At 36.9% G+C, this 1,153,433-nt stretch overlaps 3 protein-coding genes, 1 long non-coding RNA gene and 1 pseudogene across 42 annotated transcripts; 3 read left to right on the top strand and 2 right to left on the bottom strand.

The window, feature by feature from the left end:
• Window positions 1-2,457: 2,457 nt before the first annotated feature.
• LIN7A (lin-7 homolog A, crumbs cell polarity complex component) lies at window positions 2,458-130,072 on the bottom strand. Of its 3 annotated transcripts, XM_017672249.3 has the most exons (7): window positions 129,769-130,072; window positions 129,524-129,614; window positions 86,757-86,875; window positions 41,054-41,125; window positions 38,575-38,784; window positions 9,290-9,508; window positions 2,458-2,585 (listed from the first exon to the last, which is right to left on the bottom strand). In XM_017672249.3, exons 2-6 carry the CDS (start codon window positions 129,603-129,605, stop codon window positions 9,290-9,292), a joined length of 702 nt encoding a protein of 233 aa, XP_017527738.1. In that variant the 5' UTR covers window positions 129,606-129,614; window positions 129,769-130,072; the 3' UTR covers window positions 2,458-2,585. The 3 variants fall into 3 exon arrangements, with proteins under 3 accessions (XP_017527738.1, XP_073070907.1, XP_017527739.1); XM_073214806.1 differs by lacking the exons at window positions 129,524-129,614; window positions 129,769-130,072 and adding an exon at window positions 104,301-104,477; XM_017672250.3 differs by lacking the exons at window positions 86,757-86,875; window positions 129,769-130,072 and having other exon boundaries at window positions 129,524-129,616.
• On the top strand, window positions 129,634-207,551 carry LOC108404598 (uncharacterized). 3 transcript variants are annotated; one of them, XR_001854964.3, is made up of 5 exons: window positions 129,634-129,795; window positions 163,418-163,479; window positions 179,712-179,757; window positions 195,215-195,369; window positions 207,398-207,551. It is a non-coding gene; the product is annotated as an uncharacterized lncRNA (long non-coding RNA). The 3 variants fall into 3 exon arrangements; XR_001854959.3 differs by lacking the exon at window positions 179,712-179,757 and having other exon boundaries at window positions 129,639-129,795; XR_005059167.2 differs by lacking the exons at window positions 163,418-163,479; window positions 179,712-179,757 and having other exon boundaries at window positions 129,647-129,795.
• A 45,178-nt stretch (window positions 207,552-252,729) lies between these two features.
• ACSS3 (acyl-CoA synthetase short chain family member 3) lies at window positions 252,730-411,920 on the top strand. Of its 7 annotated transcripts, XM_073214805.1 has the most exons (18): window positions 253,079-253,217; window positions 255,262-255,322; window positions 284,260-284,404; window positions 297,662-297,850; window positions 301,497-301,631; window positions 305,119-305,259; window positions 320,499-320,579; window positions 320,661-320,756; window positions 336,086-336,237; window positions 348,881-348,984; window positions 364,029-364,124; window positions 366,834-366,897; window positions 375,886-375,967; window positions 378,408-378,530; window positions 404,002-404,101; window positions 404,191-404,366; window positions 405,251-405,310; window positions 411,136-411,920. In XM_073214805.1, the coding sequence occupies exons 3-18, from the start codon at window positions 284,273-284,275 to the stop codon at window positions 411,151-411,153; spliced, it is 1,749 nt and encodes a 582-aa protein (XP_073070906.1). In that variant the 5' UTR covers window positions 253,079-253,217; window positions 255,262-255,322; window positions 284,260-284,272; the 3' UTR covers window positions 411,154-411,920. The 7 variants fall into 7 exon arrangements, 6 of the variants coding, with proteins under 6 accessions (XP_073070903.1, XP_073070905.1, XP_073070904.1 ...); XM_073214802.1 differs by lacking the exon at window positions 255,262-255,322 and having other exon boundaries at window positions 252,730-253,217; XM_073214800.1 differs by lacking the exons at window positions 253,079-253,217; window positions 255,262-255,322 and adding an exon at window positions 253,311-253,333.
• On the bottom strand, window positions 407,722-901,683 carry PPFIA2 (PTPRF interacting protein alpha 2). Of its 29 annotated transcripts, none has more exons than XM_073214786.1 (33): window positions 901,421-901,683; window positions 896,400-896,650; window positions 808,892-808,945; window positions 606,792-606,893; window positions 594,910-595,074; window positions 588,825-588,899; window positions 547,428-547,544; window positions 515,923-516,144; window positions 507,765-507,911; window positions 506,942-507,076; window positions 502,048-502,134; window positions 501,536-501,619; window positions 501,139-501,270; window positions 499,518-499,580; window positions 495,635-495,726; window positions 491,121-491,256; window positions 488,466-488,686; window positions 483,989-484,226; window positions 480,666-480,695; window positions 478,361-478,491; window positions 476,492-476,646; window positions 464,048-464,141; window positions 440,517-440,598; window positions 437,459-437,659; window positions 427,853-427,915; window positions 426,580-426,609; window positions 424,857-425,050; window positions 421,247-421,344; window positions 414,798-414,973; window positions 413,853-413,921; window positions 411,106-411,265; window positions 409,834-409,925; window positions 407,722-407,861 (listed from the first exon to the last, which is right to left on the bottom strand). In XM_073214786.1, exons 2-32 carry the CDS (start codon window positions 896,646-896,648, stop codon window positions 409,867-409,869), a joined length of 3,861 nt encoding a protein of 1,286 aa, XP_073070887.1. In that variant the 5' UTR covers window positions 896,649-896,650; window positions 901,421-901,683; the 3' UTR covers window positions 407,722-407,861; window positions 409,834-409,866. The 29 variants fall into 29 exon arrangements, with proteins under 29 accessions (XP_073070887.1, XP_073070886.1, XP_073070889.1 ...); XM_073214785.1 differs by lacking the exon at window positions 901,421-901,683 and adding an exon at window positions 900,770-901,007; XM_073214788.1 differs by lacking the exon at window positions 901,421-901,683 and adding an exon at window positions 900,770-901,007 and having other exon boundaries at window positions 424,857-425,032.
• LOC140843711 (deoxynucleotidyltransferase terminal-interacting protein 1 pseudogene) lies at window positions 578,111-579,890 on the top strand (annotated as a pseudogene).
• Window positions 901,684-1,153,433: the final 251,750 nt, after the last annotated feature.

The following is a 1,153,433-nucleotide window of genomic DNA, read 5'->3' as shown; positions in this document are numbered from 1 at the left end:
GTATAACTTGTGCTAATTTTCCTCCCCTTTCCCTCTGGCTTCAGTGAACCTTAGAGAGCCACCCAGGGACCCCTCTGTCTTAGCGATGTCTACTTCTGACGAAAATTTTTGGGGAAGGCTTACATTTAACAAATCAATTTTACTGAAGAAAACTGGCCGCTGGATTGGTTATTAGTATGTAGGAACACTGCCACAGGTCGGTCCTAGATGCCTAAGTTGTGATGGCACGCCCCTTCACTTTGACAAAGGACTTGGCATACATTTATTAACACTTAGCATTATGTAAAGGAAGCATAAAATGCAAAGATATCCAGAAAATGCAAATGTTAAGGTATCTGCTCATTTCATAACTGCTTCTGTAACACAATGACAATATTTATATTGATGTGAAACTATAGGATACTTCTAATATTGACCCAACACTTATTTATGGCTAAATGAAAACATACTCACTTTAAGCTCCAAATTTATACAATGTCTTGAAATGTGTTGAAATGACCATTTTCTCATTACAAGTGTGCAATGATTTCCCTTAATGAGAATCTGTGGCATCACTGAATTGTTTTAATATTTCTTTTTTAAATGATAACTAAAATATATGTTTCATTAATTTTTTCTTACAAAAATGAGAACTACGGCTTTCAAACTTAGTATCATGTAATATCCATTCATTCCCTTTAGTCATGTTTGCCTCTCATGTAAACCTATTTTACATAACATTCAGGGTCCTCACCCTAGCCCTCCCCTCCCACCCCCTGCCCACCCCAACCCCACCCTCCCATTCTCTAGTAAAAAATGATATGCTTTCAAGAATGAGAATCTATTAACACAGTGGGACACTGTGGAGGTTGGGCACCTCCTAGTTTCTTTGTTTGTCCTCTGTTGGGTGACAGACTATGAAAAGTAGGCAGAACTTGGTATTAACAATAATACCACCTGACAGGGTAAAATAAAAATGCTCTGGGTAGTTTGATTGGTTTTATTTTGTTATCAAGAAAGCAGTTTTGAAATGGAGCTTCATAAATTTCTAATTTAGGGGACTATTTGCAATGTGAAATTTATTTATCTTGGGGAATCAATATCTGTATTTGAGAAATGAGAAATTCAAATATCTGCCTCTGTTTTAATGATCTTTCTAGAACGTTTCAACTGAACATTTATTCTCTTTCCTGGTACATTTGTGTGCTTAAGGTATTTAAGTGTCCAAATAATTATTGCTTCCTACTCATTTCAGAGAATAAAATTAGACTTATGTGCCTAGATTTACCATAGCCAAAATTTATGATTTTTGTAAGTGGCTCCAACAGACCATTCTCCACTGCTACTTTCTGAAAGATGGTATCTCATTGCCTATTTACTTATGTGTAATGAAGTAGGTATCTTTCCCCTCTAGGAAAAACAACATCTTTTCATTCCCATTTTCAATATCACTGGTTTACGTATGTCTAATATTAAGAGGAATAACACTTTTGATCTCAGGCTGCCAAAAATATCCCATTTATATTTGAGGAAACTGATCTAAACTGTATATGACATACAAATTTGTGCATATATGGATATATAGTTTAGTTTTATAAAGTCCTAAGATTTAAAATATCAAATAGACCCCCATGACAGCACATTGGGGTAGGTAGAAAGAGTTTAGATTTCCCCAGAATTCATCAATCAAAAATATAAAACTTAATGAAAACATATCAAGAGCAGGGTTATATATAAATATCATATGAAGCTAGGTCCTTTGCTAGTGTTCTCTTACCGGATTTATAACACTTGGTAAGAGACCAAAGTTTGTAACAGATATACTCTGATAATATACATTTTTCAGAATAAATATACATTATATTCTGTTCAAATTAATAATGATAGATATAAGCAATACTTAAATTAAAAAAATACAGTACTGGAATTCTCTATCCTTGCTTCTAGGGAACTAAAATTGCCCCACTCTGTTCATGCATAATAAAATTCATGGAAACAGAAAAAAAAAAAAGGCCAACTGCTTCTAGAACCTGAATAGAGGATAAATACAGGATAACTTGCCATTTTCAAGAGGGGAATAGAGGTTGAATTTGCAGTAAATTAGGATTTTGTCAGACAATTTAGCAATGTGGGTGTGGCACAGGCCAGGGGGAGGGGCAACACGTCGGTTGTTTCTTAGTGGCCACAACCTCGAATGGATGCCATTTGAACTACAGCCTAATGAGGGATTTGTTAACCTCAAAAAGTGGTAGACCAAAGATTCTCTTAATCTTGGCCCTGGTGATCTATCTGAAAGTCATGGACTTCATTCTTCTTCCACTGTTTCAGTCTGCAGCCTGGAAACCTTCTCCTTACTCCCGGAGAACTCCCAGAGCGGGGTGGAGGGTCTGTGTATGTGAAGAGCCACGTGAGCTGCGGGGACTCAGCCCGAGAGAAAAAGAGTCGAGTTGCCTCGGTAAAGAATATACACACCACGTGTTCACAGCTTCTTGACAGGTATAATTATCAGTGTTGTTTTTCCCTTTTACTATGTGCTGGGGGTTCTGAAGCATGGTTTCAAACTCGTGACTATCCGGTGTTTGATCAAGTTGCTTTTCTTCAAGGACCTGAAAAGGAGAGAAGAGTGGAGAGAAATCAGCGATTAGTATTCATGTGTCAACGACAATATGCTAAAAATACTGAAAGAGCACGTGCTACGTGCGAACAGCAAAAGGGCTATTTTGGGCGCTATCATTCATGCACAATCTTCCACGTATGAAAAATGAAGATGTTTGTAAAGGAAGTAATTATCAAATGAGGATGGAAAAGACACAGTCATTCCTGCAAATGAAATAAGGAACATCCATTTGGAAACATTTCAAATGTAAAACATTTCTTTCTCCCAATTACAGATGACTCTATTTTTCTTCATGACAGCAAAGAACAGGTAACATTTCTAGTATGGCTCTGAGGGTGACTGTAGTGCTCTTGTTGAGGTAGAAGCCAGCAAAAACTCTCTGTCATGGGCTGCAAGCACCAGCAACCCTTCTCTGAAGCAGATGCGAGGCCTGTTTCTGCTGCTCCAAGGTCAGCCTGACACCAGGTAGAACACAGGAGGCTGCTGTCCACGTGGTCTGATTTGGGGGAGCAGCCTCCCTTATCCGAGAACTGCCCTCTGTCACCGTTATGGAGTCATTTCTTTCAGAGAGAACAATGGTTTTGCATCTTTGTTTTTAAAGCTGCAGATGTTTGTATTTCAGCAAATGCAGATGACATATACAAAACAGATTTTAACGAATTGTTCTGGTTGACCTGTAAGAAGGGGGGGCTTGCAATCTGCCTGTTTGGCAGCAACACTGTCCAGCTGCCAGGCCCTTCAGAGATGCACCCCAAAGCCCTGCGGCCCTCTAAGAGTGAACCTGAAAGCCGAGCCCAAGGCCACTGTACTCCTTCCCCTAACAACATACTACAAAAAAGCGTTATCTACCACTGACATTTTAACTACTACAGGACCACCAGTCCTACTATGCTATTGAGAGCTCACTAATTGCCACATATTTTGGTAAGTTTCGCATACTTTTTTCTTATTTAATCTCCATAGCAGCCCATTTAACTCAGTCCCATACTGAATAACTTCCTGCAGGTCCCCTAGCATCAAGTGACAAAGCCCTAGAGATTGAGCTTTTAATGAATTAATATATTATAGAGTTACATGTCCTAAAGGAATGGGACTCAGCAGGTGAATTTAGTGGGTCTTGGACCTCTTCATCTATCTGGAAGGGTGATATGCCAGCAACTGAGAGAGCACCGGGCATCCGAAATGTGGGTCACGGAAATGCCTGTTGGGAGAGGCCATCTGCACCAAATGTTCTTACTACTTCCCTCATTTGCATGATTTACAATTCAAGAGTTTAGAGATCTCTTAAATAGAAGCCTCTTCCATATCAGTGTAAATTTTATTGGACAATAAAACTGCTTTGTCAACTTTTAAATGAGTCTTTGAGGTAGGCAGAATAATGGACCACAGATACGTCCATGTCCTACTCCCCAGAACCGGTGAATATTTAGATTCCCTGGCAGAGGGAAATTAAAGTCGTAGATGGAAGTAAGGTTGTTCATCAGTTGATGCAAAACAGAGAGATTATCCTGGATTGTCCAGGTGGACCCAGTGGAATTAAAAGGGGAAGAGGGAGGGCGAAGAGCCCAGCATGGGGATGAGATGGTGGGAGAGGTCACAGCCCTGCCGCACGAGGGCCTGACAGCCGCTCCTGGTTGAGGAAGGAGAGTGGGGCTGTGGAGCAGGCAGCGCGGGCAGCCCCAGAAGCTGCAGCAGGCAAGAAAAGGAATGTTCCCCTGGAGCCTCCTAAGGCCCAGTGAGACAGCGTTGGACTTCGGTCTTACAGGAATGCAAGATAATAAATGTCTGTTCTTTTAAGACATTAAATGTGGGGTAAGTGCTAGGAGAGCCAGAGGAAACGAATTCAGCTGTGACGATGAAGTGCTCTGAAGCCTGGGGTAGTGTTTTGGGACTAAGTGGCGGCAAGGGTGAGCTGGGTATCTCCAACTCAGCGGCATGAGGGTGAATCCCTGGAGAGCTCACGTGAGTGTGTCTGTGAGGAGGGATGGGGGACAGCAAGGGTTGGGGGCCACTGGAAAAGGTCAGAGGGGCACAGGTCAGGAGGTAGAGCCCGTGAAGCCCGTGTTTCCGGGTGGGGGTCAAGGCCCTATCACTAAATGCAGCACAGATGTTAAAAAATCCCATAGGCTTCAGTTTCTTTCTTTAAAATGAGGTGAAAAATAGTACCTAATACTCAGAGGATTATTATGAAGATTCAGGAATTTAATATATATGAAGCAAGTAGAGGAGTTCTTGGCACATTGTAATTGCTTCATAAATGTTATCCAGCATTATGGCTGTTACCCCCCATCCAGTTTTCTGCTTGGTAACTCTGGAATCCTTGGACTCAGTTTTATCAGACATCCTCCGAGACGTGGCCCTCTCAGTTCTGGCTGTGGTTCCCTGGATCAGATCATCAGGACAGTGGCTGTGGCAGCCATCTCAACAATGTCATCCTCGTCCAACCTCCATCTCTCTTGCCTGGACAACTATTTAACAGCCTCCAAATCGGACTCTGTTTTCACTCTTTCCCTGCAATAATCTGTGTTCCCCACAGCAGCCACAGACTGTACAGAACAGTCAAGTAGTGGACACAGTAAGAGACACGGGGTCTGAACAGCAGGAGGAAAAGGAAGGTCAGTGAGTGAGGAAGACAGTGGAGTTTTAGTTCTGGAGAGTTTAAAATTAAAAGTAGGCATAAGAGATGTTCTCCACATACTACCTGCATCCCACCTGTTTTCCATTTGTACGTACCATTTACCATTGGTAGTTACTTTATAATCTACACCTCAGAAAAAAAAATATTTCTAATTTAGAGAATAGAAATTATCATGTGATAAATAATAACATAATGTCTGACAACTATTTTGCTTTACCTGGTCTTTGCTTGAGTTCTCAAACTTAAAAAAAAAAAAAGAACAGACATCTGTTCAAAGGAAGTATGTCAAATTTGCTTCAAATCTCTTCTCAAAAGCAACCATGGTGTGAGTTAGCAAGTGTAACAAATCCCATTTAATCCTTAAAAATATAATTAATTAAGAGTTGAACAAAAGCTAATGTAGGTCTCTTTGACTGAATTCACCATAAAATCCATGAATGGCATGACTTGGTTGTATTTTGCTGGTGCTTGAAATGGTCAGTACAGTTCATCTCAAGGCAACACGATCATGTGTATTGCAAGTGCTGCCTTGCCATAAGTATAAATAAGTATAAATTCTCCTTAAACAGAACTTTACCATATCCTGTGCAATAAAAATAGTTTATAAATGCTTGTTATTAAAAGGTTAGTCTTTGGTAATGAGACGGCAGGGGTTCTGAAATGATTTAATGAAAACTGATGGAACAGAGAAATGGAATTGAGTAGTACTGTACGTTGTCCGGCAAATATCTACAGCCAAATTGTATACTTCCAAAGATGACTGAATAAGTGTAATACTGGAAGCTTTCAGTAAGATTCTGGAGTCTGAATGGCAACATGTTTCTTTTGGGACATTTCAGAACGATTTTACTATGGATCAGTGTGGTAAATTAGTAGTTAAGAGAACTGGTACAAGACTACATTATGAGAATAAAAGAAAATAACAGTGTAAAGTGTCAACGTTTGACCTAAGAATAGTGGATTATTATGATTGGCAAAATGACTGTTGAAAGCATTCTGAAAGTGCAAATGTGGAGTATCTCTCCATTTGGAATGGATAAGCTAGAAGAAGGATATAGACAAAACGACTTGTCCCTGTGCATCCAGATCGCTCCGTCTCAACAATATCATCCTCGTCCAACCTCCGTCTCTCTTGCCTGGACAACTATTTAACAGCCTCCAAATCGGACTCTGTTTTCACTCTTTCCCTGCAATAATCTGTGTTTCCCACAGCAGCCACAGTTATCTTTTTTAACATATAAATTATTCCTTGTCACTCTCTTGCTTAAAATCCTTCAGTGGCTTGCACTGCAATGAAATCTCACTTCCCTGGGTGGTTTTAAAACCCTCAATTACCTCACTATCTTCTCACTCATTATTCCTTAACCTCCCTGGCTTCCTTTCTATTCCTCTAACATCAAACAGCTCTTACCTGCCTTAGAGCTACTGCACTGGTCATTTCCTCCTCTTTTTATGCTCACTTCCCGGCTTCTTCTTGTCCTCAGCTTAAATGTCATCCCCCTTGAGAAGGGTCTTCCCTGATCACCTAATGGAAAGTCATCACCAAGCCAGTCTCTATCAGAGCACCCTATTCTAACTCTGCAAAGTACTGGTCTCCATAGGATATTTTTCATTTACTTGTTAGTAACTATCTTCTCCAACAAAAATGTTAGCACCATGAGAGTAAGGACCTTACTTTATTTGTGCTGTTTCCATAGCCTATTGAACAAGTGCCTGGCCCATAGCAGTGCCAAATAAATATCTGTTGTTGAATAAATGTGGTTTTAAGAATGGAAAGTAATTTTAGATAAAGATGTGAATCTATGGTATATACAGTAAAACTAGCAGGCTATAAAAGAAAGATAGATTGTTGAACTCCCACGACTGTTTGAGGACAAATGCCAACATACTCTTTTTTACTTCTCCATGTACTTTCTTGTTTTTTGAGTGTCACAGAAAATAGAAAGTCTGTCATATGCAATGCCTCTGATTGTGCAAATAGCAATCTGATATGCAAAGAGTTAAAAACACCATTACCTATGTCGTTTTTCCAAGAATATTTGAGCTTCATTTCAAATACATGTTTGCAGACATCTTAGTGTAAAAGTACCTAATGATATTAACTGTCTCCTCTAAAGGATAGCAAGGAAAATTAGGTAACTCCAGAACATCTGATGTAGGCAAATGAACTATCTAGTAGAGTGAGAAGAAACACAATTCTATGCTACTTTTTAAGTGTGGTTGTGAGGAATCCACTGATGCTATCGCAGCTTCATATCATTCAGCTCAAAAATGGAGTTTCAGTGATACTTAAATTGGAGGGTTTTCTGAGGATTAGGAATAACATGTGGGAAGGGCCTGGCACAGAGCACACCCTTCAAAGATGGTGATTCTTACTCTTGACATTTTTTCTTGAGTTTTCTTAAAAATACATAGCAAAACATTATTTAGCATTCTTTGTCATAAAATGGAATTGGGAAAAAAGGCAGGCGCATCTCAGACACATTTTAAGTGAACACCCACAGAGAATTTCAAAATCTCAGAACAAACACACTAGCAGGTTTAGACTTCATTCTTTTCAGGGGAGCAGTTTTCTAATAAATTGAATGACAGTATTCTAAAGGGGATCTTCCCGGGATCAGCACAGTATGGTTGCTTAGTTTCCACATTCTTCAAAGGCAACCTGCTGAGGGGCTGAGTGGGGGCAGCAATCCAGCCTACACTCCTGTCAGCTAGCTCTGTGCCTGAGGATCAGGGTTTGCACAGAGGCTGCATTTTGCTAATTTGTATAGTCATCCTATAGCTGTATCTGCCCCCCTAAGTATGTTATTTTCCAAAATATCTTACATTTGCATGAAATATGGCTGAATGACATACAAAATAAGCACCTACCTTGCTTACATTTTCTGAGATCAGTGTTCTTTATTTGTTTGATTTTGGTAGGGGGATTATTAAATCTAATGATGTTGTTCTAGCAAGAAACTATATTAAAAAAAACAACTTCCGTATGTAAGGGACTACCCTGTATAGAAGAAGTGCTACTTGTCTTGCTTTATGTCAGGGGCTCCCCCATTGGAAGTGAGACAGGGACCCATAGATGTAGTCAGAATTGAGTGAGGGCCTCTGGAGGGGGCAGGGCAGGATATTCGCAGTCAGAACAATGTAACTACATGCAAGGAACCCCCCCCCCCCCTACTAAAACTCTGTGTTAAACATTGAGCTCTAGAATCATTCTTCAGTGACTGGGTTCCCCAGATAAAGAAGAGTAGCTCATGTTTATTATGCTAATCATTTGTAACCCTGTGTAAGATTCCCTTCAGCATACTAAAAGGCCCAGGCCTATGTGCTGTCTTTCTTCCTTCAGATCTAAGGAGGTGATTCTGCAAACTGAGCAGCTAACTTAGCTGCAGACCCAGCTGTAGACGGCATGGTTAAGGGCAGGAAGAATTCCATCTTAAAGATAAGTTTGCATTTTAACACCCAGGAAGTTCAAGAGGCAAGATTCTTTAGCAAGTAGACAATACCTCAGCCCACCTTGGGGGCCTAGGCAGGCAGCCTTTTGATGTGCTCCCAGACCAAGGCGCCCAGGTGTCCCAGAGAGAGAAATCAAGGCAGGAAATTCCTTACAGTTAAGTTAATTTTTAATATTCAGGGACCACTTAACAAGTCCCCACCTCTAAGTTTTTTCATGTTCTCGAAAAATCCTCAACTGCCTATAAACCCCCCTAGACAACGCACCACTACAGACTCTTGTCCCCTGCTGGCGTGAGCCGGGAGCTCTGTCCTTTCACTTTATTTCTAAATAAAAGCCTGTACCTTGCTCTCCTACCTTGACTGTTTGTGAAGCTCATTCTTCGGCTCCGCAAACAAGAAACCCGGCATCAGAAGGATGTGCTTCTCGCCTTAACTATATAAGGGGCTCCCCCATTGGAAGAACGTACATCTCGCCTTGCGTATGTAAGGGGTTCCCCCATTGGAAAAACTCTCTGCTCGTATGTTAGGAGTTCTCATCCTCATTGGAGGAATGAGCTTTTTGTCTGTAAGGGGCTCCCCAGCTGGAGGACCGCGCTTCTCACCTATGACATGTGGTTTTGCTGTGTGTGTTGCTGCTGTTGCTGTTGCTGCTGCTGAATTAGCAACTGCTGCTGCTGCCGACGCCGGGCCGTCCGGAGCTTTTCAAATCGAGCCTCCATTTCTTCCAGGACCTTAGGGGTGTATCGGACCACCAGCTTGACGCTGTCCTTGGCAGCCTTGAGTAATTCCACAGCTTTCTCATGGTGTTCCCCTTCCACGCTCTGAAAAAACAGAGACGTTCCTTAGAGGGGAGAGATTCCCTGTTCTGTTCCCTGACGGAAGAATCTGAAATTAGCATCATATTAATATCCCAGGTTGAACTATCATCAAGACGCAGCCAACGGAATCTACTCTCATCTTCATCAGTGTTTATCTCATTGGTAATTGAACTCTAAGCAGGTTAGGCTGCGCGAGGGAGCAGAATGAAGGGGCCCCAAGTTAGAAGGGTGGGAAACAATGAAGACCCAAGATTGGGAATGGAATTTGTAAATTTCTTCTGGAAGAGTAAATGCATTATCCAGCAAAATTTTGAAAAAAAATAGTAACGAAGGGGAACTTTTCCTGTCAGATATTAAAATTTGTTAAGAATCATGATGAAAAAAGCAATGTCTTACTATCATAATAGAAAGTAGGACATAGAGAGTTCAGGAGCAGATCCACCATATGTAAAACTTTATTATCTAATAAATGTGGGATTTAACTCAGAGAGGAAAATGACTAATGATGTTGGAACAAATAAATGATACAAAATAATGTAGACTCCAATCTCATTGTCTATGCTAAATATAACAGATTGACTAAAAATTTAAATGTAAAGATAAAGCCATAAAACTAGCTGAACATTCATTATCTTGAAATGGAAAAAGAATTCTTAAGTAAAAACACCAAGGGAAGAAAACTTACAAAGTCAGATTTACAAATTGTAAGTTTTTGTGTCTCGAATACCATAGAAAGTTCAAATAACGAACCAGAAAAAAATATTTCCAATATACTACAATTTGTTAATAATCTTCAGATGAATCACTCTTACAAGTCAATAAAGATCTACTCAAAATGGGCAAGTGAACTCATAGACAAATAATAATTTAAAAAAACAAAATAGTCAATAAGCATATGAAAGGATGTTTAAACTCCTAGTAAATATAGATACAATATTTATTTTAAAATGGTAAATATGTATTTTTAAATATGACATGTTTACAAGGATGTAGGGAAATGGGACTCTCATATGCTGATAATAATTGATAAAAACCAGTACATTTTTTATGGAAAGCACTGCTGTTATGCATTGAATAAACCCTTTACAATGAATAGTTTTACTTTCAGAGAAATTTACTAAGGATATAATAAGATGTGCACACATACCTATAAGGTAGGTATGTTTCAAAAGACTCTTGAACATCCTTGCATAAACAGTTGTTGGGGATACTATGTTTACTGTAAGTACTATCATACTAAGAGGCTTCTTCTCCCAAACCTTCTAAAGATTCTCTAGGTTGAGATTAGGCAGAAGTAAAAGAGCAGTAAATTGTAATCTGACATTCTGGAAACCTGAAAAAAGGAGACGATCTCCTTTCCTCTCAGCTGATCTCCAGGGCAGACAACACAACCCCTGTTTTATAGGATCAAAGTACAAAAGCTGTTCTTATTTACTTCCTGGATAAAGCTCAGAGAAGACATGTCTGTGTGATGTGACCAGTGGGGACTGGGATAGGCTTAATAACTGCCTAACGCTGGCACTGAAGCGGCAGAGGAGGCCACCCCAGATTGGCTGAGATTACATTTTCACAACCCAAGCAGAAGGGGGACTCAAATGGGACATTGTATTGTGTTATAAGAAAAAATTAAGTAAGTTGAATTTCAAGCACACTTCAGTTATCTTGAGATTCATAATCACTACTATCATCCAGATTTGGAGACTAAAGAGATTGTGTTCTATTCTATTATTTGCTTCAGAAAGGTGGATGTGGACTGAAAAAAAACTGATTTGGCAAACATGCAGTCATCAGTGGCCTGGAAGAGCTCTGCCTTCAATCATTTGTTGGACTACCAGGCAGATACTAAGGGTTTAAAATATGATCATGTGAGCCCAGTAGGCAACTTAGGTAACCACTCTTTCAAGTCTGGGCTAGACAGAGAAGGGTTATAAGTAGCTGCTGGGCAAGTGAATATTTCTCTGTGGCTGAAGCCTAGGAAAATAGGCTTACTCATTTATTAATTCATTCTTTTAATTATATTCAATCATTGACTTGGCCACTCAACAAATATTTATTAAGCATTTATTCTACCAGTCATATTCTACTAAGTTCTTTGGAAGAACATGAAGGACAAGGGAAAACTGTGACAACTTACAGTATAAACCCTATTTTCAGTGTGCTTGTAATTTTCTTTGTAATGTGCCCCAATATGAATTGTTAGTATATGGAATTCCCCTTTCAAATGAAAACTGGGTGGTTTTGGTTGTTCATACTCTTCTGAAATTTCTTTTTTAATATTAAAACTCACATATTTATATGTTTCAATGGCAATGGTTCACCCATTTTCTAGGCCAGATGATTAGTCTCTAATCTCTTTTTGCTTTCTGTTTGCTTTCATCTAATAGAGCTAGAAATTCTAGGCCAGTCCTTAGGAGGCCCATTATCCCAGTTTAGGCATGATGCCTGCAGTTTAGAGTTGCCACGGGAGGGCTGTGGTACTACCACATGGAGCCATCAAGCTCTCAGACAGGGATGAAGAGCAGAGAGAAATACTGGCTGGTACGCCTTAGCCAGCCCTGCGGAGCCGTCAGGGCCACCCTCTCCCATGCCCCAGCTCTGGTCTCCCCCATGCAGTTAGCAATTCATAAAAAGCAGACTCCATGGTCTTCGAGCCCAGAATTTCTGCCTTGATGCTCTGTCTCTGGCTTAGACAGTGGCTCAGATTCTTCTGGGCTCACCCGAGGTGACAGGTCTCCAGACCTGACTCCGCCTTCCCCACTGGAACACATCTAATGGCATCTGGGCTGAGCGCCAAACTTCTCTTCTGCTTCCAAAAGCGCTTTGTTAAAACAATACAAATTATATGATTGAACATGATAATAGAAACTAGGAGGTAACTCTTAGAGATTTGAAGAAATGTTAAGCATGTTTGTAGAATGTATTATTCCAAACACTCCTTAACTTTGGTTTTTTAAATTATTTTCAGACTGAACTCTTTTCTTAATGATTGTTCTGGATGGCTCTTTTTTTCCCAGTGTCTTTGTCGACTTTATGAATGCTTTCGAGTGCATATGTTTGCCTCCTTAACCTACTGTTTATCTCTTTGGCACTCTTAGTCCCTCTGGACAACTCTTTAAAAACTTAAGGGCAGTTTTCTCTCTTCTTTCTCTGTTAAGGTAAGAACAAAACAGCAGAGCATCTTCCCGTGGAGGTCTCGTTCAATGCGTAACAAGAGGCCACATCACCTCCTCAGTCAGAGTAAACATACTGATATGCAAACACTTGGTCGTAGGCATTCCTAGCGGCCTGGCAGTTTGCCATCTGTTTGTACTTTTGGCTTCGTCTATTTCTCACTCTTAAGGACGGTATGCCTTATTTCAGGCTCAGTATTTGAAACATGTTTTGAACTGTAAGAGTTTATCTGTAAATAATTAAGCTATTTCTATCAAAGCTGTACATACAAGAAAAGTCCTCTCAATTCAGGAATCGGCCTCTATAACAACTAGCTCAGTATGAGCAGACACTGACTCTCAACCTGCCACACCAGCTCTTCACACAGCATCAGAATTTGGCTCTTATGTGATTTGGGGAGACCTAGCGATGCGTCCAATTTTCAAGTGAAATCCCCTTCGGCACCCAAAACCTGAAATTCTATATTTTTAGATTTCATTATCTTGCTTTAAGGGTTTTGTTGTACCTATTGCTATTTTAGTAATTCATTAGTAAGAATTAATTTAACAAGGCTTCCCTCCAGACATCTGGTAAAAGTTGTGTTTTATTTAGGTAAGGGATGGGGAAAAAGTGGATATACTAGGTACCGAGGAATTATTGAGACCCAAGAGAAGTGTGGTTCTGCAAGAGAAAAGATAAACATTACCTACCCTACAGTTGTGCCTAGTCTTCACATGAGCATTCCCTGAAATGAATTACAATGCCGTATGAAGAATGGGCATTTTATTTATGAAATAAATTTATTTATGAAATAAAATGCCCATCCTGAAAATATTTCTGTCATTCTCCCGCTAAATCATTTAAAATTACACATAGAAACCAATATGAGGAGAATTCAAATCATTTCATTACCATTTCCAAATGTTTAAAACAAGCTGATAGTATATCAGACTGATATAAAACCACAAGAACCAGATCTCCTATAATGTTAATATATAAAAGATATATTTTTGTTCAGGAAGCTGGGGAGAAAAATAGCTCAGTCAATGACCAGATGCATACTTGTTTCATCAGCAATCTCATGCAACAGTAAGCTCTAGGATGTTTTCAAGTTAGTTAATTTGATAGAAGTTTAGCAAATCAGTGGCTGGTAAATGGACCAACTTTTAACATGGCTGCATTCTGGTCTCTCAATTGTTTTTCTATTATTTCCTAGGTGATTAAGAAACCTCCCCAATAAAAGAGAACTTTAGATTGCACTGTAGACATTAATTTGCTCATGACATGTGCTCTCCCCATTGAGACAGAGAAACTAGTTGTTAAATTTTGACCCTGGCTAGACCTCAGATGGAAGAGATGCCTGCCCTGGGATGGAATCTTGTTATCTTTGTATAATCAGCTGCCAAATAGTCCATGCCCAAGTCTTTATGCAGGACTTTCTCTGTGGGGATTACATGGAGACAGTCCTGACCCAATTTGCTGATAGATAAATGACTTAAAACACTTTGTCAGATAACCAAGAACTGGCTATACCATTCAGCTATTCTAGGCATCTCTAGAGTCACGTTTATGTATACACTCCTAAGTGATACCAGTCATTCCTTTGGACTAAGGGCTAACAGGTATTATCAGGGAATAAATGATATTGAGGATATTCAGTTATGATCCCTTGGTACAATTAAGTAGCTCAGAAACTCATTATGAAAACATTGTGGCTGTACAGACCTTTAGAAACAATCTCAGTTATATCCTTGTTTTTTTTTTTCAGTCTAGTTAACATCTGTCACCATACATAGTTAAATTTTTTTTCTTGTGATGAAAACTTAAAATTTACTCTCCTAACAACTTTCAGCTTCAATACAGTATTATTAACAACAGTCACCATGCTGTACATTTCCTTGATTTATTTATTTTACAGTTGGAAAGTTATACCTTTTGAGTACCACTAAAATCCACTAAGATTGTTTTTTGGGTGCTGTTAAAAGGATAGGAACTAACGGCAAGGATAAGATCTGTCAGCTCCAAGCTCTAAAGGGTGTGCCTTGGCTAATGAAGGAGGAGTATGAGGCTTTGTTGAAGGGCGCACTTAGTGGGTTAGGTTACATTCTCAACTTTGAAAAGGCCCAGTATAGCCAAAGACAGACCCACTCCTTTTCCACAAAGGTAATAATGATTGACCATTGTGTTATTATGATAGTTTTGCTTTTAGTCTGCTAAGATGTTTGATATTAGTTTACTTTAAGAGTGTCCATACATGTGTGTGTGTGTGTGTGTGTGTGTGTGTGTGTGTGTGTACTCTAACATTTTATTGAGCACTGTTAAGTGCAAGGCACGGCTAGCTGATTTGTATGTATCATATCTAATTCTGATAACAACTCGGTAAGACAGGTAACAGAGAGCGAAAGAAGTTTATCTCAAGTCCTCAGGTAGTAAAATGGAACAGATGAAATGACTGAAATCTGTTTCCACTAGGTTCTTACCTGCCAATCTATAACCTTAAACAAGGTAATAAAGAGAAAGTAATTATCATACGGACAGCTTGCCCAATTCATGGTGTTTTAGAGCAGTCGTTAAGCCAGGATGCAAAGAGATATCAACAGAGACACTTCAAAAAATATAGAGACCTATGCTGTGCCCCAGACTTGCCTTAAGCAGATCCCCAGCAATGTGACCTAGGAATATGTGACTTTGTACAACTCTGACACAGCCAGCCAGTCTGCCACTGCTGTCCAGGTTAGTGTTTGGAGACACAGTGCTGTCAACTACAACTGACCCAAATAGTAAATGCCATCTTAAGGGTTTCTCTACTGTGTAACTCCAGGAAAGAGGGTTAGGGGAGAGAATCGTAATTTTGCTTGGTGTAGCTCTGTAGTCAGCACTTCTTGGTCATTAAAAGAAATAAAGGCCTACACTGATTGGGTGTTTAATGACAAATGGAGTATCTCTGCACAAGCTTACAGTAGGTATCCAGAAAAAACCTCTATGACTCTTGGATCTTTTCCTTCTCACAAATATGTTAATTTCCCATTCTAAATGTATTCTCTTTTGCTGAAGAAAAGTGGCAAGTATATAAAAAGTATCACATTTATCCCTTGGAAAAATATGGTAATGCCCTTCCACAGTACTTTGTTCCTGGCTAAATGCTAATATCTATTTCAGTGCACTGTAATTTATCAGTTTACAATCATTCTGCTGTCACTAGACTGTCCAAGGGCAGGATGAGTCTTATTTATCTGTATGCCCAGCGTCTATTGTGTGCTCAATACTCAGTCAATGAATAAACCACCTCCCCTCCTCTCTCTCCTCTGCATATATGCATATATAGTTTTTTCTAATAAGCTAAGGAGCCAGGACTGCCACAATTTGAATCTGAGCTTCTACGCTTATCAGATTGGTGAGCTCAGACAAGCTGCTTATTATCTCCAAGCCTTAATTTCCTCTGTGTAAAATGGGTATCATAGAATATTAACTTAATAAGATCGCTGCTGGCATTAAATTTAATATATACAGAGCATGTGGAAAAGCATCTGACACTTAAAAAGGGTCCAACATATGTGAGCTGCTTGCTGAGCCATTTCCCCTATGATAATCTTGCTGTGGGGCTTCAGGTGCTTGAAGACAACAGCAAGAACAAAATAGAATTTGCCTTTGAGTAGGTGGAAGTTTCCTTTGTCTTGTCTGGGAAGCAAGAGTTTACTAAATAAATGAACTGTGTATGGAGTTTGTTGAATGAATGGGTAAAACTACTTAGGTAAATCAACTGCTTCTAATCACCACAAAGGAATTTAGAAGCATCATTTCCATACATACGATTGATATGCTAATTACAAAAGACCGTTATTTATTCATGAAAAACTGTTCCTCTCAGGCCCTCCTTGGTGTCATGCTTTGTTAAGGAAAGAAACAGGGAGCAGGAGATGAGCCTGATAGGAGCACGCATGATGTCAGTGCACCTGAGGGGGAAATCACCAAGCAACCCAACACTACAAAAGGGTAAGGAGGTCAACAGGAAGAAAAAAAAAGTGGATATAATTACACATATTTTTATCCGGGGAGAGCAGTTATAAATATGAACCATGACAGTGGAGTGTGCAGACAGGGCATTCGCAGCAGGCCCAGGGGTCAGAAAAACTAAAGGGAGCAAAAGATTGAGAAAAAAAAATCAGTGCCAGAGATTACAAATCTAACATTTGGTTGATCTCAGCCCACCTTTCAGATCTGGGGACTAAAACTGGAAACAAATGCAGCTACTACATCTCCTCTGTAACTCTGCCCAACCCTTAATGTTCTGGCACCACAAGGAGGGACAAATTCTCGATGGTTGCTGGGATGAAGATAACACACACACACACACACACACACACACACACACACACACACACACACGTATAAATGCACAATAACTGCAGATACACATACACACAATAAACACACACACACATGCACATATGCACACAACCATCTTCAGGAGTACGAACATGAGTGTTAGACATCTGAGAACAGAACAAAGCTGTGTGGACAATAGTCCTAGACCATGAGATCTTTAAATCTGTCTGCTAATTTTTGAGTGGTGGGTTTCATCCAGGAAGTCGAGATGCTAGCGAACACTTCCCAGTCATGAATCACACTCATCTGAGCTTCTAAAATGCATGCTTTGACTGCCTCACTCTTCCCAGCCGTGGCACTCAGGGACACTACACCTCCAAGGAGCAGAGCCTCTTGCAAAGGCTCTTACATAAATGCTGAAACCACCAATTCTCAACCTTTGTAACTGAGTCAGGTTGGACATACAGAAGTGGTTGTGGAGATGTGATAACCACTTCCCCACCCACATACCCACTGAGCACGACCTCCCCCACACTCACCACTATTATATCTCCACTGAAACATGTAAATATATCTTAGTCACTAAAATTTGGTGGGACTCTTTAATCAAATAATCCAACCGACTGTTAGGACAGCCAGTGTGACAAGGTAGAAAGGCCAGGGCTCAGGAGGTGCAAATAGTAGACTGATCACTGATTAAGAATGTGAACTTTAGAAAAGCACCCCTTGTCGTTGTGCCTCAGTTTCCAGATGCAGACAGTCCCCGTTTTAGCGCTGCAAGTCCCAGGATAGACCTCAGTCCCGGGCAAATGGAGACAGCTGGTCACCCGCTAAGATGCAGGATGATGTCACAAAGATCAAAGAGTGCATAGTAGTGCCTGAGACATGATATTTATTCAGTAAGTATTTCTTTTTAATTTTTTTAAATCAGCAGCCCTTGTGGAATTTGAATTTGCAGTGGACATGAAGGAAGCAACTTCATCAAAGAAGGAGGGGTCCGCTGAGCACCAGAGGGGCAGCACAAGGAAGGGGAGTGAAGGAGAGCCCTGAGTTAAGAGAAAGGTTTGAAAGAAGAGGTTCACAGTTACAAGAAAAGTTTGGAAGAGTAGGTCTGAGTGCACCAACATCATTTTTGCTCACCCTGCAATTCTGCCAAGACCCTACGGGCAGACCTAGAGCCCTAGAGCATCATCTCGCTCTGCCGCTGCAGAATCCCAAGGACGTGGAGGCTGGCTTCAAAACGGCAAGGCTGGTTTAGGAGGAGTGCCCAGATTCCGGCGGGGGCTTCTATGCTGATGAACCAGTGTTGCATAGCTGGCACTGCTTCAGACCCCCGAGGATGAACACCAGAAAGCTCACCTTCCAACAGTGTCTACTGGTTTTTATGGGAGGTGGGCTGTTACCATGATGGGGTCAAAGCTACGGTTCCCTGAAAGATTTTATGACTTAGAAAAAGGTTTAGTATACAGGAGGTTTTTGGAAATTCTTATTTCACTGAGGATAACATACATCATCCTAGCTCCTCTTCCTAGGAGACAGCATGTATTATGCTGCAATAACACCAGGATTCTGTCAACCAGAGAGTTTTTCTTTTTTCTTTCAGGATCTTACTCTAGCGACCTTACAGAGACCATAGTGTTCTAAGGGGTGTCATAGTGTCAACAAAAACTCCTGAACTAGTTCAACCAAGTGCTTCAGTGAATATACTTTATTATTTAGGCTGTTTTAGAATCTGAGATGCTCAGGCAATTAATACAAAACATAAGGGAGAAATACACCAAATCTGGGCAGCCGTTGTCCGGGCCAGAGCTGTCAAATGTGTTTTGTGAAGGGTAAAGCAGCAGGGACATTTATGTTTGCCATGTACCATGAATAATAAACAATAATAAAAGCTGTAACATTTAATTTAATTGCAGAGAGTCAACATTACAGATGCTGTCTTCCAGGAGAAGCGAAAATGTAATGGAGATTGCACATCTACTGTCCATATCTCTGGCTCTGCACTTGTGTCTTTTCCAATTAAAAGCACACCCACAAAATACCTTTTGGGTTTGTCACCAGTGACTTACACTAAGATTTTCCAGGTAGATCCACAAAACAAAACTTAACTTACTTTAAACTCTCTAACTGGCTCTAACCGTATAGAGTCTCTTCAGCCCTCCTGCCTGGTTCCTGCTGTCACTAGCCTTGCAGCCAGGTAAACTAGACACCTTGGGGCATCTTTAACTCTCCTCCCAACCCACATCCAATTAACCTCCGAGACTAGCTGATATTCGTTCCCCCTCTCCCACCCCATCTAACACTCTCTTATTTTTGTTTCGTATTTCTTGCCTGGGTTTTAAAATATTCTCCAGTTTCTCTCTTGCCTAAATGCTTCTCCAGAATCTCCCCTGAGTCACTCGGTCTTTCCACGCCTTTGCTTAAAATCTGGTGAGGAGCAGAAAGAGCCCAGCTCTGGTAGACTCTGTCCTGAGGGCAGCGGCTGTGTTACGCTGTTTCTCCCCAGTACCCCGCAGGGCGCACAGTACTTACCCAGCATCTACTTAACCAATCTAGGGAGAACTGGCTTGGAAGCTTGGGTCCCAAGATGACCACTGTATTCATTTAGGGCAAGTTACCTCATTTCCCTGAGTCTCAGTTCCCATACATGTGAAACAGCGTGAATAACATTTCCTTCAAAGATGTCATTTAAGATTTGGTGAATCACCCAGGTAAAAGGCCACACTCTAAAGCTGGCTCACAGAATGCACCCACGGAATGTGGGTTCCCTTATGCGATGAGTATTTCCCAATTATCTGGAAATAACAATAATAATGTCCTATAGCAAGGGAAGCACTTCCCTCAAACAGGCAGATCCAACTGTTTCCTTATATTCATCTTTAATATATGAGCAACATCATGCTTTTCATTTTACCATGTATTTTCATGTTTCTATAATTTGTGTTTCAGTTTTTTTCCTTCATCCTAGAATGTCCTTCCATCCCCGTCTTAGTAAACTTCTGTCCATCATTCCAAGTCCATTCCAAATAGCACTTATTCTTATAATATCATTTTCTTGCTCAAATAAAGTTCAAACACTCACAGTGGCCTACAAGGACCTTCACTCTCCACTCCCAGCTGGACTATTCTCCTTTATCTTCTGAGACTCTTCCCCTCATTCATACCCCAAATTATACTGGAGTCCTTTTTTGTATTATACATGCCTAGCTCATTCCTGCCAGAATTTTGTTTGACTAGCTCCACAAAGTTTTCAGGTAAAAGATTCTCCACTTTACTATTAGATAAGGAGATGCAGATGAAGTCCACAAGAGGTTAAAAATTATTCACTTATTTTTTTTAAAAATTGATAACATATGCCAGGGATTTGGTGAAATACATATTCTGATCCAGTGTGGAAGCATAAGCTGGAGGTCATTTTGGCAGTATTTATTAAAATAAAGTTTACCCATTGCCTCCTAACCTGGACTGTCACATAATCAGTATTCACCCTAGAAAAATAATCATTCACATACATAAAGATTTTCATCAAAGCAGTGTTCACAGTAATGAAACAGAATGCCAGTTGGGTAACAAATGTCCATCAATAGGGGAATGGTTAAATTAACTATGGTATCTACATAACATGGAATCCTACACAGGAGATTTAAAAAACGTAAGTATGCACTGACAAGGCAAAATGTCCAAGATGTACTTCTAACTGGGAAAGCAAGTCATAAAGGAATAAGTATATATCAAACTATCAGTGTGTTTTTAAAACAGAAGAATAATAACAGCGAAAACTAATATTCATTGAGTGTTTACAATCAGATACTGTTTTAAAGTGCTTTAAATTTATTAAAATAGTTACTTCTTTCTCACAACCTGGTGAGGAACATAATATTGTCATCTGAATTTTATATATGAGCCAATTGAGGTGCACAGCAAGCTCACAATGGTGCACCATCAATGGACAAAAAATATGTCTCCAAGCCTGGCCTCTTAATCACTGCTTGATAATGTCTCTTATGTTTACATCTAACAAGAAATAAATGAGTAAAAAAGTGTGTATACTTGAGTGCAAAGAAGAATGTTGGGACAAATACCCACTGTAACGTTTCTTCATGTGGGGAGAGGAAGGAACTGAAATGGAGTGAGGGAGAAGGAAATAGTTTAAAAAAAATCTGACTTTGAGTCTTTTCACACTGAATCATTTGGATATTTTATAAGGATGCATTCACATATTTCCTATATGATTTATTTTAATGTAATAGCCTAGCATCATCATAAGGAAAATGAGAAGAAAAGTCATTCTAGAACAAAATGAAGAAGGTGGGACATAGGGCAATTTGTTTAAAAAGTGCTTTGAGGCACAGTTTTGAAGTAATTTGAGCAAAAATGAATTATGACTGTAATTGCCTAAGTAATTTAGGCTAAATGAAGGGATTTTAGCTGCATTACCTCAAAAACTATGGATGTAGAAGTGTATTGTGTGTGAGCTTCAAAACCCCAACTTCAAGGGAATGCCTCAGAGAAACCGTTTGAACAATCATGACTGAATAAGGTTTTTCTGCTGGTCTCGTTAATTTGCTGAAACCTGAGTTTTGACTTCCTCCATTTCCTCTCTGTTGTCGCTCTGCCCATGTTAGCTTTTCAGTTATATGGCCCTGGCAGATCATTCATGTTTAAGTGTGAGTTCTATAAATCCAGGTTTTCAGGGAATGATGTTTGCCTGAGAAACAGTGAGGAAGAATTTTGAAATACTGCACGTTTAAATGTTGCTTTTCATCTAATGGCTCCTGGGATGAAACACTGCAATGATTTTCAGCTTGAGAGATGTGAGATCCCAGAGACAGTTACAAATCAGCCGACCTAGGACTGTTTTTGAAAACGAAATGAGTTGACTTTCTGTGTCTACTTTGGTACCATTATTATTGATCCTCTCCCTTCCTCCCCCCTCCAAATAACAATGCATTGTGACAAATAAACCTAGTTATTCCCTGCATAACAGAGTCATAATGAGATCTGTTTCCTCTCTCACCAAACGTTAAGTTGTTCTGGCCCCTTCCAAATGACTTCACATTGCAATCACAGTCACCACTCTGAAATGCAAATTTGATCATGTCACTCTCAGGCTTAAAATCCTTCTGAGTCCCCATATTGCTGAGATACAGCCCAGAGGCTTCAACTCAGTGTGCCTTATTACATTCTGGACCCTGCTTACATTCCCAGCCTCAGCTACCAACACTTGAGTCTCCAAACAGAAGAATTTGCAGTTTCTCTCGTGCCTAGACTCCAGTGTCGCTCCCTGTGTGTGTGGCTCGTTTACCTTCCTGGCTGCCCCCATTCACCTACCCAACACCCACTTGCCTATGAGTTTCCCCCACAGAAGGGACTGTCTCTGGCTCCCCCACACCTGGGTTAAGTGCCCCTTCCAGCATCTCCCATAGCTCCCCACACTTAACATCAGTTATAAAATAACCCCTGTTGCACAGATGATCTATTTCTTCCCCCTCCCTGTAAGTGTGAAATCAAGGGCACTCATTTTTTATTTCCCCTGTGACTAAGAGAACACCAGGCCCCATAATATTGCCAAATGACTGAATGAATAACATGGATGCAGCTAGAGGGTATTATGCTCAATATCTAAGTTTTATGGACTGGTTAATGTTCATCAATAAATTTGTAACATAATGATGTCTGAGGAAACATAATGATTTCTTATTTAAACCAATGGCTGCTGCCCTAATTATGAACTAGTAAAGATGACTACAGCTAGCATTTATTTGGTACAGTACTTCACTGGGTGTCAGGAGCTATGCGTGCCATCTGAACACCAAAACACAAAAACAGTGTCGCCACTATGACCATCATCTCTTAGCAACGAGGAAACTAAGGTTCAGAGAAGTTTCCCAAGTAGTCCTCCAGCTCCATACATTCGGCTGACTTACTCTGGGAGAATTTAAGGGCCCAGTGCATTGAGAGTGCTTAGCAAATGACTGGCCTGGAAGGCCCCCAAGGAAGCTTTTACTTTTCATGGTCCACTTTGTTACTACACTGGAAGGACTGCTGCTTTGTATCCAGTGTTTGGGGATTTTTCCAGTATCATTTTAATAGAGTGGCCTACATATTGAGTAGAAAATATAGTTTTTAAAAGTTGCATTTTTTTGCCAGCAAAAACTTTAAAATTTGCTTTAAATGGGAGCTACGACCATGGAACTCAACTGCAGTGTCCTCATGGCTTCTCCGACAGGCTGGTGCTCTGCCGTCTCAGGGGTCCAGCCCGACTCATCCTCTGGCTGTTCTTCCCTGGGCTCTCGTGGGGCCCACTGAGGCTGCTTGGGCCGCCCAGCGTCAGTCACGCCTTCACCTTCCATACCTTGGCACTCCCTGGCCTCTGGCACTGTACTGATTTATATTTCCTTATTACTTGCTACCATCTAACATGATATGTGTTTATTTGTTTATTGCATATCTGTCCTCCTGGAATACAAGCTCCATGAAAGAAAGAATTTTTCTCTCTTTTTTCACCAAAGAATCCCAACTGCCATGAAGAGGGCCTGGTACACAACGGATACTTAATAAATACTTTATAGATGCTAAATCAATGATGTATATTAAGACTATGTTCAGGCAATGTTATATAACCTTGTTTGGCCACGCATTTATGTATAGTTTGTCAAGTTATTACTCTGTTTAATGTCTCTCAAACTAAGGGTTTGGTGGAATTACTGAGCAGGAATCTATTAGAGAAAGCAAATGATCATATTTACATCTAGCCAGAATCACACAACAACGATAAAGTTAAAAGATTCACTCAGTCTCCCACATCCTACAAATAATTTGAAGTGCATAGGAGGGAATTTTAATGACTATATTTGATTTGTTCGATTCACAGAATAATCAAACATGTCTTTTAAAAGCTGCACTAATTAAGTTCTTGATGATTTTCTTAATAAATAAATTTATTAGAGCCAAGTAGGTTAGATGTGATTGGGTTTCTTTGTGGAACACCCCAAATATATCCAAAATTGTACTCCATACAACTGGAGGAAATCATATTTTTAACACCTACAAATATTAATAGCATAAATGATGTGTGATCTGATAACTAGCATCACACGGCTTTGCATTTTCCTTTCTGACAATTTCTTCTAATAAAGTAGGACCCACGTGAAGCAGGGTGTGTGTTGGGTGCTGCGGTAATTGGCTCTGTCCAAATGGCTATAACTTGGGCAGTGATAGATAAAGCTGCCTCTTACATTGCTTAAGAGTGAATCGCTACATAACGATGATTATTTTTTATCAACTTTTGAAAAAACTCAAACACAGACATGAAAAGTAAGAGAATTCCAGGATTAGCAGCTCTTCCCTTCATTGCTTGGTGACCAGCCTCATTTCAGATAAGCTCCATGAAAGAAAGAATTTTTCTCTCTTTTTTCACCAAAGAATCCCGACTGCCTTGAAGAGGGCCTGGTACACAACAGATGCTTAATAAATACTTTATAGATGCTAAATAAATGATCTAAATGTCTGTAAACGTCAGCGAGCACTCAGGATCCCTGGAGACGTCAGTTACAGACCAGTAGTACAAGAGATGCTGTGCCTTCTCAGTTAAGGCTGAAGAGAAAGGTGGTGAGGGTCTTCGCATGTTTATAACACATCGGCACAATATTTCTACACATCATCCAAAGCTAAAGTTAAGGCCATTTATGAGTAATACAACCATTTCCATTTATAAAAACCTTGATGTTTCTCAAAGAATTAGATAAAAATAATTCTCTTTTATTATCCTAATCTTTAGTGTATGATCTATGTTTTGCTTAAACTGTCCCTTTCCCAGTGCCAGGCACATGGCACATGGTTAATAATTCTTTTTTGGTAGTCTGACTGAAGCCTATAAAGTGATATTCTTAAGATACTATTTGCCTGTGGGGACAGATTTAGTGATGGTGAGCTGTCAGTCTCTGCCTGTGTCATACAGAGGTAAGCCAGTAATTTAGGTCAGCTGTAGGGCTTCTCTCACAGATCCCTCAATTTAGAGAAAGCCTGAGATGAAGTCTCTTTGCCAGAATGGCCCTCATTTGAGGAATCCCCACGTGCTATGATTTGGTAGAAGCTCATTCCATCCACTGTATAATGTATACAATTTAGATTTTAATAATGCAGCTACAATTTGGTTTGTCTCAGTCTCCATGACCTTGAGCTAATTTAGTTTAAGATAATGGTTTTTAACCTAGTGTGGTTCTGCCCCTTGCAGTGTCCGGACACATTTTTGATGGCCACCACCAGATTGGGGAGTGTTCCTGACCACGGATGCTGCTAAAACATCCTGCAGTGCACACAACAGCCTCCCCAACAAAGAAGGATCTGGGTCAAAATATCAACTGGCCCAAGGTCAGAAGACAAATGTAATTTAGTGAAAAGTTTATGTAGAAGAATTTTTAAAAAGTAAAATTTTCTACTTTGAAATGCTGTCAGTTCAATAGAACTCAATTAGTTGATGTTTAACATCCCCCAAAGGCAAAACTAAATTAAAACCTATGCCTTTCTCCAAAACTGGGTGAAATTATTGTACTTTGTACACATTCACATGGATGACCCCACCAATTGCTGAGGACTGAGCTCCTCACTTTCTCACCAAACCTTTTCTCCTATAGGAACAGGAGGTGGGATCCATGCCTGAAACTTAGGACTTTCTTTGTAATTACCTTTCCTTTATGCCTCACATCCAATGAATCACCAGGTCTCACTTATAGTTCCATTATCTCCAAAATAGTTCACAAATCTCTTTCTTTGGCTCCATTCTAATTACTCTTCTTACGGTTAAGACCTTATGATGTCTCTTCAAATCTCCTAAGAGTTTCCTAGTTGATGTCCCCACCTCTAGTTTTTCCTCTACCCCTTTACATACTCCCACTCCCACATGCTGGCAGTTGCCAGAACAACCTTTCTAAATGCAAATAAAACCATGTTATGTTAGCCATTTCCTGCCACCTTTAAACAGTAAGTCCAGGCTCTTTATCATTGTTCATGAGGCCCCCTGCAACATAGCCCCTGCCCAACCTCCAATCCCAGTTCCACGGCACTTTGCCTTACTGTAACTACGAACATCAGGCTGTTTCTTACACTTGTACATATGTTGTACCCTCTGCCTAATGTAACCTCCCCATCAACCTATACACTTTGACATTTCTGTACATAACCACTATTTATCCTTTTAGATCCTGCTTATATATCATCTCTACAAAGCCAGAAGGGGTTGTTTTTGTTTGTTAATTCTGAATTGTTTGCCAACACTGTCTACATTTGCTGGTGCATTTGGATGGAACTGTGATAGGGCATTTCCTCTCTAGACTGCCACTTGGTTATCCCCACTCATTCATCTCCTCCTGGATCTTGTAATAGTCAAATGTTTCACTCTTACTTCAAGGACAGCTCTTTGCAAAACCGAATCTAGTACAGCATTGCACTCTCTTGGCTTTCAGAGGCTGCCTAGCATCCTCAACTTTTCTAATTCACATTTTACTAGATTCCTGAATCTGTCATGACTGTGATATATATGGTGATGAGTTCAGAATGAAAAAACTGGGTTGCGATGCAGTTGCTGGGTGATAAGCTAGGCTCCGGCTGATGCTAGGAAATCAAATCTTGTACAGACTAGCCTTGCAGCAATTTAAATTCATGCTCCATCAAAAACATAATTACAGTATATGCACATTTTAACTCTAGGATATAAAGCCTCATGTCTTGGTTCACATTAAAAGTTACATTCTTAAGTCTCAAGCTATACAATACCTAATAGGCACACCTAATGAATAGAAACATGACTTCTCTGAGAAGAGTTTAAGTGCCATTAAAGGGCTGTAATTAATTTACATTTCAGAGTAAAGGCAGCAGTAATAAAAGTGCTCACTAATGATTTTTTATCTGAGAGAAGAGAAAGCTAACCAAGGAGGGAAGGCCTATGGTTCAATAAGACACACTCTGCATCCTCATTACAACTGGATGTGCCCAGGTCTGAACTTAGAAAGGTGTGGTTTGGGCAGCACAACTGCCAAGACCATCTCACTGCACTTCCCATATCTGAGGCTCAGCAACTAAAATTTGAGTTAGAGTTTAGCCATCTCACATGAACCCCCTAGTAATCACACGTAGCTTATGGTGTGTTATTTTTTCCATGCTTTCTTCCTTTGAAAATATAATCAAGAATAAGACAAAATGAAAATTCATTATAGAAAGCCAAGAAACTCTGAGACTTAACTTGGTTTGCATTTTATCAGGTATACCTATGGACTTGTGGTATATTAACAACATTTCAACTTTGAGTTAGGCCGGTGTCAGCAGTCTACAGACGAACATTTAAGAAATTAGAATAATGTTCCGTCTCGGACAAGTGAGGCTTAAGTTGAATCATAAAGCACAGCTTTAAGGCAATAGAAACTGGCTTGTTCACTAATGGGATAGCTGGTGACTGGGTTTGGTGAGTTCCATGAGCATATATGATGCCAGAAGTTGACCTAGCATAGAATTTGAAGACAAACACTGTATTTCTTAGTGATGAACCTCATACTTTTCAGCCAACACAAGGATATTGTTTACATTTTCTGCTTTTGTAATACAATTCAGACTTTGTTGCAATAGGAAATATGGAGAGATATCTAGTTACCATCTGTCACCATACAAAGTTATTACAGTATTATTGACTATATTCCCTATGCTGCACACTACATCCCCACGACCTATTAGTTTTATAACTAGAAGTTTATAGCTCTTAATGCCTTCATCTATTTTGCCCACTGGTAATCAATAATTTGTTTCCTGTATGTATAGTCTGCTTGTTTTTTTTGTTCATTCGTTTTGTTTTTTAGATTCCACATGTAAGTGAAATCACATGGTATTTGTCTTTCTCTGACTTATTTCACTTTATATAATACTCTAAAGGTCCAGCCATCCATGGTGTCACAAATGCCAAGATTTTATTCTTTTTTATGGATGATTAATATACCATTATGTATATATATTGTATATTAAATATATATATACATACCCCCTTATCCATTCAGTTATTGATGGACACTTCAGTTGCTTCCATATCTTGGTTATTGTAAATAATGCTGCAATGAATATAGGCATGTGTATATCTCTTTGAACCAGTGTTTTTGTTTGCTTCAGATAAATACCCAGAAGTGGAATTTCTAGGTCTATTTTTACTTTTTTGAAGGAAACTCTACACTGTTTTTCCATAGTAGTAGCTGCACCAATTTACATTTGCCTCAACAGTGCACAAGGGTTTCCTTTTCTCCACATCCTTGCCAACACTTGTTATTTTTTTTTGTCTTTTTGCTAATAGTCAATCTGACTGGTATGAGGTGATATCTCACTGTGGTTTTGATTTTGCATTTCCCTGATAATTAGTGATATTGAGCATCTTTTCACGTATCTACTGACCATCTGTACGTCTTTTTAGAAAAAACGTCTATTCAGGTTCTTAGCTCATTTTTAAATTTTTGTTTTACATTAAGGTTGTATAGGTTCTTGATATATTTTGGACATTAATCCCTTATCAGATGTGCGATTTGCAAATATCGTCTCCCATTCAGTAGGTTGCCTTTTCATTTTGTTAATGGTTTCCTTCACTGTGCGAAAGCTTTTTAGTTATATCTAATCCTGCTTGCTTATTTCAGTTTTTGGTGCCCTTGCCTGAGGAGACTGCTCAAAAAAATATTGCTATGAATGATGTCAAAGAGTTTACTGCCTGTTTTCTCCTAGCAGTTTCATGGTTTCAGGTCTTACATTAAGGACTGTAATCCATTTTGAGTTTATTTTTGTGTACGGTGTAAGATAGTGATCTAGTTTTACCCTTCTGCGTGTAGCTGTCCAGGTTTCCCAGCACAGTTATTGAAGAGACTGTCTTTCCTTCATTGTATGTTTTTGCTTCCTTTATCATAGATTCATTGACCATATGTGCATGTGTTTACTTCTGGGCTCTCTATTCTGTTCCACTGACCTAAGTATCTTTTTACATGCCAGTACCACTCTTTTTTGATTAGTATAGCTTTTTAGTATAGTTTGAAATCAGGAAGCATGGCACTTTTTTTTTTCTTTCTCAAGATTGCTTTGGCTATTTGAGGTTTTTTGTGGTTCCGTACAAATTTTAGGATTCTTTGTTCTAGTTCTGTGAGAAATACCATTGGTATTTTGATAGTGGGTGCATTGAATCTGTAGATGCCAAAACTGTATTTATTAATTCTCTCATTTACCCTCATTGCTATTAGGAAAAGTAGATAGGACAGATGTCATTGCATCAGTTTTGCAGATGTAATGATGTCAAAAATTCCAAAGATTTTTGAATATCAGCCGATGTATGGGATCCACCTGCTCTGGAATTAGAATATTCCATAGGAGACTTTTACTATCTCTTGAAGATAAACAGAGAGAACAGGAAATAACTTAGTCTGAGCCGAGAGCTTAAATCTATATGCAGGCAAAATTGTAAGATAGGAAGGAGACTGTTACCTGCTTTAAAGAAAATGAATTTACATTGACAGTTAATGATAATTAATAGTTAATGATAATTAACAATTATTAGGTTTTTACAAAATGTGGCAGATACTTTTGCACTCTTAGTCAATCTTCAGATCATCCCCATGAGGAAGCTATTATCATTTATGCTTTACAGATGATGAAATCAAGTCTCAAAGATTAAGTGATCATAGACGGACTATCCTTAAGCTCCTCAGAAACTATAAGAACTTGAAATTTAACATCTTGTTTGAAATACTGAAAATGCCAATTGATAATAAAGCAAAAATTTTCTAATTTCTGTTGAAAATAACAACAGAAAGACAGAAGATGGCTTTTAACCTTGTTATGAGATGCCAGATCTTAGTCAAGTGGTTTAAGAAAAATACCGGAAAACAAATACACTGAAATATAGAAAAAGTCATGCTTTTCCCTTCTTAGTGAATATCCATAGGTGGCATCAGAAATCCTTAGCATATCACTAGATTTCAGAAATGATGGATAACACCAATACTTCTATCGCACTTAAAAAAATATTAGATGAAACTTTCCGGTGGCACTGGTAAGAATCTGCCCCATCTGGCTCCCAACCAACACTTCGGCTCATCTGTTCTGACTCCATGCCCCAGTCACTCTGCTCTTCTTTCAGCCACTCCTGCGTAGCAAGTCATGGAGTTTCTTGCCACCATACCTTTGCACAAGCTCTTTCCTCTGATGATGACTGACTCTTCCTTGCCCTTGATCTCAGCTTAAACATCACCCCTTAAGGAGGCCGTCCTTAACACTATTAAAAGTAGCTCCCATTATTCTTTTACATGGAACTTTGTTTTCATTTTCTACTTGTTTCCATTTAACACCTGTCAGAGTATGTAACCGTGAGGCTGTTCCTTGTGTATTTCCCTCCCTTTTTGCTTCCTTCAGCTCACACTGAGGAAGCAAAAACCGTAGTTAGAACTAGCTAAAAACTTTCAGCAGTGAGGTGAGAAAAGAAGGTTGCACTGTTTTCCTCATCCAAAGACCTGATTAGGATTGGGGCTGGGGAAGGAGGAGGTGGAGGCTGAGGGGCTTCATTGACTATATAGGCAGAAGGAAAACATAGCAAAGTACCCAAAGTGAGAGGGGAAGAAGGAACTTGCATTACCAGAACCAGGAGAATGGTGGAAAATACTGGGCACATGCTCTCCTGGGAGAGGAAAACCAACACATCCACAGCCCATGGACAATGGTCCCATTCCATAATCCCAGAGACATGAAGGCCTCTGGATTTTAGGATATTAACACATTGCAGAGGGTTATATAATGGTCCTCAAAGACATCAGGTTTTATTCTGTGGAACCTGAAATTGTTGTTAAATGGAAAGAGGGTCTTTGCTGATGTGACTAAATCAAAGACCTTGAGATGAGATTTTCCGCCATTATCTTGGTGGGCCCTAAATGCAATCACAATGTCCTTTTAAGAAGGAAGTGGAGGAAGATCTGACACAGAAGGAAAGAAGGTAAGGTCACCATGGAGGCAGGTATTTGAGCGAGGTGACCACGAGTCGAGGAATGCTGGCAGCCACCAGAAACTGGCCAGAACACAAAAGGGATTGTCCTTGGTTTTGGGTCATTCAAAATGAGTTCAGACTTCTGGCTTCCAGAACTGTGAGAGAATAAAGTTCTACTGTTTATGCCACCAAATTTGTGGTGATTTGTTATTGCAGCCATAGGAAACTAATACACACATGGTGTGAATTTGGGGGATTTTCCATTAGGCTGGGATACCAAAATGCACCAAAAATGCACATACCTTTGTATGTACATATTTGCTGTTATCATCATCACTTTATTACTCTCCAAAACACTGGCAGAATGTTCCATGAAAGTTATAACCTTTTCTGTTTTGCTCATCATCTTTACCCAGGCCTTAGCTCAGCAGCTGCCACATAATAATTGTTGCAGAAATAACCATTGAATGAATGAAAAAGCACAGCTAAAACAATAGCACAGAATAGGGAAATCACCCACAACAAATGTAAAAATAACTTTGAGAAAGACTGCATTAGCCACTAAACTGAATGGTCAAATACCCATTTTCTGCAACCTAAACACAGATTCAGGTCAGTCTGACCCATGCATAGGATCACTTTCTAGCGTCTAGAGCTTTGTAGACTTTAACATGGGCTAAACTGCTGAGTGCATTTAGACATTAAGACATTTTCAGTCCACTTTATCATCACAATCTCATGCACACTCAAAGCTCAGCTTGGTCTATTAATGTCCTAGAGCGAATATACCTGGTGCCCATTCCTGCAGACTGAAATCACAGGGTGGGAATGTAGCCATTTGAGCCTATGAGCTCATATGAGCTCTTTTGACCTGTTCTGTTGGTATAGCACAGTATTTCCCTGCTTGACTTTTTAAATGAAAGATCCATTATATGATGAGCCAGTTCAGGAAGGGAACTAGGCCACCACCTGCTCAGGATTGCAGAATATACTGGATTCTGCTGCCTTGTTTGTGCCATTCCAAAGGTATCAGGGATCAAACAATATAACTGCAATTTTCCTGACTCCTTCACATTTGTGAGTGGAATATCACATGTCATTCAGCAAACAAAAATTTTCAGCACTTAACTGCAATTCCAGCTTGCATGCCTATTTAATTATCACCCAAACAATCTCCTACTCAGCTTCCGAGACACATAAAGACTCTGGAAATGGTAAGTAGGATGAGGAAAGGATGTGAAGAGAGCAGAGAATCCTTGAGTCCTTTTAGTCCAGAACTGAGGTGGGGATCCTCACGCCGGGCTTCTAAAGGAACCGAAGACCGAGCCTCTGCCTTCCCCCCTCCTGAGGTCTGCACTGCTCCCCTCTAACAGCCACGGGGGACACGGAGAGTGAGTGAGGCTGGGGGCTGGACCTGGTGGTACCTGGCTGTTCCGGCCACACTCTGGCCCCTGTAGTTTCTGAGCGCAGCACAAAGTGGAGTGAGGAGTTCCACAGATACGGGGCAATCCAAACACATTCAGACCAAACTCTTCAGGCCCCCTTAGTATTCTGAGCCATTTTAATTCAAGTAAATGCCTCCTTTTTTCAAAATGTTTTCAAAACATTATTTTTTAGGAATGGTTCTTAACTTTTTAAAGGAAGCCCCTTGTGAGAACGTGAGAAAAATGACAGACCCTCTCCCCCACAAAAATGCACTGAGACAAACCCATCAAGGTTAAGACACCTTGATGCTTCCTACATCTTATATGAAAATACCGATTTATTCATAGCTAAGATATTTACTTACCCTCAGTTATTATGAGCAAGGCCTAACGCCTGGGTCAGCATCTCCAGCTCTGTCAGTCACCAGCTGAATGACCTGGGACAAGTCACTTGGTCACTCGCTTCCTCACTTTCCCCATTTATAAAATGAGAGTGCAAATAATAGCATCTGCCACAAGAGATCATCATGGAGAAATAATAAATGCACTACACAAAGTGCTTTCAGTGGTGCCTGGAGTTCAACAAACACAGCTCCAGCTGGGTAGAGGGACTGTTCTAAGGAGACAAGGCAGCGAGCAGGAACTGCTGCTGTCAGCGGGCACACATTTTAACGTGGAGTTAAATTTTCCTAGAAATCTTACAGTGTATCTCACAGTTATTAAAAAGTTCTTTTTATTTGCTTTTTCAGATAACAGGTAAATAAGATTTTAATACAGATTTTTCCCTCTGGGATCCTGCAGCTTCACACAACTCAGATCTACAGAGGTCTCATTTTTGTTTTGTCCTTATTCTACACCTGACAGCCTTTCTACATAAGTAATTTGGGCTGTGAGTACTCACCCTTAACTTGGCATAGGTATTTATAAAATGGAAAAAAGCCAGATTCCAGGAAAACAATTTACTCTGTTCCATTTCTAAACTTCTCCTCATTCATTTGTTATGCTTAAAAATCAATTAGCACTGTGCATACACCAGATTGGCAGTTTTACTTAGGATTAACTACAGAGCTGGGTGAATGTAACTGCAATTTGTCCACCAGTGATGCTCTAAAATAATGTTTGGATTTCAGAAGTGAACGATGGCTTGCTCTTAAAGTTACCATGATCTAATCTTTCTGTCCTCCGCCTCCCAGTCCCCCTACCTGCCTTCTAGCCCATCAACATCAGCGCGACATTGGTTTTTGGTTGACTCTTTGGACTTTCTCCCTTTTTAAAAAGGTTTATTAGGAAAGAATTTTAGATTCACAGAAAGCTAAAAAGAAATATATGGGGATGTCCTGTGCATCCTTTATCCAGCCTCCTGCAATCTTAATATCTTGTAAAACTATTACACAATATTAAAACCAGGAAATTGACATTGACACAATTCACAGAGCTTACTAAGACTTCATTGGGACTGACCTTTTAAATTTTAACCAGTTATTACATTGGTAAGCATTGGTTATGATCACAATGAAGGTTGAATTAATTTCATGTGTGTGTTTGGGTATTGGACAGTGTATATCCATTTCTGTTTGTGTGTGTCTGTGTGTATGAAAGACAGAGAGAGAGAGAGAGAGAGAGAGAGAGAGAGAACTCTGTCCCTACCCATTTCATGAGAATGTTTAGAAGAACAAATGGGTGAATCTCATATAAATACTGTTCATAGACTGTAAAGTACTAAATAGGCAAAAAGTATTATATTGTAGTAGATTTCTAATCTTTCTGTTCAGAAAAATGTCTCACTAGCAATGCAGAGTAGTGGAACCTACTTACCCCTTACTTATGAGGAGGGGCATATGCGTGTGGAGGGGGGCGGGTATATAGCAGTCTCGGCAAAAATCCCATCTAAAGACAGAATCCCAGCATCACAGTTAGAAGGGGCCCTGGATCTAACTGTTCCAGCTCTCCACACAGTATCCATATTTTAAAATACTCTTGCCAGGTGGTCTTCTAATTTTTTATTAAAACTTCAAATGATGGGCACATGCTGTCATATGATTCAGTCTTTAAAAGCCCTTTATTATAATAAGCTCAAATCTGCCTTCCTTGTGACCTTTCCCCAGTGGTCTCGGCTCTGCCCCTGGCACCTCACACAATGGAGGACAACTGGAGACAACCATCTTTCCCCTAAATGTTCTCTTCTCCATCCCAAACAGCTCAAGTCTTCTGTAATATGTTCACCACTTAAGAGACTGCTCATCTCTGAACTGACTGACTGTTCTTCATAGTCAGGAGCCAGGACTGGGGCACATCGGCGTATGAGCCGAACGGCATCTTTAGGAGCTGAGCCAACCGCCTTCCACGTCTGTACATGATATTCACATTTATGACCCCTACGATCACATTAACATTTTTATTTCCCATTGCCTCATATTCATCTTGAAATCAACTGAAATCCCATTTTGTTTTGTTTTTTTCTTCAGGTATTATGTTCACCCATTCTTCCCTGATTCTGCACACAGTTAGCTAGCTTTCTGGCTTAGGAGCAGGACTTCATGTAGATTCTTAATAAATTTGCATATTGTATCATCCTATTGAGATTTTTTAATATCCAGATTCTATCACTAAATGTATTTAATATCTCTGTGTCTTCACACTGGCTGCAACCTTTATAAACAGACCTTGAGCTCCTTTCTCAAAATTGTTGATGAAACACATGGGCATAAAAGAGTGAAAAGGATCATTATAAAGCTATAAATTCTAACTAGCATTTTGATCTCCTGTTAGTGTAAAATTTTAACTGAGAACTCAGCTCGAAGTGCTTACTGAGAGTTGAGATAAGAAGTAGGCATACACAGAAGGCCTCTGTATTTTCTGTAAAATTGCATTAGGTGATTTAATGTCTCATTTGTAAAAACTCATGGGAAATTTCTCTGGAGCTCAAGAGTAGAAAAAAAAGTCTTGCCCTAATGATAGCTGAGTTGGGTTGAGTTTGCTCCTGTTTTGACTTCTAAGAAACTAAGAAAAAAAAAATCACTCACTCAACTGCTGTATCTTTTCTTCATTTCTATTTATTGATTTTCCCTCTTCCCATGCCACTTTGTTACTTAACATGCTGTATTAACATATTTTATTTTTTACCAGACATCATGACATATCCTTTGTAAAAGCAAGCAGGGAAAAACAAACAAACACATATATATAATCAAGACATCTTTTCAGATGTCTTTTCAGATGTTTAAAGAACAAAGAATAATTTCTTTACTTTTTAGTTAGGACATTAGGAAATTTTCCCCAGAGTACTTCTACAGAAGCAGTGAAGGTCTGTTTCAGCCTTCCAAATCACTTCCTTGCAAGATTTGTTCTCAGTTTAGAATGGCATGTTCTGAAATTTTTCCATATTAATCTTCCCAAATGATGCTTTAAAGTATAAACAGAAATAATCTGATCACTTGTTAATCTTTTATCTTTTCTGGCCCTTCCATTACAGAGTAATTTGCTTTTCATTAAATACTTCTATCTGACTGGTATTATTTACACCAAAAAGACTTGGGGATGTGGTCTTGGAGGCCCAGGGTTCTTGCCTGGGATGAACTCTTCTCTGTGTGACCATGGGAAACCCACTGGGTCACGACATTTTTCGTTTACAGAAGGAAAACTCTTGATAAACATCTGATAAATATTAGGCACTGTTAAAAGGCACATGACTTACTTCTAAATACTTTAAAATAGGCAGCTTACAATCTATAGTTTGGGTACATGGATGGGAAATGTTGTAAGCTCCAGCTGTAGCAGCTTAAGCCATACAAGGTGGTCATCAAGCATTACAGCAGGAAGGCAACACTAGAGGTGGGCCACTATAAAACCCTTTGTTGTGCCTTTGTCAATGAGCAAATGGTGCTCTGCCTATTAGCAAAAATATGTCAGAGATAGATTCTCATTGGTGAAATTAGTGACTCAACTAACATGATAAATGAAACTTAATTGGTAAAATTGAAGGTTTTAAATATATGTGAAAAATTAGAGACTTTGGAGACATTCCCTCTGCATGAACCGAGTACAAAAATCTTAAAAATACCCACAGCCTGTACCATAGGATTAGTTGCCTAAGTTTGATCAGGAAACCTTCCTATTTCCAACTGTGAGCTTAATAGCATCTCTGGTCATGTGATGCTAAATATAAGGGCAACATGCGCCAGCCCGGCAGTGTTTTCCCTCTGTCTCAAGTGACCCTTCTCCCGGGGTAATGACTGGAACATCTTAATGCACATAGAACTAGGATTTCATCAAACTTGTGGAAGAGGTTCTATGAGTCTTACTGCCATTTTGCTAATAAATTTTTGCAAAAATATGCCTATATATGTAGCAGAATTTGCTTTAATATTTCCTTTTAATGTAACTACCATTACCAATATCATAGGGTGACTGCCAACTGTCTTCAAGCTTCCTGAGTAACCAGCCTTACATTAAAGGTGTGTGTGACCAAATCACCACCAGAGAGTTCTCCACAGACATCTTGCCTCATCTTATTCTTCATCAGAGCCCTTCGATTCCTTAAGATTCCCCTTATTCAGGTTAGGAAATTCAGGTTCAGGAGATATTACTCCATAACCATATGGATGCTGAGTGGTACAGCCTGATGTGTCTGAAATCATTCTCCTGCTGGCCCTGCAGCCGCCCCCTTGACAGAGTCCTGTGGCCATTGCAAAAAATGGACGGGTGATTACAAGACACCTATAGCTGTGCTCCCTGCAAATATGTGGGCTAAACAAAGGCTCTTAACTCCCTTGATAGAGAGTTAAAAGGCAGTCACCTACTAAATTGATTTCATATATATGTATAGTTGCTTTATATAATTACAATTTCTAGTAATGTACTTTTGGTATTTTTTTTGTACTTTTCATGTTTTAAAACCTATACTTTTCTTTGACCTACCCGATACATTCGATGACACTGTAAATGCACACCCTGGGACTCAGGCTACTTTGTGACATAATTGCATGACCTGACTCTAGAGCCCTAGGCCAGAAAGTTTGACTCTGAAGTTATCAGTTGAAACATAGCTTGAAAACATCATAGTTATCTAAAGTTCAACAAAAAGCTCATTTCAAAGCATTGTTACATAGAAAAAAGTAAATGAAATGGTAATTTTAGAATTGGGATACTGAAGTGCCACAAAATATTCGTGGATTGATGTACTTAAGAGATCGGCAGAGTTGTATGAACGGTTTGAGTTTCTGTAAAACTACTAGTCAGGCTAAAAATAAAGAAACAAACAGCATGCAAGCTATGCATAAACAAGAATTTACTCCATCGTTACTGATAAAATACCACATTCCAAATGGATTTTACTCCGGATATTGTGTTCTAAGTAGAAATCAATGGCCACAAATAACCGAAGTCTAGTTTATCAAAACCTGAAGGTTTCAGGAGAAAGATTTTAGGTTAGAAGACAGTTAACTATTGATATGTTCTTATTCATACTTCTGAAATGAATGCTTTTAGGTAATTTATTCTGATGCAAGTAGAAGTTATGGGGGAGAAGTCATTTTGCATGAAGCTCTCTCTACTAATTTGCTATTACATGTGGAGGAGGCAGCATCCAAGACTAGGGAGGTTATGAAAATAAAAGTATATTCATACTTTTACTTTAAAATATTGTATGTTTTAATTTTCTTTAAGGTCATGTGAAAACTAATATATATAACATGAATAGATAATGTGATCAAATGTTTGAGTGAGAGACTAATGTATTTTTATTATATTTAGCTGTATACCTGGTTTAAGGAATTATCTGTGCATTAAAATTATCCCTCCTCTTTAGTTAAAATGAAAAAAAAATGGAGTGAGGAATTTTATCTTTATTTTTAGCTGTTTGCCTTTGCTTATAGTACCTTTGGATAATAAAGTGCCTTGAAATTATACGTTCTTCTAAACATTAATTCAATTGCGGTATTCTATGGGGGCAGTGCCACTAGTTGGGATAATTTTTTGGGATGATTTTTTCCAACTAGTTCCTACTTATCATACCTGAGCAAGACAAAATGAGGCACAAAAAGTATAAAATTACTGCTTTTGCAGGTTTACCATCCATTAATGCTTAGGATGTCTTGTAGGATTTCAACATTTGAATTTAGTTAACAGCAGGGACAGAAAGAATGTGCTTAGGGAGAAAACCTCTGGTTATTTTATGAACATACCACTCCATTCACTGACAGCAGCTGGTCTCCCCTTTTGAGGCCTCCGTGTCTTTCAGCCACCCCTCCGGGAATGATGCGAGAGATATAAATGGGGGAGTTTTGCTCCTTTCCTCCCATCACGTTAAAACCAAGGCCTTCATCAGTCTTTGGCAGTTCGACTACCCGCGGGTGGGAGTGGCCTTCACTAGCTGCAAAAGCTGCAACTGTTGCCTGAAAGAAAAGACGGGTCACTCGGTAATAACACGAGGGAAACGAGGCTCATCAGGTGCTCTGTGGGGGGTAGGTCAGGCATCTCCCCCTATTTTTTATAACATTGTCCTGTGAAAGAAAGAACACACAGGGAGGGGTTTTCTTCACTCGGATGTCATCTATGATTCCTTTCTTTTGAAGCTCTGTCCAGCTATTTCTGGCTTTTTAAAGTTTATCCATTATGATAAATATTCCGCTTCTTCATAAAAATATTTCCCAGTTATCTCAGTTAGATATAATTCCTCCTTTTCCTGGACTCCGAACTAAGATTGACTATATACTATCTACATAGTGTACATACGCTATTATCGTTATGTATACATGTTAACTATTAGCACCTAAAGAGCAGAGATTACAGCTTCCACTTCTTTTTATCCACACAATCTAACCAAGGGCTTGCATAGAAATGCTCATTAGGATTTATTCAATATTCTTATGAGTACTTGTATGTATATATACTGAATACATATGCAATCTTGCTATTGCCGTACCACTGCCTTAGGAAATTTCCGTTTTTTTCCCCATTGAGGACGCCTAAAAGGAAATAAAAACTAACATAAAATAAGAGATTCAAGCAGACTGTTATTATTTCACATCAATAGTCCATATTATGAGGGATCCCCTTCTCTTGCACGAATTTTTTTCCCTACATTTCACATTAATATTTCAGCTACTATAGCAACATCGGTAAAATGAGCAGCCTATGGTTCTATATCTAGATGCAAAAAATATTGTTCAATATGGGCATAATTTTATTTTAAAATTCATATGTTAATTTTTAAAAATAAGTTGAAGGAAACAACTTACCATTAGTTCCCACCACTCAAGGAAATAAATACAGCATTTAAGTAGTCTCTATCAAGAAAACATTCTCTACCTTATTCTCATTTTCCACTTCCATTAACCTGTCTTAACCACAGTTAAAGCCTACTATAAAGTGATTTACTCCACGTTGCCAATATTGATTCCCAACTACTATACGTTCTTTTCCACACACAGCATTACGACATCAATTCAGCATTATGCTACTGTCTGCATTTAGTGAAAGATAGTGAATGATATGGAAATAATGGCTTGTTTTTAGCTACATGCATTTGCTCATGCAAACCTTGTCATCATGCACAGATTTTAATGGCTGACATGGATGCAATGCAGACAGCCCAGAACAACCAGAAAATATTGTGCTATTGCAACATTATGCTGCTATCCTGCTGTTCTACATGAATAAGAAATGAGAATGGTAAAAGACTACATAATTCACTTTCCCCTTAATTAAACCATGTAGGGATCATTTTTCTGTGTGTATTCCACTTCAGTACAAGCAAAGCATGATGTAATGATAACAATATTCTCTTTTTGCCTGGGTTAAAACAAATTCTTATAAATCCACCTGGTGATTAGTTACAGAATGAAAACCAAAAAATATCAGGAGAGAAAACCAAACAGGAGGTGATGTAACACAAAATAGTTAAATGGAAAATTCTGATTATTTGAACCAGTTCTTATTTCTAAAAATTATTGGAAAGACAAAACCTTTAAAAAGCAAGTTATCTATTATAATATTTCTATATTTGTAAAGTAAGAATTGTATCAGTGATTTTAGTTTAAAATTATAGATTCCTAACGGTTTATTTTCTAGATGATTTCATGATTCTCTTGGTGCACCATTCCACTAGCAGAGTCTCTGCAACCTCTGGATTTGAGCTTTTAAAGAAAATGTGGTCACTGCCACAAAAGGTGACAGGCCTTCTCTGTAGGTGAACATATTTTTCCAGCAAGCTGCCCACTGCTCAGCTGTCCACGCTGAAGAACCCTGTGTCCACGGGTGTCAGGTGAGTTTTCTAGATGTCTACCTTAAGTCAAATCCTTAGACTTATGCAAGTAAATCTTCATGCAGTGAATAGGGAACAGGTTCTTGTAGATCAGAGGAAGGTGTCAGAAAGCCATATATTATTCCATACAGTGAACAAGTAGATTTGCTTGTGCCAAATGGACATCTAGTGAGTTTAATGAAATCATTCTCCTTTCTTAAGCTACAGAAGCAGCAGAAACGTTCAATTTTCCATTAGGATTTTTACCTGGGAAGTAGTACTGGTTCTAGACTCTGGGCTGCCAGTGATGTCTAAATTCTCTTACAGTGTACACACGAGAATACCTGAAACACACACGCGCACAATCAATTACTAGATCACTGGGGTCAAGTATATTTTTAAAGTTATTCAGGCCTTACCTTTGCTGTGGCTCTGGCACGGAATTCGGGACAGCCATTAACTGCTATTGTTTCGTGCATGTATTGATACACCTACAATGTTCAACGAAAGAAAAGGACGCATAAGAACGTTAGGAATATTAATTCTTTCATTGCAGAGAGGACAATAAATTTTCACCGTAAGACAGAAGTTCCCTATCACCACTTGAAATAGGCCCGAATCAATTAGCCAGGTGATTTGGATCCCCAAATCCTTCCTATTGGGAAAAGGTTGGGGCAGAGAAGGCAATCATTTTTATCGAGAAGTTTTTAATTTGGCTATCCATGTGTATCAAATAGAAATCCTTCTTTTACACTTGGTTTTATAAATACTACTATGTCGGTAAAAATGTTCACCATGACATATAGTTCTTTGTTTCAAATATGTGATAAAAACGATGTGTATAGTTTCTTCCTGAATCTAGGTAACACTTTAAAAATAGTCTTCTAAACTAACGTTCCACAAAGCTGGGAAAACAGTATCTTTCCTTTTCATGTTGGAAGGTATGCTACTCTTCATTACACACAACCATAATTTCTAAGTATAGAGATAAAGTGACATTCAGGAGCAAAGACAAGTAAGAGGTTCTTAGAACTAGTCACACAGAGCAGCATGCCAGCTATGAGTTCATGTTAACATTTAAATGAAGTAAAAAGAGTAGGGGTAAAATCTGGACGGAGAATGATACTGTAGAAAGCACACAGGCTTTGCTGACTAATGCACCCAAGTCTGAGCTTTAAAATACAACTGGGGAAATATTATGAGGTCTTGGTTGAACCACCTCATTGCTTTGACCCTTTTTCTGCCCATCTGAAAAAGGGCAAGGATGTTTCTTTAGTATGGCTGTTGTTTTTATTTGAAACAGTAATGCTTTCAATGCACCTGGCATCTACTAGGCATCCTTAAACAGAAGATATTATTACTAATTATGATTTTAGACACAGCCATGGAAATTGCTGGAACATTAGAAAAAACTGTTTCTTTCTAAACTGTCAGAGAAGGGATTAACAATATCTTTCTGTCAGTGGTGAAAGAAATTGCTTCATCATAAATAAACTGAAGTATAGAGAATGAATCTTAAAGGATGGTTTGACTTAGATATTTTGGGAAAAAATAAAATTAAATATTTTGGGCAGTATACTCCTTTTGAAGATTTAAATAATAAAGTTGTAAATATCAATTGCATAATGCATAGAAGTAAAAGTCCACTTGGTATTTTGCTGGAGTATTTTTAGAGAGTGACCCATGAGCTATTTTCAGTAAAATAGGACATAGAAAAGTGCAATTGAAGATTTTCATTCCCTTTCTGCTAATTTCATTTTACATGCATAAATCAGTTATCAAAGTGAATTCAAAATCTGATGGATTCACCCATTCAACAACCATACTTTGAGTGTCTGGGACCAATCTCTTCCCAACGTGTCTTAGCCAGTTCATCATTTCTCAAACACATTCGGCTGAATGTCCGTTAATGCTGACTCATCTTTCCCGGGTGGCACGTTTAGAGGAAAATAGACAAAGTGGTCTGGACTACAAAGGCAGGGGTACTATTCAGGATCTACTGTTTAGCCTTACACCTCACTAGATAACTGGGGTATTCAATTTCTGTGGGAAGCATAATGGGGAAGGGAACTGGTTTCTAGAAGAGCATTTATGGAATTTGTTAATAGGATTTGTTAATGCAAATTCTCCCGGTTACCAGAATAGCTGCTTAGCGTGTTTCCGTGTTATTTCCTTGAAAGTGCATCATTTTGTTTTGCACAGACAGCTCTTCTAAAAATAAATTCTTACTTGCTCTTACCGACCATCTAAGAGGAGGATTTTTCCTACTCTGCTTTTATTGTTAATAAACACTCTCAAATCTGACCCCTTCACCCAATCCTCATTATCTCTTAGCACTTACCATAAAGCATTGCATTAGTGTCTTAACTGGATCTCCCTAGCACCAAACACTACGGACTTTAGCCAGCATTGTCAAGTGCCTACCTGGCCGTGCCACTACTGTGCTCTTGGCTGGCTGGCTGGCTGCCCTTAGCGTGAAGGTTGCAAAGTCAAATATCTATAGGAGACAAGCAAGCCATAATAACATAGAACCCTGCCTTCTGTCTCGTCTTATTTCCCTACTTCCTTTTCTCCTCCTATTCCTCATACAGGCCCGGGTCTTTGCACAGTTTGCAGCATGTAGTAAGTTTCTCAAAAATTACTTATTATTATTATTACTATCACTATTATTGTTATTTAATGTTTCTGAGCTTTGACCCAGAAATCTTTTGGGAAGAATCTTCTAGGACTAGAAGTCCACAAACACTTTTTATAGAGAATTGATTGAAGACTATAGTTCTCAACTGGAGGCAATTTTGTCCCCAAGGGGATATTTAGCAATGTCAGGAGACATTTTGGGCTGCCCTAAATGACAGGGGGGATGGTGCTACTGGCAGCTAGTACTGGGGACCCAAGATGCTGCTAAAGACTTAACAGTCATCAGGGTAGCCTCCCTCTCCCCAACAAAGAACTAACTGCCAAAACGTCAATAGTGTTAAGACTGAGAAACTCCGGGCTAAAGAATCAAGCTGTATCATTCCTTCTTATATGTATTAATTAGTAAGCTCTAAAAACACATTTGTATAGCATTGAGCAAAGGGGCTTGCAAATGCTCAATAATTTTTGGAGTAAATTATCATGATTCTGGTGTGCATTGAATGAGGACTTACCCTAAGCCAAGTGCAATGCTAAGCATATGAGTTAATTCAAATGTCAAAATTTAAGAGTCAGGCACTGTGCACACAATGAAGCAGGCCCAGTGACGGGAATGTGCCTGTGATCACACAGCTATTAGTGGCATATTTGGTATGGAGAGACATAGCTAACTGCCTCCAAAATCTTTCCTCTTCCAATCACACCAGGCTTTCTTATATTAAAATGCCATTAGGCCACTACTATTTTGGCTGCATGTGTGGAAACAAAAACTTGGAAATGTCACAAGTATTTATGTATTGAATAAAAGCATCTAGGTTTCATACGGTGCCTATCACTACACAATTGGCTGCAAATGTACAACTCTGACAGCATAATATTCATCATTCAAGATTAAAATGAAATAGCATTTTAGTCATCTTTTTTTATTATAATATATGAAGATAAAGAAAAATAAGTCTAATATTAATGGAAATCTTTTCTTCCATAAAACTCAATAGATTCTGATTAGTTGGTTTTCACAAGTGGGCTAAAAAGGACATGGTCTAGTAATAGAGTCAAGTCAAAGCCTAGAGATATTTATTCTATTTTCATTAACTGTGCTACTTTTTGAGTTTCCTAGCCTCTCATTTCCTATGGACAAAACATATCCCTACCTATGTTACTTAGGGCAATTGTAGGAATGTTTGTAAAATTTTGAAGAAAGATATTATGGAACGCTAGAGTATTTTCCTAGACACCCTGAGATCATTCTTAAAGGGAAAACAGACAAGGGCTAGATGGGCTTGAGCAAGGGAGAGTGGGGCTTATAGCCTCCAGAATCTGTTGGCACTCCAAATTTCTGGAAGACTTCAGCTCTAGCATTTCTAAGCATGTTACAATGGGTAATATGGGTTTAATTCCTAGTGAAAATCAAGAATTTACAGAAACTCCTGTACAGAGCTTTAGCTTACATTGCAGCATCAGTAATTTCCTAACCTTGAATAAATCTCACCGATTCCACAGCATTTTGCAAACTTAGTACTTATTCTAAGATACTGAAAATTTACAAATATACATCAATTCAAAAAAGGCAATGGAATTGTACTGAGTTGATTCAGAAAGTTCACTTACTCAGTCACTCAGTCAACATTCATTTAGATGCTAATCTCTTTTTTTCTTTCTTGGTACTTTAATTTTAAGGTTTAAATATTTGATCCTTCTGCAGTTTTTAAATTTCATTTTTAAGAGTTTTCTTTTCATTGAGGGACATATAATAAAATGCACAAATCTGTGGACAGCTCAGTGCCTTTTGACATGTGTATACACTCATGTAATCTAGAAGCTATTCTATCAATGTATTAGGCACAAAACACGAAAGAAAAAATGTAATGGCTGCTTCTAAAACTTTGAATTAACATTACCTTTCACTATAGAAGACTTGTTTTAAATTTTTTTAATTCAAAATTTTAATTTTCTTCATTATTAAAAAGCAAACAAGACTACTTTTCCTGGGTGGAAATTTAATCACTGAGAGAATAGCAAGTACAAATGAAGTGGAGGCTTAAGCTTATCTATGAAGTTTACAACAGAATTCCTATTTAGATAGTTAAGCCAAACAGGTAAAATTCGAATGCAATAGGGTTTTTACTTTTGAGCTTTCATGTTAACATAGGCTGTGGAGACTGTCACAGTATGAACTTTATATTGAATCATTCTTCTTGATCTTGAAATCCCTGATTGGTACCGAGAGGTAAGTAAGGGATGACAAATCTATGTCAGGAGTTTCTCATCCTGGATCCCTGGATGACTTTAAACAAACCATCTATGTATCTTAGTTTCCCACTATGTAAAACCCCATCTTTATAAAAGAGCAGTCAAAGAAGATAAAGTATCTGGCTTCATAAACCACAATGCATTATTCCTATCATGCTTTTATCATAATAATTGTTGTATTTCTATTGTTACTATTATATGCATGCCTCAGACAAAGTTGGAACAACGCCTTCAGAATTTAGCTGCTTGGCTAGCAAGTGTGGAAAAAATCTTGAGTTCAAAGATGAATTTTGATCGTTCAGTCTTCAGCTCTTAGAGTTTACTGCCTTTTGTATTTTTATATTATTTTTAAGTTGCTGTGTGAGGCAGACACTAGGTAGGCTCATCTTAGCCGTCCCCCATTTTTAACCTCCTCTTCCAGCATGGCCTGGCCACGTGGACCCAGTTCTATCCAATGAGAATTCAACTGAAAGTCAGTAAGAAGCTTCAGGGAAGGTTTTCCCTTCTTTGCTTCTTGTCCTCGTGGATATAATCAGCCGTAGTAGTGACCTTTCACTGCAAGAGAAAGTCCAAGGAAACTAGAGGTACCAACTCCAATTACGTGGAGCTTCTGAATTGCAATAAGCAGCTGCCTTTTTCTCAACTTGTAATGAAGAAAAGCGATCTTATTTGTTTAAACCACTGAAGGTTGATTTTCTGCTTCTTTCAGCCAAGATAATTCCTGATTGCTATGTTATTCAAGTAAACGTTATGCAGAACTTTGCTATAGTTACAATTCTGTTTTCTTAGTTCACTTGTTAATATAGGGCTAAGAACCTGAGAGAGGAGAGAACTAGACTGCAGTTTTAAAAAAAGCAGAAACTAACTGTTTGAAAAACTTGAGAAAATGAAACAACTTGACTGGGAGAAAATGTTTGCACAACATGTATCTGATAAAGGCCCCATACCCAGAACTCAGAAATAACTCTCGAAAGTCAATAGTAAGAAAACAACCCAATTAAAAATTGGATAAATCTGAACAGGCATGTCATCAAGGTATGTGGGTGGCAAACATGAAAAGATACTCATCATCAGAGATATTCAATATCATTAGTAACTAGAGAAATTCGGATTAGTACCCTAATCATATACATCTACACACTCATTAGTGTGTCTAGATTTTTTTAAATATTGATAATACCTAGTATGGGCAAGAATATTGAACAACTAGAACTCTTGACATTGCTGGTGGGAATGCAAAATGGTGTGGCCACTTGAGGAAACAGGATAACAGCTTTCTATAAAGTTAAAACACTTACAATAAGATTCACCTACTTCTAGCTATTTATCCAAGATAAAAAAATGTATATTCATAAAAGACTGGAATACAAATGCTTATAATGGCTCTATTCACAACAGCCACAAACTGGAAACAGCTCAAATAGCCTTCAACTGTGAATGAATAATCAAATGAAGTTATATCCATACAGTCGAATATTGCTGGGTAATAAAAGGGAACAGAATACTCATACATATAAGAATGTGGATGAATGTCAAATGCATGTTGCTGAATGAAAGACATCAGACTCTATAATAATTTCATCTTCATGACACTCTGAAAAGGCAAAATAATAGGACCAAAAACTGATCAAAGGTTGCCAGGAGCTGAGGACATTGATGAGTTGACTACAAAGCATGAGGGAATATTTAGGGTGTTGGAACTGTTCTATATCTTCATAATGGTGATGATTACTTGCAATTATTAAAACTCTGAGAATTATAAATTGAAAAGGGGAAATACTGCTGTATGTCAATTTTACTTGAATAAATCTGACTTAAAAAAGCAGAAAATATTTTTTAAGAGATGAAAATATTCAGAAATGTAATCTTCATGACTTTGGAAACTGAAAGTAAGAGTTTTGAAACACAAAGGCCTACATATATTTAGCAAGCATTTAATATGACAGGAAACTGACAAGATAGTACAAATTAAATACTTCCTTCAAAGCTTGTAAATGTGGAAAGCAACAAATATACTTTAATGGATGTTAACAGTTCTTTCAAACTGGATGCTCCAGAGGTTTTGTAGTGCCTTATTAAGGATAGGCAGGCCACTAAAATGTCAACAAAATTACAATAGGATTAAATAAAGCCCTCCATATCAGTGATCAAAATTAAGAAATAAATCTTACAGCAACATTGTGAAAAATGAAAATGACATTAGATCAAGTTACCTTAGGAGGAGAAAAAGTGGAAAGACATCTGACCAGAAGTATTTCAGCAAATAAATAAGAAATAAAGTCCAAATGGGAAAATGATATGGTCCAAATCCTACCACATTATAGTGGTCATTAAGCCTCATTAAATATATGGCTTTTATTAAAAAAGAGTTAATAATGTACTTTTTAAAAGGCCCAATATAAGTATTAAGACTGATACTTACATCTACGGCTTTCTTCATTTCTCAGATTTGGAAACTCAGATCAGCGTTGAATAAAGAAAAAGTTGTTTGATGGGGTATATGATTTTAAAATATTTAAATATTTTTATAACATTAAAACTAATGATTGAGCCCCACCCCTGTAATCTTTTTATACCAAAGGCCACCTGCGTAGTTGGACAACAATGAATTTAGCCTAATATAATGAAAAACATGGCAGGTTTTCTGAAAGCAGATTTTAGGCCAAAGGAGGCATCTGAAAAAAGAACTTGTGGTTCTAAATTTAATTGCATTTTGCGGAATGCAGTACAAGCAAGCGAAAATTGAGTGCTCTGGCGAGGCCGTGCAGACGGCACTTCATTTGGCCAGAATAAAGCAGACAGAGGCCTTGAGTCACCAAACAGATGGTCCACTTATCCTAGGGGGTTTTGTAGAAATAATTCCACATCAATTGAAACTTGGCTCAATAGTATTACTAGTAATTACTATACAAAATAGTATTATGAGACTGAAGGAGAAGTGTTGTCTCGAATTGGGAGTGATCCCCCGTGCTTAGATTTCCAGGAAAATGAGAAATACTTCAGAAAAGATGACGCCTTTAAATACCTACCCATCGGCCTAGCTAAATTACAATGGAATATGGACTTCAGAAATGCTGTTCCTAGGTTAATTTTAGTGAGAAGGGTCCAGCAAGAACACCCCCTAGCACTCTCTTGATGTGGGAGGGAGGAGAGGACCCCAAGGAGGAGGGTATTCTGGAACCACTTGACAAAGAGCATTAAACGCCCCCTTGTGCCTGACAGTAAATGGCATATAGTTGATTTCTCTTTTTTTTCCTGCATTTTTTAGTTCTGTAGGAACTCGACAGAGAAGCAGCAGGACTATTGGTATCTTGTGTAAGAGTCCTCAGAATCTCTATCAATCCTGCAATTTCCAGAAGTTATTTGTATCACTTGTTTTAACTGAATTAAAATGACTATATCATATACTTAATTTTCCAAAGGAAATAGAAAATACCTTGTTCAATTTTAGAGTTTTGCAACTCATTATTCAGTTATATCAAAGAATAATTGTGAAACTATAAAACTGAAGGATGACTATAATTTTATAAACTATACTATTAGACATTATTTTCTCTACTTATTTTAATAATTGTTTCATATTTCCTAGTGGATACTGAACACATACAACTTTCATAAGATAGTACAAATTAAATACTTTGTACAAATCCTTTAATAACTGCAAGGAAAAATGAGATCACCAAAAACAGAGCATTTCCACAGGGTCCACATGGCAGCTGGTCAAGCCACCAGGGAGAAATCGCTTTCCTTATGGCTGTCTAAAAATGAATTCCCTTAAGGCATCTGTTCCCATCTTGTCCTTGTTATACAGCCAGAGTTCCCTGTGACAGGAAATGCCTGTGCAAAATTTGGGGAAGATGCCATTTCCAATTAGTACAACACCATTCAAAGGGACTGAATCATCTCTATTTGTTTATTTTGGGTAAAATTCAAATAACGTTCGGGGCTTAAAATCTCCCTCTTTTTACTGATTAGATTCTGATGATGTGAAATCTCATAAGGGATCCCAAAGTGCTAGGAAACTGGCTCAGCAGGGTTGAAATATACCACTGTACTTAAAAGCTGGCAAGGGCTGTAAAATCACTTTCTACTTTCTAAAATAGGTCCCTATCTGGAAAACAAATTAATCATTTTGGGTCAATTAGGCATACACTGCCACTGTAGTAGGAATCATACCAGCTAATTAAGGAACAACAAAGAAAAAATTTAACTCTAATAAAGAACCTACCCAATTATTCAGTTGCTGAATTAAAATTATTTAAGATAGCTATTAATAAGATTGCCCAGTTAAATTGAAATTTCAAACAATGAATAAAGTTTAAGTATGTCCCACACAATATTTGGAACATCACAAATGGATTACGGTTGAAAAAGAGACTTACAGTTTGGTAGGCAAGGAATGTTGGATACAGCTCAGAGTGGAAGAGTGGGTGCCAATGAGGAGTAAACTGGACAAAAATTGGTGAATGTAAGGCTCTGGCTGAGCAAAGATGGAAAGAGGTCCAGTTTGGTGGCATGGGCAGGGATGCAGGACAATGAATTTAACTTTGGATGATGTTTGTTGAGTTGTGGTGTGATCTCCAAGAGATGTGCTATAGATGCTAGACATGTAGTTCTGAAGATCAGAGGAAGAATACAGGCTATAAGGCATATTTTGGTAATTTGTGAGCTCTCTATTTAATTGGCAACTGAAGCCCTTTGTGTATATGTTATCCTCTAGGAGAAATTTAGAGCCAGACAATGGGAGTCTTGAGGGGCTCCAAAATCTATTTGTGTAATTTATAAGCTGGGCCTTAGTCTTATGCTTAACCTATGGAAGTAAAACATCTTTTAATTTAAATAACTTATATATACTGCTTTTCAAATGAAATATATTTAGGAGAAAGAGAATACAAAGAAATAAGTTGTTTAAAAATGATGTTGACCATAAAATGAATTCATATACAATATGGAACATCTGTACAACACAGAACTGTACAAGTAAGAAATTAAAATAACTTATAATTTCATATCAGGATACAGCCACTGTTAACATTTTGGGGGATTTATTTCTAGTCAGTTTATTGATTTTTAAACACCAATCTCTAGTCAGTTGTTATATACTTTTTATAATTTGATTTTCAATAAAAATACTGGGAATATTTTCCCTATATATTAAATATTCTTCCACATTATTTTAATAGTGCCATCACATTTAACTGTGCCTATATGTATAAATGTGTCTAATGTATTTATGAAAAGATGATTGAAAAATGTAAAGTGGTCTACCTATAGACCTGTTCATATTTCTGTGTGAAAAGTTTATCAATTATCCTTTTCACGGTAGCTTATATATTGATACTTAGTTACACCTACGTCTACTCCCTTTTGTTTGAATAGACTCAAAATAGGGGCCTATTTACGGGTAACTAGAAGTTTGTTAAAAATGAAAGACATGGGAGAGGGGTCAATAGAAAAGAGAAATAGACTATCATTATTTCCTGATCAATTTCAATGCCAAATTTACATTAGACTCGTCCTGATTTTCTGTAAGTTATAAGCATAAAAATACAGAGTATAAAACTTAAAATCAGTATTTGACCAATTAGATCATAGTCAGATCATTCAAACACAAAAACAGATTGTATATATAATCTTTACTCATCAGAATCCTAGTGGCACAGTATGTTAACTAGTGGGCTCCGATTTTCATAAGAAAATAAGAATTAGAAAATCCCATTGGAGATGCATAAGATTTTTAAGCCATAGAAATTTGTTCCTAATACAAAAATATTTTAAAAATTGGAATCAGATTGACTTATTTTTATTTTCATTTTGCTTTGCTTTGTTTTTTTTTAAAGTAAGGTTTTATTTATTTTATTTTATTATTAAGGTATTGATACACACTTCATGAAGCTTTCACATGAAAAAACGTGGTTACTACAGTCACCCATATTATTGAGTCCCCACCCATACCCCATTGCAGTCACTGTCCATCAGTGTAGTAAGATGCCACAGATTCACTATTTGCCTTCTCTGTGCTACACTCTCTTCCCCGTGACCTCACACATATCATGTGTACTAATTTAAATACCCTTCCATCCCCTTCTCCCTCCCTCCCTCCCCACAGGCCCTCCCAAACCCCTCCCCTTTGGTAACCACTAATTCCTTCTTGGAGTCTGTGAGTCTGCTGCTGTTTTATTCCTTCAGTTTTGCTTCGTTGTTACACTCCACAAATGAGGGAAATCATTTGGCACTTGTCTTCCTCCACCTGGCTCATTTCACTGGGCATAATATCTTCTGGCTCCATCGATGTTGTTGCAAATGGTAGGATTTGTTTCTTTCTTATGGCTGAATAGTATTTCATTGTGTAGATATACCACATCTTCTTTATCCATTCATCTACAGATGGACACTTAGGTTGCTTCCATATCTTGGCAATAGTAAATAGTGCTGTGATAAACATAGGGGTGCATATGTCTTTTTAAAACTGAGAACTTGTATTCTTTGGGTAAATTCCTAGGAGTGGAAATCCCAGGTCAAATGGCATTTCTATTTTCAGTTTTTTGAGAAACCTCCAAACTGCTTTCCACAATGGTTAAACTAGTTTACATTCACACCAACAGTGTAGGAGGGTTGCCCTTTCTCCGCATCCTCACCAGCATTTGTTGTTCTTAGTATTTTTGATGTTGGTCATCCTAATTGGTGTGAGGTGATACCTCATTGTGGTTTTAATTTGCATTTCCCTGATGATTAATGATGTAGGGCATCTTTTCATGTGCCTGCTGGCCATCTGAATTTTCTCTTTGGAGAATTGTCTCTTCATATCTGCTGCACATTTTTTAATCAGGTTATTTGCTTTTTGGTCATGTGAGTTCTTTATATATTTCGTATGTTAACACCTTGCTGGATATGTCATTTACAAACATATTCTCCCATACTGTAGGATGCCTTTCTGTTCTGTTGATGGTGTGATTTGCCATATAGAAGCTTTTTTAGTTTGATGTAGTACCATGTGTTCATTTATATTTTGTTTCCCTTGCTCAAGGAGATGCATTCAGAAAGAAGTTGCTCATTTATAATCAGGAGATTTTTGCCTATTTTGTCTTCTAAGAGTTTAATGGTTTCATGACTTAGATTCAGGTGTTTGATGCATTTTGAGTTTACTTTTGTGTATGGGGTTAAACAATAATCCAGTTTCATTCTCTTGCATGCAACTGTCCAGCTTTGCCAACAGCAGCTGTTGAAGAGGCTGTCATGTCCCCATTCTATATCCATGGTTCCTTTATCATATATTAGTTGACCATATATGGTTGGGTTTATATCAGGGCTCTCTAGTCTGTTCCATTGGTCTTTGGGTCTGTTCTTGTGCCAGTACCAAATTGTCTTGATTACTGTGGCTTTGTGTAGAGCCTGAAGTTGGGGAGCATAATTCCCCCAGCTTTATTCTTCCTTCTCAGAATTGCTTTGGCTATTTAGGGTCTTTTGTGGTTCCACATGAATTTTAGAATGATTTGCTCTAGTTCATTGAAGAATGCTGTTGGTATTTTGATAGGAATTGCATTGAATCTGGAGACTGCTTTAGGCAGGATGGCCATTTTGACAATATTAATTCTTCCTATCCACGAGCACGGGATGTGTTTCCATTTATTGGTATCTTCTTTAATTTTTCTCATGAGCGTCTTGTAGTTTTCCTAGTACAGGTCTTTCACTTTCTTGGTTAGGTTTTCTCCTAGGTATTTTATTCTTTTTGATGCAATTGTGAATGGAATTTTTTTCCTGATTTCTCTTTTTGCTAGTTCATTGTTAGTGTATAGGAATGCAACAAATTTCTGTGTATTAAATTTGTATCCTGCAACTTTGCTGAATTCAGATATTAGATCTAGAAGTTTTGGAGTGCATTCTTTAGGGTTTTTTAGTTTGATGTAGAATACCATGATGTACAATACCATGTCAGCTGCAAGCAATGACAGTTTGACTCCTTCTTTACCAAACTGGATGCTTTCTATTGCTTTATTTTGTCTGACTGCCATGGCAGGGACCTCCCGAACTATGTTGAATAAAAGTGGGGAGAGTGGGCATCCTTGTCTTGTTCCCTATCTTAAAGGAAAGGCTTTCAGCTTCTCACTACTAATATTAAGCATGATGTCGGCTGTGGGTTTGTCATATATGGCCTTTATTATGTTGAAGTACTTGTCCTCTATACCCATTCCATTGAGAGTTTTTATCATAAGTGGATGTCAAATTTTGTCAAATGCTTTTTCAGCATCTGTGGAGATGATCATGTGGTTTTTGTCCTTCTTTTTGTTGATGTGGTGGATGATGTTGATGGATTTTCGAATGTTGTACCATCCTTGCATCCCTGGAATAAATCCTTCTTGATCATGGTGGGTGGCCTTTTTGATATATTTTTGGCTTTGGCTTGCTAAAATTTTGTTGAGTGTTTTTGCATTTATGGTCATCAGGGATATTGGTAATTTTCTTTTTTTGTGGTGTTTTTGCCTGGTTTGGTATGCTGGCCTCACAGAATGAGTTTGGAAATATTCCCTCTTCTACTTTTTGGAAAACTTTAAGGAGGATGGGTATTAGGTCTTCACTAAATGTTTGATAAAATTCTGTGGTGAACCCATCTGGTCCAGGGATTTTGTTCTTAGGTAGTTTTTTGATTACCAATTCAATTTTGTTGCTGGTAATTGGTCTGTTCAGATTTTCTGTTTCCTCCTGGGCCAGCCTTGGAAGGTTGTATTATTCTAGAAAGTTGTCCATTTATTCTAAGGTATCCCATTTGTTAGCATATAACTTTACGCAGTATTCTCTAATAATTCTTTGTATTTCTGAGGTGTCCATTGTGATTTTTCCTTTCTCATTTCTGATTCTGTGTGTAGACTCTCTTTTTTTCTTGATAAGTCTGGCTAGGGGTTTATCTATTTTGTTTATTTTCTCAAAGAACCAGCTCTTGCTTTCATTTATTCTTTCAATTGTTTTATTATTCTTGGTTTTATTTATTTCTGCTCTGATCTTTATTATGTCCCTCCCTCTACTGACTTGGGGCCTCATTTTTTCTTCTTTTTCTAATTTTGTTATTTGTGAGTTTAGACTGTTCATATGGGATTGTTCTTCTTTCCTGAGGTAGGTCTGTATTGTAATATACTTCCCTCTTAGCATGGCCTTCACTGTGTCTCACAGATTTTGTGGTGTTGCATTATTGTTGTCATTTGTCTCCATATATTGCTTGATCTCTGTTTTTATTTGTTCATTGATCCATTAGTTATTTAGGAGCATGTAATGAAACCTCCATGTGTTTGTTGGATTTTTCATTTTCTTTGCATAATTTATTTCTAGTTTTATATGTTTGTGACCTGAGAACCTGGTTGGTAGAATTTCAGTCTTTTTGAATTTACAGAGGCTCTTTTTGTGGCCTAGTATAAGATCTATTCTTGAAAATATTCCATCTGTGCTTGAGAAGAATGTGTTTTATGTTGCTTTTGGGTGTAGAGTTCTGTTGATGTCTGTTAGGTCCATCTGTTCTAATGTGTTGTTCAGTGCTTCTGTCTCCTTACTTATTTTCTGTATGGTTGATATGTCCTTTGGAGTGTGTGGAGAGTTGAAGTCTTCTAGAATGACTGCATTGCATTCTATTTCCCCTTTTAATTCTGTTAGTATTTGTTTCACATATATGGGTGTTGCTGTGTTTGATGCACAGATATTTATAATGGTTATATCTTCTTGTTGGATTTACCCCTTTATCATTATGTAATGCCCTTGTCTCTTGTGATTTTTTGTTTTGAAGTCTATTTTGTCTGATACAAGTACTGCAACTCCTGCTTTTTTCTCCCTATTAGTTGCATGAAATATCTTTTACCATCCCTTCACTTTTAGTCTGTGTATGTCTTTGGGTTTGAAGTGAGTCTCTTGTATGCAGCGTATTATAGATGGGTCTTGCTGTTTTTTTCCATTCAGTGACTCTATGTCTTTTGATTGGTGCATTCATACCATTTACATTTTAGGTTGATTATCGATACGTGTGTACTTATTGCCATTGCAGGCTTTAGATTCGTGGTTACCAAAGGTTCAAGGCTAACTTCCTTGCTACTTAAGAGTCTAACTTAACTCACGTAGTGTGCTATTACAAACACAATCTAAAGGTTCTTTTTTTTTCTCCTCCTTTTTCTTCCTCCTCCATTCTTTATATATTAGGTATTATATTCTGTACTCTTAGTCTATCCCTTGACTGACTTTGGGGGTAGTTGATTTACTTTTGCATTTGCTTAGTAATTAATTGTTCTACCTTCTTTACTGTTGTTTTATTACTCCTGGTGACAGCTGTTTAGCCTTATGAACACTTTCTTCTATAGCAGTCAATCCAAAATACACTGTAGAGATGGTTTGTGGGAGGTAAATTCTCTCAGCTTTTGTGTATCTGGAAATTGTTTAGTCCCTCCTTCAAATTTAAATGATAATCTTGCCAGGTAGAATATTCCTGGTTCAAGGCCCTTCTGTTTCATTGTATTAAATATATCTTGCCACTCCTTTCTGGCCTGCAAAGTTTCTGCTGAGAAGTCTGATGATAGCCTGATGGGTTTTCCTTTGTATGTGATCTTATTTCGCTGTCCAGCTGCACTTCATAGTCTGTTCTTATCCCTGATCTTTGCCATTTTAATTACTATATGTCTTGGTGTTGTCTTCCTTGGGTCCCTTGTGTTAGGAGATCTGTGGATCTCCATGGCCTGAGAGACTATCTCCTTCCCCAGACTGTGGAAGTTTCAAGCAATTTCCTCCTCAAAGACACTTCGTATCTCTTTTTCTCTCTCTTCTTCTTCTGGTACCCCTATAATACAAGTATTGTTCTGTTTGGATTGGTCACACAGTTCTCTCAATATTCTTTCATTCTCAGAGATCCTTTTTTCTCTCTGTGCCTCATCTTCCTTGTATTCCTCTTCTCTAATTTCTATTTTATTTATCGTCTTCTCCCCCATATCTAATCTGCTTTTAGAACTCTCCATTTTATTCCTTAATGATTCGATCTCCAACCAGAATTCATTCCTGAGTTCTTGAATATTTTTCTATACCTCCATGAGCATGTTTATGATTTTTATTTTGAAATCTCTTACAGGAAGATTGATGAGATCAGTTTCATTTGAGTCTTTTTCTGCTGTTTGTACAACTTTGGTTTGAACTAGGTTCCTTTGATGTTTCATCTTTGTATGTGGTGCCTTCTAGTGCCCAGGTGCTCCACTTTTTGGAGCTGCTCAGCCCCTGGAGCATTGTCAGTGGTTGCTGGGGAGTGGTGTTGGTGCCTGGGGGGAGTAAAGAGCTGTTTTCTGCTTCCTGCCTGCTATGCCTGTCTCCACTGCCTGAACCAGTGGGCCAAACACACAGGTGTAAGCCTCTATCTTTTGTGATTGTAGTTGCTGTAGGTGGGCTTCCCTCTGCATGGCCTGATGCCAGGGCAGGGGCTGCTGGTTTGTGAGCCAGGGGCAGGCTGCCTGGGAAGAAGGCACAGAAGGCTGTGGTCATGGCGGGCGGCCTTGGAGCTGCGTGTCCAGCCAGGGGTATGGAGTGCCTGAAGCTCCTGAAAGTTCCCAACATGCTGGGCAGTGCATGCTCAGATAATTTTCTCTACCTATCCTTTTTCCTGAGCAGTAAGCTCTGTGCAATCCTTGTTCCTTTAGCAGACCTCTCACTGTTAGGAAGTCTCTCTGCCTGCCTGCCTTTCTTTTGTCCCAGAGCAACTGGATATGGATCCCTGTTTTCCACAATCAGCTGGTATCTCTGTCTCTCCAGGTATTCCACCTGTCTTAGCTTTCTCATCCCACTGATCACCAGAGCACCATGCAATGTAGGTTTGTTCTCCCAGAGAAGATCTCCAGAGCTAGGTGTTCAACAGTCCCAGGCCTCCACCCCCTCCCTGCTCTGTTTCTCTTATTCCTCTCCATGAGCTGGGGTGGGGGAAGGGCTTGGGTCCCGCCGGGCCACAGCTTTGGTATGTTACCTTATTCTGTGAGGTCTGCTCTTTTCTAGGTGCATGTACAGCCTTCTTTCCTGTTGCTCTTTCAGGATTCATTGTATTATATTTTCAGATTATATGTGGTTTTAAGACGAGGCCTCTGTCTCACCACTCACACTGCTATCTTTATTCCTAAAGTCTTCTTTGCTTTGTTTGCTTTCTATTTTGACGACTTGAGAATTAAGGCAGTTAAAATTTGGTTATGGACAGTTCAATAAAAAAAAGAAGATATTAATAAATTACAGTCCTAGCAATTTCCTACTTGAATCCCCTGACAACTTATGTGGTATATAGAAATAAAGGTTTCGTACACTTGCTGCAGAAAGCTATTCTTGCTTTAGATAAAATTTTCCATAGTAATTAAACATGAAAATTACTAAAACAGATGTTTCTGAAATTAGTTTATTACCAAGTAAGATTGTCTAATAAATGAAATTTCAGAGTGGAAGAGGTTATAGATACATGTTTTAAAATGAGTAAGGAAGAATCCTGAGTTCTGGCCTGGGTTTTGATAACAAATTATTGCATTATCACTTCAATTTTCTAAATGTTCTGTGGTTTCTCCTCCTATTCAGAAAACACATTTTCAAAATGTATGCTAACTTGCCATTTGAAAACTTTTATATAGTAGTTGTGCAGCCATCAAAATAAATGTTCAAAGCAGAGTAGATTTGGTCCCTTTCCAAAGAAGTTACCTGATAGCTGGTGTTTTAACTATCTCGGCTATGACCAAGCCCTTCAGCTTACATTAACCCTACAGTGAAGCCTATTTGGGTAATCTCTGTAAAATCTGTAAATACACTTTCATCATATTTCACAACTTCCAGGTATCCTAGAAAATTATGAATTATGATTGTTTATACTATATTAACCATATTCTTTGGCCCGATCTCTCTTCTTGAATTGATTACATTGAAAATAAGCACTATAATCAATGCCTGCTATTTGCAGGAGTTATGATCTATGAAATAGCCTCTACAAATGCTGAGTTAGGTTGGAAAATACTGGGTTAGGTTCCCATGAGCCTCTAGTCACATTTCCATCAACTGATCAAATTAATAACTTGTTTAATGTCTGTTTTTATTTGAAGATACCTTATTTAACAAATATTGTTGATCACTAACATTGAACTCAAGACCAACAGCACTATGGCTCATGCCTGAGTGGAATTAATCTAGCAAGAACATTCTCTTTAGAGGGCACAGCACAGCCTGCTTACACTTAGGAACACAGAAGCAGTTCAGCACTAGCTTGGGGGCCAACTGACACAATGAAATCACCAACAGAAAGCACACAAAAATGTGTCAAACATATCACTAAAGGGACCATGCAAAGAACATGTTTACCTTGTTACAGTTTACATGTCTCCTTGTTTACAGTAGGGGAGCTGAAACCATCAGGTGGAACATCGCATTGTTTATCCTCACCTGGATCCTGAGAATGCTCAGGGGGTGACTCAAATTTTTCACGACTGTACATATTAGAGAATGACCACAAACAAATTCTAGCAAGTAAGTGAATTCATTAAGTATGGACTCCATGAATGACTAAGATTGATTGTATCAGGGTAATTTATTCAAGAAGCTACAGAATAAAGAATATCAGGACAGGCTTGTCTTTCGAGACATTGTCCTGGCTCCTCACTACTGAAACCCCAGATGGCACACTATGTGGAAAGAAGTTTTGCATTTCATCTTTTCTCATGTGTTCTGTTAATTTCAACTTATGTTCAACTTATACCAGGCGTGGCTCTGTAGAATTAATCTCATTAAGTGCATGTTAAATATATAAAATAATCCCTAATATCTAATTTGTAATCAAAGATAACCCCTAGCTCTTAAGCACATGCAGGTTTGATAAAAAGAAAGAGGAAGAAAAGAAAGAGGATTTTAGAATTACTGGCTTAAGGCAGACTTCTGTCAGCCTGCTATCTCAAGCTCATTCATCCAAGGGCTAAATAGATATTCAGATATCAGATACAATGCTTTTTGTCACCATTTTCTTGTAGATTAAAAAGATAACTGAAGTAGAGCAATTAAGCAAAACATAATCAGACATATTTTGCTTATGAAAGTACAGCCTAAAAATGTTCTAAGTTTAGTCATATAAAAGGCCAGTCAATGTGTTCTTTCAAAGAGAAGAGAAATAGAGAACAAAATCATCTCCCTGTAGGTGCACATACTCTTAGCCAAGCTGCTGACAGATTTTATTTGGCTTTTATTATCCAGGTTTTTTCAGGTCCCTTCCCCCTCTGTTCTGATTAAGTTGTTTACTTATATGTCCAGAAATTATAATAGCCCAGTCACCCAAGAAAGAGAGAAAAGAGGCTCATCATAATTCCTCTAGTCGTTTAGTAAGTTTTGAAAATGAGAACATTTTGATGTGGCATTTTGAAATAGTCCTCATTTAACAGAGACAAGTACATTTAGAACACTATTTTTTTATGGCCAATCAATGGGTAGTAGACATCTCTGGTTCTCACCCTGCCCTGCGTCTCATCTGGTGGTATGGGTCACATCAGCAGTGAGGCGCAGGAATGAGGCTGTTGGGACTGTGAGGGCATGCGTGATGCTGAAGAAAAGAGTAGGTGCTAGTATCTTTTCAATATTCTGACTTTGAATAAATACCTGGAAGGGGGACTGCTGGATCAGATGGTAGTTCCATTTTTAATTTTTTGAGGAACCTGTTTTCCATAGCAGCTGTGCTAATTTGCATTACCACAAATAGCATGTAAGGGTTCCAATTTCTCCACAGCCTCACCAATACTTGTTGTCTTTTGCTCATGCTAAGTGAAATAAGCGAGTCACAGAAAGACAAATACTACATGATTCTACTTACATAAGGGATCTAAAATGATCAGATTAATAGAATCCAAGAGTGGAGCGGTGGTTGCTGTGGGTTGAGAGAATGAAGAAATGGAGAATTACTAAACAGTGGGCATGAAGTTTCAATAAAGCAAGATGAATAAATTCTAGAGTTCTGCTCTACAACATTGCACATATGGCCTGCGATACCATGTTGTACAGTTAGAAATTTGTTAAGAGGATATTATCATGTTAAATGTTCTACTCTGACAAAATAAAATTTTTAAAAAGAATAAGATAAAGATGTCTCTTGTGCATATCAACTCGAAATTCTTTTTTAAAAGTTGAGAGAAAGTCTGTTTTTTGGAAAACATTAAAATTTTCTTTTGAGGAAAGGACAGTAGCAAACATTCACATAAACCCCCAAATGTATCTAGAGTTTAGTTGTGCAAAAATATCAGCTGTATTTTTGCAAAATTCCATTTTTTTCAATGAAAAGATTTGTTAAATTATATGTCAATTATACTTCCACTGAAAAAAATTTGTTAGAGGACTTGCACAGATCTTTCATTATTTCCATCTATGTAAATCTCAAAAGACAAAGTTATATTCATAAGTTTTAAGGGCATTATACTTGCAGCAACTGTGTTTATTTCTTTGTTGAGCCAAATCAGCTTACCTAGACATAAGTTTTAAGATGATACGGCAAATAAATTTCAAGAGCAAATTCAAAAAGTTTGAACCCTGTGCTCTAATTATAACCCCACTGTTCTAAATACCCCCACTTCACTTGAAATCTGCATGAGATTTTGTAAAAGTTGGTTCCATATCAAGACCAGAAAAAAAAAGTACAAAAAAAAGAGAAAACTATCATTTTATTGCTGCAACAGAACACAGCAAAAATGATGTGGAGAAAGTAATGGAATGTTTACATTTACCATCTTAAGATAAAGGCATTTGAGGGTTGTTTTTTTTCTTTCCAAAATAAGTTGTTTTTTTATTTGTCAGAAAGTAAGCATGTGTTTTCATTAGGGATATTGTTGGAAGATCCCTACAAAGAAAAACATCTGCATCATTATCGCTACTGTCAGAAACATCCTCTGGCAGGCAGAGCAGTAAATGCCACTTGTCCCAGGCAGCAGAGATGCTAACTCATTATATAGTCCAGACCTGAAAAATGAACTAAACTTCATTTAACTTTTAAAAGTGATATGCCAGGTTTAATTATAGTGCATAAGATGAAAGACACCAAAATGAAACATTTTTAATGTGAAAATATTTCATAAGGCATTTTCTCTCTGAAAGAAAAAGTAGGTCATTTTTGTCAACATGGAAGAGGATGGGAATCTTCATGCATTATTAACCTGTCCACAGGCATGACAAAGTCAGCCACCAGCCTTTGTATTTCTATATCCTTCAAATTAAATCCTATAAAAATCTAACTTTAAAACGGGATAAACAAGCTCAGAAAGTTTCAATAAAGCTGAAGTGCATCATTACTACCCACCCTCAATCAGGTAGATATTATCAGATCAGACTGATGCAAAGATTCTCTGAGCCACTAATTATTCCTGTCACACTGCCCATTCACTTTTATCAGAGATAACTGTCGGCATAACTCAGCATTAAAGGAAAACAACCCTCTGATTTCCATGCTTGCTTCTAAGTCTAGAGTGTTCTGCTTATGTTCTTACTGCCTATGTCAAGGTATATTGTTAAAAGTGCTTTATTTAAAGAATAAGATTGGGTAGTCCCTTTTTTCATCTGTTAAGTAAAGTATTTCTCTGTATTGTAAAATTAAAGAAATTCTACACTGATATGACCAATAAAATACAAAGCTCATTTGTTTGTCAGCACATTAGGTTTGTTTTTCAAACCGAGTGGCCTCAGTGTGAGAGTAGGTATGCCTACCTGTGGAGTATCTATCCATTTTTATTATCTTACTCGAAGACAAGGCAGAAAAACAAGACCCCAGTCCAATGACTGAGCAGCAGAGAAGAGGAATAATATCAATGATAGCTATGTGATATTGAGAACATTTTTGCAAAAACTGGAAGGTTTTTTCTGGAAGCTTTCATATTAGATTATGCTGTAGTGTCATCACAAATATGGTCAGCATTTAGGGTACCAGAAATATCCATGCTTGGGAGAAAGGGGATGCTGAGATTCTCAGCAAGATCCGGAGTCCACTGCAGTGTTCTAGGGAAGTGTGAGAAGAGAAAGACCATTGTCCTCTGGCTCTTAGACAAGGGGATGAACTGAAGAGTTACTGCTCCGTGATGTCTACCCTCAAGTGGTACATGACAAGAAGCTCCCCTCCTCAAAATAAGAGAAACCCAACCTTCCAGAGAGCAGGAAATGTTTCTTCTGTAAATAGAATGAGTCATAGAATTGTTGCCACAATTCACGGTGAACCCCTAGGCTTGTTGCCTATGTCTCCCCATGTGGTGTTTAAGTCACTATCAACCATTTTTAGATGGTTTCCTAAATTTAATATTACAATAATCACAGGCCAGGTAAGATTTCAGAGGGCCTTAATCTAGGATTCAGTAGTGCTTAAAATAAAAATTGTGTGTGTGTTTGTGTGTGTTTGTATGTGCGGTTGGGGAATTTATAACTCTTCCTTTCTTGAAATGATATATAATAGAAACCAGTATTTGTTTCTATTGTGTGGACATTCTTCAAAGAGCAAATTTAATAAAGATGGAAGGATTACCTCACTTTTATTTATTTTACATAAATTAACCTTCAGGCTATTAAATAGATACAAACCTTTATGAAATATAATTAGTAAGACTACTCTATCAAGAGTAATAGATACTTGATTACACGAATATGGTCCAATTGGATGGATAGGTAACTAACTTAAGAGTTCTTTTTGAAAACTATTAAAGCATTTTTTGACTATTGTACTCTTCTTAATATTGTTTGTTTTCTTATCCAGTGTGGCTACTCATACAAATAATACTTTTAGTTTCAAGTTTTCAAAAATGTTTTTTAGTTTAAATTCTGTTTTTTCAGTTGGGAAGCACTCAGATGGAAATAACATAAGATATAATTCAACATAAGCTATAATTCAAAACAGCTCCAACCCAAATGTTGCCTCATAATCACCTGGGAATCCTGAAAATATACTGATATCTGGCTTTCATCCCACAATTCTCATCATAATGGAACGGGGTGAGGGCTCGGCATCAGGAGTTTTTTAAGTTCTTCAGGTGATTCTCACATGCTGTAAACTTTGGGAACTACTGGGCCAAACACTGAGAAAAGCTAGTAACAAGAAAATTCAAGGTAAGGCGAATCTAGAGAATTCATTCAGGGACTTAATCTTGTCATCAGGGACCCAAGTTTCCATTCCTCTGGAATGCTCAGAATGTCAGCTTTCTCTTTAGAGACTTGTTCTCCTTAGAGTCCTCAAAAGACTGTCATAGCTCCAAAAGTCACATCCAGACAGGACAATATCCAATAGAAAAGAGGGAATTGTCTGTTTCCATGTCTCTTTTTAATCGCTATGATATCGTTCTCAAAAACTTGTCATTGAAACTTCCACTCAGGCCACACTGGCTAGATCAAGGTCACTTTCCCACCTAGATCAAGGTCACTTTCCCCCCTAGCTAAACTAGTCACTCACAAGGGAAATGGCACCATGGCCCTAGCCTTATAGTGAATCAATCAGATTCACCCTCTTAGCTGAGACTAGGGTTCTCTTTCCTTGCATTATACTGAGGGCAGGGGTGAAAAGGCAGGGAGTGTGGACACCTGAATAAAATCATACTTCTGCCAGTTAGAGAGAAATGAGGGAAGCTGTTTGGTAGGCAACTTGGAGTATTTGATCTGTTCCTTTTTTCCATATTCTACTTCATAGCCTGTTGTCTACCTGAATAGGTTTCCCCTTATGCAAGGCTTCTGTGCATTTTTCTTACACTCTTCATCTGGACATTATGCTCCAGAAAAATGAAAAATCATGAAGATGTCAGGGCCCAAAGGAACATCAACTGGAAATAATCCCACTCTCAAAGCACAGTTCCATTGCAGTGAGGTCTTATAATAGTAAATTTCAATTCTTTTCAATTTACACTTTGCTAGTATTTGCAACTCATTCTCTTCAGTCCCAGAAATGTGCTAAAAAATTTCTGCTGCATGTGTTTCATATTGTCACCTTAACATATTAGTAGTATTTCCATTTTCATTTAAGTATACCTCAGAATTACAGTCCACACCAAAATTCTTATCCCTGAAGTGTTACTACACTGAGAACAGAGCCATGTGGAAGCTGGAAGCATCTACTTCAAGCCTCCCACAGTGAGATAATGGATGGTTAGCAGCCTGACTGCACCTGGTAGCACTTCTGCTCTTTGTTGATGCTGAAGTTGCCTCCCACGACAGGGTGCTGGTGACTACGGGAGGCCATCTGCCTCGCAGCAAGGTAGCCATTCACAAAGTTCTGCCAACATGTCAGTGTTTGCTCACTCAAGGTAAAGAGATGTTAGTCCTGCCGGGAAGGGAGGAAACAAACCACCAGGAGTTATGCCTTTCTTCACAGCTACGTGTTTTGTGTCTGTTGGTATCATTTAGATCAGAGTTACCAAGAACTAATCAGTTCAGTAAACAGGAAGTGACTAGAATCTCATTTAACTTCCCATTGACAAGACAGATCAGAAATGCCACCTGCCAAGCTGCTCAGGAGATCTATTATTCCTCAGCTTTAATTGATTTAAGTGAGCATATACAACCTGCTGGAAAAGATTACTGGAGGCCAGTACTTGCCTCTAAGCTGGTTTCCCAAGGGTTCCTATCAGTCATCATCACGATCGGGTAGCAGAACTGGCTCACCCTTGAGGAAATCCTAGGGCGGGGACTGTTCTCCGTGTCAGAGCCACACCCACTGCATCTCAAATGCTCTGCACTCGACACTTAAGGAAGATGGATAAGGATATGACACTCGGTCTAAACAATGACACAATCGCCAGCAAGAAGCCGCAAGGCGAAGCACAAGGTGAAATGAAGGTGGCCTGAGCTTGGCTTAGGTGGAGACGAGGCTCCGCCACATAGTGACTGTAAGCAAGGTTTCTAAAACTTCACCAGGAAAAAAAAAGCCTGTCATGTAGTTTATGAGACAAATGAGGGGAAGCCTGTGGAGCTCACATGAAAGTCTTCATGGGAAGTCACTCTGGTATTTAAGGTGCATATGTTTTCTGGTCACACAAATAGAGACAGCATTTCGATCTAAATTAGAGGATTCCTCCCCGGGGGGAGTTCTGTGGACACCTGGACAAGTCTTCTACTCAATTCAAACAGCGTGGGGGGGTGGATTATCTGGCTGACTGGGTGTGGAGTCACCTCCCGGCAGAGGACCTTGCCTTCCACCAGAGTGCTGTGGGATAAGTTTGGCAAAGTCCCCTGGAGGTTTGGTCTCAAAACCATGTCCATTGGCACCCTCTGATTTTTCTTTTCATCACATCTCAGGTGTCTTGGGAAGAGGCATACTCTTACTAAACTGTCATTCATTGAATGTGTATTTTTGAAGACTCTAAGACATAGATGGCCAAACAATAGTATACACATTACTATAAACTTAAATAACTATAGCTACTAAGAACATAACCCAAGTGAATTATATGTAGGGTAGTTTGTTTGTTTTTTGCAGTAAAATCACTACTTGTCTTCTCTGTGTTGCACAGCCCTCCCCGTGCACCCCCACACTGCTAATCATAATGCCCCCTTTCTTTTTTCCCCGCCCTTATCCCTCCCTTCCCACCCATCCTCCCCAGTCCTTATCTTCTGTTCAGTCTAAGAGAAGACCACACTTCAACCCTTTCAAATCTGGCCCATGGGGTACTGAGAGTAAATGGATATGGATTATATAACAGTGCTGTACATAAACCAAACATTAAAAATATGAACTATAGAATCAAATATTTCCAGTAAGTAAGCATTTTTTGTGAATTCTGCAGTTTATGGAGAAGGAGATAACCCGATGATTGAAAGGCTATGTGTGGAAAGTTAAAGGGTATAGAATTGTTTAACTTACAGAGAGGAAATTTGCTGGGTGTCGGTCTCTGGGAACTTCTGCAAACTCCTAATAGATTTGGGGTCTCTTATAATTTCAAAGTACAAAGTATTGCCCCTCTGTTTTAAATGTACAAAAGGACAAAGAATATGTTATGGGAAATTCCATCATGTGCTTAGCACAAATGGTGCCTCTGTGCATGTTAGAAAAACCTGACCTTCCTCAAGACACAGCCATCTGCCAGGCAATGGTAAGAACACATATTCAAGTCCAGGATGATCTCAGTAATGAATGGTGCCCCTAAAGTGTGCAGTGCACAACCTCACTTGGTGCCCATGAGAAATTCCAGAGGAATTACTAAAATAAAAATACTCTCCTCTTCAGTAAGAAGAAAAGTGAGTCCTGCTAGTCCAGGAAGATCAGAACACATGCTACACATAAATATTGGACAAGTCCTGGGCAGGAGGAGGAAGTGCAGCTGCTATAAACAAACAGAAGCAGGGAACACAGCAGCAGCAGGCATAGAGGACTGAAGAAACGTTCCAAGGATGCACTGAATCACAACTACCATCACAAGCACTTTCTAAGGCTTTGACACCATCATCGGTGTCTTACTGGGAGACCACAATAAGGCAAAGTCACTTGTCACTGCACATTATGAGCAGCAGGAAACCTGTTGAGCCAGACCATGGCCAGACTATGTATAGCAGAGCCATGCACTTCCCCAAGAGCTCCCCCAGGTGCTAGCTGTACACTGAAAGTCAGTATATCTTTGCATAGGGCAAAACATCTTTGCTGCACTATCATAGGTACCTTCAGATTCTGGGCCTCATTTACTATTGTACAGGAAAACTGTAAATGTGATATATTTGAATTATTTTTAACAGCAAATAAGACTCTAAGAAAATTACTGGTATACCTTAGGAAAGGTCAATGGAAAGTTCTGCTCTAAATGGAAAAAGCATTCACAGAGGAATGATCTAAGCCCCAAGGTCACACAACCAGCAACTGCCACATTTTGAAAAGAATCAGTATCACAATCAGAATTAAGAATCTTAGGCTGAAAGCAGGGTTGAGGAGGAGTGTGTCCCTCTCCTTCAGCTTGTTTTCTCTCTTCCAGACACACTGGATGATAAAGGCAGTGAGATAGGAGAAGACAAAGAGAGTATTTCAGTGGTTACTTGGCTTTTAGAGTGAAGTAAAAAGGAAGGTAATGGAGAAGAGTGGGAATGGTAAATGTCCCTCAGTGCACAACATAGAATGAATTTATTTCTTAAATAACTTGCTACATTAAAATAAAGTTATGGGTACTGAATTGCAGTGTCTCAAATGGTATCTTTGAAAGGTTATTTCTCTATTAGCAAAGCAAATCAACAAGCTTAATTACATTGTGACTGGTTTTAAATCCAATTATATCATTTTACATATTCAAATCAGCCATTGTTTTGAGGAAAACTCTCCCTTTACTTGTCAATTTCATTTTTAATTTGTGAAACAAAAATGGAAGCACAAATAGAAACAGTTTTTAAAGAGAAAGACCTTGAAGGAGTCTTTTACTACTTTTTTTTTTTTTTTTTACTATATATTTACTATATAAATAAAGCCTTTTGCACTCATGCTGTATTCTCTCGCTTGAGTTTCCAGGTCGCTCTTCCTTTTGTCATTGTAGTTTGAAAAATCCTGATTGGAATGGCAGCTCTCTGTTGCTATTGTTCTCACATGGATGCTTTTCACTTAATCATTACAACAATCACATGAGGAATGTTTGTTTCTCCTCACTTTTTAGCTGAGACTTGTGTATTCCTTCCTCTGCTTCTTAGAAAATAGAGAGGACACAGTTTCAAGATTAATTTTCTACCAAAGGCCTAACACTCTGCTTCTGCAAAGATCAGGGTGGCCCTGCTTCTGAGGGGTAAACTGAGTCAGTTCTGCCCTTGGATTTTTTTCTTCTGTTTGTATTTTTCTTTTCTCTGGGCTGATTACATTTTTATTCTTCAGAATTTCAGCTTTCACCTTCATTCTAATAACTCTGACAACTGAGTCTCCATTGGTGGGATCCAGAATACATTTGGTTGCAGTAGCAAATCCCAACCCAGAGAACTAAGAAAAAGGGTGCATCTGTGAACTCACATGGCTACAGAGAGTTGGGTTGGGTCCGTCCCAGGGTGGTGAGATCTTTCTCTCCATCCCTCTCTTCCTCGTGTTCTTTCTCCTATCTTTATCTCTTTTCATTTCTCTTTCCAACTTCACTAATCTCCCCTCCTCCCCCTTTACTCTAGCTTTAGCTGCCAATTTGTACACAAATACCAAATAAACTGAAATATAGTTCAGTAAGCATATGTTTTTCTAACATTTACAAATACTGCTTTCCTAGAAGGAAATGAATATTTTTAAACATCTGAATATTTGGCATTGAATAACAAAATGGCCAGATAGATGATTAACTTAAAATATTTTGCTTATAGACTTATGTTTAATTATGCATCCACTGTAAAACATCTTTCGAAATTAAATATAAGTATCTGATGGTCAAAAACTCTCTGGAGTCTTATAATAAATGAATAAATATAAACCTTTTTATCTCTAGTAATTCAATGAGAGGAAAATATTTTATTTTCTACAGAATGGAAATATTTTATGAAATATAATCACATTACCACTATTTATTTTTCTTACTATTAAATCATTACAACTCTTTAACTTACCAAATTAAAGACAGAATAAATGTTCTGAGATATTTTTTGAGCTATCGCTTAACAAATCCAGTTTCATTATATAGAAATTCAAGTTATGGAGAACTGATTGGTATAGTCATATGTTCACATATGTAGATATTTCACTCTGTCTTTGTGCTTGGCAATACAAATAATATAAAGTCATAATTATAAGCAGTCCTGAGAAGGAAGAATAAAGCTGTGGGGATTATGCTCCCCAACTTCAAGCCCTACTACAAAGCCACAGTAATCAAGACAATTTGGTACTGGCACAAGAACAGACCCATAGACCAATGGAACAGACTAGAGAGATATAAACCCAACCATATATGGTCAATTAATATATGATAAAGGAGCCATGGATATACAATGGGGAAATGACAGCATCTTAGATAACTGGTGTTGGCAAAACTGCACAGCTACATGCAAGAAAATGAAACTGGATTATTGTCTAACCCCATACACAAAAGTAAACTCAAAATGGATCAAAGACCTGAATGTAAGTCATGAAACCATAAAACTCGTAGAAGAAAACATAGGCAAAGATCTCTTGAATATAAACATGAGCAACTTTTTCAGGAATGCATCTCCTCAGGCAAGGGAAACAAAATAAAAAATGAACAAATTGGACTACATCATGCTAAAAAGCTTCTGTACAGAAAAGGACACCCTCATTAGAACAAAAAGAATGGGAGAATATATTTGTAAATTAAATATCTGACAAGGGGCTAACATCTAAAATATATAAACAGCTCACACGCCTCAACACCCAAAAAGCAAATAACCCAATTAAAAAATGGTCAGAGGATATGAACAGAAACTTCTCCAAAGAAGAAGTTCAGATGGCCAACAGGCACATGAAAAGATGCCCCACATCACTAATTATCAGGGAAATGCAAATTAAAACCACAATGAAATATCACCTCACACCAGTTAGGATGGCCAACATTCAAAAAGACTAAGAACAACAAATGCTGGCAAGGATGCATAGGAAGGGGAACCCTCCTACACTGCTGGTGGAAATGTAAACTAGTTCAACCATTGTGGAAAGCAATATGAAGGTTCCTCAAAAAACTAAAAATAGAAATACCATTTGACTTAGGAACTCCATTCCTAGGAATTTACCCAAAGAAAACAACTTCTCAGATTCAAAAAGACAGATGCACCCCTATGTTTATCACAGCATTATTTACAATAGCCAAGAAATGGAAGCAACCTAAGTGTCCATCAGTAGATGAATGGATAAAGAAGACATGGTACATCTACACAATGGAATACTATTCAGCCATAAGAAAGAAACAAATCGTACATTTGCAACAACATGGATGGAGTTAGAGGGTATTATGCTCAGTTAAGTAAGTCAGGCAGAAAAAGACAAATACCAGATGATTTCCCTCATTTGTGGAGTATAACAACAAAGTAAAACTGAAGGAACAAAATAGCAGCAGACTCACAGACTCCAAGAAGGGAATACTGGTTACCAAAGGGGAGGGGTGGGGAGGGAGGGAGAAGGGGATTTTGGGGTATCATGATTGGTGCACATGGTGTGTGTAGGGTCACAGGAAAAACTGTTAGCTCCGAGGAGACACATAGGGACTCTGTGGCATCTTACTACACTGATGGACAGTGACTGCAATGGGGTATGGGGGGGAGACTTGATAATAAGGGTGAGTGTAATAACCACATTGTTTTCTTGTGAAACCTTCGTAAGAGTGTATATCAATGATACCTTAATTTTTAAAAATGGAGATAAAAAGCCTAAGATAATTTAAGTATCCTAATTAAAAATTTTTAAAAGTCATAATTATAAAAATAGGCAGTTTCACTTGGTTTTATTAAATCAATATTTTAAATGGACTACTTATTACTCAAATTTATCCTTTCTAAAATGAAAATCTGACTGTCAGGTATAATTCAGTGATTCTATTACATTTAGTCTATAAGTTATGGAGATATTAAAAATTCCTCCCACAACTGTAATAATATGCCAAAATTAATTAAGGCAAATGAACATTCTAAATGAATTTCTTCCTCTTCACTACTGTTTGAGCAACTGCCTATGCTTGACAAGGTATTTTGCATGAAATATCAACAGTGTGATTTGAATCACACTCATAATGACAAACTCTTCAACCACAGTAACTAATAAATTATTGTCCTCTCATGGGACTATCTTCAAATATTTAAAATATTTATTATTAAGAAGTTGTGTTGAACTATTTTGGTGTCTTCAAAATTTTCTAAGACCTTGAATTTCTTCCAATCTTATTTGGCTATTTTAATTTTTAATTTTTACTGAAATATAATTGACACAAGTATTTGTCATATGTGCAGGAAGGACATATTTTGTAGCTTGTCTAGTAGTCTAATTTGCTTAGCTCATTTCCAGCAATTCCAGTTCTCTCAGTGTACAGTGGTAGATAGTTGGTTAGTCTCTATCCCGAACACAGAATTACTGTTCCATCTATAAGGAAAGTGAATGACTTTCACAGAAATTTTACTAGAATCTAGTTACAGTTCTGAAATAAAGAACTGAAAATATCTGGCTGTCAAGCAGATCATAGAGAAAATTTAATGGGATATCCTTTCAATCAGAAAGTCAGGAGGTATGATTCTTGGCCACCTTCCCCACATTGACTCCCTATGTGTTTACATTTGTCAGATTAGTTAGCTCTGACTGTTCTTTAGAAAGATGTGCATGACACTGTCAGCCTTGCGTGGCTGCATGCCTGCTGATGTCCCCATGTGGGTAGGACCTGAAAATGATTTAGGAAGGTGTACGAAGAAAATGTCAAGGAAATAAGTGAAAGAGAAATTATCTATTCCAGTGGGTGTCCCAGAAGGATTAATTTCCCTCTCCTTTCTTGATCTTAAAGAAGGAGGAACACTGTTGCATTTAACATGGAAAATACACGTCTGTCCACTGTCATCAAGGTAATGCAACTGTTTGCTCTCCTAACCTCCGGCACTTCCCTGTCACTGGTGTCCCTGGTCACTGGCCCTATCTTTCCAGCAGTGAGATTGAAGAGAGGAAGAGGATGTGCCTCTGCCTGGCTCAGATTTCCTCACTCAGTGACTTCAAGGTAAATGGTTTGTTACATTGTTTTTGTTGTTGCTTGGATGGATTTTTATTTATTTGATTTTTATATTTTCTTATTTCTTTACACAAGCCCTGAAATCCTTGGAAAGATGCCTTCCAAAATGACTGCAGTCTCTTGTCTATCAACCGGTAGGGCTGGGTGCTATGAATGGACAGCAAAATAATTTTAGGCTGTACTTAGGCACAGGTCAAGTCTGGGATGCACTACTTCTGACTTACGGAAACAGCATGAAAAAGTGCAGTTCAAAAAGTTTCCAAGTTAGCAGCCTTAATAAATATTTGTGGTCTCTTACACAGTCAACAGGTAGACATGAGAAGACAACTCAGGTTTAGAAGACAGTATTACCTGTAATAGATTTCTTTTCTCTTCACCTAGGAGAGCAGAGCAGGCCTCTTCCTAACCTGCCTATTGGTTTCCCTTGCTCTAGTGATAACTTAGTAAGAAAAGGAATACGGCAAATTTAAATTTGCATGCATATTTGGGAAAGATCCTGAAATACATTTGTTAAAGTTTGGTCCCCAAAACACTAATTTATTCCAGAAAGGGCTGAAATTTTCTGTAAGTGTCATAACTGTTTTGGCAACATAAAGCCAATTATACAATCATTAGTAACAAAATATTTTACAGTGCCTCCTGGAAATTTGGATAACAAATGTACGAGTGAATATATTACTAAAAAACAATACATTATCTTGTGCTAAATGAGGCAAAGAAAGAACTAGGAGGCAGCAATTTTAAATAATGCTGTTGGTACACATGGAACATTGACATCAATAGGAATTCTGGAAATGGGAATCATGATGCAATTTTCCAATTATTTTAGCTCATTACTGATAAGCAGTGAAATAAGGTTTCACTGTTTCCACATTTCAGAATGTTCTGTTTTAGCCACTGTCCAGAGCAAGTGCAAATAGAACTAGACTAGCATTCGGGAGACTGTGCTCTGGTACTAACTCAGGCACTAACCAGCTTGGAAGACCACTGAACTTTCTGGATCTTATTTTCTCATCTGTAAAGATGTTACAATAGATCAAGATGCCAAGTGGATCAGTTTCAGAGGATTTACCAACTCCCTGAATCTTTTAGAAAAATATTTGCACATACACATTTTCCTAGAAAAATAGTCCAGAGTTTCATCAGATTCATGAAAAAGCTCATGACTCTAAGGTTTGAAACCTTAGAAAGCACAGGATAAGGTGCTTTCTAACGTTCCTTTCTCACCTTGTCAGCATTAGTAAACTTTATGCCAGATGCACTATTTATACATTTACTACATGAAAATTCATGTGTTACGTATTCACAGATTCACAGCAATGGATATATTTATGCAAATGTATTTAAAAAACCTTGAAAATTTGATTCTGATTACAGTTCACTTTTCAAGGTTGGAAACAATTCTAAGTGTAAATAAAATATTGGTGATAATTACAGATCACCTTTCAAATTTGGAAGCCATTTCAACATCAGTGAGATCTTATTCTGAATGAGAGGTGTTATCATGTTTTATCTGGGATTTGTGTAAGTTCAGAGTCCCATCTGAAATTCAGGACTTATGAAAATCAAGTATATATTTATATTCTTATTAAAATGAGCCATTTTAATGGATTTCTTCATCTATCCTACAAATATATATTAAATGTTCATTATTTGGTGGACACTGTGCTAGGTGCTAATTTTGCTGTGATGATTTAAACATTCTCTGCCTTCCTTTGAGTAAGATAGATGACTTTACTGGAAACCTTAATTAACCTTGATGAAAGAAATTGAAAGAGGCCCACAAATCATGAATGTGAAACTATTCTGTTTGAAAACATTAGTCTATGTTCTTTTTTTTTTTTTCCTCCCCTGGACTGGACCTCAGGTGCAGCAGAATTGGAACAGAAAGAATCATAATCTTTAGTTTATGGCACATACTCATCATTGTCCATTGACCCACAGATGGCTTGCTTTTATTAATTTACTTTTATATACAAACACACAAAACCCTCACAAACTTCAAAATAAAACAAAAGCTAAGGGTCACAACTAGCTGGGATTAAAATTATGCTCCTCTTCCCCCAACTCCTGCCTTGATTCTCCTACATGAGGTAAGCAGGGTATGAATGAAGAGACAGATAAATTGACTGATTAATCAGAAACCCAGAAACAGACCCATGTGTACAGTCTTTGGTGTATATTAACATGACAGATCAGAGAGGAAATTATGGATTATTCAATAAACAGAGCTACAAATAATTACCCTTATAGGTAAAAGACAAAATTGGATCCCTACCTCACACTATATAGATATGGATTGAGGACATAAATTTTAAAGTTAAAATGTTACTTTTAATAGTGATATAGATGAATATATTTTAGACGTCGGAGTAGGGAACTATTTCTTGAGATACCAAAAAGGCATTGATTATTTTTAAAAATATCAATGTGGATACTTAAAATTAAGAATTGTATTCATGAAAGACATTTTAGAGACAAGTTACAAAGTAGGAGAATATATCTACTATATATACCATCAGTAAATAATTAATAACAAGATTATATAAAAAATTAATGTTTTAAAAAATAACATAAAAGCTCAAACCAGTAAAAAATACATAAACAGATGTCTCACAGGAAAATAAATATATATAGTCAATAATTACAAAGAGGGATATTCAACAATATAGTGATCAATTAAAAGCAAATAATGGCTACAGTGAGATAGTATTTTAGTATATTCATTGGTAAAGTTTTAAATGTGTCTATGCCAAGTGTTGAAGGTCATGTGGACACAGAATTCTTGCATTGTTTATTGGGGTATTAATAGGAGCAACCAAGCTTGAAAATTGTTCGGCGTTATCTTTTAAAGGTGAACATTGAAGACTTTTATACCTTATAACCCAGAAATTCCATATCTAGATTTATACCCAAAAGAAATCTTGGTCATCTAATAAGAAATATATCTAGGTTAACAGCAGCACCAGGGGTCATAGTGGAAACCTGTGAACAACTCAAATGCTCATCAGTGGGAGGGTTAATTAATAAACTGTGTTATATTCACACAATGGATTACCACACATGAGTCAAAACAAATGAACTACAGCAACACAAACATATGATTGAATCTTGGCAGTATGATATTATGTGAAAAAACCATCCACAAAAATTTCATCAGCATACCATTTTATAGTATTTAAAAAAATACAATTAAAATAAATATATTTGAGCAAAATACACAAGCACTGAGACTCTAGAAGAAGCAAGGACATGGTGAATACAAGATGTAATGGTCAGTTTTCAGCCCTAAATTTTGTATGAAAAGAAAAAATAAAGGAAGAAAGAAAGAAGGAAGGGAGGGCGGGAGAAAGTTAATAATTGCCGTGCATATATTTGAATTACAAGCGATATACTAATTTCATTTCCTTTTCTATGTGCAAATCATACTTAATTTAAAATGCTGATTTGTCACTTAACATTCATTTTAGGTGGCTTCTACAAATGGACTTGTTTCCACATATGTTGGCAATACTGAAGCAAAAGGTTAAATGTGTTGTTTACTGAAAAAAAAAGGTATCCATGGTGCCAAAAATAGACTGATTTCCAGTCCTGTGATCTCCAAAGACAGAATGTTGACTTTATCTGACTGATAAAAAATACAACTTCTCCAAGGACTCTATTATTTTGAACTACTGTGTAAGTACATGTAATTATAAGCTTTTGGAAATATGTACTGTTTATTTTATCATTTATAATAGCAAATAGAAAGGTTTGAGCTGAGTATTTACCAAACGATGATGTTAACAGCATTCAATTAGAGACTATTTGTGAACGTCTGTTTAAATATTTTTAAGATCAATGACCCATTAGTGCAATTACAGTCTAAGATGTTTCCTGCTACACAGACCCTGTTCTTGCTACCAGAAAGTGACATGTGGATGTTACTAACATTTTTCACATTGTTACAAATGTGACTTTTCTCTGAAAAAGCTGCAAATAGAACTATAACTTAGTTTAAAAATTCTGTTTCAGTGAGTTATGTAGTCATTCTGCTTTTTTCAATTTTCTATAATACAATTATAGATTATATTCTCCAAAAAATTCAATAAATGAGTGCATTTAGTTTTTATTATTTTTTCAGTTTAGAAATCTTTGCATTCATCTTCCTAATCCCATTCATAGAGTCACACATAGTCACATATTCCTACAATCCACACATGCTCAGCCTTGTAAGCTACATGAAGAAAACATAGGTTATCTGCTATGTAACTACAGATTTACAGAATTGAAGGACCTTAGAGATAGAGACCAATTAGCCAAGTAACGTAGTATTTCTCAACTGATCCCAGAATCCCTTATTAGGAAAGTAATGTTCATTTGAGGGTGGGTGGAAGGAGATATCATGTACCTTTTTGAGAACCTGATGAAGTTCTGGTGTTATCCCAAGAGAAACACACTCATCTGTGTAAATGTCTGTGCCTTTGACATTGAACTTTTTTCACATATTACAAAGGATTATGCAACTCTTTTTTTTTTTTTTGGCGAAAATTAATGGCATCTTCCTGGAAAAAAAACAATTCCATGTTGACCAAACCACATAAAAAAAAGAAAACGTTTTATCTGCTTAAAATATATTCCATGAGAAGACTGCTTTATTTGGCTTGGAAAAAATTAAAATTTGGAATGATCTTTTATGTGGAAATATTTGTTACTTTAAGTTATTCAATCCATTTTGAGTGTGTTTTAATAGCAGCAAGTTAGAGTTCACATCAATTGTAACGGCAAACAGAATCAAATTCCCAATTGTAGCGGAGCAGACCTGAGTCAAGACACCAGTTTCCCCAGGACACATCAAGGGGAATTCAGGTTCTACCACATCCTTTGTCCTCGAGTCAAATGAAGTTATTTCTGGAAAGGTTGGCATCAACAATGCGGCTTCTGTCAGCAAAGAAAGAGATTTGAATTCTTTTTTTTCAGTGTTAAATCATCCAAGCAGAATTAACCTTTCAAAGAGTTTTGCAGTCTTTCCAGGGACTGTAGCCCTTCCCCATGGATAGACTGAGAAGGTACTTTCTCATTTTCAACTCCCTTTCCTTCCCAGATGTCTCTCTTTCAATCTGGAAAGGTCTCATGTTTTTGGCTCTAATCTCTCCTTCCAAAAGAGCCGGTGTTTCGAGCAGCAACCACATAAGATAGCAAATCTCGAATCTAATGACTAGACTCTCTTATGTCCTAACATCCACGAAAAAGCCTAGCCGCAAATGAAACTCTCTTGCCAAACGGTTCAAAGATACAGCAATCTTTTACTTCAAATAAAAGAATAAAGTGAAATTTCTGACCCAAGTTCAACCAAATGCATTAACACTTTTCCTTGGGAAAGCCAAGAAACTTTCTATAGTAAAAAGAACACACTTTGCTCTATTTCTAAATAAAGCCTTGAAAATATAGATTCCAGGTTATGGCTGTGGAATTATTGGACCACTTTTCACAGAGCAGGCAAGTCATCTTTCAGGATAATTGTCAGTCTTTGACAGTAATGCGTGCCGACATTGAAAGTAATAAGTCTGAAATGTTGAACCTCCGTCTTCTTCACCTGAGTAATCAAGCCGGATGTTGGACCCAGAAACTCCATTATTTTCTCCACATGTACACACGGTATCAAAATTTTTGTTCCATCATTTGCTTAAAAATAAACTTTTCACTGTTAGAAGAAGATGACCTTTAAAGCATCCATGGGGTAACACACACACACACACACACACACACACGGACATCAGCATTCACAGGACAGATAAAAATCAGAGCTTTGCTGAAATAATCACAGTTTTCACCCAAATGCATGCCAAGTGGAATGGCACAACGGTTATTTTCACCATAATTGCCTTCAAAATATTAGCAAAATGTCAAGAGTTCAGAAGTAGGTTATACCAAGTGAACATAAGCGCTCTCTTCATTTTTGTTGTTGTTCGGAGCAACGCAGCAGTTCAAACATTTCTAGAGTACATGATTCCATCACGGTTTCTCCAGTTATTTATGGTTCCTCTTGTTCAGAAACATGTCAAGACATGCTGGGGCAAATCAAAGTTTTAGTACATTTCCACTCTGTTAAAATTGAACTTTTTCTCCAGAAAATGAAAATTATATATTGTGTGATGTATTTTCAGGGTGCTCGGAATTAAGCTTTCTTGACTCCATGCTTTTATTGGCAGGAAACTTATCACAGAAGAAACAGTCTGGCTTTTGTGTCCCATCACACTCAGCAATGCAAATAAAATCCAGGAAATGCAAGAGCCATCAAGAGCTCTTATTTTTCTTTTTGTCATCTGCCAAATTAAGCTAAATTCAATATGAACAGAGATACACATAATCCTAATGTCAGATACATTTTGTTAATTCTGTGCAATGCTATGCTAGATGTCTTTATATAACAAGGATGACCATATTACATAATAAATCCATGCCACTTTATCCATGTTTAAAGTAAAACATTAAAAACATACTTTGCCATAAACATGTTTTGTGCATAAGAGGAAGGAAACAAAAAATAAAGCAAATATATTTGTATATATTTGCTCTTACTTCATCTATAATATTAACCTTATATATGATCTTAAGTTAAAAACTCTCACATTAAAGTGTTTTGAAATATGACCATCTAACCTCTGCTGATATAGGAAGCTTCCTACATTACAAGTAAGCCCACTACTACCACTGCTGGGTATTGCTAGTTACCTTAGGTATCTTAATTCTTCTGTTTTTCATCCAGTTGTCTAGCATGGTTACCTTCCTTTCCCTTTATCCTACCAAATAGTAAATGACAAATACCACTTTACACATTATTTTTCTCTTTTTGCGGCTAAGTATCACCAATTCCTTAACGTCTCATCATATAACAAGGTTTCCAGATTCCTTACTATACTGGTTTATTTTAAAAACACTGCAGATTGTCAACATCATTCTTAAAATGTGGAGCTTCTGATAAAGAAAAAAATGTGTATACATTTGTTTGGATGTTTGGTTACTACAGACCTTATTCTCCATATTTGAAGCCAAATTCCTATTAGAACATATTAAAATCTTTTTGCATTTTCTCTTAATTTTTTTCACCAGCATAGTTACTATTCCTTAACTACTTACTCTTTTAGCTAGCCCTATATTAGTCAAGGAACTTTATACTTGTTATCTCATTCACTTTATCTTCCCAGAAGTCCCACGAAGTTGTTATAACATAAAAAGGATAAACAAAGGCAAGATCACAGAGCTTAAGTAACTTGCACAAGATCACATAATTAAGTGGCTAAGCAAGGATTTGAATCTGGGCTGTCTGAATCCACCTCCGGTGCCCATTCTGACTCCACAGTACGGTCACTCCATCTTCCCACCGCAGAAAGCCATGGTTCCACCCACAGCCCTTCAACCCTTCATTCTTTTTTCTGTATTTCTTCCTTCTCACCCTCTTCCTACCTTCCCTCCCTCTCCCTCTCTCTTCCTCCAACTCTTCCTTCCCCTTGTTTCATCTCATCTTGTCACTTTTCTTTCTTTTTTAAAGAATAGTTGACATGCAATATTGTATGAGTGACAGGTGTACCACATAGTGAGTTGACATTTACATACATTATAAAATGGTCACCACAATTAAGTCTGGTCACCATCTATGACCGTACATAGTTATTACAATATTATTGACTATATTCCCTATGCTGTACATTAAGTCCCCATGCCTTACTTATTTTACAGCTAGAAAATTGTACCAGTTAATCTCCTTCACCTAATAGGTCCATCCCACCACGTTTACCCCTCGGGCAACCTTCTGTTTGTTCTCCGTATCTATGAGTTTGTTTCTGTTTTGTTTTGTTTTGTTTTGTTTGTTCATTTGTTTTGTGTTTTAGATTCTACATATAAGTGACATCATATGGTATAGTCTTTCTCTGGCTTATTTCACTTAGCATAATACCCTCTAGGTCCACCCATGTTGTCACAAATGGCAAATTTTCATCCTTTTTTATGACTATTATTCCATTGTGTATATGTACCACATCTTTGTCCATTCACCTACTGATGGACACTTAGGTTGCTTCCTTATCTTGGCTACTGTAAAAAATGCTGCAATGAAAATAGTACATATGTCTTCTCAAATTAGTGTTTTCACTTTCTTTGGATAAACCTAGAAATGGAATTGTTGGATCATATATGGTAGTTCTATTTTAAATAGTTTGAGGAACCTCCATAAGGTTTTCCACAGTGGCTGCACCAATTTACATCCCCACCAACAACAGTCCACGAGGGTTCCCTTTTCATCACATCTCGTTGTTATTTTTTTCTTTTTGATAATAGCCGTTCTGACAAGTATAAGGTGATAGCTCACTACAGTTTTAATATATATTTCCCTGATGTTGAGGTCTTTTCTAGTGCCTGTTGGCCATCTGTATGTCTTCTGTAGAAAGATGTTTATTCAGGTCTCCTGCACATTTTTTAATTGGACTGGTTGTTTTTCAGTTTTATTTATTTTTTATATTGAGTTGCATGAATTTCTGTATGTATGTATGTTTTCTTAAGGTAATTCCAAATCTGTACTCTATCATAAGCCAATCATTAGTTTTCTCATAAAGCTGATGACATTTGCCATTTATGTTTTCATCCACACAGTAGTTTAAGATGTCGTACAGAACAGCATCAAGGACAAGCTCTCGCTTCATGTTATGGCCCATATACTTGTGGAATTTGGGTGCAATGGCTCAGTTAACTTTGCTTTAATGACTGATGGTTGGACAATGAGTATGTCTATTAGTCTCTTGGGTTTTCTTAGACCTAGTCTGTAGAAACTACTATTGCTCTTCCCATTTATTATCCACTTCCTGACTTACCAAAACACTACATCTAGTGGGATTTGGGACTATGTGCTTTAGTAATAATAGCATCCATTGACTGTAATTATTGGCTGCCAGCCTCTGTATTAGGTGGCTTTACATATAAGATCTATAATTACCAGAATCACCTCAAGACTAGTGATACTATTCATTAAACATTGACAAATAAAAATTTAGAGAGGTCAAAAATAAGTAGCCAAGTTGGGATTCAAACACTGGTCATCTCGACATCAACACTGCTCTGATGGCTTTGCTGTTCCCTCTGCTCTGGCCTAATGCCTCATGGTAGCATTGTGTATATTAACTGGTGGGAGGCATTGAGGTGATAATTCCCAATCTACAGATCACTCTAGGGAAAAGTAATCTCATTGGAGACTAAGAGCACTTGAACAGTAGAGCGATACAGCCTAACTATTCTATGCTGATTATGCCTTTAAGCCTGTAAAAGAAATCCTTTTATAAAGAAGATGTGATTTGGGGTGGGAGGTAGTGCTGGATGGTTAATGAGCTTCACCCTCAGGAAGAAAAAAGTGAGAGGAACAGCAAATGGGATACAGTCTAGAAGCAGACAAAAATCTATGACCCAAGGGTCTCAACATTTAAAAACTTAAGAACCACCTAATGGGCATGGGTACTTATACTGGTTCCAGTTTCATACAGTTTTTCAAAGATTGATCACAAATGACTATAAATACACCACAGTTCTTAAAAATCAGTTTTGCTTTATAGCAAAGAGGGGGTTGATGCCGCTTTATCCAAGGCAAGTTGCCTTACTGATTGTGATTTATCAGTCAGGATAGCTTGGGTTATGCTGCGGTATGATAACCCCAGTATCTTGGGGACTTAAACTAACAGAGGTTTATTTCTCGCTCAGGTTACATGTTCATACAGGGTGAGCTAAAAGCCTGTATTTCTTAGTTTCTCACTCTGCAACCCAGGCTGATTAGTCATTTGTCATATAAAGCATCACTAGTCAAATGGCAAAGGGAAAGGAATATAGCAAGTCATGCACTGACTTAAAGACTTCCACCAGGAAGTGGCACTCATCACTCCTGCTCATGGTTCCTTAGAGTGATTGTCATACTCGCATCTAGCTTTGGGGAGTATGGGAAAATCCAACTGTGACGTGCTAATAAAGAGGAGAGCACCATAGGAATATTATTCAACAATCCTACCAACTATCACAGAATGATAGATTCCATATAGGGTCGCTTTATTTTCCTATTCTACACTCTACTACATTAGAAAATAGGAACTTCCTTGGTGATTGGCCAAGAAAAGCAGTTTTTTTGGGACTATGTCTTTTGATTCTGCCTTTTTGGTGCAACCATGCATGTGACCCTAAGAAATGTGGGAGTAAGTACTGACCACAGGCCACTCTCAGACACACATCGCGCCCTGACCGACAGAGCACATCGCCCTGGAGAGCAGGGAGCCTGAACGTCTCTACACTTGTGCATAGTAAGTAGATTGCTAATTCGGTCTTTTATTATTTTCAGAAAGAATTTCTTTGTACTCTGTTACAGAAATTGAACATCCTCTTAAAACATGACCACTCAAAAACTACTGATTTCCTTCTCTGAGGCATGAAGAATATGAAGTGTCGGGAAAGAGTCCATGTCTTGCCAATCAAGCTATTTGAAGCATAATTCAATTCTTTTAGTAAATTCTCTCACCCAAAATTGTTATTTTATAATCCTTATATTTCAATCCTTATGGTTCTTTTTTTTCAGTTTGAAAGCTTAGGTCTTTCCAGCTAATTAATATGGTGGTGAACTAAAACTTGAGGAAGCCACTTAAAATCACAGAAATACTTTTTACTGAAAATATCAATACGGTACAATTTTTTATTTCATCTCTCATTCAAAAATTTGTGGGAACTTTCTCTTGTCAGCAAGACCTCTGACTGTGGAAAAGCAGCATTGTGTATCAGCTTATTTATCTGCCACGTCCCCCAAAATCACTTGCACAGATTAAGTGCAATTTAATTGTTCATCAGGCCCCTTTGAGATCCTTCAGCCATAAAACAGAATCAAGACAAGTATTGCCAACTACTATCTGTAGACTGTGAAAAAAGCTATATGTGGATTGGCACTCAAGTGCAAGATCTATTCACGATCAATTTATTACCAGATTGATGCCTTTCTTAGCTGTGTATGTAGCTGGTCTTGCTTCAGTACTGATCTCCAGAAAAACTTTTCAATCTTTATGAAAATTACAGAAAAATAGTTAAGTAGAGAAAACGTCTCATCTCTTTCAATCATCCGTTTTCCTTATAAAATAAATACAATTTCTAAACTAGTCTTTGCATGAACGTGCTACACCTATGCCCAGAGCTGATTCAGTGGTTTCATCGGAAGGTAAAGCAGAATACAAATTGCCTCAACAAATAACAGTGACTACAGTTAGACTTGTGTAAGGCAATTAAAAAAAGATATTGGCAATAGATTGCCCCACTTCCTTTTTAAGCCTGAGTTGGGTTTTACAGTCCTGCTGGCGATGATACGACCTGTCTCTGTTTTTGCTCTGGTGAATGAAGCTAAGAATGATGGCAGTGTGGTTCTTGTTCTTTTCTCCACCTGTCATGGCACAATCAGTGATTTTCACACCAGTTATTACTAACTAGCAAATATTTCTAAAACACTCAGATAGGTAACAGAGATTCTGGGCATTATTGAGTAAAAAACCAAAACTCCAAAAGTTTCATGCCAGCATATCAGTCAGTACCCAGAGAACAGGACTGAACAGATTCTTGACTCAATTAAATTTAACTTTCGGATATTCATTGTCATACATTCTTATACTTCCTAGTTGTGCTTTTCTTTATTGGTTTGTGGATTCACCTGTCTGGCAACATGTATTCAATTTTTATGTCTTTATTGAAGAACTGTAGATGGATTCATAATAATATTGTATGATACAAATTGTATGAACATTGCCATTTTCACCATTACTTCCCACAGTTAATATAAAGTGATACAAGAAGAATAATGAAGAAAATTTCAAACTTAACAAATATAAACAATAACACACACAGCTGGTGTGGAGGGGAGCCCAGAAAAGTGACCAAAAGAGCTTCTGTATAAAGTGCATTGCTTTTAAAAACAAAGCTATTATAAGAACATTATTAATGTAAAATTAATCTTATGAGTTTACATTTGTAAAATCTCAGGTATATAAATTATATCATCCTTTCCCCCCCTGACATTACTGGACTTCCTATGATTCAGTTATAGATGTTCACAAACCACAAATGACACACATGCCACGCTTTACCACAGACAAGGATCGTAATTTATCATCCCTACACCATGTCTACATATCTACTTCCTGTTTTAGTTTCATTCTCCTTTCCTTTAGAAGACTCTTTAAAGCACAAAGCCTGTGTTGTCATTGAAGCAGACATACAGCACATTCACACCTCTGGCTGGAACTTCTCCCCGGCCTTCAGATTTACTCACGTGCGGCACATGTCTACTTGAGTATCTGACCAGCATCGTCAATTCACTGCAACCACAAGTGCTCCTGGAGAGTCTTTCCTAACACGTCCACTCCCAAAGATGCCCGTATCAGTATTCCACCATTCATCCAATCGTTTGACCCCAAACCTAAGGATCATTGAGACTGCTCTCTCTCATCCACATACTCAATTCATCAACAATTCCTGTTGACTTTACTCTCAAAAAATATCTACGACTTCCCACCACATGCACGGCTGCCACCTTAGTCTGGTCGGCTGTCCTCTCTCCTCTCACCTCATCTGCTCATTACTCCATTACTGCGCCCTCTAGTTTCTATTCCTGCAAACACACTTGCATTCTCACAATGGCCAGAGAGACCTTTTAAAATCTAATTAGGCCATTAGCCCGTACAGACGGGCTTCCTACCATGCTTAGAATGAGATCCAATGTTCTTACCGTGGCCTGCGAGACCTTCTATGATCTGCCCTCAGCCTGCCTCAGGAAGCCTCCCTTGCTTATGTCCCTAGCGACACTGTGGCTTTTGGATGTTCCATGGGTTAAGGTCATTCTTGCCTCTACAATGTTGCGTGTGGGGCTTCTCCTGCCGGAAACGCTCTGACCCCCCTGGTATCTGTGACTTGTTCCATTACCCTGTCAGGTTATTTTCCACCCTAACTTAAAACAGCTTTTTACTCCCCTCATCCTGCTTTGTTTAACTCCATAGTTTAGCCACTCTCTGACCTTTATTTATCATCTTTTTTCTCACCAGTATGTAACTTCCATGAAGGTGGACTTTGCACGGATCACAAGCTAAATTTCCAGTAAAGAGATATATTTGATGTGTCCTATCCTTTAGTTAGTTCGGTGGAAAGTAGGAGATGATAGAATAGCTAAAAATGAAAAAGTCAGCCACCAGATCTTGGGGAGAAGCGCTATGTGAAGGAAGAAAAGAGTGTATAGGGGATTTAACCTTGATCTACAGAGTGACTACGGGAGTTTAACTGAGGGGAACCCGATGGAGTTTCCACACATCTTACACCTTTCCCACTGACCAGCCAGTGGCCAAGAATTCACGTACTTTGAGAGATTCCCTTTCAGCCTTTGGTCAAATTCAGAGGTTAGAACTTGGATACACAATTATGATTATTTACTTAAGCTGTGTTTATTATAAACAAAAGTTAATAACAACTCTGCTGGATAAAGATTTAGTATAACTTCACCTGATAAAGAATTAGCAGAAAAAATCTCAGCAAAATCCAAATTGTAAGCACATTGGGTAGACTACAGCTTAACTCCGAGCTGAGAGAGGTTTTGTATGGCTCTCCTTAGTCTTCCTTCCTTGGCCTTTCCTACCTAGTGACTACTCATAAACCAGCGTCGTTGAGGTAAAGGAATGCGCATTAGCCGCAAGTAGAATTGTCAAGAGGAACAAAGGTTCAAAAAGCACTCTGAGGGGTGTATGCTTCTGTTACAGTGAACTCTCCAGGTAGTCACTGGGTTCATCTGGCTTTGGAGAGGACGACAGTAGATAATTCATTATTGGGGCAAGGCAGAGAGGCTGGATTAATGGATTTTAGGTTCTAATTAGTGTATTATTACTTAGTAACTGATGGGGAGGAAGGGATGTGCTTACTGAATATTATTTTATTCAAAACACAATAGGTCATATATATATATCTCAAGTGAACTCTCTTGTAACGAATTAAATACATCAGTTGACCAGTCAATGCCACCGCAGTCCCTACAAAATTCAAAGAGTCATTTCTACACACTTGTTTCACCTTAGGCTTCTTGAAACCTTTAGCCAGGGAAGCACTATAGGATTTGTTAGAAGGGCATATCAGCCCATTTAGAGATTTCCCATTATTGCACTAAACAATTATGTCTGGAAAGTTCAGATTTTAGTCACTAGGAGGTTCCTTCTTCAGATTTACCTGTGAAAGACTCAACTGAGTGTTCATTTAGGAAGAGGTTCTCCCCCACTAATTATGACTACTTTGAACTGAATTTCAGGTAACTTCATGTGACCACTGAATAGTTGAGACTCCATCTAACAGTTTACCTGTGGAGGCAGTCACTCCATTAGTACCATAAGATCAACATTTGGTTTTATATGAATGTAAATCCTGACTGGATTTTTCTTAATTCACAAATTTAGCAAACTAAATTATATTTTATCATCTGTCCAAGGAGCTAAAAACAGAAAGCTAAGATGTAGTTCCAATCTTAACTATTTCAACTGTGTGGAAAAGACATGTTCTCTATTCAGAAGGCATACGGCTGAATATAGTTATTAAAATCTTCATGTCATACCTCTCGGATAGCCGTACAAAACTCACTCTGAAGCACTTTTTTGAGAGACTGTAGCTTGTGCACTGGTACTTCTCCTGATTCCTGTAGCTTTTCCAGTAATTCAATTGCTCTGGCAACATCTGAATAAAAAAAAATCAAAATGGAGAGATCTAGAATAAACTGTATCTCATCAGCAAAGTACCGTAATTCCAATTGAATGGTAACAGTGAAAAAAGTAAGTGGAATTATTGCAAAATTGGAATTTATAATTCATAGCTTGTTGATCTCATCTTTTGGTAAAAGGACATTTTAATCTGTTCCACACAATTTGTCACTGAATACATCTTCTTTGATGGCACTTCATGTATGTTACTTCTGTCACACAAATCATTTTGAATATTCTTTGAGAAAAGAAGAGCAGAAAACATGTTTTTCACTTATTCTGACACCCCAAAAACCAAATGAGTTCTGCCAACATTACCCATGAGATGGTGTTAGCAGTTTGGCTTTTTTTTTCCCATACCACATTTATCACAGCTGAAATTTTATGTTTATTAGTATTACGATTTGATTAATGTGCATCTCTTCCACTACTCTGTAAACTCTTAAAGGCTAGGAACTTATCTGGTTTGGTCACCATAGCATCCCAAGTCTCGTATATACAGTGAATCCATATTTCATTAATGAATCAACTAATTAAATGAACTCTCTCCATTTAGCAGCTACTGCATTATTCCTGGTGTCATTATCACCTGTCCACTGTCCAACTGGAATCATTTCTTCTCCAGCCTCTTCATATGATCCACAAAGTTATATCTTCCTAAAATAAATATCTGATTGTGTACTCACCCACCAGTTTCGTGTATAGTACCAAGCCAAAGACATTCAATAACAATTAATTTAAATGCTTCTTTCACTTGACAGAATCACAGATTAATGCATAAAGAAACATAATCTTTTTATAGTCACAGCTTTAAAACTCCCAGGTTGGTTTGGTATCACCAAGAGAAAAATGAAAGGCCATTTAAATATTACTTAAGAAGATCTCTTTGACCTCTTTTGCTGTAGTTATTAACTCACTGAAAAGTCACTTAAGCATTTATATACAGGGGAGAGGTTTTCAATTCCAAAGTAATTAGCTTCAGAAAGTATCCCACATCCCTGCCATCAGATTATAAACTCATCCATCCATCCATCCATCCATCCACCCATAAATTTCTGTTCCTATAAGACCTGGCATTAAGTTTAACAGGAAGAATAAGACACACTTCCTTCCTGAGTTCACAGCCAAATGACAAAGAAATATAACAGCATAGCTATTTATCATTACCACCTCCCAATTAGGGTGGGTTTGGCATAGGTGTATGTATCTAACCAAAGAAAATAACCAATAAATGATTTTAATGGGGACTCTCACTTGAAGCATAGCCAATTGATTGTCAATTGTGGCTCAAAGAAGCACAAATCATGAAATTAATATGGCAGTGCCAGCTTCTAAAGTTTGTCTCTTTGTACATAAGTGGAAGTCACTGCATTTAATTAGACAATATGCCACATTCACATAAGGTACCGACTAAGAGTTTTATGCATTTCTAACTGCACAAAAGACAACCTAGAGGCCCGTAGGTCCATGGAACTCTTGGTATTTTAAAAATTGAGCTCGTTTTTTTTCCCTGAAACTAGTTCTTTTCTTCCTCTATTCCATATTTCGATTAATAGCATCTCACCCAGCCAGTCCTCCAAGCTAGACGCCAGCATCATCCTTCACATTCACCACCACATTCAATTAGTCAGCAAAGGCTACAGATTTTGTCTCAAAAATGGAATGGAGCCCCTTTGCTTCCTTACTTCAGGGAAGCCTTTGTTATTTTTCAACCGTAGTAATAGAACACCTCCTAACTGTTCTTTAAATTTGTCTTTTTTTTTCAGTCCATTCTCTATGCTGCCTCCAGAGCAATTGTCCTGAATGATAAATACTGTCATGCTCTGCCACATAAAATCCTTTTCTGTCTCCCCATTGATGGCAGGGTGAAGCTCAGACCACTGTGAGTTACATGCAAGATCCTTAACAACCACTTTGGACTCATCTCTAGAAACCTCCTCCTGCCAGTCCTATACTTTGGCCATCTAATATTTTTGTTATTCTGAAATATGCCCCAGAATTCCATGCCTCTATGGCTTGGAATATAATCCCCTGTTTCTGGAATATAACTAGTTCATTCACCCAGTAGTGCCAGGCACTGACTGTGCGTGGGACACACAGTAGTAGTGGTGAAGGAGACAACTGGTTGCTCTTGCTTTCATGGAATTTACCGCTTTGTGGAGTCACAGGCACACAATAAAGTGGGTGTGTGCTATAAATGCTAGTGTATGGATGTATAGCAAAGATATTTATCATTTTCCAGGAGGTCAGAGAGTACTCTTTCTGGAAGTGACAGCTAAGCGAGTCCCAAGTAGTAGCTGCTGGGGGGGAAAAGGGAAATAAATAGCAATTAAAGTCTTTTCAAGAGAATATGGGGCATTCAGAGAACTGAAAGGAGTTCAGTACGGCTGAAGCTGAAAGCAGGCTAAGAGTAGCAAAAGATATAGTAGAAAGAAATCACATCACGGAGGGTGTTTTAGGTCATGTAGAGAAGACATGGTTTCTATAGCATCCCCTTAGACATGCTTTCCCTGATTCTCCAAGGCAGATTTCATTGCCATCATGTCTGTGTTCCCACAGTTATTTATTCACTCATCCATTGCAGTAATTTCTTCTCTCTGCTATACCTCTACTCGCATGTTTATCTCCTTTACATATGCCAAATCTATAAGCTTCTTGAGGTACCAGAACAATAACTTGTCATTGCATCCATAGTTCAATGTGGAATACTTGACAAATATTAGATGTTTGATACACATTTGTTGAATGAACAAGTTGTTAGCCTGGACGGAGCACTTGGTCTTTTGCTCGCCTTCCATCAGCTGTGTGAGGAGTGTTCCAGCAAGAAGGAAGCCTAGAATCCTTTCCTACTTGCACAGGCAGTGGATCGGATGATCTGCCTGCCCTCTATGTTCATCTGATCACAGGGAGAGAAGTGGAGAGCGGTGCACACTGGAGCCTCAACCGTCTTGCTGGAACCCACCCAAGGGGATCTAGCAGCATGAGATGATGGGATACACAGCAGTGAGTAAAAGCCAAAAGAGGTGTAAAACCCAAAGTGGGAGAGATCACGTCCCGCTAGCCTAGACGTGGCTGGCACTGCAAAGAAGTGGTAAGCGATAAATTGGTGTGCCTGCAGTTTTAAGTGAAATTATGATTCCTTTACCTCTGTGAGAATACCAGAAACTGCAAGGCCGGGATCTGGGAGGAAGTCAAAAGAGACTGAATCAGCGAAATATTTGTTCTTAAAACTGTTGCAATTAAGTGTGTGCCATTTACTCATGAGTCCCCTTAAGGATCTTATTCAGAACCTCCTGACACTTATTTGATGAAACTATGCTACCAAATTTGGTTGCCAATATGGAAGTTTGGATTTACTAGGATAGCTCAGATTAAGAGGAATATCAGATAAAGACTGGGGAGGCTAACAAACACAGTGAAAGCAAGATAATTTCCTGAAAGAGACTCCTCTTCTTGTCTACCAACTCTCCAGCCCACATCTCTACTGTTTGTCCCATTAACTAATCCAAATACTTGGCCCTTCATTCCCTTGCCCCCTCATTCTTTCTCACACCCCACATGCCATAATCCTGCCTTGCTAAAAGCAACAATACCAATAAACTTTCACTTAATGTCCATGAAGTAGGGGCCATCGTATGCTAAGAGCTTTACATCTTTTAACCCATTTTATCCTTGTAACAACTTTATGTGGTAAGGAAACATTTCACATTGAGAACACTGAGACTATTACAGAGTTCAATTATCTCATTAATAAACAGGAGGTCTGGGTTTGGAGTCCCGCTCTAATTGAGTCCAAACCCTGTACCTTTTCTTTTCATTGAAATCCTGGTTTTTCTTTTAGCAGCTTTTCCCTCTATCATAAAGTACTTTTTTTTAATAGTTCTGCACTCTGCAGGTTTTCTAGGCCGGAGGCTAAAGTCTTTCATCCCTGGGTAAACATCAACCCCTATTCCATTTACTAGTGTACCTCTCTCTCTTAGGTAGTATTTGCTGGTTATCAGTCACCTGGACAGCTTTTAAATGATAGGGAGGAGTGATTCTCAGCCTTGGCTACCCATAAGTATCACCTGGGAGCTCTGAAGAAACAAAAGATCCTCCCTGCATGTATTTCTGGTTTCCTTGTTCTGGGGTATGGTCTGTACATCAGGATCTTCAGTCACCGATATGGAGTCTTAACATACACCCTGGGGATTCTAGTAACAACGTACCTAAAATACTAATTGCTGACACGTACAGTGTTTAGTATGGCACTGATCTAAACATTTTATTTCTCTTACCAGGACTATAAGTTAGGTGTTATTATTATCCCCACTTAACAGTAAAGGAAACTGAGAACATAGGGTTAAAAATTACATCTCTCTGGAAAGAGCTAGTAAGTTATAGAGTTAGAATTTGAATCTTGGCAATGCAGCTCTAGAACCTGGGCTGCATCTGAGATGTGGCTCAGGAATCCATACTCTTAAAATCATCTTGTAAAATCTTCACAAATAAATAAAAGGATTACTATTGTTCCCATTGTATAAAGATAAAACTTTAAAAAACAATGAAGGCTCAGAAAGATATCTTGCTCAAGGCTATACAAATAGCAAATAGCCAAGATCCAAAACCAGATGGGTTTTCCTACAGTGCCCGTGCTCTTATTTCTCTATCCTGTCATAAATAAAGGGGTTAGAAACAAAACAATAAAGGTACAGCAAGCTTACATTTTATATGCAGGACCATGAGCCATTGTAAGCTGCAGCGAACAAACCACTGCCCCAAGCCCCAGAAAGTAAACCTTTACTACATTATGGTATAATCCATGTATTCATGTTGATAACATTTCAATCATCAAAATAATGATCAAATCATCAAAAATTGCCTGAAAACATATTTTGGAAAGACTTCCTTTAAAATAAGTTGAACATTAAAACCAAAAACAACAAAATACTGGAACTTAAGTGGAATGAGCTTCCAGGAACCTGGACAAGCCCAGTTAACCATCAACTATCCGTAATGATGAACTTTATTAACTAGACTGATACTGAGACTGCAGAATTTGACCCGTGATCCAACCGAATCTGGAACTTAGATGAAACTGGAGCTGGGTGGTTTAAATCATATTGTCCACCAATTTCATAAAAATGTAGTTGGTGCTATGACAAGCAATATGAATTACCTACCCCAGAGCCATCTAAACGGCATATCCCTTGCCTTCTTCTACTACAAAAGCTGGAAAGCAGACACGCTGCCCTTTCCAGACTCTGTCATTTGGCCAGGTTTAAGTATAAAATCACTGGGAATGGCTTCCAGGGTCTGTGCCTCCCTCTTTCCCCGTTCTCCTGCCAGCTACAATGACTTAAAATGCCTAGGGCTGAACCAGCCATTTTGTGATCATGAAAAAGACCATCACATGCAGAGGAAGGTGGAGCAGAAAGAAGGCAGGCGCCTGGCCCTTGATGTCATCCCTGAGCTGCTGTACCAGCCTCGACTTGTGCCCATGATTCCTGCCTAGGGGACAAACAGGCGGTTTGCTGTTTGGTTTTCTGTAGCTTGCAACCAAATACAAGCTAACTGATAAGAAACACCTGACTTTAAAGGCACTCTTCTCGTTGCAAGGATAGGGTTGATATTGCTGAGAGCCTGAAGTCACACTGATTAAGTGCTCTTTTGATAAAGTAGCCATGGAAAGCCTATGAGAGCAGGCAGCATTTGGACAGAGACTTGAATGTTGAGAAGGAGCCAGTCATATGAAAATCCAAGGAGCATCCAGACTAAAAGAATAGCAAAGACCCTAAAGTGAAGGGAGCAAGCCTACACATTTTAAATGTTCAAAAACCGATGTTGGTGGAACATGGCAAGTGAGGCAGAGAGGAATAGTAGCAGTGGTGTGCTGACAAACGATTTAACAACCAGTTCTCCGAAACAGACAGACAAAACAAAGCAAAGAAAGCCCTGACTTGTGGCATGTGCAGTTAGCTCCCTGTAGTGTAAAGAATGCTACCATGGCCAGCTTCAAGCTACAAACGTGAAACCACTGGCTTGCAAAAGTTTTGACTACTTAAAAATCAACTCTCGCAAGGCAGAAAGTTCCACTCCCAGCATGTTGTTGGATAGGAGATAAAAGTTTGAGAAGTGAATAGGGGCCAGATTTTGCGCAAAGAATTCATGAGGTTATATTTCAGGATATTTGCTAAAGAGAGCTACATTTTAAATAATGTACACGAAATACTGACTTATTACTAGTTTTTTGACGTATCTAAAGATTGAGCCAAAGAATGCCCAGTTTAAAGATAGAATGCTGTACAAAAGAACATGTGTACCAATAGAATAAAATGGTCAGCAATGCTTTGTACTCCACTGCTGTGGTATGAAAGGAAATTGTCAATTCACAAGCTACTGATGAGATGCGACAATCAATGAGTCCTTCTCATCTGACACTAATTTCTGCTTTGATCCACTAAAATCTTGCCATGTTCCTTAAATGGGATTGATTGGTAAAGCCTAGGAAGAACTGGTTCAATTTAAATGTGCTCAAATTAAAAACTCACGGTACTACTAAAAATCACTTTTCTTACTATGCTATTTTAAAAATCCCACTTAATGTTTATTATCAAAAGCTGAATGACTTCAAGGGATTTGGGATGATACTGAAGAGTATCACAAGCAAATAGTTTGAAAACACCAGAATTTTTAAATCACAAATTTACAGAAAGAGAAAATCCTGGCCGAGACTCTGCTCTGTTTGCCAAACCACAGCAACCAGGGGAATAATTTATGCTAGAAAATGAAAAGTTGTAATTGCTGAGAGATCCTTTGAAACGGAAGGTACCTAGTTCCTCTGAAAGTGATCACTTATCCAATAAACAAATCATATGTATACAAAGCTTAAGATATGACTTCCTTTATTAAACAATCCCTGTTATGTGGTAGGAATAAGTAATGTGTTCCCAGCGTTTCTAAGAACTGTTTAGCTTCTCATTCTTTTTCTCATCTTCTTCTTCCTTCCTTTTTTTAAAAAAATTTAACCTAATTTTCCCCAGCACCCAAAATTGAAGTTTGATTTGTGTACCATTACCTTAAAGCTCAGGAAATCTAAATTTTCACCTTCCTTTTTTGTTCGAGCTTTCTATTATCTCTATATTTGATGTCTTTCCTTTTCTTCTCTAGTTTCACCTCAGTTTTCTATTTAATCTTGCATCCACGTCTTTACATTATGACAGTCAAGGAAAACCTTATTCCTAATGACAGTGAAATTAGCTCATTCCATTTTTTCTTGTTAGTAGTCTCCATGGCTTCCATACAATGAACACCTGACTTGACTGTGTCTGGGGAGTCTATGAGGAATTAGAACTAAGCACAATGTAATCTGTTTCTGCATGTCTGAAAGAAGTTGAGCAATCTACTGTCTTTTTTTATGCTAAATACTAGAACACCTGTGTTTTACTAATTTTTGTACCCAGTACAGAATCATGACCATTATGAGCACTTCAAAATTGCTGAATAGAATTGATTATATGGATTTAATTTTTCTTATTATATTTATATAAATATTTGTATTCACTAGCTAATGATTATTATTGCATCAATCCCTATTTGACAAGATTTAGATTTCTTTAAAATTGTGAATTCTGAGAAAATGAGAATTTAAGGGACTGGACTCCATCTTTCCATACTGATCATATTTCATCTTTCTTCCTTAAGTGGGAGGAGTAAGAACCAATGGGTGTGACTTGAAAGTTTATCAGAGTTCATTTTAGCACCTGCAAAAATTTTAGGTAAGTCTTTTTTTTTAAGTTCTCTGAGAAGGTATTGTAAAGTTCATTGTCAAAACTACAATATTTTGTACTCAAATTGTTTCCAAAGTTTCATAGAAAATGAACATAAGGGGAGCACTTATTCACTAGCCCATTAAGTATGCTGGGAATATAGCTCTAGGAATACAATAAAACTACCACATACAGATTAGCATTATGATATCTCAGAAGTGCACCACCAGCTACCCTGCCTGTCCATCCACATTATTTTCTATTTACACTTATTTATGCCCTCAATTGATTTTAGATGCAGCTGGATGAAAGAACATCTTTCACAGAGCTTTACGTTTACTTTTAAACTGAAGTCTATGTATTTTACCTTTACTTCCATAACTCCTTATCTGTCTAATGATTTTCAATAAAAGTTAAATAATCATTACTTGGCACTTTAAAATACTAGGCTCTCTGAGTTGTAATATTTCCTTAGCACAGGACAGAAAAAACAACCAAGCTGTTATATTGGGAGTGATTCCATCTGTGTATATTGTAAAATTGGGAGCTTTTCCTTGCAATTATTATTAGTAAACCACAATTCCTTTTTTCATAGTGCTTAGGAAATTGGAAGGGGAAGACTTTATCAGGAAGCTCATGGAGAGATACCCAATCATGTTAGGTGTTTTCATAGAGCTTGCTATTACAAAATCCTTATAAATTTAACTTTTCCTGCCCTCCACTATCTCCTATACTAGAAAATTGATGAATGTTTTTATTTAAACTGACATTGTGATATATTATTCTGCTATCAGGCTACTTATATGTTTCCTCTTTTACCTTATCACTACTATATCATACTGTCATCCAGTTTCTTAGTTACTTTGGGAATTGTTTGGTAAGGTTAGTGTGGTGCAATCTTTATCTTTAAAAGATGATTAGAGGAAAAAGGAAAGATTGGTGTTTACACAAACTGTTATGGTGAACAGTTTACGTATTTTGTTGCAAACATGATTAGTATCAAGCTGTATAAAAGATGATTTAAGCTTCCAAGTAAAAATTGTGAGATAATGAGTTTCTCTTCATTATGTTGGGTTTCCTGGGACTACTTCTCTGACTTTTTATTGATGTATCTTTCAAAACCTAAACCTTGGGAATATAGAAAGAGGAAAAATAATTGTTGGATAACTTCCTGCATTTGCACAGCAAACTAATAGTATCTAACGAAGTGCTGTTCGGTCATAAGCACAGTTATCTGAAGTGCTGAATAAATTTAAAGACTATCAAAAACAAATTTGAGCACTTCCTTTCATAATTATAAAATAAATTCACGTTTAGTGGGAGTTTATAGGATATGTATGAATCCCAGTCATATAGATGTTTTTTTCCTTTGTTAAAAAAATCTTTAAAAATTTTTATCAATGTTATCAATACTATCACCAATCATTTTTTCAAAATTAAAAACTTTCAAAGATGATTCACAATAATTTAATGAAATGAATGTTGGCTGAAAGTTAAAATAGCTATTTAATTTGCTCAAAGCCCCAAAGTTCATCATTTTACTAAAAACTGTAATAATGGGTATACCACTGATACCACTCTTTAAAATTTTCTTTCTATGACAATCATTTTATCACCATATTGATCTTTATATTAGAATTAATAGGATTCTGACTAACATTTTATTTACTGAGTGTCTTGCCTGAGGGTTTCAGCCCCAGGCAAGTTTCACTATGGATTCAGAGAGACCAAGAAGTGACAATGGAACTTTCTTGGGGTGAAAGGGTTTATTGCCTGGCTTTATTCTCCTGGTGGTAAGTCAAGCACTAGAATCACATCTGCATCCAGAAGTCTGCAGGTCCGTAATCCACCTAGGTCTCTGCCTCTGCCCAGAGCACTGGGCAGAGCTCTTTATATAGTGACTCAGTCAGTAATAGTTCATTGCCTATGGATATGAAAGCACTAGCCTAGCAGGAGGCCAATCACATCAAGCAGTTTAGGGTCAGGTGAGGATCCTGGCCATAGGAACTTCCATTTTCCCCACACTGAGTTACCAAATGTTATTTTTCCATTAATTTTAACATATGCTCTGGAATGGTTAAATACTTAAAATAACAACTCTTTGTAAATTCATTTATACCTGGGACATTTCTTAGGGATAGGTTTTAGCTTTTTTTTTTTTTTCAATTTCTTCCCTTATTGGACTATTTCAATTCTTTACCACTTCATAGTTTTAAAAATGTTTATGGTCCTAGAATATACATTTCATCAGGATTTCCTTTTTTTGCTCTAAAATTGATGTAGTTCTTTATACATTTTTTAAACCTCTTCTATAACTGTAGCAATGCTCTATTTCTCATTTCAAAGTGATTTTATGTGTACAAGTGCTCTTTTTCTTGATCAAACATGAAAACTTTTATTCATTTTATTGACCTTTCCAAAGATCCAGCATTTGGTTTTATGAACTACATTTTGCTTCATTATAATTTATTTACTAACACCTGCTTTTATCTTATTACTTCTTTCCTTATAGTTTGCTTTGGTTTATGTGTATGTTAATGACCCCACATTTTCCTCAGAATCCCGCTACAAGATGTAGCAACATCTCGCTTCTTTTGACAGAATGGATCACTTCTTTCTAATTTACTATTTAATTTTGATTTCTTATTTAAAAGAAATGTTATTTAGAACAAAAAAGATTTTCAGGAGAATGGTTTTAAAAGGATTGTACTTTTCTTCTTTACTCTTTTATTTTGTTATATATTGATCAAAGAAAATTGTATGATTTCTCATTTTAGATTTTAATAACATTGTTGGAGTCATACATGGTAAATATGCAACAGATGTTTAAAAGTAATAGATAATACATATACAACAATATATAATATGTGTACACAAACTTAGGTGATTTATTAAAATCTCAAATAGTCTTACTTTATTTTGTCCACTTGAGCTGTTTATCTCTGAGAAAGTTGTGTGAACTGCTAATTTTTCCCACCATTGGGTTTTGTCTAATATACACATATATTTCAAAACTATGATGCTGGGTACAGAAAGGTTTAGAAGGCTAATAAATTCTTTGTAATTTTTGTCTGAATGATCACTCTTTGTCACATTTAATTTTGACTTGAATGAATTGTATTTTGATATTTTAGCATTATTCTGCCATATTTTTGTGCTTACTTTTCCCTGGTATTTCATCTTTCTTCTCTTTATTTTCATTCTTTCTCTGTAAGTGTCTCTTTTCATACCAGTTTATTATTTTCTTGATTTTCTCTGATATTTATTTTTCAAAGCATGCAATCTGTTTTCTCTGTTAATTTCATTTCCTCTGGGGTAGTTTATTATTTTTATAGAGGTGCCTTCATGAAGATGGTCATTCTCAGAGAGTCAGTGATTTTTATTTAATATGTATACTTAAGGAGTTAGATTAAACTCTGTGGTTTTTCATCTGTATATCCATGGATACAGTTCCTAATAAGAGCCTGTTTCCAGGACCAGGTACGCAAGTGGCTGAGGACTAGTCACTTCAGCAACGGGAAATAATGAGATGGTTTATCACTGGCTGTGATGGCTCAGTCATTCCTGACCTTTGAAAAAGTGTCTGGGGATATGTTTGTGCCTCTTTTCTCATCTCAGCTCCTACTCTAAAATTTGGATGTCTTCCTTCAGAGAGTAACGGAGGCTCTAACCTAGGAAGAAGTACTTCTGTTTCAAAATCCAAAAAGTAAGAAAAGATAAAGTGGATTCATTTTATCAATTCAGTTATTCAATCAACTAACAAATACTGAAACCAAAACTCTCTTCTGCCCTTTGCACTGGAATTGATACCTTTTTTCTGGCCTTCACTGGGAGAATTTGCCCATCCCCATGCAATTGCTTTCTCTGTCTCATGCTTTCAGTCTGAGTTTTCTCTGTTCTGTCAGCATTTCGCAGAGATTAGACAGGAAATAGGAACTAGAGAGGAAAGGAAGTTAAGGGGTTTGAGTCCCGGGGGTCAGGTGGGGTCTCAGCAGATCTGGGTTTCCTTTTCAATAAAACAAAGATCATAATAGAAGCTACCTCAGAGTGTGAGTATATGTGTTTTGTGGATTAAATAATATAAAAAATGAAATTTCTCAGTGCTGTGCCTGGTACATAGTAAATAATAAATCTTACTACTGATGATCATTCACATCATTTTCATTCATCAGTCTAATCCTGTCTGCTATCTTCCAGGAATTCTTCAAAAAAATTGTTTTGTCTTTTAATAACAAGTTTTCCCTCCATAACCCTTTTTAAATTTATGGTTTTGTTTTATATCTTTTTAATATCTATGCTATTTGGGACAGAGGAATAAAGATATACATGCTTAACCTACGATCTTGATCCAAACTCTCCTTTGAATGTCTTCTAAACTGTTAAAATGCATTGTGGCACTGCGGAAAGAACAAAGGACTGGGTAGTCAAGAACCCTGGTTTCTAGTCTTAAAATTGTTAAAACTTAATTTTTGGAAATTTGAGTGTTTTGGACAATTGATCTTTTTTGGTCTTAATGAGTAAGTGTTATGCCTAAAGGAATGGTCCATTTAGCAACAGTGTTATTAACTAATGGGACACAAGGAAAAAGTAGTGGGGAGAGGGCAGTTTGAGTCCCAGGAAGAATGAGTCCAGTACAATACTAGTTTGAGGAGGCTTTTTAGAGAAGAGTTCAAAAGGAAAAATGCTCAAAGAGTAGAATGTAATGGAAAACCCTATTGCAAGGTAAACTAACAGTAAATATAAGATGATAGAAGAAAATTAGTTACTTAAAAGTATTCTAGATTGACAGTCTAAATTAAATTATTGTGTGTGCCTGAAAGTAATAAATCTGTATAGAAGCAATAAATAAATAAAATGTAAGGCACCCTAATGGTAATCAGATTAGACCCTATAAATTTATAGATGAGTAAAACAAAATCAATTAAAATAAAATTATTGCTCAAGACCTAGAGGTTGATTATATCTTAATAGTCCGAAATGTTAGTCATGAAGCCAGAGATTGGACTAATATATGCTGACTCCCAAGCCAGATCTTTTTCCACTACACTATGCAATATTTAACTGAAATTATTCAGACTAGCTTTTGTCATTTAGTCCCAACTAAAAGTAGCTTGTTATAACCCTGTGTTTATTGCCACATTATTTACAATAGCCAAGGTATGGAACTAACAAAAGTGTTCATTAGTAGATGAATGGATAAAGAAGATATGGCACATATAAACAATGGAATATTATTCAGCCATAAAAAAAGAAATCCTGCCATTTGCAGCAACATGAATGGACCCACAGGATATTGTGCTCAGTGAAATAAGTCAGGTGGAGAAAGACAAATGCCATATGATTTCACTTTATTTTTGTGAAAATCTACAAATGAAATGAAACAAAAGAACAAAACAGCAGTAGACTCAGAGACCTTGAAAAAATGACTAGTGGCGACCATGGGGGAGAGATTGGGGTGGGTGGGTGGGGAAACTGAGGGAGATAAAGGAGCACAAATATCACAATCATAATATATAAATTGGTCATGGGATGGAAGTACAGCATGGAGAATATAGTCAATGATTCTGTAACATCTTTCAATGTTGACAGATAGTAACTGCACTAGTGGGGGTGAGGATTTAATAATGTATGTAACTGTTGAACCACTGTGTTGTATACTTGAAACTGATATAATATAGTATATCAACAATACTTCAATAAAAATAAATGAATGAATGAATAAATAAAATAGTTTGCTGCATACATATATGTGTACCAATGGTAAGAATGATTCCAAACATTTTCTAAACCAATACCAACATACCTACTATACCAATGCTTACTTTTTATAGTGAAATTCAGATATCTCGGTAATAAAAGTATGGCAAAAATTTGATTCAGGGAGAAGAGTAATGAAAATAAAATGCTATTGTTTTAATATGCATAATAGCATGAGGCATATGTCTTATCAGAATTAGATATCTATATGCATCTATTGATACCACAGACAGGTCAAATGTAAGTGAAAGATGCTAATTTTACTTGATTTTTATTTAAAACAATTACCAATTTTAGGAGAATGAACTACTAGCACAGAGTTGGAAGGGACTTTATGGTCCAAACTTTCCATTTTACTGCAGTGAAACTGAGGTGAAAGGACATTGTATGATTTGCCTGAGGTTTTGAACAGGGAAAGGGAAGATGACAGTTTATTACCAAATGAAAAATAATTACTGGAGAGAGAAGACTGAAGGTATTGAGACTAAGGTAAGAGACCCTGTATAAGAAAAGAGCCATTTCTATACCATTTTGTACTTGAGGCAATAATTATGCAGAGTAAAATTTAACTTTAAAAGAAAAAAGAAGTGAGGCCTTTAAAAATAAATTCTAGTAGGAATGTCTCAGTCTAGATTTAATTTGCTTTTCACTAAGTACTAATGGTATTGGGTATCTTTTCATTTGCTTGTTTGCCATCTGGCTGGAGTGCCTATTCAAATCATTTGTCTATTTTTTAAAATTGGGTCATTTATTTTCTTTTATTGCTGAGTTTTAAATGTACTTTATATTTCTGGATACAAATCCTTTATCAGATATGTTTTGCAAATTATTTCCGCCTAGTCCTTGGCTTGTTTTTTAATTTTCTTAACAATGCCTTCTGAACACCAATCATTTTAAATTTATCACCATTTGCTTTATGGTTCATACTTTTTACATTCAACCTAAAAAATTTTGGATTAGCCAAAGGTCTCAAATATTTTCTTCTATACTTCTGAACTAATATAGTTTTAGATCTTCCATTTAGCTTTATGGCCCATTCTGAGTTGATTTTTAAGTATAGTGTGAAGGGCTGAGCTTCAATTTTTTTAATATGTATATTCAGTTCTTACAGAACCATTTATTGAAAGAACTAGCCTTTCTCCATTGAGTTTCCCCTGCATAACTGTTAAATACAAAGAGGCTACATATTTATGGGCCTATTGCTGAACTCGATTTTATTTCATTGATCTTTACATCAATATTTACACTAATATCACTCTTTCTTGATTACTAACCACAACATCATACTAAGTATTGAAATGAAGTAGTATACAACCTCCAATTTTGTTCTTGTTTTCCAGTTTTGCTCTTCTATATCCTATGTATTTTCATATAAATTTTATAATTGGCTTGTAATTTTTATTTTAAAAGACTGCTGACATTTTCACTGGGGTTGAGTTAAATCTATTTAACAATTTGGGAAAAACTGACATCTTTACAATATTGAGTCTTCCAATCCCATGAACATAGTATACCACTCTATATTCATTTATTTATTCAAATCTCTAGTTTCTCTCAACAATCTTTTATAGTTTTTAGTATAGAATTTTTGCACGTATTTTGTTAAATTTGACTTTAAATACCTCATTATTTTGATGCAATTGTAATATTACTGATTAAATTTTAGTTTCCAATTGTTCACTACTATTATATAAAAATACAACTGATTTCTTCATGCTAGCCTTGTATCTTCCCACCTTACTAAAGTGACTTAGTTTTAGTAGCTTTTTTTGGTAGATCGTGTAGGATTTTCTATATAGACAATCATGCTGTTATGAATAAAAACCAACCACTCCAGCTTCTTCTGGCATCATATTCCATTTTAACTCTTATTACTGGCTCCATCTGTCATGTTCTACCTTGCCTTGTTTTTCCTTTCGTTTTAGATTCTCTTTCCTACACTCTTTACTAACTGAAATGCTTATTCATGCTTCAGATATCAGGTCACACATACCCTCCTCAGGGCAATTCTCCATGTTATCCCTTCCAGTCACTTACTTGTTCATAATTCAGCCAACAAATATCACCACCTACTAGTAAATGTCCACTATGTGCCATGGTCCTTTAACTGTGCCATCTATCTTTACTTCCTAATACTTATCATAATTGTACTTTTACATATGTATCTCCATGATTATTTGGCTACTGTCTCACTTGTACATCATAAGCTTCATGAGAACAAGAACCATGATTGTTTTTTTTTTGTTCTTTGAAATCTATGCCCTGTCTAAGTCCTGTAACATGATGGGCATTCAATATTTATTGGATAAATAAATAAGCCAAAAGAAAATACCCGCCCAGAGATGGAGGAAATATTTTGGAATAGGGTTGATTCGTTCAATGCTACTCTGCATATGCTGTATTCTGTATGTATACAAAAGACTGCATTCTGACTCTATAATCATAATTCAGTCTTTCCATACATGAAGATATATCAGAAACTTTTTTTATATGTAATCTTAAGGAAATTCTAGGAGATAAAATTTGGAGGTTGGGTTGTAGATGATAAGAATGAAGAATTAATTTTAAAATTCACAAGTAAAACATTTAACTGGGTAAAAATCAATGCTGCAACCTCGTATTAGATCACAAAATAATTTAATTATTTTCTTGTCAGATGAAAACAGTTCCATCCCATAGACCACTAGATGTCCTTAATATTATACTTGTACTTTTCCTAGTTCATAAGTCATTAGGATCTAATTGACTCAAAATAAACAGGCACATGCAATAAACTTGGAATGACTTATTTAACAAGGCATTGAATTTATAGTAAATAGCTTGGTTTTATTCCACTTGAAAGAATAGTAAATAAAATAAGCTTAGTTTTGTTTTATCTTTTGAACAAGATAAGCAAAATCCCAATTCTTTATTCTGAGTATGAATTCCCATTTCTTTTAATGCAAGATAAATTGCTCACTCATAAACAAGTTTAATTTGAAAGGCATTATTTTTTAAGTGATATTAACATAAACCACTCCTGCCATAATTTACTGAGCAGTTTTATCTTATCTCTAATTACAAATACAGTGAATACTTTAACTCATGCGCAAATACTTCATCACATTTTATTAACACCTTAAATATATTTATTCTTCTGCTACATTTATCAAGGGTATCTCTAACAGATAAAGAAAAAAATATATTATGTCTCTCTTAGCAATCCCTTTTCTCCCACATACATCTCAGTGTCAGTACTTATTAACATGTATAAACCATTCAAAGGAAAAAAGGAAACTATTGTGTTGGTTTACTGGGCACTGACAGAAGCAGCCTTCCTATCCTTATCTAACATTTCAGTAACAGAAAGGCAGTTCTAATGCCATAAAGTTTGAAAGCAATAACTGTGAGAAGCACATTCTTTACCTGAATATCATTGTTCATTTAAAGCCATTATATTCTTCTCATGTATGGGGGTAGATGATGAGCTTAACATGTGACAATCAACAAGGAATATTTTCAATTTAAATAGATATGAAACCAGGACGAGAGAATTAAAGATGGCAGTGTGAGAGGTGAGACAGAGACCTCCTAAATCTTCATATAATATGAAAATATAATTAATATAACTGATCCTGAAAGAGCAACAGGAAAGAAGGCTGCACCAGACTGCATACACCTGGAGGAAATAATCGACCTCACAGAACAGGTAATGTACCAAAGCCATGACCTGGCAGGACGCAAGCCCTTCCCCCACCCCAGCTCACTGGCAGGAGGAAGAGAAAGAGAGCAGGGAGGGAGCAGAGGCCTGGGACTGCTGAACACCTAGCTCTGGAGATCTGCTCTGGGAGCACAAACCTACATAGCATGGGGCTCTGGTGATTAGTGGGGGTTGGAAAGCTAAGACAGGTGGAATACCTAGAAACACTGAGATTCCAGTTGCTTGTTGAAAACAAGGGTCCATATCCAGCTGATCTGGGCAGGCAGTCTGAGAGACTTTCTAACAGCAACAGGACTACTAAAGGTGCAAGGATAGCACACAGCTTATTGCTCAGGAGAAAGGACAGGTAAACAGATTTGTCCATGTGCACTCTGCCCAGCAGGTTGGCAACTTTCAGAATCCTCAGGCACTCCAGCACCCTAGCTGATTATGCAGCTCCAAGGGCCCCCCACCGTGATATGCAGCCTGCTGCACCTTGCTCCTGGCCAGTCTGCACCTGACTCACAAACCAGCAAACCCTGCACTGGCTTCAGGCCAGCCAGAAGGAAGCTCCACCTACAGCAGCTACAAATGAAAAGCACAGAATCTTACACCTCCGTGTTTGGTCCAGTGGTTCTAGCAGTAGAGATAGCATAGTAGCCAGGAAGCAGGAAACAGCTCTTTCCTCCCCCCAGGCACCAATACCACTCCCCAGCAACACCCAACATCTCTCCAGGGGCTGAGCAGCTCCAGGGAATAGAGCTTTTTGGTACTAGGGGGCGCCACATACGAATATGACACGTGAAAGCAACCTGGTTCAAAGGAAAATCTCAACAACTCCAGAAAAAGGATCAATTGAAACTGAACTAATAAATCTTCCTGAAAGAGATTTCAAAATAAAATTTATGAACATGTTCCTGGAGGTACAGAAAAATATTTGAGAACTCAGGAACGAATTTAGGATGGAGATCCAATTGTTGAGGAACACAATGGAGGGTATTAAAAGCAGATTAGATATGGTGGAGGAGATAATAAATGAAATAGAAATTGGAGAAGAGGAATACAAAGAGGCTGAGGCACAGAGAGAAAAAGGATCTTAGGAATGAAAGAATACTGACAGAACTGTGTGACCAATCCAAACAGAACAATATTCATATTAGATGGGTACCAGAAAGAAGAAGAGAGAGACAAAGAGACAGAAAGTGTCTCTGAAGAGGTAATTGCTGAAAACTTCACCAATCTGGCAAAGGAGATTGTCTCTCAGGCCATGGAGATCCATAGATCTCCCAACACAAGGGACACAAGGACAACACCACCAAGACATATAATAACTAAAATAGCAAAGATCAGGGATGAGGACAGACTATTAAAAGCAGCAAGAGAGAGAAATAAGATCATATACAAAGGAAAACCCACCAGGCTATCATCAAACTTCTCAGAGAAACCTTACAGGCCAGAAGGGAGTGGCACAATGTATTTAATACAATGAAACAGAAGGGCCTTGAATCAAGAATACTCTACCCGTCAAGATTACCATTTAAATTTGAAGGAGAGATTAAACAATTTCCAGATAAGCAAAAGCTGAGAGAATTTACCTCCCACAAACCATCTCTACAGTGTGTTTTGGAGGGAATGCTATGAAGAAAGTGCTCCTAAGGCTAAACAGCTGTTAACTAGGAGTAATAAAACAACAGTAAAGAAAGTAGAACAATTAATTACTAAGCAAATGCAAAATTAAATCAACTACCCCCAAAGTAAGTCAAGGGATAGACTAAGAGTACAGAATATAATACGTAATAAGAGTACAGAATATAATACGTAATATATAAAGAATGGAGGAGGAAGAAAAAAAAGAAGAACCTTTATATTGTGTTTGTAATAGCATACTATGTGAGTTAAGTTAGACTCTTAGATAGTAAGAAAGTTACTCTTGAACCTTTGGTAACCACAAATCTAAAGCCTGCAATGGCAATAAATACACACATATCAATAATCAACCTAAATGTAAATGGTATGAATGCACCAATCAAAAGACATAGAGTCACTGAACGGATAAAAAAACAAGACCCATCTATATGCTGCCTACAAGAGACTCACTTCGAACCCAAAGATATACACAGACTAAAAGTGAAGGGATGGAAAAAGATATTCCACGCAACTAATATGGAGAAAAAAGCAGGAGTTGTAGTACTTGTATCACACAAAATAGACTTCAAAACAAATAAAGTAACAAGAGACAAAGAAGGACGACACATAATGATGAAGGGGTCAATCGAACAAGAGGGTATAACCATTATAAATATCTATGAACCACAGGAGCACCTATATATGTGCAAATACTGACAGAATTAAAAGGGGAAAAAAAATGCAATGTATTCATTCTAGAAGACTTCAACCCTCCACTCACTCCAAAGGACAGATCAACCCAACAGAAAATAAGTAAGGAGACAGAGGCACTGAACAACACATTCGAACAGATGGACTTAACAGACATCTACAGAACTCTTCTCAAGTGCACATGGAACATTTTCAAGAATAGATCATGTACTAGGCCACAAAAAGAGCATCAATAAATTCAAAAAGACTGAAATTCTACCATCCAGGTTCTCAGGTCACAAACGTATGAAACTAGAAATAAATGATGCAAAGAAAATGAAAAATCCCACAAACACATGGAGGTTTCATAACAGGCTCCTAAATAACCAATGGATCAATGACCAAAGAAAAACAGAGATCAAGGAGACAAATGACAACAATAATTCAACACTGCAAAATCTGTGGGACACAGTGAAGGCCGTGCCAGGAAGGAAGTATACTGCAATACAGGCCAACCTCAGGAAAGAAGAACAATCCCATATGGAAGGTTTAAACTCACAAATAACAAAATTAGAAAAAGAAGATCAAATGAGGGCCAAAGTCAGTAGAGGGAGGGACATAATAAAGATTAGAGCAGAAATAAATAGAATCGGGAAAAATAAAACAATAGAAAGAATCAATGAGAGCAATAACTGGTTCTTCAAGGAAAAAACAAAATAGATAAACCCCTAGCCAGATTTATCAAGAAAAAAAGAGTGTCTACACATAAAAACAGAATCAAAAATGAGAAAGGAAAAATCACTACGGACACCACAGAAATACAAAGAAGTATTAGAGAATACTATGAAAAATTATATGCCAACAAACTGGATAACCTAGAAGAAATGGACAACTTTCTAGAAAAATACAGCCTTCCAAGCTGACCCAGAAAGAAACAGAAAATCTGAACAGACCAATTACTAGCAATGAAATTGAATTGGTAATCAAAAAACTACCCAAGAACAAAACTCCTGGACCAGATGGATTCACCACTGAATTTTATCAAACATTTACTGAAGACCTAATAACCATTCTCCTTTAAGTTTTACAAAAAGTAGAAGAGGAGGGAATACTTCCAAACTCATTCGATGAGGCCAGCATCACTCTAATACCAAAACCAGGCAAAGACACTACAAAAAAAGAATATTACAGACCAAGATTCCTGATGAACATAGATGCAAAAAATTCTCAACAAAATATTAGCAAACTGAATACAAAAAAACATCAAAAAGATCATCCATCATGATCAAGAAGGATTTATTCCAGGGACGCAAGGATGGTACAATATCAGAAAATCCAGCAACATCATCCACCACATCAACATAAAGGACAAAAACCACATGATCATCTCCATAGATGCTGAAAAAGCATTCAACAAAATTCAACATCTATTCATGATAAAAAATCTCAACAAAATGGGTATAGAGGGCAAGTACCTCAACATAATAAAGGCCATATATGACAAACCCACAGTCAACATTGTCCTTAACAGTGAGAAGCTGAAAGCTTTTCACCTAAGATCAGGAACAAGACAAGGATGCCCACTCTCCCTGCTTTTATTCAACATAGTTCTGGAGGTCCTAGCCATGGCAATCAGAGAACACAAAGAAATAAAAGGCATCCAGATTGGCAAAGAAGAAGTTAAACTGTCACTGTTTGCAGATGACATGATATTGTACATAAAAAAACATAAAGAATCCACTCCAAAACTATTAGATCTAATATCTAAATTCAGCAAAGTTACAAGATACAAAATTAATACACAGACATCTGTTGTAATCCTAGACACTAATGATGAACTAGCAGAAAGAGAAATCAGGAAAACAATTCCATTCACAATTGCATCAAAAAGAATAAAATACCTAGGAGTAAACCTAACCAAAAAAGTGAAAGACCTGTACTTGGAAAACTACAAGACACTCAGAAGAGAAATTAAAGAAAATACCAAGAAATGGAAACACATCCCATGCTCATGGATAGGAAGAATTGATATTGTCAAAATGGCCATCCTGCCTAAAGCAATCTACAGATTCAGTGCAATCTCCATCAAAATACCAACAGCATTCCTCAATGAACTAGACCAAATAGTTCTAAAATTTGTATGGAACCACAAAAGACCCTGAATAGCCAAAGCAATCCTGAGAAGGAAGAATAAAGCTGGGAGGATTAAGCTCCCCAACTTCAAGCTCTACTACAAAGCCACAGTGATCAAGACAATTTGGTACTGGCACAGAACAGACCCATAGAAAAATGGAACAGACTAGAGAGACTAGATATAAACCCAAGCATATATGGTCAATTAATAATGGTAAAGGAGCCATGGACATACAATGGGGAAATGACAGCCTCTTCAACAACTGGTGTTGACAAAACTGGACAGCTTTTAGTCTATCCCCATACACAAAAGTAAACTTGAAATGCATCAAACACCTGAACGTAAGTCATGACACCATAAAACTCTTAGAAGACAATATAGGCAAAAATCTACTGAATATAAATGTGAGCAACTTTTTTCTTAATGCTTCTCTTCGAGCAAGGGAAACAAAAGCAAAAATGAACACATGAAACTACATCAAACTAAAAATCTTCTGTACAGCGAAGGACACCATCAACAGAACAAAAAGGCACCCTACAGTATGGGAGAATATATTTGTAAATGACATATCTGACAAGGGGTTAACATCCAAAATATATGAAGAAGTCACATGCCTCAACACCCAAAAAGCAAATAATCTGATTAAAAAATGGGTGGAGGATATGAAAAGACAATTCTCCAAAGAAGAAATTCAGGTCACCAACAGGCATATGAAAAGATGCTCCACACTACTAATTATCAGGGAAATGCAAATTAAAACCAGAATGAGATATCACCTCACACCAATTAGAATGGCCAACATCCAAAAGACAAGAAACAATAAATGCTGTCAAGGATGTGGAGAAAGGGGAACCCTCCTACACTACTGGTGGGAATGTAAACTAGTTTAACCATTGTGGAAAGCAGTATGGAGGTTTCTCAAAAACCTCAAAATAAAAATATCATTTGACCCCGGAATCCCACTGCTTGGAATATACCCAAAGAATACAACTTCTCAGATTCAAAAAGACATATGCACCCCTATGTTTATTGCAGCACTATTTACAATAGCCAAATATGGAAGCAACCTAAGTGTCCATCAGTAGATGAACGGATAAAGAAGATGTGGTACATATACACAATGGAATACTACTCAGCCATAAGAAAGAAACAAATCCTACCATCTGCAACAACATGGATGGAGCTGGAGGAAATGCTCAGTGAAATAAGCCAGGCAGAGAAAGACAAATACCCAATGATTTCCCTCGTTTGTGGAGTATAACAACAAAGCAAAACTGAAGGAACAAAACAGCAACAGAGTCACAGACTCCAGGAAGGGACTAGTGGTTACCAAAGGGGAGGGGTGAGGGAGGACCAGTGGGGAGGGAGGGAGAAGGGGATTGAGGGGTATTATGATTGGCACACATTGTGTGTTGGGGGGGAGGGTCATGGGGAAGACAGTGTAGCACAGAGAAGGCAAATAATGACTCTGTGGCATCTTACTATACTGATGGGTAGTGACTGCAATGGGGTATGGGGTGGGGGGCCTCGATAATATGGGTGAATGTAGTAACCACATTGTTTTTTTATGTGAAACCTTCATAACAGTGTATATCAATAATACCTTAATAAAATATATATATATAAAATAAAAATAATAAAAAATAGATATGAAACCAATATGGTATTATTATGAATCATAGATCTTCTTTAAAAATACCTTCCATGAGAAAAAACGTAACATATACTTTAAAATGGAATGGATATTAAAAGTTACTTAAACCTATCTCCTGAACAATGCAAAAAGAAATCCATTGAAGTTAAATCATTATATTTGCATTTCTATTGTCATACCAGCCAATAATTTGTAAAACTCAAATAAGTATTTTAAGAATTCCAGAATATGAATGTATTATGTCATTCAAAAAAAAAAGAATAAGAAACACGGGGAGTCTTGAGTGGAAAAAAAATCAGGATTTATTGTTTTTATTTGCAAATAAAATGTCAAATGCAAGAACTCATATGGCAAGAAGTAAGTTGAAGAAAACACAGGTGCCTAATTCACAAGCTACAAAAAAAAAAACAGTATAAAGGTGACCATCTGGGGAGAGCTGGCTGATTTATTTTTCCTATGAGCTTACCATCTGCTCCGTATTTTTCTTCCAAACTCCACATTCTGACCTTGAAGATGCCATTTACATGTTTTGCTCTATGCAATTCCTTCTAAACATAAATGCAGGTAGCCCTCGTTATGCAAAAGATGTTAATACAACAAAGGACATATTGTGTTTTACCTTATTTTATCTCAATTTTCTGATTTTTTAAAAATTTTCTTCCTGGGGTGATGCTTATTCAGTCTTCCAGCCATTCTACAAATGCCTACACTTTTCATGGTACCCCTGCAAGTACTGACAAGCAGTTCTGAGCAACAGATAAGTTCTTTGCAGATGGCAGTTCCCAGGAAGTCCCAGGAGACAGACCTCTGAGAACGTCAGGGAAAGATGTGGACACAATGGGTCATCATGAAATAATGCAGAGAGGATGGCAAAGCTAAAGCAGTTAGCAATTCCCGACTTGCCAGAAGACCCAGAGTGCCTAAGGGTCCTGAAGATGTCAGGATTTCTTCAGGAGGCAGCACACTTTCTTGCACGGTGAATATGCTGAACAGAAAACCATTTTTTACATTTAGGTTTCCTTTCTCTCTTTCAGTCTTAATACTGAAAGTGATGCTTCTCATAGTGAAAAAAAAGTGCCTACTCTCATGGATGAGCTGCTGAAACTTTTCGAAAGCTATTCTTCTGGTCTAGACTGCACTTTTTTCTGAAAAAAAATCTGTGCCTATTACTTTTCCAATATTCCTAATTCATGCTCTACTCATTTCAAGATTATTCTCCAGCACTATATGCTATATAATGTCCATGCGGCTGAAGCGTACTTCCAGTCTCAGACACTTTACCAGGTCAGAACTCCCGCACTTACTTAGTTGTCCTCCCAGCATCTTAAAGCCTGTGTAAGTGCTAAGCTAAGCTCATCGACTCTGTGGACCAACATGTTTCTCCTTTGCTGACTTTTTCTTTTCCCTATTTTCACCACCTGCTAGTCACTAAGGCATACCCATTATCATCCCTTTCTTCCTTTCCATTCCCATAAGTCCTCCTCAAATAAAACAGCCCCAAATTGTCAAATGTTCCCAAGAATTACAGGGCTTCTTCAACAAAGAGCTCCATGATCTTGACTATTCCATATGACTTGGAGATTCAGAAACTATATCATAGACTACAGTAAAGAAACAACTCTTTGCTTGTTTAACTTAGTGTTTTGGTAAAGCTGGTATTTACTAATTCATTTTACCATGGAACCTTTTTTTAAGGATCACACAATAAAATCTCCCAAAGTAATGTTTGTAAAGTACCGATCTTCCCCCTACATTCAATCCTGCAACCAATTTTCATACTAGTTAATAAATAAACAGCTCAGATCACTTCACTTCCCTGCTCAAAATTTTCAAACACTCTCTATTACCATCAAACAAGCTACCTGCCCCTATCTGCAGCATACATGTTTCATGACTTCATTCATCTCTGCAGCTCTCCAAATGGGAAGCTTAGGATCTTTAGAACAACTGCTCATCCTCATATCAGATAAATGTATTTCATCAAATATATGTGTACCATCTTTTAGCAATGAATCGACCTTTCACATGCAACTATTTTAAAGACTTAATGGTTTCTTGATGCTCCCCAAATTTAAATCAGTCTGTTTTTCTGAAGAAAAATATATTTACTTCATTTTTATCCATGGTTTAAAAAAAAACTCTGTAGAGATGATTAAAGATACCTGCACCAAATATTTTTAACAAATTACTATGTCACATTATTTTTTTTGTGTTTTTTGTATTTTTCTGAAATAAAGGCAGTATGTGGTTCTTTGTACAATTGAATCAGCTGGGGAATCGGTGAGCAGATGTGGAATGATAATATTATCTGTGACCATTTTTTACCAATGTCAAAATACAGATTCTGGTCCAATTTCAAAGGAAAAGCAACAACTACCAAAAATATTTCTAAACCACAATAAATTTGGGGTTATAATTTTAACTGAAACGGTACTTATTTGTGCCAGAAATACTCAACTGTCCAACTGCTTTGGGTCAAGCATTGTACTAACCACAAAGCAGTCAACAAGATGGACATAGTTGTTACCCCAGCATATAGTTCTTGCCATTCTTACAGACACAAGAGTTTCAAGGATGTTGAACACTGTATCTCCCTTTGGCTACTGTATTATTTCTCTGTTACCTTAGAAAGCAAAAGTTCTCCAAAAGCTGCTCATACTGTCTCTTAAATGTCTGTTCCCATCCCCTGCTGTACCTATTCATTCCAATGAAGCTTTCACCTGTTATTTCAACAAACTGCCAGAACCACCAGGGACCACCACACTGCTACACTCAGTGGAAGGTGCCCAGACATCTTACCTCACCATGAGCACTGCACCCAATAATCCTTGCCATCTTCTTCAAAGACATTGACGTGGCCTCTGATCACTACTCCTTTCGAATTTTCTTCCCTGGCTGTGCTTCCTCATCTTCTCAACCTCTAAATGTTGGAATTACCCAGAGCTGAGTCATCAGACTCTGTCTTTTCATCATCCAGATGGCTTTAAATACCACCTGTAGTTGATAATTCCCATATTTATATCTGTTTCTTGGACGTTTCCCTTGAGTTCCAGGCTTTCGTTTACAGCTGCCAACTTAAAACTCTTCATTTATGCACCTAATAAATATCTCACCATGTCCAAAAATCTGTATTTCTGCTGGACATCACCCCTTGCCCTGTGGTATTCCCAGCCTCAGTCAAGTGAAGCTTCATCTTTACAGATACTCAGTCCACAGGCCTGATCCATCATCCTCTGCTTTATTTCTCTCACACCTTATATTCAATCTTCCATCAAATCCTGCTAGCTTAATCTTCCAATGCATCTAGAATTTAACCACTTATCACCTTCCCAGCTATTGCTGGGACCCAACCACCAATCTCTGATCTGGAGTCTTATAATTACTGACTATCATGCGTGAACTCTAACGGGCTACGGTCAGCATAGCAGAGAGGGCCTGTTCAAACTAAAATCCCTTCTGTGGCGTTAGTATCTTGGAGTAAAGGCAAGTCCTTGAAAAAGCAAGCCTCAGCCTCGACTGGTCCATGGTCCCAGGGGCCTCCCTCCAGGGCTCAACTCGGTTCCACAAACACGCCTGGCAGGGCCGAGGTGGCTCAGCAGCCACAGGGGTAGCTGCTGGTGGCAGATTACACAGGGCTTCTGCGTGCTGACCTGTCTGCTGGGTGGGGGTCCTTCCTGTCGCTGCCCTGGGTGCTGGGTGCTGGCCTTCTGCAGAGCTGGCTGGGCTGGACAAGTCTCCAGGCTGTGACCATGGAACTGTGGAAGCCCGGGCCCCGAGGTTGGATCCCCGGACTGGGGTGGACCCTCCCCCTGGGGTGGACCCCCACCACCACCGAGCCTTGACAAAGGGGCTTCCAGGCCCAGCAGCCTTGCGAAGGGCTAGTTCCGGATATCCTGGAATCAGTGACAACCTCGCAGCTCCGGCCAGGGCGCACGTCCAGGGGTGGCCTGTGCAGGGCCTGGCGCCCCCTCCCGGCCGCCTGGGGGCTGCACCTTCAGTCATTTCAGTCACCTGCACCGCCAGGACTGGTGGTGGCAAGGCCAGAACCCGCACCCAGCCCCTTACCCGTTCGGCCTGCCCATCTAGTGGTAACTGCAAAGACTAAAATGGCATCACTTGTCAAAAAAATTAAAAGAAAAAGAGGAAGATCTGTCTGAATTCATCTGTTACTGCCCTTTCCCTTTTGTGCTATGCTCCAACCTCACTGGGCTCACTGCTGTTCCTAGATTCTTCTGGAACATTTTTTACTTAAGGCATTTACCCTGGCTCTTTTCTCTGATGGGGCCATTTTCCCCTAGTTATCCTGGGCACCAACTCTTTATTTATTTGTCAACCTCTTTAAAAACATCCAATACACGAGGACTGCCCTGCTCCCCTACATAAAAGTGCCTCCCCTCCCTCCTCAGTCCCGTCACCCCTGTCATTCTGTTCACGGGACCTCCGGTTCCTTACCAGTCTATGAACTGCACTGTGCCTATGTGTTTACTTACTTCTTGCCTGCCCTCCACCCCCAGCCCATTAGAAAATAAACTTCCCAAGATTTGAGATTTCGCCTGTAGTGTTCACTGCGGCATTCCCAGGGCTGAGAACAGGGGTTGGGATGTGCTGGGCACTCAGAAAACATTTGCTGAGTGAATTTACCAAAGGGCATCATAAAGGTGCTATACAAGCATAAAACAGAGTGACCTAAATGAGGCTGAGGGAACCAGAAAAGGCTTCTTGAGAATCTGAAAGCTGAATGCTAGGACAAGTAGTTTGCCAGGAAAGGGAAGAAGAGGGAGGGAACAGCTCTCCACAAAGAAAGCAATACTGCCCAGACTCTGACTTTATTTGTTCATTCAACAAAGATCTATTGAACACCTGCAATGTACCAAGCTGCTTTCTAGGCCTCTGGGACATGAAGAGTAAGGGGGAAAGGCCATATTCAAATAAATAATTGGCATATGGTCAGCTAATAAAATATGGAACATATTAAGATATATTATGAATGCTGGACAAGGGGAAGCCACTGAAGAGTTTAATGCAAGGATGATGTGATAAGATTAATATCTCAGAAAATCAAAACCGAACAAACAAGAAGTCCCCCTCCCCCTGGACCAACTTTTTAATACTTAACCAACAAGAGCTTCCTTTCAGGTTCAACAATCATTTCTAATTTAAGCCTATATCATCAGATAAAGTGAAAATGCTGGTATTTAAGTGATTCTTTTCCTTTTGTGAATACACAAAAATGTATTCTATTCTTATAAATTTTCAAGGATTTCAACATTTTAATGATTTAAATGTCATTTTATTTTTAAAGAAATCTTTCAGCGTTTTCTATTTTCCTAATCTTTTCCAAATTTGTCTATTATTTTTTTCAGTGTCATGTTCTTTCCTTATAGTATCTATTCCTTTAAAAAATTGTTTTTACATAATTATAAGTATGCTTATTTTATAGTTGCTTTCTGATTTCTTCTCTATCAAGATCTTTTCACTCTACAAACCTACCTTGTTTCTGAATTTCTGCTCCCTCCGCCTAAAACACAGGGCTCATTCACATGCTGGTTTGTTAGACACTGCCCCACTCCCATGCTCTCTCTCCTTCTCATGTTTCTTATGTTTAATTGTGAGCACACCTTTGGGAGGGATTGTTTGTTCTGTAAGAAACTGACGTAGCTAGATGTTTCTTAAGAGTGTTGTCTTTTCATTTCACTTCCTCTAGTCTGTCCTAGCCTTGGATTCATTTTATGTAAATTGTTTGGGAGAAGCTTTCCTGAACTAACTCTGTGGCATATGTACAGTCTCTAAGCTAAGCAATGAATTTTTAGATGTGGTTATAGTTCAGATCTAATGCCTCACCCCCAGTTCCTACTTTGCCCCCAGCCATGGGGTTTCTAAGTCTGGGACTGCACAGAACCCTGGCAGTGCCGTGCCACTCTCTACGTCTAAAAAGATGTCAGCTCAATACCACCACCGTGCCAGCCTTCACTGTCCTTTTCATTTCTGGTACCTGGAAATTATGCTTTCTCACTTGCAATCTAAGCTGTAGTTTTTTAATTGTGAGATTTTATCTGGCATGTCTTAATGTTTGTAATGGGAGAGGTTCTGTGTTAGCTCAGTCTGGCATATTACAGTTTCACTCAAATTAGTCTTTAAATTGGAATTTAATTTGAAATATGAGCAATAACATAAAGACAGTCTGTCTAACCAAATAACTGTTCAGATGTTCAAATAACTACCAAAAGTTAACCAGGCTTCAGAAATGCTTTCAAAGTCTGTTTTCCCAACTGAGAACACAATTTCCGACTCAACCAAGTTAATGTGAATTACAGCCCACACAGAATGAGTTAAATTTGCAAAACAGTAATAGTATAGGATATAGAAACCCCTCCAAGCAAAGAGGAGAAGCAAGCACATGTGGAAGAGACCCTGGGTGCCACCCAGGGGGATAAGAAGAACTCAGCTGCAGTTTCTAACAAATGGATGAAAATCCAAGTGCGAGCTTGCAAGAAAGTATAGGACCTCTGGGAGAGGCCAATTCCCACAGGCTGTTTCCCACAAACTTTCACTGCAAGCTCATAAGAAAGAAGGGACCAGAGCCAATATTAGAGGTAAAGACCCATAACAATGGGGAGAAGATAAAAGAGAAAAACCTTCTACCCCAAAGAGAGAGGGAGAAGAATGTGGAAATCAGCCCCAGTTCCAGGATCCTATGCAAACACTACTGAAGTCCCCTGCCCCTGGGGAAGGCAGAGAGCCAGAGACAGCCATCGGGGACACAGGGGAAAGAAGACCAAAAGTTGGCAGTGGAGGCCCTCAGCAGGTTAGACTGAAGGGAAATACAAGCTACTTTCTCTTCTTTATTTTTCTAATGCTTTAAAAGCAGAGGCCAGCAAGCATTTTCTGTGAAGAGCCAGATAACAAATAGTGCAGGCTTTACAAACCACAGGGTCTCTGTCACAGCTGCTCAGCTCTCAACTCTGCCCTTGTGAAAAAACAGCCGTAGACAGTACGTAAAGGAACGCACACCCCTGTGTTTCACTGAAACTTTACTATGGACATTGAAATTTGAAGGTAAATGGATTTTCATTGTGTCACATAATATTCTCCTTTTGAGTTTTGCCAACCATTAAAAAAAAAAAACATTTTTAGCTCACAGGCTGGATTTGATTTGGTGGCTATAGTTTGTGACCCCTGGTTTAAAGCAAAATGAGTAGTAATGAATTATGGGCTTATAGCATAGGTACAACAATAGCTCAAAGGATGGGTGGGAGCCATTGGAAGTACATTTGTTTGAAGGACAACTGTGATAAATTAAGTGAGTATACTGTCAGCCCTGGGACTCTCACAAACAACAAAAGAAAGACTCACAATAAGATAAGGACAGGCGTACATTCATCAGTAAAGATCAATAAAATATTATTTGACTATAAGACAGTTCATTAGAGCTCCCTTACACTTGGAAAATATATAATTTATAAATAGGAAATCTCCTCTTGAAAAGTACTCAGGAGAAACCTTTAAGAAAAAAAACAATGAAATGTATTCTCTTTTAAAGCTGTGAACATAATGGAGAGCAATCCAAGAGAAGAAGCTTTGAAAGCTTGTTAGTATATGTAAGAGAGAGTTTTCTAAACCCAGAGGAGCGAAAAATAAAACTAAGCAGGAAATTGCGCATACCCTAGCATATATCTATGTATAACCAATCTTGCCCGTGGCTAATTCGTTCCACTACTTAGGAGTGAGGATTGCTGATGCCAAGATCAGGCGATGAGCGCTCACTGTCTTAGCTCGGATTGCTAGAACAAAACACCAAAGAATGAAAAACAATTTATTTTTTTGACTGGGATGTTCAAAATCAAGGTGCCAGCACAGTCAGTTCCCTTCCTGGCTCACAGACATCTGCCTTCTGGATGTATATTTGTGTGGCCAAGACAGAGAGTATTCTTAGAATTCCTTCATGGGAGCCCCACCCTCATAACCTCATCTAAACCTAATTACCTTCCAATGGCCCCACCTGCAAACAGGATCCCCTTAGGGGCTGGGGCTTCAGTACATGTATGAGACGGGGAGTGACGCAAGCCTACAGTTCATGACGTACACCCATCTTAACACTTGGCTCTTCACAATTATCAATTGGCAAAGCTAGGAAAATGTGTGACATCAGAAGAAATAAGTGTCTCATGACGCAGAATACCTCATTTATCCAGAGGTATGTCTCTGTCAGCTTCAACTAACTAAAATAGGTCTCAGAAGCTGGAGTGATGCAGAATTTCCTTTTAAGCCATCCAAATAAATATATCATCTGTGGGGAAGTTGGGGCTCCTATGGCCAGGATCCTCACTGAATTTAAACCACCTGATGATGTAACTGGCCTGTTGCTGGGCTGCCACTTCCACACCTTTAGGCAATAAGCTATTGTTGGCTGTAGAGAGAGCTCGGCCCAGAGCTGTGCCCGGATGCTTGACCTACCGCCAGGAAAACAAGCCAGGTAATAAACCCTTTCACCCCAAAGAAGGTTTTGCTGTCAATTTCTTTGGTCATGCTGAATCCATAGCGAACATGCCTGGGGCTGAAACCCATTGGCAAGACATCATCCCTTCAGTAATATGTACTGTTTTACTGCCTTGTTTTATCTTCCACTCCTCCTTTACCAAACTCCCATTTCCTAGAGAACACACACTGTATCGAAGAAAGAAAATAAATGAATCCTGTATTTTTCGGTTAAAAATGGTTTAAAATTAACAAGTTTCGGGCTTCAGTTATTTATAAGTTTTACATAGGTGGAATATCTTTTCCACATTTAATCCTAGACATTTACACTTTACTTGGGCCATTGAAATTCATATTAAAATATCAGGGCATGTATTTATATGATGAATGGGTAAGAAGAGTGTGTTTATGTACTTCAGGACATTTGGAACTAATCTTAAAAAAATAAGTCACAGTTTTTTCTTCATACCTGAAATTCAGGTTCGGCTACATTCTGAGATCCTACTCACTTAAGCCACTTGGAGGCAAAGACTAAAGAAAGGAGGTTTGAGGTACTATTGTCAATTTTCACTCCTTCATATGAGCCTGTCAGTATTCCAGGTCTATAAAGTTTTGTCTGTCATTAACATCACTGGAAGGCAATCTGACTGTCACAGTCATTATCTCTGAGTTCACTGCCACAGCACTGGGAAGGGGAACAGACTGCTGCTAGTCCTTTCTTAGAATTCTCTCTATGGGTATTTTGATCTTTAGTGCTAAGAAATTAAAAACTATCCTTTATAATAAGCAGAACTATTTATTCAATGCCTGCTATTTCCAATAATTGTGCTAGACTTTTTAAATATATCACTGAGATTAATCTTTACCAACATTAGTATACATGCCTTGCAAGCACTGGACAAAGTTCTTTACCTTTTGTCCAGGGCAACATGCCCTCCCGGTGTGCCTCCGACCTGTCTGTGTGTTCTCTGAAACCGTCCCAAGCTCCTCTGTGTCTGCCGTCCCTAACAAGCTCCAGGTCCTCAAGGCTCGATACAGACTGACATGTGTGAGCTGTCGGTACAATACTCAAACTATGTTATCGGAAACTCTCTGTTTAATGTCTATCTTCTCTAGCCCTCCAGCTCTACCTCTTGCCCTTGACTTGGTTCGCAGCACAAAGAAGACTCTCATTCACATTTTCTTGAATAGCTAAGAGAAGATCAAAGGAATGTATCACCATACAAAGTGGGTGTTATTACTCCTACCTTCAGAGTGAAAGAACTCTAATGTGGTGAGAGCTAGCAATATTTTAAGCTTCCATAGATAGGAAGTGGCAAAACTGCAATTCAAATCCATATGGGTCTAAATCTGAAGCTTGCACACTCTTCATTTTTTTGCACCGGGAAAACACCTGCCCTGGGGAGAAGAGGTCGGGAAGAATCAGTATTGAGCACTTACGCTGGACCCAGCAGTGTTCTAAGCACATGCATCCTTTCTCAGTTCATTTTTACACCAACTTTAAGATGTAAAGGCTATTATTATTTTCAGTTTTACAGATGAAAACTAAACTACAGAGACAATAATAACAGGTCAAGGTTTCATAGCTAGGAAGAGGCAGGCATAGGTAGGATTTGAACCCGGACATGTGGATCCAGAGCTCATACCCCTGACGGGCCCATATATGCCCCTCTCAGCATCACATGAAGCTTTATAATGAAACAGCACTACAAAGGAGTCAGAAAGCCACTCTTGGTTATATTCTCCACAGTCCACTATTTGGTACACTTTTGATATCTGCATATAAGTAGAATGAAATAAAAACACCAAACATCTACATAATCTCTAATCCCCATTCTACACAGTTACTGAATTATAAAGTTCATCTGTAACATTTCCAATTTGTCATTTGACTTTGGCTTGTCCATTGCCAATAATCCAGTAATAGGATGTTCAGGAATTCCCAGAAGCTACCCTATCTAATTTTGAACAGAATAAATACAGGAAATTTTTCAAATAAAAATTTGTCATCCTGTGTATTCTGCTCACTTACCTACTTTTGCGTCCTTAACTATGCAATATGTGAAGACAAACCATTAGTTTATTCAGCACAGTTTTGAACAGTTATCTTTCAGGCACTGTGATAGATGATGGGTACATGTAGATGAATATAAATAATGTTGTAAGTGTAACTGCAGTGTAAAAGAAAAAAAAACCAACCTTGTGTGGTAAGTGCTCTAATAGAATTATGGAAAAGTATTATTGAAGCATCAAGAAAGAAGTGATTTGGGAAAAGAGTGGGTTGGCAAATTAGGTGTGTATACAGGAAACTTTTTGTTTTGACCTCCAGGCATCTTCAAATGCTTCCTAGTTCTAGAGAATACCAAAAAAAGCATGATACTTGCCTCTTAGTATACCTTACCTACCGCCCAGCAGTAGGGTGGGAGTACAAGACTTCCAGGACCAAGAAATAAATCAGATCATTGTCGAGTGGTTACTGTGTGTCAAGCCTGTTCTAAGTACTTTATATATATATCACTTCATTTAAACCGAACATTCTATGAAGTTAGTGCTATTTTTATCATTTACCAATTTACAGGTAAGAAAACTGTGACTCAAAATAGTGTAGTAACTTTGGAACTAGCAAACTGTTTTATGAATGGAAACTTTGCTAGTAAATGTGAAAGCTGGGATCCAGACCTGGGCAGGCTCACCCTGGAATGCCTGTTCACTGTTCTCAACCACCTCTGCCTGAGCCAAGACTGAGTCATGGTAGCCCAACCCAGGCATGGGGCTGTCTAAGGCTTTCAAGGTCGCTGAGTGGAGTCCAGTGGAGCAGTATTTACTGGGCAAGATAACCAGGAGCAGTATATAGCCTGGGCTGCCTTCCTTTTCCTGCTGAAGAAGTGAATGAATGAATGAAGACCATATTTATTTACATTTAAATTTTACCTTTTCTTATTGAAATTTGCCGTTCAAGCTGAGTATAATTTTACAACATTGATGTGACTGGCAAAATCATTTGCTATACCTCCTAGTTTTGTCACCTAATAAAAATCTTCTACGGTCCTCATCAAAAGATTGGTAATAATGTCGAATAGGACAGAAAACCAAACTGCCTTGGAATAGTGTTTCAAACACTGCAGTGTGATCATCCACTTCGCATAACTCGCTTTCCACCAGGCTTCTATGAAAGTCGTGAGGGGTGAGTATAGTATGGTCTCGGCGCACACTTGAAGTTGGATGAGACCTGTTCTTAGCGATACCATGCAGGCTCCGTGGGGTCACCACGTTCTTTCCTAAGTGCAAATATCCCATTCTTCTATTAATATGCCTTAGATTTTTCTGCCAGGAGGCAACAATGAGTTGATTGGGCTTGAGTTTTCTCAAACATTTTTCTTGGCTTTTTGGAAGACAAGATGTTTGTCTATCAGTAATTACTGCTCTTTTCTAATTATCCTCAGAAATAACTTACAGCAGTCTCTGCCACAATCCCCAATCCTCTCATTACTGTTAAACAGATTTAGTTCTAATCTGCTCCCCACCCCCAATTTAATTTAGGGGTTTAAATTGTATTGCTGTCCTACGAGTCCCGTTATTCTGTTATTTTTTGGTTAAAGATAATTATTTGATAGGGAAAAAACAGATTCTATACTGAAATATCGTAACCATCACCATACTGGGTAAATCTGGACCAAGTGGACTTGGAACAGCTACAGTGCTGCTAAGAGAAACTGACGCCAGTTCAAATTAGAAGCCTTAAATTTTCTGCTGAAGACAAATAAATACCTATCTGGGAATAACTTCAAAATAAATTTCAATTCAACATAATTTTCTTCAAGTCATCTTTGGGCACATTTACTTTTATTATCAAATTCAGCTGGCAGATTCCTTTAGAAAATCTCAGTCAACAAAAAAACTCTTATCACCTGGATCAGAAGTAAAGCATCAGTGTCATCGACATGACTCTTTCAGGTTATGTTCACATTTGCCAATCACAGAGGCACTTCAGGTTGAATCCATTTTAATTTACTTATCAGGAGATAGCTTTACTATTCTCCCATTTGTGGTTAAAAAACAAAACATGAGGCAGGGTAGCATGTGTATATATGTGTGTGTGAGTGTGTGTACGTGTGTGTGCATGAGTGCAAGCAGGAAATTCTGCCAGGCCCTCCTTCCCCTGACTTTTTTTTTAAACCTTTTCAGCTGTATTCTCGCATTACCTTACTTGGTTCAATTAACAAGTTGAGATACCAGGTGGATGCAAGCAATGGAAGTAGGGCTATGAATACCACACCAGCCCCTCAAATCCCATCTTGCCCCTGGGAGCATTCCAGTTTCAGGAGTATGGAACACACACACACACACACACACACACACACGCAAAGTGATAAAGTAAGGTATCCACCACTTTTACATTATTCTTAGCTGGGAGGCTTTTATTTTTGGCATTAAAAATGTTTCCACAATGGCTAAATCAATTCTACTCATTCATTCATTCATTCAATCAACCAATAAATATTGAGAGTGTGCCAACTCCATGTCAGACAATGGTTGGGCTACACATAGACAAATTCAACATGGCCTCTGACCAGATGAAGATTACATCCTAAGAGACTGATGACAAAACTAAGAAAAGAGCTCTCTACAAGAGGTATGAGGTATGGGCTAATAGCATAGCTAATACCCACTATACATCTTCTCATTTGAAGCTACTCTCTAAATGCTCCTTTTTCCCTACTAAATAACCCAGCCCTAGTTGCAATCCCTGAAAAAAACATTAATTTCATAAATGATCGGAGCACACTAAATACTTCTCAGGGCTTGGATGGCTGACACACCAAACTAAAAGGTATATGCCAGATCTATTTTCCTGTTTGTGGAAGCTCTGTCATTAATCTCTTAATTCCTTTTCAATTTTAAAACTGTATAAAACTCTTACCTAGTGCAAAGTGCCTCATAAATAATCAAAACTATGAAATGTGGCTCCTTCTCTTTGCAACTTTTCATTATCAAAGAGAAAAAGGTGGACGTGGCATAATTCTGACTCAAAGAAAACATTCTGTTACTATGTACTACAAAAAGACTGAAATATTGACTTTAAACAATTTAAATTTTTTTTGATGTTTAGCAAAGCCTACAGAAAACACAAGAAAACAAGCAAGCACTCAATGTTTGTAGACTAAACCATATCTGGCTGGTGATGTGAGAGGGCTTTAGGACAAGAGCCCTCTCCTCCCCAGTCACAATCCCAGGGCATGTATCTTTAAAACAACATAAGAACTAAGCTTAATTTTTATTTTCTCTCTTCTGTACTTTTTCCTCATGTTAAAAAAAAATGGCAAGGAGAGAGAGAGGGGTGAGCCCCTTTGGACTGTGAGCAAAAGCAATTTTCAGGCAAATATAGATTTTATAAAAACTGGTGAATGCAGCTGATTAGAAAAGCTGTAGGCTGCCTAAGGCCTGAATTGGGAGATACAGGAAGAAATAAGTTCTGCATGCCTTGAAAAGCAGAAAGGGAAGAAAGAAAAATTTTAGTGTTATCACAAATCCTAGGAAAAGTGTGGCACCCATGGGATTCTCATTTGCATTTAATTTTGCTCTCATGGTTTTTTTTCCACAAGATTGAAATCGACAGAAATAAAAGCTCTTGGCTTTATATTAGAATTTTTAATGAAATTTTATTTTTTTAAGGGAAAACACACTAAAATTTGTTTAATCAATATTTTAGATTAGGACTTGTTTGAGAAGCCAAGAAATCAAGATTTCCATTTATATTTTGGCAACTTATCCAAGCTGAATTTAACTCACAGAAAAGTTGGATGACTGTGACACCATCTTATTTTATAAAGCCCCCTAAATGCAGACTGTCAGCTATTGATCATGTCATAAGCGAAGTCTCAAATATTTCAAATTATACAATTTTAATTACTCCTACAAATTTTTGATTATCCATTTTTCTCTGAGTGAGTTCTGTATTACTTCTTTACAAGCCAGGATTTTAAAATAAAAAGTCATTCTGCTCAAAAATTAAGGGAGAAGGTAAGCAGAAGTGAAATTTTGAAGAATTCTGTTATATTATTTTTTCTGACCTTGAGCTGGGAAGTGAAGAACAATTGTAGCTCCTGTACTGAAGAAAAGTCCCTAAATCCATGAAGCCTTTAATATAGTGAAGTATCCCTAGGTTCTTTGTTAGAGAGGTAATAAGTATAATAGAGTGCACCGTGCTTTCTTAGACTGAAGGTCATTCTTGGTTTTAGAGATTAAAATCTGGGCAAACTGACCCGTGGTGTAGGGAAGAATTGCTGTGAACATGTTCAATTCCGGAAGAGAAGACTCCACACTAATCTCCTTTCCACATCTTCTCTTTGCCACAAGGGTAAATTATAGGTACCACTTTCTACATCACTGTCTGAAATAAAATGTTAGGCTGAGAGTAACATATCTCATATTATGACCACTTGGGAGCAACATGTAGATTTATGCATAGTGACATGAAAATTATAGCACAAGGTATTATCTTTGAAAACCTAATTACATGATGTTTGAGCCTAACAATAAAAGCAAAAAGCTGCTCTATAGATTTTCTTGGTATACTTACAACCAAATTTCTACTCCAGCATGCGTACTCAGATTGTTGCTATATCTTGGTAATTTTTCTTTTTGATCATTTGCTTGGTTATAGTTGTATTAACAGGACGGGAGCCAAGTCATATGTGGGAGCTGCTTTTATGTGTATTCTTCCTCTATCCAGAAAGCTTTTCCTAAAGATTCTTATAAATACCTCAGAATTCAGTTTACATTTTGCTTTCTCACTGAGCCTTCCTCAAGCAGCACTACCTAAACAGGCCCTTCCCATTTTCCTCTATCCTCATGCCTTGTGTCTTGTTTCCAGAGCACATCCTACTTTCACCTAACATCCTAATTATAAAGTACACCATCTCACCCCTGGCTACAAACTTTCCACTTTCCACCATGCTTCCCTGTGTTCATGCTTTCACAGTGACTTCCTTGATGTTCCCAGGATTCATGGGTGACGTCCTCCTCCAGAACACATTCCCCCAGAGAGTTGCAAAGTTTGTTTCTTCACTTTCTTCGGATCTCCTCTAAAAAGTCACTAATTCCAGAGGGAGGGACCTTCCTGGATTCTCATATCAAAAACAGCAGCCCATCACTTTCCTTGATCTGGGCTCATTTTTTCTCACTCCCACTTATATGTGTATATGCTCAGTGTGTGACTCTCAGTAGTGCATAAACTCCATTAGACTTTGTCTATTGGTCACTGGCACTTCTACATTGCTTAAAACAGTGCCTTCCAGCAGTATAGCACAGAGAAGACAGCATCTGACTACACTGATGGACAGTGATGCAATGCGAGGGGGGACTTGATAATACGGGTAAATGTAGTAACCACAATGTTGCTCATGTGAAACCTTCATAAGACTGTACATCAATGATACGTTAATAAATTTAAAAAAACAGTGCCTTCCATAACGTTGGCACTCAATCCTTATTTGTTGAATTAATTAATCCCTTAAATATTATTTGTTTCCCCCCATTAGATTCTTAAGGACCATAAAAGCAAAAACTTTGCTTCAGGTGTTCATTTGGCACCTTGTACATATGAATATTTATTGAGTGAATGAAGAGTATGTGTGTGTTTAATCTCTCTTTTGTGGTAGAGTCTAATTACCATGAAAACTAGAATTATGTCCATTTGGCTTCCAGCTGTACACGTTCCACTGTACGTTCTGGCTTACAGTACGTACTCAGTGAGTACATGAAGGATCAAGAACAGGGAGCACAATGAACAGGATCCTGCTCTGGCCATCGGCCTCCACAGGGTTAATCCAAGATTTGGGTGATTTACAGAAAAGAGTTTAGCACAGAGCAGTGAAAACCTGCTCATCCTTTCAGGGCCCAGCCCGGTTCTGGCAAAGGCTTGTTTCCCAGACAAAAATCCAAGCACTTTGCACAGACTTCTGAAGTTCTTGATTCAGATAACATCCTTTGAATTCTGAGAGGAGTAAAGCTTAATTTCAGTCCATAAGTTTGATTCCTTTGCTTAAAACCTTTGTCCTGAAGCTTCCAGATTAAGCTGTTTATAGTGCCAATGGGCATCAAATAAGATTTAGATTTTAGCACAAAATCTCCCACTAGTTAGTAGAGTCACTTTGAACATATTTATCATTGCTCCTTTCAAGGTTTTCATTCAAAAAATGGAGATGTTAGAACAGCCCAGAGCTCTCAAATTGTGGATTTTGTATTTAAGTCTGCTGGAATGCCCATGGGAGGCTTTGCCAGGCACCTCCCTCCCTTCCTCTCCATTGCCCACCTGACACAATCTGCTTCGGTTAATAATCACCGCCGGTGAGCTACGGGTACTGATAGCACCCCATCACGTGTGGAGGGAAGAAGAAAGGTTAACAGCCACTGCTGGCCTATGTCTCCCTGCCATCCTTCTCAGGGCCAAAGTGTTGTGAATCTACGAACTGTAGTTCAGTGCACCACTAAGTCCCTATATTTTAACATTGCTTAAGTTACCGAAGTCCTTGGTTTACTTACGCTAACTTCCATTAATTTTTCATCTTCTACTGTGAGTCAGGGACTGTGGCAGACACTGAGAATACAAAGGTGAATTTAGAAATGGTCCCTTTCTTGAAGGAACTCCATTCTATGAGACGGACGCCAGTGTGTGAGAAATGCTTGGATGGGGTCAAAGCAGAAGGTGGCCTCAGAGCACCAAAACAACCTGGGAGAGGGGGCCAACTGGGAAATCTTCCAGTGGGTTGCCAGAAACAGAGTCCTAATTCTAATTAATCAAATGTTAGACTGTCAAAGTTGCATAGTGCCAGACCCATCTAACCCAAATTTCTTATGGGGCACAAAAGAAAAAACGGACGCCTGGAGAGGCTAACCACCCCGTCCATGGTGAGGGGCAGAGTCACAGCTAGGACCCAGCTATGTATTATACTGGGCTGCCTCTTTTAAAAGGTTCTTCTTTGGTAGGAAATTTTTCAGAACCCCCTCTGTCATTGGTTTAATGCTGCAGTTAATTAATTAATCGTATTTTAATAGAAAAACATTTTTATGTATTGACTCCATGCACAGCAATGATGCCAAAAACCCACCATCCATAAATTACAGACTTCACAATGCTCTCCTGGAGAATTTATTCAAATGAGTCCAGTCTCACCCAGCTTGCCTCTTGAGCTGCTTATTATACAGCCCTAGTCAACACTGGGAGGGGACAGGTACAGTCTGGCAGCGAACACGAACAAACTTTTAGATCTTGGTCTGATTGCATCTCCTCTCCACAACCGAGGTATCTAAGGGCTAAGGTAAAGCCTCTAAAATGAAATATTTTTAGTAGGAGTAATATATAAAACTGCTCAGGCATGCAATTTTCATGGAGTTTTTTTTTTTCTCTCTTAATTGTAGTCGTTTTACTTGGGATGTTTAAAGATTGACTTAATAATGGGACAATATAAGAGCTCATTACATTAAAACAGAAATACGTGGGAAATCCATAATTTCTAATAGCTTGCCATCTGTTTGGCTCTCCGTGGCTGTGGATGTATCCCGCTTAGTGCAGATGATGACAGTGGAATGAAATCATGGATTATACAATGGATTTTCTGAGCTCTTTAACTCCTGTTATTAATTTACTAGCTTGAAAATCAACATTTCCTAGCATAAAATCAATTTCCTTTCAACTCTTACCCCAAGTAAGGTTGCTATGGGCACCGCATAATATCTGTCCTGGTGCCAACAAATCGCGTTAAAGTCACCCACAATCTTTCACGTCAAAAACCTCACTAGTTCACTGGCTTTTTCACTGAACTCGCAGCAGGATGCGCTTTTGCTTTGCCCCACAGTCCAGTTTAATCTGCTAGAAAGAATATTTTTAGAGGCACATCGGACTAAATCATCTTCGTTTGAGCACATCACATCCCAATGGCCGCCCAGGGTCCTAAATTCGGCCGCTGCGGACAGGGACGAGCAGGTGTCCTCCGCTGCAGAGTCGCGGGACCCGAGCGCGCCTGCACCGGAGGGGCCCGGTGGCAGCGCACGGGGCTATCCTTGTGCTGGGGAAGGTCCTGGGTAGGAAGCAGGGGCTGCTCCCCCATTCCACTCAGAGAGCAGGGCGCGGAAGGTCACAGGTCCCAAGTTGAATTTCCACCCAGCCTGACTGCGTCCGGGCGCCGTCCTCGTCCGGGGCTGGCCGAGCACCGGGCCGGCCGGGGGCAGGGGAAACTGAGTTTCCACTGCGGGAGGGCTGCCGGCTGCGGGGCACACGCGACCCCGCCGCCTTCGGAGCACCAAGCCGCGCGGTGCGGGCTCGGGGCCCTTTCGGCCGCGGGCAGCAGCCGCCGTGCGCCCGGCACAGGCCACCCGGCCGTGCGCCCTGCCCGCCGCCGGACCAGCATCCTCCCCCGGCGCCCGGACAAACTTCCTTCCTCCGGCGGGCGGCTCCCTCGCCGGGCTGCCCTCCCTGCTCGCCGGCTGCAGGCGCCCTCGCCCGGCCCGGCGAGCCTCCTCCTGCCCCGCTCTCCAGCCCGCAGCCCCGGGCGCCGGGCGGGCCCCGCGCAGCCGCTCCAACAAAGCCCGCGGCCGCGGAGGGGCAGGGAGCGGCGGCGGGGGCGCCACAGCCCGGCGGAGGCGCCCTCGGCCGGCGAGTGCCGCGTGCAAGGCCAGCCGGGACGCGGCGGGCAGAGAAAGGGGAGGAAAGTCCTGCTCTCGGCGCGAGCGCCTCGCCGCTCGCCCTCGCCCGCCCTGCTCCCCCTGCCCGAGCGCGCCCGGCTGTCCCGGGGGGGGGGGAGCTGACAGGAGCGGAGGGGAGGCCGGGGGTGCAGGGGCCCGGCGGCGAGCCGCTCCCTTACCTCTGTCCAGAGCGAGCGGCTGGACCGCTGTCAATGTCGCCATGTCTGCCGTGGGAGCAGAAGTGACGCTCGGCTTCAGCATCAGCAGCCGCTTGTAGTGAGAAAAAGAGGAGGAGATTGGGGGCGGGGGTGGGGAGGGACGAAGGCGGGGAGGGGAAGGACGGAAGGTGGTGGTGGTGAAGGAGAAGAAGGCTTCGGTGGGTTGGCTGCCAGATAGAGACGCAACTGCTCCGCGGCGGGCGAACCTTCAGATGCGGCGTAAAGCGGCGCAGGTACCGAGACGGCGTCGCCGCTCTGGGAAGGGAGCTCAGCCCAGAACTTCGCTGCTCCAGCCCAGGGAGCGCTGGGCGGGCGTAGCTGGCGTGTGGCTTCAACTTTGCTCTCAAATGAAATGGGCAGAGTATGCGTGCGTCTGAGGGAAGCGAGAAGGCTGCAGGGATGCAGGGGAGGGAGGATGAGGATGGGTTTCTTTCAGATGAAGAGAAATAGTCATCACCCCAGTCATCTCATCTCCAAAGAGAGAATGCTTTTTAGTTCAGAAATGTTGGGATTTAATGATAGTTGCTGTTAATTTCTGTTGACGTGTTTTTGGAACGTTGACTTATAACAGCATACAACTGACTTTAAGGATCAAGGTTCCATCACTAGGTCTCCATTAAGGGCCCTAGTATATTGCCTAGAAAATAATTTACCTTAAAAGCAAACTTCTTAAAAACGGCTTTAAATAATTTTTTTTTAAAAAACACACAAACGGAAGTTTCTATTACTAAGTTTGAAAAACGTGACCTAATCTTTTTCAGGTGGATCTACAGCCACTGTTTACTCAGAGTTGCCACTTAATTGATTAATTAACGTGTGACAGTCATTGTTAACACACCATGCATGGTTTAGGGGGGGCACCTGGCTAGTTCCGTCCTGTAGCCTGCAGTCTATGGGATATGATGTTACTGAAGGGTGACTTTAGAATCAGTTAATCAGTATTCAATTACTAGAAACTTCAAGTACTGGCTGTTATCCCTTCCCCCAATGGACAGCTTTCATAATCTTGTCACTGTAGGGACTCATTTCCTGATCAAGAAATTAAGCACCCAGAAGTTTCATGTAAACAGAATGGTCAAGACTGTGGGTTCAGGATTGAAAATGACAAAACTGCCTCCATCCGCTTCCCTGTGACAGATTATGATTTGTTTTGACTAATGGTGTACTCTTCAAGGCAGACACTATTTTACAACAAGAGTTGCTTATAATCAATGCCATTGCTTTCTAGTTACAATATGGATGGTTTCTAAAGATCTTTTCCACATTATGGTCTACACTTGGGGGAAAAAAAGCAAGATTTCACCAATCATTTGAGAAAATCAAATTCCTGACAGACCCTAAAGGCACAATGTGCTGGTGTTTTCAGAAAGAACACTGATTTTGAAATTTAGCTCTTAGCTTTGTGCCCTTCAGAAATCACATAAGCTCTCACTGATGCCATTTCCTTGTCTGTCAAACAAGGGAATTAAAAACCTTCAATTCCACTGAGACTCTGTAAAATGAAGGAATTCATGCTACCCCGCACTCTCACTAATTTTTGCAAGGATCTGATGAAAGCATACATGTTGATATGCTTTGAAAACAATGATGTATATATAAATTTATTCATACAAAAACATGCATCCCACCTGAACTGTGGCAAGCACTGCTAAATTCTGGCTATGCACAGATTAACAAGAGGTGGCCTCTCCCTGGACAGTGATCAGTCCAGGTTAGGAGACCAAGAGAGAGCGAGCTCTGAAACTTGCATGCAGTAAGTGCTCTAAGCACCATAGAAAGGAAGTACTGTGGGAGAGGAAGATGCAACAATTCTGGTTGATTATCATTATTCACATCCCTCAATCAAACAAAAGAAAGAAGCTGAATTGTGCACAGTAACAGCAGAGCATGTTCCAAGGTTTTGTACAAAATATCAAATGTCATTTAATACTTGAGGGTGGAAAGAACATGCAAATCCCTTGGCCTCTAATGTAGTTCTTTAAACAACACCCTTTATTATGAATATTGTCTTGCCAATGGGTTTCAGCCCCAGGCAAGTTCACTATGTATTCAATGAAACCAAAAAAATGACTGTAGAATGTTCTTGGGGTGAAAGGGTTATACCCAACTTTGTTCTCACAGTGGCAGGTCAATCACTAGAATACCATCCACTCGGAGCAAGTCTGCATGCAGCAAGCCGGTCTCTGCCTCTGGGCCTCTCTGCCCTTGGCCCTGCCACCACTCCAGCCTCTGCTTTCCTGCAGCCTTGCAGCTGTGCCACCGTGTCACACACAGCACTGGGTGGAGCTCTTTATATAGAGTCAATGCATATTGCCCACACTTGTGTAGTGACCTAGCTGACCAGGGCCAGGTGAGAATCCTGGCCATAGAAACTTTCACTTTATCCACAAATATGTATTTGAGTAGCTTGATTCATTAGTCTAAAAGCCATAATTGTACCTCTTTCAACCCAAATCCCAGATTATAGGGTCCATGAAGGTAGACTTTTTGTCTTTTTGTTTTCTGATATATCCTAACACCGAACATTTAATAGCATGTTTCTGGACTTATGCCATGAACTCTCTAATTGAAAATTTGGTCTATCATTCTCTCTCAGTTTAGACAGTGTAGGGTTTTTATAAGAATTAAAAGAGAAAGCAAGAGGGAGCACAAGTCACCATATTTTTATCAGTTATTATTTCTAGTAGTGGTAAGTTCAGCGCCTTTAACTTAACGTCTATACAGTTGTAGAAAATAAATAATAATTCATTACTGTTACAACTTTTTTTCAAATTATAAATGAATAACTACTGTCTAACCAAAGCATTTGTGATTTTCTATTTGAGACATACAGACCCATAAAATTTCCTTAACTTTTAGAAATATGTGTATATATCCTTTCCCCCCATGAACCCACCTTTTTTGTTGTGTGCCTGGGTTATTTTCAAAGAGAAGAATACAGGGAAGAGGTCAAAGGAGACATCTACGACGCTTGTTCCATTTTATATAAATACAGGTTAATATGAAAATGACTACCTACTTTGAAATATAAATTCTGCTCTTAAAAATTTCATTCAAATCTACATTAAGGTCTGTTTCACTTAAATGAATCTTTCTGAAAAAATTATATGACAAAATCAAGAGAAGGTTTGCACAAAGCATTAGCATACCAAGAAAATGTGTTTAGTTAGATTATAAATGGAGTATAATAACACAGTTTCATATGAGGAAAATAGCACCTTCAAGCTGGAATTCTTTCAACCTTAGGTGTTAGAAATTATTTTTGACTGATTCAAAATATCACTTTATCTTACTTTAATTCTCACAGCTTTGTCAAAATAGCACAAGATTAAGATGAAGTGCCAACCTATACTTTGGATTGGAATATAAATGTTTGTGGGTTTTTTTTTATCATGGTAAATAGAAAATCTTACTGCATTTATGTTATCCTTAGATTTGTTTTGATAACTACTTATTTGTCTGTTCATTCAAAAAATGTTCAATGTACTTAACTATATGCCAGGCATTGTTTTGGGCACTGAGATATTGCAGCGAATGAGAAAAAGCCCTGTTCTCACTTGGCTTATATCCTACAGGGGAGAGAAGATAATAAGCAAAGTAATAAGCACACAAGAAGGAGATCAGTGAGTGACTACATGCTGTGCACAGAATGAATACTTTGATAATTGAAGTGGGTTTAGAATAATGTCAGGGTTACAAAAGACAGAGACGGGGAGAAGGGCATTCCAAAGGGTAAGAAAGCAAAGCCAGAAATGGGAAAACATCATGGTGTGTGGGGGGGGTAAAATAGGCAGTTCAGTCTGGAATATAAGAAAAACAAGCCTAAAGAGAGCCATTGAGAGTCAGGTTGTGAAAGATAATATAATTAACAGAAATATAATGAACCTTTTCATGAATTACTTTGTGCCCATCATATAAGGTACAATATGAGCTAAGAAAAAATTTGCAGCATCTATATTAAAATTTACTAACATCAGCATGAGATGAAAAGTTACTAATTCAGAGTTGGATGTTAGGAAATTAAAGATGAAATAAAAATATAAAAAGTCAATTCTAATTATTTTTCATTTCTTTCAAAAGAAAAAAGAACTTAGAAGGAAATCTAAAATCTGAATAATTATTCCTGTTGGAGAATCTTATTTGCATTATTTTATATTACTAGTTATCATGCAAATCATAGTAATGAACTTTAACTCTGATTCTGTCATAACCAATAGCACATATAAGTGAAAAGACTTTCTGGCACCAGGATGTTTTATATTTGCCTATTTAACTCAATATATAAAATGATGTTTTTGTTTCATTTTGAAATGAACACTTTCTTATTTTCACAAATGGAAGTTATGATTGTTCTTTTTATAATGAAAGTTAAATTCAAAGCTTACAACTTTCTTTTTTTTTTCTTTATGCATCTCAACCTCATCTTTACACCATGGGGAAAGCCTAGGAGATAAAAGAGGCAAGATAAAATGATTTTTAAAAGTGACCCTGGACTCATGTCTTTCTCATATCCGCTCAGGAAGTATTTCCAAACTTTTGTGTATCAACCCACAATCTTTAATGATTTAAAAAAACAAAAATATTTTTTAACTGTTGCATCTTAAAAAATTTGATATATTCAATTTTGAGTAAAAAAATATGCTTTTGTCTAACACATTTTTATTATGGATCTGCTAAATGCTAGTCACTGTTTTATGCCTGGGGAGAGTCTGTGCTGAACATGGGAGAACTGCCTTTTCTTACGGAGCTTAGATTTTATGAAGGGAACAGAAAAAATACAAGTGAACTATAAACCAGACAATCTTAGGTAGTGGGAAGAACCACAAACAGTAATATGCTGCAGCTTGTCACACGGTTTGAGACCAAATTATGTGTGGCTTGTCCCAGCACCATTTGGAGTAGTATTAAGCTGGAATCTTTGGCCATGGTGGGGGCATTTATGCCATGGCTGTGGGCAAAGGTCACATACTGAAGTTTTCTTTTTTCCTCTGGAAAGCCAGTGGTTAAACATTTACCAGCACACCACAAAATCCACACAGAAAATAAAATAGGAAGTTGTGATGAAATGTCAGCAGAGGAAGAGGCTACTGTAGAATGGTCAGAAAGTAAGTCACACTGTACTTGGTACATAATGTTTTAAAATTCCAAATCCACCCTGTATTGATGGAGTCCTGACTGGGATGCTGGACCTGGAATGGAGTTAGATGTAGGAGACGTTCATGTTATCTTTGAGGAGTATATAAAATATTTGGAAAGGAAATAGAAGCATCGATGAAAAGGCATAAAATTAGTTACAAAATGATGTATCAACAAGAATAAATGTGTTGTGTGTTATACACACTATGATCTTATAAATGTGTATGTGTTAAAAGCCAAACAGAAGAAGGGAAACTGGATTCTCTGAAGGCTTCCTGGAAGCAGTTTACATTCACTTTCAGCAGAAACTTGATGATATTTTCTTTCCTGCGTGCAGATAATAAAATGTTATACCTTGAGCAGAAAGCTACTCTGAATTTTGAATAAAAAAATTGTAACCAAGTGCACCAGGATCTTCTAAGGGATTTCTTGGAAAACTAAAGAAAAAGGAGTGACATGATAATTAAAATTGGTGTCTATGTTGCTAGAGATTCTTACCATGGTGAAGAGAGAACACTGTTATCTTGATCCTTGAAATAGGTACTATCTATGGGCAAGATTTGTTTGTTCATTTGTTTGGGACTTTAGCTTCATTTAAAATTTACAGGCACAGAGAAGACATGTAGTAACTCTATGGCATCTTACTGCACAATGGACAGTGACTTCAATGGGGTATGGGAGGGGAATTGATAATATGGATGAACGTAGTAACCACTCTGTTTTCATGTGAAACCTTCATAAGAGTGTATATCAATGATACCTTAATTTAAAAAATGGGGCTCGAGAGGAGAGGGGTTCTTAAAAAATTTTACAGGCGCACCTCAGAGACATTGTGGGTTGGGTTCCAGGCCACCACAATAAAGTGAATCAAATGAATTTTTTGGTTTCCCAGTGCATATAAAAGCTATGTTTACATTAGACTGTGGTCTATTAAATGTGCAATAGCATTATGTCTAAAAATCCCCATAATGCACATACCTTAATTGAAAAATACTTTATTCTCAAAAATGCTAGCCACCATTTGAATTTTCAGTGATAATCACTGATCACAGATCACCATAATGAATAGAGTAATAATAAAAAAGTTGAAATATTGCCAGAATTGCCAAAATGTGACACAGAGACACGAAGTAAGCGAATACTTTTGGAAAAATGGTCCCAATACACTTGTTTGACACAGAGTTGCCGTAAACCTTCAATTTTTAGAAAGTGCGTTATCTGCAAAGTGCAATGAAATGAAGTGCAGTAAATAAGGCATCCCTCTATGGTTTAAATGGCTTTTTCTTGAAAAGCACCTCAATCATCTTCTAAAAATGCAGGTCAATTTATTTCTCTCTAATCCTGGTGCAATGGAATTAATTAAGGGTGTTAGGGAGAAACAGATAAAAGGGGCATCTTTGAATTCTTCCCAGCTTGTGACACAACACGGTAATTGAAGCTAGTAAAAGAATTCACTACAGGTGTGCTGAGGGACATACATGGCCATAATTAGCAAGTTAAGAGCAAAATGCAACATTAGCTTCAACATCACATTGAGAAGACAGTTCCAAACTCTCCTTTTAATTCTCAGCGCTCCAATTTAAAGCAACATTTATTACAATTTTAATTGGTTTGCGTCTTTCTAAGCCCAACCTGAAACATTTAGTATCTTTTTCTTAAAAATTAATCAGTGGGATCAAATTATGCTCCAGTTAAACTAAATTCCTCACTCTTACCTTCTCTGCGATCCCTGCCTTTCTGGTTCTGGAGGAACTCTCACCCCTTTGCTTGTGAAGGACATTTCTGATGCTTATAATCTTGATTTACCATTTCCTGAGTCTGCAGTTATTCAGGGTGGATCGGCTTCCTGAAATACAGTGTCTCTGAGAGGGTTCCTCTCTGAGAGATCTCTTATCTTCTTGCTACAAGCATTTATTTACATAATAAATCCAATTATGACTTTATGTTGACCTCTTGAGCACTTAACTAGAATGAGGAAAAATAAAGCAAATGCGGATGGTTTTAACTGTGAATATTGTCAGACTCTTGTCAGCTGGAATTTTGTAGATCAATAGAAGTAAATCAAGCTGAACAAATATTTTTGTCTAGACCTCAAATCAAAGCAATCACAAAAAAATGGGGAGAGTAAGCCAATCTCTGCCATTTTTATCTAGGAGTATACTACTATATTAAATCTTTTATATACTTTATACTCTTTTTAACAAGGATTTTGTTAAATGTAAGACTTAAATGTAAGACAATGCCCACAGAAAACAATTCTCAAAAGGTTATTACAAAAGTCCACTCACCACAAGTAACCAATGTTAACATTTTTTTGGTGTATTCTTTCAGAAAATATATATATGTCTATGTACACACACACACATATGCATATACATGTGAAGATATCTTTTTAAAAAAATCTCAGATAACATCATACTATAAACCATATTTTACCTATAATTTTATCCAGCGATATTTTCATATCAATACATGTAGATCTATATAATCTCTCTGAACTACTTCATAAAATTCCATTGAAATAGTCTCTTACAGGTGTCTTTTCAGGTTGTTTCAAGATTTTTGCTATCTCAAACAGTAAGCTGGTCTCTGCCTCTGGGCCGCTCTGTCTGCACAGCTGTCCTCTGGGTCCCTCTGTCCTCACAGCCATCCTCTGGGTCCCTCTGTCTGCACAGCCGTCCCACACAGCCATCCTCTGGGCCTCTCTGCACAGTCGTCCTGCAGAGCCATCCTCTGGGCCTCTCTCCTCAGCGCTGCCACCACTCCAGCCTCTGCTCTGCTCTGCAGCCTTGCAGCCCTGCCACCGTGTCGTGCTCAGAGCACTGGGTGGAGCTCTTTTTATAGAGTCAACAGCCATGTATTGCCCACAGGTGTGCAGTGAGCTAGTCAACCAGGGCCAGGTGAGAATCCTGGCCACAGGAACTCTCATTTTATCCACACACTCACTTAATGCCTTGTACTTTCATACAATCCAATGTTAATGTGGCCATTTTCAGTGACATGGTTCCAGATTATAATGTCTGTGACCGTCGTGTTCCCGCTTCATTGTGTACCTTCTGTCATATGTAAGTTGATACCCTTTGTCTTTACAGAAATGCTGTATTGTATTGAATTTCTCAAAGTTGAAATTCCAAAGTGAGTTTAAAAAAATAGTTGCTGTAGGCTGATGACCATTTTTCTGTTTAAAATAAGTGGCATGATGAACCACCAGCAATCCAGCAAGTCAACAATGATTACCATACTTTTCAACTAAGAAGCTAACAATGTATATGTCTAAAGCAAGTTAAAAACTAAAAACCTAAAAAATCCACTTCTAGATACTTGTTTTATTAGGTATTTTATTTCCACCAAATGAAATAAGACAGAAATAAAATGAAAACACAAGAAGATGTTTAAGTAAATTATTTTCAAATAAAATAACACATTGATTCACTAATTGAAGGAAAATCCAAATAAAATTTAAAAGGAGAAATAATATTTTCATTAAATGTTGTCACTAGATAGCATTTGAAGGAATATTTAAGAAGTGCTTGCACTGCTCTCTACTGGTCTTCTCTTTATTGCAACTACAATCAGTGTCAACTTAGTATTTACATAGGGTCGTGAATATTGTCTCTATCCCAAAGTCTACTAGTATTTTTATTCTAATTTCTATTTGGTTCCTACTTGAAGTGGTGTGTGTACACACACACTCATCCTTGAATTTTTATACTGCAGTCAGTTTTAAACTCCGCACATGAATTTGTTTCCCCACACATTAGCACAAATTTTATATTATAAAGGGATAACACAAAAAGATGGATGTGGAGCTTTAATGTAATGCATAATGTTTTTTAGTTCAGTTAGTAAGCAGTGGTGGCATCTAAGGTGCCCGCTTTCCCTCATCCCTGGGGAACACTGGGGAAGGCCCTGGGAAGGGCTCTTCTCCTCTCTTTCTCTCTCTTCCTCTCCTTCTTGCACCACTCTCCAAATGCTCAAAATACTGGGTCACTGGTGCTTCATTTAAAGCTTGGAAGGAAATTTTATTACACATAGTTATGAAAGCGTTGTTTCAGAAGAGAGAGAGAGAGAGAGAGAGAGAGAGAGAGAGAGAGAGAGTGAGTAGAGGGGGTGTAACAGAGAGAAAGAGAAAGAAACACATTCATTCACTATGGTTTCTTATCAGGTACTAAGTACTGGCTATGCATTAAAGATAAAGCAGTATTAAAGACTACCAGAAAGAACCCTATTGGAAGTATTGGATCTGTTGAATTATTTCTCCATTTAAAAAGCTATAAATGCTATTAAGGAAAGTGCCTGGGGCAATGAGAGTCTAAAACTAAAACCAACCTGGGATTCAGAAGAGACTTCTGCAAAGCTGGACATTCATGGCGTGACTTAACATGTTTAAACACTGTGAATAAGTAGCTAGCAGAGATGGAGAGTTGAAGATACAGGAGAGAAGCAAAACAGTGGCGTGTGGTTACCAAGAAGGCAGGAAGAGATGAGGGGGATCCTGGGAACAGGTGACAGTATAAGCCTTGATAAGAAGAGGACATGTCCTCAGTTGTAACCACAGGGTGAAAGAATGGACACTTTGCAGGTAGGTTTGTAGAATCTGTGAAGAAACTGAATGAGCTCCTGACTGAAGGAGACTGAATGAGTTCAGTGGTGTAAGAAGCAAGGCCACATGCTCAGGACAAAGTGGGCCTGAGAAAAGTAGAGAGTATTTGAAATAACTATTGAATGGAGTTGGTAAAAGTGAGTCAAGGTCCAGGTTTAGTCAGTCTGAGGAATTTTCTCCTCCTGAGTTGATTGATAACACCTCAGTCATGTAAATTCTGGGCTCAGATACCTTAAATGTCAAACTATGGACTCTGTGACTAGTTTTGTGGATTGCTCTCTAATATTCCTTTTTTCTTATTGAAGTGTCATTGATACACAATCTTATATTGGTCTCAAGTATACAACACAATGGTTCAACAGTTACCTGCATTATTAAGTCCTCACCCCCTCTAGTGTGGTTAGTATCTGTCAACATAGCAAGACGTTACAGAGTCATTGACTATATTCTCCACGCTGTTCTACCATCCCCATGACCAACTTATATTATGATTGAAGCATTTTGTGCTCCTTTATACTCATCACCCTCCCCACCCACCCACTGCAACCCCTCCCCCATGGTAACCACCAGTAATTTCTCCGTGTCTATGAATCTACTGCTATTTTGTTCATTTTGTTTTCCTTTTTTTTTTATTCCAAATAAGTGAAATCATATGGTATTTGTCTTTCTCCATATGGCTTATTTCACTAAGGATAATACCCCATAGGTCCAACCATGTTGCTGCAAAAAGGAGGATTTCTTTTTTTATGGCTGAATAATTTTCCACTGTGTATATGTACCACTTCTTCTTTACCCTTTCATCTACTGATGGACACTTTGGTTGCTTCCATAATTTTGCTATTATAAATAATGTGATGATAAACATAGGGGTGCATGTATCTTTTTTGAGTCATGGATTTTGTTTTCTTCAGGTGCATTCTTAGTAGTAGAATTACTGAGTCACATGGTATTTCTATTCATAGCTTTTTAAGAAACCTCCCTACTGCTTCCCACAGTGGATGCACCAATTCACGCGCCCATCAGCAGTGTAGAAGGGCTTCTCTTTCTCCACATCCTTGCCAACACTTGTTATTTCTTGTCCTTTGGATAGTGGTCATTCTAACTGGTGAGAGGTGATAGCTCGTTGTGTTCTGGATTCGCATTTCCCTGATGATTAGCAATGTGGAGCATCTTTTCATGTTCCTGTTTGCCATCTGTATTTCTTCTTTGGAAAAATGTCCAGGTCCTCCACCCATTTTTTAATCAGGTTATTTGTTTTTTGGGGGCTGTGGTCCTTAATATTGTACAAAGTAAATCATAGCATTCTATAGTTTAGCCAATTTTTAGTGCCCTCAATTCCTTCCTAGGGCTACTAAAGTGATTTGGGGAAAGTCATGTTTTCCATCATGGCTGCCTGGCTGAGTAATCATAGATAGAGGGAGCTCTCACAACTCTGGGGAATTTCCTGGCCAGGATTTTCCAATATGGCCATTGTTTGTGTAAAGCAATATATACTAATCTTGTATTTTTATTATTAACATTTAGTGATTTATATTAGGCCACTAAAATATTTGTTTGAAGCTGATTTCTATTTCTCTGTGTTTATTTGATATTACTTAGTAAATACCCATACATGCTGTGACTATATTTGGTCTGCACCTAGAGAAAACATTTTCATTATAAAACATAGGATAGCATTGATATTGATATGTATTATTGAACAAGTTGCATCCACCCAAATGTGTTTCTCTAGAGTCAAAATAAAATATAATAATATTTTTGAGTCATAAAAGGTGGTAAAGAACATTGAATTTAAATCAACAGTGGAAAATGAGTGCCCAATCTTTCCTAGCTAATAAGGAACAGAGTCAGGTCTAGTAGGTCTAGAGCTTTTATATTACACTGTGTTCTAACACTAGATTGTAAATTTCATGACCAGAGGGACAATGTTTGCTTTTCCACTATACACTCATCACTTGGCAAGAAAAGGATAAATAAAATATGGCCCCTGCCCTAAAGGAACTTAGAGTGGTCAAAATTATCTGGAAAATAGGATAAAGCATGGTAAATGTCACAACATATAAGGCATATGAACAAAGAATTATATGGAACATGGAAATCTTCTTGAAAAACATGGCATTTATGCTCGGTCTTTAAAAATAAGAGCATTTTGTTTCAGGTGGATCTAGGATTGACAGATATTTCAGACAGACTGAGCAGAATCCATAAATGTGTGGAGTCAGGAAAAAATGGCATTTATGTTATTATTGAAACAGCCACTGACTGGAACCTGAAGGAAGTAACAAAATATTAAGACTAGAAAGAAGCTGGCAGGAAAGGGAATGGCAGGTACTATAGGAGGAAATGGTATGTTAAAATTTAGTTTAGAAAAAAATGATTGTAAGTTCTAGATAGATATAATAATAAAAAGTCAAAATTATCCATATCAACCAGTGATGTTCTAGTCACATCTGAGGAGAACAGATCCATTCTGGAGGCATAGAGACAAGCCTTCATTCCAAACTACAGCTTGGTGCATTGGCTGAGGGCACTCAGTGTCCATCATGGCATACGTGAAAAACGTACTCCTTGTTTTTAAAGCTTTTGACTTTGGCTGTGGAAGAATTGGTAGTATACAAAGGAAAAGTATGCTGTGACTATGTTTGAAATTCAGAGGACTCAAGATTTCTTAATACCCCACGTTTTCCCCCAAATATCACTGTATATAGCCCAAAATACTCTTCTCTTTTGTGGACTCCTGCTAATTGTAATAGCTTATTTTACCTCCAAGTGGTATAAAAAGAACAACAATGAAATAATGAGTAAAGAAGAGGAGAGATTTTGATATGGATAGGACATAAGCAGACGACTGGTATCATACCAAAGATGTTCACTAGGGGAGGCTTTAGGGAATTACTGAGGAAACCTTTTCATTCCAACATGAGTTTTGAAATAACGATGATATGTTAATTCAGTCAAAACGTTTTGAAGAAAATGAACTAGGGGAGAGTGGGTATAGAGATTTAAATGATGGTTCATACACTGAGCCATTTGTGTCAGTTCTGTTGTAATTACCACTAATACCAATTTTAAAATTAGAGACAAAGCCTGAGAAAACAGTGAACCATGTCCCTGAGCCTGTAGCATTATACCGTCAGGCGAGGGCAGCCCCCTCTCCCCCGGCCTTCACATCCTTATGTGGGCAGCATTCTCACTACAGGTTTTTCAACATCACAATGTGTTAATACATAGTGATGGGCATTTTTATTCAAACTAGTAGTCGTGTGAGACAAAGATTCACGTGTGTGTAAGAGATTTTAAATGTAGACATGACATTTATCTTTCACTTTCATATGGAATGTATACAAATGTTATTGCTCTTAAGATATAATGTATCTGTCTTTGATGTCAGTGAAACTTTCATATTAGCAGATGAGATAAAATATTTAGGGAATAGGAGAGATGGTAAATGAGCGAGTTACCAATTTTTTGTTGTGTGCAGCTCGTAATTGTAGCTTTAGAGAGCTCTCACTGAGTCAATGGGAAGTGTGGGTGGAGGTTAGTGCCAGGTTAATTGTTGCATTCAAATTCATTCAGGAGAAAAAGTAGAGATAAAATTGCAGCATTTATATTTCTGCCCCTCAATTTTCCTTCATCTCTATACTTGTTATATTTTCTTCACTTGTGATTTATATCCCATGTCTGAATTTTTTTTCTCCCTTGACTCTTTGAGTTATTGAAGAGATATATTCCATAAATTGATATTTAGAAGACATTTTAATCTAAAGAAAATCCATTCATCTATTCATTTTCCATATAGATCTGAAATATAGTTCCATGGAAAATCTTACCAAGTAATCTGATTGAAAAATAGATTTTGTGAGGAAAGAGTTATTTTACGAGGCGTCTCCCTGGCATCCTAGGAATTACGGTACACCACCGCTGCTAAGCCTGTAGGTAATTTTAATTATCATATGACAGGTCATTTTTCTTTTTTAGTAGTTTTCTAGTCCTTTTGGGATCCACTTACTCAATGACGGTGGAAGTTTCTTCCATGTGAGAAAAGAACCTCTGACTTCAAATATGCAGCTTCAATAATTTGGCTTTCAGATTCTCTGAGTCCTCGTCTTTGCAATGATTCAGATCTGGATTACAGTATAATAATATGTCAAGGATACTCTTCCCTAACAATCATCAACTCCAGGCCGAAGTTTTCTTTAAGTTTGAGGCTTCAGGTTACTTTTGACATTGTTTCTCTATGCTAATTCAAAAAGTTAATATTCATGTAAATTAAAGAATGTTTGTATTTTCCTTCTTGTCTACTCGAGTATCTTGAGTATTCCGTTCTTCATGCTGTCACTCTTCAAATTTTCCTCTTCTGTGTCTGCTTTTATTTTTATCCCTTTTGCCAATATTAATATTGACTTTCCAAATTTTTATTTTTCAAGACACTCCGTTGCTAAATCTGGAAAGTATTTACATAAATCCCGACGGAACTGAAGGTAGCAAGAAGAAACGTAAAACAATCTTTTGTGGACTGTAAACAGTCATGTTTATTAACTGCAAAAATCAGTTTTAAGGAGGAATAAACAAAACTTACTTTTCTTTTGTGTCTTTATCTTTCAAAGAGAGCTCTGGAAAACAGTTTTCCATCATATTACAAATTTTATTGGATAGTTTAGTGAAACAAATATTCAAATTAAATTTGTAAGCTTTTGCCATCATATATACGTGCACAATTATCATTACCTTGGTTATGCACAATTTAAGTTTTTTGACAGAAAAGGACTATGTAGATAAAAAGTAATCACTTAAAATTGTCTTTTAAGTTTTACAAACCTGAGTGCATTCTATGTAGAAAGGCTTACGTAATTGTATTTGTAGGCTTACTGGTGATTTTGATTGATTTTTCTTTTGTCTGTATGGAAACCATGAGTTATATACTCATTTTCTTGGGTATACAAAATAATTTTATTATAAAGTTTACATTAAATATGTTGATGTTTTTCTAAAACTTGACAACATCTTTATCTCTATCATAGATCTTCTTAGATGGACGTTACCTTTTTGCATTCAGGGAATATAAATGTGTTTCCTTCTGAATGAGATGTAGGTTGAGTTTCCTCATCTTACTTACTGGCCTGGAATCTCTACTTCCTAAGGGATTAATTTAATAATATTCTGATGCTACTTATAACTCAAGTTTCATTTGGATGCAATAGCATTTGAGTATCAAACTATTGTCTAATTCTATTTGTATCACTGGAACATTTAGAAGTTAAAATCCAGGAATTCTTATTAAGAAAATTTAAAGGTAGAAATATAAATATAGAATACAGACACCTTCAACTGATTCTCCAAGTTGATAACAGATGGACACTTTTAGAGCTAAACAATTATTTCTGTTACCTAGCATTAAAGAAAATATGATGACATGCAAATGTACTTACCGAATTCAAATTTGACTTTTTTTATTATCTTCATCTTTTACCAGAATTTTACTGATTGAGGTTTTAAATATAAATCTCAAGATAAAATTCTATGCATCTTAAAATTTTCTGTGGTGTCAGGCAAAAGGCCTACTTCCACTGATTAATATTGGCCATGTTTCTAAAAGTTAAAATGCTACTGAGCAATGTGGACACTTACTCATTTAAAGAGCATGAGCTGAACGTGGACAAGACTGTGTTTGGTGTTAGTGGTAAATGAATAATGAATAAATGAAAGAAAGAAGAGAAAGATGATATGGAAAAATGAATGAATAAATGAATGAACAGTGATTAAGGCTTGTCTGAAAAGGCAACAATCTTAATAAAAATATATTTTAAGTATTTATCTTATATTTTATATTTTGTATATTAACTGTAATATAGCATGTAGATTAGTGCTGACTAAAAACGTCTGAGCCCTAATGAACAGATCAGTTATGTGTAACGGGCATATCCAAATACCCTGTTAGAAAGGCCTGGCCTCTACTTACATTGCTTTTGCTTCACAGGCTGTCTGTGACTTTGCAAATTATAGTGAGATTGCTTCTGCCTAGGGTTAAATTCTGCAGTTAGTCAGACAAAAATTGTCCTTGAAATCCTTCTATCACGCATAAAACTTCATTTGGGTCTATACGCTTACACAGATATTCTTAACTGTATTAAAATTTGAGGAGTACTGTGCTAAACTTAGGACAAAACAACGTTGGGACCCTCAGTAGTGAGTGACCAAGTGTTCAGTGACACCCGGCTTGGACGCTGAGTCCCTGCTTTGCTCTCAGTGTGCTGACTTGGAATCCTAGCTCCAGCACTTAGTATCTGTGTAAACTGGGCTAAATGATAGTATCTCTTGCTCTGTTTCCGCATCTGTAAACTCAGATTATAATTGTACCTAAGGAATGAAATAGGTAGCTGTGAAGATCAAATGAACAACTGTGCAAATGGTTTGAAATGGTCTGACATGCAGTGGGTGTGTCTGCTTTTCCTCCTGAGTTTATGATTACTATAAAATTCCTAATAAAGAACAAATGATGAATGAGAATTATAAAATGTTTCTGTTTGCCTGAAGGATTTACTCCATTCTGTTTTAATAAATCAACTTCTATATACTTAATGAACATAAATAAATTGTTTCCTGGGAGGAAGTAATGAAATAAAATGTCACCTGACACATACAGGTAATGCTTACTAGATTTTAATCGAAATCTTGCATGAGCAAATGGACATACATACTCTTCTTGAAAAGATATGGGGATGACCTTGACTGTGTGCATCTGTTTTTCCAGTCTGTCAGTACCTTTTGAGGCCCCACTGAACAGGAATCAGTCTCATGCCCTTAGGTATCACACACAAATTAAATTAAATAAGGGTTAGGTTCTAAATCCAGCTCAGAAGTTAAGTGAGCCTCTAATGTAACTCCATTGCACAAAGAGCTACTTGTTCACTCTGCCTACACATTGTTGAGGCTGCTTGGCCAAAAATCCTCCCCTATCATTATTCCTGGCTGTTTTAATAGCATATCCAGCCCCAATTAGAGTCCCCAAAGGAATGGTTTCTCTAGGTGCTTTGCCTTACAGCCTCTGGGTCCATTTGCTGTCCTGCTCTTCCCTGCCTTACACACACACACACACACACACACACACACACACACACACACACACGTGAACACACATGCTTACACACACCCACACAGGTGCACACATGTCCTTACACACCCAGGCACATCTTTCTGTAACTCCAGTGACTAAAACTTCCACCCCCTTTGTCACCAACACCTCCACTGAGCTTTCTGAGCTTTTGTCTGGAAAAGTCATCAGATATGGAGGCATCCTCGCCTCTGCTCACATAAGGGCAAACTCTATCCTTTCGTACCAAAAAGTGGTGGTAGGTGTGTTATTAGCATATCTAGTCTGAATATCTCATTTATTCAGCCAATGTTTGTTCAGCATTGTAGCATACCAGACATTGTGTGGTGCATTTAAGATACTAATAGGTGAATAAAGTACACTGATCTCATAATACAGAGAATGAAAATTATATTAATGAGAATTTGATGTAATAGATATCACCAATGCACCTCTAGCTGACTTTCCTTTGTAGAGAAGAGCAATACGAGAATACATCCTACATAAATATGAAATACTTCCCTGCACTCATGTGTATTTACCATTCATATTTGAGTGGCAAATATAGTCATTTGAAAAATAATCACTTTTCCTTGTTGTACTTTTCATCTGTAAATAAAAGAAGGCTCAAAAGAGTTTGAATTTTTTCATTGATTTTTCTCATTCTACCAATTGTTATATGATCTCATTAGAGGCAAGTCTTCTTTTTTTATTTTAAATAGGAAACTGAGGAAAACACTTTCTCAGACACAGTACCTTTGTCCCATTGTAAAAAGAAACAAGGTCTCACCCTGGACCGCATCAGCTTTTCATCCATGGTCAAAAACTAATTCACCTATTACCTTCCCAGTGTTCCTTGTTGATAGTTCTGATATTAATATTCAAGGTTGGCAATTGTTTAAATGCCAGCAGGTTAGCTGACCAAGAGGATTTGTATTGCTATGAATATTACTTTACGTAAGAGTGTAATGAAGATAAAGCCGACAGAAATGCAATAATTAAATAAGGCAATGAGGATCAAGGTCCTGGAGATTGATTTATTGTTGCTACAATGTGTGTCTTGTAAAAATCTATCGCACTCAAAATGCTTCTCTAAACTTCGTTATAGATGTATATAACTGGCCCCAAGAATTGAGTAGTAGTTTGAATGTACCACATTCATGGAATGTTTCTTTTTCATTTAAATCTGTTTTCTTTATCCATATAAATTGCACCCACCTCTAGGTTCTCTTGAAAAACCTCCAAGCATTCTCAAAGCACAGAACCAATCCATTAAATACACTTTTCATTTTGTATTTGGTTATTCAGTTACCGTGAATGGCTCCTTTCAGTTTTTGCCGTCTTTATGCTATGTTCTATTATCCACGTGCCTCTGAGAAGTTTAGAAGTTTGTGAAACAGCAAAGGACCATATGCTTTAATCTCCTTAGCTGGCTCCTTTATGTTAATGTTTCTTGCCTAGTTTCATAGTAATTTTTTATGTATTTGTGCTCTCTAACATGATAGCCTTAAACCAGTGTAAACCAGGGACATACATGTAATATCTCCAAGATGTTCTCTCTCATTTCCACATAGAGTCCCTGGAAACAATACTTCACCTACTTTGTATTTTATATTCTTTTTAAAAATCATATTCTGTCACATCATCATTGTCATGGCCTGAATGGGTCTCCCAACCTTCATGTGCTGAAATCCTAACCCCAATGGGATGGCATCTGGATGGTAGAGCCTTTGGGAAGCAATTAGGTCAGAAGAATAGCGCCCTCATGAATGAGATTAGCGCCCTTTGAGAAGAGACCCCAGAGAGCTCCCTTGGCCTTTCTGCCATCTGAAGACGCAGCAAGAAGAACCAGGAAGTGGACACTCACCAGATGTAGAATCTGCCAGTGCCTTCATCTTGGACTTCCCACACTCCAGGACTATAAGAAATATGTTTCTGCTGTTTATAAGTCAGCAGTCTGAGGTAATCTGTTAGAGCGCCTAAATGGACTAAGACAATTCTGAAACATTCTATTTATCAACACATTAAAGAGTTGACAGAAAACTTTCTAACTTGTATCCAAAGTTAGTACCTTTCCTGTAAATACCAAACTTTCAAATTTATCATCCCATCCTTTTTATTTTTGTAACAACTGTACTGAGCTATATAATTCACACACCATAAAATTCATCCATTTAAAGTGCACAATTAATATGTTCACCAAGTTGTACAGCCATTATATAATTTTAGAATATTTTATCACCCTAAAGGGGATGCCATACCCAGTAACAATCATCCCCCATTCACACTTGCCTTAGCCCCTAGCAACTGCTAATCTTCTCTCTCTCCATTCTGAACATTTAATATGAACAGAATCCTTACAATATGTGACCCTCTGTATCTGGTTTTGTTCATACCATAATGTTTCAAGATTTACCCATGTTGTAGGGTGAGTACTTCATTCCTTTTAATGAACAAACAATATTCCCTTGTATAGATACACTGTATTTTTTTAATCCATTCTTCGGTTGATGGATGTTTGGGAGGTTTCCACTTTTTTTGCTCTTATAAATAATGCTGCTATGAATATTCATGTATGAGTTTTTGCATGAAAAATAGGTTTTCCTTTCTCTTGGGCATGTATCTAGGAGTGGAATTGCTGGATCTTATAAATCTATGTTCAACAGTTTTAGAAACTGCCAAACTGTTGTCCAAAGTGGTGACACCATTTACAATCCATCGAACAAAGTTGTTTGTTTAGTGACTTTTGAACTAATTCAGTCTGTGTTCTTTGTTGTGTGCAGTCAATGAACTCTCTTCTCAGTTAACTTAGTGATCAACTAATGATTAGACAGATTTTCTTAAAGGCCTTGAACTAATAAATCTCCCAGTCTTTGCTGAGGGGTTCTGTTTGTCTGTTGGGCTATACCTTCAATGCCTCAGCACACCATGAAAATTCTGGTCTTTACTTCCTTTGTGGGTACAACATCGATGTCAGCCAAAGGTGAGAGATTAGAGCCTTCCCAGGTCATTCCTGGACATATGCACAGCCTTCTAGATTTCCAGGAATATGTTGGAGCTTTTCATACCCTTGATAGCTTATTATCCCGTTTCCATTTTCAGATTTTTGTGTGTAACCTTTTGATAGGTACAACTGGTGTCACTGTCTCAGGCAGCTGCAATGTGAAACAGTTACCACTAACTGGTTTCCACAATACCCTGATGTAGGACACACACAGAGGGAGTTCGAGTTAGGTCAATTAAAGGCAAGCCCTAAGAATAGAGCTTTACCTAGTTTCTGCTAGAAAGGTCAAATAGAAACATTCCTTTGGGAATAAGGCTTGAGGAAGTTCCAGACCCACTCTGCTCCTTCCAGTGGCCGTACAGTTGTGAGCCTGTGAGGTTTCAATGTTACCATGGAGGTGGGAAGAGGAAGGCAAGTTAAAATGCCACAGAGCTCATTGTTCTTACTGAGATTCACAATTTTTCTTTCATTACAGCTTCTGTACTTGTTGCAAGCCTTTGGTTAACTTCCAGAAATTTTTAAAAGTTGATTTTGACAATTATTGCCAAGGTTGTTGTTTTTTTTTATGGCGATAATATTTTCAGGGAGCCTTTCTCGGCCATCTGGAGGTGCCACTTGGGTCATCCATTCTTTTCTGTGTCCGTCATCATCCCCAGATGTGCTATTCCATATCATCTCCCCCATATTTTAATGATCTTTTGTACTTTGTCTCAATGAATAGCCCAAAACCCATCAGCCTGCACTAGCCAGAAATGTAGAGGCTAATCTTTACACCTGTTTCTTTTTCTCTCCTTTAACTGCCACCCCAAATTCAACCTAAGCCCAGTACATATTATTTCCCAAATGGCACTCAAACCCACCCACTTATTAGCCTTGCCCAGGAAAATATCACTGCTCAAGTTCTCAAAAACTGACTCCTAGATACTATAATAACCCTTTAACTAATCTACCCACACCCAGACCAGCCCCATCTCATCATTTATACACATAACAGACAATATGCCATTTTTCAAATGCAAAAATAGTTATATTACCTTTAGTTAAATCTCTTAAATTTTTTCCTGCTATCTTAGGATAAAGGCAAACATTCTTACTATGATCTTCACAGCTCACTCATGCTCCTAGCTATCTTCCACCACAGTGTAGTAGCAATCTTCCCACTACCTGGGAAATTTTCCTTTTTCTCTTGGTCTAGTGAACTTTTACTTAACTTTTTAAATCTCCTCTCAAGTGTGACTCTTGGAGAAAGTTTTTCCAGCTCTGTGACTAAATCACATAGTACCACACACTTGTCCTTCCTAGAAATTATTACAAGAGCAATTTCACATTTGTTTATGTGATTAATTAATCTCTGTATCTTCTGTCAGACTATAAGCTCCATGAAGACAGAGAGCCTTTGATTTTGCTTACAGTTGTATCCCAGGGTTTTAGCACAATGCCTGAAGTAGATTTTGTGATTAATAAACATTTGTTAAATAAATGAATTCTGACAAATGATCTGTGCTAAGGCTACAATGAGACAAACAAAATTAATTATTTACCCTTTTGACAAGAAGTTGAACAACATAACTATCAAGATGTCAGAGGAATCAGTCTGTCTGTCTTGCATTTACTATTTTCTTCATCACTGAAAGAAATACTAGTTGTTTTTTTTAAAATTATGCAAGAATGGATGTCAGACCAAAGGAAATGTGTAGAACTTGCATAATCAATTTGGTGTTAATCAGTATTATCATATTTTAAAAATTATTTTGAATAATTAAGTCCCTAATAGCACATTGTACTGATTTTCTATATTTAACTATTAACATGCAGTACCAGTAAGCTAATAAAAGTTTTCTATTTAACAGATATACTCTGATCTTGCAGAATGAAACTGATAAGTTGCTTTATTATCTTGAGTTGTTTGAGGACCATCTGTTTAAAAAATTATTTTCTAGGCAAATATAAGGTGATTCTAAAATTTTTTCTATTGTGTCAGGAAGGCCCTTGAAATTATAGACTTGTAGTTAACTACACTCACAATAATGTCTTTTGAAGGGTATTATCAATCTTCTAAAAGATTTCATTGTTTCCTTGTATTTGAATAGACTGAAAAAGATATTTCCTGAGGATTGAATTGGGGTCTATCACTTTGCTTCTAGAATCAGTGGCCCAGGACATCAGTCATACTTTATTACGAAAAGATCAGATACAGGCCTTATGAAAGATCAATTTCTCTTTCAGAAAGATTCTTGGTATGGTTTAGTTTGTCTTAGAACCATTATTTTTTAACTAAGCACATTGTCACAGATTATAAATGAGTCAGATGACAGCTTTGGATTTCTTTGCTTAATTTTTTAAAGCATCCAAACTTTAGCAATCTCTAGAATAAACTATGTGTCAATTTTAGACTTATTCTTGGCCTAGAATTGCCCTTGCATTATAAGGTGCATTACAGGCTCCATATTTTCTACCTGGAAATAGTTATTTCTTTGGGAATTATATTTACAGCTTATTTTTTTTCTTTACATGTATGAAAAACTTGTTTTCTTCCTTATTACACTGATTTTACCCTCCAAACATACAAATGAACTGCTATTCTATTGCATTTCTTATTCTAATTTCCCAGACTTTGTGCTCTCAGTGCTTTTCAGTAGTTTCTCAAAGATAATGCATGAATTAAAAATATCCCCCATAGATTTTAGCCTTTAACTGTATCCTTCTCTCACGTTCGTACTGCTCTGAATGATTTTATTATATTTCAGAGTATGATAGACATTTCCTACTATTTTTGTCTTTTCTACTTGAAGTGTAGTTTCTCATTTCTCCAGTATTTTTAGTACCAGAGCCCATTAGTTGCAAATGCAAAAGCTACAAAAATTTTCAAGTAAAACACTTTAGTGCAGTATATTACTGTAAGAGAATAAACGTATTTGGAACTCTTTCATTCATTTTATTCTGCTTTAGATCCATATGGTAAAATAATGTCTCTCTAAATATGCAAGATATGCCCATCCAAATACAAAAATCTTTCAGGTGTCTTCTGCCAAATCTTTAAATAAACTTTTTATTTCAGAATAGATTTAGACTTAGAGAAAAATTACAAAAATAGGAGAGTTTGTGTATAGCCCAAACCTATTTTCCCCTATCATTAACATTTTATATTAGTATGTTACATTCGTTACAATGAATGTGACAACAAGATTGATACATTATCATTAACTAAAGTTAACAGTTTATACAGATTTCCTTAATTTTTACCTAATGTCCTTTTTTTGTTCCAGAATTCCATCTGGGGAACCAAATTACATTTTGCAGTTGTCTTCTTAACCTCCTCTTGACTGGGACAGTTTCTCAAACTTTTTCCCCTGTTTTGATGACCTTGACAGTTTTGAGGAGTACTGGTCAGATATTTGTAGAACGCCCCTTTGTCTGTTGTTTTCCTTGCGATTATACCGGGGTTATATGGTGGAGGCTAAACTTGGGTTTCTAGGGAGGAAGACCACAGAGGCAAAGCGGCACTCTCCTCCCAGCATGCTCAGGGTGCGCAGCACGAACCTGACCCGTCGCTATTGACGCTGACCTTGACCGCCTGGCCGAGATGGTGTTTGTAGGGTCACTCCACTGTAAAGATACTATTTTCCCCCTTTTTCTGTTCTGTTCCATTTGAAGCACAGCCCAATGTAAGGAGCAGGCAGCTGTGTTCCCTCTCTTTAAGGTCAGAATAACTACATAAATTATTAGAAGTCTTCTGTACTGGTGATTTTTCTATTTTCCCCCCATTACTATTTTTTAATCCAATCAGTTCCTTTTATCAGTATGGATTCATGGAGATTTATTTTAGACTTTGAGTTATAATCCAATACAATTTTTTATTTGTTTATGTATTTATTTATTTACCTGATATGTTCCAGCATTAACAGTTGGGAACATCTTCACTGGCCCCTGGTGTCCCACTGACTACCACCATTATTAGTTTTGCTTCTTGTTTTTTAGCCTTTTACTTTCTGTCACTACAAGATGCTTCAGGCTCATCCAATACGTCTCCTGTTCTAGCCCTGGAATCAGCCATTGCTCCAAGAGAATGGTATTAGAATGGTATTAGAAAGGTCTGGGCCTTGGATATTCTTTTTTTTTTTTTAAGATAAAGGGATAGGACTAATATTTCTTGAGTTTCTATAATCTAAGCCAGAGATCAGCAAAGTCTTCTGCAAAGGACCAGAGAGTAAATATCTTAGGCTTTGCAACCATATGGTCTCTGTCACAACTACTAAACTGCCTTGGAGTGAAAAAGCAGTCTACACAGTATGTAAACAAGTGGGATGTTTTCCAATAAAACTTTATTTTAAAAAAACAGGTGACAGGCAAATCATAGCTGAGTGGCCCTTGATATAAGCCATCTGTGTAGTTAATGTGCGCACATGAGAGGGAGGAAGGATGGGAAGGAGAGATTAAGATAGAGAAAAAGAGTTGTGAGGAAGAGAGAGAGAGAGAGAGAGAGAGAGAGAGAGAGAGAGAGAGAGAGAGAGAGAGAGAAAGATGAAGCAAGAGAATTAATCCTTAAAATGAAAGAGTCAGGGATTAAGTTCAGTGGTCTGATTATAAAGACAGTGTTATTTTTATTTTGCCCTACTGTCTTCCAGTCAATGACTTCAAGTGGTATTCTAGCAGTTCTTTGTATTTTCTTTTTGTAGCTTATAGAAAGTATAGGCTATATAAACTAATCATATGTCATTAGTGGTTTAACTAACAGTGAGGCTGGTTCTATGTTGAACCTGAATATTGATCTGATTTACTTTTAGTCACATGTGGTATAGTTATAAATTCTAGGTTATCAATAAAGAGATCATCCTAACCAACAAAGTCATTTATCAAAATATGCTGTTGGAAAGAGTCATTTTAAGTAAAGATATTTTCCAGCTAACATGGTTTCTGTTCAGCTATATATATGCATGTAACTCTAATGCGGAGCTTCAGTTTGCCAGCAAAAATCAGCATACAGAGATGACATACTAAACAATCTTCTCCAGAGACTTATAGAGGAAGATAATGAGGAAAGATGGATATGACAACTTCAAGACAGAGCTAAACCCTTAAAGAAATGGAAGAATGAGAATCAAATAATACAAAGAGACCCTAATGAGAGTCAGACTGATTCCTTAGAACATTTTAAGTCTATCACTGAGCCAGATACTTTCTGTCTATACCAGTCCTCTTTTCCAGACCATTTTTCAAATTATTCCTGGTTTTAAACCCTGGCATTCACCAATACTTCTATGAATTTATCATTCCTGATGCTAAATTCATTGATCACTTCTTACCCTGGTCTGTCCAGCTATAGAAAATAAACTACATTTGCTTCAACTATGAAACAAGGTTACCTGTGTGGTGTATATTTTCTCCTTCAAATTGTTATAAGTCATGGGTAATCAATAGACAGATGGAGAAAGATAATATATCAGAGGTGAATCACAATAATTTTAGACACATTTGCCTTAGGTGGGACATAGGAACTCTCCTATTATTGATTATATGCTTTTTCTGATTGTTTAAGATTTGTTCTCAAAAACACCAATGATCTTCCTTAGACTGGTGTCAAATGAAATAAATCTCTCCCAAGTAGGCCATTAATCAGTAATAGATATGAAACCACAATGGCATTTTTAAATGAGACACCAGTTCATGCAAGTATTCATCATTCATTATATATACTTCTGAGTCAAGGATGTAATCTGTGAGAAAAGGACCATAGTGGTAGAGGCAGTGTTGGATCGGTAAGTTACATTGTTACATTTTTCGGCTTGTAGATAATGTTTCAAATGATACTAATAACAATATTAATATCATAATTGATATTAGTAATAGAAATAATTACAAAAATAAAGTAACTATAGCTCTGTCCATTATTCAGTAAAACAGACGCACCTCTAAGTATTTGAAGTTCAAAGATATTTAATACACAGAAATAGTTGAAAAGTTGTTGAAAAGACTGTGTGAGCAAAGGAGTTTATGCACCAATCTAGAGCTGGTACTACTCCTGGGCTGAGGCCCTGCCACTGCTCTGACGGAGGGTCTGTGCCTGGCGAGTGGGAACCTGGGAGCCACTCTCTCTTGCAAAGCCTGTATAATACCACTGCTACGTCCTCTGCTGACAGCATCTCCAAAGACAAGTAAAATGCCATCCCTCTTCCTTCTGCTTCCCAGTCTTCTGAACTCAACTAGCAAGGGAAATTAGTTTGCAGGCTACCACTCCTGCAGTTCAAAAGTGAGTGTAGAAAGACAAGAATAGAGCTTATGCTGAGACAACAATTACCAAAATGCATACAGTGTGATAGACACCACTAAAAATATTTTAAGATAGAAATGTAGGAAGGTAGGTAGGTAGGTAGGTGAGTAGGTAGGTAGGTAGATAGATAGATGATAGATAGATAGATAGATAGATAGATAGATAGATAGATAGATAGATAGATGATAGATAGATAGATAGATAGATAGATAGATAGATAGATAGATAGATATAGATAGATAGATAGTTTGATGATATATAGATGGATCAATATTCATTTAGTTCTCATAACAACCCTCTGCGGTAGGTATTCTTTGTAGCTATTTCAGCAATGAGGAAACAGGCATAAAGAAACTAGGTAATATCAAGTCTCATAGCTATTAAGAGGTGGAATTAGGATTTGAACCCAGGCAGCATGAGTTCATACCTGCAGTCATTGTACTATAATTCAACAAGCGCAGGTGCTCTGGGCCCTCATCGATTTGCCCGAAGGAGAAAGCTTCTAGTCTTTTCCAGGCCCCCTTCTAAGTACTTCTGATACACATCTGCCCAGACATTTCATGTGACCCGATCTTTGCTTGCCACTGGTATTGGCCAAGCTCAACCTATATAGCTCCTCCTCTTTGTATAACCAACAATTTTGGTATTAAGCAGTTTCAAATAGGTTCTCTTCCATGGTCCCTTCCCCTGAACCAGTGCCGCTACCACCCCACTGGCCTCAGCATGAGGAGAAGCACTGCGCCTCCCCCTTTCTCTCTATGCTCAGCATGAATACCATACCCAAATGTGATCACACCCTTTCTTTAATTTCCCACAACACAATTAAGGATGAGTTTATCACTTGGCAGGATTTTACTGAAGGTTGGAGATAAATAAAGATTATCAAACCACAGAATAAATTACGATTATGAAATGGACTTTTAGGAGTGAACCAGTCCAGGCCCATCCTTGAAGAGCTCCCATCACAGGGCACCTCCTGGCTTGATTTCTGACCTGCCTCTATGTGGCCGGGGCCAGGTTTTCACCACATAGCATGCTTTGGAGTCTATATTCAGCAGAGTCTGGGCCCACTGCCCAAGCTCCAGTTAAAGAAGGAGATCCTCTCTCAACCCAGTTTAAAACTGAATTTCACAGATTTTATTCCTTTCTCTTACTAATAAAAAGTACCAAAACTTGGCATATAAAAGGATGACTTTATGTCCTTCCTACAACATACCTGAGCACTAACAGGTCTGCTTAAGGCTCATCTAATTTTCTAAGAGGATTCCGCCTTATTTGATTTACTATTTGCTATTGATAAAGTTCCAGGTCCTGTGCAGTTAGATGTTAACGTTTAAAAGACTGTTTAATTGCAAATGATTTTTATCCAGTTGAGATACAAATTATTTCTGTTTGATAGAAAAGATAACACCGAAGGTTACATTTTATGTTCATAGTGGATATTAATCAGTTTTGTATTTAATTTAATAATGTCATTTCATCATTTTTTTCCCCTTTCTGGGCCTACACTGAACCTATACTCCATTGAATCAGTTTAACCTTTGGCTTCATCCCATATTAATGCTTTTGACATGAACTTACTTCATTTTTATGAATTATATTTTTAACTTTTCAAAAATTACACTTTGATATTCTGCTTGGCTTCTTCACAAAGTTAGTAAAAATAGAAATGTTCACTTCCTTCAGAGAAAGTCTCACCAACAGGTTTACACCTAATCTTTTTGGGACTTGGAAAACATTATAAATGTGGGTCCATATATAAGACTGAATATTTGAAAGTTGTAAATTAGGATTATAGACTATTAAATGAAATGTATTCTTCCCTTTTACCTTCATAAGTATTTTGTCATAATGAATGTATTAAAAAATACACATTAAGCTTTAGCAATTTTATTACAGAATGTCAACAAAATATCAGAAATGATCAAATTTAAATAATGTAACACATGTTTGGCTTTTCCACTGAAAGGAGGAAAGTATTTGGGTGAATAATAAAGTAAAACATAAATTATTATGTATTTATTTTATACAATTTATTTTTCTAGCCTCCATATCAGCAAAATGACTCATTAGCTGTTATTATCAAGGTTTTCACATAATTTGTACTCTGTGGACAGAAATGCCAAATGAGACCTTTATTGAATCATGACAGTGATTAAAGTAGAATTAGTTGCTTTAAGAACTTCAGTTTGGAAAATTTGTCTGGAATTGTTTATAAATTTACAATACTTGAAACTATTCTATGTTCAAAAGTTGTAATGGAGGTAATACTTGAAAATGAACACCACAGATATTTTTTAATATTTAATTTAATTATGTAACTTTATATTACTTACATCAAGATTTTTACCATTTCATAATGCAGCATCTAAAACCATACATGTTTATTTGATTTCTTTCAATGTTAGTATATTATAAAGAAAATATAAAGTAGGAATATATGCCTCAATCAATATGCTCAACTATATTCTATCAAAAACACACCTTGAATTTATAATATCCAGAAAATAGTATCTATAGAAAATAGTTTCAGTATTATTTGTATCTGAATCTTCCCCTTTATAATTATGCAACTATTTCCATTTCCTTAATTTCTTCATGTTTCATTAGAAACTCAGTTTTCCTGCATATTTTGCATGCAGTTTTTTTAATTTAGAAAAGTCATATTCTCTAAATTTTGAATTAGCATTATTTTAAACTTTCTAAAATTGAAGTATCCAACCTTAGGTTTGTTTACCTTTGTAAATGTTTGCTAACACTATCAACATCAAGCAAAAGTTCAGACCAGACAATTGTATATAGCACAAATTCAAAATTGATTACATTTCTGTCAAAGATCATAGCTCAGTTCTTCTTTGTTGTTGGTATTTAAAAGATTGTTTTAATATTTTAGCACAGTATCCAATTACATCAAGCCCAGTGGAGATTTACATACATTTATATGTAAAATAATATTATAAATGCTCATAATACATGTTGAAGATTTCCTGCAATGAATTTTGTGCACACATACACAACAATCTTGAACATCATCTATATAAATTACAGACAGATCCTAGAAATATCGATAAACATTGTAACCTCAAATTCCCATCATAAGAATATAAAAATTGTCAACTATTTCAGTGACACAATTCCATACTTATCCACATCCTACGAGATTCTCAGACCTATTATGGAATTGGTCAAAATAGAAAAATTTTGCTTAAGACAAATCTTTACTAATTTGGACTTTCTGATGCAATGCATGGACTAATTAACTTCACTTAACAAGATAATGGTTTGGTGTAATGTTTGGATAACACATGAAAAACACGAGTCACTAAAATCTTTCCCCAAACAGAGCAAGACCTTCAAGCATCCCCTTTTCTCAGCACTCCTTGAATTTTGGTTGTGGTTTCATTATTCACTCCTTTTTTGAGCTCCTTATTTTCCTTAGCTCCTTTAGTGTATCTTGTTTTAACAGCATATACTAAACATTTCCGTTATGAGCCTGAGAAATGTTTTCTACTTGCCACAGTTAAAGTTAAATTAGAAAGTGAAATTGATTTTAATAATATATTTTATTTTACCCAACATATCTGTAAAATGATAGCATTTCAACATATAATCAATATAAAATATTAAGATATGCTTCTTTGTTAAGTCTTCTAAATCCAATATTTTGACATTAGTGCTTTAGAACAGCCTCAGTTGAAGTGTTCAATGGCTACATTGGCTAGTGGCTAACAATATTGGACATTGTAGGTGTAGACCAACCCATACTCAAATTGAAAAGAAATATGAATTGTCTTATTTTGTAAAATGTTTTCCAGTCTTCATTAGTGACTGTCACAAATATTGCACAATTTGAAAGTATCTCTGAAACTACAAGTTGCAACAAGAAAATAGACTCAGTATGACTGAGAAAAAGTACTTTGTTAGGAAAGACTCTATTGTGTAACTAAGAGAAGGAATTTGCCATGTTAAATAATTTGTCCATTCTCTTACCTTTCCCCACCACCAGTCAAATTCTCTGTCCTCAGCAGCACAGTCTGTCTCAAACTTAAGCAGCAGCACAATGCAGAAACCCCCACACCTACTAAAAGCAGCTGTTTTGTTTCAAAGACATAGGACAAGAGATGTGAACAAGCCTTCCTTGAAACTGAGCAGCACTTCTGGCATGTGGATCCCTATAAAGTTCTGGGCCTACCACTTAATTCCTGGTTAAAGGTCAGATATTCACGGCTTTAAGTGACTGAGACTCAGCTCTTTTAATTTTATGAGTAGGCTCTCAAAGAAGAATGCACCACCTTTACATAGGCAAATACTTTGCCATTGCAAGGCATCCTGCTATAACCACATGTGAAAAAGAGAGAGAAAGGGAGAGAGATTTGGACAAAGGAAAAATAAGCATTTGGAAATACAGCTCAGATTAAAAAGGTGCGGACAATTGCCCCAGTTTCTCTCAAGACCAAAGAACAAGAGGCAGGACCCCTGCTTTGTTGGTGTAACTGAATAGCCCAGTGAGGCGTCCCCCTACCCCAAAGCATCTATGCTTTGAAGGACTGTTTGAATTCTACACAGTTTCTTCCAAATTCCTTTTCAAGCATCTTTTTCTAATTTTATCTGACCTCTGAATACAAGAATAACATTTTTTCAAACTGAGATCTAAAATGGTTAATGAGCATTTTTTCAAGTCATTCATTCATTCATGTAAATATATTTTCTACTACATCTGTTCCATCCCAGCTACTGTTCTAGTTGCTGGGGGTAAAATGCATGCTTTTGGTCTTTTAAAGGATTCATGCCATTGTCTGGCTTGTTTATTTGCTCAAGTGGAAATATTTCTGTATGCAAGGTGCCTGGGATGCTCAGAAGGCTCTGTATACAAGCAGGCAGAGCATCCATTACCAGTGCTATTTCTCCAGAGTAATAGCAATTAAATTCAATTCTCCATATTAATCTGCATTCACTTTATGACTGTTGATGACCTTGAAACCATGAATAGCCGCAATTTAACTGAGGCTGAAGAACCCAGCTGGGACTCCCCTCTGATAATATACTGAAGCTATAGAAAAAATTAATTCAACCTGGTTACGGCTATGTTTTACAATCCCCACAACTGTTCTCACTGCATATAACTGCCTATTCTGCTGAGGGGATCAATGGATTATCAGTTGTTTCTGATAATTTGCATCATTACATCTTTCTATTTATGAGTAAAATGGCAGATTGAAAACAGTATAATTAAGATGGAAGATAACAATACAACGGCTTTTAGAAATTAATGTGAAAATATAATTTATTAACTATATAGCCATTGACTTAACTGTTTGTAGTTGTAACACAAGATAGGAACATCTGGGTATATTTCTTATTTTAGGCTCAACATCCCTTAAGAAAATGTGAATGCTGGCCCATGAGGATTACTAGAGTGATCAAAGTAATGAAGTCAAGAGGAAAAAATCAATAGCATTTATTCTGAATCGTCTGACTCAAATGATGTGGTAAAGCATTGATTCCTTTTTTGAAAATGCTTTGAATATATATGAAATTTTTTCATTAAAGTCTAAAAATCTTAATAAATGTCCATTCTATATTTCCTCAACAATTGTTAGCCACATTTTAATTTACACACACACACACACACACACATATATATACATATATACAGTCTTTCAAGTCTCTATAGACAGAGCACACACACAGACACACACACACACACACACACACACACACATATATATATATATATATATATATATATATACTCTTTCAAGTAGACCAAAGCATGCTCACATTTATTACGGCATTTATCTTCATAATAACCCCTAGGAGAGACAGAGGGGCTATTATTATCACCTCCTTGGAAATAAGGAAGTGAGGGAACAATAGGTCACATTAATAAAGGCAAGCATGAATTGCTTTGTAGCTCCAAAGCCCTGCAAAATAAAATAATGCTTAGTTTAGTGTATTTTTAGAAATAATTGTTTCCCAGGTGCTTTAAAGGCAATATTTATCACCTTAGACTTAATCTGATAATTGTAAAGTGTAGTAGGATTTCAATTATCCTAGAGGCTCATATTTTATTTCTAGATATACACTACATATGAGAAAATAATGCCTGAATGATACGTATCTAAGTATTAAGAAGATTTTGGTCAATAATTAACATCTGAAGAAAATCCAACAATTTCTACTTATGCTTGAATACTTGAATAATTAATTTAAGATAAATGTCAAAAATGCAATTCACATTTCCTGGGATAGGTCTACTATTCTAAACATACCTCACATAATCATTCACTTTCAAATGTGTTATATTGAGAGATTTCATAAGAATGCAAAGTGGCTAATGTACAATTCAGATCAGTTTCATAACCTTGGTTCAGACGAAAATAAGGGGAAAAAAACATTCAATATGCTTTAGTTACAAAAAGAAACAACAAAAACCCAGACAATAAATAAGACAGCCTCTAAACCTTGCCTCGCTAGACAGTCTGCTCTGGGCAGGCAGCCCTTGGGGAACGGTTTAATTTATGTCCCAGCCGAAGGGCATATGCCTCAGGAGCTCTCAACGTGTGTTCCAGCGTTCGGCTCCTCATCTCCTCTCAGTATTGACATTAGCTTTTTCTTTGCTGATCCTACCACATAAAAAGCTTTTTCAAAAAATCAGAGGCAAAATGATAGAACCCTTTGTTTACTTTCTTCATTCTTTTTTCTTTTTTTATAAGAGTGATTATATACTTAATACTCTAACGTGGTTATAGCTTAGGATTCTCTGTGTCCTGAATTTAGTCCTAGAAGGGGATTCTGTAAATGTGCACCTTTAGCCCTTTAAGAGCTTGCATTTACTTGTCTTGTGGGGGCATGCACACCACCCTCCTGTACCTAGATACTCTAGCTACATCCACGGAGCCTCCATGTCTGTATCCCAATAAAAAACTACAGAAGACAAACATACCTGAAGAGCATATGTCAAAGGCAGAGGTTGGTGTCCTGCTGAAGTTTTCCAACTAGAAATGGAAGGGCACCTGGAATGAGGAATATGTGTCAAGTACCTAGCATGTTGCCTGAGGAGAACATAAAAAAGACTAAATAAACTAAATTGTAGGTATCAGTTAAACATTTATCCCATTTGTGGAGTGTCATCTTCTGCTTTAGATTGTGTGGAAAAGTTCAAAGGGGGCATTTTTAGCTTCACTGTGCACTGAGGCTCAATAACTGCCTTCTGAGGTGCCAAGAAAAGATTCAAACCCACTGTGCCGTCTCATTGCCCACTTAATCCCCGTGCTCTTAGTGTGTCTAAATGACTGTTTCATTTGCTGTGAACAGAGAACGAAGTATTTTTGGTACTACAAGGCACTTAAACTTCTCATTGGCTCTTTTTAAAATTTGGTTTTGATAAGAATAACTCTGGTTTTCATATCTGTAAACAAAAGATAGAGATGAGGGTGGTTAGTGAATATAATGCTGACGATATTTTCAGATTTGAAATGAATCGGCTTTCCATGTGTCCAGAGTTGCTCAGAGCCAAGTACCGAGAATCAGACGGCGGTGTGATTCCCCGCGTTCATAAACGGTCCTCATTCCGACAGAAACTTGTTTTGACAGGGTTCAGCCCAGGCCTGAGTATTGGAGGGGGGATGTGAGTGGCAGAACAGAGGAGCCGATCAAGCTCTCTGGAGTCAATTTGGTCATTGCTCTTCCCAAGTGTCCTAGTATCTTTGGAGAATTCTCTGCCTTCCATTGCTTTTGTTTTTGTTTTGCAGGGCACCCAGTGCCGTGTGAGCTAACCCAAAAGCACTAAAAGGTGCAAAATCATACCCGGAAGGTAAGGATTCTCCCCTGCCTACCTAATCTGAAGTGACCAACTCCCCAAGCCCACCACCCAGTTTCATTTTATTTTAGCCCTTGTCAATATTGGACATTTTCTAGTTCATATAGTTTCCTGTCTATAATCTGGTGACCCCAGCATGTAGAAAACTTCCTGAACTACTATCCTTATGCAATAAATATTCTTTCAGTTAATAATTGAAGGAGAAGGCTAAGGTTTTAAGATATCCTCTTTACCTCTTCTGTAAAGTAATGATTGTTGTCAGGCTGATGTGTTTTATTTAGTTTAGATCTGTAGAACCTAGGAAACCATAAAACCGTTGTGTTCTTATCACACTCTTGATTTCCCTGAAACAAGAAAAAAGGAAACTAGAACCACCCAGCCTCCTACATGTCTTAAAATCTGTAACTCCAGCTAATCCTTAGTACCAGGGAACAGAAACCGAGGAAACTCTGATGGACTGTTCCCCATTTTAGGAGTTAAACTGAAACTGAGTCAAATTAGCGATACAATAAACCAAACACAATTCAATTAGTAGCTATTACTTTGAAAGGTAGAACTTGTAAAAAGGGTGCTGACAAGGAAAGAATTCTTTGAGTCATTAGAATCCATATTTTATTAGGATAAGAGTTAAAAGAGATGAAATAGTGACTGTTCCACTTGCGGCAGTCGTTCATCGTACAGTAGAGACTTTTCTATATCATTGTTTCACCTGGGGCATGTGGCCTGGAAGCTCTCTCTTCCTTTTCATTCACAAGTTTAGACACTGATCAAGAGTTTCTGCCAAGGTACTGGAAGACTGACCAATAACACTGCGAGGTGAGGCTGAAACTCACCGTGCCAGTGACCTGTGAACCCGAGTGATCAGCCTTAGGAGAACGCCACTTAACGTCTGAAGTCCCCTTTTCTGTGGCCCAGGTGACTTAATGTGACCCTTTATTGGACTGAGAAGACTGATGTCGGTTTCAGGTCCATGTATATAAGGGAGATGTATATTTATATTATTCAGAATATGCAAGGTTATGTTGCAGTACTAAATGATGCCAAAATCTTAGTCACTTAAAACAATGTTTACTGCTTGTGTTCTACATGAACACAAGTTCGCCTAAAGCCGTGCACGGTGGCACACACCAGGGTCCAACTGAAAGGTGTTGTGCTAGCGCACAAGCAATGTCAGCACAGTGCTTCTACTTTTGCCTTGACAAGAAAGAAGAGTAGCAACGCCGGCTCTCCACTCTGGGATGCTGCTTTCGGAGAGACAAAGATACACGTGTTACTGCTGCTCACAACTAATGGACCTAAGTGAGTCACATGTGCATTCCTAACTTTAAGAGGACTATTTTCTTCTTGTCCATCTAGAAGAGCTTTAGTTATGTCTGCCGTAACAGCTCCGAGTATAAAAGAAGGTGTGTAATAGAAACTGCGCAAAGTAGCATAACACAGAAAGGTATTTTTTACAGGAAAAATAATGCAGAGCTACCAGAAGCAGGAAATGAAAAATGGGTATAATTTGCCAGTAAAAGGGAAAAAATGTGATCTAAAATTAGATAATAGTGAATATACTGAAAACTACTGAATTGCACACTTTGTGATTGAATTTTATGGTATGTGAGGTATATTTCAATAAAACTATAATTTAAAAATAAGAGCTGAAATCTGAAAAAAAAGCTAAGAACAAAATGCTAGCCATTTAACCTCTTATGTTAACAAATACTTGGAAGTATAATAAGTTATAAAATACAAACAAACTGTAAAACCAAGAAATGAGATTGAAAATTTTTATTTACAGTTTTATAAATGAGGAATTTGGCCTAGTTTATGAATTAATTATAAATTACCAGACAGCAACAAGCATTTATGCTCTGTACTATAGCCAACATTGTGTCAATGCTAATACATGGTGGATGCTTATTCCCTACTTTAAATGATGCTTCTCTCTCGATTCCATCCAGCACTGCAATATTAAAAATGTGCAGTGCTAATTCTTAGACTCAGTGAAATTAAAGAATCTGGAAATATATTCTGATTTCTAAAAGTATGTTAGATGTACATCCCCATAAAATATGGGTGATAAAATGTGAAATTCATAAAACTAAAAAATTTTAAAATAATGTTTAATATAAGATGAAATTTCTATAAACCCAGATGTTCATAATGCCAGTGAACCAACCGGCAACATTAACTTGGGAGAACTTTGGGGGAAAACATAAGTTTTTATATATATTATATTTCAGCTGAGGCAAAGAAAATTATGTCCTGAGCTAGTAATGTTGTTCTAATTTATAACAGTAGCATGAAGGTGACTTTTACCAGGACAGAATGATATTGAATTATTCAAAAGAAGAACTTGTTTTTTTCCCACAACAGTGGCAACTAAGAAACAAACAAATAATGAATTGGCATATTTGAGTTTTAAATTTCTACAGCAAGATGAACATTGGGCACATTTAAATTTCAAATAAAATCTATGATTGTACTGGCGTCAGCAATGTACTAAAGTTATTTTTCTTATCTTGCAGTCATAAATGCTTTCACCACTGGGGATATTTTCCCCTTTCATAACTGTTAATTGAAGAAGAAAAGTAATGATGGTAAAGAGAAGAGCTCAAGAACAGTAACCCTTGTGTTCCATGTGTAATCAGTGCTTTTTTCTCCCTTGTGTTCTCTGTCTTCCTGCCTATTTTCCTTCTCTCTCTAAAATTTATTTTTAAATTTTTATTTCTTTTACCCTGTGATCCTATCTTGCCACTCCCTCCATTTTACAAGATGACTTGCTCTTTTTACATAACGCTCCTATTCTTAGATATCACTTTTATTTATCTGCATTGTTTTATAAATATGCTTACTAGATATGAAAATATTGTCCTTTCCAATCAATTTTAAGTTTTCCTAAAGCATTATTTTACACAAATGAAAAACCAATAGCCAGTCTTTGAAGTTAAACCCATTGAAATTACTGGTAGCAGTTTTCTTTAACCTATCAGGGTTCTTTTAATTGTCTACCTGTTTGCAGGAATTCTCCACAGGTATCCTAATCGCTTCTCCAACCCACAGGGTTTTGGGTTTACTACAACTCTTTGGATCTGGTTGGTGAGAATCAACAAATATCCTACATGCCTTGGTGGGACACATTATGTGCCAGAAGTTGGGATGTAATCTCCATGAAAATTCCAGGGCCTGCTACCTCAGCAGAGTTTCCACAGTGCCAGTGGCCTGTGCCATGTTAATACACATGAATAACAAAGTGAAAAATAAGCTGCTATGCCCTGCACTCCCCTGCCACTGAGGAGGCCCAGTAGGTTCTTCTGGCAACAAGCATTGTCAGCTCTCCCCTGGCCTATACCTATGGCCTCATGAGTTTCTTATAATCAAGTGTATGAAAAAGAAGCATTTTAATCCAGAAAAAAAAAGATTTGCTAACTAGTCAGAACTATACAACTATAGCAAAACAATTCCACCCCTTTGGGGTACTGGAAGACAATGGTAGGAGAAATCTTCAGAGTCGGTGGAGTCTTGAGCGGTGTATTTAGTGCTTCACTTCCTTGGTAATGGAGGTGACCAGATAATGAATATATACCAATTAATAGATGATTTCAATAGACTGACTGAATAGTGATGAAAAGAGAACAACACGTCTGAAGCATTAGTGACCAGGGAGCCAGAGGAGGAGGTAAATGGGAGATCAGCAGAAAAGGACCTTCTTCCTAGCTAATCTGGCCGGGGACCAGCATTGCCGAGTACCCACTCTGTCAAGGGCTGAGATGAAAGCTGAGCCCAGGATGGCACTGTTCCCTAGGACCAGCCAGTCACCTGGAGGCAAGGTGATGCTCTGAACTCCTATATCTCATGAAGAGTAGCGAATCGGGCTTGTGGAATAGATGCTGTGGATATGGGTTTTCCTTGCTAGTCCCATAAACTTTTGCCCACAGCATCAACCTTGGACTTCCTGCCATAGGATCTCCAACATTGTTTCTGACCAAGAAATGTTCACTGTGTTGTAAAGAGAGGAAATAAACTAATATCCATGGGATTCATTGTTCTTACCAGCTACCTAATCAGCTAGAAGTATAACGAGGACTCATGGGTCTAGAACTAAGGGAATAAGTACAAGTTGCTCATGTCATTCCTAATGTACCAAATCCCATCAATGAAAAAATGAAATTTCTATGAACCCAGAAGTTCATATTGCTAGTGACCCAACAGGCAACGAAGGGGCTCACTGAATGGTTTAGAGTGAATGGTTTTCACGATTAAGGGAAAAGAAGGTCTCACAGCATGTGAAATCGAAGGGATTCTCTGGGAATCTGTTCTCCTCCCTTGGGTAGTAGGAGACATCAAGGAAGGGACCACAGCAGCCAAGTGCAGTTGGGGCCACTAAAGCTGTAGGGAGCCACACTATGTAAAGAGCTATAAGCAGCTGAAATGCCAAGTGAGGACAAAGGTGACGTAGAAAAAGAAAGTTATTAATTTCACTATTGGCTTCCATCCAGTTGCAGAAATCATGATAGTATCCATACTTTTTTGCTATTAATATATTTGCATTTATTAACTATATACTTTTTTTGTTTCTCCTACTATTTTATTTGGTGGCGGATAACTTTATAATTTACTGCTTAGGTTAAAGTTTATCAAGAAAGTGTTATGACCAAACTAGAAAGGTAAATGACATCACCTTGGTTTGGATAAAATAAGATATTTGAGATATTCCCTTTATAGGGAGAGAGTGAACACACCTGTATTTGAATAAGAAATAATCGCAATGTGTTAGATTTAATAGTGTTGTTACTTCTGTTTATAAATTTAAATGAGATAGAAGGGTCTGTATGGATGCTGAATGGCCAAAGGAATGATTGTGCTACTATTGATTTTTGCTAGCAGCCAGCATGGACCTTTATTGTTGTTGGTTTTTTCTTGCTGTCCTCATATCGCAGTGACAGGAGTCTAGGAAATACATTTTCCAGAATTCCCTGAAGCAGGTTTCAGGTTTAGACTCCACCAAGCAGAGGCCACAGAGTTTGAAAGAAGCAGAAACCATTATTCTTCATCCAGCCAGGAGTCCTCATGGGCTTCAACAGAGGGGATACTTTGTAGCTCCTTCAGCTCCCCTGAAAATTGTTCAGCCTTGGTGAGCTGAGATCATTAGTGGAGGCTTACTCTGATTCTAGAAACTTCCTAATCCTCTTCTGGCTGGTGATAAAACTGAGTAATAGTGCTTTCCTCAATCGCTGCTCCTCCAGTCCTTCCGTGTTATTTCTAAGTTCACTGTATTAAAGTTCTTCCTGCTTGAAATATCCCAGCATATCCTTTATTTTTCTGATTGATCTCTGATACCATGAAATTGTTTAAATCAATCCTGAAAATTTGAGATATGGTGATACTGCTTGTCTTAAACTTAACTTTTTCAATGAAAACTGGATCAATTCTTACCACTAAGAGCAAAGTCCTTTAACAGGCTCATAATATCAGAAGTAAAAGAACACTTGATTTTGGAGAAAGAACATAAATAATCTATGGTACTCTATAAGGTCATTGTATTTAGCTAACATTTCTTGAATGCTTACCTTGTGCTAGGCTCTGTTCTGAGATCATTACATATCTTACTTCATTTAATTCTCACAATACCTCTATGAGGTAGGCACTGTTTTAAAGCTGTAACAACAGAGGCTTAGAGAGGTAACTTGCCTTACATGGCACAGTTTACACTGCAGTAGAGACTGTATTTATATCAGGTATTTTGATTTGGTAAACACTGAAGTGTGCTGCTTTTAATACAATAAATAAAGACTAATCCAAAGATGCACAGTCAACAAAAGTGGGTAAAATGAATAATGTAGGTAAGCATATACTTTATAGAAATTAAAATGTTTTCAAAGGTTGCTTGCAGGGCATGAATATGTTCCTTTCCTTATCTCCCTTGGGCCCCAACTTCCACTGCTACTCTGGTTTTGTTTGTTTGTTAGAAATAATGATGATGGCTATGTTAACAGCTAACATTTATTGATCAGATATGGGCCAGGCACTGTATCAAGCACTTCACAAATGTATCTCATCCAATCCGCAGCAGAATCGTATTATTGCCCACATTTCACAGATGGGAGGGTTGAGGCTTAGGTGATCACGTGACTTTTCCCATGTAAGTGACAATATAAATAATGACTTAGTCCGCTTGCTCTGGAGCTTGGCACTCAGCTACCAGGTGACCATGTTCAGGAATCTGTCATCATGAGGGAAATGTATTCATGCTCCTTGGAAAGAGCCCTGATGTCTTGAAAACATTGGAGAAATTTCAAATTTAAACTTCTCTCTTTTCTTCTTTTCTCTATAAATACCTCTGTGAAGATAAACTCATGCCCAGGACCTAAATTAAACTAAAGTGGCAAAGAAAATGAGAATGCTAGCCTAAAAGAAAATCTACTTTCTATTTTGTGGATAGTGGGTTTATAGGACTCTTGTTTCTCAAGGAGAATTCTCAATTAATTTCCTGCAGGTGGAAACTTTTATTCTTTTAGTTTAAAAGAAAATGGAATTAACCAGAAGAAAGAAAGGTACATACATGTAAGACAGAGTTTTGCAGATATCTTGATGTTTGAAGGTTCAAGATGGCAATTTAGTTCCAAAGCTGAAATTAAAAGTTGTATTTTTATCAACATTGGAACCCTTTCCTAATTAGTGGAGGGCAATACCAAGTTCCATAAATCTACATCAGCAAGAGAGAACAATAAAAACAGACTCTGGCTTAACTTCAGGAGAAATGAAATTCACAGAATAATTTCAGGAATTCTGAAATAGAATCAGGATGAATTAGGTTTCAACTGGGTCAACCATGAGGCTGACTTCGGATGGAACTTCACTGGCTTTCTGACTGTAATAAATTCCCATCCTACAGGCAGACTGCCATGGCAATGTGGGATAGTGGGAACTAACTAGACTCAGTGTACCAATCCCTGAAAGGTCTAGGCAAGTTGTGAGGGTCACAAGCAACTTTGGGGAAGCAAATTCATTAGAGTCAGGTCCGCTGCCTGAACTAACACACTGATCGGGAGTCTCTGGGACGTGTGCTCATATTGACACCCTCATCCCAATGTGAAATGATATTACTCCCTGTTTTGTAGAGCACCCTTAAGAGTCTATTTTCACTCATGTTCCCACACAGTGAGAGACATAATTATCAAAGGCCTGAAATTCTTTGACTGTGTAGGATCCATGTTGACATATGGTTCTCATGGCGGCCTGGACGCTGTGAAAGATGGGCTGGTGGGTGTGAAGCTGGCTCGTCTGCCCAACACTCTCCTGCACAGGAGTTACCATGTTTTAAGCGAATGAGGAGTTGATTTGGCAGGAGAGGGTTAGAGGACTTAGAGAATAGGGTAGCTCAAGTCCTTCAGAATCTACCATATAACCATCTTTGCTGTGTCCTCACTCTTTCTAAACACGTATCGTAATTATGAACAAGATAGGCAAGTTTTATGTGATTTCAAGTTTTCTAGTAGCCATATTTTAAACAGTAAAAATGAACAGATGAAATTAATTTTTGCGTTTTATTTAACCCAATATACCTAAAACATTATATTTTAGCATATATAAATATAAAAATTAATAATGAGATGTACATATTTTAAGCACTCTATCTTTAATACCTAGAATTTATATAGCCATATGGGGCTAATGGCTACCATAATGGACAGCAAAGATTTTATTCTCTTTCGGTTTCTTTATTCTGTCCAGCACAATTACAAGCAGTCATTCTCACCCTACAGTCTTGAGTTCCTCACTTCTTGCATACATTCCTTGCCAGATTTCCCCCTGTTGAGAGTAACAGGGAGATTTTTACTACCCCTCAGCACTCTTGAGGCCATAAGCAATTCAAGAATTTCATTTCTCTAGAACATCTACTGTCTACAGTCTGTTTCCATATACCAATTTCTTCACCAGAGTTTTTCTTACAAACAACACCACCAACTCTGGAGAACTTGAGAAGAAGTTGTTGTCCTCAGTGGATAATGATTCATTCAAGACTGTATTGGAAAGCTGGGGAATCAGTCTCAGGAAAAAAGCAGGCACTAAGAGGTGAGAAATCAGGGAATACAGTTGAGTTCATGCTCTGGACACAACTTGTGGCACCTTAGCAAGATTCCCATAACTGCTACTCTAAAGTCATCAACTGCACCTGCATCTTTGCAGATTCAAGACCAAAGCTAAACAATTTCACTGGTCCAGCGTCATGAGCGGGCACGCCAAGGGGTCAGGGAGAGGTGATCTCTGGTTCTCTCAGCTTGTGTACGAGAAGACAGAACTCTCTTATCACTCAAATCAAGGGAATTCTTCCCAAATAAGATGAGCAGTAGGATAATGGGTGGTAGGATAATGGGCGGTAAGATAAAGAAGTCAATTATCCAGTCAAAAACACCCAAGGAATAAATACAGTGGAATAAGTGCATTTTCTTGTTAATGGCAACTGAATTTGTGGACTGTCATCAATACAATCAATAAAAACTAAGGGCTTGCTAAATTCCTTGAAGTGAGAGCTTATTTTTTTCAATCAAATTTATGTTGTTGAATATTTTACATTTCAAAAAATAATATTTTTGGTTTTAACAAGTCAAAAAAAAAAGTCTTAGTCCTTCCTGAGAGAACCAGTGTTAATAGTTTGGAGGATTTTTTTACTGTTTCAAGAATGAAATTTTAGAGGCTTCTCTGATCGAATTATTTTATATATATTATATATATATATTATTATATATATATATTTTATATATACATATATAATTTTGGTATCATTAATCTACAATTACATGAGGACTCCCTCCTTCACCAAGTCCTCCCCACATACCCCATTAGTCACTGTCCATCATGATCAAATTATTTTGAAGTGATGAAGAAAAGCTTCCAGCACCTCCTATACTTCTGATTTTGGTATTGTTAGAGTCTTAAAGTCCTTAAGAAAAGGAATCATTTGCTTCTGAGAAGTTTAAAAAAAAGCATGAAAAATTGTTGTTGTGGTATCAAGACAGTAGTTCTCAGCATTATATTTAATGGACGAGGAAGACCGTCACAGAAGTCACCATTTACATTCATTTCAGTGTCACTACACTACAATTTAAAATGCATTTTTATTGCCACTTGTCATCATCAGTTTCAAAGTGTAGAAAAATGATGGATACTATGCCCCAATCCCCCCCATGTTCCATTTTCTCTACGTAAGGAAATGTGAAAATGGCAAAATAGTGAACTCCATGGGATCAAGGGACTGTGTAAAATCCCAAAACCTCATCACAACCAACCAATAAAGCCTCTTAATCAAAAGGAATATACGCAGGATGCAGCACAGCTGAAATGTGACCCAGGAGCAGGCAGACACATAACAATAGACAACGAGGGAAATTTAAAAATGAGCTGTAATCTAATTTTGATTAACTTTCAAGGAAATTCAGGTGCTGAATGTGAGTGCTGCAGTCTATTTTCCCTAAGTTTCTTAGCTGATGCTTCAGTACAGATTTTAGGCTAATCAAAAACTTTAATTGATAACTAAAAGAGTTTATGACTAGGAAAATATTCCAGAGTCATAATGTAAAGATAAGTCTGTCATTATAAAGAAAAAAAATCAGCTATGATTTTATTAGTTCTATTTTTATCCTCCATATATAACAACATTTTTATTAAAAGCCTACTTTGAACACATACTAAACACATACTATTAAGCCATACAACTAGGTAATTAATTCAACTTCCTTATAATCATTTGAAATGCCAATTTGGTAAATGTGTCCCAGATGATTATATTGGAAGCAATTTGATGTAAATCAGCCTGCTAAGAGATTTATCTCCACCTGGCATATTGCTACTTCATCCTGTCTCAGGCCATAGTGCCATAATGAGCTATGATCCCAGCTGTTTTGGTCAAGGCCCTACCTACGCAGATATAGAACACTGTGTTTCATTAGACACTGAGGAATGGCTTAAATAGTGGAGGAACCATCCGTGCTGGGGGGTCTTTGTTTCCCAGAGTATTAGGCATGCCAAAGATAGGATAAACTCAATAGAGACAGAACTGTCTTATAGTTTTCAAGCAGAGTATTCTTGGCAGCGAGAGGCAAGTCCCAATGAGGATGACTGATGACTGAATGAGAGACAGCATCTGAGGGGTAAGGGAGAGGCAGTCTGTCACTAGCGTATCTAATTCCGTTTCCTAGCATCTACATTTCCATCCCTCAGAGTACATGCTTAGCACGTCATCTAATATCTTCACAGTAAATATGAATCCAGAGTACTGAGCACTTCATTCTTATTTTCTATCTCAGATTCTGCCAAATACCGTGATTCTATACTACTGTATACATGCGATGAGGAAGCACAGAAGCTCATACAAACCAACTTTTGTCGGCAAATCTTACCAAGAATATTGAATGCCATACTGCATACTGTAATAAAAATGTTATGATCAAAAAACATTCTCCATTACTTCCTATAATACACCTGACACTTTTCTATATATCTTCTTATAATGTTTGTAATATGCTGAGGTTTGTTTTTGTCTATTCAACAAATATTTATAAAGAACCTACCTACATTGCAGGACTATTCTAGTAGCAGTGCCTGAAGCATAAACAAGGGCATATAACATCCCTGACATCATAAAGCTTAAAGTCTAGAGAGGGAAGGCAGATTATAACAAATAAACAAGCAAACATAAAATATTAGAGGATGATAAATGCTATAGAGTGAAATAAACCAGACTGGGGGTAGGGAATATTGGAGATACATTTTTGAATAGGATGGCCAGGAAAGTCCTTGTTAAGAAGATAACCTTTAAGACCTGAAAGAAGAGAAGGATCAAACTTTGTAGATATCACAATTAAGTTATTATAAGGAAACAGGTTTGTGAAGTTGGAGGTGAAAAATGCATCAATGCATTTTATCATGGAAATGATTAATACAATAATCACAGTGCTGTTGTAGTTCTTTTGACAGAAATAATTCAGTTTACTCCTGGAAGCAGATTCCATACAGAGCCTGTAAGCTATATATCAAATAACAATGGAAGGTTTGAATTAAAACTGTGAAATAAGAGTGTAAAAAACACACAATATGCTGTGTTCAAAATTGTAGCCAAAATATAGACTTGAAAATTAATCAAGCAAAAGGTATCAACTTCTTGGTGTAATGATATACAATAGTTTGAAATATGCATGCAGTATAATATTATTAGACAGGTTAGTTCTCATTAATATAAATGTACCACTAGAAATTTTACAATTTTGTTAGCTGGAGAAGCTATGCAACTGTGATAAATAATATGCTTACATGTAGAAGGCTTGTATGTAGGTTAATAAGAATGGATCATGTATTGATCATTTATTTAGAGCCTATTACCAAAACAATGAAAATTAAAAACTTGGTAGTATTCTTCTTATGCAGAGATATTTCAAAACTTACATCAACAGATATTAATTTCCTTCCTCAATTTTGTTTTATTCCATTTTACATTTAAACGCTAGAGGAGTTCAAAACACAAATAGGTTTGGTATCATACATATAAATTAATCAGATCAAACTTATAAGAGAAGTTCACTAGGTCATATGAATAATTAATAAGTCCATGATAAGAAAACAGACTGGGTTTACTTGGTTTTTCTAAATATTGAAGACATTCAAATCGCTCACTGTTTTTCTTTGTACTCATTCTCTTTTTAGCATTATCTTACAAAACACCATGTAACTAACTCAGCTACCACTCATGATACAATTCCCTAGGTATAAACTCAATTTAGCTTTTAAAAATGTTAATCACACACTTTGAATAGGCACAGGATGCCTGAATATTAATTAACTTTAAGTTAGATTACATTATGAAAAAGTTTAATTTAACTTAACTTTAATAGTGATGAGATGCTATAAAAAGTATATTCAAATATTCAGTGAGCAGAGACTTTAGAAGAGAGAAAAAATCCTTTCTGCCATGGCAGATTTAAGTCACTATAAATATTTTACAAATTCAGTCTCCAAAAGTTGGATCAATGGCTTAGTTACTTACCTTCCCATTAGTCTCCTAGAAACCAAACAAAGCTGCAGGGAGAATGGAGGAGGACAACGGGAAATTCGCAAACTACCTTCTGCAAAACTAGGAAGCATGGAAATTCTGTAAGCTATATGTATGTATAACAAAAGCATATGAGACTTGTGAATCTGCAGGAGAAACGTCTGGGCTCAGTGTCAGAGAAGGATGAGGAGCTCCGAGTGGCAAATTTCAGACATTTGTAGGAAATATTGTCTCTTAGAAGGACAGAGCTCTACACAGAATTTAAAATATTAATATAAAAAATTCCTAAAGCAATGATATGTTCAAATAGAAAATAAAATCTGCATTAACAAAATTCTTAGATATGAAGAAGAACAATGAGACCTTGTAGGACATTGCCAAGTGTATATTCAGAGGTAAAATAACATGCTTTATGTTAAAAACATAAAAAATGGCATTATGTTAAAAAGAAAGAAGAAATTAATAAGTCATTTAAATAAGGAATACAGAAGGACTGAAAGTAGTTTGCACAAAGTATGAGAATGGAAGAAAATGGGATCTAAGTAGAAGATTGAACATTTGTAAAGTTTTAGGAAACATAATTCATAAACAAATTCAAAAACTGTGATTTCTGATATACCTGCTTTTGTTTTTGCATGTGTGTGGAGGGTGGACATGGGGAAGAGGAGTGTAAAATAGAGTATAAACTCCCTCACAAATGTTATAAGGAAAAAAATAATTTTAGACATAAAACAAAACAGGAGATACATTAGCAAATATGAATTAGTTTTAGTCTACTTTTCAAAGACTTACTACTTTGAAAATATTATTGAATTAAGTAATTTTCTGAAAAATTTCTAATTCTAACTACAGAAATAAAAAAATTCTGAGTAAATTAAAACCCATGGAGAAAATGAAAACCACTATTAAATTTATTAAATAATTCTTCACTTAATGGCTTTATTTGCAGATATAACTGATGTAATGTAAACTACCACAGCTTAGAAAAATGGAAAGTTTTTTCTATTATTTTCAAAGTTAACATACTTCTGAGATCAAAACATAGTAAAGATTTCTTTCTCACTTTATGCAAACCTGTTTATGAATATGTATAATAAAAAACTTTGGAATTGATTAAAAATCACAATAAACGAATTAACCCTTTTACAACCACATAGAGTTATTCATAGGAATTCAAGGATATATTAATACCAGGAAATATATCGTTATCGTATCACCGATGTATTTCAGAAATAATAAGCCATTTCAACAAATGACAAAATGATATATAGTAAAGTTACATACACAGAAGCTGATGAACTGGGAGGAAGATAAGGAAATGTGATACCATGGAAACCTGGAGAAAAAGGGGTTTTGATGTCAGGTTGAGTGTTATTGGTCTAAGAGTTGGGATATGATGAGGATAGAAAAAAACCATTGCCTTCAGGAAGAAGGAAATCACGGAGACTGTAACAAGTGGGGTTTCAGTGGTATGCAGGGAGCAGAAGAGAGAATAGGATAAAAGCCCAGAGAGAGAGGGAATATGTATGGCATTGGGCTATGATGAGGTCAACAACATATAAATAATTAGATTGTATGGCAAACAACCCAACTTCTTTAATATCTAACTTTGGAATAACTAGAATTGAGACCATTGTATACCCAACTAATGATTCCATTTTTTGCAAAATTCACTTTTTTCTTTCATTCCCCATTAGCTAAGCAGGTAGAAAGGTACCTAGATAGAAAGCACTGCACCAGAGGCATCCAAGAAGAATCAAATTCTGTTCTTTTTATGAGGAGTTTGTAATCTAGGTTTGGAAATTAAGATAATGAAAATAAAGAATAAAAGGCCGTAATAAATTTTTGTCCTGGCAGAAATGCACGCAGGTGCAAAGTATTTCCCATAATTCTTTCTTGTAGGTCATAGTTTAAAGCATATCCTAGCATAATGCATGTTAATACTTTTTAAATTGGAATGTGTCTAGAAAATAAAGGTAGGGATATTTAAATATGTTACACAATGATAATGTATAACATCTCTAAACAAATGGCAATTACTTGGGTGCTTCAGGCAGTAGTAAAACGAAACCATAAATCTTTCAAGGGAAATTGTTCATTATTCAGAATTTGTTTAGATGCTTCAAATTTCATTCCCTCTTAATTATTGACCTAAATTTAATACAATTTTTGGAGAGCTCATGTAAGTCAAATTCATCAAATAGCAGGAAAAACAGAACCACACTAGGAAAACAAAAATTGTAAAAGTTGGAGAATGATATAATGATAGTTCAGATAACTGGCCCAGGATTATTTTTTTTTTTGTTAATTAATTACAGACATGGAGTCTGAAAATTTATTTCTTGAGCACCTACCTTACATAGGTTCTGTGATATGCAATTGCAGAAAGACACAGGGGGCAAGAATAGTGTGCCCGGTCACCGTGTGTGACCTCAACTCTTCAGCATTCCTGGCAGTACAGATCTCTGGAATGAACTATCTCAGTTTGGGCTTATCTTTAGAACATCTTTTTATACTTACTGTTAAACTATTTCTTTGCTGGACATAGAATTTTGATTTATTTCAGCACATTAAGATGTCATTCCATTTTCTTCATTTTTTTCTAATGAGAACTTAATCCATCCAATTCATACTGCTGCTTCCCTGAATGTAATCTTTTTTCTCCCATCTTGCCACTTAAGACGCTCTCTTTGTCTTTGCTATTCATTTGTAGTTTGATTATGGTGTCCCTGTGCACTTTCTTTCTACTTACCCTATGGAGTTAACTGAGCTCCTTACTAGTCATCCAATTGGTGAAAAATTTCTCCAAATATTTTCTGCCCTTTTCTCTTTCTCTTTTTTGCATGTATGTTGACCAGTTCATATTTATTACAGGTCAGTGAGACTCTGTTCATTTTTTTTACACTGTTTTCCTTTATCTTCAGATTGGATAATTCAATTGATTTATGTTCAAGTTCACTGACACTTTCTTTTGTTGTCTCCAATCTGCTCTTGAGTCCATAGAACATTATTTAATATAGTTCCTTTAAAGCCCTTGTCTACTATTTCCAATACCTTAGCCATATCAAGGGTTTTCTATGGGATGCTTTAAAAAAACTTCCTGACAATGAATCACATTTCTTGCTTCTTTGAAGTCTAGTACTTTTTATTACATGTTAGACATGGTGGTGAAAGCTGTACAAAACTGCATTCTGTTATTTTCCTCTGAAAATGTTTATTTTTGTTTTAACAGTTAGATGGTCACTCTCTATAGTTGACTTTGCAGAGGCTTGATTTAATACTTCATTACATTGTTTTAATTTCTGAAACATTGTTTTAATGACTGGTATTTCACTAAACCTAGCTGAGATATAATTTGGGAGCAACTATACCAAAAAAAAAAAATTAATGAATCAACACACTTAAAAGGTAGATTCAAACAGAGAAAGAAGAAGAAAAAGCAAAGCTTGCTGCCTGCCCATCCCCCATAGGATTACATGCCACCTCCCAAGACTGAGATACAAAGTCCTTCACAGTTCCATCCCAGAGGCACTTTCCAGTTTTCTCATCTCTCTTATATTCTACTAACCCCAGTAGTGGAGCTGAACTAGTTCAAGACTCAGCACTTTAGCAAATGCTGTTTTCTACAACAGGAATACTCTTACAGCTAGTATCTTTTAAGCACTGCTCACATGTTACTCATAAACCTGTCCTAATTACATTAGGTAAGGTAAGGCTGCATTCTGAGACTTTCCACAGTACTTCTTTTTCATCTATCTATTAAATATTTTAACTCACCATCTCTAAAGGAATCTCACTTCTCTACAGAAATTCTCATTTATTTAACAGATTTTGGAACTAGACTGCATTGTTTGAAGCCCACCTCTACCTACCACTTACAAACTGTGTGGCCTTGAACAAGCTAACTTCTCTGTGTCTTATTTTCACCATTTATTAACTGTAGATAATATTTTGTAAGTTTCTTGTGAGTTAAAATGTGTAAAACATTTAGAACAGTGCCTAGTATGTAAGAGCTCCATGAATATTTGATGTTATTATTTTGGTCTTTGATGCCTATAATATGATGTCCAGAACATAATAGGTGCAAATTCCTATACTGTTGAACTAATGAATGAATGAATATGCTTCTGGATTAAAAAATACTTACTACATGTTGAAGAAATTCTATATTGCTTTTCTCTTTTCTAACTAGGTTTTATAGAAGAATCTCAAGCTTAGACCTGTTACAGCTGGATTTGGTAATATAATAACTGTGTTTACCCCTTCCCTACTGCTACCTTCATTTGCTCATTCATTGCTTCAACAAAAATTTTTTGTGCTCTTTAAGAAAAAACGAATGACAGTCCTTTTGCTCAAGAGTTTACAAGCTAGATGGGAAAACTGTATGTATTTAATTACATACAATAAAATTTAGTATATAATGAGTACATGAGGGAGTTAAATGAGTCACACATTTGAAAGCATGCTCAAATTGTTTAGAATATATTTATTTGAATTATATGAAGTTGCCAACATTTTAATGGTTTGGCCATTCCAAGTGACAATTTTTTATGACTCAAAATAATGACAGATAATAAAATATATATCCATGTATCAGCATAATATGTTGTTCAAAAGAGGGGAAAAGTTTCAGCCAGGATGACCAAATAATATTATAGAAATGCAATCAGTTTGAAGAAAAGGTAAAGTAGGATCAAGTGATTCAAAACTGTGGTTCTTAAAACATGTTTCCACAATTTTAGAAGGGAATCAGAAATGATGATCAAAAGACAGCTAACCTGAAAGAACAATGTGGTCAGGTATTTTTTAAATAGTTATTTCATTCCATTTACTTTATTTTTCCCATAGCATCCCATAGTATTCAACTTTCTGAAATTGGAAAGGGAGAGAAAATGGCTCAAGATAAAGTATCTCTAACCAATGAAGTAAAATTTTTTATAATTAGTTAAATGTTACAGGTCTAAAATTTTATAGATGTACGATTTCAAACTTCTAAGTCTAAATAATATATGATATTATTTCCCCCTGATAATTTTTACTTCATATAACTTCTAAATTCCAAGTGACTATGTGGCTTTTAGTTCCCTATTGTATAGAACTAAAATATTATCTGTTAAACCAGAAAAATTTAAATTAATTTTCTTTATCTACTTAGACATTCATTTGGTGAAATGCAACAACGTGCATTTCAAGGACTCAGCTCTTTGTTCAATGTAATTCATCCAATGTGTAGAAGGATCCCAGAACTGCAGGACAGTCAATACTGAAAGCATCATAAAATTAAGAACACTGTGAATTTAAAAGAATGACTTTCAGTTAAGTTTCATGCTTTAATTTGCAAATAAGTCAAACTCTAATTGAAGGTTGACTTTTTTTGGTATTTCTCACTGGAAGGCTGAGGTTTATGCTTTTTTAAAATGGAAATTTCAAGTGGTGTATGTTATTTATGATAACTACCTAGCCAAGGGACACTTTTGACTAGATTTCATATTAATTTGTAACTTTAATACTGATGTTATTTCAATATGTTCACATGACATGAAATTAATTAAGCAACACAGTTACTCATTTTTTAACAAATCGCATATTACTATTAAAATGATTTTTCATCCAAAGTTACTTTTCAGAAATTACTTCTGTTAGGATGCTAACTAATCCTAACATTTACAGATATCAGTTCCATTCCTGCCACAATGATAAATAAAAATGAATATGGAAGGAGATGATGGCTGCATAACCACCTTTGAACTGGGATTTAGGAGATGTTTGCTCTTTGCCTGGGAAATGAGGAGTGTGAATTAGATTGTCTTTATCAGCTAAAAAATTCCATGGTACTAGTATTAGATCCACAGGAATTCTGAAACTCCTGTAACAGCTTAAATGAAAATGCAAAGGGTTTGCCAGATATAAGCTGTGCCTCGTCTCTTTCTTTCCCATTGTTTAATCTCAGTCTGTATACATCTTTTGCATCTAGAAAAATGTTTTAGACACATAGAAGAGATATTTAACTGAAAACCCTTCCCAATACAGCAGCAGAAAGCAGATGTAACTCTTTTCTATATTTAAATAACTCACATAAAAATTAGTAGTATTGTATAATATTTTCTTAATAATTAAAAATGTATAATACTGGTATATTACTTATACTGTATGTTATAATATATTAATAATATAATATTAATAAAATTAATAATACAACCTTTCACTCTACCCAAAATTGTTTCCCAGTTGATCCCACTTGCAAAATGAATGTATTTTTACGGAACCAATGATTGGCAAATCTGTGAAGAAGCTAGAGGAAGCCGTCTTCCTAAATCCCAAACATTCACTCTTTGTGTTGGGCTCCTCCTTCCATTATCCTGATACCTTTTCTAACCTTGGCAGTTGTTTTTCTTCCCCACTAATACTGAAGCTCATTTCAACTGATTTGTCCCTAGACAACAAAGTGGCCAGTGCTATGTAAGGTCTGACCCTAACCAATCAGAAGTACATGGATTTAATACTGAGGACCCAAAGGAGTGATTGCCTGAGTGATGAAGTCTCAATACTAGAGCATATTTAAACAGAGGCCTTCGCCATCAGACCACTAAGGAAATACCAACAGGGAAAGCGGTCATGTATTTGCAGTGCTTACAGATCTATTTTCTTGGGTTTTAGGCACAAATTCACACTCACACTGGCATAAGAAGGTTTACAAGTTTAAAGTTAGGGATAATGAGGGGCTGGGATCTAGAGAGGCCATCAAATGGCTATTTGACAGTAAGAAAAGCATGTGTCGTGGCAATTTAGAATCAACAGGAACCCACCCAGGAAGAGAGAGGGGGAAAGCATCAAAATACACAAGTGGGGTAGCCTTCTGCTGAGCTTCAGAGAGAGCACTTTATATCTGCTGTACGAAACCCTGGTGACACTCATCAAGATGTCATATACATCTCAGAATGCTCACCTTATACTTAGGGAAGACCATCCTCATCTGAGCATGCATGCCCTCCATTTGATCCCTCACTAACTCCTCCAGTAACTTCCTACACTCTTCCAAGTATACCCAAAACAAACTTGGAAAGAAAATACCGATCAACCAGCAAACAAAATCAATTTTTATTTGCCTGATTTCTCCATCACTTTATAGAATTATGTAAAGTAAAAACCTTATTTCTTTATACTTGATAAAAATAAATAACTCTTTGGTTGATTAGACAAGAAGACATAGTATTTCTAAGGCTAGTTTCAAATAAGTAAGATCTTGGTATAATTGTAAGTATGAGTAATAGGTAAAAGCAATCTAAGACATAATAAAGAAATAAAAGCCCAAATTCCCAAATGTTTATTTAGTCTAGTGCTGCCATTTCAAAAATTCATGGTTTCCAATAACTTTTTAAAAGAATTGAACAGTTTGTGTATTTTATATAAGCATTGATTAACTATATTGTAACAAATTCCATATTTCCCAAAATTCAGATATATTTGCTAACATCTCAGTACCTGTATTGACATGTCTTCAGAATTACTTAAAAGCATATAGCCATGTGAACAGTAAAAAACTAGCTGTAACAGTAAAAAACTAGAATTTTTAGGTGTACATTAACAAAATCCAGATGGTTACTGTATTTTTCACATTACATAAAGATGCTTTGACATTATGAAGACATGGAAAAACTCATTTTAATTTTTGTTATGAAGCACATTCCAGAATATGCCATGTTTATGACTTACTGAGGAGATGTTTAGATGCCCAAATGGTGACTATATTGCAGTGGATGGAGTAATGTTCAAAAATTCTTCAATCCTTTCAAACTTTCTACTACTTCTTTCACTTCAGTTACTTCAGAGACTTCAACTAGCATCACTTTTAGAAACAAAACACATAGAAAAATGTATTTGAAAAGCAAAATACAGACAAATAGTCTGCTTAATTATTGGTTATGGTTGATGAGTTATGAGAAGGATATCGGTAATTATGAAAATATATCAATCATTCATAGTTAGTAAACTTACCTAACAGTTTCAAAAGAATTTATATCAATAACAAATTTGCTCTTCATTGGTCTATGAGTGGGGGTTGGAATTCTGGAAGCCTGGACTGAGAATACCATGCAATTAACACATAAGAAGGTGAAATAAATGACAAAAAAAAATTTTCTTAAGAATGACAATTTATCCAAAGTTATATAATAAAAAATTGTGTGAACAGTTCTATGTATTGAAGAAACTGAATCTGTAACTTAAAATCCTCACAAAAAAATAAAACTCCAGCCTTTATTAGTGAGCTCTTCTAAATATGTAAGCTGATAAGGACCACTTTAGGGAAAAACGTAATTTCCTTTACCCCTCAAGGTTCTTCTAGATAGTCTAAGAATCAAATTGACATGAGACACATTAACAGGAGGAAAAAACAGTTTAATTATGTACTTATGGGGAAGCCAGAGACTTCTGTTAGGATGCTAACTAATCTAGACAGTCTGGGGTTCCAAAGATAGTCTGAAAGAATGAGGTATTCATTCATCCTGAACTGAGGAGAAGAGGGTAGGGGTCTGAGACTTCAAAGAAAAAGGAAGTAATTCACAGAAGTATGAAAAGAGTAAATGTTTGATAAACAAATGTTTGATGGGTCACAAAGAAACAAGGTGGGGGCCACAGAGGAATTTTAACAGACTTAGCCACATCCCTCCCTGTCTACCACACCTACTTTATGTTATAAAACAGCTATGTAAGGTGATAGCTTTCCTTCTGGAGTAGTTCCTCTAAGTTATTTTTTGTAGTTGGAGGGTAGGAGGTCTGGTTTCTTTCTGATGGTTTTTAGCTAAAAATTGTCTGCATGTCACAGTGGAACATCCTGGAGCATCCTGTCCTTGGTCCCTATACCACCATGACACTCACTATGTTTAATTCAGAGGACAAGGTGAATCGCATCCCCCTCCCACGTGATCTGGGCCACAGTCACTTTCCAGATTATTCCTGCAGATAGTCCAGGAGATCCTAGAGTTCATCAAAACAATGTGGCTGATGACTGTGTCTGGTTCCACAGGTTGAGTGCTTTGACCCCTGCCCATCAGTGCCTCTGATGACCAGGACTTGGGCTACCAGATATTCTACCAGATCATGCATTCCATCTACCCAGTAGTCAATATTCTCTCCCAGGTCCTTGTATTGGCAACAGATAGCTAACGCTATGAGAACTTCACCTGTTCAACCCCACTCACCTCCAGCCTCAGGGCTTCAGTAGCATCCAAGGAATCAAAGAGAAAATCTCAGTGCAAGCCTGAGACCCAGTTGAAATTCATCTTGAGTTGCTCCATGTATGGAAAATCAAAGTTCCATGGCCAGGATCCTCACCTGATCCTAATCTACTCACCCACTGTGCACATGTAACCATGTAATACTCAGCCTACTGCACATACGCATGCTTGCACACATATTGGCAATAAGCCATTATTGCCTCTGTTGTTATATAAAGAGCTCTGCCCAGTGCTCAGTGCAGAGTCTGGATCAGAGGTAGAGATGGAGACAGGCCTGCTGCGCGCAGACTTGTTGGAGGCAGATATGATTCTAATGCTAGACCTGCCATTGTAAGAATAAAGCTTGGTATAAACCCTTTTATCAATATTCCATTGTTATTTGGTGTCACTGAATCCAGAGTGAACTTGCTCAGAGTTGGGAAGCCCCTCCAGCCTGGAGCTATGGTCCAGAATGCTAAGTGAGACCCAAAGCTAGTTTCTCACCTGCATTAACAGTGAGGTGAGAAGCCAGCTGGGTTAGGGGTGCCTGAACTTGCATCAGGACTAACCCAAGGGGGAAAGTCAATGTTGGTGAAATTTTGGTCAAGATTACATAATACATTGCCAACTGCCTTACTCACCCCTAAACTCACCCAAACACAAGGCCAGGAGATTAGGGGAAGGCCAGCAAGAATCCGGCTCTTCCTTTCTCCTGACATCTCCATCCCTGGATTGACCAACTGACCTGCATTTACTGCCTTCTGGCATCTCCTTTTCGAAGGTAGCTGGTTGGTTTGTCTGTCTTACGCTGATTATTTAACTTCTCCACCCTCTAGACTTGATTTAACAAATGCATATTTGAAAAATCTGAACCAGGTTTCACCAGCTAGAAGTGTTTAATTTAGGCACTCTAGCAGCATTGCCTTCTCCAGGGCTTATATATTTCTTCTGGCTGAAACTTCCTTCCCCCTTTTCCCCTCTCTCTCTTCATGGATTATTTGGTTGTCTCCTCATCTGTCCTGCATTGCATCCCTTCCCATAATATAGAATTTGTTTTACATCTGGGTCAGGACTTATTCAAACTGTGATGGGGCATAATCATCACAACAGTTAGTCAGATAAAGTGATCTATGAAGCAAAGAAAAAGAAAAAGGAACGAATACTTGGAAGAGGACCTTAGCCTGAGATCAGACCTCAGACCTCTCTAGCAGTCTGACTGTGAGCCTTAGTTCTGGGTAGAGAAGCCAGAGAAACCGTGTCCAGATTTTGGACTATAGAAAAATGAGATAATTAATGAATGTTGCTTTAATTCCCTAAATTTGTGGTAATTTGTTATGCAGCAATAGAAAACTAAAACACTGGAGGGAGAACGGGACTGAGGGGTATCATGTTTAGTACACATAGTGTGGGGGTTCACAGGGAAAACGGTGTATCACAGAGAAGGGACATGGTGGATCTCTGACAATGCTGCACTGATGGACAGTGACTGCATTGGGGTATGGGTGGGGACTTGATAATATGGGCAAATGTAGAAACTACATTGTTTTTTCATGTGAAACCTTCATAAGAGTGTATATCAATCATACCTTAATAAAAAATTAAAAAAAAAAAAGAAAACTAAAACACTGAAGATTTTAAACCCCATCCCAATTAATCCATAAACAACATTCCAAACAAAATTCCAGGGGCTTTTTTGAAAAATGAAAATTAACAAGCTAATTCTAACATTTATAGAAAATGCAAAGGATTTATGAGTTAAGGAAATCTTGAAGAAAAATACAGCTAAATTATTTGTACCGGCAGATATCAAGACTTCTTATAAAGCTTCAGTAATTGTGAATGTGTGAGATTGGCACAAGGATAGACACACAGATTTAGGAAACACAATAGAGAGCGCACAGACAGATTCACACATATATGTTCATAAATTTAGTGATAAGAATATGACTAGAATTTGTTGCCCAAAGATGGTCTTTTCCATAAATGGTGCTGGGTCAATTGGTTATTCATAAATAACAACATTAAACTTGACCTATAAAAACTAATTTGAGATGGATCATAAATATAAATTTTAAGGGTTGAGTGTGTTCTCCTTGGTTCTTGTCCCACTGTGACAAAGAACTGAAAGGCATAGACAGAGTAGTGAAGCAGAATGGAAGTTTTATTTGAATACACTCCAAGAGAGGAAAGGCCAGAGTCAAGGTAGACAAAGGCCTCGAGCTTTCAGGGGGTGTCTATTTATCCTGACCTTGCCAGAGTGGCACTTCTTTGATTGACAGGATTTGGTCATTTGATTGACAGCTTTAGTTATTACACCCATTCCTCTTGATGCACATGTCTATTCCCAAAATGCACACAGATGGGTGGGGGGAAAAAAATCAAAATTTTATTTTAATAAGACTTTGATGACGTGTGGTTTGGTCGGTTCTTGTTCAATTGCACCCCTTGGGACCAGTTTGGCCTGGTCCCAATAGGCAAGAAGTTATTTCTCTGCAAAACCTTTGTTGTCTTCACATGGGACTCCCTACCTGGGGAGTGCTTGGGCATTTTCCTTTCCTTGAACCTCATCTTCTTCTTCCTTTGCTGCTTATGTCTATCTTTCTACTTAACATAAACATAAAAGGTAATATAATAATGCTTCCAGAATAAAATTTAGGAGAATGTCTTTATATGTTTGAGGTATGCAAAGAACCCTGGACAGTCCACAAAAAGCAAATCATAAAAGAAAAGCTTTATTAATTGTTTTTTTATGAAATTAAGAATAGATATTCCACAAAGGATACTGTTAAGAGAGTGGAAGGTAAGCCACTGACTAGAACAAGGTAATCGCCTTGCCTACATCCATTGGAGAACTTGTTTCCAAAATATATCCTATTCAATAGGTAACCAATCAATAAGAAATATATAGATCTCATTATAAATGGGTAAAAGACAAAGGCATACAAAAGAGAGAGGACTCAGGATGACTGAAGAAACATGAAATGTGTAGCATCATTAGTCATCAGGAGGGAAATGCAAATTAAAACTATAATGAAGTATCATTGCACAGACACTAGAATTGTTAAAATTAAATGACTGATAATGTCAAATGCCATCTTCTTATAACATTCCCCTTTTAAAGAATCTGGATATAAGATATGAGTCAGATTCTTTACTTGAGATTAAGTTTTAATTAATAATTCAGGGCCCTATTCTTTTTGGTATTCTACATGTGAATATTCACATGGATATTGCAGATATTAAGTAGCTTCTTGAAAGAAAATCTATGGTTCTTCCTGTTAACAAAGAAAATGATTGTATTCTTCAGTACAGTGGAGAGGAGTTAAACAAGCCAAGGGTAGAGAAAGCTCAGGGCAGTTTCCTACCAGAAAACTCAGTTACAGTGTCAGTTACTCCCTGAAAGGATGTGAAGAGGCATCCACAGACATCAGTTCTTGGGAATCAGTTGTTGCAATTTCTGAGTATGAGTCCTTAGTTGTTTTGTGCTTTGTTTTGTTTTGTTTTGTTTTATATTCTCTTTCACTTCTTTGCTTGTAGAAAAACATTTTTAAAAGAATGAGTATAATGGCAGCATACTTCCAGACAGTAAAGTAAGTCTTATTATTATAGTATTCTATAAGGCTTGCTGTTTATGTGATCTGCCCTCACGGAGTATAAGAATCTTAACTACAATTTCTGATGGACGTCCCTATTCCAATGTAAGTTTATAATACTGTTAGGAAGGTTTCTTTGACTCAAATTATGATAAATTGAGTGATAATGATGCAACTCACTACAGAAGAAACCAAGTGTGCTATGCAGTTAAACAGAAATAGCTATACATAATTCATAGATTTCTCCTGCTCATCACAAAGCCCTTGCTCAGACCCTTACACATAAAGCTAATGGACTGTCTCCCTAAGTATCTTTCTTTTTCCTTTGTCCAGCTTCTGTTGATCGCTGCATGTCCCATTTCTCTCCAGTCCCATCAAGCACTGATCAAACACTACATTCTTTTATCAGGAGCATTATTACTAATAGCAAAAACTGATACATCTAGGATATATTTTATCATCCTTCTTCTTCTCCTCCTCCCCCTACTTTCCTTCTTCGTTAAGATTCTCTTTCCTGAATAAAGTTAAGTGAATCATTCAGACATTTAACCTTAGTGGGGCTGGTCAGATTTTCTCTTCCAGGAACTTCAAACTATGATTCAGAGACATGTAGGCAATCTATGTGTCTACATAAATAGAAAGCTGTAAACTCAGCATCTGGGGGACTTTGGTGCATGGAGACTCACGCCAGCTGAAGAGCTGTAGAATAATCACACAGCAGGTGTGTGTGTGTGCGTGTGTGTGTGTGTGTGTGTGTGTGTGTGTGTTTGGGGAATGACAAAATAAGCATTCTTTTTTGTAGTGATTTATTCAAAATCATAAAAATAATTCCTTGAATCATAGATTGCAATAAAATAGACTTACTCAAGGGTTCACAATAATGTGTGTTACTAGGTAAAGGGCCGTTAACAATCTTTAACAAGTCATGTCACTGTTTTGAGGATTAAAAGAGTTAATGCATATAAAAAATTTAAAGTGGTCTCTGAGAAATAATAGGCACTCAATATATTTTAGCTATTATTATCATTATGAAGATCTGGGTGTGAAGTCACATAGACTCTCTCACAATGAAAAAGAAGTTTTGGGAAAGAGAAGGTGAATAAAAGAAAAATGACCTGCTTATCAGAATATGTAAAAACTTTGTCTTACAAGCTCATCAGAGTATGGTCAGAGTAGAAAATAAAACTACATAGTGTCTCAGTTCTGAAGAAGATAGTTGAAAAACTATGCAATGAGGAGTTTTGTTCCTTCAATTTTCTGAAATGTTTTTTAAAATGACCCATTTTCTTCTACTCCCTTTAAATATTCATCCCGAATTGGTGCATTTGAAAGTGTATCACGAACACATGCAGCTTGAGAACCAATGAACTAGTTAATGAAATTACTGTAGTTTTCATTGCCAAATCAACCATTGCTGAATGATTAATTTAATTTACAATTTTTTTCATGAAACGAGGGAGAAGGAGAGGAAAGACTTGTTTGAATCAAGATATATGAGTTGGCTCTTCGTACAAGCCAATTTCAGTGAATATCATAACAACAGTCTAAGTCAGTTATGTAGAATAAATATCCTAGAAAAATTATTTCTAGGATACTATATAATCTTCCCTTCTATATTTTAGGTAGTCTGCTAATGAAATCATCAAATGAAATAAAAATAAGGTAAAAGCATGAGAATATTAATACTACCTAGTGTTCATATATCTCTTACTGTGTGTCAGAAGCTCTGTTGGGTGCATTGCATAGATTATAAATTTAACTTCTAAGATCACCTAAAAGGCAACCTGCAGGGGGGACATTGATTTTGTATCCCCTGGGCACCATTCCTGGCTCTTCCCTCATTGTGACGTCATGTGGTCTCTACAAATGAGCCTACCCCCGGATCAACACTGGGCTAAACCTGTAAGAGGGTACCTTCCCATGCTTCCTAATGTAGAAACTATTTTAAAGGGTAGACACAGGCCTCAAGATAATTAAATCCCGGTGACATTTGAAGGACTTGTATTTGATGGTTTGAAAACAGTAGAGCTCCCTTACTCAAGGGAGAACAGTGTGTCAAGAAGGCTCAGAACGACGGCAGCCATGTGACCACACTGAAGGAAGGCAACATAGGCCCAAAGACTTAGAAACGGGGAGCCAGGGCTGTGGTCAAAGCATTCTTGAGATCTCTGAGCTCTTTCTTAATTTACATGCACCCCTGCATTTCGGTGCTTCAAATTTGCTTTGAGTGGTTTTGTGAAACTTAGAATCCCCATGACATACATGGGGGAAAATCAGATTCAGAAATGTTATGTCATTGACTAACAAAATAAGAACTAAGATATGGAATCTGGGATTCACAACTCCAGAGCCATGGGGTTCAGCTGGTGGGATGGATGTCCTTCCTAAGCGATGACTGGAAACATAGTAGCATTTACTGTCAGCACATTCAAGGAATTTCAAAGAACTGCTTCTTTATTATTTCTTCATTTAAGTGAAAAGATTTTCATGATGAGGTTTTGCTGATTTGCCTGCTCTTGAAATTTCTTTGGCAAAGTGAAAGAAAGGATTTAGATTATTATTTGGATGTTTTGGAATCCAAACACTTGGGTTACTCTGTATAAAAAAGAAATTTTGGAAGTAAGCTTCACCACAACCATTGTTCCATTTCTCTAACTTGACATCATTGGTGACCTCTTGAATGTCTTCCATCATCATCTCCTTGGGGTACTCGGAAGCAGAGGAGTTTAGGGCTTTTGTAGAAGATTGGAGACTTTTGATTAAATTCTGGTAAGTCTCTGAAGGGCTCTGTGCAGTTGATCAATCTTTGAACCTCAGTGTCGTCGTCTATGAAAGTTGGTTAATAACACTTCCCTTACAGGTTTGAACAAATGAAAAGTGAAAATAGAACCATGACTGGCAGAAAATAAGCCCTTAAGAAATGATATCTAAATAGTCTAAAATAATTTTATCAATTCTCCAGCAATATAGGGCCTGATAATAGTAGTGTCCAAGATTTTTGAAATTCTCCAAGAAGGTGTATCCCTTAAGTAAATAGTGTTGGCAATACATTTATTCTTTTTCTATAACATAGAAGGGCACAAAGAGCAAACTCATGGTTTTATTGGATTCATTTGCAGGTCTTCTCCCCCTTAGTCAAAATTCCCTGTTTACTTCTTGTTGCATAGTATGTTGGATAGGATGTTGACTGTGCAATTAAAGAGATTATAAAGTTCAAATCCTGACTCTGACACTTAAGTAGCCATACAAATTGAGCAAGTGGCTAACTTCTCTCAGATCATTTGCCCAAAAGGGAAGAAGAATCCTTTTTTTAAAATGAAATGCATGAGTGGATTACAAGATATAGCATCAACCACAGTAGTAAAACAAATAATATATGGTAACTGCCTTACATAAATTAGTCATTTCTTTAATGTTCACCCTCACTTGTCTCTCTGGTTTTTTCCTCCCCTTACTGTCTCCCACCAGCAGCAGAGTATTCTTTCATGTATGGGAGACTCAGCACTTTTCCACTTTAATGACTGAAACTGATTCTCTTTGAAATCTGAGGAAATTGAAAAATTGAGAACACATTCATCTGAAAGTGCAAAATACAGTTCAAAGCAAGGTTTAAAACTAACTCAAACAATTTTTCCCCCTATGTTTCAGACAAGTTCATGAAATCTTTGTAAATACCATTGGAAAATAATGCTTCAAAAACTTCACCTGACTTCAGAAATGTAGGGTCCTCTGGAAGTCTTTTGCTTAATTTTTACTGTAAATTTAAGACCACATTTTTTAAATGAACATTAGAATGTCAAGATTATAATTCCATGTATTTTGTTGCACACCTCCACCCACAGAAACTGAACACAAAATAATATGTCTAAATTACAGAGGTCCAAAATCTTTCTCTCTTTATTTGTACATATATTGAAATTTTTAATTTGAAACGCATGAATAATTGCTTTTGTTCTCCAGTTTTCATGGCTTTCATAGATCAGCTTTAAATTTGTCTCTTTTAAATTTACTTTGCTTACTGTCCCAACAGACTAGCACTACATAGCATATATTAAATATGTAAAAAAGGTGCTTTATAATGCATTATCTTCACCAAAGTAAATTAAGGCTCTCTTTCAAACAATAAGAATGTCTGTGTAGAATGTTAATAAGTTAAGTGTTTACTTTTATGGTATCCATTTTTATTACAAACAACATTGGTTATTGGAAAAAAGGAAAAAGAGCAGCAGAACAAAGTAGTAGTCTAAAATAAAACCTGAGCAGGTGCAGAGAATACAGTATTTAGGGTACAGCAGTGGTGACCTCTCCCTTTGGGTATTTGTTCCTTATATATTTAGCATTAGTGCGGTGTCAGTAGCAGACTAGCTTATATAAAGAAAACTACATTGGAAGTAAAGGTCTCTCCAAAGGAGATGTAAATTGTATAGGGATGATCTGTCATCTTGTGCTCCCGAGATTGATTCTAACAAGGGGCCATATTAGTATGCAGGCACTTGTGTTTTATTCCTTTTCCAGTTTTTGTTCTTGGAATGAGGTATCCCCATGAAACTCATTAAACCTCCTATTTCTGCAGCTGACACTCTGCACAGGCATGAATAATCTAAGGGGTAAACAGAAAGTTGATATAAATATGCAAGCATTTTTGATGAAACATAACAGGTAACTAAGTAACTGAAAGTGACTTATTGGCACAAAAAAGAACATTTACTACTTTTATTATGTTTAGTTGTGAGAAACTCTGAGTTTTAAATGCTTGTCAAATGCATGTTAGAATTCTTTAAGATTCTCAAGTATGTGTACAGATTTAAGATATTATTAATATTGTGAATATTTAAGGAGCAGGGATAAGAAAAATCAAATAAATAATTGTAAATTCCTTTTCCAATATAACCTTTAAGATATTGTCTCATGTACAAGGTAACAATCAGGGGGAAGGAATCATGGTTAATACATTCTTTGGGGTATTTGCTTTTCCCTCTGAAAGAAATCAGCTGGGATTCACAAATCATGCAGACTCAGAAAACAGGCCATCCACTTTGAATAACTGTGTAATACATGTCAAAAAAACAAATTGATAGAAAAAATATATATGTAAAATGATTCCTGATCTAACAATTAACACTCATCAGATTGGCACAAATGTTTGACGATGCTCTTAAGGAAGTAAAACTCATATTGCACAATGATAGTGTTGATTTGAAAATCCCCTTAGGAGAATAAATTGGCAATAGCTAATGAATGCAAGCACAGGTATATATACCTCCACTGCTAGAGCTACTGTGGAGAAATACATGCTCATTTGCACAAGGGTGTCTGTTACAGCATTGTTTCAATATGGCTGTTGATACAGCAAAAATAAATTATTAGAACCATACTTCACATCATATCCAATATCTACTCCACATGTATGAATGAATTAACTGTAAAAGCAAAAATGTATAAAATGTTAAAGTATGTATAATACATTTATTTTTCTTATTGGGGCAGGAGAGAAGAAAACACTAAAACATAACAACAAGCCATATATGAAAATGTTGAAATATATATTACATTAAAATGGCAAGTTTGGTTTCAAATAGATATTAAAAACTAAAAAGACATATCTTACGCTTAAAAAATACTTAAAATGCATATAACAGAATACTGCTGTTCAGAACAGATAAAAGAATGATTACAAATCAATACGAAAAAAAAAGAAAATATATAAATGATGTGAGCAAGTAATTCGGAGAAAATATGATTAAAATCATACAAAAAATGCTAAGCCTCATTAGTAATGAGGTAAAAATTTAAATAGTATTCTGATACCAGTTCATACTCAACACATTGGCAAAATTGAAACAGTCACAATGAAAAGGTGGGTAAACATATGTAGAGCTATTGATTCTCCTAAAATACTGGTATGAATGTGGACTAGCACACCCATTAAAGTGATAACAATTTGGCAATACTAAGTGAATTTGAAGATGCGCACACACTTTGATGAAGCAGTTCCTTGTCTAAGCACACACCTCAGTGAAACTCTAGCAATGTGCATTTCAAGTTGTAGGCACAAAATATTCAAAAGCATTTAAAAAATAAAATCTGATTATTTTTGAGTTCTGTTATCTCATTTCTCAGTTTTTCTAAGTTGGATTTTATATGACATTGTTGTGTATTTGTTTCTTATGTAGTTTTCTTGATACCTTTTAGCTCCTTTTGAAATAGTTGGTATAGTTAATATTTGTTTATTTGTCTATCATCTCTGTCTGACTATTCACAGAGTATTTCTCTCCTGAGATCCTCTCATTGTAAGGATGACCTTTATTCTCTACTTACGGGATTTAACCTTAATAATTTTCTTTTTCTCATAGTTGTGTTAAATTGGGTTCCTTGAACTTTTAAAGGGAGCTTTGATTCAGATATGTTCCCTAACCTCACAGAGCTCCATCTTCTACACTTCCTGTAGAAGCTTGCTTCCTGACTCTACTCTGTCCTCCACCTTTACCAGGACATGTCTTTTCTGCCTCTCTGTTACCTATGTCATGCTCAGTTTGGATTCCACCCCCTGGTCCCCTGCCCTGGAAGCTGGTGGTGGCAGGTAAATTTATCCCTTGTTAGGGCCAGAATGTCCCCACTCCGTAGGTTTCCTTACTGCAAGCCCTTGCAGTGTGTTTAGAAAACTTCTGAATGCCTCCCAAGGTCAGTTCTAGTTAATGTCTCTAGTACTTTCCAGTGAACATCAGTTTGAGTGTTCTCTCTGCACACCCTTCTGTGACCCCCTGGCTTCCCTCTACTTCCCCCTCCCCTGGTGGCTTCTCACTCAACACAGACAGACACACAGGTGCATGTACATCTCTTATTTATTATTATTTGTAACTATTTGTATTGCATTATCTCTCTTGTAGGATCCTTGCTCTGGAAGATGCAAGCTGCCATCGTGTAAGCTGCCCCACTGAGAGGCCCGTCTGGCAAGGAAGCAAAGAAGGCCTCCAGCCAACAGTCCGTGAAGAACTGAGGCCCTCAGTCTGATCTCTCAGCACTGATTCTTAACAACAGCCCTGTGAGTGAGCTTCAAAGCAGATCCTTCCCTATTCTAGCCTTTAAATGAGTACGCAGACCAGGCCAATTCCTGTTAACAGCCTTGTGAGACTTAACTGAGGCAGAAAAACCAGCCAATCTGTATGGATTCTTGATCCACAAAAGAAGTGAGATAATAAGCATTTCTCAATTTGAGCTGCTAATTTCTCATGCTGTAATCAATAACTAATAAAACTCAGATGTGCAAAATTATGCATGTGCTTTATATTGCTGTATTATTTGTAATTCATAAAAAACAGAGACAACCTAAATATACCTCAATAGAATAGTAGTTAAATACTTGAAGTTTCATTCATAAAATGAAACATGGTGCCACACTAAGAAAAAACAAAGGATTTTCTTTAGGCAATGACATGAAAAAATAATCAAGATACTATTAAGTAAAGAAAGCAATGCAATGTAAAGTTCAGAGCATGCTGCCATTTATTTATGCAGTTCAAAGAATTCTGGAAAGATACACAAGAAACCAGTAACCATGGGTACCTATTTTGGGGAACTAAGGTGGGTGGAAACTGGGTGGCTAAAGTACAGAGGTAGGAGGGAGACTTTTAATTCTATAGTGTTCTACGCTTAATGACTTTGGAACCATGTGAATGGATTAACTATTACACAAATTAATTAATTGTTTAAATCTCCTTTTTCAAGGGAAAAATACATAAAATATTTAACAGAATGTATTTACTTCTTTAAAAATGAAAGAAAACATAATACTGAATAAGAGAAAGCAAACTGTATTCTGAATAGTGCATATGTTTTAATAACAAGCAAATCAATAATATGTAATTTTTTGATACTTGCTTATGTAGTAATGATTCAAAAATATGCATGGGAATGAAAAATTCTAAATTTAGGCTAATAGTTATTTCTGGAAAGAGAAAATGGTGAATGGGATGGGGGAATGGGGAGACAGGTATCTTTTACAATTTTATTTCAAATTAGTCATACAGAGTGAAAAAGTTCACAGAATAGCAGAAATATGGAAATATTTGGTGTTTTCAGTAAAGGAATTATTTAAGGAAAATCATTTAAATATATTTTAATGATAGTCACATAAACTGGGATTCTGTAAAAAATCACATGAAATTTAAAGATAACTATAAATTAAATAGCCATTGAACCTATTTAAAAGGGTTTATATAAAGAAACATAAAAGCTCATATACCTATCTTCAATATTAGGAACTGTGAAATTAAAATTGCTAGTATTATTAGGACCTATTGATTACTAATTTCATTTTTATATTCATAATAAACAAATCAATCTGTAACATAGCTGAAGCTCACTTTTGTAAAAACAAAACATTATAAGCTCACTGTAACAATAAAAACTAAACCCGAACAAAACAAAAATTGTAATATTTCCAAGAAGGCAGAGTCAACAGTAGGTATATACACTCATATATAAGTTGAGTGATTTTTATAGTACCATCGTAAGAAAGTCTAGGAATTTTTCTGTAATTCAGAGTCTTCCAGTTCAACTTATTAATGCAATATAGGAATAGTCTCTGTAACATCCTGAATAGATGGTTTTTCAGTTTCTATTTTTATCCAGTTGGTCCTAATTATGCCCTCCAGAGCTATGCAAAGCAAATTCAAATGCTTGTTACATAAACCCTTTCAAATATTTGGAGATTGTTTAAAATATCTTCCAAACCTTCCATTTCCAAGCTGTACATTCATAATTTCTTCAGTTGTTCTATGACAAGTAAGTTTAAGTTTTTCATTTTGTCAAATTCCTTTTAAATTTTGTTCTCAAAATTTATTCTGCGATTACTCAAGATGCATAATCTGAGTAAAAACGTCAACTCCTTGCTGGAATTAAGAAGGTAAATTGGACTTGGAGGAGATCATGGTAAACTAGACAGTTACCACTGTCTGAAACAGGTGAGATAGTCAGGTTAGGTTAACTGTTGTAACAAATAATCCCCAAATCCTAATTGCTTATGCTACAGTGCCCCATCATCTCCTATGTTCCTGACATCTTCTAGCTACATCCTCGGCATCAGTCTGACACAAGGGTAACAAAGTGAGCCCTGAGCATCATATGGATATGTTTTTTTCAGTAGCCATTCCTTGAAGTTACATACATCACTTTGAACGGTATTTGATCAAACGGCTACACCTAGTTTACTGGGAAATGTAATTTAATTGTGTGCTCAGAAAAAAAACAAAAGTGACTGCATAGCATTGTCTCTTCCAAAGGGATGATGGGTACTCAGTCCCAGCCTGTTAATAGCACATGGGCATGTTGGTCCAATGTTGCCAGATCTTTGAATTTTTGGGGAGCACTTAAAAATTCAGGTTTCTTTTTTTAAAATGATGTCTCCTGATTTTTAAATGTTGCCAACTAAATCACTCTTTTAATGACCTTGTATAAGTCAAATAAAACATATCTATGAACTAGATCCGGTCTGTAGACCAACATTCTGCAAACTTTGACTTAAAATATCCTACAAATGAGTTCAGGAAGGGGAGGGGAAGTGATCTCAGACTCCAGTATCTCTTCTCCTGTGGATTGTATCTAGTGTTCTAACACTAACACATTAATGAGCACTTGTAAGAAGAGTTGGTGCATAGTGTCACAGAAGCCAAGGGATGGGATGCATTTTTTTTTTTTTTTTTTGAGAGGGCATCTCTCATATTTATTGATCAAATGGTTGTTAACAACAATAAAATTCAGTATAGGGGGGTCAATGCTCAATGTACAATCATTAATCCATCTCAAGCCTAATTCTCGTCAGTCTCCAATCTTCTGAAGCATAACGAACAAGTTCTTACATGGTGAACGAATTCTTACAGAGTGAATAAATTCTTACATGGTGAACAGTACAAGGGCATTCATCACAGAAACTTTCGGTTTTGATCATGCAATATGACCTATAAACCATCAGGTCAAATATGAATATTCATTTGATTTTTGTACTTGATTTATATGTTGATCCCACATTTCTCCTATTATTATTATTATTTTTATTTTTAATAAAATGCTGAAGTGGTAGGTAGATGCAAGATAAAGGTAGAAAACATAGTTTAGTGCTGTAAGAAGGCAAATGTAGATGATCAGATGATCAGGTGTGTGCCTATGGACTAAGTATTAATCCAGGCTAGACAAGGGCAGCAAGACATCCACGGATGCAGAAGATTTCTCTCAAAGCAGTGGGGGTGAGGTTCTGAGCCTCACCTCTGTTGATCCCCAAATTCTCACCTGATGGCCCCCCTGCGACTGTGCCTGTCTTAGGTTGTTCCTCCCTTGAGGAATCTTACCCGTCTCTGGCTAACCAGTCATCTTCCAGGGCCATACAGGGAAATGTAAAGTTGGTAAGTGAGAGAGAAGCCATATTGTTTGCAAAGGTTAGCTTTTTACTTCTTTGCAGATTTATGCCCTCTGGCTTCTATGCCCAGCACTTGTCTCGAGGTATCTTTACCACCTGGAGGAATTATGATACTCGGTAAATTCGATATGAGGCACGAATTCTATTTAAGGTTTGTAATTAGGAAGGAAGAAGAAAAGCTATAGATGTAGCATATGAAGGAAACTTGGGAGGATTGATTATTTCATTGACATATCTTCTTGTATAGTACCTTAAGTATGTATAGGTTTTAAACTACTAACTAATTTGCACACACATATTAACATAATAGGAATACGGTGACATAAACAAAGCAAATCTATAATTACCAGCCATCTCCAGTGAAGCCAAGAAAACCATTTAGGCACCCTAGGCATTTGTGAAAATTTATCTATAATATGATGGATATTTTCCAACTGTACTTGAACCATCAGACAAATTAAAGCAGCCCATTTCTGGGATCTGTTCACATCCCATATGTTCTTTTAACCATAGATAGTCTATAGTCATGAGATTTTGGGGTGCTACAACTTGCACCCCTCCCAACTCCTGGTTGAGTTCCAACAGTACAGATCCAGTCAAATTCGTTGTCTCACTGTATGCACATGCCAGCCTAGACATCTCCCTCCTCCTTCTTATGGCAAGTCCAGGAGACGGTGGGCTGGATGCAGCCACAACCGCAGCATCGTCCGGATCCCTGTGGAGGCTTTTTGATGATCATCCCCCGGCACAAGTCCTCCAGAGAGTGCTGATGCCGGAAGCTCCTCCTCATATCGTATCTTAGTTCATTTTCTGGGTATCCAAGCTAGGCCTTGATCTTCTGCGTAGAAACAAACAGACCCTTTGCCCACACTTTGACATGCCCTCTATACCACTGTGCAGAACTCATTGGAGGTCAGCACACAGTAACTGCTTTTTTTTTTTTTTTTAATTAAGAGAAAGGAATATTATCAGAAAAGAGTACCTCCATAGCTGATCATCTGACACCCTTTAAGTGATCAACATTAAGGATATTTAAAGCATGCGTTGATCTTTGATTTACCAATAGTTTTATCCTGTTAACGAGTAATCCCCTTTTCTTTCTTTCTTTCTTTCTTTCTTTTTTTTTTTTTTTTTTTAATTTTTAATCTACCCTTACATGAAGAATACTATGTTTACTATGCTCTCCCCTATATCAGGTCCCCCCTAACAACCCCATTACGGTTACTGTCCATCAGCTTAGCAAAATGTGGTAGAGTCACTACTTGTCCTCTCTGTGTTGTGCAGCCCACCCTCCCCTTTCTCCCACCCGCCCATGCATGCTAATCTTAATACCCCCCTTCTTCTTCCCCCCCCTTATCCCTCCCTGCCCACCCATCCTCCCCAGTTCCTTTCCCTTTGGTACCTGTTAGTCCATTTTTGGGTTCTGTAATTCTGCTGCTGTTTTGTTCCTTCAGTTTTTCCTTTGTTCCTATACTCCTCAGATGAGTGAAATCATTTGGTATTTCTCTTTCTCTGCTTGGCTTATTTCACTGAGCATAATACTCTCCAGCTCCATCCATGTTGCTGCAAATGGTTGGATTTTTCCACTTCTTATGGCTGAGTAGTATTCCATTGTGTATATGTACCACATCTTCTTTATCCATTCATCTACAGATGGACATTTAGGTTGCTTCCAATTCTTGGCTATTGTAAATAGTGCTGCGATAAACATAGGAGTGCATCTGTCTTTCTCAAACTTGATTGCTGCGTTCTTAGGGTAAATTCCTAGGAGTGGAATTCCTGGGTCAAATGGTAGGTCTGTTTTGAGCATTTTGATGCACCTCCATACTGCTTTCCACAATGGTTGAACTAATTTACATTCCCACCAGCAGTGTAGGAGGGTTCCCCTTTCTCCACAGCCTCGCCAACATTTGTTGTTGTTTGTCTTTTGGATGGCAGCTATCCTTACTGGTGTGAGGTGATACCTCATTGTAGTTTTAATTTGCATTTCTCTGATAATTAGCGATGTGGAGCATCTTTTCATGTGTCTCTTGGCCATCTGTATTTCTTTTTTGGAGAACTGTCTGTTCAGTTCCTCTGCCCATTTTTTAATTGGGTTATTTGTTTTTTGTTTGTTGAGGCGTGTGAGCTCTTTATATATTCTGGACGTCAAGCCTTTATCAGATCTGTCATTTTCAAATATATTCTCCCATACTGTAGGGTTCCTTTTTGTTCTATTGATGGTGTCTTTCGCTGTACAGAAGCTTTTCAGCTTAATGTAGTCCCACTTGCTCATTTTTGCTGTTGTTTTCCTTGCCCGGGGAGATATGTTCAAGAAGAGATCACTCATGTTTATGTCTAAGAGGTTTTTGCCTATGTTTTTTTCCAAGAGTTTAATGGTTTCGTGACTTACATTCAGGTCTTTGATCCATTTTGAGTTTACCTTTGTATATGGGGTTAGACAATGGTCCAGTTTCATTCTCCTACATGTAGCTGTCCAGTTTTGCCAGCACCATCTGTTGAAGAGACTGTCATTTTGCCATTGTATGTCCATGGCTCCTTTATCAAATATTAATTGACCATATATGTTTGGGTTAATTTCTGGGGTCTCTAATCTGTTCCACTGGTCTGTGGCTCTGTTCTTGTGCCAGTACCAAATTGTCTTGATTACTATGGCTTTGTAGTAGAGCTTGAAGTTGGGGAGTGAGATCCCCCCTACTTTATTCTTCTTTTTCAGGATTGCTTTGGCTATTCGGGGTCTTTGGTGTTTCCATATGAATTTTTGAAATATTTGTTCCAATTCATTGAAGAATGTTGCTGGTAATTTGAGAGGGATTGCATCAAATTTGTATATTGCTTTCGGCAGGATGGCCATTTTGACGATATTAATTCTTCCTAGCCATGAGCATGGGATGAGTTTCCATTTATTAGTGTCCCCTTTAATTTCTCTTAAGAGTGACTTGTAGTTTTCAGAGTATAAGTCTTTCACTTCCTTGGTTAGGTTTATTCCTAGGTATTTTATTCTTTTTGATGCAATGGTGAATGGAATTGTTTTCCTGATTTCTCTTTCTATTGATTCGTTGTTAGTGTATAGGAAAGCTACAGATTTCTGTGTGTTGATTTTGTATCCTGCAACTTTGCTGTATTCCGATATCAGTTCTAGTAGTTTTGGAGTGGAGTCTTTAGGGTTTTTTATGTACAGTATCATATCATCTGCAAATAGTGACAGTTTAACTTCTTCTTTACCAATCTGGATTCCTTGTATTTCTTTGTTTTGTCTGATTGCCGTGGCTAGGACCTCCAGTACTATGTTAAATAACAGTGGGGAGAGTGGGCATCCCTGTCTGGTTCCCGATCTCAGTGGAAATGCTTTCAGCTTCTCGCTGTTCAGTATAATGCTGGCTGTGGGTTTATCATAGATGGCCTTTATTATGTTGAGGTACTTGCCCTCTATTCCCATTTTGCTGAGAGTTTTTATCATGAATGGATGTTGAATTTTGTCAAATGCTTTTTCAGCATCTATGGAGATGATCATGTGGTTTTTGTCTTTCTTTTTGTTGATGTGGTGGATGATGTTGATGGATTTTCGAATGTTGTACCATCCTTGCATCCCTGGGATGAACCCCACTTGGTCATGGTGTATGATCCTTTTGATATACTGTTGAATTCTGTTTGCTAATATTTTATTGAGTATTTTTGCATCTACATTCATCAGGGATATTGGTCTGTAATTTTCTTTTTTGGTGGGGTCTTTTCCTGGTTTTGGTATTAGGGTGATGTTGGCTTCATAGAATGAGTTTGGGAGTATTCCCTCTTCTTCTATTTTGTGGAACACTTTAAGGAGAATGGGTATTATGTCTTCTCTGTGTGTCTGATAAAATTCCGAGGTAAATCCGTCCGGCCCCGGGGTTTTGTTCTTGGGTAGTTTTTTGATTACTGTTTCAATTTCTTTGCTTGTAATTGGTTTGTTTAACTTTTGTGTTTCTTCCTTGGTCAGTCTTGGGAGGTTGTATTTTTCTAGGAAGTTGTCCATTTCTTCTAGGTTTTCCAGCTTGTTGGCATATAGGTTTTCATAGTAGTCTTTAATAATTCTTTGTATTTCTGTGGAGTCTGTCGTGATTTTTCCATTCTCATTTCTGATTATGTTGATTTGTGTTGACTCTCTTTTTCTCTTAATAAGTTGGGCTAGAGGCTTATCTATTTTGTTTATTTTCTCAAAGAACCAGCTCTTGGTTTCGTTGATTTTTGCTATTGTTTTATTCTTCTCAATTTTGTTTATTTCTTCTCTGATCTTTATTATGTCCCTCCTTCTGCTGACTTTAGGCCTCATTTGTTCTTCTTTTTCCAGTTTTAATAATTGTGATGTTAGACTATTCATTTGGGATTGTTCTTCCTTCTTCAAGTGTGCCTGGATTGCTATATACTTTCCTCTTAAGACTGCTTTCGCTGCATCCCACAGAAGTTGGGGCTTAGTGTTGTTGTTGTCATTTGTTTCTATATATTCCTTGATCTCTATTTTGATTTGTTCATTGATCCATTGATTATTTAGTAGCATGTTGTTAAGCCTCCATGTGTTTGTGAGCCTTTTTGTTTTCTTTGTAGAATTTATTTCTACTTTCATACCTTTGTGGTCTGAAAAATTGGTTGGTAGAATTTCAATATTGTGGAATTTACTGAGGCTCTTTTTGTGAGCTAGTATGTGGTCTATTCTGGAGAATGTTCCATGTGCACTTGAGAAGAATGTATATTCTGTTGCTTTTGGATGTAAAGTTCTATAGATGTCTATTAGGTCCATCTGTTCTAGTGTGTTGTTCAGTGCCTGTGTGTCTTTACTTATTTTCTGCCCGGTGGATCTATCCTTTGGGGTGAGTGGTGTGTTGAAGTCTCCTACAATGAATGCATTGCAGTCTATTTCCCTCTTTAGTTCTGTTAGTATTTGCTTCACATATGCTGGTGCTCCTGTATTGGGTGCATATATATTTAGAATGGTTATATCCTCTTGTTGGACTAAGCCCTTTATCATTATGTAGTGGCCTTCTTTATCTCTTGTTACTTTCTTTGTTTTGAAGTCTATTTTGTCTGATATTAGTACTGCAACCCCTGCTTTCTTCTCACTGTTGTTTGCCTGAAATATGTTTTTCCATCCCTTGACTTTTAGTCTATGCTTATCTTTGGGTTTAAGGTGAGTTTCTTGTAAGCAGCATATAGATGGGTCTTGCTTTTTTATCCATTCTATTACTCTATGTCTTTTGATTGGTGCATTAAGTCCATTTACATTTAGGGTGACTATTGAAAGATATGTACTTATTGCCATTGCAGGCTTTAGATTCGTGGTTACCAAAGGTTCAAGGTTAGCTTCTTTAGTATCTTACTGCCTAACTTAGCTCGCTTATTGAGCTGTTATATACACTGTCTGGAGAGTCTTTTCTTCTCTCCCTTCTTATTCCTCCTCCTCCATTCTTCATATGTTGTGTGTTTTGTTCTGTGCTCTTTTTAGGGATGCTCCCATCTAGAGCAGTCCCTGTAGGATGCCCTGTAGAGGTGGTTTGTGGGAAGCAAATTCCCTCAGCTTTTGCTTGTCTGGGAATTGTTTGATCCCACCATCATATTTAAATGATAGTCGTGCTGGATACAGTATCCTTGGTTCAAGGCCCTTCTGTTTCATTGCATTAAGTATATCATGCCATTCTCTTCTGGCCTGTAGGGTTTCTGTTGAGAAGTCTGATGTTAGCCTGATTGGTTTTCCTTTATAGGTGACCTTTTTCTCTCTAGCTGCCTTTAAAACTCTTTCCTTGTCCTTGATCCTTGCCATTTTAATTATTATGTGTCTTGGTGTTGTCCTCCTTGGATCCTTTCTGTTGGGGGTTCTGTATAATTCCATGGTCTGTTCGATTATTTCCTCCCCCAGTTTGGGGAAGTTTTCAGCAATTATTTCTTCAAAGACACTTTCTATCCCTTTTCCTCTTTCTTCCTCTTCTGGTATCCCTATAATACGAATGTTTTTCCTTTTGTATTGGTCACATATTTCTCTTAGTGTTGTTTCATTCCTGGAGATCCTTTTATCTCTCTCTCTGTCAGCTTCTATACGTTCCTGTTCTCTGGCTTCTATTCCTTCAATGGCCTCTTGCATCTTATCCATTCTGCTTATAAATCCTTCCAGGGATTGTTTCACTTCTGTGATCTCTTTCCTGACATCTGTGATCTCCTTCCGGACTTCATCCCACTGCTCTTGCATTTTTCTCTGCATCTCATCCCATTGCTCTTGCATTTTTTTCTGCATCTCTGTCAGCATGTTCATGATTTTTATTTTGAATTCTTTTTCAGGAAGACTAGTTAGGTCTGTCTCCTTCTCAGGTGTTGTCTCTGTGATCTTTGTCTGCCTGTAGTTTTGCCTTTTCATGGTGATAGAGATAGTTTGCAGAGCTGGTACAAGTGACCGCTGGAAGAGCTTCCCTTCTTGTTGGTTTGTAGCCTTTTTCTGGGAGAATAGCGACCTCTAGTGGCTTGTGCTGGGCAGCTGTGCACAGACAGGGCTTCTGCTTCCTGCCCAGTTGCTTTGGGGTTTATCTCCGCTGTTGCTGTGGGCTTGGCCTGGCTGGGGCTGTTCCTCCAAAATGGTGGAGCCCCGTTGGAGGGGGAGCAGCCAGGAGACTATTTATCTCCGTAAGGGGCCTCTGTGCTCCCTGCTGCCCAGGGGGTTAGAGTGCCCAGAGATCCCCAGATTCCCTGCTTCTGGTCTAAGTGACCTGTCCTGCCCCTTTAAGATTTCCAAAAAGCACTCTCCAAACCAAAACAACAACAGCAACAATGAGAGAGGGAACAGAAAGAAAGAGAAAAAAAAAAAGGAAAAAAAAGGAAAAAACAAGCGATTGTTTTTTTTTTTTTTTTTTTTGTCCTCAGGTGCCGGTCACAGGCACCCGCTCACTGGTCCTGCTGCCCTGTCTCCCTAGCACCAGGGTCCCTGTCCTTTCAAGGCTTCCAAAAAGCACCCACCCACCGGTCCCGCAGGGAAGGAACGCTCAATATTCTTTGTCCTCAGGCACTGGTCCCACGCACCCGCTCACCAGTCCCGCCGCCCTGCCTCCCTAGCACCGGGGTCCCTGTCCCTTCAAGGCTTCCAAAAAGCACTCGGCAAAAAGAGAGAAAAAAAAGGGGAAAAACGCGCGATTTCTTCCGTCCTCAGGTGCTGGTCTCAGGCACCCACCCACCGGTCCCACAGGGAAAAATGCGGGATATTCTTTGTCCTCAGGTGCCGGTCCCAGGCACCCGCTCACCAGTCCCGCCGCCCTGCCTCCCTAGCACCGGGGTCCCTGTCCCTTTTAGGCTTCCAAAAAGCACTCGCAGAAAAGAGAAAAAAAAAAGGGGAAAAACGCGCGATTTCCTCTGTCCTCAAGTGCCGGTCTCAGGCACCTGCCCACCGGTCCCGCAGGGAAAAACGGGGGATATTCTTTGTCCTCAGGCGCCGGTCCCAGCCACCCGCTCACCAGTCCCGCCACCGTGCCTCCCTAGCACTGGGGTCCCCGTCCCTTCAAGGCTTCCAAAAAGCGCTCGCCCAAAAGAGAAAAAAAAAAAAAGGGGAAAAACGCGCGACCTCCTCCGTCCTCAGGCACCGGTCTCAGGCACCCGCCCCCAGGTCTCGCAGGGAGAAACGCGGGATATTCTTTGTCCTCCGGCGCCGTTCCCAGGCACCTCCTCACCGGTCCCGCCACCCTGCCTCCCCAGCAACGGGGGCCCGTCCCTCTAAGGCTTCCAAAAAGCGCTCGCCAAAAAAAAAAAAAAAAAAAAAAAAACCGCTCCGGTTTCTCTCCACCCGCCGGGAGCCGGGGGGAGGGGCGCTCGGGTCCCGCCGGGCTGGGGCTTGTATCTTACCCCCTTCACAAGGCGCTGGGTTCTTGCAGGTGTGGATGTGGTCTGGATGTTGTCCTGTGTCCTGTGGTCTCTATTTTAGGAAGATTTTTCTTTGTTATATTTTCATAGCTCTATGTGTTTTTGGGAGGAGATTTCCACTGCTCTACTCACGCCGCCATCTTGGCTCCGCCTCGGGATGCATTTTTGTAAACAACAGTGATCCACAAAGTTACACCCAGTAAACTACGACAGGACTCAAAGGCCACTGGATCCTGAAAATTGAACCCAAGGACTAGCCACAAATCTGTAGTACAGTTAAGCTCCCAGGCCTCCTGAAACCTGCAATGCCATTGGCGAAAGGCTGCATATGAACAGAAATGTGTGCAACATACTACAGTCTAGATGTTGCGGCATAGACCTAATACATATAAATGCAGAGAGAGAAATCTTCATTCTAAGGTGTGGTATTTATGAAAAGCTTTGTGAGGTAGGGGAGACTTGAAGTAGGGCTTGCAAAATAAAATAATGGAGAACCTGTGTATATTCACATAAGTAGAAATGTGGTAAAGAAGGAATGGATAGGAATTCTAAAGAGCGGAATTAACTCTTGAGTTCTGCCTTAACTAAATTCCTGAGTGGCAGAAGCTCCTAATTATCTCCTAATCACTATTCTCACTTTCTTTTCGATTTTTAGCTGGGCACATGACTTCCTTGCCTTTAGGTTTGACCATATGTCTAAACTCTAGCTAATGGATATAAGAGTAGGGTGTGCAACTTCCAGAAAATGTTCTGAGAATCTTAAAATTTTCATCTCTTCCTCCTTTCTGGCTAGACAAGCATCTACATGCTGAAACTCCAGCAGCTGTCAGGGGCCCTGAGGTGGCCTTGGGAATGGAAGCCCTTTTTACAGCAAGTCAGCAAGACAGGAGCCTGGGCTGGAAAACTTTGTGCTCCCTGAATAAAAGAAATAAATATGTCTCTTACTTATGCCACAGGTGTTCTGCTCATTTGTTACTGTTTTCTCTTAATTTTTGCTTTTTTTCCCAATACTCAAACTTGAATACATTACCTCCCTGCGCTGGAATTCCCTTAACACAGGAAGATACAACTATTAAATAGTTCCACTGCCATCTTTAACATCTTTAACATTGCAGATGACTCAGGAGTAAATTTTTTAAACCTATTTTTAAAGGACTTTTAGAAAGGAAATTTTTTTTTAAAGAAATACTTTAAGGAAGAAATTTTTAAAAATAAATTTGAACATCATGTCATGTCACAGTTTGCATCAATATGTCTCACAGAAATGGGAAAATTCGGCCAAGGTATCAAGGTATCTCAAATGTACAGACATTTCTCTTTGAGAAAATGCATAATGCTATATATCATACCTAGAATGGAATAGGATATATTCCAATAGAAATTGGAAAGAAAAAATATTCCAAATCTGCTCATTCATTAATATTACACTAATAAAACATCGTTAATGATAGTATTACAATTTTTATAACTGATTCTTTAAAACAGGTGATTAACATTAGCTTCAACCAGGACACCATTTCCCAAAGAACATTCAGCTGAATACAAATCTTCATAAGAAATAAAAAAATATGTGTTCTGGGGTGAAATAACCGTTCATTCCACTTTTATCCATATTTCCTTTTGGGAAATTCACCATTAGACTAGGAAAAGCCCTGAGCTATCTCAAACAAGCAGATAAACAAAAACATTTATCTTTGTTGAATCAGTTATTTCTGCAACATATTTGACCACAACAATATATCTCTTCAGAAGAGAGATTGGGTAACAGTTCTAGGTGGTACATTTTTCCAGAATTCTTTCTCTATATATTGCTGCATCTCCATTTAGGAAAGTAAACAAAGCCCAAAGGTAACAGATAAATTGAAATCAGTTTGCTATTTCACAGAACATTCTGCAAGAAAACTGTTGGTAAGCCACAGCTTGAGGTTCTCAGAGGATAACAAGAGTGATCAGTGAGCTTGGTTTAGACATTACACATTTAATTTTGCCTTCTGGCTGTGTCTCTTGTAGCAAAACTCAGCTTTGAATCAACAATGCTATTACCACATTATGTTACACCCTGGACTTGATGTCCTTGAAGAAAGATTTAAAAACAGAATTTTAGTGCTTGCTTCTAGGGCTTTCCCTAGCCATAAACCTCATAGTTTACACAAACAACATATATTTGTTTCTTTATGCAGTAAAAATGGAAGCGAGAGACTAACAAGTGAGCAAAGTAAGATATGAAAATAAAAACACAGTACTGTGAAGTATCTCCTTTTTGGTACAGAACAATATTTCTGTTCTTTTAAACATTTTGTCTAACAAGAGAGCAGAAATCTTCTAGAGACTAGGAGAAGCTATCTGGTGATTTTATACAATATCACTATTAAAAACAACCTCTATTTTTCCCAATTGTAATTTATCTGAAGACTCATTCTTTTGAGAGTTCAGTGATTGTGCCCAGGGAAACAGATTTTTCTTTAATTTCTTTTTAGCATTGAAGAAAATGGGCTAAAAGCTGTTTTCATTATTTAAAACACCTCCATAGATATTTAATACAAAAGTAAGGAATGGAAAGAAAAACTGGCGTATGTCAGGAATCATAAATTCAAGAAGTGGCTGAGAGTCCAAAATATTTTGAGAAGTGCCCTCAAAAATTATCTCAACATATTTCCTCTGGAAATCATAATAACAATCAAAAAGCTACAAAGGACCATGTTATAAACATGTACTTTTTGAAAACATAGAACAGATAGCAGGTTTTCAGTTTATTCAATTGCTTTACAAATGGATAAATTAAACATCAGTAAAATTTTTATTTTTATTTCCCTTGCACTTATAACTCTAATTACATATAATGGAGTGCTAAGAACAGTTAACAGAATGCTTTTATAGAAATATAGCAGTAACAGTGTGTGATTATTGATTTAAAACTGTCATTCCTGGAAAAAGCCCCCAAAATCAGTAAGTGTCAAGTAAAATATGAAACATTTGCTCAGAATCAATTATCAACTTCACATTTCAAAATATATGGCTGGTCATATAAAGCTGTTTTTGGTTATGATTAGCAACCATGTATGTTGTTAGGTTAAAACAATGGATATATTGTACATGGAAGCAAGAACATCCATGGATCAGACAGGAGACTGCCAGTGTTGGGATTTAGCCAAACTGAATTTCACTGGGCTGTTAATAACATGATTAGAGGTGACCATTTGTGTTTATTTTTGGAACCTGTGCATTTTATATGATTACAAAATGTGATAGTGCATACGTAACTCGGACTGGAAAATACATTAAGCTACAACAGACCTGAGGGTTGTACTTTCAATTTTGATTTAAATGTTCCTTGTCCACAGCAATGTTTTATGAAGCCCTTGAAATTATGGACCCATGCCATTCCACATAGCTGGTTTAACATGTGCAATGTTTGAGTGTTCTTCTGAATGACCAGCAATATTAATTAATATACATAATTTGTGACATTGTATTCTTAAAATCCAGCATATTATTTCACTTCAATCTACTGATTTAGTTTTTGGCAGGGGGCGGGAGGCAGAGACTATTAAATGTTCAAAGCTTCTTAATGCTATTACTACATCTGATAGAAATAACAGATTGAAAATAACCACTGTGGTTTCTCCATGGAATCTAGCTGTACCCCATTAAACAATGTCCATTTGCTGAGACATAATGTAATCACAATTAATCTGGAGCCTATTAAATTGCTGCACTGGCCTTTAGAGATGATTATTTTTATGAGAGTAAATTCTAAAAGTTTCTAAAGAAACAGTGATGTATTTCCTCTTTTTGTTGTCATACACCTGCTGCTGTTGTGAAATACATTGCTTCAATAAATAAATTTCATGTAACAAAGTAAGTATAAGGATAACATCTTAACAATATGTGTTTTAAGTTACAATTCTCTTAAGAAGAAAATAAAGTACATATCCTACTGAAATAAACACACTTCCTACCTGCTTTCATAAAAAGAAAATCTCAAGCATACTTTGGCTCTTCTTTTAACAATCTGAAGTCATTTTCATGACCACCAATTTCATGCTTGGCTTTAGAATGGTTATTCTTCTATCTCCTCCCTTACTGTTTGAAAGAAGAGAGGGGATGCGAACAGAAAGGCCCAAGCAGGTTTATTCCTCAACCTGAGAGGGACTCCTCTGTCCTGGCCAGCAGAACAAAGGAAAGACGGTCTCTAACAGGTCAAGAGGCTTTTTATGGCCAGGGCTTTGGCGGGCTCTTTGAGGGGAGGGGTCAGGGGAAAAGTGGGCTTGTGACTTGCTGACATGTCCTCTGGAGGATGCTTGCAGCCTAGGTAAGATGACACCTAGGTTCCTCTGAGATGGTGGGTGGGCTTATTTAAAAGGTGGTACTCAGGTCCGGATTCTATCATTCCTGGCTCTAAAAGGGTATAGGAAGATGGGTCACCATTCTTTGCTTGGCTACTTCCTGCTGAGATGGGGCGATGAAGGGGGTTTTCTGATATTTTGAAGCAGGAAGGCCATTTGGAGGTGCTCTCAAGTAGTTGCCTGGAAGATGGCTGCCATTTGATTCTGTAAAAATCTTTGGAATAGGTTAATTAAGCAGGGAAGGAAAAGAAGGAGCATGATAAAGGCTAATGGGGCCAGAGGAGGTAGAAGGTGAGGGTTGTAGAAGCTGAGAGTGTAAGACTTGGACTCAGGCCAGGGAGAGAAGGGTTGGAGCCCAGTGGCTGAGGTCAGAGAGGCTGTGTGAGGAGTGTACTTAAAGGGGCTGGTGGAGGGCAATTTTTGGGCTTCGGGGATAAGGAGTTCAGCTAGTGCTAGGACCTGTAAGAGAGGCCAGCCTTTTATCACAAGGTCGCGTTGTTTGGACAGATAGGCAACAGGCTGGAGGGAGTCCCCAGCTGGTTGTGCGAGTAGCCCTAACGCTTGTCCCTTTTTGCTGGTTAAAAGAAGAAAGGATTGTTAGGGTGAGGACATGATGCTTGTCTCAATTCTCTGCCCCACCTCATTCACCCCTCAAGGAATGTGGATCCTTGAAATCTTTCAAGGAAAAGTGGGTGTCGGTCGCTCTTCTGTAACTGCTTCCTGCTGAGTAGGGGCGTTGTCCCTGCCTGCGGCTCCAGCAGGCCTCGCTGTCCGCCAGGGAGAGGAGGGGCCACGGAGCCTTCTGAGCAGCAGAAGCAGACGCAGACAAGGGCGCGTGAAAGGAGGAATTGCGGGGCGTCTTCATCGGCGTGGGGGTGGACTGAAATCCTCTTCTGAGCAACATCTGGAGTTGGATTTTTTGTTCTGGAGGAAATAAACTTGACAAGATTAAGAATGAATGGTTGAATATGAGAATTAAAAACAGTAAACTGTAATTGAAATAATGGGAGGAAACTGAAACATTTGGAATCATAGCCAGATATTTTGAGGAAACTAGAATCCAGGATCTAGTCTGTTTTACATGAATGCTGAGTAACTTTTATCAGAATTTCTGGAAGTTTTGGAATGCCCAATTTGTACAAGCGCCTGTCTTTAAATCAATTAATTTTTAGTAGTACCATCCGGAGGTAGAAAAGTATCTTATCAGTCCTCTAGGTAATTCTGCAAAATTAACATAAGAATTTTACTACTTTGCTCCCCTCCCAGGATAGCAGCTCCCCTCTGGGAGCATATCAATCAAGGCCACCCACCCTGCCCCTGTAAAATGGAGAATATCTCTTCCCAGGATGGGGTGCGGCAGTGGGGGATTACTTAAAGGAGTGAAGGAAAGTAATATTGACAAAAGAACAATGTAAAGGAGGGGTTTGGGCTGGTATTTCTATTAAGCTTTTCATTCCAACAGCCAAGATAGAGGAGGGGAGCCAAGGTCCCGAGTGTTTAGTAAGCACAGAGACGCTGGCCCCGTGTCAACAAGGAAAGAAACCTAACTTCTTGCCACCACCATTGTTACCCGTGGATCCAGTGGTGTCGTCGTGGAAGGGGCCTTGGGATCCAGGCCCTGTCATTCGGTCAGTGAAGACACGGCCATGAGGGCCTCTAGGTCCTCTCTGGATGTGTCCAATTGCCTGGAGGGGAGAAATCTCAAGGGAGGGGCTGACTTCCCCAGAGGGCGATCCACTCTCCAGTGACCCCCTGTGCGCAGTGCAGACACGGCTCTGTAGGAGGCCTGAGATTAGGGCAAGTTCTTGCCCAGCCGCCCTGACTGCCACGGCGGAAACAATTGCTGGGCGGGTGTGGGATGGAGCCTTTTGCAGGCTTGTCAGCAGGAGGTCGAACCAGGGAGGCTAGAATCTGATATTTGGTTTTAGCCTATTTTCCTGAGTTTTTGTTCCTTATCCCGGTTGTTGAAAACTTTAAAGGCAAGGTCTACAAGCTCTTTTTGGGTCATTTGGGGTCCATTTTCTAATTTTTGGAGCTTTTCACAAATATCTGCGTGAGACTGGGAAATGAAGTGGAGGTGTGGGAGAACAAGGCCCTCAGGGGAGTTAGGGCTGGTGTTCAGAAAGGCGATTCATGAAGAGGGCTGGGTGTTCATCTGCCCCCTGGGTAATTTCCCTGAGGCGCTCATAGTTGAATTTATCAGGGTTTTTTTGAGAAGGACCCCGTATTTTGTTCAATATGCTCCAGATAATTAATCGAAAAGGAGACACAAACGGGGTTTTCCGTGCCTACTCCCTCAGAGGGGTAGGATGGGGTGACAAGCGGTCTGGGGAGGTACTGGGTGGGAAGGCGAGTGGGAGAGCATGTTTGAGGCTGGGGGGATGGGATTGGCTTAGGCGAGGCACACGTGCAGGTGGACAAGAGTAGGAGGGAGGGCAGGGGTGTCCAGAGGAAAACAGGCAGAAGCGCAGGCGGAAGGGGGGAGGGGGAAGGGTGTACAGAGGAAGCCAACCGTAGGGAAGGGATTTGGATTTTGCTGAGGCTGTTGGGGAGGAAGAGGATGATAAGGCGGAGGGTGATGGAGGAGGGAAGAGGGGGAGAAAGGCGCGATGTTGTCAGGGTAAGGGTAGGGGATTTTTGTTCGGTGAGAACTTTGGAGGGTTTCTGTTTGGTTCTCACCCTGAGTTCTTAGAGTCGGCAACAGGCATATAGTATGCAAAAGGCGTAGGGGAGGGTTTTGGCCAGGCAAGCCTCCTGGAAATTCGGGGACAATAGGAAGTTAAGGGACCTGGGGTGACTACTAACTAGTTAGGAGAGTTGCCTGGGCTGAGGCCCGAAGCTGTGAGAAGTAAGATGAGAAGAAACAAAAGGAAGGTTGCTTGGGGACAGGGTAGGCTTGGATTCAGGGAGCCTCTGAGCATTCGCCAGGCCTCTGGAGAAAGTTATCAAGATCTCAGGGAATTTGGAAATAGAAATTGCCCTCAGCTGGCCAGTGTGACCCATTATTAAGTTTATATTGAGGCCACACGGAAGTAGAGTAAAAGACCAGGGTTTTTTTGGTTTAATGTCCCCTTTTAATCCCAATTGGGAAAGATTACATAGGAGAGAGCTGAGGGGGTGTCTCCCGATGTCTTTGAGGGAGAATTGCCTGTTGTGGGAGGGTGAGAAAGCGTGGCCGGGGTTTGGGAGGCACGCTGCCGGGACGTCTCCCTGCGATAGGTTTCCTGACTGGAGGCTCCTGGAGCCAGACTGTCCTGCACCCCGAAAGGAAGCGTTGCCCCATTCAGAGCACAGGAAGTCCCTTGTGGCGTTCTCAACCAGAGAACAGAGAGGAGGGACAAGGATAAAGGAAGGGAGCCCGGACCAACTTTCTCTCGGCACCAAGAGAAAGCCAATGAGAGGCCAAAATCTTACCCTCCTGGGAATTGCAATGGATTAATAGCCATAGTGAATGTGTGGACTGAGGTCCGGCAAGATGGTCCCTGGACTGAAGTTCATGAAGGGGTGTTGGGTGAGGGAGGGAAGGGAAATGGGGTGAGACCCAGGAGGCTCTCAGGATCTAGGCTTTAGCCCTGGACAAGCTGTTTCTTAGGCTGCAAAAGAGCCCCTGCATGCGGCTCCTGCTCCCCGGTTTCGGCACCATATGAAAGAAGAGAGGGGATGCGAACTGAAAGGCCCAAGCAGGTTTATTGCTCAACCTGAGAGGGACCCCTCTGTCCTGGCCAGCAGAACAAAGGAAAGAGAGTCTCTAACAGGTCAAGGGGCTTTTAATGGCCAGGACTTTGGTTGGCTCTTTGAGGGCAGGGGTCAGGGGAAAAGTGGGCTTGTGGCTTGCTGACTTATCATCTGGGGGATGCTTGTAGTCTAGGTAAGATGACACCTAGGTCCCTCTCGAGATGGCGGGTGGGCTTATCACCAGGTGACACTCAAGTCCAGATTCTATCACTGTTACTTATTATGTAACATTTTAGTTTGTCACAACAGTGCTGAGCACATGGGAAGTTTTCAGAAAATATTTGTGGAATAAATGCCTAAGTTCTCAAATGAAGCTTTCAATTCTTCTCTTTCTACTTTGAAGTGGACAAAGAAATAAGATACCCAAGCTTTTTGGAAATGTGCATTCATTATTTATAATGTTGAATGAAGGCTCTTAGATGACAGACAAAATGCATGAATCTTACAATACCAGGTATTTCAAAGGGTCCTGATTTTTCCACTTGCTATTAGGTTCTCAGATTTGTTACAGATGTTGATGTTGCCAAAGGATGGACCACTGGATCCATCAGATGTGATTATCAGAGAGAAAATGACATGTGAAAAATAGTATGTTTGTCCTCTCAGGCAATACTGTTAGTTACCTGTCTTGCCAATGGGTTTCAGCCCCAGGCAAGTTCGCTATGGATTCAATGTGGCCAAAGAAAATGACAGCAAAATGTTCTCAGGTTGAAAGGGTTATACCCAACCTGAGAACTTTATTTCCAGGTGGCAGGTCAGTCACTAAAATCCCATTTACTCAGAGCAAGTCTCTATGCAGCAAGCCAGTCTCTGCTTCTGCGCCCCTCTGTCTGCACAGACATCCTCTGGGCCTCTCTGCACAGCCATCCCACACAGCCATCCTCTGGGCCTCTGTCCTCGGCGCTGCCACCACTCCAGCCTCTGCTCTGCTCTCTTGCAGCCTTGCAGAAGTGCCACCACGTCACACACAGAGCACTGGGCAGAGCTCTTTATATAGAGACGACAACCATGTATTGCCCACAGGTGTGCAATGAGCTAGTCAACCAGGGTCAGGTGAGAATCCTGGCCACAAGAACTCTCATTCTATCCACATTACCAAATGTAGGCATAGCCTTGCATGATTGTTTCATTTAGTTACTGGTTTAGATACTGAGAAAAAGTCACACACAAAGTTTATAACATGCTGTCTTTCCACATGTGAGGCCAGGATCAATTCTAAGTAATAGTACCCTGAGTGGATAATGTGGTATAAATTGCAAACTACAAGATTAGTGTGCATTCCATTGGGAACTCTCCAGGTTTCTTTATATATTCCTGAACTGTTCCCTGTGACTTTGTTCCTACTAATGTTTCCTGGGATGAATATATTGATACTTTGTCTGTTATATCTGCACTATAGAAGACTGAGACCTGTCTCTGAGCTCAATTGTTTTCATGTACTTGGAGTCTATTCCCAGCCCTCAATGATGTTGACTTGATTAGGTCAGGGATACATTAGACATTGGTGGCCAAAAACAAAGAAGCAGTGTTATTAGAAAATCATTTTTAGAAAATATCTGGATCCTGGGGCAATAGTCTTTACATCCAGATGTTGGATTTCTTATAAAAATATAATTGTATTGGGAAAACAATTTTATTTCTCTTTGTGTGCTAAATCTGTTTTATGAAGAGTAATGTCTTGCCAATGGGTTTCAGCTCCAGGCAAGTTCGCTATGGATTCAATGTGACCAAAGAACATGACAGTAAAACATTCTTGAGAGTCAAAGGTTATACCCAACTTTATTTCCAGGTGGCAGGTTAGTCACTAAAGTCCCGTTCACTCAGAGCGAGTCTGCAGGCAGCAAGCCGGTCTCTGCCTCTGAGCCCCTCTGTCCACACAGCCATTCTCTGGGCCTCTCTGCCTGCACAGCCATCCCACACAGCCGTCCTCTGGGCCTCTGTCTTGGCACCGCCACCACTCCAACCCCTGCTCTGCTTTCCTGCAGCCTTGCAGCCATGCCACCATGTCACACAGAGAGCACTGGGCAGAGCTCTTTATATAGAGTCAACAGCCATGTATTGCCCACAGGTGTGCAATGAGCTAGTCAACCAGGGCCAGATGAGAATCCTGGCCACAGGAACTCTCATTTTATCCACAGTAGTATAGACAGCCTGTGCTATGACATAATCTCTAGTTGTCAGGCTGTCTTGAATTTAGATGGCACCTGTCTAAAACCTAGAAAGAATACTGCTTATTAAACCTCAAACTAGGTTCTGTGGCCCCCTGGATCCAAGGATGTATTCTTCAGGTGTTACAGTAACCTCATTATACAATTTTTAAAATCTGTGCTTCATTCTGTGTGTGTGTGTGTGTGTGTGTGTGTGTGTGTGTGTGTGTGTGTGTGTGTGTGTGCTGAGTAGCAATTTTCTTACTAATAGGCTCAAGTTTAGCAACTTAAAACCCATAGCTGAGAAAAAAGGGCATCAATTCCCTACATTCTAAAGAATGCTAAGAATAATTAAGAGGCCATGATCTCCCTGATAGCTGAACACAAAGCAAACAAATAACTCAGCCATTCCTGATTATTGCCTTGTCTATTCCAACCCCAAATCCATTTAAGCTGAACTCTAGGAAATAGGGAGGACCAATATTTATCCAAATTGTGAATTACTGGCCCATGGAAGAAACCATGGGTTTTCACTTCTTTGCTCTAAGGAGTGCTTACCAACTCCAGGAGAGAAGCCTGAACAAGTGTTGCCTCCAGAAATTAGGAGTCAACACCTGAACCTTATTCCCCACGTGAACCTTCTCTTATGCAACATAATTGCTGATTTATGCCTATCCATTCAGAGGTGAGAGAAGTAGAGATATCAACTAAACCTGACTTACTCAGATTTTTCTGTAATTATAGGTTGTGTGTATTTTTCAGGACTGAGTTATTTCAATATGATATGCAACTTATCAAAACAGTGTATTCTATAAATGTTATTCCTAATAACTAAAAGTAAAATTGTATCAGAAATATAAAATAATTAGACATGAATCGTCCCTTAATGAAATTATTTTAAAATATTAGTTAACCTATGCAGAGATGAGTATTTACTTAATGTTAGAATGCAACAGGTTCAGAGTGTCAGGGTCTGGGGGTTGCAGTTGAGGTCTTAGGGTGATGCAAAGAGCAAAGAAGGCAGCAGGAGTCATGGAGGGTGCTCAGGGAGGCCACTTTATTCTGCACAAAGCTGCACTTCTTATACTGCTATACTGCTAATTCATGGTTACGTAAGTGTTTTAAGGTGCGCATGCGTGTAGCCTTTATGGCCAGGCATCTGGCCTTCAAGGCCCTTATCTAGCTCTTTTCTCATGGGTACAACAGGTTTCTCAAGGCCAGACATATCTGGGGTGAAGCAGCAGGCAGCTGTGCCCATAGAACAGTAGGGGAAGGGGTGGGGCCTTCCTTACAATAGCTCAGATTATAACTCATTTATTTGCCCAGGTATATTGCCAAATGTGTGTACATGCACGTATCAAACTTTGATGCTTGGTCTTTGGGAATAATTAAATTAATATACAATCAGAAAGAAATTCTATTAATCTTACTAGCCAAAACGATCATACTTCTGTGGTATCTAAATAAAGAGGAACTTCTCTATTGCCAAAAATAACAAGCCTGGCAGCTAGCATATATGTTTTTGTTATGGTTGATAAAAAAAATAGAAAACATAGTCATTTTATGAGTTAAATAAGAGGAGGATTAAATAACTAGAATAAGTATTTCATGATCTGACTTCATAAAATAAGCTTTAACTACTTTGTTGAATAATACATACCAAATCTGAAAGAAATCATAAAAATTTTATTCATGGGCTTTATTTTATCCAGTGTCTCTTGAAATTTTTGGTGGTTTCAAAAACTATTCCTATTAAAAGCATCTACTTCATTAACCTACACTGTTTCAACTCTTCAAAGTTTTTCTTTTCAGCTAATGACATGTTCCAAGGATGAGAGCTGAGAAGAGCTGAAAAGAATTGCTTATATTAAATACATGAAAAATGCTGTTTTTAAATGGTAATATTTCTTATCTACATGCTATTTGCTTTGCTTTTGTGGAACTCCCTCAAAATCAATGCACTCTATGGCAATATTGGGAAGATGGGAAGAGGTATTTGAACCATTATAAATACTAATCTGTTTTAAGTGTCAGTTTTTCGCCTTTAACAGGACGGGGGGAAGACAGATGCCCTAAGGTGGTTTATATTTCCTTGGCTGTCCACTGACAGTTAATTTTTTTTTACACCAATATTTCAAAGTCACTTTGTTTGATGTCCAGAGACATTTTTGAGGTGTGTGCCTTTCTTCTGTGAAGCAAGGATAAAAGAGATAGAAGGAGGGGGAGTGCTTTTAAGTGTCTTTCACAGATTCACTCTCAGCTAGATCAGTCTTGGGAAGGAACACATACAAAACTGACTAATGGAAACTGATTCTCTTTAAACTTACCCTTACTCCTTAGTCCTTCTAAAGTCTTGGTGTTACAGAGCTTTGCATACTAGGCTTAAAGACTGCTCCAAAGAGCATTGCAAGATCGTGATTAGAGAAAGTGAAACTTTCTCTTTGTTCCTAAGTCCACACTCTTCAATAACTGGATAAACAGATGGATATGCATGTACATATATGTATGTTTTAGGTTGTCTGATAGATGCTTTTATCATCACGCTACTGCCTTGTAATTTCTATTTAATTTTGTGTTGATTGCTTATTAGACCAAGATATAACATAGTAAGTCTGTGTTTAGTAGTTAATTGTTGTATTTCTCAGTCTAGGGTCCACAGACTCTTGGTGATCCACAGATGGATTCCAACAGTCTGCAGTTCTCAGGTCTGATGAAATCTGATTGATGGATTTAGCCACTAAGAGCTCAGGTAATCAGAACCAGTTCCATCTGGGTCAGATTGCAGCTCCCCCTCTTACTAGCTTTGTATCTTTGGGGAAGTTACCTTGCCCCTCCAAATCTCAATTTTCTCCTCTGTAAAATGAGAAATATAATGTAACATAAAATGATCACTTCCTCTTAGGTTGAACTAATTAAGAGAAACATTTCATTTACCCATGAAATCCATAAGCCAAAAATGCTATTCCAGAATAAAACAGACTCCTTGTTATTCTGATGTTAGAGCTCTGGATATAATTAAATAAAAATGAAGTATAATACTTCAGAAATAATTGCACTATTTTTGTTAGCCATCATGATCAAACTTTTTATGTGTGTTTAAGGAATGAGAAACTTTATATTGCTGAAAACTCATCAGTCTGGTAGCTAGCATATAATTTTTTTAATAGAAAGCAGAAAATATATTCATTTTAAAAGATGAAGTAAGATGAGCATGAACTAAATTGGAAGTCATTCATGATATGATTGGATAAAATTGGCTTTAACTACGAATATGGATTTGCATTAAATCAGCCTCCCTAAAAGCCCAAATTGTTCTTTTTCTACTGATAGGAAATTGTCCAGTTAGAAATATCTTAGCAGAAAATATGGAGTATGTGGAAGAAGAAACTATTACCAAGCATTAACAAAAAGCATTTTAATGTTCTAATTTAAATTCACATTTCTTATTGTGTAATTGCAAGAAACAATTGATAATTAGATTTCCCAGAAATATCCAGATCAAAGCCACCTTTATTTAGGTCCATTGGTAGACAGTTAATGACAGTTTAATACATAGCAAGGTTGAGCACACTGGGTGGTATTTAAGAGAGGAAAGTGAGACAAATTTAGGGTTCTCATAGCCTCTGTATGATTCAGGTTAAACTATCTACTGTAACAAACTATCCCTAAATCTCAATGGCTTAACACAATAGAGTCTTATTTCTCACTCACATCACATCTAACTCAGGAAAGGGCAGGCTGCTCTTTGTAATTTCTCCGGGCCCTTGGCTCCTGTCAGGTAGCTCCCCCATCTTTTTCTAAAGTCTTGGAGTCTTCCACAGGTTGGAAGAGGTGGGAAAAAGGAACTGCAGTATCTCATCCATGGGTTTAGGTCCAAGCCTGGAGAGTACACATCATTCAGGCCCACATTCATTGGCCAGAACTATTCTGTAGCCTTCTGCTATTTACTAGATGTTAAAACATGGCCCTTTGTTTTATATTTTCAAAATACTCATATGAAGAACTTTAAGTTTCTTATTCTCTTAAAATTCTAGTTTCTCAGGCATGGAAGGTATCACTTCTGATTTATTTTAATTGATGCTGAAATTTAATTTTTTTAATTTAACTTTTTTAAATTTCTACTCCAAATAATATTTTTGCTCAGAGAGAACTTGGGCAAATGCTACTGGTCAAAAAATGCCGATGTTCATTTATAGCTAAATCCAGGATATCTGGAACTGAATTTCCAACTCTCAGTTGTCCCATAGTAAAATAAATCATGACCACATGTCCCGAGCAGAAAAGTACTTGTTTTACCCAAGATTCAGATACTACATAGGTCACAATACTTTTGCCTATGTATTTTCAAACATTAAAAAGGCAATTATTATGTTATGTCTATAAGACTGATGAACATCAACAAAGCTTATACTAACATCAAAGGTGACCATATTTGTTTCACTTTAAACATCAATACAAGTGAGTCTTTCCAGTAATCTATTTTCTTCTACAACCCTTTGAAAATATCTGTGTATTTGCACTTTACTCTCTACCTCAAAATCTTACAAATTCTGAGTTGGTTCTAATCCAAGCTATTCTACATACTATTAGTTTAATTTCAGCAATTAATTATTTTTTACTGAGGCTTAAGTTCCTTTTCTGTAACACAGGAATAATTACACCAATTTAGAACAGTTTTCTGAGGCTTAAATAAGATAATAATAATGAGCAGTAAACTCTTTATAAACACTATGGGTAATCAACAGAGCATCTTTCTCTTTTATGTGTGCTTTCCAGGTTTTTAATTTTTTGTGTGATTTTTTTGTCTTATTCATTCACCTGCTCATTAAGTCAATTAGACAGAGTAAATCAGATAGAGTCTCCAATAAACATTTATTAGATATCTACTCTGGAAGAGTAATAATAGTCTGGGTATGTGAATATGAAGGTAAGCCAGATTCTTACCTTAAACGTGACAGTTCATTGGTCAGACAGTCAAGGATGACAAGTGGAAGAACATAAGCAGAGATACCTACTGTCCCTAGAAAAGGCTTCCTGGAAAAAGCAATGTACAAGGAGAGATCTGAGGGCTAAAGAGGATTTAAGCAAGAAAATAGGAAAGAAAGGTCTAGCAAGATGAAACAATGTGTATAAGCAGAGAGGGGTGGGAAACTGGCATAAAGATGTGGAAGGAGATGATGGAGTAAAGAGGATAGATAAGGAGGGCCATGTAAATTCTCTGAGGAATTTGGAGTTTATTTGGAGTGCAGTATGCACATCTAATTATTTTCCAGTTTCTCTTTGTCTCTGACCCACACGGTCCATTTCTTGGGTCATAATTTGGCATAAAGGCCTCTGTGAATTCGTTCAGTGTACCGTTTGTGCACCTATGACTGTATCTTCCAGACTGCACATTCTGCACATTTGTACCTTTATGCTTTGGTGGATTCAGCTTGCCTCTTGCTGCACATATAAAACAATTTAGGATCATAGCACTTAACTGTTTTCTCACTGATCATAGGGCTCTGAAACATAAGGCTATTCCTTGCAGCTTCTGGACCATTCCATCTGTGGGTCTCTTTTCTCAGCTGTCCAGGAAAACCCATTTCTCCTTTCTGCAAGGTAAGTAGATGCTGTCCAAGTAAAGTGCTATGGGGAATATTACCCTGCAGGAAACAACATTGTCTCTCTCTCTCTTTCTCATACACACACACACACACACACACACACACACACACACACACACACACTCATATGCACATGGTTTTTGTAGATAAGTTTAGAGTAAAAATAATTATGCCCTTTTGATCTCAGTAAATCTGTTTCAATTGCATGACAAAGGAATCACTTTTTAATCTTATCTTTAAACCTATGTTCCATCTCAAAAGAAAAATCTGAAGTTCTGTCCTTTCCCTTGCAAGCTTCCTGATTGTTACCTTCTTAACCGAACAAATGAAAGTATATTTTTAAAGAGATTAAGGAAGAATTTTGTTTATAAAACTGAAGTTCCTTAGATCTAGATATTGCATAAAATCTTGATCAAATTACCAAAAATAAAATTGCAGTAGTTCAGGTAAACAATTACATGATTCTTTATTTCAAATTCTTTTAAATGTACATTATAGTAAGTTACTTAAATTTTATTTTATAATAATATTTGTGTATAAACATGTCAACTTTCTAATTATAATAACAATCATGAATGAAATTTGATTATCATCCACATATATACAACATAACCAAATCCCTAGGATTTAATTTAGTTTTTACTGTAAAAGTCTTTGCTTTGCTGTACATAATTATTTTGACTTTCGTTGAAGTTTTAAGGATATTGACACATATCTTAATTATAGCTTAATGTATAACAGTTTGACCTTTTCAAATTACCACAAATGTATTTACAATGTTGAGGCTCAAATTTATTTTCCTTCTACAGAGTCTTATATGAGAATTCTCCTACATGTAGCATTGTCAAAATAAACGTATACTGCATGTATGGTAGATAATAAAGAGGTGTACAGGGAACAAGTTAGTTACTTTTCTGTTATTGCTTATCTAATCTTAAAAGGAATAAATGTTCATGTTTAAGGAAATTTTTGGGGGGGTTTATTAAGCTTTAGTTTTCTTTTTTCTTTTTCTTTTGGTATTGCTAATGTACAATTACTTAAACAACATTATGGTTACTAGACTCCCCCTATTATCAAGTCCCCCGCAACATACCCCATTACAGTCACTGTCCATCAGCATAGTAAGATGCTATACAATCACTACTTGTCTTCTCTGTGCTATACTGCCTTTCCCATGTCCCCGCCCCCTACATTATGTGTGCTAATTGTAATGCCCCTTTTATCCCCTTATCCCTCCCTTCTCACCCATCCTCCCCAGTCCCTCTCCCTTTGATAACTGTTAGTCCATTCTTGGGTTCTGTGAGTCTGCTGCATTTTTGTTCCTTCAGTTTTTGCTTTGTTCTTATACTCCACAGATGAGTGAAATCATTTGATACTTGTTTTTCTCCACCTGGCTTATTTCACTGAGCATAATACCCTCTAGCTCCATCCATGTTGTTGCAAATGGTAGGATTTGTTTTCTTCTTATGGCTGAATAATATTCCATTGTGTATATGTACCACCTCTTCTTTATCCATTCATCTACTGATGGACACTTAGGTTGCTTCCATTTCTTGGCTATTGTAAATAGTGCTGTGATAAACATAGGGGTGCATCTGTCTCTTTCAAACTGAGTTGCTGTATTCTCAGGGTAAATTCCTAGGAGTGAAATTCCTGGGTCAAATGGTATTTCTATTTTTAGCTTTTTGGGGAACCTCCATACTGCTTTCCACAGTGGTTGAACTAGTTTATATTCCCACCAGCAGTGTAGGAGGGTTCCCCTTTCTCCACATCCTCACCAACATTTGTTGTTGCTTGTCTTTTGGATGTTGGCCATCCTAACTGGTGTGAAGTGGTATCTCATTGTGGTTTTATTTGCATTTATCTGATGACAAGCGATGTGGAGCATCTTTTCATGTGTCTGTTGGCCATCTGAATTTCTTCTTTGGAGAAGTGTCTGTTCAGTTCTACTGCCCATTTTTTAATTGGATTATTTGCTTTTTGTTTGTTGAGGTGTGGGAGTTCTTTATATAATTTGGATGTCAACCCCTTATCGGATATGTCATATATGAATACATTCTCCCATACTGTAGGATGCCTTTTTCTTCTACTGATGGTGTCCTTTGTTGTACAGAAGCTTTTTAGTTTGATATAGTCCCACTTGTTCATTTTTGCTTTTATTTCCCTTGCCCGGGGAGATATGTTCATAAAGAAGTTGCTCATGTTTACATCCAAGAAATTTTTGCCTATATTTTTTTCTAAGAGTTTTATGGTTTCATGACTTACATTCAGGTCTTTGATCCATTTTGAGTTTACTTTTGTGTATGGGGTTAGACAATAATCCAGTTTCATTCTCTTACATGTAGCTGTCCAGTTTTGCCAACACCAACTGTTTAAGAGACTGTCATTTCCCCATTGACTGTCCATGACTCCTTTATTATATATTAATTGACCATACATGCTTTGGTTTATATCTGGGCTCTTTCTTCTGTTCCACTAGTCTATGGGTCTGTTCTAGTGCCTGTACCAAATTTTCTTGATTACTGTGGCTTTGTAGAAAAGCTTGAAGTCAGAAAGCATAATTCCCCCTGTTTTATTCTTCCTTCTTAGGATTGCTTTGGCTATTCAGGGTCTCTTGTAGTTCCATATGAATTTTAGGACTATTTGCTCTAGTTCATCAAAGAATGCTGTAGGTATTTTGATAGGGATTGCACTGAATCTGTAGATTGCTTTAGGCAGGATGGCCATTTCAACAATATTAATTCTTCCTAGCCAAGAGCATGGGATGAATTTCCATTGATTACTGTCCTCCTTAATTTCTCTTAAGAGTGTCTTATAGTTTTCAGGGTATAGGTCTTTCACCTCCTTGGTTAGGTTTATTCCTAGGTATTTTATTCTTTTGTATGCAATTGTGAATGGAATTATTTTCCTGATTTCTCTTTCTGCAAGTTCATCATTAGTGGATAGGAATGCAACAGATTTCTGTGTATTAATTTTGTATCCTGCAACTTTGTTGAATTCAGATATTAGATCTACTAGTTTTGGAGTGGATTCTTTTGGGTTCTTTATGTACAATATCATGTCATGTGCAAACAGGGACAGTTTGATTCCTTCCTTGCCAATCTGGATGACTTTTATTTCTTTGTGCTGTCTGATTGCTGTGGCTACGACCTCCAGAACTATGTTGAATAAAAGTGGGGAGAGTGGGCATCCTTGTCTTGTTCCTGATCTTGTGAAGTATATTGTTGGCTGTGGGTTTGTCATATATGGCCTTTATTATGTTGAGGTACTTGCCTTCTATACCCATTTTACTGAGAGTTTTTATCATGAATGGATGTTGAATTTCGTTGAATGCTTTTTCAGCATCTATGGAGATGATCATATGGTTTTTGTCCATCTTTTTATTGATGTAGTGGATGATGTTGATGGATTTTTTAATTTTGTACCATCCTAGCATCCTTGGTATGAATCCCACTTGATCATGATGGATGATCTTATTGATGTATTTTTTAATTCAGTTTGCTAATATTTTGTTGGGTAATTTTGCATCTATGTTCATCAGGGATATTGGTCTGTAACTTTCTTTTTTTGTTGTGTCTTTGTCTGGTTTTGGTATTAGAGTGATATTGGCCTCATAGAATTGGTTTGGTAGTATTCCCTCCTCTCCTACTTCTTGGAAAACTTTAAGGAGGATGGGTATTAGGTCTTCAATAAATGTTTGATAAAATTCAGCAGTGAAGCCATCTGGTCAGGGGTTTTGTTCTTAGGTCATTTTTTTATTACAAATTCAATTTCTTTGCTGGTCATTGGTCTATTCAGGATTTCTGTTTCTTCCTGGGTCAGCCTTGGAAGGTTGTATTTTTCTAGAATGTTGTCTATTTCTTCCAGGTTATCCAGTTTGTTAGCATATAATTTTTCATAGTATTCTTTCATAATTCTTTGTATTTCTATGGTGTCCATGGTGAATTTTCCTTCCTCATTTCTGATTCTGTATATGTATGTAGGCTCTCTTTTTTTCTTGATAAGTCTGGCTAGGGGTTTATCTGTTTTGTTTATTTTCTCAATGAGCCAGCTCCTGCTTTATTGTTTCTTTCTATTGTTTTATTCTTCTTGATTATATTTATTTATGCTTTAATCTTTATTATGTCCCTGCTTCTACCGACTTTGGGCCTCATTTGTTCTTCCTTTTCTAGTTTCACTAATTGTGAGTTTAGACTGTTCATTTAGGATTGTTCTTCTTTCCTGAGGTAGGCCTGTATTGCAATATATTTCTCTCTTAGCACGGCCTTCGCTGCGTCCCACAGATTTTGTGGTGTTGAATTATTGTTGTCATTTGTCTCCATATATTGCTTGATCTCTGTTTTTATTTGGTCATTCATCCATTGATTATTTAGGTGCATATTATTAAGCCTCCATGTGTTTGTGGGCTTTTCATTTTCTTTGTGTAATTTATTTCTAGTTTCATACCTTTGTGATATGAAAAGCTGGTTGGTAGAATTTCAGTCTTTTTAAATTTACTGAGGTTCTTTTTGCAGCCTATTATATGACCTATTTTTGAAAATGTTCCATGTGCACTTGAGAAGAATGTGTATGCTGTTGCTTTTGGATGGAGTGTTCTGTAAATGTCTCTTAGGTCCATCTGTTCTAATATGTTGTTCAGTGCCTCTGTGTCTTCACTTATTTTCTGTCTGGTTGATCTGTCCTTTGGAGTGTATAATGTGTTGAAGTCTCCTAAAATGAATGCATTGCATTCTATTTCCTCCTTTAATTATGTTAATATTTTTTCACATATGTAGGTGATCCTGTGTTGGGTGCATAGATATTTATAATAGTTATATCCTCCTGTTGTACTGACCCTTTCATCATTATGTAATATCCTTCTTTGTCTCTTCTTACTTTCTGTGTTTTGAAGTCTATTTTGTCTGATACAAGCAGTGCAACTTCTGCTTTTTTCTCATTATTAGTGGCATGAAATATCTCTTCCCATCCCTTTACTTTCAGTCTGTGTATGTCTTTGGGTTTGAAGTGAGTTTCTTGTAGGCAGCATATAGATGGGTCTTGTTTTTTATTCATTCAGTGACTCTGTGTCTTTTGAATGGTGCATTGAGACCATTTACATGTAGGGTGATTATTGATAGGTATGTACTTATTGCCATTGCAGGTGTTAGATTCCTAGTTACCAAAGGTTCAACGGTAATTCCCTTACTATCTAACAGTCTAATTTAACTTACTTCATATGCTATTACAAACACAACCTAAAGGTTCTTTTTTTGTTTGTTTCTCCTCCATTCTTTGTATGTTATGAATCATATTCTGTACTCTTTGTCTATCCCATGGGTGACATTTATTTAGCCTTAGGAATACTTCCATCTATAGCAGTCCCTCCAAAATGCACTGTAGAGGTGGTTTGTGGGAGGTAAATTCTCACAGCTTTTGCTTATCTGAAAATTGTTTAATCCCTCCTTCAAATTTAAATTATAACCTTGCTGGGTCTAATATTCTTGGTTCAAGGCCCTTCTGCTTCATTGCATTAAATATATTATGCCACTCCTTTCTGGCCCATAAGGTTTCTGTTGAGAAGTCTGATGATAGCCTGATGGCTTTTCCTTTGTATGTGATCATTTTTCTCTCTCTAGTTGCTTTTAATAGTCTGCCTTTATCCTTGATCTTTGCCATTTTAATTATTATATGTCTTGATGTTGTCTTCCTTGGGTCCCTTGTGTTTGGTAGATCTGTGCACCTCCATGGCCTGAGAGACTATCTCCTTCCCCAGACTGGGGAAGTTTTCAGCAGTTACCTCCTCAAAGACACTTTCTATCCCTTTTTCTCTCTCTTCTTCTTCTGGTACCCCTATAATGCCAGTATTTTTCTGTTTGGATTGGTCACACATTTCTCTCAATATTCTTTCTTTCTTAGAGATTCTTTTTTCCTCTCTGTGCCTCAGCTTCTTTGTATTCCTCTTCTCTAATTTCTATTCCATTTACCATCTCTTCTATTACATCTAATCTGCTTTTAAATCCCTCCATTGTATGTTTTATTTCAGATATGGAATTTATTAATGACTGAATCTCCATCTTAAATTCATTCCTGAGTTCTTGAATATTTTTCTGTACCTCCATAAGCATGTTTATAATTTTTATCTCTTTCAGGAAGATTGGTTAGTTCATTTTCATTTGGCCCTTTTTCTAGGGTTTGTGAGATATTGGTCTGAACTATGTTCTTTTGATGTTTCATATTTCTGTGTGGTGCCCACTAGTGCCCAGAAGCTCCAGTCTCTGGAGCTGCTCAGCCCCTGGAGTGAGGTTGGGGTTCCTAGGGGAGCAGTGCTGGTGACTGGGGGGAGGAAAGAACTTTTTCCTGATTCCCGTTTGCCCTGCCTGTCTCCAGTGTCAGAGCCAGTGGGCCAAGCACACAGGTGTAAGTCTCTGTGCTTTGCGACTCTAGGTGTTGTAGGCGGGGCTTCCCTGTGGCTGACCTGACGCCAACACAGTGACTGCCGTTTTGCAAACCTGTGCCAGCAGGCCAAGAGGAAGGCGGAGCAGGCTGTGTGTCACAGTGGGGGGCCTCAGAGATGAGTAGGCAGCCAGGGAGATGGGGCACCTGAAGCTCCTGAAAGTTTCCAACCAGCTGGGCTGAGCGCACCCAGACAACTTTTTTGGCTCTCCCCTCCCCCGTGCAGCAAGCTCCGTGCAAATCCTGCCCCTTCAGCAGCCCTCTTGCTGCTAGAAAGCCTCTCAGAATGCCCGCCTTTCCTCTGACACAGAGTGGTTGGAGGTGGATCCCCATCCTCCACAAACGGCCGGAATCTCAGTCTCTCAAGCACTCCGCCTGTCTGAGCTCCCCAACATCTAGAGCACCACACAATATAGGTTTCTGCTCCCAAAGCAGATCTCCAGGGCTAGGTGTTCAGCAGTCCCAGGCTTCCACCCCCTCCCCAGCTCCATTTACCTTCTTCCCAGGTGAGCTGGGGTGGGGAAAGGGCTTGGGTCCCTCCAGATTAAGCCTTTCGTATGTTTCCCTGTTTCGTGAGGTCTGCTCTGTTTGTGGGGTCTGTATGCAGTCTGGGTCAGCCTTCTTTCTTGTTGCTGTTTTAGGGTAAGTTGTATTAATTAACTATATTTTTGTACAATTTGTGGGTTTGGGAGAAGTTCTCCATCTCACCTCACATGCCTCCATCTTGAATCTCTCTTTAAGCTTATTTTTTAATTCAAATATCAACTGTTGTTTCAGTATCCTTAAAAACAGTGTTGCTTAAAGACAAGAATTAAGGTTTAGTTCAGTTCCTATGTAAAGCATCTAATCCCAGGAAGACAGAGTATAAAGAATGCAAACCCTTAACTGAGCTTCTGTTTCTTCCATACTTGCTTTTATAAGGTGGTTCTTTTGTTTTTAATGTGTTCCCATTACAGAGAATTTACATGAAAAATCATGGTCTGGGTAATATTGAGGACATTTTTAGAGGAATGGAGTGAAGAATACCTTTGAAGTGACCAGTCTTTTATCTAAGTAGGTCAGGACCTTTCTGAAACTGGCTGGATGTCCTGGGTCTTTGGGTGGATAAGCAAACTCCAGTCTGCAAGACAATTTTCAGTTATGGCAGTTGAATGAATAAGAAATATTTGGCATGATTTGACCATGTTAAAATTGTACTTTTGGGGGGCCTAATCTACTCAACTATTCTTGAGTCTTTTTAGAAGCCTGGAATGGGGTTTGAGATGTTGAAATGTTTTGGTTTCCTTTGTTTGGCTGGGGTGTTTTTTGACAGGGGATGGGGAGTGTATGAAATTTATAGTTCTCTGATATGGATTTGAGAAGAAAGATGGCTAAGGGCTAAGAGTGGTTGAAGAATTAAGTGCCTGTCTGCCAACAGGTAAAACTAGAATATAGAGTCTAGGAGAAAGGGCTTCCTGAATGTGAGTCAAGGTAGGACGCTGTATTGAAGTCACATGAAATGTAAACGTTGCAGATAAGAGACAGTGCACCATTAGCAAACCCGATCCACCTCGACTTTTTGATACTTTGATGACCTATTGTCACAGGTATCAGATTCAGGAGCTAATAGTTATGGTAAGGACCAGAGTTAGGGTCAAAATCCCAAAATTTTATAAGCATAAATTAGAAATTACTTCTGCTTTTGCAATCCATCCAGTTCTTCTCAACTGCATTTGGAGTAAAATCTAGACTACTTTCCATAGTCTGTAAGGTCATGACCGAGCTCCCCCACCTCTCATACTGCATCTCTCAACATTTGAACATGCTCCAGCAGTACCTGTTAACTTTTTAACTCCCATATACAAGCTTCCAAACACAGAGACCTTATACTTGTTGATCTTTTCATCTCTCTATCTAAAGTTCTCTTCCCTCAGATATTCAGATGCCAATTCCTTCCTATAATTGAGGTCTCAAGTATCATCTCCTAAGGAAAGTTACTCACTTGACCTTTACTTTATTTTCATCATAGCCCACATCCTTATCTAAAATAATATTTATTGAGTGTGTCATAATGTGCTAGATTATTATTCTCTATATTACCTTTCCACTAGAATATAAATATGAGACCTAGCAAAAAAGTGTCTGCCTTTGTGACCTCTGTATCCATACGTGCATGACATATAGTTGACGTTCAATAGCTTTTTCCTTAAAGGGCTACCTGAATGAATGGGAATATATTGAACTAATCTTATGTCCAGGCAGAGTATCAAAGGAGATTTGGGGCAGGTGAAGGTCCAGGAAACCACTCAACATCCAGGTTTGGTGGAAATCAATCAGGGCACAATCATGACTAGGAAGCTGAATCTTTTGTACACAGAAATTCATGGAAAAAGACAATTTTAGAATATAATGCCAAGAGCAAAACTCCAAACCCTTGAAGGCTTCTAAATTATTCCTAAATAGCATAGGTGCTCCAGTTAATAAGCTATTCCTTAGGTTAATGCATTTGGATATTGCATTAACTCTTTTAGAATAGTAAAAGAATTTCTACTTCAACAAGAAACAAATGGAACAAAGCAGAGTCTGGTTTGAAACAGAGCAGATCAGTTGTTCTCAAACTTTCATATCCTGCAACCCCCTCTAAACCAGCACCTTTCTTTGTACACACACAACAGGGATGCAGACAGCACAGCATTAACTGTGTCATTCATTCCCTTAACTTGTATGAAGAAGTGCTTGCTATGTGTGAGGGCTGTGTAAAGTAGGGGGCCACTGAGATTAAACTACAATTATAAAGCATATTCCTGCAGGGACTCACAGTCTTCTGGGGCAGAAGGATTGGCAAAGGTAAGTACAGCAATATAAGAAATGCTATAACAAAGATATGAATGGGGAAGAGAAAAGCAGTGACTTATGCTTAAAGCAAACAGGAGATGAAGGAAAGTATTTGTATTAAATCCTAATGAGAGATTTTGAAAAGTTGCTAAGGAGAAGAAGACCCTGCCGCCAGAAGGGAGATTTGTGGAGATAGGCAGCAATAGGGATTTACTGGGAATTGCAAGGAGCCAGGTACAGATTGAGCCAGGTGTGTATATGTGGAAAAAGGCACTATACACAAAGTACAGATGAGATATTTAGCAACACTGTTAGCAAGTTAGTGAAGGGCTACAATTTTTTCTTGTACAAGACTTGAGTATCACTGGTCTTTGCCCATGCTAATAGCAATATGCCGTCATTAGGACAAACCGTAAGTATCCTTACTTTTGCTAGCCACCTTCTCATGGTCCCCAGTCATGCAAACGCTTGCTAATCACCCCCCTGTGTGCTTCTCATCCCACTTTGTACCAGAGTTTGTCTCTGTAACCAATAGCATAAAGTAGGAGATATAAATTGCCCTTCTGAAATTAGGTAATAGAAGACTGTGGAATCTGTCTTGGTCTTTTTCTCCACCCCCCTCCATCTTTCTTACACACACATCATTAAATTACTCATGTTGCTCTAGGGAACCCCAGTTGCCATGTCTTCTGAACAGCCCCATAACCTGAAGCTTGCCCATAGTCAGGGGAGTGAACATGGACCAGATTCTCCTGAGCCCTCAGTTGACTACAGTTCTGACCAGCAGAGCTCACTGCATCTCATTGAAGCTGGAAACCGCCAGCCACACCATCCCTATTTCTGATCCACAGGAGCTCATGTGAGATAAGAAACATTTGCTGTTTAAAGCTAGTAAGTTAATGAATAATTTACTGGACATCAATAGATAAAAATACACTACTCACTTCAAAATGCCCTCCAGGAGTGTGGTTTAGATACAAAGTGAAAACCGCAGGTCTGTGCTAAGGGCTTTGGACTCTTCACTTGATGTGGTGGGGAGTCATTGACAGATTTTAGGCAAGAGAGTGGTATAGCTGATTTATGTTTTAGAATGGTCGCTTTTGTCTTTAACTCAAAGTTTTTCATTCCTTTCTTTGATTCACCACTAATTCTGTATTTGTCGAATCCCGCTGAGCATGGTGAGAGGCACTCAGTAAATACCTGCTGATTCACTGAGTGACAGGAGGCAGGGGAACCTGCAGAAAAGGAGTTGGATTAGAGGACTGTTACAGTGCTCACTGAAGAAGTCATGAAGGAATGGCCTTTAGCCATATTAAAGAAGAAAGTAGGAATCAGTCACTTCACACACACAATTTTGCTGGTGTAATCATCCATCTGATTAAACCTTTGTACTGCCTGCTGGTGTTGGCTTAGCCCTTAAGGAGAGATATAAGGGAGGAGATTCCAGGAGCCAGAGTAGTCTGGGAGAGCCCAGTAACAGTATTTGAAATTTGTAGTTAGAAAATAATGAAAAAAAAAAAGAAAGAAATATAAATAAATAAATAAACAGTAATTTTCAAATGTAATGAGTTGTGTTTTAAGAAGCCAATACAAGGTTCAATGGGAATAAGCAATATAATGATATAGAGAAATAAACTCTATATCCACAAAGTTATAAGCATGTAGATATAAAAAAATAAACTATATTCACACCAAGTTATAGGAGCATCTGAATTAAACAAAAATGCAAGTGTTAGGCAGAAAGACAGAAATGAGCGGGATGAAAAGGAGAAAGGGCTCCCCAAAGATGACTCAAGGAGTTGATCAAATAGAACCAGAAAGCCAAAAATGACTCAAAGAGTTAATTAGGTGAAGCTACAGCATCCAAGAGTGACTCAAGAATTGTCCAGGGTCTCCCCAGATAAGAAACATCAGAGGCACAGGCACAGCACAGCCCCTGTTCCTGTTTCACCAATCAGAACAAGCCTAGAGAGCTGACCACTGTCAATCAAGGACCTCTCTGCCCTGCCCAAACCACATAAAAGAAGCCTCAGAATGAGCATCCAGGCCTGCCTGTCTTGCCTTAGGCAGGCCTGCTCTTCTGCTCTATGCATTGTATTAAAACTTACTTTGCTTTCTTGACTTTGGTCTCTCGTCTCACTGTATCTGACTTCCCTGTGACACCGAGCTGAGTCCTTTCCTTCCTAACACAAGTGCGAGCAAATGAAAAAAAGGTCCATTGAAATCCTTTTTAGACACAAAATATCTTCATCAGAAATTCTAAATACATTCTGGGGCTCTTGATAAAATTTATGAAATCTGCTTAAAACAGATATCCAGAGCAAACTATACATACTTATTTGTTCAACTCTTAAAACAGGTAGGAAGTTATATCAACAGGTACCATAAAAGTCATATAACCATCTCATCACTCAAAGTAAGGATTGGACAAAGGTGTCCAAAAACCCAACACATACTCCATACTTGTGAGTTTTCTGACCTACAGTGCCTCCAATAAATAAATGAGAAATATGATTTCATGATTTACCAAAATAAAGAAATTTCTTTTTCCCTCTACTTCCTTCAATGTTAAAATAGTATTTCGGTTGAAATAATTCTTGTCTTGTTTTGGAAGCCTCAAACTTACTGTCTACTTTCTGGTTGCATAAAAGCAGTACATGTCTTGGGCTTTAGCTTCCTTTCTTAGTTTAATTTCATCTTCTGCCATGACAATCACACACACAGATATTAAAAAATGGCAACCTAAAGTAATGTTAGGCAATAACTATGTTTTATAAATAATATTAGTACAAAGGAGAGTTCTTTTACTTTTCATCATTTATTCCCTGATCATAATAAGATCAAATTATTGGAAATACTTGCCTAGGTGTTGCCTTCTAGTTTTTTCTCAAATAGAAACAACTAAATACTTCTCTCAACTGCAAGTAATTTTTATCTGTATTTTTTTTTTCAGAAATGAAAATAAGGCTAGTGGATGAATCCATGCTATATTTTATTTGGTTGCTAGAATGAACTGTATTATAGAGTGTCTTCCCATCCACTGGAATGTTTTGTTTTAAAATAATTCTTTCCTCTTTTTCTCCTAGCCTTTATTGCAGTCACTATGTGGGCAAATGGAAAAGAAGTTCAAAATAGGATATGTGCCATATCATCTTGGAAGATTGAAAATGATCTTTCAGCCATGAAACTAGGCATATTTTCCAGAGACCCTTTGCTAAGTCAGAATAAATCTACAGTGTCTCTGCAGGTTCAAGTTTCAACTCTGTTGTGGGATTCCTGTATCTTTTTTCTCTTTTAATTCAAATTTCACTCTATGCCCTCACTATTTTCCAGCACCTTTTTCTTAGATATGACGTATTCTTATTCCAGCCTCCTCCCCTCCCCTCACTCTTGAGCAGCTTTTCACGCCTTTTCATTCTCGGTACTCTGCACGCCTCTCTTATCATTATATTTTTCCCATTTCCTAGAAAGCTTCTCTCAGATAATCTGATCAATTCATCTTAAGGTGTTTAATATTTCATCTTGAAGAGCATATTAATTATACCATTTATTGTCATACAATGAAGTGAGTATTGTGTATTAAAAGCTGGAGTTTTGGAAGTTCAAACATTGAAAAAATTGTGACTGTCTTGTCCCCAAATCAGTTAAAAATATAATTTATTTTTTGAAGCACCGCAAAATGTACGTGCACGCTTATACTAAAGTAATTCCTTTCAAACGTTTCTGCTTGTAAATTTTTAGGTATGTATTTTTGTTGCCAATAGGTTTCAGCCCTGAACAAGTTCACTGTGGATTCAGTGAGACAGAAAAAATGACAGTGGAATGTTCTTGGGGTGAAAGAGTTTATACCCAACTTTATTACCATGGTGGTAGATCAATCACTAGAATCCCATGCACTCTGAACAAGTCTGCATGCAGTAAGACAGTGTAACTCCAGCGGGACAATCCTGGGGCAAAATACCTTTGAAACTGTGGGCAAAATTGCAATATTTCCAGAATCTCTCCTGGCTTTAGTGCATCTCCATATCAGTAGGTGTTTCTAAAGGGTGGAGAGAAGTAGTCCATGTCCATATCAATAGGTAATTACAAGAGCAAGTGAAGGCCTATCTGGACTGGAGAGGTTGGGGGAGGGGGGTCTCTTCTTCTGCAGCCAGGTTGAGAGAGATGTGGGACAACTGCCTGTAAAAATAAATGGGTTTCTCCCACTTTATTTCTCCCTTTGACTGATTTCACTTACAAAGGTATTTTCCCCCTAGAATTACATAAACCAAAATTATTTGAAGGGAGAACGAAGTGGGAGAAATCCATTTATTGCTTACAAGCAGTCGTCCACTTCTGGGCTCCTGTATCTCTTGCCACCCAGATGTAGAAGAAGGGGCCCCGCCCAACCTCTTGGTCCAGATATGCCCTCACTGGCCCTTGTAATTACGTATTGATACGGAGATGGTTACCTTGCAAACACCTATTGATATGGATATGCACTAAGGCAAGGCAAGAGATTCTGGAAATGTTGCAATTTTATTAACAGCCTACTCCTCCAGAAGTCTTGCCTCACAGTCTACTTGATATCCATCTTCCACAATGGCCCCTGTGTGAGAAAACTAGAGGATTGGAACCAGACTATAACATACAATAGTGACAGCAATAAAATCATGATAGTCCTCAAGCCAGAGGATTCAGCTAGGTTGAAAGTTCCGTGCAGATTAAGTCCATACCTCACCCATTCCACAGGCAGTCAGCAACTGAACAAGTAGGGAGTTCAGGGCAATCATCATGCCACAGCTGCAGCCATGGGGTGGGTTCAGGCCACACAGGGACTGTAGAACAAAATGACCGACAGGTGATAAGATACATATTTTAATGACACCAGCACAGGCAAATCTTGTCCATCAGGTAGGATGCATGCAAGAGAGTGGTCCTGTGATAGGACAGTGGCAGGAAAGAGACCTTGTCCCGGGCTAGTATACCAGACCTTCACCTCCCTCCTATGGGAGTTACAGACAGGTCAATATATAGGGCTCCGGGAGGTACATGCACTGGCCATAAAGATAAAACAAAACTTCCTCGTAAGATGTTATTACCTCCCGGATGTTTTGGGTGTACTACCATGACCTTTGGGGGTCACTCTGCTGTTACTTTAGAAACACACAGGAGGCCAACTTCTAGGCCTTTTCCCCAAGGTGCCAGACAGGCCAGTTATCAGTAGGCCATGTGTCAAAATGTCCAGGGCCACATCCACTCAACAGTCTCCAGGGTTTAACGTAATTGGGGCTGGCAGCAGGATGTTGCTCTGCTGGCCGTATCCTGGCTTCAATGACTCCTCTTTGGTTTGCACATATAGTTGTATAGGAGAGGCAGCGATGTGTGTTAGCATATCCACAGGGCTCAAGGCTCCTTTACGGGGCTTCTCATTCAAATGCCATAGCACTGTCCAGAAATGAATTGACCAGATCCATAGAATACTGGTGTCCGACTTCAGACCAGATTTCAACAAACCATTGTACCTCTCTATCATGCCTGCCCTAGTAGGGTTATATGGTACATGAAATTTCCACTTTATTCCTAACTGCTGCATCCATCCTTGTAATACATGTCCAGTAAAGTGGGTGCCTTGATTGCTCTCAATCACCTGCAGCCAGCCATAGGCTGCAGAGAGACACTCTAGGCCCCATATAGTGGTTTGCTGATCTGCATGACATGCAGGAAAAGCAACCAACAGGCCAGTAGCTGTATCCACAAAAGTCAGGGCATGCCGATGTCCTTCTGATATAGACAGAGGCCCACTATAGTCTATCTGCCACATAATAAGGGGTATCAGCCCCTTTACTATTGTCCATGTTGCTGCAGGACTCAGTGTAAGACCCTCTAAAAGCACAATAGGCACTCCCTTTGGGCTCTGGTGACTTCTTCAAATGTCAATGGCAAGCCCCACTGACAGGCTACAGCCCACATTGTCTTTTGCCCCCTGTGCAACAAACACTGATGTAACCATTGTGCCACATCAGAGGCAGGCTTTCCTTCTGGCCAGCGCACCTGGGCCAGTGTGTCTGCTTCATCATTCCCTCAGGATGCCAAAGACAAATGGCCAGTCACATGATATATGGTAATAGTCTTAGTCTGATCAGAGGACCATAGGTCTTGCCACAACTCTTGCCCTTAAAGGGGCCAGTGACCAACCATCCAGTTGGTATAGTACCATGTCAGTAGCCACAGGGTCATGCCCTGATAGACTGCCCAGCTGTCCATGCAGCAACTATAGTGCAGGGCTCCTGCGTGATCACGAGCCATACTGACTGCAACTCAGCCCACTGACTGCTCTTCTGGTCTGTCCTCCTTCTATATTGTCTCAGTCTTAGGATGGAAAGCCACAGCCCTCCACTTTGGGGGCTGCCTACCATTGGAGCCACCTGTACACCAACTATCTTCAGGTATAGGGGCTTTTCTCTCCTGATAAAGACTCTCGTCTATCAATGATTCAAAAACAAGTTCTTCCTGCTTTACACTGGTATATGTCACAGGCCCCAATAAGGGTTGAAGTTTCCACTTAAGGGACTATTGGAGAGGGTGATACAGTGCTGTAAATATGCACCCCATTTGGCCAGCGTAAGTGTCTGTGCCACACCACTCAAATTGCCTTTGGGTCCAGTCTTGCACCTACCTCACAAGAGGATAGGTCTTTATTACCTTGGTCAGAGCTGTTCTAGTAATGGGCTCTGTAGCCAAGATGGTATGGTACACGGCAGGCAGTTGCTTCTCTATCATGGTGTCCTAGACCTCTGCTCCTTTCCACAGCTGTGACCAGAACTGACTTTCCTGTGTTATGTCAATGGAGAAGACAGCACTAGCAAGGTCCACAACATACAATATTTTCTAGTTCATGACTGAGGGTGTCCATAAGGGCTGCTATAGAGGGGACAGCAGCACACAGAGGGGGTGTGACTTTACTCAATTCCCTATAATCCACGGTCATATGCCAGATGCCATCTGGCTTTTTCACTGGCCACCCTGGGGAATTAAAAGGACTATGAGTAGGCTTTATGATGCCCACCTTCTCCAACTCCTGTAGAGTTTCTCCAATTTCCTTGTGCCCCTCAGGCAATTTATACTGCTCAGTATTTGTCATCTGCTGAGCTACAGAAAGAGCTACAGGTGGGTGCTTAGTATGTCCCCCTTAGAACTGTCTTTACTATGTACATACCCTCAGTCTGAACTCACCTGCAGTGGTCTGTAACCACAGGCCCTGCAGGATATCTACCCTCAAAATATATTCAGGGATGGGAGAAATGTACACAGCATACTATTTTGGGGGTAAATGCCCTATCCCCAGTGGGATTTGAGCTTTCTTTACTCGCCTTACCGCCATTGCCATCTATCACAGCAGGGGGCCCAGGAAAACGCTGAGTTGCCATAAGTCAGAGAACACTCAACTCTTGTGTCCACCAGTGCAAAAACACATTGTACATTCATGAGGGACCAATGAATTGCTAATACTAAATGTGGCCTCTGTTCTCCACCACGTCCCCCAAGGTGGGAGCCTTGATATCCCCCCTTCAAACTGTGACACCCAATCATCCTCCTGTTGGGGTGAGGGTCCAGGCAGAACCTGAGTTCTGTCCCTCAGGAAATCTTTCAGGGACACAGGCCAGACCTGGGGCTTTGCCTCCAGCTTCTGTGTCCTGGACCTCAGTGGCTGGAACTACTGCTCTGGCTTTAATTGGTGCCACAATTCTAACAAGATCCTATTGGGCTGCCCATCAAGTTTTTCTTTCATACCCCAACCTTTATCAAATCAACCCACATCTGGGTCCTCAAGACATTCATGGGGCCCTTTGCACCTCTCCTTTCAGTCACAGCCCATACTTCCTCCTGGGGTCTTATTGTTTCAACCTCCCCCAGGTCTGCTAAAGTACAAGTAGCCTCACTTATGGTTTGCCCTTTGTGGGGAGCATTAGGGACCAAAGAGCTGTACGGAGCACCCGATTTCTCATTCATACAGTGAACAACTCCTCTTTGTGGCCCTGGGGGTCCATATTATAGATGATATTTTTAATGCCCAGCTCCCATAACACCTGCTGGAGTTCTGCATATGTTTTCCAGCTAGTGTGTAAGTCTGGCAAATCACCCTGATTAGGCCAAACTCCCCCGATGGCAGCTGTCAGCCAATCCAGAAGCACCTGATTCCCTGAAGTGTGATGGGCACTTTGCAACCTATGCCAGAGGGAAAGGTGAGTCAATAGAGAAGCCAGTCTACCCATTTAAGAACCTGACATCACAATGTTTTCCACCCCCATATGCCAAAGATTCAAAAGTCATGTAGGCAGAGGTTCTGACAGCTTCTGCAGAAACTGGACGCTCATGTCCACCAGCTCATCCTGGGTATAGGGGCAGAGCATGGAGTGCTCCACACATGGGGAGGGGATAGGTTCTCCTGCTGAAGAGCCTGCTGTTGTTGTGTTTTTATTTTCTTAATTACAACTAGGTGGGCCTTTAATACAGGAGAGTCTGGTGCCTCAAGTGGTGGCCTCGGCAGCAGATCAGCCCTCGGCCCCACTGCCTCATCCTCTCCCAACATCTCCTCTACCATCTCCAGGGCTGAAGGCACCGCTCTTTCCTTCCTGTCCCCTGTGGCCTCCTGTAATCCGGATCCTCCTCCTCCTGCCTCCTCTCTTGCTGCTGCTAAGGAATCTTCCAGGAGCTTGACCTGTCTTCTCAATAACAGTCTCTCTTGCATAAGGGCATCCCATAGGTCATTGCCCACCTCCTCCAAACTTTGCCAAAGTGGTCTTTCTCCTCGAAAACCCTTTCCACTATCTCAAGAAATAGACATCCCACAATCCGGGCCTCTAAGCAGTTTTCTCTCTTATGCAGGACTAATTTCACAGCTTCTGGTGTCTCAACTCTTCTCCAATTCTGAGGAAGGCCCCACCCCATTAGGAGGTACTTTGCCCTAGACCAGTTCCTTAGTAGGGGCTCCCCAATTTGAAGCCCCACAGATAGGGATCACCTGGCTGAAGCTGCACCCTCTCCCACTGCAGTCATTGGGGCCTCCCCACCATCCACGGGGTGTGTCTGGGTATCTCCCCACCATGTCTAGGTGCAGCCCACTCCAATGGTTGCACCCATGAAGACGTATTTCAGGTACAGAGGTATTGCCAACTACTGCCAGGTGTAACTCCAGGGGGAAAATCCCGGGGCAAAATACCTTTGAAACTGAAATCAGTTAAAGGGAGAGATAAAGTGGGAGAAACTCATTTATTGCCCACAAGCAGTCATCCATTATGCTTCACCCATGTCTGTCAGACTGGGCTGCAGTAAAAAGGGTCCCACCCAACCTCTCTGGTCCAGATATGCTCTTGCTCGCCCTTATAATTACTGATTGATATGGTGATGCACTACTTCTTTCCACCCTTTGGAAACACCTTTTGATATGGTGATACAGTAAGAGTAGGCGAAAGATTTGGGAAATGTTGCAGTTTTACCCACGGAAGGTGTCTGTCTCTCTCTGGGCTTTTCTGTCCCTGCAGCTGTCTCAGTCTCTGTCCTTGGTGCTGCCACCACTCCCATCTCTGCTCTTCTGTAGCCATGCAGTCCAGAACACTGGGCTGAGTTCTTTATGTAGAATCAATAACAACATATTGCCCACATGTGTGCAGTGAGCAAGCCGACAAGGGCCAGATGACAATCCTTTGCACAGGAACCTTCACTTCCTGTACATTAATGAAGCTCGAAGTGTTTAGGATTGAGTTTTTTGGGTTGCTTGTAGGTTCACAGGCTTTGTGGCTGTCCTAAATTAGCCTAGGTTACTACTGCCCTGATGCTAAGTAATTTACACATATTTAACCCTCCCTTGCACAATCCTGTAAGGCAAGTATTATTAGTCTCAGAATACAGGCACTGAATTCTAGCGTAGGGAAGTTTATAAACGTTCCCCAGGTTTCCCACCTAGTAAGTGGCAGTGTTAGTGTAATTCCAGGAAAAGGAAATTTCTGGACAAAATACCAGCTGAAACTGAAATCAGTCAAAGGGAGAAATAAAGTTTAAAACCTGTTTATTGCTTACAAACTGTGGTCCGAGGGCGTCTCTCTCCTGCTTTGGCAGAAGCAAGGGAAACCTCCCCCCACCTCTCAGGTTCAGATAAGCCACCAGGTAGCCCAGGTAATTACCCACTGATATAGATATGAACTACTTCTCTCCACCCCTTAGGAACACCTGTTGATATGGAGATGCCTTAAAGCCAGGGGAGAGACTCTGAAAATTCTGCAATTTTACCTACAGTTAGGAATCAAACTGAGACTCCGTGACTAATGATTTTAAGCTTTTCATATGCTTAGTGATCAGCCAATAAGATTAAACTGTTTTTTTTGTTTTGTTTTGTTTTTTTAGCTGTTGAGCCTTGCATTTATTTGGAGATTTAGAGTTTAAAGAAAGGAGGGAGTTCACACTTGAGGGTGCAGGCCCACCAAGAGGGGGTTTCACTAAGTGAAAAATAGTGAAACCTTTTTTTTTTGAGACGGCATCTCTCATATTTATTGATCAAATGGTTGTTAACAACAATAAAATTCTGTATAGGGCACTCAATACACAATCATTAATCAACTCCAAGCCAAATTCTCAACAGTGTCCAATCTTCTGAAGCATAACAAACAAGTTATTACATGGTGAATAAGTTCTTACAAGGTGAACAGTGCAAGGGCAGTCATCACAGAAACTTTCGGTTTTGATCACGCATTATGAACTATAAACAATAAGGTCAAATATGAATATTCGTTTGATTTTCATACTTGATTTATATGTGAATCCCACATTTCTCCCTTATTATTGTTATTATTATTATTATTATTTTTAATAAAATGCTGAAGTGGTAGGTAGATGCAAGATAAAGGTAGAAAACATAGTTTAGTGCTGTAAGAGGGCAAATGTAGATGATCAGATGATCAGGTGTGTGCCTATAGACTAAGTATTAATCCAAGCTAGACAAGGGCAACAAAACATCTACAGATGCAGAAGATTTCTCTCAAAACAGGGGTGGTGAGGTTCTAAGCCTCACCTCTGTTGATCCCCAAGTTCTCACCTGATGGCCCCCCTGCAACTGTGCCTGTCTTAGGTTGTTCCTCCCTTGAGGAATCTTACCCGTCTCTGGCTAACCAGTCATCTTCCAGGGCCATACAGGGAAATGTAAAGTTGGTAAGTGAGAGGGAAGCAATATTGTTTGAAAAAGTTAGCTTTTTACTTCTTTGCAGATTTATGCCCTGTGGATTCTATGCCCAGCATTTGTCTTGAGGTATCTTTATCACTGGGAAGAATTATGATATTTGATCATTTCAATATGAGGCATGAATTTTACTTAAGGGTTGTAATTAGGAAGGAAGAAGAAAAGCTATAGAAGTAGCAGACAGAAGAAAACATGGGAAGGTTGATTATTTCTTTGACATATCTTCTTGTAGAGTAACATAAGCATGTATAGGTTTTAAACTACTAGTTAAATTGCGTACACACATTAACATAATAGGGATACAGCTACATAACCAAAGCAGACCTACAATTACCAGCCATCTCCAGTGAAACCAAGAAAACCAATTAGGCACCCTAGGTATTTGTGAAAACTTATCAATGATATGATGGATATTGTCTAACTGAATTTAAATAGTTTGAGAAAAATCAGACAAATTAAAACAACACATTCCTGGGAACTGTTCACATCCCATATGTTCTTTTAACAGTAGATAGTCTATAGTCGCAAGATTTTGGAGCGCTGCAACTTGCACTTCTCCTAATTCTTGGTTGAGTTCCGACAGTATAGATCCAGTCAAATTTGTTGTTTTACTGTAAGCACAGGCCAGCTTAGATATCTCCTTCTTCATTCCAATGGCAAGTCCAGGAACCGGTGGGATGACTGTAGCTACAACTGCAACAGCGCCAGGATCTTTGTTGAAGTTTTTTGATGATCATCTTCTGGAATGACTCTTACAGAGAATGTTGATGTTGGAAGTTCTTCTTCATATAATCATATCATATCTTAATTCAATATCGTATCTTAATTCATTTTCTGGGTAGCCAAATTAGGCTTTGAAACTCTGTATAAACACAAACAAACCCTTTGCCCACACTTTGATACGCCCTTTATACCATTGTGGAGAACTTATTGGAGATCACCACACAGGAACTGCTTTTTTTTTTTTTAAGAGAAAGGAATATTATCAGAAAAATGTATTTCCATAGCTGATCATCTGACACCCATTAAATGATCAAAATTAAGGATATTTAATACATGCATTAATCATTGATTTACAGTTAGTTATATCCTATCAGGGAGTAATCCCCCTTTCCTTTCTTTCTTTTTTTTTTGTTATCATTAATCTACAATTACATGAAGAATATTATGTTTACTAGGCTCTCCCCTATACCAGGTTCACCCCACAAACCCCTTTACAGTCACTGTCCATCAGCATAGCAAAATGTTGTAGAGCCACTACTTGCTTCTCTGTGTTGTACAGCCCTCCCCTATCCCCCACCCCCCTATTATGTATGCTAATCATAATAACCCCTTTCTTCTTCCCCTCACTTATCCCTCCCTACCCACCCATCCTCCCCAGTCCCTTTCCCTTTGGTACCTGTTAGTCCATTCTTGGGATCTGTGATTCTGCTGCTGTTTTGTTCCTTTAGTTTTTCCTTTGTTCTTATACTCCACAGATGAGTGAAATCATTTGGTATTTCTCTTTCTCCTCTTGGCTTATTTCACTGAGCATAATACCCTCTAGCTCCATCCATGTTGCTGCAAATGGTAGGACTGGTTTTCTTCTTATGGCTGAGTGATATTCCATTGTGTATATGTACCACATCTTCTTTATCCATTTATCTACTGATGAACACATAGGTTGCTTCCAGTTCTTGGCTATTGTAAATAGTGCTGCGATAAAGATATGGGTGCATCTTGTTTTTTTCAAACTTGAGTGCTGCGTTCTTAGGGTAAATTCCTAGGAGTGGAATTTCTAGGTCAAATGATAAGTCTATTTTGAGCATTTTGAGGAACCTCTATACTGCTTTCCCACCAGCAGTGTAGAAGGGTTCCCCTTTCTCCACAACCTCACCAACAATTGTTGTTGTTTCTCTTTTGGATGGTAGCCATCCTTACTGGTGTGAAGTGATACCTCCTTGTGGTTTTAATTTGCATTTCTCTGATAATTAGTGATGTGGAGAATCTTTTCATGTGTCTGTTGGTCATCTGAATTTCTTTTTTGGAGAACTGTCTGTTCAGTTCCTCTGCCCATTTTTTAATTGGATTATTTGTTTTTTGTTTGTTGAGGTGGGTGAGCTCTTTATATATTTTGAACGTCAAGCTTTTATCAGATCTATCATTTACAAATATATTCTCCCATACCGTAGGGTACCTTTTTGTTCTATTGATGGTGTCTTTTGCTGTACAGAGGCTTTTCAGCTTAATATAGCCCCACTTGTTCATTTTTGCTATTGTTTTCCTTGCCTGGGGAGATATGTTCAAGAAGAGGTCACTCACGTTTATGTCTAAGAGGTTTTTGCCTATGTTTTATCTAAGAGTTTATGGTTTTATGAATTATATTCAGGTCTTTGATCCATTTTCAATTTACTTTTGTGTATGGGGTTAGACAATGGTCCAGTTTCATTCTCCTACATGTAGCTGTTCAGTTTTGCAAGCACCATCTGTTGAAGAGACTGTCATTTTGCCATTGTATGTCCATGGCTCCTTCATCAAATATTAATTGACCATACATGTTTGGGTTAATGTCTGGAGTCTCTAATCTGTTCCACTGGTCTGTAGCTCTGTTCTTGTGCCAGTACCAAATTGTCTTGATTACTATGGCTTTGTAGTAGAGCTTGAAGTTGGAGAGTGAGATCCCCCCTACTTTATTCTTCTTTCTCAGGATTGCTTTGGCTATTCAGGGTCTTTGGTGTTTCCATATGAATTTTTGAACTATTTGTTCCAGTTCATTGAAGAATGTTGCTGGTAATTTGATAGGGATTGCATCAAATCTGTATATTGCTTTGGGCAGGATGGCCATTTTGACGATATTAATTCTTCCTAGCCACGAGCATGGGATGAGTTTCCATTTGTTAGTGTCCCCTTTAATTTCTCTTAAGAGTGACTTGTAGTTTTCAGGGTATAGGTCTTTCAATTCCTTTGTTACTTTTATTCCTAGGTATTTTATTCTTTTTGATGCAATTGTGAATGGAGTTGTTTTCCTGATTTCTCTTTTTATTGGTTCACTGTTAGTATATAGGAAAGCCACAGATTTCTGTGTGTAAATTTTGTATCCTGCAGCTTTGCTGTATTCCGATATCAGTTCTAGTAGTTTTGGAGTGGAGTCTTTAGGGTTTTTTATGGACAATATCATGTCATCTGCAAATAGTGACAGTTTTAACTTCTTCTTTACCAATCTGGATTCCTTGTATTTCTTTGTTTTGTCTGATTGCCATGGCTAGGACCTCCAGTACTATGTTAAATAACAGTGGGGAGAGTGGGCATCCCTATCTTGTTCCTGATCTCAGAGGAAAAGCTTTCAGCTTCTCGCCGTTCAGTATAATGTTGGCTGTGGGTTTATCATATATGGCCTTTATTATGTTGAGGTACTTGCCCTCTATTCCCATTTTGCTGAGAGTTTTTATAATGAATGGATGTTGAATTTTGTCAAATGCTTTTTCAGCATCTATGGAGATGATCATGTGGTTTTTGTCTTTCTTTTTGTTGATGTGGTGGATGATGTTGATAGATTTTCGAATGTTGTACCATCCTTGCATCCCTGGGATGAATTCCACTTGGTCATGGTGTATGATCCTTTTGATATATTTTTGAATTCGGTTTGCTAACATTTTATTGAGTATTTTTGCATCTACATTTATCAGGGATATTGGTCTGTAATTTTCTCTTTGGTGGGGTCTTTGCCTGGTTTTGGTATTAGGGTGATGTTGGCTTCATAGAATGAGTTTGGGAGTATTCCCTCCTCTTCTAGTTTTTAGAAAACTGTAAGGAGAATGGGTATTATGTCTTCTCTGTGTGTCTGATAAAATTCCGAGGTAAATCCGTCCGGACTGGGGGTTTTGTTCTTGGTAGTTTTTTGATTACCATTTCAATTTCTTTGCTCTTAATAGGTTTGTTTAACTTTTGTGTTTCTTCCTTGGTCAGTCTTGGAAGGTTGCATTTCTCTAGGAAGTTGTCCATTTCTTCTAGGTTTTCCAGCTTGTTGGCATATAGGTTTTCATAGTAGTCTTTAATAATTCTTTGTATTTCTGTGGAGTCTGTCATGATTTTTCCATTCTCATTTCTGATGCTGTTGATTTGTGTTGATTCTTTTTCTCTTAATAAGTTTGGCTAGAGGCTTATCTATTTTGTTTATTTTCTCAAAGAACCAGCTCTTGGTTTCGTTGACTTTTGCTATTGTTTATTCTTCTTAATTTTGTTTATTTCTTCTCTGATCTTTATTATGTCCCTCCTTCTGCTGACTTTAGGCCTCATTTGTTCTTTTTCCAGTTTCGATAATTGTGATGTTAGACTATTCATTTGGGATTGTTCTTCCTTCTTCAAGTGTGCCTGGATCGCTATATACTTTCCTCTTAAGACTGCTTTCACTGCATCCCACAGAAGTTGGGGCTTTGTGTTGTTGTTGCGTTTGTTTCCATATATTCCTTGATCTCTATTTTGATTTGTTCATTGATCCATTGATTATTTAGAAGCATGTTTTTAAGCCTCCATGTGTTTGTGAGCCTTTTTGTTTTCTTTGTAGAATTTATTTCTAGTTTTATACCTTTGTGGTCTGAAAATTTCAATATTTTGGAATTTACTGAGGCTCTTTTTGTGGGCTAGTATGTGGTCTATTCTGGAGAATGTTCCATGTGCACTTGAGTAGAATGCATATCCTGTTGCTTTTGGATGTAGAGTTCTATAGATGTCTATTAGGTCCATCTGTTCTACTGTGTTGTTCAGTGCCTGTGTGTCTTTACTTATTTTCTGCCTGGTAGATCACTCCTTTGGGGTGAGTGGTGTGTTGAAGTCTCCTAAAATGAATGCATTGTACTCTATTTTCCCCTTTAGTTCTGTTAGTATTTGTTTCACATATGCTGGTGCTCCTGTGTTGGGTGCATATATATTTAGAATGGTTATATCCTCTTGTTGGACTGAGCCCTTTATCATTATGTAGTGTCCTTCTTTATCTCTTGTTACTTTCTTTGTTTTGAAGTCTATTTTGTCTGATATCAGTACTTCAACCCCTGCTTTCTTCTCACTGTTGTTTGCCTGAAATATGTTTTTCCATCCCTTGACTTTTAGTCTGTGCATGTCTTTGGGTTTGAGGTTAGTCTCTTGTAAGCAGCATATAGATGGGTCTTGCTTTTTTATTCATTCTATTACTCTGTGTCTTTTGATTGGTGCATTAAGTCCATTTACATTTAGGGTGACTATTGAGAGATATGTACTTATTGCCATTGCAGGCTTTAAATTCGTGATTACCAAAGGTTCAAGGTTAGCCTGTTTAGTATCTTACTGCCTAACTTAGCTCCCTTATTGAGCTGTTATATACACTGTCTGGAGATTCTTTATTTCTCTCCCTTCTACATATGTTGGGTGTTTTGTTCTGTGCTCTTTTTAGGAGTGCTCCCATCTAGAGCAGTCCCTGTAAGATGCCCTGTAGCGGTGGTTTGTGGGAGGCAAATCACCTCCACTTTTGCTTGTCTGGGAATTGTTTATTCCCTCCATCATATTTAAATGATAATCATGCTGGATACAGTATCCTTGGTTTAAGGCCCTTCTGTTTCATTGCACTAAATATATCATGCTATTCTCTTCTGGCCTGTAAGGTTTCTGTCGAGAAGTCTGATGATAGCCTGATGGATTTTCCTTTATAGGTGACCTTTTTCTCTCTAGCTGCCTTTAAAACTCTTTCCTTGTCCTTGATCTTTGCCATTTTAATTATTATGTGTCTTGGTGTTGTCCTCTGTGGGTCCTTTCTGTTGGGAGTTCTGTGTATTTCTGTGGTCTTTTCGATTATTTCCTCCCCCATTTTGGGGAAGTTTTCAGCAATTATTTCTTCAAAGACACCTTCTATCCTTTTTTCCTCTCTCTTCTTCTTCTGGTACCCCTATAATATGGATATTGTTCCTTTTGGATTGGTCACACAGTTCTCTTAGTATTGTTTCGTTCCTGGAGATCTTTTTATCTCTCTCTGTGTCAGCTTCTATGTGTTCCTGTTCTCCGGTTTCTATTCCATCAATGGCCTCTTGCATCTTATCCATTCTGCTTATAAATCCTTCCAGAGTTTGTTTCACTTCTGTAATCTCTTTCCTGGCATCTGTGATCTCCCTCTGGAGTTCATCCCTTAACTCTTGCATATTTCTCTGCATCTCTGTCAGCATGTTTATGATTTTTATTTTGAATTCTTTTTCAGGAAAACTGTTTAGGTCTGTCTCCTCTGGTGTTGTCTCTGTGATATTGGTTTGCCTGTAGTTTTGCCTTTTCATGGTGATAGAGATAGTTTGCAGAGCTGGTACGAGTGACAGCTGGAAGAGCTTTCCTTCTTGTTGGTTTGTGGCCTTCCTCTCCTGGGAGAACAGCGACCTCTAGTGGCTTGTGCTGGGCAGCTGCGTGCAGACAGGGCTTCTGATTCCTGCCCAGCTGCTATGGCGTTTATCTCCGCTGTTACTGTGGGCATGGCCTGGCTCTGGCTGCTCCTCCAAAATGGTGGAGCCCTGTTGGAGGGAGAGCAGCCTGGAGGCTATTTATCTCTGTTAGGGGCCTCCGTGCTCCCTGCTGCCCATGGGGTTAGAGTGCCCAGAGATCCCCAGATTCTGATTCCCTGCCTCTGTACTAAGTGTCCTGGGATGCTTCTGTCTGGTTTTGGGGTTCCTGTCCCTTTAAGACTTCCAAAAAGCACTTGCCAAAGAAAAATTAAATAAATAATAATAATAAAAAAAAGCCGCTCACTGTTCTTTGTCCTTGGGCGTCGGCCTCAGGGACCTGCTCACCAGTCTTGCTGCCCGGTTTCCCTAGTATCCAGGACCCCATGCACACACTGTGTCTGCGCTCTTGTGCGGATGGCTGGGGCTGGGTGTTCAGCAGTCCTGGGCTCCCTCTCCTTCCTGCTCAGACCTCTCTCCTCCCACTGGGAGCTGGGGGGAGGGACACTCGGGTCCTGCGGGGCCGGGGCTTGTATCTTACCCCCTTCGCAAGGTGCTGGGTTCTCTCAGGTGTGGATGTCGTCTGGATGTTGTCCTGTGTTCTCTGGTCTCTATATAGGAAGAGTTGTCTTTGTTATATTTTCATAAATATATGTGGTTTTGGAAGGAGATTTCTGCTGCTCTACTCATGCTGCCATCTTGGCTCTGGTCATTGGATTTAACTGTTTTTAAGAACAGTGCAACTCCCCATCTGGCACCAGTAGTTTCCAATCTTCCAGCCTAGGTCTTCCAATGGCTCCACCTGGACACCACACCCCTTGCCTTTGACTGACAGTGCCCTCACTTGTGCTCTTCCTTGGCCTGAAGTGAAGCTTACATTAGCAATCAGTTTTGTACAATTACTTAAAACAAGACAATGTACTGCTGGGTCTAGAGGAAATGGTGTCATCCAGCAATATGGGATCTACCTTTGCCTCACACAATCTTTTAATTAATCTTTTTTGTCTTTGAGCCCTTAACCTTCATTCTGAAACTTCAGAGGAACCCAGGGCCTCCAAATCCTGAGACATTCTAACCTTCTGATGAGGAAGTGTTTCTCCTCCAAAAGCAGTTAAATTCAGCTTCCTCACCCTCACTTTTAAGTCACATACCACAAATCCATCTATTTTCCATTCTCTCATTTGGTTTCTTCTCTCCTGTGCTCTTTGGATGTTTTTACCACCACCACTACCAACCCTCTTTGATTCCTTCAGTAGGGTTTCTAGAAGGAGAGGAATGGATGTGGGCATTCAATTTGTCATATTTCATTGGAAGTCCAAAATCTTTTACTTTAAGTAGGAAGATGATCAGTCTGATGTGGCAATCTTGACTTACCCATCTTACTCAAGTCGTGGTACACAGAGAAAATGGTATTTCTGCAGTACCCTGGGTAAGACACAGGTCTGGAACATACAGTCCTGGAGCAAGACTTTCACCTTGAGGGCATAGTAAGTGGTATCATGACACACATGTACTTCGAGGTGCACAGCTGCCAGCCTGTGAGCATCATCAAGCTAACCTACCTCTAAGCTCCATTTGTAAATATGGGGATTATTGTTCCCACTTTTTAGTATTTTCTTGAGAAACCCAGGAGCTAACGTATTTATAAAGCACAAACACAAGGTGAAGACACAGTAGGTACCGATAGCTGTCTGCATACCTCTGATAGAATCTGGACCTGAGTACCGCCTTTCAAACAAGCCCACCCACCATCTCAGAGAGACCTAGGTGTCATCTTACCCAGGCTACAAGCATTCTCCAGAGGACACATCAGCAAGCCACAAGCCCACCTTTCCCCTGACCCCTCCCCTCAAAAAGCCTGCCAAAAAACCTGGCCATAAAAAGCCTCTTAGCCTGTAAGAGAAACCTTTGTTCCCTAGCCAGAACAGGAGGGGGGTGTCCCTCTCAGGTTTACCAGTAAACCTGCTTGGGCTGTTGAGTTCATATCCCGTTCCTTTCACCCTCCTTCACATCTTCCAGAGCAGACCACACTTTGCAGGGGAGGCACTCACACATTTGTCAAACGAATGACTGAAGTGGATGTCATTGTCATGCAATGGGGGATAATTTGGGGTCACTTGGGATCTTGTATACAGAGAGTAACATTAAGCAACAGGGCAGAAGAAAGGAGGGATCCAGGAGATTAAATGGCTTTATAACGTTCTCTGGATTCAAGTGGTACCAGGTGTCCTTTGCTTTTGGAAATCATTTGATTTGAAGCCTTTCAAAGTAATCAAGTAGGCTGCAGGTGGCAGCAAGAAGTCTCGTGTCCCCTTTCTCAGTTGAAAGGAAAAAGCTGAAGTGCTATTGTATAACTGAGGACAATTCAAAGAAATGGTCTTTGTTCTGCATTACATTTATCTCTGTACTGTTTAACCTTTATCTCTGCTTATTCTTTTCCTGCAGAGTAATCTGTTCATAGCTTCTCATGTTTATAGTCCATCCTAAGGTCGGGGCATTCCACTATTTCTCATTGCAGGTTTGGGTATCCACTTCCTTACATTTAAAACTGCAAATAGTGTCCCACCAGAACAGAATGTGTTTGGCACAAAACCAAGGCAAAGGCGATTGCATCTGAATTTCATTAAGGTGTAAAAAACCAGGAAGGAGCTTGAAGAATGTTAAGCCCAGTTTATGTTTCTGCCGCCTTTCTCTTTCAGTTTCCCTTGGCTTCCTCCTTATCTCTTTCGGTTCATTTCATGTTTACTTAGCTCTTCTTTTGGCTTTTTTTGTTTTCGATTGTTTTTTTTTTTGGCTCACCAGTAACAGGGCCACGGAAACTCCAAAAAGGCAGACTGGAATGCCACAAGTCTGTTCTGCTTTCTGCCTCTAGACCCCAGAGTCATCCGCAGGTGAATCCGCATTCCCGCAGGGCTACCTTCCCCTGTGGCCTGTCAATCACCCCACCAGCACTTCCCAATTCTGCAGGCGCAACCACATTCCACTCCGCCTACCCTCTCAGCTGTCAGGAAATCCTGGAAAGGTCTTTGTCCAGGAGCCACTTGTGTTTTTAATAAGCAGGGATTGAGCTGAGTTGGGAAATAAATACATATGTTAAGCGAACACTTCGGGAACTTGAGCAGCGCCCTGGCTGCTGTTTCTGCTGCAGGCCAGAGGCGATGCGCCTCCACCCGCTCGCTCTCTGCAGATTTACCCCGAGAAGCTGCGCCCAAATTACTAGTTTGCAAACCGGGAGTGAGCTAGGACCATCGGCCTCATCCTAAGGGAGGACATTGGGCAGCTGAGGAAGCTGTACCCCGGGAGAGCCTCGGAAGGAAACTCACCGAGCGCTCGGCTGTCGCGCAGCGCCGCCCTCGCCCCGGAGGCCGCGGCCGCCCCGCCCCGCCCCGCCCCGCCCCACTCCGGCCTGTTGCTTCCCGCGCGGCTCCAGGTCGGTTTTTCCCGGCGACTGCAGGGTGATTTCCAAACTCCTGGGCCAGGGCTCCCTCGGAACTTGCCTCTGCCTCCCGCCGGCTCCCCTCGGGCCTCAGGAAGTCGCGAGCGCCGCAGTCGCCGCCTAAGTGCCTTCGGGAGCCGCGGGCGGCGATGAAGCCGTCTTGGCTGCAATGTCGCAAAGTCACGGGCGCTGGGAGCCTCGGGGGGCCTCTGCCCGGGTCCGCCCCCGCCCGGGGCGCCGGCCCGGCCCGCAGGGCTTACGTGGCCCCAGGCCCGCGGGGCGCCCTCGGGGGCCACGGCTGCCGGGCACTGACCTCGGGCGGCGGCGAGTACAAGACCCACTTCGCGACCTCGGTGGCCGACCCCGAGAGGTTCTGGGGCAAAGCCGCGGAGCAGATCAGCTGGTACAAGCCCTGGACCAAAACGCTAGAGGACAGACACCCGCCGTCCACCAGCTGGTGAGTGGCTCCTTGGCGAACCCTGATCTCTCAACTTTTTGGCTGCCGCGGCTGGACGTCCACCGGGATCTTGGAGTTCCATTAGGAGAGAAAATCAAGACTGGAGATGTGCTCAGGTCCTTCTGCTTGTGTTCAATTCAGTGTCATAGTCAGCTCTCTCGCTTTCCCCTGAGAAATTCTGTGACCTGTTGTGAGCCCAGATTCCCGCAGAGCAGAGATTTACCTGCATGAAGGGCTCTGCCTGCCCCTGGGGATGTTCAGCGGACCTAAACTAGGGCCTGTCCCCGGGACCCTGGGTACCCACACAAACGCAGAGTAATAAACTGGGAAGTGTTACTAAGTATCCGCACTAGGGCGGACCAGCGTTGAGGAAAGACTTCAGTAATGATCACACCTAGCTAGTGTTTGGAAGGACTGGTACGGCATATCTTCTCAAAGTCGTGAGGGACCCAGTTATTAACGACCACGAGGTGAAAAACGGGTTGAATTTTGACTGTTAACTGTGGTTGGGAATAATTGTGTTGGCTGGAGAGGTGGGAACGGGGGCTGGCGAGTCACGAGCTGGATTGGGAAGGGATTCTGTGTCCTGTCAAGCAGCCTGGATTAGATTCAGAGCCCTGTTGTAGGTACGAAGCTTCAGTGTGATGTGCCCAGAAGGAATGCACGCACAGGCCAGGTAGTGCCAAAAATCATGGTAGAAATAAAGTTTTCTCGTCTAGGGTTGCAGTTTTGAGTAGTTATAAATACTATTTTTATATCAAAACAGAGATACATTGTAAAATAAACACCAAACTTGTCTTAATATAGAGAGTGAGGCACACCGTCTGGGAGAACTCTCAGAGAGTGGCTGCTCTCCGGGCAAAGCGCCTAGCTCTTCTGAATGTGGTTACTGTATCTGCCAGCTATTAGGGAGAGAGGTTTCCTGTAAAAGATTGAGAAACACTGCAGTGGGGTTTCCCATTTCCAAGTTCCCAGCAGTGAGACGGGGGAATGATGTGGTCAGGTTTGCATTTGACCAGTGTCTGCTTGTTGAAAGCAGGGAACCGGGAATTGGGAAGGGCAAGTTGACTGAAACCTGTTCTGTGTCACCACCATGGCCTGCCCTCCCTTGATTGTTTGGAACGGTTTACTTGGCTTTCCCTTTAAAAACTAGCACTTTTCTTCTTCCAGTTAAATTATTTTCCAGTGGTGTTTGAACCTCTCGTATGTGCCTGGCAGTGACCCGATCACTAGGTATATAGCAATGAGTAATATATGGCCCCAGCTTTTACGGAGTTACGGTGATTGAGAACAAGGTCTATGGAGCCAGAATACTGGGCTTGAGTTCTGGCTCACAGCTGCCAGCTCTGAGCACAGGCAAGGTATTAATCTCTCGGTGTTTCAGTTGTCTCATATATATATATCTGGAAATTATATCAAAATTAAGTGAGCAAAGGATTAAGACCATATCTTCAATGAAATAGACCCTGTAAATAATAGGGGAAGAAAAGTCTTGCCCTCTAATACCATAATTATTTTAGGGGCAGGAAATCCTCCTAGTATATCTCAGATCAAAACACAGACTATTTCCTTTCCTAAGAGTGTGTTCTCAAAGTTCTGTGTCTTAAAGTGTCATGAAGTGTGGTACTGAACTTATTTGTGTGACTATTCCTCCCATAAAACCATGTGCAGAGAACTCAGTTAAGAAATCATTGGGATATTCCAAGTAAAAACCTTTTTTTTTTTAGGGCCAGACATAAGGCAGTGGTGGTGAAAGTGGAGGGGAAAGGACAGATTTCTAGAAGGTTATTTAGGGTCATTGAGGGGTGGGGGAAATATGGAGAATGTGGAAATCAAAATATCCATCAGACATTTAAGATCTGAAGATTTTCTAACTTGTTTCTTCTTAATCTCTAGTTTCTTGCCTAAATTTTCTAAAATTGTGTGCATAAAATGTTTTAATGAGAACTTTTTCAAAGAGTCCTTATAATTTAAAAAAATTCAGTACATTGTAGATCACTGACATTTGATATTGTATCTGAATTCTCCATCTTTGCTCTCTTAGAACCATGTGGCCGGGCCCTCTTTAGCAGACCAGAAGATGAAAGTGAATAAGAGATAAGTCTGTGAGTCTGTATTTATCTTAGCCGTGTAATTCAATCTTAAGACTTCTGCTTGGCAGGGCAGAACTGGGGAGGGAATAGAGGTAAGAGACCATACATCTAATCTTAAACCTCATGCAGTAAGTGGTTTCAATTTGAATCCATTACTACGTTGGACACCTATTTGCAGATACTCCTCATTTGTTAACAATTTTCTACAAAGCTAAACTCAAGCAAGGACAGGGTAAATGTCTTTTCTTTATTGTTTTTATATCCCTGGAGTGTAGGGCAGAGGTGACATATGAGTTTAAAAAACTAAGTCAAATAACAGGATACAAAGATTTGGTGATTTTTCTTCTGTAGTCTGTGGGAGGTGGGAAGTGGGCACGAGCACACTTGATGTGAAAGAGCTTTGCTTATTTTCTTTGAAGGTGGGATCTGGGGACCTTCAAGAAGATGCATGAGGGAGATGTTGATAGCCGACACCCCATGTAAAATGGGGAGGGGTTGCTATAGCCAACTTTCATCCCAGATGGAGCTGGCATGCATGTGGTCAAGATCTCCGATGCCCTTTGGCTTCCCAGAGGCAAAGGATCGCTCTTCACTATGAGCTTATTTGTTTGTGTTTCATGAAGTAAACTCCCCTCCAAATCTACAGGCCTATCAAAAGCCCCGACATATAAAAAGTAATGCATATTAGCTTTCACAATGGCATATACGTCCCAAGGGTAGTTTACATGTGCAGTAGTGTGAACGTGGAGTAGCAATCTTTACGGGTGATATACCGAAGGGAATTTTCATTGTAGTGAATAGCCCTGTAAAATACATCTCTGGCATTGTAATTTCTTGGATCTTTGGAAAAACATGTAGGTGCTTTAGGAACTTTTGAACTGCCTTGCCTTACAGTTTATTGGTTTATTCATATTGTTGACACCTGGCTTTTGGGGCAATACAGTCTCTAATACAGAGACTTTGCTGTGGGACTGCAATCAAAGCTGAAGGAATTACAACTCCTAGTAATGTCTCCAGTCCTGGAACAACAGAATGAATGTTTGGGTTATTTTCTCCTGATGAGTTAGACATCCTGCTGCCTACCCTGAAATGGAAGTCCACCTGCCATTCTGAAGGACTAAGCAATTCACTTGTATCACCCATTATAGTTGACTCTGCTGTGTGAGTCATTATTTTATCTCTTTCTGTGGAAGCATCCCAATCCCATTTTGTTATTTTTATTTAAACAACACTCAATGACAAGACTCTTACATACTACTCGATTCAGCCTTTAATATAAATAGTGACTCTAAGCTGAAAAGGAAAGGACTCCAACTAAGTGTATGTTATTAAGAAATGGTTTCAGTTTGGTTAACATTTCTATAATGGAAATAGTGTAGGCTTTTTTTTGCTTTATCTCATACTTGCTAGCTATGAGATAAAAGTCGTTCAATCCCCCCAAGTCTTAACATGGCTCCTAAGAGTTAAACACATCAATCATTCAGTTGCTGAGGGTGTAATACAGAGAAAATGATGGAAGGAACAGTGAAGGAACTCAGCTGACAAGAGCAGCGGAGACATACGTTAAATTATTACAAACTACTTAGAGTTGCTGTGAGTGCTGTGAAATACATGGTTAATGGGAAATTTAACATAATCTTGTCTGGAAGGATCATGGAAGGAGTCTTGAGGAAATGATGTTTAAGGTGAGATCCCAATGAGTAGGGATTAGACATGAGAATGATGGAGGAACATTCCAGGCAGAGAAAACAGCACAGGCAAAGGCCATGAGATGAGATATGAAGTAGCTCAGTAAATTCTAGAAACTGAAAGAAAGCTGATGTGGTTGGGGCCTCAGGAACGACAGAGAAATTGTCAAGTGGAAGAAAAGAGCCATATTGTGAATGGTCTTATGAGTCATGTTTAGGATTTTAAAATATTTTCCTGGCACATAACACATCACATAATGAATGACCAAAACATGGATTTCCTGGTCTTCCTTCTGCACTGGAACAAGATGGCTTTGAGTTCAACAACCCAGCTCTGCGTCTAATGTAGGGCAAGCTTCAATGTCCTCATTGGTAAAATGAGAAAAATGATAGTATCAATTTTTTAGGATTCCATAGGGAAAGAGCTGGTGAAATGCCTAGCACTGTGTCTGGCACAAAATATCTTATTGTACCATATGCACCCTTCTTCTTGTGATGACGTGAGATGATGAAATGCCTGCAAATGAGAAGAAGTGAGGTGAATGACATGGGCATTGTGATGTAGTGTTGGGCTGATTGACCTTCTGACTAGTTCAGAGGGGGGATTCTGTGCTTCTGGACCAAGATTGACTGTGGGTTACTGAAACCATGGATAAAGGAGGACAACTGTGCTTGAATTCAGAAGGTAGTTTCAGGATGGCTTTGGAAGGCTTGGAATAGCAAGCTACGGCATTTGCATTCACTTTTTAGGCTATAGGTCACAATCTGACTGTATGTCTCGCAGGTAGATTTTGTTTGACCAGGTACTGTTTTCTTTTGTTGTTGTTAAGCAGCTGTCAGCATTTACATATTGGGAGATTTCACCTAAAGTCTGAATTTCCTTTGACAGGACCATTCTGGGGCTTCTCTTGAAAAAGAGCAGAAAATCTGTCAGCAATGGGTCAGCATTCTTGCATGGTGACCCTTGACTGGAACTGAGTAGCTGTGGTCTGAGGCTGACTTAGAAATAATGACTGCCTGTCAGTGTGGTTCAGGGAGGAAAGAAATTGAGTTAGAAATCCAAGCTGGAGGAATTGTAAAATTAAAGATAATGGGTCAATAACTGGGAGAGGGCTGGATATAGAATTAGAGATTTGACTAGAAGCTGCAAAGAGGTGAGAGTTAAAGCCTGGTGAATGTTGAATGGAGAGAGAGCACCAGAAAAAGAGAGAGAGAGCTTAATATGCTAAAAGCTGAACTTTGGAGACAAGTACAAGAAAAAAGAAGCCTGTTAGAATGGATGAGACTTGGTCCAAGAAGTAGGAGAAGGCAGGGCAGGGTATTTTAGTGTCATGGAGGAAGAGGGAGAGGAGAGAGAAAAATGGGGAAAGTCGCTAGTGGTCCAGGGCTCCTGAGATGTTTTGAGGCGATTGAGGATGGAAAGATACCAGTTTTAACTTAAATCTGCAGTGACTTTGGATGACTTGAAGTCATTGCAGAGATGAAGGCCGAAGCCAGAACGTTCTGTGCTTTACACAGTGGGCCGACTGCTCGGGGAGTTTGACAGGGACAGGGGGACAGCCTGTGGCGATCTCCCGGGTATATGAAAGACGGCTTCCTCCCTCTTTACTTTTCCCTTCTGAACCTTAGGAAAGACCCGTGTTTAAAGGCAGAAGAGAAGAAATCTGTGAAATAGGAATGAAGGGAATATTGCTGATTTTGAAACCTGTTCTTCATCAACAGGACGCCCTGCTTTTGAAAATTGATCTTCGTGTGATTTCTTACGTGTTTTTTCTTTAGAGACTGGAAGTTCATGGAAGAAACAGGATGGAAAAGTTTAAAAGATGAAATAAAGAGCTACTCAGCAGATCTGTATGGTATATACTGCAGTGATTCTATTTAGCTAGATATGTCAACAGTTGTGAGTTTGATAGGGAAGATGAGACAGTTTAAAAGTGATGAAAGAGTATTTGTTGATACATTATTCTGTGGTTATCAGGCATCATGTCAGTAAGTGATTCAGCTCGAAAAAAAAGTTCTTCATCTGGTATTTGAAGCTTTTCTATGAATTTCTCATTGTTTCAAAGGTAAACTAATAAGGAAAATATAATGTGGATTTTAGTAACCAGTAAGTAATTTAATTCCCCTACTGAATTTTGGTTCTTTGGCAAACAATTGGTCAGTCACATTACACTGTTTGGAAAATTCGGTTTTGTCTTTTTTCTTTACTCAAGATACTGTGAAATTTCCTTCACCTTTATCAGATTTTATTAAAATTGTATCTTATTCTGGTCTGAAGGTGAGAGTTTTATCTAAAGATGAAAAATTTGCCTCCTTTTGACAAACTCTAAATGGAATGAATTTATTCATAATATTGTACACAGATAGGCATATTTAAAATTTAAATGATCATTTTTTTGTAAATACAAAATATATTTTAAGAAGATACATGGTCAGCATGAAAAATGACCTCTTAGAAATACAGTCCCTCAAAATAACTGCATCAAGAAAAATCAGTCTTAAAAGAGGTCTTATTTCATATTCTGAAGGTCAGCAACTCAATGCTGTACTGTATCTAATTTTCACAGTCTGTAGTGCTTCTGACCCCTCAGGACAGACCAGAGTGAACTACAGAAATGCGGCACAATTATATAAGCAAGGATGGATTGCCTGACAAATGGCACAATCAATGAACAATGGAAATTCAATCAGCTGTGACCGATCAAGTAACTACCAGGAATGGGGAAAATCCAAATTTAGAACCTCCTGGAATGTAGCTCATTTTGCCTTTGTTCATGCCATATACTCTTTGTTGAGAAAAAAAAGAACAAACAAACAAACAGAAAAGCAGTGATTGAAGTTATTTGCTGCTGCTTCAAAAAAGAAAAGAATTTCCACTTTGATAAGCAACAAATAGCGACTCCATTGTAGTATGATGAGGGCAAGAGAGAAGGGTGGGAGGCTGATGAATCTCTGTGATAATATATATGAATATAATAACCTCTTTGAATTACAGATGTAGGAAGAAGATCTGAGTGTGGAACTCAAATCCTTTATTTAAACTATATGGAGCTGTAAAACCTATTTGTTTTTGCTGGTATTATAGCCAAATGACTAGGGGACAGTGAAGAGGTACTATTCTTACCCTATCTAGGAAAATTGAACTTTTAGAATTATTAGTTTGAAATGGTCCAATGGAATGTCTTAGAATTGCTTAAAAAAAAAAAGAAGCTCTTTCAAATATTAAGCCAGAGAGGGATAGAATTTGATTTATGACTCTTAGGTTAACTAGTGCTATTTTTACTTATTGAAATAAGAATTTCTCTAAGAGGGATAAAAGCAGCTCAAGTACAGGGTCTTTGACCAAGAGCTCACTCTGGGCAGTAGGAATACCTTCTTCTTAGGTTTTTGTTGTTAGAATAACACTTCTCAATTATGACTTTTCCGGATGTCTCCCCTAAGTGAATACATCAGTTAAGAAGAAATTTGGGAAGATTAAGAAAAAGAAAGAATGCTCAGTCTCTACTGTAGACATGCCCAATATAGATACTTGTAAAAAGAAATTAGTAAGATAGAATGGTGAAAAAAATGTATTAGCTGAAGGGACCTAAAATCAGTATTATTGACTGGTTTGCAGTATAAGCTAAAGCACTGAAGATTAGAAAAGGCTTCTGTACTCATCTCACTGCTTTCTCTCCCCACTTTTTCTTATTTTCATACAGTTTCATCGATTCTCAATTGAGAGTTAAGTGCTTTTTTTAAACCACGAAAGCTCTGACTTTGCTTTCCTTCCAGCTCTCCCCACTAATCAAGGCCGAGTGAAGTTTGCCACTGTTACCAATGGGAATTTGTCAGATACCCCATGTTGGTGGGTAGGAGAAAAACAAGTCTAGGGTTATTGTTATTAGTGGAGAAAACAAACTGGTTTCTGGGTTCACATTCCACTCTGTGAATAGTACCTTGCTCCAAACAATTGCAAAACATGAACTGTGATGGATATTATTATTCAGCAACATTTGGTCTCCTCTGCTTTGGAGCCTGCAGGAGGGTTGGATTTCCCCCCATAGGTGTGGCTATGTGATGAGTTTTGACTGACGCACTGGGAGGAGTGAAGGCGTCACTTCAGGACAGTACCTTTAGTTGCTAGTGCTTCAGTCCTTAGTCCTTCCTGTCTGTTCTGCTCCTGCCCTTGTGGAAGCAAAAGTAGGGGAGAAGTGGTTAGGATTGCCAAGCAAAAGTGCATAGGTGACAGTACTCCGGGGAGTCCCCTTAAACCCACACTGACGTTGCATGAGCGAGAAGCATTAATTTTTGCAAGCTGAGAATGTGGCTGTTACTGTAATGCATCCAGTCTATCCTTACTGATTAAGAGGGAAATAGCAACTTTATAGGATTCTTGGAATGATGTGTACTAATGCACATAAGGAGTATCCAGCATATGGTAAAAACTGCTCAGCTTTATTGTATCCAAGCTTTAAGCCAGGTACAATACTGAGTGCTTTAATTTATTTAATGTTTATAACAACCCTGTGAGGTAGTGTCAGTTTTTATTCTCATTGAATGGAATAAATGGAAATACAGAGTTTAAGATCCTTACCTACATTTATAAAAGTAGTAAGCAGATCTAGGATTAGAACTCAGGGGGTCTGAATTTAGAGTTTGTACTCTGAGTATTACATTGTACTGTTTCTATGATAAGTCTCAGTTAATTTAATTTTTCTTTCTTTTTGTATCACTTCTCCAATGAAACCACTCAAAGTAATTTAAAAAGTAGATCTACATCTCAGAAACATTTGAAACATATCCATATTAGATATGGAATCATAGGTTGATGCTCTTTGAAAAAATAAACTGTATTTTACATTTAAAATACTTAAAATGTGTACAATACTCCCAAAGATGGGAGGGAGGCTTTAGAAATGTTTTCTGGACAGTAGAAAACAATATTAATCTCTTACAATGCTCTGTTGGTTTTCTGTCTTAAGGAAAATCTATAATAACCATATTCATTGCTTTCAGTATGCTTTGATATTTTTATGAGAACATGGTGATAGTCTAATTAATTCATCTGATTATGAATATTTGAAAATTTTCCTTTCCTCCAATCAGTAAAACAAAATTTTAGGACTTACATGTTCATAACTAGAAGTTGTCAATTTTATTTACTTTTTTATGCATTCATATATTAGATTCTTTCCTATTTTTCTTTCATTGCTTTTCATCTTGATCCTAGGGCAGATAGGCAGACCTTGATAAATGGCCTTTATTAAGTGCAGAGATGAGTTTCTTAGGCATCATAATGCCTTTATTTCTCTTAGTTCTAATATAAATATCTCCTTTTTTGAAATCCAGTACAAGTACAGTGAGTTTGGTCTTTCTCACTTACCTGTGTTATTCCAGAAATGTTGCAAACCTTTGGATAACAAATTATCTAAAACTGTGAAATGCTTCCCTGGAATGTTTAGGGGCTGAGCCACAGTAAGACTTGGGCTATTTGGAGTCTGTGATAGGCTGAGAAGGAAACCTGCATGTGATTATTCTATAGCTCATGACTGAGCTGGTCCTTTCTTTTAAAGCTGGTGTACTGTCACTTAGTAATGATAATAATAACAGTAATAGCCATGGCACTACAATAACAGTTACTAATTATTGAGCCCTTGCTCTGGGTCAGCTCCTGTTCTGTGCTGTGTGCTATATGTGCATTCTTTGAAAACTTCTAATACCTTATGAAATAAGTATATTTATAAAGCATTTTTCTAACTGTGTAAACTAAAGGACAGAGAGATTAAGGGACTTGTCATATAGCGGTGGGCTTAATTTTTCAACCCAGTTGGGTCCCATTGTAGGGCCCAATTTCTGTAATGAGTTCTAACCATACTCATTAACTTCTGTCTAGTTGTCATGTGACTGCTTAGATGTTAGGACCTAGAGGGTACGAAAGAATGAGAACAATCTTAGAATTCTAAAAAGTTTTGATCAGAGGTGTAATTTCTCTTCATTTGTCATCTATGTTTCTATGTGTTTCCCATTCTCCTCTCATTTTAGAGGACTGTAAATCTTTACTGTTTTCCCAGAGTCAATTTGCATGCTTTCTTAACAAATGGTTCTTTCCAAAAAAGTGCATCACCTTGAATCTTATTTCCCTTTAAGTTAATTTGGCAAAATGTGCTCAGTAGTTACCTCTACTATGACACTATACATCTGATATATAAGCTCAAACTCCACTGATAGTTACTTTGACCAGTAATTTGGCAAATTGCAATGAGGCAGGAGAAGGGCAGGGATCAGGTGGCAGTCCCTTTGTTACTCCCCTGTGGCATGCACATGGCCTTGTACTGGTCAATTGAACTGATTTTAAAACTTCACCACATGCAAATTGACCTTCTTCATCCACCTCCTAAATCTGGGTTCCTATATAAATTGCAGGCAGATATTACATGGATCACCCATCCCACCAGAACCCAAAAGGACCCATGAATCTTCTTTCTATCAAGGCATCAAAGCATTGAGACTGTCTTGTCTCCACGGGACTGAGTTTCATTACGAGGCAGTTGGGTTCCCTTTGCTCCTCTTTAGCTTCTTTATCTTTAAGTTGTAGGAGAGAATATTGTACAATCAGCATGGATTTCTTGTCATCAAGACAAAGATACTCATGTGACAAGGAAGGAAATATTTCTGTGGTACAGACCCAGTACCCAGGGGAACACAGACTGGAAAAGTCTCTGGCACACATCAGAATCCAAGAATTTCAGATTTAAGAATTGGATCAATATCATATTACCAGATTGTCATGTTTTAGTCATTTTTTAGAAAATATGTTAATCATATAAACACCGCTGGTTAAAAGTGGTAAAAGAAAGACAAGAACCATATAATTTCACTTATATGTGGAATCAAACAAACAAAATAAAAAACAAACTCAGAGATACAGAGAACAGAGGTGCTTGCTGGAGGGGAGGGAAGTGGGGGTGTGAAATGGGTTAAGAAGGTTAAAATCACAAACTTTTAGTTATAAATAAGTCGTGGGACTATACAGTTTGGTGATTATAGTTAATATTGTATTACATATTTGAAAGTTGTTAAGAGAGTAAACCTTAAAAGTCCTTATCACAAGAAAAAAATTTGGGAAGTATGGTGATGGATGGTAACTAGACTACTGTGGTGATCATTTCACAATGCATACAAATATTAAATCATTACTTTGTACACCTGAAACTAACATACTGTCATTTGTCAATTATACCTCCATTTAGAAAAAAGAGAAGAAAAGAAAAAGCAAAGGCAATAAGATCACCTAAAAAGTATTATTTTTCTAAGAACACACTTATGGTATAGCCACAATGATGGTAAAAATCTTAATATTTGTATTATTTGGAGTAAAAGCTGATTTTAATTTGTTAAAAGCTTGAAGTTTAAGAAAAATGTAAAACTGATTTAATTTTTTTTCTTTTTTAATGTTGGATCCTGACTGCTCAAGATCCTCTATATGTCTACTATAAACATCTCATTATTTCACCTGAATATTTCAAGACCGGTTTGAAATGTAATTTATAATTATAGGCTTAGTAGATATAATTTGGAAGTTTCTTTTAATTTAGTATATTTATAAAAGAATTAATTTTTAAATTTATGATTAGCCAAAAACACCTTTAATTAGGAAGTTTTCTTACTAAATACCTAGTTTTTTCAAACACTGTATGTGATGGAAATAATGCTCAAATCAAAATCTCTTAAATCCTAAAAGATGATGTTATATTGTATGTGTGTATTTGTAGAAGTGCATGTGCATGCACGTGTGTGTTTGTGAGTGTATGTGAAAGTATTACAGGATACAAAATATATTAGGATGGTAGTGACAACAGCAATACTACACCTTGTAATAGCTCTTTAACTTCTCAATGACATTATTAAAGAAGAATTTACAGAAGGTTAAGTAACTTGTGTTCACTTGGCATCCAGGTGGCAGATCTGGGATGTAGACTTTAGCGTGTATCACCTCACTGTGTCAAATCTCCTCTCCCATTAATCCTGTTATACCCTCATAATACCAGTGCTAGATTTAAAAACAAGGGGCATATGTGCATACACATACACACACACATATACACAAACACACGTACACACATATGTTTATTGAGCTGTTATATTTATAAAAGTAGACCTTTTTTGGCTCTAAAGTTTATTAACTCATTTGTTCATTCACTCAAATGTTCCTTCATCAAATGTTTATTAAATGCCATCAACAAACCAGGCCCTATTCCAGGAACTGGATGAGAGTCCAGGTAGAGTATAAATTTGGAGAACAGTTTCATGCATTAAAGGACAAAACTGTTGTAAGCTTGCTTTCATTTTCCTGTTTAATGAGAGAAGTAATCATGACCAATATGGACTACCAAGGTACTGTTTTCTGAAAATATGGGTAATAAAATCCCTTTTATTTTACAATTAAGTCTGCTCTGAATTGCCTTTGACTGCTGAGGTGTGAATAAGTAGAGCACACCACAGCCTCATGTTTTGGTGAACAGTGGCCATTGTCTAACTGATGAATCCTTTAATAGATTAAACAAAAACCAAAGAACTTAAATTTTATCCCTCTGTGCAGCCTCTCATTTTCTACTAGAGGTGGGGAAAAGATAAACAAAAAAATAGGAATAAAGGGAAATAATGGACTTGGTTAGCACCAGCTAGCTAATGAGCTATTGGATAATTGAGCAGGCTGCGCTACATTTTATCTGCCAGTATGTAATAGCAAGTTATATAAGTCCAAGCTGTATAAATAAATGTTACTGGAAAATGTTTTATCTCGGAAAATGTTTTATCTATAAATGTGATTTGAAGGTAGTGGGGGAATTGGTAAGGATAGAGCAAAGATATGGTTTGCAACATTCTCAGATTTGGGAGATAAGCCTGGGGAAAAAAGGTGTAATAAAAATTTTGTCTACTTTGCCTAACATTTTCAATTATGCTCAGTGGTATATAGTTAAGTTAGATTTATCTTTGCAGGTCCGTCCATGTTATGTTTGTGTCTATGTGTGAGGTTTTGGTGAGAGAAGGTGGGAAATTGAATGAGACATCATGTAGTTTAATTAAAAGAGCAGATGTTTTATAATCACAAGGCCTTCGTTTGAGACCTCAGCTTGAATTATTTTCCAATGGAATTTCTTTATTCAAAAATAATTCTGATTGAAATTTAAGTTTATGCTTTTTTCTCCCCCACAGAGCAGTATTACTTTAAACATAATTAGATAAACTCAAGGAAGCCAAAATAGGCAGCGACCCAACTATAGTTCAGTATCTAAATACATTCTCAGTATACATCTTGGTTTGTATGGTGTATTTCCCTTCAGTCTTCTATATTTTTATATTTTAAAATTTTCATTTTGGAATAATTAGACTCACAGGGAGTTGCAAAACTTGTACAAAGAGGCCTTTTGTTTCTATAAAGACTCCACTTGCCTAAAGTAATGTCTAATGTAACCACAGTACATTATCAAAACCAAAATTGACATTAGCCCAGTGCAGTTAATTGGACTGTAAGCCTTATTCACCTTCACCAGTTTTTGCATGCACTCATATTTTCTGTGTTGTATGTTTTTGCCTTTTAAAAATCTGTATGTTTGTTTGACTCCCTAGGTCTCAATTTTTGTTCTTACAGAAAAAATGGGATCCTACTATTCATACTATTTGATGACTTGTTTTTCCACTTGTTTAAGTTGTGATTTTTCCATTCTTCTACTTTTCTGTTCCATGATTTTTAATGTATGAGAAATATTTTACCATATTGGATGAATGTAAAATTATTTCACAATCCTTTCATGTTGATATTTAGGTGGTTTCTCTTTATTTGCTGTTATAAACTGGCAGATATACTTGCATCTTTGGACACAGCATTTTAAGGATTTCTTTCTCTATTCCTGTCTGTCTGTCTCTTTATTTCTCCCTTCTTTCCTTGCTCCTGAAGAAGTCTTAGAAGATTTTTGGGTCAAAGAAAAATTATACACTTTCTGATATAAATTGTCTAATTTTTTCTCCAAAAAGATGAATGAATATTGGGTATAAGACCCCACAGCCTTTTTCTTATGAAATATTTAAGAATAAATATAAAAATTAGGTCAACAGTGACCGCTATGCTTTGTAAAACCTTGACATTGTGTCACATTTACTTCAGATCTTTTTATTTTAAGCAGTAAAACAAAATTGATGCTTCCTTATAATCTCCCCCAATTACATAGCTTTTTATAGAAACAATCTCAGAATAATTTATAAGGCTCAATGGGGAGAAAAAGTTCTTGGACATTCTAAAATGACTGATTATATTCCTTCTTTTTAATAACAGCTCGTATTCACTCTCTCTCTGTGGACATGGGCTAAGTGTTGGGCAGGGGGAGGTAATGTGGAGTCGGCCTTCTGGGAGCCTCAGCTGGAGAGGAGAGTTCCATCAGAACGTTGCAGGGTATTATTCTGCATGAGAACAGCCTTAGAGAGAAATGGATAGCTCAGATGAAGATGTAGTATGAAAAAAAAAAATAGAAAGAGTCTTCAAGTCCTCAGATTTAAAGCACATCAGTTTCAGTCCTGACCTATTCATCCCCTCTCCTGGGGGAGAGAAAACCTGCCACCAGCCTGGCCGTCTCTGCTCCCGCCCGGTGCTGGAGCCACTCTCTGCTCCTTCCTCTCTCTCTCCCCCTTTCCTTGCCCTTCCTTCACTTTGCTCTCATTGTTACCATCCACATTAAAGCCGCGGGGCATCTTCTCTTCCCTCCCACATACACTGTAGTCGCGGGAGAGTATGTCTGCCTCCTCTTCTGTCCGTCCCCTGCTGCTTCTCTGGGTAGTTCTGGGGTTTTGGGGTAACCTGTTTGGGCACTCTGTGGGCATCCTGATCTGTAGGTCTGGTTTTCTAGGAATCTGCTCTGGCTTGGAGTTCCATTCCTTACGAGTTTATCATGACTTATTTCTCAGCTGGTTGACTGCTCCTTACTATCGCAGGTGCTTCCTTGAGAAGGGCTGACTGATGAAGTTTATTTCCCCTTAAAACTTCAAAACTTTTATTTACTTAGGGTTCTATTTCAATTTTAATAAGCTTTTGTTTTTAAATTTAAATGTATTTTGATCTTATCTTTTATACTTGACCTTTAATATTAATTGTAATTTTGTATTTTCCTTTTTTATATTAAACCAAATTCTATTTCCATTTGCTTCGGTTGTGTTTTCATTGCATTCCTCTAGAATAAAACAAGGTAAGATAGATGGTGTCCTCATCTTCTGCTTTGAATGTTGAATTTAACAGCAGGCATGACTCACAACCCGAGGATCTTTGAGATCATTCATTCATACCTTTGCTCTTCACTGACAGTGGGCTCAGTTCAGATAACAGGTATTGATTTCTTGAAAGCCTTTCTTTCTATTCTTCTTCTTGTTGGCTACATTTCTCACCATTGGCAGTTCGCTGGTTTTAATCGGAGATGATCCGGCGGGGTGCAAATGTCTGAGCTGTCCTTTCATGTCGAAACTGGGCAATCCTGAGCTAGTGGGATGGGGCCAGGCTCTGAGTATATATAGTTGTGTATAAATGATCCGTAGGGTTAAAGAAGTCTGTCTGTGTTAGGTTTCTCTGTTAAAATAATTGTCCTGTAGAGAGATATGCTTTCCAAGTCGTTTTACGAAAACAGTATCCCCAGTGGTTCAGTTAACATAAGGTTATTCTGCCCCAAGTAAGCAATCCCCCAATTTGGAGGGTTTCCTGGAACAGTCAGTTGATACTGCCGAAAGCCAAGTATCTGTTGAATTCAGATGGGATGTTACTGTGTAAATAAAGCAATATGATGCCCTCTTAAAAATGCTTAAAGCCTTCTCTGTTTGTGTGCAATAGTAGTCTTTTGATCTAGTCATTGCTTTTGCTTAGCGTTTACCTTCTGAGACTCTTATTTTTGTTTGTGTTAATGTGTCAGAGTATTATTTCAGTTCATGTTCATTCACACTGCAGGCCATTATTCAAAAATAATTGAGCATTTGTTGTGTGCCATTAATGAGCTAGCACATGGTGTCTGCCCACAGGAAACAGTGTCTAGTGAGGGTACAAGAATACTCAAATAAGCACATAGACATGTAAAATTGGAAATTCATCACATTTTCCTTGGTGTCAGCATTGGGTTCCAGTCTGCTACATGTTACTTTTATAATTCTGGAAAGTTCTTTGACGTCTCTGAGCACTGTTTCTCAGGTGTAAAATGGAAATAACATTGTCTTCCTCAAGGGGTAGTGTGTGGATTAAATTGCTCTATGATAATCAGACTCATAACCTGACATAATATTGGTGATTTATGAAATAGCAGTTCCCTCTCTTATCTCAGAACTTTCTTTCTTTCTTAGTCCAGGTCTCCCATAAACAGAACATGAACTTGATGCCCAGAGATGATTAAAACCTCAGTTTTATTTGATTCCTCCCTTTGACTTGTTTCTACAATCGTGTCTCCAGCCTCCAAGGTTTTCATTACTCAACCGTGACTGCCTGGACTGGATGAGTAGATCCTCACAGATTCCATTTCCTTGTTTACCTCTCAGGTCTGACCAGAAATCCATTTCTGAGGAGGCCATTCCTTTGCTTGTAACCCCGTTCACAGCTTCCCTTCCTCAGCAAGGCATTGGAGGCTTTTAGTTAAGACTTGCACTGGTCTTTCTTGTCTTAGCTCATGTTATGCTCGTACCCCAGGTGCACATGTCTTACTGCAGCAGCACTAATGCACTTGCACTTCTAAAACAGAACCTGAACGTTGCCCTGTTTTTGTACTTGTCCCACTTGCCATTAAACAAAGCCCCAATATTGCTGTTAATTTTCAGTCCCTCTTCCCTCAGTGCTTTCCCTGTTCCCCTTCTCTTTTAATAAAAGCGAGTTGGAAGATTTGCACAGCCAAAGGGAAGCCAGGACATCCCCCATCTATTTCTGTCCTAACTTCTTGTCCATGTTGGCCATCTTCCAGGCCTTTCTCTCCCTACTACTCCTGTGTCCATGGCAAGGTGGCCTCTGTCCTCATCCCTCTACCCAAATTGCTCTCCCAAACATCATTAATACCTACTTCTTGTTTCATTCAATGGACTGGCTTGAATTCCTTACCTTATTTGATCTTTCTTTAGTGTTTGACTTTGAGGACCACCTCTACCTCCTTGCGGTTTCTTATAACTGTACCATTCAGTATGGAAGCTGGTAGCCACAGGTGGCTGTTTAAACTAAATTTAATTAGTATGAAATTTAAAATTCGATTCTGCTGTCCAATTAGCCATGAGTGGTTTTGAGCACTTGAACGGTGGCTAATGTGATTGAACTAAATTTTAATTTTTATTTACTCTTAATTAATTTAAATTTAGCTAGCTACCCATGGCTAGTGGCTACCCTGTTAAACAGTGGAGACAGAGAACATTTCCATTATCACAAAGATTTCTATTGGACAGGGCTTCTCTAGAGCAAGGTTTGGCAATTTTTCTTTGAGGGCCCAAATAGTAAATGTTTTTGGCTTTGGAGACTTGATAGGTTCTGTTGTAAGCATTCAGTTCTGCTGTTGTTGAGCAAAAGCTACCACAGAGACTATGTAAACAATTTGGTGTGGCTGTGTTTATTCACACAAATAGGTGGTGTGTTGGATTTTGCCCATGACTATAGATTGTGACATCTCTATAGCCCTCATTTCTTCGATAAACATTTTTTTCCATTTTCTTCTTGTTTTTCTCAAAAACTTCCTTTTTAGGCTTCCATATTTCTTAGATTCCTCCCTCCTTCCCATCTATATCACCACAACAGTTCATTATTTTAAAAAATCTCTTAAAAGTTACCTTTGTGTACCATTGTGTCCTCTAGGCCATCATACCCATTGCCCACAACTCTGTTTTCATAACTTATCTAAGCATGTTTCCTCATTGGTAAATGTGTAGTAATAGCAATCGCCTGATAGGGTTATTGAAAGGAGTCAATGAAATGTGTATAAAGTTGTGTTCATGTTGAGTATAAAGTATTCTCATATTAACTTATCAACATTAGTGGTTGTGATTCAGAGCCTGACTGCCTGACATCCAATCCCAGCTTGTCACACACCAGTGTGGACTTGGGTAGGCCATTCAACCTCTCTGTACCTTGGTTTCCTCATCTGTAAAATGAGGATGATATTAGTATACATACAGAGCCCTTATGAGAATTAAATGAATTAATTTGCATTAAATGCTCATAGTATTGTCTTGGTACAGAGTAAGTGCTATGTTGTTGGTTTTTATTTTATTTTCCTGGTTTTATAGGAGAGGGAAGACTTAGACATTTCACTTACTTGTGGTCATGCACTAGTAAATGACACATCTGAGATTTGAACCCTGACATCTGAGATTTGAACCCTGGTCTTTTGACCTTAAAACACAGGCCTTTTCAGAATACTACGTTACTTTCAACATCCACCTGTTTTACCACATCCCTTTACTTGGAATTAGTCTCTTTTTTCTGCGCTTTCATCATACATGCTTTGTGCCTCTGCAGGAAATTTGCAACGTTTTGCTTCTTACTTACTTACTTACTGCAAATCCATGTGCTTTTCTGAGTGGAATACATGTTCCCAGCTATATTTTTTGCTTTCTGTCACAGTCTCAGGTCTAATCAACAACAAATTATTGTTAAATTTGTTAGACAGAAAAACTTTTGTTGAAGAGAAATGTCATTATTAGTACTTAATGTTGGGGGTTGTAATCTGCCAAAGTCTTAGATAATAATGAATTATTTATTTCTTATAAAGGTTATATGTTCATTACAATCTTAGTATAGATGTAGTATTTTAGTATGCAGATAACCAAATGTATCCATCATCTCTGAATTGTTTTCAATATATTGGCCCTGGGTTTATTTAATTCTTGAAAAAGAGCTTGAAGTTTTTTTTTGTTGTTGTTTTCTGAAATTGTGATGAAATGAAGACCCAAAAAGGAGGTCGTTAAGGAAGGAAACTATAATATGATCCAAGCAGGAACCTCCTGTCAGAAAGTAAATTATAAGTTGAGCTTTCCAGTTACTTAATAATAAATATATGCAGAGTATAGAAATCAGTAGTGAGAGTACAGATAGGGTTGCCACATTGTGATTACTAAATTAATTTGTGCTGGAGGAAGATATATAGTTATTTCATGCATATTGAAACAGGACAGTTTGTGGAAGAGTTTCATAAGCCACACTGTTGAAAGTACACTAAATTTTATTCTAGAAATTGGAAGTGGTGAAACTGAGAGGCACACTTTAGAATTTACCAATTCAACTTTTCATAGCTGGGTAACCAAATACACAGAGTAAATGCTATCAACTTCCCCTTCCAAAAGAAGTCATTTTCTTTTGAGTGTCAGCTTTATTTCTTCTCATAATGTTTGAAAACTGACTTAATAAAGACATGCTGAAGTGTGCTTTTAGCTCTGATCAAAGGAGAGGCCGGTGGCGATGGGAACAGAGGGAGGCAGAAGAACATGGGAACATTTGCCATTGGCTCCTTTTGGCGCCCAGAGATCATGACCCTGGGACTTTAAGAGGTCGGCAAACCTCTTAAAAATCCTGCAGACGTCCACCCACATTCATTGACTTATCCCAGTGTGTGGGCCGGTTACACACTCCAGTTTCACTCATTTAATGAACAAGTCCAAAGGGCGATACAGGATGGGACAATGTCAGATATTAGGAAAGACAGAGAAGATGATTCAGGGTAGGCTGTGGTGAAGAAGAGAGTAAATCATATTCAAGCAAGATTCCCTCCAAAGAGCTAGCCGAGCTAGATGTAAGCTAGCAGTGGTTAATAAGGAAAAGGCAAGGGAACATGGAAATTATGTCAGAAGTCCAGAAGGAATTTCAAGAGCTTTATTCTCCTTGGAGACCCTGCTAAAGAACCCTCCGCTCTGCCTTGTGAGCTCAGACACTGACGGTGGTGCACCCTGACTCCTTCTCGAGAACATCTCACATTACTGTAGTGACTATATGATTATACTAGTTGAGATTCCTCTTGTTTTCTTTGTCCTGGAATGTATTCCTCTGCCTCTTAAATTATGAAATATGACAGCTTTAAAGTTTGTTTGAATTTGCTAAAATTGATGGATCTTTAGACTTTGCTATCAGTCAGGATGAACAAAGTTATACAGTTATGCTGCAGGAATAAACAGCTCTCAAATATCCCTGGTTTAAAATAGCCCAGGTGTGTGTCTCATTCACGCAAGCTCATCTTGGCTTACCCTGGGTTACCCAGGAGATTTGCCCTATGCCGTCCATCCTCACTCAAGAATATCAGTTGATGGTACAGTCAGTTTTTGGAATGTCACTTGTCCTTGTGGCAGCGAGAAGGAAATGTGGTAAGCATGCATTGTATCTGGAAGACTTCCTGCTTGTTATGTATGTTGAAAATGTGGGTCTGTTCTTATGCCAGTACCAATAGACCTCCCAACACCCCAGCTTTGTTGTCTTCTGTTTCATATGTATATATATAAATATATGCACACACACACACACACACATGCACACACATATACTTGCACACACACACACTCACCTAAGTGTCAAGATGCCGGCGGCTGAGTACATCTCAGAACCCAACTAAGGATCCTATTCATTCAGCAGTGAATGCAGATTTTCATTACCAGAGTCTTTTTTCCTATGATTGATTATTTGAGGAAAAAGAGGGGATTTCTAGGTGATAATGATGTGTAGGGTTTCTAGGCCTCCTGGAAATTATATAGAGCTTTTTTCCTATTCTCCTGGTCTTAAATCTCTTAGAGGAACATTCATACACAAACTCTCCCTATTTCAGAAAGGTAGACTCTAGGCCAGTAAAAATTTGTGTGATGTGTATGTGGGGCTCTGTGTGAGGCTTATGTCTTAATTATCCATCCAGATACCCATGGCCCCTTATTCCTTCATGCTTCTGATCTTGGAGTTATTTCTGGGTTTAATTTTTTCAGCAACATTTTTTTTTGGTATCATTAATCTACAATTAACATGAGTAATATTAAATTTACTAGACTCCACCCAAAATAAAGACCTCCCCACATACCCCATTACAGTCACTGTCCATCAGTGTAGTAAGATGCTATAGAATCACTGCTTGTCTTCTCTGTGTTGTACAGCCCTCCCTGTGCTCCCCCCTCTATTATGTCTGCTAATTGTAATGCCTCTTCCTCCCCCTTATCCCTCCCTTCCCACCCATCCTCCCAGGTCCCTTTCCCTTTAGTAACTGTTAGTCCATTCTTGAGTTCTGTGATTCTGCTGCTGTTTTGTTCCTTCAGTTTTTGCTTTGTTCTTATACTCCACAGATGAGTGAAATCATTTGGTACTTGTCTTTCTCCGCCTGGCTTATTTCACTGAGCATAATACCCTCTAGCTCCATCCATGTTGTTTTAAATGGTAGGATTTGTATTCTTCTTATGGGTGAATAGTATTCCATTGTGTATATGTACCACCTCTTCTTTATCCATTCATCTACTGATGGACACTTAGGTTGTTTCCATTTCTTGGCTATCGTAAATAGTGCTGCGATAAACATAGGGGTGCATATGTCTTTTTCAAACTGGGCTGCTGCATTCTTAGGGTAAATTCCTAGGAGTGGAATTCCCAGATCAAATTGTATTTCTATTTTTAGTTTTTTGAGGAACCTCCATACTGATTTCCACAATGGTTACACTAATTTACATTTCTACCAGCGGTGTAGGAGGGTTCCCCTTTCTCCACATCCTCGCCAACATTTGTTGTTGTCTGTCTTTTGGGTGGTGGCCATCCTTACTGGTGTGAGGTTATATCTCATTGTGGTTTTAATTTGCATTTCTCTGATGATTAGAGATGTGGAGCATCTTTTCATGTGTCTGTTGGCCATCTGGATTTCTTCTTTGGAGAAGTGTCAGCTCCTCTGCCCATTTTTTAATTGTATTATTTGCTTTGTGTTTGTTGAGGTGCTTGAGCTCTTTATGTTTTGGATGTCAACCCTTATCAGATCTGTCATTTATGAATATATTCTCCCATACTGTAGGATGCCTTTTTGTTCTATTGATGGTGTCCTTTGCTGTAGAGAAACTTTTCAGCTTGATATAGTCCCACTTGTTCATTTTTGCTTTTGTTTCCCTTGCCCAGGGAGATATGTTCATGATGATGTCGCTCATGTTTATGTCCAAGAGATTTTAACCTATGTTTTCTTCTAAGAGTTTTATGGTTTCATGACTTGCATTCAGGTCTTTGATCCATTTTGAATTTACTTTTGTGTATGGGGTTAGTCAATGGTCCAGTTTCATTCTCTTACACGTAGGTGTCCAATTTTGCCAACACCAGCTGTTGAAGAGGCTTTCATTTCCCCATTGTATGTCCATGGCTCCTTTATCATATATTAATTGACCATATATGTTTGGGTTAGTATCTGGATTCTCTCTTCTGTTCCACTAGTCTGTGGGTCTGTTCTTATGCCAGTACCAAATTGTCTTGATTGCTGTGGCATTGTAGTAGAGCTTGATTTCTGGGTTTTATTGAGGGTTTTTTGGTGAGTCTTCTTATTATCTGTTAGTTTTTAGGTTCCTCATGAATGTGTTCATGGTATGGTTGTATAAATTTTTCTACACCTTATTTTATTTATTTTATTTTAACTTGACAGTATATAAAATGTTAGAGAATTTTTTTCATATCAGTATACTTGGATACACCATGTTTCTTGTGACTTTTAGATTTAGCACTTATTCACCTACTGTCTGCTTTATATATTCCAAATTTGCCATGGTTTTGATCCAGTGGTAGCACCATTTCTAGGGGTTCCACTATTGCTATCAATTTAATTTCAGTTTTGTGCTTTTTTTCTGTTATTCCAGTGGGCTATGGAGGACATTCTGATTACTTGCCATTTTTTGCAGAAGGCATTTGGGACAGGGATGGTGTAAGATAAAGAATATGAAGTTTTTTACTTCCTTCAATGGAACTGAAAGCTGACTGAATTTAAAGAGAGAGCTACTCACAAGACTTTGATGACAAAACATTCCAGTAATTATATCTAGAAACTATACAGCCCTGACAAAGACCCTGAAATATATATATACAAGATGCTAATACTTATATATAAGATGCTAATACATGTAGGAAGAATGGCATATCACTAATGAATGAAGACAGTAAGGATTGCTAAAAAAATGATGCTTAGAAAATTGACTACTGATAAATAAACATATAATCGTATTGCCACATCATAATATATATGCACATATCATACAATGTATATGTGTAATATATAACATAAAACAGATCACACATGCAGATTTTATACATAGAATAATTATTGGCACATTTAGGAGGCTGTGTAAAAAATGAAACTAGGAGAGAGTAGTATGAACTATTTTAGAAGAAAAAATTGCAGGAAAAATGATAAATTTATTTGACTATAGACAAATTTAAAATACTTTATGTCAGGAAATTAAAATTTGTGAATAAGCAGAAAATAATTTGTAACTATGGCAGTTCAATGTCATATATAAAGAACTTTTAGAAATGGTTAAGACATTGTACTTAATACTAGTAATGAAATAAACCAATATTAAAACTACTTCCACTTCTCAAATTGAAGAAGGGTGTGAACAATCTGTGTTTAGATGAGTGTGATAAAATGGACTTTCAAATAATGCTGATGGCAATATAAATTAATTCAATATTACCAGGAAGCAATTTCATTATTTGATTTGTGTGTGTGTGTGTGTGTGTGTGTGAGACTGGTTTTCATTATATCTGCAGGCGAGACTTTTAATGTGACTAGTATTTCTCTACAAGAAACACCATCCCAGGATCATTCAATATAATGACAGTATTGTGAAAGGCAATTTGCAGCAATGCAGGATTGACTTTACTACTTGAATAGCCAGTGAAGTCAATATTATGCCATCATTAAATGTGTTTTTTTTTCAAGAATTTTTCAGGCCCTTGGAACAAAAGCTCATAATGCAATCTAAAATATAGAGGCAAAATATTTACATGTAGAAAAAAATAGAAGAAAATACTCTCAAGTATATTTTATATAGTGAGTTTTCTACAGTGAGTATTACTTTAATAATCTGTAAAGATAGCCATTTAAAGCCTGCTCATGAATTTAGAAGAGACAGTGAAGAGACAGCACATAGAAGACATTCAGTTGACCTTCACTGAAATGATTTGATTTAAAATGAAGTAAGAATCTTTTCATAGGAGAAAAATCAAATCTTTGAGCTGGGAGACCCCTTGTAGGCCACTTGGTCCAGTCACCCACCATAACCCAATTTTTAAGTTCAGCCAGTTTATAGTGGTGTGTTCATTACCTCTAACATCCTCTTGAGCCATGCCAATTTGTTACACTTGCCATGATTCTTGCTTAACCTGCTTCCAGACCCTTCCCTCTGTTGGAATTTCCTTTTTACCTGTCCCATAGGGTACCCTTACAACTTTTTTAAGTTTCTTTAATGGTATCCTTAAAAAAGAACATTTTAGGGTGTTATAATTTAAATATTAAGCTGTCCAAAATTTGAAAACAGCTGAAAAAAGTCTGAAGTTCTTGTAGCTTCGCCTATAGAGGTAATGTTGTATGATGCCTAGGGGCCTGTTTCTGTCATCAAGCTGCCTTGAGAGAGTCACTGTCAGCTGTGTTTCCTCACGTGTGAAAGGGGGTCTGTCATAGGGCCTGCCCTACTGCGGTCCTTTCTTTGCGTCTGAGTCTATTTCTGTTTGGCTTGTTCTTTTCATTTTTCAAATTCCACATCTAAATGAAACCATATGATATGAGTTTATATTCCATGATATATATGTACCACGTCTTCTTTATTCATCCATCTTCCGTGGCCTCCGTGTCTTAGCTATTGTAAATAGTGCTGCAATAAACAGAGGGGTGCTTTTCAAATTAGTGATTTTGTTTTTCTTTGGGTAAATTCCCAGAAGTAGAATTGTTGGGGCTTACAGTATTTATATTTTTAGCTTTTTGAGAAACCTCCATACTGCCTTCCACAGTGGCTGCACCAATTTAAATTCCCATCAACAATGTATGTGGATTCCCTTTTCTCTACATCTTCACCAACGCTTGTTATTTGTTTATTTACTTAATTATTTTTTGATATTAGCCATTCTGACAGGTGTGAGGTGATTATCCCATTGTGGCTTTGATTTGAATTTCCTGATGATTAGCGATGTGGAGCATCTTTTCATGTGCCTGTTGGTTGTCTATCTTTTGGAAAAATGTTTGTTTTTTAAATCAGATTATTACTTTTTTGGTGTTGAGTTGTATGATTTTTAAAAATATATTTTGGATATTAATCCCCTATCAGATATATCATTTGCAAATATATTCCCCTATTCAGTATGTTGTCTTTTCATTTTGATCGTTTTCTTTACTGTACAGCATAAGCTTTTTACTTTGATGTAGTCCCTTTTATTCACTTTTGCTTTTCTTTCTCTTGTCTGAGGAGACTTATCTAGAAGAAAATGAGTAATGCTGATGTTCAAGAGTTTACTGCCTGTGTTTTCTTCTAGGAGTTTTATGGTTTCAGGTATTAAATATATTGAAGTCTTTAATCCATTCTGAGTTCATTGTTGTGTATGATGTAAGATAATGATTTAGTTTAATTTTTTTTTCATGTAGCTATCTAGTTTTCCCAACACCATTTATTGAACAGACAGTCTCTTCCCCATTGTGTATTCTTGCCTCCTTTGTCATACATTAATTGACCACGTAAGTGTAGGTTTATTTCTGGGCTCTCCATTCTGTTCTATTGATCTATGAGTCTGTTTTTGTGCCAGTTCCGGACTGTTTTGATTATTATAGATTTATAGTATAGTTTGAAATCAGGGAATGTGATACTTCGGCTTTCTCAGGATTGCTTTGGCTATTCAGGGTCTTTTGTAGTTCTGTCAGGCAGAAAGACAGCCATGAGTGGTGTGGAGAGAGAATAAAGTCAGTAAAGCCTACTAAAAGGGACTCAAAGAGTTAACCAGGTAAAACCAGAGAGCCAGAAAGAACTCACCATGTTAATTAGTTAATTCGTTGGAATTTCAAAGCCCAGGAGTAAATTGGAATGTCTGGATATTCCCCAGTTCAATAACAATTCCCAGATAAGTAAAAGTATCAGAGAGCAACCCATGTCTTTACTGTACCAATAAGATCAGGTGTCCAAGGCCAAAGATTGTCCATCAAGGACTTCTGTGCCCAACCCAGTGAGGCAGAGCAGGGAAATGGGACCAGGTCAGGCCATTATAAAATCTACTTAGCCTGAGAGAAAGGCGCAGTTGATTCTTAATCTATATGCTGTTCTTCCTCTTCTTCCAGCCCCTGAATCCATTAAATAACTGTGTAACCAAGACAGGAGATAGACCTCTGAAATGTAAACAAACCTATGTAGATAAAGAATGCTAAGATACAGACCAACACAGTCCCCTAAATAACCCTATTCTTAAAACAAAACTTGAATTGTGAATCTCCTGTATACATCATGCCTTATGCTGACCCCTTACCCAAATGGCCCTATAAAACCCCAGACCCTAAACCCTTAAGTGCACCTCCTTTTGGAGGTTGCCTGCACTCCCCTTTCTTCAAGTGTGTGTACATTTTGCCTTAAATGAAGACTTCTTACTGCTCAACTTACATTTTGTCTCTCCATTCTTCCAGTGGTAAGCTTCTTTGTCACTTTGCTTTTCATTCTATTTTCCAGACTTAAGCACAAGTCTTCACTCTGTTTCTGTTTTACTCCAGATAAGTAAGGAGGGACTGCTGAGAGCTCCGATTTGGGCTTGCAAGTTCTCATCACCTGGGTGACCTAGACAGGACTGCAGCTATATGATCATGCTCTTTAGTAGCCTGCCTGAAAATCTTCTTTCTTTGCCTTTGGGAAGTTCTCAGAACATAATTTCACTCCATCCAGTGCTCTGCAGCTCCCCTAAAGCCTGGGGTGGTAGGGACTTGTTCCCCATATCAGAGAGATTCATGTGTACGCTGGATGCCAGGTGACCCTGGCTTTAGGAGTTGGCAAGTCATTTGCCCAATGCCGAGCAGGAGTTTAATGAGCTTCCTTTTCCTCCCTCTGTTCTTTCTTGGTCTCTGTTACTTGCAAGGCAGCTGCCATTCCCTGCTTTTCTTGCCTTAATGAATTCCTTCATTACCTTTCACTCTGACTGGGAACTACATCTCTGAGCCAAATTCCTTTCCAACAGTTCCATACACATTTTAGGATTATTTTCTCTAGCTTTGGGCAGCAGGGCCATTTTAACAATATTAATTTTTCCTATTCATAAGCATGGGATATTTTTCTATTTGCTTGTGTTGTCTCAGTTTCTTTCATCACTGTTTTATAGTTTTCAAAGTACAGATCTTTCACTTACTTGGTTAGATTTATTCCTAGGTATGTTATTCTTTTTAATGCAATTGTTAATGGGATTGTTTTAATTTCTCTTTCTGCTAGTTCATTATTTGTATATAGAAATGCAACAGATTTCTGTATATTGATTTTATATTCTGCAACTTCACTAAATTCACTTATTCTAATAGTTTTTGGTTGAGTCTTTAAGGCTTTCTATATACAGTATCATGTCTTTTGCAAAGTTACAATTTTACTCCTTCCTTACCAGGTTGGATACCTTTTATTTATTTTTCTTATCAAATGGCTGTGGCTAGGACTCCTAGTATTATGTTGAATAAAAGTCATGACAGGGAGCATCCTTGTCTTGCTGCTGATTTTAGAGGAGAACTTTCAGCTTTTCACCATTTAGTATGATGTTACCTGTGGGCTTGTTATATATGGCCTTTATTATGTTGAGAACATGCCTTCTGTACTCTATTTGTTTTGAGTGTTTTTATCATGAATAGTTATTAAACTCTATCAAATGCTTTATCTGCGTCTATTGTAATGATCATATGGTTGTTATTCCTTTTGTTAATGTGATATATCATGTTGATTGATTTATAGATAGTGAACCATCCTTGCATCCCTGGAATAAATGGTGTTGAATGATCTTTTTAATGTATTTTTGAATTTGGCTTGCTAATATTTTGTTGAAGATTTTTGGATCTATGTTCTTCAGGGATATTGGCCTGCAGTTTTCTTTTTTGTAGTGTCTTTGGTTTTGGTACCAGGGTAATGCTGGCCTCATAGAATAAATTTGGAAGTTTTACTTCCTCTTCAATTTTTGGAACAGTTTGAGGAGACGAGGTATGAACTCTTCTTAAAATGTTTGGTTTAATTTATCTGTGAAACCATCTGGTCCGAGACTTTTGTTTATTGATAGTTTTTTATTACAGATTCAGTTTCATTACTAGTAATCAGTCTGTTCAGACTTTCTATTTTTTCCTGGGTCAGTGTTGGAAGATTTTAGTTTTCTAGGAATTTATCCATTTCTTCTAAGTTGTTCAATGACAGGGAGCATCTGTATATTGATTTTATATTCTGCAACTTCACTGAATTTACAGTAATCTCTTATAATAGTTTGTATTACTGTGGTGTCAATTATAACTTCTCTTTCATTTCTGATTATATTTATTTGAGTCCTCTTTTTTTCTTGATGAGTTTAGCTAAAGATTTATCGATTTTGTTTCTTTTCAGAGAACCAGCTGTTAGTTTCATTGATATTTCATCCACAAAAAGTATTGCTTTTTAGTGTCTCATTTATTTCCTCTCTGATATTTGTTATTTTTTCTTTTACTAACTTTGGGCTTTTTCCTTTTTCCAACTCCTTTAGGTGTTGGGTTAGATTGTTTATTTGAGGTGTTTCTTGCTTCTTGAGGTGGGAATAAATGTCCCTCTTAGGACTGCTTTTTCTGCACCCCCCCAAATTTTGAACTGTTGTACTTCTATTTTCATTATTCTTCAAGTATATTTTTATTTCCTCTCTGATTTTTCTGATGACCCATTGGTTGTTTAGTGGCATGCTCTTTAGCTTCCCTCTGTTTGTTTTTTTTCTATGTTTTCTTCTCTTGTAATTTATTTCCAGTTTCACACCATTGAAGCTGGAAAAGATGCTTGATATGATTTCTATCTTTTTCAATTTATTGAGACTTGCTTTGTGGCTTGTTCTGGAGATTGTGCACTTGATGTTTGAAATACACTTGAAATGAATGTATTTTACTGAAATCACCAATATGTTCTTCTACATCTTCTAATTTTCATTTCATTTATTTTATTATTCATCTTTAATTGGTTCTTTTTTATATTTTCTATCTGTTTGTTGAGGTTCTCACTGTGTCTAGCCACTCTTCTCTCAAGTCTGGTGAGCATCTTTATAACCATTACTTTGAACTCTTTATCTGGTAAATTGCTTAACTCTGTTTCATTTAGTTCTTTCTGTTAAGTTTTGTCATGTTTTTTTGTTTCAAACACATTCCTCTGTTTCTTCATTTTGTTTGACTTTCTGTGCTTGATTCTATGACTTAGTTGGAAAGGCTACATCTCCCTATCTTGAAGGAATGGCCTTGTGTAGGGGAAGTCCACTGGGTAGACTGCATGTATCTGGTGGTTTTGGTTAGCTGGCTGGAGGCTAACTGAAAATGAGACAGTGTGAACATGTCCCTGTTTCAGGGACCCCAGGGCATGTTTGGGGGAGCATGGTTGGAGGGGTTTCTGAATGTGTACCAGTGGGTCTGCATTGGTGGGGAGGTGGCAGGCCATTGTACCCTCCAAGGAAACCCCATGTCAGTGGTACTATCTCCACGCCTGCAGTGCAATGGTGACCCAAGTGCACTCTGCAGGGGTCAGGGTGACTGGCCCTGTGTCCGTGCTGCAGCAGCAGGCTTGGGTACATTCTCTGGGGACCCCCATATCAGTAGCAGCCACTTTTGCAAGTGGAGCAGCAGTGGGCTGGTGGGGTGGGGTGGCATGCTCTGGGGATCTTCTGGATGGGTGCTGGGTGTTAGGTGGGCTTGAGGGAGATGAGCTTGGGTGAGCACTGCCATTGATACTGCTCTACAGGACTGCTAGATCTCAGCTGGCTTGTTTGGGTGCAGGCAGGGGTGGGAGGCCACCTCAGCCAAGTCTGAAATGGGTGTGTGCACTTGGACCCAGCTCCCCTCGGCACTGCCAGGACGGGGAAAGAATGCAAACAATGGCACTTGCCAGCACCTCGGACACTGGACAGAGTTTTAGCAGTTCCACCGCCAAATGGCCCATGCTTTAGGTCTAAAAACTAGGTTTTTTCACTTACAGTCTAGATACACTTTAAAGTGCTGCTTTTCTTTTGTGCCCCAGGGAAGGGGATCTGTGTTGTGGTCCCTCAGCAATGACCCTGCCCATGGCCGGGTGTTGCGCTGGGGGTGGGGTTCCCTCTGTTATCATGTTTCTGCCTCTCTCGCTGTTTTTTTATGTGACCTTTCTATCCCAACCTGTGGAGAAGGTGTTCACTCAGGCCTCAGTTCTCAGTCTGTGTGTAGGTATAGATTCAGTGTGTAGGTGGGAGGAGGTAAGTCAGGTGCTTTCCATGCTGACATTGACCCCTCTCTCTTCCCAAATGGAAATTTTAGAATGGAAAAATACAATAGCCAAAATAAAAACTCACTGAATTGGCCTCAACAGCAGAATGGAGACCATAGAAGAATCAATGAACCTGAGACCAGGGAACAAATATTTATAGATGAACAAATGAGTATGTTAGTATGAGGTGTGGCCAGATGTTTAATGGTTACCTGTGGGAATGGCTTTCTTCAATTCTTAGTCAGATGTCCTGGGCATTATTCTCTTTAAGTCTCTAACCTCTCAACTTTAAAGTGAGATAGTAATCCTAAATCTAATGTTTCTTGAAAGTTTACTAATATTTTCACTCTTTCATTTGTCAAATATTTATTGAGTGCCTAAAACATGAAAACTGCTGTAGCACATCCTAGGACTACAAGAAGAATATTATAGTCTCTACTCTCAGGTAGATTACAGTATAATAAAGGAAACATATAAGCAAACCAATTATTAATGCAGTGTGATAAGTACTATGGTAGCTGCATTTATATACAATCCATTTCATCCAAGGCAAGTAGATTATTTTGGTGTTCTGTACTCTAGTTTCAGCCTAAGCAATAAAATCTACAAATATGTCACCTTGAAGTGTGAAGTATATTTTTTCCAGTGCACATAAAAATAAATACATATTTATTAACATAAAAATGTCATTTCTGTGCCCCCTTAAGTATCTAGTTTACAGCCCTCATTACCTGGCATAGCGTGCATGGGGAAACCCCATTTTAAGGGTAGCTCTGCCAGACTAGAAATATAGGAACCTAGTGAAGCAACAGTATATTTTGAAAAGAGTTCTTCACTTTTATAATTGTTTTTCAGGTTTGTGGAAGGAATGCTTAACATTTGTTACAATGCCATTGATCGTCATATTGAAAATGGTAAAGGAGATAAGGTTGCAATCATCTATGACAGTCCTGTTACAAATACCAAAGCAACTATAACCTATAAAGAAGTTCTGGAGCAGGTAATATCATAAACTTTCTATGTATGTTATTTGGAAATCATACAGAAATTATGGCACACATTCTCATTGAATAACTTTTAATTCGCTTAATTCATTGACATGTTACCACGTTTTTCTTTTGATGCACATTGGGAATAAATAGAGGTTTGTTAACTCAGTTTTCCCCCCATAAATTTGTATGTCATAATGCTGAAGATACTCATTTTACTGGGAGAGGTTAAGAATACATTGCAGTCCTCTCCTGGCTTTCATTTCCATCTACACTGTTATCACCTTAGTCTAGCCGCTTTCGGCTGATGTCCCTATTACCAGGCGCTGACCATGTTAGATTGTCACCTCAAATGACACCAGTTTTCTTCCTAAGAAACAACTACTTAAAACCTTTCCATTTTTTTTTTTTATGACTGGGATTCACCGGAATTAAGTGATTTATTGGAACAATTCTATTGTCAAAAAAAAAGGTTTTATAACTTGCTCAAAGTATAGAAAAGGTTGTATTTTTCATTGGTAAGAGGCCACTTCTGGGCTTGTATGTAATAGCAATAATAATATTTGCACCTCTAGTGATTTTCTGATTTTTTACATTTATTTTATAGTTCGTGATTGTTTCGTGTGATTTAAGTATTAAATAGAACCTAGCTAGTCTAATACAATCTGAACAGTTAATGCCTGTCATAAGACCAGTTTTAATGGAATGCTATTGAAAATACTAGTTTAAAAGGTTACCAAAGTGATTTGGGTGGTCATTTGGGGAAATGTCCTTTAAACTCTGTGAGGCACATCCTCTCCTATGCATAACATATAGGCTGTCATCTCTCAGTCTCTATTTTTAGACTTAAAAAATTAATGATAAGCTTTTACCTACAGTTTGTGTAAACTGAGTATGTCTTCTTCTCTAGAAGATTTCTAGCTTAGTCAAAATTGACTAAGTATTTAGGTAAATATTAGGCAATGATTAGAGGAAAGCAAAATTAATTTCTTTAAAGTGTCAACTACTTACATATATCCTTCTGTATGTCACTAAAACTCTGGGAGAGATTTGATTTTATTTACACTGACAAAAATTAGCATTAAAAAAACAAACAAACCAGGAGTACTAAACTATGACCTTCAGAATTCATGTTGTATGGCAAAACTTTAAAAACAAAGGCCCAGAACTGAGAATCACGTGAATCCTTTTCACATTTAAGTGCCCACTTCATTCAGAAATTCTCAAAATTATCCTGACATTATCTCCAAAAACCCCAAACTTGGGTATAAATGATCACACACTCACAGAATGCTTCCGTGGTTCTTTTCAGCCTTTAGTTATCCTAATTACGCTATACGGAGTCATTCTGCAATCCAGGCTTAAAACCTTTTCTATAAAAATGACTGTTACTCAGAGAGTAAAGTCCGCACCCCTGTGATGTAGAAGACACGTCGGACCCGGATCACAGCATCCCTCTGAGCTGCTTGCTCTTCCCGGCATTCCCGGCCATAAACACAAGTCTTTTTTCGCCCTGGGTGTCCCATCAGGCCCGCGGGCCCTGTGGGGACATTACAGCTCTTTGGACATCTTTGTTCCTTCCCTTTATTTGCTCTTTTTTAGTTCTTTCCCATCTCTGTACTTCTAAGGTAAATCATGATACTGACAGATTTGTGAAATTGTTTTTTAACATTAGGGTAGAAATGATGTCTTGGAAGTCATTATCAAAGTATTTGGGCCTTGTGGATGGTGGGAGAGTTATTCTAGCTCTGTGGGGCGTTTATTGATGCATGATTTGAAGGGAGCTGACAGTGTAGGGCCGGGCTTTTCAGCGTTGACAGTATTGACATTCACGCCGGAGGCCTCTTTGCTGCGACGGCCACCGTAGCACGAATATCACCATTCCTGCTCGCTCCCCACCAATGCCAGTAGCGCCCCTCCCTGAGCTGTGATGGCCAAAAATGTCTCCAAATGTTACTTGGTGTCTCCCCAGAATGGCAAGGTCGCCATTGGTTGAGATCCACTGGTTGAGCAGAGTCTGTCCTAGGGTTTGGAAGCATTTGCTTTTAAGTTAAGGCTTTCTGAATCACATTCTCTTCTTTTGCTTTTTTTAACCTATTTAGGGTTTCTATTTGATTTTTAGAAAGTTGGTCAGTGCTCCCTGACTCTGAAATTACATCCTTTTGTATCAGCCGTGTTCCTGTTTAGCCTTCTGAGAGGTTGCAAGAATGGTGACTGAGACAACACGGTGAGCACCCAATACTGAGCTATTGCAAACAGCTGACAACACTGAGGCCGCTTGTGCTCAGGATAGTTACCAGCCTAGTTGTAGCAACGAATCCAGCTTCAGCTGATTGAAACATAAGAGGAATTTACGGAAAGGGAAGACTGAAGAAAAGAAGCTCAGAAACATGGCACACCCCACAGGAGAAGGGGCAACAGTGAAGCGTTAAAGAGAACCTGCAGATTGGTGACTAGACTAGCTTATGTGTCAGTCTCCTAGATTGACAGAGAAGGACCGTAGCTTAGGCCAAGATTAGCCTACATGCATAAAATACCAGACAGTGGGGTGGGGGCGGGGGATGTCTTGTCCTCTTGATTTCATTGGAAATGGGGCCCTGCCTCCCTCTGGGACTCATACTTGGGAGAATTCTCATGCTAGGCAGCCCAAGACAGAAAAAGAATAATGCCACAAATATACTGGTAGAACTTTTTATTGGTCTGTAAGTGGGAACTGTGCATTTCAGATTAAACTATACAACAGAGACAGAGCTCACAGTGGGTCTGAGGAGGGAAGGCGCTTCATCTGAGGCCATGTTTTATTATGAGAGACAATGTAACTTCCCTGATAAGCTCTTATACTCCATGTTTTATCTTAGTTTTGCATTTTCAGTTTTTATATGAGGTTTTTTTATGATTAAAAACTTATTCCTATGATTTGGGCATATTGGGCACAGTTTCATTTAATTAGTAATCAGGCCTAAAATACTGTTGAATCTTAACTGGTATACTGATTAGGAAGTTTATTTTTATATCATAAAAATATTATCCACATCAACATCCTGAGTTGATACGTAACCAGTGGAGGTCAAAGGAAAAGCTTTAGAGAAACATTAAATAAGTTAAATAATGGTTGTTGCTTTTCTCCTTCTCAATTACATAAATGTATACGCTAAACACATGCACATTTTACTTAGAAGGCTTTGTGCAAACTCATCTTGATTTTCTAATATTGAGTCAAGACTGAGACCCTTTTGAGATTTGACCTGGTTCGTTGGTTTCGGTTAGCCTCATATCAAAGTACTTAAAAGGCCTGTTTCTCTCACCTGCTGATGGTTTCTGATTCCCCCAGGCCTTTCTTCTCTAAAGTTCTAAAGGAGGCACTGTGAGAAAAGAGGGAGACATCATGCTCGGCTTTGATTACCTGCTCCCGGTTCCTTGGGGACTTCATTTTATGAAGTAGAGAACACAGAAGAAGAAAGATTAATGGGTAATGCCATTGACAACGAGCAAAGAGAAGCACCTTTGTATCTTACTTATTTTAATCCCCCTTGTCTCATTTCTACTGGGAGTTTCAGGCTAGGTAAACCTTGATTAAGTTAGTTAGCATTTCTTAATTAGTGAACCAACTAATTTTAGGCTAAATTCTTACAGTTACATGAAGGATCTGAAGATTTTTACGGGATGGTTCAAAAGAGCTTTTCCAAAACAACCTCCTTTTATGTAGATCTGATAACTTAAACAAGCCTTTATTAAGATATCTATAAAGAGATTTGAGCCTGGGTCAAGATCCATCTTTCATTCATTCAACAGATACTTATTTTGTAAGCCAAACCCAGTTAGGAACAAGAGATATAAGGCAAAAAGACCCATTCCATATTTTTGAGAAGCTAAAAAAAAATGTGTACATGATAAAGGCTTTGATAGGCGGTAGTGTTATATTCTGTGGAATCACATAGGAAGGCGCCTGGTTTAGCCTGAGATGAATGGAGCATAGGAAGGCTTTCTGGCAGAGTCATGCCTAAAATTTGCCCAAATGATCAAAAGTCAGAAGGGAATTGGGTGGGGAGAAGGAGGGTCTCACAGAGAGAAGAAAGGGCACGTGTAGAGTGACTGAGGGAAGAGAGACCAGTGCCTCCACACGAGGGGGTGGGGAGCAGGGCTCCGGTGAGCCAGACTTGGAAGATTCTGAGTGCCACACGAATGATTTGTGCTTTATCCTGAGGGTGGTGGAAGACACAAAAGCCAGTGTTCCCTGTGACATGTGGGTCTGTGTGATCTGGCTCCTGTGACCTCCTTCCCAGCCCCACTACATTCACTGCATATCCCAGCCTGCCCTGCCTCCTGCAGTTACTCTCCTGGGATGCCCCACTCCTACCTTAGAGTCTTTATACTTGCCTACTTTGTGCTTGAAATAGTTTTCTTCCAGATATCTTATGGTTCTTAGTGTGCCTGGCTGTTATTTTCTCAGTGAGATCTTCTCTGGCCATATTAAGTATAAATGTTCTTGTTTAGTATAACTTCAAACTTTCCTTTTGAAAATTTAGTCACTTCTTACTCAGTACCATTCTTTATATTTCTCTTGCCTGAGGGTTTCAGTCCTGGGCTGGTTCATTATGGATCTGTTGAGATCGAGAAATGACAATGAAACTTTTTTGGGATAAAAGGGTTTGTAGCCGGCTTTATTGTCACTGTGGTAGGCCAAGCACTAGGATCACATCTGCATCCTGCAGTCTGCAGGTCTGTAATCCACCTCCGTCTCTGCCTCCGCCCAGAGCACTGGGCAGAGCTCTTTATATAGTGACTCAGTCACTAACAGTTCATTGCCTACGGATTTGGAAGCAGCAGCCTAGCAGTAAGCTAGTTACATCATCAAGTACTTTAAGTTTAGGTGAGGGTCCTGGCCATAGGAACTTTCATTTTCCCCACAATAATTAATTAATTAATTGGTGGATTGATTAACTTATTTATTTTTATTAAGGTATCATTGATGTACAATCACATGAGCAACATTGTGGTTACTAGAGTCCCCCCATTCCCACAATATTTATTTATCTATCTTCTTTAGTGTTGTTTCCTCTTCCAGAATGTAAATTCTGTGAGGGAAGAGATTTTTGTCTTGTTCCCAGAACAGTGTCTGGTACATAGTCAACATTTACTACATGATGAAGGAATCACTGAAATTTTAAGTGACTCTAGTTGCCTTTATTGCAAGAACTACTTATCTTTGAATTGAATCAGTAATGGAACTTGATCTTCTTTCCAAGTAGACTCTGACTTCTTACTATCTGTGAAAAAATTTTAGCTTACTCACATTTGGGTTGGAAGATGAATATTTCCTCTTTGAATTTCCCATACTTAAATTCAGATCTGCGTTCTAGGAAACATACAGTGTTTACTGTGTCCCTCTCTTATTAGCTTTTTTCAAGTTAGTAATTACAGGAAGCCTCAGAGAAATAAAGTACGTGTGTGAATTTGTAGCATATGTATATTTTATATATTGCACTTACCATTTTTAGAAATTCCTGCTCTGAATTTATGTTTTCATCTCTAATTTCATTTTGAGTTCATCTCCATGTGTGATAAATTTGTTCCTTTTGATGTTTAAGCAATTATGAATTTTTATGTATATATTCACTAAATAAGAATATGACCCCTAAAAGTAATTTGAGAGTTTTTTATGAAAATATGTATACATGGAAAACTGATGAAGCCCAATGTGTGCCAATTTTCCTGATCTAATTCAGGCTGAAAGTGTCTATTAACTCTACTAAAGGTAATTTTCTGAGCTACAATTAGGGAAGTAATTGTAATTACGAATTTTGAGTAATTTAGAGGAGAAAATTACTCTGAAATCAAGGGTTATGTCCCATGAGAAGTCTTCCTCCCAGCCTCTGCTCTTTAGAATTCTCTTCTCGAAGTATAAATTCCATCTGTTCCAATATATGTTAGGGTCAAATAATCTGATATTTCTTTTCCTGTCACATACCACTATTTCCTTAAGCAAGAAACTAAAGCACAAAAACCAGGACATGCAAAAATTTAGTCCAGCCAGTGGTTGCCTTTTTGAGGGGAAAGGATACAACAGTGCATGTGATCTGTAACTTTCCAAATAAGCAATAAAAACTTCAGATATATTACAGTCAGCTCCTCTAAAAGTTGTATCTCTATAAGATGAATTACCTTTTCCATGCTCAGTAAATGTGTGAATACTAAGTATGAGGTTGAACTTAAGAGTTGTCTGGGTGTGTTATTTCCTAGCATGCAATTTTTAAAACTTTTGTTGAAATGTATATATATTCAAATTAGTGTACAGGCCATGAATATAAAGCTTGATAGATTTTCACAAACAGGACACACCCACGGAACTGGATCAGGAGACAGAATATTTATTCCCAGCCTCCCTGGAAGCCCTTATTATGCTTGCCTTTAGTCATTTCTTTCTCTGTCCTTAAGTGATTGTTACCCAGATACCTTAACACCACCAGCAATGAGGTTTACTTCTTTGGAACTTTGTATAAATTGAATGATACAGTGTACTTATTTGTGTCTTTTTTTATTCAACTCTTGTTCATGAGATTCTTTTGTTTTATTGAGAGAGGTTGTCCTTTTGTGTCAGGTAATGACTAGTTTGGGGCTCTTACAAATAATTCTATGGATATGTTTGTGCACAAATTTTGGTGACAAGATATGTGCATTTGTGTTGGGGATGTATGTAGGAGTGAAATGGCTGGTTCATGGGAAATGGACATGTTCACCTTGAGTAAAAGTGCCAAACAATTTTCCAAAGTGGTTATACCAATTTACATGCCCACTTGTGGTGTGTGAGAATGTCAGTTGTCAACATTGGGCATTGAGAACCTCACACCTTTAATTCTGGCCTTTCTGGTGAATGTGTAGCTGTCCTGCATGGTGGTTTTAATTGGCTTTTCCCTAATGACCAATGAAACTGAGCTCCTTTTCCTGTGCTTATTGGCCATTTGTTGTTCCACATTTCTGAAATGGCCATTCAAGTCTTATGCCCATTCCTTTTTTCTGTTGGATTGTTACCATGTTAGCAAGTTTCAGAGATAAACTTTCTCACAGTTGAATAGATACCTTATCAATATCAGAAAACCTTAAGAAAAAAATGATAAAGATCCTTTAGTGCAACTGTTGATGAGGTGAGTGGTTTTAGGAATCTAAAGCCGAGAAGACATTCTTCCCTGTTTTAAACATAATTAACGATAAATTGTACACTCTACTAGTCTTGACTCGTCATTCTGTGGAAGGAAATGTGGAACGAAATGTCCTTCTGTAGATTATCTTAAAGCAGGAAGCATGAGCCCCTATGTTTAAGGCTGTAATTATTTACTGGAGATGATGCAGATCACAGTAAATACTGCCTGAAGACAGGAGTAATATTTTTTATTTATTTTTTACCTACACAGTGCCTAATACAGGCCTCATAGCATAAGCTCATGTTGTTTACTGAATGACTATATGAATAGAATATTCAAGACTCATTCATTAAAAAGGTAAAGGAAGATCTGATCCTTGCATAAGGGAAGGTTTGTTTCTAAAAATGTCACTTGTCTCTTTTACATTGTGGGGTTTTTTTTTTTTTTTTTTTTTACATTGAGGAATTTTTTTTTTTTTTAATGGGATGAGCATCTTCCTTGTTTTAGTGCATTTCCTAAGTGGAGGTTCGTGTCCTGCCTCATCTAAACATTTACCTTACTTGGCCATCCTGGACACCTGGAAATCTGGTGTATGGGTTTTGTTCTTGTATTTGCATACTGAATTTATTTTTATCATAAATTTATATTTATCACTAGTAGATGTTTTGTCTTATCTTCAGGGTGGTTAACTCTGACCTTTTAAAAATTTAACATCATCAATAGACCCTCTGTTTAGAATTTATTTTCCTGGACTGGAAAGATGGAATCAAATTTACTTATTTTTTCAAAACATATTTGTACATCCCCTCATTTTGGTGGACATCATGGACTATAGTAAGGAATGATACAGTCTTTGTCCACAAGATAATTGCCTTCTGATTCGGGAGATATGTTATGAATAAGAAGATAATATAAATGAAGAAAAACCTAAGGCCAGAGAGTAACTTGGGCTGCCGTTTTGGATACTTTTGTCAGGGAAAACTACTTGGCACTGAGGACATGACCCAAATAAAGACTGGGGGACCTCTGTGAACATGTGAGTGAAGATCCCATCAGGCAGAGGCCCTGAAGCAAGAACGGACTCCCACTGTGGTGAGCCGGGGGTCGGTAGTGAGGGAAAAAGTGGGGCTGGAGGAGTATCCAGGAGTCAGACAGGTCCTACGGGACCTTACAGGCCATGCTAAAGATGACTATCTTTACTCTAAGTATGATAGGAAGCTGCATATTGTGACAAGAATCACTTTGGCTTCTCTGAAGAAGAGGCTGTAGTGGGCAAGAGTGGGAACTGGGAGATGACATGGTGTCCAGGGGAGAAATGAGTGGGCACCACTTAGCTTAAGTCCCCCTAACAAAGCAGTATTTGCTTACATGTGGGCAGTTAAAGGACACAATATGGTTTTGCAGTGTGGAAGCTATTCCACATATGTCTCTTATCTTGGGTCTCCAACTACACCTACTGGGTTTGTAAAAAGTCTGATTCAGCCTTTTATTGAACAGCTACAGGTAAATTCTCTGCTTGTTCCCCATCTTTCATGGTGTTTTTAGGTCGTACTCCAAAGGAAGGTTTATGTTCAGTTTTCAAGCCAAATCCTAGGGAAAGAGGACTGTTCCCTCAAATATTGTAATTGGTTTTTAAATTAGTTACATTTTCTGTGATTGATTAAACCAGGGTTTATGGTATAACATCATTGCAGCTTGAAAATATGCTTTCTCATCTTCTCTTTCATATAACTTTCTTTGACATGGCCCTGAGGTTGCCCATGGTTGCTTTTTGTGATAATTTGGACACCAACACTATCTTTCACATATAAACATGATTTTCTTTAGATGGAGATACTTGCTGTTCAGGAAGAGCACGCTAGTTCACTCTATAGATCACAGCCTTTGGCCAGTCTCAGCTAACGTTTATATTCATCACAGGCATTTGGTCATGAAATTAGACTAACCCGCAGACTGTTTCTGAATGAAGCCTTTTCTGAATGAATACATTTTTAAAATGGTAAACTCTTTTTTCATTATTTGCACTAATATGTTTTCTCATTTTATAATTCTAAAATTTGAAATTTTTATTTGTGTCTAAAACAAACAATATACATAAAACGTACATGCAATGTATAACCCACATATATGTGTATACCATTTTACATTACATGCTGTTGCTATATTTTGTTATTTTATCAGTACTATTCATGTATGTTATTTTTTCCTGGACTCAGAATTTTACAGACCATGTCTTCCTCATTTTTGCATCTGTGGACTTCATTTCAGCATAGGGCATATAGCAGATACTATACAAATTGTATCAATGATAGGATACTTATTAAGATGGTTTCAGATTAGTGCCAAAATAATGATTAATTCATATAATCATTAATGTGAGGAAGCAAACAACATTGCATCTAAATATATATGTACATTTACTTTGCTTCCTCAGGCTTCCTTCATGCCTCATAGTTATCCTCATGCATGTCAAAATATTATCTTTCTGGATAACAATAGAAATTATAAATCAATACTCATATATGGTAATATAAGAAGGTGATGTTGAATAAAAATAACAATTTTTCTTCTCTTTGATAATTTTCCTTCTGAAAATTTAATATTATTCAATAAAAAGATGAAAAACAACACTAATCAAGTTGCCCTTTATATTGAAGTTTTATAGCACTTTGAGTGATTATGAACTGGGATTTCTAGATTTTTCCTTTCATTGCTTGTGTTGCCTACACTTACCTCCAAAGTCTCTGTGTCTGAAATGAGACTTAAGTATTCTATTCTGGGTTCCCATATTAACAATCTCTAGATTCAATGTTAATAAGGAATATTTTTAATGAAATATCTCATATATTTTCATATTAAGCCAGTGTCCATTTATTTTTCCTGCTGCGAGCTAATAGTTTGTTTTTCACAAGCCTTTTTTTACTTTTCACCAGAAACATGTTTTCCCATACATTTTCAGTACATAGCTCATTATTTTTAATAATATATAATATACATGTATTAAATATTTACACGTATTTTAAATTTACAAGTTACAGTGAAAAGTCTTACTGATTTAGCCCTGACAACTACTGAGAAAAAAATTTTCTCTATTGATCATGCAAAGATTTTTTCTTTTGAGCAACTCCGGTGTGATTAGCACAGTATCAACACATTAAGTAGTAAGTAGCTGTGAGCAGGAGGGTTAGCAAGGCCAAATGGGCGCCATCTAGTGGTCATATGGACCTGGTGCAGCCTCTTTTGACTGAAGGTGGTCTTCAGGGCGATGGTTAGCAATTGACGCTTCCAGAGCCAAGTGTTTAATATAAATGGGAGAAAAAAAATCACTATGTATATATCACACCTTTATGTTTGTAGAACTATGGTATAAGTAAATATCACACCTTTATGGTTACAGAACTATAGAGAAAGCATATAACATAAAGAACACAATTTAGCAGAGTACATTTTAAACTCAGAATGGGAAGAAAAATGCAAGCTCTGTGATGAATGGCCCCAGGGAATGGTGAGATCTGCGGCAACCCTGGCAGCTGACCATCGGGTTCATTGATGGCTCTTATTCAAGAACACACGCACAGTGTTGCTGGACTTCCCAATTCCTCCAGAGAACCTAGAAATCTGGATTTGCCTATGAAAGCTCCTAATTTTAATATGTTGGCTCACTTTTTTTTTCAAGGTGAGACATGGCCCTGACTTCAATACATCTTGGGGCCACATTTGGTCATTTTGAGATCTTCTCCTCAAAAAAGTTCCTGAATTTATTAACTTTGTTACTTTCAGAGGACAGAAAATTCGGGCATCGTTCAGTGACATGAGGAAGTGAGAGTCAAATGTGCAGTTCCTGAACCATTGCTGCCTTGGGTCTGGTTGAAGGTTACTTTTATTCAACAACAGACACTATTCAGCATGCTGAGAGTGCTGAGTAAACAGGACACACTCCTGGTCTCTTCCAGTGCTGTGCCCTAAATGGGATACCCAGGAAAGTGGTCACGGAGTGTGGCCACTTTCTGCAGGAAGTGCACATAGGGATAAACACTTTCTATTGTTGATCTTCATTCTTGAGAATTTAAGGTCACGATTTATGTTTCTTTAGTGTGTGTATCTTGTGACTTGCTGCTCTGAGTTCTTCAAAATGGCACTGAATTAAAATGTGCAATATAGGAGAGAATCAACAGAGAGATTGTTACTTCTTTCACCAGACCCTTTAACCTTGACCATATCTTCCCCATCTGTAGAGAGGAGGTAAATAAAGAGAAAAAGGAGGAATGATCAGGATTCAGAATCCTTTGAACATGTTCAAAAAGCAGGAGTGGCAGACGGGAATGAAAGGAGCCAGAAATAGCCTGTGTGGCCTAATTCCTTGCCTCAGGCCCCTATTGTTCAGTATCTTGAACAGTCACATTCAGAGGCAAGCCATAGTCCTTCCCGCCACTTGCCCTGAGGACCCATCCAGACCCCTCCTTTAGCTCTCTGACCTGACCCAAGCCACTTTCACTTGTTCTTTCTGGTCCAGCTCCCAGGTGTCCTTGCTGTTCCTCAAGTTACATCACATATGATCCCCTCACAGCGTGTATTGGCATTCTCTCTGCCTGAAATAGTATACTCACAGATATCCACTAATTCTTAGCCTACTACAAGTTGTTGCTAAAACGTTATTTCTTAATGAGGTCTACCCTGACCGTTCCTTTGAGAATCACATCCCCTACCCTCCCAATCCCCTCTGCTTCACTTTACTACCTGCCCCTCTCCATAACATGGATTACCTTTTAACATGCTGTATAATTTACTTACGTTTATTGTATTTCCCTTGCTAAAACTTAACTACTCGGAGGATAGAGATCTTTGTCTTGATTTGTTTGCTTATGTTTCAGGAAATTGCCTGGCATATATAGGTAGTTAATATGTATTTTTTAAGTGAAAGAATGTCAAATTTCTTATTCACTTAGGTCTGGGCATCTTCCCCACAGCCTGCTGTGATTGCCCTGGAAAGGTTTCTTGCAACAAATTATATAATATGTGGGCTTATGACCTATTTTGTTTTTATTACTAGAAATTTTATAAAAAGCACATGTTAAGAGGAAAGAGATTTATTTGTATGTTTGGTCCCCAAATCACATGTTAAAATAAAGGTTTGTATGGTTGCCTTCAATATAGAGCACAGTCATTTTGTATCAGTAATTAGTATAAAAATCTATAAAGAAAAATAACTGGCAGTAGAAAGGACAAAGACTATGAAGTCAAAAGACCTGAGGTGAAAGTAGACTTACAAACACAGAGAACAGGTTGGTGGTTGTCATAGGGGTGGGGAGGGAGGATAAGTGAAATAGGTAAAGAGGATAAAGAGGCACAAACTTCTGGCTCTAAACTGAATTAGTCACAGGGATGAAATTACGACGTAGGGAATATAGTCAATAATAATGTAGTGTATTTATAGGTTGACATGAGGTGAGCATTTAGTAATGTACATAATTGTCAGATCACTATGTTGTTTAACTGAAACCAATATAATATTGTATATCAACTATATTTTAGTAAAAAAAAAAAAGAGACTCGCGATAGTATCTTGACCCAACCATTCACTAGCTCTCTGACATTGGGTTAGCTATTTATTACTTCTGAGCCTCAGTTACCTTATCTTTAAAATAAAAATAATAACAATCTATCTTATTTATCTTATAAGTACATAATATGTTTTCTTTATTAATGGATAGTTATTTCCTTCAACAGTTAACCTAAAAGGATCTAAAATAAAATTAATTTTTCTGTTCACTTGGCCAATTCACACATTAGAATAAAAGCTCCACAGGGACATGTCTGTGTCTGTGTTTTTCAATGTTATGTTCCCAACTCTAAACACAATGTCTGCCACATAATAGGTGCTCAGTAAATGTGTTGCTGAGTGAATAATTCTACAAATGTAACCATGAAGTTCATATGGCATAATAGCTGTGAGTTGGTTTGTAGTCACTTATAATACAGGAATCTATTATTAATATCTAATCAAGTATGTGTTACTTGGGCTTCATCAACCCACTACTAAGTGAGTGATCATCTTCTTGCATTATTACATTAATTTCGAAGGTTAGCAAAATAACACAGCACTTTGCTGACCTGATGATCTCGCTGTAGGTCTCCAAGCTGGCTGGTGTTTTGGTCAAGCATGGTATCCAGAAAGGCGACACTGTGGTCATCTACATGCCAATGGTCCCACAAGCGATGTACACCATGCTGGCATGTGCGAGGATAGGAGCCATCCACAGTCTCATATTTGGGGGATTTGCATCCAAAGAATTAAGTAGTCGCATTGATCATGCAAAGGTAAGTGCTTTATTTGAAGAAAATGAATCGTAGCTGCGTGTACTACAGCCATAGCTGTCTGTGGATGGAACATCTAAGAGTCATCTGCCCTTATTAGATCCTCCTTTCAGATGTGATACATCAAGTTTACTTTTTCTTTAGCATATATCTATTAATCAAAAATTTATTTTTGAGTTAGTCCTGTGTAAGAAATCTTCCTAAGTGCTGTGAGGAATAAAAATATAAGATAAGGTACATTCCCTTCAGGTTAGTTTGCCATGTATTTGAGTGTATAAGACATAATAAGAAACCTAATAACTAATTTATTCATTGAAAATATTTATGAAGATCCCACTATGTGCCTGATACTATCCTTGGAACTGGATAATAAGTGATACTTATCAATTGGGACACATAGCTAGCACTACAGTGTTACAGTCCCACACGTCCAGAAACGGTGGTTGGGGGGCTGTCAGGGAGGGGTGAAGTAGCATGTTTAAATGGGGTAATGAAATAACAAACTTAATAAGGCTGTTGCAAAATCTCTCGGAGATACTGGAAACACTTAACACAGTGCCTAGCATATAGTACTCATTAAAAAAGTTAGCTATTACTATTCTATGAATTTAAAGCAGGGATTAGCAAACTGTTTTCTAAGTCACCAGACAGTAGATGCTTTCGGCATCGTGGGCACGTGGTTTCTGTTGCATGTTCACATGTCAGGGCACAAGAGCGGCCCTCAGCTCTACGTAGTGCAGGGCATGGCGGCGTCCCAATAAAACTTTCCAGGAACACGGTGCTGGCAGGGTTTGGTTCTCAGCCACAGTTTGCAGAGCCCCCAATTTATATAGGAAGGAATGATTTCTTTTAGTTCAGGTGGCCCAATAAGGCTTCTGAAGGAGGTGAAATTTGAGTTCGATATCGGCTAAGATTCAGTTAGTCGAAGAGAATGACATGGTGGGATTCCAAAGGAAAGAAAAAGAGCACGAGGCTGCCATTAGAGGCGGGAAAGGGAAAGATTGCTTTGTAGGAGACTGAATAGACTGGCGGGACTGCAGACGGAGGGAAGGCGAGGCGGCGAAGGCAGTTTGTGTCTGAACTGGGTGCTGTAGACCTTGGCCAAGCTTTCCGAGCAGGTGAACATTGTGTTTTGTGCATTGGGAAGAGGAGGCAAATCTTGCAATAAATACGGTGTGAGTAGGAGAGAGGCTCGGACAGGAACCTCTGGTAGGCGGTCCGCTTGTGAGGCAATGAGCGGTGTTCAGGGGAGTCGTTGCAGTGGGAAGATTCAGGCAGGCAGGTCGTTAGAAGAGCATGACATGATTTACCGTTAGTTTTACAAGCCCAAAATGAGATATTCTTAACAAGAAAGGGAGCTAATGTATATTTAGGATCCTCTGAGTGCTAGGCAAACGTGAGGTTTTATGTTTCTGACTTCATCTGGTAATAGATCAGTTACTAGAACTAGGAAACTGGTTTGTGGACTAACAGCCTGGATACCTTTTTTGTTTTCTCTTGAAGAAAAAAAGAAACATGTTGAGTTAGTACTTATGAAGGGGAATTTAAGGGAAAATATCAGTCAGTTGACCTGCAAATCACCAGGCACTTGAGGACTTGTCTGAGGAAACTATGGACTCCAGAGGTTTTTTGGGGGCTACAGAAATCCTAAACACCTTTGGATAATGGCACGAGATGTGTTATTTCTTTTTAAGAATTTATATATGATGTGGGAAAATTGAAATATATAAAAAAAATTAACATTTATAAAACGTATGCTATGCCAGTGGAAGAATTTTCATTCATAATACAGGCACGCACACACACACACACACACACACACACACACAGCTCCCTGTTAAGGAGTTCAGGCAATAAACACATGTTCTTACAAAGCAAGACCATTGAGCAGGTCAGATTGAAGGTGTGAAGATGGAGATAGAGATGCATATTTGCGATATTTGGACAGAATAGTTGAAATCAGGGATGATTTTGATGTTATGGTTTTCAAATAAGCTGGAAAAAAAAGTTTTAACAGCTGAAGAAAAAGTTTTAACAGTTGAAGATGAGAACAATGCACAGTATTCTATTAAGTCAGCTTAGTCCAAATGAAACCTCTAGTAAAAGGCTGTTAACATGATGTGAAAGGGATTACTTTTACTTTTCTAGAAGAGTCTTATTTTGACTATATTATTCAAGTTTTGATATATTCTATATATGTTTTTATGATAGGCATCTTTCACTTATTCAGAATTCTAATCTTGGTAATGTTACTTGCAGTTATTTTTTATAACTATTACAGATACTAAAATGTGAATTGTATTCAAATGTCTGACCTTTAAAAACATAAGAGGCAACAAGATTTATTTTTTTCTTCCCCTTTTTTTTTTGCTTTCAAAAGACAGCTTGATATAGTAGAAAGAGAAAGGTTATATAATCAGACAAAATTGGCCCTCTTTCTCATAACCTGGGGCAAGCTATGTAGCGGCGCTAAGCTTTAGCTCCATGAATATTAAATAATATTCAAAAAGCAAGAAGTACTATATATGCATATAACCAGAAATCAGAATTCAGGAACAGATGCACACTATCTTGGATTGATCATCTGTCTTCTGAATAATTTATTATCTATCTCCTTCACTTTGGATTTCTGGGTGAAGAAACAGTGTACTTTAAAGAATAAAGACATGTTTATTTCTACAGATTAATGGGAATTTTGGTTCAGTTCCATAAATATTTATTGAGAGCTTATGGTAGGGTAAGCATGTCCCAGGCATAGGAGAGAGGGAGAGAGAGAGATGGGATCCAAATTTGTCCTAGGTGAGCTGCCTGTGCAGCGTGGGCATGAAGGACCGCTTTGACTGCAGTCGGACAGCCGGGGCAGGCCTGCCGAGAATGTACCAAGACTGATGAGGGTTTAGCCCTAACTTCTGCCTCCTCCAGGGAGACCTTTTGGTGCATCTTGAAGAATGAATGACCAGCAAGTCGTGACATGCAGACGACCGCCACACGTGTCCTAATGCCAGGGCAGCGGGTTCAGGCTTTGTGGGGCTTGAAACTTAAATCATTCGGAGACCCTTTTGAGAAATATACAACAAAATTACAAGTATCATATTTTTTGGAAGGGACTGTGTATTTAGAATGAGGAAGGAATCATAAAAGAATTATTAGAGATTCAGGTCCCTTACTTCTGCAATCCCATTTAAGCAGAGATTCATGTCAGAAACCTTTGAAATGCTTCCTGATAGCAATTGGCTGGCCCTCCCTACCACAGAAACACAACTTCAACAACTGGCCATTCACTGGAGCTTCTGTGAGTGAGGGGCCCCTAGGCTTACATTTCACCGCTTCATATTTCACCACTTCCTGGCAATTTCTGCCTAACTTAGAATTATTCAGAAAGTATTTTTTAACAGCTCATACTTATTAACCAAAAGCACCATTGAGCATGTAATTGTTTACAGATAAGTGAGATTTACGTGGAAGTAGTTGTTAGGACTGTAACATTTAAAAAGGGTTTATTGGTTTTCAGGCATTTTTTCAATAGAGAACAGAATCATTCAGACATTTCCTTAGAAATGTTAAACTGCCAATCTGCACCCGAAATATTGTGGTTACTTTCATTAGGAATGTTAACCTTTCTCAATTGTTATTTTGTTTTTCATTGTAGCCCAAGGTGGTGGTTACAGCATCATTTGGTATTGAACCTGGAAGGAAGGTAGAGTACATACCACTTCTCGAGGAAGCGCTGAGAACAGGACATCACAAACCAGATAAAGTTCTCATTTATAATCGCCCAAATATGGTAATCTGACTATTGAATTTGACTCTGGCTTATGGTGATGTGCTAAGAATGATTCCAGTGTTGACCATCTGAAAGAAACAGTAGACTTAGAAACCATTTAATATACTTCCTGAATGTCACTATTGGTACAAAAAAAAGAAATGTGAATGATTATTTTCTATCTTTTTGAAAAATTAGCTTGAAACAGAAAGATTAAAATATAGAAATGCCTGTAATAGCAATGAATTGGATTCTATGTATAGTCTATTTTGGTGTTATTTATTAGTTTAATTACAACAATACCAACATGCACATATTGACTACTTGCCATACGATTTTAAGAGACTCTACTATAAATAATTAAGAAAAATTTTCTAATGACTCTATGGGCTAGGTGACAACAGTATTCCTATTTTAAAGAAGAGGAATCCAATGAACAGAGAAAGTAAGTCATCCAGCTAGTAAGTGTTTTCGGGATAGGATGAGAAGGCGTGCAGTCTAACTGCTTCGTCTCAGCTCTCCTGCGTCATGGGGAGGTGTGATTAATTTGTATGTAAAGTCTGTCTTTGAAAGACTTAAAAAAAAAGTGTTTAGTCTGGAAATAAAAACTATGTGCAGGAAAACAAAATATGTATAGTCTAAACAGAAATTGTTCTATGATCCATGAAAGAACAAGCAGTATAATACGTCACTGAACATACTTTCCAATGCTTTTCCTAGTAAACTTGACCTAATGATCACCTTGCTTCTATATCCAAGCAAATCTCCACCTATTTATAGTGGGACCAACTTGGGTTTCTAACAAATGAAAAGTTTGTGCAGGAGAAAAGTTATAGGAGTTCAAAGAATCATGTATCGTTTTGTAGAGCTCTTGAGAGGTTGTCTGCAGGAAATACTTAAATGACAAGATAGAAGAAAAGAGAGTATTAAAACTATGTCATTTTGATTACTGCCAGCAATTCCCACTACCACATTAAATTCCCATGTAAAGTTTTAGTAGTCTGTGGTTCTTGAACTGCTGCACTCAGTGATTTTAATATTCTTACTGTTCTGTAGAGTTTTCTTTAAGATGCCCTCAAGCATAGTTTTTAAAGAGACTTGTGTTAAATCAGGGAATACAAAGTCACCAATAAAGAAGGCTTTGGTAAGCAGTTAGAGGAAGGGTAGAAGCACACACACCACCACCACCACCACCACACACACACACACACACACACACACACAGACACACACACACACTCTCTGTCTGTGCTCATTACATGAGTATGTGTGTGCTCCTCACACAAATATGAATTCATGTAGAATGTATAAAGAACGTATACTAGGCCCAAGGCGAACTACTTTCAAGTACTTCTTATTCAGTTCTCACAAACCAATGACACAGATGCTATTCCTGGTCCCGTTTTACAGATGAAGAAACTGAGTTATGGAGAAATCATAGCCCAATGTCATAGCTAATGAGTGAACTTTGAATTCTGGTTTAATGACTTTTAACCAACATGATAAATGTCATTTCTGTTACTTTGCAAACACCCTGGATATTGACTGGCATGAATGGTTGCTATTCATATGTTTTAAATGCAGGTCTCTTCTTTTTCCTCTTAGTAGATTGAGATCCACCCCCTCCCATAACTGGTTCATTTTCTCTCCTCCCTTTTTCTTGAGACCCTCCCCTTTATTTTAACTTATCTTTATTTTAGATGAAAGCTTTGGTTGCATGTGTCCTTCCTATTAGACGTGCTCTCTAGGCAGTAACTAAGAGCCCAACAGACTGGCTTTGCTTTCAGTTTGGAGAGATACAAGTTATGAGGCTCGATGGTGCAACTCATTAACTAGGATTGCATTTTTGGCAAAAGAGGCCAAAACCTGCTGCCACTCTGAAGCCTTGGGCGGCATTGAGAGACTCACAGGGCTACCACGTCAGCTACCTCTGGCACTCACCCAGAGTGGCCTCTTAAGAGTATAACAGCTAGAGGACATGTCTATAGAGGAAAATGTATATATGTAAACACTAAGGTTGACTTTTCCCTCTCTTATATTCATCAAATCTTCTTTACATAGGCCTGTATTTCTGAAGAATAACCATTTATTCAAGTCCTCATTTAAGTCAATCTGTAACTTTTATGATTAATCAATTGACATTTTTCATTATGTAGTATGATTTTTTTATAGATCGGTAATTGTGATGTCAATTGTGATTAAATTAGTTGTGCTTATCTGATGCATAAAAACAAATGGAAACACCCGATTTGGTCACAGTCAACTATTTTTGTTTATCTAAATGGCATATCCAAGGCCTATCAAAGTGAGGTTGGGGAAGTCAGTTCAGACTAAAACTTAATTCAGATTGTTATCTATCACTGTGTTTATTCATATAGGTATTCTATTTGTGATATATTGAGGTGTTGATTTGTAAGTGTACCCATTTAAGTATATGACCATTTATTACAACCCTGATTAGTATGTTAAGGAGTCTGAGAAATGGGAATGGCTGGCTTTACTAAATCTGTCAGTCTGTGGGCTTAGCTCAGGGATCACCTTGCTGAAATGAAAGGTAACGTACACTCTGTAGTATTACTAACTCTGTCCGAGAGATGCGTGGCCTTGCCTGTGCCATCCAAACAGGTTCACCAACTGTAAACTTCATGATGTAGCATCTTGAGCTTAATAAACATTTCTGAAAATATCCAGACATGGAGTTTTAACTCTACTTAAATAGCTGCAACTCCCCATTGGAGTAATTTTTCTATAAGCCACTTCCATACTCCCCACCAATCTGGCTTATTTCACTGGTGCCATTTTCAAAGAGGTTCTGTCTCGCTTATTTTAAAGCCTACCTGTCTCACTTACGCCTCTGTATCATGAAGTGTACAACATAGAGCTTGGCTGTAAAAGGAAACAAATGTTTCTACCACATTTAATGATGACCTGGATGGAAGAAAACTTGAACATTAATTTTCAAAACTTATTTTTGTTCTTGAAAAAACAAAAGTAAATTTCTCCCCCATCCCTGAAAATGACTTAATAATCTCTCATTTGGAAAGACGTCCACAGTACCGCTACTAAATGGCCCTTGAATAAACAGAAATTTTACTGGGTTAGTTGACATTTCATGGTGAAAAAAGTATTCAAAGTAAAATAGGCTATGGAAAACAGTAATTATTTTATAAAGTTAATAGTATACATACATTATGGAAACATGAACCTCTGTTAAGCCCTGACTGAAGAAAACATGACTGCATCACACTAAATTTCTTAAGGATATCCCTAGATTTGAATAAAACATGGTCTTTTGTCAGTGCAATTAAAGCCAGTATCAAACTGTTGGACTTCTTATGAATATTTATCTTCACTCGTGACCCTGGGATATTTAGTCATACATCTGGTATTTAGTGCTGTAGAGGCCTAGATTTTCAGTCAGATGCTCAGACTAATAGATTTAGCTACTCTCCACTGTCCTGATTTAATCTCCTTTGTTCATGTTTATTCCTGCATTTTTGTTATGCAGGAAACGGTTCCTTTGGCCCCAGGCCGTGACCTCGACTGGGATGAAGAGATGGCGCAAGCGCAGTCACACGACTGTGTTCCGGTGCTTTCCGAGCATCCACTGTATATTCTTTATACATCTGGGACAACAGGGCTGCCCAAGGTATCTGCTCCCCTAGTGACACCTGTTGATAGCAGCCAATTTCTCTTGCACTGAGAACATTTGATTACTGACTGATAATGTTGTAGACTGTACCTTGAGATTTAGACTTTGGTATTTTATGTCTTCAAGAAAGATTGAGCTTAGATACAGAAAAATAGTAATTATATTTAATGTCAAATGCTTTATATCAATTTATTCCCAAATCTTCACATGTATCAGCAATATACAGTTGCTTTTTTAGTAAGTTATTAGAATGAATACTCGACCTAAGATCAGCTGGTTTAATAAAGTTTATAAAAATACTTTTTAAATGAAATATTTTTATTTTTTAAATTGAGATAAAACTTTCATACAGTATAGGATGGATTTTGATCTAGGGGAATTCAATTCTTCATTATATAGTCAAGTTTAAGAATTGTCATGGACAGTTTGAACAACAGGCAATTTATCTGGAGTATTGAACAGTTTGATTTGCAGCATGGAAGACAGTCAAGGATTTTTAAATCTGCTGTCCATGAAAGGTGTTTTGTAAAGCAAAGTCAAAAGCATTAGTATCTATGAAGGTGTTAGATAACAAACAAATGCTACTTTTGCCAGGTATATCCAAATAATACTCTTTCTTCATACAGCTTCATAATAGCTTGCAAAATCACCTTCCTATTCATCCTTATTGGTGGGGGGCGGGGGTGATATTCACTGAATCATAGAACTTCAGTCAGTGGCTATAGGCACTTTCACAGTCACTTGCCTCCTGGCAGTCAGTAGCCTGTTTATTAATATTAGATCTCCATGGCATCAGAGTCTGAAAACATAATCTGTTAATCTTAAAACACGTTTTCTATTAGATTTAAAAAAGGAAAATTAGGACATTCTGTATAATACTCACTTCTGAAAAAGAAAACATTTAATAGGAGAATGTATTCTGAGGACGGAGGCCATGGTTTATCATATTTAGTCTACCATCATGCTTTGCATGTAGTTGGTGCTCAATAAATGTTCATTGGGTACAAAAATAAATGCATATACATAAAGATATTTGTGTCAATGTAGAATCAAAGCCTTATAATTTTTTAAATAAGTCTGATCACCTGAAAAATAAATATTCCTTCATATTGAAGACTCTAAGCCTTGTTTAAGCAGTTCAAATGATCTGTTGGACGTAATCCTTATCCGCCACTTTTTGCAATTCTGCATTATGCACCAGCCACATGGAGTCTAACCGAAGTCTGACTGTAAAATAAAAGGAGGCTCAGTGAGTTATAATCTAATATGAAATTATCAACATGTGTAGAAACCTCTGATCCTGAAAATATGGTATAACCTACCAACAACAAAAACAAAAACAAAAAACAATCACTTTAGCTCCTTAAAAGTCTGAAAGAATCATATAAAAAGACTTGTGCCACCTCAAGATTTTAAATCACTTTGAAATTCACTGTGGCCTGGATGTGGACCTGTATGGAAGTAACAGGAGAGCCTGTCAGCAACTCAAAACCGACTCTGCCAGAAAGCAACTAAAAAATACTCTGTATAGTGAAAGTAATATTCAGAGTATTAAATCTGAACAGTAGTGGTCCCAAGGAGGAAGGATCCTAGCTATTGCAGGCTTTCTCTGGAGCAAGAAGTTCTCCTTTGGATTCCTAGATGCCCAGAATGAAAATCATTTGGAATTCCAGTCATTTTCAATTTCCTCCTAATGTACTTTCCTAAATATGATCTTTTTCAATAGATCAGAAACAGCTTTAATTGTGTGGAGATCTCTAATCACATTGAATTTAGTTCAATTCATCCTGTGCTAAAAGATAAACATGAGTAACACCATAGTCCCTTTAGCCTAGTGGGGTGGAGTATATATGAACAGAGGTAATGCAAGTAGACTGTGATCTTTGCTTTCAGAGGGCAACACTGTTTGTGTCTCTTGAGGAAAAGATGACATTGAGTGGTATCAGAAGGATTAAATTCAAAAAATTCAGCAAATATTACTGAGCACCCAAAATCTGAGTCTTGCTTTATTTTTTAGAAGTTTATATCCTATAGCTGGGACACAGACACTAAGCAAATAAAGAGCCATGTAATATGTGATAAGTGTTAGGAAGGAAAATAAAACAGGGTGAGGGGACTGTGTGACAAGAAGAATCAAAGGTCTAATGGAGTGGCAGAGGAGAGCTTTGGATAAGATAACACTGAACACAACTTCTTCACAGAACACCACCGGAGCAGGGCATTCCAGGCAGGGGGTGTGTAAGGAAGATCCCAGGATGTCTTGTGCATATGCAAGTGAAGAAGAGAAATGGCTAAATATATAGGCAGGGGCCAAACTCTTAAAATGTAGCCAAGAAGTTTAGGTTGTATTCCTTCTGTAAGGGATGGAAGGCATTAATGCTTCTTAGGCAGGAAAGAAAAATAGGAAGGAAGGTAACCCTTGCAACATTTTGTTGGAAAGATACACAAATACATACAATGGAGGCAAGGAGATGAGTTTTCAGGCTGTTAAGTTTTAGGACTTTACTTAGGAACAAAAAACTTAAACAGGAGGAATCAGATTTGGTCCAAGGATAGGAATGAGGCAGAGGAGGAGTCCAAGACTTTGAATCTGATAATGTCGGAGGATTTTTTAAATATTTACTGAAATAGAAACATAGGATGGTTTAGGGATGGGGAAACAGAGTTTTGAACACTTTGAGTATGGCATGTCTCTGGGACATTGACATGGAGATTCTGAGCCAATAGTTGGAAGTGAGGGTCTGGATCCAGAAAGTACATCTGGGTTTGAAGGCAGATCCTTGTACATCATCAGTGTAGAGGTCCGGTGTTTAAATCCTGGGAGTAAGTAGGCTTTCACCCAGTCGGACAGGCAGAATGGCAAGAGAAAATACTCATGTCTCAAGGTCCCTCAGAAATTATTCCCCTCATCCCTCCAGTGGACTTCAGAATGTCAGTTGGATTGTAATTATACATAAACCTTTATGCCACTTATTTATCTGCTGTGGACATATTAGTGTTTATCTCCTTATTTTCATAGCAGCATGTTCTCTGAGATCTTAGGATATATTCCATACATCTTTGAATCTACTATTTTCACTAACTTTAAAATCGGGCTATGGTAAATCCTCAGAATAGTTGTTAAATGATCTCTTACCTCTCAGGTTAGCTTCCAGACTTCTCTTTATTTATAAGATTCTCACTTCATTTTTGGTGATTATAATCAGGATTAGTGTGATCTGAAATTTTAATAGGGGATTCCCAGAATGGAAGTACAGGAAAGATGAGCACACATGTATCTATGAAGCATTTAAAAATGTTTCATGTCATTGTGTAGTATGTTTTCTTAATCTTTGCTCTAAAGGAGGAAAAATAGTAGTATGAGCACATAAAGATATTCTGTTTAAAAATGCTCATTTCCAAAGGCACATACAAGACACACATGAGGCAATCTGTTCCTCGGTTAGAATTTGCAGATATATTTAGGGCACATTTGCATCTCTGCATCTGCCAATGCTGTCAGGTTGCCATGTGACAGGTAATCTGTTAGCTGCTGCAGATATTCCAGCAACCACGACTGGGCTGCTTTGAATACACGTCTGTCTTGTCGTGGGCTTCTTTCCTGTTTGGTTTGGCGGCCAGTATTCAAGATACACAATAGAAGAATCCCTCTCTGGATGGGGTGTCCTTTTGGAAGTGATGGTCATACTTATCTTCCAACTTGGCATGGAGGGATGGTGATAACAGCACAACAAAAAAGTCCAGCACCAAAGGAGAACAGAGTGAAAGAAACCAAGGTCAAAGGATTGAAGGGAAGGCATGAGAGGGCCTTATGGGAAGTGAAATAAGTCAGACAGAGAAAGACAAATATCATGTGATTTCACTTCTGTGTGTAGACTCTAAAAACAAAGCAAAACAGAAACTGACTTACAGATACAGAGAACAATCTGATAACTGCCAGAGAGGATGGAGGTGGGAGATGGGCAAAATAGGGGAAGGGGATGAAAAGATGCAAACGTCCACTTACAAAATAACTTAAAACACAGGGATACAATGTACAGCTTAGGGAATATAGTTAATACTGTGTATCAACTTCGTATGGTGGCTGATGGTGGCTAGGTTTATGGTAGTGATCACTTCCTAATGTATATAAATGCTGAATCATTATGTTGTACATCTGAAATTAGTATGATATTGTATGCCAATTATACTGCAATTAAAAAGAAAAGAAAAAGTCATGATTGGCATACAGGAAGGTAGTTATAAAGCCAGTTGTCCTGATGTATATTTACATAACTTATGTCACCATTCTTACATGTTACACAATGTTAGTAGCCTAGAAAAAAAAAAGAGAATTAAATAAAAAAAGCCCTGAACTACTTTTTATCAGTGGCACAATTCTCACAGTTAAATGCTGAACTTGCTACACCTTGCCCCTTATCTCACAGTTGTTCAGACCAATAAAAAATTATGCTGCTACTAAAATACCCTTGATAGAGTTGGCTTCACAGTCATCTGAAACCCTATAGCAAGAGATTTTATGTTTGATGAAATATCTCAAATGGAACAATTCTGTTTCAACTAATGTGACTGACCAAGTTCTATTAAAGGTTTCTCCTGGCCAAAGAAGAGTGTTTAAAAAGAGAATTATATTTTTTGCACCTGTGCTTATTCATTCGACTCATTTAATCAATCAGCAACTGTATTGAGTACCTTTTCCATGCCAGACACTGTGCTGAAGGTACACAGGCATTCTTCTCCCAGCACTCAGAGTGGTGGGGGAAACACAGCAGGAGATTGGGGTTTTCAGTGTTGAAGGACATTTGCAGGCCCTGGGGACCTGGAAGAAGATGGGAGAGACATTTAACACCAACTGTGGGACTGGGGACAGCTTCCAGAAGACGTGGCACCCCCAAGGCAGTTACTTGTGTGATGAAGTGGGAGCTAAGTTTCAGAAAAGGGGTGGGGTGGTGCTCATCCAGAAAGAGGGGGTCTCATCTGTAAAGCCACTCTAAGAGCAAGAATATTGTCGATGTGTTGAATTTTTTCACTCATCAGCACCATAGCTTTTATTTCTCAGACTCCAACCATTTCTTCTCTTCAGGTAAAATATTTCCCCTTTCTTCTTGCTTTGTTTTTTTCTCAGTTTATCAGGCTGAATTGAAAATTATATGTATATAATGTTATATATAATATATATAAATATAGATATATAAATATACACACAAGCATATACATGTATAAACACATATAGACATATTTACATATGTGTGTGTAAATAAATATATATCTCATGTATGTAGATATGTATATTTAGCTTATATAAGCTTTTCTGACTGAGTAGGGTGACAGAGGGGCTCAATTGAGGAAACACGAAGTTTTGTTGCATACTCCAAACTTTTGTGATTTGCCTTTCAGATTTTTATAAATTAAAAATATTTTAGGATGAAGCATGCAAACTCTTAACCTTGCTACACACTTCAGGCCCCCTTCCTCTTACGTTACAATCTGTATTGTTCCAACTATATTTTTCTTAAGTTGCGGCAGCCAAACTTCTTAACATTTGACACTGTCATATTTTCTGTTTTACCTTAATGGTCCCATTTGTGATATTTTGTGGTTTTCTTTGTCTTCAAAGGCAGTTTATTAGGCTGGAAATGATAGTCCTTTGTGGTGGTTTTATGATCCCCTTTCTGGGTGATTCATAATCAGCCTTTAGTTTTACTTGTATGGATTGAATTTTTTAAAAATGCCCATATACATTAAAGTATGGTTTTTGTTGCTGTTTGTTTTTTAACGGGCACCTTCACGTTGACTCTTCTCCCATTTCTGAGGTAGAATTCGTTTTTATGTCTTTACTTGGGGCATGGAGTGTTATTCCCACCTTTCAAGTTCTTCAGAAGGCTTTAAACATGGCTGATCCCACAAAAACCAGAAGAGTATCCTGGCAGGTTATATATATAGGGCTTTTCCGAGAATATGTAAGGTCATCTATTGTCTTTACTTTCAAGGGAGATAGAGTAAAAGTACACGAAGAAAGCAAAGACGGAGATGCAAAGAGTACAATGCAACGTTGCTTGTGTTTTAGGGGCAAGCGTTGATACTGAGTAAATATTTTACCTCATTCTCAACATTTCAAATATATCTTAAAATACATTTTTAGTTTTTGATTATTTATTTCTGCATACTTAGAATACAATGTTTTTTTTTAGCACGATTTATCTTTTTTCAGAGGCTGAACAAAGTTCCTCTTGCATTTTAATTAGCATTACCTGGAAAACATGATTATAGACAAAAAACATTTTTTTAATGCTCTATCACTTTATTTTTAGTCCCATACTAATATTAAAGAAACGCTCTTTGAATTTAATCTTTCAATCTTTTAACATTCAAGCTTCTTGTAAAAAGGTCTACATGGTGAACCTGAAATTATGTAGTCAATTTTTCTACACCGTAACAAATACTCAGAAAACTGGCAACCGTCATCAGAATATTTCGGGGCCAAAATGAATTTCAATCATGGCTCCAGATTCATGCATGGTAAAATGATGCTTGACAGAAATTTTTTTAAATGTGGATATCAAAGGCCAGTGAAAAACAGGCGTTTGGCTTTTCTGTCTCTGGTCAATATTTAAATTGTTTCTAATGAGAATCTTTTATGGTAGCCTCTAAATATTTTGACGTTTCTGCCGTTCCTGCGGTATTGGTGCAGGGGAAAATAAAACAATAATTGCTAGAACTAAGGAAATGATTTTGTTAATCATTAAATTTTCATATCTTTATGATTTGAAAATTATATATATTACATTGTATATTTAATTAAATATATATAACATGTTTAAGTATATAAAATAAACTTTTAAATTATATATATATAAACCTTTATCATTTCAAGTGCTTTTTCATACATGGCTCATTAAATTTTTATTATTTTATTTTATTTATTTATTATTTAATCTTATTTTTTTAATGTTGGTATCATAAATATACAATTACATGAGCAACATTGTGGTTACTAGATTTCCTCCATTATCATGTCCCCACCACATACCCCATTACAGTCACTGTCCATCAACGTAGTAAGATGCTATAGAATCACTACGTCTTCTCTGTGCTATACTGCCTTCTCCATGTCCACCTGCTATATTATGTGTGCTAATCCTAATGCCCCTTATTCCCCTTCTCCCTCCCTTCCCACCTACCTACCCCCAGTCCCTTTCCCTTTGGCAACTGTTAGTCCATTCGTGGGTTCTGTGAGTCTGCTGCTGTTTTGTTCCTTCAATTTTTGCTTTTTTCTTATGCTCCACAGATGAGTGAAATCATTTGGTACTTGTCTTTCTCCACCTGGCTTATTTCACTGAGCATAATATGCTCTAAATCCATCCATGTTGTTGAAATGGTAGGATTTGTTTTCTTCTTATGGCTGAATAATATTCCATTGTGTATATGTACCACATCTTTATCCATTCGTCTACTGATGGACACTTAAGTTGCTTCCATTTCGTGGCTATTGTAAATTGTGCTCGATAAACATAGGGATGCATATGTCTTTTTGAGTCTGAGAAGTTGTATTTTTTGGGTAAATTCCAGGAGTGGAATTCCTGGGTCAAATGGTATTTCTATTTTTAGTTTTTTGAGGAACCTCCATACTGCTTTCCACAATGGTTGAACTAGTTTACATTCCCACCAGCAGTGTAGGAGGGCTCCCCTTTCTCCCCATCCTTGCCAGCATTTGTTGTTCCTATTCTTTTCTATCTTGGCCATCCTGACTGGCATGAAGTGATATCTCATTGTGGTTTTAATTTGCATTTCCCCGATAATTAGCGATGTGGAGCATCTTTTGATGTACCTGTTGGGCAACTGAATTTCTTCTTTGGAGAATTGTCTGTTCATATCCTCCACCCATTTTTTAATAGGGTTATTTGATTTTTGGGTGTTGAGGTATATGAGTTCTTTATATATTTTGGATGTTAACCCCTTGTCAGATATGTCATTTACAAATATATTGTCCCATACTGTAGGATTCCTTTTTGTTCTCTTGATGGTGTGATTTGCCGTACAGAAGCTGTTTAGTTTGATATAGTACCTTGTGTTCATTTTTGCTTTTGTTTCCCTTGCTCAAGGAGATGTGTTCAGAAAGAAGTTGCTCGTTTATAATCAGGAGATTTTTGCCTGTGTTATCTTCTAAGAGTTTAATGGTTTCATTACTTTCATTCAGGTGTTTGATGCATTTCAAGTTTACTTTTGTGTATGGGGTTAAACAATAATCCAGTTTCATTCTCTTGCATGTAACTGTCCAGTTTTGCCAACACCAGCTGTTGAAGAGGCTGTCATTGCCCCATTTTATGTCCATAGCCGCTTTATTGTATATTAATTGACCATATATGATTGAGTTTATATTTGGACTTTCTAGTCTGTTCCATTGGTCTATGGGTCTGTTCTTGTGCCAGTACCAAATTGTCTTGATTACTGTGGCTTTGTAGTAGAGCTTGAAGTGGGGGAGCATAATTCCCCAGCTTTCTTCTTCCTTCTCAGGATTGCTTTGGCTATTCGGGGTCTTTTGTGGTTCCATATGAATTTTAGAATGATTTGCTCTAGTTCATTGAAGAATGCTGTTGGTATTTTGATAGGAATTCCATTGAGTCTGTACATTGCTTTAGGCAGGATGGCCATTTTGACAATATTAATTCTTCCTATCCACGAGCACAGGATGTGTTTCCACTTATTGGTATCTTCTTTAATTTTTCTCATGAGTGTCTTGTAGTTTTCCGAGTACAGGTCTTTCACTTCCTTGGTTAGTTTTTCTCCTAGGTATTTTATTTTTCTTGATGCAATTGTGAATGGAATTTTTTTCCTGATTTCTCTTTCTGCTAGTTCATTGTTAGTGTATAGGAATGCCACAGATTTCTGTGTATTAATTTTGTATCCTGCAACTTTGCTGAATTCAGATATTAGATCTAGTAGTTTTGGAGTGGATTCTCTAGGGTTTTTATGTATAATATCATGTCAGCTGCAAACAGGGACAGTTTGGCTCCTTCTTTACCAATATGGATGCTTTCTATTGCTTAATTTTGTCTGACTGCCATGGTAAGGACCTCTCGAACTAAGCTGAATGAAAGTGGGGAGAATGGGCATCCTTGTCTTGTTCCTGATCTTAAAGGAAAGGCTTTCAGCTTCTCTCTGTTAAGTATGATGTTGGCTGTAGGTTTTTCATATATGGCCTTTATTATGTTGAGGTACTTGCTCTCTATACCCATTTTATTGAGAGTTTTTATCATGAATGGATGTTGAATTTCGTCGAATGCTTTTTCAGCATCTGTGGAGATGATCATGTGGTTTTCATCCTTCTTTTGGTTGATGTGGTGGATGATGTTGATGGATTTTCAAATGTTGTATCATCCTTGCATCCCTGGAATAAATCCTTCTTGATCATGGTGGCTGATCTTTTTGATATATTTTTGTCTTTGGTTTGCTAAAATTTTGTTGAGTATTTTTGTATTTATGGTCATCAGGGATATTGGTAATTTTCTTTTTTTGTGGTGTCTTTGCCTGGTTTTGGTATAGGGTGATGCTGCCCTCATAGAATGAGTTTGGAAGTATTCCCTCTTCTACTTTTTGGAAAACTTTAAGGAGGATGGGTATTACATCTTCACTAAATGTTTGATAAATTTCAGCATGAACCCATCTGGTCCAGGGATTTTGTGCTTCAGTAGTTTTTTGATTACCAATTCAATTTCGTTGCTGGTAATTGGTCTGTTCAGTTTTTCTGTTTCCTCCTGGGCCATCTCTGGAAGGTTGTATTTTTCTAGAAAGTTGTCCATTTATTCTAAATTATCCAGTTTGTTAGCATATAACTTTTCACAGTATTCTCTAATAATTCTTTGTATTTATGTGGTGTCCATTGTGATTTTTCCTTTCTCATTTCTGATTCTGTTTATGTGTGTTGACTCTCTTTTTTTCTTGATAAGTCAGGCTAGGGGTTTATCTATTTTGTTTATCTTCTCAAAGAACCAGCTTTTGCTTTCATTGATTCTATTGTTTATTCTTCTCGATTTTATTTATTTCTGCTCTAATCTTTGTTATGTCCCTCTCTCTACTGACTTTGGGCGTCATTTGTTCTTCTTTTTCTAGTTTCATTAATTGACTTTAGACCATTCACATGGGATTGTTCTTCTTTCCTGAGATAGTCCTGTATTGCAACTTACTTCCTTCTTTGCATGGCCTTTGCTGCACCCCACAGATTTTGCTGTGTTGAATTGTTGTTTTCTTTGTCTCCATATATTGCTTGATCTCTGTTTTTATTTGATTATAGATTTATTGATTATTTAGGAGCAGGGTGTTAATCCTCCATGTATTTGTGGGCTTTTTTGTTTTCTTTGTGTAATTTGTTTCTAGTTTCATACCTTTGTGATCTGAGAAGCTGGTTGGTACAATTTCAATATTTTTTAATTTACTGAGGCTCTTTTTGTGGCCTCCTATATAATCTATTCTTCAAAATGTTCCATGTGCACTTAAGAAGAATGTGTATCCTGTTGCTTTTGGATGGAGTGTTCTGTAGATGTCTGTTAGGTCCATGTGTTCTAATGTGTTGTTCTGTACCTCTGTCTCTTTACTTGTTTTCTGTCTGGTTGATCTGTCCTTTGAAGTGAGTGGTATATTGAAGTCTCCTAAAATGAATGCATTGCATTCTATTTCCTCCTTTAATTCTGTTACTATTTGTTTTACATACGTAGGTGATCCTGTGTTGTGTGCATAGATATTGATAATAGTTATTTCCTCTTGTTTGACTGACCCCTTTATCATTAAGTAATGTCCTTCTTTGTCTCTTGTCACTTTCTTTGTTTTGAAGTCTATTTTGTCTGATACAAGTACTGCAACTCATGCTTTTTTCTCCCTATTAGTTGCATGAAATATCTTTTTCCATCCCTTTACTTTCAGTCTGTGTATGTCTTTGGGTTTGAAGTGAATCTCTTGTAGGTAGCATATAGATGGGTCTTTTTTTTTTCATCCATTCAGTGACTCTATGTCTTTTGATTGGTGCATTCATACCATTTTCACTTAGGGTGATTATTGATTGGTATGTACTTACTGCCACTGCAAGCTTTAGATACCAGGTTACCAAAGGTTCAAGGTTAATTCTCTTACTATCTAACCATCTAATTTAACTCACTTAGTATGCTATTACAAACAAAACCTAAAGGTTTTGTCTTTTTTTCCCTCCTTTTTCTTCCTCCACCATTCTTTGTATATTAGGTGTCATATTCTGTACTCTTTATGTATCCCTTGATTGACTTTGGGTGTAATTGATTTGATTTTGCATCTTCTTAGTAATTAATTGTTCTACTTTGCTATGTTTTTTTTTCCCCTGGTGACAGCTATTTAGCCTTAGGAATACTTCCATCTATAGCAGTTCTTCCATAATTTCCTATAGAGGTGGTTTGTGGGAGGTAAATTCTCTCAGCTTTTGCTTATCTGAAAATTGTTTAATCCCTTATTCAAATTTAAATGATAATCTAGCTGCATAGAGTATTCTTGGTTGATGGCCCTTCTTTTTCATTGTATTAAATATATCATGCCACTCCCTTCTGGCCTATAAGGTTTATGTTGAGAAATCTGATGATAGCCTGGTGTATTTTCCTTTGTATGTGATCTTTTTTCTCTCTCTAGCTGCTTTTAAAAGTCTGTCTTTATCCTTGATCTTAGCCATTTTAACTATTGATGTCTTGATGTTGTCTTCCTTGAGTCTCTTGTGTTGGGAGATCTGTGCACCTCCATTGGGCTGAGAGACTATTTCTTTCCCCAGATTGGGGAAGTTTTCAGCAATTACCTCCTCAATGAGACTTTCTATCCCTTTTTCTCTCTTCTTCTTCTTCTGGTACCCCTTTAATGAAAATATTGTTCCATTTGGATTGGTCACACGGTTCTCTCGATATTCTTTCTTTTTTAGAGATCCTTGCTCCTCTCTGCCTCAACTTCCTTGTATTTCTCTTCTCTAATTTCTATTCCATGTATTGTCTCTTCTACTGCATCTAATCTGCTTTTAAATCCCTCTGTTGTATGTTTCATTTCAGATATGGAATTTCTTAATGATTGAATCTCCATCTTTAATTCATTCCTGAGTTCTTGAATATTTTTCTTTACCTTCATGAGGATGTTTATGATTTTTATTTTGAACTCTCTTTCAGGAAGATTGGTGAGTTCAGTTTCACTCAGCCCTTTCTTTTTCTGGGGTTTGTGAGATTTTAGGCTGAACCAGGTTCCTTTGATGTTTCATATTTCTATGTGGTACCCTCTAGTGTCCAGAAGCTCTAGTCTCTGGAGCTGCTCCGCCGGTGGAGTGAGGTTGGGGGTCACAGGGGAGTGGTGCTGGTGCCTGGTGGGAGGAAAGAGCTATTTCCTGCTTTCCAGCTGCAGTGCCTGTCTCCTGTGTCAGAGCCAGTGGGCTGAGCTCACAGGTGTAAACCTCTGTGCTTTGCATGTCTAGCTATTGTAGGCAGAACCTCTCTCTGGCTGGCCTGACACCAGTGCAGTGACCGCTGGTTTGCCAGCCTGTGGCGGCAGGCCAGGAGGAAGGCACAGGTGGTTGTGTGTCACAGTGGGGGACCTCGGAGCTCAGTTGCCAGCTAGGGGGATGGAGCGCTGAGGCTCCTCAAAGTTCCCAAAGTGCTGGGCAGAGTGGGCCCAGACAACCCCAACCACCTATCCTTCTCCCAAGCAGCAAGCTCTGTGAAAACCCCGCCCCTTCAGTGGCCCTCACCCTGTTAGGAAGCCTCTCAGACCACCCGCCTTTCCTTTGTCCCAGAGCGGCCAGATGTGGATCCCCATCCTCCACAAATGGCCGGAATCTCAGTCTCGCAAGCACTCCACCTGTCTGAGCTCCCCAACCCCTCCAACCTCCAGAGCACCACACAATGTAGGTTTGTGCTCCAAAGCAGATCTCCAGGGCTGGGTGTTCAGCAGTTCTAGGCTTCCACCCCCTCCCTGCTCCATTTCTCTTCCTTCCACTGGTGAGCTGGGGTGGGGGAAGGGCTTGGGTCCCCCTGGATCAAGGGTTTGGTACATTACCCTGTTTTGTGAGGTCTGCTCTATCCTCCAGGTTTATGCAGTCTGGTGCAGCCTTCTTTGCTGTTGCTGTTTTAGGATTAGTTGTATTAAGTATATTTTCATAGTATATATTGTTTTGGGAGGACTTCTCTGTCTCACCTCTCATGCTGCCATCTTGAATTGATCCCACATGGAGATCTGCTTTAGAGCCACAAACATGGCTCTATTTTAAGTATTAACTTTGTGGGCTCAAATGGATTTAAGTATCCACCATTTGGTATTATTGGTAAATATCCTTTAAAGAAGTGAGAGTTAAATATAAACTCGATGGCCTTTCCTTTACATTCTCTTCTTAGTCTTCCAAATGAACTATGGCTCATTTATGTTTTTCCTAAAACTTTTACATCTTTTTCTCATTTCCAGTTGACTCACCTTACTGTCTGGACCATACAGCCCCCAGATTTACCCACGTATAATATTTAGAGTTATTGATGATAAATGAGCTCTAACTGCAGGGACAGGTAGGTGAAGAGAAAATTATGAGGCATCTAGGTGAAATGAGTACTGACCTTAATTATCAGCATATGTCACTAGCATATTGTGTATGATATACTACTCATATCATACAATCAACTCAAAAAACCAAATCATTATACTCTAAGTATGCAAAATTAATCAGAAACTAAAAATGGCATTTTAGAATATATTTGAAATCTTGAGTATGAGGTTAAGAATACATCATTTTTCCTCTTTTACAAAAGGAATAAAAATTTTTTAGGAAAGGTTGTAATTTTGAATTAATCAAGGTGTTGAACCTCAGGAAAAGACCGTCTGAATAGAACAAATTAAGTTGTGAAGTGCAGGGAAGGTATTACAGAATATACTGAGAAGAGCTGCTGAGTTGACACATGTGAAAGGGGGCTTGGGATTTCTGATACTCCCAAAGTGATCAAGAGGACCAGCTGCATGCTAACCATGTCACACAACCTGGGAAGTAGCTGTCAAATGTCAACAAAGCTGCCTGTGATATTTGCTGAGACCAGGTGTCACTGCTGGTAGATAAAATGTGTTCCACAGCTTGATACCTATGTTTTATTAGGGGTACCTGAAAAGAACAGTGATTTTAGTAACTAATGGGAAGTCAGTTTCTTTTTCATTCCTCTGATTCATTCATGTGTATGAAAGCTTCAGAGCTATGCCAGAAAAGTCCAACTTTAAAGCACATTTATTAATTAGGACCATGTTTGCCTTTAAGTAAAATGATTACTTTCTGCATAGAGCAATGATAATTGTTCTACCAAAAAATGCTTCAAAATACATGTGAGTGAAATAAAACTTGTATTTCTTTCATCAAGCATTCACCTGCTTATTCTGAATATTCAATGGTTCAGTCTTTTTGAGCCAATGGTATTTAATGTCTATAATGAAGCAATAAAAAATTATTAAATTCATCATCACTTCTTATTTGTGGTGACTTTTGTGCCCAGTTTCCAAATACCAAGCTTGGATTAAAGTTGAATATGTTGTAAATAGCTGCTAGAAATGGATTCATTTTCAGCTGTAGCACTATGATGTATCAACCCCATACTTTTAGCCAAAATGTAATTTAAGGCAGTCTGTAGGTCTTTGATCCTACTTTTCAGGACTGATTCCTCAGAATTCCAGAGTTCTTCATTAAAGAATTGCTCATCTCTAACACTGTGTTAGCATGATTCCCTGTGTAGATTTGTAATAAGGCTCCAGTTAGAATATGACTTTGTTACCTCTTAGAAACTTATTATAATTTAAGGAAATTAAAGAATACACATCCTTATGTTAGTATATACACAGTTACCTTTGACCTTTCTGTGACTTAAGTTTGAGAATTTCCATTTTTGTTTCAGAAATATGTCTGAAAACATAATATCATTTCAGGTTACCACTGGGAAGAACATTTTACTGCATGTGATTCTGTGAAATCGGGTTTTCTTTAGAAGGTCAAAAATCATCTGTGAGAATGGATTCTACAAATGGACTGATGTGAACTAATCATTCTGTGTTTATTCTTGGAGGAGCCAAAGAAATAATGATTCAAACACAATTATATGAAAGCCAAAGTAATTTGCAGCCTATGGAATATAAAATACTTTCAATAAGAGTTTTTTAGGTGGGCAGTATGAATACAGAGGATCTTTTAGCACATTGTTTATTGATTCATTCTTTCTCCCTTTTAGGGTGTGGTTAGACCCACTGGGGGATATGCTGTAATGCTAAACTGGACAATGTCCTCTGTATATGGACTTAAACCTGGAGAGGTAAGCATGGTTATAAATTCACATTACGTGACATTCCTCTGATTCAGATATGTGTATTTCAATGTCTTCTTGTATTTTTAGGTATGGTGGGCAGCTTCTGACTTAGGCTGGGTTGTCGGACATTCCTATATCTGTTATGGACCTCTTCTACATGGGAACACAACTGTTTTATATGAGGTAATAGAATAAAATCAATACTACTGGCAATAGCATGTACCTTACTGAAACTTTTTGAGTAGTAGTTCCAAGTGGGGACAGAAAAATTTGGATGGGGACAGGTGACACATGTATATCATCTTCCAGTTAAGAATATGATTTCAAAAAAGAAAGGAATATAAGGAAAACAATAGCCACTTATTTAAATTGTGTAGAACAAAGCCAGTAAAACTTGTGCTCTGAAAAAATTATACTAACAAGCTTGATGTCTATCCATAATAGGTTCCTAAAAAGTATTATACCAAAGTCCTTATAATAGAGCAAATATTTTTATTAAAATAACCATTTCCCTTGAAGTAAAAAAAAAATAAGCTGTGACTAAATACTTACAATGAATTTTGATATTGGTAACATAAGTATGCAGAACCGAAGTTGCCATTCTAAGTATTTATAAATATTAGGCTGCCTTTGGAATTGAAGTGCATACTATTTTGTACATTTACCATTGGCATTTTATGATTTCTCAAGTTTATTTAAAACATGATTCTAACCTGCAAAAGGGCCTCAGTTATTTGTTTTTATCTTGGAATGATGTACGCAAGAAGAGTGTAGACGCTCTATAAATATTTGTTGTGCCAGTGAGTGAATGAAGTAAGCTACATTTTAAAATCTCTTCTCTGCACTCTGGTTTCCTTCCTATAATTTGTAAACATCCACAGTTCTTTCTGATCACAAAACAAAGCCTTTTAGACATTTGCCTGCTTCTAGCTGTCCATTTTTACTTTCTTCTCCACTAAGCTCTTTGAAAAAATACCCAATGCATGTGGTCTGAACTTGATATTCTCCCAGTTACTCTTTATCCCACTGTTGTCTGATTTCTGTCCACATTGCTTCAGAGATGCTGCAGTAGCAGAGGTCAACAGTGACTTCACAAGGGACAAAGTCAAAGGGCCTTCTTCAAATTGATTTTATTTTTATTTGCTCTGTGACATCAACCCTGCTGACTGTTTTCTGCAAGTAATTCTCTTCTCTTGAGCTCCCTGCCCTTTTGCCTCTGTTCAGGCTGTTTCTGGCAAGACTTTCCCTCTGTCTTTCCTCTCCTGGTTAATTCCTACTATCCTTGGAGACTCTGCTTAGATGTTATCATCTCTTGAAAGTCTCCTCTCACAGTCTCTGGCTGTGTTCAGCGCCCCCTTCCATGGCGCCCTTGGTCCCTGCGCACATGTCTATCAGCGAGCTGACCACGCTGCGCTGGAATTGTCTGTTTCTATCCAGTTAGAGTGTCAGATCCTCAAAAGCCAGTCTCAGCACAGTGCATAGAACACACTAAGCACTCAATAAATGCTTATGGAATTGAATTAAATTCTACACCTATGTTTTCTTCCTACCTCTCTGATAGCTTGTCATCCTTTCCCTCTCCCTGGTATCTCTTACTCTGGTCCTAAACATTGGGGTTTGATAGGGTCTTACTCCTAGGCTTCTTTCTCATTCTGCTTGTCTTTCCTGAATAATGTCTATGCAGTTGGATTTGAGTGTTATTAATTAAACCAAGGCTCCTAGCTCTTCCTTTCAATATCTGCCCTTTGTGCTGAGCACCATCTGATTGTTGGTTGGCCTCATACACATCTTACTTGCAAGATAACGTGAACTGAACTGTCTCCACCCTTTCCTGCAGCACACTTCCTCCCCAGGTGCTCTGCAGTGTTCTCAGTGTTGCCTGCCACTCAGTCATCCAAACCAAGAACTGGGGAGTGATTCCAACTTCATTATCCTCACATATCACACCCTATTGGTCCTTGCATTCTGTTGAATTTCCATTTTAGTACCTATCAAAAGTGTTCTCTCTTTTCCTTGCTTCCTGCTGTATATTCAAGGCTGATACCCAGCTGGTATGCACAACTGTGTTGTTGACTGGTATATAGTCTGTGTTTGGCTTCTGATCTGATTTCTGCCTGTGTTTTCCATTTATGTATTATGGACTACCACCAGATAATGAGTGTAGAGCAGATTGTGGCAGATGGTCCTGCCTTAGATGTGCTTCCAGACCCTCCCCACCCTCACTCTAATTTCTGAGCCCTTCACACATACAGTTCGCTCTCTAAAATGCAAAGGCTAATATAGAACTTTATTGCTTAAAATCCTTCAAAGGGTTGAGTTCTGTTTGGGAAGATAGATGACATACTTTATTTCTTCCTCAAAGTAGAACTCAAAGGTATTATGTCTAAAACAAACTTAAGATTAAAAGGTACAGAGAAAAAGGAAAACTGGCTTTTCCCAATGGACCTTGGAACTCAAGTAACAGCATGGTTGTTAAGGCCCTGGGTTTTATTTTTCCCTGATGTATCCTAGATTTGTTGCTGAAGGAGCTGACAACCTAGAAATGCCGACAGCTACAGACCAAAAAGCTCCCCACCCCCTATAAATTTCTGATCTCTCAAGCCAAGAGGGTAGGAAAGGGCAGCCTAAGCAAGATGTAAGGCTTGAAGACGGCTCTGCTTAAGACAAACACCACAGAACAACCCACGATTGCACCCCCACCAGCAGAGGCTGAGTGGACAGCTTAGACTCACACATTTGTCAGGCTGTAAGGAGGAGCTATAACCCTCCCTCCTCCCAAACGGGTGCTATCAGGGAGGTTTAACTGGGCAGCCAAGACCTCCATTCCTGCCAGGGAGCACCGAGACCCAGCGGAGGCCACACCAGGGGCCTGGGTTTATGCTCCCACTCGTTAGTACTGGGGGTGGGGTCGACGAAGGCCTCGGAGAGAGGCAGGACTCCTACTCAGATATGTTTTCTGGCCTCTCTTCTATTTCGTATTTGCTCCCTTTTCAAAGAGCCTGTCATCTGCAGAATCAAAACCTGATCCTTCTCAAGGGCAAACAAATCCTTCTGGACCCTTTTCCTCCTAATGTACAAATGTGTATCTTCTACACACACTTCCATTGAGCATAACATAGTGGAACCGAGGCCCCCACAGGGGTGTGGCTCGGCAAGAAATCACTGTACTTGAGAAACATCCCCCCCCAATAGTCCCCTATGATCCTGTTTATTTCTGATCCATCCATTATACTGCTCCTCTTTCATTTCTGATTTTATTTATTTGGGTCTTTTTTTCATCCTAGTTAGTCTAGCTAAAGTTCTATTGATTTTATTTTCTCAAAAAACAACCCTCTGTTTCTATTTTTTCTATTATTTTTCTCTATTTGATTTATTTCTATTCTAGTCTTTATTATTTCCTTCCTTCTGCTAACTTTGGGCTTTGTTCTCTTTCTAGTTCTTTGAGGTATAAAATTAGTTTGTTTTATTTTAGATCTTTCTATTTTTTAATATCAACATTTACTGCTGTAATTACTTTTGTTGCAGCCCTTAAGTTTTGGTATGTTGTATTTTCATTTGTCTCAAAAAACTTTTTAAATTCTCTTTTGATTTTCTCATATATTCAATGGTTGTTTAAGAATATGCTGTTTAGTTTCCATGTACTTGTGAATTTTTGTTTTCTTACTATTATTTATTTCTAGTTTCATTCTGTTGTGGTCAGAAAAGATACTTGGAATTATTTCTGTTTTCTTAAATTTGTTAAGGCTTGTTTTGTGACCTATCATGTGATCTATCCTGGCTATTGTTTCTTAAGTGCTTGAGAAGAACATATTTTTTTGCTATTGGGTGGAAAGATGTTGGCCAAGGGGTATAAATTTTCAGTTATTCAAGAGGGATAATTTCCAGAGATCTAATGTACAACAATGTGACTATGGTTAACAAGACTGTATTTGTGTGTGTGTGTGTGTGTGTGTGTGTGTGTGTGTGTGAAGGGATTTTCATTTAATACATCTGAAAAGAATACATATACAAAGCATTGAAACATGAGAAAACATTGGTTCAACAACTAATGAATCTGTAAGAATTAGGATTTGGGGAAGGTGGAGAAGATTACCTAAACATTTTTAAAAATTGGAAACTGCGACCAAAATGAGCTGATAAAATCCCTATCAACACTTACGAAGAGTCTTCCTAAGACTCTCTCCATGATTTTTATTAAACTGGAGAGACTCATTCGGCAGCTCTAGGGTTCCTCACATGCAAAACAGAAATAAGGGGATTCTCTTGACTGGACCCTATGTTGTTGAGGGTTCTCCCCACCCCAACCCCACCATCACCTCCTTAGTGAAGCAGGTCTCCTTCCACATAACTTGAAAGAGGATGTGAATCATTTCATAAACATCTGTCTTCTAGCTCCACCCCTATTTCCTCTGTGTATCAGGTCTTCAGCTGTGTTCTACGAACACCACATCATACACCATTAAGCTGCACATCTATACTAAGCATATGAGACAATGACTGACAGGGGAAAAATTGTTTTTTAATTATGTAGTCAATCCATTTGTTGTATTTCAAAAGGTGCAATACTTTTCTTCATTTATCAGTGAAAGAAGTCAGAAATTAACTAAAAAAAATCAGCATATGACTAACACATTTCCTTGAAAGTCACAGTCACATGTATTGTGCATCTTAGAAAAGAGGAGAAGCAAGACAGGTTCCACCCACTTTCATGAGTTCCATCAAATACTGGACCTACTCAGTAGAGAGAAAAGGCAACTTTCAAAAGGTGTATGTTATTAAATCAGGCATTTACTATACTCCTTCCTAAGAGGACCAGATGGGGACCATGTTTCCTAAACTACACCTGGGAAGTGGAATGTGGAATCAATCCACCCTCCTCCCCTGAAGGGCTGTCCAATGGTTAATAAATTTTTTAAAACATGACTAAATAAAAACAAACCCCCCACACACTGCCCTCCCCCAATGAAACAAAGAAAAAAAATACTAACAACTATATGTCCCAGATCACTCTCCAGAGTGGAGCCCAGGAGCAGCTTCAATAACCCAAATTAGTCTGTCACAGAGTCATCACAAGCACACCCCATTTCTGTCCACAGTGAGTGATGCTGACTTTCCAGATGCATTTACTGAAAAAGGCTTCATTCTAAATTAGTGAAGAATTTTAATGTTTGAGAGGAAGCATAGCAGTCAAGACTTCCATAGTATGATTCCTAAAACTAATACATATGAATTGTTTGGCCACAGAAAAGTGACTTAACTGCTCTCAGCCTCAGTTTTCTCATCTGTGTCAGTATTAATAGTATCTTTCTTACATGGCATCAACTTCGTTGACCCATGCAAAACCCTTAGACTAGTTGCCAGGATATAATAGTATCACAAATGCTGGATATAATAAGGCTACTGTTAATATTTGAAAACATGAATTTATTCTTTCTCAAAATAAAATTCTGCAAAATAGACTTCAACCACTCATTGCCATACAATCCAGTCCTTATGCCTGAATTTTCAGAGACTCCACATTTCTTCTTCTAAAGTTGGTCCCCCAGCTCTGACGCAGTCATCAGAGCCTAAGGCAGCCCCCCTTTGGAGCCCATTAAGTCCCCTTTCCAGCACCAGGCAAAGGAACCAGATGGGGGTGTATTGGTTCTGTGGCTGTCAGCTTTGAGGAAGGAGCAAATGTGGCAAAGAACCCAGTGGGCTTCCTCCTCAAAACTGTGTCCTTTCAGAGTAGAACTTGTGAGTGAAATAAGGGTGGCCTTGAAGCCTTCCGTCTATGAATAATATAGTACATTTCATAGTTCACCATTTTCCAAATTTCTGTAACCTTTCACTTCTATTTGTTGATAGGCTTTATCATTGCTAGTTTATAAACTGTATGTATCTTTGAAAACTTAAGTATATTCCACTTGATGACCTTACTGAATACTCTTTTCCTGAATTCACAGGAGGAAGGAAGCATTTAGATGCCCCTGTGTTTTCTTTATAGAACAATCAGTGTGAAAATGAGCTCTATAGTCTCCTTTATTTGTATGGAATCAAATAAGATAAAGAATGTGAAATTGGTTTGAAAGCTTCAAGGAAATATCAAGATATCTATGTATGTATATATAGCATAATATGACAGCATGTACATGTGTAAAACATAAGAAATTATTAGTACTTTACATATGTGGATCAAATCTTTAAGCCATTTCCAAGTATGAAAGCGTCATGTTTGAGAATATTGAGGATATTACTTGAAACTACCTCAGAGTTATTTTTTGTATTGAGCACTCGTGTTAAATCCTCCCCTGTGTATCTTCACTGTGCTTGTCATCTGCCTGTGTTCTGCACTGGCTCCGTGATCTCCATGACTTCCTAGAATGTATTTTCTACACGAGGACCTTCTGAGTTCTTAGCCACTCTCAGGCTTCCTTTTAACAGTGTTATTGTGACTTGCATGTATACAGTTATCTTCTCTTTGCAAGAATTTTGCCTTTTCACCTATGTTAACTTTCCTCCACTTCGATTATTCCTTTTCAAGGACAGAGATTTGCGTCTTCCATGTGCAGGCACCTGTCACTTCCTTCTGCTAACAGCCGTGAGGCCGCTGACTGGCGTGCTCCATAGGAACACAGTCTTTTTTCCCCTCATGTAATAGAAATTGATTTCTTTGTTTTTTAGTCTAGTATATCAGCAGTATGCTTTTATGCATGTGTAGAATGAGAAAAATGATGACTAAGTTGTTACCTGATCCAGGCTGTGTAATATGATCTTCTAGACTGGAAAAGATGGTGAAGGGGATGCCAGCATATTTTAGATTTCTCACATGACTAGTTGTTCAAAAGTATTTGTTTTTGAGGGCTCTTTTTCTCTGTGCACCTCTGTTTTATGTTGGAGCAAGTAAGCGTGGCTGTCATTGTGGCTCCATCAACAGCATTTCTTGGTGCCTGTGGTGAGCTCAGCATCTCGCTAGGAGTTGGCAGGGAAACAGAATAAGTATCAGATATACTCCCTGAGTACTGAAAGATCTGACAATATAGCCAAGGAATTAATATCAATGTAAAGGAGGGAAAGCAAGCAAATCAAGATACTACCTAAGTAATTTCTTACACTGTGTAGAAGTATTAATTTTTTCAGCAACCCTATTGAGCCATTGCCTATGCTAAATACTCTACACTTATTTCTTGCATCTATTTTGAAGTAATTTTCTGATGATGGAACTAAATAAGGATCAAAGAAATAAAGAAGTAGCCTTAGGTAATATAATGCACAAATGGCAGGGTTTGGATTTCACCCTGGCTCAAAAATCTGCCTACTAGTCCCTTAAGGGGAGTTTAGGACTAGAGTAGACAAGGAAATCTTTGTGGATGAGGCACACAAGTAATAATAATGGATAATATAGCTACTGTGGTTTAAGGGCTGTGGTGATAGGAACTCTTACAAGTCCTTTATATACATGGTTTTAATTACTTCTATCTACAAATCCATGGAGCAAATATTGGATTCCCTATTCACAACTGTAGGAACTTAGAATCAGAGACATTGAGTAACTTCACCCATGGCACAAAAGTGATGGACCTGGGTTTGAAAGCAGGTTCTCTGGCTCCGAAGTCATACTTTAGAAGCAAACACTGAGAAACTGTTGACAAGTGTAGCTTCCTGGCCAGAAACAGCCTCTCAGTGATCTGAACATTAAGGAGAAGGCAGGATACAGGTTGTCAGGTGGATATTGTGAGGGAGAGGTACAGAGGAAGTTGGAAATAGCTCTGATGTTTTCAGCTAGGACAACTGAAATAATGACAGTTATCAGCTGAAGTACCACAGTAGGAACAATAGCTACTGTGGAGGGAGAAACAGTAATTTTAGCTTCGGTGATGTTGAATTTAAAGGTGCTACTCAGACATTTGTTAGGATATTGAGAAACCAAGTTTGAACTCGGAAAGACTTTCACAGTTAGAGGTGTAGAAGGGTTCATCATTGAAGTCCCTAAGGTGATCAGAGTACTGAGAAAGGGAAGCTGTGTAACTGGAGAATGAGAGACTGGAGAAGCGGTGGGAGAATCATTAAAGCAAAGTGTCCTGAAAACCAGGGGAAGAGAGGTTTTCCAGAAGATGGGGGATCAGCCATGCCAAGTGCAACAGAGAAACATCTGGTAGGACAATAACTGAAGGCAATTTTGTTGACCAGAGTGTCATTAGTCACTTTTATGAGAGCAATTTCATAGGAAGGTATTTGTGTTTGTTTTGTTTTCTTTAATGGGAAAATATGAGCATGTTGAAAGGTTGTTTTAGGTAGATTATTGGATGGTGTGGAGGAACCGGTCTTTGTATAATCTCTGGTTGAATTACAGCATTCATATGGAACAGCCACACTTGACTTTCTTGGAAGAAATCTGTATGTGTAATAAAGCAAGAAGCCGTTAGGTTTCTCTGCTCACAGCAGTCTCACTACTCACTATGAGTAAAGAAAACCTTAATTTGTCCCTCTAGTACCAGAGAGCAGAGTAATTGTGCCTCAGCATGGAGAAATTCAGAGGTGAAAGCAGTCCAGCTAGAAGCCATGGGCTGCCAGCTTCTCTAGTGATGAATGAGTGATAAATGCTCTCTGGGACGCTGAGAGTGCTAAATGCGTCAGAGTCCCTAATCAGCTCAGTACTGGGTCTGCGGGTACCAATTCCAGCGCTCTGCTTCGTTTACTTGGCATTAATACTTCTAGAGGTGAGCATCTCTTCCACGGGATGGGTGGATGACCCAGGTGAAGGCGATGGCTTATTCACTGGGGGTGGCCTCGTCACAGGGTCCGATACAGTCAACTTCCAGAGCTGGGAGAAGGCTGGGGGAAAAACCAAACCAAAAGGGATTCACTGATTTTTTTAATTTATATTTTTTGCTGTATTAGAGTATAATTGACAAATAAAATTGTAGGATATTTAAAATGTACATCATGATGATTTGATATACATACACATTGTGAAGGGATTCCTTCAGTCCAGTTAACTAACACACCCATCACCTCACATATTTTTCTTTTTTCTTTTTTTGGTACAAACATTTAAGTTCTACCCTCTTAGCCAATTTCAATGATAAAATACAGTGTTATCCACTATAGTCATCATGTTATACATCATTAGGTCCTTAGACTTTACCATATTATAGCTGAAAGTTTGTTCAAAATGGTTCAATCTAGATAGAATTTATATAAACACACATCTTTAATATATGTAAATATGTAGAAAAAGATCTGGGAAATTTTAGCCTTGGAGACATCTTACCTTCTCACTCCTGGAAACTGGAACACATCCTTAACAGAAGGAAGGGGAGATTCAAGCCTGAGGAACTGTAGTTCTGTGTTATTTGCCACAGGAGATGGTGAGGAGGGATTGCCAAAATAGCACATTTGTAGAAAGTATTAATTTGAACATGTGAAATTGCTGATATTCAACTGGTTTTGATTTACAAAAATGGCATATTGTAATCAAAGTAATAGAAGGGAAAAAAAGGTTGACTAGGAACCTGAGACTGGCCACTAAATTTGTTTTTTGAAACTATTTGTAGCCCTCCAATAGGAGCGATTAAAGCGTGGTACTAAGGGGAGGTGGGCATCCTGTGGAGAAGGAAATGTGCAGATGTCATGGTAGTTGCCTGTCCATCTGCACTCTAGCATCATCCAAGCTGTTTCTCAGAGTGAAACAGAAAATCTTTAAGGATTTTCCATGTTTGGGGAAACTCAAATACCTAGAAACCTTTTTGGAATTCTTTTCAGAATCTGAGAAAAGCCTCTGACTTCTTTCTCTATGAAAATAAACATACATTGCAGCTCTGGGGGGAAAGGAGTTCCTATGAAACCAGTGAAGCTGAAATGAGTCAAAGGAAAAGGCAAGTTGGGAGAAAGGCTTTTATTTCTTGCAGTTACTTGAGTGTGCAAGCCAGGCCCAGCCCCCACCGTCTCCTCTGGCCACTGCTGGCACTCTGCCACCTCATGTGCTCTCTGCCTCCTGTGCACACCCCTTCCTGAGGGACTCTATGGGTGGGTCCTTGGTGACTGGCACATGCCAGACCAATTACGTACCAGGAATGGAGGGGAGGAGATAATGGCCGTTTTCTCTCCATCCCTTGCCCAAGCTCATTGGGAGGCTGTGCAGTGGTAAACACCTATCGATAATATAAATGAACTAAGGCTAAGTAGGAGAGTCTGGAAATCCTGCCATTCACCCCACACATATTAAAAAACTTTTTTTGGAATATTCATGAACTCTCCCGAAGTTCAGGTCAGGAACCCTTCATATAAAAGACTGAGATATAATCCTTTCAGGAAGTTATACAACCAAACTAAAACCCCAAACTAAAATGTGGTTATCAAAGGTCTCTGGGCAATATTGTAAGAGCTGCTGAGCCAGGGCTAATCCTCTCCTTTTGAAGAAAGGGCAGTTGTACTCGGGATGCTAGGTCCTGTGTACATCATGATATATGCATCCAGGAAGGCATAAAGCATTTGGAGCAGTGAGGCACTTCTCCCCAGTCTTACTCTCAGTATCTGACCCCTTATAATCAGATTCAATTATCAGTATATTATTTTATTAATTCATGGATTGGTGCATTTATTTATAACAGGTGTAAAAAAACAGTAAAGATTAGTGTTAAGTTCTAGGCTCATACACTAGGGTAACAAGACCGGTGGGCATGGGAAAATGGCCTAACTTTGGGTCATGCTTAGTCTAAGAACTAGGCATTGGTTCTCAGATTTACTGATCTGCACCCTACCTGCAGATTACAGCCACTTAGGGGACACTGGAGAGGTGGCAATGCCCAGCCCCAGCTCAGCCAGTTAGGTCTGAATCTCTGGGAGTGGGGACCAGACATTGGCACTTTTGAAAAGCATCCCAAGAAGTTCTAATGTGCAGTTAGGCTTAATAGTGACTAGGTCGGAGTGAACTTAGATGATGGTGTGGATAAGATGAAGGAAAGCAAGACGGGAGCATGTTCTCAAAGGTGAGGCCCAGGGCATGATGGGAAATCTCTAGCAAATAAAAAGTCAGGCAAGGTAAATTCTTAGTTAACAGACTGCACTCCTTGAGAGAGTCTGCTACAGTAACACAAAATCCTGAGTCTGAGGGTCTTAAAGCATAGGGCAATTTCGCCATCTATCTTTAAAGCAAAGGTAATGTTTTTAAAAGTTTGCAAGATAATGTGATTTATTGAGAAACTGGGTTTTGGGAGTAAAAGCCCATTTTATAAGAAGTTATACATTTGGTTCATATTTCAAAACACACACAGAAGTGAAGAGTGCAAATCCTACTGTCTGCCCCCTATTTCCCGTGTCTGATTTCTCTAACTTGGAAGAGTCAATCTTATGTGACCAATAGTTCATTCATGTATAAGCAATATATTTCCCTTTTTTAAATACAAACCACAATGTACAAATGGTATGCACACTATTCTGCATTTTGCCTTTTTCACTAAACAGTGTATTTTGGGGAATAGCTTTGTTTTAACAAGTCTCAAGTTTAGATGTTGCACGCCCAAACTCTCATCCCTTGAACGAGGTATGAGGCATATAGTAGTGACTCAACAAATGCTTTTGCTAGTTGCAGCCCTCTTCCACAATAAAGAAGCCAGTGCTGCTGTGCCTCTCCCCTGGAATGCAATTCAGAACTAGTTCATAAGAGGCGTTGCTTCGTTTATCTTCAAACTGTAGAAGAAACATGTCTTCGGTGATATTCTCAGAAGTAGTGTTCAAAAAAAGGCCAGGTGTATTTCTGATCCTGCCACAAAAAGAGGCAAAAGCTACAGTTGAGTCAAAATTTTTATGTCAAACTTTCAGAAACTATAAGTATTCTTGACACTAAGCCTTGGATTTGAGCGAAATCGTAAGATTAATAATAAAGCAAAATATTTTTTTGCTCAAAGATTGAACTCTAGTGTTTAAGTGTACCTTTGTTTTCTTAGTTGCTGTATTTCACTACTTTTAGTATGTTGAAAACTTAATCTTAGGAATTATGTGGAAAGTTGAGATATCTCCTGGTTTTCTAACTCAGGACTTAATATTTGCAGACATGAATATTAACACACTGAATCATAAGTGGAAGAAAATTATATGTGCAAATTAACTTTAAGGTATTTAATTGTCTTGGTTTCTGTGCTTTGTACCATCATTAACCACATTATGAACATTAGCAGTTGACATTTTATAAATCTCTGATGTTAAAAATTCATGATTTATAGTAGCGGAAAGCTTAGAATCTCTGCTCACCAGTGTAGGGATTGCTTTCTGCCTTGTTTTCTGGGCAACAATCAACACTAGACTAGTTTGGAACAGGGGAATAAAAGCAAATGGTAATGACACTGATTTGAGTTAAGAGTTTATAAGTTACTGTTTCCTTTGAGCTGCATTGTTGGTGTGTATGTTGTTTGTTAAAAATCCCTCCAATCTTAGAGTCCTCTTAGTTTTAAATTGATAATGTTTGGGCTCTTGCCTCTTAATGAATATGCAAGTTCTGGAATCAGTGTCATTTTCTCCAGGCAGCTCAGCATGGTTAGTGTATTACTGGTTGCTTTTAAAATGCATCGTAAAGGGATTATATTACCTATGTGTGCATGCATGTGTGCGTATGTACACCCTAGCCTGTGTATGTGCAGGAGGGCAGGGGAGGCGTGTTTCATAAAATCATTAAACCACTGAGTCGCTTTTATTTGGACTTCATAGTGGAAAAAACAGATTTTGCTATAGTTTTCTGAAGCTCCTAGTAGTGAGAGGTGCTGAGAATATATGGGTCCTATGTTTATTACTGCATTCCTTCCCTTTATGAGACACAAAAGGCACCTATGTAATTTTGTAGCACCTATGTAATTTTTAATGTTACCACACATATAAACATACACACCCATAATTAGTAGAATGTAAGTTGCAGGACCTAATCAGGCTTCTTCACAAAATTATTTCCAGAATTTGGTGTCTAGCCCATAGTAGATACTCAGTCCTTCTTTGTTAAAGGAATGTGTATAGTGGCACTGCATAATTTTATGACCTTTTTTTACGTGAACAATGGTTTCTGATGAAAGACCTGGTTCTGTGCTTTGTTACCTGAAGCATTTACATCATTCAGAACTTTGCTGTTCAGCAGGCTGTTTTGAGGAATGGTGATTTCTTGGACCTCTCATAGCTTAGGTTTTAATTAAGATTTGATATCAAGTAGAAGTTCTTAAGAAAATTTTAAAAATGTATTAATATTAATGTAATTCTTAAATAGTAAAACAGCATCTTCATAGCATTGGATGATCTTGTTAGAATGGGCGATAAAATGCAAAGCCACTGAACCTTTGTGAGTCGAACTACCTTACAAAGGGACATTGTGAGAGTTGGTGTCATTTCACAGAGTGTCCTAATAGAACTGTTATGTTATGATTTTTATGCTCAGTAAATATAATACTGATGGAAATTTGTTTGGTGCAGAGTCAGAATTGCATTAGTAATTATATTATTCATACTTTATAAGTTTTATAAATATTTACAAAAAGTAGGGTACAGTTTTAATTAGTATTTCTAGTACTTCAACTTTTATTGTTATCATTACACAAAATTAATTAAAGGCACTGTAAAATACGTCAGCTATGTCATCTCTATAGGCAGTCATTCTGGCATAGCATTTCCATCATCACATTAATGTCACCCTTTGGGGAGTGTGTTAGCATTGTCCTATGATGCTGGCGCTATAGTGGGATTCAACTCCAAATGGTTATAAAATATCTTTCTTCAGTGGAGGTCAAACTACTTAAAAATATTATCTTAGTGCTTTGAGTTTATTGGGGAAATACTGGAAAAGTGATTTATTTTTATTCAGACAAGAAAAATGACAGTGTAGACAGGACAAGTCAACTGCATCACGTCAGTTGATGAATCATTTCTATGTGCATGAGGTCATTTCCCAAGTCACAATCTCATCTACTAGGGACTGATCAGTGCCTAAGACAGATCGAAGGGAAAGTCAAATGCTTACCTCACTTGGTTAGAAATAATAAAGTTGCAGAATCATTTTAGACTGATGTGCTTAAACTTTCAAAATTGTGAGTTAAATTCTGTGCCAAAGTTGTCAGATATCTGGTAGCTTTTTGTGCTATGTTAGTGTTGTTGACCTGTATGAGGTGGTTCGAATGAAATAAATTGAGATCAAGTGTTCCGGGATAGTTGTGATAATAAAAATTAATTTCTATTTGTGACAAATCCTGGCATTAAAAGAACAAGAGAAAAAGCAATGAAATATTTAAAAAAATACATTAAAGAATACTATAGGCAATCATTAAAAAAATAAAAGTAAAAACTAAATAGTGCCCTTCAAAGATCCATTTATAAGTAGATAGTGAATCTAAATTATTGGACAGCTGAGGTCGGCATCATATTATCATTTACTTACTTATTGCTTTCTGTTTGTGGAGATCTCTACATTTGCCACTAGCAAATTCTTTCTTCTTTTTACCTTAATTTGGTGTTTTCCCAAGTGAATATTCCAGAATGTAAGATCCATGGGACATGTGGACACAAGAGTTTAGGAAATATTACATACAGTTACTTATCTGTTTGGAAATTCCTGATGTACTTTAAGCACTTTTAAGTCTTCAAGAAATGGTCCAAAATAAGAAACCTGTTTTCCTTTGTTTAAGACCAGCCCTTTCCAAAAGGATTTGACTCTGAAATACACATATAATTTCAATAACATATATTAACAGCATTCCAGGCACCTTGCCTTAGAAACAAAGGAGGAAGTAACAGTGATAAGAATGGCTGAGGAATTAGGGGATGTGGTGGCGTAAAGCTAGATTTTATGGGATGCCTCAAATTTTGGTAGATTACTGATTTATTTATGTCACTTTTGGAGATATCAATTAAAAATGCTTTATGTCCTTTTGTACAGTATAGTCTCTAAACGTGTTAGATTTTTATGTGTGGATTTTCCACTGAACATGCACAATGTTTTGAGGCTGTTGAAACCATGCATTTTGGGATATCTTACTGGATTTTATTTTAATTCATAGCTGCTTTCCTTGGAGTGAGACATTTAATTGAAAAGGTTATTGCTCGGAAATCACTGGCTTTCCAGATTTTTCTCTCTTCTTAAATATTTTGAGAATTGATCTTTTTACCTTTAATAGTGGTCATGAAAAAATAGAAATTCATAGCAACTGTATTTTTCATGTAGTCTACCACACAAAACAATATATTTAATCTCTTGGAAAATAGAAGACTGTTTTACGTTATTAATCTGAATATACTGTATTTTTGCTGTCCTTTATCTTTCAAAACGTAAGAAAAATTGCAATTTGAAAAGCTTTTAGGGTGATGTAATGGAGCAAATGTCCTCTCTGATGCTTTGGCATTTGGTTTGTTTTATTTATGAGAGAACATGGGGCTGCTTTAAAACTAAGATATGTTGAGAACCCCATTTTATTAATATAGCTTTGTTAAATGTGTAAGTGTTGAACTGTCAATGAATTATGAGACATTTTAGCAGGTGACACTTTAAATGAATCTCCTTGTAGGGGAAGCCTGTGGGAACACCAGATGCTGGCGCCTATTTCCGTGTGCTCGCGGAGCATGGAGTAGCTGCTTTGTTTACAGCGCCGACTGCAATTAGAGCAATCCGTCAGCAGGACCCTGGGGCAGCCTTGGGGAAGCAGTACTCTCTGACAAGGTGAACTCGGGATGCACAGGGCAAATGACATTAAAAATGGCAATCAGAATGAGGAACTGAACATTTTATTTTTTTTCTGGCACTGCGATACCTCTATGGACAGAGCCAAAAGATTCTGAATGTTATTAAGAATGACTGTTCGAAACATAGCTTCAGAATAGTTGGGATTTTAAGTATATTGAGGGCATTTGGTAGTATGATATGTTAATTTCAGTTCCAATCATACTGAAATATTTCTGGTTTTTAAACAACCCTGCTTATATTTTCCTTAGAGTAAAATGCTATGACCTAAAGTGCATTTATATATATATACATATATAGATATAGATTTCATATATACAGATAAAATGAAAATTATAGTCAAATTACTAGTGTTGAAAGAGAGGGAATTTTTTTCTATTGTTTCATAGAAATATTCTCCGAATGGTTTAGATATTTTTATGCTGATTTATTGACATCCGTTTTAGTTTAATGATGTGTATATACAAAGATAATTATAGCAGTTTGCAACTTCTAGGTAGTTTCCAGCATCAATTCCTATTGAATCTCTTTGAAATGGGTTCATACCTATCATAAACTAAAAGAAGGATTTTTGTAATTTCTTCAAGTGAATTTTTTGAATTAAGTCAGATGAAATGTTTTAAGTTAAATGCCAGATGTTATGAATTTTATGTTGCCATGGCCCAAAAAGGAGTTCAAATAGATTATACACCAGTTGCAAGAGGCCTTCAACTCAGACCGGTCAGTGGTTCAGTTTCTTTCTTTTTCCTCTGTTTTTTATTTTATGAGAAAATAAATCTGGTTTTACACAAAATTCTACCTATGATGTAAAGAATACACTTATTAAAATTAGACAGTGTTCATAAAATGAATCTTCCATTCTAATATTTCTCTTCACCCTCTATTAGTTCATTTACTACAGTTCAATTTAGTTTCCTTCATGTCAATCAAAAGGATAGAAAAATGGTTTTTGTTAAAAATATTTTATGTATAGTCTCCCTGTGTTAAGACAATTCCAGGGACTTTTGAAGAAACAGTGACTCTAGTTTCTTTTGCTGACAAATGCAGGAAGTTGTGCGACCAGCAGGCTGAGACCTCATTTGCTACATCTTCTTCTTTCCCCATTTGTACATGGATTTTAGATATTATTCTTTGCTGTGAAGACAGGAACCATTTCTGCTTTGCTGATGTATAAAGTATCAAACAGTACTGAATGCCTATTAAATCATTACTCTTTTCACACTACAAACTAATACAGATAGACATGGAGTATGCGATTTTAGTATCAGAGAGATTTCAGTCACTTCCACCTGATCATGTCCCTGTGTCTTTGGGCAGCTGAATTACTCATGATAATGTGGATATGTTTTTAATAGTTATCTTAGAATGAATGCAGACTGTGCAAATACCATAAACTACTCCAATTACTGCTATTAATAAAAAATTCAAACATCTATGTGCTAGGCATAAGCAGTTTAGTTCTCTCATTTAATCATCACAATAAGTAGGAATTGCTATTATCATCATACAGTGAAGTTAGGACCATGAGGCTTAAGTAACTCTTTAGAAAGAAACTAACTCAGGCAATCTGACCAGGGCCCAAGCTCTTAACTAAATGCCACAGACATATTCTTCCTATGACAGATAATTTAGGAAACTAACTTGACCCAGAGATTTTTATACCAGTCATGGGGTAAAAGAAGCTTTTGCTTTTCAAATATTTTTAGTCAATTCAAATCATACTTTCACCAAACTACTTTAGTAAATTCTCACTTGTTGTCTAAGAGAATGTAAGAAACAGAAGGGACGTTAAAATCCAACTTTCTCATTTTAAAAGCAAGAAAACTGGGGTCCAAAACATTAAGTTTGGCTTACAGACAAAAGAAAGACCAGAACTCAAGTCTTCTCATACAGCACTACCTTTAGTTTTAATATTTATGTTTAAGACATTTCATACTTACTGAATTGACATTCACTTGATATTATAATTGTAGGGCTCATGGTTTATTTGTAGTTTGCTTATCTCTTCTTATAAAGCTTTTCAAATGATGGCATTTTCTTTAAAAGATGTGTTTTATATCTCATTAAAGACTGTTTCAAAATAAATTTGGACATTTTCTAAAACTTTCAGCTTCCAAAACAAATTGAAGAGGGTGCTTTATGATAGGGAGCTAACTGGAGCTATTAATTCATTTTACCATGGAGGATCAGTGGCTAGAAAAATAGATTAGAGGGCATCGAATGTAATCATCTCGTTTGACAGTTGAGAAAAGTTTGTTCCAAAGAGGTGAAACAACACTCCCAGGTTTACAGAGCTACTTGGGGGCAAAGCTGGGACTAGGGAGTCTGGTATGGTAGTTAAATTCTCACTTTGGAGTTAGATTCACTGGATTCAAAACTACCATACACTGGTTGTGTGACATCAGGGAAGATATCTAGCTTCTCAGTTCTTCTTTTCTTTTTTTGGGTGGGGGGAACATAAGGATAGTAACAGTATGAGAATACAATGAAATGTATGCAATTTATTGAAAGCACTTGGAACAGTTCTTAACATTGAATAACATAGCTATTATTATCATCTTCTGCTTTCTAAGTCACTGCTTTTTCATCATATCACAGTGATTTATTTTCCCAAGATCTTTTTAAATTTTTGAAATATAGTTTATATGCAATATTATATTGGTTTTAGATGAGCAATTTAGTGTTCCATGAATTATATATATTACTAAATGCTCACCAGGGTAAGTGTAGTTACCATCTTCTAGTTCAATGTTAATCAGAGTAGAAAAAATTAAGTTCTGTAACTTACATTCAAGGTATCACAGTCTCATACTTTGATGTAGCCTTTCTTTTCCAATTACATACTGATGAGCAGTCATACAAAAGGGAAAAAGTACAGCATTAGAAATGAGCTCAAAAGTAAACATTTCTGTTCATGAGAAATGCAATAGATCTGCAGTGTGGTGAGAGTGGCTGAAGCCAGAGGCTAGCTAGGTGTGCAAGCAGACATTAACAGTGCAATGGACTCAATATTCCTCTGCTTCAGTCGTGGAATCAGGGCCAGCTCAGTGTCTGAAGATGGGATGGCATGTTACTCCTCACTCATGAGAGGAGGTGGGTAATAATGGCCATCAGTTGTTTTCTGGGATGATGACATAGAGCAAGCTTTGGACAAGATGTCTGAATGAGACAGAACTTCCCAGCAAGCAGAGACTGAATTAAACTGCCCATTTGTCATCCTGGAATAGGATCTTTGATTCTCAAGTACATCTGTGGATTCTGGACAATCATTAAGATATTGAACCTCTGGAGGACCATTACACCAGCCACAAACAGAGCACAGGAGAGAGAGCAAGGGATAAAAATAAAAACAAAGAACCTCTTTTTTAAAAAGAGGCTGAAAAATATAGTCTATCTGGAATTGATTTTTGTGTATGGCAGAGGGTTCAAGGGTCACGTTTTTCCTTATGTGTATCCAGTTAATCAAATTACATTTGTTTAAATGGCTTCTCTCTCCCACTGCTCTGCGGTATGATTTTTGTCATAGAAATGTCCAAATTCTGGAACACACAAGTAAATCTAATGTTAATAAAATCAACAATTAGAACACAGATTCATTCCAGATGAGATTATTTTGTAATATAGTCAAATCAAACTCAGAAAAATTTGAAAGATTACTAAGAATGTATAGTTTTGTTTTGCAGATGAACAAATAGGCTGAATAAACAAACAAATGGAAATGAAAACCTCCACGTAATGCTAATTACCTCTGGGGCTGGATGGCTGGAGAGATGGTGGAGGAGAAAAATGAGATTTAGGTAGAGTTTGGGGAAAACTCAATCAAATCAATAATATTTTATTTCTTAAGTGAAATAAATATGGTAGAATGATAAAACTGGTTGGTATGCACACTCATAGGTTCACTATATTATTAGAGAATAATATACTCCTGTGTTTCTCAGGAAAGTTAAAAATTTCACAACAAAAATTATTTCCCTTTTCTTTATATGCTCACTTGATATGAAATATATGAACTCCTTTGATAAATCAAGGATTTCGTATTATGGATATGTATTCGTGGGTGGTAAGAGGAGAGGGAGTGTACGTGTACATGCTTTGATACCCTCTTCATTTAGTTCACCATAGATGCTGATGGCTGAACACTTTCCTACTTAGGTGACTACAATTATAAAATTTAAATGAGGAAGAAACGCTTCATACAGAAACAAAACGTCTTCAGAAAGTTGCCACCCCCTTTTTCCTTCAAAAGCTTTCACAGATCTCCTACATCTGACTCACTGCCCAAATATGTGTTCTTCTGAGTCTTGGAATGGCAATGACTTTGTATTTGACTATCTTTGGGTTTGTGGTGGAATTGCATATAAGCAATTTACATATCCAGCTTTCATGATTGCATCATTTTATAAACTTGGCTACCAATGATCACTATCATAGTCAAATCAGAAGAGTAAATAATTGAAAACTGTTCTGTGAAAAAGTAAACTTGTAATGATTTATACAAGGTAGGAAAAACAATACATCTCTCTGCCCACTCTGTTTTGAAGCCTGTTGCTTTTTCATATTTCACTGACCTTTTGAAGATCCTATTTTGTGAAGTGTTTCTCCAAGACTTTGGCACATTTTAATTTTCTTTTTCTTGTTGATTTGTAGGAGTTGTTCATACATTTTTGATTCAACTCCTTTATTGACTATATATTGGCAAACAATCTTCTCCAACTTGTGATTGGAATTTGCCTTTCACTATCTCACTGGTGACTTTTGATAAAGAGATATGGTTTTTAACTAATATTTTCTTTATGGTTAGTGATTTTTTTGTGCCCTATTTAAGACATTTTACCTATTCTAAGGTCAGGAGTTATTCTTCTATGTTATTTTCTAGAAGCTTTATTGTTTTACCTTCCATATAGTCTACCTGGAGTTGCTTTTTGTGTATGGCATGAAGGGTTCGAGGTTCACTTTTTTCCTTATGTGTATCCAGCTAATCAAGTTACATTTGTTTAAATGGCTATTTGTCATGGTTCCATTCTGTTTCATTGTCCTATTTGTCTATATTTGTGCTACTCTCATATTATCTCTATCACTACAGATTTATAACAGATCTTGATATCTAGTAGTACATCGTGTGCTCGTTTTCATATTTGCTTTGGCTATTCTTGGTGCCTTGTTATTTTCATACAGATTTTATTATTAACCTGTTAATGTCTGTATCTCTCTCTATGTAAGTACATATACATACATATATGTACACACACACACAGACACACACAGACAATGGGAGACAGAGAAAACTGCCTAGAATTTTGCTTGGGGTCACTTTGAATTTGTAGATGGATATAGTAAATGCTGACATGTTAATATCGAGATTTCCAATTCATAATCATAGTATATCTCTTCATTTATTTAGGTCTTTAATTTCATTGATGCTCTTTGGTTTATTATGTGAAAGACTTACATATCTTTTCTCAGATTTATTTTAAGAAATTTTGTTTTCATGCGATGGTCAATGGTATTGTTCACATTTGCATTTTTAATTGTTTGGTCTTGACAGAAATATAACTGTCGGTATAATGGTCTACTTTCTAATAACTTTCCACAAGTCTCATTAATTTTAATAGTTTTTCTGCATATTTGTGTTGATTTTATTATGTACACAATCATGTAATCTGAGACTAGCTTCAGTTTTACTTCTTTTTTTAAAAAATCCTTATGCCTTTTGTTTCTTTTTCTTAACTTATTGCTATGTATCTCCAGTCTTGCATAGAAGGGGTGATAAAAAGTATTTTTTTCTTATTCAGTTTATCAGAGGAAAAGAATTCAAATTCATCATTAAGTAACAGTATTATTATTATTATTATTATTATATTACTGGTATTATTTTATTACTGTTTGTTTTATAGAAACTCTATGAGATTAACAGAGTTCCTTTCTATTCCTGATGTTCAGTATTTTATCAAATGTTTTTCTTAATCTATTAAGATGACCACATTATTTTCCATGATTCTGTTAATGGGGTGAATTATGATTGATATTTCAAATGTCAAACCATCCTTGTGATCTTGGAATAAACACTACTTGGTTAATATATTGTGATTTTTAAATATAGCTGAATTCAATTTATATTTTGCTGAGGATATTTTAATAGCCTTTATTTTTAGAGCAGTTTAAGGTCACAGCCCAAATCAGTTGAAAGTACAGTATTTTCACATAACCTCTGGCCCCGCACATGCACAGCCTCCCCCACTACCAATATTGAGCACCAGAGTGGTACCTTTGTGCTATAGACTGAATGTTTGTTTACCCCCAAAGTTTCTATGTTGAAATCCTACCCCCCAATGTGATGGTATTTGGAGGTAAGGCATTTGGCGGGGGTGTGTGTGGTATGTGTGTGTATATGTGTGCGTGTGTTAGATCATGAGGGTGGGGCATTCCTGAATGGGATTAGTTCCCTTATAAAAGAGACTTCTAAGAGCTTCCTTGCCCCTTCTACCATCTAAGGACACAGTGAGAAGATTGCCCTTTGTGAACCAGAAAGTGGGCACTCAGCAGACACCAAATATGCTGGCACATAGATCTTGAACTTCCCAGCCTCTAGAACTGTGAGAAATAAATGTCCATTGTTTATAAGCCACCCAGTCTATGATATTCTAAGAGTCCACATGGATGAAAACATTTTGTTACAGTCAACAAACCTACATTGATGCATCCTTATCATCGTACAGTTTACCTTGGGGCTCACTCTAGGTTTGGTATATTCAGTGGGTTTTAGCAAGTGTGTAAAGACATGTATTCATTATATCATCATAGTTTTATTGTCCTAAAATCCTCAGTGGTACACCCAACAATCACTCCATCACCCCTGAAACCGAGGATTTTTTAAATCTACATTCATGATCAAGGTTGGCCTCTAATTTTCTTTTCTTGTAGTATCATAGGTTTTGGTTTCAAGGTTATTCTGGCTTCATAAAATGAGTTTAGAAGTATTCTTTTTTCCACCCTCTTATCTGGAAGAGTTTGTGTAAGATTGATATTATTTCAGTAATTTCTTTGAAGTATTTACAAGTGAAGCTATCTGGAGTTTATATTATAGGAAGGTTTTTATGGATTCAATTTCATTTGATTCAAACTACTTCTTAAATTTGTGGCTCGGTGACCTTCATTAGTTTTAGAAACTTTTATACATTATCCCTTCGAATACTGTTTCTATCTTACTCTCCCTTCTTAGGTATTGACACATTGATGACACATATATTAGGACTTTTGGCCATGTTACTTTTATCTTATATCCTCTATTTTATGTTTTTTTCTCCTGTATTCTTTCCCGTTGCAGTTTGCTTTCTTCTTAACCATATTTGGGTTTCTAGTATTTTGTTCAGTTGTACTTAACCTTTTGCAGGTTTTAAGTTTAATTTTTTCTTGTCTTTTATAGTTCAAAGATCTTCATTTGATTTTTTATTATAATTTCTAGTGCTCTGCTAATAATGCATGTATATTTCATGAACATATTCTTCAAAGTTATTTTGAAGTCTGTGTCTGATAACAAGAATACCTGACTTTCTCTGTGATTTTTTTTCTAGTGTCCTTTTTTTTCTTAGCATGTTGGTCATATGGCCTTGTATCTCAGTATACCATTGCGTGTGAAAAATTATATAGCTACATTGAGAGTGACTGTTGTTTCAGCCTCACAGAGTAACTCTTATTTTGGCAGGCAGTTAGCATAAGGGGAGATCATTTTGATCCAGTTAGTGTAATGAGCTGATTTGAAACTAGACTTCAGTATTTGAGAAGGCTGGTTTCTTCCCAGTTTATCTCTATTGTAAGGATGTGCATCTTCAGGTGTCCTAACTGAAAGCCTAGGTATTTTACAATACTCTTTTTCTACTGTGGGTCTTGAACTCCAATTTTCCTTTTCCAAGAAATTGTGATGGCAAGAATTACTGTTCGTTTTCTGAGCCTCAGACACAGAGTTTTTGTTCAGTTTCTCGGCTTTTCAACAACCGTTTGCCTTGGCAAATATCCCAAAAGGGGAAAAGCTGCACGCTGGTGTCAGACTTAATTTGCTGCATGTTTTCTTTTGGGTCTCAATGCCTCCAGCACTCATTGTCCTCTTAGTTCTCTGATGCCTTCAAGACATGTTTCATTTTTAAATTTTGTAAAATGTAAAACCTTTTCTGGTTGTACTTGACAGAGAAATTGACTAATACGGTTAATTTTCTGATGATAGCAACACAGGGAAAGACGAAATATTAGGTGGTCATTAAGAAGGTGACAAATGCATGTGCAATACTAACACTAGTATCTTTATATTTTAAAAGTGAATTCTAGTGGGGAGCAAGCAGAAGAAAACAGAATGAAGGAAAGGTGGTAACAGGGACTTTGATGACAAAATATAATGATGTTCTGTGAACTAGAAGTTGATGAGGCAGCACTTAAATAGTCTATTTTTATTTAACTTCTGTTGGCACAAGTGAAGAGTAATTTTCACTTGTTTGGTAGTTTATGGACCTTGAAAGAAATGTTCATTTTAGTTTTCTGCCTCTATTTTATTACCTAGAAATTCTTCAAAACAATTTAGCTTTTTATCCATTTCTATGCAGCATCCCCTTTTTTTGGAATAAAATTAATGTGACAACATTACCATTTTTCAGTTTCCCTTTGGCTTAATTTTTTGCTTCATTTGAGTCCTGAATTATGGTCTATTTTATGTAGAAATGTGGAAAGTTGTATAGGTCTTGAACCCATTAATTCCCTTCCACATATACTGTCTCTTTTCTATTCTAGTTATTGTAAAGAATGATTTTGTTTATGTTTTTAACAATATGCATGTGGAAGTAGATTCATCTTTACCTGTGTTGCTATCATCAGAAAATTAACTATATTAGTCTATAGTAATTAGTCCATAATAATCTAGGGCAACACTACTCATTAAAAAGGAGTTCTGCTATATGGCAGGTACTAACCACATGTGGCTACTGAACTCTTGACAAGGGGTTGGTTAATACTACAAAGACATTGATATTTTAATTTTTTCAATTTTAACTAAAAATTTAATTAGTTGCATGTGGCTAGTATCTGCCACACTCTATAGTGCAAATATAGGACATGTATAACTAGGTAATCTAGAGAGTCCAAATTACTGTATGAAAACAATTTTTATTTTTATAAAATGTATTTTTAAGCAAAAATAGACTTTAAATTTTGTAATTTTGTAATATGGAATGTTTATCCACTTGTATTATTAATAAAATAATAGCAAGGTTATTAATGAGAAATTTAACTTTTGAACAATGTTACTGTTCCTTTTTTGCAAGCCACTAAGTGTCCTTTAAAAAATAAAAAGACAACTTAGTCCCTTAGGCATGCATTTATCTTTAAATTATCTTATTATTTATCTTTAAATGATCTTATTATTTATCTTTAAATGATAGATTTATACTAAGATATTTTTTCTTTTACTAATCATCCTGGTTACAAAAATATCACTCCACATAGAATGATCTTATTCACTCTGAAGAATTTCGATTAAGTAATTTTTGGTTAAATATGAAAAGATTTTAAATGTTTTTAGTAGTCATGTCTTATTTCTAAATCTATTTTTTATAATATATTTATGTTTGTAACATTATACAATAAGGAGCCTATAATTGATACAAATAATACCTTTGGGGCAGTTCCAGGAATTTTAATAAAAAATAGGTTGATAGTATCTAGTGAATTTAAGGAAAAGAATCATCTGTCATACTTTGACATTTTTCTAATCACCTGTGATTTCACAATTTCCCTTCTACTTTAGTAAATAGTAAGTGATTTTAATGGAAATGGAAGGGAGTTTCTGCCATGCAGAGACGTCACTTTTACCACCCACTACAGACACCCTTTTCTAGTTTGCTTATTTCTGCCAGCATGAAAATTGCTACCATGATACTAAAATTGAAGGAAATAAACAATAGACTTGTACTGCAAAACCATAACATGACTACTAAATTTTAAAATATATAATGCTGCAATTTGCAATCAGATGAGAACTCAGTGCTAATTCATGGTTTATTATTATAATCAGTTAAGTTAATTATAGTTTACTTGGCTATGAAAAAATGCCAGTAATATCAAGATATTGGTTATACTTTGATTAGCCAAAAATTATTTGGTACTGTGTGCTAACATTTTTAACTGACAATATTTTACATCATATTTTCAATAGTATATATTTAAAAAATTCTAGATCTTCAGTTTCATATGTAAACAAAACACAGCTGTTTGATGTAATTTGTGGCTTAATAGATGATGGAAATGACTTCTGATATTGATAAAACTCATTTGTTTGGCTGTTCTTTGCCTGTACTGTTACAATCAGCCAAAGCTATCATTTTATAAATTTTAATACAAATTACAAAAGTGTGTAATGTTCTTAAATCACTGGTGTTTTAAAAAATAACAGGACCTGATATTGTCTGGGTATCTTTTTATTAGCAGATAGTAATTATTTTTTAATTGAACAGAAAATGTTGAGCAATATTACATTGAGTGTTTTACACGAATTTACTACAACTTCTTTTGTGACGCCCTAGGTGTAGATAGCCTCATCCATGGTAGTACTTCAAGGGTATACATCACTTAGCAGTGATTCATTCATACTTAACCATTAACTAACATGTTTCAACAGCTTGTTTGTAACCAGGATTTTCCATAGAATAACTAAACTCTCACTTTTTCCCCACTATTGAGGCCAAACTGTGCCTTTGCGGTCATGATTATCTATAAATTTAGGGAGGATGTTAAAGTAAAGTTGATTACATGAGAACTGGGTCATTCTGCACATTTAATAGCCCATCTTCTATTGAAGTTCATACCATCTAATTGTAACACCTTCTCTTTCTCTTCAACAACTTGAATAAGGTCACAGACTTCCTCACTAGTCTCGACTGCTACCATTCTTGAGTGATTTTTAATATCTTGATAATAATCCTTCTGTCAACAGAGTCTCACTTTCCCCAGTGTTTTTTAATATTAGGTTTTCTCTTCTACTGTAAACACTGTCATCCCTCAGAACAGGCACATTTTCAAGACCTCAAAATTTGAAATTGCTCTCTCCTAACTATCTCTCTTTCTTCTAATTGCATAGTGCCTTTTTTTCACTGAATTTTTTTACATCTTCTGTGACTTCTAGTCCCATACTCCACTATTTTTGCATATTTCTCTCCACTACGGCTATCCCTACCTCACTCCGTTTATCTTGCCTAATCTGGACTCCCTAGACAGCCCTTTTAGCATGATTTGCCCTCCTTTCCTTTCTGTATGACATCTGATCTGTGTTGTCTCTACTTAGTCTCCCCGACTCATTGAGTTGATGAAAGCTAAGTGGCCACTCTTTAATTCTTTCATTTTTATGTTAAACATTTAAAATTTCCCAAAATTGTCACAGCTTTTCAGTCTTCAAGTGTTCCTTTGTCAATTTCACTCTTCCAAACCACATGCCTCCTCTTTTACTTAGAAAAAAATGAGTCTAGCTGACGTAAGTTTTGCCAACTCACCACCTCTGTATTGCATCTTTCTAAGCTTCTGGAAATGTTTAAGTACCTAAAAAACCCAGATATTCTGATTAATATTTAGGTCATAAGGATGAATGTTGCTAAGTTGTTCACAGTCCACTGTGGAAAATAGACAAGAAAGAGAATTAAAAATAAGGGACATGTCCATAGCAGACACAGGAACACAGGGATGGGAATGTTTGAATCTCCGTGGTTCTTCATGAAATCATATGAGAAGTTCAGCGTATAGCAAGAAATCTTCTGTAGCTGTGTTACATTGTTCAGGATGAGTGGACAGGTTTTTACATGTTTGACTACTTTTTACTTTGATGATAATGAATTAACTCTTCATATACACATTTTTTTTTGACAGAGAGGTCACAGGAGCATTGAGAATGGAAGAAAAATAGTCATGCTCCCAGGGAGCCACCAGTAGTGTCAACCCAATTCTAATTTTCTATATCACCCTTTTAATTCTGTGGCACAGTGCTCCCTGCCAAAGATTCTTCAGCTCTTAGTCCTTCTGATAAGAGCCTTTTTAATCTGAAAAGCTACAGTGGTACATGCTCTCTAATGACCTATTTTTCCTATATATAGGAAATAGGGGAAATATATGCTTGAAATCAGAGTAGTCTGTGCCAAAGGAACTGTCCAGAAGGAACAAGTACATCATATTTATGACATTATTGGTTGCCTTAACTGCTACTTGAGAGTGTGTGTTTATTTTGTATGGACTCAAGTAGAGAACAGCAATCAACTTGGAGCTAAAATTAGCGGAGATAATGTTAAGGAGGTTTTTCATCTTTGATTAGTAGATGAATATGACACATATACAGTTGCTCTTATCAGAACTTATAACCTATAGCTGTGAATCCTACTTTTGAAGTACGTCTCTCAAGTGCTATGATGTACATTTTGTTATGTTTGGGTTAAAACCAGTAAAGCCTCTCAGCATTCTACAGTATGGCATACTGGCAATATGGCTGTTTTTCTCTGACAATGTGGGTAGATTCTACAATGTCTAAAAGAATGTTGGTGAAACTATTTAGATTTATTTTCTATGAATAATTTCAATGTACTGTCTCTCTTATATTCAGGTTCAAAACATTATTTGTGGCTGGAGAGCGATGTGATGTGGAGACCCTGGAATGGTCCAAAAAGGTCTTCAGAGTACCTGTCCTAGACCATTGGTGGCAGACTGGTGAGCATATTCCATGCACATTTATAAACATTGCAGAAATGCTAAAAAAAAAGCTCTACAAGGATTGGAGGAAAAATCAGCCACAAACTCGGGATTCAGGTGGTTCTGGTTTCAATAGAAATAAGCAGTTCTTTGATTATCCTGTTATTAAAAACATCGCCATAAATGACACCAATACCGCCATTCTCTTGGTCCCTGGCTATGAAGCACTGAGCACCTTCTGTTTCTCCTCTTTGTTCCCTATATCCCGGAAGTCGCTAATGTCAGCTTTTCCTTTGAAGTGTCTGCTGGATTCACCCCGCTGTCAGCACTCCCACTGCCTTTGAGCTGTGGCAGCTGCACCGCAATCTGCCCTGATTTAAATGACCCTCATCACTCATCTCTTTTCTTCTGCTTTTCTGTACACCTTGCTCACTGCTCCCCGAGCTCACTTTCTGAAGCCCTGTGTCTCTCGGCTTTCCTGAGGTCCTCCACTCCGTTTGTGTGCTCTGTACAATCAAAGCTCTTCCCCCTAACATGCAAGGCAGAGAAATGTATTTTTCTCTAAAACACTCACCGTTATGTTTGTGATTTATTTATTTACTTGTTTTATTTTCTGTTTTCCTCCCACGAGTTGATTGTTGGGAAACAAATTGTCATATTAAGTGGATATAAAATTTGGTACAAACAAAAAAACCCTCTCTGCTGCTTCTTTTGAGGGAAAATTATGTACCTATGTGCAAGTAAGCAGGTTATTTGGAATCTGCCACCCTCCTCCTTGAGTGTAGGGCTTTTGTTGGGCTCTCCATCTCACCCACTGGAAGTAGTTGGGAGAGCCTTATAGCCTTCATACGTATGTGCATATTCCAGTTCAGTGTTACTTAGTTCAACAAATTAGATCAAGACCTTTTATATTACTGTTTTCAGAATTCCCATCTTGTGAGCAACCGGGGCAGTGGTAGCAAGTTTGGATGAAAAAAATAGTAAAGTTTTTGCAAAAAGTTGGTCAGATTTTAAAAATGATGAGAGTCTAGAAGAAGTGATTGACTGAAACTGAAGTTCAGTGTTTACTATTTTAGGACTCTTCAATTCTGATAAATTATACTTCTTATATTATCTTCTTGGATATTGCTTTTCGGAAAGATGTGTTGTCTATATCCTTTGTAATATGAAATATAAAATGAATGACTAGAGCAGAATACACATTCCTTAAATAATATGAAAATCTGAAAACGTTTCTATTCTGTCTAGTCTGATTTACTAAGGGAGTCATTTCTTATCTATTTTCAAATTTGTAACTACTTAGAAAATAAAATAAGACTGAATTTGGAGAAAGAGCAATGCTCTGTGTAGAAATACATAACAACAAATGAATTACTGCCCCTACAAGGAAGAGTAGAGAATTGATGCATCCCCTATTTGCTGGGAAAGTTCTAACGGTTATTTTCCTGGGCAGGACGAGAAAAATGTCACCTTGCAGATGGTTTTCCTTTCCTCGTCAAAGTGGAGGGATTCTTTCCAACAGCGATCTTACACAAATGTTTGGAGAAGGTTTTGTTTTCCCCCACTAAAGGTGACTCTGTCAAAGCTGGTTGAAGGGAAACTAACACATGAATAAATAAAATTAATGATTCTTTTAGTTTTTCTTATTGATATCTTTGCACATAATAGCCTGTGTACATGTATGTAGTTAGTGCATCCGGGCTTACAGAAAAGCTCACTGAAGCCTGACAAACAAGTTCTTGAGGTCCCTGGTGAGTGCAGAGTTTCATGTGAATTTGCAATTTTTCTTTAACACATTGTTCAGAGGGAATTAATGATGACGTTATGTCAGTGTGCTGTCACTTTAATCAGGTTTGAATGGTCACTCATTACTATGGAAAACAGTGGATTTCTTTTAATAAAGACTGATTCTTGCAACCCCCCCCCCCACAATTCAAGTTTACAGAATTTGATATTGTGTCTAATTAAAGTATACAACTACATGCATATGTATAGGTAGGTAGGTAGGTATCTAGGGGCTAGCTAATTTTGTACTTTGTAAAACATAATTTATTCTAGCTGATGCAGATGTCACTTACTAACAAAATCTGATCAGAATCTTTATTCATTAACAGAAGAAATCAATTCATGATTTTCAATGTTATATGTTACAGTAAGGAACTGCAAAGTGATAATTGAAGTTGAAAGTTTGCATCTGTACAGGTTTCTTATGGTAATATCAGATTCATCTTAAGGTGATAGCAAATTAATGCTCAATCACTGGGGAAAAGGGCAAGTACTTTGTAGGTTATTGTTAACTCCTAGGAAAAAAAAATGAAAAATTCGATATTTCTAGTACATTCATAAACTACCTAATGTTTTATTATATATCATATAGATCATGGTGCACTTCTCCACGGAGTATGCCAGTAAAAACTTGGTAACATTTGAGGGAATGTTAAGCTTTGGCCGAAGGAATATTTTTATTTATTTCAAATTTAAAGTTTTCTACAAGGTCTCTCTAGTTATTGACTTAGAAATTGATTTTTTTATACAATCGCACACTTTTATGAGCCTTCCATATAATGTATAATTTATGAATTTGCTCTCTGATTACATTAATATATGTGTGCAAATGAACTGCTTTAGGAACTGTGATGTGTGATTTGGAATTACTAAGGAATATGTTAAGTAACTGAAATATATGAATACAAATTGATTAGTTCCTGTGACGTGGGCTATAAGAAGGCACTCTGCAGTCAGTCCAGTTTATTACCATGTTGTTTTTGTTATGCAAGTGAAATTTGTGTTAGCAAAAACAGATTTCTGGTGACTAACATCCTCTTTTGACTCATTAATATCAACACACTTGAAGTGTGATTTAAATACCTAAGATTCTAAGTCAAGAACTAATCTGGAAAATTTGAGAACAGATCAACTCCTTGTAGGTGCACTTTATTTATTTATTTTTTTAGTGATCTAAATTAATAACTAAGATCATATTTTGAAAACTATGACAAAAGCAGATTAAAATGAAATATTTGATTTTCACAAATAAACACTGCACATGATGATAGACACTCTCAGGACTGGTTTGTTTACAGCCATATCTGTGATGTTGCTATGAAAATCAGCGAGACTTACAGGGGAAAAGTGCACATTTGCTGTGTCTGACTCAACATACTGCTATGCTCTGCCCCTTAATCAGATGCCTATCTCCATTTATTTATTTATTTATTATTTATTTATTTTGGTATCATTAATATACAACTACATGAGAAACATTGTGGCTACTAGATTCCTCCCATTATCAAGTCCCCACCACATACCCCATTACAGTCACTGTCCATCAGCGTAGTAAGATGCTATAGAGTCACTACTTGTCTTTTCTGTTCTATACTGCCTTCCCTGTGCCCCTCTCCCTACATTATGTGTACTAATCGTAATGGCCCTTACTCCCCTTTTCCCTTCCTTCCCATCCCCATTCCCCAGTCCCTTTCCCTTTGGTAACTGTTAGTCCATTCGTGGGTTCTATGAGTCTGCTGCTGTTTTGTTCCTTCAAATTTTGCTTTGTTCTTATGCTCCACAGATGAGTGAAATCGTTTGGTTCTTGTCTTTCTCTGCCTGACTTATTTCACTGAGCATAATACCCTCTAGCTCCATCCATGTTGTTGCAAATGATAGGATTTGTTTTCTTCTTATGGCTGAATAATACTCCATTGTGAATATGTACCACATCTTCTTTATCCATTCATCTACTGATGGATGCTTAGATTGCTTCCATTTCTTGGCTATTGTAAATAGTGCTGTGGTAAACATAGGGGTGCCTATGTGTTTTTGAATCTGAGAAGTTGTATTTTTTGGGTAAATTCCTAGGAGTGGAATTTCTGGGTCAAATGGTATTTCTATTTTTAGTTTTTTGAGGAACCTCCATACTACTTTCCACAATGGTTGAACTAGCTTACATTCCCACCAGTAGTGTGGAGGGTTCCCCTTTCTCCACATCCTCACCAGCATTTGTTGTTCTTATTCTTTTCTATGTTGGCCATCCAAACTGGCATGAGGTGATACCTCATTGTGGTTTTAATTCGCATTTTCTTGATAATTAGTGATGTGGAGCATCTTTTGATGTGCCTGTTGGTCATCTGAATTTCTTCTTTGGAGAATTGTCTGTTCATATCCTCCACCCATTTTTTAATAGGGTTATTTGCTTTTTGTGTGTTGAGGCATGTGAGTCCTTTATATATTTTGGATGTTAATCCCTTGTCATATATGTCATTTACAAATCTTTTCTCCCATACAGTAGGATGCCTTTTTGTTGTGCTGATAGTGTCCTTTGCTGTACAGAAGCTTTTTAGCATGATGTAGTCTCATTTGTTCATTTGATTTTGTGTAGGTGAACTTTAATAAAGACTTGTCACTGTTCAGTATGCAGAAGCATTGAGCCCCTGTTTTGGATTATAATAATGTAAACATTTAATGCTCTCATGAAGGGAATTGGTCTTGCTAAGTTTATGTAGGAGAGTTCTATTTGATTCATAAATCTATATAAAAAATGAGTTATCAGTCACCCAGATGTTTTCTCTTCACAGTAACTTACCCAGAAGGTGATTGGAAATACCGGGTTCATTAACTGAGTTTTTCATTTTTTTTTTTACATTGAGATTGAGAAACAGAAGTACTACAATGATAATCTAAAAAGAGAAATTTCAGAGAATAGATAATTTTTCCATTAATGTATCGTAATTCATATGCAAAAAAATAAACAGAACTTCATTATCCTCAGGCGTACAATCACCAGATAAAACATTGTACTATTATGAATCATTTTTAGTTCTATGTTCAGCTTTTCCAGAAATCAGACTGGGAGCACGATTTTAGAAAGAAAAAGCTCTGAGTGATGTGCATGGTGTCCTTTCAGAGGCTAACTACCAAATAGATTTTCAGAGATTAACTATCAAAACCCAAAACATAGTAACTACCAAAACCTTATTTCTTTGGGAGGTTTCCTTCTCTTCATCCTCCAACCCACCACATGTCTGTCTCCTTCTTTTTCTTTCTGCCTATTTACTGTAAGATGTGGTACTGGTTTAGAAATGGTTGTAACAAACAGCTTGGCATCTTGCTTTGTAATGTTACTTAAAAAGACAGAAACACTCTATTCTTTGACTTGCTATCAGTCAGACAAAGAAAATGACTGCAAAGTTAGAAAACGAGCTCCACAGAGGCTTTTATAAAGGATAACTTAGTAAAGTGTTTCTCAAAAGAATCCATGATTCTTTCCACCTGCGGGCAGAACATACCCATGTGGTTCCCATCAGAAGATACAGAGCTTACACTGGAAGTGCTGCCCATGTCCTTATGCCCAGGTGCTGATGAAGACATTGCACTAACTTAATGACCACCAGTTCAAGCAGCACGGGGCGATTTTGTTGTTTGTTTATTTGCTCATTTTGTTTCCATTACTTTAATGGAGAAGTAAAATTCTTCATAGAATTTTAAAAACCCTAAGGAAGGCTTTCAGTGAGAACACAGTAGTCACTCAATGGATTGAGACTTGGGTGATGATCAAAGTTATTGATCTTAATTTATGTGCCTTGAGCTCAACTTTGCCTGAGTTTTTATATCTTAGAGCAAGCACAGTACTTCTTACCCTGCTTATTGAAGTGCTTTAGTTTTATTTGCAGTTGCCAGTTCTGAAGTAACTATATTCTATATATAGCCCATATTCTCTTCATTTGAGGAGGAATCTGATAATTCTGGATTTTATTAAAGTGGACCCAAAAATTCCAGCAAACTTCAATCATGCCAAGATCATTGATTGTGAAAGCACACACACCCTAATACCATATTATTAAAATGTATCAAGGCTATTTGACACCATAATCCTTACTTTTGCAGTTTGGTAGAATATACTTCCTGAGAACGGACAACTGGGGAAACGGTTTTAACCACAAAAACTGTCTAGGCTGACACAATTCAGCCATCACCTTTAGGCTTAATGGGAAAAGATCTATTTTTAAAATGGATTATTAAAAGATAGCAATAATTTTATTTACAAGAATCAAAACCCCAAATGGAATAACCAATCGCAATTTAATAACAATTATCCTACGCCAAGCTCTCTAGGGGAAATGATACAGGCTCAGATAGAGTAGTCCCATGCCACCGAAGCAGACTGACTGTGAAACGCTTAGCCAGGAGTGAAGTTTAAGTCACTGTCTTTTTCCTGGATCATCTTCTTCCTTGTTCACCTTGCATTCCACGTTCATCTATCTGATTTGCAACATAATTGCAGAGAGATTTCAACGAGTCCATCTGCAGTTCAAAGTTCAGTCTATGTTAGGGGATTTTCATCATCCCCTTAATTCAGCATCGGAAGCTTTATGACACTTGTTATTTCTGCCTTTTTTTTTTTAACATTTTACACCTGCATGCTAGATGTGTGACTTCCTTCTAACTTAAACATATGTAGCTTGTGCCCCATGTAGAATCTTGTCTATTTTACTGCAAAATGCCCCCCTAAGGCACGAGAGGCTCTATGTGGCCAGCATGGCAGTCAGGGAAGCATCTTCTTGGTGACTTCACCTTGAAGACTCTGTCTTATTATCATTGAAAACCTATGCTCTATGGCTTGAGTGCCTCTGGCTGCAGACCTTAGAGTAAAATATTTGTACATGCAACCAAATACTGCCTTCCTAAGGTTTTACTTTTCAACGTTTTGTCATTTCCTTCTTAATTTCTGAGTCCATCAGATGTGGGCTTTGGTGGTAGGGCTGCATAAAGTGCAGGCCTGTATTTTCACAGACAATAGATTTCACTGGCGCCTTGATATGCACACTGTGGAATTCAAAGTGCTGCATTGGGGCTGGACTGGCAATGCCACTGTCCCATGAACTGCGCTCTCCGGGATATGCCCTGTGCTGCTTTCAAATAGTGGATTGCAGTCTTTTGTCATGTCAATGAATCACCGCTGTCTGCTGCAGTTTTTGTTTTTTCTCAGAGTGTAATGGTTGAAAAGGAATTCACCTCTTTTTTTTTTCATTCATGGAAAAGAAAATTTCTGTAGTTTAGCTGGAGAAGTTGTGATTGGGGGAGAAAACAGTTTTTTATGCACAGTGTCATCTCAGCAATGTTAAGCTAGTGATGCTGACAGCATCCATCTGGTAGAGAGAGGAAAAAAAGTCCTGATGTCTGACTTTGTTGCCTGGCAATGACATTTTTTTCTCATTTAGAGCAGTCTTGGTTAGTTTGAAGTAGGCAATTTTTACTGATAATTTAAGAAGCAGGAGCTTAGAGGTACGGTCTGTGAATTTGGTGTGTGGAAGGAATAATCTTTTGTCAAATGCAAGGCAGGCTTGCAGAGGCTTTTTCTTTTTCAAAATGCATAAGTGTTTACAAACTGTTAACCCGTCCAAAATGAAATCCCTAATCAAATAACAGTCACTGAATCAGACATTTTCATCTTTATACCATTATAATGTAGAATCAAGTTGGGCTTTTTACCCAAATATGACTATTATACATGAACTAGTTTGGATACATATAATTGCTTTTCTATTTGTGCCTATTATTATATTAGTGATCATGTTTTGACGAGAGACTAAACACCGAGAAACCAACTAATCCTACGAAGTCAGTTTGGTCTTTGAAATATCATCTAGTCTAATTCCCCTGCCCTTGGCAAGAATCACATATAATTCATTTTAGAAAGGTGAAAATTCATCATGTTTTTGTAGATCTTCACAAGAGAAAGAGTTTCTAAGTCCTCCCTTGACAAGCCTTACTGTCTGGAAATTTGGTTTTCCCGCTGCTGCATGTAAACCCCGCTCTGAGGCCCGTTGGGTTCACAACGTCCTTCCTGTTTCCTCTTGGGCTGTAAGTTCTCATTTGGAAAACAACAGGTGACCCTTCTTCTTGGACATCCAGTGTGGGTAGTGGAAAGTGAAGTTGAACCCTAATGGAACTGCGCTTAAGCCCCGGCTCAGCCGCTCACTTTATAGGCCCTGCAAGACCTGATCCTCTGCTCATCCTCCTCGGGGGCTTGTAGAAAGCTTGAAATGAAGTGAGATATGTACAAACAATGCACTGGAGTGCCTGGTCTATAGTAACACTCAATCAATATTTTTCTTTTCCTTTCTTTTCTATAAATAACGGTTTATGAAATTAAGGGCCACCTTTAGCATCCTGGCCTGTAGATAACCCAGACTCAAGAAAACTTGCAACCTAAGAACTCAATTTATACTTGAGAAAAGGTAATAGGGATAGTTTAATTTCCCAGAGCCAACTAGCTAGCTATGATCAGAACCAGAAGTCTTACTGTTCAGTGTTGTCCAGAATCCTCTTTTCACACGTCCTATCTTATGCCTTCATTAATTCAGTATTTCTTATTTAATTCAACTGCAGGTTGTTTGTGAGTTTCTCCACAGTTCGAGGCAGTGTGCTGGTAAGGCAGTAGGATAAGGCTAGTGTCTCACGGCTCGAATTAATTGTCTGCTTCCAGTACAAAAAGTTAACGCTGCTTTAAATGAAATATTTTAAACTGTAATCATACCGTCTTGTGAACACAAAGATTAAATTGATTTTTCTTTCACTGTTGTACATCTCACTGTTTCTGCTTTCTTTCTGCTACCAACATTCAAGTTATTTATAGCTCGCTGTAAAGATTCAGTGGTGGAAAGAATGGTTTCTTTACAAATTGCTTTTATGCCCATCATGATGCTGTGATTAATATGACTCAGCGGTACCGGGCTGCTGGATTGATTTATTTCCAGGACTTGAGCTCTCTGCATGGGCCACCAACTTCTAAATCCATACTGCTTAAAGGTGATCTTTCTAGGACCACAGTGGAGGCCAAATGGCAGATTTTCAGAGGCCGCAGGAGCTCCTGTTTGCAGATCTGGGCTAGGGAACCTCATTATGTTGTTCTTCTTCAGCACAGTGACATCTACTCTTCTTTCCGTGGTGCCTTCCGTTTGTGAGCCCAAACCCTGGGGGTCATCCTGGACTTCTCCCTCTTGCTCTTTCCCCATATCTAAACAATCACCAGGACCTTTGCTTCTGAGTATAACTCAGATTTGGTCTCACCTTCCACTACTGCTCAGACCACCACCATCCAGCTAATTTCTTGCTCTGGGTTGGGATCCTCAGTTTAATGTGCCAGTTTGCGACTGAAGAGCTTTTTCTAAAACGCAATTCAGAGCAAAGTGCCTTTGTGTCTCCCATCATTCCCACAATAATTTCCAAATTCCTTAATGTGGCCATCTTCTGCCTCTTCTTCGCCTCTCTCACTCTGTCTCTTGTTACCTCTCTTGGTTCACCCAACACCCCCAAGCTTTGCTCTGCTGAATAATTTGCAGTCAGTCCCTTGATGGTCTAACTTTTCAACCTTTGAATATGCTGCTATTTCTGTTCGGCACATCTTTCCACCCTCACCACTTCTCTCCCCCTAAAAGAAATGCCTTTCAGTGAATAGAATATACTCAATAAATATTTATTGAAGGACTGACCTTTGAATATCATTCTTGGGATAAGAAAAAGGTTGAAACAGAATTATAACAGTGACTTACAGTGTTTTTCTCATCCCTGAGTCCTCTCTTTCTCCTGTTCTCTGGTTCATTTTGGGATTGCATTGCATTCTGTGATTTGCTAGTTATTTTTAAAGAACTCTGATCTTATTAATGGGAAGTAGAGCCTGAAATCATGTAAGAAGTATGTGTTGACTAATCAGCAAGCATTTCCTGAGCATAAAATGTCAGGAACTGGACTGTGTTTGGTCCTGCTGATTCAGATGACTCTCAAGCACACAGGAAGAACCTGATTTTAACTGCAGGCTAGGAGAGTGTTTTCATATAAGTGTATGCACAGTTCTTTTTGTGATTTTTTTTTAATGGAAAATGTTCAAGTATCTGTCCTTGTGTAAAAAAAAAATACTCCCAAACCTAGAGGCTTAAAACAGCCACCATATCTCACGCTTTTGTGGGTGAGGAATATGGGCAGAGATCAGCCAGGATTTGTGCTCTTCGTACTGCTGATCAAGACAGCTCAGAGAGTATTTAGTGGTGAAATGGGCTGGTCTGGTGGGTCCAAGATGACTTCACTCCCACATCTGGGAATGGCCGGGAGACTGGATTCAGCCAGGACCATTGACTGGAATGGCTGCAAGAGGCATTTTTATCTTGGAGGATTCAGAGTAGACGGCCACCTTACATGGCAGCGCAGAGGTTCTAGAGCCAGTGGATTAAAATTCTTAAGGCCCGTGCCTGGAAACAGAGCATCATTTCCACTCTTTTCTATTAGCCAAAGCCATTAAAAAGTGTCCTAAATTCAAACAGAAGTTGGGTCCCACCTGTTAGTAGGAGGAATATCAAACGGCAGCCACCTTTAATCCCCACCATGGGCAAATTTCAAAGTTGTGGATGTAGCCTTTGGACTATTTAACATAATTTCCCCTCTGCTCATGGTGCAGAAATAGCTTCTGTTAATATTTTACTACATATTTTGTTCAATGTGAATTATTTACCAAAAAAAACCATACTGTGCATCCTGTTTTACAAATTTTCTAATTTGTAAATATTTTGTGAGAATTATTTCCTATAGACATTTTTCTATGGTGTTTGAATGGCTTACTGTGGGATAACCCTTATTTGGGGACACTATTCTAAAGTCTAATATAAATAATATTGTGATAAATGTCCTTAATGCTTAATACCTTTGAACCCCTACAAATATCTCCTTGTATGTATTCCTTATAGTAGAACACCTGGGTGAAAGGGTATGCATGATTTTAATAGATTTTATAATTGCTGAAGTTCCTTTCAGAAATGTCATACTGATTTATATACATACAAACACTATATAACAAAAGTGACTGGTTTGTGTGGGCAGCCTGTCTCCCCTGTACCACCCAACTGGGTCTAGTGAATTCTCATGTTTCTGATGTTCAGGAAGCCACAGGAATCTTTAGCCAGCTCTTCTCATGAAGCTCTGTCTGTCCATGCATTTCTTCCTTCCCACTCATCTCTCCCAAAACCCTACATAAAATACACCTGGTTATAGAACCTGAATGATGTGCAAACATTTAAGTAAATTTTATTTGCATTGTGATTAATTAACTTCTTTGTTCAAAAGCCCCCACTGGTTTGCATATCACTCCAGCTAAATGCTTAAGGTCTTGGACTCAAAAGCAATTTCTGTGATCTGTCTCTCCTCCCTAATTCTCTGAGCTTATTTTCTAATAACACTTCACTAATTCATTCTGCTTCAGGCACACTGGCTGCCGTATTGTTTCTCAGACATGCCAGAAACAAGCCTACCTCAGGACCTCTGCCCTTGTGGCCCCTTCCTCCTAGATTCTTTGTCCCCACACATATACAAATATGCTCACTTCTTCCAGGTCTTTACTCAAATGTCACCTTCTCAGGGAGGTCTTACCTGGACACTCAGTTTATAGCTGCAGTCCCTCCCCATCACATCACAAATCCGGTTTATGCTTTCTTTACTTTCTTAGTGCTTTTCACTCTTTAACATGCCATGTATTTTACTTTGTATGCTTTTTGTTGTTCATCTCTCCAGCTGGAATGCAAGCTCCACAAGTATAGGAATTTTAGTCACTTTTGTTTATTGCTCTATCCCTAGTTCTAATGATAGCACCTACACATGATAGCTGCTCAACACATATTTACTAAAGAGTGATATGTACCACCGTCACTTCCATTTACAAATATGAAAGACTGAGTTCACTCCCTGCCACGAGGGCTTTTCTTCCTTTGAGACACAGTCTGGGCAATTTCTCTTCTCTTCTAATCCTCTCTATTCTGCACGAGAACCTCACTTACCTACTCCATTCTTCTCCTTCTCTAAAAGAACTATGTGAAACCAGAGCAAATGTTTAAAATTTCTAGGTTAGGCCTCAGTATTCTTTATTCATAAAAAGAATATTCTCTTTTTTCCATACCGGCTTGTGAATGGATTAAATGCAGTCATGTAAACAAAAAGTATTTATAATGGTGCATAGCATAATTCATACTAAAATATGTATATTCTCTTTCCTTTTCTTGTATTAGAGTTACAAGTTTTGAGGGAATTCATTTAGGTAACAACTCAATAATGCAATAAGATGGAGTGAGGCAGTAAAGATACTAAAAAAAAAAGTCAAGTGTCCATATTAGTTTCTGATGCAGTATGAATATAAATGTACTAATGTAACTATTTCTTTACAGCCTTCAATTCCCTGCCATCTTATTCCTGGCTGTCTCTTATCTATAGAAATGATGCTAATGAATTGCTAAGCATCATGTGCTTCTAAGGTTAAGTATCTTGGAAAGATTTCTCCAAATGAAACATCCAATTCTCTTCTTTAAAGATAATGTTCTGGTTTGTTTAATGCAGCTATTTCCCAGTCTCCATGTGACATCTGGATTTCCTGTCTCCCTAGATAACTGCTAGCCACTTAATTATAGTCTGGGCAGTGTAAAGCAGATGTGCTTATAGAAATCTTTCAAATGGGGCCTGGGGAGTCCTTAGAAGTTTGGTTAAGGACTGCCGTATGCCTGGGGGCTTCTCCACGCCGGAAGCCCATTCCACCCGTGGCACAGCTGGCACAGTCTCTGTACTTGCAGGCCTGGGCACACGTGCATGTGCCCATGGCATAGCTGGCACAGTCTCCGTGCCTGCAGGCCTGGGCACATATACACGTGCTCATGGTGTAGGGGGATCGTTCTTGGCTCTCAGGATGGCCAAAGGCATAAAGAGAGAAAACCAAAGTTTCTGTACCAAACCACTGGTGTCCTATGTCTCCATATTATGCTTAGAAAGTCCTAGAAACTGTCATTTTGTGTGATTGTACCCTTTGCCTGTCACTATCAGCAGTTCTTTAGTTCTTTTTCTAATCCCTAAATGAATATCAGAGTAAAGTCAATGTTAAAAAATGTAGAGTTTGAACTTTAGATGATTGGGGTCCCCTTGATAAGATACACCATAAAATAGCAGGTCCACTTTAGCTGCTGCTTCCCAGCAGGGCCAGAGGGGGAACAGAGGCATCCTGCAGGGTATTGCTCCTTTCCAACTGTGTCCTAGCCGCTTCTGTCCCAGTTCTCGCCTTGTTTGGTACCTTCCTAAAGTACCTCACTACCCAGGGATGTTTCCTGTCATCTCCACTCCTCTCTCTCCCCTCGGTTTTCAAGAATGTGAAGCAAGTATTTAAACAATCTTTAAAAAGCAAAGGGGACATTTGGACCACCATTCAGGGTAATGGACTTTCTATCCTGAAACCATGGGCCACTTAGTAACCACACGGAGAAGGCCCTGATGCTGGTAAACCCCGCTGTGACTTAGTCCAAGCCTCGATTGGCCACAATTTAGTACTCCCAAGGTTGAGCTGATTCCTCTACCCACTCCTGAGATCCCTACAGATCTTCAGAGCTTGAAAAAAATACTGAAGAGTGCTTAAACTGGTAGCTTCAAATGGCTCACAATTAAGGAAGCTCTGCTGAAATATTTGGCGGCCACTGGGGTGTGTACATGGTTTTACGTTGCTAAGATCATAGGCAAGCATGGCATCATCAGCTATAATGGTTGAAGACCGGTCTTTAACATCTGTTTATATTTGGTTTATATTTGAGTGTTCTTAGACCATGTGTGATCAGACTTATTTGAATAAAATAAGGTAATGTATTAAAAAAAAAAAGCAAAGAGAAAAATGCTGTTACCCCTTTCAAACATGTGGATGTGCCCCCATGCTTTGGTTGTGCACTCGGGAGAGTAGAAAGCGATATTGCATGACTGATGGAATGCCATTTTGTAAAATACTGGCCCGATTCCCATCATGATTTGACCACATGTGAGAATTCTTTGTTGAACAGCAGCAATGCTGGTCCTCCTCAGCAGTGACCAGATGGCTCAGCACGTGAAGCACTGGACTGTGACTTAGGAACTGTGTGTGAATGTTCAAGAGTCCGTCTTCTGTTACTGATGTCAGCTGAGCCACCAGTCATAAAATGTGAATAATAAACTGAACTACTCTGGAAAGTAAACAACAGTAGTAAATTATTCCTGTCATTCTAAGGTGATAGAAATGTATGATAAATTCTGGCAGAGACCACATTGGAAGGGATACATTCTGCGTCCTGAGGAATATAGATACTTTTAATATTTTGGATTACCCCTTGGGTGTATGTTTGTATGTATAAAATTAAGCCAGTAGTTTTAAAACTTTTCACTATCCGTGCCCTATCCTGATACAAATCTCATATTTAAAAGATTCTGTTATCTTTAAGCTTGTATTTACCAATAATAACAAATGCCTTTCTCCATGAAAAATAATCATTTCCAGAATGTATGGTTATCATGTAATAGCTGCATATAATAAAGCTGCTGACTGTTACAACCTGAGACAGAAAACAAACCAAAGATTTTTGTTAATCAATGCAGGCTAATTGTGGATAAGTATCTGTTCTTGATGAAATAATCAATGCAAATGTCTTACTGTTTTGGGCCTTCCGGAAGTCCAGAACAACAGATTACAGCAATTTGATAAAGCCTTGGTAAATTCAGTTTCAGATACAAGGTCTAGGCAAGTGTGTTCTTTAAGTATTAGAGTGTAACACTATTCACATATTTAAAAAAATCTTTGGGTTACTTACACCAGAGACTAATCTATAAATAGAGGAAATGTTTTGCACATAGATGTTAGTTGCCATCATAAATAACTTCAGGTCAGTCAAGAGAAAGCACCTTTTCTAGAGATCATTTAGATTTTAACATGTTGTAAAACCCTCGAAGTCATACAATTTTCCATTCTTCATGCCTGCTAATCTACAACTGAGAACACTAGAGAAGACATTCTTTTCTTTAAAAGTAGCACTACTGTATATATTATTATAAATATGTGTATCTGTACTTTAGTTCTTAAAGTATAGATATGGCATAAATGACTGGACTTCTTTTCATTTAAGTAACACATTTGCAGTATTCTAGTCCTCATGGGACAAACTGGGGGAAGAGGGGCAGTGCATGCACTAAAGAAGCGTCATGCTCTCTGGCTGAAACATTAAATGATAAATAATATATTTTTTATTCTCCAGAGACTGGATCCCCAATTACAGCATCGTGCATGGGATTAGGTAATTCTAAAACACCTCCTCCAGGACAAGCAGGAAAAAGTGTTCCAGGATACAATGGTGAGAAATGGCTGTGACTATTTGATGTATCTGTAAATGTAATGCTAATAAATATGGCATTTTTCTGTGTCTAATGTGAATTGTATGGCATGAAGTATACTGAGTTCTTAGTAAGTATTTGATTGAATAACTACCTTCTATCAAAAATGAATGCCTGAATTTTTGTTATTAGCCAATCTCATCAAAAGTAAGATTGTAGACTTCCATGGACATGTTCTAAATGTTTGCGATAACCAAGAAAATAATATTATTTATAAGGCATCGTTTCATTTAATGCTGAGGTGTATTTGATTCAGAGATATTATTGCCATTTTAGAGGTGAATTAACTGGTGGCTGGAGAGACTAAATCCCTTTCCTAAGGTAACACAGCTGGTTAGGTTTTGAACAAAAGGCAAACCATTGTGGGTTGTTTTGTTTGCTTGCTTGTTACAAAAGTTGCAGGGTTTTTTTCCCATTATATAAGCTACCTTTTAACTTAGGAGTGATGGTAAGGTTTTTGAACCTTGTTGGCTAAAAATAAACATAAAAGGTGAGAATTCTGGAGAAAAATCATTGCATCTGTGTTAGGGGTATGTAACAATGAGATACAATATCTTTTTTATATCGATTATAATAGTTCAGTAATGTCCTTGTGCTTTATAATTTGTATGGGTCACCTAATTTTCAGACATTCATTTTCCTTCTTTCTAAATGGGAATAATTTATAGGCTTCATAGGGTTGCTGTGTTGTGATGTCACACAATAAAGTCACCACAAATACCTGCCAGTAGAAAGAACAACCTAAGTCTCAGCCAGTCAGTGTTACCGGTGTTTCAGAGGAGCCCAGTGAACTGACTCAATTTAGGCTTACACATTGATTTTCAGACAAGGAAAATGAGGCATATAATAATAATAATGTTATGTTATTTGCGTAAGGTCACACAATCTAGCTTCATAGATTTTTGAGGAAAACCTAGCTTCAGGGGCAGAATATGATTCCTGCATTGGATTACTATTTGCATGTAAATTATAAAATTTAAAACTCTGTCTTTTGCTTTTTTAATATAAAAATACTGTATTTTCCTTCTAGGACAATGACCAGTTAGGGAAACATGGTTCATTTGCCTTTGCCTGCCAGATATATTTACAAAAAGACACTTAAGGTTTTTGAAAGGCAGGAATAGATATTCTGTGAAGTCAGTGACTTCTCCAGGCATGGGAAGGTGAGCCCAGTTTAAGTGCAATCCCAGTTTAAGTTAAATCCTCCTTTTTAACAGTTCTGTCATCTGTACTCCTTTTATCAGAAAAAAAATTGCTTTTGTGTTGAGCCATTTTTAGGAGCTGATGATTGTGGGAGATGTTAAACACATTTCCCTTTCAGTATTTCAGCACTGTTTTTATATCCAGTTGTAAGAAAGAGTTAATCTTTGATGCCTCATGGAATTTCTGTACAGAAGTTTTCTTACTGTCTGAAAGCCTTGGCTTACAGATAGCAGAGGTTAAACTTTAGAGCTAAGGTATTATAACCACGGAAGGAGTGACTATGACTCATGATTTTTATGTTTTTGTGGTTATTCAGAGATTCAAAAGCATAATGTAATGTTCAACATTTTAATAAAAAACCAGTGTCCTTTTGGAAAAGGAAAGGAGACCATTTTTGTGTGAAAACCATTCAGGGTAATGTAACAATTTCACATTCCTTGAGTACCTTATGAAAGCTTGCCACTTTATTTATTTATTTATTTTTTAGGTTATGCTTGTACCAACTCCATGAACACTGTGTACCAACTTACACCCACTTTTTAGGTAGAGAAACTGAAGGAAGGACTAATAGAACCAGTTTAGGAGCATATAGTACATTGACCACTGGCATTTGGGGAAACAATGATGAATTACCTCCACTCTTAATGAATTCCCAGTCCAGTAAGAGACAGATACCTACATCACAAGTAATTGTGAGAGTAGAAATTTAAATAAAGTGTCCTGGAAACACATGGAAACAATTAACTTTTTTCTGGGGACAATATTCTTCTTTACTTATTGCTTCTTTCAGTAGAATAACCTGGATGGATGAAGTCACATAATGGATCTATAAAGCTTAAAACATGGCTATATATCCTTACTTAGAGTTTGCATGAACGGTTACTGAACATGGATACAAGCTGTGATCATCTAAAATCTTCCAGGATTTTAGCAGTATAACACAGAAAGCATTGGAATAATATTTGGGAAGGTTAAATTGACCTTTATGGCTCAAGTGGATTTTGAACTGTGCTGTCAGTAATTTTATATTGAAATATATATATATATATATATACTGAAATATAGTTGATATGCAATATTATAGTGGTTTCAGGTGTACAACATAGTGATTTGACAAAGCTTTTAAATACTTTAATTTTATTATTTGAAGTCTTTTTTTAGTGTATGTTAAAACTATGTTCCTTTAACTTTTGAAAAGCCAAACATATTTTTGTTTTTTATAAAATACAAGAATGTGTTTAAATGGATATAAACATAGGTTATGAAATGATCAGCATGTTTAAAATATGATATCTTTACTTAAGGGAGATTCTGAATGAAAACTCATGATCTTGTCAGGAATCAAAAGCAGGTGCTGTTCATATTTTTTGTGAGATGTGTTTGTGGGGGTTGAACATAGAATATGTGGAAACATTAAAGCTTCGAGGTTATGCATTTTATTTATTTATTTATATTTTACTTTGCAGTTATGATATTGGATGACAACATGCAAAAACTGAAGGCTCGGTGTTTAGGAAATATTGTGGTTAAGTAAGCAAAATTTGTAACACTATTTCAAAGCACAAGAATTGGTATATAATATTAAGAAAAAAAATGGAGTAGTTGCAGTGATATTACTAGTAGAGAGGTTGCAGAATAAGCTTGATATTGTTTGAAATTACATAGTGCCAACTCTTATAATTTAAAATGGAAGTCCCATAAAGTAGAACACGTTTAGATACAATTTTTTAAATGGTTAGTCTTGCATCTTTTTAATAACTTTTTCTGATTATGTAAGTAATGCATAGATACAGAAGTAATTTAAATACCAAAAATATAAACTAAAGTTTCTACACTGCCAGCCTTCAGTGATATACTGATTATTGTGTAATATATATGACTTTCCACTTTTTGACAGGCATTTTAGATTGTTGAAACAATTCAGTTTGTTGGTTTTTTTTCCTACATCTTGTGTCATGGACATTTTTTACTTTTATTCTGGCTCTTAAAGATTTTTCTCTCCATTCTAGCCCTCTTAGTCTTTCTGGCATACTTGTGATTATAAATAATACTGTGCTGAACATCTTCTTTGTGTTGTCTTTTCTCCTTTTCAGATAATTACTATAGTAGTGAATAGATTTCTAAAAATGTATTTACTGGGTCAAATAGCATAACAAAATCCCTGTCTCATCAAGTACCATAATTCCTTGCTAACATACCATTCATTTGACAGACAAAAGTGCCAAGCTTTGAAGTGAGAATACTCAAATTTATTTTGATTAAATCAATACTTTGAAAGTGATATGTTATTGGGAATTGAAATGGAAATTGATTAGGTTGGCAGGCCACAGCATGACATTTTAATAATGATATAGATTGCTTTAGTGCCTCTGATTAGCATGATATTGGCATCTTTATGGATATGGTTGGTTTAAGAAGTAGAATGTGGTAGAATGAGATGCTGTAAATAAAGAACATTGTATGTCAAGCCTTAAAGATTTGTTTTCCCAATTATTTAGTTATTTATTTTTAAATTTGTATTGAGGTATACTTGATATACAATCTTATATTGGTTTCAAACATACAACACAATGGTTCAGCAGTTACCCATTTTACTAAATCCTACTCACCCCAACTAGTATAGTTACTATCTGTCAACATAGGAAGATGTTAAAGAATCATTGGCTATATTCTCCATGCTGTACTACCTTGTACATATACATGCTATATACCACATACCCTGTGACCAACATATATTATGATTGAGAATTTTTGTGCCCCTTCATCCCCCTTACCCTTCCCACTCCCACCCCAAACCCTCCCCCATGGTAACCACCTGTCACTTCTCAGTGTCTATGAATCTACTGCTATTTTGTTCATTTTGTTTTGTTTTGTTTTTATATTCCACAAATAAGTGAAATCTCATGGTATTTGTTTTTCTCTACCTGGCTTGTTTCACTTAGCATAATACCCTCTAGGACCATCCATGTTGCTGCAAATGAAAGGATTTCTTTCTTTTTTATTTTTCCCAAGTATTTAAAAGAATTTTTATAACTTGGCATTCTCAGATTGGTACAAGATTGCCTCAGGTTAATACAACATTTTAAACTCTGAAAATTAAGTGAAAAACAAATTTAAAAAATAATGTATTTCTTCAGTAGAAATACTTTAAGCTTACAAAAAGTTCATAGAGGAAGTATATGTTATGATACAATCACTCTCAGATTCTCACATTATCAGTAAATATATAAACATAAACACTATATTACGTTTTTGTTAAAGTTTAAATTTTAAGACATCTTGTTGGCAAGATGGAAACATTAAATATTGGTATATTCATATTTTTTGAGTCAGAAACCATATTAACCTAGAGTTGGTTAAAATCTGACCTCTTAGAGGAAAAACATTAGTTATGGGGGAAGGGCTAGCTACAGGAAGTAATAATCTGAAAAAGATGATGGATGGATATTTAACTTGTCTAGGGAAACACATGGTTTTTGAGAGCACCGTAACAGTGTCTTTTTTTTCTTTTTTCTTTTGTTATCATTAATCTACAATTACATGAAGAACATTATGTTAACTAGGGTCCCCCCTTTACCAAGTCCTCCCCCACAAACCCCATCAGTCACTGTCCATCAGCATAGTAAGATGTTGTAGAATCACTACTTGTCTTCTCTGTGTTGCACAGCCCTCCCCATGCACCCCCCCCACATTATACATGCTAATCGTAATACCCCCTTTCTTTTTCCCACCCTTATCCCTCTCTTCCCTCCCATTCTCCCCAGTCCCTTTCCCTTTGGTAACTGTTAGTCCATTCTTGGGTTCTATGATTTTGCTGCTGTTTTGTTCCTTCAGTTTTTCTTTGTTTGACTCTACATATGAGTGAAATCATTTGGCATTTGTCTTTCTCCGCCTGGCTTATTTCACTGAGCATAATACCCTCTAGCTCCATCCTTGTTGTTGCAAATGGTAGGATTTGTTTTCTTCTTATGGCTGAATAATATTCCATTGTGTATATGCACCACATCTTCTTTATCCATTCATCTACTGATGGACACTTAGGTTGCTTCCATTTCTTGGCTATTGTAAATAGTGTTGCGATAAACATAGGGGTGCATCTGTCTTTTTCAAACTGGGCTGCTGCATTCTTAGGGTAAATTCCTAAAAGTGGAATTCCTGGGTCAAATGGTATTTCTATTTTGAGCTTATTGAAGAACCTCCATACTGCTTTCCACAATGGTTGAGCTAATTTACATTCCCACCAGCAGTGTACGAGGGTTCCACTTTCTCCACAACCTCACCAACATTTGTTTTTGTCTTTTGGATGGTAGCCATCCTTACTGGTATGAGGTGATATCTCATTATGGTTTTAATTTGCATTTCTCTGATAACTAGCGATGCAGAGCATTTTTTCATGTGTCTGCTGGCCATCTGAATTTCTTCTTTGGAGAACTGTGTTCAGTTCCTCTGCCCATTTTTTAATTGGATTATTTGCTTTTTATTTGTTGAGGTATGTGAGCTATATATTTTGGATGTCAAGCCTTTATCGGATTTGTCATTTATGAATATATTCTCCCATACTGTAGGGTACCTTTTTGTTCTATTGATGGTGCCTTTGCTGTAAAGAAGCTTTTCAGCTTGATATCATTCCACTTGTTCATTTTTGCTTTTGTTTCCCTTGCCCAGGAAGATAAGTTCATGAAGAAGTCGTTCATGTTTATGTCCAAGAGATTTTTGCCTATTGTTTTTCCTAAGAGTTTTATGGTTTCATGACTTACATTCAGGTATTTGATCCATTTTGAATTTACTTTTGTGTATAGGGTTAGAGAGTGATACAGTTTCATTCTCTTACATGTAGCTGTCCAGTTTTGCCAGCACCATCTGTTGAAGAGACTGTCATTTCCCCATTGTATGTCCATGGCTCCTTTATTGTATATTAATTGACTATATATGTTTGGATTAATGTCTGGAGTCTCTATTCTATTCCACTGGTCTGTGGCTCTGTTCTTGTGCCAGTACCAAATTGTCTTGATTACTGTGGCTTTGTAGTAGAGCTTGAAGTTGGGGAGTGAGATCCCCCCCACTTTATTCTTCCTTCTCAGGATTGCTTTGGCTTTTCGGGGTCTTTGGTGTTTCCATATGAATTTTTGAACTATTTGTTCCAGTTCATTGAAGAATGTTGCTGGTAATTTGATAGGGATTGCATCAAATCTGTATATTGCTTTGGGCAGGATGGCCATTTTGACAATATTAATTCTTCCTAGCCAAGAGCATGAGATGAGTTTCTATTTGTTAGTGTCCTCTTTAATTTCTCTTAAGAGTGTCTTATAGTTTTCAGGGTATAGGTCTTTCACTTCTTTGGTTAGGTTTAATCCTAGGTATTTTATTCTTTTTGATGCAATTGTGAATGGAGTTGTTTTCCTGATTTCTCTTTCTGTTGGTTCATTGTTAGTGTATAGGAAAGCCACAGATTTCTGTGTGTTAATTTTGTATCCTGCAACTTTGCTGTATTCCGATATCAGTTCTAGTAGTTTTGGAGTGGAGTCTTTAGGATTTTTTATGTACAATATCATGTCATCTGCAAATAGTGACAGTTTAACTTCTTCTTTACCAATCTGGATTCCTTGTATTTCTTTGTTTTGTCTAATTGCTGTGGCTAGGACCTCCAGTACTATGTTAAATAATAGTGGGGTGAGTGGGTATCCCTGCCTTGTTCCTGATCTCAGAGGAAAAGTTTTCAGCCTCTGCCTGTTCAGTATGATGTTGGCTGTGGGTTTATCATATATGGCCTTTATTATGTTGAGGTACTTGCCCTCTATACCCATTTTGTTGAGAGTTTTTATCATGAATGGATGTTGAATTTTGTCAAATGTTTTTTTCAGCATCTATGGAGATGATCATGTGGTTTTTGTCCTTTTTGTTTACGTGGTGGATGATATAGTGTCTTTTCATTATATAACCTTTTTACATAAATTCCTAACTCTAAGTGAGTCATCTATTTCATAAAACAACTCCTGTAAGGTCCTAGAGGTGGCATTTGGTGCATTTTGTCACTGTAATCATTAATAGCGTTGCCCTACATCCATTCAAAAATAATAAAATATAGCAATAGCGCATATAAGTTATATTTTTCTTGTAGCCATTAATGTTACTTCAAAATCTTAGGAAGTAGCACAGTTGCCATAAAGCATTCTGTGGTTTAGATAGTTACCAATTCAAATGATGTTCTTCTCTCTGTATTCCTAAACAAGGAATTTATTGTACAGGTCTGTGATTCTGATATTTCTATATAAATTATTTTAGGATACAATATATTATGCTATGCAATGGACTCTGATTCCTCCCTAAAGTTAACAGTGAAACTAAATAAGGTTCTTTCCAGAGATCAGCCAGGTGGGCCCCTAAAACAACTTGGTGGCCTGTAAAAGGTGTTTGATTAGGGATTATACATGGATGGTGTTCAGGGTCTATGAAATACCTGAGATTCTAGCTTTTAAGAAATATATTGATCCCCAAACTTGAGAAATTTATAATGAAAGTGAACACATTTAATTAAATAGCTATAAAATTAACACCATAATAACTTCACTGTAAATTTAGTCTTCATAAGTTTTTCATTTTATTTAGGTTGTATTTTCTCACTTCCCACAATTCCTGAATATGTACAGTGATTGCCAAGAAACACAATAATGAATGGTAAATTAAATGTGGGGCTTCTTGCCAAATCATTTCAAAAACAAAATTTTAACTTTTCTTTCAGGAAATATTCTAGGTTAGATGGTGTATTGTTATGTTTTATTATCTTCGGAGGAATATTGGGTGAGGCCACCAGTAATAAGAGTGACTAGGGTCCATGAGGGACTTCAAACTGAGCCTGTCATCAGAGCCACCACTAGGAGTGATACCTGGTCAAAGAGACACATGTCCATTCTCCTTGATTATTCATGCCCATGCTTTTCTTTATTACTTTGTATAATAACACTTGTTATTATTCTTTGAATAATAACTATTCTTATATAGTAACTATTCTTTGAAAAGTAGTATTCCCTAATGCAATTTATGCTCATTAATTATACTCATAATATAATTACTATAATAATAGAGGGGAGACTCTGCATGGAGAATTTGAAATGTATGGGGCTCAAACTATTATGAAGTCAATTAAAAAATTGATGATTCCTATGGTTTTATTCCCAGACTTGTTTTTTTATTTTTTTTATAAGTATGGGTATAGCTCTTTGTTTCACTATAAAATCTGTTATGAACAGTATAAATAACATTGGAAACTATCTTTGGCAGTTTCTTTAAAATCTAGAGCTAGGATTATATTTCCATCTTTTATGAGATAAGTGTAATGATTCATTTTATCATAGTAAGATGATTCACCCCCAAATCAGAAACAGTGTTATATGCAAATTTTGAAAAAACGTTTTGATCCATTGTGGGTTTTTTTCACCCCTTTTGTTAAAGCTTTGTAGAAATCACTGCTTTGCCTTTCTGAGCATCTTGAACTAGAAGAACTACATTTTAGTAATTCTTAAACGACTGTAGACCCTAGGGTGTAAAAAGCATGAATCCCATAGGTTTTGTAGATTCCTTGCTTTCATAGGGTTTATCTTTTTAGTAGAAGAGAAAACTTGCATGTCTGCATGGATGTTAGAAAATTCCTTTGATTTTGAAACCGTTTGCCCTAGGCAGTTTTATTTAGTGGGAAGGTTATAGTATCTGAATTGCTATGAATACAAAATGTTCATGAATTTTAGGATGTTCTCCTGCAATTGCATCCAGAGCTCTAATGTGCAGAAACAAAACTATGAGTCAGAAATTTCCAGGCAATAGAGAGCAGAGCATGAAAGGAAATTATAAGAGAAATTGCCTTTCTGGGGACCACAGTGCTGTTATTAAAGCCAGAGGTTTCTGGCTACTGTAACAAGTAGCCAATAGTTCATTGGCTGCTAACCTAGACAGAGTAATAAATCTTTTCCACAGTATTCGGTTTTCTAAAAAAACAAAAACAAACGAAATGAAATGAAAGGCCTTCCTCACGCGCGTACATTTTTCTCTGACCATTTCCTGTTGCTGCTCTTGAACGGCCACTGGCAGTGTCCCGTGGGCCTGTGCCCTGCAGGCAGTGATGGGGCCTGAGCGAGCATGGGCATTGTCTGGTGGCTTTTACGCTGGTGCCTGACAGTCTCTCAGCTTCCAAGTATGGAGCCCTTGGTCTTTACTGGTGTTTGTTCACATCTTTACGGCCTTGCAGGAGTGACTGAGTCACTCAGCTGCCGTCCTGGGAAATGGTCGGGACAGCTTTCTTCTCACTCGTGTGTGCTCCGAGGAAAACCAAGAATGTCACACAGTCGTCATCCTGTACCTTTTCTCATACACGGATCTTGGTATGGTCTTTTATTAGCCTTACAACAACACTGTGAGGTGGGGCAGTTATTATCCTCATTTTAGACACGGGGGTCTAAACATCATTAATAATTTCATAGCTAGAACTCTTATTTATTACCCAATCTTTTGTCTGTCCAGAGAGAAAGAAATTATGGCCTAATCAGACTCTTTTGGGGGAGATGAAAAGTAGCTTCATATGAAAATCCCAAGTAAAGCCTAATACCCCAAAGAAAATACTGGGAGTGCATAATTGGGAACTAATTCCAGAATTCTCTAGGGAACAGGAATTATGTCCTCTCTTTCTGTTACCATGGGGATTCCTGAGGGAACCATGAAAATGGACCATCCTCTGTGGGATTGGAGGCATCTAAGAGTTTTACACTTTAGGTTGGCCAGGAATGTGTTACGGTCCCTGGCGATGGACATTCTCTTCCTTTCTTAGCTACCTAAGGGTTTGTCAGCACGCCGATCCCACTCTTCACTACTCCACGCGCATGCGCGGGCGCTCCTCGTCCCCTTAGGGTGGTCTCTTTGGAAAGGGCGTTCCCAACCTTCTGATTCGCAACTGGATGGATTGTAACAAAAGTCCTCCTTTCATTCTGTTTGGGAGAGTTGGGAAAAGTGTCACGGGGTGGTAATGTTTTATCTTAGATTTGCAGGATGAGTACAGACTGACCAGCATATTTCTTAGCATTTTCATGTCTTTCCCTCCTTCCTCCCAGGCCAATGTATTTATGTATTTGTATGTTACTGTAACTACAGAAAAAAAGTTTTCTTTTTCTATAATTTCAGAGAAAGCCGCAGCGCACCCACTATTCCAGAGAGAAGAACTGCATTTAATCTAATTTAATCTAGAATACCCATTAGGATATTAGCAAGAGAAGGGGTTCTTTTGGGGTTCTGCAAAAAAAGTTCTGCTCTGGCTCATATATACCTAACTGCTTTCTAGGGCTTATTGCTTCTAGTCTCACATGTTTTTTTTCATATATATAATCACACTTTTTATATATGTGTATGTGTGTGTATGTATGTATATATATATAAAAAGCACAAATACTTCCAATTCTGTAAACCTCTCTTCTGCTTTTCATTAAGACCATTATATGCCCCTTACTAAATTATAGGTCCTCTGTTGGATTCACTTTCAAACTAAATTTGCCCTTCATTTGACCATGTTGAATCTGGTGGCTCCTAAAGTAGGAGTTTCTCCTATTTCTCATACATCTTTGATTTTGTTTTTGCTGTTTTTATTCAATTGCCTTTCTTTTCTCCTTCCTTAGCAATGGTGTTTGGCTTTGAATTTCTCCTTCCTGAATTGTATTCACACATTGTGTCAGCAAGAAAATGCTGTTACAAAGTGGGATTGGCCACCCAGTCATGGTTGTCCATATCCACCACGTCTAGCCATGTCTAGGGGTCCTCCCTTGCTAGGCATACTTTTTTTAAGGAGGCCTGCATTTCTGGACCTTACATAATTACATAAAATGCATATCAAACATCTTGTAATCTGTAATAAAACTATAGAGATGCTGTTACAAATACTGTTCCATCATTAAACCTGCATGAAGTGGCTCCATGTGTTCATAGGAGTGAGAAATCTCATGGGTTGGGCTGTCATGAAAAGGAAGAATAGAAGAGGTAGTAGTGAGAAGGAATTCCCAGGGTGGGGAGGCAGATTGATTGTGAAGGTAAGATTGTCCATGGGGTGCTGCATTGGAGCACCGTTACATAGACAGGCAAAGGTAGCAGTTGGTACCTTGGTACTTCAAAAATAACAAATTTACCTGCCTATGGTGGAAGGATATTTCTCCTAAAATGTAATTTGCTGATGCATTTTTTTGGTTCCTTTTTGCAGAATGTTGTGCTTTTTATTGAAAAATGACTGTTGCTAATCAGTATTTGAATGCCAACGGTGTGTACATTTTGCACCCTTTCCGGAAGCTACAGTTGTGCCCCTCAGTGACTCTGCTATGTCATGGTCTGCTACTTCCGCTTCAGTTGACAGGATCTGTCGGGTAGATTTAGGGGTTGCACTTTAACATGGGATTTGAATTGCAATTATCCATCACACTGGAAAACTATTCTAGTCAATCTGTCTTTATCCTCACTTTCATCATAATTCTAACTGTTCTGTTTTTATATAAGGTTGCCATTACCACCTGGGGCTTTCTCAGGACTCTGGAAGAATCAGGAAGCATTCAAGCATTTATACTTTGAGAAGTTTCCTGTAAGAACTTAATTATACTTTTTTTAACCTTATTAAGTACTTCTCTATAGTTATTTACAATTAAGTTGATCAGTTTGATCCTAGAATCACAGATAACAAAGCAACTTTTAAAGGTTATCTAGACCTGTGTCTAGATCTCAGGAACAAGAACGCCAACACGACACTTGTTTAAATAAGTCATTTTTGTATTTATTTTTATTAGTCTCTGAACACAGAAATTTCTCAGTTTCTCTTAGCAGATTTTCCTGGAATTTAACAGCACCCAATATCAGGAATTTTTTTTTGTCATTAAATTAAAACATTTTTTGGACTTTTTATATTATTCCTTCCCCTGAGTTCCTCTGCTCAGACTGGGAGCACCTGATCAGAATTTACACTGTCACTAGGACCCCTTAATCTCTATCCCTGCTTATATGAGCAATATTTTTGCCCTGAATTTGTATTTTTCCATTCCTTTTCCTATTTTTGACATTCTCTACTGAATGTTATCTTAGCTTTTTCTTTAAAATTCTATTTAAAATACAGATAGAGACAGGGTGCCCAAAGCCCAAGTTCCAGTGCCCCAAATAATGAAGTGTCTTCCTGTTTTCAATTTTGTCATTTGCTCGTCACCATGCCACATCATGTGTTTGTGTCTGTAATAGAGCTTTATTGATAATGCACATCTGCTCCCCCCATTGTCTTTTTGCTGTCCTTTTCTTTCTTTGAGAGAGACCTTGGTCCTCATTATGTACCAAGTAAAAAAAAATGAATGACAGAATTTCATTAAAAAATTAGTCTTAAGTATTTAGCATTTTATCTTTATTATTCGTGAGTGAAGGACAGCTAACCTCATCAACAAGACAAATGACAGAAATTAAAATAGCTGCCTTTAGAAAAAGACTGAGTTGAATGACCTCCGTAGCTAAAATTAAACATGCCCCCCAGGGAGTATGGAAGGGAAGATTTGTCAGTATGCCTGACTCTAGTCAGCCCAATCTATCTGCTTAATGGGCCACAGTTAAATCATCAGAGTACTGGCAAGATTAATTACAACTTGTCAATGGCAAATAATATGTGCATGTGGTCTTCACATGATCATCTTTAACACTGAGAGCTCCTTCAAAGCCCCAGTTTAGGATTAACTTTATGCAGTGATTCTATACTATGCCTTGTTACCATGACCTCAAACTTCTCATCAAAGGGCAGGGTTGAGTAACTTGCCCATAGCTTAGAAATGATGGAGCTGACATTTGAACCCATGTAGTCTGACTCCAGAGTCCATGCTCTTTAGCCACTCTCTAGATTGTCTCTCTAACAGTAATGGCAACAGTGACAGGTGTGGTAGGAGCTGCAATTTACTGAGGGCTCATGCTGCAAGAGGGACTGCCCTCTTTACTTGACATTCACCATGTCATTATACAGTGTAGCTCATTACCCCATTTAACAGATGAACACATGGTGACAGGAAAAAGAGGGAATTGATGAAAGGATAAGAAGGAATGTGAACTCAACAGTCCAAGCAGGTTTATTGCTAAACTTGAGAGGGACCCCTTTGCTCTGGCCAGCAGAACAAAGGAAAAAAAGGGTCTCACAGGAAAAGAGGCTTTTTGTGGCTGGGTTTTTTGATGGGCTCTTTAGGGGAGGCATCAGGGAAAGGTGGGCTTGTGGCTTGCTGACGTGTCCTCTCGGAGGATGCTTGTAGCCTGGGTAAGATGACACCTAGGTCTCTCTGAGATGGTGGGTGGGCTTATTCAAAAGGCGATACTCAGGTCAGGATTCTATAACATGGCATCTCAGGAAGATTAAGAAACACAAATAGTAACTCACCTGGATTTGTCAAAAAGCCCACACTCATAAACAAAGATAACTCAGAAACATTAGAAGAAGTAATATTTATTTGATTCTACTTCTTAATCTTGATTCTTCATTCCATGTGACTCCTGGACCAGTGAACATGGGCTGCTACTTTCAGTTTATTAAAAATTTAATTTCATACTTACTATTATATTTCACTGAAGCTGGAGTCCAATCCAAATTCATGTTAATAAACTAGTGCTCTGTTTTATATTATTCATATAGAACTTTAAGGCTTTTAAAAATTAATACAATTAAAGAAATCTATCAAAGAATTACTTTGCAAAACCAAAGTGTATTGGAAATATTGAGCTATTACTTCTCCATTAAAAGAAAGAAATTAGGTTCCTAAACTTTACAACTCAAGGTTCAAACTTTTAACTTGAACACATATAAGAACATTTCAATTTATTACTGGTGGTTAGAGGAGCAAAGAGGTTGTAGTCAGCTATCAAAATCAGAAGGAATTTAATCCCATAGCCTAGAAAAAAAGTCAATGCACATAATAAATCCATTTCTATCACATTTTATATTATGCCAAGCTTAAAATGATTGTATTACCGAATGATACATGCTAATTAGACATTATTTATTCTTATTTTAGGGATACTATGACACCATGGATGCTGGTTACATGGATGAAGAAGGCTATCTGTATGTTATGTCTCGAGTTGATGATGTAATCAATGTTGCAGGTCACAGGATTTCTGCAGGTGCCATTGAAGAGGTATTGATGAATATTGATCTTCTATTCCAGGTAGTATTTAGGAAGAGAGCTGAACAGAACTGCAAATATCAAGGTTGTCATTGCACCAGGCAAATTACCATACCCTTTATTTGAAGCAGACACTAGGTTACTCCAGTGTCTTTCACCTCATTCCTCAAGTAAATCTTGTTCTCCACACTCTCCCATCCATACCTGGGTGGTAGTGAGGAATTTTAAGCACTTACATCAATTAATTTTTTATGGAGGAGCCTATATATATTGGCTTCTAATTCTTGCTACTTGATTGCCTCTAGTTTTTTAGTTATTTTCGTGCTTGATAAACCAGGTTTGCATATAGACTTTAAGTGGTGTGCAATTTAAACATTTTATTGTACTCTTTAAATCCTGAGAGTTTTCTTCCAATGCAAGTTAAAGTCCTCAGAAGACTTTTTAAAACCTTTTGTCATTTTTCACATTTACATAGAGTAAAATCCACTTTTCTGCTGTACAATACTGAGTTTTTATACTTACATAGATTTTTGTAACCATCACCACAAACAGGAAACAGAAAACAGTGAACATTGCCAGAGAATTCTCGCATAACAGCATCTTTGTACTCTGACCCTCTCCATCCATAACCCATGGTAACTACTGATTTTTCTCTCTTCCTCTGTTTTTGCCTTCTCTGGAATGTCATATAAATGGCATTAACACATCATGTGTTCTTCTGAGACTGGGTTATTTCACTTAATTATACATTGAGATCCATCCATGTTGTTGCATATATCAATAATTTGTCCTTTTACATTGCTGTGTAGTATTCTATAGTGTAAATATACAAACCAGTTTCTGTATGCATGTACACTTAAAGGATATTTGTATTATTTCCAGTTTGGGACAGTTATAAATAATGTTGAATTATATATTCACCAACAGGTTTTTGTGCAAAAATTAGTTTTCATTTCTCTAGGATAAATACCTATAATTAGTTTCTTGGCTTACATGGTAAGTGTATGCTTAGGTTGATAAGAACTTCTCAGACTGTTTCCCAGAGTGGCCATGTCATTTTATATTCCCACAAGAAGTGTTTGAGTTATCTATTTCTTCCCATTCTTCCTCTAAACCATTCTAATAGGTGTGTAATGGTATCTCATTGTGATTTAATATGCTTTTCTCTAATGATGAATGATACTAGGCATATTTCATGTGTTTATTTGTCATCCATAGAACTTCTTTGGTAAAATATCTTTTAAAATTTGCCCTTTAAAAATTTTGGTTGTTTATTTATTGTTTAGTTTTGAGAGTTTTTTAGATATTCTGGATACAATTCCTTATTCTGATATGTGATTTGCAAATACTATCTTCCAGGTTGTGGCTGGTCTTTTTATTCTCTTAAAGCTGTACTTAATAGAGCAGAAACCTTTTTCATGTTGATGAAATCTAGTTCACAGTTGTTTTCTTTTACAGATCATGATTTTGACATACCTAAGAACTCTTCCCTGACCCAAGGTCATAAATATTTTCTCCTTTGTTTTTACCTAAGAATTTTATTGTTTTTTTTTACATTTAGTTTATTGTTTTACATTTTATATCAGTTTACATTTACGTTTTGACTTATTTTTTTTTGTATATGGTGTAAGATGTAGGTTGAGGACATTTTTTTTTTAACATGGATACCAATTGTTCTAGCCAATATGTTGCAGAGACTGCCCTCTCTCCACTGAATTCCTTTGCACACTTGTGAAAAGTTGGTTGGTAATATCTGAGTGGGTCTATTTCTAGGGTATCTCTTCTGTTCCAATTATCTCTATGTTTGTCTTATTACCAATTCTATTCTGACTTAATACTGTAGTTTTATAGAATCTCTTTAAGTTAAATACTATGCACATTTGCATTTCATTTTCAAAATTGCTTTAGATATTGTAGTTCCTTTACCTTTCCATATATATTTTAGAATGAGCTATACTAAACTTAAATAAATCCTGCATGGACTTTAATTGGGCTGTGTTAAATCTATAAATTCATTTGGGAAAAATTGATATCTGAACTATAGTGAATTTCCAATCCATGAACTTTTTATGTCACATCTCCATTTATTTAGGTAATTTGGATATGTTTCGTTGATGTTTTCTAATTTTTAGTAAAAAGATTCTGAACATATTTTGTTAGGCTTATACCTAAGTATTTAATTTTTTTAGCTATTGTAAATAGATTTTTAAAAAACATTAGTTTCCACATTTTCATTGCTAGTGGGTAGAAATACTATTGCCCTTTTATGAATTGATGCTTAATGTATGGATTCCTTGAAATTTCCTATGTAGACAATCATGTCTGTGAATAGAGATACTTTTATTGCTTTCTTTCTAATCAGAATGTCTTCTATTTCTTTTTCACACCTTCTTGAACTGGCTAGAACTTCCAGTATGATATTGAATAAGAGTGCTGAGGGCAGATACCCTTGTCTTGTCCCTGATCTTAGGGTAAAAGCATTCAGTATCTTACCATTAAGAATGCTTTTACCTTGTAGATTTCCTTTATTAGATGAGGATGTCTCCTGCCATTCCTTATTTTATGAGTTTTTTTTTTAAATCTGGAGTGAATGTTGAAATTTGTCAAATGCCTCCTTGCTTCTATTGATAGGGCCATGTGGCTTTTCTTTTAAGAATTGTGTTGATTATGGTGAATTATGTTGATTAATTTTCAGCTGTTCAGCCTTGCATTGCTGGATAAACCTTACTTGGTTACAATATATTATTGTTTTTACATATTGATTTTTTAAAAATCTATGGTGATTTTCCTTGTTCTGAAGTTGGCTCTGTGTGGTAGTGATATAGTCATTACAAATCTTTTTTGAAAAGTGGTTGAACCATTTATCTTTTTCCATCCTTTCATTTTTAATCTGCCTGGATCATTTTGTTCCTTGTGGACTTACAAATAGCCTGTAGTGTGGTTTTGTTTTTATTTTTATCCATTCTGACCATCTCTGTTTTAAATGCTATTTTTAGACCATTTACATTTAAATGAAGCATGTATGTATTTGTATTTATGCCTACCAATTTATCATTAGTTTTCTTTATGCCTTTTCTCTTTTTCATTCCCTCCATATCTCCTTTTCTACCTTCTTTTAAGTCATTCAGTTCTTTTTTTTATTTTTGTACCTTCTGTTTCTTTGCTGGGAACTTCTGTTTCTACTCATTCCAAGAGTGCTTGTCCTTATTCTTGAGCCATGGTTACTGTTAGGTTTTTAATACTTATCTTTGTTAATTTTATCTTGAATGTGTAAATGAGGTGTTCTGGGTCAAAAAAAGAGTTCCTAATAATAAGCATGTCATCACTCTATTAACTCACGTCCTACCCCAGGTGAATAAATGAGAGCCTATTGGAAGTTTCCAACATAAATACCTAGGTATTGCATAGATGAGAGACAAGGAAAACGAATTTTTCTCTACTTATAAAGAGGGAGGAGAAAGCTGTCTTCCACTCCACCTCAAAGGATCTCCTTGGAAACCTAATGGCCTAAATCTAAACTCCAGCTCTTTGCTATGTAAATAAAATCTCTCCACGAGCCTGATAATCCTGTGTGTCTCAACTCTTTTTTTTTTACATTTTTTATTAAGGAATTATAGATATACAAAGGTTTCACATGAAAAACACTGTGGTTACTACATTTACCCATATTATCAAGTCCTCACCCATACCCTAATGCAGTTACTGTCTATCAGTGTAGGGAGATGCCACAGATTCACCGTTTGCCTTCTCTGTGCTACACTGTTTTCCCCGTGATCCCCGACACCATGTGTACTAAACATAATACCCCTCCATCCCCTTCTCCCTCCCTCCCCTCCCACCCTCCCACATTCCTCCCTTTTGGTAACCACTAGTCCCTTCTTGGAGTCTGTGAATCTGCTGCTATTTTGTTCCTTCCGTTTTGCTTCATTGTTATACTCCACGAATCAGGGAAATTATTTGGTATTTGTCTTTCTCCGCCTGGCTTATTTCACTGAGCATAATGTCCTCCAGCTCCATCCATGTTATTGCAAATGGTAGGATTTTCTTTCTTATGGCTGAATAGTATTCTATTGTATATATGTACTGCCTATTCTTTATCCATTCATTTACTGATGGACACTTAGGTTGCTTCCCTATCTTGGCTATTGTAAAAAGTGCTGCAATAAACATAGGGGTGCATATGTATTTTTGAATCTGGGAAGTTGTATTCCTTAGGGATATTCCAAGGAGTGGGATTCTGGTGTCAAATGGTATTTCTATTTTGAGTTTTTTCTTTTTCTTTATTTTTATATTTTGGAATCATTAATCTACAATTACATGAGGAACATTATGTTCACTAGACTCCCCCCTTCACCAAGTCCCCCCCACATACCCCAGTAGTCACTGTCCATCAGCATAGTAAGATGCTGTAGAATCACTACTTGTCTTCTCTGTGTTGCACACCCCTTTCCGTACCCCCCTCACATTATACATGCTAATCGTAAGGCCCCCTTTCTTCTTCCCCCCCTTCTCCCTCCCTTCCCACCCATCCTCCCCAGTCCCTTTCCCTTTGGTAACTGTTATACCTTTCTTGGGTTTTGTGAGTCTGCTGCTATTTTGTTCCTTCAGTTTTCTTTTGTTCTTATACTCCACAGATGAGTGAAATCATTCGGTACTTGTATTTTTCCACCTGGCTTATTTTACTGAGGATAATACCCTCTAGCTCCATCCATGTTGTTGCATATGGTAGGATTTGTATTCTTCTCATGGCTGAATAATTTTCCATTGTGTATATGTACCACATCTTCTTTATCCATTCATCTACTGATGGACTTAGGTTGCTTCCATTTCTTGGCTATTGTAAATAGTGCTGCCATAAACATAGGGATGCATCTGTCTTTTTCAATTTGGGCTGCTGCATTCTTAGGGTAAATTCCTAGAAGTGGAATTCCTGGGTCAAATGGTATTTCTATTTTTAGTGTTTTGAGGAACCTCCATACTGCTTTCCACAATGGTTGAACTTATTTACATTCCCACCAGCAGTATAGGAGGGTTCCCCTTTCTCCACAACCTCACCAACATTTGTTGTTGTTTCCCTTTTGGATGGTGGCCATCCTTATTGGTGTGAGGTGATATCTAATTGTGGTTTTAATTTGCATTTCTCTGATGCCTAGCAATGTGGAGCATCTTTACATGTGTCTGTTGGCCATCTGAATTTCTTCTTTGGTGAACTGTCTGTTCAGCTCCTCTGCCCATTTTTTAATTGGATTGTTCACTTTTTTGTTTGTTGAGGTGTGTGAACTCTTTATATATTTTGGATGTTAACACTTTATCAGATCTGTCATTTATGAATATATTCTCCCATATTGTAGGATGCCTTTTTGTTCTATTGATGGTGTCCTTTGCTGTACTGAAGCTTTTCAGCTTGATATAGTCCCACTTGTTCATTTTTGCTTTTGTTTCCCTTGCCTGGGGAGATATGTTCATGAAGAAGTCACTCATGTTTATGTCCAAGAGATTTTTGCCTATGTTTTTTCGTAAGAGTTTTATGGTTTCATGACTTACATTCAGGTCTTTGATCCATTTCGAATTTACTTTTGTGTATGGAGTTAGACAGTGATCCAGTTTCATTCTCTTACATGTAGCTGTCCAGTTTTGCTAACACCAGCTGTTGAAGAGGCTGTCATTTCTGTATGTCCATGGCTCCTTTATTCTATATTATTTCACCATATATGTTTGGGTTAATGTTTGGAGACTCTATTCTGTTCCACTGGTCTGTGGCTCTGCTCTTGTGCCAGTACCAAATTTTCTTGATTACTGTGGCTTTGTAGTAGAGCTTGAAGTTGGGGAGCGAGATCCCTCCCACTTTATTCTTCCTTCTCAGGATTGCTTTGGCTATTTGGGGTCTTTTGTGGTTCCATATGAATTTTAGAACGATTTTATCTAGTTCATTGAAGAATGCTATTGGTATTTTGATAGGAATTGAATTAAATTTCTAGATTGCTTTAGGCAGGATTGTGATTTTGACAATATTAATTCTTCCTATCCATGAGCATGGGATGTGTTTCCATTTATTATTATCTTCTTTAATTTCTCTCATGAGTGTCTTGTAGTTTTCCAAGTATAGGTCTTTCAGTTCCTTGGTTAGGTTTATTCCTAAGTATTTTATTCATTTTGATGCAACTGTGAAATGAATTGTTTTCCTGAATTCTCTTTCTGCTAGTTCATTGTTAGTATATAGGAATGCAACAGATTTCTGCATATTAATTTTGTATCTGGCAACTTTGCTGAATTCAGATGTTAGATTTAATAGTTTTGGAGTCGATTCTTTAGTGTTTTTTATGTACTGTATCATGTCTGCAAACAGGGACAGTTTAACTTCTTCCTTGACAATCTTGATGCCTTTTATTTCTTTGTGTTGTCTGATTGCCATGGCTAGGGCCTCTATTACTATGTTGAACAGAAGTGGGGAGAGTGGGCATCCCTGTCTTGTTCCTGATCTTAAAGGAAAAGCTTTCAGCTTCTCACTGTTCAGTATAATGTTGGCTGTGGGTTGTCACATATGGCCTTATTATGTTGAGATACTTTCCCTCTATACCCATTTTGTTGAGAGTTTTTATCATGAATGGATGTTGAATTTTGTCAAATACTCTTTCTGCATGTATGGAGATGATCATGTGGTTTTTTTGTCCTTTTTTTTGTTGATGTGGTGGATGATGTTGATGGATTTTCAAATATTGTACCATTCTTGCATCCCTGGAATAAATCATAACTTGATCATGATGGATGATCTTTTTGATGTATTTTTTAATTCGATTTGCTAATATTTTGTTGAGTAGGTTTGCATCTATGTTCATTGGGGTATTGGTGTGTAATTTTCTTTTTTTGTGGTGCCTTCGCCTGCTTTTGGTATTAGAGTGATGCTCGCCTCATAGGATGAGTTTGGAAGTATTCCCTCTTCTACTGTTTGCAAAACTTTAAGGAGGATGTGTATTAGGTCTTCACTAAATGTTTGATAAAATTCAGCGGTGAAGCCGTCTGGTACAGGAGTTTTTTTCTTAGGTAGGTTTTTGATAACCAGTTCAATTTCATTGCTGATAATTATTCTGTTCAGATTTTCTGTTTCATTCTGGGTCATCCTTGGAAGGTTTTATTGTTCTAGAAAGTTGTCCATTTCTTTTTGGCTTACTAGTATATAATTTTTCATAGTATTCTCTCATAATTCTTTGTATTTCTGTGGTGTCCATAGTGATTTTTCCTTTCTCATTTCTGATTCTGTTTATGTGAGTAGACTCTGTTTTTTTCTTGATAAGTCTGGCTAGAGGTTTATCTATTTTGTTTATTTTCTCAAAGAACCAGCTCTTGCTTTCATTGATTCTTTCTATTGTTTTATTCTTCTCAATTTTATTTATTTTGCTGTAATGTTTATTATGTCCCTCCTTCTACTGTCTTTGGGCCTCATTTGTTCTTCTTTTCCTAGTTTTGTTAATTATGAGTTTAGACCATTCACATGGGATTGTTCTTCTTTCCTGAGGTAGGCCTGTATTGCAATGTACTTTCCTCTTAGCACGGCCTTCACTGTGTTCCACAGATTTTGTGGTGTTGAATTATTGTTGTCATTTGTCTCCATATATTGCTTGATCTCTGTTTTTATTTGGTCGTTGATCCATTGGTTATTTAGGAGCATGTTGTGAAGCCTCCATGTGTTTGTGGGATTTTTCATTTTCTTTGCATAATTTATTTCTAGTTTCACACCTTTGTGATCTGAGAAACTGGTTGGTGCAATTTCAATCTTTTTGGATTTACCAAGGCTCTTTTTTGGGCCTGGTATATGCTCTATTCTTGAAAATGTTCCATTTGCACTTGAGAAGAATGTGTATTGTACTGCTTTTGTTTGTAGAGTTCTGTAGATGTCTGTTAGATCCATCTGTTCTAGTGTGTTGTTCAGTGCCTCTGTCTCCTTACTTATTTTCTGTCTGGTGGATCTGTCCTTTGGAGTGAGTGAGTGGAGTGTTGAAGTGTCCTAGAATGAATGCATTGCATTCTATTTTCCCTTTTAATTCTGTTAGTATTTGTTTCATATATGTAGGTGCTCCTGTGTTGGGTGCATAGATATTTATAATGGTTATGTCTTCTTGTTCGATTGACCCCTCTATCATTATGTAATGTCCTTCTTTGTCTTTTGTGACTTTTTTTGTTTTGAAATTTATGTTGTCTGATACAAGTACTACAACTCCTCCTTTTTTCCCTATTAGTTGCATGAAATATCTTTTTCCATCCCTTCACTTTTTTTTTGGTATAATCTACAATTACATGAGGAATATTATGTTTACTAGACTCCCCAATCACCAAGTCCCCCACATAAACCCCATTACTGTCACTGTCCATCAGCATAGTAAGATGCTGTAGAATCACTACTTGTCTTCTCTCTGTTGCACAGCCCTCCCCATACCCTCCCCTGCATTATACATACTAATCATAATACCCTCTTTCTTCCCTGACCCCTTATCCCTCCCTTCCCACTCATCCGCCTGAGTCCCTTTCCCTTTGGTAACTGTTAGTCCATTCTTGGGTTCTGTGAGTCTGCTGCTGTTTTGTTTCTTCAGTTTTACTTTGTTCTTATACTCCACATATGAGTGAAATCATTTGGTACTTGTCTTTCCTCCACCTGGCTTATTTCACTGAGCATAATACCCTCTAGCTCCATCCATGGAGTTGCAAATGATAGGATTTGTTTTCTTCTTATGGCTGAATAGTATTCCATTGTGTATATGTACCACCTCTTCTTTATCCATTCATCTACTGATGGACACTTAGGTTGCTTCCATTTCTTGGCTATTGTAAATAGTGCTGTGATAAACATAGGGTTACATATGTCTTTTTCTAATTGGGCTGCTACATTCTTAGGGTTAGATTTAATAGTTTCCTGGAATTCCTGGGTCAAATCATCCCTTCACTTTTAGTCTGTGTCTATCTTTGGGTTTCAAGTGTGTCTTTTGTAGGCAGGATACAGATGGGTCTTGTTTTTTTTATCCATTCAGTGACTCTATGTCTTTTGATTGGTGCATTCATACCATTTATGTTTAGGGTGATTATCGATAGGTATGTACTTACTGCCATTGCATGCTTTCAATTCATGGTTAGCAAAGGTTCAAGGTTAACTTCCTTACAATTAAGAGTCTAACTTAACTCACTTAATATGCTATTACAAACACAATCTAAAGGTTCTTTTTTCTCCTCCTTTTTCTTCTTCCTCCATTCTTTATATATTAGGTATTATATTGTGTACTCTTTGTCTTTCCCTTGATTGACTTTGGGGACAGTTGATTTAATTGTGCATTTGCTTAGTAATTAGCTGTTCTACTTTCTTTACTGTGGTTTTATTACCTCTGGTGACAGCTATTAAACCTTAGGAACACCTCCATCTATAGCAGTCCCTCCAAAATAGGCTATAGAGATGGTTTGTGGGAGGTAAATTCACTCAGCCTCTGCTTATCTGGAAATTGTTTAATCCTTCCTTCAAATTTAAATGATAATCTTATTGGGTAAAGTGCTCTTGGTTCAAGGCCCTTCTGCTTCATGGCATTAACTATATCATGCCACTCCCTTCTGGCCTGTAAGGTTTCTGCGGAAAAATCTGGTGATAGCCTGATGGGCTTTCCTTTGTATGTGATCTCATTTCTCTCTCTGGCTGCTTTTAACAGTCTGTCCTTATACCTGATCTTTGCCATTTTAATTTCTACATGTCTTGGTGTTGTCTTCCTTGGGTCCCTTGTGTTGGGAGATCTGTGCACCTCCTTGGCCTGAGGAACTATCTCTTTCCCCAGATTGTGGAAGTTTTCAGCAATTAACTCCTCAAAGACACTTTCTATCCCTTTTTCTCTCTTCTTCTTCTTCTAGTCCCCCTATTTTGCGAATATTGTTCCATTTGGATTGGTCACACAGTTCCCTCAATATTCTTTCATTCTTAGAGATCATTTTTTTTTCTCTGCACCTCAGCTTTTTTGTATTTCTATTTCTATTTTATTCATCATCTCCTCCACAATTTCTAGTCTGCTTTTAAAACTTTCCATTTTATGTTTTATTTCTGATACTGTGTTCTGTAATGATTGAATCTCTGACTGGAATTCTTTTCTGAGTTCTTGAATATTTTTGTACCTCCATGAGCATGTTAATGATTTTTATGTTGAAATCCCCTTCAGGAATATTCATGAGGTCGATGCCATTTGATTCTTTCTCAGGAGTTATATTCATAATTTTACTTTGAACCAGGTTCTTTTGGCATTTCATATTTTTATATGGTGCCCTCTCGTGCCCAGAAGCTCTACTCTCTGGAGCTGCTCAGCCCCTGAAGCAATGTTGGGGGTTGCTGGAGAGTGTTATTGGTGCCTGGGGGGAGAAAAGAGCTGTTTCCTGCTTCCTGGCTGCTATGCCTGTCTCCACTGCCTGAACCAGTGTGCCGAGCACACAGGTATAAGCCTCTGTGCTTTGCATTTGTAGTTGCTGTAGACAGATCTTCCCTCTGGTTGGCCTAATCCCAGGGTAGGGTTTGCTGGTTTGCAAGCCAAGTGGGGCTAGCTGGGAGAGAGGTACAGTAGGCTGTGAATCACGGATGGGGTCCTTGGGGCTGTGTATCCAGCCAGGGAGCTAGAGTGCCTGAAGATCATGGAAGTTCCCAACCTGCTGGGCAGAGTGCACCTGGACAATTTTGTCTACCTGTCCTTTCTCCTGAGCAGTAAGCTCTGTGCAATCCTTGCCCCTTTAGCAGCCCTCTTGCTGTTAGGAAGTCTCTCAGACTGCCTGCCTTTCTTTTGTCCCAGAGCAGCTGGATATGGATCCCTGCTTTCCACAAGTAGTTGGAATCTCAGTTTCTCCAGGAATTCTGCCTGTCTTAGCTTTCCAATTCCCTAATCACAAGAGTACCATGCAGGCACCATGAAATGTAGGTTTGTGCTCCCAGAGCAGATCTCCGGAGCTAGGTGTTCAGCAGTCCCAGGCCTCCACTCCCTCCCTGTTCTGTTTCACTTCCTCCCACTGGTGAGCTGGGGTGGGGGAAGGGCTTGGGTCCCGCTGGGCAATGGCTTTGGTATGTTACCCTGTTCCATGAGATTTATTCTTTTGTCCAGGTGTATGCAGTCTGGTGCAGTCCTCTTTCCTGTTGATTTTTCAGGATTAGTTGTATTAATTATATTTTTGTATTATATGTGGTTTTAGGAGGAAGCCTCTGTCTCACCTCTCATACTGCCATCATTAATCCCCAGTCATTATTCTTTCTCAACTCTTAACAACTTAGAAATATCTCCAGGTTCTGAAGCTTCATCTTTTTTGGCATATTTAAGAAGGTATTGAGCCAAGCTGCCTTGTACCTTGGGAGTTTAACCTAGGGATCTACTCTAGGCTAGAATAATTTGGCCCTCCCAGGTAAATTAGGAAAGTGTTATTATTTTGTCAGAGCAGCCCAATTAGCTAGACAAATAGCTATAAATCAAGTTCTCATGGTATTTGAAGATTCTCAGGTGGCTTTTTTACAGGAGCAATGAGAAGTCCAAGAAAGTTTTATTCCTCCACAGTTAGAATTGCTACATTAAAATGTCTGTCTGATAATTCTAATATTCAGGTCATTTTGGGTTAGGCATCTATTAATTGCCTTTTTTCATAAGAGGTATTTAGATTTTCTTGATTCTTTTTATGTCCAGAAATTTTAGATTTTATCTTGTATATTTTGGATTTTACATTCTGAGCTTCTGGATCCTGTTTACATCATCTGGATTTGTGTTCATGTAATTATTTATTTTAGCAGGAGGTCAACCAGTTAAGAGCAGGTTATAGTTCCTTATCCAGGTGCATGGACTGTGCAGTGTCCATTTAGCATTCAAAGCTCTCTGCAGAACTGTTCCGGTCCATCTCTCTCCCAGAGGCCGATGTGAAGCTCAAGGTAAAGCAACTTCAAAGTTTTTGCTGTGCTGACACTGAACTTCCAGGATCTCTCAGGGAGGGCGGGGAGTCCCTGGGGGCTCTATTCCCCAGGACGCACCACCCTGGGATAGCAAAGAAGGAAAGGGAGAGGGCTCTGTTGCTCATATTCACTGGTGTAGGTGCAAAGAGATTGCAAGGTCGCCACATCACTGTAAGGAGGAGGGGGGCACTGCTTCTTTGCTGGTGTTCATCTGGAGTCAAGAGAATAAAATAAAAATCATTCTGTCTCCCAGCCCCTCTGCTCGTTTTCCTGAACTCTGGCTAAGCACAGCAGGCATTTCTTGGAGATATTCCTGTGTGCACTCATTGGAAATTCCACATTTTGGGCTACCCTAGCATCCAGGCCTGAGTATAGGAGACAAAACAAACCATTATAAATAATAAAATCCAAAACCTTCAAACAAACAAACCCAAACAGGGAGCTCACCATCAGATTCTCTCTCACAGGCTGACAGTTCTGATTGCACCTTCTGATCTGTATTTTAACTCAGAGTTTTTTACTGCCATTAGTGGAAGTGAATGTGTTTATTCCATCTTTTCAAAGAACCAAATCCAGAATAGCTTTTAAATGGAGTGGGGCAAACTATGGTATAAACAGGAGGGAAAAAAAAGTTTATAGTAGTATGATTAATAATTCAGCGGGGTCAGAATATGCAGAATCAAGTTTAGTTCTCCTTCCTGTTAGCTTTTTTCTTTCTTTTCAACAGTCAATGTGATACTATTTGAGCAGAAAGAAAGAAATTTTTGTAATGTTTTGGAACATGTAGCTTTTGTGTGCTGTTATATTATCTTGTTCTTGAACTCTTTGAATGTTGTGATAGCCTGAAATTGAAATTTATGCTTCATATATTCTGGGGCATTGGCAATAGGTGGTTCTGATTGCATGAACCTTCAGTTTTTGCTTGTAGGAGATTACCTCCCACAGTCACCATGATTTCTGGCAGACTCCGCCAATCAGAATATGGAGGGTACTTATGCACTGCTCTCATTATCAGTTAAAATTATTATCTCCTTTACTTATGGAATGAAAAGAGAAGTATCAACCTATTTGAAAATATACTGTGTTTCAAGTGTTCCCACTGATACCTTTCCCACTGTATGTAACAGCGAGTGAGGCAGGCAAAAGATAGGCAGTTAAAATGGCAAAACTGAAAAAAATATGCCAGAATCAATGGCATCTAATGGAATTTTGTCACTGAGTCTTGGAGTACTTACAGCACATTAACTTCTCAGGCTTCATGCCTTTTTGAAGTGAATGTCTCCCTCTATATGAATTAAATGATTACCTCTTTATTATATATTTATATCTAATACAGAAATTAATATTCCTATTCACAGAATGGTTGTCTTCTCTATCTTGGAATCTATTCAAAAGTTGTGACCTAATATTCTTCACTTTTTCCCAACCCTAGAAAAATTGCTTAACAAATTGATAATTAAGGTGGATGTAGATGATGTAGATGTTTATATTGATAATTGAACTAGTTTTTATTAAAGGGCCAAAACCTTACTTTATTTTTCAGTGTTTTCCAGTAATCTCAAAAGTGAATATTGGATTTCCTTTTGACTTTTTGAAATAGGGTTTGAGGGTCTTACTCCATTGGAAGTTGCATTTGTAGAAATTAAAAACAGACTGATGCTGTGTTTGCACACAGTGAAAGTATCCATATGTTTCCAGTTTCTCAAAGTGAAGACTGACAAAAGACTAAACCAAGCAAATTCTATTAAGATGACTACATCAAAAACATTTCAGGGAACTCTGTGTTCTTTTTTATTATTCTCACAAGAAAACAGAATCTTAGAATAGCTTTTATAAATGTAAGAGGACATTATCCTTGCAGATCCCAATACCTTCTGTAACTATTAAGCAATAATTATATCTATTTGTACATCTGATTAATCTCTGAAGGCCTAGTGTCTAGCTGGGCACTTGGGTACTTTGGTGGAAGTTCAAGACCTTCTTCAGAAAACTGAGTCTGAAACTGAGCTAGTTCAGATCCTGTAAGCCAACATTACTGGGAGCCAGTGTGGTCCTTCTTACTCTGTTCCCTTTTACTATTGGGAGCAGGGCTTTTCATGCAAAGAACTCCCCAGGAACAAACTGTGCTCCCTGGTTTTATTCTTTAACTTGCAGCTTAAGTTTCGGTTTGTTGAACAATCTTACTACTATTCTTGGAAACTTGGAAACTGGTGTTAAATATTTCACTTAAAGCCCAGGGCCATGTTCACGTACAGTCTGTGAACCTTTTGAAGGTTGTTCCGACCACAGCATCATGGTTTGTTTTCCAAGTTAGCTGTTTTGTTTGCTATTTTAGGAATGATTTCTTCAAGAATGAATGTATTTCCATAAAGTGCATATTCAACAAAGATGTTATGCAATTTCACTTCTAACCACTAACCAACATAAAATGACTACTGGATTGTAAAAGCGTTGAATATTTTCCTGAGCACTGTGATGAATATTGATGAAGATACAGAATCTCACAGTTTCCTTGATGACTCCAATGTCAGAGGAAAGAAAAAAGCATTTCCTTTCCCGCCACAGAGACAGTCTCTCACTAAGGATGTATCCTTGTATTTCATGAGGGTGCCTGATTTAAGCTGATTTTTCTAAAATTAAAACACATACTGAGAAATCTGTATAATTTAGCCCAGTAAAACCATGAAACCTTTCAAATCCACTAAAATGTACACAAAAATAGAAGGACCCTAGAAACAATGATTGATAGCCATTTACCAGGCCTATTACCATACTTATTTATTCACTTTTGGTGAGACAAATACCATTTTTTTAAATTTAAGTATCATTTAATACAATCTTGGTTTCAAAGATACAACACAGTGGTTCAACAGTTACCCATATTATTGAATCCTCACCCCCACTAGTGCAGTTACTACCTGTCAACATAGGAAGATGTTACAGAACCATTGGCTACATTTTCCATGATGTACTACCATCCCTGTGACCAACTTCTATTATGACTGAGGATTTTTGTGGCATTTTATCCCTCTAACCCTCCCCACCCACCCATTCCAACTCCTCCCACATAGTACGCACCAGTAACTTTGCAATGTATGTGAGCCTACCGCTCTTTTGTTCATTTTGTATTTTTATATTCCACAAATAACTGAAATCATATGGTAGTGTCTTTCTCCACCTGGCTTATGTCACTGAGCATAATAACCCTGTAGGTCCATTCATGTTGTTGCAAACAGGAGGATTTCTTTTTTATGGCTGGATAATATTCCACTGTGTATATGTACCACCTCATTTTTATCCATTTATCTATTCATGGGCACTTAGATTGCTTCCATAATTTGGCTATTGTAAATAGCAATGATAAACATAGGTGTGCATATGTCTTTTTGAATCAGAGACTTTGTTTTCTTTGGGTAAATTCCTAGAGGTGGAATTACTGGGTCATATGGTATTTAGTTTTTCGAGGAACCCCTATACTGCTTTCCACAGTGGTGGCACTAATTAACAACAGTGTAGGAGGTTTCCCTTTTCTCCACATCCTTGCCAATACTTATTATTTCTTGTCTTTTGGATAGTGGCCATTATAACTGGTGTGAGGTGATATCTCATTGTGGTTTTGACTTGGATTTATGAGATGCTTGGTGATGTGGAGCATCTTTTCATGTGCCTGTATTTTCTTTTTAGAGAAATGTCTGTTCAAGTCCTTTGCCTGTTTTTTAATCAGGCTACTTGTTTTTCTGGTATTGAAGCATGTGAGTTCTTTATATCTTTTGGATGTTAACCCTTCATCAGATAAACTATTTATAAACATATCCTCCCATAGTGTAGGTTGCCTTTTTGAGAACAAAAACATGGTGTCCTTTGCTGTGCAGAAGCTTTTTAGTTTCAGGTAGTCCAGTTGTTCCCCTTGCTTAAGGAGATACGTTCAATAAAAATATAGACACACACTCATACTTATGTTCAAGAGATTTTTGCCTATGTTTTCTTCTGAGAGATTTGTAGTTTCATGTCTTACATTCAGGTCTTTTTATACCCATTTCAAGTTTACTTTTGTGTATGGAGTTAGACAGTAATCCAGTTTCATTCTCTTGCATGTAGCTGTCCAGTTTTCCCAACACCAGTTTTTGAAGAGACTGTCTTTTCCCCATTGTATATTCATGGCTCCATTATGATATAGTAATTGACTATATATGTGTGGATTTATATCTGGGCTGTCTATTCTGTTCCATTGATCTATAGATTTGTTCTTGTGCTGGTACCACACTATTTTGATTACTTACCTTCACAGTATAGCTTGAAGTCAGGGAGGCACCGTACTTCCAGCTTTGTTCTTCTTTCTCAGGATTGCTTTGGTTATTCAGGGTCTTTTGTGGTTCCATATGAATTTTAGGATTATTTGGCCTAGTTCATTGAAAAATGCTTACAGTATTTTTATAGGGATTACATTGAATCTGTAAATTGCTTTGGGAAGGATGGCCAGTTTTACAACATTAATTCTTCCTATCCATGAACATGGGATGTATTTCCATTTATTGGTGTCTTCTTTAATTACTGTCATGGGTGTCTTGTAGTTTTCAGAGTACAGGTCTTTCATCTCCTTGGTTAGGTTTATTGCTAGGTATTTTATTCTTTTTGATGCAGTTATAAATGGAACTATTTTCCTGATTTCTCTTTCTGCTAGTTTGTTGTTAGTATGTAGGAATGCAACAACTTTCTGTGTATTAATTTTGTATCCTGCAACTCTGCTGAATCTAATTATTAGTTTTAAAATGTTTTTGATGGGGTCTTTAGGGTTTTCTGTATGTAATATCATGTCATCTAGAAATAGCGACAGTTTAACTTCTTCTTTACTAATTTGGATGCCTTTTATCTTTTTATATTGTCTGATTGCTGTGGCTAGGAACTCCAATACTATGTTGCATAAAAGTAGTGAGAGTGGACTTTCATGTTTTGTTCCTGATCTTAGATGAAAAGCTTTTAGCATTTCACCATTAAGTATGTCGTTAGCTGTGGTTTTGCCATATATGACTTTTATTATGTTGAGGTGCACTACCCTCTAAACCCATTTTGTTAAGTGTTTTTATCATGAATGGATGTTAAATATTGTCAAATGTTTTATCAGCATCTATTGAGTTGATCATATGGTTTTTATCCTTCTTTATGTTAATGTAGCATATGGCATTCATTGATTTACAAATATTGTACCATCACTGCAACCCTGGAATAAATCACACTTGGTCATGATGGATGATACTTTTGGTGAATTTTTGAGTTCAGTTTGGTAATATTTTGCTGAGGATTTTTGCATCAATTTTCATCAGAGATAATGGCCTGAAATTTTCTTTTTTTGTATTGTTCTTGTCTAGTTTGATATTAGAGTGATGCTGGCCTCATATAATTAGTTTGGAAGTATTCTCTTCCTCTCTACTTTTTGGAATACCTTAAGGAGGATGCGTATTAGCTCTTTAAATGTTTGGTAGGATTCAGCTGTGAAGCCATCTGGTAATGGACTTCTGTTTGTTGGGAGTCTTTTGATCACTGACTCAAATTGTTACTGGTAATTGTTCAAATTTTCTGTTTCTTCTTGGGTCAATCTTAGAAGTTGTACTTTTCTAGGAATTTGTCCATTTCTTCTAGGGGCTCCCAATTTATTTTCATAGAATTCTCTAATAATTTTTGTATTTCTGTGTTATCTGTTTTGACCTGTTTTTGTTACTGATTTTGTTTATTTCTATTCTCTCCCTTTTTAAATCATAAATCTGGTTCTGGGTTTTCTATTTTGTTTATCTTCTCAAAGAACCAGCTCTTGGGTTTCTTAATTTTTTTCTATTGTTTTATTCTTTTCTATTTTACTTATTTCTGCTCTGATCTTTGTTATGTCCCTCCTTCTACTAACTTTGGGTTTCATTTGTTCTTTTTTTTCTAGTTCCTTTCTGTGAGTTTAGAGTATTTATTTGGGATTGTTCTTGTTTCTTGAGGTAAGCCTGTATTGCTATGTACTTCCCTCTTACAACCACTTTTGCAGCTTCCCACAAATTGTGAACTGTTGCATTTTTGTTTTCATTTGTCTCCAGGTATTGCTTGATTTCTGTTTTGATTTGTTCATTGATCCATTGATTATTTAGAAGGATAATTTTCAGCCTCCATGTGCTTATGGGCTTTTCTATTTTTTGTGTGTAATTTATTTCTAGGTTCATACCATGGGTGGTCTGACAAGTTGCTTGATACAATTTCAATCTTTTAAAATTTATTGAGGCTCTTTTTGTGGCCTAGTATGTGATTTATTCTGGAGAACAGAACATGTACACTTGAGAGAAATGTGTATCCTGCTGCTTTTGGGTGGAGTATTCTGTAGATATCTGTTAAGTCCATTTGATCTAATGTGTCATTCAGTGCCTCTGTTTCCTTAATTTTTTCTGCCTGGTTGACCTATTGATGTAAGTGGTATGTTGGTTTCCTAAAATGAATGAGTTGCATTCTATTTTCCCCTTTAATTCTGTTAGTATTTTTGTTTTTACGTATTTATGTGTTCCTGTATCAGGTGTATATATATATATTTGTAATGGCTATATCCTCTTGTTGGACTGACCCCTTTATCAATATGTAATGTCTTTCTTTGTATTGTACTTTCTTTGTTTAGAAATCTATTTTGTCTGATGTAAGTACTGCTACTCTTACTTTTTTCCCCTATTATTTGCATGAGATATTTTCTTCCATTCCTTCACTTTTAGTCTGTGTATGTCTTTGGACATGAAATGAGTCTTTTGTTGGCAGCATATAGATGGGTCTTGTTTTTTTAATCCATTCATCCATTCTGCTACTCTTTGTCTTTTGATTGGTGCATTTAGTCCATTTACATTGATTATAATTATTGATGGGTATGTATTTATTGCCATTTAGTAATTGTTTTCTGGTTATTTTTGTAATTCCTCTCTGTTCCTTTCTTCCTCTCTTATACCATTCTCTTGTTATTTGATGGTTTTCTTTAGTTTTCTGATTGAATTTCTCTTTTTTTAATTTTTTATGGCATTTTATAGGCTTTAGGTTTATAGTTACCATGAAGTTCATGGATAGCTTCCTGACTATATAACAGTCTATCTGTATAACTATACTTTAAGTTGACAATTGCTCTAATTCTAAAACAGTCTAAAAGTAGTTCCTTTTTATTTTCTTCCTTCTCCATACTTTATGTATTCAATGTCAGAATCTGTATTTTTTGTGTTTAGTTGAATGATTTTGTGTACATTTAGTTGGCTTACAACTTTTGTTTTAATTTCACACTAGTTTGGCAAGTAACTGGTCTACTTCCTTTACTGTGGGTTTATTTTCACACCTGAAAGCTATTTAGGCTTAAGAACATTTCCATTTATAGAAGTTCCTTTAACATATTCTGTAGTGCCAGTTTCATGATTACAAATTCCTTCTGCCTTCCTTTATCTGGGAAATACTTAATCTCTCTTTCAAATTTGAATTGTAATCTTACTAGGTAGAGGGTTCTTGGTTGAAGGTCCTTCTATTTCAATATATTAAATATTTCATGCCACTCCCTTCTGGCCTGTAAAGATTCTGCTGAGAATTCTGCTGATAGCCTGATGGGGTTTCCCTTATAAATAACCTTTTTTTCTCTCTCTGGTTGCTTTCAATATTCTCTTCCTATCCTCAACATTTGTCATTTTAATTTTCTATGTCTTGGTGGTGTCTTTCTGGGGTTCTTTTTGTTTGGGGCTCTCTGTGCTTCCATGACCTGAGTGTCTATTTCCTTCCCCAGATTGGGGAATTTTTCAACAATTATTTCCTCAAAGAGACTTTCTGTCCTTTTATTACTCTCTTCTCCTTCTGAGATCCCTATTATGTGAATATTGTTTCATTTGGAGTTGTCACAGAGCTCTCATCATTCTTTCATTCCTAGAGGTTCTATTTTCTGATTCTCAACCTCATTGTGTTCCTCATCTTTAATTTCCATGCCATTGATTGTCTGCTCAGTTTGCAGCAATCTATTCATTCCCTCCATTGTATGTTTCATTTCAGTTACTTTATTCTTCAGCTTTCACTGGCTCTTTTTCAGCTCTTCTGTCTCTTTGTTGAAGTCCTCCCTGAGATCAATAGTTTTCTGCAGATCAGTGATCATATTTATGACTTTAAAATCTTTATCAAGATGTTTGGTGATCTCCGTTTCACTTGGCCCTCTTTCTTCTCATGTAGTTTTGTTTGGAACATATTCCTCTGCTTCTTCATTTTGTCAGGGTTTCTGTGTTTCTTCCTTTGTATTAGATGGTTATGCTGTGCTTCATGGTCTAGAGAATAATGGTTTTATGAAGAAGACATCCTGTGGTGCCCAGAAGCTTGGGACTGTTTACTGTCCTTTGTGGTGGAGCCCCAGTAGCTGTTGTTGGGCTATAGGCAGGGCTGCCTTCCTGTCTGTCTGCTAGCAGTAGTCTATCTCAGTCCACAGCAGATGGCAGTTTGCCTTAGCTCGCCCAACAGAGCAGTCAAGCTTCTGTTGAGATCATTGTGGGTGCAGCTGATCTCTGCCCTGAAGTAGTGGTAGGGCTGCTGGGCTAATGCAGTGAGTGGGGCAGTCTTGGACTCTGGGCAGTCACCTAGCAAGGAGTTGCACAGCAGTGTGGTGGCAGAGGTGGGCTGTCTGAGAGGAGGAAGGAGTGCTTGGAGCTGGCTTCTGCAGGCACCACCTTAATTGGGCTGGGACTTACCTAAGAAAGCTAGGAGAGACTCTCTCTGTCTAGTAGGCAGCAAAGTCTGACATGGCTGGGCCAAGAAGACAGGTGCACAGCAATGTGCCGCAGGGCTTGAGCCCCCAGCCTGGAATGTTTGAGGCTCCCAAAGGTGCCTGACCTGTTGGGCTGAAGGAGGCTGGGGAAGTGTTATCTCCCTGCCCTTTCCCCTGTGGAAAGCACTCTCTGGCACCTCTCTGGTACCCCTCCTACTGCTGGCAAGTCTTTCAAACTGCCACCACAGTTTTTGGGTCTCAGAGTACTGATGGAGCATGCCTGTTTTCCATAAGTGGCTGCTGTCTCAGCCTCCCAGAATGCTTCAACTGTCCCTGGTGTTTAGTCTCTCTAATCACCAGAACTCAGTGTATTGTAGACTTGTGTTCCCAGAGCAGATCTCCAGGGCTACGTGTTCAGAGTTCGAGTGCCTCCGCCTTCCCCACTCCATTCCTCGTGCCTGTGGGCTGTGAGGGGGAAGGGCTTGGCTACCATTTGACTGTGGCTCTGCCACTTTATACACTTCTCTGTGTGGTCTTCTTTCCTTCCCCAGGGGTGGATGGGCTGTTCTGCAGTCTTCAGGTCATTTTCAGGCTTTCTTGTGTTTGCTGTGGTCACTTCCATGGTGTGCGTGGGAGAGGTTTGGGCCTTGCCTTCCCACTCTGCCATCTTTTTTTCCCTCAACCTAGGACAATTACCTTTTAAGTTGTGTCATTTTTTTTTGTACTTAAATATTTGTTAACCCCAACCAATTTATGGATTTTGTATGGAGGGACTATACAAATGGGGCTTTCAATTTTTTCCCCCCTATAGGACATTTGTTTGGCTTCTATCCCTTCAATGATTTTTCCTTTTCAATGATTTGGTTGCGGGAATAAGTATCTGCAGATATTATTTGTTGGGCTAACATAGAAAGCTGCTTCTCTTCCTTCATGGCATCTTTTTAATACTGATAGATTAATAAAGTTTATTATATACTATAATAATAACCTTCATTTAAAGATGACACAGAATTCCAGAAAATTATTATGCTTCTTATAGATTTTTTAAGAATTTATCCACATCAAAAATGGGAACCTTTGCTTTTATTGGGAATTGTGTAATATATTTCTTCTGATTTAAGATATTCCTTGCCCTTGTAGAAAACCAGTCTACACTTTCTTATCCACTTCTGAAAACAGTAAGACTGAGGATGGAAATGTGATGAACTTAAACTAATAAGACAAAAGAATGGCAAACTAGAAGTTTGATATTTAATTTAGTTGAAATTACAGTCATATTGGTTAGGTTACAGTGAACACTAAAATAAATAGTTTTTTGATGATTAAAACTCTGTTTAGGCAGATAAAAGTGTTTTTCTCTACTCATTAAGGGAATACTAAGTTGGAATTGCAGGATTAGACCTACCAAGTCTTTATTCTATCTGCTATGGACAAAGATTCCCTTCCATGGACTAGTGACTATTGTAACTATCAAAACAAATCTCTGGCTATAAAATTTGTCTGTAGGCTCAACATATGGACCTAAAAGTAAATAAGACCTTGACAAATGGGAAGGCTATTGGATGCACTTTAGAGTTCATAATGAAGCAGTGGGAGAGATGATATTTTATGGCCTGTATGATATGTATTTTGCAGAAGATTTTTAGGCCCAACTAATAGAAAGAGAGTGTGGACCTCTCTACCTCAGCGATGTAACAAATATAACATGTAATACAAAAATCATTTATTTAACACATACTACTTCAATACTATAGGAGTTAAAATTACATGGATGGCAGCTCTTACAACTCAGATGGTAATGATAGGATACAGGACAAATGGCAGTTGAATGCTTAATTACGGGCAATGTGACATAGTGCACTGGGTTTGTACTAAGCATTCTAGTTGTTCATTGAGTTTCCAGGAGTTCAGAGAAGAGAAAACTCATTTTCACTTGAATTAATTAGAAGGAAAAAAATGCTCCATGGAAACTCTGGGACCCAAAACTGGCATGTCCCAGATTCTTTTGGTTTTTCTCCTGTCCCTCTGGCTGTGCCCTCTTAGTTTAATTTCCAGCTTCTCTTATTTCATGTAGCCATTAGATTTGGGGGTTCTTTAAGGCTTCCACTCTTTTACTCTTTCCTTCCCTCCTTCCCACTACTTCCTCCTGAATCATCTTATCCATGTCCATAGCTTTCATTAGCATACATTAAAGACATCTGAAAGTGCAGGTTAAGACTATCCTCAGACCTGACTATCTCTGTTTGGATGCCTCCAAGCCACATCACTGCAACATCTCCAAGACTTACGCATTCTCCTGCCTCCCGTGAGCCCTCACTAGCCTTTTCTGGCTTAGAATGTGGTGCCACTAACCAACCAGCTGCTCAAGCCAAAACCCACAGAATCCCCCTTAGCTCCTCTGCCTCCTCTAAAAAGACTCTAGAATCTTCATGCCCACTAATATACCCTTGGTCCACTCTAGTAGCCTCTCAGGTGATTTCCCTGGACAAACTGTGATATTCGCCATCAACAACCCTGTATTTTTTCTCCACGGTGAAACTTTTTTGAAGTTTGTTTTTCAAAACCCTCTCTGAAATGAAAGAAGCCAATATGAAAGGCATAGACTGTATGATTCCAACCATGTGATATTCTAGGAAAGGCCTTGGAGACTTGCAAGATAACAAACAAACATCAATGTTTCCAAGGGTAAGTGGAAAGTAAGGGATGAATAGGCAGAGCTTGAGGTTTTCACGGCAGTGAAAACATTCTGTGAAATACTGTAATGGTGGACACATATGACAAACCCACTGAATGTACCAAGAGTGAATGTACTTGGTGTGAAGCTGTGGACCAGAGTGATAATGGTGTGTCAGTGCTGGTTCACAAGTGTAACAAATGTAAGCATTCTGGTGAGAGCTTTTGATAGTGGGGGAAGCTGTGCATATATGGAGGCAGGAGGCATAAGACAACTCCCTCTATATTTCACTCAATCTTACTGTGAATATAAAGTGTATTTTGAAAGTTCACAGATACTGAGTCTCTTCCTCAATTCCTGAAGGTGCATTACTGCCTTTCTAATGATGCCAAAAAGAAGTTGGAAGGCGTTATCTTCTTCTCTCTCTCCCTCTGCAGCTCCATTTCCTCTTGCCCCTTTCTCTTGTCCTTCGCTTTCCAGACTGGTCTCCTGCAGGCTTGAAAGGGACACGTGCCACGTCCACAGGGCTCCTCCCACTCCCACCCACCTAATCAATGTCTACTCACTTTAGACTTGGGCTCATCGTCATTTTTTTAAGGAAAGGCTTCTCTGAGACATATATCCTTCTGCTTTTGCTGAGTCTTTTGTATAAAAACCTGAATTATCTCCCCAGACCCCTTACCACTTTTATACTTAATCAATGAAATACTCATGATTATTTATTAAGATCACTCTCCTCGACTAGATTGTGAGCACCATGAGATCGTACTCAGCCTTTTTTTTTTTTTGCTCAGCATTGAGCTAAACTAGTGCTGTGGTCGGACCATAGCAGGATTTAAGAAGTATTTGCTGAGTGAATGAAGACTGAGAAGTGCTAAAGGAGTGGCTGGCATGTTGCTCAGTTTTTCTTTAGCCATTAGGGATTTGCAGTCCCTGAAATAAATATTGCTCTCTCAGGAAAGGATTTTTTGAACATTCATCTTTGAAAATCCCATCAGAGCAGAAATGTTTTTTTTTTTTTTTAACCCTGAGCTTCTATATTTCACTGGTTACTCTGTGAGTTCTTGTGATTCCAGATAGAAAACTTATGTGTTCTTTATGGCATTTAGAGCTCAGGGCGAGCAAAACGAAAATGGCTCCTCCAAGGGGGGATGGGTGGCCACTCAAGAAAATAAATGTCCTGTTCATTGTTCAGTAACAGATGCAGAAATAAAGTCCCTGTTTAGTGCCGGGACTGCCTTGGACTTCTCTGGAAGGTGTGCTTATGGTACCAGCACCAAAGCCAAGTCACCATGACACTTTAGAGCAGGCAGTTAGTAAGACACGAGGAGCAGAAAGGAAGGGCGAGTTGGAAGCTGGGAACCTTTCTAGGTGGGTTTACACCCACTCTTTGGCTAAAACGGGAAGGAAGGCAGAGCCCGGAATTCCTCCCGACTGATGCGCACGCATAGGACAGGGAGGCATGTCTGGGACCAGCCTTGGCCCAGTCACATGATCCTTAGATACCTCCTCCCCCGCCCCGTGTTTTTCTGTGTGCATTAGGGACAAGGGCATGCCCAGAGCTAGAGCAGTTACATGATCTGAACCTACCAACTAGCCCCGCCTTAACCCACCCCTCTCACTTTCTATAAAACCAGGAAGTATTCAGATAAACAGAGCTGGCCCTGACCTCTCAGGCCACCGCTCTCTCTTCCAGAGTGTCCTTTCTCCATGCCAAATAAAACTGTCTGCTAACCTCACCTTGCTTCCTATGCCTTGTCTGTGTGCCCCGGAGGAGGGGGGAGAAAGCCCCTCCTGGAAACACCATCCTCTGTTGCAAGTTGTGCACATGTGGTATCCGCTACATATTTTCCCTGACATCATTAGTAAACTATGGAGATGAAGAAACAGTTCCGTTACTTGCAAGGTAAGAGAAGCGACTTGTCTTAATTACGTCAACCTTTAGGGAGTGACTACCATGGGGATCCTAACTGTTCACTCCAGTTGCCATGATGTGAATTAGTACTTTTCATGCAGGCAGCTGTGGGTTTTTGAGTTGTCTGACGTGTACATTTTTTTCCAGTTGAAATGATATATATATATATATAAACACACACACGTGTCTGTGTGGGTGTGCATTCTAAGTGAGTGCTTTTCCCTCCTGCAGTCGGTTCTTTCCCACGGCGCCGTGGCCGACTGCGCGGTGGTGGCCAAGGAGGATCCTTTGAAAGGTCATGTTCCGTTAGCGCTCTGTGTTTTGAGAAAAGGTGAGAGATCTTTGTCCTCCCTGACTATTTGGGCCCTGAATGATTAACTAAGATTAATTCAGTGCTTACCATCTGCACTTTCTCTCTAGAGATAAATGCAACAAAGGAACAAGTTTTGGAAGAACTTGTGAGTCATGTTAGACAGAGCATTGGCCCTGTGGCTGCTTTTCGAAATGCTGTGTTCGTCAAACAGTTACCCAAAACTAGGTCTGGCAAAATTCCCCGCTCAGCGCTGTCTGCCCTTGTCAATGGCAAGCCGTATAAGGTCAGTTACCAGGGAAGCTAAATGCTGGGACTGAAATGGTTTTCTCTATTCCTTTGGCATCTGCAAACCTCTTAAAATATGGTTCTCAAGCATGAATGTGTCCCTAAAAAACACACGAGTACTTAATAACATTTTTAATGTTAAGGGAGAAATTACATAGCCATTGTCCCTATTGAAATGAAGATTTTTGGAGAGAAAAACAGATGACTTGAAACCCCATACTTTGAAATTATAGGAGCCAGTGTGTGAAAATATTACTAGTAGTAGATAACGTTAGTTAAATTCAAACAAACTTGTGGAAACTTAATCTTAGTGAATTGAAGGCACATTTCCCTTCAATTGCAGTCCTTAATGGCTATTAGCAAATGAGAAAGCAAACAACTGAGGCTGGCATACATGTTTAAACCGCTCTCATTGATATATCTGTCAATTATCCTGTTTTGAGTGAAAATTATTTTAGGAAACTTGAGGCTGATTACAGCATATATATTCTTTTAATTTTTGCACACATTATACATGCAAAGATACACGTATTTGTAAATGTCACCATGTGTTAAAAGTAAAGATGGAACAATAAAGAGCAGTTGTATTAGCAAATGCCAAAAAAAAAAATTATTTCTATATATAGGCACATAGGAAGGCCCGTAAGAGCAATTCTAGATAAAGTACTATCAGGACAAATAGTTTTTCTAGTTGATCATTTATTACCCTGGAAGACTACAGATGTATTTTAAAATATTAGGTTCAATGTTCCCTATTTTCAAACATTTCCATATGCGTTATATATAGAGATAACAGGGACTACAACATTGCATGTGATTGTTTATAGAGAGACAGGAAGGGTTCAAGTAAGAACATTCACCTGACTGATATTTTTTCCCCAGGTCACACCTACCATCGAAGACCCCAGCATTTTTGGGCACATAGAAGAAGTACTGAAGCAGGCATGACTTGTTTTTCTCATTTTGAGTCAATTTCCTAGCGGGAATGAAGTTTTGGGGATTATTTCCCAGAAATAATTATTTAAATAGAATTTCTTACAAAGTGACATGTGACTTGCAAAGCTGGGTCTCACAGTGTGTACTTGAAGGCTAGTGGAAGACCTTTGTCTTCTGTGTGATTAGACCCAGTTAGCATCTTTATCAATTGCCTGTAACCTGGCTCAGTTGAGGTTGACTAGCACTTTAGAAAAAAAATGTATCTAATGTATGATTTTTAAAATTATACTCCCCCCAAAAGCATTTTAATTGAAAGTCACATTGATATACAGCTACTTTCTGAAATTGTGAATCTGCAGCTTGGAGCCAAAATCTAAAAGCTCAAGTTGCAGCCAGAAAATAACTATTTTTCTTATAGGAATTATGAATATTTTCTAATATTCTTGAGATGTCCACATGCATGGTTATTTTAAAGGAAATGGCTGAAATGGGATGGTTTAGGGAATCATCTAGAGAGAAGATCTGTCTAGTCATCCATTTCCTGGGGGAAGGCTGGAGATCCATGTAAGAGGTAATAAATAGCTTGCTTACTTGTTCGTTTCATAGAAATTGCTTACAACCTGAACAAAGACATTCAGAAAACCGTCGGTTTCTTTTAGATTGTAAAGGATAAATTAATGACTTCTTTATGTAACATTGTTATTTTTTTAGAGATGCATTTAATTCAGAGTATTTTAGGTACAATCCAGTGAAAGTGCTTTATTATAAATATTAAATAGAAAATTCCTATTTCTCCTCCCAGATTTTAAGCAATCTGATGACTTGAGTGTTATCCTTCTTGCCCTACTTTTAAGTAAAACTTTATGTGACTAGGAAACTTTAGATACAAATCTAGTTTATATCATAGTTGCTATAATTTTGCTTTTACAGTCAGGATCCGCAAGATCAGGTGAACTTAGAAAGCTCTTTCCCATTGTGTCTGCTCAGGCAACATGTTTAGAGAATTTAAAATCACTCTCATAAGCAAGTTCAGTACTCCCTCTGGTGGCTGACTCACTTTTGAAGATAAATATTAGATTAGGATTCACTCGAAAAGAACTGTTTTCATTATAGTTTAAATAAAATGTTAAACTTTACGTGACTAGAAAACAAAGCTTAAACAGGGAACTCGAAGTATTTTTTTTTATTGACAACTGAGAGGGTTTCTGTTACCATTACCTTTCAACCGAATCTGTTAAACAAAAACAGACATCAAAACAAATGTAATGTACGTGCAAACATAGCAAATTAAACACAAAAAAGAAATTCCTAATGACAGGTCTTGCGCTTAATAAGATCAAGCAGCAGAAAATCAGCAATTAGATAAATGGTATTATTAAATAGGTTTTACTTTGAAATCTCCCATATAAACAAAGAATAAACAACAGTTACACCACCAAATAAAGCCACAGGAAAGAGAGGACTCATCTATACTTTATACACTATATATGTTAATCATTCTGTCTTTCATTTATTTCCTCTGATAAGACTGACTTCAGATTAAGTCGCAACAAGGCCATCTTGGCTAGAAGTTTATAACATTAGACATGAGTCTGGCTAATGCCCTGTTACATAGACAAAAGGTATGGGTGTCTGGGGTCTTGTTTGTTCCAGTGGAAATGAGCCTCAGACTCTGCAGTGGTTTTCATTCACTGAACAGTGCTGGCTGACGGTTCAAGATACTTGAATGAACGCGTGGTTCTTAGTAAAGAAGTTTTTGTTGGTTTTTCTCCCCCCTTGGTCCACAGGTAATGAAAGAAGATAATGTTTTTTTCTTTACAAATTTTTTTAAATATTTGCTTTGACTCTTGTAAACAGTTTGGCTTTGTTTTGTATTGAAAAGGAGATCGAGCCATCACAGTGCTATTTCTAAAGATAAAGGACATCCCTGATTGCCTTTAAAGGTCTATTTTTGGCTCCAGTTCCAGGTTAAGTCATTCTTTTTCCATGATCAGAGGCAGGTTTTCAGCTTTAAAGATTGACAGACTTGAAGGAGAACCATGTGGAAGCATGAAACATGCTTCTAGGAAACATCGATTTAACTGTTACAATTCAAAACCTGTAAAAATGGTGGAGTGGTAAAATACAAACAGTACTTGGAATTGTCAAATGTTTGCACTCGAGACTTCATGAACCATAGATTTTATTTTTTAAAAAATCATATTTATATCCATTTACATAAGACGTACACATTTTAAAAGAAGAAATACACAGGAATACATAAATGCCTAGTATATTACAATAAAACGTGAAAAAACAAGTGGCTCCATTTCATAAAAGCATCTGTTGTACAGAATTTATGATGGGGATGATACATATTCAATGACTTCAACTTTTTCTTACAATTGCAGGAAACTAATCAAACTTAGTATCTGACTTCCCCAAAAATCACATTTTCAGCTTAATAAACCAGTACTTGTGGTTATTTCCTTAGCATTCAGTATTCACAAAGGTTTCTCACTGCTCGTCTTCTTCGACGGTAGTGCACTTTAGGTAGAGTAGACTGAAAAGACGACATCTAAAATATTTAATGGACAGTGTTAGTTCGCTGAAAGGTTCCCGACTGGAGAAGTCCCCTTTACTACTTCTGAAGCACCTCCGTGCGGCCTGCCTCCCTCTGTTCTAAGAGATACTGAATAGAATATCTAGGATCTAAACTATAGCCGGATGTAATTCACATTTGTTCTTACCCAGTTCTGTCCAGATGAGCTTAATAAATATTTGCTCAACATTGTGGAAAAAATATGGAGGTAATAAACAAAGGTATACACAGAAAATGTCAGCAGTCCTTTTTAAAAATTTACAGCTTGGTCATTAATAAATAAAAGGGGGTGAGTTGACATATGGATGGAATAGGTGTTTTCTGGTTTATCTTTTAGCACTCTTAAGATGATACCTTTATTTAATTGTGACAAAGACATAATGATAATAAATAATATACTTTAAAGGATCTGGATTGGTGAGGTGACATCACTGATTCTTTCCAGTCATAATGTACTTGGGAAAAGCCCACAATTACTATTCCTGACTCAAAAGAAACAGTAAAATAATTCAGAACGTATTAACAAAAGCACTAATGCTTTATCAAAACAGAATCTTGGATGTCCTAGATAAACTTATTGTAAATAAATGCCTTTATCCCACTTAATGGTAAAAACTAGGAAATATGAACTAGAATGCCATGCACTAAATACAGACTGCAAATAGTTAAAGAGTAATTCTACCCATCAGTCAAGAGCTAAGAAGCAAGCACCACTCAATATATTAAATAGCCGTTTATAAATTGGTGAAGTATTTAGTTCCTGGGGAAATTGCCATGTTATGTAGAAGCTACTACAAACAGTATTTTGGAAAGCCTCTTATTTAGCCAAATTATTATAGACTTTAGATCGGGACTAATTAGATGCCAAATTGTATACCATAATTAAAATTTTAATGTTAGGGTTTTAATTCTGAAATGAAATTTCCTATCTGAAAGCTTTTTGCTCTATCATTAGCATCTTCAAATAATGACCCAAGTAAGGCAGCATTATCAGCTCCCACATTAGGCCCCAAAGACCAACATAAATTGTACAGTTTTTAGTTCAAGGCAATGAATAAACAACACAAGATGAGCTGTTCCTCTGCCTATGACTGCTTCCTCTCCCCATCCCTGTGCACACCGGTTCTACATATTTCTCTAAAAAGTATTTTTCCAAAATATTCATTCATTGTAAATGGTAGAATATCTTGGTAAAGCACAGTTTTAGGTTTATTTTTTATGAGCATTTGACACTTATAATCTAGGAAACCACAATTTACAAAGACAATTTTTCAATAAAATTCCATTTTCATAAGGATTTGGAAGTATATTCCATCAACTAGTATTTCTCTAAATACACACGCCATATCAAGTTTTTCTGCTAGTCCTGTTTGCCATTCTTACAGTTTTACTTTATTCCTGTGCTCTAAGCCCCAGATCCTTGTTTTCAACAAAGATAAGTCACACTGATGAAAAATCACATTTTAGAAGTTCAAAATTTTCAGTTATACTTTTGTTTTTAATATGAAACCACCTCCAAATAATTTTCCTGTCTCTGCCACTGTTTGTGTACCTACAGACTCTGGCTACTTTGGCTTCCTCCATATAAAATATTCACTTAAAAATGTATTACTCTGTAAGTGCCAAACTCTCTTCGATAAAATGCTCTGGGTGTCAATATCAAATGCTACTAAAAAGGATAAGACAGCTGCTACAGTTGCAACCCACTGATGGATATAAGGGGGAAGAGATGGGCCTCCAGCAGTCGTAACTTAGACCATAGCAGACAGGCAGTGATAGGAAATACTGGATGAAGGGTGGCAATATAAAGACTCCTTTTTTATGTTTCAGCAGTTCAAAGGGGTTCTCTCACTTCTGTGCTGCTAGGCCGTACCAAAGAGCATGAGTATTGTGTAGAGTGACTAGTCCATGGAGGTTTGTCTTTTGTCAGCCAAGGAAAACTACTCACAGCTAGTCAGTGCCGCCTCCTTTGAGTGGCTTGTCAACATGAGTATGTGCGAACAGTGGAGTTGTCTAACCTCTGCAGTCTTGATGAAGCAACTGCAAATGGAGAAAAGGGCTTTAGAGGGACTTGGACGATTGAGCACAAAATTTCAGATGAGAGATTTAGTTTCCCTGCATAAAGGGATACTGAACACACGAGACCTCTTTCCTCGCAGATGTAAGCCACTTGCATCCCTTTTCTTCGTAACAGGTCACTAATGAGAACTGATTCCGATGTGACTCAATGGAGTTTTTCCAACTGTTGTGTATTCCTCCTTAGATGAAACTGGTAACAAAGAGCAGCTCCCCAGAGTGCTTCTGCTTTTGAAGCAAAGATTGCTCTTACAGAATACAAGGATACAAGGAGGTGGATTTTATTTTTCCCCTCCGAGTATCGAGCAGCTTCTACACTCATTTTAATCTCAAATTCTTCACGGATTTTTGCTAACATGTTCTATAATATTGACAGGTTAGAAGACATGTAGATCAAAGATCACAGTTTATCTTGGAATGAATTTTAAGTGATAGCAATCACCTTGAAAAGAAATAATGCTTCTAGGTGATTGTCTTTTAAGAGAGTGGGACTATTTTTTGAATGCCTGCCAAACAGAAATAACTTTTGTGACTACTTTTTCAGAAGTGCCTCTCCAGAATGGCTCTCTTCCTTGGTGAAGTTTGTCACACAGTCTAATGTCCACAGAAGGAAATACTAGTTGGGAAATTACTGGTGGTTTTGTGTTTGCTTAATTCTCTTCTCATGGTTGTGCTTGTTTATTTAAGGCCTTTTGCTTTGGTCAGAGGTGAAAATATCTGATGAGTCTGAGTTTCTCAGATAAAATATAAAACTTGCAATATTCAAACAAGTAGGGTGATGGTGGAATTGATTCCCATCTACTCAGGACCATTTGTCCAATTCCAACCTCCAACTAAACAAAGGAACTGAAGAGTGAAGAAATACAAATCATGCAGATGTTTATTCTTCCTAGATGTGGACATTAGCCAAAATTGTCCTTTTTAGGGTAATATAGATTATGGTAAAAATGTAAATAAGGTGCCATGAGCTCATGCATTAGCAGTTTATAAAATGATCTGGTTTTTGATGAAAGCAAACTTCAGGCAGAGCAAACCAACTCAAGAAAAGAATCAATTCCAGAAAACTACGCAGGGCCAGAGAATGATACTAGCATTGGCTAAACAAGTTTTTTACTGTATAAGCAGAAATGCAAAGCTACTTTACCATCCGTTGTCATTTTCCGTGACTGCCCAGATGTCGTGGTTAACCTAAATCCAGCTGGTAGAGTTTCTGAGGACCCAGGCATCATGCTGATTCCATGCACCTCGCGGGGAGGAAACTGCCTTCTCCAGGTCGACCCACGTCTGAAGTTCTTGTCATCACTCTGCCAGTACAATTATAATTTATGTAATGAGAACAAGACAACTAGTCCAGGTGCTTAAAACTGTGTGCCTAGAAACTGATTATTTACATTCGGTCTGTAAAGCGTGTATATAGACTACTACGCTTTAAGAGTTCTATTGATTCCATAATGAGAACACCGGAGATTGAAGTCATATGAAAATGGTTTTATAATATGACTTCAAACGTAAGGTTTATCATCTATAAAAATAAATATTTTTGAAAACCTAAAATAAACCCCAAAGTTTTTCTGAAAATTGTATTGGATTATCTTTGTTACACGTTTTTGCCAACTGATTTTATTGTATGAGATGATACTTAATTCAGTAAGTGTTGGGTGAACTGCATTTGACTCACACACTTGAATAACTATTTTATGAATTTTGCTTTTATGTATACAAGAGAGATTCATTATGCAAATCTATGTATTTGGTGTAGTCTGGTGGCTCATATGGATACTATAACCTATACTATGTGTAAGAAACTTAATTTGTCATTTGTTAGATTTCAGCTGACAGAGAATTACCTTATAATTTGTTGAAAAACCTGTACAGCCTAGACACCATCCTAATAAAAACATGCTCCTTAGATGCCATTAAAAGCATAATGTAATTCTAGATGCTGTTTTACAAACATAATTGTGGTTGCTGATTGTTATATTTTAATGATATAATTTCTTCTCTATGCATACACAAAGGATGTAGTTACTTTCTCTCAATTGAAAACATCAGTATGTATCTTACCATTTAACTACTACTATTCTTTGTGTCTAATTCTAAGGAAAAAGTTAATCTTTCCATCTGGGTTTCTCTTCTAGGGAAAGACACTGTATTTCCTGAAGTTATATCTAAGTATGTGTGGTTGACCCTAGTAGCTCAGGTGACTTCATTATGCCAAAATGAACAGGATATGCCAACATATATAGAATAGGTCGATATTCAGCTGAAATTCTCATTGTTATGAATAACACTAAGACGTTTTCCATCACAGATTGCTAATCTGACACTCAAAGCCATTCTGGGAAGAGTTAAATCTATCCACTGTTCTATAAGAATACTTACCAATATCTAAATTTTGTTTACATTTAGTAATCATCCTACAGCTTAAGGGATATCTGCTATTCTTTTTCTCAACTGATGGGTTTTACAGTGTCCTAGACCTAATGTTTGCAAGTGTAGAAAAGAAGCAAGAGTTTCACAGCATGGCTGACTTCTTGAATCTTGGAGAAGTTGTTGCATAAATGTATATTCTTTGGTTCTACAAAATACTACATTATGTTGCAGAAATATACAACTCTTATAATGTATAAAGTAAGAGCCTAAAAATAAGCCAGTACATTAACAGTTCAAATAACGAGTCCTTACTTTTGCTCTTCCAACATTGTGTTACTGCAGAAAGTTAATGGGAATTGCAAATAACATCAGGGAAAAAGTGTCCGTGAGAAGAGGTTAGAAGTTATCCTCTTAACTGAAGTCTGTAGAAGCACTTTCCAAAGTATTTCAGTGGAATCTGCATATTATTCCAGCCCCAGAAAGAAGTCCACTCTAGTTTTGGGCAAGCTGGTTAGCTATTTTTGTTCACACTCAAAGAAACAAAAAACTAGAATAATTTGCATTGATTTGCATGATAAATTTGTATGCTGTGTTCTTAATAATAAAAGTAGCCTGATATTTTAAAGGCAGATAGTCGATGGCATTCAGAGCTTTCTGCTGGTTCATTTCTTTAGGAAGCAACACTAACTCACAAAGGCTGTGTTTGCACCTGGACGCATTTTAGAATGTAGTAATATGACAGAGCTTTAGTAATTTTTATTAAAATTTATTTTGCAACTTTTAAGCATGGAGAAAAATTGTATTTAAATGTATGTATCGGTTTATGCAGACTATCTTTTTGATTCAACAAGAATAAGGATTAAAAATATTATCAATTTATAAAATGAAGATCAGCTAAGTGTTAAACTGCTTTTTAAAAATATTAAGCATTATCCTTATTGGACAGGAGTATGATTTTTTTAGGAAATTAGCTGAGGTCAAGACTGTAGAGCTTATCTGTCTATAACCTCCTCCATAAAGCACAGCTGGCTTTTATAATACCAAGATCATCTGCCCATTCATATATTTATAAGGAAAACTCAATATTGATATCTAAAATGATGAACACGTCCCATTTATTGAAAGCAAGTTTTCTCTTCATTTTAATATCCTAAAATTTCCTGTGAAGATATGCTGATATTTAAGAAGTAGGCACATGCCTTATTAAAAAGCTGAATTTAGTGTTGTCATTGCATATAATTAAAAAATGTTGCTGAACATTATTGTGCAGTCAGAGCTCATGAAAGAAGTCTGTATTTGAAATAACTGCTTAGTGTTTCTAACTGCTGATACAATATTTATGAATTCATAAAGTTCTATCCAAAGTCAAATGAGTGAAAAATTTAATATATAAGAACAATAGTGGGGACAGTTTGAATTCTATTCAAAGAACAAGCTTCTGATTAATTTTTGACCACTCTTCCTTGAAAGCAATTTGTACTCACAAAGATCCCTTGTGAATGACAGATAAGGACTTACTTCATCCAGTCGCCGTTCGGTTCCGAGAGCCAGGAGGTTATTGTATTCCCTTTCAAGGATCTGCCTCGCCTGTTGACATCAAATCACAGTTACCATCACTGAAGTCACATTTTATTTTAGAAAATCAGAGAGATTATATTTACCTGAGAAAGCATTATGCTGTTTAATTTATGGTATCTTCAGATTTTAGCCCTTCAGGTCTACAATCCATTGTAAATTTTAGCTATCAATACAAGGTAGGTCAATTTTCTTTAGTCCCTGGACAGTAGAGAGCCTCCCATAAATGTCTGAGGTCAAGAGGCTCTGGCCTCACTTGGTTACTTTAATCCAATTGAATATTTTGTATAAACTTTGAAATACATAAAAAAAAAAAAACAAAGTGACGTTAGATGACTAAATTTTTATCAAACTCTATAAGGGTAGTTCTCAAACCTGACCGATCATGCTTTGGGGAAAGTTTAGATCATTAGGATTCCTGACCCTGTCTCTTGATACCTGATTTCTTAGGCTTGTGATGTAGGTTGCAGGTATTAAATTTTTAAGGAACTCTGATGATTCAAATAATTATCCAGATCGGGGAATTAATGGCATACCCAATGCTAAGTGTCTGTATGATTCAGAAATGTAAATAGAAATGACTGCTTCTCAGAGAGGCAGAGGCTGACGGCCATCTGTCAGGGAGACTGTTTTGGGGAATCTGTCTTTCAGGTGGGAGGTGGACCACATAACCTCTAAATCCCTTCCTGCTTAATTTTATAATTTTGTTTTGGCTAGAAATCCAGTAGCTTGAAATTAAAGCTCCAGTGACATATTTCAAAGGTTGAAATATTCCTAACTCATTAGGAATCATGAATACAGAGCCAAGTGTTTTTTTTTTCCCTAAAAGTTTTAGTTTGTTGTTATGTAAAGTAGGAGACAGTGTAACTACAGCACAAAGGGGCTTGCCTGGGTGTTCTGTGTTGGAATCTGTAGTAACAAAGCTAAGCTGCTGTAGTCAAAGTTCTCATCCAGGGCTATAAGTGAGCCGTGCACACCACTTTCAAGAATATTATTTGCATATTCTCGAAGTCCAATTGCTTGTATCCAGCGAATAACTCGATCATTGCTCCACACCAACACATCTAGGAAAAGAGGTGCATCATTTTAGGGCAGTCTTTTGCATAACAAACAGAACTACTGACTGAAATGAGCCCTAGGTGTCTGGCCAGGTCAGCGTTTATGCTGATTTCTTTATCCACTCCCTGATGTACCTGACCCCACTGTGTGGCCTGTATTTACTGTTCTAATAACTAATCTTTTCTACTCTAACCCTAAAAAAAGTTATGTTAATAGTGTTTGTTATCACTGAAATGAGAGCATGTCCATCACATGGAACACAATGTCTCAAAGTACTTGTTTTCCTTCCACAGCTTAGGGGTCTGTCCGAAATTCAATGTTTCTGCCAGCAGATGGGGACATCTCCTATTTGTGTCTTAATAATACAGCACTTCTGTAAAGATAGCAAAATGAGAATCTAGTAGGATTTTTTGTTTGTTCGTGTTGGGGGGTATGAGTTTGTATATTTTAGATATTAGCCCCTTATCAGATATATCATTTGCAAATATATTTTCCCATCAATAGGTTGTGTTTTAATTTTGTTGATGGTTTCCTTTGATGTACAAAGCTTTTAGTTTGATGTAGCCCCACCTGTTTATTTTTGCTTCTGTTTCCCTTGCCCTGGTGAGATGCAACCAGAAAAAGTTATTTTTATAAGAGTTTATTCCTTCTGTTTCCTAGGAATTTTATGGTTTAAGATCTTATATTTGGGTCTTTAATCCATTTTGAGCTTCTTATTGTGTCTGATGTAAGACAGTGATCCAGTTTCATTCTTTCGCATGTAGCTGTCCAGTTTTCCCAACACCATTTATTGAAGAGTCTGTGCTTTCCCCATTGTATATTCTTGTGTCCTTTGTTGTAAATTCATTGACTATATAGGTGTGGGTTTATTTCAGAGCTCTCTATTCGGTTCCATTGGTCTATGAGTCTGCTTTTGTGCCAGCACCATACTGTTTTTATTACTGTAGTTCTATAGCAGAGTTTGAAATCAGAATGGGCAGAGGGAATCTTCTTTTTCCAAAGAAGACATACAGATGGCCAACAGACACATGAAAAGATGCTCAGCATCACAAATCATCAGGGGAAATGCAAGTCTAAATCATAAGATACCACCTCACACCAGTCAGAATGTCTAGCTCAAGTCAAAAAATAAGTATCAGCAAGGATATAGAGAAAAGGGAACCCTTAAACCCTCTGGTGGAATATAAATTGATTTAGCCACTATGGAAAGCAGTTTGGAGGTTTCTCAAAAACTAAAAATAGAAGTACCCTATGACCCAGTAATTACACTTCAGGATTTTACCTGAAGAAAATAAAATCAATAATTTGAAAAGATATATATCCACTCCTATGTTTACTGCAGCATTATTTATAATAGCCAAGATATGAAAGGAAGCAACTTAAGTTTCAATCGGTAGAGGAATTAATAAAGAAGATGTGGTGAATATTGATCAATAGAAGAATAGATAAAGAAGATGTGGTGCGTATATATAATGGAATATTAGTCAAAAAATAATGCAATCTTGCTGTTTGTGACAGCATGGATGTACCTAGAGGGTATTATGCTAAGTGAAATAAGGTCAGAGGAAGACAAATACCATATGATTTCACTCATACGTGGAATCTAAAAAATAAAACAAGTGAACAAACAAAAGAAACAGACTTATAAACACAGAGAACAAACTGATGGTGGCCACAGGGTCGGAGGGTGAAGGAATGTGTGAAATAGGTCAAGGGGATGAAGAGGTACAAATTTCCAATTATAAAATAGTTACAGGGCTCACAGTATTTGTGAGTTTATCTCCTTCCCACTTTTCTATGTCCTTATATTTGAGGTTGTAAACAGCATATAATTGTTTTTACTTTTTCATCTGTATTTTAATTGGATTAGACTACTCCCATTTACTGTGTTTTACTCAGATGGTTGAGTTTAAATTTATCACCTTTCTATTTGTCTTACCTTTGTTTTCTTCCTTTCTTACCTTTTAAAAAATTATTTAATTCTATCATTTTATTAGCTTTTTACTTATACACTTTATACTATTCTTTTAGTAAGTTATGAATAAAGCTTGTGATATGCATCTTGAATTTTTATAATGTAGTAGAGATGAGTACTTTTATCATTCCTAGATAATGCAAAAACTCCAATTTAATTATTCTCTTCTTGTTTTTGCATTATAGCTGCTATGTATTTTAATTCTATGTAAAATTTAAACCCATAGACATTATTGTTTTTATTATTAAAATATTCTTTCAGTTCTCCTCGTACTGTCTGCATTTGAAGTAAATTTCCATATGATCATTTTCCTTCTGCCTGAATAACTCATTCTAATATTTCTTTTCTCCTGGGATGTTCTGGTGATGTATTTCTCAGATTTTGTTTGTTTGTCTGACAATGTATTAATTCTGACATTAATACTGATGAACTTTCAATTATAGGCTTTTAGATGAGAAGTTGTTTTCAATCAGCAATTGAAGAATGCCATTCCATTTTCCTCTGGCATTATTTTAGTTGTGGAGTCAGAAATCTCAGGTTGCTCTTGTGAAAGTTATGTGGAGTTTCCTCTGGCTGAAGCTAAATTTTGTTTCTGTTTTATCTTTTTCTGGTCATAGTTTTCAGTAGCTTTATTACAATGTGTCTAGATGTGTTTTTCCCCCTTTTCTTTTTTATCTTGCTTTGCATTCACAGAGTATCATAAATGAAAAAAAAAATTTTTTTAATCTCCAACAGTATCTTTTCAAATACTGCTTTTTCCTCATTTTGCTCCATTACTTAATATGTCTGACATATTTTTTTTTATTGAATCCCAGACTTGATGATTGAAAAATGCCTTGAGAGGAAAGCTTCACAAAATGTCAGGCTTCCTTTTTTTCCCAGACTCTTAGCCTTTTAAGCCCTTGGTGTCTTAGGCCTGCCACTGCCTTCCAACAGCTGTTCACTGATTTCTCTAGCATTTTTACTTCTTCGAGGAAGTCTGGCCCAATTTGGTGCCCTCTGGTAGAGTCAGAAGGAGAAGTTCCACAGATCAGCTCATGCTCCTTTTTGCCTCTGTCACCCCGCAGCGACTGTAAACCATTTGTATGAATTTGGAAGCTGTATTGGTATCACATCTCTCTACTGAAGCCTGTTGTGGCTCGAGCAATCTGATTTCAAAAGAAAGGTCCTGAGTCCATCTTTGGAGTGAGTTAGTCTGGAACACATGAGGGAAGTCTCAAACTTGCTCACTTCCCAAAGTCTTACTACTATTTCCTGCTCCAGCCAAAGCAGAATTAATATCTACAGTGTGGGTAAAACTGCAGTATTTCCAGAATCTCTTGTGGGGGCCTTAGTGCATCTCCATATCAATAGATGTTTCCAAGGGGTGGAGAGAAGTTGTCCATCTCCATATCAATGGGTGATTACAAGGGCAGGCCAGTGAGAGCTTGCTGGACCAGAGAGGTTGGGTGGAGGTCTCTTCTGCAGCTGGGTCATGGGAGACCAGAAGTGGACAACTGCTTGTAAGAAATAAATGGGTTTCTCCCCTTTGACTGATTTTGGTTTCAAAGGTATTTTGCCCCGGGATTTTCCCCCAAGTTACATACAGGAAAACACGTGTGTTGTCTCCCTCAGAGTTTTGGCTCTTTGTTTCCCCATGCCTCCCACAAAACAACAAATTTGTTCATGATACTAACTATATAGAGAACTTTTATGTTTTATATATTCATTAGGTCTCTCTGAGTCAGTCTGAAAGTGTACATTTTCCTCTGAGTTTTCATTAGCTTGTTTCATTGAGGTGTTAGACCTTAGAAAATAGGGTGTAAATTGGTCTTTTCTATTTTGACTGTATTAATCAGCTGCTGTTGAAAACAACCGCGTAGCTCTAACTATTGGTTAACCACACACTTAACAAGTTGGGCAGGTAGGTATGGCTGATAGCTACCGTTCTCCGATTGTTTTCACTCAATGCAACAGTTTTAAAACTAATGGGACAATAGTTTCTTAAAAAATTTAAGAACATTAAGTTTTCTTTGAACTAAATGGATATGTGAATAGGAAATGCTTGTTGTTTTCTAGAGCTGGTTTTATACTTTGCTAGCCTAAGATATATTATTTATATAGTCACAGTTCTGTAAATGTGTCCATCAGAAATTACATTTCCCTACTTGTAGCTGAGTTCTCAAATATATTAAATAATACATACAAAATAATCCATTTATTTATAGGGTGAAGGTAAATCAGCATTAATCTTAATTTTTCTTCAGAACTGCCACATGCTTTTTTTTTTTTCATTTTGTAGATCAGATCCCTTTCTATAAAAATCTGTTTCCAAGCAAAATTTACTCCCTCACTTTAAAGCTTTGTAGGGATCCTCTTGACCTAAACAACACATGGCTTGAGATCAGTGCTGGCTGTTTCCTAGCAACGAACTAAATGTTAGTACATTCTTGATATTGACATGGTCTCTTCACTTGGGAAAACTGTTAAGGTCAAGGTTAATTCACACTTCAGACAGTAATAGAGACCCCACGTCACAGTCAGGAGGTATTCAAGCAGATGCCATCAGCTCAGTCATAGGAAGCAGGCTATTCACGATCTCACTCATGGCCACTGATGGAGCGGTCTGTGTATCGCCAGAGCGAATCACACCCATTTCCTCAGGGCTGCACTCTGACTGGCAGCTGCCCAATACTGATATAATATTCGGTGTAGGGAAAAATGGGTAATTACTCTCCTTTACATCTACCTAAATATGAAGCCATGTGGTGAGACCAAGCACAGTAAAATCTAATTGGAAAAAATCCTTCAGAAAGAAAACTTGAGAGTGGCTTCCCCAGGGAAAACCTCTTCACGGGCTGAAGCATACGCTGGTAGGTCAAGCACAGGCTTCCTTGGGCCTATCTTTGGCCAATTAGGTCCCACATTTCAATTCAACTGAATGCTCTGAAATGCTTGTCAAATGCTCTGAAAACAACCTGCAATTTCCTGGGGCCCAAAAATAAAGTGAAATCAAACAACTCAGTTTTGATAATGGAAAACACTTTTTTCCTCCTAAGTAATGAATCAGATGAAGTGTCACCAGAAATCCATTGTGTGTCTGTCTTTCCTCCTATGATCCATATGTAGGAAAATATTTCTGACCAGTCACCGTCAGGTGTAGTCAAGCCCATTTTACTAGAACTAATGTGCTATCTAAGAACTGCCCAACATAAAGGGAATTTCTGACATCATTTATCACAAATGAAAATTATCCTAAACAATAAGACAGTGCTCAACTTAAAGACAGAGAGGTAATATGTAATATGTACTATTTTCATATCTAAAATAAGCTCCAGAGGAAGTACAGGTGAAAAGAAAGAGACTCATGGCTAACTGAACATTTAAGGTACAAACACCTATTGAATTTCATGAAATACTTCCACATTTAAACTCCTGGAAACAGCAAATGGAAACAAAACTGATAAGTAGTTCTAAAATTTTTCTTGAAATTGTATTTTCCTTATTGAAACTTTTTCTTTTAAAAAGTAGAAATGGACATAAATGGACTGATGGTTTTTACCAAAAAAGGCCTGTAGATACTTAAATCTTATACACAACAATTAAATTTTTCTTCAACAATAATAATACAGTGTCTCCAACAAGTATAGGACCAAACATATTTTTCTTTTAAACCATGCTGTCCTCTTTACCTTAAGGTATTTCTCAACATTTAGAAGGCTAATTATTAAATATAGTAATTTTCTAATAAATCTGTAATAGGGTATGTCTTTTCTTCTTCAAATAAAACATTTTTGTACATATAATAGTTGCAGCCATTAATAATGCTTCTAAAATCATTCTTAGCTAAAATTATTAATGGACTAGTCTTGGTTATAAGAGGAATATTCTAATATAACTTCTATATTACAAATAAAATTTATGGACACAGAAATAAAATTTAAATGATATAAACCAAAAATGAATGGCTAAAAATAAATTATATATCATGCTTCTCTGAGTCATAATAAGTGTTCATTAAAAGTCTGACAGAAATATCTACATGGAGGCATCTTTAGGACAAACAGAATGTATAACAAACAGGTTTAAAGGAATAAATCTCAATTCAAAAAATCAAGAATATGCCCTAAATGGGATATATACCTTATAAAATGATGACATTCTTTTTGTGTTTTAATAAGAAAAGTAACGAATGACACTACTGCAGCCAAATACTTTAGTTACTTAATGACTATTATTATACAATACAGAGTTTTAGGTTCATAAAAATGAAAGCTAAAAACCGGAGAGAAAAGGCAGTTGATGTGAAAGAAAGACATATTACCTTTTATTTCATGTTGGCTTGCTTCTCTTCGTCTTTCCAGTTCTTTTCTATCATAGTTTAATCTTTTTAAGCACATTATGCCATACTGTAAACTTGTTCTGTATTTTTTTTAAAGAAGAAAACACATTGAATTTACTCAGCAGATAATTGTTCTTTGATTAAACATAGTCAACATTATATACTACTTCTTAGGACAACAGGTTAGTAAGTTACAATGTGTACTTAAATCCATTAGTATTGGAGGGAAATAAAGTTATAGTTATTCTAAGCAAACAATGTTTCTAAAGAATTCTAAAGAAAATTTTCTAAAAGTAGAAAATATTTTTAAGGAAGTAAAACCATTGCTTGAAAATAATCATGGATCCTGTGGCTCATCCACTTGTCTTTGTCATCCATTAGGTTATTTCAACATTATTTGCAGACAAATGAACATTTTACTTATTTGAAAAGAATTTAAAGAGTTACTATTAAGAAGACAGGAAGGCATTTATAAGAAATGCATACTCTTCCAATGAGAAAAATATAAAAACTTGAATAAGTTAATAGGAAGATAGAGAACCACATACCAAAATGAATAGACAACAACTCTAATGGCACAGAAGTATGTGACCAGAGCAAGTCAGCAGACGTTGCAATGTCATGTGGAAAGGATACTGTGGAAGAGCGGGAAACTGATCCTTAAAGGGTCAAGAAGCAAAGGGTTGTTAAAGAAAATAGAGCACCGTGATCATAGGCTTGCCAGTGAAATTTTTAATTTATGGTGATAGTGAGACACATTGTCCAGAGTTGAAAATCCTTGCCAGGAAGTAAGGAGGAATTTGATTACATATTACATATGGAGAATGGGTTGACATTAAGGAAAGCCTGCATTTCAGTAGAAGTGTGGAGTACATGCAGGTAATAGAATAATTGGGAAATTTTCATAGGAGAAAAATGACAATGAAAGATTTTGGTTTGAGGAAGAATAATCTAGTAGCAAAATAGGAGATGGGGAAAATAGGTAATCCTAGGGGACAGGGAAATCAGTGACAGGGTCAGTTCTGCCAAACTAAGGGTCACAATAAGGACAACTGCCATGAGCATTGAAAGAAAATCCAGAAACCAGAGATGTTCAGAGAGAAGAGAGGAGAGAAGACTTGGTGATGTTAGATAAAAGGATGCGGAAGTGTGTCATAGGAAAAAATATCTGTAGGCTTCAAGAATAAAGGGTATTAATTATTAGTGAATTCATAGGTGTTTAGAAATATTCACAAATTTACTCATACATGCTGGTCAGGTTACATCTAGTGTTGGATGCATTTCTAAGCCCGGCATTTTAATACGGACAATGTTGAATTAAAATATTTCAGAAGCAGAGGAAAATGGGAACAAATCTGCATTAAGTGGGTATTTATTGGCTGAATTTTGTTCCCCTAAATTCATATGTTGAAGCCCTAACCCCCAGGACTTCAGAATGTAACTGTATTAGGAGATAGGGTCTTAAAAGAAGTAATTACATTAAAAATAAGGCCATTAGGGAAAGCCTTAATCCAGTGCGACTGGTGTCTTTGTAAGAAGAGGGCAGCTAGGCACACACAGAAACTAGGGATGTGCTTGTACAGAGGAAGGAACGCGTGAGGGCACGGCGGGAAGGTGGCCACCTGCAAGCCGAGAAGAAACCAGTTGGGTTTCTAGATTCTAGGACTGTGAGAAAATGAGTATCTGTTGTTTAAAAGCCACCCAGTCCGTGGCATTTTGCTACGGCGGCCCCGTCAAACTAATGCAGGGGGCTACCAGATAACACAGACAGAATAACCACCAGCGACACGAGGCAGCCGGAGGTTAAAGCTATGGCTCTTGGCTAGTTTCTGTGTAATTTTTATTTGTAACCTAAAATTGTGCTATAAAGAGGCTACATATTACAACAATGTCAGATAGAAAGCTGAGCTGTAAATGTGTGCAGCCAGGTATCACCTGCTTTAGAGCAGAGCTGAGCACCAGCATAAAGATGAAGTGTGTACTTCCCAGACAAACGGGATCCCTGCCATTTGAATAATTTTTTCTTTAAGAAAGGAAAACTTGATCATCGTAACAATCATATCTACTAAAATAATAAAACAATTAGAAGTCGGCCTAGTGAAGAATAAGAAATAGACACAAGGGGGTCATCAAACATTTTAGTAGAATGCAATGCAATGACACAAAATTTGTAGGCCTAAACTGTTCAGTGACAGGGGACTCACTACTCACAATGTGTGTACTGTAGGGTAATTGAGAAAGATGGGAATTGTTTATTCAGCTGAACAGAAATCACTCACCCTGATATCAACATGTATTTGAACTAGATAAGTAATGTTCAACAGAGCAAATGTTATTCTTCCATCATACAGTGATGTTAAAGCACAAGAAAACTTATCTAAAGTTTTCCATTATCCAAGCTAAATGTCTTGGATTTCTTAACCTTTCCACCAGACTTTAACCACTTTATTAAGAACGATTTAATATCCATGAATTAATAGTTTCCTATTGGCATCTCACATATGGAAAGACTTTATTGTGCCTGCCAATAAACACAGTGTAAATGTGCCCTGTCAAGCCATTAACCAAAAGTGAGATTTTTGTGTCGACTATAAATCACATACCATTTTCACATGAACTGCTTTTAAATCATGGATTCCCTGTCCAGCATTTTCAAGGTTTTGAAAATGATATTATATTCATCTCTATTATAAATTTAGCCCGGTAATGTCAACAACTGTATTAAGATTCAAAATATCCCCAAGACTTTGATTGAAGAGCCACAAATATCTTTTTATCCTAACTTTATATCATCAACATATATTTTTATACTATTTTCATTTCAGATACTAATGAAAAGTTGGACAGGAATTGATTGAGTTTCCTAAGCCCAAACTGTCTAGAATTACTAATTTATCATCATGATCAACTTCATATGAAATAATCCAACTGAGAAATTTTGACATAACATACAAACATATCAGGCCACAACATAACGTTTATAACATGTTATTGTTATATTATGACATCCCTTCCTACTCCCTGGATGGTAAACAACTTGAAAAAGAAGTCGCATTTTATTCATCTGTGCCCTGAAGGCTATCTCACAACGCATTCACTATTTTTGTTTCTGAAAACTAATGTACAAATCAGCAAGAGCACGAAAAGATGTACTAAAAAACATTCTTCAGAGAATTCCTTCTCAAAATTTTTTCTAGTATATCCCTAAGGATATATAACATACAACTACATATATTTATAGAGTTGAAACTGACTTATTTTTTTAATAAATAATTTTCTTATATAAAAACATACCTAGATACAAATCGTAAACATGGAAAATTTTCCCAAAGATATGGAAAAAAAGATCTGTGTTGAATGAGGATCATATAAATGTATAGTTCCATAAACTCCGGATACATAATGTGCACACAGTTCTATATTAGATAGTCCCTGCAATCGGCTGCATGAAAATATTTTGCCAAGTAGATATATACAGATGTTTCGAATGGCAAATATTCTTTATTCCTAGATGTCTCTTTTTATATTTTAAAAGTAACGTATACATTATTTGTTGTTTCACTTAAATTATTGTTTGGAAAAAAACACCTACCGATGGAAACTATCCACCATTTTCAAGTGGACACGGAGATCCTTTTTTGTTAGGTGATCTAACATTCTTGCATCTACGAGGCATTCCATAAAATAACTTCTGTACTGAGGTAACCCCAGGCTGGGAAGCCATTCATTTCCAATCCACTCGTGGTTCATATCTCCATATGCCAGGGTCTGTAGAAAAACAGGACACTAGAATTGTTTTATAGCAGTCAAGTTTCTTAGCCAATAAAATGAGATGGTAATAGGAAGATATTGTCTATTATTATAGCTGATATTTAATTACATGATAAAAGGGGGAAAGCAAAAGCAATGGATAGCCTCTAAGTGTTTGATTTACTTTGGTACAAAATGGAACAATGATTATATATATCATGGTACTTGCCTATAGAAAACAATTATATTCACTTTGTACTCTCGAAAGAAAATAGATTTTATATAGATATGCATTTTTAATTAAAGATTAGAATTAATGGTATAATACAAATGTTGAGCTTAAAGATTCTCTATTTGCATGGATAGGTTTATTTATTTGTATCTGTTAGCTAATATTCCATCATTTCCTTGTCCTCAATGCTACTGTTACATTGTTATTATGGTATAGTGGCAAATCTTGATATGAAAATAGAAACCTCAGTAAACACACAGAGAGGAGCAAACAGGCTGTGGAGACAGAATGCTGACGCTTTATGCGGACATGGTTGTTACCCAGTGAAGCATGCAGCCAGTAATCCATAGAGGTCATTGGAAAGAATCAGTCTTTTTTTTTAGAAATCAATCAGTATAGACACCATAGTTAAAGAAGCAGGGCATGATAAAAAAGTAAGAGAATCTAATTCTTTAATGTAGACATATAAACTGATCTTACCCACACTCTGAAACAGCCAATATGAAAACCAAAATCAATGATCACTTCTATACCTATTTTTAAAAAGGACTATTTCTTTCCATTAATTTTACAGTGCTTTCTATTTAGTTCCTTATCAAATGGCAAATTCATGATTGTAATTAGAACATGTATTTCTGATGGAAATCTAAGTGTTGCCCTTCTTTTGTGTTCTTAAAAATGATGAAATTCTTACTAAAACCTAAACCTAATGCACTAATTTTCTGAATGCTTATATAGGTCCTAGCAATAGCTACCAAAATTTTACTTCTAGTCACAACTTTAAATTACTTTAACTATAACACATTAATTCTTTCAGTTATACACGTATGAGCACACAGAAAATGCACAGCTTCTTTGCAAACATACGTGTCTGTTCACAGTACAGGTTCTGGTCTCATGTTGCCATCTCATGAAGGCGAGTGACTTCGGAATTATAGTTGCTGTGCTGAATCTCATGTCTCTCCTGCTTCGTCCTCACACACTTTCCACTTACTTCAAAGTGTATGTGATTCATGAGTTTTTTTATTTATCCCTCCCTTCTATTCACCTTGAATGAGTCCCAATTAAATATATTCAAGAGTGATTTAAGAGAAATTTAAGTTACAGTTTATTCTTTAAAAAAAAGGAAATTTCCCTTTCATAAAAGGCCAGGTATGAAATGATCTGCAAACTACGATGATTTTAAAAGGCATATATAGTTATTAAACATACTAAATTTAAATATATTTATCTTAAGCAAAGTGCAGATTTATAATGACATTCAATAGTTTCTTACTTTATCCCTCACAGCCTACTAAATATAGGACTTGTTGGAAGGATATGAATTTCCTACCTGGGCCCAGCTTCCTTCCTCAGATTCTTTCTGTGTTAGCAGCAATGAATAATTAATAAAGCAGAGAAATATAAATTAATCTCTAATGATTACAGTAAATTTTTATAGCAGAAGCAACACTGTTATTGAAAATGTTAATTATGACATAAGCAGATAAATCCACAGATCCTTAGTCAGCTCCATAGTAATCAATTTAGCAGCCAACAAAAGCAATGAGATAGTTTCTAATTTATTCCAATTAAATATACACACATATGACAGGTGAGATTTTCATGATATATTTGATCTGGTCATTCCAAACCTTTGTTCTTTTTATCAAAGTGTGTGATTTTCTACATATAATGAGTTATTATACAAATTTCTGATTCTCTATATACAAATATACAATATGCAAATGTCTTTGAGAAATCTTCTAAAAGTAATTAATGAAATAGAATTAATAATTAGTCATAATTAGCAATTGATGAATGGCATACCTATAAGAAAGCTTTGTGATAATCGATTTCAAAACCTTTCAACCAACAAAACTATACAAGACAAAAAATAAAACAAACTAAACTAGAAATGTAATTAGTTTACAATATTGCCATTTTTATCCATCATAAACTAGACAACTTTTCAAATAGGGGTAAAACTGAAAACATTAAATTTAAAAGGGAAGTAGCTAAGAATAAAATGCATCTCACCCAACTTTATTACTTTAAATGAGAAATGACTATATATATTAAATTTTTTAAAGCAGACAACTATGGATCACCAAAATTTCTTTAACCAGTGTTTTGAATACCAAATGAACTGAACATTTCTTTTGGTAGCGGGTGGGGAGTCAAGCTCTGTATCTGACATGGTTTAATGTGAGAAACTAAATTGTTGTATTTAAAATGACTGTTCAATCTGAACTTTTCTACTACAAGTTTAAGTTTGACATCACATATGACCTGTGAACATGCCCAACACGAATTGCTATTTGTTACCAAAAATTCCCAATGTTGCAAAATGGATAAATAAACATCATTAAATTCTTGAAACAAATTATTGTTTGCATATCACAAATTCTTATGATATTAACCACATCATGAAAATCTGGCCTGCTTGATTTGAAAAGTGTCCAAGGGCAGTAAAATAAAACTGTAACAAAAAATGCCAGTTTTCATTGCATATCATTAGGAACACATACCCCATTACTCTGGTCTATCATAAACAAAATCGCTTTTTCATCTAAATGGCAGCACAGTAACTTCTCTTTGTGTTCAACAAAACTGTGAAGACTAACCGTTTTTGCTGGAGCTGCAAGATTTTCCATTTCTTCATGGGTCACCCAAACGTTGCCTGAAGGCTAGTGAGAGGCCCAGGGGGAAGCGGTGGGGTCCGTGGGAGGAAGGCAGCAGTAAAGAAGAAAGGCAGAGCCCTGTAAGTTAGCCCCACAGCAGCACGTCTACGCTCTGGCCTCTACAGCATGCACGGCGCAGACAGCATTGCTGGTTCTTCTACTTAAAAAGATTGAATAGAAACAGGCATGCTGTGAAGCTCACATGGGATAGATTTAAAATGATACCTCTATGATTATTAATCAGGAAAAGCCTTAATCAAAATTTGCATTTCAAAGATCTTGGGCTATTGGATCTATTTTTTCTCAGAAAGCAAAGGCATATGTGTTTCCTTGTGTTATTACCCGTATCTTATTCACAAAATTTTGATTCCTCAATATCCTTGGAAAGAGAAAATTGGTTGCCAGTACAAAGCTGGGAGAACTATCATAACCTGAATGGAAACCAGTATCAGCTTTTCCCAAATGACTTCTTCCTTTTTCCAATTCAGTAAATACATTGTCTTTTATATTCTTAGAGGGGGGGAAAAAGAAGTGAAATGATATTCTTGATATAATATAATAGAAGGTTATTTCTCCAGCCTCACTAAATGCTGTCAGAAATTACAAAACCTGAGCTTTCTTTCTTTTCAGTAGTATTCAATGCCATTCTAAAGAAGAACATGATGTAAAAAGAAATTTTCCTTTTAGCAAGCACTGTTCTACTACGAAATCACACTTATTTTCAAATAAAACAACCCATGATATTTGTTCTATACTCTGTAAAATGTACAAAAAATATCTAACCGAGGTCCACTCAGTAATCTACAGATCAGATGTATCATTTACGGCAATGGCTGCTGGGAACCAACATCCCATCAAATGTCACCATTTCACTGGGAAATCTTTATGAATGTTGCAAGGTTGTCCAAGTACATCTGTCCTATGTTATGATGGAATTTATATCCTATGTAGCGCTTGTTACCTTTTCTGAAGGGGTCTACTTATAAAGAATTGGAAGTACCAAAGCTGAGACCCCAGCATCAATCACCACCATAACTCTCCCTAGCCTTTTTTATCAGCACATAGCACCGTGTTGCCTTTCATTCGATCATAAATAATGTAATTTTATAAACTACAGTGATGAATATAATTCTATATGAGACAAATCTCATATACAAGAGAATTACATATATAGTTGAGTATCAAAAAAGGAGTTGAGTAATAAATATTCATAATTATAAATGAATCATAAGGGCATAAAAATCCCAAATGAGGATCCACATATAAATCAAGTATAAAAATCAAATGAATATTCATATTTGACCTGATTGTTTATAGTTCATAAGGCGTGATCAAAACCGAAAGTTTCTGTGATGAATGCCCTTGTACTGTTCACCATGTAAGAACTTATACAGTATGTAAGAATTCGTTCACCATGTAAGAACTTGTTCCTTATGCTTCAGAAGATTGGAGACTGATGAGAACTAGGCTTGAGATGGATTAATGATTGTGCATTGAGCATTGACCCCCCTATACAGAATTTTATTGTTGTTAACAACCATTTGATCAATAAATATGAGAGATGCCCTCTCAAAAAAAAAAAAACTTACTACTGTCCCTTTCCCTTGGATTCGCCTACAGAGCTGGTTGTAAAGTAAGCAAATAAATCACTGATGCGTTAAGATGATAATGGTAAAAATACAAAAAAAAAAATCCCAAATGATAGGTATCATATATATGCATAGAATTGCCATTCTCCTACCGTTTAGGAATTTAGAGTGTAGCTGAATTTCTTCATGCAAGATAAAATTGTGCATACTGTAGAATATATTTAGATAACCGGAGGTATTCATGTCATTAACAGCCCTTCTCTACTCCCAGCTTCTGGGAATGGCACTCATTCTATAAATCGAAAGTTGCCTATGAATATTAAATCATTGAATCATTTGGAAGAAGTTGCTTTTATTGACTTTGTGAAGAGTGTACTATGCTGAAAAGAACTTTATGCTCATCTGTCACATTCCCTTTACACCCAATGACCACAGTGTTCTGCCCGAATGGCTTTTCAAAGTGGGCTTGACTGATGGTTAAGCTCATCAGTTACAATGATTTCTGTAGCTTCTACCTTGACATGAATCCAGATGATGACGATCTCCCTCCTTCTCTAAGAAACTTGACCAGCATTATCTCCTACTGGAGTACACTCTTGTATAATCTCTTTCACACATTATCATAAATCTATTTTTGTAAGTTTATTTTATTATGAAATGGCCAAGATGCTGGAAGCTATGGGTTTATCTGTATTTTTACATGCGAAAGGAATATATACCAGGGACATTTTCTAGTGTATGGTTGCATTCTAGTTGTGCACCTTTGATCTGCAGCTTTCCTTCTGAGGACCACTGCCTGCTTTAGTATCTTGTAAAGTAAACCACAAAATAGATTCTACCCAACGCAGTCAATCAGACATTAGTCAACCTTTTAGCAAATTTACTTCATAAGGAAGGCCATGTGTAGTAAGTCATTTATTCAGATTTCTCTTTATCCCATCAGTTTGAGGGATGGGACTTTCATCTGGGAAGCCAAGAAGGGGTGCTTTAGAGCATGAGGGTTTCAGGGAAAAGTGTAACTTAGAGAAGAGCTAGAGTGGGAAGACATAGGATGCTGGTGTTTGGGGTACAAGGACAAAGAGAATACAAAAAGGAGTTTGGAAAAGCATAAAGGACAAGCTTCACAAATAATTTGGTTGTGGTTCTCTGAGAGCCTCTGAAAATCATTTACTCATTGCCCTCGGCAGTCCATGCTGCAGCCCTCAAGATCTGAGCTGGAGAGTGCAAACTGGTAGCCATTTTGTGTGTGTGCATGTGTGTGTGTGGCTAATGCCATCTAACAGGTGATTTCTAAAATTTCAACTATTTGGAAATTTACCCCCTTATAGTTAAGAGGCTTGAGTTCCAGCAGTGCTACTGCTCAGTGACTTCCCTCAGACACCCCCTAAACCTCTATAAATTTAAGATTCTACACTTGGTAAGTGGGCTAGAACTACATACTTCATATTAGAAAAAATACTGAACAGCTTAAATCAGGATAGAATATGTCCTGATACAAGGCAGGGAATAGGATGAGGTGGGTAAGGTGCCAAGAGAGTTATATTTAAGGAAGCACTCACTTCTGGGGTCATGCAAGTACAAGGTTGGCACCTGACAGTGAATGCCTCCTTAAATTGTTGTGTTTGAGGTGTCTTTCTAGCCTTACCTTAGTCCAGATAGAATACAATATTTATACAGTATTATCAAGTGAGAACTAGAAAAAAAGTTTCCTAAAGGATGTTAAGGAGTAAAGCACTTAATTAAATCATGTAAAGAGTTATAACATAAAAATAAACATTAAAATGAATTTAAGGAAGAACTCATGAAAATTAATTAGGGGAAAATAATTCTCTTGCTGTCAAAAATGCAAAATAACTAAAGCAGTCAGACCTCAGAATAATACTAAACATTTCCTAGATGGGAGTAACTTCCGTTACCTATGCCATTCTAAAGAACTACTTTACAGTTGACTTGCAAAGTAAATTAGCTTGAAATTTAGTTTTCTCATTCAAAATGTCCTAGATCCACATTTCTCCCCTATCTGAATTTATGTTTCTTGGTGTAAGAAGAGAAACACTTCTTACTGTAATAAGACGAGTATTTAAACAGTCATTCCTCACCTTATTTCACTAAAGGTTGAGGCTTAGGAGGTTAGTAACAAGGACAAGGGAGCCAAAGCAGGCTGGACAGGTGCTGTGAGAGAGGGCATGGGCTGAGGGTGGGAGGCAGGAGGGCGTGCTTGTGAAATGTACAGAATCTGGGGCACAACCACATGGGAGTGTGACGTCAGACAAGTCACTTAATCTCCCTACACGTCACTTTCTCCCATCCATAAAACAGACATAAGACAGATCTATATGAGACAGATACCTGCCTCATCGTGTTGTTGTGAGGCTTCAGTGAATTACATATAAAGCATGTAGAATAGGGCCTGCCACTTAGGCACCCACTGATGTTGGCTGTTACTGTGATTTCATTAGAAATTTTGTTGAGCTATTCCTGCCCAAGCAAATCCTTAGCTTAATAAACGCTCTCTATTTTCCCTCCCTGTACATTCTGCTGACTGATGCCTATCTTACACCTTACTTTTCTGCTCAAATTTGCTGAATTATATGTTCCCAAACTTATTTATTTTTACTGCGTTACTTTTTAATTAGGCAATTTAAATGAATATGACATGAATCAAAAAAGAAATTTGGCTCATGTACGAACACTAAGTTCATCTATTTGGAAAGACCAGGTACGGAGACACAACTTTGTCGAAGTCTGGGAGAAAATATGTAAATGTCCAGAAGGAGTCTTCACTCAATACCTTTTTGAATATTTTGAAGTTACTGCTTTAAAAAGAAACTCAAACTAGAAAAATTAAAGATGTTTTATAGATGAAGTTATGAAATAAAGATACTATAGAACTTCAGGTATTGGAACTGCACTTAAAGAAAAGCCCTAGGTGTCTCAACTACATCTGCCAAGTACCTCAATAACAGAACCATAGATCAGTGGGATAGAATAGAGAACCCAGAGAGAAACCCATGCACATATGGTCAATTAATATGTGACATAGGAGTCATGAATATACAATGAGGAAAAGACAGTCTCTTCAATAAATGGGGTTGGGAGAACTGGACAGCTACATGCAAGAGGATAAAACTGGGCTACTGCTTAACTCCATACACAAAAGTAAAAATCAAAATGGATTAAAGACCTAAATGTAAGACATGAAACTATAAAACTCTTAGAAGAAAACATAAGCAAAAATTTCTTGAACATGAACATGAACAGTTTTTTTCTGGACACATCTCCTTGGGCAAGTGAAACAAAATAAAAAATGAACAAGTGGGACTACATCAAACTAAAAAGCTACTGTACAGCAGAAGACACCATCAACAGAACAAAAAGGCATCTTACAGTGTGGGAGAATATCTCTGTAAATATTTAAACAATATATTTGGTAACATCCAAAATATATAAGAACTCATGCCTCAACACCCAAAAAACAAATAGCCCAATTAAAAAATGGGCAGAGGAACTGAACAGACATTTTTCCAAAGAAGAAATACAAATGGCCAACAGCACATGAAAAGATGCTCCACACTGCTAATCATTAGGGAAACGAAAATCAGTATCACCTTATAACAGTTAGAATGGCCACTATCCAAAAGACAAGAAATAACAAATGTTGGTAAGGATGTTGAGAGAAGGGAACCCTCCTACACGATTGGTAGGAACATAAATTGATGCATTCATTTATTATGGAAAACAGTATGGAGGTTCCTCAAAAAACTAAAAATAGAAGTATCATACAACCCATTAATTCCACTTCTAGGAATTCACCTGAAGAAAACAAAATTCCTGATTCAAAAAGATATATGCACCCCTTTATTTACTGCCACATTATTTACAATAGCCAAGATATGGAAGCAACCAAAATATCTATCAATAGATGAATAAAGAATATATAGTACATATACACAATGGAATATTATTCAGCCATACAAAGAAAGAAATCCTGCCATTTGCAATACATGGATGGACAGAGATGATATTATGCTAAGCGAAGTAAGGTAGGTAGAGATAGACAAATACCATATGATTTCACTTACATGTGTAATCTAAAAACAAAACAAAACAAAATGAACAAAACAGCAATAGACTTATAGACACTGAGAGGTGAATGTTGGTTACCATGGGGGAGGAGTTGGAGTAGGTGGGTGAAATAGGTGAAGGGAATAAAAAGGGACAAAATCTCAGTCATAATATAAATTACTTATGGGGATTAAAGTATAGCATAGAGAATATAGTCAATAGTTCTGTAACATCTTTCTATGTTGACAGTAACTACAATGGAGTGAGAATTTAATAACATATATAACTACTGAATTACCACATTGTATACTTGAAACCAATATAACATTGTATATCAACTATACTTCAGCGAGAAAATGTATCAACAAAAAGTTGTAAGTGCCTGAATATATCTTTTTACTTAAAATGAAATATATAAAGAATGTATTTAGTTTTTATGACATTCCTCTTTAAACAAATATTTCAATTAACTGATTATCTCCATCCTTACTCCATTAGTAAGAGGCTTTCTACACTAACAGCAACTTAGGAAGAAGAAAGAGAAAGTTGGAAGGTGAGGGCTGGCCAAATAAAATAATAAATGTAAACATTAGATTTTATTTCGGTGCCTAGCCCATCCCTCTGGACAGGACAGGAGGCAGAGTCAGATAGAAGCTCTGATTAACAACCACAACAAAAAAAGCCCAAAAACTTTGTCCTTTTCCCTTGAGAGTTTGAATGAATAAACAAGATACATTTGGCTGAGGAACTCGAATCCAAACTTAAACATACAGGAAACTTGTGTTTCTGAACTAATTGCAGAGTTCTGGGAGACATGATAACATTTCTTTAAAGGAAAGAAACCTGCTTTTATATTTGCGTAGTGTGAATCTTACTATATAATTTTAGGTGATGACTTTAAAATGTCTTAATCTTTGTGCAGTGGATTCACTAGTAGAAATTGATCCAAATTTCTCTCTGCAAAGCATATGATATTTGAAATGAGCGAATACTCCCATGTAGACAGAGTAAAAAAGGAAGAAAAAGCACTCATTAAGTCATTTTTAAAGTGAATCAACACAACTTATCTCTTTTTGTCACTTGTATTAATATTTGGCAAAGGGCATATATCCTCTCTGAATAAAGAGCTTTCTCACATTAATATAAAGATGAATATTCCTATAACCTTACAGAAAAATGGAATTGATAATGATGAAGATTCATTTTACTATTCAATCAATAATCATATGAAAAAATTTAATTCTGCTAGCAATTTAAAAAACTGAATTTAAGCAATCTTATAATCAGTGTTGATCAAAGGGAGGTGAACAGCTGCCCAATACAACTTGGCAATTAAGGTTTAAAAGTAATAAGAATATAAATGCCCTGTAGGCAAATATTACTATGAAAATGATCTATTTATACAATGATATAATCTCATGCATATCCACTATGGTATTGTAAACACAATGAAAATTGTTAAATGAGTGAAGAAGCCAATGTTAGGGATTTGGTTAAATCATAAATCATGGTATTTCCATGAAGGAGATATGTAGCAATTAAACATGGTATTACAACAGGATATTTAAAAAAATGAGGAAAATCTTCAAGCTATGTTACTAAGTTTTAAAAGCAAAGCCCAAAATATATTGGGTGAAATAATTCATCTTTATAGAAAAATTAAGGAAATAGACTAGAAAAGTACCTATCAAAAAGTTAGTAGTGAAGAAAATTAATAATTCTAAATAATTACTGACTTATTACCTGTCTTTCAAATGCTAATTCCTCCTGAATCCTTGCTCACCCAGCTGGGATTTCTCCTTCCCTGGAATTCCACAGCATCGCTTCTACCTCACATTTAGGAATTAGACTTTTTCATTTCTTAATAACCCTACTGCTGAACACGCGGTACTTTCCTTACTATCGCTGCCCTCTCTGAAGTCAGGGTCATACATCTTTCATATCTTCTGTAATGGTGGAGAGAGCAACTTGTACAGTCATCATTTTTAAGATGAGTATTTATTATCTACAATTTGCAGGGCACTGCGTTAAGGCCTGGGATCTGGGGACAACCTGGTAATATCCTTGCCTGGTCTGGTGTGGGATAAATCAAGAAGAAAATACTATAAAATGGTTGTTCTAAGTATACAGGGTGGTAACTCAGGAAGTGAAGCAAACCGACTTTGTGGTTTAGTGAAAATGTTTTAGAGGAAGGATATTCAGAAATTATTAGATGAAGGATGAGCTGGGGAAGGATGGTGATTCTGGAGTGGGAAGGATGTCCCAGGCAGACGGAAGAGCAATTGCAAAAGCTCATAATCAACCAAGAGCATAAAAGTTTAGGAAACTGGAAACTGGAAGAAGCCCTCTGTATTCGTGACCCGAGGAAATAAAGCCTTTGGGGCCAAATAAAGACACATCATGAAGTCTCACAAGATCTCTTCACATTTGACTGTTCTTTAAAACTGAAGTATGTTCTCACCTTTAATACTTTGTGATTTAAATTCCTTTAGACATTTCAGAAAAAAAAACCCTGCTTAATTATTCTGTTTTTCATCCCAAAATGGATTAGGATGCTAAATAGAAATAATAAGGTATATTCTACTGCTCATCTTTATGTTGGGATATCAAATGCTCTTAATTTTTTGCAAGATGAGGCATTTTTAATGATTTTATATGCATTTGCTCTTGGGAGGAGAGCGATGATATAAACCAGTTGTGATACTTCTCTCTCAGTTGGATTATTCAGGAAATTCTTTATCAGATCTGAATTTGTTTTGCAATAACTATTTTAACGGCCTGCTCAGTTTTTGTTTAGATGTATTCTGAATTACTTTTTAGCGTGAAACACAGCATTAGTACACAGCTATAGTAGACTGCATGTATATACATTTAAAAATAATATACATAAGAGTTTGCTAGACTGTGTATTTTCCCTACATGTTATTTAGGAGGAAGTTAAAATGGTATTATGCAAGAAAGATAAAGTCTTTTAAAAATTAACTTTGTATATCTGGCACTAGACTCTAGTGCACTGGGAAGGAATTTAAGGGTAAATGCCATAAAACTGAAGCAAAAAATCTAAAACTGCTTAAGACCACATATAAAAAGTTACACAAGTAAATTTTGTGCTTGAAATCTTCAATAAAGTAATACCACTTTTCTTTCTTTTATGCACTATTCATTTTACCTCTTCTTCTATATATTATTATTTTGTATAGGAAGTGGGGCCAGAGAACTACAGTTAACATCAGAAATCATATCTTTTATCAGCAAAAAATTCAGTTAATGATTGGACTAAAGAAAGAATGGCTATAATTTAGGAGTTTTACTTAGTATTTGAATTTTTCATCTGATATCCATTTTAGACATTTTATTCTTCCCTAATCTTAGGATAGGAACAAAATTACGAGAAGAATAGAGATTTGTAAGTGAGAAGCAAACAGATTTTGATGGAAGGTATTCCATCCGGTATTTATAAAACATCAAATACCTGTGTACTTCCATAGTGATGAAAACTGCTTAGGAAGTAATGAGCTATACGCCCTAATGCCAGCACCTAATGCCAGCAGCTCAACTCCTGAGAGGTTCGATTACATTTGAAGAAAAAAAAGAGAGACAGAGAAACATCCTGAAAAAGTATAAACTAGGGGTCTTGTTGCTTGGGAGGAAAATCTAAACTTTAGGCACTAGCTCCAATTCTCTTTTGGTTGCAGCCTTCAGAACTGATAGGAATCGAAGCCCCGCAACCGCAGACCTATTGGAAGTAGCAGCGCGGTTAATGGAGAGCAAGCCAGCTCTCTCCAGAATAATCCCTGCTGCCACGGAAATGTTTGCTACAAGTTCACCCTGCGGACTGGGACGGTGCGAGGGCTCCGTCCGCACTGGGAGGCGGACGGAGCACAGACGGACTCACAGTTCGGGACGTCGGCGGAGCGGACGGACTGGTCAGGGAAACCATCTCCTGGATGGCTAAGCGGAGCTTTAAGCGGTGCAGAGGGTTGCTGATGCCGATCTCTCTCTGGATCTCAGTGTCGGATAAAGCGGACATGATGGCCCCGCTCTTCACGTTGGCTCGGCAGGCGGCCACGTACCAGGCAGGCATTCCCAACCAGAGCTGTTGGATGCGGGAGAAACCCACATACAGATCATGGTGACAGTGAACATTTCAGTGTCTCATGGCCTAGGCATCATTCTAAGTCACTTAACGCGTAGGGACTCTTCTGTCGCCATAACCCCAGTTGAGTTAGATGCTATTATTATTTTGCCCTGAGGAGTAGATGCACAGGGACAGCAAGTACTTTATTTAATACCAGATAGGCAGTGACGGAAATATTTGAAATTGAGTCTCCAGACTGGGTAGTTTAACTAATTTGTATGATTAGGGATAAAAATAATAGCTGCACCGCACCAAATATCTCTTCTCCCTCACCTTAGGTTTAAGTACAAGAATAGCTATGAGCTACATTTGATAAAGGCTCAATCAACATCTGTTTAATGAGTAACTGAAATTTCAAATTCTGTGGAATTTTGAGTGCAGGGAAATAATGCCACATTATTTAAAGGAATAATTTAATGTCACATTCTAGGAAGAGACAACTCTACCATCTCCAGCCTGTGATCTTAACCAAAACCTGTAGTGTAGCTGGGCCACATTTCCCAGGTACCTACCTACACCTAATGCATGACCTTACAGCATGTGACCTTAATTAGATTTTCTACTTGAACATTATTTTTGGAGAATGAAGTGATATGCTAATTGAAGAGCATCTGGAACACATCTTGAGCACTGGCTGAGTGCCCACTCACGTGCACTGCGGTGTAGCATCTGAATTACACTTAAAAAAGGAATATTCTCTCTGCTCCACTCCCTGCCAACTCCTCCCGACCATTAGTTATGAATAAGAAGCTTGGCACATCCAAGGGAGTAGCTTAAGTCCTGGTGGTTAAATATCCAGAACACAGAATTCGTTGTTGGTTATTTAATTTGTTGATATAAACATATTGAGCCAAAGGTGAGAGAGTAGGAGAGTGAGAAGACTGAGAGCAAGAAGATGATGACAAATTATGAATCAGCAAATACAATGGTAAGAGCATCAGACCGAGTCACAGGGCCTGGGCTCTACCTCCGTCCCTGACATCGTGAGCCCTCTGAACCAACGACACCTTGACTGCAGATTCTTGACCCACAGAAGTTCCTGAAGAAAATCAAGGCCAAGTTGGTTGATAATTTGTCACATGGTAGAAGATACCTAATGTGGACATCCTTGTATTAAAACATCCTGCCCCATAAGAAGGCTACTTGTTTCCATAGGGGAAACAGACAGACAAGAGGCCAAATCTTTGGTTGAGTCAATGGTCTGTGCTGTGACTGAGATAAAAGGAAGGAGAGAGGGGATCTAAGTACAGAGCATGACCGAAGAGCTTACGTCATCTTCCAGCAGGTGAGGGACAAGGAACTGACCTTCACTTGACAGGTATGATGAGATATGATGGAAGATGGGACTTGACTCTTTAGTTTATAAACTCAAGTTGTTCAAAATAAACCACCCTTTCTCTTCTCAGATACCTGGATTTGTACATTGGTTAATATTACCCAAGTGCTTTCCAAGACGATGTTACCAATATCACCCCTGATTAGACTTCTAGAAAGTGTCTGATGTGGATAAATGGTGTATGAAATGTCACACTACTGTACACGTCATTTGTAGCAGGCTGTGCACACAGGGAATTGCTAAGGAGGCAGAAGTGAAGAGCTCTCATTCATGGGATCACCCAGCTCAGTCATTTTGTTTATTCCATTTATCATTTCAGGCACTTTAAGAAGCACATTATGAGCAATTTCTGTGTGTTCAGGATAGGTTTAATCAGCAAAAACTTCCCTGCCTGCCATTTCCTAGCCTCTTAATGTCACTAAATCTGTTTTTTTTTACCTACAGGATTTGTTCATCACTTGCTGAAAAATAGCAGCAACCTCTGTCAAACTGCAGCTTGTTTTATTGGAGTGCAACTAAACAGAGGGCTGGTATCAGCTTGGAGGTGGGCTTTCTTTCTTTGGCACTTTGTCTCATCATTGATTTTTGAAGTACAGTATTTTAAAGTCATGTTTGAAAGAAGCATCACTTATCACTAATATGCTACAATTTCCCTGACAGGAGAGAATAAAATAAAGTGAGATATAGGCTTCTTTCACTCAGTCCAACAAAAGATGCAAAGCATGGTTTTATATCTATATAAGACTATTGTTTAAACAAAAATGGGTTGTAATTTTTCCTCATTGATTAACTTGTTAGCTCTGGATATAATCATGAAGGTGGGTGAATTTATAATCCCCAACCACTTAACACAATGGGTTCTAATTGCCTGTGCCACTCAGGAAATGCCTATATCCTTCTTTGCTCTGACATCTGCATATCTAGCGGCTGCTAGCAGCCCACGTTAGAGACCTGGATGCAAGGGGCAGTGAACACTACTCCTAAGTGGATGAAGGTGCCCTCTGTGATCAGATATGTGTTTCCTTCACTGTTCCAGTCTGCTTCCACTGCCCTCTACTCTGCCCAGGTATTGCTTTGTTTTTCCACATCCCTGTGTTAGGCAGGAAACACTAAATGTAGTTCTCGTTTCATTAGAATATTCAGTTTAGACACAGAGGAGAACAAGGGATAACTCTTTTTGCTTTACTTTAAGTGCTTAAACCTACCTGGTCCGTTTTAGAGAATTTGGTTCAGGAATTGAATTACAAGCAAAGGAATGGTTCTCTGTGCAGTTAAGTGGCGGTAATGATCTTGGATAACACCCAAGTATTGACTATGGAGAGGGCTCTTCTCTGTAACCTCTCCAGATAAAGAAGATATTCCCTTTAAGCCTATTTCAGACTGTTGGAAAGCTGTGACTCCAGGAACCTGTTTTACCTATATCTTTAAAAACTCTCAGATGGCTAGTGATTCATTTGAGAGCCTTGTGGTGCCTCTTACCTCCAGCCACGCAACCACAGTGGGCCCATCCCACTGGGCAAAAGGTAGCCCCTTCCTCCGAGCCTCTTCTAGAAGTTCATGCCTGAGGTACACAGCAAAGATTATTAGTCAGTAAATATGAAAAAAGACGTGTGTGATCATTTTTAATGACAACACTAAAAAAAAACCCCAATAATCCTTTGCAAGGTTTTTATGAGATAATCTGGAATAACAATTCCTCCTTCCTTTGAGTAAAACATGGAACTCACCCTTTGATTTTATTAGGAGTGAAACACTGACATTTAAAAATGGTTTCCCCCAACATTTATTCACTAAAATTCAAACACTAAATGTTAATGGACTAAGAAGCTGAACTTTATCATCAGCAAATACCTCTCACAAGAAAATGGCCCACATATGCAGATTCAAGCATACATTATGGGATCTCATGTGGCTCGGTCGTTCTGCCCTCACTATTTCAATGGTAGGGAGAGAAGCCTGTATATCTGGGAAGGAGGTATATTGGGTCACTTTAGCTCCACTGAAGTGATGTGCTCGAAGTTAGTAAATTCTCTGGGTTCAGGTGGCCAAATAGGAGTTAGTTCTTTGTCCAGACTACAAAATGGTTCTCATTTGAACAGAACCCTGAGATAACTTGACTTCCATCACTGCAAAGCAATGTAAGGTGTGAAATTCAATTGTACACTTATTTTCATTTATAACATTATTTTTTTAATGAAAGTGAAGCATCTCAATGACAACAAATTGTTGTTTCTGGTAACAAAAAGTTGTAAAGAGTCTCGACAAATACATCATGAATCAATGTCCCTGCTACTGAGCTGTACAACCATTATCATCTCAAAACTCGTCTGAGATTGTTCACTGAAGTAGCAAATAGTGTTTTCCCTGAAACTCAAATTGATATATACATGACTAGAACTATATTGGAAAAATACATTTCCTGTTTCCTAGTATGCTTTGATCTTACACACAAGCAACAAAAGTGTAGTATATTAAGTGCTTTCTTTTGAATATATGTCATGCTTAGAATCTATCACGAATATCATATATGAGCTCCAAAATGAAGCATTTGAATATTTCCTATCAGTCACTTATTATAATGTGTTACAATGCATAATATGTTAAAATATATAATCGTAACACAAGAGCTTTTCATGTTTGCTGTGGATGCTACCAACTAGAAGTGGGAGATATAGCTGCTGAAGAGACACTAAATCAACTGCTGTTTCATTGGAAGGACAGCCAGGAAAGCAGGGGTAAGTTCTGCATGTAAGTGGTTCAGGCCCAGGGACAGGGATGAGTGACACTGGCACCCTCTGTCCAACGTGAGAACTTGAGGGGCTCCCTCACCTAGCTTGCCGGCCCATCACCCACTCCCTTGGGCTTCCCACTGACATGCCTTTTGAAAACCAGACTTGGATAGCTCAGTGTCACTGTGACCAAGGAACGGGGTGAAGAGTCAAACAGCCAATCCTCAGGTACTTGAGCACCTGCAGTGAGCTTAGGCCTGTGCTCAGGGTGGAAAATAGAGACATGGATCCAGTGAAACAGAGAAAGCAAGCAGGTGAGCTGGCTAAACACACACACACAAAATACACAAATGGGTGTTAGAACTCACTGCTGCACATTCTCAGCGTGAGGATTTGGGAAGCGAGGTTAATGGCCATGGAAACAACTGGTGATGGCTTTGGCAACCAAGTTGGCTTTGAAGGGCAGGGAGGAAGGAGGTGGGAATGGGGCTCCAAGCAGTAAGCGTGGAAGGGCAGAGATAGGACTGAGCAGGGAACATGTGCAAGAAAGTTTAGAATAGGCTCCGCAGAGCCGAAGAGCATTATTAATGCGATATCCACCAGAGAAGGAAACACTCGGTTAGGTGACAGCTGAGTGGCATTAAAGGGGAAGAACCAAATATACATTTATAATTGGTTTTGGTACATTTAACAAGAAAGCACTTGACACTGAGGAAATATACAAAATGTTCACAAGTGGATTACGAGTTGAGTTGTACAAAAGCCGTTTTTCAAAGTTAGAACACTTAGTTATGCAAGAACTTTTGACAAGTTCCCTAATAAACACAGTACCACATAAGCTGGAGTGAACCTGTTAAAACTTAAGTCAGATGCTGTAACTTCTCTACTGATAACCCTCCAAGCATTCCTTATCTCACTAAGAATAAAAGTCAAAGCAGCGGTTAGGACCCACCCTACTCTCCTCATTTCTCTGACTCAACTCCCACCTCACCCAGCAACACAGCTTCCTGGTTATTCTCTGGGAACAGTTCAGGCCTCTTTCTGCCTCAGGACCTTTGCACCTGCTATTCTTTGTCTGAAATGCTCTTCCCCTCTATTTCTACATGGCCCTGTCCCTTACCTACTTTTATCTTTACTAAATGTTACCTTCTCTCTGAGTGTCTCTTCCCCTCAATCCTACAATCCCCACTAGACATTCCTTTTTCCCATTTCTTGTTTTATTTTTCTCCATGGCAAGTAACTTCTAACACAGAGTATCACTTATTCCTGAGTCTATCATCTCCCAATCAAATATAAGCTCGAGGAGGAATGAAATTTTTATATTTTCTGTTCAGAAATAATTTGAAGCATCTAGCACAAGGTCAGGCACAGAAGAGATGCTCAGGAAATAGTTGTGTTGAACATGTCAGCTGGTGTGTTCACATTTAGGTGTTTCTTGTTTCAGTAAATTGCATCTCATGATGTATTTAATTTTGGAGTCCAAATATCTTTTCCTATTTTATATTACAACAATGCTCAATTTTTATGTTTCTAAGAATAAAAATTTTCCTCAAATTCTGCCTTGTCTTGGGTCAGTCTGTCAGAAGAGCACCCACTGTAGCTGATCACAAAAGTCTGATCTAGTTTGGGGTCACTGACAGAAATATGATTAAGAAGCCATGCAATGGTAGCCAATAGATCTGTCTTCTTCTCAGCAGACATTTAATGATAAAACTGTTTGGAAACACCTTGAGCAATCTAGCCCTTGAAAAAGCTTTCTTTGCTTTTGTTTGATTTGTTTAAATTGCAAACTCTCATAACTTTAGTAAGAATATTCAAATATAATGACACAAGGTTAGCTCAAGTTCAGTAGATTCTGCCCTTTGGCCCCCAGCTGGTAAGGCTGAACCCCAAGCAGAGGTCTTTGAACTGACACACGTGAAACTGTGCAGGAACTACCAGACTAGGTGCAGATGGCTGGGTTTTGCACCAGGACTGCATGCTACACAATGTTAACTCCAGACCTGCTTCTTTTTTAAACCTCAGGACAGGATCAACTATGTAAAGAAATGCATTTATTACAAAGCAAGATTACATTTAATTCTTCTTGATTATAAAAAACTTTGTACCATATAAAATTTATAAGAGATGTGTATATGTCTGGGCATAATGGCATGAGAGAGAAGCCAGGTTAAATAAATAAAGTGATAGGAGCAATACTATAATAGATGGAAATCACTGAGTTTAATACATGATGATTTCCTAACAGATTATTAAGGGGCGCATTAATTGCAAGGGGGCACACTTTATCTCATCAGATATTTGGGAGTCACTGACAGAGAAAGAGTGGCCTGAGTGCTTGGAGAATACTAATCAAAAAATTGATATGGCACAAACAGGCATTTCGGATATACTGCTGTTCTCTGTTCGACCAGTCCACATATGGAAAGGAATGCATTCTCTCTATGCCCTAGATTCAACCTTTTCAAAGGTCAAGTGACAGTTCGTCCAGAGCAACAATGTAGGATCACTTTCCACAGTACAAATTTAAGTCTAAAAAGTTCTATTCAGCCTGAAGAAACGTTTTTGTTTATCCTTCTTCTTTTCCAAACAACCTAATATTTTACCATCTTTTCCCAAGGGATCACTTTTAGATCATTATGATTATGGGCATGCAGTGTCAATAAAATGTAAATAAGTCAAGGGCATTTTCTAGGCTTTTAATTTCTAATTCCTAATCCAGACTAATGTAAGCAAGGATGACTTGGTTTAAATTTGAGCAAGTCTGACTTTGCTAAGATGACTGAATCCAAATGGAGACTTCCAGCTCTTCCACTTTCGGGTTTTATGTCTTTCCTCAGCTATTCCAGTTTTGACTTAATTGGTGGAGCATGCGCACATGTGTAAGCTACGTTTCTATCACATTAAATAATGTCCATATGCCTCGCTGCTGTCTTCCCACCTGCTTTGTCTAGATTTTCAAGGCACAACAAAAATACTCCCTCTGAAGCCATCCTTCCCTTGCCTGAGGCAAAGTTTACTACCTCCTTTTATATGCCCCCTAGGAATAAGCAATTCACCTAGAGTATCTTCAGGATTTTATGGACTCAGAGATCCTATTGGTTTTATTCTATGTTTGCTGAACACAAACCCTGGCGGTTTATGGTAGTCTATGAAAAATCAGGTAACTGACTGCCTAACCAATTTGGTTACTCCCAGGGCATACAAAGTGCCTGTTTTCATGCCCTCAGAAGCACAACTTATAAATAAACAAATTTGATACAGTGGTAACCTCTGAAACATGAAATTCATTAGTTACTCAAAGAAGTCACAGAGCATGGGAGCAAGAGTCTCCTCCCCCATATTCTTGCCAAAGTGGATGGCTCATCACTGCCCAGGAAGAGAGACTTGATTTTCAGACCACGTAGTCTAGGATGTTATTTAGGGATTGCCAGTCTGGGATATAACTGTCTAACACCATACAGCACCATGTCTTCTCTCATTCAGGATGGTCCCTTCAGTCACTGTCCATTTAATGCCTATCAATTTCCCCTTCATATTTTCTCTCTCCAATACACTGCCATGAAAAAAATCCGCCTAAATGGCAGAGCGGGGAAGAGAGTGGCCTCTGCAGCCAGGCTGCTTGGGCTTGATCCCCATGTGGCCCCGTCTTGGCTGTGCGCCCACAGGTGAATCACTTGGCCTTGTGCTCAGTCTCCTCACCTGTGAGCTGAAGCGGGTGATAGTACCTACATCACAGGGCTGCTACCACAGGTAGATGAGAAAGTATAGGTGATGTGATCACAGCAGTGCCTCGCACAGTGCGAATAGCCAGTGAATGTGAGCTGTTACTTTTGTCCCAACACTGTCCTCTGACACCCTTCAATGGTTCTCCAAATGAGGAAAGTATACCCCTCAACCTGAATTACCCAGATAAAAACTGGTTAGTCTTGATTTACCTTCCTAATCGTCACTTACTTCTGACCAGAAATAGAAACTTACTTGCATAAATAATTCGTGGATTACTAATTCCATCTTTGCAAGTAGCATATCCCAGGGCTCATGAGTTCTTCTTCTTCTTCAGCTCTCAAAATCTTGCTGTTTGCCTAAATTGTGACCCTTTTATTTTTGTGATCATCCCAGTGCACAAAGACTCCTTTAAAACTGGGGAACTCAGAGCGTCAGCATCACTCAGAGACTGTTGGTTAGCGCCATATGCGTGGGCCTTACCGCTCACCCAAGACTCTAAAGTCTTAGAGATGAGAGTTTGCTCTTCAGCAGCACCATGCATTTTTCTTTGCACGTTCAAGCCAAGAATATCTTTTGAATGATGGCTACATTGTAATCCACAGAAGTCTCGGTGATCACAATTACCTAGGATCCTTGACCATGGGGCCTATTTTAAGTATTCTGTTTTTGCTGATATTGAACTACTTATCGCATCTTAAAAAGGTTTAAAGATTTTGTTTAGCAGTTATAAGGGTGGCTGCTCAGAAAGCGAAAAAAAAAACACACTCTGTAACATTATATAAAATATATTGCAAATTGACTACTACCAAAGCTTTCGTTCAAACCATCATCGCTTGGGGATCATGGCAATGGACTCCCAGCGTCTCCCTGTCTCTTGTTTGGTTTCCTCTCCCCCCCATCCCTTTCTAACATTCAGTGAGACCTTCCTAAACACAAATATTCTTGTAAGATTTATCACTTACAAACCTCCCTACTGTCCTAAATGTAAAGATCAAAAATCTCAGCATGACTGTAATGACCCTGAGGGATCTGGCTGTGGCTGTCCCCCCAGCCTCTGGTGCTCAATATGCACTGAAATACCTGCCATTCCCCAAATACCGCTTTCCACTTCACCCTCTGTGGCTCTGCGTACGCCCTTTCCTCCTGCCCGACACATCTGTCTGCATGATAATCACGGCAAACTCGTGCTTCTCCTTCAGACACAGCTCATGCTTTGTCCTTCAGGATCGAGATCTCTCCAGACAAGATTAATTTTCTTCCTTACACATATTACAGCTTGTAAATGCTCTACTTATTGTATTCATCATACTGCATTTAAAATTTAAAAAATGTAATGTGATTTGAAATATGAAGCTTAATGCAGTAAGTACTATCGTAGAGATTTATCTGATGTGTTCTCTTGTTCATCTGAACCATTTCATATTCTTCTGCGATATGATATGGTTTGAAAGAGCCAAGCTTCTGGATAAGACAAATTAGAGCTTGGGTCCAGACAATAATAGTTAACATGCATTTATCACTTACTATGTGCGAAGCACTATCCTAAGTGCTGTCTATGTATAGCTCATTTCATCTTTACAATCCAATACGATGTATATTGATACCCATTTGCAGATGAGGACCCTAAAGAACAGAGGCCACCTGGAGCAGAGGTCCAGTGAAGAGCAGAGCCAGAACTGAAGCCCCGAGCAGCCTTGCAGAGTCAGCTCTCTTCACCCCGACACTGTTCCTTAGCTAATCAGTCTCTCTAAATTTTCCATAACTGAGAAAGGAAGGTAATAGCACTCACTTTGTTGCTAACATTAAGTTCAATGATAGTCTCTCAGTCTCCTTGTTTCTTGTGGTTCATTTACATTTAGAAACGACATATATTTATCAGACCTCCTGGCTAATTTAGTACCTGGTCTTTATCCTCTCACCATCACATGTTTTAATCCTCAACATTGTAAGAGAAGAAAGGAGTCACGACTTTTCTTTTCTTTTCACTCCAAACTATTATCAGGTTCTGCATGTCCACCAGAGGAAGGAGTTTAGTCCCACCTGTTTCACTGGTATGGAAAAGCTGAATTTGTAGTAATTGGTTTCAGTTCAATTGATTTTGTGTAATTGTAATACAAAGTAATTCTCTGATTGAAAATTTTATCTGTAGGGCTGATTTATTTACTGTGGCACATGACAAGTATTTAGTTATTGATAAAACCAGAAAAAATAAATGTATGGCTGGGTAAGTACCAAGAATAAAATATGCCAAAATAATTTGACTACTGAATCTACTTCTTAACAGTGTAGCACAGAGAATAAAACCTTCTTACATGATGCTAGCGGTAAATTTACTTATATTTCACACTGTTACTTGTAAAATGTATCTGGTTCCACTATAATTCAACAGTGAAGAGTGTAAATAGGATCTCCTCAAATTTCAATTTGACAGTGGGCTATAAATCTATCATTCAGAAATCCATACTTGCTGATCAAGTCTATGGAAATCAAAATTGCATATTTGAGAAAGTACTTGAAATTTTGATCAGGAAATGCGAACAAAATGTGGTGCCACTCCAGTTTCTTCAAAACATGTGCAAGCTGAAAAATGTATATCTTAATTAACGTAATTATTCCAAAGAGAAATGCTACAAATCCCAATCAGCTGCCTCAGAGCATTGATTGCCTAAATATACATATTTAGTTCCATAAAATTAAGAGTTTCAAATTCAACATTAACACAGTTGACTCGATTTTGAAAGCACAGCATACTGTAGTTTTGTGTGTGTGTGTGTGTGTGTGTGTGTTCCCTATTATGGCACTTTTTCCTGTGAAGTGCATATAAAGGTCAGTTACACACTGAAGTCATGTTTTATTTAGATTCCAAGAACACGTGCTAGGTTGTTTAGAAATGAAATTATTTGATTACATTAAAACCAAATATTTCGTTCATATTGAAATATTTTTTGTTCAAGTTGCTCTGAAATGGAGGGCACAGTCTCAGAAAATAAATTTAACTTATTTGTGAATTTGAGTTGGGATTACATAATTTATCTCCTCACTTTATTTGGAATTTAATCAGTTTCCAAACCATTATGATGGTATAAACACACACAATTGTGATGGATCTGTAGAATTATTCATGCTGTTATTGAAACTAGAGAGGCTTATATTACTTTCCATTAAACAAATTCACTGTTGTGAGAACCTGAGGTTTGTTCTCCAGTCACTTCTTGATAATAAACTGGAGACATAGTGGAGGAACCCTGGGAGCTTTTCCGGTTATTTGGATACAAACGTTTAGGCTAGCTGTGTTAGCGCCTATCTGATTTTGAGTCCGCTTTAACTCAGATTTGAAGTTTCTAGTTTCCATGCTGCTGAGATTGTATGTATGTTCTCATACTCTGTGAGGTGCAGAAAGTTGACAGTAATATTAGTTAGTATGGAAAATATAAGTTGCTCAAGGGTATGCAGAAAAAAATGGGAAAGCTGGGGCTTAAATGTGTGTCTTCTGATTCCTAAGTCAGTTTTCTTTCCACCTCCACCCTTCCCTCGTCTTCGCTCTATTTGTACTGTCTCCTCCTGACACTGGAACCTCCTAAGCTTCCTTTCAGCAACTGTAATAGGGACATGATTTTGAAGTCCTAAAGTGCACGTGCAAGACAATAAGAACTGGGTTTTAGAATGAAAGTGATTACATCAATTTCTTAAAGCCCATAATGAATCCTCCATTTATTCTTTTTCACGATTTCATTTAAAAAGTGTGGGTAAATGAAGGTTTATTTCTTGGGATTATCTTCATCATGAAGCTTAAAATTCATTAGAAAACAGAAGACAAATATTACATGATGACATGAAAATAATGCTTTAAAAATCCAATGTCCAGATTTTTTTTTTTAAGTGAGAGATTACAACCTTGGCCAGCATTGTTGAGCAATAACCACAACTTGCCTTGCATTTTTAAGAGCACTTACTCCAGCTTTCCTTAATATCACAAATTATCCTAACTGAAGTAAATGCTGCATTCTTAAGTAATTAGCAGTAGTAACTATGACTTCAAAATAAAGTAAAAAATTAACAAATATAAGTCATACTAGTGAACTAAGTAATATTACAAAGTACATGACCTTGTATTGGTTTACAGACTATCCATAGAGCTAATTAGTGGCACTTGCCAGAGGTTCACGGATAATTGCAAATCATCAGTCATTTATTTGCCCAAATATCTTTTTCTTTGCTTTAAATTTAAAAGAAAACCTCTGCTAATCTAAAGTGTTTTAAATAGCTCACAATGTTACCAATGCAAACATTTTCACCACTGTAAATATTTTATAAATGTCATGTGTAATTTGTTTTACTTCGAAGCCCAATTTGTTTTAGGACTAGATAATAACATGTTCTAATTTTAGTTCCAAGAGAAGGACTTGAAATTTGAAACTGTAACCTGAGTAGTATAGATTTTTAAAGCTTTGAAAATCAACCAGGAGTCTAGGAGACAATGGGAAGAACACACAAAACCCATGGATTCAACCCAAACTAAGGATTCTTTTGGGGTCTAGGTATACAAGTTCTAGTGGGGAAAGGCCAGAATTTAGTCCTCTTTATGGAGGTGCAATTCCAGGAACTGACAAAGTTTGTTTCTTGCTTCTAATGCTGGTAGAGGGCCACATAACCCTAGTGAGCATGCAGGCTGACTCATGCAGCGCAGTCCCGAGTACCTGAGGGGCCTGAAATAGTCCTTGTCCTCATCGAGTGCCACGCTACCTCCTGGAGAACGACTTGAGAATTAGGGGAAATGATACCTGGAATGTCTCTTGACATGTGTCTAACAGAACTGAGGAACTAGAAGTGCCTAAAAGGCCAACATAATTAATTTGAATATGAACATTTCTCTGAACCAATGATTCCTTTTATGGTGTGGAAATGAATACACTTCACAATTTTCATTTTAGGTCAGAGGCAGTGCAGCTTGTGTTACAAACTGAAAAGAGAACTACTAGATATAAAAGAAAAAGAGGATGGTGCTGAAAATAAACATGTTCAGCAGCCATATTGTGATTCAACTTACCCAGATGTGCTTTTCATGAGATGGAGAAGGACGGATGGAAAAGAAAAGCACACAAATGTTAATGGATACATTTCAATCCAAAGAAAGGCATGGAGTAAAACAAGTGCATCATTTCAGATGTGCAAGAGCTCAGATATGGGATAGTCATGTGTCTTTTCTTATTGCGCCGTGGTGCACATACTCACTGCGTCCAAAAGCATGTTCAGGCTGAGGGTGGTTCTAATAGTTGACCAGTAAGTCTGTCTCTTGAAAATGAGCCACTCTGAAACATGCATGACCACATTTTCTCCAGCCTCTACTATACCCCCAGAAGAAATCAGGCCCTTTACTAAAGAACATTCTTTACTTCAACCCACTCCTAGGTTATTTAACGAATAGAAACAGTAACTTATAAAATGGTGTTCAGACTTGCATACAGCCCTCCAAGGCTACACACTGTTAGAGCCCAAGAAAAAGTATAGCCGACCTTGGAGAGGCAGCAAATTGAAGAAAGCATTGGTTTGAGGGTCAGAATATCTAGATCATAATTCTTATACATGGTTTGGTCAAAATTACTAGTAGGTTTAGATCTTCAGTTTCTTTAGCTTAGGCTGGGGCAAGAAGAAATTTGTACATTCCAGGTCAATGGTTGAAATATTCTAACAAGTGATATGATAGTAATGATTATTACTTTTGCGAATAGGTATATGTCAATAATCAGAACATGAGAAAGTATAAAATAATTCTATCCCTTCTCTCCTCTTGCCACACTTTCTCTTCCTCTATTTGAATGACCAAAATAAATGTTGAGTTTGTGCCAAATGAGTCTCTTTCAATAGAAACATTTATTTGGACAGATGTTTATACATATTGTTCTGAGGAAAATAAATGGTGCTCTAGATTGATTCACTCATATTACCAGAAATCATCACAATACAACATTGATTTAAATGTGGTTTTTGAAATAGCCCATCTGCTCCCTGGATATAGTAGAGGCACTGGGAAAATATGGAATTCAAATAATTCAACAAAAAGCCATGGGCATATTATTTAAAATTTTCTATGTAAGCATAATAGATTACTTCTTACAAAAAAAAATTTTTACTACAACTCATAAAAAAGATTAAATATAACATGAAGCAGAAATTCCTGTCTCAGAAGTTAGGCAAGTTAGTTTCCTTTTTATTGCACAATCATCACCAAGAAAAGCTTTACGTGCAGTGGAACACCCTGCGCGTGCCTCCGCTAAATGCATTCATTCAGAGAAACCATGTATTGTTTTATTAGATGAGCATTTGGGAGAAATGCATATTCTTTGACCTTTGCTCTGGGACAGCTGTAACAAGCTCTTTAAATTTTCACATAAACAAAATCATAAATGTCCATACACACTGGGCACCAGGGTGTCCTAAGAAATTTATGGCATAATTTTTACATCATACATGCAACAGAAAGAAAATTAAGACCAAAAAGAGATAAGTTCTAGGTGGTTAAAGGCTTTCCTATTAACATGCCTGTGAACTCTCTGGTGAGCTGTTAAAAAAAAAAAAAGGCGATTTCTGAGCTTTCCAGGAAAACTGCTAAAATTAATAAGGGCCAGTTATTACCATGGACAAAATAACCTTCCTTAGCCTACCAGCTATCTAGAAATAGCTCTCCAATAGAACAAGTTGATTATTCTGCCCACAGTGGAATATTAATAATCTTTGCATATTCATTTTTTCAAAAATAGGAAATGTGCCAATAAAATAATCTTAACTTTAAAATGTAAGGCGAATTATGAAAATTTTAAATAGGAAACACAAATATAAAGGAATCACTCAAAAAGTACTGCTTAAATTCTAATTCATTTGTAATCAATTTATCTACATTGTCTGATTTCCCAGGGTTTTTATGAAATTCTTCTCCTCCACAGCAATTAACTTAAAGCAATACTGAGAAGCTATCTCACTTTAGAATATTAAATTTCTTAGCTCATGACTTTCAAAAAAATATGTCCTGCAAAGGACAAAAAGCTGCAGTCATAAAGGACTCTGAGTGAATTTCCTGTAATATAAATTCATATCAGAGGCAATATATCTGTGCAGATTTTTTTTGACTGGAAAAAACATTTAGTTTTTCTCCTTATAAAAATTGATTATTTTTTCCTGTAAGCAATTATTTATAGTGACAAACAACCTTATTCTTTTTCTCAATCTCATTCCAGATTGTCAAGGTTATTATAATGGCAAGAAAGATTCTGTCAGGAATAAGTGTTCTTCAGTTAAAAATCACTGTAATAGGCAGATAAGTTTTAATTGACATAGAAAATAACAGTTTTAGGTTATCATCTAATTCATATGATCAAATCCAATTATTGGCATAATGTTTTCCTTGGGAACATCAAGATACATTCAGACACAAGAAAATATCACCAGTTAAACCAGTTAACATATGTCTTATATTCCAAAACAGGAGCCTTAAACTTTTCAGTTGTCTTATTTTAATCTCCTAGATTTCTTTCTAAATGAATGAGTTTTCTCCTGTTTGCAAACTAGTCAGCTCTGGATGTAAAACTTCACGTGAGAAATAATTCACTACATGACTTTTCTACATGGCATAGTCCTGTGGCTTGCTTCTTAATTGGTTGAAATTGGTAATTCAGAAATATTTTTAAATCAATTATTAACACCAGATTGGGGAGTGAATGAGTAGTAATTGAATTGGGAAAGTGGAATGAAGAAAACATTTCTTTTAAAAGGTGAAACTTGAGAATGTTCAAATGCTAACGGTCAAAACAGAACAGAATAGAACTTGAAGGTGTGACAGCCAGTGGGAATCAGTGCAATGTGTATGAGGAACGGCAAGGAATGACCCTGAGGAGAGCAGGTTCTAATTTTCTGTAATAAGACAGGATGGGGGCAAACGTGAGTGTGCATCTGGCAACAAATTATTCAGGGCACTTCAATGGTTTCTTTCTTCTCTCCTTTTGAAGTTGAGTGTGAGCTCACCTGCAGAAATACGGGTGTGAGGACTGGGGAGGTCTCTGCAAAGGCTGCAGAGAGAAAGAAGACTGGTAGAAGAAGTCCTGGGATCCCTGGCACTACCACATTCCCCAGTGAGGCTGCCGCACACCCCTGTGCCGCCACGGTCCCCAGCAGCTTGGAGGTGGCCGCCTGGAGGCGTGGAGCAGGGAAAGTCTGGCCATGGCGGCCGTGGCTGTGACCAAATGAAAGAGGAGTAAAGAAATTTAGGAACTTTTGAGTCTTTTTTAATTATGGTCATGGAATCTCAGTGGAACTGAAAGGAGAGGAGAGGAGAGGAAGGGGCTAACATGTTGGAAAAGAACAGAAAAATTTTCAAAAGGCAATAGTGGGAGAAGTTGATAAAGCAAGCTGAAAACAGACCATGGTTAGGAGGGAATGATAAGCTTGAATCAGTCATTTTGGAATAAGAACGCTTTGGAGGTAATGACAGGTTCAGAATATGACCACGGGGGTGTCTGACCTGGAGCAGAGAATGACCCTGGAAATGATGAAGCCGTGAGAAGCACAGGCTGGGTGATGGGTGCCGTGTGGGTGGAAGGGCACCCCGGGCCGCCGAAGGAGTTGCCTCAAATACAAAGACAGATGATGGGATACAGATAAAATAAAGTCAAGCGCATTCCTAGTGATCTATATAAATGAAAGAAAATGGTTCAGAAGCTTCAGGTATGGTTCATCATCACACTACTTGAAAAATTACTTTTCTTTGAAGTTAATATTGACTTCAAATAGCTAAAGTATTTGAGACTTTTAAAAGAAGTTAAGAAACCTTCATTCTTCAGAGAATTTGTTATTCATTTTCCTAGCAAACCTAACCCAGTCAAGCCCCAAACTGAAGTTTTGATTATGTAGAATCTGAAATAGACATTTAATTGTATGCATGTATATACATGTGCATAAAACATACATACACATTTATATATATGCATGTATGTATGTATGTGTATATAGATACTTTGATAAAAACCTCGAAATAGCATGTAGATGATTACTGCCCTTCTCAGTAGTGTGGAAACAAGGAAGATAACCTTTCTTCATGAATGGCTAATTTAAGTAACTATCAGAAGAATCCACATCTTCAGAGACCTTATGAAAAACACTATAAAGAGCCAATAAAAGATCTTATATTTGTGGGAACAAATGTGGAGAAGTCTTTCCAGATTAAGATGTCAGCAATGTATTTAAATTAACTTAATGACCTTTTTTCTTTCAAAAAATGAGCTTAATTATCATTGCTTTTAGACACTGACTTTGTAATATTTTTAGTCGGAATGAATATGTTGGATTGCAGGACACATTAAATTTCTTACATAGGTTATTTATCAGTGATCATTACCCTTTTTATATCAAACTTTGGGATATTATATGTGGCTAGTTATATCAGAAAAAGGCAATTTTATAACAGCTACATTTTGTGCTTTGACTCTACCTCCCCATCCCAGTCTTGAAAAAAGATGTTTGGTTTGAATATATTTGTTGTTCATGTTGAAAGATGGAATGTGGTCAAATAGGAAACTAATTATTCTCTAGGGAGAAAATATGCTACCCTTTTTTGGCTCCCTATATAGACCATTTAAAATTATTTAGGTTATTATTCAAGGTCCAGATGAAAGACTAGACTACATACTCTTTAAATTGTGGCCTTACCCTGAGATCCAAAATACTTCAGAGGAAAACTGGGCTTTGGAAATCTGCACTTTTGTGTAACATAGTTCCAGGAAAGCTACATTTCCTCATGTGTGGAAGGAAATAGTTTCTACCTCAAAGCCTTTGTGAAAATTAAGAGATAATGCATGTAAAATGCATATAAGTGCCTCACATATTATAACTACTCAGTGTGATTAATAAATATGTATTACATATAAAATAATTATCATTGCTATAGAAAGGATGAGGATGAAAATGGAACAGAATATATGCACACAGGCAATAGAAGTAATTTAAACAAGAAATAGATAATAAGTATATTAATACCATAACATGTAATATGGGAAGTGGAGAGAGGGAAAGCTGGTGAGATAAATAAGAACTAGGCAATGTAGAGATTTGTGGGCTAGATAAAGGTTTGAAGTCTCTCTTAGGGATGCTAGGGGATGACTGAGAGATTTTAGGCAGCTTCAGAAATATAACTTAGATCTCTTCAGCGGAGGTGTGGAAGCTAGATTACAGGAAGGCAGGCCTGGAAGGAATGCTTTTAGTATGGTGGTCTGAGAAATGAAAGAATAAAATAACCATGTTTGAGAGATTCTGAAGAGAGAGTATGCAGGTGATACTATGCGGAAGTAGAAGTGAGGGTGTACCGGGTGTGCAGACGGAGAACAGGGGGTGATGAAGCCCAGGTTTCTGGGGAGAAATCACTGCCTAGTTCCTGCTTCATTTTCTTAGTTTTTTTGCCTTCACCCTAGAGTTCTTTCCCCACCCACTATCTATTCATGCAGTTATTCAGAAAACATGATTGAATACCTATAATATGCCAGGCACAGCAATGTTAAAAACAAACACACAACCAGGTTCTCCTGAGACCAGTTTTCCATGTATGGGGAATCACAGAATCCCCAGGCAGGGACAATTTAAAGAGCATGTAATCCAGTCTCTCAGCTGAACTCTGAAATCTCCATGTGAGAATATTGCCATGTATACATGCTTGGCAGGTCTATATTGAACCTAGTCGTGAGAAACAACTCTTTCTAGGTGGTCAATTCTTTCTTCTCAGATCTGTGATGCTAACAGTTCTAGCTTAGACTCAGCTTAAATTTATCTGTGACAATTTCTGACTTTTGGCCCACGGTCTTGTCCTGGGCTATAAAGAACATAAATGATTGCTCTTTCCTTGACAACATCTAGATCTTTGTTGTCTACACTCCATACATTCACGATTATCCCTAGCATTCCTTGAAGACATGGTTTAGTGGTTTAGTGTTATCTTGCTACACTGGTCATATTCCTCAGAACATAAGCTGGTTCGAATTCATCCCCTTCAACTATAGTTCCCAGAAATTATCACAATATCCAGCTGTGATCTGGTCAGTACATAGAATTTTGCCTTATTAACTCCTTTTACGGATACTGAAAACCATTAACTTCTTTGCCAGATGTTGCTAAAATCCACCTTTTTTGCAAAAACATTTTTCTCAGGAATTGCAGTTAGGATCCCCCTATACATACATACGTGGATATGTACATATCCTCCTATACAGAAGCAATAAGTATAGCCACAAAGTTCGATGCAGAATTATGTGAACACTCTTATTAAGCTTTATCTTGCTAAATTTTGATCTATCTTGAAAAGGTCTTCTTTAAACAAAATCATTATCTAAAAACTTTACCTTCATTCTCCCACAAATCAGAAAATCTTACTTAAATCACTTGTAAAAGTATAGCATCTGCCACCGTTTATTTCACTGTTATCAATTTATATGGTCAACCCCTAAGATTACAATGTCTCATTAGTTATAAATCATTCTATTCTTCTCATTCCAATCTTATGTTTAGAAATATCATTTAGAAAGTAATGAAATACTTTGCTGAACTCAATACATTATATTTCTACAGCATCTTTCCTCAGCTACATGTCTAGAAAATGTTGGAAAGTTTAAGGGCACAGTTTATTTCTTCTTTTCATTGAAGTATCATTGATACACAATCTTTTATTGGCTTCAAGTATGCAACACAGTGGTTCAACAGTTACCCATATTACTAAATCCTCACCCCCACTAGTGCAATTACTATCTGTCAACATAGGGAGATATTACAGGATCACTGGCTATATTCTCCATGCTGTACTACCATCCCATAACCAACATATATTATGATTGAGAATTTTGGAAGCACAGCTTATTTTAAAAGGACTCCATTTACTCTATGTTATTAATATTCCCTTTCTTATTTCTCAAACATAATCTAGCAAATGGCCTACATTTATTTTGGAAACTAACAGTGAGGTGACTATTCTTTAGCTTGGAGAATAAACTTTTACATAAGAACACCAGGTGGCTTTGGGTTTATGGCACTTTGCTAAAATTCTTCAAAAACCAGTGACTTACAGAAGTGACCATGGCCTCTGAAATGCATCAGTGCAATAACTTGTTTTCATGTCTGTCTGTCTACAAGCTCCTTGAAAAAACGTAACTGTATAATTCAAATACCAGTAGTTTCTAACACAGTTCTTGGGACATAATAGGCAGTAAGTGAATGAATGAAAAGTTAAGAATTGCATGGTCCATTGATGTAGGATTTACTTCAATCAAGACAACTGCCATGAATTTATTTAGAAAAGGAGGTCCTTCCTCTAGCACATGTAACCATCTTAAGTCTTAATTTCTTCTTATTGACCCTTACTTCACTCTTTCCATGGCAAAATTGTTTCTCCTGGGCTGAAAATATGGAGACTTTATAGGGCTTCTGTTCTACTTTGTAATCTATTAACAGTGCAGCTTTGGTTCAAAACAGTAGCCCTACATCTTCCATGTTCTTTTCCTTCCTCCAAGTAGATCAAGCTTATCTTAACAGATCTATATCTATATATTTATAAAGAGAAAGCTATGCAGATATACCATTTTGGTTTTCTTTAGCTTAATTTTTTCTAACAAATTTCAATGCTTTCTGGCCTTTAGCCTCTCAACATTGTTATTTTTTTGGTTTAGGGATTTCTTACAATTGTCCATGGTTGGAGCCAGGCAGGGCTATCCACGATCAGACGTCAAGACAGATCCAGCTGCAGTGCGCAGAGGAGACCTGCTCTGGAGTTCTCAGTAAGAAAGCAGGACATATGTTCCCAGAGAAATATTGAGAGCCCAAGAGTATTACAGGTTGTGAAATATTCTACTTTATTAGATCCTTTTGTGTTGGCTTCCCAGAGGGCTCCCCTGTAGCCATGTCTGTACTAAGTGAACCCTTCACTATAACCAATGGATTCAAGTACAAATATCTATTCCATACAAGGCCACTCAGATGCTTCCACCTAGGAGTTTAAAATTTGGAATGGGGTGAAATAGAAAATGAGTTCTTGACAACAGTCAGTATTTCATAATCTTATTGTTGAAACTTTGGAGTTGTCCTGGCTCTGTTGTTTCTGAAATCTCAGAGAAATTCTAATATCCTACTACTGAATCTCCCCCTTTCGCTTTATCCACTTGGCTTCCACTCTAATAGTATACTCATAAAATAGATTTCTGTGGGAGAAGAAGAGACATTTGCTTTCCATATATACAGCATTTACCGAGATAGGAAAATGTATTCAAAGCTTCTAACCCATGTCTTACAGAAGTTAACCACTGGGATACAACTCATTATAAGTTTAGCTTGGCACATACACACTAAATAAATATTTTTTAAATGAAAAATTGTGAAATTTCTGTGATAGCATTAATTATGAATATTTTCAATGACACTTATCTTACTTAGAGATATGCAAACTCTAAAAACTCCAAATGCCAAAGATTAAAAGTGTAGAGTCTCAAAACACATTAAAGATTATGCACTGAAGGAGACCCTTAAGATTGCAATGGAAATAAATTAACTAAATCTATAGAGCTTCACTTTTATGTCTCTGAAGTTCTAACATGAAGATTCATTGGTAGTGATTAACGGTGACTGTCATTCTCCGAGGATAAAAGTGCTTCTCTGGGGGATGCGCTGAGAGCTGTGTTGGAATGTTAATTTCATTTTAATGATGTTGAAAAATTGATTTCAAATATGAAATCCATATTCATTTAGCAGTGATATCCATTCATGAGAATATATCTAACATAAAATGTTACCTATAAGTAAAGATTGAAAATGATAATTTAGTATGTTAATATTCATAAAGTATCTTTCATTTTGTCTCAAGATACAGAAGATTTCAGCATGCTATGTTTCAATAAAAAATTATAGTGTTAAAAATGCAGGAGGAAAACATAAGCAGTAAGATATTAAGGTAAAAAATTTCAGAATTCATATTTCTGGAAATAAGAAACCATCCCTGAGTATTTTGGCTATTTTAATATGTTCACTGCTTATCAAGGACTATTGTTAGAGATAAGTGTATTAACTACTGAAATGGACAGTTTCATCTTTAATTCCATAAATCTCTAAAAATAAGCTTCTTAGAATCAAAGTTGTCTCGAAATGTAAATCCTTTAGGTAAATACATGTAAGATTAGTCCAGTCTAACAAGTCTTCAGATTGAAAGTATAAAGTAGAAAAATGAAACAGAAAAGTTTGAATCGAAACATATTTATGACATTTCTGAACCCCAAAGATAAAGAGCAACCTGTTAAACTTTCAGAGAGAGGGACAGGAAATCAGAAACACTGCTGTTAAATACAAAAGAATGAAAATCAAAATACATTAGATATGGGAGCAGGAAGACTAATACCTTCAAAGTTTTGAGGGAAAATCGTTTTAAGCAAAGAGTTTTATAGTTTTGGCAATTATCACTTAATTTAGATGTGGAATATATTTTCAGATCTCTAAGGACTCGGGGAGCTTCCCACACACTCTATCATCATATTTCTAAAGACAGAGATGGGAAATTAGCAGCTAAATATATTCAAGGAGAAATAAAAGAAATCTGATGGATTTTGATACAACATATTTAACACTGATACTTCGAATACTCTTCTTTAGATAAATATACTAATGACATAAAATTTCCTCTCCTTCCTTGTAACCTCATAATCATTGATTCTACACAACATTTTTATGGAATAATATTGCAGATGCTATTTTTAAAAAGAGATGGTAATTTACACTTGTACACCTTAAAACCCATGATTATCCAGCTCTTTCTGTGTCAGATAAATTTATCTAATTTGGAATTCAGCTTTAGGAAACCCCCTTTTTGCCATATAACTAAGTCATGTTCTTACAGGACTATGGGTAATAGAGTTGACAATTTCAACTCTAATTGTCTGACTTTGTCTATCATCAAATAGATAATAAACTTAGGCAAAGAACAGAGCTCTTTTGTTTACTGGCACCTAAAAGACATATAGATTCAAGTGAAATTTCAGTAAAGAACATTCAGGAATTTAGGTTTTTGATGGGCCAGACCATATAAGACAAGATCTTGCAGTAGCTTCTACTATGCCAAGCAGCTAATTTTGTAGCTGTGTGGTTGGTTTTAATTGGCCATCTTGAGCAAGTAGCTGTAGGCCTTAGCTTAAAACACTGTCAGGAAAGCTAAGAAAAATAAGTTCTTAAATACCAGTGTGACAGATATAAAACAGAAGGGTTATAGTTCTCTAGTTGCTCATAATGTGAGTCTTAGAAATGGAGAAGATGCTCAGTATGTATTAAGTTGGAAAAGGTACCTGGAGTTCAATGAAATCAAGTCAAGGATGATAGACAAGCTCTCAGAGATCAGTGACACTAAAGAGGGAGCCCACACTGAGAAAACTATGGAGAATTATAATTTTAATGTGGAGAACACATATTGAGAATAATAAGTGACTCAGTCCTTACAGATTAGGAAAGCTAAACACAAGGCTACAGAAAAACTGGTCAAATTTTAACGGGAAGTCCAGAGAAATTAACAAGGAGTACTTGAAGAATTTATAGATGAGCTTCAGTTTGACACATTATCGTCAACATAAAGTATACTGTATGGAAATCTGCTGGAGAAATTTATAGAATTAAAGCTTTAAAGGGCAGTACAGTAAAGACACTGTAAATGAGAACCAGGCAGAACAGTAAGAGATCAACTTTAAGCCTAGCTGAGAAGTTGTTCTGATGGAAGAATGGCACCTGTGTGATAATACCCAGCTCAGGAAGGTAAGAGCTGACAGGACTTTCTTCAACAAGTGGGTACTTCAGCAGATCTGGTATTGTACATTTCCTATTTCTCATTATAGAACAATAGGTAGAAATATAAGAAAAACCAATGCCTGCACCAAGAGGAGAAGTAAGAGTAGAATAAAGTGAGAACACAGATCTCGTAAGCTGTTCTAACCTGTGTGTGTTTAATTTGGTGGATGGCAAATGTACCTTAAATTAGACCTCTCTTTGGGACTGCCAACTTCACAAATTTATGAATTTTGAAAGAATTTGGAATGTTTCAAATGCTACTCTCTGAAAGTAACTCCCCCATATGTTTTTTTAAAAATGTGTCATAACTAACTTCTTTGCAGAATATTTCTCCCAATGAAATTTAATTTCACAGATTGTCAATTGTAGATGTCTGATATCCTAGTAAAGCCGAAAGTAAGATTTTTCTCTAGCTCTTCCTATTCCCACAGAAACCAATGAATCTCTCATATGAACTTTGGGACAGAGAATATAGGTCTAAGTACTTTGTCCTGGAAGCACTATTTTGCTTGGGTAATGGACATAATGTAGAAAAACATTTGGTAGGAAGCTATAGCCACTGCAGTTATACACGTACAACCTAATGGGTTCAACATTTTGAAGGAAGTTGATCGGTTTTGTTTTTGATATTTTAATAAAATTTTTCTTGAGGTTTTTCTCCATCTTGAAAGACCAGTAACTTGAAATCATTTATGTAGTACATCTTATAAAATGAATTACATGAATTTACTTGACTCTTTGGTAACTCAGAATCCAAGGCATTAGTGTCACCCAAGCCCTGAAGAAGGGTTAGCACTTACATAAATCTCACCAACACTGGTTGCACATTTATACCCATAGGATTATTGCTCTGGGATAGTCGAGATAATAGGAAGACGTGGCCCTTCTTTTGGATCCAATACTCTGCCTCGCCTTGATGGATCCATTTTTAACCCAAATACTATTATTCCATAGGAAATAATTGTAGTAAGATATGTTATCCTTCATTATAGAGTGTTCTCTATATTAACTCTATGGAGTGTTCTTAATATTAAAGACATGTATTTTTAATACATTTAAAAATTACATTTGGTCAAGACATATTGCAAATTAAAACTCTAAAGTCAAGCGTAGTATGATCTTCAAACGAAGACTAGAACCAAAATCAGTTTCTGACTGTGACAGTACTTAGGATTAGAGAAAAGTTCTATAAAATTAATAACCAATCCATCCCCCAGTATGTAACATTAACAATAAACTTTAAATATACGATCCTAAAAAAATCACTGTATAATTGGAATGTTTAATTTTAGTAGCCATTAGAAAGGACATTCAATTTGGTTCCATAAACAACCAATAAACTACATGTCTCAATATAAGACATAATGCTATGTGAAAGCTGGTCAGAATGCCAATATGCATTTAAAAAAAAAGGATAAATGAAATTCATTTTTAAGGGAAATAAGACAAATCCCTTATCCAGGCTGGGTTTTGATTATTCTTGTTCCTTTAGATTTGAAGTAATTTTAAATTTGAAATTTTTTTAGACTAGAAATACAATTTTAAAGAACCGATCAAAGGGGATGATTTTTAAAAATAATTTCTTCTCAATGAATAGCCATAAAATTGAATGTAACATGCCCTGTAGGCATAAATAAAATTAAGATATTTCAAATAGATTATGATACTTTTTAATTATATTTTTGAGTGATTAGTAACAAAGGGGAAATATTTATAATTATTGAATGTGACTGAGCATTCAGTTGTATTCAAGACAGAATACTCCCAAGGCCACTTTTTTTTTCCCACACAGTATTTCTATTACATACAGATACATAAAATTTTAACAAATAGAAAATTAGTGAAATGATTAGGCTAGCGAGCTGTTCTATAACTTGTAAGTACATATTTCTTCATTATTAGTAAACATCTGCAAAGTTAAGTGAGAGACAAAATATGAAGTAAACTGATTAGATGGTAAACATGAAAATTATAAACACAATATAATAGGTATTTGAGGGGGCAGAAAAAGAGGGGCCAACCAATAGATTTTGGGATAAAAAGAAATGATTTGGCTTTTAAACATGGTCTAAAGGTGCCATTTTGTCACTGAAAATGTTACTATGTATTTAAAAAATAGGTTATTTATGGACCTCCTTGCTTTCTGACAGCTGCTGAGACTTGAAATTTGCCAATTTTGCAAGTCATTTAAATGTTCCGTGTTATATGTGAATGAAAAGATACACTATCAATTTCCTGACAGATGCAAAACAATCTGTTGTGAGTCTAAAATAAGTTTCTATTCAGTCAGTCAGGGAAATGTTCTCCTTCATAAATACTCCATTTTAAGAGGAGATACTTTAATTGTTGTGAGAGGAAACATGAAGTTGGATGGCATACTCTCATTTTCTCCTACCAATTCAGTACTGATAAAATATTCATCAAATTTAAAATGTTAGATTAAATAGTTTGCATATATCTGAGTTTTGAAATAAATGCTTTGGCCTCTTAGACAAAAACTGTTTATTTCTACTTCAGGTCAAAGATTTCTATACTCAATTCAAACCATAGCCTATTAGAACCAGGAAACTGGAGCACTGAATAGTTTCAGGGAATACCAGGACAGTACTGGCCTCCGTTTATTATTTTGTTTACAACTACTCTCTTCTTCAATTTGCCATGATAAAGAGTCAGTGAAAGTTAGAAAAAAGAGGGAAAAAAAATCTCCAAACCTACTTTTTCTTCAGTCTTCTATCCTTCTCAGCTTGAGTTCCAAGTTTGCCCAACCCCAGGGACTCCTGAGCGGCAGCTTCGGTCTCCATAAAACCTCCTGTGAACAGGTAACTATTGGTGTTAGTATGGATATATTATGTCAATTCCAAACATAAATCCTTAAAGATTTATTTGAACCACTGTTTAGTATCACATTCGCCCCCACCCCCATTTTTTTCACATCGTCTTTACATTTACAAGCCAACATGCATAAAGCATAAAATAGCAAGGGGTACATACACAGACAGACATTGAGAGAATGAAAAAAAAGGTACCTATTTGTATGCTATTCAGCCGCACCTAGTAACAACTATACAGCTGGTGCGTATGCTGAGAAACCTCAAGCGCTGAGGTTTGATTTTCTGCTTAATAGGGCAAGTGTCTGAGTGTAGTGTGTGAGATTTTTTTTCAACACTTGAAAAAATTGAAGTATTTCATAAATAACGGAAGAAATGTTAGCCCAATGAGCAGAAACTCAGGTGTATGTCTTCATTTCCAAGTCAAGAGAATAGAGAGGCAGGAGTTCACTTTTACAATTTTTCATATCCTGCTTAAGGCACCCTCTGGTCCTCAGCTGGCTGACTCTTATATTCTTCAGTATAACCCTTACTTCTAGAACGTCTTATGTTCTGAAAGGTTTTGTTTTCTTTTGTACATTTGACAATAATACCTGGGGGAAAAATGTGAGTCTTCAAAAGACTCTAGTGAGAATTGTTTTGACTTAGTAGGTCACAGATTATTTGGTTTAGTGCCAGTTTTATTGGCTGTGGAATACAAACAACATAAAGAACCTTGAAGTGAAAGAAGGAATAAAAGTATGTTGAGCAGCACACACACAATCACACATTTTAAAGAGCAATTATTGCATGCAGCCTCCATAAACATATAACTAATTCATAAACTGATCTTGAAAAATGAAAATATAACCCTGGGCTCTGTTTTCTCCTTGGTATTTACTATATGTGAAAAACATGAAGTCTATATATATACATATATTTTAAATGGAAGGATTTAAATTCCAGTTAAACTCAAGACTAGGTAGAAGTATTAAAGCTAATACTATGTCTTACGAAGACTACACATACACACAAAGTCACCAATATATCAGCATGATATAAAACCTACTAATAATATTAATTGAGTAGTATTAATCAACATTAATAAATGAAAACTATTAAAGGTAAATTTTACTCTCCTGTCATTGTAATGCACATTTGCTTACTTCACATTTGCAGAACTTGACCAGTCTATGGTTTCTCTTGAAGAATGAAATACCAATTTTGTTGTTACTGTTTTCATAACTCATTTTACCAAATAATTTATACTATGCAATACTGTTAATTCTAGAGCAGTGACACAAATAAATTAATCTCATAGTTTAGTAACTCTCTTATTATAAGAAAATCTTCTTTATTGAAAAGACACTCATTTTTGTCTAGATATAAATCAAGGACTTTGAGTTTGGGGAGGTCCAAGATTGATCTTATTCAATTACGTATATTAATACTTAAATAATTTTTTTACTATGAAATGTTTCCACTGTTGGCATCATTTGGAAAGTCATTCACTAGCTGAATAAAGAACTCTTGGGCATCACTTGCAAGTGTGTGATTTCCCACTATGTACACTGAGTGTTTATTTTCATTTTATTTGTCTTAGTGATATACTTGCCTTAATGTACACCCACAAATTATTATTGACAACCTGCATGTAGCAATAAAATTGTTCTCTTGAAATGGAAATGGAAATGAACGATTCACTTAAAAGTTACAAAATTCTTGATCAGTCCAGATAGGAACATAAAGACTGGTAAGGTAAACCTATTAAATAAACAATGAGATGTTTTTGACCACCACATAGTTGAATGAATCAGGCTGTTTAATCTTCTGGGAAAGAACATCTAAATTATGATTTAAATTTTTTCAGGAACCCAACATTTTAATTAGACAAAAAGAACATTAAAAAAAAAAAGAAAGCTGAAGAGAATCAAAGAAAGCTCTAGGAAAATTTTGTGAGTTAAAACTAGGCCCAGGAAAAGTAGATGTTAGAATTTGCTTCTGAAAAATAAAATTATACAATAAAAAGCATGAGGAGCTTGGAACTATTCTGAGTACTTCAAAATGTAATATCCTTTGCATAGAGGCTTTAACAGAGAATTGTAGCCACATCTTGTTTGAACACTCAATAGAATATGACACTTCTGCCCGTAGTAGGTAAAATTATTCTTAAGCATCATATGTAGGACAGTACTGTTAAGCAGGAGCAAAAATCTAATTATGTGTATTTTTTCAACCCAATTAAAACATTTCTAGACAGGAACATTCTTTCATAGAGTTGATCCAGCTGTCCCACAAATGTCAGGTACCAGCTAACTGGTAGGGATGACCTCAGCCAAACTAGCTTATAAACTCTTTTCCTCTCTGCGTGATGATCTAAATCTGGTGAGAATCTGCTCATTCTTGTCCAGGTGTCAGTGGGCTCAGATAGCTACATGGGCTTTAAGAATATCTATTCACCTACCAATATTTTATTCACTAGTCACATGTGGCTACTAAACACTTGAAATGTGGCTCGCCCAAATTAAGTGTTGCAAGTATAAATTACATTTGAAAACTTAGTAAAAATATGACATCTAATGAATAATTTTATATGGTTACATGTTGAGATATTTTTGATATGTTGGCTTAAATAAAATAATTGAAATTGATCTCACCTGTCTCTGTTTACTTTTCTTAATGTTGCTACTAGAACATTAAAAATTATAAATGTCACTCACATTTGTGGCTTGCATTAGATTTCTGCTGGGCAGCACTATCTACCAGTGGTTCTCAACTGGAGACAGGACCAATCCTCAGAGGAGATACAAGTATTTGCATATGTTGATAGGAAGAGGAGGGTACATTTTTTAGATATGTTACAATAACTGCAAAGTGCAACTGATATATGTATTGGGCAGGGGAAAAAGATTCTAAGAATTTTTCAGTGAATAGAGAATTCTTTAGCTCGCCTTTCTGAAGATGGCAACAGATCCCCTGAGAAGAAATGCTGGCCTGTGGGAGCTAGGAGTTACCTCTTACTTCTCTAAGAGGTCCTTTAGGAAGATGCAAAGAGCATCAGTAATGTTACCCTCTCATGGCTTGAGGTGCTCATGCATAGAAGCTTGAATCTCATGATTCAGTGGATTACTCAGATAATAAATTGCTTATCACTTTGTTAGTGGCCACCTAGTAGTTGTTATGTATGCAAAAGTCCAAGCAAGATCCTTGACCCTCAACAAGATCTCTGAGCCATCACTACGCATACTTATTTTGGTGAGATCTTTGATGACTTGTAAGTATTGGAGACAGGACCACTCTTAGGATATTAGGGTCCCACTCAAGTACTTTTTCCATATAAACATTTTGAGCAACCCCAAATCAGCAGGGCAATAACCTAGGGATTCAGTTGCATACAATACCAACCAGCAGGAGTGGGTGATTCACTTGCAGACTCCCCTCCTGGAACCAGGCTTAGGTCACTGGCCCAGATGCAAGTCTCTGGACTCCCTCGGCTATCTGGTTGGCTCCAGCATGGGGCAGAGAGTCAGGGAGTCCCTTGAAGGGGAGAAAAAGGGACCCAGGTCCACATGGTTTGGTTGGGTCAGGCACTCTGCCCAGATGGTACTTCCTCCCTGGCTGGTTCAGGGTCTGAAAGGTAACAGAAAATTTCAGTGCTTTTCCACGGTCTTGGCTGAAGATGCCCTGCCAAGATAGCACTGCCAACTCCAGCCTCTCTGAGGCACCAGAGGGGATGATGACAGAAAATTTCAAGGAAGGTGTTGCAAGGTGTGAGGCTTCTTAAAACCCAGGCCAAGGAATCCAAGGAAAGACCTTCATATGCCTTAATCTATGGATGGTACTGGTTGGAGATACTGGTTCATTTGGACTGTGAAGGCAAGTATCTCTATGTTTCCTGGGCCTTGGATTCCATTTAAAATAATTTATTTCATGCGGGCTTCAAGGTACAAGTGTATAGGATTCTCTAAACAAAACCCACATTGCAAAGTCTCTGTCTCCCCATTTGTCCAGCAGGTCTTTCTTGCTATTGTGTCAAAAAGGGAGCTCGAATTTTAGAGGCGTTAAGGCTACAATCTGTTGCTGATCAGTAGCTTCACTCTTTTCTTTCATTTGATCTCTCTTCAGTATTAATCTATAATATTCATTTTGTAGTTAAACACATTTGAATTTATAAATGGTTACTTAATTTTTTCTTGTCTGTTAGTCTGTTAGCTCTCTGGAGGATGTACATAGGCACCTTGCTTGGCTCATAAAGGGAATGGAATAAATGCATTCATAATTGAAGTTAAATACTGCTTTCTTCAAAGAAAAGTCTTTTCACTCTGCAAAGCATGAGTCATCTCTAATTGATACTTTATGAAATTTATATTGCATCTGTTGGTTCCATAGCATCTAGGAACCTTTTGAATTTTTGGGTAAAAGTCCAGGACAGCCATCCAAAATTTATGTGTAGAAAGGTACTTGCTAAATCATCTGGTGCAATGTTGATGCTGTTTTGTCATTATGAAGTTATTTTTCTTTTTATGCTGATTATAGCAGGTCAATGAGTTCAGACAATTATCATCTGGCAGATTACCATAAAGAAAAGGGAACTGTAATTTAGTAGGTAAAAAATCTTTTTGAAATGTATTGCTTCTCATAGGCATTTAAAGGAAATTTGCAAAAATGTCCCTTTTTTTAACCAACATGTACATTTTATATATCAGTAATTAATTGGGGATCTGTCTGTTCGAATTTAATATGTTTTTCTCTTTTTACTATTTTTTTTCATAGCTTTGCTGTTTTTGGTTTTATTTGATCAGTTCTCCATTTAAAAAACATTTCTTTGTCCTTGATAGCTGTTCGCTTCTCTTGCAATGCCTGTTAATGGCCTCTTTACTTTTATCATTACCACTAACATTAGCTAGGGTGGTCACGTGTGTTCTGTTCTTTTTCTTTATAGTCATTAACAGGGCTCTCTGAAGACCTGGAGAGCTGGTGTTTCCCAGGTACTATGCAAGTGAAAGTGTTAAGATCCTATGGAGCACTTCAGTTCCCCAGAAGTAGTAACTGTTTGAGCATCTGCACCTCTTCTCTGCTCTGTATCACTGTTTTCCAAAACTGGTGAGCTCCCTCTGCTGCAAGGCATGTGACGGCTCTAAGTCCTGACGAGTGATTCTGTATGGATACGTGACCCTGGAGTTTAGCTTTCCTGTGTGCACTTAGGTGTTTCAAGTTCCTGCCTCCTAATCTCTACATTTCTGATCCTCACACAGCCAGGTAACTTGACCCTCAGTCCTGATCTTTCCTTTGTTAAATAACTTGGTTGACCTCAGCCAGTACCTACTTCCTAACTCACCATAAAAAAGACCCCAGTTCCTTTGCACTGAATTCCCCTTGGAGTTCACTCTTACACATAGCTTCAGAACCCTTTTCTCATTGGCAAATCCTCTTTAAAACTCTAGCTTTATACTTTCCTAATTCTGTAGGATAACTGAACTTAGATATTTCTAGTGGAATTAAACATAGTCAGGGAAAGAAACATTAATAATCTGAACTCCTTACTGACATTAGGCTTGCATCTTTTATAAGAAAGTGTATAATGTGTTCTGTGATGGCTTTTCCTGTTGCTTTGTTTTTCACTTTTTCATACATGTATGTGTAAAATCCTCAAGAAGTTCTAAACTTTTTGAAATAATCATGATTTTAATTTCATTAAGTTCCCAAATATGTTCCAACAGAACTATTTGCTCACTGAGGTATTTTGATTGAAACATTCCCAACCATATATTGTCTGGAGAACCAGACCAGGAATTGAGCACTGGGAATCATTACCAACTTTGTTACCAACCAACTGCTTTGCAATGATAATTATAAAACCATTTCAGTTTCTATGAAGTATAGAATGTGGGTCATTATATGGTCTTTAAATATCTTCTAGCTCTAAAAGTCTATAATTTAAAAATATAAATACATTTTCATAATAAATATTTCATGGTATATGTTTTTTAGAAAGAATAGTTGGCTGTACATAAGGCTTAAATGTTAGAACTTTGTAGATGCAGGATTTCCAGGGTTGAAGTAGAGCTCAGAGATCACTCAGTCCAACCACCTTCCCCGTGATGGGATCTTTAACAATTCCTCCTAGTATTTCCCTAGCTTTTGCTTGACAATCACCAGTGAAAAAGAATAGGTCTTTGGATCTAATTATGACACCCTGTGTTCTTTCTTATATTAAGATGAAGTCAATCATTCTAAAACTTTAACATTTTGGTTCTAGTTTTGTATCCTCACTCAGCAATGAAAAATCCAAGAGCTCTTCCACATATAATAGTTCTCCTGATATCTGTAATCAGCCATGAGAAAGGTTAGCAAGTTGAATAAACACACCCATCTATTTATCTACTCTTGACATGATTTAAACCCTCCACGTCAGCTCAATATTCTCCTCCACCCTAAGAAGGTTGTGCTATGCTTCTAAAAGTGCAGTAATAAATGGATACTATTCCTCGGCTATTACATTACTGCAGCATAGAATGGAGAAGTCTTTTATCCCACTACTTTATATCTATTCACGTAGCATACATTTATTAACTAATATATTGATTAGAGTCACATGAAACTTCTAAAAGTTTTGTTATAAAAAATGCTTACAAGAGCTAGCTATACTTCGCAGTGTGATATTTTGTATCCTCCATATCTCAGTTTTTTGAGAGAGTCTTTAGGAATAACACTAATTTTTTTCATTTGCTCTTCTTATCCATGTCAGTAATCCATAAATCTGTGCTGTTGAAATGTTTATGTCCAAATGACTGGTGGATATATTGACTAAGGACGGAGTGAGTCCTAATCATGCCACTAGAAGCTTTGATCCCAACTGGCATCACTCAACTTATTAGAACTATTACAGGAGGATCATTCAACCAGTTATAAGTCTACATAATATTTCCATCACCTAGGACCCATTTTGACATCTTGTCCAAAGGAATGTCATGAGTCACAGCTCACCTTCCACCTTTCCTTTCAGTCACTGAGTACTTTGATGAAGAAACAAACAAGTGTCTTCAGACATGGCTTTTTTTTTAATACAGCTTAATTTGCTTTGCTTCAAAATAGGTTAATGCCTTCAGATAAAATTAAAAGTCAATCAAGCCAGTCAAGATTCCAATTACTGAAGCATAATTATGGATCTTAAGGTACAGACTCCCTCTTTCTAGTTGTTCTGGTAGAACAGACAGTGTAGCAGATAAAATTTTCCTGGGACAGAAACATCCTGAATTTTTGGTTCTAAGTAAAAGATTGTATATGTTTATATATCATCCTTCTAAATTGAAAATTCCTTGATGCCAACATGCTTTAGCCATTTTTGTAAAGGCCACGGTTGGTACTCTGCACTTAACAGTGGCTCAACATATGCTTATTCATCCAGAGGAGGAAGAAATGAATGATTTTGGTTTGCTGTTTCTTTCTTTTTTTTTCCTTAAAATTTCAACCCTGTTGGATTTCAATGTTATCTTGTTAATGCTTCTTTTTTTGGATGACATCTTTCTCTTAAGTAAGCTGACAGAAGCAAAAATGAGAGTTTTTGAATAATTCCACTTGTATATTCTGTTCACATAACAAATATTTTATTCATTTTCTTTAAACTTTGCCGAATAAAAATAATAAGGATTTTATAATTGCCCTTTGGGTTGGGGCAGTTCTTCTAATTATCAGTTTATTTTGGCTGGTGGCCCTCCTGACACTGTTCTTGCATGTCTGTGCCTTTCACATGTATCATCATTTGTTTTAGATACATCTTTTGTACCAGAATCTTTTAAAAATCTGTTTTTAGCAAGAAGTCTTCTATTTTTAGATATAAGTGCTTCTTCCTTAAGTTCACATTATGATAAATAAAATTGTGAGCATATTACCATCTTCTTGAATTGCTTTGATAATAGCTATCCTTTGTTAGCCTGACCAGTCTTCCTATATTGGTGAAGCCTGAAATTGTTTCTAGAATTTTAGTAGTAGTGCGGCAGTCCAGCTGTGGTGTTGTATAAAGTGACTGACAGAGGAAGTAAAAGTAGTTGTGGACTACTTGCTGAAGTTTGGATATTAAGAGTAGGGGATAGGTGAGCTAGTCTCTAGGGAAGGTGGCAGAAACAAGTGATGACTTTTCAAATATAGATTTGATATGAGTATGTTTAAAGAGGACTGATGGAAATATCAGAGATTGCATCTGGATGCATAAATCAGGGAAAAAAAGGCTGTGGCCATGGGGCTGTTGAGCCTTGTAGGGCACTGTCACATCCTGGATCTGCGTTTCCAGGAAACCGGGAAAGGGGTTCATTGGCCCTGTTGTCTCCATGACCCTCAGTGAGCCCGTCAAAATTCCTTCTGCATCTTCTCATCTTGTGACTTGCAATACACAAAAAGGGTGAATGGAAAGTTTTAAAAAAGAGAAACTAAAATCAGATCCCCAAGTGTGCTGGAAACATTAAGTCCTCTGCCAGGACTTTTTGCCCAAATTATTTATGACCTTTAGGTAGTCTTGGCTCATATATAAGTTTTATCTTTCCTGCATAATACTTAAAATTTATATTTGAATGCTTTAAATGGAAGAACATATGCTCACTGATTCATTTTAGTTTACTTCACTGCCAGTTATTTTAAACACTGCTTTAAATCTGATGCACCTAGTAGATGTTTAATTTGCAAATTCTCCTTCTACATTATAGGCAATAATACTATGAACACGAACTGTCAGATTCCTAATAAAAGTAGAATGAATTTTCTAAGAGGTAACTGAAAACTTGAAACCTCCCATTACTATCGAACTCTTCTTTGTGCTACTTTTTTGATTTGGGTGAATAATCAACCACCATTTGGAAAACATGCTATGATAGCTTTCTGGAATAAAATAATTTGGTTTCTGTTAATTTTATTTAAATGCTTTTTGATGCGCTGCTTCCTTTGAGCATTGGGGTTTCCATATTTATATTGTCTCTGCTGGTAACACATTTATAAAAATCGACTATATGCATACTGAGTTTGATTGACCCAGGTTAGGGGTGATCAATGCAGTCACATTGACTGAGCCATCATGTCTGAACAAGGTATTGTTATCTTAGCTTTTCAGGTTGTTTTATAAGGCAGGCAATACCTCCTTTACAAATATTCTCCTCTAATAATTACTAAGAATTCCTTCTTTGTGGCTTGTCATTCCTGATGGATCCAACCAACCAAACACTGTCACAGTTGTATTTAGCTTTCTTCCCCCACACCATGTTCCACTTAAAGGCACCTAGTGTAGCTACCCTCAGGTTAGCTCTTATTTCTTTGCCCTTGTGAGCTGAGCTTTTTAACTCAGAGTCCTAAATCTCAGGACATGGTCCAAAATTTCAAGTTTGGTTCTTTGCCACTATCAGCCCTCTACCAGCGTACCTTCCATCCACTCTTTCTTATTTTCTATTTCTATTTTAATTGATAGAAGAAAAAAATGTCAGCAGTGCTCCTGTGTCTGAATTTTCCAGATCAAGATATAAAAACATAATCACTAGAGATGCTTCCCTAGTTAGCTGATGCATGAACCAGCAGCACCAGGTGGGCAGGCCCTGGGTTTGATAAGTTCTCATGGTATTTCCCCCACAACCGGATAGAGCTTCCAGGAAAATAGTAGACCCGAGTCCATATCCCTCAACCAAGGTACCAGTGGTACTAGGGACCACTTCCTTTTGGTACAAACACGGTTTCCTGGAACCTACTTGTGCCTGTATTCCCTTCTTATTTGCTCAAGAATTCTTTCCAATACAGATTTTTTATTCTTAGTTTCTCTGTGAGCTTTGATTCACTGTCAGTGTAGTTTCTCTATAGCTCCAAAGGTATAAGTATTTGGCCTTGTTTATTTCATCAGAATCACAAGTCTTTACCATGCTACTGACTCTGGCTTTGTTTATACTCTAGCTCTGATATTCTTTGGTGTAAAACAAAGTCGCCCAGAGCTCAGAAATAATCCCAGATCTATGATGTGATCCCGAATAACTACTGCTAGTTTCTGACCTGGAAGGAGTTGATAAGAATGTAAGTATAATAAATTTGCTTCTCATCTGATCTGACATAGAGACACACAGTCATTGAAAATGGGTAAGAAAGGCGAGGTTTTTAGAAGGCTATATATTTTTCTAGACTTTAAATTACATCTTTGATACCTTGATTTTGACAGAATACTACTGGTAAAATTCTTAGATTCAAAAACTCTTCATCAAAGCTGAATATAAAATAAAAATAGAAAAATCTAAGTGAAAAAGGCAATAAAATACATTTTAAAAGGGAACAGGAAACTATAGATTCTGAGATGAACATACATGTTGAATTGGGAATAAATAAAATGATTACTATATTAGCAAAATAAATATTTAAAAGCAACTATCTACATCATTGTGAATTACCCTACAATATATTGGAAATGACAAATAATTTGGTAAGATCACCAAATAAAACATTTAAAGCAGTTTCTTGGCATGTACATTTTATATCCAAAAAATAATCATCTTCCCTCCTCTTTCCTCCTGCAATACTGTGTTCTCATAGCCGAAGGGGCTCCTCTCCTGAACCACAGATGTCCAGAGAGGATCTGATGACCCTGCTGAAAACACTGAACCACACAGCTGGCTGAACATCAGTTTCCCACGGCTTCTGATGCTTTGTGTGGGTTTCATACTGTGGTAGTTGGGAAAGTCATTTTTGAATAAAACTATAGCCGTAAATCCGTGAACATGAATTTTGCTCTCAGAAATCCTTTTAGTGTAGAGCAGGGGACTAAGTCTGGGGGCTGGAGCATTATTTGTCAGTAAGGATCCCTTTATTTGCAAAATCAAATCCTAAGAAATTTGTGTCATTCTGCTCATCCCTTACCATTGGAAGTAAGAGCTAAATCCTTTCCCAATAGGGTAGCCCTCATTCGCAGTTAAATAAAGGGAGGACGGGGGAAAAATAAGATGGTGAAAAGAGATTCCAGAAGAAATGATAGAGAGGAAGACATCAAAAAAAACAAAACAGCCAAGTGTGTATATCATCATTCCAATAAATATATTTCACATACTCTTTTTGTGTCAATTATATATATGTGTGTCTGTCCATGTGTCCGACCACCATCTGTGTGTAAAAACGAGTAGAGGAAACCTCACTTAAAACAGAGTCAGAAAGCTCTGCAGGGGAGGACCTCCTGCGGGTACCCACCCCTCAACCCGACAGCCTGTGTGATCAGCAGTCAGAAGGAAGGCGAATTCTCATCTCGACAAGAGGGGACATTTTTCTAATAGGAATTATATCTCCCGCATTACACAAAAAAAGAGGAAGGTCTTTTCCTGCCCCAGCAACAACTCACTAACCACTACTTGCAGTTTTTTTCCCTGGAGGAAAACCTCCACGACTTCAAACTCTTGTTCTTCTCTGATGAACATTTGTTCAAAATGACCCTTCCGATTTCCTCCTAAAACCTAAAGAAAGCTGACATTCTCTTGGTCTCTTCCAAGTCGCCGATGGCATGCCAAAGTTTGCTTGTCCCACATTGCAACTCCTCTGCTATTCCCAGATAAACTCATTTTGCTGGTAAAATAGCCATTTTATTTTTAAAGCTGTCATATGTATATATGTTTACATATTTACTTTTAAAGCTGTCATATGTATATGTTTTTATGTATTTACCTAGGGTCATTTAAAATATACTGATCTGTATTTTTATTCAATTAGTCACTGATAATAACTAATCCTAAACACAGCCCATTTTGCTCTATTCCCCCCAGTTACATGCTGTACCATTTGTTGGTGGAAAGCTATGAGAGCTCTCATTTATGTTTTATGCCCTATATATTAGAATGCTTTATTTTGACTGAAGACATCCTTCTTGATTTTTTTTTTTGTAGCTGTCTCAATTTTTTCAACAGAAAAGGCTTTTAATTCAGCTAGCTAAGCTTTTATACACATCTATGCTCAAAGTGGCAGTATACCCAGTGGTTGTAAGCTGGTTTTGAAACATTGGTACTAGGATGAATGTTTCAGCTCTGGAAATTACTAAAACATTGTTTACCCATTAATAAATAAGGAAGGCAGTAATAACACTTTTCTATAGGGTCTTTGTGTCTATCACAGAGTTAGCATTAAAAAAAAATTCTAGCTATTGTTATTAACAGAGAAATCAAAAGTACTGTATGTTTTACAATATTCTTCCCTTGTAAATTTGGTCAAGTATTATTCAACTACATTGGATTTACCAAGCTTATTAAAAAAGAAAGCTTGTCAGGTAGGAAAAAGAAATAAAATGGAAAATAGATGGAGATTCACAAAAAGTTAAAATGAGCAGCAGTGGGAAGTCAAACATATGCCTACTTACGCAGCTGCCCAAGTCGGGCTTTTTCTTTTTTACCAAACAGACGCCCTATTGAGGACTTGATTCCTTTCTTCTTGGGGGCTTTGTGAAGAGAGTCTTGGCTGCTGGCGGCACTGCCAAGCCCAAGGCTGTCAGGCTCCAGAGAGGCCGACAAACTGCTGGAAAACACAAGAGGGCAAACTGCTCGTTTGGATGCAACACCCACACGGCACACAAACCTCCTTTCTCCATACGAGTGCCAGAGGCGAGCACGGAGACCGGCCGGTTTCCTGCCTTTCCGCCCGCCCTTCCTCTTTAGCACAGTGACGTATGAGAACCTAATTTTTCTCTAGAAAAATTAATTTTTGTTCCGAATGATTTTTTCCCTCATTTTTTCATGCCATCTTGAACTAATCAATGAATATAGGTTGGCTTATTAGCTGAATGTTAAATGAACTTTTATTATTGCGCTTTGACCCTTTACCTATTTCTTTCCAAGGGTTTGTGTTTTTTTAGTCTTAAATATAATAACCCATGATAAGAGATTTCAACATAACTAACAATGAAGTTTAAGCTGCTGTTCTAGCCCACAGCTCTACTGGATTTTCTTTCAGCCATCTTTCTCTCTAGTTTTCGAGCCAAAATTATTTAATTTTAAAATATCTGTGTGGGGTTTGGAAGCAAGAAACCATATATCTTGGCAATCACTGGATATTTTTCTTGCACTTTTCAGGTATTCTTTTAGTATGTGGTAAAGTTAGATGACTTTAAGTAGTCCATCTCAGTTCCGTTCCAGGTCAGTATATTTGACACTGTATTAATAGGAGGTGTTCAATAGATAGTCACCACCACTTTTTATCTATAGCTGGCACTTTGACAGTATCGTGATGAGTTACTTAACTTAACCTATTCATCCTAATATATCTGAGTTCACGGTCTGTAGACTTCAAAGCAATAGTTTTCCACATGTTAAAGTATCATTCACTCTTGTTTTGAAGAGTGAGGGGAGTCTATATTTTGAAGCTCGAGTAACTTTTCTTTATCCACATTGAAAATTAAAAATCAACAGGACAAAAGAAATGTCTGCCAGTACACGAAGCTCTGTCATCAAATACATTTGTTGTGAACAACATACGATTTAATAGATTCTTAAAGTATTAATCACTGTCATTATGTTCAGTTCTATCAATTGTATGTCCAGAGATGCTATAATTGATAAGACAGTAAAAGGACATATATTTAAGATATAAATAGTATGCTTAGATTTATTTATGTCAATTATTAAGGAGATCCGTTTGTAATTTTTTAGGTGGATGAGGACAGTATGAAGAGTTGCTATGACAAATGGGATATTTCCCTTTGTAAACTCATCTCTTCCTTTAATATTTTGCCAAATGTGCTTATTTTTTCCCCTAAGAACTTTCTACCTGACCAGCGCCTACAGGGTGGTAGACATACCTATTTGCTAAAAGTAAATGAGCTGCATTAATGTACTTTCAGGCCTTAATTACTCTTACACTACACACCAAGTTTACAGTCTTGTCTGGGAATTCCTCCAGTTGTTTTTTTACTATTCCTAATAAGTCCTTCATCTAGCCTGCTTCCATTTTAATAAGAAATGTCCGTTAAAAATAGAAGAGCTGTTCTTGATATTAGCAAGTAATACAACTACAAAGTTAATTTTAAACAAAGTATTTGATCTCAGAATGGACATTTGTTTTTTTCACAAGTGATCTGGAGGAGAGGGGGCAGGACAATACCCTGCGAGGGAATTATAGCTCAAGTCAAATTTTTCATATAAATTTTTAAGCAGTCCATTTGGAAACACTGACAGGAAGCAAATGTTTTCTGCGGGACAGTGCGCAGCCCGCTGTGGCGAGCTGAGAGCCGTACCTCCGGGCTTCGCTGTGGTAGGCAGAAGGGAGGGTGTGAGTCATCCTGGCCGCTCTGGGGGTGGGGGGAGGAGAGGTTTCACATTTAATTGTGGCTTTATCTTCCCGACCATCTTCTTCCACCACTGCGATCTACAAGTGGAAACAGTACATTCAGATGGACTCTTTCTAAATTTCAGTTGAAATTAGCAATGGAGAATCGTTAAAACAAGGCTATTTGAATAATTCTAATACAAAAAAAAAAAACTTTGCGTATAGAGGTCTTACATATATAAATTCACGTTACTAAGGAGTGTGCATTTCACACTTTTTTTTATGAAAAAAAAATACAATTTTTTAAAATGGACCAACAAAAATTTTATTTAAAAGTAAGTCCCATAGATCATATCCAGGGATGCTGGAATCCATTTTGGTATCTCAGAATGTAAAGGCCTTACAAAAAGTTATTGAATACATATTTGAACTAATTCATGAAAAAAATTACGCAGAGTAAGGTTATTATAACATGTACATCTTTTAAGTGGAAAATTTTTGAAGTGAGAAGGCAAGTTGGCAAAATGTAACTTAACCCGAAAGTGTTTTAAATCAGGCTAATAAAATTTGTTTTAGGATATTTAAAATAACATGAGTGTAGTTTATTAGAAAAAAAACTTTTTTAAAAGTGAGAATAATAAAAGAACATAATTCTTACAAATTCCTTAATTTCACTACCTCTCAAGGGAAAATTGACAAAGGCATATGGAAAACCATAAGAAGATGGAATAGAAGGGGCTTCTTTAAAGAATTAAGTTCAGACTCCAGAACAATTCAGGATACCAAAATTTTGTCAGAGACAATGAACTGTATTAAAATATGACATTACAATAAACAACTTACTTGTAGAGATATTTTTTACAACAAAGCTGCATTATTTACAGCATTCTTGTGCATTACAATATCTAGACAGATCGATGGATACAAAGATTGTGAAAAGCATAGCTGAGAGATACATGGTTCTGGAAGTTTTACTGTAAGACAGTTCTCAGTATGGCTACAGCAACAATTTTAAAGCTGTGTTCTATGTCTACACAATGTCTTGCTTGTTTTCACATTAAGCTATTATGCTCATGTTTGTATATGACAAGAACCTCATGCCTTGGAGAAACTTAGTGGAATTGTTTGTCTAGCCTTTTGTCATCCAAGGCTAGATTACTTTTAACAGTTTAGTCAGATGTCTTAATAGGGTTTCCTCTCTCCAACTCAGATTTCTTTATATATCTCCAGTATAACCCTTGTACATGTGGTGGAAGTCAAAGACAAATAGTAAGAATGTGATAAATTGGAGAGCCAACTGGTAGTGTCAAGGAGAAGATGCAACAGGGAGAGAGATGATGGCTCAAGGAAAAGAGCCATCTAGCTAAGCCATACAAGCATAATATTGGGTCCCTTACTTAAAAAAATTGTTTGGTCCCAAAAGTATCTGGGATAGGCTGACTACCATATGTCGAAGATGCTGAAGAATAGATTTATGCACTGGGCAGTAGGTTGAATCTTTGAAATCTTTCCCATCTGATATCCTGTGAGTCTGAACTCTGCTATTCTCAGTTACCTTACAAGATGCCATTCTGTGAATCAGAACTAGAGTCCATTCTGTTTTTCATATCCAACGTTTATTCTTTTGATATCATACCCAACAGGAGAGCAGTGTATCAAGTGCATTTTCCTATTTTCTGTATTCCTGATGCTCTAGCATCTGAGGCTATGTTGACCCAGGCGACAATGCCCCACCCAGGGCTAGCTAATCCCTAGAGATGGTAAACTCCTTTCTTGAAATGCACTTAGCATATGCAAATCAACCAATCTATACTAGTACCCTAAATCATCTTCTCTATCTGACTCTTACACTGTAGGAAGCAATATTCCACTGCCTTAATCATCCTGGCCAGGTATCAGACAACTTGAAAGAGCCCCTATACACTAGAGCTCACTAATACTATTCAAAGTAGCCACTCCTAACCCTGCTTCCACGCCTTGCCTTGCCTTCCCATAGAAACCACAGTAAAGGCCCCTGGCCATCTTTCCCTTGCTCTTTCTACTTCCTGCTCCACCCTGGTCCTTCCCCTTGGCCCTGTCCAGCATGGCATGCCCTCCCCTCTTGAGAAGTGTGAGTAACAAGCTATCTTTTCATTGTTAGTAATCTCCTGATCTGTTGGCTTCACATACCTGAACAGTAGTGACACCTACTTTTTAAAACAAGCAACATTGTACTGACAGTAAACTATCAACTAATACTCAACAAATAGTAATATAAAAGATATTTACAGTACCTTTCTCCGATGTTTCCTTAGATCACTTGGCTGCGATTGGCAGTAATAAAAGCAACATGAAACAACTAATTAATGATTACCATTTGGTCATGTTACAAGTTTAAATAGTATCTATGAGTTGGTCATCTTTTGTTTTCTAAATAAATGTTTTTTAACCATTACAAAAGCACTCCTCTTGGGAGTTACTTAGGGGGAATTTTCTAGATGGAATGGGTGAGAGGCATGCTTCACGATGTTGACAAGCATTAGGTATGAGACATGGACCCCATGAATATAAAGTAGATAGGGAGTGAGCAAGCCAGAGATAAATATGGGACTATATCCTCCCAAGAAAATACAGATGGGAATGAAGATGATTATGCATACATGAAGATTCAATACACATATATTGAGTTTAGACACAATTCCTTTTGCCCCAACTATGCAGACCTTTGGGCAGGTATGTTGTTCCTGAGGAATCCCAGACTGTCTGGCATTCTAACAGCTTCCCCATTTCCAAATGCCAAAGCTCTGGCCTCAATATAACATGTTTCTGGGGCTTCTGTTTTCTTGTCAATGCTTTTTTACAGAATTTTTTTTAAACTTAGTTAATTATTGATGATTCCAGATTAACCTTATTCATGTCATATCTTTGGTAAATTTGTTATATAAATAAAACAATTTTTGTTGAACTTCCATTATACTTTACATTTCTGTTGTTATTGGAAAAATGGGTTGATTTACTCCATTCAAAATTCTAACTAGATTTTGCTAGCATGTTATTTATGTTTATGGATTTACAATGGGGTAAAAGTAAATACAAGAATGCTTTATTTTCCAGATAAATAACAGTATTTGCAAAACATATAAACATATACAGTACAAATGAATACAATGTCTCTTCAATATCTGCTTTTCAGTCCCTAAAATTTCTCATTTTTCTTTTGAATATTTGACAATGAATTGTACCCATCAAAACCACTTTTTCTCCAATATTTTCTATGGGTAAAAGAAAATTTACTTGTTTTTTAACCTATAACAATAATGAATTTGAAGAGGAGGTGATAAGGAGTTCCTGGAGTTCATTTTTGTTTTACTGAGTCAGATACTGAACATTTTGAATGCCTTTTTACCCTCAGGAAATGCTCTAAATATTTTTAAGTACTCTAATTATAATGTTCATTTACCCCTGATTTATTTATGACTCAAAAAAATGTATGAGAGCCGTGGCATCCTTTTCACACATACACAGCCATCACATCTAAACGGTTATAAATGTATTATTATTAAAATAAATAACACTGTCAGGGATTATGATGCTAATGTTTCTGAAAGTACTTAAAAGGGCAAAATAGTATGTTGTAAAAATGTAAGGAAATAATAGAGGTACAGAAATAACCAGTTTCTTGCCTTCAATGCTGACTAAATTTTGCTTTGTGGGCCAAGATTCTTACTATAGCTTTGGTAATAAGTGGGTCATCAGTATCTGCCACATATATGAAATATGCAGAAACTAAGCCAGAGACAATATCACTTTTAGTTAAAAAAAATCAGATGATAGTTCCTAGATTTCTGAAATGAGCAGGTTATAATGTAGGTTAATATACTGGATTAGTATATCTTAGTACATTGGCTAAAAGTTTGTTCAGTATCTGGATGGGAAGAATCTGATTAGCTGGCCTATGTTCTGATTGGCCATTGTCTGTGCTATTTTTAAAATATTTTAAATTTGAAGTCTGGATATGTGCACAGAATAAAGAATTCAATGGCCCCAAGGATGTAAATGTTTCCATTTTTAAATAATTTCACCATTTCTCTTTGATATAGACTTTCTTGCATGGTAGTCTCATAATTGCAGTTTGAATATGGGAAATGTTCCCTCCCCAGGGAAACCATTTTCTGTCTCAGTTCTCAATTGACAAATTAAAGAAAAAGATATTTTATTTATATACATAACAGAAACTCCGTGAAGATTAAAAGGAAGTATTTTATTTATAAAATAGTTTTTCCCTAGGTGAGAGCATTATATATATGTATATATATATACATACACATATAAATGTATATATGTGCATTAATGTAAATTAATACTAATGAAAGTTTTATATTAGCCATAATACACATTATTGCAACATATTTATTTAAAGATGTCATTTAGAAAATGAATTAAACTTCTTTATTCAGCTATTATACACACACAGATATAGGCATTGGGATGGTTTTTATAGCAGCTTCACAGCCTCCTGAACAGAAACTACATACTCTTCACATTCTGTAGCATCATTGATTTCTCCTCCATTTGTTATACTTGTGATAGATTTTATAGTGTATAAACTATTATTTGCTCTATTTGCATTTTAATTCATCTCTATCCCCAAACTTTTATGTTTAATTGGAATTTTATTGTTTTAATAACATAGTTTTAATATTCATTACAAAACCACAGAACTTTACCTCCAGAATATTTACATTTTCATTGCTGTTGTCATTTCAACATATTTCCAGGTAATTACACGCACACGAAAGAGAGAATAGCATATGCTTTTGCATTAGCAAAATGTGAAGCGACACTCAGCTCCACTCAGCAGCTGTATTGAACATGGGCAATTCACTCTTACTCTGAAGGCCTCAGTTACTTCTGCTCTCTGTTGAGATACTGCCCTCAGACAGTGAAATGGTATCATGAGAATTAAATGACTAAACATCAAAGCATTCAGTAGACATTCCAACCATATTTTCCGATAATATTTTAGCAAGGGACAATTTGATTTTTCCCTCTATTATGTTTAGAATATTTCCAAATTTAGATTTCCAACTTTTAATCCTAACTATAAAGACAAAAGAAAAAAGAATTAAAGAAGGGTGAAAATGTTGACATGAAATCCTAAAACAAAAATGGGAAATTGCTGTTACTGATTTTTTTGGCTCTTATTAAAATTGTATTTGCCTATTATAAAATTACAATTTTATGTTAGTGTAATGAAGGAACTGTAATAAAGTTTATAATTTATTGTGCTAAAACCACTCAGTCCCAATTTATTTCATCAAGATTTCATTAATAAAAATGTACTTAATGGTTTAAGCCATTCAAATTTCGATGTGATATTTAGATTCCTGTTCTTCAATTTACTTATTATGCGACCTTGGAAAAGTTACACCTATGTAGCTACATTTTCTTGTCATAAAGGGATTAGTAATTGTATCTACTCTACAGAGATGTTGTGAAAAAGAAACAGTAAAACATACAGAAAATCTTTAGACTACAGTAAACACCCAGTGTGTTTCAGCTAATGCATCATGAACCCTAAGGGGGGGCAGGCATTCTCTGGACACGCCATCCATACCAGCGTCATGACTCCCATCCGATCCATGTCCCGGGCAGGACTTCGCGGGGTCAGCTTTGGCGTGGAGTGTCCACTAGGGGGAGATGAACTGGCCAGCGAAGAAGCTGTAACCGAGGCAGTGATGGAGGTACCTGGGTGGACCCTTGCTAAATTCAGGCCTTCCAGGCTCACACTAGCCACTCTATTCTCAATTTCTTCAGCACGTAACTCTGTAGATTCTTTTTCTTCTTGGATTAGCCTGAAAGAATGCAGTTTAATTTTATTGCAGTTTAAGCTGCAATAACAGGAATGGGAATTCACATAAGTAAACAAGTAAATAAATAACTACTTTGTGAGCATTTTGTATCAAACTTGTTTACACTTTTTTTTTTCTCTAGGAAATACAAGTTTCAATAAATTCCAGGGGCTTCCTGGTTGAAATTTTAAAAATCCTTTTTTTCAAATTACGAGATTTCTCTTTGTTTTCAGTTTGATCCTCTTTCTATACTACTACCCGCTAAAAGTCTTTTTAAACACTTGCCAGTCTTATTTCTGCCACTAATCCTTACTTTACATTTGAACTCAGGTGCCAATCAATGAAACTTCTGGAAACTCAGATCCCAACAAAGTCACTGATTCTTACCTCCCACCCAATGAAAGTAGCTGATACTTTCATTACTGATAACTGATACAGTAACTGATAGACTCGTCAAAAAATGGGCATCCACACTTATCATTTGGCGAAATGAAACTGAGTCTTTTTTAACATAATACCCACTTAGCCAAGTCACCTTTCAATAAGCACCAGGCAATTTAATAATGTGGAGATGATAATGAGAAAAAAAAAACAAAACTGTTGCTATAAATGCTTTTGAGGAGACAGAGCACCATTTTTTTCTTGAAATAGAAGCTTCAAGATTATGTATAAATTAGTTATTATAAGACAAGGAATAAAGATCTTTAGCTGGGTTGCATAAAGATCCTAGTTAAGTTGAATCTATCACATTTTTCATGTTGTCATAATGAAACTGTGTACCAGGTTGTTCAATTTGCTTGAAAAATGGGAATCGAAAAACCTCTTCTGTGATATTTTCCTCTTAACTACAAATGGCTTATTGTGATCTCTTAGGAAACATAATCCTTAAGTGCAAGATTATCGTGGCAGTTTTCTTTTTACATATTTACTTTGAAAAACAATTTAACGGTCTCTCACAAAACTAAAATACTCCCACCATGTGATCCAGTAATTGTATTCCTTGTTATTTACCCAAAGGCACTGAAAACTTAGGTCCACGCAAAAACCTGCACACAGATGTTGATAGTAACTTTATTCATAATTGCCCAAACTTGGAAGCAACAAAGATGTCCTTCAGTAGGTGAATGGATAAACCATGGCACGTCCAGGCAATGGAATATAATTCATTGCTAAAAAGAAATGAGCAGTTGCGCCATGAAAAGACATGGAGGAATATTAAATGCATATGACTATGTGATCGAAGCCAATATAAAAAGACTACACGCTATATGTTTCCAATTATATGATACTCTGGAAAAGGCAAAATCATGGAGAGATTGGGAGGGGGATAGGGATGAAGAGGTAGAGCATTAATAGATTTTTAAGGCAGTGAAAATAAAGCTATAATGATGGATATGTATCATTATACATTTTCCAAATCCATAGAATGTATAACAGCAAGAGTAAATCATAATGTAAACTATGGTGTTTAGGTGATTATGAAGTGTCAGTGTAAGATCATCAATTGTAACAAATGTATACTGTTGTGGAGGATGTTGTTGCGAATGGGGGAGGCTATGCACGTGTGGGGCCAAGGTGTAGATGGGAAATCTCTGTATCTTCCCCTCAATTTTGCTATGGACCTTAAACTACTCTAAAAGAAAAAAACAGCAAAAACAATATTAGGAGGCACATTTACACTTAACTGCAATTTTTCACCTGTACAAGAATATGAATTCTGTTACTTTGGAGTTTACTTTCATGGGTGCATTTGAATTTCACACAAAGATCAGAACCCCAAAGGAAGGCTTAATTGACTAACATAGTACAACATTTTAATGTTTTAAATACATTGCACTGGAAAAACTGCCTCTTCAAAAAAATGGAATTTTGTACTTTAAAATCAATGGTGGGAAATGATTACTTAAGAAAATCCTGGTGAGAGGCAACATTGTTCTGCTGTTCAAGAAGACTGTAGCTATTAACTCTGGGTATTCTGGTAATTTGGAAGCAGAGTCACATCTAGAGGAACAAGTTGAGTGAAAGACTTAAGTCAAATAGGAAATCCAATGCTATCCAGATGTTCAGTAAATTTGGAAAAATAAATGAAAATCCATTGGTCTTTTGGATTATGATGTAAACATGGAAAGTGAAGAAAACAACAGTAGATTCCCTTCAGAATATTTCATTGTGTTTGTGATGTATTCCTAAAGGAATCCCACAGACGGATGAAAGCATAAATAAGACAACAAAACTAAGGCAGGCAAAATAATAGCTAACTATAGGTGGACTGATTAATGAGTATTGCAGTGGCAAATGAGTTTAAAGTAATCTGATCCCTCCCTTTAAAAAAATCAGGGGACTGTGAAGAAGCCAGAAAGAGGCATTTTTTAATGGTTAGAAATAGTTTGTGAAAAAAGAAACATCTGAACCAGACATAAATTCTCATTGGTGTCAGCAGATATTTTTATCAATATGCCTATTTTTTTTGACAGTTGCTATGCACTTCTTAATTTCTTATAAATCAGCAACTCTATCATGGGGGGCAGGGAAGCACATTAAAGGACAACAGTTTGAGCCCACTATTTGGGTACTGACTTGATGAGTCTAGGTCAAGATTGTGACTGGGAATTGCTGCCCTAATGTAACAAAGCTAAGAGTCCCTGGAGGGATATAGATTGTTATTGAGGGTGTGTGTTCTGAAAACAAGAATATACATATCACAAGGATATACTTGATTTCAAATCTATTCAGTGAGTTCAACTATTAGCTGCACAGCATCAAAAAGTGTTATTCATTTTGAATGCATGTTCTGTTTTTTTTTCTTCTATTTACAGTAATCATATATTTATGAAGCACTTTCTGTTTATCAAGCAAATTTCTAAGATCTGGAAATAAAACAGAGAGCAAAACCAGGTACATTTTTTGTTCTTCTATAAGTTAAATCTAGAGAAGGCAAAAAATTTAAGGGCAGTAAAATGAACAGAAGGACAGAATTGGTGGCGGTGGAGTTGTTCATGGTGAGTGAGAGTAGAGTGGGTGAGGTGTAAAGGCACAATGGTGTGGATTACGAAGAATGTTCCGGAAGAAATGAACAGCAACAACAAAGGGGAGAGCATGGAACAGTGAAGGAGCTGAAGTCATGTATAATGGAACATGGAGTTGGGCAGGTGAATGATAAGAGATTTTTGAGGCAGGCGGGAGACTGCAGACCATATGAAGGATATCGATCATCTTAAGAGCAATTGAAGGGTTTGGAAAAGGAACGTTATGTAAGCACGGCTGGTTTTAAAAAACCTTCTCTGCCTGCAGTGTTACTTTGAATTAGATGGGGAAGTACAAAGAAACCAGACAGAAATTTTTACTGTCATCCAGATGAGAAGCTATTATAATGTGCAACAGGGTGATGACTGTAGAGAATTAGGTGGATTTGAATCATATTAGGAAGCCAAAATATTTAGCCAGAGCTGCAAAACAAAACAAATAAAAGCATTGTTCAAAACAGTAAAAAACTGTTTCTTAGTTGAAAAACCAAATTTCCTGATGTTTGAAAGAAAGAAAAAAAAATCTACGTGACCCAGTTGGAATTCTCACTGGAGTTGATGATAGAAAAAGAATGAGATTTGTCATTGAGATTCAAGAGAGTATATATATAAAGTTAAAACTGAAGTTATCATAGTGACAACCATTCTCAGTATTTGACATGGTAACTTGTATTTCAGCTCTATGATGTTACCTAAACTTTGGAAACTATCCATTATCTGCTGTGTGGTTATAACACATTTTTTCATATCTAGTATGAAATAATTCTGTAGTTAATTTTGCTCCAATGTCTAAACACTTTCAAGGAGCTAGCCACATATTAATTTGGAAGCTACTTATTATCATTACAGCAGTATTAAGTGTACCTTAATGTAACTTATTACCACAAATATCACTTAAATAGCAAATATTAACTTTAACAGTGCTTTAAAATTCATTAGAGAAGATTTTATCTTTACTTCATTCTTTTATATTGCCCTAATATCATTAATCTGTATATGTTTCATGTATGTTCCTTAAAAAGACTGTCCTAATTTACAAACAATATATATACATATCCTGGGATTTTTGTGAAAACACACATTCTGATTCAGTAGGTGTGGGGTGAGGTCTAAGATTCTGCAGTTCCAACAAATTCCCACACAGTGCCAATGCTGAGTATCCCATTTTTAGTATCAAACTTGTCTATCCCTTGGAATCACCAGTAATAACTAAACTCACCTGATTTCTTTGTTGATGGCATCCAATTGTTCCTGAAGCATCATGGCTAGAGTCTGAGCATCTGAATGTCCACTTGGAGAGAGAAGATCCATTGAGCTAAAAATCGTTTCTCTGTCATCATCATCGATATCAGACATTTCTGTGTCACTTTCAAAAGGGTGGCTGCTTAGCACTCCAATTTGTTGGGTTCTGTTCCACTCATGATCCCCAAGAGATTTCACCTGAATGGTAAATGAACAATTATAGTATTTACCCTATTGCTCATTTTCAAAGCACTTTTCTGATAAACAAGGCAAAAGCACACATGATTTTGCAATTTACCTGGCAAAAGCTGAGCTGCCGCTGAGGATTGCTAACATTTTAATTTATCATTTCATAAAACAGCCCCTTGACATATTAAGTAATGGCATGCTCTAGTTGTCACCATAAATATCAAGATTTTCATTGGAATAAAGATGATAAACTGCTGCATGATTTCTAGTTCAACCACAATTCAAGGCAACAATTCCTTTAAAGTATCTATGTTTGTAATATCCTTACAAATTGAACAATGGAACAATTTCTTGCTTCCAAATGGAACAATTTCTATTTAGTGGCACTTACCCATTTCCATCTCTAATACTAATTAGTCTTACCTATACTTATTATAGGTTGAGACTACAAATATTATAACACAGTAAGTTGCACAATAATTCTCTCCCTAACATTCATTTACATATATTCTAACAAAATATCATTAAAAATATTGTGAAATGGTTTAATTTAATCTCCACAGCTCTGGTCACTTAAATACCTCTTTGATTTTTTTAAGCCCAGGACACTAATTAATGGGAATATGTCTTTTGAAATTCATTTTTATTGTATTTGATATTAGTTTCAAGTGTAAAATATAGTGGTTTAAAATAATATCCATTACAAAATCCTCACCATAAGTGTAGTTACTATCTGTCACCATACAAAGTTATTACAATATTACTGACTATGCAGCCTATGGAAAACAGTATGCAGGTTCTTCAAAAAATTAAAAATAGAAATAAAATACTATCTATACAATCTGAAATTCCACTTCTGGGTATTTTTACCTGAGGAAAACAAAAACACTATTTCCAAAAGATCTATGCATTCCTATGTTTATTGCACATTATTTACAATAGCCAAGATATGGAAGCAACCTAACTGTCCATCTGATGAATGGAAAAGATGTGTTAACACACATACACACTGGAATATTACTCAGCCATAAAAAAGAATGAAGCCTTGCCATTTGCAACAACATGGATGACCTAGAGGGTACTGTGCCAGGTGAAATAAGTCAGACTTATGATTTCACTTATGAAATGGAATGTTAAAAGCAAAATAAATGAACAAACAGAAACCAGGAACAGATCCACAAACACACAGAACAAACTGGTGGTTGCCAGAGGGCTTGAGGGGGGAAACAGATGAAATAGGTGAAAGGGATAAAGAGATACAAACTTCTAATTATAAAATAAATAAGTCAGGGATGAAAATTATAGTATAACTATGCTTTTTCATTTGTTATAATAAATCTTCCATTTGAATGAAAGTCTTGAGTAACCAGTAGGCCAGTGTTTTCCAAGCGGTGATCTGAAGGTACGAGAGGGTGGGAGTAAGAGAGAGGTCCCAGAGTTTTCTGATTTTTAAAAACTTGGCTTTCATTTTTGCAATGAAATGAAATCATTTTTGGAGGGAGAAACATAATAATATTACCCTAAGTATTTTTTTTAAGGTTTGAAGACCTGAATTGACATTTGTGATACAAATTGTTTTGGTACCCAATAGCACAAATTTATTTGTCACATAAAAGTGAGAAAAGAACTGAGATGGACTTAACTTGTTCTTCATTTATCCATTTATTCATCCATTAAACAAATATTGAATGTCTACTATGAGGGATTAATTTATACATGACACATAGGTGCCAACTAAACACCACAGAGTGTCAGAGCCTGTATACAAACAAGGACAAGTAGGTTATATATTATTTTGAACACATACAAGTATATGAACTATACTTAGGGCACAAAATGCGACTGTTACTCAACATAGCTCACACATATTAATAATTGTCTGAATGGAGGCTGGCACTGCAGTTTATAATGAAACATTCTCCATAAATACTTTCAACAGTCTGTGTACATTTTCCTCAAAGTTTTATTGAAATAGTTATTGTAATTTAAACATTTAATTAATTATAATTAGCAATATGGATGCCATGGCTTAAGGGCCCAAGCAAACAAGAAGTCCATTTTTTGGGCAATATAATCTAATGGATAAAAAACATGGATTGTGAAACCACATAAGTATAGGCTCAAGTTTGACTCTATCACTTTGATGGCTGTGTAATATTGAACACTTAAATTTTCTGAGCTTCAGTCTTGTCATATCTGAAATTTGTATAAAAATAGTACTGAATTCATATGGTTATGTGGATAAATATATGGGAAATGCTTACTTTAACTACTGGTATACAGCGGTGGGGGTTTCATGTTAGCTATAGTTTTAAAACTATGTCATATATCACCCTTGAAACTAATACAGATGTTTTAATCTCCTAGTATTAATTTCACTCTATCCAAAATGGAATAGTGTATTTACTTAAAATCATCAAAGACTTGAAATAAGAAGTTTGACCTTTGGCTCCTCTCTTCGCACACCCATGCGGCCTCTCCTTGGTCTTTTTATGACTTTAGTGGTTCTGTAGTCAGACTGGCTGTCCACTAGGGATCCAACGGAATACCGCAGCTCAGCTGAGGTGTCAAGATGTGTTCTGCAAGGAAGGAAAAATACAGAATATGCCCAATGTCAAAAAATTAAACTTTCTTGCAAACCACTATTTACTGCTTAATTAACCAATAAAGCAAAAACCTGCAAGGAAAGAAACTGCAGGGAAAAAAACCCGATGAATTGTCATGACTCTCTGAGGTCTCTCCAGAGGGTTATTTCAGATATTATAGTCTCAGGTCTATTCCTGAATGTCAGATGCATTTTCTCTTTCTAGAGTATATATAAAGAGCATTTCTATTCATTAATTATGATTTTCAAATGTGGTAGTACAAGGAAACACGTGGGGACTGGTTATCACAATTCACTGGCTTAAATTCTGGCAGTTCTGTTCAGTGTGAGCTATTTAGTGGATACCCCAATATACACCATTTATTACTGAATTTTTTTTAACATGCCTCATTAAGGTAACAGAAAAATGTATAAACTTTTGGGGTCCCAGAATTCTCTATTATCCAATTTAGGAAATCAATAAGATGCTTAAAATCAGACTGACCCCAGTTTAAAAATTTTATTTTTAATAAGATAGGATTTACCACTAGAACAATTTTTCAGCTTTTGATAAGACATTGTTCCAAAAAGATTTAAAAAATCTTTTGATAAGCACATTTGGTTCCGAAATCTTAATGATGCAACACCTGGGAAATTCCACTTGGAAAATATCACCACACTGGTTTTCAATAAACACGATAATAGAGTACATTGTAATGAAAGTGCAGTAAAGCTTTCTCCAGGCACATTATTTATATATAGATTTACAGCAAGTTCAGTTTATTGCTGCAATGATGATGATAACAGTGACAACATGCTGTCCTATAAAATGATCCATCATCAGTAGGAAATATGCTTAAAACGGTTTTCTCTTGAACTTGGCGTTCCTGCTGATCTACTGTGCTCTCTCCCTTAGTTCTCTTTGGGAACAAAGATAGGCATTTCCAAATATTTGGCAATATTTTTAAAAGCTAGGTAAGTCTGGGCTTCTGCAATAGAACACAATGACTAAGGCAAGTCCTTGTTTTGGCAAATAGGACTTTAAAGCAAATAAGCTCAGGAATCAGTCCTCAAGATGACGGCCACTGTTTCTACAGCAGTGAAGCCGTGACCTACTGAAGCAAACCGGTTTTATTAAGGATAAGTCATATGTAAAAATGAACCGACCATGCCGTGCTCAGAATAGGCCCAAATCTCAGGCATATTCTCCTGAGAGCAGAGGGTGTAAGTTTCGTGAAAACAAAGATCAGAGTTTAGTCACCACTCTATGCTGATGGGAGTATTCCCAGCATATAATAGGGACTTGATAAATATTTGGTAAGATAATGAATGAATGGAGCTGATTGTAATACAGTCCGAACTGTCTGGCTCAGAGCATTCTAGGTACCTTTTTTTTTGGTTTGTGCCTGCTTAGTATAATCTCGGAGTGGAGTTTCTAAAATTATAACTCATTATCTTAGGAGTATTTTTCCTTGTTGTTTTATCTCTCAAGTCCAGGTCACTTATAAAAAAAAAAATGAAATAAAACCCAGGTATGTTCCCATCAGTGCCTTTCTTCAAACTCCTCAATATCCTTCCAAGGCCCTTTCCAGGCTGGGCCCATCGACTTTCCAGTTTCACTTCTAGTTTCCGTCTGTCTTCTTTCTCTCCATCCAGTTGTACTTTCTTTTAATTTCTTCAAATAACTCACACGCTTTTACACTTTGGAGCCTTTGTACATGCTGTTCTTTCTGCTGGAAATAATCTCTTCACACATTTACGTGTTTAACATTCTTAAAGCCTCAGCTTTAAAGTTCCACTGGCATATGCTATTTTAGCGCATGGTATTCCCTCTATTAGAACAGTCCTCAAATTACTACTCCTGCATTTTCATCTGGAACATATATTCTTCACCACCATCTCCTCTGTATCTCCAACAGCAGTGCCTCGCAAGCAGAGGGATTAATGGATCTTGAAAGAAGAAAGAACTGAGCAAGTATCAACCGTCGAAGAGCCCACTGCTCGTACATCATCTAGAGCAGTTACGTCACTTCTCTCATTTTATTCAACTCTGTGAGCTAGTTGTCCAACAGAAGTCAGAGGCGATACTTACATAACAGTTCAATTTTTAAATCATCTCTGGTGTACGATATTTTGAGAGGCACTTGGGGGTTTAAGCTACAATCTAGTCACTGGTTCCTTTAGACAGGTTTCCCCTCCTGTATCTCCTGTGACTCTTGCATGTAACCTCATAAATGGAGTTCCACAGATAAATTAAGTTTGAGTTTTCTTAGAGAAAACGTTTTATCCTTCCCTCTGCTTCCACTGTCTTTCCAGTTACCCAGATCCTAGTATTTCTTCAGAGCTGGCAAATCAGGCCTCTCTATGACTCTGGGACTCACTGTACTTTCTTTTGAGATGAGATACTGGCAGGGAATGCTAGTAACTGATACTCACCGACTTCAGCTCATCCCTCCCCTCCTCCCCCACCTGTAAGATCAAAAAACAGTAGATGAAGTTCTTGCGCACCTTCTGTGTCCTTTATTGGTTCTTTTTCTATTTTGTGCTCAGAAGCATGAATGTTTACACTGCTGTTTAATAAATACTCAGTTATCTGATAACATAAATTCTATCAATTCAGCTATCTTAATAATTTATATATTAGTTTATACTTGTGATTCACTGTTTATAAAACACCCTTTGCTCACCTAGCTCATCTTATCTGCAAACCAAGCTTGTGAGATTGTTATAAAAATATTATTTTATATATAGTTCATGTAAAATATGATTCATACATATAAAATTCAGGCACATTAAGGAGAAATGGGTTTTCCAAAATTGAACAGCTAATAATCGCATCTCTGAAACCTAGGAATGTCAGTCTTCCTATTCTTGGACTAACGTTGTTAAAACCACACTCTGCTGTATCAAAGACTAATTGTTCTGTGTGTAGTTCCCAAGCTTCCATGATAATCCTTCAAAGTGGATGAATGTAACACTGTTAGGCTATCCATGATGACTCACTGCAGTGATGAACGTTTAGACAGCACTTCTACAAACTGTATTTCTGAGATCAAAGGTCAAAAAGACAATAAAATGGACATTTTGGTCCTATTAAAACATATTTAATTTGTTGACTGCCTAATGCTTGTTTTATGTATTTACTCTGGTGATATTTTATCAGTTCTTTTCCTTCTTCCACACCAGCATCATCACCATGCGAACATCTATCACTGGAATAATAATTTCAGTTCAATATATAAACCATCACAAATAATTTAGTAAAACAAACACAATTTTCTAAATCAAAGATGTACATATTTAAAGTTCTTTGGGTGTTTTTATGCCTGCAGAACTGCGTTTCTTATACTAAACTGAAGGCAGAAATAATCAGAATATTGAATTTTGTTATTATTAATATTTACTGAAGAGAATATAAATGTCTTTAGGATTTTTTTAATTTGGATTTTTCATCTGAGCATCTGAAAAATACTTCACTAGATATTTATTGATCATTCAGCAATATCTATTGAGAGTATACTATATACCAGTTTCTTCTCTTTTTAGGTACTGAGATTATAGTAATCAAACAGACAAAAATTTCAGCCCTATGGAACTAACATTCTCACAATACACATAAGACCAAGAAAAATGTACTTCAAGAAATCTGTGGTGATCAAAAGTTTCAAGTAGCTGATACGATTGTGTTGTCTAATAAATAAATGATCAAATGAGTGAGTCCTTCCAGGGTTTCTTACCAACTTTAAATAAAAGGCCCTAAGAACAAAATAAAATTACATATGAATTATTGAGATAAATTCTATCTATCTATCTGAGAGAAACAAATCATCTCATTGCTTCATTCATTTAAGATATGGAATTGAGTCAAAATAGTTGGGTATAGCTAAATGTATTTAAAATTTTTATCATGTGCAATTTCTCTTTTCTTTCTTTGCTTTTTTGTTAAATTCCTTTAACAAAATAGATAGATGACAAGTGACCATAATCAATGATATTTCTCCAATAACACTGAGCATTGAAAACATCTCTGTGGGTAGAGAAAAGGGGTTATATCTCTCCCTGGAATGGGATGTAATTTGTTTATATGAAGTTCAATTTCTTCATTTAAAACTTTTTATAAATTTCTATCTACATAATTAAATATAGAATAAAGAAAATTTAAAGGTAATAATTTAAATTTTTATTGCATATCTTCAGAAAAGACTACTAAATTAGAGAATTATTTTTAGTGTAGAAACTGTAAATTGGTTAGGAGTCAAAATAGGGAAATGCCTGCAATAGGAGGTATTTATTTATTTTATTTGACATGAAACCATAAGAACATTCATATTGATTTTAGGTGAACTATAGATAAGTTTTTAATTTAACATTACCTTGATATTGTGGGTTCAATTAAAGAGCCAGTTCTCATTTTCAGTTGGTCAAGTTCAGATCTTAGCTTTTCAATTTCTTCTGCTAATCTTTCCTAAAAATCAAAGAAGTGTCACTAAGATGATATGCATATGCTAATAATACCAACACTAAATCATGACAAACCATGCTACCAAGTTTAATGACTTTTTAAAAATGAAAACTGATGGAAATATTTTTATTAAAGATAATTAGACATAATAGTAAAATATGCCTGATTTTTCTCATTTAATAAAAATGTGAATAGCAGAAATAAAAAAAATTTTTTCTTTATTACCTAGCATTCACTAACTCTAAATTTTTGTAAATATATGGGAATGCTCAGGTCATAACTTGCTATATACACACCACTCAAAATGCAGAGTCAAAATCATAGCCAGCTTAAAAAACAAAGTACTAAAGTAAAATAAAAACATAAAGTAAGTAAAGAATTTCTATTATTCCATTAGGGTTGTAGGACACATGGGTGATGGAGAGAGAAGATTGAACTAACAGGATAAGGAAAAAAAATCACTTGATAAGAGTTAAAATTATTAGCTAGATTTTGGTGTAATTATTTGTGCATCTGATAATTTTTTCAGATTGGCATTATCTGTGTCTGTAAATTTATGAACATAAGTGTTTATTATAGCCCTTAGTTAAGTGCTTATGTAAGTGCTTGATTTTGTTTCCATAACTAAAACTTTGATGTCATAAATGTTAAATGTATCCTCTGGATTTTCTATTGCTGTTTTTTCCCCTCCCTATAGCCAGCGCTTAACATTTCACTTGGCTCATACGTCTCTTCTCACCACACCTTTTTGTCAATGTGGCCTTTGCAACGTTTCTCTCATCTGCTTTTTTTATTCTCACTACCATCATCCTACTCTACACACGTTTAACCTTTTTCCCGAATTATCTTACCAGCTTCCACAGAGGCAGTGCTCCCTCACGCTCTTCATCATACATTCCTCTGCTAGGTGTACCATTTTAAAAATAAAGTATAGTCAAATAATTGATTTGCTTAAAAATATTCAACAGTCTGTTACTGCATTTATTAATTCATTTATATTTCCACACAGATGCATTGAGCTCTCACGTGTGGTAGGCCCTAAGATAGAGAACTAACAAATTTCTTGCCCTTATATAATGTACAGTCTAGTAGAAAAGACAACAAAGAGGGTCTATAGGATGTTGATAGGAGGAGAAAATAGGAGAGTCATAGAATGGCTTTCCAATAGGTGATATCTGAACAATGGCTTAAAGAAAGGGAGTTTTAAAAAAAAAAGGGAATGTCTTAGGAAAAGGCATGGCAGACAGATGGACAACAGGTGCAAATGTCCCTTAGTCTGAGTGTATTTGGTGAGGGAGAAGGCAAGGAGGTCAGTGTGGCTCTGCTGGAGAAGTTAAGGAGAAAAATGGAATGGATTTAGAAAAGTATGGAGGCAGAGTTTGGGAAGGGGAGTCCTGGAAGGCCTTGTCAGTGACTTTAAAGTCTTTGGCTTTTACTTTGAGTGAGATAGGAAATGACTGGAGGATTTTTGAGTAGGGAAGTGAAAGGATCATTTTGATGACTGTGAAACAGACAGTTGAATGGATCGGGAGGCAGGGATGGAAAAAAATGTTTACTGTTCTTACAAAAACATAGCCAAGAGAATTATGGCTTGGACAGCAATAGTGAGGGAGAGAATGGATGGATTCTAGTTACATTTTGAAGATAGCACTAGTAAAATTTGCTATTAGACTGGATGTGAAGTGTGAGATTAAGAAAAGGGTCAAGAAGAACACCAAGGTTTTTAACCTTAGTAACTAAGGGAAAGAAGTTGCAATTTACTAACACTGCTGATGGTGGTGGTGGTGTTTGGGGCATGGTGGGGGGTTGAGTTGTTAAACTGGAGATGCCTGCATGTCCAAAGAGAGATGCTGAGTTGGCTCTCTTGAATATATGAACTCTCTCAGGGAAGGGGACACAGTAACTGATATAAATTTGGAAGTGTTCAATTTATAGATGTTATTTAATTCCATGAGATCAGATAAAATCACCAGGGACTGAACACAGAGAAGAAATTTAAGGATCTAAGGATAATTTTAGGAACTTCAAATTTTAGAGATTGAAATGATGAAGAGAAATAACGAAAGAAGAGGTTAGGTATACAGGGGATTTAGCTAATTTTGGACTATGGAATTGAATGGAAATTTGGAGTTATAAGAGATGTGGTTAGATTTGGAAATGCACTCAGCTATATGGGATGATATTCAGAAATGAGGCATGACCTGTGATATAGCTTCCTTTAGTGACTGACATAGACAAGGGCGCAAAGCATGGAATGAGTAGAATTGCTGACTATTTAAGCAGATCGTCGAAGCTACAAGGCTTGAGTGGATGGTGGGTGAGTGGGTTCTCAGGATTTTGCCAGTAGCACACAGTGCTTGGGATAACATTGCATAACAGGAACAAGTCCAAATTCACAATCTGGTCACAGATTAGTTCTTTAAACACATATCTGTCACAGCAAACTTGTGATTCAGCAAATCACCCATTTTTTTTTTTCTCTGTGCTATTGCCTAGGCTCTGTCCTCTGTCCTGCCCTTCTCTGTTTGTTAAAATCATAAATGCCTTCAAGAGTCTGGTGAAATGTCATCTCTCTCTATGCAGACTTTCTGGACTACTTCATAAAGAATTAGATACTATTTTCTGGTGCCATTTAGTATTGCTCTAGATCTGTCTTTTGGGAGACTGTGCACACACCCTGACTATGGGACCAAATAGTTATTCTTTAATATCATAATATGTGGCATTCAACAGGGTTCAGTGGACAACTGTTCTTTCTTATCTTTATTCTTCCATCTTTTGTGACACTGTCCATGGGCCACAGTGCCACCTTCCTTCCTTCCTTCCCTCTAATGTGCTCTCTCTCCGCACCCCACCATCTCTTTTCATTCCTCCTATCTTTTCTTCAACACATATTTAGTTCTTCAGTTAGTGATTTTGTATTATTTCATTTGCCCATGCTAAACAAAATGAAATAAGACAAAATGGCTAACAAGAATTTTATAGGCTAATGAAGAGGAAAAGACGTATTAGCAAGGACAGCTGCTAACATCTCATAATCTGGTCCTTTTCTATCTCTTCTACTACATATATCAACAGGAATAACTGATTCCAGCCAAAATGTTATGTCTATTATTACTTAAGATAACAAAGTCAATACTCATATTTACCCCCGACCAAGCACCAGCAGTCAAGCCCCATACACTGTTTCCTTAAAACTTCAGTCAAGTTGCAACTTCCCAGCCTTCTTTATAGAAGCAGCGCATGGTAATCTCTCCTACCTGCAGCCCTTACTGTCTACTTCACTCATATGACACTTGTCTTTCCTCCGTGTGTCACCACTTTGTCAAATATTTTTTTCTCCCTCTTCAGTTAGATTTTTTCAGCTACTTTGCAACCAGAATCATGTTTGCAGATATATGACTTAGCATAATTCTTATGCATAATGGATATTTAATACTTTTTGCTAAAATTATAGCTCAACTAGATGCAAATTTGATTTTTGACCCATTTATATAAGACATGAACAAGGCAAAACCTTTTTTTTTTTCTGTTAGATGTCAAGAGAGTGATTATCCTTTAGGATAAGAGTAGTGATTGTATACTAACAAGAGGGAGGCTTCCAAAGTGTTGATTTTAATGTGTTTGGTTTGTAAAAATTTATCATTTCTCTCTTCATATGTATGCTTTTCTGTGTGTAACATACCAAAGTTAAAGTTATTTTAAATGATAAATTATTTCTTATGAAATTTATTTTACAACAAATATTCAGCAGGTTGAAATAGACAAATGGGCAAAATATGTTTCTGTAATACCTTATCATGTAAAGATTCTTCCAGATTCTTTCTGAAAGTTTCTGACTCTTGGATTAAAACATTCTACAAGAAAAAAAAAAGAAAAACAGAAACAGTAAGTTAAAACAGAAAATAATTAAATGTGTAGATTAATTTTTTATTACTCCAGGATCTTCTTGATTTCCTCCTTGGTGTATCTGTCTCTTGGTTTCCATAGAAACCGAGTTTCAATGGAATCTTTAAACATGACACTTTAACATTTTGAGAAATACATAATTTAAATGGGAAATGTCATTACTAATGCTTCAGTTGACAAACGGAATAGATATTATCTATTAAGTTATTTCTGATGGCCTCTTAGTCTTTTTAAAATTTGAAATACTCAGGTTACTCTTCAAATGGGAGAAGGTAACAAGCTAAATATCAGCCAAAGGTGTTATAGATAAAGAATTCAGATGAATTTATTTATATTTTATATTATCTGAAGAAAAAAGAAGTGATCAGTTTATACTTTTTAAAAGTTCAATTTCTATTTCAAATATAGAATTAATTTCTAAATAGTTAAATAATTAGGGTAATAAAAATTATATTTTAGCTATTTAAAAAGCTAATGTTACATGTATGATATGTAGAAATAAGCTGAATCATAGACATTTTTAAAAAACTTTGCCATAAAAGTATTATTGTTGTAAAAACTTTATGCTTTTTTTTTATAGTGCTACAAAGTATGATTTCAAATGATGCATTCTTTTCAAATGTACGTGGTAAAATTAAACTGAGTGTAGTGTTTGGCATAGCCGGGATGCATTTGGAATTGATTGGAAGAAGATATGCCTTAAGACTTCCCAATGGGTAAATTAATTAAACTATTTTAACATTTCACTGCAGTATTTTTTCCTGTTTTGATTGATTATATGGAGCAGAGAAAAATACGTAGCTTAAGTCATGATTAGCATTCATTCTAAATTTCCAGAATGATTTGTCTACCTGAGTTTTAGCTCCTGCCTTCGCTTATACTCTGGAACTGGCAACCAGCTCACACAACCTGCTGGTTTGGCAGCTGCCAGCTATCAGTGAGACAAACGCGGTTGTGGATAAAACTGCAGTCATACAGGGGCACTTTTTTTGAAGCAATGCAGCTGAAAGTATATTGCATTCCTGAATTCTGTAGTGCGACTGACACTAGTTCTATTGGTGACAAAAACTCACAAACATTATGTCTTTTCGACAAGTAGTTGATTCAGTTATTTGAATCATTTGACCAGTGTGAAGCCAGCATCCCTGTACACCCCGACATACTGATTTTTGTCTTATTGCTCTTCTTTTTTGTATATGAGGTGAAGGACAAATGAAAATATTTTCATCACAAAAGCAGAGCACATTTGAGTATATTTCTCTCCTACAATCATGCTAAAATGCAAGATTTCTGTAACATGTAGCATTTTTTCTTAGTTTCAAAATTAATGTTAACATTTTTACAGAAACTATTCTTTCACGTCTATGAATATATCATCCTTTCTTTTAATTAAAAAATGTAAATAGATCCTCTGACCAGTACAATGACTTCAGAAGGATATGAAACAGACATGATTATAAGAACATCGCTAAATGTTCGTGTGATTCTGCTCTCCCATCACATTACCTTCTCTTCTAGAGCAGCCATTCTTTCCTTTAAGTGCAGCTGTAAGCGCTCATTGGATTCAGTCAGAAGTCTGTCCACAGTATCGGATAATCGCTTGTTGTGTTCCTCATTCATTTTCTCTCTTTGCCTAGCCTTACATTCAAGAAAAAACAAGTAAGTTTGACATAAAAATAATCTTAAAAATACTTGGGTTTGTTTTTATATTTTTTCAAGTTTTAAAATCATATTTAATTTTATGTCTGTGTTGATTAAATGGGCTTAATATCTTTTTCTTTAAAATGCAAAGGGCATACCCATAAGATTTTAAATACAACCCATAGTCAAGAAAGACATTCCCTTCTTTTATGTAGGATAAGTCTCTAAGCTTATTCAGCGGTGTGGTTCTTAGCATACATACTCTTTGCAGTTCTTGATTTTTCTCTTCAAGTTGACCTTCTAGATGTCTCATCCGCTCCTCAATGTTTCCATGTCTTTCTTCAGCCTGTTAAGAAATACGAAGAATGCACCTGACATGTGAGATTTGGTTAAAACTTGTCCTCTAAATAAATCGAAATAAAATGTAAAGCAAGCTACTACCAACTGCAAATGTAGTTTTCAAAAAATAAACTTTCTTTAAACAGGCAGCTGAACAGCATCGCTTGAAATGTGTCAGCTACAAAGGCCTGTTACATCCGAAGCACCAGCAAAACATTGGAGTTATTTATGAGCAATGAAATCAGCCAAATGTAACATGCAGATTGTGCATGGTTTGAACACAAACCTGCCATTGTCCAATCTTAAGCTCCTGAAGCACTGAACTGCACAGATGGTCGATTATCAATAAATAAAAGTAACATAATTTTTACAAATGAAAAGAAAAACTTAGATGGATTCTATTTAGCGATAGAAAGTAAAGTCCAGTAGGACTACCTTCCTACGTATGGAGATCATTTCTTGTAGTTTAGCTTCCATAACATATTGATAATCATCAGATGAGGTAGAAGAGGTTGGATCAGACTAACGAGTCAAGGAAAAGGAGAGGGACAAAATTGAAAAATCAGAACTAAAGACACTGACACTGAACAGAACATAGCACAGAATGCTTAAAAGAAAAGTGTGACAGCAAATTTAATACTTTAACAGACAGAATCTTATGTGGAAAGACCTACACTGATATCTGATGAACATGACACAGTTGATGGTTATAAATGAAAAACAATGATCTAGATGAGAAGCTCCCGACCTAAGGTGCAGAAGGTTAGTGATGGCTGGCAGTGAAAGACTGTGACAGAATGAATTAAAGCAACTCTGAAGGAGTCATGTAATAATTGGAATTATGGGAAACCAAACACTAGAATATGTCTCTGATAGATTGTTAAAAGTTTTGTATTTGTTTTTATTTATCATATTAGTTAAAAATAATGGCCACATATCTACATGTTGAGGAGTATAAGGCAATGACTGGTGAAATAAATTTGGAAGACAATTTATTAAAAATCCAACTCTGTAGAGACCAGAGAAAAAGCTAAGCCACAGGGTTAATTATTATGAGAATTCTCCAACTGAAGCAGGATTGAGTTTCCTCAGCAACAGTGGCAAATATACAAAAAGATTTCTTGCCTCTGACTACACATCACAGCTATAGGTCTAGAACTTTAGTGCCTATTTTCACATACAGTCTCAATTTGAAATTTTAAATGAAAATGATTCTAAGTCCTCAAATTATCATGGTGACAATAATCCTGTGAGGACAAGAGAGCTTATTTGTGATCTCTGACACTAGGGAATGATACCAAATGGTTTCTGCATTGATTGGTTGCTATGGAAACAAAATAGTGCCCTAAGGTGACAAGGTAGCACAGAGCCTTTGTGAACTAACGTTTGCCCAGTGCCAGGGTTAGTTATGTGTCTGGGAGGTGACTGTCACATTACCACAGATGCAGAGTGTTCAACACATGTGACATTGCTGATATCTGAACCATATTAGTATGTTATGCACAGATTACATGTAAAGTTACACCGACATTTTAATCATAATTACAAGTTACAGAATATAACATCAAAATTATCCTATGTTAGGGCCACAACATTTAACTCCAGAGCATATTCTATTACATTTTATAAGTTTATTCTACAACAGTGACATTTACTTCATGCAAATGCAGGACTATAGACAAATATGCCATGTGATACCTGAAAAACAATAGCAACTTATTTAAGTATTGGCTCTGACACATGTGTACTATTTCAGGCAACAAATTCCAGTTTAATATACAAAATCAGCATTGTACTGGTGTGCTTATGCAAATTATAACTCAATATTTACATCCTGAAAATATTCCTTCTTATATTATTTCACAAATGGGGAAAATAATGAGGAAATAATAAATAACCAATTTCTCTTTCCTAATTTCTAAACAGAAAGCTACCACAGTCCCCAAATGACATAAAGTGCTTTAAAAATATCATTTGAAATTTATAATTCAATTAAAAATATAAGTAAATGGGTCAAAAATGTTGAAATTATATAATGTAAATTCATAAAGGTATCTGTAATCTCTCAAAAGTGTATTTTAACAGGCATTTGGTGGGATGAGAATTAATCAGTAGTAATGCAAGGTAGTCCAGGCAGGAACATTTCAATTTCCAAAACTGTCTCTTCGAAAATACGAGTGAAAAAGGTCTTTCAAGGGTCCTTAAAACATCTACTTATTTCCCTCTCAACTATTAAAAATCCACCAAACATTGTAAAAACTCACTTTAGAGACTGAACAAGAATTCTGTCATATTTAAATCACTATGTTACGGCTGCTACTTTTTATTGGTACTAAAAATGAATGAAATACCTTATGAACTTCAAGATGAATTATATCCTTGCTGAGGGAATATGCATTTTAATTAAACAAGTAAATATCACAAATCATATGATTGGGAGCCCCAAAATCTTTATTACTTGCTTAAATACTTGTCAAAGCCAAATTTTTAGTTTTATCCATGACTATTAATTAATACTTTTGACTTTCTAAAAGTCTTAAATAAGCTTTACCTACCTATTCACACACACACACACACACACACACACACACACACACACACACACACACACACACACACATCACAATAAATACACAAAGGAAAAAAGATAGCCTTACAACAAAAGAATAAATTCAGACATCATTTCTAACCAAACGCTGGGAACAATTTTCAACCACCATTGTCTTATGTTTACCTTAGCCTTATGAATACTGCAGTTTAAATAACTGGTATAAATACAAGGGTCCCACAAGAACAATCTGTTATTTTTTATATTCCTTGATGGGATGTATGGTTTATCCTCAGTTCACTCTTTAATGTGACATGGGAAAATTTCCCATGAGCTCAAGTTTTAGAAGAAATTAGAGGCAGAAATGGAGAATAAATTAAAGTTAAATTGAGGAGGGCCAAAGAAAAAAATAGGTACAGATAATAAAAATAGAAAAAAAATACTCCAAATAAAATGTCTGAAAGATTTATTAAGAACAGCATTCAAAATATAGGAGATGGGGTCCTAAGTTTAAGCTGGGAAGAGATCTTTTACATTAGTGAGTAGTGAAAAACATTTAAAAAAAGAAAAATTTTATGATAATATGAGATATTAAAAATGAATTGAAGTTGAAAAATTAAATCAAACAGGTTCTAGAAATGATCCTAATAGTGTTGAGAACAGAAGTCAAGAAAAATGACAAGATCATTGTAGCCATAAAATTTGGGAGAACAAATTAAAGAGAGATCTTTAAATGTTATAAAAATATTACAAACAGAGGGAGTACATTGAGGATAAACTCACAGCACTAGAGGAGTGTGTGCAATGGATTAAATATGGCAGTGATCTAGTAACTGCATATCTGAAATAGTGTTAATATAGACCCAGCCAAAGAGAAAGTGGCAAAAAAAAAAATATGGAGAAGCAAGCAGACTGAATTCTAGCATTTTTAACACTTTAAGAAGGATAAAACCCAACTGTAAAAAGGGGAAATCAAAGAATCCAGATGAAGTAGAATTTTAGCAATACATTATTAGGTAGAAGCAGACTGAGGAAATAATTTTGGGTGCACAAATGAATACACATCTCAAAACTAAGAGGAGCCCAGTATATAAAACGGAGGGCAGACAAGATGAGACGCCTGTTTCAAGTCATTTTTTAATACTCTAAATTAAGGATTCTTAGGTATATTTAACTTAAAGCCACACAAATCAAGTATTATGTTTTAAATATGTTTTATTCTCAGTCCATTGAGGTTACTTTGGGGCAAGTATTTGCTGAAGTTTAAACTGTGTCTCTTTGGGAGACTTCCCTGTATTTTAATCAAGATAATATTGAAGATTGGGTTGCACTAAAATTTTACATGATATGTTTTCATTATTTAGCCATCTCACTTAACTTCCCCTCAAATATATGATTCAATAAGATTACTCTTTATAAAAGTTCTTTATGTTCCTCAGATGAAAAGTCTAAGATTACATATATTAATCCATATTTGAGTTATTTAATATGTGTTTGCAAGAAAAAACAGAATACCACTACTATATTTGCAGGTTTTTATGTAATTTAGAGAATGTTTCTCAAGTCAAGCGATACATTTATCTTTACTGTAGAAATCACACATTTCTGAAATTGCCAGAGGGCTTTGTGGCATGATCTGTGACTGACTACAGTACATGTAACTCCAGGCTGTAACATCACTCTAATCCCACTAACGTTTTATTCAGCAAGTTGCTCCAGTGCTATAAGGGCAACCACCGATTCCAACACTTTCTAATGCTGCTCCACTTTGTCAAATAATTGCCTTTTCACTGCCTGATTAACTATCCTATTGTAAATAGCAGCCAGCAGTCTACTGTTCCTCTTTAATTATTTACCTTTCCAGAAAAGCAAATACAGGGCCCTAGATTTACATGCCTACCTTAGTTCTTTTGGGAAATTTCTAGGGCCAAAATTTGTAACTTGCAGCTCACTTATTTACCTTACCCATTTACTTGAGTGGTGTGGAAAACTTACCTCCTAGCAATGATTGTGTGGGAATTTAAATGTGTGTACACCTTTGAATTGATATTAAAAGTGAAATATGCTTTTAGGGACAAAATCTGAACATTTATTGTGGTAACATGCAAATACGCTTGAAGCAATGCCATTTCCATTTGACTGTGAAAGGTTAAGAGTCACTTTTTACAGTATAATGTTTGCAAAATTCTCAAATATGCAGATAACTGCAGAATCTAATGGCCATAGAATGACAGATAAATTTGAACATTCTTCAGATTATTATTGATTTTAATTGGTTCAGAAAAAATTGCAAGTATATTGGCTTTACACTTTAGACTTCTACAAATTAACTTCCAACTTCCAACACATTTTTTTTTCATGTTATAGTCAGAAAAAAAGAAACTGGTGTATTTACTACATTTTTAATTTCAAACAATTTATGTGAAGGGTATTAAATTATTATGCCTCGTACACATACATATTAAAGATCATCATTATATATTTATATTCAGTGATTATTCTTATGTGCAAAAGTTACCATAGAAAATTAACTATAAAGATACGAAATTTTATTTGTTAACGTTTAAATAGGCAAGGAGATCATCACATCTGTGTACTAATCATTCATGTCAGCATAAGATATGTATTATATGAAAAATTCACCTAAATAACAGACAAATATAGTAAGGGTTAAATAAACTTAATTTTCATAAAGCCTAGAGAAAATCCTTCCAGATCCATGTGGGTTACTGGGCATTTCTGCCAGCACCCCTAGGCGGACCAAATGCCCTATTGAAGTACCTTTGTCAGGGCGGCGATTCTCTGCGCCAGTTCAGCCTCTACTTCAGGCAAGGTCTCAGCTTTTCTCATAGTCTGCTGTAACTTTTGCTCGGCCAGCTCAAGACGCTCCTGTAACTGTCTGTTCTTCTCTTCCATCTGAAATAGGGACGGAAAAAGAGACATTTAAAGAGTCACAATTACAGTGGCAAACATCAGTCACTGGGGACTTTGTGCTTCAGCCATTGTTCTAGACTTAACACCTCCTCTCCTGCTATACACCTACTGTGCAAAGAGATGACTGTCCTTTGTTTTCCTGTGTTACTTTTCCATAGTCCCTAATAAAATTCAGCACATTAAAAAAGATAGAAAAGCTCTTGAGAATGACAGCAACAGAAAAAAAGTTTCTATCGAATATAACCTTGAGCACATGGAATGCAGCTCAGTACTAAGGCTTCAGATATACCATGGGAGCATAATATTGAAAATCATAGTATTAAGTGGAATGAGAGGGGGAAAGTAGTTTCTGTGATTGTCTCTGGCAAAGCATTTCTACTTCCAAGCTGTATAGTAACTGTACTTACTTCACAGGAGGTGAGATGGAAGTGTGGTACTACATGAGAACCGTTGAGCAGTTTCTAGCACACATCTAGAGCCCAAGTAAATATCAGTCATTACTTTTACTGTTATTACATGCTGACACTCACATCTGTCTAGTTAGCTCCACTCTAGGTGATGGAGAATGACTGACTGCCAAGAAATAGGGTATTTTATTTACTCCGTATTTGGTGAGAGTTGTGAGACTACAAACACAGACCAGGACAAAACCCAGACAGAGATACTGAACCTGCCGTAGGATGGCCTCTTTATTTGCGAGCTCATTTTCTAGTTTGTCATTCATGTCGTGTATGGAGGTAGATTCTCTCTGAGCGCTGAGGTAACGCTTCTCAAGGGTCGTGATTCTTTCTTCCATATCTTCCTTCTGTGCCATGGCCTACAATAAAATAATGAAAAATTTCAAATCAGGTTCTCAGATGGTTTAATGTATGTCTTGTTATTTAAATAAAATAGTAAGCTATAAAAACAATTGCTTTCCTGATGTAAATATTCATTCCTTTCTTTTCATGGAAGGAATCCAAGATATCATGTGAATTTTCCCAACTTATCTGTCAGAATTCTTACATCTTAGGTCAACCAAAAGCTTTCTCTCCTTGAGAATATGATGGAGTGCATTTTGAAACTGTGTAGTGTAAAACTAACATTCTCAGAAAAGAGGTGGCAGATCAATTAGCTCATCATACAGTAGAAATAAGCACAATTATGGGTAGAGCTGCAAAGAATAAAATTGGTAAAATGGTGGCTATGGTTCCAAGTTGCAAAGCAATCTTCAAACAAGGGAAAGAAGTACCATCAGTGTTCGATCTTTGCATATAAGGGAACTCAATGGTTAAAATGGGAGGACGAATAAAGTAAATCTGAATCACATTCACAAATGAATTGACCAATTGATTTTGGAACTTAACAATTTCCCTTGTTGTATGTACTGCAATTGAAAAAGAATTTAGAGAATGAATTATCAGTGAGTAGATAACCCTAGGGAAAAAGTCATCAATGCAAATGGAGGAGTGAAACCATAGCCTTAATAGTATTTTAAATAATAAGTTTTAAACGATCTAATTCATAGATAAAATGGAAATGATTTTATCTTCCTAACACCTTACGTGGGAATTTACTAGTAGGCATATATCCTACTTTTGAAAGAAGATGTTGGGAAAAGTTGGCTGCAGAAGCGAGCTTCATGGGCCTGGTGTGGTTTCCTGATAATGGGGGAAGCTTCTCTGCATAAGGTGCCTGAATTGAGGGGACCATGGAGGTTTCCATATATTACGACTCAGATTCTTTGATCATTCATTCCTAATCAGTCCCTTGGCTATTCTCCTCTGGGGTCAGAGCCAGTCCTGCCCTACCCGCAAAGCAGATACATTTTCTTCCAATTTTCTGAAAGAAACAGAAGCCCTTAAATGGATTGTCCTTCGACTTCCTGATCTTTCCTCACCACCATCTGGAAATTTAACTGTATGGACACAATTCCTTAAACTTCATATTTCAATTTAGAACAAACAGGTGTACCACCTTCTCTCAACATTTATCATTTTCTGTGCTCCGGATTTTATGTTTTTCCTTCTTTAGAGACCTTGAGCACTTTTTTTCCCCCTGGAATTTCAAGGTTATGGTAGAGGTAAACCCGGAAAAACACCTGAAACAATGAAGTGGGCTTTCAGACATGTGCGTGCAGATCGGAGGTGGAGGGATGAGGAAAAGGGGGTGATCCAAAGAAATAAAATAAGAATGATAAATTATCTGCTTGACCACTGACCATAATTAGAATTCAAAACTGGTGGAGTGGGTGGGAAGAGTCGCCACAGTTTTAAATATGTAGGCAAATTATAAGTAGGTAATTAATAAAACTCTGCAAAAACAGAAAGGTTGTACAACAAAAGGAAATATGATCATAGCAAACTACTATTTGGATCCAGTTGTGGAAATTATTTACTAGTTGTAATGATGGTAACACTGGATGTGATTTTGAGATAATTACAGAGAAAGATGGGTGAAAAGAAAAGGAAGGGAGAGCATAAGAGAGCTAAAATCCTCATATAATAGCAAGATATAGATTAAGTTTAAAGAGAGAAAATACCAAAAGTAGTGGCCAAAGGTTAAAATTAAAATCTTAGGGAAGTGAGAGGGAAGGTTGGTGGGGACTCTATGTGGGAATATTATTTTTCTGTGTGTATTTTTAGATTTGTACCCTATTGATACTGACTTTGAAAAATTATCTATGTATAAGAAGTTGAAATTAATTAAAAAGTGCTATGTCTACCATGAAACTCACCATGCTGTCCTCAGTACCCGTTGGTACTCCTGCTTATCCACAAATCAGCTCTTCATGTATTACCAGACTAGGGTATGACACCACTCTCCCCAGAAATTCAGGATCACTTTTAAAAGCTCCTTCACCTCTAACTCCTACTTAATAACCTAACCTGTCATCTTGCTATTGGTCTTTTTTTTTTCTGGATGGTTTATTTTCTATCTGATGACCAAGAGATCATTCTAAGCACCAGTCTAATCATATTGCTTCTAGGCTTCAATATCTTAATGTTCCCCTCCATTTTCAATGTAAAACCTGAGCCATAAATAGAGAAAGCAAGTAGCTTTATGACACTTCTCTACTTCTATGTACTGGGATTAATAGTTACCCCTCACCCCAACCTTCATGCCCACCTAGGACCTGTGAATGTCACCTTATTTGCAATTAAGTTTTTGTAGATATAGTCAAGTTAAGATGAGGTCATACAGGATTAAGGAGGGTCTTCAATCCAGTGATGATGTCCTTATAAGGAAAGGGAGATCTGGGGGCATAGAGACACACAGAGCAAAAGGCAATGTGAAGAGGGAGGCAGAAATGGTATTTATATTGCCACCAGATACAAACATCAAGGATGGCCAGCAACTACCAGAAGGTTGAGGAGGTAAAGAAGGATTCTTCACTAGGGGCTTCAGAGGAATATGACCCTGCTGACACCTTGATTTGGGCTTATAGACAACAGAGCTGTAAGAGAAGAAATCACAGTTGTTTTAAACCACCCAATTTGTGGTAATTTGTTATGGCAGTCCTAGGAAACTAATAAACTCTGTGATTTCTTTTCCACCTGGAATCCATATCATTTGCCTTTATTGTCTACCTCAACATTGCTTACTTTCAAGACCTATTTAAGGACTACTTGGTTAATTATGTTTGTATTAAAGTTCAAATGTATGAAATTCAATTAATCCATCAATTTAGCAAAAATTATCCAAAGTACATTTTTGCAATATTATATACATACACCTGGATTTGAACCATCTCAAACAAGGTATGTAAAACTAATTATTTTAGATTTTGACATTTTATATTTCATAAATTTTAGTCTAATGAAGGTAGAGTTTTAATCTTAAAGGGTCCCTTTGGAGTGCTCAAAAAAATGTTCATATAGTATTCTGTTTACTTTATTTCCATACACAACTCTGAGGATATTATGTCAAGTTTTGTAGCCCACAGAGAAAATTCTGAATCTAGCTTATGTATGTAACTTCTCACTGAATTTAATAGCAATAAATTCAGTTAAAGGCACACACACAGGCTTTCCGAGAACATGTGCAGTGGAGTAGTGCATTATTTGCTCCAAATCCTAGTTTTTGATACCTATTAACTGTTATCAAGGGTAAACACTGATGAACTTCTCTACACCTTACCTTCTTTCCTTTTTTATTTTGTTTTTGGTTGGGATATTAATACCTTCCACAAAACATTGCTGTGATATAATATTTTTAGTGCCATGCATGGTATCCCACATATAATACAAACTCAATAAATAATAGCTGCTTCATTAGTATTATTTTAAGGTCAACTGCTTTTTAAATTGAGATACATAGAATAAAATCCATGAATCTTAATGTACAGCTCAATGAATTCTGACATGTGTTTACACTCACATAACCATCACCCAGAACAAGGTATTATTAATTACTATTATTCCTATAATTAGCCGATCTGTCTATGGCATCCATTAGATGCAAGAGTCATTGTATATGACTTTGGTATTGCATTTTTGATTCAGTTATTCATGTGGGAAATTCAGTTTTTAACTGCAGGCAATGCTGCTAAAAATACATTTTGAATTTACAAGTTGGAGAAATATCTTTTCCCTGTGTGTTACTTGGAAATTCTAAAAAAAGCTTTTTCTAGTCCCTGAAAACTGCTGCCTAAGGAAAGGAGAAAAACAGTGTAAAGATTCAATTCTTTCTTAACCAAAAGGTTATGTATAAGCTGGATTTTATTATATTAAATAAGTATAACTCTGTAGTAACTCAGATCTAGTAAAGTGAAAAATATAACCACATTTCAGGTAATAGAAAAGACAAAATGGATATGTGTTCATTAATTTAATTACTTAGAAAACTTTTAAAGAGCCCTTAATAGAAAGCTGGAAAAATAAATTGGTTTTATTCACAAAGCAATATATAAATACTTCACAGAAAATTTTAATTCTTTGCATATTTATATATGTAATGACATTTTATTATCCAACACCCAATTAGTAGCCTTCCTGATTAAAAAGTGGAGAGATAAACCCCTGTTATGAGATTGTCTGTTTTCTAATATATCCCTAGCTTTAATCCTGCCCCCTAAATAGGTCACAATCAATTACAGGAGCAACTAAGATGAAATTTCAAACAAAATAAAGTTTGAATAGATTTATTTCTTGACAAAAAATAATTATAAAGATAAATTCTGAAACCACTAATGAAATACACTCATACATTTTTTTATATATTAGGCTGTCCTTGCATGCCAAACAAAACATATTTCAGTTCTTAATCATACAGTCAGTTTTTCCTATTCCCTAATTTTTTCTTAATTAATTTAACTAATATGTATTGCTTATATAATATATAAATCATAATGTGCTAGCAATGCTATGTAGGGGTAGCAAGATGACTCACCTTATTTTTTTCTACCAAAATACTTGCAATCCAGTGGACTTTGTGTGACCACAGCACAAGGGTACATTATTACTCAAGAAAATAAAAGCAGAAGCTAAAATTTTGAGTGTGAGTAGTTGAAACTTTTTAAAAGTATGTGATTATAAAAGCCCTTGCTTATTGGAAAGGAAAGTGGACAGATTGATCATTTAGGGAACAATTATATGGCAGCTGCATCTGTTATGATAGCTGCTCTTACTGAATAAACAATTGTTTCTCACTGATTTCAGAAGCTCTTCATAGTGGGCGAAGCACAGGTTTTGAAATGAGGCTGATCCTGTGTCCTCCTGGTGATATGGGGTCGTAGGGGGAGGGTGGTGCATAAGCCTTGGATGAGTCATTTTACTTCTCTGGGAAACAAATGTGGATAATGACAATCCTTACAGGACAATTATAGAGAGAAACTAAATTGAATGCATCAATAGTAGTTTCCATGGTTGGTCAAGAAATTCCTAGCAGCAAACCAGAGGTCTGTGGCCTGTGACCTGAATCTTTTTGGAAATATTTTATTTGGTCTTTACAGTGTCCTTAATTCACACACACACACACACACACACACACACACGCACACACACACGATAATCCAAAAGGCAGGCAGAGTGTGGGCTCCTTGTCCAGGTCCCACTGACTCTGTCGCCCATGAATGCTGCAGCTGGCACCTCACATCCTCATACTGCCTGGCTCTGAGAGCAGTTGTGTTTGCAATCTCCCTTCAGAGGTGAATGATGGTCCTTTCTCAATAAATATTCAAATATGCTAATAAATTACAACTACATAGGAATTATAGAGCTAATAAGAACGGTTATACTTCAGAGCATTTCCTGTGAAAGCAGGACACCTTACGTATTAGAAAGGATTCCTGATGAACAAATGCCTGGCATCGGATGACTGGTATTTTCCATCTGATCTGGCTTTTTGTCTTTTGGTACCTCCACCCAAAGACTAGTAGAATCAAGGGGCTATTTTTGCATAGGCAACAAGAAAGAGGGAGCTGGAAATACTGGGCTCTCTGTTAGTGACACTGGATTAGATGAGCATGAATAGAGGAGGTGAGTGTTAAATGAAAAGAAAACAGCTGCATCTCTGGGGCTAAGAGAACACAGAAACACAGAATGGGCAAAAGCTCAGGAAATAGCCTTGGTGGTTCGCCTGCCAGAAATCTTAATATTCCTCAACAGTGATTGAGGCAAGCACTCATCTGCTTTATAAGTTCTCAGAGTCCAGGTTGTCAGGAGTGAAGATGAGAGATGTATCTGTACTTGCTGATCCATGTAAGCAGGGAGAGTGTACAGCACCATTTTCTGTGTGGTGGGAGAGCACGCTGCCACTTTGTGGATCATCTCTCTTTTTCAGAGACAGCAGGCATTGTTTTAGTACATGTTCTCATTTTATCCATGCCTTTTGATGTCTACATCAAACACCGATAAATATCCATTCTTTCAACAAAAATTCATAGAGTGCCAATTATATGCTCAATAGTTGTGCAGGTGATGAGAATAGAACAGTGAACAAAACAAGCCTAAACAAAGAATCCCGGCCCTTGTGGATCTTTTTGTACACTGGAGAGGGAGGCATGTGATGAACCACTAAATCAGTACAGTATAATGTGTCATCCTGCAATATGTGTGGTGGGATTAAAAAAAAAGATGAGGGAGAATGTATATGTGTAAATAACAAGGCTAGGGAGCACTTCTCTGGGAAAAGAAAACATTAGGGAAAATGCAGAGTAAAGAAAATGCAAAAGAATAAGGCTGGCCTATTTAAGAGCCTGCCTTAACTGAACAGTACGGGCTAAAATGAAAGGGTAGGAGGTGAGTTCCAAGAAGTCAGAAGGGTGGTAGTGGAGACTGTACATGGCTTGCAGGCCACTGCAAGGCCTTTGACTTTACCATAAATAGGGTAGGTAGCCACTGAAGAGTTTTAAGCAGAAAAGCAACTTGAGCTGACTTACCATGAAATGGGCAACTCAGGCCGCTGGGGTGAATATAGACCAAAGTGGGCAAAAGGCAGAGGCGGGAGGACCAGTCAGAAGATTGCAATCAGCCACAGAGAGAGGATGGTTGTGTGGAATAAGGAAGACGTGAGAAGAGCTCACCTTATGGATATGTTGGAAATAAGAGTTTATATGACTGAATCAAATGCAGTGTGTGAATGAAGAGAGGTACCAAGGACAGCTCCAAGGTTTCTGGTTTGAGTGACAATGATGTGTAAGACTGCAAGAAGGCCTGGTTGCTTGGGAGAATAACAAGAAAACAGTCTGGAATGTGTCAACTTTGAGATACCCATTAGCTGTATAGATAGGCATCTGGAAATCAGGAGACAAGGAGGGGCTGGACGTTTAAATTGGGAATTATAAGGCAATGGGTGGGTCGTAGAGCCATGACGTTGCATGAATTTTCCAGGGGAGTGAAGGCAGATTAAGAAGGGAGAGAGCACTCCAAGGCTGGAGAGGAGAAGTGGAGCCCGTCAAGGAGCCTGGGAAGGGGCAGCAGGTAAAGGTGGAGGACACTCAGGAGAGCGTAGCATGCTAAATGAGGAAGTGCTCCAGGGAGGGGAACTGGACCAAGTGCTTCAAAGGACTGAGAAGTGACGCTGGATTCAACAGCACGGAGGCCCACATTGACTTGGGTAAGAACTGCTTTAGTGCCACAGTGGAGGCACAACTATGACAAAATGGGTTAGAGAGAGAATGAGAAGAAAAGAAATGGATACACAGAGTTAACTCCAATAACTAGTTAACTACATACAAAATAAATTTAAAAAAAAATTGATTTAAAACAATACAAAAAGCAGAAAAGGTGAAAGGTCATAAAATAAAATTTTCATAAATATAATTCTCCTTTCATTGAAAATAGTGAGAAAGTGAAGATTTTAAGCTGGTAAGATGATGAGGCAACGTCAGAGATAAACCACTACCTTGTACCTTCTGGAGTAACCTTCAAGAACTCTCCTTTTTAAAGAGATGGAGTGATGCTAAGTCTAGCAAGAACTAAATACGTAGAAAAAGGTTCCCAGATTCACACATATACATTTATAGACATAAAACCCAGAATAAGAAGAGAAAATTTAAAATAATATATTTGAGTATTCCCCTATATTAAGAATATAGCAATTCATTATTCATACCCACATCTAAGGTTATTTAAAATTAACAGCTTAGAATGTTAAAAATTCATTAAAAGCTGTAAAAAGTTTTTATTCTGAGAGATGATACCAAATTTTCATTTCATACATATTTAAAGTGGTGATGCAGTAAACTATTTTTACCTTAGTAACGAGTTTCATAGCTAATATAATATATCCCAATTATGGTCTGTTGAGAACATGTCAAGTATACGTGCTACTAGGGGAAATTTGGAAAAAGCGTCTCTGAGGCAGCATTCAGAAAGCAAAGACTAAAAGTGTTATGAATCACTTACTTCCCTAATGTCCCTCTGATATTTCGTGTTCATTTCTTCGGTTTTAACGAGATCTTTTCTTGCTGTCTCGGCTTCCTGTTCCGCCTCTCCCACTCGAGAAGAAAGGGCTGCTAGGCGTTCTTTCATTTGGGCCATTTCGTAATTTTGCTTTTCGAGCAATTCTTGAAGTTCCACTATTTGACTAGTTTCATCAGTTGAGTCTATAGAGCCATTGGACAAGCGCTGTGGGGAAGGAAAAAGAAGTGGCATTTAGGGTTTTCTTTTTCTTCAATTTAAAATTCATGAACTAGGAAAATGAAACTGATAGAGCTTTCACACTGAGACACAAGAACAACTCTAAGAGAAATTTGTGGATGAATAAGTTGCTAAGAAAACTCTTAATTGAGATTAAAATATTAAGGTAGATGGGTAATTCAGACAGGTTAACAGATACATTTAATTGGGAGCTAATACATGTGTATATATTCCACATAGCACAAAGCACTGTTGTATCCTAAACATTCAATAAGTGGCAGCTATTTTTTATCAATTATATAAAAAATTTATTATCAGTAAACAATATTATATATATGTAACAGCATATTATTAAATAATGACACAGAAACTAATACTTTATATTTTTTATTTAAGATCCTGTGTGCATTTGCAAGCTTCATTTTCAATGATGCTCAGAAAAAGAACTTACACATTTTTCTTTTAAAGGTTATTCCCACTGTGAAGCTGGCCAAGCTGGAACAAAGGTATAGCATAAAAGAGTCTTGATTTCTACATTGTGAGCAACATAAAAGTCATAAATGCACACAATCCATAAGAAGGAGGCTGAAAGGGATTAAACTGGGATTGATTTTTCCCCTTTTTTGAAGGGGTTGCCTAGAGTCCAGATCTATGGCTTCAGAAGCATGCCTTCCAGCCAAGCTGTATTAGAGAAGTTTGGCAGTGAAGACAATGCAATGATTAGGGAGAAATAAGTGCTAAGAGGAAAAGAGACCAACCAAGTTGAAATAAAAAAGTAAGAAAAAGAAAGTACAGTCAATTCAGTTATAATGCTTGTTTAGTAAAGATGTATTTATTCTATCACAATAGGTATATTAGAAACAATTTTAACATGTAAATTGTGTTTTTTATGTACAACTTCATTCCTGAGAACTGACTAAACACAGAAAACTGGACCCAGCTGACCCAAGCATGTGGGAATACACAAAATGCACACATGCACATTCCTTAAACATCTACCATCAATCTCAGTACATCTCATGCCTTGAGTCAAACATTCCATATCTGTTACAGCTTCGCATCTGACTTCAATACCCCTCCTTCCACCACTTCACAATAACACACACCTTCTGCCACCCACTTCATAAAATCTCTGGTCTTTTTCAAAGTAAAGAGTCATATTTATTAAAGTATTTTTGCAATTCTTGACCATTTAATGTATAAAACTGTGACACATTTTTATTAGTTTCCTACTTCTTTTTTCTTATCATTGGTCATGTGTTTAGTGTTGTGCTGCAAACCTCTGTTTTTTACAAGCCGTGTGCTTTTCATTGTACAGTCACACACTTCTCATGATTTTTAGTAATGCAATTGTCACATTAGAGCAAAACAATATAGGAGAAAAGAGGGAGAACAGAAAGCATCATAAAAGCAGTGGGAAAGATAAAAGTGAGAAAGAGATGTAAACTTCCAATTATAAAATAAATTAGTCACGGGGACAAAGGTACAGCATAGGGAATACAGTCGGTAATACTTTGTATGGTGACAGATGGTAACTACATTACTGTGGAGAGCATTTCATAATGTATATAAATGTTGAATCACTTTGTTGTACACCTGAAATGAATACAATATTGTATGTCAACTATACATCAGTAAAAATATAGAAAAAAAACAGAAAGAGGAAGCATACAAATGGCAAGGAATATCGATAAGCTCAAGAACCTAACACATGGAGAAACAGCTGTGGGAATCTAAATTAAAAGGTCAAGATAAGACGGTGTCAGTCTTAAGAGGGTATCTAAAGGTATTAGCTGGAGCTACAAACCTGTTACTTTGAAGATATTACTGAATTGCTTAATTTCAGATACTGAACTTCGAATTATCTAGCAAAAGAAGTAAGTGGTTCTCAGATCTGTGGGAATGCTGAAGAGGATGCTGCAGCCTAGCCCCCCTTCAGAGTCCCCATTCCTCTCACTGCTGGCACTGCTGCTTGCTGAGGGATCAGCGCTGAGAAGGACCCTAGGAATTCCTCTCAGGGGAAAAGAACTGCCTTTCCCTTTCCAAAGTTATGCCCCTCCCCTGGGGCATGCAACACCGCATACAATGTAGAGTTGTGTTACCGTGAAGCTAACAAAAAACTAACCTTTTACATAGTCTTTATGGACACAAAATTCAAAACATTGATTGTGACCTTTGTAAAGGATACAACTATCCATACATTGAGCTGAGAAAAGGCAGTTTATAATCATTATGCAGCAACTGAACTTGTTTAGGGAAAAAGGCTAGAGCCAGTTGCCAGGTAGTTACATCCATATTTGGGGTAACTGAGGTATGATATTAGAGGATTTTTGTCGTAATAGCAAACACCTTTGAAGTCTGTATACTACTTACAAGTAATGAGGCAAGCTTCAGTTTTACTAGAAAGTCTACCTTCTCACACCGAGAACTTTCCCTAGTCCACTAAAACAGGTATTTTTTTCAGAAACTATGGATTACTAGAAAAATTTTAGCTTTGAAAAATGTTCTATGTAATTGAAAACCTACTAGGATTCTAGAACCCTAAAGAACTTTAGAGAAACTTAGACTCAGGTAATAAGAGTTAATTTGAATGAAAATGCAGAATTTTGAATTCCCAGTTTAGTTCATCTCCTCTTTTCAGTATCACCTTTAATCAGTATATATAAATCAAGAGGATAAAATTATACATGCTATATGATATAGAAAAGTACCAGGAATATAGTGTGTGTGTGTATATAAAAGTATGTACACACACACACACATTCAACAAATATTTGTTCAGTGCAACTGAATGATGTTAATTTTCTAATTAGAAAAATGATTATTCCAATTCTCTGCACCTGAGGTCCATTAAAGTCTTGTTTAAAAATTGCATGTTTTTATTGGTTCAAGGTAAGAGAAATTTAACTAAACATAAACACTAATCAAACAACTAAAATAAATCTCTTAATATGTTAACCTAATTCCTTTAAGCAACAGATGTGTAATGCATAGTCTTTACACTACTTTAGAATTTGGGAGTACCCATGGTAAAATCTTCAAACCCTCAAATTTTTTTCTGATGTTTTTATGAAATGTTTATATTTAAGAATGTGCAATATTTTATTTAATCCACCTTAAGTATATTTTATGGTGAGCTTAATATATTTTCATAATTGCTGAGTAGAAACACCACATAAAGCTGTGGTTTATATCTTAGAAAAAGAATATATAACTTTTGTTCCAAATCATTTTTATGTAGATAATCTTTAAAATTAGTGGTGGCACTTTAACCAAAATAACAGCTGGCTGAATGAAAGGAAAATCCAGTGCTAATTTTAAACAGTTTTATTGAGTTACAACTTACATACCACAAAATTCACCCATTTAATGTATACACATCAGTGGCGTTTAGTATTTTTAAAGAGTTGTGCAACTATTAGCATAATCTGAGAATATTTTCATCACCCCAAATAGAAACCACAAACCCATCAGCAATCATATACAGCTGACCCCCACCTCCAGCCCTCGGCACCATTCATCTACTTTCTGTCACTATAGATTTGCCTATTCAGTAACTGTCACACAGATGGAATCACAGAATATTTTTTTGTGATTGGCTTTTTCACTGGGCATAACGTTTTTGAGATGCATTCACATTCTAGCATCTTATCAGTGTTTCTTTCATTGCTGACTAGTATTCCATCATGTGGATATACTGCATGTTATTTGTATATTCATCAGGTAATAACACTTAGATTGTGTCTACCTTTTTTGGCTATTATGAATAATACTAGTGTGAACTTTTTTTATACAAGTCTTCATGTAGACATAAGTTTTTAAAGTCTCTTGGGTAGATTCCTAGGAGTAGAACTGCTGGATCATATGGTAATTTTTTGTTTAGTATTTTGAAGAATTGCTTAAAAAAAAATGGTGTTTGCTCCACTTTACATTCTCACTAGCAGTAATGAGAGTTCTAATTTCCTACACCCTCACAAAAAATTGTTATTGTCTATCTTTTTGTAACAGCTATTCTAGTAGGTATGAGGTGGTATCCTTTTGTGGTTTTGATGTGTAATTCCTAAAGACTGATGTTGAGCATCTTTTCATATGTCTGTGAACCATATGTATATCTCCTTTGGGGACATCTCTGTTCAAATTCTTTGCTCATTTACTAATAGGGTTATCTTTTAATTACTGACATATAAGACTCTTCTTTATATCTTTTGGATAAGAATCATTTCTCAGATGGATGACTTGCCAATAGCTCTTCCCAGTCTGTAGATCACCTTTTCACATTCTTGGTGGCGGTGTTTGAAATGCAACTGATTTTAATTTTAATGAACTCCAATTAGCTCTTTTTTCCTTTATGGATTTCACTTTTGGTATCAAAGAAATATTTCCTAAAACAAGGTTAAGAAGACTTTCAATTTTTTTCTTTGAAACTGTAGAACTACATACTTAAATTATTAACTTTCAAATGCAAAAATGCTCAGATGTTAACATTTAAATATACATGTTTTGATACATTCAACAGATATTGATAGAACACCTATTAGTGTGCCAAGTAGAAGGTTTTAGGATTTTTTAAAAACCCTAAATGATACATTTCTGACATCAAGGAAATTGTCATCAAGCAGAGAATTGACACCCAAATAAGAAAGTATAAAGCATTGCAATGTAATCATAAAGTTATGTTTTGCTTACGTATTTGTTATGAGAATAGAGAGAAGATACTATTGGTGGTACTGTTTGAGTTAGGTACTTAAAGATGAGTGATCATATTTCAAGTGAAATAAGGGAGGGGAGGTTATTCCCGGAAGGGGAAACAAGATACGCAAAGGCAGGCGGACATTTTCTGCAGGGGAATTACAAGCTGTCCTGTGTCCAAAGCAGAAGACATGTGCTGTAGGGAACTGGGAGGATCTGAGACTCGAAAGGGAGGCCCAGCATAGATCAAGATGCTCTAGCTTTTCCTATGAAATAGAATGAACTTTGTGTAGTACATTGACTGACAGAGATTCATCAAAGGTTTTTGAAGATGGAAATAGTGTGTAAAATTTGCTGGCAAATCGTTCATCTCTCGTCATGATCCTGGTAACCTATGGAAAGCCTTTCTTAACTTCCTGATGTGGGCAACTTTTGCTTGCCTGCTCAGAATCCATTTTCCCTTCTCCTTTTCCCACAACCACCGTTGCCGGATGAAATACAGGATGTCCAGTTATATGTGAATTTCACGTGGACAATGAATATTTGTTTTACATATTTAGGTGCTCCTGTGTTGGGTGCATATATATTCACCATTATTGTATCTTCTTGCTGGATTGAGACCTTCATCGTTATGTAATGCCTTTTGTCTCTTGTTACAGTCTTTGTTTTGAAGTCTATTTTTTTAAGTACGGCTCTTCCAGCTTTTTTGTTAATTCCTATTTTCATGGAACATCTTTTTGTTTTCACTCTGTATGTGTCCTTAGCGAGTCTGAAGTGAGTCTCTTATAGGTAGCGTATAGATGGGTCTTGTTTATCCATTGTCATCCCATGTCTTTTTATTGGAGCATTTAGTCCATTTACATTTAAAGAAATTATTGATCAGTATGTACTTATAGCCATTTTGTCAAATGTTTCCTGGTTGTTTTTGTTGTTCTGTGATCCTTTCTTCTTCATTTGCCCTCTTCCCTTTTGCATGATGACGTTCTTTGGTGTTGTGCTTGGATTTCCTTCTCTTTATTTTTGTGTATCTGTTTAGAGGTTTTTGGTTTTTGGCTACCATGTAGTTTATATGTGAGGCTGTACATATATAGCAGTCTGCGTTAGGTTGATAGTGGTTTCAGTTCTAATGCATTCTAACAGCACTACATTTTTAACTCCCCCTCCTTCATGTTTTATATATATTATGTCTTCTTTACCACCTTTTATTTAGTGATTCCCTTAATTTTTAGATGTAGTTGATTTTCCTGCTTCTGTATTTCAACCTTCACACTAACTTTAGTTACTGGTGTTTGCTTTACCTTTGCCACATTCTGCATCAGACCCATTTTCATGGCTTCCAGGTGTGTCAAGGAGCACCTGTGTATCCAGTCCTCGTTGGCAGCTCTGAACTCTTACAAGATCCAGTATGTGGAGGTCTGTGGGCTCCTGTGTTGGGTAGCAGGCTTTGCTATGACCTTCTCCATCCTCCAAAGAGGAGGATCCAGCTACCTCTGGGATTGGTAGCTGGACCTTCCTGCTCAACTCATGATGTCTGGGTCATCTACTCTCACTTAAATTACTGTAAAAACTTTTTAACTGGTCTCTTTACTTCTAACCTTGCCCTCTTAAGTTCATTCTTAAAATAGCTAGAGGCATCTATGGTGATCTTGTTAAACTGTAGTGAGATCAGCTCACACCTTTGCTCAAAACACTGCAATGGTTTCGCCTTCAACTCAGTACAAAAGCAAAAATCTTCTAATGAGCAATAACCATTGGCTCCCTGCCCCTGCCCTTCTCCTCATGCCCTTTCTTCTCTGGCAACCTCACTGCTCCTCCAATAAGTCAATCACCCACCCAAGTTACAGTCTTTGCTTTAGTTTTTCCTTCTGCTTGGAATGCTCTTCCCTAGATTTCAGTGAAGCCAACCCTCACCACCTCACTGAAAAGTGCAGACTGTCCCCACCTCTGCATCTCTGGGATTCCTGATCCTTTCATATTTCTATACTTTATTCTTTTCAATAGTATTTATCATCTTTTAACATACCAGGTGATTTATTTATTTCTATTTATTGTTTACTGTCTGCTAACCTGCTCCAACTTGCTAGGTTATAAGTTTCATGAGTGAAAGAGCCTTTATAAGTTTTCTTTTTGGCATATCACAGATGCCTAGAATGATGCCTAGCATGTGAAGGTTAGGCAGATGTTTGTTGACTGAATAAACATTTTGTTTACCACTGCATCTCTAGTGACTAGAACAGCATCTTCCACAAAAATGTATTTGTTGAATGAATGCTTCCATTACTGAATGAGGTGAGTTTTAGGAGAAACAATAAAGATTCAAAAAGAAATGAAAATCAGAGATATGTTCAGCTGTCATTACATACAATGTATGTAAAACTTGTTTTCATAAACAGCAAATACACAAGAAAACTTAGTTTCTTTTCCTCCTGTTTTAAAAGCACTGTAAGAATGAATCATCTTTATGGCAGAAAAATCCTGAAGTAAATTTAGGAAACCATTATTCTAAATACACATTCAAATAAGTAATATGGTAGAAATATACAGCCTACAAATAAGACCAAATGGAGTTATAAAGTCCCAGAAGTCTAATCATATCACAGTCATATTGACTTCTTATGAGACAAAGTCAGGAATTTGAACATGTTTTCCATTTCTTATCAGGTAAACAATGGAAATACATCTCTCTTTGTATTTGATAATCTACAAAATGACATCACCATTAACATTTTTAAATTCTACTTATAGCTTTAGTGTTTATTAAAATACTAATTCATAATTTATTAGAAAATATTATTACATATTTTTAAAAAACAATGCTACAGTTAAATTACTAATGTGCCCATTTTCATTCTGCATTTTTATGGTGCTTTAATGGTTGTTGGTTTTGAGCATATTTTTGTGACTGCACATTGTTCTTCTACTCTGCCGAAGAATAACAGTTTATTAAGCATAATAGTTTTTCACAGTTTTTTCAAGTGGTAAAATAATGCATTGAATGTACAGAACAGAGAACATTTATATTGCTATATTAATGTAACTTGATAATTAATTTCCCCTTGGATAGGTATTTCTTGAGAAGGCATTCCAGAGGATTTAGGAGCTATGTTAATTATAATTATTTTAGAGTTAGATGGACACCGCCTATGCAGAATGAATACTTGGTTGGCCTTCTGCCTCATATTATTATACTGAGCAGCTGATAATTTTTTCTCAGATTTATTGAGATAACATTGTGTAAGTTTAAGGTCTACAGAACGGTGTTTATATATATATATATATATATTATAAAATGAATACTTTATTTTATACAATAAGGCTAGTTAACATGCACCAGATCTAACCTAGTTACCATTTTTTTTGTAGTGAAAACACTTAAGATCTACTGACTCAGCAACTTTCAAATACACAATACAGGATTATTAACTGTGGTCACCATGGTGGCTGATAATTTCATCTTTATTATGAACATATTTCCAAACTTAATTTGTACATTTTGACACAGCCCTTCCCATGTTTTTCATGTCTATTCAATTAGTCCTTGTAACTCTCCTAGTGAATTTCAGTAGATCTTTTCTTCTCTCATGTATTTTATTTTTCACGGTTTATTAATATTTATAGAAAAAATGGGAAAAGGTACAGCCAGAGTAGAAATTAGGAGTTTATCTTAAAATTAATTAAATTCAGGTATTAAAGGTATGGATATACTTAAAATTTCTCAGCATTTAAGGGATAATACTGAACATTCCACTTTTGAAAAGAGTTCTATGAAATTTTGTGGTTAAAGCTGAATTATTGATTGTCTGGTCAAAGAAGTTACACTAAGATTGGCCATCAGTTAACATAAGTAATCTAGCTCTAATAATTCTCTGGAGGATCAGGAAGAACCTATAAAAAGGGGAAGTCTAACAAAATATATTTCATTCTGTGAGGCAAGGAGAAACATAGTACCAAAGAAACAGAAAGCTAAAAATAAAGAAATAATACAAATTCACACAGGGAATGTATTCACAGGCATAACCATAAGAAGAAAAAACATACTAGAGCTAATAGTTCATTGTAAATTTCATGTGGGTGAGCAGTATATTAGGGTGAAAGAAATGTATGTTACAGAATGAAAGACCAAAGGGGTCAGGGATTCCAACAGCCAACAATAATAAAGTCTTTTGTAAGCTCTATGGTTAAATCCCACACCAGGCACTCATCCAAGGAGGAACTTTGGAATGTTTCAGCCAATCTGATGCCCTAGCAACTACTTCCTTTCATGCCAAGAGGTCATTATGCTCCTCATTTTACTTCCAACCCTCAAATTTGGATTTGCTTCCAAATCTGCAAATAAGATGGTAAATTCTTTAATCTCTGTAATTAACTGTTGGATACAGCAGAAGAAAGTGAAGCACGAGGCATAAGCATTTTGTTTAAAGTCACACTACTAAAATGTAAGAAGATTAAGGTGTGTCAAATGCCTAGGAGTCTCTCCTTTTTCTTTTCCTCCCTCTCTTTCTTCTTTTGTTCATTCTCTCTCCCTCTCAGTTTACTTTTTGTTCATTCACTGTTTCTTTTTTTATTTTTTATTAAGGTATGATTGATATATACTCTTATGAAGTTTTCACATGAAAAAACAATGTGGTTACTACAGTTACCCTTATTATCAGGTCCCCACCACACCCCATTGCAGTCACCTGTCCATCAGTGCAGCAAGATGCCACAGATCCACTATGTGCCTTCTCTGTGCTACACTGTTCTCCCCGTTATACCCCCACAACATGTGTACTAAACATAACATCCCTCAATCCCCTTCTCCCTCCTTCCCCACCCACTCTCCTACACCCCTCACAGTTGGTAACCACTAGTCCCTTCTTGGGACTTGTTCCTTCAGTGTTGCTTCATTGTTATACTCTACAAATGAGGAAAATCAATTGGCATTTGTCTTTCCCCACCTGGCTTATTTCACTGAGCATAATGTCCTCCAACTCCATCCATGTTGTTGCAAACTGTAGGATTTGTTTCTTTCTTATGGCTGAATAGTATTCCATTGTATACATGTACCACATCTTCTTTATCCATTCATCTACTGATGGACACTTAGGTTGCTTCCATATCTTGGCTATTGTAAAAAGTGCTGCAATAAACATAGGGGTGCATACGTCTTTTTTAATCTGAGAAGTTGTATTCTTTGGGTAAATTCCAAGGAGTGGGATTCCAGGGTCAAATGGTATTTCTGTTTTTAGTTTTTTGAGGAACCTCCATATTGCTTTCCACAATGGTTGAACTAGCTTACATTCCCACCAGCAGTGTTAGGAGGGTTTCCCTTTCTCTGTATCCTTGCCAGCATTTGTTGTTCTTAGTCTTTTCGATGCTGGCCATCCTTACTGGTGTGAGGTGGTATCTCATTGTGGTTTTAATTTGCATTTCCCTGATGATTAGGGATGAGGTGCATCTTTTCATGTGTCTGTTGGCCATATGAATTTCTTCTTTGGAGGACTGTCTCATCATGTCCTCTGCCCATTTTTTAATGGGGTTATTTGCTTTTTGGGTGTTGAGGTGTGTAAGCTCTTTATGTACTTTGGATGTTAACCCCTTGTCGCATATGTCATTTATAAATATATTCTTCCATATTGTAGGATGCCTTTTTGTTCTGTTGATGGTATCCTTTGCTGTACAGAAACTATTTAGTTTGATGTAGTCCCATGAGTTCATTTTTGCTTTTGTTTCCCTTGCTCAAGGAAATGGGTTCAGGAAGAAGTTGCTCATGCTTATATTCAGAAGATGTTTGCCTATGTTGTCTTCTAAGAGTTTTATGGTTTCATGACTTACATTTAAGTCTTTAATCCATTTCAAGTATACTTTTGTGTATGGGGTTAGACAATAATCCAGTTTCATTCTCTTGCATGTAGCTGTCCAGTTTTGCCAGCACCATCTGTTGAAGAGATTGTCATTTCCCATTGTATATCCATGGCTCCTTTATCATATATTAATTGACCATATATGCTTGGGTTTATATCAGAGCTCTCTGGTCTGTCACATTGGTCTATGGGTCTGTTTTTTTGCCAGTACCAAATTGTCTTGATTACTGTGGCTTTGTAGTATAGTTGAAGTTAGGGAGCATAATACCCCCTGCTTTATTCTTCCTTTTCTGAATAGCTTTGGCTATTCAAGGTCTTTTGTGGTTACATATGAATTTTAGAATGATTTTCTCTAGTTCATTGAAGAATGCTGTTGGTATTTTAACAGGAATTGCATTAAATCTGTAGATTGCTTTAGACAGGATGGCCATTTTGACAATATTAATTCTTACTATCCATGAGCACGGGATGTGTTTCCATTTATTGGCATCTTCTTTAATTTCTCTTAAGAGTGTCTTGTAGTTTTCAGGGTATATGTCTTCCACTTCCTTGGTTAGGTTTATTCCTAGGTATTTTATTCTTTTTGATGCAATTGTGAATGGAATTGTTTTCCTGATTTCCCTCTCTGCTGGTTCATTATTAGTGTATAGGAATCCCACAGATTTCTGTGTATTAATTTTGTATCCTGCAACTTTGCTGAATTCAGATATTAGATCTAGTAGTTTTGGAGTGGATACTTTTGGGTTTTTTTATGTACAATATCATGTCATCTGCAAACAGTGACAGTTTAAATTCTTCCTTGCCTATCTGGATGCCTTTTATTTCTTTGTGTTGTCTGATTGCTGTGGCTCGGACCTCCAGTATTATGTAGAATAGAACTGGGGAGAGTGGGCATCCTTGTCTTGTTCCCAATCTTAAAGGGAAAGCTTTCAGATTCTTGCTGTTAAGTATGATGTTGGCTGTGGGTTTGCCATATATGGCCTTTTTTATGTTGAGGTACTTGCCCTCTATACCCATTTTGTTGAGAGTTTTTATCATGAAAGGATGATCATGTGGTTTTTGTCCTTCTTTTTGTTTATGTGGTGGATGATGTTGATGGATTTTCGAATGTTGTACCATCCTTGTATCCCTGGGATGAATCCCACTTGGTTGTGGTGTATGATCCTTTTGATATATTTTTTAATTCATTTTGCTAATATTTTGTTGAGTGTTTTTTCATCTACATTCATCAGGGATATTGGTCTGTAATTTTCCTTTTTTGTGGTGTCTTTGCCTGGTTTTGGTATTAGAGTGATGCTGGACTCATAGAATGAGTTTGGAAGTATTCCCTCTTCTTCTTCTCTTTGGAAAATTTTAAGGAGGATGGATATTAGGTCTTCACTAAATGTTTGATAAAATTCAGCAGTGAAGCCATCTGGTCCAGGAGTTTTGTTCTTAGGCAGTTTTTTGATTACCAGTTCAATTTCATTGTCCATAAATGTCTGTTCAGATTTTCTGTTCCTTCCATGGTCAGCATCAGAACGTTGTATTTTTCTAGAAAGTTGTCAATTTCTTGTTGGTTATCCAGTTTTTTAGCATATAATTTTTCATAGTATTGTCTAGTAATTTTTGCATTTCTGTGGTGTCCACAGTGATTTTTCCTTTCTCATTTCTGATTCTGTTTATGTGTGTAGACTCTCTTTTTTTCTTGATAAGTGTGGCTTGGGGTTTATCTATTTTGTTTATTTTCTTGAAGAACCAGCTCTTGCTTTCATTGATTCTATTGTTTTATTCTTCTCAATTTTATTTATTTCTGCTCTAATCTTTATTATGTCCCTCCTTCTACTGACTTTGGGCCTCATTTGTTCTTCTTTTTCTAGTTTCATTAATTGTGAGTTTAGACTGCATATATGGGATTGTTCTTCTTTACTGAGATAGGCCTGTATACTTTTAGCATGGCCTTGACTGCGTCCCAGATTTTGTGGGTTTGAATTATTGTTGTCATTTGTCTCCATATATTGCTTGATCTCTGTTTTTATCTGGTCATTGATCAATAGGTTATTTAGGAGCATGTTGTGAACCCTCCATGTATTTGTGGGATTTTTCATTTTCTTTGCATAATTTATTTCTAGTTTCATACCTCTGCAGTCTGAGAAACTGGCTGGTACAATTTCAATCTTTTTGAACTTACTGAGGCTCTTTTTGTGGCCTAGAATATGATCTATTCTTGAAAATGTTTCATGTGCACTTGAGAAGAATGTGTATTCTGCTGCTTTTGGGTGTAGAGTTTTGTAGATGTCTGTTAGGTCCATCTGTTCTAATGCATTGTTCAGTGCCTCTGTCTCCTTATTTATTTTCTGTCTGGCTGATCTGTCCTTGAGAGTGAGTGGAGTGTTGAAGTCTCCTAGAATGAATCCATTGTATTCTATTTCCCCTTTTAATTCAGTTAGTATTTGTTTCACATATGTAGGTGCTCCTGTGTTGGAAGCATAGATATTTATAAAGGTTTTATCTTCTTGTTGGATTGACCCCTTTGTCATTATGTAATGTCCTTCTTTGTCTCTTGTCACTTTCTTTGTTTTGAAGTCTATTCTGTCTGATACAAGTACTGCAACTCCTGCTTTTTTCTCCCTGTTAGTTGCAAGAAATATGTTTTTCCATCCTTTCACTTTTAGTCTGTGTATGTCTTTGGGTTTAAAGTGAGTCTCTTGTAGGCAGCACATAGAGGTGTCTTGTTTTTTTATCCATTCAGTGACTCGATGTCTTTTGATTGGTACATTCAGCCCATTTACATTTAGGGTGATATCGTTAGGTATGTACTTATTCCCATCGGAGATTTTAGATTCATGGTTTCCAAAGGTTCAAGGTTAACTTCCTTACTATCTAAGAGTCTAACTTAACTCACTTAATATGTTATAACAAACACAATCTAAAGGTTCTTTTCTTTTTCTCCTCTTTTTTCTTCCTCCTCCATTCTTTATATATTAGGTATCATATTCTGTACTGTTTGTCTATACCCTGATTGACTTTTGGGATAGTTACTTTAATTTGGCATTTGCTTAGTAATTAGCTGTTCTACTTTATTTACTGTGGTTTTATTACCTCTGGTGACAGCTATTAAACCTTAGGAACACTTCCATCTATAGCTGTCCCTCCAAAACACACTGTAGAGATGATTTGTGGGAGGTAAATTCTCTCAGCTTTTGCTTATCTGTAAATTGTTTAATCCCTCTTTCAAATTTAAATGATAATCTTGCTGGATAAAGTAATCTTTGTTCAGCCCCTTCTGCTTCATTGCATTAAATACATCATGCCATTCCCTTTTAGCCTGTATGGTTTCTGCTGAGAAGTCATGTTAGCCTTATGGGCTTTCCTTTGTATGTTATCTTATTTCTCTCTCTGACTGCTTTTAATAGTCTGTCCTTATCCTTGATCTTTACTATTTTAATTACTATATGTCTTGGTGTTGTCTTCCTTGGGTCCCTTGTGTTGGGAGATCTGTGCACCTCCTAGGCCTGAGGAATTATCTCCTTTCCCAGATTTGGGAAGTTTTCTGCAATTACCTCCTCAAAGACACTTTTTATCCCTTTCTCTCTCTCTTTTTCTTCTGGTACCCCTATAATGTGAAATATTGTTCCATTTGGATTGGTCACACAGTTCTCTCAATATTCTTTCATTCTTAGAGATCCCTTTTCTCTCTGTGCCTCAGCTTCTTTGTATTCCTCTTCTCTAGTTTCAATTTCATTTATCGTCTCCTCCACCGTATCCAACCTGCTTTTAGTACCTTCCATTGTGCTCTTCGATGATTGGGTCTCCGACCAGAATTCATTCCTGAGTTCTTAGATGTCTTTCTGTGCCTCCATAAGCATGTTGATGATTTTTATTTTGAACTCCCTTTCAGGAAGAGTCATGAGTTCCATGTCATTTAAATCTTTCTCGGGCATTGTATTAATAATTTTACTCTGGACAAGGTTCCTTTGGCATTTCATATTTGTATATGGCCCTCTCTATTGCCCAGAAGCTCTACTCTCTGGAGCTGCTCAGCCCCTGAAGCAATTTCGGGGGTTGCAGGGGAGTGGTATTGGTGCCTGGGGGGAGGAAAGAGCTGTTTCCTGCTTCCCAGCTCCTATGCCTGTCTCCACTGCCTGAACCAGTGGGCCAAGCACACAGGTATGAGCTTTTGTCCTAGAGCAGCCAGATATGGATCCCTGCTTTCCACAAGCAGCTGGAATTTCAGTCTCTCCAGGAATTCTGCCTATCTTAGCTTTCCAACCCCATAATCACGAGATTATCATGCAAGCAGATCTCTGGAGTTAGGTATTCAGCAGTCTCAGGCCTCCACTCTGTCCCCCGCTTCATTTCTTTTCCTCCCGCCAGTGAGCTGGGGTGGTGGAAGGGCTTGGGTCCCACTGGGCCATAGCTTTGGTACATTACCCTGTTCTGTGAGGTCTGCTCTTTTCCTCAGGTGTATGCAGTCTGGTGCAGTCCTCTTTCCTGTTGCTCTCTCGGGGTTAGTTGTATTAATTATATTTTCGTATTATATGGAGTTTTAGGAGGAAGCCTCTGTCTCACCTCTCACACCACCATCTTTAATCCCTGTCCACTCATTCGCTGTTTCTTTATCCATTCATTCAATCATCAAACTTCACTATCTGTTTAAATGTCACCATATGCCAGACACTAGATTGAGTGCTCAGAACATGAAGATTCCTGCCTGAAAGTAACATAATGGGAGGAAAAAAGAATAAAGCAAATCAAGCAACCAAACAATTAACAAAATTCTTGAGGAACAAAAAGCACGTAGGCACTGTGGAGTCCAAAAGCTTCTAGTATATGACTTTTGGGCATCTTGAGTTTGTCTGGACTGTTTTTGTTAATCTCCATGTTGCTTTTTAGTTCTCAAAAATCAAAGCTGACCTCTGATTTCAAATCTATCCTCTAAAATAACCAGATTTTGATCTGAAATTGTCCAGCACAGAACTTACAGCTGTTATTTATAATTCTACACTGATTTTTTAAGTCTGTTTTATCATATATAAACCATCTATTTACCATCCCTGCAATCTCAGAGCCTAGAACAAAGCAGAAGTGATATTTGTACTCCATTATCAGTTATTCTGAATCATGACCACACACTGGAATCTATGGGAGAATTGAATAGAAATATAAAATGGATCCTACTCTAGACCATATCCAAGGATGGTACCCAGGCATATCATTGTTTTAAAATTGCCACCAGTGTGGCTTGGGTGAAGTTAGAAATGAAGTCACGTGATGAGGAAAGTGAAATCATAACGCATTGTATAAATGGGAAACATTTGCAGAGTTTGAGCAAATGTCTGACATGTTCTGATTTATGTTATAAAACATCACTCTGATTTATGCTATGCCAGTAGGAGACTGTAGATGGCCCATGGGAGAAACAGAGAGACTCAGTAGGAGGGGATTACAATAATCAGGTGAGAGATGAAAGTAGTTCAGATAACAATGATTAATGAAGGTGGTTAGAAGTCATATTGTAGATATATTTTGAAGGTAGGGTGAATACAATTTCTCTGTGGTTTGATGTAGGGTGTGAAACATAGGGAGGACTTGAGGATGGCTCCAAATTCTTTAGCTTGAGCAATTGGAAAGGTGAGGTTTCCATTATCTGAGATGGACAAGATGCAGCAAGTTTTTCTGGGAGGATATCAAGAGGTAAGATTTTTTTACTTAATATGTGTGTGATGTCTTTTAGATATACAAGTAAAGATGTTTAATAGGCAGGTGGATATATGTGTAGGGTCTCAACTAAAGGTAAAGATTTGTAAAAGTCATTACATTACAGGTAGTATTTAAAGCTATGAGGCTGATTGAAATCACTGAGAGCAGAAATGGAGGACTGAGCCTTGGGTTTCTCCAACACTCAGAAGTCAGGAAGAAGAATGCCATCCAAGAACGGAGACTGAGACGGAGCCACCAGTGTAAGAGTAAAGCAAAGTGCAGTTTCCTCAAAAGCGAGTGAAAAAAAGTGAATCAAAAAGGAAGATATCAACTGCAATAAGGGCTGGGCAGTGGCCAGTGTATTTGGCAATATAAAACTGGTGATGATCTTAACAGGACTGGTTTCTGTGGAGCAGTGGGGCAAAGACCTTATTGCAATAGATTTATAAAGAATGCAAAGAAAGTAGCTGGGGACAGGACATAGACAACTCTTTTGAAGAGCTTTTGGCAAAGGGAAGCAGGAGAAAGAAATAGAAATAGGGTCAAGAGAGAATTTTTAACTTGGAAGAATTTTGAATGTTTAGAAATGGGATAGATAGAGCATCTTACTATGCTGATGGACAGTGACTGTAATGGGGTATGTGGTGGGACTTGATAAGAGAGGGGAGTGTAGTAACCAGAATGTTGCTCACGTGAAACCTTCATAAGATTGTATATCAATGGTACCTTAAAAAAAAGAAATGGTATAGATAAAAAATGATGACAAAGGAGGGCACAAAAAGAATTGCTGGAGAAGTATACTCAACTAGATGACTGCTGAAGAAATCAACACAGGTATAACAAAGTTTTCTTTGCCTAAGGTTTATTTTTGAACGTTTCTTAAGACTCGTGCTCAGTCTAAGCTCTTTAATCCTCTTAGACACATGGACAGATTTAAGACTTTACTTGAAGTAAAGACTCTTATATTTTGAAATCCATGAAATCAGGTAGTTTATATTTTTTCACCCACATTCTCTTTTAATATTTGTATCCCTGTTCCACTATTTACCTCAGCTCTTCCTGTTCACAAGCTGTATGACTTTAAGCCAGTAATCACTGCTCTACAAACCTCACAAGGTTATTGCAGGGATCAAATAAAACAACAATGTAAAAGCAGTTTTAGAAAACTGTAAAGGGCTTAAAACCAGTGATTCATCTTGTTCTTACTGGCATGTAGCCCCTCTGTTAATGAGGTTTCCAAAAAAGGCTTGAAGAATGCTTTGCCTTTAAAAGGCCAAAGCCAGCATTAAGGAATATTCTTCAGAATACTCCTCATGGCATGTACAATTCCCCTGCTGATAAAGGCAGTTTCTGTTCATGCAACTTTAGGAACTAGTGCATTACTGTGTTCCCCTTGGCTTGAAGTAAATACTCTTATATTTTGAAATCCATGAAATCAGGAAGTTTATATTTTTTCACCCACATTCTCTTTAAATATTTGTATACTTGTTCCACTATTTATCTCACAAGCTGTTCACAAGCTGTATGGATGATATTAACAAATAAAACTTCTATTAAATACTGTAGTAATGATGCCAGTTCAAAACTATAAAGCACAAATTTCTTAACATTCATGTCTTGGGAATTCTCTTTTTTTGGGGGAGTGGATTCTGTAAAATGACCATTAAATTTCTGGGAAATTAATGCTTCATGGGAAATGTTAAGATAAATAACTTTACCAAAGTGAAAAATAAAATTCAGTCCATTTTGGGTCATCTAAATAACTTTAAAATTCTCCTGAATTGGCTTAACAAATCAGACAAAACAGTGGAGAGGTAGGAAAAAGTACCTGTTCTTCCCTATATCCCTGTAAGGGGGCAGATTTCATGGAATAAAAGACACAAATTATGCCAACAGTATAGAGATAAATGAACAAACTTCAGTCAAACTCTTGTGAATCCGTCTTTAATAGTCTGATGATATCCTACTTCAGCAAAGATGTGTTTATTTTCTGCTACCCACAAATTTGGGCTAATAATACAAATGATACCCAATCTATTATTAAAGAAAATGGATTTAATTCCACTTCCATTTCGCACTCAGTGAGGTCCTAGGTTAGAGCATTAAAACCCAGTCACTGCATTCTGAGAGAGACTTGTTTTGAACTTAATGAGTTCCCATACAACATTAGAAATGTTTTTTTTATTTTTGCCACTGCATATAGAAAATGCTTGACTTTTGGTCACAAGCTTCCACTCCATATCAGCTCCTATAAAACTGACATGGGATAACTTCATGTTCATATGGATAAACAATGGAATGGCCTCACCTTGCCTCTTCTGGGCCCTTCCCTAACCAATGACAGACATCTCGGCCACTCCGGCAACAGGTATATAAGGCCATACCTGGACCTTCTCATTTCTGAAGGTGTGCCAACCCGAAGATGGCAAATTCATAAACCCCATCTTCATGTTGGGTTTCACTGATTGAAAATCCAATCGAAGTATAAAAGATTATTATTATGTTGTAAGAGAAATTAGATCATTATATATGGGTTCAAAGCACAGAAGAAAATACTCCTTTAGGACTATTCAGATGTAAATAAATCCAAATGATAATTATGTTTGATATAGAGAATAAATTGAGGCTTAATCAATGATGCATAAAATAAGCCCGAGTTGACAAAGACTGAGTATTTGGAAGAACAGTTGTTGGAAGTAGTTGATATGTAATGAAGAAGGCATATAAAAATGCGCAAAATACAGTTAATATACTAGAGACATCTCTATGGAAGATGGCTTTCAGCTAGAATTTAACAGAGGCTTTTAAAAGATGGCATTTGTGGTAAATGATGTTTATTAGTATTTTTAAATAGAAATGTGGTATATCTAAATGTACAGCTTACAGGCTTGTGTGAGATGATGCAGAATCTCTGTACTATGATATTCCATAATATGGCACAATAGCATGATGAAATAAAATCCTCATGCTATTGAGGATCATATCGCTAACATAGCTGTGTTAACTTTTTCTAAGTGCCTATTTTTGTAATAGGTGGTTCAGTCTAAAATACATCATTGCAATGTTATAAATCCACAAAACCCTTAACTTTGGTAAAGGTCCATCCCATATTACTTCTTTTCTAACACTTCAGCTCAATGTCCATCATGCACAATATTCTATAACATAAGCATTACACAATTACTAGATCTTTTCTGATCTGAGGATTATTTTTGCTCCTGATTCTCCATCTTGTTTTATGAAATTTTTGGTTATAATTCTTCTGCCTATCCAGCAGGAACTAAAGAACTGAAAAAATGTAAACAAAAATCTATTTCTGATTTTATGTTTATTCAGCTTGCACATTTACATACTACTGTTGTTTTAGTCATTATGTTGCATTTTAATTTAAGGAGAGTTATGAATTTAAGTCAGATCTTAAGAGGGGAGAATAACAAGAGCAGCAATTGTGAAAAGGGAAGAATAGCTTGGTTCATTCAGAGCACCCAAGTTCAAAGTGGGATGGCAAGCAGAGAAACTTGAGAAATGAGAACAGGTCAGCCAGCTTGGAAAGGGCCTCACATGCCCAGAAGGTGCCTCACACATTGTGCAGTCACTGAAAGATTGGCCACCTCCTTCACCCTCAGCTCTGTGAAGAACTAATGTAATGCCAGCGTCACTAATGAGTAAGAGATACCAAAAGCCTTGCTCACAGTAAACTGTAATTACTGTTTTGCGAGACTTGTTTCAGTTTTGCACACACATGCACACAGATGCATACATACATAAGCACCCATATGTGCAGAATAGAAGGTTGCTATTACATTGTGTTTTTACAGTGGGTGGCAGAGAGGTAGGTCCCTAGTATTTGTGTGGCCAGGGAAAAAGAACAAAGAGACCCACATACCTTAAGTTTAAATACTTAACAGTTATAAATCAAACTAAAAGACTCTCAAATAAAAATATAACATGCTCTTTCTTGAAAGTACCTTCACACTGACTTTCAGAGCAGATTGGAATGAACAATTCTGTGTGCTTTAAGTTTCCAGCCAGAATTTAGTTACCCAGGTGTGGCACCTAGACTGTATGTAGCCTGCGCCCTTCTCTTCCCAGTCTCAGCTCTTTCCAGAATACTGATCTGTTTTTGCCTGTATATTGTAAACAACCCCACCTTCTTCCTTTCCTTTTTTTTAAAATTAAGATATCATTAACATACACTCTTACGAAGGTTTCACATGAGCAACATTGTAGTTACTGCATTTACCCATGTTAACAAGTCCCCCCACACTCCATTGCAGTCACTGCCCATCAGTGTAGTAAGAGGCCACAGAGTCACTACTTGTCTTCTCTCTGTACTGCCTTCCCCGTGATCCCCTACACACCAGGTGTGCCAATCATAATGCCCCTCAATCCCTTTCTCCCTCCCTCTCCACCCGCTCTCCCCTTTGGTAACCGCTAGTCCTTTCTTAGAGTGTATAGTCTGTTGCTGTTTTGTTCCTTCAGGTTTCCTTCATTGTTATACTCCTCAAATGAGTGAAATCATTTGGTACTTGTCTTTCTCCACCTGGCTTATTTCACTGGGCATAATACCCTCTAGCTCCATCCATGTTGTTGTAAATGGTAGGATTTGTTTTCTTCTTAAGGCTGAATAATATCCCATTATGTATATGTACCATCTCTTCTTTATCCATTCATCTGCTGATGGACACTTAGGCTGCTTCCAAATATCTTGGCTAATGTAAATACTGCTGTGAAAAATACAGGGATGCATGTGTCTTTTTGAATCTGAGATCCTGATTTCTTTGGGTAAATTCCTAGAAGGGGAATTCCTGAGTCAAACGGTATTTCTATTTTTAGTTTGTTAAGGAACCTCCACATTACTTTCCACAACAGTTGAACTAATTTACATTTGCACCAGCAGGGTTGGAGGGTTCCCTTTTATCCGCATCCTCACCAGCATTTGTTGTTCCTTGTCTTTTCAATATTGGCCATCCTAAATGATAACTCACCGTGGTTATAATTTGAATTTCCCTGATAATTAGAAATGTGGAACATCTTTTTCCGTGCCTGTTGGTCATCTGAATTTCTTCTTTGGAGAACTGTCTGTTCATATCCTTTGTCCATTTTTTAATAGGGTTATTTGCTTTTTGGGTGTTGAAGTGTGTGCATTTTATATATTTTGGAAGTTAACCCCTTGTTGGATATGTCATTTACAAATATATTCTCCCATACTGTAGGATGCCTTTTTGTTCTACTGATGGTGTTCTTTGCTATACAGAAGCTTTTTAGTTTGATGTGGTCCCATTTGTTCATTTTTTATTTTGTTTCCCTTGCCTGAGGAGGTGCATTCAGGAAAAAGTTGCTCATGTTTATATATTCAAGAGATTTTTGCCTATGTTTTCTTCTAAGAGTTTTGTAGTTTCATGATTTATATTCAGGTGTTTAATCCATTTTGAGTTTACTTCTGTGTATGGAGTTAGACAATAATCCAGTTTCATTCTCTTACATGTAGTTGTCCAGTTTTGCCAACATCAGTTGTTTAAGAGTCTGTCGTTTCTCCATTGTATATCCATAGTTCCTTTATCTTATATTAATTGGTCTTATACCCGTGGGTTTATATTTCTCTATTCTGTTCCATTGATCTCTCTCTATTCTCTCCCATTTCCCCATTGTATATCCAAAGCTCCTTTATCACATATTAATTGGCCATATATGTGTGGGTTTGTATCTCTCTATTGTGTTCCATTGACCTATGGCTCTGTACTTGTGCCAGTACCAATTGTCTTGATTACTGTGGCTTTGTAGTAGAGCTTGAAGTCTGGGAGAGTAATTCCTTCAGCTTTATTTTTACCTCTGAGGATAGATTTGGCTTTTTGGAGTCTTTTGTGGTATGAATTTTAGAACTATTTGCTGTAGTTCATGAAAGAATGCTGTTGGTATTTTGATAGAGATTGCATTTAATCTGTTGATTATTTTATGCAGGATGGCCATTCTTAACAATATTAATTCTTCTTACCCATGAGCACAGGATGTACATCCATTTTTTAGTGTCCTCTTTAATTTCTCTCATCAGTGTCTTGCAGTTTTCAGGGTACAGGTCATTCACCTCCTTGGTTAGGTTTATTCCTAGGTATGTCATTATTTTGATGCAATTGTCAATGGAATTGTTTTCCTGACTTCTCTTTCTGTTAGTTCATCATTAGTATATAGTAATGCAACATTTCTGTGCATTGATTTTGTATCCTGCAACTTTGCTGAATTCAGTTATTAGTCCTAGTAGTTTTGGAGTGGATTATTTAGGGTTTTTTTATGTACAATATGTCATCTGCAAACAGTGACAGTTTAACTTCTTCCTTACCAATCTGGATGCCTTTTTTTTCTTTTTGTTGTCTGATTGCCATGGCCAGGACTTCCAGAACTATGTTGAATTAAAGTGGAGAGAGTGGGCATCCTTGTCTTGTTTCTGATCTTAAAGGAAAGACCTTTGGCTTCTTTTTGTTAAGTATGATGTTGGCTGTGGGTTTGTCAAATATGGCCTTTATTATGTTGAGGTACTTGCCCTCTATACCCATTTTGTTGAGAGTTTTTATTATGAATGAATGTTGAATTTTGTTGAATGTTTTTTCAGTATCTATGGAGATGATCATGTGATTTTTGTCCTTCTTTTTATTGATATAGTGTATGATGTTGATGGATTTTTTAATGTTGTGCCATCCTTGCACCCCTGGGATGAATCCCACTTGATCATGGTGTATGATCCTCTTGATGTATTTTTGAATTAGGTTTGCTAATATTTTGTTGAGTCTTTTTGCATCCATGTTCATCAGAAATATTGGTCTGTAGTCTTCTTTCTTTGTGATGTCTTTGCCTGGTTTTGGTATTAGAATGATGCTGGCTTCATAGAATGAGTTTTGAAGTGTTCCCTCCTCTTCTGTTTTTTGAAAAACTTTAAGGAGAATGGGTATTATGTCTTCTTTAAGTGTCTGATAAAATTCACTGGTGAATCCATCTGGTCTGGCAGTTTTGTTTTTGGGTAGTTTTTTTATTACAGCTTCAATTTCATTGCTGGTAATTGGTCTGTTTAGATTCTGTGTTTCTTCCTCGGTCAGTCTTGGAAGTTTATATTTTTCTAGAAAGTTTTCCATTTCTTCTAGGTTATCCAGTTTGTTAGCCTATAGATTTTCATAGTATTCTCTCATAATTCTTTGTATTTCTGTGGTGTCCGCAGTGATTTTTTCTTTCTCATTTCTGATTCTGTTTATGTGTGTAGACTCTCCTTTTTCATTGGTAAGTCTGGCTAGGGGTTTATCTATTTTGTTTATTTTCTCAAAGAACCAGTTCCTGTTTTCACTAATTGTTTCTGCTGTTTTAGTCTTCTCAAATTTATTTATTTTCTGCTCTTTATTCTGTCTCTCCTTCTACTGACTTTGGGTCTTTTTTGTTATTCTTTTTCTAGTTTCATTAATTGTGAGTTTAGACTGTTCATAAGGCATTATCCTTCTTTCCTGAGAAAGGCCTGTATTGCTATATACTTCCCTCTTAGCACAGCCTTCGCTGTGTCCCACAGATTTTGCTGTGTTGAGTTACTGTTGTCATTTGTCTCCATACATTGCCTGATCTCTGTTTTTATTTGGTTATTGATCCTTTGGTTATTTAGTAGCATGTTGTTAAGCCTCCATGTGTTTGTGGGCTTTTTTTTTTTCTTTGCGTAATTTATTTTTAGTTTCATGCCTTTGTGGTCTGATAAGCTGGTTGGTACAAATTCAATCCTTCTGAATTTACTGAGGCTCTTTTTGTGGCCTGGTATATGATCTCTTCTTGAAAATGTTCCATGTGCACTTGAGAAGAATGTGTATCCTGCTGCTTGTGGATGGAGTGTTCTGTAGATGTCTGCTAGGTCCACCTGTTTTAATACATTGTTCAATGCCTTTGTCTTCTTACTTATTTTCTTTCTGGTTGATCTGTCCTTTGGAGTGAGTGGTGTGTTGAAGTCTCCTAACATGAATGTGTTGCACTCTATTTTCTGCTTTAATTCTGTTAGTATTTGTTTTACATATTTAGGTGCTCCTGTTTTGGCTGCATAGATATTTATAATGGTTATATCCTTTGTTGAACTGGTCCTTTTATCATCATTTAATGTCCTTTTTCTTCTCTTGTTATGTTCTTTGTTTTGAAATCTATTTTGTCTGATACAAGCACTGCAACTCCTGCTTTTTTCTCCCTATAAATTGCATGAAATATCTTTTTCTATCCCTCCACTTTTGGTCTGTGTATGTCTTTGGATTTGAACTGAGTCTCTTGTAAGGCAGCATATGAATGGGTCTTGTGTTTTTTATCCATCCAGTAACTGTATGTCTTTTGATTGGTGCATTCAGACAATTTACATTTGGGGTGATTTTCGATAGATATGTACTTATTGCTGTTGCACGCTTTAGATTTGTGGTTACCAAAGGTTCAAGGGCAGCTTCTTTACTATCTAATATTCTAACTTAACTCACTTAGTATGCTATTACAAACACAATCTAAAGGTTCTTTTCTTTTTCATCCTTTTTCTTCCTCTTCTATTCTTTATATAGTAGCTGTCATATTCTGTATTCCTCATCTATCCTTTGACTGGCTTTGGAGGCAGCTGATTTACTTTTGCATTTGCTTAGTAATTAATTGGTCTACTTCCTTACTGTGGTTTTATTTTCTCTGGTGACAGCTATTTAGCCTTAGGAACACTTCCATCTGTAGCAGTCCCTCCAAAATACACTGTAGAGACAGTTTGTGTGAGGTAAATTCTCTCAACTTTTGCTTATCAGGAAATTATTTAATCCCTCCTTCCAATTTAAATGATAATCTTCCCTGGTAGAGTATTCTTGGCTCGATGCCCTTCTGTTTCATTTCACTAAATATATCATGCCACTCCCTTATGGCAGGTAAGGTTTCTGCTGAGATGTCTGATGATAGCTTGATCGATTTTCCTTTGTACATGATCCTAGTTTTCTCTCTGGCTACTTTTAGTCCTATATCCTTATCCTTGTTCTTTGCCATTTTAATTATTAAATATCTTGGTGTTGTCTTCCTTGGGTCCCTTGTGTTGGGAGATCTATGCACCTCCATGGCCAGATTGGGTAAGTTCTCAGCAATCATGTCCTCAAAGACACTTTTGATCCCTTTTTCTCTCTCCTTCTGGTATCCCTATAATGTGAATATTTTTCCACTTGGGTTGGCAACACAATTCTTTCAATATTCTTTCATTCCTAGAGATCCTTTTTTCTCTCTGTGCTTCAGCTTCTTTGTACTTCTCTTCTCTGATATCTATTTCATTTACTGTCTCTTCTACTTCATCTAATCTGCTTTTAAATATCTCCATTGTATGTTTCATATCTGATACTGTACTTTTAATAGCTTTGTATCTCGTTCTCGAATTCCTCCCTGAGGTCTTGAATATTTTTCTGTAGCTCCATGAGCATGTTTATGATTTTTATTTTGAAATCTTTATCAGGAAGATTTGTGAGTTCAATTTCACTTGGCCCACTTTCTAGTGTTTGTGGGATTTTGGTTTGCACCAGGTTCTTTTATCGTTTCATATTGTAATAATAACTTGGTGTATCCAGCACCCTGTAGTTCACAGAAGCTCTATTCTCTGGAGCTGCTCAGCCCCTGGAGTGATGCGGGGAGTGTGGGGGGGTAGATCACAGGCAAGTGGCACGGTGCCTGCAGGGAGAAAAGAGCTCTTTCCTGCTTCCCAGCTGCAGTGCCTGCCTCCACTGCCAGGGCCAGTGGGCTGAGAATGCAGGGAGGAGCCTCTATGCTATGCCCTTTAAGCTGCCGTATAGGTGGGGCTGCCCTCTGGCTGGCCTGAAGCAATGGTGGGGGCAGCAGGTTTGTGAGCCAGTAAGGGCCAGGAGGAAGGAGCAGCAGGTTACATATCATGGTTGGGGGCCTTGGAGCTGTGTGGCCAGCCAGGGATATGGGAGCCCCTGAAGCTTCTGAAAATTCTCAACCTGCTGGGCTGCATGCACCAGGTCAATTTTGTCCACCTGTCCTTTCCCTTGACCAGCAAGCCTGTGTACACCTTGCCCCGTAAGCAGCCCTCTCGCTGTTGGGATGTCTTTCTTTTGTCCCATAGTGGCTGTTTGTGGGTACCTGTTCTCCACAAGCAGCTGGAATGTCAGTATCTCCAAGTATTCTGCCTTTCTTAGCTTTCCAACCCCACTAATCTCCAGAGCACCATGTAATGTAGGTTTGTGCTCCCAGAGCAGATCTCCAGGGCTGGGTGTTCAGCAGCCCTAGGTTTCCATCCCCTCCCCACTCCATTTCTCTTCCTCCCACCATTTTGCTGGGGTGGCTGAAGGGCTTGGGTCCTGCTGGATTATGGTTTTGGTACTTGACCCTTTTCCATGAGGACTGCTTTATTCCCCAGATGTAGGCAGTCTGTTACAACCTCCTTTCCTGTTGTTCTTTCAGGATTAGTTGTATTTGCTATATTTTCATACTATATGTTGTTTTGGGAGGAGGTTTCTATCTCACCTCTCACACTGCCATCTTTAAGCCAATCCCCCCACCAGTACTTTCAAACTGTGTAAGACCAATGAACAGGCACCCCTTGGCCATCCTTCATTCGAAGCATGAATGGGAGCACTAGAGTGCAGAAGGGCTTAGATACTACTTCTGGGTGAAGCCGGAAAGGCCCTGGCAGCAGGCAAATGTCTGCTTGGTTGGAAAGTCTGGGCTCCCAGGTACCTGGCACATGGTCAAGAAGGGGTGGCAGTACGGCTCAGAGGTGCAATTTTTCCTCACCCCACAGAGAGGGACACAGAAGACCAGAGCAAGGGCCACTGAAGTTTGGACCTAGGTCATGGGCCCCTCTTGCTCATGTTTCAGAACGATATTTGTAGCGGTCAAAAATTTTGAATGTCATTTCCTTGGAGGATCTGTTCAAAGTAAAAAATAACTGGAAGCAGTTGTAGGAAACACAGAGGTTTTTAAAAAGCTCATTCTTGAATAGAATAAAATAATCCATTTTAGAAAAAAATTGTGTAATTGTGACAGACTAAATGATCAGAAAAAATAAGATTAGGTTAGAATGAATTTTTAAAAAATCAACAGTAAAACCTAGAGAAATCATCCTGGCTTGAAGGTATGTAAAGGCATAATATTGTCTGGAGGTGAGAAGACCAAGGGCTCTTGTCCTATTCTGGTCAAGTAACTCATGTCATCTTTCTAAGCAAGCCTCATTTGGTGATCTGTAAAATTAAGAAAAGGAAAATCTCTACCTAATTTGGAAGTCTGATGTGTGAAAAAAATGACAAATGGATAGACAATTTTAGTGCAAACTATTTTTTTAAGAATCTGATCAGGATGCTTTCACAGTGAAAACATTGCTATGTCCCCCCGTTGCTCTGAGACTAAAACTTGACTCCTTGGCTCTCTGCTCTGTCCTTCCTCACCCTGCTCTTGTCCCTGACCACTAGGCGCTAAGTCACCCTGTCATCCTTCCTTCCCAAGAATGTGCCAAAGGAGCTCTTTGCCACCCTTGGTGCATCTGCACTTAGTGTTTCCTTTGCTTCAAATACTCTCTAAGCTCTTCCATATTGCTGAATCCCTGTTCTCTTTCAGGTCCTGGTTTAACCCCTCCAAGAAAAGTTCTTCCTTGCCATGTCTGTTTAACCTCCTCCCTATCTACCTTGCGCTTGCTCTTTGATCATATTCGCTCCCTTTTATGTGGTTGCTTACAGCCCATACCCTTATCTGTCTTGTTCATTATTGCACCTCAAACACCTAGAATAGGACCTAGTTCTTAGCACCTTCAATAAGGTCGCCACTAAATATTTATTGAAAAATGAATGACCATGAAAACACAGTATTAATATACATGATAACCACCCCACTTATTGCTTGTAATCAAAGGACTAGGAATTTTGTCACTCATAGTCAAGTGTTTCTGTTCTTTACAGCAAAGCTCTAAGTTAGGTGTGACTACTTACCTGTATCTGATGCTCAGGGAGGTTAAAGTGTAAGGTCACACAGCTAGTAAAACTGGCAGAGAAGAGATTTGAATCCAGGTCTGACTTCAAACAAATCACTCTTCCAATTCTGTCTCTCTAACACCACCCATCACAATGAATTTCTCTCCTTTAGATTTTAATATCATTTCAATACCATGTTTTGCAATATTAATTTGGGAATGTTTATTTCTCACTCTAGTTTCTTAGTAAATTTATTACAGGGACTCTGTCTTCTGAATCTCAATCACTGTTTAACAGTCTACCTACCCACATTATTTAACAAACATTTGCAGCTGTAGAAACTAACTGCAAGTACAGAATATATGAGACAGGAACATTGTTACCTCCTTTAAAAAAGAAGCATGTTTATTGAAATAATTTCACAAATTAACTTCCCTCCTGAAAGTAAAACAGAAAGTTACAGAGCCCAGGAAGAAACTATTAATGAGGTAAAACTTATTCTGAAAGTTGTATCATGCTGTGAATATTATGGTCATCTAGAACAACTGATCAAATTTATGGCACATAGAAACATTTAAACTTGTTTCAGTTAAGCTTATTGTTTCTTTTCATTTTTTTTAAATGTTGATAACAATTATACAACTTTTCTATGGGTAATAAGGCCTATTGCAGAGTGTGCTTTTATGAGACAATTTTTATCAACTATTTTGTCAACAGAGTTCTCAAGCCACTGACATAAAACATCTCCTGTCTGCTAATAACCCACCCTGTCTATGTAATTTAAGTAACTTAACTGCCCTAAACAAAGGGTAATCATGGTGACTAGGATTTATAAGTCACTTTCTGACAGTTCCATCGTAGCTAACAATAGTTCTGTGTTTTTCTTCCAAAGACCATTTTACAATTTACACACTACCACTGCAGTCGCCCTATGGTGATAACCTTCATCACATAGACACTCCCCAAAATAATGTTCCCTTTTTCTCTGAATATACCTTTTAAATGGTTCTCAATAAAAATGAAGCATTAGGATTTAAGTTACAATTTTATAATACTTGCTATTCAACAGTACTGATAAACTTTAAATAATTGTATTATAGGGCATCCTTTTGAAAAAGAAGAGAGCTTTACAAAGTTTATGTGTGTCATTTAGAAATGTTTATGTAACGATAAAAATGATTATCAGGATATTATTTCATGCTTTTTCAATAAATGTCAGCAGTTAGAATATGAATAAGTTATAGCAATCTAAAGTACAGTGTGGTGACTATAGTTAACAATATTGTAAACTTGAAAGTTGCTGAGAATGTAAATCTTAAATATTCTTACCAGACACACACCACACATACACACATATAACCAGAGGTCATGAATGTGTTAAGTTACCTTACTGTGGTAATCATTTCATAATATAAACATATACCGAATAATCATATTCTATGCCTTAAATTTAAACAATGTTATAAGTCAATTATATCTCAATGAAGCTGGAAAAAAGTGTCAGGCAAAGAAATGTGACAGAAATTAAACTTCCAGAGTATTTTTTGAATCATCTCAGGAGTAATATGAATTGAAACATGGTTTACTTATTTTTAAATTAAAAAATATATACATATATGACATAGTTTAGGTTCACTTTAGAAGATAAGAGCATGATATCTGAAATAATACTAGTGTATCATTATTCCAAAGCATTTGGAAATCACTCTTCCTACAATTCTGGGAAATTGAAAAAAAAATGAATGCCAAGAATTACAATATTTAGAAATCTTTAGTTACTTCCATAATGAAGAGAAGTGAGTTAGCAATGGCACAGAATTTCTCTTCTATACCAGCTGAAATACCTTTTCTATGAACTAGAAGGCAAAGAAAGTTAAAGACCAGTGCTTCAGGTCACCAACTGCTTAAAATCCTCCACATACACACCTCTAACTGGGCAGTCCAACAGAGACACACACCAGTTATACATAGGTCCTTATCCTAATTCTGTAACCAGTTTCTGAAAATTAATCTGCCATTAACTGTATTAGATTCTATAATGCTTGGATAGTTAGGGGTTATGTCTTAAAGAAATAAGATTAGAAAAAAATATATGTATGAGTACTACCTAATCCTTGTAAGTACTATAAGAATGTTTTAGACATTAAATGGTTTGTTAGAGTATAAACAAGATACCAGGTTCTTTAATAGAAGTCCCTCCATTTGTTTCAACTGAATAAGTAAAAAAAGTGCTTAATTTGTTTTCTGGTAAGAAGTCTAAGTGCTGTTTGTTTGGTGGTCCAGTCACTTAATCTCTATGCTTTAAAACCTTTTGATATTCACAATGACACCGTGACCTGATTCATGTGGTCTTGATGATTAAGGAGCCTAACCATCCCAAGACATAACTTGTTAAAAGCAAACATCTGGGAGATTGTCTACATGTCCTGTACAGGATATGTAAATGTCTACATAATCTTTATCTGATTTCAGACCTACCAGCAACTGACCTCTCCCCCTTGTGCTGGTAACAAGTAGTTCAAGGACAACCAAAGGCCAAAGAGATGGCTGGTTTCCTTGGCTTGGGTATAAACCTCACCCCAAAGGAGAATCACTGACTTTTAAAAATCAGTAAACATCCCATAACTCCAGACATCCTTTTACTTAATTTCTCATTAACAAGAGCACTGCTAGGGCCTGGGAAACATGGAAAATGCTAAGTCAAACAGATTACCAAAAAAGTTTGCAGTGATAAGCCACATTTTAGTAGCCAATTGTACATAATACCACTTATAAATAAAAATTATTGTTATTGCACTTTAAAAAGTCCTAGATATATATTAATTGGTATGTCTATATACAGATATATTTATTCAATTATATATGTGTTCAATTACATATGCAATTGAATTATTTTTAAGAGAACTAAGTTAATAGCAAGTATGAGGAATTCAAATATATATACTGCATATGCATAAATACACATATATTATTTAACAGAATCAAAATAAAAGTAAAAAGGAAATTCATCATGAACTTTTAACAAACAAAAATTGTTTATTACATGATTTCATATTTCATATTTTTGTCAAATGATACAGCAAGTAACGATCCATGTAAGAGTACATTGTATTTGTCATACCTTTTCATGGATTTTCTGGCCGGGTTCCATCCCTTCAAGATGTTCTGACTCTGTGGATCCCTCACTTGATGCCATTTTTCTTTGTATATGAACATTTTGTTCACGCAAGGCAACAATCTGCAAAATAAAAGTACTGTGCTTTTAAAATCTAAAACAGAGAATAAAGTATAAAGAACTGATTTACTTGAATGTGGTTAAGAACTAATGAATACAAACAGAAAATTAATTTTACTTATTTAAAATATTATTAAAATTTAGGTTAGCATTTTGAATATTTAAAATATTTATAGGAATGTGAAATTAAGAAAATATTTTCTAGTTGGAAAATGTATGTGGATCAATGGCATGATCCATGTGTTATTAATTCAGAAATTATTTGTTAAATTAATTTGTGAAATGTGATAGAATTCATATTGGTCTGTATTTTTACAGTATAAAAAAACGAGTGAAAAGATTGAAGGGTGAAGACTAATTATGAGCACATTCATTTGTACTAAGAAATAGCACAGCTGCAATTTTAAAACAAGCAAATACATAAGCTGAACTTAAATAATTTTGTGGCGCTCTCATGAGCACTTCAAATTAAATTATTCTTACTGTCATTATATTTTAGGGGCTATTATCTTAGCACTGCTAGTCCAATAATTTACCAAAAAACAAATTCTCAGAAGGCAAAAATAAATCCTTGCAAATTTTCAGTTGCTTCACAGACATTATACTTTCAACTAAAAAATATCTCAGATATGCTCCGTTTAAGTGATCTTAGATACAGAATAGAAAACAGCATTCTAGCAATTTTAAAATGATGTTTTAAAAATATATTTGCTATGTATACATATTATTTTTAAAGTTTTTTATAAGACACTAGTACTGTAATTTTTTATTTGATGGCAAATTTTATATTATCAACTCAGATATTACATCAGTATTGGATCTAAGGGAAATCATTCACAGTATTTAATACAGAATAAACTGTGATCATATAAAATTTATGTTGAAATTATGAGACTAGTATGTCACACAGATCAATAATCACCAAATAAACAAAAGACACCAGTAGGTGGGGGCTTATCCTGCCGCCTGCCATTGTTTGCCCAGATCGACCATCACATGTTCACGAGATCAGGTGGTGCTGCATATGACCTCCAGCGTTTGCACATGACATCGTTTTGTAAGTGCATCGCTTCACAGTGAAGAACGATTCTGTAAATGCTCTTCTCTTCTATGGAATGCAGTCACCTAATAACTGGCTCTCTTGCGCCCACTTTTGTCCATATACAATCTTTCATCCACAAAACAGCCAGATTTCATCTTTTAAACTTAGGTCACTCCTCAGCTTTCTAAAGAACCTTAGCTTTCCGAACATATTTAGCATAAATTGAAACTTCTTCACACGTTCTATATCATCCTATATGATCCCCTTAGCCACATGGCCTCTTTCCTGTCCCTCAAATATATCTGGGTCCTTTCCACCCTAAACTGGCATCTTTATTTTCCTTCCTGAAACATTTTTCCCCAGCTCAGACCACAGCTGACATAACCTCAGCTTTCAGAACAGCTGAAACCACTCCTCAAAGAGAATGTACCTTGCCATCAAGCACTTATTATGACATCTTCCTCCTTATTTTTGTGTGTATTTCATTCATTCAAATATAATATTTAATTCCTTTATTTACTTACTCACTTGGCTTGTTTCCTTATCAGACATCCTAATAACATCTCATGGGAAAGTAATTTTAAAAGGAATACTTTATTGAAAACAACATGTTCATAGGAAGCACCACCTATTATTATATACAGGCAGTTCAATCAAAGTGTGTTAAATTAAATACTGAACGGATGTGGAAAAATAAAGAATGTAAACCGAATTCATTCAGAAACAACAAAAGATAATGATTTTGAGTGTTTGGGAACCTTCAGAGGAATGCCTCTTATGTTAATTAGCATAGAAATGAATTACATCAAAGTAACAACAAGAATGAAATGGTCCCTGGATATAGCATTTTTACATTCATTCTTAACATCTTGTCTTTTGCATAAAACAATATTATAATACCATTAATAAATAATTAAATTTTATTATGAGCTTTTAAAAATTCAAGTATTGTGTGCTAATATTCCATTAATATAACACCCATAACTTAACAATGTTAAAACAAAGGTAACAATAAATTTAAAAATTCTATACATCTTTCATTATTTAATCTACTCAGAAGTGAAGAGAGACATTCTTTAAAAATACTTTAACACCAAATTTAACTCTTAGTTTACAGGATAATTTCGATTTGCTTAGTAATTCAGGTAAATTTCAAATACATCCTATTCCCTAAAAGAAAGCAGGCCATCTATAAAGGTTTACTGAATGACTCAGTAAAAGGATGAATTAATGTCCTTAATAAAAAAAGTCAAAATATCAGATTCACATGGAAAACACCATATGCAAATATAATTGTGCCACCACATTAAAATATTACAAACTTTAAGTTTTTCACAATGTATATACATGAAAAATCTAAGAAGGACCTAAGTTTCAATCGCTAACATGGAAAGTCTTCCTTTTTTTAAAAAAAGCAATCCCCCAAAGTAGATTTTTGAAAGAGGAGAATATACAATACTCTATATTCTCTACCACTCTAATGTGAATTGACTCTATTTTTGCCCAATAACAAATTATCCTGGGTAGTTATGAAAGAAATGCTTTCAGCATCTGATTTAATTGTAGATGTCAATAATCTTGATTCTTACTTTCACGGTGGGCAAAGTGAGAAGTTCTCTCCCATGGATTCAACTCTAGGAGCTAGGCTCACTCTTTCAAAGTGTTCAAAAGGGTGGAGAAGCCCACCTAGAAATCACCGGTGCTGAAAGTAGCACATGACAAGGTGCTTGAGATGTCCTAAAATTAAGTGAAATAAGGATTGGAGCATGGGGGGAGAGAGAGAAAAGGAAAGGTAATAAGACAATAGTCATGAGCTGTAGCTAACCAGAGACTCCATGTTCCTGGGTGTAGTCATTCCAACCATTACTTAGAAGGTCCCAGGACCACTGCATCCCTCTTGCACATGAACCATCATCGACAATCAACCAACAAGCCTTCTCTATAGACTAGCCACCTATCTCCCAAATTTCCCTGCTTTGGGGTTAGCCCACCTTCTTTGTCTGTAGCCAATATGAATTAACAAACCTTGTTTCCTTGAGAACCCCTCATAAATGTGCCCTGTTTCTTGAGTCTGGCAGACAAACTGTTTCTGTTAACTGCCTTTTCTGCTGGTGAAGCATAAACTTCCTATTCCAGACTCAGTCCTTTTTCTAGTTAGCATATAAAGAGACAAAATAAACACTTTTATTTCAGAGATCTCTTGGTCTCCCGAGTTTTTGATTTATCACTCTTGAGGGAATTCTTCCATCTGGTTTATGAAGTGAATGCAGGAGATGGCTTGAGATCTAGCTTGTAATTGCAAATGGAATGAAAAAATAGCTGATAGCCCCCAAACATTCCCTGGGTCCTCACTCATAGGACATGCTGCTGGAGGGGGCCAAGTAACTTTTCTGGAATACCAAACTGTCCCAAATCCCTCGCTGCTAAATGTCATGACCTACCAAAAACAGGAATCACATTCGCGCAGTATTTGTCACATACCCCCAATGTGGTATAACTGCAGGAAAGTACTGGAAACCAACTATGAGCTAAGCACTGTGCTAAACTATTTTAATCTGCAAAATAGGTTTTATGATCTATCCTTAACAAGTGATTAAAATGAAATCAAGAGAGTTTATTAAGAAATAAGTCAGAATCAAATGAAGGTTAACTCCTTATCTTTATACTTTCTACTCTGTCATATTGCCTCACATAGGTTTGCATTTGGGCTCCATTAAATCAGGGGAAGTTAAGGGTGGGTGGGAATGGGAAGGAAGCATTTCCTTTCCGCTTACTGCTACCCACCCACTCTGGAATCCTATTAATCCTATTTAATCCTCATTAAAGTATAGGCTCCTCCCTGGAGAGACTCATATATTGGTGGAGTTTGCATACATTTGCAGCCTATCAATTCACTGAAAGCCTATGGAACTCTGGTCAACATGAACTTTCCACAATCATTTTAACTGATGAACTGTGATTTGTCAAGTGTTGCTGACATTTATTTTTAAATGCCTTGCATCCCTTCATATTCTTTTTGGGAGCAACATCTTTCATTTTCACTGGGGGATTTTCCTTCCCTGTTCTAATCCTAGAGATACTGTCAATCAGGAGCCAGAGCTCATGGCAAATGTATGGCACATGACCCAAGCCAGTGCAATCAGTATTCCTTGAGACATTTCTGGCAGAAGGCTGGGGAAATATTTTTCTTTCTACTATGGGAGGCAAGCTGGTAGGATATTATCAGGATGCCATTTGTCATCAGTTCATGGAGAAATAGATGGAGACCTGATGAATTGCTTCTATTTTTTTACTCTAGCCATTCCTAAGTCAACTTTACCCCAAAACTTTCAGTAATATTAACCAAAAAGTTCCCTCTTGTGTCCAAACATGTGTGAATTGGTTTTCTGTCACTTTCAACTAAAAGTGTCTTTGTAAACATAGCACATGACATTGAAAGCCACACAGCGCATGCAGTAAGTAGGGCTTTTGGAAGATGACCGAGAATGCACAAGAGAACAATGAGAGAGACTTTTCAGGTATACGGAAGAGCAGAAACTCTCCTAGAGTTCAATGGGTTGTTTACTATTCCCATGGAAAAATGTATGTGGAAGAAGATGGAAGAATAACAGGTGACTAAATATGCTAAAGTGCTTCAAATAAAATTCTGGCATCTGTATTCTTCTTGCTTTCTGGCTATTGCTCTGTCTTGACCTTTATTTATGTCTGATTGCTCACTGAGATTCTGACAGCCTGACCCATGGCTTCTAGGCACTCCCAAATCCATCATATTTCCAAGTAAATATTCCAAGTATTGTTCTTTACTTTGCCTTTGTGAGATCATTTTTGACCTTATCAATCTCTGAAAAGCTCTGATCCCATACACTGGACTAGTGGTGGTTGTGGTGGTCATTCTTCCAGTCTAGAAAACTTAAAGGTCCTCATTCCTTTTTTCTATCAGATTATCTCTGGGATCCTACCCTCTATTCCAACTCTCTCCTATCCTCTTTCCTATGAACAATTGCTTTCTCTGATGGCAATAAGAGATTCATTCATTTCACAAATATTCTTTGGGTACTTACTGGTGATGAACCAGGCATTAGAGAAATACAACCAGGTGGGGAGAGGGGAAAGCAGAAATTCTTCCCCTAATAAACTTTCATTCTTGTTTGGGGAAAGAAACTATAAACAACAATAAATATAATATATTTTAAATTGCAAAAAGGGAAAATTAAAAAAGGGAAGTGTATGTGAGGTGAAGTTTAATTAGGAATTAGGTGATTCCTGAGTATAGTCCTGAGGCTGAGAGTGAGGTGGCAACGTGGATAGCTGGAGGAAGAACTTTCCAGGTCCAGGGTATAGAAAACATAAGTCATTTTTTGAAAAGAAAAGATTGAGCTGTTCAAATGACATAAGATATTTTTTTCAAAAGAAAGTTAAAACATCAGTGATAGTCGATACCTTGAAGACTTAAGATGTCAGGAGATAAACAGAAACATGTAATTCTTAAGAGAAATGAGAAGGGGGAAAAGATGGCAGAATAGGAAGGTAAGGCAGAAACCTCTCCCAGCACACACACACCAAGGAAGCAACTAAAGAAAATACAACTAACCCTGAAAACAACCTGAGGACTGCTAAGCATACCACCTGCACCTGGGGAAGGAGAGAGGACCACACAGAGAAGGGTAAAGTGGCAGAGATGTAATCAACTGGGTCCCCAGCACACAAGTAGAATCAAGAAGAACAGAATGGGGAGGGGACTCTGCACACCTAGACCTGGAGATCTGCTCTGGGTACACGAGTCCACACTGCATTGGATTCTGGTGATTAGCAGGGCTGGACACCAGGAAGAGCTGGAGTACTCTGTGAGGCTGAAACTCTAGTCACTTGTGGAGGACAGGCATGTTCCCTTGGTCCCACTGAGATGCAAAACAGGGGTGGTGGTTTAAAGGTTTTCCAGCAGTAGGAGGGGTGCTAGAGGGGCAAGAAGTGGACAGCTCTCTCTACAGGAGAAAGGGCTGGTGGAAGGCACATCATCAGCCCTGCTGGGTGTAACAGGTTGGGCACTTGTGGAAACCTCCAAATGCTCCATTCCCCTCACTGGTGGCTCAGCTGTAAGGTGCTTCTCTGAAAACCCACCCACCCAATTGACCCAGAAGCATCAGACTTCACTGCATGGAGGCAGAAGGAAGATTTCCCAACTTTCTTGCCTCTGTTTCTGCTTCAAAAGAGAGGCACTGGACATAGCCAACTCCGAGTGTTCCTTCCTCAAGGGTGGCCAGACCAGTGTACTGCATACTTGCTCACACATTGTGACCATATGCCTATGTGCCCTGCCACCACATTGGAGCTGCATGAACACTCCAGAACTGTGTGACCATGCTGCTCACCCCATTAGCCCAGCAGCACCACAACCACTGCTGGACAGGCAAAGGGCGTCCTGCCCACAATGATCCCAGCAGAAGTGCCCCTGCTCTTCTCACAATGGGCCAGCTGAGGTAAACTGCCTTCTTCAGTAGACAAAGATACACTACTACTGGCAGACAGACAGGGAGGTGGCCCAGCCTACAGCTCACCAGCAGTAACTGGGACTCCATGACAAAGGAACACCAAGTACTGGAAAGGAGAGTCTTGAGATTCTGGCCACTACAGGACACCTTCCTCATAAAGTCACTACTCTCTAGACCAGGAAGCATAGTAGACCCATCTAATACAAAGGATGAGACACAGAAGTGCTGAAAAAATGAGGAGCAAAAGAATATGTTCCAAACAAAAGTACAAGATAAGACACCATAAAGAGGGCTAAGTGAAATGTGGATCACCAATCTTCTTGATAAAGATTTCAAAATAACAGTAATAAATATGCTCACTGATCTGCAGAAAAGTATTGATGATCTCAGGGAGGACTACAGCAGAGATAGAAAAGTTGGAAAAGAGACATTCAAAGCTGAAGGAAACAGTAACTGAAATGAAATATACAATGGAGGGAATGAGTAATAGATTGCTGCAGGTAGAGCAGACAATCAATGAAGTGAAATTAGAGAACAGGAAAACAATGAAGCTGAGAACAGAGAGATAAAACAATCTCCAGAAATGAAAGGATGCAAAGAGAACTGTGTGACAATTCCAAATGAAACAATATTCACATAATAGGGATACTAGAAGGAGAAGGAGAGACAAAAGGGTAGAAAGTCTCTGAAGAAATAATTGTTACAAATTTCCCTAATCTGGGGAATAAAATAGACACCCAGATCCTGGAAGCTCAGAGAGCTCTTAACAAAAGCAACCCCAGGAAGACAACATCAAGACATATAATAATTAAAATGGCAAAGATAAAGCATAAGGAGAAGATATGGAAGGCAGCCAGAGAGAGAAAAAACATTACTTATAAGGGAAACACTATTAGGCTATCATCAGACTTCCCAGCAGAAATTTTACAGGCCAGAAGGGAATGGCATGAAATATTTCATACATTGAAACAGAAGGTCCTTAAACCAAGAATCTACCTAGCAAGATTATCATTCAAATTGGAAGGAGAGACTAAATATTTCCCACATAAATGAAGGCTGAAGGAATTTATAGCCACTAAACCAGCATTACAGGGTATGTTAAAGGGACTTCTTAGATGAAAATGTTCTTAAGCCTAAACACTTTTTACCAGTGAAAATAAACCCGCAGTAAAGGTAGTAGACCAATTAATTACCAAGCAAGTATGAAATAAAAACAAAATAAGGCCAAACAAAATCAGTAAAACCAATAATTCATAAAAAGTACAGATTATGATATCTAAATCATAAAGTGTGGAGGAGGAAACAGAATAAGTAAGAAGCATTTTTAGATTGTGCTTGAAACAGTGTGGTCATCAACTTAATATAGATTGTTGTATAGTTAGGAAGCTATCCATGAACCTTATGGTGACCACAAGCCTAAAGCCGATTTTAGATAAACAAAAAATTTAAAAAGAGAAATCCAATCAAAACTCTAAAGAAAACCATCAAATAACAAGAGTATAAGAGAGGAAGAAAGGAAAAGACAGGAACTACAAAAACAACCAGATAACAATTAATAAAATGGCAAAAGTATATATCTGTCAATAATTACCTTAAATGTAAATGGACTGAATGCACGACTTAAAAGACATAGAGTGGCAGAATGAATTAAAAAAAACATACACATCTATATGCTGCCTACAAGAGACTCATTTCAAAGACTCGGACAGAAAGTGAATGGATGGAAAAAGATATTTCATGAAATAATAGGGAGAATAAAGAAGGAGTAGCAGTACTTTTATCAGACAAAATACATTTCAAAACAAAGAAAGTAACAAGAGGACATTACATAATGATAAAGGGGTCAGTATATAACCTTTATAAATACCTACGCACCCAACATAGGACAACCTAAATATGTAAGACAAATACTAACAGAATAAAGGGGGAAATACACTAGAACTCATTCTTGTAAGAGACACACCACTCACATCAATAGACAAATCAACCAGACAGTAAATAAGGAACAACACATTAGATCAGATAGATTTAACAGATTTCTACAGAACTGTCCACCCAAAAGCAGCAGGATACACATTTCTCTCGTGTACATGGAACATTCTCCAGAATAGATCACATACTAGGCCACAAAAAGATCCTCAATAAATTTAAGAAGATTGAAATTGTATCAAGCAGCTTCTCAGAACACAATGGTATGAAAACAGAAATAAATTACACAGAGAAAGCAAAACAGCCCACAAACACATGAAGGCTAATCAGCATACTTCTAAATAGTCAATGGATCAATAAACAAATCAAAACAGAAATCAAGCAATATATGGAGAGAAAAGAAAACAAAAATTCACAGTCCACAATTTGTGGGATGTCCCTAAAGCAATTCTATGAGGGAAATACATAGCAGTACCAGCCTACTTCAAGGAACAAGAAAAACCCCAAATAACTAGTCTAAGCTCACAATTAAAGGGACTAGAAAACAAAAGAACAATGAAACCCAAATTAGTAGAAGTAGAGACATAATAAATATCAGAGCAGAAATAAATAAAATAGAGAAAAAATAGAAAAAAAATTCAACAAAACCAAGTTATGGTTCTTTGAGCAAATAAACAAAACAGACAACCACCTTGGGAAATATATCAAGAAAAAGAGAGAGAGCACACAAATAAAATCAGAAATGAAAAAGGTATAGTCACAACAGATCCCACAAAAATACAAAGAATTATAAGAGAATTCCATGAAAAGTGACATGCCAATATATTGGACAACCTAGAAGAAATGGACAAATGCCTAGAAAAATAATACCTTCCAAGACTGACCCAGGAAGAAACAGAAAATCTGAACAGAATAGTTACCAGTAATGAAATTCAATTGGTAATCAAAAAAGTCCCAACGAACAAAAATCTGGAACCAGATGGATTCACAGCTGAATTGTACCAAACATTTAAAGAGATAATACACATCCTTCTTAATGTATTCCAAAAAGTAGAAGAGGAGGAAATACTTCCAGACTAATTCTATGAGGCCAGCATCACTGTAATATCAAAGAAAGACAAAGATACTACACAAAAAATTACACACTAATATCTAATAACTACAGATGCAAAAATCCTCTATAAAATCTTAGCAAACCAAATTAAACAATGTATCAAAGGGTTCACCCATCACAGCCAAGTGAGACTTGTTCTAGGGAAGCAAGCATGGTATAATATTCATAAATAAATCAACATAATATATCACATTAATAAAAAGAAGGATAAAAACCACATGATCATCTCAATAAATGCTAAAAAAGCATTTGACCAAATTTGACATCCATTCATGATAAAAACTAAAAAAAATAGGTATAGAGGGTATGTACTTCAACATAGTAAAGGCCATATATGACAAACCCACAGTTAACATGATACACAATGGTGAAAAACTGAAAACCTTCCCTCCAAGATCAGGATGAATAAAACTATGTCCACTCTCACCACTTTTATTCAACATTGTACTGGATGTCCTAGCCATGGCAATCAGACAAGATAAAGGAAAAAATGCATCCAAATTAGTAAAGAAGAAGCTAAATTGTCACTATTTGCAGATGACATGACATTACATACTGAAACACCCTAAAGATCCCACCAAAAAACTATTATAACTAATAACTAGATTCAGCAAAGTTGCAAGATATAAAAATCAATACACCAAAATCTGTTGTGCTCCTACATACTAATAACAAACCAGCAGAGAGAGAAATCATGAAAACAAATCCATTTACCACTGTATCAAAAAGAATAAACTACCTAGGAATAAACATAACCAAAGAGTTGAAAGACCTGTACTCTGAAAACTACAAGACACTCATGAGAGTAATTACAGAAGACACCAATAAATGGAAATATACCCCATGCTCATGGATAGGAAGAATTAACATTGTCAAAATGGCCATCCTGCCCAAAGCAATTTACAGATTCAATACAATCTGTATCAAATTTCCAATGATCTAGAGCAAATAATAGTGAAATTCATATGGAATCAAAAAAGACCCTGAATAGATAAGACAATTCTCAGAAAGAACAAAGCTTGGGGTATGACACTCACTGACTTCAAGGTATACTACAAAGATAAAGTAATAAAAACAGTATGGTACTGGCACAAAAACAGACCCATAGATCAAAAGAAGAGAGAGCCCAGATATAAACCCATTCATATGTGGTCAATTAATATACAATAAAGGAGACATGAATATACAGTGGGGAAAAGACAATCTCTTCAATACCTGGTGTTGGCAAAACTGGACAGCTACATTCAAGAGAATGAAATGGAGTTACTGTCTAAGTCCATACCCAAAAGTAAACTCAAAATAGATTGAAGACCTACATGTAAGATACGACACCATAAAACTCATAGTAGAAAACAGGCAAATATCTCTTGAACATTAACATGAGCAATATTTTCCTGAACACATCTCCTTGGGCAAGGGAAACAAAATCATAAATGAACAAGTGGCACATCAGACTAAAAATCTTCTGTACAATAAAGGACACCATGAGCAGAACAAAAAGGCAACCTACAGTATGGGAGAATATATTCGTAAATGATTTACCTGATAAAGCATTAACATACAAAGTGCATAAGGAACTCATAGACCTCAAAACCAAAAGAAAAAGTAACTCAGTTAAAAAATGGGCAGAGGACTTGAAGAGAATTTTTCCAGAGAAAAATACAGATGGTCAACAGGCACATGAAAAGTTCTCCACATTGCTAATCATCAGGGAAAATCAAAGCACAACTAGAATGAGATATAAACCTCATACCAGTCAGAATGGCCACAAGACAAGGAATAACAAGTTTTGGCTAAGATGTGGAGAAAAGGGAACCCCCATACACTATTGGTAGGTATGTAAACTGATGCAGCCACTGTGGAAAGCAGTATGAAGGTTCCTCAAAAAACTAAAAATTGAAATATCATATGACCCAATAGTTCTACTTCTAGGAATTTGCCTAAGAAAAACAAAATCCCTGATTCAAAAAGATATTTGCATCCCTGTGTTTATTAATGTGTTAGGTACATATAAACAAGCTATGGAAGCAACCTAAGTGTCTATCAATAGACGATGGATAAAGAAGATGTGGTACATATACATGCTGGAATATTATTCAGTCATTAAAAAAGAAACCCTGAAATTTGTGACAACACAGATGTATCTATTGAGTTTTATGCTAAGTGAAATAAGCCAGGTGCAGAAAGACAAATACCATATGATTTCACTTCTTTGTAGAATATAAAAACAAAACAAAATGAGCAGAATAGCAGTAAAACTCAGTGATACTGAGCAGGGACTGGTGGTTACCATGCAGGAAGAGTTGGGGTTGGATGGGGAGAGTGAAGGGAATTAAGGCCACAAAAATTACCAATCCCAATATAAATTGGTCATGGGGATGGTAGTACAGATTGGAGAATATAGGCAATGATTCTCTAACAACTTTCTACACTGACACTGCACTATTGGGGGGAAGGATTTAATAATATGGGTAACTTTTGAACCACTGTGTTGTGTACTTCAAAACAATGTAAGATTGTTTATTGATGATACTTTAAAAAAACTTGATTTTGGAGAAAATAACAAAGTCTATTTGATATCTTTATAGTCCCAAATTCTGGGTTTTCTTGTGTTTAAGATGTATTAATCCACTTATTCAACAAATATGCTTTGTTCACTGTTCTAAATTCAGACACCACTGGGAAAAAATGCAGACAAAGTCTTCTCAAGGAGATCACATTCTAGGAAAGGAGGCAAAAAAAGAAGGAAGCGCTAAGATAAAAAAATAATACTTACGGATCTCTTATGTGTGCATAAACACATTATATGTTTGCTTGTTTACATCAACTTTTCATCTATACTAGCCTTTCTTTCCAAGTCTGAAATTTCTTTAAAGTAGCTGTGAGACAAGTAATTGAGTACAAGTAGTTTGTTTGGAAGGTGATTCCCAGAAGCACAGCATTCCTTAAATATTCTTAAATGGCATAGGGTGAGTCCTGGCCCTTCTAGGTGTTATTGGTTTTATGACCTTTCATAAGTTACTTAACCTCAAGTTCATGTTCCTCTGCAATGAACTGAGGGATCATAATACCTACCTTTTAGTGTGTTTGTACTGTACTTAGTCAAAAATGAGACATCAAATTCTCATTATGTAAGGACTTCATGGAGATCTCCACTCACCTCTTCATCTTTATCTTCCTATTTACACTCGATGCTCTAGCTTATTGAAGAGCTTACAGTCACACACACAGAATGCCATATTGACTATGAATATTTATATTCATTTGCATTGCTTTTTCTGAGATAACAGAAAAAATATATATATAGGTACCTACCCCCAGCTTCTGGCACAGAGCTCTAAAACCCTTATAAATTCCCAAGTGCCAGGAGCACTAGAAGCCTATTTTGTTTGAATGAGGGGACTTGAGGTGGCTTCTGGGTGTCTTCTGGGTTTGGCTGGTCACCAGCGTGACCATGCCATTATCAGGGACTGGGATTTTAGCTCCATCCCCCCAGTCTCCAGAGAGGGGAGAGGAGCTGGGAATGGGGTTCATGATCATGCCTGCATGATTAAGTGTCTACAAAAACCCCACAAGTATTAGGTTCAGGGAGCTTCCACATCCACATAGTGGGATGGTGATTCACCTCAACTCTATAGGGAAGGAAGTTCCTATGCTTGGGACCACTGTCTACATATCTCTTCATCTGGCTGTTCTTCTGTATTCTTTATCATATCCTCTAGTAAACTGTTAAAAGTAAGGAATTTTCCTGACCTCTGTGAGCTGCCCTAGGAAATTAATCAAACCTAAGAAGAACATATGGGAACTTCACATTTAACTGCCAATTGGTAAGTCCAGGTGACAATGTGGACTTGAGACTCACATCGAAAGTGGGGTGGAACTAGTCCTGTGGGACTGAGCCCTTAAGCTTTGGGATCTGATGCTATCTGCAGGTGGATGGTGTCAGAACTAAATTAAACTGTAGGACACCCATTTGGTGTTACAGTGAATTGCTTGCTGGGGTATAAAAGTCCTACATCATCTGGCTAGAAGCGTTGTATGATAGTAGTGTGTGAATAAAGGAGAAACACAGAAAGACTGGGGCTTTTCCCTACATACCCTTCCTCTTTGACTGCCTCTTGGTCATCTTTAAGGCTTTAGCTTATGTCACTCATTTTGCATGGGTTCTGGAACCATCCTCCTTGCAGAGATCACAACCGGCTGTTAGTTTTCGGACTGCCCAATTTGACACTGACTGCCTTGAGAACAGAAACTATATTTAATTGATGATTTATTCCCATTTTTTTTTAGAGCACTGGTTGATAAGTAGGAAACACTCTGGAAATATTTCTGGAATGGTGAATGACAGCAGACTATAATAAAGGAAAAGACCTATTGGGTATTGGAAAAACAGGATGAAAAAGTACTTGAGAATTTATACATGGAGTAGAAAAATTCGTTACCCATGTTATATCCAAAATTAGTTATCTATCTAATTATTTAGAAGACTGTATCAACTTAAAGGTTCCCCAAGATTCATAATACATGGTTCAAAGTTATAAAGGAGCTCTGGTCATAGAAGAGCTCACTGGGGAAATAAAGAACGGGAAGTTCTGGCATAGCTTTTAGTATATTCAAAGCTGCAGTGTGAGGAGACAGACTGAGTAGGTGGTACACGCAACTAACTATGAGGATAGGAGGAGGCTCATGGAAGGGCAGTTTAATGAAAGTCAACAAGAGATAATAGGCAATTTAATTGTGTCTTGAAATATTACAAAATATTTACAAGTACATTGCAGCCTATGTAACATGATTCAGCTGCACTGAGGCACATGCTGTGTTTATATGCTTGAGATTCAGGATTAAACTGACATTTGATGGAAAAGTAGAATTCCAAGGGTATCTAGGAATTTATTTCTGCCAAAGGAATTCTTAAAGTGGAAGAAGAAAAGCAATGTAAATTAATTTTCACTTTTTTCTCCTTTTCATGTATTTTAACATATTAATATACAGGACATCGCCATCTAGATAAGGAAGGAAGACAGATAAGATACAGGGGTTTAGAAATTAAATTTCTGATTAATAACTACAAGGAGTAATAATAGTTGCTTATGTTAGGCATGTATTATTTGCCATAGTCATGCAAAGCAATTCACATGCATTATCTCATTGAACCCAGTAACTTTATAAATAGCTTACTATTGTTTTTATTTTACAAATGTGGGAACTAGGATAGAGAAGTAATATGCCTGAAGTCATATGTCACACAAAATGATATGACAGAGACAGCTTTCCAATCCATGTCTGATATCTTTAAAACTTGTTTTATAAGCATTCTGCTATAATGCCTTTTGAAAATTAATGCAATGATTCACTGCATAATATACTTCAAACAAAATATTTATCTAGGTCAGGACTAAAGTTCTATGGTCTGATAGCAGGGGAATTAACCTGTCCTGATTTGGCAAAACAACTTAAAAACAGTTAGAAGATGTCTTAAATTTTGTCTAGAAATAAAAATCATGCTGTTTACATCACTTCTCATTTTTATTTATAACTCTTATGCAGCATAAGCATTTTGATTTACCTTGAAAGCTTCCCAACTACTTTTTAAAGTAAATCATGTCTCTCCCTCAAACTAATTCTCCAGGGATCTTCATTCTGATGTTTTAAAATTCATATTTGCCTTTACCTATTTAACAGCAACTGCCAGACATTGCCCACATCTAATTAACAAAGATTCTTTTCATCTATTTTTACCTCAGACTCAATTAACAATTCCAAGAGTGAGACCTTACAGAAATCTCACTATACCAACACATTAATTTGCTTCTATGCAGATGATTATTCTAATTTAGCTGAATCCCATGTTTTGATTATACTGAGGTTGCAACATGAAAAAACAAAGAAAAGCAAGCAGTGGAACAGTAGGCATTTTCAGTTTACACCTAAGCAACTCTAGCCACAACAGTTTGTATCTGTGTTGTTATATATTAATTGGGAAACTATAAAGATTGAGACATTTATTCAAATAGAAGTAAGGCCACCAAACCAATGACAATTTTACTTTCCAGCTCTGGATTTTGAACATAAGATATATAAGCATTACTGAAGCATACAGTGTAAAACAACTTCACGTAGCCTAATGAGGTTTGGTCAGCTTGTATGTAACATTTATTTTCTATGTTTTTCAGTGTGGTAGAGTTTGAAACGTTGTGAGACTGAACTGATTCATTGAATGATCAAATTGTTTTGAGATGACAATCAGAGGTTTGCATGGTGAGAATCTGCTCTTGTCAAGTTCATAAAACAGCTACTTAATTAATGGTTTTATTAATGAATTCAGTTATCCTAATGAATGATGAGACAGCCTAGAGGGAGTAAACAGAAGTTTACTTGGTGTTTGTTTAGAATTTTTACCAGTATATTACTTCTATTCAGTCAACAAATATTTATTGAACAGGGTAATTACACACTACATACCTTTATTTTTAACCTTCTCCACTTTGGCCTACCAGCCTTCCCAGTTCCCATTAAATGAACTGACCTGTGTACTAAAATTAAAATGCATATTACCAGTAAGTTTCTGGTGACCCTTTCATGGAAAATAACAGCGAATGAACAGTACGTGAATTTAGACTATTTCCAAATTTTACATCTCAACCAATTTTGCTTATACCTAAAAACATAGGGATACCTATGGAATTTAAGCTAACTTAATCTCTAATGTTCAACCCTTTTAAGACTTTTTAAGATCATTCTTGAAACAATAACTGGCATGCAAAACTGTTACTTTTAGTTTTAATTTTAAGACAATGGTTGTAATAGCCATAAAGTTTAAAGTGTTAACTTAGGTAGATTTGCTTTTACTGAGGATGCTTTTGATACCTATTTTCAGCAACAACCATAATAGTCAACATAGTAATTTCAGCAAGTTATTTTTTAACATAGCTATTGATATGTAATTCTATTAAAATTACAACTCTCTACAAACTATCTCTATTCTGTTCATCTAATCACTATTTCAGTCATTACATTTTTTGATACTTGATTACTCTTTATTTTCCCTTATTTCTACTATTCAAATAGTTCCCTAAAATTTGGAATGATAATCAAATCAAATGCTAGCATTTTCATTAGGGGCATATAAATGGCTACAGAAAATACAAAATAACTTAAACTGGAAAAAAGAATTAGTGGAATTTGTTAAGGCCCAGAACTACCATTGTCGTAGGTTAGCAGCTAAAAGTGGCATAAGATGGAAGCATAGTAACAATGACCAAGGACGCTGTTAACGTGGTAAAGTACAAGAATAAATCCAGAGAACAAAAGCAAAAGTGAAGTCCTGAAGAGTTTTCCAAAAGTGTCCGTAACAGGAAAACACATTCTGAACAAATAATATTTGCAATTGCAAGAAAGTAAGCCTCGATTTAAAATATAAATAAGCAAAATAAATAAATGAAGAGGACTGGAGCATATTCACTGAGCTAAATAAATGATACTGAGAAGTGCAAGACCCTGGGTGAAACATCTGCAGTAATTCAGTGGCCAAGTGTTGAGAAGATTGGTGGTAATTTAGTTGAAAGTCTTGAATTTCATGGAAAAATTACATTATACAATCATCATCACCCAGGAAGATGCCATTGCTGTAACTCTTGCCTCCATGAAGACGGCAGAATCCTATTTAAAAAAACAACTAGGTGTCCCTTAACATTGATTAACAAGGAGACTTTAGGATGAGATGCAGGTAACGCCATGTCTACTGACATTAGCAATCCAAAGTCTAAGTCTATAAATGCCTCAAGGTTACACAATCTAAACACAAGTACAGCTGATCATGAGCAGCCAACCAGCTTTAAACAAAAGACTGTCAAATAATTTTCTTTGTTCGCTTCTGCATCTTCTCTTTCAGTGGGTCTTTCCCCCTGGCTCCTGTTTTAAGTGCTCCTAACCATGTCTAGTTTGATGCTGCTTGCTTTGAATTGATTTTTGTTCACATAAACCTAAAATTTTTAAGATGCTTTAGTTTATCTCTTAATATGTCTCACAATAAAGGAGCAGACAGAAGTGATTAAAGGCATTATTATAAAGGACATCTTAGCATAGAACAGAGGTTGCCTTCATGGTATTCATTCTCTACAATTCACTCCCCACTCCCACCAGGCCCCTTAATCTCTAAGTCAGAAGCATCAAAATATGCTAAGCTGTCTTGGCCTTCAGCTAAGGGTGGAATTCAAGACTTTCAACTAAATTACCACCAATCTTCTCAACACTTGGCCACTGAATTACTGCAGATGTTTCACCCAGGGTCTTGCACTTCTCGGTATCATTTATTTAGCTCAGTGAATATGCTCCAGTCCTCTTCATTTATTTATTTGCTTATTTATATTTTAAATCGAGGCCTACTTTCCTGCAATTACAATGCCTGACTGTAGTAATTACCCCTTCTGCTCCAAACACAAAAAAAAGCAAAAAATGAGGAGACCAAGTTATGCTGAGAAGTCACAGTAAACTAAGCAGTCCAGTCCAAGTCTATAATATAAGTCCACACATGATCAGCTTACAGAGTAAGCGGTTATGCTCTGTAAGAGTCTCTGCCTTCAAAGGTCTCAGTAAATGTTTATTTTTTTATGAAATATGTTGAAATGAGTAAAAGATTCTTCTTTTGTTACTTTATGTCTACTAAGAACTATTAAAGTGCTTTGAGCAAATACTGATTATTAAATTAAGAAAGGTAAATCTACATAATATTAATCATGTGTCTGTCATCTGTTTATTCGTGTGACTCATCTGCTCTGAGGAATTTTTGAATGTTTTAGAATGAAAGTTCTGCTTTCAATCCAAACAAATGCTATATTTCTGTCAACAAATATTTGAGTCTTTTAAAATGTCACATTAAAATTAATCTCTCTGACCTTAGTACCAAGGCCCCATCCTGCATAGCTTCTGAGATCAGACAAGAAATTTGGTACATTCAGGGGCTTGAGGTGAGGGGCAATGGGGAATTGTTGCTTGATGGCTAGACGGTTTCCGCTATGCAAGATGACCAAATTCTACAGATTTGTTATATAGCATAACGCCTAGAGTTAACAATATGATACTGTGCACTTAAAAATATGTTAAGAGGATAGATGTGAAGTATTCTTACCATGAAAACAAACGTAAAATAAACCAACGAAAGATCACAATGACGTCTGGAGAAGAGACAGATATGCTTATAGCACCTTGACCATGGTAATGGTATGAGTGCATGCATATGTCCAAACTCATCAAAATGTATACATTCATCAAAATGAAAAATAGGTCCAATTTTTCATATATCAATTATACCTCAATAACACTTAAAAAAAGGTGGCCAACAAATACATGAAAAATAATAAACAAATAAAACTAATCTCCTTGAAGATGAACTATATTTTCTTTCAGCACCATGATATTTTTGACCTTCTCAGCCAGGCATGGCTAATACTGTAAGTACATACTTCAATTTTTTGTTGTTTTTTTCCAATCAGTGCAGAAGTGACAAAATTGTAAACCGTGGTCTGGAATGACTTTTTTAGCTCTGTTATGGTAAGGAAAAAAGTCTTGAGGGAAAGGAAAGCATTTCAAAGTATTTGGAAAGTACTTGAGAAAATATAGAAAGCAGAAACAAGATCCATTAGTCATTCTTGCATATAAAAAAGCAAGCCAGGACAATAAAAATAATTTTTCCATTTAGTTCCTTCCTTAAAAATAACAAAAGAAGTATACTAAACTCATTATTCTAAATAATTCTTTTTAAAGTAATCCCTTTGCCTGGGTTCTAATGGTAATAATCATGTGTTATGTTCTCTTTTATGCACTCCGATTTTTAAATGTGTTCATATTACAGAATGTCGGAATGGGACAGGACCTGAATTTCTGTGGTCTTTATATGTTACTTTTATAAGTAAAGAAGATGAAGCTTACAGACAATGAATGGTAAGTCTCTTCCTGTCCCTAACGAATTGTCACCTAGTCTCACTGTTAGATGCACACTCCACCTCCCTGGAACTCAGTTCAGTCATCTTTAAAAGGACTGGGATGGTATCCTGACTAAAAAGATCAACATGAAAAACAATATTTACTGAAAGATACTTGGTGCCACACACAGTTTTAAACCTCATAACATAATTTGTTGATGCATTTAAACCTCATAATAACCTTAGTGAGATAAGTTATTTTGTTAGAGTTGAGCTAATTGAGTCGTAGAAGATATCTGGAAATTGCCTATAGTCACAAGCTGTAGTGAGTCTGTGGTGTGGAGCGTGTAGAGAGCTAAGTGGCAGGACTACTGAAGGAGAAAGTAAATTCTCAGGTAGACTGTAGCTCCTGCCTGCTTCTTTCCTTACTTGTACTCAGCCTTTTTTTCTCAACCCAGGTAGAATTTATTCATAGCACCCAGTTTAATATTCTATATAGAATGAGAGCTTTAAATTTGCTTCTTTCCCCCCACTTGTCCACACCAACTTCTACCTACTCTTTATGCTCCACTTTTCATGGAGTATTTGGTATCTTTTGCTCCTTATTTCTTTTAGGATGCTTATCTCACTGCTTTATAATCTCCAGTTTACAGGTTTTATGTTCTATGTCTGTATTTAGGTTAAGGTTATTATAAGCAGTTCAAAAACACTTGGATCAAAATGACCAATGGTGCTTTTTCAAATGTGGGCTCCGTTTTAATGACTCTGAATTTTAATATGCTTCCCGGTGGCCATTATACACCCTTCAGTATGATGACCATTCCATATGAAGTCTTCAGTGCAGAATTTTCTTATCTCTGCTGATTACAGGTAGAGACAGAAGCCCAATGAAAGGTTGCTGATGGCCTGTAACACACTGGCCCTCTAGGACATGCCCTAGGTGATCATCTGGCGCAGGGCTGGTCAACTACAGTCCTGATGCTGCCTATGTTTGTCAGGCCTTCAAGCTAAAAATGGTTTGTACTTCCTATGTCTCCTCTTTGGTACAGGCTCTTATGCATCAGAAAGGAAAAAAGGATATCTGAGTTTAACACTCTTATAGTTTTAAAATAATATCTTATTTTCCTCCCCCAGTCTTTTTGTTCTGGATACAACAGAAACAAAGTGAGGGTGCAAATCCATCCAATTTCTTGGACAGGTAACAGTTATAAAATGGGGGCTGGTTACGTGAGATAGACTAGTCATAGGATTTAGGGGCCTGGCATCTTGATCTGGAGGCTGAGATCAACCACAGATCAATCAATCACACTTATGTCATAAAACTTCAATGAAAACTCCGGGCATCAAGACTTGAGTGACCTTCATGGTTGGTAGTACTCTGAGTGCTGCCCCGCATCAGTTCGAGGAGGGTAAGGAGGCCTGAGAACAATGGAAGCTTAGCATTTGGAATGCTCTCAGACTCTGCCCTATGTGTTTCCTTCTTTGGCTTATTTTGATCTGCATCCTTTCCCTGTACTAAGTCATAACTGGGTAACTGGGTATGATAGCTTTCAGTGAGGTCTGTGAGCTTTCCTAGTGAATTACCAAATCCAAGAGTGGATTTGGGAGCCCTTTTATCTTACAGTTAAAGATAGAAGTGAAGCCAGTCTTATGGAGGACTGTGTCCTCAGACTACACAGTTTGGCTAAGTGCTGGCAATATTGCTCTGTACTGAATGCCTGTGTCCCCTCAAAAGCCATATGTTGAAATCCTAACCTCCAGTGTGAGGGTATAAGAAGGGGGGGCCTTTGAGAGTCAAGAGGGTGCATCCCTCATGATTGGGATTAGTGCCATTATTAAAGAGATCTCAGAGACCTCCCAGGCCCGTTCTCCCATAGGAGGACACAGCAAGAAGACAGCCATCACCCAACCAGGATGTGCACCCTCAGCAGACACCAAATCTGCCAGCACCCAGCTCTTGGACTTTGCAGCCTCCAGAACTGTGAGAAATACATGTTCACAAACAAGCTAATCTATGGTACTTTGTTAGAGCAGCTTGGACAGACATAAAAAATAACATAGAGTAAAATGTCAACTGATCAAATGTGTGATATTTTCTCCAAGTTTTTAAAAAGTAAAATTATGAACACTCAACTTGGTTACCAAAAAATAAATAAACAAAGCAATCTCTGCATCCTCTTTGTCCATCCATTTCATTGTAGTTTACCAAAAGTTCACCAACTTGGAATTTCCAAATCACTCAACATTAAGAACCTTTGTTCTTCTCTGACAAAAATGAAATGGGAATAACAAGATGCTGCCAAAATCCTCTGATCTTGTTCAATATAACTTGAAAACACTGAAAACATAGGGGCCAGCACATTTCTATCATGCTACTTACTTTGGGACCCTAGTCAGGGTCAGTGATGTAGAAGTCTCCACCACAAAAAAGCATTCAGGTGCAAAACTAAAATCCAGCACCCCAGTTCATCCAAATAACTGCAAATATAAAGATGTTTTAGTGTGTCTTTTCCAAAGAGTTAATGCTGAATTTCAAACCAGTATTTGGCAGCTGAAAGGCAGCCTAATTTAACTAATTGATTTAACACATGTTCTAGTAATTTAGTTAACACCTGTATTACCTCTCTGTCAATACAGAGAAGCTATGTACCTTGAGATAATCCATAGGAATATAACAAATATGAAATTTCATAATGAATTTAAATAACTTGCAGATGGCAATCCATTGATTTAGAAACACAATTTCATATATACAGAAAATTTGTTATTAAGAGAAAGTCCAGACAGCCTAATGGCTATTGTGAAGCTCTCAAATTTGAAGTCAGATCTCCTGGTTTGGGTTTCCTCCTGACTAGTGATAACATGTAAAATAGTGTATCTAGTTCCTCTAAGCTGAGGTTCCTCAACTGATAAATGCTACTAATTACACTTTTCTCATAGGTTAAATTTGATGATTAACTGAAAAATGTGTGTGTGTTTGAGGGGATATATAATGCTTAGCACAGTGCAGACACACAATAACCTCTTAAAAAACTGTAGATGGTATTCTTTCTACCAACTGCCTAAAAAAGTAAATTGCAGTCATGTAGTACTATAGAGCTGCTATATGAATAAATAAGGTACTTGTTTATCCAACAAAGGGATATTTAGTCCTGGGTATAAAATAAAGCACTGTTTGTCACCATGTTCAAATATCAACAGAAGAGTTACTACCATCTACTCAACTAATGCTAGGTGGTACTGGCTTTTTGAGACTAATAACAGTGATACAACTTTAGTATTTCAAGTTTACAAAGTGCTTCCTTATATGTTTTCTCATCCAAATGTCATGGCTCCTTTGAGAGATAGGCCTGTCTAAAATTTATTAATATATCACTTCACACATGAGAAAACTGAGCATCAGAGAGGTTAAGTCAATTTCCAGGGGTTACAAAATTAGTAAGTGATAGATCAAGGACTCAAACTAGAATCTTTTATATCAAGTTAAAGACTCTTTTTTCTTTGTACCTTTTCTGTCATGAAATTTCAATATTGTATTTACATTTTTTAAAGTAATCTTTCTCAAATTGTTCACTTTAAAATTAATAGTCACATGTGTAAAATAAAATGGGCCAATTTATGATACTTATGACCAAAGTTTGATATCAAACATGATCTTGCTATTAAAAGCAGTTCATAATGTCCATGTGCAAAGATAAAACAATCATGCCTTCTGTGACAAGAAAAATAGTCCTATGCTTTCATGAAAGAAAATATTCTAACCAACAAAGAAGAGACTGTAAAGATTTTCAAACACACATCAAATGTCTCATACACACAGGAGACAATTTTAACCTATAATTTAAACAATTGCTTCACATGGGTCTTAGAAATAGTAAAAATAGTGGAAGTTGCAAACAAATTTTTTTTCTAGCTCTCTTTTCATTGTTGGGTTTTAACATATGGTGTTAAGACATCTTGATTTCCTTTTATTTGGGAAAGATTCTTTGTACTGGAACAGTGCAATTATCAACAGCAAAGAAGACACTTTCTATTGATGGCAGTAACTTGGGTAATTTACAGTTTCTACACTTACCTTTACAATACAGTATTATCATAACTGATCATCTAGAGGTATAATAAGAAATTGCAGGCTTTTGTGAATAACTACTAGTTTGGCAATGCTGAAACTTTGAATTTACCAATATAAAGCAAAAAAGAATATCCTTCAACTATTATTAATCTCTTCCATGAAATAAGATCAATTAAGAACCGCACAATTTTCTAACCCAAAATAACAATTCCAACAGGAAAAATAGGTTCCCAATAAGTGGATTTATCCAAAACTCATAATACTCCATAGGCTAGCTGAAAACATCACATCAGAGAGCTTTACATTGTCTTCAAAGTATCTAAGTTTGGAGATGTAAGGATGTCATTATCTTATGCAAACACTGTGTCATTAAACAAATACTATTTTCTGGTAAGTTTAGCCATGATGACTTGCTTCAGATGCTAATAAAACAAAACTTGACTTTCTGTTAATTCAAAGTTTGTCATGGAATTAATAAAGATGGAAATAATGCCATATACTTAACTACTATAAAAATAAGCTAATCGCAGATTAAAGATGGCAGCGTGAGAGGAGAGACAGAGGCTTCCTCCTAAAACTGGATATAATTAGAAAATATAATAGGTGAAACTTATCCTGAGAGAACAGCAGAAAGAGGATGGCATCAGATTGCACATACCCGGAGAAAAGAGCAGACCTCAGCGAACGGGGTAACGTACCAGAGCTGTGGCTCCGCGGGACCCGAGCCCCTCCCCCACCCCAGCTTACCGGTGGGAGAAAGAGAAATGGAGCAGGGAGGGAGTGGAAGGCCTGGGACTGCTGAATACCTAGCTCGGAGATCTGCTCTGGGAGCACAAACCTACATTTCATGGTGCTTTCATGAGACTGGGATGGCTACCGGGTTGGAAAGTTAATACAGGCAGAGTTCCTGGGGAGACTGGGATTTTGGCTGTTGTGGAAAGCAGGGATCCATATCTGGCTGCTCTGGGACAAAAACTTATACCTGTATGACTGGCCCTTTGGTTCAGGCAGTGGAGACAGGCACAGCAGCTGGGAGGCAGGGAACAGCTCTTTCCTCCCCCCAGGCACCAGTACCACTCCCCTGCGACCCCTGACATTGCTTCAGGGCTGAGCAGCTCCAGAATAGAGCTTCTGGACACTAGAGGGTGCCATATACAAACATGAAATGTCAAAGGAACCTTGTCCAGAGTAAAATTATTAATACCACTCCTGAGAAAGATTTAAACGACATGGATCTCGTGACTCTTCCTGAAAGGGAGTTCAAAATAAAAATCATCAACATTCTAATGGAGGTAAGGAAAGACATCCAAGAACTCAGGAAAAAATTCAGGTCAGAGATCCAATTATTGAAGAGCATGATGGAGGGTATTAAAAGCAGGTTGGATATGGTGGAGGAGACAATAAATAAAATAGAAACTAGAGAAGAGGAATCCAAAGAAACTGAGGCACAGAGAGGAAGAAGGGTCTCTAAGAATGAAAGAATACTGAGAGAACTGTGTGACCAATCCAAGTGGAACAATATTCACATTATAGGGATACCAGAAGAAGAGAGAGAGAGAGAGAAAGGGATAGAAAGTGTCTTTGAGGAGGTAGTTGCTGAAAACTTCCCCAGTCTGGGGAAGGAGATAGTCTGTCAGGCCATGGAGATCCACAGATCTCCCAACACAAGGGACCCAAGGAAGATAACACCAAGACACATAGTAATTAAAATGATAAAGATCAAGGATAAGGACACACTGTTAAAAGCAGCCAGAGAGAGAAATAAGATCACATACAAAGGAAAGCCCACCAGGCTATCATCAGACTTCTCAGCAGAAACCTTACAGGCCAGAAGGGAGTGGCATGATGTATTTAATGCCATGAAGCAGAAGGGCCGGGAACCAAAATTACTTTATCCAGCAAGATTATCATTTAAATTTGAAAGAGGGATTAAACAATTTCCAGATAAGCAAAAGCTGAGAGAGTTTACCTCCCACAAACCATCTATGCAGTCTATTTTGGAAGGACTGCTATAGATCGAAGCGTTCCTAGGGTTGGATAGCTGTCACCAGAGGTAGGAAAACCACAGTAGGGAGGGTGGAGCAGCTGATGGCAGGGCAAATACAAAATTAAATTGACTATCCCCAAAGTCAATCAAGGGATAGACAAAAAGTACAGAATTTGATACCTAATATATAAAGAATGAAAAAGGAAGAAAAAGGAGGAGAAATAGAAAAGAACCTTTAGATTGTGTTGGTAACAGCACAGTAAGTGAGTTAAGTTAGACTATAAGATAGTAAGGGAAGTAACCTGGAACCTTTGGTAACCATGAATCTAAAGCCTGAAATGGCAATAAGTACATACCTATCAATAATCACCCTAAATGTAAATGGACTGAATGCACCAATCAAAAGACATAGAGTTACTGAATGAATAAAAAAACAAGACCCATCTATACGCTGCTTATAAGAGACTCACCTCAAACCCAAAGACATGCACAGACTAAAAGTCAAGGGATGGAAAAAGATATTTCATGCAAACAATAGGGAGAAAAAAGCAGGTGTTGCAGTACTAGTATCAGAGAAAATAGACTTCAAAACAAAGAAAGTAACAAGAGATAAAGAAGGACATTACATAATGATAAAGGGCTCAGTCCAACAAGAGGATATAACCATTATAAATACATATGCACCCAACACAGGAGCACCAGCATATGTGAAACAAATACTAACAGAACTAAAGGAGGAAATAGAATGCAATGCATTCATTTTAGGAGACTTCAACACACACCATTCACTCCAAAGGACAGATCCACCAGACAGAAAATAAGTAAGGACATAGAGGCACTGAACAACATACTAGAACAGATGGACCTAACAGACATCTATAGAACTCTACACCCAAAAGCAACAGGATACACATTCTTCTCAAGTGCACATGGAACATTCTCCAGAATAGACCACAAACTAGGCCACAAAAAGAGCCTTGGTAAATTCAAAAAGATTGAAATTCTAACAACCAACTTTTCAGACCACAAAGGTATAAAACTAGAAATAAATTGTACAAAGAAAGAAAAAAGGCTCAAAAACACATTGAGGCTTAACAACATGCTCCTAAATAATCAATGGATCAATGACCAAATTAAAATGGAGATCCAGCAATATATGGAAAAAAATGACAACAACAACACAAAGCCCCAACTTCTGTGGGATGCAGCAAAAGCACTCTTAAGAGGAAAGTATATAGCAATCCAGGCATATTTAAAGAAGGAGGAACAATCCCAAATGAATAGTCTAATGTCACAATTATCGAAATTGGAAAAAGAAGAACAAATGAGGCCTAAGGTCAGCAGACGGAGGGACATAATAAAGATCAGAGAAGAAATAAATAAAATTGAGAAGAATAAAACAATAGAAAAAAATCAATGAAACCAAGAGCTGGTTCTTTGAGAAAATAAACAAAATAGATAAGCCTCTAGCCAGACTTATTAAGAGAAAAAGAGAATCAACACACATCAACAGAATCAGAAATGAGGACGGAAACATCACAATGGACCCAACAGAAATACAAAGAATTATTAGAGACTACTATGAAAACCTATATGCTAAGAAGCTGGAAAACCTAGAAGAAATGGACAACTTCCTAGAAAAATACAACCTTCCAAGAATGAACAAGGAAGAAACATAAAATCTAAACAAACCAATTACCAGCAAAGAAATTGAAGCGGTAATCAAAAAACTACCCAAGAACAAAACCTCCGGGCCAGATGGATTTACCTTGGAATTTTATCAGACATACAGAAAAGATATAATACCCATTCTCCTTAAAGTTTTCCAAAAAATAGAAGAGGACGGAATACTCCCAAACTCATTCTATGAAGCCAACATCACCGTAATACCAAAACCAGGCAAAGACCCCACCAAAAAAGAAAATTACAGACCAATATCCCTGATGAACGTAGATACAAAAATACTCAACAAATATTAGCAAACCAAATTCAAAAACACATCAAAATGATCATACACCATGACCAAGTGGGATTCATCTCAGGGATGCAAGGATGGTACAACATTCGAAAATCCATCAACATCATCCACCACATAAACAAAAAGGACAAAAACCACATGATCATCTCCATAGATGCTGAAAAAGCATTCGACAAAATTCAACATCCATTCATAATAAAAACCCTCAACAAAATGGGTATAGAGGGCAGGTACCTCAACATAATAAAGGCCATATATGATAAACCCACAGCCAACATCATACTGAACAGTAAAAAGCTGAAGGCTTTTTCTCTGAGATTGGGAACAAGACAGAGATGCCCACTCTCCCCACTGTTATTCAACATAGTACTGGAGGTCCTAGCCATGGCAATTAGACAAAACAAAGAAATACAAGGAATCCAGATTGGGAAAGAGAAGTTAAACTGTCACTATTTGCAGATGACATGATATTGTACATAAAAAACCCTAAAGACTCCACTCCAAAACTACTAGAACTGATACTGGAATACAGCAAAGTTGCAAGATACAAAATTAACACACAGAAATCTGGGGCTTTCCTATACACTAACAATGAACTAATAGAAAGAGAAATCAGGAAAACAATTACATTCACAATTGCATCAAAAAGAATAAAATACTTAGGAATAAACCTTACCAAGGAAGTGAAAGACCTATACCCTGAAAACTATAAGACACTCTTAAGAGAAATTAAAGAGGCTACTAAGAAATGGAAACTCATCCCATGCTTTTGGCTAGGAAGAATTAATAAAATGAATTAATAGAATGAATAAAATAAAGCAGAAATGAACAAGTGGGACTATATCAAGCTGAAAAGCTTCTGTACAGCAAAGGACACCATCAATAAAACAAAAAGGTACCCTACAGTATGGGAGTATATATTCATAAATGACACATCTGATAAAGGGTTGACATCCAAAATATATAAAGAGCCCACACACCTCAACAAACAAAAAGTGAACAATCCAATTAAAAAATGGGCAGAGTAGATGACCCGACAGTTCTCCAAAGAAGAAATTCAGATGGCCAACAGACCCATGAAAAGATGCTCCACATTGCTTGTCATCAGAGAAATGCAAATTTAAACCACAATGGGGTATGACCTCACACCAGTAAGGATCACTACTGTCCAAAAGAGAAACAACAATAAATGTTGGCAAGATTGTGGAGTAAGGGGAACCCTCCTACACTGCTGGAGGAAATGTAAATTAGTTCGACCATTGTGGAAAGCAGTATGGAGGTTCCTCAACATGCTCTACCATTTGACTCAGGAATTCCACTTCTAGGAATTTACCCTAAGAATGCAGCAGCCCAGTTTGAAAAAGACAGATGCACCCCTATGTTTATCTCAGTACGATTTACAATAGCCAAGAAATAGAAGCAATCTAAATGTCCATCATTAAATGAATGGTAAAGAAGATGTGGTACATATACACAATGGAATATTGTTCAGCCATAAGAGGAAAATAAATCCTACCATTTGCAACAACATGAATGGAGCTAGAGGGTATTATGCTCAGTGAAATAAGCCAGGCAGAGAAAGACAAGTATCAAATGATTTCACTCACATGTGGAGTATAAGAACAAAGAAAAACTGAAGGAACAAAACAGCAGCAGAATCACAGAACTCAAGAATAGATTAACAGTTACCAAAGGGAAAGGGACTGGGGACAATGGGTGGGAAGGAAGGGATAAGGGTGGGGGAAAAAAAAAAGGCAGAGGACATTAAAGGCCCAAGGTAAAAACCTCCCTAAGAGGACGGAAGAGCTTGATGCCACAAAGTTGTTTTATTGTTTTAAGGCTAATATTGGAACTTGGAGATAATGACTATTTGTTGATGATCTAATACATGCTTTAGATACATTATTTATTTGAATCCTCTCAATAACCTTGCAGACGTAAGAAAGAGTTCATAGGGGCTGAGAAGAAATGCCCAAAGTCGTAAAGCCAGTAAGTGGTGGCTGTTGGAATAGTAACAATAGATAGCATTGTTTGGGGCATTTACTTGTGCCACAGTTCTAAGTGCTTCACAGGATTCAACTCACTTAATCCTCACTATAACCTTGTGAGTTAGGTACTATCCCCCATTCTACAGATGGGGAAACTGAGGCACAGAAAGAAACATGGGTCACACAATAAGCAGTTAAACAAAGGCAGGCAGTCCAATTCCAGAGTCAATGTTCTTAGTCACCGTATCAGACTGGATTTGAGCTGTCTTTCTAACTGCAAAATTTATGCACTTTTTCCTACCCCATATTATGTCCTGGTAAAAGTAACTTTCTCTACCACCCATAAATGGATTTAATTCTATTCAGGGACATCTCACTTCTAAGGCTGAGCCATGGGGAGTCTGAGGTACGCCACAGGTGTTAAGTCCCTGCATCCCCAGCCCACACCTGAATCACCCATCTAGGGAGAGAAGCCCAGTTCCCTGGGGCTGGGGAAGTCCCCGGTCTGAGATCCACCTTCATGCTGATGCCTCAGATGCAAGAGGCCCCTGGAGACAAAGGCCTGGAGAGAGCCAGTGGGTGTATTTTTGGATGGCTCGAGTCAGACCCATCTTGTTAGGTTTCTGGGTTCCCACAAGAGGCTCAGTCCAATTATGTGGGCCGGGAAACGGGCATATTAAAATCTACAGTTTTCAAAGACTGAACATGTGGAGCGTCGATAAGAAACACTGCCTTCTGCTTCCCAACCCAGCCCATGAAAGCCTGTCCCCCTAATCCAGCCCTGCATTTCTCCACCGGCCTCAGACCAGCAGGAGAACAATCCTTGACTGAAAACCCACAGTCCACACTTGAGGTGCCACAGGTCCAGAGAGGAAGCCCCAACCACCCCCCACACCCCCCACACACATCTCCGGGCATCCGAGAACCCTGAGACATGTAGCAGTTTGGTTCCCAAGGTAACTCCATGGGCGCGAGCTGAGTGCTTCTGTGACATCACAGGGCCACTTCCCGGCCGGTGGCAGAGTCGGACCAAGGTTGCGGTGACTGGGATGCCATGGAGGCTACTGGCGATATCGAGCAGCCGCAGGGACCCAGTGGGGCTGAGCAGGGTGGCCCCGAGATGGGAGACCCGGGCCCAGCGGGACAGCTGGTTCCCAGGAACCCTTGGAATATGATGATAAAGCACCGGCAGGTGCAGCGAAGGGGCCATCGCCCACAGATTATGACAAATTTCACAGACCCTTCCATCTCCATGGACCTCCTCCGAGCTGTCTTGCAGCCTAGCATCAATGAGGAGATCCAGACTGTCTTCAACAAGTACATGAAGTTCTTCCAGAAGGCAGCACTGAACGTGCGAGAAAATGTCGGGGAACATGTGGATGCAGAGGAGCTGATCCAGGAGGCCTGTCGGAACTGCCTAGAACGGGCTAAAGTACTGTTTCCTGGTAGAGAAAAAGTAATGCCCAAATCGATCCCTGAGCTTCCAGGAATAAAGCGTGCCAGGCAGGCAGAAGAGGAATGTGCCCATCGCGAAAGCCCCATTCCCAAAAAGAGGAAGAAACGGCCTCTTGGACATATGATCTCAAATGACCGGGCAGCTGCCGGCAAGGTACGGAAACCAAAATCCTGTGGACCAAATCCCAGAGAAGGCCCCAAGTGGGACCCAGCTCGGCTGAATGAATCTACCACCTTTGTGTTGGGATCGCAAGTCAACAAGGCCCTGGGGATGGGGGGCACCAGAGGGAGAATCTACATCAAGCACCCATACCTCTTTAAGTATGCAGCTGACACCCAGGACAAGCACTGGCTGGTTGGGCAGCATCACATGCTGGCAACAGAGGGGAAGATGGCCTGCCTCCTTGTCGAGGAGGACATCCGGGACCTTGCTGCCAGCGATGACTACAGAGGGTGCCCGGACCTGAAGTTAGAGGAGCTGAAGTCCTTTGTCCTACCCTCCTGGATAGTTGAGAAGATGAAAAAATACATGGAGACACTACGCAGAGAATGAGCATCGTGCTGTTGGAGCATCTTCACAAACCTGAGGCCCACTCCCCTGGGGACACTTGGCAGCTCCCCTCCACAGTCCTCATACCCACATGGGTGAGGCCACGGCTGGGACTGCTCCTAGATGATCTCAGCAGCATTAAGCTGTGCCTGGGCTAGTTTGTAGTGACTCACAGCAGAGCACCCCCAGACTGGCATGTAGTTATACTTTTGTAAAGTTATTGGGATAAGATAGTTTGTAAATAGTTTGTAACAAAAACACAGATGGTGAAAAAAAAAAGCCTAAAAATAATTTGTTGAAAGGAATAAAAGAAAACTTGAATAAGTGGAGAAATAGCATGCTCCTGGAAAAGAACAATAAATTTTATAAGCATCAAAAAAAAAAGCTAATTGACTGTTAAAGTGTTACATATAAACATTCAAGAAATGATAAAGTCATCATTTTTAAGATTTTTTATCATTTTGATTATTTTTTAAGATAAATCATTTCTATAAAGGCAGTGATAGACTTTTATCTCATAGAACTATGAAAGATATAGAATTAAAAGAACAAAAGAGTAATTGGAAAAGGGTCTGCCAATGATCAATTCTAAAATTCTGAAATATTTTAACTCAAGAACTTTTGCAGTGGTCTCTTTTCCTACATTTGGAGCCTTCCACTCACAGAAACAGCAACTTTAATCTGAAGTGAAAAATAACTCGGTCATTGCACTAAAGCCTGCAAATAAAGGATCGTATAACTTTGGATAGGCACTGCTATCAGTTCCTGCAAGGCAAATTCCTTTAATGAGGACTGCTTAACAACTTTCCCACTTGCCACGTTTTTCTGGATCATCTTCAGCTATTAAATTTCTTTCAGCTATTAAATTTCTTTTAAACTGTTTAAATACAGCTAAATTGTTTATGTATTCCAGGAGCTTCTTGATTTTTACCCCTGTCAGTTTCAGGGAAACATTTCACATCTAGATTTATTCAAAGAATTTCATATTTGCTTTTATTGCCTTCAAATTATGATGGATCACAGAACTTCATAGATTAGATAAAGAAATGCCATGGCAGACTCCATGTTGTCTCAGTTGCCAAGTGCTGTGGAAACTGGCTTTATTTAAAACGCTGGGGTAACTTCATGAGAACCTCCTCTAAGTCTACCATCACACACTAAAATTTCCTTGCTTAGTCTTACAGCTCCTTGACATATTCTACATTGTCTTATCTTCAGTGTCCAAAAGTTCATAGAAAGTAACTCTGTCCCTACCTCCCTTAGCACATAACCCCATTCCTTGGGAAGAGCACCTCTGATAAAATTCCTATGCTTCTTTCCTCTCTCAATCAAAAGTCTTCATTCATCTCTACACTAAACATTGTTTTCTTTCCTCCAATCCTCAGAAGTTGTTCCACTGCTTGTGACTGATCTTGAAACCACGCCTATGCATTGCCCATCAATGACCCCTTCTCCTTCTTTCTCTTTTCTTTCCTTCCAGTGGTTCATAAGCATTTTCAATAGGCAATCTCTCAATGTTGCCTACTTACTTAGCTTTTATCCTCCTTTCTCCTTCACTGCCAGACTTCTCAAGAGTGTTACTGTCTCTATTTTTAAACTTCTAAATGACTCATAAATTTTCATCACAGCTAGTCTTCTTCTATTACAATTTATTGAAACTGTCTTTGCAAACATTTCCAGTGATCATCTAATTGCAAATCTAACAAACTCATAGTACATATAATTCTACTGGACTTCATGAAACATTTGACATCATTGGGCATCTCCAATTCCTACATTTAATACCGTCTCTCCTCCTCTGTCTACTTTACACGTCAGTGACCCCTTGCTTGAGTCTCTCATCTCCCAGTGCTCTTTCCAGATCTTATTTGCTTTTTATAGTAGGTTCTGCCTTTGCCTTCATCTATGCACCTTTTCCATGTTTCCATTCATTTCCCCAGATTCAACAGAGTACTGTTTCTTAATCCATCTCAAAGGACTGCTGTGATGATTAAATGGTAAAATGTATTTAAAGCAATGGCCATGGACTGTGGTCCCAGAAACTCCCAAATCCTGAGTCTGCTGCCTTTAGCTCCTCTCACTAGGAGAGATTCAGTGTTCCTCTGAATGTGATGGTACTTGATTTGCTTAGGAAAGTTCTTTAATTTTTTCCTCAGGAAATGAAACTTTAGGAATAAGGCTGGTTGTAGATGAGGTAAGATGAAATGCTAATTCCCCTAAGAAAAAAATCCTAATTGTAAGCTAGTAAATTCACTCCTTAAACTAACATATAATGGAAGCAATATAAAAAAATAGAGTTCAGCCTACAACTCAGTGTGCCAGTTCTTTTTATGCATAATGCAATCATGTGGGAAAGCTTTTAAAGTAAACACACCTGCGTATTCAGTAAAAATTAGTCTTTCAGTTGCATTTTTACTGTAGCTTTGGAATAATCTGTTTTGTCTGATTTAATTAAATAATTTTAAAGTATATGGGTTTCTGCTAAAGAAGAACACAGTGTTAGGATGTAACCTGTTTATTCTTCTTTGCACTTTCCTTTATTGTAATTATTTTTTTGGTGTGGTTTCTAATTTTAAGCCGTAACAAAAAACACTCTAAGACACAAAGACTTGATTGTATTTTCTGTGTCTAAGTAATCCGGACTCATTTTTATAGGACAATGGCCTGGAAGAATGTATTCAATGTTAAAAATACCATCTGCATCTTTGGGGATATTCAAAGAGGCATAAAAAGACAGAAAATTTTCATTATGTATATTTAGTTACTTACAATATTGTTTTGACTGTTTCATTAATATCTTTATTTTCCATTACTGAAAGAATACAATATATGCCAGACTGGGCGATACCTGTGTTCTACACAGTTCAGAATTTTCTGACACTAGTCCCTTGTTTCTGTCAACAAATCGTATTGATTGTTAAAACTATGAACTATTAACATGGAAAGTGGACAACTGAAAATTTTTTTACCTTTGACTTTTGGAGCTATCATTGGTCTGCTAAACTGAACATCTGATCATAGCTCTTTCCTCCTTAAAAACTCTTTGTTGGCTCCCCGTTGCTCACAGGATCTAGCCATCCGCCAGAGGTCTGCCTGTCTCTGCAATATTGTCCTCTATTCCTGTGTATTTCACTTCTTCCTTCCAATCCATCTGGTAAGCTCTTTGTGGTCACCCTACAAATTCTAGGTAATTTTTCTCTAGAAAGGTTTTTTTGTATTTTTTCCAGCTTTACTGAGATATAATTGACAAATAACACTGTGTAAGTTTAAGGTGTACAATGTAGTGATCCGATATGTGTATATACTGTGAAATCACTACTGCAATAAGATTAGCCAATGCATCCATCACCTCACACGGTTACCATTGTTTCTGTGGTGAGGACATTTAAGATCTCCTCTCTTAGCAAATTTTAAGTATACAATACAGTATTGTTAATGATAATCATCATGCTGTACACCGAATCTCCTAGTCTTATTCATCTTATAAATGGAAGTTTGTATCCTTTGACAAACATCTTCCCATATCCCCCAACACCAATCTACTTTGATTCTGTAAGCACAGTTTTGAGATTCTACATATAGGTGAGGCCACACAATATTTGTCTTTGTCTGATGTCCTTCACTTAGTATAATGCCTCAATATCGATACACATTGTAGCAAGTGGTAGGGTTTCTCTAGGAAGATTTTGTTACCATCTGCTCTGCTTTTCATCATTCATGCCTATACAATTAATTACTCTTTTTTGTAATACTACAAACTCTTATATTTATGTTCACTTTCACATTAGGCAAACTGATTATAATTACTTTTTTATTGTGGTAAAATGTACATAAAATGTCCATAACATTTTGACCATTTTTAAGTGTACATTTCAGTGGCACTAAGTACATTCACATTGTTATGTGATATCACCACCGTCCATCTTCAGAATATTTTTATCTTTCCAAACTGAAACTCTACCCGTTAAGTAATAACTCTCCATTTAATTACTTTTTAACAAGCCTGTCTCCCGTATCTGAGAGAACTATTACTTTATTAACCTCTGAGTTTTATTAATATATTATGCCAGCCATCCATATCATTATGTCAGCCATCCATATCAGACTATGCTAGCTTTCCAGCTCTACTCCACTCTAACCTAATTCTTGTTGAACCATCATAATAAATGCTGAAGGAATAAGTTTTAGCCATTTAAAATAAAGAGCAATGACTGTTGGCAAAAAAATCATAAAAGATTTTACAAGAAGAAGAAAAAAAGAACATACTCCTAGTGGTTTTCACTTTAGTAAAAACAAAACAAACAAAGCTATGCCTTCTGTGTTTTCTCATTTCATAAAGTATGAATTCCAAATTTTGAGCATGGCATTCATGGACTTCAAAAATCTGAGTCCTATATTCCTCTATACCCTATACATCACCTCTCACACCCAGAATCTTACCAACACAACATCATCCATTACTCTTGAAACAGCCAAATTCAGGTGTTTTTAATTCAACTATCTGTTCAGTCTGAAATGTTTCCCCCCGTTTTAAGCCAAATCAGTCTTCCTTCAAAAGTGAAAACTTCCGATTTTTTGGTTCAGAATACACTTCTCTTCTTTGCTCTTTTGCATTTGGTTTGAGCCTCCATTTTGCATTTATTTAGTTTTGTATTCAAGTACATCTTACTTATATGTTTATATGTCTTCATCACTTGTGGACAAATTATATGGAAATTTGCATAAGATTTAATTTGTCATTTTATTTTTTCCAATTTTTTCCTGTCAGAGACTTGGGATTTTCTGCACATGGTAGTTGCTCAACAATTATATTAGCAAGAACAAGTATTTTGTTTGTTTAATGCCTATGATCAATGTATTGGTGTATACTGTGCATGCCTAAGGTTGTTCAAACTCTTTATTAAGGAAACAGCCAAGGAATAATGTCAAAACTTTGGTCAGGACAAACTCTATACAATGAAATGTGACAAATACACATTGCTCACCAGCTTCATATGCTGCACTAAGTGAAATAAATACAAAATGAGTAAGACACAGTTCATTTTTTTCCAGGAAACTAACAAACTAGGTCTAGACAGCTATATAATTAACTTTAATTCTTGTTGAACCATCATAATAAATGCTGAAGGAATAAGTTTTAGCCATTTAAAATAAAGAGCAATGACTGTTGGCAAAAAAATCATAAAAGATTTCATTAGAAAGGTGATGTCTAAACTGAGTTTAAATGGGGAAATATGATTTCAATGGGTGAATGGGGCTTGTGGAGGTATTCCAAAAGAGACATTAGCATAAGATTGAGAGGCAGGGAAAATGTTGGTTTCTTTCAAAAACAATGAATACTATAATTTAACAAGACATTAGAATGAATCAGGGCAGTAGGTGTAGTAGGAATAGAGCTGAATCTGTAGGTTAGAACCATTGAAGAGGTTCTTTATGGTGTTTTACAGGTCAACATAATATATATCATTATATTAACATACACTGATATACTATGCCATTAAGTTATTATATATTAATGTATATATTATATGTAAGTATCTATTACATATCAGAATATGTTACAAAAATAATCATTCTGATTGCAGCTTTGCTTAGCAGGTTTAACCTTTAAAAACTACATAGTGGAAAGGGATAGGAGATAAGAACAGATAAAAATCCATTACAATATCCCAGTTGAGAATTAAAGAAGATCTGAACTATGGCGGTTTTAATATACATGGAAAGAGATGAGAATAAATGCATGGGAGGTAGACTGCAGACACAGTTAAATGTATGGATTGACCACCTGAATACAGAATTAGGACAAATTCAAAGATAACATTTTCAAGGAGGGAAGAGTTGCATATTAGGAGAAATAACCTCTCTGGGCTAATTTGCAAGATAACAGTAGTGCCTAACTTTCAATATTATTCTGCTGATATAAACAAGTATTTAGCAGAGTGCCTAGGGATTTAAAGTACTTAGTAAATATTAGTCATTATTGTTATTGATAGATATAATGATCTACCATGGAAAATAGCATCTGACTCTAAAATATATTTATTTATTTTTTGTTTAAAACATACTGAAAAGTTATTCAAAATTCAAACTCTACAGAAATATAGAGTACATAGACTTGCAAACACCAGAGACAACTAATAACAATTTGGTATTTATATCTAAAATTTTTTTCTAGTCCCAGAATAGTGTATTAATATTATTAGTATTTATACAAAATTGGGAACATCCTATGCTACTTATTTCACTTTGTAAAGTACAAAGTACAATGTTTAGGAGTTTTTTCCAGAACAGAACATATAGTTGTCTCATATTCTTTTTTATAAGGTTACTTGTATCATTGCATTAATGCACCATAATCTAAGGAGAACCTTGGGAAAACTAAGTTGAGATACAGATCCACCAGTATATAGTGCCTTTGTGTAAATTAGAAAAAAATGCTCCCATTAGGTGGTTACAGCCTGGCAGGTACATTATCTTGATTAGCAAACCCCAAGCTGCATTTCAATCTTCCCTCATTGCCCCCTGCTGGACACCTGTGGCAGAGAATTATCCACACATCCCTTAGAAAGGCAAACCCATGTTTAAAATCTTTTATGGAGCTCAGCAAAGAGCATGGGCTTCAAGCTATAGATTTTGGATTCTTTTCCACAGAATTCAAGGTTGTAGCTTTGGATGGATGAGAAATGGATGAGGCCTCCAGGGTAGAAATTATATGAAGGAAATATATTAAAAAGTATTAACTCCAAAACCACCTGAGAATAGGACATGGAGGTAGGGTGGACAGAGAGAGAAAGGGATGGCGGGAACAAGGGAGTGGGGAGAGAAAGGACCAGAGAGAGACAGGGACACACAGAAAGACAGAAAGATAACAATGATCTACAGATGACAGAATAAACTATTAAATACTGTGATAGCATAAACTCCATTTTTTCAGACTCTACATATACATACATATGTATGAACATGTCAAGGTATCACCTAAAGTCTGAACCTCCGCTCTTTGATTTCTCCAGAAGAATTTGGAAACAGAAATGATTAAGACATGTTTGGATAAATTCCTTGCTGTCTGAACTGTCATTATTGCTACCAGAAATCCAGAAATCAGATTTTGATAATGTGGTATCCTCACTCTCCAAGCTAGCTATATGAACTCAGGAAACAAAGAGATTTGAGTTATAAGGGACACTTGCAAATATATTTTAATTTAAAATCTGAAGTAGCAGGTGAAATTTTCCTCAACCCCTTGCCTATTTAGCCATGTGCAAGACTTTTTTCTAGTTCCTGGCTGTTTTTGTTTGTTACATACTTCTGCTTAGCTTTTAAAAATGTGCTCTTTAAGAGTTTTCTTTTTTTCCTATAAAAATTTGTTCCTTATTCTCAAAAAATATTCTCCTTAATTATTTCTTCTAATATACAAACTTTATCTAGTTCCCCTTTCTAAAGCTGTCAATGTTATAAATTTTTCTAAATTAATTTTGTCTGATTTCTAAATGCATCTTATTACCAGGAATACATGATGCTTTACTTTTAGAGATTTCTTACATCAATGCTGTTACTATAGGGAATCAAGAACTCAAACTGCAGATGTCTTTTAAAAAAATTTTTCATTGAAATATAGTTGATGTAAACTGCAGGTATCTTCTGATTTCTTTTTTGTATTTCATTATAAAATACACATTTCTTTATAAAATAAAAGTTGATTTTTTTCCCATGTACTATCTTTTCTAAATCATGAATTAATTATAAACAATTTATAACTTGAAAACTAAGGTAACTTTGCTGTGTATGTGTGTGCTGGATCTGTGACTTCCTAAATAGGGATTCTGGTTAAGCTCCAAGGAAATTAATAACAATCAACAGCAAAAAGAAAATATATAGACATTAATAATGAGCACACAATTACTTTCCTCTTATACAAATGATTTAAAACAAAACAAAAAGCATTCAGAAAGGTTACAGCAATTGTAGAGTAACAGTAATGATTTAAAATTTATTTAATCTATGTGCAAGAATCAGACATACCATGCTGTCTCCAAGGGACTACAGTAATACTTGGGGGCTAAATCCATACTCATGTGAACAGTCAGTCAAAAATATTTCCTTCATTTTGTTACCTCAAGTGTTGTTCTCCCTTTTTATAAATGTATTTGGACTATCCAGTTGCCATTTCTGGGGCAAATTTTCAGAGCCTCACTTGAATTTATAGAACATTTTTATTTCAGCATTAATACTTTCACCAAGGGGTCTCACCATATTTGTATGATGAATAGAAACTCTGTCACCACCATAGTAAGCAAGGTTTTTATATTATTTGTCACTAACATAACTTTAGTTTGTTTACCCTCATCAATAAGGTATTTTGAGGGATGTGCCCAAAGTAAACATATTTAAACATACAGGAAAATAAAAATTAACAATGATAAGATACAAAATGAATAAACATTTGTTATTTTTTCCCTGACTATTCCAGGAATGAGTATACCCACTTCACACATAATTACCTATTCTCTCTTATAAAAAGACTGAGGTTTTTGTCATTACCCATTATCTCTGAAGCTCCTTTCTTCTATGATGGTGGAGGCATACCAATCTCTTATTGCCTTTTTTTCCCCCCAAACCATCCAGTTTCCTAAACTGATCTGGTCACCAAAAAGCTTTCTCTATTTTTAAAATCTGTTTGCCACTATTTATGCTGTTAACACTGCTAGCCTTTACTTGACATGGAAGTCATTCTTCTGGTAGTTAAGAGTCTATTATTTCTAAAGTTTATTAAACCTGGGACAAACAAAAGCATATATAAACTTGTTTAATTGGTCTAGTTTATTTTAAAGAACAAAGAGCTTGTACTAGACAAGACTTTTGTCATGGATTGAAAATGTGTATTTGTGTGGGTAGTGTGACTGTAAATATTATTTTGTTAAGAATCCTCTGATAAGACATAATGTCAGTTAGCCTCCCACTTTTGTAATTATTTAAAAGAAGACTTTGTTCAATTATTTTAATATTTCCACTACTGATAATACCAATATTTACACTACTGGAATAAATTTTAGGAAAAAAAGGTAGCCTTATAAACAAATGTCAGAGAAAGATGGGGCTATTTTAGCAGCCTAGACAGATTTAATTTATAAATATTTTATGTATTTTTTATGTATTATTTTATATATGTATCTGGTCTAATGACCCAATCTATTTGTGCACCAATAACCAAAAGAAGTAAAATTTTCTAAGGAAAAAACAGCCCTTCATATTGCAGAGATAATTATAAAATGCTTTCTTAAGAGTTATGAATGAGAGTAAATATGTGAATTCAATGATGCCACTAAACATGGGCACAATGCTTTTAGAAGATATGAATAATAAGGACGTTAGGGGAAATATATTGATATTTCCACAGAGGTAACTTCATTTGCAACATTTTATAAAATTGCCAGATATTTGATATGTTTTCCAATTTTGGAGCCGGGTTTTACTTCCCGAAAGGACTGGCATTCTGACTGCTGTCTTTCTGAATCCCCATCTCACTAGCTCACATGTCACTGGCTCTTGACAACTTTCCTTTCATCTCTTCATGACACGTCTAAATCGCCAGAAATCAGAAAACATGACTGTGGCAACTAGTTTCAACAGGCCTTGTTCAGTGGCATATGCAGAATGTAATTACTTTTTGTGACAGTTTTAATAAAAGTGATGGGAAACACAAGGGATATAATGTCAGCGATATTGCACCTCAAAAGAGGAGAAAGTTTGGTATGTTACCTCCTGATTAGCAGCAGCTAGTTCTTCTTCCAGTGCAGAGACTCTTTCTAAAGAAACCCTCAGTCGCTCCCTTACCTAGAAGAAAAATCAAAATATGTGCAGTAATGTACATCCCATACATGGTAGACTGTGCTGAATCCATCATGAACAGTATCAGAGGTGGTCACATTTGGCAAATTATTTAAAGTAGTCAGAACTCTGAGTGCCCAGGAGTCCTATGAATACATTGTCACCTCATGGTATCACAGTATCAAGGGATTTCCCTATAAACAAGTCCTTTTAGTGCTTCCATGATAGAATTTCCAGTGGGGTTAGAGACTGACCAGTCTTGTTCTGAATTCTGATTCATAGCAAGTAGAGGTGAAGTTCAAAAATTTATTATGAAATCATTTAAAAAACAGTGACTGATTAAGCTTGAGACATAGGCAAAAAAAACCTCTTTTTTCCTACTTCTTTAAAAGAATAAGTGAGTTTTCCTTTGTCACTTACTATCTAACATTAAAAATGATTTTTTTAAAAGCAAAGGATTCTTAGAACTGAAAACTTTTGTCTATTGCTCATATGTCTTGCATTAATAACAGGTCTATATTGTGTCTGAGGGACTGGAAAGTACTTAATTACTCTGGAATTCCTAACTGTCTTCCAGATACCAAAGGCTAAGCTATTGTATTTTGTAGAACCAAAGACTCAGCACAGTTAGTTTGAAAATAATTTTAATTTACAAATATTTCACATGTAAATGAAACTTAAAGAAGGGTTATTTTATTCTTCTTTTCCCAGAACTTCTAAAATTGTTTTAGTTATTCTAAATTCGGATCCATAGATATGCTTTATATTATATTTATCAAAGATACATACCTTTTATCATGTAAAGTTATTATATTTATTTTAAAAATTCAGAGAAAGAATTTGGCTAAATTAAAATGAATGACTGCAGCAGTTTATTTTCCTTGGAAGAAATCAACATAATTTATAGCTTCAACTTAAGATGCAATTCATGGTGAGTTTTTGATTTTTTATGAATTAACAGATTTATCCAAGAGAATGTTTCAGTATCTGTGAATTGAATATGCATTTTAGTATATAATTATATCTTCATAAACTTAATTTTATTAATCCATCAATAGTGTATTTTAATGAAGGGTATTTTTCTTTTTTTAAGGTAAGATTTAACTGGAAATGTAAGCAAATACATGAAATATATAAAAGCATATGTAACAATTTTTAAACTTAGACTTATAACATTATTTTTCAATTAGCAAGCAAAAGCCCACTAATGTTCTATTTATTTAGAAGCTACTTAGCAATTTTTAAAAATCTCAATAATATTCTTATACTGTACAATAATAGCATATATATGTTCAGGTGTTTGGGTGCACTAAACTCCTTAAATACATCAATGTGGAAGAATAAGTATCTGAGTGGTGTTCAGTATTAATCATATTTAGTTTTGTTCAAATTCTCTGGAAACTAGTATATATACATTTGCTATCTGATAGCAACGGAAATTACACAGGATCTTTCAGGATATTGAGGTGTGCCAGATGAGCTCAGGTACCAGTGGTGTTAGCCAAATATCCAATTGTACATTAAAATGCATAAAACTAATGCTGATTAATATTTGAACAAGAATTACTTGAAAGGAAATCTTTTAGGATTTGGCTTGGGGAATACTGCTTTATGAAGAGCTTGGATAGATGCAAAAGTGGAAAATATCCTGAGGGCATGTAAGTGAGGAGGATTGTGGAATGCAGAACAAAAATCTGAGATGTGCTTGATATTTAGCAGGGTTGACTGTAAAGTTTATGCCCACTTGCTAAAATATCAACTGGAAGATATGGGTGCTCTGATAAAGGTCAGGAATTCTACTGGATGAGAACAGCAATATGAAGCAGTATGAAGACATACTGATACATTGGAACATTTCTGAAGAAATCATTCAAATCATTTAAGGAATGGCTAAAATCAGGCTATTTTGTAGGTTAAAATATCTTCTTGACTTTCTCTGCTAAACTGAAACTCACAGAAACTATTCCAAACCCTTTCCTGTTTACAAGTCAAGCATTTATATTCTCATTATATTGGGATTTCAAGGAGTAAAAACTATCAAGCTTATCAAATAATATGAAAACAGATTCACCCTTCAATACATTTAGAATAGCACTTACTGCTTAAGACTTTATTACCCACAAAGTAATAAGTCTAAAACTGTCTTTACAAGAAAATGAAAACAATTTCTGAATGTACTTTGAATTCACATTATAAATGTAAAAATTGGTGCTGTAAATATGATATATTATATGAATGCTTTATCACATTTACAATAACAGTGAATTATTCTCTGTATTGAATTCATCTTGCCCTAATTTCTGCCAAACTTAGCAAGGAAAAAAAGTGTAAGATCCAAAGGAGTAACTTTTCTAAGGCATAAAGAATCCTAATATTTTACCTTTTCTATGTAGCTGGAACCCCAATGATAGGAAAAAATAGTATGTGTGACTTCTGGCTTGTTTCCCGAATTTGGGCATGTCACCCACAGAATGCTATAATTACCTTCATTTTTCTTGTTGAATTTGGTTTTCCGTGTGCAGCTATCTAGACATGATGGATACGCCATGAAAAATTTAGTTTCTATATTTTCTTCCTAAATATTAAGTATATAGTGGATAGCCCTACCTTTATACTTATCTTTTCTCATTTTTTACTATTGAGCCATGTTAAACTAATATATTGTTTGTGTAGTCTTTAAGATATATTGGTTGCTTATTTATAGAGCTATAGTGTAAACCCCAAAATATTTATGTACATCCAGAATTTTTCATTTCTAATTTCATCTGTTAAATCTATCTTCTTCACAATGGTATTAAAAATAAAGAGAAAGTTTTTTTCCCCCAAAGATGTTTCAGGGTCACAGAAACTTTATCCCTGAAGATTTAAAATAAAATAATCCTCTAAATGTAACAAATGTATTTCAAGATGAAGAGAAACGTTGGTGGAAAAAGCATACATTATAAACTAAAATTAAGGTATGGTAGGGTTTCATTTTGGAATTTTCAATCCTATAACAAAAAACATTGCAAGAAAAGCTCCTTGTTCCAGAAGTTCAAATTCAGTTTTGGCACTGCGATATTAGATTATGGAATATATGGGAAAACATAAGATCATGGGGTATAAGGGAAAACTTACATATTTACTATGTTTTTGGTTATATTTCCCATGCATATCTAATATGCCTTTTTAAAAAAATACTCAAAAGGTATCTGAGTGATTGCAAAATACAAGTGTATTTCTCATTTCCTCCTGCCCATGCAATGGGAGAGGATGCCCAAATTAGTGTTGGTTGTAACTGAAAGTTCTACTCTTCAACTCAGTGGCTGTATAAAGAAGGACATGATAATGAAGATCGCCAGCCATTGTATTGTTCACACTTATGCTCAATCTTTTATACATTTTTATCTCTGCATATGCAACTTTACCCTCTATGGTAAGATTAGTAGTTTCTTGTCCTCAAGACATAGTTAACTGCATCTTTTAAAAATCTTTTATATCTTCTATATATAATAATAATTTATATTATATATATAATTGTTATATATAAATATATATAAACAATAACATAATATACACAGCATTTAAATTAGAATATCATAATTACTTATTTATAGGTCTGTCTCCCCACCTTCCCTATCCTCATGACTTATCCTTAGTTGGGGAAATTGTGTCTGAAAGAGCTTAGGCACATATGAATCCTTCAATAACTAAGTGAAATGTTATTTAAAACAAGCATGTGGATCAACAGTAATATCCACATCTTAGTTTGAAAGTTTTGTCAAATGCTGCAATTTGTTCATGTGAATAATAATATTTATTAACAGTCACTGAGCACTTGCCATATGCTAAGCACTGGCTCAGAGCCGTGCATGTCAGATCACATTTAATCCTCATGACAGCTCTAGAAGGTAGTTACTATTATTCTCCTCATTCAAAAGAGGAGGAAACAGATGCTTAGAGAAGTCACTAGTCCACGTCTATTCAATTCCAGAGCCCAAGTTCATAACACTTTTCCCTGAGTCTGTTCAACATTACTTAGTCGATAATTCAGTTTACCCCTGAACTCTATGAAAGTCCAGGGCACTTCTGGTGAATTAGTAAATACTATTATAACTCCTGGGGCCATAGTATAAAATGTTTCATTTAGTTATGCTAAGTTCACTTAACTTCTGTATAGTAAATTATTTCTAGAGTCTAAGTTGTGCAAAACTATTTTCTTCTTAAATGTACTCACATACATTAGGTTATTTGTATTAAATACTGTTTACTTCCTTCCAGTCATTCTTCCCTAAAAGCATCCTTCACTTAAGAGATGTGGGAATGCCTACAGGGAACATCTAAAAATCACACATTCTCAAGTACCTTAATTCAAGTTATTCAAAACCATTAAATTTTCTCTGAACAGGCCATTCTCTTCCTATAGCCCTGGGCTATTTTACAGGTTGGTCCTGTTGCTTAGAGGATTTTTATTTATCTGCTTAAAAAATACCTTACCCATTGTTTAATACCCAGATCAAATGTCACCTGCTCTGTGAAGACATTCTTGAATTTTTCATCACTTTCTCAAGCAGATTTAGTGGCTCCTTTTTTTGTGACTGTATTGCCCTGTACACATTTTTTCAGCATTTACGCATTATTGGCATGTGAACCTCTGACACTAACAATAAACTCCTCAGTTGAAGGGGGATGTCTATCTTTGTGTGCCAAAAATCTTTCAAGGAGTCTAACATAATAAATAGTCCATAAATATAAAGTCTTAGAAATTCTTAACAATTTACTTTTGCAATAAGAATGCAAATATACTATGAAACTAAACATTAAATACATGAAACAATCATTTGATATTTAATATTAGTTTGTATTCTAGTCATCAGGGTTTTTATATAATATCAATTTCTATTTCATTCAGAATTATTCATGAACAGCTGCCTCTCAGGACTAAAGTGAAAAATAACAATTTCTTCATAGTAATCCAGAAGATGGGATTATAATTATCCTTGAGCTCATACTCCACATAAACCCCTGTTCTGAGAACATCTGAAAGACCACTGATAAAAATACATTTGTATATAAATATTAAATAGAGCATAAGTATCCTCATGCTCAAAACCTAGATATAAATGGGTAATAATCCCTAGTTTGAATTTTAATGCTTAGGATTTGTCAGTTCCTTTACAATGAAGTGTCCCACTTTCTACTCTACAAAATATTAAAAACTTTATTAATTTTTAAAAGTTCATTTTCTTCAAAATTTCTCAAAATTGAAATCATGTCATAAGCCTTACTAATCTTCAATGGATATTATCATCATTTGGCTTACTTATGTCAGTAGAGCTTATTTGAGTAACAGCTAACAGAAGCTTACAGCTAATTTTAAAAAGACTTAAAGCAGGTTTTTCTACCAATACTTTATGCTGTTACATGCAGAGACTCTTAAAAATGTATATGCAGAACTAAGGCATTAGAGAACTAAAAAAAACGTATGCTCCTAATAAAAATCTTAAAGGTTCAAGTACATCCAGTTTACACGTCAAGATACGTTTAATTGCCAATTAGTAGTCTCCTATGCTGGCATCTAAAGACATGCATTTCAGAGAGGGGTGGGGAGGAAAAGAGATAGAGAGAGAAAGAGAATAAGAGAGGGGTTGTGGGGGACTGGATGACAATATTAAATTTCAAATGGACATCTAGACCAGGACTGTCAGGCACCATAATAAAACTGAACTTGATGAGCCATAGATTCAGTGGTAATAAAAAAGCGTGTTTATGTATATGCACACAAATACACATAATAATCCAGTTGCACTGAAGAACATTATTTTTCTATAATTCAAATGTGTCCTTTGTAACTGACTTCGAGTCAGTTGAGTCATGAGTGAAGACAAGGAGCTTGATGCTGATGTCAAAAGCATAGTGAAGCTTGAATCTTTTGTCAATACCTTATTAGATGATGTTTTTTATTTTTTATAAATTTCAGCTTCATTGAGGTATAATTGACATATAAAACTGTAAGAATCCTTTCTCAATACTGTACCTTTTCATCCAAGGCCTTGTGGTGCTCAAACAAAGATTTCAGCGCCTTGAGAACCTCGACTTCGCTGGACACTCCCGAGGGGGACTGGGCTTGCCGTTTCACCACAGTCATTCTTAGTGACCTTTCATGTCGTGACACAAGGCATTCCAAGTGCTCCAGTAAAAGCTATTGGGTTTAACAGAAAATGTAATTATCTTACGAATAAAGTCACTAACACTTACAAATGACTTCTGCCTTAAAAAGTTGCTGGCTTACATGCTAGCTAGTGATAACTTCAGTTTACTACAAGTAACAGGAACAGAAGCACACACCTGAATCTACACCAGGGTTCAAAAAATGTATTAAAAGTAAATTACATTTCAATTATATTACAAGTTCCTGCATTAAAAAAATAATGTAACGTTTGTTTATTATTTTAGAAAATGCAGTAATTTAATTATTTGTAGAAATAGAATATGGCATGATATTGTGATCCAATAGGGTGATTATTAAAGAAGATTATACAATGCATGATGACTTTAAGAGTACAGTATTAAAAGTCAAAATTAATTTCATTTACATTTGATCATTTGAAATTTGAATTGAAGGAAATGAGCATAATCATCATGTTCTTTTAAATGTGTCTATAGTGATAATCATGTTATATAGTGATTAGAGTGATAATGAAAATCAGATTTTTATAATGATTATAGTGATAATCACTATTTTACTCACAATTAGTTCTTAGATTACACAATAGAAAAATATACGCAACCTAACTGGAATATAGTAACTGAGATTTGTATCTTTTATTGCAAATAAAAGACGTTAAAGGGCATAATTTTTAAACTACCGACTCCGGAACTCTTATTTGCCCAGAGCAGCCCCTGGGGCCATGAGAGAGGTCTAGGGAATGTCTCCTGAACAATGCTTCAGTCTATTGCAGACTCTATGCTCTGACTTTTCTGAGAGAAATTTTGGTTTTAAATGTTTTGTGAGTTGTGGTTCCACCTTTCTTTTATTTTATAAGGGAGTTCCACCACTGAAAACTAAGATAGATACATGGGGGAAAAAAACCCTGCTAGTTATTGGTTATTAAAGTTTTACAGGTAAGAGCAACACATTTGTAGAACATTTTGTAGGAGGGATTTTTCAGAAGGATAGTGAAAAACAAACTAAAAAATGTCTTTGCAAAATAAAGCAGAAGTTATTCAAACAAAAAAGGAAAAACAGTTATACTGGGGTGAAAAGAAAGAAAGAAAATAATTTCAGGCTTTTTCCTAAAGCATATACTGTGAGGAACATTTTTGGTTTCCACTGTGAAACTGTTAGATTCAGTGTCACATTTTAGTATCACGTTTCTTATGCTTAATATGTTAATTTCTCCACAGTCACTGTCATTAGTTATGGTTCAATGTGTCAGGAAACTTTGCCATTCACTGCACAAAAGAACACAAATACATAAGATCCTAAAGTTATAGAGATCAGTAGATAAGAAATCATATTTCAGGATCTAAATAATATGAATAGTTCTTTGGTATGAAGATAACAATATTTTTAAAAAGCTTTCCTTTTATTTATCAATCTCTGATTTTATTCATCATATTCTACACTGTTGAATTCTACAGATATGAACTTGCACTGGTGAACTCCAGCGTGTTTCACATAGGTTATGGGGCTTTATGAACTGCACTGTGTCTGTTTCTCCAACATCATCTGGTGTTAGTGTTTCTCCGGGAAACCAGGATTTTACCACACCAGCCTACTTTCAGTCCCTCAGTGTGCCAAATCTCTGCATATATTACACCCTCTGTCTGAATACTCCTCATTGGGCCAGCTCTTTCTCATCTTTAAGTCTCAGTTTAAATATTTTCCTCTCAAAGAAATATTTGCTCTCTACTTTGTTAAGCAGGTCTCTCCTCTTCCCAGCTTCCATAATTCTTTAGTCTCTTGTTTCATTTCTTCATAACAAATCATGCTGTGTAATTTCTTAAAATTAGTCTCACTTAATTACATTCTATTTCTTTATTTGAATGTAAACTCCATGATGGTAGGTATCATGTCTTCGATCTTCTTTACCTTCTCTGTATTTGAGTATTGGCTTAGTTCTTGACATCCAAAGGTATGCAATAAATATTTGTTGAATGAATAGAAAACAATAAGCAATGTAAATTTTCCAGTGCACATTCTGGCCTATATCAAAGCTAAATCTATGGTCATGGTTAATTGGTATTATTTCCTAAATGCTTATCTAATCAACATTGTTATATACATGTATGCTTTAAATAGATAAAAGAATAAGGAAACAAGCTTCATAATAAAATGAAATCTGGTATCTCTAATGACAAATTAGAAATGCCTTGATTTATACAGTAACTTACTACTTGAGTATCAATATTGATTCTATAGTCCTGTGTAGGAAACAGAAATGCAAAAAATACAATTATCACCCTCTAGAAAAGAAAAAAATATACAAGTATTATTCTGAAGCTATAAAGGACATTTGTTGTTAGAGACTGCCTAAATCTTTTGATCACAATCTGCATTTGGCAAGTTCCTCATACCGTTAATCACATGCACTTTCCCAACATAGAGTACAAAAAGCTACAATTCTGTCTTTTATGTCACACAGGTTGTATTAATTATACAACCATGCAAGAAATGAGCCATATGAAAAGTTCTAAGCCATATAAATAGTTGGTGAAGGCATCTATTTTGCTCAATGGGAAGTGGCAAGGAATCGTGATTTTATTCTGAAAAGGAGAAATAATCCCCTTACCAACTTTGCACTGAGGTTCTGAAATTTTGTCCTGAAAGCTCAGGATACAGCCTATTTTTGCTAAGAATTTCTTAATACCCCTTCAAAACCACTGTCTGCTTAAACAAGCTAGATAGTTAATTCTGTTATCTGCAACAAAAAATGCTGTCACTCACATCACTGGGCTTTATCGCTACCTTTCCTTGTAATAGCTCCTCACAAACTATGCCCATTTGCCACACCTGGGGTCACTCTTCACTGTTCTTTAAATTTGTTAACAACTAAGTCATTGTCACTTTCCAGCCATTGTCACTACTCCAGCCATAATTCTTGGTGATTTTTATTAATCATTTATATGATTTCTCCAGAATGCTAACTTCCAAATTTTAGGCCTTGTATATCCTAAAGGTCTCAATTTCCACCCTGTTTCAGTAACTTCCACTCATGGTTTCACTATCGATTCTACTGTTTTCAATAGGTGCACCTCTTTCATAATTCCACTTTTTATCATGCACTCACAAATCATTAGAGTTCACTTACTTGAATGCTAGAACTCTAAAAATATTTGCACCCTAAATCTCTTTACCATCAGAATTTGTTACTGCCTCTCACCATATTCATACTCTCACTTTCTCCTTACCCATCTTAACATTTATAGTTGTCTTTTAAATGAGTCTTTTCCATGTTCCTCAGACTTTGAGAATGACTATTTTCCACTACATCCCTGCTACCATCTGAGCCCAAGACCCACTGTCTCCCCTGAATTACTGTGGTAGCTTCTTCAGGTCCTCCTGCTTCATCCTTTCAGACCATCGGGCTGTTCTCAAAACACCAAGTTACCATGTGAGTTAGGTCCTCTGCTCAAATCTTTAGTGTCTTCTCACTTAGCTCAAATAATAATAGTGAATGTGAAAGTCCAGAAATTTCTTGGTTATAGGGTAGGCACTGAAGATTTATGTTGTTGAAAGTGGAGAATTTGTCTGTTCCATAACTATATTCTTTGTGATAAGAGCAACACCATTAAGATATATATTAGTAAAAAGAAAGCCCAGAACCTGCAAAGTCCCCAAAACAGCTGTTCTTCATAGATAAGGATGAAAAGCAAGAGATTCTGGTCCTACAGTGGACTCTCGATTTCCCATGGATGAGAGAGTCCTGCCATGGCAGAGGCTAAGTAATGTGTGCAATCACCTGAGATAAAGTCAGTGTAGTTACCATAACAGGCAGAATCATTTGATCCATTGGAATCCTGTATGGTAACTGAGCCTTACCAGGCCAATAAGGACCAGGTTGTATCAATAAAATAACAATAAAAACTATGTCTAGGGGACTGAATCCTTTCTAAGTCACCTGATAAAGTATCTTGACTTTCTCCAAATCATACACCTGAGTCACTTTACAGTTGGAGATTTCTTCAAATTAAGGTGATGTTGGATATTGCTGAGAAGCAAAACAAAACAAAAACTCTGTGCTAATGCCACAAGTAGCTGTTATTCTGTATCCTGATATATTGTGTTATGTTATATCATACTGGTATATTACATAGCATTGTGTTATACTGTTATGTTATATTGTATTATACTATGTTATATCATAGAGTACTGTTTTATAATACAGTATTATATTGTATAATTTGTTTTATTATTATACCAAATACCACAAGTAGCTATAAGTAGCTGCTCTTTCTTCTACCCATCTGATGACTTGAAAAAAAAGAGCCCAATTTCTTTGATACTCCTTCAATCTGAATGGGCCTGGGAATATTTGACCAACACAGTATGGTGTAAGCTGCAGTTTGTGATTTTTGAGCCTCACTCTTAAAAGGCAGTGCAGTGTCCATCTGATCACTGGAACACCTGCTCTTAGACCCCTGAGCCACCATATAAAAAGTCTGACTCCTCTGAGACCACAGAGCCAGAGAGGCTGCATGCAGCCTCTCAGATGTAGAGTCCCAATTGAGCCTGCCTGTCCATCAGCCATTCCAGCCCAAGTGTCAGCCATGAGAGTGATGGCATGATCTCAAGCAGATCTTTCATCCTCCAGATATTTGAGTTGCCCTAACAAATGGTATGCAAAAATTGGCCCTTACCAGCTTGTGAGAGTGGATTGTTGATTTTCAGGAGTTTTGTGAGCTGCTGGTTAGTCACTGTTATGCTTAAATTATATAAACTTATAAGTAAATAAAAAAATATATTTTTAAATAGCAAAATTTCAAAATGTATCACCTCCTATTATTTTTCTATCCCCTGAGCTTGTTAACATCTATCATATCTAAATGGTAGAAATACCATATTAATGATGCATGACTGTGCATCTTTGCCCAAGTCTGCATTTAGTGTCATCATGTTGTTAGCTTAAAATTATCCACACTGGGAATACTCATGCCATAGAGATTGCCAAACACTGTATAGATTAGTGCATTTTACCTTTTTCTGAGAAAAGAAATAATTTACCATCACATCACTGTCATTAGCCATCAAGCCATCCCAGCTAATAGCCTAAACATTAAGGAGCAGAGAAGGGCCATCACCACTATGACCTTTCTGAATCCTTGACCCATAAAATTTATGAGTACAGTAAAATTTTTGTACTATTAAATTTTGGGATGGTTTTCTAATGAAGCAATAGCTAATCAGAAAATCTTCCCTAAAAGGATCTTATATGGGAAGAATACTGAGGAAAAGAGAATACAAATTTCTTGGATACTAGCCCTTGGCTAGGACTAATTCTTTCATACCCCCTGTTGTAGAAGCTTTCAATAATCTGAAAGACAAAATGATTTGCCTTATGGATATTATTCTACTTATCTTGCTACCATAACATTTGCTTGGTGGGCATAAAAAGTAGTGATCTTGGTTCAGGGTTAGGAGTTATTCATTGGCCTGACAAAATGGGCTTCTCATCCTCAAGGTTGATAGGTTAATGCCAGTTGAATGACCAAGTTACCAGCTGCAGCCATCGACCTTGAACCCCTGACATGACAGAGCGCACCTAGAGACCAGCTAGTCACCTGTAAGCAAGCAGATTATATAAAATCCCTTCCATCAAGTAGGAGGCCGCTATATTTTCTCACTGTAATGAAGTTTTTCTGGATATGTATTTGCCTTCTCTAATGGCTATTCTGCTAAGAGCAATGCCATTTGTGGCTTACAGTCTTGTTTTCATACACAACATTATTTCTGACCAAAAAACTTATTTTACAGTAAAAGAGTAATGCAATTGTCTGGGGCTTCCAGCCTTGGTTTTATCATACTATCACATCATTCAGAAGCCACTGGGACTTAGAGAAGGGTTAAATGGCCCCAGGAAGAGTCTTTTCAAATTTAAGTTGGGAGATCACACATCACTAGGTTGGGATTCTATAACCCTGATATTAGTATATACTCAGAATTAGTAATGAAAGTCAAGTACAGTTTCTTTCTTAGAATACATATGGGTCCAGGAATCAAGGTTTAGAATTAGAATTTGTAATTGCCAGTAGGACTTTGTGACCCATTAGAGAAGAGGATCTTTCTTTTTCTGTTGTATAATGTATATTAGCTTATTACCCCTTTTTGTTGTTATGTTTTTGTCTTTTTACTCTATTTCATGTTGGCTTTGTTAACTCTGATTGTAGTCCATAGGTTATAGACTATTAAGATAGGATTGAGATGGAACGAAAGAATGTACACACTGAAGAATCCTAGACATGCACCTGGATGTAATACCCAGAGATTATGGACCTCCTTTTTTGAGAAAAGGTGATTTGTTTTTGTTTAAGAAGTACAGCTGTGTTGGTGGGATACATGTCAGTATTGCAGCTGTTAAGGATTTTAATGTGGCAAGGATGAAGTAAAAGTAGGGTTAGGGTAGAGACTTGGCATTTGTGATTGTCAAAAATCTTTTGAACATACCCTGCATATTTGATAGTTCGCCACATTCTGAATACTACCTTCTCAACATAGGACACAAGAAACATTTCTCAGGGACACACAACCACTAGGTGACAGACGTGACTTAAGTCAGCCAACCAAAGCTCCCGGCGCAGGAGAGATTCCGGCGCTCTGGGCATGGGAACCCATTTTGCTGGTGCAGGTAGAACAAAGGCTCCATTTTTTCTGTGTCAGTAGTGCAAGAATTACAAGGTTAAGAAGCGTGGTCCTAGAAATTGCTCCTGGAAGCTCATTTTGGAGATTCCTTGTATACCTTAATTAATGTCTTCTTGATAACAACAACTAAACTACTATTTTGTGCAACTAGGAACTCTTATCTATCTAATAATAAAACTAAATGTGTTTTTATTAATATAAAACATGCCTTAAGGGCTTAACAATTTAACTTCTACTTACTACCTAGGTAAATATTCCATATAATATATACTTAGTACCTATTTGTTGAGGTAATCATAAATGTGAATTATTTAGCTGAGAGAACATGGCCAAAAATGCTCTAACCTAGCATGTATCTATGTATTTTAAGTTTACAAATGAAAATAAAGGGGAACCCCTCTAAAATACCACTAACAATCTACTAATTGACACTTTGCTGGGAGCCACACTTTAGTCTAATATTTAATAAACCTTGCAGAAGGCACCCCCTTTAGTATACTCAAAGAATTCCAGGGGCTTTGTAAATGGTCAATTAATCCTATGTTGAAATTCATTTTAAACAACCACAGTCTACATATGTACACACATTAATATTACATATCAGATGTCCATACCCACATATTACATCATTGGAAAGTTTTGAACTAAATTTCTAAAAACTATACATCTTCTTGATAGATCTGAATTCAACATCATCTTGTATGTTATTATTTTCAATCACAAGTGCCATTCAAGTATAAATACATTCTGTCCTGTAGATTAATTTGGCTGCTATAGTATGGTCACATAACACTACACTAATATCTGAAAATGAAAACCTTCAAATTAGTTGCTTTCCTGCCTAGTCCAGTCAACATTCTTCACTCTAAATACCATTCACAATGTCTTGTGTTTCTCATGGGTATGCTTGAGTCTCCCATTGAAAGAGCTGCTGGGAGGGCATGTGTCCTGTTATACTCACTCTTGTGTTTATCACATCTGATCATAGCACTTTAATAAATACATGTATCTGCACCCATGCACACATGTGTACCTTCACCTGATCTGAACTGCTAGTCTTCCTTTTCTCGGTTGGACTGTACTTTCTACTAATTGAGGGGATACATTTGGAGGGATTTTATTAACTTCCGTAGACAAAGATTTATCAAGAATCAGAAGCTCTTCTTAGTAATGGAAGGTGTATGTATTTGGATATTTACTTATGAAATTCCTTTGGCTTAAAACAAAAGTAAGGACATAGTAAAGAATGTTTCAAATTAACTCATAATTTGCAGAACAATTAAGTCTTTTAGTTTATGACCCATGATATGAAATTAAAGCGTTATTGTTTATAACTGACATAAGACTAGCCATTGAAACCATGACTCCTTTATCTAAGACATGCCATAGTTATATTCCAAAACATTGTCAATAAATTAGCTGTAGTTTGAGATCTTCAGCCACAAAAAACAGTTGAAACACCTTCAAAACAAAAATTCTTCACTCTGATATTAAGAGATGGTAACTATGTTAATATTTCTGGTTTTTCTTTACCTTTTCATTGATTAATTGCACCAAAACATGGTTCATTTTAGTAATCAACTTGAGTACGTTAAAATAATAGCAGGAATAAGTTATTTTCTATAAATATAATTTGCCTAAGTATAGAGAGGTTTTAGGAATAACAAATTTTGTTTAGTCCTTTTTTTTTACATTTTTATCAGGGTAGAAATACTAAATTATATTTCTTGAATACTTCTTAAATATCCACCACAATTTTTGAAATTTTTATCTTAGCATAATCATAACATTAGGATGATTTTATTTGGATGTCTTTAATTACTCAAAGCAGATGGATATAAGAACAACTCTAATGGTTACTTAGATTTCTTTCATCCATTCAGATATTTGGACTGGGGACTAGGTGTTTCAGTAGCAACAAAGTGACAAATGGCTATAACCTCCATTTCGGACATCAGAATAAATACCTACCACATTACTTTCCACACAGTTGTTGAAAAATAAATTACAGAACACGTTAGGACTGAATTTCAAAAAACTGTGCAGTCTGTTCTTCCCTAAATACAATTTCTCCTGTCACTTATGATTTGTAAGTGGCACAGAAATATGATTTGTTAAATGCAGAGCCTGTGGTTAAGCTGAGGAATGGATTCCCTGGGTGTGTTACTTATAAATCATATGGCCTGGGGCAAGTTACTAACTATGTTAGTTTTCTCATCACTTAAACGCAGATAAGGACAGAGTGAGTTAAACATGTAAAAAACATTTAGGAAAACATTTTTCACATAATTAATGTTAGCCTTTACATTATTGCCATTATTATTACTTGATATGTTAGATAGAATTCAAATCCCTCAAACTTCTATTGTCTCTTTTTGAGAAGGTATAATTCACTTAAATATTATAAAGGAGAGCTCTTTCTGATCTACTGTTTTTGATGATACTCAGAATTAACACAGTTAACCCTATACACAAATGAATTCTCTTTGTGGGCTTTTTTGTGTTATTTTCCTCAGTTCATGAGCAAATGTTACTTACTGAATGTGGAAAGAGAGAGTCACAAGTTTATTAGAACCCTCAATAAAATGGGGACCCTCAATTTTACTTCAAATGTTCTCATAATTTAACACCAAACAAATTTTCTTCAAGCACGAGAAAGAAATACTAGCTTGTTACTTTCTCTCCATGACCAATAATTAGGTGTGTATAACAAGAAGAAAAACACAACATGTAGAAAAAGAAACTATTATATAAATCTAAATAAAAACTGTTCTACTTAGCAACATTTAATAGGGCTTTATTGGGGAAGAGAGGTGATTATGGGGGAAGAGAGACTATGTGTCTGCTTTTCAGCCCAGATAAGTTTTTGGTTGGTGGGAAGAGTGAGAGGCGGTTATGTAACTTGGGAAGTTGTTAAATAATCAATACCTTGCACAAGGAAGGTTTTCTAAGTCTATTTTCCTTCACATAATCAACAAAACAATCCTTCATGCTACAGCTTTCAGGAAGGTTGAAAAATGTTTTCCAGATTTATTCATGGTTTCAAAGTAACTATTATTTATGTTTAAAATTAATGGCTTCAGTTTCTGTTATTCTAATGGAACTTAATATTTGTATTTTACTTCAATTCCTAAAGGGGTACTTCGAGTACAGCTTATGGCTTGACTTACTTCCTTTATTATCCAAGGTTTCTTGGCAAGTGACACTGCCCGGGGAGCCTCTGGGCCTCGGGGGTGTAATATGACGAAAAGCGTGTGGGTGCTGTCTCCAAGCCTCCCCGTGTCTCTGAACGTAGTCACAACCAAGAAGGAGTGATACCGCACCAGGCTACTCTTCATCACATCTCCTCTATGCTGGTATAGATCCTGGAGTGTTTTTATGGCTCTAACTTGAGTAATTGTGCTGATGGCTTTGCAGCCAAGGACACAGACTCCAGAGTTAGACGGCCTAAGCTTTCAAATCCCTTCTCTGCTACTAACTCACTGTGTGACTTCTGGCGAATTACCTGCCCTTTTCTGAGCTCAGTTTCCTCATCTGTAAAATGGGAATAATTGCAACATGTCCTTCCTAGGGCTGTCAAAAGGAGTAAAGAGGAAAGACTGTATAAAGAAGAAATGCAACAACTCATAAAAGAGTTTCTGGTGCATTTTAAACATGAAGATTATTTGCAAGTCTACCGCAAGCTTTCCATTTCCCTCCATTCTTAGATTTCCTGATCCGACTTTTACAGTTGGCTGTGCTGTATCTGGCAACAGAGCTTAAAGCGTTCAAAGAGAAAATAGTGAAATAGGGTAGAATAAATTTCATGGCAGAAATAAACTTTAAATTTGCTTGGAAAAACAGTGTAAGTTCAAATTCATGTGGGAAAAAAATATAAAGAGGGAGAAAGAAAAAGGAAAAAATCATATGACACCTGGGAACGTGCTCTGAACTGCCTGTGTTGTGCCCTGTTTGAGGCAGTCCATATGATGGGTTCATCAAAGCCTCTATAAAACCAATTCCTTGTGTGCACCCTGTATGAATTCTCTTTAACATGAAATAAGCTCCTAAAGATAAGGAGATAATTGAGTTTGATCACATAACCATCATGAATGGAATGGTCTCTCTCATTAAAGCACAATGTTTTGGAGCTGCCATTTTGTATATTACTTTCTAAGACCATGCATGACGTGAATACACTATTTACTAGATCTTATTTTCTCATCATTAATCCGCTAGAGCTGAACACTTACAATATTTTTCACCTATTTTACATTGTAATTGAACTGTATCCACACAAAAGTGGTTTTCCTTCTTTTAGTAGAGAAATTGCTCTCATTTTGGGTAATATGGAGATTGATATACTTTATGAAGTTTAGTGACTCTTCTAAACTAGAAAATACAACGTCGTTGCTCAGATTCTAAACTTCAGTGTCAAATGGCATAAGATTAAAAGAATATGTGGGTTTCTAAGAGTAGAATTAGTCAATTTCATCAGTTCATGAAATCAGTGTATCAGAACTGGGAGTTTACTGGAAAATCTAAAATAGTATGTGGCAAGCCTCTTCTAATTAGAAAGGTTCTGCTCCAGTGGCTTTATATTTTAACAACTTTTTTCTTTCTTAAATAAATATTCTGCTGGGGTGAGGTGACACCAGGGCCAAGTCACTGCCTCATATCACCCCAGGGTCAAAACCCAGGCTCCCTGTCAACCTTCTCCATTGCCCATCTCCAGAATCAGAGATGTTGGTGCCCCAACCCAAACAACAGTCTGAAAATCTGAAACCCACTCTTGAACCCAGCCTTTCTCTTCAAAATTGAATAAAGCAAAGGCCAGAAGGAATGAGAACATTTTCTAAGGCAACATAATGATTTTGTAGACAAAACTGTAATTTAGGTTTCTTTCCTTCCTGTTTTGAGTCTGGTATCATATGCTCCTTAACTTTAAGTCACAGACTATGAGTTGGTGTCTGCTTAAAGTCTTACTAAAGTTTTTAAATATTTATATTTTTGTACAGAAGATAAGGCACTGAACTATATGTGGATTTACTTCTAAGCACAGGCAGTTTAATACTTACTCTTGTGTTGTTTCTTTCAGCTTTAAGTTCAGAGATTTCTTCTTCCTTTTCTAGAAGTTGTTCCCTGCAGGCATTCAATTCTTTTGTCAGTGCAGCAAATTCCTGAAAGAGAATAACAATATTTGAAAACATATTCCAGATATTAAAAAACGTATGATAGCAGGAATTAAAAAAAAATCTAAATCTAAAATTTTGAATGCAAAGAATGGAAAAAAACACAAACTGACTAGTCAATATATACTTATATATGTATATACATTGCTATTAAATTAAATTCTGATGTTCAGAAAATGTTAATCCATGATAGCATACATGTTTTATTATATGTTGCTCAGTTGAGTGTATAAAATATGTGCCAAAATGTATCAGACACATTGTATCGAGCTTAACATTATTATGATAACATATTAATATTATAGAATGATTTAAATTTGGTTAATTTTGTGAACCCCAAAAATCTTACATTTCATTCCTATACAGCAATGTTCAGACTGAATATACAAGATCATCAAAAACACCACCACCACCAAACACCACCACAAACTAAAAAACCAGAAAATCCTCCAAAATGTACTATTTAGGGGTTAAAAGTTCAAGTATTTGTTAACAAGATGAAGAAAGACAATGTACCGTCTCTTACAAAATAATAAATGTATCTAAGACTTGGTAACATTATCCAAGATTGTATTAATTTATACATTGTTCAGTCTTTCCCTCTGTAATGTAAGTTCCACATGAAGATAGAACGTCTGACTTCACTGGTAATACTCCCAATGTCTAAGACATACTGGGTGCTCAATTAGTATTTATTTTCAATAAAGGAAAACAGGGTGATGATACAGGAAAAATTAAGGGTTCTGGAGTAATCCCCTCTCCATGTGCCAAATGACAATTTGGAAGAATCGTCAATGGCTTTCCCAAATGGGATCAGACATGATGTTTATATGGGTATTTTTTACCACTAGGCAGAGCTTAGACACAGTAGAGATTATTTAAAAAGAAAATTAAGGAGCCTAATTCAACTCTTCTGCCCTAATTTATAAGTATTATTTTTAAATAATTTTGGAAAACAGAAACAGATCCATTTTATTAAATCATTTACAGGTACTCTCAGTAATAAAACTGATGCTTGACAAATATTTAAGGATATTTGTCAAAATGTATCAGACACATTGTTCTGGGTTGAGCAAACACTGTCAGAAGATGAAAAAGAAAAACAAAAATGGGTGAGACAAGCGTGGCTGACCTAACCTCCACAAAGGTAAATTTAGTAAAAAGTAAATAAACATGATGATTATGCAAAGCTGGGAAAGGTTTAGAGTTTATATTTTTATTTCCTTCAAACTACTTATTTGCTGAGTTTCTCAGAGTTGCTTCAGCCAAAGTGGTACCTCAAAGACCTCAGAGTAGACACAGAGTTTAAAATCAAGATGAAAAAGTTCATTTTTACATTTTGGCTGGCATTATAGATAAATGAATTCTTCCCTGAGTGCTCCCTGCTTAAATGCTGATGATATTCTATGAGTATATTATTTAAGTGGAGAATGGAAATAAGCAACAAACAGAGAACAAAAACATTGCTGTAACAAATAAAACTTTAAACTGCGCAGTTTAGATAGAGAAAAGAAGAAGGTGATATATTAAGCATATATATTGACATACAGGCATTTAACAATTACTCTGTACTCATGAATATTGAAAGATAACATATAAATCAACTGATATTTTTAAGATCATACCAATTAAAAAACCATATCTGGGTCTATCTTTCAGGAGCTTAGCTTGCTATGTACAGAAAGAAAAAGATTAGGAAAAAATTTTTCATAATTTTAACATTAGGTATTTCCAGGTAATGAAGTGAATTTTGTTTCTTGGCTTCCTCCTATCATCAAAACTCTCTACAATGGGGAAATATGCTTTTATGCTAAGAGAATAAAAAGAAAATATAAACGTGTAAGTGTACTGAAACAGTCACATATACAAAACTGAAGACAGAACTAAATCAAGATGTTGCTGGTGACACATGACTTTGAATTTTTAAAAATTAATTTATCATTGATATACACTCCTATGAAGGTTTCACAAGAAAAACGATGTGGTTATTACATTCACCCTTATTATTAAGTACCCCCATATACACCATTGCAGTCACTGTCCATCAGTGTATTAAGATGCCACAGAGTCCCTATTTGTTTTCTCTGAGCTACACTGTCTTCCCAATGACCGCACACACATGATGTGCACCAAGCATGATACCCCACAATCCCCTTCTCCCTCCCATTCCACCCGCCCTCCCACACCCCTCCCCTTTGGTAACCACTAGTCCCTTCTTGGAGTCTGTGAGTCTGCTGCTATTTTGTTCCTTCAGTTTTGTTTCATTGTTGTACTCCACAAAAGAGGGAAATCATTTGGTATTTGTCTTTCTCTGCCTGACTTATTTCATTGAGCATAAAAACCTCTAGCTTCATCCATGTTGTTGCAAATGGTAGGATTTGTTTCTTTCTTATGGCTGAATAGTACTCCATTGTGTATATGTACACCTCTTCTTTATTCATTCATCTACTGATGGACACTTAGCTTGTGTCCATATTTGGCTACTGTAAATAGTGCTACGATAAACATAGGGGTGCATATGTCTTTTTGAATCTGAGAAGTTCTATTCTTTGGGTAAATTCCTAGGAGTGGAATTCCCGGGTGAAATGGTATTTCTATTTTTAGTTTTTTGAGGAACCTCCATATTGCTTTCCACAATGGTTGAACTAGTTTACATTCTCAGCATCAGTGTAGGAGGGTTCCAATTTCTCTGCATCCTTGCCAGCATTTGTTGTTGGCATCTATGTTGGCCATCCTAACTGGTGTGAGGTGTTTCTCATTGTGGATTTAATCTGCATTTCCCTGATAATTAGCGATGGGGAGCACCTTTTCATGTGCCTGTTGGCCATCTGAATTTCTTCTCTGGACAATTGTCTGTTCATACCCTCCATCCATTTTTTAATAGGGTCATTTGCTTTTTGGGTGTTGAGGCATGTGAGTCCTTTATATATTTTGGATGTTAACCCCTCGTCAGATATGTCATTTACAAATATATTCTCCCATACTGTAGGATGCTTTTGTTCTGCTGATGGTGCCCTTTGCTGTACAGAAGCTTTTTACCTTGATGTAGTCCCATTTGTTCATTTTTTATTTTGTTTCCCTTGCCCAAGGAGATGCATTCAAGAGAAAGTTTCTCATGTTTATATTCAAGAGATTTTTGAATATGTTCTCTTCTAAGAGTTTTATGGTTTCATGACTTACATTCAGGTCTTTGATCCATTTTGAGTTTATTTGTGTGTGGGGGGTAAGACAATAAACCAGTTTCACTCACTTGCATGCAGCTGTCCAGTATTACCAACACCAGCTGTTGAAGAGGCTGTCATTTCCCCACTGTATATCCATGGCTCCTTTATCATATATTAATTCACCATATCTGCTTGGATTTATATCTGGGCTCTCTAGTCTGTTCCATTGGTCTATGGGTTTGTTCTTGTGCCAGTACCAAATTGTCTTGATTACTGTAGCTTCGTAGTAGAGCTTGAAGTTGGGGAGTGTAATCTTCACTGCTTTATTCTTCCTTCTCAGGATTGCTTTGGCTATTTGGGGTCTTTTGTGGTTCCATATGAATTTTAAAACTATTTGCTCTAGTTCGTTGAAGAATGCTGCTGGTATTTTGATAGGGATTACATTGAATCTGTAGATTGCTTTAGGCAGTATGGCCATTTTGACAATATTAATTCTTCTTACCCATGAACATGGGATGTATTTTCATTTATTGGTATCTTCTTTAATTTCACTCATGAGTGTCTTCTAGTTTTCAGAGCATAGGTCTTTCACTTCCTTGGTTAGGTTTATTCCTTGGTGTTTTGTTCTTTTTGATGCAATTGTGAATGGAATTATTTTCCTCACTTTTCTTTCTGCTGGTTCATCAGAATGCAACAGATTTCTGTGTATTAATTTTGTATCCTGCAACTTTGCTGAATTCAGATATTAGATCTAGTGTTTTTGAGGTGGATTATTTATGCTTTTATATGTACAATATCATGTCATCTGAAAACAGTGACAGTTTAAGTTCTTCTTTACCAATCTGGATGGCTTTTCTTTCTTTGTGTTGTCTGATTGCTGTGGCTAGGACTTCCAGAACTATGCTGAATACAGGTGGGGAGAGTGAGCATTCATTGTCTTGTTCCCGATCTTAAAGGAAAGGCTTTCAGCTTCTCGCTGTTAAGTATGATGCTGGCTGTGGGTTTGTCATGTATGGCCTTAATTATGTTGAGGAACTTCACTTCTATACCCATTTTGTTGAGAATTTTTATCATGAATGGATGTTGAATTTTGTCGATGCTTTTTCAGCATGCATGGACATGATCGTGTGTTTTTTGTCCTTCTTTTTATTGTTGTGGTGGATGATTTTGATGGATTTTCCAATGTTGTACCATCCTTGTATTCCTGGAATAAATCCCTTTTGATCATGATGGATGATATTTTTTATGTGTTTTTGAATTTGGTTTGCTAATATTTTGTTGAGTATTTTTGCATCTATGTTCATCAAGGATATTGGTCTGTAATTTACTTTTTTTGTGGTGTCTTTGCCTGGTTTTGGTATTAGAGTGATGCTGCTCTTGTAGAATGAGTGTGGAAGTATTCCCTCCTCTTCTACTTTTGGAAAACTATCTGGAGGATGAGTATTAGGTCTTCACTAAATGTCCGATAAAACTAGGTGGTGAAGCCATCTGGTCCAGGGGTTTCGTTCTTAAGTAGTTTTTTGATTACCAGTTCAGTTTCATTTCTTGTAATTGGTCTATTCAGATTTTCTCTTTCTTTCTGGGTCAGCCTTGGAAGGTCATATTTTTCTAGGAAGTTGTCCATTTCTTCTAGGTTATCCAGTTTGTGAGCATGTAATTTTACATAGTATTCTCTCATAATTCTTTGTATTTCAATGGTGTCAATAGTGATTTTTCTTTTCTCATTTCTGATTCTGTTTCTAAGTATAAACACTCTTTTTTTCTTGATAAGTCTGGCTAGGGGTTTATCTATTTTGTTTATTTTTTCAAAGAACCAGCTCCTGCTTTCATTGATTCTTTCTATTGTTTTATCCTTCTTAACTTTATTTATTTCTATTCTAATCTTTATTATGTCCCTCCTTGTACTGACTTTGGGCCTCATTTGTTCTTCTTTTACTAGTTTCATTAATTGTGAGTTTAGACTGTTCATATGGTATTGTTCTTCTTTCCTGAGGTAGGCCTGTATTACAATATACATCCCTCTTAGTACAGCCTTTGCTGCACCCAACATATTTTGTGGTGTTGAATTATTATTGTCATTTGTCCCCATATATTGCTTAATCTCTGAATTTATTTGGTCATTGATCCATTGATTATTTAGGAGCATTTTATTGAGCCTCCATGTATTAGTGGGCTTTTTCATTTTCTTTGTGTAATTTATTTCTAGTTTCATACCTTTGTGATCTGAGAAGCTGGTTAGTACAATTTCAATCTTTTTGAATTTAATGAGGCTCTTTTTGTGGCCTAGTATATGGTCTATTCTTGAAAAGTTTCTATGTGCACTTGAGAAGAATGTGTATCCTGCTGCTTTCAGGTGAAATGTTCTGCCGATGTCTGTTAGGTCCTTCTGTTCTAATATGTTGTTCAGTGCCTCTGTCTCCTTACTTATTTCTGTCTTGTTGATCTGTCCATTGGAGTGAGTGGAGTGTTGAAGTCTCCTAAAATGAATGCATTGCATTATATTTCCCCCTTTAATTCTGTTAGTATTTGTTTCACATATGTAAGTGATCCTGTGTTGGGTGCATAGATATTTATAATAGTTATATACTCTTGTTGGACAGACCCCTTTGTCATTACATAATGTCCTTGACTCTTGTTACTTTCTTTGTTTTGAAGTCTGTGTTTTCTGATACAAGTACTGTAACTCCTGCTTTTTTCTCCCTATTAGTTTGCCTGAAATATCTTTTTCCATCGCTTTACTTTCAGCCCGTGTATGTCTTTGGGTTTGAAGTGAGTCTCTTGTGGGCAGCATGTAGATAGGTCTTGTTTTTTTTTAATTCATTCAGTGACTCTATGTCTTTTGTTTGGTGCATCCAGACCATTTATATTTAGGGTGAATATTGATAGGTATGTACTTATTGCTATTACAGGCTTTAGATTCGTTGTTACCAAAGGCTTAAGGGTAATTCCCTTAATATCTAACAGTCTAATTTAACTCAATTAGTATGTTATTACAAACACAATCTAAAGGTTCTATTTTTTTTTCTCCTATTTCTTCCTCCTTCATTCTTTATGTACTAGATGTCATATTCTTCAGTCTTTGTCTATCCTTTGATTGACTTTGGGGTAATTGATTTGATTTTGCATCTGCTTAGTAATTAATTGTTCTACTTTGTTTATTGTGTTTCTATTTCCCCTGGTGCCAGCTATTTAGCCTAAGGAACACTTCCATCTATAGAATTCACTCCAAAATACACAGTACAGCTGGTTTGTAGGAGGTAAATTCTCTCAGCTTTTGCTTATCTGGAAATTGTTTAAGCCATCCTTCAAATTTAAATGATAGTCTTGCTGGATAGAGTATTCTTGGTTCAAGGCCCTTCTGTTTCATTGCATTAAATATTTCATGCCACTCCCTTCTGATCTGTGTGGTTTCCTTTGTGAAGTCTGATGATAGCCTGATGGGTTTCCCTTTGTATGTGATCTTATTTCTCTTTCTGACTGCTTTTCATAGTCTGTCCTTATCCTTGATCTTTGACATTTTAATTATTATATGTCTTGGTGTTGTCTTCCTTGGGTCCCTTGTGTTGGGAGATCTGTGCACCTCCATGGCCTGAGAGACTATCTCATTCCGCAGATTGTGGAGGTTTTCAGCAACTACCTCCTCAAAGACACTTTCTATCCCTTTCTCTCTCTCTTCTTCTTCTGGTACCCCTATTGTTTCATTTGGATTGGTCACATAGTTCTCTCAATATTCTTTCATTCCTAGAGATCCTCTTTCTCTCTGTGCCTCAGCTTCTTTGATTTCCTCTTCTCTAATTTCTATTACATTTACTATCTCTTCTACTACATCTAATCTCTTTTAAATCCCTCCATTGTATGTTTCATTTCAGATATAGAATTTCTTAATGATTGAATCTTGGTCCTAAATTCTTCCCTTAGTTCTTGAATATTTTTCTGTACCTCCATGACCATGTTTATGATTTTTATTTTGAACTTGCTTTCAGGAAGATTGGTGAGTTCAGTTTAATTTTGTCCTTTTTCTGGTGTTTGTGAGATTTTGGTTTGAACCAGATTCCTTTGACATTTCATATTTGTATGTGGTGCCCTCTAGTGCCTGGAAGTTCTAGTCTCTGGAGCCACTCAGCCCCTGGAGTGGTGTCAGGGGTCACAAGGGAGTGGCGCTGGTGCCTGGGTGGAGGAAAGAGCTGTATCCTTTCCAGCTGCATTTCCTTTCTCCACCGTCAGAACCAGTGGGCTGAGCACACACGTGTTAAGTCTCTGTGCTTTGCGTTTGTAGCTGCTGTGGGTGGGGCTTCCCTCTGGCTGGCCTGATGCTAGGGTAGGGACTGCTGGTTTGTGAGCTGGTGCCAGCAGGCCAGGAGGAATGCATAGCAGGCTGCGTATCACAGTGTGGGGCTTCAGAGCTGAGTAGCCAGCCAGGGGAATGGAGCACCTGAAGCTCCTGAAGTTCCCAACCTGCTGGGCAGAGCATGCCCAGAAAACTTTGTCCACTTATCCCTTCTCCGGAATAGCAAGCTCCGTGCAATCCCCACCCTTTCAGCAGTACTCTTACTGCTAGGAAGCCTCTCAGACTGACGGCCTTTCCTTTGCCCCAGAGAAGACAGATATGGATTCCTGTCCTTCACAAACAGCTGGAATCTCTGTCCCTCCAAGTATTCTGCATGTCTTAGCTTTCCAACCCCACTAATCTCCAGAGTACCATGCAATGTAGATTTGTGCTCCCAAAGCAGATCTCCAGGGCTGGGTGTTCAGCAGTCCTAGGCTTTCACCCTCTCCTTGCTCTGTTTCTTTTCCTCCCACCGGTGAGCTGGGGTGGGCTCTTGGGTCCTGCTGGATCAAGGTTTTGGTATGTTACCCTGTTTCATGAGGTCTGTTCTGTTCTCCAGGTGTATGCCATCTGGCACAGCCTTCTTTCCTGCTGTTCTTTGAGGATTAGTTGTATTAACTCTATTTTCATATTATATGTGGTTTTGGAAGGAGTTCTCTGTCTCATCTCTCACACCACCATCTTCAATCTCTCCTCTTGACTTTGAATTTTTAAGTTTATTATCATGATACTGATTCTGAGCAAGCTATTTAGTGACTCCATGTATTAAGATTAATCTTACATGTATTAAGTTCCTAGCAAATTTCAGGCAATACTTTCACATTATCCCATCTTACTTTCCAAATAACCAGTGAGGGAGGCTTATTCCCACTTTATGAGTGAAGAAACTGAATTATGAAGACTCAAGTCCAAGTTCACATAACTTATCACCCATAAAGAGTGAGCTATGCTGTTCACACAGTTCCCAAGTTTCCCTTGGCTAGTGCTTTCCCACGGTACCATTTTGATCAGGGTTGTTCATCAGGCTTATATGCTTCAGATTACAGTGCATTTAGCAGTGCTCTTCCTTATTTGAAGAATTAAATGACCATTACTGACAATTGCCTTGCATGATCCTTCTTAATTAGTCCAGAGGGAGTGAGGGTAGCGAGGAGGCCCAAGGCAGGGTATTCCTTCTGGAACAACAAGCATTAGACAAGCATATCCTGCATAGATATTTTGCAATAGATGCAGATGCCTCATAGGGAGCTCACAATCAAATGTTTTTACACTTTTCCTCTGCTATCTCTCTCCTCTGTACCTGTTTGTCCACCCTTACTTAGCATGAACTGAGTTGTATACCCTTTAAAAGATAATAATAATGCCAAATATGATTACCACAGGTTCAGCCCTCACAACATGCTGAGCACGCACTCATCCGTCACTGCTCTGAATTCAAAGGAGGACACAGGAAGAGCTAAGTTTGCTTTGAATTACTGAGGCAGGAGTAGTAGGTTGGTTACCAACCACAAACCATATTTGACAACTTGTCAGAGCAATCATTTAGTTCCCCATCCACGATCTGCCAAACTTCCTTCTTTCCCAAGGGACAAAATGACTTTCCCTACTCTCTACTTTCTTTCCGGAATTTTAAAGAGTGGTCAGGACACACATTGATTTGCCTTTATTATATCCTCACACCAAAGGGAATGTCCTGATTTTTTTTTAGTGTGTACTCATGCACAAAACACACGTTCACATGAATGCTCCTCCGTAGTGGTGCTACCTCAGTGCTTGGAAGATGACTGTAGAAGAAGCTACTTGAAGTCCTTGCTCTCAGTGGTTTATACACAGCCATGTATTCACTGCTCAAGCCACTCTTACTCAGGAGTGAACCACTTGTAGCTATACAAATCTTCCTCAATACTAATTCAACTCATGATGTAGAGAGAACATTAGTTTCTTAAAAATATAGAGCAAAATAAAAGAGCCTTAAAAACCAGAAGGTATCATTTCTTACACACAAGTCACATAATTTCTATGTGCTCCTGATTCTAAATTACTAGTCTCATAGAATCCAAAGTTCCTCTATTTCAGCTAGGTTTCTGGTGTTAGCTCTTTCCTCCCATGCCCCCCTCATCCTTCTAAGCTGTCGTTTCTTGAGCACTCATTACAGAACAGGAAGTCATTAGGAACTTTACATACGTTACATCATTTATTCATCATGGCAACCTTATTGTTACCAGAACACAGATGAGAAAACGTGAATACAAGAGATTAAGTCCAGCAAGGCCCATACTGGTAAAAAGCAATGCCAGTGCTGGTTGCAACATCCGCCAGACCTGTCAGATCCCAGAGCAGAGGTGAGCTGCCTTTGTATCTTGAATGTGGTTTCACCCCTGCTTGCTGGCATCAGCACTAAGGGTGAACTTGAGTAATTCAAGTGTCTGAACTGCTAATATCTCAAGTAATACCCTTTAGATCAGTGAGTTACTCTCAATCTCTTGTGTTATTCTCAAAGTGAAAAATACAGGGGCAAAGTACAGATTCACTTCTTTCCTGATCCTAATTCACTGTACAGGAGTAACGGGGTGGGAGAGTCTGCATTCAGAGCTTACTCTAGCCTTCCTTCCTCTCCTCTTCTCCACATGCCTCTTTCTGCCTGGTAAATCACCACAGCCTACCAGGCTGCCCATCTCCAGGTAGATGCAGAATATTCTATTTTTATACATGTTTCTCATTAAAGGCATTTTCTGATATTTAACATCAAACACAGAAAGACTGAAAGAGACTGCTAATTTCCCTGACTCATTTCAGGATGCTAAGCACTGTCAAGGAGGTTTATTTGGGGAAAAGGACATACTTTCTCATTAGTTAAACATTTGAAAAGTCTTGATTTAATAGGTGAGTCCTCACCTTAGAAAAGCAGGTCAGGAAAGGTTGCCTGACAAGAGGGAAATTCAACCTTTTAATTTCAAGTCCCTGACACCATGCAGCACTTTTCAGAGTAATCTATGATAATCCATTCTCTGTAATTACAACTTTAGCACTCTTTAGCTTTCCATTAAACCTGCATTCTCTCATCTTGTGGGCCACTTAGTTAACTGATGATGCCTTATATTTGCAGATGAAAATCTGAGCAAGTACTGGCTGAGGAATCCTGAGTACAAACCCATCTGAGAGAAAATAGAAAAAACAAAGGGTGAGTTGGAATTCAGCTTCACTATGAACCACCACCAACCTCACTAACCACAGAAAAGCATCTTTTAAGTTTACTCTCCAACCATCTAACATTTGTGCAAATCAAAAATAGCTCTAAGGAAAGCATATGGCATGGTAGCATGCTGACTTGACCATCTAGCATCTAAATTAGACAAAACTGACTACTGCAAAATATTTTCATAATGACTCTCTTAGGCTGTGCCCTCAATTTACTATATTTTGATGTCTCCTCTTTTGAAAATTGAAAATTCTTCTGGCAATTCTATTTGTAATCCTCGGTGGAAAGCTTTGGCTTTTAAATCTATGTTTCTTGTACATAACTGTATATAAATTTACATATTTAAAGATACACATCTCCTTCTCTACACCCTAAGACATACCTAGGACAAATTATTAATAGAAGTATTACACTGGAGAGATGAAAACAAAGCCACCAAAAGACAGCATATTCCTCAGATTTCATATCTACACATATCCCTGAATAGTAGTTCTTATAAATTCAGAAGAGTCTTTAGAAAGTTAGTTTGAAAATCACTTTGTTTGGAAACAAGAATCACTTATTTAATAGAAATCACTACCTCATCGTTCTCTATTTCTGCTATATTTTGTTATGTAATCAAAAGTGGGTTAATGACCTCTGCTCTTAAAATTGCCTCCTAGACTTGCATGAGTTCAGGGAAGCTGTCATCCAAATTTACTGTGCGAAACAGCCATGTCCCACGGTCAGCCCTGGGCCAGACAGCTTGAAGGTAGAATCGCCTGCATAATTAATACAATTTGACAGGCACAACTGGACTCTTAGAGCTTTCACAGATATCCTTGAGTATGACTACCCAATTTAAAAGGAAAGCAAGATTTAAACTCTATGCAAATAATATATTGTGCCTTATTGACTCTCATGTATCCATATTCTAATAAGAGAACTGTTTTGTCTTTTCCCTAACACTGCATAATAGAAGATTATGTTAATGTATCATGGTGACCTGAGAGATGCAGGTCTGTTTAAAATCAAACATGCTACATTAGCCATTTTATGGTAGATGAGAACATAGGTATTTTTTATTTTCCCAAAATCTTCCAGTCAAGATGATTGGCCTCATCTAAAAAGTGTGTGTTTGTTAAAGTCAAACATAGGTGCCATTAGGCAGCCTTGCCTGTCTGGCCATCAGGTCGCACTCCTACCATCCCTCACTAGACTCTCACTGCCACATGCCTGTCTGTATCTTGGCCCCACTCTGTGTCATGGTCTTTATGTGTCAATATGTGTATAGAGCTGCCCCAGTTGTTCTTTCACAGATGGTAGAGATGATTCGGCTTTGTTGTTGAATCCTGGAAGGCAGCAATGTTATTACAGATCAACTGGGAGCATAGTCAGAGCCGAGTGTGTTTCCCGGTACCCCAAAACTGACCACTCTGTCAGCATTATGACTTCCATGGGTCCTAGGTTACTTTTTCCTTCGTGGGCCCCTTCATTCATAAAAAAAATATACTGAAACTATATTTTATGACTTTACTGACTGATATAAAGATTAACATACTCCAGACTGGATCTTATTTATTTTTTTCTTTTAATTTCAAAAGTAAATGAAACACTTTCATGAGCCCCTACAAGTATCCTGAGCCCTAAGTAGTGTTTTTACTGGGCCTAATGGGTAAAGCGGCCTTATACTCTGCCTGCTCATGGAAGTCGTGTGTGGCTTGGTTTCAACATTACCAGTTTTAGAGTGGAAGAGAGCTGGGTTCATATGTAGGCCAATAGCAATGAACTTTTTAAGTCTCAGTTGTCTATCTGGGAAATGTAGGTAAATAGTGCCTTCTTGCAGGATTGGTGTGGAAAAAATGATATCAGTAGTCCATATGATCCAGCAACGGTACCCAAAGAAAATGAAAATTTAAATCCACAAAACATTCTACACATGGATGTTTACAGCGGCTTCATTCATAATTGCTAAAACTTGGAAGCAACCAAGATGTTCTTCAATAGGTGGATGGATAAGTAAACCGTGGTACTTCCAGATAAAGGAAAATTATTTAGTGATAAAAAGAAATGAGCTATCAAGCCATGAAAAGACTTGGAGGAACCTGAAGTACATATTATTAAGTGAAAGAAACTGACCTGAAAATAACGATAATTTCAACTATATGACATTTTGGAGAAGTTAAAACTAGGGAAACAGTAAAAAGACCAGTGGTTGTGAGAGGCTGAGTTAGAGGAGGATGGAATGAACAGATGGAGTACAGAGGACTTTTAGGGCAGCAAAAATATTTTGTATGATACTCTGATGACAGATGTATGTCATTTTACATTTTTTCAAATCCACAAAATGTACCTCATCAAGAGAGAACTGTAATGTAAACTATGGACTTTGGGCAATAATGAGGTGTTGATGCAGGTTAGCAATTATAGGAAATGTACCATCTGACGGGGATGTTGATACTGGGGCAGCTACTGGGGAGGCAGGGTGTAAATGGCAAATTTATGTACCTCCAGCTCAATTTTGATGTGAATCTAACAAGTAAGATCTAAAAAAGTAAGTTTAAAATTACAAAAATATGACATCATTAGTATAAATGTGACCACATAGGTCCTGGTTACAATGGATGCCCAATAAATTATATAAACTCAGTACTATATGAGTTATGTGTAGCTATGGCATATTTAATTTATTTTTGGTTTTCCTGCAAGACCCAGTTTTCCACATTAGGGCAGTATATTTCATTAGATGCTTTAGGAAATTAAAAAATCGAGGCAGTCTTTCTCCCCCCATTCATGGTAACTGAAATGTAACTCAAATCACACAACTGACTTAAATAAATCACTTACACAAATCTCATTGACATCACTGCCCCCCACACACTTATTTTGGAAGATCTTAATATCGCTACTAATAATAAATCAGGGACAGCAGGATTGCTGTCAAGGACAACAATAAAAAAGGCAGGGTCCCCCTGTATCATTAATAGACTAGTGTGCAGTGAAGGCGACTGGCATCGATGTGATAGAGTAAAAGTACTCAGCACATTTTTACAAATGGCTTTACCCCCCCAGTCTTTGTTTCTACAGACTTAGTAAATTCCTGCTGATCAATTAGGTTACTTACCTAAATCACATCAAATAATACTCTAGATCTCTTATAAAAATAAGGCATAATATTAATGTCTATAAAGACAGAAACAATAGAAAATTCTCTAGACATCATAAAACTGTTAAAAGTTCTCTGGAACACAAATTTCTAACCTTATCTGCTATTATTCTCTCCATAATTATCTGATTGCATCTACTACCACTACCTTGGGGCTTGTACAACTCTCAAGATGTTATCTGGAGTTTAAATGAAATGACAGGATAAAACATATTTTTGAGGAGTTTTTCAGTGAATCCTTGTGCTAGTTGCTATGAGATGCTGTTCGAGAGAAGCCCGGTTGCCTATAAGATGTTTGGCCAGAATCCAGGGTTATAGCTTAAAGCCTTCTGTAAATTTCCTGAGTCAGATAAGTAAGTAGGATGGGTCATGCTGAATGAAGATCCTACCCCCTTGGGCTCTGGCTCTAAATTTGGGTAGCTTCCCAAACCCTGACCCTGTGCATATTATTACTTAAATGAGACAGACAAATTCATTGCCTAGAACCAAAGCTGAAGTTGCCCACTCCAAGTATCCTTTTCCTTTAAATCTACTCCAGCTCCTCTGAATTTTTTCCCAAATTGCAAAAGCCCTCAGACTTGGTCTTACTGTAACAGATTTATTAAAGAAGACACAGAAGATCATAAGAGAAATCCTAACACAGGAACCAAGGCTTCTAGTTCTATAATCAAATTAACTAGCTTGCCCTTCATCTTGACTCATCTTTATGGAAAGGGAGGATCAAATCCTTTATCTTCACTTATATCCAAATGATATTTTTGCTTATTTGATGCTTGAAGCATTTGGAAATTTATTAACACTCAACATTGTAAGCACATTAGTAGCATCACCTGGCCCAGCACTGAAGCTAAAAGCATGTCGAGGCTGAGTCACTGCCAACTGAAAACTCTTATTGGCAGGAAAAGCTCATTTTCAACAGCTCTGACAGTGTAAAGCAGGAGGCATGTTTGACAAGATGCTGTGTATTAATTTAAAAGGCTTTAGCATCTGGTTAAGTAACACCTGCTGTGGTAAACACTCCCAGGCACACAAAATAGCATTCAAGCTGAATATTTAAATCTCTCAACATAGCTCAAGAAAGCTTTACCTCTAAACAAAACCAAACTAAATCATGTTTTTTCCAGCCAAAAACAGAATTATAATTACATAGCCAAAAACATTTGGACTATGACATTGTTTCCCTTTCAATGAATTAAAATGCTGTAGTGGGTGCTACAGAACTTAAAAACTATATTAAAACATGTTGTCCTGCCATGGAGAATTTTACTCTGTGCAGCTTTTAGAAGAAGAACGTAACTCAGAGAATAACACTTTGTGTCTTACTCTGTCGTATTAATATATAATCAAAGCAGAATTTGTCAGGGAGAAGGCGGAGGAGAAGGCAGAGAATTACAAACCATAGAAAGGAAAGAGCTGGCAGAAGTCCTCTCAGCACACACTCTCTGAAAGGGAGTCAAGGCTCAAGGATTACAGTCATCTGAGAATAGGGGTGGAGACAATTTTGGAATTATCAGGACATATGAACTTGATATGGTGTCATCAAACGTTCAAATAATGTAACATGTTATGAGTCCATGCATGCCAATAAATATTCTAAGAATAGTTGAATTTTCTGTGAAGTTTCCTGCAGAGAAGAGACTTGCCTAGTCAGCCCAATTTGTATATAAGCTCTGCTTGATGATTTTGCTTATTTGATGCTTGAAGCATTTGGAAATTTATTAAATTGCAAATCAATAAACTGACATTTTGATTATTCCTTTATTGACTTTACAAAAGATTACTAAATGCCTAACACTTAGGAGACCCTACAATTTTTCAGACATTATAAGTTGTTCAATGATGAAAAAGGTAGAGTAAATGAAGGTAACTGAAAGAATTACAACACAATGGTAATTGTATACATGGGGTTATATCCAGGGTGCTCAGCATGCAAAGGGCACAGGTCAGCTAACTCTTGTAGAAGGTATGTGCATGGAGGGAACATCTAAAAAGATGACACGTAAAAGTGAGTAAGAGCCAGGTGGGCAAAATACATGCTAAGTAAAAATTCCAGATGAAGGGAACAGCCTGAACAACTTCTATAACACTCTCAGAAAAAAAACCATAGGGGTAAATCATAATCTTGGATTAGGCAGTGGTTTCTTAGATATGACACTAAAGCTCAAGCCATTCAAGGAAAAACAGACGAACTGAACACAATCTCTGATGGCCTGAATTGTGTTCCCCAAACTTCACATGTTTAAGCTACTACCCTCAGGGTGACGGTATTCTGAAACTGGACCTTTGAGAGGCAATTAAGTCCAAATGAGGTCAGGTAGGTTGGGCCCTTCTAATGGGATAATGTGTCCACGTAAGTAGGGAGAGAGCCCAGAGCTCTCCCCTTGCCATGGGAGCGCAGCAGCAGGAAGCAGGTGAGAGCCAGGAGCAGTCGGCAGCCGTGCTGGCGCCTGACCTCAGACTCCCAGCCTCCAGAACTAGAAAATAAACCTGTTTAAGCCACTCAGTTGGTACATTTTGTTATAGCAGCCTGAGCTGACTAGTGCACCATCAAAACTAATAACTTCTTTACTTCAAATGAAATCACCCAGAAAGTGAAAAGATAACACCTAGAATGAGAGAAAAATTTACAAGTCATATCTTATGTAAGGACTCATTTCTAGAATAAATAAATACTACAAAAAAATAATAAAAAGAAAAATAACCCATTAAAAAAAGAGCAAGAATTTGAATAGATATTTCTCCAAAGATATACACAGCCAAACAGCAAATGATAAGATGTCCAAGTTCAACATCATCATTCATCAGAGAATGCAAATCAAAACCACAATGAGATACCACTTCACACCCTCTAGGATGGCTTTAATTAAAAAGATAAATAATAAGTGTTGGCAAGGCTATGGAGTAGCCTCATATACTGTTGGTGGGAATGTAAAATGGTTCAACTGTTTTGAAAATCTGTCTGGCAATGTCTCAAACAGTAAAACCGAGTTTCACATGCTCCAGCAATTCCACTACCAGGAAAATACCCAAGAGAATGGAAAATACATGTCCACACAGAAACATGTACATGATGACCACACCAGCATTATTTGTTATAACTAAAAAATAAAAACAACCCCAAAGTCCAACAATTGAAGAATTAATGAAAAAAATGCAATATATACGTACAATGAAATAGTCTGTAGAAATAAAAGAAAAAATGTCCTGATATATCCTACAGTATGGATGAATCTTGAAAACATGCTAAATTAAAGAAGCCAGTCAAAAAGGACAATGTGTTATGTAATTCCATTAAGATTAAATACCTAGAATAGGCAAATATATAGAAACATAAAGTAAATTAGTGGCTGCTATGGCTAAGGGAAATGGCGGGATTAGAGTGGTAGCTAAGGGGTACAATATTTTTTTTTTGTGGGTAATGAAAATGTTTTAGAATTGATTGTGTGATGGATACACAGCTCTATGAATCTACGAAAAGCCAATGAATCGCCATTTAAGTGGGTGAATTAAATGGCATATCAATGATATGTCAATAAAACTGTTTAAAAAAGCAATTCAGTATGGAACAGTGGAATGTATGCTGTGTTAATTATTTTGGTCTTTGGTAAAGGGCAATGGAAAGGATTTAAGCAAGTGAATGACATTATGAACTTCATCTTCCTTCCTTTGAGTTTAGCAACCACTCAGAGACATGGAAAACACTAAACTCAGGACTTACCCAGCTAAGGGTCAGATGCTGCCCTTGCTAAATTTGATGAGGTAATAACCCCCTGGCATACACCTTTTAATAACCATTCAGTTTTTCTGACGACACCCAATTCTTTCAGCTTCAACATTTGTCTATTGTTGCCATGAGAAATTTTACAATTTCTATCCTTTTGACATCTTAATGTCCTTTCCCAAGCAACAAGAGGTATTAAGAACAATAGTTTACATAAGAAATAGGCCATTTTCCCTCCTTGTTATTCGCTTCTCCAGGGGACATCCCTGACATCTGAATACCTTTCTAATTAATAGAAACAGAATCTCAGCAGACTGGCTTTCTTGGGAGACACTTTGTAAGATACATTGTTTTAAGAAGACAGTATATGGAAAATGAGTCACATATGTTCATAACCTTTTTAACTCATAAAAACTCAGCAAAGACTTAGCCAAAGTTAGGAAAAACTCTTGACTTTCCTTTATCCTATAGTCATTTACTTATTTATGAAACAATCCTATCAATAATGAATTGCTATATAAACATACACATGTACTAATTTGCATATGGAGAGTGAAATGTATAACCAGGTACATGATAGATTGATTTTTACTATCTTCTACTATCTTTCTCCAGCTTCATTAAATAAATCACATGTGTGTTGAAACTTTATATTCCCTACCTGAAGACAACATGAAAATAATCACTTTTTTCTTGAAGGAGTCTCATAATATTCCTTTATGCTCTACTTTAAGCGGCAACTACTTAATAACCCAAATTGGCACCCAAGATGGATCCTGTTTGCCATGCTGTTGTAGAATTGTTCATTTTTCACATCTTCTTCAAAAACTAAAAAAATGCAAATAGTACAAGTTATAAATTTCTACTGTAGAAAATTCTTTACTGCAGAACCATACCATGATTTATATTATCATTTGTTTACATGCATGAATTACACTTCAGTGATTCACTGTTGTCCACATTACACAGAGAAATCAACCACAGGAAAGCCACTTAATTTGACAGTGTCCATAGTACTGCTTACTCACTTTTTATTTACTTAAGTAGTGTTGCTTGGGAGAACAGAAAACAGCTATGAGTCAAAGTTTATATTCAGATGCTTTTCTCCCAATTTTATCTTTTGGTGTTATGGTAGTTTTAGTGATATATTTCAAGATAATGAAAATATTCCATCAGTAAGAATTCTATACAGAAAAAAGTGAAAGGAGTTTATAACTCTCAGGGAAGAAATATTTCAACATTTCCTTCATGTTGAGATTTTACCTTTTCTTTTAAACAACCTCATACTTGTAAATGTATATTAGCAATCAGTCCCATTTTATAATAACTTAATTTCTCTTAAATATAACTATTACCTTTTGATTTTATTATTTAATACCTGTATCTGCCACAAAAAAAGCATCAAAAAATTTAAAAAGATTGAAATTGTACCAACCAGCTTCACAGATCATAAACGTATGAAACTAGAAATCAATTGTGTAAAGAAAACATAAAGGCCCACAAATACATAAAGGCTTAACAACATGCTCCTAAATAATCAATGGATCAATGACCACATTAAAACAGATCAAGAAATATATGGAGACAAATGAAAACAACAGCTCAATGCTCCAACTTCTGTGTGAGAGAGAAAAGGCAGCACTAAGAGGAAAGTATATAGCAATACAGGCATATCTCAAAAAAAGAAGAACAATCCCAAATGAGTAGTCTAAATTCACAATTAATGAAACTAGAAAAATAAGAAAAAATGAGACCCAAACTCAGTAGAAAGAGGGACATAATAAAGATTAGAGAAGAAATAAATAAAATTGAGAAGAATAAAACAATAGAAAGAATTAATGAAACCAGGAGCTGGTTCTTTGTGAAAATAAACAAAATAGATAAGCCCCTAGCCAGACTTATCAAGAAAAGAAGAGTCTACTCATATAAACAGAATCAAAAATGAGTAAGGAAAAATCACTACTGACACTACTGAAATAAAAAGAATTATTAGAGAATACTATGAAAAATTATACGCTAACAAATTGGATAATCTAGAAGTAATGGACAACTTTCTAGAAAAATACAACCTTCCAAAACTGACCCAGGAAGAAAGAGAAAATATAAACAGACCAACTACCAGCAATGAAATTGACCTGGTAATCAAAAAAATACCCAAGAACAAAATTTCCAGACCAGAAGGCTTCACCACTGAATTTTATCAGACATTTAGAGAAGACCTAATACCCATCCTCCTTAAAGTCTTCCAAAAGTAGAAGAGGAGGGAATACTTCCAAACTCATTCTATGAAGCCAGTATCACTCTAATACCAAAACAGGTAAAGATGCCACACACAAAAAAGAAAATTACAGAAGAATATCCCTGATGAACATAGATGCGAAAATACTCAACAAAATATTAGTAAACCAAATTAAAAAATACATAAAAAGTATCACACATCATGATCATGTAGGATTTACTCCAGGGTAATACAAGGATGGTACAATATTCGAAAATCCATCAACATCATCCATCACATTAACAAAAAGAAGGACAAAAATCACATGATCATCTCCATAGATGCTGAAAAAGCATTTGACAAAATTCAACATCCATTCATGATAAAAACTCTCAACAAAATGGGTTTAGAAGGCAAGTACCTCAACATAATAAAGGCCATATATGACAAAACCACAGTCAATATCATACTTAACAGTGAGAATCTGAAAGCTTTTCCTTTAAGATTGGGAACAAGACAAGGATGCCGACTTTCCCCACTTTCGTTCAACATAGTTCTGGTGGTTCTTGCCATGGCAATCAGACAACACAAAGAAATAAAAGGCATCCAGATTAGCAAGGAAGAAGTTAAACTGTCTCTGTTTGCAGATGACATGATATTGTACATAAAAAACCCTGAAGAATCTACCCCGAAACTTCTAGAACTAATATATGAATTCAGCAAAGTTGCAGGATACAAAATTAATACACAGAAATCTGTTGCATTCCTTTATACTAATGGTGAACTAGCAGAAAGAGAAATCAGGAAAACAATTCCATTCACAATTACATCAAAAAGAATAAAATACCTAGAATAAAGACCTAACCAAGGAGGTGAAATACCTGTACCTTGAAAACTACAGGACACTTACGAGAGAAATTAAAGAAGAGACCAGAAATGGAAATACATCCCATGCCCATGTAGGAAGAATTAATATTGTCAAATTGGCCATCCTGCCTAAAGCAATCTTCTGATTCAATGCAATCCCTATCAAAATACCAAGAGCATTCTTCAACAAATGAGAGCAAATAGTTCTGAAATTAATATGGAAGCACAAAAGACCCCAAATAACCAAAGCAATCTTGAGAATGAAGAATAAAGCTGGGGTGATTACGCTCCCTGACATTAAACTCTACTACATAGCCAGAGTAATCAAGACAGTTTGGTACTGGCACAAGAACAAACCCACAGATCAATGGAATAGAATAGAGAGTCCAGATATAAACCCACACATATATGGTCAATTAAAATATGATAATGCAGCCATAGATATACAATGGAGAAATGACAGCCTCTTCAACAACTGACGTTGGCAAACTGGAGATCTATATGTAAGAGAATAAAACTGGATTGCTGTCTAACTCCATACACAAAAGTAAACTCAAAATGGAAAAAAGACCTGAATGTAAGTTTTGAAACCATAAAACTATTAGAACAAAACATAGGCAAAAATCTCTTGAATATAAACATGAGCAACTTTTTCATGAACATATCTCCTCGGGCAAGGGAAACAAAAGCAAAAATGAAAAAATAGACTACATCAAACTAAAAAGCTTCTGTACAGCAAAAGACACCATCAGTAAAACAAAAAGGCATTCTACAGTATGGGAGAATATATTCACAGTGACTTATCCAATAAGGGGTTAACATCCAAAATATATAAAAAAACTCATATGCCTCAACACCCAAAAAGCAAACAACCTGATTAAAAAATGGGCAGAACATATACTTCTCCAAAGAAGAAATTCAGATGGCCAACAGGCACATGAAAAGATGTTCCACATCACTAATCATCAGGTAAATGCAAATTAAAACCTCAATGAGATATCACCTCACACTAGTTAGGATGGCCAACACCGAAAAGACAAAACAACAACAAATGCTGGCAAGGATGCAGAGGAAGGAGAACCCTCCTACACTGTTGCTGGGAATGTAAACTAGTTCAACCATTGTGGAAAGCAGTATGGAGATTTCTCAAAAAAACTAAAATAGAAATACCATTTGACTGGGAATTCCTCTTCTGGGAATTTACCTGAAGAAAACAGGATCTCAGATTCAAAGAGACATATGCACCTCTATGTTTATTGCAGCACTACTTACAGTAGCCAAGACATGGATGCAACCTTAAGTGTCCATCAGTAGATGAATGGATAAAGAAGAGGTGGTGCATATACAGAATAGAATATTTTTCAGCCATAAGAAGAAAACAAATCATACCTTTTGCAACAACATGGATGGAGCTAGAGGGTATTACGCTCAGTAATATAAGCCAGGCGGAGAAAGATATGTACCAAATAATTTTACTCATTAATGGAGTATAACAACAAAGCAAAAACTGAAGGAACAAAACAGTAGCAGACTCACAGAACCCAAGAATGGACTAGTGGTTACCAAAGGGAAAGGGACTGGGGAGGATGGGTGGGAAGGGAGGGAGAAGGGGATTAAGGGGTATTATGATTAGCAAACATAATGTAGGGGGGGGCAAGGGAAGGCAGTATAGCACAGAGAAGACAAGTAGTGACTCCATAGCATCTTACTATGCTGATGGACAGTGACTCTAATGGGGTATGTGGTGGGGACTTGATAATAGGGGGGAATGTAGTAACCACAATGTTGCTCATGTGAAACCTTCATAAGATTGTATATCAGTGACATTTTAATTTAAAAGGTGTATCTGTATTTCACAAGTAAGGAAAAATCAAATTAGTGTTTTTAAATCTCTGCTTTCAATGTATTGAAGAAGGTTTGGCCTTCTACTAATTAGCCATTAATTTGCTAATATTTCTCTATTGCTTTGAAAGGTCACTCAGAATCATTTGGGTGGTGAAGTCAATGGTACAGACATTGACAGGTATTGAAATGTGAGTAGTCTAGAACACAATGAAATATGAAACATAAAAATAAACTGGTCTTTTAAAATTAATGAGATGTTTAGGTGAGCTATCTCAATTTTAAATCATTCACACCACTCTTCCTTAGATTTTTGTCAATTTATGGTAATAAATCTTCAGATTCAGCAAGATAGTAGACTATAAGCTTTCATACTAATCCAGTATAAAAATCTCTACATCTTAAACTGTGGAACCAGAACTCAGAGATTCTCGTGCCTCTGTTGTATTGCCAGCTCCTCACAGTGAGCCTTCCATAGCGATTACATTTGTTAAGTAAATACAATATTCAACTTCACATTTAGTAATGAGAACTTTAATGTAGATTAATAGGCATTTTTAAGAAAAAAATACAATTCAAATCTTGTCCCTGATAAAGTTATTGAGGAAAGAATTTGAATGCATGGCATATACATTTCATTCATTTGAAAGTGTTATTCTTGAAACATTTGAAACTTATGTGTATTATAATTCTAATGTTTTATATCTTTGAGAAAATAAAATTTGCTATTTATTGGTTTTTGTGATTCTAGCACACGGCAACTGCCTCTTGCGATTTAACATAGCAGAGACCATAAGTTCGTATCTGGTCACCTTAAGCTGGGACTTCTGGAAGGTCTGGCTGAAAGAACTTTTTCAAAGAGAATCTATTCTTCCTCCTACTAGGCTATGAAATGGGAACTAGTTTAAGTGAAAATAATAAAAAGTTGAGCTCCAGCCATTTTCAAGGTTAATATTGTGCTAATCACTTTTTCTTAAATCTTAACTGAGGCTTACACTGACTGTGCTCCTGACATCTTTCTGCTGATAGATTTCTTCTTGGCTAATTCTTTCTCTGAGTGTATGGCCCGTCAGCAGCTCTGGATTTATACAAGAGTTTAGTTCCAACTCCCTTTCTTCCTAGGTACAAAGCATCATCTCCATCCCTGCTCCCAACATACACTATTAACAGTAAACCCCAAGTTTCTAGTTCCTGGGGTCAGCAAGTGTCTGTCTCCAAGATGATCAAGTCTTCAGAAAATACTGACTGCTTTTTAACAGTCTATTTGCTGCATTTTATCTAGGTTTTCGTTCTGGGAAGGTCTTCAGATTTTCGAATTTGCTACATTGGCAGAAAGCAGAAGTTGAACCTGATAATATTTATAGATATTGAATTCCTATTCTGAATTAATATTAAGCATTAATATTGGATCAAAGGATCCAGGGAATTATACTTGGGAATATTTTTGCCTCTGTCAGTTACCTAGTTAGTGAGACACATGATTAAAAGTGACATAAAAAATAGTGAATCCATAAAAGAAAGACACAAGAAATCTAGGTTTATATCCCATGAAATACAAATTATATTTAATTCCATAAAATATGAACTGTATTTAAAATTATTCAATCAGTAAAAATTACCATTTCAGAAGTGAAAGTGATTTATATTATGAAGTTTGACTTGAAGAAGAAAAACAAAACCACAGGATTAGGAGGAGATGAGGGGATGAGAGCTACCTTTAGTTATCTGAAAAGCTTTCACTTGGAAGAGACACCTCACAGTCAGAGTGTATTGTAAAAAAAAGTCAGAAAAACATTTTTATTAAATATATGCCAGCACTGTATACTTACTCAGCATTTTAAAAGTGAATGTCATCTGTCAAAATTGTGCTGGCATCACAAAGATGGATAAAATAGCTTCCCAAGAATGGACTAACAGTTACCAAAGGGAAAGGGACTGGGGAGGACAGGTGGGAAGGGAGGGATAAGGGCGGGAAAAAATAAAAGGGGCATTACAATTAATATGTATAGTGTGGGGAGGGCTGTGCAACACAGAGAAGACAAGTAGTGATTTTATAGCATCTTACTACGTTCATGGACAGTGACTGTGAAGGGGTATGTAGGGGGGACTTGGTGAAGGGGGGAGCCTAGTAAACATAAAGTCCTTCATGTAACTGTCGATTAATGATACCAAAATAAAATTTTAAAAAAATAGCTTCCAGTTTCAGAGTTCTGTTGGTAGTCTAAGGAGGTAACAAACATGTTCCACATATGATACACATTATATTGTGATAAAAATAGAAATTTATTCTGTAAAAATACAGATGGCATTCTTCTGCAACTCAACTGTACATCATAAAAATTTATGTTGAACTTCATTTGTCATTGCTGGTGGGATTGCAAAAATGTGGAGTAGTCATTTTGGAAAACATTTTGGTACTCCCTAAAAATGTTAAACACAGAGTTACCATATAACCCAGCAATTCCCTTCCTAGTTATAGTCTCAAGAGAAATGAAACCACGTCTACACAAAAACTGGCATATGGCTGTTCGTAACAGCATTATTAATAGTATTCAAAAAATGAAAACAACTCAAATGGATAAACAAAAGTTTATCCTTTGGAAGGTAGATACCAACAGAATATCACCGAGCAAAAAAGAAATGAAATATACTGAAACATACTACAACATGGATGAATCTTGAAAATAGGAAAATATGATAAGTGAAAGAATTCAATCACAAAAGACCACATATTTTGTGATTCCAATTATAGGAAATGCTAAAATAGACAAATCCATAGAACATGAAGTAATTTAGTAATTTGGCAGGGACACGAAGGAGGGGGAATAGGATCTTTTTATTTTTATTTTTTTTTGGTGAGGAAGAGCGAATGTTCTAAAATTAAATGGTGGTAAATGTTGCAAAACTCTGAATATGCTCAAGAACACTGAAGTGTACACTTTAAAATGGTGAATTCTGTGGTGTGTACATTATATCTTAACATAGCTGTTATAAAAACTATAAAGGAAAGAAAGTTGTATAAAGTATTTAAAAATCAAAATGGAAAAGAACTTTCATAGAAGACAGTTTTTCCATTTCTGAAGTCTAATATTTTCAAATCTATAGAATGTAGATTCAGGTTTAATTAAATTCCTTGTTGCACACTTGGGGCTTTATAACATTTACAATGTAATCATTTCAAAGTATTTTGTAAGAATCACCCCTCCCTCTGCATCCCCCGACATTTTCTTTCTTTTTTGATTTGGTGCACATATAAACTTGTTCTTCCCCTTGTGCAGAAACGATGTATTTCTGAGGTAGGACTCAGCATTACTTAATTTTACTTTGATTTTACTGCCCTATGTAAGACCAAATAAAAGAACTAAAATGCCTCTAGGTAAAAATCAAAAGTTCTTGAGGGCAGTAAAATGGACAAATTTAAAAAATTAGTCAACACTGTTTTGAAGCTGGCTCTATGTGAGATACTTCTGAATAAGATGTAATTTAATCACGGTGATGCTGATTATCTCCTGGGAAAAACAAGGCAAATGAATAATTATTTATAATGGGACAGGACCTCATGATAAGAACGTGTGCAAAGTGTCACAGGAACACTCTGGAAGAGGTGGGATTAGTGGTGACTATGGGGGCCAAGGAAAGCTTTCAAAGATATTAATGTTTTCATATTGTCTAATACAGCCAAGCATTTGAAAGGCCTATGTAAATGCATATTTTCTAACATAATTATACTTTGATGAGTTGAACTAATAACAATATTCCCTATGGTACCTTGACAATAAATAAACATTAAATTGGGAATACAAATATTGTAGTAGGTCAGACTTCTATTTTAGCAAGAAAAGCATTAGACAATATTTAATCTCTGCTTTTAAATCTCTACTATAAATTTCCATTTGGCCATAATTTAATGTTTTCTCTATTAAATATCTTCCATTAAAATACAAATAGCATTGCTAATTTTAAGTGTTAATATTTTTATTAAGGGGATAAGCTTTAGTAATTACCAAATGGTTAAAAATTCTATTTAAAATGTCACTATTTCAATGGGTCACAGATTTTTTTTAGTTTAGGTTTGCTTTGCTTGGGCAAAACTTATTGCAGTGGATCGAAGAGTTAAGACATCAGGCAAAATGCTTCATTTCTGGCCCTGAGTTTTGTTTTCAGAAAGTAGTTACTATGTTAACCTAATTCAAATTCTTTTCCATTATAACTATGCAAATTGAATCAACAGTGAATTAGTTATCTTTCAATATCCAGATTTCCTGGAAAAAAATAGCTACCTTTCAGCACCAAGCTTTTACTGAATATAAAACAGAATATTCTGAAAGAACATTTCCCCTTTTGGCTTCCCATTTCATTTAGTTCATTGCACGTAATCTCTGGCTTATTATTATATATTATCAGGATTATAAATTAGTTTTTAAACACAACTCATAGTATCAATAATAATAACACCAAATATAATTTTCACCCTATTTCAAGCTTTGTTCTAGGCACATTATTTTCATTGAGTTATTTAATATTCCCAATAAACAAATGGTGTTGCTACTATGATTATCTCACTTTGCATAAGGGAAACTGGAGATGCAAAGAATTTAAGTCATTTTCCCAAATGTCTTATATCTCTTAATATCTTACATGGACGAGTTAGTACTAAAACCAGTCATCTGGTGTCTAAGGTTCTGATTTTAAGCACCAAACTGTGCTGCCACTCTCGCTATAGTATGAACAATCTAATATAGAAGGCAGAGACTTTTAGGATATAAGCTCAGAGAAAGGATAAATAACCATGGTATTTCTAGGAATGGTATTACTAACACATTTTTTAGGCACATACTGCTTTAGGAGAAATTTTATATTTTATAAACATGACAGCATTTTTAAAACTGCAGATTCCTGGTGATACCTCTTCAATAAATTTATGCAAGTATTTTCAAACTTGGTTGCTGAATCCTTAAATCAACTAGTGATTACATCATAAAACTAATATGTATGCTATGCTTAATTCACATAATTCATATTAGCAACAATAGGAAAATTACTATATATCTTTAGCTTAGAAAAGCTGTGCTCATACCCACTCTCAGGTGATACTAATCATTATAATAATCAGAATACATAACATTTTTTAGTCTGTTTAAATACATTATTTTTTTACATAATTGTCGACTCAAATTTGTTGACAAGGGAATGCAAGTGAAATTAAAACAGAAATGTGTCATCTTTTAGTTAAAATCTTTATTCTTAACTAAACCTGAAACTATAAGCTGGTCAACTCCATGTCCCTCTTATAGTCAAATAATGACTCATATAAAACCCTGGGCCTGATTTAAGAAACATATATATTAATTCCTTTATTCAGTAGCTATGCACATTTTACAAAGCATAACGTGATCTCTCCCTGTAGGAATGGAGACCATGTGAGCATACACATACGTTAGGCTTGAAGCACCTGTGACTTCCTCAGCCGTGAGAGGGCTGCTCCAGGATGTACGCTGAGGGTGAGCGTCATTGGTCCATTTACATGAGGGAGAAAGGTGGTCTCTGGGAAGGAACAGACTAAAGTGACTAAAATCTCCAGGTCTGGATGCAATTGCTTGGGTTAGAATCCCAGCTCTGCCCTTTGGAGTTGGATAGCTCTAGGAAATTCACTTTACCTTTTGGAGGCTTCCCTTCTCTGCCTGTAAAATAGGGATAAATCACAGAACCAAATGCACAGTCTCATTAGATTGTTGTGAGACTTAACTAAGTTATCCATGTTAAATACTTAGACTAGTAGATAAGTACTTACTAAGTATTAACTATTTACTACTACTATTATTATTGGAATAAACTCACAGCTCCTGTCTTCAAGGACAGGAAGTTCATGTCACAGGTGATTCTAAGAGTAAGTTGTATGTTTCCAAGTCCCACCACAGACACTGATAGTGTCACATTAATTATCAGCTATCAGCGTATCACATCCATGCTCTCAGGCCCACCTGCAGAATTCTATGCTACTAATTTAGTTATTTCTATTATGGCAAGAAAAAACAGTGGCATATGGGGCTCATACGATAATGACAGCTGTTTGACAGTCAGCCTGATGTTTAAAGGATATGGACAGAAAAGGTAATTAATATAAATGGCCAAGGAAGACAAAAGATAAAAAATATATATCTTTGGAATGTGTGTGAGGGTAATGTTTTTGGAATAAATTTGGAATGTGAGAGTAATGAGCCCTTATCTTCTTTTATGATTAATATTTGCATTTCCATTTACATTTTTATTCATTTTCACACATAAATTTGTGATTTAAAAGACATGTGACATAGTTAAATACTTTATGAATTCATTCATTATTGCTGAGAATTCCAGTATTTATGCAAGGAAAAGTTGGCTGTGTAACAATTTTACACAAAATAAACAAACATACATAAAATTAAATTTTCATGGTCTATCTTTCACTGCGTTTTCCTGTTATTATTCAAGGCTTTAAAAAATATTTGTATTTGGAGAATAGGATTAGACAACTGTGAAACACCTCTTACCTACGGAAGGTATGGCCATAAGGAAGCTAGAATCCACTCCAATTTTTAGTACTGAATGAATAAAATGTACTACTCGTCATGTTTCCTCATTTGTCATATTCCCATTGTACCTATATGACATATCTTCTTTATTCCTTCATCCATCAATTGACAGTCTGTTTCCATATCTTGGCTACTGCAAATGATGCTGCAATGAACATGGGGATAAATATGTTCTCGAAGGGCTGGTTCATAAAGGGCATGTGTCATACAAATCTGGTTCCATAATAACTCCCAGATTTCACAGAAGTTGCCACTAACATACACACACAAATTAAGAGAGACAGAGACAAATGACTCAAAGATTTCTCCCTGTATTTCTGTCACAATATCCAATTGATTCTGTTTGTCATTGTTCTCACTCAAGAGCCCACAGCCTTACTGGTCTACCTAAGGCATAATCATCTCACTTGTTTTGTGCCACCTATTTCCTCTACTCACGCTGTTCTTGCTAGCCTGGCCACGTGGAACATTCCTCTTCATTCTCTAACAATGAGGTGGCATATTCTATATCCTAAGAAGTCTATCATCTGAAAAAAGAATTTGGAAATCAGTCCTGAGGTTTCCCATAAGCTAGAGCACCTACTCATGGTGTTGTAATGACTTGTGCAGTTGTTGAGCTCCCACATGAGACCCCGTCTCTACGTGTTTGAATGCATAATGAGTAGCGGAATAGAGATATACAACTTAGCAAGGCACAGTGATCTTAAGATTGCAGAGGTCAGTCACATAAACAAGTCCCTGTCCTATTTTCCAAATTAATAAGGCCAGATCACCATTGTCCAACTTCTTGTTTTATCAGACATACTGTTCACCATATTCTTAATATATTTTAATGTGGTAAGAGTGAGAGTTGCAAAAATGATAAATTAGTAATGGGGATTATTAATTTCTCAGGTAGTTTGTGAGTTTTCAGGTATTCAAAATGTCATAGTATTAGAGGAAGTTTTAAAAATGGTTCCCTAGTAGCTCAGTATTCTAACAATAATATAGGGAGAAGTTATTAATACATCAAAATACTTATAACATCCATTTATTTTTTTAAGTCTTTTACCAAATGTTCTGGGAGTGACAAGAAAGTTCAAGATACTTTTCCCATATTTGAGGACATTGTTCCCAATTTTCTATTTATTTGGATGTGTATGTTTCAAAGCTCAGTTTAAAGCAATCAAAGTAACAGAGAAAAAAGAAATTAGACAGTTTGAATTATAGACCAGGAAGATAAAAAATAAGACTTAAAGCAATCTTTTATTTACCTTTCTCTTAAGTAGTTACTGTACCCCACTAGCACACAATCCTGAAAAACCAATCCCCAAACCTGTCATTGGTAAAAGTTTAATTTTCACAATATTTCAAATAATTCAACTGCTGGTTGTGCATAGCTTTCTGTGTGAAATAAAATTTCTATGAAGTATATTTTAAAGACTTTACAGTATTTAAGACGTATGAACTGAAAAATCACTGTATTCTTTGAAATCTGCCTATGCATCATAATTAACATTTCAAAACACTGCACAAGTGGGGGTCAACAAGAGCGTCTTACTCTGTACCTTCATACCAACATGCTACCCATTTTTCAAGACTCATTTTGTATTCCACCACTGTAGAGAAGGCTACTGAGATATTCTTCCAGTTAGACAGAAATGATCCTTATCTATTTTTCTCTTTCATATCTCAATCTATATCTTATACCACTTTTTCTTATTATTATAATCTTTCTTTTGTATATATGTCCAGGTTCCCCATTATAAGATCTTTCTGATTATAAGACCTAACTTTCACCTTAGTATTATGAATAAACACCTAGGCAGTGTTTAACACATGGTAGATGCTTCAGAAATTCATGTTGAATTAAACTAAGTGGTTTGGAAATATACAATTCTTACAATGTTTGCTGATTCACAGGGGTCTACTCAGGGAATTTTAGGAGGTATAAGGTCACCCTTTGGAAAAATCCCAACCTTTAAAAATTCTTTCCTGGGCATATTGCCTTGTAGTATCTTTCTAGAAATGCAATCCAATGAAAATTGCAAATGCAAACTTAAGAAACTTAGCAGAACCATAACATAAACACCTGCTTTAATGGAAGCTCATAATTGCCAAGTAGAGAGAAGTGCATCCAGACAATGAGCATCATTCTTCTCCATGATTACTTCTATCACCATTTTGCCATCACTAATGTTTCTAAATGAGCCACATAGTATTTCTTTTAAATTGGATGCTTGTATTTGAGAAAATGTAAAAGTAAGACTACTAAATGCAATTAGATGTGTGCTGAAGTATGTATATATTTATATTTAGATCCCAGAGGAGTTTGGGGTGTCAGATTGACATTCATCAGATTTTAGTAAATGTTAAGTAGCTTTGACTGTGCAGGGAAAACAGTAACAACAAAATTTCTTCAGAGAATCAGACCCTCAATTACAGCGCCTCCTCCCCTGCACCTTTCCAAAGTGCTATTTTCCCTCAGTCTTACCAGTCTGTTCCTGCTTCATTCTCATTTTATACTGTTGCTTATGGCACTTAGGCATTTGCTTACGTGTTCCATTGATTTTCCTCATGTTTAACACTCTCAACTCTGCTACTAAATATCTTTCAATGAAAGGAAATGACACCCTAACTTGCCAACTGTAAGCCATCATCTGACCTCATTTCTTCAAGATTTCTGACAATAGCTGGCCTCATTGCCTGCATTTCCCACCAGCGCATAATGCTACTGTTACTCATTGTTTTATTACACCGAACTCTCACCTGCAGATGGACTTACATTTGGCTTTATGCCTGATACGCTTGTCTGTTGGATGGCATCTACTAAGAGAAGGCTTCCTTCTTCGCTCACGCCACGTTTCTGCAACCCCATCTTATCAGTTAGTATCGCTCTCCATTCTGTCATACTTTAAGAAAATGACCTTCTAATATTTTCTCTGAATCAAGCTTCATCTACACTGTACTAAAATAATTAACAATCCAGGTTCCTTACCTTCAGTCTTTCTTGGGTTTAATTCCTCTTACAGCTAGAATGCCAGTTATTCCAAAACCTTGTTTGGCCATTTCAGTCCCACTTACCCCCACCAAAATATGTTACCCTAACATTTGATAAATACCCTATGCCTTGAGGATAAAATGAGAATTCCTTAGCCCTTTGTCCAAGGTTACTATGTATTAGATTCTACCTATAGCCCAGAACTCAAACTTCTACTACTCCTTTACAAGGAATACTCTACCTCAGGGAAAGAAGCATATTTACATACACTCCTGTTTCTTCAGTTCAGTTTTACATCATTTTTCTTGCCTGGATCATTCTCTTATTCACCTTTCTACATCTCTAAATCCTATGTTCTTTTTTTATGGCCTATCTCAAGTTCTAGTACTTCAACAAATACTTCTCTAATGGTCCCAGAATTTAATGACCAATCTATTTTTCTTCATAATTACTCAGATTTTAGTAGACTTTTGTATGCCTGACTATGAACACAATTAAAAATCGTCTTACAAATTGTTTTAGCAAAACCAGTATCACGTATTATGCTGCCTATGTGTGATATAATAAGATCTGCACAAAAAAACCCAGAGAAGCTCTTAATTGTATATTATTTTTCAAAAAAGCATCACATTCATTCATGTATTTATTCACTCAAAAATACTGATAGACTTCCTAGCAAAGATCGAGTCCTCTGCCAGAGAATGAAAACATGGTAGCTGACCATATTCGGCCAGAACAGACAAAAATTCTTATCTTTATGGAGCTTACATGTTTGCAGAGATGGTAATGGGGGGTAGAAAGACAGATAATATTAGACAGTGATGAGTGCTAAGGAGTAAAACAAAACAGGAAGGGGTGGATTTGCAGTTTAGATAGAGCATTCAGCACTCAGAAAATGCATGACATTCGAGCAAAGGCCTGAAGATGGTGAGGCAGTAAGACACGTGGCCATCTAAGGGCTGGATGCGCTGGTTCTGATACGATGGAAGGGCTCGTATAATGGACAGAGTATTCTGAGCAGAGAGAGCAAGGGAGAGGCAACCAGGTCCCAGAAGTAAAGAAGTGACCGAAGTGTGCAGGCTCTACAGGCCAATGTGAAGACTTGGGGAGCAACTGGAATATTTTGGGCAAGGAAGTGACATGATCTTATTTCTGTATTAATGTAATTCTCTGAGCAGCTTTTTGAGAGAGAGATTGAGTAGGGTAAGAGAGAAAGTAGGGGTCCCAATGAGAGGGCTACTACAAGAATCTGGAGAGAGGTAATGATGACTTGAACCACAGTGTCTGCCATGAAAGTGACTGAAGTAGCAGAGCCAGTAGCCAATGCGTGTCTGTGTATGTACGCATGTGTATACACTTTGAAGATAAACCCAACAGTATACATTGAAAAATTAAACAGTATGTGGGTGTGAGATAGAGAGGAAAAGAGAAAACTCAAGGATCATGGCTAATGACAGAATTTTGGTCAAAGCAACTAGAACAGAATAAAGATGGGAAATTATGAGACGAGCAGGTCTGAAGCAAGGAGCAGAGGGTCAGGAGCTCAGTTTTGATAATGAAACTGAAATGCCATGTATAAAAATAAGATGTATTTTTTTGAGGTTTGGCATTTGGGGGGGGGATTCACACTGGAGACTTTAATTTGGGAGTCATTACTTATAAAATGGTATTTAAATCTATAATTCAACCAAGATTACTGAAAGTATGACACAGAGTGAATAAAAAGGGAAAAGGTCCAAGGCCTGAGTCTGGTGCATTTGTCAATATGTGTATGTTAGGGATATAAGGAGGGACCCAACAAAAGAAACAGAAACAGTGACCAGAGAAGGAGAAAAAAATTTGGAGGATTATTACTGGAATATGCAATATGGTGCAAGTAACCACCTTTGCCAAATATCTCTGAAGACTGAAAACTAATCACTGAATTTGGCAACATGGACATCAGCGATGTTCTGCCCATCGTCGGTTTTGCTGCAGAGATGGGGGCGAGAGCCTGACAGAACTGGGAGAGAGAAACTGGACACATGAACACTCACGACTTTCTGAGTCATGTTGCTTTAAAGGAAACGAGAGAAATTGGGGTGGGAAGTATAACTAGAGCCACAAGTGGAGTCAAAAGGGGTTTTTCAATGTTCTTATTAACGGTGGAAAAATAGCAGAATTTTGAACATTGGTGGAAAAGACAAGGAGAGAGGAAGATTATTGAGACTCTGCCTTTGAACAAAGAAAAGGGGAGCTGAGGAAGGGACTGGCTTTTGCCAGGAGCCGGTGAGCTCTTCCACAGCGACACTGCAGAAGACAACACAGAGGCACAAGAGGCAAGGATGTGTGGAGACGTGATCAGGGGAACTTCTGGTTTCCAGAGTAAGAAGCAGAGCTAACAACTGAGAATAGGAATGGGAAAGGCGGTGCCGGGCATCTGAGAAAGCGAGGGGGTGAATACTGTTCAGGACACTAGTCTCCAAGCGTATTTGTGATTACCTCCCAAAGAAATTGAGGGAATCTACCCCCTCATACATCTTTAAAGTGACATATAAAATTCACTAGGTTTAACTATAAAATAAAATATGCAATTTCTGGCATATTATAAATTTTCACATATTAAAATAGAATTGTTACATTACTCTTTTGAATACATAAAATTGAATCATAACACTTTACAATTTTATATCAACAGTATCCACTAAACAACAAAAAACACAAATTCTTCTATAAGACAGAAATACTGCATTTCTCTTCAGCCTAAATTATATTTCCATTTAATGTCTCACCACATGGAATGTATTTCCAAGCTTAAACTCACTTACTGATGACCTAACATACTTGTCTCCAATAAATATATCTTTAAAAAGTTGATTTTAAATATGTAGTATCATAATACCCCAATTTTGAAATTTTCCTTCTGGTTTGAATTCTCATTATTGGTCAAAATTATGTCAAATTATTATGAGTCCAAATTATTGAATAATTATTAGTCAAATTATTATTCAAGGAAAACAATATATATATTTTACCAGGTTTGATGTTTAACTACAAAATATAGGATGTAAATTTATTGGCAATGCATAGAATAATGAAAAAGGAGGAATATTGTAAATTGATTAAGGTATACTTCACAGATGCCAATGCTGGGTTTTTACTGTTTTTTGGTGTCTCAGGAGTTTTTATGACTCAGAGCTGTGTACTTGGTATGGCTGAAAGTGATGCACTGAAGGGAAAAAAGCTGGCAGAATAGGAAGGCAAGGCAGAAACCTCCTCCCACATGCACACCAAGGAAGGAACTACAGCAATACTACCAACCCTGAAAACAGCCTGAGGACTGCAGAACAGACCACCTACACCTGGTGACACAGGAAGGGGTAAAGTAGCAGAGTCACAATCAGTCAGTACCCCAGCCTTGCCCCCATCACAGCCCACAAGAGGGAGAAAGAGAAATAGAGTGGAGGGGAAATAGGTGCTCAGGAGCTCTGCACACGTGGCCCTGGAGATCTGCTCTGGAAATGTGAACCCACATTGCATCAGGCTTTGCTTATTAATGGGGCTGGACACTTTGGGACGGCTCAGACTCCTGCCATTGTGGAAGACAGGCACACTCCATTGGTCATGTTTAGACCAACAGAGAAGCAGCACTGGGATTTATCAGCACTGGGAAAGGGTGCCAGAGTGGTGAGGGTTGGATGGAGATCTCTCCACAGAAGAAAGGACAAGTAGATGAAGTTTCTACAGCCCTCCCTCAGCCCAAATGGTCAAGCAGTTGTGGGACCCCCAAATGCTCCATTCCCCTTTCTGGTGGCTCAGCCCCAAGGCACTTCCTTGTGCACGTGCCTGCCAGCCCCGCCCAGTCTCAGTCTCGCAGGCAGAGAGGGTTTACTGCCTGGCAGGCAGGGGAAGTTTTCCAACTTTCTCAGCCCTCTCCCAGACAACTGGTGAGATGCCTGCAGGAGCCAGGTCAGAACACAATTTGCTCCTCACAGGTGGTCCAGCCCTCTGGGCTGCACCCTGTTAGCTCAACAGTGCAGCCTTAAGGTAGGGTGAGGAAGGGCAGCCACTCCCACAATGATCCCAGCAGCAGCTCAGAGTTGAACTGTACCAAACATTTTTAAAGAAGAGCTAATACTCATCCTTCTTAAAGTTTCCAAAAACTTGAAGAATGGATATTTCCAAACTCATTCAATGAGGCCAGCATCACTCTAATAACAAAACCAAAGATAATGCATAATAAGAAAATTATACACCAATTTCCTTGATGAAAATAAATGCAAAATTCCTCAACAAAATAACTGAATTCAAAACTACATCAACAGGATCATCCATCATGACCAAGGGAGATTTATTCCAGGGATGCAAGGATGTTGTGATATTCATGAATCAATCAACATCATATATCACTTTAAAAAAAGAAGGATTAAAACCACATGATCATCTCAATAGATGCTGAAAAAGCATTTGACAAAATTCAACATCCATCCATGATAAAAACTCTCAACAAAATGGGCATAGAGGGAAGTACCTCAACATAATAAAGGCCACATATGACAAACCCACAGCCAACATCATACTTAATAGCAAAAAGCTGAAAGATTCTCCTCTAAGATCGGGAACAGGATAAGGATGCCCACTCTCCCCACTTTTATTCAACATAGTACTGAAGGTCCTAGCCACACCAGTCAGACAAGAGAAGAGATAAAAGGCATTAAAACTGGTAAGGAAGAAGCTAAACTCTCACTATTTGCAGATGACATGATATTATACATAGAAAACCCTAAAGACATCACCAAAAAAACTATTGGAACTAATAACTGGATTCATCAAAGTTGCAGGATACAAAATTAATATACAGAAATCTGCTGCATTCCTATATACCAACAATGAACTAGCAGAAAGAGAAATCAGGAAAACAATTCCACTTATAATTGTATCGAAAAAGAATAAAATACATAGGAATAAACCTAACCAAGGAGGTAAAAGATCTGCACCCTGAAAATTATGAAACTCATGAGAGAAATTAAAGAAGACACAAATAAATGGAAATCTATCCTGTGCTCTTAGGTAGGAAGAATTAATATTGTCAAAATGGCCATCCTGCCCAAAGCAAATTACAGATTCAATATCATCCCTATCAAAATACCAATGGCAATATTTAATGAATTAGAGCACATAATTCTAAAATTCATATGGAACCACAAAAGATCCCAAATAGCCAAAGCAGTCCTGAGAAAAAATAAAGCTAGGGGCATTAAGCTCACTGGCTTCAAGCTCTACTAGAAAGCTACACTAATCAAAACAGTATGATAGTGGCACAAGATCAGACTCATAGATCAATGGAACACAATAGAAAGCCCAGATACAGACCCATGCATACATGGTCAATTAAAATATAAGAGAAGAACCGTGAATATACAATAGAAAAAGTCTCTTTAATAACTGGTGCTGGGAAAACTGGACAGCTACATGTAAGAGAATGAAACTGGACTACTGTCTTAACTCCATACACAAGAGTAAACTCAAAAATGGATCAAAGACCTGAATGTAAGACATGAAATCATAAAACTCTTAGAAGAAAACATAGGCAAAAAGCTCTTGAATATAATTTGAGCAAATTTTTCCTGGACACATGTCCTTGGACAAGGGAAACTAAATAAAAAATGAACATGTGAGAACTACATTAGACTAATAAGGTTCTGTACAGCAAAGAATGCCATCAACAGAACAAAAAGGGGATGTACAGTATGGGAGAATATATTTGTAATTGATTTATCCAATAAGAGGTTAACATCCAAAATACATAAAGAAATATTTGGTGCTTCAACACCCAAAAAGCAAATGACCCAATTGAAAAATGGGCAGAGGACCTGAAGAGACATTTCTCCAAAGAAGAAATATGGATGGCCAACAGGCACATGAAAGGATGCTCCAGATCACTAGTCATCAGGGAAATGCACATCCAAATGACAACGAGATACCACCTCACACCAGTTAGAATGACCACTATCTAAAAGACAAGAAATAACAAGTGTTGGCAATGATGTGGAGAAAGAGAAGCCCTCCTACACTGCTGGTAGCAATGTAAATAGGTGCAACCACTGTGGAAAGCAGTATGCAGGTTCCTCAAAAAACTGAAAATGTAGATATCATTCCACCCAGTAATTTCACTTCTAGGAATTTAGCTGAAGAAAACAAAATTCCTGATTTGGAAAGATATATGCTTTCTTTATTATCACCACATTAGTTACAATAGCTAAGTTATGGAGCTAACTAAGTGTTCATCAAATAGGTGAATGGATAAAGAAGTGGTACATGTAAACAATGGAATATCACACAGCCATAAAAAAGAAAGAAATCCTGTCATTTGCAACAAAATGGATGGACTTAGAGAGAATTATGCAAACTGATAGACGCCATGTGGAAAAGACAAATACCATATGATTTCACTTATTTGTAGAATATGGAAACAAAACAAAATGAACAAAATAGCAGTACACTCATAGACACTGAGAAGGGATTGGTGGCTGCCATGGGGGAGGGGTTGGGGCTAGTGGGTGGGGAGGGTGAGAGGGATAAAGGGGCACAAAAATTCTCAGTCATAATGTTTAAGTTGGTCACAGGGGTGGTAGTTATTATGGAGAATATAGCTAATGATTCTGTAACATCTTCCTTTGTTGACTGATTATATTGGGGTAAGGATGTAATAATATGGGTGACTGTTGAACCTCTGTATAGTATATTTGAAACCAATTTAGAATTTTCATCAATGATACTTCAATTAAAAAAAAAGTGATGCATTGCCCCCCTCTACTCCTTCCTTCTTCTTTCCTTTTATCCTTCTCTCTTTTATATAGAGGAAGGTAGGCATTTGTGAAATGGGATGTGAGAAAGGAGAATCAACCTAATTGTTCAATAGGCAAACCATTGTTCGAAAAGTGAGCTCACAGAGGAGGCAGTCATGGATGAATGTGTGATCCTTGATTAAATTCCAGATTGAATAAAGAAGCTATAAAGAATAAGAATATTTGGGGGATAATTGGAGAAGATTGAATATGGACTGTTTGTTAGATAATACTACAGTATCATGTGAAATTTCTTGGGTATGATTAATAGTATTATATTTATATTAGGAGAAAGTCTCCATTATTATAAGACACATACTAAATCTTTAAGGGTGAGGAACCATGTTACTTGCCCTTACTTTCAAATTTTTCAGATAAAATGTCAGGAAAAAAAACAGATGAAGCAAATGTGGCAAAATATTCATAAATCGGGGTGAAGAGAAACAGAAGGGATATTCTGAGTGTATGTGTATCATGGGATACTGATGATGTTATGTTTATATGAGTAAGACTAGAAGGATAGTTTAGTATAATAGAAAAGGAAACAGCTTTGAGGCATATAAATAAATCTGAGAAGGTGGGTATCTTATGCAATGAACCACAGCTTGCTTCCACTTGATTATGACATGCCTCAGAGCAAGTAGAGATGCTTTAGAAGACTTAAAAATGAATTTAGCCATACTAGAGTACTCTCTCTGTAGAGAGTGGGATTATGGAATTTTTCTTAAATTCAACAATTTGGTAAAAAAAAAAAAAACATGTATCATTAATAGTCCTGAATCACACAGGTCAAAACCAACCCATGCTTAGTTTCACGTGCACATGAGCTGTTTGGCAACAGCCCCACTTCCCTAGAGCCAACCAAGTGCTTTATTCACCAATGACAGTTGTGACTACTGAGGTAATCCTTTTTGAGATTGTTCCTTGTGATTCATAAAAATGAGAACAGAAGCAATTGCACCAAGGTCACATTTTCAGGTAAATTTATGATGATGTATTTTTTGGCCCAAAAATATTGAAAATTAAGGATTAAAATATTAGCTGCCTTTGAATTCCTAGATGAGACTAGTGACTTAGCATCTTTTCTTCTCAAGATTATTTGTAAATTAATCTACTTTGTATTGATTGTCTTTTTATTAGAAGAAAGGTTCCCTTTTATGCTTTTGGTATATGAGTTTTATGAGGAAACCTAATGAGGCCTGAACTGTGTATGAAAAGGGCTTCCTCTCTTCCCTCACGAGGGCCCAGAACCTAAATGAGCCCTCAGATTTCACAGTTAGGTCTGCTCTGATGCTCTTAAACATGACCTACAGTTTTGGTTCCAAAGAGTTTCCTTTACCTTCCATGGGCAGTGCTCGATTTCTTGTTGCCATTAATTTTCCTCTTCCCAGACTCTTTAATAAAATTGATTTGGGAGAGAGATGAGGAGGAAGGCACAGTATCCCAAATGCTGATAATATAAACAAGAACCCTAACAGCTGATATGCTCACAAACGTACATAAAGCTGGTATGACTCAAGGTGCACTCTGTGGTATGTGCCATGGAGGTGTTTTAAACATGTAGCTGGAAATAAGGTTAAATTTACCTAAGAGTTATAAAGACAGTACAGAAAGTTCTCATAAACCCTTTACCTACCCTCACCTAATGTTAACACCTTAGATAACCATAGAACATTTATCAAAGTTAAGAAATTAACGTTGGTGAAAAACTATTACTTATGCAGATTTCCTAAGGTTTTCCACAAATACCCATTTTCTGTCCCAGGAGTCAATCCCAGATGCCATGATGCCACACTGTATTTAACCATCCAAGTGTCCTCTAATCAGTGGCAGTTTCTCAGTCTTTCTTTGTCTTCTATAATCTTGACATTTTTGAGAAGCACTGGTCACATATTTTGTAGAATAACCCTCAATTTGTGTTTATCTGATTTTTTTCCTTAGGACTACAGTGAGTTCGTGAATTTTTACCCCAGAAGCGATGTGCCCTTTTTTCAAAATTTTGGTATCATTAATATACAGTTACACGAGCAACACTGTGGTTACTAGACTCCCCCCATTATCAAGTCCCCACCACATACCCCAGTACAGTCACTGTCCATCAGCACAGTAAGATGCAATAGGGTCACTACTTGTCTTCTCTGTGCTATACTGCCTTCCCTGTTCCCCACCCATATATTCTGTGTGCTAATCATGATGCCCCTTTTTCCCCTTATTCCTCCCTTCTCACCCACCCTCCCCAGTCCCTTTCCCTTTCATAGCTGTTAGTCCATTCTTGGGTTCTGTGATTCTGCTGCTGTTTTGTTCCTTCAGTTTTTTCTTTGTTCTTATACTCCACAGATGAGTGAAATCATTTGATACTTGTCTTTCTCTGCCTGGCTTATTTCACTGAACATAATACCCTCTAGCTTCATCCATGTTGTTGCAAATGGTAGGATTTGTTTTCTTCTTATGTTTGAATAATATTCCATTGTGTATATGTACCACCTCTTTTTATCCTTTCATCTACTGATGGACACTTAGGTTGCTTCCATTTCTTGGCTATTGTAAATAGTGCTGTGATAAACATAGGGGTGCATCTGTCTTTTTCAAACTGGGCTCCTGCATTCTTAGGGTAAATTCCTAGGAGTGGAATTTCTGGGTCAAATGGTATTTCTATTTTTAGTTTGTTGAGGAACCTCCATACTGCTTTCCACAGTGGTTGAACTAGTTTACATTCCCACCAGCAGTGTGATGTGCCCTTCTTATTACATCTTCTCAGGGGATAATCACAGGGACTTAAAAAATGCATGTTTCTCTTTGGGCAAGTGAGATAAAGAAAAGCATTGTGCATTAAGAAAAAAAAATTGTATGATACTCTGTCTGCTGGCATTTTTGGCCTGCTGGCCACAAGCCAATACTACAAGCTAGCAGGTAGGGTGCTGCCTGAACTTCAGTAGTTCTCCACATTCATCTTCGCAGCCTCTCTTACCCCTGCAGTGAACTCATGAACATTCTCCCTGCAAGGACATCCATCCTGTCTCTGTACCATGCTTCTGTAATGCCTCTTCGAAGGGGGTACCATTCCACATCTGCTCTCCATCGTCTCTTATCAACAATTGTAACAACTAGAGGCAGTCCCTATGACTTTTTTTATTTTGTTCCAGCTAAGAAATTCGCTGGTAACTTCAAAAAAGGGCTATTAATTCTCATGATCTCTTTCATTTTCTCTCTTTCCTGTCTTGAAAGCTACATCCAGCCAAGAGGCAGCCAAAAGCAATGCCCCAGGGGAGTCTACTTCCTTCCTCAGGTAAGTCCCACCTTGCAGACAGAGGGTTAGATCATAATAATTACATTGCTGAGGAACAGGGAGAGGGAGGGAAAGGAAGATGAGTGACCGTGTGTGTCCCACGCTGAGCACTTTCCAGCAGATACCATTTAAACCCAAGAAGCCGCTGAGGCGAATATTATTTACCCTGTTTTACACATGAGGAGTGGAGTTCAGCGGGATTTAAAAAATTCTTCAAAGTCAGCCGAGCAGTAAGGGGTAAAGGCCAAAGGTCCCCTCCCTCATCTGGAGGTGTAAGTCACACACCCCCTCAGAGGCCCTGGTTAAAAAGCACACACCCTCCTGATGTGACCAACAAAATCTAAAACTGGCTCCATTCTCCTGGAGGACCAATAATTGCCCTAAGATAACGGATAACTGCTGCTATTTCTGGGCCTCTCGTCCCTTTTGAAAGGCAGAAATAATGTGAACAATAACAACATCCATACCACACAAGGGTTTTACAAAGTTCCTACTCAGTGTTATTCAGGTGTGTATAGATTGGACTCCATTAGAGGTCTGAGAAGGTTTTTGTCTCCCTCAAAGAGCTTAGAGCGCCCCCCACCCCCGATGCTTTCACGTGGCTAGTCCAACTCTAATACACTGCATAGTTACATATATCATGCAAGCCTAAAGTACAAATGAAAAATGTGTTTTGTCTGTTTCTGATGGCTCCCTGAGTTATGCTCAACACTAATTAAAAGTTCCTCGCAGGAATTGGCAAAATGCGAAACTAAACACAAAATTCTTTTACGCTTGGCTTTAACTTTATTTGTCTGTAGAGATCTTGAACTTACGGAACATATTTCCACATGCCCAAAGCCTTAGGGCTCCCTATTAAAAACAAAAAGTCCAGTAGCTGATCACATAACTCTAAAGGAGACACGGGCAGTCTGGCACTTCCTGGAAACTTCATTTCATGTGAGATTCTGTGCCTGGGTGTTTGATCATTCTCCACGCCTAAGTGCCTACTTTGATATCTTGCCAGAACACTGGTCTTCTAAAACTGCATTGCTATTTCCAGCCCTTACCAGAAATCTTTAAACCAAACCACATGACCCTCGTGCACTGATTTTGTCCAGTATAACTCTGACCAGTCCCTCAGAGCAGGGCCATCTGCGGTTGTCATGAGAGATGCTCACAAATGTTCTAGGTCTCCTTTCCTCTCAGATGCAAAGAAGCATGTGCTTTCCATTCCTCTTTTAAGGTAGCTGTGGCCATGTTCCAATCCTAATTCTTCGCTTTGCTAGTTTAAGTGACCTGAACAAGAAAGTTATAAACCTAAGTTCTCTCATCTGTCTAAAGAGGAAAACATTCTTCATTCAGAGGGTCATTGTAAGAGTTAATTAAGTGAGTATACAAAGCATCTACCATGAATATTTGCAGGATTTTCTCTTAATTTTCCTTCTCTACGACAAACGGAGTCTCCTTTATCTTCTTTCCTCTCCACTCTGAACATATAACTCGAAGACAGATAAAGGGAACACAGTCATGTAGTGTACCAGTTCATTCTTACAAGCAGCTCTTTGCCATCATAATACAAAAGGGTGGGCAAGCATTACTTCTTATAAAAGTCTGCACTGCTAGTTCCTGGCACAGTTTCAGAATAAAGCAGACATACAGTAAATGTATACTAATTCTGTCTGACAGTGAGGAAAGGATGACCTCCACCTGCAACTTAAACACATTCTTCAAAATGCAGCTTCTTTGATCCATCACTTACTTATGTGACATCTTTCTTGATTCCCCCAGATGCCTTTAATATTCTCTTCCTTTTAATTACATATAACCACCTACATATCTGTACACTGTATCAACCTATTTTATAACACATAACTTGTGAAATGTAGTTTGATATCCTAACCTCTAAATTCTTAAACTTAGATAAAAAGTACCAATAAAGCAACTACCAGCACTGAGTCATTATTATGTGCTTGGTTCTCTGTTAAGCCCTTTATAATGATTTAATTTAATCTTCCACCTGTCCTATAAAGCAGATGTTGCAGTCACCATTTTCACCCAAGGAAATTGAAGTTTAGAAAGATTAAATTATTTATGCAATGTCACAAAGCTAGAAAGTATCTGGACTGAAATTCTTGTTTCTTCCTGGCCCAAAGCCTGACTTCATGAGACTGCAGTATGTACCCCCGCAGCCCATACACCCCCGTGTACACCACCCACTCCAGCCCAGCTCCTGTTCACAGTAAAGTGCTTGGAACACAAGGGACATTTCAGAAACTTTGTTCCATTAAATAATTTCCATGAGCTTTTGTTCATGTTGAGTTCATTTGCACATTTTACCCAGATTACTAGCCACTTTAGGTTGGAGAGTGTCCAGATCAAAGAGCACGCTCCACACAACACTCCTTCTGGCACAGCCACCCAATCATCCTGTCAATCTAACAACATGCGTACCCTGATACACACTAGAAGCTGCTTAATTTCTATTTCTAAAAAAAATAAGTTAAAAAAAAATAATTTCTAAAAAATATGTTTTTAAAAAAAATATAATGTAAATTAACATAATTTTATTTTGTTTTACTTGGATATTATGTTATACCAGTTAGGGTGTCAAATGGTCATTCATTCATTTATGCTAATGATATTCAAATCCCTGCCGATGATATGACCCATATCTTTGAACTGTAAGCTTTTCTGAATGTTATCTGAATTTGACTCTAATTTTCAACTGCTGCATCTATTTGTCCACAGACTGAACTCTTGTACTCCTGACCTCTGCTCCTCATAATCAGATTAGCTCAGATAAAGTTGCTTCAGGGAAGAGGTCAAAACCATCCCCAATAATAGTACTTGCCCTACTTAATCTATTTTCAGCACAGTAGCCAGGAGGTCCTGTTCACAGCAGTCAGACCAGTACCACAACCTGCTCACAGTCCCCAAGGTGCTTTTAACTCACTCCTACAGTGTCTTACACTGTCTTCACTCATCCCCTCTGACTTCACCACTGATTGTATTTATCCTAAGCCAGAATTTTCTTTGCTCAAACATGCCAGGAATACATCCACCTCAAGGCCTTTGTACTTGCTACTTACTTTCCTTTTCCCAGAGAGTTCCTCCTCTCAGTCAAATCCTTATTTAAATGCCCCCTGCTCATCAGGACATTCTCTGACCACTTTAGTTAAATGTAAAACACTCCTTCTTTGCTTGATTTCAATAAGCATATTTACCATTATCTAACATACTGTGTATTTGCTTCAGTTGTTCTGTTTACTGTCTATTCCCCCTGAACCCTGTGTAAGCTCCATGACAGGAATTTCTTCTATTTTGAGCAGTTATACCACAGAGTCTAGAGAACTACCTGGCATATGATAGGTTCTCAGAACACACTTACCAAATGACTGAATAAAAATGTGGACACACATTAGTGGCTTTTGTAAAAGTTTGAGGCATGGATTATTATTACTAAGTAATACACAGCAGTATATAGAAGCTAATACTACGTGGTCATAGTTTGCTTATCTTTCCATTTACTGTTAGACGTTTATTGCTAATATCTGTATTTTTACATAAAATTTTTAAAAGAATATGCTAATGGCCATGTTATTGCCGAGGTGAAGATTGGCTCTTACGTACATGCAGTGCTTCTATACTGCTGCTGTCAATTTGCCACTAAGGTAGATCAAAGAATAAGGAACTGAAAGTCCAGGATTCATAGAGCTGGAGTCCTTAATGTGGCTTTAAAGAAGAACAGATCTGAGCTCTGGCACTGAGAGAAAGTTACATAATAAGGAACATTTCTCTCTGAAGAAGCGATGTGTACTTCTGGTGCCCTTCTCTATTTTCTAGTGGAATACCATATTTTCATAGAAGCCATGCTCTGACCTGATCTATAATTTTAAGAAAATAGATCAAATGACCTTTTCTGACTATGTGCAAACCTTTCAAACTTTCTTTCTCAGATTCACTCTTAAGAAATCTGAACTCATGTTAATCTAAATTTATTCTTCATCATTTATATCTAAGATCTAGTAGAACTGGGCCACCACGTATTATCTAATTAAACTCATATTGCTCCCTTTACTGGGGAAGGCTCCTTGCGAAGGAAACACAGGCTCTGTCCAAAGCCATCTTCCTACAAAAACTTTAAGAGGAAGAGCTCTTCAATTACGCTGAAATGCTATGTGTGGTTTTTGTTCTCCAGGCTAAACATTTGTTCTCCAGACCTCCTGTAACCGACACCTCTCTCTGAATAGTCCTTTCTTTCCTCCTGCCACCACTGCCCTGGTCCACATCAATTCCTCTGGCAAGGACTGTGGTAACAGCCTTCAGACTAGTTCCTGTCTTTTAGAATCTTCACTTTCCAGACAGCCCTTTGGAGTTCCAGCAAATATCCTTGAAGCCCAGCTCTGCTTATCAGACTGTCTAAAATTAAAAAAAAAAAAAAAGAAAAGAAAAAGAAGCTAGACAAATTCCCATTGTCCACATGATGATAAAGATCAAGTGGTTTAGCATTTATGCAGTTGTTGATCAACTTTTAGGTAAAATATGACCTGAAATCTACAGTCTCTGTACTGTAGGGTCCTTGATAAGTTGAGTAGATTTTTTTCTCATTGCTCATTCTTCCCTATTTATAAATCCTACATGTTTTAAATTGACCTCAAAACCTAAACAGTCATGCAAATGCCTGCACATCAACAAAACAGTTATTTTAAGCAGAATCTGCAATGTGTAGAAAACTGGGGCAGACCGCTAAGTCATATTTGGTTTAAAAGTCATTAAAAAGAAAATCTTTTAGGTGGTCATAGTTTATGAAAAAGATACAAAGAAGACAATTTGAACACAATAATACTACATTTAAAGATGACAAGATAGCGATATTCTAGAGACAGTTTAATATTTGTTGTGAGGTACTTTAATATGCAGTTTCATAACAAAAAATTTAATTATAAACTATTCATAAATGAATTAGGTATTTCCCAAGTATTTAAAAGTCTTAACACAAAATCCTCTTTCTCATAAATTTTGAAGACTCAGAGGTATGAGGAGTACGAAATGGAAAGGAAGAGCCAGCTACTAAAACGCTGCAAATAAAGTAGGTGCCCCTAAGTGTGTTGAGAGCAACAGACGCACAGTACCTGTTAGGCTTCCTCTTTGTAAAGAAATAGGGTCTTTCAGTGAAGGATCAAAAGGCCAGGATCTGGCATTCTGTTCCCTTGGCCATGATGGCTTCACTGGGTGTCTTTATTGTGCTTTTGTTCCCTACGCAAGTAGATCTGACCTGTACCCATATGCATATCCACCACGAAGGCCAGCAGCTAGTGCTGGTTTTCTGGCCTCTGGCTCCAGGCTTGCAAATAACATTTGTGGGGCTCATGACAAGAGTACAGATAAAGTAGTAATAAAGAAAAAATACTTGTAAACAAATGCAATGCTATGTGGCAATGTTAAGTTAGAGTTACATGCAAAGGGCTATCTGAAGATAAGTTAATTCTGCTGATGGTGGATTGGGGAAAGTTGCATGCACAGTGGGCATCTGACTTGGGCTTTAAAGAAACTGGAAATTCGGCAGACAAGAAAGAAAAGGTATTACAAGAGGGATATGCAGGAGCAAAAAATAAAACTAACAAAAAAATATGTGAATCTAGTTTTAATCCCATTAGACTGCTGTAACAAAAATACCATAGACTGGGTGGCTTTTAAACAATAGAGATTGTTTAAAATTGGCTGTATTTTTCAAAACATATCTGAATGTAACTATTTCTCATTTCTTTTCCAGTAACGATGTTGGTTTCAGCCATCCTTATCTTTCCTCTGTGTTTATGTGGTAACCTCATAATTGATTTCTGTTTCTACTTAATCTCTTTCTGTCTATTCTCAGCATAGTAGCTAGAAAGATCCTTTCAAAACGTGACACACATCTCTCCTTTTCTCAAAACCCAAGGTGCAATCAGGTTTAGATGGAGAACAACCTGCGAGAGGGTGGAGGGAGCTAACCCACCTCAGGAGACTATAGCAGGTCTGAGAACAGAGCAGAGAACATATGGTGTCTCATGACCAAAGGTCCCTAAGTTTATATCCATATGGGGATGGCTTTCTTAGTGTTAGCAATTTAAAAAATAATACCATAGAGCTTCTACTCCCTCTTCTGACATAAATAATTCCCAAATCCCTTAAATCTAGATTCTAGTCACATACTATTAAAACTTTGTAGTATGGCATGAACTTCATCATCTATGAATATTTGCTTTTCATCTCTGAAATAGAGTTTATAATACAAATCCTATGACCCTCATGTATTATCTGCAAAGGTCAAGTGAGAAAATGTTTATGGAAGGAATATGTTAAAATTTGAAGAATTACAAATAACATGAGCATATTTTATAGGCATTTTAAGGAACAGAAATGAGGCTACTTTATTGGGGCCCAAACTGAAGGAGAACCATTACTTCCCAGTGAGGTGTTTGGAAATATGGAGGGTGGGAATCTTGGCAGTGCCCCTCCACAGTGGTTCATAGGATTCAGATGTTATGGAGGAATTAGTAAATTATAAGGGACAATAAATTAGTAAATTATAAGGGTACTTGCTCCCTCCTCTTTGACCACCTTTGGTCTGAGATCTTGTATCAGAGGCAAATACCTGGCGTAGAACTGACGTGAATAAGTGACAAGGTTTTCACTGCAGGACAGTGTATGAAGTCCTCTCTGTCCCAAGGACCTTAGAGCCTCTGGTAGTTCCCTCCTCTTCACCATGGCCTCTTGCTCCAGGGAATACCCACAGGCCTTGCTTTCCGAACCTGCTCACTCCACCTAACCCATTTTGAGGACCTTTTGTAACAATTTTGGCTCTTGATTCCTAACTTTTTTCTTTAAACTTGAAATTGTGTAAAGTCTTGTGTGAAACCCAGCTTTGCCTTCTCTCTGCCCCAAGCTCAAAGCTGTGGGTCACATCTACCGGGTCCTACAATCAAATGTGGCTTCAGCAGACCCAGGACAGGCCATAGTTCTGAAAACCTAGCTTGAACAAGAGAGAAAGTCAGACACCATCACAAAGGATTCACGATCATTTCTGTGAGAACCCAACCTTGTCTTTCTTCATCAGTAGTGCAAACATTTTTAAAAGTTTAGGGCCATTATATTCTATCTGCTAGATGTTAAGGGAAACTAAAAGAGGAAAGAAAGAGAGGCACATATTCTACAGATAAAGAGCAATCTGACTATTCTAATTACCTAATTGCCTGTGCCTTACATTTTGGTTTATTCACTTGGCAGTTTCCAAAATTTATTTTCACAGATATTCCAGGAGGCAATTGAATCTCTCAATAATTGAGTATTTTTCAAATAGCTCTTCTTTATATTTCCTTAAGAACTGATATAAAAGAAACCCATACGACAGATACATATGTGTATATGTGTACATGTTATATACATAAAATAACTTCCCATAGAAATATCCATTATAAGCTCCAGGTAATTTGAGGCTGCAGCTTGTCTACATGCTAGTTTTTCCAATTATTATATATAAATTCAAATTTGTTTTTACATTTGAATTTGATACATCTATAACTTTTAATCTACCAGCACAGCAACAATGAAATCATTGATACTACTACATTTTAAAAGAAAAATATAGTATTACATCTAGCATTTATCAATCACATTCTAGGTGCCAAATACTATTCAAAACTATTTACAAATTTTGTCTCTAGTTCTGAAGGCAACACCATGAGATGAGTTTCATGATTATGCCAACTTCAGTGATCACAAAGAAAATACAGAAAGTCATAAACATGTGGCAAAGCAGAGATTTAAATATAGGATATAACTTCAGAGTCTTCACTGATAACTATTTTTTAAAATTAATGTTATGATGTACTAATTTTGAATAGTCATCAGAAAAAATAAACATCAAACATCAAAAAAATAGTGCAAACTATTCATGACTAGAAAGAATCAAAAAGAAGGCCAAGCCTGAAAACATATCCACCCACACAAAACGGACTCGGCTTCAGCCGGGGAAATTGATGTGCCTATTAAAATATTCTAACCAGCTATCTTTTATTTCATCCCTGTTTTCCATGTTCATCTCTTTTACAATCTTCAAATGGAAGTAGGAATGGATGTGTGGCTGTTAAATACATAATAATAATTTACTAGGTAAATGAAAGGCCACATTCTGTAAGATTTTCACTGCAAAATAAATGAGGGATTTTCTGAAAGCACATGTTAGCAATAGAAGATTCTGGAAATTTTTCAAGCAAAGGGATGAAAGTGGAAAACTCCTTGGCATATAAAAAAGATTATGAAAAAATGCTGGGTTAAGCTTGAGACCACTTTTGACACATGTGAGAACACTTTCTAATAACGTGTCAAGCAATAACATTTACTCTTGAAAAAACATTAAAAAATAAACTCTCACCACTACTTTGGGCACTTTGCTGGTGGGACAACCTTGTGCAAAGTTAGTTGTCAGGCAGGTAGTACATTCTCCAGGAAGTGATTATAAGGAAATGATAAAAAGTGAAGATCAAGATTTATATACAATGATACCCCTAATTAAAATTGGTTAAAATACAACATATCATCATGCAAATTTGGATGGTATAGGAAAACATTTCTGAATAACATTATTTTATAAAGCACTGGCCAAGAGTGTGTGTGTGTGTGTGTGTAATGTGTATATACATATACATATGCATATGTATATGTATATACACTTTTATTTCAAATACATAAAAATATACTCCAAGCTGCACCAAACTCTCTTCTATACTGGAGAGTCTATGAGAGGGAAATAAATATGTCATTCTCTTTCATGTCTCTAGCACCTAGCTCAGTCACAGGAACATAATTAATGCTCACTGCCAAGAAGAACACTAATGAATTAATACTTCTGGTTGGATACCTGGTAAGGAGCCCGTTAAGGACTTAGCATTGGCAGCTCCTGAGCTGACTGTCCAACCAACCATATCTACACAAGCAGACATGCTCTACTCAAAGGAAGGGTCATTTGCATAGCCTTTAAGTTTTACAAAAGTAAGCAGTAGAGTCTTCTTATTTGTTCATTTTTAAAAAAGATAATATCCTGGTGAGAACCTCATAGTGTTGTTATAAAGCTGAAATGAAACAAAGCATGAGAAGCATTTAACACACAAGCATGTACCACCAAATGAATAAGAGCTATAATTCCCACAGTAAATTGAATCCCATAGGGCCTATCGAGATGCACTATATGACTTTTTTTTCTGCCTATTTTTAGTTCTTTTTTCTGTGGTGTCTATCAGTGTCAGCATGTTAACTAATACTTAGTAGACGTTGCCTTATCATCCTTCACTTAAAATCCCATAATGGCCCCCCAGAGTCTTCATTACAAAATGTAAACTCCTCATACCAACATAAAGGACAGTCAAAAGTCTGGCACATCTCTCCCTTTTCTTTCCCATCGCCTACTAGTATCCTGTATGCATCCTTAGCCAAACCAAATTGCCTATCTGTATTCTATGAACTCTTTACTTTCTAGAACTTGTGATGCTGTACCCCAGCTTAGAATGCAATTTTCCCTGGATATAATTTCGGTTCTTCCTTTAAAATCCATCACAATTGTCACCTTCTCTAGGCAACTTTGTCCTCTCTCTTCCAGTTGGACCAGGGTTCCTCTTCCACACATTCCTAAGTGACCTCTGATGTTGTCATCTGAGCCCTCTTTGACTGACTGCCCCCCAGACTCACCTCTGTTTGATGCCAGGTTCTGTGCCTTTGTTGTCTTTCATGGTACCCAGTATAAAGCTTGGCCCAATAATGGTTCAATACATAGTTACGGGGTGAATAAATTGCCTATCATAGTCTTTTCAGATGGATTCGTTATGGATACAGGAGTACAGCTAGTGAAATAACTTGATTAATGTGCTACATTAAGTTAGTTAGAAATTTTAGTACTCAAATTCAAAACCAAAAAGGGCCTAAAGTTTCAAAGAATATTTTAATTATTTAGGGCAGATTTACCAAGGAGGCCCATTGAGTATAAAAGCATATTTAACATGGACCTTGCTTTCCAAGGTAACTTGCAAATTAGAAATGAACCACTTTATATTCACGGGCATCTCACAGGCACACCTCTTTTCTAATACACCTACTTTATTGTAATCGGCTTTGATCATCTGCTTTTTTCTCCATCATTAGCATATGTGTGATCTTGTGTTTCTCAGAGGCATTTATCATATTTCAAATACCACCAAGACTCCTTTTCTAAAATAATCTAACAGCTAATGGGAAGGCCTTGATACTTTTTTTCTAACAAAGTAGAAAATTATATTTGAGAGTATACTCTTTAATGTCTTCAAAGAAGAGACTTAGGGGAAAAAAAATAGAATACAGGAACCAACAATCAATGTTCTGGTTCAGTTTTTGCTGGAATACGTGGATTGTGTTATAGGTGTTTAGATAGTTACATAAATCCATTGTATAGTTATTGTCAGTGTCTATGAATGAAAAATAAGGGCTGGGTAAGATTAGACTCAAAACAATGGAAATTTATAAAGAAATGCTAAAAAACACAAATACATTGTATTTTTAAAAAGTAAACCAAATTTTTTTTGTAAATCTAGGTAAAGAGTAGAAAAAGAAGGTTTCCAAACAATACAAATGGGCAATAAACATAAAAATAAATACCCTAAGTGACTAGAAATTTAATTTCCTCATTTGTGAAAGGGAGCCGCTGTTTCCTCATGGTGTCACAGTTGTCATTTATAACAGCATAAATGTCACAGATGTCATTTAGAAGGTGCAAAATATACACAAATGCGTATTTATATTGATCAACACATAAACATGATCAACATATGTGCTTATGTAACTAAACTAATAAAAAAAGATAAATAGCAAAAATTCTAAACATCGTGCCACAGTTTTTTCAGCCTTGTCATCCATTTCTCTGCTTTCTGACTCATATTTGGATCGGGCTGCTCTTCAGCATTTACTTTGAGGCCCAGCCCAGGGCTCTGAAGGCTATTATTGGTTTCTGCCAACAGCTCAGATTCTCATATTGGAACCTCTTAGTGCACATCATATGGATGCATCGAAGTCAACTCAAACTCAGTGTCCTCAAAACTTACCTTCTCTATGTCATCCCTTTTTAAATATGATTCTCTCTATATATGGGCTTGCTTCTATGACTGCCCTCCTTTTTTCAAAACAGAAATCTGGGAGTCATTCTAAACTCCTTTTTTCTCATTGCTACATCCAATAAATCATTAAGACTTACAACTTCTACACCAGATATATTTTTGGGATCTCACTCCTTCTCTCCTTTCCCAGTCCCCGTCATCTTTTACCATAATGCTTACCAAAGTTTCCACCATACCATCCTCATGTACCTAAACGGACCTTGAACTCCTAGCATACCAAATTTTCTGTTCCTCATGATTGAAACAGTTCTTACAATATTCTCTTTTTCCATGACGGTTGTGAATAGCAAGAAATAGATGCTTTCTAGATGTCTAATTCTTACAGAGCTTTTCCATTTTGAGAAAGCAGTATAGAAGAGTGAAAAGTGAAAAAAGTGTATTGGATTTGTTTCAAATAGATTAGTTTTAGTATGTCAGGGTTCAAATGCTGTCCTTATATTTGTTTAAACTTGGCCAAATTATGCAAAATAGAGAACTAACAAAGGTATTTCCTGACAGACTTCTTGTTGCGATTAAATTAGTAAATTCGATATACAATTTTCCTGTTTTTATCAATTCTACTCTATACTTACCTTTCAGTTATCAGTCATTTATATTTTATTTGGTGGTTGTTCTGGGTTTAATGATCCAAAAGACACTGAAGTCCTAATACCCAGTAGCTGTGAATGTGACCTCATTTGCAAATCAGATATTTGCAGATGATCACATTCTGGTGAAGTCATTTTAAGACCTACTCCAATCTGTTGCCTTATGTAAGTAAATTTTTGACAGAGAGGCAGACACTTGTAAAGCCAAGGAATCCCTGAGGTAACCAAATGCCAGGTGAGATTCTCCCTCACAGCTCTCAGAAGCGATCGACTCTGCCAAACCCTTTATTTCAGAGTCTGAGCACCCAGAATTGTGAGACAACACATTTCTGTTGTTTAAGCCCCCAGTTGATAATACTTTGTTGTAGCTGACTCAGAAAACTAATACAGTTGTTCTACTGTGTTTTCTATAAATGGGCCCATCCTTACGTTAACTGTTTTAGAAGGTTAATTACAAGAAGACATGCAAATAGACTATGTAGATTACTTGTCATATCACTTAGTAAAGTACCAGGAGTAACTAGATAATTAATGAAAGATATTGGTAATGACAGACATGAAATTCTACCAAAATAAATTGCCTTTACATTCTACAGAACCAAAGTGAAGGCTTCATATTCAAAAGAGAAGTTAACTGAAATCATTTGTGTAACATTTTTCCTTAACCTGTATGTCTACCATATGTAAGTCTCTCTGACTAATGGTTCTATATTGGTGAAGGGTCTTTTACATCAGAGAGACCAGAACCCACTCTAGCTAGTGGAGGATTTGTCACAGCACATTAAATGAGTAAGTCACTACTAAGGCTGAAGAAACAGATTACGTTAAATATTTAGTAACTAATCCTAAAGCCACCCCAAAGAACAAGCATCCAGGGGAATTGCTCTCTCTTCACCAATCAGGAAGTCTCCAGCTTTCTGGCACCACCACCCTGACCAGGAAAACAACTCGAGTGGCAGCTCCAGAACCATAGCATGTCTGCTACAGCCTACACCAGGGAGACCTCTGCCACATGCCCAACCTCTCTGAAGCCACAAAGTGGCTAAAAGATGCTGAGACCTCGGCTAACATGGTCACAGAAGCCCCATGTACCTCTCTGGTGTGCTTGTCAGCCAAAAGAGCAAAAGCCACAGAGAAAGAATTCTGACAGAACATGAGATTGACTGACCTCAATCACATCAGAAGCGATGGCCACACGAGAATCTTGAAAATGTCGGTCGTTACATTCTGCATCTGCTATTCATCAAGGCCCATTAGAAGGAAGGTGGCACAGTACTGACTGACCATGAGTCCAGCACACCCACTAGATAAACCAGAATGTTGGATTGTTATGGAAGTACCTAGGTGCCCCGTGAAATTTCTAGTATAGGAGTTCTTCCTCTTTATTGCCACTTCCACATTATTTCCTTCCTGAAAATTTCCAGTTTTGAAGCCTAAACTTCCAGACTCTATTGCTCACTACCTTTGGTTATGGCAATAATCCAAAAATGTAATTTATTTACTTTCCCTCATTCCTTAGAGATTTTAACACATGGTTCACTACCACTTTCTTTTTTCCAGAGTTACTAACAATTCAATATCAAGATGATTCAATATCAGTATCAAATCAAGAAGAATCGTGACTTTCCCTTTATCAGTGATTTGACTCTCAATCATATTTCCAACACCCACTTTCAAGGTCATGCTGTGCCTTGCAAATAAGAATAGCTATACCTCAATTCCCCTAATCTAAATTCTAAACATCTCATTCTCTGTATACCATTTTCTGTATTTCTAGCTATTCCCTCAAATAACCATAATTCAGCAATTCTCCAAAGCCAGAAGGACCCACATCCACTGCATATTTCTCCATTCTTTCTCATGTGCTCACATCCCCACCTACCTATCTCAGATGCTACAATCCATTACAATCTTGCAGACACCTTCACCTTTCCAGACATCTCCTCTTCCCATGATCTGTCTAAACCACTTTCCTGGCCTTGTAATTTCCCATAACATATATCTTCTATCTATCTATCTATCTATCTATCTATCTATCTATCTATCTATCTATCTACCTACCTATTATCTATCTATCTATCTATCTATCTATCTATCCATCCATCCATCCATCCATCCATCTGCCTCTTTTCCTTCTTGAGGCCAAATACTTTTGTGTTCATTGCTGAAGTACAATGATGTCTGGCATATAATAAGAGCGCAATAAATATTTACTGAGTAAATTAATGACACAAAATTATCTTGTAATAATTCCTTAATTTAACTAGAACATTGTCACATTATAAGTGTTCAAATATTTTGTTGAATCAATGAGTTATACAGTTGCAATTCTAAGATGAAGCAAATCCTTAATATTCTATTTGTTCTACCCATTAAAGGTAAATGGAAGAGTGTATTTTGTGAAATCAATGATATATAAGAAACACAAAGGATTCTATTATTTTTGCTATATATCATGAAATTTGAATGTGATTTGAAAATTTTCCTTTTTAATTTCCCTTATACAATTTCCAACCTTTTTAATAATTGCTTCAATTAAAGTAACAGTATAACTTTCAAAGATTAACCATATGAGATAACTAACTGAATGAATTCTTAAATTGGTCAATTAAAATAACTATAGTCTGTCTTAATGTTGTAACTGCAACTCTTATTCTCTTCAAATTGATTCTAGGTCTTCAATCTGTCCTTATGGAAAGAAATTAAATAGCTTGAAAATATTTAATGATTCATTTTAATAATGTCTCTTCAGCAGTCATAATGTAGTTCCCAAGTTACTAATTACATGAGGTAAATCAACCATGACAATCTATTAATAGGAAATGAGGAAAATTAAATTAGTAAAAACTATTTAAATTGATTAGCTAATTAAAGAGACCCACATTACATAATATGCAATAGGCCAAGCCTATATCTGTACACTTACATTAATGTAACTTTGTTTACAGCGATGTTGTTTTTATTACTTAATGAACCATTCAGACATCTATAGTATGTCCAATCACATGAAATACTAAGAAATGTTTCAAGTCCTTCTGCAGTGAACATGCTTATAAATCCTGCACTTCTTAGCTGTGGAAGCAAATCACACAAAATGCTATTTAGAATTTACCATAATATTTATGATGGATTAGTTTTAAAATGGAATTATCTGGGTGTATGTATTTGTAACTCTGCACAGCATGCAATCAACAGTGCAAAAGAAAATTGTTATTCCTTCTCTTTTTTCTTTCTTTTCTTCTTTCAACAAATATTTCTCTGATCACCTACTATGTACTGGGTACTTTGACAATCTTGGCAGGAAAACAAATAACAAGATAGGTAAGGTGACTAAGATCTGAAGGATAGGAGGCAGTAGTCAGTCAAAAGAATAGCTATGAGGGAGGGATTAGGAGGTGGTGATTCTATGTCCTGAGAGCATACACATAATGGTCCTCTGTTGGGAAAAGCATGGTATATTTTAAGAGCCATGTGACAGAATGGTGATAGCAATTGTGTTAAGAGAGTGAGTATGCAGCAGGGTTCAAACCATCCTGTGCCTGGTAAGTCAGGCAGGGAGTTTGGATTCTGTTGAAAGTGCAATGGGAAGCCATTATAGTGGGTTTTTTGGGAGGGAGAGAAGGGGACTGTCACGATATCAAAGTATTACAAAGGATGACTGAATCTGTTTTTATTTCTATGCTATCCTATTCTATATATAATGCTAGAGATTCTGAAAAAATTACAGTACATTTTAAAGAAGAGTAATAAATATTCAGAGAAGAATTACTAGAATACAACTAAATGATTGAAGTTTAATGGAAAACAATGGATGCGGAACTATTCCTAGAAACCTGATTCACACAAAAGAAAAGTGTGATCTAACTATCACTACTAAAAAATAAAAGTGAGTTTTGAGCCTTCTGCAGACCCTAGTTAACAACTCATAATAAATGCTGCTTAATACAGAAACTGTTATTCTTATGTTTGTTAATCACTAATTCTTTGGAAAAAAGCCAATGTATTGCAACACTTGCAATCTATGATCTACAACAGTAAGTGTAGTCTAGATGATGCACGTGTTTAATTCACTACACATTTTTACATACAAATCAATTTTTTTATATTATGAAGAAGTTAAATGACATCCAAGACTGCTTCATTTTGCATTATAAAGTTTACACTGTAGGTTGTTATGTAAAGATAAGAGCAAAGATGGATTTTTTGCAATTGTTCTTATTCCAAACAAACATAATCAGAGCATACAACTATCTGGGGGAATAAATTAGGATGAAGAAAGGAAATTATTTAAAATACAGCTATCTACATATATTTGCCCCATAATAGCTTTTTGAAAATATTAAATACGTAATTCAAAAGAAGGAATATAAAAAACGTGAACTAGACAGCAAGCACTCCTTATTCAAGGTATTTAAAGCTGCCATTTAATGACTTCAAAATAATTTGCTGTAGGCTATATTTTTCTTGATTTCACTGCCTATATCTTTCCAAGGAATATGTACTCTCCTATGTACACAAATAAGTTTTTGAGAAATATGCATTGACTGTCTAGTGTGGATTCTATTCATATAATACACTATAAGCAAACATCAATGTAACTCTATATGTCTTAAGGTCCAGAAATATGATACATTAAAACAGAGTATTCAGAGAGAACTAAAGATGGTGGTGTGAGAGGAGACAGAAGCTTCCTCCTAAAACTGCATATAATATGAAAATATAATTAATACAACTAACCCTGAGAGAGCAACAGGAAAGAGGACTACGCCAGACTGCATACACCTAGAGAAAAAAGCAGACCACACGGAACAGGGTAATGTACCAAAGCTGTGGCCCTGCGGGACCCAAGCCCTTCCCAATGCTAGCTCAACAGCGTGAGGAAGAGGAACTGAGCATGGAGGGAGTGGAGGTCTAGGACTGATGAAATCCCAACTCTGGAGATCTGCTCTGGGAGCACAAACCTACATTTCATGGTGCTTTGATGATACTCATGATTATGGGGTTGGAAAGCTAAGAGGCAGAATTCCTGAAGAGACTGAGATTTCAGCTGCTTGTGGAAAGCAGGGATCCATATCTGGCTTCTCTGGGACAAAAGTTTATACCTGTGTGCTCAGCCCACTGGTTCAAGCAGTGGGAACAGGCATAGCAGCTGGGAAGCAGGAAACATCTCTTTCCTCCCCCCAGGCACCAATGCCACTCCCCTGTGACCCCTGACATTACTTCAGGAGCTGAGTAGCTCCAGAGAGTAGAGCCTCTGGACACTAGAGGACGCCATACACAAATATGAAACACCAAAGGAGTCTGGTACAGAGTAAAATTAATATAATCCGGGAGAAAGATGACATGGACCTCATAACTCCTCCTGAAAGGGAGTTCAAAATAAAAACCATTAAGATGCTCATGGAAGTATGGAAAGATATTCAAGAACTCAGGAATGAATTCTGGTTGGAGATCCAATCATTGAACAGCACAATGGAGGGTATTAAAAGCAGACTGGATATGGTGGAGGATATAATAAATGTAATAGAAAATAGAGAAGAGGAATACAAAGAAGCTGAAGCACAGAGAGAAAAAAGGATCTCTGAGAATGAAAGAATATTGAGAGAACTGTGCGACCAATCCAAATGAAACAATATTTGCATTATAGGGATAACAAGAAGAGAGAGAGAAAGGGATAGAAAGTGTCTTTGAGGAGGTAATTACTGAAAACTTCCCCAATTTGGGAAAGGAGATAGTCTCTCAGGCCATGGAGGTGCACAGATCTCCCAACACAAGGGACCCAAGGAAGACAATACCAAGACATACAGTAATTAAAATGGCAAAGATCAAAGATAAGGACAGACTATTAAAAGCAGCCAGAGAGAGAAATACGATAACATACAAAGGAAAGCCCATCAGGCTAACATCAGACTTCTCAGCAGAAACCTTACAGGCCCGACGGGAGTGGCATGATGTATTTAATGCAATGAAGCAGAAGGGCCTGGAACCAAGATTACTTATATGGCAAGAATAATATTTAAATTTGAAGGAGAGATTAAACAATTTACAGATAGGCAAAAGCTGAGAGAATTTACCTCCCACACACCATCTCTAGAGTGTATTTTGGAGGCACTGCCATAGATGGAAGTGTTCCTAAGGTTGAATAGCTGTCAGCAGAGGTTATAAGGCCGCAGTAAAGAAAGTAGAAAAGGTAATTACTAAGCAAATGTAAAATTAAATTAACTATGAGCAAAGTCAATCAGGGGATAGACAAACAGTACAGAATATGATACCTAGTATATAAAGAAAGGAGGAGGAAGAAAAGGGAGGAAAAAAAGAAAACCTGTAGATTGTGTTTGTAATAGCATATTAAGTGGGTTAAGTTAGACTCTTAGAAAGTAAGGAAGTTAACCTTGAACCTTTGGTAACCACAAACCCAGAGTCTGCAATGGCAAAAAGTACATACCTATTGATAATCACACTAAAGGTAATGGACTGAATGCACCAATCAAAAGACATAGAGTCACTGAATGGATAAAAAAACAAGACCCTTCTATATGCTACCTACAAGAGACTCATTTTAAACCCAAAGACATACACAGACTAAAAGTGAAGGGATGGAAAAAGATATTTCACGCAACTAACAGAGAGAAAAAAGCAGGAGTTGCAGTACTAGTATCAGACAAAATAGATTTCAAAACAAAGAAAGTCACAAGAGAGAAAGAAGGACATTACATAACGATAAAGGGGTCAATCCCACAAGAAGATATAACCATTATAAATATCTATGCTCCCAACACAGGAGCACCTACATATGTGAAACAAATACTAACTGAATTAAAAGAGGAAATAGAATGCAATGCATTAATTCTAGGAGACTTCAACACTCCACTCACTCCGAAGGACAGATCAACCACACAGAAAATAAGTAAGGAGACAGAGGCATTGAACAACACATTAGAACAGATGGACCTAACAGACATCTACAGAACTCTACATCCAAAAGCAGAATACACATTCTTCTCAAGTGCACATGGAACATTTTCAAGAATAGATCATTTTCAAGAATAGGCCACAAAAAGAGCCTCAGTATATCCAAAAAGTTTGAAATTGTACCAACCAGTTTCTCAGACCACAGAGGTATGAAACTAGAAATAAATTATGCCAAGAAAATGAAATATCTCACAAACACATGGAGGCTTCACAACATGCTCCTAAATAACCAATGGATCAATGACCAAATAAAAACAGAGATCAAGCAATATATGGAGACAAACGACAAAAATAATTCAACAATGAAAAATCTGTGGGATGCAGCCAAGGCCGTGCATGCTAAGAGGAAAGTAAATTGCAATACAGGCCTACCTCAGGAAGGAAGACTAACCCCATTAAGCAGTCAAAACTCACAAGTAACAAAACTAGAAAATGAAGAACAAATGAGGCCCAAAATCAGTAGAAGGAGGGATATAATAAAGATTACAGTAGAAATAAATAAAATCGAGAAGAATAAAACAATAGAAAGAATCAATAAAAGCAAGAGCTGGTTCTTTGAGAAAATAAACAAAATAGATAAACCCCTAGCCAGACTTATCAAGAATAAAAGAGAGTCAACACACATGAACAGTATCAGAAATAAGAAAGGAAAAATCACTATTGACACCATTGAAACACAAAGAATTATTAGAGAATACTATGAAAAATTATATGCTAACAAACTGGATAACCTAGAAGAAATGAACAACTTTCTAGAAAAATACAACCTTCCAAAGCTAACCAAAGATGAAACAGAAAATTTGAACAGACAAATTACCAGCAAGGAAATTGAACTGGTAATCAAAAAACTACCTAAGAACAATACCCCTAGACCAGATGGCTTCACCACTGAATTTTATCAAACATTTAGTGATAACCTAATATTCATCCTCCTTAAAGGTTTCCAAAGAGTAGAAGAAGAGGGAATACTTACAAACTAATTCTATGAGGGTAGCATCACTCTAATACCAAAATCAGGCAAAGACATTATATAAAAAGAAAATTACAGACCAATATCCCTGATTAACACAGATGCCAAAATACTCAACAAAATATTATCAAACTGAATTCAAAAATACATCAAAAACATCATCCATCATGATCAAGAAGGATTTATTCCAGGAATGGAAGGATGGTACAACATTCGAAAATCCATCAACATCATCCACCACATCAACAAAAAGAAGGACAAAAAAACATATGATCATCTCCTTAGATGCTGAAAAAGCATTGGACAAAATTCAACATCCATTCATGATAAAAACTCTCAACAAAATGGGTACAGAGGGCAAGTACCTCAACATAATAAAGGCCACATATGACAAACCCACAACCAACATCATACTTAACAGCAAGAAGTTGAAAGCTTTCATTTAAGATTGGGAACAAGAAAAGGATGCCCACCTTCCCCACTTCTATTCAACATAGTACTGGAGATCCTAGCCATAGCAATCAGATAACATAAAGAAACAAAAGGCATCCAGACTGGCCAGGAAGAAGTTAAACTGTTCTTGTTTGCAGGTGACATGATATTCTCCATAAAAAACCCTAAAGAATCCACTCCAAAGCTACTAGATCTAATATGTGAATTCAGCAAAGTTACAGGATACAAAATTAATACACAGAAATATGTGGCATTCCTACACACTAACAATGAACTAGCAGAGAGTGAAATTAGGGAAACAATTCCATTCACAGTTGCATCAAAAAGAATAAAATACCTAGGAATAAACCCAACCAAGGATGTGAAAGACCTATACCCTGAAAACTACAAGACACCCTTAAGAGAAATTAAAGAGGATATCAATAAATGGAAACTCATCCCATGTTTATGGATAGGAAGAATTAATATTATCAAAATGGCCATCCTGCCTAAAGCAATCTATAGATTCAATGCAATTCCTGTCAAAATACCAACAACATTCTTCAATGAACTAGAGAAAATTGTTCTCAAATTCATATGAAACCGCAAAAGACCTCGAATAGCCAAAGCAATTCTGAGAAGGCAGAATAAAGCTGGGGCATTACGTTCCCCAACTTCAAGTTCTACTACAAAGCCACAGTAATCAAGACAATTTGGTACTGGCACAAGAACAGACCCATATAACAATGGAACAAACTAGAGAGCCCTGATATAAAATAAACCCAACCATATATGGTTAATTAATATATGATAAAGGAGTCATGGATATACAATGGGGAAGTGACAGCCTCTTCAACAGCTGGTGTTGGCAAAACTGAACAGCTTCATGCAAGAGAATGAAATTGGATTATTGTTTAACCCCATACACAAAAGTAAACTCGAAATGGATTAAAGAATTGAATGTAAGTCATGAAACCATAAAACTCTTAGAAGACAACATAGGGAAACATCTCCTGAATATAAGCATGAGCAACTTCTTCCTGAATACATCTCCTCAAGCAAGGGAAACAAAAGCAAAAATGAACTCATGAGACTACTTCAAATTAACAAGTTTCTGTACGGCAAAGGACACCATCAACAGAACAAAAAGGCATCCTACAGTATGGGAGAATATATTTGTAAATGACATATCCGGCAAGAGGTTAACATCCAAAATATACAGAGAGCTTACACACCTCAACACCAAAGAAGCAAATAACCCTATTAACAAATGGGCAGAGGATATGAAGAGACAGTTCTCCAAAGAAGAAATTCAGATGGCCAACAGACACATGAAAAGATGCTCCACATCACTAATCATCAGGGAAATGCAAATTTATACCACAATGAGATATCACCTCACATCAGTAAGGATGACCAGCATTGAAAAGACTAAGAACAACAAATGCTGGTGAGGATGTGGAGAAAGGGGAACCCTCCTACACTGCTGGTGGGAATGTAAGCTAGTTCAACCATTGTGGAAAGCAATATGGAGGTTCCTCAAAAAACTAAAAATAGAAATACCATTTGACCCGGGAATCCCACTCCTTGGAATTTACCCAAAGAATACAACTTCTCAGATTCAAAAAGACACACGCACTCCTATGTTTATCGCAGCACTTTTTACAATAGCCAAGATATGGAAGCAACCTAAGTGTCTGTCAGTAGATGAATGGATAAAGAAGATGTGGTATATATACAATGGAATACTGTTCAGCCATAAGAAAAAAACATATTCTACCATTTGCAACAACATGGATGGAGCTGGAGGACACTCTGTTCAGTGAAATAAGCCAGGCAGAGAAAGACAAATGCCAAATGATTTCCCTCATTTGTGGAGTAAAACAATGAAGCAAAACTGAAGGAACAAAATTGCAGCAGACTCAGAGACTCTAAGATTGAACTAGTGATTACCAAAGGGGAGGGGTGTGGGAGGGCAGTTGGGGAGGGAGGGAGTAAGGAATTGAGGGGTATTATGTTTAGTATACACAGTGTGGGGGATCATGGGGAGAACAGTGTAGCCCAGAGAAGGCACATAGTGTATCTGCGGCATCTTGCTGCACTGATGGACAGTCACTGCATTGGGGTGTGGGTGGGGACTTGATAATATGGGTAAATGTAGTAACCACATTGTTTTTTCATGTGAAAACTTTATGAGTGTATATCAATCATACCTTAATAAAAAATTTAAAAAAAACAGAATATAAAACTATCTGAAGATTAGCTCTCTAATAAAATGTTGTAAAAGTTCTCAATCAGAATGATTTAGATGTAAATGCTTGAATCATTCAGTCTACATCTCTTTAAGTATATAATAGAACTGCTTCTGAATAGGAAATTACACATTTTCTGCCTCTAGGCTCCTGATAGTTCAGTACTACAATTCATTCTACATATTCCTGCAAGACTTCCCTTTATGAAAGTTACATTACATCTTTGTTTCACCCCCATTTGTTTCTCTGCATTCCGGTTTCTTCTCAGAAGTCCTTCCATGATAAATAACTCTCTTATTTACTTTAATTCTTCAGCGGCTGCTTTTCCACTTGCCTGCTTTGACTGAAACAAAGCTTTATTTAAAATGATCACTCTCTTATTCCCTTACTCTTGGAGACAATATTCTGTATTACTTAGAGTAACAATAGGCTCTGTAACAAAGAAACCCTTAAATCTCAATAGAAGGTTTTCTAATTAAATGATCTGGGATACTTTGTTACCCATACTCAGTCAATGACTCAGGTGGTTGGAGGTTCTGTGTTCTTTCACATGCTGCTTCTAGTTTGCTTGGAGAATCAACACCCATCTGTCAAAGGATTATGTGAGATTTTATAGGCCAGGCCAGAAACAGGTTTATGCTTCTGTGGCCACTATTTCACTGGCTATAAATCTGACATATGGCTGCTCCTAAGAGCCAGGAAAGATGGGACATATACTGTAGCAAGGTTCTGTAGGAAGGAAAAGGTTTTGCTAAAAAGCTAACAAGTCTCTCAAAGTCTTCCACCCTCCATGCATAACAGGCACAAACTTTGTTATCTTCCTTCTAGTTAGTAAATAGTTTTTCGTCTCCAGACCCTTACAGAAATCACACTTTCTTAGAACTGGCCACCTTCTCTTTTCATACCAATGTGAGAAGTCAGTCTTCATGTTGTTGACTGATTCCAAAAACCAGCCTCCAATTTAATTCTGTTTTAATAATGCATTTCAGCATAATGTTCTTTACCTTCCACTTCTTCTGTTACCCATTTCCATGGACACTTACGCACATTATTGCCATTTGAACATCTGAATTATTGTAAATTCTTGAATTCTGCATCCTTTTCCTCATCTACATGTCTTTTAAAAATGCTATTAGTCATCACAGAAACTGTCGGTTTTGATCACACATCATGAACTATAAACAATCAGGTCAATTATGATTATTCGTTTGATTTTTATACTTGATTTATATGTGAATCCCACAATTCTCCCTTATTATTATTGTTATTATTTTTTTAAAATAAACTTCTGAAGTGGTAGGTAGATGCAAGATAAAGGTAGAAAACATAGTTTAGTGCTGTAAGAGGGCAAATGTAGATGATCAGGTCTGTGCCTATAGACTAAGTATTAATCCAAGCTAGACAAGGGCAACAAAACATCCACGGATGCAGAAGATTTCTCTCAAAACAGGAGGTGTGAGGTGCTAAGCCTCACCTCTGTTGATCCCCAATTTCTCACCTGATGGCCCCCCTGTGACTGTGCCTGTCTTAGGTTGTTCCTTCCTTGAGGAATCTTACCCGTCTCTGGCTAACCAGTCATCTTCCGATGACTGCCCTTGCACTGTTCACCATGTAAGAACTTACTCACTATGTAAGAACTTGTTCACCATGTAAAAACTTGTTCGTTATGGTTCAGAAGATTGGAGACTGTTGAGAATTAGACTTGGGGTTGATTAATGATTGTGCATTGAGTCTCCTATACAGAATTTTATTGTTGTTAACAACCATATGATCAATAAATATGAGAGACGCCCTCTCAAAAAAAAAAAAGACTATAGATAATTTGTCCTGTAGTATAGCCCATATTCTGGATTTTTAACTTCATTTTTATTGCTATTGTACTGTATTTCCTGCAGACTTTACTTGTGTGTATAAATGTAACTTTCCTCAGTGAAAAAAAAATGCTATTAGTGTTGGTAAAACTCTAAAGAGGTAGAGGATTACTAAGAAAGGTTCAAACAATAGGTAAAATGTGTATTTAGTAGTGGAAAATGAATGAGAAGGAAGGAAGGGGGCATCTGATGCATCATTACTTTCCTCTTTCCCATGGACCATTCCCATCATCATTCAAACATGCCACACTTTCCACTATCCTAAAAGCACATTATTAATCCTCTCATATCCTTCTTGCCACCATTCTATATTTCCCTTTAGAATAAAATTACTTGGAAAAGTTATCTCTACTCAAAGATTTATTCCCACTCTATTCTCTTTCCTACCCTCCTTACTAAAGTTCATTTTAACAAGGTCTGCAGTGACCTCCACCCCTCAAATATCTCCGTAGACCCTTTCTCACTCCCTTTGAGTTCTTGTCCAAACATAATCTTTTCAGATAAGTCTTCTCTAATACCTTCAGCACCCCCTGCTTTACTCTTACTTTCAGTGCTTATTGATGACCTGATGTACTATATATTTTATTTATACATTCATCATCATTACCAGTTACTCCCACTAAAATGTAATCTTCATAGGAAGGGTCTTTTTAAATTTTATTCACTCAATATCCCAGTTCCTATAATAGTGCCTGACTTTTAGTAGATACTCAGTAATATTTTGTTGAATGATTAATACAGCATCTTTAATCAAGTAAGCATGAATTGGGGGAGCTGCAATCAGCAGAGAATGTCAAGGCACAGTCTTAAAGTAGACATGCTGATTGAAAGGTCAAGGACCCAGACACTAATATATAACTGGAATTCAGAGATTGAACAAAAAGCCTAAGTAAAATGTATGGACTCCACCTTCCAGAACAGGCCTAGATAAATCATAATCTTTCTACTGAAGAAAATATCCATCCATACTTCATATATTCTAAAGACAGAACTTGTTTTGAAAAGAGCAGATTCATAGTTTCTAGGTATGAAATCACAGAAAAGGAGTTCCTGACAATGGGAGGGAACATTCCATTCAAATTACTGAATACTTAGGTGTTTGACCCTAAGTAAGAGCGCATTATAATAGTCTATACCCACATAATGTAATTTAAGTTCACCAATTTGTAAATAAATAAAAAGCAATATTATATTAGCAACACAATCTACCAAAAGTGTCATTAAAAATATTTCCACAGCAACATCAGAATAATTATCTCCATACCCAGCAGCAGAGAAAATGTGCTAAATCCAAGCTTTATTTTTCTCAGAACCATGGACTGTAGTGCTCATTCACACAACAGAATCACTAGCATGAACAGAAAATTATAATTTACATATGAGACTATAATTATACATAAGCCAATGGGTACAAAAAACATATTCTATGATAACAGGTATGGAAAGAGACAATTGTGATGTTTTTCAGGACAATTAAAATCTGTCCTATACTAATTTCGGATTATTTTTCTAAAATTAAATTATTTACAAGGGTAGGCTGCCCCAAGACGTGCCATTGTGACACACAGATTATTTCAGAGTTGAGAACAATCAAGGCCCAAAAGACTCAGAAAGAAACTGCTCTCCTACCTGCCAAATGCATAAAAATAATTTAGATAGAGGACATGCTCTAGAAGAGAGATATCACCATAGGTACCTAAATAATAATGTCAGCTAGGGGTGGTAGACAGGGAGGAATGTGGGTAAGTCTGAATTTTATCCTCTTTGTGCCCCTTCATTATTTCTGCCTGGCCCATAAAGTGTTTTGTTTATCAAACACTTATTCTTTCCATATTGTGTGAATTGCTTCCCCTTTCCTTTGAAGTCACAAACCCCTGCCCACATTTGCTTGGCTCAGAATGACATAAATAACTCATTCTCCCTGACCATCTTTGGAACTCATGTCTATGGCTTCCCCTTACTTACATAATTAAACTTTTTTCTCCTGTTAATCTGTCTCACGTCAATTTGATTCTTAGACCAGCTAGAAGCACCTCAGGGGTAGAGGAAATTTCTTCCTGTCCCACAGCAGCTGGAGTTTCAAGTTTAGAAGAAATGTAAGAAATCTCCTTTTCAAGGGAGAATGAGTTATCTATGTCATTCTGAGGCAAGCACAAGTGGGCAGGGGTCTGTGACATCATTAATGAATCTATTTTCTCTTCAACACAATGAAAAATGCTTCAGAAACCAAGAAAGGCATAGACTGTCAGAGTGGGTCAGAGAATAAAAGATCAACGTGATAGCCAAAATGAGAAATACTTTAATTTTAACAGATCACTGTTGCTCTGAGAGGTGGCAGGTCACTGCTCCGGGCAAGTTCACTGTGAATTTGCTAAGACCAAATAAAGAAAGGGTAAGTTGGGAATGAAAAGGGGTTCATCCCACATTTACTCTCACAGTGACCACAGACAGTTCGGTCTCTGCTGGTTCCTGTGCTGCCCCCTCCTGCTCCCCAACAAGGGGCTTTCTCCCCTCCTAGCCCTGGGCCTCTGAAGCTTCTCTCTCCGCCCCGTAAGCTCTCTGCTTCTCCAGTGCACTGCTCTCTCCTGGTTCTGCTGTCTCCAGATGCTGCCTCCCACTGGTGGCTCAATCTCTCTGCTGCCTCTGCTACCTAGCACCAGGGCTCCACCACTTCTCTCCACCAGCCTCCATTCTCTCCTGCTTCCCTTTAGGCTTCCCTTCTCCACTCTCTCTGCTCTGTACTTCCCCATCCCTAGCATGGGGAGGAACTCTGTGGGTGGGCATCTATGGTGACTGGCAGACACTGGACCAATTATATCCAGGCACTTGTGTGTTTCCTCTCTACCCCTGCCCTGGGCTGGTACTCCATGAGTGACCTGCAGCTCTGTTGCTGGTAAACATCCTGCCACCCGTAGGTATGCAAAGCAGGCTCCTTTATGTGTTCAATGGGTGATATGAAAGACAGGTGAGGATCCTGTTCATAAATGCCCATTTTCTCTACAACCACATTAAACAAAGAAAATACCACCAAAGTAAACACTTCCCTATATGAAATAAACATTTAAGTTACAAAATATATAAAAATGAGGTCATTATAGACATCGTCAACCAATCAAAAAACACACCTGAGCCTAATGTTAATATATTATTAACCTTCCCAGCATCAAGCGATGAAGCAATATCTTAATTTTCTTGAATTTATATTTTCCTGCTATTTTCAAACCTAATATTGTTAGGGTAGGCAGTTAGTTAGACGTAAGCAGAAGTAAAGAGCCACCCATCACCAAAAGAGACCCCTCTATGGCCAACCCTTAAGGCTTTCCTAGATTCCAGTTCCACAGTCAAGGTCACCTAGGTTGTCAAGGAGCCTAAGACCGTAGGGGCTTCCCTGATACACGGAATGCACAGGGTCTGAAGACCTAGTCCAAAAGTACCCCCACCTCATTAAAATAACATCTAAATCTAATTAGCATTGTGGCTCTGGCCCACCTGTGGGCTTTGCTTAGGTACTTATGGGTAAGGTGCCTGCTCACTGAGAAAAAGGTTTTATAACCCAGAGCTGTCAATCAACCTGTTAATCAGATGACATAATAATTCAAGGCAGGACAACTTGCCATCTTAAGGAAAAATAAAAGCCAACCAACCCGAACAGCAGTGCTGCTTCTGTTTTCCAGACAGCCCTCTCTCCACTCTTCTTGAGAGTGTACTTATGCTTTACTTAATAAACTCCTAGTGTTTCAAACTGTCCCAAGTCTCTCTTTTGATTGAATTCTTTCCTCCCAGAAGACAAGACTCAGGGAAACACAACACATTACACCAGTAACAATATTATTAACCTTTTATCTAACCTTGTGCAATTCTAGAATCATGAGTAATGTACTTAAGAAAAAAATGGGGGGGAAGGGAGAGAAAAAAAGGTAGGAGAAGGACAAATGAAAGAACTACAACCCAATCCAAAGTCAACCACGAAGGAATATGCTTAGTTACAATGTGCTGGGAATCCCACGAGGCACCTCATACCAGAGATGACAGGCAATGTCCCTGGCCTTCAGGAACCATACATACTACCTCAGAGAGGAAGGATGAAGGTCTTGTAAGTGGAGTGTATCATGAAATTAAAAAAAAAAAAAAAAAGGGAAACAAAATGCATTATAAAAGGATCAAAGAGGACTTTCAAGGTGGCTTAATGTTTGGATGTAATTTTGAATGATGAAGAGTTCCCTAGGCCAGGATGGATCCGTTTAAATCAACTGAAGAAAAACAAAACAAACTACTGCTAAGGAAGAAGAGAACCACAGGATGGCAACCAGCAGGATGACTGACGTACTAGCAGAGAGGTTGGGAAGACCTGAGCTGGAAAGGAAGAAGGTCCACATTCAGGGAGCCTTGCAGACACGTGAAGGAAATATTCTCCTAAGGGTACTGGGCAGTTTTGAAGACTTTTTATTGTAAAAGAGAATGCCACAGCAGGGCACACTGCAGTGGAGTAAGACTGGAGGCAAGGAGATGAATCTAAGAGCTGCAGTAATAACAGAATTGCTGAGAAATAATGAGGACAAGAGAATCTGAAAATCAAAAAGAAAGTCAGTGATCAACTCCCAGGTTTATGAAACACTTGCGGAAATAACTGAGAATTAATTAAGAAGATATTAATTAAGAAAATTAATGTTTTGGGCATATTTTCTGGTAATGGAGCTACTCAGTTTCCTACAAGTTCAGCTTAGTATCTTTAATGCAATCCTGCTCCCCAACCAGAACCTTTGGCCACACTTGAATCAGAAATAGTCTTCTGAAATAAAAGCAGGTTATTATGACTTTTACTGGAAAAAATTTATGACTGGGGTGGTCTGGCTTTAACAGACGAGCTGATGCAATCAAATAAGAGATGTAGAGACTGTGACTAGTGAGCTGTAGATGTTACAGCTGGAAGATGGCATATCCTTAGGTTCTGGGATGGGTATTTTCAGGATTGTGCAAACTGATAACTAAGCCCATTTGTAAGGAAAGAGGATGGAGCAGACATAGAAAAGGAAAGCGAGATAAGAATCATTTAGTGCCTGAGAGATTGTCCAGCTCCCAAAGACCCATCAGTTCTCAGGAAGTCAGGCAGGCTCCTGTTCTTGAATTTTGTGAGGCCCTTCAAACCTTTATAAATAAAACTCGCTGCTCTAGATCTAGTTCCTATGTGGCTGCTGCTTGCAAGCAAAGGAGCCCTGGGTGGAAGCGATATAGTGGGTGATAGAAAACATACACATCTGGTCATCTGAATGACCAGATGTATTTCTTTCCCACATATATTTGGTCTTCATCCACAGTTCCTGAAAACACTTGAGAACCTTCAAGCTGAAATGGGTGTCTTGTCATGTTAATGAGAGATTTTTGGACCCCACCCAAGAGCTGGAGCTGGAGGTTGAACCAGCCAATGGCCAGTGATTTAGTCAATCATGACTCTGCAATGCAGCCCTCACAAAAACCCATGAGAAGAGCATTATCTTCCTCTTGTATTTTATGCTTGCAGACCCAGGAAGCTTCCAGGTGGCTGCCACCCATCCAGTCCCCAAGTTCCCCAAAGATAGAAGCTCCTTTACTTGGGACCTTGCTCTATGTATCTCTTCATCTGGCTGTTAATTTATAGCCTTTAGAGTGTCCTTTATTAAACTGGTAAATGTAAGTGTTTTTCGGAGTTCTGTGAACCTCCCCAGAAAATTAATCAAACCTACAGGGAGGTCCTGGGAAAGTCCAGTCTGCAGACGGCATGTCAGAAGCACAGGTAACTAACTGCCTGGTGTCTGGAGTGGCGTGTGTAGGGCAGCCTTCTAGGATGGGGGAGCCCTTAACCTGGGGAATCTGCTGCTGTTTCTGGGCAAATAGCATCAGAACTGAACTGAGTTCTCAGACACCCTGTTGGTGGTTCAAGAACTGCTTGGTTTTATGTGTGGGAAGATACACACACACACACACACACACACACACATGAATTGGGTCTGGAAACTCAAAAAGAATTACAATGTTATGCATTTGTAGAAAAATACAGTAAGTCAATGTTCAAACAAACAAATAAGATACTATGCAGTTAGGAATTTCTTTGACTCTGTGTACAAAAGTAAGTTATTTAGGTTCTCTGTGAATATCTAGTTACCAGAATCACACCTCTTTTAGATACAGTCTATTCCATTTTCAGAATTTTAGGTATTATTAGCAAATTCTTGATATTACAATGAAATCCATCTTGATCCTCATTTTATCATCAAAGTAATAACTATGTCCTTTGTTCCCCCAGCCCCCTATCCCTGCAACCCCATCCCACATTCTGCCTCTCTCTAGTGGAATGCCTAAAAAGGTTTTCAAATTTGTTATTTGCATTTCACTTTCTCTCAACCTATTAACCAAAACAGTATCTCAAAGACAGAAGCAAAAGCCCCTCTAGTCTTAACCAAGCTGTTTCCATTTATCAAATATCACTGAAAGGTTTTTCTATTAATAGTGTGTTTCTCATGTATCTGCTTTTTGGCCAAAATTTAGCTGACATTCCAACTTTGTATTATAACATTGGTGTGAAATGCTGTGAAGGGGCATTTAGCCTTCTGTGCAAAGCAGGGTTCAGTTTCATATCTGATGTCACCAATACTTAGCTGAAGAAAGGGATTAATAAAGTACAGTGTGCAACCTTGATGAGAAGGACACTATTTAAAATGTTCAAAATGCTTCTAGCTATTCAGGTATGTTGCTGTTATAAATAATGCTGCAACATTTTAATATAAAAGGATGCTCCATAAAGGTACTGGTTTCCTTCAAAATCATTTGATTCTTCGGTCTATCAAATTTATACACATATTCTTTAAATGGTATGTGGTCAATATCCTCTTCATCCCATTCTTTAGGCCCAGGTTATTTAAAAAAATTAAAGTGCAACTAAGCAGATATCAACATCTATAGCGAGATGGACAGGAAATAACTGCGGATAGAGTATACTCAGTTGCAGACTTACTTTCCATAATAGTTTTGCTTTACTTATGAGCTTTGAAAACGTATAAAGTTCTTAGGTGGGAATGAAATTGGGTGCAAAAATTTATCTGAATTAGGAATAGTTCTATAGTGATAAGTGTGTGAAATATAAATTAGAACTTATCGATGTTATGGCAAAGATCCTCTTCTATTATTATGGTTCCTAAATTCCTACTTCCTTGCTTCTGGTCATCGTCCTGTCTTAGTGATCTTGCATAACAGCATCATATTTACCTTTCCTTCACCACTCCCTTGCTGGACTATTTGCCAAGTAAAACAAGAGATGCAATGTAGGACACCTATGTTTTTAATTATCACCAATGCATTGTCCCTTCTCAGAGAGTTTCAAAGTTAACTCAAGAATTAAGAACAGGGCAGATTTTTGAAAAGGGTAAAAGCTTTCCTAGAAACAACCAAAGCAGAATTTCTATCTGTCAAGAACCAAAGCTGAGATGACTACGAAGCCAGAAGAAAGAACAGGGTGCCTGACCTGCAAACAGATGCTGATGGGCTGAACCAGTTCAGGTAGACTGATTAGGAGAGATGGGTCATCTTGGGGAAGTTCCCTGCCTCCACCTGGGGAGTCCTGGCCAGCCCCAAGCCCTCAGGGGAGCCCCAGAGTTAGCAGGTGCTCTGGCTGCCCTGATACAACAAGGTAATGTCTGAAGAAGTGTCTAGATGAGTACATATGAGAGCCTCAGCAGGTGCGGCCCACTCCAGCCTGGAGGAGGAAATACGTAGCTGATTATCTCCAAGGATCTGAGTACAAAAGGATGTATGGAAGTTTTGACAGTGCCAGTGGGTTTCAAAAGGCTTGGGGTAGCGATAAGAGGGTCCCTGAGTTTGGGAACTCTTGATTACAGGTAAAGGCCAGGTTGACAGTTATCAGCACCGGGTTCCAGAACAATACTTGGCAGATCAGATGGAACTGATCACTCCTCAGTGGACACTGGATCATGATGCCCAGTTCCCTGGAAGGTAATAGTTCATGGCAGCTGATGCCATGAGAACATGGTGAGATACCTAAGATGAAGAAGATCTAATTCAATACCACAAAAATACCTAACTTTCCCTCTGCTACCAGATACCATCTGGGCAAGAAGGAAATGAAGAAAATTCATGAGCATGGACAGAACAGGGCCCTACCTCAGCAACCAACAAACAAAAACTTGAATAATTATGTAAAAGACTATTTTAAACAAAAAGAAACTGAGGTAGCTCTTACGGTATGATCACGTGTTTCTTCATATGAGGAAATGAAGACTCAAGAAGAAGAAGAAATCCCTTCTAGAAAATAAGGAAAGTTATGGGACTTTTCTTTCACATTTAGGAATTTTAGGAAAATACTTCAGTTCCATTAGAAGACTTGGAAACTTGAAAACTCGTTCATGCTGCCTTTGTTGTAGCGGAGCACAAATCTATGTTTTATATGTGAAACTAGAATAAATACAAAGTAACAACTAGGAAAAAAGCATTCGCAAACTGTCCGATTAGACACTTTACGTAAGTCAGGTTAGTCATAAAAGACAAGCAAAGCCAGATTTTCAGATTTGTTCCTCAAATTCATTTTCACACATTATCAAAGCTAAGTCTTTAGTGAAAATATGAGTGTTACAAATATAGTCACCATCTCAGCATGCATCGAATATACTATAAGAATTATCAAAGCACTTAAAAATAATTAATAATCACAAAAAAGCTGACAACTATTATTTACATCCGTATTACGTTAGCTCATGGTAAATATGAAATGAGATAAATGTATCACTTGTTCTGAATGATCATCACAGTAATCTCACTGGCTTTGCATAATTTCCACCTTTTATTCTAACATATTTAGGAATATTTAATACCACACATACACTGTAATTTTTATCTAAGACCTTTATTCTGCTTTACAAATAAAGACTTTCATTGTATTTTCCAACCTATTCAAGCACCATAGGAGAAAGAATCAACAACCTTATTTTAGATACCAGCCAAGGACATCTTGTTCTTCCCCCGACAACCTTATTACAGAAAATCAAAACCAGTAATGGTCTCAAAGTTCCAGCATCTTATATTGAAAAGAATAAAATTAGTCAAATTCTGTAAATAGTAATGAAAAAGATGCGAATGAAGAATTGGATACTGAAGATTACGTATTTAATAATTAATCATTTATACTGAAGATTACTTAATTTATAATTACCTAAAGTATATTTTCTAAGTCATGAAAGTTTCCCTGTCGATGCTTGATAAGCTTATGGTTTTATATCAGTAAATAGTAATTTATCCAGCACATACTGTTTGTACAATGTAGCCCTAAAACTTAACTGGAAAGCAATAGGAAAAAGAATTAAAAATGAGTATCTTCCAACAAAGCACTTAAATGCTTATGTATTTTATAGATGAAACAAAAAATTAACTTGAAACAGTCATAGAGAAACGCAACAGAGGATAATTATTTGATGTGATGTAAGGTTAAAAAAAATTTCTGCTGGGGTGATTGTGTATTAGATGAAATCCAACATTTAAGCATTTGACTTACTTTTCCCATTTTTTCACAAATGCTCCCCACTGGCAAATCCAGACACTGTTTCCAAACCCCTATCTCTCTAACTCACATAAAAAAAAGGAAGTGAAAGAGGTTAGAGAGGTGACTGGTGCACATGGTGTATGTGGGGTCACGGGGAAGACAGCGTAGCTCAGAGAAGACAAATAGCGACTCTGTGGCGACTTATACACTGATGGACAGTGACTGCAATGGGGCATGGGGGGGACTCGATAATAAGGGTGAATGTGATAACCACATTGTTTTCTTGTGAAACCTTCACAATAGGGTATATCAACGATACCTTCATAAAAAAATAAAAAAGAGGTAAGGGAGGAAGAGAGAGAAAAGTACAGCATGGCCCAAATGAGACTGAAGATACCCAAGAATCTGTCCGCAGCTTCTCACCTGTGCACCCTTGCCCATGCAATGTCCTGTAGCTGGAGCCCCTTCCCCATCTTTACCAACATTTTGTAGATAATTTACTCATCTTACATAGGTCCCTGAGATCCCTCCCTTCACCTCCTGGTATACTTAGATGCTGTTGGTCGACCACGTATTCAATTACGAACAAACCTCTACCTAGAGTGCAGATTACAAAGTATTTTAGGAATCCCCTTTCCAGTCAGACTGAGTGAGTTCTTTATTTCACCAGTGTCTTCAGGGACTGGCATGGTGTCTAGCCTGTGCAGATATTCAGTCAGAGTAAGAGACTTGAGTTCTGAGGGAGAAAAGAGCTGGATGGCTACAAGGGATTTTGAGGTTTGACATTTCCTGACTGAATCTTCCCTAGATCAGCACCTTTCCCCTAATCTTGTAGGGTTAAAGAATTGATTTTGGACAGCATGGCAAGAGTGGACCCATGTCTTCCACTTGCCCACCTTCTTAATCAAGTAAGGACTAACAGAGGGTATCACACCATAGTGGTAAGGTTACAACTCGTGGATCGGATTGTATTGAATCAAATATCATCATCCCCACCGGCTGCTAGTGTTGAAAGTTACTCTTTCCCAATGAGCATGATGAGTAAATACGCATCATAATAGCTACCTCAAAAGTTGGTTGTAAATATTCAAAAAACATAGAGTATGGTAAATACATAGCAAAATCCCTACATGTTCACAATAAGCAATAAATGCTTACACAGGCAAATACAGAAGTTGAAGTTGTAGATCTTGATGATAATTCATTTCTTCATTAAACATATCCTTATTGAGTGCCAGGCACTTTTCTAGATGTTTGGATATATCCATGCACAAAACATGGGGTTTATATTCTGGTGGGGATGGAGATCAATTTAAAAGCCTATAAATACATATTTTATATACTAAGAGATAGCTGGAAAGTGCTTTGGGGAAAACAATAGAGAAGGTCCAGGGAGATTAGAAATACTGAGGATGTGGGTGGTGGTGGTGGGGAGTTCAATTTTAAATTGGGAAACCCCAGTAGGTCTCATTAAGGAGATGCTATTTGAACAAAGACATAAAAGAAGGTAGGTGTGTGGATTTCAGGAGTAAAAGCATTCTGGTATAGGAAACAGCAAATGCAAAGGTCCTAAGATATAAATATCTGCCTTCTTTTTGTGAGACAGGATGGGGGCCAGGATAGTCAGAATGAAGCGCACTAGGGAAGAGATAGTATGAGGTAAAGACAGAGCATAAATTTTGTCTTGTAAGTCATTTTAAGAATTTTTTACTTCATTTGGAGTGAGATGGGGAAAATTGGGAGAGTTTTGAGCACAAAAGTAACAAGAACTGACACTTTTAACGTAACTCTGACTTATGTGCTGAGAATAGACTGTAGAGGGGCGTGGGTAGAAGCAGGGTGTAGGGCGCACAGTCAGAGGACTCCTGTCATAACCCAGATGATGGAAATCTGTTCAGACTGGGGTGGTAGCAATGAGAATGGTCAGATGTGGTCAGGTTTCTGGATGGACTATATTCTGTAACAGAGAGAATTAAGGATAATTAAAAGATTTTTACTCTAATCCATTAAGAGAACTGAGTAGACTTCAAGATGGGGAAGTTGGAGAGCAGTTCAGAGGCAAAGTTTATGTATTTTATTTTTAGACATACCAAGCATGAGATGCCTATTAGTAATAGACATGGAGAGTTTGGGTAGGCATTTGGATATATGTGTCTGAAGTTCAGGAGAGAAATCTGGGCAGGAAATACACATTTGAGAGCCCCCTGGCCTACAATTAGCACTGAAAGCCATGAGATTAGGTGACATCTGGAAAGATCACCAGGTGACAAAGGAGTGGGCTTTGTGGTATTCCAGTATTAGGACGTTTGGAGGAGAAACACCAGTAAAGGAAACTGAGATGGAAGAATTAGTGAAGTAGGAGAAAAACTGAGTATGTTTTTTCCCCAAGTAGCATTAAGTGCATCACAAGGGAACCTGCTGGAAATGCAGTTCTCCCATGCCTTAAGGGATCAGTGACTTCAGGGCGGCGGCACCCAGCAGGTTATGTTTAGTGACTCTTCCAGGTGACTCTGATGAACGATTAAGAACAACTGCCATACAGGGGCAGTTGCATTTGGAATAAAAATGGAGGAACTCACACTGTTTCTCTTAAATGTTCACGAGCTGCCACTGAGCTTAGGGGAGAAACTAGGCAGTCCCTCAGGGAACTCACACTCTAGCTAGTGCTTCAAGATGTTACTACATTTAGATTAATGCACTTACATACTTTCATATTCCTTATTTTCTCACTTTCCATTTCTTGTAGGCATGATTTCCTGGACCCTCTCAAGTTGGTTTCACTGATTCCAGTTCCTTTAGGTTAGATCTGATTAAAGCAACTGAAATGTAACTAAGGTTTTAGCTATTCAGAGATAATTAGCATTCCAAAAGAGGAGCTTGTTTACCCAAATGAATTCCCACAGTGGAAAGAGACAGAGATGGGGCATCAGAGAAAGAACCAATAGGTGTTTGTATTAACTGCCTATTTCAGGCAGTTCTATACTTACCAACTCCCACTGCTGCCTTACCAAAGCATGCATGCATGAATGAACGAACGAATGAATAAATGAATATATAAATAAGTAAAGTGACAAATAACAAGGGAAATAATGCAAAGATCAGAAAATAAAACATGACCTTTTGAACTTTTCTTTAATATATAAGAAAGGTAGAAAGACTTATCGTAAGAGTAAGCAATCAAAAATGGAACAACGGTGTTTGCTAGTAGCCCAACAACCAATTTGGGGAAAGTAATTTTATATCTCAGAACCTCCTCAGGTTTAGCAATAAATATGTATAGGCCTAGATAACCTTCCCTGCAAACTCACCTCAAGGGCTGAGATTGATCTTTCAGATATGGCAGCGCTTTATCCAACCAAAAACTAAGCAAAGATTAAGTTGCTACTGAAATAGACGGAAGAAATGATCTCTCGTTAAAGAGAGGAACTTAAAATATTAAGTAAGTATAGTTGTTTAACTAGGGCTTTAAATACATTTTTAAGGGCAGATTGCACATCAATATATTCCTCTGTGTTATTATTGATAAAAACAGGGAGTATTCAGGATAAAAATCTACATACTCAAATAATCAATTATCCATATTCATATAGTACCATAGTTAAGAATTTCAAGGTCTTTTGGTGCATTTCAATGAAAATAACAGAAAAGTACAGAAATAATATGATATATCACCTATGCCCATTAAGACTTTAGAGATATTTCATATTTTCACATTAACTTTAGATCTCTCTTTAGAAAAAAAAATTACAAGTCACAAATGCAGTTAAAGCCTCTCAGGCCTCGTCTAGTCCTCCTTTATCTCTTTCCCCACAGATACCCATTATCCTGTAGTTGGAGTATGTCATTCCCACACAGATTTGTGCACATTATACACATATGTATATATCCATAAATGACATACAGTATCATTCTGTGTTTAAATATTCACATAAATAACTTGGTTTTTTACTTAACATTAAGTTTTTGAAATTTATCAGTATGGGTACATGTAGCTGTAGTTCACTTGTTTTAATTGCTAAATAGTGTTCTAGCATAAGAACAAAACAGTTTATTATCTTACAAATGATCAGGTTATTTCCCCCTTCTTTTCTTGCATTACAAACAGTTCATTGTGAGTCATTTTCTATTTTTAATGAGTGCTACTCAAATGAATTCAGCGGTAGGATAATTATGGACAATCCTGTCCATGAGCCCCTCCTCAACAGCTGCTCATACAAATGAAAGATAATTTCATGTAAAAATTAATGTTTCTATAAGTGACTCCCCTGAGAGGAGCTGTCTTTTGTGCCAAAGGAAAGTCATAGACTCCAAGAAAGAAAGAAGCAACAAAGTGAACCCATTTTGGTGGCTTCTGGTGTGATCTTTATAGTGTCTGTGACAATTTGGAAAAGGCTTTATTTTCCTTTGTGGAAAATAAAACAGACTTGCGAATTAAATTGTTATTTCTCAGCAAATAGTTCCCCTTCTTTGTATTAATTAGGCAGTTTATTCTTTTATAGTGAATAATAAACAAAAGACTAATGGAATCTTGAATACATGGGATATCTGTGATCAGGCTTCTGGGAAAAAAAGACACTTTTTCTTGGTTGACCTGCTCAGGAGTTGACCTACTCCACGCTACAAATTAACAATTCCGAAACCACTCTGGATGTGTAACAGAACTTAACCAAGAAAGTAGGTGGCTGATGGTGGCAGCAAGGTTGCTCTCTCAGAGTGAAAGGCTACAGACAAGCAAGGGGAGAAGACTAGAATGATCGATGTGATATGGGATTTGGGTCAGAAACACCAGATGCTTAACTTGACACAGATGCAAGGGAATTCTGTAGTGGGCTGATTAATGACCCCTAAAAAAGATGTGTCTGTCCTATTCCCTGGAACCTATGACTACTACCTTACATGGCAAAAGAGTGAATATCACCTTATTTGGCAAAAGATATGATTAAGAATCTTGAGAGGAGCTTATTGTAGGTTATCCTGTGGGCCCTAAATGCAATCACATGAATCCTTACAAAAGAGAGGCAGAGGGAGTTTTAAGACAAGGGGAGATGCAATGAGATCACAGAAGCAAAGACTGGAATGAACCACGAAAATCTGGTAGAGGCAAAAAATGGATTCTCCTCTAGAGCCCTGGGCAGGACTGCGTCTCTGCTCACTCAGTTCTGGACTTCTAGCTTCCAAACTATCAGAGAATATATTTGTTCTTGTTTTTTTTTTTAATGCCACCCAGTTTGTGGCAATTTCTTACAGCAACTACAAGAGACCAACACAAATCAATTTACACTATCTATTTATCTATCTATCTATCTATCTATCTATCTATCTATCTATTCATAACAATTAGTACACACATGTATTTACTTGCCCTGTCAGCATTCCAGGGAGCTTCTGCTCCTCTATGGGAAGAGTCAGCAGGCTCTGACTTCTCGGTTGCCATGCCCTAAGCCTGGCAGCGAGAAGTGTGGCAGATGCTGGGGTGGGTGTGCTGGAATGGAAAGGATATAATATCTTCCAGTGTCTAGATTTTGGTGTTGGCAGAAAAATTATTTGTCCATGACAAACTGTATTTATCTTTTATGGAAACTGTGCTCACCTTATGGGATTATGCTCCCTTTAACTACAAACTTAAGTTATATGAGTTCCATGTGCATTCCTATTATTGAAAAAACTTATTCATCAATTATACATTTTGAATAATCAAAAGTCTACCTTTGAGCCTCATTCTAAAACAAAATTCTATACTCTTCACTCCATGGTAACTATTCACTTGTTGAATAACTTGTAAATGTTCCAGGTAGTGGGTTTATTTAATTATATATTGAAATGAAGAGGAAACAGAGAATTAGATAAAGAACAAAGAGAAGTGTGGATCTGACGTAAGTTCCGCCATGATTTGCTAGAACGTTCTATAACAGTCTATAGAAATGCTGTGGCTAATATTTCAATTAGAAAAATGTGACTAATAACTGATCCTAATCATAGCAACAATAATAAGTGCATAGGAAAATGTAATAAGGAACTGAAACAGAACTCTACAGTTTTTCTGGCAAAGAACTATCCTTATTTTTAAAAAGTGAGAAGAGATTTACTTTCCCTTAAACCATGACAACATTAATCCATGATTCCTGCTGCCACAATTAGGAGTTATGAAGGCAGTCATTAAATAACATTACAATAGATATTATGACTTACACAAAGAGACTGAAAGTACTTATTATGGAGCTTTAATACAAAATTTGCAAGGAAAATATTTGTGTTAATCTAAAGTTTTAGTCGGTAAATTTTTTATTAGCAAAACATGTAAGGGAACGTAGTTTCCCACAAGAGAAATAAATAGTAAAAGTCAATGTCTTTGAGCCAGAGCTTGCCTCCCCACAAGCAGTGAATCGTACTCTTCCATCCGCCCCAATCCAGTTGCAGCCCTCCGAACACACACGCCTCTCTGGAAAGAGCACTGGCACATGTATTTATTACTACCTTCATTTATGTACACTTCTAACCTTGCCTCTATCTCCCTAGAGCCCTCTGTCTTTAATGATGTTGAATAAGAATTACATGCTTTATTGGAAAGATACCAGTCACTACCATTCATAACTGGAAATAGTATTTGAATTGAAAAGCAAAAAATTAATGTATATTCTAAGAAAAAATATCTATTTTTAAGCTACCTAGTGATGCCCTTTAGACACACTACAGGAACTGACAGTTTCTATAATAATATGACCTAGATGTCAACTGAGGTCTCCTTCATTTTGAGGTTTTGAATAATATTGACTGCACCCCTTATCATGATTTTAGGGAAGTCCAGTGCATTTCCTCTTGATGTTTCAAAAAATGTAGGGGTGTTTGTTCTTAAAACAATCTCTTCATTCCAAAGTTTTTGTCTCACTGAATTCTTGAATATGGCATGTTTTCCTAAATATTCTCAAAACATAATTCACATAAGACATTTGCATGCTTGATAGATAATAAATAATAGTTATCTCAGAATAAATAATAGTGATTGTGGATAAAGTGAAAGTTCCTATGGCCAGGATTCTCACCTGGCCCTGATTGGCTTGCACTACACATGTGTGGGCAATATGTTGCTATACTGACTCTATATAAAGAACTCTGCCCAGTGCTCTGGGTGACATGGTGGCATGACTGCAAGGCTGCAGGAGAGAAGAGGTTGGAGTGGTGGCAGCGCCAAGGACAGAGACTGAGATGGCTGCGGGGGCGGAGAGGCCCAGAGGCAGAGACCGGCTTGCTGCATGCAGACTCATTCTGAGTAGACAGGATTCTAGTGATTGACCTGCCACCGTAGGAATAAAGTTGGGTAAAACCCTTTTGCCACAAGAACATTCCACTATCATTTTTTTGGTCTCACTGAATCCATAGTGAACTTGTCTGGGGGTGAAACCCATTGGTAAGACACTACCCCATTGAGAAGTAGATTAGACTCCAGTCTTCTACTCCCTTGAATCTTGGCAAGCCTTGTGAGCAGTTTGACCTACAGAATGTTGCAAAAGCAATAGTGAGCCAGCTCCAAGCATTGCCCTTAAATGACCTCATAACTTCTGACTCCTGTTCCCTTTAACCTTGAGCCTGGACTTCATACAGTAGTTCAGGCCCTCCTAGATTCTACTAGAGGAGGATGCATAGGAGCACTAAGCTGCTAGACATGGAGTGAGGAAGACATCTTTGATATCCAGCCCCGCTGAGATTTCATATGTCTTCAGCCCCAGTTGCTTTCCAGCTGCAACTTCACAAGAGATTTTAAGCGAAAATCATCTAGTCAACTCTCAGACTATGAGAAATAGTGATAAATTGTTGTTTTAAGCCACTATGTTCTGTGGTTTTGTTCAGCAAGCGTGGATAACTGAAAATATAGACTGTGCTTTTGTTCATGCTGATGGGGGTAGATGTAAGAGGAACTGCTGAATAAATAGCTGGGAACCAGACTAAGAATGGTCTTGGCATTTTAAGATTTTTGGTTTTATCATAAGGGAAATGGTGAGACAGAAACATTTTAGTTGATTTGATAGAATTTTTTTTGTGTCGTTAGAAATTGATCTGATACAATGTACACGTGAGATACTGCAGATTGAATTGAAGGAGCCTAACATTACAATCAGGGGACCAGGTAGAAGGAGGGCCTTGCACTAACTGGAGGAAACATGAGCCTGAATGGCAAAACGGCAGCGGGAGGCACATGGGATACGACTGGTTTTGAGATCTGTACAGGGAGAAAATTCATAATATATCTGATCAGCTGTATGGGAGATACACTTTTGGGTGCTCAGTCAAAAATGTCAGCAACACAAACCAGTTTCTTAAGCCAAAGTGGGACGTATTTCCAGGATGGTGGGGTTTCTCCTGAAACTCAAAGACTGGGATGTGTTTTGGTATCTGAGAAAACTAGAACTAGGAACCCAAATGTCCCCATATCTCTTTTCATCTGTCTTCACTACCACTTCCTGAATCTCTTCATTCTCTTTCTCATCTTAAAGAAGGAAAGCATAGCCTGAAAATCAGGTGAGATTTCCATTTAATAGTCCAAAATCCAAAAGGAAGCCTACTTTTCTCTTTCCCATTTCCAGAAACACAATGTTTGAAAACCTTAGTGTTCATGTGTTCATAAGTGACCAGGGGGAATTTTGTGGGGGGTGTGGTGAATAGGCTTACAGAAAAAAATGATTATGTCCAAGTGAAAGAGCAATAGATCCAGTGGGAGTTACTAGTTCTAGTATTTGAAATAAAAATGTATTCTGAAAATGAACTAAAAAGCTATACAATTTTTTTAGCACACTAACTGAAGGCTGTTTGAAATGTGTACCAGGTTTATTTCTTTCCCAGTACCCTGTGAGTTCATTCCAAATTCTCAGTGATTGAACTGGATGGGTTTTCTAATAACTAAGGCTCTTCCCATTTCTTTAAGAGCAGAAGTTCTTTGGGGAATAGGATCACAGATGGTTTGTGAGCAAATCTTACAGAAGTTTGTTGGACTTGGAATAGAATTTCCCAAAAGTGCCCTCCTAAAAGCACAGGGTTTTGTGGTCATTCATTTCTGGAAGTGCTGCATTCCATGCATGCCTCTTAGGGATTCATCATATAGATAGATCTGGAAAAGTCTCTCTCTTATAGATAGATAGATAGATAGATAGATAGACAGACAGACAGACATTCATCTTTTATAAATATAGATACCTTATATATCTATATATCTTTTATATACACATTTTTATGTATAGAGAGAGAGTTTTTATAATGTATTTTATAAAGTATAACATTTTAAAATGTATTTGACACAAGATTTTTTCAAGTAACCTTTCTAATATCCTGTACTACACATTGTTGGGAATGCATGTAACATAATGATTTGAGAATCTGTTTCCATGACTTCAAAATGGAAAGTATTTAACCTATAATTCCAAGTCAAGACTACATGGTATATAATATCTAATAATGTGTGTCAAGTCATTATCACATATATTGTTAAATGAAATCATTAAATATGATAATATTGGCATTATTATTTTTCTAAAAAGTATAATGCCTCATTAATCTGAGATTTTTTTATTTGATAACCTGTAAATCTTAATTGGCACAATTTTCAGATGGTGAGAGACTTTCAATAGGAGAAAATAAGGAGTTCCTTAGTCACGGGTTTCTGTTATTTAATCTTTTCACTGGTCCTGTGACTGGCACAACACAAAACATTACAATTAACTTCATAAAGGACAAGAATAAGATTAGGGCACAAATTCATAAACCAGTACACTGATAAACTTGAGATATCTTTCAAAATAAATAATAGTACTTTAATTGCAAATGATAAAAAAATATCCAGAATCCCAGTTCATACCTGCAGAACAAAAATCTTTAGACTCAGAGATGTGTATATTGCAAAATATAGTTCTTCTGGGTATTTAAATATGACCCTGATGAAATATAATGGAATGTAATTAAATTCAGTGTGGCTCCTGTACTTACTGCTCATCAGGATAATCTAAATAGTTTTCAGATATAGGCACCCTTGGGGTTTCACCATAAACACACTGAGTAAGAAGTTGTGTTATGGAACCAAGAAATGCTTATATTCAAAAGCACCTGGTGATCTGATACCACTAGTCTGTGAATAGCAATGATACGTGGTAATCACTGGACTGGGAGCTTCTAGGTCACTTGACAACTATTTCTAAATATTCTAAGTAAAGTACATTTCAACATGTTCTGTTTACCATTACTTATTCATAATGAAGCTTACTAATTAGGTCGAATACTTTGAAGTATTAATAGTCCAATAATTATTCACTATGTTTTCGTATTCAAAATTAACCCAGTAAATAGACAAGAATCTAAGGCTATCAAATGAATAACATGTCTTATCATGAACATTAGGATGGGCTTGTTGAGATCATACCATTTTAAATTAGCTCCATTTAAATTTCATTGACTTTGATTTTGTGATCACCTACAGAATATTTCCTAAAAGTTTTCATGCATCTTAAAAGATGCAAATATCTGAACTGTTTTTCATAAACCGAATGTAGACTGTGTTGACTGGACTTAATAGAGATCCTGTGGGTGAAAGCTAGTTTCTGAAGGTGAGATTAGTTAAATAGTGAAGTACAGCTTGTCATCAAACAGAAGTGGGGAGATTTGAGCTAGCTTTTTAGGAATACTTTGTTAAGTTGTTTTGATTCAATTTTATCTACCCCCTACATTAATTTTTGTGGCTGATAAGACATCACACAAAAGCCTTATCAGTGACAATCAACAAATTTGAGAAATTCCACATATAGCATGAAACCTGTGAGCTACCCATTGTTGGGGTCCTTATTACTGAAATTCAAGATAATCTAAGTGAAGCTAAAATGCAAGATATCCAGCAGGACTGTGCATCTTACACTTTTCGATTTATTTGCATTTTTGTTTATTAATAAAAACGTGGCAGATTATCGAATTTTCTAATTCAATATAAATTTGAACTAGCTACTCTTACTTTCTTAAACTGCTAAAAACAATTTTTTATATTTATATAAATGACCTAAGTTATAAATGGCCCCTAATTTTTGTTTCCTTTTTGTCTTCAGTGAGACTGAAAAAGAGGGAATTAAATAAGTGATTTATCTACTATATTTGAATAAAATATAATTGTAATAAAAAAACAAAAAATAAAATGACTGCTCAATGAATAGTAGTTATTACATTTAAAAAAAGTGGTTTATCAGGTCTCTTTCCAAAATTTACACACATACAAAACACATACAAACATACACAAAATATAGTAGACTTTCCACAAAATGGTTAACAAATTTAGTATAAATTCTACCAAATACTCTTGCATTCTTGGCTACTGTGATTAATAGTTTCCATATCTATTCACATTTAAATTTCAATCATTGGTAATATCAACTCAATGTACCACTAAATTATGATTACACAAACTGCTAGAGAATTATGAGATAATGGGTTTGGATCAAGAGGAATAAAATTGTATTTATCTATGGAACTTTTTTTATACCCTCCCCAAGTTAAAGTCATTCTTATATGCTTTGTAGAACTATAAATCTTTCCTTGAGCTATAGCTATACATTACTTAGAGTGATCAGTTGATTAATACTCGTTTGCCAACTGTACAGAAAGAGCCGTGAGGAAAACGATCTGGTCCACTGTCATTCACCATGATATTCCCAGAACAGCTGTCTTTGCACAGGACACGTTTTTAAAATCCCTATATCCCATTATCTTAAAGGAATATTTAAAACCCTTTCTGCCAGAGGCATACAATGTCAAACTCACTGTGGTTAGAATTCCTGCATATCTGCTTACCAAAGTAAAGAATCTTTAAAGTTGATCAACTTTAAGAAGTTACATAATTTTTAGCATTGATGTTTTCTTATTCAAAGACCTATCATAAAGGTTACAACTGTTCTGGGAAGCAGCATTATTTCAGCAATTTCCACCAGCTATTATTAGAGTTAGTCTTTGTACAGGTGAATAGCTATAGTAATTTCCTTTCTTTATTATTCAAGCCAATTCCTGAAAACATGGAAAGTCTAGGCCATAACTCTGAGTATAATACTTTAGATCATGACCGAGCATTCTCAAATTAAATAGCATTTAATTCAGTAAATGGGTAATTTATTTAAAAGTATTAATGGTCTGAGAGAATGAATACTTATGCTAAAATGTACTTAGAAACTCTCTGGCCATAAATTATTTCTCTAAAAAGGTGTCTTAGGAAAGCCATGGCCTAATGCATATGAACATTTTGTGAACAATTTGCAAATGCACCAAGTCTCACACATTGAGTTGAGATTTGATTAGCATATTATGTTTCTCAAGAGCCAAATTAATTATCACAGGAAAAGGGATCACGAGTTCCTTGAAGATGATAGGTTTCCAGTTACAAGTCATGTGCTTGGGAATCAGTGGCTCTGGATTGTAATTTTTAAATTATATCATAATTTCATTGTAATTTCATTTATTTGGTCCATATAAACTAATAACATGGTTGGGTATTCAATATTTTATTTTACTTTATCAGAGATGAAACATTTTAGTGATATTCTTTAAAAATATGTTCCAATGTTTCATGTGAGCTTTAAGAACTCTACAATGCTAATAGAAACAAAATCCAATGTATATACTGTTTTTCTATCTAATTTGCCAAAAGGTATCATAGAAGTTTTCTGCTTTCATTCTTTAAAATGTGAAAGGTGTGAATATGAAACTGTACCTGGCTCAAATTTCATGGTAGCTGTTAACATAGCTCTCCCTTAATGGAAGAATTTGTTCTATTAACAAGTTTGCAATTCAATTTTGTTAAGGCAGTAATATATAGAACTATAATGACATGCCGTTTTTATTTATTTTGAATAAAATAAATGGTCTTCACTGGAGTAAAAAAATATATTTACTTACTACAGCATCTTACTACGCTGATGGACAGTGATTGTAATGGGGGTTGTGGGGGGGACTTGGTGAAGGGGGGAACCTAGTAAACATAATGTTCCTCATGTAATTATAGATTAATGATACCAAAATAAAATGTAAAAAAATAATGTGATAAATATAAAAATAAAATATATATATATATTTACTTAATTATCTGACACATCTAAATTTATCAAGACTTAAAAATAGTAAGTTATTTTGCACATTTTATTGATGCTGACAGCACACAAATATTTTAATATAAAATATATACTGTATTTATTTATTTATTTATTTATTTATTTATTTATTTATTTATTTATTTATTTATCTTGTCTTCTCTGTGTTGCACAGCCCTCCCCATGCCCCCCACGCACTATACATGCTACTTGTAATGCCCTCTTTCTTTTTCCCCACCCTTATCCCTCCCTTCCCACCCATCCTCCTCAGTCCCTTTCCCTTTGGTAACTGTTAGTCCATTCTTGGGTTCTGTGATTCTGCTTCTGTTTTGTTCCTTCAGTTTTCCTTTGTTCTTATACTCCACATATGAGTGAAATCATTTGGTACTTGTCTTTCTCCACCTGGCTTATTTCACTGAGCATAATACCCTCTAGCTCCATCCATGTTGTTGCAAATGGTAGGATCTGTTTTTTTTCTTATGGCTGAGTAATATTCCACTGTGTATATACTGTATTTTTGAAATAGAACATAATGTAAGTTTTAAGTGTATATCTGTATATCATAGATATTCATTATAAAGCAGAAAACAAATTGTAGAAGCTAACTCACTCTCGCTAAGAAATGTATTTTTGTAAACTACAGAACTTAGACCCAAGTCATAGGATGGTACTACCATACGGTTCTTCCCGAAACCAGGTGATCCTGTCTGAAATCTGCCATTATAGTAGTAACAGTAATGTTTAAGTTTTTGTCATTATCTTGTTATGTTAAAGATACCCTATTCATATACAAATTGCCCTAAAAAGATGAGATTCTACTAGGCTTGTCAAATACAGCTTCTCAGGATCTCCAGACAGTGGTTCATTTCTCAAAGGAGACATAGATGATTTATTCTGCCTCAAATGCAATAAATATTAATGTATTATGTCAAATTCTTCTCAAAATAAAACTAGGGAATCATATTCATGGTTTTCCAAAAGTTCTCTATCCTTCTCAATTTGTATACAGAACAAATGGAGGTTGATACTACTTCTAAGTACATTTTAGACATAGTTATTATGATCTACTGTATGTCTTCACCCTAATGTAAATACACTTTCATATAAATTATAATTTAATAAAGACTTAGAATAACTAGGAAATTCAGATGAACAAAATACACAAAAATCACCAATAATTACACTATCCAGAGAGAACATTCCCACACTTCTGCTTGGAACGCAGCCTGGCCCTGGCATATTGGTGATAGGGGACAGAAGCCCATTCTTGTGTGATCACAAAGCTGTAGAACAGCCAGTGAAGACAGCAGTAGCTCAAAGGATTTGTTTAGGAGGACTCCTGAGACATTGCTGGACACTTGTAAAGTACGTGAAGATGTGGCTGACCCTATGTTAATTTAAAGTTGTGCAATGGCAAATGCAGGCAGAGCTAACAAAAAATGGATTGCTACTTGCTAATTTAAACCCTGGCTGGAATGGCTTTGGGAAGCATGCACTGTAATGCATGTTATGAATATATGCACATTTCCATTCTACATTACACAATGGCATTAGTATCATTTCTAGAGGAGAATGCTGTGTCTTAAAAAGGTTGAAATATTGTCCTTTTTGCACTAGAAAAATCATAAACCTTGTTTTTCTAAGTTCTTAAATTACAAGATAGGGCTATTTGTTAATCTCTTTTCTTAAATTCATTTTAGAGTTGACAGTCCTGAAAATTAAGAAATGTTGAGCCTTTTGAAAATGATGTACTTCATGCAATAGTGGAAACAATTTTAAAACATACAGAGAAAATGCCATCCTTCATTTTGCTAAAGGAGTTTAGAATTGCTTCAGGATATTCTAACTGGTACAAAACTCAGGTAATAACAGCAAACTTCATGTCAAAAATAAGTGTTGAAAGAGCCTGTTACTCTTTTTATGAAAATAATGTGAGTGTGGTGGCAATAGTGTGTGTGTGTGTGTGTGTGTGTGTGTGTGTCTGTGTGTGAGTGCACTATTTTAAGCAGTAAGGACAAGAAAAGATGATATAAGATTGGAATTCCATGGGTTATGAGTTCCCAGGGTTTTATTCATTTAGAAAGAAAATAATTTTTATTACAGAGAAATTAGTGGATTCTTGTTATTAGTGGAATCAGTAATGAGACTGATATTATGACTTCAGCTTAATGGAATTTCATAATATATTTAAAATTATAATATTCAAGATATCATTAAAAGACTTGTTTTCTTAGGGTTCAGAAATTCTAGACTTAAGAATCAATTCACGTGCTCCTGTACAAGAATTCACAAAAAACATCAAAAGAGAAACATCTTCTTTATACTTGGGTAGGATGCTGTAAACCCCTTTACAACTGCAAAGTAAAGATACTTATTAAAGAATTTTACACTTATTTCTCTTACCCAGTGTTTTTTTTTTCCATGATGGTAAGTACTTCTGCAGTCTTTTGGCTCATGATTATTCCCCAGACTGATGTTGACATATATCTGCTAAAATTAATTAACATCCTAGCTCAGTGGACTCATTTGGCCTGACTAAAATGTTCAAATGCTAATTTGTGAGCTGATCTATGCGGCCTCTTCCATTGAATATAAAACACATGTTGTCAAACTTCACACTAACAGAGGCAGAAGAGCTACAAGCCTTCTTTCTTGTTTTTGTCTTTTTAACTGACATTTATTGGGCGATGCTTATGATCGGAGGCTATAGGTACTAGACACTGGAATGCAGGAAAGGTAAAGTGGGCTTTAAATGATATAGAAAATAAAGGTAATGAGGTTAAGATGTTTAAAATATTGTTCAAAGTACTGGTATTTCTTTTTAAAAAACAAAACTGTGTGTGTCTGCACAGATGTGTGTATGTGAGAGACAGGGGGGAAAAGAGAGAAAAAGAAAATCCTTTAGCATTGGACGTGAATTATTTGTGAAAAGCAAAATGTAATCATAAATTAGTTACAAGTACTGACATGGCCTCATCATTTGTATTTTGAAAAGAACTAGAAGACTTAATAGAATATTTTCTTACTTCAGTAAAAACTGGATTGACTTGCTTAATAAATGTCCATAAATGTCCATTAGGAGCCTAGTATTTTTTAGGCAGAGAATTGGGCTTTCATACCCAGAGGACTTTTTTAGATCTTAAATTTATATCTCTAAATATTTTAATTTACCTTAAAAGTGTCAACAGTTTGTCTTTACTATTTTTCTGCATCACATAACCTTAAATTTGCAAGCAAGAGAAAGCATTAGTTAGGACAAAGAGGTCATATTTGGAGTCACAGAGACCTAAGTTTCTGCTCTACTAGTTCAGGTGCCTTAGATGCCCTTATTAGGAAAACGATTTTTTTTTCTTGGTGACCATAAAAGCTTAAATTTAAATAATTAAACAAAATGTTTGTAACTGAAAACAGCTGATAAATTTAATCTATTATGACTTCTGATCAGGGAAGAATAGAGGTCAACAAACCACCTTTTATGCAAAAGACATTCTACATAAGGTATAATAAATGATCTTTGATTCTAAATGAAAAGTTAACTGATTATTTCTACATATATATATATATATCTTTGCTATTTTAATGTAATGATTTACTTAATTCATTCATATGTTTTAAAGTGTAATGATATGCCAATTACTCCTATGATTCATTTATGATGGCAGCATATATTTCTATTGTGCCTTACACAGGAAGAAAGACAGATATAAACTGTGCGTATTACATGAGATGACACTAAGCAAAATGTATAAACAGAGTACGCTGTCTCCTATGTCCCACTTTTCCATTAAGATATTATAGCTGATTCAATCTCATTAGTTTGAGTCATAACATTTCAATATAAGCAAATAATTCATAAAATAGTTTTGGGTGCCTACTATGTGATAGACAACTATGAAAGAATAAATTAGGCACTATTAATGTTTCAAAAATTTTATAGTCTTTCTGGTGGAGCAAATAGAAATAATAAATTTAATGAGATAAGAACCAAGACTGAGATGTGTTCACCCTTTATAAGTGATAAAGGAGTAGCTAGAAAAACCACTTAATTGAATCTATAGGTGTGTTAGAAAAGCTCTTATCCAGGGGCTTATTCAGCCATCATCCCACTTCCTGTCCTCCTTTTGAGTAGCTAAAGCCAACTTTTCTTTTTAGTTCTTGACTTTCAGGGAAGATTTCTCTGAACCTCATCTCTTCCTTGTTTTTATTGATTTTTGTGTTTGAATTTCATTCATTATTTGATAAATGTTTGCTTCTCCATTAGACAGAAGGCTCTGAGACAGCTGCACTGTTTACTTTTTCTCACTCTATAATTAGTAGCCACTCAACAGAAAGACCTTTGTTGGGTTAACTAATAAAGAGGTGAAACCTGAGGAGGGGTTAAAGGTCAAGCAGTTCTATCCTGGTAAATGTAAAGCAAACTCAGCAAGTACACAGGGATAAGAAACAGGCTTTTGTGTGCAGGGGATTTAAGCACAAAGACTACCTAAGCATGAAGAAATGATGCTGAAACAGCCCCAGAAGCCAGCCTCTAAGGTCTTTTATATTGTGTTAGAGAGTGGATGGTCTTCTTTTAGCAAAATTAGGAGCCACTGAGGAGTTTTAATTTGAGAAGTATGAAAGAGAAAGTTGTGCCTGGCAGATAGAAAACACTAGCAGTACAAAACCAATTTTAAGCAGACTAGGTTGCAGTGCAGAAATAACAGCAGTGAAAGATGGAAAAGGCAGTTCTTAAGGAAAAAAAATCCTTCTAAAAGCTTCAATCCAAAGATAACTATTGTTAATATATTGGTATTGAGTAGATGTCTGATAATTATGAGTGTATTTTCAGCATTCTAAGAGTTACCAAATTAACAAACACCCTGTATCATACCAACTGCCACAGAAAGGAGGTTAATTATGTGTGAAAATGACATATTTGGTGAACTGACAATTTTACAAATAGGTAGCTAAAGTCATACTTTAGTAAAACACTGATAAGATGTTTACTTCTGGTATGAGGATGTGTACAGAAGAGATATGTCTTAATGAATTGTGGTTCAGGAGAAAACCTCGGGTGTGTAGAGACATTGCTGAAGATACTCCAGGGGTTCCTAAATTTATGCAGATTATGTAGTTTGTCTTCTCTTGATGAACAATTTTTCTATTCTCTGGGCCACTGACTGAAACAGTTTCATGAATCACTTTATCTCAATTACAACACGGAGTTCTTATGGAATTAATAACTGACACAAGCCACTCATTTATGTGTTCTATGTAAAAGCCACCACTTTCCAAACTTCACCTTATTTTCAAAACACATTTATTATGAAATATTGCCCATTTGGTGCATGTTTGGTTTATGTCAAGTCAAAATTTCTGTCTCTACATATTTACATATTTCATCAAAGGAACAGTTTGTATTTGTTGAGCACCTAAAATAGATACAACGTATTTCCCTAATTTCATGTTTGCATTACCCTTTTGAAGTACATAGAAAACTACACATGGATTTCAAGTAAGGGAGAGTACAGTATGGGGAGAATAATCAGGAGTGATTCATGAGAGAATTGAGAGGAACATGTAGAGCTCAGATAAATGGGATGAGGTGGGAGGGAACTAGGGCTTTAGAGGTTAGAGAAGTAACACACGGCATCTGCAACAGGCATTCACTGTGTTAAGTAGAAAGTCACCAGTCTGATGGAAATAAATTTCCACAGAGGGACTTTTCAATTGTTAAAAATAAATAAATAAAGTCTAACACTGTAATTTAAAGAAAAACACCTTTAAAGATATCTATTCTTCTTCCAATCATAGACCATAAATTAAAAAGCTATAATTTTGATGAACAATTATAATAATAACTTAGGAATTGCAAGTATAACTAAGAATTACAATTCAGGCACTGTCACAACTTTGGTAAAAACTAGCTATTATACATTCAGATTCAAAAAGATATAGAAAACGTGTATATATTTCAATAACAACAGCTATTCAATTTAAAACCTCTGCTATCAGTATTCTTTTTTTTTTTGGTATCATTAATATAAAATCACATGGGCAACATTGTGGTTACTAGATTCCCCCAATTATCAAGTCCCCACCACATAGCCCATTACAGTCACTGTCCATAAGCGTAGTAAGATGCTATAGAGTCACGAATTGTCTTCTCTGTGCTATACTGCCTTCCCCGTGCCCCGCCCCCTTATTTTATGTGTGCAAAAGTAATGCCCCTTGCTATCAGTATTCTCAGTCAAATACTTTTAATTTTGGACAGATGTTTGAAAAGCTCTTAAAGAAGAAGGCCCCTAAAAATCCAGAAAATGTTCTAGCCTGAAGGTTCATTTAAAATTTTAATCTGCTTCAGAGAAAAGCTCCCTACTGGAACCCTGGGAGAATTTTAGATCCTTTGTGCTATGAATGTAGACACATTAAGCTAAATGTATATATATATATATATATATATATATATATATACACACACACACACACTAACCACAAGGGCATTACTTATGTTAGAATTTATTTCAAGATTTAAAAAGTTTATAAATGTCAAATGCTATATAAATATTGGACTATCTCATCCACATGAAATCTCACCATCCTTTATCTCATTTTAACTGACCGACAAATAAGGAATGTATTTACAGCAACTACAGTAAACATATAACTCAAATTAACTTAAGGATAAGTTATAAAGAAAATCGATGTCTTACAAAATTCAGAGTAGGAATAGACCTGGCTCTCAGGAAGGGAGGGAACGAGTACTTGAATATATACAGTGAGTCTATCTTAATAGATAAAGTCCTCTCTTAATCTTAGTTCTTTTCTCTGGTATCCCTCCTAAGTTCTGCTTTCTCTCCTTTAGTTCCCCTGGTGAACAAATTGAGATTTCATATTGCTCCCCAACTTTAGGTGTGTAAGTACAAAACTTCCTCTTTTCTTCTTTCTCCTGAAATTCCCTAGAAATAACTCAATGGCAAGTTTAGGTACAGTAGTCACCACTTGAACTAAGTAACTGAGTTGGGGGAGGGAGCAGCAAAAGGAAGGATGGGTGGGTCTTGGTGGAAGGAAACACTTGCCTTTCACAGCAAAAAGCCATATGTTGTCCCAGATCCCTAACAACCAGAACAGCTGTACATTCAGCCATTTGGATGCCTCTACCTGTGGTCTATAGTTTGAGGTGTGGGATAAATAGCAACAGACAGAGCCAGTTCATTCCACCAAAGTGGACCTAATATGTGTCCGGTGACAACTTTTTGTTCCATGAATTCTGGCTAGATTTTCTTTTTAGCTGTAGCAAATACTCAGTCTTCATATTTTTTGGCTGGTAGCAGGAAACAGAGATAACATCAAAGACAAAATCATTTAATAAGTTAATATTGCCCAGACTTCTTTAATTCTATAAAGTTTTCTTATCCCTTAAGAAGAGGATGGGCTTGAATGATTTCCAGATCCACTTTTACAGCCATTGTCTATAGCTGGCCATTGCAGAAAAATAAATATAATTCAGGCGACACAAAGAAAAAATTATGAAAACCTAATGGAAGAAACATAAAAATTAAATGGGTCTAAAAGTGGTAAATTACTAAGAAGAATAAATATGCCAATCTAAAACAAGGGTTAATTAAATAGATATTCTCTGATCATAAAATACATCTTAAGCAAAAAATAATTAAGCCAAGTGTATAAAGTGAAAATAATTCAGGGAATGTTAGTGCATTGTTTATATTACCAATCAATAATTTATTCTTATTCTACAGATAATTACAGGTAAATACTATCATGGAAAAACTTCAAAAACTCTTGTTAAGGTAGGAATAAAGGTTATAGCTGAGTAAGGTTCACTAAGGAATATTTCAATAGTGTATAGCCATTTTGTAAGAAAGTTTTTGTTGTGTATATAGTAACCATTGCTCTGGAGAATTCCAATATGGTAAAATGAACATTCCTTCAGGATATCAGGCAAGGAGAGATATTCTTGCAAGTCACTATTCCTGGCAAAGGACAATGAACATTCTCTACACAGAGAAGTCATGGCTCCCTTTTCAGTCTTTCTTATTTAGGAGTTACTCCCTTCATCTTGCCCTCTTTTCAAATATATGAATTCATTTTCTATTAAAATTATCTTTTCCAAAGAACTCAACCATCTCTTCTTTTCCAAAGATATCAATTTGTCTACACCATTACTTTTATCTTCTCTTACCTCCTCAGATATGTCACACCACTCCTTACCCCCCAACTAGCATTTCTACTGGATCCTTCAGCATAGCCTTGAAACCACTGACATATTTAAAGACTAAATGCATTGCCTTTAATATATTTACAACTTCTATTCTACTGCTTTAGATTTATCCTTTTCAGAACTACACTACCTAAGTGATCTAACTTCACTGCTTCCAATGCTTTAATTTGCTCATTGCAACCTGGCTTCATTTCTAATGTACTGAACCCAACAGTGCTTTTAGTCCACTTCTAATAATTAACATTTGACACAATTTAGGACTCCTTTCTTTAAAACTGTCTCCACTCTTGGCTTCTGTAATGACATACTACTCAGTCACTCTTCATTAATTTGTTCACTTAGGAGATATTAAACCATTATCATTTGGCAGGCATCACTGCAGATCCTAAAGTATGAACCTCAGTATGACTGAAATTTTGAGAGAAAGAAGTACATAAATAATTGTTCTAAAATGCCATAAATGTTATAATAGATATATTTACATTGCAACATGGTATCATGGAAGAGGTCTCACTTTAAAACCCTCTAATACAAATGACTGTTTTCATTTAAGTATATAAAATCAACAAAAAATATGCTACATAAATTCTTTCTTTAAATGGGAAAAAACAAAAAATGTCTTCAAAAGAATTGTGTGTGAATGACACAAAACCTCACTCACTCATTTTGTAAAATAGTCGTAAGTATGAAGAACAATAATTTTGAAGAGCGCCAGATGGATGACCTGCACTGCCATGAGGGCTTTGTTGCAAGGCAAGAAGCGCAATGTGTACTTTTTCATGTATGAGAAGTAGCTTTAAAATACTGGGATTACATTCAGCGGCATGAGATGGTCATATCAGGAGACGCACAGGAGCAACTTCAGAAATGGGTCACGTTTCCCACCTCACATTCACTTGGAAGGATATGTTTGTAGTCTGGAATCTTCTGTGACTATGAAATCATTGGCTTCCCTTCTTTTTGTTGTTGCTATATGTGAACAGTGGAATTTACGTAGGTTACATGTCCAAATGATGCCATTCCACTTAATATATACTCTTCATCATATATATATATATATATATGTGACATATCTGTACATATACAGATACACATATGTAATATGTATCTATACATACATATCAGTACTCAACTACATATATGCAGTGTAAGAAATGTTTTGATGTATAAAAATCTGTCTAAAGAATCTATTGTATTAATTTCTACAGTATGTAAACTGTTACGGAATAAAGAATTTGTCTGGTCTTCCTCCTGGGTTTCTAGGAGAGAGCTAAACCCTTGAAATGTCTCCAGTGTTAAGAGTGTCTTTGTTACCCATGGCGGGTCCCTCAGATCACACCTGGTTATGCTAATGAAGTGAGCCAAGCAGACCCTCACGTAGCTTCAGGATATCTGGTAAGTCAAAAGGTTAACCATATGATCAGAGGGCTGGGGCTCTGACACATGTGATATCGACCTGACCTCATGCCCTCCAATGAGGGGAGGGCACTGGAAACTGAGTTGACTTGGTCACTGATTCAGTTAAGCATACCTGCATAATAAAACCCCAACAAAAATTCGGGACACCTGAAACCTGATGAATTTCCTGATTGGTGACTTCTATCAATGTTTCAGGAGGGTGATGCATCCTGAGTACACAGAAGCTTCACATTTGGGACCCTCTCCTATCTCACTCTGTATGTCTCTGTGTTGGGCTGGTCCTCATTTGTATTTATAACAAAACTTCAATTGTAAGTATAGCTTCTTTTTGAGTTCTTTGAGTTGTTCTAGAGAATTACTGAACCTGAGGAAGCAGCGGAAACCCTCAAATTTACAGCCAGTTGGTCAGAAGAATGGGTGGCTTGGAAACACCAGAATTTGTGAATAGTATCAGAAATACAGGAAGTCTTATGGAGGACTCGGCCCTTAAGTTGTGAAGTCTGTGCTGACACCGTGTAGTCAGCATCAGAACTGCACTGCAGTAACCATGTTATAAATGTGATTAACACCATGTTTGAAGGTAGGGAGTAAGTTTTTGTTTGTTTAATATGTAACTCATTCAATCTTCCTCATGGAGCTACACACACTGGTGATGGATAAGAAATTAATTTAATCCAGTCTGATAATTTAGTCCCTTTAAATAAAGCTCTGATTCCCCAGAATTTCCATATCTTGTGTCCTGGCTATTCTCCGAGATGACAGCTCAGGGGCTTATACAAACTCACAAAACAAGGACAAGAATGAGGGGCCTCCAAGGATATTGTCCTCTGGCTCCTCTATCACTCGTCTGTCTGGCAGTGAGTCTCCCTTCTTATAGTCACAAACTGTGGTCCCATAACTTAGTGTCTCTGTCGGAGCCTCGTCACCCTGACAGCCAGCTTATCTTTACCTAAGCCCCAAGCTTTATTGAGCTTCCTCAGATACATGGTCCACCCCCTCATTTCCTGCTTGGTCAAACTGCCTTTTCCCGTGGCTAGCCCAATTGCCAGCTGCCACCAGCCTGTCCCCTCAAAGAGATTCAATCTGAGAATCCTGGGTCTGTCCAGTTCACACGGAAAACAAGCATGCCTGGGAAACCAACTCCCTTCTGCCCGTTTGACAGAACCTCATCCGAAGAGCGCCACACAGGCATCCAGTTTGGTCAGATCTTCCCTCTACCTTACATGCCTTGTGACCTAACAAACACATCTTTATATCTTTAACCTGCTCAAGTCCTGTCCCCCTGTTAGGCAGAAAGATAGGAGTGGCATGAAAAGAGCATGAACTCAGGGATTTAATCAGATAAAGCCAGAGAGCCAGAAAAGACTCACAGAGTCAACGCCCTTTGCATTGTGAGTTCACTCCCCATGCTGAGAATCTGGGCTGACCTGAGACTTGTCCCAGCTAAAGCAGGTGAGATAGAGCTTAGACACAGGACAAGCATCATGATTAACTTTCCTGCCTATGATGAAAAATGCTGAGATGTGAATACCATAGTGGGAACAAGAGGGATTTATCTGAGAGTAAGAGCAGAGAGTTGGGGATTAGATTCCTAACACATTCTTTGGTAATCAGCCACCGACCTATCTCAAGGCAAGGCAAGCAGTCTTAACTGGTGTGTTCCCAGTACTTGGGGGTAGCCACTATCTTAGAGAACAAAGTTTGTCTCACAGAATTACCTAGAGAACGGGCTACAGGCAATGGCATATTGTCTCTCACCAGAGACAGACGCCACAAGACTGCCTGACAAGCCTTGGCCCCCTCTCTCTCCACCCCTCCACCACCCTGGGACCCTCACCTTTATCCCATTCCTGGAACTCCTTAAAAGACAGAATCCCAACTTTGGGTGTACCTCCTCTGAGGTTACCCACGCTCGCTGTTCCTCCAGTGTGTGTCTCTCTCTCCGTCCTACTCCAGGTAAGTAGGGAGGGGCTGCTGAGAGCTCTGATTTGGGCTTGCAAGTTCTGTCACCTGGGTGACCCAGACAGGACTGTGGCTATGCGATCGCATTCCTGAGTAGCCTGCCTGGAAATCTCTTTTCTTTACCATTCTCAGAACACAATCACACTCCATCCAGTGCTCTGTGGCTTCCCCAGGGTCTGGGGTGGTAGGGACTTGGTTCCCATGCTGTGCAGATTCAAGTGGACACTGGGCACCAGGTGACACTGGATTTAGGTGTTGGCAGGGGATGTGCCCTATGCTCGGCAGTTCAACAAGCTTCCCTTTCCTCCCTGTTTTTCCTTCCTCTCTGATTTATTTCCGTAAACCTGCCTGTGTCTACCCTGACTCTAGCCACTCCTCCTTTGGAGTGCATTCGAATAAAACTTTGATTCTGCTTCACTACTGTGTCTCTGCCCTTCAGTTCTTTGTTGTGGTGGGGTCAAGACCGAGGCGATCAAACCCAAACCCCCAACACTCCCTCCTCTCATTATGCCTCTTGCTAGATTTACTCCGTTCTCTACATCGCTACTCAGTGTCAGAGGTCAAAAGCTACAAATGAAAGTGTGTCTTAATGGGGAAAGTAAAACAAATGATTTTTTTTTCCAAAACCTTACCCTTTGTTAAACAAGGATATAGATTTATCATTATTTTTTTTGAATAATAAATATGTGAATGCATTCAAGATTTAAAATGCCTAGAGTAAAACTCGATCAGATATTTTTCTACTTTTCTTCATGACAAATAGAATTTCTTCATTCATATAGAATTGCTAGAAACAAACCAGTGTTTGAACTATTTTGTCACCAATGTGCTTTCATCTTCAATCATATGATTTTAATAATATTGCTGAAAATATACCTACATGGTATCATGATTTGTACAAGTCATATCATCTTTCTATGCTTTAGTTTTTTCAGATTTATTCAGGTCAAAGCCAAATGATAAGCTCACAATAATTTTATTTGGGAATACACTTGGGATAACAGAATTGTTATATTCTTTTATCTTTAACAAATAAAAGATGTGATAAATATGTAGCATTAGACTTCTCATGATTTGAAATAACATTGTTGTACAATTATTAGTTTTATTGTACAGTGAAAAATGAAAATGATATTTTGAGATGAGTACTACATGCAATTTTTATCTTCCCTAGCAAAAAATTAATGTATTTTTGAATAATTTGAATGGGCAAATAAGCAAAAGCAAAATAAAATCACCTTAATATCTTACCACTGTGACAAAACCCACCAGTATTTTGCAATATGTAAATTCCTACTTTTCAGAAAAAATAAAAAAAACTGGTTGTAATATCTTTTAGGGTGTGTACTTAAGGAATTTTTTAAATGTACTCACTTAAAAATATTTATAATAGGATCATGTTATATATGGGACTTTTTTTAAGCATATACCTATTTTTATTTTACTTTGCTTCTTACTTATATATACAGACTTATTTTAGTTTAGCTGAACAACACAGTAGTATAACAGTTACCCACATTAAATCCTCACCTCCACTAGTGTGGTTACTTACTATCTGTCAACACAGAAAGATGTTACAGAATCATTGGTTATAGTCCCATGTTGTACTACCATCCCCATGACCAACCTACATTATGATTGAGAATTTTTGTGCCCCTTTTTCCCCCTCCCCCTTCCCAGCGACCCACCCCGACCCTTCCCCCTTGGCACAACCAGTCCCTTCTCAGTGTCTATCAGTCTACTGCTGTTGGAACATTGTATCTTATATTTTTAATATAACACCAAATTATAAACATAAGATTAGAATATTGAACAAGTTTGGAACATTTTCATTGTAGAATTCAGGAGGAATTAAATAATAGCACTAATAGATTCCACTAGCCCTTAATGAATACAAGATTTACATAAAAACTTCATTTAATACACAAAACCTATGAAGTGGGGACTATTATCATTCTTCTTATTGATTATTTAATAGGTTAGAAGCAGTTACATTAATTACTTAAGGTTACAGAGCTGGTATTAGGTAGCCTCTGACCATTCTGGCTACAGTCAATGATTAACTGATCATTAATATAAACTACATTTGTTAAAATCCACCATTTTCCAATTAGACATACTCAAAGTCTGTATCTCTATTCTGAAACCTGGGGATAAAAAATGGTTGAAAGGACCAATAAAAACAAGTATTTTCAACAAAACAATTTTAAAAAATGCTTTTCTGAGAAAGCATCTAGAAAATTTTTTTTTGAAATAAAATCTTGTCTTTTTTCCACATTATTATAGTGGAGATCAAATTATTATTATTTTTTGGTCTGGTAGTTAAGTTAAGCTGTTTCTAGTAATGTAAATTAAATTTGTAGTTTGGTCCATGGTATATTTATATAAGAAAAAGATATATTCATTTGGAACAAAAAGAACCACCAGAATTGTGTATAAGGAGTTTTTAAAAACATCCATTTTGTTAATACATACAACAACTTGGATGAATCTCCAAAGGTATTAGGTTGAATAAAAGTGGGTAGTCTCAAGAGGTTAAATTATGTGTGAATTCACTTACATGACATCCTTGAAAAGAGAAAAGTAAAGCTAAAGTATTGAGAAAGATCAAATTTCTAGAAGACAGAAATAGGGGGAAGCATATGATGATGCAGTGATAACAGGAGGGAATTTTTTGTACTGATGGAACTGTTCTATATCTGGTTGTGGTGGTGTTTATATGAATATATATGTGTGTGTTGAAGTTAATAGAACTGTATGTAATTTACAAAAAAATGTAAATTTCACTGCCTGTTAATTTATATAGCAATAAAATAAAATAAGGGTTTTCTTAGAATGCTAACTATGTAAAAAAGGATAATGCTTACAAAAGTTCTTTTTCTAGACAAGTCTGGTCTTTTTTGTTGTTAAGTGGTAAGGGTGAATTATCAACATATCATATGTAAAGAAAAGATATAAATGAAAATTAATAAAAATTTGTAACCTGAATTTAGAAGTACTTATACAATATATAATAGTAACTAGTATAGCTTTACTGGTATCATAAGACAATGATAAATTTGATTAAGTAATTAGATGAATAATAAGTTTAGTTAACTATCACGCTTCAAACATCAACCACGACTATCTCCAGACTTTCAGATCGCGTTGCAGATTGGTGGTGAGGAACAGCATAGATGTATGTGCTGGAAGTTTCCAGTTTATATGTGTTGGTCACAGACCATAAGAAGGGACACCACACTAAACACTAGCATATCCTGGCCTGTCTTTCCTTACCCACTGATACCCTAAAGGCTGTTTACATAACTGCTACCACATTCTCTGTAGTAGTGAGAAAATAGCCAGCTCCTTGCTAATGACAACACATATGTGTTTGATACTTCGAGGTTACATCGCTACTCTGGAATGCTAACAATCTATGCATGTCCACTGATAAGATGTTTACAGACATCCATTCCTCAGATTCCTGAACTATGAGTGGCATGAGCAAGACTGTATCCTCAAAGGAGACAGCAGAGTCACTGCTGGGCTCTGGAGGCTGTCTCTATTTCTAGCTTCTTTCTGGTAAACTTGGATCCCCAGTTCTACTCTCTGCCTCTGGTTTCAGAGCTTTCCCCTGGTGATTTTGAGGCTGTGTTTGGTTTGACAATCACAGCCACAAGTCTTTCTTCACTTCCCCAGCTACGAATTTATAGCCCCCTACGGGAAACAGAAAAGGAACAGCATGGTTTCAGCCACTTACTGCTAGGAGCCTCAAAACTGCTCACTGAAACGCTCCTGTGGAGTAGCAATGAATATAGTCCTTAAATAGTAAATTATTTTTTAAATATCTGTGGCTGTTAAAGAAGTTTTGCTTGACCCCAAAGGTCTCAGAGCAGTCAATATTTCTGACTTAAAAATACACTAATATCTTTAAAAAAGAAAAACAACCCAATCTGCTTACTATTCTAGGCTGGAAACATTCTCAGTAGGAATTGTACCTCTGACTTTCACCCTCTCGTTAGAGATTTACTTAGTATGTAGGATCTGTGATCATGATTTTGGTTCACAACTACACAGATGGTATTCAATTGCACATTTAACGTTACATTTTCTAATACCGTAATACAAAAATAGTTATCATGGGCTGCATATCCATTTTCCATAGACACCCAGGAAAAATAACTTTCACATTTCCTCTTTTATCATCTACTTCTGTGCAGCCAGAAGGTTGCCTGCCACGCCTTACCATCTGTTTGATGGATTGCTTCCTAATACATTTTTATTTTAATGAGAGAATTAATGGAAAATTCTAGATATAAGAATCAATGTTATATTGAATTCTGTTAGTCAGGATAATAAAATGCTTTACTAACCACGCTATTCTATCTGTATGTTTACTTTAATAAGGGTTCAAATTCTTTCAGTACAAAATGGTATTTTATCCAAGGACTATAAACATTGGTATATCTTGTCTTTCATAAAATAATTAGCTATCCAACTTACTAAAAATGACATCCTTCTGCCTAGGAGGAAACTGAAAACTCCATTAAAATATTCCACTTCGAAAAAAAACCATATAAGGAGATATTTCTTTAGTTTTTTTCTTCCAAAATTTCTCTTTGGACTGGTTATTCTCTGCATAAAAGGCTCCTGTCCTGAACACAGTATGAGCAAGTAGACGTGACCTTCCATCACACGCTTTTCCTACCAAGAAAAAGCCACTGAAAATGCCAGAGATAATATGTATTAATTTAATCACCATAAAACAAGATTAGTCCAATGTGCTGTCCAACAAATCCAAGAAGAGAAGTTAAGGTACTTGCTGACTGGCAAATTACAAGTGTATTGTGTAAACATCTTAGAAAAGACTTTCAGGAAGAAAAGCCCATAATATAAGTCTGATGTGAAAAATACTGATGCTCTAAGATTGATGTATTTATGAAGTAAGAGCATTGAGGGTAGAGTGGGAAGATAAATTTGGTGGAGAAAGAGTGAGTCAGTTTGTCTAGGAAGGCTGTATGAGGCGTAATGAAGTATATATGGACAGAATATGTTACCATTCACTTGCTTAGAGATGAAGTTGTCTTTCAAACTTGGCCATTGTATTAGTTATCTTTTGTTACATAAAAATTCCCAAAAGCTAGTGGCTTAAAATGATGATTATTTATTATCTGTTTCTGTGACTCAGAAATTTACAAATGGCATAGTAAATCAGGCATTTGAAGGCTTGACAATCACTAGAGAATCCACTTCCAAAGCGTTTCACTCTTTTGATTGGCAAGTTAGTGCTGGCTATGGTCCGGGGGCCTGAGTTCCTCTCCATGCAAGCCTGTGCACACGGGCGGGCTTGAGCTCCCTCACAGCACGGCAGCCAGCTTGTGAGCAGCTCCAAGACAGCAAGGTGAGGCTGCGATGCCTTCGCATCTAGCTTCAGAGGGCACACACTTTCACTTGCACCATGTATTATTTACACAGGGTTGCTTCCAATTCAGTGAAGGAGGGGTGTAAACAGAGGCATGAATTTCAGGAGGTGAGGATCAGTGGCAGTTATACAGGATGTTAGAAACCAAATCAGGTATTATTAGTATTTTTATCATTTTATTATTATCATCATCATCATCTCTTCTTTTGTGGAGCCTACCATGGTTTTGGTAGTTTACTCATTTCTAATCTTCATAAAATTCCTTTGTCATTTCTAACCTTCATAATTCCTGGGAGACAGGTTTTATTATTTTCATTTTAAACTGAAAGAACTAAAACTCCAAGTTCTCAAATAACTGAATGCTTTAACATCACAAGATTCTTATGAGCCTGTGATTCTGAACATGCAAATATAACAACATAAAAGCAGATATTTAATGCAAGTGAAGTGACGCTCTGCAGGCCCAATATTGGGATTCAGCTGAAGGCATAAAGACAAAGACCAACACACAAGAGTGCTTATTTTTGATATTTGAGAATTGTATAGTCCAGGAACAGCAACCATATAACTTATTTTATGGGCTTTTCTTCCTGAAAGTCTTTTCTAATAAACCTTTTCTAATAACATCCTTTTCTAATAAACACTCATGATTTTAATCAAGCTCTAATGTGAAATCTGAATTTTAAGAGAGGAACTGGCTAATTTAAAGGTTTATTTCATTTCACACAGTTTCTAGGAGACAGATAAATCATTAATTAAACCAATTAATATTATTCTTGACACAGCAATATACTAAGTCTGAACTTGGAAAATCCATGACAAACATATGCAAAGAAAGGAGGGAAAAGCTAAAGGTCATCGTTACTAAGGGCTGGTCTTCAATTTAATTAGCTTACTTTCAGAGCAGTTTGGAATCCTCATAATTCACACATCGGTTGGAATTAAAAATTATCCCATGAAAGAAATAACTAAATGACTTCATCGCAAATGAAAAGTGTATCTTCCTAAAACAGAATAGTTAAAACTGGAGGAATACTTAACCTTGTAGATATTTAACCTTTTATGCAGTAGTTATCCTTCAAATAGAAAGTACCTTTCATAGTGGTCAAAATTCTCCATCTGCTGTCCACTGTTTACCAATTCATGACCTTTCTGCATATATATATCACCTGAAATTCTGTTTAAAATGCAGATTCCTTGGCTCATACCAGATTTTCTGAACCATCTCCAGGGGTGGCACTTGAGCCTATATTTTGGATAGTTATGTATTCTAAAGTGTAAGAATCCCTATTCCAGTTCAAAGGATCTTTTACATCCACAAGAGGAAGATAAAATAAAGTGTAGTCAATAAAGTCTGAAATCCCAATTTCATTTCCCAGAGAGAATCTGCATTGACAGTAGGAAGTAATTAGTCTGGAGAGACAAAATATGCCATTCAAGTATTTGACAACTTAATGATAAAATTAATAAAAAGAGTTCTACAGGTATGCCTCTTTTGTGTTTGTGCATGTTATGCACCATTTTGAGCACCTCAGTTGACCTTAATGACGGTCCTTTGAGGTTGGTAGTTCTGTTTACCCAGTTTGCAGATGGAAAGAAGTGAGGCTGGGAGATTGTGTCACCTGTCCAGTAGGTAGCAGAGTGCACCACAGGTCTGTCTGACTTCACACTGCTATAGCATATCATTATAGACTAACAAAGATTTAGTACTCAATACTGAGAACTTCAGGACAATTTTGGATAATAAAAGAAAACTGAGGCTGATCTGCATAGCCTGGTCATGTAGAGCATCAGACAGCTTGAAATGAAACATCTAAGTTTTATGTAGAGTTCATATGAAGTGATGAATATATTTAAAATGAGGAGTATTTTTTTAAAGGTTTTAAAATCCTTACAAATGAATCCTTAGTTAGAATTTCTCTCCAAAAGTGAACATCAACAATCACGTGCACACAACACAACGAGGCTAATCAACTATCTCTTGTTAGATAATTCATAACCTAGAGTCATCATATCAAGTATCCTCAACATAAAACTTGGGGTGCATTTTGTGAACATTTGGATAATCACAGCTATTGTACATATTCACACATTTATTGAATGCTCATAATCTATTCACCTAACAAATAGAGAACTCATAGTATAATGGGGAAGCACATATGCATACTTAGATTAGATTAGTGTTAATTATTATGATAGAGATATATGCATTTATGAGATCTCAGCAAGGAGCAGGTGAACCTAACTAGGGACTCTGGTGCATTCATAGAAGACATGTATTTCACTGGACTCTAAAGAATGAATAAGATTTTGGGGCAAAGACCTCTGATTCCTCCAGGTCTTCATTCACATGTTCTTTTCCCCAGCCCACTTCCCTATCCATAGAATTTAAACTCCACTGCTCCTTCTCCATTTTCTATGCTCTATTTTCTCTTTAGCATTTATCACCACCTAACTCACTATACATTATCCTATTTGTTTTACTATATCTTTCATCCCTCTATAATATAAACTTCATATTTCAGCTGCTCACTATTTATTCAGCACATAGAACAGAACCTGGCACAATGTAGGCTGCATGACTCAATAAAATCCTGATACGCTTGGTTTTCCTTCAGTGTTTCCCATATCATTCTAATGCATTTTTATTTTGATGAATGGACCCAGAATCAGTCTCTATTGCTTGCAAAGGAGCTTAACTGAACTATGTTTTTCAATATATTAAGTGGTTTCAAATGCATTTTCTCCTATCATCCCTGAGAAATGTATTTAATATTCCCATTATTTAAATGAAGAAATTAAATCTCAGTAAAATTTAATTTTTGCATATTTACATTTCAAGGTGCAGATATGAGACTCAAATCAATCTCTTCTCCTTGCATTTTACACTCTGCCTCCTCTTGAAAATCCCCAATATAGAGTCCTTAGAGATATTTTGATGACCTCCCACTTCAGAGTTTAATCACTCAAAGAGTCATAGACTCATTTTCCACATCTAACTGAAACTGCTTCTATTTTTATTCAGACTCATGGATTCCTGCAGGTCTTTCTCACGACATTGTGACAATTATAGTGGATTCAAATTAAAAAAAAAATCCTTCGTTTGAGTGAAAGAAATTGAGTCTCCCTTCCATATTCTATTCCCTAGGCTACATAACATCCATAATTTTTCTTTTCTTCTATTTTTCATTTAATAAATTATGCTGGCAGCATTCCATACTAAATATTTCTCTCTGTATTTTTTGAAGATATGATACCCTAGCTGGCTATATTAAATGAAATTAGATAAATCTAATGTGAAAAGTAAGGATGATTTTCTAAATGTAATCTGGTCTGTGGCATTTTTTATGGTGGCATTTTCCCACAATGGCACAAACTCCCTTACCTTTTGTTTAGCTTATAATAAGTTAGGGACTATTTTTGCCTAAATACATGTTTTGTACTGCCACTTAATCTTTATTATTAGATATGAGAATAAGATTGAAACAAATCTGAGAATTACCTCACAGTGCAAAATACACTAACTTTATTTGGTTGTAATTCTTTATGAGCTTAAACAATTCTATAAATTTATATTATTAAAGAACATCTATTCATTCCATATCCATTAATGAATATCTATTCATTCCTTTGAAGGGTTTACTATGTACCAGGCATGATGGAATATTCTGGGAATTCCTCAAATCATTTAAATGTTAGATAATATACATTTTCTGGGAATTCATATAACATGGTATTACAGAAGCATTAAGCAAAGCATAATTTTAAATTGAGATTTTTTTTTAAGAAGTGAAATATAATTTTAATTAAAAATATTATTTCCTGTATTCATTACCTGAAGACTAAACCAAGTGCACTCAGCTCAACATTAATCTCATAGCACTTAGGATTTCCAGCTTTCTGGATATTTTGCCATATCTGCCAGAATTTATTCCCATTCCAATTTCCATTCAGGGAAATTAACACAAAAATTCACTTGTTAAGACTGCTCAAAACGTGTGCTTCCTATCCCAGCTCGACTCTCATATGCTGGTAACATAGCCATTATTTCTAACCTTTCCCCCTCTCCTAAAGCATGTAATATACTTATCCTACCCACTTTAGGTAAAGTGATTAGGATAAAGCGTTTGGATGTTGAATGCCTCAACTTTTTTCCTATCATGTTTCTTTCTACCTCTTTACCCATATTTGCCTTATCTTTTATTTTCTTAAAAGAGGAAGCATTCTTCCTTCCAAGGCTAATGTTTAAGCTCTTCCTTTAACCTCTCCCTTCTTGATTTTTCTAGCTTTCTCTGCCATCTATCAATAAACATGTTCAAGGTCAAAGGAAATACACAGTTTCTTTTTTTGTCAGGCAAAAGAATGCAGTAAGAAGAGTAAATATCAGATGGTTATGATTCAGTAAAACAAATCAGTCACTGCTCTTTTCAAAATAACATGCTAGTCTAGAGACCAGCCTGTCCATGGTAGCCTCTTAACTGAAGAAGGTGTATTTCTTCTCCCTGATCACCATCACCAAAAGCTTGTATTGAATGAGTGTCTACACATACATGGTCCAACATGGGCACAGGGAACACAAAACTAAAGATATGGGAGCCTCGGGTTCCTAATGTGCTTTGGAACAGCAAGATGATACAGACAATAAAAATTTAGGGGGAGTCTAAAAATCTAAGATAAGACAGAGTAGAACTCCAGGCTGATCCCACAGATCATGGCTGGGCCATAGAGCATGGCTGGTATATATAGGTTGGAACGGTAATTTTTTTCACCTATGTTTGTATGATGGAGTTATTTCAAAATTTCTTATTTTAAAGTAATATTCTTTCTTGAAGTATTTCTCAGGTACACATTTGGAATTAACTAACTCAGCAAAATGTTACTGTATTTTAAATGATTCTCCATTATAATATTTATTTTTAGCCATTATTTATTCCAACACATTGCTCCTTGAAAATAGAGTATATCTAAAGTAAATTATTATTTAGTGTTCTGTAAATAAAAGAGATGTGTAGACAAACATTTGAACTACACTATATTATCATTAAATCATTTTATTATTTAGGCATTTTTAATATCTAAACAACATAGTATCAAAGCTCTCCACTATTAAAGTCTGGTGTACTCAGGATTCTCAACAAGGTATGTTGAATGATTTCACAAATTGACAGAAAAGAATTAATGATAGGTAGACACAAATTTAAACACTAATTCATTCCTTCATTCTAAAAGAACAGACAGCTATTAGACTAGATGTCAATAAACAAATATAAATAGTTAAGTAATATAAATGTTATGCTATTCAGGAGTCCACAGACTACAAGTAAAAAGAGGTAAGTGAAAAACTAAATGTAGTATAATGAGCAGTACAATAGACACGGAATACAAAGACAGGAGGACTTAGGTTGAATTAAGATTTAGTGATGATATTGAAGCAGGGGTTTGAAAGGGATGTTTACTTCCAAAATGCATTTTAAAAATAAAGCAAACACACATAAAGAGGCAAGAAATCTATCTTGAATTAGATTTGAGTTGATATTCAAGGAGGGGTGATGAGGGAAAAGCTTCCAAAATGTGTTTGCAAAATACACCAAGCACACATGCTTAAAGTGACAATAATTCTGGGTAAATCAATGTATCCAAAGATCTCATGTCCCTCCTCACCCAGCCCATTCTCAGTCCTTCAATTTCACTTCATCCACTTCCATAACCTTCCTTATTCTGTAAGCAGATGCCTTCCACATTTACATCCACTACTCAGATCTCTCTCCTGAGAGCCAAACCTGTCTCTCAGTTTCCAACTGTCTACTCAATCTGTGCAAAACAAAACTCAGTATATTGTTTCCAAAACTGCTTCTCCTTCATCTTCCTCTCTCCCTAAAAACTTTGGAGGTAATCTTGCCTTTTCCTCTTTTGTCTCCTATATTCAGTAAGTTAATATACTCTTTTGAGTGTCTCTCTTCACGACTTTCCCCTCATCCTTAACTTCTCGTATCTCATATCCTTGCCACTTACAGTGTAGCCTTCAGACCCCACCTCAGGCTGCCACTGCTGTGGCTGCTGCTTGTTGAGCTCACTGACCACCAGATACTGCTCAGTGCATGAAATGCTTTATCACAACAGCCTCCTCAATCATGTCCCTGCTTCCAATTTCCCTCCCCTCCAAGTGTTACCTTTAATATAGAGCTATTTTAGCTAGGTACAAGTGAAATGTACTTGTAGACCCAGCAAGGTAATCTTACAACAATTTATGTGCTCCTGTTGCAAATTCATCCTAAATCAAGACACCAGCAACTCCTGTGTGATAGTCTTCCTTTAAGTTTGTAATTCAGTTCAATACCTATTTACTATGGCTGTGTGCCAGGCACTATACTTATTGCTAGTGACTTAACAGTGAAAAGGACACAGTGCCTGTCCTCTCACAGAACATACAGCCTAACAGACTTTCATTCAGCAAAAACTTTTGCAGATGGAAGAGTTCTGATTTCCTAAATGGAACCCCAGGGTCTGTTCATTGATTTATATGGTTGTTTCACTGATACACAGAGCATTCTTAAATTAACAAAGGTGTATATTTAGGAAGATATTCCCCTTCAACTTCCCTTTTTATCTTTTAGTGCAATTAAAGAATATAAATTTATTGGCAATTCGGTTAGTATAAAAACTTATTTCCACTAGGAGAATATTATGTCAGCAAAGATAAAATAAGGACGTGTAATGTAAGTAAGTGAAAACCGTAGATTAAAAAACCCAATGAAGTTGTAGGTACAATGTTTTAAAGTGGTGGAGCCAAATACTTACGAGGTTCTGAATTAATATATCATCAAGATTAGAAATTATGAAGCTTAATAAGCCTGGAGTCAAGAAGTCTGTCTTTCTTATATCTATAGGGCTATTTGCCTTCATTTATTTATTTTTTAAGCATGTTACATGTGCCAAGTATTCTGCTTAGTATTTCTAATGCATTTTAAGATCATCAACAGTAAGAAGTTATAATGTGTCCCAAATAAAAGAAGAATAATGATGGACACCTAGGTGAAACCAAAATAATAGAATATAAAAAATTCTGGTTCATTTCTGAAAAGCCAAAATTACCTTAACCTCATTTGATCACAAAGATATGGTGTCCCATACTAATTAAGATAGTGTTTCTTGAATGAAATTTTTTATGCAATTGAGATTTCTACCTTGATATTAGAACTCTATATATCTCACATGCTAATCCTATCCACTAAATGGGAAAATGTATACTAACCAAATTTAACTTTTTTCCTCATAAATATGAAACATACTAAATATAAGGGATGATAAAGAAAGAAAAAGACATAAAGGGAATAAAATACCTAGGAATAAACTTAACCAAGGAGGTGAAAGACCTATACTCTGAAAACTACAAGAAACTCATGAGAGAAATTAAAGAAGATACCAATAAATGGAAACACATCCCGTGCTCATGGATAGGGAGAATTAATATTGTAGAAATGGCCATCTTGCATAAAGCAATCTACAGATTCAATGCCATCCCTATTAAAATACCAATGGCATTCTTCCACAAACTAGAGCAAATAGTTCTAAAATTCATATGGAACCACAAAAGACCCTGAACAGCTAAAGCAATCCTGAGAAGGAAGAATAAAGCTGGGGGCATTATACTTCTTGACTTCAAACTCTACTACAAAGCCACAGTAATCAAGACAATCTGGCACTGACACAAGAACAGACTCATAGTTCAATGAAACAGAATTGAGAGCCCAGATATAAATCCAAGCATGTATGATCAATTAATATACAATAAAGGAGCCATGGATATACAATGGGGAAATGAAAGTGTCTTCAACAACTGGTGTTGGAAAACCTGGACAGCTACATGTAAGAGAATGAAACTGGACTATTGTCTAATGCCATACACAAAAGTAAACTCAAAATGGATCAAAGACCTGAATGTAACTCATGAAACCATAAAACTCTTAGAAGAAAACATAGGGAAAAATCTCTTGAATATAAACATGAGGAATTTTTTCCTGAATGAACCTCCTCGGGCAAGGGAAACAAAACTAAAAATGAACAAATGGGACTACATCAAACCAAAAAGCTTCTGTATTGCAAAGGACACTATCAGCAGAACAAAAAGGCATCCTACAGTATGGGAGAATATATTTGCAAATGACATATCTGACAAAGGGTTAACATCCAAAATATATAAACAACTCAGACACCTTAACAACCAAAAAGCAAATGACCTGATTAAAAAATGGGTGGAGGATATGAACAGACACTTCTCCAAAGAAGAAATTTAGATGGCCAACAGGGCCATCCACATCACTAATCATCAGGAAAATGCAAATTAAAACCACAATGAGGTATCACCTCACACCAGGTAGGATGGCCAACACCCAAAAGACAAACAACAACAAATGCTGGTGAGGAAGTGGAGAAAGGAGAACCCTCCTCCACTGTTAGTGGGAATATAAATTAGTTCAACCATTGTGGAAAGCAGTATGGAGGTTCCTCAAAAAAACTAAAAATAGAAATACCATTTGACCCAGGAATCCCACTCTGAGGAATTCACCCTAAGAATGCAGGAGCCCAGTTTGTAAAAGACATATGCACTCCTATGTTTATTGCAGCACTATTTACAATAGTCAAGAAATGGAAGCAACCTAAGTGTCCATCAGTAGATGAATGGATAAAGAAGAGGTGGTACATATACACAATGGAATACTATTCAGCCATAAGAAGAAAACATATCCTACCATTTGCAACAGTATGGATGGAGCTAGAGGGTATTATTCTCAGTGAAATAAGCCGGGCAGAGAAAGATAAGTACCAAATGATTTCACTCATTTGTGGAGTATAACAACGAAGTAAAACTGAAGGAAAACAGCAGCAGACTAACAGACTCCAAAGAAGGTACTAGCGGTTACCAAAGGGGGTGGGGTGGGGGAGGGCGGGGAACGAGGGAGGGAGAAGGGGATTGAGGGGTATTATGATTAATACACATGGTGTGTGGGTTGTCATGCAGAAGACAGTGTAGCTAAGAGAAGACAAGTAGTGACTCTGTGGCATCTTACTACATTGATTGACAGTGACTTCAGTGGGTATGGGAGGGGACTTGATCATATGGGTGAATGTAGTAACCACTATTTTTTTCATGTGAAACCTTCATAAGAGTGTATATCAATGATACCTTAATAAAAAAAATACTTAAAGGGTTTTTTCCTAGCTGCCATAGAAATATATTTTAAAAACAGTAACACTGAAGCTTTTCTTTGATTACTGATTATAACTGTGCCTATTTTAAAGAATCTATCAGTGGTACACAGGGCTTAGTATTAAACAAATTTATGTATCTTTAGATATTTTCTTTAATAATAGTCATTCCTCAGCAACTACGTATATTGTTTAAAGAAAAAGTACTTGTTGCATATTGTGTTTTCATAATCATTTACCTTTCAAATATATGTCATCAGCTCATTAAACAGAGATATTGGCAGGATCCACTGCTAGGGACACAGATGGATACAATGTTCACAGGGGTTAAAACAAAGCCTAGTAAGTGCTCAGTAGTGTATGAACAGTCCAAGAATCAAAGTGAAGGCATTCAAGACAGCATGCTTGGAGGAGTGAGGTTAATGAGTGAAGGCTTCACAGGGGAGGCGGCATTTGAGATGAGTTTTTCAGTAAAACAGTTTTCCACTGTGTAAGTTCAGTGAAGAGGCAAAGACAACAGAGGCATACAGAGGACTTTCTGGGAAAGCAGAGCAAAAGTGACGCCGAATGTTGCATGTGCTCCAGACCGCAAAGGGCTTTTATGGCAAGCTAGGGCTTGAATGGTACTCTCAGGGAATGCATAAAGTATTTTAAACATGGAAATGGCAGACTATATTGTGATAAAGTGTCTTTCTCTTATTTTCAGTGGTACCAGGGGACAACTGAGTCCCATTTTTTTGCACAGTGTCCTGGCAGTTAGTGTTATTAATGCTAGGATTGAATGGTAAAGAAATGTATTCTAAACAGAAATAAATCCATGATGGAGTCAAATAGATAAAGCTGTTATATCAGAAATAAATTCCTTTAGTTTGAGGAAGGAGTTTGCAAACTTTCTTTTACTTTGTTTTTGAAGGAAGCATATTGTTGCTCATGAAAGCCTGTATGGAGTTCCAGGGCATAAAGCAGGTAAATGGAGAATAAGGGCACATTACCATCTTCTGCCCTGCTGTCCCTAGTAACCACTGACAACCTCCCTTGAAACTTAGGGCTATGCAGACACAGTCTGAAACCACTAGGTGAAGATACTCAATCTCTAAGAAATGAGTCATTTGTTGGGTACCAACATCAGTGAGGAGGATTAACATATTAAGTCCTAATTAGCCAGTCTAGAGGGTTAGTAAAATATATAGATGGTTTTATTTACAAAATGAGGTAAATATCATGATGAGACATAATTTTACAGACATAAAATCAAGGATTTACTGCACTAATATATATTGCATATATATATATATATATATATATATATATATATATATATATATATATATATCTGTGTGTGTATATAAATATCCATGTAATTTTATTTTAACATAGACTTCCCATTTATACAAATTTGAGCCCCATAAACTGACAGTTCTAATGCATACAGATATTATCATTAATCTTTTCCTAGAGTAGCAATGAATCTTAATTTTTGTCAGTCAAAGGGCAGTCTAGGTAACTACCCTATAGGATTTGATTTTGGGTGATAAATAAATTACTAAACATACTGTGCCGTTTGGGTGCTGGCATTATCCAGGATCCAGGCACCTCTGAATAGGAACATGTAGACACAGTGTATTCATAGTAATAGAGAGGTGAAATCTCACACATAAGAAAATCGTTAGTTTTTACAAACAGTTTTTGCATGTGCGTTTAGAGGTATAAATATATTTGGCTAACTTAAATTGCCATGAAAAAGAAAGTCTCGTAATTAGAGTATTACTCAGCTTCTTATTTGCTGTCTTTTTAGCCTTTAACTGTTTTCAGGTCAAACATGTTCTAAATCATACTCTCATAATTTGATAATGTACAATTTTTAGCAAAATTACAGGAGAGTTTGAACATTTAATGAGAAAATGGAATTGAAACTAAGTATTATTCATGCTAAGCTATCATAACATATGTTAACTCTTGTGCTACAATAATTTGAAGAAAGTAAGCATTAAAATCTCAGCTTCTTGATGCAGAATCATTTCAGAAATGCATTTATGCCATTCCATAATGAGAACCACTTTTGAAAATTTAACTAATCATTTTCACCAGATATATTTTTTGAGAAATGGTCTGCTACTTTTACAGCATCTCATTTCTTATAACTATTTCAACCAAAGAAAATATAGTGCCTTAAAATACGTTAATGTAATATTAATAAGAATAATCATGTTTCTGTCCCTTGAAAATAAAAGCAGCCAACTTTCATGCTTTAAAAACCATTTTTCTTTTTTCCTTTTCTTCCACCAAAACAAAAACAAATAGCAACAAAAAAGTTAAACACATATTGCCTGTTATCATAAATGTCAGGATGAAATGTCATTTTATGAATTAAAAATGTAGGAGAATAGAGTTCATATTGGCCAACACTTCTATTTTATCTGAAGTTCTAGAGTTTTTACACAAATTGTTATAACATCAACAACAAAAATGAGTGGGTAAAAATCAGTCCAGTATGTTTTCAAAGAAAATCACCTACCAAGAAAGTTGTCAGCAAGATCTTTACTGAAGGAATTGCAAAGCCTGTGTTATGACTGAGCATATGGAATTTACTGACCCTTAAACTCGAAGAGACTGAAGTAGAATACCTAATGGCAAGAGCTGCCCTCAAAGAGCCAGCTACAGGATATTGTAGAGTGTTTATATCTCAGTGTACAGAGAAGAAAAAAAAGTAATAATTCTGTAGAACAGCCCCAGGGCACTTGCATTTTGAGTCCCTGCCACAGTAAGCAGATCTCCACTGGAAAGCAAATACATTTTGTAACAGCAGACTTGTACTATCAGTAGACATCAGTGTAAAGCAGGAGAGGCGACACAGGATTAAAATAGAAGTATAAAAAGGGGAAAGAGAGTAATTATATCTACTGCTCATAGTTTGCAGAGGCAAGAGTGTTAATAATTCAGATGTGCATTTATTCAGAGCCCCCTTTGAAAAGAATTCTACTTCTACTATATTAATGATTCTCTAAGTCTTTATATATATTTCAGAATATTGTAAACACATAGTTAAAATAATGAAATGCCAGGTTGTTTTTATTCCCATAATGTAAAATATGCAGAAAGAAGAGGTTCATATTCCCTTTTTATGCAATAATGATATGACTGAATTACAAAGTAAACCTTAGTACTGAAAGATGCAATTTGAAAATAAAAATGAGGTGGAATATGATTTAGTTTAGACTTTACCATTTTCTTGATTGATGACTGATTTATCCACAGGCAACTGAAATGCATTTAGTAGGTAACAGCTTTGTAACAAACATTTATATTTATAAATCATTTTGACTTTTTGATAATATAGAAAATCTTCCATCTTAATGAGTTTCTACTTACCTGAAATTGAAAAGCATACTAACCATGGTACTTAAGCCTCCTATTATTGACTGCTCAAATATTGCATACATAACAAAATTAAACCAAAGGAATTATGTTAAGCTGTGTATATGAAATACAAAACAGTTTTCTAAGCCCAGAGGACATAGTTTGCAAAGTTCCATAAAATGTCTTTTAATTCTACTATCTCTGTGATATGTAAAGAGAGTAACTATATAATGTGCACCATATTATAGCCATAAATAACAATATCAGGAGACATGTCTCATAAACACTCGGGATGATATTACAGCAAATTTTAAAATCCCTGTAAAAATTAAATGTCCACTCGTTTTGCTTGAATTCACAGAGAATTCTAATGCCATCTAATTTCCATATTTAAAAAATAGGTAGAACATGCACATGATCCATTTTTTATATCCTCTTTAATACCTTGACACTTTGCTGATTTCCTTTTTTTAAATTTCCCTTTATTAAAAGTTTGACGATATATTAACTTCCTAAGTAGTGAAGCTGTTTAAAGCACTTACTTGAAAAGTGTAAAATCGGGTCCCATTAGGAGGATGCACTTTAGGGGAGCCAGAAACGGTGTTCATATCCGAGAAAATCATTTCTGATCACAGAGACAATATAATCCACAAGGAGCTACAGATGCAGAGCAGAGAGCTTAGCGTGCAGATAAATCCGTGCACGCATTGAGGGAGGGTGGAGGGGAAAAGGAAGTCTGCCCCATCCTTCATAGATACACAGTAATAGCATTTTGAATCTTTCTCCTACGTTTGAAATTGAAGCTGGAAGGTCATCAGCCACCAACCTTTTGTGCAGCTAGTTCTTTAGAATATACAATGTTTTAAAAGAAAATCAGAAACAGAAGGGAAAAGCAAGAACCAACAATAAATGGAGCTTGTGCAGAATCTGGCAGTGCTGTGGACCTGCCCATCTGTTCTCAGTGATAATCACCTCCCTCCACCACAGTCTAGCAGAGTGATTATGCTAAATATCCTGGTTAACCAATAACATCCAGTTTCATTTCAGGGAAACCTGCACCGTGTAATTCAGAGGACCTCTTCTGACCAACCTGAAGCATGTCTCATATACTGTTTAAAGCTGTATTTAGTAACAAGTTATTGTTCCATCGCCCTTTATTATTTCTGTACTGTTTCTAAATCTCTTTGTTATTACCAGTCTTTTCAACAAGATTTTAAATTTTTGTACATAGCCCTTTCTTTTAAAGAGTTATTTTTAAATTTACAGATCAAAGCATATGATAGCTGGCTAGGACACTGAGGCCCAGGCACACAATTCAGTAAGGCTATAATATACTAGGAACATCAAATAAATTGCACCAACTATTTCTACTCTTTCAAACTCCCAAAGAACATCATATGAGCATGATCATTACTCTACTTCCCTCATTTTAATTAAACGATCATTGTTTCATAATCAATGTCAAAAAACTATAATGAATTTGTTTTTAAAAAAATCACTTCATCACTCATATATAGAAAACAATAAAATATCTTTCAGATAAAAATTGACTCAAGATCCATAAATATTAATTGCAAACATCTAGGCTGTGTTGCAAAGCATGTTCATTATTCTATGTCTTTTAACACAAATTATTCAGTCTGTATCAAAGATCATATTCAGATGACTTGACACTTTTTAGAGGTAAAAATAAATGTTCCATTTACACATGGTTCAAAGGTGGAGACTTCAGGAAGACAGACGAGAATGAGCCACAGTGTGTCTTTGTGAATGTATCTAAAATGCCATAGTTATACGTCATCACGAACCAGGAATCACCTGCTTTGAACCTGAATGCGATGAAAGGAATATGATGAAGATGGTCTCTTAAAACTTAAATTATTTTCCAATTTTATTTTTGATTCTCCAATTATGATTCAAATTTATAACATCATCAATGAGAACAAAGCAGAAAAATGATTCTCAATTCCTTAGGTGGGATACATACATTCTGGTAAATTATGCAAGGAAGTGTTTACTTAGCAAACTGCTAAATAAACCAAAAGATACTTTTTAAGTAAATGTTTAATTTGGAAATAATTTTATATTCATAAAAAAGTTGCAAAGGTAGTACAGAATGCTACCAAATATACCCCAGCCAGTTTCCCCAATTGTTAGCATTCTCCATTACTGTAGCACATTGGTGAGAACTAAGAAATTGATATTAATATATTATTATTAACTGAACTCCAGACTGTACTTGGATTTTACCAGTCTTTCCATTAACGTCCCCTTTCTGTTCTATGTTCTAAACCAGAATGCCACATTTTTTAGTTTCCAGGTCTTCTCCAATTTCCTTTGGTCTGTGACAGCTTTTCAGTTTTTCCTTGCTTTCAATGACCTTGATAGTCTTTGGATGACTATCAAGAAATAGTGACCAAGTACACTGTAGGATATCCCCTACTCTGATGCTTATATTAATTGTTTGATGTTTTCCTTATGATTAAATAACCGCTGGAGTTTTAGAGAAGAATACCACAGAGATGAAACGCCCTCATCAGGTCATATTAGTGAAGTGACATCATCACATCCATTTTGGGGGGACTTGGTATCCACTATCACTAGTAATATTAACTTTCATTACTTGGTTCAAGTAGTGTGTGCCAAGTTGCTCTAAAGTAAAGTTGCTATTTTTCCCTTTCCATACTCTATTCTCTGCAAGTTAGTCACGAATACACTGAGAAGGACCACTCATCTGTTGTCTGTTAGTTTCTGATAAATGCTTGCAGGGAAAAGGACATAATGGTTAAAGGATGAGGGATGGGGAGAGAAAGAAAAAAAAGAGGAGGAAGAGGAGGAGGAGGAAGAAAGGGGAGAGATGTCACTACAACTTACATCATAGCACTATAGGATAACAAAGAATTTTCTAGCCAAGCATTCAGTTAAAAATCATGCCAGAGGGAGTGAAATTTGCAGCCCAGATGGGCAATACATTCTAGTGAATCCACATTGCATCGCATATGGAAGCTAGTTAAGTGTATATTGCCAAGTAGATTATCTACGATCTATTTATTTAAATATATATTCATATGTATGCACCTCTGTATATGTCTGTATCCTTATCTTTATATCATGCGTTCTACAAAGTGCAGCAAAGATGACCCTGTATAGACAGTCGAAACTGTAAGTTGAATTTTACATCCTGCTTCTGAGTCTCCTAGTTTCTGACAGTCACAGCTTTGTATGCACAAGTTTGTAGGGTTCCTTCATTCATCATTCACTCACTCACTCACTCATTCAACAAATCCTTATTGAGGAGTGATGGTCTGCCAGACACGTTATAGTTAGAATGGAAATGAAGGGCAGGTGAACAAAGGGGAAATCATTTTGTAGCGAGCCAATGAGAAGCTCCATCCAACAGGTGTAATCAGCCCTAGCAGTGAGATCTTGATTGGAGGATCCCCCTCAAAAAAAACAAAAAGCTTTTAACACCTCAGAGACCGTCTTTCAAATTCAAGTGATTTCTTTGGCTAACTAAACATTAATCAAACATGTCCCAAATAAGTCAAGACAATATTTAGAATCCCTAAGGATCCTACAAGATTTGTAGCCATGTAGATTAAAAAAATAAATCAAGCATTTTGAAAATGAAATTTGCAAGCTTCCATTTATAACAAGACAAAATGTTAAATTTGGCTTTAATCCACATCTTGATGATAATGTGTTATTTTTTAATGTAATCTATAGTTTTATATATGTATAAATATAGGCATGCATTGACATGTGTATATTTCACATTTGTATGTATGTGTTCATTATAGACACATGTGTGTGCACATGTATATACTTATGTATATATATGCATACACATACATACCTACAAATATACAGTCATCCAGAACTCAAATTAGAAAACTTTAAAATGGTATTTTCTTTCCATAGTCCTTCTTTTCTTTCACTTTGGTTTCTCTTTGAACTACATTTTTCACCAATGTTTACACATATGTGATGATTGCCTATGAACACCTTTATGCTTACATTACAAATATTAAATTGAATGAAATTCAGGATTGAGTTTTCTTTTGCTTTTGGTTTGTTCCTTAAACAGAAAAATAATAGTCGATTAGAATTCTGTAATTCCACGACTCCATAATTTCATGTGTGGCTAGCTTGGAATAATAAATTTTAAAAATATTAAATTATATGTGTGGATAAAGTGAAGGTTCCTGTGACCAGGATTCTCACCTGGCCCTGGTTGGCTTGCTCGCTACACACATGTGGTAAATGTTGTTATTGACTCTATATAAAGAGGTCTAGGAAAGGAAAGGTATATTCCAGTGCTCTGGGCGACACAGTAGCATGGCTGCAAGGCTGCAGGGGAGCAGAGCAGAGGCTGGAGTGGTGGCAGCACCGAGGACAGAGACTAAGACGGCTGTGGGGGCAGAGAGGCCCAGAGGCAGAGCCTGGCTTGCTGCATGCAGACTTGCTCTGAGTGGATGGGATTCTAGTGACTGACCTGCCACCGTGGGAATAAAGTTGAGTATAACCCTTTCACCCCAAGAATGTTCCACTATCATTTCTTTGGTCTCACTGAATCCATAGCGAACTTGCCCGGGGCTGAAACCCAGTGGCAAGACAATATGGATGGACACTCCATTCATCATCCCATGTTCAAGATTAGAGAGATTGCAAAAATTACATGAGCAAGGGCAATATTAAGCAGAACTGTAGAGTGGACTAAAGCAATCTTTAGACTACCTTCTTTCTTATTCTTCAAGATCCCTATTGCCACAGTTGCCATGGTAGCAAGCATGCTATTTCCTCCTTAATTTTACTTTTCCAAGAACTTTCTTTGGAAGACAAAGCCAATCACTATTCTGTTTCATTTTCTATTAAGTGCAAGAACAATGGCTCAATAGCTATGATTTATTAAATGATACTTTATGTCAGCCATAGTCTTGCCTTTTACAAAACCTTTCCAAGAAGGTATTTATTCCTCAGTTATATACAAGGAAACTGAGTCTTAGAGAAACCTGATAAGTGGGAAAGCTACATCTTTTGAAATCAGGTCTCTCAGATTACAAAGCCACACTAGACATCAAAATTACCTCTTAGTACTGTTTTATCTGCACTGATTTTTACTTCACTATTGAATATGAACAAGAATTAATAAATATGTAACTGATTGAGTTCATATGCTGAAGAAATGGTGATCTGATGAACTATTTATTCATAAACACTATGAAAGTGTTTAGATTTTCCTGGTCGATCAGATGTGGGCTATGGGAGGCAGGCAGGAATGCAGAACAACCGCAAGGTGTCTGGCCTGGGCACTTGCTCAGGTTTTTGGCCTGAGCTGAGGAAGAACTGGAAGTGAGATGGAGAAGGCTACAAGAGGCGGAGGTTTGGGAAAAATTCCATTGCTCAGTTTTGCACATGTTGAGTTAGAGGTTTCTATTAGTCATCTAAATAGAAGTGTCACATTGGCATTTGAATATACAAATCTGGAGACTGTATCAGCACACAGAATGAAAACCAGAAAACTGGAATGAAGTCATGAGGAAGTAAATGCAAAGAGAGAAGAGAAGAGGTCTAATTCCAAGCCCTAATGCACTCCAGGAAGAGTCCTGAGAAGACAGCAATGGGGAATGAGACCGAGAGAGGGATGTATCCTGAAAGTCCAGTCATTAACATGAATCAAGTAGGCAAGAGTGATCAGCTGTATCAAAAGCTACTGGCAGACCATTAAGATGAGGGCTGAGAAATGGCCCTTGGATTTAGCAGTGTAAAAGTTGGCATCAGTGGAGATTTGGGAGAAAAGCCTGACAGAAGAAAGCTTAAGATGTAATGGGAGGAGAGGAACTAGAAACAGCCTGCTTATAGGACACTTCAAGCATATTGTTGCAAAGGGACAGAGGCTGGCCGGGAAAGGAGAAATAGGAACAAGTCACTGGGCTGAGGGAAAGCCTGCAGCGGAAGGTGAAAAACTGGTGAGGCAGAATGAAAAGAGGTGAATTTCTGGATCAAGGCCCTTTAATTGGTGAAAAGAGATAGAATCTACAAGAGAAGAGCTTGGTTTTAGGGAAGAAAAGGACACCGCCTTTGATAACAGGCAGGAAGCCAGGGCATGTGGGTTCCCACACCGGTAACTATAAAGGTGGGTCTGTGCAAGTTCTTAGGTTCTCAGGAATTTAGGAAGTAAGGGCCTCAACCGAGGATCAGGTTGATAGAGGGAGGTCTGAATGACTGAGAAGTGAGGAAATGGCATGAAACAGTCATGTGGGAGAAAGGGAAAATATTAAAATATACTCACACTAAGTAATGTAGCTTAGGCATGCAAACAAATCAGTTGACTTTACCTCCTTAAATTAAAGGCTTTGGCTGTGGGTGCGTGGGTTGCAAAATGCTACAAAATTTCTGCAGCCTGGCAGGAAGCAGTTTAAAATGCACGCTTTCTGGAGGCTGGCAGTTCCACAGATAAGACGGGGGAGAAAAGAGATGAGCCACGTATACCCAGTCCATTTGCTCAGACATGCTTACAGTCATTTCTTCCTGGGGGAGTACCAGCTCGGCCAGAAGTATCACTCTAATGCGAGTCCTGCCACACAGAGCAGAGGGAAATGTATTTCTGGGAACATGACTCCTCACTCTCTCATTCTAATATTCTCTTATTTCTACTGTTTTTTTTCTTGAACATTATGAAAATAAGATCATTTGACCAAGTTTTTTCCCAATCTACCAGGCAGTTCTTATTTTTACTCTCTCCACACCACGAGTCTCCCATTCTCTTGCCGATACCCTCACCCTATTTTCCTAATATACTTTTGTTTGACCCATTCAGTAAAGAATTGTATTAATCTAACCACCCAGTTCCTCTTCTACAACTTGAGTTGGTGTGTGCTGTTGGAGCCCAGCAGACAATGCACAGAAAAGCTTGCCATACTCAGCCTCAACATGCCCTCCCCACAGCCTGACCCCTTGTTATCACCCACGTTCCTTTTGCAGCAGCTCAGTAAACCTTTCTGCAATCTGTTTAAGGCCTCTTTCCACTGCTTGCTCACTTTCCACATTAACGTGATTAACAGGTTGACAGTTGTTTTTTTTTTTTTGGTTGGTTGATTTTTTTTTTATTTTGGTATCATTAATCTACAATTACATGAAGAACATTATGTTTACTAGGCTCCCCCCTTCACCAAGTCCCCCCCACATATCCCTTCACAGTCACTGTCCATCTGCATAGTAAGATGCTGTAAAATCACTACTTGGTCTTCTCTGTGTTGAACAGCCCTTCCTGTGCCCCCCCACGCACTATACATGCTAATTGTAATGCCCTCTTTCTTTTTCCCTGCCCTTATCCCTCCATTCCCACCCATCCTTCCCAGTCCCTTTCCCTTTGATAACTGTTAGTCCATTCTTGGGTTCTGTGATTCTGCTGCTGTTTTGTTCCTTCAGTTTTCCTTTGTTCATATACTCCACATTTGAGTGAAATCATTTGGTACTTGTCTTTCTCCGCCTGGCTTATTTCACTGAGCATAATACCCTCTAGCTCCATCCATGTTGTTGTGAATGGTAGGATCTGCTTTTTTCTTATGGCTGAGTAATATTCCATTGTGTATATGTACCACATCTTCTTTATCCATTCATCTACTGATGGACATTTAGGTTGCTTCCCTATCTTGTCTGTTGTAAATATTGTAGCGATAAACATAGGGGTGCATATGTCTTTTTCAAACTGGAGTGCTACATTCTTAGGGTAAATTCCTAGAAGTGGAATTCCTGGCTCAAATGGTATTTCTATTTTGAGCATTCTGAGGAACCTCCATACTGTTTTCCACAATGGTTGAACTAATTTACATTCCCACCAGCAGTGTAGGAGGGTTCCCCTTCCTCCACAACCTTGCCAACATTTGTTGTTGTTTGTCTTTTCGATGATGGCGATCCTTACTGGTGTGAGGTGATATCTCACTGTGATTTTAATTTGCGTTTCTCTAACAGGTGACAGTTTTATACTATCATCTTCCTTATCATCTTCCACCTATGGCATTATCATCTTCCATCTATTTCTTCCTATGTTTATCTCTTTTTCTCTCCTCTCAAAGTCTGAGGCAGATAGTTCCTCTTGAATGTTCCCTTCGAAGAAAGAGAAGCTTCCTGGCAATTTTAAGTCTACGTGGGGATCTTAGGTATCCTTAGCAGTGGCTTACAATCTATTGTCTGGGATAGTTTCTTTCTTTGGGTTTTCACCAATTGTCCCTTTAAAGTATCCACATACTCACTGGCCTCTCCAAACTTAGGCTACTATAGACTATTTTCTATCATTATTCAAAATCCCAGATGGTCAGACAGATAGAAGACCCTAGCTATCATCTATATAGTAGAACCTTCTGCACATTAGAATATTCTAGGGTGCTTTAAAAATGCTATATTTAGGCCTCACCTCTAGTGATTTTAGTTTATTAGATTAGGGATGCAAGGTTAGTGTTTTTCTAATTTTCCCCAGGTGTTTTTCAAACACCTGCAAACAGGATTAAGGGGTCACTGAGGTACTGCAGTTCTTTTACTTGGGAGTCTAACTGAACATAAAAGAGAGGAAAATGTCCCACTCTTTGTGGTCATACCATGACTCACTCTGAACTAAGTAGGGCAGAGCTTCCCAGTCAGTGTGCTGCAAACAGGTCACAGGAGTGCTGAAACGCCAGCCACCTAGCCTTAGGGTAGCTTGTCACATCCTGGGACCGCCAAAGATCTTGAGGTACTCAATTTCAGACTTGAGCATTCTCCTCTGTCTATCTCAGTGCGAAGTAAAAATAACATGATTTTCTGTTTGTGCCACACTGTGAATGAGATTGAGAAACACTGATCTGGTGCACCTTTATCCTCACAATTCAATGGCTAATATTTCCTCTTGGAGAAGTGTATCTTCTCACCTTTTTCTCTATTAAATTCCATTTCTTTTTAGTCCAATAACTCAATAATGAATGAAAAGTTCAAATACCAGTTAGACAGGGAGGGAATGACCTCAGCAAAACTTCATTCTGAACTGACAGCAAATTATTAAAAGTGTCCTGGGTCACAACCTCCGAGCTGGAAAGGCAGACACTTAAATGGCTATGATCAAGTCACAGCTTTGCAGCTTGTTGATTAGGAGGCTACACAGACACAGAATTAAGAGTGCATCATGTCATGATAAATTATGGGCATACATTAATGTCTTCAATTTATATGCCTTGCACTTGACATTCATGACACATAAATAAATGAAAGGAACATAAATATAAACATTTCATAACAATGGCAGAAATATAAATGCTTTGCTTTAATATTAAAAGGGCACATAATCAGTAACATGATTACAGTGTCCTGCACAGCATTATATAGACATGAGCAGCTCCAGTCATGCGAAATAAAAGTTGATTTGATTGAACTGATTAGATGCAACAAATTGGATATTCTTTGAATTCTGATCATATTATTATTAAATGATTGACTCAGCACATTGACTATTGTCGGACAGATTCCAGTTCAAATCCCCAAACTTAGACTTCCTTGATGAATAAAGCTTTGTTTAACATCTCTGAGCCTCAGTTTTCTTCTCTGAGAAGTGGGGGGATTCATATAGGTTTTAGCACGATAGGATGTTGTGACAATTGAGATCATGGATGTAAAACACTTATATCCACCCTCTCAGTCCCTCAGTATCTAAATCTACTTTCTAATTTTTTTCATTTTCAACCATAGCTTGTGTTGCATTTATCCCTTTCTCAATTGTTTTCTGTTGCCTAGATTCTCTTTTTAATCATATTCAAGCTCCAGCTCTAGTGCCACCTTTTCTATGAAGTCTCAGTTCAGAACCGTTTAATTCTCACACCACCAGTCGTGCATCAGCTGTAGTCCATATGAAGGTCTGAGACAGGGGAGTTACTAGCATATTGGGGTGCTTGTCCAGTCGACTGAATGTGCACTGTGTTTTCTACCCAACTGCCTGTAACATCTATAAATATGTGAATCAAACCATTCCATGTTCTCATTCTCAACCCTCCAATAGCTTTATAACATACTTGAGAGAAAATCCAAGATCCTTTCCATGGCCTATAAAATACACAATATTTGATCCTGGCTCTCCCTCTGTCCCCACTTCAGCCACTCTATCCCTACACACTATCCACTGGCCACCATCTCCGCACAGTGGCCAGGATACAATGTCAGTTGATAGAGTAAAGATCTGCTGAGCACCAGCTACTGTTGCACGCTATTCTGGGCATTTAGAATACATTGGTAAACACCACAAACACCATTCCTGGTAGAGCTTCCAGTGCAGTGGTAAGAAGTGCAGAAACCATCAACATAATAAGTAAATTACATTGTTATGTCAGAAGGGGTAAGTGCAGTGGAATGAAGTAGAGTAGGGGAGGGAGAGGAACTAGGGCAAAAGAAGGGATTAGTGAGTTGTGATTTCGAATCCTATGTGAAGCAGGTTCTGCCTTTGCTGTTTGCAATTACTGCTCCTTTCACCTGGCTCTCTCCCAGTTCACCTAATATTCATATGGTTCCCTCCATCATACGTATTTATGTACCATCCCATATTGGTACATAATACGTACCATCATATGTACCATCCCAGGTATTTAAGTATCTGCCCAAAGTCAACACTTCTCAAAGTCCTTATCTGAAGAGAGTAGGAAAAGCATGCAACTCTCCAGCCCCATAATCAGCTTTATTTCCCTCATGGCACTTTCGTTAGGTGTCCGTGTGTTTGTATGTATGTAAGGGACTGTCACTGCCACCCTTCTCACTACCACTCCACTCAGAATACAAACCTTCCTAAATTTATTTTACACATTTACAAAATATATACACAATATATTTATTCATTTTATGAAGGAATAATTTTGTTTCTATTTTATTAACTGCTGCATTAGGACAATGTTTGGCATAAAGTTGTTAATGAACACCTATTGAATACATCAACGCAGGTAATAATTAGCTTCAGCTATTGGTTACTAAATATAAAAGGCAGAGCCAGAAAACCTCAAATCTAGTCAACAATACACTATTTCTCAACAACTGGAAAGAATTTTCCTATTAAATTTTCTGCTTTGATGCCCATGGCACTTCTATAGATAACAATGACCTGCCAAACTTCTCAAAATGAGACTACTCATTCATTAATTTGACAGTTATTAATCAAGGGCCTATAATGTTCTAAGCACTGTCCCAAGTACTGGAGATACAGCAATTTAAAAATGGATGTAATTATTTTTAAAAGGCATTTTAATTATTTAAATCCTGCATATACATCATTGTAAAAATTAAAATACAAAGACTACGAAGATCCTCACACTGTTTTTTTTTTTAAGTTAAATCATCATTTAATGATGGTCATAGAAGCTTGATTATTTTATTTTTTATTTTTTTGCTTATAAGCTATTTATAAGCAAAAAAATTTTCCTCCTCTTTGGAATCAGAGTAAAGAAAATGTCTCTCCCCCATAAAGGACTCAGTGCATCTGAATTGGTAAATGCTCCTTTCATCCTTAGGAGGTTTGGTCCTAATGACAATAGCACTTAAGGGTTTAGTGAAACAGACATATAAAGCATGGTTAATGCAAGTTACACATAACATCCTAATTTCAAGTAGTCACAGAACTCAGCAAAAACAGTCCACCCGAATGCCACAGGATATAGTCATCAGCTTTTTTCTTGCTCTTAATTTCTACCTGGCTTGAAAAAATATATATATGCCATTGAACAGTGACTGGGACTATGATATGAATGTGATATGAATTCAGTTGATATTCAAAAATCACTTGATATGAATTTACTGCGATCTTTAAAAATTCTGTTAGTTCCTTCTTGGGAATGTCAAAAAATAATTTTTCTGTAGCAAGAAATTTGATTAATATTTTCATTATTTTTGCAATTCAAATGTTAAGATGTTTTTCTGGCAACTTTAGAGTTTTTCCCAGAGGAATAAAAGGCAAAAACATTGAAAAATCCATGGTTTATTTAGTTACTCAGTTGTTAAAGTTTAATATTCAACATATAAAATACAATTTTTCTGTGGCCACAAACAAAACTACTCATTTAAAAAGAAAATGACTTGGCAGTGAAGTTGATTACTTTATGTTAAAATGAAAAAATAGACTTCTTTATTGAGAAAGGGTAAAATAAACACATAAAAGTAAAATATCTCATAACTAAATCATTTATAGTTCAAAGCAAAACTGTTTATTTATGAAAGCTCCAAACAATAAAGGCTCATATGGTTCACATTTGTCCTCTGGATCCAAAATGGATGCAGAAATGGATCAAAACTACCTGACAGTTTCATAATATGTAAGTTTTAATGTGCTAACTTTCATACTTTAAAAATTAAACTATAACTAAAATCTAGAACTCTACCTCTTTATTAAAGGTACAAACCTTTAATTATAAAATAAACAAGTAATAGGAATGAAAAGTACTGCATAGGTAATATAGTCAGTACTACTTTACTAACTTTGTACAGGGAGCCACGTTAACTACATTTATTGTGGTGAGCATTTCATAATATATATAATTGTCAAATCCCCAAGTTGTATGCCTGAAACTAATATAATATTTTCTGGCAACTATACTTCAGTAAAAAAATAAAATAAAAATAAGATACCAAATAAAACCTTGAACTGTAAAGATATAAAGAAATATCCAGACCTTCAGGTGAGAGACAGCCAGAAAGATATAATCTGAAGCGAGAATGGTCAATAAACTTTATGAACTGTTATGTCTACTATTGATTTTAAACTATTTTCTCTTTGGTGATATAATACCTTTTGTTACCTTAAAATTATCCATAAAAAGCTGTAATAATCAACCTTAGAGGTGGAAGGTGATAAAGCTGCCTCCATGCATGGTTTAGGAGGTTCATGCTGAGGACAGAATATGGTAGGGGTGAGGCTAAGGGTATCTAAGATCATTGGAATTGAGTCTATAGTTTGAATTAGAAGCCAGAAGTTTCAGACAAATGGCAGGCAAATTTAAAATCTCTTTTGACATCTTCATAAATGTTAAGGGCACTGAGATACCTATGATAAGGTAAATATATTATTTAGATATTTAAGAACTGAAGAAAAGACCATTTGTTCACTTAAAATATATATTTTTGAGCTCCTGAAGCTATTTGAACTGCTAAGGATTCTACTGTGAACAAAACAGAAATGTGTTCTCCCCATGGAGCTTCTCTTCTAGTAGAATAAATAAGGAATTTATACAGCTTGTTGGAAGGTGATAAGTGCTTGGAGGGGATAAAGAAAAGCAGAGAGGAGAAGTAGAACTGAATTTCTTCAAGGTAGTTAGAGAAGGCCTCAGTGAGAAAGTAACATTTGAACAGAATTAGACCTGAAGTGAGAAAGTAAGCCATGGGGGTACCAATGTAAGAGGGTACCAGGCAGAGCCAGGAAGGAATACAGAGGTGTAAGGTGGCAGGCATGCCTGGAGTGTGACTGAAGGACAAGGAGGGCATATCCAAGCTGTGAAGAAAAAGTAGTAGATGATGAAGTCAGAGACAGAACAAGAAGCCAGATTATGGTGGATGTTACAGGGTATTTACTGGGCATTGGCTTTTGTTCTGAGTAAGATAGAGAAGCAGGAAAGGGGACTCTTCAAAGGAACATTTCAAAGGATTATTCTGGCTTCTGGGTTGATAATAAAGGCTAGGGAGGGGTGGTTAGAGTGGAGCAAGGAAAAAAAACTGGCAGGTTTGTAGGTGAAAGCTAATAGGGGGTCAGACCAAGGCACTGATTGTGAAGGGGGCAAGACAGGTGGCCTCTAACAATACTCTGAAGGTAGTAGAGTTGGATGTGAAATAAACAGAAGACAAGTGTGGCTCCAATTACCTGCATGACGGAAGGCCAGGGCTGCCATGAACAGAGATGCGAAGACTGTGGTTGGATCAGGTTTGGAAGGAAGATCCATAGATCGGTTTTCAACACACGGAGTTTTATCTGTCTATTAGACATTCACGTGAAGGTGTCAAGGAGGTAGTTGCAGCTTGGGTTTCAGTAGAGTATCTGGCAAGAACCATAAATTTGGGACTCCTTAGTGTATAGACTCAAGGGAGTAACTAGAGAGAGGAGAGATCTAACAAGGGCACTGTCCAGCACCCCAGTCAGAGCCCAGGGACGTGAGGAAGGACTGGCCAAAGCTGCTGTAAGAGGGCCAGGAAGCATTACACTTGAAGAAGTGTTTCATCAGTGAGCAGCTCACTCTTAGACTGCCTATAGCAAGAGGCTCCTATCTACAGAAGGCAGCTTTTCTGTCTGCTGATCATGTAGACAGAAAGCCAGGTGGACTGAAGAAGGAGGTGGCATTTTCCTGGCCAACCAGCTCACCCGAGTCCACTCTGATAACCAATGAAGTGACAAGTTACCACAAGATTATTTTCCTATCCTGACTTTAATGGAGGCTAAGGAAGAGAATATAATTATAAATAACACGTTTGTAATATGATACAGGGCTCAACACTAATACCCAAAATATGCTGGATGTCAGTGCTAAGGGTTACAGTATCCATTTTTCGAGTAAAATGCTAATATAACCCAGTGGTCTATAATTTTCTATTTTTATTCTATACAGAAAACCATGTTTTAAATGAAATCATGTGTGTAAGCCCAAGATATAAGACATATAAAGATACATAAAATGTCTTTGTTTGAGGTAGAGGTCACAGAATCAGAGACCTGCCTCTTCAGAGGCCCTGCCTGAGTGACCCGTGAGGCATCCTGGCACAGTCCTAGAGTTCTGGAAGCATGGCTTAAAGCACACTAGCAGAAACTCAAAAAGAAAGCAGTTTACAGATGAAATAATTGGCATTTGAAGCAGTCAGGGGAGACCTGAGGAAATGGACGTCACAGGATAGTATGTGTTCAGGTTGTCAATGCTTTTTTTCCCCCCCAGATTATATCTCAGTTGCAAAAACCTACAAAACTACAATGGCACATTGGGGAGAATCAGGGCCGTCTAACAATAAAGATAAATAAATTGTAATTTAAAGAAAGGGAGAAAATTTGTAGTCTAGAAGAAAATCAAATTCACTGATGTGAATAAGAATACACATACAGAGTGACGCTTATCCATTTCAGGAATACATTACTCTAAAGTAAAGGGATAAAAGATGGATTTAAAACTTTTTTTTAAAAAATGAGAGAAGGGGCTCTCTTGTCCTCTCCTTGTGTAAGCCAGGAGCTCTTTCCTCTCACTTTATTTCTAAATAAAAGTATGTGCCTTGCTCTCCTACCTTGACTGTTTGTGAAGCTCATTCTTCGGCTTCGTGAACAAGAACCCCGGCATCATCTTTGAGGGCTTGTCCAGGATAACTTTGGAGAAGCCACTAAACTGCAAATAGTAATAGAAATGGAGCCTGGAATAGAAGTGCCCATCTTCCAAGGCCCTCTCAACTGACCACTGATGGAGACCTAACTGTACCCTTTACTGCGCCCCTTCTCAGCATGAAGCAGCCAGAGCGGTCATCGCCCCCTTTCCCTAGCAGCAGCTAGGGTCTCCATCTGTAGAGGGGAGAGTGAGACAGGGACGGTGGGTGTGGTCAGAGTAGGGTGAGGGCCTCCGGGGAAAAGCAGGGCAGAATATTTACAGTCAGAGCAATGTAACAATGGGCAAAGAAGTCCCCATTAAAACTTTGTTAAGCATTATGCAAAGTCAAGGTCACACTAATTCTCTAGGGAAAGGTACCTAAGAATATAGACATCTTCAGTGAGATCAGTTAAAGGTCAAAAGGCCAGGAGCAACTTGGCCTGGAATGTTTGAGTGTTCTGCAAGGGTATCAGCATAACCTGTGACTCCACTCTCAGCCCTGGCAATCAGACTATGACCCAGCCCTCCGTGAGGACAGGGCAGGTGATGCAAGTCCACACCCCTAAGTTTTTTCATGTTCTCGAAAAATCCTCAACTGCCTATAAAACCCCCTAGACAATGCACCACTACGGGCCCTCTTGTCCCCTCCTGGTTTGAGCTCTTCCCTTTCTCTCACTTAATTTCTAAATAAAAGCCTGTACCTTGCTCTCCTAAAAAAAAAAAAAAAAAATGAGAGAAAAACAAGGTAGTGAATAAGCTCCTCCACAACTACCTTGGGAAAACCAGAAGTTGCAATGAAGAGCAGACATGATAATGAACCTACAATTGCATTGATATCAATCTATTTTAATCAAATGGGAGATTAGCTTTCCCACCAGCAGTGAGAAGAAGTGTGAATAGGAAAGCAATCTTGTGGGGTCCCTCAAGGGGCATATTCCAGCTTATTTAGAGATGTGAGACTTCCAAGAGGTATTTAGAGCAGTGAAAATAAAGATGCTGAAAGAGTATGGAACTAATTTAAAAGGGTAGATAAAAAGGAATACTTGTCATGAGAAATGCAAACTGACAAAATGATGAGTATCATAGGCAATTTTAATGACCTAAAATAATACATCATTAACTTCATCTATCTACTATTTATATAATCAGGGCATTGATTTTCTATCGAAGGCTGAAAGACACAAGGCTAGTTTACAAATGTGAGCAGTTAAATGATCTACCAAAAATGTCAGAGTACCTTACTTTTACAAGGTAAGACTTCCACTACTACCCACTTGCAGACTGCTTATGCAGAATACCCACTACTATATCCTATGGCTATGTGGGTACCGTTGGTAAAACCAAACGCTGGAAAGAGGAACAATTGTCCTGATGCTCTAGATACATATCTGGAAACTGTCTTACACAAATGTGATACCAAAAAAACCTGACTTGGATGATTCTGTTACATCTTCCTATGTTGACAAATAGTCACCACATTAGTGGGGGTGAGGACTTAAGAATAGGGGTAACTGTTGAATCACTGTATTGTATACTTGAAGCCAGCATAAAATGCTGTATCAATAATACTTCAATTAAAAAAAATAAACCCAGGGCTCTCTTGTCCCCTCCTGGCTTGACCCAGGGGCTCTTTTCTCTCACTTTATTTCTAAATAAAAGCCTATTACCTTGCTCTCCTATGTTGAGTGTTTGTGAAGCTCATTCTTTGGCTTCGTGAACAAGAACCCTGGCATCACAAACATGTGCAATAATCGTATTGTGCTAAAGCTGATTTGTCTAGCATGAAAAATGCAAACTTTTACAAGTGTATGGTATATTCACATTTTGAAAGAACGATTTAGCCAATTACAGAAAAATGCAGATCCTTGAAGTAACTATTTGCTAAAGAAAAAAGCTTCATATATGTTCCATTTAGACTTGACCATACGCAAAAGGAGAGACCCCTGTGGAGAGAGGAGATGGATGGCTACGATCTCACTCCCGTGAGTCACTTTATCCTCACGGGGCTCTCTGACCTCCCTGAGGTGTGCTATCTTCTCTTTGTGGTCTTTGCCATCACCTACCAGGCCACCTTGGTGGGAAATGGGGCCATTCTCTTGGCCATCAGGACCGAGAAAAATACACCCATTTATTACTTTCTGGCCAATTTGTCCCTCTTAGACATATTTTTCCCCCCATCAGCTACTGTCCCCAAGATGCTGGACAACCTCTTGACTGGGAATCACAGCATCTCCTTTCTGGGCTGTGCTTTGCAGTTTTATTTCCTGGTGGCACTGGATATAGACATGCAAATATACAGATAAATTTAGGCTACCTGTAAGTCTACATATGGATATGTTTATACATATGTGTGTGTGTGTGTGTATGCCTATATCACTCAAATTGAACTTAAGGTATATCACCCAAAAATAGATATTTTCATGAGTAGCAGAAAACACTACTTACACTAATATAAGTGTAAACTGAGCCTTTTAAGTCAATTTGGATTTATGTTCATATCCATATCATACCTATACCTATATTATGTCTGTATTTTATGTCTACTTTTTAATCTATATCTAAATATCTATCCATAGATCTTTGTTTTACATATTCCCTCATGTAATTGACTGCTGAGTCTATGTCTCCATAACATTATTTCACTCCATCCTTTCAATATTTGTTTCCAATTACTATGTATTTTGTGCTTTTCTCCCTGTTTCTGTGATCCTGCACTTTCTCAGATCTACCTGTCTCTCCAAAGAGAGGACTTACCTTACTTTATCTCTGATTTAGATATCTAATTCAGTTTAGTATATTATTGTCATCTTACCTTTAACATGTTAAAAACTGAAAGCATCTTCTAACACACACACACGCACGCACACAAAGACACACACAGACACACAGTTTATCAGCTGCCATGTATTTTTGGCACTAATATTCCCCAACTACCTAGACTAAAATCTCTGAAAGCTGACTGTGCTTTGCCTTGCAGACCAGTGGTTGTGTTCAGAGTGATTAGGGGGCTGATGTTTCTGGGGCAATGGGGTATCATTCCCACTCCGTCCCCACTTTCTGTCATCTCTGGAAACAAGTAGGTTTTCTCTCTGCACTACTGCTTATGTGATTCCTTGCTTTATCTACAATCATGGATCATTTTCTCCATAGTTTCCCCCAACCTGAGAATCCCAGTTTGCTTCCAGGGTCAAACCCCCTTCAGACGGTCTCTCTCTGCATTTCTGATTCTCTTTTCACTCTTTGGCATTCATTATCTTCTCTCTTCCTCTATTTTGCATTCTGTCCTTCCTTTATCACTAGTGAATGTGTTTATATTATTCAAGACATATGTCAGCTACTTTGCTGGACTGTTACTGATTTTTCAAGTCATGTTCAAATCTTATAAAATGAAAGTTTCATCATATGTACTGGTTCCACATCAGCTGGGCTGTCGACACTGCCTGCCATGCTTCGGAAACAATTTCCTTTTCCAAAATTCAGCATTGCCCTGAAATACATCATCTGCAGAATTCCAAGGTTATTCATAGTAGTGGCTGGTCAACTGTCTGTCCTTCAATTTTATACAGTGGGAAAATCCATACTGTCCTGGAGAAAGAAATAAAGTAATAGCGCTACTCTACTCTTGTAAAAAAAATAACAAAAAAAAACTGACTTGTAATAAAATGACCCATTTTTTCCTCCTACTGGATTACATAAATTCCATAATGGCCGAGAATTTTGTTTTGTTTTGTTCACTGTTCACTGCTTAGCACAGTGCTTTACATAAAGTAGCAACTCAATAAATATTTGTTGAATGAAGACCAGTTAACATGTATCGTGACAACACCATTCCCTGGAAGTCTGTAAAACATCTGCTTTAAACAAGCTGCTTTGCAGGATGGAATTCTGGACTTGGATGGGTAGGAGGTCCTAAAATGTTATTCACTTTTTAGGAAAAATCAATACTTCCAAATTAATTATAGATAATACACTACATTTCTGGAGAAAGCAGAAATATAATATTTTGTAATCAAACACACTACAGGAGTTAAGGAACTGATTTTTCTAATTTTACCTAAGTCCATAATCATCAGGGCTGATTAGGGAAGTAGGAAATCCTTAAGACCTGGTTAGGTGGCATTAAGTTTTTCCACTCAGATTAAAGTAGGCCAAAGCAGGTTAAAACCCAACCAAACAAAAAAGTATACAAGAAAAAGAACCATAGGATAGTTAAAATTCAGTTTGCAGGTGACCCAATAGTCAACTTTGGATTATTAAAAGGGCAGTGTGTGTGTGTGTGTGTGTGTGTGTGTGTGTGTGTGTGTGTGTGTGTGTAAAATGGGAGAGAGAAAAAGAAAACCTTGCATCCTAAATAACTCAGATCATAGTTGCAGTCGATCTTTATGTGATTACTATATCTTAACTATTTGTTCAGTATAAATATAAATGTTCATTTAAATATCAATTCTTATATTCAAACCTCCAGACACAGAGGTGTAATTTCTCCCTCTCATATACTCCCAGGTCATTCTGTGAACAGTTTTATTAGAAGGCTTATAACAGTATTTCTTATATTAGAATTATTTGTATATGGGCCGCCCTCAATTCACTATCAGTTCTCTTAAAGAGCATGGCTAATGGCTTATTAACTTTTAGCACAAAGATCTGGATAGTTGGATGGTAAAAGGTGACAGACAAATCAATATTTTTTGTTTCTTCATTTACAAATTAATCATCACCTCATGAAAGTAAAGACCTTACTCACAACTATATTTTCTATGCCCAGAAGTTGCTAAAACAATATGTATTTGACTGATATAAAGATTCCTAATTTTTGTATTGTTATGAAGAACCATAGACATCTAAATAGATGGCATGTGATATTGTGATGCATGTTAGTTAAAAGAACTTCTGCAAAGACGTTTAAACAATTAGGATTCAAGTTACATAAATCAGGACACCAGAAATTTTTGTGTGTGAAAATGTAAATTATGTGCTAGCTAAAGATATCATGTTTTTGAGTTTGGAGTCTATTTTGAATAGAGAAGTGTTAACCACATCATTTTCCACCTAAGATGTGATGAAAGACTGTGATACTGGGGTTAAAAAACAAACTTTACTTAGTGTGCCTTCATCTCCTGTTAGCAAGGCAGCCACACGCCAGGCACTACTCAAAAAGATGCATAAAGAGAAAACACACACACACACATACACAAACTATTTTTTTTGTACTAATTGGTTACTGCAATTAATACATCTTTCCCTTTCCAAGGGAAAACATTTCATATGAAATAGAAAAAAAGAAGGAATGGTTACAATAGAAGAGACAGGTGGGTTGGAAAATGGATCTTCATATCTACAAGCACGCAACATTAAAATACATGCTTCTAAGAGTAACTGACAGTCTTGAGAGTAGTTTGTCAACTTGAAAATCCAGAAAAATATGCAGTAGAAACATGCTCATTAGTTTCTTTATACCCTATTCCTTAATTATTATTTTATTAGGTTCAGAGCCAGGTCAATTCTATAATCAATTGCTTTAGCACTTGTCCCAGGTCACAAATTTATATACAATATCTAATCATGATAAGAATGATGACAAAGGATCTTAAAGGTTTGCCCCTCCAAATGCTACCATAGACAACAACCAGAATTAATGACATACTCTTACACTAGCTTTGGTCTTTCTTAAATTTTGACAGAAGTAACTACTTCTAAGCTACAGGTTATGTAAATTTAAAAATATCTCCATATGTTTAAATATGCTATCACTTTGCAAAAGTGAAAGAAGTTACGCTATCTTGCAATTAACTCTGTTATTAAAAAAACATTTGAGAACAGCTTACATAGTCTGATAAAATATGAATAACTGGGTGAACTTCATGTACAATGACATTAAGTCAAGTTTGTTAAAGCATGGAGATAATCATGCCATGATGGTACTCACCTAAATTAATGAGTTTTACTCCCTGAAGTGATACCAGAATGTTCCCCACACTCACCACTGTCTTGCAAAGAGCTGCCCTGAGCCAGGGGCGGACTTGCCTCTGCAAGGTGGTTGTTTAAATAAAAATTTATAACAATATGGGACATGTCACTACTATCACTAATATGAAACCTCGAATTAATTTTTCTAACAAAAAATCACTAAATTACATGCATAATATATGTGTGCAAGAATCTATCTACCTATAATTATGCTCTATTGAGCAGGAGGCTCCAGGGATATCAGAAATGTATCTCTTCAGCTCATGAGAATTGTATATAATCTATAGAGAAATTGGACTCAGATGAATGGCAAGTCATTAAATTTGTGCATTTAACACACTTTAACTGGGTTCATGGTTGGGGCCTAACCTTATCAATCACAGTAATTTTGATATATATCAATATTGTCTATAATGCATCCAATTTGCACAGACATGCTCTAAGCACTTGGAAAGAGGGGTGAAAGAGGAATGCAAAGCCTATATTTATATTCTGAAACAAGAAAGTGAGGGAGAAAAATTGTTCCTGACTTCAGATATGGTCCCCAGACTCATTTTTAAATTTGAACTCCCATTGGATGGCACCCCAGGAAGGCAGGAAAACTCAGTGTGACAGGGAAACATCTGAAGGCTGGCTGTCAAAACCCAGAGCTGGTGTTACTGAGACAGTGATGTCATGACATGATCTTCCTTGGTTCCTTGGCCAGGCTTAGCAAAAACCTCTTAGTTGAAAAAAAAAAAAAATGCTTGAAAGAGCTTTTAGAAATTTGACTAAAGTTGACTGACATTGGTGAGTAGGTGAGACACAGTTCATGCACACACCACAGCTGCTGGGGGCACAGGCATAGAACGGGGTTTAGGGAGACGCAGGGCAGCAAGAGCAATGTGTAGAGAGGCGGCGTTTACCTCCTGATTTTGCTCTGGTGCCTCTCAGATACAGAACCAAAATTTTTCCACCTCCAGTCCTGACAAATAGTATCCCCTTTTCTTGCTCTTACTCTGTTTTTCTTCTTTACAGCATTTCTGTTTCTGTGTCTTTCTTCTATTAGGCATTATACATATCCAGAAAATTTGTTGATCTCCAGTATTCTGGTAGTTTGGTGATTTCCATTAGGAATTTTCACAAGACCGAAAAAATACGTATTTGTATCTACGAACATATGTATGCGTGTGTATTTACACATAAAATGACCCAATTTGGGCTCAGATGGCATGAGTTGAATTCTGTCTCTGATGCTTTTTTATAGTGGCTATTACATTTCCCTGGGCAAAATAGTTCACTTTCAAAGTCATGGTTTCTAAGGCTGGAAACTAGCTATAACAATACATATGTGAGAAAGTTCTTGAGATGACTGTATTTGGACATCTTATTTGAAAATAACCACGAGTTATAGCCAGTTAAATAAGACTTGCTGATTTTATTTATATGTTGTTTCTGCAATTCTCTGCCATTTTTCTAAGCATTATTACTATTGCCTGATATTTCCCTGCCTACTATTATTACTCCCCAAAAATTATTTCATGTGCGTAGGTGTCTGTTGCAGAAATATTATGTGTAAGTCAAAAAAGAGGAAGGAAGAATTCTCAATAGCAATCATTATCGGATTTCATTAAAAAACCCAATCACAGAGCCTTACTTAGTTGACAGAAATGTCATTTCCACAGAGCATAGAAAGTTAGCTTTTGTTACTCCTTTTTAAAGGTCTTTAACTCATGTTGATAGTATTTATAGCAAGTTATAAATATAAGTTACACATCTTGCTATTACAGAACATTCAAGGTAGTGGAGAGTACTAACCATAGGTCAAAAAGGGCTTAAAGCTACTTGAAAGAATTCTCTATGTAAGTTGAAAAATAAGTTGTTTCCAAGCTTTTTCCACTGCACTTCAAAGATGTTTTCTACTAATGTAGCTTACTTCAACTTATAAAATCTCAAATTTAAGGTTATATTACATAGCCTGAGGGATCACCAAAAGTACAATTCTATGAAATATTTAATCTAGTGTTATTATGACATCCTGATTGAGTTTAAAAAATGTATAATCTTAAAAATTAAGGCATGTGAACAAACAGATACAATGTTGGATATAAATAGAAATTCTCTCGAGCTGTTTGAGTCACTGCAGTATGTCTGCTAGAACCGGCAGATTACTGCAAACAGTAATGAAATTAATAAAACTGGAATTGTGTACTGAACATTATGTTCTTGGCAGGAATTAAAGTGATGCTATCATAAAAGACACCTGCTTCGAGAAATTCAATTGCGAGACTATTGCATTATTTCCCTAGGAACAAAAGCACACATACATTTTAAACAATATGCACCATTTTGGGGATTGTTGGGGTCGGATGTCAGGGTGGACATAGATTTTTGAAGTACTCAGTATGCCAAATCATTCTTTATCTTTCTCTAAATCCTTTTCTTTGACCCTATAAAAAGTAATAACTTTCAGACCACATTACCTTGAGTCATAGGGATATAGCCAAAATAAATAATCAATCTGCTTTTACCTATCAAAATAGATCTTAATTTATAAATGATTCTTTTTTGCCTTAGGTCTTATGTGATATGCTTGAAAGCAAGAAATGACATTATTAGTGATAGGGAAAGAGTCATCAATATCCATGACAATCTTTAAAAATGAGAGTAATTTTGATTATTGAAAGGCTGTCACTCTCCTAGGACAATACTGAGAGTTCATAACAACTGTTTTTCTAAGACAACATTACTACGGGATATTATCTTACTCTGGTGTCATACACTAGATGTATCTATTGCACAGCTATATATATATATATATATATATATATATATATATATATATATATATATATATATATATATATATATATCACAACCTAAAAGAAAATGTAGAGCTTAATTTGCCTTTATTTTCCAGTTAATAAAACATAAATAGTATGTAGTTAAAATGGAGCCCTTTTATATATCCTGACAATAATGCGAAAATCACGATGAAAGATATCTAATAACATTCACGTATTAAATGCTACTGAGGTTTTCTTTCCTTAGAATTTCAATTATTTTCAGAGATTGCCCTCTTGTGGCCATATATGATGCTACTAATGACAAGATGATTGTTCCATGTATTTTGGTTTTTCTATATAGTAAATGCTTTGAGGATTTACTAATTATCTTAAAATTCACTTTATAGTATTTCATAATGAAATCTGCATGAATATTCTTCAGTGTGAATTCTAAGCAAAATCTTAATTTCTGAAAGTTCAGTTTTGGCTGCAATAAAGTAAGTTAAGAAATACAGTAAATAAAAAACGGAGGTCTGTGATTCACTAATCCATAAATCCAATATAATGTAATTCATACAACAAAGATCTAGTTCCAGCTTCAGTAAAATTTTCAGGAGAAAGAGAAATTTTAGGATATAATACTAATATTTAAAATTCATGTTAGAAAAGTACGAGTATTAGATTTTTTGGTTACCTAGCATACTTAAATTGAGCACTTGTTTTCAAAGCTGGCTTCAGAACTCATACAAATACAATCAGGCACTCATGGTGTTGGGGGAGCTTGTCTATTTTCCTCAGTCCTTGTCCTGCTGCAACAAAGAATTGAAGGGCAGAGACACAGTTGTGAAGAAGAGTAAAAGTTTTATGTAAAGTTACTCAGAGAGAAAAAAGTACCGGCCACCTCAGCAAGGAGAGGCACCCTGAAAGGATTGGAGAGAGAAAGTTTAAGATTAAAAGGTTACACTTAGAAAGTGTGGGCAGCCTCAGAGAGAGGAGCATCCCGAAACGCTGGGTGTTCCCTCTTTTATGGATTCTTCAGAAATGTGACTAAGGCCGCGGGATGCAGACCTGTTAAGTGGTCTTTGAATACTGAATTAACTTAACACAAGGAATTTCCTTCTCTGATTTCTCCCTGGGATACCAGAGTCTTGGTCTGGGAGCATATCAAACAAGGCTGCCTGCCCAGCCCCCAAGGTGGGCTGAGTTATTGTCTGTTTGCTAAAGAGTAAGTTAAGAATCTTACATTTTTAACTTCCTGGGTATTAAAATACAATCTTTAAGATGGAATCCTTCCTGCCTTTTACTATGTTGTTTACGGCTGGGCCTGCATGCTAAATTAGGTGCCTAGATTACAAACTACTTAATCAGGGCCAGAAGGACAGAAAACAGCATGTAGGCAAAGGTAAAAAAAAATAAGATGGGCCTGCATGATTAACACAATAAAGCCATGGGCTATGCTGAGGCACCTTCCTTTATCTGGGGAATAGTCAAACATTCCAGGCCAAGTTGTTCCTGGTTTTTAAGCTTTAATTGGACCTTCCTGGCCTTTTTCTCTTTCCACCCCGCTCATATCTATTTTCCTGCCTAACAATGGTATTAAAAATCTTTCAGTGTTGAGCAAACTAGCTAAGCTTTCCAAGGCCTCAGTTTCCTCATTTGTAAATGAGAAGTTTGAGCCAGGAGATACTAACATTCATTTTAGATGTGTCCTACATTCTATTAACAAGACCTAACTAGCCATCAACGGCTCCGTTCTTGTTTCTTACCTTCACCTAATTTCAAGTCAAATTATCTATTGAGTACACTTTTTTTATAGCTTGTTGCCTTCTGGTCATTTTCGCAAGCTTCAGAGGTAGTTCTTTGGGGACACAATGACACATGATGTTTACAATCTCCTGTTGTTTTCTGTGCTGGAATAGCAGGAAATGGCCCAGAGCCAGCAGAATGGTGGAAAAGGACCACAGGCAGGGAGATGCTGAGCAGGCTCCCCTGCGTAAACTAAATTAGGTGACCTTTCTACCTCTTCCAGGAGGGATACCTGCCAGCAAGAAAGGTAACACAAGCTTGGTGATCACCACCAAACTAAGAAATGGACATAACATTAGATCACACAAGCTTTGTAAATGTTTATGTAACTTAGATCTGATACATATATGTATGCATATACAAATTCATTGATTTTGTAATTAATTACTTTAATGAAATTTAGATCCTACAGATTGATCTTTGACAGTATGATTTAACTAGATAGCACCTTAAACTCTAGGAGTCAATTAAAATATTTTTTAGATTAAAAACAATTGATTAATCTCTACCATATTTATTCAATAAATCTATGATTAACCTTTTTAACAGCTGGCAACTGTTATCATTATTTTTTGGCCTGGACCATTCATCCTCAAACATCATCTTTCTTATTCATACCTCTACATACTCTGTGCTCCTCCCTCTCTCTCATACAGAGTTTTGATTAACTGAAGCAGAAAAGGAATTCATGGAAAGGATACTTAATAGTTCAGAGAACGACCAAAAAAAAAACAAAACTGAGAAACCTGGATTGGAATATACAAAGAAAGACAGGAGGTTTGGGAACATTCGGGACCCCACCAAAGAAGCTTCCTCCCCAAGACCCATCAAATGAAGACAAGGTCGTCACAGAATGCCACTGGATTTCCAGCTTCCACTGGGCTAAGGTGCACCTCCTAGAACGTAGGTCACTGCTGTCTCTATGAAAGAAATATCCCTGTTTTTGGCGAGCCACCAAAGGATTCTTGTGGTAGGCAGAATAAGGGCTCCCAAAAGATGACCACATCCTGATCGGGAAATCTGTGTGTTTTTGTACACAGGGGAAGAAAGGCCTTTATGAGGTATGATTACTTTAAGGATCTTTAGATGGAAAGATTATCCCATTCAGTGACCCCCAAATGTAATCACAAAGGTCCTTGAAAGAGGGAGGCAGAGTGCAAGGGAAAGAGAGTGATTTGAAGATGCTGCATCACTGGCTTGGAAATGAGGAAGGGGCCATGAGCCAAGGAACACAGGTCGGCTACGGAAGCTGGGAAAGACAAGGGAGTAGATTTTTGCTTAGAACCTCCAAGAGGAACACAGCCTGGCTGGCACCTTTATTTTAGCCCAGTAAGACTCATTTCAAACTTGTGACCTATAGAAAAGAAAATAATTTTTTGTTTTTACCAACAGGTTTGCAGTGATTTGCTACAATAGCAGTAGGAAACAAATACAATTCCCCAATGAAGATGGGAGAAAATATTTGCAAAACACATAACTGATAAGAGATTGATACCCAATATATATATATATATGGAACTTAACTTATACAATTCAAAGGCAAAAACAAAACAAAGCCCCAAAAAACAAAACAAAAATAAATCAAGTAATCCAATTGAAAAGCATGCAAAGACCTGTCTATACATTTTTCAAAAGACATTCCATTCCCACTGACATTTCATCCCATGACATTCAAATTGTCAACAGGTACATGAGAAGGTGTTCAACATCACTAATCACTAGGGACTGCAAGTCAAAACCACAGTGAGACATCACCTCACACCTGTTAGAATGTCTAGTATCAAAAAGACAAGGGATCAAAAGTGAGGATGAGGATGTGTAAGAAAGGGAGCCTCCTGCACTGCTGGTGGGAATGCAAGTTGGTGCAGCCACTGTAGAAAACAGTATGGAGGGTCCCAAATAAATTAAAAATACAAGTATCATATGATTCAACAATTCCACTTCTGGGTGTACATTTAATGGCAATGAAACCACTATCCTGAAGAGATCTATAAACCCATGTTCAATGCAGCATTATTTACAATAGCCAAGACATGGAAATAGCCTCAGTGTCCTTTGATGAATGAATGGACACACAGACACACACACACAGAAGTACTATTCAGCCATTAGAAAGAAGAAAATCCTGCCATTTGTGACAACTAAAGGAAACATGAAATTTGAGGATGTCATGCTAAGTGATATTAACCAGGCAGAGAAAAGCAAATGCTATATGATCTCACGTATATGTGGAATCTAATATATATATTTTAATTGCAGTCACAGAAACAGAGAACAGACTGGTGGTTATCAGAGGGTGGGGATGGGGAATGGGGGGAATGGATGAAGGTGGGCAAAAGACATTAACTTCCAATTATAGATAAACAAGTTCTAGGGATGCAATGTACAGCATTGTGATTATAGTTAACAATGCTGTATTGCTTAATTTGAAAGTTGCTTAGAGAGTAGATTTTAAAAGTTCTCATTAGAAGAAAATATGTAATTACATGAGCTGGTGTATGTTAACAAGTTACTGTGCTAATCACATCACAGTATGTACATATATCAAATTATTTCATATGCCTGAAATTAATGCAATACTGTATGTCAATTTTATCTCAGTAAAACTGGAAGGGTGGAGGGAGTGGGATAGTGCATGGTGAGGAATTCCCCAACATAAGGAAGAGTTTCAGGACGCCCAAAGAAAGGACAAATACTGCCTATTATCATAGTTTAATATTATTATTCTTTAGATTCTGTCATTACCAAATTGCTCTTGGATGCCTGATGTTCAGTCCTGATGAGTTTCTGATCCACTATCTGCATTCTTTTCTAGATCACTAACTCTGATAGCTCAATGCAAATTCATAAAACTTCAAAAACTAAGATTTCTACTTTAGCTATCAATGATAACAGCCAATTTTACTGTACCTAAAACTGTAGGCATTTCAGACAACTATAGGTATACCATGAAATAAAAAAAAATATTTTCTATATAATTTCACAGTGCTTTCTTTTAAAAAAAATCTTGCTGCTGAGCTCTGTCACATTTTGCAATATAAATATTGCTATAGAAAGGCTATAGAATTTTTTAACCTGATTTATACAATTAGACATTGATTTCAATGCTTCTAGCAATATTTACAATACCACACACATTTCTAGTTATGGTAGTAAGTATAAAATTTGGATTATATAATTGAATTTACCACTGTTGTCTGGTTAAAAAAACATGCTGACTTCAGAGTCAGGATAAATTCCAGACTCTACCTTTTTCTTTTTAATTGAATGAGTGACTAGCCTTGTGAAAATGATTCTTTCTGAGCCCAATTTGGCAACTCTACTACTTTACCTAACCCAAAGATCTAATGATGTGCTACAACAAAGGGGGAAATAAATTATTCTAAAATTATAAAAGTGTGATGCAAAAGGAAAAATTCAAAATGAAGTTTTCATTCCTTTTCATCTTTCTGGTCATAAATACAGATCTAACTCATGATTTGTTGAACCTGAATTTGGAAGAAACCAAGTTATGCAATTACTGTGAGGTTTACTATTCAGTTGTTTATTTTTCTGTGAACACTTTCATCCCAGTACTGCTTTACAAAAACTCCTAAACAATTAAGCAGTGTGCTGAAGAGTAAAGCCGTTTCTTCTCAAAAGACCTGATTTCGGGTTCTGGCTCTGACCTGCTCTCATTACAATCTCCAAACAACCTTCTTTATGAGTAAAATTGTCATAACCATAGCTCTGGCCTATAACATGACTTAGGGGCATGGCATATAATGCCGCAGTGATGTGGCACATTACCTAGCAAAGGAAAACTACTCAGCACATCCTAGTTATTAGTATCAGTAATGTTGAGTAGGACAAGTCAAAAATGTAGAGGGCACAATATTGTGCCTATTCTTAGGGAAACATACCACATTTATCCCACATGTTTCTATTATTATAAACCACTAAATGTATAAATAGGTGTTTAAAATATACTTCCTAGAAATACCTTTATATATATATATATATATATATATATATATAGGATATTCAATGCACTAAAGTCTGGTGAACATATTTTTTCGCTGAAATAACACTGTCCATATTCACATATATGGTTAGAATTCTTAAAATCATTTTTGTACATATGTTTTTACATAGATCTCTTATCAAAATGCAACTCTCAAAAGTATTCATGAGCAGAAAATAGAGAAGTGAGGAATTGATTTATACTTTCTAATATCAAGTAATTTATGTCATGAAATGCTCTCAGTATAAAAAGAAAGAAATCCATCATTTCACAAACCAGTCATCTATTTTTTTTTGTTTTCACGTGTTAACTATAAATACCACACAAAATCATTCGATACTGTATTTAGCAAACCTAGTTACCCTACCAGATGAAACTCTCTAATTTCTCTTAGAGAGCATCTTTATATCATTTGAAAACCATATAATGAATCCCACAAGATCTGTGTACTGTGTACAAATATATGTATCTGTATGTGTGTGTGTATATATACACACATAAATTATTTCTAGAAGTGTGCAAGTGCACATTGCACTAGAACTGATAAAACTGCAAAGGGACTTAGTTAACAAAGAGACCAGGGCCACACAAGGGCAAAATAGTTTGAAGGAAAGAAAAATACTGCATTGGGCAGAATATCTCTGCTACTTCACTCTTGCCCTCTTTGTCTTTCCAATTCCCTTGTTTTAACATTAGTTCTCTTTAACTGATGATAGGAATTTCAGGTTAAGTTTAAATTCTCACTTGCCTCTGAGATAAGAAAGGAAATCTGCAAGCTGCAATTGCAGTCCCTTTAGTCTCTGAGCCAAAGAAAGTGAATGAAGATGTGTGTTAAATCCATTGTTGTGGACTGAGGCTCTCTCCTGGGCCCTGAGGGCTTCAAAGGCCCCTGGGCGCTCTGAACTGCTGCAGTTTTTTCTGGTTCCAGCCACATGGGGCTCTAACTAAATGGTAGGTCCCTTATCAAAGCTCTTGGCACTTGATTTGCAGTGGCACTAGACTGGCATGTCAGTTTCTGCCTGACTAGGAAATGTACTGATTAGTTACGCTTTGTGAAGCACTGAGTATTATATTACTTGGTTTATCACATTTAAATATTCATGGCAACTCTTTGGAGGCAGTTATTAGAATGAGAAAAACAGCCTTGCAGAGGTTAAAAATTCAATCATTTTCAAATATCTAGTAAGTGATGAATGTGGAATTTGTCTGATTCCCAAAACTGGGCATGTTGCTATTATATTGTGGTGCCCTTCTACCTTTATAGAACTGTAGGAGAAAGAAAACCTTTCTGATCTCCTACACTTGCAACACATCTGGGATTTCTCTTTCTTACGGAAAATATAAAAGAATAATGTCTAGAAAGGCTTAGTATGAATAGACAGAAAAAGGTTTATTTTTCCTCAGGAAATATTTAATAAACCAGAGACTCAAGTCATATGCTAGGTTCTAGGTTAGGTAATGGAGATTTGATGATAAATTTCTAATTGTCCCCACCTTTAGTTTCTGAAAACTCTAATACAATGTGATACAAGATCATCTGGAGATCACCTGGGAACCCAGGTTAAGAGAATTGTGCTGTTATCATGGTTAGGCTTTGTTTTACTTATTTTTCTGTTTGTTTATTTTTAGGATAGCAAAAAAAAAAAATACCTGGGGATATTTTTCAGAGGAAATAAGTTTTTTAAATTGATGCTTGAAAGCTAAAAAGAAGCTTGCGAGTAGCAAAGAGTATGGTAGATAAAGGAATAGAACATTCTAGACAGTAGAAATTTTATGAGAAAAGGAAATAAATATTAATAAACTAAGGTTCATGCATTTATACAGATGAAAATGGTACAATTAAGGAAGATATCAGACTAAATAAAAACTATTAAACAAGATAAGAGAGTATAAAATTAGCTATAATTCCTCATTAGGATGATATCCAAGGTAATTTTCTTTTTGTTTTGGGTGTGCCTGGGCAATAACAGAGAAGTTCTTCATATTTTTATTAGATGCTCTGGAAAATTTATGTGAGAAATGAGAGGACCAGGTACTTAAAACTTGGCTGAACTCTTGCACAAAGGAGTTAAAAAAATCTATTTAAGGGTACTCTCTGTGTTAAGCTGGTGTTCACTTTAGAATAGCTTGAACTGTAAGTAAAATGTTACCCCTTTTTTCCAGTAAAGCAGTTTTTGTGCCCTGCCACACCAAACGTGGATGCAAACACAAGTTGGAACTTCTTTCATTTCTAGAAATACCTGTAACCTTCGCAACAAAGTTTTGTTCTCATGGGCTGCACTGTATAAATTGTTGGCCTAAAGGCTGGCATCTTTTTGTAGCTTGCAATATGGATTTCATAGCTAAGGTTTAAAACTGTGGATGAGAAAGTTTACTTTGTGGAATGGGAAAATGTTTAAGCTTTTCATTTTATATTCTTTAGAGCAAATAGCATCTTCTGGCCTTCACGTATACTGATGAAGTGGCCCAACCCAACTGTAACTTTGCTTGTCCCCAGAGCTGTGAAGGCTGTCAATCATTTCCTGAAATGAGCTGTTTTCATGTCTCATACGTTAATTATCTGTGGTAAAAACCAGTCCTTTTCCAAGGCTTTGGCACTGCCCTCTTGTGGTGAGAAGTAGAGTGCTTTTCCCTGAAGAAACGTACTGCACATTAAAACACAGTTTTCAGGCACACTGCTTGCCATTATAATTACTTTTGAGAACCACACTAGCAAGTGTAATGGTTTTTGTTTCAACTATTACACATAATTTTGAAAATGCAAAAGGAGAATGAAAGTCTATATTTTTGCCATTTCCATTTTTTTTTCTCTTCTTTTATCGTTTTCTTTCTCTTTAGAGAATTTCTTTAGGCATCCTTTCAGAGTGTCTGTGGGTATCAAATTCTCTTCATTTTGCTCTCACCTGAGACTGTCTGTATTATCCCCTGCATTTTACAAAGCTTCAAGTAGAAGATCAGAATCACATTTGACTGTAAGACTAGAGAGATAAATATTGCTCCAGCCCATAGTCCTGGTGGGTATGATTATCTGAGTTGAGGCTCTTGGCAAAACGATGCAGATGTACGGGTTGAATGATGTGAACGGTGAGATGGTTTCTTATCAGAATGAATACGATGATAAGATTCTGTGTTGACAGTTCTTTTCTTTCGGCACTTAAAGTATATTTTACCTCTTTCTTCTGACATCCAAGGCTTTTGCTGAAACTCCACTGTTGCTCAAATTGGTCTCCTCCTATAGAGAATGTATCATTTCTGATTATTTCTAAGGTTTTTTTCTTTGTCTTTGTTTTTACAAATTTGACTATGAAGTGTCTTGTTATGGATTTATTTGAATTTATCCTACTTGGGGTTTTGCTTGATCAAAACAGGAATTTTTCAGCCATTATTTCTTAGAATACTTTTTCATCCTGCTCTCTCCTTTCTACTTTGGCCTTCACTGTCATGAACGATATTTTGTTTTAGTTCCACACGTCTGTGAGACTCTGATTATTTTATTTTACAATGTATTTACTCTTTGTTTTTTACAGTAGGTGATTTCTACTGTTTGTGTCTTCAGGTTTAATGATTCTCTCCTCTGCCTTCTTCATTCTGTTGAGCCCTGCTATTGTTTTTGCCTCTAAAATTTCCATTTGGTTCCCTTTATATCTTCTATTACTTTGCTGAAACTTCCTGTTTCTTTGTTGAGACTATATTTTATATTTGTTTCAAGCATTTTTATAGTTGTTCAGTGAGGCATTTTTGAGACAAGGACCGTGGATGTAATCAGAATAGGGTGAGGGCCTCTGGAAAAATAGCCCTTTGAAAATTCCATATTAAACAATTAGCAAAGTCAGAGTCACATTAATTCTCTAAAGTAAAATATCAAACTAGGAATATAAGCATTCTTCAGTGAAGATTAGTTAAAACTAAAAAGCCTGGAGTAACTTGGCCTGGAATGTCTGAACATCCCCCAGATAAGAAAGTACCTCATCATAGCCCATGTCTTGTTTGTGTCAATTAAATGAGGCTGTTGTAAAATTTACTTAAGTCTGCTAAAAGGCCCAGCTTATCTTAAACTTTACCCAGATGCTGCTTTTCCTCCTTCAGCCCTCAATCAAGTAATTTACAACCTGGGCGATTAATATAGCAAGCGAGCCCAGCCGTAAACAACATAGTGAAAGGCAGGAAGGATTCCATCGTAAAGATAAGATTGCATTTTAACAGCCAAGAAGCTAAGAAGTAAGATTCTTAACTTACTATTTAGCAAACAGACAAAAACTCAGCCCACCTTGCGAGCAGGACAGGCAGCCTTGACTGGTATGTTCCCAAACCAAGAAGCTGCTATTCTGGGAAAGAATCAAAGCAGTAACTCTGTTAACTCTACAAAATAATCTGGAAAACTGATAAGAAACTTAGTGTCTCTTCAAAGATAAACATTTAGAGACCATTTGGTGGGTCTGCATCCCTAGCCCTTTGTCTCTCAACCGCCTATAAATCCCCTAGACTAAGCATCACCACGGGCTCTCTTGTCCCCTTCTGGCACGAGCCAGGAGCTCTGTCCTCTCACTGTATCTCTAAATAAAAACCTCTGCCCCGACCCCCCTGCCTTAGATGTTTGCGAAATTCATTCTTTGACTCCTCAAACAAGAACCCCAGCATCATTTTCATGATGACTGCTTTAAAATCTTTGTCACATAATTCTAACAATTTCAGGATTAAACTCTATTGAAAACTGGACATTTTGTGTATTACGTTATGATTCCTGAATCTTACATTTTAGCAGGTCTTCACTGACTAGACCAGTGGGTAAAGGTGGGTGCTGCTTCATTATTTCCAGGTTGGGGTAGAAATCCCAGCTCTCCAGCTAGTCCTATTGCCATTCTTAGTGGCTTGGAAAATCATAGGAAACTCATTCAACATTCTTCTTTTTTCAGTTTTTCGGTTTCCTCATTGACACACATCTCATGGCTCTACCTGTATCTTGTCAGCATCATCAGTGACCCCCTGATTACCTGAAGCTCAACTTCAAGAATGAGACTGTTCGACTACCGTCTCCTGTGCTCCAACTTACCTTCTCTAGCATGCTATTGCAGCTATGCTGTAATCAGACTAATACATCACAGAGACACCTGATACAGAATTTAGAGAACAACTGAGGGAGAAAAGTTGGGTAAGGAACCTAATGATAAGGCTGTTGTAGAGGTCCAGTTGAGAGACACCAGTGACTGAGACCAGGGTGTGACAGTGAAATGAAAGAGAAATGTTTGGGTTTGAGATGTATTTTGAAGACTGATTTGATGGAAGTTGGAGATTAAATTGATAGAAGTTGGTAATGGAAGAAAAAAAAGAAAGATCCAAGAGTGATATCCAAGTTTTGAACTGAAGCACCTGACTTGGTAATAGAGTACAGACAAAACTAAATATAGAATAGAGGAGAAAAAGTGAGGGTAACACTGGATTTGTACTTAGGCGACATCCAAGTTATGAAGTAGATCTAGAACCCAGGAAAAACCTAAGTAATATATAGTAGAAGTATCTATACATTAAAAGAGAAATGTAACTTTAGTGCTTGATAATTTTTATAGCTATACTTGGAGTTACAAGTTTGGATGATTTTATTGACAAACAAGTAGAATGTTTGAGGATGGAATTTGGAGCAATGTTTGTTTAAATGATTTCACTCACATAAGGTCTATACAGAAGGATAATAATTATATAAATCTGGAGTCTCTATACAAGGATTTCTTAGAGTTCCAATGTCATAAAATAAAGAGAGCAATTCTAATTTTTCTTTTTCTTTTTTGTCTTAAATTTTTTTTTTTTTTTGCCAATTCAATTGGCAAATTGAATTGCAGCATTTTGTAGCCTCCTTGCCATATTTCTTCTCTAATTTCCTGCCACTTTTCTCTTCTTTTCTTTGAGGGAAGTACTTGTTCCTAAGGGAACTGTTAAAGCCCCTTAGTATATCAAATATCAAAGCTAACAATCTTGTTTATCATTCAGTATCCATCTCATGAAGAAGCAAAACTACAAAAGCAGTAACTACCAGATGAGTAGTGTAGGAGTATGCTTGGTATCAATTTTCCCCCACCTACTTTTTTTTCTCTTAAAACATGTTCCACTGGATCAAATTCCAAATACTGCCTGCAATGAAAACAACATTCAGCACATCTCTGACAAAAGAAAATAGAAATTACAACAGAACATTCACTCCTGAGCCTTGAAATAACCCCAACATATCAAAATACCACCTACATCCTGGAAAAATAAAATACAACCACCCACAGCCCCTCCCACCTCCAGCATGACTCAAACACACACAGTCCCCTGAACCACACTTACAAAGAATGTCTACTCATTTGAAAGGTTTAGTTTTTCTAAAGTCAGCAATAAAATATATTATGCAATCACAACAGGTTCTACTCATGATGAAACAGTTTTTAATTTAAACTATGTAAGTTAAAATATATGTGTTTCACACTAAGGTTATAAATATTTTCTTAAGAACATTCTTCATATCACAGATGCTAAATAAGTATCTATTGAAAAGAACAGAAAATAATATAGCACTTCACTGAAGAGTTCACAATAAATTTATAATACTCTATACAGTAGAGGCCAAAATTGTTGAAAATCAGGGCATTTTGTCCTTTGATAAGCCATTAATGAAATGAATGTAAGGTTACTTTTAAAGGAACCAGATGATTCTATGGTATCCTATATCAATTGTAATTATTATTGTCATTTGTACCTAGTAATGGTAAGCTTATACTCAACTATCAGGAAGGATTGTTAGTTTTTTAAAAATATTTTGGGTTATGGGGAGCTTGGCTATGACTGATAATCCTCAAATTTGAACATGATTATATGTAAATATATATAGTTAGATATGTTTCAGTTAAATGGCTATGTAATATTGGAAGGAGTATCATAAAATTTGGGAAAACATTTAATATGAATCTTGCATCTTCTTTTTATTCAATTAAAATACTTCTTGAACTGTTCTTATTTGCCTACACGATACTTCAGGCTGAGATCATTAAGCACAGAAAGCAAGCGATATATGAGATAAATTCGCAGTGGAATAGGATTTTAACAATTGGGATTTTGGTAATGACTAGTAATAGATAAGCAAAAATTTAGTGCTTGTAAAGCAAACAACAAAAATATCTTATCTCACATGTTTGATCAAAATTGCCAAATTAATCATAACTTAAATCTTCTAAATTTCCAAATACTTAGTTTTGGCTGTCTGCTCTTTGTTTCACATGGATTTTTGCTCTAGATTACCTTCATTCCCATAATTTCAACTGCCATCTCTATGCGGACTATCTCTATCTCTTCGTTTTCTGTCAACATCTATGGTCTTATATTTTTACTGCTCCAGCAACTACTTCCATTGACAATACAATCAAACCTTGTCCAAAACTAGATTACTTCCCAATGAGTTTTTTTTTCCTGAGACATGGTTTTGTTGTAACCAGGATACTATTCGTGATACTACTAAGAATAATGAATTCTACAAATAATAAACTAATGACATTTTTAAGCCCTTACTTGCATGATTTCATTTAATCCTTCCAATCACCTAAGGAGGTAACTATAATCATTTTGTGTTTTACAAATGAAGAAACGAATGGGAGCTTAAAGAAATTAAACGACCTGTCTGAAGCCAATTTTTAGAGAAGGCAATTGATGGTAAAATTGAATGGAGCTTGAATCCAGGTCAACCTTACTGAAAATCTCTAACCACATAAATGACATTGCTTCTCATTACTAAGTCACTTAGTTCAAATAATTTAACTGGACTTTTCTCCCTCCTCTATTTCTCTGATTCTGAGTCCCATTGATTATTCTCTTACCGTGTGTAACATTTCAATTTCCATGGTTGCAATTCTGGTTGTCGTAGTTTACAAAAGTGACCACAATTCTTCGCAGATCTACGCAATAACAAGAGGAGGAGAGTGACCCACTCCTTGAATCTGGTCTGGTTTGTGATTTCGTGTGGACCCCAGAGCTCCAGAAATGAGGATATATGAGTTCTGAGTCAGTCCTCCAGATACTTCATATCCTTCTCTCTCCCTCTTGAGACCTGTGTCAATGCTGCCTATTGAACACACCGTGCCCAGTCTTGCTCTAGTCTGAGACCTTGCAAGATGAGCCATCCCAGGTGACACATCTAAAGTCAGCCAGCTCCCTTGACCTGACAATTGACAACAGTCATATCAAAGCCCAGCCAACTCCATCTGAGCATAGCCCACATCAGCAGAATTGCCACCCCATAAAATCATAGGCTAAATAAATGGTTACTCTATTAAACCACTAAGTGTCAGAGTATCTTGTATGCATCAAAATGCAGCCTATTTACTTAAGAATACTTTGAATTAGTCAAATTGGCCTACTTACTATTCCCCCACTTTTATAACTACATACTGTATTTCACACTTTCATATTATTTCCTTGTAAAGATGTCTTACAGATTAAACTATTTGACATATTTTACTTTCTGATAGGATATTATTGCAGTTACACTAGGCTTGCTATTTCAAATATCAGAGATGATTTTGATATGTAGTTTTTTAATATATTTATCACAAATCCTGTTATAAGACTAACATGAAAAATTGCTTAACACAACTAAGAGTTAAAGAGATTCACCAAAAAAAGAAAAATAGAAGATGAGCTCGTTATAGAATAATTTTTATACAGAATTCTAGATTTTATACAGATTATTTTATTTCTCTAGCCTTAGGTTTCACACCTCTACAATCTTTACAGCCTTTTATAGCTCTGATCCTTCTATTTGCTATAAGACTGTCCAGCAGATCTAATAATGATAATGTTCATAAAAACACTGCAAACATACTCAGATTCTCCTATGTATCAGACAGTTTACTAAGGACTTTATATGAATTTGTTCATTTAATGTTTGCAACACACATATCCAAATTATTTAAAATATCATTATAAAAATTCAATATGACATCACACAAAGCTTTCTTTAGATTGGCTAAAGAAATAAAGGACTTATGATCTGAAATTTATGGAAAATAATTTATTGCTCCAGCCCAGTAGTCCTGGTAGGTATGATTATCTGAGTTGAGGCTCTTGGCGAAAGATACAGATGTACAGGTTGCATGATGTGACTGGTGAGATGGTTTCTTACCAGAATGAGTAACTTTATTGGGAGTCACCTGAAGGTAGGTTACCAGAAGCAAGACTCAAGTTTTTATAACTGAGCCTTTGTAATTCACCACTGTTATTGTATATGAAGACAGAAAAGTACATTTACATATTATATTTATCACTAAAAGAGAAGTAAACAACACAATCAGGGTGCATAAAGATTCCAACAAACAGGAAGATAAAAGCCAGATTGCTTAATATCGTTAGAAATATTTAGATATTTAATATTTAAATATTAATATTTAAATTAATAAATAAGTTGGATATTTAATATTTAATACAAGTTAGAACAGGGTAGGGAAAACCTGGCTTAAGAAAATTTCATATTAAAACAATAATTCTTTTAAATTCATTATTCTTTGATTTAAACACATTGGAGGGTTATTACTTGACTTTGAAAAGTAGTAAGGTAATTTGGAGGTCTGAAGCATAATTAGAGTTTGATTTTACAAGATGACGTAATCTATGTTCTTTTTACACTGGGGGGGAAGACTGCTGTCCAGCTCTGGGTTTCCCACTGCAAAAGGAGTGTCAACAAACTTTCGTCCAGCCTTTGAAAGTAAGTTGGAATAAATAATCGTGTCAAATGTGGAACTTTAAAAAGAACATGCAATACTTTAATCCTTAAAAATACACGTTTTTTCAAGTTTTCATAAAACAATAGATGCCTACTTTCTGTAAAAAAAATAAGGATAACGCACAATAGAAAGATTCCAGAAAAATGATTATTTTGAAGCAGACAATAGTAAATACTATATATTATGTAGTATTATGCATTGGTATGCATTGTTTTATTATGATAACAGAATTTACTTTTGTTAAATAATCTATTCCCTAGTATAGTTTAATAAAGCATTACTAATGTCTGTCAACTGATCAAAAACCAGGCAAACGGGAATGATGTTTCTGTGAACATACCTATTCCACCATCGGTTATGTATAAGTTAGTAGACATACTAAATACACTTCCTCGATTTTGGTTTCCTTATTTTGAAACGAAGGCATTTGTGGATCAGTTCATCTTAATAGTTACTTATAATGCTTTTATTATTTTATGCTAAAAATTAGCTCTGAATATTTATATAAAATTAATCCTAAAACAAATTAATCCTTAGCAATTATAATTTTGCAAATGACTGATTTATAAAATAGGAAAAAAACTGACATATGATTGCATAATAACATTTTTCTAATTTTATCTCTTTTAATTTTCCTTAGGAAAAAATATGTTTTCTTTCTATACTAATAATGTAGCATAGTATACATTACAAGTATTTTAAAAATGACTTCTTTCACAGTCCTTTCATTTCATATAAGCATTACTCCCACAAGGTGGTGCTCTTTATTTAAAAATTCCAAGAGAAAGCGGTCTTGTTCTATAATTGCATAGTGCTTAATAACATAATACAGGCTACAGCATATTGTAAATGAGTAAATGAAAGATGAAAATGTATTTATTACTTAAAATTTACTTTTATTGTTCATCCCATTTAACTTATTGGGTTAAAGTTATATTTTTATTTCAAAATGCTAAATGTACAAATAACTTTTGATAACAATTCAGTTACTGAAAATTGAGAGCTTTTAAAAATTCAGGGTTAAAACCTGACTAAAAGTAAAAAGACATAAAAATAAAAGGAAAATACATGCTATTCATAAGCAAAAATATGGAAAGGAAGGAGGGAAGAAGATATGTTTGGAACACATGTTCTCTGGGAATCAAGGGAAACTAGAATACAGCATAGAAACACTATCTAGAAGACCTTTAATGTTAAGCTAAGTACAGAGGACTCACATATTAAGCACATTATATTAACCTGAATTCAGCTATGGGGAAGGAGAGGGGAAAGAAAAAAAGAGAGGGAGAGAGAGAAAGAGAAGAAAAGAGAAAGAAGGAAATGAATAAAATAAAGAGTAAATTGAATACTGACATTGATTTTATCCACCATTTCTTTCAAGGATGTTATTTCCTGAGGCACAGGTAGGAAGTTTGAATCTGCCATTTCTTCAATGCCCTCATTTCCCCCAAGTCTCTCAGATTATTACATCTCACCTTCCTGAGGCTCATTTTGGTGTTCAAAATTTTACAGCGTTTGTTCATGCCACTCCTGAGCATAAAGAGTTTATCTAGTAAACAACCAAAGGAAGAATAATATATTCCACTATTGGAAAAAAATTAATTGGATGAGTTTTACTTCCAACTAAGATATAGAAAATGTCAAGAGAATATTGCGCCCATGTTATCAATGAGAAAGAAGAAGTTGATCTAAAAAAAAACTCATAATTTCTTTTCTTTTCCAATCAGAGAGCTGAGGATGCTAGCCATTCAGATGAACCGAATTCCCAAGGTTTTCCTATGAGGAAAGACAAGATATACAACCACCTGATTATTGGCAGAATATGGGGGACAAGAGAAATCAGACATAAAAGTAAGTGAGAGGAAATAAACTCACATTTAAAAAAATTCTTAAAAGCCTAGTGTGGGCTATCATAAGAAATCAGAAATCCCGGGAGCTCCCTGCCCAAGAGAAGTGTTCCTCTGCTCATCTACTGGCTCTCTTACAAGACGGGCTCAGCTGCTGCTTGGGGACAGGCGAGAAAAGAGAAAAAGATATCTGCCACTGGGATAAGGGCCAGATCCCTTCTAATATTCAACATTTGATTCTGCTTTGATAAAAATAATTAATTTTAAAACGTCATCTTTTTAAAGTCTGTAGGAGAGGGAAATAAGACCCTTCCATATGTAGCAGGCAAAAATGGGATGCTATGAGGGAAAGGACAGAGAAACACCTTGCTGCCAGGCCAAGGTTAGCTGCCACTGGGACAGTTACAGAAATCCACTCCCTCCAACCATCATTGACAATAGGAAAAAAAAGCCATTGGGGAGGCGCAAGGAACCTACTCAATTCCAGAAAACTGCAGTGATATAAAGAAGATATCTACTGCTGTGGGACAAAGCAGGAGTCTAGATGGTAGAAACACCTACTGATTCAAGTCAGAGGTCAGCTGCCTTGGAGGATGAGTAGAGAACTCTCCTGTTGGGATGGGGCAGGAGAATGGACAAAAGCCCAGTCCAGAGGCTTGGTGCAAAGAACCAGGTTAAGGCTGATGCTTGAGGGGGAGAACTATGAAGTCCCAGTCTCCCCTTCCCCTGGCTTCTACCATGAGTCCTGCAATGAGTAACAAGCAAGAGGAATTTATTGCTAGGAAAGACACGAGAATGCAGACTTCTCCCACTACCTCTTTGCAGGATGGGCATATAGTGTCTTCTAAAACTTGGTGAAACAGAAATACTTAGACAAACACACTGACATTCTAAAACATATTCAAAATGAAATATAGGTACAGTTCAAAATAGAGGATTTTTAAGCCTGTGTAGCACTGAAAGTGTCAATAAAGCTCAAATCAAGTTCAACCACTAACTACTGACTCAACCCCCAAATTAACAGACTGATAAAGAAGAGTGACCACTTACGATACAAATATTACTTACTTCAGTTTCTTGTTTTTTTCACACATTGTTTGACAATTAACAATGGCAAGACATGTTAAAAAATAAGTCCCATAGAACCAGTCACAGAAAAGTCCAAGTTGTTGAAACTTTGGAACTCTCATCCACAAACATTACATAACTATGCTTGATACACTGAAGGACCTAGTTTTTTTAAAAAGTGAAGATAATATACAAAATAGGAAATTTCATCATCAAAATTGAAACTATAAATAAAAGAATCCAATGGAAATGCTGGAAATGAAAAATATATCAGTAATGAAAAACTCACTTGATTGCCTAGTGGCAGACAAGACACAGTAGAGAATCAGTGTAACTGTGAACTGCAGGATAAGTGAATAGAAGTTATGCACACTGAAAATAGAGAGAAAAAGGAATGGAAAAACAAACAAAATAGAATATGCAAAAGTTGTAAGACAATATCAAATAACCAAAAATACATGTAAATTTTCCAGAACTAATGGGAAAAAAAAAAAGCTTAGAGAGCTCCAAGAGAAAGAAATGAGGAAAAACACAAATAGCCAAATTGTAGCAAAGTACTGAAAATGGAAGATAGAGGGAAAATCTTGAAAGCATACTCAGGAGGAAAAATATACTATGTGAAAAGGAAAAGTGATTAAAATCGAAAGGATATTTCATGTTAGAAACTATGAAAGCTAAAAGACAACTGAGCAACATCTTTACTGAGAGGTAAAAAAGAAAAAATATCTCAATCTAGAATCCTATAACTGATGAAAGTGTATTTAGCCAGGATTATATAAAAAGCATAATACTTCATGAACAAGTATATTTTAGTACAAAAATAAGGTTAGTTCAGCAATTGAAATTAATTCATGCAATTCCATAGAAAGTAAGTTATAAAAACTTTTCAATAAATAGGAAGTCATAAATAGACAAAATAAAAATCATTAAAATGACCTCAAGAATTTCCTTAATTTGAATTGGAAAAATTATTAAAATTAGACAAAAAAAAGCAGGAAATTCTATAGCTAACATTCCTTCTTAATAGCAAAATTGTGGCATTACTCCTAACATCAGTAACAACATTGTCTGGAAAGTCCTAGACAGATACTCTGTCTTTAATTTGCATACAGTATGATCATCTATATAGAAAACAATTAGAATAAGTTCACATGTGAACAGTAAGATTATAGGATATAAGGACAATATAGAATATCAATTGTAAGTTTATATACCTTTAATGAAAAATTTGAAATTAAAACATTAAAACAATTTCTGATAGAAATTTTAAAGTACCTAAAAGGAATACCTTTATACCAACACCAAAGGTACTACAACAAAAGAAAATTATAGACCAATATTCTTGATAAACTTAGAAGCAACAATCCTGAACAAAATATTAGCAAACCAAGTTAAAAAATACATTAAAAGGATCATTCACTACAACCAAGAGGGATTATTCCAGGGATTCAAGGATGGTTCAGTATCTGCAAATCAGTCAGTGTGATATACCTCCTTACAAAAGGAAGGATTAACGCTATATGGGCATCTCAATACATGCTGAAAAAGCATTTGACAAAATTCAACATTCATGCTAAAAACTCTCAACAAAGTGCATATAGAGAGAACATATCTCAATGTAATAAAGGCCATATATGAAAAACCCACAGTTAACATCATAATGGTGAAAAAATGAAAGCTTTCCCTCTAAGATCAGGAACAAGAAAAGGATGCCTACTCTTACCACTTTTACTCAACATTACTAGAAATCCTAGCCACAGCAATCAGGAAAGAAAAAGAAAAGATATCCAAATTGGTAAGGAAGAAGTAAAACTGTCACTGTTTGCAGATGATATAATACTATATATAGAAAACCCTAGAGACTCTACCAAAAAAAGTACTAGAATTAATAAATGAATTCAATAAAGTTATGAGATGCAAAATGAATATGCAGAAATCTGTTGGGTTTCTATATACAAATAATGAACTAATCAAAAGAAAAATAAGGAAACAAAACCATTTTCAATTTCATTGAAAAGAATAAAATACCTAGGAATAAATTTAACCATGGTGAAAGACCTGTACTCTGAAAAGTATGAGACACTGATGAAGAAATTGAAGAAGACACAAATAAATGGAAAGCTATTCCCTACTCATTGATAGGAAAAAATATCATCAAAATGGCCATATTGCCCAAAGCAATCTATACATTCAAAGAAATTCCTATCAAAATACCAATGCTATTTTTCATGGAACTAGAGCAGAGACTTGTAAAGATTATGTGGAACCACAAAAAACCCTGAATGGCCCAAGTGATTTTGAGAAAGGACAGCAAAGCTAGGGGTATCATGTATCCTGATTTCAAACCATGCTACAAAGCAACAGTAATCAAAACAGTATGGTATGGCACAAGAACAGATACACACACCAGTGGAACAGAATGAGGAGCCCACAAATATGTCCATGCCTATATGGTCAATTAATCTATGGCAAAGGAGGCAAGAATATGCCATGGAGAAAGACAATCTCTTCAATAAATGATGTTGGGAAAACTGGACAGCCATATGCAAAAGAATGAAACATTATCTTACATCATACACAAAAATACACTCAACATAAAGACCTAAATATAAGACATGAAACCATAAAACTCCTAAAAGAAAACATAAGCAGTTAACTCTTGAATATTAGCATTAGTAATTGTTTTCTGGATATGTCTCTAGGCAGGGGAAACAAAAGAAAAAATAAACAAGTGGGAATATATCAAACTAAAAAACTTCTGCACAGCAAAGGAAGCCAAAGGTGAAACAAAAAGGTAATTTACTGTATGGGAGAATATATTTATAAAATGTATCTGATAAAGGGCTAATATCCAAAATATATAAAGAACTCACAATGCAACACAATAAAAAGTGATCATCTGTTTAAAAAATGGTCAGAGGATCTGAACAGACATTTTTTCAAAGAGACATACAGATGACCAATAGACACATGAAAAGATGCTCAATATCACTAATCACAAGGAAATGGAAATCAAAAGCACAATGAAAAATGGAGCTCCTCACACCAATCAGAACTGCTAATATCCAAAAGATAAGAAATAACAAATGATGGTGAGAATGTGAAAAAAAGCGAACCCTTGTTCATTGATGGTAGGATTGCAAATTGGTGCAGCCATTATGGAAAGCTGTATGGAGGTTTCTCAAAAAAACCAAAAATAGAAATACTATATGACCCAGAATTTCCACTTCTGGGGATTTACTTGAAGAAAATCAATAATCTGAAAAGATATATGCCCTCCTATGTTTATCACAATGTGGTTTATAACAGCCAAGATATAGAAAAAACCTAGATGTCCATTAACATATGAATGGGGAAAAAAAGATGCTCTACACACACACACACACACACACACACACACATGCACACACAATGGAATATTACTCATCCATAAGAAACGAATGAAATCTTACCATTGGTGACAACATGGAGGGACCTAGAGGTTGTTATGCTAAGTGAAGTAAGTCAGGGAAAGACAAATACCATATGACTTCACTTAACCTGTGGATTCTTAAAAAACCAAAACAAATGAACAAACAAAACTGAAATAGACTCATAAACATAGAAAAGACTGGTGATTGTACAGAGTGTAAGGGAGAGGGGATGGGTGAAACAGGTGAAGGGGAAAAAATCAGTAAGAATGTTGATATTTTAATTTGGGTCATGGGTACAGGAAGGTACAAACATACCAAAATTCAACAAGCTGTATGTTAAAATTTGTGCATTTTATTGTATGTGCCTCAGTATAAAATAGATAAAATACCTAAATGATCAGAGGGATATTCTATGTTCATTGATTGGAAGATTCAATACTGCTCAGATATCAGTTCTCCCAAAATTGATCTATAGATTCACTGCAATCTTAGTAAAACCCTGGCAGGTTTTTTGTTCCTGTTGTTTTTTGTTTTGTTTGTGGAACCTGATAAGTTGATTCTAAAATTTACATGGAAATGTGAAGAACCTAGAACAGCCAAACAATTTGAAAAATAAGAACAGAAGTGTAAATCTTTCAAGGATTAGTATAAAGCTAAAGTAATCAAGACTGTGGTATTGGGGAATGACAAATGTATAAACATATGGAAAGAAGGGAAAGTTCAAAATGAACCAAAATATATATGGCAATTTGTTTTGGCAAAGGTCTAAAGGTAATGTTAAGGGGGAATGTTTCTCACCACTGGAACTAGAACAAGTAAATATCCACATGAGAAAATTTGATACTGACACATGATCCACAAAAATCAACCATATTTGGATTACAGGCCCAAATGTCAGAGCTAAAGCCATAAAACTTCTATAGAAACCATAGGAAAAAACCTTTCTCACCTTTATGAAGACAAAAATTTCTTAAAGGACCCCAAAACACAAATCACAAAAGAAAAAGAATAAATGAATATTTATTTAGAATAAATGAAAAGACAAGCAAAAGATTGTAAAATACTTGCAAAACATACCTGATAATGGACTTGTCTCCTCACTACAGAAAGAACTCTGAAAACTCAGTAAGACAAAGGTCTTTTAACGAACATACAGACGGACAATAAGCCTAGGACAATATACTTAATAGCATTACTTATCAAGAAATGAAAACTAAAACTCCAATAAGACACCATGGCCTACCCATTAGAGTGGCAAAAATTAAAAGGATTGACAATACCAAGTATTGTTGAGAAGATAGAACACCTGGGATTTTCAGACATTGTTGTTGATGATGCAAAATGATAAGCCAGTTTGTCAGTTTGCCAGTTTCTTATAATATTAAAGATAACTGCAGACAACCCAAATATTCCACTTGTAGGTAGCTGCTTGAAAAAAAAATCATATTCGAATGCTTATAGGTTTATTTTAATACATGAGAACTAGAAAGGGCCCTAATGTCTATCAGTTAACAACTGCATAGACAAGTCACAGAATATCTATATAGTGCAATGCTACTCGGTAATAAAAAGAAATGCACTGCTGATAGAGGCAGAACCATATAAGAATTTCCAAATCATTATGTTAAGTGAAAGAAGCCATACTGTCATCCCATTTACATGAAATTCCAGAAATGTCAGAATTATCCCAAGAAAAGCAGACCGATGTTGGCCAAGGTGTGAGTGTCAGAGAGGGGGCTGACTATACAGGGGTACAGGGGCAGACGGAAAATTTTAGGATATTGGGAATGTTCTATATCTTGATGTGGTAGTGATTAAAGGCTAATCAAACTGCATACTTTAAAAACAAGAATTTTACTCCCTATATATTACACTTAATACATTTTTAACATAGTGTATATATATATGATATATATATGTATATGTGTGTGTGCATATATACATATGATGAGTTGAACATAACATCTTGTCCGTATTTAACATGGCTTCTTCCTGAGGGATTTTCAAAAATAATTTCAATCATTTTTCCTTTTAATTGCTATTTTTTGTTTTTTGCCTTCTAGCTTTCAGAACTCCCAATGTAAGAGAAATTAACCTACCTAAGAATGAACTTATAACCTATAGTAAATAGAAGATAGTAAAAATTCTTGAACAGGAGAATGGTATCAAGAGCACAATTTAGGAAAGTAAAATTAGATTTAGTAATCAAGTATGGCTGGTAAAAGGGTAGGGCACAAGTTAAGACACCTCTATAATATCCCTTAAGTACGTTTTTTATTCTCTTTACTTTCAAGATTAGAGATCAGAAGAGACTTTAGGTCTGAAGCCAGAGACACAGTTTTAACTACATGTAATGGAAGCCACTGTAGTTTTTTCCCAAAGTAAAAACATAAGTATGTACAGAGAAAAGCATATAACCAAGGATTGAAGTATAGGACATGCTTATAATTGGATGCAAAGGGAGAAATGCTTTTTTTGAGATAGGAACAGAACAGTATCAAATGCTACAGAGAGGGCAAGGGAAACGAGGAATGAAATTAGGTCAGTGGATTCAATTACTATAGCTCCAAATATAATTTTCAAACATTCTGTCATAGTCGGGCAGTGGAAATAATTTCACAGAAAAATGGAGAGAATGGGAGCTGAGAAGTTGTAGCCAGAGGCATAATGTTCTAGTTTGAGAACTCTGGTTGTGTAGAAGAGATATAGACCCAAACTAGAAAGGATAGTCATAAAAGTGTCTTAAACCCGGGGGCTTTTGGAAAGTAGAGAAAATGTAGTTAGTGGAAAAGAAAAGACTGATGGAGGAAAAAGGACCATCTGAAAGTTAATGGTCCCTGAGGAGCTGGGAAAGAAAAGACAGCAATGATATAGGCGAGAACCAAGAAGGATGAGAAAATAAGTAATCTAGTAAGATGGGAGTAAACAAGATTTATTCTTGCTGCAGGGGAAGTTAAAAACATTTTTTAAAAAACTATTGATTAATAGCTTAAGGTCAATGTATCATTGTACGCACATGACCAGAACATTAAAATGAAATTTTCTTCCTTTTCTCACTATTCTCTCCTTCTTCCCTCCACCTAACTCTTCCTCTCAAGGCCAGTTTCCAAGGTGATGAGTCAAAACTGTGTTACTTAAGTGGTGTTATGACTGAAAGCCACAAGAGGCTCAGAATCTTAATTAAGAACTGTCACAAATCCTCACATAACTGTGAAAGGCAGATTTGATTTTACAGATGACAAAACTGATGCTCTGTGAGAGTAAGTAACTTGTCTAAAACCAAAGTGCTCATCACAGTGGTACAATTTGGATTAAACCCTATGGTCCATATTAAGACTTCATTCCTATCTCTTACAATCACAATATTTAATAAAAATTCTCCCTTTTGTTATCTCCCTCAATGAAACAAGAATCAATTCCTGCCTTCTGAAGATAGCATTCTCTTGTGATTAATACCAAAGAGGAGTTACAACAGAGTAGTTATAACCAGCTGGAAATAAATAAGTAAATGTAGAAAAAGCCAGCGATCCAGGATATCACAAGAAATGTGGGACTTGAACCCTACTGGAGACCAAATGGACATCACAGCAATCATTATTCCATCAGCAGTCAAACAGCAATCTTCTCAAGTGCACACAGAACATTCTTCAGGGTAGATTATGCGACAGGCCACAAAACTTATCTTAGCAAACTTAAGAAGACTGAAATCATACCAAGTATCTTTTCCAGGCTACAATGGTAAAAAACTAGAAATCATAACATGAAGACAGATGGAAAATTCACAAATATGTGCATATAAACAACATACTTCAGAACAACTAATGGGTCAAAGATGGAACCAAAATGGAAACCAAAAAGTATCTTGAAACAAATTGAAAATAGAAATATAACATGCCAAAACCTATGGGATAGTGCAAAAGCAGATAGATGATGGAAGTTTATACTGATAAGCACATACTTTAAGAAAAAATAAATACATTTAAAAAAGCCACTGATCTTAGCTGCATTTTTGCCACTAATGAGATAGGATCACAGGCAGGTTTTTGGTCTTTCTGAATGCTGACCCCCGTATTTGTGAAGGTATACAGCCATAGTTTGTAAGGGCTGCTCTAGTTCTACATTTCTGAGTCTAAAAACGGACAGACTGTGAAAGACCAGTTGTACCAAAACAGACTTTGATAGATGGGTTGTGTATGTCCTCCTTTACTCTCCACTTGGCTTTTAGATTACATGTCTTTGTAAATGTTACACTCTTTGAACTGGACATGAAATTAAGAAGAGAATATTATTGAGGTTTATTGCTCATAAAACTATGTGAAGCTATCAAAAGCAATGTGAACTAGATTTGTGGCCTTACAAAAATGTCATTGGCAATTTGCTTCAGAATTCCTTTTCTATCCCATCTTAAACAGCAAAATGCAGTATAAAGAAAAAAGACACAGAAATACAAAAGACTTACTCTGAAAATACTGTTGGGGAAATTTTTCCTCAAGATGTCAGGTTGAAAAGTCCTGAACTCTGAATCATTTGACTCATAAATCCTCTGTTTATATACAAATACATGGTATATCCTCTACAGTGGGGCAATAAAACTTGGTTCCCCACTTACCTCTCTTCCCATCTATAACAACATTATTATACTATGGAAGGAAGTGCCTTATTTAATGTCCCATATCATACATTTTCCCTCTAATGCTTCCATGTTGGCTTGGACTTCTCCTTCCTGTCTATCCTCTCTCTAGATGATCTTAACTATTCCCATGCCTTTAAATACTACTTACATGCTGTCATCCCTGAAATTTAAATCTTAGTCCATATAAAGAACACATATATCAAGCTAAATAGCATCTGTTCCTTCCCTCCCCCCAAATTTTTCCCTATCTTGTGTTCCCTCTTTTGGTAAATGTTGGGAACATCTCAAAATTTCGGAAGGCATTTTTAATTTTTCCTCAACACACATACCCAATCCTGATTCCCTTCTCAACCTGATTCCCTCCTCTGTTGGCACCAGCCTAAACCAGACTCCCACCTTCTCACACCCTGAGTCTACAGCAGCCACCCCTTTACCAGCAGCTTCTTGCTTCAATTATTGCCCTACTGTACTCAATTTTTAAGAGTATCCAGCATATTTTTGACACATAATCTTATCATGTTAACTCCCTCACATAAAACTTTCCTATGACTTCCCACAGACTTGAAATAAAGTTCCTACTCCCGTAAGACCCAATATATCTGGCTGTTGCCTCTTATGCCAATGGAATTTACTATTACTTTGCCCCTAGCTCACTAAATTTTAGTCACACAGAGGTCCTTCATCCCTGGTCTTAGTTTCCTATGGGTGCTGCAATGAGTTACTACAACTTGCAGCTTCAAACCATAGAAACTTGCTTTCTCACAGTTCTGGATGTCAAACTTCTGATAGGGAATTTTGGTGCAGGTTCATTTTTTCTTGAAACGCTAGGGAGAATCTGTCCACTGCCTCTCTCCTAGCTTCTGGTGTGTTATTAGCAGTCTGTGTCATTCATTGGCATGTAGGTACATGACTTCAGTCTCTGTCATCATTGTCGCATAGCATCCTCTTCTGTGTGTCCCCTGTGTCCTCTTACCTTCTTATAAGTACATTAGTCATTGGATGTGGAGTCTCATCTTAAATTCAACATGATTTCATCTCAAGAGCTGTCTTCTAAATAAGGGTCACATTCAAAGGTTCTGAGAACACATGAGTTTTGGGGAGACATTACTTCACCCACTACACTCCTCATGTTATTATATATGCCCAGGTCATTCATCATCTACTCTTCACATGGTTCATCTTTCTAAAGTCAGATCCTTAGTGAGAACTGCCTTGACCTTGTCTTCCATTCTTAATAATAAGCCCCTATGGTTTCCTTCATAACACAAGCCAAACATATATGATTGCAGTGGCATATTTTATATGTATTATGTGTGTATACATATATTATGTATATGTATATATACACACACATATACATAATATATGTACATATATATATATACATATACATACTAAATACATATATACACATTAAGTATAAATATGTACATATAAAATAAAATGTGACTTAGTAACATGTTTGTGCTATCAGCTAAGACCACGGGAACATTTCTTAATTTTGTCATAGAATATATATTCAAAGGAAGATAGCAAGAAACCACTGAAGTAATTAATGAATGGAGAAGAATTTTAAAAATCACCTGAAGAATGTGGAGTACAAGGAAGGAAGAAAAGAAAGTAAGCAGAAAACATCTGTAAATTTAAATAGGTATCAAAGATAAAATATGAGAAAATGATGGGAAGACACAGGGCAATAACACTTTGTATTACATGAGCTGTTGAGAAAAAAAATTGAAAGTTCTAAAAAATTGAATATAAAACTGTACAGTTTATTAATCTCAGTGTAAGGATTATAGAGGCTTCTGATAGGATCAGAAAAAAGAACAATTTTTTTGGCTTCCAAAAATACTACCTTGCCAATGTCAATAGTATATTAAGAAGGGAAAAGAAAGACATTTCAGTCATTCTGAATAAATACAACCTTGAAAGAGACAATAAGAGACTTAGATGTGTGGCTATGAAATGATATGCTATCTAAATAAAACCTTCATACACTTTAGCACAACCTGCAATTTTATAGTTATACTTTAGAAATACATTTGAATTTTTGATACATCTTCAACATTAATATAAGTGAAACTTCCTCTCAAGTATTTGCAGCAGTTTTTCTTACTATAATATCTTGAAACTGGAATTCCTTCATGTCCAAATAAATATTTTAAATTGTTTGAGTAGTATTAAAATATGTGAACTTAAGTTAGTGTCTTGATGATTTTAGAATTACATTTCTTAAAGTCTAGAACATGGAAGTTTTCCTGTGTTCCTGAGGGCATCCAAGATCATCTAGTTTGGATAAGCAAATCAAGACTGTCACCTAATCCAATTCAAATTGCTGATGAATGCTCGAAAAGATAGTTTTCTAAAATTAGAACTCTAAAGGGAGAAGACAGGAAGGAATGAAGGAAAGGGAGGGAGGGAGTCTTACCATATGATAACAACTCTATTATTTTGCTTAATATTTATATCCTCTAAAAATAATACTGGATAAAGACTATTTTACATAAGATTCCGTTTTTTGGCTGAGGTCTTAAGTCCCAATATTAACAAACATAAAAATAAATAAATAATTATATAACAAGGTCCAGACATCTATAAATATTTCAAAGCATAGAAGTACAACCTCCTATGTTAAGCATGCTGTTAATGTATGCATTTTGGAGATTTCTTTGCAGAATTAAAGTCTACACAGAATTGCAAAAGAAAAAGAATATTACTTTATAAGTCTTCATTTTGGTGCTGTTTATCTTTCCCAATAATGAGTACAACACTATTTTTTATAACTTTTCCCCATAACCAATTTAAATAAATCCAAAAATGTTTGAAAATTTTTTCATACTCTTATTTATCTGAGAAGTATAATATATTGTGCAATTTACTTATAATAATCCAACTTCTAAGAGATCAATTCAAGATGGTGGTGTGAGAGGTGAGAAAGAGAACTCCTCCCAAAACCACATATAATATGAAAATATAGTTAATACAACTAATTCTAAAACAGAAACAGGAAAGAAGGCTGCATCAGACTGCATACATGGAGAATAGAGCAGACCTCAGGAAACAGGGCAACATACCAAAGCCTTGATCCAGCAGGACCCAAGCCCTTCCCTCACCCCAGCTCACTGGTGGGAGAAAGAGAAATGGAGTGGGAGAGGGGTGAAGCCTAGGACTGCTGAACACCCAGCCCTGGAGATCTGCTTTGTGAGCACAAACCTACCCTGCATGATGCTCTGGAGATTAGTGGGGTTGGAAAGCTAAGACATGAGGAATACTTGAGACACTGAGGTTCAGTCATTTGTAGAGGACAGGGACCCATATCCTACTGCTCTGAGACAAAGGAAAGGCAGGTGATCTGAGAGGCTTCCTAGCAGGGTGAGGGCTGCTGAAGGGTCGGGGTTTGCATGGAGCTTGCTGCGTGGGAGAAGGCAGAGGTGGACAAGGATGTCTGGGTGTGCTCTGCCCAGCAGGTTTGGAAATTTGAGGGATTTTAGGTCCAACAGTCCCCTAGCCAAATACTCAGCTCCAAGGCCCACAACTGTGAAACACAGCCTGCTGTGCCTTCCTCCTGGCCTGCCAGCACTTGGTAGCAAAGTAGCAGTCACTGCCCAGGCATTAGGCCAGTCAGAGGGAGGCTCTGTCTATGACAGCTACAGACAAAGAAAACACAGAGGCTTACATGTGTGTGCTTGACCCACTGGCTCTGACAATGGAGACAGGCACTGCAGCCAGGAAGCAGGAAACAGCTCTTTCCTCCCCCACACAACAGCACCCCGCTACCTGCGATCCCCAACCTCACTCCAGGGGGTGAGCAGTTCCAGAGACTAGAGGTTTGGGCACTAGAGGGCGCCACATAGAAATATGAAATGTCAAAGGGACTTGGTTCAGAACAAAATTTCACAAACACCAGAAAAAGGGCCAAATGAAACTAAACTCACCAATCTTCCTGAGAGTACAAAATAAAAACCATAAACATGCTCATGGAGGTACAGAAAAATATTCAAAAACTCAGGAACAAATGTAGGACAGAGGTTCAATCATTAAGAAATTGCATATCTGAAATGCAACATAAAATGGAGGGATTTAAAAGCACATTAGATGCAGTAGAAGAGAATGGTAAATAGAATAGAAATTAGAGAAAAGGAATACAAAAATCTGAGGCACAGGAAGAGAAAAGTATCTCTAGGAATGAAAAAATATTGAGAGAACTGTGTGATAAATGCAAACCAAACAATATTCGCATTATAGGGGTACCAGAAGAAGACAACAGAGAAAAAGGGATAGAAGGTGTCATTGAGGAGGTAATTGCTGAAAACATTCCCAACCTTGGGAAGGTGGTAGTTTCCCAACCTTGGGAAGGAGGTACACAGATCTCCCAGCACAAGGGACTCAAGGAAGACAACAACAAGACATACAATAATTAAAATGGCAAAGATCAAGGATAATGACAGAGTAATAGGAGCAGATAGACAGATAGAAAAGATAACATACAAAGGAAAACACATAAGGCTACCATCAGATTTCTCACCACAAACTTTACAGGCCAGAAAGGATTGGCATGATATATTTAGTGGAATGAAACAGAGGAGCCTTCAACCAAGAATACTCTACCTGGCAAGGTTACCATTTAAATTTGAAGGAGTGATTAATCAATTACCAGGTGAGCGAAAGCTGAGAGAATTTACCTCCCACAAACAACTTCTCTAGTGCATTTTGAAGGTACTTCTATAGATGGAAGTATTCCTAAGGCTAAATAACTGTCACCAAGGGAAATAAAACCACAGCAAAGTAGAACAATTAATTACTAAGTAGATGCAAAACCAAATCAACTACACCCAAAGTCAATCAAGGGATAGACAAAGAGTACAGAATATGATACCTAATATATAAAGAATGGAGGAGGAAGAAAAAGGAGGAGGGAAAAAAAAAAGAACCTTTAGGTTGTGTTCATAATAGCATAATAAATGAGTTAAAATAGACTGTCAGTCAGAGAATTACCCTTGAACCTTTGGTAACCATGAATCTAAAGCCTGCAATTGCAATAAGTACATACCTATTGATAATAACCCTAAATGCACATGGTCTGAACAAACCAATCAAAAGACATAGAGTCACTGAATGAATAAAAAAACAAAATCCATCCACATGCTACCTACAAGATACTAATTTCAAACCCAAAAACAAAAACAAACAGTAAGTGAAGGGATGGAAAAAGATATTTCATGCAACTAATAGTGAGAATAAAGCAGGAATTACAGTATTTGTATCAGATCAAATGGACCTCAAAACAAAGAAAGTAACGAGACAAAGAAGTATATTACATAATGATAAAGGGGTCAGTCCAACAAGAGGATACATAACTATTATAAATATCTATGCACCCAATACAGGAACACCTACATATGTGAAACAAATACTAATAGAATTAAAGAGGGAAATGTAATGCAATGCATTCATTTTAGGAGACCTCAACACACCACTCACTCCAAAGGACAGATCAACCAGACAGAAAATAAGTAAGGAGACAGAAGCACTGAACACGTATTAGAACAGATGGACTTAACAGACATCTACAGAACATGCCATGCAAAATCAACAGGATACACATTCTTCTCAAGTACACATGGAACGTTTTCAAGAATAGTCATATACTAGGCCAAAAAAAGGGCCTCAGAAAATTCAAAAAGATGGAAATTGTACCAAACAGCTTCCTAGATCACAGAGGTAAGAAACTAGAAATAAATTATGCCAAAAAAATGAAAAAGCCCACAAACACATGGAGGCTTAATAACATGCTCCTAAATAATCAATTGATCAATGACCAAATGAAAACAAAGATCAAGCAATATATGGAGACAAGTGACAACAATAATTCAACACTGCAAAATCTGTGGGATGCAGAAAAGGCTGTGCTAAGAGGGAAATATATTGCAATACAGGCCTAACTCAGGAAAGAAGAATAATCCCAAATGAGCAATCAAAACTCACAATTAATGAAACTAGAAAAAGAAGAACAAATGAGGCCCGAAGTCAATAAAGGGAGGGACATAATAAACATTAGAGCAGAAATAAATAAAATCGAGAAGAATAAATCAATAGAAAGAATCAATGATAGCAAGAGTTGGTTCTTTCAGAAAATAAACAAAATAGATAAATGCGTAGTGAGACTCTTCAAGAAAAGACAGTCTAAAAACATAAACAGAACCAGAAATGAGAAATGGAAAATCACTACAGACACCACAGAAATACAAAGAATAATGAGAACATACTATGAAAAATTACATTCTAACAAACTGGATAATCTTGAAGAAATGGACAGCTTTCTAGAAAAATACAACCTTCCAAGGCAGGAGCAGGAAGAAACAGAAAATCTGAATAGACCAATTACCAGCAAGGAAATTGGATTGGAAATCAAAAAAACTACCTAAGATCAAAACTCCTATACCAGATAGTTTCATTGATGAATTTTATCAAACATTTAGTGAGGGCCTAATATCCATCCTCCTTAAAATTTTCCAAATAGTAGAAAACAAGGGAATACTCCCAAACTCATTCTACAAGGCCAAAATCACTCTAATACCAAAACCAGACAAAGATACCACAAAAAAAGAAAATTACAGACCACTATCTCTGATGAACATAGATGCAAAAATACTCAAAAAAATATTAGCAAACAAAATTCAAAAATACATCAAAAGGATCGTCCATCATGATCAAATGGGATTCATCCCAGGGATGCAAGGATGGTACAATATTCAAAAATCCATCAAAATCAGCCACCACCACAAAAAAAAGGACAAAAACCACATGATCATCTCCATAGATGCTGAAAAAGCACTGGACAAAATTCAACATCCATTCATGATAGAAACTCTCAACAAAATGGGTATAGAGGGCAAGTACAACATAATAAAGGCCATATATGACAAACCCACAGCCAACATCATACTTAACAGCGAGAAGCTGAAAGCTTTCCCTTTAAGATCAGAAACAACACAAGGATGCCCACTCTCTCCACTTGCATTCAACATAGTTCTGGAGGTCCTAGCCATGGCAATCAGACAATACACAGAAGTAACAGGGATCCAGATTGGCAAGCAAGAAGTTAAAGTGTCCCTGTTTGCAGATGACATGATAATGTACATAAAAAACCCTAAAGCATCCACTCCAAAACTACGGGATCTAATATCTAAATTCAGCAGAGTTGCAGGACACAAAGTTAATACACAAAAATCTGTTGCATTCCTATACACAAATGATGAACCAGCAGAGAGAGAATTCAGGAAAATAATTCCATTCACAATTGCATCAAAACGAAAAAAATACTTAGGAATAAACCTAACCACAGAAATGAAAGATCTTTACTCTGAAAACTACAAGACACTCATGAGAGAAATTAAAGAAGATACCAATAAATGGAAACACATACCGATCTCATGTTTAGGAAGAATTAATATTGTCAAAATGGCCATCCTGCCTAAAGCCATCTACAGATTCAATGCAATCACTATCAAAATACCAACAGCATTCTACAATGAACTAGAGCTAATAGTTCTAAAATTCATATGGAACCACAAACGACCCCAAATAGCGAAAGTAATCCTGCCAAGGAAGAATAAAGCTGGGGGGATTATGCTCCCAGACTTCAAGCTCTATTACAAAGCCACAGTAATCAAGACAATTTGATACTGGCACAAGAACAAATCCGTACACCAATGGAACAGACTAGGGAGCACAGATATAAACCAAAGCATATATGGCCAATTTATATATGATAAAGGAGCCATGGATGTACAATGGGAAATGAAAGCCTCTTCACCAGTTGGTATTGGCAAAACAGGACAGCTACATGCAAGAGAATGAAACTGGATTACTGTCTAAATCCATAAACAAAAGTAAACTCAAAATGGACCGAAGACCTGAATGTAAGTCATGGAACAATAAAACTCTTACAAGAAAACATAGGCAAAAATCTCTTGAATATAAACATGAGCAACTTTTTCCTGAACACATCTCTTCAGGCAAGGGAAACAAAATAAAAAATGAACAAATGGGACTACATCATGCTAAAACGCTTCTGTACAGCAAATGACACAACCAGCGAAACAAAAAGGCATCCTACAGTATGGGAGAATATATTTGCAAATAATATATCTTACAAGGGGTTAACATCCAAAATATATAAAGAACTCACATGCTTCAACACCCAAAAAGCAAATAATCCTATTAAAAAATGTGCGGAGGATATGAACCAACAATTCTCCAAATAACATATTCACATAGCCAACAGGCACATGAAAAGATGCTCCACCTCACTATTTATCAGGGAAATACAAATTGAAACCACAATGAGATATTATCTCACGCCAGTTAGGATGGCCAACATAGAAAAGACTAGAAACAACAAATGCTGGCAAGGATGTGGAGAAAGGGGAACCCTCCTACACTGCTGGTGGGAATGTAAACTAGTTCAACCATTGTGGAAAGCAGTATGGAGGTTCCTCAAAAAACTAAAAATAGAAATACCATTTGACCCAGGAATCCCACTCTGAGGAATTTACCCTAAGAATGCAGGAGCCCAGTTTGTAAAAGACAGATGCGCTCCTATGTTTATCGCAGCACTATTTACAATAGCCAAGATATGGAAGCAACCTAAGTGTCCATCAGTAGATGAATGGATAAAGAAAAGGTGGTACATATGCACAGTGGAATATTATTCAGCCATAAGAAGAAAACAAATCCTACCATTTGCAACAACGTGGATGGGGCTAGAGGTATTAAGCTCAGTGAAATAAGCCAGGTGGAGAAAGACAAGTATCAAATGATTTCACTCATTTGTGGAGTATAAGAACAAAGAAAAAACTGAAGGAACAAAAGAGCAGCAGAATCACAGAACCCAAGAATGGACTAACAGTTACCAAAGGGAAAGGGACTGGGAGGGGTGGGGGATGGGAAAGGAGGTAGAAGGGGAATAAGGGGCATTAGGATTTGTACACATAATGTATGGGGGGCACAGGGAAGGCAGTATAGCACAGAGAAGACAACTGGTGACTCAACAGCATCTTACTATGCTGATGGACAGTGACTGTAATGGGGTATGTGGTAGGGACTTGATAATGGGGGGAATCTAGTAACCACAGTGTTGCTTATGTGATTGTATATTAATGATACTGAAATAAAAATAAATAAATAATCCAACTTCTACTTTTTAAAAACTCAAAATAGAGTGAAAGACATCTCCTTGGAGATTTTCATTTCATTAATTTAGTATGGTTGGTCAAAAAATAATTTTGTATAATCTAGCTATTAAAAGAGAATATATTGAATGAATTTTGACAATTAGACACAACTCCATCTGTGGAAAGTTCTGAGAGAGCTTGGCTAAATGTTTGATTAAATAAAAATGGAAGGGTGAGAGGGAAAATATTTATTATTAAATAGAAAGATATTCAACTATATATATTGATAAGTGAAATAATGTCTACTTTTGATGTGTAAGAACTATGTTAAGTATAGAGCAACCTCGTTATAGTGAGCACATATGGAGAGCTGTCAATATTTTATTATCTCCTATTAAGTTTGGATTTACTTGGAATGACTGAAAAGTATTTTTTCCCCTTCTTGGTATACACTATTGCCTTTGACAAGCTAGTATTTTTGGATTGCAAAAAATACAGCTCTTTTTGCTGATCCTATCAGAGGTCTCTATAACCCTTACACTGAGATTAATAGACTGGAAAGTTTTATATTTAGTGTTTTAGAACTTCAGGTTTTTTTTTTCTCAATAGCTCATATAATACTTCTGAGTGCACATGGATAGACACAACAGTTGACTTCCTGGAGAATATTAATTGCTGAATAAATGTTTGAATAAAATGACAGTTAATAATTTTACTTCTATTCTTTGAATCTTGAAATGATATCATTAAAAATAATCATATCATTAATATGTAATATTATATCACTGTATATTATATAATGAGCATTATATTATGCAAAATATCTTATAAATAAATGCTGAATTTTTATCTGTATTTCATCTGCATTTATGCAGATGATCTTATGATATTTTTCCCCATTAACTAACATGGTTAATTCATTCATCGAATTGTGAAACTTAAAATAAAAATAACTTTGCATTTCTGGAACACCTAGGTTCTCTTGTCATATACTTATGTACTGCTTCATTTAATTAGCTAATTTTAATTTTTCAAGGTTCATTTCATGATCTTTCTGGCTTCATGTGGCAGACAGACACCAGGGTGGCCGCTTATATCTCCCTTTTCCATAATCTCCTCCTTTGGAGCATAGACAGGACCTGTGATTTGCTTCTAACTAAATACAACATGGCAAAAGTAATGTCATTTCCATCATCACATATGTGTGAATGCATATGTGTGTATAGACATACACACACACACACACACACACACATACACACATAAAAATTATGTGAGCTTGGAAAGGAACCCCAAGTTTCAGATAAAAATGCAGTATCGCCCACACTTTGACCACAGCCGGTTAGACACTGAGCAGAGGACCCAGCTTAGCATCTCCTAAACTGCTGACCATGAAAACTGAGATAATAAATGTGTTGCTTTAAGATGCTAAGGTTGCAGTGATTTTTTACACAGCAATAGAAAACTAATACATCTCATAAAATAACTTGGGAAGTGCTGCTTCTTTTTAATTGTCTTCTAGAGCTTTTAATAGTTGGTATAATTCCTTCCTTAAATGAGGGTATAATTCACTGGTGAAACCATCTGGTCCTGTTGTTTTCTTTGTAAGAGAATTTTTATTTGAATATTACATTTCCTTCATGTAATGTATTGCTTGCATTTTTCATTCCTATATTAGCTTGGCTAAGATGTGTTTTCTTAGGAACTTCCCCATTTCACCTACAATTTAAAATTCATCAACATAAATTGCATTCAGAATATCTTCTTATTACATTTCTTTTCACCTTCTCCCTTGTTTATTTTACCAACACACGAGTTATGTTTATTTTTTCAACAAATCAGCTGTTAGCTTTGTTTTCATTCTGTATTAAATGTTTCTGCTATTTTATTAGTTTCTCCTACTAGCTTCATTATTTATTTTTTCTATCCTTCAGGTTTTATTTGCCCTTTTTCTCCCTAGCTTCTTGAGATAAATGCTTATATCACTGATTTTTTTAGTCTTTATTTTTCTAATACATATAAGTGCCATAAATTTATAAGAAGGGTTTTAAGTGCCTCTTGTTTCAATACATAGTGTTCAATTTTATGTAATTTAATTTTTCTTATTTCCATCTTGAAATCTTTTCTGACCAATGAGTTGATTAGAAGTATATGCCATTTTTTGAAAAAATTCAGTATTTTCGTTTTATTACATTTTAATTTTATTTTCTTATATTGCTTTCTAGCTGAATTCTACTATTATAAGAAAACATTCTCCATGACTTCAATCCTTTGAAATTTTGTTGAGTCTTCCTGTCTGACCTGCATTTGGTAAATTTTAGGAAGTAAAGTGCAGGGTTCTCTATATATCACCAAATCAACCTTGTTTTTCATATTGCTTAATTAATCAATATCTTTACAGATTTTATCTTCTTTTTCAATCAGGTACTAACACTAGAGGAATATTAAAATGTTCCACAATAAGTGAGAGCTTTTTATAGTCTCTTTTTATTCGTGTTAAGTTTTGTTTTCCATTTTCAGGATATGTTATTGGGTACATAAAATTTTTAAATTCTCTTAATGGTATGCCAATTTTTTATTAAAGTATTCTTATATTTAAAAATTGTTCTTCTCAAAGACTATTTTCTGATACTATGTAGCTACACAGGCTCTTTATTTTTTAGTACTATATGGTATATCTTTTCTATTATTTCAGTTTCAACCATTTTAATTCTCATACTTAAAATTTTTTATACACAACTCAGTTTTTAAAAATTCGTTCAAATGATCTTAATTTTGAACTGACCATTTTTTCCACCTATATGAAAAAAAATTACTTACATGCTTTTTTTTAAAAGTTAGAATAATGATGTTGATTGTAATGTCAAATTTTAGTTAAACTCTTGGCATTTTAGAGAATAATGATGGAAATGAAAAGAAATACAATGTTTCTGGAAAGATATACCAGGAAGATTTTTTTTAAATTTGGAGAGCTGTCCAGAGAACAAAAATAGTTATTGACAAGGCTTGCCCATTTTAATCTGTGATAAAGAAAAGGAAAAGTAGAGGAAATAATTAGGATTTTCCACAAAACTTCTCACTGATAAAAACATACATGGCTTTTATGAGTAAAAAGTAATAATTTCTGGAGAATTTGTTATGTAGCCAAAAGATTATTCAGCAACTTTCAGAGAACCTTGGTGAACTCTTCTGGTCAAATATTAAATTTTTAATATTTTAACTCTTCCACGTTTTCAATAATACTTATACTTTCTGAAACACATATCTTCAAATATATTTTTTAAAATAATTTAATAGACTATCATAAAATCTTTAGGGCATATTCCTATTATGTGGTGTTCTTGAGTCAGTATAAATTTTAACTAAAAGTAAGAATTCTGCAGAATCTCAACTTATATTTGTCATGAGTATATAATCAGATTCTTTTTTAAAGCACCTTTTTGTGGTTAAATTAACGTTAAGTGAAAAAAAATATGCATGCGATTTCAAGCATTTACGTTTTGCTGATACATGCTTTCCTGATTTTCTGCAGTTGAAAGAGACTATCTAATTATAAGAGGGTAGCTAGAGCAAGTTGTTTCCTTCCTTCACACAGAAAACACAAGTGCCTGGTGAAGAGCTAGAGGACAAGCAGGACTTAATGCTGCCTCCTGCTGTCTGGAGACCGGGGAGGGAGAAGGGCAGGATCCTAAGCCAAAGAAGTTCGACGCTTGTTACCCAGCCAACCTTTGATGAATACTAATGGTGAAAAAGGGGCAAATCCTCAAAACTAGCTCTTTTCTCATCTTGACAAAAGAGTGAGAGCATCGCCTCCCTGGGATCCCTGGAGAAGACACAGCAGCAGCCCTGGATCTGCTTCAAGCTAAGCTGCAATTGCCCATCAGATCCTCTGAGGGCCAGCTGGGTGGAATTATGACTCTTTTCGGGAATGGCCAGGTGAGCAAATGCCAGCAGACTTATCTCACTGAGACGAACAGGTGTTTAGCTCTTAAGCTACACAGGAAATGGAGGGTGTTTATGGCTTGCTGGAAAAAAATAACCCATATGTACTTTTGAAAAAGGTATCTAAAAACCAGTGTTAATTTCATATTCTAAATAATTTAAGCAATTGAATTCAAGTGGATATCGTATAAACATGTCCAGCAGTGTAGGTAAAACTGCAATATTTCCAGAATCTCTCACCTGGCTTTAGTGCATCTCCATGCAAGAGGTGTTTCCAAGGGGTGGAGAGAAGTAGTTTATATCCGTATCAATAGGAATTTACAAGGGCAAGCAAGGGCTTATCTGGAATAGAGAGGTTGAGTGGGGGCCTCTTTTTCTGCAGCTGGGTTGCAATAGACACAGGAGAGCAAAAGTGAACTGCTTGTAAAAAATCAAAAGGTTTCTCCCACTTTATTTCTCTCTTTGACTGATTTTGGTTTCAAAGGTATTTTGCCCCAGGATTTTCCCTCTGGAGTTACATCTGTGGTAGTTGGTAAGATCTCTGAACCCGCAATCTGTCTACATGGGTCCTTGGGCGGGCTGCCTCTAGAGATGGTGAGGAGTAGCTCGGAATACCCCCTGTGGATAGTGGGGAGGCACCAGTGGCTGCAGCAGTAGAGGGTGCAGCTTCACCCGGGACCCGCCTACATGTGGGGCTTTCAATTGGGGAGACCCTAGTGTGAAATTGGTCTAGGGTAAAGCACATTCTAGAGGTGCAGGGCCTTCCCCAGAACTGGGGAAGGGTGGAGACACCGGAAGCTGCAGAATTAGCCCTCGGTGAGATAGACGAATGCTTAGAGGCCCTGAGTGGCTGTGTAGAAGCTGGGATTGTAGGACCTCTATTCCTCAAGATAGTGGAAAATGTTATTTAGGACATAAAGAGGGTTATCATGGAGAGAGAGAGAGACTTCAGGGGAGACACACTTCACCATTACTTGGAGGAGGTGGGAGATCACCTATGGGATGCCCTTAAGAAAGAGAGACAGTTATTGAGAAGATGGGTCACAAACCTGGAAGATTCCTTAGCAGCAGCAAGGAGGCAGCAGCAGGAGAAGGTGTGTTGCAGGAGATCATGGGAGATGGGTAGGAAAGAGAAGTGCCCTCAGCCCCGGAAATGGTGGAGGAGATGTTGGGAGAGGAAGAGGGGGTGGTGCTGAGGGCCTATCTGTTGCTGAGGCCACTGCCTGAGGCATCAGCCTCTCCTCTATTATAGGGCCACCCGGTTGTAATTAAGAAAATAAAAACACAAAAACAGCAAGCTCCTCAGGGGGAGGAGCCACCCCCTCCCCATTTGTGGGGCACTCCATGCTCCGCCCCTATACCCAGGATGAGCTGGTGGACACGAGTGTAAGGTATCTGCAGAAGCCATCGGAACCTCTACCTACATGGCTTTTGCATCTCTGGGATATGGAGGTGGAAAACATTGTTATGTTGGGTACTGAAATGGGTAGACTGGCTTCCCTTACAAATCACCTTTCCCTCTGGCAGCAGTTGCAAAGTGCCCATCACACCTCAGGGAATCAGATGCTTCTGGATAAGCTGACAGCAGTCATCAGGGCAATTTGGCCTAATCATGGTCATTTACTATACTTAAACACTAGCTGGAAAATGTATACAGAACTCCAGCAGCTGTTAAAGGAACTGGGCACGAAAAATATAATCTATAATATGGACCTCAAGTACCCCAATGAGAAGCTGTTCACCAGAGGAATGAGAAATCTGGTGCTTCATACAGCTCCCCCATCTCTCTTTGGATCGCTGCTGACTATTCTTGACCCCACATAGGGAAATCCATAAGTGGGGCTCCTTGTAATTTAGCAGATCTGTGGGAGGTTGAAACAGTAAGAGCATGGAAATAAGTACAGGCTATGACTGAAAGAGAGGTGCAAAGGGCCCCATGAAGGTCTCAAGGAGCTAGATTTGGGTTGATTTACTAAAACTTGGAGTAATGGAAGAAAAACTTGGTGGGAAGCCCAATAGGATCTTGTTAGAACTATGGTACCAACTAAAGCCAGAGCAGCAGTTCCATCCACTGAGGTCAGAGTCAAAGCCCCATGTACGGCCTGTGTCCCTGTAAGACTTCCTGAGGGACAGTACCCAGGCTCTGCCTGGACCCTCACCCCCAAAGGATGATGATTGCACATCACAGCTTGACTGGGGTGGGGTCAAGGTGCCCACATTGGGGGACATGGTAGGGAACAGAGGCCACATGCAGAATTAGCAATTCACTGGTCCCCTATGATTGTACGTGTCCTGGAACTTGTGGACTCAGGAGCTGAATTTTCTCTGATTTATGGCAACTATGAGCATTTTCCTGGGACCCCTGCTGTGACAGATGGCTATGGGGGGAAGGTAATAGAGTGAAGAAAGCCCAAATCCCACTGGGGATAGGGCGTTTATCCCCAAAGGAGTATAACGTGTACATTTCTCCCATCCCTGAATATATTTTGGGGGTAGATATCCTGCAGGGCCTGTGGTTACAGACCACTGTAGGTGAGTTCAGACTGAGGGTACGTGTGGTAAAGGCAGTTCTGAGGGGACATGCTAAGCACCCACCTGGAGCTCTGTACCTTGGTGGGTGACAAATACTAAGCAGTATAAATTGCCTGGGGGCACAAGGAAATTGCAGAAACTCTAAAGGAGTTGGAGAAGGTGGGCAGCACAAAGCCCATAGTTCTTTTAATTCCCCAGTGTGGCCAGTGAAAGCCAGATGGCTGCTGGCATATGACCATGGACTACAGGGAACTGAGCAAAGTCACATCCCCTCTGCATAGTGCTGTCCCCTGTTTAGCGGGCCCATGGACACCCTCAGTCATGAACTAGGGATGTATCATTATGTTGTTGACCTTGCTAATTCTTTCTTCTCTACTGACATAGCACAAGAAAGTCAGGAACAGTTTGCCTTCACATGGGAAGGCCAGCAGGGGACATTTACTGTCCTTCCACAAGGATACCTGCACCGTCCCACCATTTGTCATGGATTTGTAGCCCAGGACTCGGCCATATGGAAGAAACTGCATACAGTGTGGTTGTCTCACTACACTGATGATATCATGCTCACATCCGATTCTCTTTCAGATTTAGAAGGGGCAGTATCTAGACTATTACAACATCTAAGGAAAAAGGATGGGCTGTGAACAGCACCAAAGTTCAGGGATTCAGTTTGTCCTTAAGTTCTTGGGAGTGGTCTGGTCAGATTAAACTAGTTATTCCTGAAGCAGTCATAGACAATGTCCAGACTTTCCATACCCCTACCACTATGGGAGTATTACAAGAATTTTGGGGTCTTTGGGGCTACTGGAGAGTGTTTATCCCACACATGGCACAAATTCTGAAACCCTTATACCAGTTGGTAAAAAAGGGCATCAGGTGGGACTGGGAAGAGACATGCAGCTGCTTTTATTGCTGCTAAGTGAGCAGTCAAGGTCGTATAGGCCTTGAGTGTAATGGACTCATCAAGGCTCTGTGAGCTAGATGTTCATGTAACTGAAGATAGTTATGTATGCGGCCTTTGGCAGCAGCTTGAACAGACACACCAACCTACTGGATTTTGGTCACAACTACAGAAAGGAGCAGAGGCCCAGGATACGTTGATAGAGAAGCAACTGTCTGCTGTGTACCACACCTTGCTGGCTATGGAGCCCATCACTGGAACAGCTCTGACCAAGGTAATTACCACCTATCCCATCACAGGGTGGGTGCGAGGCTGAGCCCAAAGGCCACGGAGTGGCATGGCACAGACGTCTACACTGGCCAAATGGGATGCCTTTTACAGCAGTGTAGCACCCTCTCTACTAGCCCCTTAAGTAAAGAACTCCAACGCTTAGTGGGGCCAGAGACATATACCAGTGGAAAGCAGGAAAAATTTGCTCTTGAGCCATTGGTAGCCGAAAGTTGCTATCAGGAGGGAAAAGCCCCTATACTTGAAGATGCTTGGTACACAGATGGCTCCAGTCATGGGCAGCCTCCAAAGTGGAGGGCTGTGGCTTTCCATCCTAAGGCTGAGACAATATGGATGGAGGATGGAGAGGGGAAGATCAGCCGATTGACTGAGTTGCAGGCAGTATGGCTCATGATCACCCAGGAGCCCTGAAGTATAGTTGTCTGCATTGACACCTGGGCCTTCAACTGGGGCTTGACTCTGAGCCTACTGACATGGTACCACACTGACTGGATGTTTGGTTACCAGCCCCTTTGGGGGCAAAAGTTGTGGCAAGACCTATGGGCCTCTGGCCAGACTAAAACAGTTATCATATATTATGTGACTGGCCATTTGCCTTTGGCATCCCCAAGAAATGATGAAGCAGACCCACTGGCTCAGGTGCATTGGCTAGAAGGAAAGCCTGCCTCTGATGTGGCCTAATGGTTACATCAGTGTTTGTTGCACACGGGGCAAAAGACAGTATGGGCTGTAGCCCGTCAGTGGGGCTTGTCATTGACCTTTGAAGAAATCAGCAGAGCCTGGAAGGAATGCCTTGTGTACTCTAAGAGGGACTTACATCGAGTCCCGCAGCAACATAGTAAAGGAGCTGATACCCCTTGTCAGGTGGCAGATAGACTGTATTGGGCCTCTGCCCATATCAGAAGGATACTGGTATGCCATGACTTGTGTGGGCAGAGCTGGCCTGTTGGTTGCTTCTCCTGCATGTCATGCAGATCAGCAAACAACCAAAGGGGCCTAGAGCATCTCTTTGTATCCTATGGCTGGCTGCAGGTGATTGACAGCATCAATGCACCCACTTTATTGGACATGTGTTACAAGAATGGATACAGAAATTAGGGATAAAGTGGAGGTTTCATGTACCATATAATCCTACCAGGGCAGGCATGAAAGGAAGGTACAATGGTTTGTTGAAATCTGGCCTGAAGTCAGACACCAGTAGTCTACAGGGCTGGTCAGTTCATTTATGGACAGTCCTACAGCATTTGAATGACAAGCCCTGAAAAAGAGCCTTGAGCCCTATAGATATGCTAACACACCTTGCTGCCTCTCCTACAAAACTGTATATGCAAACCAAAGAAGAGTTACTGAAGCCAGGATACGGCCAGCAGAGCAACATCCTGCTGCCAGCCCCTATTGCATTAAATCTTGCAGACTCCGTTGAGTCTACGTGGCCCTGGACATTTTGACACATGGACCAGCAATGGTTGGCCCTTCTAGCACCTTGGGGGAAAGGTCTGGAAGCTGACCTCATGTGTATTCCTGGAGTAACAGCTGAATGGCCCCCAAAGGTCACAGTAGTGTACCCAAAACATCCGGGAGGAAGGAGCATCTTACGGGGAAGTTTAGTTTTATCTTTATGGCTAGTGCATGTACCTCCCGTAGGTCTATCTACTAATCTACTGACCCATCTATAACTCCCAGGGGTGAAAGTCTGGTATACTAGGCCAGGATGAGATCCCATTCCTGCCACTGTCCTATCACAGGACTACTCCCTTGTGTGCATCCTGATAGACAAGATTTGCCTGTGATGCTGTCATTAAAACATATCTTATCGCCCTTATGGTTATTTTCTTCCACAGTCCCTGAGGCCTGGATGTCCCCCTGGCTGCAACTGCCACGTGATGATTGCTCTGAACTCCTTACCTGTTCAGCTACTGACTGCCTGTGGAATCGCAAGCCATGGATTTAATCTGCCTAGGACTTTGAACCTGGCTGAATCCTCTGGCTTGAAGATTATCATGAATTTACTGCTCTCTGGTTACAAAGCTCCAGTTTTCTCACCCAGGGGCCATGGTGGAAGATGGGGAGTGAGTAGATCGTAAGGTGAGATTTGTGGATGTGTGGGCTCTGAGTAAAATTGCAGTATTTCCAGAATCTCTCACCTGGCTTTAGTGCATTTTCATGCAATGGGTGTTTCCAAGGGGTGGAGAGAAGTAGTTCATCACCATATCAATAGGTAATTACAAGGGCAAGCAAGGGCTTATCTGGACTGGGGAAGTTGGGTGGGGGTATCTTTTGCAGCTGGGTCAGGAAAGACATGGGAGTGCAGAAGTGGACAGCTTGCAAGAAATCAAACGGTTTCTCTCACTTTATTTCTCCCTTTGTCTGATTTGCTCTGGGATTTTCTCCCCAGATGTACAAGCAGCATCATTAGTTGCTAAAGCCTTTGGTCTACAGAACTGAACCACTTTTGGCTGCCAGGGAAAGAAAGACTCTTGATTTCCTTTTATCTAGAATAAAGTCTTAATTTCATGCAAATTAGCTCTTCAAGACCTGGTTCAACGTTCACCTCTCAAAATAAGTCTTCCAAAAAACAAAATCTCCAAAACCCACTTACCATAATTGTTCTCATATTACACAAAAGTAATTATATATATAACCTGTTGTGCACTTATGAAGCATGTTTTAAAAAGAACTTATTTGCTAATCAGTTAGTGCAAAAATCTATAGCACTGAGTTGGTACTGATGCTGGGGTTCTTGTTTATGGAGTTGAACAATGAACTTAGCAAACACCCAAGGTAGGAGAGCCAGGGAGAGGCTTTTACTTAGAAATAAAGTAAAAGGAAAGAGCTCCTGGCTCATGCCAGGAGGGGACAAGAGAGTCCCGGGTGGCACATTGTCTAGGGATTTATAGGCAGTTGAGGATTTTTGGGAACTGACGGCTTAGGGTGTGGACTTGTACCACCTGCCCTGCCCTCAAGGTGGGCTGGGTTGTTGTCTGTTTGCTAGGGCTGTTTACAGTGAAGTCAGGAGTTATGCTAAGATACCCTTGCAGAACACTCAAACATTCCAGGCCAAGTTGCTCCTTTAACTGATCTCACCGAAGATGTCTACGTTCCTAGTCTGGTATCTTTACCCAAGAGAATTAGGGTGACCTTGACCTTGCATAATGCTGAACACAGAGTTTCCATAGGGACTCTACATTGTTACATTGCTTTGACTGTAAATATCTTGCCTTGCTTTTTCAGGAGGCTCTCACCCTACTCTGTCTAAGCCCATGGTCCCTGTCTCAGTACCTTTTATTTTTTTCTGAAGTGCCTAGAATAGTACTAAGTACACAGCAGACACCTCAAATATGCTTTCTAAACCTTTGTATTCAGCTTGAATTTTTCAACCTTTAATGAGCAATTATATGTATAATGTATTCATCTATATTTTCAAACATCCTAAATTATGAGCATCTTTGAGCAGGAATAAAAATAGTTTTGCTTTAGTCTCTTAGAATCTTTGAACAAATCTAATTAGAAACCAGTCTCTTATTTAGTCAAGATCTCAAGAGACTAAAAAATCTCTTGTTTTTGGTAGGAGGAAATATATATAAATGTGTATGTGTGTGTGTATGTGTGTTTTACATATGTTCATATGTTTATATGTTATATATAAATGCACACATATATACAAATAACACATATAATAATAGAATTAGGAAAGAAGGAACAAAAGAACAAAATATAAATATGTACAATGTGGTTGAAATTATATTACTATTTGGACAAAATTATCATAGGTATGCTGGGGAACAAAGATAGGTAAATTAAAATAACTCATATTGGACTATATATGATCAGAAAACAATATATTCATATATATTTCAATGTTTTATTTACCAAAAATAATGTATCTTTGTAATAATGCAATTTTCTTATTTTACTTATCGTCCTTTTTCATTAATGTATTTTTCCCCCAAAATTTTTTCAAGTACTTTTTGTTATAGATTAATTATAAATTAACCATAAGTGGCAAGTAAGACTCTATTTCCAACAAGGGGTTGTCTCATTACTCTGAGCTTCTCAAATAGCTTGACATATACTGGAAAAGTAATTTTAAATGTTTCTTATCACATTAATCATCAGTGAAACAATATGCTAAGAGATCTTAAAAATGCTTCCCACATTCAGTGTTATTCTGAACCCAACTTTCAGGTGTTAGCCAAAAATTCATCTCTTTGTTTATTTTCATATTTAACATAATTTAAACTTTTGCATATAGGAAATGATATTCTAATGTGTCTTCTAATTAAGTGGTTTGATTGTGTTAAAGTATAGATGCTTAAGTACTTCTAATCATTAATGCATTAAGGAATAGTAAATTGCCTAACAGAAATCTTGGTACCATAGTGCTGACCATCACATTTCTGTCATGATAAAATTCCCACTTAAGCTGTCTTTCATTATTTTGGCTACACATTCATGCCACCAATATTTTAAGGACTTATTCTGACAAGTTAAAAATTAGTTAATTAATTATAACTAAGTTGATTTCCTCCTTCCCCATTCACTACCCACACTGCATATACCCACCTTCTAAAGAAAACATATCCTTTGTGGATTACCGAGTTACTGGGGTTGGGCTGACTTATTTTAATTATTTAAAAATAATATACATAGACTACTGCTCTTCCTTCTCCTGTGAAAACATAGTATACAATACAAGCCAGTTCTCTGCAATAATCCTACATCATTTAATGTAGACTTTAATTGGTGTAACAATTACAGTAGTGAACATCAACAGAGGACCTACTGGTGCTGGCAGTATGTGAAGTGCCATGTGTGTGGTTCATTTAATACAACCACCCTGTGAAAGAAGCTCTACTTTTATCCTTATCATTTAGTTTAGGAAACTGAGGCATAATAAAGTAAGTAGTTTGGTCAATGTTACACAGGTAGAAATGTGCAGAGTCAAAAATCAAAGTGAGGCCAACTTTCTAGAGCTTACACTCTAAATTACTATCTTACTCCTATTGACTACAAAATAATTCAAGTATGGATTTATATGAAATGTAATTTGTATACTATATTATATACATTTCTAAATTTTATTTGCCTTTTGTAAGTTGAAGTTTGAGCTGGTATGAAGTCACTTAGTATGAATTATTTTGGAAACTTTCCTACCAGTTAACCTTTTTCATCTTGTGAGGCAGAGGTATACAAAATTTTATACGCCTCTAGGTCATCAGTCTCTCTACTATCTTTATCCCATAGTGTTTTGTTTTTTTCTCCTCTAACATACTTTCCATTCTTATATTCTTCTCAAACTGTCTGTCATACCTTCTGAAACCCCCATTTTACAGTAAACAATCTTACCTGTGTGTTTTGTAACTTTGTTGAAGGAGCCCATCATCATTTTATCTTAATCCCAATAAATATGTATGTCTTCATGAGCAGCACATGGATGACTCTTTTCATAATTTCTCAGCTTACTTCAGAAGGTAAAGTTGGCAACTTTCTGGAAAGCCATTAAGATCTCCAATCCATGACTCCTCTATTCTCAAGTGAAACCATCTCTATTTTGAAGTCTACACCAACTAACTATTCCCACTTTTACCCCTCCCTATCATTAATAACTAAAAATTACATGGTCTTTTCATAATGTTGGTGAGTTTATTTAACGAGTTGAATTCTATTTAAACAAGCAACTACATACAAGTAACAGATCTAGACTAAATACCAACCTTACCATCGAACAGGCTTTGTCACATATTTGCTCCCCATGTATGAACGCAGCTTAAGCATTATTAGTAACTTTCATGTCACTTAGAGTTACGAGAACAAGTCTCATTTGGGATATTTAAACTATTTCAGGTGGATATTACAATATAGCCCACTATCAAAAATTCCGCCACTGATTCAACTCAGAATTTCTCAGATTACTCCAACTCAGGACTCAAGGACTTCTCACGAAAGAGGGAAATAATCCATTTTTCAACTGTATTCTGTCTGCTCCATGGGTCTTCCTTCTAGGTTGGGGCAGGGGCCTGACCAAGAATTACAGGAAAAAAATCCAAGTCTTATATGACTGGTGACTTAGAGGTGCCAGGTGCCTAAATACTAGATTTCTAAATTGGGGTTCATTAGGGAATGAGCTGGATATCGTCCCATGGGGACACCCCATGATTCACAGCTCACTGACATAGGCAGCTGCTTATCAGCTCTCTAACCACTTGCCTCCCTTCACCTTTGTATTCTGTCTTTGGCAGAACATCTGACACCATATTAATTCTTAATACAGAGTCTCACTGTCCTAGATAATGGCATTCTTAGAAGGGTTGGTTCCATTATCCCTCCACCTCTTCAACCTGACCTACGAAAAGCTCATGTATCTTTGACACATCAAACTCTAGTGGTAAAGGCGACTCTTACTGAGATCCCTTTTCCTTGCCCTGACTAAGGATAGCTCCAAATGGACTCCTGCCATACAAATTGACAAGGTAGGAAGCAAATATCAGATTCAATGGTTATTCATGTCCCAAAACTCCAAGGGATACACATTGATCTCTCCCCTTACCTTACATCTCTATTCTACTGAATCACCTACTGATATAAATATCCAAACATGGAGATATCACTGGACCCTCCATAAGGCATTGCTTTAGGTACATCCTCATTCAGCTCAGAAGCAGCACACCTTTCTCTCCTTCAGTGTTTCATTCATTACTCATTAAATACTTATTGAATGCTTACTATGTGTCAGGCATTGTTCAAAGCACTAGTGGATACAACTATAACCCAGACAGAAATACCTTCTTTCAAAGGGCTTATATCTAGTGATGTTAAATAAGACAAAGAAGATATACAGTATCCAAAATACACCCTTCTGATTGTATATTGCTAATTTTTTCCCAGTAGCCAGCATTTGAAGTTATCTTTGAGTCCTTTTTCTTTCTTCACCAAAAGATTCTATTCATACTGCTTTTGTAAGGTTTTTAATTTCTGCTACTTTAATACTTAGTACAAATACCACAATCTAACCTGTGCAATCTTATTCTAGAACTATATGTAATAAGTTCAAACTCTTTCTCCATGTTGTATGCTGCTAGAGTTATTTTAAGAACATATTATTACATAAACCATGTGCTTAATAATACTTGTTCTCATTCATTCAACAAACATATACACAGGACCTTTATATGACATGTATTACTTCTAGACCTTTTTAATATAACAGTGAACAAGAGGAGCAAATACCTTAACAATATCGAATTTATATTCTAGTATAAGAAAATAAGTAATATGCAGTACTTGTATCAGACAAAATAGACTTCAAAACAAAGAAAGTAAAAAGAGAAAAAGAAGGACATTACGTAATGATAAAGGGATCAGTCCAACAAGAGGATATAACCATTATAAATATCTATGCACCCAACAAGGAGTACCCACATATGTGAAACAAATACTAACAGAATTAAGGGAAGAAACAGAATCCAATGCATTTATTTTAGGAGACTTAAACACACCACTCATTCCAAAAGACAGATCAATCAGACAGAACATAAGTAAGGACACAGAGGCACTGAACAACACACTAGAACAGATGGACCTAACAGACATCTACAGAACTCTACACCCAGAAGAAGCAGGACACATATTCCTCTCAAATGCACATGGAACATTTTCCAGAATAGACCACATACTATGCCACAAAAAGAGCCTCAGTAAATTAAAAAAGATTGAAATTCTACTAACCAACTTCTCAGATCATAAAGGCATAAAACTAGAAATAAATTGTACAAAGAAAGCAAAAAGGCAAACACACCCATGGATGCTTAACAACATGCTTTTAAATAATCAATGGATCAATGAACAAATGAAACAGAGATCAGGCAATATATGGAGACAAATGAAAACAACAGCACAATGTGCCAACTCCTATGGGATGCAGCAAAGGCAGTTTTTTAAGAGGAAAGTATATAGCAATTCAGGCCTATTTAAAGAAGGAAGAACAATCCCAAATGAATAGTCTAAATTCACAATTATTGAAACTGGAAAAAGAAGAAAAAATGAGGCCCAAATTCAGCACAAGGAGGAACATAATAACTATCAGAGAAGAAATATATTAAATTGAGAACAATTAAACAATAGAAAAAAATCAATGAAACCAAGAGCTGGTTCTTTGAGAAAATAAACAAAATAGATAAACCCCTAGCTAGACTTATTAAGAGAAAAAGAGAACCTACACACATAAACAGAATCAGAAATCAGAAAGGAAAAATCATGACAGACACAACAGAAATACAAAGAATTATTATAGAATACTATGAACATCTATATAATAACAAACTGGATAACCTAAAAGAAATGGACAACTTTCTAGAAAAATACAACCTTCCAAGACTGACCAAGGAAGAAACAGAAAATCTAAACAGACCAAATACCAGCAACAAAATTGAGTCAGTAATCAAAAAACTACCCAAGAACAAAACTTCCAGGCCAGATGAATTCACCGCTGAATTTTATCAGACATTTAGAGAAGACAGAATACCCATTCTCCTTAAAGTTTTCCAAAAAATAGAATAGGGAATACTTCCAAACTCATTCTGTGAAGGCAGCATCACTCTACTACCAAAACCAGGCAAAGACAACACACAAAAAAGAAAACTACAGACAATAATATCCCTGATGAACATGAATTCAAAAATACTCAACAAAATATTAGCAAACCAAATTCAAAAATACATCAAGAGGATCATACACCATGATCAAGTAAGATTCATCTTAGGGATGAAAGGATGGTACAACATTCGAAAATCCATCAACATCATCCACCACATCAGTAAAAAGGATAAAAACCACATGATCATCTCCATAGATGCTGAAAAAGCATTCGACAAAATTCAACATCCATTCATGATAAAAACTCTCAACAAAATGGGTATAGAGGGCAAGTACTTCAACATAATAAAGGACCTATACGACAAACTCACAGCCAACATCATATCTAAAAGCGAGAAGCTGAAAGCTTTTCCCCTAAGATAGAGAACAAGACCAGGATGCCCACTCTACCCACTTTTATTCAACATAGTTCTGGGGGTCCTAGCCACAGCAATCAGATAAAATAAAGAAATAAAAGGCATCCAGATTGGTAAGGAAGAAGCCAAACTGTCACTGCAGATGACATGATATTGTACATAAAAATCCTAAAGAATCCACTCCCAAACTACTAGAACTAATATCTGAATTCAGCAAAGTTGCAGGATACAAAATTAATACACAGAAATCTGTTGCTTTCCTATACACTAAGGATGAACTAGCAGAAAGAGAAATCAGGAAAACAATTCCATTCACAATTGCATGAGAAAGAATAAAATACCTAGGAATAAACCTGACCAAGGAAGTGAAAGACCTATACCCTGAAAACTACAGGACACTCTTAAGAGAAATTACGGTGGACACTAATAAATGGAAACTCATCCCATGCTCTTGGGAGGAAAGGTAGGAGATGAGTTTCTAGAGGCACTGCAAGGAGAGAAGTCATGAAGGGTCTCAGAAACCATTCCATGGGCTTTGGGGACTGTATTCCGATGTGAAGCCTAGCTGTGATCTGATTTGACTTACGTTTTAGAACACTTGGGCTGCTTGATTCCCTGAGAATGGGCACTGTGAGGAAGCAAGTGGCTGTGGCCAGGGTGGCAGGTTTGTAGGGTATTGAGAAGTGGTTGGATTCTAGGAAAATTATGAAAATAGAACCTACAGGATGACACTAAGGTTTTGACTTTGGGAAACAGTATCATGAAGCAGCCATGAACTGATATGGGGAAAACTGAAGGCTATTTGTAGAGTGACAGAGAAGAACAGAAGCTCAGTTTTTAACTTATTAGGCTTTAATTTCCTATTGGATAACCAAATCCACTTATATATATCCAATAGTGGATTTGCTTATTTATCCACTTATTTATCCAGCTAAAAAAATATTTAGCTGGATACACAAGTCTGAAGTTCAAGGAAGTGATTCAGTCTAGAGATATAAATTATTCTGTATTGGTTCTATATGGCACTCAAACTATAAAACAGGTTGGGATTATCCAGGGAAGAATGTAGGTAGGAAAGACTGCAGAGCCCATGTAAATGGTTCATCCAACACTAGTCTCTCAGTTTCCTGACGTCATCAGTTTCAATGAGCTTCATTCCCTCTGTATTTCACCATTTCCATGACCACAACATGGATCTGACTAGCCCTTGGAAATGTTTTCGTCCTGAAATACTTAAATCAAACATCTTATTCTCACCAGAATCTTCAATCCTTCATACACTCACTGCAACTTTTTTCATATTTACTGAGACCCTTGAATCCTCTGCTTCATCAATCCCTTCCTATCTTCACTGCAATTCTTATTCCACTTAGACTTTAAGACATTCTTGGTAATATTCTCAATTATTGTCCATATTGGTCTTCCATAAAAATGGTCTGGCAGAAAAACAACCTGAAAACGAAATGGTTGGAGGCGTTCTCCCCTCCCATACGGGGGCTATAAAGCACTACTGGAGGTAAAAGGAAACACACCTTTCAGTATTTTTAACCACTGCAAATTTACTGCCTACAACAAGAGAACCCATAACACTTCCACTAATCCATCTGTGGTTTACACAGCTCTCCCATAATCCATAATGGCTAGATAAACCTTCTCTATATTCCTGAAGTATTTTGTCACATCATCTTCTCTGCCACTGCCACGAGTCAGCACCTTTTTACTTCAAGGGGAAAAGAGAAGTCATTAAACGGAGACCAAGTTTGTAAGGCCTCTACCCACAAATATGTTTTCAGCAGCTTCCATCCTTTCTTTCAAACCTCATTTTACATCTGAAGAGACATTGGTTTTTCTGTGTAACATGCAATTCATCCTTTTCTGCCTTATCTAGTGCTCTAGAATGAACTTTTGTTTCCTTGGTAAATTCTTCTCCAAGTGATTTATTACTAGCTCTTTTTTCTCACTTGGAATCCATTTTCTGGAGTGACTTCATCAACTCCAATGGCTTCAATGAACTATTCTACATATCCAAATCAACGTTGGCCATGAAATCTCACCTTTAAATTCCAAAATCATCCATATATTCGCAACTTTGTCAGCTCATTTTAATGTGTTCAAACCTAATTCACCACTCCCCACCCCTCCACCATCCAGAAATGTTTTACCTCATGGCATTTTTGTCTCTATGTATGGCGCTTTCAGCCACTCAATTGCCAAGCCAATGAGTTCAAAAGTTGGCCTTGCTTAGTCTCATTCCCCTCCCTCCAAACAGCCACCTGTTCTTGTGTATTCACCATGACCAGTCCATTCCTCTTCATTCTGTCATTCTATATGTTCATATTGATGTTAGTGTTTTATGCAAAATAAAATTTTGACTTTCTCCTGAGATATTGTCCTCGATTTGTTGTGGAATGAAGGAAAGGAGGAAGAAAGAAAAAAGTCACCTTTCTTACATAATATATGTATATTATATTCATATAACATTATGTTATATGATTATGATTATATATATATTGATCAGTTTTTATGTACCTTAGATTTTGAAATGAAAAACGGTGTTTTATCACTATCTCCAAAACTTAACCAAATGTCTAGCACATAGTGTACACTCAAATATACACTGTGTTCTGAATAAACAGAAAAATAGAAATAAGTAATATAAAAATACAAAGTTCAGGTTGAAATAAATTAGATCACAAATCAGATTTGCTTTTTTTTTATTCCCTCAGCTTTAGAAGCAAATGAGTATAACACTGGCATTTTTGAATAATAAAATTAAGTTTTAGAATCTGTTTTAGTAACTTTTAATTTTAAGACCATTTATAATAACCTGGTCTAAACAGCACTCTCAGGAAATTAAATTTGTTTTAAAATCTGTGGCATGTTTACCCAAATTGTTAAGAACTCTCAGGAAGCCCATTAAAATGAGAACAGAAAGTACAAAAACATAGAATGTACAATTCTGTTTCCTCAGTGGGGAAAAAAATTAGAGTTACAGAATGTTTGGGACAGTGTGCATATCATGCCCAAGGATATGGATAGCTATTCATTCATTCACTACAGTTTAGAAATGAAGAAATCATTAGTACTTGGATAAGGGAAACAGGACAATTAAAAGTACTAAATTCTGTTCGAAGCAAATTTATGTATCTTACTACCCCAAGGACAAACAGAAGGAAAAATAAGTAAAGAACTCAATAGCCATAGTGGCATTATTGTTGTAAGTTCTGGACAAGAAGTGAGGAGGACTTAATTCCATCACTGATAATAGCACTCTGAAATATCATGATCTCCCATACTTGACCAGTGTGTGTTACAGTGAAATATGTTCAGGCATGTTTTATGTAGTCTAAGATTTGACCCACATTACTCATTAGATTTTGTCCACATTGACCCTTAAAATGAATCAAAATAGATAAGAAATTATACAGATAATTAGTCATCAGAACATTTGTTAAACCAATTTCTGAAGAGAAACTCCTCTGTGTATGTTATTTGACTTGGGTCTAGATGATGAAATTTGACTTTTGTCACCAAACTCAACTACCAATCCTACCTATAGATTTAGACCTAGCCAGCAGTCTGGGAAAATCCTGGCTCCAGGCCAGGGCTGGCCATCAGCTCCATGTCATTGGCTCATAGGCTCTAGAAAGGCCAGTGGCTGGTTCTACATACACCTGCACATCCACAGCTCTCCAGATACCAGGTACAGCTGGCACAGCTGTATAAGAGTGTTCATGTCTTGCAACCCACTTCTTCAGTATCTAAAATCCTTCTGACCACCTGAAGCCAAGTTGCTTAGATTACACTCTGACCTTCCTAAAAGATGGCTGACAATTTGATCACGTGGGACACCCTTGATACCCAAACCATTCGAGTTTTTATATTTTAATAATATTAGTATTTAAAATTTAAAACACTTTGGCAAAAGTGATATATAAAAGGTACTATTTAATTTAATTGTATTTTATTATTTACCTATTTAAGTATTCTTTTCCATATTTTATATGTAAATATATGCTATGTTCTTACACTATATGTTAATCTGTGTTCATTTTGTTGTGAATGAAAAATATATGCCAAATGTACAATATCTGATATAATTTTTCAAAGAGAATTTTAAGGTAATATTTGACAGATAATATCTTTCTCAATGATAGAAGAGTTCATTTTCTAAGATAATTTTGTGATTTACAAAAATACGCAAGTTCTATTTGTTGCAATGATTTTCAGTTTCTGAATTTAAAAACATGCCTCTTGAACTCCTTTTCTGAAGAAACAAAGCCATTCCTTAATTGCCCTGGAAATCATGAATGATCCTCTCTCATTAGCATAGAAACTGAACTTCCCAAAAACCTACATAACACTTACTTTTTTAAATGTTGATGCAACTATATTTCTAGAGTTCCTCAAATTTATTCTTAGCAGATATGCAAATTTATTTATAAAATATTTGAAAATTTGACCCAAGTCTCATGCACTCATACAATTTAAAACAATGTAAACTGTACTTTTTTCTAATGCTTCAGAAATAATACGTATGTCCACCCATAGAGAAAACTGCAAATTTTAAATATACCATGTTCATTTAAAGATGTCTCTGAGATTTCTATTTCATTGTTAAGGAAATTATTCCAAAGCTATGCATCCTTGTGAGATGCCATTCATTCAGCACTTTATATATTCTGTTCAATGAGTGAAAACAATAGGAACTTGAATTTTTTTTCATTAACATATACTCACATATGATATCCCACTGGTTTCAGGTGTATATTATAGTGATTGGATATTTTTATACATTATGAAATGACCCCTACTATAAGCCTAAAGGGCTTGAATTCCTTGCCAATGAAAATTTCATCATAGTATGGTTTTAATAATAAATTGTAAATATTTATACAAAAGACATACTTTAAAAATGGACAATAGTATTTAGATAACCACAAAGATTTTTTTAAAGGGCAAAAATATAAAATTGCAAGTGGACTTAGATTATGTAAAACTTAATTTGATTTTCAGTTTTCTAATGTAGGGGCAAAAACAATAGCTTCCAAACTCAAATTCTTATTCTTAAATGACTGAATTAACACTAGATATTATTACCATGTCACCCATATTTAGACTTCTTTATAAAAGGTTTACAGAGGACTTTAAAAGATGATTTTTTTTTACATAGCTTCCACTAATATGCTCTAGATAGCTTTTTCACAGTGGGAGACTAGTATGTACTGCTCATTCATGTGCACCATTGCTAACCCCCCAGATTGCCTAAACTCTTTGTACTCTAATATTTGCAGGACGTTTTCCACTCTACGAAAAATTTGTAAAATAAAACACAATCATCGAATTGAGAACATATAGGTATTTTATGCCAATCATCGTGATAAGGCATGGCCAAGAGAGAACCGCTATCCTCACAATATTATAAATTATATTTATATTTCACAAACATTTCACTTTAAGCTATTAAGAATGAAGTCGGTGAAGTGCGCCTTCAGGACACCTTCCTTCCTTTCTGTGAGCTTTTTTCCCAGCAAGGGACTTCTTTCAACACATAGGCTTTATGCCCACTCAACTTGCCGTGTTTGGAAGCATGCTTTTTTGAAAGGATATGATAAATTAACTTATTTTAACATGTGAATAATGGGTAGGATTTTCATCACCCTGTGTAGAAGAGAGGTGTTTGGTTTTGATTTGAAAAAGGGACAAATTCTCTTAAAATGACAGCTCTGTAGTGTGTAGTTCATTCAGGAATCAGTGAACAACTGAGGGAGATATTTTGAAGGAAAGGGATTTACTCTTCTAAGAAAAAAAAAGTTAAATGCTATGTAGAAATACCATGTAAAGCAGCAGAGTGAGATTACTTCACCTAAGCAGTCATCTACACTACTTATGTAGGATTGGCCATAAATCCTGTCACAATAAAATTGCTGGCTGACTTTTATTTCATTTTACCTTATGCTGCAATGCAATTGGTCTAGGGACTAAATATAAGCAGCTATTTGAAGAGACAGTACATTTTTTTCCCCTTGTAAATTCAGAAGATGGAAATAAAAGGGAAAGGACTAAAATATGTTGCTTAGCCTACTTTAGGAGCAATTTAATGAAGATTAGACATATCTTGAGACAGATGAGCATGAGACAGAAGAGAAACAACTACAGTTGATCTTCTTTTTAACATCTCACTGGTATTTTGATGTAATTATATATTTCACCTAAACATCTATGTGACAGATAGCTAAAGATCAATAACACTGTGTTCTGTAAGTTCCGCATTAAACCTCACAGAGCTAAGTGAAAAATCAGTGCTAAAAATTTATGCGTTGACTATCTATTGAAGTAAGTTGAATCTTATTACTTTAGATATACACCATGAACTCCTGTTTGTGCTTCAAACATGATATCACAGAAATGTTATTTTCATCAATGTTTTCTGAAATCAGACATCACACAGAAAAAACTAAGATGTCGAATACTAATCTATAATTCCCTTATTACATAAAAATGATAATCTAAAACTTTAGAACACTTTCTCTATTTTTATAGATATTTCCTGTGAAAAACAGGAAAGAAACAGCAATATCAAGAATCAATACTGTTGATAAAATTGGGTGATAAAATAATTTTTCTCAGTAACTAGAAATATATCACAACCCAAGTCATACACTCATTTTTAGAATGGTAAAAGTAAGTCCCAAAATGTTTTACCTTTTCGTTCAGCCCATTAGTGGTTACAGAGTATTGACATATTCTAATTAAGTTGTTACTCTTTAGTGTCAACACAGGAGATGAATTTTCTGAGTTATTAAAACTTAAAAAAAAAAGATACCTCAAGTGAAGTTCACACTTATGAATTAGTTACTGCAATAACTACATAATTCAAAAAGTTACCTACATGACAAAATGTAATCAAGTAACTGTCTGATGATCTGGTAAGCACATAATTCAGTTTGTCAACAGTTAAATTTAATGAAGAATCTAACTTACCGGTGGATCAGCCCCCTTAGAACCAGTCAGCCCTCCTGTTAGGGATTCGATATCCTGAAAAGGGGAGAGGTGTTGATTGTAAAATGCTACTCAACAGCATGGAGAATTTCCCCAGTCCCACAGTGTAATATTGTCTTTAGCTGCACTCAGCTACATTTGCTTTGTTTTGTTTTGAGACAGTCTGACATACAGTAATGCTACACAAATAGCCTGTATCTAAAAATCTAGATGTTTTCTCCAATTATATACAATTCATTAAAAAAAAAAGGGCAGACTAATTATTCTTGAACTTTGCAAGACAATGGCTCTAGGTGGGAAAGCAGTTTTATCCTCCAAGGAACTGAAATAAGGGCAAAATAGAAAAATGAAAATATAATGAAAGTGCAATTGAACATATTATTTGCCAACTTAATTTCATGGAATATGCCTAACTTTCAGAAAATTTTGACTACCTACAGTCTATTACTATATATAGATGAAAATATAAACAGATATGGATAGATTAGGTTACTACTTTACAAAGATCAATTTCTAATCTTGAATCAGTAACCACAAAAGATCATGCCTGAGTAATGACTAGGATTGTCAAAACTATCATAATTGGAGAAATGAGTATGCTCTGAGAGACTGGAGAACATGTGCCCAGTCCATAGAGTGAAGTCTAGTTCAGCCTAATCAGTTGTAGAGCTTTGATTCCCAGGCTACTAGTCATACAACTTTTTCAAAAGATGTTAGAATTCCAGATTTTTAAGTACAGTCTCTCAGGATTTTAATGTCTGCAACTGTTTTAACTTTTAAATCATTCCTCCATTCCTCCGAAGGAAAAAACAAAATAGAAAACTGTTCAAAGCCTGCTGGATAGGAGTTTGAAGCTACAATTAAGAGTTGTACTTTTTGTTAACATTCCTTTCCTGTAACACTGGTCACTTCTTACCTGTTTGCATCTAGTTGAAAGAATAGAATGAGGAGCCTGGAGATACATAGTTGCAGTAAGAAACTGAAGATGAAAGATAACTCCGTCAAAATGGGAGAAAGAGAAAATTAAATGCCTATGATGAGAGAAACAGCCAACACCTTCATATCATTAAGAAGACACGCTACTAACTGTCACGGGACTTAATCACATCATTATTTGCATGGTATCTCAGAAAAGGTGAATCTTAATAAACATGAAACTGGAAAGAGCATGTGAATGAAACATTAAAGGCAGGGCAGGGGAGAAGAACGGAATGGGGCAATGAAAGTTTCCATCTGAAGAAGCTGCCTTTGAACAAGAACTCAGTGGCAATGAATCTCTACATGAGTATTTTATTAAGGGCCATAAATGATAAGGCAATCACATGAATACTTGGCAAGAAAATTATTAACTTGGCTTCTCTGTAATGGGTATATTGTATATAATATTTTGTTACCTATCCAACATTCCTTTAAGAAACCTCTCCTTCCCCTTTGCCATTCGAGCTCCAAAGAAGGCTTATAAAAACTGCTTCAGTTCTGGTCGTCTTGGAGAACTAAGACAATATATCTTCTGTAAGATGTAACGGTAGAGTCTAAGTCCGAGATTCAGTCATCTCAGAAATTTTTGAAACTACATGTTTTCCCTACCTGAAAGTTTAAGGTAACTTTCTGGCTCTCAAAAACTAATATGTGTGCATTGTTAAATCTATTTATAAAAAGCTTTCCTTCTCCATCCTGTTGAAATTCTTTATCTATCACCATCCACACCATGAATAATCAAATAACCTAAATTATTTGATCCTACATTCCTATTAAGTCATCTTAGTAAATTATGACCTTTTATAATAAAAGGGAAGCATAAACATATTTACAAAGTGACAAACATAACTAACATTCCTTTTGAATCCAAAAGTAAACATAATTTTTAAAACTGTTTTAGAATTTCATGGAACACACTGACATTAGGTAGTAAAATGTTAAAATATTAGATTAATAGAAAATAAAATAGATAGCCCATTGCACTGACACTACTATTATTATAACCATGACAAAACACAAAGTTCTATTCATATGAAACATTATTTCCTAGTACATTTAAAATGAAATTAAATGATATTAAGAACATTTTGAGTTAATACATGACTTTCTTAATGGAAAGCATATAAATTTATGAACAATAGAGATTACTGATGGCCTTATCAGAGTTAACAGAGAAATTGATTCAGATTAAAAGTATTTTAACAATTTAGCGAATGCATTTGTCATAGTTTTATAAGTTCTATCATGAAGCTTTCCTGTTATGATAGTTAAATTGAGCCAATTCTCAGACTTTAAAAATCTTAAGCCTTTCATGATAGTCATAGTCTTGAGAAAAATAAAGCCAAAGTAGAATTTAGAAGATGAATGGAAAAGGCATTGTTACTTGTGGTTTTTAACATGTTGAATTAAAGCAAATTATGAACTCATGACTCTCTAAATACAGTACGGATACATGCTTATTCCATTTATTCATTTTATTGAAAAATAATTTTCTGAGCTTATGTTGTATAGAGTATAAGCTGGAAAAGAGTGTCCTACTTGGACACAGGCTCAAGTTAAATATGGCCTATGTATCATTTGATGCAAAAATAAATTTATCAGTTGTGAAAACTGAGTATAGGTATGCATGAATGCATTCATTGTAAATTTAATAGGTTGTAAAATTAATAGGTAAAATAAATCCTTTGGGGGAAACAGAACTAAAAATGAGTCAGTCCTTTTGGTGGTTGTTGATATTTCATCTACAAAATAAAACAAAAATCTTTGACAAATGTGTCTATGCTTATTATTTAAATGTCTTTTTATATATAACTAAAGGGGATATCAAAAAGTAAAAATACAGATTTCCTAGAAAGTTTAAATTACTATTGTAATAATGTTTGATTAAAAGATTCAGAGAAACTGGTTTTCTACTAGGTTACAGAATTTAATTCTCTATATTACCTATCATGGTAATTTTGACAAAATAGCTAACAAAATGGCTACTACCTATGGAACATTTACTATGTGCCAGGTAGATGCTTTATGTACATTAACATTCTTATCTCACCTGAGAGGTTAAAAGTTTACATAAGTCACCCAATATTACATGGTTCTTCAGAAGTGGTGTCACAAAATATGTGTACACCATTCCAAAGCTGTGTTTGTTGACATCAATTGTAGATGAACAGCTTCACTCTGGCATCCTGGGATCTCAAACGCATCCACATGGGCCATGTAGACAAGGCTGAACAATAAGCTGGCCTCAGTCTTGGCGGAATGTTCTGTGAGCCTCCCCAGAACATAACAAGATGGGCAGTCTTACGAAGAGCTTCCACAAGGCTGTTTCTCATTCACCTCCCTCGCACCAGTCAGGCATGTGTCTTTCCACCTCACTTTTCCCAGCTCTGCATCCACCCACATGCTATAGAACTGCGTAGGACCTGTATGGAATTGGCTCCTCCCAGTCGCTTCTTCCTCCTTGTCTGTCATCTGGGCCATCCAACTTACCTCTGTCCGGTGGAACTAGGGACCAGGACCAGGACCAGGACTAAAAGGAGGCAAGTGACATGGCAAGGAGGCCCTCATTCTGCGAGTCGTACACGTGATGAGTCTACACTAACATGCTCTGGAGAATGAGTGCCTCTGTTAATTGTCTGCCCTGGGCACCTTATTGTTCGATCTTGGAAGAGCAGTGATGGCATTTGAACAACCCTGGGAGGGAGGGACTCCTTGGGCTTTGCTCCCTAAGCACCTTGCTTGTCTATCTGACCCCAGTCCAGGTCCTTCTAGGGACATGGAGAGCAGACACTATGGTGACTGTTTACGCGGTATATGTTATAAACTCTCAAATCCATTTGGACTCATTATCTCTTTCCCTGTCAGATATATAGAGGTGTGGCAAGCCAGCCTAGCACTTGCCTACACACTGCTGCACAGAGACTGTTGCTACTTAATCATTGTTACATAGCCTCCATTATAGGTGGTGTTATCATCTACACAGAACAAAATAAACTAGGAATGATTTATTATATAATCAACATGATTTATTTGAAATACTTTTCTGGTAATGAAAGTTTTGCTTGTTCTCCAAGGTGTTAAACACCTAAGTGAGATTATTAGCCAGACTTTGACCCAAGCTGTGTGAAGGCAAACTCTTGTATTACTGGAAAGCTTTGCTCCAGATGGAAGCACCATGAACGAAGGCTGGCCCGTGAATCAGTCTGAAGGCTTGGGAGGGCTGAGCTGCAGATGGAGCAATGCAGTCAGTGTCAGAGCTCCAAGTGAGAGCTGAGGAAAGCCTGGAACAATGATATCACCTCAGCCCACGTTTAAAATAAACTCAGCACTCAGCTGAATGGATGCTATCAGTTGTTAAACTGTGCGTCCTCCCCTTGGTCTTCTGCTCTAAGGGTTCACATATTTTTCCCTTGAGGGACACTTCAGTGGTGGAGCTACAGGGATTAATCGTATGGCTTTCAGTGCAAGTCATTAAATTCAATGTTGAAAGTCCTGCTTCTTCTACATGCAGATGGGAAAAAAAGAGGACACTGGGATTTGACATCTCCTTAGGGATACTGCCGGATACTGACTTATATCTCTGAAGAGTAAGATCATGCAGTTATGGTCAAGGAAAGGATGTTAAAATAGTTTGGGTATCAAACACACTAAAAACTGAAGAAAATAAAATTTCAAATAGTCATCTGAATCTAACATTGCACATGGCACAAAACCCAGAGCATCTTAAACCTGATAGTTGCATTTAAAGTTAATATCAAGTTTCAAAGATTTAGTCTTCCAAAAAGTCACTTTATATCATATGAAAATAGCTAAAAACATTGCAATATTGTTACTAGCTATGAGCACTTTAAAATTAAAGCATATTTATAATTTGGGATGATTTTAGAAATTCTCTGAGGGGAAATAATTGTATTTCAATAAAGAGTAAATTTTAGTGTATTAAGCAATATGTATTAAAATAAAACAGCAAAATATCAAACATCTTTGTTATGTTTAACATTTTTAAAAACATTTCATGAGGTATTTATGTTTATAGAGAAGTTCAGAAAATCACATATCCAAAATATCAAAATTAAGCATTTCTCTCAACCATTTTATAGAAAAATTCCTCAAATTTCTCCCTCATCTCCCATTCTCCCTTGATGCAATTTTTGTCCCCAGTACATCACTGCAAGCCCTCTTCTCAGGATTGCCAATGACATCCAATTAGCTGTATCAGCTTTCAGTTTTCCATCATTTTTCTTGATCTTTAAACCATATCTGAAAGAGTTGACCACTTCAATCTCTTTCACATATTTTTTCTCTTGGTTGCCATTTTGTTTCACCTTCTGTATGACTTTATTTAGTGCCACAGTTTTAAACATCACATACACTACTGAAATATGATTTATATCTTCAGTCTCAACTTATCCTCTGAGACCCACACTGACATCACCATCCAACCAATTTCTCAAGTCCAAATCTACCAGAAAATCCAGCAAATTCTCTTTAAAATATGGCTTAAATTTGACTATTCCTTATCACAAACTTTCCTACCATCCTAATACCTTGGATTGTGTATCAACAATATTTCTCCCTTGGACTAAATAAATAGCTTCCTGTTTCCCTACATCTGTCCCTGTCTCCCCCTCCTACATCTATCCGCCACATAGCAGTCAGAACTATCCATTCAAAATGCAGGTTAGATCAGATTACTCTCCTGACCCCAAAAAACCCCCAGTAGTTTCCGATTAACCTGAGAATAAAATACAAACTTATTACTATGTCCTGCAATGCCTGGTAATCTGGCTTGGCCATCCCTCTGATTCATGGAAGTGGGGAAAAAAAATCAAGAGACATTGGGATTTGAGGTCTCCTTAGGGATATTGCAGGATACTGACTTTTATCTCTGAAGAGTAAGACCAATTGTTTGCCATAATCTCTTCCCATTGCTGTTCCAAAAACAATCCAAATATGACTCCTATCTCAGGGTCTGTGCACGTGCTTTTCCTGGTGTTTAGGACTCTAAATTCCCTAAATACTCTCTTAATTAACTCACTCACTCAATTCTTATCTCAGTTTAAGTATCAAAATCTCAGACAGACTTTCCCTAACTATCTATCTAGATCAAAGAGAGGTCTTCCTGGAAACAAACAACAAACTCAAAAACATAAAAGAGCCTTTAATAAAAGGATATTTTATAGAGTTATGGATGATGTAATGGACCCAGAGGAATGGTGTTGCACAGGAACCAGCAAGACCTAGACGTTATAACCACCCCTCCAAGCCCAAAGAAGTCAGGAAAAAAAGGACGATATTGTCAAGAGTCCTAGGAAGGGTAAACGCCCCCATCTCCACACAGTGAGGGTTCAGTAAATACTTTTTGAATGGATGAATGACTGACTGAATGAATAAAGCACATAATACCATTTTTATATGTAAAAAAGCTGAGGTTTACAGTATATAAGTGATGAAGTACTTCCCAGTTTTGTATAATATATCACTTTGAAAGCATGGCTCAAGGCAATACTGTATGCACAACAAATCGTTATAGAGCGTCTGAATGAACAAGCTAATGAATGACTTGCCCAAGATCACACAGCTGGAAAATGCTGGCAAGAAGCTTTGAAATCCCAAGTGTTATAACCCCAAGCTGTACATTATTTCTATTATGCATCACTAATGAGAAATCCTCCTGAAGGAAAAGGCACTCAACTCTGTATTATCTTATCTTGAGGCAGTCAATTTCTTTGTATCTCAGAGATTCTATTTCACAGGAAGGAAAACATACAAATGATTTAATAAGTAATAAATGATACATTAAATTTAACCTTCTGGTGAAATATTACCAATACTTCAAATGAAGGACTTGATACCTTAATTATGGTACAGTAAATAAATCAATGCTCAAAAACTTTACCTAACATATGTGCTCAACATTAATAAATAGCTCAAATATTTTAAATTAAAAATCAAAAATGCTTATTTTCCTGTATCATCTCATAGTGTGTAGGTTTACAGCACCAGGAATGAGTAACAGTCAGAAGATGAGATTTCTTTTTCAAAAAATCATTCAGTTTTCACATCATGCTTAATGGCACTATCTTCACAGAACACCAGCTCCTTGAGGGAAGCATCCAAATAATGCAGCTGAGTTTGTTCATGAGGCATCTTCCTCCTCGACCAGACTTAAGCTGCTAATGTTTCCTTGGCAGCTTTACAGAGTGAATTTCCTGGGAGTCAGAGAAAAAGAAGGAAATACACACAACCAATTCTATAAACCTTGTTTCCTACAGAAGCCAGAAAAGACCTTATTTTGCAATTCTTTAGAAGTTTTAAATGGCAAATATCTACACTTTGAGCATAGACCAGTCCACATATGAAATTTTTTTGAGCCACACAATTAATTCCCTCAAAAAACAATGATTGAGCATCTGCTGTGACTGAGGGGCTGTGCTGGACACAGAGAGCATGACAATGAACAAGTCAAGGTCACAGGCTTGCAAAAGGCTGAGACCAGAAGGGGGTCAGAATCACAAAGGCGATCCAGTCAACCAGTATGTATCACACCCACAATAAGCCTGGGTATGGAATCCGGAGGCTATGGCATGCACCCTGACTTCAAGGATCTTTCAGCCTAACACTTTGCCAAATCTAAGAGTAAGAGTAGGTCTCTCAATCTAAAAACATGAAGAAGAATTCTGATAAATACGGTGTTAAAATTATAATGTATAGTGGTCATGGGGGTAAGTTTTAGAGGATGACAATAAGTTTGTGTATTTCATTTTGCCAGAATTGCATTTTGTTTCTGAATGTGTACGGGGTAAGTCTGTCCTAAGAAATTGGTGGGTAACAAAATAATTAACATTAATTGAGTATTTACTGTGCCAGACACCACAAGAGCTCTATTGCCTCATTCAATAGCATTCTGGTTCTTTTAGCTATTATTTTCATTTTAAGATGATGAAACTGATTCTTCAAGAGTTTCAATAACTTGACAAAGTCACCCAGATTAAAACATGCTCAAATCTAGACCAGCTAACTCCAAAGGCCAGGATTTTTTGATAATTACACTCCCTTGAATAAGGGTGCTGTGGAAAAGAAATGGAAAACTTCTTCTTGACATGCCACTTGGGAGAAACATACTTATTCAATACTTGTAGAAGGAATGAATGAAATTGCAAGCAGAATTTTTCTGAAGTGGGGTGGATATTCTCTGATGGGAAAAGAACATCCTTGTTTGACCCACAGACATTAAATTATGAGAGTTAATGTCACTGGATTTAGCAAAGAAGTAAAACTCCAAAGTTTTTTGCTATAATTCTAATTTTAATTTTCCTCGAACTCAAACCTCAACAGGAAATCAAATAGATATCAAAGACAATTATGTCAGTGTTGCACACATCAGATTTTCTGAAGAGCCAAACAGATTTAACTCTGTTCTGCATTTCCAAGGAGTGCCTTCTTTGAAGCAGTTTCCTTTATGAATTTTTTGTGCCTTTTCTGTGAATTTTTTGCCTTTCTTGTCTATTCCATTCCATATGGCTAAGGTGATAAAGGGAATCTTGCTAAATCCTGCCTCAGTCTCAGCCAGCTTATCCTTTACCAACTTTTACACACTGATGCATTCTTCTTATCTTAGACTCAGTATGTCCATATCAGACATCATCCCCTTTGTTATTACTATGGTCAGTGTCTCCCATCCAATTTATTCTCCTAGCTTTTATCTCTGTTGTTATGTCCAATAAATACCAACAGTCACCCAATCTAGACTTCTGGAGGTCAGCAGAGTCTTCCTTCACTCTGGTGTCCATATCCAAGTTGGTCGAGTTTCCCTTCTGAATATCTGCTCAGCCCAATCTATTACCTTCTTTCACTAAACACTGCATTCACTACCTTAATTCAAAGCCTCATTTTATTTTCCCCCATCCATGGATTTCTTCAAAATAGTGTATGTTTTTAGTTCTTTTTTCCACTGTCACCTCATATAATCTCTTCTCTAGAGAAGTGAGTCTCGAATAGTATGGCCTGGGGACCAGTAGCATCAGTGTCAGGTGGGAACTTAGAAATGCATTTCCTTGGGCTTTACTCCAGTCCTGCTGAATCAGAAATGGTGTTTAACAAGCCCTCCAAGTGCCTCTGAAGCAGGCTAGAGTTTGAGAAGCACTACTCCAGAAAGATGTGTTTCAAAGCAAATACATATCAGTTGCTCTCATACTCAAAGTTCTTAATAAAGTCCCCATTCTTCTTAGGAAGAAAAATCAAGCACCTTTATGCATGAGGCCTTTCATTATATAGTTCTGGACTACTTTTCTCATTTCACTTTTCATCACTTGTTCAGAAGAAACCTTACACCCCTGTCATAATGAACTCAGTACTTCTTTTTTGTGTCAAGTGTTTTCTTGCTTCTGTGCTTCTGTACCACAGATCCTTAGGCACCTCTTCATCTCTATATCCTCAGAAATTACCACAGAGCATGGCCAATAAATGTTAAAGGAATTTGATCAATTTATGTTGAATCTAGCTTTCATTAAATTCCTCGTACAGCTAGGGGATGAGCTTGTGGGTACTTGGAACCACTCAGTAATGTATATTACCCTACATTAATAGATTTTCATTCTGGTTATATACAGTTTGGCTAGTGTAAACAAACTATTGAGAAGGTAATTGTTCTTGAGTTCACTGCAGAAATAGAACTTCTGGATGGCAAGACTGATGATCAGGTATTTCTGTTAACAGGTACCATCCTGAGACCCACCTGAGGGGTAGCTGATAGCCCTTCAATTCTACCTCAAGCCTGCCAAATGCAACATATATACAAGAAGAAGTATCTTAGTTACCAAGATAGTTATCAAGGCCTACTTGCGCTACTTACTAGCTGTGTGACCTCAGGCAAACTGCTTTATGTTCCTTGGATAAAATTAATCTCTCCTAAGAGGACAGTGGAATATTAACTCTTAACAGTTCATGGAAAGTTACTTACTGACAATTTATAGCAAATCATTAATTAATATGAGCTATTATTATGCATAGAATAATGCACAGGTACATATTAGATTATACATGTGTAAACTAAAGACAGGTTACGGACACAGATTACATAGTGATACATGTTGAAATGATATGCATTACCATATGTATAGATAAGACCCAGACACAGATTTATTGTAGGGATAAATCTCCATTAAGCCCCTAGAACATATTTTCCCTGAAAGGCAAGAGCTCCTAAGTTTCATATCTTACCTCAATTAGCCCTATAATTTTCATGTATTTCCATGGCTTTGGCTATAAATTTTCACAAATATTATTTTTAAATATGCAATTTTTATCCTTCTTACTATAATTTGAGCAATCTCTTTTCTGTAGAGTCAGAGTTACTGGACCTATATACAATTTATTCTTCTTTCATTGTGTGTTATCTGACATTACATATTTATGTACCACAATGGGCAACTTTAAGCCTATTCAAAATATGTTAGAGCAACTCAGAGGAAGTATCCAACATTTAAAAGAGGATATCATTGGTATAATCCTAGATACACATCATTTATGGGAGATTTGTCATCAGCCTTTGTTGGTTGAGAGTCAGATACTCAATTACTGTGATCTTAATTTACAATTAAACCTCCAATTAAAGGATGTTTGATCTTCCCCTATCTGACACAAAACACAAGTAAATAGGAAAAAATACAATGCCCTACCCTTTAAAAAAAATCAGGTTTTATTTTTAACTCAGTATTTAAGAGTCTGAAATGTTTACTGGGTTAAAAAAAAACTGGAGATTATTCTATCTGAGGTCATTTTTAGAAGAACAAAATATGTCTTTTCCAACAGTTATTTTTTGTAATTCCACGGACTATAATACCTTAAAGCCAGTTATCATTTTGGTTTTTAAGTAACCACAAGGAGTACTGCTTGTGAACTGAAAGCAAAAACAGAAAAATTTACTAGAAAATATACATGTATATTAAATAGATTATTTCTAATAAATATCTATCTATATCTGTCTCCTACTAGATTTTAGGTTGTAGGCCAATTAACACAGTTTTGAAGGAAATCAGAAACTGGCAAGGAAGCAGATGAAATATTTTCAAATTCATTAAGTTCACACATTCAGAAAAGTTTGGCATGGAATTTTCAGCTAAATATTAAGTATTTCACACTCATACCTTAATTTTGGAAATAATAGCCATCGAGGGATTAGATAGAACAGGAGTGAGAGGGGAGAAATGAGAATTTAAAAAGGAAAAGCAATTAGCAGCACTATCTAAAATCATATATGCAATTTTTTCATTAAAATGTCTAATTTGAACCTACGGGATATGTAGACAAACTCCCCCTTTGCATTGCTATTTTCTTTGGGGGTAAAAATCATCAAGTTCACAATTGTAAGAAGTAAATTTCAAATTCATTTCCTATTTCTCCTGCTTTTGAAATGATGAGTAATGGTTATTATGGAACCCAGAAATAGCAATAGACATATAATTTCTCTATTATTCTTCTGGGCAGCTCCATTCTATTGATGCTACCAGGATTCTGATATGAATCAGTGTTTGCAATATTAATATCACATTCTTAAATATTATTAAAGGAAATGAAATGAAACTGAAATCAGAGCACAAAATGCACTGATACTATGCTACTAAATTAAATGAGACTATAGTGTAATGCGAGAGTCTTCCAACCTGGAGATTTAGAGTTAATGACAGAATGTTCTATAGTCTGTATGAGCTCTACAGAGTCTTGTTTTCTTCCATTCATCTAATCAAGTTCCAAAAATCCAACCCTAAACCTCAAAGATTAGAATATGCTTTTTTTACTGAGATTAATTTAGAATGTTTTATGTTCAGATTTCACCTTTCCTTAGTATTTCAGAAACATATTTTTCATTAATTATTCCTCCCAAATGTGACTGAGAGCCTTCTGCTGAGCATAGACCAGCTAAGAATTCCAAAGTGCACGGAATGCTAAGTCTCTTGAGATTAATGCAGTGCAAAGAAGTTTGAATATTTCTCCTTCTTGAAGCCACCCAGAGGGAAAAATGCAGACAGGCTTCATTTTGCACAGTACAATGTTAACTGAAACTGGTGAATATAAGAACCATGTCCTGACTTTGCCCAATTCCATGGTAATTCAGCTGCTGTGTAAAGCAAGGGCATGGCTCTCTGGTTCTGACACGCGCTGGTTTCAGTACTTTCCAGCACCATACAGGGTAAGGACTGCTCGCAGTCACATTTTAATAGTAGATCAATCTCTATTTCTTTGACTCCAGCATCTGAAAAGTGGATTGTGAATCCTGAATACAAAATACAGTAACAATATATAACACAGTATTAAAATTGGAAACTTTCTCAATTTTAGCTTGGCCCAAAGGCCAAGAACAATATAATAGTGACAGGTATCTCCAAATCTTCAAACAAAAATTTACACTAGGTCATGTTAAAATATTGTTTAAAAAAAAAGTTCTGCCAAAATTGATAAGCATCTTCTCTAAGTAGGGGCATTATTAGAATATTTGGTAGGAGATATATTTTAATACATATTTTATTATAATAAGAACATTTAACATAAAATCTAGCCTCTTGACAAATGTTTAAGTGCACAATGTAGTATTAACTACACACATATGTTTTACAGTGGGTCTCTAGAACTTACTCATTTTACATAATTGAAATTTTGTACCTGTTGATTAACAACTCTCCATTTCCCCATCTCCACAGCTCTTGGAAACCACTACTCTGTGCTTCTATGCCTGACTATTTTAGATACCTCAGATAGGTGGAATCATGTAGAATTTTTCCTCCTGTGACTAGCTCACTTCATTTACCATAATGTCCTCAAGGTTCACCCATGTTGTTATATTCAGCAGGATCCCCTTTTTAAGGCTGCATAATATTCCGCTCTGTGTACATGCATATTCACATATGCATAAGTAAACACATGCCACTTTTCTTCATCCATCCATCCACTTGGGTTTTTTCCCCCCATCTCAGCTACAAGGAATATTGCTGCAATGCATGGAGGACTGCTAACTTTTCAAGATTCTGATTTTATTTCTTACAGATAAATACACAGAACTGTGATTGCTGAATCACATAGTAGTGCTATTATTAATTTTTTGAGGAATCTCCATGCTGTTTTCCAGAGTGACTGCACTGTTTTGCATTCCCAACAATGCACAAGTTCCTCCAATTTTTCCACACCATTACCGACATTAGTTGTCCTCTTCATGAATAGTACAGTATCTTTGCTTTTCAGGTTGTTTGAAAACTTCAGACATGGGCACCAAAGCCTATCCCTGTTTATCACTTCCTCATCCTAGAACACATATGCACACACAGGCACATACATACATATTCCTGAGGACTTTATTTGGGCTACACAGGAGAGAGTGCACCCTGAAAGGTAGTTGACCCAAGACGACTGCCAAGATGGATTTCCCACCCTAGGCTAGGGGAAAATAAATGGAATCCCAGGGTATAAGGAGTGTATTAATTTCTAGTTGCTGCTGTAACAATTTGCTGCAAATTTACTGGCTTAAAACAACACAAATTTATACTCTTCTAGTTCTGGACATCAGAAGCTCTAAAAATCAAGGTGTTGGCAGGGCTGTGTTCCTTCTGAAGACTTTAGGAAGAACTTATTTTCTTGCCTTTTCCAGCTTCTAGATGCCACCCACATTCTTTGTCTCATGGTTCCACTCACCAACCCCACAGAGCATCACTACTCTAGTTCCATTTTCACATTTCGTCTTGTTCTGACTTTAAAACCTTGCTCACTCATATAAAGACCCTTCTAATTACACTGGACCCACCCAGGTAATTGAGATCTCTCCATTTCAAGATCTTTAAACATGCCTGCAAAGTACCTTTTACCATGTAAAGTTATATATTTGCAGGTTCTAGGAATTAGGATGCGGACCTCTTTGGGGGATCATTATTCTGCCTGTATCACAAGGGGATACTAAAAATGTAAGACAGAAAAGCCTTGGCCTGAATCAAAAGAAGTACAAAGATACTTCAGATTCAAAACAAACACTTTTTTGACCAGCCCAGACAGGAGTAACTTCTCTTTCCACCGAACTTCCATTACATTTATTTTCATGTATATATTTGCCCTATTTTATCCTACTATGTGTCTACTTTCCATGTAAATTCTAACTCCCTTAGGAGAGATTTACAAATACCTCTCTTTGGTCTGTAGGCTTTCAATAAATATATTGATTGAGGAAATCCCAAGGCCATGGAAGGATGCTTGGAGTAGGAAGTAGACTATATGGTAGAAGCCAGACTTCAAAACGTATTGCCTTTCAGGTCCCAGAATCTGAAATGTTCCCATTATACATTATTCTCCTATTCTTAGGCATTGAAACCTAAGGCTTAATTAAAAGATTATTGAAGTTAGTCACCAAGTTAATCATCTCAGTAGATTTTAACTGATCTTGAGCATTTCCAGTGCAAACTCATTGATAAGTACATTAACTCACTCATTCTTTTACTGTCCATGAAGAATTTCCCAGATGTCTTGCACATAAAATAAGATTACTTCAACAAGTACCTATTGATGGGTAATAGCTCAAAGTGAACTTTAATCAGTCATGGAGAGGAGATAAGTAATGTCAGACAGGAGGTAACACCCAGGGAGAGAATATCACAAGAAAGAAAATTATCAAACGGGAGAGACAAGAAAAGGATACACCACTCTTATTTTACAAAATTGTATAAGATGGCATTGGAAATTATGGCAGAGGGCTCTAAAATGGTTCTCAATGAATGCATCTCCTTGAATTCATGTACTTGTGTAATGCCCTCCCCTTGAGTGTGAGCAAGACCCAGTGAAAATATGGTAAAAATAATGGGATGTCACTCCTGAAATTAGGCTGCAAAAAACTGTGACACCTCTCTTTTATATATTTATTTTTAAGGTGTCATTGATATACACTCTTAAGAATGTTTCACATGAAAAGTATTGTGGTTATTACATTCAACCATATTATCAAGTTCCCCCTACACCCCACTGCAGTCACTGTCCATCAGCGTACATAGTGTGCAAGAGTCACTCCTTGTCTTCTCTGTGCTACACTGTCTTCACCATGACCCCTCCCACAAGTGTGCCAATCATAATGCTCTTCAATCCACTTCTTCCTACCTCCCCATCCAAATTCTCCCACGCCTCTCCTTTGGTAACTGCCAGTCACCTCTTGGAGTCTGTGAGTCGGCTGATGTTTTGTTCCTTCAGTCTTTCTTCATTGTTATACTCCATAAATGAGGGAAATCATTTGGTACTTGTGTTTCTCTGCATGGCTTAAATCACTGAGCATAATACCCTGAAGGTCCATCCATGTTGCTGCAAATGGTAGGATTTGTTCTTCTTATGGCCGAATGGTGTTCCATTACATATATGTATCACCTCTTCTTTATCCATTCATCTACTGACGGGACACTTAGGTTGCTGGTATATCTTGGCTATTGGAAACACTGCTGCAATAAACATAGGGGTACATATGTGTTTCTGAATCTGGGATCTTGCTTTCTTTGGTTAAATTCCTATGAGTGGAATTCCCAGGTCCTATTTTTAGTTTTTTGAGGAAACTGCATATTACTTTCCACAATGGTTGAACTAGTTTACCCTCCCACCAACAGTGTAGGAGGGTTCCCCTTTCTACGCATCTTTGACAGCATTTGTTGTTCCTTCTCTTTTGAGTGTTGGCCATCCTAACTGGTGTGAGGTGGTATCTCATTATGGTTTTAATTTGCATTTATCTAATAATTAGCGATGTGGAGTATACTTTCATGTGCCTGCTGGCCATCTGAATTTATTCTTTGGAGAAGTGGCTTTTCATATCCTCCACCCATATTTTAATTGGGCTATTTGCTTTTTGGGTGTTGAGGCATGTGAGCTCTTTATATATTTTGGATGTTAACTCCTTGTTGGATATGTCACTTATGAATATATTCTCCCATACTGTAGGATGTCTTATTGTTCTGCTGATGGTATCCTTTGCTGTACAGAAGCTTTTTAGCTTGATGTAGTCCTATATGTTCATTTTTGCTTTTGTTTCCCTTGCTCAAGGAAATGCATTCAGGAAAAAGTTGCTCGTGTTTAAGTTCAAGAGATTTTTGTCTATGTTTCCTTCTAAGAGTTTTATGGTTTCATGACTTACATTCAGGTCTTTGATCCATTTCACATTTGCTTTTGTGTATGGGGTTAGACAGTAATCCAGTTTAATTCTCCTGCATGTAGCTGTCCAGTTTTGCCAACATCAGTTGTTGAAGAGGCTTTCATTTCACCATTGTATATCCATGGCTCCTTTATCATATATTAATTGATGATATATGCTTGGGTTTATATCTGGACTCTCTAGTCTGCTCCATTGGTGTACGTGTCTGTTCTTGTGCCAGTACCAAATTGTCTTAATTACTATGGCTTTGTAGTAGAGCTCAGTAGGGGAGCATAATCCCCCCACCTTTATTCTTCCTTCTCAGGATTGCTTTAGCTATTCAGGTTCTTTTGTGGTTCCATAGGAATTTTAGAACTATTTGAAGTTCATTGAAGAATGCTGTCAATATTTTAAAAGAGATTGCTTTGAATCTTTAGATTGCTTTAGACAGGATAGGCATTTCAACAGTATCAATTCTTCTTATCTATGAGCATGGGATGTATTTCCATTTATTGGTGTCTTCTTTAGTTTTTCTCATGAGTGTCTTGTAATTTTCAGGGTATAAGCTTTTCACCTCCTTGGTTAGGTTTATTTCCACTTATTTTATTCTTTTGATGCAATTGTGAATGGAATTGTTTTCCTGATTTTTCTTTCTGCTAGATCATCATTAGTAGGAATGCAACAGATATCTGCGTACTAATTTTCTATCCTGCAACTTTGCTGAATTTATTTATCAGTCTAGTATTTTGGGGGTGGATTCTTTAGGGTTTTCTATGCACAACATCATGTCATCTGCAAACAGTGACAATTTAACTTCTTCCTTACCAATCTGGATGCCTTTTATATCTTTGTGTTGTCTGATTGCAATGGCTAGGACCTCTAGTACTATGTTGAAAAGTGGGGAGAGTGGGTATCCTTGTCTTGCTCTCAATCTTAAAGGAAAAACTTTCAGCTTTTTGCTGTTAAGTATGATGTTGCCTGTGGGTTTGTCATATATGGCCTTTATTATGTTGAAGTACTTTCCCTCTATACCCATTCTGTTGAGAGTTTTTATCATGAATGGCTGTCACATTTTGTTAAATGCTTTTTCAGCATCTATGGAGATGATCAGGTAATTTTTGTCCTTTTTTTTATGTGGTGTATGATGTTGATGGATTATTTAATATTATACTATCCTTGCATCCCCAGAATAAATCATACTTGATCATGATGGATGATCTTTTTGATGTATTTTTGAATTCAGTTTGCATGTATGTTCATCTGGGATATTGATCTGTAGTTTTCTTTTTCGTGATGTCCTTCCCTGGTTTTGGTATTAGAGTGATGCTGGCATCATAAAATGAGTTTTGAAGTATTCCTGCCTCTCCTACTTATTGGAAAACTTTAAGGAGGATGGATATCAGGTCTTCACTAAATGTTTGTTAAAATTTAGCAGTGAAGTCATCTGGTTCAGGAGTTTTCTTCTTAGGTAGTTTTTTTTTTTTACCAGTTCAATTTCATTGCTGGTAATGGGTCTGTTCAGATTTTGTTTCTTCCTGGGTCAGTCTTGGAAAGTTGTAATTTTCTAGAAAGTTGTCCATTTCCTCTAGGTTATCCAATTTGCGAGCATATAATTTTTAATAGTATTCTCCAAAAATTCTTTGTATTTCTGTGGTGTCAGTAGTGATTTTTCCTTTCTCATTTATGATTCTATTTATCTGTGTAGACTCTCTTTTTTTCTTGATACATCTGGCTAGGGGTTTATCTAGTTTGTCTACTTTCTTGGAGAACCAGCTCCTGCTTTCATTGATAATTTCTATTGTTTTATTCTTCTCAATTTTATTTATTTTTTCCCTAATCTTCTTTATGTCCCTCCTTCTACAGGCCTCATTTGTTCTTCTTTTTCTAGTTTCATTAACTGTGAGTTTAGACTGTTCATATTGGATTGTTCTTCTTTCCTGAGCTAAGCCTATATTGCAACATACTTATCTCTTAGCATGACCTTCAGTGTATCCCACAGATTTTTCAGAGTTTAGTTATCATTTTCATTCATCTCCATAGGTTGTTTGATCTCTGCTTTTATTTGGTTGTTGATCCACTGATTATTTAGGAGCATTTTGTTAAGACCCCATGTGTTTGTGGACTTTTTCATTTTCTTTGTGTAATTTATTTCTAGTTTCATACCTTTGTGCTCTGAGAAGCTGGTTGGTACAATTTCAATTCTTCTGAATTTACTGAAGCTCTTTTTGTGGCCTAGTATGTCATCTATTCTTGAAAATGTTTCATGTGCACTTAAGAATGTGTATCCTGTTGCTTTTGGGTGGAGTGTTCTGTAAATGTTCATTAGGTCCATCTGTTCTAATGTGTTGTTCAGTGCCTCTGTCTCCTTACTTATTTTCTGAGTGGTTGATCTTTCCTTTGGAGTGAGTGGAGTGCTGAAGTCTCCTAAAATGAATGCATTGCATTCTATTTCCCCATTTAATTCTGTTAGTATTTGTTTCACATATGTAGGTGCATAGATATTTATAATGTTTATATCCTCTTGTTGGATTGACCCCTTTATCATTACTTAATGTCTATCTTTACCTCTTGTCACTTTCTTTGCTTTAAAGTCTATTTTGTCTGATACACATTTTACAACTCCTCCTTTTTCTCCCTATTATTTGCATGAAATATCTTTTTCTGTCCCTTCACTTTTAGTCTTGTATGTCTTTGAATTAGATGTGAGTCTCTTGTAGGCATTATATAGACAGGTCTTGTCTTTCTATCCATTCAGTAACTCCATGTCTTTTGATTGGTGCAGTCTATTTACATTTAGGGTGATTATGGGTAGGTATGTACTTATTGCCATTGTAGGCTTTAGATTCGTGGTTACCAAAGGTTGAAGGGTAAGTCCCTTACTAGCTAACAGTCTAATTTAACTCACTTAGTATGCTATTACAAACATAATCTAAATATTCCTTTTTTTTCCCTCTTCTTCCTCCTCCATTATTTATATATTAGGAATCATATTCTGTACTCTTTTTCTATCTCTTGACTGACTTTGGGGTAGTTGCTTTGATTTTACATCTGCATAGTAATTATTTTATTTACTGTGGTTTTTCTTACCTCTGGTGACAGCTATTTAGCCCTAGGAACATTTCCATCTACAGAAGTCCCTCCAAAATGCACTGTAGAGATGGTGTTTGGGAGGTAAATTCTCCCAGCTTTTGCTTTTCTGTAAATTGTTTAATCCCTCCTTCAAATTTAAATGATAATTTTTCTGGGTAGAGTATTCTTGATTTGATGCCCTTTTGTGAGTGCATTAAATATATCATGCCACTAGCTCCTGGTCTGTAAGGTTTCTGTAGAGAAGTGTGATGATAACCTGGTGGGCTTTGCTTTGTATGTTATCTTTTTTCTCTCTCTGGCTCCTCTTATTACTCTGTCCTTATCCTTGATCTTTGCCATTTTAATTATGATTTATCTTGATGTTGTCTTCCTTGGGTTCCTTGTGTTGGGAGATCTGGGCACCTCCGTGGCCTGAGAGTATCTCCTTCCTCAGATTGGGGAAGTTTCCAGCAATTACCTCTTCAAAAACACTTTCTATCCCTATTTCTCTCTCGTCCTCTTCTTGTGTCCCTATAATGCAAATATTTTCCCATTTGGGTTGGTCACACAGTTCTCTCAATATTCTTTCATTTCTAGAGATCCCCTTTTCTCTCTGTGCCTCAGCATCTTTGTATTCCTGTTCTATAATTTCTATTTCATTTACTATCTCCTGTAATTCATCTAATCTGCTTTTAAATCCCTCCATTGTATGTTTCATTTCTGATACTATATTTTTCAAAGTTTGTATTTTATTCCTGAATTCTGCCCTGAGTTCTTGAATATTTTTCTGTAGCTCCGTGAGCATATTTACCATTTTTATTTTTAAATATTTTTCAGGAAGATTGGTGAGTTCAGTTTCACTTGGCCTTCTTTCTGGTGTTTGTGGGATTTTGGTTTGTACCACATTCTTTTATGTTTCATATTTGTAATAATAACTTGGTGTAGGTACCACCCGCTAGTGCCCAGAAACTCTACACTCTGGAGCTACTCAGACCCTGGAGTGATGGCAGGGATCACAGATAAGTGGCGCTGGTGCCTGCACAGAGGAAAGAGCTCTTTCCTGCTTCTCAGATGTAGGACCTGCCTCCACTTCCAGGGCCAGTGGGCAGAGCGTGCAGGGAGGAGTCTCTGTGCTACATCTTCATAGCTGCCGTAGGAGGGGCTGCCCTTTGGCTGGCCTGGCAACATAATGGGGCAGCAGTTTTGCGAACCAGTGCTGTCTGGGAGGAAGGAGTGGCTGGCTGTGTATTGCAGTGGGGGCCCTTGGAGCTGTGTTACCAGCCATGGAAGTGGAACACCTGAAGCTCCTGAAAGTTTCCAACCTCCTGGGCTGAGTGCACTGGGACAATTTTGTCCTCCTGTCCTATTTCCTGAGCAGTAAGCTCTGTACAATCCTTGCCCCTTTAGCAGACCTCTTACTGTTGGAATGTCTGTCAGAGTGCCTGCCTTTCTTTTGTCCCAGAGCAGTCGGTTGTGGGTACCTGTTTTCCACAATCAGCTGAAATCTCAGTCTCTCTGAGTCTTAGTTTTCCAACCCCAATAATCTCCTGAACCCCATGTAGTGTAGGTTCATGCTCTCAGAGAAGATCTCCAGGGCTGGGTGTTCAGCACTCCCTCCCCACTCCATTTCTCTTCCTCCCACTGGTGAGCTGGAGTGTGGGAAGAACTTGGGTCTCACCAGATCATGGCTTTGTTACTTTCCCCTTTTCCCTGAGGTCTGCACTCTCCCCCAGGTGTAGGCAGTCTGTTGCAGTGTTCTTTCATTTGTTTTTTCAGGATTAGTTGTATTTGCTATATTTTCATAATAAATGTGGTTTTGGGAGGAGGTTTCTGTCTCATCTCTCACCCTGCTACCTTTAAGCCAATCTCTGACACCTCTCTTTTTTCTCTCCCTCTCAGAACCCTCTAGAGGAAGCTGCTACATTTTGAGTATCCCTTTAGTGAGGTCCATATAGCAACAGATATCTCATGCCAACAACCAGCCAGGAAGTTGCTTGCCGAGCTCAGGTAAGTGAACCTAGAAGGTATTCTTCCTGAATGGAGGCTCAGATAACTACAGCTTGGATTAATACTTTGATTGCAGCTTTGTGAGAGTTCTTCAGTCTCAGGTAGTTAAATAGCACCAAATCCCTCCCCACAGATATTGTAAGGCATCAATGCTGTTGTTTTAAGCCATTAAGGTTTGAGGTTTTCAAAACTGTATAATTGTTTACACAGGAATAGATACCTAATGCAGAATATAAACTCAATATTCAGACATTTTCAATTTATCATTCAATTTTGTATATTCAACAATAAGGACTCAGTATAAAATAAAAACATTTAAACTTTTTATACCAATGAATCCATAAAAGAAATAAATATTTTTCCAGTTCTGGTTTTTATGCATTTGTACAGCTCTTATTATATTTCTAAAGGGAAAGTAATGTTGAGGAAAAAACTGTAACTGATCGATTGACTGCCAGCAGTATTGATAATTATCTGTATGAATCATTTAAAAAGTATGCAAAACTCATAATGTATCTTTTTCCAAAACGTTTCTAATTAATGTATGGACATTGGAATTTAATGTAGTGATCATTACTGAATATTTAAGGATCCTTAAATTTCTGTGAAAACTTTTTGTGTGTGTGGTGATTTTCACTAGTGGAGTTTTATTCACTCAAAGCCTTATAACAATCAGTTACAATATTAGTTCTACAAAGAAAAAGAAATTTATTTCAATTATGTATGAATGACTTGGTCAAACTGACACAGAAGAATGTTTAAGAAGCACTGTGATTTTTAGCTGTTGAACATACTATCATAGCAAATAACTCATACTTTATTTTTAACCTGAGATATTTTACAACATAGATTAAAAATATTCCTCATTCAATGACTACATAATAAAAATATGAGCATATCTATAACCATTCATTTTTTACCTATTATTTTAGGTAATAAATAGGGCAGTTTAAAAATGTCCTTTTGAGCAGGCACTATAAAGTATACAAGATCATATTAAAACTCCATATAAAGAATTCTCCTTTATGTGAGCATTTACAAATGATCAGCCTCACTGTGCACACACATAACAGCTGAAAAAAAATTTTTTTTCCTTAGAAACCTTATCTTTTTGCTCAAATGATCACCACTACACACTAAATGATTTCTGCTTCTCCTAAGTGATTTTGCATTTTAGACTCCAGAACTCTAGTTTCCTTAGGCAGCTCCTTGACCTCATTCCTAATTCCCCATGATAGTATCTAATTGTCTGAACAAGTAAGGTTCCCCAAAATGAGAGAATTCATCCAGAACTTTGCAATAAAAAAACAAAGCATCTAATTAAGTTTCAACATTTTATAGTTTTGTGTCATATAACTTAGTATAAGTATGGCTGTGAGGAACCGAATACCTTAGGAATAGGAACTTTAGAGCCAGGATACCTGGGATCAAATCTTGACTTTGCCAACGATCAGCTGTGCAACATTGGGTTAATTACTTAACATTTATATGCTTTTGTGTCTCACATATAAAACATATAATAATAGTACCAATTTCACATGGTCATTTGGAGGGTAAATGACTGCACATAGTAAATGGAAATGAGGGCTAGTTGATAATAGCAATGTATCAAAGCAGTAGTCACTGCAATATTGTCTTGATGTGTTTTGTTTTAAATTTTGTAATTACATATTGGTAGGGAGAAAAGTCTGGCTTTTTGGTTCTACCAGATATGTGGCCTGCAGGCTCCCACTTCCATGATTTAGTCACAGAGGATGTGGAAACATAATTTCATCAGGAGACATTATGACTGAATGAATAGTAAGGAAACAGACTGACATTGCATATTTGCATATTTAAACCTTGCATACTTGACTTACAGAACTATGAAGCAAGCAAGCTTCTGTTATGAAGCAGAGATATAAACCAAGGCTAACAGATCTTCCAACATTCTCACAGGTTTAACAGGACCTTTAATTAAACAGAGTCTTTTAAAGTCTTCTTGTATATAATAGCTTTAGCAAAGCTTTTTGTTTATATTACTGAATATTCAATTTTCAGTTTATTTTGATCACATAATTACTTAAGCCATATCATGAATTTTTCTCTTAGGAAAGGGATTAAAGACTGTTGGGGACTCTTTTTCGAAAATAGTCAACAAAAAATTCACCTGTTGAAGATGATTAAAGATGGCAGACTGAGAGGGGAGACAGAAGCTTCCTTCTAAATCCACATATAATACAAAAATATAATTAATACAACTAACCCTGACAGAGCAACAGGAAAAAGTATGGTGAGAGACTGCATACACCTGGAGAAAAGAGCAGACCGCACAGAACAGAGTAATGTACCAAAGCTGTGGCCAGGCGGAACTCAAGCCCTTCCCCCAGGCCAGCTCACCGGTGGGAGGAAGAGAAACTGAGCAGGGAGGGAGTGGAGGCCTGGGACTGCCGAATACCTAACTCTGGAGATCTGCTCTGGGAGTACAAACCTACATTTCATGGTGCTTTCATGATACTATAGTGATTACAGGGTTGCAAAGCAAAGACAGGCAGAATTCCTGGAGAGACTGAGATTCCAGACACTTGTGGAAAGCAGAGATCCATATGCAGCTATTCTGGTACAAAAGCTTATACCTGAGTGCTCAGCCCACTGGTTCAAGCAGTGGAGACAGGCATAGCAGCCAGGAAACAGTACATAGCTCTTTCCTCCCCCCAGGCACCAATACCACTCCCCTGCAACCCTCGATATTGCTTTAGGGGCTGAGCAGCTCCAAACAGTAGAGCATCTGGACACTAGATGGAGCCATATACAAATATGAAATGCCAAAGGAACCTGGTCTAGAGTAAAATTATTAATACAACTCCCGAGAAAGATTTAAATGGCATGGACCTCATGACTCTTCCTGAATGGGAATTCAAAACAAAAGTCATTAACATGATAATGGAGGTACGGAAAGATACTCAAGAACTCAGGAATGAATTTTTTGTTGACTATTTTGAAAAAAGAGTCCCAAACAGTCTTTAATCCCTTTCCTAAGAGAAAAATTCATGATATGGCTTAAGAAATTATGTGATCAAAATAAACTGAAAATTGAATATACAGTGCACATGGAACATTTTCAAGAATAGATCATATACTAGGCCACAAAAAGAGCCTCAGTAAATTCAAAAAGATTGAAATTGTACCAACCAGTTTCTTAGAGCACAGAGGTATGAAACTAGAAATAAATTAGGCAAAAAAAAAAGAGAAAAATCCCACAAACACATGGAGGCTTCACAACATGCTCCTAAATAACCAATGGATCAATGACCAAATAAAAACAGAGATCAAGCAACATATGGAGACAAATGATAACAATAATTCAACACCACAAAAATCTGTGGGACGCAGCCAAGGCTGTGCTAAGAGGAAAGTATATTGCAATACAGGCCCACCTCAGGAAAGAAGAGCAATCCCATATAAGCAGTCTAAACTTACAATTAATGAAACTAGATAAAGAACAACATATGAGGCCCAAAGTCAGTAGAAGGAGGGTCATAATAAATATTAGAGCAGAAATAAATAAAATCCAGAAGAATAAAACAATAGAAAGAATCAATGAAAGCAAGAGATGGTTCTTCAAGAAAATAAACAAAATAGATAAACCCCTATCCAGTCTTATCAAGAAAAAAAAGAGTCTACACACAGAAACAGAATAAGAAATGGGAAAGGAAAAATCACTATGGACACCACAGAAATACATTAAAAATTAGAGAATATTATGAAAAATTATATGCTAACAAACTGTATAACCTACAAGAAATGGATAACTTTCTAGAAAAAAGACAACCTTCAAAGGTTGACCAAAAAAGTAACACAAAATGTGAACAAACCAATTAACAGCAACAAATTAACCTGGTAATCAAAAAATTACCTAAGAACAAATACCTGGACCAGATGGCTTCATCGATGAATTTTGTCAAACATTTAGTGAAGACCTAATACCCATCCTTCTTAAAGGTTTCCAAAGAGTACAAGAAGAGAGAATACTTCCAAACTCATTCTATGAGGCCAGCATCACTCCAATACCAAAACCAGGCAAAGACACCAAAAAAAAGAAAATTATGGACCAATATCCCTGATGAACATAGATGCAAAAATGCTCAACAAAATATTAGCAAACTGAATTCAAAAGCAAATTAAAAGGATCATCCATCATGATCAAGTAGGATTTATTCCAGAGATGCAGTGATGGTACAACATTTGAAAATCCATCAACATCATCCACCACATCAACAAAAGGAAGGACAAAAACCACATGATCATCTCCACAGATGCTGAAAAAGCATTCAACAAAATTCAACATCCATTCATGATAAAAACTCTAAACAAAATGGGTATAGATGGCAAGAACCTCAACATAATAAAGGTCATATATGATAAACCCACAGCCAACATCATACATAATGGTGACAAGCTGAAAGCTTTTCCTTTAAGATCAGGAACAAGACAAGGATGCTCACTTTCCCCACTTCTATTTAACACAGTACTGGAGGTCCTAGCTATGGCAATCAGGCAACCCAAAGAAATAAAAGGCAACCCAAAGAAATAAAAGGCAAGGAAGAAATTAAACTGTCCCTGTTTGCAGTTGACATGATATTGTAAATAAAAACCCTGAAAGAATCCACTCCAAAACTATGAGATCTAATATCTGAATTCAGCAAAGTTGCAGGATACAAAATTAAAAGACAGAAATCTGTGGCATTCCTATACACTAATACTGAACTAACAGAGAGAGAAATCAAGAAAACAATTCCATTCACAATTTCATCAAAAAAGAATACAATACCTAGGAATAAACATAACCAAGGAAAGACCTACACCCTGAAAAATACAAAACCCTCTTAAGAGAAATTAAAGAAGATACCAATTCATGGAAAAACATCCTATGCTAATGGATACAAAGAATTAATATCATCAAAATGGCCATCCTGCCTAAAGCAATCTATAGATTCAATGCAATTCCTATCAAAACACCAACAGCATTCTTCAATGAACTAGACAAAATCATTCTAAAATTCATATGGAACCACAAAAGACCTCACATAGCCAAAGGAATTCTGAGAGGGAAGAATAAAGCTGGGGGCATTACACTAACCAACTTCAAGCTCTACTACAAAGCCACAGTAATCAAGACAATTTGGTACTGGCACAAGGAAAGACCCACAAGCCAGTGGAACAGACTAGAGAGCCCTAATATAAACCCAACCACATATGGTCAATTAATATATGATAAACAGCCATGTATATGAAACGGGGAAATGATAGCCTCTTCAACAGCTGGAGTTAGCAAAACTGGACACCTACCTGCAAGACAGTGAAACTGGATTATTGTTTAACCCCATACACAAAAGTAAACTTGAAATAGATCAAAGACCAGAATGTAATTCATGAAACCAAAAAACTCTTAGAAGACAACATAGGCAAACATCTGAATATAAGCATGAGCAACTTCTTCCTGAACGCATCTCCTTGAGAAAGGGAAACAAAAGCAAAAATGAACTTATGGGACTACATCCAACTAAACAGTCTGTACAGCAAAGGATACCATCAAGAGAACTGCATCCTACAGTATGGGAGAATATATTTGTAAATGACATATCCAACAAGGGGTTAACATCCAAAATATATAAAGAACTTACACACCTCAACACCCAAAAAGCAAATAACCCAATGAAAAAATGGGCAGAGGATATGAAGAGGCAGTTTTCCAAAGAAAAAATTCAGATGGCCAATAGACACATAAAAAGATGCTCCACATCACTAATCATCAGGGAAATACGAATTAAAACCAAAATGAGATATCGCCTCACACCAGTACGGTTGGCCAGCATTGAAAAGACTATGAACAATAGAAGCTGGCGAGAATGCAAAGAAAGGGGAACCCTCCTACACTGCTGGTGGGAATGTAAGCTAGTTCAGCCATTGTAGAAAGTAATATGGAGGTTCCTCAAAAAACTAAAGATAAAAATAACATTTGATATGGGAATCCCACTCCTTGGAATTTACCCAAAGAATACAAACAAAAAGACATATGCACCCCTATGTTTATCACAGGACTTTCTACAATAGCCAAGATATGGAAGCAACCTAAGTGTCCATCAGTAGATGAATGGATAAAGAAGAGGTGGCACATATACACAATGGAATACTATTCTGCCATAAGAAAGAAACAAATTCTACCATTTGCAACAACATGGATGGAGCTGGAGAAAATTATGCTCAGTGAAATAAGCCAGGTGGAGAAAGACAAATGCCAAATGATTTCCCTCATCTGTGGAGAACAATGAAGCAAAACTGAAGGAACCAAATAGCAGCAGACCCAGAGACTCCAAGAAGGAACTAGTGGGTACCAAAGGAGAGGGGTGTGGGAGGGCATGTGGGGAGGGGGGGAGAAGGGGATTGAAGGGGATTATGTTTAGTACACATGGTTTGGGGGATCACAGGGAGAACAGTGTAGCACAGAGAAGGCACATAGTGAATCTGTGGCATCTTGCTGCACTGGTGGACAGTGACTGCATTGGGGTATTGAGTGGGGACTTGATAATATGTGTAAATATAGTTACCACATTGTTTTTTCATGTGAAACCTTCATAAGAATGTATATCAATCATACCTTAATAAAAAATTTTTTTTAATTCACTTGTTAAAATAGGATCCAATCATTCCTGACCTGTTTGATTTCCTATGTTTTTCCATTCAATGAAAAGATATTCTTTTATCCTCAAAACTCATACATTTGAAAGGAAATAGAGTTCTACCTTTTGAATTTGATTTTTTTCTCTTGAGAAGCAAAATATATTTTGCATGTGAAACCAAAAGATTTTAATCTCCAATTTGGGTTTACTATGAATCTAGAATCACTTTGTTGTTGAAGTGAATCACAGATAGATGTAACATAATGAGATGTGACAGGCTCACATAGAAAATGTAGATTTTCCCCAAATTTCTACATTTTATTTAATGAATATGTTTTAGTTGTGCAATGAATTAAACATAAAAAGGCAGATAATCTTTCCCCTCTCTCTCATTTGGGAGGTCTTACCAGAAAGTGTACACTCCATGTGAGATAATTCCTCAGAAAATCATTTTTAAGACCTTAAGTCTATACTGATTCACTAAAAGTTATATCATAAGTTAAATAAAACTAAGGTAAATTATTTTAAAAGTAATTTATAATATATAATTATTTACTCTGCTCACAATTCTTTTCCTTTGCAACAACTCAGCTCAGACCAGGAAGATATATCCAATCAGTTTGGGGAAGGAAAGGAAAGGAAAAGCAGAGAAACTAAATAAGTCATATTTATAATTATGAAGAATTTCATAGGCCTCTTAAACTGAAAAATCTATACATAATCATATCACACTATTGGATTAAGATTTACATTATTCAGAAAAGGACATTTTACACTTTTTAGTAATAACGATAACCTTGAAACTGCAGTAGAGCATGGAAGGATCTCTTTAATAAAATGAGAATCAATCAATAGAAAAACTTCCAAAATGTTACAAATGCTCTCAGGTAATCTGTCTCCCTCACTGTTGAGTATGTTTCCCCAAGGCCACCACTCTGTTTTGTTTACAGGTCAGTTTTCAGACCCTTGGATCAATCTGTACATATGATAGGTACTCGATAAATACATTTAGAAACCAGGTGAATGTAATATTTCAATCAAATCAGGATAAAACTTTCAATCTAAGAAGTATCAGACATTAATTTTTTAAGCAAATTAACATATGGTGTTTGGAATGTGAAATACAAAATACTATAACCATGAAATAAGACAAATTTACTGAGTGACATTTTAAAACAAACCACACAAAATATATAGATATTATATAAATACACATATAAAATACATATTTTCATGTAAATATATATATATACTTATACACACACACACACACACACACACACACACACACAAACCATTCCCTTTTTCCCTTTAAGTAGTGGCTTTGAATAGACTGGGTATAAACTACCTGCTGCAAAATCCATGACAGTTACCATGTATTATAATAAAATGAATTTAAGTAAAAGGGACTTTATTATTAATATCATAGAGCAAAGATATTTGCTCTCCATGAGTAGTTTTGAAAGCAGGCTTCTCACTCCTAAATCAGAAGAGCCTTCAGATCAGATATGCTATCAAAGGAGATACAGAATTAGGTAATAGACATTATAAAACCACAGAAAGACTGCAGAAATAAAACATTATAGGGTTCAAGAAATTATTAGAAGTCACTAAAGGTGGCATAAATACTATGAACATTTTTAAAAGGGTAATTTAGGTACCCACATCCTAAAACATTAATAAAAGAAAAAAAAAGAAAAAACAGGATCACTGAATACTGAATTTATTTCAATAACAGTTCAAAAATTTGTTATGTTTGAGCAGACCTTCCTCTGGTATATATCATATATCATTTGTTAATAAATATAATACATGAAAATAATTTTAATTCTTAATGATGTTAGGATGACACAAACATGACTTTTTACAGAGATATTTTCTTGATTTAATGGTTTTTTCCAACATTTATCATGAATATTTTATGTAGTAAAAATTGTGTAGTGGTAAAATTACTTATAGTAGTAATATAAGCTCTTACCAAGAATACATAAACTTAAAAGTTATATTTCCTAAAACAAAAGTTATCTTCTTCCTTGATTATTAGAATTAGTTATATTTCCTAAAAAAATATTATCTTCTTCCTTGATTGTTAGGATCAGGTGCAAGTTAAGTATAGTCAAAATGAAAGGAAAAATGAACAAATTATTGGATTCTAAGATGTTTCCATAAACATAAAAGCTGCTTTTGGTAAACTTAATCACCATGCTTTTTTTCTGTCTTATACCATTAAACAATTATTGTCTCTGCATACACATGTTTTAGCCCTGAATCATCCTCCAGGTCTCTGTCTCTCCTTTTCCTTAGTCTATATTCTAAAATGAATAGTATACCATTTCACTCATGTGAAATCTTATCATTAATTCCAACCTGTTTCGGCTTCCACAGTTGTATTTTTTTATTAAGGTATGATGGATATACACTATTATGAAGGTTTCACATGAAAAAACAATGTGGTTACTACATTTACCCATATTATCAAGTCCCCACATACACCCCAATGCAGTCACTGTACATCAGTGCAGCACGTTGCCACAGATCCACTATGTCCCTTCTCTGTGATACACTGTTCTCCCCGTGATCCCCCAAACCATGTGTACTAAACATAATACTCCTCAATCCCCTGCTCCCTCCCTCCCCACCCACCCTCCCACACCTTTGGTAACCACTAGTTCATTCTTGGAGTCTCTGAGTCTGCTGCTATTTTGTTCCTTCAGTTTTGCTTCATTGTTATACACCACAAATGAGGGAAATCATTTGGCATTTGTCTTTCTCTGCCTGGCTTATTTCACTGAGCATAATTTTCTCCAGCTCCATCCATGTTATTGCAAATTGTAGGATTTGTTTCTTTCTTATGGTGGAATAGTATTCCATTGTGTATATGCACCACCTCTTCTTTATCCATTCATCATGATGGACACTTAGGTTGCTTCCATATCTTGGCTATTGTAAAAAGTGCTGTGATAAACATTCGGGCACATATGTCTTTTTGAATCTGAGAAGTTGTATTCTTTGAGTAAATTCCAAGGAGTGGAATTCCCGTGTCAAATGGTATTTCTATTTTTAGTTTTTTGAGGAACCTCCATATTGCTTTCCACAATGGTTGAACTAGCTTACAGCCCACCAGCAGTGTAGGAGGGTTCCCCTTTCTCTGCATCCTCACCAGCATTTGCTGTTCTTAGTCTTTTCGATGCTGGCCATCCTTACTGGTGTGAGGTGATATCTCATTGCAGTTTTAATTTACATTTCCCTGAGGATTAGTGATGTGGAGCATCCTTTCATGTGCCTGTTGGCCATGTGAATTTCTTCTTTGGAGAACTGTCTCTTCATATACTCTGCCCATTTTTTAATCAGGTTATTTGCTCTTTGGGTGTTGAGGCGTGTAAGTTCTTTATGTATTTTGGATGTTAACCCCTTATTGGATATGTCATTTACAAATATATTCTCCCATACTGTAGGATGCCTTTTTGTTCTGTTGATGGTATCCTTTGATGTACAGAAACTTTTTAGTTTGATGTAGTCCCATGAGTTCATTTTTTATTTTCTTTCCCTTTCTCAAGGAGATGCATTCAGGAAGAAATTGCTCATGCTTCTATTCAGGAGATGTTTGCCTATGTGGTCTTCTAAGAGTTTTACAGTTTCATGAATTACATTCTGGTCTCTGATCCATTTCAAGTTTACTTTTGTGTACGGGTTTACACAATAGTCCAGTTTCATTCTCTTGCAAGTAGCTGTCCGGTTTTGCCAACTCCAGCTGTTGAAAAGGCTGTCATTTCTGCAGTGTATGTCCATGACTCCTTTATCATATATTAATTGACCATAATATATGGTTGGGTTTATATAAGGGATCTCTAGTCTGTTGCATTGGTCTATGGGTCTGTTCTTGTGCCAGTACCAAATTGTCTTGATTTCTGTGGCTTTGTAGTAGAGCTTGGGGAGCATAATTCCCCCTGCTTTATTCTTCCTTCTCAGGATTGCTTGGCTATTTGAGGTCTTTTGTAATTCCATATGAATTTTAGGGCCATTTTCTCTAGTTCTTTGAAGAATGCTGCTGGTATTTTGATAGGAATTGCATTGAATCTATAGATTGCTTTAGGCAGGATGGCCATTTTGACAATATTAATTCTTCCTATCCATGAGCACGGGTTGTGTTTCCATGAATTGGTATCTTCTTTAATTTCTCTTAAGAGTGTCTTGTAGTTTTCAGGGTATAGGTCTTTCACTTCCTTGGTCAGGTTTATTCCTAGGTATTTTATTCTTTTTGATGCAACTGTGAATGTAATTGTTTTCCCTATTTCTCTCTCTGCTAGTTCATTGTTAGTGTATAGGATTGGCACAGATTTCTGTGCATTAATTTTGTATCCTGCAACTTTGCTGAATTCGGATATTAGATCTAGTAGTTTTGGAGTGGATTCTTCAGGGGTTTTTATTTACAATATCATGTCAACTGCAAACAGGGACAGTTTAATTTCTTCCTTGCCAATCTGGATGCCTTTTATTCTTCATGTTGTCTAATTGCCATGGCTAGGACCTCCAGCACTGTGTTGAATAAAAGTGGGGAAAGTGGGCATCTTTCTCTTGTTTCTGATCTTAAAGGAAAAGCTTTCAGCTTCTCGCTTTTAAGTATGATGTTGGCTGTGGGTTTGTCATATATGGCCTTTATTATGTTGAGATTCTTGCCCTCTATACCCACTTTGTTGAGAGTTTTTATCATGAATGGATGTTGAATTTTGTTGAATGCTTTTTCAGCATCTATGGAGATGATCATGTGGTTTTTGTCATTCTTTTTGTTGATGGGGTGGATGACATTGATGAATTTTCAAATGTTGTACCATCCTTGCATCTCTGGCATAAGTCCTACTTGATCATGATAGATGATCTTTTTGATGTATTTTTGAATTTGGTTTGCTAATATTTTGTTGAGTATTTTTGCATCTATGTTCATCAGGGATATTGGTCTGTAACTTTCTTTTTTTGTGGTGTCCTTGCCTGGTTTTGGTATTAGCGTGATGCTGGCCTCATAGAAAGAGTTTGGAAGTATTCCCTCTTCATCTACTCTTTGGAAACCTTTAAGGAGGATGGGTTTTAAGTCTTCACTAAACGTTTGGTAAAATTCATCGGTGAAGCCATCTGGTCCAGGTGTTTTGTTCTTGAGTAGATTTTTGATTACCAGTTAAATTTCATTCCTGGTAATTGTTCTATTCTGATTTTCTGTTTCTTCCTTGGTCAGCCTTGGAAGGTTGTATTTTTCTAGAAAGTTGTCCATTTCTTCTAGGTTATCCAGTTTGTTAGCATATAGGTTTTGATAGTATTCTCAAATAATTCTTTGTATTTCTGTGATGTCTGTCATGACTTTTCTTTTCTTATTTCTGATTGTGTTTCTATATGTAGACTCTCTTTTTTTCTTGGTAAGTCTGACTAGGGGTTTATCTATTTTGTTTATTGTCTCAAAGAAACAGCTCTTGCTTTCATTGATTCTTTCCATTGTTCTATTATTCTGGATTCTATTTATTTCTGCTCTAATCTTTATTATGTCCCTCCTTCTACTGACTTTGGGCCTCATTTGTTTTTCTATTTCTGTTTTTATTAATTGTGAGTTTAGACTGCTTATATGGGATTGTTCTTCTTTCCTGAAGTAGGCCTGTATTGCAATATACTTTCCTTTTAGCACGGCCTTGGCTGCATCCCACATATTTTGTGGTGTTGAATTATAGTTGTCATTTCTCTCCATGTATTGCTTGATCTCTGTTTTTATTTGGTCATTGATCCATTGGTTATTTAGGACCATGTTGTGAAGCCTCCATGTCTTTGTAGGATTTTTCTTTGTTTTTGCATAATTTATTTCTAGTTTCATACCTCTGTGCTCTGAGAAACTGGTTGGTACAATTTCAACCTTTTCGAATTTACTGAGGCTCTTCTTGTGGCCTAGTATATGATCTATTCTTGAAAATGTTCCATGTGCACTTGAGAAGAATGTGTATTCTGCTGCTTTTGGGTGTAGAGTTCTGTAGATGTCTGTTCTAAATGTGTTCTGTGCCACCATGTTTCACAGAGCACTGGGTGAAGTTCTTTATATAGAGTTAATAACAAGGTATTGTCCACACATGTGTAGTAAGCTAGCTGACCAGGACCAGGTGAGAATCCTGCCCATAGGAATTTTCACTTTGTCCACACTGTCCTTAAAAAACAAGATAATAGGTTCACATTGTCTTGTGGCTAAGCCCCATATGACTAAACCAAGACTTAATTATAGATTCAGCCCTCCCAAAAATGGAATCTTAAACCAGTCATTTAGGAATCTTCAATCAGCACTAGTCAGGTAATCTGCCTGATAATGTCAACCCCTCCCATCCTCTAAAGGAAAGCAGCTTCACAGTAACCAACAGCCGTTTTTGTCTAATATAACTTCCTTGTTCCTGCTCTTTTCCTGCCTATAAAAATCTATCCTTTGGCACAGTGCCTAGAGCTCCTTTCTATCTGCTAGATTAGATGTTTCCTGATTCAACTTGATTTATTGTTCAAATGAACTCTTAAAATTTTTAATATGCTTCAGTTGATCTTTTAACAGTTCTAATGTCAGAATTGAGAACCAAAGAAAACCCCCAACAGCCTCCAAGAGCAATGCAAGCAGACACAGGTACCTGCCGAGCCCAGGAGCCTGCTGCTGCTCACCGCCTCAGGAGGCCATGGGCAAGTCCCTGCTGGATCCCAGTGTTAGGAGCTTTCATACTTCATTTCAGCATTTCTTTTTTCCAGACTTGAATCAGAAACCAGGCTGCATCCAAGGTTGACTGGGTCCAACATAAAAACTGGACCAGCACCAGGAGTGGACTGGGTCCCACTTAAAAAGCATACCAGTCCGGAGATGTTCTGGATCAGACTTAATCTGGGCTGGGGGTAGGGAAGGGAGGGTGGGATGTGTGTGTGAGGCCTCAGGTGAATAAAATTGTGTTTTGAGCCTAAACAAGCAGGTTAACCTTACCAAAGATAATCTTGAATTAGAGGGCCCCCAGAGGAGAACTTTTAATCTAGATGAGTTTATCCATTTATGAGGCCACTTAGAGAAAAAGGATCTCAACCAAACCATCTATAAAGGGTAGAGGGAAAATTAGCTTTCCTCCTCTGTGGTTTCTCAGGACCAGGATGAAACCCACTCATGCTACATACTGCAGAGGGGATTCTGAGAAAACTGGCATAAGCTGGCAAAGGGTATGAATTCTTACCAAAGTCAACCCTCCCAGCTTTCTACCTGTGGTACCTGGTCAAAGAGGAAAGAAAAATTTCATGATGTCTCTTCCTTTCCAAATTCAGATTGTCAGGCAAAAAGAAAAAGTAAGAATTTTCCTTTTGAGTACCCATTTGTTGTTGATCATTTCTCTCCCAGCAACAACTAATGCTTTCTTGCTTGTCTCATACTGTGTCCTGAGAACTTAGCTTGGCAACCATCAAGTTGGAGACCCCAAAAATATGATCATGCAGAAGTATGGGTTGTACTCCATTTGCAACTGGACACAGCTGGACAGAAATGTAGCTTGCACTCCACTAGTGGCTCTAGTCCCACAATGACTGCTACAGCTCATAAGGGAATGGTCTGAGTCTTTCTTTTGGTTATCTTTGGGAGTAGCTCTGGATTTTGGTACTATCTCTTGCACCCCTTTAGGAATGCCTCCTGTGTGCAAGGGGTTGTTCAATGCCAATCGCCCTAAGGGCCAAATGACCAAAAATATATATATATTCTTTGTTCTCCATATATGTTCTTTCTGGCCTTGCTACACAAAATTACTTTGCTCTCAGGCCATTATCTTAAGGCCACAGTTACTTCATTTGGAGGTCATAGATAAACCTGCCAGACTAAAAACAAAGATTATATTTGATATGTAAATAAAAATTATCTTGAAAAATTACAATTGTTAATTAAAGCTCTATTATATTATATATTTGAAGTTTTAAAAAATGTTAAAATTCATTTTCTTATGCTGTTTAAAGATGTATTCTTCTCCCAAATATAAAGGTTGTCACAACTGTTGAAAAAATAAATAATGAGTTTATGAGGATAAAACCTCTGCCCAGAGCATTTTTTCTTTCTTTTTTTTCTTTTCTTTTGGAACATTTCGAAGAACGTGGTTCTAAGGACATGTATCTCAAAACAAGTTCATATCACTATGTAAAAGATACTAGTTCCACTTCTGGCACTGTGTATTATGTTTTCATTTATATTTCAACTGCATACAGTTTTGAGAATGCTTTAAGACGTAAAGCAATGGCTAAAATGTATGACAGAAATATTTCAGAGAATAATTATCAATCAAGGCAGCAGAGAGAAAAACAAAACAAAACATGAAATCCAAATACAATGGTCAGTTGTAAAAACTGAGTGAAAAGAAAAATTCTGAATGAAAATACACTTCACTGAGAAATGGACTTCCTATATTTTATATACTATAAAAATCAACAAAATGTCCACAAGGTGCTCCAAAATTGGGATAAAAACTGTCTGTAAGATGAAGCAGAGGAGACTATGAAGTGGCTAAACTGAACAATAATTTAAACCAGAAAAGTATCCAAGATTTTGAGACTGACAGCCTAGACTCTGGGGTAATATTGCCTCTCCTATACTTACAGGATAGAATGCAAATTACTCAGCCACTGTGAATCCCACTTCCCTCATCTGTGAGATGAGGACCAACATGGGATCCCAGTACAACAGTGTTGTGAAGACAAAATGAAATGCTAGAAGTGGCTGGTATAGTGCATGGCATTTAGTCACCATTCAGCAAAGTCACCTCTAATTGTGTGGATGCTGTGGCTCCTGTTCTTACTACTGCTTATGGGTGTTTGGTGGAGACATGGTGCTCTCCTTTCTGTGCTTGGTTCAAACTGATACATAGCTCAGGCATCATCTAAACCGAATCACATTCTGCTGAAACTGTTAGGTGATCCATCCACACCATTTTATGGTGATCCAGGCAGCAGAAATCAGGAGTTAGAGCCTAAACTCTGTGATAGACTACTGCATGATTTTAATTAAGTTTCTTAACCTCTTTCTTTATCTATAAAATGAGGATGAAAGTAATGGCTGACTAAATGGGTTATTGTGAAATGTAAATGGCACACTCCACATAAAGTGCTTACAACAGTTTCTGAAATACAGTGCCCAATAAATAAATATCAATCACTGCTTAATATTCTACTATTCTCTTACTTGGTATATTGCAAAGATAGTAATGTGGTTCTCCATTAAAACTATTCAAATAGAAGTTCATTATGCTTCATCTCAGCAGTCACCTAACTATTCTGATGACCAAATTAAACCCTTTTCCTGATCTATTAATCTCATTAAAGTAAGCTGCACATTTTACTGGAAGGTAAAAAGAGTAAAAAAGAAACTGGCTAGTAACTTAGATCTGCAAGAGTTCACTAAGTAAGGAAAGAGAAAGAACAGCAGAAGGCAGAGCCAAGATGGCGGTGTGAGTAGGACAGTGGGAATCTCCTCCCAAAGACATATATATTTTTGAAAATACAACAAATACAACTAATCCTAAAAGAGAGACCAGAAGACACAGGACAACAGCCAGACTACATCCACATCTGCGAGAGCCCAGTGCCTGGTGAAAGGGGTAAGATACAAGCCCCAGTTCGGCGGGACCTGAGCACCCCTCACCCCAGATCCCGGCGGGAGGAGAGGAGTCAGAGCGGGGAGGGAGAGGGAGCCCAGGACTGCTAAACACCCAGCCCCAGCCATCCACACCAGAGCGCAGACACAGTGCATGCGTGGAGGGCTGAAAACTAGGGAAACAGGACAGCAAGACCTCTGAGTGGGTCCCGAAGCCGATGGCCCTGTGACAAAGAAAAGCGAGTGCTTTTTTAAAGTCTTAAAGGGATAGGGACACCAGAGCTGGACGGAAATATCCCAGGTCACAGTCTAGCAGCTGGAAATTCCAGGGTACTCTGGGTGCACTAATCCCCTGGGCAACAGCTCTGAGACCCTTCATGGAGGTAAACAGCCAAAGAGCCCCCCATCCATCACCCTCCCAGGCCGTGACATAGCAGATTAGCAGCCTAAGGCTGGCCACGCCTTCAGCAAGGGAGCTTCCTCCATACCGGCCAGGCAAGATACAAAGAGCCAGTCTACACGCAAGTGCCCAACACAAGCCACAAGGGTTCGCAGTTGTCCCAGTAAAGAAAGGCCAGGACCCAAGTGGAAAGCTGATAGAAGTGTCAATAGCACTCCATTGCACCTATCAACATGAAAAGGCAAAAAAATTTAATCCAGACAAGACTAAAAAAGACAGCTTCGGCATCTGCTACATCTTCCCCTGAGAAGGATCCTGGGGAGATAGATTTAACCAGTTTTCCTGAAAAAGAATTCAAAACAAAAGTCATAACCATGCTGATGGACTTGCAGAGACATATGTAAGAACTAAGGAAGGAGAATACAGAAATAGAAAAAGCTCTGCAAGGACTTCAAAACAGAATGGACGAGATGCAAGAGACCATTAATGGACTAGAAAACAGAGAACAGGAACACAGAGAAGCTGATGCAGAGAGAGATAAAAGGATCTCCAGGAATGAAAGAATTCTAAGAGAGCTGAGTGACCAATCGAAATGGAACAATATCCACATTATAGGGGTAACAGAAGAAGAAGAGAGAGAAAAAGGGATAGATAGTGTCTTTGAAGAAATAATTGCTGAAAACTTCCCCAAACTAGAGGAGAAAATGGCCTCTCAGACCACAGAGGTACACAGAACTCCCATGACAAGGGATCCAAGTAGGGCAACACCAAGACACATAATAATTAAAATGGCAAAGATCAAAGACAAGGACAAAGTATTAAAGGCAGCCAGAGAGAAAAAAAAGGTCACCTACAAAGGAAAACCCATCAGGCTATCATCAGACTTCTCAACAGAAACCCTACAGGCCAGAAGAGAATGGCATGATATACTTAATGCAATGAAACAGAAGGGCCTCGAACCAAGACTACTGTATCCAGCACGATTATCATTTAAATATGAAGGAGGGATTAAACAATTCCCAGACAAGCAAAAATTGAGGGAATTTGCCTCCCACAAACCACCTCTACAGGACATCTTACAGGGACTGCTCTAGACGGGAGCACTCCTAAAAAGAGCACAGAACAAAACACCCAACATATGAAGAAGGGAGGAGGAGAAATCAGAAGGGAGAGAAATAAAGAATCATCAGACCGTGTTTATAATAGCTCAACAAGTGAGTTAAGTTAGACAGTAAGACAGTAAAGAAGCTAACCCTGAACCTTTGGTAACCACAAACTTAAAGCCTGCAATGGCAATAAGTACATACCTTTCAATAATCACCTTAAATATAAATGGACTGAATGCACCAATCAAAAGACACAGAGTAATAGAATGGATAAAAAAGCAAGATCCATCCATATGCTGCTTACAAGAGACTCACCTCAAACCCAAAGACATGCACAGACTTAGAGTTAAGGGATGGAAAAAGATACTTCATGCAAACAACAGAGAGAAAAAAGCAGGTGTTGCAGTACTATTATCAGACAAAACAGACTTCAAAATAAAGAAAGTAACAAAAGATAAAGAAGGACATTACATAATGATAAAGGGCTCAGTCCAACAAGAGGATATAACCATTATAAATACATATGCACCCAATACAGGAGCACCAATATATCTGAAACAAATACTAACAGAACTAAAGGAGGAAATAGAATGCAATGCATTCATTCTGGGAGACTTCAACACACCACTCATTCCAAAGGACAGATCCACTGGACAGAAAATAAGTAAGGACACAGAGGCACTGAACAACACACTAGAACAGATGGACCTAATAGACATCTACAGAACTCTACATCCAAAAGCAACAGGATACACATTCTTCTCAAGTGCACATGGAACATTCTCCAGAATAGACCACATACTAGGCCATAAAAAGAGCCTCAGTAAATTCCAAAAGATTGAAATCCTACCAACCAACTTTTCAGACCACAAAGGCATAAAACTAGAAATAAACTGTACAAAGAAAGCAAAAAGGCTCACAAACACAGGGAGGCTTAACAACATGCTCCTAAATAATCAATGGATCAATGACCAAATCAAAATGGAGATCCAGCAATATATGGAAACAAATGACAACAACACCACAAAGCCCCAACTACTGTGGGATACAGCAAAAGCAGTCCTAACAGGAAAGTATATAGCAATCCAGGCATATTTAAAGAAGGAAGAACAATCCCAAATGAATGGTCTAATGTCACAATTATCAAAATCGGAAAAAGAAGAACAAATGAGGCCTAAGGTCAGCAGAAGGAGGGACATAATAAAGATCAGAGAAGAAATAAATAAAATTGAGAAGAATAAAACAATAGCAAAAATCAATGAAACCAAGAGCTGGTTCTTCAAGAAAATATACAAAATAGATAAGCCTCTAGCCAGACTTATTAAGAGGAAAAGAGAGTCAACACAAATCAACAGTATCAGAAACGAGAAAGGAAAAATCATGACAGACCCCACAGAAATACAAAAAATTATTAGAGAGTACTATGAAAACCTATATGCTAACAAGCTGGGAAACCTAGAAGAAATGGACAACTTCCTAGAAAAATATAGCTTCCAAGACTGACCCAGAAAGAAACAGAAAATCCAAACAGACCAATTACCAGCAACGAAATTGAACCAGTAATCAAAACACTAACAAAGAAAAAAACCCCTGGGCAAGATGGATTTATCTCAGAATTTTATCAAACATACAGAGAAGACATAATACCCATTCTCCTTAAAGTTTTCCAAAAAATAGAAGAGGAGGGAATACTCCCAAACTCATTCTATGAAGCCAACATCACCCTAATACCAAAACCAGGCAAAGACCCCACCAAAAAAGAAAACTACAGACCAATATCCCTGATGAACATAGACGCAAAAATACTCAACAAAATATTAGCAAACCGAATTCAAAAATACATCAGAAGGATCGTATACCATGACCAAGTGGGATTCATCCCAGGGATGCAAGAATGGTACAACATTCAAAAATCCATCAACATCATCTACCACATCAACAAAAAGAAGGACAAAAACCACATGATCATCTCCATAGATGCTGAAAAATCATTTGACAAAATTCAACATCCATTCATGATAAAAACTCTCAGCAAAATGGGTATAGAGGGCAAGTACCTCAACATAATAAAGTCCATATATGATAAACCCACAGCCAACATCATACTGAACAGCGAGAAGCTGAAAGCTTTTCCTCTGCGATCGGGAACAAGACAGGGATGCCCACTATTCCCACTGTTATTCAACATAGTACTAGAGGTCCTAGCCACGGCAATTAGACAAAACAAAGAACTACAAGGAATCCAGATTAGTAAAGAAGAAGTTAAACTGTCACTATTTGCAGATGACATGATATTGTACATAAAAAACCCTAAAGACTCCACTCCGAAACTACTAGAGCTAATATCGGAATACAGCAAAGTTGCAGGATACAAAATTAACACACAGAAATCTGGGGCTTTCCTATACCTAACAATAAACTAATAGAAAGAGAAGTCAGGAAGACAACTCCATTCACAATAGCATCAAAAAGAATAAAATACCTAGGAATAAACCTAACCAAGAAAGTGAAAGACCTATACCCTGAAAACTATAAGACACTCTTAAGAGAAATTAAAGAAGTCACTAACAAATGGAAACTCATCCCATGCTCTTGGCTAGGAAGAATTAATATCATCAAAATGGCCATCCTGCCCAAAGCAATATACAGATTTGATGCAATCCCTATCAAATTACCAGCAACATTCTTCAACAAACTGGAACAAATAATTCAAAAATTCATATGGAAACACCAAAGACCCCAAATAGCTAAAGCAATCCTGAGAAGGAAGAATAAAGTGGGGGGGATCTCACTCCCCAACTTCAAGTTCTACTACAAAGCTACAGTAATCAAGACAATTTGGTACTGGCACAAGAACAGAGCCACAGACCAATGGAACAGAATAGAGACTCCAAACATTAACCCAAGCATATATGGTCAACTAATATTCGATAAAGGGGTCATGGACATACGATGGGGAAATGACAGTCTCTTCAACAGATGGTGCTGGCAAAACTGGACAGCTACATGTAAGAGAATGAAACTGGATCACTGTCTAACCCCATACACAAAAGTAAATTCGAAATGGATCAAAGACTTGAATGGAAGTCATGAAACCATAAAACTCTTAGAAAAAAACATAGGCAAAAATCTCTTACACATAAACATGAGTGACCTCTTCTTGAACATGTCTCCTAGGGCAAGGGAAACAAACACAAAAATGAACAAATGGGACTATATCAAGCTGAAAAGCTTCTGTACAGCAAAGGACACTATCAATAGAACAAAAAGGTATCATACAGTATGGGAGAATTATTCGAAAATGACAGATCCCATAAAGGGTTGACATCCAAAATATATAAAGAGCTCACACACCTCAACAAACAAAAAGCAAATAATCCAATTAAAAAATGGGCAGAGGAGCTGAATAGATAGTTCTCTGAAGAAGAAATTCAGATGGCCAACAGACAGATGAAAAGGTGCTCCATATCGCTTGTCATCAGAGAAATGCAAATTAAAACCACAATGAGATATCATCTCACACCAGTAAGGATCACCATCATCGAAAAGACAAACAACAACAAATGTTGGCGAGGTTGTGGAGAAAGGGGAACCCTCCTACACTGCTGGTGGGAATGTAAATTAGTTCAATCATTGTGGAAAACAGTATGGAGGTTCCTCAGAATGCTCAAAATAGAAATACCATTTGACCCAGGAATTCCACTTCTAGGAATTTACCCTAAGAATGCAGCACTCCAGTTTGAAAAAGACAGATGCACCCCTGTTTATCACTTCACTATTTACAATAGCCAAGATATGGAAGTAACCTAAATGTCCATCAGTAGATGATTGGATAAAGAAGATGTGGTACATATACACAATGGAATATTATGCAGCCCTAAGAAAAAAACAAAGCCTACCATTCGCAACAACATGGATGGAGCTAGAGGGTATTATGCTCAGTGAAATAAGCCAGGCAGAGAAAGACAAGTACCAAATGATCTCACTCATCTGTGGAGTATAAGAACAAAAGAAAACTGAAGGAACAAAACAGCAGCAGAAGCACAGAACCCAAGAATGGACTAACAGTTACCAAAGGGAAAGGGACTGGGGAGGACAGGTGGGAAGGGAGGGATAAGGGCAGGAAGAAAAGAAAGGGGGCATTACGATTAACATGTATAGTGTTGGGGGGCGGCACGGGGAGGGCTGTGCAACACAGAGAAGACAAGTAGTGATTCTACAGCATCTTACTATGTTGATGGACAGTGACTGTGAACGGGGATGTGGGGGGGACTTGGTGAAGGGGGGAGCCTATAAACATAATGTCCTTCATGTAATTGTAGATCAATGATACCAGAAAAAAAAAAAGCCATTGAAAAAAAAAAGAGAAAGAACAGCAGAGTGGTAACTGGAGCAAGTGAGAGAAAATGTGGGATGTAAGCAGGCATTTCCTATCACTTGCTCCTAGCAGCTGGTTGATGGGAAGGAGTAAGAAAAATAGGGCAGCTGGCAAACACCCGGGGTGTAACTTCTGTTCTGAGATCCACCCCCACCACAAATGACACTGTGACTACTCTGCCACACTCTAGCCCAGATTTTGCCAGCTGATACAGTTCTGCTCACACACCCTTCAATATACAAACCTACTATAGGTGTCCCAGTCTAAACATCTTTTCTTGGTCCAGTTTCTTCCTCAGCTACCGTTGTGCTGCTCTCTCATCACTGATGACCAGACTGTTAACACTGTCTCCACCAGTGCCTCCACAGCGCCACCCCATCCACGCCAGCCTGGCTTCAAAGACCACCACTCCTGTGAAGCCAATCTTGTGGACAGCACCAAATTCTTCAAATTTCTACTACATTTTACTACATGTCAATAGCGTTTCCTGGAGTTGTACAGATCCTTTCTCAAAGCACTGGGGCTGGAGAATACATTAAGGATTTGGGATTTTATCCAGGTCCCGGGAAGCCACAAAGAAGATTTTCCTGGGAGGGGAAGCCTCCAGGGACACCACACCTTGGGGTTTTACTCCTACTCCCTGTGTGTCCTTCCCAAACAAAACTCTCAATGCCGTGGACTGAATGTGTCTCCCCAAAATCCATGCTGAAGCCCTGCTCCCATGGTGATGGTATTCGGGAGTGGGGTATTGGGACCACGATCAGGTTAGATGAGGTCATGAGCATGAAGCTCCCACGGGGGGATCAGTGCCTTCATAATAAGGAAGCACCAGGGCTCTGTTCCCTTCGTGTGAGGGAACAGCAAAAAGGCAGACACCTCATGCCTGGAAAAGGGTTCTCACCGAAAAACAAATCTGCTGATACCTTGCTCTTAGACTTCCCCACCTCCAGAACTGAAAGAAATAAGTGCTGAGTGTAAGCCACCTTGTTTACGGCATTTGTCATGGCAGCTTGAGCTCAGACAGGTGACCCCCAGGGTTCAGTCTAGAGACAGCATATCTTCTTTCTCTACACTTTTTCTCTAGGGACTTCCATCCAATTCCATGACTTTAAAGGCTATCTACATGTGTCAATGATATCCAAATGCATGCTTTTGGACCCCAAAATTTCCTCTGAGCTCCATATTTTTATGACTATATGCTGATCTGACATTTTATTGGGCATTTCACAGATACCTCAAACTTAAGCTTAAAATTTCTAACTGCCCCTAATTGTGTTTCCTGAAGAGAAATTTTGAAAGTTCTAATGTCCACAAATTGCAAAGCAAAAATATGCTAGTCAGTCTTGATGCTTGACCTTTCCTCAATCCTAACATACTGTTCTTTCATTGAGTCTTCTCCAAATCAGTCCCAAACATGCCACCTTCTCTTAATCACTGCTACAGTTCAGGCCCAAACCACCTCCTCTGTCACAGGAACTCCCACCATGTGCCCCTGTTCTTATTCCATTGGTCCTCTTACCATTCTCCAACTCATTTCCATAGACTCATTTGTTCACTATGAATCATGCCTTCATAACTCAAAATCTTTTAAGTAAAACCCCAAACTCCCTATGGTGGCCTGCAAATCTCAGTTTATTCCTGTGCCTTGCCTAACCCTCACCTTCATTTCACGCCACTTCCACTGGCTTACTGGGTCCTGGCTGCACTGGCCCTCTTCTAAGTCCCAGCATGCACCATGCTCTTACACATTACCATGCTGTCCCCTCCTGGAAACGCCTTCACAAAGTAACCCATTATTAACCCTTCAGTTTCAGCTTCAATGTCCCCTTCTACAGAGGCCCTACCACTTATCTATAAATACACCCCTCATTATTCTCTGTTTCTAAACAATTTGTTCCTTCATTTAGTTAAGAGCAATTTTATGTAGTTATTGCTTAACTGTTTGCTATCTGTATTGCTCATTACACTGTAAAATACACAAGGGTAGGTCTTGATTCTTGTGTTCTACAATGCATGTTCAGTATCTAGCACAGTTGCTGGGTCTGTAGCACTCAATACCCTGAATGAATGAACTCAAATATGAAACAAGCATTCAATATACACTTAAATAATTAAATAGGACTTACAAATTATCCAATATAAAAAGTGTAACTATGTTGCTATTTAGAAACCTTTCAACATTATACATAATTGCTATGCAGGAATATTGGGGTTCATCAACAAGTTTTTATTGATGATTAAAACCCAGTATCTACTCTATGCCCAGAGTATGGTTTGGTGTTATGGGGATTGTTTAGTAAAAATAAAGATAGTCATTACTCTTTAAAAAAAGGTTATAGTAGTCTTGAGGAGCTCAAGTTTAAGTGCACAGAGCAACATAAAAAGGATATATAAGTGATTTCATGATGAGAAAAAATTAGCTGTAGAATATTTAATAAAATTTAATGATAAAAAATGGGTCTCTGTTAAGAGTGACTTCAAATATCCATGGACCTTCAAAAAGTGAGCACCTATGAGATAAGATGAAGTAAAGGACAAAGGAGATGCTACTAAGTAGCAAAATCAAAATACACATATGTGTGTACACACAAGATTCATGCACCTTGGGAAATTTTAAGAACTACAGATAACTTACAAGAAAAACTCAGAATTGTGGTTATCAAAAAAAGTCAAAGTGTATGATACTTACAGATAGCAATTTAGATAAAATATATAAACATTTATTAAGAACCTATCTTGTGTCTGTCCTATCAGCTTTGGCATAATTGAATAAGATAGAGTACCTATTCACAGTGTCACAGTCCAGTTAAAGGGAGGGAAGGAAGAGATTGAGATAAGTGCCAAATCACTATACACTTCAACACATGGTATAGAAGACAAGACACATCACCACGGATACCCCATTCTTGAGGACTCAACTAATTTTGCTGGGTGGATTCTGAGATGGATTCACAGAGGATGCACCATTTTGAGCCAGGCTTCAAGTATAAGTGGAGTTTTTTCCATAAAAAGAGAGAATCTTATTCCACATAGAAGGAATAACCTGTTCAGGGTCATAGGCCTGAAGAAAAATGGGGTATCTGTGGAATATGGGATGCAAAGCAGTCCGGGTCAAGGGCTGGGAACAGCTCAGAGAACTAATACAACTCGTGCTCACAGCATAGTTCACTTTGTCCACCCACAGGGAAGGACACCACACCTGAAAGTAAGAATGAAGAGCCCCATACCATATGGGGTGATGCACACCACACCCAAAGGTAAGAATTCACATCCCCAGACCACATGGGGTGATGCAAACCACAACTAAAAGTAAGAATGCAGAGCCCCACAGCATAGAGGGTGACACGGTTGTTCTGTCATGCCACAAAAGTCTAATCTGTCATTTAATGTTTTTGCACTGTGTTAACCATCTTTGTTAATAGAAAAATTGTTTCTCTCTTGAGAAACTATAGTCTATAGGGACTCCATTTTTTAAATTGAAGTATCATGAATATACTATCTTATATTGGTTTCAACTGTACAACACAGAGGCTCAACAGTTACCCATATTACTAAATCCTCCCCCCTCCCCAGTGTAGTTACTACCTGTCAACATAGAAAGATGTTACAGAACCACTGACTACGTTGTCCATGCTCTACTACCATCCCCATGACTAACTTATATTGTGATTGAGAATTATTGTGCCTGTCTATCCAGCTCACCCTTCCCTGCCACCCACCCAAACCCCTTCCCCATGGTAACTTCCAGTTCCTGAACAGTGTCTGTGAGTCTACGGCTATTTTGTTCATTCTGTTTAGCCTTGCTTTTCATATTCCACATATGGGTGAAATCATACAGTTTTTGTCTTTCTCTGCCTGGCCTATTTCACTGAGCATAATACCCTCTAGATCCATCCATGTTGTTGCAAATGGCAGGATTTCTTTTCTTTTTATGGCTGAATAATATTACATTGTGTATATGTGCCACCTCTTCTTTATCCATTCATCTATTGAGGGACACTTAGGTTGCTTCCATATCTTGGCTATTGTAAATAGTGCCATGATAAACATAGTGGTGCATATGTTTTTTTGAATCAGGGATTTTGTTTTCTTTGGGTAAACTCATAGAAGTAGACTTACAGGACCAAATGGTATTTCTATTTTTAGTTTTTTGAGGAAACTCCATAATGCTTCCTACAGCAGTTGCACCAATTTATATTCCTACCAACAGTGTGGGAGGGTTCCATTTCTCAACAGCCTCACCAGCATTTGTTACTTCTTGTCTTTTGGAGAGTGGCCATTCTGACTGGTGGGAGGTGATATTTCATATGGTTTTGATTTTCATTGCCCTGATGATTAGTGACATGGAACATCTTTTCATGTGCCTACTGCTTACTTGTATTACTTCTTGAAGAAATGTCTGTTGAGATCCTCCATCCATTTTTTAATTGGGCTATTTTTTGCATGTTGAGGTATCTGAGTTCTTTATATATTTTGGATGTTAACCCATTACTGGATAAATTGTTTATGAATATATTCTCCTATACTGTAGGTTGTCTTTTTGTTCTGCTTTTTAGTTTGATGTAATCACACATGCTCATTTTTTATTTTCTTTCCCTTTCCTGAGGAGATGTGCAGGAAAAAATTGCTCATACTTATGTTCAACAGATTTTTACCTATGTTTTCTTCTAAGAATTATGGTTTCATGACTTACATTCAGGTCTTTGATCCATTTCAAGTTTACTTTTACATATGGACTTAGACAATAATCCAGCTTCATATTCTTGCATGTTAGCTGTCCAGTTTTCCAAACACCAGTTATCGAAGAGGCTGTCTTTTTCCCATTGTATATTCATCACTCCTTAGCTACTACTTGGCCATATATGTGTAGGTTTATATCTGGGCTTTCTATTCTGTTCCATTGGTCTATGGGTCTGTTCTTGTGCCAGTACCAGATTGTTCTGGTTACTTTGGCTTTGTAGTAGAGCTTGAAGTCAGGGAGCATAAACCCCCCAGCTTTGTTCTTCTTTTCCAGGATGAATTTGGCTATTCAGGGTCTTTTGTGGTTCCATATGAATTTTAGAACTGTTTGTTCTAGTTCACTGAAAAATGCTGTTGGTATTTTGATAGGGCTTACTCTTAATCTGTAAATTACTTTAGGCAGGATGGCCATTTTGACAATATTAATTATTCCTCTCTATGAGCACAGGATAGATTTCCATTTATTAGTGTCTTCTTTAATTTCTCTCATGATTGTCTCACAGTTTTCAGATATGGGTTTGCACCATCTTGGTTATGTTTATTCCTAGGTATTTTATTCTTTTTAAAGCAATTGTAAATGAAGTTGTTTTATTGATCTCTCTTTTTGCTACTTTATTGTTAGTATATAGAAATGCAATAGATTTCTGTGTATTAATTTTGTATCCTGCAACTTTGATTAATCTAATTATTAGTTCTAGTAGTCTTTTGGTGGAGTCTAGGGTTTTCTCTGTAAAATATCATGTCATCTGCAAGTAGTGATAGTTTAACTTCTTTCTTACCAATTTGGATGCCTTTCATCTCTTTGTGTTGTCTGATTGCCATTGCTAGGACTTGCAGTACTACGTTGAATTAAAGTGGTGAGAATAGACATCCTTGTCTTGTTCCTGATCTTAGAGGAAGAGCTGTTCACCATTAGGTATGATGTTGGCTGTGGGTTTGTCATATATGGCCTTTATTATGTCAAGGTAAGTAGCCTCTATATCAATTGTTTTGAGCTTTTATCATGAATGGATGTTGAATTTTGTCAAATGCATTTTCAGAACCTATTGAGATGACCATGTGGTTTTTATCATTTTTGTTAAGGTGGTGTATGATATTGATTGATTTACAAATATTGTAACATCCTTGCATCCCTGGATATATCCCACTTGATTGTGATGGATGATCCTTTTGATGTATTTTTTAATTTGGTTACCTAATATTTTGTTGAGGAGTTTTCTCCTCATCTATGTTCTTCAGTGATATTGGTTTATAACTAATTTTGTGGTGTCTTTGCCTAGTTTTGGTATTAGAGTGATGCTGGCCTCATAGAATGAGTTTGGAAGTATTCCCTCCTCTTCTACTTTTTTGGAATATTTTTTGAGAAAGATGGGTATTATTTCCTCTTTAAGTGTTTTGTAGAATTCAGCTGTGAAGCCATCTGGTTCTTGAATTTGTTTCTGGGGAGTTTTTAAATTACCAATTCAATTTCATTGCTGGTAATTGGTCTGTTCAGATTTTCTGTTTCTTCCTTGGTCAATCTTGGAAAGCTGTATTTTTTCTAGGAAATTGTCCATTTCTTTTAGGTTGTCCAATTTATTGGCATACATTTTCATAGAATTATCTAATAATTATTTATATTTCTGTGGTATCCATTGAGACTATTCATTCCTCATTTCTGATTTTGTTCAGCTGTGTACTCTCTTTTTCTTGATAAATCTGGCTAGGGGTTTATATATTTTGTTTATTTTCTCAAAGAACCATTTTTTGGCTTCATTGATTTTTTTCTATTGTTCTATTCTTTTCTATTTTATTTATTTCTGTTATAATCTTTATTATGTCCCTTCTACTAACTCTGAGTTTTATTTTTTCTTTTTCTAGTTTCTTTGATTGTGAGTTTACATTGTTTATTTCGGATTGCTCTTGTTTTTGAGGTAGGTCTGTATTGCTACATACTTCTCTTTTAGAACTGCCTTTGCAGCATCCCACAGATTTTGGACTATTGAAATTTTGTTTTCATTTGTCTCCATGTATTGCTTGATTTCTGTTTTAATTTGTTCATTGATCCACTGATTGTTTAGAAGCATGTTGTTAGCTTCCATGTGTTTGCATGCTTTTTTATTTTATTTCTGTACTTTATTTCTAGTTTCATACCATTGTGGTCTAAGAAGCTGTTTGATATAAATTCAATCTGAATGCATTGAGGCTCTTTTTTGACCTAGAATGTGATCTATTCTGGAGAATGTTCCATGTAAACTTGAGAAAAATGTGTATCCTGCTGTTTTTTAGTTGAGTTTTCTGTAGTTATCTGTTAAGTTCATTTGATCTAATGTATTGTTCAGTGTCTTGGTTTCCTTATTTATTTTATGTCTGGTTGATCTGTCTGTTGATGTGAGTGGTGTGTTAAAAGTCTCCTAAAATGTATGCATTACAATCCATTCCCCCCCTCTGTGTTAGTATTTTTTTTTAATATATTCAGTGTTCCTATGTTGTGTGCATAGATCTTTATAATGGTTGTATGCTCTTGTTGGACTGACCTATAGGGACTCTTTTAAATCATGGATCAATGTATGTTCTAAAACTTCACTGTCCAAATTTGGAGCAGCTAGCCAGAGGTGGCAACTGAGTATTTGAAACGTGGTAACTACCAAATGTTGAAATAATAATAGTTTGGATAAAACTGTTTAAACAAAATACCTCATTACCTCACCTATTTATTTTGTTTGTATATCTGACTTCCAAAAAATCTTAAATTACATGTGCATCTGTTTTGATTGGACAGTGTTGCTAACAGGGTTTACAAAACAAGTTCACATTATTCTTCAGGAATGGGCAACACCAATTTAATTCAGAAGATTAGAGATTATTTAACATTAAGACCATAAATCCTCTTTAAAAAATATATGATTTAAATAAAATCATAAAAGTTTAGAATTATATAACACATTAGTAATCTCTTATACATGGAAAGGCATTGAGCATGCTTTTAAAATGCAAAAGCTATATTTTATAATTTTAATTATACCTGAAAAGCTCTAAGATATTATGCTATTTTAGTGAAGGATTTTACAACCACCTTAATTTTTTTTAATGAGGCTATTTATTGTGTTACTTTTGTTATTTCCACATTCCTAGAAATTACACATACAAAAATACTTTATTTTTCTAACCTATGTATAAAACCCTTCTTTTAAATCTACCATTTCTTTGTATATGTTGAAGATAAAGATAAAACCAAAATAAACATCAGGTAGAAATGTAGTCATTTCTACATTGAGCAATTATAGTCATTATGATTATTCTTACTTTTTATTTTGAGAAATATAAATGTACAGAAGAGGACAATATAATTTAGAATAAAATTGAAAATGGTTTAAAATGGTCCACATTTATTTGTCAAAACTCAACTAAACATTTGGGACCCATTCATCAACTGCTGTGGGACCCATTCACCAATTGCTGTAATACTAAGAAAAATATGTTTAAAATTATAAGTCAATGAACCTCATATGAAAAGTTTTTCAAGTTATTTTGATAACATTACTTGTACAAAAAATTTCAACTAATATCTATTTAGCTGGGTTAACATGAAGCAATATGACAGTCAATAACATTAATATAATTATATAGTTCCACTAATTTCTGTGAAATGCCTTTAAATAAAATGGATTGTTACTATGTACCATGTTTAGAGGATCTCTGTTAATATAAAAGGCTCAGTATACAGCCTTCTTCCAGTGATTGGGAATAACATAGCTGTTAAAATGCATGAGAATACACTGTAACATTCTTTACCTAATAACAAATCAGGCCACAAATAGTAATAAACATAATCACTGTGCCCTTAATGGAAGATTTCTGCTAATTTTGATAGCTTTACCATTAGCTGTGATTCAATGAACCTGGTTTTCTGTTAAACTAAACTGTCAGGATAGGCAAAACAGTGTTGTATTAGAAAGTCAATGTTATAGATTCTCTCTGAATTTTTACCTTTCAAGGCAAGATAATTTTAAAAACAAAATTGTTTCATTATTTTTTGTAACTGTGAAATTAAGCCCTGCTTAATTCATACATTGCACTAAGATTAAAAACCACTTTTTTGGTGGACTCATAATCAGGGCCCTTGGTCTGCCAGCACCTCGGACGTTTTCTTGAAAGCTCATTGCTCAGGTCCTCCCATCACACAGGCCTCCTTTTTGCCCCAACCCTGCAAGCCTGGTCTGAGAATCCAAGTCCTCACCCTTCCCACTTCCTTAGAAGGCTCTGTTCCTCCATTATTTCATAACTAGCTTCTACTTTTTCTTTGGGTCTCAGTTCAAACACTGCTACTTCAAAGCCATCTTACCAAGACAAGTTCCCTTTTTAGGTTTACCATCTTTTCCACTAATGCAGGAATTATTCCTTTCTTTTCTCCAGAACCACTGCCAGATTTGAATTTATTTTTAAGTTTTCGTTTGGACTTTCCTCTATGAAACATATACTCTGAGAACATATCCCTTATTTAGCTCATCCACTTCTATTAACAAATTACCATTAATGAAGTGATGATATACAGACATGGAAACATGTGCACACACATACACACACACACTCACAAATATATATATATATATATATATATATATATTTAACAAAATTTTATCATCTTGCTCCTGGTTTTTAATAGTAGTTTTTTCCTAGTGAAAATCTATTATGAGAGCTTTCAAAATCCATAAGCTTATCTCTATAGCATATTTTTCAGTGGCTACAAGGCATTCTGTCATTTGAATATACTAGACTTTGTTATCAAATCTCTTGTTGTTGGATACTTAGATTAGTACTTTTTTTTTACTATTATAAACAATATTTTGATTCACATCCTTGTACAAAAATATTTGAATACTTGCTGATTATTTCCTCCAGATAAAGTCCAAGTTTAGTTACTAAGTAAAACTATACATATACAAATTTTAAATAAAACTACTCATATTGCCATACTCTCCAAAAATGTTTTGTCAGTTTCTACTTTTATCAACATCATGCAAAAGTGACTATCCATAGACTCGGCCATATTGCAATTACCATCACTTACTGATTCAGTAGGGAAGGACATATTATTACTTTCTGAATCAATTTTATGGGCTTTGGAAATGTTTCAAGTACAAAGTTTACCTTTTCCATTGATTTTAAGATCTACTTATGTACTAAGAATATTTAATATGTGTAATCAAATAATTTTCAGTTGCAAATGACTTTTTTCCATTTTTTTCTATGTATTTTATAGTCAAATCTGCTTTCCCTTCAGGATTTTTCCTTTTAGTATCAATTTTTGAAAGTCCCACTTAATCCCAAGACTATGGAAACACACACACCCTCAATGTACATATATAATACACATGACACATGTACATGCTATATATTGGCCTCACTTTCATCTTTGATCTTTAATGAAAATCTACCAATATCAGAGAAATCACTTCACAAATTTGAATGTCCTGAGGCTTATATTACTGTGTCATTGTAATAGTTTGATACAAAGGGCTTAATATTTTCTACTGATAGATCTCAAAGAGAACCTTACAAATAATGTTCCTGTGTAGGACAAAAGTGCTAAAATCTCTTGATTGTGAATGTGTCTTTCCCAACTGATTCTAATTTTGGTTTATAAGAATGTTCACTAAAAGCAGGGCTGCCTAAACTTCTAAATAGATTTAGAAACTTAGAGTGACAGTTTAGTAATAAGTATCAGTTATCAGGACTGTGTATCTTTAGCTTGCATTTCAATACCACATAACATTTTCAGTTATGACTAATGACAGCCCACTTTTCAGATATATTCTGAAGGTAGAGTCAGTTTGAAACATCATGATTTAAGAGGTGGCTTACTGGGTGACTAAGCCCCTTCACTCTGGCTCTAAGAATAACACAACAGGAATTTTTAGTGGGACATTTTTTTTTACATCAACCACAAAAAAAGACTGGGTTATGCTTTCAGTGATGTTGACTGTCTTCAACTTGGATCATGGAACTGCCATCCTGTCCATACCTAAGACTTTCTTAAATGTTCTGATATTTTCAGCTACATCTCTGAGAGAAGTAATGGTGCGGCTAGAATCCCACCAAGTGAGTAAAGTTTGCTTTCATCCTAAATTCATTATTCTCAAGGCAAGGGCTGGAGACTATTTCTGGAAGTCTAAAATACCATGATTAACTTCTTTCATTTTTGAAAAAAATTTCTTGATTAATAATGTGTCAAATTTTCACCTGTGTGATACATAGCCATAATTAGTATTTCTACAATTCTTTCATATTTAGTATAAATTTATGAGAAAACATCATAAATAATAAACAGCTCTTTTGAAGTTTGGCTGTATGCTAAAAGCTTAAAGTATACTAATTCAAATAACCTTCAGAGCAAATTTATGAGATTAGTACTTGTAATTGGAGGAGTATTTGTACTCCTATTTGACAGACAAAACCAATACACCAGAAAATTAAGATATTTGTTCGAGGTCATGCAACGAGGAGCAGTGGAGCTAAAACAAAGCCAGGCAGATTGCTGCTAGAGTCTCCTCTCAAAGAGCATGTTCTATATTGCTTCATATCACTTACACTATTCTCCAGCTTCAATAGTCTGAAGTTATGATAGGCTCATAATGAAAGCAGTAGAAACAGCATTTCTTCAATTCCAGCAATGCCAAGCCTCTCCGGTTCTATGGCAACCCTATTTCAATTACTCTTATGAAAATATGGAAATTCTAATGTGTTTGTGGTGTATCATGGGCTTGCCAAGGTACTTGTCCTACAGCATATTTCTCCTGTCATTACCACAAAGTTTTCTCCTAATTTAACTCCTGCATCAGCCCGAATCACTTATTCACTGAGGTTTATTGAATGCTTACTATTATGTTCATTACTGTTCTGTCTATACATTTCCCTGAGCCCTTCTTACTATTAATCTGACAGGAAATTGGAAGTAAAATTGTTGAATAAATGGAAGTACTCACTGGCCTTAATCTCACAAAATGACACAAGAGGTCTGGTACATATATGCAGATAATTTCTTAATATGCACGGCAGGCCATAGAAATTACACAATTTTACTAAGAGCTCTAGTGCTGGGAACACTTTCTATATATTTATAAGACTGAAAATTATTTACTTTCATTCATCTATTTCCACTTTTTACTAATATAAAGAGAATTTAATTATCCTATAGCTGAGTTTACTATATGTTAATGACATACTAATAGCTGAATCTGATACATGTTCTTAAATTCAAGCTTGTGCCCTAAATTTTAAGTAGAGAACACTTATTTTTTAAATAAAAATAAGGATGATAAATAAAACAGCTTCTCAGATACTTCATGTATAAGCAGCAGATGAATAAAAGCTACTAGGTATGGATAGACTAGAAAATGATCAAATATTCTATTCAGTACTTTTCAGCTTTTTTTCCCATAACATTAAAATGAGAGCCATAATATTAATGAAAGGAATGCAACCTTTGCTCTCAGACTTTATTAACATAAATTTCAATTGTGGTGAATAATGAGAAGCACATTTTTAATTTAAATATAATATTGTGCAAACTGAATGTACAAAATTTAAGCAAGGAAATCTAAATTATATAAAACAAATGAACAACTACTGGCTAAAGTATATAATTTACATGAATTTAAGAGAAGCCAATGGCCTATACACCTTTAGTTTCATTTTACTTTGTATTTTTTACTATTTAAAAATAATTTAAAAGACACAAACTTCCAATTATAAAAGAAATAAGGCAATGTAATGTACAGCATGATGACTATATTAATAATAGTGCACTGTATACTTGAAAGTTGATTAGAGAGTAGATCTTAAAAGATATCATTACAGGAAAAAAGATTTGAAGTGTGTGGTGATGGATGTTAACTAGATTTACTGTGGTGATCATTTAACAATATATACAAATATTCAATCATTATGTTGTATACTTGAAACTAATATGTCAATTACATCTCCATAAAAAATTTAAAGCAAAATTTAGCATATTATCAAGACAATTATAACTCATTACAAATAACTGATCTTGATACACAAATTTTAAGTTTTTCCAGACTTACTTTAATATAATTGACAAATAGCTTTAAGTTTAAGGTGTGCAATATAATGATCTGATATACATATATGCTGTGAAATGATCTCCACAATAAGGTTAGGTTAGTTAACACATCCCTTACCCTGCATAGTTACCTTTTTCTTTCTTTCTTTTTTTTGAGGGGGCAGGGGTGATGAGTGAGAATTTAAGATCTACTCTCTTAGCAAATGTCAAGTACACAATACAGTATTAGTGACTGTAGTAATTATGCTTATGTAGTACATACCCAGAACTTATTCATCTTTTAACTGTACATATGCACCCTTTGACCAGATCTCCCATTTTCTGCATCCCTTAGTCCCTGGTAACCACCAGTCTATTTTGTTTCTATGCATTCGGCTTTTTTTTAATTCCATCTTTCTTTGTCTAACTTATCTCATTTAGCCTTCAAGATTCACCCATGTTGTCAAAAATGGGAGGACTTCCTTCTTTTTATGGCTGAATAATACTCCATTTTATATATAAAACCACATTTTTGTCATCCATTTATGTATCATGTACACTTAGGTTGTTTCCATATCTTGACTATTATAGATAATTCTACAGTGAGTATGGAAGTGCAGAGATCTCCTCAAGGTCCTGATTTCAGTTCCTTCTGATCTATAACCAGAAACAGTATTTTCTGGATCACATGGTAGCTCTGTTTTTAATATTGTTAAAAACTTCCATATAGTCAGCCATAATGTCTGCATCAATTATACTCCCACCAACAGTACATGAGATTTCCCTTTTATCCATGTCCTTGCCAACACCTCTTATCTTATCTCTTGTTACCTCTTGTCTTTTTGATAACTTTACAAACAGATGTAAGATGGTATATGACTCTGGTTTTTAATTTTCATTTCCCTAATGATTAATGATATTGAGCACCTTTTTATGTAACTGTTGGCCATCTGTAGGTCTTATTTTTGACCTACAAATATCTATTCACTTCCTTTGCCTATTTTTAAATCAGATTGTTTTTGCTATTTATTTATGTAAGTTTCTTACATATTTTGGATATCAACCCCTTATCAAATATATAGCTTGCAAATATTTTCTCCCATTTCATAGGTTGCTTTATGATTGTGGATCATTCCATTTGCTATGCTGAGGCTTTTCAGTTTGATGTACTCCTACCTGTTTATTTTTTCTCTTTGTTACTTATGCTTGTCTTCATACCCAAGAAATGATGGCCAAGTCCAGTGTCAAGGAGCTTTTTCCCTGATTTCTTCTAGGAGTTTTACAGTTGCAGTTACATTTAAGTCTTTAATCTACTTTGAGCAGGTCTTTTTGTGAGTGGTTTAAGGTAAGAGTCCAATATCATTCTATATGTGAATATCCTTTATTTTTCCACATTAATTGAAGAGACTCTCCTTTTCCCATTGATTGGTCTTGGCTCTCCTGTCAAATATTATTCACCCATATGTGTGTGGGTTAATTTCTGGGCTCTCAGTTCTGTTCCACTGGTCTAGGTATCTGTTTTTATGCCAATACCATGCTGTTTTGACTACCATAGCTTTATAATACACTATTAAATCAGAAATTCTGATGCTTCCAACTTTGTTCTTTTATTTTCTTTCTCAAGATCACCTTGAATAGTTGGGGGTCTGGCAAAGAATACCAAACATTTACAGAAGAATTAAAGCTAATCCTTCTCAAACACTTCCAAAAAATTAGAGAGAAACTCATTTTAAACTCATTCTATCAGGCTAGAATTACCTTGGTAGAAAAATCAGATAAGAAACACTACCAAAAAAGAAAACTACAGGCCAACATATTTTTATAGATGAATATCAATGCGAAAATTCTCAACAAAATTACAGCAAACAAAATTCTACAGCACTTTAAAAACATCATAGACACTGACCAAGTGGGATTTATCCTTGGGATGCAAGGATGGTTCAACATACACAAATCAATCAAGGTGATATGCCATATTAATAGAATGAAGGACAAAAATCATATAAGCATTTCAATACATACACAAAAAGCATTTGACAGAATTCAACACACCTTCATAATAAATACTCTCAATAAATTGGGTAAAGAAGGAACATACCTCAACATAATAACACCCATATATGACAAGCCCCACAGCTAACATCATAATTAGGGGTGAAAGATTAAGTTTTTCCTCTAAGATCAAGAACAAAACAAGAGTGCCCACTCTCACCACACCTATTCAAGAGTATTGGAAGTTGTAGCCAGAGTAACTAGGCAAGGAAAAAAATAATAAGAGGCATCCAAACAGGGAAGGAAGAAGGAAAATTGTCTCTGCCAATGACATGATCTTTTATATAGAAAGCCCTAAAGACCATTAAAAAAAACTGTTAGAATAAACTAATAAACAAGTTACAGTATACAAAACTAGCATACAAAAATAAATTGTGATATACTAACAATGAACTACCTGAAAATGAAATAAAGAAACAATCCCATTTACAATAGCATCAAAAACAATACTTAGGAATAAATTTAACCAGGTTGGTGAAAGATCTCTACACTAAAAAGTGTAAGACACTGATAAAATAAATTGAAGATACAAATAAATGGAAAGATCCTGTGTCCATGGATAAGAATTAATAATGTCAAAATGTCCATGCTACCAAAAGCAGTCTACAGATTCAATGCAATCTCTATCAAAATTCCAATGACATTTTTCACAGAAATAGGAAAAACAATCCTAAAATTTATATGAAACCACAAATTCTACATTTTAGCTCACAGCTCAGTAAAAAATGTAGATAGAACCAGAGTGAACTTCTCTAATACATTTTAATAAATCTTGTATAGATTTACAAAGTAGTAACATTTAGCATAGTTCCAAAAACATTTTATTTTAGAATGAACAGACATGGTATTAGTAATAATAGTTAACTGTTCACTTGTATCTTTGAGTTTATATTGAATGTTTCATAAATAATAAGATGTAATCTAAATATTTTATATAAAATCAATTTATAGAATTTGAATAAAAGCTATACAATTAAATTTTAGTGATTTCATCAACTCTCTTGCCTTATTCTATATACCAATAAAGGCTGGACCAGCAAAACATTTTGCTGAATTGACATTTATATGGCCAAAGAAGAACATGAAGCTAATTAGCCTATATAAGAAATAAGCTTATACTTTTCAACTCATTAGAACTATGCTCTACTAACTAAAATAGTTAAATCATCAATACTGCCAAGACATTAATTTTCAATATCAAGTTTAATCCATACTTACTGAGATTTTATTTCTCCTCTAAAAGTTCTTCAACTAGATAAACCTCTTAGAAAGTACCAAAGCGTACACACAAACACACATACACACATACATGCACACTTTCTACCCTCTCTATACTGTTTGTAAGAAGAAAAAAGGCCTGTATCTAAGAAATGCAAGTTGGAGGGGATCCTGATACAATAAGTTTCATCTGCAATAAAGGATCATGGGACTTGTACCTGATAAGTAATAAAAATTTCTTAGAAGAAAATTTCTACTACTAGGAGTCTTTTATTGTGTTTTCATGTATTCTATTTTTTCCCTTTCTTTCTGCTAGCAAGATTTATGTTGGGAATGTTTTCCTGGGTAAGAGAGCAAATGTACTCAGAATTGTGAATGCCGTGGAAAGATTATAAGTAAGAAAGATTATGAGCTAGAGAAGTAGCAAAGGGAAACAGGAAAAGAATGAAGCTTCCACCAGGAAAGAATAAAGCTTTTCTTGAATGAAAACGGTAAGAAAATGAAAACATGGCAAAGTGTGACATCATAGGCCTTGTTGGACTAGAGATATTTCATAATCTGAAGTGATGCATGTAAGAATCCAAGAGGTAGTGGGACAACATGAGCCTAAATCTAAAGAAAAATTAACAAATATTAGCAAACTTTTTCTTCAATGAGTCAGAAATTAAAATTTTAGGCTTTGTGGGCCATATAGTCTCTGTTGCAATTATTAAACATTGCTGCCTGTGTAGCATGGAAGGAGACACAGACAATACATAAATTAATGATCATCACTGTGTTCCGATTCAACTGAAATTTTAATTTCCATGTATCACAAAATAGTATTCTTTTGATCTTTATTCAGCCATTTACAAATATGAAAACATTTTTATCTTTTGGGCAATACAAAACAAGGCTACATTTGGCCCAAACAGTCCTAAATCCTCATAGAACTTCAGATTATCTGGTTGATAATAATAATTAAGATTTGTATTAATGAAACTCATTTTAACTGAATTTTAAGATGCTTGCAAGTGGAGAAGGTAAAGCTGATAGATGGATTTTTTTGTTTCCTGTTTGTTTGCCTGTTTTCACCCCATGCAAAATGAGTGCTCAGATCACCTGAAATAATTAGGGCCTTCAAGACTTAGTCATTTAAACTTGGTTAAGCAGTTACATGTGCCAGTCTGGGTGCTGAGAATGTGGCAGTGTATAAAGGAGACAAACTGTCTAGCCTCAGGGAGCTTACATTCCAGAGTGGTGTTGTGGGTCAAGTTCCACAGAAGCAGAGACTGAGGAGAGGAGAGAGAGGAAGCAAGACTGGGAGGAGAGACAAGACAAAGCAAGAAATAGTCTTAGCTGGAGACTGGCTTCAAATGGATCCCATGGGAAAAAATTGAAGTAGGAATGCACAATGACTGACTGCACCTTGCAGGGAAAGGGCTGGACTTTTGTACTTCTATGATGGAGTGGGCATGGCCTCACTGAAGAGGCAGCTTCTGTCTGGCCTGAGGGCAATTCTCCCAAGACAAGGAGACAGAAGCATCTGGAAGTGGTCAGTAGAGGGATCTGGCCAGGGAACTAACATTACTACAAGGGGAACCAAACACTAAATAAACATTTAGTGTGTCAGGTTGTAATATGGCTATGTGAATGAAAGAGGACAGAGAAAGACGTGTTTAGATATTGCTTTTGTAGGTAGGGTGGTCAAGGCAGGCAGCTCTGATACGTGAAATTTGAGAAGAGACCTGAGGAAATTAAGAGTCATGCAGTTATGTGGGAGAAGAATGAACTAGGTTTGTAATGTAGGGAGAGAGAGAGGGTGGATGTGGCTGAAGTGGTTAAGGATAGGTAAAGAGGTAGGCAGGAGCTGAGGCTGGGGAGGAAAGGGTGGTGACAGATGACACAGAGCCTTGTAGATCACTGTACAGTGCAGAGCTGTAACATTAAGAAAAGAAAAGCACCAAGTTCCACAAGGTATCTACATCCTACTTTTAGAACTAGAAGGGTTCTCAAAAGCCATCTGGTCTAACCCTTAAATTTTAGAGAATTTCTACAGTGGATAAGTCTCACCAAAGCTAAAGGACAAGGATAGAGTTCTAAAATGTATGGAAAGCAACTTTCCATTTAATACATTTGAAGGAAATTCTACTATAAATGTTTGAACATTTTGGATATATTAAATTTCATTTGTTTAAGTCCTAAATCTCAATGTCATTGCATCAATGACAAAACTGTGAGAGGGTGAGAGTTAGCTGGCTAATGCATACTCACAGCCTGGCATTAGCCTGGCATTTATTCTAGCTGTAATTTCATCACCTTGCGGAATAAAAATAGTAATAATAGTTTCTAGTAAGTAAGCCTGATTTTCCTAATATGCAATGGGCAGCTAGTGTCAGATGACTGAAGGTCCATTCGGTCCACTGCAAAGTATTTTATGTTCGAGTTGATGGATGGAGGATAGCAGACCCTCCTTGAAAGATAATCAGTAAATAGTTATAAAATAATTTGAAAATAACACTGCACATTAATACCCAATAACAATAATGATACCTTGTTGCTTCTGTCAGATTGAAAGAAATATCACATTCCATAGTAGTAATGGCCTTCATAGAAATATTTACTAGTGGCTTCAGCCCTTTGTTGTTGTTTAATGTAGAGTAACTCTATCCAATGCATCTATTAAGTCATAATAGTTTATTTTCTCCAATGCAGGGCCATACTATGTTTGTCTCCTTGAAACAGTTTCTTAAGTTTCTGGCTTTGCCACAAGTAGCCTGTAACTACTCTGATGTTGAGTCTCCCTTTTACTCTCACTTCTTTCTTTTTTAAAAATATATGCTGATACCAGTGACATCAAAGAGAAATTTAAGTCAAACTGATAATTTGTAGGAGTTACAGTTTTTAACTGAACATCTATATCTATCTTAGTTTAATTAAATTGATAACCATACTTACAAGGATCACTAAATAAAATTCAGTTCTTTACTGTAATTATATGTATTTTAATATTTTGGTCGGACAAAGTAATTTCAAAATAGGGTATACACGCATTGACTTTTAAAAGAGGCTATTTCTGATAAATAATATATGACATAATTTATTTAAATATTGTCTGTTTTAAATATACAGAATATTGGGTGTTAAAGAGCACTTGCTTCATTTGCTTACAGTTAAAGAGTAATGTTTGTTTTGTTAACAAATTACATCCATTCTAAATATATTTAGTTACTTAATCTCAAGAACTCTTAATGCAGTTTAAACATCGTCTAGCATTCTCCACTTCAAGAGGCGAAGTATGATTCTTGTGAAAAAACCTGTAAGAAAGTTGGTGAGGAGGCATCATGGCCTACATAAACCAATGTCTTAAATTACAAATAGAGTCAAATCCCAAATTGTTTCTCTCTTCTGTGCAGACAGTTGCTCTCAACAAAATTCTTTAATTAAGAAAAGAAATGGTTCTAACTGACAACAAAATACGTTTTGAGGTGAAAGTTGGGTGAAATTACTGGCACTAAATATATTTGGATCTGCGTGTCAAATGCATATATATATACTCACTTCATTCTTGTATGACCAAACTGTTCCACACACATGTAAGTGGAACTAAAATGGATACAAGTTTACAACTCCTGCAGGACTATCACCTTTCAGTTTCCCTGCACAGCATTTACACCGCCTTCTCTTAATGAGACCTCAACTGCTTTGGAACACCATCCCTCTCCCTCACATCCACCAACACCATCAGTTACAGTACTTCTGTCTTCTGCCCAAGCTGTGAGCTTTGGACTCAACTTGGGCTGTTTTAATTCATTCACCTGGAATGTAGATTTGGGACAGAGTGCCAGTAAGGCAGAAAAGAATTGGAGTTGATTCAACTCATATGCAAACACTCCACTGACTGTCCCTTCATTTTTGCTCATATCCCTAGATTTTCCTTGGTCCCTGTTGTTTCTGAGACCTAACTATTTAGGATTTTCTTTCTGAGACTCTACCCTGCCCTGAATACTTCTAACAAAATCATTTCTGGCTTTCGTTAGCCAAAATCAACTTCTGTTACTTACAAGCAAAGATCTTTAACCAATGAAAGCTCACAAAAATGAGAAAATACTATATGTTCAGAAAAAAAGTGAAGTATTTCTGTGTGGTAGTAATGCCAAATAAATTAGAATTGGCACATAAAATGTGTCATAAATCTCAAGTTGGAAAGCACAACTCAAGTTGAGGTGATGATGAAGTGGATAAACTGTAACACTCTAGCTAGACAAAAATGTTGAGTTTTTATTGCCTTGATACAGCTATTAAAATTACTTAATGTCTACACAAAGGACTACAATAAAGGTAAAAAGTATAGAGTCTCAAGTGAAATGGGGAAACAGGTGTATATGAAACAAAGTTTGATGATTCTTTCATGTTGATTTGAGACTTTCCTAGAAGAATTCCCACAATCAATTTTGCTTAACCATGGTCTGCTCTCCAGGACAGTGTATTTTGCTTCATATGTTCTAAGCTCCCCTTGTATTCTTCGATACATTTTTAAGCTCCAGTTGGGCAGAGATTGTTTTTTATATATGGTAGAGTGAATTGTGCAGAATTTTTATTCCATTAGCATGCATTGACTTCATTCCAGTTAATAGAGCACACACACACACATTTAGTGGCAATTTGATCTCTATGACTACCTCCAAAAATGAGTGAGTCAGCTGCTATTGGGCTATAATTTCAAAAGAATTTGGGAGTCTCATAAAGCCTATTTTCCTCAATTTTACCATTAGAAAAATATTATTCTACTATAGGTATTTTTGAAAAACACCTCTACCCCTTTCTTCATAATTTCATGATACAGCACTGGTTCATGCCATCACATTTTGTTTTTTACACAAATTTCTTATACTTTAGTACAACAAAGCTTAATCACAGAAGCTCTAATACTCATCCATAGCAATCAATTTAAATATTTTATGACAAAATGTATGTCTATTTAAAAATCCAAGGTCTTGTGCAATTACAGAAGAGATTTTAGCACAATAGACAAACAAAGCATTCTGCAAATGCTTTGACATGCCTAAAAAAGAAATGCATACAACAAATTAGTGAATCCTGAAGATTAAAAATCAATACTGGAAAGAAAAAAATCACTATTCAGTCACAAATATTCTGAATAGCCTGATGATCAAAACAAAGAGAACACAACTACTTTTCATCATTCAGGGTCTCAAATTCCATGAGTACAAACAACTGTGATAACCCTGCTGAAATGTGTCTAAAGGGCCAACTGCTGCTCAGCTTGAACTTGTTTTTATGAAGAAATGCAAATTCTAGTCACCAGATTACCCAAGTTATAAGAGAAATTATAATTACAGGTTTTACGTGAAATCTCCCAAATTTGAAACTTGGAAATTAATTCATAGCTGGTAGGTTAAAAAAAAAATTAGCTTAAACTGCCTGAGCAAATGCCCTGGCTTTACCATTTAGGTTTTATCTTGGACATGCCAATTATTCTCTCTACACCTCATTTGGAAAGCAAAATAGTAACTCCATAGCGGTTTAGAAACGATTTCAGTGACAAAGCAGACTGCTATATTACAAGTACTTAATAATTAGTAGCTATTTTTACTGTTTAAAACAGTGTGTTGTAAAACCAAAATCTACCTATAGTGATACGTATAGGTATAGGTCTAGTTTAGACCTAGTTTATAATGGGGCCCACTGTCCAGAAGGGAAAACATATCAGTTTTTCAGAAAAAAAGTTTTTCTACAGCATTTCTCTCTTAAATGATATATTTTCATGCAAAACGTCACATAGAGAATGCAGTATATAAAGAATACCCAGACCATGTTCTGTGTGGTAACACACTCCCCACTCTCTCCCCCAACTACCACTTTCCAGCTAGATTTAATCTTAAAATCAAATGGTCTTGAATCTTGCAAAGATATAAGAATATGCAATACAGCAATCAACAATAAGAATTTGACTTCATGTATATCAAACTGCCTCTGATATAGATTTTAGATTTTCCTCCAAATAAGATTTACTCTCCATCGTGTCATAGATTTATGAGAATTCTCTCAATGTGCATATAACACATATCTTATTCCCAAATCTCAATTCATTAGATCGGAAATTAACCTTTCTAATATATTTGTAAGATGAAAGGTAATAAAACTCCGGTAGTTTTCCTTCAAAAAATATTAAAAACAATTCCTCATTTATCACCAAAGGATTGTCTAATATCACAGAACTTAAGGAGAGAAAGGGCACCTATCTCACTTCCCATATGAAACCTCAACTTCCCACCACAAAATCCCTTGAGGAATAGTTTCTATATTTTCTGTCCCTTGCCTTCCCAAATGCTTATCAGGAAACCACCTCAGGCGAGCTTCAGTTTCTACAGAAACGTTTTTTATTATCTGAAATTCAGGTCTGAATACTGACTTTCCAGACTGCCTCATTCCAACCATCCAAAGGAAGATTTCTATTCTAAAAAACCTGCCCCCTTGCTTATTTAAACTGATCTTCCTGCTTCACCATGATACAATTTATTTTCAAATTTCTCTCTGAGAGTTCACAAGGTTCATTGTGCTGAGCATAAAGGATACTAATTACCTCTTCAACTTGTCAGGTTTCTGAAACACATGAATCACACATCAGTTGGCAATATATAACATCAAACAACAGAATCTACCCTGAGGATATAACCTTCTATCATCTGTGCCCAGCCTCAATTAAAAGTTTAGCTGCACATGTATACAGGTTAAAGCATCCAGGCAAACATGTTCAGGAACATAAAGGTCATGAATGCACTGTGCCTTTCCTCCACTGCCTCGTATTTCACTGCTCCACTAACTCCACGCAACCCCTTTGAAACCTGTAATTAACTTCTCAAATACTGACTAGTTCACTGCACCCTTTCTGTTTGTAATTGAATATAAAATATAAAAGAGGACAAGCTTGGTCAGTCTACAGAAAACACACAGCCAGGACTGCACAGGCCACGTCACAGCTTACTGTGGTGATTAAATGAAATGAGACATGAGATACATCTCCAATTAGTTCTACATGCATAGAGTTAAAAGAATGTTAATAAGAAGAAAATTAATATTTTTAAGTTTCATGAAAACAATGACCAAAGACTATCACTTTGTAATACACTATCCATATTGATGTACTTGGGGGGAATCAGTGAGGTACAATCTCAATGATCATTACCATCACCTATTTTGTCATTAGTATTCCAATTCTAACACACTCCCCAGGTAGCTAAGAAAATAATCACTCCTTTTCATAAAAAAAAAATCATGTCATCGCTTATAAAACACAATTCCCTGTACACATTGGAAAACTTCTAGTTGAGTGCATTAAGTTCTTGTAAAAACATCTATTGTAATGCAAATTATAAAAATATAAAATGCTTTAGAATTTTTGTCCATAAAGCAAGCTCATTGAGAAATTTCTGCATATTACAATGGCATAATTCTCCTCACAGTGCTTTATATCTAAAAGAACAAATTAGAGGGTAAAATTAACAGGCATTTCTTTTTCAAGACTGTAAATGAGATAAATTATAACTGATACTCTCTGTTAATTTTATCTAAGTTGTCAACTAAAATTTCTGAGATAGAAGCACATCTTAGAAAACTGCAAACTATTATTACTTTGCTGATTTTAAATAATGGAGATATCTGCAAATATAAAAAATAACATGGAAAATTCCACTATTTCATATGAGAGTATTCCCAATCATCTTTTGGCTGGACAACAAATGTTTACCTCTAAATGTAAATAATTTTAAAAATAATACTAAAAGATTTACAAAATACCTTCTTTAAAAATATTCTATTTTATATTGTTAATAGTGGTTTGTCAATTATCCTATTTATTATAAGTTTTAAAATGACATTGTGTTACGCCTGGCTGATAACTTAAAAGTTCTGCCATTACAAGGAGGGACAAAATGTTTACTAAATTGTCTATGTAATTAATTCATCTTTTTCTCAGTTAATATAAGACAAATGAATAAAACTATATCAGCAAACACAAAAGATGAATAATTTAAAAGTTGGTTCTAGTAAAGACCACGTTTGCTGATCACAATGCAATGAAATTAGAAATATTGATAAAATTAGAAAATTAACCAAAAGTATCCCATCACCTGAAAATTTTAAACTATTTAATAAGTATTTACTTTTAAAAACTGCAGAATACCTTAAACACTACACATCAGAATTTACTGGAGAGAAATGAAACAGTTCTCAGAAGGAAATTACCTTAATAACCATATTAATGAAGAAGAAAACCTGAAAATCAGTGAATTAAGGATCCAGCTCATTCAGTAAAGTTACAGGATACAAAATCAATATATAGAAATCTGTTGTGTTTCTATATATCAATAGCAAACCAGCAGAAGGAAATTAAGAAAATAATTCTACTTACAATTGAGTCAGAAAGAATAAATTAACTAGGAATAAATTTAACCAAGGAGATGAAGGACCTATACTCTGAAAACTATTAAACATTGGTGAAAGAAATTGAAGACAATGTAAATAAGTGGAAAGATGTACCATCTTCATGAATTGGAAGAATTTCTATTGTTAAAATGTCCATATGCCAAAAGCAATCCACAGATTCCATAAAATCTCTATAAAATACCAATGGCATTTTTCACAGCCAGAACAAATAATCCTAAAATTGTATGGAAACACAAAAGATCCCCAAATGGACAAAGCAATCTTGAGAAAAAAGGACAAGCTGGAGGTATCATGCTCCATGATTTCAAACTATACTAAAGCAATACTAATCAAAATACTATGATACTGGCACAAAAATAGACACATAGATTAATGGAACAGAACAGAGAGTCAGAAATAGACCCATGCTTACATGGTAAATTAATCTATGTCAAAGGAAGCAACAATATACAATGGAGAAAAGAAACAGTCTCTTCAATAAATGGTATTGGGAAAACTGGAAGTTACATGCACAAGAATGAAACTGGACCAATATCTTATACCATCCACCAAATAAACTCAAAATAGATTGAACATCTTAAAGGAAGAACTGAAGCCATGAAATTCCTAGAAGAAAACACAGCCAGTAAATTCTTGGACATTAACATTTAGCAATTTGTTTTTAGATATGTCTCTCCAGGTAAGGAAAACAAAAGCAAAAATAAACAAGTGGGACTACATCAAACTAAAAGGCTTCTGCACAGCAAAGGACACCATTCACAAAACTAAAGGAACCTACTGAATGGGAAAAGATAACTGCAAGTGATATATCTGATAAGGGGTTAACATCCAAAATATATTAAAAAAAACAAATAAATCAACACCAGAAGAAACAAACAATCTGATTAAAAAATGGGCAGAGGATCTGAATTCTTTACAAAGACCAACAGATACATGCAATGTTCAACATCACTAATCATCAGGGAAATGCAAATCAAAACCATAACGAGGTATCGCCTCACATCAATCAGAATGGCTAGTATCAAAAAGACAAGAAATAGCAATTGTTGGGGAAAATGTGTAAAAAAGGGAACTCTTGTATATTGTGGGAATGTAAACTGGTGTAAACACTATGAAAACCAGTATGGAGGGTCCTCAAAAAACTGAAAATATAAATACCATATGACCTAGTCATTCAGCTTGAAGAAAACAATCACTAATTTGAAAAGACATGCATCCCTATGTTTATTGCAGCATTGTTTATCATAGCCAACCTGTGTCTATCAATACATGAATGGATAAAAAATGATGTGATATATACATTTAATGGACTATTACTTGGCCACATAAAAGAATGAAATCCTCCCATCTGTGACAAAATGGGCAGACTGGAAGAGTGTTGTGCTAACTGAAATAAGACAGACAGAGAAAGAAATACCACATGATTTCACTTATATGTGGAATCTACATAAAATAATGCAAAACAGAAAAAGAGTCATAAATAAATAAAACAAGATGGTGATTGCCAAAGCAAGGGAGGGTCAGTGAAGCTGGTGAAGGGAGATTAAGAGATACAAGCTTACGATTATAAAATAACTCACAGGGATGAAAATACAGCATAAGGAATATAGTCAGTAATATTATAATAACTGAATGACTAACTACACCTATTGTGGTAAGCATTTCTTAATGTATGTAATTGTCAAATCACTATGTTGTAAACCTAAAACTAATATAATACTTTATATCAACTATACTTCAGTAAAAAAAAGAGTATTGTCAAAAAAGCCCAACATAAAACTAGAAAAGAACATAAACCTATAGAAAATAGAATATTTTAATTCATAAATAAATTGATGAATAAGGAAACATATAGCTAATAAGCAAATAACAGTAAGTTGGAAAAACACAGATAGCCTTTTCAGTATTCTAATCAAGAAACAAAGAGTAAAAAGGGGGGCGAGAAAGCATAAATATACAGCAGAAAAAAGAAAATATAATAAATAATTGATACTCGAACAAATCTTAAGAGGAACCTAATGCTTTCCAGCAATCATACTCTACATCATAATTCCTTTTTTCTTTCACATTCCTACAAAACTATGTCACATCTTCTCTTTTATCCTCAAGTTCCAACTCTTCCCCCAAATTTAGTCTCACCTGATGCCCTTGTTCCTTACTGCACGGATAAAATGGAAGTAACCAGCAGAGAACTTCCACAAACTCCCTAATCACATCTGCCAACCTCTACCGACTTACATCTTATATACTATGATAGAAAAAAATATGCATTCCTGAGGCCATTTCCACTACCTTCCCTCTCACCTCCTCAAAGATACAACTCCAGAAGTATCTCTACCCCATATCCTATATCACAAATTTAGGGGGCAGTATTCCCATCAGCACCCATCAGCATAAAAACATCCTATTATTCTATCTGGAAGGAAAAGAAAAAAAATATGTCTCTTGATTCCACTTTACCCATCACTGGCCACCTGTTTACATCTTCCTATTTATAGCAAAATTTCTCAAAACATTTATACTTGAAATCTCTAATTCAGCTCACTTCATTTTCTCTTAAACTCAGTAAAACTGGCTATTGCCCACCTCCTTCACCAAAAATTTGCACAAAATTTACAATACACTAGGTATTGTACAGTGTTAGAAATATTCAAAGTTGCATTAGATACAGGCTTTGCTTCTGAGAGGTTTGTAATGTAAAACAGTCATTGCTTTCCCTGGGTTTTAAACAATTAAGAAACAGATGATATCAAGTAAAAATTTGTTTTTTTTAAAGCTCAGTGAAATTATTAAGCACTCAAATGGTATTCTAAATAACAAAAAAGAGTTAACAATCTTTGTTTAAACCATTACATCTGTGTGGCTCCAACACCCTGGTATTGCTACTCTGATTGCAACTACCAGCACTCCATACCCTGACACCGATACGCCACCACAACTACACAGCTCAGTCGGAATTCAGTCTTAGCCTTCACAAGTCCTTCTCTGCGTGGTGGGCTCAGAACTGGCTGCTCAAAAAAAAAGTCTTCTTTTCTTATCTGAAGCCAACAGTTAAAGGAAAGCTATTTCTGGTCTGTCTGGGAGGACAGAGACTAGAACAGTAACTTTCCAGGGTGTCTTTCCATTTTTCCACATGACAATGTGAAATACAGAAACTGGAAGGTTCAGTCCTTTTTGCTGATTCTTCTTGATTCTAGATGCGGACCTCATAGATTCTTCAAAAATGAGGGCCCTGAGGCACAGAGAGATTCAATAGGTTGATGTAACTTGAAATCCAAACTCCACATTTCCCTACAGATGCTTTTCTTTGTACATCAAGGTGTCAAGTCTGCGGCTCATTTCACAAAAGGACTTTATTTTGTTAATATCTTATCTGAAAAAATCTTAACTAGTCCTTTTAAGACATTTCAGTGAATTTAAATATATACACATAAATAACATTAAAAGGTGCATATCAGTGAATAAGTTTATCAGCGCAGAGTGGTGGTCAGTGTGAGAGTTCAGGAATCAGACTACCTTGGTTAGAAGTGGAATTCTGCCATATGCCTGTGCAGCCTGAGCAAGGTGAGGTGACCTCCCTGTCAGTTCCTTCACCTGGAAAACGGGAATAATAATAGCACCTCTAGTTCACCTGGTGGTGGTTCAGACTAAGTTTGTCATATATGTAAAGTCCTTACAACCGTGTCTGGGACACAAGCTGTCAGATAGTATCTGTCATTTCTGCTACTTGTCCTAGTCACTACTCTGAAGAGTTAGTGGTGCAGAGAGGTACACGAAGAGCAGTTCTAAAAATTTTAGAAAAGGAGAAAATAAAAGATGAAAGTCAGTTATTAAAACCTATGTTATAGCTTGATATGAGGAATACAGGTAAATGTAACATGGAGTTTGACCATATATAAAGTCAATAGAAACTGGCATATATTTAAAGACTTAGAAAATACATCACCACTCAAATACACTTCTTGGGAAGTTTACTTATACATTCCGTCTGACCAAGAGATGAAATAAAAATACTGTATACAAGTTTTTAACAATAAATATCGATTTATGTTAACACAGATGAAAAAATTCAGTATGGGAAAAAGCAAGAATACAGAAGTATTCAATCCTTCTTTATAAGTCAGGCAAAAATGTAATTATTTTCCTAACTTTCCAAAAGAAATATAGTGATTTTTTAAACAAAACAGGAATACAAATATTTTATATTTTTATGTATATATTGCAAAGAGAAAACACATTTCAACAGCCAAAGCAAAAAAGCAACAGTACCATCAAAGAAAAAAAATGAAAGAAAAATTACCTAAAAAATTGCTCATATGTTATATGAGAAAAGCAGCATATAAAATATGGTGTGAATATTATTTTTGAGAAAAGCATGTCTCTCCCCTAGTGTAAGAGACAACAAGGATCGAGTTAAATTTTAATTGTAGGTATAGATACCTGATCATTTTCTGTGAAACAAAAAAAAGCAATATAAGAAAACTTCCAGGAACAGACCAATATTAAACAAAATCAATGGTTCAAAGTGGAAAATCACCCTGGTATTGCTACTCACAAAATTTGTGTCATAAACTGCACTGAAAATCAGCTCAGAGCATCAGAAAAAGTTCTCTTAGTTATGTCTGATATTATGTTTTTGACAAATCTCTTGCTGATGGAATTTTGTAAATTAATATAGCAATTCCTTTGTGGTCTCTATATAAGAATTATACATATTATGTTAAGTTTATGTTGGTGATATACATAAAATTTCCATTCTAAAGTGTGAACCACCACTCTTAAGAATATTTTTTTTTTCTGTATTAAAGTTTCAGGTTAAATAATTCCTCAAGAAATGCAAAACACTATTAAGTGCCAAGTATTTAATATTCTTGACTATCTTTGACTCTAAAACCTTAAGTGCTATGAGAGAGGTATTTTAAAGGTGCAGTGGTATAAAGTTTCAGTTATGCAAGATAAGTAAGTTCTAAACATTTGCTGTACAACATCGTGCCTATAGTAAACAACAGTGTACTGTGCACTTAAAATTTTTTTAAAGGGCAAATCTCATGTTAAGTGTCCTTACTACAATACATAAAATAAATTTAAAATATCAGGTAAACCTATATTTGAATCCTGCTTCTGACACCAATAATGTGAACGTAAGAAACATATTTTTCTAAGATTTTATTTTACCATACAGAAGATAGAATTAAATGGATTGCCTTCAGGACTCTCATGAGAAAAAAATATTTGAAAGAGGCAACGAATGTAGTACTTAGAAATATAATATGAGATCAACAGATGCTTCTCTTCCCCGTACTTCTATCACATATCATCATAAGTACTGGTTCAATTACCAGTCACATCAGTTTTGGTATATTCCTATTTTACCCTGTGACCTTAGTGAATTAGTTTATTTGTTCTAGTAGTATTTTATTTTTCATCTTTTTGTGGACATGTGGCATTTTAAGAAAGGAGCAGCAAAGTCAGTTTTGCATGTTAAATAGATGATTCTGCAGCTGTGAGGAGGATGTATTTGAAGGAGGAAATGCTAGAGGAAAGGAGATTATTTTTCAACACTGTTGGAACAGTTACTGACATCCAGAATCCTAGGAGGAATATATTTTAAGAGTAGGAATACACCAGAAAATGAATTAAGAAAGATAACTGCTTATTTTTTTCAAACAGAAATGGGCATATTTATTTTAGAAAATTGCTTCAAGCTGTTTTTCAATTAATTACATTTTTTTTACTCTTTAAATCTCATGGATTTCTGCTTCTAGTAATGTCAGACTGTGCAATTTGGACAAGCTTTCTTGATAAGGAAAACTAGAAATACTGGATGATTTTTTTTGAAAATTATTCACTTTTGACCTGATACAGAAAAAATTATAGTGAAGAACTGAGAGCTTAGGATCTAGGGAAAAGTTAGGTCTCAAACATTTAGTTCTAATTTTTTCCTAGTTTTAGAGGGGCTGGCTCAGCACATTTGATGGCTTCATGGGGCTACAGAGACAGGACTTGAAGTCAAGTCCTGACAAGACAAAGTGACCCGGGTGAATCATCCCCATATAAGTTGAGACTCTAAAGGGCTGAATTCTAGAAGGAATTATTTGGATAGAGGTGACTGACTATTTCTATTTTCCTAGGTACCTGGCCAAAAAAAATGAATGTGCCCTCTGGAGAAAGATAATAAAATCCTAGGACTAAAATGACTTGTACTAACATTTTTGCAAATAAAATGATGGCCACACAAAAATGGCCATCCACATGAGATGACAATAAAATAACAGTGAACATTAATACAAACAGAAAACAACAGAAACAGACTATGGGAGGGAGTTCCATATAGTGAAGTTATCTAAAAGACCTAAAATAACTATGCCTACAGTGTTCAAGGTGGCAAACAACAAAATGTAAAATTTCACAGGAAACTTTAATTTTAAAAACAAAACAAATGAAAATTGTAGAATTGAAGAGGACAATAAATACAACAAACCAAATAAATGGATTCTATATCAGGTTAGATAGAGCACAGAAAATTACTGAACCAAAAGTTAGGCTTCCCCCCCAAAAAATTCCTATGGAATCATAGATAAAGGGAGAGTAAGTAAAGAAGAGAATGTAAGAGGTGTGGAGGATAAAATGAGAAGAACAAGCATATGAGAAGTAGAATTCAAGAATGAGAGGAAAAACAGAACGTGACTCAATGAAAAGAGTAAAAAGTTTCCCAAACTAATAAGAGGCATCCCTATGAACACAAAACAGGAAAAATGAAAAGAAATACATTTTAATCACATCATAGTTAAACTTCTAAAAGGAAATTAAAGCATCCAAAAAGAAAAAAGAAAGACAGCTTACCCTCAAAGAGGAACAATTAAATTGATAACTGCCTTCTCAACAGCAACAATGAAAGTCAGAATAAAATGATATGTTAAGAATGTCAAGGAAAAATTACTAATTATTTAAAATTCTGTATCTAATAAAAACATCCTTCAGGATAAAAGGTGAAATAAAGACATTTTCAGGAAGTCCTAAACTGAGAATTCCTCATCTGTGGGCCTATGTTAAAGGAAATATGAAGGCTGTTCTTCAGGAAGAAGAAAAATGATAAATGGAAGATTTCAGATCCAGAAAGAATGACTAGTAACACAAATGGTAAGTGTATAAATAAATATAAAGGAATATTGCCTGTATAAAGCTACAAAATAATCTTTTGCATCACACATATGGGACTATAAGGCAGGAAAAGTACACACTAACACTACACTTTGGTACACTGTGGATGCATGTTGTGTACACTTTGGTACACTGTGGATGTTAACTATTAAAAGAGTGTAAAACTACCAGAATAATAGAGGGGAGAAATGAATGATTAAAAAACATATTCAATTGTTTCAAAAGGAAGCATGAAAAGTTAATAAAAGGAACATGAAACAGGGAAAATAGTAAAGATAGTAGATTAAGCACAAAAAGTGATTATAGTAAATATAAAGAGACCAAATAATTAAAAGAGAAAGACCGTCAGACTGCGCAAAAATAAAATTCAGAAACTATTCGCTGTTGGTGGATAATACATGTAGAGACCCAGACATACTGAAAGTAAAAATAGAAAACGGTGTACAATACAAAGTAACAACAACAAAAATCTGCTAAAATACTATTAAAATAAGATGAAGTAAAATTTATAAGAGCCTGTCTAGGAATAAAAGTGGATATATCATTATGATAAAGGTTCAACTTGCCATAAAGATAAAACAATGATATAGTTGAATGCAACTAATAACAACCTCGAAACATGCAAAAAATAGAATTGCAAGGAGAAACAAAAAATCTATAATTATAGTGGGAGACATTAAAACTTATTATTATACCAACATAAAACTTTAGACTTGAAACTGTAAAATGAGGTTACGTTTTTAGAAGAAAAATTAAATGTACTCAACAATGTTACTAAAAAATGTGATTTTAGAAGTTAAATCTTTTCTACTAAAAAGATATTAACAGATTTAATTTCCTCTAACTCAAGCAATTTCCACCCGTATGGATTATTTTGTACAGATTCCATATAGGTCATAGGGCTGTATTCTGATAAGAGAGTAGGTCAGGCAATTGGCTAGAATTTTAAAAATGACAGTTTTCATAACTATTGTTAAATAATGTTTCCCATAACAAAATTAACAAAGATCAAATAATTTTGCTATTACTTGAAAGTGATTTATCCCTTTATCTTAGATCATACACATATCTAAGTAAAACATATATCATAAAAACTTAGGTAAAACATATATCATAAAAACTTTCAAATCAATAATCAGTATATTTTTAAGATTTGTTCAATTAATGATCTATTGTAAGTCACCAAAGCATAAATGAATGTTCTAAACACTCATAAAAACAGACACCAATTTTGAGCCACAATAATGTACATTTCAGATGAAACAGACTACCCTACAAGTGGGCATTAAAGGAGAGAATATAGGTAAGAACAATCCAGGAAAATTTATTTAATATAGAGCAGTGTTGTGTCAAATTCTAATCACACTGATTTTTGTACAATTTTCTCTAATCAGTGTCAAAATTAGTGTGGGCTTTCAGATACAGGAATGCTTCAAAGCAGAAATATTCATTTTATGCCATATATTTTAGGGAAAACTGCCTTTCAAGGCAACCTGAGATCTCTTGACTACCTCCTGGGAGCTGGGGAAGGAGAGCCATGAGGGACTGGACTCAACCTTGTTTCCTTAGCACCTTTCCCAAGTTTCAGCATCAAGAATTTCACTTCTTAGGAAGCAAAAAAGAACTTAAAATTTTCATTTTGAGGAAATTTGTTCTAATTCAAAGCCCAAGAAAGAAATAACCAATCACTCAGTAAATTATCTCACATTTGAGGGAAATTAGTAGATCTTTATTTTTAAAAAAAAGCATTAGTCACAAATAAACTCAGATTGTAAAGCAAAGAGTAATTTAAAATTCAGTGCTATACACCTTTAACCTACTAATCTTCACTAAGATTAAATCACATTATCTTTATATGACTGTTAAATAATCAGACAGCAAATATTAGGGGCTTTCTAATGTCCATGCAGCATACGCTAACAGAGAGCTACTATTCTGTAAACTAATTAAATTGCAGACATCAATGCATTATGTGTGATATAATTAAATATAGTGTGGTACTCATGTTTTAAAGTATTCCACAACTATAACTCTAAACTCTTTCTCTGTCCCCAAACTATAGCATCATGATGGTTACTACTTAGCCTTGAGCCATAGGCCTTGAAAAGAAACATCCAGAAAAAGTATGTAGTGTGAATTTCAATGTTTCTATTACTGAACCTAGAATTTTTCTTCAATTATTAAAAAAACAAGTCAATCCTGAAGATGCTAGTATTACACATACCAAATTAGACTATAAAATCTCAGGTTAGAAATTCATCTTACGACTACTAATGGCCATTTTCCCATTAATATTATTCCTTCTGAGGGAATGAGAATAAAAGCAAGAAAAAACAAAGAAGAATTAATTAAAATATATACTGTTCAAAAATTAAAACTGACCAAAAACACTTCTACTTTTACTTTTGTCCTTCCTTAAGATGAGTCAGATAGAGCTATCAAATAGTGGTAGTTTTATTATAATGCCACATAACTATCCATACCATTTCTTTCATGAAAGCTGGCTTGATTTAGGAAGTATACTCCTTAGTAAAAGAGCATGAAAAATGTGAAAAGAAATGAAATTTGAACTTGGATTAATGTCTTTCGTTCATACATTGAAAGCAAGTCATCTACATTCTGATTTCTCTTGCTCTGATTTGTAAAATATGCAAAATGCCACCTCTTGATAGAAAACCCATTTCATTATAGAAAAGACATCAAGGTGCAAAACCAAAATGAGTCTCATATATAACTATGATGTTGGTCTTCACTCTAGCCATTAGGCTCTGTAAGTTGTATTTGTTTTCTTGTTTTATCAAAACATTTAATATATGCCAATTTTTTATGACTATACGACTTGCTGAATAAGTAGATATCATGAAAAGTGTGTCCAACAAGCAAAAGAATGATTCTTATTTTCATTTCATTATTTCGTATTCTTGAAAAACAACTAAATGCCAAATACTGTGATAGGCAGAAACTACAGCCATAAACTAAACTGTTAGAAAAGAATTCCCTAGCTTCACAGAACAGAGTCGAGTGGAAGCAAAGAGAGATAAGAAGCAAGGCAAAGAAATAAAATATACACTGTGTTGGATGGTTATAAGAGCAAGCACAGAAAAGCAGAGAAGCAAGACTATTGGGAATATTAAGGAGAATTTTGAATATGTTCAATCCGGCCTGGCCTCACTGAGAAGGTAACATCAGAGTAAAGCCTGAAGGGAAGAGTTGACAGCCAGCCACAGGGCTACATAGAAGCAAATGTCCCACACTGAGGGAACAGCCAGTGCAAAGTCCCTAAGGCAGGTGAACACCCAACACGTTGAACAGCAAGAACACCAGGTGGGGAGTAGAATGACTGAGCCAGAAAATAGCAGAAGATATCAGGTAGGTAAAGATGAAAGGGCAGCTGTTAGACCTTTAGGCCACTTTAAAGACCTGTAATTTTACATGGAGATTGGAAAGCATTTCAGAAATTTGAGCATATGTGAAACAAAATTACACCCCCTTTCATAAGAATCAGGATCTCTCTTGCTGCTCTTTCGGCAACACACTGATGAGGTACAAGGAGACAAGTCAGGGAGATCCCATTTAATCCAGGTAAGAGATGGTGGCCCTGACTAGGATGGAGCTATAGAGGTGATCATGGTGGTTCACTTCTACATGTATCTTACAGATAAAAATGGCAGACTTTACTGGTAGATTGAATAAGAATGTGAAAGAAATAAAACAGGTTTTGGCCTAAGCCAGCGGACAACCGCTACTAGTTGAGATGCAAGAGACGAAATGAAGATCATGAGCTCATTTTGGATATGTTTCTGCATTCGACAATAAGAGTTTGAAAGTTATGAGAAATGTCTGCATTAGAGACGTAAGTTCTGGAGTCATCGACATTTAGATGATAATTTAAAGCCAGGAGATGGAAGAGATCATCTATGGTGCCAGTAGAGATGGAAAGTGGAAAGGTCCAGAAACTTAAGCCCTGGAGTCATCGGGCACTAATGAATCAGGAGGATGAGAAGTAACTGTCAGGAAAGACAGGACTGACCAGTGAGGTAGAAATGAAAGCAGGCAAGTGAGCTGCCCTAGAGCCAAATGGAGAAAAGTGTTTCAGGAAAGAAGAGATCTGCTGTATCTAATGCTGCTGATGAGTAGGAATGGTGAATTGAGAACTGACATTGCATTTTACATATAGAGATTATAGGTAATGTGAACATTATCTATAACAGGTTAGATCAAGTTTATGAGGCGAATGCCTGACTAGAGTGAATTCAAGAGAAAATGGGGTAGGGGAGAAGAAATTAGAAAGAACAAGTGTAGATAATTGAAAAAAAAAAAAAAAGACCTTTTCCTGTTAAGAAAGATAACTGAGATAATTGAGGTGGTAACTTTGTAGGACAGGATTGTTAATAGATTTTTTTTTTAAGATGGGAGAAATGTAAGAACATTTCATTGTGTTGGTTATAATTCATTAAAGATGGAAATACTGATGATATAGAGAAAAGCTTTGATCTGAAATAGCAGGAGGTGATGAGATACAGAACATAAGAGTGCTGACCTTTTCCAGAAACATGGGCAACTCATCACAGTAGAGGATAAAAGATAATGAAAAAACTAGAAATAATAGTCTGTTTTAAAGAATTTACAAATAAATATGATAGTGAATTACAGGTATTATCTTCTTATTGACATATTGCATTTCTAAGAACAATAATTGACCAAGGTCTTAAGATAAAATAAAGCATAGCTATCAGCAAACTATATTGAAAACACAGAACCTGACACAGAGTAGACTTTAAAATATTTGTTGAGTAAACAGAATTTATTAAATGATTAAATTAATAAAACTAAAGTGTACACCCTTTATAATCACTTGAAATTAGCAAAAGTATACAACAAATCAGAGGGAACAAGAATTCCTACCCTCTCTTACATGGAAGTAAACAAGAGGCCTCAGAAATTCAATGATTTTCTAGTGTCATGGGGTTTAGCAAAGCTGAAACTGAAATCCTGGTATTATCATTTCTAGTTACATACTTTTTGAAGTAACCCATACTCTCTTGCTTCTAAAAAAGGAACCAATGGCTATAAAGTATACTTAGTACATAAAAAGTACATTCATGGTATCACAAATAAGATTTAGGATCCCTGAATAAATGTACTTAGTATAATATACTAATTCTAATAATCTTTTCACTAATGTTGCTTGCTTATTAGAATTTAGGCATAGTCATGAGAAATGCTTTCATTGGTCCATGTCTCTTAAGGATGTTTCCAGAGACATTTAATACTTCTTTCAATCTGATGAAAATAATGAGATGATGGAGGTGGCTCAGAACAAAAAATCAGTAAGCCATGAATAGAATCCTGATTAGTACCACTTAAGAACGGTGTGCTGTTGAGCAAGTTAATTAACCTCTCTGTGACTCAGTTTTGTCATCTGTAAAATGGGAATAATAACAACTTCACTGGAAAGTTTCGAGGACTGAGAAACTCAAACCAGTTTCATGAAGGAGCTGAATTCAGAAATGGTTATTTCATCTTCTTTGATTCCCTTGGGTGAAGAAAGGAACACCAAATGAAATTTCAGCCAGGTCTCTTAGCTTTCCTGATCATGCTTAGAAAATAAACTTGTTTTATCCTGGAATTTAAAAGTCTAATGATTTCAAAGTTCGAGTTCCTTATAGGACTATGTAATATACAGAGCCCTGAGCACCTATCCAACCTGAAGCTTCCTCCTTTACACGCAGTTCAGGCTTGTTTCAAGCTTTGAAGTAGGCATCAGAGGATGGGGTCATGGTGGTCTATCTTTACCCTAACATCCTCCACTCCCAGCCACAGTTTCTGACCCCTCCAGAGTTCGGCCTGTGAAGGTGAAAATACAGAGAAAGATGACAGTGGTATGTGGCTGACTAGTAGTCATCCACACAGTCAGGACTTTCTGAATAGAAAATATGCAACCAATGACCCTTCTGGGATGGGTTTGTGGCTTTCTCAAGAGCCCCTCTCTAGGTTCCTCCTTAGTTTTATTTGACTAGCTCTCAGTCTCCTCTCTGGAGTGGATCCTCCAATTTGTCTCTCGTTATTCACCACCGGAAACCTAGGCTTCTGACAGTCTATTCATACTGTGGGTTTACACAAAGATAATTCTAAGCAATCTCCCCTTCTGAAGGCCAAATTTGCTTTTCAAAAAATCAGCAAACTTTGTTTTGACCTTGGAGGACTTGCCTACTATGCGACTCTTTATAGAGGCTGGGACATCTCCAGCTCTGTGTCCTTCAGTCTCTGGATGAAACAAAAGTTCTCTGAATGTTTTCCCTGGAACCCCTGTTTGGCTAAGTTGAACGGGAATCACTCCATCCCTTATATATGGAGTGGTACACTATGCACAGCAAATTAACAGCCCTCCAAACCCATGCTGTCTCTCTTCTGACTTCACCACTTCAGCCACTGAAGAGCATTAAAATGGAGTTTAAGCTCATGATAGATTTATTAGTTACACTGTAGTTCAGCACCTCCTACAAATGAAGTCTTGCACCTCACTATTTCACTTCCCCTCTAACAGAAAGACTCTCATTTTAATATCTAGATGCTTAAATAAAACACTGCCTGGCATGTGGGAGTGTTTAGAAATGTTAACTATTACTATTATTCATCTTACCTTTATTATTTAACATTTAAGGAGGAGCTAGATAAGGAGTTGCCCACAGGAAAAAAAATGGGAAGTTGTCTTGCAGGAGGTTTCAGTCCCGGGCAAGTTCACTCTGGTGATTCGGAGAGACCGAATCACAACAATGGAATGTTGGGGGTAAAAGGGTCTATACCATGGTTTATTCTCACAGTGGCAGGTTGAGTGCTAGCATCTAGCAAGTCCACAAGCTCTCTCCAGCTTCTCCTGTGGGTCTCTCTGCACCCACAGCTGTGCCCCAGAGCACTGGGCAGAGCTCTTTATATAGCAACAGAGTTAATACTAGCTCACTGTCCACCCGTGTGCAAGCATGCGCTGGCAGGCATTGCACCTGCCTGGTGGGCAAGAAGGTCAGGGTCAGGTGAGGATCCTGGCCATGGGAACTTCCATTTTCCCTCCAGTAGTAAAAAATATTTAGGAACCAAGACAGTGTGGTGTCCCAAAAGTTAAGAGAGTAAGGTGTTTTTGTTTTGTTTTGTTTTTTTGAGAATGGAGTGTGATTACAGAGTGTCAAATCTTGTAGTGAATTTTTGTAAAACAAACCTACTGCATTCATCAACTCACTGCTGATGACATGCAGTGGGGAGTTAGAGGGAAAGCCACACTGCAGTTGCCCAAAATGTGAAGAAGATGAAGAAACTGAAACAGAGAACAGACAAGGTGAGAAAGTCACAGGAGAAGAAAAGATAGTTTAGTAGCTTACTGGAGACATACTGTGAAGGGACTCGTGTTGATAATGTACTTGTCATCATTTTACTTTAAGGAATAGATCTGAATGTGTTACAAGAAAGCCAGTTGAGAGAGACAGAGAGAGAAAAACAATTGAAGACATTAGAGAAGGAAAAGCTAAAGGAGAAAGGGGAAGAAGAGGATCAAGTCTTAGAGGGAAGTATTAAACAGGAAGGGCAATGCTTAAGATTGGAGATCCTAAGTAAATAAAGACAAGTATGGGTGTAAACAAGTGTACGGAGGACTGTGGGAAAAGAACCAGTACTGAAGATAACCTAAAAAAAGAATGCTTATGACGAATTATGGGCATGGGAATTTCAAGAGGAAATAATAGTGGCTGGGTGCAGAGATGCCACGGGGCATGAAGAATGAAGGATCACTAGATTTTCAAAATATGTATCCACTGGGGGCATGAAAGAGTGTATTTTTAGGAGAACTGTGATGATAGAATGAATGACGACAGAATGATGATTATGTGGGTTTAGAAAAGAAAAATGATATAGAGATACAGTAAGAAATAAAGGTTGCTGGTGAATACCATTTCATTTGGCCAGGGGAAAATAACTAACTGTAAGGGAGAAAAACACATTCAAACATGGAATCAGTATAACAAGAGGTAGCAGAATTCGCCACATATTTCTCATCGACAGGAGCAGAAGATAAAATGCTTAGAGTGGTGGCATCAGGTTTCATTGAAAAGGAAGGAATTCAATCCTGATGTTATCTTTGCACAATAGGAAAGGATGTTGTTTGACTTAATCAAGGGACTTGTAAGTTTGGCCATTGAGGAAGTAGAGAATTTGAGAAAGCTATTTAGGAAACCGGAGTTAAGAAGGCTTTTTTAAAAAAAGATAAATCACAGGACTCCAAAATTTGATAAAGATTTCAGAGAGTAGGATTTCCAGTGCTTTCAATTTGTGCTAGTGTTCATTATCACCCAGTAAAATCATGCAGTTAAGGTTAGCTAAGGATAATGATGATAATATCTATGGTAATGAAAATAGCATCGATAGCTGCATTTAACATTTATTGAGCAGGTATTACCTGTGAGGCATTGAATTGATCATTTGACATGTTCTGGCTCATTTATTTCTTAAAAATGATCTTATGAGGCAGGTTCTATCATTACTTGAATTAACTACTTTGAACAAGATTATTGAACTAGTAAGTAGCAAGATACCTGGTAGTCTGCCTCCAGAAAAGTGACTTCTGTCATTCTCTGTAAGTTTCACTTAAATATTTAAAATTTTTAAATGTCAAAATATAAACATATTCCTTTTCTTCCCAAGTAGACTCTTTTAATTCCCCTTCAGAGTATATACTAGCACATCACAATTGATGAAAAATAATTCCTTGTATTTTTAAATGTTCAGAGTTTCTGAAGCAAATACACAAACCTCATTTCAACAACTGCTCCTAAGGAAGATGTCATCCCTCCTTCCAATGAAGGAAATACAGTTCAGAGTGGTCACGTGACTTACCAATGGTTCCTCAGCTAGTGAATGGAGAACTCCAATTCAAATTCCTGCTTAAAGCCCAAAGCCTTGGCCATTCGGTTCATTACCAGTCCTTGTCCATTCTCTTTCCTCAATAATCTTTTCATTTCTATTGCCTTTCTTAGATTCAAAGTTCACAATCCTATTTCAAATTTCTATACCTCAACAGAATTATTGCATTATTGAGATAAGCTCTCCCTAACATAATAATGACCCAAATGACTGTTCTCACTTACATCTGTGGGAGACCAATCGCATTGATGGTGGCCATGCTTCATCCCTCCCTATAATTTTGCTATGAAATTTCATATTACTTTCCAATCTGTCTCTGGGCTTAGCCAAGGAATACTACTAAAAAAGACCCAAGCATAAGCTTAAAAAGCCTTTGTTCCCTTCTGCTTTGCTCTGCCATGACCATGAGAACCTGCCAGGGCTTGCCTCCTGCAGTATTAGACACATACATAGGGCTGAGCGGCCCCACTTGGTCCTGTGAAGACTATTCTAGATTAGACAATAGCCAGTTAACAAAAGCTAACTGAGCCAACCTCTAGCTAACCAGTGGTACAAGTGAGCCCAGCCAGGATCAACCAATCCAAGTGGAGATCAGCTGAATTCCATAAACTTGTATTTTTGCATGTCACTGAGGTTTTGTGTTTTTTTGGTACAGAGCATTATTTTAGCAGATGTCAATGCATGAGTATTATGTAATCCATCCTAAATCAAAACAGCAGAATAACATTCTGTCATTATTACCTTATCACATCACTAGTTCACTCAAAATTCTACTGAATATTCCATATACAAACTCCTGTCTTGAGCTGTTACCACACACACACAAAACAGGCCACACTCTTCCACTGCCACTATATTTCATTTATTTATTTTTTATTATTTTGGTATCATTAATATACAATTACATGAACAACATTATGGTTACCAGACTCCCCCCATTATCAAGTCCCCACCACATAGCCCATTACAGTCACTGTCCATCCACATATAAAGATGCTATAGAATCACTACTTGTCTTCGCAGTGTTATACTGCCTTTCCCATGCCCCACCCCGCTACATTATGTGTGCTAATCGTAATGCCCCTTTTTCTCCTTATCCCTCCCTTCCCACCCAAAAATAAAAATAAAAATAATAAAAATAAAAATAATTTGCTTTAAAAAATGACAAGACCATCATCACTGTCTTTAAGGACCATGGATTGCTAGCGGTACTCAAATAATTATAGTAGTAAAATACAAGTCAGTATTGGAAAACAACATGTAGAGATGTTTGTACAAGAGACTGGAACTACATCCTTCTAAACATATAATTCCTGGTCCCTTACCTATGTTTCCAAATTCCATATACTCAGAAAACTGGTATTTTATTTGTAAATGTATTACCAACTTGATTGGTGACAAAACCAGACCTGTACTTACCTGTGGCATTTATAACCTATTTTTGTCCATGCAATAGCAGTATTCATAGAATTCCCTTCAGATATGACAATGTATAATTATGGGGCCCTGCACAGAATCCATCCAGAGAAGTTTCCATAATATACATTATATACAGACAAAGCTCAGGAAATTCTGAAGTCTAAAACACACTGGCCCCAAGGGTTCTGGGTAAAAGATGGTGCATCAGTGTAATTAAAATTCAAAAATTTAAATCACATGGCATTAAAATCTAGATGTGAAATGCAACTGAATTACTAGAATTAAATATTTTTATTTTCAGCTTTAAGAGATTTATCCATACAATACAGTTATGTATAAAAACATTTCCAATTTTCTTTTTCCCCTCAACATGTCTTGCCCTAGTACTCTGTTTACAACATCCCCATGAAATAGTCAATCATTTTTTTAAAGACAAAGAAAAATTGATAACCCAAATTATTCTCAGAATCTCAGTTTAGGATCCAAACTGACAGCATCAGGTTTAAATAAAACATAAATGGATAAATGTCAGAGGGATACATGCACAGTACTACACTCAGGACCACCTTCCAAGAAGAGAGTGGAGAAAATGGGAACATATTCAGCACTTAGGCAACTTACTTAGAGACTTCAGTTAGCTAATGTCCCAGGACATAATGAAAGCATGGTGAACTTGCCCCCAGATGTTATACAATCCTCAGCTTCTTTAATCAAACACTATCCAGAAAGAGAAATGACTGACCACTTCTATGCTTGTCACAGAAGATACTGAATGGTGTGACTGGTGCAGGGAACACACTTGAACACCAGCATTAACCAATTCAAATCATCCCAGAGGAGAGAAAGCATGATAGTGATTGTTCTAGAAGTCATTTTACAAAGAACAACTGCACAGACTGAAATTCTACCTTGAAATATGTAATTCGTGAAGATATTATAGTTCTCTTTTGAAATGAATCAACTCAGTCTCTGTGATTTAACAAATCGGTGTACCAACAGGTGAGAGTTACTGGATACATTACTGCACCTCCAAACAAGACAAACTGGCTGGAAATGAAAAGGACTGGGGCAGGAGTTATCCATGTACGGTTATGGGATTACCTAATGGCAAAGTGACAAAGGGTCTAGGTGATTCTTTCCATTCCTAGAGTTATCAAAATCTCAATGTCACACTCAAGTTAATAGTACAGCTGGGTTTAGGATTTCACTGACTTTGATTATATAATTTTCAACATTTATGAGAAGATACTTGCTACAAGGTGTAACTTCATGGAGATAGGTGAGCTCTTCAACATTTGCTGTACTATCTTTAAAGTAGAGATCCAATCAAACTTGTATTTAAAAGAGAAATATAGTGCATTGGGGGTGATTATTAAAAGCTTCATTCATATTCTGTGCTTTTTCTCATTCCTAAAATAAACACAATTATGCTATTCTTAAATAAGAAATTGACTGTCATTATTAACTTTATATGTAAATATAGTAGAAATCCTTAAAATGTATTTTTCCTATAAAATGAGATGTTTAACAAAAACATATTAAAATATAACTCATCTAACAATTTTAAGCTTGTGAAAATAAGGCTGAACTTTTGCCTTTTCTCCAATTTTGAAAAATTTCCTTTAGAAGAAACCGGTTGAAATGTTTTTTGAGGGTAGTGGGTAATACAGCAAGAATTTTTAAGCAGGTGTTAGGAATTTTTAAAGAGAGACAAGTTAAAAATAATTAGATAGTAGACTTCCAAACTACTTTCATTTCCAAAGCCAGACCACACAACTGAAAATGGAAAATATGTATTTGCAAATGTCATAATAGTGTTTAAAAAGAAAGGGAAAACTAACTATTCCCACACTGTGGTGATTAAAATTTGATCAACAGATGGTTTTCTACCCCATCAAAATAGAATAAAATTTCGGAAAGAAAGACTAGACAGGACCCAAACTTCACACCACCATCACCAATGTACCACAGTTTTGCCTGAGGCAAGGTTTCACATGAACTAATGATCTATTCTTAAATTTTTCTCACCAAAACATGTACATCTTATATTTCAAGGGGAAAAGTAATTATAAGAATGGGAAAAAAGCAAAACTTATTTAAGCTTTATCACATTTTTTATTACAATAGCAAGGATAAATGCTACTAGGTAGCATACCTGTGGCAGGGCTGAATTGAGCTGTCTCTGGAGCGAATCTCTGTCGTAGATGACATCCTGCAGTCTTTGCTGGGCAAGTGAGAGGCTTTCCTGTGTTTCCCGAAGGGTATCTAGAAGGCGGTCCCTTTCATCTAGCATGTTCACCATCAGCTGCTCGAAATGCGAGTCAGAGTCTGAGCCACTGCTTTGGGACCCCCTTTGGCTCATAGGGGTGTCCTCATTAATCGTGGGCATCACTTCACACATCATTGCTTAAAAAAAGTAAGGGGAAGGAAGTCTTAGTGACAAAATCATTTCCAATAATGCCACCTGACCCTCAAGTCACCAAACTCTTTGTAGCTCATTAGTCTAATTGTCTCTGTTTTATCTCCTGCCCAAACTCCAACCAAGCTAAATATTTCAACCTCAATGAAATATGATTCATTGACTTCCTCTAACATACAAGCTTTCTCTTTTAATGATAATCCACATGTCTCCTACCTACAAAATATAGCTCGGTTTCACCTACTTGTCAGTTTTTTTCCCCATGATTTATCCCACTTAATTTATTACACATTACACTTATTAATTGATTACCTTTCTTCTTCAAGTTTACAGATCCGTTTCTAGCTAATAACTCCATCTTACTCTATTTGTTATATTGTCAACAGCATCATTTTTTGATAACTTAAATAATGGTGTGAATCAATTTTACTTTTTCATTTAGAAAATCCATAATGAGTATTCATTTTATAGAATAGTCAGCTTTTCCTTTTTATCACACCAACCAGTTTAAAACTTCTTGACTTTTTGACTCCCATTTTATTACTTTTATATGTTCTCTTCCTAAATTTCTACAATAGTCTACACAGTCAATAAAGTAGACTTGACTGAATTAGATATAAGCTTTATGAAATAGATCAAGGTGCATAAATTTGTTGAGGTGACTGTACTACTAATTACACTTAATATTCTTTTGTTTCCTGCGAGCTGAACTGTCTGGTTTCCATCCAAACAATATAAACTAATACTCCTTCAAATATTCCACAAAACAGATGCCATAAATTATATTAGCTAATGTGGTAACTTCACCTCTCAGCTGCTAATCACAATCTCCCAGTCATGAAATAAATGAACTGTTTAGAATATATTTTAGTCACTTATTAATTTGATTTGAAAGAGACAACACAGACATTAAGGGCTAACACTGATCTATTGTGTAGCATTATACAAGTCAGAAATTATCTCATTTTCTCTTCTATCTTCTATCTTATGTTTAAAAAAGAATCAAACCCCTCTCGATTTCAGTTGTTGTACTGAGGCCAGGAGCTATTAATTAGAGCGGTTGGTTTTGAGAAAGCTGATGTAGAGAAAAGCTGGTTTGTTGATCCCGGAACATTGCTTGACTTTATAATATAAGGTCCATTCATTTTTGTGCCTACATATTCCTGTCCTAGGGGGAAATATTTCTGGTGATATTTTCTAATAAAATGTCAAGATGTAACAGCTCAATAGTTAATTACTTTTTGTGTGATTATTTATACATATATTGGGTTGAAGAGAGAAATTCAATTATCTGTGAATAATTTGGTCAGGGCCCACTAAAAACTAGGAGAAACTGTTAAAAAGATAAAAGAAAAGTATTTTGTGACTGATATCCTATGTAAAAAAATTAAAGGGGTGTGAATTTTAAGATAAATCAATATAATTCTTTGAGTATTTGCTTATCATTCAAACAGTGGGCCACCTGAAGGCAAGAATCTGACTTACTCAATTTCTTATTCACCCTAAATAACAGAGCAGACACATAATACATATTTAAGCACAGCACACACACACACATTGTTACTATTGTTAATCACCTAATGGATGAAAAAATATTTTGTTTGCATTTTTCTCAATTAAATTTCATTTAAATACTGTCACAAAAATGCAAAAAAGAGACTCTTTTCTAACTGCTATACATTTTCTTTATATTAATTTAAAAGGAAGTGGAAAACAAAAAAATGTCCCAACACATCTGAATATTTATAACAATTAGTTCTCATGTCATGCATGAAAGCCACACACTGAACAGCTGTGTCATTCTGATAAATCATTACCAGGAGCCAATATGCTTCTTTTTGACATTTAAGGTTAAAACAAAACACCAAGAGAGGAAATGGTAGCACTGGGACAATTTGTGCCAAATCTTGCAAGGTTTAAATTTGATGGTTACTGAAACATTCTTAAATCTGTATTTTTAAGTCTTATCCTTACTGAATGAAAGCCATTAGCCCATCTTCACTTTGACTTCCTTATAACAACTTCAAATTCCAAGGAAAACCTAGCTACAGCGATAACCTCAGCCACAACTTTCACCTGAATGTGCTACCTTAATCGTTGTCATCATGAGACCTTAGACAGCCACCTACTTGAGGTTCCTGGATGAGTGTAAAAGCTGATCTTTGATACAGACAGTCTGAAGATGCTGTGATGAGAGAAGCAGCTTATGGACTTAGAAAGTCTATTAAGTCTACATTCAAAATAACTTGACTCAGTTTTCCTCCTGAGGCCTGTGAGCCAGGGAAGTCACTTCACCTCTCAAAACTTCAGTTTTCTCTTCTGTAAAGAAGGGATAAAAACCCACGCTTTTTCTTTCTTTCTTTTTTTAACAAGCTCATTTCAGTTTCCAATAGGATACTGAGATCACACAGCAAAATTATAAAAAGCTATTACAAATTCAAGTACTTATTTCTATTTTAAAGTCACCAACATTCACCTTCAGAGAAAGTTTACCTTTATGACTCTTTCTGCTTCTATGCTCAAAAGTTTAATTCCAGTGGGTATTCTAAACTCTTCTAATCCAATTGAAAAAAAATTAAATAACTTATGCAAAAGTTATTTCAGAAATGAGATGAATACATGCTGCTCTTTCTTCACTAAAAGCCAAACCAAATAAAATCTAAAGTTCTCTCATCAAAACTTGAAGACAAATAAAGTTCTACAAAAAGTAAGGCCACTTTTCTGAACCAGCTTAGTTTCCTGCAAAAGAGCTCAGTCTAATACAAATTGCAAAATACTTGTACAGTCCTTGAAATATCATATAATTGATTTCTTATATGCACATTTTAGGTATTACAATCAACTACAAAACTATATTTAATGTAAGGGTGAAACACCCTCCTAAAGAATGGATGACATTTGGAGCAACTTGCATGGTCCAGAAATCTATAGCACTAAACCTCTGGTATATTTCATCCTCACATACTACTTTCAACTTTTATAATCATTTTCAGTATTAAAAACTGCATTGCATAGCATTACTCTTGAAAAACCAGGAAGAGGATAGAACCAGTATACTTTGACAGCAAATGTCAAACCTTTCATCATCCCCTCTCCAAAGCCACTTAGACATATAAAGCACATTATTCTCTTCTAGATGGCAGATACTGAAGGTTTCAAGACCTAGAAATTGTTTCTTTGTTGTGAAAGGAAAAATTAATAATAACTGGTGAAAGTAATTATCACAGTGCTTAATTTTAGCCTGAAGAATTTTATACCAGGAAAACCAACTCCCTTAATTCCTAGCACATAACCTTGACTGTCTTCTAAATCTCTCAGATTTTAAAGCAAAAGTTTTGAATGCCCACTGGAGGCATTACCCAAGGGTTTTCAAGATCCACTGTGTTTCTTAGCAATGTTTCCTTTCAAGCAGTAGCTATTCAGATAGGATAGTGCTACAAAAGGCTTTTTTTTTCTGTCAATGAATCATCTTGTTCAAGATGACTCGGATTTAGACCCCACTAGAGGCAAGGATGCAATTATTCTCAGTAGTTTCTTTTGCAAAGATTTAGTTCTAAGAACTAACCCAGCTCCACCTCAGTTAACCCACGAAAGGCAGGTAATTCAGTAATTTCAGAGAGAAAGCCTAGCCATTGTCTGATTACATTATATGAATATTCCTCCTCCTACTTAACTCTTTGAAATCCCCTATCCTCGGGAAAAATTATCACCTCTAGTGGAAGCATTTTGCACTTTCTTCACCCCAGTGCATTTATAGATGGCCAAGAGCCAGCTCACCCCACAAGGGCTGGACAGTTACCTCTCAGCCACACCCCCCACCACCACCCTGACGAAGTTGACTTCCTAATTTCCGCACTAAAATTCTTTATCCTGCCCAACAGGAGAGAGCCGAGCAGGGAGGAGGTAGAGAAAGAGGGGAAGGTAGAGAGAAAGAAGAGAAGGGCGAGGATGGGGTGGAAAGCAAAAGGTAAGGAGCAGTGGTTGGCAAGGAGGAATTTGCATCTCCTCTTCCCTGGGGGCGGGGTGGGGCCTTTTGCTGGGGGTGAGGGGTGTAAAAAATTAAAGCGAAAAAGGGGAACCAGGTAACTCAAATACGGTTTCTATACCTAATGTCTGTAATTTCGGGTCCTGCTCTTTCAATCGATCGCGGACAGCCGCAGTCCCAGGCTGGAGGAGGGACGCTCACCCCCGGCTCCCGGGTGCCCGGTCCCTAGCGCCGGGCGGGGGGAGGCAGCCGAGCCCCGCGCGCGCCCGGGCGGCCCCCCGGAGCGGGCCCCGGCTGCCCGGCGTGGCGGCCCCTCCACATCCTCCCGCCGCTCGTCAGCAGCCCGAAGAAGAAGCGTCCATCGGAAAAATGGCATATTACAAATTTTGCTTTGGGAAGCAGGGCTCGGTTCAGACCATTGTCGGAGAGGCGAGGGGGAGGCGGCTCTTAAAGCAGCAGCGGCCCCTTTGCCGGAGCAGCCGCAGCGCGGGCGCCGGAGCCGGGGCCGGCGGGGGGGCCGGCTCGGACTTGGAGAAACTTAAACGAGCGGGCCTCTCCCCTGCGTCCCGGCCGCCCGGCGGGGGTGCCTCCTGACGGGAGCTTCGGGGAGAGGCGCGGGGAGGACCCGGCGGGGGCGCTCCACCCGGCGCCCCGCCCGGAGCCCCGCCGCCCGTCGGAGGGCTGCAGGGAAGGGAGCCCCGGGCTGCGCGCGGCCGGACGGGTGCCCCGGCGCCCGGCCCCTCTGCGCGCGACGGCGTCTCGCGCCCCTTACCTGAGGCGCGTCCTCCCCGGACGGCCGGCGCTCAGCGCCCCCCAGGCCTCCCGGCGCCGCGGCCGGGCTCCGTCGCGGGCCGGCGGACCCAACTGCCGGGCGCCGCGCGGGCGCTACCGCATCCTCCGTCCGCGCGCGCGGGGCCGGCGCCGCGGCCGGGCCCCTCCTCCGACTCCCCCGCCCCCGCCTCCCGGGCGGCCGCCGCCGCCGCCGCCTCTTCCTCGGGAGCGAGGGCTTCCCCTGGAAGCAGCCGCAGTGGTTTCCACCGGCCCTTAAATAAATTCTGAAGTAATCACGTCTTTGCTCCCCCTCCTCACGCACACGCGCTCGCAGACACACACACTCCCTCCACGCCGCTCGCCGCGCGGGGGCCGGGGGCCGGGCGTCGGCGCGGGCGGGCGGCGGGCAGGTGCGGGCGGCCGGGGCGCCCCTCCTCGCCGGCCCTCCCCCCGCGGCGTGGTCCCTGCCGCGAAGGGCGCGCGTCGGCCCCGCTGCGGGCGAGGGGAAGGCGCTGGAGCATCTCCTGGCGCCCGGCCTTCCGTGATTTCTGTGAGCGGCTTGCTTCTCCCAGGATGAGCGCATGAGAGCGATGCTGCGGGGACCTGAGTCAATCTAGGGTGTGGTGGCACCTGTCACTTCCCATTACGTCTCCTGCGCTTCTCCATTCACGGCTTTGGAGACGCCAGAAGGTTGCGTGTTAAGTACTCCCTGCCCTGGTCAGTTTCATCTTGGGGCCAAGTCTGGCCTCGTATCGCGTTCCAGTCCCCCCTGCCCCGACGCCTTCGCCCCACCTATTCTTTCTGGCAGCTGCTGTCCGTTCACACAGACCCACAGCATCGGGGGCGGGAGGAAGCAGGACAGGAACCCAACATCTACTTCAAGCAACAAAGCAAACCAAAACAAAGGAACAAACAAGACCGTTTCAGTCAGGGACATTCACATATCCTGGTTGTAGTAAAAAGGAAAAGGGCATGCAAGAGGGAACTGGGAGAAGAGTTAAAAATTGGGTATGATTTGGGTGTTAACGCAAGTTATCTCAGGATGTCGTGCAAGAAATCCGAAAGACATGCTTCACTTTTGTGTGAGGTGGAGTCCGAAGCTAACTAAAGAAACGGTATTCAAATAGCAGCCCACTTAAATACAATATTCAAAAAACAGAAACATCCATTCTGGGGGTAGTATTTAACTCAGTTCGTGACTCCACAGTGGGGTGTAACGTCATGCTCATGTATTTCCCCCCTTCTCTTCTGAACTGTTACTTAAACTCTAAGTCACAACATAGTTCTATAAGAATTAAGTGTGAGAATGCTAAGATTCATTAGATGACAAATGGAGCACTATTTTTCAAACATAAGTTGCATATAGATCCCTCACGGATCTTGTTAAATTGTACATTCACTAGAACTGGGGTGGACCCTGAGATTCTGCATATTACAACTCCCAGATGGTATCACTCTGAGTAACAAGGATCTAGATCACCCGATCAAGCAACCACTTGATATGGCTTAATACTCTTAATCACATGTAACTCAACTCATGAAGCAGTTTTAGACAGACTTAATGTTGTAATAACTTTATCATACTAATAAGATATCAGTACTCTTAGAACTTTCACTCTCTGGAATTCCCCAGAAGACATAAAATGTCCCATATACATTAGAAAACGTCATAATTTTGAAGACAGTCAATATGTCTTTTTGTGTAAGAATTCCTTCCTTAATAAACTTGGTTCTAATTTCCTTAATAATCAGCACTTGTCAAGTACAGCCTCAGATGGCATTACCATTTCCAAGAAGAGTCTCGATTTGCCTGACTCCTAGACACACATTAAATAAAAGTCTTAATTCTGAGTATGATTCCCACCTGCAATGGATACAAGCCAATAGCTGATAGTCATAGAAAGGAAGAAATTGATAATAGAGGGCAGGGAATAGTATGAGTAAAGGACATTTTAATAAGAAGATATCATCTTCATGGCCACTCTAAGCTTAGAAATGCTAAGTTCTCATGTTCTCACCCCAACACCACTACAATAATTTTTTCTACCAAAACTAAGAGACATTTTTAAGGAGCAATTTTGCAGAAGGCATTAAGTCAATGAATTCACATGAGAAAAGAAGAGTCACCCTTCTACCCCAGTTCTTTGCCCTCAAGTTTAGCATATAAGAGAATCTCCAGAGGGCTTGTTACAGCACAGATACCTGGGCCCCATCCCCAGAGTTTCAGGTTAAGTAGGTCTGTGGTGTGGCCAGAGATGTTGCATTTCTAATGAGTGTCCATGTAACAGAATATTGCTAAGCCAGGAATCCCACTTTGAGAACTACTGCTTAAAAAAATCTGAGAAATTTGGAGCAAAATAAGTACAGAACAAGAAAAACAGCTGATATTTTTCAGTAAGGCAAAAGTCAAACAAATACAAAATCAATTATTATGCTCAAGTTTTCATATACTCCAACTGGTTTTTGATAGTCAGGGATCAATGATTAAGATGAAATATGCTTACCTCTTATACAGCCAACTAGTTTTGGTCAGAGGTAAGGGAAACCACCTTTTCCTTTGGTCTTAGTGCCTAACATCAATGAGAGGATTTAGCCCACAGAGTCAGACAGTATTACCAGCCACACTTACAAATGTTTATTCTGCACATTTAATTTCAAATATAATCTTTGTATCTACCTACCGTTTTTAAGTGGAGGATGTCATACCACTACTGTACCTTTATTATAGTAGCCAAGCCTTCCAACTCTTTAGATATTTTGACTATCATATGGCATACTGATAATATAATAATAGTAATAATAATAAAAAAGCACTGATTTTATGTAAGTCAAGGATGGTTTGTTTATAAAGATTAAGTGTACTGAGATCAAGCACTAAAGAACATGGGTAAACAATTCACATGGCAATATCATTACAGAAGAGGCTGGGAAAGTAGTTTAGCCTGAGGGCTGGAAGGATAAGATGCTTTTGCTAAAAACTTAGCCAGTTTCTCCCACATATTGTTTGTGAAAGTAATGATGGAAATAAAAGGTATGTTATGGCTTTTCTGTTATGCATGCACTTAAAAAATAAATAAGTGCAGTTAATTGTAATCAGTGGTCATAACATTCATACCAAATTCTATCACAAACAGTAGTTGTTGTTCATTATGTAGGTTTCATGTTTGTTGTTATGTTTATGCTACACATTACTCTCCTTCCCTGTCTGAAAAAAGAGCAAACTGCAGAAAATGAAAACTGCACGAAGTTCAATGTTGCTGATTTGTGCCTCCACACAAATACATAAGCATCCATTCTCACAAGATAAATTGTTGTGAAAAGTCTACATTACTCATCCTTTGTCTATGCATTTCTATGGGGTTACTCAAAAAAGTAACAATTTGAAAAACAGTCACCGAGATTTCAACTCATAACTAAGGATATCTTCAGCATTCTAGAAGAGCAAAACTGTTAGTCATATTTTTTAAGTCAAAGTGATAAGAGAAGACAAGTTTCCAAGAATTTTATTTTTCATCATTCAGTGCTATCTGACATCAAATCTAAGGGCAAGATGAGGGCACTGAAAATAAGAAATAATAGTGCTGCCTTCTGAAATGACTTTTTCTCCTTTTTAAAGGAAAAATAATATTTTGTAGGAAAAACAAATCTTTTATTTTCTCTTTAGACCACTATGAGATAAAATATTCAAAGAAGCATTCTAAATATATTCAGCAGTTGTTTTTATCTAGAGAGGAGATTTATTCTAACATAAAGCCTCATAATAAAGGTTTTCATTTTTGCCTTGGCTTCAATTTAGAGAACCTTTGTAATTTCTTTGTAATTAAAAATGATCAAATTTTATGTCGGGAGTTCCAATCTAATTCCAATCTTAAAGATAAATAAAACATCTGCCAGAATTTGACTCAAACTTATTTATGATTATCTAATTACTTTCATCACTGATATCACTAATACTAATCCAATATTTCTTTGAAATGGTTGGCAACACAAATAAACCAGATGAAGTTGAGGTCAGTGATTATTGCTGTTCTGTGGATGAGAAATCACTGGGGAAAAAAATCGCTGACATGAAAATGAGGTTTCCCTTAATGTTCACCATTCAAAGACATGTATAAGCAGTCACCAACACAAAATTAAAGAATGAAAAGAACTGATATGGATAATTCCCTTTTTGGATATAAAGACTCAGAGCAATGAAGAATACAAATGTACACTCTAGATAGACTAAATAGACATCATCTCAAAATTAAATTAATAAGAATAATGTAGTAAGAACTTCAAGACAGCCGAAGTCATGTAAAAACTCTATTCAAAATGAAGTTACATATATGTTAAGAAATTGGCCCTTGTCTTCTATTTAATCGTAAATGGGGTGAATTCAAGTTCATACCTTATGAATAAGGAGGGATGAGATGTGTAAGGGAGGTTAAAACCTGTGGGGGAAATGGCAAGTATTCTGATATGTATTACTGAGTAAAATATCATTCCAAAACCTAATAATTCGAAACAAGTATCATGTTCTTCTTTATCTGGTCTCTGTGGGTTAGGAATCTGGGAAGGGCTTGTCTTGGTAGCTCTGGCTTAGAATCTCTCGTGGCTGCAGTGAAACAATGGCTCGACCTAGAAGAGTAGAAATGGGGGCAACTACAGCAGCTGGGGCTGATCTGGTAGGTCTCTCTCTCTCTCTCTCTCTCTCTCTCTCTCTCTCTCCCCCTCAGTCTCTCTCTCTGCTCTTCCAGCTCCTCCACGTGATGTTTCTAAATGGGATAGTTTGGGCTTCCTCACAGCATAGCAGCCTAAGGGCAGTTAGGCATCTCAGCACAAGGAACAGTCACAAGTCCACTTGATTTCTTAGGGAAGAAACATAGACCCCTAAGGAAGAATATTGTCGAAGACCCAGAGGAAGAAGATTGTCGAAGACATTGTTAGCAAATACAATCAGCCACAGAAGGCTACCTTTGCCAAATGCACATTTGCTATTGAAAATATTCAATTATAATAGATGAATAAGCTTGTAGTTTGTAAAATGTAGTCAAACTTTACAAACCCAAAGTCCACCTTTGGGTTCTTTAAAAAGTTTGAATAGTAGATAATCTAGTCCCTGGTAAGCAAAATGTTTGTCAGACATGGGCAGAATTAATGGGAATTGTTAAGTAGTTAGAAAGCAGAGCATTGTGTGTTTGAAAGAAAGGGATGACAAAATCAGAGATACTTAATATTCATGAGACATCTGGGTATTATATATTCACAATAGTTAAGTATACCTAAGAATAAATAAACAAGAACCTACAAATATTCAGGATACACTAGATACACACCAAAAAAATCATTCATGAGATCTTTATATGGCCACACTTAGTGACTTCTGTCATGACCCTATTTGTCCTCTGCCTAAGTAACACAAATAAAACCCATGGCTGTTCTTTAGGCTAATTGGAGAGCTACATCTGTTGACCAGGTGTATTTGTCCCTTCATCTCTCTAGTAGAATAAGTGTGTCACTGACCCAGAGCATCTATTATCTGTTGACCATCCCTAGCTCAAACTTCAACTGGGTCTTGTGAACCACACCTTCAGCCTTCAGTGTAGCAGGTTGACTAGGCAGAGAGAAGAGCAGAACATGTGGACATTGCATACCTCAGGGTTCAGATAGTGTGGCCCTTCTACACCGTACCTCATCCTAAGTGTTTCAACCTATCATCTCTTTTCCCTTGCTTTTGTGTTTTTAATAGACCTGAGAAAATGTGTGATTTGAGTATTTTAATTTATTCTGTGAGCTTTTTTGTTCCACAACCTCTGAGATAGCTTGTTGATAATGTAGTTGGAGGTTACCATTGTATTAAGGTCCCATAGGACACTTTATCTTGGGAAGTACGGAAGCAAAGCTTGGCTTCTTAATAACCTCAAATATTTTCCCAGTTTTATTTCCCTGGACTGGACCCCAAACAGAAACAAACCAACAAACACAGCAAAAACTTGAAACTAACAGCTAGGTATCAGCCAACTGGATGTTCCCTGAATCTCTGAAGTCCCATTCAGCCACAGAACCCAAAATCATACCGTAGATAATGTAAGTCATGTCAGACAGCTATCTACAAATGCTGCCAAATGGCAACTGGGTCCAGGTTAGATTACCGTAGAACCAGAACCTGGGCTCTTGGTAAACTGGTGCCAAAAGCTCATTACAACCCTTTGATTCATCTTGAAATGATGCAAACTTCTGTACTATATAGCTAAATTTATCTAAGTAATACTTTACCATAGTTAGTAAATATTTGTTAGATTATGTATCTTCACTTTCATTTTGTTTATTTTCCCAATCAGTTTTAGCATTTGAGCATTATAAAATGGGTCTTTGGGTATTGGAACTTATTTTATAGTAACATACATTTGTAAATAACGTTTTCCTTCATAATTCTAGGTGTCCGTGAATCATCTAGGAACCAGCTGTGTAGAGAGTGAGGAGTCACACAGTGTAGTAAGAGATATAATGGGGTTACTGTGTGAGCAGAGAAAAGAAGAGCCATCTCATCTGTTTAGGGAGATAAGAACTGAGGATGAGAAAGGTTTAAATAACTACATCAATGAGTGGCCTCAAACTGTAACAGCAATGAACAACCAGAAGTAGATAAACTATAGCTTGCATGAGGACAAGGGGATAGTGTCAATTTGGCTACTGTGTAGAGATGGAGGAGGCTTGGACTGAAGGAGGAAAATGGAAATCTAATCAGGGACAATATATGGAAGAACATGTCAATCTTGTTAAAGTGATTAAAATGTATCCTGGGGGAAATAGAGAGCCTAGGAAAGTTTTTAAATTAATGAAAGAGTATATTTTAGAAGGGGCAAGATAAGAATGCAACCTACAGGTAAGATATGAAGATTAACCCACTCTTCAATAGGATATGAAATGGGAAGGAGTATGTTTGCATTAAAATAAAATGACTTCAGTTTTGGTCATGTTAAATTTTATTATCTGACAATGAGCCATCCAGTTGGAGTTATTCAAAAGGAGTTGGAAATGCTAATCTATCAAATGAGAAGTCTGGGTTGATGATAAATGTTTGGAAATCATTAGCAGCCTTTGAAACTATGGCACTGAAAAACCTTGACAATGAAGAGAGTGTGGACAAGATGAAAGCAGAATTACAGCTTCAGTAAACACTAATATTTTTTTTTAATTATTCTAGTAAGAAATAGGCAGATAAGGGAGGGAAATTATGAAAGTACATGTCATGGATACAAAGGAGAGAGAACAAACACTGCAAAGAGAGGGAATGGTAACCTGTGTCAGATATTCCTGAGAAATCAAATAACATAAAAAATGGAAAAAAAATCCTGTGGCTTCAGCAACAAAATATTACTATACTGTCTAGCAAGAAAAGTTTTACTGAAGTGAATATTGCAATTATCACAAGTCACAGTTGCTTAGTCTGTCCAAGAAATGTGGGTGCTAATGGTATGAAAGAGATGGTAACAAGCTGAAAAGAGATGCTAAGAGTTCTTGTCTGAGAGTCAATGGAGCTCTAAGTGGTCCTTAATTGAGTTTTAGAAAGTTTCAGAATTCCTGAAATTGTATGCAAAATATGCATGTATATGCATAAGTGCATTTCTTTGAAATGAATATTGATAGTATAAGATTCTTAGGGAAATCAGAGATCAAAATATTAGAAACCAGAGCTGCATATGCATATCAGACACCCATTAGTATTATGTACTATGTGTATAATCTTTATAAGTTGCATAGGCCTGAATTTGTATATGGTGACTGTTTTTTGGGGGGACAGAAAAACAAATATAGTATTCCTTTATTATAATGCACATTATAGTACATTTTATTACTATTTGCTGTTATTTACAATATTCCCTGAAGATTATAAATGCCCACCTGTCGCAATGCTCATTGCACCACATTCTGTGGGAAGGATACACATCCCTTCTGTACTGACACAGGCTGGATCATGTTAGTTGATTCTGTTCATGCAATGTGAGAAGTGGCCATGCCATGACCTAACAGAGATGTGAAATTCATCACAACTTTGCCATGTGATAAATTTTCCCTCTACCACAGATTTAAGATAGTTACTATTCCTTCAGCCCGACTAATACATTAACATACTCTGCAAAATCATACATTGCCTAATATGTTGACATGTCACTATTTTCTGGATACTCTTACCATTTTCAGGTCTTCCTCCCTTTTCCATTTTGCATAAACTATGCAGAGGAAGTACTAAATCAAGAATTTTCTTTTTCACAGAACAAGCATCTATTGAGTGATGAGAGTGTATTATGAACTGTGAAAAAAGAAACTGAGGCTGCATTCCTCGGGGCCCAAAGGAAGAAATAAGACAAAATCACAATGGACTTTAGCATGAAAGAGTAAAGGTATAACCCAGTAAGATTTTATGCCAATCATACCAGTAAAGTTCTCACAGCAGGTAGACATGGATTTGACTTTAAATGTTCTTTATGAAACACATTAGGAGAGAAAAGTGGGTATAAATGGCTTGAACAAATATACAGAATTTATCTTGGGCATGGGGGAAGAGGAGAAAGGGTTAAATGATGAGAAAGGATCATTTGACTAGAGAGATGCCCTGTGGGTACACAGAAATAGGGCATCTGAATTATTAGGCAGGGGATTATTAACTTGATCAACTAGGTGACAATAAACTTTAAGTGAAAGAAGAAACCAAAAGGCATTTGAAATAAAGACCAAAAACAACATCACATTAATTACATATGGCAATAACAGGGAAAAAAAGAGGATTTAATTTAGAAACTTATATTAGAAATCCAAGATGATACTTGATACATGGTTGGAATTAAGCATATAGGGCTTGGAGGGGCATGTTAATCTAAGTAGCCAGAAATACATTTTTTCTGCTCAGATAATTTCTTCCCTGTTCTTATGAAATTCTTATTTATGAATTTCATTTCATTCTTCCTACATATACGTTACTAAGCATCTATGATGTGCCAATATTATTGGGCCAATATACGGGCTGAAGGACGTAACTGAATTAAAAAAAAAAGAACCCTGTGTGTGTGTGGAGTTTAAGTTCTGGTATGCATTTGTTCATTCCAAAATATTCATTACTGACCTTTTAATCACACAATTCATTGTACTACAGGCTCTATTAATAAATACCAGATATTGTACAGTGCTTTGCAAACCATGGACCCAAAGTGTGGGTGTGTGTGCATGTTTAGAGAAATAATTTTTGTTCCCAGAAGGATGTCATGAATACCCTTCTTTTAAAATACATTTCACCTCTGTATCTGTTACCAAATTTCAGAGGAACTTAAAACACAAAATGTACTTCCTTACAAAACTTCATTTCTTCACTGCATTTGTTTGTTATCATGTGTGGCTTTTATCATTACTAAGAGGCTTTCACATTTTAAGAAAGTAGACAAGAAAACAATTTGGAATCATTATTTGGAAATAAAGCCAAAATTGTATTAGTGTTATCTAAAACTCTTCAGAATCTAAGGGCAATCAGTTTTAAAGATACACCAAAGAATATAATTCTCCTTTAAATTTACTTCTGTTCAATTGGGTTTCAGTGTTCTCATTAAGTAACTAAAAAAATGAGAGACAAAAAGAGAAGTGAAAGAAAACAAAGAGAAAAATATTCTTTGCTCACTAAAAAGATAATGCATTATGATATTGGGAAAAAGACAGGGATGCCCACTCTCCCCACTGTTATTTAACATAGTACTGGAGGTCCTAGCCATGGCAATTAGACAAAACAAAGAAATACAAGGAATCCAGATTGGTAAAGAAGAAGTGAAACTGTCACTATTTGCAGATGACATGATATTGTACATAAAAAAAGCCTAAAGACTCCACTCCAAAACTACTAGAACTGATATCGGAATACAGCAAAGTTTCAGGATACAAAATTAACATACAGAAATCTGTGCCTTTCCTATACACTAACAATGAACCAATAGAAAGAGAAATCAGGAAAACAATTAAATTCACAGTTGCATCAAAAAGAATAAAATACCTAGGAAGAAGCCTAACCAAAGAAGTGAAAGACCTATACCCTGAAAACTATAAACACGCTTAAGAGAAATTAAAGTGGACACTAACAAATGGAAACTCATCCCATGCTCTTGGCTAGGAAGAATTAATATCATCAAAATGGCCAACCTGCCCAAAGCAATATACAGACTCAATGCCATCCCTATCAATTTACCAACAACATTCTTCAACAAACTGGAACAAATAGTTCAAAAATTCATACGGAAACACCAAAGACCCCAAATAGCCAAAGCAATTCTGAGAAAGAAGAATAAAGTGGAGGGATCTCACTTCCCAACTTCAAGCTCTACTACAAAGCCATAGTAATCAAGACAATTTGGTACTGGCACAAGAACAGAGCCACAGACCAGTGGAACAGATTAGAGACTCCAGACACTAACCCAAACATATATGGTCAATTAATATATAATAAAGGAGCCATGGACATACAATGGGGAAATAACAGTCTCTTCAACAGATGGTGCTGGCAAAACTGGACAGCTACATGTAAGAAAATGAGACTGGAACACTGTCTAACCCCATACACAAAAGTAAGTTTGAAATGGACCAAAGACCTGAATGTAAGTCATGAAACCATAAAACTCTTAGAAAAAAAATAGGCTAAAATCTCTTGGACATAAACATGAGTGACTTCTTCATGAACATATCTTCCTAGGCAAGGAAAACAAAAGCAAAAATGAACAAGTGGGACCACATCAAGCTGAAAAGCTTCTGTACAGCAAAGGCCACCATCAATAGAACAAAAAGGTACCCTACAGTATGGGAGAATACATTTGTAAATGACAGATCCGATAAAGGCTTGACGTTCAGAATATATAAAGAGCTCACACGCCTCAACAAACAAAAAACAAATAACCCAATTAAAAAATGGGCAGAGGAACTGAACAGACAGTTCTCTAAAAAAGAAATACAGATGGCCAAGAGACACATGAAAAGATGCTCCACATCGCTAATTATCAGAGAAATGCAACAATGAGGTATCACCTCACACCAATAAGGATAGCTGCCATCCAAAAGACAAACAACAACAAATGTTGGCGAGGCTGTGGAAAAAGGGGAACCCTCCTACACTGCTGGTGGGAATGTAAATTTGTTCAACCATTGTGGAAAGCAGTATGGAGGTTCATCAAAATGCTCAAAACAGACCTACCATTTGACCCAGGAATTCCACTCCTAGGAATTTACCCTAAGAATGCAGCAATCAAGTTTGAGAAAGATAAATGCACCCCTATGTTTATCGCAGCACTATTTACAATAGCCAAGAATTGGAAGCAACCTAAATGTCCATCGGTAGATGAATGGATAAAGAAGATGTGGTACATATACACAATGGAATACTACTCAGCCATAAGAAGTGGAAAAATCCAACCATTTGCAGCAACATGGATGGAGCTGGAGAGTATTATGCTCAGTGAAATAAGCCAAGTGGTGAAAGAGAAATACCAAATGATTTCACTCATCTGAGGAGTATAGGAACAAAGGAAAAACTGAAGGAACAAAACAGCAGCGGAATTACAGAACCCAAAAATGGACTAACAGGTACCAAAGGGAAAGGAACTGGGGAGGATGGGTGGGCAGGGAGGGTTAAGGGGGGGAAGAAGAAGGGGGTATTAAGATTAGCATGCATGGGGGGGCGGGAGAAAGGGGTGGGGGGGGTGCACAACCCAGGGGGGACAAGTAGGGATTCTACAACATTTTGCTAAGCTGATGGACAGTAACCGTAATGTGGTTGTTAGGGGGGACCTGATATAGGGGAGAGCATAGTAAACATAGTACTGTTCATGTAAGTGTAGAGTAAAGATTAAAAAAAAAAAAGACAGAAAAAAAGAAAGAAAGAAAGAAAGAAAGAAAGAAAGAAAGAAAGAAAGAAAGAAAGAAAGAAAGAAAGAAAAGGGGGATTACTCCTTGATAGGATAAAACTATTGGTAAATCAAAGATCAACGCATGCTTTAAATATCCTTAATGTTGATCACTTAAAGGGTGTCAGATGATCAGCTATGGAGGTACTCTTTTCTGATAATATTCCTTTCTCTTAATTAAAAAAAAAAAAAGCAGTTACTGTGTGCTGACCTCCAATGAGTTCTGCACAGTGGTATAGAGGGCATGTCAAAGTGTGGGCAAAGGGTCTGTTTGTTTCTATGCAGAAGATCAAGGCCTAGCTTGGATACCCAGAAAATGAACTAAGATACGATATGAGGAGGAGCTTCCGGCATCAGCACAACTCGTGCCGAGGGATGAGCATCAAAAAGCCTCCACAGGGATCCGGGTGATGCTGCGGTCATGGCTACGTCCACCCCACCGTTTCCTGGACTTGCCATTGGAATGAGGAGGGAGATGTCTAGGCTGGCATGTGCATACAGTGAGACAACGAATTTGACCGGATCTGTACTGTTGGAACTCAACCAGGAGTTGGGAGGGGTGCAAGGTGTAGCACTCCAAAATCTTATAACTATAGACTATCTACAGTTAAAAGGACATATGGGAGGTGAACAGAACCCAGAAATGGGCTGTTTTAATTTGTCTGATTTCTCTCAGACTGTTCAAGTACAGTTGGACAATATCCATCATATCATAGACAAATTTTCACAAATGCCTAGGGTGCCTAAATGGTTTTCTTGGCTTCACTGGAGATGGATGGTAATTACAGATTTGCTTTGTTTATGTCACCGTATTCCTATTATGTTAATATGTGTGTACAAATTAGTTAGTAGTTTAAAACCTATACATACTTAAGGTACTCTACAAGAAGATATGTCAAAGAAATAATCAATCCTCCCATGTTTTCTTCCATATGCTACCTTTATAGCTTTTCTTCTTCCTTCCTAATTACAACCCTTAAATAGAATTCGTGCCTCATATTGAAGTTACCGAGTATCATAATTCCTCCAGGTGGTAAAGAGACCTCGAGACAAGTGCTGGGCATAGAAGCTGTGGGGGCCCGTCCTATGGCCGAGGCTGAGCCCCACTCTAGCTGGACAACGCCCTAAAGATGGCGCCTGCTTCCTGCTCACCACCCTTTCCCCTCTTCCCTTTTGGGGATTGGCCCAGCAGACTTCCATACCCGTGCACAGCTCGTGCTGCCCACTTAGAGTGGCGCGTGACATGTATCCGCTTAAAGGTCACACATGATACTGTCCCAGATTGGTTGGGTGACTGAATATAAGGGAGCCCGCCGGGAGGGAGAAGAGCTTCCCGACAACTGCTGTAACCTCCACGAGAGATTAGACAATAAAGCCTAGAGAAGAATCAAGACCTTGTGCGTGTTGCTTCAGTCCCTGAAGGGTCGCGACAAGTGGCGCCGAAACCTGGGAATCACTAAACCTCGTCGCGACCTGATCCACTGACCCTGGCGCCTGCCGAACCGAGGAGGGTGAGTGGATCGGCGAGCAAACTGAAAGTATACGTGGCAGGGCAGACAGCAGGCAGTTGCGGTGGGTGTTTATGTGTAGTGTGTGTGTCCTGTTAGTGTTTGTGACATTGTTTATTATAATATATGGAATGAGGAGGTGCCAGTGAAGGTTTGCAGAGCGGCGACGAAATCAAAAGGTTCGCAGAGTGGCGACGAAATCAAAAGGTTCGCGGAATTAGCGACGTAGTCCATCTAAATCATAACTAGGATACTTGCCCCTTTAGAGAGAGGATGGGGATGGAGGCCTCTAGGGTTAGGGCCGAGGAACCTCTGAAAGCGCTCCTTAGAGTTAATGGAACCCCATTGAAAACGAAGACTTCCAGGACATTCCTGAACACTATAGAGAATCATGCCCCATGGTTCTTAGATGAAGGAAAAATCACCAGCCCTTTATGGGACAGGCTGGGGGATGACCTACGCCGGGAAGACAAGAGGGAGCCCCTTCCACCAGGGACAATCCCTATTTGGGGTTGAGTAAAAAATTGCCTGAAGGGACAGAAGCCAAGCTGCCGAGAGGCCATCCAAGAGGGGGAGGAAATATTAGAGGAAGTACAAGAAGAGCGTGCCTTCGCAAAGGCATCGGAAGGGGGATCTGAACAGGGACTGCCATCTGATGAGGATGAAGACAGGGAACGAGCTTGAGAACAGGTTTAATAGCAGAGTTAAACTAACCACAGAGACTTTTTACAGTGAGCAGTCTAATGCCATAATGAAAAAACAGGGGTACGCGGGCACTAGAGGACTAGGGAAGGATCTCCAAGGTTTCGAAAGAACAACCAATCCTTTTAGCAGGAAGACCGCCCAAAGGGCCCGGAGGACCAGGATTGGGTTTTTCTTCGGGGCCACTGAGGGAAAACAGCCTATAGAAATAACATGGCAGTCAAAAAGGCCCGTGTGGGTACCTCAGTGGCCCCTCACCAAAGAAAAGAAGGAAGCAGCCCACACTTTAGTACAAGAACAGATAGCAGCTGGTCACCTCCAGCCCTCTACCTCGCCATGGAACACACCTACTTTTGTAATTAGGAAAAAGTCTGGCAAGTGGAGATTACTCCATGATCTCAGGGCAGTGAACAGACAGATGGAGCTTATGGGACCTGTACAATTAGGCCTTCCTCTCCCTGTGGCCCTGCCCAGAGGATGGAATTCAATAGTGATAGATATCAAAGACTGTTTCTTCTCCATCCTGCTTCACCCCAGAGACTGTCAAAGGTTTATTGCCACAGGGCATGGCTAATAGCCCCACCATGTGTATGTAAAGAAGGCCTTACAAACTGTAAGGAAACAGTTTCCCCTGATAATCTATCATTATATGGATGACATCCTTTTGTGTCATGAGAGCAGCAGGGAGCTAGAGACAACCCTCAGGGTCAGGGTATGGTGGAACGCACCCACCTCACCCCCAAGAATGCCTTATATAAACAAAAAGGGGGAATAGGAGAAGATTTTAGAACACTGGACAAAAATGGCCGCAGTGCAGCAGAGCAGCACAGCCAACAATCCAATCCAAAACACATGCCTAAAGTTTTGTGGAAGGATGTGTTGGAAGGAACATGGAAAGGCCCGGACCCAGTGATAATCTGGACCCGAGGCTCGGTTTGTGTTTTTCCACAGGACCAGCAGAACCCCGTTTGGGTGCCTGAACGTCTGATACGCAGAGTGGAAAACCCCAGAGCAGAGGTACAAGATGATCGCACTGCTTCTGCTCCTGCCGTGGATCCTACAGCAGGCGACGGCGGAGCTGAGCTGCAGCTGCAGCCACTGCCGTGCTGACTATCACCATTCCTACAGCAGAGACGCCCAGGCTACTGCCTCGGCAATGACAACGCAGAACGTCATCAATGGCCATTTTAAGAATGGGATGGCCTTGGTCAACCAACGCATGAACCTTCTTCAAGAACAATTGGACCTCTTGGGGGAGGTTTTGTCTGTGGGCTGCGTCCATTCTTATACGGGGGTGTATTACTGGTATTCCTTTTCATAATTATTCTAAAGCTGCCAACTTGTCCAGACAGTTAGGCAAGATGTTAACCACAAATTGGTCCAGTGAGCTTGACGAGCTCACCACTCAGCTACGGTTAGAAATTTTGAATGTTAGCTCCAAGAAGGTAGAGATGCTCTCCGTAGCTCAAATAGCTAAAGCTGTGTTAAACGCCACCAAAGCCTGGTCAGGTGTAGGTGTCATAGGAATATTGCTAATTGTGGGCCTCCTCCTGGTTGGGAGGAAAGTCTGTTCCATACAAAAACAGCAACGGAGAGAACGGAAGGTCCTGTTGCAGGCCATGGCAGCGCTAGAGGAAGGCATCTCCCCTAGAGTATGGCTTAATATGCTGGATCAGTAGTCAAGGACGGGTAAGATCGGGAGCTGCGCATATCAACCTAAGACAGGGCGCAGACCTAAGCTGTCTGTTGCCTGAGGACGGGTAAGAATGCTGCAGACTCCGGACGACCTAAGACAGGCATGATCCCCACAGCCCTTTGGTTATAAAACAATAAAGGGGGAGATGTGGGGGCCTGGCCTACGGCTGAGGCTGAACTCCACTCTAGCCGGACAATGCCCTAAGGATGGCGCCTGCTTCCTGCTCACCACCCTTTCCCCTCTTCCCTGTTGGGGATTGGCCCAGCAGACTTCCGTACCCATGCACAGCTCGTGCTGCCCGCTTAGAGTGGCGCGTGACACCTATCCGCTTAAAGGTCACACATGATACTGTCCCGGATTGGTTGGGTGACTGAATATAAGGGAGCCCGCCAGGAGGGAGAAGAGCTTCCCGACAACTGCTGTAACTGCCGCGAGAGATTAGACAAAGCCTAGAGAAGAATCAAGACCTTGGGCGTGTTGCTTCAGTCCCTGAAGGGTTGCGACAAGAAGCCACAGGGCATAAATCTGCAAAGAAGTAAAAAGCTAACCTTTTCAAACAATATGGCTTCTCTCTCACTTACCAACTTTACATTTCCCTGTATGGCCCTGGAAGATGACTGGTTAGCCAGAGACGGGTAAGATTCCTCAAGGGAGGAACAACCTAAGACAGGCACAGTCGCAGGGGGGCCATCAGGTGAGAAATTGGGGATCAACAGAGGTGAGGCTCAGAACCTCACCCCCCCTGCTTTGAGAGAAATCTTCTGTATCCGTGGATGGTTTATTGCCCTTGTCTAGCTTGGATTAACACATAGTCTACAGGCACACACCTGATCATCTACAATTGCTCTCCTACAACACTAAACTATGTTTTCTACCTTTATCTTGCATCTACCTACCACTTCACCATTTTATTAAAAATAAAAATAATAATAATAATAAAGGGAGAAATGTGGGATCAACATATAAATCAAGTATAAAAATCAAATGAATATTCATATTTGACCTGATTGTTTATAGTTCATAATGCGTGATCAAAACCGAAAGTTTCTGTGATGAATGCCCTTGTACTGTTCACCATGTAAGAATTTATTCACTATGTAAGAATTCGTTCACCATGTAAGAACTTGTTCGTTATGCTTCAGAAGATTGGAGACTGATGAGAGTTAGGCTTGAGATGGATTAATGATTGTACATTGAGCATTGACCCCCCTATACTGAATTTTATTGTTGTTAACAACCATTTGATCAATAAATATGAGAGATGGCCTCTCAAAAAAAAAAATATCTCTCTTTGTATGTTTCTCCTTTGCCTCAGACTTACTGTAGCCAAAACTGTATTTGTTTATTGTCTTGTATCCGTAACTCCTCACAGTATTTATTTTCTTTATTTGATACATCCATCCTCCCAGTAACTAAGGTTCATGATCGTGAAATGTTCATTTAATTAATTCTAAATTTTAACGTTGTATTTAATATGATAGTAAGATTTGTTGAGTTGTAACTCACTATCTCATGCCATGTTATTGTAGGGGTCATTTAACTGACCTTTAGTTACCTTGAAGGAGTTGAGCAAATGTAGGAAAAAGTCAGGATATAAAAAAGTCTTGGGACAAGAAACAGGCAAGGAGGTCTACCAGTGAGGTGTAGTAGTAAATTATACACATACATTTCATTAGGCAGAGCATCTGAATCATCCTGTGTGCACACAGTAGATGAGATTCTGGCAGTAAAGTAGGAAGAAATGGATGTCTGGTAACATGTGAGATTTACTCAGATACAGACAGAAGCAGAATTCCAGACCATGAGAGGCTGCAAGAGCAAGGCAGGACCCCTGCCCAGGTAAGTGAATAAAATGCAAGGCTGGAAACATCAGCTAAGCAGACTGCCTGGTTTCAAATCCCATCATATGCTAGCTGACCTCAGGACAATTATTTAAATTTCTGTATTTCCCATTTCATTATGTGTAAAATAGGGATAAAATAGTATCTACATTAAAGGATTAAAGGAGATCATTCATATAGAGAGCTTAATAAATGCCAGCTATTATTAGCATAAGGAATTTCAGACCTGAGAAACCAGGCAAAACCTAGTATTTACATCTGAGATAAAAAATTAGAGGTCACAGTAAAATAAATTTGTATAAGCAGATGAAAGTCAGGGATGGTCTTGGTAGATAAATATACCTTGCTCTATCCTCTCAATTATGAAGTTTCATCTAAAGAATATAACTAAATTATATTGAATTTATGTTAACATTTAAGACAAGAACATACCATTTAGTTTATTAATGAATTTATAAAGTGCTTCCTAATACAGTTATCTCCACTGTCTCTTAATGATTATATAAACATATAGTTAGTTAGATTATTAAAGTATGAGATTCCTTTATACATTCATTTGGAGGGGAAATGCATTGGAATTACCATTGTTTGGACTTAGGTTGTATTCCTAAATAACATGGTATGGAGCTAAAACAACTTATGAGACATCACTAGACATCATTTCCTTGGATGATATTGAGTCTTTGGCAAGGTTATATGAGTGCTCTTTTAAAAAGCATAAAAACACATGGTAAAATATTATTAGTATGATTTTCTTAGGATTACATATGCTTTAGATATATAGAAAATATGTCTATGTTTAGAACAATACATGAATTAATTCATCCAATAAAAAATACTTACTGTGCCAGACACAGTAGATACAACAATTAATATGACATATTCTCTTGGAGCAATTACCATAATAACTGTTAAATCCAGATGAGCAACATATCAAAACAAGCAATATATACTTAAGCCGGTTTAAAGTATTATTCTACTTTAAAATGTTAAGTAGTTATAGTGCTTAAATAGCACTCTACAGATGCATAGAGTGGCTGACAAACTGGACTTAAACAATAAAAAAAAGATGCCTTTCTTTATATTAAACTGAAATATGTGAAGATACATTGTTCACTTGAATAACTTTAATAACTGCTTTATTCTACATGAAACTGTTTTGTTTATTCATTTATCCCTCTTACCTCACTAACATGCGCCTTATTTGATAGAGTATTATTAACAGCCTCAGGTTAACTTCTGATATCATCAATGACACTAGTTATAAGAAAATATTCTAATCTCCAAGTTTGGGGTTTTGCATTTCCTGAGAAGGAACCATTTTCAAAACCTTAAATAAAATATGGGCTACTAAAAAGAATTCTCACAAATATTATTCTCATCTTAAAATGTGACAAAATTTCCAAATAGAAGGCATATTATAAGAAAACCTCAAATACTCTAAGATAATATGAATATTTGGGTTCACATGATCAAAAACTGAATGTTAGAATTGTATTGGGATTAAAACTAGGAGTTTGTTTTTCTAACATAGGAAAATATAATTTCTCCAAGTTACAGCAAAAATAAACTGAATACTCTTATCAGTCAACATTTTAAAATATCATTATATCCTAATATGTTTATTGCCACAACACTACATTTTAAGAATTTAAATGTATAATTTATGTTGACTCATTTTAGAAAATTCATTACCTTACATTTATTTAAAATTCTCAAACTTTAACAAATAAAATATAATACTCCATATCAACATACTCTGAATATAAAGTCGAGCTCTACATAGAGGATTATGCACATTTAAACTTAACTAAATAATTAAAGATATGACTAATAAAACAGGTACTGTCATAACTTTGTAAAATAAATATACAACTAAGGAATGATATCTTTCATTTATCAATTACCATCTCTATAAAATGTTTTATACTCAGTCCTTATTTAAACAATTGCTTTTTTAACACAGTATCTTTCCATCTGTCTTTCTATCCCCCTGCTATATGCCTATATCTATCTATCTATCTATCTATCTATCTATCTATCTATCTATCTATCTATCTATCTATCTATCTATCTATGTTATTTGTATATATGAATAAGAGATGTTATTTCCTATATGCATACTTATATTAGGTATTTAAATATAAATCTTGCTCTATATTATCTTACAAATACACATCACTTGAAGTTTCTCAAATGATATTTGTACATACCTTTTATTATCATTTAATGATTAATGTAGTTACCATGCAAATTGAAGGCTGCATCTCTGCCTAAAAGTCCTTCAAATGAGTTGATTAATTGCTGTTTTGTGGCCTGAAGATATGTTTAACTATTCAATTGGGAAAACTGTTCAAGTCTCCAGGGTTGCAGTGATGTCATCTACTTGAAAAACTTTAGAAAAAAACCTATACTTAGTGAAGGAAGGGCATAATTTAGAAAGGACTAACCATATTGGCCAGTCTGGTTTTGATTAATAAAACACTACTAGCTTAATAGGCTGCATATGTTTATGGGTCAGGCATGATCAATATTCTCTTTGTCACTTTCTTATAAAAGAAAAAAGAACCCTACAAATGAACACGGGGATTTAGTTTAGACTCATTTACAATGACTATTTTGTGTCCACTTAGGCAGTAAGTGTCAGATTAAGTAGTTTGTCCTTTAGAAATTAGATTGAGATATACTGATAATAACCTTCACATGGTGACCTTTGCTCCTTGTCAGCTTTAGCTAATTATAGGTCTTGGTTTCAAGGTTAATGACATTGAATTCACTATGCTGTCTGTCTTCTAAGATAAATCAATTCTTAAATAATATTACTGTAGCACAAATTTTTCACATCAGGAGCCATTCTGGCCATGCACTTCACATTGTAAAAGGAAAATGCATTAAAATGTAGTCTTGTTGAATGACACTTTTAAACAGTGCAGCCACTATACTTACATTTAGATCTTTTAAAATAATGAATAAAGTTACATTAGAAAACTTAAACTTAAAAATGCAAAAAATACAGAATAAAACGAATCATTTGCTTATTTTTGTGTAGATTGGAAAATATTCTATACAGTATATACATAAGTATTTTTGGAATATATGCATATATATGGAATATATTTTGGAATATATGTATTTGTGGAAGACAATAAAACTATACTGCCTTTCTTAAAAGACTTTCAAGTCTGATCAGGTCAAATGGTAAGTAGAAGGTAATGGTGGCTGGGGTTTGAAATACATTTGTTAAGTTTCTAACTTCTTCATGTACAAATACTTTATTCACCTGTAAGGAACTTGAGAATAATACATGATTTCTTTAGTAAGACTAATTTTTGCCTACCATGACATATGTACCACTCTATGATCCCATTATGAACTAAAAAAACTAAAAATAAAAATCAATCCTTATTAGTAGCATTCATACAAATAGTAATAAAACCTTTCCTATAAGTAAATCAAGCTGTATCAAATTACTTTTTTTTGTTGTATACGGTGGCTTAGAATGAAAGCTAGAACTAAAATAAAATATTGACACTTGTAATCTGCATCTCTGATTAGTTATGAAACACTTTCCAGTACCACACACTAAAAAATGGATATGGTAAACCCATGGTAGCTCAAAATAAGTCATGGAAATTAAAAATGCCACTGAGAGATCTATTCCAGAAGTTATTTGCCTAGGTGGGTCATTAGATTGTCTTCATGATATTTTAATTTAAAGAATGTATGGAAGTTTTCAAAAATCTGCCTGAGATGAGTTATGAGGTTTTTTGTTTATTTGAACATAATTTGATGAGACTAAGGGCAAATTATCTAAAAAAGAGTATGCTCTTCTATCAATGTTTGTCCATCAATGTTGTGTCGGATCAAAGGAAGGTTAATTTATTAGCTGTGAAAGTTTTGCTCAGGGAGTAGTTACATTGAAAATTCACATTATAACTATTAATTTCATCAGTTATGTCACAGATATACTCATTGATATAAATGATGTATAATTTAACCTCACTGGCACATAACAACGTGCAATATTATTTACCAAAGGAGCTGATGTTTCATGTTACTTTACATTTTTTTAAGAGCATTTCCTCCTTTCAATGACAAGGAAGGTAAAAACATGTGAAGCTGGTGTATGCCTTGAAATTCCCTGCGACTGAGTGAATTCAGAGCATATTCTGTCATCTGCATCTTCAACATTCTCCGACTATTTTGCTTTATTTTCTTTGCAAACAGCAACCTGATGGTGAAAATATCTGTAACATACATAAATCACAAGCCCATTGATTGTAGCTATCCATTTTATAAATTTTAGGGAACATATTGTTTGAACAATAAATTTATCGGAAAGGAATTCAAGCGAAACGATCACTGCCCTTGAATAGCGACTATAATCACAGCATTTGAACATCAATACTGACAGTCTTCCTTAGTGTTCCATCATGCACTTCATTCTTCACAATAAAGTGTAATTCAAATTAGAGGCATTGCTTTTGGCATAAGAATCCATATTACCTTTTGGAAATTAAAAAAATATATTGAAATCCATACTCACATAAAGCTCAGCTATCTTCCTTTTATATTATGTTCTGTCATTTTACATTCAAATGATCCCGGTATCAAAAAGTCCTGCTGTTTTGCCTTTCTCCACTAGAAGTGGGAACTAACAATAGAAATGTTCAATGATGAAACCATGGTTACATTAGAAGAAGCTCTGCATTAGTCAGAGATTCTATTAATTTGTGTTATGTCCATCATTTGAGGTATATTTCAGTATTTTAAAGCAGCCTTTATTCTTGAGGGAGATACAGTCAGAGAGGGTTTTAAAAGATCCACTACTTATACTAAACAATATTTGAAGCTCCTGAATAAAACAAAAATGAACAAAGTATACCCTCTCATTTAATACGGTCAAATAGCATTCTTTAGATAAAAGTCATCATCATGTAAGTTTGGTGATAGCACAAAAGTAAAAATACTTCTCATAGCTAGAGGTTTCCTTCAGATCCATAAGCAAATGCTATTTTCTCTAAAGTATCATAACCATACATTTTCAAAACATAAGGTACATTTAGTGAGTTTATGTAATAAAACAAGTTTCAAACTTCTGACTTGCTCATCAGCTACAGTTGTATTCTTTATATTAGGAAATACAAGTACAAATAGTCTTCAGAGCATGTGCTAATTTTTAGACCTATATAAAGAGGTGTTTTACATTTTAATGTTACATATATGTACACACTTATAGATACTTACATCCATATATACACAGGTAGACAATACACAGAAATACACAGAAATAGACAGAGATATTTACATAACTTATTTTGAATTCATACATTTGTATTTTTTAAAATAATAGCTTTATGTGTACACTTCCTTGACATAGTCTATTCACAAAAATATTCATATGGTATAGGTAAATCTACATATATTTATGTAAATATAATAACTCATAAAACAACCATGACTCATATTTATCTGATAAGTATGCATAAAATAAAGATTGTGTTCTAAAGCCACACTTCCTAAATTCAAATCCAAGCTAAATCTCTCATTAGATAAACCAACCTCTTAGTTCCCCCATCTTCAAAAGTAGGAAATTAGGATGGCAATGATAACATAAACATTGATATATTTGCTAAGTTCTAGATACTGCTATTAGAAATGTATATATATCAGCTCATTCAATGGTCTCTATCAATAGAGCTATTGAAAAGATGCAAGCAGTTAATTCAGGTGCAGGGCCAAGAATACGTGGTGCATGATAAGTGGTCAGTACCTGCTGCCTTTCATCACTAATGACCTAAGTCTTTTTGGTTGATATATTACATTTAGCTTCTCATTTAATCTTCATGATAGCCCAATGGAGCAGACAGTATCTTCTTCATTTAGGGATGAGACACTAAAGGCAATTTTCCGGTGGTATAGGTGGAACTTAAGACCAGACTCTAGAATCTGTAAGTTCAACCACTGTAATTTCCTGCTGCCCACTCAACATTTGGCACTTCGCTTTTATCATACCAAGCAAATACATATATTGCATAGGTTCCCAACTGTCTACCTAGAATAAGTCTAACAGACATTCATAAAGGAACTCCATAAAGTTATGCTTAAAGTGAGGGAAAACCACAGGATAGCATGGTACCTGGAAGGCTGTTAACTGTGGGGAACTAGTAAGGAAGAGAGGGCATCTTCCCTTGTCCCCAGACCTGGAATGCTTCCAAAATACAGACAGAGGGGATTGAGAGGAAAGGATTGCATACAGGAAACCACCAGCTCATTCTAACCTTAGTCACCTAGCAGGGAGGACTGAACCCTCAGTCTTCTTTCTCGTCCCATCAACAACGGTCTCTTCATTGAACCCTTTTAAATTGAGGAATATTAATTGTATTTCAAAACCTTTACTTATTTAAGCAGTCCCTGACTGATCATTGTTTTCAGTCTTGCCTATTATAAACAACAAATATCTTTATACACATATTCTTCCACACTTAGGGAGGTATGATAAATTTCTATGAGTGGAATTTCTAGTTTTTTTAAAAAATGGTTTCAATATTCATTGCCTTATTGAGTAACAAAGGTGTGAAGCTAAACTAACACTAACTGTTGAAGTTTCTGTTTTACATAGCAGGTGTCAACACAGATGTTTACCAACTGTTTACATTTCTAGATTTCTAATAGTGTTTTTATTAACATGTACACATGGATTTATCATATCAAAGATTTATTGGCTTTTGGTATGTGATTTTCTTATATTCATTATTGATATGTCTTTGTATAGACTTTTTTCATTTCTTTTTATATTACATACACATATAATTTATTTAAATTTTTACAAGTTTGTGAGATCATGCTCCATTACCATTCTGCAATTTTGTTTTATTTTCAAAGTAATTCGCCCTGTTCTCTCCATATCAGGCTACAGAGATTTCCCTTGTTCTTTCTACATGCTGAATATTTCATTTGTGAGTGTACCAAATACATTCAACAACATTTTTCTTGATAGACTACAGAAAAAATCTTTAAAATGGCAAACAACCCTGCAGTATTCCTTTCTACACATGTCCCTGCAACTTTACAGTGTTTTTTTCATTTTCCATTGTGCTATTAATCTTTTTCTGAATTCATATGAGCTTTTTGCCTAGTAAGGAAACCGACCCTCATCTGTTAAATGCATTGCTTACATTTTTATCTGTTCATTATTTGTCTTCATTTTTTTGCCATAGAGTATTTTTAGCTATTATGTAAACAAGTCCACTAATTTATGACTTTAGGGTTCCTGTACTTCTTATCATGCTCATAAACAACATTCCCACCTGTCAGGGTGGCTCTTTCCCCAACCACAGCTGGTTTTCTCAGTCATTCATGCACTGATGAGTATTCACTTCAGTACTCGAAGGGAATCCACTGTAAAACTCTCTCTCTACAGTTCTCTCTTTTGGGGTATTTCTAATCTGCAGGACTCTACCCATCTTGTTTTCCCTAGATCTCAGCTCCAGCTCCTTAACTCAGGGATCTCACCAGTCTCAGCCCAGTTACCCCTGCCCTGTGCTCTCTCAAGGCAAAAGCTGGGGAAGGGCTCTCCTCATTTGTGTCACATCTCTTAGGGATTATTGTCCTTCCTTGCATTATGTCATGTCTTGAATACTGTTGTTTATAGGTTTTACTCATTCATTTTTTAGTTGTTTTTGGTGGTAGGGTAAATTGTGTCTCTGTCACTCCCTTGTGGCTGGAAGTCCATAATTAAATATTTGACTTTTATTATTATTTCTAGAGATTCAGCAACTTTGATATTGATTTCCTTTCTGAACTAATACATTTCAACTACCTATCTTTTTTTGCTATTTTGTATATCTCAATTATGTTTTTATATGTTTTACTTATTTCATTATATGTATTTAACACACAAACATATGATCTGGTCAGAGAATGTGCTCTGTACAAGCTATAGTGTTTTGAAGTTTACTGAGAACTCTTCATGTCTCAGAGTCACTGATGACTCCATAATAATTCATTTATTCCAGCAAAATGTGCCAAAGTCAGCAGCATGATTCTGGAATCAGCCTTATCAAGACATGCTTGGGAGTTACTGCTTTGAAGAGATGCCTGAGTGTGTTAGAGCATCTGAGCTGTATCTTTTCCCTACTCCTGTCATATTGCATAGTCAGAAAGCTTCTACTCTAGTTCCCTGGTTCTCTCCAATTCCCTCAGAGGGTTGGAGGTCTCACCTGAAACTTCATGCAGCTAGTGACACTCTGCCTAATACTTCCAGTTTCTGCTCCCCAGGGAGTAGGTCCTGCTTCCTGACACCAGCTGCTCTGTAAGTGCTGCAGGAAACCAGGACTTCTAAGAACCATAAAATGACCCTTGCCTGGCATGAAGCATTGCTTTGAGTTAGGAATTCCTGGGGAAAAGCTCTGTCCTTTGGAAGACATCACCATTCCTGGTCACTACCTGTTTGTAAGCAGCCTTCATTCCTCATTCCCACTTTAGTATAGATTCCCTCTTCCACACAAATTAGCTTACACCCTGCATTCCTCACACCCAAACTCACCTGATACAGGACATTTCCCTTGCTATGGTGTATTGTAAACTTCAATAAATTATTCTACATCTTATGCCACAGTGTAGTGTCTTTCAAGTTACTTTTTTTTTCCTTTCCCAATACATACCATGAAGGAAGTCAAGAGTGATGAAGAAAAACATTTTAAGAAAAGCTGCTTCAGTAAATTACAGAGAAAGTTTTATTTAGTTCTATTCTAAGTCATTGGAAGAATCATTTTGTAATTAGGATTTTCAAAACCAAATTAAATTAATTAGACTTAAAAAAGGATGAGCTACAATTTATATGCATAACATATTCATATTTTTCTGCAGTACCTAGTCTGTAACAAGGACAATGAAAACATCAAATTAGCTAATTAACAATACTGACAATTAAATAATGAATACATACAATATGCTTCTCAGTTCAAAAAGGTTTGGGGCCAGGATGTGTGGATATATCATCATCAAACTTTATAGCAAATGAAAATAAAATTTCACAGTTTCATAAAACCCATCTTATATGTTTACCCTCTAAATAGCGCCAGTTTTCGTAAAAAGAATCACTCTACCAGAATAGGAAAATATTAAAAAGAACATTTTTGTATATGGCTTCAGAGATTAAGAAGAGATTTCACATATGGATAATCATTATATGAAAAAAAAGAAATTAAAAGCATTCAGAACTTCTACTTCTTTAGTTTACATCATTTTATCTTTCCATGGAATTATTTTTAATAAGTAAAGTGAAGTTACACATTATATTTTTTAGTTCAATTAAAAGGCATGTTTTATTTGTAAAACTATCTCTTATTCTTAATGCAGATGCAGATATGGTGTCTTTCATGTGTGTTTTTTCACTGCATGAGAAAAATATTAGTTTCTGACCCACATTCTAAAAATCAGTAAAATTATGTTGACTTAGTCTGATGGAAAGTGAAAACTGTTTAATTAAAAATACTTGAACACATTGGATGAGAGAAATAGTCACATTGAATAGAAGGTATTAATAGTCATAGTATTGTTAAAAATGCTCTTAAGGAAATGATAGTGGCATCTATGACATTTTTTCTCTTGTAAATATGTAGAAAGTTATTATCTCATTAAGTTTCACTTGCAACAGCAAAATATAAAAAGAGATACACTGATGTCTGTATTGTTACACAATAAGAAAATCACATTCTTAGAATATAGGATTTCTCATTTTTAGGTTTTTACTAGAATCACTACATGATATACCTTAACAATGAAGAAACCTAATTTTTATCAGCTACATGTACAAACAAATATTGATTTCCTTCCAGTATGGTATAAATAATGAAAGAATGGAATGACAGCCACATGTAGTCAATAAATTAAACCTTTATGGTTCTATATTATCTTTGAAAAGGGAAATAGTGCTGAATTGAACCAGTTTTTAAAAGATGAATTCTTTAATTATATATTATATATATACATATACATATATAAAGTAATATATAATGTAGCTGTTTCACATACATAATATAATATAGCAGTTTCACTGGTTTTCAACACTAAAAAATTGTTTCTCAACTCTAGAAGAGTTTCAGAAGTTCCCATTCAGAAACTATAAAAATTATTACTGTACACAGAATTTTAGTTTCCACAAAAACATTTGGAGCCAAATTTTATTGAGATTCAGGAAGATAAATAAAAGTTTATTATTGTGAGCCAGAATTATATTTATCTGAACACTTCAATAACATCCTTTTTATAGGTTCCATGAATATTTTGCATTGCTAAATATGATTGCTTGAAAATTTTGACCTTATCACAGCATTTCATCAAACTTAAAGCCCATTACTGCCATGATCAACTTTTTTAGTATTTTCTAATTTACTTAATATATTTTATAATTTTATTTTATTGAAATTTTATTTCAAAATATAGAAGACTTTGCCTTTCTAACTCATTACTTTTTCCCCTTAATAAGTGTAATTTTTTATGTTATTTTCTGTTCCATCCATGTTATTCTATTGATCTCTCTCTCATTTTCTTTTCTTTTTTTTAATTAACCTCTCCCTTAACTTTGATTACTTATTATTACACACATATAAACCCATTCAAGCCTCATCCATCTTTTAAATCCCTCCTAGGACCCATCTACTCCACCAGTTACTACTCTAGATCTCTTCCTATTTATGGCCAATTATCTTGACATCTGTAATCTTTCCATTTCATTAGCACCCACTCATTTCACAATCCATACCTACACAATCACAATTTTCTCTAATTAAGGTCTACTTTGAGCTTCATGTTAGTAAACCAAGTGGACACTTGACAGGCTTCATCTAACCTGAGCTCCCAGAAACAGCAGGCAATGCTGACAAAACCTGTTTATCAGAACCCTCTCTTCTCTTGGCTTTCCTAACACCATATTCCTGACTTTACTCTGATCAGAATGATGACATTTCTTGGTTTCTCAGGAGAGCCTTGGATTATGCTTGGTGTTATGGTGTCACATCCAGTTCTATATTTGTCCAATATTTTTTATTTTTAATAAAATTAAACTATTAACTTTTGCATTAAGTATGGCAAGATGTATTTGGCACACCACTACTTTGAAATTTCCAGCTTCTGCTACAGTCTTGCTGAGTGTGCAAAAAACATGGGCAATGCACAGAATTATTTTGATAATACTGTACACATTATTATTTTTTTCCACATTAAAATATCCTTGACATAGTCTCATAGAGATTGTAGATTAAACTTAATGCTCACAACATACTGAACAGAACAAAAAATTGAGAAACATGACTAGTCTCTAACTGATTATTGTTTCTGCACCCTCCCCAAATAGGATGTTTAAACTCTTAAAATATGTAGCAGTCACAGAACCATCAGAATAATTGCTTTAAAATTTACGGTCTTTTACAGCACTTAAAATAGCCAGTTCATTTCCAATTGTTAAAATCTGAACTTTCTGTATATATACTAGATGCTTTTCTTTCTCAAACACATACACACACACAGTAAAACTCTCTCCTACTGTTTGATTTGTCTTTGGCTTATGCTTTCCCACTGATTTCCTATAGTTGAAGAGCTGCATCATCCACTCAGAGCACATGTTTTAGAAACATTCATTTCCTTGTCAGGAACAATAGGAGATAAATTGTGACTTGCATGGCTCGTATTTATTAGAGTTGGTGATGAGCAATACATGTTTGTTAAGTTAGGCATTGTCCTTGAGCAAACTGTGCTATGAGTCACTTTTAATACTAAGAGAATACTTGCTATTCTCAACGTCTGAGTTTAGAGCTCTGGAAACTCCAATCTCTTCCTCTGAAGACTTCCATAACCACATTAATGCCAAACTGATGCAGCCAAGAAGCTGGGTTGGGATATAAGGGAAAATGTTACCGTTTTTTCAATTGCACCGAATCTTCAAGGCCCTGTTCAAACACTTCATTTTGGTTCCTTAAACAAAATCCAGACTCTTTACACTTACATTTCCTGTCCTACCAAAAGACATAATTCTTCTTACCAAACTTCAATATCTGTCCACTCATCTAATATCTCTAAAGTGATTTGAAAATAGGAATATTTTTAAAGTTTTTAAGAATTTTATTCACAAAAAGTCTTGCAATGATGTGAATATTATGCAACTTTTGAAAAAATGAAATATATTTTTAAAAATATCTTTAGAAATTTAGGGAAGATAGCCAATAAAAAACTACTAAAAGTAAGTGGGATTGCACTTTGACAACTATAAAATACTAAGGAGATGTAGAATAGTGCCATTTATTCTTACTACTCTGTTGGGCACTAGAATTCTTATCTTCCCTATATTTACATGTAGGAGGCTAAGAGTAAAGGAGAACTAGGAATTTGGAAGGAGCAAGTCCTGAGTGCTGTCGGTGGATATTACATATCCCTTTGAGAGTCTTCATAAAGCCTTATGTGCTCTCCCTCTGCTCTGCAGCCGAGCTACATGCTTCAACTGCCACAGCCTCTTTGGACCTGTTTTATTAAATTCAGCAGTAGCACCAGGGTGTGAAGTTGCTAGGGAAATAATTTGGAAAGATAACTTATTCATAGCCCCAATTGGTTTTCTCTAGATTAGTAAGTAGCTCAATGCAATTTAATTCATTTCAAATCACTGATGCTACCAATCTATCTGTGGAAGAAAATTATGCTTATCTCTGTTTAACATTTGGTGAGAGCAAATTACCTATTTGTGCTGCTTGCTCCCCTCAGTCCTTAAATGCTTTTAATTCCAATGTAAACAGAATTATCTGCCTGTACAATTCCAGCCTCTAACACACTGTTAACTTTTTTGCAATAGCTTTCTGACCTCTAATAGTCACTTCTGGTGTTTTGCAGCAACTGCTATCCAGAGGACCTGCCTAAGACAATGATTTCACCATGGAGCTTTGTATCACAAAAGGTCACTAGCTTATGAATGTCATGGAATCTTTCACTTGAGCTTCTAAAATTCTCTATTAATGATTATCCCAATCAATCATTTGGCAAAACCATACACAGCATCGTAAAACTGATTGTGTCTGTGTGTGTGTGATGTATCTCTAATTTATTTCAAGTTGCTTAAGGACAGAGATACTGAATTTTACTTTTAACTTCTACCTTTCATTTAAATCATGCCTGCTATGTTCTAAGAACATGATATATCACATATCTCTAATTACATAGCACTTCCTGCTAGGTATTGTTAGCATTATCTAATATTAGTGAAACTAGGTCACAGAGAGATGTGTGGCTTGTCTAAATTCACTCTCCTGACTGAAAAAGCCACAATTCAAACTGAAGACCCCTACGCTAAAGCCCCCTGACTATATACTATGCTGCCTCCTAGTAACCTGTATTTGTTTTTTATGGTATTTGTCCTTAAGAAAACAAAATTATCAACAGGAGGATACTTGCTAGAAGAAAGAAAAACTACTGAGATTGCTGCTACTTTCTCTCTTTGCTTGATAATTAGAACCAAATAGGAGAAGCAAAGTGAAAAATCATAAACCAGTTGGCAGGAAAAACATTCAGCAGTACTGGGGACACTGCCTATTGCTCTTGTATGACACAGTTTCCCTGATTCAGGAACATATAGAGAAATAGTAATAGAATAATAACATAAAAAATTGGTGCCTTATTTAAACACCAATTTGAAAGTCTATTGAAGAGGGAAAAAAAAGCACAAAGTCAATTAGCACTAATCATTAACATTCTCTCCATGCTAATAAAAGAAGTAAAAGAATCGTTAGACCATCTTCCTTGAGAATGTTGAAACTCATGCCGAGTAACTTTCCCAACATGTCACTGTACTGAGAATTTTTGGCAGTCTTTGTTTAGACATAAGTGGAAGGCAGTACATATAGAATGCAGGACTTCACTGAAGTGGTAGGGCCATACTATACAGAGAAGGCACTCATATTTTCTGTGTCCATTGAACATTTTACCTGACTTCATGTATAATCTATTAGAGAAAAAAAATCCCTGCATCCCACTGGCAACAGAATAGAAATCTTTTTCATTCTGGAAGGTTGTAGACATGAATTCCTTAATCTGAAAAAAAGAATCTTTTAGTATTCAGCTCCTGTACTACCTAATCAGCTTTTGACAGTCAAAGACAAAAATTAATTTTTGCTAGTACAAGATACCACACAAAATGAATTATCTGTCATTTTATAAAGTGTTGGACTTAGCAACATCTGAAGTTCATGACTTTGAAAATATCTGCTGAAGGTCTAAACAAAGTATCCTACATAGACTCTAGCTCTGAACACTCAGGTTCTCTGTAGGAATCATCTGACCCCTTTTCCACCTGGAGGAGCTTTGGCAGACCTCCCCGTTAGATCAGTTCTCACCAGTTATAATTTCAGCAGTGTGGAGGCCTCTGTGAATGTACATGTTATGTTAATTTTATATGCATACAAAATTATAGAAGTCTTAAAATTCTTTTAATAGAAATTTTTTGGGGAAGTCTTTCTTTTGTAGGAAGGAAGGGAGGAATTGTCTCTCAGGGATATAGTTCAGTGAATTTTATTAGTTTCTAATATTATAGAAGAAAAAATATTAGAGAACCAAGCAGAAGAGGAAAAGTTAGTGGTATATATAATAAAACATGGTATTTAAACATAAGAACACCCTCTGAGGGTGCAGTTTTCATTTTTTTCAAGATGAAATGTCAATATAAAGAAAGGCAATTATTATTACTATTCCCTCTAGCTTGTATTTTTTTCTGGACACTATAAAATCACATTTCCCCCAAATTATGTACTTGAGAGGAGAAAAACAAGGACATGGAAAAATATGTCAAATGAGACAAAACGTCCTTTATAAATATGAGATGCAAGCTGGCAAGCAACCATCCATATTGCCAATCAATGTATTTTTGATTAACCATTTGAATATGATGTAGAAAAAAAAGACAAATTCCAAAGACAAACCCAATTCAGATCTATTATGGTATAACTCTCACATGTTCACAATTTAGAGAATTATAATAGGTTGGAAATATGATATAATTTTACTTGTTCTAATAAATATTGCCATAGGACTGTAAATCTTTTTTCTATCGCTAACTGAAAATGACAACTGAAACAATCCTATAAATCATACTCTGCAGATGTAAGTTAGAACTGCAGGGAGCCTAAGGGTTATGGAGTCCCGGGATCAGCAATTCACTTTCTTGTGCCTATCCTGAATCACCCTAAGAACTTTTTACACACAGTCCCCCAAGTAGATACAATTCTCGAAAGCAACAGTTTGCAATGTAGATTTTACTGAAAATGGAATTCATTATAAGCACATAGCAGAAGTTAAAAATCTTACTAAAGCACCTTCTATTCCGTCTCCCTCCTCCAGCTCTCTCCTTCCACACAGGCTCTCCAGCCTCCAGGGCTACATCTTTCAACCTTGAACTGCCCTCAGGGTCTTCTTATTACACAAGTTTCTTCTTCAGCCATAGCTAGGCCCCCAGGTTTTGTAAATTTCTTCATTTCTATTACCCAGCTCAGCAAGCAAAGCATGCTCTTTATAAAGCTTTGGGGGCTTGAAATAGTAAATATTTTTTCCTGTCACAAATAACATGTTTTTATCTACAAGTGAAATAGAGATCTGAAAATAAAAGATATGAAAGTTTGGAACATGAAAGTAAAATAAATGTATAGGAGAGATTTATATGAATTTATGGACACAAGTTGGTTAAACAGGCCACCAAAAAAATAAAAAGGAGAAATACTGATGAATGAGACAGGAAAGATCTTACAGAAAATTTTAATAAGGTCTGCTGCATGTTAGCAATATCTCTCCATCTGCAATAAAATTTTATTAAGGTTTATTTATCAAAAGACACTGTGGACTTCTTGGTAGAAAAGATGACAGACTAGGAAGGCAAGACAGAAACCTCTTCCCATGTACAACCAAAGAAACAATTACAGCAAAGACAACTAACCCTGAAAATGACCTGAAGCCTGCAAAGCAGACCACCTACACCTGGGAAAGGAGAGATGACAACACGGAGAAGGGTCAAGTGGCAGAGCCACAATTAAATGGGAACCCAGCCCTTCCTCCATCCCAGCCTACAGGCAGTAGGAAGAGGAACAAGTGGGGAGGGGAGGGGCATTCAGAAACTCTGCATACCTGGCCCTGGGGATCTCCTCTGGGAACACATGTCCAGATTGCACTGGGCTTTGGTGATTAATGAGGCTGGACACCAAGGGGAGTTGGAGCTCTGCGGAAGGCTGAGACTCCTATTGCTTGTGGAGGACAGGCATGCTCTATTGGTCCCACTGAGACCCAACAGAGAGGGGGTAGTTTGAAAGGTTTATCAACAGCAGGAAGTGTGCCAGAGGGGTAGGAATTGAATGGAGCTTTCCCAGCCCTTCCTCAGCCCAAATGGTAAGGCACTCAAGAGAGCCAGCTGCAAATACTCCACCCCTGTCACTGGTGGCTCAGCCCTGCCATGTACCTTCCTGTGGAGCCACCCACCAAGCCTGCTTGGCTCAGAAGGGGTCAGACTTTGCTGCCTGGCAGAAGAAGGGAGGCTTTAACCAGCTTCCCTGCCCCTTCCTCTCGCCAGTGTATTAGGTACTCACAGGAGCCAGCTCCTGTACTCTTTCTCCCTTGCTGGCAGTACAGCCCCAAGGTGGCACTCCCCCATGCACCCACCCAATTGGCCCTGCTGCCCAAGTAGCAGCTGCCATTGCTGCTCAGCAGGCAGAGGGTGGGCCCGACAGGCCTATACACAGCCATCCCAGCAGAAATGCTGCAAGACACACAAAGGGCACGCAGAGGCAAGATGTCAGTCTCTGCTGATGTAGATTAGCCACTGCCCATAAGCAGGCAGAAAGATGGCCCCACCCCATCCACCAACTGCAACTGAGGCTCCACTGCAAGGAAGAATCAGGGTGAGCAAAGAGGCTTGAGCTTCTGGGAACCACAGGACACATTCTCATAAAACTCTCCAGACCAGGAAGCATAGCAGATCTAATACAAAGGAAGAAACCCAGAAACCCAGATAAAACGAAGAGGTAGAGGAATATGTTTAAACAAAAGACAGGATAAGACCCCAGAAAGAGGGCTAACTGAATGGAGATCACCAATCTTCTTGAAAAATAGTTCAAAGAAACAGTCATAAATATGATCATCGATCTGTGGAAAAGAATTGATGATCTCAGGGAGGACTTCAACAAAGAAACAGAAAATATGAAAAAGAGCTACTCTGAGCTAAAGAATACAACAACAATTGAAATGAAAAATACAATGGAGGGAATGAATAGCAGACTATTGCAAGTAGAGGAAAGAATCAATGAAATGGAAAATAGAGAACAAGGAAACAACCACACTGAGGAAAAAAAGGCAAGAATTTCTAAGAATGGGAAGATGTTAAGAGATCTGTGTGACAACTCCAAATGAAACAATAGTCACATAATAGGGGTCACAGAAAGAGAAGACAGAGACAGAGGAGTAGAAAGTCTCCTTGAAGAAACAATAGCTGAAAAATTCTCCAATGTGGGCACGGAAATAGACACCCAGTCCTGGATGTGCAGAGGGCGCCTAACAAAAGGAACCTTAGGAAGACAGCACTACAAGTATAATAATTAAAATAGTAAAAATTAAATATAAGGAAATAATTCTAAAAGCAGCAAAGAGAGGCAGGCAGTTATAGTTTCATAGCCTTATGGAAACCCCATCAGGCTATCAGCAGATTTTTCAACAGAAAATTTACAGGCCAAAAGAAAGTGGTTTGAAATATTCAAGGTACTGAAAGGGAAGAACCTAAAACTAAAATTCCTCTACCCAGCAAGGTTATCATTTGTAATTGAAGGAGAGGTTAAAAGTTTACCAGATAAACAAATGTTGAACCACCACTAAACTGGCCTTAAGAGGGTATGTTAAAGAGACTTCCATAGATAGAAAAGTTCTTAAGCCTAAATATTTTTCATGAGTGAAAATAAACCAGTAAACATAGTAGACCAATTACTTAGTAAGTATAAAGTTAAAAAAGAAGTTGTAAAATCAACTATACACCAAATCAGTAAAAGGATATACAAAAGGTGTTGATTATGACACTTTATATATAAAGTATAGAAGAAGAAAAATAGAAAAGATTGTGTTTGAAATAAAGTGACCATCAACTTAATGTAGACTGTTCTATATTTAGGAAACTATGAACCTTCTGGTAACCACAAACCTAAAGCCTATATAATACCTAGGAAAAAAATTTCTTTAAAGAAATCTAAGCCTAACACTAAAAAAAAACCCACCAAATAACAAGAGCATAAAAGAGGAAGAAAGAAACAGAGAGGGACTACAGAAACAGACAGAAAACAATTAATGAAATGGCAATAAGTACATACACATCAATAATTGCCTTAAATGCAAATGGAATAAATGCACCAATCAAAAGACAAAGGGTGGCAAAATGGATAAAGAAACAAGACCCATCTTTATACTGCCCACAAGAGACACTATTTCAGATGTAAAGACATACACAGACTGAAAGTGAAAGGACAGAAAAGATATTTCATGCTAATAAAAAAAGCAAAAAGCAGGAGTACCAGTATTTTTATCAGACGAAATAGGCTTCAAAACAAAGAAAGCAACAAGAGACAAAGAAGTATATTACATAATGATAAAGAAGTCAGTCCAAGAAGAGGATATAAGCATTATAAATATCTGTGCACTAAACATGAGCAACTTCTTCATGAACATATCTCCCCAGGCAAGGGAAACAAAAGCAAAAATGAACAAGTGGGACTATATCAAGCTAAAAAACTTCTGTACAGCAAAGGACACCATCAATAAAACAAAAAGGTATCCTACAGTATGGGAGAATATATTCATAAATGACAGATCCAACAAAGGGTTGACATCCAAAATATATAAAGAGCTCACACACCTCAACAAAGAAAAAGCAAATAATCCAATTTAAAAATGGGCAGAGGAACTGAACCGACAGTTCTCCTAAGAAGAAATTCAGATGGCCAACAGACACATGAAAGGATGCTCCACATCGCTTGTCATCAGAGAAATGCAAATTAAAACCACAATGAGATATCACCTCACACAAGTAAGGATCGCCATCATTGAAAAGACAAACAACAACAAATGCTGGCAAGGTTGTGGAGAAAGGGGAACCCTCCTACACTGCTGGTGGGAATGTAAATTAGTTCAACCATTGTGGAAAGCAGTACGGAGGTTCCTCAAAATGCTCAAAATAAAAATACCATTTGACCCAGGAATTTCACTTCTAGGAATTTACCCTAAGAATGCAGCACACCAGTTTGAAAAAGACAGATGCACCCCTATGTTTATCACTGCACTATGTACAATAGCCAAGAAATGGAAGCAACCTAAATGTCCATCTGTAGATGAATGGATAAAGAAGATGTGGTACATATACACAATGGACTATTACTCAGCCATAAGAAAAAAATAGATCCTACCATTTGCAACAACCTGGATGGAGCTATAGGGAATTATGCTCAGTGAAATAAGCCAGGCGGAGAAAGACAAGTACCAAATGATTTCACTCATCTGTGGAGTATAAGAACAAAGGAAAAATGGAAGGAACAAAACAGCAGCAGATTCACAGAACCCATGAATGAACTAATAGTTATCAAAGGGAAAAGGACTGGGGAGGATGGGTGGGAAGGGAGGGACAAGGGTGGGGAAAAAGAAAGGGGCATTACGATTAGCATGTATAGTGTGGGGGAGGCACGGGGAGGGCTGCACAACACAGAGCAGACAAGTAGTGATTTTACAGCATCTTACTATGCTGATGGACAGTGACTGTGAAGGGGTACGTGGGGGGGGGACTTGGTGAAGGGGGGAGCCTAGTAAACATAATGTTCTTCATGTAATTGTGGATTAATGATAACAAAATAAAAAAATTAAAAAAAAAATCTATGCACTCAATATAGGAGCACCTAAATATGTAACACAAATACTAACAGAAATAAAGGGAGAAATAGCAACACAATAATACTACAAGACCTTAAAGGCCCACATACATCAATGAGCAGATCATCCAGACTGAAAATAAAGAAACAGACATGGAATGTCACATCAGATCAAGTGGACTTAACAGATATCCGCAGAACATTCCACACAAAAGCAGCAGGATACACATTTTTCTCAAGTGTACATGGAAAGTTCTCCAGAATAGATCACATATTAGGACACAAAAAAAGCCTCAATAAGTTCAAAAGGCTTGAAATTGTATCAAGCAACTTCTCAGATCACAATGATATGAAACTAGAAATAAATTCCACTAAGAAAACAAACAAAATAACCCTACAAATACATGAGGCTAAGTGACATGTTCTAAATAATCAATAGATCAATGAACAAATTAGAACAGAAATCAACATGGAGATACATGGAGACAAATGAAAACAAAAATTCAACAGTCCAAAATCTGTGGGATGCCACAAAAGCAGTTCTAAGAGGAACATACATAACAATATAGGCCTACCTTAAGAAGCAATCCCAAATAAACAATCCCAAATAAACAGTCTAAACTCACAACTAAAGAAACTAGGAAAAGAAGAACAAAAGACACCCAAAGTTAGTAGAAGGAGGGACATAATAAAGATCAGAGCAGAAATAAATAAAATAGAGGAGAATAAAACAATAGAAAAAAAATCAGTGAAACCAAGAGTTGTTTCTTTGAGAAGAAAAACAAAATAGACAAACCTCTAGCCAGACTTATCAAGAAAAATAGAGAGAGGGCACAAATAAAATCAGAAAGAGAAAGAAAATAGTTACAAAAGATACCATAGAAATACAAAGAATTATTAGAGAGTTCTATGAAAAATTATATGCCAGTATATTGGATAACCTAAAAGAAATGGACAAATTCCTAGAAAAATACAACCTTCCAAGACTTACCCAGGAAGAAACAGAAAATCTGAACAGACCAATACCAGTAACAAAATTGAATTGGTAATCAAAAAATTCTCAACAAGCAAAATTCTATGACCAGTAGTTTCACAGCTGAATTCTACCAAACATTTAAGATATATGCATCCCTTGGCTATTGCTACATTATTTACAATAACAAAGATATGGAAACAAAGTGTCCATCAATAGGTGAATGAATAAAGAAGATGTGGTGTTATACACAATGGATTATTATTCTGCCATAAAAAAAAGAAATCCTGTTATTTGCGAACATGAATGAACCTACACTAAGTGAAATAATCCAGAAAGAGAAATACAATGTGGTTTAATTTACATGTGGAATCCAAAAGCAAAACAAAGTCACATGAACAAAACAGTAGTAGACTCATAGACACTGAGAAGAGACTGTTGGTTACCATGGGGGAGGCCTTGGTAGGGGTGGGTGAGGGGGATAAACAGGCACACAATCTCAGTCATAATATAAGTTGGTCACAGGAATGGAACTGCAGCATGGAGAATATTGTCGATAGTTCTGTAACATATTTCTATGCTAACAGTAACTGCACTAATTGGGGTGTGGATTTAATAATGTGTGTAACTGTTGAATCACTGAGTTGTAGGCTTGAAAACAACCTAATATTGTATATCAACCAAACTTCAACAAAAGAAAAGAAGAAATCACTATGTTGTGTGTGCATGTAAAGCCAAGCTTCAGAGAGATGATATTGTAATACTTATATCTCAAGGGAACTTTAATTAGGAATATTTTAAGTTCCAACAATCCAACAAGAAAAGAAATAGAGGACCCTTTCTAAAAAATAGATCAATGAGTTGAATAACCTCTTCACAAATACAGGAAATCCAAATGGCCTTTAAGTATTTGAAGAGGTGTTGCACATCTTTAAGCATCAGAAAAAAGCAAATTGAATACCAACAGAGATACAACTCTACAACTCTATACCCAAAAGAATGCCTTAAGAAGTATTTGGCCATGCCAGGTGTTGGTGAGAATAGGAACAATTTGAATTCTCATATACTGCTGCTGGCATATAAATTAGTACAATCTCCTTGGAAAACTGGCAGAGTCTAACAAAGTTGACTATAATCATCTTCTAGTTCTACTCCCACATGTGTATATGTATATACACAAAACATTTTTTATAACTCTAAACTGGAAAAAAACTGAATAACCATCAGCAGTAGTGTTACATTCTTAAAATGGACACAATGAAAAAACACTACACACAAGAGGGATAAATCTCAGATGCATTATGCTGGACAAAAGTATCCAGGAAAATACATATACTATATGATTCCATCTGTAGAAAATGCAAAAAAAAGGCCACAAAACTAGCATAGCAGTTATCTGCAGGGCACAGCACCAGAGGAGGCTTAAGGGAGGCTTTTCAAGGTCAGTATCTCTATTTTGTGGTTACATAGGTGTGTTTAAGTATTCATGAATACTTAAGCAGTACAGTTACAATTTGTGCACTTTTATGTATATACAATATGGTTTGGTTTAAAACTGAGTTCAGTGACCTTTTGCATTTCTTTCTAGTCGTGTCATTTCAATGAAAGCAAATATAAAACGTCTGTTGCTTCAATTTTCCTGGGTTCCAGACACAGATGCCTTAGCTTATTCACTTGTGGCTATTTTTCTGGGTTTATGTTCCACTATCCATTTGAAATTATAAGTAATTATAAAGGAGAGAGCAGGTTACCTACCAAATTTGCAAAGATTAAAGAATGACAGTGTTAATGAAAGTGCACAAATCAGGCGCTCTTCTTCATGCTGGGAGTAAGGCCCAGAACAACTTTTCTGGGAAGCAATCTTATCTAGTGTTTTTCTTTAAAAAAAATAAAACACCTCAGAAACATTACATACCCTTTGACCTAGTGTTCCACTTCCTACTGTTCTATCTAGAGGCAATAAATATTCTGACAAAGATTAATGTACAGATATATTCATTGTGGCATAACTTTCAATACCAAGATATTGGAAACAACCTATATGTTCAATGGTTACAAAAAGGTTAAAATAATTCTGGCATATCAGGTGCGGTTGGGAGACTTAGAAAGGCAAAGATTTAAATCCTGGATTTTCTCCCTTCTCTGTGTCTGCTTCTAAATTAGTTAACGTATTCCTAAATGCAAAATGGGGTTAATAATACCTATCCCAGGATTTTGTGGTAAAGAGTAAATAGGATGATTCATTTAAAGAGACTGTAATCTGGGACACTGAAACACTATTAAGAAAAGCTACCAAAACAATGTTTGTGCAAATCAAATTCTTTGAATTAGTTTGAATATTTTGAGGAAAATTCAAGATATTACGTTTCCCTTCTGGCTTTGCTTCTGGCATGCTTGAGAAGGTGGTTTGCTCTTTCCCCATACCTGACCTGAACTGAGAGCCTGCGTTATGTCACCTGAGCCCTATTAGGTATTTACCAGAGAGTTGTCATACCAAACAAGGCTCCTTTTATAAATGTAGAAACAAATTCGTGCACAGTGGCAGGGCCGGATGGTGCCTTCAGGGAAGCTTTCGGAATTGTAGGAGCTTCTATATCACTAAGTACTGTGCAAGTGGGTTTAGAAAATGGGCCACCTAATAAGGGATTTTTTTTCCCTCTGGTTTATGGGATCTAGGCAGCAATATTTGGCATGAATAGCACTGTGACAGGAGAGATGTAACTGGCTAGACACATGGAGCAACACACATCAGATTATTCAGTATCCTCTATCCACATATAAACAAACACAACTCCACAAACTGAGGTGAGATCATCAGATGTGGGAAAGTAGGGTTACATGTAAGGCCATTTAAATTAATAAACAATATTAAAATATACTGAGCTTCCACGTTCTAGGCATGACTCTTCATGCTTCCATTCATGAACTCACCCATAGTTACAACAGCACTGTGAGTTGGTTCCATTCTTTAAAAAAACACTTTATAAAGGAGGAAACTGAAACAGAGATTATAAATAACTTACCCAATATTTGTTGAGCTGGGACTTAGATTTGGGAAGTCTGACTTCTGAATCTATGCTCTACATCAATATGCAACAGTCACTCATTGACAACTTCACTAGTAATAGTAATGATAAATAACCCTGGCCACTTTCAAATATGTACTATGCACTAGGCTCTGTACTAAGAACTTTACAACCTATGTTCTTCAATCCTGGTATATGTGCATTGCATATTTTAGCACAGTTTGTGAGTAGCTGATACCAAAACCTGAGTTTGTAAACCATCTGGTTATACTTCATTCCAGATCACCACAAATTTGATGGCTTAAAACAAAACACATTCACTCTCTTACAGTTCTGGAGGTCAAAAGTCTGAAATCAGTTCCACTTGTTCAAATTCAAGATGTTAGCATTGTTGCATTCCCTCCAGAGGTTCTAGGAAAGAATTCATTTCCTTGATTTTGCAGCTTTTAGAGCTATATTCCTTGGCCCATGACCCTTTCCTTTATCTGCAAAGTCAGCAGTGTAACATCTTCAGTGACTGGTCACCTTGCTTTCTTCTCTGTCTTCACTATGCCTCCCAATTCGGGATTTCACTTAGAGCCCACCTGGCCAATTCAGGAGAATTTTTCCACCTCAAAATCCTTAACTAATTGCATCTTCAAAGTTCATTTTGTCCCATGAGATTACTAAAATCCCAGAGTTTAACAACTTGGTTTTATTTGGGGGCCACTACTCATCCTACAACGCCTGAAAAACTTCATTACTTTCAGTAATAGCAGATAGTAAAATAAGAGCCTACAAGAATGAGAAGCCAAATAAATTCATGCTATTTAGCAGTTACAACAGGTGATAAACTTCCATAAGTTATTTCAGAGTGTCAAAAATGAGGGTCTAAGTACAAGCTTGTCAGCGGTAGGGATGGCTATGAACTGCTACTTTATGCTTAAGATTACGTTTAGTGTTTACCTTCTGGAAAATTGGAGCCCTCATATATTTGCTTTTGGAATGCAAAATGTTATAGCAGCTTTGGAAAACCATCTGGAAGCTCCCCAAAAGGTTAAACATAGAGTTATCATACAAGCTAGTAATTCCACCCCTAGGTATATGTTCAGGAAAACGAAAACATATGTCCACAAAAAAACATATACAAGTCAAATGTCAATCCACTGATGAATGGATAAGTAAAATATTGTATGTCCATTCAATAGAATACTATGTGGCAATAAATGAAATGAAGTACTAATAAATGTTACAACATGGGTAAGCCAATCACAAAGGATCACATATTGTATGATTCCATTCCTAATAAATGTCCAAAATAGGCAAATCCATGGAGATAAAAGTTGGTTGGTTGTTGCCTAGGACTGGAAGGGAAGGGTTTTGCGGAGAAGTGGAGAAAGATTGCTAATGGGTACAGGGTTTCTTTTTTGGCTAATGAAAATACTCTAAAATTGCCTATGGAGATGGTGGCATTATTCCATAAATATACTAGAAATGATTGAAATGTATTTCCATAAGTGGGTGAATTTTAAGTATGTGAGTTTTATCTCAATAAAGGTCTTATTAAAAATGGTTGCCTTTACATTCATTTATATCAAAGCCTAGAATGTCAGCTATTCCTAGAGGTATTTAGAATAAGAACCACCTAGATCTTAGAATCAAACAAGATAGAAGGTATTTTCTATTCCAACCTCAGTTTATGCATCATAAGATAAAATGTCTCTTCCCAGCTCACATAAGTAGATGATAAAACTGTTCTTTAGAAACTAGAACCATTCCCTCACCTTTCACCCATTTTGCATGCTCAGCAGACACTTAGTTCTAACAACTTTGCTTTATGTATGTACACTTTAGGAATAAGGGCCCCCAGATTCTGATATTATCTAATAAGATTCCACACTTGCCACAATTAATTTCATTCAGGCAATGTTCAACCATCATTTATGCAGGGGCATTCCATCAATACCCAGTAAAGTAGTTCAATATATGGTATGTTTATTTGTGTGCTGTTTATCTCTCTTATCAGAATGCAAGCTCTGTTGGGCAATGAAATTTTTGCTGTAATCTGACCTAAACTCATTTAGTTATGAGCAACTTTTAAGCTTATATTCTTTTTACTTTTATATTTGTGCATTACAGCAGCTGCCAAAGAGGTCTGAGGCAGGGTGGCCTTCTTCCACAGCTTTCCTTTTCTTCTAGTTTAACTTTTACTGCTAGATCAGAATTTGTCATCTCAGACCAATTCTATTACATGTCAGCCATTAGTAAACATGCAGAGTTTTTAACAAGTAGGCACAATACATTGCACATAAACTGTTCCATAAATCAAAACATTCTAGCTCTCTTCTTGCTAGAGGATCCAACCACACTTGCACAAAGGGCAGACAGAGCAATATTCTGTTACACCTATGGTAATATTTGGACACCAGCCATCACCCTGCCTGAAGCTGACTGTAGGATATAAAATACAGGATTTAGTAGATTCTAATGATCCATTGTGAAAAGGCAGGGAGTATTTCTAAAACATTTAAAACAATGGATATTTCTTAAATGTTACCGGATTCCCACTGAAAGTCCAAATGTTGTGTTCATCATCATACTGTGGAGCCATTGCTTCTCACTAATATAAACCCATTTCTGATGTCCAGTACACAATTAGAAATTCATTAGTTCCTCAACACACATATATCCAAAGTTCTTACTGTGGCCACTCCTAGAGTGCTGATCCTCTGAAACAAGGGCAACTGGCCACCCAGGCTGTGTATTCTTGATTAAAGCAGTTAATGGCATCTAGTTATTGGCCCTTAGACTAAATTTGCATAGTAATATGACCTTCTCTAAGATGAACTATTTTGAGTATAGTTCAAACATCTTGCCATCTCTTTTGTTTATTACTGTATTCACATTGCTAGAACTGTACCCTAGAATAGTGTAGACACTGTATAAATATTTCCTGAATGAATAATTCCTGCTATTTAGGTAAAAGTTCTCAAACTGTCCATCATGAGTCTTATTTTAGGATATGTATTTTCTTATGAGAAATGGATTTCAGAAAATGGTTTCAGGCTCTTTCTGTCTGAAACCATTATATGAATTACATATATTTCCTCATTTACAGAAATTTATCTCCTCATTCATTAAACATATACCAGGAATCTGTCATAGTACAGTAAAGTATTTAACAAAATACTCAAGATAATGCCATCTGACACTTATCCTCAAATCTGCCACCGTTATGGTACATTATCAGATGTATTAAAATGCCCTAACTGTAGGTATAATAAAGAACATTGTCTACTGAAAATAGAAGCTAAACACAATATTCTCCTGAATCAAGTTGATTCTTATTGATGAGTTTTGCCTTTTCCTTTTTATTTTTGTATTCTTTTGGATGTGCTGACCAAAGGAGATTTTCACCAAGGCTCAAGAAGAATTTCAGTTGAAAATCAATTACTTTTGTTTCCTGGAGAAAAATTAATATCTTACACACCATGACTTTTTATTATAACTGAAAATATCATCAGCTTACAATGGTTTTGACTAAGAATTTTTGTCTCAGGAAGATATTTTTGTCATGATAAATCAGAATTAGTATTTAATTATACTATATGCTACATAGCAGTTAAAATGGTATACTCACTAGTTATATATTTATTACCCCAAACCATAAACACATACTATAAATAAAGCTTTATCAATACGATGTAATTTATAATTATCAATGTCAATAGGTAAGGGTATTTTCAAATTCCGTTAGGTTTGAACATGCCAGAAGAGAGTCTCATGTCAGTGTGCCAAATGCTAGCAGTTGGCTCACTCAGAACTCACTAAACCCTCTCTGCTTTCCTCTACTCCAAAGACCAGGAGGCAAAATGCTCATTACTCCAGCGTCCTTAACAACTGTTTACAGCATATAGCTCTGTCCAGCCGGATGTCGGACCCTCCGGCTCTACTTCCTACAGGAAAGGTCAACATCTCTTGAAAATTAGGCTTTTGCTTAAACTTTCCCTTTCTCCTTTCACCTCTCTAGAATGTGAATCGGTGGTTCTCCTGAGGCCAGGGAGTGAGAGGGTCTGTGCTAAGTCTGGGAGAGGAGGACGATAAAAAGAAGCCTGGTTCCCTAAAGACACCCTTGAGCATCTTTGCTAGACCCGAACAATGCAACCTCCAATGTTTTTTATCGTAAAAATTAACTGCCTCCTGATCCTAATACAGCAAATAATTAACGAATTGAAGAAGTTACAGTTGCTGTGATTGAAAAACTATTTGAAACACGTGACAGAATCCTTTTCTTTCGAACACAGAAAATAGGATCATCTGAAGGATGTTGCTATTATTTTATTTTTAAGCCTCAAAATGGAAGAATTTTGCTATGAGATAAATTTGGACCATATGTTACCGTTTGGTAGAAACATCTATGTAGTTTTAACTTATTTTGGTTAAATGTGTATTAAAAAATGAAATAAATGGCATAACTTTAGAGTTATACTTTGTGTTAACAGAGTGCTGATAAAAATGTGACTCCCATTATTATGATTCATATGCATGAAAGTTTCAATACTTTTTTTATTTAGTATAGTTGATATACAATCTTAAATTTTTTTAAAGTTTATAGCACAGTGGTTCAACAGTTACCCATATTCTTAAACCCTCACCCCAACGAGTGCAGTTACTATCTCTCAACACAGAAAGATGTTACAGAATCATTGGCTATATTCTAAATGCTGTATTATCATCCCCATGACAATTTGTATTGTGACTGAGAATTTTTGTGCCCTTTATCCCCCTTGCCCACCCTAATCCCTTCCCCATGGTAACAATAAGTCATGTTTCTGTGTTTGAGTCTACTGCTATTTTGCTCATTTTGTTTTGTTTACTTTTTAGATTTCACAAATAAGTGAAATCATATGGTATTTGTCTTTTTCTGCCAGGCTTATTTCACTGAGCATAATACCCTCTAGTTCTATCCATGTTGTTGCAAATGGCAGGATTTCTTTTTTTATGCCTGAGTAATATTACATTGTGTATCTGTACCACCTCTTCTTTATCCATTCATCAATTGATTGGCATTTTGGTTGTTTACCTATCTTGGATATTGTAAATAATTCACCAGTAAATATAGGGGTGCATATATTTTTTTGAATCAGGATTTTAAGTTTTTTGGGGTAAATTCCTAGAAGTGGAAATACTGGATCCCATGGTGTTACTAAGTTTAGTTTTTAAGAGCCACTTCCCTGAGTGGCTGCAGCAATGTACATTCCAACCAACAGTGTAAAAAGGTTCCCTTTTTCTACTGCCTCACCAACATTTGTTATTTCTTGTCTTACGGTTAGTAGCCATTCTAACCACTGTGAAGTGATATCTCACTGTGGCCTTGATTTGCATTTCCCTGATAATTAGTGATACAGAGCATCGTTTCATGTGCCTGTTGGCCATCTGTATTTCTTCTTTGGAAAAATATCTGTTCAGTTCTGCCCATTTTTTAATCAGGTTATTTGTTTTTTTGGTGTTGGGTCATCTGAACTCTTTATATATTTTGGGTATTAACCCCTTATCAGATGTTTATGAATATATTCTTCCATATTGTAGATTGCCTCTTTGTTCTGCTGCTGGAGTCCTTTGCTATACAAGTTTTTAGTCTGATGTAGTCACACTTCTCCATTTTTTATTTTGCTTCCCTTGCTTGAGATGTGTTCAGGAAAAAAAAATTGCTCATGATTATGTTCAAGAGGTTTCTGCTATATTTTCTTCTAAGAGTTTTATGGTTTCATGTCTTACATTTAGGTCTTTGATCCATTTGGAGTTTACTTTCATATATGGAGTTAGACAGTAATCCAGTTTCATTCTCTTGCAAGTAGTTGTCCAGTTTTCCCTAATACCAGTTATCAAAGAGGCTGTCTTTTCCCCATTGCATATTCATATATTCATATATTTTATCATATATTTAATTTATCATATACACTTGAGTTTGTGTCTTGGCTCTCTATTCTGTTCCATTGATCTATGGGTCTGTTCTTGTGCCAGTACCATACTGTTTTGACTACTGTAGTTTGGTAGTATAACTTGAAATCAGGGAGTATAATACTCCCAGCCTTGGTCTTCTTTCTCAGCATGGCTTTGGCTATTAAAGGTCTTTTTTGGTTCAATATGAATTTTATTGCTGTAGTTCATTGAAAAATGCTGTTAGTACCTTGATAGGATTGCACTGAATCTGTAAATTGCTCTAGGCAGGATGGCCATTTTGAGAATATTAATTTTTCCTATTGAAGAGCATGGGATAGATTTAAATTTATTGGTATCTTCTTTAATTTCTCTCAGAAATGTCTTACAGTTTTGAGTACAGGTCTTTCACCTCTTAGCTGGTTTATTCCTAGGTATTTTATTCTTTTTGATACAGTTGTAAATGAAATTGTTTTCCTGATATCTCTTTCTCCTAGTTCATTGATAGTATATAGGGATGCAATAGATTTCTGTGTATTAATTTTGTATTCTGCAATTTTGCTGAATCAAGTTATTAGTTATAATAGTTTTCTGGTGGAGTCTTTAGGGTTTTCACTATATAATATCATGTCATCCACAAATAGTGACAGTTTTATTTCTTCTTTAGCAATATGAATTCTTTGATCTCTTTGTCTTGTCTGATTGCCATGGATAGGACTTCCAGTACTATGTGGAATAAAAGTAGTGAGAATGTACATCCTTGCCTTGTTCCTGATTTTAAAGGTAAAATATTTTGCTATTGAATATGACAGTAACTGTGGGGTTGTCATATGGCCTTTATTATGCTGACGTATGTCCCATCTATACCCATTTTATTGAGTTTTACCATAAATCAATGTTGAATTTTGTCAAATTATTTTTCAGCATTTGTTGAGATGATCATATGATTCCCAACCTTTTTTTTATTAAGGTGGTGCATCACATTGATTGATTTGCCAATATTGTATCATCCTTGCATCCCTGGAATAAATCCCAATTTGTTGTGATGGCTGATTCTTTTTATGTATTTTGAACCCAGTTCACTAATATTTTGTTGAGGATTTTTGCATTATGTTTAGCAGGGATATTTGTCTATAATTTCCTTTTTTGGTAGTGTCTTTGTCTGGTTTTGGTATAAGAATGATGTTGGTTTCATAGAATGAGTTTGGAAGTATTTCCTCCTTTTTTACTTTTTGGAATACTTTGAAAAAATGGGTATTAGCTCTTCTATAAATGTTTGGTGGAATTTACCTGTGAAGCCAACTGGTCCTGGAATTTTGTTTTTTTTGGAGTTTTTTGATTACCAATTCTATTTCACTACTGGTAATCAGTCTGTTCATATTTTCTGTTTCTTCCTGGATGAGTCTTCAAAGATTTTTACTTTTCTAGAAATTTATCCTTCTTCTAATGTGTCCAATTTATTGGCATTTAATTTTTCATAGTATTCTCTAATAATCTCTGTATTTCTGTGGTATCAGTTGTAACTATTTTCATTTCTGATTTTGTTTATTTGTGTAAGTCTGGCTAGGGGTTTATCTATTTTGTTTATTTTCTTTATGAAGAAATAGCTCTTGGTTTCATTGTTTTTTTTTCTATTGTTTTATTCTTCTCTATTTTATTTATGTCTGCTCTGATCTTTATTACATCCCTCTTTCTACTAAGTTTGGGTTTCATTTGCTTTTTATTTTTCTAGTTTCTTTAGTTATAAGTTTAGACTACGTATTTTGGATTGTTCTTGTTCTGTGAGGTAACCCTGCATTGCTATATATTTCCCTCTTAGAACCACTTTTACAGCATCCCATAAATTTTAGACTGCTATATTTTTGTTTTCATTTGTCTCCATGTATTGTTGATTTCTGTTTTAATTTGTTCATTCATCCATTGATTATTTAGAACATATCAGTTAGCCTTCATGTGCTTGTGGGGTTATTTCATTTGTTTGTTTTCTTAGTGCAATTTATTTCTAATTTTTCATACCATTGTGATCTGAGAAGTTGCTACATACAATTTCATTCTTTAATTTACTGAGGTTATTTCTGTGGCCTAGAATGTAATCTATTCTGGAGAATGTTCTACATACACTTGAGAGAAATGTGTATCCTCCTCTTTTGGGTGGAAGATATCTGTTAAGTCCATCTGATCTAATGTGTTGTTCAGTCCCTCTATTTCCTTATTTCCTGTTTTATTTTCTGTCTGGATGATCTGTCCATTGATGAATGTGTGGTGTTAAAGTCTCCTAATATGATTGAGTTGCAGTCTGTTTTTTCCTTTAGTTAGTATTTATTTTACATATTTAGATGCTCCTATATTAAGTGCATAGATATTTATAGTGGTTACACCTTCTTGTTGGATGACCCCTCTATCATTATGTAATGTCCTCCTTTGTCTCTTGTTACTTTCTTTATTTTGTCTATTATAAGTACAGCTACTCTTGCTTTTTTCTCCATGTAGTTTGCATGAAATATCTTTTGCCATCATTTCACTTTCAGTCTACATATGTTTTTAGGTCTGAAATGAGTCTCCAATAGGGAGTATATAGCTGGGTCTTGTTTATTTATCCATTTTGCCACCCTTTATCTTTTGATTGGTGCATTCAGTCCATTTACATTTAAGATAATTATTGATTGGTATGTACTTATTGCCATTTTATTAATTGTTTTCTGTCTGTTTTTGTGGTCTCTTCTGTTCCTTTCTTCTTATATATTTCTCTTCTTATTTGATGGTTTTTAGTGCTGTTGGGTTTCTTTTTAAAAATTTTTTTGTATTATAGACTTTAGGTTTCTGGTTACCATAAGGTTCCTGGATTGGTTCCTAAATACATAAGTTGATATTAAGTTGATTATCACTCTATTTTAAGCAATTTAATAGTACTTCTTTTTTCTTTTTCCTTGTCCACACTTTACATATTAGATGTCATAATCTGCACTTTTTTGTATATCTCTTGACTACTCTTGACTACTTTTGTTTTGTTTTGTTTTGACTTCATACTTGCCTAGTAATTGGTCTACTACCTTTACTGTGGGTTTATTTTCACTTGTTTACATTTGAAAATATTTCTATCTACAGAAGTCCCTTTAACATATGGTGAATTTCTTCAGGCTTTGTTTATTTGGGAAACTTGTAATTTCTCTTTCAGTCTTGAATGATAACCTTGCTGGGTAGAGGATTCTTGATTGAATGTCCTTTTGTTTCAATACATTAAATATTTCATGCCACTGCCTTCTGGCCTGTATAGTGTCTGCTGGGAAGTCTGCTGATAGCCTGATGGATTTCCCTTATAAGAAATTTTTTGCTCTCTCTAGCTGCTTTCAATACTCTCTCTTTATCCTTAATCTTTGTCATTTTAATTGTTATGTGTCATGATGTTGCCTTCCTGGGATTCCTTTTTTTCAGGGCTCTCTGCATTTCTAAGACCTGGGGGTCTATTTCCTTCCTCAAATTAGGGAAGTTTTCACCAATTATTTCTTCAAAGAGACTTTCTATTCCTTTGTCTCTCTCTTCTCCTTCTGGGACCCCTCTTATGAGAATATTTTTTGTTTGGAGTTGTCACATAGCTCACTTAGCATCCCCTCATTTCTGTAGATTCTTTTTTCTCTCTGTTCTTCAGCTTGGTTATTTTTCTGTTCTTTATTTTCCATCTCATTGATGATCTCCTCTACTTGCAGCAACCTATTATGCAGTCCCTCCATTAAATTTTTCATTTCAGATACTGTATTCTTCAGATCTGGGTGGCTTTCCTTTAAATTTTCTGTCTCTTTGTTGAAGTCCACCCTACAATCACCAATACTTTTCCATGGGTCATTGAGTATATTTAGGACTGTTACTTAGAAATCTTTATCAAGAAGATTGGTGATCTCTGTCATTTCACCCTCTTTTTTGGTGTCTTTTCCTGTTCTTCCATTGTAACATATTCCTCTGCCCCTGTGTTTCTTTCTTTGTATTAGATACATCCCCTATGCCTCCTGGTCTAGAGAGTAATGGCTTTTTGAAGATGTCCTGTGGTGACCAAAAGCTCAAAACTCTTTATTCTCTAGTTTCTCATTCACCTTTGTTTTTATTTAGTGTTACTGGATTTCTTTAAAAAATTTTTTTTGTATTATAGACTTTAGGTTTCTGGTTACCATAAGGTTCCTGAATTGTTTCCACAGCCACAATTGTTGTTGGTGGGCTGTGGGTGGGGCTTCCTCTCTGCCTGTCTGCCAACAGTGGCTAATCTCATTTTGCTGCAGGTGGCAGCTCACCTCAGCTGGCCCTTTGTGAGCTAAAAAGTGGTGCTTATGCTGGGATCATTGAGGGCAGGGCCACCATCTACCCACCCTGCAGTGATGGCAGTACTGTTGGTCTGATGGGGTGGGTGAGGCAGGTAGGCAGAGGATCGTATCATGGGGCTGGGCTACCCATGAGGAGGAAGGACTGCTCTGAGCTGGCTTCCACAGGCACCTCCCTCCGTGGGCCGAGAGAGTGCCAGAAAATCTGGGAAAGCCTCCCTTTCCTGACAGGAAGCAAATTCTCGCTCTGCCTGACAGGCAGCAAAGCCTTACCACTGCTGGGCCTAGAAGGTCCTTTGGGTGGGTGGGTGCACGGGAAAGTTCCTTGGGGCTAAGCCACCAGTGAAGAGGATGGAGTGTTCAGGGCTCCCTTGAGTACCTGACCAGTCGGGCCAAGGGAAGTCTGGAGAACTGTGTATTTGCCTTTTCTCATATCATGAAAGCTTTGTCTAACCCTCTTCTTCCTGGCGCCCCTCCCTCTGCTAGTAAACCTTTCAAACTGCCACTCCTATGTTGGGTCTCAGTGGGACTGATGGAGCACGCCTGTCCTCCACAAGGCACGGGAGTGTCAACTTCTCAGGTGCTCCCAGCTGTGCCTGGTGTCCAGCCCTGCTAATCTCCAAAACCCAAAGCAATGTGGACCCGTGTTCCTGGAGCAAGACCAGGTGTGCAGAGTTCTGTGCTTATCCCCTTCCTGCTCTGCCCCTCTTCCTCCCACTTACGGGCTGAGATGGGGAAAGTGCTTGGGTCTTGACTGATCATGGCTCTGCTACTGTGCCCTTCTCTATGTGGTCTTCCCCAGGTGTAGAGGGTCTGTTCTGCAGCCTTTAGGTCATTTTCAGGGTTAACTGTATGCGCTGTGTGGCTTTCTTGATGTGCATGTGGGAAAAGGTTTCTGCCTTGTTTTTCTACTCTGCTGTCTATTCCCCCCCTCCTCAACACTTTCTTTAGGTATCATTTTTTTAACTCTGGTCCTAAAAGTTCTTTTAACCAAGGAACATAAAATTCATAGTTTCAAGGTTACTAACAATAGATGGGGCAGAACTTTTTATATTTTTAAATTAAAATAAAAATACCAGTTTTCTCTACTTTTAAGGTGTTTCAGGAGTTGTTTACTTTATTCTTCTCTATTTTATTCTGAAAGCAAGGTTTATGAACAAGATAAATGAAAAAGAAAAGCTGCTAAAAGATACAAGCCTGTGTATAATGATTAATATTTTGCAAATGGTAATCTAAATGCATTTTAATTTCCCCTTTAGATCATGTTTGATTTTTTCCACTTTACACAGCCCACCTCCAGAGCCAAGCCAGAAAGTTTATAGCTCGTAGGAAGGACCTTGTTCTCTTTAGCAAGACAGTGGACATGAAAAACTGATTCTATGGAGAAAATAAAAAAAATACCAGACTGTTTCAGCTTCCATTTAGCACTTTGAGGGCTAGTAAAAAAAGGACACAGGCATAGAAAAGAAAAAAAAAAGATGTCTCCTGCTGTGACAGTTAGCCTTTAATTTTTTTTTCTTCATAGAAAGAAGTTAAAACACAGAGTACAAGAATAAGCCAGCCCTTTTCTGTTTCATGAGACAGTGGAAGCAGAGAGGAGAGAAGAATGTGAGTTTGGTGAAAATTGTCTTCTGATTTTTCCTTTCTAGGCTTTCACATGGAAGGAAGAATCAGATAAATGAGAAAGAGACTCTCTTGCCCCAATTCCATTTGGCTTATGGAATAAAACTACCTTCCAGGTGTTATCTTCTCCCACATCAGTCTTGGGGTGTCTATATCTGAGTAAGTGGTCATGTGAAATAATTAGGCAATAAAGCTAGGGTCTAATTCCTGAGAGATTTTATAGGAAGTAAGGTGAGACACAGAATATAGTGGGGGTATTGCGCTGAGCTTTAGGAGAATGGTTGGAAGGTTACTCAGGCAGATGAACCACCCATATGAGGACTCACAAAGAGTACTGAAGTGACACTGTCATTCAGGCAGCACCAACAGGCTTTGACAAACTGAAAGAACAGATTATGAGTTTTACTGGTCCCGAATTTCAGACGTAACTCAGTACTATTGCTACAGGTGCATGCCTACAAAATAGGAGCTCTGCTCATTCTATGTTGAGCAATTTCATCCATCATATTGACAGAGAGAGAGACACAGAGAGACAGACACAGACACAGAGAGAGGAAGACAGAGACAGAAACAGACATAGGGTGAAAGATAGAGAGTCAGGGAAAGACAGAGAAAAAGACAGGGGGAGAGACAGAGACAGAGACAGAGACAGAGACAGAGATACTCCCTGTGCAATTTTACACATTTAGTAATTGGAAGAATGTTTTCACAGATCAGCTTCTGACTCCGTACATCTTATGCATCTTAGACCTTTTTTCCTCCATCAGCTGCCACATACTTCCAGTCCCTGATACCATTCAACACGTTAATATGATACCAAGTCCTCTTGCTCTGCACTGCATCTTCATGTCGTAAAATAGGGTGAATTATGACAGCGGACCGTAGGAGTAATCCTGGGAAGCTCTTCCTATACTGGACGGCTCGTGACAACAAAAGTTATCAGAAGATGACATGGGAGTAAGGATTAACTTTCAGAAACATATCGCAGTTACCCCAAACTAAAGCTCCAATTCTCCTTCCTTCAATGGGTCTTGAAAATGTGAGCATTCAATTCAACTGAATGAAAATATCTCCTTTCATTCAAGATGAAGAAAAGTGCAATGGAAGTGTTGTTATATTAGAAAAATGCAGTGTTCCTGACTAATTAGAATTATATACATTTTTCTTAAAATTCCTATAAAAATCAACCATGTTAAAACATTGCAAATACTGCACTGTAAATATTTCTCTGAATGGAAGACTGAACAGTGGGGAAACCAAATTGTTATAGAAAAGAAATCTGCATTTTAATCAACCTTCCAATTTTAATGTGAATAATTTTTCACACTATATATATTTATTTTTAATAAACTGGCATTCACCTTATCTTTATGGGGAAATTCTCTGCTTTCTTTAAGATGTGCCATAACTGCCACATCTGCTTTGAGGCCCTCCTGGATCACCAGGGAGAACTGAATTCACCCAGCTTTGAATTCCAGTGGTAATTGCTTTGTAATTGCCATGTTTACGGGTACTAATATTTGACACTTTATATTTTAGTTATTGTTTTATATGTATTATCTCTTGAGTGTCTGTATGATTTATTGACCTAACAAGGCCACCTTTGAGAATGAAAAGCACATCTGACTAATTAAACCAGAACACGGGTATAGACTCAGACTGCCCTGGGGAAAATGGGATGGATAGTTTTTCTTTACCCCCCTAATAGGAATGAAAACTTTTGAAGCACACCCATTGGAACCTTGATTTTGGTTCCTTTATGATACTTGGTAATGTGCATTAAAATCAAAATAGGGGAGTTTAATAAAAATCTGTTAGATGCTTGCTTTACTTGTTAATTTTAGAAACTTCCATTTACCGAATTATAAGTAATTCAGCTTTCTGGCTAATGGACAATTAGGTCATCACATGGACATAGTTCATATAAACAAGAATTGCATAGACCATAAATTAATAAAAATTGTTCAATGGCTGATTCAATAAATATATACACACACTCACGTATATTGGGTGTATAGACATACACTGTTATGAACAAATGTCACTCTGAATCATGGAAGAGATATTTCTCTTTTTTAACTTGATGGGTCACCTGTGAAATTTGAAAGATTTGGATCTCAAAAAAGGACAAAACCAACAAAATTTATTAGACTAAAGGAGACTGAGGAAAATCAGAGTGATTCACCACACTCCAGAAAATGGTGATTATTAATTTTAATATGTGGACCACTCATCATTCTAATTGACATAGTTAACTAAAATATATTTCATCTTTTTGTTATTTAAAGCAATGGTTACATTTTTCCTGTTTTATATCTACTAAAGATTATATTAAAGAAATCTGAAAATCATTAATAATCTCACATTGAATGCATTTCCCATTATTTTGAATTCAAAATTCAGCTTAGATTTTGCATAAGATTGTGATATGAACTCTTGGGTCCTTTATGTGTTATTTGTTGAAGTTTTTTTAAAACTAGGTTTTTATTTATTCAATAAATAGTGATAGTCTATTGTAATTCATGAAAAGTAGGTCATTCACTGTGCTGTATGTAGCCCAGAGACAAAACAGTGAAGATGATATATTTAATCAGAAAGAAAGATCATCTTAATTATATTTAAAGATATACTAATTAAGATCTAGTTTTATATTTTGGCATGTAAAATTTATAAGTAGAAGTGTTAGTTTTTAAAGAAAACAGTAACATACTGAGCTAAGTAGTGAGGACACGTTAGGTGCATACATGATTTTTGCCTGCATATAATCAGAAAAAAATGAAAATGAAGAATTAATTTATGTTTCTTGTCCATTGGTAGAATGGTATGTAAATTACAGGTTTCTGAAAATAAACTTGTTTTAGCTATGATGATGTTACACTCTATTATAGCTGAAACTTTCAGGTCTGATTGTATTCAGTTTTTTCCAGCAATTAATTTCAAAGCTTTCAAGATTCAGATTACTTTCTTTGACCAGATTACTCTAGTTAGTTTCATACTGAATATCATGCTATACATAATATGACTAACATATATATAACCTTGGAATTAGGCTATATAAACTAAATTACATCATAGATAACGTATAAGTCAGGATCCCAGCAGGGAATAGATGGTATGCTCAATTAAGATAAATCAAGGAGTGTTTATTAAAGAGATTATTTTAAAAGTTAGTCATATGACAACCTTTGTTTCCAAAACTGCATAGGAAAAGGGCTGGTGCACTAAATACCCAATGTGTCTGTCTTCCCTCCCTGTGATCATCTGCTGGAGATTCTTTATTGGCTAAACTGGAAGAGGACAAGAGAACGTGCTGACATAGTTAATACAAGTGCCCTCTTCAGGCGGGAAAACAGGGTGGAGAGTGAATCTAAAAGTACAAACAGAAGTATGCACAGTTCATCTTTCTGTTTCTTAGCATGCACTATTGCCTTCAGCCTGGGTGACAGGTGTGTTTCGAAATAGGACACACATAAAGGCCTACAGCACGTTCATTCAATCATATTCCTAGCTGAACCTTTAAAATTAAGCAGCAACTGTGTTCATATAAGAAAGCAAGAAAATATAGAGTTCAGTAATGTAAAATATGGCTGTTAGGTCTCCACTTCTTTAGCTAGCCAAAAGACCGAGATTGTCAATCCTAACTACCTTGATCCATTATGTAGTCCATATTCTCCTTACCCTCTGCCAGTAACCTATTTGGGCAGGGTTCTTTAGTGTGATAATCCAAACCCTTTTCCTTATAGAATATGACACCTTGCTTCACCACAGCCCTCCACTGACCAGGGCTATTAACAAACACAGTAGCAACAAGAGGCACCCCAGCAAACCATCCGGGTTCCAGTATCAGCCCTCTTTTTCTCTGCTGTTTCACCCCCTCCATGGTAAGGGGATCAGTACCCTTTGTGAGTTCTCTTCTTGTTGATTAGAAATGAGGAGTCCCAAACGGCTGGGAGTAGATTTAGCCTCCAATTCATTGGAACATGAATCATTTTTAAAGACCAGTTGGAGAGAAGTTGGTCCCTTTGGTTGAGGGAAACAGCTATTCCAAAGTACTCCTTTGGGAAAGACTGCAGGGTACAAAATTTCCCAGCCCTTTCCTTTTTCTTTCCTACCTTTCTAGGCTCTCCAGCCACAGTTCCCAGTTTGTTTCTTCTAACTGGAAGCTACATGGAAGGGTACAGTGTATTCAGGGCAGTCTCCTGCATCAGAGAGCAGAGTGGAGAAAGGTGAAGAAGTAAACAGGTGCCATTCAATGCAATGATATTTAAGGGTCATCAACAAAAGGGAGAGATTTTTCAAAATTTTCCTGTTGCTTTATTGTAAGTGAAAACATATGAAGTAACCACTATCTTTTAGATATGTTTCCAAATAAAATCTTCTTGTGTCAATCTCAATCTAAACTAAGATGGGAAGCAACTGAGAAATATATACTGAGACAATAGTATGATACTGGATACACTGTCATAATTTCTAATTGAAGTGTTATATAGTTGTCACTACCTTGAATTAAAATTAACCTTCATTATCACTTCTACACAGGAATGTGGTTACAGAAGTCTATACAGAAACTCTAATATTATCTAAAAACAAGCAGTTTGTTTCCTAGCCCAGGTATAACATACCAAGTGTTAACTAATCAAAACTAAGAGAAAAAAAATCATTTCCAAAGCACCCCCCTGCCCGCCCTGTAATGGTCTGAACCCTCGATAGCCATACCCTTTTCCATTTGGGGAACCAGTCTACCCAAGACAGGACCAGGGCATAATAGGAGGCATGCTAAGGGAATCACCAAGGTTTTGCATGAATCGCTCTTGGCCTCATTGTGTAAAACTGTCCTACAGCCTTTAGCTGAACAGGGTCACTGTCTAATTGTTCCCTCTGCTTAGAACACACTTCATGAAGATATTTATCTGCATGGTTTATTATGTTTCTTCCTTCAACAATATGTTCAAATGCTTCCTTTTCAAAGAGGTCCTCCCAGATGGTCATTTTAAAAATTGAAAACCTTCACTAAGGCATTCTGTTTCTTCTGCCCTTGTTTATTTTTCTCTATAGCACTAATCATCTTATAAGATGCTACATATTTATTTATTTATTTTGTTCCTTTTTTGTCTCCATCTCTTCACAGTATAATATAGAATCCGTAGTTACAGGATTTTTTTCAATGTTTTCGATGCCATATCTCCAGTTCCTGAAACAAAACCTGTCATTGAAGAGACATTTAATCAATATTTGTTGAATGAGTTTTTTTTTTTTTTTAATATCATATTGTTGCTTAAAAGTAGAGTCAATGGGCTGACCATGGTCTTACATATATTAGGAAAATTTCTTGCATGCCAAATAAGCATGCAGTTATTTTGTAATACTGTGGAAACAAAAATAATACCAAAGTCAAATCACTTGAATAGATCTTTCCTAGTTCCATAAAACAGTAACTTTAAAATTCCTATTCTAGGAAACAATGGATTCAATTCATAAGTAAATAAATTCATTCTTATTTGGTCATTATCTAAGTAAAGATAATGATGACTTCTTCTCCTTGTTACATAACTTTTATCCTTACTTAGCAAAAGAAATTTTATACTTGTAAAATACACATAGGGAAGAAATATACACAAAAAGAATTGGGGAGAGGAGAAAAACTCAGTAGTTCAACATTCAGAAGTAGGAAAAAAGAAAGATCCAGGCAAAGAGAGAAGGAATAGTGAGTGAAGTATGAGGAAAACCAGAAAAATCTGGTGTTATGGAAATATGCACAAAATAATTTCCAGGGGGTCAGATAAGTCGATTGGTGCTCAATTGTCAAAAGTAACCTTTTTCTTGGCAAAGGAAAAAAAAGCTCAGGCTTGGGCTTTCATCAAAGATATGCATTGAAAAGACAAGACAATTTCCAAGGCCCCTTACATGCACCTGTTAAGTGAATTAGAACTGGAGATTACACAAGGATTTGGGACCCAAGTCCTGGTACGTGATACAACATTTGGCTGCATGCATATGTCGTTTGGGATATGGGCCCTAGCTTGCTATTCAGATCAGATAATATGACTGTGAAGCAAGAGTGTTGACAGGCAGACTGTTCTAATGGTATAAGAGAAAAAAATGCTTTAAAACACTAAATTGCACCTGGAGTCAAGTCAGGAGAACCTGTAAAATTCATTAAGAAGCAAAGACAGATATCTTACAGACAAAAATTATAACCAATTGCAATTACATGCCTTTTTATTCTTTCTTACAGTAATTTAGTAAAGAAACACTAATAATAGGGAGGGCTGCACACCCAAATGATTATTCAAACACTTATTCCTTTAGACAGCTTTACTGAGATTTAACTAACATAACTTATCCATTTAAAGTGTCTATCTCAATGGTTTTTAATATATTCTCTGAGGCGGGCAACAGTTACCACAAGCAATTCCAAACATTTCCTCACACCAAAAAAAAGCTTCCTACTAATTACTGGTTACTCTTACGTTTGCCCAACCCCTCCCTCAGCCCTAGGTGACTAAGATGACCTTCCCCTCAGCTTGACTGGACAGGTTTCTTTCTGACTATAGCCCCTTGAACCGACTTTCTTTATAGCATTTACTTTAGAAAGCTTGTAACTTCAAATTAATTCTCTGCCCCTTTGAAATGCAGGCATATTTCCCAGCCTCTTAGCAGTTTTACAACCTAGAAATATCGTTCATAAATATCTGGGAGTGATCACTTTGAAATACAATCATCAAAGGAAATAGTGCCACTATCTCCCAGTCCCTGTGAGAGACTAGGAGCCTAACTATATTAGCGAACATAGATGGCCTAATCCCACTGACCACTACCTTAATGACCTCCAGTACTCTTCCTCCAATTTACTGCAGCATATGACAATCCTCTCACCTTCTGTTTCAGAGAAGTGGAATACAATCTGTCTCGCCTATTGAGTAGACTTGAATAAAGTCTTCCTTGCCTGGGTAACTTGTCTGGTGCAATTCTCTTTTGACCTAGGCAATGACTAATCTGTTTTCTATGTCCATATATTTGCCTATTCTGGACATTACATATTAATGTAATCATATAGTATGCTGTCCTTGGTGACGAACTGACCTCTCATTTGGCAGAACGATTTCAAGTTCCATCCATGTTGTGGCATGTAGCAGAAATTCATTCATTTTTACTGCTGCACAGTATTTCACTGTAAGGATATGCCATCTATTATTTATCTACTCAGCAGCTTGTAGGCATTGGGTTATTTCTACTTTTTGGCTATTATGAATAAATGCTGTTATAAGCATTTATCTACATGTTTTTCTGTGCACATATTTTCATTCCCCTTGGATATATGCCAAGGAGTGAAATTGCTGGCTTATATAGTAACCCCATTGGTAACATTTTGAGAAACTGCTAAATTGTTTCCAAAAGTGGCGTTATGGTTTAACGTTCCCACAAACAATGTAAAAGGGTTCAGTATCACTTCATTCTTGCCACCACTTGTTATTGTCCATTTTATCACAGCAATTCCAGTAGATGTAAAATGGTATATCATTGTAGTTTAGATTTGCATTTCCTAATAATTAATGAGAGTATCTTCTAATGTACTTACCAAATTTGGAGAAATATCTGTTCAAATCTTTTACATGGATCTAAATTTTAAATGGTCTTGCTTTGATTTTTCAAGTTTTGATGGAATTTTTAAAGGAGTATTTCAGTTGTCACTTAAGTGCTACGATACTGTAGCAAAAACAAAAAAATTTCATGTGGGTCAAGAGAAAATATAAACAATTTTTCATTATTAGTCATGCTATTTATTTTTGGATCTCAGCCAGTGTTGATTTATATAAAACGTTAAACCATTTACCATATCTCCAGAGTTTGAAATTGTTCCCTAAAATAAACAGAGGTGAGATCAAAATGTCCAATTTCCGGGTTATTTTTTAACATTTTGTGTTTAATTTTCCTTCTTATAAATTCAGGTATACCTAATTCTGGGGAAAAAAATTGGAATAAAAGAATCTACATCTACAAAACAAATAAATTAAGGTAAAATGTTATATTATATTATAAAGAATCATATCAGATTATTAAAAAATCACATACAACATTATAAAATATATATACATTATAAAGTGTTATTTTCTTTTGCCAGAAAAAAGAAAGGATTACAAGATTCTTCTAAAGGATATGTCCACTGGATTTCATCATTTGACTAATTAACAATGGGTCAAAATATTTATGAAACATAAAAGTGAAAAAATCTCATATCTGTATTTTTGTGTTCAAATAACAACATATGCAAACATAAATACAAGCCAAGCCTCCCAATATAATTAAATCAGTCCGACTAAAAATGTATTATTATTCTCCTCTGTGGTATAGCAGAAATGGCACTAGAATTAGAATCAGAATGATTGAATTTACAGCCCCGATATGCAGTATAACAATTGCATGAAATGGTCAAGAGAAGAGAAAATACTGGGTAAGTTATAAAATTTTATGCAAATGAAAGGTATTAATAGTTCAAAGCCTGACAGTTCAAAGGAATATGAAAAGCAGAAGATAGCAGCAATATTCACCTAAGGATTGTATAAAAGGATATGTATTATATATGTCTTGCTGTTACTCTATAGATTATTGAGTAAAATTGCTTTCCTACCCTATAGATTATTTGAGAACTTCACTCTCTACATCCTATCTCTGTCAGCAAATGACCTTCCCTGCCATTTAAGAGAAGAAAAGAAAGATGGGGTCATTCAATCCCTCCCACCTGTCTTGCAAACCATGCATCTACACTCATTCTCTCCTTTATCCATCCCTTTCAAAAGAGATGTACTTTATCACTATCAAAGCCTAATCCTTTTGTACTTCTATCCTAGACCCTACTGACTTTATAGGAACATCAAATTTCTCATTATTATTTTTTATTTCCTTTGCATCTAAGTTTTCCCTTTCAAGTCTTTGTATTTACATACAATCAACTTTATAACCCAACAAACAAGCACAAAACCTTCTTAAATTATACAGTCTTATCTAGCTAACGACCTATATCCTTCCAGCTTCTGCTGAAACACAGAAGAGTTTTGAGAATTTAAAAAATATTGTTATGACTCTTAAAAGCTACATTAAAAAAATCACATTTAAATACAAGCAGTCACAACCCAATTCATAGTATTTTCCTAAAAAGTTCAACTGCTGAACTATAAATGTTCTAGATAATCCTTTGGAATTTTATTTCAACTTGACATTTGCTCCAATATGAGTGTCAGATATATTGCAAATTTCCTATTCTTGCATATAATTTGATGAGTCTCAATATTCTGAACATTTCCAATGGCACAGTACAAAATCTATAATTGCTCATAATGCAAAGCATCTCACTAGAGCTTTCTCTAGTTTTCACATGGAAGAATTTCTCTGACTGAAAGAGTAATAAATCCATATTACCATATAAACTAATAAAGCCTTACTATAATAAAATTTACAGACTAAATAAAAATGAAATTGTCTATATATAAGCCAATTAGAGTTCTCAAACAAAATTTATTGGAAATCCAAAGAATCTTGAAAAGCAATGATAAATTTTCAAAATAAATTTTATAGGACTTACACTATCAGATTACAAGACAAACTTAGAAGGTATAATAACTAGAACAGTGTGGTGTTGACATAAGAATATTCAAATAAACCCATGACTAGAATAGAGAATTAAGAAGATTTATACATACTAAGTCATTTTATTTATAAATAAATATTCCAGTGCCAATCAGTGGAGAATGCATGACCTTTTCAATAAATGGTACTAGAAATTTAAATATAAATAAAAAATAAGTCTCTACTCTTATGTTTGCCATAATAAAGAGGAAGTTCAATTTTGACTATTGATGCAAATGAGAAAGATAAAACAATAATACTTCTAGGCAAAGATTTCTTAAGACATATGCACACACAAATTCAATAAAAACTGCTAACTGTAAAACATTAAATTAAAATATCTGTTCATCAAAAATTAACATTAAGAGAGATAATAAGTGAGACATACTGGAGGAAAATATTCACAATAAATATACCTGAAAAAGGCTCATATATCCAAAGACTAACCAAACACTTCACAAAAGATGATATTTGACGGGTCAACAAGTATATGAAAAGTTTCACATTATTTATAATCAAAGAAATACAAATTAAAACCAAAAAACACCTGCCACAGTGACAAAAATTAAAATAAGGAAACTTCCAAGTGTTAGAATGGATACAGAATAAGAAAAACCCTGAAACATTTCTGGTGGCAGTGTCAACTGATATAACCACTTTGGCAAACTTTCAGAGAGTATCTATTAAAGTTAAAACTACACTTATCATAGACCCACTACTTCTACTCTTAGATAATCCTACGAGTGCATATATGTACTAAATGATTTGTTCATGGCAGCTTTGTTTATGATATTCAAATACTTGGAATGAATATACAGATTATGTATATGTATACACAGAGGAATACTACAGAGCAATACCAAAGAACAAATTAGTGATGATCCCAATGGCATAAGTGGATTGCAGAGACATAATATTGATTTAAAGAAGTCATACATACTTTATGACTCAATTTATATTATCTTCAAGGATAGGTGTAATTTCATCACTATCAAACAACAGGTGAAACAAATCTATAGTAATAGATATCAGAATACTACCTGGAGGAAGGTACTCTGGAATGGAGCATAGGATGAGGGAATCTTCTGTTTAGTATCTTGATGTGGGTATGGTTATATGGGTTTATCCATATGTAAAAATCATACGTTAAAATTCCACCAGTATACACTTAAAATTAGTGCAATTAACTACAGATATGTACTTCCATTTAAAAATATACATGTACACCCCTCACATACACACACACACATACACACACACACACACACAATAGGTATGACCAAATGATCAAAAATCTAGAGGAAAGTCATTACTTTCAGCTGTGGGACAGGTACGTTCAGCTGAAGAGATAACCAGCTAAATATTCTATCCCATCCCATGTTTGTGCCTGACACTGAGCACAAGCAAGCCTGAAAAACACTCAGTCTGGTTAACTTTTTTATACTGAAACCTAATGATTCCTTTCTATTTTCTTCATGTTTTGTGAGGCTTTGCTGACAAGATCATGAATCTTTTACAATTAATATACTGACATGATGAATTACTTTTGAAAATAAGATTATCAAGGAAAATGTTTCTTCATAATAATTACTAATTATATCCCATAACACTCATATTCTTTAGTTGTTACTTTCTTTTTCCTTCAAACAATGAGGCAAATGGTTGTTAACCTGCATGGGGTGTGCAAATAGGAATTTAGTACAGAGTTTGTCTTCTCAGGAACCTGTCCTTTTCAGGGGTCTACCATTCTCCCACTACTACCCCATTACTGACATCTCTTGACAAATGCTTATATTAGTATTGTTGAATACTTAACTTTGTAGTACTCATAGCTCCTAAACATAAATGAATGAAGTAAACACATTTGTTTAATACTTGATGTCAAAAATTCAAGATGATATATGTTCTAAAAATGGAAATAAAAAGACAAAAGACAGTCTGATTAAGAAAAAAAATCCTACCATTTGCAACAACATGGATGGAGCTAGAGGGTATTATGCTCAGTGAAATAAGCCAGGTGGAGAAAGCCAGGTATCTGATGATTTCACTCATCTGTGGAACTTAAGAACAAAGCAAAAACTGAAGGAACAAAACAGCAGCAGACTCACAGAACCCAAGAATGGACTAACAGTTACCAAAGGGAAAGGGACTGGGAAGGATGGGTGGGAAGGGAGGGATAAGGGGAAAAAGGTGCATTATGATTATTACACATAATGTAGGGCAGGGGGTACAGGGAAGGCAGGATAACAGAGAGAAGACAAGTGATTCTATAGCATCTTACTACAGTCTGATGGATAGTGACTGTAATAGGATATGTGGTGGGGACTTGATAATGGGGGGAGTCTAATAACCATAATGTTGCTCATGTAATTGTACATTAATGATACCAAAGGAAAAAAAAAGAATACTCAGTGAGTTAATAACTGTACTATCAGACCATCTTTAACAATGGTGTGCTTTTATTACCACCTGTGTAATAATTTTAGTTCCTTTTGCTGGCAAGTATTTCTCTTGTTTTTGAAAAATAATGACATAAAGGTTTATCTGTTATTCATTTAAAAATAAACTTAAACATTCTGCAGCAGCCATTCCCCTATTTATCATACCATTTTAACAGCTTATATAGAAAAGACTTTTCCATATGATACCAAAAGAAAAAAATATAGTTATATTTACCTCACAAGAATCATTTTCCTTGGTTAGATCAGAGAATGGCATTAATAGTTTAAATTGCTCCATTGTAATTTATTTCTGAAAATATGCCGAGACAACTGAACTCAGCCATTACTTCCATTCCTTTCTTACATCAGTTCCTAAAACATGCCTTATGTTTCAGACTAGGTCAAACATTAACCTGTGATCAGACATCCAGATAAGATTTATTGAACAATAATTATGAGTTGAAGTGATCTCAGAGATACAGAAATATTTCAAAAACACAAAAGGCAAAATCTGTGCTATTCAGTATAAATGCTAATTAGGGAAATACAAAACAATTTTATTTTGGGGAAACTAAGGGTATTTAAAAAGCCACTTGCAATTTAATATAAATTAATATATTTGAGAATTAGGAGGAGGGTAATGAAAAGGCAACATATTCTCCAAGTCCCAAATATACCAGTTATTAGCTCTGAAGTCTTAAAAAAGCTTCTTAGCAATTCTATAACTCAATCTCCTTATCAGCAAAATGTGGGTCACATCAACACATATTAGGCAGGTAGACTGGTTGTTCAACTCGCTCCCCTTCAAAATTAGTCAGGTTTTGCTGGGAATTTTTGCCCATCTATACATTCCACTTCTCAGCTCCCATTATAGCCAGATGTGGCCATGTTCTTCCTGATGAGTCTGAACAGAAATAATGTTTGTCCCTCCTGAGCCAAGATTATTAAGAGAGTGGTTTTCCTCTATGCTTTCTTTCTCACTCCACCAGCTAATGCCATATGAATAGCAGCATGGAGAACAGTTGCCCACCTCCCAGGAATAATCCCCTTGACTATTTAACTGAGCCACTGGGTTTGAGCCATTTGTTAAAGTGGTTTAACCTACTCTAATACAGCTGACTCAGGGTTCTGAGGAACAATTTACCATACAGCCTCACCCATAGTAAAAGCTTAATAAATGTTATCAGTAATGCTTTTACTATTAAATATTTCTGGATATTTGCTTAGTTGCCTTATCAACCAGTTCTTTCTAAAACATGGCTGAAAAAAAATCAATCAATTCTAATGAGAAAATTTAAACAATAAACCCAATTTTTAGGGCCATATCATTAGTATACCACATGATCCATGAAGTATTTCATATTATCTGAAGAAAACAAGTTATTCTGTCAATATTGAAACCCCAGGGTTTTGCACAATGAATGCTTGCTTCCTTTATGTTTATTACTGTAATTATTTGATAAATGAACACATGAAAGATATCCAAACTGGTTATCATTCTGAAACTAGCCTGCAGCAGGTCCATGTATTGGCCTCAGATAATGCACTAAAAATGACTGGATAGGGGTTCAGTAATTGTTTTCAAGCCTCCATCTACATTGAAGAAAGTCAATATCTAAAATAACCCAATGGTCAATCTGATAATGTGGTAATGCTACATTTTTCTAGCTGCCTTTTCAGTGGAATCTAGCCAGGTCTTCAGTATCTCATTCAGGGATCAACAAGATACAGATTCTGTTGGGGGTATAAATCTAACCTCATGAAGAAGTTACTATCTGACAGCCCATGTCAGACATGCTGTTTCTAAGGAGTTCTCTTTGCCTTGGCTGTCATTTTCTCTGTCACTTTCAAAATACTGTCATCAGTTTCTTGTTTCCGACAGTAGCACCCTTTAAGACGAACTATCATCCTGCAGCTCCTTACAATCATATACTACTTATGTCATCCACAAAACAGGTATCCTTCCACCGCTTCAGCGTATTTCACAACCAATTAAATGGTAAACGATCTCTACTTTCTGTTGTGTTCTATAGGAGTCAGTATATCCAAGCCAGTGAAACTGACTGTGAATTCAACTTAAGATTTATTTTGGCACAGTAATAAACAATTTAACTGCACCATATTTGCCACTTGACACTTCTTATAAATTAAACAAAAATTAAAACATTTGCCACAAACACATCAATGGAAAACAATAGTCTGAGGAAAAATTAAGCATTGAAAATTTTTGGTCCTGAAACAAAATTTGGGAGTAGAGGAACACACTGTTCTCTATCAGTGATCAAGATGATTCTGTGGGTTTCCCAGAAAGATCTACTTCAGAAGAATACATTTAAAACTGAGTAACACTGTAAACTAAGGAGAAATGAGTATAAAAAGACAAATATAAATTGGCAATGTTTCCCAAAATCCTTTTGTAATTAATTTGTAAATGAGGAAAAGGTTATAATCACCTTGGAAACTAAGCACTCTGAAATAAATAAGGAACTTTCACACAGACATATTCAAGATGAAGATCTCCTAATTATATTTCTACTACTAGGGATGTTGCCTGTGAAATAAATTTAAGTAAACTTCAAATTCAATGTGATTGAAATCTCCATGTATTAACTGAAAACATAAAATTGCGTTTTCCTTAAAGAAAAATAGAAAAGTTCTATTTCCTAAATTTGCTTCACATCTTTAAGATCACAAAGAAAGGAATCCCAAGACCCAAGACGGTGCTCCTGAACATACGAACAGTACTGCCTTTGGTGCTGTTTGCAGATAAAATGCACACACTTTCCTTTGAGCTGAGAATCTATTACAACTGAAACTGACATTTACCTAAGATAAATAAATTCTATTCTAAAACTAGAGTCCTAGAGGAGGAGTTATGTGAAAGTTATGTTAAAGCACAATACTTCTAATCAAACAGATTGTCTTCCGTTCATAACATAGTCCAAAATCCAATTACCGCACCACAGGAAAAGGATCTTATATTCTTACCTAACCAAATAATGTGTTACACTTTTTTGAAGGCTTTCTTCAGCTTGAACTGTTCCTAGTGAAGTCAAATGCCATAAAACGGCACTGAAAAGGAACACAACCATTTTTAAGGACTACAGGTCATCTACGTAGTTATCTGGCTTCATTTACACAGAAAAGTCAGGGAACTTGAAAATGCGAAGTGAAAATAGAATACAACGAAATAGGAAAACATCTCTATGATGCGGCAGTGATTCTGAATCCAGTAAATGCTGCCATTCTACCTAAATTTTGCTAGTCTATTTTGTGGAACTACATGGTTTTATTTTATTTATTTCACCTACATCATATACATATATCCTAGGCACCCTTCTATGCACATTACATACACTGAATTATTTAATCCTTACAGCAACCTGTAAAAGTAGATACTATTATTATCCTTTCACAGCATTTGACAAATAATGCTATGAAAGTTAATATTGCCCATAGTTTGGGTTAGCATGTAACTCACTGTCCATTTTTTAACACTTTGAGAGTGAAATATGAATAGCGAAGACAAGACAGCAGACATAAATTAGGATTATCCCAGGCAAACCAAAATAAATGGCCATCTACCCATAGTTCATAATGGCTTTAAGAAAATAGAAGTTACACTGCATAGCAATCATTGTTTTTCTATCACATAAAAGTCGGTACTATTCTAAATTTTTATTTCACTAGTGCCAAATATTTGGGGGTACCTGAGTAGCAATGATGTTTGTTTTGTACTTCAAACAAGCAGGAGAACAACTTGGCAGAGAAGCTGGATAGGAAAACTACAGAGAATTTTATGTTCCCTTTAGAAATTTCAAACTCTTAAGTAAAACTGTCATTTCTTTAAAAGGGATCATTGTAAAATAAATTCGAGTACTGTAGGCAACTCTGAACCCTTTTGCAGAAGTTAATTGTTCATATCAGAAATGTCAACATAAAACAATTACTAAAATACTTCATCCATTTATTTAACACATTTGTTTGAGACACACATAGAAACTAGTATTTTAGACTTGGTCTCACTACAGCACGATAGATAGTCTTAATTATTTAGAGAAATTGATTTAACTGACATTTATCATTTGCCTACTATGTGCCAGCAGGTAAGGATGGCGAGAAGGAAATAGTCTGATTTTACTTAGGACTGTGTGGTAGGACAGAAAAAGACTAACGGTATAAAGAATCACAAATAATCACAATGTAACAGATATTAATAATAGTTGTAAAATATATAATTGAAATAGTGCCTGGAAGGTACAGGGGACTTTTGATTAGGTTATTAAGGAATTTATTTCTCAGGGGTAAACATTTGAGATTTTAATTATAGCAAGGAATTAATCATGACAAAGGTGGGGAAAGTATTTGACTCACCTTTAAAAGGGAAAGAGCACTTTTAAAGTCCTGAGATGGGAACAAAGTTGGTAGGTGAAGAAGAAGCCAGTGGGCTGGCTGGAGGCTTAGGCACAGCAGGAGAGCAGAGTACCCCGTTAGGTTGGGGAAGACGGCCCTGGCCAGAGCACCCGTTCAGTGTCCCTGTGGGTTTAATAAAAGTGGAATAGAACACCGTGAGAGTCTTGAATCAGTGGGTAACATGATTTGGAACACCTTTTAGACATACCACTCCAGCTATGGTGCAGAGATCAGATTACAGGAAGGCACAATGGAAACCCTGAGACCAACTAAGAGGTCTTCAAGGTAGCTAAACAGTAGCTTCAGTAGAGAAGAGGCTTTGTGAGTGGAAAGAGGAGGATTGGTGTAGTTTTGAATTAGAACAAGCAGGAGTTATTGATGGGCTTTCTGATAAGAAATCACAACTCTCTTTTTTCTGGATTAATCAGCTCAGGTTTTGCTGTTTTGTTTTGTTTTTCACTTGTCACAAGATTCAGGGAGCCAATTAATAGATTTCAGGTGCTCTATGGACTCTCTAAAATTATATGCAAAGTAATTGAGTGCATTTATTTGTAAATATACAATTTGGAAGGAAAGTGAGTTAATTACCCTCATCAGGTAATCAGAGAGATCTGTGATGCAAAAAAGCAAGATAGGAAACTCTTGAGCTTCTTTTCTTAAAAAATCGCATATATGGTTTCCATGATCTGGGTGTCTTTCTACATTCGTCTCTCACCGGTTCTTTGGTAGTTTACCTTACAGTAATACTGAATTTGAACTTCCCCTGTCCTTTGTAAATACACTATGATATTTCTTTCTTCAAATACAGTTCAAGCTGTATTCTCTGCCTCTTAGCATTTTTGGTTTATCAAATTTTCCTCATCCTTCCAGATTTGGCTAAGATACCAATGCTTCCACAACCTATTACCCAAACTCCTAAACTAACTTTTCTCTCTGTCCCAAAACTTATTGAAAGGACGTTTTATGGTTTAAATCTCTTAAATCTGTATCCCATGTGTGGAGCATACTATGTGATTTGTGATAGACACTAAAGGAAGGTGCCTTTAAAAAAAAATTAAGTTCCCAAAGAGTAAAATCCTATTTTACCTCATTAATTGTTCATATATGAAATGCATAACCTATGTGCCTTAGTGTTCTTACCTAGTCTCTCTGCTTTAAACTCATGTGGAGGTTCTGTGTATTTCTTCTTAATATTTTCAGTTAATAAAATTTCATGCCAAAATATATAGGACAAAAACTGTGCTTTTAATTTGTTTGTGGTTTTGAGGCTTTAACAATTAATTCTCAGGCAATTCTGGTACATTTCCTCTAACTCTCCTGTATAGACTATAAATAATTGCAAATTGAGTTTATATAATTTATATAATATATGTTCTAACGTATTGTAATCACATTATGGAATGTGAAAGAGCAAGAAAAAAAGTCCCTCAAAATGTTACCAATTTAATACAATTACTGTGATGTGATTTTGTACTTCAATCTAGAATTGCTTTCATCTTTTTTTAAATATTTAAAATTTCTACCCCTTTTTACTTAAAACTCCAAGGTCTTTCCATTCTACTAAAAATTCTTCAGCGTGTTTAATAGTTTGAAAAATTCTTACATAAATAATTTTTATGTAAAAATTCCCTTAATAGAGTATTTATGTTTGTATATCAGAGTCATTTCATTAGATAAGATCTACAGTACTGATACTACTGGCTCAAAGGTTATTAAAATAAAGGTGTCTCTTCAAAACATGTTTACATCTTTCTATAGTTACACATGGTAGCTAGACATATTGTGGTACTCATTTCACATTGTATTTCAATATTGAATCATTACATTACATTTTTGTACATCTGAAACTAACATAATGTTATATGTCATTTATATCTCTTGATACATATTGCCTAGTATATGTCCAATAGTTTCATGCTTACAATGTCACCATCAATGAAGGATGAAGTTACCTTTATACCACATTCTCTAGTATAAATATGTATAATATTACTTATTACATTTTGTTTACTGAGTGCATAAGAAATGCTCTTTCTTTTTCACTTTACTTTGCATTAGTACGATTGTGGCTGAAGTTGTAACTTGTCTATGACATATTTTAGTGATGTCTACAGGAATAGTGGGATCTTAAATTTTAAGATTACATTTCCTCTTTTGTTTGCTTATTTCCACTTTAGTCATAATTTTTTCCCTTTTTTTGTATTGAATTGTAAAGTTATTTATAAAACAAGCAATTATTTCTGCCATATTTAAAATTTTGTTTTGAAACTAGTCAACACTTATTCAATACTAATTGAACTATTCTATGTCACAAGCAATGTGCCAAGGGATTAACATACAGGAGCTCATTAAATTCTCAAAACTATTTATGAAATAGGCACTATTGTTGCCTTCAGTTAATAGGAAAGTGAAAGAGTTCGTTCTAGTAAAGAAAACCAGATTCCAAATTAAGGCAGACTGACTCCAGAGGTCCTATTGCTCCCCTAGGAAAATCTAACCTCCTTGCAACTGGCTTATCATTTGAAGTCTGTCTTTGAGCACAGATATTTAGGGCTTTATGTAAAATTATACTGTGCTTAATTTGCATTTCTGTCCCTTGATTACAAGCAGGAAAATACTAATTCCTGGTCATTTTCTGCCTAGTGAAATACATAAAAAAGGAGTGTGTTCCAGAGTTAGCTCTTCAAAATCAAAACTGCAAATTATTGGAAGCATGTACATAGAAGCTGGATAATCATCACTGACTATCACGCATCATCTGTTATGTAGATGACGACATGAATAGCACCCCCAGAACTGGTTGTACACAACACTGCAATTGTGCCTTGTGACCCTGAGTTGCTATAGTCTGGTGTCCAACTGCTAGTGTAGAAGATCAGATAAAAGAAGTATCTTAACTTGTCTATGATGTATTTTAGTGATGTCTTCAGGAATATTGGGATCTTAAATATTCATATTACTAGATTGTGGCTTTTATGCTTTATGCAGATATAAAGAATTGCTTTGCTTCTTTTGAAAATACTTCTAAAACCAAGTATGCAATCTATATACTAATTCTACAATGTAAGCAGTCGGTTTAATAATGAGCCCACAGGAAGTCAGTATCTCAGTGATAAAAAATCTCAGGCTTTGAATCAGAAAGACTAAAGAAGTCTAAGATATGTAACTTAGTAACTATGTGACCTTGGGTACGTGAATACATTTCAGTGACCTATCTTTAAGATAGAGATAATAATAATAGCATCAACCTTTTGGGGGTTAAATACGGCATTTAATGTAATAGGAAAGCAAGTTAGAGATCGATTATGTTGACTATTAATATAAAACAAGGTCAGAAACTTACTGAGAAACTACTCAACCTCAAAACAGTGCCTTTACATAATACCTGATGACTATGTATATTGAGCTTGTTGAGTTTTATTCGTGGGTCTCGGCTTTAAGGCTTTCGGAGGTCGTCTTCATTTCAGTGGAAATGCGTCCCAATAAATGAGACCATTGTAAAAAATACACACTTGACCTGGTTGTCAGTGAACTACAGGCTTGTCTTTTCAGTTGGGAGAATGTCTGTTCCCCTCCAATTAACTGTTTTTCTGTTAAATCAAAGCTGAAAACATAATTATTTCCATTTATTTTCCAGATTGAGAAAAGTGATGACTTCATTTATTATTAAGAGCAGCAGCTGGTAATATCTCAGAGTACGCAAATCAGTTCATCTACTATGATTTGGTTTTCTTCTCTCTTTTCAAGGGAACTAGAGCTTCCTTATTGATCCAAAATGGTATTATGTTTAATACAAGAAAGAATCACCAGGTTGTTTATCAACATCAAATGGATTATGCACTATGAACATAAAGAGGGTTTTGAGCTAATAGAGTAAGAACCCCTAGTATATTATAAGAACTTGAGTATCATATACTTTATCTAAACATGAGAAAACACTTTCTTAATGGGATAAATTACTTACTATTTGTCATCTGTGCTTACCTTTGTCATCTGAATTAATTATGTTATAATAATTATCAAGGCCAGTTTTGGCTAACATCTCTAGGAAAGAACAATGAACAAAACCATTTTACTTTGGGGATCATCTCTGTGTGAAACGTATGACTCTTAATTTAAAATATGATCCCACTTTAATTTAACTAGTGGTCTAAAACCTAAATGGCAATTCTTTCATAAAATTAATATACTTAATAAACTCATAAGCCATATCCTTATTAGAAACTTTACTAAATCTTTAATGATGGCATTTATGTTATCACCAGAGACATTTGTTTCATCTTCATTTTATTTAGTCCTTTTAAAGAACTAGGAAAGTGGTACAGTAAATTTTCTACCCCATACAGTAAGAACAAAGATCTCCTAGCCAAAAATCTTGACTTTCCTTGTCTATCATCTATCCTTTGATTACAAAATACTTATAATTGTTATTACACAATTTGCAGTATAATATTATTCATGTATTTGTAAGCATGCTTGGAAATGCAAAAATACTACTATTCTCCCAGGACTGTCATGAATATTAGATATATAGTTCATAAGTCTCTTCCAGCAAGAAAAATATGAGCAGTAATAAAGATGAAAACTCTAGGCTCTTTCTTAGACCATGTCAATTATTTGATCTGAATTTCCTTTTTCATTGGTTTTCATTGTTTTTTAACACATTAATGATGTTATTTTTTAAAATTCTTATTTTCAGAAAATGTCATAACTATCCAGATAGTAACTTCATCATCACATCACATTTACTTTATTATGTATATAAAGTATAGTAGAATTCAGAAACAAAGACACCGTGCAATTTTGAAATACACACAAAATGTTTAAAACCAAGAAAATAAACATTACCACTTGGAGAGCCAAAGAAGAGGTCTCAGTGGTCAAAATATCCCAAATAAAATTTGAAAATATTTCAAAGAAACTGATTTTTAAATATTATTCTATCATGGTGCTGGCTATTTTCATTTAATTCATTCATGTAATTGATTACTCATATTTCTATTTTTTCTAAATTATTAAAAAAACCAGAGGATCTGTAAAATCAAACTACTTTTGTATCTGACTACTTTTAAAGACTGCTAGATTCTCTTACTGTGATAGCTACATGCTGAAAATAAATTTCCCCTTTTTGAAACTACATGACTAGAATGTAGTTTGGACCCCTTGATATTCTGGATGACAACTGAGGCTTTGCTAATTCCATACCACAGACATAAGCTGACTCAAGTGCCTTACTGAGCCTTCTTATTTAAGACCCTAGACACCCAGGAAAGGGAAGTAGAAGATGATTTCCCCGAACATTCCTAGGCCTTCTAATGAGAAGAAAATGAAAGGACAGTTGAAGCACAACCAAGAAGAATATAACAGTTTCTCCCCAAATTCCATATAACATCATTTTTGAATTTCTTTTTAGAACTTCAGTGCAGAGAATTAGATTAAAAGATGATTACAATAGCTTGTCATGCATGATATATTAGCACTGGTTCATACATGGCTTTCCTTATGTCTGTTTTCTTTATAAAAACAAAAAGCCCCATAAATTCACTAAAAACTCAAATATATATTTACTATGGATTCTTCCTCTAACCCAATTTTCAGTCTGAGTATTATATTAATCATCACCATATGAAGTTTCGATCTGCACTTTTCACTCAACATTGTTATTAAAGTGCACTGCATATTTTCCTGTACTTGACTATTTCCTGTGTTGTTCCGATTTCTTGACTATTTTGAATACAGCATATAAGTGGAATCATACAGAATTTTTCCTTCTGTGACTGGCTTATTTCATTTAGCATAATGTTCTTCAGGTTTATCCATGTTGACTCAAATGGCAAAATGTCCTTTCTTTGAAGGCTGAATAACATTCTGTATGTATAGGCACATTTTCTATTTTTTTTTCTTTTATTCTTTTATTTATTCATTAAGCCACCTAGCCAATCATTCATTTTTTTTTCAATCATTTATTTTTAATGAGATATAATTGCCATATAACATTATGTTAGTTTCGGTTGAATGGCACATTTTCTTTATCTGTTCATTTATTGAGGGACACTTGGGTTGTTCCCCTATCTTAGCTGTTGTAAATACTGCCGCAATAAGCATGGCAGTGGATGCATGTTTTTGAAATCCTGATTTCAAAATACATACACAGGTGGGCTGGATCACACAGCAGTTCCAGTGTAATTGTTTGAGAAACTTCAATTTCACTTTTCCACAGTGGCTGTATCATTTTATAGTCCTACTAACAGTGCACAGAGGTTCCAATTTCTCCCCAGTCTCACTGACACTTGTTTTATATATATATATATATATATATATATATATATATATATATATATATATATACACACACATATTTGTTATAACAGCCATGCTAACAGGTGTGAAGTTATATCTTAATGTGATTCTGATTTGCATTTTCCTAATGATTAGTGACGTTGAGCAAGTTTTCATACACCTGTTGGTCATTTGGATGTCTTCTTTAGAGGAATGTCTATTCAAGTAATTTGTCCATTTTTAAAATTGGGCGTTTGTTTGGCATAAAATCAGGAAGATATGGTATAAAATCAGAAACAGTGTAAAATTGGAAAGATACAATCTATGTTTTCTGGATCATATATGTCTCAAAGTACAAGCGCACTAAAGATTCTTTTGGGTATATGTACCTTCGAATGGAATTACTAGAGAGTATATGTGAATGTTCAGTGTCACAGTTGAATGTCAAATTGATTTGTGATATGGTTTATTCATTCAGCAAGTATTTACTGGAAAAATAATATTGTGCCAAGCATCGTTTTATATTCGTGGAATACATCAGTGAATTTCCTTTGCTGAAGAATTTACTGCCTTCTTGGGGCTTAGATGCAGGTGAACACAGAAAATACATATAATAAACAAATCATACAGTATTCTAGAAGGTGATAAGCACTATAGAAAAAATAAAAAGTATAATAGGTTTAGGAGAATTGGGAGGACCATTTGTGGGGGCAGATTGCAATTTAATTCCATTGAAAATTCATTTGAGCCAGAACTGAAGAAACCGAGGGAGTCGGCCACACAGATGCCGTGGAGCGAACAGTCCACGCACAATGTATGTGGCAGTGCCACTGGGGCTGAAGGAGTGACTGAGTAGGAGGTGAAATCAGAAGGATGGTGGAGTGTTGTTGGCACAGACAAGACAGGAAATACTACGTTATCATAAGGACTTCAGGTTTTATTCTGAATGAAATGGTGTTTCTGGAGGATGAAAGACATCATCTCAGCAATGTTTTAAAGGAGCCAGTCCTGCTGTTGTGTTGAGAATATACCACAGAGGGGCAGGGTTAGAGGCAAAATCAGGAAGGAGGCTCTTACAATCATCCAGGTTATAGTTCATGACCCTTTGAATCAAAGCTAGCATTGAACTTAGTAAGAAGTGATTGGGTTTTGGAATATTTCAGTTAGACACAAAAGGATTTTCTAAGACAGTGTATGTGGTGTGTCAAGATAAATAGGAGTCAAAGATAAAGCCAAACCTTTTGGCCTGAGTAACGAGCAGTTTGAGTTGCCATCACTGAAATGACAAGTCTGGCAAGTGGACAGTTTGTTGAAGAAAGATCAAGAGCCTAGTTTTGGATGTGTTCATGCAAGTTTAAAATAGTTACTAGGCATCCAGTAAAGATGTCGAGTATATAGTTTTGTACTCCTGGAGTGTGAGGGAGAGGTCTTAGCTGAAAACACAAATTTGGGAAAAGTTGCAGCATCGTGGATAAGACCAAACTACTGTAGGTAGAGAAGAAAATAGAATCAGGGACTGAGTCTTGGGACATTCAAACAGTAAAAGGTCAAAGAGAAGAGGAGGGATTAGTAAAAAAAAAAAGAAAAACAAAGGTTGTTAAAGGGGAAAGAAAAAAAATCAAGAGTGCAGTGTCCAGAAAACTAACAATAGAGTATTTTAAGGAGTACACAGTGATCAACTTTGCCAAATGCTATCAACAGGCCACATAAAAGGAGGACAGAATTGACCGTAGGGTTTAGCAACGTACACATCATCAGAGACCTTGACAAGGCCAAACTGGAACGGTGTAAGACAGAACAGGAAGAAAGAAATACCAGTTTACAGTCCCACCAACAATATATGAGATCTGCATGGAATGGTAGAAATAGTCATGTCATTTACCAGCTCTACTCAAGTTATAACCATCTTCACATCTTCTATTAATATCATCATCCACATTTAGGCAGCAAGTTCTCCTTGGTGACTAATTTTAAAAATCTCTTCCTTACATAACTTCTCTTATTTGTGCCACCAAACTTGTGCCCTCATGGACTTCCTGCCTCCCCTTTCTATCCAACTGCCTAAAAGCTTTCTTTTCATTAAACAAATCTGATTTTTATGGATTCTCAGCTTTTACATACCATATAGACCCAATTTTCAATGAAGATCTTTGGTCCCCTTCATTCAACTTGCTTAGGTTTGAGCAAGTGTAAGTTCTTTGGGAAGCTGTCGGCAGCCTTGAAAAGAAATGAAGAACATTTCCAGGAATTAGTTGTGGAAGTCTCTGACTTTGACAAAAGTAAAAAAAAAAATGCATATAACAAGTTATAGAGGATAGAAAGTTCCCGAGATTTCTTCTCTGAAATGAGAACAGTATACAAATTCAGTCAAGGCAAAATATCAAGAGGACGTCAGCTAGAACTTTCGAGATAGTAGGACAAGGAATAGATGATAATGGTCCATACGAGGAACAGGTCTAAGAATGGAGGCTCATAAATGTTTATGCGAGGAGTCTGAAGGTGATTTTGATAAGCCTTTTTTTCTGTATCTTGCCCCATCTAGATTAAACCTACCTTAACTACAGTCAATAAACTGGTGTAGACAAGCTATTTGTTTGTTTTTTAGTAAACCACTAGATCTGAATGGGCTCAATTCTGAAATTTCAGAATCTCTTTTGTATTGAATTTCCATGACCTTGAGTTATCACAAGGATAAGCATGACAATTTGAAAATGCTATCCTTCTATTTCAAAACCTTCAGTGGCCGCCAAGATTATAGGATAAAGTCCTTACTCATTTAGTGAAATGAAAATCCTTCACATGCAGTTGCTTTTCTTCCTGTTAGCTACTATCCTCAATACTCTGTATCCAGGGTCCACCAGGAAATAGTGATCACACACTGGATAATTATGGAGCTTAATAAAAGTGTGAAACACATCTTAGGCATCATGGTAAAAATAATTCAGTAAAATAATTACTGGAAATAGCATTATAAAAACACTGATAAAAGTTTGTGGTTGGTCTATGAGGTTTCTTATGTTTAAAAAACATACTGCCTGATTGAGCCCTAAGTCCGGCTCAGGGTAAAGCATAAATATCCAATTCAAATGCAAGCAATCAGAGTTGATAGAGCCCAAGGCAAATTAAAGATGAGTAAGAGAATTAACAAAATTGTCCAGATACAAATTATGCCCAAACATTAATGGACATAGCCAGACCCCTGCCCTTGGCTAACTTCTTCCTCCTTAATTTTACTAGATAATTGGTTCCATAGAAAAAGATACCAGATAAATACTTTTGGACACTTTTTTTTGTAAGGAGAAAAGAAATGGGAAAAAGACCCTTTGTTTTGCCACCAGGATATTTGCCACAAATTTGATAACATAATTCAGAAACTCATTCTGAGAATAACAAAAATTGGTTTGAATAAATAAAACACTATGTATACAAGCAAAGGAAAACCACTGTGATTATTGTGTGCTGATAGGGATGGCATGTAGAAAACGAAGTGTGGCAAACCTATTCTCATCTGTTTTTCTCTGATTTCTCACCAAGGTTTTCCCCAAATACATTATAAAACACTCTGATTTTGTAAGCACTTTCTCTGATAGGTAAAGTCACAAAAACACATTAATGAAAATGGTTATTATATGAATCCAGAGAAGTATATAATTATTCATGTTACTTGGTGTCAGTAATTAATTGAAAATCACATGGAACTCAGAAATATCTCTATAGTGCAGTAATATAAACCTTTTATATTTTAAGCCTTTAAAGGTCAGTTATTATGCTCTTCAGGGCACTTAGGGTATAAATGTACAGTACTGTAACTTAAAAATATATATATACTCATGATTTGGAAATATTTTTAAAACTAAGGTACTCATTTAAGGAAATCATAGTAATTTTGTTTACTCCTCTACCTCTTAAAAAGTCACTTAAATATTTTATGAGGACAAATGCTGATTATTTGGTATCTTGTAGTATTCCTTGGAAAAATCATGAATTTTTACCTTTTTCTAATGTTTATTAAAATATCAGGGAAATGTAGAATTGGAAATGCAAACTGTATTTTTCCTGCGTCTTCATCCCTGGTTTTACCTTGATTGTTGTGAGTGACCCTGAAAGGGGAGTGGAAGGATGAAGTAATTTTATACCTAATTATCATGAGTGTATCACTGTATGCAAAAAGGAAAATAAATAAAGTGAAGTGATAACATTTATTGATTGCTTCCCATCAGCAACATAGTGTTTGCTTACAGTCACATACATAACTTCATTTATTACATATAATTGCTAACTATTTTCTCCATTTTATAGTTGAGAAACCTGGGGTTTATAGAGGGTAAGTCATATACTCAATATATATATGCAGTAGATACAGGATGAAAATTCCTAAGTTTTTCATTCTAGCACCTGAATTTTATGCTCTGTACTTCACCACCTCATAACAACAGGGTCAATAACTTTAACATTTAATTTATTTAATTAATTTAATGTTGCAAAAAAAAATTTTAAGTGTTTCTTTCCTTCGAGTACTGGAACTAACATGGACTAACTGATGATACACAAAATATTTTTTTACTTACCACCTGTTTCTTGGATCATTTTTGGTTAAAAGACAGAGATCATGTTATTTCATTTTACTATTTTAAAAATAAAATTCAGGAAATTTATATGAAAAAATTTAGTTTCCACTCTAAATTATCATATGAAATATTTTCTCAAAGACAGGTAATACGAAATGCGTATGTGTCTGCCATTATGCCTTAAAATTTCTAGGACTCCTCCCAGATAAATGACTAACCCTGAAAAACATTAAGATGTAAGGAGGATTTTCAGCTAAGTTTTTCAAATCTTTTAAACATTAAAATAAAAACATTATAAAGGAATAAAGTCACACTTTTTCTTAGTATTCTAGGAAAATGATATGGATGTGAATTCTTAAATGCACTGGTGAATCATGCCAGTACTAACAAGACAAATATTCTCAGAATCTTTTTGCATCTTTTTATTGATGAAAGCAATTACTTTGCTTTGCTATGCATGCTCTGTTATTTTTTTTTTTCTCTAAGGCAGGACTTTTTTTAAAATTTTATTTTGGTATCATTAATCTACAGTTACATGGACATTATGTTCACTAGGCTCTCCGCCTCCCAAGTCCCCCCCACATATCCGTTCACAGTCACTGTCCATCAACATAGTAAGATGCTGTAAAATCACTACTTCTCTTCTCTGTGTTGCACAGCCCTCCCCGTGCCCCCCCCCCCCACTATACATGTTAGTCATAATGCCGCCTTTCTTTTTTCCCACCCTTATCCCTCCCTTCCCACCCGTCCTCCCCAGTCCCTTTCCCTTTGGTAACTGGTAGTCTATTCTTGGGTTCTGTGCTTCAGCTGCTGTTTTGTTCCTTCAGTTTTCTTTTGTTCTTATACTCCACAGATGAGTGAAATCATTTGATACTTGTCTTTCTATGCCTGGCTTATTTCACTGAGCATAATACCCTCTTAGCTCCATCCATGTTGTTGCAAATGGTAGGATCTGTTTTTTTCTTATAGCTGAGTAGTATTCCATTGTGTATATGTACCACATCTTCTTTATCCAATCATCTACTGATGGACATTTAGGTTGCTTCCAGTTCTTGGCTATTGTAAATAGTGCAGCAATAAACATAGGGGTGCATCTGTCTTTTTTAAACTGGGGTGCTGCATTCTTAGGGTAAATTCCTAGAAGTGGAATTCCTGGGTCAAATGGTATTTCTATTTTGAGCATTTTGAGGAACCTCCATACTGCTTTCCACAATGGTTGAACTAATTTACATTCCCACCAACAGTGTAGGAGGGTTCCCCTTTCACCACAACCTTGCCAACACTTGTTGTTGTTTGTCTTTTGGATGGTAGCCATCCTTACTGGTGTGAGATGATATCTCATTGTGGCTTTAATTTGCATTTCTCTGATGACAAGCGATGTGGAGCATCTTTTCATGTGTCTGTTGGCCATCTGAATTTCTTCTTTAGAGAACTGTCTATTCAGCTCCTCTCCCATTTTTTAATTGGATTATTTGCTTTTTGTTTGTTGAGGTGTGTGAGCTCTTTATATAATCTGGATTTCAACCCTTTGTCGGATCTGTCATTTATGAATATATTCTCCCATACTGTAGGCTACCTTTTTGTTCTATTGATGGTGTTCTTTGCTGTACAGAAGTTTTCCAGCTTGATATAGTCCCATTTGTTCATTTTTGCTTTTGTTTCCTTTGCCCAGGGAGATATGTTCAAGAAGAGGCCACTCATGTTTATGTCTAAGAGATTTTTGCCTATGTTTTTTTCTAAGAGTTTTATGGTTTCATGACTTACATTCAAGTCTTTGATCCATTTTGAGTTTACTTTTGTGTATGGGGTTAGACAGTGATCCAGTTTCATTCTCTTACATGTAGCTGTCCAGTTTTGCCAGCACCAGCTGTTGAAGAGACTGTCATTTTCCCATTGTATGTCCATGACCCCTTTATCGAATATTAGTTGACCATGTATGTTTGGGTTAATGTTTGGAGTCTCTATTCTGTTCCATTGGTCTGTGGCTCTGTTCTTGTGCCAGTACCAAATTGTCTTGATTACTGTGGCTTGATAGTAGAGCTTGAAGTTGGGGAGTGAGATCCCCCCTACTTTATTCTTCCTTCACAGGATTGCTTTAGCTATTCGGGGTCTTTGGTGTTTCCATATGAATTTTTGAACTATTTGTTCCAGTTCATTGAAGAATGCTGTTGGTAATTTGATAGGGATCGCATCCAATCTGTATATTGCTTTGAGCAGAATGGCCATTTTGATGATATTAATTCTTCCTAGCCAAGAGCATGGGATGAGTTTCCATTTGTTAGTGACCTCTTTAATTTCTCTTAAGAGTGTCTTATAGTTTTCAGAATATAGGTCTTTCACTTCCTTGGTTGGGTTTATTCCTAGGCATTTTATTCTTTTTGATGCTATTGTGAATGGAATTGTCTTCCTCGTTTCTCTTTCTATTAGTTTATTGTTAGCGTGTAGGAAAGTCACAGATTTCTGTGTGTTAATTTTGTATCCTGCTACTTTGCTGAATTCCGATATTAGCTCTAGTAGTTTCGGAGTGGAGTCTTTAGGGTTTTTTATGTACAATATCATGTCATCTGCAAATAGTGACAGTTTAACTTCTTCTTTGCCAATCTGGATTCCTTGTATTTCTTTGTTTTGTCTAATTAAAAGCAGGACTTTTTAACTCATCCTTATTTTCAAAATTATACCTTCAATGATAACACTGTTCTGTAAATTTGTATGACAATGTAGGATCTATTAAATCTTATGAAACTTGAAAAGAGTAGGCAAAAGATGGAAAACTGGGTTTAGTGTGCAGTGTGCTAGAATCTTTAAAATCATTTAATCATTGGCAGTAGGCATTATTTTTCCCATTTTATAAGATAAGAAAACTAGGTTCAGAGAAAGATCATCTAGAAAAATACAACATTTGGGCTGCTTCCTCAAAAAGAAGAGATGGCATCAAGGTGTTCATTCGTAATATGGACACTTGTAATTTCTATAATTGCTTTCAAGCCTTCAAAGTGTCCCAGACATCTTTAGCTGGAATTCTTCTTAACTTTTAAACTTGGATTATCGACCAGAAATTCCTGACTTCTTAATGGTTTGGTGCTCTCTGCCATTGTCAGGTAGATAGGGATGAGATTATGTATTAATTTTACTATACGAAGTTTCAAAAGATATCATGAGGTCTCTGAAAGTATATATTGCATTCATTATATTGTACAAAAACATTTAATATTTAGACTACTTTTCAGTTGGCCTTTGGTTTACCATGTCAGAAGGTCTGCACAGAAACAAGTATTCTTGCAGAAACTGGACTACAAGAACCCCACACTTCCAGAGTACATCACTCCCTGTCACTCACCGCTCCCCTCACTTAGCTACCCTTAGGCATCATTGGCTTGCATACTTTCATGGGAACAACAAAAATTAACTGAATGATCTGAATTTAACAGATGATCTGATCAGTGCAGAGAAACTGTTCTTATTTTATGGGAAGTACATTAAACGTTTGTTATCAATCTAACTCATACATGTTTTAACGATATCTCTGTTGTGTCTGTTTTCTTATATACATTTTCTGGAGTTTCTCACACATGAAACATTCAACTGTTTGTTAGTACAATTCAATTTAATATCGGTAACTAAGAGTCAGAATGTTTCCAAAATGACTTACCATCTTTAAAGATGCTTTTTTTGTGTTACTTAGAATAAATAGTGACAGTTTTATTGGTTACTATGGGAACCTGAAATTCTATTTAAAAATGTGACATTCCATTTTCTCAAAAGTCATTTTAATTAAAAAATATTCAAGTGTTTACTGAAATGAATATCTAATCTCACCATCATAGCAGGAGGGTATACAATATAGCTGTGTCTGATAATATAAGAAGTACATATCAGTGAAGATTAATTGAATTTGGAAAAAAATGTCTTTTTTAACTACTTAACTTTTTAGTTAATTAAGCTTACTTCTACCACCACTAACTACAATTTAATACTCTTACACTTGATGTCCTTGATCTATTGAAGTTGCTATTATTTGAACACCACATAATATTTCATACTTCTTCTCCCTCACCCTGAGTCTTACTAATCTACAAGGTAAGCAGACATTTTTTCATCTTAAAGACTTAATTCAGATATTCTTTAAGGTGTTTTTTAACAATTAACCCCCCAGAGGAAGAACTGCCAACTTCTTTATATACCACTAGTGTTTTCTACATAGACCATAACGTCTTATATATCTTTAATTCCTCTTCACTGAGTTGGTACATCTTCAGGGCAGAGCTGATTTGTTGCCTACCCTCCAAGACCAGCACTCAAAATAATGGGCTCTCAATAGTAGAATCAATACCTAATGCATATGTGCATGCACGAATAATTGACAATGAACGAAGTCACAGAAGGTAATACTTATAAAAACACATATTTGAAAAATCTCACAAAAAGATGAGAATGAATGTTATGTATCTATATGGAAATTGTGTGTGTATACATGTTTTTGTATCTGTGTATGTACATGTGTGTGTGTACTCAGATATCTTGAAAGGCCTCATTAAAGTGTTAGTAATGGTTACACCAGTGTTAAATTTCATGCCAATTTTCTCTTTCTTGTTTCAATTTTTAAAATGTATGTGAACTTCTAGATTGATCAAATTTACCTTAAAAATGTGTTTCCTAAATGAAAATACATTAGCAAATATTTATATTGAAGGAAAATATATTAGTAAAAATGCATAGAAATAGAACTGAATACTTCAACATGATAATAGTATTTTTGCAGGGATTACAGGTGTGATTTTTCTCCTTTTTTAAAATATATTTTCCAACTAATTATAAAAGCATGAAATTTTTTCACAATGAATGTGGGGTAAATGGCAGAATTTCCAGAATCTCCCTCCTAGCCTCAGTCCATTTACATCAATGGGTGTTTATCATTGCAGAGCCTCTTGTTGATGGGGGACAAGGGGTAGAGAGAAAATGTCAGTTCTCTCCTCCCCTCTGTTCCTGGTAGGTAATTGGTCTGGTGTTTGCCAGTCACAGAGGACCCGCCAATGAAGCTCGTCCTGGAAGGGGTGGGCGGGAACGAGATAGCACATGGCTAACAGAGTGGATGGTGGGACAGGAGCTTGGCTAATGACTGTGAGAAATAAATTCCATTCTCCCAACCTGTCCTCCCCCTTGTTTTACTTCTGTTTGATTGGATTCATAGTGGACTTGCCCCAGACTGGAAACACCCTTTCCCCCAGAGCTACAGTGAGAAAAATATTAACTTTAAAAATTTAAGAACAAGACAAACTTAGAAATAAAAAAACTTACCATGTCTGAAAAGTCTCTAACAGAGACTTCCAGAATTTTTAAAAAGGGCAAAGGGTGATGTTAGGTAAAGGGGGGAGCATAGCACACCAATATTCCAGATGACTTTCTAGATTAAATTTTTTCACAATGAGTGTGGAGTAAATGGCAGAATTTACCAAAAGCTCCAGTAGATAAAAATGACAAGTATCTATATATAGTTAGTATCCTGTTTTGCACTTGTAAGTGTATTGATAGACCACTGTCGTTATAACCCAACTATATACTAAACACTTTCCAAGACACATAACTGGATTCAAAAGAGGTAAAGAGGTCTTTGATTATTCTCATCATAATGAAAAAAAAATGCATGATCTGGTGCTGAAACAGTACAGAGCCCTAATACAACGTGTTGTTCTGAGGATATTTTCCAACAATAAGACTACTATGAGTATTCAGCCTTATATGGGAAGGAGTGGAGAAAGAGTTGATGATTTTCCCACTGACTATGATCATCAAGATTAAAGTGATCTCAGTTTGGATCCTAGAAAATGCAGAAGTAAATCCCTTCTGGAAGAAAGGTTTTGGTTAGAATCTCAATGGATAAGATAATGAAATAAGGTCAATCAATGATCAACAGAATGAAAGATGTCAAGCTATTTTAAGTCAGAGTCAGATGAAACAAGGAACAAAAAGATTTATACATTCAAATATGAAGATATCAAACTACAGATATTAGAAGAGGTATATATGAATTATTATTATATTTTTTGAGAGGGCATCTTTCATATTTATTGATCAAATGGTTGTTAACAACAATAAAATTCTGTATAGGGGACTCAATACACAATCATTAATCAACCCCAAGCCTAATTCTCAACAGTCTCCAATCTTCTGAAGCATAATGAACAAGATCTTACATGGTGAACAAGGTCTTACATAGTGAGTAAGTTCTTACATGGTGAACAGTACAAGAGCAGTCATGTCACAGAAACTTTTGGTTTTGATCATGCATCATGAGCTATAAACAATCAAGTCAGATATGATTATTCATTTGATTTTTATACTTGATTTATATGTGAATCCCACATTTCTCCCTTATTATTATTATTTTAAATAAAATGCTGAAGTGGTAGGTAGATGCAAGATAAAGGTAGAAAACATAATTTAGTGATGTAAGAGGGCAAATGTAGATGATCAAGTCTGTGCTTATAGACTAAGTATTAATCCAAGCTAGACAAGGGCAACAATACATCCACGGATGCAGAAGATTTCTCTCAAAACAGGGGTGGGGGTGAAGTTCTAAGCCTCCCCTCTGTTGGTCTCCAATTTCTCTCCTGATGGCCCCCCTACGACTGTGCCTGTCTTAGGTTGTTCCTCCCTTGAGGAATCTTACCCATCTCTGGCTAACCAGTCATCTTCCGGGGCCATACAGGGAAATATAAACTTGGTAAGTGAGAGAGAAGCAATATTGTTTGAAAAGCTTAGCTTTTTACTTCTTTGCAGATTTATGCCCTGTGGCTTTTATGCCCAGAATTTGTCTTGAGGTATCTTTACCACTTGGAAGAATTATGATATTTGGTTATTTTGTTATGAGGCATGAATTCTATGTAAGGGTTGTAATTAGGAAGGAAGAAGAAAAGCTATAGAAGTAGCAGAAGGAAGAAAACATGGGAAGATTGATTATTTCTTTGACATATCTTCTTGTAGAGTAACATAAGCATGTATAGGTTTTAAACTACTAATTAAATTGAACACACACATTAACATAATACGAATACAGCTACATAACCAAAGCAGACCTACAATTACCAGCCATCTCCAGGGAAACCAAGAAAACCAGTTAAGTACCCTAGGCATTTGTGAAAACTTATCAATGATATGATGGATATTGTCTAACTGAATTTGAATAGTTTGAGAAAAATCAGACAAATTAAAACAACACATTCCTGGGAACTGTTCACATCCCATATGTTCTTTTAATAGTAGATAGTCTGTAGTCGCAAGATTTTGGAGCGCTGCAACTTGCACTTCTCCTAATTCTTGGTTGAGTTCCAACAGTATAGATCTAGTCAAATTTGTTGTTTTACTGTATGCACAGGACAGCTTAGATATCTCCTTCTTCATTCCCATGGCAAGTCCAGGAACCAATGGGATGAATGCAGCTACATCTACAACAGCGCCAGGATCTTTGTTGAAATTTTTTGATGATCATCTTCTGGAATGACTTTTCCAGAGAATGTTGATGTTGGAAGTTCTTCTTTATATCATATCTTAATTCATTTTCTGGGTAGCCAAATTAGGCTTTGATCCTCTGTATAAACACAAAGAGACCCTTTGCCCACACTTTGATATGCAATTTATATCATTGTGAAGAACTTATTGGAGATCACCACACAGGAACTGCTTTTTTTTTTTTAAGAAAAAGGAATATTATCAGAAAAATGTACTTCCATAGCTGATCATCTGATACCCTTTAAATGATCAAAATTAAGGATATTTAAAGCATGCATTAATCGTTGATTTACAGTTAGTTTTATCCTATCAGGGAGTAATCCCCATTTTCTTTTTTTTTTGCTATCATTAATCTAAAATTACATGAAGAATATTATGTTTACTAAGCTCTCCCCTATACCAGGTCCCTCCCACAAACCCCTTTACAGTCACTGTCCATCAGCATAGCAAAATGTTGTAGAATCACTACTTGTCTTCTCTGAGTTGTACAGCCCTCCCCTTTCTCCCACTCCCCCATTATGCATGCTAATAATAAAATCCCCTTTCTTCTTCCCCCCCTTATCCCTCCCTACCCACCCGTCCTCCCCAGTCCCTTTCCTTTTGATACCTGTTAGTCCATTCTTGGGTTCTGTGATTCTGCTGCTATTTTGTTCCTTCAGTTTTTCCTTTGTTCTTATACTCCACAGATGAGTGAAATCATTTGGTATTTCTCTTTCTCCGCTTGGCTTATTTCACTGAGCATAATACCCTCTAGCTCCATCCATGTTGCTGCAAATGGTAGGATCTGTTTACTTCTTATGGCTGAGTAATATTCCATTGTGTATATGTACCACATCTTTATCCATTCATCTACTGATGGATACTTAGGTTACTTACAATTCTTGGCTACTGTAAATAGTGCTGCGATAAACATAGGGGTGCATCTGTCTTTTTCAAACTTGAGTGCTGTGTTCTTAGAGTAAATTCCTAGGAGTGGAATTCCTGGGTCAAATGGTAAGTCTATTTTGAGCATTTTGAGGGAACCTCCATACTGCTTTCCACAATGGTTGAACTAATTTGCATTCCCACCAGCAGTGTAGGAGGGTTCCCCTTTCTCCACAACATCGCCAACATTTGTTGTTGTTTGTCTTTTGTATGGTAGCCATCCTTACTGGTATGAGGTGATACCTCATTGTAGTTTTAATTTGCATTTCTCTGATAATTAGAGATATGGAGCATCTTTTCATGTGTCTGTTGGCCATCTGTATTTCTTTTTTTTTTTAAGAGAAAGGAATATTATCAGAAAAATGTACTTCCATAGCTGATCATCTGACACCCTTTAAATGATCAAAATTAAGGATATTTAAAGCATGCATTAATCGTTGATTTACAGTTAGTTTTAGCCTATCAGGGAGTAATCCCCCTTTTCTTTTCTTTTTTTTTGTTATCATTAATCTAAAATTACATGAAGAATATTATGTTTACTAGGCTCTCCCCTATACCATGTCCCTCCCACAAACCCCTGTCTGTTTTGGTAGTAGGGTGATGTTGGCTTCATAGAATGAGTTTGGGAGTATTCTCTCCTCTTCTATTTTTTGGAAAACTTTAAGGAGAATGGGTATTATGTCTTCTCTGTGTGTCTGATAAAATTCTGAGGTAAATCTGTCTGGCCCGAGGATTTTGTTCTTGGGTAGTTTTTTGATTACCGTTTCAATTTCTTTGCTCGTAATTGGTTTGTTTAACTTTTGTGTTTCTTCCTTGGTCAGAGAACTGTCTGTTCAGTTCCTCTGCCCATTTTTTAATTGGATTATTTGTTTTTAGTTTGTTGAGGTGTGTGAGCTCTTTATAAATTTTGGATGACAAGCCTTTATCGGATCTGTCATTTACAAATATATTCTCCCATACTGTAGGGTTCCTTTTTGTTCTATTGATGGTGTCTTTTGCTGTACAGAAGCTTTTCAGCTTAATATAGTCCCACTTGTTCATTTTTGCTGTTGTTTTCCTTGCCTGGGGAGATATGATCAAGAAGAGGTCACTCATGTTTATGTCTAAGAGGTTTTTGCCTATGTTTTCTTCTAAGAGTTTTATGGTTTCATGACTTACATTCAGGTCTTTGATCCATTTTGAATTTACTTTTGTGTATGGGGTTAGATAATGGTCCAGTATCATTCTCCTACATGTAGATGTCCAGTTTTGCCAGCACCATCTGCTGAAGAGACCATCATTTCCCCATTGTATGGTCATGGCTCCTTTATCAAATATTAATTGACCATATATGTTTGGGTTAATTTCTGGAGTCTCTAATCTGTTCCACTGGTCTGTGGCTCTGTTCTTGTGCCAGTACCAAATTGTCTTGATTACTATGGCTTTGTAGTAGAGCTTGAAGGTGGGAGTGAGATCCCCCCTACTTTATTCTTCTTTCTCAGGATTCCTTTGGCTATTCAGGGTCTTTGGTGTTTCCATATGAATTTTTGAATTATTTGTTCCAGTTTGTTGAAGAATGTTGCTGGTAATTTGATAGGGATTGCATCAAATCTGTATATTGTTCTGGACAGGATGGCCATTTTGACAATATTAATTCTTCCTAGCCATGAGCATGGGATGAGTTTCCATTTGTTAGTGTCCCCTTTAATTTCTCTTAAGAGTGACTTGTAGTTTTCAGGGTATAGGTCTTTCACTTCTTTGGTCAGGTTTATTCCTAAGTATTCCATTCTTTTTGATGCAATTGTGAATGGAATTGTTTCCCTAATTTCTCTTTCTATTGGTTCATTTTTACTATATAGGAAAGCCACAGATTTCTGTGTGTTAATTTTGTATCCTGCAACTTTGCTGTATTCAAATATCAGTTCTAGTAGTTTTGGAGTGGAGTTTTTAGGGTTTTTTATGACATGAATATCATGTCATCTGCAAATAGTGACAGTTTAACTTCTTCTTTACCAATCTGGATTCCTTGTATTTCTTTGTTTTGTCTGATTGCGGTGGCTAGGACCTCGAGTACTATGTTAAATAACAGTGGGGAAAGTGGGCATCCCTGTCTTGTTCCCGATCTCAGAGGAAAAGCTTTCAGCTTCTCACTGTTCAATGTAATGTTGGCTGTGGGGCTATCATATATGGCCTTTATTATGTTGAGGTACTTGCCCTCTATTCCGATTTTTCTGAGAGTTTTTATCATGAATGGATGTTGAATTTTGTCAAATGCTTTTTCAGCATCTATGGAGATGATCATGTGGTTTTTGTCTTTCTTTTTGTTGATGTGGTGGATGATGTTGATGGATTTTCGAATGTTGTACCATCCTTGCATCCCTGGCATGAATCCCACTTGGTCATGGTCTATGATCCTTTTGATATATTGTTGAATTCTGTTTGCTAATATTTTATTGAGTATTTTTGCATCTACATTCATCAGGGATATTGATCTGTAATTTTCTTTTTTGGTGGGGTCTTCACCTGGTTTTGGTATTAGGGTGATGTTGGCTTCATAGAATGAGTTTTGGAGTATTTCCTCCTCTTCTATTTTTTGGAAAACTTTAAGGAGAATGGGTATTATGTCTTCTCTGTGTGTCAGATAAAATTCTAAGGTAAATCCGTCCAGCCCGGGGGTTTTGTTCTTTGGTAGTTTTTTGATTACCGTTTGAATTTCTTTGCTCGTAATTGGTTTGTTTAACTTTTGTGTTTCTTCCTTGGTCAGTCTTGGGAGGTTGTATTTTTCTAGGAAGTTGTCCATTTCTTCTAGGTTTTCCAGCTTGTTGGCATATATGTTTTCATAGTAATCTTTAATAATTCTTTGTATTTCTGTGGAGTCTGTCATGATTTTTCCATTCTCATTTCTGATTCTGTTGATTTGTGTTGATTCTCTTTTTCTCTTAATAAGTTTGGCTAGAGGCTTATCTATTTTGTTTATTTTCTCAAAGAACCAGCACTTGGTTTCATTGATTTTTGCTATTGTTTTATTCTTCTCAATTTTGTTTATTTCTTCTCTGATCTTTATTATGTCCCTCCTTCTGCTGACTTATATGAATTATTTTTATACATTTTGTCTGCATCATATATATGAGTAACAAAACAATCAAAATTAATTTCTAGAAATAACATAATTTTGAAATAATAAGAAAAGTTCTACCAGTTAATAGTGGACTAGAATCAAAAAGAATTCATAAACTGTACTATATATCTTAAGAAATGACTAAAATGCATCATAGAGACAAAGAGATGAATATATTTAAAAAATATTAAGAGGTATGGACAGCAGAATGAGATGTCTAATAAGCATGTGACTGCAGTCTCAAAAAAAGAGATAAAAAAGTAAAAGTAAAGAACCAAAGGATATAGCCAACACATATTTATCAAAATATCTGAAGAGACAATGTTTATGAGTTTACTGAACTGGTAAAGAAATAACAACATATCTATCCAGGAAGCCCATTTATTCAAGAGAAAATGTAATTTACAAAGGAATAGTAAAGTTACAAGCAGAGCATTTTCTCCCACAAGATTAAAAATGCAAGCCAGAGACAGTGAAATAGAATTTTTGAAGTATATATAGAAAATTACTGTCAACATAGAAATATAGAAAAATCAACACTAACTTTAAAAATGTGTCATTGGGTGACTTTACACATCAAGCAAAAGTTAGAAATAGGAAAACAAGATGATTAAACATAAAATAAATGACCTTAACAGGGACAAAAATTTTACTTATTATTATAATAAATGTAACTTGGTTAAATTTCCTATTAGATAAAATTTCACAGGTGGAATTTGCTATTCCACAGGTGGAATTATTAAGAGATAAAAAATTACACGTGGGGTTTTTTTTGCTTTAGCACTCAATAAATTAGGAACATGAGACAATTCCTCATATCTCTTTGGAGTCAAATGCAAGGCATAAAAATATTTTCTGCCTCTATACCATCTGCTATTAAAATGAAATCATAAGGCACCATCCCTTATTTATGTAACTGATATTTATGCAAATTAGGTTAATATTATTATCTTATTTTGCTACTTTCTAGCTTTAAGAAAGTGACTTCAGGACCACAACATCCACTTTACCCTTCCCCCAAATATTCAATTAATTCTAGAGGTCACTAATGTATATTTTATATGATCTCAAAGACATTCATATTCTTCTACTCATTTCCATCTAGATTTGAAGCTCTCTTGGCCATTAATAATATTTCAGTTCTCATGTTGTTAGAGGTGCAGTATAATCTTAACAAAAATTAAATATTTGACTACCTACCACTCAAATCACACTTACTCTCCTACCCTGAGACAGCACTCTATATTCCCTTTGAGAAGATTTACCTTCAATTTTTAATTATGGTATTATTTCTAGAGATTTCAAAACTAGTAAATAGAAGCAAGTTTGAGCATAAAACGTCTTGCACTCACTCTCTTCCAATCTAATCTTTCAGTGCCTCCAGATACTCACAAAAAATCTCCTTTCTCCCATATATTGTGTAGTATCTGGTTCCTAAACCTATATGACTTAAAATCAAGAAACTTTGTTTTAAACAATGATAATGTTTACTGTTTTTAGCAATTTGTATATCAGGAGAATGCCTGAATAATCAGAACATCCAGCTGGTGTACTACAGGTATATACCTGCTGAGTCATACAATGGCAATACCATACATATCAGCAAATTTAAATTTCACCTTAGAATGGCTTGAACAGGTTGTCAGTATCTAACCCTGAGTAGTTCTCTTTTCATTGTTAATAGTCCAATATCCATCCTCCTGTGTGCTGTCAAAAATGGGAACTCAGAAGTTTTTGATACTTTGATAGTAAAGTGATTTATACTTCTAGTAAAAAATGTTCCAGTTTATTCTGCTATATAGTCTTTATTAGTTGAATCAATTTTATAGTTTTATATTTTTGGTAGAAACAAAAGGCTAAGACTCAAAATAGCCACTGGGCTTTTATTCATTGTCAGTCCATTGTGTGATAAAATAACTTTTTCATTTCCCAGCATCATGGAGGATGATAAAGTTATATAATGTCTGGACATCAGCTAGCATGAAAAGTCTGACAATGGGCTATTGCCATTGTCACACTGATTCGCATTATAAACAATTGAGCGAAGTAGGCATTTAAGATTCAAATCTCACCCTAAGACAGAAGAGTAGAGGAATGGAATATCCATGTCATTTATATTTTTCTAAGACAATTTCCTCATATCTCTTTGGACTCAAAACCGTATCTCCTGCTACAACAGGCAAAGTTGCAAATACCAAGGCACGTGTGTGTGTGTACATATGTGCTTATATATATTTGCATACACTAAGAATTTTAAACAGTCCTTGGGAACTAATACATCTCTGCATATAATTTTATGCAAACCGATTGAAAGGAAGACAAGAAATAGCAAAAGGTTTCTCATATTACAGTATTTCATATTCTAACATAGGCTTAACTAGGATACCAACTACCCCCATACCTCCACTGTTTTCTTCTTTACTAAGATAAATTAACTCCATCAGCACTCAAAGTATCCAGTTCCCTATTAAACAAGCATGTAGAAAAAGACAACACATCTTTTATTTCTTTATTTTGTTCATTTATATCTTAACTAAAAATTAGCTGTTGCTTAAGTTTAAAAATAAATGTAAAATTTTATTATAAAGGTAAGAAAAATGAATATATATAAAGTAATGTAATATATACAAAAATGAAAAAGGAAATGAAAGATTTCAATTGGTAAATGCAAAATGTATGCAGCCTTATCATCCCTTCTATAATTCTCAAAGTTTGAACAGAGACAGTAAAGAATTGTTTCTTTTGCTAGTGTATAGGAATAAAACTTCAAAAGATTAATTGAAAATATCATCATATCCTCTACCCAACTCCAAACAGCAGCAGTAAGATTTTTATTAAATTATGACCCTCCACAGCATTCTGTTCATGTTTAGTATAATAGGCCAAACTTAAAACATGATCCTTAATACATAGAGATGGGGCTACTTTTATGACATCAACAGTTCATTCCTATGGTGGACAACTCCTCATTAGGGCCCAGGGGGTCCACATTATAGATGATATTTTTCATGCCCAATTCCCATAACACCTGCTGGAGCTATGCATATGTTTCCAGGTAGTGAGTAAGTATGGTAAATCATCCTGATTAGGCCAAATTGCCCTGATAGCTTCTGTCAGCTAACCCAGAAGTGCCTGATGCCCTGAGGTGTAACAGGCACTTTGCAACCACTGCCAGAGAGAAGAGTGAGTCATCAGGGAAGACAGTCTGCCCATTTCAGAGCCTGACATAACAATGTTTTCCACCCCAAATCCAGAGATGCAAAAGCCATGTACGCAGAGGCTCCAATGGCTTCTGCCAAAGGGGTACAGAGGCAGAGCATTAAGTGGGGAGGGTGCAGCTCCTTCCCTTGAGGAACCTGCGGTTGTTGTGTGTTTTTATTTTCTTAGTCACACCTGGGTGGGCCTTTAAAACAGAAAAAGCTGTTATCTGGCAGTGGCCTCAGCAACAGATTGGCCCTTCACCCCACCCTCTCATCCTCTCCCAACATCTCCTCTACCATCTTCAGGGCTGAAGGCACCGCTCTTTCCTTCCCCTCCCACACAACCTCCTACAATGTGGATTCTCCTGATTCCTCCTCCCTCGCTGCTGTATCTTCCAGGAGCATGAGCTGTCTTCTCAATAACTGTCTCACTTTCTTCTTTTTTTTTTTTCACTTTGGTGTTGTTAATATACAATCACATGAGCAACATTGTGGTTACTAGATTACCCCCCATTATCAAGTACCCACCACAATCACTGTCCATCAGTAGAGTAAGATGCTATAGAGTCACTACTTGTCTTCTCTGTGTTATACTGCCTTCCCTGTGCCCAGCTCCCATGTTATGTGTGCTAATCATAATGCCCATTATTCCCCTTCTCCCTCCCTTCCCATCCACCCTCCCCAGTCCCTTTCCCTTTGGCAACTGTTAGTCCATTCTTGGGTTCTGTGAGTCTGCTGCTGTTTTGTTTTTTTTTTTTGTCCCTTCAGTTTTTGCTTTGTTCTTATGCTCCACAGATGAGTGAAATCATTTGGTACTTGTCTTTCTCTGCCTGGCTTATTCCATTGAGTGTAATACCCTCTAGCTCCATCCATGATTTGCAAATGGTAGGATGTGTTTTCTTCTTATGGCTGAATAACTCCATCATGTATATGTACCACCTCTTCTTTAACCATTCATCTATTGATGGACACTTAGGTTGCTTCCATTTCTTGGCTATAGTAAATAGTCCTGTGAGAAACATAGGGGTGCAAATGTCTCTTTCAAACTGGGCTGCTGCATTCTTAGGGTAAATTCCTAAGAGTGGAATTTCTGGGTCCAATGGTGTTTCTATTTTTAGTTTTTTGAGGAACCTCCATACTGCTTTCCACAATGGTTGAACTAATTTACATTCCCACCAGCAGTGTAGGAGGGTTCCCCTTTCTCCACATCCTTACCAGCATTTGTTGTACCTAGTCTTTTCTGTGTTGGCCATCATAACTGGTGTGAGGTGGTATCTCATTGTGGTTTTAATTTGCATTTCCCTGATAATTAGCAGAGCATCTTTTCATGTGCCTGTTGGCCATCTAATTTCTTCTTTGTTGAATTGTCTGTTCATAACCTCCACCCATTTTTTAATAAGGTTATTTGCTTTTTGGTTGTTGAGGCATGTGAGTTCTTCATGTATTTTGGATGTTAACCCCTTGTTGGATATGTCTTTTACAAATATATTCTCTCATACTGTAGGATGCCTTTTTGTTCTGCCAATGGTGTCCTTTACTGTACAGAAGCTTTTAGCATGATGCAGTCCCATTTGTTCATTTTTTATTTGTTTCTCTTGCCCAAGGGGATGCGTTCAGGAAAAAGTTGCTCATGTTTATATTCAAGGGATTTTTGCCTATGTTTTCTTCTATGAGTTTTATGGTTTCATGACTTATATTCAGATCTTAGACCCATTTTGAGTTTACTTTTGTGTGTGGAGTTAGACAATAATCCAGTTTCATTCCCTTGCATGTAGCTGTCCTGTTTTGCCAACAAGAGTTGTTGAAGAGGCTGTCATTTCCCCATTGTATATCCAGGGCTCCTTTATCGTATATTAATAGACCATATATGTTTGGGTTTATATCAAGGCTTTCTAGTCTGTTCCATTGGTCTATGGGTCCGTTCTTGTGCCAGTACCAAATTGTCTTGATTACTGTGGCTTTGTAGTAGATATTGAAGTAGGGGAGTGTAATCCCCCCTGCTTTATTCTTCCTTCTCAGGATTGCTTTGGCTATTCAGGATCATTTGTGGTTCCATAAGAACTTTAGAACTATGTGCTATAGTTCATTGAAGAATGTTGTTGGTATTTTGATAGGGATTGCATTGAATTTGTAGATTGCTTTAGGCAGAATGGCCATTTTGATAATATTAATTCTTCTTATCCATGAGCACAGGATGTGTTTTCATTTATTAGTATCTTCTTTAATTTCTCTCATGAGTGTCCTGTAGTTTTCAGGTATAGGTTTTTCACTTCCTTGGTTAGGTTTATTCCTAGGTATTTTATTCTTTCTGATGCAATTCTGCATGGACTTGTTTTCCTGATTTCTCTTTCTGCTAGTTCATCATTAGTGTATAGGAATGCATTTCTGTGTATTAATTTTGTATCCTGCAACTTTGTGGAATTTGGATATTAGATCTAGTAGTTTTGGAATAGATTCTTTAGGGTTTTTTATGTGCAATATCATGTTATCTGCAAACAACGACAGTTTGGCTTCTTCCTTACCAATCTTGGTGCCTTTTATTTCTTTGTGTTGTCTGATTGCCATGGCTAGGACATCCAGAACTATGTTGAATAAAAGCAGGGAGAGTGGGCATTCTTGTCTTGTTCCTGATCTTAAAGGAAAAGCTTTCAGCTTCTTGCTGTTAAGTGTGATGTTGGCTGTACTGTCTCTCTTTCTTAAGGGCATCCCATAGGTTATCTCCCAGCTCCTCCAAGCAATGCTGAAGTGTGTCTCACTCTTGCTGAAATCTCTCTCTCTTTAATAACCATCTCTCTCTCCTTGATAACACTTTCCATTATTCCAAGGAAAAGACATCCCACAATCCCAGCTGCCACATAGCCACTAGGGTATCTAAGCAGTCTTCTATCTCATGAAGAGCTAATTCTGCAGCATCTGGTGTCTCCACCCTTCTGCAATTCTGGGGAAGGCCCCATCCTTCTAGGAAGTGCTTTACCCTAGACCAATTCCACACTAGGGGCTCTCAATTGGAAGCCCCACTGATAGGGGGCTCCAGAGTGAAGTTGCACCCTTTACCACTGCAGCCACTGGGGCCTCCCCACTATCCACAGTGGGGGTTCCAGGCATGTCATCACTATCTCTAGGGCATCCCGTCCAAGAGTCATATCCATGTAGACAGATTTCATGTTCAGAGTTCTTGCCAATACAGCCAGATGTAACTCTGGGGAAAAATCCTGGGGCAAAATACATTTGAAACTGAAATTAGTCAAAGGGAGAAGTAAAGTGGGAGAAACCTTTTATTTCTTACAAGCAGTCCACTCCTGCTCTCCTGTGTCACTTGTGACCTGGCTGCAGAAGAAGAGAACCCACCCAACCTATCCAGTCAAGACAAGCCCTTGATCACCCTTGTAATCACCTATTGATATGGAGATGGACTACTTCTCTCCACCCCTTGGAAACACCTATTGATATGGAGATGCACTAAGGCCAGGCGAGAGATTCTGGACATATTGCAATTTTACCCACAGACTCCCAAACACAGCGAACAGATTGGTGGTTGCCATTGGGGAGGGTGTGGGAAGTGGGTGAAGGGGATAAAGAGGTACAAAGTTCCAATCATAAGGTAAATTAGTCATAGGGATGAAAGTATAGCATAAGGGATATAGTCAACGATGTTGTATGTTGTACATTGAAAGATGATAACTACACTTATCATGATGAACATTTTGTAATGTATATGACTATCAAATCACAATGTTTTACACATGAAATTAATATAATATCGTACATCAACTCTATTTCAATTTTAAAAAACCTCAAATTAGTACAAATCTATGCTAATGAACTTGAAGATGTAGGTGAAATGGGCAATATCCTAGAACATATTATTTTCAAATCTAATTTTTAAGAAATAAAAATCCTAATATATATCCATTAAAGAAATTGAATCAGTAGTTAAAAATCTACACACATATGCAAACACACCTAAACCTTCTGTTCTGAGGTGTTTTCCAAGTGAGGCCTATATAAATTTAAGAAACAGATCATTTCCATTAAATGCAAATATTTTCAAAGAATGGTAAAGCAAGTATACTTCAACTCGTTTTATGAAACTAGCATAGCACTGATAGCCAAACTACAGAAAGACAATACAAGAAAGAAAATAATGTATTAATCATATATTATTGTAGTTGAAAATTCCCTATAAAATAGCATATCTTATTTAAAATGTATTAATACAAATAATTGTAAAGTCTTCCATCAGAAAATCTCTTCATGTGATTTGCTTTAATCATAAGAGAAAATATAATAATCTTAATTAAAAATTAAGAAAAATCACTAAATATAATTAATTATGCATTCATAGTAAAATAATAATAATAATAATAATAATAATAATAATAAACCCTCAGCAAAGTAGAAACAGAAGGCAATTCCTTAAGCTGATGAATGTTTCAACATAAGCCCATAACAAACATTACACCTAATGGTTAAATATTTAAATAATCCCTTTTATATAACAAACAAGAACAGTCTACCATGATCAATACTTTTACTCAATATATTTCAGTAAGTCCTAACCAAATGCAGTAAAATAAGCTATTTTATGATGATTTTTATGATTTTAAAACTTGCCATGGCATGGATGATATGACTGCCTACTAGAAAGTTCACATGAATCTACAAAGTATTATATGTATTAACAGAGTTTGGCAAGTACGTTTTAATTTAGATCAAGTAACAGGAACTCCAACCTGCAGACCATATTGACTTTGGTAACTGTTTTTCTAAGACCTAGGAGATAAAAATTATTTTAAGTGTAAAAAAAGCTCTTGTCAGTGAGAATAGTTTCAGGATTTTGTTTGTTTGTCTACAAAACCAAAAGTGTCTACTAATTGGCCTTTTATAGAAAAAATTTGGCAACCCCTGACTTGAATCTCCAAATGAAATTTATTCACAACCACAAACACTTCATAAATGTAATTTGTAAACACCATTAACAAAAGTTAAAATATAGGATGAGACTAATGTATCAAAAGAAGTACTAAAATCATAAAAGCCATATGGTCATCTCATTAGACGCCAAAAATCACTTGACAAAATTCAGCACCCATTCATGAAAAAAGCTTTCAACAAAGTGGGTACAAAGGAAGCATACCTTAAAATAATAACGGCCATCTATGAAAAACTCACAGCTAGCATCATATTCAATGGTGAAAACTAAAAGCATTTCCTCTAAAATCAGGAATAAGATAGGGATACTCACTTACACTATTTTTATTGAACATAGTACTAGAATTCCTAGCTACAGCAATCAGGTAAGAAAAAGAAATAAAATCCATCCAAATTGGTAATGAGAAAGTAAAATTGTCACTATCTGCATATGACATGATACTGTGTATAGAAAACCCTAAAGACTCCAAAAAACTACTAGAACTAATAAATTAATTCATAATGTTGCAGTATACAAAATCGATATGCAGAAATCTGTTACATTACTATAATTGAAGACACACATAATGGAAAGCTATTCCATGCTCATGAAAAGGAAGAATTAATATCATTAAAATGGCCACACTGCCCAAAACAATCTACATATTTAATGTAGTCTCTATCAAAATACCAATGATATTTTTCATTGAATTAGATCAAATAACCCTAAACTTTGTATGGAACCATAAAAAACCATAAATAGCCCAAGCAATCTTGAAAAAGAAGAACAAAGCTGGGGGCATCACATTCCCTAATTTCAAACTATCCTACAGAGTGACAGTAACTGGAACATTACAGCACTGATACAAGAACAGATACATAGACCAATAGAGCAGAATAAACAACCCAGAAATAAAACATGCTCATATGGCCAATTAATACCTGACAAAGGATACAAAAATTGGCAATAGGGAAAAGACAGTCTTCAATAACTGGTGTTAGGAAAATTACAGTTAAATTTAGTTTATATCCTAAAGAATGAAATTTAGTTACTTCCTAAGGAATGAAACTGGATCATTATCTATACCATACACAATAACTCAAAATAGATTAAATATCAAACATAAGATCTGAAACCACTAGGCTTCTCAAAGAAAATATAGATGTAAACTCTTGAACATTAGTATTAGTAATTTTTCTTGGACCTGTCTCCCCAGGCAAGGGGAAAAAAAGCAAAAATAAACAAATGTAACTACATTTAAAAAAAAGGTTGTGCACAGCAAAGGAAACCAACAATGAAAAGCAACTAGCAATATATCGTATGGGAGAATGATTTGCAAATGACATATCCAATAAAGGACTAATATAAAAAATACATATGGAACTCATCCAAAAAAACATACGGATAGCCAACATGAAAAGATGCTCAATATCACTACTCATTAGGGAAATGTAAATCAATACCACAATGATATACCACCTCACACCAATCAGAATGGCTAATATCAAACAAGAAAATAAATAACAAGTTGTGGTGAGGATGTGGAGAAAAGAGAACAGTCATACACTGCTGGTGGGATTGCAAACTGATGCAGCCACTATGGAAAGCGGTATGGAGGTCCCTGAAAACACTGAAATACAAATACCATATGACCCAGCAATTCCACTTTTGGGAATTTACTTGAAGAAAGCAAAATCACCAATTTGTAAAGATATATACACTCCTATGTTTATTGTAGCATTATTTACAGTAGCCAAAATAAGGAGATAACCTAAATGACCATGGATAAATTAATGTATAAAGAAGATGTGGTGCATATATACAATGGAATGTTAGTCACAAAAAAGAATGAAATATTGACATTAGTGACAATATGGATGGACCTGCAAGGTATTGTGCTTGGTGAACTAAGTCAGACAAAGACAAATACCATATTATTTCACTTATACGTGGATCAAAAAAACAAAACAAATGAACAAATAAACAAAACTGAAATAGACTGTGAACACACAGAACAGACTTGTAGTTGCCATAGGAGGGTGGTAGGTAGATGGATGAAATTGGTGAAAAAGGAAAACAATCGGTGAGAATGTCTGATATCTTGATCTGGGTGATGGTTCCATGAGTGGATACACCTGTCAAAATTTATCAGGCAGTATACCTAGATTTGTGCATTTTATTGTATTGGCCTCAATATGAAAAAAGTGTTAAGGCTTTTGTAGAGAAAGTTATAAAACTTGTTGGAAGGGATTAAGATTTTGCAAATAATTTAAACTCCTATCAATTAGTTTTAAAAAAAATCAAATTCCAGTAGAAAAATGGGCAAAAGCCAGGAAACACAAGTGGCCTATGAACATTTAAATTGTGTATCATATGTAATTAGGGAGTCACATATTAAAACCATAAGGAGATAGTATTTCATACCCATCAGACTGGTCAAATTTATGTTTGACAATGTCAAGAATTGGTGAGGAAGGAAATAAATCAATTAACATTCTAGTATTCTGGTACAATCTCTATGGTGAGTATTTTGAAAAATATCTATTTATGTTAAAGGTATGAAGAACCAATGTCCCAGAAATTTCCCCACTGGACAGAAACTCTGGTTCATTTGTAAAAGAAGAAAGGTATATTTTCTAGCAATGAGATAATATCCTCAAAAAAGCATTCTGGGACGACGTGTTAAGCAGTAGCATGTGAAATGTATAGGAAAAACCATACAAAAACCAGGACATAAATGTTGTGTAATGAAAAACTCTAAATAAACCAAAAAAAAATAAGATTTATGACCAATCATGATGGAAATAGAAGAGCTAAAGGTGACTTCAAGGTTTTGCATCAAATTGACAGGGAAAGGAAGATGGCAGCATTGCCTGCCTAGGGGACAGTCTAGGGGAAAGCAGAAACAAGACAACACTGAGTTGGTTATAAATGTTGAGCCTGAAGTTGCCTGCCTTACAGAGAGCAGAACAGATCTAGGCAGGAATCATAACTCAGGAGTACCACATTGACGCTGCACCCAAACACCTTTATTTCTCTTTTAGTTGATGGCTGAAATGTTAGCTTGCAATGTGAGAAGAATCATCTATCAGCTTTCCATTTGATTCCATCTGCTGTCCTGTGAAGTAGTGCATCAGCCTGTTAGCACTGCCCTAACAAAGTACCACCAACTGGGTGGTTTAAACAACAGAAATGGATGGTCTCACAGTGTTGGAAGCTAGGAGCCTGAAATCAAAATGTCTCAGGTTTGGTTCATGCTTATGTCTGTGAGAGGGAATCTGTTCCCTACCTCTCCCCCTGTGTCTGGTCTTTGTTGGCAATCTGTGGCATTCCCTGGTTTGAAGACCTCTGTATCATCTTCACACAGCAGACTTCCTGTGTGCATGTCTGCGTCCACTTTCCCTCTGTGTAAGGACACCAGTCATACTGGATTAAGACCCCACTCCACTCCTTATGACCTCACATGACTAATTGCCTGTGCAATGACCCTACATCCAAATAAAGTAATATTCTGATATTCTGAAGTGCTGTGTGTTAGGACTTCAGTGTAGGAATAGTTGAAGGTCAAAAGGCAAGCCATAACAGCTAAGTATTATTTTGAATCCCAATTTTTGCAAATGAGTAAACTGAGGAAGAGAAGGGTTAAGTCATTCACCAAAGTCTGCACAGGGAGACAGTAATGGAGCCCAAATTTTCATCCAAGCAGTCTGGCTGCATGTATCATTCTCTAATTTAGAGGCTAGAATGAATTTTAAAACTGCCTTTCTGACTGGAGGTTGTGTTAGTGTGTGTTGGACACTAAAAATACTCACTTTAGGGAAGAGTGATAAATTCAGCTTCGAGAAAATTAAACAAAGCACGTGAGCTGTAGTTACCAAGGGATGGGAGTGAAGAAATGAATACAGCTGCAGAAGACTGGCTTTCTCTGGAGGACACTTTGCCAACCAGCCACTTGCCCCAGGTCTGCCCTGAAGCTACTAGTTTCTTCACTAGGCATTAAAGTCAGTGGGAAGATTGAAGACAGGGACGGGAGAAATAGTGCAAGTCTTAAGAGAATTAGAGATGTCGATGCTGGTCTTTGTCTGACTCCGTTTGCTTTAACTATAACATCTTATCCTTACAGATCGAAATGCTGGCAATTCTAAAGACCTATTCTAAAGACATTCTAAACCCCTATTTCAGGCCCCTATTGTTAATCATTTCAGATGCTTTCAAATTTTTGTATACCAGATAATGCTGTGAGGAGTGTCCTTGCTTCTCTATCATATCATCTATTCCACGTTATTTCCTTAGAATAAACTTCTGGCCATGAAATTGCTTAAAGTATATATAACTTCCAAGAATCTTGGTATATATTTCTCAATTATCCTGTTTTCCATGGACTAGGCCTCAACATAGCATACTCTGCCCTCTGGTCCTGCTACCCTTTAGCAGCCTTATCTCTCATCAGCGCTATTTTCCAATCATGTGAGTTTACTGATGGCTCCCTGAACCTGCTGTGTGCTTTCGTATACCCCTTTGCTGGGTTATACACTCATAGCCCTCTTCCTGGGTCCAACTCACTAGTACTGCTTTTGGGGGTAACTTTCTGGTTCTCACAACAATATTAATCTGTCCTCCCCCTGTGCTACCTCTGCAGCTGTCTCAGGTCATTAGTATAGATAACATGTTGTACTCCTTCGCTTCTTGTGTGGCTAAGCTGCTAGCTCCTAATAAACAGGAACCATGTCTTCTCCTCTTTACAGTGACAGCAAGGACTAGTGCAAGTAACATATAATCAGATTTTAGTCCATCTTTTTGAGTAAAAAGAGCATATACTCTACTTTCCCAAAGTGGACCTAAAAGCTCTGACCCAGAGTTTTGTCATCCCGTAGGGCAGCCAACCCTTCTGACAATTGCTGACTGTGCTAAGTCTCAGTTCCAAAGTACTTGGGACAAAATTCAAAAAGTTGAATAGATTTACAGGAAGAACGTGTGAGGGTTTTAGATATGGATTTAATTCACATTATATTAATGGCTGTATGAATGGTCTCATTACAATTCTAATCATGTTTACTTTTAGAGCAATGTCAAAAATAGACTAATTGTATATGTCTTGAAGAGAAAACAACAGATTTCAAATTTTATTGTCTGAGAAGGATAAGAATTAAAAAGCAATTCTGAGATCAAACTACCATAGAACAGTAAACATATTTTATGTTGGTCTCTTTAAGAAAGATGTATAGTTAAGCAAATATTTCATAGGCCTGCAAGTGGCTCAGATTTGTTAAAAAGCTTTTTAACCTGCTAGTTTTTGTATTCAGCACAGGTCAGAAAATTTGGACACATTAACTTCAAAAGTGACCTGACTCTGCTGCTTCCTAGGGACTGTTTTTAACTTACCTCTGCACGACTTCATCGCTCAGACTTCACGGACGTTTGGTGCCCACTGCTCTGAGTGCATCCCCCAGGAACACCTCCATGCCCTTTAGGTCACCTTCACTCAGAACTCTGTGGCCTACACAGGCATTAACGAACCAATCTTAGTTAACATGGGAGTGGAATTATCAGTGTCTTCCATGGCACACTTTTGCTCTCTGCCTGGAAATTCTGTAGTATTCCATAAACAAAAAAAGCCTTTATTTGTGGGAATTTGATGACATAGCAGGCATGTTGGGAAATCATTTTCTGACAGGCAAGACTTGGACATGCTTAAAGAAGCGATCGTAAATTCAAATTTTATGAAGAATTTGGGCAAATAATGTACATGAACAACACAGATCTTGTGTGGAAACTGGAGTGCGAAAGCCCCACAGAGGAGGTCTTGCATCTTCTCTCTTCCAGAAGATTTTTGCCATGCAGAATAGCAAGAATAAAGCCCAGAGTACCCAAAGTCCAGCTTACTATGACATCAAACATTTTACAATTGTTGTTAAATAATTCAATATGTTGGAAACACTGTGTAGGTCAAAGAAAACATGCTTTTGGGGAGGATGTAACCAATGGATTCCCATTTGCCATCTTGGTGGCATAAACTGTGTCAAACAAATTCTGCCACTAGGAATACAGACTCAATGTCTAACCCAACATGATGCTGGGGGTCAGAAAAGTTCCCAGTGATGCATTCAGGTTAGGAATCTGATCTAGCCCCAGGTCAGATTATTAGTAGGTACCTGAAGACAGGAAGTTTGAATTTGCTGTATGAATTCCTTAGAAGAAGCCAAATAATAAATACTTTGCCACAGAAATTTTTAAACAGCTGGGAAGAAATATTTTTTAAAAAATCAGTGAGTTACAGTTACATTTAGTATAATTTAAATTGTCAGTTCTCCCAGCCCCTGTTTATTATAGTAATAGTCACCTTTCCCAAATTATGAGGTTATACTTTAATTAGAAAAGAAAGAAACTTAATGTGTTATGTAGTATTCTTATGAATTCACACCAGTTTAATCTTCAGTGACACCATTTCTTAATAATAATTATACTCATTACAAATTAACCTTTCTCAGTATTTTAATTATGAATGCATGTTAATTATTTAATAATTTCAGTATGTTATAGTAATGAATAAAACCTGATTGCAGAAAATATGGAACTAAAGAAATTCATATTTTAAAATTATGATGAATATCCTATGTATAGAAACCTCCAGGTTGGTTTTAGATATACATATACATATTTTGGCATTGAAAGAGCAAAATATCTAGAAATAATTTTTAAATCAAGTTACTAATTAATATATATTTAGGAATTTTCTTATTTTTTTATTATGATAAACTGTACCTTACACAACATATTTTACTTAAGATAAAATATGGTAAACAATTTCTGAGCATTTTGTATGGATGTCTTGAAGACTTTTTGATACAATAACAATTTTTCCTTCAGAAAATTCTATAAATTTAAATTCCCCAAGAGAGGAATTGGAGTATACTGAGAGAGGAGAAGTATGTTTGTACTACTTTTAAAAAAACTGTCCATGTAATATGTGAAGAACAGGATCTTAACGTCACTTTAGTGTATACATTTGTTATTTTGTAGTAACAAAACTTTTCTGATATCTACTGGTCACTGTCTTTTTCCTTTTGTAAATCTTTTCCTCTTTAACTTGAGTCATCTTAGGCTTTCTCTTTCTATTGATTTATAAGACTGTTTAATATATTTAGATTATTTACCTTATGTACATCATATTTGTGGCAAATATTTTCCAAGGCTATAATTTATCTTTTATTATTTATGTGTTTGTTTTGTTTTTGTTTTATTAGAGATGTATCCTATGTGCATGTAACCAAATGCATCAAACCTCTCATTTAATCAGAGTCTTTGCACAACCATCAGAAAGGTTTCCTCCATCCCCCAAAATACAAAACTATGGGGCTGCATTTCTATAATAACTTTTATATTTTTATCCACTGTTAAATCTTCAGTCTCTTTGTAAGTAATTTTCTTGCAAATTGAAGGGCAAAGGTATAACTTTATATTTTTACAAACTCTTAGGTAGTTAGCCCAATTTTGTTCACTTTTTTCTAATAATTTTATTCACTTTAAATTCAGTTCTTTAATCAAACTAGAATTTAAATGCTTTTTAAAGATATAGCCAGTGTTCACATCAACATTATTCTGAATTTAACCATTTCTTAGTACTTTAAAATACTTTATTTAAAAAAATACTCCTCTACTGTCATCAAATTATGACATCCTTGTCATCAAATTATATCCAGACTGTATGACTATGGCCTAATTGTTTTTCTGCAGAATTCTTCACTGAAGTGTTGTAAACATTTTGTAAGGCATGTTAGGGGCTTAAGACAGACCCTACCATCTAATAAGTGCTCAATGCATGTTAGTTATGGTGATGGAGATGATGCAAGTGACACGTCTATGTCTGAACTTTCTATTCTGTTTCATTAAGTTATTTACTCACATGCATTTTAATAAATGACAGATGAAGTGCACCACTGTTATTGTTATCAGCCCCTATATTCTTGCTTATCATACACTTTTATTTGCCCGGAAGAAATGCAGGATCATAGCTAAGTTGCATGGTTAATTGTTTCCTTGAATTTTCTATATATATATCTTCTACTGGACACTGTGATAGCTTACTCTAGAAAATTATCCATTACATAAAGTATTTCTAAGTCATGAAAATGTTATTGACAAAATAATATCTTAAACTTAAAAATATTTTGTGATAATTCCTTCTGATTGTAACATTTTGTACATCTGTGTTTTCTCTTTTGTATACGTATTTCTTGACCCAAATTTCTTCATTCAATATTCTGAGAATATTACAACCCTACATCTTATAATTTATTTAATAACTATAAATAAAAGTATTCATTTATCATTATTCTGTATGTTAATTAATGGTTGTGGGAAATTTAGGTTGTTCAAATGTAATGGTAGGTAAACCTAATGATGCCTCAGCATGAATCAAGGTAATGCCGCAAAACCATACCGATCGCTGCACTCCTCATTGCCGCGGACTTGCAGGAAAAGGTCAGTTTTACTTGAGAATGAAAAAGTAAACATTGTTAATGCCATTAAATCCTGACCATCTTTTTAATATTCTATGTGATGAAATGGGAAGTATGCATAAGGCATTTTTGCTGCCTACCTAAACTACCATTGTTGTTTCAAGCAAAAGAACTCATACAATTATTAGAGTTGAGAGCTGAAACTAGCTGCCTTTTTCATGAAAAAACATTTTTGCTTGAAAGAACAATCAGCCGATAAAAACTATGGTTATTCTGACTGTAATGAACAGATATTTACTTTAAAATGAACTGAATGAGCCTGTCATTCAAGAAAACAACTGGAAGAGTTTGGGCAGACACCCGAACTCTCTAGAAGGAGAGCTTTCCAGCCATATGAGTGGCTCCAATAAGTTTATTCATAACATGTATTCTCACTTGTAGAAAATATTAATTATGCGCATCTCTTGAAGACTGACAGCACATCTGCGAATGTTTGTGGTAACCCAGTGAACCACAACACTAACTGAAAAACATTTTGACATGATAAAAACTGTCTTCTCTCCTGCATTTGTTATGGCCAGGCCTGATGCTCTATTGATGGGTCTCAGAACAGCTGGTAAGGTAAGGGTCAGTCCATTTGCACTATGACTGCTTCCACCTGATTATTAGGTGTTCATTTCTATTCTGATGTTGCTGTACTCAGAGCTGTCACTGGGTAATTGAAAAGTTATTACCTGATCTCACACTTCTTGTATGTCCAGCAATTAAACCATGTATAAATCACCTTGACCCATGAGCTCAGATGTAATATAAGCTTGTGTAATTTTTGTTTCATGTTCATAAATTTTGCTCCACTCTGCAAATGAAAAACTGATAGAGAACGTAAGCAACCTGTATGAGACCGTTCTGGTTGCGGCAGGTGGAAAAGCAGTATGAATCCATTAAGACTGACTCTAAATCCTCATCTTCCTAGCTTCCTCGCTTCATAAAACAGAGCTGCTTCTAAAGTGAACAACCTGTCAATGTCATTTGCATGTTTAAAATTTTTAAACATCTTTTTTTTAGGACTCTTGGGACTAAAACTAAACTTCTTAATGTGTTTTGCATGTACCTCCAGAACCTAGCCTCTCACGTGCTCCTGACAGGCTACTGCTCTTCACGCACCCTATTCTTAAATATGAAGCTCATTGCTCTCCTGTGCTTTGGCCTTTACTACCAACTGAATCATAGGTTGAGTTATAAAAACTAAAAAGTCCTACATGAGTGTTTTAAAGGTAATATTTTCAAGGTTTAGTTTTGGCATTCCAACAACTGTTATTTTGAAAAGCAGAATCAAGCAGGCTTTGTAAATCCAACTCATGCTTCAATTCTCTACAAGACAGGAATGAAATATGTATCCATGATTAATAATTCCAAATTATTTGTCTAGGGTTGTGCTGGTCTATAGAACATTCCAAGATGTTAGGAAGGCTGTTTATGTGCGCTGCATAGTAACGTAACGATATGTACCTATTGAACACTTGAAGTGTGACTTGTGTGACCAAGGAACTGAATTTTTAATTGCATATCATTTTAATTAATTTAAATTTAAAGAGCCATAAGTGGCCAGTGGGTCCCACATTGTACAGTACAGTTCTAGGGAAGTGTAAGATAGAGAAAAATGTTTTAAAATGAGTACTGATAAGAGGCAAGAGCATAAATATAAAAAAATGACAGCTTATTTCTTATTCCCTGCTTCTATTCTAGTCACTGAACGTTCTCTGTTTATTCCATCTTCTGCATCCTCTGGTGAAAAACAAGTCATATTTAGCTCAGAGCAGCCTCTGTTAGCAAAGTCAAATACCGTTTCAAATAAATAATGATGTAGAAAAGAGAACTCTTTTCTCAAAGTTATCTTAAGATATGCATATTGGGAAAAAAATCTGGTTGAGTTGGGATGTAATTTTAAATATAGCACTTGTAATTTACAAAATTATGTGTGATGGTTAATTTCATGTATCAACTTGGAAAGGGTATTTTGGGTGAGATTAACATTTACATTGGTAAACTGCAGGAATCCGATTGTATTCCATAGTGTTGGGAGGGCCTCATCCAATCAGTTGTAGACCTGGATAGAACAAAAGATGGGCCTCCCTGAGCAAGAGGGAATTCTCCAGCACATTGCCTTTAGATTTCCTCTGCACCACTGGCCTTCCTGGACCTCAGGCAGGTGTCTTTGGACTAGCACTGCGCCTTCAAGCACCTACTGCACATTTGGATTGTCAGTCTCTATAATTGTGAGAGCCAATTCTTTAGAATAAAACTTTTCACACACACACACACACACATATACATACACACTCATACACACAATGGTTTTGCATCTCTGGAGGACCCTGATACAAAGGACTTCTAACATTTACATTTTTCCATTGGTGTGTCTTCTTCAATATTACCTGTTCTTCTGTCACCTGTATGATTATAGGCTTTCCTCAGAGAAGTTAACAAAAAAACCCAGAACATTTATGGAAAAGGGAAAAAAATGTTTTAAGCTCATGAAAAGATATTCAAGAATGTAAATATAAATTATAATATATTCAACAACATATAACATTTACATAGCCATGATAATATAAAAATTGATTATTGATTTAACTAAAAATTGTGATTTCCATATTGAGAGGAAGAAAGGGAATAGCAAGAACTCAAGGAAACCAAATCTTTCTCTGCTATAAAAGTCAATACATATCGTACAAAGATACAAACTAAGAAATAATGGCAATAAGATGTTACCTAAAAACATGCAGGTAAATATCAGAAGAGACAAGTGAAGAGTGAGAAGTGATTGCTACTGGGGATCAGTAGGAGAGAGTTTGGTTTTCAATATTTCATAGTTTTTAAACCATTTTATATTACTTTGATAAATATTTTATGTGAAAGTAAAACTGGGTGGGGTATTCGTAAGTCAATGGAGGTAAAGATGCAAATCTACGTATCCAGTAAAAATCTTTGGAGTGAAATGTTGCAGTAGGCCTGATGCAGCAATTATTCAAGTCTTATTGTATGATAATTGCTGAATATATATGTAAAGAGCACTGTCTAGGCAGAAATGGAATTAAATGAGTAACTTAGTTTGTAATCTTAGGCCCCAGACTCTTTAAGTACCAGGGAGACCATCCATTCATTTCTCATTGCTCTTTCTAGTGCATTGAGCGTCCCCTTTGGGCTGGCAGAGGCACGGTGGGGGCACAGCGCAGGAGGGTATACCCCAGCTGCTGCCACAGTGGCTTGCACAGTCTGTCAGGTGGGCTAGCCAAAGCAGAGAATCTTAATTCCATGAGGAAAAAATCAAATGATCTGCTTAATAAAGTGTTATTGAACGAGAAACACAGTTTAGATCTTGTTGACCAAAGATTACTATTTTAAATATCAACAAATTTTAACTTCATTTTAAGATCTTCCATAGACTTTAGACTTAAGTCATGAACAATGTCGCTAAATTGGATAAATTAAGGTGAACACCCACAACAGCATTGCTGTCTTTACTTTAGGGCAGGAAATGTGCAGAATGGACTCTCTGGAACATGACGAGGCATTTCCTTATCCAAAGTAATCTGTGAACAAACTACTTTTGGTCATTTGTATTAGTAGACTGGGAAACTGTAATCTTCTTTCATTCCTGGAAGCATTTGTGTGTGTGAATCTGTGTGTATGTGTCATACAAATGTCATACATTTGGCTCTCCTCTTAGTTCTAGTCAGATATATTAATTCCATAATGGCATTAGAGGTGTCCTGCAAACCTTTTTGTAGCGTCTATGCTTATTTCTCTTGCCTATGTACAGGGAAATCTTACTTCCTGTGCTGCACAACTCCAGGGGAACACTGAGCAGTTCACAGAATAATGCCGTACGGATAGGGTCTGCCCACACCCTGAAACAGCACACAAGGGGAAATGAGGCATTGGGTGATGTGTCAAGGACACTGTCAGCTCTGGAGCTGAGGAGTCAGTGACAATCAGAATGAGTGCCAAGATGTTCTTAGGTCCCAGATATAAGGAAAAAGAGAACAAAGGTTCCAAGCAGGGTGGAAATAAAAATCGTCTTTTTTCTGAAGATGCAAATTGATCTGGAAGATTAGGTGAACAAAATACAAGTTTCAACAATTTCTGTACATAGAGAATATTGAAATTTCCAAAGAAATACCTTATTCATCTTCTGATCTTAGGACATCAATGAATGTTTTGATGTGAGATACTGTTACTGAGTCAAAAGGCTCAGAAAGGTTAAACATTGAAATCAACTGGTTGGTGCTACATGCCAGGAGGAAAGAGATGTTTGACAAATTGCTTAAATATAAGTCTGGAAGACAAAGTCATAAGTAGTTGACAAAGAATAACTTGAAATGATGAAATTTTTGGGAAGTAGGGAAATACAAAGCTTTTCTGCCTTTCATAGTCTTAGCAGATATGAGTGTAATATACATTCCTTATGGGTTTACTTGATATGTCCCAGAGGACATTTGGTCTTTAACAACATTATATCTATTTGGTATCACTTATTTCACGCTGTTGGGAAATTACTGGACTAAATGACTAAAGCTAAAATGACTAATTATGTAGTTTAAAAATTATAACTACAGAATTAAGTAAATTATACAATGTGGGTATAGAAATAAGAATTCTTAATTTTCTTTTTAAGTTTGTATCTTGACCACAGGCTGTGGTCTTCCTCTTTTGAATTTTATCTTCTTGTCAACAAAGACCTCACAGAACTCCCTGTAGACATAAGCATGATTCTTATCCCACTAATTCTGCACCAGCTCATTAAAGATCTTCTGGGATCCCACGTGGTGTCATAGAGACATTATGCTCAGGTGTGAGCTTAAGAGGACTTCCAAACAGAAGGCTGCATTGTTGACTGCTTTACTAGCCAAGAATTTTTAAAAGTCCTTAAAAGCATCATGTAGATTTATCTTCCTAAAAAAAATATGCACAGACATTAATAAGAAGAACACAGAATTTAAAAGCTAGCTTTATATCAATTGTTGAACACCCTATAGCTTTACATTGGGTCATGTGGATTTTGTGGCTGGCTGTTGTCTGAATTAAGTCACTTTACAGTCTGAAACTCAGGAAGCTGACAGGTATTCACTGGCTGTTTTTAGAACCCTTGTTCTATGATTTATCTTCTTGCATTGTAAATTGGACTATATTTGAACTACACTCTTGAACACAGAGGAGTCACCCAGTTAACATAAAACGAAGTAAATATATTTCTGCTTCTACAACAGTTTTAGAGGATGCACTTGAAATTTTATAAAATGACAATAAATTAATCATGAAGACCAACATCTTGACACTATCATTACTTAACATGGTCATTACACTTCTTTCTAATTATTGGTGAAATATTTTAACTTGGGAAAGGGCAGATGAATTTAGTCAAATGTTTTTATGTGTTATATTATGCTGAAGTGCTATAGTACAGACAAATGCTATATGGAATTTTATTAAGATGCCCAATATTGAAAATAAATCTTGGCCTAATGATAATAATGAAGTACCATTTATTCAACACTTAAAATGTACTCAGAAATATACTGTGTTTTACAAACCAGAGTTACCTAGAAGATAGTTTTCTTAACACTATGTATATATTTTTCATTCTTACTACTGAATGCCTACTTTATCAGTCAGGGCGCCTGCAGGAAAGAGACGGCACACTCAAATGGGTGACAGGAGATCTTTGACGATGGGCAAATTACAAGAGTGTAGGAAGGGCTGAAGAAACCAAAGGGAGTCACTGAGAGCTAGGAATTAAAACAGAAGACTTGTCCTCTAAGGTGCAAGGACAGGAAGCAGTTACCAGAACCCGAGGATCCTACAAGCTTTGAAAAGCTGTCATGGATACCTTAAAGAGACAGCCACTCACGGCATGCAGGAAGGGAAATAAATATCTAGCCCAAATGTTCTTTTTTCCTCTGATCCTCTGAAAGTCTTGCCCATTGGAAAACTTCTGAAATTGCAAAGCCAGAAGGCAAGGGAGTCCTCATAACCTGTAGAGGCCAGCCTTCCAGGGCACAGGACAGACAGCGAAGGACCTTGGGGAGGCTCTGGGGCAGCAAGTGGAGAGTATCTAGCACGATGTTCCTGATGGTCTCTTAGGCTCTGTGGTTTCATCGGTAAACACAGAAAAGGCCTGCAGGCAGGGAGTTTATGTTCTAATGGGACAGTTTGTAAAACAAACAAAATAAGTAAAACATGGAGTATGCAGCAAGATAACAAAGGCTACTGAGAAAAACTAAGGCACTGAAAGAACAGAGGGGAGAATAAGGAGCATGTCTGAATTTTGGTAGTAGGCAAAAGGAATTCTGGATTTCAATAGTGTGGTCAGGGAAGGTCTCACTGAGGAGGTGTTATTTGAGCAAAGACCTGAAAGAGGTTCTGTGACCATCAAGGGAGATAACAGTTCAAGCAGAGGGACTGGCAAGCATAAATCTGTAGGTGGGAACAAAATAGTATGTGAGTGAAGCTTACTGCTTCAAAAAAGGAGCAAAAGAAAGGCAGTGTGGTTTGCTGAGAAACAGTGAGAGGCAGCATAGAGTGGGAAAAGGCGGATAGGACAGATCCTTGAAGGTCATAAAAGGGAGGTCTGATTTATTCTAAAATCAAAGGGAAGTCATTGAAAAGTGGAAGGAGAGGATGGATATGATTACTAGATCTACATTCCAGAAAGATCACTGCAGCTGGCAGTAAGGAGAAGTTACAGGAATGTGTTGGTATGGAGGTGAAAAAAGGGCAAGGGTAAAGATGCAGGTGGTCTGGGCTGTTGCATTCATGTAGAGGTCAAATGAGGGAAGCTAAGTGAAGGTAGCAGTACAGATGGCTACAGGTGAAAGGGTTCAAAAGATGTTTAAGAAATAAAACTAACGGGTCCTGCTAAAGGACTGGGTATGGAGACTGCTGAGGGAAAGGGGGTGAGCGGAGTGCTGTCTTTCCCAAGACAGAGAGTATTGGCAAAGGATCGCGTTTGGCTTTAGGTCAGCTTCACATGTATGTGTTGAGGTGCTTTCCAGATGCCCAGGTAAATCGCTGGAATTTGCTCTGGAGCTTAGAGAACAGCTCTGGAGCCTGCGGCTCATCTAGCCGTCTTCTTTCATGTGGTGCAAATGAGTTGGGAGAGGGCCTAGCATGAAAAAAGAATAGTGGTATAGGATCAAGTTTTGTTTGGAATAGCTTCCAAGTGGGTGCCAAAGAATGAGCTTGAAAAGGGAAAGGAAAGCATATGTACATATAAATGCATTTCTAAAATGCGTGACCTCACACTAGAATAAATTACAAAGTTCTAATCATTAACTTAAGTGACGGTAGCTTCAAAATTACAACTAATGCAAGCCTTTATCTGTAGACTGGTTCAAATTTTAATGTTCAGTTTCTTCTGATTGAGACAAAGACTGGAACTCAGAATTTTCAGAAAATGGCCTCTTTTCCTCAGCTCCACAACTTTTCCTCATAACCCTTTGTTGATTATTTTTCCTTATATGCATGCAGATCAGATATGATTTCTGTACCTAAATATCATGATTTTATTTTGTAAAAAGCATATTTATTCCCAAAATCTTCAATTCCAGGATTTGGGCAATGTTAAGAAAAGATGACCTTTGATGTTCTCCTTTCTTTCTTCAAAAATATCGCTCATTTTTTTCTTCTTACCTTCTCCAAGAGCTTTCACAGAATTATTCTCCTTTAAATATTCTACCAGCAAATTCCCCTGTGTACTTTCACCCAGCTTAAAAAACAAGATGGCTGAAACGGTAGCAAGTATAAAGCTTTAAGCCAAGAGAGGTGAAAGTCTTTGGGAACATAAACTGCATTTATCATTCACAAAAGAGTGAAGAGAACAATTTTGGCAGATTTTCTTCACTGAATTGACTGGAGGAATTTTTTGCCACGCGATGGTTGCTTATGCTTTGATTTACAATTTACGGTCATGCCAACCTTCCTACTAAGGAGATCTAGTATACAGAATCTATTTCTAGTTAACGGACAGATTTATTACCTTTTTTTAACAGTTGGGCTGCTCATTGTCCCTCATTGTCTCTGACAACAGATTGGCTGCTTATTCACCGTGGGATAGAATCTTCAGATTATTTTGCCTTTTATATGAAAGACATAGTTTTATAGAAGCATAATTCTTTGAAGCAAAACAAAATGTACCATGGAGCAAATTCTCCAGAGACTAAACGTAAGATTAAAATGGTAATATATTACTACGCATTGACAGCATCAAGTACGGAATGCATTACTGCTTTATGAAACCCTCATTTTGGGTTCCCTAATTAGAATATTGATGTAGTTGACCAAGATGACCTTTCCTTGATGTTCTCCTCAGCGTGACTAAACTTCAAATTTCTTTCTGACTATAGGCTCCTGACCTACCTTCTTAGAACTTTGACTTCAAAGAACTTGCAATTGCAAATTATTTCTCTGACTGTTAGATGTAAATCTTCTCCAACTCAAGAATATCTTTCTCGTGGACTTAGGAGACATTCCTCTGAAATGTAATCAACAAAGATGGTGGCCCCATGTCCCAGCGTCTGTGGGAAGTTACAGGAGCCTAACTTCTGTGGGTGGCAATCAGCAAACCCGGACGGCCTGATCACTCTGAATAAACCTCCTCCCATGGTGTCCTCAGGACGTTTCCACTCTTCCACTTTTTGTTTGAGTGGAATCAAGTTCTATCTTTCTCACCTATTATAACGATCTCCCTCATCTATTGCAACTGTCTTGAATAAAGTTGTTCCTGCCTGTTCAACTGGTCTGGCACAATTTCTCTTTTGGTGAAAATTATATGAATATTTGGGCAGGGATTCAATCCTGACTTGCCATGGAGCTTTCATTCACTCAGTTAAGCACTGTAGACACAAAACTGAATGACACCGTGATGCACAAATTTTCTTCATCAAATTCACTAGTCTCTCACCATCTCAGTGTAGTTTTGAAATTAAAAGAAATACCATGGTCTTGGTCCCTACAGTTTTTCCAAATATGGTTTCCAACCCATTTCTTTTCTTTAAATTCTTGTGTTTAAGTTCTTACAACATCCACAATGTCGTTTTAAAAGTTATTTGATGCTATTTTTTCATGGATACCTTGATTATAGAACTCTATAAATTATCATTTGAATTAAAAATGAATAGTTATTTTAACTTCAGGTAGTTTGTCTTTCAAGTGATTTTAACTATTAAAAACACAAATAAAAATATTACTAAAAGTTTGGAAAATATAAGAAAGTACAACGTGTTGGGGAAAAGAACCCATTTTAGTATACCTTAAAATACAAATACAGTGATTATATATTATGTATGTAAAATGTGACATGTCACTAATTCCACTTAAGACAATTGACAATTTTTTAACATGAAGGTATGTATAGTTGACATAAAATTATAAGTAATTTTAAGCGTACATCATGATGATTTATGTATATATTGTGAAAGAATTCTTCCCATGTAATTCACTAATATATGCATCATCTCACAGATTTATCTTTTTTGTTTATGTTTTTTCTTTCATTGAGAACGTTTAAGTTCTCTTTTAGAAAATTTCAATCATACAGTACAGTGTTACCAACTACAGTTATCATGCTATACATTATTCTCAGCTTATTCATCTTATACCTAGACGTTTGTACCCTTCTACCTACTTCTGCCTCTTTCCCCCGTCCCCAGAACCTAATAATCACTTTTGTATTCTCTGTTTTTGTGAGTTTGACTTTTTATTTGGGATATACATACAAGTCATACGGTGCAGTATTAGTCTTTCTCTGTCTAGCTTTTTCACTTAGCATAATGCTCTCAGAGTCATTCCATGTTGTTGCATTATTCACATACAGTCAAGATATGGGAGCAATATTGATAATTTATGAATTCGAAAAGCAGAAATTTGACGGATATTGTCCCTATTATGAAAGCTCTAAGAACCCTGTAAATTTCACTTTACATTACTTTAACTTATTCTCATTCAGCAGAGCTTTACTGGAATAAATATTTGGCCCATAATTTTGTCCATTATTCCTCCTTGCCTCCCCAGGTCATCATCCATTCTCTGCCCTGCTCTGCTCTTTCTGTGCTCCTGAAGTCTGACCTCTGCGGACTGCAGAATCTTTTGCCTCTGACACCCAGTTTGACTACCTGGATGGAAGACACAAGCAGGGTTATAAGAGGATGCTTTTCCTGCAAGGGCCTTGCCTCCAGAGCTGCAGCTCCTTCTCTGGTGGGCCATCCCCAGCACAGGAGCTCTTACAGGCTGACACCTTTCCATTCCCTGCTGCGGTCTCTGCAGGCCCAGGCAATACTGGCTCCCACAGGTCCCTTAGGCTTCAACATCCTCTGGTTTCCTTCACCCTAAACTCACATCTATAAATAGTTTAGTCATTCATTTTTCGTCAGTTAACCTTTTTGAGGGTGTCATGTGTTTCCTGCCTGATATAGTATGTATCGTATCAAAACTACATGTGTACTGAGTTCAAGTTCCTGTCTTGGACAATTGAGGGAATTAACATTATATTTTTAAATAAGGTCTGGTTTAACCCTTTCTCTTCAAAGACAGTAAAATATAACTTCACAGGTATCTGCATCATTTCTATAAATTTACATTAATAAATTTTCCAAACATACACAATAGTACAGTAGAATATTCTTCCGTAACTCACATCACTCAATTTAAAAAATCATTACTATTCTGACGCACTTATTTCGATCTATTTTCCTTGGCTCTTTTTGGAGGGGGAGGGGAGTAGGCAGAACATGGCTGAAGTATTTTAAAGCTAATATCAGACAGCGTGTCATGTCACAATATTTCAGTACACATCAAAGGCAAAGAAAGTAAATTTCTTACAAGATCGTACATAATATCATTATAATATGAACAATTAACATAACTAACAATAATTTTTATTACCAGCTAAAATGGCCTTAACTGTCTTCAAAAATATATTTTACATATGCCTTGTTTGAATTAGAAGTCAATCCAGATAGCCCATTTTTTAAATTTGGTTTTCTATTTCTTATATTACTTGCTCTCTCTCATGCTCTCCCCCCCCATTTATTTTTTTTAAATATAGATAAGTTTCTCCTCCAACCACTCTACATTTCATGCCATTGCTGTTTTGAAGAAATCAGATCAGTTATCTTATAGATGATCCACTGTCTAGATGAGGCTGATTATTTCTTGTGGTATTTCTCTCTATATTCCATTAGGTTGGATATAAGTTTTTAAAGAGTTGATTCAGTTCAGATACTTTTTCTTGCTTTTTCACAAGAACTTTCTATTGATGAGGCTTTGCACTTTGTATAGATCACTTTAGAAGCACACATTGATTACCTTGCTTCAGTAATAACGGTTGATAATGTGGTTTCAGATAGTAACATCATGATTCTCTCTTTGCAAAGTTATCCATCAAAGTTCACCTAACGGTTTGAGCTTCCATTATTGACCATGTGCCAAATCAGTTCTTTTGTTTTTGGTAGGAAAAGTGACTTTCCAAGTATGTCATTTCTTCGACATTTATTACCTGGAATTCTTATAAAAGAACTTTTCTTTATCCATTGGGTCTTTTGTTACCATGAACTACGTTGTATGTTGGAAAGGTGGAACGATTGCTTAATTCTTTCTTTCAAATTGTCAACTATTAGAGTAATTGGTATACCTATTTCCAGTACTGTACACTGAATTTTGTTTCTCTGCTCTTTTTTTTTAAATGCAGTAATCAATTCATGGCCTTTAATACTATGTTTTAATCAAATTCAGTCTTTTATTTTTGAGACTCACACTACCCCATCTTTAGTGCTGGACAGTTCCAGGCTCTTATTGTACATTTTCTGATCCAGGCTTGAAATCTGTCATGTTCTCAAGGAAGTCTCCTTCCATTTAGTGGGAAATGATAGTTAAAGATCAATGCTTGAGAGATAGGAGAGCTCAATACTATGTTATTAATGCTTCTAGGCCTTTTCAATTGACAGAGCAAGGGAATATGTAAATTTCAAAAAAAAGGAAAAATTAAAGTGGTCATACTGCTATTTCTCATGAATTGTACAATTATAGGGTTTTTACTTCACTTCTTTTCTTTAATTCCTGCATCATTTTACTTTATGACAGATCTTAGTTACCATCAAATGGGTATCTTTTGTTACAAAAGGTAACATTTACTTACTTCCTCCTACAACACAAGATATAATATCTATAATTTTAAGGATGGGTTCAATAGATACCTTTCAGGAAAAGAGAGGGGTTATTAGAAAAAAAACTGATTTTCTTCTGGTTAATATTTTATTTCTAGAAACTTTCATTTCCAGCTATGATGGAGAAATTGGTAAGGAACTTATCCTCTACTATAAATAATTATAAAACTCAACAAAATCCATGAGTTATGAAATTAGGGATGATGAAATGGCTGCAAACTTCAAATCGATGATGATGGTTCAGAAATCTATGTAGAAGTTACTTATGAGTTTTTGATCAATGGCTGGGCTGCAAATGTAAAGGGCAAGACCTAGAGTTGCATGGCTGAGGTCACATCGTGATACTGAAGCTTGACCAGAGTGAAAGAACTCCCTTGCAAGCCTCACTCAGGTGAGACCCCTGAAGCCTCAAATCTTAAAAGTAGGGACCATGCCTAGAGTAAGACCACATTCTCAGAATACAACACGGACCTGAGCTGCCCAAAGGAAAAAAGCCTGATGGGAATTAACAGGACCCACCCACCTGCCTGCCGGGATATAAATGCCATTCAATACTCTTTTCAAAAAAGTTGACATAGTCCAAACTCCTTTAATTATGTACCATCTATAATGTTCGGCATAAAATAATTTATCTAAATATTTCTCATTGCTATAACTTGTCTTTAAAAAGTAAGTCTACTCCTTGCCTAGTATATATTATATTATTACACTTTTTCTGAAAACTTTCCTTTTGAGCAACCTTACCATGTTAACATCTTCAAAGGCCTGTTTTGCTTCCGCTATTGTTTCCATTGTTAAAAAGAATGAGTCAGTTGGGTGGTGTATGCATAATAGTATGTTTCTTTGTGTTTTGGTCTGACTTTATTGAAATTGTAGAAATTATTCTGTATTCTGCTAACATTATATATTACAGAGTCTTTTTTGAGGATGTACACATTTCTGATTTTTTACTGAATTTATTAATAATAGGAAGAGCAGAACAGAGGTTTATTTCACTCAGTTTATAAATATTTTTCAAGTATTGTTGAATCTCCTATATATGGATAGCATCAAATATTTATCTGTAGAGAAGTTTAATACATTCTGTGCTTAAGAGGAAAAAGAGAAAAATTTTAATAATTTGCAGTCCACAATTTTTGTTAAAGTTAAACTGTTGATTTGTAAAATGACCCTGTGTACTAATAGAATAGCTGATTTTATGTACTAATAGATAACTGATTTTCCTACTATAGGCAAATAAAAAAAGATTACTGGATAATCAGCACCTCTGTGCAATTACTTTCTGATACTGAACTCTTTTTAAAATGCAGGATATTTTACCTGAAATTAAAAACTTTGAAGATAGTGCTGAGTTTCTGGCATTAAACATATGGTAGTTGCAATTGCAAAAATGGTATAATAATTAGGCATCAGAACGAACTAGCAAATGGAAACAAATTTTGAACTGTAAAAAATACTTATTAGCTCCTAAGTGCACTCTCAGGAACTGTTTAAATACTACCAGAGTGCCCATGTAGTTTAACGTCCTTGAAAACTGAAAGTAAAGAGAGCTTATAGTAATTGATTCAAACCATTATCATAAAATTCACACCCTAGGAAAGATTTCTAAAACATATTAGTATTAATTTTTCATTGAAATGAATTTGAATGGGGTTTCTTGCATGTGGTTTTTTAATTATTTAGGAAACAATGAGTCATGAAAAAAACACGGAATCTAAAGTCAGCCAGACCTTCATTCTAAATTCTGTCACTTCTAGCAGTGTCTCATGTAAGCAGATAGCTTAATCTTTCTGTTTCTTATCTATAAAATGATCACACTAATGCCTTTACTCCAGGAGTTTTATGAGGATAAAATGTGTTAACATACGTAAAGTTTCTTCAGAGTGCCTATAATATAGTTCATATTCTGTAAATGGTGTTATCCTTCTTTTTTATTCCTCTCTGATGAAACAAGAAAAGTTCAAAAATCAAACTTATTCAAGATTTTCAGGGAACAGGAGTTTAAGGGTATATTCAGATGTTATCAGAATCCTTTTATTCTTTCTTCATGATAAATCCCAATCTACTGCACTAGACTTGTATTCTCTCACCTCTCACTGCAAGAAATAAACAACTTGCATTTCTATAAAAGATTTATCTGCCACTCATGCCCCGAATCTTACCTGCTTTTCTATAGTCTAGAGCTTTGTTCCCACAATTTCCTTTCTCTCTTAAGTCTTCCTTTTTCTTCTGGCTTATCTTTCTTAACATGTAACCATGCTGTTTCCTTCTGTCTTAAACAAAAACAAATCTATTTTGCTCCACATTCTCTTTCTGCACATTTCTGTTTTCCTGTAAGCAAAACTAACAAAATACCACACTCAGCTATACTCTAATTCCAGCCTCAAACAATTCAGGAATTGCTTTTTATCGTAACTTCTGATATTCAGCATCACATAAATTACTCCTTTTGATTCTAATGTTGGATAATAAAAGTTATTAAGAGTTTCTACAAAGTAACCTAAATTTGTCTTCTCATAATCCATACTGATTTCTTTTTCAAATCTTCAATGACAATCATTATGTCGACATTGATTAATTTCTTCTGTAGGCTAGACAACTTTACTTCTCAAACATCAGTGACATTTGTCAAGAATATTTGTTTAGTATATTATGTAGGTTTAGCTAAGCCTATTTAATACATCGTAAGCTTTAAATTTAACTAAAAATTAAGCATTTTATGGTCATCCTTTAAATAGGAACAAGTCACATATTATTATCATTTTTTATGTTAGGCTGAGCCTAGGGTAGGACAAAATACTGTTTAAAGTTTTGATAGGTAGAATTCATCTTACCTACCCTCCCAATAGTTAATTTTAAATGCTTAAGTAATGCAGGTCAGATAAACACTAAAGAATTCATTTTCTAGATATTTCAGGGAAAGGAGAATAGAATATGAATCTAGTACATGATTTTATATTCATCCGACTCCTTTTATTTAGAGTTTTAACCAAAGGTATGGTCAAAACCAATCATAAAATACATGCATAATCATTTTATTAAGATAGTTTATTGTGAAGGTAGAACTAAAGGAAGAAATAGAATAATAAAAGAAGACAACACAAGAGTGTTCATAGTACCCACCAGAATTTACTCTGTGGGATAAATCAGTCCAGTTACCAGATTGAAGCAATTGGTCAAAGGCTATAGCTACAGAGAGAATTACAGGAGGAATTAGGAGTTCAAACAGGCCAAGGTCCTTTGAAGGCCTAAATATCTTTTCTAGCCAGTAACCTCAGATCGCTTTTGTACTCCAGATGATCTAAGGATTTGATGAAAAAGATGAACTAGGTTTTTTTTTTATCATTTCCTTTGTACTTTATTTACTTCTTTCTATTCAAAATATAATTACTAATAATTTTCAATCACAATATAAGTGGGTCACAGGGTTGGTAGTAGAGCATGGAGAATACAGCCAATGATTCTGTGACATCTTTCTACATTAACAGCAGTAACTACAGTAGAGGGGGGTGAGGATTTAATAATATGATAATTATGTTCAAATGTACAACACTGTTGAGCCACTGTTGCACATTTGAAACCAACATAAGATTGTATGTCAATGATACTTCAATAAAATATAATTATATAGTGGTAACTTTTATCATTTCCTTAGTAAAACATAAAATGTATACAGAAGATTTGAGATATTTACTTTTACTTTTTGAGTCAGATTTATTATTATATATACATATAGTATATATTTATATGCTTAAAAGAGAAACGAAAAAAATAACGCAGCATATTTTATAGAGGGGGAAAATAACTTTTTAAGATCTAAACCCAACCCTGGGCTCAGGGTAACATGAAAAGATGATCACATATAATTTATTTCAATTTTTAAAGAAAAGCATAAAATGTTTAGCTCTAAATTCAAATTAAAAAGTACCATTTCTTAAATAGGGTTAATTAAAAATATGAATATATGATTGGCATACAATTAGAAACTGTTTTAAAATAGCTTTAAAAATATTATTTCACTGTCTTATGACTCCCACCGATGATAAGACAGATTAGCTTTTCTCTTTGTGTTCTCCCAGCTTCATTTATGATCCTGTCTTTATCTTTGGTGTTGTGAGTTTTCACTGTGTTGTGTCTGCAAGTGTGTGTTTTTTTTCCGTACTTAAGTTACATTGAACTTCTGGAATCTCAATAGTCTTTTTATTAGGCTGATAAAAAATTTTTTAGCTAATATCACAGAGACTATATTTTTTTCTCCGGAAATTTTCTTTGCTGTCTTGCAGCTCAGAATTCTAGTGCCGATGGTTTAAGAACTTGCTCTCATAAGCCAGCAGGAGCTGACTCCAGCACACCACTGAGTAGAATTTTAGACAGAGAGTATTTTTCTCTCTGTACGTTCAAGCTAATTTATTATACTTCTAACTTTTTTAAAGGAAGGAGCAACACACAGCAGCAATTCACCGGAGGATTCCGCTTTATTAGGGAAAGGTGCTGGGTTATATAGGAAGGGGCATGGGGTGATTGAGGTGTCACTTCTACGGGGCTGGTGGCTGTTGGCTAGGTGCTGGGAGTGGGAGGGGGGCGAGAGGTGATTGGGCTTCAGGTGGCGCCGGCAGGAACTGAAGACCCAGAAGAGAAGCAGGAAGTTCACCATCTTATGGGTGGGGCCCCTTCATTCCCCCCTTTCTCCTCTATGGGGTTGTGGACGTTGCTTTCTCTCTGACTGCTTCCTGCTGAACGGGGGCGGAGAAGGGAGTGAGGGCTTGAGGATTGGGAGGAAAGGGTTGATAGGACTCCCCACAGTAAGGATGAGTAGATGTGGACTTCTTCAGGTTGGAAATCAATGAAGGTTCCCTGTAACTATAGGTCGAGGACCTGTTGATTCCAATGGTGCTAAGAGAATATGGGTGCAGAAGCCAGGCGTCTGAGGCCATTGTTTCCAGGAACAGTTTCCAGTGGAGAGAGGGGTCCATCTCAGCATGTGGTGAGGAGGTCACGTGAGGGTGAGGGGTCTTCCGTGGCCAGAAGCTGGTAGTTCCTGAGTAAAAGCTGGTTGAAAGCTTGATTAGAGATTTTTCCGACTTGGGATTTGATGAACTTTATTATACAGGGTAAGAAGAGACAGGCGAGAATAATGACTATTATGGGGCCTGCAATGGGCAAGAGCCAGGTGAGGAAGGGGTTTGTTAGTATTGAAGAGAATGGGTTGGAATTGGAAGCAGAGTGGAGGCTGGAGGCAAGGTCGGTGAGTTTGGTGATGTCAGTTTCTACAATCCCGGATTCGTTGACGTAATAGCAGCACTTTTCCCGGAGGAAGATGTAGGTGCCGCCCTTCTCGGCTGTAAGCAGATCTAGGGCCCGCCGGTTTTGAAGGGTGAACTTAGCTAGCGAAGTGACCTGTCTTTGGAGAGAGGCCAGGGAATCGGCAGTGGATGTCAGGGCTCCCTCAAGTTTGTCATTGAGATCTTTAATTGCCCACAGAGAGTGACCCAAGGCCCCCCTGAAAATCCTACCACAATGGCTGAGGTGGCTAGGGAAATACCAACCATAATGGGAAGGAAAGCAGCTCTTTTTGTGCGCGAGGGCAAGGGAGGTTGGAGCTCGAGGAATTCTGCCATGCTGTAAAGTGTAAGCTGTGGGATTAGGGTGACGAGAATGCAGGGTGTGCTGGAGTTGGGAGGCAGTGAGTTGAAAACACTGCCATTACACCAAAAGAAGTGTCCCGGTTGCGTAAAAGTCTTAGAGTTGGAGGTAGGGGTGTAGATAGAGAGGCAGTGAAGTGTGCTGGAGGGGGCTGGAGTTGGGCCTACACAGTGGTGGATGGTGAGATTGTTTGCGTATTCTGGTTCCCATAGGGGTATGTCTTCCAGGGGGCAGAGGGGTTGTCCTTCTGCATGAAAGGAGTAATTGGAAATGTTAAGGGGCACGGTGGGCAGCAGTGGGCGCTGTAGTGATGTGCACAAGTAACAATTGGCGGTGTTAAGGGTGTGGTTGAGAAAGATGGTGGTGTCCTGAATGAGCTGTAACCAAGAGTAGGAGGAATTGGAAGAGGGGCGGGGATAAGAAGATGAAGAGGCGCTGTCAAGAGTTTGGATAATGACTTTTGTGGTGAGGAGGCCTCATTCTTTCCATACTGCAGCATGAGACAAGAGAATGTGGAATATGTATTTGGAGTCAGTGTACAGTATGAGAGACGTGTCCCGGGCCAGAGTGCAAGCTCTGGTGGCCGCAGTGAGTTTGGCCTGTTGATTGGTTGTACTGGGGGGTAGGGCTCGTGCCTCGATGACGTCTTCGAGGGAAACTACTGCGTATCCTGTGTAGTGGGTGCCCTCATGTTTAAAAAAGACCCATCAGTAATCCAGATGAGGTCGGAGTGTGAGAGGGCTCCTTCGGAGATCGTGGAGTGGCTCGGAAGGAAGTTGCAAAGGGCTTCCAGGCAATCATGCGAGGGAGTATGAGGAGAGTAGGGCAGAGGAAGAAGAGTGGCCGGATTCAGGGGCTGGCAGGGGAGGAAAGAAATGTCTGGATTTTGGAGGAAAGAGGACAGTAAGGTCAGGAGTCTGGAGGGAGGGAGAGTCTGTAAACTTTTGTAGGTTAAGAGGTCTTTTAGGTGATGTGGGGACAGAATGGTAAGGGGGTATTGGGCCTGACAGATATACTGAGAGGGGTCATGTAATTTGATAGACCCACGGCGGTGTTATAATCCCAGTGTGGGTCTTGTTTGGGGACAGCGGTGGGGCCAGGGGGATAGGTGGGGTCAGTCCTGTGGGTTTCAGTAGCGTGCGTTTGGGCAAAGTCCCAAGCTTGTCTACGCTCTTTAGGGAGGAGAGTATTGGCCAGGAGCATGAAAATGTCATGATGCGTGAGGCTGTAAGACTGGAGGGTCTATTGAAACACCCTGATGTATGTCGTGGGAGCAGTGGAAAAGGAACCTAGGCATTTCTCAAGTTGGGCTAAATCTCCTAAGGAGAAAGGGACGTGAACCCGCACGATGCCTTTGGATCCTGCTACCTCCCGGAGGGGGGGCGATAATTTTGGGGAGTCTACTATTCAAAAATGGCCATTCATCTGTACCCAGGCTGATTTTTCCCACCAGCTGATTTTAAGATTTCTGCATTTGGTGCTCTTTGTTTTCACCACGTTATGTCTAGTTGAAGCTTAATTTTTTGTTTTATTTCCCTCAGAAAGCTATATACTTTATTTCTACAAGTTTTATTGTTTTTAAAATCCAACTATTTTCATAAAATCTTGTCACTTCTTATCTTTTGACTTTTCATGTTATGCTTTTTTAAAAATATACTTATTCAATATGTACTGATTTACTTATTAATAATGAGACTATTTTCCTTCCTGGAATTAAGGCTGAAACTGACAAACTTCCTTGTGTTGTTTTATACTCAAGTGAATGTTTCTCCAGTTTATCTTTATAATAATTGTTCCCAACTATAGGCAGATATCTCACTATCACCTTCACATCAAGACTCCAGCTCCTTCCTTTACAAGAAATTTAAAACTTCTCTCTCTACTGGGAGGATACTGACCCAGCCTTTTTTAGTCAATAACGCGTTCTGCCTGCCTTGCTCGGTGATAGATTAAGAGTTGTTTTTATCACCTAAGTATGAAAAGTAGAACTTAATTCTTGTTCTAAAACCAGAAAGCTGGATATGCAGGTGTTTCTCTTTGCATTGGACTTGCTAGGGTGAGGCTTATGAAGTCCTGAGGAGTGGAGAAACCAAGAGGTGAGAATGTTGTTAACCAGAGGAAAGCGGAGGCAAAACATGAAGGATAGGAATCTACAATTCATCATTTTATTTGAATCCCTGGGTTCAGCAACACCTGAAGTAAGCCTTGCCTGCCCCAGCTCCAGATTTTAAATTTATGTTAATGGAAGACTGCTTGAATATGAGACAGCTCCAGTACCACAGCATAATGGCTGTTACCAGCCTTCCCTCATTTTTCCCTGTCTGGCAAATGGTACGAAGTATGAACTTGAATGTGAAAGACAGAGAAATAATTACATAATTTCACTATCCCATAGTGAGAATACTGTGATTTCCAATTCAAATATCCTCTCTGGACTGAAGGGTTAATTAACCAGCTACTGGGCCTTCTGTTAGTGACAGTTCTCAGCTGTCAGCCTGTATTATTCAAGGTTCACCTAGAGGAACAGAACAAGCAGGAGACACACATGAAGAGACTCATCGCAAGGAATTGGCTCACACAACTGTAGAGGCTGGTAGCCTCGGTCTGTGTCTCGCCAATGGGTTTCAGCCCGGGGCAAGTTCACTATGGATTCAATGTGAGCCAAGAAATGAGAATAGAACGTTCTTGGAGTGAAAAGGTTATACCCAACTTTATTCCCACGGTGGTAGGTCAATCACTAGAATCCCATCCACTCAGAGCAAGTCTGCATGCAGCAAGCCAGTCTCTGCCTCTGGGTCTCTCTGTCCACACAGTCATCCTCTGGGCCTCTGACCACCACTCCAGCCTCTGCTCTGCTCTGCTCTCCTGTAGCCTTGCAGCCATGCCACTGTGTGGCCCAGAGCACTGGGCAGAGCTCTTTATATAGAGCCAGTAACGAGTTGTGTAGTGAGCTAGCCAACCAGGGCCAGGTGAGAATCCTGGCCACAGGAACCTTCATTTTATCCACAGTCTGAACCTGTAGGGAAGTCTGTTAGGAATGGCAGGCTGGACCTTCTGGGCCTGAGCTGAGTTTGCCATTCATGGGTAGAACTGCTTCTTCCTCAAGGAAGTCACAGTTCTTTTCTTAAGGCCTTTCAACCTACTGAATCAGGCTCAACCAGATATCTAGGATCATCTCGCTTATTTAAAGTCAAGCAAAATAACCTTCCAAGCAACATCTAATTAATATTTGATTACATAACTGGGGATTCTAACCTAGACAAGGCGATACATAAAAGTTAACATCATAGAGAGTTCTTTGGGAATTGTCATATGTGGATATAATGAAAGTTCCTGCAGCCAGGATTCTCACCTGGCCCTGGTTGGCTAGCTCACTACACATATGTGGGCATGTGGGCAATATGTTACTATTGATTCTATATAAAGAGCTCCACCCAGTGCTCCGGGTGACATGGTGGCACGGCTGCAAGGCTGCAGGAGAGCAGAGCAGAGGCTGAAGTGGTGGCAGCACCAAGAACAGAGACTGAGACAACTTCAGGGGCAGAGAGGCCCAGAGGCAGAGACTGGCTCGCTGCATGCAGACTTGCTCTGAGTGGACAGGATTCTAGTGATTGCCCTGCCATAGAGGAAATAATGTTGGGTATAACCTTTCACACCAAGAATGTTCTACTACTGTCATTTCTTGCTCTCCCTGAATCTATAGTGACCTTGCCTGGGGCTGAAACCCACTGGTGAGACACCATCGTTGAAGAGAGTCTCCTCACCCAAGGCCATGTCCCTTGGGTCATTAAATACAGAATCATATATTTAATGACTTACTGGTCAGTTCAGTCCTATCAATGCCTGGTACACTTGTCCCAAACTAGGAAAACTTTGTAGGGTCATACCACTTTTAGGGTTCTGGGGTGTGGTGGGGGTGGTAGAAACTTCTGTTTAGACTGCAACACAGCCAGCTTTTCCCTTAGGCCAACCTGCTTTCCTGCCTTCCTTCCACAGGTGTGTAAATACGCCTTAACAAGCTTCACATGCAAATCTCTTCTCAGAATCTCCCTCTTGGGGAGCTCAATTCATGACATGCTCTAACATTTCCTTTACTTATCTTTCTAAACACACATGAACAATACTTTATATGTTGTCTTTCAAAACATTATAAAATAGTGTGGTGAAAGTGAAAGTTCTTACGGCCAGGATCCTCACTTGACCCTAAACTACTTGATGATATAATTGGCCTCCTGCTAGGCTACTGCTTCCACACCCCTAGGCAATAAGCTATCACTGACTGAGTCACTATACAAAGAGCTCCGCCCAGGGCTCTGGGCAGAGGCAGAGACAGAGGAGGATTACAGACCGGCAGACTGCTGGATGCAGACGTGATTCTGATGCTCAAAGTATCGCTGTGAGAAAAAAGCTCGGAATAAACCCTTTTACCCCAAGAACATTCTGTTGTCATTTCTCAGTCTCACTGAATCCATAGTGAATTTGCCTGGGGCTGGAACCCTCAGGCATGACAAAAGGAAGACTATACCTCTCCAGGATCCTCTAGTGTCAGACTGCACAGACATAGTTTATCACCTTATTCCAAGGACAAACACAGCGTCTGTAATATAATGTGCTCAATAAATTAATACTAAAGTTGGTAGCTACCAATAGTTAAAATATCTATTCATAAACTTAAAATCAGAGATTGTTTTCATCAACATCTGAATTTATTAGAATTGTACTGCTGTTTTATAAAACATAAAGCACAACTGGGGGAAGACTTGAATAAATTTTTTCCACATTAGATATGACCAATATATTCTATCAAGATTCTCCAAATTAGCTTGTGATGCTTTCTTTCAATTTAAATTCTGGTCCACTGGAGTGGAAATGACTCTGAATGTAATGACACCATTTCATTTAACTCTCTTAGTGCCTTTATTATGAGTATAATAGCTATATTACTGTATTTCTATTATTCCTACTTGAATGGAGGAAGAAGAGAATTATTTTATCAAAAACAAATACGATCAGAGCATGTTTATGGTTTCATCTGTGGATAAAGTGAAGATTCCTATTGCCAGCATTCTCAGTTGCCCCTGGTTGGCTTGCCATTACATACATATGGGCAATATGTTGATAGTGACTCTATATGAAGAGCTCCACCCAGTGCTCTGGGCCGCACGGCTGCAGGAGAGCAGAGACTGGAGTGGTGGCAGTGCTGAGGGCAGAGACTGAGACAGCTGTGGGGGTACAGAGGCCCAGGGGCAGAGACCAGCTTGCTGTATGCAGACTCACTCTGAGTAGACAGGATTCTAGCAGAAATAAAGTTGGGTACAAACCCTTTCACCCCAAGAACTAGAGTTCTACTGTCATTTCTTTGGTCTCATTGAATCCACAGTGAATTTGTTCAGGGCTGAAACCCATTGGCAAGACATATCCTAGAAATTGTGGTGCATGAATATTGTTTCAGTAATGTGGGTGGCATGATGGACATATTTACGTGCTCCTAAAAAAAATGCCAGAAAAGAATTCTGCATAAATGACAATTTTTAGGTAGGTGCACTTACCTCTTCTTGCCATAATCACTGTTAAATTGGACAAAACAATAAAAATTTGGAGGGAAGTGTATTTATACCACAAAAGTCAGCAAATGTTACAAATCAGGGCTTTTCCCCAGAGACCTGGTTGATCAGATTTACCAGCACACACCCTAATACCTTCCAAATTACTCAAGGACATTGTTCTAGCAATTTTTCTCTTTCTCTTCATCATCCAATCTAATCAAATAGAAAATGAATAGGAAAAGGATTTCAAGAAAAATGCAAGGTGATTAAGTTAACCGACCTTATGTTAATCTATTCAAGATAGTAAAAGTTTTCAAATATGTGATTACATAACAAAATCATTACATACATTCAGACATGAGTGTTCTAAGTCAAGGACAAAGCTGGTTTTACTAAGGAGATTTTAATTTATGGGAAAAGCATGCTATCTCATTTATCTGGAGAACTGGAACCAGAAAGAGTAACTCAATTTTTGTTTGTCTGTATATTTGTTTATCCTAGCATATAAAAAGTTTATTTTAATTCAAGGATATATTATGTGCACAGTCATTCATTATGGAAGTAGCACACACTCTTAATTCTGCTTCCATAGACATTTCTCCTGTGTTCAATTCCAAAGGCTACTGTTTTTCATCCAAAGAAAAGTCTTACAAAGACCATATGGAATGTAGACTCTATGAGGAGAGGGGCTTTGCTTTGTTTACTGCTAACTGATCAGGCTGTAGAACAGTTCCTAGTACATGGTAGGTGCTCATTAAATATTTCTGACCAAAAGGTCAAAATTTAGACTCAAATGATCAGAGGCTTTTAGGAGAAGATGTGGGTCCCCAGGCATTTTTTTCTTAGATCATAAATTTTCTGTGGACATTATCCAAATAATAACCATAGTTGCACAATGGTTCAGAGACTTAAAGTATGTGTTCAGCTAAGCTGAGAAATGTGAGTTAATCAATGAATATGTTGTGAAACAAAATCCTTTCAGTACCTCGAAAACTTAACCATTTCTTGTATTCTGCTGGAGGAAAACCTAAATGAAACTATCACACATTAAAATAGATTGAGATATAGATAACATACTTAAAGATGCTTATACCAGGAATACTGTAGCTTGGGAAATCAGAGAAGTAGAAAAAGAGTGGAGGCTAATATTTGTCAAGTACTTATGATTTGTCTCATATTTTGCTAAGAAATTTGATTATTGTACTGTCTCATTGTTTTACTCAAAACAACTCTATAATCAAGGTGATTTTATTATTCCATGTAAGAGATAAGCTGAGACTTAAAGAATTTTCAAAATTGCTATGCCAGGATTCTCCAGAGGAACAGAACCAATAGGATGTATACATACATATATATAAATAAAAATTTTAAAGGAATTGGCCCATGTGATTGTGGGAGCTGCAAATCTGAAATCTGTAGGGCAGACCAGCAAGCTGAAAACGGACAGGAGTTGATATTGCAAACCTGAGTCTGAAATCTGGAGAGCAGAATGGAAACTCAAGCAGGAGTTAATGCTTCAGTCTCAAGGGAGAATTTCTTCTTTTCCAGGTAACCTCAGTTTCAGCTCATGGTTTTTTGCCTGGTAAATGACCCAAACATTCATTCCTAAAAGGTCTGAGCCATCAATAGTCCTGCCAAAATTGTTATTGTAGTTTTCCACTGACTTTAATCATAGGACATGGTAGTAATTAAAGAAGTCCTTAAGGGATGTCCTGTATTCCAGACATACTCTTTCTCACCTTCATTGCGTAGTCTCAGTCCAATTTCCCCTTGTAGTCAGGATAAATCACCCCAGCCAGTATAGTAAGTTTCTTCCTTGCCTGCAGATTCAGAGGCATGAGGAGCGCAGAATTTTGCAACTAGAGGTAATAGTTAGTTACCTCACATTTCTACCTCTTGATTCCTGAACTCATGCATTATGGCTGTAGGAAAAACAGTCCCATAAATTGGATGCAGATTCAGAGCATACAGAGCCTCCTAAAGAACAGTGCCCCAGGTCCCACATGATATTGCCACCTAGCCAGCACTATAACTCAGTCTTCAAAAGGCTACTCTGCCCTTCAGTCAAACCATTGGCTTCAGAACTATGGGGAATGTGGTAAGACCAGTGAAATCCATGAGCCCAAAGCTACACTTAATTTGTGGTGAAGTGAGTTCCCTGATGACAAGCAGAGAGCCTGAAATAGCATGGCAGTGAGTAAGGCATCTGTGAATCCTCGAGGATAGTCATGACAGGAGCACTGTGTGCAGGGAAGGCCATTCTATACCCAAAATAAGCATCTAGTCCAGTAAATGCAAAGCTCTGCGTCCTCCATGAATGAAGCAGTCCAGGGTAATCAACCTGACACTAGGTGGCTGGCTGTTCGTCCTGGAGAACAGCGCCACACACAGGCCTCGGAGTTGGTCTCTGCTGTTGGTAGCTTGGGCACTTAGAGGCGGCTGTATGGTAGTCTTATTGAGGAATTTCCATACTAGTTTTTGTAGCTGCTATACCATTTTTCATTCCTACCAACAATGTAGAAGGGTTCCAATTTCTCTACAAACTTGTTCAACACTTGTTTTCTTTGTTGTTACTGTTTTTGATAACAGCCATCCTACCAGGTGTGAGATGACATCTCAGGGTGGTTTTGATGTGCATTTCCTTGTGATCAGTGATGTTCAGCACCTCTTCATGTACCTGTCGGCCATCTATATGTCTTCTTTGGAGAAATGTGTCTGAATGTAACTTTACCGAGAAAATAAAGCTTCTTAGTATAATTTTTGCCTCTATGTATCTATTTTATCCCTCTCAAAATACATTGAAATGTTAATGGTAGTTATCCTTGGATCATAGAATTATGGGCAACATTTTCTTCTTCATATGTGCCTACATTATAAATATCATATGCAGTGAATGTTTTATATTTTTGCATCCAAAGACAGTAAATATTGTGACTAGTTCAAAATTTTAATACATATCATAGGAGACAGTTGGCCAACTGCTAGAAAAATCTAATAAACAGATGCATTTTAAACAACTTTAAACAACTATATAATAACCTTATATAAAAATAATCTGCTAAACCAACTAGAGAAAATCCAGTGATGATCTAAGCAAACTTTATGTAAGCCTTGTGTGAAAGAATGAATATGTCACACAGCATCTTGTAGAAAATTAATATGAGTGTCAAAAACACTCTCCCTTAAGAGAATGCAAAGGACATTCTAACAGAATTTTACAGCAACATTGATAGATGGTGTTAAATAACTGTGTAGAAGCAAACAATAAAAACTGACAAAATAGCTCACTTTTGATGCAGAAAGTCAGTAACTATTTTCTTAATCTAGATATACTCACATTTTGAAGATATCTCATTAAGGAATATAAAAATAAAAGCCACACATACTGTGTTCAAGCACTGTAACAATACATTTTGATGATTTTTTTTACTGACTCTGGTAATATTCCAATAAATGTTTAACAGATAAAACAGAAATTGCTCATTAATGATTCTGTGCAACCTGATGTATGTCAATGTTATATACGATGATAAAATTATATAATAAATTCTATACAACTCATGATATCCAGAAAAAGAAAACCCTTATCATTAAATAAATTTAAACTTATTAAAGTGCAAAATTACCCAGTTCTATTTTTGATAATGCAATGCAATCTAATTCCACCATCCTACATGCTGAAGAAGTCAGCTTATGAATTTTGAACACATTTGCCCAGAAAATCCTATAAAGATATGAGGAATTCCTAACAGATAGACATTTTATTTTTTTAAAATGTTATAAAAGAAAAGAGATACTAGCGATCTCAGGAATTCATTTCTGAACTGACAAGGTAAAAATCCAAACAAAAACTGGGTTTGTATTCCATAATATTTACGTTTCTTTATCTTTATCCCTATCTTCACCCTGAGGTGAAGATCACCAGCCTTACTCTTGATATATACAGAAGAACTTGTAAATTTGGGATAGCAGAAGTTACCTGGGTAATTTGACATTAACCTTTCTAAGCTTATATTTCACTACCTCTCTTCAAAAAAACACTTTAATACCCAAGAAGTATCAGAGGGCACATACTTGTGAGTCAGAATTGGGCTGGTAAACTGACTCCTCTGCCTTTTGGCTGTAAGAAAGAGCTTGGTCAAGTTTCTCAATGGAGTAGTTTTCAATTTCTTCATCTGCAAAAGTGACTTAATAATAGCTACTTTTGGGAGTTGAAATGAAGATGCATATCCATCTGTGTCTATATTTAGATTTCTCTGTCTCCATCTGTGTTTGTGTGCAAACACCGTATCGGGCCCTATCCATATATTTTGGTATTTGTACACAGCACTTCAAGCAGAGTGGACACTCAACATTAGTCGCCTACTCTTCTCCCATGTTCTGATTCCACATACTCATTTATTTAAGCTATTTTCCTCTCTTAATTCTCAGCTATCCTTCATTTACACTTGATTTTACCCACATTTCTACAACACAGTAATCTGGCCTTAACTGCCAATTAACAGCCACTTTTTGAAATGGTTAGGTTTGTTCTGCTAGATATGTAAATAATTGCTCCCTGAACTTGCTTCTAAGCACCTTGAAGGAAAGAATTACATATTTTTAAATGCATATGCCTTAGCACAATATGGGACTTAAAATAAATGTTCAGTAAATATTTAATAATTAAGACAGACTATAAAGTAAAGGTTACCCATTTGCACCAAAACATCTATATGGAGTTGAGCCAAGATCTATTTGGTATCCTGAGCAAGATTGCGTCTCCCTAGATTTACTTTTTCACTCGACCCACTATTTATTAAGGCAATTTCAATGGTTCCTAAGTGTCAGCAGAATGAAACTAGCTAACATTTATTGAGCTTCTGTTATGAGACAAGCCCATTGCATTTATCATCTCATTTAATCATCAAAGTAATCTTATGAGCTATAAATTATTAATCCCACCTTACAGGTGATTAAGCCAAAACTCATAGGTGTTAACAAAACTTCTTCAGGGGGCCCATAGTAGTAAAACATGAATTAGACCGAAATCTGCCTGACTTCAAAGACCTGGTTCTTCTCGCCATACTACAGTGTCTAGTTACGCTTGGGTAATCCAAGGCTGCTTTGCTTCCAACTCTCTCACCACTGTGACTTGCACAGACTTCTTCTTTTTACAATTGTTTAGCCCTGGGTCAAATACACATAAGTACACAAACACTTATATACACACATACATGCTCCAAACTTTAATTATTTGTTCTAAAAAATGAGAGGAATAAAAACAGAAATATTTAACAAAAGATCCCCAAAGTTTACATAGAATTAATACTCATAATTTTGCAAATTATTTGCACACCAATCTTAGTTTCTCATGCTGTATGAATTACTTGCTGAGAATAAAAAACAAGCCAACCTCTGAACCTCATCCTCCTCCAACACTACTCAAGTACAACCGACATCTCTAGTTAGAGCTGAAATGGTTATTTGTACGGGTTCAAAATCTTAGTATCTGACTTACTTGCAGGTTGGGAGGAGGAGTCTGAAGAACCTCTGTGGCCTCTTATTTTTTACTGTCTCCATAATTTTGCCTTCTCCAGAATGACATATAATTGGAATCATTCAGTATGTAACCTTTTTAGACTGCATTGCTTCACTTGGCAAAATACCTCTCAGGTTTCTCCAGGCCTTTCGTGGCTTCATAGCTTATTTCTTATCATGGACTATTTTCCCACTGGATGGATGTCCCACTTGCATTCACCTATTGAAGGACACCTTGGCTATTTCCTATTTTTGACAATTATGAGAAAACCGCCATACATATTCATGTCCAGGTTTTTGTGTAGATATATGTTTTCAATTTTGGATAAATAGGTAGGAATGGGACTGCTGAATCATAAAGTAAGACTCTATTTAGCTCTGCTAAAAACTGCAAAACTCTCACCCAAAGTGATTGTACCACTTTGCGTTCCCCCCCCAGCGATGAGGAGGAGTTCCTGCGGTCCCACACCGCCACCTGCCTTGGTGCTGTCCGTGTCTCAGATGGTAAGCATTGTGGTAGAGATTTAGTGGGATGATGGAATCATTTTTGCTATGCATATCCATTGTTGCTCCAAGGGTGTCTCAAGAGTTATATTTACTCTTTAGGTTCTAAAAGTAGTTGCCTCTGGCAGCATTTTAGGGCCCTGAGTTTCTGGAGCGTCTAGTTCTATGAATTCTTGCTTGCACACTGAGAATGGGGCTCATCTCACAGTGAAATTCCTAGGCAAGTGCAAACACTGCAACTGACATACACAGTAGCATTCTGTTTCCTGACTTCTTCCCCTAAAACTAAGAGACTGTGTGTATGTCGTCTGTCCCGCAAAGTTACCTCAGGAGGAAAATATGCCAAATACTTTTCTATGGCAAGACATGAATTGTCACCATGTAACATGGATTGCCTTCTATACAGCCACGAGCTCCTCAGCCAACGTCATGTATTACTTTTTAATTTTCATGGGGGACCTCTGATCCCTACTTCTGATGGTCAGCTGCTGTATTAATGAAAATAAGCTAGTTTTTTAACCAAGCCCCAAATTAGACTTTTTTTAAGCTAAACATTTTTCACTCATTAAATATTAATGAGTAACAAGCTTCTTTCCTTATCTCAGTCTTTTTTCTCTACGAAAGATAAAGACAAATAAATGTATCAGTCAGAGTTCTCAGAGAACAGAACCAAAAGGGGGTATATACATATATGAAGAGAATTAGTATAGGAATTGGCCGAGGAGATTTTGGAGGCCCAGAGAAGTCCCACAGTCAGCCATCTACAAGACAGAGAAGGAAAACTGGTGGTGTAATTTGGTTTAAGTCTAAAGGGCTGAGAACCAGTGGAGCTAGTAGTTTAATTCTCAGTCTGAAGCCAAAAGCCCAAGAGCAGGAATTTAGATGTCCCAGTTCAAGAATAGAGAACCTGCCATTCCTTCACCATTTTGTTTTATTCAGCCCATTACTGGATGACGTCAGCCCACGTGGAGAAGGACAGATCTAAACGGATTCAAATGGAAACACTCTCACAGACACACTCCAAAGTCATGTTTTAGGAGCGATTTGGATATCCCTTTGCCCAGTCAAGTTGACACAAAATTAACAATCTCAGTAAACTATCCTTGACAGTTGTCCTACAAAAATTGTGTTACCTAAGATAACTTTGGCTTGGTTTCTGAGCATGGCGGTCAAGTGCAATTAAAGTAACAAAGTTACACTCCTTTTTTTCCTACTATATACTAAAGTATCTCCAATCCTCTGTAATCTAAAAAGAGACTTCCATTTTTTAAATTCATCAGTAGGGACATATCAAACAGAAACAGTGTTCCAGGGTGGTTTAGAAATAACAGGAGATTAATCCAGACAGTATGAAAGAAATTTATGACCTGGGTAACCTATTATACATACATAAAATAAAGATCATTCTAGGCAATTGATTCTGCCTGACCTAGATTAATTTTCCAAGAGCATTAGGAAATAGGAATTGTTCTCTGCCTGTTTTAAAGAAGAGAGCTGCAGAAAGACAAAGATTAAAAGCATGTGTATATGTATTTTTTTCTAAAGAAAAACAAATCTAAAGGTTTTGATCACACAGAGCCACATTTTAATACAGCAGGGTAAATAAGCACTTTGTTTTCAAACTCAAGATATATCGCTTTAATAGTCATGCTTAGTTTAAAACTTGCAGCTGTTAAATGTGTAACTTATTTTAATAATGTGGCTTGTTCCAAAATAAGGAAAACTGTACCAAACTAATTCAATTAATTAGCTGGGAAATGAAAACTAGAAGTAAACAATTAAACATATTCCCAGTTACTATAATCTGTGAATGTAAAAGAATATCAAGTATCTATTACTGTTTTTTCTTTTCTTTTTGTAGTGTGAGAGGCAGAATAGTTATTGTTCCTTTCTCTGCAGAACATAAAGGTTTCAATAGGGAAAAAAAAAAACAGTTCCTCATCTGTAAAATTATCCTTCATCTTGTACTCTGGACCCTGACCTCTTCCAACTTGCACAAACTAGTCATCTGTTCGTTCATTTGTCCATCCATTCATATATTCTGCAAATCTGTACTGATATCCTACTATGTCCTGAGCATTATGCCAGGCACCAAGGATGCAATAATTCTAGAGAATGTTTCTGAGAAAACAGGAGGGACTTGACTTACAATGAAACATGGCAATTGGCTCCTGTCCTTCATCCAGCTCCCATTCTCAAACTGAAGAAGAGCAAAGTTTTTATTTCCTAGAAGGAAGGGATGATATGGAAAGGGGTTTGAGTTGGGTAGGAAAACTGCAGGCACTGGCAGATAATTTTGTTGTCACTACTTTTCTGTCTCAATCTCCCAAGGGCAAAATACCTAGAAATACTCCTGGAACTGCCAGGGCTGTCCGGAAAGTCACAACCAGCTTTAGGTCCCAGAATCACCTGCGTGCACATTTAAACCAGAGAGGGGAGAAGCTACCCAACAAATAGGATTTGGATCTTGCAGACAGACCCTCCTGGAACTCAGGAAAGGTAGCTGAGTAGGCTCAAACTTCATTCCGTTTGTCTCACAACAGTGACCCTCACTTATTAGGTTATTTAGTTTGGGGATCCGACTGACAATGTTATGGTCAGGTAATGTACCAGAGAGGCAGCTTTTTCCACTGTGACACTGTGCAAAGAAAGGACAGGAATGAACACAGATGCTGACAGTTCACAGCTTTGGAGGCAAAGAATTGAGGGATTTTCTACTTAGTGAGTTCTATTTCCTTTTGATTTAGGAAGCCAGATCTTCTGATGGCAAGGAGGAGGCCAATGCATTAAAACAACTTAAAACTAAAGCAAAACAAAGCAGAAATGTTCTAACTCCCTGTGCTTTTCCCTCCTTAATCCTCCCCAACAGATATGTCTTTCCCTTCTGATGCTGACACCTTTTAAATTCCTCTACTACCTGATATGTCTGTAGCTTTATTTTTATGTAACTGGTTTTGCTTGTTTTGACTAAGCCTACAGTATACGTTTTCTGTGTCTCTCAGTTCTAAATTCTAGTCTCTTAGAAAGAAAAATCTGATGGGCCAGTTCAGCTCAGCTGGACTCACGTGAAACATTTATATGTGGCCAGGAGTCAAAGTCCTATGATCTTAGTGGCCACTCCTGAGCATAGAAGCCATTTCTGGAAAAGGAGACATTGTTGTAACTCAGAGAGCCAGACAATGTATATCAGTGACATATGCAACTTTCCGCATGGCCTCTGTGCTCCGGGCATTCTTCATTTCCAGACGGTTCCTTCTGAGTACTGCTTTTGGTCAGGATTCTCTTCAAGGTCCTCTTCTTGTCTCACTGCAGACCCTCCCCCGGGTGATGTCATCCTTTCCCAAGGATACGACTAACAGTTTTCCCGTAATGACGCCTCAGTCTATATCTCTTACAATCCACTCCTAAGTAGCAGGCTTGTAAAACACCACCACGAACGGAGCTGAGGGGTCGAGAGGGAGAGAAATATTGATGGCATCAGAACTGTCAGAACCCTGGATTTAGCTGGCCTGAAAGGTGATCTGTCTCTAGAATGTTTTGTAATAAGAAGTTTTTTTGCTTAAGCCAGACTGAGCTGGATTTCTGTTATTTACAACAAAAGCGTATTTGCCTTATTCAGGGATTTTTTTCTTTTTTTCAGGCTGATTTCCTCTTCGGTGCTTCCTCTTGCCATTTGTTCACAGTTTCTTTCTGGGTGACCTCTTTCCTTTCCTCTCAAGGTCAGCCTAACAGCAACTCCATAAACTATTCTCAAGATCCTCCAGGAACATTCTCATTCTCCCCATCATCACCCTCCTCCTTTCCCAACTCAACACACACACGAGTGCACACGCACACACTGAAACAAGCCATGTCACTCGTATTAATAACAGTGAATTTGAAAATGTGTACCTATCAAATTTAATCTGAACACAGTTCTCTGTTTCCACTAGTAAAAGAGATAAGGTTTCATCATGATCTGTAGCAAAGCAAAAGCTCAAGAAACCTGAGGCCTAGTCCCAGTTATTTTGACAATAAAACTAGCTGGGGAAACACATGTTTTTAGAAAATATTCCTGCCTTTTTGTTTCTTTGCTAATAAAAATTTAAATATCTGTTCCTCACAGTGTCATTACAGAAGCCTAACTAGTAAGAATTGTGAAATGATTTGAAAAATGAGAAACTCTTTGACAAAGAGAACTTAAAAGTAGTTATATAGTAGTTATTATAAAGTGAAGGAAAATTAGGTACTATTAAATAAATGAGACCTTCAAATAAATATACATACAGATATTTACCATTTTTGTCTTGACATGAACAATACTTGTATTCTTGTTCATCCAGACCATAATTTTATCAATAAAACTTGGTGAGTTTTTTCATGTATTTATAAATATAGGAAACTATATGGAATTCATATACATTACAGCACCTTGGCATGTACATAAAGGATTGAATTTAGAGGAGAATGGAACTCAACTATTGGTTTTATTACACAGACATATTTGTACTTTGCATGAATATTGATCTAACTAGAAATGCAAAGGTGGACTGATCATAAATGTACACGTTTTTGCATGTAGATTTATATTTAAGACTGAATGTAAAATAAGATGTTGCAAGGAGATCCAAAACAATGTTTTAGAATACACTCCAGCAATTCCTAGGGTGTCAAGTAAAAATCAAACTCAATACAAATTAAATATATATAATACGTCGAACTGCTAACATATCTTACCTATTTTGGGACAGCATATATCCCAAAATAACCTGAAAAAGACTTACAAACTTCATAGCAATATTAATTATTAATTTAATTTATGTTTTGCTCATGTAAAATACTGTCAAACAAGAGAGCTTTATGAAATTAGGACTGTAAAATAATAGTCTTGCTTTAAACAAATCCTTCTTAAAACCAATTCCATGAAGCAAAACAATCTCATTCCTTTTTAAACGTAGAGCTACTTAAAAAACAATTTGGTACGAAATAAAATTAAGAAGGATGACACCAAAAGAACAAGAAGAATGAAAATTAGAGTGATAGAACAGAAAGAATAGAAAGAAAAGGGGCTGCAGTCTTAGTACCTGGGTTAGCTTTTGCAGAGGTAGCGCGTGACCCTGTCCTTGTCCCCTACCTCCCTTGGGCCTTAGTTTTCCCACCAGGATAAGGAGGATATTGGTTTTCATCAACAGCAAACTGCTACTCCTCCTAAATTTCACTGTTAAGTATATCAGCTATTATTTGGTACAGTCAGGAGAGGAATTAACTGATACATAAGAAAAGTAGTCATAAGGATAAAATTTTTCTGAAAAGAAATCCATCCATCTTCTGAAATTATCAAATGTACTTATAGAAGGATCAGCTCCAATTTACTCTTTAGAAAACAGAAAAAATGGTTATTCACATATTGTGGATAATCTGCTATGATCTGTTGTACTTTTCTTTACTAAATTACATGCCAGTTCTAAAGAGTTAAGAATCTAGAGAATTGGACTATAGTTGGGAAGTAAGGAAAAGCATGAGGTGACCTAAAATTTTTAGAGCTCATGTGTATTCCATTTTAAGAAAGACAGTAAATCAAAGAAGAGTAACTAAGAAGTTGCCTGGGGTCACTTCAACTTATGCACCAAAGGCACACAGAGGATTCACACGGTGCTTTGTATAACTATCATTTTTCTCTTTCTATTAAAGAGCAAATGCAGCAGGATCCACTTAAACATTAGTCTTGTCAAATTGATGCTGGATTTCTCTCCTTTCCTGAAGGCACTTATGTGAACACAATATCATTATTATTATGGGAGGCTGAGACTGGCTATGTGCTCAAGATGCCAAAATAATTTAGTCATTGCCAAAAGAATAGTTTAGTGTCAAACAAACATAGCTTTACATTGACTAGTCTAAGTTCTTTGAGATTGTTCAGAAATAAAACATAAGCTGCTTCCTCGATAAACAAAAGCAGTCAAAGAGAAATGAAGTCGGGCTTCAGGACAAATAAAGGTCAGGACAACAGTCATCTGGGGATAGAGTAAGACCAAGCTCACTACTGAGAATTGTTTTAAGAACAAACAAAGGCAATTCAGTTCAGTTAGCGGAAGAAAACTCTAATAAGACTTTAATAATAGAAGAAATACATGTCCCCAGGCTTCAGTGGGGTACTCTACCGAACTCCTGGCAATGAATTTTAAAGCTACCCTTCCTTCACAGCTGCTACCCTGCCTCTGCTCATTCATATAATAATTATGAGGCATCTACTATATTCCAGATGCTTTCCGGTCCTATGGAGAAGAAAGATACATTATCTGCCCTGTAGACTGATGAGTGTTGTGATGGGGTAATGCAGAGTAAGCTAGGAGACCAGAAAAGTGACATTTGGTCAGTGCTAGAACTCCAAGGAAGATGTCCCAGGGGAGGAAACTACTGACAAGTCTTAAAGACATGTTTAGAGTTGGGAGACCAGGCTATGCCAGGAAAAAGGGCATCTTTCAGAAAATCAGGATAGCTTCAGAAAACTGCTGGCGGGTAAGATTACATGTACAGGAAGAGAGACAGATGAAGTTACAGAGGACGGGGTCAGACCGTGGAAAGGGTAAGCTAAGATAAGGTGCAAGGTAAGCTTGTAGGGTACGCTTGTAGGATAAGCTAAGAAATGTAAATTTTAGTTTGAACACAATGGGCAGCCACTGGAGGAATATAAGAAAGCAGAGTAACAAGATTTGGATTTTCTGCAACTTCATTTGTCTGCAGAGTTTCATCTTTTATTCACACTTTCAACAATTGTGGAGCATCTTCTGTGAGCAATGGACTGTATGAGAAAATGAAAATGTAACCATAAACCAGAAAGTCAGGGGCCCAGCTCTCATGGAGTTTATACTTCTTCAACAGAAACAGAGAACCATATGCTTATGACTCAAGAAGGTATTTCAATAAACATGGCAAGAAGTGATGGAAGTCACAATTCAGGCAATACCCATAGAGATAGAGACAAAGGAATACACAACAGGGGCAGAATTAACAGCATTTGGCTAGTTGGTCAAATGCTGATCTAAACACAGGTAAGATTTCTCACAGTAACAATGCACCTGACAGAGAGACAGCTCTCTACTGAGTGGCTACTCTGCCAGCCTGGTTTACTCAGTGTTCATGGAAGCTCTGTCACATACACAGTGCTTGTCAAATTTGCCAGAAACTTAAGGGTGTATAGATTTCAGAAATGACTTCAGTACTTCAGAGCTCCTCTCATCAGCAGATGAAGCCTATTTGCCCACTTGGTTTGGCCTTCCGGCTTCAATAGGAGTGACGTGCTACCCGCTCAGAGCCTGGGTCTCTGTCCTATTAGCCCTCCTTCCATAAGCCTTGGACTTAAAGCAAACATGAAAGAAAACAAGACCAATGAACAAAACTGAATGGGCCCCAAACCCACAGCTTTCCTAAATGTGGCAGGGAGTGAGGGACAGGGTAGGGACTCACTTTCAGATTTTTCAGAAGAGATCCTGTTCTTTGTACAAGTTTCAAATCTCATATCCCTCGTTTCGGGGCACATGTGTTACTCCCTACCTTTACCACTATGGCATTCTAGTTCTTTAGGCAAACCCAGAGACTGCTTAGATCGGGTGCAAATGCTCATATATGTGAACACATCAAGACAGACTACAATACACTACAATACCAGCACCTTGTAGAATTCTCTGTTAAGTTTTCATGAAACACAATTCTCTCACTGGCAGCAGTGTTGTTTCTTGGACATTTTTAAATGTTATTCTCTAGTCATGTAAGTGTTTACCATAACTGAGAACTAAGGACCATGCCACAGAGCCATTTATAGGAAAATAGAAATTAAAGAAGATATATTCTATCTTTCTCTTTTCACAGACAAGAAAAGTGAGGTTCAGAAATTTTGTCACCTGCCCAAGGTCAGACATTTCATTATCTAGAAAGGTGGCATGAAAAGCATGTCTTCTAAAACTGTATTCAATGCTTTTCCAACTTTAAAAAGTATTGCATCCAATCAATGATTGTTAATTGAAGGGGAAAGCGAAATAAGCACTTTTATCTCCCTAGGAAATGTTCAAGTCCTACCTAGGACATTCAAGTATGACTAAAAGGAAGGGATCTAAACACCTATAGCACAAGAGAACATGGAGAGAAAAACCAAAGGAAACACAGTCTTTCCTCAATAAGCTATGCTTTCAACACTTTTCTTAAAAAGCAAAAATCAATTTTTATTGAGTTCACTACAGAGGTAAAATTCAATGGAGACTACTTTTGAACAAAATTAGATATTCAAGAGTGCAGTTAAAATACACTTCAAGGAATTTTAAAAAATAAATGTTGTAGAGCCATAATTAGTGCATAAAAAGGAATCATTAAAGAAATTGAATGATTGTGAATATTATCTTTCCCAAGGTACTGTAACATCCATAATCATTTTGTTTTAAAAAATAGTAATTTTTGAAGTTTAAACTACTACTATATCATCTGAATTTTAATATATACAATTGAACTACCTAAAAAAATGATGAATTAGGCTTTTTCTAAAATTATCAAAATAGTGCATATTACTATCTCATTTATTCTTATAATAAGAACTTTGGTAATTTTACAGTTATGAGATGAAAGGTTTCAATGGCTTGTGGAAGGTTCCTTAGGAGATCTGGCATAAATATAAAAACAGAAGAAAGCCAGTGATTCCATAGAGGTATTGTAGGATTGGCCTTCCTAGCCAATACTTCTCTGAGATGCATCCCACCGACCCAGATTCTGCTGAAGGGGTGGGCTGCTCTTTATGCACCTCTGGCTTCCCTGCAAGCACGATTGATGGGAATGAAAGTGGGCATATAGTCCAAGAAAACCTTTTCTTTTTCTCTCTCTTGGAAAGGTGTATTTTCTTTGATATTTTTAGTACTGATTCTTGGCATTATAAGGTATTGTTCACTTGGTGGTTGAACTAGTGTCACAGAAACTTAGACTCAGCATGAGTTATGAAGAGACTCACAGACAAGCCTCTCGAAGGGGAAAGAGCATGAATCTGATGGGCAGCAGAGCGCCTCAGAGAAATAGCTTGAATATGAAAGAAGTGGAGTGTGAGAAAGAGAGAAGACAAGATAATAGAACAGAGGCTTTTGATTAACCGTCTGATGCATATGAAATCAGCTGTATTTCCTTCAAGTGGGTTCCTAAGTGAGATTTCTCTGGTTCCTAAGTGCTTCACAGACATCAAATCTGTTAGGAATATACAGAGATAATAAATTAGGTCCCTACCTTGGATATGATTGAGAGACAAATTTGGAAGCATAACAGAAATAAAAACTGCCAGCTTTAATTAGTGATAAAAGTTAAGTTAGAGAAGGGCAATTTGCTAATAATTTCCCCTAAATTTGTCAGATTTACCTATTCATTCACAAACCTAGAAAGAATACAGCACGTCTCATCCAGGAAGACCTGTACTTGAAAAATGTCACAGCACAGAGGCAGAGATAATGCATCTCTCTGCACTCAGGCAAATTTCAAAATGAAGAACGAAGAAGAAAGGATGGTGATCTGCACACATTTATTGTGTTCTTCTAAATTCACCAAACAATAAGATAAGAGTCATGTCTATTTCCCTGTGATGTTTGGGCTTACCCCATATATTCTTATTTAATTAGTTGGGGTGTTACCAGGCATTGAGATTTTTTGAAGCTTCCCAGGTGATTCCAATGTTCAGCCCATCTTGAGAACCTCCTCTTTAGGGAAGATTTGCTAGAGAAAAGAGTGGCCTTGGTCAACCTCCTAAGTCTTTTGCACTCTTAGCTATTGACTTGATCATCTGACTTATGGTCAGCCTCTGTTGTGACTGTCCCTCTCACGTGAGGGACATTTTTGTCAGCACTATCCTGCTTCCATACTCAAGAAGTTCCAACCAATATATCAATGACTACTTTCTGGCCTATCTCTGATCCTTCAACTGGTAAGATGTATCCCACAGAAGGCAGTAAAATGCATCAAAAAACAATTTTAATACATCAATCAAATTAACTCCAAGCGTCACTCAGTCCAAAGTTCTACCCGTTACTATTCCCCACCCCAAATTATGTCAGCTCATAAGTTCCTGTAAGTTTATTATAAATCATCAAAGTTACTGCAGTAAGATAAAATGACTTTAAGTACTGTAACAATGATAAAATAGGAGCTTTACTCAAATACAAGTCCTATTTAATGATCCCTACTTAAATATAAGTCCCTTCCATTTTATTTCACAGGAAGATAGGGGGAAAAGTCCCCCCAAAATTTAAGTTTAAAATCAAAATATCTTATTCAGATGAAATAATTTAAAACCTGATCATTTAATGTTCTCCCCAATTTCTTATTTCATTTAATCTCTGACAGAAGAATTTGATGCTTGTAGCTATAGTATCAGTTTTCATCTGTTGGAAAAGCTCTAAGTCCCGTATCACCAATAGAAGTGAACTTATTTCAAGCCAAAGTTTCTAATGCACCTCATTAAAAAAAAAGTCAAAGCATTAACAGGACACTCGTTATTATCATAGCACTGGACCATTTCCGACAAATTTAGAAAACAAGCCAAACCACAACTCCTAGATGTTCCTGGTTAAATTATGTTACAAGAATATACTTAATATTGTCAATAACCAGTAGCTCTTAATCCTTGCTGTACATTATAACAACCTGGTATACTGGTAAAAGATTTTGCTGTCTCACCCAAGAACAATTAAATCAACATCTGTGAAGAAGGAATTTGTGCTGATGCACTTTAAAAATCTCTCCAAGAATTTTTTCTCTTATTTTAAAAGTAAACTTTTTTTTTTAGCAGTTTTAGGTATGCAAAACAGCTAAGCAGAAAGTACAAGGATCTCTCAAATACTCCCTCCTCCCATCCCCAGTTTCCCCTATATAAAATCTTTGTTAGTGTGGTACATTTCCTACACTGATTACCTAATATTGATACATTATTATTAACTAAAGTCCATACTTCAGAGTTCTCTCTTTGCATTGTACATTCTATGAGTTTTGACAAATGTATGACATGTGTACACTATTACAGTATCATATGAAATAGGTTCACTGGGCAGAGGAAGAGACGAAGGAGGATTGCAGACCTACAGACTGCTGGATGCAGACCTGATTCTATTGCTAGATCTATTGCTGGGAGAACAAGCCGGGTAATAAACCCTTTCACCCCAAGAACATTCCATTGTCATTCCTTGGTCTCACTGAATCCATAGTGAACTTGCCCAGGGCTGAGACCCATTGGTAAGACACTAGTATTTTGTTAAGTAATGTTGCAAATATATTCATAAGGGCATTAGCAAATTCTTGTGCTATTTTTCCTAATTTTGGTATCAGTGCAATAGTGGACTTTTAAAATGATTTGAAAGTGTTTTCAACTCATCTATTTTTTGAAAGATTTTGTGCAAAACTTATAATAATTTTTCTTTGGATCTTTGATAGAATTTACTAGAGAAACTATATGGGTCTAGAATTTTGGGAAGTTTTAAAATTATTAAATCAGTCTTTTTATCTGTTATAGGCCTATTCAGAGTTTCTATCTCTTCTGGTGTCAGATTGTTTTTGTGCCTTTCTAGGAATTAGTCCATTTTACCTAAATTGGTGTATAGCCATTTATATTATTCTCTGTAATCCATTTAATTTTTGTAATGTATTAACATCTTCAGTCTTGATTTTAGTAATTTAAGTTTTCTCTCTTTTGTTCTTGGTTAGTATGTCAATATTTTTGATATTTTCAAGGAATTAAATTTTGGTTTCATTTATTTTCTCTATTGATTATTATTCTATTTCATTTATGTCCCTTTTCATATTTATTACTTCCTTCTACTTGGTTTGGGTTCAATTTACTCTTTAGCTTCTTAGGATCTAATAATGTTAGGTTATTCATCTGAAATCTTTTTAATATAGGCATTTACAGTTTCATTTAAAGCTTATTGATTTAGCCACATCCCATAAGTTTTTATATGATGCACTTTCATTTGCATTCAATTCAAGGTATTTTCTAATTCCCTCTGATTTCTCCTTTGAACCACTGGTTATTTAGGAGTGTGTTGGTGGATAAAGTGAAGGTTCCTATGGCTAGGAGTCTCACATGGCCCTGGTCAGCTAGCTCACTATACACGTGTGGGCAATACCTTGTTTTTGACTCTACATAAAAGAGCTCTGCCCAGTGCTTTGGGTGACATAGTGGCACAGCTGCTGTATGACTGAAGGAGAGCAGAGACTGGAGTGGTGGCAGCACCAAGGACAGAGACTAAGACGGCTGTGGGGCAGAGAGGCCCAGGGGCAGAGACCGGCTCACTGCATGCAGACTTACTCTGAGTGGATGGATTCTAGAGATTTGACCTGCTACCATGGGAATAAAGTTGGGAATAAAGCCTTTCACCCCAAGATCATTCCATTGTCATATTTTCATCTCATTGAATCCATAGTGAACTTGCATGGGTCTGAAACCCATTGGCAGGACAGTGTTAATTTCCATGTATTTGTGAATTTCCCACATTTCCTTCTGTTATTGATTTGTAATTTAATTCTGTTGAGATGGAAAATGTAGTTTGTATGATTTCAATCCTTTTACATTCATTAAGCCTTCTTTTATGGCCTAGAATATGGTCTATTCTGGACAAAGTTCTATGAGCACTTGAAAATAATATGTATTCTGCTGCTTTGGGGTAGACTGTCCTATCATACATGTCTTTTAGCTAAGTCTAATTAGTTTGTAGTATCATTCAAATCCATTTCCATGCTGATCTTCTGCCTCATTGTACTGTTATCAAAAGTGTGGCATTGAAATCTTCAGCTATTTTTGTTGAGCTGGCTATTTCTATCATTCTGTTTTGCTTTATGTATTTTGGGGTTCTGTTATGAGGTGTATATAAGTTTATCATTGTTACATGTTTTTGGTGCACTGACTTTTTATCATTATCAAATGCCCAACTTTGAGACTTTTTGTCTCAAAATCTATCTTGTCTAATATTACTAAAAATACTCCAACTTTCCTTTGGTTACTGTTCATATGGTATATTTTCTGCCATCCTACTACTTTCAACTTACTTGTGTCTTTGAGTAACAAGTATATCTCTTCCAGACAGAACATAGTTGGATCATGTTTTTATATTTAACCTGAAAATCACCACATTTTGATTGGATTCTCTGATCCATTTGTATTTAACATTATTGTTGGTATGATCAGACTTAAATCTGCCATTTTGCCTTTTGTTTTCTATGCGGCTGATGTCTGTTCTCTTCCTTTACTGACTTATTTTATATTAAACAGATTATGTTTCGTATAACACTTTTAACTGCTAGCAAATTTTTAATTACATGTTTGAGCCATCTATTAGTGGTTTATTGAGGACTTCTAATATTTATTTTCGCAGTCTTCTTCATATTTATACTGACTTATTTCCCATAGAATATAGAAACTTTGTTCTTATATATCTCCATTCCCTCCCTATATTTTTTGTGCTATACTATCATACATGCTACATCTATATATTTTACAAACCAAACAATACAATTTCTATAACTATTACTTTATATATAATCATATCATTTAAAGAAGTGAAAAAAATGAAAAAAACCTATGTATGTATAGATTTTGTTATATGCACTTTCTTATTTACCTTTTCTGGCTCTCTTTATTTCTTCTATTAGTCTTATTTACTTCAGCATAATTATGTTCCCATCCCCTTCCTTTGTGCTGTTATTGTCATATATATTACAGTTCTGTATGTTATGTATCTAATAGTATAATCATATACATATTATTACACAATTTTTTTAAATCAGCTAAGAGAAGAAGGGAGAAGAAAGGAGAAGATCTATGTAATTATACTGTATTGTATTGTGTAATTACCTACATAATTACCTTTACTGGCATTCTTTGTTTATTCTTGTGGCTTGGACTTATTCTCTCTGTCACTTACTTTCAGTGTCTGAAGAACTTCTTTTAATATTTATTTTCAGGTTGATCTGCTAGCAACAAATTCAGTTTTTGTTTATCTGGGAAGATCTTTATCACACATTCATTTTTGAAGGATAGTTTTGCTAGATATAAGATTCTTTTTTAAAGTTTTTTGTTTTTAGCACTCTGAACATATCATTGGCCTTCTAACCTGTTTCTGATGAACAAACAACTTGATGCTACATTGTTTTCTGTCTTGTTCCTTTCAAGATTTTCTCTTTGCCTTTCAACCATTTTACTATGATTGGTCTGGGTGTTTTGCTCTTTGCACTTTTCTTGTAGTTTGTTGAGATTCTTGACTGTTCATCAGTGTTTCTCTTCATATTTGGTGAATGTTCAGTCTTTATTTCCTTGCTTATTTATTCTGTCCCTTGCTTTCCTTTCCTTCTGGTAGTTCTCTTACATGCATGCTGATGTGTTCAGTGATGCTCCAAATTTCCCAGTGATTCTTAATTTTTCTTCACTCTTTATTCTCTGTTTCAGACTGCATAATCTCTGTTGATCTTTTTCAAGTTCATTGATTTTGTTTTTCCTGCCACCTCAAATCTATTGTTGAACCATTCTAGTGAAGTTTTCATTTCAGTTACTGTACCTTTCAACTACAGAATTTTAATTTGGTTCTTTTTAATAATTTCTATCTCAGGACTGATATTCAGTATTTTATGATATATTATCATATCTCTTTTAATGCTTTAAGCATTGTTTCCTTTAGTTCTTTGAACACATTTATAATAGCTGCCTTGGTGTTTTTGCTAAGCCCACCATCTGGACCACTTTGAAGATACACTCTACTGCCAATTTTTTCCTTGTGTATAGATCACATTTTCCTGTTTGTTGTCATGTCTCATTATTTTTGTTGAAACCTGGACAATCTCACTAATATGCTGTACAAATTCTGGTGCTGATACCAATCACACCTGATAGTTGTTACTTCCTTGGTCACTAGTTTATTTGTTTAATGATTTGGCTGGAATGATTCTCTAAAGTGTATTTTCCCTGCAGTGTGCAACCTCTGACATTTTTGCTCATATTTTTTCCAACACTGGTTTTAAGTGCATCACTACTTATTGACCAATAAACCACTTATTGGTCAAAGGTTATACATAGCCTCCTTAGCCAGTTAGATTTTTACCCTGCACCATTTGTGTACATTTTGGAGACTGCTATCAACAGGTCAGGGATTTTATATTTTCCCGCATGTTCAGCCAGAATTAGTAACTTGGAGGTTCTCTCTCCGACCACTGCTGAGAGAATGCAGCCTTAGTGCTGCATATGGTCTTTGAGGCTGCCACACATGACCGTGATAGTATGAAACAGCTGGTTTCTTAGAAGTCACATCTGGCCAGAGCAGCTTATTATTCTGTTAATTTCAGGCAGAGGCTGTGTTTAAGTCCCTTTGCTGTGAAGCTGCAGACATTTTTCTCTGTGTGAGGTCTGGGGAGTGCTTTCAAGTCTACACTACCTCTAGCTTGAACTGTTCTTCAGCAGGCTTAGTCTAGCAGCATCTGTGAAAACTTTCCAAACCCCAGAGTTGTCTCTGATCCCTTGAGGCCTGCTGCTGATTGTCTGTTTCCCCATCCTGCTGCTGATTGTCTGTTTCCCCGTTCTTCTTTACTAAGCTTCTGGCTACTCCACCATTTTGTTGTGTATGAGCACTGCCATTGGCTCAGCCTTCAGGCTTGCAATAATATCACTGTGGTTTTCACACTAACATAACCCTGAAAGATGAATTATTCTTCATATAATAAGGAAGCCACTTCCTCTTACTTGTTTACTAATAATATCTACCCCCTTCACTGTGGGTGAAATGACATATTGAGGCTCAGGTATCTAAAGTTACATTCAGAATTTGGTAATGAACAAGTCCAGAGGGAGGGACTTAAGGTTTCTCTTGATTTTCAGTCATTCTATCTAGCACTATACGCCTGGCATGAAAACTTTTACTTAAAATGTCACCTGGGCTCTACAGTATGTGGAACTCACCTCTCTTTGTAGATAAAGCCTAGGCCTCAGCTTGTAGATTTGGCTAAGAAAGGCAAGTTAACCAGCTAAACAGTTATTTCTCACCTTCATGTCTAAAGGCCTATTTAGGAAAAATTACCTTGATAAGAATAAGACACCCCTTCCCTGCCTCAAGGTTTCCAGACCATAATGTACACATTTTTTTCCCAGTTAAACACTAATCTAAGTGCTATTTAAAGGGATTTAGAAAATATAATTAAAACATCTAATCAATTGGCTTTCAATTGAGGAGATTAACCTAAGTCAGTCTGTTCTTTAAAGAGAAGTGGCAGGTTTTCTTTTTTCTCCTTTAAGGCTAAATAATATTCCATTATATGTGTATACCAGATTTTTTTAATTCATGCATCTACTGATAGATGTTTGTGGGTTTCCAAAGCTTGGCTATTGTGAATAATGCCAGAATGAATGTGAGAGTGCAGATAGTTCTTTAAGACTGTGATTTCAATTCTTTTGGGTATATATCCAGAAAGGAGATTGCTGGATTATATGATAGTGCTATTTTTAGTTTTCTTATGAATTTTCAAATGGTTTCCATAGCAGCTTCACCATTACACATTCCTAACAATTGCATATAAAAATTCTGATATCTCTACAAACTTGCCAGCATTTGTTTTCTTTTGATGTTTTTGGATAACAGCCATCCTAACAGGTGTGAGGTGATATCTCACGAGTTTTTAATTTCCCTGAAGATTGGTGACGTAGAGCACCTTTTCATATATGTATTGGCCAGAGGTATGCCCTCTTTAGAGAAAATAAAAAATGGCTATTCAAATTCTCTGTCCATTTTCTAATTGAATTACTTGGCTTTTTCCTATGGAGTTGAAGGGGTTCCTTATATATTTTGGAAATTTATTGTTAGATGTATGGTTTGCAAACATTATCTCCCATTCTGCAGTTGCCTTTTCACTCTGTTGATGGTGTCCTTTGCTGCACAGTAGGTTTCTGGTTTGCTGTGGCCCTACTTGGCTGTTTTGCTTTTGTTGCTTTTGTATTTGGTGTCATATACACAAAATGTTCACCCACACTGACATGATGAAACTCTTCCCCTGTTTTCTTCTAGGAGTTAAAGCTAGAAGAAGAGTTTCAGACTTTTCATAAAGACTTAGGCTGAAGTCTTTGATCCACTTTGAACTGGTTTTACAGGTGGTATAAGGGTCCAACCTCATTCTTTTGCATGTGGATATCCAGTTTTCCCAACACCATTCAAACCAACACACAGGACATTATGCTAAGTGAAATAAAGCAGTCACAGAAGGATAAATACTGTGTGGTGTCACTCATATAGACACCTACATAGGCAAGCTCAGAGGAACAGGGAGAAGAATGGTATTTTCCAGATGCTGAGGGAATTGCTATTTAATGGTATAAAGTTTATTATTTATTTCTTTTTATCTTTTATTCAAGACAAATAGATTGTAGAGATCTGCTGCACAACATTATGCCTATAGTTATCAATACTGTGTTGCGCACTTCAAAATTTGTCAAGAGGGCAAATATCATGTCAAATAATCTTACCACATGGACAGACAGACAGATAGATAGATAGATCAAATAAGGTGAAGTGTGAGAGACATATTCTCCTGTTGGCCTGGAAGAAAATGGAAGCAGCCATGAATTCTACAGCTGCAAAGAAATTAGTTCAACATACTGAATGAGTATGGACGAGGGCCTCAAGCCTCACAGAAGAATGCAGTCTCAGCTAACATCTTGACCGCAGCCATGTGAGGCCTGAGCAGGAAATCTAGACAACTCTTGTCCAGACTCCTGACCATGGGAACTGTGGGATAGTAAATTCATATTGTTTTAAACTACTAAGGCTGTATAAATGTGTTACACAGCCACAGAAAATTAATACACCCCCTTTTCTCTATAATTGACCCCTGTCTCTGTTCTGCCTGATGGCCAACAGCAGTACTGTCCCCTTGTATTTGCTAAGGCTGTTGCTGCGATTTAAAAAGAGCCACTTGCCTGCAAGAAGTCACTCACCTAAGGAGAAATGGCCACAAGCCAGTGAATAAAGCCTTTATAAAGGGTGGTAATCTGGCAAGTTCATAAACTCATGTGGCCAGCCCTTAGAAAGACTAAGTTCAAAGTGACTTTTTCAGGTTGCATGGTAAAAAGTCAACCACAAAGCAGGAAACACAAATTTCAACAAACACATAAGCCTCTGAATACCATCAAAGTCAGAAACTACTACAATGCCCATTTGCTAACCTAAGGCTTAAAACCATCATCAAGGCCCAACCAGAAGATTCCCAGACTTTGGGAAATGTATAAATCTTGGGTGTAACAATACAATTTAAAAAACAGATCTATACAATTCCTAAAGACTGAGTTGGGCAGTTTTAAGTACTGACTACTTTTGTGTGTGTGTGTGTGTGCTACATAGATGTTTGCATACAAGAATATTAGCAAATTCACTGGGAAGGAAGTAACCACTGTATATGTAATTAGGCAATAATTCCTAATCTTGAAATCAGGTATCTTATTTACCATTCCAGCAGATTTCAAACGGACTTGGGAAAAAACACATTTTACTCAGGTGACATCTAAGAAATCCTTTAGCAGATGAATCCTTTGTACATTTCTATAATGTGAAAATGTGCACAGTTTAGTTTGAGGTAATCATTCAGTTTTTGTATATAAAAGTGTTGTCATACATTATCAAACTTCACAAAAATACATGAAACATTTGGACTGTCTTTTAATACCTGTTCAGAAATTTGTAATATTTTCTCTTCCTTAATAATCTTGATATTATTATTGGAACACAAGCTGAGTTGCTATTACTAAAAAAAGTACATAAAGTTAAAGATGTTATTACATAACATAAATTCCTCCCTCTCTAGAAGTAAGGAGCCTGGGATTAGAAGGCAAATATTTTGGGGTCCAAAGGTGCTCTTTCAGAACTTGTCATATATCACAAGTGGGAAATAAGAGGAAGGCAAGGGAGCATAAGTAGATTAATTTTTATGGATATGACTACAAATAGCATTCTTTATTTCTGATTATGTCCCATTAGCCAGAATTTAGTCACACAGGTACACCAACTACAGAGAAAGCTGGGGAAGTATCTTGTATAGGGCACCCATATGCTCAGCTAACACTTGGAAGCCCTAATATTAAACAATGAGACAAAGTATAGATATTGTTGGACTTTCAGTGTTTGTCTTCAGTTTTTTCACATCTTACCACACAATAACCTACTGTTTCTTCCTCCTATTTTCAATAGATATATTCCAAAATTACTTTTCCTTCCTGTTTCACATTTAATCCAACTTAATGGTGAAGTCTAATGTAGGTATTAGAAAATACTGTAAGTTAATTTCAATTATAAAATGTGAAGCCACTTCTTTAAATGAACAGGATCTATAGGGCATGACTCTTGTCATTTATGTGTCAGTTGCAGTCTGGGGCTGGGTGTTATTCTAGGATAAACCATCCTCTGTTAGAGATTAGCATCTACTCTTTGTGACTAACAGAGATAAAAACAAAGAATGTAATTGCCCTATAAAAAGCATTATAAAAAAAATAATTACTTAGGCCTGTTAGAAACACACTAGTGTTTATCTAACAACAGTTTAACTTCAAGAATATAAACTTAATATTCCAATACCAAAAATATAACAGTGAACTTGCAGAGTCATAAAAGTAGAGAATTATTTATATACTCATTCCTTTAATGTTTATGCAAATGGAGTCTATCCAACCTGTAGCTTACATCTACAATAACTTTTGTCCTAAGCTATTTTAAAATGGCCTAAAATGAAGTGACTGCATAGCAGTAATTACTATGTAAGAAGGAAGAAGTTTAATAATGTAAATGGCTGGACTAATCATGGCATTAGCATCAATGAGGACTCTCTTATCTCAAGTTTCTCCATAGTCATCAAGACACATTTGCATATCATGATCTATTGTGAAGAGCATAACAGAGCAATTGCTAATAATTAATAAAGTCTGAGAATCTGTAAGTCATTTGTTATTTTTAAAATAGATTAGAGATTAAAGATGGCAGCATGAGAGGTGAGACAAAAGCCTCCTCCTGAAACCACATATAATATGAAAATATAATTAATACAACTAATTCTGAAAAAGCAACAAGAAAAAAGGCTGCGCCAGACTGCACACTTCTGGAGAAAAAAACAGACCTCACAGAACAGGGTACCAAAGCCATGACTCGGTGGGACCCAAGCCCTTCCCACACCACAGCTCACCAGCAGGAGGAAGAGAAACAGAGCAGGGAGATAGTAGAGGCCTGGGACTGCTGAACACCTAGCTCTGGAGATCTGCTCTGGGAGCACAAACCTACAAAGCATGATGTCATGGTGATTAGGGGAGTTGGAAAGCTAATACAGACAGAATACCTGGAGAGATTGAGATTCCAGCCACGTGTGGAAAACAGAGACCCATACCCAGCTGCTCTGACAAAAAAGAAAGGCGGGCAGTCTGAGAGACTTCCTAACAAGGAGAGGGCTGCTAAAGGGGCAAGGATTGCACAGAGTTTCCTGCTCAGGAGAAAGGACAGGTAGACAAAATTTTCCAGGTGCACTCTGCCCAGCATGTTGGGAACTTTCACGATCGTCAGGCACTCCAGCCCCCTGGCTGGCTATGCAGCCTGCTGCATCTTCCTCCCAGTCAGGATGTACCTGGCTTGGAAACTGGCAAACTGTGCCCTGGCATCAGGCCAGCCAGAGGGAAGGCCCACCTACAGCAGCTACAAATGCAAAGCACAGAGCCTTGTACCTGTCTGCTCAGCACACTGGTTCTGGCAGGGGAGACAGGCATAGAAGCCAGGAAGCAGGAAACAGCTCTTTCCTCTCCCCAGGCACCAACACTGCTCCCCTGAGAGGCCCGGCATTGCTCCAGGGGCTGAGAAGCTCCACAGACTAGAGCTTCTGGGCACTAGAGGGTACCACATACAAATACGAAATGTCAAAGGAACCTGGTTCAAAGCAAAATCACACATACACCAGAAAAAGAGTCAAATGAAACCAATCTCGTGAATCTTCCTGAAAGAGATTTCAAGATAAATATCATAAACATCCTCATGGAGGTACAGAAAAATATTCAAGAACTCAGGAATGAATTCCAGTCAGAGATCAAATCATTATGGAACACAGAATTAGAGATGAAACATACAGTGGAAAGTTTTAAAAGCACATTAGATAAGGTGGAGGAGATGATAAATGAAACAGAAATTAGAGAAGAGGAATACAAACAAGGTGAGCCACAGAGAGAAAAATGGATCTCTAAGAATGAAAGAATATTGACAGAACTGTGTGACCAATCCAAACAGAACAATATTCACACTATAGTGGTACCAGAAGAAGAAAAGAGAAAGGGATAGAAAGCTTCTTTGAGGAGGTAATTGCGGAAAACTTTCCCAATATGGGGAAGGAGATAGCTCTCAGCCCATGGAGGTACAAAGATATCCCAACATAAGGGACCCAAGGAAGACAAAACCAAGACATATAGTAATTAAAATGGCAAAGATCAAGGATAAGGACAGGCTATTAAAAGCAGCCAGAGAGAGAAATAAGATCACATACAAAGGAAAGCCCATCAGGCTATCATCAGACTCCTCAGAAGAAACCTTATAGGTGGAAACAGGAATGCATCTTTAATGCAATGAAACAGAAGGGCCTCAAACTAAGAAAACTCTACCCAGCAAGGTTATCATTTAAATTTGAAGCAGGGATTAAACAATTTCCAGATTAGCAAAAACTGAGAGAATTTACCTCCCACAAACCATCCTTACAGTATATTTTGGAGGGACTGCATTAGTGGAAGTATTCCTAAGGTTTAATAACAGTTACCAGAGGTAATAAAATCACAGTAAAGAAAGTAGAACAGTTAATTACTAAGCAAATGCAAAATTAAATCAACTACCCACAAAGTCAGTCACAGGATAGACAACAAGTACAGAGTATGATATCTAATATATAAAGAATGGAGGAGGAAGAAAAAGAAGGAGAAAAAAGAACCTTTAGATTGTGTTTTTAATAGAATACCAAGTGAGTTAAGTTAGACTCTTAAATAGTAAGGGAGTTAACCTTGAATCTTTGGTAACCACGAATCTAAAGCCTGCAATGGCAATAAGTACATACCTATCGATAATCACCCTGAATGTAAATGGTCTGAATGCACCAATCAAAAGTCACTGAATGGAGAAAAAAGCAAAACACGTCTATATGCTGCCTATAAGAGATTAACTTTAAACCCAAAGACATACACAGATTAAAAGATAAGGGATGGAAAAAGATATTTCATGCAACTAATAGGGAGAAAAAAGCAGGAGTTGCAGTACTTGTATGAGACAAAATAGACTTCAAAACAAAGAAAGTAAGTCACAAGAGACAAAGAAGGACATTGTACAATGATAAAGGGGTCAATCCAAAAGAAGATATAACCACTATAAATATGCACCCAACATATGTGAAAAAAATACTAACAGAATTAAAAAGGGAAATAGAATGCAATGCATTCATTCTAGGAGACTACAATACACTACTCACTCTGAAGAACAGATCAACCAGACAGAAAATAAGTAAGGACACAGAGACACTGAACAACACATTAGAACAGATGGATCCAGCAGATATGTACAGAGCTCTACACCCAATAGTAGCAGAATACACATTCTTCTTAAGTGCACATGGTTCTTCTTAAGTGCACATGGTTCTTCTTTCCTGAGGTAGGCCTGTATTGCAATATACTTCCCTCTTAGCACAGCCTTTGCTGAATCCCACAGATTTTGCAGTGTTGAATTATTGTTTTCATTTGTCTTCATATATTGCTTGATCTCTGTTTTTATTTGTTCATTGATCCACTGGTTATTTAGGAGCATGTTGTGAATTCTCCATGTGTTTGTGGGATTTTTCATTTTCTTTGTGTAATTTATTTCTTGTTTCATACCTTTGTCTGAGAAGCTGGTTGGTACAATTTCAATCTTTCTGAATTTACCAAGGCTCTTTTTGGGGCCCCCAAAAAGGAAAGAAGAACCATCCCATATGAAGAGTCTAAACTCACAATTAACAAAACTAGAAAAAGAAAAAATGAGGCCCAAAGTCAGTAGAAGGAGGGACATAATAAAGATTAGAGCAGAAATAAATTAAATCAAGAAGAATAAAACAATAGAAAGAATCAGTGAAAGCAAGAGCTGGTTCTTGAAGAAAATAAACAAAATAGATAAATCCCTAGCCAGATGTACCAAGAAAAAGAGGAGTCTACACACATAAACAGATTCATAAATGAGAAAGGAAAAATCACTACAGACACCATAGAAATACAAAGAATTATCAGAAAATACTATGAAAAATCATATGCTAACAAACTGGATAACCTAGAAGAAATGGACAACTTTCTAGAAAAATACAACTTTCCAAGGCTGACCCAGAAAGAAACAGAAAATCTGAACAGACCAATTACCAGCAATGAAATTGAATTAGTAATAAAAAGCTACCTATGAACAAATCTCCTGGACCAGATGGCTTCACTGCTGAATTTTATCAAACATTAAGCGAAGACCTAATACCCCTAAAAGTTTTCCAAAAAGTAGAAGAAAAAGGAATACTTCCAAACTTTTTCTATGAGGCCAGCATCACTCTAATACCAAACCCAGGCAAAGACCCCACAAAAAAAGAAAATTACAGACCAATATCCCTGATGAACATGGATGCAAAAGTACTCAACAAAATATTAGCAAACTGAATTCAAAAATATGTCAAAAAATCATCCACCAAGATCAAGTAGGATTTATTCCAGGGATGCAAGGATGGTACAATATTAGAAAATCCATCAACATAATCCACCACATCAACAAAAAGAAGGACAAAAACCACATGATCATCTCCTTAGAAGCCAAAAAAGCATTTGACAAAATTCAACAACCATTCATGATAAAACTCTCAACGAAATGGGCATAGAGGACAAGTAACTCAACATAACAAAGGCCATATAATGACAAACCCACAGCCAACATCATATTGAACAGAGAGAAGCTGAAAGCTTTTATTTTAAGATAGGAAAAAAGACAAGGATCCTCACTCTCTCAACTTTTATTCAACATAGTTCTGAAGGTCCTAGCCACGACAATCAGACAACACAAAGAAAAAAAGGACATCGAGGCTCCTCTCTCTGAGGTTGTCCACACTTTCTAAGTGTGTAAGCTTTTAATCTTAAACTTTCTCTCTCCCAACCTTTCAGGGCACCACTCCTTGCTGAGGTGGCCTCTACTTTTAGTCTCTTTAAGTCACTTTAAATAAAACTTTTACTCTGCTTCCAAAAAAAAAAAAGAAAGAAAGAAAGGGCATCCAGATTGGTAAGGAAGAAGTTAAACTGTCACTGCTTGCAGATGACATGATATTGTACATAAAAAACCCTAAAGAATCCACTCCAAAACTACTAGATCTAATATCTGAATTCAGCAAGGTTGCAGGATACAAAATTAATACACAGAAATCTGTTGCTTTCCTATACACTAATAATGAGCTAGCAGAAAGAGAAATCAGAAAAACAATTCCATTCACAATTGCATCAAAAAGGATAAAATACCAAGGAATAAACCTAACCAAGGAAATGAAAGACCTATACTCTGAAAACTACAAGATACTCAAGAGAGAAATTAAAGAAGAGACCAATAAATAGAAACAAATCCTGTTCTCATGGACAGGAAGAATTAATATTGTTAAAACGGCCATCCTGCCTAAAGCAATCTACAGATATAAAGCAAGTCCTACTGAATACCAACAGCATTCTTCAATGAACTAGAGAAAATTGTTCTATTATTCATATGGAATAACAAAAGATCCTGAATAGCCAAAGCAATCCTGAGAATGAAGAATAAAGCTGGGGAGATTATGCTTCCCAAATTCAAGCTCTACTACAAAGTCACAGTAATCAAGATAATTTGGTACTGGCATAATAACAGACCCATAGACCAATGGGACAGACTAGAGAGCCCAGATATAAACCCAACCATATATGATCAATTAATATATGATAAAGGAGCCATGGACATACACTGGGGAAATGACAGCCTCTTCAACAGCTGGTGTTGGCAAAACTGGACAGCTACATGTAGGAGAATGAAACTGGATTATTGTCTAACCCCATGCACAAAAGTAAACTCAAAATGGATCAAAGACCTGAATGTAAGTCATGATACCATAAAACTCTTAGGAGAAAACATAGGCAAAAATCTCCTGAATATAAACATGAGAAACTTCTTCCTGAAAGCATCTCCTTGAGCAAGGAAAACAAAGGCAAAAATGAACACATGGGACTACATCAAACTACAAAGTTTCTGTATGGCTAAGGACACCATCAACAGAACAAAAAGGCATCCTACAGTATGGGAAAATATGCTTGTAAATGACATATTCGACAAGGGGTTAACATCCAAAATATATAAAGAACTTATATGCCTCAATATCCAAAAAGCAAATAACCTGATTAAAAAATGGGCACAGGATATGAACAGACAATTCTCCAAAGAAGAAATTCAGATGGCCAACAGACACATGAAAAGATGCTCCATATCGCTTGTCATGAGAGAAATGCAAATTAAAACCACAATGAGATATCACCTCACACAGTTAGGATGGCCAACATAAAAAAGACTAAGAACAACAAATGCTGGCGAGAATGCAGAGAAAGGGGAACCCTCCTACACTGCTGGTGGGAATGTAAGCTAGTTCAACCATTGTGGAAAGCAGTATGGAAGCTCTTCAAAAAAGTAAAAGTAAAAATAGAAATACCATTTGACCAAGGAATCCCACTCCTTAGAAGTTACCCAAAGAATACAACTTCTCAGATTCAAAAAGACATATGCATCCCTATGTTTATTGCAGCACTTTTTACAATAGCCAAGATATGGATGTAACCTAAGTGTCCATCAGTAGATGAATGGCTAAAGAAGAGGTGGTACATATACACAATGGAATACTATTCAGCCATAAGAAAGAAACAAATCCTACAGTTTGCAACAACATGGATGGAGTTGGAGGACATTATGCTCAGTGAAATAAGCCAGGTGGAGAAAGACATGTGCCAAATGATTTCCCTCATTTGTGGAGTATAACAACGAAGTAAAACTGAAGGAACAAAACAGTAGCAGATGCACAGACTCCAAGAAGGGACTAGCGGTTACCAAAGGGGAGGGGTGGCGGAGGGGTGGGGGAGGGCGGGTGGGGAGGGAGGGAGAAGGGGATTGAGGGTTATTATGTTTAGTACACATGGTGTGGGGGGATCACGGGGAGAACAGTGTAGCACAGAGAAGGCAATAGTGAATCTGTGGCATCTTACTACACTGATGGGCAGTGACTGCAATGGGGTATGTGTGGGGACTTGATAATATGGGGAAATGTAGTAACCACATTGTTTTTCATGTGAAACATTCATAAGAGTGTTTATCAATAATACCTTAATAAAAAGAAAAAAAAAAGTAAGTTATAGTACAAAGTTTAAACCTAATGCTCTCGAAACAGTGAAGAGGAAAAATACTAGCCACAGAGTAAATGAAAATATTTGTAAATCATATATATGACAATTATATTCATAATATGTAAAGAACTCTCATGACTTAGCAATAAGAAAAACCCATATTAAAAAAATGATCAAAATGTTTTGACAGACGCATTACCAGGGATGCACAGATTTCTAGCATACATACACTAAAAATCCGCAGCATCACTAATCATTCAAGAAATGCATGTTAACCACAACGCTATACCACTAGGCCCATGAGGATGGCTAAAATGCGAATGATCTGCCATAATGCTGATGAAGATGTGGAAGACCTGTACTGTCACACACGGCTAGTGGGAATGTAACATGGTACAAGTACTTTGGGGAAGAGTGTAGCAATTTCTTAAAAAGTTGAATTTAAACCTAATATATGATGCAATCATTTTTAGGCATTTACCCAAAATAAGTGAAAGCACAAGATCATACAAGTAGTAAACACAAATGTTCACAGTAGCTTTATTTTGTGATAACCAAATACTTGAAACAAATAAACATCTGCCAGCAGGAGATCTGATTAACAAATTGTGACCTATCACACAATGAAATATGGCCTAGCAATAAAAAGTAATGCTCTATTTGTATCTACAGAAGATGGATGGGCATCAAAATATGCAGTACAAAAAGTCATACTGCCACCCCCCAAATAGTAACTTTTCATTCCCTGATTTCATTTGTTCAAAATTTCAGAAAACTCCAACTAATTCATAGTGATAGAAACCAAGTCAGGAGTCATCTGAGGATGCAAAATATATGGTAGTGGAGGAGAAGGGAGGGTTACAAAGAAGCCCAAGGAAATTGTTGCAATTGATAGATATGTTCTCTATATTGTGGTAATTGTACAGGTGCATGCATATACCAATGCATTAAATCATACCCTTCAAACATGTGGAATTTATTGCAAATCAATTGTACTTGAATAGAGATTTTTAAATAAATAAAAAAGAGCAGATCAATTGTATCATTGGATTTTAATATGACAAAGAAGGGGGAAAAGTTTCCATTTGGACATGGACATAGAATAGCTCATAATCCCAAGTGTTCCTCTGTGTATGTGGTCATGAATGTGACTGTCACAGTCATTTGTGTTGCAGAAGGGAAAAATGGGAACCTCTGTTTCAGGCTGGGCTTGGACTTGGGACCACAGAGAGGATAGACATGGTGCCTGTGCTATAAAATTCTCATAAGGAATTGTAAGCAATGTCACTGTTCTCATACATGTCAATTAAATCATGAATTCCTCAAGGAACACATTCCAGATTCATATAATATTAGAGATGAACACAATTTAATTTCATGTAGTAAAGCCTAACTATTTTCAGAAGATGGAACCAAACTTACACATTAGCCCATAGAAATACATTGGCATAGTTGGGACTAAAATCCACCTCTTCTGGCTCCCTGCCCAGAGTTCTTTCCATTACATCATTACCTCATTTCCCTTTTACTGAACTCTCAGTATACTCAGTGATCAATAAATTTGCTTACCAACTGATGACCTCAAATGACAAACTATCCCTCACAGACAATTGGCAAAGACTCCTGCCACATTTATATTCTATTCAGAGGGTGGAGGGACAAACAGTTCATAAGAATAAGAAGTAGTGGAAAATTCTGAATCTTCCTGTTGATTCCTTTTTTTTCGTCCTTTAAAATTAGATATATTTACTTATTAGAGCTCTAAAACAAACAAACAAGAGCCGGTTCTCTACAGACATAACAAAAACTAATTGGGACTATATTAAACACAATCCAGAAACGACTGCTAAAACATCAGTGTACGAGTCTAGTAGAGATTAAATCAGTCTGGTGAACAATCAGTGGGAGACCTTTGAGAAACTGCATACTATTTATAGTAAAGGCTTGAAGCTATGCTGTACATTTATATGAGGTAACAAAATTACTACTGTAAGAGAAGCACTTTGTAGGATCTATGGCACTTGGCAGGAAAAGAGAATTGACTCTGAGCCAAGGAAATGACAGTACAGTATAGCTAAGTACTGCTGACTTGAAGGATTTTTTTTTTAAAAAAAAGGATAATAATAGATGCATATGGGCAGTGAGGGGAAGTGCAATCAGCTCAGATTAATTATAATCCCAGTATATATACAAGAGACACATTTTGAAGGAGACCAAGATAAAAGAGGATAGGCATTTAAGTTGGCTGTAGGGAATTGATACATCCAGGCAAAAAAAAGACTACATTCACATCAGTTAGGGCAAAAGAGCTGTCACAAAAGGGATTCACGACTGCCTCTGTCAGCAGGAAGAAGCCATTGCAAGCCCTGGCACATGGAGATGAGGTCCTCTTAATTCTTTTTGTCAACATGTGATGTTCATTGTTCTTACGCCACTTTGGTACATGTATCATGGTGGACTGGAATTATTGGTGACTTATTAAGAAAACAAATGCCAACAATATGAATGAAAACATAAGCTACCAAAACTTTATTTTCTAAATGGGTCACACTATCATATCCTAAGGTCACATGTTCAATAAATTCATCCATATAGATCGTAGCTCATAGTTATAAATAAGAAGAAAACCAACAAATATGCCCGGTCCAAAACAGACATAACAAAAATCTATGAACTTTGATCATAGTATGACTCTTGTTTTAGATTTGATTTCAACAAGATTGTGTTCTCCAACAGCAGACACATAGCAGCAAGTTTTAGTGGAGAAGAACTGGTATAAATAGGTTAACAGAAGAAAAAAATATATATGAAGCCATAGAAGCTAAAGAAGATTCATAAAAATTCTGAGAATAGACAAATAAATCTTAACAGAGGACAATTAATGAAAGAACATACATTTCTACACCTCAATCGATCATGATGCCAACACATTCTAAGCTATCAGATGATTTATGTTCTTAAGATGACTCAAAATCATTGAGAGAATGAAAATCACCTTCACCACAACAAAGACACAGTCATGAAGACTACATTACAGGAATGCCTCCATGTGAAATTATAAAAATGAAAAGAAAATTATGGTTTGGGTATAGAAATTTCTGGAAAGTTCTCTTATATGAAACACCTCATTGGTCATGAGGCATTTTTTAAAATAAACCACATAAACTCACTGGCAAAGAAAGGATACTTATATTCACCATATCTTTATTGTTTGTAAATGAGAGAAACCCAACTAAAATTATTAAAGAATTTTTAACTCATGTACCTGAAAAGCCCTCTGGTAGGTCTGTGTTCAGTTATAGCTAGACAGGTATATAAAGTTGCTAGAAATATATAGTTTTCAATCTCTTGACTCAATTTCATTCTTTGGTTTTTTTCCTTAGATTTACAGAAAATTTGAAAGGATATTACAAAGAGTTCATTTATATTCTTTACTCTGTTTCTTTTCTCCATTGTTAACAATTTACATAGCCATGATACAATTTTTAAAATCAGGCAATTAAACATTGTTATAATACTATTAATTAAACTGCAGACCTTATTTGAATTTCACCAGGGCTTTCCTCCCCCTTAAGTGTACTTTTTCCCCCAATATCTAATCCAGGCTGCTATGCTGCATTTAGTTGTTCACTTTCTTCAGTCTCTTCCTATTTGTGCCAATTTCAGTCTTTCCTTATGTTTCAGTATCCTGAGACTTTTGATGAGTACTGGTCACTTATTTTGTAGATGTGTCTCAGTGTGAGTTTGATGCTTCTCCTTGTTTTCTGATAATTAGATTGAGGTTAGGCACATTTTTCAAACTTACCACGAAAATAGTGAGTTTTTCTTCTCTAAGTGTGTAGTACTGAGGGACCACAATGGCAATGTATCTTATTTCTGGTGGTTGTTAACCTTGATCACTGGGTTAAGATTCACTTCCAGGTTTCTCCATTGTAAAGGTAACAATATTTCTCACTTTGTAGTTGACAAATAGCTTGAAGGAGACACTTTGAAATTACGCTAATACCCTTTCCTCTTTAGACTTTCACCCAGTGATTTTAGCACCCACTGGTGCATATCGTCTGGAACACTTATTCTGTGATGTGTGCCTTGACACTGTTCCTTCTGCACTAGCTTCGGTCTCAAAGGGACACTGCAATAGTGACTGCAAATAGCTCTAGACTAAGTGCAAACTCAGCAATCCCATGAAAAGAGCGCACCTCATCACCCAGCTGCTAAAAAACACCTAGAGCTACCAGTTGTTTGCTTTCTTTGGGTTATGTCTCCGTTGCTGAATTGATTATCAATGGGATAGCCAAAGGGAAGAAGGTCACTGTCATAGGCTAGACCCGGATTATGATCCATGTCTGGAATTGGAGGAGGGGGGTGTCCCTCTGTAACCACATGAGCTGAGCAGGGTGGAGAGGCGATACCCCAAGGAAAACACAGGATGTTACCAGAAGAGACAATAGAAGCTGCACAGGATAAATTAAGAGATATCCACTACACCAAAAGATAGTCAATTATTCCTGATTGTCTGAGATCTATGCTTGCAAAAACAATTGTTAAACCCATCAATACTTAAAAATATAAGCATTTCACTTTACCTTATTTATCATAGTATGGAAGACTACAAATGCTTGGCCATCTATTTCAGTGTTTCCCAACCTTACAGTTGCTATTATTCTACAGTTTTTTCTCTTCTTGATATAAACTAACAAAAAAAATTACCATAATTGCTACTATGAGTGAAATAGAGCACTTTAGTACATGACAGATACCTGCTTAAAAATACCATCATTATTATTATAATTATTATTATTAAAATATTCAACATATTCATGGAGTGTTTATTAGATACAAGATATTACTAGTTTATAGGAACTCAAAAATGAAAACAAAAGGTCTCTGATTTTAAGGTACACAGAAACTAGTGTAGAGGATGAAATATGAACAAAACCCTAATATCCAGCAGAATGTAACAAGTTTCTTAATAAATGCATAAGGGCTGAGCATATAATACAATGTTTATGTGTTTTAAATATTAAGTCCATACTTAATCTTCTTTAGGCAACACAGAATCAGAAAACAAAGGACCAATTTTTCACCCAGATTTTTCTTAAAAGATTAGGATCTCCACATACACTTAACCTTTTGGACGTAAACTGAATGTCGTACTATCCAGCAATTGAACAGAGTGAAGAACAACTGAATTCACAGTCACTAACGGCTTAGAAAAAGAGACTTAAAATAAAATAAAGACAACAACAAATAACTTAGAATGTTATTTTTCAGCATTTAATACTATAGTTCCTTTATGTACAACAAAAGACGTACTCTGTATTTTTTCCTATATGTGAAAAAAAATGACTGATTTCTTTCTTACAAAAGGTTTTGTAATTGAGAACTTGCTTTTGAATTAAATGACCAGGCTGTTGCCAAGCAACAGTGTCAAATAATTCTTAAATATGAAAACAAGTCTAAAATAAGAGCATGTAAGGTTTATGGAAACATGTCTGACATTTTTGTATACTCAGTCCATATCATTTTCAAAATAAATATTTTCAATATTCTCTTCCAAAAATGAATTATATGTCTGTGAGAGAGTGTATTCAGAAAAAGTGGATGGATTAAGTGTGAAATAAAAAGCAAAATTTCAACCCAATTGGGTTAATTTTAAATAATAATTTTTCAGTTCTGAACAGTTTTCCTAAATACTTCAGTTTTTTGTTGTAATTCTTGAAGCACTTCTAAACAGACAATCATTCAGTTGTGGATCAATGATTCTGTTCTGAAAATAGGGCATTTAACAGATATTATTTCTGAGAAAATACCAAGACAAGAAAGTATTGCTTGACTTTCTGCTAACACATTCCAATTTAGAAATTATTACATAATCAATGTAATTTTATTATGAGAGTATAACACAAAATCTAGCAATTTATTACCTAATAAATGCAGGTTTTCCCCGATCCTCTGCAGGCTAGGAATATACTTGTCACTTCTTAGATACAAAGAGAAGATTCACTTTCCATATATAGTCATGGCTGGTAAGACAGCAGAAGAGTCCCTTGAATTATTTTCGTTGAAAATACTGCTTTGCTCTCACAGATGGGGCTTTACCATAGGGTGAACTTGGTGACTGATGCAGTCAACGGCTCTGTAAAGGAGCTATGTAGACCACCGACCTCAAGACGCCCCCTGCAGTCCCAACCAGAGAATGTCAAGAGAACCTCTGCATTCGCATTGGAACACTGCATTAGCAAAAGTCACAGCGGCAAAGCAAAGACAAAAACTTACTTAGAAAAGAAATATCTTTGGATAATTATCCTGCTCAACTGCTTTTCCTGGAGGTGGAGTCCTATGGGTGTTAGTATCAGGAAAAGCAAGATGCGATGAATTGGAACTAAACTTTACGAAAGAGAGAATGGGAATTTGCATCGCTCTTCAGAGAGAAGTGTATGGAGACAAAGAATAGTGAGAGAGTCAGAGGAACCAGACAGATGGTGTGTGGCAGGAATACCTGTGCGAAGTATCCAGGGGAAATGAACTATGTCTCATAATCTCTATGGCTTTACTGTACAGCCTCTCCTCTTCCAACTCCAGGCCCACCGTAATACGCTTCCCATTGGTATTTGATGAAAACACCTCTGTTACATTTTTGTAGGATGTTTTCCCCGAAGTGTTGTGAATGGGAACAAGCTTCACTTCTGAGGTGTAGGGAGTGAAACACCACGTGCAAAAGCAGAAGGGCCAGTATATTCACACAAGGTTAGAAAAGGGCTTTGAATTCCAAAAGGCATGTTTGGGAGTTGGAGCCTAACTTAACTGATTTCAAAGGTGTGGGAGATTCCACCCAGAAGATACCTGGCTTATTCCTATAATATATATGAGTTTGGTGTTTTGAGTTACTTATCTGCTGAATTTATTGAACTGCCATTTTAGAAAATTATATAGAACAAATATGTTGTCACATATCATCTACAGTATAAAACTCGGGCAGTGTTATGTTTGCTGCAGAAATGTTTTATGCTTCCTGCATCTTTGAGATGTGGATCACTGTCTATCCAAATCAAATTAAGCTAATCAGAACCCTAATTACATAATTATGTAATTCTCTAATCACATTTGGGTGAAACACAGATTGTTTTTTACACCAGCAATATTAGTACTAGTTAACAGGCCACTATCTACAAAATGGGAGCTAACTGAAGTAGTGTTCAGTGACTAATAATAAAATAATGAGATTAGACCCATGGCAAAAAATCAATAAGCAAAAATGGACAAATATTTATATTGCTTAAGAAAACAGAAGGACCACACTTGAAGAGCAGCTCCTTGCCCGAGTCATGCATTCCCTCATGCAGAAAGCAAACGATATAATGAAGATACTTTTTATTCATAAAACTTTTGCTAATGGGATCACATTCAAAATTGAAGATAAATTGTAAGGAGGAATAATTAACTGCAATGTTTTGTCAGAGTGCTAAGGGAGTACTCACACCTTCATAGATCACACATCATTAACTATGTAGTCTAGCAACCAAATTATGCAAAAAATGATGTGGCAATTTTTAGTATTTTAGCAAATATGACTAATTATGGGGTAGGCTTTTTCAATTTAACTCAGAAGAAAATTTTCCACCACATCTCAGGGCATATTTTTTCAAAGGAGTTTCATGTGAACTGCATTCAAAAAGCAAAACCTGCTCAGCTCAATCATACTTCCACATATGTACTGTGACTCTTGGAAAACATTTAAAAAGAAAAACATGTTCCTGTGTTCCTAGGTACATGTAATGAGAGGTACATGCATGAATCTTACGGAGCACTGTTCTTGAGTTTGATGATATGAAAAATAATGCATGTTCTTACTTGGACATATTTATTGGATATAGCTAAAGGTCTTAGGAATAAACCTTTGTAAGACTATATTAAATCTCTTTAAGGGAAGAAAAGACATTTCCTAATGAGGATTAGCAATTTAATATGGAATAGTAGTTGAGCAGGAATCCTAGAATATATATAGTGTAAAACGAAAAACTAGATAATATAGGAAAAACTAGAAGGATTTTCCCCAGGAATGCACACATAGACACACACACACACGTGTGCGTACTACACCAGTGGTTTTTCACAAAAGGGATTTGGTCAGAGCCAAAATAATAGTGCTACCTTAAAAAATCAAAATACTTTTGGGAAGTGGTGAAAAAAAATTCCATCACTGGGAAATATTTACTATTTAATAAATATCTTCTCCCATTAAAACACATTATCAAAATGTTCTATAACATATAAGTTAAGGGAATAATAATACAAAACAATTAGAAATACTCGGTAGGCCCCATTTCTGCAGGCCGTGAATTCGGTTTCAACTATATTTGTTGCATGAATTGAGTTTCCTTTGTTCTGTCATTACTTCCAGCCTGTTATACACAGTATGACAATGTCCGTTCTTGCTGACCCTGTTAGTAAGATTTATGTTCACAGTGTGTATCAGCTGAATAAAATGACAGATACTCTGGGCAATGTTTCCTCTCATTAGGCTGTTCTTCTTCATTGTGCAGATGCTAATGGAATTAAAGTAGATAGAAGGCCTCAAAAGCTGCATCAAAAGATGTAACAACTATTTAACCTTGAAGCCATCAGTGAAGCTCCAAGAAGGACTCCATCTGTCTATAACCTCCTGGGGGATTTTTTCATTGCTGTATCCCCACAACATCTCCAGGTACACACATACTGGGTGCAAAATAAAATTTGCTGAATTACTTAGGAATTTATCTACTGGTTGAGAGATGTCAACTCCAAAGAAGTAGAAAATAATTTCCTTTTGTTTCTACTTTGAGATTTGAAAACCACCAGATTCACATTTATTCATACTGTTTAATAAATGAATCATAAAAAGATATTCAAGATAATTCTACTTTATAGTTTTGGCAATCTCCACAAAATACCTCTTGAAATTGAAGGTAAAAGATACTTTCTTGCAGAAAACATCATACAGTGTTAACTGAGTTTTCCATCATTTCCCAGAAGCTGTAATGGCTGAGACATTGTATCAATTATCTCTTCCCTAACACTGTTAACTTAAATATTTGGGTGAGCAATAAGAATGTGCATGGAGAATGCTTTTTACTATAATTTTATAGCTAACTATATTTAAAACAATTCCAACTTTTCCAGAGGTACCTGCCTAATAAACAATAAGATAAAATGGTGGGGAAGTCTTGAAAATGTCCCACTCTCAGATCTGCTGAGGCGACGATAATGGACTCACACCCAGAGCTGCATCTCTGAGTTTCTACTGTGTTGGTAGCCATATTAGTCTGCTCAGGCTGACTTAACACAATACGATAGACTGGGTGGCTAATAAACAACAGAAATTGATTTTCTTACAGTTCCAGAGGCTGGAAGTCCAAGATCAAGGTGCTAGCATGGTTGGCTTCTGACGAGGCCTCTCTGCTGGGCTTGTAGATGTCAACTTCACATGGTCCCCTCTTCTATGTGCACATGGAGACAGAGAGTGACTGCTAGTGTCTTTCCCTCTGTCTATAAGGACACCAGTCCTGTTGAATTAGGGCTCCACCCTCATGACCCCATTTGACCTTAATTACCTCCTTAAAGTCCTTTCTCCAAATACAGCCATTCTGGGAGCTAAATCTTCAACATGTCAATTTTGGAAGGACACAGTTTAGTCTATAATAGCACAAGACCCCTTTACTCCAACCCCAACAATGTGGCACTATTCCCTCGAGAGACTAACCAGCCCCATGGAAAATCAACTTCCCTTGGGCTCTTCCCACGCTGAGATGGGCTGTGGTTCATCTTCAGAGAATAAACACCTACTCAGAGTATGGATTGGTCTTTCCTGCCTTTGAAGATTCAGGCACCACCACTATCCTGAGGCTTACCGAATGAATGCCTGATCCACAGACACTGAGCCCCTAGAACAGAGCATGCAGTTAGCAGACCCACTTCACGGCAAGGAGGTGTGGGAGTGGACCTGTGACTAGGGAATTCACTAGTCACATCACACACCTCATCCTCTCGAGTTAGCCGGCCCCACAGAGCGATGGAACAGCCTCCCAGGGGCATGACCGATGCTCTAGCTTGGAGGTAATATTCAGAGAAGATGGGGTGGTATCATTTTGATGTGAGTGAATGAAACCAGGAAAGTCCACTATGATTCTGTGTCACCAAAAGGAAGGTCACATGGGTCTGGGAACCAGGGGTTAGAAGCATGAAGGGGCCTGATCTGATCTCACTGTCACCACTGGAGACTTACTGAAGAATTGCTATTCCCATACAAACCAACTCTGGGATCTCTAGTGTTGGGTGTTCTAGTCCACAAAGGGGATGGTGGGGGACACAGTAGAGTGTCACTGAACTACAAGTTATGCCTGCCACCAGGGAATTTTGCATTTCTGGTGCCCAGTACCCATCAGGTAAGGAGATAAGTCACTGTTGCGGCAGAGATCACTGGCTGTGGTTGTCAGACGGATGGAGGGATGCTTTCATACAATGGAGATGGGAGCCCAGGTGACCCACCTGGTGCCTCTGGCATTCCCTGGCCCCTCTGTAATCATAAACAAACACATGCAGTGCCTCTAGCCTGCAGTGGCTGTGATGCAGGTTTGAGTCACACGACCAGGCAAGCCACAGGACCAGACGAGGAAAGAGCTGAAGATGGAGGATATTCAGAAAGGATGGGAGAGGAGGGAGAAGACGGATGTGGCCTCTACATCAACAGCAGAGACACAGACTGTTGCCCACACTACTAAATTCCCTCTTTTCTCTCTCTCCTCAGGTTGGGAGGCGCATGCAGAGATCTTCCTGGAGGGTGCACGGGGAAACGGAGGGTACCGCCTGACAAATGCATCTCGGTGACCAAGAAAATGAGCACAGCGGATGGGCAGCCCCAGCCGCTTGGCCTCCGAGCCCACTGCACTGGGACGCTTTGTCTGGCCCTCCAGCGCAGAACGCCCCCCACCCTGTCCTTCTCTCTCCTTGCACTCCTTTACTGGGGTCAGGCCGGCATCATGACCTGAAGACTTTCCTGTCCTCTCGGGCCCTCTCACCTCTGTTCTGGCACAGGTATTTTCTCCAATAAATCTCTTGCATTTCTGGTTCCATCTTGGCATCTGCTTCTCAGAAGACCTGAAACAGCACATAAAGCCATGTGGACGCAGTGTCTAATTATAAAGGAATAACTGTGAACAATTTAGAGATTATAGGGGATATTTACAGTGGTATAAATACATTTTTACTCCTTACAAAATTCTTTGGAGTGAGCAAATACTTTTGTAATCAAAAAAGCAAACACGATAGAAATGTTTAGGGAGGGACTGAACAGCACACCCAAAGACAGTGTGGGCAGGAAAGTTCTGTGCAGAGGGGAGAGATCCTCTGGGCCACCCTCAGAGCAAAAGGCTTCACCACCTGCCTGGACTGCGGCCAGGCGAACGGCAAGGAGAGCAGCGTCCACTGGCCCCTGTGCTGAGAGGGGGAAAATTACTCTTTCTTCTCCCTTCTGAAAGTCACAACAGCCATTTATCAGATTACCTGGACTCAAAACCTAGTTCCCACACTGTTTCTGAGCTCTTTACCTCAAACTCCTCAATTGTAAAATGGAGCTCATTATTGTTACTGCTACAGAAGTTTGTTTTAGGATTAAATGAGATAATGCATCAGTATGCTTAGGAAAGTGCCTAGCACAGGAGACGAAGTCAATTAATACCACTTTTCACTCCTGATTTTTTACAACTCTCTCTCATAAGCACAACTGAGGTTAATACCTGGCATTGCTTGTATGTAAAACCAACCCCTTTTTATTTATTAAGAAAAAAAACAATGCAAAGAGTTGATTAAGAGCCTATTGCATACCAGGTGCTGTCAGAGAAACAGGAGATAAGGCATTCAACACACCAAACTGGATTACTCCCTCAAGGAGTTTATATTCAATCAATGGAAACAAAACAATAAATAAGTAAATGAATAAATAAACAAATGAGTTAGGGTAATCTGTATAAAAGAATATAATGATGTGATAATGGTGCCCGGGTGGGGAAGTAGTCTATTACAAACAACATAGACTATGGTTCATAAAAAGCATCTAAGAGGTGTATTTCAGTCAAATGTGAGTAAAGAGAAAGTCAGGCATGTACAGATTCTAGGGGTGATGTCCACGAAAAGGGAGGAGTAAGTTCAAATGCCTGAGGGGGCACCAATATTGCTAAGAAGAATCAAAGGAGGATCTGTTTCACTGGACCTGGAAAATGAAAGGGAGATTGGTGGGAGGTGAGGAGAGAGGAATCTCTCATCAGGGTAGGAAAGACTTCTGTTAGGATACAAAGCTGGGATTCACTCTAAAGTCAGTGGGAAGCTTTGGGAGGGTGGCAGGCGGTGGAACTGTGACAGTCACCATTTTGAAAAAGTGAATTTCCTTCTGACAATTTAACCCTTTAAGGTCTGACTAAATGTAAGTTACATACATGATACATTAAATTATAATACAGGAAATAGCAAAAATAAATGTATCCATGCTGCAATGAAACAAAAGCTTGCACAGAAAAAAAAACTGGAGACATCAGAATCCTTATATTACATGCAAAAGAAAAGTGTAAAGACCGTATCAGGCAAGGCAAACATCTGAGTCTTCTTATGAAATGTCATCAATCAAAGAAAGAGTTTAAGCCTCAGAAGTTTAATAGAACCCTGGTTTGCTCATGATGTGCTTCTCTTTATCCCTGTCTGGATGAAAGGGCAGCAAATCTTGCTCTCCTTTAGAAATATCTGGGTGTAGAAGGTCAGGAGATTTCTGCAGGAAGTGACATCTCACTAGAGTATCCTGTCAGTGGGGAGACACAGGGATTGAAAACTGTCAGCAGTTGCAGCCACACACCCCACATTCTTTGCTGGTGGACACAACCTAATTTCACTCCACTCCTTCGTTCTCCAATGTGCTTTCAATAAAAGTCACCATGCACTCAGGAAACAACTCTGAAATTCATCTCATCTGTGGCACTATGTCTTGGAATCAGACAGGCTAAAGGGTCACACGAAATCTTACATGATATTTACGTTCTGGATGTGGTCATTCAATGAAATTAGGAACTTGTAACCTGGAGGAGTGTTCACACTATGCGTAATTTATTTATGTGTTGCTTTGGTCCAGAAAGGATTTTTAAGAATATATACAAAGAAAAACATATGCTATATAGAAGTAAGATTAAATTCTCAAATGAGAGGCAAAACAAAGAGAAAATAAGGTTGTAGAAGTAAATTGGAGCCAGCATAAGCTTAACACAAAATAAATACCACTGATCTTTTTGGAAAGTTCACAGACTGGCTCCATCCAACCTTTCCAGAAGAATAGCGTTTATTCACTTACATTCACAGTATGTTAAGATAAAAACAACAAATTTCTCAAAGGGAGTAGTAACTTTTCCTACTTTTTGACATACTTTTTCCATTTTGACATCAGAGCAAAATGTATTCTATGGACCCTCACAAAAGACCTGGTTTAATGCACTGATTGGTATTCCTCAATGACCTTCTAACAGTAACTGTAAGCTTCACGGTATTGTTTTTGTAAGGAAATGGATGAACGAGTCTTCCATATCTATGGGTTTAATAATAATAACACTTTTAATTTTTTATTTTAAATTGCTTTTAGTGTAGAGTACAAACAAGAAGCTTAGGTTGGGGTTGCAAGAGGCTGGAAAGAATGCCCAAGAAAAGGCCCCAAACTTCCTACATGCTCTTTACTCAATGGACACTTAAGCAAAGAATGGTGGAATAATGTAACTGCACATTTATTGAATGGGACTAATTTTAAGGAAGGAATGGTAGGGGTGGGGAGAAATGTGCAGAAGAAAAAATTTACTTCCTTAAATTACTATTACTGGTGGATAAGAAAGTCATGGCTCTGAAACAGAGAGCATAGAAAAATGCCTGAAAGGTGCCTGGGGCCAACTACATTCCCCTCCAGAAGAGGTCTGAATCAGGAAAAAGAAAAGAGAAGAAAAAACATTGCAACAAAGAACACAAATTTTCACACATATTTTCTGGGTCAAGGACTCATTTAAGACTCAGATGAAAACTACTCTCTCACTGGGAAAAATACATCCTGACATAGCAAACCTCAGTTCGCATCCCGCCCTAGTTTCAGAAAAATTTTGAGGCTGAGGTTCTATATCAAGGGGAAATAATTCTCAGGAATTTTTATTTTCTTGGTTTGCATCTGCAAAATAGAAGAGGGATGGCAAGTTACAGATGCATACATGCAGAACGTATTTTGTTCAAAGAAAACAGTGTAATAGTATAAAAGTGACTATTAGTTTGAGCTGAAATGGTAACATATGCAGTTAACTTTGGATCTGGGAAGAATTTAGGCAAGGACTGGAGAAAATGTCAGAAAGTGTATCAATGGCTACTTGTAGAGAAGGGTTGCGGGCATCCTTGGCAGTGACCATGACACAGGCATAGCATAAGGGAACAGAAATTGCTTCAATGAACTTCATAAGCTTGTACCTTTGCCCAGGAGTACCAGGAATTCAAGTACTAGGAAGCATGGAGAAGGGTAGGCTATGGAGTTCTCCCACCTTACATTTGGGGGTGTAGGAGGAGCTGTGTGGGGTATAGCATTTTCCCTGTGGTATATAAATGGAGAGGAAAGTCAGAAGAATGGATCCTCTATTAAGATAAATGGAGCATAAACTCAAAGTCTTTAGGCCAAAATCAACTTCTATTACAGTAGTCCAATAGAATTTTAAAACTTAGTTTTCAGTATGTAAAATTCACATATCATATACATATCTACATTTCTGGCTTCTCAAAAAAATAAGATCTGGCAATTCGAGACTCCATCTTTTCCATGTAACAATCAATACCGTACAGAACCGAACTCTGCTGTTTTTCCAGTGTTGAGGCCAAGTCATCTTCTAGCTTGAGCAGTGTTTCTTCTAGTAGTCAGGCTGCCTACTTTGATTCATTTATATTACCTCATCCCTACAGCTATTTGAGTGTGTGACCTACCGCTCTCTACCCTCTGAGCTAATGGGTTGTATTTCATTCATCTAGTGTGGCAGCCATGGGGATACACCTGGCAGACCTCCAACCCTAGGGAGCTTAATTGGCCAAAGGCATCAGCTGCTCCACTCTAAAGCCAACACGGTATTTCCATCGAGGCCATACTTCTTCCTGGCCGCTCCCAGCCCATGACTGAGCATGCAGGAATCCTAAAGTCGGCACCAAGGCTCTTCTGATGATTCTGCTGAATCTCCTATGGTTGCAGGGACAGACTAGGATGCTTCCATCCAATCTTTCTTGAGGAGTCAGATTTGCCTCCCACAGCTTCCTACAAGCCCTCCCATTTTCTGTCATAGAGGCATTTCCTCTAGTAAAATCTTACCCGATTAAACCCATCTTAATGTTTATTTCTTATTAAACCTAGATAATAGACTCTGGGCAGTAGAGTGATCTGAGAGAACAGGCAGTAAGCGGTGGACTTGGGCCTGGCTCACCACCACCACAACGGGGAAGAGAACGTCATTCAAGTTAGTAAATGACACGTGGATATTCTTTGGCACAAAGTGGCAGTGTGATTGCTAATAATATTACCTGCAGTGACTTGAAAAAATAAAAGGACAGAAAGAAATCAGTCCCAAAGGAGAGGAGTGTCCTGGCAGGTGAAATGATGCAGGCATTTGAAAAATTTAGCTGGGGTGTTGGAGATAGGGAGAATAACTACAGAGACAGTGGAATTGGCTGGGTCCTGCTATATTGTATTGATGGCATGCAAAAAGATACTGAGATAGTAAGGGCTATTAGCAAGCAGTTAATGGCTAGGTGTTACAGTCACAGAGGCCCTGTGATTGAAGTCCTCATTACCTGCAGTGGAAGTATGAATACAGTCGAGCAACAGGTTGAAGACTGTTGGAGTCACAAAGCTCCAGAAATACTTGAATCTTCAATCAAGGCAAATCTATTATACAAAGTTGAGGGCTTTGCAGAGAAACCTCGGATGTTAAACTATGGTTCAGAGACATCTGGATGGAAACTCCTGACCTGCACAGACTCTCTGATCTAGCAGACTGGTGGACCACACTTCCCTAGGAAGAGGTGGCTCTTCATTGTGCTGGAATATGCTGTAGGATCCTTTCTCTCATGAAGCACCGGGTATCCTTCCACCTCATATCCTGGCCACGGTAACCAGTGTTAAATGCCGACATAGCCAGCTAGGGATGTGCTCAGTCTGATAAGGGACAGATAGAGATAGAGGCTGTACACAATATGGAATTGCAAGAATTAGCTGGCATTTACCAGCAGGAACCAGGAGAGTTCTCCTAGGATTGGATTTTAAGTGTGATTGATCAAGAGTGCCAGAATGTAAGAATTAAGACTCAAGAATCAATTGGCTTAAGAGGTAGGGCATTTTCTTGGGACGTGGGATTTAATACTCTACCAAGGACACTGTCAGATGGAGTGGTTCTTAGAAGCCTGGAAAAAAAAAATTATAGCCAGTTCTAAATTAGGCAGAAATGCCTGAGTTACCCCAGAAGATGACTGAAGAAGGAATTAAGCGTCTGAGAGATGTGGGCATGCTGGAATAGACATATATTATGTAAGGGCAGAAGGCTCACCCTGAGGATTACAATCCATGGACGTGTGCACAGAACATACAATTCACCAAGTCCTGCAGGAAAGTGTTGTGAGAGGAGCGCCATCACTGCAAGTTCCTGGCAGACCTCCTCCACAGTCCAGGGGAGATGGCAGAAGAAGAGACCAGTGCGCTGCTAGGGTTAACATTCCTGGGGTGATGGGGACCTCAAAATAATAGATGCTATGGATATTATTTAATTGCCAGAAGCCAAGAGGTATCAATTACTGTAACTACCATTGAGGTCACAGGAGCAGACAAGGGAAATTGTTCTGCAGGAAGTTGTGAAGATGATCAACAATGATGTCCGTAGGAGCAAAAGAGATGGGCAGCTAACAAAGGTGCAAAACAATAACAACAGACAGAACACGAATGGAAAAGCAAGAGGCCGAGTCACAGTAAAAATTACAATCTCTTTCTCAATTGCCAGACCAGAGCCCATTTTCAGATCTGGAGCCCACTGACTGAAAAGCATTTGAATCTCTAGGAAGAATGACGTGGCAACATATATAACAGGCCAGCTTTCCAAAGACACGTATAGATATCTGTTTTCTCACATAACTGCATCCCAGTTAAAGGGAAATACCCAAAGGTTCTATGACTGACATGGTTTCAATACCTGGACACTCAGTTTCAGCGCAGTCCTTTTATTAGAGTGGGAGTCTGCAGGAAACAATAACGAATGGAGTCCTGGCTAAATCCCAACACACTGTGTGCCCACTGGGCGCAGAAACCCAACCCAGTGGTAGTTTTCCCCATCCTAAAGGGAATATTTGGAATTAGTGCCCTGGGTCATGGGAGTCCCTAGTCGCAGAGGAAGAACTATCGTATCAGTTAAATCCGAATGAAACCTCCAATCACCCACTTCCAGCCAAGATATTAAATTAAAGCGAACATCATGTCCCAGGGGTATAACAGAAATTAGTGTTATCATTGAAGACATCATGCAAGGGTTGTGCTCCGTATCATAGCTTCATTTAATTCACAGTCTAGCCCCTGAAGAAATGGGATGAATGCTGAGAATGGCTATCGACTGTCTCAGATTTAACGAACCTGTAGCCCTGAGAGCAACTGTTTTGTTCATGATTTCATTGCCCCAAGTGTATGACTGGTGGCCATTAATTTGGTAAATGTGTTTTTACCCTTCCAATTAGAAAAGGGGATAAGAAATCACTGCCATTTGTTGAGAATGGACAATTTGTATTGGAAAAAATACATGTAATGGACAAAACTACAATTTAATTTGTCTGTTTGCCTCAGGGCTGTTAACTCTCCTGTCATGTACAGTCTGAAGGGATCCGCATCACTTAGATGGCCCATGGAACATCTCACTCTTTCATTACATTGATTGGAAATCATGTTGATTGGACAGAATGAGCAAAAGAATATTAGTACCCTAGAGGCTGTACTAAGACACATGTGTTCCATAGTATGGGAAATAAATCCTAGGCAGTTTCAGAGATCAGATACTCCAGTGAAATTTTCAGGAAGCCAGTCGTCAGAGACATGCTCTGTCATCCCACAAGTTAAAATACAAATTGCTGCATTTTCAATTGCCTGTGGAATGAACGAAGTATAGTGCCTATAGACCTCTTTAGGTTCTGGTACCAGAACATTCCACAGCTAGGAATTTTGCTCTGGCCCATATATAGGATGAAACATAAGGCTACCAGCACTGAGTAGGGCCTGGAGTATGAAAGGGTCCTGTGGTAGGTCAGGCCTTGGTGTACGCAGCTCATCAGCTCTGCAGCTTGTGTGACGTGATCTGGGAGACCTGATGGTGTGGGAGGTGTCAGGGAGGGAAAAGATGCAACTTAGAGCTTATGGAAAGCTCTGGAGGGATAATTAGAAGCAAGCCACTGGAGTTCTGAAGGAACACCATGTACCTACAGTTGATAATCATATGTCTTTTGAAAATTAAGTCTTGGCATGTCACTGGGAACTGGTAGAAAAGAAATATTTGACCGATAGGACCCCAAGTAAGTATGTGTCTAGAATTTGTCATTTTAAGTTGATTTCTTTTAGAGTTTCCAAGTCATAAAGTTAAACCTGCCTGGCAGCAGTCTATCACAGGCAAGAACTAATACATCTGGGATCAAGCCCAGGCTGGTCTAGGGTGACCGTAGCAGCAGGTATGGAAACAAAACTGTGGACTTCACTTCTCAGTGCAAAGCTACCTACTAATGCCTCTAACTTGTCAACAACAGACATGAACATCGAGCTCCCAATACGGCATTTTTCCCTACATATTCCCAATAGGGCATAATTCCCTATTACCCAGCCAGTCTGTGGCAACTGGCTACATCAGCCCCCTTCCATCCTACAAGGGCTAATGATTTGTTCCCACAGGGCAAGATACTTATTACAGAATGTATTGGATCTTCCTCCCTGCAGAGCTTCAGGCAACACTACTATCAAGGGACATATGGAACATCTTGCATAGACATGAAATCCTACACAACATAGCATCCGGTAAGGGCACTCCTTCACTGTAAAGGAGGTGTGGGAGTCAGCCCATGGCCACAGAATCCACCTGGAGTTGAACAGGACACAAATTCACTTGGAGACCCATTGTTCAAATCTTGTACCACCCCATTCAGAAGCAGCTAACCTCATACAATGCTACAACAGCTTCCTAAAGGTGTAACTGACAAACACACTCTGTAAAGATGATACCTTATCCTTCAGGACATTGTGTAGTCACTAAATCAGAGACCATGTTATAATGCTGTAACCTCAACAGGAAAGATACATGGTCCTCCCAGGAAGCAGGTGTTACCTTACTTATCACACCCTCCAAAAGACACAGCGGAGGGCTGTGTGCTTTCTGGCCCCATCCCTCTGAGCTTGTGCTTGGTGCTGGAGGTCTGTGCCCATGAAGCATACTCTTGTCAAGAGTCACCACAAGCGCCTACTAAATTGTTAGAACTGCTATCAAAGCTTTAGACTTCCTGTGTCGAGGGACCAACTGACAAGAAGAGCTCATCGTTCTCCGTGGGATCCTGACTCCAGTCATCAGGAGGTAGAGCTGCTCTTATACACTGAGAATAGAGAGGAATCTAGTGGAAATCAAGCGTGCACTTGAGCTTTCTGGTGCGCCGTACCCATTATTAAACAGAACATGCAGCAGTCGTAAAGCGAAAAGGGTATGGTTATCAGGGCTCAAAACTCCACTTAGAAGAAAAGCATGAAGAAAAGCTAAGTACAGTAACAGCCTACATCATAGTAGGACTGGTTGCCAGACACACTCTGATCCCTATAAAGTTTCAACATTATTTTTATATGGCATTTAACAAGCATTTGCCCTTTACTTGAAATGCTCTTTCCTATGACACTGGCACAAGTGTTTTCTCACCCCTTTGTCTTCATTCAAATGTTACCTTCTTAGTAGGAGCTCCATGATCGCCCTATTTAAAACATCACCTTTGCTTCCCAGTAATCTATACTCCATTCCTGCTCTATTTTGCCCCATCACCCTCAATGCAAATGTAAGCTTCAAAAAATTGAGATTTTTATCTGTGCATGTACTCCTGTATCTCCTTCTCTTGGAAGAGTGTGTGGTGCAATGTAGAGCTTATTGAATGATCTGATGAGTGGTTATGATTAAAGACAGCAATTGTTAAACTGTGAGGCAGCGTAGGTGGGATTGCAAAGGTGTAACAGTGTAAAGGAGAAAACAGCACCATCATTATCATCATCATTATCCTAACAACTCACGTTTACTGAATGCTTACTATGTGCTAGATGCTTTGCAATGTTTTACATGCATTAACTTACTTAACCTTCCCAATTCTATTACATGGGTTCTAGTATTAGTCCCATTTTCTTGATAGCGTAGAAAGGTTAAGTATCTTAATCAAGATGGAGATAACTGGCAGACGTGTTATTCAAACTAATCTGACACTAAAGCTTCAAATCATGACCTGCACTCACCAGTGAACACAGAAATCACAGAGAACAGTTTAAGAATTTTGTAGTACACCAAAATAATGAAAAAATACAGTGAAATATTAAAGTGATTCAGCAATAATAAATGCCAGCATTTATTATTTAAAAGTGTGATTTAATAAAAATGTGGATACTATTTTTTAAAGAGCTTAGAAAAAAATATCAAAATCAAAAAATGAAAACTTTATGCTACACCCCAGATACACATCGACTTTATTCAAAAAAGGTAGATAGTGACTATGCTCTTCTGTCTTTAAAATCAATTTTAATCAAAGCCTAATTGAGAGATATTGCAAGAGCCAAATCAACACAAAGAGAGGCAGTAGCAATATTCTAAATATACTAGAAAATAACAGAAATTTTATGGAGGCATAGATAATAATAAATGTTCTGGAAAAATACGAATTTTCAAATCACTAGCTTTTTAGTACACACTATTAACACACACACACACACACACACACGAGGAAGTTTATTGTGCTCTTTCCATTATGTCTTTTGAGGTCTAATTGCAGTCTAGGTGCAGGATATTACAGAAAACTATGTTATCTCAGAACCAGACAGCTAAACAATCTAAGTTATTTTAAAAACATTTGAATTTCAAGGACAGCTCTGTTGTTTGAATGAAAAGCAGGTGAAAACTCTACAAACAGAATTGTAAAGGAACCACAGATAAAGAATGCACTTAAATCAAGGCTAAGAAGCAATGGAACATACATGGATTGTGTTCAGACTAATCCCACTTAATATGAAGACTCAGGATATATTTCCTTTGAAAATTCTCACTATATTTGTTGTTTTTATCTATATTTGCATATTTGTTGAAAGCAAACCTCACTACATGAAAAATTATTGGAAACATTTACTATAGTTAATGTGCACATATTAGAGTTTTAATTTGGCCGCACTGCAAGCTCACCATTCATGTATTTCTTCACACACACACACACACACACACACACACACACACACACACACCACGCACATTAACCAAAAATCTCTTGAGTACTAGATACAGTTAGTTCCTGCTGCAAACATAAACAAGAATTTTTCCTTGCCCTGAACGTCAAGTAGCAGAAACATACACACTTAGAGAACTGCAATCTGATGTGAGGAGCGGTGTGGGTATACGTACAACCAGGGTCCTGGGTGATAAACTGATTATAAAGGAAAGATCCATAGACTGTAAATCTTTGGGAGTGAGGATGTTAAAGGATAGATGTCAGTCATGAAAAATCCTTAGGGACTGAAAGGGCTCCATGAGACTTCCTGTGCGTCCGGAGCGCGGCTGCTGCAGTGAGACAAGAAATACAACACAGCATTGGAAAGTGAAATGTTTGCATCAAGTCACAACAGGCAGGTGACGGACGCTTTCAACAGGAAAATCATGTAATTGGTTTGGATATTTAGACCACTATAGTGGTGTGGCAGAACGCACTTGAGTTACTAGAGACAGGAGGCAGAGAATGCTGCAGGTTAGACACAGTGAAGAAATGGTCTTTACATATTTCAGGTAAAGCTGATTTTCCAACAGCATATGTACGATGCTCTCTTTCATCATTTCATAAGCACAGTAATGTTTCCCACAGTTTGGAAACAATTTATAAACAATATTAGAATGACAGAGGTCTTTGACCCTAAGACCACTTTTAATTACAAGGATTTCAATGGACATCGTTAGTCACAGCATCAAATGTCATGAAGATTATCAATATTGCATTATATACCATGCATTTCATTCTGGGTTCATTTCTTCCCAGTCCTAAACAAACTACAGCATTTGATGGGTAAGCCATATTTTCTTGCAAACATTACTAGAAGCAGCACAGAGAGATGTATCACAATCAGTGAGCCAATTTCACATCAGGTAGTGAAATCCAAATCTCAGAAATCAGTTCACAGTTTCAAGGAAATGACGAAAAGCCTGAAGAAAGTTCATTTTATGATAACTACTGTGTACTTTACAGAAATAGTTGAGAACTGTGGAGGTCATCACTAAAGGCACAAAATTTTATTCACCACGCACACATTTTTAGAGATACTGATTTTGACTAAATATTCCACAGCATATTTTGAAACCAAAATCTTCCCCAAATGGCTTATACCATTAATTCAAGACCTCGAGTGAAATGAAGCAAATGCTATAATTCGTGTGCGATCTATAAACTGACAGAACAATTACCCAGGTATTTTCTGCTCTGAGACCCTCACAGATAATTACCCTCAAATAATTGCAAATGCCAAAAGTTTTTTTGTTTTTTGGTATTTTTTGCTTTTCTATTGGAAGAGAAAATGCACTCATATTTCCACTAATATTACTACCTTTAATAAATACTGACTTCGACAATATTGGTAAGATTTTATAAAAAGTTGTGTCTTTTCACTTAACACAAGGAAAACATTATTTCAACGTAAATTAAGTTGCTAATTGTACACCTTATTTGTTCTAATTGCAAAATCCTCAATGTGAGGGAGACATGAAAAAAATGTACTTTGGAGGAAAAGGATCAAGTAGCAGGGAGCTAAGACAACTTAGCATACAGTAAAACTAGATCTGTGGCAAAATTAAATTCTTGTAAAAGAGGGTTTAGTGAGATTGATTTCTTAGAGTTAAGAAAATGAGTAATCATTCAGTGGGTCATTAATATACAATTGGTCCTTACAATTTGTTCATAAACCTTGATTATATAATGGTTGTTTTCTTTGTTCATTAATGAGCTGATTAAATCCCCACTTTGCTTTCTATGGATATGACCTAAAATAACACATTTTTCATTTTAAGGCTGTAAAACATGTTATTTTACAATTAAAGAAGCCAACATGTAGCCTCTCGAATTTTTATATTGGTGTTTTTTCTGTGGCCAGAATTTTACATGTTCTCTCACTGAAGCCTCTCATCAACCTCTCATCTGGTGCCATTATTATCCCCATGGGGGAAATGGAAAGTCCCAGAACTTAAATAACCTCCTAAAGGTCCCAAAACTTAGAAGTGGCACAGAGTTAACAGTTAAATATATATAGTTTAACTAAAAAGCCTAAATTCTTAACTATTATATTATACTACCTTCTCATCACCATGAAATTACAAAAAGAATTCAGCATGAGGAAAATATTTAAAAAGTTGGTATCTGAGATCTTTGTCACAAAGTTTTTCAACTCTATCAACATGTACTGCTAAGAGCACATGAATAAATGTTTTTACTTAAAATTAACTAATATTCAACCATTTGTTTAGCACCCTATGAGCTGATTAATTGGAAGTTACCATTTTTGTTCATGGATCTGTCTCTAAAGCCTCATGGCAAGCTCATTTTAACAAAGAGAAAAGCAAAGCCATTTCTGGTTTTATTCTTGTCACTCCACACTTGCCCAACATTTTTGTTAGCCTTTTTCAAAATTTTAAGCTAACTTATGTAGTTATCTAAAGGCAAGGTGCAAAAATTTTACAAATGAGGCAATGTCTATTGCAGATATTCAATGATTGGATACTCTGGGGCGTCAGACCAAAAGGTCAGGACTGTGGGCACCGCAACATGGACTCCCTGCAGCGCTAGCCGAGGGATCCCACCAGAGACCCCGTGGCTCCGTGAGTGGGCGCGGGCAGCACGCAGAGATGGGGTCTCCGGGCCAACGCCAGAGGCTCTGCGGGCCTCAGTGCCTTTTGGTTTCTGGGTGAGTTGCATAAAGTACAGAAACTTGCCTTTTTCTTTAAAGGAACCCTGGCAAGCTGCACACTTGTCGGCCTCTGGGTTCAACACAGAGGCGGCAGCTTCTACGTTTCATGAGTTTCTCTCTCATCCTCTGGCAGTCGTGTTTTGATAACCACCCGGGTGTTCCCTACTTCCTCTTTGCCAGGGCTAGAGAATCTAGACGTGGAGAGAATATAGAGAAAAGCCAGCACACCCACCCTCTAGGATTACTCTCATGGAGACAAAATAAAAATACGAGAAAAATGAAAAAGAATGCTATGGTACTGAGTTTACTACAACAGAAAGAGATCAGCAATCGATTTGATATTTTACTTTAATTGGTTCTAAACAAATCAGAATGAATACTGGTCCAGCTGTCAGAAAAAATAACTTCAGAATTGGTGCCCTGGCTCAACAGAAATATTTTACTTTCTTCCTAGACAATGGGCACTAATAGATATGCCTGTAGCTAAGTCGTATCTTTTAGACCATAGATAGGTTGAAAAGAAGCCCTGAAATGCTACAACTGACGAGTGGATTCTGATTGGACTACATTTACATTCTGATGTCAGATAGTTCTTACATGTGTGATCCCCAGTAAGTTTCCCCACTATTTCCCTAAGGCCATGGATAACACATATTAGTAGAATTTTATGAGAACTTTACTTCAATATATGACATAAAATATTCTTTCTTTTTCTTTTTTTTTTTGTATTTGACATTTTCTTTGTTCAAAATGATACTCAGTCCAAGGTTACCAGACTAATATGTCATACTGTTGTTTTGACTCTAAAGATACAGCTATGATTTCAACTACATTTTCATTATGTATGATATCTAACAATAAGCTAATTGTTTATCACTCAGAAATTTGACTCTTAGAAGCAATTTCCAAAAGGTGCTCTGAAACATTTTAAGTATGACATAAATGCATAGTCACCAATGATGATTATTTTCAAAAAGAAAACTCACTTAATATAGCTATTTTATTTCAACTTTAAAAGCCTGATGACTTCACCCTCTCACCTTGTCTACTTCTCCAGGAAAACAAATCAGAATCACAAATAAAATTGTTTGTGATTGTTGAGGTTTGCTGATGCTTATAATGCATTGAGTCATAAGGATTTGCTAGAAGACTGACTATATACATATATATATATATATATATATATATATATATGCAACATAAGTATGTCGGTAGATGTTCTCTACATGTTTTTTCTATACACATAAAAATGTAAAAACAATGAATATCAGTTCAATTTAATCAGTCTAGTTCTTTTACTGCTCATAAACTTGACTCTAAAAACAATTTCAAAAGGTATTCAAAGTATTTTAAATATGATACTATCATTTACATAAATAAAGTAGCCCCCGGTCCTTATCCACAGTTTTGCTTTCCATGGTTCCAGTTACCAGTGGGCAACCATGGTCCAGAAGCAAATGACCAGGAGGTCATCTAACACTATGTCATAATGCCTAAGTCACTCACTTCACTCTATCTCTCACATACACAATTTATCACCTCACATCATCACAAGTACAGTAAGATACTTTCAGAGAGCACATGCACATAGCTTTTATTACAGTATATTGTTATAATTGTTCTATTTATTATTATTATTGTTAATTTCTTACTGTGCCTAATTTACAAATTAAACTTTATCATATATATGTACAGAAAAAAACATATTATATATAGGGTTTGGTATTATCCACAGTTTCAGACATTCATTGGGGGTCTTGGAACATATCCCCCATGTATATAGGAAATAATTTATAATTTTATAAATTATAGCGTAATAAAACCTAAGAATCTTAGCACATTTTCCAGATAAATAAATATACCTCTCATAACTAAAAGCAGGGATTACTATAAGCATGGTAGCATTTTTTTAAACTGAATGTTGTAAAAAGCACATCTAAAATATGTAGAATGCAATCCACAAAGAAAGTCAAGTAAAAACTTCAAATAAACTTTGCAATAATCTGCTATTAATATTATGCCCATTCTGCTATTTTCTTTCAATTTCCACTTTTAGTTTAAGAGTTTGCAGAAGTCTATTTTGAGCTAGCCAAGAATATCTTTAAATTACATATAGAATAAATGGGCATATTGCTTAAATGAGATATTTCTTCCTTATAGAATAATGTGTACCATTTACAGTATTTCTTACAATCAATTTCCTTTTCACATTGAACAAAATTCTTGAACAAATACACAGATGAATCTGGAACACATTATAGCATTATGTTCTTTTTCTGTAAAGGACATGTGTGCAGAGAAATAACAATTGGAGTAAGATCTGTTTACAGCATCTTGACAAATTATATGACGAGTATATTTTTTATTGGGTAAATTTACAACACCAGGTTTGCCAATTATTTTATGGATGGTAATTAGTTTCTCAATATTAATTAATATATAGAAATAGACTTTTCATAAGAAAACTGTATACAGCTTAAAAATAACTGGAAACTTATAATATGTAAATGTATGGCTAAATCTGGGGCAGATCATAGTCTACTATAAAAGGAATTAATTAGAAATAGTTAACTTTTTTTCAACTTCCTTGAGGTATAATTGACAAATAAAATTGTATATATTCCAAATGTACATGATGATTTGATATATGTGTACATTGTGAAATGATTGCTATATCAAGTTCATTAACACATTAATCACTTCAGACAGTTGCTGTGTATGTGGTAAGAACATTTAAGATCTACTCTCAGCAAAGTTCAATATATAATACAATACTATAAACTATAGTCATCATGCTGTATATTAGATCCTTAGAACCTGTTCATTCAATAATTTACATTCATTTCCTTTAGCCCCTAGCCGCTGGTATCCATCATTCTATTTACTGTTTCTATGAGTTTGACTTTTGTTGTCTAGATTCCACAAAGAAGCAATAACATACAGAATTTGTCTTCTAGCAGCCTGTTTATTTCACTTACCATAATGTCCTCCAAGTTCATCCATATTGTTACAGATGGCAGTATTTCCATCTTTTTTAAAGCTGAATAATAGTCCATTTTGCAAATACACCACATTTTCTTTATCTATTCATCTGTTGACATACACTTTGTTTTCATACTGAGGCTATTGTGAATAATGCTACAGTGAACATGGGAGTACAGATATCTCTTCAGGATACTGATTTTGCTTCCTTTGGATACATACCTAGAAGTGGGATGGCTCGATCATATGGTAGCTCTGTTTTTCATTTTTTGAGGAACCTCCACATTGATTTCCATAATGGTTGCACCAATTTATATTCCCGCCAACAGTATGCAAATATTCTTCCCTTTTCTCCTCATTTTCACCAGCACCTGTTATCTCTTTCTCATTTGATAACAACTATCCTAACAGATGTGAGATGTTATCTCACTGTGGTTTTGACTTACATTTCTCTGATGATTACTGATATTGAGCACCTTTTCATGTACCTATTGGCCATTTGTGTGTCTTCTTTGAAAAAACAGCATTACAGCTAATGGGGAAAGAAATATTTTCAGACAGATAAATAAGAACATTTTTTTTTTCATTTGTGAAAATTTATCTATGATATGATGGATATTGTCCAACTGAACTTGATCAATCTGAGAGAAATCAGACAAATTAAAACAACCCATTCCTGGGAACTGTTCACATCCCATATGTTCTTTTAACAGTAAATAGTCTGTAGTTGTAAGATTTTGGAGCGCTACAACTTGCACATCTCCTAATTCGTGGTTGAGTTCCAACAGTATAGATCCAGTCAAATTTGTTGTTTTACTGTATGCACAGGTCAGCTTAGATATCTCCTTCTTAATTCCCATGGCAAGTCCAGGAACCAATGGGATGAATGCAGCTACAACTGTAGCAGCGCCTGGATGTTTGTTGAGGATTTTTGATGATCATCTTCTGGTATGAGTCTTCCAGAGAGTGTTGATGTTGGAAGATCTTCTTCATATCATATCTTAGTTCATTTTCTGGGTAGCCAAATTAGGCTTTGATCCTCTGTATAAACACAAACAGACCCTTTGCCCACACTTTGACATGCCCTTTATACCATTGTGTAGAACTCACTGGAGGTAAACACACAAGAACTGCTTTTTTTTAAATTTTTTTAAGAGAAAGGAATATTATCAGAAAAATGTACCTCCATAGCCAATCATCTGACACCCTTTAAGTGATCAAAATTAAGGATATTTAAAGCATGCATTAATCATTAATTTACAGTTAGTTTTATCCTATCAGGGAGTAATCCCCCCTTTTTTTGTTATCATTAATCTACACTTACATGATGAATATTATGTTTACTAGGCTCTTCCCTATACCAGATCCCCTATATAAACCCCTTTACAGTCACTGTCCATCAGCATAGCAAAATGTTGTAGAATCACTACTTGTCTTCTCTGTGTTGTACAGACCACCCCTTTCTCCCACCCCCCCATTATGCATGCTAATCTTAATACCCTCCTTTTCTTCCCCCCCTTATCCCTCCCTACCCAACCATCCTCCCCAGTCCCTTTCCCTTTGGTACCTGTTAGTCCATTCTTGGGTTCTGTGATTCCGCTGCTGTTTTGTTCCTTAAGTTTTTCCTTTGTTCTTATACTCCACAGATGAGTGAAATCATTTGGTATTTCTCTTTCTCCGCTTGGCTTATTTCACTGAGCATAATACCCTCCAGCTCCATCCATATTGCTGCAAATGGTAGGATTTGCCCTCTTCTTATGGCTGAGCAGTATTTCATTGTGTATATGTACCACATCTTCTTTATTCATTCATCTACCAATGGACATTTAGGTTGCTTCCAATGCTTGGCTATTGTAAATAGTGCTGTGATAAACATAGGGGTGCATCTGTCTTTCTCAAACTTGATTGTTGCGTTCTTAGGGTAATTCCTAGGAGTGGAATTCCTGGGTCAAATGGTTAAGTCTGTTTTGAGCATTTTGATGAACCTCCATACTGCTTTCCACAATGGCTGAACTAATTTACATTCCCACCAGCAGTGTAGGAGGGTTTCCCTTTCTCCACAGCCTCGCCAACATTTGTTGTTGTTTGTCTTTTGTATGGTAGCCATCCTTACTGGTATGAGGTGATACCTCATTGTAGTTTTAATTTGCATTTCTCTGAAAATTAGCGATGTGGAGCATCTTTTCATGTGTCTGTTGGCCATCTGTATTTCTTTTTTGGAGAACTGTCTGTTCAGTTCCTCTGCCCATTTTTTAATTGGATTATTTGTTTTTTGTTTGTTAAGGCATGTGAGCTCTTTATATATTTTGGATGTCAAGCCTTTATCGGATCTGTCATTTACAAATATATTCTCCCATACTGTAGGGTACCTTTTTGTTCTATTGATAGTGTCTTTTGCTGTACAGAACCTTTTCAGATTAATATAGGCCCACTTGTTCATTTTTGCTGTTGTTTTCCTTGCCCCGGGGAGATATGTTCAAGAAGCAGTCACTCATGTTTATGTCTAAGAGGTTTTTGGCTATGTTTTTTTCCCAAGAGTTTAATGGTTTCATGACTTACATTCAGGTCTTTGATCCATTTTGAATTTACTTTTGTATATGGGGTTAGACAATGGTCCAGTTTCATTCTCCTACATGTAGCTGTCCAGTTTTGCCAGCACCATCTGTTGAAGAGACTGTCATTTCGCCATTGTATGTCCATGGCTCCTTTATCAAATATTAATTGACCATATATGTTTGGGTTAATGTCTGGAGTCTCTAGTCTGTTCCACTGGTCTATGGCTCTGTTCTTGTGCCAGTACCAAATTGTCTTGATTACTATTGCTTTATAGTACACCTTGAAGTTGGGGAGTGAGATCCCCCCTACTTTATTCTTCTTTCTCAGGATTGCTTTGGCTATTCGGGGTCTTTGGTGTTTCCATATGAATTTTTGAATTATTTGTTCCAGTTTGTTGAAGAATGTTGCTGGTAATTTGATAGGGATTGCATCAAATCTGTATATTGTTCTGGGCAGGATGGCCGTTTTGAGAATATTAATTCTTCCTAGCCATGACAATGGGATGAGTTTCCATTTGTTACAGACCTCTTTAATTTCTCTTAAGAGTGACTTGTAGTTTTCAGAGTATAGGTCTTTCACTTCTTTAGTTAGGTTTATTCCTAGGCATTTTATTCTTTTTGATGCAATTGTGAATGGAATTGTTTTCCTGATTTCTCTTTCTATTGGTTCATTGTTAGTGTATAGGAAAGCTACAGATTTCTGTGTGTTAATTTTGTATCCTGCAACTTTGCTGTATTCCAATATCAGTTCTAGTAGTTTTGAGGTGGAGTCTTTAGGGTTTTTTATGTACAATATCATGTCATCTGCAAATAGTGACAGTTTAACTTCTTCTTTACCAATCTGGATTCCTTGTATTTCTGTTTTGACTGATTGTCGTGGCTAGCAACTCCAGTACTATGTTAAATAACAGTGGGGAGAGTGCGCATCCCTGTCTAGTTCCCGATCTCAGAGGAGAAGCTTTCAGCTTCTTGCAGTTCAGTATAATGTTGGCTGTGGGTTTATGATATATGGCCTTTATTATGTTGAGGCACTTGCCCTCTATTCCCATTTTGCTGAGAGTTTTTATCATGAATGGATGTTGAATTTTGTCAAATGCTTTTTCAGCATCCATGGAGATGATCATGTGGTTTTTGTCTTTCTTTTTGTTGATGTGGTGGATGATGTTGATGGATTTTCGAATGTTGTACCATCCCTGCATCCCTGGGATGAATCCCACTTGGTCATGGTGTAAGATCCTTTTGATGTATTTTTGAATTCGGTCTGCTAATATTTTGTTGAGTATTTTTGCATCTACATTTATCAGGGATATTGGTCTGTAGTTTTCTTTTTTGGTGAGGTCTTTGCCTGGTTTTGGTATTAGGGTGATGTTGGCTTCATAGAATGAGTTTGGGAGTATTCCCTCCTCTTCTATTTTTTGGAAAACTTTAAGGAGAATGAGTATTATGTCTTCCCTGTATGTCTGATAAAATTTCGAGGTAAATCCATCTGGCCTGGGGGTTTTGTTCTTTGGTAGCTTTTTTATTACTGCTTCAATTTTGTTGCTGGTAATTGGTCTGTTCAGATTTTCTGTTTCTTTCTAGGTCAGTCTTGGAAGGTTGTATTTTTCTAAGAAGTTGTCCATTTCTCCTAGGTTTCCCAGCTTGTTAGCATATAGGTTTTCATAGTACTCTTTAATAATTCTTTGTATTTCTGTGGGGTCCGTGATGAGTTTTCCTTTCTCGTTTCTGATTCTGTTGATGTGTGTTGACTCTCTTTTCCTCTTAATGAGGCTTATCTATTTTGTTTAATTTTCTCAAAGTACCAGCTCTTGGTTTCATTGATTTTTGCTATTGTTTTATTCTTCTTAATTTTATTTATATCTTCTCTGATCTTTATTATGTCCCTCCTTCTGCTGACCTTAGGCCTCATTTGTTCTTCTTTTTCCAATCTCAATAATTGTGACATTAGACCATTCATTTGGGATTGCTCTTCCTTCTTTAAATATGTCTGGATTGCTATATACTTTCCTCTTAAGACTGCTTTTGCTGTATCCCACAGTAGTTTGGGCTTTGCGTTGTTGTTGTCATTTGTTTCCATATCTTGCTGGATCTCCATTTTGATTTGTTCATTGATCCATTGATTATTTAGGAGTGTGTTGTTAAACCTCCAGGTGTTTGTGAGCCTTTTTGCTTTCTTTGTACAGTTTATTTCTAGTTTTATGCCTTTGTGGTCTGAAAAGTTGGTTGGTAGGATTTCAATCTTTTGGAATTTACTGAGGCTCTTTTTGTGGCCTAGTATGTTGTCTATCCTGGAAAATTTTTGATGTGCACTTGAGAAGAATGTGTATCCTGTTGCTTTTGGATGTAGAGTTCTGTAGATGTCTATTAGGTCCGTCTGTTCTAGTGTGTTGTTCAGTGCCTCTGTGTCCTTACTTATTTTCTGTCTGGTGGATCTGTCCTTTGGAGTGAGTGGTGTGTTGAAGTCTCCCAGAATGAATGCATTGCATTCTATTTCCTCCTTTAGTTCTGTTAGTATTTGTTTCAGATATGTTGGTGCTCCTGTATTGGGTGCATATATATTTAGAATGGTTATATCCTCTTGTTGGACTGAGCCCTTTATCATTATGTAATGTCCTTCTTTATCTTTTGTTACTTTCTTTATTTCGATGTCTGTTTTGTCTGATACTAGTATTGCAACACCTGCTTTTTTCTCTCTGCAGTTTGCATGAAAAATCTTTTTCCATCCCTTGACTTTAAGTCTGTGCATGTCTTTGGGTTTGAGATGAGTCTCCTGTAAGCAGCATATGGATGGATCTTGCTTTTTTTATCCATTCTATTACTCTGTGTCTTTTGATTGGTGCATTCAGTCCATTTACATTTAGGGTGATTATTGAAAGGTGTGTACTTATTGTCATTTCAGGCTTTAAGTTTGTGGTTGCCAAAGGTTCAGGGTTTGCTTCTTTACTATCTTACTGTCTAACTTAACTTGCTTGTTGAGCTATTATAAACACAGTCTGATGATTCTTTATTTCTCTCCCTTCTTATTCCTCCTCCTCCATTCTTCATATGTTGGGTGTTTTGTTCTGTGCTCTTTTTAGGGGTGCTCCCATCTAGAGCAGTCCCTGTAAGATGCCCTATAGAGGTGGTTTGTGGGAGTCAAATTCCCTCAACTTTTGCTTGTCTGAGAATTGTTTAATCCCTCCTTCATATTTAAATGATAATCGTGCTGGATACAGTAGTCTTGGTTCGAGGCCCTTCTGTTTCATTGCATTAAGTATATCATGCTATTCTCTTCTGGCCTGTAGGGTTTCTGTTGAGAAGTCTGATGATAGCCTGATGGGTTTTCCTTCGTAGGTGACCTTTTTTTCCTCTCTGGCTGCCTTTAATATTTTGTCCTTGTCTTTGATCTTTGCCATTTTAATTATTATGTGTCTTGGTGTTGCCCTCCTTGGATCCCCTGTCATGGGAGTTCTGTGTACCTCTGTGGTCTGAGAGGCCATTTCCTCCTCTAGTTTGGGGAAGTTTTCAGCGATTATTTCTTCAAAGACACTTTCTATCCCTTTTTCTCTCTCTTCTTCTTCTGGTACCCCTATAATGTGGATATTGTTCCATTTCGATTGGTCACTCAGCTCTCTTAGAATTCTTTCATTCCTGGAGATCCTTTTATCTCTCTCTGCATCAGCTTCTCTGTGTTCCTGTTCTCTGTGTTCTAGTCCATTAATGGTCTCTTGCATCTTGTCCATTCTGTTTTGAAGTCCTTCCAGAGCTTGTTTTATTTCTGTATTCTCCCTCCTTAGTTCTTGCATATTTCTCTGCAAGTCCATTGGCATGGTTATGACTTTTGTTTTGAATTCTTTTTCAGGAAGACTGGTTAAATCTATCTCCCCAGGATCCTTCTCAGGGGAAGATGTGGCAGCTGCTGAAGCTGTCTGGGTTAGTCTTGTCTGGATCAAGTCTTTTGCCTTTTCATGTTGATAGGTGCTATTGACTGTCAGCTGGGAGAGCCAAACTTTCCACTTGCTACTGGCCTTTCTTTACTGGGACAATTGCGACCCCTAGTGGCCTTTGTTGGGCAATTGCGTGTAGACTGTGTCTTTATGTCATGCCCGTCCTGTATGGAGGAAGTTCCCTTGCTGTGGGTATGGCCAGTCTCAGGCTATTTCTCTGCTATGGCCGCTCCCCAGAGGGGTAATGGACAGGGAGCTGTTTGGCTGTTTACCTCCGTGAGGGGTCTCAGAGCTGTTGCCCAGGGGGTTAGTGCACTGGGGTTTCCCTGGAATTTCCAGCTGCTGTACTGTGACCTGGGTTGTTTCCATTCAGCTGTTGCATCCCTGTCCCTTTAAGACTTTCAAAAAGCACTCACTTTTCTTTGTCACAGGGGCATCAGCTTTGGGACCCACTCCGAGGTCTTGCTGCCCTGTTTCCCTAGTTTCCAACCCTCCATGCATGCACTGTGTGTCTGTGCTCTGGTGCGGATGTCTAGGGCTGGGTGTTTAGCAGTCCTGGGCTCCCTCTCCCTCCCGCTCCAACTCCTCTCCTCCCGCCGGGAGCTGGGGTGAGTGGCGCTCGGGTCCCTCTGGGCCAGGTCTTGTATCTTACCCCTTTCACCAGGCGCTGGGCTCTCACACATTTGGATGTAGTCTGGCTATTGTCCTGTGTCTTCTGGTCTCTCTCTTAGGATTAGTTGTATTTGTTGTATTTTCAAAAATATATATGTTTTTGGGAGGAGATTCCCACTGTCCTACTCACGCCGCCATCTTGGCTCCACCTCCTCAATAAGAACATATTTTTATACTGATCCACTAAGGAGTAGAAAAAAAAGTCATTTGGAGAGGAAAGGATTTCTGGAACGATGACTTTGACTAGGGACAGGAGATGGGATTTGTACATGAGTGGAGGTGTTGCCTTTAAATACAAACAGCATGAATTTACATAAGACACCAGGAAGACTGGAGTATGAATGGGCTAATATTGAAATATAGTCAAGTGTAGCAGTAGTGGCTTTCTGTGAAAATTCTCTGATGACTGCTTCGATTTTTGCAGTCAAATATGCAGTCACATGAGGATGAAGAGACACTGATATTTTGAAGGGAAAGAAAAGAAATATCATCTTGAAAAGAGGAAGTCTGAATGACTAGGGATACAGAGTATGATTGCCAGGCAAATTAGACTCCCTCTGTGATTCAAAAGCATGAATTCAAAGTGAGACAAGTTAGCATCATTGTGCTTTTTTCCCAACCTATGCTGCCCAGCAGAAGCATGGTACAGGGCAATAATTTAATTAAACAAGATTTGTGTTTAGCTAAGTGAGTAAAATAAAGCAAGAGTAACATAAAGAAAAGGCAGTTGAGATTGCATACAAAGAATTTAAATCAGAGACCATTTTTTAAGCTGAGTGGCAGACAAAGACACGAGAATAAAGAACAGTGAGATGATGAACAGAGTGAAGGTACTGGCTAGATTGAAGGATACTTGACTGAAGTCTGGGTCTAGAGGTGAAATGAAAACAAAGAAAAAAAGAGGAGGATGTGGCTAGAGAGTGGGAATCTGAAGTCTGGAGTGGTTATAATGATGGTAAGGGCAGGGTCTTTAGCATGTTCCCTAAATGCATGGCTCATTTAGGACAGAGGACAAGGTCAATGGAGGAGAGGAAGTCAAAGTCAGAGAGGGCAGGATGGTGGGAAGATGAATATTCTTAAATGCTCAAAATTAAGTCACAAGATATGACAACGGAAATACCACAACTAATGTGCTCCACTAAGATCTCTGGAGAGAGAAATTTTAACAAATTAGAAATAATTTGGGATACATAAGGATATATTCCAAAGAGAGAGATAATGTGCATTAGGACAGGCAAGGCTGACCAGGTATACAAACGATCCCCATACATGGGTGGGTTAAGACAATAGAGGTTTGTTTCTTCCTCACACTATGTGTCCAAAGCAGGTCAGCAGAGACACTGTTCATGGAGGTTTCCCAAGGTCCCACGCTAACAGGCACCCTATGCTGGCATGGTAACAGCTAGGTGTCACACATGTTACATCTGTTCATGATTTGTCAGCCAAAATGATGAGACCAACAACCACAGCAATATTATAATAAAATTAACCAGCCAAATAACAAAATTTTCCAAAAACAAATATGTATACATAAATTGTAGAGAGGGGGAAAGACTTAATTTAACTAAGCAGTCAACATTTCCAGTTCCTAACAAATCTATAATGCTGCCTCATGACTGGCACCCTCAGAAAAATCCAGAAACTTGCACTAACTTGGCTCCTGATTTTAGTTTATCATTCTCAAGGGAGCAAAACTAACCCTTGTATAAAATTGCATGTAAAATGCCACATATAGGGTCTTCCCAGTCTGATGAGGACTAAATGAGGCTCTTAGGCAAATATTTTTCTTGGAATTATTTTAGGAATATCTTCCTTATCCTGAAGTCCCACCTCCTTTTTTTCTTTTTCTCTCAGATGTATCTTAATTCCTTATTAGACATAATCTGATGGTTCCATAACTTCAAATATAGGATTTAAAATAAATATGTCCAGTTACAATGATAAGAACTGGATGTGATTTTAAAAAGAAGCTGAAGTCATCCCCCAAAACCTTCAAAATCTTAGTTGTTTGTCTTTTCAGCAACATTTGTTTAGCTTCGGCTGCGTACGGACAAACGGAGCTGTATTTGGAAATGTTGCAGTCTTGCACAGCTGCCCTCAGACATCATTAGCAGAATGTTGCTCCTGAGGACGGTAATATGGGTCAACATTTCCACAACACTGGTGACTTTTTGTAACATAAGGAGTACTCTTCTAAAGGAAGGTTTGGTCCCAGAAGAGTTAACAAATCGCTGAAGGATTCTTTGTTATGATGGGATTGACAAGCAAGATAGGAAGACGCCAGGAAGAAGAGCCCAGTAACTACCCAGTGCTACACAGCTGAGGCAGGCACACCACACCGAGAGAGACAGGGAGTCCACTTCCAGACAGATCTGCATGAGGCCAGAAGCTTGATGCCATGACCTCAGGTCCACAGGATGAATCCAGAATCCTGTGTGGCTGTCAAGACAGTTTCATAGAAACTGCATCTCTGAGAGTTCTGTTAGAGTTAGACATGACAACAGTATAGATTGTGGAGAGCAATTCATCAAGAGCATATTATGATAGAAAGAAAGAAAGACTTCTCCGGAACACAAGAAGGAAGAATAAAAGGAATATTATGTCATAATATATTTGAATTTTTTTTAAATGCTAAAGGATGTATTTAAAGATAACATTTTCAGACTGAGAACAAAAGCTAATTCTTATTAAATATTGATAACTCATATAGTAGAATATGTAAGAACATGAGTCAGACTGTCTGGATTCAAAGTCAGCCTTTGCTGTTTATATACTGTGAGTTTCACAGTTTATTCATCTTTCTGTGATTCAGTTTCTTCATCTGTAAAATCAGTAAAATAAATAGACATTTTTCATATGGTTAAATAAGTTAATATGTGTAAGTCACTTAGAAGAGGGTCTGGTATACAGTGAGCACTCAATTAACTATTCATTATTATTATTATTCAAGTTACTAATATCCTGTTTGAATCACATGTCCCCTATAGGCATCTGGTAAAGTCTTAAAATGATTTACAGGTAATGTTGAACTATTCTCAGGAAATTGACTCTAGGGAGAACTAGCTACTGACAGTAAAATATTTTAAATAAATCCATTGGAAATATGTCCACTGGCACTACTTACATTATTACCTAGTATAGTAATTAAAAATGTATCTCAAGGTATGCCCATGTTTTGCTTTAAAAACGTGTATATTTACATATATTTGTATATATTTATATTTGCAAACACATAGATTATTTCAGGGAAAATACAAAAATCTGTTCATGGTGATTATCTCTGAGGAAGGGAATGTTATGGGTATGTGAGGAAATACTTAAAAGACTTAATTTTCATTGTGTTCATATTTATTTAGGGCTGTGTTTCTAATAGAATTTCACTTAAATATATACATGTATATATCTTCCCTGTCCCCATACAGAGCAATTTATTTTTCCTTGTCAGATATATTTTCTGTTTCAATGAATTTTTTTTCTCTTCTGCTACAATAGGCACAGTCCTCAGAAAATGGAAGGCACATGCTGAATTACGCATGAGCATTAAGGGAGCTTTTTAACTCTGGCATCTGCAGTACTTCCTACTGGGGTAAGACAGGAAAACACCCCGTTCATTGATGACCTGCCAGAGCAAGATTAATACCAGTGCACCTTGCCAAAAAGAGCACTCTCTGTTCTGGATTATTTTAAAACACACAGTCTTCCCCAAGAGACAGCTATATTAGGATCCCATAGCCACTTTTATCTCTGACATCAATGAGTCAAAGAATGTCTGGTACCAACAGAAGTGACATATCACAAGGTCACAATAGAAGACTGGAGAAGGCAAGAGATCCCTCAATGAAGAGTAGTTTATTATGAGGAACCAAAAAATAGAGTTTTTCCAGTGCAATTTCTAGGAAAGCTGTGAAATAGCCTTTTTATAAAGTGTTGAAACTGTTAACCGTGTGTATTAAAGGAGCACACTTATTTCCATCTTTATTTTTAACATCTTGGCATCAACCATTATCTAATTTTAAACTTGTCATACAATGTTTCTTCAAGGATAGCTATTTTAAATCATTACAGTTAGCACTGATATGTGGGGATGTTTTTACTTTTACCTATGGTCTATAAAAAGTAATTTAAGAGCTATAAATTGCCATTTTGATAAATTCATCAACCAAGACATTTGGAAACTGTGCGGAATTAATTGCTTTGCCTCTTGGAACAATCAAGCTATGCTTGTTCATGAAAAACTTAATGAAATTATTGCAGGAATTTTGTAATCTGCCCATGCTGAAAAAAGATATTGTTTTCTGATTGTTCACGGAATTTAATGGTCTGATTTATGTTTTCCTATACTTGAAAGAAAATTTACTTTAAAACCAACTACTTTTTAGTAAGTATAACATGATGGCTAAGGTATAATAATTTTTTTTGTCTTTTTTTTAAGACTTTATTTTTTTAAAGCAGTATTAGGTTCATAGTAAAATTGAGTGGAAGGTACAGAGATTCCCTCTGTTGCCCCTGCCCCCCTCCCGTCTATTTTCCCCACCAGAATGGTGCATTTGCTACAACTGCTCAACCCAAGGGGACACATCACTCTCACCCAAAGTCCACAGTCTGCCTCCAGGTTCACCTTTTGTGTTGTACATTCTACGGGTCTGGATAAATGTATGACATATATCCATCATTTTAGTATCATACAGAAAAGTTTCACTGCCCTAATGTAGTAACATTTTACATCCTCTGAAAAGCTGAGTCACAAATAACTCATACGTAACAACACTATTTAAAATACAAATTCTGAACTATTATTTATTTAATTGGTATCTTTCTCTAGCACAGTAATGATAAAATAATTAATATCCAATGAAATGACTAAATGTTAAAGTCTTCAAACAATTGGTTCTGGACAAAATTATGGGTGTTTCACAAGAAACGTCATGACTCTGTGCAATCTAACACCATATTGAACTCAGACTTCAAGCAGAAAATTACTCTTCCTTTCAAAAGAGGTTTAAGTAATCCTTTAATCACCAGAGTCTGCATAATGCTGTAATCACTGAGGAGAAAACAATGATTAAGTTACAGGAAAAAATCAGTGTCTAAGTGTACTTACAAGAAAGATGCTAATATATTTATTGTGCAGCCATTGGATAAAAACTAAATCAGGCTGTTACTATTTTTGTATAGACTTCTGGAGGCATGTCACACTTCTATAATGTCTGTGAACTTTGAGCATTTGCTGCAACAAAAACAGGTAAGGTGTTAACTGTAGGGGAATAACTCCAGCGTGGTGCCCTGGTTACTATGCACATATCCATATAGGGGGAGATTTGAATCACAGCTTATCTAAGTCTTGGCAAGATGCCTAATGATTCTCTCAGAATAGGAGAGAATGTAAGGCTTGTAAGGAGCTGCTACAAGGCCATCTCCTACTCACCTGTGTCATGAAACAGCTTCTCATGGTCTCTGGGTTCTGATGAGGTATGGGGGCTTTCTACTCCTTCCCTCTCAGAATAGTGTCAGAATAGAAACCCGCTTAGCTACAGTCTATATTTGGTTTCTTGGCAATGGTGTGTCCAATAGATCTCATTGCCATTATCCAGCCCCTTTTGTTTCAATACCACCCTTTTTGGCATGTGGAACAAGAAGAGCAAGGGACTGGCACCTTTGGCTTAACCTTCTTTCCATTGTCTATGTAAGTAACAGCTGCCTAAATCTGTAAGTGACTCATTGTATGTTGACCAGTTGAATCGGTCAGGTCATGATGGGCTTGGCCTTGCCAATCCTGTGGGTTTGCCTGACAGTAACAAGATCCCCAAATCGAGTATGTTCCATTTAAGAGCAGAACAGGAGATGCCACAGGGCGCCTAGAAGGAGTCCACGAGAACTGAAACAACAAAATCATAAAGGTATTTGGATGGTGATCCATTGGTATCATGTAATATATTCTAGTTGATTATAACTATCACTTTTAAATAAGAGTATTATAGAAAAGAAATCAGAGTTCATGGCATTTAAAACTGTTAACTAGCATACCAAAAAAAAGTTGCTTGTGAGACATATTTCAGTTATTTATCTAAGTATTCCTCTGTATCAGTTAACTATGGCCACAGTAAGTCTGCATTTAAAAAAAAAAAGAAAGAAGTCAAATCTTAGCCACATACAGTAACATTTATTTAGCTCACAAGTTGGTGGGTTGGCTGGAGTTCGTCCATTCAGTGAGTGCCTTGCTGGTGTCTGTTGGGCTCCCTCACTGACACAGATGTGGCTGATCTGAGGTCAACCCGGCTGGGTGGGCTCTGCTCCATGTATCTGTCATTATCCTCCTGGGACCAGAGTGCTGGCCCAGCACCTTCTTCCCAAGGCAACTGTTGAGGTACAATCACACATCTGCTTTTCAAGCCTCTGTTTGTATTAGATCTACTAATATCTGGCCAAAGCAAGTTAGCTGCTGAATACAGAGCCAAATGATGGGAAAGGACAATCTGTCCACAGTGAAAGGGCCCTTGCTGTGAACTTCACAGTAAAGGGCGTTGATGTATAATCTTGCTACTGGAGAGAGAGTGAAGAATTGGAACACTAATCCATTTGCCCATATTCTGTCTAGCTGAAGTTTCTCTATCTGAATATATGCTTCAATGGAGTACAACTGTGTGTATTCAAAATTCTGTATCCAAACTTAAAAGTGCTATAAAGAATCAATATGCATATGCCAAAAAAGTATTTAACTTGCCTATGAGTCTGAGAAGAAAGAAGAAAATAACTTATCATCATAGCCCAGCTTTCCTTAAACAGGATCATCTTTCATATTTCTGTCATTTAAATGCATTGTGTATTATAGGTATAATCTATTATTAACTCAAAAAATAACTACAAAAATGGTAAAAGGCTTTGAAGAAGGTAATTGTGTTAAAAGCCCCAGAAAGGCTCATGAGTTGGTTGAAAGTCATAAACCATACAGACAGGAAAGCTCATAGAAGTTGTAACCCTGGACATACACATGAGTAAGAAAACAAACAAAAATTATGGAGATGTGTTTGATTCTAGAGAGCTCTACTGTGTATCAGAGTATAATAAAATCTTTTTGCAAAACCTAAAGAATATTCTTGTAATGGATTAATGGCCATAATTAGCATAAAATGCCATTGAGCATCAAGTTCACACAATAGAACAGGTTGAACATAATCAAAACTCTAAGAAAGGAGGAGATGGAGGGAGTTCATTTGGTGAAGGAGCTGGTTTTCAAAGCAAATACTGGATGGATTAAATGACAAAGAAAAATGTGCAGATCTGTATAATTTGAAGATCATGGGTGAAGTGTCTTCCACAGATAGTGAGACAGGAACAATTTTTCCCCAAAAGATTGCAATTAATCTTTGATAAAATCATCACACTACAAGCACATTTTGATGCTTATTATTGAGGCACTCAGTCAACTAACTTTCACTGTTGATCAAAAGAAGATACAAGAATACTATAAGATTTGATAGCTTAAAGGAAAAAGGGAATATTATAAAGACACAGTCACTGAAATGGCATTGAGAATGACCATGACATAAGCTGAAAGCTCGTTTTCAAAATGCGATTTAAATCAATCTGTTTACCAGGCCCAGTATGGAGCAGGCAAAGGGTCTCAAACGCATTTTTTCTTCACATTGTCTAAGGCTTCAGGTAATAGATGATACCCAGGCATTTTCTTAAAGACCCTTGAGATCCAAGAAGAGAAGACTGCCCCCCAGCCCTGCGAATTCAGGGACAGATGGCACTGGGGCACTTACTCTCCTACCAGCTCCTTCACTGGCTCACGCTTGCTCCGACCGCAGCAGCAGCAACCGCGGCCCGCTCTGTCTCCACCCTCTGACCACCAGATCCTGCTTCCTTCAACTAATAAGCAATCATTTTTAAACCATTTTTAAAAATTGTTTATTTTGCTAAATGTATTTGGCTTCATGATGAATGTTTAAAAGGTTATGTCAGTAATTGTTTATAGCACATTATGTTACATATCCTTTGCAATGAAAAAGGATCATGGAATTTATATCTAATACGACACAGTATTATGTAGGTATATTTTGGGGAAGACCTACAGATATACCTACAAATGAGTTCAGTTAAGTGTTAAATTATCCTTAGTTGAACTTCTAAATGTTTTATATTATACACAAACTCTTGATAGATTTTTATATATTTTAGTTACTTGTTTTAATAAGGTTTAGAAAAATTTGAGGTGGTTTTTGTGGACATAGAGATCATTATAATTTTTTAATGATAAACACTAAGGTTCCTGCTATATTAAAATTTTTATATTAAACATGTTTTCAGGAATAGCTAGATTCTAGTAATTGGAGATACCCGTGGTGTGTGTGTGTGTGTGTGTGTGTGTGTGTGTGCATACTTGTCCCTGTGAGTTGCTATCAAAAAAAATCAGAAGCCCCTAGTGTGCTTTTTTTACTCAAGCATCACAGAAGAGATATCAAGTCTTGAGTCTCTAAAAATAGGGTGGTGGGTTATCCACATTGAATTCCATGATCTCACAATTGTATTTTGTCCAAAAGTTACAATGCTTTCCCTTAGGTATAGGGAAAATGACAAAAAAGAATGTAACAGGCATTTCCTGGATATTTTTCAAATACTGTACTTAGGCCTCACAGCCACTCTGCTCTCACCAAGACCCTGCAAGGAATGGAACAGCCAACAGAAACCAGGAGTTCTCTTTAGCCAGAAACTTACCTTAATGAAGAAAGACCTCAAAATTAGATTTGTAATAGCACCTCCACATGAGAGTATAGATGGAGTCATTCTTTTTCTATTTAGTTTCTTGCAGTTTGTTATACATCAGAAAATCCATGCTGCTATAGGAGGGAAGGGTCCCAATATCATTTTTTAAAAATAAATATTTAGAATTCATCACAATTTTTAAAATCCTACTCAGGATATACAATTGGGTTTATAAAATATTGGGTTCTTTGTTCATTTGTAATACCTTAGAATCCTCAGGAAAGGGAACTAACTGTAGCCTCTCTCAACCTCTGACCCCTCTGCTTGAGAACTGCTATCATCCAATGTTAAATGGAAGGAAGATAAGACAAAAGGAGTGACTCATATACAAAAAGCAGCACAGCTCTTAAACAAGGGATATATATATATATATACACACACACACACATATATATAGTTCAAATGCAGATAATTCTAATCTAACACCCATGCATTAATAAACCATTTAGGATCAATTTTAAGTATGCTAGAGCTTTTGATAATCATAAATTTTGTTCATTTGGAAAACAATTTTTATTGTAGTTGTATTTTGGTAGCATCATATCATTGATGATAAAACTGAAATTGGAACACTATGTTTTACAGAGCATTAGAGCAGTCAGTACAAATGGTATTCTTTTACCTACATCTGGATAAAACAATACATATTGATAATTTGTTATCAGGTCCAATAATAAGCATTATAACTTATTATTATTTATCTCAAAGTGCAACAGTAATGGAAACTTTCTGTTCATCAGAGTTAAGGAACAGAGGAACATAACCTTCACTTCAATATATCTTCCAAGTTTACAATGTATTTCCACTAAAAATGTTGTTAATCTACATAAAACTTTAGTTTTCTTCACACTTATCTATGCACTGGATGACTCAATATAATAGAAAAGACTTTTTAGCCATTTTTATGAAGTGCCTCCATGAGGTCAGGGGCTTCTGAGGCCTCTAAATTCTAAAACAAAACTATATGAAAATACAGTATTAACAACAAAACTGAACTATTAACATTGGATCAATAGTCATTCTACTTTTGAGGACTTTTTTTTACAAAGGTAACAAAGTAATATTAAGATTCATCTATTGATATTCCCTCAAATATAGCTCCATTAGGGGCCAAATTTGTCAGTCTACTGAGCTACCATCAATAGCACACGATTACTTTTTTCCCACTGGCTAATGCTTCCAAATCTTCTAGCAGCCAGATATAAGGTAATTCTAGAAATCTAGAGTAAACACAGTGTTCTTAGCAGGACTAGATTATTTTTAAATCCCTTATAAAGTACAGAAAGTCTACTCAGGGGATAAAGAATAGGGGCTCCCTGCCTTCGTTCAGTAATTTGGAATCTGAGTGGTTAGCTTCGTGCAGTTCGTTTTTGCTTCAGAGAACTCATGCTCGTCTAGAATAAAAAGGCTTCTGTTCTCTTTTTAGCCAGTGTTAAGGAGAGATGTTGTTTGAATAGAAATTTGCAAGTAGTAGATAAATAAGTCCTGACAATCTAATGCATGGTATAGTGAATATAGACAACAATATTGTATTGTCGTACCAAACTTGTTAAGACACTAATTTTAGCTATCCCACCACAAAAAAGAAAAGATAATTATGTGACATCATAGAAGTGCTAATCATTGCTACAATGGTGATCTTATCATGTTATATGCTGTATACCTTAAATTTAGAAAATATTGTATCAATTATATTTTAATTTTAAAAAGTTTTAAAATCACTTCTAGCAGATTCTCAGCAGCAAGTAGCAATATCTAAGAACTGAGGTCCAAAGATCTATAGGCACATTTTCTCTCTCTCTCTGGCTATGAATGGAAGTAAATTGAAAAAAAAAGTTATGAATAAAAATTTCAAGCATATTAAAATGTTCACATTCCCCAAGATAATTTTATTCAGAGTTATAATTTGTATTTGGCCATTTACCTTTGAGGATTTCTACTTTTAGTCTATTAACCTAATAACTTGCTGCGAGCTCAGAACATTGTTTGTTTTATTGGCAATCATTTCATTCCAAATAAATCCCTAACAAATTATTTTCTATAATTGAAAAGATTATCTAAACTCACCTAAGACTCAAGTTTGTACAATGGGGAAAATTTCTTTAATGTAAGAAAGTTAGATTTAATAGTTGACCTCCAATTAAAAAAAATGTAGTTCTAAAAGCATTATTTCTCTTAAGACTCCTTTTGGAGGACAAAAGAAATAAGTCCCATTCCCAAACATAAGCTGCTCCCTGAACTGTATAGAAAACCAGTTAATAATATGTATATGTTTCTCCTTATTTGTAAAACATTATATGGGAGTTCATCTCTCAGTCCACTCAAAATATATGTCCTCCTCCGGGGAATATTCTACTAGTTCATGTGATACGTGGCAATGAAGTATACTGTGCTGTTTGGCTGAATAGAGCTGGGCAGACTCGGACAAATGGCAGAGGATTGTACATGGGTTTTAATGCTTTCTGTGTTCGAGTAGGTAGACAGCTACACATAGCAGCACGAGGGAGGCGGACTTCAGTCAGATGCTTGCTTACATTCTGCGCATTGTGTACAAGCTGTTCCTGCAGGATGTGGGGTTAGCGTACAGCTAACAGACCAGCCAAAAGTGACTGGTTCCGACATGGAGGAGAAGTCGACCCTGACTTCACCTTCAGATACATTCTATACTCAGTAATATAGTAAATTCACACCCGTCAGTCATTAACATCATAAAAAGCATGCCTCCCCATGCCATAACAGTGCAGATCGGGACCATACGCAGCCAGAATCTCTCCACCCGACTTGGGGGTCGAGCAAGCCCAAATTCCAGAAAGACTCCACCTGTCCAATTTGAAACTGAATCTCACTTAGTGACTTCTCATCTCCCTCCATATAAAAAAGGCTCCCAGTTGTTCCCTCAGCACAAGACCCTCTGGGTCTACCCATGCCCCAACTCTTGGGCGTGTACTCTTGTTTTTCTCTGGACTTTATTCTCCAAATAAACTTAATGACCAGGTGCTTTTTTTGTGTCTGTTCTTGAATTCTTACTCGCAGTGAGACAAAGGACCCCTCTCCAGTGACGAATGGACTCAGCGAACTCTTTTCTCTAGTAACACACCAGAATGAGCGGACAAAAGGCCCCCAAACCTGTGCTCCCAGACTCCTTACCAAACACGGACTGTTATCACTATCCCACCATTGGTATCTAATGAAAACAATCTGGACAGGAGTTTCTTCACATTTTTCACAATGGATTTTTTTTTTTTTTGCTTTCATAAACTTAGTAAAAAGAGAATTTTTTTACTGATACATATACTAACACAAACAAATGTATGTAAAACAGCCTGTTCTAAATGTATGGACGTTAGCCATACCTGAGAAGAGGCCCTGCTGCCAGCATTCAATGAGTGTTAGTGGGATGAAAGGAGCCACTCCATCTCACCAGGGCTTTTTTTTTTAATGTGACGATGATACAGGGAAAAGGACAGGATTTAGAGTCAGAACATCTAAGTCTGAGCATCAGCTCTATTAGTTTTGTGCTGTCACAAAAGCCACTTAACCTCATCAAGTCTCAATTTTTCCCTTATATAAAGTAAGGATAAAAAATGATTTTCTATGAAAAAAATAGAAGTTGTACTTAAGATTTACAAACATTTTTATATATGCACAGAGTAACCGAACTACAAAATTTGTGTGCCGAAGCTAATGCCGAATCCTGAAAGGTATTTCAGTATGGCCGTATGCGTTTCCTCTGTTCATTTTGGAGAATTACAGATCTACCTAAGTGTATTATTTTGTAAATGAGTCCTTTAAAATCTGGTTGCATTTTGTTCAGAAAATGACACTTCATAATAGAAACAATATATTTGATAGGTTTTATCCTCTAAAATTGTCATAGAAACTTACTCTGAATAGAGGCAAAAAGGTAGTACTTGTGAAAATATTTGGCTCAAATAGTTATACATTTCAATTAAAAAGAGTAGAATTTAGAATATCTTCCATTTGGTAGAATTTGCTCTAAGCTTCCTATGTACTTCAGCCCCGAGAACAGTGTTTTTTCTACAGTCTTATTACAGTTTACAGACAAAAGCCAGCTGAAGGGGTCAACCACTTCAAATTTAGTACCTGTAAGTGCAATGTTTAAGATATAGTACATTTTATGAAAAAATGAAGAATAATTATACTTTAAACCAAATAGCTTCTGCACAGTTAAGAGAACCATCATCACAGTGAGAATGCAACTTACTGCTGAATGGGAGAAGATGCTTGTAAATCATATACCCCAAAGGGGGTAAATATGCACAATCTATAAAGAATTTATATAACTCAAGAATAACATCAAAGCAACCCAATTAAAAAATGGGCAGACAATCTGTATAGATATCTTTCTAAAGAAGACATATAGATGACCAATAGGCACATGAAAAGACATTCAACATCACTAATTATTAGGGAAATGTAAATCCATAATGAAATACCCCTTCACCACAGTTAGAATGGCTATTATCAAAAAGATAAGAAAAACAAGTGTTGGCAAGGATATGGAGAAAAGAGAACCCTCCTACCCTGTTAGTGGGAATGCAAATTGGCACAACACTGTGGAAAATATGTGGAACACACTGTGGAAAACAGTATGGAGATTCCTCAAAACATTAAGAATAAACTGTCATATGATCCAGCAATTTCCTTACTGGGTATTTATCTGAAGAAAATGAAAACATTAATTCAAAAAGGTATATGCACCCCAAAATTTATTGGAGCATTATTTATAATAGCAAGATATGGAAATAGCCTAAATGTCCATTGTTGGATAAAGGGATAAAGAAGATATGGTATGTTGATATAAAGAAATACTTCTTAGTCATAAAAAAGAATGAAATCTTGTCATTTGGGACAACATGAATAGACCTTGAAAGTTTTATGCTAAGTGAAATAAAGACAAATACTATATGATTCCACTCTTTGTGGAATCTATAAAAAACAAAATCATAGATATAGAGAACAGATTAGTGGTTCCTGGAAGGGAAGGGGGTTTAGAAGGTTGATAAAAGGAGTGATGGGGTCAATTGTAAGGTGATGGGTGGTAGCTAGACCTCTGGTGTGGTCACTTCGTAGGGTATACAGATGTTGCATTGTAATATACACCTAAAACTTATATAATAAAAGAAAACTTATATTATTCATATAAGTAGCAGTGACATGCTATTAGGAATAGCTATGACTAAAAGCTGATTAAAATACATGGATATGTTACAGGAAAAAAGAACTATTTTCTAACAGGGTTATTAAGAGGATTAAAAAGATAATAGGAAAATGTTTTGTAAAATGAAATACCCAAATACTCTGAACAAAGGTAGAATATAAATAAAAAATCAAAAACAAATTTAAACCCACCAATATGATGCACAAATTCTAATTAGTGCTACTGTATCTCTGGCATTTGCCTTCTATTGTGCCCTGGAATAAGCATTACTTCAAATAACAGTGACTTGGATTAAATAATTGAGTAATATTGGCACCACAGGAGTACACTGCAATTAAACAACAGAGAAATATTCATAGAATAATAATTTGTTCTCTCATTGCAGTTAGTTCATTCATATCCCCTTTTCTTTACTGCCAATTTCTCTGTGTAATTTACTTTCATTCTTAGGAAATTAGTGTATAACAAGACAAAATATTTCCATTCATAGGAGAATATGTACTGAATTATGGTGAATCATGTTTTGATTATGTTTAATTTTAGTTTAATTTTCATCTTGCACATTTCACCTGCAGAGATAACCAAAGCACCTGAGGTAACAAGAAAGTGTTGCTGCAGCAATTTGGAAAGATTCAAGGTTTGGTAGCAATGAGGAATGAATAACAAATAAGATAAAGGGGTTTTAGGGTAATACTAATCTTTATGACAGCAAGAACAGATCATTTATTTTAAAGTACTATGTCACATTCTACATGGTCAGGTAAATGTTAATATAAACAGTTGATTAGGCTTGAACTAGCCAAGTTTACTGTGTAAAATGAAGGGCCACTGTTTTCCTGAGCATCTTTAGCTAAGAAAATATTGTTTGTAAATAGAACCAGGAATGGAACAAATTGTGGTACTTCAAAAATCCCAAACAGCCTTTAATGTTGACTGTATCTGAGGGCCACTTTAACATCTGATGCCTTGCCTAGAAATTATTTTTAAATACTGTTTATAAAACATTTCATTTCCACTATGGAACTTAACAGGAGACAACACCTATAATTATAATCATCTTTGCATATATTATGCTTCCATATTTTCTTCAAAAAACTATAGATTCAGATTACATACGGCTGGTCCACTGATTTCAATCTGCTTTACTCCTTGATCTCAGCATTTATTCAATCACAAATTCCCATCAGTTCCATATCCAGTACTTTCCTATTTGCCCACTTAACTGAGCTCTCTGCTTCTTATTGTGTCACCTTCCTAAACCAAATGCATCTTCCCAAAATGCAGCCAGAGTAGGAAAATCTTTCCACTATCCAATTCTATCACAGTCTGCTTTGAAGTCTCTTAGCAGCTGTTCACTGACTTTCAGACACAGCCCAAACTTTCCATGCCCCTACCTACAAACAGCTCAGACATTTTCTCTTTCCATTTCCTATCACACTCCAGAGTCCCAGCCCATACCAGCACATCTATTCTATTTTCAGTAATCCTTCATGCTCTTCTAAACCCCAGAGCTTCCACATACACTTGTTCCATTGTTTAAATTGCTCCTACCCTCTTTTGTCTAGTGAACCCTCATCCATCATGTCTCAGCCCAGATGTCATATTCTCCAGGAATCCTGAAAGCTGGAGTGGGTTTCCTGCCTGTGTGCCCTCACCTTACCTCACTTATTAACCACTGTACCCCCTCCAGTCTAGCACCTAGACAGTAAAATAAGCAGTCAAGAAATAAACACTGAATAAATAATGAAGAGAATGAGTATTTTAGACAAGATTAAATGTCACATATACCTAATCAAAATGGTATTCTAGTTACATTTTAAGCTAGAATTAATGACTCACTTCCTATACTCACTACTTCCTAGGATCACCTAGCAATAAAATGAAAAGGTGTGTCCTGAAAACTTCTCAAGGTAAAAGGACAGTTTTCTTTTAAGGGAGAAATGGACCACAAATTTTGCTAAATATGTAAAAGAATTGCTTATGATGCTGAGTAAATGCAGCTGACTTGTTGACAGAATTTTAGTGTCAAATAGCATTGAGGGAGTAAAATAATATACATGGCTCACTGAGAAGCCAAACAAATATGGCATATAAATTAGTGTAAATCTGAGTAGGGAGGAATATGTTAGAAAAAGTTTGAACCTTGAAGCCAAACAAATCTGGCATCAAATTCAAATTCCACCAGTTATTAATTACATGATTTTGGAGAAAGGAAATACTCTGAGCTTCTGTTCCACCATCAATAAAATGAGAATGATAGTAATACACCCTCCTATGTAAAATTTGGGGAATATATTTTTTCTACAGTACGTACTACAATATCCAGCACAACGTAAAAGTGCATTCAATGTTAGCAATGTAATTAATATTATGGAATAGCAGAATGGATGAGATCACTATAAATCATGGTCATGAGAAAAGACCTCATGTAGAAACTAATTTTGACCTGGGCTATGAAGATGGATACCCACTGGGAAAGTGATAGAAACAGGATGGTCAGGATTTCCATTCATTCACACTTTTATGAGACAGCATTCACTTCAGACTAGCTTGTGCTATTGTTACTTGAGAATATCAAATTTCCTCCACTATATTGTGAATTTCTAGATGAAAGGGAGCATATTTTGACCAACTCTGCTAACTAGTTGGCAACTAGCATATAGTAGGTCTACAATGTGTTATTGTGGTTATTTCTTTAAATAGCTGTGTGGGTGACTCTAAGGAAAAGAGACTGATCACTGGGGCAAAGTTAGAGTGAGTCTTATTTTGGAGAGACTTCAAAACCAGGCAAAATGTATACTCCATTTTACTAATAGTCCTAAAATAAGCCTTGAGCAACTAATGAGTTATATGATAAAACTATCTAGTTTTCCTAAGTTAATATAAAAAATCACATAGAAGAATACTCAAGGATGGACAGTAATATTTTTAAAGAAAAATGCTATGAGGAAGTATATACTGTTAGTTATTAAAATCTACCTCATGACATAGACAAGTGGGTAATGGAATAGTGTAAAACTCAGACACAGATCTTAAAGTGGACAAATATTAGCCACCTTCTGAAAGACTCCGAAGGTCAGGGACTAAAAGATATCCTTTCAGCAGGCATAATATTAGCCATTTATTTCATTGTCTACTTTGCCTACAAAGATAAATAGCCTAAGGTAAGGAACTGTACCAATTATTGGGCTGTGGCTAATGAATACTTGGGTAATGATCAGGGATTGTAAGAAACAAGATTTAAGACTTGTGACTAAGAACATTAGGGAAGAAATACTTAACAGAACAAGTCTACAGTGAGGCAGACCATTAATAATCTGATGCATACGTTTGCCTACCTTGGTTACGGGTCAGTCTCCTTCCCAGCAACCCAGTGCTTGCTCAGTGGGCTCACAAAGGTGGGGAGCAATGGTCACATGAACACAGAATCTGTACGGGCATAACACCATGGGATAGTCTTCATGAAGACTGGTTTGTTTGCGACCACGGTCACCCAGCTTTTCAGAATTTGTGACTAACTCTAGTCCCTCAGGTTGCTGTCATGCTTCCATGAAATCAGCCAGTTAGATGATATCAGATTGACTACATTGGGTCTCTTCTATCATGAAAAAGGCATTAAAATATCCTTATGGGAATAGGCACTCATTCTGTTTTTGAATTTGCTTTCCTTACACATCATGCTTCTATCAGGCCACCATCTGTGTACTTACTAATTGCCTAATGAATGAATTAAAATTTGTCTCACACACCACTACTTCTAATTATCAAACAAATGGCAACAGATGTAGACAAAGAGCTAAAGTCCATGAGATTTACTGGTCTCATCACCTGTAAAATGGTGGAAAAGTCTAGGGAAGACTCAATTATGTCTCCAGCTAAAGAACAAAATATCAAGATATTTATACTTGTAACAGAATTAGATTCTGGATAGAGATTCCTTAAATGGGAGATTTATTCAGACCTATTTCAGACACTGAATCTATATTCCTGAATGTAGATCTAAACTTAACAGTGATGAAAGTAAAGGAAAACAGCATTTATTGAGTACCTAATATGTGCTGGGAGTAAAATTAGGCCTATTTAGAGGTAAGGAAACAGATTTATGGAAGTTAACTCTCAAATATGATATATGCATGAATGCAGATTGGAAGTCAGGTGTGTTTTATTTCAAAGCCCATGATTTTCTGCCATGTAATATTGGGAGAAGGTTAAATAATCCCCTTCCTGAAGAAATTTCTACGATTATTTAAAAAATGCTAAAGTATAACTTTTGCACCTATGTCAAAGAATGTGTAGGATCTCTCAGAGTTGTAAATTTTATGTAGCCATGTGTTGAGAACGAACATTTTCAGGTAAGTACATTTCTTAGCTATTCCTTGTCTGTTTAATCCCTACTTGCCTTTTGGAATAAGTGCCATGAGAACAAAAATTTTATCTGCCTTGTACTATAACCCCAGCTTCTCAGATAGTAAATGGCACTTGACATATATTCCACATGTATCTATTAAATGAAGGAATGAATGAAACAAAATTAATGATGTCTAGTCAGTTATCTCCCACACTTGCAGAGATTCCATCCTTCTACAAATTGAGGTTCAAAGAGTAACTACCTAAGGGACTTTTTGGCGAATAGACCAAACTCACCTATCTGATGTTAGGTTACAATTAAAGGACTTCCTGGTTTGAGTAGTGATTTTATCTGGATATTTAAGAAAATGAACTTGGGATTGTTAGAAGTCACTAAATATTAGGAGGTGATCCTAGTGTTGATTGTCCATAGTAGGCTGTGAGATTTGAATTTAGCAACAAAGGCTTTCAATTTCTTTATCTGAAAAATGAGTGGGTTCAAGAAATTGATCTCTCAAACCATATTTGTAATCCAAAATTCAATGACGCTAAGATTTACATTGTTGATGATTTTGTGTGTTTTTCAGAGTGGATTATTTTTATTTAGCTGACAATTTAACATGTAAGCACAGTATGGTATTGGATGTATCTATTTTAAGCTTAGTTTTTATTTATAGCATGTAACAGTAAAAACATAGAATATGTAAAGAGAAAACATAATAGCAGAAAACAAGGCATAAATTCAATTCTGTTGGCTAAGATAGTTAGCTCTCCTTTTTTTATGATGATATATTTTAGGGGCATATTTTGTAGTTTCCATCCAAAAAATTACTCCATAACAAAACTTAAGAGATTCAAATTTCCTTTAAAGATAAAATAAGTAGTATTGTACTGCACAGTAGCAGAAAGCAAAGTTTTTTCTATGCATCCTAGGGAATTACATACCTTGGCTTCAATAAACAAAAGAATCAATTGCTGTTATTTAATTGCTAAATTAATAACATTTAAAAATCTGTTCAATTTTCTTAAACGAATTGAAAATACATAGGAGATATTTTGTTACTGATTTTACAAGAAAATCCCTTATTAATATGCCAGATACCACAGCTCTTCAAGCCTGATGCAGACTCCCTGGAGTTAATGTCTCTTTGATAGTTGTTGCCAAAGAACTAACTGAAACAGATTGTACAAGGCTGCATAATCATATGATTTCACCACTGTGGAGGAACTACTGCAATAAGAAAAATCAACTGCCTTGATGAAAGATGTTTAAAAATAATGAAATATCTGGATAATGAAAAATTTTAAATGCAGGTTAGTGGTATGGTATCTTTTGACATTCTAGTTCTGAAGCTTATATTTTAATATCTTCTCACTGAAATGAAAAATCAGACATTTTATCCCCATGGAAAAAAAGAAGCTCTACAGCAGTCTGGCTAAAGAGAGAGATGTTGTGTGTGGATGTTATAAATAAAAATTGAAAATAATGAAAATTGAATTTCTTGAGAAACTTTATTTTTTAATTGAATATTCATCTCCCTTTAGGTTGCTTGTTCACTAGGTAACGCTGCCGTAGACAGTCACAGCCATGATTCAGCCAGTAGAGCAGCGCATTTACACCTAGGCACAGAGTCACAGTGATGTCGTTCACAGGGTCACCTGGGTCAAAATGGCTAACTGCAGAGGACACCATTAAGTCTCTTGCCGGTACCCTTTCTCCCCTTCTTATTTGCTACCAGAATCATGATGTTTTTTAGGAAAGCAATATGGTACCCCAGTGATGGGTCATGATGATCAAGCATGAGCACATTTCCCCTGATTCCCAACCTCCCCTAAAGCTAGGATGGTTACGGGATCTGGATCTGGCCAAAAGGACTTAAAAGGAAATCTACTGAAGGAACTTCTGGGAAAGCTTTTCCTTTCATGATAAAAAGAAACTCATGAAAGGGCACGACCCTTTCCCCTTCAGCCATTGTGCTGCATTGTTTTGTGTTCCAGGGGGAACAGGCATGACATTTCACAGAGAACTACAAAGACACTGGTTCTCACATCACTGAGTTCCCGGAACAATTTCAGCCAACATTTGCTTCCAGGAGTCTGTCTGTGAGGAAAACAAACTAGACATTTACCACTGCAAGTTGGGTTTTCTGCTACTTACAGCCAAACACCTTAATTAATGTGCCTACTGTTCAGTAATGCAACCCAGTCTAACCATTCTTACTAACAAACCAGCCTCTCTTCCCTGCATCAGCCATCTTGATCAGTCTTACTGTCTCCAGTTTAATCTGTTTGCCATCAGATGATCTTTCTATAATCCAAACCTCATTCATCTTCCAAGACCCTTCAGTGGTTCCCCAGTTGTTAGGATACAATTGAAAAGCCTTCAGTAACCTGAATTACTGGCATGTGATTGCCTCTCCAGCTTCATTAACTTTATTAATGAATAAATTCATTAAATTTATTCATTTTAAGTACTTAAGTCATCATACATTTATTAAGGAGCTGATAAATATGGGGCCAACACAATCCAACCTCTAGGCAGTTTCCTTTTTGTCCTAATTTCCCATACTTTGAACTATCATAAACATGAATCTTGCCCTGGGTCCCATGTTAGAAGCCTTAACCAGTCAGTCATTCCTCAGGCTCTAGTCTTAACTCATTATGTGTTGAAAATAATACAAAATAATTCCTGGTCCTGTATGTTATGGCACTCAAAATTATTTCTAAAACAATTTTTAAGAAGTATATCTATAACATGTAAGAATAATAAGATTTAAGCCATGTCTCATCAAAACTATACAAATGAGTATTGAGAACCCAGCCAAAGCCATTCACAGGGATTGTCACATTCCCTTTGTCAGTAAATATGGCTGCTTTTTAGGATGGACATTAGTAAAGCAGGATGATGAAGTACAAACCTGCCACTAACCACACATTCAATTGAAAGGAACAATTGCAAATCTATGTTGGTATTAACTGAAGCAAAATATTCACAGATGCAGATTGGTAATACCTCAGCTAATATTAAGCAATCACAAAATGATACACATACCTGAAAGAAATTGGCATATAGGGTAAAATTAAGTCACCAAAGTTGATAGTAACACATATTTTTAGCAATTTAAAACTGATCCACCTACATTCTTGCACTTCAGATAGTGTGGGCAGTGGTAATATCCTACATAGTATAACTTGAAGATAATCTTTCTCTCATAAATTTTATATATAGAAGTCTTTCTAAAATAGATTCTAAATGTTAAGAAATAAGTATATATCAGATATGCATAGAAAATTTTTTAAAATCCAGGCTGTCTTGTAGAAGCATGCACATTAAGTAAATTGTATTAAAACTCATTTAGTATACAAAAGGATAGAGTCTACTTGTATTCAGCAGTTCTATCCATGAACAAATATGTATTGAGCATCCACCACAAGATCTAAAAATCACACCAGGTCTTGTATCACATGGTATTTAGCAATTGTGAAAGCTCTGCTTGCACTTTCTTTCTCATTTTATCCTTACAAACAAATCTGTCAATACAGATGTTTTTCTCCTTTTAGAATGGATTCCCCAAGCATTTTAACAGAGGTTCCAATTGAACCAGGGACAATGGCACCTCCATACTGTGGACTTAAGTCTTTGATATTTTGATTTAGCAGCTTTGTAGAATGTAAAATCACACACTGGTGTCAGGCATACTCATGTCTGAATTCTGGTTGTGAAATGCATGACAAGTATTTTCTACTTCATGGAAAAATGGCAAGTCTCTGTAAGTTTTCCTGAGTTTACCATCAGAATAGATTTCAGTTATTGAAAATTCATTGTTCTGAACCCTTGGCTTAATTTATAAAACCAAAAGACAAACAACTTACAGGTGTTTTAGTTATCTATGATTACATAACAAAATACCACCCAAAGTGGCCACTTAAGTTAACAAACGTGTATTAGCTCAACACAGTTTATAGGGGTCAGGAATCCAGGCAAGGCTTTTGCTGGGTGGTTCTGGCTCAGAACCTCTCGTGAGGTTCCAGCAAAGCCAGCCAGGGCTGCGCCCTCTGATAGGCTCAAAATCCATTTCTAAGTTCACTCATGTGACTGTGGATGAACACTTCAACTCTTTTCCAAGTGGGCTTCTCAAGAAAGCTACTCACAAATCATGAATTTCCCTAAAGCAAGTGGTTCAGCAAAGAGAGTGGCTGCAAAGCAGAGCTGCAGTGTTTTGCACCTTCTCCTGGAAGTGACATGCCATCACCTACTAACTGCTGCTGATCACACAGACAACAATGGCAAAAAACACAACACAAACGTGTGAATGCAGAGGCGGGACTCACTAGGTGCTGTTTTTGAGACTGGTTACAAAACAGGTACTCCATGACGTAGCTGTGGAGCTGAGCCCTACTAGTCCCTCCCGCCCAGACCAAGGTGTGCTAAGCAAGGACATTTCAGAGGCCTAGGTTTTGCTGTAACCTGTTTATAATGCAAAACTGCAGACATCTGGAAGCTTCACTATTGTAAACATGAAAGAGAACAGAACAAAGTATCAGTTTAGCACCATGCTTCTCACACGTTACCAATTAAATACTTAAGCAAACTTATTATACTGCCTCATGTCCCTTTAAGCCTGGATACTTTTGGGGGTTGTGGGATAGATAGAAGTTTTCACCCGGAGTTCCCAGAATTTCTCACCTGGCCTTAGTCCATTTACATACCAACAACCAATGGATGTTTCAGAGACTCTAAAAGATCCAGGCAAGGGGTGGAGAGAAAACAGCCATTCTCTTCTCCCCTCCTTTCCTGGTACATAACCGGTCTGCTGTTTGCCAGTCACCAAGGACTTGCCCATGAAGTTCCCCCTGGAAAAGGCGGGCGGGGAAGGACAGCGTAAGCCACGGCAGGAAGAGACAGATGGCTGGGAGCCTGGCTAGTGATCCTGAGTGACTATAAGAAATAAAAACCTTTCTCCCAACCTGCCCTTTCCTTTGACTTACTTCAGTTTTACCAGAGTCAGAGAGGACTTGCCCTAGGCAGGGAACACCCTTCCCCCCAGAGCTACCGAGTTTGCCAGTTTATTCATATTTATCCTCTAGAACTATTATCCTTTCCCTCTCTACCCTGTACGGTCTCTGAACTATGGAATTGATCTCAGTTGTGAAGAAAGATCCAAACAACCCAAGCTATTTTCATTTCAGTGATATGATATGATGAAATTCTAGTTGCTATTTTTAGTAATGTTATATGAATATTTTGGTTCAAATAATGAGAGTAATGAGCACACACTGATTGGCACATAGTAGGCATTATAAATATTTAATGATTAAATAAACACTTTTTTTCTAGTACTTTGTAGGTAAAATGACCAAAGGAAATACCAAAAGAAGTACATAAATGAGAAGCAAAATGTTGCTGTCAGACTAGAAACATATTTCCAAATAAGCATAATTTGAAGAAGAAATGAAAGTTTTCTGTAGTTTTAAAACGCTAGTTAGTATTTACAAAAATAGTAACAAAAGTCTCTTTCCTTTATTATAGTATTGTATCTAGTTTCAATGAAAATTACATCAGGACTCAAAAGCTGAAATTAGGATAATTTAAAACCACTTCAAAGATGTTATGAATTACCTCTTATTAAGTCTTATCTTATAGTTACTTCTATACTATAATTTATAATTCATGATTATGGGAAGAAAATGAAAAAGTGACTTTGAGAAATCATTTAAAGTCAATTTTAAACTGACAACTTGTTCAAAGATATGACAGAGAAATTGAAACATTCATAAATTTTCTCTAGGCTTTATTATTTTGTTATAATAACCTATACTTTAATAATAATGTGAACTATTTAAACACATTGAATAAAAGGCTAAGAAGTTAGTTAACAGATTCTTAAGATATTGTTTTGCAATATTATTGCATTAAAAAATGTAGAGTGGAAGATGGTTTAAGAGAAATGTTGGTCACTAATGGTAAAATGATATTCTTCCAAATGCTGGGACATTTATTTCAAGAAAGCATGGTCTTTAGAGAATAACTGCTAGGAACCATTTAAATGACCAGAACAATTAAGTTTCTAAGTTATAAATGTTAGAAACTCAAAAGCCCAACTTCTTGAAGTATATTCATTCATTTACTTTGCTGTCCCCCTAATTTATTCTTCTTCATAGCAGTTATCATCACCAATTACATATTTGTTTTATTAGTGTATTTGTCATATCCACACCACAAGAATAGCTATCTATCTGTAGCATACACTATTTATACCCAGAACTTAGAGTGTCCCAGGTTCAGAGGAGATACTTTATAAATATTTACTGAGTTAATGAATGAGTTGCTAATCATGTGCCAAGCACTGAATGAGGCACCAAACAGGCAGTAATAAACAACCCAGACATGGTCCCTATCATGGCAAAGCTCATAGTTTACTGTAGGTACAGACAAATAGACAATTATAGGAACCAACCTCACAAATACTGTGAGAGAGGAAAACGAAACAGTGGCACCAACTCTGTGAAATTGGAGGAAGGCTTTCTGAATCCGAAACTCAGACCTAAATGATGTTTGCAGATGACCCAAATTTCTGAATGGGAGGCAGAAGAGATAGAACTCTGTTCAGTGTGGGGAGCTCTACGTGCATGACCCAGAACAAAGAGAAAGAATGACATGAAAAAATTCTATACCATTCTACTGTAGAGTTTAAGATGAGGGGAAAGAGAAATCAGTAAGAGGCTTTCAGGACCAAGTAACAGAAATGTCACCTCTAAGTCCTGAGGAGACTGCAAACAATTAGACTAGGACCCATTTTTTTCTTTCCTTTTCTCAGGCCAAATTCCTCGCTATTGATTTCATTCTTGGCACGCTAACACCTGCACTGAAAGTCTCAAAGTGACCATCAGCAGCTCCCAGCCCTACCTGGTTCCTCTTCACACCCAGCATAGGAAAATCACAATGGAAGGTGAGTCCTATTTACAGAAAAATCCAGAGATTCACTTTGGTTAGGTCAGTTTAGGTCACATGCCAGTTAGATACTGGAATGGAATGACTGGCCTTGCCAAGTTCTGCTGCCCAGTCCTTGGAGCCTTTGTGGAATCCATGCCCCTGAATCCACAGAGAACCAACAGAAACCAGAGGTTCTTGGTGATGGGAAAGGAGCACTGAATGCATGGGCAGCTGGCCTGGCCGTGTATGTTTAGGTTGTATTTTAAAAGCAACTAAGAGCCACTGAATTGAGCAAAGGAAGAATCCACTCAGATGTTCATGTTAGAAATACATTCTTTCTACAAGGGGGGTATCAGAGTGAATATAATCAAGATAAGAAACAGGGAAACTAGTCAGCATGTTGTCGCAGGTGGTATCACTAGAGCCAGCCTAACAATCAAAAACTCAAGGTGTATTGAACAGTTAGAATAGACGGACAGTGGAGAAGATATGGATTGACAAAGCGAAGGACAGAGCAAAGCCCAGCATGCTCCCCAGGCATTAATGACTGGCCAGGTGCATGTCAGCGGAGCCAAGGAGGGAGGTCAGCCTGTGGTGGGAAATGATGGGCTGGCTTTTGAATGTCACTTGACACGTCCACAGGTCAGAGCCTTGAAGTTGTTTCCAGTTCTCAGGGTCTTGCCATTTTGGGATATGTTAAAGATGTTATGCAATTCTATCTTAGAAGTAAAAATACAAAATTAGATGTAACATTTACTAATTATTAGCCAGGGATGCATTTCTTTTTTGTGCTTAAAATTTTGTTCCATAATTGCCAAATACTGATGCTATTTGCCAAAGCCAAAGGTTAAGAGGAAAAATGAAGAGATTAGAGGCATATAATAAATCACCTGCATTTTCCTTTATCAAGAAGCATAAATGCATATTAAATACCACCTGCTATGATGGTATGGAAATAAGATAGAATAAGAATTAGAAATATTCTGCCTGAGTAAACAGAGTAGCAAGCACTGGATTGTATAACATCAAGGCCAAGAAGTAACATAGGCAAAGAAAAAATAGAGCAAGAATTTTTTTGAAGTCTACCAAGATGAAAAAATATTATTATTGCAAAATGGACAACCCTGGCTGCTTGTAAAAGGGGGAGCATCTTTGTGGGGGATAATTTCTACCTGGAGCATTACTTGGAGGAAGAGGACTTGGCACTAAGATTAGCAACTGTATTACGGAACTGGTTCAAGCAGCAGCTGTGGGCAAAATTCCTTATTCCTAATTTGTTAGAGGGATATAATCTTATCAGGGAGGAAGCTGAATGTATCTTACAGAATAACAAAGTAGACAAAAGGCACAGCTAAACTGTACTTCACAGTAAATCAACGAAGACTTCAGAGTGGAAGAGAACAGAGAAGAGAGGGGAGAAGGGAAGAGGCAGAGAAGGAGAAGGAAGAGAAAAAGGTGGGGGAAAAAGAGGAGAATGAGATAGCGGTTGTGGGGACGGTGCAGAAGTGAGAGGGCAGGAGAGAGCGGGGCAGTGAGAGAGCCCAAGAGCGGGGGAGAGAGAGGTTGGGAAAGAGAACACAACAAAGTAACCAGAGGAAAACTTTCTTGAGGCTAAAGGGAATGTTCTGGAACACAGAGTCCTTAGTATCCATTTCTAAACTATTTTCATTTGGATATTAAATCCCACATTTTCAGGAAAGTCTGATAGACGAAAGTTCTCACGTGGCGACATTAAGGAGAATAAGAAAGGGAGCCATAACAGGAAATGTGGTCCTTCTGCCAGTTCCTGGACAGAGGACCTCCATCTTCTCAAGAGGAGAGAAAGCCAGGAGTTCCAGGTTCCAGGTGCCATGGCAGGTTCCTCTGAGATCAGGCCTGGGTTGTATACTAGATGAATCTAAAATGAAACAATGTTTACATGACATACGTCATTCATGTACTCAGTGGACACAATCAAGAGAAACGGAGTGGGTGCACATGGCATAAGGGACAGTGTTGCAGTGAAGCACCTGCAAAGTGGAGCTGACCTGAGAGTGATCGATACAAATATTCAAATAGTAGGTGAACTTCACTACATTAATGGCAAGTGAACATAAATGAGGAAAGTCTGACATCTTCGTTATACTAGAATAAATCTGTACAATTTACACAGAGTTTTAAGGGCTATTTTTATTAACATCCATCACTATTACATTTTTTAAGGATATAGGGCCAAGTTTCTAATCCTAGCTCCGATGCTGTACATGCGAGTTTTTTAAATGTATTACTTGTTTGTGTGTTGCAAAAGGAATGCTCATTGTTAAATTGTAGAAGCTACAAAAAATGATCAAGAATTTAAAAAAATGATTGTATCACCAGAAGCAACATCTGCTAGAGCTTGGTATTTTTTTGTTTGCTGATTTTTGCTTTCAAATGTCTTAGATTTAATCTGAAGCAAATGACAAGAAAAGTTTACAGTAGAGAATTATGTATCAGTGCCTTTGCAAGTAGAGCTGGGACAAAAAGGGACTGAGGCTGTCCCTCAGGTTGATCCCTTCCAAACAAAGGCATCCAATGTCCCTGATGGTCCAGCACAGGGAAGGAGGAGATTGCTGGCTCTGTGCTTTGAGGTCGCCCCGCCCACCACTCACTCCAGGCCGGCAGCAGGAGCCCCCCACCTTGCCGGCTTTGGGGCTACAGGTATGACAGTGCACAAGGCCCGTGGCATAGTAAGAGCTCTCTTTCCCCACCTGTAACTTGAGGGCTCTGACTGGATGATTGCTCAAGTTCTTTCTCAGCCCAAATAACCTATGGTTCTGATGTCAATGATAGTATTGCCTTTTTATAATGTGTGGCATCTCTCCTACAGTTGATTTTCTTAAGGGGTTTCCACCAAGTCACTTTTGAAAACAAGACAAAATTGAATGTAATGTGCCAATCCCTTTCGAAAGCAATGGAACGTTTTGCCAGAAAAGATCCGAATATGACCTATTGAAAACAGTGATCCGCAGTCAGGGACTTTGCTACTGGTTATTCATCCTTCTTTCTCATGGGATTTCCATACATTCCCAAATTTGACTCTTTCTTAGAAAACTCAACAAATATAATTATTTCTAATTGCCATGGCAGTTCCCCAAATTATAAAACTTCATTATAAAATCACTTTGGGGAAATATGTTAATTTACTTATTAAAACAATGTGTCTTTTGTAATTACCAGGAATAAGAACTAGTTTTAACATGGTACAAAACATCAACCACTCTCCCTGTCCAGGAAACTCATAAATAATTTCTGAACATCCAAATAATTGAAGTTATTTTACAAGAAAATGGCAGGACAGTGGAGAAAAAAATGACAGGTCCACTCCAGATGAATCATAACATCTCTGTAAAATGAGAATAATGATATACCCAACAAAGAGGGCTGTTGTGGGCTTCAAATAAGCTAATTGTATAGACCATTTGGCACTTGTAATTGTTTAGTAAATTTTTTCACTGAATCCTCCCCATAGGCCCCAAATCCAAATTTTACAGATGAGGAAACAAAGGACAAAAATCACCAGCTAGTAGCTAATACTCGTTGGACCCATCAGTATGTCTTGAGATGAAAGACTTAACTCATGTACAACAGCACCTTCCAAATTTACTACTACCGTGTCCACAACTTCTGGCACATGGCAACAAAGAGGAATTTTGACAGATAATTACTGGATGAGACATTGAGAGACAGACAGGACAGCCTTGAAGACATATTTTGCTGAGTAACTAGAATAAACGAACATTACCACTCCAGTGAGCATGGTCTTCTATGGGTTATTTGGGTTTATGCACAGAGAGCAAAATTCTTTACAGCAGATGATGAGTCTTAAGGTGTGGAGCATAGATACTAGGATGAATAAACCAGGTAAGGAATGAGACATACTCGATGGAGCACCACAATCCTATTATGGGGTTGGGGGTGGGAAGCACAGTCAGCCTGGTGTAGTGCTCAAATGGTAAGTTAGGTGGCAATTCAATTCAGGCAGGTGATGCCTACATGAGTTGTCACAACAGAGGTCATCAAAAGCAAGTATAGAAACAAGCAGGAATTCTGGTGGCAGGAAAAATGAAAGAGTAGCAAGAATTAAAATACAGCAAGTACAGTGAACCACCATAAGGCCGTATGTGAGATCCAGAAATAAGACCTGTACATGCGAAGTTCCCCTATATAATGTTAATGAAATGAAATGACTGGGGTGAGGCTCCGCAGAGGGTGGGCACTGACTGCCAGTCCCATTCCTCCCAAACCTGCAGTATTGTAGGGCACGTTATCTCAGTGTTTCATTGTGCCAGTCACACACCCAGCAAAACTCTGGGTGCTCCACTTACAGTGACCCATCTAATCATCAACAGCTCTGTAGCTAGTGTGATCTCCCCACCTGCACAGATGAGGAAACTGAAGTACAATGTCATCAGTAACTTGCCCAAGGTCAACAGCCAATAAAGGGCAGAGATAGAATAAAATCCATACTGCCCAGCTCCAGGGCCCACGCTCATAACCACGAGGAGACCCTGACTCTCCCAAGTCAGGTATCAGCCAGCTAACACCTGGCGGTAGGTAGCAAGGCTCACGCCGCAATCTGAGATCTGAGGTTGGAGGTCATAGTGCAGGTCTCTACGGCACAGCAGATGTAAAGCAGCTAAAACAGCGATGGCACATAACAAGTACTCAGTTAATGCTGGTCATGAAAATAAAAGTGTTGGTGCTGATGTTAGCGGGGAGAAGACGGGGACTTTTATAGGCTCAGTTTGTCCTTTGCAAATTCCTATGCCTAATTCCCACCCCCCAGCACCTCAGAATGTGACTGTATTTGGAAAGAGGGCCTTTAAAGAAGCAATTAAGTTAAAATGAGGTCTATAGGTTAGGCTCTAATACAGTGTGACTGTGTCCTTTTAAGAAGAGAAGATGAAAACCCAGACATGTACGGAGGAAAGACCAGGTGGAGACATAGGGACAAGACAGGCGTCGCAGTCCAAGGAGAGAGGCCTCAGAAGAAACCATCCGGCCAACACTTTGATCCAGAATTCCAGTCCCCAGAACTGTGAGAAAATAAATGTCTGTTGTTTAAGCCACCCAGTCTGTGGTGCTTTCTTATGGCAGCCCTAGCAAACAAATAAAAGAACCAAAAGGTAAAAAACTTAGTATAAGATCTTGGTAAGATTCCACATGAAAGACTGTGGGTAAAATGGCAGTGTTTCCAAAATCTCTTGCCTGGCCTTAGTGCATGTTCATATCAGTAGGCAATTACAAGGGAGAGTGAGGACTGGAGAGGTTGGGTGGGGTTCCTTTTTGCAGCCCGATAGTGAGAGACACAGGGGAGCAGAAGTGTATGAGTGCTTGTAAGCAATGAATGGGGTTTCTCGCACTTTATTTCTCCCTTTGACTGATTGCTGTTTCAAAGGTATCAAAGGTATTTTGCCCTGGGCTGCGAAGGTGTTTCCCCACCGCTCTGCCTCAGAGATACAAAGACATTAGGAACTGCTACAGGGACCACATAATAGAGATGGACTCCAATCAAACACTCAAATACTGGGTCTGGGGCAAAGATTAGAGCCCTAATAACAAAAGTAGTTAGCTGTCAGGCAGCTGCTCTAAAGCTTTTTACATACCCTCTGCTGAGGAGGGGACTGGGGGGTGGGGGTGGAGCAGAGATGTCACCAGGACATGTTGAAGCAACTATAACTGAAGAATCATGGAGGCAGGAAGCCACCTAATTCTTATCACACACCCTCATACCAGATGCATAAAAACAATCTTAATTTAAAAATTCCTCCAAATTAAACCTCAGTGTATGTTAAGCCTAAACTAAATCACTACAACTGCATTTTGTCTATAATCTTGCTTATTTCCAAGATGAATGACCCAACATGTTGGTGAAATTTTCCTAAAAATAATGATCCAGTAGTCAGAAAGTCATGTAGAGTACCAATACCTTAGAACTTCTTGTCATCTACTAATCTGTTCTAAATAAACACATTTCTCTACTCACTGAGGTTTTATTTTTTTTTTAATAAATATTTATAGATCTTTAACATTAGGCATGCCTGTATGTGGGTAACATGCATTGCATTGAATTGATGGAATTTTCCAGAAGAATGGCATCAACATAGTACTTTTCTTTCCTGTTTGTCCCCTATACATCTACCACATTGTAGCAATGAAACTCACAAAGCAAGATCTGTTAAAGAGATCACTGCTATGTATCCTTTATTAACAATGTATTTTGCATGCACACATCAAAACAGCTCAAATGAGCACAAGTGAACTAAAAGTCAATTAGTGATATTATAACCAGCTACAATTTCAAGAAATAATAAAAGCGCACAGTGTGGAGCAACTAGCAGTTGAGAACATTTTGAATATGGAGGCTTTCAGCTATCAGAATTCAACAACAACCAAAACAGCAAAGAGCTAACATACACCGTCTCCTACACTTTGAGCATGGTCCACCTTTACAGCTGATTCAGGGCATGGAATGCTGATATTGTTCACAGGTCTGATGGTGAGACTCAATAGAAACAAATGGCATTGCCAAAAAGTGATCCCCATTCCAGATTAGTAAAATCTAATGAATTAATGAAACCTTAAGGTGGTGATCATTAAACAAAAGCAAAGGGCCATCACAGCTACTTCAATATTTCTAAGTAAGAAGAACATTAAGGGATTTTTTTTAAGCTTTATTGTTCAAACGGTGACTTTAAATTAGTAGGCAGAGAATTGTTGTACCATTAGTCATCAGTAATCAAGGGCTATATAGCTGTTATCCAGTTAAGTATTCTCATGGTACAACTCATCTATTTTATTTTCCTCTTTTTCCTTGGAGAAGGAAATCTAGTATCAACTATACAGTAAATTAGCATGATGTTACAGTTCAGGTTGAATCTTCATGATACAGTGAAGAAAATCATGAGATCCTGTGGTCAGGACAGTTTTACACTTATTACTGAACTTGACACTATCTTCATGGGTAGCTGGGACTACAGTGGAAACTATCAGACTCCTGAATTTATGCCAAAGATCATGCTGACAGCTGCCATCCTCACGCAATCTTATCTAAGGTGAGAAATATGTGGCTGACATTTTAAGATTACCCGTGTGTGCCTAACAACATTTTAAATGCAAAGGAGAAATTTAAAGAGTACACATTTTGATTAATTTTACACCAATTTCAAATAAGATTACACAGACTGTCGTGTATTCTCCTCCAGAATATGCTAAACCTCTGCAGAGATATTTCTAGATTTTAGCTACAAAGGCATTATACATTTTTCTCAAACACTGCTTGTTATTTTAAGATAAAATATGCCTGAGACATAGGGTTTTATGTATGAATAAAGGATAATCTGAGCCCTCAAAGGTTTTCCAAGAAAAGCTACACTATGAATAAATCTTAGCATATTTTTTAATATGAATTAGAGAGTCCTGTAGATGAATTAAATATCCAACATGTGTCTGCTTGTTATACAATGTACATAACAAGAATAAATGAAAAACGAACATTTTTCTACACGCTTCAAATATTTAAGTTACAGTTTCTATAATCTTTAAGTCTTTGAGAGTGCTATTTTTAAGCAGATGAAAAATGGAAATAACGACAAGGAAATTAAACCCTCTAAATTCACTTCTTAGTTCTTCTACTACAAAGCCTCTAAAAGTAAACCAACCCAGATATTTCTCAGAATCTTTTCAGCTTCTGTATGCTTACGGCAGATCAGAAAATCTAGGCACTTATAGACCCTGGAAAGCTCCAAGTCCAGAGCACTACCAATAAAATCGGTTAGTTTAATGTGTATAAAATCAACTGAATTCTACAAAAACTCACTAAACTCCCACTGTGTGTAGACTCTAAGGTAAATGCTGGTGCCCGGAACCCTAGAAGTTCCATTCTTCGAAAAGAAAAAGAGAAAAGGACAGGAGAAAAGATCTATTATATTCTTCTGCCAACTAGCCAGAGTAAATGAGGGCCAGACCAACCATTTCTTATATTAATTTTCAAAGTCATGATAAAGTCTGAAATCATGAATTAAGTAAAGCTCTACAAGCACGAATCCATGAGTTCCTTAATTTATTCATTCATTTGTTCAACAGGTAGGTATGAAGTATATCTCTGTGCCTCATATTCTTCTAACCATTTTGCATGACATAACAATAATGTCTTTTGAAAATCTTATGAGAAAGGTGTTATGTGATATACTTTACATTTAAGGAACTGGAGCCCTGAGTTAAAATTTTGTCATGATTAACTAATCTTTCTCATGTGTAGCAATCAAATTCCAACTCATTCGTTAAAAATTTATTAAGCATTTGGTACTGTGGAAACCATGAGGAAAACACACCCATTCTTGCCCTCTTGGAGCTCAAAATGGTGACCAAATGTCTCCCTTAGATCTAGACAAGTGGGGCTTCTGCCCCAGGCTTTGTGCTTCAAGGAGCCCTAGACATTGAAAGGCCTCTTTCAGAATTGTCAAGGTCCCACTTCTATAAGCCCTGGAAACAGCTGAGACCAGCAATAATGTCCAGGCTGAGTCTCAGGCTCAGACTAGGACCCATGTCTCTCCTTCAGGTAATTTCCAAATTTCATTCCTATGCATGGGGTTAATCAGAGGCCCCAAGGAGTCCCGCGACTTGTGACTTTAGGGCATCCCAGGACTGGGACGGGCCTCATTTCCCAGAGGGTGGCGTGGAGAGAGAACTGCTCCCCGCAAGCTCACCATTCTTTACACTTTTCTGTGATGCTTGTGTTGAGACCATGTAAAATGCATTTCCCAGAATCGCTGATCAGCCGGATTACTGGATTACAGTTTGGTTCCGCCATGGGTGGGGAGGGGCGGTGATCAAAGTAATTGGAACAGCCTTGTATCCCATCTTGTTTAGTTTGTGTCAGCATTGCTCCAACAGCAGCAAATTATTGGCTCTAGCTTATCCCTTCTTCTTTCGCTTCCCCCGTTAGTCTCACCACATCCACACAGGTTTAGACACAAACCTGTTCCTGCCCCATGGAGGCAGTGGGAATGGCAGCTCTGCCTCCCTTCCTTATCTCTGGGGTGCTTGCTGGTTAGAGAACCCAGTATCCGTCAGTGCCCTCAGGGGTCTGAGCGCCTGCCTGGCTATAACACTTCCACAGAGATCTAACACCAGCCAAGCGGAGGTTTCCTGAAGGGGTCCAAGCTTGAGCCCTTAGGGTGCCTCCTCCAATCTCCTGTGATCTGATAACACCATCTGGAACTGCTTCCCAGCTCTAGAGATCACAGCTGCTACCCACCCTTATTAATCTTCGGATGGTCTCAGCATCCCCTTTTTTGTTCTCTTCTATCATAATTTTATGTGCCTTTCATCATTATTTTATCATTTCCTCCATATTAAATGTCCTCTATTTGAAATACTTAATAGTTTTCTGTTTTCCTCAATAGATCTGATACTTTCTCTCCCTCGGTCTGTAAATTACAGATTAAAATGCCTACCTCAAAATGTTTTTGTGAAGATTAACTCAATTATTGTATGCAAATCACTTAGCACAATGCCTCACACTTAAGAAGTGCTCAGCCAATATTGGTTATTACTTTTCTCATCAGCTACTCCAGTGGAATGGGATTTAAAGACAAGCTCCCCACCGGAAGAGCAATGTTCTAATATGGAATCCTGAGCCTGGCTAGTTTTGTAATTACGCGCTAATTTCTCTCATCAATACTTTCATTTATTTATTTATTTGCACAAGCCCAAGGCTATAACAAATTTGTACAACAGCATCGCCATACCATATAAGAATACTCATTCATTAACTGGCAAATAGCCCAAGCACTGAGTCCTCTGAGCACCCCCACTCCCTCAGCTAATTGTGCCCCTTTCCCAGAACCTCTTTGACCTCCTCTCTATCCAACAATTAAAAGTTAAATGCCTGAAGATCCTGTTCCAGTGCCAGGGTCAGCATCTGTCCTAATTAGTTTACAGGCAAGCCAAACATTTCACCCTGTGTCTGTGTATTATACTTCCCCCAGTCAAGAATACTGCCGAAATTAAAATTTTTGCAGATAGGTCTCTGAGACACACAGAGATGATTTTGTAACTTACCTGAGGCCACACAGCTATTAACAGGTGGAGAGAATGCTTATCAGGCAGTACGACTCCACAGCCTGGGGTTCTACCTGTATGGGAAGATGAAATGACTTAAGCTGTGGCAGAGGAGAGAGGGACACAAGATAAAGTTTTAATTGAATATGGATTCAGAAGAAGCTACACAAGGGATAAAAATTCATCCCAGTAGATGAAAGACTGAAAGCAAGATTAAGATAATCTGATTTAATAACAGAAATAGGTTATTTAAAATAATCTGGTTATATTCATTTAAGACACTTACATTCTTTATTTCATTCTGAAGCTATTCTGTGAATCCTTGTCAAAATTTACTGAAAGTTGAAAGAATATGGCTTCTTCAAGCCCATCTGAGCTCCAGGACTGCCTGCTGCCCTCATCATGTTAACCTTGCACTATAACACTGTGCTCTTAGAAAACGGATACCTTTGGATCGGAACTGAATTCAAGTGCCAGCTCTACTTTTTATTAAATGTGTGATACTGGGTCAGTCTGAAATTCAAGGTCTCCATTTTCTAAATAAAGAAATTACTGACTACCTGCAGGTTTAAAAGACATCATTCACTTAGAAGATCTGGTTTTTATGATGAACTTTATGGATTCTCTATTCCTCTTTAGGTTTCTTGTTTCTCTTAGGTTTCATAATTTATGTTCTTTGTAATGTTCCTGCTCTCTGAGTTCCATGTTTACTGGGTAAGTCTGTTTATGTGCTGATAGCATCATTTATCAACTATAACTTGCTAAATAAGCCTAGTATTTGGGAACTGAGAGTTGTCAGTCAATTTAGATGATACCAAAAAAAAATTCTAAGTCTCTTAAAATTATAATTATCCCATCCTTATTTTCTACCTATCTAAAGAGCAGATCCTCTAAAATCCATTTTACAAGATGTGAACAAGCTCCCATATCATATGAATTGATCCAATATGACTTTTTCCAATAATTTTTAGTGGTGGGGGAGGGAGAGCATGAGAGAAAGAGATATGGCCTAGGTATTATCTATCTGCCAGTATATTATTGTATGGCTTTGATTTAACTCATTTCTCTAGCTTTCAATGAAACAATGCTGCATTCTCTCACTAAACCCTACATTCCTGCATAAGCTACCTTGGGTTCTTACATTCAAATCCAAAAGACTAATAAATTCCTAATAAATAAAAAGTTATCCATTTTCCAAATCCTGGATTATATAAAATTACAATGTGAATTTCTGCTACATATAAATTTTTTTATATATATATATATAATATATATATAAATATATATATATACACACACATACATATATATACCCTCCCCACACACATACACATTTGTATAATAGATATATAATTTATAAATATATAATATGCAATAATACATTATATATTTGTACTATATTGTATATCCCATAGTATATATATTATATATATATATATAATATATACATTCCATAGTTGCCTGACAGAAGTAAAGATATTCAACTGAGGCTCCATAAGATTTTCACAGATGAATTCCTCATTAAAATAAATATAATATACAAATCTCCATAACATAGGAGGAAAGAAAACATTGTGAATTTGAGTCAGTGGAAGCAAATTTCAGATGATGTAGTTACTTTAAAATGATCAAATGGATACTTTAAATAATTATTCAGATAAAATTGAGAATATGAGAGAGAAATCTATGGAAAACAAGACCAGACAGTTTTGGAAAAAAGGTCAAAGAACTTGGAGAAGTTCGACATATAGTCAGTGAAATGAAAATAAATGTCAATGGCTTGGTCAAATAGTACATCAGACACTGAACAAGAGTAAAATAGAAGCTAGAACTGAAGAAATTATCTGGAACATGGCAGGCAGAGATAAAAGGAGAAATGTTTTGTAAAATGAGGTCAAGGACTCTATAAGATGGAGTGTAAAGGCCTAAATTGCAAAAAGCAGAGAGAGTAGGGATGATGCAAATTTTCAAGAAAAAATGACTCACAAATTTATAGAACTGATAAAGGATATAAATATCATTAATCAAGCATTATAAAAAATTTCAGGGAAAATGAAACAAAACCAAATCTACACTTTGACACACCAAAATGAAACTGCAGAATGGTAATGACAAGGAGAAGTGATCAAAGAGAAAAACAGATTGCAACAAAATAATAACAATTAGTAGATGACAGAACACTCAAAATCATCAAGAAAATGTGTGATAAAGGAATTATGCCCTTCAATGTGAAATAAAACAGTAATAAACCTAGAATTTTATAACTAGCTAAACTATCATCTAGGAGTAAGTATAAAATAGAGACCTTTTCAGGTACATAAGGCCTGAGAAAGTTTACCTTCCACAGACCTTCCCTGAAGAAATTATCTCTAGGAATGCATTTCAGGAAGAAGAAAATTGATCCCACAAACAAGCAGAGAGGTAAGAAACAGTACAATTCTATCTGAAGCCAGGTCTGACCTATAATAGGTATTCAAAAAAATCACTTGTTAGGGGAAAAAAACACATTATTTTAATTTACAATTAGAAATTTAAAAAATATATATCAAAGTAGAAATTATTCAGGACAAGAGGAACACAGCACAATTTAAAAAGAATTACCAAATTCTGAAAAAAAAAAACCCTACAGATCAGTTCAATTTTTTTTCCCACTCTGGATAAGGGTTTTCAGTTCCTTAAGATGGAGAAACTAGAGACTGATATCAGAACTTGTTAAGTATCTTCTTTGTATTTTTTTTTGCACAAAAAAAGAGTTTCCAGGCACCCTCTTTTACCTTTTTAAGAATATTATTTAGTCACTATTTGTGTCAACATCAATTTATAACATCTGAATGAGTTTTCATAGTTAATAGCTATTAATAAACATTCAAATCAGAATTCTGGGAAGTTTCAGTGGATTAACTTTCTTCCATGATAAAAGAAGAAGATACTTCTGACCAACCATTTCTATATCCTTGCATAAGTCATTGTCTTAAGTACTAAACACAGCAGGACAGAGTCAATGCCTTTCTATTTTGTATTTCTTCAAACTTACCCAATCAACATGATTCCTCAAAGGCCATGTTTGGTGCTTTCCTCCTTAAAGCCTCTCACTGCCCTAGCATATAATTCAGCTAGAATAGGCCAAGAAGCAATTCATTTGAGCACCTAATTAATGCTTACATTTCCTGAATGATTTTTTTTCCAGTCTGAAGATCATTTGTCTTAACAGAAAAGTTCCCTTATCTCTTACATAGTCATGAAACTTCTCTCAGCCAGCTCCAGGTCTAAAATTGTCTTTACTTTGTCACTGAAAATATACAGATAATGGTCCTTTCAATATTTCTTTTTAACATTTTTGGATGCACCAGCTCATTTAGGGTATTAGTGTTCCTGACACTATTCTTAAAATTTAAGTGTCCAAGAACTTTTTATATGTACCCTTTACAAATTTGAGCTGAAGGGAAATTTCATCTGCTTTTTTCATGCCTTACTTTGATCCCTTCTATAGTCATACCTTATTAAGAAAATTCTGATTGTGGTATGCAGAACAACCCTCCAAAGATGTCCATGAACTAATCCTTGCCCTTCTGCATGAAAAGGAGAACTTTGTAGACAAAATTAAATTTATAGACCTTAAGAAGGCCAAGTACCCTGGATGACCCAAATGTACCCAATCTAATCACATGAATCCTTAAAGCCAAAGAATTTTTCACATAGAGTCAGGGGATACAGAAAGTCAGGGAAGCAGAGTCAGGGAAGCAGAAAGAGAAGTCAGAGATTTAAACTGTGAGAGGGACTCAATCGCTCTTACTGAAAGAAGCCACATGAAACACATGAAAAGGAACATGGACAATCTCTAGGAGAAAATACTAGCCCCAGCTAACAGCCAGAAAGGGAACAGGGACATTATTTGGCTGCAAAGTCAAGGAAATGAATTTGGTTAACACCTTGAATGAGCTTGGAAGTGGAGATTTCCACAGAGCCTCCAGACAAACTCCAGCCCGGACAACACATTAATTTTGGCCTTGTGATGCCCTGAGCACAGAATCCAGCTTAGCCACACTGTGCCCAGACTTCTGAGACACAAACTTGTGAGATAAAAAACTGGTGCCATTTTAAGTCATTAATTATATTGTAATTTGTTACAGCAGCAATAGGAAACTAATACATTCACAATTCTCTTCCCTGGTAGAACCTTGTCTCATGAAAGTGAGTTTATCTTTCCTCTTACTTTTATGAAGCTAGCCTTCACAGTATCTAGATTATATGTCAGTACAGGCCCAGCCTTCCCTTCATGGCTGTAGTAACTTCCAAAACGACTTTGTTTCTCTCCCTCAAGGCTTTCCATCTCTTCGATCCTGCTAATCCTTTTGAGGAGAGGGTCAAAATTAGAAAAGCAGTTTCTGTTCTTGCTCTCTCTGCCTTTTGGGAGATGAAGTCATCAGCAAGGCAAGTCAGGAACTTGTCAGAATCTCTGATTTTAGCCAACTGAGACTTCCAGCAGATGTCCAGAAAGTCCCTCATTTTGCCTTTGTGCCAGTTCTGTAATTTGTGTCAGGAACACATCATCCATTCCCTCCATCTGTTAGTCTGCCACTTCCAAATATAAGAATTATAAAGAAGCAGCTTTTATGCATTTAGCTCTGAGATGATAATGATGTTACTTCAGCACTTCTCTCCTTTTACCTTCTCACAAATACTCCCTAGTTTGAAGTCACTTTAACATTGTGCCATAGAGACTTAGATTTTGCTAGCTCATTAATCCCACATGCCTGGCTGTAGGACTGCAGTTCATCTTTAGTTCAAGTAATAGCCACTGCCCTCCTCCAAAGTGCTCAATTCTCAGTCAGAACTATACAAAACAAGTCTTGCTTAGCAGTAAGCTTACTACTAATTCCCAAAGAGAATAAGAGAGGAGCCACAATCAATGCCAAATCAAGATCTGGGATGCCCTAACCCCAAGACTCACCTTCCTAAGATTGTTTCCACTCGAGTGTGTGTTGGACTAGAGTAACCAGCACTAACAACTTTACAGGGGCTGCTTTATTTGGGGTTCTCTCAGGTTTTACACCTCACTGGTCATGTAGCTACAAAGATTATGGGACTAACTTCTAGTCCCCAGTAGCTGTGTCTCATTAACTCATAAATTCTAGGTTTATTTATATAAAGAGACTCAACAATCTAGGAAGGCTCTGCTAAAAGAACACTTGGTTGGTATATAGCAGATCCTGGAAGACCTTCACCTACCTTCCAGCTGGTAGATTCCACCAGAGTATTCACAGAGATCTGGTCTAAACAAAATTGCCTGCCCTGAAGGAAATGGAGGAACTGGGATGCAGACTTTTTCTTCCAGCTCCCAATCATAGTCAAAGCTGTGGCTCTCCTTAGATATTCAGAATAGTCCTCTCTTTTAAAAAAATTCTCAAGTGCCAAACAGTCCATTCCCAAAAGCACCCAAAACAATTTGGCCTCTGCTGTCTGCCCCTGCCTCAGATCACCCGAAGGGCCATCTACCCTAGATCTAAACTTGAAGTGAGGTAAAAGCCAAGATTTAATTTGTCTTTGTTTTGTTGATGTTTTCTCCAAAAGGCTCCTAACCCCATGAAGAGATATAAGAAATATCTAATGGCACTAGGAGGATAACATACTCACAACTCTGTTATCAGTGATGGGCCCAGTGCATTCAGGAACCCAGCATATGCTATTAGCATATGTCTTCCTGATGCTGGTGACTGCTGGTCCCCCTCTCATCATTTGGATATGCTCTTTTACTAGTTCCAATTGCTTATTTTCTTTGTGAATCCATTCTAGCAACTCTTCAGGATATCAGGAGGTTAAACTTTGCCACCTTATATCCAATAATAATCTCACATTGAATCTATTTCCAATATGCTGAAAATTGGTATATGATAGACATCATCATCATAAATTTTATTTCTTAGCCTGTCTTAATAAATTGTTGACTTTTATTAATAGCCAGTATTTCTATTCTCTATAGAATTCTTGAAGTATTCAATTTAGTTATTTTATCTTAGAATTTGAATCCTCTATATTCAGTTGAGTGTATTGGACAAGTCATGCAGTCTTCAAGCAAAAAAAGCCCACATCTTTCTTGGTTCATGTTAGATGAGCTGATTTCTTAGTCAAAGATTCAGGCTTCTGATGTTATGATTCAGACTCTGCCCACTTGCAATATCTGAATTCACTAGAACACATCATTGTTCCTTGAAGTACTTCAATTTTCTTTTCAAAACCACATTACAGAGTTGTCTATGATTTTGGGAAACCCTATTACAAAAATATCATTTACCTGATTATAACTTAGCAGCAATATCTAGCATCCACCAGACTAGACTGAGTAGAGGCAGGCTGCCTCACATCCCATACCTGATGAGCGCCTCTCTCAGTGGATCACACTAGGTCTACAACCCGCAATAGGGAGTCAACAGTCAATCATCAGCCCCTTCCAGGAACAATACTGGATTCTTGGAATCAGCAGAACTCAAGGTATTGACTACACTGGTATTGACTACTAGCTTTCCTATAATAGAACACATGTATTGATTGCAGAGCTTGAGCAGAGCAGTTTATTCCTGTACTCTCCAACTTACATCACTTTACTAAACTCTCTATCTATATGACTTTGTTTTGATTCCCAAATATTTTCTCATTCTTACTCCACAGAGTACCTTTTTTACTGAGTGTCACCCTTGATGCGACATGTCTCACATGTATTAGAAAGCTACACAGTTGTGTTCTCTTCATCCTGAGTCATCAGTCTCCACGTCTTTGAATGCTTGATATGGATTTTTATATACTCAATTCCCTTAAACACTTCTTTATCTAATGATTATTCCATCATATGAGAGTAGCCGTGCTGGCAAATTGAACAACCGACCTTAGAATCAAAGCTACCTGGACCTGATACTCCCCACAGATATGGCCCGGGGTTAAAGTCAAATTATTTTGAGCATCCCCTTTAAAAATGGGAATAATGGTGTCTATACCTCAGACTTGTTGTGAGGTAAAATAAGATACATGTGATTTTTGAACTATAACACATCATAGAGATCCTTGGTATTCATAATTTGGTAACCCTTTGTTCATTTAGCCATTCATGTATTCAAAAATATACATTAAGTTCTAGACAACTTCCTTTTCACTCCAGTCCAAGCTGTTAATCAGGACTTTGATACTTCTTGACTTAGTGACTTTTGCTCACCAAAACAGAAACTACTGGGAAACAATGCTTGTTCCTATTTTAATTAATAGCCCATTTCATTAAAAATATTATGTTTTCAAAAAGCATGGAAAGAGATATTTACCACAGACTAAAATAAACTTGGAGGACAGAGGGTGAATTCCATCCCCGTGTACTTCAGGGCAGGAGCTGGGGAGGTTGGTAAGACTCTGAAGGAAGCTTGTGATGCACAGCTGCAGAATCGGTACCAGGGAGCACTCGGGGTACTCGGCAGCGAGCACCGCGCTGGGTAATATTATGTGTCAGCCTGGCCAGCATAAGGGATGTCTGGATGGCTGGTAAAATACTATTTCCAAGTGTATCTGTGAGGGTGTTTCCAGAAGAGATTAGCATGTGACTCCACCAACCTAGTAAAGAAGACCTACACTCACTAATGCGAGGGGCATCATCAAATCTGCTGGGGGCCTGAATGGAAAAAAAGTCAAAGGATGGGCAAATTCTTTTTCTTCTTGAGCTGGAACATCCATCTTCTCCTGCCAGGGACGTTGAAGCTCCTGGTTTTCAGAACTTTGGACTCAGACTAAATCATACCACCAGCTGTGCTTAGTCTCCAACTTGCAGCCAGGGAGGGCACTGTGGGACTTCTCAGCTTCCATAACCACATGAGGCAATTCCTATGATAAATTTCCTCTTCTAAATAGATAGACAGATGACTAGATAGATAGATAGATAGATAGATAGATAGATAGATAGATAGATAGATAGATAGATCCTATTGGTTGTATTATAGGAGAACCCTGGCTAGTGCAAGTACCAACTTTAAAAATAATTTTTGAGTCTCTGCAGGCTAGGTCAGTAGTGTTACACCTTAATCAGCGCTTACAAAAAATGGCAATGTGCACTGGACTATGGAAGCATTGCATACCTGGGAGAAGGGGGAGTCCTAGTAATAACTGAATTTAACCATAGCCCAGAAAGATAAGTCTAGGTTAGATTCAGGTTTAGTTATTTAAAAATAAATATTTCTTTGTTGAAACCAAGCATACATGAGAGAAATAGCCACCCTGTCTCCCCAACAAAGAAATGTTTGTTTCCTCCTGTCTGATTTTTGACTAATTAATATATACAATAAAAACATACTGTATGTCCTATAACACTAGACATGTTACTTGGCTGCCGAGGCGGTCATTAGGGTAGAACTATCAAGTGAAATAACCTTACCTGACTATTTTTGAGAATCACCTCTGCTGGATTCTATAATGGGTTTTAGTATAAATTGCCAGTTTGATGGACTTTTTTGTTCCTGATTATTTCTTAAGCCAATATACTTCCCAACCATATGATAGAATACTGTAGTGCCATGGAGAATAATCCTTCTGAAAACTAAAGATGGAAAATGCTAAGAACACATTTTTAAAAAGAAAAAAAGTAGAATCTGGAGCTGGACAAATAGAATGATGCCAAATTTTTGTTAATAGAAGAGGTGGTCGTGGTGGTAGTGTGTATATATATACTAGTATACATAAAGATAGGTGGATGATAGGGAGATCTGAAATTCACTAAAACTATACAAATTCTTTTTCCTGAATAGAAGAATTAATTAGTGCTTAAATTCTTACTTTTGTCTTTGTATTTTCCTTATCTTTTAAATTTTCAACAATAAACATGTATCATTTTTTTTATGATCAAGCAAAAACAATGAATGCTATTCTTGCAATTCCCTTTGGATACTCACGTTATCTCCCTCCAGTTGTCAAGGAGCAGTTGGTTGCCAGGTACCAGGAAATTAACAGCAATTATCACCCAGCTTGGCGAGCTACAAGGAGTAGTCACTGGACTGTAATCCACCCAGCATGAGATAGAAAACCTTGAGAAATAAAGTCGATGGTAAATCAAACTTGAAAAATTAACTTCCTGGGATGTCATACATCAAGTTGGCCTATTCACCGAGCACTGAACCTCATTCTTGAAAGTCCCATTCTAACAATTTCACCAGCACCAGACCTTTAAGACAAGTGGCTAAATTTCGTACATTGGAAATTTCATATGTAATTTCTTATGTTTGAATTTCATATATTTGGAATAACTTTTAAAATTCTTGCTAACAATGAGATATCTCATTGTCGAGCACACAATGATATTTATATATAAGCTATATTTTATTTAATAAACTTGAATTTGGGCTTGATTGTAGGAAGGGCAGTACTGGATTGGATACAGGCTTTTACAAAAATAGAGAATATATAGTCCTTTTCTCTAAATTAACTACAGTCTAGGCAGGTAGACTGACATGTATGTTAACTGACAGATGAGATCATATATTTTCACGTTGAGATTTTGAGGACAGGCAATAGTAGCACCCTTCTTCTCCAATTTAATTCCAATCAAGTTGAAACACTTGTTAAGACAGATAGAAGACCAGAATCAAAAAGAGCAATTCTGTTTCTATTTTTTTTAATGATGTATAGTTGATATAAAAGCTTATATTAGTTTCTAGTATGCAACACAGGAGATAGCACTTCTGTTTTTGGCAAATAGGCTTCCTGTATTGATCCAGAATTGGGTGGACTTACCAACCTTTTTAGAGATGACCCTAGTGCTGGCCCTACCTTGGAGGCAGAAGCTGCCCATGCATAGCTGTGGGAGTGGAGGAGCAAAGCAGAGTATATATTTTCTTTGGTCAGACATGTAACACAGAAGTGGTTCTCAAAGAGGAGTTCCTAGATCGGATGCCTCAGCATCATCTGGGAATTTGTTAAAAATGCAAAGTCATGGAAAGAGAGGATTCAAGATGGAAGCATGAGAGGTGAGACAGAGAATTATTCCCAAAAAACACATATAGATAATGTGAAAATGTAGTTAACTAGCCCGAAAACAGCAAGAGGAAAGAAGGCTGCACCAGATGGCATGATATATTTAATGCAATGAAGTAGAACGGCCTAGAACCAAGAATACTCTACCCATAGGTTATCACTTAAATTTGAAGGAGGGATTAAACAATTTTCAGATAAGCAAAAGCTGAGAGAATTTACCTCCCCAAAACCACCTCTATGGTGCATGTTGGACAGACTGCTATAGATGGAAGTATTCCTAAGGCTAAAGAGATGTCACCAGGGAAAATAAAACCACAGCAAAGTAGAACAATTAATTACTAAGCAGATGCAAAATCAAATCAACTACCCCAAAAGTCAATCAAGGGATAGACAAAGACTACAGAATATGATATCTAATTTATAAATAATGGAGGAGGAAGAAAAAGGAGGCAAAAAATTAACCTTTAGGTTGTGTTTGTAATAGCACACAGAGTTAAATTAGACTGTTAGTAAGGGAATTACCCTTGAACCTTTGGTAATCATGAATCTAAAGCCTGCAATGGCAATAAGTACATACCTATTGATAATCACCCTCAATGTAAATGGTCTGAATGCACCAATCAAAAAACATAGTCACTGAATGGATAAAAAACCAAGACCCATCTATATGCTGCCTACAAGAAACTCACTTCAAACCCAAAGACATACACAGACTTAAAGTAAAGATAAAGATAAAGTAAAGATAAAGTAAAGATAGAGTAAAGTTTCATGGAAAAAGATATTTCATGAAACTCATAGGGAGAAAAAAGCAGGAGTTGCCATACTTGTATCAGACAAATCAGACTTCAAAACAAAGAAAGTAACAAGAGACAAAGAAGGACATTACATAATGATAAAGGGGTCAGTCCAATAAGAGGATATACTATTATAAATACCTATATACCCAACACAGGATCACCTACATATGTAAAACAAATACTAACAGAATTAAAGGGGGAAATAGAACACAATGCATTCATTTTAGGAGACTTCAACACTACACTCACTCCAAAAGACAGATCAACCAGACAGAAAATAAGTAAAGAGAGAGAGGCACTGAACAATGTATTAGAACAGATGGCCCTAACAGACACCTACAGAACACTCCATCCAAAAGCAACAGTATACACATTCTTTTCAAGTGCATATGGAACATTTTCAAGAATAGATCATATACTAGGCCACAAAAAGAGCCTCAGTAAATTCAAAAAGATTGAAATTGTACCAACCAGTTTCTCAGATCACAAAGGTGTGAAACTAGAAATAAATTACACAAAGAAAATGAAAAAGTCCACAAACACATGGCATACTAACAACATGCTCCTAAATAATCAATAGATCAATGACCAAATAAAAACAGAGATCAAGCAATATATGGAGACAAATGACAACAATAATTCAACACCGCAAAATCTGTGGAATGTAGCAAAGGCTGTGTTAAGAGGGAAGTATATTGCAATACAGGCCTACCTCAGGAAAGAAGAACAATCCCATATGAAAAGTCTAAATGCACAGTTAACAAAACAAGAAAAGGAAGAACAAATGAGGCCCAAAGTCAGTAGAAGGAGAGACATAATAAAGATTAGAGTGGAAATAAATAAAATCAAGAAGAATAAAGCAATAGAAAGAATCAATGAAAGCAGGAGCTGGTTCTTTGAGAAAATAAACAAAGTAGATAAACCCCTAGCCAGACTTATCGAGAAAAAAAGAGTGTCTATACACATAAACAGAATAAGAAATGAGAAAGGAAAAATCACTATAGAAACTAGAGAAATACAAAGAATTATGAGAGCACACTATGAAAAATTATGTGCTAACAAACTGGATAACCTAGAAGAAATGATAGCAAAATAAAAAAAAAAAACCCTTTCTAGAAAAATACAACCTTCCAAGGCTGACCAAGGAAGAAACAGAAAATCTGAATAGACCAATTACCAGCAAGGACATTGAATTGGTAATCAAAAAACTACCTAAGAACAAAACCTCCAGACCAGATGCCTTCACCACTGAATTTTATCAGACATTTAGTGAAGATCTAATACCCATCCTCCTTTAAGTTTTTCAAAAAGTAGAAGAGGAGGGAATACTCCTAAACTCATCCTATGAGACCAACATCACTCTAATACCAAAACCAGGCAAAGACACCACAAAAAAGAAAATTACAGACCAATATCCATGATGAACATAGATTCAAAACTACTCAACAAAATATTAGCAAACCAAATTCAAAAATACATCAAAAAGATCATAATGATCAAGTAGGATTTATTTCAGGGATGCAAGGATGGTACAACATTTGAAAATTCATCAACATCATCCACCACATCAACAAAAAGAAAGACAAAAACCACATGATCATCTCCATAGATGCTGAAAAAGCATTAGACAAAATTCAACACCCATTCATGATAAAAACTCTCAAGAAAATGGGTATAGATGGCAAGTACCTCAACATAATACAGGCCACATATGACAAACCCACAGCCAACATTATACATAACAGTGAGAAGTTGAAAGTTTTCACTTTAAGATCAGGAACAAGACAAGGAAGCCCACTCTCCCCACTTTTATTCAACATAGTTCTGGAGGTCCTAGCCACGGCAATAAGACAACACAAAGAAATAAAAGGCATCCAGTTGGTAAGGAAGAAGTCAAACTGTCCCTCTTTGCAGATGACATGATATTGTATACAAAAAAAACTTAAAAAATCCACTCCAAAACTACTAGATCTAATATGTGAATTCAGCAATGTTGCCAGAAACAAAATTGACATACAGAAATCTGTTGCACTGATGCAAGAACAGACCCACAGACCAAGGAACAGAATGGAGAGCCCAGATGTAAACCCAAGCATGTATGGCCAGTTGTTATAAGATAAAGGAGCCATGGATGTACAGTGGGGAGATGACAGCCTCTTCAACAGTTGGTGTTGGCAAAACTGAACAGCTACATGTAAAAGAATGAAACTAGATTATTGTCTAACCTCATACACAAAAGTAAACTCAAAATGGATCAGGGACCTGGGTGTAGGTCATGAAACCATGAAACTCTTAGAAAAAAACATAGGCAAAAATCTCCTGGACATAAACATGAACAACTTCTTCATGAACATATCTCCCTGGGCAAGGGAAACAAAAGCAAAAATGAACAAGTGGAACTATATCAAACTAAAAGTCTTCTGTACAGCAAAGGATACTATCAGTAGAGCAAAAAGACATCCTACAGCATGGGAGAATATATTCATAAATGACATATCTGATAAGAGATTAACATCCAAATTATATAAAGAACTCACACTCCTCAACAAACAAAAAGCAAATAATCCAGTTAAAAAATGGGCAGAGGAGCTGAACAGACACTTCTCCAATGAAGAAATTCAGATGGCCAATAGGCACATGAAAAGATGCTCAGCATCCCTAATCATCAGAGAAATGCAAATTAAAACCACAATGACATGTCATCTCACACAAGTTAGGATGGCCAACATCCAAAAGACAAACAACAAATGTTGGCAGGATATGGAGAAACAGGAACCCTCCTACACTGCTGGTGGGAATGTAAAATAGTTCAACCCTTTTGGAAAGCAGTATGGAGGTTCCTCAAAAAACTAAAAGTAGAAATATCATTAGGCCCAGGAATTCCACTCCTAGGAATTTACCCTAAGAATGCAGCAGCCCAGTTTGAAAAAGACATATGCACCCTTATGTTTATCTCAGCACTATTTACATAACCAAGAAATGGAAGCAACATAAATGTCCATCAGAAGATGAATGGATAAAGAAGAGGTGGTACATATACACAGTGGAATATTATTCAACCACAAAATGAAAACAAATCCTACCATTTGCAACAACATGGATGGGGCTAGAGAGTATTATGCTCAGTGAAATAAGCCAGGCAGAGAAAGACAAGCATCAAATGATTTCACTCGTCTGTGGAGTATAAGAACAAAGAATAAACTGAAGGAACAAAACAGCAGCAGAATCACAGAACCCGAGAATGGACTAACAGTTACCAAAGGGAAAGGGACTGGGGAGAATGGGTGGGAAGGGAGGTATAAGGGGAATAAGGGGCATTACGATTAGCACACATAATGTAGAGGGGGGACATGGGTTAGGCAGTATAGCACAGAGAAGACAATTCATGACTTTATAGCATCTTACTATGCTGATGGACAATGACTGTAATGGTGTATGTGGTGGGGACTTGATAATAGGGGGAGTCTAGTAACCATAATGTTCATGTAATTGTACATTAATGATAGCAAAAAAAAAAAAAACAAAGAAAAGAAATCCTGCCATTTATAACGACATGGATGGATCTAGAGGGTACTATACTCAATAAAATAAACCAGGGGGAGAAAGATTAAAAAAAAAAGAACGCAAAGTCATGGCCCACCCTAGACCTGCTGAGTTGAATCTCTGGAGGAATCCAGGACTTTTTAAAAGAGCATCTCTAGGGAATTTAGGTTCAACTAGAGTTTAAAAATCACCAACATTAGAAAAATTGAGAAAGAGGGAGAGTGAAAGAAGCTGAACTATGCATACATATTTTCTCTTTCTGTTCTCCAAATAACTCACTCCACATTTGTGGGGAGGAGGGAAGCAGAGTAGGGGAGAGGCTAGGAGAGTTACACTATTGCAACTGCTTCCAGATGGAAAGAAATACCAAGAGTAGGGAGAAGCATCTCCCTATTAATCTTCTTTAGCTATTGGTTCTCTTAACCCATTGACTTAAACATAAACTCTAAATAGGGGTTTACCTGTCCCCTTTGGTGGAGATTATAAGAGAATCATGACAGTTTGGTTTCCTCCTTTGTGAGGCCATTTCTTCCCCTTACCAACCTTTGCTTCTTATAGTACCTTACTGGGACCATTGGTGGACAATTTTATTTCTCAAGGTTCTGAAATAATTTAAAACACCAATTCATTAAATTAGTTGAGTAAAACTTTAGAACTGATGGACCCCTCCAAAATGATAACTTCAGGGCTAATATTAATCATTATGAAATGCACAGGGCTATTTACAGCTAAAGGGCCACAGTTTTTGTTTTGTTTTGTTTGTCATCTTTCTTATCCTTTTCCCTGTGCTCTGAGAATAGCGTGTTCCAAATAAGCAGATTCTGTAACCTGGATCCTGGAAGAAAAAAAATGTGAAAGAGAGCTATGGGTGATCTAAAGTGACCAGCAGCTAAAAAAAAAAAACTTTTTTTAAACCACTGAGATTGTCAAATAGTTTATTAAAGCAGGAGATTAATCCAGACACTCTGCTAGACATGCAACTCTTCATGCATAAACAGGAAGCATGAGCATATTTCCCCTAGGTGTGATAATTGTATGATGCCAAAATACATCTAATGCAGGGATTCTACTTCTTGTGCTTAGATGAACAGCCATGAATTCCAAACCTTTGATATAAACTAACATCCTAGTGAGAATAAGCCTTGAGCATAGAAGCTCCCCCTATTCTACTCTCCTTCACTCAAATAACTAAATCTTTCTAATGGCTTTTGGCAATATAATTTTGCTTGGAATAACTCCTGTTGAATGAAGAATGGTTAGTTTTCTAAATTCAATAGGCTTGGGAGCAAAGTTATACTTAATATGTGTTCTACATAGTATTTGGGCTTTTAAAAAGTGAGCCAGTTAGAGGTTTAGCATTCAATTAATTAACTCCGAAGTTCCCTCAGGATGCAGTTGTTGAAGAAGTCCTAAAGCACCCCCAGACACAGGAAATCCATGTTGCTAAAGTGCAAAAGAGGAAAGAAGGATAAAGTTTTGATTATAATTTCTTTGAGATTTAACAACTAGAGACAAGAGTATTTGATATTAGACTTTAATTTTTTTGCACTTTTATGTTTGGTACTTTAACCTACATTTGGATTTAATTTCCCTGAATGTCAATTTCTCCCCAATGATTGATAATATGAAGGGTTCATGTTGAAATCTGGGACATCTCAAAGTTTACACTTCATTATTTGCAAATCTTCATGTTTTCACTGGATGTGGTCATGAACTACTGAGAGGTCATGTTGAAACAATACGGCAAGCGACAGAGACATGGAAATAAATTTTCAGTGTCTATGAAAGTGTGACATTACTTTAATGTTGAAATTTTTTGGTTCAATTTCAGAACCTCGTGGCAACAAATTTATACTGTCCATCAGTGGTCCCAAAAAATACCCAAAGGAGCACTGGTTTGTATAGAGGAAGTGGCTGATGCAGGCAGAAGCAGGGCTGTCTGGGTGGCCTGCAGACATCTTCCCCCAAAGGAACACCCACAGCGCTGGCACGCTACAAGCTCGTTAGTCACGCCCGGTAGAAGAGTAGCTAGAAAGCCAGGGGAGTCAAACTCTTCTTCGAACACTTTTGGTATTTATTTATGCATGTCAGGAGCTCTACCATTGTTGCATCTCTTCACTTCTTCCACCTCCCCAGATGATCTATAAGGTGGTGAAAGAAATCAGACACATTTAGCACAGGCACTTACTATCTTTTCTCCTGTGAGAGCGAGCTTGCCTGCAGAAAGAATGTCTTCCATTCTGATGCCCCCCCATCTATAATGTATATGAGAGGGCATTGTGCCTCCACCAAAGGACTAGGTGGAAATGTGGTGGAGTTATGTTGAGCTAGGCAATGCTGAGATAACAAAATCTCAATGGCTTCATGTCTCAGAGTTGGCTTAGATCTATAGCTCTCCAGGGCTACTCATTTCCAAGAAATGACTCAGTGATCCAAGTGGCTAACATCTTGCCATGTATCATTTGAACATGTGAATTTCTGGTAATGTTGCTAAGAGGAATAAAAAAAACTGATTGCACAGGTTTGGAGTGCTTTAACCTGTAAGTGGCATACAATATATGTCATAACCCATTGTCTAGAATGAGTCCCATTGTTCGGTGTAAAGGGATTAGGGAACATTGAAGAGCATGTGGAGATTTGTTGAAAACCAATATGCCTGCCACAGCCGACCTGTAATATTCCGGGAAACATCATTAATAAACTCATTTGACCATAAGATATAAGACACATTTACCTATGTCAAATTTATCAGTAGTAAAAGTGGTATTTTTGCATTCCCTGTCTGCTCCATTCATCATATTTTTTTAATTGCTTCAGGGTAAAGATGTGATTTTTACTGCCACCCACACTGGCCTCAACAATGAGTACTAAATGATTAGTAGATAATACAGAATCCCAGAACAAAGATTACTATAAATCAGACAAAGATTTGGGAAACAGGTAAGATGACCTTGGATTTAAAAGATAAATGAGAGTTTTAGAGGTTAATTATACAATTTTTCCCCCAAGTATAATCTCTATTCCCCTAAGTAGAATCAAAAAATTTTTCTGAAACTGTTATCTTTTTATGAAATTAAGACAGAGGAGATTTGGAAAAAGTCAGAGAGTTAATCTAGATAGAGGTTATGGTAGTCTTGAAATGCGGGACCATGCTTCCTTGTAATACAAAACCATTATTTTTCTCAATGGCTTAACAAGGATGTATTGACTATGTGCCAGCTCCATGCAAATACAGACATTTGCCACTGGACAATGGGGCAG

This window comes from Manis javanica, chromosome 10, assembly GCF_040802235.1.
Source record: "Manis javanica isolate MJ-LG chromosome 10, MJ_LKY, whole genome shotgun sequence".
NCBI classification, from domain to species: Eukaryota; Metazoa; Chordata; class Mammalia; order Pholidota; family Manidae; genus Manis; species Manis javanica.
The sequence above is the reverse complement of the archived record's forward strand: the minus strand, read 5'-3'. Positions and strand labels throughout refer to the sequence as shown.

Excerpts from the sequence above, each read along its gene's own strand:
- LIN7A (XM_017672249.3), bottom strand. The coding sequence starts at position 129,605 with ATGCTGAAGCCGAGCGTCACTTCTGCTCCCACGGCAGACATGGCGACA. Across the intron at positions 86,876-129,523 it reads GCCGCTCGCTCTGGACAGAG|ATGTTGCCAGAGCAATTGAA; the intron begins GTAAGGGAGCGG and ends TTTTTTATTCAG. Across the intron at positions 41,126-86,756 it reads TTTGTACGGCTATCCGAGAG|GTGTATCAATACATGCACGA; the intron begins GTATGACATGAA and ends TGAACATTGTAG.
- ACSS3 (XM_073214802.1), top strand. The coding sequence starts at position 252,910 with ATGAAGCCGTCTTGGCTGCAATGTCGCAAAGTCACGGGCGCTGGGAGC. Across the intron at positions 320,757-336,085 it reads ACACAACTGTTTTATATGAG|GGGAAGCCTGTGGGAACACC; the intron begins GTAATAGAATAA and ends ATCTCCTTGTAG. Across the intron at positions 366,898-375,885 it reads TTAGGAAATATTGTGGTTAA|GTTGCCATTACCACCTGGGG; the intron begins GTAAGCAAAATT and ends TTTTTATATAAG.
- PPFIA2 (XM_073214786.1), bottom strand. The coding sequence starts at position 896,648 with ATGATGTGTGAAGTGATGCCCACGATTAATGAGGACACCCCTATGAGC. Across the intron at positions 547,545-588,824 it reads TAGCTGCTGCTAATCAGGAG|ATTGTTGCCTTGCGTGAACA; the intron begins GTAACATACCAA and ends TTTATTTTGCAG. Across the intron at positions 411,266-413,852 it reads CCGAACGGCGACTGGATGAA|AGTGATGACAAGAACTTCAG; the intron begins GTAAGTCCTTAT and ends TTGTACTGGCAG.